The sequence below is a fragment of the Lithobates pipiens genome, unplaced genomic scaffold, assembly GCF_037356315.1.
Source record: "Lithobates pipiens isolate NorthernLeopardFrog02 unplaced genomic scaffold, aLitPip1_a1.2 Scaffold_19, whole genome shotgun sequence".
Lineage (NCBI taxonomy): Eukaryota > Metazoa > Chordata > Amphibia > Anura > Ranidae > Lithobates > Lithobates pipiens.
Window position 1 is genome coordinate 67497796 of NW_027507764.1, and position 991823 is coordinate 68489618.

The following is a 991823-nucleotide window of genomic DNA, read 5'->3' on the forward strand; positions in this document are numbered from 1 at the left end:
TTTGCAAGGTAAATATAAATGATTGCTTATAAATAATTGTAATTTTAATATTTTTATGCTAATTGGTTTTGACATTTTTAGAGTTTTACCATACCTGTTGTTGTAAAAAAAAAAGTTGTCTACAGAGCTTAATAGCTGAACCTGTAATTTACACACACAATGGAGTCAGAGTTGGGGCTCCTCCCTGTCCCTCAATACAAAGAAAGTATGGCTTAAAGGAGATGACAACTACGATGCTTTTTAACAGCTCTAACTGTAAAGAAGCCTTTCAAGGTTAGCATTTTTTACCTCCAAGCGCAAGGCGTGTCCCATTGTAATTTTCAATGACCATTAAGGGACAACAACTTTGCACAAACTATATGGACCATTTATATATTTAATCATAGTAATCCATATCCTTCATTTAAATACATCTCTTCAAGGGATAATTAATTAAAGAAAACATAATCAAAGCAGAATTTAAAAAAAAAAGGTTAAGAAAACCTCCTCACCCCCTTCTTCCACTTTGGAACATCTTTTTCTTTTTTGGGGAGCAAATACATTGCCTTCACAGGTACCCACTCCCACTTCCACTTCCAGAAGTTCTCCCCCTGTCTTCAACCTCCTGGGATATGTCCCAGGAGCAGTGTCGGCCCGGCCCATCCATAGCACCCCCCCCCCCCCCGGAAGTAAAAAAAATCCATTTAAAACGGCCCCTTTAATAAAAAAAAGTCCTTTAACTAAGTGCACTGTGTCCGGGCGTCAGACACAGTGCACTATGGGAAGCACCACGTCACTGCAATCACGAGATTGCAGATGTGGTGCTTGATTTCCGGGCTTTTAACCCGCCTTGCGGTGCAATACAAAGCACCTTCCGCCTATACAATCGCTGTGATTCTATGGGCGGGAGCATTGTTGTTCAAATCTAGAGCGGTCACTTCCGGGTTTCATGAAGCAGATGAAAGCCGGAAGTGATGTCAGCAGCTCCGTTCTTTGGCCCGAGTGGAGCTGCAGGAAGACAGAGAAGGTAAGAGAGCGTGCCAGGCAGCATCATGTCATGCTGAAGGCTCACAGTCACTACAATCCTCCCTTTGTTGTATAGAACCGAAGCAAGATAATCTGATACTAAAATTTATAATAGAATGTGTATTAAATATGGCTTCCTCCACCGAGCACCCATTCATATAGAGCAGATTCAGCAGAGCACTCAAAGAGCATCCATGACGCCATTGGCTTTCACTGCCCTAATTTATTTCTGAACAGTTGCTGGAGATAGATATCATTATAGTACTACATTTATTATATCTCTATATATATTTATATGCTATAATATAATATGCCTAGCTAAACTGCATTCTCACACTTGCCAGTAGTGACAGCGACACCTGTGCCCAAGCAGAATGCAGTACAATCCAGCTAGACTGGTACTGAAACCATAATTTGGTATAATTGACCCTAAAACCCAACTGTGGCTTTAGGAATTTTAAATAGAAAAAAAACACATAGCGCGTGCTCTTCAGGAGACATATAGATATAGATATGCCAATGCTCGTGCTTGGTGGCCGTGGTGTCCTCCGAGCACCCGCAATCACTCCTGACAGAAACAGAATGGAGATCTGTCAATGTAAACAGACAGATCTCGGTTCTGTCCGGAGTGAGGAGACAGATCTGCTGTTCATACTGATTATAAACAGCGATTGGTCTCCTCCTCGAGGCAGTCCCATCCCCCCACCATTATAATACACTTTTAAACCCGTTGATCGCCCCTAGTGTTAACCCCTTCCCTGCCAGTTCGATATATACCGTAATCGGTGCCTATTTTTAGCTCTGATCGCTGTAATAATGTCAATGGTCCCAAAAAAGTGTCAAAAGGGTCCGATCTGTCTGTCCCAATGTCGTAGTCCCGCTAAAAATCGCTGATCACCGCCATTACTAGTAAAAAAAAATGTATAATAAAAATCCCATAAATCTATCCCTATTTTGTAGAGGCTATAACTTTTGTGCAAACCAATCAATATACACTTATTGCAATCTTTTTTTTTAACAAAAATATGTAAAAGAATATATAAGGGCCTAAACTGAGGACGACTTTTTTTGGATATTTATTATAGCAAAAAGTAAAAAATATTATTATTATTTTTTTCAAAATTGTCTGTCTTTTTTTGTTTATAGCGCATAAAATAAAAACTGCAGAGGTGATCAAATACCACCAAAAGCTCTATTTGTGGGAAAAAAGCACATACATTTTGTTTGGGTATAGCGTAGCATGACCGTGCAATCGCCAGTTAAAGTGACGCAGTGTCGTATCGCAGAAAATGGCCCGTCATTAAGGGGCAAATCCTTCAGGTCCTTAAGTGGTTAAAGGAGACTTATACAAAAGCAATGATTAATTAAACCCACAAGTGCTTTTTACCACTACAATTCCTTTATATTTGCTTTTGAAATTTAAAATGCAGCAACTTAGAAGTTGAATAAAAGGTTTTGAGGTATTTTGAGAGGTATCTTGATATAGAGCAGTCTTACCCCAAAGGGTTTCTGGGAAACATTTTTTGAAAGATAAAAAGTGTATTTAATGTACAACTATAGAGATCAGACCAAAATATCAGGGACACTCCCTCAAAATAAGGGACAGTTGGGAGCTATTCCCAAGTTGTTGCTTTGTGTGACACAAAAGTTTGAAGACAGTGCAGTATACCCACTTCCCGACCAGCGCACGACGATGTACGTCGACAGAATGGCACGGGAAATGGCACGGGCAGGCATATTGGCATACATGTACATCCAATCTTCAATGTCGCCCTGTCATCGCGCTGGTCGGGACCCCCGTGAGTCCGGTCGCGGGACCCGCGGACTCGATCGCTGCGGGCATACCCGCGATCGTCTCACGGGACGGCTGAATGGAGGAAATGCCGTGTAAACAGCATTTCTCCATTCTGCCTAGCAACTAGTGACGCTGATCTCTGCTCCATGTGATTGGAGCAGAGATCAGTGTTCACTAAATGAAAGCCCAACCCCCCCACAGTTAGTAACACACCCCTAGGAACACTTAACCCCTACACTGCCACCCACTGGTTAACCCTTTCACTGCCAGTGTCATTTACACAGGAATCACTGCATTTATATAGCAGTGATTACTGTATAAAAGACTATGGTCCCAAAAATGTGTCAAAAATGTCCGATGGGTCCCCCACAATGTCGCAGTCACAATAAAAATCGCTGATCGCCGCCATTACTAGTAAAACAAAACAAAAAAATTATTAATAAAAATGCTATAAAACTATCCCTATTTTGTAAACGCTATAACTTTTGCGCAAACCAATCAATAATCGCTTATTGCGATTTTTTTTACCAAAAATATGTAGAAGAATACGTATCGGCCTAAACTGAGGGAAAAAATGTTTTTTTATATATTTTTGGGGGATATTTATTATTAAAAAGTAAAAAATAATGCGTTTTTTTCAAAATTGTCGCTCTATTTTTGTTTATAGCGCAAAAAATAAAAACCGCAGGGGTGATCAAATACCACCAAAAGAAAGCTCTATTTGTGGGAAAAAAAGGACGTCAATTTTGTTTGGGAGCCACGTTGCAGGACCGCGCAATTGTCAGTTAAAGCGACGCAGTGCCGAATAGCAAAAAGTGGTCTGGTCTTTGACCAGCAAAATGGTCCGGTCTGAAAGTGGATATACAAGGACCACAACTGGTATGGATGCTGAATTCAGCAACTTGGTACAGAGAAAATACAGAAAACTTTTTTGTATGGAAACTACTACCAATATGCTGTGCGTCACATCAGCATTGTATGCCTAAGCACCTACATAGGGACCAACAGCTAGAAACCTACAGCTACCTTTTTTATCTGCAATAAAGTCTTGAAAGACATCCATGGACTAGACCGTCTTTTTTTAAGGACATGTGTAAGTGAATCTACCAGGGGGTAACGTGTTCTCATTTGGGGGTCCAACTTGCTACCACAAGGCCCATCTGAGCGGGTACACTGTCAAAGACTTGTACAGTAAATTTCAAATCACCAACATAAGAGGTGACTTAATGTCCAGTAACCTTACAGGTGTATAATAATAAATACATTAACCACTTGCAGACCGGACCATTTTGCTGGTCAAAGACCAGACCACTTTTTGCGATTCGGCACTGCGTCGCTTTAACTGACAGTTGCGCGGTCGTGTGACGTGGCTCCCAAACAAAATTGATGTCCTTTTTTTCCCACAAATAGAGCTTTCTTTTGGTGGTATTTGATCACCCCTGCGGTTTTTATTTTTTGCGCTATAAACAAAAATAGAGCGACAATTTTGAAAAAAAACGCATTATTTTTTACTTTTTGTTATAATAAATATCCCCCAAAAATATATAAAAAAACATTTTTTTCCCTCAGTTTAGGCCGATAAGTATTCTTCTACATATTTTTGGTAAAAAAAAACGCAATAAGCGATTATTGATTGGTTTGCGAAAAAGTTATAGCGTTTACAAAATAGGGATAGTTTTATAGCATTTTTATTAATAATTTTTTATTATTTTTTTTTACTAGTAATGGCGGCGATCAGCGATTTTTATTGTGACTGCGACATTGTGGGGGACCCATCGGACATTTTTGACACATTTTTGGGACCATTGTCATTTATACAGTAATCCCTGCTATATAAATGCAGTGATTCCTGTGTAAATGACACTGGCAGTGAAAGGGTTAACCAGTGGGTGGCAGTGTAGGGGTTAAGTGTTCCTAGGGGTGTGTTACTAACTGTGAGGGGGGTTGGGCTTTCATTTAGTTAACACTGATCTCTGCTCCAATCACATGGAGCAGAGATCAGCGTCACTAGTTGCTAGGCAGAATGGAGAAATGTTGTTTACACAGCATTTCCTCCATTCGGCCGCTCCGTGAGACGATCGCGGGAATGCCCGCGGCGATCGAGTCCGCGGGTCCCGCGACCGGACTCACGGGGGTCCCGACCAGCGCGGGAGCGCGCCGCCGGCGGCGCGCTCCCGATGGCAGGGCGGCATTGAATATTGGACGTACCTGTACGCCAATATGCCTGCCCGTGCCATTCTGTCGACGTACATCATCGTGCGCTGGTCGGAAAGTGGTTAAGAGAAGTAATATATCTATTTAGCCAGCAGGGTAGTGAAGTATATAGGTGAGTGGAAGTGGTTCTCCAGGGCTCTTTTGCATGGGATGTAGTCAGAAGGCCATATATGCAACAATGTAAGTTATCTTCAGAGCAGAAAGTGTAACTTGATTCGTGGGACCTGAGCATGTGAAAGGAGGTGGAGAAGGAGAGTCTTATAGCCATTCTTTTGGAAATGAATAAGCTACAGGTATGCACACCTCTGCCACAGCCAAAGCCACAGTATATGTATATGTCTCTACTAACTTTGCACATCTAGACTTTGTAATAATTGCCCACTCTTCTTTGCAGAACTGCTCAAGTTAAATTTGATGGTGACTATTTGTGGACTGCAGTCTTCAAGTCATTCCACAGATTTGCAATGGGGTTTAAGTCTGGGCTTTGACTAGACCATGCAAGGGCATTCCCTATGTCAAAATACAGAAAAAGACCTACACCAGGAGGGTGTTTAGCTCACAATGCTACACTCTCCCTGAATTGACCATAACAAACCAAAAAGCTACACTATGCATGACATAAATATAACCTTGAATTATGAATATAAATATAAGTAATGTAAACTGTGAACTACTGAGCAGGTAGCCCAACACCTAGACACACACCTACTACACACTAGGGAGAGGGAACTCCACCTGTAAAGACAAAAGCAAGGGAAGGGAGAAAACAGCACAGACCTCAGTCACAAGGAAAGGATTGACGAGCAGCCACAGTTCACTATGATCACTATGATCACTATGACCAGATCACTATGTGGCCATCTGACAGGTGAAGAGCTGGGCTGGATGCCAGAAGTCTCTGCTGCTCCTGCTTGGCTTTCTTAATCCCAAGGACAAGTCTCAGTAGATGACGGTCTCCTGTAAAGGTGGGGTCGCAGGATGCATTCTCTTCTTCAGCTAAAAAGCAAAGCTCCAAAGCATGTTGAGGGGCGACCATGCATTGACATTCACCTTTTTCTCCTTCAACCACTGTGTGGTCATTTTTCCTGTGTGCTTTTGGTTACTGTCATGTTGTAAGGTAAACCTTCTTCCCATAAAAAATGGAAAAGGCCCCCCAGGGGGGTTTTAGGCAGCTAACTATAGATAATGAGAGAATAAGCATTGGATAAAGCATTGAAATTCTTATTGAAAAATAAAATGGATTATTAATAAGCCATTTTATTTTTCAATAAGAATTTCAATGCTTTATCCAATGCTTATTCTCTCATTATCTATAATTAGCTGCCTAAAATCCCCCCGGGGGACCTTTTCCATTTTTTATGCCCATATTGGGGTAAGCAGTACTTGTATCTCTCCTTAGTGCGTCTTCCCTTCGCTAATCTTCTTCCCATTGACAATTTTCTGGGAGGCCAGCAGATTTTCCTCAAGAATTTGATGGTATTTTGCCCCATCCATTTTGTATTCTATCCTGCAAGTGCTCCAGTCCCTGCTTCAGCGAACCCTCCATAACAGGATATTACCACCTCCATGCTTTACTGTAGAAATGGTGTTATTTGGATGGCAAACTGTATTGGATTTCTGCCAGACATATTGTTTGGTGTTGAGGCCAAATCATTCAATTTTAGTTTCATCTGACCATAACGCCTTTTTCCATGAGTCCTCAGAATCTTCAACATGCATTTTGGCAAAGCTCAGTGGTGACTGTATGTGGCCTTTCTTGAGGAATAGATTTTTTCTTGCAACCCTCCCATACAAGCCACACTTGTAGAGAATTTGTGATATTGTCGTCATATGCACACAATGACCACTCTTTGTCATAAATTCCTGCAACTGCTTCAGAGTTGCTGTAAGCCTCTTGGTAGCCTCTGATCAGTTTCCTCCTGGCTCTTTCATCCAGTTTGGCGCAAGGTCCTGAACCAGGGAGGGTCTGTGTTGTACCAAAATCCCTTCCACTTCTTAATAATAGACTTCACTGTGCTTCTAGGCATTGATAAAGACTCTGACATTCTTTTGTATCCATCTCCTGACTTGTGCCTGTCCACAACTTTATCCAGATCCCAGTACCTTGCCCCCCATAGTTAATTGTTTTCTTCAGTTGCACTACCAGGCACTGAAATGCTCCATGAGAGCTCTTTTCATGCTGTGCTATTCAAAATGACTACAGCTGATTACAGTTGAATGTCGATTGGCTTTGTGTGCCATTGAGAAGGCAATTAGCTACACCTGATTGAGTTTATGGGGGGGATCCTTTTTTCCAACGCAGTAATTCTGTTTTTGATCTTTCTTTATGACATACTGGTCTTATACCTCGCAGTTGGATTTTATAAGTTGCACTGAATAAATACAGCTGGATAAAACAAAAACTATATCTGTCTTCATTTCAGGCTGCAAAGCAACAAAATGTGATTATTTTAAAGGGAGTGATTCTTTTCTATGCCCATTGTACTGTAGCTAGATTCAGTCAGTTCTGCATAATCAGCATAAGCTAGGGCCAGGTAAGGCATCTGACAGCCACTTGGTAGCTAGAGGTCTGTTTGTATGGCACTCTGGTCTAAGACACACCAAAGATAAGATGACTCTGAGGTCCGGTGCTACACCATGGTTCCTGCTGGTGAGAAGCTGTGTTCCAGGCTGGATGGACGTCTTGAGGTTTTCCCCATAATTGCTGATCTTGTCTGCAGGTTTAGCAAGATGGACATCGGAATAAAGGTGTAAATGGACATCGCATTGTGATCATCCTCAAGATGTCCTGCAAATTAAGTTGACTTCAACATCTGGAAGGATCCATATAAATAAGTATATATAAAGAAAGATACTCTTCTATTCTGAGTTTCATATACCAGGGCAAGAACAAAATGATTTTTGACATTTGGTTGTGATGATAAAAATCCACCTTTTGGCAGCTCTTCCCTGCTTTAGATCAGGAGACAAAATAGCTAATAGTTATATTTAGAGATCTAAGAGGGTCTGCCATTAGAGACTTTATAAAAAGTTCGGTTTTTACCAGAGTTTTCTTTTTTTCTGTAAAGGATAACTTGAGCCTGATCAAAAGAGGAAAGGTAGTTAAAGATGAGATCAGCTGAAATCACCAGGTGTAAGACATTTTTTTAAAGGTAATTATTTTTGCATTTCTATCAGTATTACAAATTTACAACCGCTCATCTGCTTCTTAGTTCCTGAAAAACTTACATTGCTGTGAGTACCAATATGAGCCATGCATTATGGTGGCTGTTAATTAGGGATGAGCCAAACACCCTCCCCGGGTTCGGTTCGCACCAGAACTTTCAAATTTGTGCGAACTTTAGAGCCCCATTGAAGTCTATGGGACTTGAACGTTTGAAATAAAAAGTGCTAATTTTAATGGCTAATATGCAAGATATTGTCCTAAAAAGGGTTTGGGGAGCTGGCTCCTGCCCCAGGGGACATGGATCAATGCCTAAAATGTTTTTAAAAACTGCAGTTTTTTCGGGAGCACTGATTTTAATGACGATTAAAGTGAAAAAAAAGTTAAATATTCCTTTAAATATCATGTCTGGGGGGTTTCTATAGTATGCTTTTGAAGTGGCACATGTTTCCCGTGTTTAGAACAGTCCCTGCACAAAATGACATTTAACAGAAAAAAAGTAATTTAAAACTGCTTGCGGTTTTAATGTAATATCTGGTTCCAGCAATATGGATGAAAATCATTGAGAAAAATGTCATAGGTAGCCCCCCCTGCCCATTACCAGCCCCTTTGGGTCTTTTACGGATATTAAGGGGAACTCCGTACCCAGATTTAAAAAAAAGGAAAGGCGTGGGGCCCCCAGGCCCTATATATTCAGAACAGCAGTATACAGGCGGTGCAAACAAGACAGGGACTGTGTAGGTTTGTTGTGTTAAGTAGAATCTGTTTGTAATTTTGAACTGGTACATTTTTAAAGTGTAGCTCCAGTCAAAAAATCAATTTTTAAGCTTTTTGGAAAACCTAGGGAAGGGTTATCACCCCTGTATAATTTTTCATCTCACTTCCTGTTGTCTCCTTCCGTTTGCAAGTAGGAGATGTTTGTAAGTTGGATGTTTGAAAGTAGGGGCCTGCCCTATATGCTCTGCAGAAATGGGTGCCTAAGGTGTTGATGTTGCCACAACACTGTAAGCCCTCAAAGTGACTATTGGTAGGCGCTGGAGAGCCCTGCTGTGAATGATTATATCAAGAATTGTAATTACATGCCATTGTTGAACAGTGGTAGAAAAATTGGGCCTTTGGTGGTGGTGGTGTGGTGCTGGTGCACAAAACTATAAGTCCTCACAGTTACTCTCGGTGGGCGCAGGAACGGACCCTGCTGTGGAATATTAAATCAGCATAGGCAGTCTTGAAGGGATGTGACATTTAAAAAAAAGTTATTCGGTTATATCAGCTTCAGGTGATTGGTAGCTGTGGGTGATCCAAGACTGATTCATCTTTATGAAGGTCAGTCGATCAACTGAGTCGGTGGACAGGCACACCCTGTGATCAGTTACAGAGCCTCCAGCAGCACTGAAGGTGCGTTCCAAAAGAACGCTGGATGCAGGACAGGCTAGTAGCTCAATTGCATACTGTGCAAGCTCTGGCCAGTGATCCATCCTCAAGACCCAGTAAGCCAGAGGATTTTCTGTGGTATTCCTGCACCATGTAAATCAGACACTGGTGATGGTTGCTGGAACCGATCATACCTTGGGGCTGCGGACTAAAAAATTGTCTGAACGCATCGGTCAGACGGCCACCTTCTCCACCGCTCCTTCTGTGACTGACCGAAGCCTCAGCAACACATTGTCCAGGACCAGGAGTTTTTTACCTCCCAGTCTCTGGGAACGCGTTGCACAGACCTTTCTGCAAGGCCTCCCGGAGATGTCTCATCCTCTTCTCCTTCTGCAACGGCAGGATAAGGTCTGCAACCTTACCCTTCTACCATGGATCAAGGAGAGTGGCCAGCCAGTAATGGTTCCTCTCCTTGATCCGAAGAATACGAGGATCCTTCCGCAGGCTTTGCAGGATCAGGGAGGCTATGCAGCGTAGGTTAGCTGAGGCATTCGGTCCGGAGTCCTCTGGGTCACTAAGGACAACAAGATCCGCAGCCACCTCCTCCCAGCCACGTACAAGTCCACGTGTTTCTTGGGACTGTAAATCATCCCTAAAAGACTGCTGCTGCTGATGCTCAGTGCCAGGCTCCATCTCCATGCTGACACAAGCCTCCTCCTCCTCCTCCTCTTCCTGTGTGATGGGTGGGACAGCAGGAAAACTGTCTGGATAAAGGGGGCCTTGAGAGGCAAGGAATTCCTCCTCTTCCTGCCTCTGTTCTGCCTCAAGTGCCCTGTCCATTATTCCACGCAGCGTATGCTCCAACAGGTGGACAAGAGGTACAGTGTCACTGATGCATGCACTGTCACTGCTCACCATTCTCGTGGCCTCCTCAAATGGTGACAGGACAGTGCATGCATCCCTGATCATGCCCCACTGGCGTGGTGAGAAAACAATGAGCTTCCCTGACCCTGTCCTGGTGCTGTAGTCACACAGGTACTCATTGATGGACCTCTGCTGCCTGTGCAGCCGCTGCAGCATGGCCAACGTTGAGTTCCACCTGGTGGGCATGTCACATATAAGGCGGTTCTTAGGCAGGTTCAACTCCTTTTGGATCTCAGCCAGCCGAGCACTGGCATTAAATGATCGGCATAAATGCACACAGACTTTCCTGGCCTGCCTCAGGACATCCTGTAAGCCCAGAAACCTGCCCAGGAACCGCTGCACCACCAGGTTAAGGACGTTAGCCACACAGGGCACATTGGTCAGTTGTCCCTGTCGGAGGGCGGAGATGAGGTTGGTGCCATTGTCGCAAACCACCATTCCTAGCTTAAGCTAGTGTGGTGTCAACTACCTGTCGGCCTGCCCCTGCAGAGCTGGCAAAATATCTGCCCCAGTGTGGCTCCTGTCCCCCAAACAAAGCAGTGCAAGCACGGCATGGCATCTTTTTGCCTGCGTACTTGCGTAGCCCCTTGAATGCCTACGGAGCATCGCTGGTTCCGAGGACAGAGCACTGGAAGAGGCCATGGAGGAAGAAGAAGAGGAGGGGGTGGAGGAGAGAGGTGTGTCACAACCAGTAGTAGCATTTTGGAGGCGTGGTGGCAGAACAACCTCCAACACTACCGCACCTTGTACTGCATCCTCCCCAGCTGCCAGAAGAGTGACCCAATCGGCCGTGAAAGATAGGTAACGTCCCTGTCCGTGCCTGCTGGACCAAGAGTCAGCGGTAATATGCACCTTACCACTGACAGCGCTGTCCAGCGAGGCAAGGACATTGCCTTCAACATGCCGGTAGAGAGCCGGAAACGCCTTCCATGAGAAAAAGTGGCATTTGGGGACAGTTGAAGTGCTAGCAATTTAGCCAAACTAGCATTCAACTGCTGGGCATGTGGATGGCTGGGAGTGAACTTCTTTCGACGGTCCAGCAGCTGGGGCAGGGAAATTTGCCTGCTACAATCGGACGTGGGTGTACTGCTAGCAGAGTGCTCGCAAGTACTTGGCTGTGACACACCTAATTCTACAACTTCATTCCTCTCAGTGCAGGTTTCAGAGAGGACTGAAGGTCTAGTGGGGTTGGAGATCCTAGCTGATGAGGAGCAAGGAGAGGTCCGCTTTGTTCTTTGGTGTGGGACTTTAAGGTACGCTTGCCAGCGAGCTGCATGGCAGGTCAACATATGTCTGGTCAAGCATGTGGTGCCCAAGCGGCTGATATTTTCGCCACGCGAGCTACGCTTGAGACATATGTTGCAAATAGCAGTGGTGCAATCTGATGCACTCGTCTCAAAAAAGGCCCCCACCAAAGAACTTTTGGAATAATGCACAGAGGCAGCGCCCTGCACAGGCGGAGCTCTGCAGTGTGATTTAGTCGGTGTGCTGCTCCCAAGCTGGCCCCCGGAGGGCATCCTGCCTCGTGCCTCCTCCTCTCTCCTATCAGGCACCCACGTGGAGTAAGTGACCTCATCATCCCCTCCCTCTTCATCACTGGAGAAAACCTGGCAGTATGCTGCAGCTGGTGGAATATGACTGCCAGATTGCTGTCCTTCTTGAGCATCCCCTCTCTCTGCACTCACGCTACTGCCTTCCTCTAGCTGGGTATCATCATCAGAGCCTTCAAAAAGCTGGGCATCCTCCTGGATTATGTACCCAACACTGTGCTCAAACAGTTCGGGGGACTCCTCAGGAGAACATGGTGGGTCTAGGGAAGGAGTGACTGATGATGACATTGAGATGAGGGAAGAGGATGAGTTGGCAGCTGCTTTGCTAGTACCCTGAGCCTGGGTGAGAGAGGATGAGGTGGATGAAGAGGGCTTGGTCATCCACTCTACCAAGTCTTCGGCATGATGCGGCTCAACACGTCCAACTGCCGAAAATAAGGACAAGCGTGTCTCATGGCCACGTACTGATGACGATGCACTGCATCCATGACCAGCACTGTTGTCTCTAGATACAGAGCCTGCTTGCCCTCTTTTATTGGCATGAAATTGAGCGCTTATTCTATTGAATAATATTAAATAAATATACATATACCTAATGAATCAAAAATAAATGACAAAATAATCCAAGTGCAAAAAACAAAAAAAAACAAGTGAAAGCAATAAATATAAATGGATAAGTATAAGTAGTCCAGGTGCAAAATACATATAGAAATTACTGCTTAGTCTAAACTTAAATATCACATGGTCCTAAGTATTCAGACCCTTTGCTGTGACACTCTATATATATATATATATATATATATATATATATATATATACATATATATATTTTTTTTTATAACAGAAAAGTTTTATTGGACAATTCAGCATTACAGTACAGAGTGATATAGATCCTTCAGTGGTAAACAGATATAAGCAAGGATAACCACCTTCATCCGGCAGTCACATTTTAGCTAAGTTCTCAACAAGCATCAGGCACATACATTCAATGGTACATGTCAGCAGTAGTCTCCTACAGGTTATAGATATCCAACATTCCTGCGGGTGGGGGGGATGGGAAAAGGATAGGAAGAGGGGACAAAAAAGGGGGGGGGGGCAGGCACGACAGGTTGAAGGAAGGGAGGTAGAATCTTCTGGTGGGATGGGGCTGGTGTGACAGCTAGGGGATGGGTGGGCCAAGGCCATCAGGAGCATTCGTCCAAGAGTACCAAATTTTATCATACTTCTGCTTTCGTAGGTCAGCTTATAGAGGGGGAGCACCAGACACTCATATATTTAACTCAGGTGATTTCTTCTGATCATTCTTAAGATGGTTCTACACCTTCATTTCAGTCCAGCTGTGTTTGATTATACTGATTGGACTTGATTAGGAAAGCCACACACCTGTCTATATAAAACCTTACAGCTCACAGTGCATGTCAGAGCAAATGTGAATCATGAGGTCAAAGGAACTGCCTGAAGAGCTTAGAGACAGAATCGCGGCAAGGCACAGATCTAGCCAAGGTTACAAAAAAATTCTGCTGCACTTATGGTTCCTAAGAGCACAGTGGCCTCCATAATCCTTAAATGGAAGATGTTTGGGATGACCAGAACTCTTCCTAGAGCTAGCCGTCCGGCCAAACTGAGCTGTCAGGAGAGAATATCCTTGGTGAGATAGGTAAAGAAGAACCCAAAGATCACTGTGGCTGAGCTCCAGAGATGCAGTCGGGAGATGGGAGAAATTTGTAGAAAGTCAACCACCAATGCAGCCCTCCACCAGTCGGGCTTTATGGCTGAGTGGCCCGTCAGAAGCCTCTCCTCAGTGAAAGACACATGAAGGCCCGCATGGAGTTTGCTAAAAAACACCTGAAGGACTCCAAGATGGTGAGAAATAAGATTCTCTGGTCTGATGAGACCAAGATAGAACTTTTTGGCCTTAATTCTAAGCGGTATGTGTGTAGAAAACCAGGCACTGCTCATCGCCTGTCCAATATAGTCCCTACAGTGAAGCATGTTGGTTGCAGCATCATGCTGTGGGGATGTTTTTCAGCTGCAGGGACAGGATGACTGGTTGCAATCAAGGGAAAGATGAATGCGGCCAAGTACAAGGATATCCTGGGCAAAACCTTCTCCAGAGTGCTCAGGACCTCAAACTAGGCCAAAGGTTTACCTTCCAACAAGACAATGACCCTAAGCGCACAGCTAAAATAACGAAGGAGTGCCTTCACAACAACTCTGTGACTGTCTTGAATGGCCCAGCCAGAGCCCTGACTTAAACCCAATTGAGCATCTCTGGAGAGACCTAAAAATGGCTGTCCACCACCGTTTACCATCCGATCTGACAGAACTGGAGAGGATCTGCAAGGAGGAATGGCAGAGGATCCTCAAATCCAGGTGTGAAAACCTTATTGCATCTTTCCCAAAAAGATTAATGGCTGTATTAGATGAAAAGGGTGCTTCTACTAAATACTGAGCAAAGGGTCTGAATACTTAGGACCATGTGATATATCAGTTTTTCTTTTTTAATAAATCTGCAAAAATGTCAACAATTCTGTGTTTTTCTGTCAATATGGGGTGCTGTGTGTACATTAATGAGGAAAAAAAATGAACTTAAATGATTTTAGCAAATAGCTGCAATAAAACAAAGAGTGAAACATTTAAGGGGGTCTGAATACATTCCGCCCCACTATATATATATATATCTCCAGTGAAGCAAAGGATCAGACAGCAACCATCGCCATCAATTAATAAATTGGCCAGAAAGGGCTATGGCTAAGGCTCACACAGAAATGCACCAGTGTTTGCTTTTTAATGCTCATATGTAGCCAATACATTTTTGTAACAAGAACTTTAGAGTTGCCAGCTCTTCGCTCTTATATATTGTATTTAGTGTGAGAAGACACACTGAGCCTTGGCGCGTGTGCTGCAGACTGCACACTAGGATTGGATTGCTTCTGAGAGTGCTGCATCTTCCTTCTTACCTAATAAAGTGGGCGACATTTCTTGTTGATCTCACAGCTTTTTCTGCATCTTCAACACAATGTGAACAGTGACGTTTGTTCAAAGGACACCATATTGGAGTGTTTATGCGGCCGTATTGGAGCCTATGTAGCAGAGATCTAACCAGCGGTCCATTGAGATCCAAAGCTTTGTTTGACCTTATCGTCATTCCTGGAAGTGAGTGGACAATTTATTAATTGGTGGCAATGGTTGCTGTCTGATCCTTGGCTTCACTGGAGATTAAGGGTGAGCTGAACACCCCCCTGTTCGGTTCGCATCAGAACCTGCGAACAGACCTAAACTTCGTGTGAACTTTAGAACCCTATTAAAGTCTATGGGACTCAAACGTTCACAATCTAAAGTGCTAATTTTAAAGGCTAATATGCAAGTTACTGTCCTAAAAAGTGTTTGGGGACCTGGGTCCTGCCCCAGGGGACATGGATCAATGCAAAAAAAAGCTTTAAAAACGGCCATTTTTTCAGGAGCAGTGATTTTAATAATGATTAAAATGAAACAATAAAAGTGTAATATTCCTTTAAATGTCGTACCTGGTGGGTGTCTATAGTATTCCTGTGAAGGGGCGCATGTTTCCCGTGCTTAGAACTGTCCCTGCACAAAGTGTCATTTCTGCAGGAAAAAAAGTCTTTTAAAATCACTTGCTGCTATATTGTCGGCTCCCGTAATACAGAGAACACTCAATGAGTGTTCTCTGTATTAGCGAACAATTCATTCATTCATTGATTAATTAAAAAAAAAAGAGTGGGGGTTCCCCTAAATTCAATTACCAGGCCCTTCAGGTCTGGTATGGATATTAAGGGGAACCCCGTGTCAAAAAAAAAAAAAAATTGACGTGGGGGTCCCCCTAAATATCCATACCAGACCCTTCAGGTCTGGTATGGATATTAAGGGGAACCCCGCATCAAAAAAAAAAAATTGACGTGGGGGTCCCCCTAAAAATCCATACCAGACCCTTTATCCGAGCACGCAACCTGGCAGGCCGCAGGAAAAGAGGGGGGACAAGAGAGCGGCCCCCCTCCTGAACTGTACCAGGCCACATGCCCTCAACATTGGGAGGATGCTTTAGGGGTCTGTGACCCCTCAAAGCACCTTGTCCCCATGTTGATGTGGAGAAGGGCCTCATCGCCACAACCCTGAGCAGTGGTTGTGGCGGTCTGCGGGCGGGGGGCTTATCAGAATCTGGAAGCCCCCTTTAACAAGGGGACCCCCAGATCCTGCTCCCCCTGTACAAAAGTACCCCTACCATTTCACAAAGAAAGTGTAAAAATGGTTACATAAGACAAACACATTTTTGAAAAAAAAAGGTCGGATAAAGGGTCTGGTATGGATATTTAGGGGGACCCCCGCGTCAATTTTTTTTTTTAATTTGACACGGGGTTTCCCTTAATATCCATACCAGACCTGAAGGGCCTGGTAATTGAATTTAGGGGAACCCCACGCTTTTTTTTTTTTAATCAATGAATGAATGAATTTTTGGCTAATACATTCTCTGTATTACGGGAGCCGACAATATAGCCGCAAGTGATTTTAAAAGACTTTTTTCCTGCACAAATGACACTTTGTGCAGAGACAGTTCTAAGCACGGGAAACATGCGCCCCTTCACAGGCATACTATAGACACCCCCCAGGTACGACATTTAAAGGAATATTACACTTTTATTGTTTCACTTTAATCATTATTAAAATCACTGCTCCTGAAAAAAGGCCGTTTTTTTTAAACTTTTTTTTGCATTGATCCATGTCCCCTGGGGCAGGACCCAGGTCCCCAAACACTTTTAGGACAGTAACTTGCATATTAACCTTTAAAATTAGCACTTTATATTTCTTCCATAGACTTGTACAGCCCACATTGTTCACTGTTCATTGAACAGGCGAACAGGCAATGTTCGAGTCGAACATGAGTTCGACTCAAACTCGAAGCTCATCCCTACTGGAGATATATATATATATATATATATATATATATATATATATATATATATATATGTAGCACTGACCCAGAAGGAACTGCTAGTTTTATTGGGCTTACAGTTACCTTCTTGACCTCTTGTGCGTCTAGGGGTTTCTCGAGGTAGATGGCCCAAAGGATTGCAGAAACTGACACTGGATCCTCTTTTTGGGATATTTATTTGAAAAGACAAGTAACACAGCTTCTCAATTGAGGGTAGAGGGTTAGGAAGGAAGTTCAGGTACTTTTGGAACTGCAAAAGATAGGAAGTCTCTCACTATAGAAATCCAGAGAATTACTGTTCACAACTGGATTCTCACAGCTACGGGATAGACCTCCTCTCACTAGGTCTAGCAGCCGATAGAATGTTTAAGTAAAGCAAAGTCTCAGTCACAGAATTGGATGTAGAACACTTGAATAAAGTCTCAGCTACACACTTGGATGTAGAACACTTGAATAAAGTCTCTGCCACAGACTTGGATGTAACTGAGGGACGTAGGTAAATTTAGAGAGCTATCATATGGTACCAGTATCTTGCAGCCGGTCCGGCGATACCGTATGAGTGTAGATCCACTTAGGTTCCTTCAACTGAGCCTCCAGGCTCTTTCCGAGAAGCCAGCCTTATGCATGGCCTTCTCCCAAAGAATCCTTCCCTGGGTGCTTCTCCAGTTGCTGGGCCTCTCCACAGATGAGATGGCACCGGACCACCTTTGAATCCTCCTCTCAGTTACTTTGCTTCGGGCTATCCAGCCCCGAGACTCGGAATTGGATGGATCTGCACCCCAGGCCATGAGGGCCATGGGGGCTGGTCAGGAGGACCAGGACCAAACAGACAGAAAGATCTTCTGGACCGGAACCCAGAAGCACGTGAAGTCAGTACCTTAAATACCCTCTCCCAGAATGCACAGCAGGTTGGCACTCCCACTGAGATGGTTCAGAGAAAGAATGGCACCCAATACGCCTAGCTAAACTGCTTTCTCACACTTGCCAGGGGTGACAGCGACACCTGTGGCCAAGGAGAACCCAGTGCAATCCAGCTACACTGGTACTGAAACCATAATTTGGCATAATTAACCCTAAAACCCAACTGTGGTTTTAGGAACATTAAATTGAAAAAACACATAGCGCATGCTCGTCAGGAGCTGGCGCTACATACTCCCCCCTCCCATTTAGACGATGTCCTCATCGTCTGGAAAAGAAAGGAAAAAAACTTCTAGTCCTAGAAAAATGTAAGTACCTGAACTTTAAGGTTGGAATGGGGAAGGGAAGGGAAAAAACAAAAGAAACATTAAACAATGTAACATATTTAACAGTTGACACAGGCAGGTTACATGTTATACAACCCAATTCCTGGCTATCTATACCATCCACTCTCCGGCAGTTTGATAGACGCTCTTGGTGGCTCCTGAAAAAAAACACACACAAAAAAAAACAGCAAAACACACTGTTCCTAGGTTTTTAGAAGGCAAAGTCTCATTCCTATAGATCAGGGATATGCAATTAGCGGACCTCCAGCTGTTGCAAAACTACAAGTCCCATCATGCCTCTGCCTCTGGGTGTCATGCTTGTGGCTCTCAGAGTCTTGCTATGCCTCATGGGACTTGTAGTTTTGTAACAGCTGGAGGTCCACTAATTGCATATCCCTGCTATAGATAATAAGACTCTCTCTTCTCAACTAAATATTTACAAGCTAGCGAGCACGAAGACTAAACGTTTTGAGCAGACGCACACCACCTAGTGGTGAGAGTCATTAAGTGCAAGTCCTTTCTTTGGAATAAAGGCTGTGGCCCGTGGAAGACCTTGACATGAAGTTTCTGTAGAAACCTAAACTCTAAATAGCTACCCCACAGTCCTTGTATTCAAGAAAAGAAGAAAAATTATTTTGAGAAAAAAACAACAGTTCTAATAGTTATTTTACTAGTAGAACCTTGGATCCAGCAAAGTCAGTTTTTTCCCATGAGCGTCCACTGTAGTTACAAAGTAAACCACATTGTCTCTTCCTGGCCGGCAAATCACAACTTTGTCCGCGTAAATATGTCTCCCAAAACTCCAATGCTGGAGACAGCTGGTGAATCGCTCATACATGTCAGGGGCACACACTTTCTTTCAAAAAGGTTTTGGAACTTTGAGGTAGTCCCTAACATCACTAGCATACCATTCCTCACGGTTTTTCTCAATCACCTCCATAATCTCCTTGGGCACATAAGGAAACTCCAGTCCATACTCTGTTGCCACCCACTTGTTAAGCAGCCGTTGGGACCGTGCGAGCCTATGTAGAGCTCTAGCACTTCCATCCCCGGGAGGCACAAAGGAATTTGGACATTTACGCACCATGGCAAAATACGTTTTCTTTGGCTCGGGTAAATTTACAAGTCTATGGTGGTAGGGGTTTCCGCCCGAGGCGATACACTCCCCAAATTAAGAGCCAGCCAGCCGGAGATACTGCAAGTTGCGGCTACATCATCCGCGTTTGCCCACAACATCTCCTGTGACATGGTCTCAAAAAGATCGTCATCCCCTGCGTCAGAGAGAGAATCTAACTCTGAATCTTCCAACTCCTCTGCTGGTAGAAAATTAGACACAGTCCCGCTCAATACAATTGCCCCAGATTTCTCACCAGCAATGTGGGCCTCGCCACAGATGAGACGGCACTGGACCACTTTTGAATCCTCCTCTGTTACTTTGCCTCAGGCTATCCAGCCCCGAGCCTCGGAATTGGATGGATCCGTACCCCAGGCCATGAGGGCCATGGGGGCTGGTCAGGAGGACCAGGACTAAACAGACAGAAAGATCTTCTGGACCGTAAAAACCCAGAAGCATGTGATGTCAGTACCTTAAATACCTTCTCCCAGAATGCACAGCAGGATGAACCTCCCACTGGGCTGGTTCCGAGAAAGAATGCCACCCAATACGCCTAGCTAAACTGCTTTCTCACACTTGCCAGGGGTTACAGCGACACCTGTGGCCAAGGAGAACCCAGTGCAATCCAGCTAGACTGGTACTGAAACCATAACTTGACAACCCTAAAACCCAACTGCGGTTTTAGGAACATTAAAGCCACACCCTCTGTGTATTATGGATAGATTCATGCATTTTGTGAATCTATCCATGGCTGCTGTAGCTACCCCCATTCAGGTGTCTGGAACCTTTTCGGGCACTGGCTGCCTGAATTACAGAGGCAGGAGGGTGTTTTTGAATCACCTGATTAGAGCCATAGGCTCTAATAGGCGTCAAAAAAAGTGCACTGTGAACGCAAACCATTGCGCTCGCTGTGTACCCAGGTGTGTTAGGAAAGCTGAATATTCACATTGCTAACACAGAACCACCTCTCAGCCAATCAGGAGGCCCAGATGTAATACCGGGCACCTGATTGGCTAAAGGTAGAGGCAATCTCATTGGCCGCCTAGCAAATCAGAAAGAAGACATGCATGGAGGACACATGGAGGACGCACAGAGGATGCACAAAGGATGCACGGAGGACACATGGAGGACACAGAGCAATCGCTGCGCTACCCATCCCACAGCTTGTCCCACTGCCTATGGAGCACAGTTGGCTGCATTTGTGGCACACAGTTGCTACATATGATGGTCACAGTTGGCTAGATATGCTGGGCACAGTTGGGTGATGAGCACAATTGGCTACATATGATGGGCACAGTTGGCTGCATATGATGAGCACATTTGGCTGCATATTATGGGTACAAAAGCTGCAATTGATGGTGCACTGTTGGCTACATTTGCAGGGCACATTGGCTGCATATGATGGGCACAGTTGGCTGCATATGATGGGCACAGTTGGCTGCATATGATGGGCACAGTTAGTGGGATATTATGGGCACAGTTGGCTGCATATGATGGGCACAGGTGGCTGATTTTTCTGGGCACAGAGTCTGCATATGAAGGGCACAGTGGTTGCATATTATGGGCACAGTTGGCTGCATATGATGGGCACAGTGGCTGCATATGATGGGCACAGTGACTGCAATTGATGTTTTGTTTCAGTATTTGTCTGAATTTTTCAGTTCTTTTGCGCCCCCCCCATTTTGAGTAGCAGCCACCACTGTGTACAGCTATTAATAGGATCATGAACAGATGTTTGTCATTTTTGTCTATTGTCTGTTTGTCTTTTATGATTGAATCCATCTCTTTCTCACACCTCAGTGACTGATATTGTCAGTGATAATTTGGAGACAACAGAAATGGTTGCTGGCAGTATTTGAGGATGCAATATGTCAAGGCGCTTATCATCCGCTGTCACTGCCTCAAATCCACGATGAACTATATAGGAAGCGACACCAACCCACCGGCTAAAAGATTTAGGTCAAATTTGAATAACAAATTCCATCCAGTTTGGCAGATCTGAGGTGACAGTATGGTAAAAATGACGTGTGTCACCCAGTCCTGTCTCTGTTCTTTCTTTCAAGTTCTAGCAGCTCTAACGGGGATATTACACCAGCTTGTTTGCTGTATACAGAATATTCTAATCCAGAACATGCTGTGTATTTTTATTTATTATTTTTAAAGTGTAACTGCATTGTAACACATGGGGAGATTTAGTCTAGGTGTGCAGAAAATTTCATATAAATTTAATCTGCTTATTTTTTGTTTTCTCTGATCCCTTCTTCCCCCTGATCAACGTAATAATGACATTTGTAATAAAACCTTTCCATTTTCATGACATACAATTTTTATACCCATTGATGTCATCACTGGGTGTCTGTGCTTCTCTATGCAATGTAGGCAGATTTTATCTAGTAGGTCGGGCCACCATCATAGCTCCCAACTAACCCTAATTTCGAAGAACTGTCCCTGATTTAGAACAAAGTCCCTCTGTCCCTCTTTCCTCCTCATTTGTCCCTCATTTTGGTCTGATCTCTATAATTGTATATAAAATGCACTATTTATCTATCAAAAAATGTTTCCCAGTGCTAAACCTTTCATCAGATTTCTGCATTTGTAAATTCCAAAAGCCAATATAAAGGAATAGTAGTGGTAAAAGGGCACTTGTGGGTTTAACCGTGGGGAAGATTTTTATTGGTTCTTCTGTGGTCTACTACCCCTTTAATGAAACTGTATGCAGTGAGGCTTGATGGCAAATAAACTGACACATAGATTTTAGGTTTATAAACACTTTAAAGTGGCCCCTGAGCTCTGACTCTCAAACTGAAGAGTCAGATTCCGACAAAGTAAGCAGAGCTAAATATTACCTTTCATAACCAGACTGCAAATTAATAATAATACTGTCAGACTAAATATTCAGTTAAGTGCTGGGTATAGTTTTGATCATTTTTGATAGCCTATGCCAGACTATATTACATATTTTAAATTTGCTTTGAAGGGGCAATAAAACAAGCCCTCATCAACCTCTTAAAGCTGAATTTTGTGCAAAGAAAAGATTTACCCTTGACTGGGCTCCCCTCCCCACTGAAAGGGTTAACTGCTTATTTTTAGTGATGGCCGAACGGTTCGCCCGGCGGTCGTTTCGCGGCGAATTTCCGACTTTCGCCGTCCGCGGGTTCGAACGCCTTTTTCCGTCGTTCGCCCCGGCGGACTTACGTGTTTAATGTATACAAGAACTTTAACCTTTCGTGACACGTTTATCATGTGTTACAGGACAACCAATTGAGACATGACAGCTCATGGACACTTGGACATTCCCCCTAACCTATAAATACACCCGATCCGGTGGCCATTTTACATTCTTTCTTCTGTCACTGTAGGGAAAGGATCCTGTGTGGAGTAGGGACAGAGAAAACGCTAGCTATTTGGTACACAAAAGTTCTTTTCAGGACTGGTATAGGTGTTAGGTCAGCAGCCTGAGTTTCTTTTGTCAGTTTAGATAAAGGGACAGAGCGCTGTATGCTGCTATTTTAGGGACAGCTCAGCCAGATTAGTCTTTCTTCATCATCATCATCATCATCATCATTAGCTGTTACTATCAGGTCCACAAAAGAGCTGTTCCAGCTAATCGTTCCAGCCTACTCTTTTTTGCCAATTTGTATAGGGACAGGCAGGAAGCAGTGTGTCAGGCAGTGAGGATAATTTTAAAGACTTGCTGTTACTATTAGTTCCACAAAGGTTCTTTTCAGGACTGGTATCAGTGGTACGGTAATAGGCTTGTACACGTATAATATTCTTTCTTCCAAATATAGAAAGAATATTATACTTGACTGCTGCCCTTCTGCTGCAGTCTGCTAATCATTCACAACTCACTTGTTCCACAAAAGTTCTTATAAGGACTGGTAACTTGGTCTGTCTAGGGTGCTACGGTACATAGGCTTGGGTGCGGTACAGTCTGCTGTTCTGTAAGGACCGCTATCGGTCCACAATAGATAGGGTTGCCGTGCACTACTGCTGACCGCTGCCCTATACTGCAGCAGTCCTTCAGCGGTATAGGGACTGACGCACAGTCTGCTAAACACTAATACACAACCTGCTTGGTCCACAAAAGTTCTTATAAGGACTGGTAACTTGGTATAGGGTGCTACGGTACATAGGCCTGAGTGCGTTACAGTCTGCTGTTCTGTAAGGACCGCTATCGGTCCACAATACATAGGGTTGACGTGCACTACTGCTGACCGCTGCCCTATACTGCAGCAGTCCTTCAGCGGTATAGGGACTGACGCACAGTCTGCTAAACACTAACACACAACCTGCTTGGTCCACAAAAGTTCTTATAAGGACTGGTAACTTGGTATAGGGTGCTACGGTACATAGGCCTGAGTGCAGTACAGTCTGCTGTTCTGTAAGGACTGCTATCGGTCCACAATACATAGGGTTGCCGTGCACTACTGCTGACCGCTGCCCTATACTGCAGCAGTCCTTCAGCGGTATAGGGACTGACGCACAGTCTGCTAAACACTAATACACAACCTGCTTGGTCCACAAAAGTTCTTATAAGGACTGGTAACTTGGTATAGGGTGCTACGGTACATAGGCCTGAGTGCGTTACAGTCTGCTGTTCTGTAAGGACCGCTATCGGTCCACAATACATAGGGTTGCCGTGCACTACTGCTGACCGCTGCCCTATACTGCAGCAGTCCTTCATTGGTATAGGGACTGACGTACAGTCTGCTAATCACTAACACACAACCTGCTTGGTCCACAAAAGTTCTTATAAGGACTGGTAACTTGGTATAGGGTGCTACGGTACATAGGCCTGAGTGCGTTACAGTCTGCTGTTCTGTAAGGACCGCTATCGGTCCACAATACATAGGGTTGCCGTGCACTACTGCTGACCGCTGCCCTATACTGCAGCAGTCCTTCATTGGTATAGGGACTGACGTACAGTCTGCTAATCACTAACACACAACCTGCTTGGTCCACAAAAGTTCTTATAAGGACTGGTAACTTGGTATAGGGTGCTACGGTACATAGGCCTGAGTGCGTTACAGTCTGCTGTTCTGTAAGGACCGCTATCGGTCCACAATACATAGGGTTGCCGTGCACTACTGCTGACCGCTGCCCTATACTGCAGCAGTCCTTCATTGGTATAGGGACTGACGTACAGTCTGCTAATCACTAACACACAACCTGCTTGGTCCACAAAAGTTCTTATAAGGACTGGTAACTTGGTATAGGGTGCTACGGTACATAGGCCTGAGTGCGTTACAGTCTGCTGTTCTGTAAGGACCGCTATCGGTCCACAATACATAGGGTTGCCGTGCACTACTGCTGACCGCTGCCCTATACTGCAGCAGTCCTTCATTGGTATAGGGACTGACGTACAGTCTGCTAATCACTAACACACAACCTGCTTGGTCCACAAAAGTTCTTATAAGGACTGGTAACTTGGTATAGGGTGCTACGGTACATAGGCCTGAGTGCGTTACAGTCTGCTGTTCTGTAAGGACCGCTATCGGTCCACAATACATAGGGTTGCCGTGCACTACTGCTGACCGCTGCCCTATACTGCAGCAGTCCTTCAGCGGTATAGGGACTGACGCACAGTCTGCTAAACACTAACACACAACCTGCTTGGTCCACAAAAGTTCTTATAAGGACTGGTAACTTGGTATAGGGTGCTACGGTACATAGGCCTGAGTGCGTTACAGTCTGCTGTTCTGTAAGGACCGCTATCGGTCCACAATACATAGGGTTGCCGTGCACTACTGCTGACCGCTGCCCTATACTGCAGCAGTCCTTCATTGGTATAGGGACTGACGTACAGTCTGCTAATCACTAACACACAACCTGCTTGGTCCACAAAAGTTCTTATAAGGACTGGTAACTTGGTATAGGGTGCTACGGTACATAGGCCTGAGTGCGTTACAGTCTGCTGTTCTGTAAGGACCGCTATCGGTCCACAATACATAGGGTTGCCGTGCACTACTGCTGACCGCTGCCCTATACTGCAGCAGTCCTTCATTGGTATAGGGACTGACGTACAGTCTGCTAATCACTAACACACAACCTGCTTGGTCCACAAAAGTTCTTATAAGGACTGGTAACTTGGTATAGGGTGCTACGGTACATAGGCCTGAGTGCGTTACAGTCTGCTGTTCTGTAAGGACCGCTATCGGTCCACAATACATAGGGTTGCCGTGCACTACTGCTGACCGCTGCCCTATACTGCAGCAGTCCTTCATTGGTATAGGGACTGACGTACAGTCTGCTAATCACTAACACACAACCTGCTTGGTCCACAAAAGTTCTTATAAGGACTGGTAACTTGGTATAGGGTGCTACGGTACATAGGCCTGAGTGCGTTACAGTCTGCTGTTCTGTAAGGACCGCTATCGGTCCACAATACATAGGGTTGCCGTGCACTACTGCTGACCGCTGCCCTATACTGCAGCAGTCCTTCAGCGGTATAGGGACTGACGCACAGTCTGCTAAACACTAACACACAACCTGCTTGGTCCACAAAAGTTCTTATAAGGACTGGTAACTTGGTATAGGGTGCTACGGTACATAGGCCTGAGTGCGTTACAGTCTGCTGTTCTGTAAGGACCGCTATCGGTCCACAATACATAGGGTTGCCGTGCACTACTGCTGACCGCTGCCCTATACTGCAGCAGTCCTTCATTGGTATAGGGACTGACGTACAGTCTGCTAATCACTAACACACAACCTGCTTGGTCCACAAAAGTTCTTATAAGGACTGGTAACTTGGTATAGGGTGCTACGGTACATAGGCCTGAGTGCGTTACAGTCTGCTGTTCTGTAAGGACCGCTATCGGTCCACAATACATAGGGTTGCCGTGCACTACTGCTGACCGCTGCCCTATACTGCAGCAGTCCTTCAGCGGTATAGGGACTGACGCACAGTCTGCTAAACACTAACACACAACCTGCTTGGTCCACAAAAGTTCTTATAAGGACTGGTAACTTGGTATAGGGTGCTACGGTACATAGGCCTGAGTGCGTTACAGTCTGCTGTTCTGTAAGGACCGCTATCGGTCCACAATACATAGGGTTGCCGTGCACTACTGCTGACCGCTGCCCTATACTGCAGCAGTCCTTCATTGGTATAGGGACTGACGTACAGTCTGCTAATCACTAACACACAACCTGCTTGGTCCACAAAAGTTCTTATAAGGACTGGTAACTTGGTATAGGGTGCTACGGTACATAGGCCTGAGTGCGTTACAGTCTGCTGTTCTGTAAGGACCGCTATCGGTCCACAATACATAGGGTTGCCGTGCACTACTGCTGACCGCTGCCCTATACTGCAGCAGTCCTTCAGCGGTATAGGGACTGACGCACAGTCTGCTAAACACTAACACACAACCTGCTTGGTCCACAAAAGTTCTTATAAGGACTGGTAACTTGGTATAGGGTGCTACGGTACATAGGCCTGAGTGCGTTACAGTCTGCTGTTCTGTAAGGACCGCTATCGGTCCACAATACATAGGGTTGCCGTGCACTACTGCTGACCGCTGCCCTATACTGCAGCAGTCCTTCATTGGTATAGGGACTGACGTACAGTCTGCTAATCACTAACACACAACCTGCTTGGTCCACAAAAGTTTTTATAAGGACTGGTAACTTGGTATAGGGTGCTACGGTACATAGGCCTGAGTGCAGTACAGTCTGCTGTTCTGTAAGGACCGCTATCGGTCCACAATACATAGGGTTGACGTGCACTACTGCTGACCGCTGCCCTATACTGCAGCAGTCCTTCATTGGTATAGGGACTGACGTACAGTCTGCTAATCACTAACACACAACCTGCTTGGTCCACAAAAGTTTTTATAAGGACTGGTAACTTGGTATAGGGTGCTACGGTACATAGGCCTGAGTGCAGTACAGTCTGCTGTTCTGTAAGGACCGCTATCGGTCCACAATACATAGGGTTGACGTGCACTACTGCTGACCGCTGCCCTATACTGCAGCAGTCCTTCATTGGTATAGGGACTGACGTACAGTCTGCTAATCACTAACACACAACCTGCTTGGTCCACAAAAGTTCTTATAAGGACTGGTAACTTGGTATAGGGTGCTACGGTACATAGGCCTGAGTGCAGTACAGTCTGCTGTTCTGTAAGGACCGCTATCGGTCCACAATACATAGGGTTGACGTGCACTACTGCTGACCGCTGCCCTATACTGCAGCAGTCCTTCAGCGGTATAGGGACTAAGAGTTTTGTCACAGGGTGATTTAAAAAATGACAGGCAGAGGAAGAGGCAGGCCCTTCCGCAGGGGTGGTAGGGGTAGGGCAGGAGCAACAGCCTTGAGCCAAAGTGGGAAGTTGCAGAAGGTGCGTTCAATTACTTTAAAGGACGCACCAGACTTGGTTGAGTGGCTCACTCAGCCTTATTCTTCTGCACCCTCCTCATCCTCTCGATCTGCACCCTCTTCTTCACTCTCTGCTATGTGCACCCCCAAAGACACTACCACCAACAACACCACCACCACCACATACCTTCCGCTTGAGTGCAAATGGGGGCCTTCATGCTCCAGTGTTTTAATAGGGACCCCCGTATAAAAAGCATGAGGGTCAAGGACCAGTACTGGGTGGCAACGTACTTAGATCCCCGGTACAAACACAAAATGGCGGAAATGTTACCGCCGTCGCAGAGGGCTGTCAGAATGCAGCACTTCCAGGCCTTGCTTCGAGAAATGCTGCATTCTGCTTTTGCGTGCGCTGGCAGAGGAGCAATTCCCACTCCCAGAGAAGGATTTGCGGGTACCAATCCAACAGCGCCTGCAAGAAGAGGCCGGTTTGAAGATGTGTTGGTGACTTCGGATATGAGGTCATTCTTTCAGCCGACCCATCGACAGGTGTCATCCGGATCCAGCATCAGGGAACGCCTAGACCGTCAGGTGTCCGACTACATTGGGTTAACGGCCGATGTGGACGCTCTGAGGAGTGATGAACCCCTAGACTACTGGGTGGGCAGGCTTGACCTCTGGCCAGAGCTTGCCCAATTTGCAATCGAACTGTTGGCTTGCCCCTCATCCAGTGTCCTGTCCGAAAGGACGTTCAGCGCAGCAGGGGGGATTGTGACCGATAAGCGTACTCGCCTAGCTCACGACAGTGTTAACTACCTCACATTTCTAAAAATGAATGAGGCATGGATCTCGGAGGAATTCAACACATGTGATCAGTAGACCATGTATATGTCTATAAACAATTTTTGGAATCAAGCACACAGACCTTCTTAATTCATTTGGCTCACTTCCCTGACCCAAAAAAGCACACCGTACTATATGCCCCTACCCTCCTCTTTGAAGAGGTTGAGCGGTGTCATATTTCTACTGGGGCTGCTTATTATGAGGGGTTCCCACCATCCCTGTGCTGTGCTGACTTCCTCCTGGGTGTTCTTATTATGAGGGGCTCCCACCATCCCTGTGCTGTGCTGACTTCCTCCTGGGGGTTCTTATTATGAGGGGCTCCCACCATCCCTGTGCTGTGCTGACTTCCTCCTGGGGGTTCTTATTATGAGGGGATCACACCATCCCTGTGCTGTGCTGACTTCCTCCTGGGGCTGCTTACGGTGCTGCTGTCAGCGCTGTATGTCACGGAGCTGCTGTCAGCGCTGTATGTCACGGAGCTGCTGTCAGCGCTGTATGTCACGGAGCTGCTGTCAGCGCTGTATGTCACGGAGCTGCTGTCAGCGCTGTATGTCACGGAGCTGCTGTCAGCGCTGTATGTCACGGAGCTGCTGTCAGCGCTGTATGTCACGGAGCTGCTGTCAGCGCTGTATGTCACGGAGCTGCTGTCAGCGCTGTATGTCACGGTGCTGCTGTCAGCGCTGTATGTCACGGAGCTGCTGTCAGCGCTGTATGTCACGGAGCTGCTGTCAGTGCTGTATGTCACGGAGCTGCTGTCAGCGCTGTATGTCACGGAGCTGCTGTCAGCGCTGTATGTCACGGAGCTGCTGTCAGCGCTGTATGTCACGGTGCTGCTGTCAGCGCTGTATGTCACGGAGCTGCTGTCAGCGCTGTATGTCACGGAGCTGCTGTCAGTGCTGTATGTCACGGAGCTGCTGTCAGCGCTGTATGTCACGGAGCTGCTGTCAGCGCTGTATGTCACGGAGCTGCTGTCAGCGCTGTATGTCACGGTGCTGCTGTCAGCGCTGTATGTCACGGAGCTGCTGTCAGCGCTGTATGTCACGGAGCTGCTGTCAGCGCTGTATGTCACGGAGCTGCTGTCAGCGCTGTATGTCACGGAGCTGCTGTCAGCGCTGTATGTCACGGAGCTGCTGTCAGCGCTGTATGTCACGGTGCTGATGTCAGTGCTCTGTATTACGGTGCTGCTGTCAGTGCTCTGTATCTCCTGCACCCTCTTGTTTGCCTACCCTGGTCCCTGACCTTCCCTCTCCTCCATTGCCTTCATTAGCTCCATAGTCCTGAATTGTCAGAACAATTTCCCAAATAAAAAAAAAATGCTTGTAGTTATCGATCCCAAATTCACCTCATACATGTATTATGCTATTGTCCAGGTGGTGGGACTGCGTGCTACCCCCTAATAATTACCCCGTGGCCGCAAATTCGACCTAAAGGTTTGCGAAATTCGCCTCCCATTGAAGTCAATGGAGCCCGCGGCGAACGGTCGTTTTCGCGAACGTTTGTGCCCGTTCGCGTTTCGCGTTCGCGAAACGTCCCGTCGGAAGTTCGTCCATCACTACTTATTTTGTCCAGGGGATGATAAATAAATTTATGTACATACATTATACCTAGAGTTGGGCGAACGGTTCAAGCTGAGAAAAAGTTTGGCCCGAACATCACCTATTCGCCCGAACTCCCAAATTTGCAGGGTGCTCGGCAGGAACCCACACCCAATTCTTTTTTTAAAATAAGATGGGGTCCCCCTCAAAGTTCATACAAGACCCTTATCCGAGCATGCAGCTTGGCAGGACAGGAAAGGGGGGTGAGCGAGCATCCTCCCTCCTAAATCCTACCAGGCCACATACCTTCAACACGGGGGGTGCTTTGGGGCAGGGGGAGCTATGCCCCGACCCCAAAGCACCTTGTTTGTTTGATGGGGACAAGGGCCTCTTCCTGACAACCCTGGGTGGTAGTTGTGGGGGTTTTCAGACAAGGGGCTTATTGGAATCTTGGCCCCCCACGTGGTCCTACGATGTAAATCCATCATCAATCATGATGCCTGCTACACTGCTGGACCTGAAAAAAACAAAACGATTTGCATGTGTTGCCATGACTATTTGTAGTGACTTGATAGCCATAATATGGAGTTAAATATATTTTTGAGACCATATGTTTTAAAGGAAGCCAGGTTCCCCCGAGATGTAAATAAACTAGTTGGATATGTTTTGGAGCTGAGCAGAGGACAGGAAGTTGGTGTATACAGGAAGTTGGTGGGAGAGGCTTGGGGTCTTTTGAAAGAAGCATGTGGTCAGACAAAGGAGTTGTATTTTGAAGAGAAAGAGCAAGACATGGCTGCCAGAAGCTGGGTATCTTTGGAGACGTTTTGAGTTTGAACTTTGACCAAGGAACCATGAAGGACATTACATCTTGAACCCCACGTTGAGTAACTGTTTAGTTTACTTATTGCATACATTTTGTACATGCTTATTTTGCTAGAAAGGATAATTGTGCATGTTGTAGGCATATTTTGTAAGCTATGAATTGTGTTGTATTGTGTTTCCTACAGTTGTATAGTTGTATGTGCAGTTTTTCTGTTTAGTAAAGCATTGATACACTACAGAAGTCTAAGCCTTCAAACTAAAATAAAACATTGGGGGCTCGTCTAGGATTTGTGCTAAAAAGCTCAACTGAAGCAGACCTGTTTTCCGTGGTGTGTTTTGTAGCTTGTGCTGAAGAAAAATGCTGCGCACACTGTTTAGGAGGAGTAAGCCCTTGTACACATGGTCGGAGATTCTGATGGAATGTTTCCTATCGGACCGTTTTGTCGGATATTCCGACTGTGTGTGGTCTCCATCGGACAAAATATCGGAAATATCGGAATATCCAACGGACCAACTTTTCCAACTTGCTGGTAAAATTTTCAGACAAAATGCTCCGAATGGACATACTCCGATCATGTGTAGCCTACTCTACAAGGTGCCACGCATGCTCACAATCAAATTCGGACACTGAAGCGCTCGCTCAGGTAAAACTACTGCTCGTAATCGATATAGCACATTCGTCACGCTGCAATGTTAAAAATTCTTTCATGAAGTGCATTCTCTTGTTCTTTACAATGCTGCAAGAATGAACTTCTTTTGATGCTCATAGTCACACACACTTCTCCCGAACATATTTACTGAGTCTTTTTAACTCATTTCAACACTACATTTTTTTAAATCGTCACATCTACACAATTTTTTTTTTTTTGGGGGAATTTTGTGGTTGGTTTTTTTCATCAACATCTCCTTTTTGTCAGTTTGCTCACCTTTGCGTTTTTTGGGGTGTGTTTTGTGTGTCAACTTACCACAACACCATTATTATCTTTTTTGTATTTTCTTTTTCTTTTTTTAATCTACAGTAGATTGTTTAGTGTTGGTGCCCCTTGTTATTCATTTCACTTTGTATTTTTGAAATGTACCTGCCTGCTCACAAATAAACTGTCCTTTTTGAAGTAAAACACATAGGCAAGTATTTCTTCAAACAAAAAAAACCTTTATTTAGGTGTCATTAACAAATAAAGAGGGAGGCAGCGCTGTAGAAACTGGGGAGATTAGCGAAGCCTTTGGCCCCCAGGGCACACATCAACTATTTAAACGCAAAAATTGGTGGCCTGAGGAGTACATGTCTGAGGGAGAGAAGTCTGTTCCTGAAGTCCAAGAAACCCGGAACAGCAGCAGATGACATCTATGTTCCCAGGCTGTGGTACTACAAGAGGCTGCATCTTCTGTCAGACCAGACTGAACCCAGGTAATCACACTCTGGTCTTCCTTCCATGCTTCCTTCCAGGCTGTGGCTGTGGTGCTGGAGGTGTGGCAGAAGGAGGAGGAGGAGGGGCATGGGCCAAATCACACAAGTGTGTTGCTTGTGTGATTTGGCCCAACAGACCCTTGTTGAGGGTGCGAAGAATTAGCTCTTCGCACAAGATCTTTTGCCCCTCCTCCATTTGCTCGAGTTTACACGCAGCCAAGGCGGCAAAGGCCTCTTGATAGGTGGGGGTGGCTTGGAGGGCCGCTGAAGCCTCCCCGATCAGCCTCAGAGCCGACTCCTCCACATTCCTCCCCTTTCTGGCCCTTTTGTGTGGAAGGCGGAGGGGAGGGACCGGGCATTTTGTCAGGCTCCTCCTCCCGCCCACCGCCTGGCTGCTGCTTACCCCTGCCTCCTCCCGGCTGCCACTTTCCACAGCCACCTCCTGGCTGCTGCATTCCACACCCTCCTCTTCCTGGCTGAGTTCTTCCTGTGTATGAAAAAGGGACATAGTTTTAGTTTTTGGTTCATCAAACACAACAATTTGCAACAGTCTTGATGTGAAAATTGTAACCAATAGAAAAGACTATCATTCTGAGCCCAGCATTTTTCATTCTTGGCCCAAAGGTTTTGGCCACTACTGTCTATTGATATGTGAAACACTTTCTAAAATCAGCAATTAGTGAGCAAAAATCAAGTTCACATCATTCATTTTTACTCCCAAAATATGTACAACAATACTATACCTGACTCAAGCTGGACTCCTCCAGTTCTTCCTGAGTGGAAGGCCCAGGTTGTGCGTCGGAAGACTCAGCGGGTGTGGAATGTAGCATAGGACGCGTGGAAGGAAGAGTAGAGAGGGATTCTCTGACCTCAGCCTGATCTGACAGAAAATGCATCCTGTCATAATACCACAGCCTGGGGACATAAACTTCATCTGCTGCAGCTCCAGATTGCATGGACTTCAGCACCCTTCTTCCTCTCCTTCAGATATGTACTCCTCAGGCCACCGATTTTCACTTTTAAATAGTTGATGTCTGCCCTGGGGATCACCGGCTTCACAAACTCAACCAGTTTCTCCAGCGCTGCCTGCCTCTTTAGTTTGCTTTTGTATTGAGGGTGCGTTGTCTGCCACAGGCAGGGCAGCTCCCTGTATTGATCGATGAACAGAGGGAGGAAACTGTGATCGTTGAAACCATCCATAATCTCTGCAAGACACAACACAAGGCAAACCCTAATGTCAGGCTAAACTCCACTAATTTAGGCCTCAATCTAGAAGCAGTATAGGCTAGTGATGTACCAAGTTCAAAATTTTACCTTCGTTTGCATGATCGTCGCGTCAGCTTCTCCCTCTGTTCACAGATCGTACATACGACACACGCGTGTTGCGTTTTATATACAGTGCGCATGCGTGAAACTCCGCCCACCCCTGGCGTTCTTTCTAGACTATTCCCCGCCCCTTTGCTTTCGGCACAGTGGGGAGAGCACATGGCGGAGAGAACGCAGGTGCGCAATCAGAGTTCCACTAACGAGGAGGAGGGCGAGGAAAGCCCGGAGACTGAAACGTCCCGATCCTGGAAGAGAAGATTTAAGGCCTCAAATATGTCTTTTGGAGAGATGTTGGAGATGGTGGACATATTGAAGAGGACCAACTATGATGGGAAGTATGGACCTTACCCAAACCCAAATATCAGAAAGGCCAAGATCATGACTAAAGTTGTGAAGAGTCTTCAGAATAATTTTGGGGTACGACGATCCAAGGATCAACTTAGAAAATGCTGGTCAGACCTGAAACTGAGGGAGCACGATCAGTACAGAAGGATCAAGCGTGTTCTTCAAAAAAGTAAGTAGTTGTCGTGTGTTCATATGATTATTCTTGCTTGCATACTGCTCCATGTGCTTTGATTTCATGTTGTGTAGTTTAAAATGACCACTTTCAAGTTCATGGTTTCATTCGTTCGTAAGAAACATCGTTCTGCAGGTAAGTATTCCAGCTTAACAAAGTGTCCCCAATAATGTTCTCACCTTTGAACTCGGCCAAAAAACACAATTGTACCACAGTTCCAAACAATGTTTCATATTCCTATTTCTGCCCTCTGTATGCTAAGTATTCTTTTTTTACATTCACCTAGGGCAGAGAAGACTCTGGAAGTCTGAGGACACCAGGGACCCCACACCTCCCAAAGAAGGCGCAATTCCAACACCAGAAGCAGAGGAGCAGAAGGAGGAGGAAGGAGAGATCGTTGAAGTTGGACAAATTGTCACCACAACAGGTGAGTGTCGGAGACCACAGCTTCCAGTAAGCTAATCAATGTATGTCGGCATATTTATAATACATGGTGGGTTTTTTTTTTGCTTTGTTTTGTAGGTGATGTGGAAGAAGAATCACATTTTACCAGTGAAAATGCCCAGATCCTGATTGGGGAGATAATGGGGTGCAATCGGGATTTAGAAAATATACAGAAAAACATCAATGATGTCCAAAATAAAATTAAGAACATCATTGATGTTTTGGGGAGAGTCTGAAACACCCCAAACTAGCTAGGGTTTTATTTTTGTGTTTTTAAAAAAAAACTTTTGTATTTTACAAAAAGCCAATTTTGGAAGATGCACACAGTGTGTCAACATGCCCTATCTCCCATTATGGGGGATCAATGTACGTGTTTTGTGGAAAGTGGCTGAGATGAAGGGGTTGCAGCCCCAAACCATGTACATTGATCCCCCATGATGGGAGATAGCACATGTTGACACACTGTGTGCATCATGTGAATGTGCCTTGATTAAAAAGTTAAATTATCACAAATGTATGGCTTCCTTTTTCAATGCGCAAAAGCAGTATTTGGAGTAAAATTGTTGGTTTCGGTGACAATGGGTGTTATTTACTAAAGGCAACTCCACTTTGCACTCCAAGTGCAGTTTCAGGTGTACTTTTGCAGTGCACTTGTAGTGCATAGTGGATGTGCCTTTAGTAAAGAACACACACAGTGATGTGTTAATTTTCACAATCATGCCATTTTCATGACCCCACATATTTCTGCCATGGTGCTGAAAATGAGCAAGATTTTTGTCAGTAATGCACTACATACATTAGTTAACAAAAACAAGGTGTGTGTGTAGCAGACCCACAACATAATAAGATTATCTGAAGAAGAGACTGTCACCTCATCTCCCTCCGAACTTGGGTTTGCACTGTTGTAGAAAAAGGCACAACAACAAAAATCTACAATTTACCTAGGAGACACCTAAAACCAAGCCAAGCAGTAAATGAAAGCAAAGATTATTGTAGTTTCAAAGAATAATTTATTATAAAAATGCCTCTCAGACATTGTCTGGCATATCAATGGCCCTCCTACCCACAAAGTACTCCATGTATTGGGTTCGGACCTCACGGGCGCTTTGGGGGGGCAAGCCAGGATGAGCAGCTTCAAGGGCCGTGAGGTTCTAATTTTCAAGCAAGTCTACATCTTGGCCAACTGAGACCATATAGTTTGGTGAATGTCTTTTTAAGAAATTGTGCAGAACACAGCAGGCAAGCACTATGTGATTTATTTTATATTCAGCCATGTGGATTGGCGTTATAAAAAGGCGGAACCGGCTGGCCAGTATTCCAAAAGTGTACTCCACCACTCTTCTGGCTCTGGCCATCCGGAAATTAAAGATCCTCTGGTCTGGGGTGAGGGTGCTCATCGGGAAAGGCTGCATCAGATGGTTTGCCAGGGCAAACGCCTCATCCGCGATGAAGACGAACGGGAGTCCTTCCAGATTCTCCTCTGGGGGTGGCAAGCCCAGACTGCCACTCTGGAGCGCCAGTAGAGTTCCGTCCGTGAGAACACTCTACCATCCGACATCCGGCCATTTTGCCCCACGTCCACATACAAGAAGTCATAGGTCGCTGACACCACCGCCAACATCACGATACTATTAAACCCCTTGTAATTATAATAGTACGACCCTGAGTTGGGGGGTGGGACAATGCGGACATGTTTCCCATCAATTGCACCTCCACAATTGGGAAAGTCCCAACGACTGGCAAAGTGGGAGGCCACAGTCTGCCATTCCTGTGGTGTTGAAGGAAACTGTGGAGTGAAACAAGACAAAAAATTTGTAATTTTGCAAATCAACATTGCAAGCAGATTAGACTCAGAAACTCAGAGAACAGTTGTGCAAAGAGAAGGAAGCCTGCATGTAGGTCTAGTTAGGTGCTGCCCCAGTCAGAAGAGATAGAGTTAATTATGTTTCAGTCAGAAGAGATAGAGTTAATTATGTTTCCTGGGTTTTTCTTGGAGGGCTTCTTGGGTCCAACCCACTGGTCATGTGTCATTATAAAAGGGACAAGGGTCCGAATGCTGAGACCGGATTGCCTGCTCTCATCACAATTCACATCTGGCTTCAAGAGCCATCCACTGCACAGGGTGGTTGCTGGGACCTACCAACCACGGCTGCTACCACAGTGGACCAAAAATTGACTCGTTCCTGTGTAGGTATGCTGGGGCAGTCACAAGCCTGAGTTAGGGATTTGTTTATGGAAAGACTTTTGCCTTGTCTAAAGTTACTAAAGGGGTGCAACACAACTAATGGCACACATAGTTTACAGCTTGGGTCAGTTAAACGCCTTGGGATATGAAGACAATGGTTATTACCGAGGGTAACAAAGATTTAACAAGCAGCCTGTGATAAATGTGTGCATGTGGCATGTGGGACAGCCTCTTGCAGGAAGAGTTGTTGTCAGCATATTTTCATTGCTATTTGGAGCGTGGGAGATCACAATTATATACTCTCTCCATGAGCGTTCCATTTCCTATAGCAATGGGAGCAAATCAGCACCCCAGAGTTCCTCAGTCTGTGCACAGGTACTTAAGAGGAAGAGTTAAGTGAGTTAGGTGAGTGCATGCATGGAGTCAAGGTTAGGTGCACAGCAGGACCCCATTTTGTTACTGGGAATGAGGTAGATGAGATTGAGGAGGCACCTGGACAGGTGGAGAGGGCATCAACTCTGCATGTCCCGCCTTAATGCAACAAGTGAAAGTAGTGTTGTATGTTAACATTAGAGCTTTAACAAGAGTTTGGTTTTCTGCTCATGCAAAGGGACTAAATGTGTAAGGCTGTGACCCTGTTCAAGGTGCCTAGCGTAGGCCAGAAGAACCCATCCTGGGGTAAGCCTCCTCTGTGACTCACACTTGGCGCCCAACAAGGAGGGGAACATGGAGGAAGCTTCAATCTCCTACTACCCGCCCCCAACATGTGGGAGCAAGGAGCAAGATAAATTGATTATGCTATGCATCATACACTAAGCAAAATGAGCAGTTAACCCTTGTAATGGGGACTCTCTGCAAGGGTAAAGTTTTCTTTCCCCTGGAGTTAAGCTTTAAGTTGAATACACTGTGAAGTAATTCATCCTCAAAATTTACAACAGGGACTATGAAGCTGATTTCAGTGGGTTTCTAACAGCTTATGATACCTCACTGTGTCAAGCCTATAGCTACAGAGGCAAGTGAGAGTGTGCTTCAAAGCTCTTTACCTACATGTAGGGATGAGCCGAACACCCCCCGGTTCGGTTCGCACCAGAACTTGCGAACGACGCCCGCGTTCGGTACGAACGTTAGAACCCCATTGAAGTCTATGGGACTCGAACGTTCGAATTGGAAAGTGCTAATTTTAACAGCTAATATGCAAGATAGTGTCCTAAAAAGGGTTTGGGGACCTGCCTCCTGCCTCAGGGGACATGGGTCACTGCAAAAAAAAATTTTAAAAACCGCCGTTTTGGCGGGAGCACTGATTTTAATGACGATTAAAGTGAAAAAAAAAAAGTGAAATATTCCTTTAAATATGGTGCCTGGGGGGTGTCTGTAGTATGCCTGTGAAGTGCCACGTGTTTCCCGTGTTTAGAACAGTCCCTGCACAAAATGACATTAAACGGAAATAACACCATTTAAAACTGCTTGCGGTTTTAATGTTATATCTGGTTCCTGCAATATGGTTGAAAATCATTGAGAAAAATGGCATGGGTAGCCCTCCCTGCCCATTACCAGCCTATTTGGGTCTTGTACGCATATTAAGGGGAACCCCGTACCCATATTAAAAAAAGGAAATGCGTGTGGCCCCCAGGCCCTATATACTCAGAACAACAGTATACAGGCGGTGCAAACAAGACAGGGACTGTGTAGGTTTGTTGTGTTAAGTTGAATCTGTTTGTCATTTTCAACCGGTACATTTTTAAAGTGTAGCTCCAGTCAAAAAAACTATCTTTAAGCTTTTTGGAAAACATAGGGAAGGGTTATCACCCCTGTATAATTTGTTTTGTCGTCCATCTTTTTTCATCTCACTTGCTGCTGTCTCCTTGCGTTTGCAAGTAGGAGATGTTTGTAAGTTGGATGTTTGAAAGTAGGGGCCTGCCCTATATTATAGCGGTATGTACTGGGTACAGAGCACGTAGACAGCACGCACTATCTCCTAACACTACTGACTGCAAGCTCTATTATTAACCACTTGTTAGCCCAATGTTTGCATAAAGTGAAAGATGAAGTTATGCTGAGTAAATAGATATCAAACATGTCACTCTTCAAAATTGCACATGCCCGTGGAATGGCGCCAAACGTCGCTACTTAAAAAATCCCCATAGGCGACACTTGAATTTTTTTTTTACTGGTTACATGTTTTGAGTTGCAGAGGAGGTCTAGGACTAGAATTATTGCTCTCGCTCTAACATTCTCGGCGATACCTCACATGTGTGGCACATGCGAGCACATGGGGACATGGGCGCTTTAATTTTTATTTTATTTTTTTATTGTTCATTTTACTTTATTTATTTTAGTTTGACATTTTTTCCCCAAAAATATATATTTGATCACTTTTATTCCTATTACAAGAAATGTAAACATCCCTTGTAATAGGAATATGGGGTGACAGGTCCTCTTTACAGTGAAATCTGGGGGGTCAATATGACCCCACATCTCACCTCTAGGCTGGGAAGCCTGAAATAAAAAATAAAAAAAAGATTCTGGCTTTGATCGTACTGGCGAGTTGGTAGAAGCACCGGAGGGCGGTGAGGGGTGGGGGGCGTCTATGGCTGGGTATTTCAGGGTATCACCGAGTATGGCTGGGTATCTCTGAGTATGGCTGGGTATGGCAATTTATGGCAGGGTATTACAGAGTATTGGCGGGGTATTGGCAGGGTACTACAGAGTAATAGCAGGGTACTGCAGAGTATTGGGGGGTACTACAGAGTAATGGCAGGGTACTGCAGAGTATTGGGGGTACTGCAGAGTAATGGGGGTTACTGCAGAGTAATGGGGGGTACTGCAGAGTAATGGGGGTACTGAAGAGTATTGGGGGGTACTGAAGAGTATTGGGGGGTACTGAAGAGTAATGGGGGTTACTGCAGAGTAATGGGGGGTACTGCAGAGTAATGGCAGGGTACTGCAGAGTATGCACTGGTATTGCAGAGTATTGGCAGGGAATTGAGGGGTTAAATTCGGTGAGCAGCGATGTGGGCACTGCAGATGCAGCCCACATCGCTGCTGACACCGATCTCTTTCCCCTCCGCTGTACCGATCGGTACAGAGAGGGGAGGGAGGAACAGGCGTCATAACATGACGCCGGTTTGTTTCCAAGTGATCACTCCGTCATTTGACGGAGCAATCACGTGGTAAACGGCCGCTATGAGCGGCCGTTTACCGTGATCCGTGATGCGACCCGGCGGTCACGGATGCTCTCGAGTGCGCACACCTCGGGGCACGCGAGAGCAGAATTCTGGGAGGCCGTTAATTAACGGCCTCTCAGAGTTAAACAACCCCCCTGAAGCCGTTAATCGGCAATGGGCAGTTGTTAAGTGGTTAAAGCTAGATCACTAGCTATATAGGTGAGGTGAATATAGTGGTGTATACTGCAGTCAGGGCACAGACAACAACCACTACACAGCAGCAAGATAGGAAATCAGCCAAAAACGATTGGTGTGTACTGTGTTGAAGGTACACAGAACAACCACTGCTTCAGATGCTAAGTAACACACTACACGAGGCCGCCTCAAAGGCGGACTTATATAGTGTGGGGCGTGCACTACACAGCCTGAGCTATGATTGGCCACAGGCAGGATGCCTGTGGCCAATCATGGCTCTCCTCGCTGCCGGCGCTGCGATTGGCCAAGCATGCGGGGTCACAGTGCATGCTTGGCCAATCATCGGGCAGCAATGCACTGCGCCAACGCAGTGCATTATGGTCCCCGCGCGTCACTCGAATTTTGACGCGAACGGCCAAAACGTTCGGAATTCGCCGAACGCACGAACAGCCAATGTTCGAGTCGAACGTACGTTCGACTCGAACACGAAGCTCATCCCTACCTACATGTAAAGAATTTATAAATACTATGTTTGGCCATAGATGCACTTTAAAATTCACACTTCACATAAATCAGTAGGACACATATCAGCATTGACAAATCATATTATTGACCTGGGATAGTCTTTCGGTTCAAGGTTCGATAATTGATACACATCCAAAGCGACCCATTCTTCTTCCTCACTACCACAATCGGGGAGGCATAGGGGCTCCTGGATTTTTTAATGAAATGACCCCTGATTTCTTTAACATTTCCCAAATGTATTCTTAAGTTTATTGTTCAATTCTGAATGGATTTTCCCTTTTAAAATATCTCTGCATGAGGCTGGAGCTGTTTCTGTACAAAGGGAAAGAAAAATGATAATTCTCCTGCCGTAACCTTTGCACAATCCTGGTCAGCTTCGGCTATTGCAATCAGAAAAATATTTCCAATTAGAAAACAAGAGCAAAAGTGATATTTTTTTATTATTAAGCTTTTTTCAGCTATTGAGCTGTTACAGCTTGTGTGTTTCCTTGAACTTTTTTTCTTTTTTTTTATCTCTTTATTAATTTATTGTATTTAATGCTGTTGTTTACTTCATTTTGTGCAGTAATGTCTTCCAGAGACACAGATGTATGTTATGGCCTCACACTGGCTCTTATAAATCCCAGAGTGAAGAAGGGAAGATGGATTGCTGTAATGACCCAAACATATGGCTGGAAGATCACTTTTTGCCGAGCTTATGAGAAATCTTCCAGTTGCAGTCTCCAGGCGAACCGAGGCGTCAGTAAATACAGAGAGAGAGGAAGTAAACTTCATCTAATGTCAGCACTCTTGGCGATTAGAGAATCGCTCTTTGTTTCGCTTAATTTCCTTTGTTTCGTTAATGTTCCTAACATTTGGTAATGATATTTATTTTGTTTTCTGTATTTTTTCTATGTCAGAGGTAAAACGCGGCCTGGCCTGCAATTTGCAAAAAGTTTGCATAGGCTTAGGGGCTTCATTTTTAAGAGTAATGGCAGAAGACCACTTCTTTCACTATCCATAAGAGATGGGGGAGATTTAAAAATGTCCAAACTTTCTTGACCTATAATTTCCCAGCTAAAGACTGGACATTTGATCCCCTAAGACAGTAGCCTCCAAACTGCGGCCCTTTGCTTGCCTTTATCCCACCCTTGAGGCACTATTCCTGCAACTGACACCAACAATGGGGCACCATTATCCCCACTGACACCAACAGTGGGGCACTATTGCTCCCACTGACAGCAACAATGGGGCACTATTCCTTCCACTTACGCCAATAACAGGACACTATTCCTTACGCTGATACCAATAAAGGGGCACTATTCCTCTCACTGAAACCAATGAGGATGCATTGTTTACTCCTAAGGCATTGTCTACTCACATTGGCCACAGTCTGCCCCCCCCCCCCAACCCCCCGCACGCACACACACCTAAAGTCTCAAGCACAGTAACCTGGCCTTTTGTTTGAAAAGTTTGGAGACCCCTGCCCTAAGATACCACTATCAGATATTGCTAAAGATTTAAGGGCATTTGTTTCTCCCATCCAAGTTGATATGAATGTAAAGCAATTGTAAGCTGCTCAGAAGGAAGATAGTAGTACAGTAGTTCAAATGTGAGCTCAATGCACCTGAAAGCATCCGCTTGTCTACACAAGCCCTAATAGAAGTCTCCTAAAGCAGTGTTCATCAACCCTGTCCCCAGGGCCCACTAATAGGCCAGGTTTTATATATTACCTTGGGGAGAGTCAGACTAGAATACTGCAATCACTGAGCAGCAAATGATATCACCTGTGATGTATTTCAGTTATTTTGCAAACCTGGCCTGCTAGTGGGCCCTGAGGACAGGGTTGATGACCACTGTCCTAAAGGACTGAGTGTCCTGGAACATACTCAAGGCTCACTGCTCTGTAGACGGGAAAAACTTGGCAAATTTGCAGTCGATAGACCACCTTAGCTCATCCCTACTTAAGGAGAACTAAACCTTCATCTGCTGGGGGACTTCTTGCCATACTGTGCAAGTATCCCAACATGCATGCACATTATGGCAGAGATACCTCTGTGTTTGTCCTCCTCCAGCTCTACCATGTCAGTGCCAGCCCCCACCATTCTATCACTAACTCACTACCATATTTGCCAATTCTTCCAGCTTCAAGCTTTTTTCGACCCTTGTATGGTTACTGATGAAACTCCTGCATATATTATGTTATTTTTTATAAAACATTATGCATTATCATGATCACTTATGAGGTATTAAAAACATGAAAATAAATAACCCCCCAAAAACAAGTTAAAACATGTAAACAACATGTTCCTTAAAGTTTGTTTCAACTTTTTTTAATGCTTTTCTCTTTTGTTATTTGGATTTTTCTTCTTTTTGTGTATTTTACTATATCATTATAAGAAACATAAAATACAAAAAAAAAGACTGTCTCTTCAAATGTTTCATCCAAGAAATAGGCAAACATTTGAAACTGGCTGTGAGTTTTCCCTGAGTTTGCTAAACAGCAGCAGGAAGGCCTTGGCTTTGAAGGTACATTCAAAATCTAGCAACAGTGGAACAGGCATGAGCTCCTCCCAAGGCTATTCAAATTGTCCTAATAGGGATCAAGTCAAGAAATTCTGTCAGGGGAGAGGAGACAGATCGCGTGTTCCTAGTATATAGGAACACCCGTCGGTCTCCTCCCCCAGGCAGTCCCACCGCCTCTACAGTTAGAACACACTGAGGGAACACATTTAACCCCTTGATTGCCCCCTAGTGTTAACCCCTTCCCTGCCAGTGACATTTACACAGTAATCAGTGGCTCTGATCGCTGTATAAAGTGTCAAAAGTGTCCGATCTGTCCGTTGCAATGTCACAGTCTCAATAAAAATCGCAGATTGACGTCATTACTAGTAAACAATAAATAAATGACGCTATAACTTTTGCGCAAACCAATCAATATACGCTTATTGTGATTTATTTACCAAGAAGAAGAATATATATCAGTCTAAACTGAATAATAAATAAATAAAAGAAAAAAAAAATTGGGATATTTATTAGAGCAAAAAGTAAAAAATATTGTGTTTTTTTCTAAATTTACTCTCTTTTTCTGTTTTTTAGCGCAAAACTAAAAACCACAGAGGTGATCAAACACCACTAAAAGAAAGCTCTATTTGTGGGGGGAAAAGTACGTCAATTTTGACAGCGTCGCATGACCGTGCAATTGTCAGTTAAAGCGACGCAGTTCCTTAACGCAAAAAATGGTCCAGTCATGAAGAGGGTAAATCCTTCTGGGGATAAATTGGTTAAATACCACAAAAAGAAAGCTCTATTTCTGTGAAAAAAAATTATAAAAATGTCATATACGTACAGTGTTGCATGGTCGCACAATTGTCATTCAAATTGCGAAAGCACTGAAAGCTAAAAATTGGCCTGGGCAGGAAGGGAGTGAAAATGCCCATTGTTGAAGTGATTAAAACCGATGGACCTAGATGGTTCTCCACCAGAGAATGTTTGTGAGAGTCAAGCAAATAGACCCCATAAACAAACAGCTATAAAATCCAAATAAAGGGGCATTTAAAGTGACCACATGTTCCTCCATCAGCATTTTTTATCACTGGGATGCTTCAGAGGCTTGGACTTTTGCAGATGTTTGATTGTCTGTGCAATATTCATAGTGTTCATGGTACTTATCATTTTATACTATTCTGACACTTTTAATGAAAGTATATATTTTTAAAAATATGTGCATCAAATTCAGGACTGAAAACTACAGAGTTCTAGTGACCAACCTTTTTTTCCTATAAGTCTGAATATAAAGAGGCCCATAACTACAAACTTCATACTCCATCACATATAACTGTAAGGATTTTTGACTGAGTACACTTCTCAAAGAACAGCAGGAGTAAAAGAAAATATGAAAGGCTATAATTGCAAACTTGTTTGCTTTGCCTGTGCCAAAATTAGTAGTGAATTTGTCCTTATTCACAAAGCCATTTTCCAGTTAATTCATGTAGACAAAATCAAAGCTTTTACGTTTTTTTGTAGTTGTTCTCTAACATTCTAAAGTCTTGAACAATAAATGCCAGCTTTCCTCTGTAGTATACACTAAAGTTTCATGGCTAGCCCCAACGAGTGATCTGAATTACAATGAACTCTCCATTCTCATTCCTTTACTTATTGTGAAAGTCTATAAAGTTTCTCAGGAAGAGAAAGCAGGTATAATTCAAGATAAATTTTAGAAGCTATGACAATAGGATATACAGCGCTGCAGGTTTTTTCACCATTAACATTTTCCTTGTGTCTCTTTATTTATTCAGCATAGGTCTTACATATGATTTACAATGATAGGTAACAGAAATATAACAAGCAATTACGGGCTTCAGCGCTTGTAGAGAACCGCATCAAGCCAAGCAAATTTTAATGACTTGCGACTTTATACATTAAAATTGATGAGCTGAAAATGAAAAGATCCTTACTTTTCTGAGGTATTACCTTTAAATTAGGAAGCAATTTACATGCGTAATCATTATTTAAATTAGCGCTGACTCCATTCTGTAAAACAGATTAATTCTTTTGAATAGGTTGATGTCATCTATTTTTAGGCCTTTGTTAGAGTGGGCTGGACATGGTCTGCTGGGCCAAATGCCCTTCTATTTTTATTAAGTGCTTTCTGCTACTATCAACTGGTAATCTTCAGCTGTTGGAGGACATGAAACATACTAATGGACTGGGATAGCCTATGAAATATTATAGGTTTTGTGGGACCAAATTACCTTTTTTTATGGTCTGCTTTCCATTAATCAGCCTCCTTTTTGAGAAGCTTTACATTGCGGCACTGGTATTGGGTGTCCCCAGGAACTTAGGTGATGATTATCTGGTTATCTGATTAACAGGAGGTAGTTCCTGAACAAGTGGGACCTAGGAACCATTGATCAGTCAAGTTAAGTAGGTAAAGGTTGCTGCTTATGCTGCGTATACACGACCGGACTTTCCGGCAGAAAAGGTCTGGCGGTCTTCCCGATGGACTTTCGGTGGAGCTCTGATGGACTTCCGAATGAACGGACTTGGCCACACACGAACAGACTAAGTCCATTCGAAAGTCCATTCGTTTTGAACGTGATGATGTAAGATGGGACTAAAAAAGGAAGTTCAATAGCCATTAGCCAATTACTTTTCCTTGGCTGCAGGTGTCGCTGTCACCACCGGCAAGTGGTAGAACGCGGTCTAGCTGGCTGTATTGAGTGTCACATTTCTTGGGAACCAGCCCAGTGGGAGTGTTCTCCTGCTGTCCACTCTGGGAGGTGGTATTTAAGGTACTGAGATCATGTGCTTCAGGGTTCCGGTCCAGAAGATATTTTCTGTCTGTTTGGTCCTGGTCCTCCTGACCAGCCTCCATGGCCCTCCTGGCCTGGGGTGCGGATCCATGCAATTCCAAGTCTCGGGGCTGGATAGCCCAAGGGGAAAAAACTGCAGGGACAGGCCTGACTGGATATCGAGGCCTGAGGATTTAAAGGTGGTCCGGTGCCGTCTCATCTAAGGAGAGGCCCAGCAACTGGAGAAGCATCCAGGGGAGGACTTTTGAGGAGGAGGCAATGCACAAGGCTGGTTTCTCCGAAGGAGCCTGGAGGCTCAGTTGAAGGACACTTCATGGACTCACATTCTTATGGTACCGCCGGACCAACTGAGAGATACTGGTACCGTATGATAGTTCTCTAAATTTGTCTATGACCCTCAGTTATGTTCAAGTCTGTGGCAGAGACTTTTCTCAAGTAATTAACATCCAAGTCTGTGGCAGAGACTTTGCTTTACTTAGCACATTACTGGCTGCTAGGCCTAGTGAGAGGAGGTCTTTCTGGAGGTTGTGAGAATCCAGCTGCGAAACGGTTATTCTCTGGATTTCTTCTATAAGAGACTTTCTATTTTTGCAGTCCAAAAGTACCTAAACTTTCTCCTAAACCCTCTACCCTTCATTAAGAGACTGTTTTGCCTTCTAAATAAATAACCCAAAAGAAGATCTAGTGTCAGTTTCTGCATTTCTTTTTGCCATTTACCACGGGAAACCCTAGACGGAGACGAGGTCAAGAAGGTAACGGTAAGCCCAATAAAACCAGCAGCTCCTTCGGAGGTCAGTGCTACATTTGTTTTATCCTGTATGCACAGATCCTTCCCTCCTGCACTGTCTATATGGGGAAAGCCAGCTAACACAGGCAAGGTAGTCAACCTGCACATGCTCAGTTGTGTCTTATGCTGGAGAGAACATTTCAGAGTGAGGTTTGTTTATTCGATCTGGCTGAAAAACTGGAGGAATGGAGAAACACTGATACAGATCATTGTGGCTACTTTGAAGGTGGAGACAAACTCTTCAGGGATACCAAACCCCCAAAAATTCTCCATAACAGCACTAAACTGACCACTATAATGCCAGGTTCTCATTTTTGGCAGTGACCCTTTATAAGTAACTCTTCTGTACTTATATTACTATGTGTAACAAAACCTGGGTAAGTTGGCATTGTATTGTATTGTATTGTATTGTGAGACAAATTAAGAGTACATTTTACTTGTCATGTGGCAGCAGAACTAATTTTTGTTTAAGTTTAGCTGTGAAATAAATGCTGAACTTGGTTGACCTTTCGATGCAGGAAAACAATAATTTTTTTAATAGACACGTTTTGCCTTAATTAGTCATTGTTTTTTACAGACCTTTTTTAAACTTCTGTTGTTTATGGATTACATTTATTGATTTTAATTGTAAAACCAAAAATAATATACTAGTCGGCAAATTTACATTTAATATTACAGGAAAAGAAAAACCTGGAATGGTACATTGTACATTTAAATGGGTACAGCAGTTTACTTGATGAAGGCAGAATAATAGCAAAATGGGTATTATTAGATGAGTCAGCCTATAGAAAAAATAAGAAGTACATACAATTATGCCATAGCAGAGGAAAATGCATGATAGGCAAATGTCTTATCGCATCCTTGAGGATGGGGAACTTTGGGGGTGAAGGAAAAAGAGGAGAAAGAATGAATGGGGAGGGCGGGGGGAACTGATATGACCCTATGCACATCCTGTGAACAATTAGAATGTAGGTTACAGGCCCTGTGTAGTTTAAGGAGAAAAGACTTGATAAAGAAAGAAGAGCTATACAGAGATCGGTCTATACTAGAGTTTTTTTTAACCAGGGTTCCATTAAATCCCAGGGTTTCCCCAGAAGTTGCTAGGGGTTCCTTGAGCAATCAGCATTTTCTGCCTCTCAGATAAGTTCCCACTGACACCATTGACTTTTTTAGCTATAAGCTAAAGGGAGTAATTCTTCCCAACAACAAGTGTAAGCCCTTGTACACACGGTCGGAGAATCAGTTGGAATGTGTCCTATCGGACTGTGTTGTCGGATAATCCGACTGTGTGTGGTATGCATCGTACTGTTTCCGACGGAATATCCGTCGGACCAAATTTTCCAACTTGTTGGAAATATTTTCAGACAAACTGGTCCGATAGGACATATTCCGATCATGTGTAGCCTACTCCGACGGACAAAATGCCACGCATGCTCACATTCAAATTCCGACACGGAAGCGCTCGTTCAGGTAAAACTACTGCTCGTAAGCGATATAGCACATTCGTCACGCTGCAATGTTAAAAATTCTTTCATGAAGTGCATTCTCTTGTTCTTTACAATGCTGCAAGAACAAACTTCTTTTGATGCTCATAGTCACACACGCTTCTCCCGAACGTATTTCATTACTCTTTTTTAACCATTTCAGCAATACAATTTTAGTTTGCGTCACATCTACACAATTTTAGAGTTTGTTTATTCTTTTTTGGATGCTTTTTTATTTTTAAATCCTACAAATCTCCTTTAAAGACAGTTTGCTAATTTCTCCTTTTTTTGGGATGTTTTTTGTGTGTAAACTTACCACAACAGCATTATTTTAATTTTTATCTTTGGTTTTTCTTTTTTAATCTACAGGAGGTTGTTTAGTGTTGGTACCCCTTGCTATTCATTTCACTTTGTATTTTTGCAATGTACCTGCCTGCTCACAAATAAACTGGCCTTTTGGAAGGAAAACACATACACAAGTATTTCATCAAACAAAAAAACCCTTTATTTTGGTCGCTATAAAAAAAAAAGAGGAACGCAGCGCTGGAGAAACTTCTTACTTTGGTGCAGCCTTTGGCCCCCAGGGCAGACATGAACAAATTAGAATATAAAAAATTGGTGGCCTGAGGAGTACATACTGTATCTCAGGGAGAGAAGTCTGGTCCAGAAGTCCTACAGAACAGGAAATTCAGATGCCATTTATGTCCCCAGGATGTGGATCTTCAAGAGGCTGCATCTTCTGGCAGACCAGACTGAACCCAGGCCATCACTCTCTCATCTTCCTTCGGCACTTGCCACCAGGCATCCTTCCAGGCTGTGGCTGGGCTCCTGTAGTTGGGGCAGGAGGAGGAGAAGGGGGGTGTTGTTCGACCTCCTGGCTGCCACTTGCCACAGCCTCCCCCCGACTGAGGTTTTCCTGTGTATAATAAGGGGACATAGTTTTAGTTTTTTGATCATCAATCACACCATTTTGTGCTCCTGGCTTTTGATAATTGAATGTTACCAAATAGAACAGACTATCATTCTGAGCCCAGCATTTTTCTTTCCCGTCCCAATCATTTTTGGTCACTAATGTCTATTGAGATGTAAACCACTTTAAGAAATCACAACTTACTGATCAATAAGAACATCTAGTTAACATCATTATATGTAACACAAGAAATATGTTCAACAATGCAATACCTATCTCAAGCTGGGCCCCACCACACGTTGCTGCCTGGAAGGCCCAGGTTGGACGTTGGAAGCCTCAGCTGGGGATGAAGGATGCCTTGAAGGAAGCCTGGAGAGTGGTGGCCTGGGTACCCCCTGGTCTACCAGAAAATGCAGCCTGTCAAAGTGAACCATCCTGGGGGAATAAACAGCATCTGTATCTCCTGCTCTCAAGGACTCCAGGTGCTTCTTTCTCTCCCTGAGATATGTAATCCTCATGGCCACAATTTTCCTATTCAGATAGGCCATGTCTGCCGTGGTGACCATGATCCGCACCAAAGAAAGCAGTTTCTGCAGCGCTGCGTTCCTCTTTGTTATGTCGGCATAAAACTCATGGTGGAATTGCCACAGGCAGGGTATCTCCTTGTAGATTTCTAGGAATAGCCCCATAAAATTTGGGTTGTGGAATGGATCCATATTATCTGCAAGACACAACACAAGACAAACCCTCAAATACAAATAATGCCATTAAAAACCCTCCTAATCTTGTCCCAACATCGGCCTATATAAAAGCAGTCTAGTCTAGGGAAGCACCAAGTTTAAAATTTTACCTTCATTTGCACATTCGTCACGTCCGCGCCTCACTCTCTTCCCAGATCGTATGGACGATACACGCGTGTTGAGTTTTATATAGAGTGCGCATGCGTGAAACTACGCCCGCCCCTGACGTTCTTTCTAGACTATTCCCCGCCCCTTCGCTTCCGGCGCAGTGGGGAGAGCACATGGCGGAGAGAACGCAGGCGCGCATTAATAATAGTTCCACTAACGAGGAGGAGGGGGGAGGAAAGCCCGGAGTCTGAAACGTCCCGATCCAGGAAGACAAGATTTAAGGCCTCAAATATGTCTTTTGGAGAGATGTTGGAGATGGTCGACATATTGAACGCGACCGACTATGATGGGAAGTATAGACCTTACCCAAACCCAAATATCAGAAAGGCCAAGATCATGACTAAAGTTGTGAAGAGTCTTCATAAGAATTTTGGTGTACGATGATCCAAGGATCAACTGAGAAAAAGCTGGTCAGACCTGAAACTGAGGGAGCACGAGCAGTACCTAAGGATCAAGCGTGTTCTTAAAAAAAGTAAGTAGTTGTCGTGTGTTCATATGATTATTCTTGCTTGCATACTGCTCCATGTGCTTTGATTTCATGTTGTGCATTTTAAAATGGTCACTTTCAAGTTCATGGTTTCATTCGTTCGTAAGAAACATCGTTCTGCGGGGAAGTATTCCAGCTTAACAAAGTGTCCACAATAATGGTCTCACCTTGGAACTCGGCCAAAAAACACAATTGTACAACACTTCCAGGCAATGTTTCAGATTCCTATTTCTGCCCTCTGTGTGCTAATTATTCTTTGTTTACATTCTCATAGGAGAGAGAAGACTCGTCAAGTATGAGGACACCAGGTACCACACCCCTCCCAAAAAAGGCCAACTCTCAAAAGCAGAAACAGAGGAGCAGAAGCAGGAGGAGGAGGAGGAAGGAGAGATCGTGGAGGTTGGGCAAATTGTCACCACAACAGGTGAGTGTTGGAGAACACAGCTTCCGGTAAGCTCATCAATGTATGTCACCATATTTTGATTACATGGTGTGTTTTTTTGCTTTGTTTTGTAGGTGATGTCGAAGAAGGTTCCCGTTTTACCAGTGAAAGTGCCCAGATCCTGATTGGGGAGATAATGGGGTGCAATCGGGATTTGGAAAATACACAGCAAAACATCAATGATGTTAAAAATAAAATGAAGAACATCATTGATGTTTTGGGGAGAGTGTGAAACACAAAAAACTAGATAGGGTTTTATTTTTGATATTTGAAACAAAAAATGTTGTATTTCTCGAAATTCCAAATTTGGAAGATGCACAGAGTGTGTAAACATGCGCTATCTCCCATCATGGGGGATCAATGTACGTGTTTTGTGTAAAGTGTCTGAGATGAAGGGGTTGCAGCCCCAAAGCATGTACATTGATCCTCCATGATGGGAGATAGCACATGTTGACACACTGTGTGCATCTTCCAAATTTGGATTTTTCAGGGGTCACACCCCATGTGATGAAGGCAATATCAGCCCAGTTTGTACATACTCATGTCTGATATTGTCTTCACTTTTCAAAGTTGTGTTCTGTATTTTACGGTTTGATACATGCCTGTTTACACAAAAACAACAAGTAAACAAAATTCTGATTAAACTCTGTTTTTGATACACACAATTTCTTGGTTTGTTGTAAAAACCTTTTTTAAACACACATGTGAATGTGCTTGTATTAAAAAGTTTAATTCTCAACAATGTGTGGCTTCCTTTTTCATTGTGCAAAAAATGTATTATGAGTAACATTTTAGTTTGTGCTGAGAAGAAGTGTGATTTACTAAAGGAAACTCCACTTTGCACTCCAAGTGCAGTTTCAGGTGTACTTTTGCAGTGCACTTGTAGTGCATAGTGGATGTGCCTTTAGTAAAAAGCACCCACAGTGAGGTGTAAATTTTGACAATCATGCCATTTTCCTGCCATGGTGCTGAAAATGAGCACGATTTTGGTCAGTAATGCACTACATACATTAGTTACAAAAACAAGGTGTGTGTGTAGCAGACCCACAACATAATAAGATTATCTGAAGAAGAGACTATCCCCTCATCTCACTCTGAACTTGGGTTTGCACTGTTGGGGAAAAAGGCACAACTTGAAAAAAACTGGCAAAGTGGGAGGCCACAGTCTGCCATTCCTGTGGCGTTGAAGACACCAACATTTTTGGTCAAAATTAGTATAACATTTTGGTAACTGAGTATTTAACCACTTCAGGACCGCCGTATTGCCAATGTACGTCAACACAATGGCACAGGCAGGCACAATCACGTAGATGTACATGCCTGCCTTCCAGCGGGTGGGGGGTCCGATCGGACCCCCTCCCGCTGGTTACGGCGGTCCGGTTCGCTCCAGGAGCGCTCCGTGATGAGGGGATGGCCGTTGGTTTTCGGCCACCCCCTCTGGATCGCTCCTGGCCAATGAGAAGCTTCCTCCCACTGTGTATTGTTTACACAGGAAGGAGGAAGTGATGTCATTCTCCTCGGGGTGGTCTTTTTGACCGGACTACGAGGAGAAGACTAATAGTAAGTGTGCACCAACACTACACTGACATGTAGGTACACACAGGCACACAAACCCCCCCCCCGATCCCCCCCCGATCGCCCCCCGATCCCCCCCCCCCCGCCCCCCCTCCCCCCCCAGTCACAGTGTCACTGATTGCATTGATCATTTCTTTACTGATCAATGCATTCAGTGTCAGTTGTGACAGTAAAAACTGTCAGGACAGTTAGTGTTAGGTCCAGGGTAGCCCCCTATCACCCCCCAATAAAGATTTAACCCCCTGATTGCCCCTAGAGTTAACCCTTTCACCCCCTTTTGCCAGTGTCACTAAGCGATAATTTTTCTGATCGCTGCATGTGTCGCTAGGTAGCTAGTTATTTTTTTAGGTTCACCGCCAGGTTTTTATATCGCTAGGTACCCCGATATACTACCCAATAATGGTTTTAACCCCCTGATTGCCGCTAGTTAACCCTTTCACCCCCTTTTGCCAGTGTCACTAAGCGATCGTTTTTCTGATCGCTGCATTAGTGTCGCTACAGTCGCTAGGTAGCTAGTTATTTTTTTAGGTTCACCGCCAGGTTTTTATAGCGCTAGGTACCCCGATATACTACCCAATAATGGTTTTAACCCCCTGATTGCCGCTAGTTAACCCTTTCACCCCCTTTTGCCAGTGTCACTAAGCGATCATTTTTCTGATTGCTGCATGTGTCGCTAGGTAGCTAGTTATTTTTTTAGGTTCACCGCCAGGTTTTTATATCGCTAGGTACCCCGATATACTACCCAATAATGGTTTTAACCCCCTGATTGCCGCTAGTTAACCCTTTCACCCCCTTTTGCCAGTGTCACTAAGCAATCGTTTTTCTGATCGCTGCATTAGTGTCGCTACAGTCGCTAGGTAGCTAGTTATTTTTTTAGGTTCACCGCCAGGTTTTTATAGCGCTAGGTACCCCGATATACTACCCAATAATGGTTTTAACCCCCTGATTTCCGCTAGTTAACCCTTTCACCCCCTTTTGCCAGTGTCACTAAGCGATCGTTTTTCTGAATGCTGCATCAGTGTCACTAGTGTCGCTAGGTAGCTAGTTATTTTTTTAGGTTCACCGCCAGGTTTTTATAGCGCTAGGTACCCTGATATACTACCCAATAATGGTTTTAACCCCCTGATTGCTGCTAGTTAACCCTTTCACCCCCTTTCACCAGCAATCACAGTATAAGTGTCACCGGTGACGCTGGTTAGCCAGTTAGTTATTTAGGTTCCCCGTCAGGTTTTTATATAGCGCCAGGGACCCCCATATACTACCTAATAAAAATTTGAACCCCCTGATTGCCCCTAGTTAACCCTTTCACCACTGATCACCGTATAAGTGTTACGGGTGACTCTGGTTAGTTTGTTTTTTATAGCATCAGGGCACCCACCATTTATTACCCAATAAAGGTTTAACCCCCTGATCACCCGGCGGGTGATATCAATTAGGTTTTAGGGTCAGGGTCTGCGTCGCCCCAGGCAGCGCTAGGTTAGTGCCAGTACCGCTAACACCCACACGCAAAGCATACACCTCCCGTAGTGGTATAGAATCTGAACAGATCAATATCTGATCTGATCAGATCTATACTAGCGTCCCCAGCAGTTTAGGGTTCCAAAAAAACGCATTGTTAGCGGGATCAGCCCAAATACCTGCTAGCGCCTGCGTTTTGCCCCTCTGCCCAGCCCACCCAAGTGCAGTATCGATCGATCACTGTCACTTACAAAACACTAAACACATAACTGCAGCGATCGCAGAGTCAGGCCTGATCCCTGCCATCGCTAACAGGTTTTTTGGTAGCATTTTATATTCAAATCCGGAAGGCAGTGCTTGGTTTTCGGGGTCCCGTACGTAGCTAGGCTCCCAAAAAGTCCCCCACATGTGGTATCCCCGTACTCGGGAGAAGCAGCAGAATTTATTTTGGGGTGTAATTTGACTTCTGCCCATAGCATGTGTGAGCAATATATCATTTAGTGACAACTTTGTGCAAAAAAAACAAAGTTTGTAATATTCCCGCAACTTTTGGCAAAATATAAAATATTCCATGGACTCAACATGCCTCTCAGTAAATAGCTTGGGGTGTCTACTTTCCAAAATGGGGTCATTTGGGGGGGTTTTGTGCTATTTTGGCATTTTATGGCCTTCGAAACTGTGATAGGTAGTGAGGAGTTAAATCAAAAATTTGCACCCTTAGAAATCCTGAAGGTGGTGATTGGTTTTTTGGGGTGCCGTGCGCGACTAGACTCCCAAAAAGTCCCACACATGTGGTATCCCCATACTCGGGAGAAGTAGCGGAATATATTTTGGGGTGCAATTCCACATATAACCATGGCATGTGTGAGCAATATATCATTTAGTGACAACTTTTTGTAAAAAATTTTTTTTTTTTTTTTTTTGTCATTATTCAATCCCTTAGGACAAAAAAAAAAATATTCAATGGGCTCAACATATCCATCAGCAATTTCCTTGGGGTGTCTACTTTCCAAAATGGGGTCATTTGGGGGGGATTTGTATTGCCCTGCCATTTTAGCACCTCAAGAAATGAGATCGGCAGTCATAAATTAAAAGCTGTGTAAATTCCAGAAAATGTACTCTAGTTTGTAGACGCTATAACTTTTGCGCAAACCAAAAAATATACGCTTATTGACATTTTTTTTACTAAAGACATGTGGCTGAATAAATTTTGCCCTCAATGTATGACTAAAATTTAGTTTATTCGATTTTTCTTATAACAAAAAGAAGAAAATATCTTTTTTTTTCAAAATTTTCGCTCTTTTTCCATTTATATCGCAAAAAAAAAAAAATCGCAGAGGCAATCAAATACCATCAAAAGAAAGCTCTATTTGTGGGAAGAAAAGGACGCAAATTTTGTTTGGGTGCAATATTGCATGACCGCGCAATTACCAGTTAAAGCAGCGCAGTGCGAAATTGCAAAAAGACCTCTGGTCCTTAAGGTGTTTATTGGTCCAGAGCTGAAGTGGTTAAAGCCTAAAGTATAAGGTCCCCTTATGAGAGTCATCACCCCCCATCCCCCCCATCTGATGGGCCCTTGCTAAAAAATGAGGGGGGGATGTTTAGGACAGGTAACCCTATCCACTTGATTGAGAGCTGAATGGCTAAATAATGTGTGCTACTTTGGGAAGCCCCTCCTTAGTTACACTATTGGCAGCCCACTGGACAGGTAAGAAGTGTCATAATACCAAAAAGAAACCAAAATGGAAGCACATTTTGACATTATGCTATTACATATCAAGATAATTAATAGGTTAAAAAAAAAAAGCATTTGAAAGTATTGAGGCAGGCCCTTGCACACATGCTTAGGTGAACTCGTCCATAAATGTGAGCATCAAAAAGGTAAGTATAGTGTGTATTGGGTTTGGTAAAGTCAGCAGATAGAGCTAGCAGTTGGGTGGAGGGGGGTTCTTAATGAGTTTGGCACAACCCCCAAAAAAAAAAATGTCACTCTGCATGAATTGAAGCACACACATCACATTTGTAGACATTTTAGGGGGTATTTACGGGAAAGAAATACTATAGAGCTGACAAAAGACATTGGTAAGTGACTAGACTATAGTTTGATGGGCCAAGAAGAGCATGGTGGGGAAGTTAGTGAGGCAAATATGCCTGAGGACAAAGGGGCAGAGCATATGAATTAGAGCATATTGCAATGATGGTAATTAGGGAATGAGGAAAGAAATGCAAGACATTAGCAAGCATGAAAAACATAGAATGTGATGTTACAGGATAAAACTTAGCTTCATATAGTCCTTCTGCAGGACCTGAATGATGGCAGAACAGGTCTCTGGAATAATGATCCCCACTTGAGGTCCTGAAGGCTTCTCCCTGACGCCAAGTAGCGCAACGTGGCGATGAGCCTCTGCTCCAGAGTGATGGCTTGCCGCATGCAGGTATCCTGCCTGGTGATATAAGGGGTTAGCAAAGCCAGCAGACGGTGAAAAGCAGGGTCCGTCATCCGGAGATAATTCCTGAAATCATCAGGATTATTCTTGCGGATCTCACGGAGCAAAGGCATGTGCGAGAACTGGTGACGCTGGCGCAACCAATTCTTGGTCCACAAACGCCTCCCCTCCCTGTTCATGGACTGGCTTGTGTCAAAGTAAGAACCCCAACAGGAAGCCCCTGCACAGCACAAACTGTACGACGAGTACGTAGACGAAACATGGTTTGAAAACGGTCGGCTGGTCAGAACGGACACCAGAAAGCACCGATAAACAGCAAGGCCTGAAAGAACGAACTGAATAGCAGAAGCAAGCAGACAATAAAAAATGCCTTTCAAAGCGTACTATACCAAGATATAGTCCACAATGAGAAACAAATACTTAACCACTTGACCACTGGGCACTTAAACACCCTTAATAACCAGACCAATTTTCAGCTTTCGGTGCTCTCACATTTTGAATGACAATTACTCAGTCATGCAACACTGGACCTATATGAAATTTTTGTCCTTTTTTTCACACAAATGGAGCTTTCTTTTGGTGGTATTTAATCACCGCTCGTTTTTTTATTTTTTGTGCTATAAAAGAAAAAATACAGCAAATTATGTAAAAAAATGAATTTTTCTTTGTTTCTGTTATAAAATTTAGCAGATTAGTAATTTTTTCTTCATAAATTTTGGCCAAAATTTATACTACTACATATCTTTGGTAAAAATAAGTACAAATTGGTGGATATTATTTGGTCTTTGTGAAAGTTATAGAGTCCACAATCTATGGTGCCAATATCTGAAAATTGATCACACCTGAAGTACTGACGGCCTATTTCAATTCTTGAGACCCTAACATGCCAGAAAAGTACAAATACCCCCCAAATGACCCCTTTTTGGAAAGAAGACATTCCAAGGTATTTAGTAAGAGGCATGATGAGTTTTTTGAAGTTGTCATTTTTTCCCACAATTCTTTGCAAAATCAAGATTTTGTTTACTTTTTTTTTTTTTTCACAAAATTGTCATATTATCAGTTTATTTCTCACACACAGCATATGCATACCACAAATTACACCCCAAAACACATTCTACTATTACTCCCGAGTACGGCGATACCACATGTGTGAGACTTTTACACAGTGTGGCCACATACAGAGGCCTAACATGCAGGGAGCGCCATCAGGCGTTCTGGAGCACCCAGGAAAATTCTGACATTTCTCTCCTACATGTAAAAACCATCATTTATTTGCTAGAAAATTACATAGAATCAAAAAACATTATATATGTTTTTTTAGCAAACACCCTGGAGAATACAATGGTGGTCGTTGCAAAAATTGCTTTTTATCTCGCACGGTATTTGCGCAGCAATTTTTCAAACGCTTTTTTTTGAAAAAAAAAAAACAGTTTTGTGCTTAAAAAAAAAAAACACAGTAAAGTTAGCCCAGTTTTTGCATAATGTGAAAGATGAAGTTACGCCGAGTAAATAGATACCTAACATGTCACTCTTTAAAATTGCACACGCTCATGGAATGGCGTCAAACGTCGCTACTTAAAAATCCCCATAGGCAACGAATTAATTTTTTTTTACTGGTTATATGTTTTGAGTTACAGAGGAGGTCTAGGGCTAGAATTATTGCTCTCGCTCTAACGTTCGCAGCGATACCTCACATGTGTGGTTTGAACACCGTTTTCATATGTGGGCGGGACTTACGTATGCGTTCATTTCTGCATGCGAGCACATGGGGACAGGGGCGCTTTAAAAAAAAAAAAAAAAATTATTGTTCATTTTACTTTATTTATTTTAGTTTGACATTTTTTTCCCCAAAAATAAATTTTTTGGTCACTTTTATTCCTATTACAAGGAATGTAAACATCCCTTGTAATAGGAATATGGCATGACAGGTCCTCTTTACAGTGAGATATGGGGTCAATAAGACCCCACATCTCACCTCTAAGCTGGGAAGCCTGAAAAAAAAAAAAAGAAAAAAAGAAAAGATTCTGGCTTTGATCGTATTGGCGAGTCGGTAGAAGCACCGGAGGGCGGCGGGAGGGGGGATGTCTATGGCTGGGTATTGCAGGGTATCACCGACTATGGCTGGGTATGGCTGGGTATCTCCAAGTATGGCTGGGTATCTCAGAGTATGGCGTTGCAGAGTATTGCAGGATATTGGCGGGTGTTGCAGAGCATTGCAGAGTGTTGCAGGGTATTGGCGGGTGTTGCAGAGCATTGCAAAGTGTTTCAGGGTATTGGTGGGTGTTGCAGAGCATTGCAGAGTGTTGCAGGGTATTGGCGGGTGTTGCAGAGCATTGCAGAGTGTTGCAGGGTATTGGCGGGTGTTGCAGAGTGTTGCAGGGTATTGGCGGGTGTTGCAGAGTGTTGCAGGGTATTGGCAGTTGTTGCAGAGCATTGCAGAGTGTTGCAGGGTATTGGCGGGTGTTGCAGAGCATTGCAGAGTGTTGCAGGGTATTGGCAGGTGTTGAAGAGTGTTGCAGAGTGTTGCAGGGTATTGGCGGGGGTTGCAGAGTGTTGCAGGGTATTGGTGGGTGTTGCAGAGCATTGCAGAGTGTTGCAGGGTAATGGCGGGTGTTGCAGAGCATTGCAGAGTGTTGCAGGGTATTGGCGGGTGTTGCAGAGCATTGCAGAGTGTTACAGGGTATTGGCGGGTGTTGCAGAGTGTTGCAGGGCATTGGCGGGTGTTGCAGAGCATTGCAGAGCGTTTCAGGGTATTGCAGAGTGTTGCAGGGTATTGCAGAGTGTTGCAGGGTATTGCAGGGTATTGCAGAGTAATGCAGAGTAATGCAGAGTATTGCAGAGTAATGCAGAGTAATGCAGAGTAATGCAGGGTATTGCAGAGTAATGCAGGGTATTGCAGAGTATTGCAGAGTATTGAAGAGTAATGCAGGGTATTGCAGAGTAATGCAGAGTATTGCAGAGTAATGCAGGGTATTGCAGAGTATTGCAGAGTATTGCAGAGTAATGCAGGGTATTGCAAAGTAATGCAGAGTATTGCAGAGTAATGGCAGGGAATTGAGGGGTTACATTTTGGTGAGCAGCGATGTGGGGACTGCAGATGCAGCCCACATCGCTGCTGACACTGATCTCTTCCCCCTCCGCTGTACCGATCGGTACAGAGAGGGGGAGGGAGGAACCGGCGTCATAACATGACGGCGGTTTGTTTACAAGTGATCACTCCGTCATTTGACGGAGCGATCACGTGGTAAACGACCGCGATGAGCGGCCGTTTACCGTGATCCGTGATGCGCCGGGTCTTGTGGACCCGGCGGTCATGGATGCTCTCGAGTGCGCGCCCCAGGGGGCGCGCGAGAGTGGAATTCTGGGAGGACGGCCTCCCAGAGTTAAACAACCGCCCTGTAGCCGTCATTCGGCTATGGGCCGGTTGTTAAGTGGTTAATGACTGCTCGCACTGATTATCAGATACGCAAAGACAAGAAGAAACCGAAGAGCAGTAGCGATCAGAATCACTAATGTGAAAAGCGTGAATCGTCTCTCCCCAAACTTCTACTAACACGAGATCAGCAGAAGGAGCCCAAAGGGTGCCGGACATGGTGCTGAATTTCCCTTTTCTAGTCCCGCCGTACACGGCTTACGTCACCGCATTCTTGGCAACCGCAAAATCCGACAACTTGGTCAGACCGTGTGTATGCCACAGTTTCGGACTAAATCCGTAGGACAAAATCCGACGGACAAAATCCAACGGATTTGGTTGGCAGAATGTCCGACCGTGTGTACGAGGGCTAAGAAGCATTCTTCCCACTAATATCACGCTAATGTATTTTGAGTTGTAGATATAGTCATTTTTAGCAGGGGTTTCCTGAGACCGAAAAGTTATTTCAAGGGTTCCTTTGTTGAAAAGTTTGACAAAGGCTGATCTATACCATCAGTCTCTGTATTTCCATCCAGCCTGTTCAGATCTTGTCAATTTTTTGGGGGGTTAGTCCCACCCATACAATTAGGCTTGTAAGCATTATTATTTGCAGTTTGCAGTGCCTCTATGATAAGGGGAGTGCGAAGTAACTATCTGAGAATTATCTTTCGCTTAGCTATTGAAATTGGTGATAGCTAAGAGCATAATTGAAGGGTCTATTCACAATGCAAGGTCTCCCACAATATTAATTCACCTCCAAAGGATCTGCAGTTGAGGACAGGTCCACACTTTGTGCATGAATGAGCTTAATACGGCATTGCCTCTATTACACATTGTCAACGTTTGGCTAGATAGCAGAAAATATAATAAGTCCTGTGTGGGAGGTCAAGTTGTATAAACCTGTTGTTAGTGGATATCATTGATCAGGAATCAGGAATATCCTCCTTCCATTTATGGAAGAGGTGGGTAAGCTTTGAAGTGTACTTACATGATAAGCTCAAGTGGTTTGTTGATCCTTTCTGTGATCAGGAAGTTTTCAATGGAAGCAATGTTTTTGGCAGGGGAAATTTGGCCTGAATTGTATGCCTTAACTGCAAAAACTGAAAGAACAGGCAGTTAGGAAGTTGGAATGTAATTTTGAGCCTACTGACTCCAATAATGTGTCCTGTTGAATTATTGTTTTAGTGCATTTATACCAAATCTGGCTGACACTTGGGGATCTGGAAGGGTTTGGAAAGGAGGGAAGAAGGGGTTGCCCCAAAGGAGGGAGGACGTGGCAAGCGTTAGTGACAGCATACTTTTTCCTCACTTCTTTCCGAACCAGAAAATTGGTAATGTTGAGGATGGATCGTGGACCTCATAAAGGTACACTACTGGGCTCAGAGTCCCAGGATCGCTGCCTCGAGGGTCACCACTGGGTTTTCAGCTGGTTTCGAAAACCACCTGCACACCGTGACCAGAAGCATTTCTGAATAATATTTTTGAAAGTAGGGAAGTTTCCGACACCCTCTAGACCAGTGATTCTCAACCAGGGTTCCTCCAGAGGTTTCTAGGGGTTCCTTCAGCATTGGGCAATTTCTGCCTCTCAAATAAGTTCCCACTGACGCCATTGATATTTTTAGCTATCTGTAAGGAGGTAATTCTTTCCAATGACCACAAGTATAAGGAGGACCATTCTTCCCACTGACCATCACACTTAGCCCTTCTACACACGGTCAGAGATTCCGACAACCAAATAGGTCGGATTTTGTCCGTCGGATTTTGTCCGACGGATCTTGTCCGAAACTGTTGCATACACACGGTCGGACAAAGTTGTCGGAAAATCCAATCGTTCAGAACGTGATGACGTAATTTTGTTACAATGGGACTACGTTCAGGCTAGTAGCCAAAAGCTTTGATGTAGGAATTTGATCTGAGCATGCGTGGCACTTTGTCCAATCGGAATTCTCTACACATGATCGGAGTATGTCCAATCGGAGCATTTTGTCGGAAAATATTTCCGGCAAGTTGGAAAATTTGGTCCAACGGATATTCCGACGGAAACAGTCCGATGCAGACCACACACAGTCGGAATATCCGACAAAACGCTCCGACCGGACACATTCCGTCAGAATCTCCGACCGTGTGTACAAGGGCTAATGTATAATGAGTTGTAGAGTTATAATTTTTAGCAATGGTTCCCCGAAACCGGAGAACTATTTCAAGGGTTCCTCAGTGTTGAAAAGGTTGAGAAAGACTGCTCTAGACAGAGACAGCTGCAGTGTAATTTTAGCAAGCTTAGGGGCCTTACCTGCTCAGATGAATGACAAGACGATAATATCTATGTTATTGAAAAATGCTTTTGCCCCATACACACTATCAGATTTTCTGCTGATTTTTTTCCTTCAGGTTTACCAAAACCATGTAGAAAGGCCTGCCTGATTGCATACAAATTGAAACTCCTAAGGTTTTACCTCATATTATTTGGTTTTGGTAAATCTGAAGGAAAAACTAAGCAGAAAAAAATGATAGTGTGTATGGGGCTTTAGGGTATAGAGACTAGGGTGTACCTGCAAAAAATAAAAAATGTGGGTACAAAGGTCATTTTATTTTTTTTCTTACTAATGAAAACCTAGTTACATTTTATAGAATCGCTATCTCACAAATTTTACAGTTATTTGTAACTCACTTGGTTTTGATGACTGAATTTCATGTCAAGAATCCGAGCAACACTCTTTCCACATTCACCTCTGTGTCTTAGTTACAAATAGCTGAATGAGAGTGATTTGTAGCAGGAAACACCGGCGTATTGATGTAGCAAAAGTTTGACCTGTAGCTCTGAAAAATCACTTCTTAGTGAGAAATTACCAGTGACTATAGCGATCACATCAAAAGCTACCAATTGCTGTTACTTGATGGCATTAGTGATTTGTAGCTCCAATTGACCGCTGCTATAAAATCACCCATCTGCCATGGTTCTAAAGACTGGCAAGTTTTAATATATTACATTTTTGTTGTTGGGTTTAGGTATATTTTTAGTACCCTTCTTTGGGGATCCAAATGCCCCTTTCATTTTTAAATCTGGGCTCAGAATCTTTTGGCAGTATCAAAACCTTACAAGCTCCCCCTCAGCTGCAGTAATATGTTGGTTGGTAGGTAATAGTGGACAGCTTATAAAGTGTAATGTGTTGCGCTGTGGAATAATAAGGTGCTCAATACAAATAGTGCTACTGTACAGTGCAACTCAATATTTAAGGAACTAACTTAACCGCTTACTGTCCAGTGCATGACGATATACATTGGTACAATGGCACGGCTGCGCAAATGGGCATACCTGTACATCCCCTTTAAATCATGGGCTAGTGAGCGCGCGCGCACCGTGTGAGTGTGTCCGGAGGTCCCGCAGACTCAGTGTCTGCCGGTGGCCCGCGATCGTGACACGGAGAGGCAGAACGGGGAATTATAAAAAAAAAAAATCAGTGCTACTACCCATATATCACATAGAAAGCAGAGCTCCCGGGTGCTCGATCCACAGTCGTTGGCTGAGTAGAGAAATGAGGAAAAGATGATTCGCACTCTGGTGATTAAAAAAATTTGCATTTATTAACAAGCCACAGTGACCAAACGCAAATAGGAAAGGTTGACGCGTTTCAGCCTATAAGGCCTTAGTCATAACCATTGGTGGTTATGGCTAAGGCCTTATAGGCTGAAACACATCAACCTTTCATATTTGTGTTTGGTCAAAGTGTCTTGTTAATAAATACAACATTTTGTAAGAGCAATCACCGGAGTGCGAATTTATTAACAAGCCACAGTGACCAAACACAACTATGAAAGGTTGACGCGTTTCAGCTTATAAGGCCTTAGTCATAACCACCAATGGTTATGACTAAGGCCTTATAGGCTGAAATGCGTCAACATTTTGCATTTGCGTTTGGTCACTGTGGCTTGTAAACAAGGCATTTCCCTGTTCTGCCTAGAAGCATGACAGGGATCTACTGCTCCCAGTGATCAGGAGTAGTGATCTCTGTCATGTTCTAGTGAGCCCATCACCCCTACAGTTAGAACATAGTTAACCCCTTGATCGCCTCCTAGTGTTTAACCCCTTCCCTGCCAGTAATCAGTGCATTTTTATAGCACTGGTCGCTGTATAAATGTCACTGATCCCAAAATAGTGTCAAAACTGTTCGATCTGTCCGCCGCAATGTCGCCGTCATGATAAAAATTGCAGATCGCTACCATTACTGATAAAAATAAATGTATTAAACAATGCCATAAATCTATCCCCTATTTTGTAGACGCTATAACTTTTGCGCCAAACAATCATACACGCAATCATACACGCTTATTGTGTTTTTTTTTGTACAGAAAATATGTAGAAGAATACATATTGACCTAAACTGAGGAAGAAATCTGATTTTTTATATATTTTTGGGGGATATTTATTATAGCAAAAAGTTTAAAATATAGCTTTTTTTGTCAAAATTGTCACTCTTTTTTTGTTTATAAAATATAAAAATATAAAATAAAAACCACAGAGGTGATCAAATACCATCAAAAGAAAGATCTATTTGTGTGGAAAAAAAAGGATATCAATTTTGTTTGGGTGTAAAGTCGCACGACCGCGCAATTGTCAGTTAAAGCGACACAGTGCCGTATCACAAAAAATGCTCTGGTCAGGAAGGGGGTAAATCCTTCCCGGGCTGAAGTGGTCAATACCAACATTTATGTGCATACTTCTTTCACCCAAAAAATGAATAAATTAATTAAACAAATAATGCATAAACTGTGTTGTCATATGAACTTAAAAATCTTGAATAATCCTTAAAATAATAATTTTACAATAATAATAATAATAATCTAAATATGTAAAAATCCAATGCCAATAAAGTGCTAATTCTTTTGTGTTCATTCGGTTTCCTCCACCAATCAAGATTAGATAAGTGCAAAGCACTTCTAGTAACACCTCCGTGCTCACAAAACTCTCACTTCCAATTATAGATAATTACGCCTACACACTTTATTAGGTACACCTGTTCAATTGCTTGGTAACACAAATTGCTAATTAGCCAATGACATGGCAACAACTCACTGCATTTAGCCATCTAAACGTGGTGAAGACGACTTGCTGAAGTCCAAACCAAGCATCAGAATAGGGAAGAAAGGGGATTTAAGTGACTTTGAACGTGGCATGGTTGTTGGTGCCAGACGGGCTGGTCTGAGTATTTCAAAAACTGCTGATCTACTGGGATTTTCATCTCTCAGGTTTACAGAGAATGGCCCGTAAAAGATAAAATATCCAGTGAGCGGCAGTTGTGTGGACAAAAATGCCTTGCTGATGTTAGAGGAGAATGGGCAGACTGGTTTGAGATGATAGAAAGGTAACAGTAACTCAAATAACCTCTCGTTACAACCAAGGTATGCAGAATACCATGTCTAAACACACAACACATTGAACCTTGAAGCAGATGGGCTACAGCAGCAGAAGACCACACTGGATGCCACTCCTGTCAACTAAGAACAGAAAACTGAGGCTACAATTCACACAGACTCATCAAAATGAGACAATAAAATATTGGTAAATGTTGCCTGATCTGATAAGTCTAGATTTCAGCTGTGACATTGAGATGGTAGGATCAGAATTTGGTGTACACAACATGAAAGCATGGATCTATCCTGCCTTGTAATAATGGTTCAGGCTGGTGCTGGTGGTGTAATGCTGTGGGGGATATTTTCTTGGCACAGTTTGGGCCCTTTAGTACTAATTGAGCATCGTTTAAAATGCCACGGCCTACCTGAGTATTGCTGCTGACCATGTCCATCCCTTTATGACTACAGTGTCCCCATCTTCTGAAGGCTCCTTCCAGCAGGATAATGCACCATGTCACAAAGCTCAAATCATCTCAAATTGTTTTTTTGAACATGACAATAAGGTCACTGCACTCCAATGGCCTCTCATCCAATAGAGCACCTTTTGGATGTGGGGGAATAGAAGATTTGAATCATGGATATGCAGCCAACAAATTTGCAGTAACTGTGATTATGGTGTACCTAATAAAGTGGCTGGGGAGTGTATATCTCCATCCAACCGGACCTCTTCAATTTTTGGACAATGCCAAGCCTCCTGTCCACTAGGGACCCTCCTGCTATCTACCAGTATGTTTGGGCTATGGTCCCTTTAACCCCTCGCTGACCGGCTCACACCGATATACATCGGCAGAATGGCACGTACAGGCATATTAACATACCTGTACGTTGCCCTTTAAGACGCGGCATTGTGGGCGCGAGCGCCGTGAGTGTGATCACGGGTCCCGCAGACTCGATGTCCCCGGGGATACCCGTGATCGTCTCATGGAAAGAAAGAATGGAGAAATGCTGATATAAACAAGCATCTCCCCATTCATTCTAGTGACAGGACACTGATCACAGCTCCCTGTGATCGGTAACGGTGATCAGTGTCATGTCACACACAGCCCCTCCCCCCCACAGTTAGAACACATCCCTAGGACACACTTAACCCCTACAGTGCCCCCCTAGTGGTTAACTCCTTCACTGCCAGTCACATTTACACAGTAATCAATGCATTTTTAATTGCACTGATTGCTGTATAAATGTGAATGGTCCCAAAATAACGCCAACAGTGCCAGATCTATCCACCATAATTTCGCAGTCATGATAAAATCGCTGATCGTCGCCATTACTAGTAGAGAAAAAAATTATTATTAAAAATGCCATAAAACTATCCCCTATTTTGTAGACGCTATAACTTTTGCGCAAACCAATCAATAAAAGCTTATTGCGATTTTTTTTTTACCAAAAATATGTAGAAGAATACGTATCAGCCTATATAGGATATTTATTATAGCAAAAAGTAAAATATATTGCATTTTTTTCAAAATTATCGCTCTTTTTTTGTTTATAGTGCAAAAAAATAAAACATGCTAAGGTGATCAAATACCACCAAAAGAAAGCTCTATTTGTGGGGAAAAAAATATGTCAATATTGTTTGGGAGCCACGTCGCACAGCCACGCAATTGTCAGTTAAAGCGGCGCAGTGAGGAATCACAAAAAACACTCTGGCCTTTGGCCAGCCAAATGGTCAGGGGCTGAAGTGGTTAAGGACCATCATACTCAAAAAGAAAAGCATATAAAGAGCTCCCATTGTGCAGTATCTTGATAATGCATGAGATTGATAAAACAAAGTACACTTACAAAATAAAAACTTGTTAAAAACTTCAATTTAGGTTTAAATCTCGGGACTCACTCCCTTCTACGTCACTTTCAGCTCATATCTGCTTCTGTGTGCCCTACGCGTTACGTCACAGTCATGTGACTTCATCAGGGAAGCCTTTTAATTATTTAATTGTGATAGCGGATAGCTGCACTTCTCCTCAAGTGTATAAGAGCAAAACAGCGAATTCAATAAAATATAACATTTTTAATTGGTTAAACACCAGAATGAAAACAGTGATCATGCTCTCGTGTTTCAGCCAATCCTGGCATTCATCGCAGCAGCTATGACAAAGGTCAAGATTGGCTGAAACACATGAGCATTTTTTATCATGGTGTTATGGCTTACATATTCTATCCAAGCCTGGCCTCATAGCTGCTATTACTGAGATTTTGACAATAAAGGTTTTGTAAGTGAATGTTCAGGTAAGTCCCAGAAACTTTGCACATTGTCCGCTGGTGTCCGCAAGCATTGTAGGTCTATGCATTTGCCACAGCTCTGCTCACTCAAATCTAAATAGCAAAGATTACAAGCATGAGCAACCTAAACATATTCACAGCTAGCACTGGCTGAAACACATAAGCAATAGGTTATAAACAGTGATTGTGCTGGCACTTTGCAGCCAATCTTGGCTTTATAGCAGCTATGACTAAGGGCAAGGTTGGCTGAAACACATAAACTCAAACACTGTTTTTATCTTGATGTGTTTCCAATAAGGATTGTGTAAGTGAATGTTCCTTTGGGTCTTAGACATGGGCATCTGCAGGTAGGGGCAAGGGGGGGTCAAGTGCCCCACCCCCTGGAATCAGGGATCGGATCTTAAATTAAGCACAGTTTGCCGCTATCAGGGTGCGGGCTAGCCCGCACCGGGTGCCACCCACCAATAGGATGACACCATCAAGGTGCTGTCAAGCCCCCCATCAGTGTAGTGTGACTTCGGCTCTTTTCTGTGTTCAGTCCAGCAGAGAACTTGGCGGAGCTTTGACAAGAGAAAGGCGAGCTGCGGGCTGTTAGAGCTTTCCCCACTCGCCCCCCCCCTTCTCCTTTCAGGGAGAAGAGATGGTGGCGCTCACCAGGTTCCCTGTCCAGCTTCCTGCCCACTCCGTTCCTTCCCTATTTGCCATAACTGAGGGCCAATCAAAGGAGACTAGAAGAGGAGAGCATCATGGGACATGTAGTCCCAAAGATTGGCGGCCCCATTTTCCACAGGAAGGACGCTACAGCTTGATCAAGAAAGAGATTGAGAGACTGCAGCCTGGAAAAAAGCTGAGGGAGAGAGTGCTACAGGACAAAGAATGAGGAGTGTGCTGGGCAGAAGCCAGAGAGAGAGCCACGCTGCCCAGCACCACCAGAGAGAGGCACGCTGCCCAGCACCACCAGAGAGAGCCACGCTACCCAGCACCACCAGAGAGAGCCACGCTGCCCAGCACCACCAGAGAGAGCCACGCTGCCCAGCACCACCAGAGAGAGCTACGCTGCCCAGCACCACCAGAGAGAGAAAGACTGTGCCACTACCAGGTTACAGACATGCTACACTACTGACCAGTTGCCCCCAGGGAACCCAGAGTGATCAATCGTCCAGCCGGAGGGATCACTGCTGTAGTTTCACTGGGTCTGGTAAGAGGACCTGTTGACCATTATCCATTACTTATTCTAGGGACCCCCCCCCCCCCAAAAAAAAAGTTCTGTGGACACCCATGGTCTCAGAGTGTATGTCCAGTGCTTGCTGCAGTCCTGCAAAGCATTATGGGTCTGTGCATTCGGCCACAACTCTCATCACCTATGTGTAAGTATTGGAGGAAGTATCTACAAGCATAAATAGTAAAAATGAGATGCAAAAATTATCTAAAAATATACACAATCAGGACTTGCTGAAAAGTGTAAGTGAAAGATACGGTGAGTCCCAAAATCCTTGTCCAGTTCCAGTTGGTGTGTGAGTGCTGCAGAGCATTATGTATTAGGCCCTGAGACACAGCTCTCCTCACTCATGTGTAAGTATTGGAGGATGTATCTGCAAGCATTGAAAAATAACTTAAAAATATTTATAGCGAGGACTTGCTAAAATGTGCGAAGTAAGATAAAAATATTAATCTAATTTTTTCATTTTAGCCAACCCTGGCCTTAACCGTACCAGGTACAGTATGGTCAATGCCAGGATCAGCTGAAATGTGCAAGCAGAGGGATAAAAACGGTTATTATTTATGTATTTCAGTCAATCCTGTTCTTAGTCTTAGCAGCTATAACTAAGGCCAAGATTGTCTAAAACATGCAAGTCTGATCACTGTTTTCATCCTGCTTGGTGACCAATAAAGATTTTTTAAAAGAATGTTCCCTTGAGTCCCAAAACCTTTGTCCACAATCTACTGGGGTCTGAAAGCTGCAAAGCATTATGAGATAGTCCATTCAGTCACAGCTTTGCTCACTCATATGCAAGTATTGGTGGAAGTCCAGTATAAGCAAGTATACCGTCAGGAAGGCACTAGGCTTCGTAGAACTGAAGCCTCTAGATGTGCACAGGTGTTCAGGCACAGATGTGTCGATGCCCGTCTCCCTGTGAATAACCGTGCGTGAATGTGCGTGCACACACCCGCCGCCAATGCTGGTGCCAATGACACTATTTAAACTGCAGCAGGACTACCAGCCAGTGCTGTCTGATCTGCAGCTATTACCTGTGTTCCTGCATTGGTTCCTGTATTGACTCCTGTTATTGACTTGGTGTCAGGATGCCAGGAAACAAGATAATTCCTCTCGAAGAACTTCTGGGCATAAGCTAAAACATATTCCCCTTCATGCTCATAAGAATTGGGCACTGGCTAGTAGATATGTGCTTGAGTGAACCTCTGACAGACGCTGGTGCCAAACAGACAATTTAAACTTAGGCAGTGCTCAGGATCACTGCTTCTTTCTCTTCAGCCTCCTGTGTATCTGTGATCCTGTGAACCTGTATCCTGCTTTCAATTACCAACCCGGCTTGTCTTGACCATTCTCTTAACTCCACCTGCATTGACCTTGGCTAGTCCCCTAAACATTCTTGTGTCTGCTCCTTTGGCTCCTGTTCCATTGATTGGTTTCCGGACCCTTTTTGTTTCCTGACCACGTTCCTCTCTGTACCCTGTATCCAATCCATCCCATCTGTGTATGACCCAGCCTGCTTGACCTTGCTACCCTGCCTGCTGTCACCAGCACCCGCTACCTGCCTACTTGCTGAAGCCATCTGACGACTTCTCCTGCCCAGCGAGGACACCTGCCCTGCTGCTAGCAAGACTTCTAGGCATTTGTGTGACTCTGTACTCCTGCACCTCCTGCCTACACTATCAGGGGCCCCAAGTCAGAGGTGTAAGAGAGGCTTTCCTCATCATATCAGGCTCTGCTACAAGGTACATGATACTTGACTTATCTTGACCTTGCTTGAACACCTCCTGCCCTGACCTTGGCCTGTCCCTGGATTTGCCCTATCTTCCGTTCATCAGCCTGATTCTACATTCTACAACCTCTGCTTGTATCTTGACCATTCTCTGTCTGCCATCTATGCCTGTATCTTACCATCTGTTGCCGACTTGGCTTGTATGACCCTGCATTCAGTGATTCTCCAGTTCCACCCTGCATGCAACCTAGTCTCCACGAGTACGTCACCTGCTGAGTGTTGCCTATCCTGCCGCACCAGCCATCTGCCACCTGCTGTCTGCTCAGTCTTGAGCCTGCTCTCTCAGCTGCCATTTGTTGCTCCAGTGATCCAACCTGTCTCTGGCAACGCTTCTGTGATCTGCGGCCACATCTGATGGGACTTCTTACAGGCAATCATACCTTGCTGCTCTCTCGTGGCCACTGTGGCAACATCAGTGGTCTCAGAGCCAGGGCTGTACGAGAGATCTTCTTCTACACGTCAGGCTCTGCCACAAGGTACGTGACACATACATAGTTAAAATTACACACAAATAGCCTAAATATATTCACAGCAGGATAAAACCAGCGATCGCACATATACATTTCAACCAATCCTGGCCTTAATAAAAACAGCTATGACTAAGGCCAGGATTGGATGGAATGCTCAGGAAGTGGGAGAAAAAAAATGAACACACTTACACGTTTCAGTCAATCCTGGCCTTAGTCTTATGCCGCGCACACACGACCGGACTTTTTGACAGCAAAGGTCAGACGGAACGAATCCGTCAGACAATTCGATCGTGTGTGGGCTTCACCGGACCTTTACTGTCCAAAAATCTGACGGACTTTAGAAATAGAACATGCTTCAAATTTTTTGGCCAGAACTCCGCCATACACAGTTCCTATCGAGAAATCCGCTTGTCTGTATGCTAGTCCGACGGACAAAATTGACACTAGGACAGCTATTGGCTACTGCCTATAAACTTCCTTTTTCTAGTCCGGTCGTACGTCATCACGGTCGAATCCATCGGACTTTGGTGTGATTGTGTGTGGCCTAGTCCGTTCACTAGTAAAGTCCATCAGAACGCTGCTGAAAGTCCGTTGGGAAGACCGTCGGACCTAGTTTGTCGTAAAGTCCGGTCGTGTGTACGCGGCATTAGCTGTTATGATTAAGGCCATGATCGGCTAAAACACAAAAACTTGGTTGCTATTTCAATGCTGTTGTTTAACCAGTAAAGATATTGTAAGTGAATCTTCTGTTGAGTCCCAAAATGTTTGCTTATTACCCACTAGGGTCTGGATGCTGCAAAAGCATTATGGGTCAGTGCACTCAGCCACAGGTCTCATCACTGATATTTAAGTATAGGAGGAACTATCGGCAAAAAAATAAAAATAAATTGTGAAAATTATATTTATATTATGAAATTGGCATGTATTCCAGCCAATCCTTGCCTTAGTTAAAGCTGTCATGATTAAAGTTATGAATTTCTAAAATTCATACACTTGATTGCTGTTTTTTTTAATGTGTAACCAATAAATATGTAGTACGTTTCATTGAGCCCCAGAATCTTTGACCAGCGCCCACTGAAGTGCTGCAAAACATTATGGGTCAACACATTCAGCATTCCTGTATAAGTGTTGGAGGAAGTATCTGTCAGCATAAATAGTGAAAATTCCATGCACAAATAACCTGAATATATTCACAGCCCCAATCAGCAGACAAAGCTGCCGCCCGAGCACTAGCGAATAAGTATTTTGTGCCGTGATCTGTGCTTGGGAAATGACATAGTCGCTTACATTTGTCTCGTCTAATGTCACTGCATTTAAAATTCATTATGTATGCAAAGCCAGCTGCAGCGGGTACAGAATCCAATCTGTGGCTAGTGTAGCAATGTTCTATTTTTCACTGCTAGCCAGACAATTTAACGTACATTACCGCCATGCCTCCAGCAGGAATTTTATATGATTTTATTTTTTTTTGTGCCTGACTCGCTTGCCCTCTCCCAGCTTTATATGATCCACAGTGGAGCGCAGAAAGTCTTCGCAGAATTTGAAAGTTAAAACTTTTTTCTATTTTTTTTTCTCAGTTCATTTTTTTTTTTAAAAAGAAAAGAAAAAAATGTCTATGTATTGTCAATATAAAGACAGTGTCACCAGGAAGAACAGGTAAAGCTGGCAGTCCAACAAAAGTCTGCACAGCTAAGCTGCAATGCAGACAAATCTGACATTCCATAATGAGCTATGCCCACTGAGTTATTATTGGGTTTGCAAATGATTCAATAAAGATTAGTTTTAAAAAAGAGCTCCAAACCAAACAGATTTTCAGTTTTTGCAGCTACTGACGTCAGCGGTGCATGCGCTCTGAAGGTGTGGCTGATCATGCATTCGCGGGAGTGATGTCATTGCGGCTCGGGCCACTCACAGCGCCGGAGCCAGCGAACCTGGAAGAAACGCAGTTGGAACATGTCAGCTCCTTCAGCAGTGAGCGGGCGTGCTGCGGGGCCTTGTTCTAAGGTAAATATTTCACAATGTGCTAGTATGCATACTAACACATTATGCTGTCTTGCAGTGTTTTTTTCATTTCCTTTTTTTTGGTGGTTTACTACCACTTTAAGTGTAAAGGACAGGGTCCTCAGTACTATTTGGGACCACAGAAGGGAGACCTTTCCCCCCTCCTGCTATGACTGGAACAGGATAAGCCTGGCTTTTCAGACAAGCTGTTGTTGTCACTTTGAAGTACTTTGAAATACAAATTTTTGGTAAAGGGTCACTGGTTGGCACATGATCTGTACATTTCTGGTTCAGTTGGTTTCAGACAAAACCATGGGAATTACTGGCCATAAATTTACCTGCACTGTAAAACCCCAAAGGAGGGATCACAACAACAGATCACAGAGCCAACGTCAGATTTTTTAGCGGATGTTGGCTCTGTGATCCTGTGATCCTTTTTTGGGGTTGCACACACAAAACTGTGTAAAGTTTATAGATTGTTAGTAGTCGTGTATAGGGATTAGGTCATGTACAATATTTGGTAATGTTAGTATATTTTGATGTTTAGATGTCTGTTAATGATGGTCCACATGAAGTGGAATTCCTATGAAACGCATTGAAGATTAAATGCATTGAAGATAAACACACCCCAACCTCAGGAATGGAATAGTCAGTCATAGACAAAATTCACTTTATGTATTAATGTAAGTGTAGTGTCTATGGTTAAAGCGAAGTACCACCCAAAAATTAAACTTATGCTTTTTGGATTCCCCCCCCCCCCTCCAGTGTCACACTTGGCACTTTTCAGGGGGGAGGGGGGAGTATATACCTGTATAATCCAGGTATTTGCTCCCACTTCCAGGCATAGAACGCCGCAGTATCCACGGTGATCTACGCCATGTCCGCCCCCCCCGCTGTCTTCTGGGAGATACACAGGTCCCAGAAGACAGCAGGGACCAGTGAGATTGTGCAGTGTGACTTGCGCAGCAGGGAACCAGGCTGCTTCACTTCCTGATTCCCTTGCTGAAGATGTCGGCACCACCACCCGAGAGCTGAGGGACAGATCGGTGTACTAATCCCTCTCCACTCCATCCAAAACTAAAACAGATGTAGCGCCCTGGGGTTTAGTCAGGGAGCTCCTCAACAAATTTTTTGTCAGGAGTAGCTATGGTAGATACTTGTTAGAGATCCATTGATTTCTCCCTAAGTTTGGCCTTGTTGTACTTTTCTCTTCTGCCACTAGGTGGCCGGGCACTTGGTGGCATTAGATGTGAGAAGGACATTTCAAAGTCTAGTTATGGGTATATGGGATATCTCAGCCAATGGGCAGGGGTTTTCTTGAATCCCTTAGCCTGTTGGGAGAACCTATATATTCGGATGGAATCAGGTGATATATGTTCTGTGCCACCCAGACAGAACATGCGGACAATCAGCTGCAGCACTGATCAGTGCATTCTGATGGCCAGGGAGGCCCCTGGTCAGAATACAATGACATGGCAGGGAGGATTCTTCCATCGACCTCAAATGTATGCATGGTGGAATCGGTCCACTTTTTTGTTCAGCCAACTGAACCACGTATGGCCTTATTTACATGAGATGTTTATATTTAAAAAATCATCAAATACCATAAATATCTTATATAAACAATATAGTGATATATATGAATAAAATTCAATAGCGCAATCTAATATATAATATCCATAAAATATCAATTTCAATAATATATCCATATTATCCCTTTTATTGGAATAAATGTTTTACATATATTATATACTAGAGTGTTATATGGAAGGGGGAGTTTTTTTTTTTACTTTGCAACGCATTGGAGGTATTTGATACTCTTAAAGCGAAATTCCAGCATGTTTTTGTTTTAAAAACACCCCCCAGTGATGGTCACACCTAATGCCATACATAACAGTATGAGTAAGAAATTTAGGTTTTCTAAATCATTTTCTTTTTTAACCACTTCCCGCCCGACTTATAGCCGAATGACGGCCGGGCAGTGGTTCCGTTATCCGACTGGACATCATATGACGTCTTTCAGGATAACAGCCGGCGTGTGCCCGTAGCGAGAGGGGAGTTTGCGCTGATTGATTATCAGCACAGCCTCCCAGCGATTGCCCACACTGGACCACCAGGGATGTCCACAGCGGATGGCCACTAGGTATGCCACCCTGGACCACCAGGGATGATGGTCAGTGCCCAGACAGATGGCAATTAGTGACCAGACAGATGCAAATCAGTGCCTGCCAGTGCCCATCAGTGCCACCTATCAGTGCCCATCGGTGCCGCCTATCAGTGCCACCCATGAGTGCCCATCAGTGCCACCTATGACTGCCCATCAGTGCTGCCTATCAATGCCCATCAGTGCTGCATATCAGTGCTGCCTATCAGTGACACCTCTCAGTGCCCATCAGTGCTGCCTATCAGTGCTCATCATCAGTGCCCATCAGTGCCACCTCATTGGTGCCACATCATCAGTAAATAGAAAAAGTATAGACCGCGCTAGGAGAAACAATGTGAAATTAACAAACTAACAAAATAGGCAGCAGCAATAAATGCGATATAGCACCCAACAGCAACAAAATATATGTAAGGCTGCGCCAATCCCTCTAACATAAGATAAAATACTAAATAAAATTAAATATATAAACAATAATACAATTGAACAATAAGACCTCAAATGCTGTGTAAAGTGACAAAAAGAAAAAGAGTCCAATCTAAGAAAAGTTCATAGGTGAATCCAAATAACGGACGTAGATGTCCTCAGATGACAACACCCCAGTGGTTCAACACTTTCCAAAGCGCGTGAAGTGCCCGTCACCAAATGTTGAATGCGCTTACCAGAAAACATATGAAATGAAGCATACTTCTTCCAGCAATGTCTCCTCTCTACTTCCTTCTGACTCTGCGAGAGGTGAGTCAGAAGGAAGTAGAGAGGAGACATTGCTGGAAGAAGTAGGAGTCCCTCTATTTTCTGTGGGTCTTTGAGTGCCTTATATCGAGACCACTGAACAGATCATTATCCTGAAAGATCGCTAAGGGATGGAGTGCTGACCCAGCTGAGGAAGGCTGACCTGGATGTTGTCCACTGACCATTTATATATGCTTCATTTCATATGTTTTCTGGTAAGCGCATTCAACATTTGGTGACGGGCACTTCACGCGCTTTGGAAAGTGTTGAACCACTGGGGTGTTGTCATCTGAGGACATCTACGTCCGTTATTTGGATTCACCTATGAACTTTTCTTAGATTGGACTCTTTTTCTTTTTGTCACTTTACACAGCATTTGAGGTCTTATTGTTCAATTGTATTATTGTTTATATATTTAATTTTATTTAGTATTTTATCTTATGTTAGAGGGATTGGCGCAGCCTTACATATATTTTGCCACATCATCAGTGCCCATCAGTGCTGCCTTATCAGTGTCCCTCAGTGCCACCTCATCAGCACCCATCAGTGAAGGAAAAAACTTACTTATTTACAACATTTTTATAACAGAAACAAAGAAAATAATTTTCTTTGTTTCTGCCAAGGCAAGGTACACCGGAAGCGGAAGCTTGGGAATAAATAAAAGGTATTTACAATGATAGAAAAAAAAAAGTGCCCAAGTATACATTAGAAAGTGATCCCACATGGGGGAGGGTAGTTTTAAAAAATGCCTGGAACTTTGCTTTAACCAATAAAGATTTCAAAGATCCTAACCCTTCTCTTCAGAGAAGCTTACCCTTCCCACACCTAACAACTGTATTTTCATTTTCTCCATCAGCTCATCCCTCCACAGTTATTACCTTTGGTTTCAACTTGACCCTCCCTTCTAGATTGTAAGCTCTAAAGAGCAGGGCCCTCTGATCCCTTCTGTATTGATTTGTATTGTAAGTGTACTGTCTGCCCTCATATTGTAAAGCGCTGCGCAAACTGTTGGTGCTATATAAATCCTGAATAATAATAATAATAATAAATAATAAAAAGACCTTTGAGTGATATGAACTTTTGTACTGGACTCTCCTCAATACCCAACCCAGGGATTAGAACCTGCCCCAGAAGCATAAACATGATTGAACACAGACGGCGGAGGGATAAAGGTACTCAGGAGCTTCAGGAAGCACAACAGCGGTCCTGTGAGTCTGAATATGTGGACCACAGAAAACCTCAGTTAAGCTAAGCTCATTTAATTTTTGACTACAGCACATCTGCAGGGTTTACTGAATGAATCAGTGGCTCACTGATTGCTTTCACTTAATGCCTCGGAGTGCTTTTTTTGGGGGGATATGCAAACTGAATCACTGTCACTATTGGCAGATAATGGGATTGTATTCTATGGAACAGTAGCCAAAGCAGCCCATTGTACAGGACTCAGGAACCATTAAATCATGTCGTATTTCTTTATTGAGCAATAAGGAAAAACAGCAGTCAGCCTTTTTTTTTTTTTTTGTCACTGCAGTGAATGGTGCTGAGGGCTATATGACAATAATTCTAGATCTTCTTCCTTGATGCCGCTCTGCCCGTACGTCTTTCTGTTTAGTGAGTGTGTTAAGGTTTAACTTTTTGCTTCAGGATGTACGGTTTAACATTTATCTAAATTGAACTGGGCTTACTGTGCTTTGCCGGAGGAAGCCATACAAACGAATTTCTCCTGCTATATACTTTGCAGTCTGTTCTAACCGCTCAATGCAGATTGAATGGTCTAAATGTGTGTTATCTATGCTGTTGCTGGTGAAATTTAGAGGAGAACTACCGTCTATAATCATGGCTCATTTTAGCTAGGTTAATAAGGATTATAGACAAACGCTCTTTTCAATTATTCCATGATAGCTCTTTGTTATGTTCCTTCTGTTCTGCCTGCTTCAGCCTTAAAGCCCAATTCTGAGCTAAATTATCTTTTTATATAAAGTTACCCCCCCTCCAGAGTAATAAAGAGAATGCAACATTTTCTGTAATGCTCACCTTTAATTCAAAGCTGTCCCCCCTTCCCCCCGCAGTACTTCTTTTCTAATTTGACCCTACGCTAAGACCTATATGCTTTTTTGTAACGTCACAGACCCAGTATGGGTCAGTGACGTTACAAGGGGGCAGGGTCTCCGAGTGATGTCACCACATGGCCACGCCCCATAGCTATATAAGAACTGTCAGACACCGGATCTGACAGATGGTGGGAGCCAGCTTCGGAGGACGGGCATTTTTTTTATTTTCAGTGGGGTGGCAGTGGTGGAGGAAGAAGACATCAGTGGAGGAAGCAGAGAAAGAAGACATCTGCGAATGAAGCAGAGAAAGAAGACATCATGATTGATGTTGGAGCTACGACAGGGGACCTTCTTAATTTTTAATAAAGGTCTCTTGTTTTTTGTAACACTAAACTGCAGGATGCAGTGGCCCCCTTTCTTAAAGGGGGCTTCCAGATTCTGATAAGCCCCCTGCCTGCAGACCCCCACAACCACCAGCCAGGGCTGTGGGGAAGAGTCACTTGTCCCCATGACAATATATTCACTCACATGTTAAATAAAAAATGCCAGCAGCAAACTTTCACCAAAAACCAGGCGATGCACTGCGGTTACAGCGGAATTCAAAGTGTGCGCTATAAGCTCTCACCACTTCCCAGCCACTGCTCCTGATGAAACTGAACGGAACACGAGCATTAGCGTCTTTCTGTCCATGGAGAACACTTTTGTCATTCCCACACTTTCGTCATTTACGGCTTCTTTCCAGTCTGAATATTGATATAAGATATTCCAATTGCTGACGACCAATAACTTGGCGGTACTCATTTTGGCTGCTCAACATGAACTGTTTATTTGAACCCAGGCACACAGAGATATTCAAACTTCTCAACAGTAGACAGTCCAATCAGCAAGGAGAGCTGTTGGAGGAATTCCCCCCTCCCTCCTCACAGCAAACACATGTACACATCCCATAATACCCAAGGCAGACAGACACAATAGAAAAAGGGAATACAATCACACCCCAAATAACCCAACAGAGAGCACACCTTAGTATGAGACAATATACAATATATAATGTATATATATATATATATATATATATATATATATATATATATATATATATATATATATATATATATATATATACTCTGTATTTATTGGCGTATAACACTCACTTTTTCACCATGAAAATCGGGTGCAAATAGCACATGCGTGTTATACGCTAATACAAAAATTTAAGTTTTTTCCTGAAACTTCCTCTTAAAATGAATGTGCGTGTTATACATCTGTGCGTGTTATACGCCGATAAATACGGTATATATATATATATATATATATATATATATATATATATATATATATATATATATAATTTATATATACACACAACATTACAGTGTGGTTATACAGCGAGTCCAATTAGTACAGATCCTAACCTCGCCAACAGATTCTGGGTTCTACTTTTGTTAAGAAAAAAAACAATCCCTTTGGGTGGTCAATGTACTGTACATTTCAGGGATTTTAAAAGCTTGTAGCAGATTTTTATGTCTTTCTGCTTTGAAGAAATAGCTGCCTGTGTCACCATATCCTTTGCAGACTGATTCTGAATTGGAGTGTCTAGTTCATTATAATCACCACGTGCATTCTTGGTGCTCAAATTAGAAAAGCTGCAGGGTCTGCATCCCTGTAGAAGTAATTAACCCTTGGGAGTATGTCATCAAAACTGAAAATCCTTTTGCAGGGGGTGTCTAAAATGTGATTTGTATCTTAATGCAGACTTCAAATCAATGACACAAGCAGGAGATTATTCTATACACCAACAGTGTACAGAAGGCCTTCAGGTTGCCAATTTTGCATTGAATTTTACAGAAATGGTCAGAGCAGTGGCAGCCTGTGCATTGTGGGCGCATGGGCACTGCCCCACCCGATACCTCCACCGCCCTCCCTATTTATGTGCCCAGCCCCTTTCAGGACGCTGGACACATGAAATACTATGGTGGGGATAGGCGGAGGTGTGTATTTCGAAGCACATGATTAGAGCCAGAGGCTCTAATAGGCTTCAAAATAGGGTGGGCTTGGGCTGCAGAGCACTGCGTCCTGAGCCCACCCTGTTGTGTCACATAGCGAATGAATTTTCGCTATTTTCACATTAACGTTCCTCCCTGCCAATCAGGAGGCAGGTCAGTGAGACCTGTCTTCCGATTGGCCAAAGCATTAGGCAATCCTATTGGATGCCTAGCACTTTGACGGAAGAGGAGACAGTGGAGGAAGCCTGAGGAGCCAAGCAGACACAGGAGTCGCGGCTTCCTGCCACTGCAGAAGAAGAGGAGGAGAGTCCAGTCACTCCAGGACAGTTGGCACAGTGGCTGCATATGATGGGCACAGTAGCTGCATTTGATGGCAAAGTGGCTGTATTTTATGGGCATACTGGCTGCATATGATGGGCACAGTGGCTGTATATGATGGGCACGGTGACTGAATTTGATGGGCACAGTGACTGCATTTGATGGCACAGTGGCTGTATTTGATGGGCACAGTGGCTGTATATCATGGGCTCAGTGGCTGCATATGATTGGCACAGTGGCTGCATTTGATGGGCACAGTGGCTGTATTTGATGGGCACAGTGGCTGCATATGATGAGCACAGTGGCTGCATTTGATGGCACAGTGGTTTAATTTGCTGGGCACAGTGGCTGCAATTGATGGCACAGTGGCTGCATTTGATGGCACAGTGGTTGCATTTTCTGGGCACAGTGGCTGCATTTGATGGACACAGTGGCTGCATTTGATGGGCACAGTGGCTGCAATTGATGGCACAGTGGTTGCATTTTATGGGCAAAGTGGCTGAATTTTATACGCACAATGAGGATGCAATTGATGTTTTGTTTTTTGTTTTTTCAGAATTTTTCAGTTTGTTTGTGCCCCCCAAAAATTGTGAGCACCAGCCACCACTGTGTCAGAGTCTCCAGATTAAGATGTAATTTTAAACAACATTAAATTCAGAGAAGTAACTATAACTTTCAGAGCCCCGGTGTGAAAACCATCAAAGGCCATCCTGACCTCTGGGGATTCCTTTTGTGTCATTCCCTCCAAGCCCGGGGCCCTTTACTCCTGTCACAGGGGCCCTTTATGAACCTCGGTCCATACTGCTGCAACTTCTTAGGCGACACATTGGGGTTGATTTACTAAAACTCAAGAGTGCAAAGTAAGGTGCAGCTTTGCATAGAAACCAATCAGTTTCCAGGATTTTTTGTCAAAGCTTAATTGAACAAGCTGAAGTTAGAAGCTCATTGGCTTTCAATTGATCTGTACTCACAAATGTCAGTGGATGCCTCCATCCAAAATCAGCCAGACAGACTGGGGCAAAGAGCTGTTAAAGGAAAACCACATGGATGGCCCAGGAGTGATTTCTCTTGTGAACTCTCCATACCAGATCCTCAGTGAAATCACTTAATCAGTTCGAGCAAGGTTCAGCAGAATAGGCCCCCCAGCCCTAATACAGCTGGTACTTTGATGAGCACTATGCAAGCCCCCCAGCTTTAGCAGGAAACACATACACAACATTGGTATAATGTTCAGCGCTAAATCAATAAAATTGAAATGAAAAGGCATGTGTCTGCTTGCTGATACATGAAGGTGCAACCATGTGAATGATGAGTGGACTGAAAGTTCTGGGGGATAAACCCATAAAAACGATTTTTAAAAAAAGTCTCTAAATGAAGGCTGTAAAGGGAGCGAGGCTGCTTCAGGCGCGGGCTGGGGAACCTGATCACTGTGAACAAAAGGAAAGAAAAAGGAGGAGAGAGAAGCACCAGACGATTAGCTTGGCTCTTCTCTTTCCTCCTTTTGCCTCCCAGCTTTAGCATAGCTGGGACTTCGATGAACAGTGTAGCCCTTCAGGCTGGGAACTTCTCCTCCTGGACAAGAACCCTGTTAGTCCAAGCCTCAAGATATGTATGCACTCCCCAGCCACCTAACGGGTACACTCCACCAGGGATTGGCTGTGACCACATAAATATTCAGGCTGCTTATTTGACTGTCCCAGCCCACTACATTCCAGAACCCTTCAGAAGGCAGGGGAAGCAGTCAATTCTGCAACCAGAGAGATACAGAACAGCCCAAAATAATTGCAAAGCTGCTCAACTGCTTACAGGAGAACTGCAGGGACTAAATTTACCTAACCTAACAAGCAGTCTATTGAGGAGGGTGCTATATATATATATATATATACAACATAGATTATTACAAGTAGCAGTTGATGATCATGTGATCCATTTTTTACCACAGTTTAGCCAGCACAGAATACCCGCTGACAGTGTGAGTGTGCATATACAGTCTGACTGAAATAAAATGGCCATACCCAAGTAGATTTTTGAACAAATGTTCAAATATTTGGACAAACATTTGTACATTTAGTACACCGTATTAGCACAGTGTATTAGTACATTCTATGACTTGACGAATGTCGTTCAAAAGTATTTAAAAATGTTGTTTGCTTTTAACATTTGATTTTGGAATGACTATACTTCCCCTAATTTGGTTCATTCAAGAAACATTTTCCATCCTGCTCCTTACAAATTATTTGTCATTGTGGTCAAAAATGAATGTCAATTTGACCTAACAATTCTAAAATGTTTTAAAAATGAAAAATGTCAACCTAAATTCTACCTGTGTATGGCCAACTTTAGTTTTTATTGCATTACACATAAGATTATCAGCAATATACCCAGACCCAGTTTTTATTCCACATTTTAATTTGAAAACGTTCTGATCAATTCTGGAATTATCTTGAGATAAAATGTGGTACATAAAGAGCAGAAGACAAATGGAGGGCATTACCTTGTGCAATGTGAACAAAATGGTTTTAACGGGCTGCTAACTTTTACAGGCGGCATTCAAAGCCTCGACTGTACAAATTATATGCTGCAGGTTTTGCATGATGGACAAATCAACAAATCCATAAGTGCATCAAAGTAAGGGAGCAAAATGAGAGACAATATTTTTAAAGGAGTAGACGGTAATATATATATGGACTCCAGATTATGGTATAAGAGAACATGCTTTAAATTAAGTAATTAACCCATAAATGTAAATACATTTACTTCAAGTCTAGCCTTTCTCTTTATGCTTACATGTCAATTAGATTAGATGGTAACCGGTACTTGTATAAATAAAATTAAAAAATTGCAGCACTCCATCACAGGCTTGAACCCAGCCACCGGTGCCAAATTGAACGGTGTCTACAGCTAATCTTCCTGAAGGAGATCGCGCAGAGAGGCACAAATATATGCTACACACCTTGCATTTTACACTGAGCAATTGGCTACTTTTCAGCTAAAAGCAAAGACACACGTAAATAGCTGAGAATGGTGAGGCATTTATATATAAATCATTTTGTTAGGTTCATTTGGGCATGAAACAGCTTGCATTATATTGTGTTGGCACAGGGGGTATCTGCATAAAGTGCAGAATACAGAAACATTGAAAAGCCTAAAAAATTTAAATTATAGGTAATTAAATAAAATGTTAAGTAGTTTTGAAAATATTTTCTTTGTTTAGATGTTCAGGATTTACATAAACATTTTAGCATTTTCTTTTTAGTAAGGTAAATATGAAATACTACATATTAATATCTGGAAACATTTCATCCAGCCTGCAGGTGGAGCTCTAGTATTCTTTTGTATCACCCTGATGGTTAGGCAGGGTTGCGCTTATATTTATCTGCCAAGTGATAGTTGCCATGGCCAATTGCTAGGAGGTCAATTGATTTCACCTTAATTCTGGAATTGCTGCACTACTCTCTTCTGTCGCTAAGTGGCTGGGTATCTGGTGAAATTAGATAAGACAAGGGTATAGCAAGGACAGATTAGGAATAAATGGGGTGGCTCAGCCAATGGGCAAGGTTTTTCTTGGGTCCCTTGGCCTGCTGGGAGAAACTATTTACTTGGGTTTATTCAGGTGATCGGGGTTCTGGGCCACCTGGACGGCTGGTAAACTATGGTATATATATTGGAATTTTTATTTTTTTAAATTTTATTTTTATACTAGTAATGGCGGCATTCAGCACCTTATAGTGGGACTGCGATAGTATGGTGGACAATCTGACATTAACTGACACCTTTGTCCATAGCCTAGACATAATGGCTAATCTAGACAAAACTAGCTTGAGTGAAAATTATCTTGCTAGTTTTATTTTCAACACGGTAAGAGAATAAAATACCCAACACCCTTTACCTATTCCTAGGCACTCAACTTCCTCCACCCCCTCAGAAATTCAGGTCCTTTTCACTGTTCCCTCATGGTTACTCACCATTGTCAACAATGCCCATACGATTTTTTTCTTCTGTTCTGATTTCTGGGTAAGCTTTAAATCGTTATTTCCTGATTCTTTTTTTTTTTTTTTTTTTTTTTTTTACACAATTCTTCCTTTTTAATTCCTAATGAGTTCAATCCTGATTTATTTACCACTATAAAATATAATTTATTGTATTTTCATCATAAAAGTCCACTTCTCGTTCAGTTTTCTCTCCACAGAGAAAAGGAGAATACTAAATTTGAAACAAGAACATTTCCCAGAAGCCCCTGAGTGTAACTTGGGAATGAGAGATGCTTTTCTCCACCTTACAAATAATTTATATCCAGTCCAGTGGAGGAGAATCAACATTTCCAAAGACTATTGATTCCTTCTGGAAGAAAGACTAGTCACCCGCCTATTCCTGAAGGTGGCCATTCTTTAACCCTTTAGGTGTTGTGGAGCTGCCTGACACTGGCCATATAACGATCCACTGTGGCTTAGGGGAAAGCACTTTCCTAAAGTAAACAACTTAAGAAATAGTTTATGAACAGAAGAATAACTGAGAACACAAATCGCTAATGTACCTGAAGAAAAAAAAAGAAAAAAAAAAATATATATATATATATATATATAAATATATATATATATATATATATATATATATATATATATATATATATATATATACACACATATATATATATATATATATATATATATATATATATATATATATATATATATATATATATATATATATATATATATATATATAACAAAGAAAAAGAAGAGAAATGCGCAATCCCCAATATTTCTATTAGGATTTAAACCAATCTACCTTAAACAGGTGTATCTTGTGATCTATAACTCTAACACACCAAACTTATGACTGAAAAAACCATAAAACATTACTTATAATTATATACAGTGAACATATATGTTCCCTCATAGGCTATGAACCAAAAAGGAAAAAACATGTGCAATTCAAAGAAAAAAAGGCATGTAAAGTGAACTCAAACGGTTCTAAAACTATATGTGATAACATAAAGTCCATAAACAGTCCAACTGGAGAGACACCCTGTGTGGAAGGGATCTATTCAATCGTAAAGCTTTTCAATCAGCGTGAAGAAAAACCAGGTGCACCTCCACCAGACAAGTAATAATAGCCCCTTACCAGATGTCCCAGTAGGGAGCGCTTAATCACAAAATGGGTCTGCAGATGGATCAAACTTGAGCCCTCCAAATGGAACACTACCATAAGGCAGGTTAGGGGATACGCCAGTCATAGACCGTCCAGCATGGGAAGAAGCTGTTTGAAGCGGGACTCAGATGTATGGCATTGTAGAATCAAGGAGGGTTCACCATAGGGAGGAAAAAAAGCGCTCCAAATAGTGTAAAATCATTTATTAAAACGAATATAAAAAACAAGAGATGCACTTACAAACATGAAAGAACATCGGGCATATCATCAAACTGGGCAAGCGTCGGCCGATCGCGAACACCAATCGATATCCCTTCTAGTACCGGTTCACATGAGGCAAGTCAGCGTGTCACGCCACCCAACGCGTTTCGTGAAAAATTCACGTCGTCTGGGGTATGGGTGACACACCATATTGCCTCCATTAAATAGTGAATGTTGGAACAAGCCACCTCCTCCGCTGTCTGAGAGCCTCTTTCACTTCCGGGGTCAAAGGGCCAAGCCTCACTCCCATATCCAATAGAATGCGAGGTCAAAGGGCCAAGACGGCGGAAGTGATGCTCCCATGTCCAATAACATGCAAGATCAGGGGGCCAGGGCGGCGGAAGTGATCCATGCAATCACCCGCCCCTCTCTGTTTACGTCTGAAAAAGGCGCTCCTTACGACGTCGTGACAACACGCCGTACGTAACGAGCGGATGACGTCACGTCGTGGATCACGAGCGGATGGCAACACGACGTGCGTGGCGAGCGGATGGACGGCGCACACCACCCACTACAAGGAAGTGTGTGCGCTCCATCTGATACCATGTCTCGCTTTCAATATAATGGGCGTAACGAGCGGATGACACCGCGCCGTACGTAGCAGGCGGATGAACGGCGCACATCACCCCTTACAGGGAAGTGTGTGCGCTTCATCTGGTGCCACGTCTCACTTTCAATAAAGCGTAGTAATAGCTCCGGACCTCCATAGCGAATAAATCTCCCTACTTATCCCAAAGGAGGAAGATATATATAGGAGGAAGATGTATATACCTCAAATAAAACTAGATTAAGACAGGGGAGGAGGGGACTGGTCCAACCACAAAATTAAAAATTATTACTGACAATTAATACTCGAAATGGATAAAATATATATATACCTCCGAAGGAGCCATTATAATTAAATGGGTTCTTTCTCATGATTAGTGTAAAGGCAGCCAGGCACACAGCAACAGTTCACTCACTCTGGCTTAGTTATTAGTCTAGGGCAGTGATATGCAATTAGCGGACCTCCAGCTGTTGCAGAACTACAAGTCCCATGAGGCATAGCAAGACTGACAGCCACAAGCATGACACTGAGAAGCAGAGGCATGATGGGACATGTAGTTTTGCAACAGCTGGAGGTCCGCTAATTGCATATCCCTGGTCTAAGGGATGTCTTGTTAGAATTTTTATTTCTAAAGAACTTGGATGGGGTTTAGGACAATATGGGTTACTCAAGATTCACTGAATATTTGCAGGACACTCCACTTTGTTAAGCCTCCCTGAACAGTCTCTATGCAGGAACAAGTATAGATGGCAGAACTGAGTCGTTTTTAAAAGCTGTCCCAGTCAGAAATACCACTGGATCTTCCATCCAAAGGAAAAAGAAAACAGTCACTGGGGCCCTGAGCTCAGGTCAGTACTCACAATGTCACGGGAACACTGAATGCCTCCTTCCACCAGACATGTTTCAGTGAGGAAGAGGTTAATGCACACAATACAACAGGACAGTTAGATCCTTTCCAACGTCCAACAGTCACTCTTAAGTGAGCGCTCTAGACCAGATCCTTGGGTGAGATTTCCCTTGATCAGATTCAGAAAAAGTATCTTAAGAATTAGGTCCCCCGACTATGCTGAAGCTGGAACCGCGATGAAGATGCAGAAAACTCCAGCACTCTGCCCACAGGGACAGAGCCCCTTAGACTGGGAACTCCCTAGCTAGGACAAGAACAAAACTGCTCCAGGCCACACAATCAATGTTCAGGTTACTCAGTTGCCTTACCCAACCTCCTATGTTCCAGAAGCCTCCAGAATGCAGGGGAAAGCAATCAAATCTGCAGCCTGTGGAGAAGGGGTGGACAGCGGCGCTTTACCTACCGACGTTATAGTGGTGCCACTTAAAATGCAGCTACAGTCAAAAGCTTTCTATTTTATTTATATTGAATATAGTGGAACAGGGTTAGAGCTTTTGGCAGTTTTATAACGCTTTAAGTGTCACTGTGAAATTTTTCCTTCCTAAAAGACACAATAGCAAGAAGCAGGAAATCTCCCAACAATTAGTAAAAGCCTCACATTTCGACAATTGCCACTAGGACAGGTGTCCCCATTTTCATTTTGCCTTACTTTCTGTTTAACTTTCGACAAGAGTCAACAATGGAATGTGCCCCCATTTTTTTCAATCAACTGGAAAACAGGCAACATTTTGCCAACAGGAATACAAGCAGTAATAGACAGCCAACATAAATGGTAACCTTTCACTGCTTTATCAAAAGATAAAGAAAAACTTTTTGGTTAGACTTAAAGTGTTACTAAACCCACAACAGTAAAATCAGTCTGTATATGCAGTAAGGCATGCTTGTTATAATTCACACTGTGGCGCCCAAGGGTTTAATCCTCTGCATTGTGTAAAAAGGCTGTTTAATCCAGTCTCCTCTGATACTATCCTTCTTCCAGAGTCCCCAGAGTCCTGTACATGCTCAGTTTGGTTTGTATTCCTAGAGAGGTTTTTTCTTTTTCTTGGGAGAGTGCACATGATCAGCACAGGGCCAATCAGTACTGTCCAGACAGAGGGTCAGGAGTCCTGCATCCTCCTAGAACAATCATGGAGAACGAAAACTACTCCTAGAAGCTTTAACCAGACACTGATAGAAGTCACAAGACTGATATATACTGCTGATGAGAAAAGGTATTTAGCAGTTTATATTTAATAAAAAATAATTGCATGTCCATGTTCCATGCCAGTTATCCCTAGTGATTTGATAATTTGCTGTGCCCTCTGCTTCTGCTAACATAGCAGTTAGCATAGTTCCCAGCTATCTCTGTAGACTACAGAACACCCCCCCCCCCCGCCCATGTTATTGGTAATGTAGAGAGAGACATGCTCTGAGGAAGCCTGGGTGACAGGGGGAACTAGTAAGCAACTGAAAAAGCATCATGCTGTATGGAAGATGTACACCGGTATTTTGAAAACCTTTACAGCTCTAAATCTTTTTCCAAAAAATTCCACATAACTGCATTATAGTAATAGTAATAGTAATATAATCATAATCAAGTGACTGCATATGATGAACAATATATAAGCATTGATCAGCGATTTGATCTGATGTGTATGGACCTCTGTTCTGAAACAATACTGAAGACACCACCCACATGAGACTTGGATTTACGAGGTAGTAGAAATAAGTATGAATGAGCAAAAAGGAACATAGTACAACAGGACGTCAAATGGTGAGCTGCATCAAATACTATGTAAATGAAGTGCCTGCTCAAAACTTTAAATATCCCTTTGTTTCCCTGTTAATTTGCTCTGTTGGTTATTTTTGCTGGACAGTGTGGCGTCATTTATGACTTTACTATACACATATCGGAACAGTGATATCCTGCTGCATGGTCACTTGGCATATGAAATGGAAAATTAAAGGAACATCTGATAATGACTTTCCTTTAATATCTGTCCCAGAGGATTAAGCCAAATATATTAACTTTACCTTGGAGGAAATTATTTACAGTATAATTTTTTCTTTGATATATATCTATATATTTTTCATCAAATTTTTATATGGCCAATTTTGGTACCTCTTTTAAAATGTAATTCATTGTGTGGATGGAATTGGTGTGGTGTATGCAGATACATAGATAAGAGACAGCGGTGTCATATTAAGACCTAGTCTTATAATTTTTTAATGGGTTTTGAATAAATTGAGGGATATTTATCAGTAATTTTTGTATATACCTGTGTAAAAAAGCTTTAATAAAATCGTATTATACCCGGGCTGTCCTCGTTGATGAACATCTTTTTTGGATTCTTTCCATAATTTTTTTTGTTTATGCTATGGTATGGTTCAAGAGGACTACAACCCCAGACGGATGTCAATTTGAAAGTAATCAGACTACCCTCTGACTGACGGGATTTACAAATTGCTTTATAGGGTAATAAGGGAGGTGATATACACCCCCGTAACCCTACGCAATCTGTACAAGATATAAAAAGTTACAGTGTGTTTTGCTTCTGTTTTTTTATAATGTAGAGAGGGGGCAGTTTTCTGTATTCCTAAAACACTTTCTGTCCTAGGGTAACAATGTTGTTCCTCCATAGCTAATTGAGTGTTGTCACCATGCACAGGACGTGTGTTACTAGTAAGCTGCAAAAAGCAATAGTCTTTAATATCTTTTTGTTCTTGAGTTTAGATAAGTTGTAATTTAAAACTTTCTACTTGTCCTTCACGAAGGACTAGACTTTAAAGGAATGTCCAGAATTTCAATATTTATACATCGGCGGAGAATGGGCTGTGAAAATCCATATTTTACCTTTATTTATTATTTCACAGGCCTCCTTTTATCTGCAAACACCTACAAGGACAAACGATAATGTATGGTCTATCTCCGAAAGCTTTGGAAGCCTTCAGAGAAAAGTCTTGCTGTGAGAGTGGCTCTCCATCACTCTATCTGTAGAAACCATCACTGATTGCATCAGCAGTAATGATGATCAGAGCCAGTACACAATGAACGCAGATAGCCCACAGCATGGAAACACAGGCTCTCTGCTCATCACTGCTTTGAAAATTAACCAATTTCTCAAGAGAAACGCTATTGTGTTGGAACGGAGTTGTAGAGGGGACCAAAATAACTCTATGCACAATGAAAATCAATTGTGGTTTTATCTGCAGACTGAGACAAAGAATGGGCCGGAAAATTACATACACAACAGTACATGATGCATATCTGATGTTAATAAAATATCAAAGGTGTCTATAGACTTTAGATGACTATGGTCTGATCCTGCCATTATCATCAGAATAGCGGAAGCACTGGGAAGGATGTCAGTGAGGTATCAATGGGGGTGCTTTGTGAATGGCAAAACACAGAGAAGGGGGTGGAGGCACAACTCCAGAGCTGGTGTCCATCATGGACTATCATGGACGCCTGTTCAATGTGCCTGAGAGCAGGAGGTTTAGCTCCTAAGGTCAATGACAATTATTAAAGTAAGAAGACACTTACTGAATAAATGGTTGTTTAAGAACAAATGTGTGTATATATATATATATATATATATATATATATATATATATATATATATATATATATATATATATTTCACTGTATCTTACAAAAGTGAGTACACCCCTCACATTTTTGTAAATATTTTATTAGATCTTTTCATGTGACATCACTGAAGAAATTACACTTTGCTACAATGTAAAGTAGTGTGTTTACAGCTTGTATCACAGTGTAAATTTGCTGTCCCCTTAAAATAACTTAATACACAGCCATTAATGTCAAAAACACTGGCAACAAAAGTGAGTACACCCCTAAGTGAAAATGTCCAAATTGCACCCAAAGTGTCAATGTTTTGTGTGGCTACCATTATTTTCCAGCACTGCCTTAACTCTCTTGGGCATGGAGTTCACCAGAGCTTCACAGGTTGCCACTGGAGTCCTCTTCCCCTCCTCCATGATGACATCACAGAGCTGGTGGATGTTAGAGACCTTGCACTCTTCCACCTTCCATTTGAGGATGCCCCACAGATGCTCAATAGGGTTTAGGTCTGAAGATATGCTTGGCCAGTCCATCACATTTACCCTTAGCATCTTTAGCAAGGCAGTGGTCATCTTGGAAGTGTGTTTGGGGTCATTATCATGTTGGAATACTGCTATATGGCCCAGTCTCCGAAGGGAGGAGATCATGCTCTGCTTCAATATGTCACAGTACTTGTTGGCAATCATGGTTCACTCAATCAACTGTAGCTCCCCAGTGGCGGCAGCACTCATGCAACCCCAGACCATGACACTCACACCACCATGCTTGACTGTAGGCAAGACACACTGGTCTTTGTACTCCTCACTTGGTTACCGCTACACACGCTTGACACCATCTGAACCAAACATGTTTTCTTAGTCTCATCAGACCTCGGGACATGGTTCCAGTAATCCATGTTCTTAGTCTGCTTGTCTTCAGCAAACTGTTTGTGGGCTTTCTTGTGCATCATCTTTAGAAGAGGCTTTCTTCTGGGACGACAGCCATGCAGCCATGCAATTTAATGCAGTGTGCGATGTATGGTCTGAACACTGACAGGCTGACCCCCCCAACCCCTTTACCTCTGTAGCAATGCTGGCAGCACTCAAACGTCTATTTCCCAAAGACAACCACTGGATATGACGCTGAGCACGTGCACTCAACTTCTGTGGTCTACCATGGTGAGGCCTGTTCTAAGTAGAACCTGCCCTGTTAAACTGCTGTATGGTCTTGGCCACCATGCTGCAGCTCAGTTTCTGGATCTTGGCAATCTTCTTATAGGCTATGCCATCTTTATGTAGAGTAACAATTATTTTTTTCAGATCCTCAGAGAGTTCTTTGCCATGAGATGTTGAACTTCCAGTGACCAGTATGAGAGAGTGAGAGTGATAACACCAAATTTAACACATCTGCTCCCCATTCACACCTGAGACCTTTTAACATTAAAGAGTCACATGACACCAGGGAGGAAAAATGGCTAATTGGGCCCAATCTGGACATTTTCACTTAGGGGTGTACTCACTTTTGTTGCCAGCGGTTTACACATTAATGGCTGAGTGTTGAGTTATTTTGAGGGGACAGCAAATTTACATTCTTATACAAGAATGTACTACTACTTTACATTGAAACAAAGTGCAATTTCTTCAATGTTGTCACATGAAAAGATCTAATAAAATATTTACAAAAATGTGAGGGGTGTACTTACTTTTGTGAGATTCTGTGTGCATGTACACACACACACACACACACAAACACACACACACACACACACACACACACACACACACACACACACACACACACACACACACATATATATATATATATATATATACACACACACATATATACATACACACACATAGATATATATATATATATATATATATATATATATATATATATATATATGAACACTTTGGTCAGAGCAATGAAAAATACAATATATTTTATATAGTGCATGAGTCTGAAGGCACAGAGTGCAGGGGTGTGTAATGCAAAGAAAGCAAGGGTCAGGGGGATGTAATGCACAATGTGTTGTAGTCAGCGCCGACTGGGTTTAAGAGTACATAACTCATAAAATGCAAAAATACAATGGCCAGGTGTGTGTAACACACAAAGTGCAAGGATCAGGAATATGCAATTCATAAAATGGAGAGGTCGGGTATACACTATATTACCAAAAGTAATGGGATGCTTTCCTTTATACCCACATGCACTTTAATGGCATCCCCGTTTCCCTGTTATAGTCCGTAGGGTTCAATATATTTGCAGCTATAACTCATGTACTTTGTGTGTTACATAAACTAACTATATTACATAAAAGTATGCCTGCCTTTATACACACATAAGCTTTAATGGCATCCCAGTCTTAGTCTGTAGGGTTCAATATTGAGTTGGCCCACGCTTTGCAGCTATAAAAGCTTCAACTCTTCTGGGAAGGCTGTCCACAAGGTTTAGGAGTGTGTCTATGGGAATGTTTGACCATTCTTCCAGAAGCACATTTGCGAGGTCAGGCACTGATGTTGGAGAGAAGTTCTGGCTCTCAGTCTTCACTCTAATTCATCCCAGAGTCTTAACCTTAACCCGATAGAACACCTTTGGATGAATTAGAGTGCAGACTGTGAGCCAGGGCTTTTCATCCAACATCAGTGCCTGACCTCACAAATGCGCATCTGGAAGAATGCTCAAACATTCCCATAGGCACTCCCAAACCTTGTAGACAGCCTTCCCAGAAGAGTTGAAGCTGTTATAGCTGCAAAGCGTGGGCCAACTCAATATTGAACCCTACAGACTAAAGCCTTGTACACACAATACGATTGTTGGCCAACCGAGCATCTGATTTTTGTCAAAAGGGCGTGTGCCAGGATCTTGTCTTGCATATTAATGGTTCACAAATTCGTCAACCAGCCATGTTGCGTAATCAGAGGAGACAATGTATTATTATTGGGCTAGGAGTTATTGCTTTGACCCAAGTCCAGTCCAGGAACAGGAGGAGGAGGTGTTCTTGGACCAAAAATTGCTTGCTTAATTGTGACCAATTATGTCATATGCCATTGCTGCGGGAGCTCCAGGAGAATAATCTGGATTATTTTCTGAATTATCTCCAGATGATGAACCCCTGCTTTCACCAACTCTTGGCATTGGTGACCCTCCATATTAAGAAGCAGGACACATGTATGAGGCTTTCCATAATTCCAGAGAAAAGGCTCATAGCCACCTTGCGGTACTTGGTAACGGGGAGACGTCTCTGAGATCTCAAGTTTATGACTGGGATCTCCTCACAGGCTCTGGAAAGTCATTATTCCATAGACTTGCTCAGCTATAGGGATGAGCTTCGTGTTCGAGTCGAACGTACGTTCGACTCGAACATTGGCTGTTCGGCCGTTCGGTGAATTCCGAACGTTTGGGCCGTTCGCGTCAAAATTCGAGTGGCGCGCGCGGACCACAATGCACTGCGGTGGCGCAGTGCATTGCTGGCTCATGATTGGCCAAGCATGCACTGTGACCCCGCATGCTTGGCCAATCGTAGCGCCAGCAGCGAGGAGAGCCATGATTGGCCACAGGCATCCTGCCTGTGGCCAATCATAGCTCAGGCTGTGTAGTGCACGACCCACACTATATAAGTGTAGTGTGTTAGCATCTGAAGCAGTGGGTGTTCTGTGTACCTTCAACACAGTACACACCGATCGTTTTTGGCTGATTTCCTATCTTGCTGCTGTGTAGTGGTTGTTGTCTGTGCCCTGACCGCAGTATACACCACTATATTCACCTCACCTATATAGCTAGTGATCTAGCTTTAACCACTTAACAACTGCCCATTGCCAATTAACGGCTTCAGGGCGGTTGTTTAACTCTGAGAGGCCGTTAACCACGTGATCGCTCCGTCAAATGACGGAGTGATCACTTGTAAACAAACCGGCGTCATCTCTGCCATTACTCAATTTTGCAATTTTGAAGAGTGACATGTTTGATATCTATTTACTCAGCATAACTTCATCTTTCACTTTATGCAAACATTGGGCTAACTTTACTGTTTTTTTTGTTTGTTTTTTAAGCACAAAACTGTTTTTGCCCCCAAAAAAACACGTTTGAAAAATTGCTGTGCAAATACCGTGTGAGATAAAAATTTGCAACGACCACCATTGTATTCTCCAGGGTCTTTTGGTATGCATATGCTGTGTGTGTGAAATAACCTGATAATATGACAATTTTGTGGAAAAAAAAAAAAAAAAAAGGAAATAGGCCGTCAGTACTTCAGGTGTGATCAATTTTCAGATATTGGCACCATAGCTTGTGGACTCTATAACTTTCACAAAGACCAAATAATATCCACCAATTTGTACTTATTTTTACCAAAGATATGTAGTAGTATGAATTTTGGCCAAAATTTATGAAGAAAAAATTACTAATCTGCTAAATTTTATAACAGAAACGAAGAAAAATTCATTTTTTCGCAGAATTTTCGGTCTTTTTTCTTTTATAGCACAAAAAATAAAAAACTGAGAGGTGATTAAATACCACCAAAAGAAAGCTCTATTTGTGTGAAAAAAAAAAAAACATTTCCTATAGGTCCAGTGTTGCATGACTGAGTAATTGTCATTCAAAATGTGAGGGCACCGAAAGCTGAAAATTGGTCTGGTTATTAAGGGTGTTTAAGTGCCCAGTGGTCAAGTGGTTAATAATAGAGCTTGCAGTCAGTAGTGTTAGGAGATAGTGCGTGCTGTCTGCATGCTCTGTACCCAGTACATACCGCTATAATATAGGGCAGGCCCCTACTTTCAAACATCCAACTTACAAACATCTCCTACTTGCAAACGCAAGGAGACAGCAGCAAGTGAGATGAAAAAAGATGGACGACAAAACAAATTATACAGGGGTGATAACCCTTCCCTATGTTTTCCAAAAAGCTTAAAAATCGTTTTTTTGACTGGAGCTACACTTTAAAAATGTACCGGTTGAAAATTACAAACAGATTCAACCTAACACAACAAACCTACACAGTCCCTGTCTTGTTTGCACCGCCTGTATACTGCTGTTCTGAGTATATAGGGCCTGGGGGCCACACGCATTTCCTTTTTTTAATATGGGTACGGGGTTCCCCTTAATATGCGTACAAGACCCAAATAGGCTGGTAATGGGCAGGGAGGGCTACCCATGCCATTTTTCTCAATGATTTTCAACCATATTGCAGGAACCAGATATAACATTAAAACCGCAAGCAGTTTTAAATGGTGTTATTTCCGTTTAATGTCATTTTGTGCAGGGACTGTTCTAAACACGGGAAACACGTGGCACTTCACAGGCATACTACAGACACCCCCCAGGCACCATATTTAAAGGAATATTTCACCTTTTTTTTTCACTTTAATCGTCATTAAAATCAGTGCTCCCGCCAAAACGGCAGTTTTTAAAACTTTTTTTTGCAGTGACCCATGTCCCCTGAGGCAGGAGGCAGGTCCCCAAACCCTTTTTAGGACACTATCTTGCATATTAGCCGTTAAAATTAGCACTTTCCATTTCGAACGTTCGAGTCCCATAGACTTCAATGGGGTTCGAACGTTCGTAACGAACGCGGGGGTCGTTCGCAAGTTCTGGTGCGAACCGAACCGGGGGGTGTTCGGCTCATCCCTACTCAGCTATTATTCAAGTCCTGCAGAAGGCCTACATTAAGGCAAGTTTTTACCTTTAATCACATTCTATGTATTTATGTTGGCTAATGTATTATATTAATTTTTTAATTACATAATTATCAATATTGTAATATCCTGTGAATGTCCTCTTTGTCCTCGTGCATGCTTTAAGTTTTTCCTTCTCCTTTTTTGGCCTACATGCATATTTTCCTTCAATAACCTCCCCAGCATGCTATCCTGGGCCCATACACACCTAGCCTAGTAACTTAACAACGTTTTTTGTCAGCTTCATTTTGGGGCTTACCCTAAACAACCCCTAAAATATGTGAAAATGTTATTGTTGTCCTCAAATTCAGGCAGAGTGCAAGAGGCCATTTTTTGGGGCCCAAACCCATTTGGAACCCTCCCCCCAAAAAATGCTAAGTCAACAGATCCAAATACTCTATCTGCTCACTTTGCAAAACCCATACAACCTATCCCTCTTTTATATTGATAGGTTAAATCATAATGTCAAAATGTGCTGCAATTTGGACAGTGTGTATCCAACTTTCAGTGTGTATCCAGCTTTTTCGATTATGACACTTCTTACTTGTCCACTGGGCTGCCAATAGTGTAAGTAAGGAGGGGCTGGGCAAAGTATCATTATTATTATATATTAGTTATTATTATTTATGCAAACAGCTCTCATGGAAGTGGAGAGGGTTACTTGTCTAAAACATCTTTCCCTTACCCCCCCCCCCCCCCGCCTAAAGTTTGTCTATTGGCCACCGGTGGGGGAAAAATCAGATAAGTTGACCTTCCACATTTGTCTTTAAATACGCATTTAAGTGTATCCTTATGTTGGCTAAGCATGTTTGTGTCAAATCTGCTTGCAATGTTATGTGCAGAAGTAGTCATTTTTATTTTAAATTCACAGGTTCCTACCAACCCAGAGCAATGGGCAGGACTGCAGCCCAGTTCCATCGTCAGTGGGATTTTACAAACTGTGGTGGTGCTATTAATGGAAAATATGCCCAGATTGTACCACCACTCAACTCTAGCTCCTATTATTTTAATTATAAGGGCATTTTCAGCATAGTCATGCTAGCTGTAGTGTCTGCCAACTACGTGTTCCTGTATCTGGATGTTGGGAAGAATGGCGGCAACTCTGACAGATGAGTGATTATGAAGACAGTTCTACAAGTGGGTCCAGAATGGCACCTTAAACTTGCCACCTGCTGAGGAGAATGTTGAGGGCCTCAATTTTGTTTTCGTGACAGATGAGGCCTTTGCTCTGGAGGCACATCTGATGAAGCCGTTTCCTATGAGGAACCTCAACCCAGAGCAGAGAATCTTCAATTACAGGCTCTCTCATGCCAGAAGGGTGGTTGAAAATGCCTTTGGCATCCTATAGTGTAGTTTCAGTCTGTTTTTGACTCCAATCAACCTGGCACTCTACAGGATAAACCATGTGGTCCTGTGCTGCTGTATCCTATATATTTTTTTAAGGAGGAATGCAACCAGCTACCTAGCCTCACTGCCAAGTCATGTGAATGAATGAATGAATGAAATACTTATATAGCGCACAATGCGAACTGAATCGCCTCTAGGCGCTGTGGCGAGCTTTGATCATCTGCTAAAAGAGGAAGGTCTTGAGTTTTTTCCTAAAAGCCAGGTGATTTTCTTCCAGGCGGATGTTGATTGGTAGAGCATTCCATAGCCGAGGCCCTTGGACAGCGAATCTCCGATCACCCTTGGATTTATACCGGGCTTTGGGCACGAGGAGGAGGTTTTTGTTGGCTGATCGAAGACTGCGGTTTGGTGTGTAATGATTTATTTTCTCCATTAGGTATTGCGGAGCTTCTCTATGCACGCATTTGTGGGTGAGGCAAAGGGTCTTGAACGTGATCCGATTTTTTACGGTTAGCCAATGTAAGCTCCTCAGTGAAGGAGAAATGGATTCCCAGGGTTTTTTTCCTGTTATCAGCCTTGCCGCCGTGTTTTGGATCAGTTGTAATCGCGCAAGTTGATATTGTGGTAATCCTATGTAAAGCGAGTTTGCGTAGTCCAGTCGTGAATTAATGATTGTTCCAACTACCACTGCTTTGTCATTCTTTGGGATAAAAGGGATGAGTCTGCGAAGCTTTCGCAGCAGATGGTGAGATCGACTGACTACAGATCCTATTTGCGCATCCATTGACATTTGTGCGTCTAAAATAACCCCGAGACTCTTCGCTTTGGTCTTTGGGGAGATAGTCTGCCCAAAGACGGTTGGTGGAGACCAGGAGGTTTTGGTTGCGGGCTTATGATTTGGGTGTAAGATAAGAAGCTCTGTCTTTGATTAGTTCAGCTGGAGGGAGTTGGTGGTCATCCAGTCCTCTATTGATTTGAGGCAGTTTTCAAGTTGTTGTTGGTGATCTTTTTTTCCATTGATCCGGAAATAAAGTTGCGTGTCGTCAGCGTAAGAGTGGAAGCAGAGATCTGAGCATCTGATGATTTGAAGGAGTGGGCGAATGTAAATGTTGAAGAGAACGGGTGACAACGGAGAGCCTTGAGGGACTCCGCAGGTGACTGCCCGAGTTTTGGAGAGGAATTTTCCTAGTTTCACTGTCTGTGACCGATTTCCTAGGAAGGACGCGAACCATTGGAGATCTATGTCTTGGACTCCGGCTACTTCTGTGAGGCGGACGAGTAGAGTATTGTGATCTACTGTATCAAACGCTGCACTCAGGTCTAGCAGTACGAGGAGACACGGCTCTCCGTCATCTGCTGCTTCGAGGGCGTCATGTGGACCCTGCAGCGGGCATGCTGCGGCTGTTGAAAATGCCCATGCTGGATGGCCCTCATAAATTGCCAGAGATTTACAGCAGAAATACCTGTAATATTTTGTGGGTAGAGGAGCAGTGGCTTGGCAGGATATTGTAGTTGATCATTTATAATTTGTTTTGTAGATCATAAACTCCTATTTAGTGATGGCCGAACGGTTCGCCCGGCGGTCGTTTCGCGGCGAATTTCCGACTTTCGCCGTCCGCGGGTTCGAACGCCTTTTTCCGTCGTTCGCCCCGGCGGACTTACGTGTTTAATGTATACAAGAACTTTAACCTTTCGTGACACGTTTATCATGTGTTACAGGACAACCAATTGAGACATGACAGCTCATGGACACTTGGACATTCCCCCTAACCTATAAATACACCCGATCCGGTGGCCATTTTACATTCTTTCTTCTGTCACTGTAGGGAAAGGATCCTGTGTGGAGTAGGGACAGAGAAAACGCTAGCTATTTGGTACACAAAAGTTCTTTTCAGGACTGGTATAGGTGTTAGGTCAGCAGCCTGAGTTTCTTTTGTCAGTTTAGATAAAGGGACAGAGCGCTGTATGCTGCTATTTTAGGGACAGCTCAGCCAGATTAGTCTTTCTTCATCATCATCATCATCATCATCATTAGCTGTTACTATCAGGTCCACAAAAGAGCTGTTCCAGCTAATCGTTCCAGCCTACTCTTTTTTGCCAATTTGTATAGGGACAGGCAGGAAGCAGTGTGTCAGGCAGTGAGGATAATTTTAAAGACTTGCTGTTACTATTAGTTCCACAAAGGTTCTTTTCAGGACTGGTATCAGTGGTACGGTAATAGGCTTGTACACGTATAATATTCTTTCTTCCAAATATAGAAAGAATATTATACTTGACTGCTGCCCTTCTGCTGCAGTCTGCTAATCATTCACAACTCACTTGTTCCACAAAAGTTCTTATAAGGACTGGTAACTTGGTCTGTCTAGGGTGCTACGGTACATAGGCTTGGGTGCGGTACAGTCTGCTGTTCTGTAAGGACCGCTATCGGTCCACAATAGATAGGGTTGCCGTGCACTACTGCTGACCGCTGCCCTATACTGCAGCAGTCCTTCAGCGGTATAGGGACTGACGCACAGTCTGCTAAACACTAATACACAACCTGCTTGGTCCACAAAAGTTCTTATAAGGACTGGTAACTTGGTATAGGGTGCTACGGTACATAGGCCTGAGTGCGTTACAGTCTGCTGTTCTGTAAGGACCGCTATCGGTCCACAATACATAGGGTTGACGTGCACTACTGCTGACCGCTGCCCTATACTGCAGCAGTCCTTCAGCGGTATAGGGACTGACGCACAGTCTGCTAAACACTAACACACAACCTGCTTGGTCCACAAAAGTTCTTATAAGGACTGGTAACTTGGTATAGGGTGCTACGGTACATAGGCCTGAGTGCAGTACAGTCTGCTGTTCTGTAAGGACTGCTATCGGTCCACAATACATAGGGTTGCCGTGCACTACTGCTGACCGCTGCCCTATACTGCAGCAGTCCTTCAGCGGTATAGGGACTGACGCACAGTCTGCTAAACACTAATACACAACCTGCTTGGTCCACAAAAGTTCTTATAAGGACTGGTAACTTGGTATAGGGTGCTACGGTACATAGGCCTGAGTGCGTTACAGTCTGCTGTTCTGTAAGGACCGCTATCGGTCCACAATACATAGGGTTGCCGTGCACTACTGCTGACCGCTGCCCTATACTGCAGCAGTCCTTCATTGGTATAGGGACTGACGTACAGTCTGCTAATCACTAACACACAACCTGCTTGGTCCACAAAAGTTCTTATAAGGACTGGTAACTTGGTATAGGGTGCTACGGTACATAGGCCTGAGTGCGTTACAGTCTGCTGTTCTGTAAGGACCGCTATCGGTCCACAATACATAGGGTTGCCGTGCACTACTGCTGACCGCTGCCCTATACTGCAGCAGTCCTTCATTGGTATAGGGACTGACGTACAGTCTGCTAATCACTAACACACAACCTGCTTGGTCCACAAAAGTTCTTATAAGGACTGGTAACTTGGTATAGGGTGCTACGGTACATAGGCCTGAGTGCGTTACAGTCTGCTGTTCTGTAAGGACCGCTATCGGTCCACAATACATAGGGTTGCCGTGCACTACTGCTGACCGCTGCCCTATACTGCAGCAGTCCTTCATTGGTATAGGGACTGACGTACAGTCTGCTAATCACTAACACACAACCTGCTTGGTCCACAAAAGTTCTTATAAGGACTGGTAACTTGGTATAGGGTGCTACGGTACATAGGCCTGAGTGCGTTACAGTCTGCTGTTCTGTAAGGACCGCTATCGGTCCACAATACATAGGGTTGCCGTGCACTACTGCTGACCGCTGCCCTATACTGCAGCAGTCCTTCATTGGTATAGGGACTGACGTACAGTCTGCTAATCACTAACACACAACCTGCTTGGTCCACAAAAGTTCTTATAAGGACTGGTAACTTGGTATAGGGTGCTACGGTACATAGGCCTGAGTGCGTTACAGTCTGCTGTTCTGTAAGGACCGCTATCGGTCCACAATACATAGGGTTGCCGTGCACTACTGCTGACCGCTGCCCTATACTGCAGCAGTCCTTCAGCGGTATAGGGACTGACGCACAGTCTGCTAAACACTAACACACAACCTGCTTGGTCCACAAAAGTTCTTATAAGGACTGGTAACTTGGTATAGGGTGCTACGGTACATAGGCCTGAGTGCGTTACAGTCTGCTGTTCTGTAAGGACCGCTATCGGTCCACAATACATAGGGTTGCCGTGCACTACTGCTGACCGCTGCCCTATACTGCAGCAGTCCTTCATTGGTATAGGGACTGACGTACAGTCTGCTAATCACTAACACACAACCTGCTTGGTCCACAAAAGTTCTTATAAGGACTGGTAACTTGGTATAGGGTGCTACGGTACATAGGCCTGAGTGCGTTACAGTCTGCTGTTCTGTAAGGACCGCTATCGGTCCACAATACATAGGGTTGCCGTGCACTACTGCTGACCGCTGCCCTATACTGCAGCAGTCCTTCAGCGGTATAGGGACTGACGCACAGTCTGCTAAACACTAACACACAACCTGCTTGGTCCACAAAAGTTCTTATAAGGACTGGTAACTTGGTATAGGGTGCTACGGTACATAGGCCTGAGTGCAGTACAGTCTGCTGTTCTGTAAGGACCGCTATCGGTCCACAATACATAGGGTTGACGTGCACTACTGCTGACCGCTGCCCTATACTGCAGCAGTCCTTCATTGGTATAGGGACTGACGTACAGTCTGCTAATCACTAACACACAACCTGCTTGGTCCACAAAAGTTCTTATAAGGACTGGTAACTTGGTATAGGGTGCTACGGTACATAGGCCTGAGTGCAGTACAGTCTGCTGTTCTGTAAGGACCGCTATCGGTCCACAATACATAGGGTTGCCGTGCACTACTGCTGACCGCTGCCCTATACTGCAGCAGTCCTTCATTGGTATAGGGACTGACGTACAGTCTGCTAATCACTAACACACAACCTGCTTGGTCCACAAAAGTTTTTATAAGGACTGGTAACTTGGTATAGGGTGCTACGGTACATAGGCCTGAGTGCAGTACAGTCTGCTGTTCTGTAAGGACCGCTATCGGTCCACAATACATAGGGTTGCCGTGCACTACTGCTGACCGCTGCCCTATACTGCAGCAGTCCTTCAGCGGTATAGGGACTGACGCACAGTCTGCTAAACACTAACACACAACCTGCTTGGTCCACAAAAGTTCTTATAAGGACTGGTAACTTGGTATAGGGTGCTACGGTACATAGGCCTGAGTGCAGTACAGTCTGCTGTTCTGTAAGGACCGCTATCGGTCCACAATACATAGGGTTGACGTGCACTACTGCTGACCGCTGCCCTATACTGCAGCAGTCCTTCATTGGTATAGGGACTGACGTACAGTCTGCTAATCACTAACACACAACCTGCTTGGTCCACAAAAGTTCTTATAAGGACTGGTAACTTGGTATAGGGTGCTACGGTACATAGGCCTGAGTGCGTTACAGTCTGCTGTTCTGTAAGGACCGCTATCGGTCCACAATACATAGGGTTGCCGTGCACTACTGCTGACCGCTGCCCTATACTGCAGCAGTCCTTCATTGGTATAGGGACTGACGTACAGTCTGCTAATCACTAACACACAACCTGCTTGGTCCACAAAAGTTTTTATAAGGACTGGTAACTTGGTATAGGGTGCTACGGTACATAGGCCTGAGTGCAGTACAGTCTGCTGTTCTGTAAGGACCGCTATCGGTCCACAATACATAGGGTTGCCGTGCACTACTGCTGACCGCTGCCCTATACTGCAGCAGTCCTTCAGCGGTATAGGGACTGACGCACAGTCTGCTAAACACTAACACACAACCTGCTTGGTCCACAAAAGTTCTTATAAGGACTGGTAACTTGGTATAGGGTGCTACGGTACATAGGCCTGAGTGCAGTACAGTCTGCTGTTCTGTAAGGACCGCTATCGGTCCACAATACATAGGGTTGACGTGCACTACTGCTGACCGCTGCCCTATACTGCAGCAGTCCTTCATTGGTATAGGGACTGACGTACAGTCTGCTAATCACTAACACACAACCTGCTTGGTCCACAAAAGTTCTTATAAGGACTGGTAACTTGGTATAGGGTGCTACGGTACATAGGCCTGAGTGCGTTACAGTCTGCTGTTCTGTAAGGACCGCTATCGGTCCACAATACATAGGGTTGCCGTGCACTACTGCTGACCGCTGCCCTATACTGCAGCAGTCCTTCATTGGTATAGGGACTGACGTACAGTCTGCTAATCACTAACACACAACCTGCTTGGTCCACAAAAGTTTTTATAAGGACTGGTAACTTGGTATAGGGTGCTACGGTACATAGGCCTGAGTGCAGTACAGTCTGCTGTTCTGTAAGGACCGCTATCGGTCCACAATACATAGGGTTGACGTGCACTACTGCTGACCGCTGCCCTATACTGCAGCAGTCCTTCATTGGTATAGGGACTGACGTACAGTCTGCTAATCACTAACACACAACCTGCTTGGTCCACAAAAGTTTTTATAAGGACTGGTAACTTGGTATAGGGTGCTACGGTACATAGGCCTGAGTGCAGTACAGTCTGCTGTTCTGTAAGGACCGCTATCGGTCCACAATACATAGGGTTGACGTGCACTACTGCTGACCGCTGCCCTATACTGCAGCAGTCCTTCATTGGTATAGGGACTGACGTACAGTCTGCTAATCACTAACACACAACCTGCTTGGTCCACAAAAGTTCTTATAAGGACTGGTAACTTGGTATAGGGTGCTACGGTACATAGGCCTGAGTGCAGTACAGTCTGCTGTTCTGTAAGGACCGCTATCGGTCCACAATACATAGGGTTGACGTGCACTACTGCTGACCGCTGCCCTATACTGCAGCAGTCCTTCAGCGGTATAGGGACTAAGAGTTTTGTCACAGGGTGATTTAAAAAATGACAGGCAGAGGAAGAGGCAGGCCCTTCCGCAGGGGTGGTAGGGGTAGGGCAGGAGCAACAGCCTTGAGCCAAAGTGGGAAGTTGCAGAAGGTGCGTTCAATTACTTTAAAGGACGCACCAGACTTGGTTGAGTGGCTCACTCAGCCTTATTCTTCTGCACCCTCCTCATCCTCTCGATCTGCACCCTCTTCTTCACTCTCTGCTATGTGCACCCCCAAAGACACTACCACCAACAACACCACCACCACCACATACCTTCCGCTTGAGTGCAAATGGGGGCCTTCATGCTCCAGTGTTTTAATAGGGACCCCCGTATAAAAAGCATGAGGGTCAAGGACCAGTACTGGGTGGCAACGTACTTAGATCCCCGGTACAAACACAAAATGGCGGAAATGTTACCGCCGTCGCAGAGGGCTGTCAGAATGCAGCACTTCCAGGCCTTGCTTCGAGAAATGCTGCATTCTGCTTTTGCGTGCGCTGGCAGAGGAGCAATTCCCACTCCCAGAGAAGGATTTGCGGGTACCAATCCAACAGCGCCTGCAAGAAGAGGCCGGTTTGAAGATGTGTTGGTGACTTCGGATATGAGGTCATTCTTTCAGCCGACCCATCGACAGGTGTCATCCGGATCCAGCATCAGGGAACGCCTAGACCGTCAGGTGTCCGACTACATTGGGTTAACGGCCGATGTGGACGCTCTGAGGAGTGATGAACCCCTAGACTACTGGGTGGGCAGGCTTGACCTCTGGCCAGAGCTTGCCCAATTTGCAATCGAACTGTTGGCTTGCCCCTCATCCAGTGTCCTGTCCGAAAGGACGTTCAGCGCAGCAGGGGGGATTGTGACCGATAAGCGTACTCGCCTAGCTCACGACAGTGTTAACTACCTCACATTTCTAAAAATGAATGAGGCATGGATCTCGGAGGAATTCAACACATGTGATCAGTAGACCATGTATATGTCTATAAACAATTTTTGGAATCAAGCACACAGACCTTCTTAATTCATTTGGCTCACTTCCCTGACCCAAAAAAGCACACCGTACTATATGCCCCTACCCTCCTCTTTGAAGAGGTTGAGCGGTGTCATATTTCTACTGGGGCTGCTTATTATGAGGGGTTCCCACCATCCCTGTGCTGTGCTGACTTCCTCCTGGGTGTTCTTATTATGAGGGGCTCCCACCATCCCTGTGCTGTGCTGACTTCCTCCTGGGGGTTCTTATTATGAGGGGCTCCCACCATCCCTGTGCTGTGCTGACTTCCTCCTGGGGGTTCTTATTATGAGGGGATCACACCATCCCTGTGCTGTGCTGACTTCCTCCTGGGGCTGCTTACGGTGCTGCTGTCAGCGCTGTATGTCACGGAGCTGCTGTCAGCGCTGTATGTCACGGAGCTGCTGTCAGCGCTGTATGTCACGGAGCTGCTGTCAGCGCTGTATGTCACGGAGCTGCTGTCAGCGCTGTATGTCACGGAGCTGCTGTCAGCGCTGTATGTCACGGAGCTGCTGTCAGCGCTGTATGTCACGGAGCTGCTGTCAGCGCTGTATGTCACGGAGCTGCTGTCAGCGCTGTATGTCACGGTGCTGCTGTCAGCGCTGTATGTCACGGAGCTGCTGTCAGCGCTGTATGTCACGGAGCTGCTGTCAGTGCTGTATGTCACGGAGCTGCTGTCAGCGCTGTATGTCACGGAGCTGCTGTCAGCGCTGTATGTCACGGAGCTGCTGTCAGCGCTGTATGTCACGGTGCTGCTGTCAGCGCTGTATGTCACGGAGCTGCTGTCAGCGCTGTATGTCACGGAGCTGCTGTCAGTGCTGTATGTCACGGAGCTGCTGTCAGCGCTGTATGTCACGGAGCTGCTGTCAGCGCTGTATGTCACGGAGCTGCTGTCAGCGCTGTATGTCACGGTGCTGCTGTCAGCGCTGTATGTCACGGAGCTGCTGTCAGCGCTGTATGTCACGGAGCTGCTGTCAGCGCTGTATGTCACGGAGCTGCTGTCAGCGCTGTATGTCACGGAGCTGCTGTCAGCGCTGTATGTCACGGAGCTGCTGTCAGCGCTGTATGTCACGGTGCTGATGTCAGTGCTCTGTATTACGGTGCTGCTGTCAGTGCTCTGTATCTCCTGCACCCTCTTGTTTGCCTACCCTGGTCCCTGACCTTCCCTCTCCTCCATTGCCTTCATTAGCTCCATAGTCCTGAATTGTCAGAACAATTTCCCAAATAAAAAAAAAATGCTTGTAGTTATCGATCCCAAATTCACCTCATACATGTATTATGCTATTGTCCAGGTGGTGGGACTGCGTGCTACCCCCTAATAATTACCCCGTGGCCGCAAATTCGACCTAAAGGTTTGCGAAATTCGCCTCCCATTGAAGTCAATGGAGCCCGCGGCGAACGGTCGTTTTCGCGAACGTTTGTGCCCGTTCGCGTTTCGCGTTCGCGAAACGTCCCGTCGGAAGTTCGTCCATCACTACTCCTATTTCCTTTCAACTACTATTGTCTGTGTTTCTTATATGTCTAATATGTTCTCAAATGGGCTTTATTTTGGCCACTTGCTCCAATAATGCAAATGTACCTTTAATCTACATGAAGTGACAATATCTTCTTCTGCTCACTATTATGGTGTGCTGTGGGCCTGCTACACACACACACAGTGTTTTTGTTTTTAATGGATCTAATGCATCAAGTTCAAAAACATTATGCCTTTCCAACTCCTTGAATTTTTTGAAGGCCTAAAAATTACAGGAGTTGTCCACATTTAAGAGCACATTGTCACTGTAACTACAACTTATGAAATACACTGGTATTCAGCAATGAAATAATAAGCCACACATTGTTTAGTAAAAAACATTTTACTCAAAGCACATTCACATGTGCATTTTAAGGTTTTAAAACAAACCAACATCTTGGTGTATAACATGTATGTATTGCATTCTTTTTCTTTTTTTGTGGCTAAACAGGCATGTTCTAAAACATTAGATACACATCCCAAACTCAGTAAGTTACAAATTTTGAGTTTGGTAAAGTGAAAGCCAAATGAGACATTAGTATCCCAAGACTGTGGATGTTGCCTTCCTCAGATGGGGTCATCTCACCCCTCTAAAAGCCAAAATTTTAAGCCACGTACACGTAGAGGCATAACAATTAAATGTCCCTAATGATTCCATGCCTAAAATATGTGTAGTTACAAAAATCTATTTTTCTAAACCCACAAAACACACAGTGAGTCCAGATGTACTATCTCCCATCATGGGGTATCAATAGACATGTTTCGGGGGTGTAACCCCTTCCTCTGAGCTACTTTAGTTATGAGAAAGGGGTTGCACCCTTAATCATTATGCGCATTATTTATATTATTACATTGAAATACAAAATTAAATCATTCAGCTCACCATAATGCAGAATCAGTGGGAGCCCTGAGCGTGTCACCTGCCATGTCGCATGCTACTAGATGCCATCAGGTGTCCCCTGCAGAGTCCGTCCTTACATCTGGTGCCCCCAGCGGAGTCCGTTCTTACATCAGGTGCCCCCAGTGGAATCCGCTCGGGCACCCCCTATGGACAGGCCGCCACTGACTGTTAATAATTCGCATAGTCGTTTTTAGACTGAGGAAAATCTAGAAAACTAGAAAACAAGATCGGGTGGTGCACCTAGAGCAGTTCTGTCCCTAAACTTTCACATTTAAAAGTCATAAAAACATGGTAATTATTAAAAGGGCAAACAGGAGCCAACAAGTGGAGCAATAAACTTCAGACCAGACAAGAGGAAATTTAAATGTGGCAAGCATGTCCACAAAATCTCTTATTCTTTGCTGTAAAGCAGTGGCACCCTCCTTGATTTGCTCCAGGTCCTTCAAACAATGCAACATATCTGCACTCATTCTGTCAATAATACATTGTGGAAGATCAAGACCTAGTAAGAACAGTAAAAAGTTCTAAGGGAACGATGGTCAAGTGGCTGAGGCCCTACATAGTGAGTTATGATCAATTTACTAGTCAAATTCAGGAAATACTTACCTACCCAGTCTATTGTTGCTTGCAACCTGCTTGCCCTTCAGACACCTACACTACTAGGAATGTACACACTGCAACTACTGTGTAATCTTGGCCCTGGTGCCTGGGTCTCCCAAACTCAGGAACCTAGCAACACTGCCAGCTCCTTCCACCTCTTCCTTCTCCATGCTAATGTTAAGGCACTACATATTTTGGTAATGTGTGGAGTGGCTGTTTGGTTTGAACATCTAAACAGTCGACACAGTATACACATTTGAAGCAAGATTCCAAAAATACTTACTTGCGCAAACAAGAGGCTTCCGAATACTTTCTTCCTCTTCTGGTTCACTTTGGCCCTCACTGTGACTCACTTCAGGGGATTTGACAACCACAATGGCAATGTATGTGCTGGGTCCAGGAGTCAGATCCCATGGCTCCAAAGAAGCATCCTGGGTGAGCTGACCACACTCACTTTCTTCTAAAAAGAAACAATACATCATTCATTAAGCCACCCCGAGTCACATCTGTTTCTAGCATCCATTTTGCTACATTAATTGACCAACCTTGCACTTGGTCTGATGTCAGTGTTTGCTCTTGACTAGTGGGCTCCACCATGCTGCCATCTGAATGTTTTTCTGTGAAAAATGCTTAAAAAAAGGAAGGTGAGGGCATTTTTCAGAGGACAAACACAGTGCCAACATTGAAAAAGTCCTGCAGTTGCCCTCCATCCCTCTTGTCTCCTATGGGATATTGGATATATGATGACCATCCTAACAGGCATGACTCTATGTGACTGGGAGCCCTGGGGCCTCTCCTCTACCCATGTCTACATTGGCAAGGCTGCATTAATGGGCACTGATGAGCCAGGCAGCAACCACAAAGTGTTCTTTACCCCTTAAATTCTGCCCTAAGCCCATGGCCTTTGGCCCACCTAGAAACACCCTGTCAGTGGCTAAATGATTGTGTTTGCAGTTGATACTTACGTTTATGGGGGGAAGATGGCCTTGTTGCCTCCTCTGTTGGGGCCTGAGCGAGGGTAGCCTCCCTTCATCCCTTGTTGTGGCTTGTCTGGAGCCTCCTTTTTTGGTGCCTCTCTGTTGAAAGAAGAAAAAACAATAAGTTCTGAAAAAAAGGAATGTCCAAATACATCACCAAATAAGAATGTTCATATATGCTTTATATTTACCTTCATCTTTGGAATCCCAAGTCATACAAAGATTTTAGAAAAGCTTATATAGAATTCTCTGGAGCAACTTGGAGAAAATACATATACAGACAGCTAATTTACACATATACATATAGTTTATCTCCAAATATTGCTTACTTTTTTTAAGGATCTGATGTATGTACTCCATCTGGTCTTGTTCACTGTGTTTGAGATCAGACCATCGTTTTCGGATTTGGTCCTTTGATCGTTCCACCGAAAATTTGCATTGCAAAACGGCAATGACCTTCTCCAAAATGCTGTCCTTTTGGCTGTTGGGCCTTTCGTAATTGCGCATCTTGCAGGCATAATCATGCTTCTCTAGGATGCGCACCATCTCCACCATCTCCCCCTTGCTCATGGGGGTTGCTTTGTGCCTCGTATAAGCTCCACCACCACATCATGACTCACTGAGAGTGGAGTTTGATGCATCCGCAATGTATATAAAGCCAGAATTCGTGATCAATGGAACAACCATAGGAACGATGTTGGAGTGGAGGATGAATGATTGCCAATGCAAGAGAGGAGGCATAAAACTAAGGTACAATTGGAAATTGGGGCATAGGAGGGTAGTGGCCTATACTGCTTATATTGAGGCATATATTGGGACCAGCTTATGGGTTAAGCCAGACATCATGGTTTGTCTTGTGTTCTGTCTTGCAGGCATCATTTATCATGACAGATACATTTACTTCCCCTGAATTTCTACCCCAATTCATTGACCTGTACTGAGAGCTTCCCTGTCTTTGGAATGTCAAGAGTAGAGACTACTCTAATAAAATCTTGAGGAAGGCAGCTTTGTAGAAAATGGTAGAGTTGGTCAAACCTGTGTACATTGGGGAGTACATTTAGGGAGCTGAACAAGGTCCTGGAATCAGAGAGATCTGGAGCAGCAGCGGGTGACCTGTATGTCCTCAGGCTGTGGTATTACAATAGCCTGCAGTTTTTGACAGACCAGACAGAACCCGGGCCATTGCTGTCTATGCTCCCTTCGACGTCTGCTGGAGCCACAGCTCCTGGGGTCCACACGGGTCCTGATGCACAGGATAAAGATGTGGAGGAGCCCAGCTTGACCCAGGTATAGAATTGTTGAACATATTTGTATCCACAAATACAATGATGATAACTAGACATTATTGGTAAAATATATCTGCCTTAACAAAGTGGTTTCCACATGAATAGACAGTAGTGACCGAAAATTATTTAAACAAGAATGAAAAATGCTTGGGTCAGAATGATAGTCTTTTCTATTTCTCAACATTCAATTTGCAACAGTGAGGAGATCAAAATTGTGTGTGATTGATGACCAAACCCTAAAAAAGATTCTAATTATGTCCCACTTTCATAGTTACATACATACTTACAAAGTCAATTCCAGCCATAAGAACCCAACAAGGCCACTGGACTGGGGATTTTAACCCCTTCACCACTTACTAATTTATATATATATATATATATATATATATATATATATATATATATATATACATACAAAAATATAGAAAATATAACAAATAAAATCATTATTATAAAGAATATATATATATATCCCGCTTCTACTGCTCACTAAAGCTCAAATTGACATGTAGGGGGTCTTCATTTGAGGTGAAAGCCTGGGGAAAATTAGTGGTGCACTACAGATGGTGGTAGTCACTGGATGAAGTGGACACCGATCGAATATATTGCACATGCAATTTCTATTTGTTTGAACTGTTATATAGAGATCTGCTCCCTTCTTATTGGAGTTTGATCGCACTTTCTGGATATTGCACTTTATTATGATACATGCACTTTATGAGGTAATCGAACATTATTAGAGTGTATATGACATCTCTGTTACACTTTATATTGCTATATGCTTTTTTGAAGATTTGTCACATTATAGTTGCCTTAGGGCCGGTTCACACTGCAGGCGAGGCGAGGCGACACCGACTTGCCTCGCCGCGACCTGCCGCGACCTCAGCGGCAACTTGCAGATGACTTCTGTATAGAAGTCAATGCAAGTCGCCCCGAGGTCGCCCAGAAGTAGTACAGGAACAGTAGTACAGGAACCTTTTTTCTGAGTCGGAGCGACTCGAGTCGCTCCTCTCAGAACGGTTCCATTGTACAGAACGGGGGCGACTTGTCACACTGCGGCGAGGCGAGTCGTGTCGCCTCGCATCGCCCGCAGTGTGAACCGGCCCTTACACTTGTCATTGCAGCACATCCCTGTCAGCTGGTGACAGTCAGTGTGCTGTTTATATATTTATTTGTTTTCACTTGATTTTGTTGATTAATTCTAGTTAGTGCCACATACCTTCTTATATATAAAGGCTGTGAATACTTATGTACATGGGATTATTTTTTTATTTTTATTTTTTTATAAATTTGCAAAGATTGCAAACAAATTTATTTCATGTTGTCATTATGTGGTATTGTTTGTAGAATGTTAAGGAAAATAATTAATTTTATTCATTTTGGAATAGGGCTGTAACATAACAAAATGTGGAAAAACTGAAGTGCTGTGAATACTTTCCGGATGCACTGTATATGAAATATATGCTAATCTCTTAAGTAATAGACTGACATAAGTTTTTGGGTGAGTTGGAATCCTTATTTTTTTTTTTTTTTTTTTTTTTGCTATTAGCTTTGAGTAGACTAAATCTGTAATTTACTGAATATACACAGATTTAGGTCAAATGCCAACATGCAGTTCTGATTTTGAAAACTATTCCTGTGAAACATCAACAAAAAGTCATATCAGCTCCCGAAAAAAAACCTGCAAACCTTTTTTTTTTAATTTTCAGAAATCATTTTTTATTTCCTCCAACAATCTTGAATATTTACCAAATCGACAGTATTTTTCCCCATCCTATCTTGGTTTGCGTCTTTGGTTTGGGGTGCAGTATGCTGTGATAGGAACCACCGCTGCGCACAGCCAGACTGTCAAATCCGATTCTGCTATCTTTACAAAAAACATTATACAGTCTCTATATCTCCTGCTGCTACAAATGACAATATTTTAAGATACATTTCATAATATTTCACTTGTGTAGCAGACATGTGAATTAAAGTTAAATGCGCAGATGCTGTTCTTAGTGTCTGCCTTGGAAACTTGCCCGTCCTGCTGATCTACTCAGTAAACCAAGAAAATTAATGAGCTCTCTTAATGAATTTTACATGCGAGTCTATAACTTATTGTTTTGTGACCAGCACGCTTTTGATTTATACAGCAATATCGCTAAAGGCCAAATTCGAACCGCGCTTAAAACTTTTACTTTTATTTTCTGTCTACGAGCTGCGTAATTAGTAGCGGTGCTAGAGTTTTTATCTCATTTGTTACGCACAGTTCGTTGACCGCTGGAGCAGGTTTAGCAGGGACAGAAGATGAATGTGAAATTACGCACACACAAACAGAATGGGAACCCTTGTAACCCAGCCAATCAAATTTTCTCTTGACTTAAAACCTAACTTTTTGCAAGGATAAAAAAAATTGAATTGTGCCCCCTCCCAGCTGATGAAGGATAAAATTCAGGTATATTCTATCGTCCAAAACAGAGTATTACTTATCTTAAGCTGGCCATATAATGTATGAGTTGGCCAAAATTTGCTCAGTGGGTGGCCCTGGCCATGTAATGTATGAATTGGCCAAAATTTGCTCAGTGGGTGACCCTGGCCATGTAATGTATGAATTGGCCAACATTTGCTCAGTGGGTGGCCCTGTTGGCTGCCTCCCTGCAATATCCCTTGATTGAAAAAATCAAAGGAACCAGTTGGAAATTTGTTAGCCAAAACCCATCCAGTCAGATGCAGCCACTGTTTGGGTATTTATGCCCAAAATTTGTCCATCCACACCCTACAAAAAAATGTAAAAATATCACTGTATGGCACATAGTCTTCCTCCCCTCAGTCCTGGTTGCGATGGCCAGTCCCCCCACCAAAGCTGCTCTACTTGCCAATCTCATTCCCGTTCCTCTAGCCAACATCGTGACCTACATAGGCATGTGCATAGGATGTTCCAGGTGTGCCTGAGCACACCATAATCACCCCATGCAGCGCAAATGACCCTAGCTAACCAAGCCCCCCCCCCCACCGCAGCACTGCCAGTTTCCCTCTGTACCTCTATCAGGGGTCTGCTTAGACCTCTGATATTTCACCAAAGCCCCCCAACAGGGCTCTTAAACAATGGTAAAAAAAATAATATTGTAAACAACTTTATTGTAAAGAATAATATCAAAAAATAAAAAAACAACTTAAACCGTCCACTGCTCTACTGACACCGTCTACTGCTCTACTGACACCATCCTCTGCCTTACTGACATGTCCACTGCTCTGCTGACTGACACCATCCTCTGTTCTACTGACACCGTCTACTGCTCTACTGACATCCTCCTCTGCCTTTGAGCTTTGGGGTGCACACCCCAATGCAATAGGCTGCACACACCTATGATCCCCTATGATGTAGAACTGGCAGCCACTGGTCCTTTATTGTATATATTACATATATGTTATAGGAGGGCCCACCCACATTCCCATGCTGGAGAGCACTGTAAAATGCTGCCAGCTGTTGTGAGACCGTGGAGTAGGTTAGTATTAATCTGGCCATACACCAGTAGAATTAAGTTTAAATATTTGAGCTTTTGGAACTTTTGTTTAGTTTTGTAATAGTTAGTGGGTCAAATCGACATTAATTTTCAACCACAGTGACAAAAAAATTGGAAGGATCAGGATGGAAACATTTTTCTCCAATGAACCAAATTCCAACTGTGAATGTGGTAATACATTTGGGATTCCATTCACGTAGCAGGTCTGGACAGAAGAAATTAGTCGATTCAAAGATGATAAGAAAGAATGTTCTGACCAATGATGTTTCTACAAACATTAGAATGAAAATCTAAATGTACAAAGGCTAGCCTTAAGCCAGCCATAGATGGTTTGAATTTTGACCAGTTCAGCAAGGTCCAGCCGAGATTCAATCCATGTATGGGCAGGCTGAATGTATCTAAGCCGATCCATCGATAAACTTGGGTACATCCAGCATGTTGGATTTTTAGTTTGCAATTATTGGCAGTAGCTATAGCCGCTAGCAATAACCACTGTGCTCTCCCAGCAGGGACGACTCCCCATGACTCCCCCCCCCCCCCCGCCAGGAAAACACAATAGTTCCATGGGAGGGATTCACCCATTACCAGTGACTATGTTAATGGGGGAATCAAGCAATTTTTGTTCCCTGCTTTACTCTCTGTTAGATCATTCCCTAGAAAAACAAGCACTATATTCTGTATCAACTGGGATGGAGAATTGTAATCATCTAATCCTTGCTCAGAGTTACACTTTAAAGTGAAAGTCCAGACCCAATTTTTATTTTTATTTTTTTATTTGGATGGAATAGAGAAGAGTAATAAATTCTGCCTGTTTTTTTGTTGGCCGTGCCCTATTTGGGGAGGTTTCCCTTCACTTGTCCTTTCAAACACTAGAAGAATTGGAAATATAAAAATGAGGGAACAACCGACCTCTGACAGTTGTCGCCAGAACAGATGTACCCATCACCTCCCGTTCTGGTTTGGACAATAAAAATTTGTATTTCCCATAATGACAATGGTTATGTGGACAAAAAGTGAGGATAGATTTCCCTAGATCCTTAGATATTTCTTTCTCTTTCGCATGAGGTGGGGGGGGGGGCGGTATCTGGGAGCACCCTCATTGATAAAGGGGGTTTCCAGATTCTGCCTACAGACCCCCACAACCTTGGCCCTGGTCCTCATCCACATGGGTATCCCCCATCACGTGGGCATGTGACCTGGTGTTGTTTAGGGAAGGCCCACGTTTTTTTATTTTTATTTAAGCAGTGGTTGCTTGTGATTGCTTGAAATGGCAGCAAACTACAGTACCTAAAATTGTCCTTAGGCGATGCTTTAATGACCTTTACAGGTTACCAGGTATTGCTCTCACTCTGATGTTGGCAGCGATATCTCATGTGTCGTGAGATCACTGTTTACATATGGATGCGGATCCTACATGCGTGTTTGCTCATGAGCACTGAGGGTCAGGGTACCTGCAACCACTTGTTGTCCAGCAGGTCGGCTTGTTCCCAAAAATCGTCATACTGGTATGTCTGCTCCTTTAAGAGCCATAGCAGGCGTGCACGGTGTCACATGGCAGGAAGCCTGATGCAAGTGGCCAGCAGCCGCGATGTGTGCTGGCCACCTGTGATCGCGGGCACGAGAGCCTGAACGGGTTCTCACAGGGGAGGAGAGACAGATCTGCTGTTCCAAGTAATTAGGAACAACAATCTGTCTCCTCCTCCAGTCAGTCCCATCCCCTCACAGTTAGAAACACTCATGAGGGAACACATTTAACCCCTTGGCCCCCTAGTGTTTACCCCTTCCCTGCCAGTGACATTTATACAGTAATCAGTGCCTTTTTTATAGCCCCGATCACTGTATAAATGTCAATGGTCCCAAAAAAGTATCAAAAGTGGCCAATCTGTCCGCCGCTAAAAATTGCAGATTGCTGCCATTACTAGTAAAAGAAAAAATAATAATAAAAATTATATAAATCTATCCCCTATTTTGTAGACGTTTTGTACTTTAAACGTTTGCACAAACCAATCAATAGACGCTTACTGCAATTTTTTTTTTTACCAAAAATATGTAGAAGAATACATATTGGCCTAAACTGATGAAGAGATGTTTTTATTTTTTATTTATTTTTTTGGATTTATTATAGCAAAAATTAAAAAATATACATTTTTTTTTATAATTGTCTCTATTTTTTTGTATATAGCCCAAAAAGTAAATGCCGCAGAGATGATCAAATACCACCAAAAGAAAGCTCTATTTGTGGGGAAAAAAAGCACAATTTTGTTTGAGTACAGTGTTGCACGACTGCGCAATTGTCAGTTAAAGTGACGCAGTGCCGTATCGAAAAACATGGCCTGGTCATTAAGGGGGAGAATCTTCTGGGGCTAAAGTGATTAAAGTGATTTTTTTTTGATTTTTTCCCCACCATCATTTGTACCGTATCCCCCATGTCCGCCGGTGGGGAAATATGGAGTGAATTCGACTCTTGTTTCATGTAGTGTGTATTTGATTTATTTTTTTTTCTTGGTATTTCTGGATGTAATAAATTTCTCCTACAATCCCTTTATTTTCAAATATAATTGTTTATTTTTCTGTTTTCTTTATATATATTCATATTATGGTATAACTATATGAATTATCAATGGGTATGCACTGTTTAATGTATATTTAATTTTTAGACCTCCTCCAGATGAAGCGGATAATTCCGCGAAACTAGTCGAGGAATCCTCCACTTGCACCCCCAGAATGGAATTCCACCATGAGTAACTGTACATACGAATCTGGGGTGTACTAGCTTTTAATATGACTCCCTTCTTTGTGTAATTTTTTCTATTCTATGTATTAAAATTTATATGAAATCTTACTTTATACTCCATGTTTTCTGATTTTTATGTATGCAAATTCAGTACCGGTATAGTCCAACATTTTTTTGTCATTTTGGTCTGTGATTTGGTATAAGGAGATTAATTTGTACAGCTCCTCCCCCATTTCCAGAATTCCAAAATACCCCTTCCCCTTGAGCTAAAGTGATTAAACAATTTTTTTTCTTTATTTCATTTACATTCTTTTTGTTTTACACTTTTTTTTTCTTTTTTTCATTCAACTTATTTGCTATCACAAGGGATGTACACTACTGACACAAGTGACATCAGTGACAGGTACTCTTTATTGAGAGATCAGGGGTCTCTCCTCTGCCCTCCAAGGCAGATGATCAAACTGAAATTGCTTCTTCCCTTGCCATATCTGCCGGCTAAGTGGCGAAATCCTTGTTGCTTCTGGCTTCATTCATCACAAAGGAGGAATGGATGTTCCCTCTTCTCCTTTGTGCGCACCCAACCTGACCTCCTGGGCTCCCTGGTGGAAAAGTAAGTCCAGAGAGGAGGTGGGCAGTGGCAGAGGGGCCCTTTCCAAACACCGTAAAGATGATCAGGCAACTGTATAGCTACTCTGGATGTGGAGGGAAGCAGTGTGTGGTAGCAGAATCATAGTCAACAAACTGGCTAGCGCTGTCATCCATTGTAATACGGACCTGCTGTGTGAGTATGGAATGGCAACAGTGTCTATGGATGTCCTCGAGGAGCAGAGTAAGCCTCAGGAGGTGTAAAAGGGAGTGTGTACAACGTGTTTCAGGTTTCAGAGGCTCCACCTCCTTTGTCAAGTATGTATTTATATATAACTATGACAGTGCTATAGTAGGTTACATACATAGTACAGATGCAGGGCTGATGTTCAGAATCACAGGGCCCCATTGTCAGGGCTGGCTTAGCCCTTCCTTCTCTGGGATGGCTGCTCAACTGTCGGCTAATTGCCAGATCTCATCTCTCTCCACAGTTACCCATCTGTTCCTAATCCTGCTTGTCTGATCCGCCTACTTAAAGCTGTCCAGCTCACTTCATCTCTGCCTTCGCCTTGGTCACATCACAAGAAACCATCTCCTGCGGTTCTGTTTAAAGACTGGTTTGCTGACATCCCTTCTGGCTCCTTATCCTGCTTGCTGTTGCTCCACTTGGATCCCTGACTTCTGGCCTGATTACCCGATCTGGTTTTTGAACTCTGGACTGGCTGACTACTCGATCTGGTTACTGGACTCTGGCTATGCTTTGGCTACGCTTACTCTATTTACCTTTTTATTTTTACAAGTGTGATTTAATTGTACTTCTGTCTCGGTCTGATTCATGGTTTCTGACACCCATACAGCTTACCTGACAGGTCCCCCTCTCCCAAATTACAAAAATTGCAATTTAAAAAAAAAAAATATATATATTTTTAAGATTATATATATATATATATATATATATATATATATATATATATATATATATATATATATATATAATTTTTTTACAATGCTGTTTAAGGGGGAACTTGAATGAAATATTAGGGGTCTAAACAGATGCCTGACATTTTATCTTTGAGACAGAGAAAAGAATTGAGGGCACAGATTCTTAAATTACTTTCTCTGTAGCCACAACTGCACTGATGATGAATAAATAGGAGACAGAGGCTTCCTGTTCATTCATAAACTGAAGTATAGTAAACACAATTTACTCTGCTCAGTTATCAGAGGACACAGGAGAAATCAATACTGATCACTCACTGTGTCCAATTCAGGAAAGTAAGGGGCTGGTAGATGACATATATACGGTCCCCTTCCCCCACTCTCCATCCACTTGTGTACCCGCAACAGCCGACGGGGGAGGAAAGCCGGCAGTGCTCCAGGGATTGGTGCAGTGGAACAGGCGGACAATTACAGAACAATGCACTTTGTCTCTACCTCCAGCAGCTGAAATCCGGCGGGAGGGACAAGGGGAGAAAATGTCTTCCAGCTGCTGGAGGGAGAGACACAGACACAGTGCATTGCTCTGTAATTGTCCTCTTGTCCTTCTGTAGCGACCCCCCTGCTGTCCCTGTGTGTCTAGGCCCCCTACAGTAGCCCCAATGGTACCCCCTATCAGTGGCCCTGTACAGATGCACCACTTCACAGTCAGGGCGTCCTGCAGACATGTTAGTTTTAGTGTTTCTCTATAACCAATACAAATATGCATGCTTCCATCCAAAAAATGTTTTGTCTTTTGTGTTTTTGTACATATAACCCATAACAGTAAGCCCCCCGTCCCATGCCACTTGCTTGACAATCCTTTGCCTATTAGCCTAAGAAATGGGGAGAACTGTTTTTAACATTAAGCTCCCATTGACTTCAATGGGGTTTGGATTCCATACCTGAACTTTGGTCATGTTTGCCGAATCCCTCTCGACCCAAGCCCGGGTGCCTTCAGCTCATCTCTACAAGGAAACATTATGCAAGCATGTTAAATGCAAATATTTCTTGTTGAGCTTTTTAAAATGTCTTTCATAATTTTACTTTTGGACATAAGATGAACTTCTGTGAAGAGCGAAGCCAAAATTGAGATGAAATTTTAGCCATAAATAAAAATAGGGTTCTTTTTTTTCCCAGGAAAAAAAGTTGAAAATCGAGCTGTAATCTATAATTCAGAGATTTGAAGAACACTGTGAACTAAAAGAGAATGTGAATTTTAAATAAAGCTCCACATTTTGGCTCCTGGGAAATAGGAACCGCAAAAGGCAAAACTTGAAAGGGGTAAGGTGAGATCTATGAGTCCGAGGCTGCTAAGAGTCCAATTATACCAGATAGTAATAAAGTTAAAAGATCACTGAACCTAAAATCCAGCTTACATCATATGAAAGAGCCACTAATAAGATTCACAAATATGTGTGAAAGTTTCAGGAGCTCTTCAGGTGTGAATAAAAGTCAAATAAGTTGTAATGATGGGGGAATTTTTTTAAAGTGTACATGGCAGACTTCATTAAGCATAGAGAGATGTGCCAAGCGGGGCAATCGATAGCAGGCAAACCCAATTTTTACTCTGATTGTAGTTTTATTTTTTGCTTTTATATTGGATTTCTCATTTTTATCAGTGAATTATTTTTGTTTTTACTATAGAGGTTTCTTATTTTCATGTGAATGTTTGCATTAAAGTTTAGCTCCACTCCCAGGGAGATTAGCTGTATAATGAAGGGGTCAGAGGTTTCTGTTTTATTCATAATGGAGTCCGTCATCCACTGAATACAAGATCAGCTGATACTTATGGGACTCAGAGCAAAGGCTCATTGTAGTTTGTTATTTTTAGGCATGAAAAGACATTAAAAAATATTTGACAAAAGCCTAAAAACTGAAACATTCGCACATAAAAACGACATGTATTGGACCTAAAAATGTAAAATGAAAGCAACATTAAGCCCAAAAATAAAAATGTATTATATTGCGGCTTATCAATTCTTAGATGTAGTGGCTGTATTCATTTTATTTTTATTTATTTTTCCTTTAATTTCACCAGCCAGTAGATCTGTAATTTTTCTAATTCTTTTAACAGACCAGGCTGTCCAGCAAAAATGGCAGTTAGAGGATTGAGATAAATCATTTCCCACTGACAGAGTTGCTTACAGTGATCACCTTTTATTAATATATGTCAAACCTTTATCCCAAACGAAAAAAAAAAAGATGCTTTAACTGGTTAAAACGTGTTAGCTAAAGTTTGGCTTTAATTTGTTAGTTGAGTCTTTCTAAATCTGCTAGTAAGTCTTATGCCCTGTACACACAACCGGTTTTCCCGTCGGACTAAACTCTGAAGGTTTTACCAGCGGAGTTCAGACAGAATTCCGCTGAAACTGTCTTGCGTGCACGCGATCACACCAAAGTCTGACCGTCAAGAATGTGGTGACGTACAACACGTACGACAGGACTAGAAAAAGAAGTTCAATAGCCAGCAGCCAATAGCTTCTGTCTCGTACTTGCTTCAGAGCATGCGTTGTTTTTGGTCCGTCGGAACAGCATACAGACGAGCGGTTTTCCTGATAAGAATTGGTTCCGTCAGAAATATTTAGAACATGTTCTATTTCTAGGTCCATCAGAATTTTCAATGTAAAAAGTCCGATGGGGCATACACACGATCGGAATATATGATGAAAAGCTCCCGTCTGACTTTATCTGTCAGACATTCCGCTCGTGTGTATGCCGCATTACACTCACCTACCTTCAGATTGACAATACTGCTGTCCAAAGGTGTCTCCATTGCTCCTCCATCCAGAGCAGGGAACTTCTAAGAAAGGAAGTGTGTTACTCACAGGATCGCCAGATTAAAAAAAAAGGGAAAAAGAGCCTAAAAAGGAAACTACTGCAGTCACCATATATAAGGATTATTTAGCTGCAATATATTCAATTTGTTGTTTTTTGATTTACCACTTTAACTCAGTAGCTTACTATTACCCTGAACCAAATTCCAAACCTTAACTGAATCCCTAAACACAATTGTAATATTAAACATATGTCATATATTGTAATTGACCAGTACTTGGATGTAGCGGCTACAAAGTTGCTTTGTTTCCCATTATTTCACCTGATGATCCCTCCAGTAGCACTCTTCCTATCCTAGAGTGAGAACACTCACACATTGTACTGTGTCTAGGGAGGAGAAACATTGTCACCCTAAAACAGGACGATACAATCCTCCCACCCCCCTCTTCTCTGCTCTATGTGAGGGAGGCGTTTTGTAGTCCACAAGATAGCTATAAATGTATTGGATTTTCGGTATCTAATAATAATAGGTATTTTGTATCATGTATCTAACAGATAATTAGTATACAGTGCCTTGAAAAAGTATTCATACCCCTTGAAATTTTCCACATTTTGTCATGTTACAATCAAAAACGTAAATGTATTTTATTGGGATTTTATGTGATAGACCAACACAAAGTGGCACATAGTTGTGAAGTGGAAGGAAAATGATACATTTTTTTCAATTTCTTTTACCAATAAATAACTGTAAAGCGTGGTGAGCCTCGCTCAATACTTTGTAGAACCACCTTTCACTTCAAAGTCTTTTTGGAGATGTCTCTACCAGCTTTGCCAATCCAGAAAGTGACATTTTTGCCCATTCTTCTTTGCAAAATAGCTCAAGCTCTGTCAGATTGGATGGAGAGAGTCTGTGAACAGCAATTTTCAGGTCTTGTCACAGATTCTCAATTGGATTTAGGTCTGGACTTTGACTGGGCCCTTCTAACACATGAATATGCTTTGATCTAAACCATTCCATTGTAGCTCTGGCTGTATGTTTAGGGTCGTTGTCCTGCTGGAAGGTGAACCTCCACCCCAGTCTCAAGTTTTTTGCAGACTCTAGCGGGTTTTCTTCAAAGATTGCCCTGTATTTAGCTCAATTTATCTTCCCATCAACTCTGACCAGCTTCCCTGTCCTTGCTGGTGTGTTCAGGGTGATGTACAGTGTTGGTTTTCAGCCACACATAGTGCTTTGCTTTTAGTACGAAAAGTTCAATGTTGGTCTCATCTAAACAGAGAACCTTCTTCCACATGTTTGCTGTGTCCCCCCACATGGCATCACGCAAACTGCAAACAAAACACCTTATGACTTTCTTTCAACAATGGCTTTCTTCTTGCCACTCTTCCATAAAGACCAGATTTGTGGAGAGCACGACTAATAGTTGTTCTGTGGACAGATTCCCCCACCCGAGCTGTGCAGCTCCTGCAGAGTTTCCATGGGCCTCTTGTCTGCTTCTCTGATGAATGCTCTCCTTGCCCGGCCTCTCAGTTTAGGTGGACGGCCATCTCTTGGTAGGTTTGCAGTTGTGCCAAACTCTTTCAATGTTTGGTTGATGGATTGAACAGTGCTTTGTGATATGTTCAAAGCTTGGGATATTATTTTATAACCTAACCCTGCTTTAAACTTTTCCACAACTTTATCCATGACCTGTCTGGTGTGTTCCTTGGCCTTCATGACGCTGTTTGTTCACGAAGGTTCTCTAACAAACCTCTAAGGCCGCGTACACACGGGCGGACTGTCCGCCCAACTAGGTTCGTCAAACAGTTTGACAAACAGTCCGTTCAAAATTTGCATGAGCGGACTTGACCACACACGACGAACGAACAGTCCGCTGAAAACTTGCGCGATGACGTGAACGGCACGTACGACGGGACGAGAGATTCGAAGTCCTATACACTGCAATGCAACCTTCGGTGTGTAAATCATTTCTGAGCATGCGCGGAACTTAGTTTGACGAACAAGCCTACACATGAGCGGACTGTCCGCTCAAACCAAGTTTCAGCGGACAGTCTTACTGAAATTCCGAAAAACTTTGTTCGTCAGACTGTCCGATGAAACTGTCCGCTGAAGCCCACACACGAGCGGACTGTCCGCTGAAACACTGTTCAGCGGACAAAGTTGGACGAACAGTCCGCCCGTGTGTACGCGGCCTAAGGGGTTTACAGAACAGCTGTATTTATACTGAGATGAAATTACACACAGGTGGACTCCATTTACTAATTAGGTGACTTCTGAAGGCAATTGGTCCCACTAGATTTCAGTTAATGGTATCAGAGTAAAGGGGGCAGAATACAAATGCACGCCACACTTTTCACATATTTATTTGTAAAAAAAATGTGAAAACCATTTATAATTTTCCTTCCATTTATGTGCCACTTTGTGTTGGTCTATCACATAAAATCCCAATAAAATACATTCACATTTTTGGGTGTAACATAATAATGTGGAAAATGTCAATGGGTATGAATACTTTTTCAGGGTACTTCAAAGGGGAGCTAATAAGACAAGATCATTGTTAGGCTTTATACGAGTATATCACTTAACCTCATCCCTTAAATGAGTCCAGTCATCAAAATTAACTTTTAAAATTTACATCTGAGCAAAACAGTTTTAAAAAGCATGTTCAATCTCTACAAATCATTTATCTAATACATGCACATTTCCAAAGTTTACCCCTTTAAAACACTCTATGTGTCAGCAATGACAGAGGCAAAGAAATGTAAATCAGCACTTTGATCTGTAAGTTTTCAAAGCAGCATGTAGCAACTAACAGAGTTTAAAAGTGTTTTAAAAAAGCAGACCAGTCGGTGGTCAATTGTAGATACATTAGTCAAAAAATACTATAAATACATATATTAAGGTAACAATTTTAAAATTACAGAGTATAACATGGCAATTACAAAAAATAGTACATTTCCTAAATACATGAACAATTCCCCATGTTTTAGCCCTTTAAAAAAGTTGCAAAAAAGTACAGAATATATATATATATATATATATATATATATATATATATATATATATATATTGATCTGTCAGATATCCAGTGAGCCCTGCCCAGGTTTCCCCTGCTTGCCTATGTAGTGGTGTGTTGCCACTAGCTACTAACATCCACCAAATCACCCCACTGCCAGACCTCCATATATCACCTCTGAGACAATGAACAGTTATTTGCTTTGTTTTGTTTTTGTTTATTGGGGGGAAATAACTTGGTTGGGGAAAGGGGTATATGGGATGCCCATAGATCGAATTACTTAGCCATCATATTTATAATTTAGAACGTTGGTTGAACCTGAAGGAATGGTGCACATGTATAACATCTATAGTCTCTTCCCTGCATCACCATGCCGATTATTGCTCCTCCTCAGCTTATATGGGAGGCCTGCCCCTGCCAATTCGAGTTGGGGATTGGTTAGGGCTTCTCACATGAGATTCCTGCCACTCCAGTTCTAGGCCCTGCCCCTCTTCCAGAACATTCTCCCTGGAAGCAGGGGAGGAGTTTCAGAACCAAAGCACAGGTGGTCCCACCCACTGCTACACTAACCACTCCCTGCCCCCAGATCAAAAACAGACAGGCCTAGCTTAAAGCAAATGCCTGCCTAAATTTACCTGTACTGACAGTTTCCCCTGCAGAACATCCTATGCTAGCACCTACCTATGGTAGAGGGTGCTACACCTACAGAACACATCCCTTCCCATCTGATCTCCAAAAGAGTGGAGGAAGTGTTTTGCAGTCCAACAGGGTGAACTCAGGCAGGGCTGATACAACTTGTGGGGATTTCTGTGCAGAAAGGCAACGGTTATCAGTCCAATCAGATATCTTCTTATTCTTGTTGTTATTATTATTATCGGATCTATAACGATTTTACATTAAAACATCTTATCCACCCATAAACAAACATTAAGGCTTAGGCTAGGTTCACATATATGTGGATGCGGGAATGCATGTAAATCACACACATTCCCGAACCCGCAGGGAAAACGTGTTGCTTTTAATAAGACACACAGGGATAACATTAATTCTTAAAGTTGTCCCCATGCATCTGAAAATGCAGAGTGTTAATGAGTGTGGGAAATCACATGGAGCACCATGTGATTCCTATGCAGCTGCAAATTTAAAAATGTGCAGGGACCTTTTTCCTGCATTTCCCGCAGGCACACAGCCCATGCAAGTGAATAGGCTGATGTGGCTGCACAAACACAAACCACAGCAACCACATAAGTGTGAAAGTATCTGAGAAGTGGAGGCAGCCATTACTGCCAACTCCCAAGGCCTGGTTTTCCAATGTTGGAGGAGCAGAGCAGAGAGAAGTGATTGACAGTCACTGCTCTCTGCTCAAAGCAGACCAAGAACTGAACGATTAGCAGTCATTTGATCCCTTTGGGGTTGATTAAGGCCCTTTTCACACTGATATGTTTTTCCTGTGTTTTAACTCTGCAAAAAAAACTCAAGAAAAAATGTTTAAATCATATGGGACTTTTCACACCACTGTGCTGTGGGTGCGGTGTATTTCTAAAAGTTTTCGAAAACCGCACCAAAAACGCAGTTTCCAATTGAAATCAATGGAAATCGTGCCAAAATCGTGGCAAAAACAGACCATAATTTGTGTTTTTAGTGCATTTTTGAGTCACGTGTAAATTTTTCACAGGTACAGGTAACCCAAAGAAAGCACCAAAATTGCAGTAAAAATGCATATACAGTAAGTTTATACTGCGATTTTGCTACAGAGCAGTGTGAAAGGGCCCTAACTAAAGGAGAGTGCAAAATCTTTGACCAAAAAAACTGGAAGCTTATTGGTTTCTATGCAAGGCTGCCCCAGATTTAGTAAATCGACCATTTTGTGTCATTCCTGCCTGCCTCATAGATGGATTGAAGGATGTTCCTCCTAGTACAATGTACTTTCATATATGCAGGGTAAGGACAAGGGGTGGGCAGGAGGAGTAGCTACCCTGGGTGCCAAGGTTTATTGCAGGGATGGGGGTGCACTGACCCTACCCCTAATGGAAGGGGGGTTGGCATCTTTGCCCTGGGCACTTGATGACCTTGTCCCAGCACTGCATACATGTAGATACTCACTTGTGGGTTCTGGGCCACTAGTTTAGAACCTAATCCCCCCATTCTTGACCATCAGGCCAAAAGAGTCTACTGCAGAGAAACAAGTGGCAGAAAGACCATGACCATGGCATGAATGGGACCACTCTCCCCAAGCTACCAACAAACTTGTTACTACAGGTGAGAAGCTCAAAATTGGAAATAAAATTAATATAAAACAAAAAGTCAAAATCCCCCCCCCCCAAAAAAAAGCATTCTCTACTTTCCTTGGCTGAATCTAGCCTATAAAAAACCCACTGTCATTTATTGTCAGCAGAAATATCTCTATTTTCCTTGGGACCACCCCTTTAATAAAAGAAAACAGTTGCACCAAGCACAAAAATGAATTTGAAACGATCTATTCTGAGTTGTTACTGGTAGAATGCCTTTAATGGATATGATGAAATAACATGACAAGCATCCTGGTCCATTCCCGTGGCTTCATATCTGCAAATAAAGAATGTCAGGTTTTAGATGTCAATATCGCAGCGGCAATCACTGGCATGAAGACAAAACGGACAGATTTACTGGGAGCCGCTAACAAATACAATCACCTATAGCCATTGTGGCTGAATGAGCTTCAACAAGTTCATATATCACTCGAACGGCAGCAAAAAGTGCAGGAGATCTATCAAAGTAATACAGCTTGAATAACTGTTTATTGGATTCATCTGGAGGAGCTTGTGGTCCGGCTTTGCCCAGAGAGACATTGACAAATAACTCTCTGGTTTAGCTTTCCTTAATGCTGAATAGATTATAGACAATCATCTCAGTTATAATGATCCAAACAGCCTGTTCATAATCACAGTACATCACTATACCTACCTGGCCTTATACGGCTGATTTACTCTTTTGATTTTTAAAGGATACGTAGTGACAACTGCGTCTAATAGGCTTTCTTATCTCCAGTCCCTAAGAACTCCCCACAACAGGCCATATTTTCAGGATTATCCTTATTTTGTGGAGAAGATGTTCTCTGTATTGACACCATTGGCATTTAAAACAAGATGTCTTGGTGCAGCTTAGGCCGCGTACACACGGGCGGACTGTCTGACGGACTTGGTCCGCTGAAACGTGTTTCAGCGGACAGTCCGCTCGTGTGTGGGCTTCAGCGGACTTTTTCAGCGGACAGTCTGGCGGACTAAGTCTTTCGGAATTTCCGTAATATTGTCTGTCCAACTTTGGTTTCAGCGGACAGTCCGCTCGTGAGTAGGCAAGTTGGACGGACTAAGTATGGTGCATGCTCAGAAAGGATTTACACGGCCGAAGGTTGCATTGCAGTGTATTGGACGTCGTATTTCTAGTCCCGTCGTACGTGCTGTACACGTCATCGCGCAAGCTTTCAGCGGACTGTCTGTTCATCGTGTGTGGTCAAGTCCGTTCATTCAAAAGTAGGACGGACTGTCTGTCGGATTGTCTGACGGACTTAGTTGGCCAGACAGTCCGCCCGTGTGTACGCGGCCTTAGACTTTGGTCCAGGTCCATATTTTGATTGGAGTTTAGTGTGATTACTTAGTCAAGAGTAGCTCACTAGATTCCTATGGACCCAAAAAGGTGACATGATTAAAAAAGCTGTGATGGATAGCTCTTGTCATAAGAATAAATAGATATATCCAGCATGTTTCAGAGCATAGAGGCCTCCCTCATCAGGGTCCGTAGGAGTTGACACTGGGTAGGTAACTGGAGGTAAGAGCAGTAACATGGGGTTTGATTTGTAAACTTGTGGTTATAAGGCTCATTCAGGGCACTAGTCTAGCTGGTAGTCACACATACAGTATATCACTATTTGGGGTCTGTAATGGTAGGGGGCTCTGTAAGTGTTAATTTGTATTCCATTGTGATATTACTTTTCTTATACAGGTTTGAAGTGCATAGTGCTAATTAAGTTATATAGTGCACAATTCATGTAACCTAATAATCCAGTGCCAAAATTAATTAATGACAGTGATCCAAACTATTGCATCAAACACAAAGTCCATAAATCTTTTTTTGGTGCAACTTTAATTCTTAAGACCATCACAAATAGCAAGCTTCATGTAGATCAACTGGTGGATGTGAGTTAATTGCCTACTCACGAGACCACCATGTTCTCTTTAACCACTTGCTTACTGGGCAATTAAACCCCCCTCCTGTCCAGACCAATTTTCAGCTTTCATCGCTGTCGCACTTTGAATGACAATTGCGCGGTCATACGACACTGTACTCAAATGAAATTTTTATCATTTTTTCCCCACAAAAAGCTTTCTTTTGGTGATGTTTGATCACCTTTGCGGTTTTTATTTTTTGTTCGTTTTTTTTTATTTATATATTTATATTTTGCTATAAAATTTTAAAACTTCATTTTTAAATAATTTTTCTCCTTCATTGATGTACACTGATGAGGCGGCACTGATGGGAACCTATAGGTTGCAGTGATGGGCACTGATGGATGGAAGTGATGGGCACTGATGGGTGACAATAATGGGCACTGATTGTTTACACTGATAGGTGGCACTGATTGGCACCACTGGTGGGCATTGATAGATGGCACTTGTTGGCATTGAAAGGTGGCACTCATGGGCATTGATAGGTGGCACTGGTGGTCACTGTGGGCACTGGCAGGTGGCAATGGCAGGTGGCACTGGCAGGGGGTACTGGTGTGCAAAGATGAGGCATAAGTGCCTCTTCCTCTTCGGGACCAATGTGCCTTGCAGATGAGCCGGTGATCAACGATGATCATCGATTACCAAGCTTTGTTTACATCATGTGATCAGCTATCATAGGCTGACAGCTGGTCACATGGTAAGGGGCCTGGACCTCAGCTGATCACAGAAATTCAGGCCTCCCAGAAATTCAGGTCTGCGCTGTGGCCGTCATTCAGCTATAGCGTGAAAAATTGTATACAAACCAGTGGGTGGCTGAAGCCTGCCTTTTTAGTTACATTTACATTTTTTGTAACATGACAAAATGTGGAAAATGTCAAGGGGTATGAATACTTTTTCAAGGCACTGTACAGTATAGTACAAGTCCTAACATGCTTTTACATGTAATGTATTTCACACTGCTTTAACGAGACAGTAACATCTGTGAATAAAGCTCTGTTAGGTCCTAGGCATGATGCAGGCTTTGTGGTTTATCCTATTTATAAAATATTAACATTCAGCAATATCTTGGTCAATGTCTTTACACTTCTGTAAGTCACCTGAGGCAGAGAAACACATATTACTCCATGCTGCTATTTAAACATCTGTACTGCTTGTGGCTAAATTGTAAAACTGGATTATCCTGAGCTGGTCTCCGAGAAGAACCGCTCGTCTATGATTCTTAAAGGGTCACCAACACTTTGCCCTTTTATTGATTGTTATTGGGCAAACTGAATCTGTCCCTAAGTTAAAGGGTACATGGAAGTGCATTGATTGTACTCCTTGTGTAGTCCAGTTGCCAACTTAAAAAAAATTACTGGTAAAAGAACAGAAACGTTTGAAACAGTGGGGAAATACTACATACATAAAGTAACAAAGCTGTCCTGTGCATATAATATGTCTGATAGAATGATGCCTCCCCAGCACTAGGGCCGCTCTCCATCCCAGATATCCCCCCAGCACTGTGACCCCTCTCCATCCCAGATATCCCCCCAGCACTGTGACCCCTCTCCATCCCAGATATCCCCCCAGCACTGTGACCCCTCTCCATCCCAGACATCCCCCCAGAACTCTGACCCCTCTACATCACAGATATCCCCCCCCAGCACTCTGACCCCTCTACATCCCAGACATCCCCCCAGCACGCTGACTCCTCTACACCCCAGATATCCCCCCAGCACTCTGACCCCTCTACATCCTAGATATCCCCCCAGCACTCTGACCCCTCTCCATCCCAGACATCCCCCCAACACTCTGACCCTTCTACATCCCAGACATCCCTCCAGCACTCTGACCCCTCTACACCCCAGATATCCCCCCCAACACTGTGACCCCTCTACACCCCAGATATCCCTCCAGCACTGTGACCCCCCTACACCCCAGATATCCCCCCAGCACTCTGACCCCTCTACACCCCAGAAATCCCTCCAGCACTCTGACCCCTCTACACCTCAAATATCCCCCCAGCATTCTGATCCCTCTACATCCTAGATATCCCCCCAGCACTCTGACCCCTCTCCATCCCAGACACCCCCCCCCAGCACTCTGACCCTTCTACACCCAAGATATCCCCCCAGCACTCTGACCGCTCTACACCCTAGATATGCCCCCAGCACTCTGAACCCTCTGCACCCCTAGATATCCCCCCCAGCACCATTACCATATACCATAAGATACTCCTTGTATTGTTACCCCACTACATCCCTGATACCCCCTACACTGTGGCCTCTCTACATCCCTGATACCTCTAGCACTATTGCCACCAAAGCTACCCCAAGCATTGCTATCCCCTATACACCCCAGTTTCCCCTCAGCATTATTTTCCCCCTTACACCCTTGATATTCCCCAGCACCATTATTCCATCCATGTAGTACCCCCTTTTTCAGTGGAGATACAGAGCATGTAAACTTTTGGCTATGTGCCCACCACCAGCGCTGGAATTGCCTATACCAATCAAGCAGGCAGAAGGAGGGGCGGAGGAGGGAGCATTCCAAGCCCTTCGGTGCAAACAGTGCTGGACAGCTGGGCTCACCATGACACCATCCACAATGCTACTTCCGCAGGTGGGCTATCAGTGCTGCCGACTCAGTAACTCCCACTCCAGCTCCTACCCCACAGCCTTCAAGTACTGAGCAACCTGCATGGGGTTGGGTCGCCCCTCCCTGCTGGCTGTGAAATAATAGGTATCATTCTGCACAGCATGGTGCACCACTGCCAGCCTGCCTCCCGTGTATATCCATCACCCTCTGTGCCATCATGGGGCAGTGTGGGCTCAAGGACTAGCTGCTTTGGGGAAAGTGCAGGAGCCCCCATGCAGCCGGTGATAGATGATTTTTGATACTTATTTTTGCCAATTTTTGGAAAAATTTAAGTAAACAGTGGTCACCAGTTTAGATAGGTGGTACACAATGTGCACCTGCTTTAACTAAGGGGTCAATTCACTAACATTTACCGCATGCAAAAATATAGTCACGTAACTCATTTGCATAAATTATTGTATGCAGTAAATTAAGTCCAAGTCATAAAAAAATAAAAATGACGATTATGTGTTAAACGTGCCAGTAAATATCGTTTAAAAAGCTCTTAAGTCCAATTCACAAATGGACCAGAGAGTAAAAAAATCATGCGATATTTACCACCAGGATTTTGCTGGCAAAATCACATGCGGTATTTGTCAAAAACAGCATGGGGATATGGCAAAACAGCTAAAAATGAATGGAAATAGAAAAAGGCAAACTGGCAATTTGCCTTGATATGCAAAGCATACTTTCACAAGCAGGATAAAAAAAAAAGGTAAAATAAAAAGACTTTAAAAAATGCATTGTACCTGGCCCCTGACGAAGTCTGGTTACAATGGAACTCAGTGGGAGGAGTTGGGTCATGTGACATTGCCAAGCTCAACAGCCAGCTATCACACTGGCTGGAAACATTGTTTGTTTTTATTGGATTGAAATTCACTTTTTATTGCATTGTTTGTGAATATTCTGGTCTTTGTTGTACTCTTAATAAATGTACTTATCAGTAATACTGCACAATGACGTTTTTTATACCTACTTACATGATGTCATGATGTGATGAGAGTCTGCCTATGGAGGATCCTATTGGTGTTCATGCAATTTATCTCCCCATGTATATGGTGAAATTCAAGTGGAGGATTTGCAAGTGTGTTTGACTGCTTTTGATTAGGTAGTCCACTCTTGGGGTAAGAATCAGTATGAACCTTTCCTTCTTGGAGACGGATTCTTCCCAGCACTTTCCTTTCTGTGGACCTACACCTATTGGACTGTTTTTATTTGAGATGTCATATTTTCTCAATATTTGGCCTTTTTATTAATTCTTAGCACTGTACTTTGTAAATTATACTTTCACAAGCAGGATAAAAAAAAAGGTAAAAAAAAGGAACAAAACGTAAAAAATGCATTGTACCTGGCTCTTAAGCCATTTATGTGTTATACAGCTACCAACCCTTTTTCTGTAGTGCAGCATTACATTATGGTACACAGAAAACCGCGCTGGCCCAAAACGCATTAAATCAAAAAAATATAAAGTAAAATAAAAATGAAAATAAAAAGGCTGCAGTAATATGTGATAAACAGAATATTGGATGGTAACAAGAAACACTGCGCCATCAATAAAGAAAAAAATATTATGCAAAAAATATTTTGTACTTGCGTGTATATAAATAGATTTTAAATCTGAATCGATTTGATATTTGTAATGTGTTCATTAAGACGATCTTGTAGGGGGCATTTGGTACGGCCCACATATTGCACGCCACACGGGCACTGCAAAAGGTAGACCACCCCAGTGGTAGCACATGTAATGCAAGGTTTTATGTTAAACACTTTTTGGGTGGCCGTGGACATAACAGAAGTGGTCCTTCTTTGGGAGCTGGAATTAAAATGACATACTCTACACCGTCTGCACTGGTAGTAACCAGTAAGTTGGTCAAAGAATCCTCTACTGGTAGCCGGGGGTTAAAGATGTTAGGGGCCACTCGACCCTGTAAAGAGGAAGCACCTCTAAATATAACTTTTAGCTTGGGGGGGGGGGGGCAAAATATTTCCTAGGACAGTGACGTTGGTAACAATGTGCCAGTGTTTATTTAAAAGTTGCTTAATGCCACTATGCTGCACCGAATATGTAGTAATGAAAGGGACCCCCCAATGGTTGTCTATCCAAACCTTCAGGGGCTCTCTCAATTAGCAAATCATCTCTATTCGTGGCCAACACTGTTTCCAAGGTTTTCCCAAGGGCATCTTTTTGGTACACCTTTTCTAAAAAGCGATTAGTCAAGATATCAGCTTGTGCCAAAAATTCCTGGGTATCAGAACAGTTCCTCCTGAGCATTACATTAGGCTGTCAATAAAATGTATTTCAATCCCTACTTAGGGAAAATATATTGTTCTGTTCTGCCTAAAGGCTAACTCCGCCATGTTATAGTCATTAGGGATGTAACAGGTAACATGGTGCAAATAGGCTTCCCTCCACCTTCAAACCGCATCCAAAATTACAGAGTGCAAGGGTTCTTCTCCCCCGCAGCTGCTGGCACTTTTGAAATTGGCATAGCTGTGAGTTGCAGATGGACTTGTTTCTCAATAAAACATAAAGGGGGTGATCACCGCATATTGATGCTTCCTCCAACTCTCCTACTGAAAGACCATACTTGACTATACGTGGCTATGGGCAGAGAGCTGAAAGAAGGGTCTGCAGGAGCCTGGCATTGCACCTGCTATCCACTGACTGCTTGTGCAATGCTTTGCAGGCTCCAGTGAAAAAAAAAAGAATTACAGTATGTATTGTAATAATATGCTCAAACCATTGTGACTGATATGCTTTGATATGCTCTGCTATTTCAGTATACAAGATAGCTTAAATATGCAACTATAGCAGGCCTCTAATAAAGTCTTAGCCCTTGTACACACGGTCGGACATTCCGACGGAAAATGTCCGATTGGACCATGTTGTCGGATAATCCGACAGTGTGTGGGCTCCATCGGACTGTTTCCGTCAGAATATCCGACGGACAAAGTTTTAGAGCTGGGCTATAAAACTTTCTGACAACATGATCCGATCGGACTTTGTCCAATTGTGTGTAGAGAATTCTGATCGGACAAACTGCCACGCATGCTCACATCAAATTCCTAGACCAAAGCTATTGGCTCCTAACCTGAACGTAGTCCCGTCGTAACGAAATAACGTCATCATGTTACGTACGATCGGATTTTCTGACAACTTTGTCCGACCGTGTGTATGCAACGCAAGTTTCGGACAAAATCCGTCGGAATGTCCGACCGTGTGTACAAGGGCTAAGACTTTTAAATTTAAAGAGAAAAGAAGGATTGACCACGCCTTAATAGACACACTCACAGGAGTGTAACATTGTAGGGTCTTTGGGAGACCCGAGTCTTTATTTAAGACTCAGTTCAGTATCCTTTTGGGAAGGGTATTTAGGTAAATCTTTGCTTCTCTTTCTGTTGCATAGAAGTAATAAGATCACTTGTGTTTGCTGATTGGTAGTGGTAGATTACTTGTTGTAGCAGCTTGGGGTTTCTATAATGTTATTCCCAGGTTGGCTTTAAGCTTTTTGGGAACGCTGTAGAAAAGTGTACACGCCCATTGGAAGCTTGATGCTCGTGGGAATAAAGGTGATCGATTGGGTAGGTAGGAATTTTAGTCAGAAATATGTACTAAGTAAATTAGAAATTTCCCTTGCTTATATCCAAAATATCGTGAGAGTGTTGAGTACCTTTGTATGTATGTTTATATAAAGTTTTCATTAAAGAATGAAATATGTGTATGTCATTACTTAAGGAAATAAAAAGAAATTAAGAAATGTTGTTGCTCTGGTGCATATGGGAAAAAGGGTTTTTTGGCTATGCGATTTAAATTTGAAATGGATATTTATATTTTTGCTGAGTGTCAAAAAATATCTTAAGGGAACAAAATAGACATACAGTGTATAAAGAGAATGACTATTAAACGGCCAGTCAGTACAGTAAAAGTACAATAGTATATGAGGTCTCCCCTTTACTAAAATTTGTTTATAGAATTGTAATTATAAGTGATTAATTTGTTTGCAAGATGTGTAATTGTTTGAAGTTTGAAGTACATGTTTGATGACTTTTTGAAGGTAAAAAGAATAAGAGGTTTGAATTGCGAATTTAGACAAGGACTATTTGAGTGATTTCTCCTATTCAAAGTATTGTTTAGCACAATACACAGAGGTACGTGTCCGCTTGCACTGTGCTGCTTCAAGTAAAAAAAGATCAAACCGCCGACCATTACTTCACCACCGCTTTTGCATTACATATTCAGTGAGTCCGAGAGACTTACTGAGGTGGAGCGTGAATGTTAAAGAAGGATTTGATTCAGGAAAGTTATTTATAAAAGATGTTTATTGTTAAAATGTTGCAACTATTGTCAGTCTATTCATGAAATCTGTTGGGCACATATTAAGCCCATGCCCAATGCATAGATAATTGGGAACATTAAAAGGGGAATGTGAGACGCCACTGATAAATTACATGTATGCGCTGGTACCAAATGTTTTTTTTTTTTTTGAGGAATCTGATCAAATACAAATTTTTAAGAGTAGTATTTCAATTTATGTATAGGGCATTTTGATTGTTTTGGTTAGAGTCTGACTTTAAGGACTGTTTTAGTTGTAATTGCTTATCCTTACATTATTGAAGTTAAAAGGTATTTTTTCAATAACAGCAAATGTGCTATATTTGTGCAAATGGTTTTAATTGTGTTTAAGCTGTATTAACAATGATTGGGGATTTTTAAAATGTTTGATTTTAACCAAATACAAGTTTAAGAATATTATAATTGGAAAGTATATATCTATGCTATGGAAAGAATGAGGACGTTATGTATGTATTCCAGGCACTACGCCAGAGGAATTGTGTTTAGTAAAAAAAAGAGAAGTAACTGTGTTGCGTAATCCTATGCACTAGGGAAAATATATACTTTGGGTCAGATAAGGATTTAAAAATATGGAAAAAGGTGTTCAAAGGTGTTTGAGAGAAAATATGCATCTTGTGTTTTTTTGTTTTGGGAGTAGAGGTTATTAGGCCCATGTTCCTGGTAATATATAATTCCCTAAAAGTTTGGGGTTAAATCCAAATTGATAATGGGATTTTGGTTAAAAAAAGGGTGAAACTTTAAATGTTTAAATAGTTACTAAAATTAAGTAAAAAGGACCAAAATAAATTGCTGCATGTATTGAGTCCATGAGATACTAAAATATTGAGGGGAAAGTTTGAATAATAGTCAGAGTGATTATTCTGGATATGTTTATCTTTTGACTTCCCAGAGTGTAAATCGTGAAGTGTTAATGATGTAATGTTGTTTATCCATAAATGTTTTGTTTGTTGCTGATGATCAGATATATTTGCAAAGTTTAGAGGCTGACTTCTGAGTCAGAATATGTGTTTGGGTAAAATGTTCTGTTCGGAGACCCTCGGGTCCATTTGGGTCCTGGGGATAGAAGGAACTAAAAGGTCTTTAAGTTTTGTTGAAATACTGGATTTGAAGGGGAAAAAAAATATATATATATATATATATATATATATATATATATATATATATATATATATATATATATATATATATATATATTGTAATGGAAATTTGTAGGTTCTGTATATAATTGTATTCTATTTTATATGTATTGCACAATGCCCTCACTGTGCACACGGCACTAATAATGTTTTCAGTACATGTTTTGCATTCTTTCAAGTTCTGATTAGAATAAGCCTGCCTATGTAACGCCCCTTGTTACCATAAATGTACAATTGTAATATTAATGTGATACCTACGTAATCATGTGTATAAAAGCCTTCAAATGCGTCATAATAAAGGAGAACGGTTATTTGGAAAGATGCTGAGCGTATCTTTTGTGTCTGTTCCCTACTGCAGTAGTTATTAATTTGGAACCACTAATCAATATGAGGATAGGAGTTGCCTATCATCAAAATATCCATTTCAGGTGGCGAGCCAGCCAGCAGGGGTTATCAGGTGACCCTGAGTATACGAAACTAGGAGCTTGAGATGATCCGGGAATTTCTGATAATCAGCCGGCTGAGGTAAGCCTTTTGCTTACATTTGAGTTATCAGACTTCCTTGATCGGTAAGGCATTTTCGGGACAAAGGGTACCTATTTTACTCCCCTTAATCGAACTGTATTGATTAGTGGTTATATGTTATGTTGTCACTGTCTACTGTCCACTGTCCGAGTGTTATAAAGGGAAGAATAGTGCTGTTCACAGGTATAATGTAGTACATCTGCTAGATAAAGTAGTCTAGAGGCAAGGGGGTATAGGCACACGTAGAGAAGACTGGCCAGTCATTATGGGCATTAAATTAAGTAAGGGAATGATGGGTAAGAGACCCTCAAAAATGCCCAGCGCAAGAGGAGCGCTATATATGAACCGAAGGTGCGGTTCCGCCTATACTGAGCCCCTAGATTAATGGTTAAAGTGGACAGGGATCCACAATGGGTAACTGGGTTACCAAAGTCCACAGGGACAAAGAATCATGCAGAGTATACAGCTAGAGAAACAGCTATTTATGTGAGCAGGATGGATCAAGAGTGACATTAACACTAGACAGAAAGGGACTTTTTGATGTTAAGTTGTGGGATGAATTTGGGGTCAGGCACTACAACTAGTAAAGTCAAGAAACAGTAATGAGAGTTAAAACAGAATGCTTTATATGTTGTCAGAGAGGGAAGATGGGATGAGCACTATGGCTGCCCGTCTGATCATAGAAGGTACAGTATGTGAAGTATGGAATTACAATACATTGGATGCAATGGATATCAGAACAAAATAAAGAAAGCAGAAGTTTAAGCAAGGAAGTATTAAAAAAGCGTTAAAAGAAAGTGAGAGAATGATATGCATGTGTTGTGTACAAATGGGAATAATGTAAGCAATTTTAGAGATATATTTGAGTATGTTTGTGAATGCTGGAACCTTTAGTTCGCTCGCTTGTGTCATGTACGCAGATGTGACCCCCACCTTTGTGCTCTCCTCAAAGAATGTAGCTGGCATGAGAGATTGGTGATAAGCTGGAGGACACCGTGCCAATTTCAGTTTTTTAGACAAAACATTTATAACAAAATGTGCCGGGTTAACGAATCTAATGATAAACAATGTGATCACAATTATTTTTGAATCTGTTTTCCAAACATGGTAAAATCAAGGTTACATTTAACCATGTCTTACACTAATTGAATATCCTGTGATAGTGGAAACAGTGCATTAAAAAAAAAAAAAAAAGAGAGAGAAATTGAGTAAAATTAAGTAATATGTCCCCCTTTAAGGACATTTATCTGTGCATATATATTAGTGTGTGATATTGAAATTATCATATGAGTATTAATTTCTAATATGAGTTTAACAATTTTATTAATAAATATAGATATATTGAAACTGGTTTAGACAACCTTTGGTTGGAAATGAAATCCAGGTTAATGGGGAAATTGGTAAAAAATGGAATTAGTTTAGATTAAGATAACAATTTTGTAATTTTACATTTATTGAGTGGAGAGAAAAAAAAGATTAAGATGAGGTTGTTAATTTGAATACAGCTGCAATAATGTTTAACAAAGCCAAGATGAATGGGATACATAAGGAAGTTTTTCTACAGAAATTAAATCTTAAAGTCTGATAATAACTTAATGTGCGGTCCATGATGTGAGAGTAATAATAACATGTAAATATAACAGACCCATCACATCAAGTCCACACACTCTGTTAGGATAGATGCTGCCTGCAGCCAGTTGGTTTATAGTTTTTGATGGCCAAGTGCTTTCTGGTCCGTCATACATATGGTTGGTCCTTTTGTTTTTATGTATTTTTATTTTTGAAATCCAAAGCAGAATGTGTGGATTGTGAAATGATGTGCCCCTTTTCCTTGTAAGTGCAGTGGGTATAAGTAGAAGAATATTTTGGATTTATGGACATCTCTGCATGACTGCAGGGTATTCTTATCATTTATTATAATATTGCTAGGAAAAAGTTGTCTTTTTGAAACATGAAACAGGAGTTCTTACACAATAAGCATGATAGGAAAAAGCTATTGTTATATTTATGCAAGCTGGACCCAGTAATCAAGGGTTCACTCCGATGTATCAGAGTTGTAGCTTTATGCAAAGTTGCGATTAGACAAAGTTACAGATATTAGTTTGGTTGAATATTTAATTTTTAATAGTCCGACATTCTGCACAGCAAATATATAGCTAAGTGTTTGTCTAATGAAAGGTTCAAAATATGAATTTGTTTTGTGTGTTTATGTACAAATCTAACAATGAAAAATGTGTACATTTGAATTCAGCCACCTTATTGCCTCTATTGGAGGAGGCTGGAAACAAAGAAAAGCACATGTGTTAAATTGATGACGTGGGAATCAGCTGCCTTGAGCCCAGTGCAGGACACACTCCCTGAAGACCCGTGTATTTACTTTTTTGTAGTGTTATTCCTGGTTTTATACCGAGGATGAAGTTTATCACCCAGAAGGATTCCCTGTATTCAGAGTCATTGGATCCTTTTTCCCCAGCTCAAGAAGCAGAGCTCCATGTTTTAGAAAAGCCTGTGAGTTATAAAAAGAGTATATATTTATATAGATAGTCAAGATATAGAGAGTTTTTGGTTCCATTTGAAGGGCCAGAAGTTTGTTTTTACTTCGGCGGGTAAACCAATCAAGCATGCTAAGTTAATTTGATTGGCTGTTTTCAGCCTTCCAGGTTCTTGCTGAGGTAGCCATACTAACAGTAAAACTCAAATATGGCAGCAGACCAGGCGACTCTAAGGATGCTACATTTACAGCCCCGGACACTTGCTGGGTCTGTGCAACTCACAGATTCCACCCTAGTTCTGGCCCAGTATAGCTGGGATTAATAATTCAACTTTAAGGACCCCAGAACGAGAAGCACAAGTGGTCCACAGAGGGCAACTTCTTACGAAACAGGACTTTGGAAAGGGTGATCATTTATGTCTGCCAGACACTCTTTTCCCTTCAGCTTGACACATGGACCATGTCATCAGTCACAAGTAGTTATGGCTGCCTTAGTAAATGAGCATGGGATAGAGCCAGGGTTCTCCACAGTCGTTTTTATAACATACCACTTCTTGTTTTACCTGTTACCAAAGGTGTTACCAAAAGCTGAACATCCCCTCCAGAGATAGCAAAAAGATATATCCAGATGCCCAAGTCAGGATCTTACGAGTATGTATTTTGTTTGTATGGACATGTTTTCTGGATGTCCAGTGGCAAATGCTACTGCAAAGGCCACAGTAAAAAAGTGTTATCAGAAGTAGTTTGTAAGTACAGAGTGCAGAATCTACAGAGAGTAACAGAGGAAATCATTTTTATAGGAGAGTCCTTACTAGAAGTTTTGAGGTTTTATTTTTACACCCCCTACTGTCTACAATGTAGCGGACAAAGTAGAGTAAGAAACTAGAAAACTTTTGCCTGAATGTTTTATTATATTTTATCAAGCCCGTAGGGGGATGTTGGACTCTCTCCCTATGGGAATTGGTTTGGGAGTGTGTTACTCACTTGCTTATATTTTGTCTCAGCAGCTGAAGTCCTCCATTCGGATCTCACAGAGAATGTTGCTGATTTTTTAAGGTTTTTGACAAACTCATTTATGTGTTTTCTCCCCAATTCCAGATCCTAAAAGTTTGGAAGGATCTAAAACTAAAGCCAGTTGACTTGTGGATTGTTAAGAGACATTTATATATAAGGAAATGTTTGGAGACTCAATACAGCATCTATTTTATGTACAGTTTTGCAAAACTTGAAGGAAAAGTCACCCAAATCCACACCAGACACTGTAATATGACTAAATGAAAGAAATCTCTGTGTTTTATTTGTTTCCCTCTTGCGATAACAGTCTAGGGTATTTTTTTGATTCAATTACTTTAATTGTAAGGGATATAGATATTTGAAAAGTAGTTTAGCCATGTTGAAGTGATATTTGTCTTTTGTACCTTTTCCATTTTATGTAGAATTGTCTGTGTTTACATGTGCTGATAAGTCAGCATACCAGCAATTAAGCTAGAAGGCCATTCTGGCCACAGGAGTGTACAGCCAGTACTCTGTAAATATGTCTTATCAATCATTTGTTTTTCACAGTGAAAAGTCGTTTTGTAATGAAAAAAGCTGCTCAGCTATTATTTTCTCCACAATGGAGTTTTTGCCTCTTTGGCCAGGACTACCTCCACCTAAGCGTGTGGAGGTTCCAGGTTAAAGGTGATAGCAGGTATGGTTAGTGATCAAAATATTGATCAAAAGAGAGGAGACTGTAATGGAAATTTGTAGGTTCTGTATATAATTGTATTCTATTTTATATGTATTGCACAATGCCCTCACTGTGCACACGGCACTAATAATGTTTTCAGTACATGTTTTGCATTCTTTCAAGTTCTGATTAGAATAAGCCTGCCTATGTAACGCCCCTTGTTACCATAAATGTACAATTGTAATATTAATGTGATACCTACGTAATCATGTGTATAAAAGCCTTCAAATGCGTCATAATAAAGGAGAACGGTTATTTGGAAAGATGCTGAGCGTATCTTTTGTGTCTGTTCCCTACTGCAGTAGTTATTAATTTGGAACCACTAATCAATATGAGGATAGGAGTTGCCTATCATCAAAATATCCATTTCAATATATATATTTATTTTATTTTTTTTAAATCAACAGGTTTTATTTTGTTTACAGTGCATACATGCTATAGTGTATATTTTCAGGTATGGTACATATCATACATAACTTCAAATAACAGTAGTGTCCACATCTCAGGTCTTTATCATCACACCATTGCGTATCCATGGAATACATGGAATAAATAAGTACATGGTTTCAGTATTTTGTGACTCGCTCTGTTACCCATGGGCTTGGTTATCCACATACCATCGACCTACCCGTGCGTAGTGCGAGGGTCAAGTTATGAGCAAGTGTCTGACTCCTGCAGCCACCTGTCCCAAATTTTATAGTATTTCTCAGGACATCCTCTATTGGTGTATATACATTTTTTATATGGGAGGGTATTGTTTATTTATGCCTTCCAGTCTGCTAAGTTCGGGGGGCAAGTCCTCATCCATTTCCTAGCTATTACCTTACACGCTATGAATAGCGTCTCATGCAGAAATACCTTTGTGTACCTGTCAGTCGAGTCTGGCATGAGTCCTAGGAGGCACATTTTTGGGTCAAGTGTGGCTGGAGAGCCCATATCGTCATGAAGGAATCTCACTATCTGTGTCCAAAGTCCCTGTATTTTGGAGCATGACCATAAGAGGGGGATGAATGTGCTCGTCTCCCTCCCACACATTTGGCATAGAGTGGACTGAGAGTTTCTGTATCTGGCTACCCTAAGAGGCGTAAGGTATGCCTGATGGATTATATAGGTTTGGGTCAGTCTGTCCGAGAGCTTTGGCGAGACCTCCTTGAAAAGTTCCAAGGCTTCCCCCCATTCCTCGTCCTCTATGGGTCCCACAGCCCTTTCCCAGCGAGGCTTAAGGCCATACGCTAGTTTAGTTGTGACAGGAGTGGAGAGCATGTTATAGAATGCTGATATTAGTTTTTGAGGGTCTGTATTTTTGACTATCACCATGATTACATTTGGAGTGGGCAGAGGAGGGAACGGTAGAAATAGATTTTGGATTGCATGTTTGACTTGTAAGTATCTGTAGAACATGTGGTCAGGAAGATTGTATTCCTCCTCGAGTGTGTGAAAGGTTTTTAGAGTGAAATATAAATATTTAGTTAAATATATTGAATTTATATAATGAAACCTCTTGCTGAGAAACATTTTTATTTCTGCATGCTTTACTTATGTTTGAGTCAATAAGTAATATTATTTTTAATACCTCCAATGGTTAAGGCCTGAATTGATCAGGTAGATTCTGTGATTATTCATGTTTGATGAGGCGTATCCGCCCCAGCCAGCCAGCATTAACCCCTAGTGCCATGAACATGAAGAAATGCCCACCCCATTTATACCTTGTACCCCATTCATACCCTACCCCAGTGATGAAGAACCTTGGCACTCCAGATGTTTTGGAACTACATTTCCCATGATGCTCATGCACTCTGCAGTCTAGTTGAGGATCATGGGAAATGTAGTTCCCAAACATCTGGGGTGCCAAGGTTCGCCATCACTGCCCTACCCTATACCCTATCCGGATGAAGACATGACTACAGCTTTTTACATGTAAATCTTCATTGTTCACCTTTGTTGTTCAGATACATTGTATATTGTTGTTTCTGGGAATGACACCTTGAGGGTTAGCCCAAGGTCTGCGGAATTCCAGTGAGCATCACAAAGGAGAGATCCAGATATGCCAGCCCGAAGACCCAAGTCTAGCTTAATGCAACAGTTCCAGTCTGTCTGTGGATATTGAGTTCTATCCTTACAAGGAGAGGCAGGGTTTTTTGGGTGGAGGATCTCTGTAAAATATGGGTGAGCACAGAATCGAACCAAACGTTTTGGAAAAAGTTTAGAAGAATTGGAATTATAATGTGGACATTTCCTTTTCCTTCCTTTTTATGAATTTAATGGACATTCAGAAGCCATACAAGAGACTTTTTTTTTTGTGCTTTTCTTTGGGACTATTTTTATTTGGCCTAAAGGCTGTCATGCCCCTCCTACTTGCTTTTATGGTAGGTCGTGCCCCTTCCCCCTTTATATTTAATGGACAATTGCTATGCAGCTGAGATTATGTGTTTATTGTTTTCTATTTTTACATGCTTAGTGTGGTGGTAAATTTGTGGGGAAAGTAGTCCAGGTGACCCGATGTCTGCCACCACCCGCGATCGCTCCACAGAAAGGCAGAATGGAGATCTGCCTATGTAAACAAGGCAGAGCCCCGTTCTGACAGGGAAGTACACATAGATCTTCTGTTCCTAGTAATCAGGAACAGTGATCTCTCTGTTCTTCCTGTCAGTCCATCCCCCACACAGTTAGAAAACACTTGCAGGGAACACACTTATCCCTTTGATCGCCCCTGATGTTAACCTCTTCCCTGCTAGTGTAATTTATACAGTGATCAGTGCATTTTTTTAGCCCTTATCGCTGTATTGGTGTCACTGGTCCCCAAAAAGTGTCACTTAGGGTCAGATTTGTCCGCCGCAATGTCGCAGTCTTGCTAAAAATCGCTGATTGACGCTTTTACCAGTAAAAACAATAAAACATTTTAAAAGTCAATAAATCTATCCCATACTTTGTAGACGGCGCTAACCAATCAATATGCGCTTGTTGGGATTTTTTTGTTACCAAAGATATGTGGAAGAATACATATTGGCCTAAATTGATGAAAACAATTATTTTTTTTCCCTTTTTTGTTTATTTGGATATGTATTATAGCAGAAAGTAAAAAGTATATATTTTTTTAAAAATTGATGGCCTTTTTATTGTTTATAAAGCAAAAAATAAAAACCCGCAGAGATGATCAGATACCACTAAAAGAAAGCTCTATTTCTGGGGGAAAAAGGGCATCGATTTTGTTTGGGTACAGAGTTGCACGCCCGCGCAATTGTCAGTTAAAGTAACGCAGTGTATCGCAAAAAATGGTCATTAAGGGGGTAAAACCTTCCAGGGCTGAAGTGGTTAAAGGTAGACCTAGACTTTAAATGTATTTTTTCTGTGTTGTATTGAACTGAATCAAGTTATTATTGTTCTGTAGTATGCTGATATCTAGTGGTGTTTTTTGGCCATTATAGGAGGTTGTTTACCTTTGTAATTGGACAAAGTTAACTAGTCCAACAGTTTATCACACAACAGTCCAAGTGGCAAACTATTTAATAGAATCTCTCTTATTTTGGGAGTTTTAAGGGACCAGTTCGAAAATATAGAATATACATTTATTTTTAAATTTCATTCAGTTTATTTAAAAAAATAATTGTTTAAAAAACATACATGGATCTAGCCTCAACAATGCTATTTTGATGGCATCAAACCAAAGAGACTCTCTGCTCAAAGCAGCTCTGCCCCATCGCCACTCCATCCCTAGGAGGCAGAGACAAGCTGAGCCCTCCACATTCACTGACCTGAAACTGAAAGAAAAGGTGCTGCACTCTGGATATATCCCAAACGTTCTTCTTTATTGTATCCCTCACAGATACCTGTTGAAGTCGGTCTAGGAATTCATAAAGTGCATTGTAATACAGGGTCACGCCATATAACCAGACACTGGTGATGCCAGTGGAAACAAAGTGTCTGGTCTATGAGAAGTATAGATGGTTTAAGGGTGTGGTTTACTAAGGAAGATGTGTTTTTAATAGGTGATGTTATTGTATTTTGCATATGCACTGTATTTATCGGTGTATAACACACGCCGGCATATAACACGCACCCCAAGTTTAGGAGTTTAAAAGAAAAAAACTTTTAGGAGGGAAGTTTAAGGAAAGAAAACTTACATTTAAATGCCCATCAATGCAGCCTTGTCAGTGTCATTTGCAGCCTTGCATTGCAACCTTGTCAGTCATTTGCAGCCTTGCATTGCATTGCAGCCTTCCATTGCAGTCTTGCATTGCAGCCTTGCATTGCAGCCTTGCAGGCTTGTCTCCTTGCCATTTTAAAAATGGTGCCGCCGAGACACAGAGCGGATGTCCTGTGTATCTCGGCGGTACTCGTTTTTGGCCGTTCTCGGCTCTTTTTGACCCTTCTCGCCTATTTTTGGCCGCACTCGGCCATTCTTGTGGCTTATGGCTTTCCGAAAGCCACCGAGAATGGCCGAATGTGGCCAAAAATAGCCGAGAACGGCCGAAAATAGCCGAGAACAGCCGAATATACCTGAGAACGGCCAAAAATACCTGAAAGCCGCCGAGAGCAGCAGAAAAGGTTAGGAAGGGCGGGGGGTGGAGTATAACACACACCCCCGATTTCCCCCTAATTTTAGGGGGGAAAAAGTGCGTGTTATACGCCGATAAATACAGTATGTCAAAAAAAAAGCTTGCAGAGGTTGGCTTGATATATGTATTTTAAAAGAAATCTGAATAGGCTGAGTAAAATTTTAGGAAAAATGTATGTTCTATATTTCTGAACTGGTACCTTAAAAGTCCCAACATCGGATAGTATTTTATGTTGTTTACTTGTTTATATTGTGTATTTTATATTGTTTACTTATGTTAATTAGTATACCCCTCTGTCACACCCTCTTGTTTAGTGTTAGTTAGCTTAGTTACATTGTTACATAGTAGGTGAGTTCGAAAAAAGACACAAGTCCATTAAGTCCAACCTATGTGTGTGATTATATGTCAGTATTACATTGTATATCCCTGTATGTTTTGGTCATTCAGGTGCTTATCTAATAGTTTCTTGAAAATATCAATGCCCTCTGCTGAGACCACCGCCTGTGGAAGGGAATTCCACATCCTTGCCGCTCTTAAAGTAAAGAACCCTCTACGTAGTTTAAAGTTAAACCTCTTTTCTTCTAATTTTAATGAGTGGCCATGAGTCTTGTTATACTCCCTTCTGAAAAAAAGTTTTATTCCTATTGTGGGGTCACCAGTATGGTAACCTTAGTCATATTCAATACATACATATTCAACACTCATAAAAAGCAAATATAAATATACTGTATATACAATTAGATAAAACAATTTCATTATATGAATCTAAATAACGAAATCACCCCCTATGACTACAGTTCTCCACGACTACATATTATTTTCACCTTGGAAAATACAAATAAGCACACTGGACATGTGATAAAATATTAAATAACAAATCCAACAAAACATTCACTATGTGAAGCCATTGATGTGCTGAACCCACCAGCTTCTAGTATCTGTCTGGTGGTAAGATTTCCTGAAGTAACTTGGAATCTCGCCATCTTCCACAAAGGTAAAGTGTAAGTAAACTCTACAATAAACTTCTCTTATCTGGTCCCTGTTGATCTGTCAAATATATCATTGAAAACATTTTGTTATATCCGTCTGATAAGTACAAATAGAAAAACATATTTTGATACTGTCATAAATTCAGTACTGTCCTGTGCCTTGTGCACAACTCCTGTGTTATCTTATGAAATCTGATTGGCGTGCCTAGTTCCTACACTATACTGTCAAATGTATTGGGACACCTACCTTTACACGTACATAATTTTTAGTGGCATCCCAGTCTTAAGCCTAGTACACACGATCCCATTGTTGGCCAACAGAGCGTCAAACTTTTGTCCGAAGGGCGTGTGCCGTGAACTTGTCTTGCATACTAATGGTACACAATTGTCGCCCAACAAACAGGAACGTAGTGACGTACTACGAAGAATTTCAGCTCTTGAGTACCACCCTTTCTGCACCTTCTGCTAATGTCGTGTTTGGTGAGCATTGATTCCAAGCATGCATTTTTTTACTTTGGACTTTTGTGTGAAGGGCTTGTGTACACACGATACGAAAATCTGACCGCTGTCCACCGAAACTTTACTAGCCTGACATCCAACATTTGTTGGCCAAAAGTTGGACAACAATTGTCTGATGGAGCATACTAATGGTCGGATTTTAGGCAAACGGTCTGACATCACACAATTCCCATCTGAAAATCCGATTGTGTGTACGAGGCTCAACATAGACATTAATCATTCTGTAGTTCCAAGATACACTATATTGTCAAAAGTATTGGGACACCTTCCTTTACACACGCATGAACTTTAATGGCATCCCAGTCTTAGTCTGTAGGGTTAAATATTGAGTTGGCCCACCCTTTGCAGTTATAACAGCTTCAATTCTTCTGGGAAGGCTGTCCACAAGGTTTAGGAGTGTGTCTATGGGAATGTTTGACCATTCTTCCAGAAGCGCATTTGTGAGGTCAGGCACTGATATGGATGAGAAGGCCGGGCTCGCAGTCTCCACTCAAATTCATCCCAAATTTGTTCTATCAGCTTGAGGTCAGGACTCTGTGCAGCCAAGTCAAGGTCCTCCACCACAAACTTGCTTATCCATGTCTTTATGGACCTTGCCATAAAGACCCAAAAGCGCAAGGTCTCTAATATCCACCAGCTCTGTGATGTCGTCATGGAGGAGTGGAAGAGAACTCCAGTGGCAACCTGTGAAGCTCTGGTGAACTCCATGCCCAAGAGGGTTAAGGCAGTGCTGGAAAATAATGGTGGCCACACAAAATATTGACATTTTGGGCCCAATTTGGACATTTTCACTTAGGGGTGTACTCACTTTTGTTGCCAGCAGTTTAGACATTAATGGCTGTGTGTTGAGTTATTTTGAGGGGACAGCAAATTTACACTGTTATACAAGCTGTACACTCACTACTTTACATTGTAGCAAAGTGTAATTTCTTCAGTGTAGTCACATAAAAAGATATAATAAAATATTTCCAAAAATGTGAGGGGTGTACTCACTTTTGTGAGACACTGTGTACAGTATCTTACAAAAGTAAATACACCCCTCACATTTTTGTACCAGTCTCAATATTTTTCCTAATTTTTGTTTGTTTCCTCATGTTTCCAATACTTTTTCCCATTTTGTTATGTATGGCGGGAACTCCAGCCCCTCCATTTCCATTAAAATTGTGATATATCATTTTTTTGTGTTTGATGCTACACTCATCCGCTGCAGCGGCTTTAAAACCTCCAATGATTTTATTGGTTGTAACAAAGTGCTTCAGCTGGAGGTACCGCCATTCATTGATCACCATCAAATCTGTCTTGTGTTTTCATTTTTAAAATGTGCATTTTTCCCCTTTTTTATTATATCCTTTAATTGCACATTTTAAATTTTTTATCCGCGCTCCACTTAATTACCCTTTTCCTGGTGTGAAATAATTTGTTTTTTTTTCAGTGATATTAATGGAGAATTATATTTCCAGTTGCCTTGTTTATATATTAGGTCCCGCATTCTAAGTACATTTCGTGTCATTGTATGTGTATTCTCACCCAGTGCCCTATATTGAGGTGGAATCCAAATGATTCTACCCAGCCGTGTATCACTGATTATGGTGTCCTTTTATGAAGCAGTGAAATCTATTCACTGCTTCATTCTCCGGCATTCACATAGGAGATCTTTCTCCTCTGTGTGCCACTATATGAAGCGGAGTAGATCGCTTCACACTTGGAGGTGTGAAGCGATCTACAAACGCTTCTAACACTGGAGAACGGCCCCTAATACTGTAATCTCGTGAGACTTTACGAGATTACAGTACTAGAAATTCACTGATACACAGAGATGTCATTATATTAAGCAGTGATAAATTATCACAGCTCAATACACTGACACGCGGTGTGATTAATGTTAGTGAAATAAAGCGTCCCCCTACATAATATATACATGTATACACACACAGACATTATATATACATGTATATACACACACATTATATATATATACATATACACATTATATGTATATATGTATATATATGTATACACATACATATGACAGGGGGACATGGTTACAGTGTTGGGGGGTCTGAACGAGGCATAAGGAAGTTAATTATCTTCCTCTTTCCTCCTCAGATCCCCCTGATTCCCTCTTCACTACCCCGGTTCTCCACCTCTGAGTTGGTGAATCGGGGCGTGTGAATTCTGACACAGATCACAAGTGAAGCGCTGAGATCACAGCTTCATATAGTGACCGTTACTGTGTCAGTCTATGTGGATTCTCCATGTGCGGAGATAATCGGCGGGAGAACAAGTTCAAACACATCTCCCCCCGATTATCTCTGGTTTATATACTGTTTATGGGCTGTGATCAGCGGCGATCCTCTGGATCTCCACTGATCATTGCTTCATAAACGGACACCTATATTCTCAATTTGTACCCATCTTTTTTCATTTTTCTCCCTTGTCCACTCCATTACTCGTGAGATTAACACAGCATTATAATATTTTTTCAAGTCTGGTACCTTTAGCCCGCCTTAACGTTTTATCTCTCCTTAATACCGAGAATGAAATTCTCGGTTTCCTATTCTGCCAGATGAACTTAGTTAATATGTTTTTTAATGTTTTAAAATATGTCTGAGGAAGAGAAATGGGCAACATTTGAAATGTGTACATAATTTTCGGTACTATTACCAGCTTTATGGTATTTATTTGTCCTTTCCATGAGAGGGACCTTGTTGCTGTTTTTCTTATTTTCATTTAATCGTGGGATATAATTTACCTGGTATATTTAGGTATATATAACTAGGTTTAAAACCACTTTAAACCACTGTAAACTGCTATAGGGCAGACGAGAAGAAGATAAAGGATATGTTGTAATACTGAGCATTTTGTTATTGTCTATGTCCCATGTGCCCAACCTGCAACCTTTTAGCCCTTGTACACATGGTCGGACATTCCGACGGAAAATGTCCGATCGGACCGTGTTGTCGGATAATCCGACCGTGTGTGGGCTCCATCGGACTGTTTCCGTCGGAATATCCGACGACCAAGTTTTAGAGCTGGGCTATAAATTTTTCCGACAACATGATCTGATTGGACTTTTTCAGATCGTTTGTAGAGAATTCCGACGGACAACGTGCCACGCATGCTCAGATCAAATTCCTAGACCAAAGCTATTGGCTACTAGCCTGAACGTAGTCCCGTCCTAAGGAAATAACGTCATCACGTTCTGAACGATCTGATTTTGCGACAACTTTGTCCGACCTTGTGTATGCAACACCAGTTTCTGACAAAATCCGACGGATTTGTTGTCGGAATGTCTGACCGTGTGTACAAGGGCTTAGAACTTATTTTCAGGGCCCCCCGCAGCCATTACGAGGTCTACTTTTAAAGAAAAAGAGAAAAATATGCGGTGAAAATGTCTCTAGCATTCGGTCAGCTGTCACAAATAATCCCGTAATTTGCCTAATATGATTATTTTCTATGATTCTCCGCTTCATCTTGTGTCAATAATTTCCTCAATTGAACTATTTCAGGAAAATACTGCTTTGTGGTCATTGCATGGAGCTGACCATCATGGGAAATAAATGTATTAGGCAAATATAGGATTATTTATGGCAGATAGTTTAATGCTTGAGGCATTCAAAGGGCATTTTTTTCTATAAATAGAACCCTATGTGTTTTCTTTTTATCTATATGCTTAGTGAGGCTACTGAGAAAAAAATATTCTTTAGATTGGGTTCTAGTAGTTTAATAGTTTGGTTTATTTCTTTCATGTTATTTTTTTTCTCTGTTGTCCATCCCTTTACTGTTTTTATGTTTCTTTTTGTCCTCTAAACTTTTATCTTGCTGTGGCACAAATAGTTTCTATTTGGGCTGTAGGGAAGCATGGATTTTCAAGAGTTGTAATAGCAGTGATCTATATATGTCTTATGTAATTTGTATACAGTCAACTATTGTCTTCTGAAGCATCTTCCCAGCTGTGATGAGCTTCGGTGTGTTCAGACTAGGATCCAAACCCAAGGATGTTTGAGTCCACCAGGAAGCTGTGACCCACATGGACCAATCATTTGTGGTCAGGGCTTTCCTCAACTCGCAGCCACACATACCCATCCTTGTATATGTGTGGTGCAGGGGACACCCAGGCACAGATGATTGGTCCATACAGATGAAAGCTTCCGGACAGTCTTGCATGTGTGGGTTTGCATCCTATTCCAAAAAAATTTGAGCTTATCACTAGTTCTCAGTTTCTAACAACTCAATTCCTATAGAATGTACACAGTCTCTGATCGAGCATGTCTGCCATCTTGGACCATCTCTTGAGATCTTAGGTCATCTCTATCACTGAATATCATGTGCTGATCTTTGATGATCGCAGGGGCTGCACTTGGGGCTTCCTATATCAAAACATATGGTCACCACTGGTCTCTGTGCTAGAAGGAGGCACACACAAAGTTCTTTGGTTAAGGGTGGAGTGATGAAATGTAGAGACTGGTTGGTGGTATTTGTTTTTGCTGGTTGTTTGAATAAAAAAAATATCACATGAAGTACTCATCTGTGTTTTTACAATTGTGCTTATAATGACACAACTGTCATCTTCCACAAGGTTTTCCATCTCTCACAAGTTGTCCATGCTTCACAGCGGGACTGACCCATTATTTGTAATTTTAACATTTACTTAGAACCCACAATGGACCATGACTCCATCATGCTATGCAAGGGCCAGGATAGATGGGTGAAGCTGGAAATTCCAACAGAAATTTTTTGCCATTATAGCCCCAGAGATGGAAACAGATTCTGCCTAACTGCATCTGCAATACACTTAAAGTGTTGCTAAACCCAGGACCCTGCATTCACTATATCTGGTCTCCCACAGAACACAGAACATGGAAATGCAAATATTTTTGTAGATATAAACTGCTAAATGCCTTTTCTCATCAGTAGTATATAGCAGTCTTGTCTATCAGTGTCTGGCCAAGCACTGGTTAAAGCTTGTAGGAGGAGTTTTCATTCTATTCTGACTGTCCTATGAGGCTGCAGGACCCCTGACCCTCTGACTGGACAGTGCTGATTGGCCTAGTGCCGATCACATGCACCCTCACAAAAAGAAAATGAGTATGTGCAGAGTGCCGCCAAGTACTATCAGGATCAAGGATTGGGGACAGTAAAAGAAGAGAAGGATCAGAGAAGGCAGGATCAAACAGCCTTTTTACCCAATGTGCAGAACCCCTTAGGTTCCACAGTGAGTATTACAAGCACTCTTTACTGTATATACAGACTGATTTTACTGTTGTGGGTTTAGTAACACTTTAAATATCACACATTTTCTGGGTTGAATTGGCCTTTTTTTTCTAACACATTTACCCAAAGCTATCAAATAAATATGATAAACTTAAAAAGGCCAATTTGCTTTGTACCTACAATGTTTGCTACCAAAGGTTATGCAATTTTGTTTTCTTGATCACCCTCCCTCTCTGTTGGTCATCAGTTTGGGACAACTGGCAGCACAGTAAGTATTATTCCCAGATACCCATTTACAGATCTGATAGGAGTTTTAAATAAATTAGGGCAGGCAACCAGATGTTAATTCTCCTAATTAACTTCATTATCCACTATGCTCCACTAAGCAAAAGATCACACTGACATCTGCAGTTCAGCAGCATCTGGAGAAACACAGGTTGCCGAAACCCCGAACACAACAATAGCTCATTAGAATCACAGGATTCTGTCATCCTGTTACAGCGTCCACGTCAGGTGTCTGCCTCTCCATACTCCGCACGCTATTCTGCTGATTCGCTTATTAGCGATAAGCCAAGCCAGTAACAAAGCAATGAGGCAGGGAAAAAAAGATAATCCAAAGTCATTCATTAACTAAATGAAAAGTGATCCAAAAGTGTGAAGGACATTTCCATTTTCTGTTCACATTTTCCTTCCAGCTCCAGCACTTATAAATGATTCAGTTAGTTAGCAGCTCAGGCTGAGTAATAAAAGACTGTTAATCTTTCTTCTCACAAGTCACAGTGTCCACCGTGAAACGTAGACTATGAAGATGAAGAATCCGATCTGAAATGAAAATAGAAGTAAAGGCAAAGGCAAAACTTTTTTTAATTAATTTTGGATACAGTCAGGGCCACTGATAAGGCAGTACAGCCAGCTTTACTGTACTGGGCCCAGGCCTCATCAGTTTAAAAGGGGGGCCCAGGCACCTGCTGACCAGGAGGGCCACCTGTACTGTGTTATTGCAGACACAGATCCTCTTCTGTCTCCCACTGCAGCGCTGCCAGCTTCTCCTCTACCTCCCTCTGGCTGCACTGCAAGGGGATTGGTTCTGGCACATGCGCCCCTTCCATATACTGTTTGGGCCCACCTGTGTGCCCCTTTCCCCCCGCAGCTCTTCCGGCTTTAATACGCTCCCACTGGCACACAGGGGGTTATCATTTACTGGGCCCACCTGTGTGCCCCTTGCCCCCCGCAGTTCTTCCGGCTTCAATACTCTCCCACTGGCACACAGGGGGGTATCATTTACTGGCCCCATTCCTGTGTTTACTATGCTTCAGTTTGTGAATGAGCAAGAAGCAGGACTGAGCTGTCCTGACAGACCCCATCATTGTTTACGATCCTGAGCCGTTGAGAAGAGCTCCTAATCGTGCAACTGCTGTAATAGCAAATCAAAATGGTAACATGATCGGGAAGCCCACCTCCCGTCTATAAGAGCCCTTTACAGGGTAAGGGTCCTTTCACACGGGGCGGACCAGTGATGATCCGCCCCGCGGATATCCGCTTGCACACGATCTCCGCTGAGCAGGCAGAGGACAGGTCCATTGCTGCACACTGTGCAGGGACGGACCTGTCACAGTGCCACTCTCCCCTATGGGAGATCGGATGACGACGGACCGCAGTGTCCGTCGTCACCCAATCCGATCCGATGACGGATGGAAAAATAGCTTTTTCCTCCGTTACACTTTTTCGGATTGGAGTGGGTCGGATGTCAGCGGACATATCACCGCTGACATCCGACGCTCCATAGAGCTCTTTAGAGCATCCATTCAGGTCCGCCTGAAAAACTGACAGGCGGGCCTGAACAGAACGGTAGTGTGAAAGGGGCCTAAGTGGGAACAAGAGGCTAAAACAAATAGGCTTGAAACAAATATAGAAATGTAGCACCCTCTAGTGTGTGATAGATGTAGGATAGTTTTTTTGTTGTAGTGTAGGTGTGTTAGCATAGGTATATTTTGTTAGCTCAAGGCTAAATAATAAAGTGATATTGCGCTATTCCATATATGTAGATATAAAAATCATACAATACACATGCAAAATTCAGAAAAATCACAAACAACAGTGATAACTGTGATTGTAAATGTGCAAATGAAGCGTTCAAAATAGACTTGAAATGTAAGTGTTCAAATATAATTAATAAATAGTCCTTTGATGTAATAATAATCCCAAAGAGTCTTTCTGCTTCCACCAACACCTCAGTGCTCACTGAACTCTCACCTCATAGGTACATCACATGAGTCTTGGATCAACCTCCAATATGGGTAAGATGGTCCATCCCTCCAGGGACTCTTCCGCTTATCCTCAGATAGAGATCCAGACTCACATATAAAGATGAAGTAGACAAAAGAGCCTCCAATAATGTAGTACCATTAAAAAAGACCATTTATTAAAAACAATAACTGCTTACATCTAAATTGAGCAAGCTGCACTCGAAAGGATAAAAACATCTGCGTTTTCCACCTCTTATGTCACCTCCGGTCCACTGTGTACTCCGGCCACGCCCTACATGTTACGTCATGTGACTTCTTCAGGGGAACTGGATTGGTTGTTCAAACAATCAATTTATATACTGGGGACAGGAAGTGTGCCAAGCACCATTTTGTTTTAGATATAGCTGGAAATAAAATTGCAGCCATTTTCCATGTGTCTAATTCAATGGATATAGACCAGTGATGGTGAACCTTGTCACCCCAGATGTTTTGGAACTACATTTCCCATGATGCTCATATTCACTACAGAGTGCCGGAGCATCATGGGAAATGTAGTTCCAAAACATCTGGGGTGCCGAGGTTCACCATCACTGATATAGACAATAGAGGACCAAATAAACAATTGCAAGGCCATTTCCCTGAGGATCATAGTAGGTCAGACATTTTCCCTAAGACATTACTTGTTTTAGCTCAGGGCTAAGCCTGAGCTGTGAATCCGGGTCAGTGTGCAGTGAGTCAGGGCTGGATAACAGCTCCTTTGGTGCCTCCCCTGGTCTAGAAGGTGGTAGAAACTTCTAGATTTAGTGAGTGGAGGTTAGGAGGAGCTGGTTGGAATATTTATGAGGGTCTCAGCCAATCTCCAGTAAAGAGCTGGCAGGGGGTGACCTTAAGCTGAGGCTCAGGTGCTGAAAGGATCCTGCCATAACAAGGAGGAAGTCCTTCCTGGAAGTACAGGAGCAAGGAGAGAGGACAGCAGGAGCTGGTCAACAATCTTTAGAGATGCGCTATAGAAAGAAGACTCACAAAGGTCCCTGCACAAAGTCTTAAATGCCAAGCACAGTACCCTGTGAGAATGAATAAACCAAAGAGTCTCTTATGCAAATACTGACTTCCTGAAGACCCACTTCCTACTATGCATTATGCTAAATAATTATGATCCTATTAGACCAGTGGTCATCAACCCTGTCCTCAGGGCCCACTAACAGGCCTGGTTTGCGGGATAACTGAAATACATCACAGGTGATATTTTCTGCTTAGTGATTGCAGTATTCTAGTCTGCATCTCACCTAGGTAATACATAAAACCTGGCCTGTTAGTGGGCCCTGAAGACAGGGTTGATGACCACTGTATTAGACCTTTACCGTGATTGGCAGCCTAAATGAGCATTCACAGGAGGAGGTGGGTCAGATCTCATTTTTGGCTACAGAAGAACAATAGCACCAAGATGTAACAAAGAATGACAAAGGGTGCTTTATTAAAATAAAAGGCAATTATTTATGATCCGCAGTGCTTTAATAAACTGAAGGCCATTCGGTTAGGATTTGTACTTTAAATGATAGTTTCTTACAAAGAATTTATAAGCTTGTATTGATCTCTTCCAGTTTGTTGAAAAAAAAAGCTAAAATTCTGTAAAGTAAATCTCTTTTTTTAATTTTTTATTTTTTTATAAAAGAAAAATGGAACTACAAAGTGACCAAAATTAATGAGGCCAAACAATTATTTTGTTGCAGCTGTTACAAGTATGTCCGCTGTTTATTTGGCTTTGATGGCAAGCTATCAATCATGCATGAGACCCGCGGAATGTTCATTGATACGGTGTCAGTCACTGGCTGACCCCGTCCCCGCACCGTGCCACCGGGCGCTGGAAAAATACTCAGCGGGATTGAGTTAATGTAAGCTTTCAATTTCTGCCAAAATCAAGATTTCAGTGAAACCTTTTTTTTTTTTGCAAGCTGCGTTTGCTTTGTAATTTTGTCACTATGAATCTAAGTTTTTCAGGAAAATACAGAAAAAAACTGTATATGGTCTTCTCATGTCCTCATCATCAAAAAATGTGGAAATACAAATATAATGACTGAGTTGGGTTCCTTGCAGCGCTGTGATCCAGGGTTAATTTCCAACTATCTGCATCTGTTCCTTCATTTTCGGCTTACTGGTGGGAAGCAACAAAAAAAGTGTCAGCACACAAATTCTCAGCATGCATAAAGTGGAACTAAACTCTCTCATTCAACATTAACTATTTTTAATTCTTATGCTGCTAGCATTAGTAAATATATAAGAAAGTATATTTTATTTACTTGCAGGGGCCACCCATCCATTAAGGGCGCATGGGCGTCGCCCCCTATCCAGCACCACCACCTCCTATCCATGCATCCTTGCCTTTGCAGGACGCCAGACACATTAATTCCAATGGAGGGGCTGTTTTTCTGAAGCACTGCGCTCTGAGCCCAACCAGGTGTGTTACATAGCGAATGAATATTTGTAACACTGACCCTCCTCCTGGCCAATCAGGAAGCGGTTCTGAGACTCGTCACTCGATTGAATGAGGGTACAGGCCATCCTATTGGACGCTTAGGAGGAGGGGAGGAGAGAGGAGAGTAGATGCAAGGGAAGCCTACAGGGCGTCAGTCTGTCGCCCGGAGGGAAGCTAGGCTGGCCGCTGGGAGGAGGAGGGAGGAGACGCGCCACTGGAGAAGAACCACCAGTCCCCAGTGGGAAGCTAGGCTGGCTGCTGGGAGGAGGAGAGAAGAGACACTGCCGCCCCCCCCCCCCCAAATAAAATACCACCAGCCACCACTGTTTACTTGCTTTAAACTCTTTTTTACATTTCTTCAGCTGCTTCCTGGTTTCTGGCCTAGACCAAAATTATGTCATCCGATCTGATCCACCAGACAGATGGAAAATAGGGTTTCCATCTGTCTGCATTTAGTGGATCGGATGTCAGTGGACATGTCCCTGCTGACATCCGTCGCTCCATAGAGGTGAATGGAGCATCCGGTCAGGTCCACCTCCAAAATTCACAGGTGGACCTGAACGGTCTGTATGTGTGAAAGGGCCTGTATTGTTATTGCCTGCATATTTTCACAAATACCCCCTTGTTGGCTGTATATTTTAATAATTGCCCATTTGTTGCCTGTACATTGTCACAATTGCACATTTGTTGCCTGTACATTGTCACAATTTCCCATTTGTTGCCTGTACATTGTCATAATTGCGCATTTGTTGCCTGTACATTGTCACAGTTGCCCATTTGTTGCCTGTACATTGTCACAATTTCCCATTTGTTGCCTGTACATTGTCACAATTGCCAATTTGTTGCCTGTACATTGTCACAGTTGCCTATTTGTTGCCTGTACATAGTCACAGTTGCCCATTTGTTGCCTGCACATTGTCACAATTACCCAGTTGCCCATGTCTCTCAATGACTGCCCATTTGTTGCTTGTGCATTGTATTTAATGACCATCTATAGGCAATGCATTGTCAGAGTTTAATTTTTTTGGACCATATTACTATGCTGAACTCTGGGGGAATGTCAAAATGCAAAATGCGCAAAGTTGTACGCTTTCCTGACATGCAAAGGAACATGCTGCCCTTTAGCAGATGCACAGCAGTGCCATTAATTGGTAATGGCACCACCCATGCATCTGCTAACGCTTGCATTTTTGAGCACGCTAAACCCCATTGTGCTGCAGCACCATGAGGCTTGGATGTGTCCCATTTTTGGAAAAGAGTCAGGGACTTCTTTTCTGCATTTCTTGTATTGAAATGAATGGGCATCCCTACACACGACATGTGGGAATGTGGGCACAATCAGTCCCAACTGTAGGAGTGAACCAAGCCTTCATGTAGATTGATGACTTTCCAGGTATACAATCAACTCAATTGGTAAGCTGCCAATGAGGTCCTTTAAATCCCTTACTACTTCCCTCTGGAGACATGTGCTCTGCTGGGATTTAGGACAGCCTGAAGAGCAGCTACTAGCGATGATACATAAAAAAAAAAAAATTAGGGGTAAAACAGTTCCTATATACAGTATGCATATCATTAGCTGTTTCAGCGGAATGGTCTTATAATGTGGAATTATTTTTTTTTTCTATTAACAGCAGGAAATTCTCTTAAACTTGATTTGGGGAATTGAATCTAACTGCATAGCCATGCAATTTGCTACTAATCTACTTTAGCCAATATAGTCGTCTCAATTGTTGCTATAAAAAAAAAAGCTACAGAGAGCAGGTACTGTATTTCCTCCACAATGTCCCTGTATTATATAAGTAGTATTCCTTCATTTAAAATTATTATAAGAAGCTTAAAGCCATAGTCCATCTTTTTTTTGCCTTGAATGCAGCAAAGGTTTGCAGAATTATAAAGGACTCTATGGTAGCCTAGTTGCTGGCTGTATTAATAAATGTATTTTTGCATAGAAAAAAAAAACATTAAAATAAAAAACTCCTGTACTTTATTAAATTATCTTTAATCTGTCCGAGACCAGGAGGCACTAAAGCCTAGGTACTCAGAAAAAAGTTAGCTTCAGTATTCATCTGTTAAAAGACAAATTCTAGGCAGATTTAAAGGACACAAAATAATGCAGCTCTGCATTTATCAAAACATAATAAAACATTTTTTTTTTTAAATGCAAGCAGTGCGAGTACCAGCATTTGATCTGTTATCAACCGTTAGCTGTTTCTACAGCAGGGCTGGAGTGTGGAAGAAGGAAGCAGCATAAAGAGCCAATTAGTTCATGTGCTTTCAAGAAGCATGCTGATAGGAGGAGAGAGCAGAGTGACATAGAGATGAGCTTCTTTTTTGACTGCCTAGTCAGGGGCTGGAGATAACATGCTGGTCAGTAATGCTGGACACCAAACTGTCAGAAACCATGAATCAGACCGAGACAGAAGTACAATTAAATCACAATTATTTATTAAATAAAAATAAAAAGATAAATAGAAAAAGCATAGTCAAAGCATAGCCAGAGTCCAGTAACCGGATGGAGTAGTCAGCCAGGCCAGAGTTCAATAACCAGATCGGGTAATAAGCCAGGCCAGAAGTCAGGGATCCAAGTAGAGCAACAGCAAGCAGGATAAGGAGCCAGAAGGGATGTCAGCAAGCCAGTATTTCAATAGAACCGCAGGAGATAGTTTCTTGTGATGTGACCAAGGCGAAGGCAGAGGTGAAGTGAGCTGGACAGCTTTAAGTAGGCAGGTCAGACGAGCATGATCAGGAACAGCTGGTAACTGTGGAGAGAGATGAGAACTGGCAATTAGCCGACAGCTGAGCAGCCAGCCCAGAGAAGGAAGGGCTAAGCCAGCCCTGACACAAACTGAGCACATATATTGGTGCAGAAGTACTTTGGGGAAAGCTTTGGATTGAAGGTAAATGTTACAGCAACAGCAACTTTTTATTTGATCTTTTAACAGGCTACTAATTTTTATGTGAAACCAAAAAATATCTCCACTCTCACCAACAAAAATAAATAATGTAAAAATATGAAAAGTATAGATGTTGCCTCCAATCACTATCATGCATTCCGACACCTCAAATATCACTATATTCCAAAAAGTGCAACGCAACAAAAATGAAGTTTAAAAAAAACAAAGGAGGAAGTGATTGTATTATGTGACGAAATGCATCAGTGCCGGTGCTACGTAACCTCATCATGCCTGGAAGTCCGAGGTTGGCCATTTTAGATGTTATTCTTATTGATGTTTATCCTTAAGGAGGCAATGCTTGGAAAAATTTTAAAAGGGCGATATATCTAGTGCACTGGATTTTTAGTGCACTATATTTGTGAGTGTTTTTTTTATTCTTTTTTTTTTTTTAAATAAATCTGAGAGTGTGTTAATACTATACTATGAAGTGAGTGGATGGTGACCAGGCTTAGACTCTTCTGGTGGATTGCTGCAGTATACTCACCCAGTTTTAGTGGGAATGCACATAGGGAACTTACCTGAGTGTAGGTCATGACCGGAGGTAAGCGGCAGCAGTGGAAGGTGGTGAGAACAGCGGTGGAACATACTCAAATTGCATATTGGGGCACACATTATGGATAGGCACTCATTATACTATATGCACTAGACATGTGCATTCGTTTATGTCCAAATGCATTTTCTTCGGGTATTTTCGTTATCGTTTTAACAAACGATAACGAACGTGCAGAATCCGAAAACCGAAGGATCCGATATAAACAAATGCTTTATTTTCGTTTTCGTTGTGACAACAGTTTGATATAGATAGGAGATTCGACATGACGCTAACAATAGCAATCTGTGTCCATCGAACCTGTGGTCAAATGTGCCTAACCTTAGCTCTATTAGTCCAAGATTATTCTACATAGAGAGAAAAGATTCGACATAGAGAGAAAAGATTCGACATAGAGAGAAAAGATTCAACATTATAGAGACAATAGCAAAAAAGGTTGAATGTGCCTAACCTAACTCTATTAGTCCAAGATTATTCGACATATCGAGAAAAGATTCAACATGACGATTCGACGAAGCAGTCGCTGCGAGTGGACATTTATGGTCAAATGCTCTGCCCATAGGCTATAGAAGAATTCTAATGTCAGTTGACTACTAATAATAATTAATAAATATAATTATTACTAGTGTCATACAACATTAGAATTCTACTATAGCTTGTAAGCGGAACATTTGACCAGAAATGTACGATTGCAGCGTCATACAGTTTAGCTGCTCCGTCGATTCTTCTTTGAACATTCGACAGACACCATGAGCCTTCAATGACAGATTCAACCTTAATTATTTTGGATTTTCAGACAAATGCATTTTTTAACGAAACAAAATAAATAAAAACAAATTTCGGGAGTAACTAAATAAATTCATTTTTTGGATGAAAACGAAATTCCGAAACAAAATATTTCAGTGTCCACATGTCTAATATGCACTGATATTTAAAAGAGAAGCACACATACAAGAACATTGAATTTACCAGGCCCTTATCCGAGCATGCAGCCTGGCAGGTCAGGAAAGGGAGGGGACAAGCAAGCCCCCAAACCATATCAGGCCACATGTTCTTAACATGGGGGGGGTGCTTTTGCCCCCCCCCCAAAGCACCTTGTTCCTATGTTGATGGGGACAAGGGCCTCTTCCTCACACCCCTGGCCGGTGGTTGTGGGGGGTCTGTGGTCAAAGTGCTTATCGGAATCTGGAAGCCCCTTATAACAAGGGGCCCCCAGATCCCGTCCCTCCATGTGAATGAGTATGGGGTACATGGTTCCCGTACTCATTCACCAAAAAAAAGGTTTAGTGTAAATAATGAGAGTAAGCAGTTTATTTAAAAAAAAAATCCCCTGGTATAGATCCATCGTCAATTACAACACTCGCCACCAGCGCCAACCCAAAAAAAAGGAAAAAAAAGAAAGTATGCTTCCACCAAAGGCTCCCGCTGTCTGACAATTCTTAAATAACTAAAGGGCTAGGCCACACAGACACCTGGTGACACTGCCTCTTTGTGACGGCATCGACTCAGCATGCCCTTTGCCGATGATGTCACAAGTAGTCAGGGGTCATCCGGTGATGTCAGTTGGTGGCCCCTTGCTCTTTAGTTATTTAAAAACTGTTTGTGAATTGCCCTTAACAGCTTACCACTTTTTTTGCGATATTTACCACCCACCACATTTTTCATTTTGTATTAAATACCGCAGAATAGTTTTTTGTTTTGTTTTGTTTTTTGTGACTTGCACTTTTTTTTCTGCATGCTATAATTTATGCAAATTAGTCACGTGACTGCGTTATCATTAAAAATCATGTTACTGACCTGTTGCCAATTAACCTAATAAGTCAAAAATGTAGACTCAGTCAGCGCAAAATAATTTTAAGATATGACTAAGCAGCTGAAACACTAAAGGTAGATATAACAAAAACCTCAAACAAACATTAGATACATAACAGTGCAGCGCTAATATAAAACCCTAAAAGTTTCTCAGAGGATAAAATGACTGAGGTAAACGTTTTTAAAGCAATAGTTGATAGTGATGTTTTCCTCTGTGATGAAAAGTTGCATGCAGATATCCTTATGGTGCACACTACATCAGTGTTCCACCACCAGCCAACCAAACTACTCACCTCAAAATACAGACCCCTGAATTAACAGATAGGTCAGATGTGCATTTCACCATTAACCATGGTCACAGATCAAAGACACACTAGACAGATGGATAGATCCACAACTTCTTGTTATTTAGACGCTGCCACCAATAATTGCTCTTGCTCTCCAATCATGATGTCATAGAATGGAAAAGAGATATATAGTGCAGACCGTACATAATAAAAACTCAAATTTATTGTAAACAGACAGGTACTCAAATATAAAGCACTAAGCCTTAGTGCTAGGTTAGAGGCATAAAATGATTCACAAGCGATATGATACCATAAGGTGGTTGCAGTGATATTCCAGGGTCCTTTTCAATCGCATGCGTATTATCCAAAACAGGACTTCCTCAGCGAATACAGAGGCCCTTACATCCATATAATTTATAGCTAACCACCAATTAATTACACCTGCTGCATTGACCTCCATCAGAATTCAGTAGCCAATCACAAAAGATTCGCCCAGTGGTCATGCAGAGTACTTCCTCTCAAGCTCCATGTGTTACTATAGCGACCGTGACATCATCTCCGTCGTGACGCCCGCCCTCCTTATACTTTCCCATAATGGATAATGCCTTTAATAAACATAAAGAACAGAAACCCAAAATGAAAAGAAGAAAAACGTAAAAAAACTTTTCCCCTATGAAGAAGTTAACCCTACTTTCTCCTTATCGTATAACCCGGTCAGCTGACGCGGTCACATGACCGGGCCCTCTGACTGGAATTAGCAGAAGGAAGAGGAGAGGTTGATGATATCCGCCTCCAGCGTCTGCATTGTAAGAGGGCATGATGTGGCGTCACATGATGGAGTGTGGACTCATCACAGCCTCACTATTGTAAATGGACATGTCTTCAATGTGTGACAAGTCACCTGACGTAAAGCAAAACAAAAAGGGAAAGAAAAACAAACTATTAATAACCTCACTACAGCATCAGCATCATGAAAAACACGACGCAACATCATATGGCAAAAATTCATCATTGCCGGGACTAGTAAACAATATACATATGTACCACCAGGGGCGGACTGACCATTGGGCCACTCGGGCACTGCCCGAGGGCCCCATGCCACTAGGGGGCCCCATCAGGGTTGCCAGCCTCGGTAAAACCAAGGACAGTATGTAAAAATTTGTGGGTTTTTTTTTTACATCTGTCTGAAATGTCCCTTACTGACATCCTTTTGGTCTAAAAATCATGAGATTATAGCTGCCCCATCTCTTCAGTACCTTCTCAACCAATAGAAACGTGTCTGTGTATACTGTGTGATTGTATACTGTGTGTGTGTTTGTGTATACTGTGTGGCCCCATAATCTCTGATTGCCTGGGGGCCCCATAATCTCCTATTGCCCGGGGGCCCCATGAGTTAGCAGTCCACCCCTGTGTACCACTCCCCCTTAAAGGACTGCTGCATACTGTCACCACCATAGAGACCGCAGCACGGAAGAGTACATGTGTGTGCCCGGCTGAGGAACAGCCATACAATTAAAATGTACATATATAGATTTTAGTCATTACCGACAACAGTTTATGTCATCCCTGTCATATATTTAAATGAAAAAAATATAAAATATGTTTTGAAACATTTTTCTATATAACATTTTTTATAACAAGGAATTTCTTTTTGAAAATTAATATAAAACTCGATTCATAATAAAACATGGTGTCACTGCAGCCTCCCTTTGCAATATAGGCTCGTATCAATCACAATGTAATAATTAAAAATAATGCAAAAAATAAATAAATAAATAAGAAAGATTAATTAATAAGAAACATAAATAATAAAAACTCAAAAGAGGAAAAAATTAAATTAACGTTCAGAAATAAAACAATTTAAATCAAACTCAACATTGAGCCCCGTGGGTACTCCAACCTGGGTCTCCTAGACCCAGAAGGACTCACGGCAACTCAACTGTTGAATAAAATGACCCCCCCTCCAGTGGCGGATAACCTTCTCAACTCCCCAAAATTTTAGTTTAGCAGGGTTTCTATCGTGAAACAACTTAAAATGCTTGGAGACATTGTGCGTAACTACACCCTTATTTATCTGTACTCCTAGCCTAATGTGAAGTGGTCGTGATGTTCTTCCCACTTATTGTAAGCCACATTCACATTCCATCATGTAAACTACTCCAGACGTGGAGATCTTTAATCTGATAAACTTTTTTTTGTGGCATTTGCCACAAACTCTTTCCTTTTCTTCACATTGTCTCTAGCCTTTTTACATGGCGGACATTGTCCGCAAGCGTGAAACCCGGTCAGAAAATTAAATATCCTATTTTCCGATAAAGTAGGTGGATCAATTACCCCAGGTGCTAATTTATCTCTGAGGGTGGGAGCCTTTTTGTACACAAATTGGGGAAATTCAGAAAGTACCAGTCCTAGCACCCTGTCCTGTTTGAGAATGGGCCAATACTTTCGGACAATCTTTTTAAATTGATTATGTTGTACATTATAATCTAAAACCATTTTAATTTCTCCAGAGGCATTCTGCTTATTCCTGGGACCATCGGACATTAATAGAGTCCTGTCAAGCTTCCGAACAGATTCAATGTCTCTTTCCACATTAGCACTGTCATACCCTTTCTGCACAAAACGGGCCGACAAGACCTGGGACTGGGAAAGATAATCAGTTTCATATGTACAATTACGTCTGATGTGCACAAATTGTCCCCTCGAAATGTTGCACAACCACTGTTTGTGGTGTCAACTCCCGAGGGGAATAAACGCATTACGGTCTGTGGGTTTAAAATGGTTTGTCATTCTAATGTTATGACCTTCTTTATTAATGTCAAGATCTAAAAAGATTATCCAGTTGGAACTAACATTCCAAGACAGAACTATATTTCTACCGTTATTATTCAGTTTCTCCATAAACAATTCAAGATTCGATTTCTCCCCATCCCAAATCATAATAATGTCATCGATATATAGCGTTGGTAACAGATGAGCTCTGGGGGTCTGTCCTTAAAGATGACATCCTCCTCCCAGTGTGCCATAAACAAATTGGCAACACTGGGAGCAAAACGGACCCCCATCGCTACACCTCTCGTTTGAAGATAAAATGGTCTGCCATACCAAAAATAATTTCTTGATAGGCAGAACTCCAAACAATCCAAGATATAATTCTTATGTCTTCTCGACAAATCCGATGATGGTTATTGGTGAAATGAAAATCTGACCTATCTGTTAATTCAGGGGTCTGTATTTTGAGGTGAGCAGTTTGGTTGGCTGGTGGTGGAATCACTGATGTAGTGTGCACCATAAGGATATCTGCATGCAACTTTTCATCACAGAGGAAAACATCACTATCAACTATTGCTTTAAAAACGTTTACCTCAGTCATTTTATCTTCTGGAGACTTTTAGGGTTTTATATTAGCGCTGCACTGTTATGTATCTAATTAACCTAATAAGTTGCAAAAAGTTCTTCTAGCAATTCCTTGTTAGTGCCATTTACTTTGCTACCTTTTTGTTGCCCTGTCCCCACTTTTGAGATGTGTTGCTGCCATCAGTTTTAACCGCTTTAGCCCCGGAAGATTTGGCTGCTGAATGACCAGGCCATTTTTGCGATTTGACTGACAATTGCACGGCCGTGCAGCGCTGTACCCAAACAAAATTTACATCCTTTTTTTTTCCCCACAAATAGAGCTTTCTTTTGTCGGTATTTGATCACCTCTGCGGTTTTTATTTTTTGTGTTATAAACAAAAAAAGCACCAATTTTGAGAAAAAACACAATATTTTGTACTTTTTGCTATAATAAATATCCCCGTTTTTTTTTTTAAAGCAATTTTTTTCCCAGTTTAGGCTGATATGTATTCTTATACATATTTTTGGTAATAAAAAATCACAATAAGCATAACGTATATTTATTAGTTTGTGCATAAGTTATAGCGTCTACAAAATAGGGGATAGATTTATAGTATTTTTATTATTATTATTTTTTTTACTAGCAATAGCAGCAGACTGTGATTTTTATCTGGACTGCGTCATTATGGCAGACACATCAGACACTTTTGACACATTTTTAGGACAATTGACAATTATACAGCGATCAGTGCTATAAAAATGCACTGATAACTGTATAAATGTCACTGGCAGGAAAGGGGTTAACACTAGGGGGTGATCAAAGGGTTAACTGTGTTCCCTGACTGTGTGTTCTAACTGTAGGGAGAGGGGACTGACTAGAGGGGATGACAGATCATGGTTAATAGCTATTAGAAACTCACAATCTGTCACTCCTCACAGAATAGAACAAAGATGCGTGTGTGTTTACACACACATATCCCTGCTCTGCCTCTCGTGCCCGCGATCACTCGTGGCCAGCAGTCATTGCGACCATCGGGCACGAGCATCGGCACCCCCCGCAGTGCAGCAGGCGCATGCGCATGCCTGCTGTCCTGCTTAAAGGAGTCGACGTATACCTACGACAGCTGCGGGATTGTGCCAACCTATCGCAGTATAATGATGGCGGCTGGTTGGCAAGCTGTTAAAAGTACCCTATTTTTTACCCTAAAATGTTATATTGTATATGTTTACTATTTTCTATAGTGAATGAAATATACGTTTATGAGTTTTGAAAATTATTACATTCTGATTTAATGTAGATTTTACAAAGCATCCCAACTTTTTTGGAAAAGATGTAGATGAATGTATGCATATGGAGAGGGGAGTGGATAGGCAGAGTTTTGTAGTCCAGCAGGCAGGGCTGGCGACACTGCTTGGAATTTTGTTGTCAGCCCAAACAGAGAATTACAGTCCGTAAACACGATCTGATAATCGCACAACAGATCGTCCGTTTTTCTTTGCATGCTAGTCGCAAATCTAAATTGAAGAGTTTTTTACTAAAATTAAGTTGTGTTGTAATGTATTGTGTATTGTATTTTCAGATGACAACTGTACTGATTAAACGAAAATCGTATGATCTGGTATCGTACAAGATACATTTTCAAGCTTGTCCAATCAAATAATATCGGATGAACTGTCAAAATCGGCTATAGAAAGCTGTGTAATAACGGTCAGATCATCGTACGATCGCTTTGAAATCTGTATTTTTTTGTACGATTTTCGGATCATGTGTACAGGCCATTAGGAGCTCACTGTAATGCCCTGTACACACGGTCGGACTTTCCAACGGAAAATGTGCAATCGGAATTGTGTTGTCTGAAAATCCGATCGTGTGTGGGCTCCATCTGAATCTGTGTCTGAATTTCCGACACACAAAGTTTGAGAATAGGATCTAAAATTTTCCAACAACAAAATCCGATCGTTTAAATTCCGATCGTGTGTAGACAATTCCGACGGACAAAGCCACGCATGCTCAGAATAAATTACGAGGCGAAAGCTGTTGGCTACTGCCCTCTTTATAGTCCCGTTGTACGTGTTGTACGCCACCTCGTTCTGAACGATCTGATTTTACGGCAACTTTGTGCAACAGTGTGTATGCAAGACAAGTTTGGGCCAAAATCCGTCAGAAAAAATCCAACGGATTTTGTCGTCGGAAAGTCCGACCATGTGTACAGGGCATTATTCTGTATTTAGTAAAAAGAAAAACTGTGCTATTACCTAAACCCACCCAGTAAGCAGCAGCTCAAATCGCTATACAATGACACACAACATCCTATAGCACTTTCCAAAGGGTGTTTGTTTGATTCCACACTGAGTTCCCGCTGATCCCTTTGCATGAATCTATTCGGTTTTTGATGGGATATTATATATGGACTGATAATTTTTTAATGTGCTTATATTAAGTGCTATTATCAAATCAGCAATTTATTTCATTTATATTAATTTATTTAATTCACTGTACTTTTACCAATTCATCAATTTATTATTAATTTTTGAGCACATTTATGAAATTCACCCTATCATGGTATCTAGAATTTTGTTTCTGATTTGGTGTTATCTCATTTCATTTTGGGTGTAGGTGTTTCTTGTTATTTAAGTTTTTTATTCAGAATTGTTTGCATATTTTGATCAGATCACTATTATCCCTTTTGATCACAATCGCACATTTATTTTTAGAGCAGCTCCTTGTATTTGATAATTAATCTGTATTTGTTTGCACTTGAAAAATGTTAGCAGAATAAAACTTGGGGAAATATGCATGCATTAGAGATGTACTAAATATGGTTTTCAGAAAGTGAAAGTGTACCCTCCGGTACTGTGGGACTTTTTAGGCAAACTCAAATGTAAAATGAGTATATTAAAAAAGTTTAAAGTTTATTATTACATGATAAAAAAACATTAGTGCATACATCACCATTACTATACATAAAACAGCAAGTTGTACATAGGCTTATGAAAAGCTGATTGTTGACATGGTTGTCTCATCTCTGTGGTACTGACGCGTTTCGGGAGCAGAGAGTAAATATGGTTTTCAAATTTTGGCCTGACATACACTTTAATTTTTAGGCCATCTCCCTGTTATGTAACTAGGACTTTTTTAACTACAATTTGACCACTGACTTGTGAGACTCTTTGTAACTTTATTAGTTGCCACATGCTGCTTTGAAACCTCACAGATCAAAGTGCTGACTGACATAACTCAGTTATAGCTGACACATTCTGCTTATTGCCAGTCAGTCTAATAAGACTCACCTTTGCAGCTGTGTTTGTAATTGTAATTTAGTTACTTCAAAGTAAAATCCCTTTTCATATGGTGTTTCTGTTATTTTGTCCACCCCCCGTATGTACTAATTTCTGAGATCACATTAACCTATACAGGAATAATTCAGGGGATCAAAATAAATGCATCATTCTCTTTGCATTAATTTAATTTTCTTTATAATAAAGAACCATGGGTGGCAATGTTGCTAGAGGACATGTAACTAGTTTAACAGGGAACATAAAAAATAATCATTTTAATAATGGTTCTAAACCTACGGGGAAGCCTGAGTGAAGTTTTTGTTGTTTTAGAAGTCAGTTACTAACTTTAATTAGCTATACACAACTCAGTATTTCTAATATATGTCAGCCAACCACTATCTTAGGAAAAGCCATGTTGTATTTCTGGTTCCTGTCCATATTATGCTTTAGTATAAGACTGTGGTGAGGATTTGTCCTTTACTGTTTAGGAAAAAAGTGCAGCAGCTAGGCTGAGAGGACCTGCTGTGGCCAGCAAAAAAAACGGGATGGAAGAGCGCAAGGTCTCTAACATCCACCAGCCTTGTGATGTCATCATGGAGGAGGGGAAGAGGACTCCAGTGGCAACCTGTGAAGCTCTGGTGAACTTCATGCCCAAGAGGCTTAAAGTAGTGCTGGGAAATAATGGTAACCACACAACATATTGACACTTTGGGCTCAATTGGACATTTTCACTTAGGGGTGTACTCACTTTTGTTTGTGGCAGTTTAGTCATTAATGGCTGTGTGTTGAGTTATTTTTTAGAGGACAGCCAATATACACTGTTATACAAGCTGTACACTCACTACTTTACACTGTAGCAAAGTGTCATTTCTTCAGTGTTGTCCCATTAAAAGTTTTAATAAAATATTTACAAAAATGTAAGAGGTGTACTCACTTTTGTGAGATACTGTATATGTATGTATATGTAGCGCTGGCATCCTTGCCTACTAAATTATGTTAGCATTTACAATGAAAGTCTATGGACATTTCTATGGCTTAGTGTTTGGCGCCATCTAGCGGCCAAACACCGATAGTGGACTTAAATGATTTTTGCTTTATCAAAGCATTGAACTTGGTACAGGAAGTGACTGTTATTTACACTGGAGAGTTGAGCTTTTTACCCAAGATGCCAGGTGACCTACCCATGAACACCCTCTCTGACAGTGCATGCTGGTTAGGACATAAAAGGAGCCCGAGCGGCCATCTTCGGTCGCTTGGGAATGCATGGTCAATCTGTGAGGACTTGTGAGGAGGCTTCCCGGAGGAAGCGGGCTATTGTCCTTGCGGAGCGCAAATCTGCTCGATTGTATGAGTGGCCTGAATTGCGAGAGACACAGTGATCGGATTGGGAAGATCCAGAGACACTCGTTTGAGCATCAGAAGACCAGGTCCACCTATCGGAACGGAACAGAGTGACGGAGCCGACTGACATAGAAGCAAGCTGCAAACACTGGACCAAAGCTACCATACCGAGCTTCCGATCCAGTTGGTGAGCGGGTTGCGGCCCACAGTTTACTAAACTTTGCACCTAGTCAGACTTATATACAGATCCATAGTCCCACGGAGGAGGAGTATAGCAACTGACACTAGGCAGGCATAAGGCCTACTTACTATCGCATCCCAAGTATTGTATTATAATTACGGAAGCAACATCATCCTTAACTCAACTTTAATTATATTATATAAGTACCCTGTTGTTTGGAGTATTGTTTTCTCCCAGCAGGCGGAGCCAGTGGATCCTGAAGTGCCAATAAAGGTATATTGTGTTATATTATATTGTACTGTATTGTATTGCACCACAGCTGTGTCAAGGGGACTGATTCAAGTTAGTGGGGTTTATTAGCAGAGTGCAGCCCCAAATCAAACCAGCAGCTCCTTCGGGGTTCAGTGCTACATATATGTGGACTCGCCTTTTTCCTGTGGGGACTCCTGCCTACACACACATGAACTTTAATGGCACCCCCGTCTTAGTCTGTGGGTTCAATCTACTGGGAAGGCTGTCCACATGGTTTAGGAGTGTGTGTATGGGAATGTTTGACTATTCTTCCAGAAGCGCATTTGTGAGGTCAGGCACTGATGTGGACGAGAAAGCCTGGCTCCTAATCTCTGCTTTAATTCATTTCAAAGGTGTTCTATTGGATTGAGGTCAGGATTCTGTGCAGGCCAGTCAAGTTCTCCACCCTAAACTCGCTCATCCATGTCTTTATGGACCTTGTTTTGTGCACTAGTCCAAATCATTTGGTGGAAGGGGGATTATGGTGTGGATTTGTTTTTCAGGGGTTGGGCTTGGCCCCTTAGTTCCAGTGAAGGGAACTCTTAAGGCATCAGCATACAAAGACATACAAGACATTTTGGACGATTTCATGCTCCCAACTTTGTGGGAATGGTTTTGAGATGGCCCCCTTCTCGTTCTAACATGGCTGCGTACCAGTGCACAAATCAAAGTCCTGTAGTGAGGTGTCTGTGAAACAAGGTAAAATGACAGGAAAAGTAATTGATGGGATATATGTTCCTCCACGGATTCTTAGATTTACAATCTAAGGTAATACCAGCAAAGACTTCAGCGTAAAGAAGGATTGTTCTTTACCCTGTGTTGTTAAAGTCTGTTGCGGGACTGGTTTTATTGGGAGTCTGATAGAGCTCTGGGTGGGACAGAATGCCAAGTCCATGGACCGCAGTTTTATGTTTTCCTTTCAGGTCTTGATTAAGGCAGCTGGTCCTAGCTCTCAGGAGAGTGTGTGTCTCCATGTGAGGAGGCAACTAGGAACCCGGTTGCTTACTCTCTAACTGTAGATACAGTGTTTGTGTTTGGAAGGACATTTACTATAAAACCAAGGATTGGTCAGACTACGGACACAGTAAGGCTGGGTAGAGTAGAAGTTTATTTTGTTTGATTGATGGGAAGATGCCCTTTTTTTCTTCTGTTTGGAAATATCATGTACATTAAACATGGTGTTTTCCTAAAGAGACTGATCCCCTACAGTCCATATAGACATGGATGAGCGAGTTTGGGATGGAGGAACTGGACTGGCCTGCACAGAGTCCTGACCTCAACCTGATAGAACACCTTTGGGATGAATTAGAGTGGAGACTTCTCATCCATAGCAGTGCCTGACCTCACAAATGTGTTTCTGGAACATAGACACACTCTTAAACCTTGTGGACAGCCTTCCCATAAGAGTTGAAGCTGCTATAGCTGCAAAGGGTGGGCCAACTCAATATTGAACCCAACGGACTAAAACTGGGATGCCAGTAAGTTTCATGTGCGTATAAAAGCAGGTGTACCAACACTTTAGGTAATGTAGTGTATGTGTATCTATCTTTGTGCCGGGGCGTGTCGTGCCTCACCATACTAACAATCGGGTCCCAGGACTCCCAATTCCAGGTCACCTGATCGCTGTGGTAGCCTCTGATTAGTTACCACAGTGATCAGTCACTGTGCCACGCTCTAGAGTCAGGCTCGGCAGCCAGTAGCTATAGCAGTGGAGCAGCACCCACCAAAAAGTGGAACAGGTATACATGCAAGTCACCCTGGCTGATGACAGGGGTTCACCTGAGGTTCGGGTCTAAGTTATTCACCAGAGTTCCTGATTTTGGAGATGGGTTTTGCTGCGTGTTAGTACTAGGTCGTGGTCCTCAAGATTGCCCCACAGGAGGTGAGCAAGCCAGTTTTCAGTAGCAGATATAGCAGGTAGGGATTAGGCAGAAATGTAGTCATTAAACAGGCCAAAGGTCAGTAGCGAATGGTTGCAGGTTGAAATTAAGCAGAAACGTAGTCGTGGAATAAGCGAAAGATCGGTAGCGAAGATAAAAACGGCAGCTGGAAGGAGCACAATAATCTGGCAAACAGGAAGTGCACAGACATGGCTTAAATCAGGAGTACATAGGAGGAGCAAAGAGTTCAAGGTTCAAGATAAACAATTTTCAAGGTGGGAACATTCAATCAATTGTCCAGAGAACTGTCCAGCATGCCAGGTGGTTCAGCAAGAAAAGTAATTGCCAACCACAGTAGACGTGCCAGGTTCAAGTACAGGCCATGGCACCCTGTGAAACCCACCCCTGTGTTCCTCTCTGTGAATGAAGACTTGCAGAGAGAAAAAAAAGTGTGTGCAAAAAAAAAAAAAATAACAATAAAGAAAAAAAATACCAATATCTAAGTTAGTGTTTGGGTCAGTATATTTTGGGCAGGATTTTTTTTATTTTTTATTAATATCAGTGTGAATTGGTGTCCGTGTCAGTGTGTTATAGGTAGAACAAAAAAAAGCAAAATGCACACTGTTGTTTCTGGGCTGTACTACGGGTACATACAAATAACATATAACATATGTGGTATCACTGCAATTTATTTTGGTTTGTTCTTTGGTGGTAGGTTACGGTAGTAACAAATGTAACAAGAAATATACATGTAGTGTCCTGCTCCTAATGAGCAGACGCTATTGTTTTTGGAAATGTAAGTTTGTCTGAAGCTGCAGTTTGTCTCAGACTAATTATGTCAAAGTTCTAGTTTCTGTACCAGTTCAGCTGGGCTGTGCTAGTTTCCACTTGGCTGTGGTTGTCACTGTTACCACCGGTAAGTGTTGGAAATGCAACAGGCTGAGATAGCCCAGTGGGAGTGGATCACCCGCTGTGCATTCTGCACAGGGTACTTAAGGTACAGGTACCACATTTTTGGGGTTCGTTATCCCGACTTCATGGCCCTCCTGGCCTGAGGTGTGTGGGCTGCCTGTTTCTATGTCTCGGGTCGGCTGGCCCGAGGCTTTGCAACTGGAAGGGTGGGCCGTAACGTCTTGGGGCCTATCGATCCAGGGGTGGTCCTGTACTGTCTTGCCTGCGGGGAGAAGCCAAGCGAATGGAGAATCCAGGGGAGGACTTTTTCAGGAGAGGACAGAGCAACAAGGCTGGTATTTCTGGAAGAGCCTGGAGACTCAGTTGGAGGATGCATCCCGGGTCACCTACCACACAGTACCGCCGGACTGGCTGAAAGAAACTGGTACTGTGTGACAGTTCTTTCATTTCTCAACAAGTTGATGGTTGTACCTTCCTGTGGCAGAGGATTACACAATGATTCCATTATACTGACAAGTCTGTGGCAGAGACTTTGTTTGAGCATCTCATCGGCTGCTAGGTCAGTGAGAGAGGCCTATCCGGTGGTTGCTAGATCCAGCCTGCGGAAGCCATTTGTCCTCTGGATCAAGGAAATGCCTCTACCTGCAATTACAAGGTACCTGAACTCCCCTTAACCCTCTATCCCTCTATTGCAAAACTTCATGTTCTTTCAAATAAACCTTTGAAAAAAGGACTGGGTGTCGGAGCTAACATTCTTTAATCCACTTTACAACGGGACCCCTAAGACAGACACAGTGAGCAGGTGAGGCAACGGTAAGCCAAAAACCAGCAGCTCCTTCAGGGGTAAATGCTACATACAATTTTACAAAAATAAATAACAATCATGTTTTGCACAGATCAGCCCCGATCCTCCTCTTCTCAGGTCCACCCCCGGTGATCCAGGCCCCTTCCTCCTGAGCTGCTCTTCATGTCCATTCAGACACTGAGCTGTAGCTTGGCCCTGCAGCTCGGCCCCGCTCCCTCTCTCTCCTCATTAGATCACTGGCCAATGCCTCCCACTGCTTTCTCAGCCAATTAGTAGCAAGAATAGCTGGAGAGCTGAGGCACTAGTGCACATTGCTGGATTGAGAGGAAGCTCAGATAAGTGTTAGGGGGGTCTGCTGCACACAGAAGGTATTTTACCTTCATTCATAGGATGCACAAAGGTAAAAAAAAAAAAACTGCAGCATTTAGAACCACTTTTAGAAAACCTGTAATGAGAGACTTTGGAGGCTGCCATCGTTGAGCTCGCCTAATGAAAATGTATGTTGCCAGCAGTCATGCTAATCCATGGCTTCAATACTTTCTTAGACATGGATACAAGTCAATGTGCTTACGAAGATAACTGACTTCACTGCAGGGGCAAACTGACCATTCGGGCACTCGGGCCCTGCCTGAGGGCCCAATGCCACTAAGGGGCCCCATCAGGGTTGCCAGCCTCAATAAAACAAGGGACAGTATGTAAAAATCAGTGTTTTTTTAAAAATCCCAAGATTATAGCTGCCCCGCCTCTCCAGTACCTTTTCAGTGTGTGTATGTGTATTCTGTTTATATGTTTATATGTATATTGTGTGTGTATATTGTGTGTCTGTGTGTGTATACTGTATGTGTGTGTGTATACTGTGTGGCCCCATAATCTATTGCCTGGGGGCCCCATAATCTCCTATTGTCCAGGGGCCCCATAATCTTCTCCTATTGCCCGAGGGCCCCACGAGGGCCCCACGAGTTGTCAGTCCGCCCCGCTACACTGTGACTTTTTGATCTGAATGCATGTTCTAGGGCAGTCACTCAGAAAACACGGACAGCCAAGTAACTCTAAACATGGTCAGTATTGTCAGCCATAATATCTCTCTCACTCTAGGTTTCCTTTAAGCTGGCCATAAACAACTTGATTTAAAGGAAGTGATACTCTTGGCTGTGAACATTGCTTGAGATTATTGTGATATTTCACCTCTTCTTCAGAGTGATAACAAGCACCTTAGGCAGTAAGAAGCATTCATTATTGCAAACTGGAAAATTTCTCTTCACCATTTCCCAATGCTCCTGCGAGCTTGGCCAGATATTTCCTACCTGTCATTCTTTGTGATATATGTGCCCATCTATGGAGAATTTCGGTGTAGGAGATTGTGCTAACTACAAAGCATTGCTTGTTGATGCATTCATTATGCTGCATTTGAAGGTCTTGATCTTGTTCTTGTATACAGAAAGTTTTATCTCTTATTTATGTATAAAGCTACTCCAAAATCTTGTTCTCAGTTTGAGTTGTAGCTCCTATTTATCTGTTCAGCTATTTGAAGATACCTATCTGCTTCTTTGGTTCCAGTTTATATCTCCCTATTTCTCTCTTTTAGGAGATTGCTGGTGCAACACTTTCATAGGGCATCCGATAAAGTCATCTGAAGCTCTACATAATGAATGCCTCTGTTTGAAGTTTTTGTTTTATATCTACTTTAGTTTATTCCTTTTTTCTTGCATTGTCCAGTCCTGTCCAGAATGTGCCTTGCTGTAATACACCTAGTATTCCTAATACCTTAGCCATATTAGCTTTACCCTGCTCCCAGGTGTGTGCCGTGCGTATCTATCCAATCCATCTAACTACAGTGTATCAGCATGTTGTTGCCTAACCATCAGGGCTCTATTTACCATAATTGTACACCAGTATCTAGGGCTGGGATAGAATGGCAGCACCAAGCCTAGAAGCCCGGCCCCAGCCAAAATGTTTTATTTAGTTTTTTGAATAAAATCCTAACAAACTGTAGCACTCAGTTAGTTTAAAGTAAGCTGCTAGTAAATGTAGCCTAACTCCTCTGCAAACAGTGGAGTGGGGGTTGATTGCTCAGGGCTGCTCAGTTTCTTAGAGACTGCTGCTCTGCTACTTCCCACTGTCTTCTAGAGGCTTCTAGAAGCATAGTGGGAGGGAGAGCAAGATAGGCAGCTTAAATATCCATCCAATCCCAGGGAAGTTGTGCCCAGAAGGCAGAGGGAGAGCCCATAAATAGCCGGAGGCAGAAAAGAACAGTGTTCCTGGGTCCAGTCCTGCAGGAGGGGAACCTTGTGCAGGAGAGCTAGAGAAGCCCGTGTGAAGACATTGAGGTCCCAGATAGGCTTAGCTAGGGAGCCTTTTGAAAGATCCATCGTCTGAGGTTCAAGCTGGGTCAGGAGGAGGCTTACTAGAGAGAGCCAGGAGGAAGTTGGTGGGAAAGAGTCCATCTGTTCCGTGGTGGTAAATCTACATCTCCCTCTCTAGGAAAAGCCTGGGGATATTGAAAGGAGGCAACCGGTAATCCTGTGGCTAAGTGATGTAAACCCTTAATGCTGAGAAGTGACAGTGTGTAGCTTTTAACTCCTTGAGGGAATACAAGTCACCAATAGCATTAGGCATCCTATTGGACATTCAGTGTGCAACCAAAAGTACAGCCAGCAGTGTATGAAGTACAGCCAGAAGTTGAGGAGTTCTCAAGTTGTTCAGTTGCAGTACATCTGGGTATCCTATGCTCACTATCCCTATCCAAGTTTATGGTGCAATAAAAACCCTAAAAGGAACCTTAGACTGTTTTCTGAGCAAGTTAAAGAATAAAGAAAATGATGTGTGCCTGATTGCCTGTGTTCTAAAGGGTAAAAAAAAGGATCAAATTCACCAGTGGCTCCTTAGGATGTGTGCTACAAACCACATACAAAGCCATCCACAATTCCAACCTGAGGTACATCACCAATCTTGTCTCAACAGATCCCACCCACCCAAACTATCCTATCTGCTCCACTTAAGACCTCCTGCTCTCTAGCTCCAATATAATCTCCTCGCACGCTCCCCTCCAGGACTTCTTCAGAGCCTCTTCCGTCTTCTGGAACACCTTACCCCAATCTGTCCAGCTATCTCCTACTTTGTCTTTTCAGAGAAGGCTACACCACCTCGCTCACTGCACATTCTCAGCACAGTAAAATTTCACAGGCAGCTCCCAAAACATACTTGGAATTGGGAGTGTCCAATCATATGACCGCTATCACAGACAATCCCAGCAATCACATGATTCGAATGCCACCTTCGCCTCCCGGCATTTAGAGTTTTTTTTAAAGTGGTTCTTCAGTCACTGGAAAAAAATTAAAACTCAGCAGCTGCAAATACTGTAGCTGCTGACATTTATTAAAAGGACTCTTACCTGTCCAGGGATCCAGGGCTATCCTCGCCTGGACCAGTTCTACTCTGGTCTTCGGGTCCCTGGTACTGGCATGTTTACTGCGGGAAGCACGAGCTGGGATATATGTGTGTGTGTCCTTCGCGCTGCTAGGAGTGATAAATGATGATGTCTTTCTAAAAATATTGTGAAGTGATAAATTCAAATAGTTGCTGCAAAATCTAGAGTGTTCACATTAACACAAAATAAATGATAAAAATAAGTATGAAGTGATTTCGTGCAATGTAAGAAAAATCACTTAAAATGAAAAAGAAAAAAAGAGAAAATTTTCCATGTGACTACATACTAGTGCAATACTATCTAATAGGTAGATAATATAGTACCAAACTAGTTACGTGAATAAATAAAAAAAAGTGTCACACTGCGAATAAATGTCAATAAATAAAGTGACACAGTGCTAATAAATATCAATTCATAAAGTGACAAAAGCAAACAGTGATAAAAAAATATCTAAAATGTGCCAACAAGATGAATCAATAAGCAAGGTGTCTGGAAGTCTATTGTCATAAACAACAACAGATGAAAAATACATGAAAAATAAAAACATAAAAGTCAGGTGTTAAAAAAGTCCAAATATAAAAATATTTATATATTGAAATGTGATTGATTAATAGTCTATGGAAAATAATAGCATCCTTCAAATTACATTAATGTGTTTCAACAATGTTTCAAATATATCACTGAATATTTCTGTTGTGATTCATTTATTCCATATATTTTCTCCTGAATTATGGTCTCTCAGAACTCACCTTATATCTATGTAATGTCTCACATCAACAAATGGTTGGTGTTGTCCCAATGGTTCTATGAGGGGTCCTGTTGGACAGGTATATACTGCAGATAGTGTCCAGGATACCTCTCCCTTTCAAATTCCTTCACATGTGTCCTGGATCGCTCCGGTATTACCACAGCATAAACAGGGGGAAGGAAAAGAGAAAAGAAGCCTCCACTAGTGCAGTATGTTTAAAAAAGCTTGAATACGTTTATTAACCACTTGAGACCTGCGCTATAGCCGAATGACGGCTACAGCGCGGATCTCCTTTTCCCCTTATCACGTGATCAGCTGTCAGCCAATGACAGCTGATCATGTGATATAATGGAGCCGGTAACCGGCTATTATTCCTCCTCGCGCTGACAGCGCGAGGAGAAGAAAAAAAAGCGGATCACCGGCGGCCGTGATCGGGACATCAGTCCCGATCACGGCCAGCCCTGCCAGTGCCCACCTGCCCCCTGCTTTGCCACATTAATAAAAAATGTGTCCCCCCTGTCAGTGCAGAAACTGCATCTATGTGGTGTTCTCAGCGCTCTCTCACATTTCCTCCTGGTATACGTCTGACTCCGGCCACTCCCTACGCGTTACAATACATCACATGTCTTCAACTGGGGAACCAGATTGGTTGTACAGCTCTGGTTTATATATTGTGAGAACTGGAAGTGTCTTCTCAGCCATCTTTGTTGTGGTAATGTATTGTTTACATCACGGCCATTTTATTGATGGTCAATGTAATATATATGGCAGCCATTTTCTTGTGGATAAAATAGGAAATAAATTGCGTCCTACATACGAACGCAGCCATCTTTTTGGTGGAAACTGCTATGTTTACTGTGCATACTTAGTTAATGGTATTAGATACGATAGTTGACAACGGTATATTTGATAATGGTATGGTGTTAAATATGCATAAAGCATAATTCTATAGGTGCGGACAGGTGTTATCCAACTCTATAATGCCGCAACTGATCTATAATATGTAATTAAAAACAGAGATAAAAAAAACGATAAAAATACATGAATCAGTGCCCCCATAGGTCACATAGCAATATTAAGAGATAAAAGAAACCTGAATAAATGGATACTATAATAGGCTAAATCAGTCACACGTAAAGGGTGAATCGAGAGAGTGCCCTAGAGAACTTAACATTGATCACCCCAGCTCCTGAGCCCTGCCAGCTCTTGTTGTTGTTTTTAATCTCTCCAGGATTCAATCCTATACTACAAGGATAGGCAATTAGTGGACCTCCAGCTGTTGCAAAACTACAAGTCCCAGTATTCTTAAAAGAAAAACTTCCCTTTAGGGAAAAGCTGGGGGGGGGGGGGGGTAAAGTAACTGTAGGGTGAAGAGAGTGGAAGAAATTATACCAAAATTATCCCATAAAAAAAGGGGAGGGGCTTGTATAAAAGGGCATCCTCATTCAGGAGTACCTGGGTCAACATAGATGAGCGAGTTTGGGGTGGAGGAACTTGATTGGCCTGACCTCAACCTGATAGAACACCTTTGGGATGAATTAGAGCGGAGACTTCGAGTCAGGCCTTCTCTCCAAAATCAGTGCCTGACCTCACAAATGCGCTTCTGGAAGAATGGTCAAATATTCCCATAGACACTCTCCTAAACCTTGTGGACAGCCTTCCCAGAAGAGTTAAAGCTTTTATAGCTGCAAAGAGTGGGCCAACTCAATATTGAACCCTACGGACTAAGACTGGGATGTCATTAAAGGTCGTGTGTAAAGGTAAGTGTTCCAATACTTTTGACAATATAGTGTATATTGCTACATGCAGAGAAACATAAACTTCCTCCGTTTCATTGTAGCTTCACTCATTTGATAGGTGTGATAGCATGTATTATAATATATATCTACTGTGCCACCAGCAATATGCAATTTATGCACCACAAGAACCCCACATTATTATGTGTTTCTCAGACATATGCATCAGTAAGTTGGGCTGTGACTAATGCCACGTACACACGTATCAGACTATCCGGCGGACTTAGTCTGGCGGACAAACCGCCGGACTGTCCGCTGCACTTTCCGAACGAGCTACCTGCCCACACACGGCACTTTTACGGCGGACTATCCGCCGTACTTTTGAAATGAATGGACTCGCCCCCACACACACGGAGGAAAGTCCATTCATTTTGAGCGTGGTTCCAGGTAGCCGGGACCAGTGAAGGAGGCGTCGCTGGTCCCGTCACCTGGTATGGACTTAAAGGGAAATCCCTACACCGAAAAAACGGCGTGGGGGTTCCCCCCAGAGTCCATATCAGACCCTTATCCGAGCACGCTACCCGGCCGGCCAGGAAGGGGGGTGGGGACGAGCGCGCGCCCCCCCTCCTGAGCCGTACCAGGCCACGTGCCCTCAACATGGGGGGTGCCTTGGGGAAGGGGGGGCGCACAGCCCCCCCACCCCAAAGCACCTTGTCCCCATGTTGATGAGGACAAGGGCCTCTTCCCGACAACCCTGACTGTTGGTTGTCGGGGTCTGCGGGCGGGGGGCTTATCGGAATCCGTGAGCCTCCTTTAATAAGGGGGCCCCCACCCTATGTGAATGAGTATGGGGTACAACCCATTCACCTGTGAAATTTTTTTTTTAAAACACAACACACAAGGGTTAAAATAGTTTATTGCACAGCTCCGGGGGTCTTCTTCCGTCTTCGGGGCTCTTCTTGCCGGATTCCTCCACTATCGTCTGCTCTTTTACTAGCTCTTTTACTAGTGGAGGAGCCCAGATTTCTTCTTCGCCGCGCTCTTCTTCCAACTTTGGGGGTCTTGTCCCCTTCTTCGGAGGTCTTGTCCCCCTCTTCAGTTCTTCTTGCCGGTCCTCCGCGCCTTCTTCTAGCTCTTTTACAAGCGGTGGCCCGGTCTTCTGTCGCCGCTGACTTCTGGCCTTCTGTTCTTCTGTTCTTCTCTTTTCTTCTCTTCTGCTCTTCTTGAGCTGTTGCCTCGTCGCTGTCTCTGGTCACAATGACAGAGACGCGGCGTGCGGCGACTTATATAGGGACATCGCCGGATGATGTCCCCGCCCATTATGATGTCACAGTCCCAGAGGATGCTGGATTGTTTGATCGTGTGTTTGCGGCTTTACTGAACCATAGTTGCCAGTTAAAGTTAGGACTTTTGTGTTGTCTTGATCATCGTGATGAACGTTGGAGTAAATCCAAGGGTAAATCTACATGCCACAAACCAATTGGACAGACTCTGTTTACTTAGCATTTAGTATTACCCTGTCATGAGAATAGCATAGGGGCCCCCGATTGCTTACTTCTCCTGTGGAAATGCTTGTTCCCTGGCTGTCATGTTGAAACTTTGGCTTCAATGTTTCTAAATTTGCAACCTGGAAAAGATAGCATATAAGGAATTCTGACACTTTCCTGATACTTATTTGCAGCATAAAGAATTCTGACACTTACCTAACACAGCATGCTTGCTCTGGATCTTTGGCTTAAAGGCGTTCAAGCAAGACAAAGCCCGGATAATATATTCAAAAAAAAAGGTCAGCCGTGACATCCTTTATACATTTTCTCAAGAGAAAGTAATTTTTAATGGTGCACTATGCATTGGTACAATATGTGTGTTCTTTTAAGCTACACACATTGGGGCTGAGTTACTAAAGGCAAATAGACTGTGCACTTTGCAAAGTACAGTTGCACTCTGCATTAGCAGTTGCTCCAGAGCTTACTAAATGAGCAAGAAGCTCTTCTGACTTCCGTCATGCAATCATGTGCAAGCAAAATTGCATTTTTTTTAATGCAAAGTGAAACTTTATTTACTAAGCTTTGGAGAAACTGCGCTTTGCAAAATGCACGGCCCAGTTGCCTTTAGTAAATCAACCCTATTATCTTCTATTGATGTTGGTTGCACGGTCTAGTTGACCCAGGATGGTCTAAGACAGCCAAAAGTACGCTTTCCCATACAGTTCTCCTGAAGAAATCACAGTTGTGCTCAAAAGGTTGCATACCCTGGAAGAAATCGTGAAATTTTGGTATTAATATTGAAAATATGACTGATCGTGCCAAAAGAACACAATATGTAAAGGGCTACTAAACCCACAGTAGTATATGCAAGAAAACATACTTGGTACACTCACTGTGGAACCTAATGGGTTAACCAGTGGGCTGAACACTGATATAAGTTACAAGACTGCTTTATACTGCTGATGAGAAAAGGTATTAAGCAGTTTGTATTTACTAAAATATTTGAATTTCCATGCTCTGTGTACTGTGGGAGACCAGATATAATGAATGTTGTGGTTTAAGAACACTTTAAGGATAGTGAACATATGAAGCCATTTATTTTCACATAGTTGTTTGGCTCCTTTTTAAATTATAATGATAACAGAAATCACCCAAATGGTCCTGAACAAAAGCTTACATACCCTAGAATGTTTGACCTTGGTACAGACACACAAGGTGACACACACAGGTAAAATAGCATTTAAAGGTTCATTTCCCACATCTGTGGCTTTTCAAATTGAAATTAGTGTCTATGTATAAATAGTCAATGAGTTTGTTAGCTCTCACATGGATGCACTGAGCAGGCTACATTTTGAGCCATGGGGATCATAAAAGAACTGTCAAAAGACCTGCGTAACAAGGTAGTAGAACTTTATAAAGATGAAAAAGGATCTAAAAAAATATCCAAAGCCTTCACTATGCCAGTCAGTACTGGTCAATCACTTATTAAGAAAATTCAGGGATCTCTTGTTATACGAAGCCAGGGTCAGGTAGATAAAGAAAGGATGCAGCCACACCTGCCAGAGGAACTGTTCAGGATACGAAGAAAAATTCAGGTAACAGGTAACCTCAGGAGCAATACAGAATGCTCTGGAAAAAGATGGTGTGGTTGTTTCAAGGAGCACAATACGATACTTGAACAAAAATAAGCTGTATGGTTGTACTGCCAGAAATAAGCCTACACTGTGCCAATGCCACAAAACAGCCCGGTTACAATATGCCCGGCAACACCTTGACAACTTCACAGCTTCTGGCACACTGTAATCTGGAGTGAAAAGACCAAAATAGAGCTTTATGGTCGCAACCATGTTTGGAGAGGGGTCAACAAGGCCTATAGCGATAAAAATACAATCCCCACTGTGAAGCATGGTGGTGGCTCACTGATGTTTTGGGGGGTGGTAAGCTCTAAAGGCACAGGAAATCTTGTGAAAATTTATGGAAAGATGAATGCACCATGTTATCAGAAAATAATAGCAGGCAATCTGAATTCTTCTGCATGAAAGCTGCAAATAGGATGCTCTTGGACTTTCCAGCACAACAATGACATTAAGCACAAGGCCAAGTTGACCCTCCAGTGGCTACAGCAGAAACAGGTGAAGGTTCTGAATTGTCCATCACAGTCCCCTGACCTTAATATCATCGAGCCACTCTGGGGAGATCTCAAACGTGTGGTTCATGCAAGACAACCAAAGACTTTGCATGACCTGGAGGCATTTTGCTGAGACGAATGGGCAGCTATACCACCTGCAAGAATTCGGGGCCTCATAGACAACTACTGCATAAGACTGCGAGCTGTCAAATATGCTAAAGGGGGGCAATACAAAGTATTAAGAACTAAGGGTTTGCAGACTTTTGAACAGGGGTCACTTCATTTGCATACTTGTTGCCATGTTTTGTTTTATGATTGTGCCATTCTGTTATGATATACAGTTACAGAACATGAATCCCATAAGAAATAAAAGAAATCGGTTTTGCCTGCTCACTCATGTTTTCATTAAGTGGTTACCTCCTGCATAATACCGATTCTCCAAAGGGGATGCAAACGTTTTTAGCACAACTGCACATGGCCAGAAAAGGGAACATCCAAAAGGAGAAGTTATCACAATTTAAAAATTGTGAGGCTTGGAGGTGCTTCCTCTAATGCCTCATACACACGGCCGGACTTTTCGACGGACTAGGTCCAACGGTCTTCTGAATGAAGGGACTTGACCACACAGGAATGGACTAAGTCCAATCGAAAGTCTGTTCGTTTTGAGCGTGATGACGTAAGATGGGACTAAACAAGGAAGTTCAATAGCCAGTAGCCAATTGTTGCCCTTGCATCCTATTTGGTCCATCGGACTAGCACACAGACGAACAGTTCTCCCGATTTTTAGTCCATCGAATAGATTTGAAACATGTTCTATTTCTAGGTCCATCTGATTTTTTATTTTTTTTTATAAAAAATGGTCGGACTAGCCCACACATGATCTGATTGTCAAATGGACTGATCCCGTTGGACCTAGTCTGCCGGAAAGTCCGGTCGTGTGTACGCGGCATTAACCTTCTGGCCTAGGTATTGGCCCATGGGTGCCATCTAGTATTTAGTTATATCTAAAAACTTTTAACATACATAATTTGCTATTTTTATTTTTTAATTATTACTATTTTTACATAAAATCAGCCACTGCGAAAATTTAAAAAAAAATTTAAACTTTCTTCACCCCATTGAGTGGCCCAATTTTCCCAAAACACATTTTCCATATTCCAATCTCATCTAAACTTCGGCTTTTGTAGAGCCATCAGCTATACCTCACTACCGGTAATGCGATCTAGACCTAATTACTGTGGAGAGGCAAGGTTCCCACTTTCCCTTCCTTCATCTCTTGCTAGGGCAAGTAATTTAATTTTATCCGTACAGTTACTGCTGTGGAGCACAATTCTACACTGGACTGAAATCTATTTTGCTTCTTCAGCTGACACCAGCAGGATCTCACTTCCAAAGTCCGCATTACAAAAAAAAAAAGGAGAAACATCAATTTGAAATTGATTGCATTGTAGATGAGAAAGTAGCAAATGAATTAATCTAATTTAACCAAATAGTATATAAAGCTTTAATTACTTAAGGGAAAACTGTTTGTCATTGTGAAAGTGGCATGCTAGAGGATCATGTAATGTGCTATATTTATTCCAAAAGCCGTGGGATTGAAGGAGGAGGAGGGAGGGGGGGGCAGCAATCTTTCCACGAATCTCGCGCTGTGAGCGTGTGACATGCAATATGGACATGTCAGCCTCGGTAATTGTAAGTGTAATTAAAGGATGTTCTGTAAATACATTTTTAGCCGCTAATAAATGCAGAAGTTGTCATTTTAACATTTACGGTTTAGTTAGAATAATTTGCCATAACTGGATGTAGCACATCAGTCCTAATTGGGCAGGAGATAACGGCCTGTATCTTAATGTCTTGCTTTAGTTAATTTTCCCTTGAATAAACACCTGAGCCTGAGGTTCATCTTTGCAATGTCATTCATGACAGGTAGCATTTTTTTACATAATAAATCTGGGTTAATCTAGTCTTTAAAGAGACACTGAAGATTAATTACTTTTTTTTTTAAAACATACAGTGCCTTGCAAAAGTATTCACCCCCTCTTGGCATTTTTCCTGTTTTGTTACCTCACAACCTGGAATTAACATGGATTGTTTGAGGATTTGCATCATTTAATTTACAGAATATGCCCACAACTTTTTTTTTTTTTTTTTTTTTTTTATTGTGAAGCAAACAACAAATAGGACAAAATAACAGAAAAAGTCAATGTGCATAACTATTCACCCCCCTAAAGTCAATACTTTGTAGAGCCACCTTTTGCGGCTATCACAGCTCCAGGTCACTTTGGATAAGTCTCTATGAGCTTGCCACATCTTAACACTGGGACTTTTGCCCATTGCTCTTTGAAAAACTGATCCAGCTCCTTCAAGTTGGATGGTTTGAGCTTGTGAACAGCAATCTTAAATCTGACCACATATTTTCTATTGGACTGAGGTCTGGGCTTGGACTAGGCCATTCCAACAAATTTACATGTTTACCCTTAAGCCACTCAAGTGTTGCTTTAGCAGTGTGTTTGGGGTCATTGTCCTGCTGGAAGGGGAACCTCCATACTAGCCTCAAATCACACACAGAGTGGTACAGGTTTTGCTCAAGAATATCCCTGTATTTAGCACCATCCATCTTTCCCTCAACTCCGACTCTTTTCCCAGTCCCGACTGCTAAAAAACATCCCCACAGCATGATGCTGCCACCACCATGTTTCACTATGGTGTTCTTTGGGTGATTTGATGTGGTGTGTTTGGTTTGCGCCAGACATAGCGTTTTCTTTGATGGACAAAAAGTTACATTTTAGTCTCATCAGACCAGAGCACCTTTCTCCATACATTTTGGGAGTCTCCCACATGCCTTTTCACAAACTCAAAACATGCCATTTTGTTTTTTGCTGAAAGTAATGTCTTTCTTCTGGCCACTCTGCCATAAAGCCCAACTCTATGGAGCATATGGTTTATTGTTGTCCTATGTACAGATACTCTAGTCTCTTCTGTGGAACTCTGCAGCACCTCCAGGGTTACCTTAGGTCTCTGTGCTGCCTCTCTGATTAATGCCCTCCTTGCCCGTTCCATGAGTTTTGGTGTGAGGCCATCTCTTGGCAGGTTTGCTGTTGTGCCATGTTCTTTCCATTTGGTTATGATAGATTTGATGGTGCTCCTAGAGATCAGCGTACAGGGTACAGCGTGGCTCCCTCTCTGGTGGTACGGGTACAGCGTGGCTCCCTCTCTGGTGGTGCGGGTACAGCATGGCTCTATCTAGCCTCCCCCAGAACAGTCCTCTTTTTTCTTCTCCTGTAGCACTCTGCTCTTTGCCAAGTTCCAGGTCCCCCTCCCCCCAGAGTGCATGTATGCTGGGGGACTGTAGCCTGCTGTCTGTGGACACACTGGGGCAGCCAATCTTCTGGGACTACGTTTCCCATGATGCCCATCCCCACCGCGTGTTCTGATTGGCTCTCTGCTGTGCCCAATGAGGTGGGAATCAGAGCAGGCAGGAAGCCGAGCGGCTCTTAGGGGAATCCGATTAGAGCCGCTCTCTTCTCCTGTTCAACTTCAGCTGACAGGAGATAAGGGGACGAGCAGGGGAAATACAGACACGTACACGTGTATGCAGCTCTCCTCTCCCTTTCACAGTGACGCTGCCTAGTTGATCGTCCCTTTTTTCCCAGTGGGGGGGGTGACTGCACCCACTACAACTGGTTTTTGGCATCACCTGGGTACAGTCCGCTCCCCCTGTGTACCCACAGAGATGTCATTCAGATGTACTTCCTGGATGGCAGCCCTGCGTGCCTGAGGCAGGTGCAGGTGTATCTTTTCATGCGGGCGGGGGCGTTTTTTTCCTGCCCCCCCCCCCCATCCGCGCAAAGTGCCGCCCTAGGCCTAGGCCTTGTCAGCCTAGGAAAAATACAGCAATGCCCTTAAGTAGTATTAGAAAAACTGTTTAATGAGGAATCATTATATATACTACTGGTTAAATCTGAGCCTCGCCCAGAATGATGGGCTTCACTCAGAATTATCAAGGTTATATTTAATCATGAGATATATGGAATGTATTTGCAAAGAGAATTACCAATTGAATACGTTTCAAATGTAGAGCAATGAGTGCCAACTTTGGTTTGTTAAATTGGTTATTTCCCTGTAAAGAGTTTGGGGTAAATGGAGGTCAAGGCATATTGGGGAAAATATTTGTACTGACTAAATATAAAAACTTTAATAAAGTATTATTTAATTGGAAAAAAATACAAAAAAGGTTGCTTTTCAAAATATGCAATCATTTTGTGGTTGAATAAAAGCTGAATTTTGAATGTAACACTGTAGGTAGACAGTGCATTTTTTTAGAGCAGTCTGTACATCTACTCCTCCAAATGAGGGGAAACTTGAAGCCATGATAGTGATAGAGCTGTGGTCTCCAAACTGTGGCTTGTGGGCCAGATGCAGCCCTTTGCTTGCCTTTATCTGGCCCTTGGAGCACTATTCCTCCCACTGACATAAACAATGAGACACAATTCCTTTTGCTGACCTCACCAGTGGGGCATCATTCCTCCCATTGACACCAACAATGAGGCACTATTCCTCCCACTGATACCAACAATGGAGGACACCACTGATACCAAAAAAGGGGCAATATCCCTTCAAATATTACCAGTGATGGAGCACTATTACTCATCCTACTGACCACAGTTATAGTTACATAGTAACACCATCAAGTTCAACCTACAGTATGTGTGTGATTATACTGTATGTCAGTATTACCTTGTATATCCCTGTATGTTGTGGTCGTTCAGGTGCTTATCTAATAGTTTCTTGAAACTATCAATGCCCCCCGCTGAGACCACTGCCCGTGGAAGGGAATTCCACTTCCTTGCCGCACTTACAGTAAAGAGCTCTCTACGCAGTTTAAGGTTAAACCTCTTTTCTTCTAATTTTAATGAGTGGCCACAAGTCTTGTTAAACTCCCTTCTGCAAAAAGTTGTATCCCTATTGTGGGGTCACCAGTATGGTATATGTATATTGAAATCATATCCCCTCTCAAGCGTCTCTTCTCCAGAGAGAATAAGTTCAGTGCTTGCAACCTTTCCTCATAACTAATATCCTCCAGACCCTTTATCAGCTTTGTTGCCCTTCTTTGTACTCGCTCCATTTCCAGTACATCCTTCCTGAGGACTGGTGCCCAGAACTGGACAGCATACTCCAGGTGCGGCCGAACCAGAGTCTTGTAGAGAGGAAGAATTATTGTTTTATCCCAGGAGTTGATCCCCTTTTTAATGCATGCCAATATTCTGTTTGCTTTGTTAGCAGCAGCTTGGCATTGCATGCCATTGCTGAGCCTATTACCTACTAGGACCCCCAGGTCCTTTTCCATCCTAGATTCCCCAGAGGTTCTCTCCCTAGTGTATAGATTGCATTCCTATTTTTGCCACCCAAATGCATTATTTTACATTTTTCTACATTGAAACTCATTTGCCATGTAGTTGCCCACCCCTTTAATTTGTTCAGATCTTTTTGAAAGGTTTCCACATCCTGCAGAGAAGTTATTGCCCTGCTTAGATTAGTATCGTCCACAAATACAGAGATTGAACTGTTTACCCCCATCCTCCAGGTTGTTTATGAACAAATTAAATAGGATTGGTCCCAGCACAGAACCCTGGGGGACCCCACTACCCACCCCTGACCATTCCGAGTACTCCCCATTTATCACCACCCTCTGAACTCGGCCTTGAGGCCAGTTTTCAGTCCATGTACTCACCTTATGGTCCATGCCAACGGACCTTATTTTGTACAGTAAACGTTTATGGGGAACTGTATCAAATGGCCTGATTTGGTACCCCACTACCAAACTTCTGCCTGTTCCCAACCTCAAACTTGATCCTGATTCTGCACCTGTCTGCCTGACTTTCGCTGAACAAGGCTTGTGACCAGATTCCACACCACCATTGGAAGGACTTCTGTGTCTCCAAGCTACAGCGCACTACCTGACACCTGCACCCTTACACTGCCCTAGCAGCCCGTCTCCACTACCGGGGGTGCTTGGACAGGAATTGTGCAAGAGACCACCCTCATTATCTCGGGCTCCCCAGTCGGCTACGTGACAGATACATTGTACCTATTCCTCCTCACTCAATAAGCCTGTACATTTAAAAAATGTCTGAAGAAAAAAAGAAAATAAAGATTAACTAGTTTAATACTTTATCCAGCTTAGTGAGTGTTCTTTATTTTTCTGTGGTGATCCTGCCAATAACACATTTCCTATCCTAAGATGACAACTCTTAAGCCTCGAACATGATCAGACTTTCCAACAGGAATTGTGTGATGACAGGCTGTTGGCGGTAAATCTGACCGTGTGTATGCTCCATCGGACAATTGTTGTCTTACTTTCCACCGACAAATGTTGGATGGCAGGTTTTAAAATTTTCCGCAGACAAATGTGTGCTGATGGATTTTCAGAGTGTGTGTACACAAGTCCATCGGACAAAAGTCCAAAGTACAAACATGCATGCTCGGAAGCGGTCGGTCTTGTAAACTAGCGTTCGTAATGGAGAATTAACATTTGTGACGTGGCAAATTATGAAATCTCGAAATGCAGTGCACAATTCTCTTCTTTAATGGGATAATATTGAAGTTGCTTTGCTGGTGATACTGATGGAGTTATGGCAAACACATTTTCAAAGGCTTTTTTTTCTATTGATATCAAGAATGATATTATTATGCTTTTTTTTTTTTTTTTTTTTTTTGGGCAAGTTATCACAACACCATTATCCCGTAGTTTTTAAGATCAAATACAACTATGTTGGTGTCCCTTGTCAATTTTACATTGTATCTTTTTAACCAGTTGCCGACCGCCGCACGCCGATGTACGTCGGTACAATGGCACGGGCAGGCATAAGGACATACATGTACGTCCCTTGCCTCCCGCGGGTCGGGGGCCCGATCGGGCCCCCGCCCGGTGCCTGCGGCGGTCGGAATTCGTACGGGAGCGATCCCGGACGAGGGGACGGCCATTCATTCATGGCCACCCCCTCGCGATCGCTCCCGACGAATAGAAATCCCCGGTGACATCACTTCCTCTCCTGTAATGTAAACACAGGAGAGGAAGTGATGTATTCTCTCCTCCGTGTCGGTATTTTCCGTTCCGACACGGAGGAGAGCGGATCAGTAAGTTGCACCAACACTCACACACACAGTAGAACATGCCAGGCACACTCACACCCCCCCTTTACCCCCCGATCACCCCCCCAATTACCCCTGCCCCCCAGTCACAGTGACACCAATGTCATTTTTTTTTTTTTTTTTTTTTTTTTTGCATTGGTGTCATTTGTGACTGTAATAACTGTTAGGGCAGTTAGAGTTAGCCCCCTTTAGTTCTAATGTACCCCCCTAACCCCCCCAATAAAGGTTTAACCCCGTGATCACCCCCCGTCGCCAGTGTCACTAAGGCTGGGTTCACATTGCAGCGGTTTATGAGAACGAATGTGATTCGCACCGCACTGCAGTGCAAATCACATCCGATCTCTGTGCGATTCGAGTTCAGCCATTCGCCGCACCCGCCGCACCCGCCACACCCGCCGCACCCGCCGCAAATTCGCACGGGACCCTTTTTTTGGCCCGCAGCAGAATCGGATCGCATGGGTGTTCACACCATGCGATCCGACTTTGCAGATCGCACTGCGATATGCGAACTGATCTGGGGGTGTCAGTAACATTTCACTGACACTCCCAGCAGTTCGCATAGGGCAGTGTGAACTGCCGCCGGGAGGCATGCGATGCGGGAACCCGCCGCGGATTCGCGGCGTTTCCGCATCGCTCCAGTGTGAACCCAGCCTAATAAGCGATCATTTTTCTGATCGCCGTATTAGTGTCACAGGTGACGCTAGTTAGGCAGGTAGGTATTTAGGTTCGCCGCAGCTTTTTATAGCGCCAGGGACCCCCATATACTACCGCATAAAGCCCCCTGATTGCCCCCTAGTTAACCCTTTCACCAGTGATCACCATATAACTGTTACAGGTGACGCTGGTTGGTTAGTTATTTTTTTATAGTTTCAGGGCACCCGCCATTTATTACCTAATAAAGGTTTAACCCCCTGATCACCCGGCGGGTGTCATTTGTGACTAATAACTGTTAGGGCAGTTAGGGTTAGCCCCCTTTAGTTCTAAGGTACCCCCCTAACCCCCCCAATAAAGGTTTAACCCCGTGATCACCCCCCGTCGCCAGTGTCACTAAGGCTGGGTTCACATTGCAGCGGTTTATGAGAACGGATGTGATTCGCACCGCACTGCAGTGCAAATCACATCCGATCTCTGTGCGATTCGAGTTCAGCCATTCGCCGCACCCGCCGCACCCGCCGCAAATTCGCACGGGACCCTTTTTTTGGCCCGCAGCAGAATCGGATCGCATGGGTGTTCACACCATGCGATCCGAGTTTGCAGATCGCACTGCGATATGCGAACTGATCTGGGGGTGTCAGTAACATTTCACTGACACTCCCAGCAGTTCGCATAGGGCAGTGTGAACTGCCGCCGGGAGGCATGCGATGCGGGAACCCGCCGCGCATTCGTGGCGTTCCCGCATCGCTCCAGTGTGAACCCAGCCTAATAAGCGATCGTTTTTCTGATCGCTGTATTAGTGTCACAGGTGACGCTAGTTAGGCAGGTAGGTATTTAGGTTCGCTGCAGCTTTTTATAGCGCCAGGGACCCCCATATACTACCGCATAAAGCCCCCTGATTGCCCCCTAGTTAACCCTTTCACCAGTGATCACCATATAACTGTTACAGGTGACGCTGGTTGGTTAGTTATTTTTTTATAGTTTCAGGGCACCCGCCATTTATTACCTAGTCTCACTAGTGTACCCCTAAATTTAGGGGTGTCTACTTTCCAAAATGGGGTCATTTGGGGGGGGTTTGTGCCATCTTGGCATTTTATGGCCTTCAAAACTGTAACGCCCTTAGAAAGCCTGAAGGCGGTGCTTGGTTTTCGGGGCCCCGTACGCGGCTAGGCTCCCAAAAAGTCCCACATATGTGGTATCCCCATACTCAGGAGAAGCAGCAGAATTTATTTTGGGGTGTCATTTCACATATGCCCATGGCATGCGTGAGCAATATATCATTTAGTGACAACTTTGTGAAAAAAAAAAAAAAAAAAAAAAAGTTTGTAATTTTCCCGCAACTTGTGGCAAAATATAAAATATTCCATGGACTCAACATGCCTCTCAGCAAATAGCTTGGGGTGTCTACTTTCTAAAATGGGGTCATTTGTGGGGGTTTTGTGCCATCTTGGCATTTTATGGCCTTCAAAACTGTAATAGGTAGTGAGGAGTGAAATCAAAAAATTACGCCCTTAGAAAGCCTGAAGGCGGTGCTTGGTTTTCGGGGCCCCGTACGCGGCTAGGCTCCCAAAAAGTCCCACATATGTGGTATCCCCGTACTCAGGAGAAGCAGCAGAATTTATTTTGGGGTGTCATTTCACATATGCCCATGGCATGCATGAGCAATATATCATTTAGTGACAACTTTGTTAAAAAAAAAAAAAAAAAAAAAAAGTTTGTAATTTTCCCGCAACTTGTGGCAAAATATAAAATATTCCATGAACTCAACATGCCTCTCAGCAAATAGCTTGGGGTGTCTACTTTCTAAAATGGGGTCATTTGTGGGGGTTTTGTGCCATCTTGGCATTTTATGGCCTTCAAAACTGTAATAGGTAGTGAGAAGTGAACTCAAAAATTTACGCCCTTAGAAAGCCTGAAGGCGGTGCTTGGTTTTCGGGGCCCCGTACGCGGCTAGGCTCCCAAAAAGTCCCACATATGTGGTATCCCCATACTCAGGAGAAGCAGCAGAATTTATTTTGGGGTGTCATTTCACATACGCCCATAGCATGTGTGAGCAATATATCATTTAGTGACAACTTTGTGTAAAAAAAAAAAAAAATTTTTTTTTTTGTCATTATTCAATCGCTTGAGGCAAAAAAATAAAATATTCAATGGGCTCAACATGCCTCTTATCAATTTCCTTAGGGGGTCTACTTTCCAAAATGGGGTCATTTGGGGGGGTTTTGTACTGCCCTGCCATTTTAGCACCTCAAGAAATGAGATAGGCAGTCGTAAACTAAAAGCTGCGTAAATTCCAGAAAACGTACCTTAGTTTGTAGATGTGACAACTTTTGCGCAAACCAATAAATATACAATTATTGACTTTTTTTTTACCAAAGACATGTGGCTGAATACATTTTGGCCTAAATGTATGACTAAAATTGAGTTTATTGGATTTTTCTAATAACAAAAAGTAGAAAATATCATTTTTTTTCAAAATTTGCGGTCTTTTTACGTTTATATCGCAAAAAATAAAAATCGCAGAGGCAATCAAATACCATCAAAAGAAAGCTCTATTTGTGGGAAGAAAAGGACGCAAATTTTGTTTGGGTACAACATTGCATGACCGCGCAATTACCAGTTAAAGCAGCGCAGTGCCAAAGTGTAAAAAGACCTCTGGTCATTTACCAGCAAAATGGTCCGGTCTGAAAGTGGTTAAAAAGGAAAACTGCCTACTCCCAAACTGTCATTTGAAGTAAAACACATATCCAAGTATTATTCTACACAATTTTTTTATTGTGCATTAAAAAAAGAAAACAAATAAAATTAGACATGCTATCTGCCAATAGAACTTAAGAAAAAAGTGCATTCTATGCATCCAAAAATATAGAAAATATGCCAAATTAAATCATTATTCAATCAAAAAAATAATGTCAAAGCAATAACTCCAAGGCCAATAATAAATAACACGTTATCTCCTCCGATTCTGCAACATGGCTGGTTGATGAACGGCTGTTCAGAAACAAACTGAAAGGCGCAAAGTGAAAAGTGCGAAATGAAAAGCGTAAATCAACACTCACCAAACTTCTGCTAACATGAAATGAAAGGGTGGCGCTAAAGAGCTGAAAAACAACGTAGTGTGTCACTATGTTCATATTTGTTGGCCAACAATTGTGTGGCTGTGTGTATGCAAGACAAGTTTGGGCCAATACCCCTTGGACAAAAGTCCACGGTTTTGTTGGCCAACAATCCGATCGAGTGTACGAGGCTTTACTCTGTATCTAATTTACCAGTGTTGTCACTCCAGCCCAGGACTACTGTATGTAAGAGAAATGGGCAGGGCTAATAACACTGTTTGGGATTTCAGTGCAGGAGAGATAGAGAACAGGAAGATGTAAGCTCACCAAATCTCTAGCCAGATCAATAGGTATTTTTCTGTACTTGAAGTGTTTTTAAAGAAAGTCCCATAGCTGGCAGCCGCAGGCGGTGGGTGCAGGGACGGCATGACATGTGCTGGACAGCACAGTCGCCATCTTAAGGGATGGAAATGGGGCCGCTTTAAAATGAGGGGTAGGCGGAGCTGGTGGGCGGAGCCACAGTGCAGTCCGTGTTAGCCTAGGGGTATGTAATCAGCCGGAGAGTGGAGGAGGAAGTGATCCCCACCCACCCTCTCTGGGTGTATTGGGGTTTGAGGTCAAGGTGACTAGGGCTAGATTTTAGGCAGTTCTTGGGGTCGTTAGAAGAGGTGAAGTGAGGTACAGGTAGAAAACATGTTGTACCCATCCATGGGATGGGGGTGGTTTGATGGTACTTCCAGGTTACGAGGGGTTAACCTGGAAGGGTTAAAAGGGGTAGGTCACTGCGAGGGTTTGGGTATAGCCTCCGAGACAGGGGATGCCGTCTGGAGGTCAAGAGGTCAAAAGTTGGAAGTCGTTCGCAGTGACCAGTATGTTTGTTATGTTATTTACCCCTGATCCATTACAAAGGCTGGGAATGTTTACAGTTATAAAAGTTATTTATGGAATTTTATAAAAGTATATTTTGTTAATAAATTAAGGCCGGTTGTCCATTTACTCCAAATCTAGTCAAGTCGTTTGTTAATATGGGATGGGTTTGAAGAGGGTGCGTTGATCATGGGGGAAGGTTATACTACACTGGGCCTAAGTCCTACAAATGCCAAGAGGAATGTGCATGTATTGGAGAGATGTACTGAATATGCTGTTTTTTTAACCCTTTAATTCTGGCAATCTGTGCAATCTGTGCAGGCTTGATCAATAGAGCAACTTGGGTAAAACCAGCCTGTCAAGTTTTACCTGCGATTATTGATAGAGGCTGCCAATAATCACTGTCTTCTCCCAGCGATGGACAGTCTCCATCCGACACCATTTTGGCTACAAATTTAAGGTGGTTTTTGGTGGGCTTTGAATTGCTTTTGAGAATTACACAAGTTTCTTTCAATCATTCTGAATCAGTTCAGTTCTTGTTCTAAATAGCCCTTCATTAGCCACAATATTTTATAATTCACTTATTTTTAAGAAAAATAAGACAGTGAAAATAAAGTAAGAAAAAAATACATTCACAGTTCAGAAATACAGCAAAACCTTGGATTGCGAGCATAATTCGTTCCAGAAACATGTTTGTAATCCAAAGCACTTGTATATCAAAGTGAATTTCCCCATGAGAAATAATGGAAACTCAGATGATTAATTCCACAACCATTCATTCATAAATCCTTCAGTTTATAGTCCATATAAAAAGATTATAGCAATGTGATAGATTGTGTAACAATAAAATGTCCATCCACTAATAGAAAGCCTCCACAAGGGGATTAGAAGCAAACTCCATCAGGAACTACAGAGTATAAAAGAGAAAAGAGGCGCCTCTAAGTGTAGCAATGTGGTTACAAATAAATGAAGGTATAACATTTAGCAACTCAAATGGTTGATGAGTAAAAGAGGCACATCTAAGTATGCAGGCATCCGGGGTAAAGCTGTCCACACAGACCATCCCCCACACCACCAACTCTCACCGCTGTCAGTCTGCAATCGTGACCGGGAAGACTACCCTGCAGAAGAGTCCCCGTGGAGCACAGTGTGGAAGGGACAACGTCGATGGCGGTGGGTGGATGGTCTATGTGGACAGCTTTACCCCGGATGCCTGCATACTTAGATGTGCCTGTTTTAATCATCAACCAAGTGAGTTGCTAAATGTTACCAAATTGCTACACTTAGTCCTTGTACACACGGTCTGACATTCCGACGGAAAATGTCCGATCGGACCGTGTTGTCGGATAATCCGACCGCGTGTGGGCTTCATCTGACTTTTTCCATCAGGATGTCCGACCAACAAAGTTTGAGAGCTAGATATAAAAAAATTCCGACAACATGATCTGATTGTAGAGAATTCCGATCGGACAAAGTGGCACGCATGCTCAGATCAAATTCCTAGACCAAAGCTATTAGCTACTAGCCTGAACGTAGTCCCGTCGTAACGAAATAACGTCATCACATTACGAACGATCGGATTTTGCAACAACTTTGTCCGACCGTGTGTATGCAACACCAGTTTCGGATAAAATCCGTCAGATAAAATCCGACGTATTTTGTTGTCGAAATGTCCGACCGTGTGTACAAGGGCTTATAGTTGCCTCTCTTCTCTTTTATACTCAGTTGTGAAATGAAGGTACTTGTATATCAAGACATCGCTTGTATATCAAGTTAAAATTGTATAACAAATTTTGCTTGTCTTGCAAAACACTCTCAAACCAAGTTACACTCAAGCCAAGGTTTTACTGTCAAGCCCCATACACACTGACAACATCAGATTTTAGGCTGATTTTTTTTCTTCAGATTTACCAAAACCATATAATATGAGGTCAAACCTTAGGAGTTTCACTTTGTATGCAATCAGGCAGGCCCTTCACTACATGGTTTTGGTAAATCTGAAGTCAAAAATCAGCAGAAAATATAATAGCGGGGGTTATTTACAAAAGGCAAATCCATTTGCACTTCTAGTGCACTTGGAAATGCAGTCGCTGTAAATCTAAGGGGTAGATGTGAAATGAGGGGAAGCTCTGCTGATTTTATCATCCAATCATGTGCAAACTAAAGTGCATGCGCAGTGCGCTTGTAGTGCAAAGTGGATTTGCCTTTAGTAAATAACCCCCTGTGTTTATGGGGCTTAAAGCGGAGGTCCACCCTAAAATGGACCTTCCGCTCATCGGATTCCTCCCCCCCTCCGGCGCCACGATTGGCACCTTTCAGGGGGGAGGGGGGTGCAGTTACCTGGATAATCCAGGTAACTGCACCCACTTCCGGGCTAGCTCTCTGCGGAAAGGGGCGTACATTACGCCCCTTTCCGCAAGTGCCCGCCCCCTTCCGCAAGTGCCCCGCTGCCTGCTGGGAAACACACAGATCCCAGAGGCAGCGGGGACCGTCCTCATTGCGCAGGGCGGCTCGCGCATGCGCAGTAGGGAACCGGGAAATGAAGCCGAAAGGCTCCATTTCCTGATTCCCATACCCAAGATGGCAGGGGCAGCACTCGAGTGTCGATCTAGAGATCGGCTTAGGGTGCCGACATCGCGGGCGCGCTGGACAGGTAAGTGTCACTATTTTAAAAGTCAGCAGCTGCAGTATTTGTAGCTGCTGACTTTAAAAAAAAAAAAAACGCGGAGTCCCGGCGGACTCCCGCTTTAAGAATCCAATACACAAGTACAAAAAAAAAATACAAATACAAAACAAATACAAAAAAAAAAGCACAAATACAGAGAGCAGTATGCAAAAAATGAAAACTACCCTATATACACCCAAAAAAAAAAAACATCTATAGATTTTTTTTCTCAAGCAAATATAGCCAAATGATCTAAATTTAGTGCTTCTGTTTTGGCAATAGATATTTCACTGAAATCACTCCATTTATCCCTTCTTTGGAGGGTTGATGTGATTTAAATTCAGGAGCCCGCTGACCAGAGTGGTTTATAGTATACCTAGCAATTACAGTTGAGTCAAGCCAGGAAAGGCAACAGTGTGAGTGTTATCCGCAAAAGATTATTAAATAAACCAACTTGTAATTTACCTTTAGTGGACCTTTAACAGTCAAAGTAAACGCTTGCAACATTTACTTGTTAATAAAAAAAAAAAAATGTTCTACAGTGATAAAGAATAAACTTCATTGCATACTCATACATAATGCAGGAGACCCTTATGCTACACTCAAAAGAATGTTCTGAACTGCTGAACAAGGTTGGAAAAGCTACATGCAGTATAGAGACATGTAAACATGGGCTGACACGAGGAAGCCGCCTGCTGCACACATCACCTGTATAAAGGGGAAACAAATGTTTTCTAGGGAGCAGCAGAATATATGGATTTAATTAAGAAATTCGAATTCCCTGCAGCCAAGTCTGAATGAGAGATTTCTGCTATACTGACTTCAGTAATGATGGAAGGGACAGGGGGGCACATTACAATACAACGAATGTTTCTATTGATTTGTGTAATTGCTTTCCTCATTTGGCACAAAGGTGTGCTTGGGCTCATTTAGTGATATAACATGAAGAAGCTACTGTTTATTTTTGAGCTCCATATTTAGTCTCCAACTTCTCTCTCTTCCTTACCCCTCCCCCTCCTCCCCCAGACCGTATACCATAGATTCCCTGTGCAAAATCACGTACAGGTACGTGACTTTGCACCTCTGGTTCTGAGGCACGTACACACCGTGCCGGGGTGATTGGAGACAGCGGGAGTCAATCAGCAGGTCCGGCAGACTCGATGTCCGCCGGGACCCACCGACCGTTCCTGAGAGAGGCAGAACGGCGGTCTGTCTATGTAAACAAGGCAGAGCGCTGTTCTGTTAGTAGGGAAGGTAGAGATCCGGTGTTTCTGCTAAGCAAGAATACGGATCTCTGCCTTCCCACAATTAAAGCACAGCCCCCACACATTTAGTAAGCACTCCCTAGGGACACATTTAACCCTTTGGTCGCCCCTGATATTAGCCCCTTCCCTGACAGTGTCATTAGTACAGTGACAGTGCACTGATCACTGTATTAGTGTCACTGGTCCCCAAAAAGGTGTCAAAAGTGTCAATTAGGGGTTGATTTACTAAAGGTAAATAGTCTGTGCACTGCAAAGGCACCTGCATGTGCAGTTTCTCTAGATCTGAAGGGAACATGCCAGGAAAATAGAAAACTGCATTTTTGCTTGCACGATTGCATGATAGAAATCGGCAGAGCTTCCCCTCAGATCTAGAGCAACTGCACTTCCAAGTGCACTTGTAGTGCACAGTATATTTGCCTTTCATAAAACAACCCAGATTTGTCACAGTCCTGCTATAAGTTGCTGATCTCCGCCATTACTAGTAAAAAATAAATAAATAAAAATTCCATAAACATATCCCATAGTTTGTAGACGCTATAACTTTTGCGCAAACCAATTTATATACGCTTATTGGGATTTTTTTACCAAAAATATGTAGCAGAATATGTATTGGCCTAAATTGATAAAGAAATGAAATCTTTTACATTTTTTATTGAATATGTTTTATAGCAGAAAAAAAAAGATTTTTTATTTTTTAAATTGTTGGTCTTCTTTTGTTTATAGAGCAAAAAATAAAAACCACAGAGATGATCAAATACGACCAAAAGAAAGCTCTATATGTGGAGAAAAATTATATCAATTTTATTGCATGGGCACGCAATTCTCAGTTAAAGTAACGCAGTGCCTTATCGCACAAAATGGGCTGTTCATGAAATTAGTTATAAAAACCTTTTTTCTTGCAGCCTCTTGGTTGGTATGCTGATGTCACAAGACAATTGACATGCTAGTGCCATGCAAGGTAATATGAGCCAAGGTCAATGTAATGGTGTGCACCCAGGAACATGTTTATGAAACCCCAGGCTCACAGGAAGTGGGTTGAATAATATTGGTCATGATTAAACCCGAAAGATTACTGTAGAGGAGCTGCTATGAGGAAGGGGGGCAGCTCTGGACTGAAGGTGAGTATTGTAGCATTTGCAGGGCTGCTTTTTTTGTTTTTACTGTGTTGGGCCTGGAGATAAAAGGTAGATTTAGACTGAATGTAGAGTTATGCCACGTACACACAATCAGAATTTTGGTCTGAAAAAGCTCTGATGGTTTTTCAGACGGAATTCCACTCAAGCTGTCTTGCATATACACGGTCACACAAAAGTTCTCTGAACTTTCAACCGTCAAGAATGCGGTGACATACAACACTACGATGAGCCGAGAAAATGAAGTTCAATGCTTCCGAGCATGCGTCAATTTGTTTTTGTGCATACGTAGGAATTTTGTGCGACGGAATTTGTACAGACGATCGGAATTTCTGATCGGAACTTTTTTCGACCGAAAAATTGAGAACATGCTCTCACTCTTTTGCTGGCCGAAATTCGGCCAGCAAAAGTCTGATGGAGCATACAGACGATCGCATTTTCTGACCAAAAGCTCTCATCTGTCTTTTCCTGGCCGAATTTCCGATCATGTGTACGGGGCATTAGACTCTATTTCCACACTCCTACACTTTTTCATATCACTTCATGGTTTAGCCATTAGCAGGGCTTTTTTTTCAGCGGGAACATGGGGGAATGCAGTCCTGGCACCTCCAGCTACTAAATGTATGTAATGGAAAGGGGTGATGGAAGGTCTATTGATGCTGACTGGTGGGGGATCTATTGTCACTGGAGGGGATCTTTTTTTGCATGGGGGTGATTGTTGCTGGGGGGGGGGGTCTTATGTTGCTGAGAGGTCAATTGTTGCTTGTAGGGATATGCTGTTGAGGGAGTGGTCTTTCAATGCTAGCTGCTGAAGGCTCTATTGATGCTGGCTGCTGGGAGATCTGTTGTTGCTGCAGAGGGTCTACTGTTGCTGAGGTGGTATTTTGTTGAAGGGTGTCCATTGTCATTAGAGGGGTCTATTGTTGTGAGAAGGATCTGTTGGTGGTTGGTCTATTGTTGCTATGGAGGTCTTTTTTTGCTCAGGAAGAACGATTGTTGTTGGCAGGGGACTATTGTTGCTAGGGGATCTATTTTACTGCCTTTCTTGTTAGAATTAACACATACCATAAAGAGACTTATCACCACAAAATGATACTTGGTTCTCCAAAAGGGGCAGTACTGGGAGGTGGGTAGGAGGTGGAACAAAGGGACAGTGCTCTGAGGTGGGTAGGGGGCAGAGACGAGGGGTGACTCAGAAGAGGGGAGTTCCTACACCAGTCCTCTGAGAAAAAAAAGCCCTGGCCATTAGTAAAATGAATTACCTTTGCTTGTGTCACGTGTCAAAGTAGTGGTGGATGTTATTAAGCACTGATACAGTGACTGCATTTGGAACATTACACGATCTGTTGACATCATCACTTTGCGTGCCAGAGGACCTTGTCTCGGAACTGGTAAACAGAGATATAATTAAGTTGAATGCTGGATCTGACTACCTAGGAAAAGTTCCAAACATACTAGGTAGAATACAAATATGTATGTACTCCCATAGGAGCTGCTGGTAATTTGCTCAGGTTCTTCCCCAGTGGATTGCCCTACGGCCAGGCATGTAATCTCTGCTAAAACGTTTCCTCAATGACCAGCCTAGAGGTGTTGTTTTTATTTTTTAAGAACTTGGATAGAGTTGAGGGAATTAAGGTGAATACTCCAAAAACAGAAACTATGTATAGTTTGAGGTTCTGAAAAGCTGAAGCAGAAGTCCTTGCTGTGGACTTGGCTTGTAATAGAAGCAGTTAAAAGCACACTAGCTTCTTTAGAGCCCTAAGAGCAGAGTCCCTTCACAGACAACTCCATAGACGAAGCTCTTCAGAACACCAGCTGATCTTCCCTTTAGACTATCACACAGCTGACTCTTTACCATAGGAAGGGTAACAACAGCCAAAAAGTCTCTAAGATCTCTCACAGCAGTCTGTACTCACTCCAACTTCTGGCTCCATCCAACTTCAGTGATACCAGACTAGATTTCAGCAGACAGACCCTCAGTCAGCTTTCTGTAACTTCAGCATCTGAGCAAGTAGAAATTTATTTATTTCAGTAATTCAATTCAAAAAGTGAAAGTCATATATTTTAAAGATTCATTACACACCATGATATATTTCAAGCATTTCTTTCTTTTAATTTTGATGATTTTGGCTTATAGTTAGTGAAAACCCAAAATTCAGTATCTCGGAAAAGTAGAGTATTACATAAGACCAATAAAAAAAAGGATTTTTAATACGGAAATGTTGGTTTTCTGAAAAGTATACCCATGTACAGTATAGAATGAACTCAATACTTGGTTGGGGCTCCTTTTGCATGAATTACTACATCAAAGCAGCATGGCATGGATGGGATCAGCCTCTGGCACTGCTGAGGTGTTATGGAAGCCCAGGTTGCTTTGATAGAGTCCTTCAACTCATCTGCATTGTTGGGTCTGGTGTCTCTCATCTTCCTCTTGACAATACCCCACAAATTCTCCATGGGGTTTAGGTCAGGCAGTTTGCAGGTCATTTAAGCACAGTGATACCATGATCATTAAACCAGGTCTTGGTACTTTTGACAGTGTGGGCAGGTGCCAAGTCCTGCTGGAAAATATAATCAGCATCTCCCTAAAGCTGGTCAGCAGAGGGAAGCATGCGGGCTGCACTGACTTTGGATAAAACACAGTGGACCAACACCAGCAGATGGCATAGCTCCCCAAATCCTCACTGAGTATGGAAACTTCACACTGGACCTCATGCAACTTATGCCGCGTACACACGAGCGGATTGTATGGCGTACTTAGTCCGTCGAAACACATTTCAGCGGACAATCCGCACGTGTGTGGGCTTCAGCGGACTTTTTCAGCGTGCAGTCCGGAGTACTAAGGCCGCGTACACACGCGGAGACTGTTCGCCCAACTTTGTCCGTCAAACAGTTTCGGCAAACAGTCCGCTCAAAATTAGCATGGACGGACATGGCCACACACGACGAACGAACAGTTTGCTGAAACCGTGCGCGATGACGTGAACGGCACGTACGACGGGACGGAAAATACAACGTCCTATACACTGCATTATAACTTTCGGCGTGTAAATCCTTTCTGAGCATGCGCGGAACTTAGTTTGACGAACAAGCCTACACACGAGGGGACTGTTCGCTAAAACAAAGTTTCAGCGGACAGTTTTACGGAATTTCCGAAAAACCTTGTTCAGCGGACTGTTCGCTGAAACTGTCCGCTGAAAGCCCACACACGAGCGGACTGTCCGCCGAAACACTGTTCAGCGGACAAAGTTGGGCGAACAGTCCCCGCGTGTGTACGCGGCCTAAGAATTTCGGTTTTTTCGAAATTCTGTCCGTCGTACTTTGGTTTCAGCGGACAATACGGTCGTCAGTATGCTAGTTCGACGGACTAAGAATGGCGCATGCCCAGAAAGGATTTACACGGCGGAAGGGTGCTTTGCTGTGTCTTGGACTTCCTATTTCTAGTCCCGTCGTACGTGCTGTACACGTCATCGCGCAAGCTTTCGACGGACTGTTTGTGTATCTGTGTGTGGTCAAGTCCGTTCAGTGGAAAGTACGACGGACTGTCCGTTGGATTGCATGACGGACTAAGTACGCCATACAATCCGCTCGTGTGTACGCGGCATTAGATTCTGTGCCTCTCCACTCTTCCTCCAGACTTTCACCCAAGGACTTTGGATCACTGAGCAACAGTCCAGTCCTTTTTCTCCTTAGCCCAGGTAAGACACTTCTGACATTGTCTCTGGTTTAGGAGTTGCTTGAAGAAAGGAATGCAGCAAATATATGTCCTGGATATGTATGTGTGTGTGGTGGCTTTTGAAGCACTGACACCAGCCGTAGTCCACTCCTCTTGAATCTCTCCCAAATTCTTGAATGGCCTTTGCTTCACAATCTTCTCAAGGCTGCAGTTATCCCTGTTGCTTATGCACCTTTTTCTACCACACTTTTACCTAACTTTACATTAATATGCTTGGATACAGCACTCTGTGAATAGCCAGCTTCTTTAGCAATGACCTTTTGTGACTTACCCACCTTGGGGAGGGTGTAAATGACTGTCTTCTAGACAACTGCCAAGGCAACAGCATTCCCCACGATTGTGTAACCTGCTGAACCAAGCTGAGAGATCATTTAAAGGCTTGAGAAACCTTCACAGGTGTTTTGAGTTAACTAGCTCATTAGAGTGTGACACCATGGGGGTTATTTACTAAAGGCAAATCCAAGTTGCACTTGAAAGTGCACTGACATTGAACTTGGAAGTAAAGTCGCTATAAATCTGAGGGGGACATGCAAGCGAAAATAAAAACAGCATTTTAGCTTGCACATGATTGGATAATAAAATCAGCAGAGCTTCATCTCATTTCATAGCTTCCCCTCAAATCTACAGCGATGTACAGCGACTGCACTTATAAGTGAACTTTCAGTGCACTCATAGTGCAAAGTGGATTTGCCTAGTAAATAACCCCCATGAGTCTACAATATTGAACTTTTTCACAATATAATAATTTTCTGACATACTGAATTTTGGGTATTCACTAGCTGTAAGCCATAATCATCAAAATTAAAAAAAAGAAATGCTTGAAATATATAACTCTGTGTGTAATGAAGCCATGTAATATACGAGTTTCACTTTTTGAATGAAATTACTGCAATAAATTTACTTTTTGATGGTATTCTAATTTTTGAGATGCACCCGTGAATACCATTTTAAATTTGAAAGCAATTTTTTATATAATTTCTTTTTAAAGTTTGATTATTATTTAGAAAACCCCAATTCTTCATTTTTTGATGCTATGTAAAGCTTTGGAACATTTGTTTATCTAATATTGGATCCCATATGATCTCTTTGTTTCTGAGAAGTGCAGTCACATACAATACCGTCCATTGTACTGTGTAAACATGCAGACATATTGCCTTTTTATGCAGTGCAACGCACCTCAACACATAATGTGTGGAAAGGGTACATTGGCAACGATTGCTTTCTATGTATCAATCCGTTGAGTCTATGTTGATCTATGCAGATCAACGCAGCTTAGCAGATATAGTGTATACAAGCCCTCAAAAAAAAAGTCATAATCCAAATATCTTTTAGGCCTCTTACACACTGCAGTTTGAAAAAGCTTAGTGCAGCTTATTTTTTTACCGAGCTAAGATACAGCCCATAAATTATAATGGACCTATGCACACAGGCGCGTAAACAAGCTGTGTGCATAGGCACATTACAATTAACGGCCTGTATTTTAGCTCAGTCAAAACATAAGCTGCAGTGTGCAAGAGGCCTTAAAGTGTTACTAAACCCAGGACCCTGCATTCACTATATCTGGTCTCCCACAGAACACAGAGCATGGAAATGCAATTATTTTAGTAAATATAAACTGCAAAATACCTTTTCTCATCAGCAGTTAGAGCAATCTTGTGACTTTTATCAGTGTCCGGTTAAAGCTTGTGGGAGGAGTCTTCATTCTACTTTGACTGTCCTATGAGGCTGCATTAAGTGGCCTTAGCACTATATAACCATATAGTGTGACCAAACCCCTGTATTTTTTGAATATGTTCAGGTGTTTTTAACTAGCCTGCTGGAAATGTAATTCTTTAATGTATGCACTGTAATATGTTCTGTACTGTTTGTTGGTCTTATAGCAGCACCATCTTGAATTTAAACGCATTTTGGTGTACCCCCCATATATGTTCGATGTATATTGTAATAGACCCTGCCCAGGTTTTTTTGGGATGGAGCACCCACCCCCCTCTTCATTACCTCTTATTTAGTGGCCACCGGTGCATAGGAGGAATCTCTTCAGTTCTCTCGCATAGAGGAGTTTGGCTCCCATGGTTGAGACGCAGGATCTTTCATTCTATTACTAGGGTAGGACCCACTAATTCGGGGTACTTTGATGCAGTAAGTGGGCTTAGCACTATATAACCATATAGTGTGACCAAACCCCCGTTTTTTTTTTATATGTTCAGGTGTTTTTAACTAGCCTGCTGGAAATGTCATTCTTGAATGTGTGTGCTGTAATATGTTCTGTACTATGAGGCTGCAGGACCCCTGACCTTCTGTTTGGACTGTGCTGATTGGCCCTGGGCAGATCACATGCACCCTCCCAAGACAAATAAAAAGAATTATAGCAAAACACACCAAACTGAGCATGTGCAGAGTGACTCCAAAGGCTCTGTCTTATCAGGATATGGATTGGAGATAGTGGACGAAAGAGAGGTTTAGACTAAGACAGGATCAAACAGCTCACCACAGTGAGTATAACAAGCATGCTTTACTGCATATACACACTGGTTTTACTGTTGTGTGTTTAGTAACACTTTAAGTGTGTTTTACAAGTGAAAAAGAATAATAATAATTGGATGATAAAAAAATAAATAAACGATTAAGAATGAATGAAGTAAAATATTTAAATGACTTTAGACTGTAATAAAGAAACTTCTAAAATATAAACTATACAAACAGATTAATTATTATCTATTTAAATTGTAGATACTAATTTATTTTTAAATGTACACATCACATGCTTCCAGTTATGTTTGATCTTTGCTTCAAAAGAATTTCTGATGAAAGATTTTGGGTATTCCGGTTGGAGTTTATGCAGTAAACAGAAATATGTATTGTTTACTTTGGGTTCTTGCTTTTTGGTGAAGACGATTTTTTTTGGTCTTGTCCCCTTTGCCTAAAAGAGAAGTATGGGGTTTTTTTTTTTTGGCTAATCATACTTACCTACAGTCAGGTCCATAAATATTGGGACATCGACACAATTTGAATCTTTTTAGCTCTACACACCACCACAATGGATTGGAAATGAAACAAACAAAATGTGCTTTAACTGCAGACTTTCAGCTTTTAAATTAAGGGTATTTACATTCAAATCAGGTGAACAGTGTAGGAATTACAACAGTTTGTATATGTGCCTTACACTTTTTAAGGGACCAAAAGTAATGGTACAATTGGCTGCTCAGCTGTTCCATGGCCAGGTGTGTGTTATTCCCTCATTATACCATTTACAAGGAGCAGATAAAAGGTCCAGAGTTAATTTCAAGTCTATTTGCATTTGCATTTGGAATCTGTTGCTGTCAACTCTCAATATGATATCCAAAGAGCTGTCACTATCAGTGAAGCAAGCCATCATTAGGCTGAAAAAAAATAAAACAAACCCATCAGAGAGATAGCAAAAACATTAGGTGTGGCCAACTAAATTGTTTGGAACTTCCTTAAAAATAAAGAATGCACTGGTGAGCTCAGCAACACCAAAAGACCCGGAAGACCACAGAAAACAACTGTGGTGGATGACCGAAGAATTCTTTCCCTGGTGAAGAAAACACCCTTCACAACAGTTGGCCAGATCACCAAGAACACTCTCCAGGAGGTAGGTGTATGAGTGTCAAAGTCAATAATCAAGTGAAGACGTCACCAGAATGAATACAGAGGGTTCACCACAAGATGTAAATCATTGGTGAGCCTTAAAAAAAGGAAGGCCAGATTAGAGTTTTCCAAACAACATCTAAAAAGCCTTCACAGTTCTGGAACAACATCCTATGGACAGATGAGACCAAGATCAACTTATACCAGAGTGATGGGAAGAGAAGAGTATGGAGAAGGAAAGGAACTGCTCATGACCCAAAGCATATTACCTCATCAGTGAAGCATGGTGGTGATAGTGTCATGGCGTGGGCATGTATGGCTGCCAATGGAATTGGTTCTCTTGTATTTATTGATGATGTAACTGCTAACAAAAGCAGCAGGATTAGTTCAGAAGTGTTTTGGTCAATATTATCTGCTCATATTCACCAAAATGCTTCAGAACTCATTGGAAGGTGCTTCACAGTGCAGATGGACAATGACCCGAAGCATACTGCGAAAGCAACCAAAGAGTTTTTTAAGGGAAAGAAGTGGAATATTATGCAATGGCCAAGTCAATCGCCTGACCTGAATCCGATTGAGCATGCATTTCATTTGCTGAAGAAAAAACAGAAGGGGAAATGCCCCAAGAACAAGCAGGAACTGAAGACAGTTGCAGTAGAGGCCTGGCAGAGCATCACCAGGGATGAAACCCAGCGTCTGGTGATGTCTATGCGTTCCAGACTTTAGGTTGTAATTGACTGCAAAGGATTTGCAACCAAGTATTAAAAAGTGAAAGTTTGATGATTGTTAATCTGTCCCATTACTTTTGGTCCACATATACAAACTGTTGTAATTCCTACACCGTTCACCTGATTTGGATGCAAATACCCTCAAATTAAAGCTGGAAGTCTTCAGATAAAGCATCTTGTTTGTTTCATTTCAAATCCATTGTGTATAGAGCCAAAAAGATTAGAATTGTGTCGCTGTCCCAATATTTATCGACCTGACTGTAGGTGGATGCAGCATAAACCCAATCCTGCATCTGTCCCCCAGCGCCTCTGCACTGAGAACCGAGCCACCGAACACCGTCGATGGCTAGGTTCTCACTCCTCCTTGAGCAGAGCGATGCTGACTCTCAGTCAGCAGCTCTCCCCTCTGCTCCTCCACACTCATTGGAGCGCTGAGCTGTGGAGGGTCAGCCATCTTTGCGGCTTGCTGAGACTGTTATAAATCAAAGCAGCTGCTGGATCCAGACTTGGGAAGTCGAGATGATGCTGTGCCTGGACTGATGGCAGTGACGTCAGCAGAGAGCGGACTTCAGTCGGGTCTCCGCTGTGACCCAGAGGAGAAGCTCAGCCTAAAAAGCTCAAGTTGAACTCCTCCTTTAATAAAATAGCATTCTTCTTCCTTCACACCTGACTTTTGGCCTGGCCACACATAATGCAATCTAATTGTATAATTTCCCTTAGGTTTACCAACAAGGGTCTTCCACATTACCTTCAAAAGGGGACATACGAGAGTCGCGGGAGGAATCCTCTGCACCAGATCATGTGGCCTGGAGTGTTAAGTGCATGCATGCTAAGTAGGGATGAGCTCGGTGTTCGACTCGAACTTCGGCCATTCATCTGTTCGGTGAATTCAGAACTTTGTGGACCTTTCGCACCAAATTCGAATGGCCCACAATGCACTATGTCATCACAGTGCATTGCTGGCTCATGATTGGCCAAGCATGCACTGTGACACCACATGCTTGGCCAATCACAGTGCCGGCAGTGAGGAGAGACATAATTGGCCACAGGTAGGATGACTGTGGCCAATTATAGCTCAGGGGGTTTAGTACACGCCTCACACTATATAAGGCCGCCAGTGTGGCGGCCTTGTGTAGTGTGTTCCGGCGTGCAGGGAAAGAGAAAGATAGGCAGGGACAGTGTTCTTTTCTCAGGCATCTGCAGGAGTTAGTGGGTGTTGTGTGCCTCCAGCACAGTATATACCTGTATCCACCCTTTATTGCTGGTGTTCTCTAATACAGGCATCTGCAGAGTTAAAGTGGGTGTTGTGTGCCTCCAGCACAGTATACACCTGAAGATACCCCTTATTGCTGGTGTTGTCTGTTGCATATCTTGCATATTAGCCTTTAAAATTAGCACTTTTGATTTTGAACGTTCGAGTCCCATAGAGTTTAATAGGGTTCTAAAGTCCGTACGAATTTTTGGTCCATTCGAAGGTTCTGGTGCAAACCGAACCGGGGGTGTTCAGCTCATTCCTAATGCTAAGCAATGTGTAATGATAATATTTATTACCACTTAAAGAGATCACAGTACTCCCTCTAACAATCCTTTCACCCCCTTTTATCTCCAGAAGGACAGCACCATCTTTGTTCAGACATCATCCAGGGTTTGCATCTACTTCTAGGACTGAGATGACACAAACATCCTTTTGTTCATTCTAGTGTTTACAAATGGCAAAAACATATAAACTGCAGAACGAATAAATTTGTTTTGTTTCAATTCACTTACATAAATTTGTTTAGTTAAATCAGTTTAATTTGTTTTCAGAATTTGTTTCGAAATCAATCTTATTCTGTTCAAAATTTGAATTTTGGAAGATGGTTATATTCTTTCTATCCCATTCCGTTCTATTGTTTTTTTTTCTGTTCTATTCTTTTCTATTATATTGTATTCTTTTCTATTCTATTCAAATTCAAGTTTATTCTATTCGAAATTCTAATTTCAGAAAACAGTTATTTTGTTATATTCTTTCTATTCTATTATTTTCTATTGTTCAATCTATTATTTATTTTTCTATTCTATTCTTTTCTATTCTATTCTAATTTAAATGTATTCTTTTCTAAATTCACATTTTGGAGGAAGGTTATATTCTATTTTATTCTTTATTTTTCTATTCTATTTTTTTATTCTAATCTATTCTTTTTATTATTATTATTCTAATCTATTCTTTTCTATTGTATTCAAATTTATTCTATTTGAAATTTGAATTTCAGAAGATGTTTATATTCTTTCTATTTAATTCTATTCAGTTCTATTTGTCTTATATTCTATTATATTCCTCTATTTTCTATTCTATTTTATTCTGTTCATTTATTTTTTCTTTTCTTTTTTGTTATGTCTTTTATTTTCTATTCTATCCCTTTATTTCATATTATATTGTTTTTTTATATTCTTTTATTTTCTATTATGTTCTGTATTACTCTATTATATTCTATTCTTTTATTTTCTATTCTATTCTTTTTTTATTTTATTCCTTTATTTTCTATTCTATGTCATTCTCTTTCAAAATTTGAATTTGAAAAACTATTCAAAAACTACCTGAATTCAAATTTCATCCAAAATTTTGTTTCATTAATTCGGATTAGTTTAAATGTGCTACTATTGTCATAACGAAAAATGTCTAAAATAAACCCTACTGTAGCCTCCAACCTTATAACTGGCTTCAAAGTTACAATGTTGCATTCTGATTACTGGAGAGATGAGACTGAAGAAATGCTTTCTTCAGCCTGCATGCCAAATGGCATTATTCCATCCTAGACAAAGTCCAATTACTGGACTGTTCCTGGAGTCCAGTATCTAAACCTATGGACTAAAATAATATAGTTTGCACATTGCCAGTTTTTAGAGGTGGAAGCTGCATTTGTTTTTTTTCTCCAGACTTTGTTTTAAACACTAATGGAACCCATATAACAAAATACTTTCAACAATATATTTAACCACTTGCTGACCAGCCACCGTCATTATTATGCAGGTTGGCACAGGTGCACAAATCGCCGTAGGTGTACTCAGCTGCTAGGGCGATAGGGTGCACGTGTGCGCCCGCGGTCTGGCGCTGGGGCCAATGCGCATGACCAGCGGCCGCTATGTCCGCCAGCCACCCGCGATCGATTCTCAGAGAGCCAGAGCAGGGATCTGTTAATGTGAACAGACAGATCCCTATTCTGACAGAGGAGTAGAGAGAAATCTGCTGTTCCTAGTGATTAGGAACAGCAATCGCTCTCCTCCTCTAGTCAGTCCATCCCCCTCACAGTTAGAAACAACTCTCAGGGAGCACTTAACCCTTTGATCGCCCCCCAGTGTTAACACCTTCTCTGCCAGTGGCATTTTTATAGTAATCCCCAAAAAGTGTCAAAAGTGTATGTCGCTGCAATGTCGCAGTCCCGCTAAAAATCGCAGATTGCAGACCATTACTAGTATTAAATAAAGAATAAAAATGCCGTAAATCTTTCCCCTATTTTGTAGATGCAAAAAATAAAAACAGCAGAGGTGATCAAATACCACCAAAAGAAATTTCAATTTGTGGGGAAAAAAGGGCATCAGTTTTGTTTGGGTACAGCATCACACTACCACTCAATTGTCAGTTAAAGCAACGCAGTGCCGTATCGCAAACAATGGCCTGGTCATTAAGAGGGCAAATCCTTCCGGTCCTTAAGTGTTTAATATACAAAAAAGGGGAAATACAAGATTCACTGGAGCAATCCTCTGCTCTAGACCATGTGGCCCACACCACCAAGTGCAAAATAGGCCAGGGCCGAACTAGAATGCTGTGCCTGCACTCCTGCGAGGAATGGCGTGAAGAAAATATTCTGACAGGCAAACCTCTGTGCCACCAGAATGCCTTAACCACACAGATGAGGATGTAGTCAGCAAAGACAGAATGAAATGAGGGGGATAAGAGGCCTACTAATGGAGAACTTGATGGCTCTGCTATTTCTTCAGTCCTTTTTGATAATGTCGTTCAGGCTGAGGCAGAAGTACTACAGGCAGTCAATAAAGGAAATTCCACCTTCACTATGCTTTTAACACAGATACATAGCTTTAAAGAGAACATGGCTCTCTTAAGATATAATGTACAGAAAATAAGGGAACACATGTCTGTTCATGAAGACAGGGTGGAAGATTTAGTGGACAATGCAGTACTCTTAAAACAAAACGTGGACCTGCTAAAGTCTTAGCCCTTGTTTACACGGTCGGACATTCCGACAACAAAATCCATTGGATTTTGTCCGAAACTGGTGTTGCATACACACGGTCGGACAAAGTTGTCGGGAAAATCCGATCATTCGTAACGTGATGACGTTATTTCGTTACGACGGGACTACGTTCAGGCTAGTAGCCAATATCTTTGGTCTAGGAATTTGACCTGAGCATGCGTGTCACTTTGTCCAATCGGAATTCTCTACAAACGATTGGACAAAGTCCGATCGGATAATGTCGTCGGAAATTTTTTATATCCAGCTCTCAAACTTTGTTGGTCGGACATTCCGACGCAAAAAGTCAGATGAAGCCCACACACGGTCGGATTATCCGACAACACGGTCCGATCGGACATTTTCCGTCGGAATGTCCGACCGTGTGTACAAGGGCTAAGACAAATACACATGATATGATAATGAAAGACTTGGAAAATAGACTCAACCTAAATAACCTCAGATTATTGGTATTCTTCAATGTGTGGAATGTACAAACCCCACTGAATTCATCGAGCCTTGGTACACAATTTGTTTGGCAGTGAACATTGCGCAGCGTAGTTTGCCGTGGAGTATGCCTGGTCAGCTGCTTCTGCCGGGTAATCCTCCCAGACCTTGTTGATTTGGCAAAATATCAGCCAGCCATAGCATGCCTGCAGGAAACACATTAACAAAAGATACCACTGATCTCTTTTGCAGATCACAATATAAAATTTCACATAATTTCTGGAATACCTCTAACTCCAGAAGCGTTAATATCTTCATACAAAAGAACACACCAATCACCTGTAGGGCAAGCACACCAAACTAGGCAGTCAGTTATGTCCTGTGGTATAGGAGGCATCTGGAGGATTTTTTTTTAGCCTGAAAAGTACATTGAAAAGGGTATATTTTTTAAAGACAGAGATACTTTATAAGAAAAAGAAATATGAATTTGCTGAACAGAATCTCATCAGTTTTGATGTGGGGTAATTTTGGAGGCAGGGAAGAGCCCAACAATTTTAAGACACAATACAAAGATAGAACAGATTTGATGCACAGAATTACATTTTTTACCAGAAGGCAATTTCAGATACAAGGAGAAGGCATGTTTCAGCCAAGAAAATCCACAAAACTATCCACTCCAAGCAGTTGCTCCCCATTCCAGCGCCATTCGAACCCCAGGTGCAGGAGGCAAGCTGAGGCTTCCACACATATGCGTTTTGCAAAAAGGCACTACAGTCCATTTAACATGATTACTATGTTACACGTTCACATCACATCTATGCGTTTTGTAGCCAGTGCGTTTTCGAAAAGGGTCAAGGAATTTTTCCCCCGCATTTTGCATGTAATAGACTTCAATGCAATCACACCAGAAATGCAAGTGTTGTGTTTGTGATGAGATTTTTGATGTGTTTTTTTACCCTTTAACCACTTAAGCCCCTGACCAATTTGCAGCCAAAGGACCAGGCCCCTTTTTGCGCTTCGACACTGCGTCGTTTTAACTGACCATTGCGCAGTCGTGCGACATGGCTCCAAAACAAAATTGCCGTCCTTTTTTTCCCACAAATAGAGCTTTCTTTTGATGGTATTTGATCACCTCTGTGGTTTTAATTTTTTGCGCTATAAACAAAAATAGAGCGACAATTTTGAAAAAAATTCAATATATTTTACTTTCTAAATATCCCCAAAAAATATATAAAAAAAAAATTTTTTTCCTCAGTTTAGGCCGATACGTATTCTTCTACATATTTTTGGTAAAAAAGATCGCAATTAGCTATTATTGATTGGTTTGCGCAAAAGTTATAGCGTTTACAAAATAGGGGATAGTTTTATAGCAATTTTATTAATATTTTTTTTTTACTAGTAATGGCGGCGACGATCAGCAATTTTTATTGTGACTGCTACATTATGGTGGACACACCGGACATTTTTTACACATTTTTGGGACCACTGTCATTTATACAGCAATCAGTGCTATTTAAATGCACTGATTCCTGTGTAAATGACACTTAACCACTAGGGGGCGGGGAGGGGTTATGTGTGATGTGTGTGTTTTTTTACTGTTGGGGGCGTGGCTTGGCATGTGACGTCACTGATCATCTTTCCCTATAATAGGGAACAGACGATGACAGCCACACTAGGAAGCACGGGGAGAGGCTTGTTTACACTTACCTCTCCTCGTTCTTCAGCTCTGTGACCCAATCGCAGGATACCCCCGGCGATCGGGTCCGCGGGTCCCGCGGCCATGGTCACAGAGCTCAGGACCAGGTCGTAATCGCTGGAAACGCTGGATATCAATATGGCAGCCGTGTAGTGCATCCAGCTCGGGAGCTGAGGGGGCAGAACAAAGGCCACAACAGGGGAACATCGAGAGGATCAGCAATATAAGGATTGGTCTGGATAAGGGTATTTCTCACTGCGGTCTCCACTTAGCCCCTTAAAAACATGTCTGGAAAATGTCTGCAAGGATGCACATATATCAGAGGGCATCATAATTATACAATTAGCTTAATGTATAAGGTTCTAAAATGTTATTTATATATACATAAAGATGTAAATAAATAAATTAAGCTAATTGGAGTATGTTGGTAAGAAGGACTATCTGAAATATGGAATATGGTAAATGCATGAATGCAGACCAACATAGTTATAAAGCTGGTATGGGCAGAGAGACTACGGGGCAATATAGAAATGATATATGTATTACATGTCTATAAAGACAATGTAACAGACCCAATAGGTGTCAAGAAATAAAAAAGTTGTACCTCAATGGAGTGAAAAAATCCAATAGTTGACAGTTTGTTCTTAGAGATGTGACTGCTCTATCCAATCGTCAAGTTGTGAATTAGAATCCCAGCCGTGCAGAACGTCTAGATATACCCACAAAGGCTCGAAGGTTATGCCCCCAGCGTCATGTACGGGCAGTGACGCATGGACGTCCATAAGACGTCCACTATCAAAGGGGGTGCACAGATGCAACAACCACTCGACCATCCACGATCACCCACACATCCCACACCTCAATTAAAGCAGTGAGAAATACCCCTATCCAGACTGTGCTCATCCTCCGGATGTTCCCCTGTTGTGGCCTTTGTTTGTATCTACTTCAGTCTTATTCTGGTGTACCAGCAGCAGATCAGCGGGTGAAAAATATTCTGCTACACTGGAAAAATATTTGCTTATTACTACAGAAGGCAGCAGGCAAGTATGCGCTTTGCTCCAACAAATGAAGACGCCATATACCTCCATATGTGGTGGTGGACAGAGTTTGGCTATCAACCAAATATGTGAGATTGAAACAACCTTCTACCAAATTGGGTCTTCGATTCATCGGTCCTTACAGTTATTGCTCGAGTCGGGCCAGTCTCCTATCTCTGGATACATCCCGTATTCCACGTTTCCCTCCTCAAAAAGGAAATTTTCAATCACTACTCCAGAACACAACAGATACCTCCTTCTGTTCTTGTTGATGGGCAAAATGAGTTTGAAGTCTCCAAGATTCTTGATTCTAGAAGGCAGGTTCATGGCCTATGGTATCTGATTAATTGGAAGGGATATCCCGTCACAGACCATTCCTGAGTCCCAGCCAAAGATTTGCATGCCCCTGCTCTTATTTGAGACTACCATGCCTCCTTCTCTGCTAGGCCCCTGGAGGGGTCCACCGGGGAGGGGGGCCTGTCATGTACCTGGGTGTTTTCAAACTGGGATGTTCCTGATCCCACAGCTGCAGTCGTACCTGCTGTGCCACGGATGAGCTCTGGAGTTATTGCAATGTTCTCCCAGCTTGATGCACTGCCTTGGACTCACTAGCCCCACTTGCTGACAGCTGCGGACAGTGTACAATCAAGCAGCCCATAAATAGCAACACTTTCTGTTACTCAGTGCCTATTTGTTTGGACTAGCTCCCTGGGTGAATTGATAACTCTGTGATTTGGACTACCTTATATCGAACCACTGCCTGAATTGCCACAGAGGAGCTCTGGAATTATTGAAATGTTTTCCCCACTTGATGCACTGCCTTGGACTCTCTAGCCCCACCTGCTGCCAGCTGTGGACAATGTACAATCAAGCAGCCCATAAATAGCAGCACGTCCTGTTACTCAGTGTTGATTTGTTTGGACTAGCTCCCTGGTTGTATTGATAACTCTGTGATTTGGAATACCGTTTATTGAACCACTGCCTGAATTGCCACAGAGGAGCTCTGGAATTATTGCAATGTTCTCCCCACTTGATGCACTGCCTTGGACTCTCTAGCCCCACCTGCTGCCAGCTGTGGACAATGTACAATCAAGCAGCCCATAAATAGCAGCACGTCCTGTTACTCAGTGTTGATTTGTTTGGACTAGCTCCCTGGTTGTATTGATAACTCTGTGATTTGGAATACCGTTTATTGAACCTCTGTCTGAATCCTTGACCATTCTCCAGCTTGCTAATTTGGTACTTCACCGCCAGCCCGTGTATGACCTCCACCTGTGTGACCATTCTTTGGGTTTCTTTTGATTTTGTACTGCTTTTCCCTGATCTGTTGCCGACTTGGCCTGCCTGACTACGTTTTCATCTGAATCCTCAGCATACAAGTTCCACTTTGGACACTACCTACCACAGGTACCTTACAAGATGTGAATGATAGCCAATCAGCTTCTAACTTCAGCTTGTTAAATTGAATACATTTTTAATTAAATAAAAAAAAAATGGAAGCTGATTGGTTTCTATGCAGAGCTGCACCACATTTTGCTATTTTTCAAAACCAGTGAAAATTAAATATATATACCAAAGTGCATACATAAGAAACTTCACAGTAGCACAACTACTACTGAATTTTTCTTATATATGAACTTTGATAGATATATATATATATATATATATATATATACACAGTATGTATGTGTGTGTGTGTGTGTGTGTGTGTGTTTATATATATATATATATATATATATATATATATATATATATATATATATATATATATATATATATATATATATATATATATATACATATATATACATATATATATATACATATACACACACACATATGCATAATCTCATTTATTTTTCACTGGTTTTGATATTTATGTTTAAGTAGCAGCGTTGGTTTTAATTTTTTACTATCATTGTGAGAGCAGGAGATTCCTACTATATACAATGATGCTATTTTTGCAATGCATTGTGGTACACTCCGCTGAGCAATACCTGAGGAGTGTCCCGAAGGTTTGGATTGAATCCAAACATCTGGTGAATTTAGGTCCAAACTTGGAGCTCATCCCCGATTACTGTTGCTATGCATGAGAGGCAGATTATTGAGAACTTGGACCACAGTTCTTTTAATACCATAAATAAAATCTTTAATTGCTTGCCTTTTTTATATTCAGTTGTACCGCTCTTCTGATATAATTACACGGTTATACTGACATGCTGTACTTTATGGTTATGCTGGATGTTGTCACAACCTATGTCTATAATCAGTAGATCAAAGGCCAAATTTCAACTCTTTCAGGTACTACCGTATATACTCGAGTATAAGCCGAGATTTTCAGCCTCTTTTTTGAGGCTGAAAGTGCCCCCCTCGGCTTATACTCGAGTCATCGCCGTCTGCCTGCCCGATCAGCGTGTCGAGCAGACAGACGGCGGACATTCTACTATTCAAAAGCCGCGCCTCCCTGTCTGTGATAGGCGGAACACTCAATGTCCCAGCAGTCAGTGGTCCGCCTATCATGGACATCCGCTCATCCTCATACTACGGACGAGGATGAGAGGATGTCCGTGATAGGCGGAACACAGACTGCTGGGAAATTGAGTGTTCCGCCTATCACAGACGGAGGTGCGGCTTTTGAACAGAGGAATGGCCGCCGAGGCGCCGACGAAGAGCAGCGATCCTGGCATGGCAGAAGGACGGAGGATCGGCACGGGACGGAGGCACGGGACGACGGAGGCACGGGACACAGGTAGGCTGGACACACAAGGCTGCACGGACACACACACAGGGATGGATGGACACACACACAGGGATGGATGGACACACACACAGGGATGGATGGATGGATGGACACACACACAGGGATGGATGGATGGACACACCCACAGGGATGGATGGATGGACACACACACAGGGATGGATGGATGGACACACACACAGGGATGGACGGACACACACACAGGGATGGACGGACACACACACAGGGATGGACGGACACACACACAGGGATGGATGGACACACAGGGATGGACGGACACACAGGGATGGACAGGCATGTCTCACCCTCGGCTTATACACGAGTCAATAAGTTTCCCAGTTTTTTGGGGGTAAATTGGGGGCCTCGGCTTATATTCGGGTCGGCCTATACTCGAGTATATACGGTACATTTGTTGTTTTTTTCAGTTTTTTTAATAACACAACAAAAAATTGAAGAATATTGTTCAGTGAAATATGTGACATTTCAATACAATAAATAATATTGTGAACGTGATTAACTTTACTAATTAACTAATAATGTTTATTTATTATATTTACCTGATAGCTGGAAGCTGGAATTGTGATGGCAGCCTAGGACTTTTTTGGTGGACTTTACAACGTACATTTACATTTATATCCGCTTAATGAATTCTGCTCCACAGTGATGATGACTCCGCATTCTCATCTGCATACACTTGACGTATGTAATACAGTGACTGGTTCTCATTAAATATATAATAACTATATTTAATATCACAATTCTCTTTGGAAATTGCCATACATTGCACTTGAATGATCACCGCGAACTTTTGAAAGAATGTTAAATGAATTTATTTAGGCATTCCCTGGTATGTGGTGAGAGTTGTACTCCTGAAATCTGGCGCAACCCTAGTATATAGTAATTGTGTCAGGTCACCTAGAGCCCAGGTGACAGGTGCACACCGTAGGGTTGGGGATGCACCGCAAGGCTGTGGACCCTACGGCTGACGGGTGCAGACGGGGGACAGATCCCACTGGGGTAAGAGCGTAAGATTCCCCGGGGCGCGGAGTCTAAGAGCCAGCTGGTGTTCACCAGAGCTTCGAGTGGTGAAGATGGTCTTGGCTGCAACTGGCTCCAGGTCGCGACCCCCAGGGTCCCCCAGCTCACACCCACAGTAGGTAACAGGAGGATAGGGATGGTGAGGGACAAAGCCAAGGTCGGGGCCACAAGCAGAACAGAATAGTCGGGTACACGCCAATAGGTCAGGGTCACAGGCAAGCAGGGATGGTCAGAACACGCCAAGGTCGGTAACGGAAATCAGAAGCAGAGCACACGACAGGAAACAGGAAGCTAATACACAAAGGTTGATCAGCAGGATAGGCTAGCAGTGCAAAGGTTAATATAGTGTAGTCTGATAGGGGCTAGGGTGGAGCCATTCCAGAGGAAGGAAATAAAAGCAGTCAGGTGAAGCTCGGCTGGTCTCTAGAAATGAACACATGCAGACAGGTAAGGAGAACAACTCTAATGCATAACCATGACAGTACCCCCCCTCTTACGAGGCCTCCCCCTCCCCCGCCTGGGACCAGGTTTAGAGGGGAACTTCAAATGAAACTTCCTCAACAGACGAGGTGCAAAGACCTCGGAAGCCGAAATCCACGACCTCTCCTCAGGACCAAAACCTTTCCAGTGCACGAGGTACTGGAGAATGCCTCTACAGAGTCGGGAATCCAAAATTTGGCTAACCTCGTACTCCTGATCATCCTCAGAGACCGGTGCTATGGTAGGGGAAGGACGAGAGAACTTATTGAGGACTAACGGCTTTAGAAGGGCAACATGGAAGGAGTTAGAGATTTTGAGGCTGCGGGTTCGGGGTTCCCAAGGAAGCCTGTAGCTGCTCGAAGCGAGAAGCCAGATCCTGGAGGAATCGCATCACCTGAGTCTGATTAGATTCCTGGGTCTCGAGTCTCCGCACTATGCCCTGCAATGGATCGAGTGCAGGGAGCGGCACGTCAGCCGGGTCCATGGCTGATCAAACTGTCAGGTCACCTAGAGCCAAGGTGACAGGTGCACACCGTAGGGTTGGGGATGCACCGCAAGGCTGTGGACCCTACGGCTGACGGCTGCAGACGGGGGACAGATCCCACTGGGGTAAGAGCGTAAGATTCCCCGGGGCGCGGAGTCTAAGAGCCAGCTGGTGTTCACCAGAGCTTCGAGTGGTGAAGATGGTCTTGGCTGCAACTGGCTCCAGGTCGCGACCCCCAGGGTCCCCCAGCTCACACCCACAGTAGGTAACAGGAGGATAGGGATGGTGAGGGACAAAGCCAAGGTCGGGGCCACAAGCAGAACGGAATAGTCGGGTACACGCCAATAGGTCATGGTCACAGGCAAGCAGGGATGGTCAGAACACGCCAAGGTCGGTAACGGAAATCAGAAGCAGAGCACACGACAGGAAACAGGAAGCTAATACACAAAGGTTGATCAGCAGGATAGGCTAGCAGTGCAAAGGTTAATATAGTGTAGTCTGATAGGGGCTAGGGTGGAGCCATTCCAGAGGAAGGAAATAAAAGCAGTCAGGTGAAGCTCGGCTGGTCTCTAGAAATGAACACATGCAGACAGGTAAGGAGAACAACTCTAATGCATAACCATGACAAATTGCCATTTTTAAATTCATAAAATATTTATTTTCCTAATTTTTAAACCATTTTTATATCCCCTCCAGCTTTCAGGCCCTTCCTGTCTACATGCACTCGCTCCACCATTAGCCACGCATCATTGCTTTAGACTGGCTTGCTGATAATAAGAGTAGACCAGTGCCGGGAGAAGGTCATCCAGAAACCAGGGCAAATATGCCAAATTCCCCCCCCCCTTACCTTAAGGTTAGGGTCAGGGCTCCCCAACCCCTGCAAAAAGCATTGCGCCCAGTGCAGCCCCCCTCCTGCCAAACTCTTGTCCTGGCCCTGGAGTAGACCATGTCTGTGCAATGAGTTTTGACCTAACCACTTGTAGTATCTACCAGGAGCCCATGTAACAGAGTGACAACAAGGGACTTATGACTGTGCACAGTAAAAAAAAAAGAATTCAGTAGACACAGGTAGTGGTGCAGTGCACTTAGTGAATAACAATACAGCATAAACCAGTTTCTGGAACTGGAACCATGCAGACAAAATAATGTAAGGATAGGAGCACAGAAGTGTCCGATGTGGTTCTCCAAAGTGCCACCATAGTTAGCATCAGGAACCCTCATAGTGAGAGAAGTAATTGTAGTTTCCTAGTGAGCTGACATAGGTCCCCAGGGTAGTGAGTGGGATGTGACCATAGAGGGTGAGGTAGTGCCAGATCTACTCCTGCAAGTGTGGGATGTCTTGGAAATCCTGGGGAGATAGGTTCCAGTGTAGCCAGTGGGATGTGGCCATAGAGAGTGAGGTAGTGCCAGTCCTGCTCCTGCCAGTGTGGGGTATCTTGGAAAGCCTGAGAAACAAGGCCCTGGTCTCCACCTGTGGCTGGTCATCATGGGGAGCATTGCAAGGACCAGGCCACAACAAAGATGTAATCATTGAGGCTGTAGCTTCTGAGAGCTTCTTCATGGTTGGAGAGAAGGGAGGAAAGGTGCAGGACTGTTGGGACCACTCACATTCCTACTGCATGGGATGCAGGAGTCTGGCAAAACCCCTACTAAGCTATGGACTCAATGATTTAACTCTCCTCTTGTGATTGCTCTTGCTTTATTTGTTTGCCACTCAAGAAATGCGCCGCCACTATTGGGATGACTAAAGCATGTAAATCAACTGGTTCAGTAAACAGTTAAAGCGGGAGTCCACCGGGACTCCGCGTTTTTTTTTTTTTTTTTTTAAAGCCAGCAGCTACAAATACTGCAGCTGCTGACTTTTAAATAGTGACACTTACCTGTCCAGCGCGCCCGCGATGTCGGCACCCGAAGCCGATCGCTCGCTCGGCTGCCGGGTCTCGCCGCCATCTTGGGTATGGGAATCAGGAAATGGAGCCTTTTGGCTTCATTTCCCGGTTCCCTACTGCGCATGCGCGAGCCGCGCGGCGCAATCCGGACGGTCCCCGCTGCCTCTGGGAGCTGTGTGTTTCCCAGCAGGCAGCGGGGCACTTGCTGAAGGGGACGGGCGCTTGCGGAACGGGGGCGTAACCTACGCTCGTTCCGCAGAGAGCTAGCCCGGAAGTGGGTGCAGTTACCTGGATTATCCAGGTAACTGCACCCCCCTCCCCCCTGAAAGGTGCCGATTGTGGCGCCGGAGGGGGGGGGGGATTCCGATGAGCGGAGGTCCATTTTAGGGTGGACCTCCGCTTTAAAAGGCTTTTGTTATTTGGACTCTGCTTCCTTTTAACCTCAACAAGGGGATACCCTCTGTAAAGGAACTTGTGCTGTTATTGGGGTCTATTGAAGTAGGTATGGGACTGTTGGTGCTGGTTAGGCCAGACCAGGCGTTCTCATGTATTGCTCAGTCCCAAGGGTGCCCAGGGGAGTTTCCCATGCTCTTATTCCTTGGTGGGTCTAAGAGTATGAACCTATGTCGTATAGGGAATAGGTGAAAGTAAATGGGTGCTTCTCCAACTTGTAATTGTTCGGTTACATGGTGGACATGCAGCCCAGCACATGGCTAGGCCACTATTCAACAATAACAAACTGAAAACTGGTACCATGCATGTTTATTGCATTTTACACACATGAACATACCAGGACCACCTCGTAGATAAGATTAACCTGGTGCCCATACAGGAAATACAGTGAGCTGGATTTAGTCTCTTGTAAATTTAAGGAATTCATGACTGTACGTCATGCGTGTTGAGAAGGGGTAAGCAATAGGGTGACTACGTGGATTTTAGGTTGAATCAACAAGGCTGTGCTCCGCACAAAGTGTTATCTTACTTTTTAACTTAAAAATGTGAAGTTGTCACAAAGATTTCCATTTCCAACCTACACTGGAGGACCGATGATTCATCCCACCCAGACCTGCCAAAAACTGAAATGTCTGTTTTATATGGAGTAGGCCAATGAAAACGATGTTCCTCAGCCTGTGCAGAAACATATACATTATTTAGAGACAAATTTAGATATAGAAATAGACAAAGCTTCCTGCGTAGGTCTCCTACGGTGTTGTACTGACATATTGTGCTGTCATTTTTAAATGACAGAAATAAACAAAAAGCTTAAAATAAGTTTTGTATGACAAAAAATCTGACATGTCTCAGGACTCACAACAAATATTGCTAATAAACTCAGGCAGTGACAAGCAAGGTAATAAGGATAATAATTAGGGTAGTTGGACTGTCAGGGAGGAAATACACAAGCAATACACAAGCTTGTTCAGCAATTTAATCCAGTGATATGTTTTTAGGATTAAACTATACCTTTTAAATGGTTCACGAAAAATATATCAGCTTTTGGTCAATTCCAGGAGACCTAATGGGCGCACATTTGCTCCACGTCAGTGACTCAAAACCCTCCAGAGCCACCCACTACTTTTAGGTATGGGGTTGCACATGACTTCCATGACTCTTGCTCTGAATTGGTGAGCAATCATTTACAAGGCCAAGCCCTGATATATGCAGGGAGGCAGGATGTTTGCATCCGTGAACAGCCTATTGCAAAACTGAGCACTGTCACATGTTGGGGGGAAGGAACAATAGATTGGTGTACAGTGTACTGTACAGTAAATTACAAGGCTGGCCATTGGCACATACAGGTGAGAGCAGAGGTCTTGGTAAACAACCCAACATATGGTCCGAAATAATTTTGGGAAGGGTGGTGATAAGCACACAGAGTAAATAGGAAGCTTGTAAAGCATAGTCTCCTTGGGGTCTGTGTCAATGGAATCGGGCTTGTGTCAATAGCATCATTTATATACACTTCTGGGGTCATTCAGAATTCATTGACAGGTGCATTTGATCTGCAGTTGATATCTTTTTAACCTGCATTTGATCTTTCAGACATTTATAGGAATTCAAAATCTATTTGATGTGAACAAACGCCCATCAACACAGGTCCTTAACCCCTTCACACCAGTGTAATAATATATGCAGGCTTCACAGCACTGGCCTTTTTTTTAATTTATTTTTTACGTGGGGCCGCAAATATGTGTTTCTCCCCTTGTGCTGGGAGCACGCTGCACAGTGTGCGCTACCAGCACAGAGACTGGGGTCTCATCAATAACCGATGGGCCCCGTAATAATGATCAGGACCCTGATCTCCCTAATCATGGGTCACCTGATCACTGTGGTAGCCTCTGATTGGCTACCACAGTGATCAGTCACTGTGAAGCCCGAAGCCCGCTCATGTGTTTTTTTTTTCTTTCTGTAAATGGAGAAGGACACAATGTATCTTTCCCATTAATTACAGAAAAAAAAGTGTTTGTAAAAAATCATAAAATAAATAAATGATACAAAAAAAAAAAATCTAGATCAAGGTTTAATCTGAGTCAGTGACAGGGTTAATTTTTGAGTCAAGTAAGGGTCAAAGGTCAAGATCAGTGTCATTGGATGGGCTGTTTTTCCCTCCTCTCCAACATGTCACAACATTTTATCACATTTTTGGTGGCCACGCATTATGTTCATTTTCTTCATTGTTCTTCTCCTATTACACTCCCCTCTACCCATATTTAACGTTCCCCATACCTCCCTAGCCACGTAATGTTGGCTTCCCTGCATCGTCTTCCGCTATAAATTTGATAGTGTTATACTCACAACATGTCTGCAGAACCCTATTGAAATCCTTTAATGGACTGTTTTGACAAGTTTCTTTTTCTTGGGAATGTTTATATCTTTATTGTTGTTTTTGTACCTCTTGTACTGAAAACAAAATAAATAAATAAATAAAAATATCAGTATATTTTGGACCCTTTTTTTTTTTTTTAATTAGCATCGGTGTCCGTTTAGTGTAAAAAAAAAAAAAGCAAAATGCCCACCATTATTTCAGGGCTGTACTACGGGTACAAATAACATAAACATATGTGGTATTGTTGCGATCAGGAGCAGGAGAATTTATTAGTTGTTCTTTGGTTATAGGTTATGGTAGTTACAAGAAATATGCAGCTACATTAATTTTTTTTTTTTTTTTACTAGTTGGGGCCAGCTTTCGTTTGACAATAAAAATAAAAAATCAGGACATATCCATAGCTATTTACTACAAAATGAAAACCCAATTTGTCCTGAAAAAAAACAAGGTATAATCCACTTGGATGCACAAAGTAGTTGTGATGATATGTACGGTTTTACTAACACATGTCAAAATTGCAAAATTGAGCTTAGGCATTTTCGATTTGTTTTACCCTTAGATGTAAAGGGGTTACCATGCCCACTTTCCAAGTAAAGGGGTTACCATGCCCACTATCCAAAAAAATCTGTTATTTCATCCTGAATGGGCAAAGAACTGTTTCTCTTTAATGTTGGTTCTAATTGGGCAACCAAAAACTTCTCCATTTTTGTAGAAAAAAGCAGTTTTAAACCCAAAAAACAAAAAATTTAATACATTGCAGCTTACTAATCCTTAAAAGTGGTGGCTACATTAATTTTTTTATTTTTTTTTTGTCTTTTATTCCTTTGTTTTCTCTGGGTGATGTGGCAAGTAAACCATTTCCTGTCTCCACTCTGGATGGATGAGCAGAATTGTCAGTCTGGGGAGAGAATAGTGTTAAATGTAAAAAAACTGATTTAGCTGAACACCAGTTAACACGTTTTCAGCTGTTTTTTAAACAACAAATTTGACCTCATGGAATAAAGTTTTTACATAAATGAATAAAAGCTGACTATTGTAAGCACGTCTGTTGGTGTTAGATGGTTTGTCCCAACCCCCTAACTGCCATTTTTGCTGAACAGCTTGGTCTGTTAAAGGGAGTTGAAAAATAACTGACTTACTGGCCAGATCACCATGGGAAAATAAAGAACCCCCCCCCCCCCCCCCCGCCAACAAAAAAAAATGCCACCACCTCAGCTAAGAAAGGGCAACCTGCAATATAATACATTTTTGTTTTATTTTAATATCACTTGAGGAACTTAAAGTGTATGACACCACGTTTTAAGAAATATTAAAGTATTATAATTGTAAAATAATTGAAATAGCTTTTAATGGTAGAATGTATCAGTGAAATGTAATTATATGAAAGGTTCATATAGCAAATACTTTCCCCTGCTGGGAGGAGGATTTTTTTGCTGTCATTGGATCAATGGATCAACAGCATTAGAAAGCGTACAATAGAAGGTAGTTAATGGATTAAGGTATTTTTTCATTTTTTTTTTTTTTTTTGATTCTTACCTTCTATATTTTTTTTTGCCTACACCAGATAAAAATACTTGCTCCAGCTTCACTGTTCCACAATGAGTGAATGGAGACAAAGCAATGTTGTACATTTTCCAGTTTAACTCGCCTGTCTAGGTCTTCATCAATCACCTGAGCGTAGCAGGTAATCTTTCATGGTGACAAACTAAGTCTCTCAATCCTTGTTGCCATTCGGGGCACAGGACTCTGGTATCATCAACCACTGATTATTTCAAAGTCTCCCCTTTGGCAAAAGGCTTTATTTACTATATCAGTTTCAGATGTGGGAACATAACTTAGCTGGGTAGAGATTTCCAAAATACATTCAACTGAAAAGAAAAATAGGTCCCTTTATCCCGATATTTATATGGATATTTATATGGAAAGTCCCTGCACACATGACATGCAATCACCTTTAAAGGGAAATTACATTATATTATCCATAAGTAAACATTTGAATGGCTACTGTAATGTCTACTTGAAAGTAATTTTATATATATCTATCTAGGATATATAGATAGATATATTAGTAATTTGAAAAGATAAAATCAAAATCCATTGATTCAAATTGGCAAATTTGGGTTCATCTCATTACAGATCCAACCTGCTGAATAATATATCAACTCTACGTCCATCCCCTGCCCAATATGTCAATCAACCTCACTATTTAGCCATGCTGGGGCAATTGCCTAAGCAATAGTTTAATTTTCAAACCCAAGACTCCAGGCTGTGTTAGCCATAGGTGTGCGCAGTCCCCAAACACATATATGTGTGTGTCTACATATATATGACTCTGGCACATTGATTCCCCTGCCGTCACATTGAAGGAAAAGAGCATACACACTTATCTTATGACAGAGCCAAAAAGAGGTAGATATTTTCCATCTACCTGGTGACACACAGAGCCATAATCCTAATGTAAATTGAGGGGGGGGGGGGGTTAGGGTGTGCCCAGGCACAACTGGCACACTCTGTGCGCATGCCTATGGTGTTGGCTCCTGTGCTCATGTATTCCTGTTGCACTGGTTATTGACTTTGACTTGTATTTTGACTACGCTTGTGCACAGCCTGCCCTGACCTTAGGCCTGTCCCTATTTCTGGAATGACCTGTCAACTTTGAACTATGCTCTGGTTCTATCCCTGCCCAGCTACCAACTGCACAGGTGTGCCCAAGGGAAGCAACCTAGTACAGTCCATCACTCCTTGTGGGATGCTTTGATGAAGATCTGATGGCTTGTACTTAGAAATGATACTTTGGCCTTTTTTTGAGCTCACACATTCTCCAAAATGCAGATAGCACACAGGGTCCACTATCCAGTTTGTCTGTGATCGTTTAACACCCAACTACAGGATTTTTTTTTTATATCTATATTTTCTCCCCCACATGCTATAAAAAATAAAAAAGCAGCTCTGGCTGCAATACCCACCATAAATTGGGTTCTCTCCCCAGCAGTACTTTTTTTCCGCCACAAGATATGCTCAGTCTTCATGGGTTAAATGGTGCCAAGCATTACATCACCCCCAAAGACTGAGAATAATACTGTGACTGCTGGATCTCATGAGGTGGTTCATTCACAGTATATTTGATGCAGAGGGCATCACTGACTTTATTGACCTCACATCAATGCCACTCTCCGAATCTGTAGAACTGCCCACTGGGAGAAGACTGAAAAGGAAGAGGATCCTACATGTCACATGAAGACCTTAGGAAAAAGGTAAGCATGCTTTTGTTAAGAAAACAAAAAACAAAGAGAACGTAAAAAAAAAACAAAAAAAAAACTGCATAATATACTACTAGGAGGCCTCCAGATGATGGCACATTGGGAGGGGGGTTGCCCGGTTGGTAGGGCTTTAAGACCAGCTTACTACCTATATGTGTGCATTATAAAAATGTGTTGAGTACACCTGTTGTGCATGTTTTGTTGGTGTGCACAATCAATTTGAAATGGTCCCCCAAATTATGCAGTAAAGAACACCATTCAATGCATCACAACACATATATGTGAAAATGTGTGCTTCTTTACATTGCAATGGTTAAAAAAAAAGAACACATCCAATGACCCATCTAAAAAAATAGGCCCACATGAAAATAAAAATCTGCACATGTGCATATATTTGAACTTTTGCTCCTGCATATAGATTGAAAAAAGAGCATCATTGAAGACTATGGGACAGTGTTCCTTCATTCCCACACATAAGACTTCTAAGCAGGGCTTCTCAACCAGGGTTCCAAGGAACCATAGCATTCCTCTGAGATCTACCTGCACATCACATGCAGGTGACAGATGCAGTAGATTACTTCCTGACATAGCCGACACTCAGTCTTTCTGCTCCTCTCACTGCAGAGCGGTGCAGAGAAGCAAGAGACCTGGTTGTCCTGCGCCAATCATAGTTGCCTCTCCTATCCATCCCAGGGATGTTGTATATGAAATTACATGGGGTGGACAAGAGTGGAGGGTGGGCAGGGATCAGTGTACCAGAAGAAATACCCTGGGGAGCTTTGCATGAGGAAACCTACATACTACAGAAGCGTGTATGCTCACCCTAGACTTGTGATCTTCCCCTTGTACTGTGCTCACCTGATCCATTATTGTGTCCTGCTGCCCCCCTGTATTGTACCCTCCTGACCCCAGACTAGTACCCTGCACCCTCTACTGTGCTCTCCTGACCCCAGTATTGTGTCCTTCTGCTCCCCCCTTGCTATGCCCTCCTGACCCCAATATTGTGCCCTGCTGTCTTTGTACCGTGCCTCCCTGACCCCAGAATTGTGCCTTGTCCCCCTGTATTGTGCTATCCTGACACCAGTACTGTGTCCTGTTACCTGCCTGTACTGTGTCCTCCTAGCCCCCCTTCCTATACTTTTCCCTTCTGACCCCAGTATTGTGTTCTGCTGCCCCTGTACTGTGCCGTCCTGATCCCAGAATGGAGCCCTGACCCCAGTATTGTGTCCTGTTGCCCCCCCCCAGTATTGTGCCCTGTTGCCCCCCAGTATTGTGCCCTGCTAACCCCAGTATTGTGCCCTACCCCCTGTACTGGGTTCGCTTGACCCCAGTATAGTATCTTTCTGCACCCCCCCTTTACTTTACCCTCCTGACCCAATATTGTGCCTTGTCCCTCCCTGTACTGTGATATACTGACCCCAGTATTGTGTCCTGTTGCCCACTTCTACTGTGCTCTCCTAGCCCCTCCCCCATACTTTGCTCTGCCGAGCCTAGTATTGTGCCCTGCTGCCCCTGTACTGTGCCCTCCTGACCACTTGGTGCCTTCCTGTCCCCCTGTGCTCTGTCCTGCTGCTCCCCTGTACATTACTTATCCCAAGTTCAACACAGAATTGAGCGTCTGTGCAGAAAAAGCAAGCACAAGTTTCACTTTAAGGAGGTAGGTTTTAAAATGCATTCAATCATTAAATGTGATTTCAAAACATAATTATTATATTAAAGAGGAAGTAAACCCTGATGAGTTTACTTCCTCTTTCATTCCCTGCAAAGGCAAAGCATAATGGACTACTATGCATCGCATAGTAGTCCATTATGTGTCACTTACCTGACACAGGAGCCATCGAAGTCACCACTGTCCTCTGTAGTCCAGCGCATCCATCTTCTTGGTGGGTCTCGCTGCTCAGCCGCTGTCATTCGGTGAAGCATGCGCATGGGAGCCGCCACGCGCGGCATCTTTGTCGTTGACGGTGCCACGCTCAGTGCGCCTGTGCGCCGCTGTCTAAGGCGCACGCGCTGTAGACAGCGGTGCCTGTCTTTCGGCAAATATCTCCTAAACCGTGTAGGTTTAGGAGATATTTCTTGGACCTACAGGTAAGCCTTAATCTAGGCTTACCTGTAGGTCAAAGTGTGTTGTAAGGGTTTACAACCACTTTAACAGCTCAGTGATCACACCACATGTTCTGTGAGCTGTAGATATAACAATTTCAGGGGTTACCCCCTTTGCCAAGGGTTCCTCCAAGGTGAAAGGTTGAGAAACCCTGCTCTTCAGTTATTTATTGCAGTGCATGTCAGTCCATGAAAGCAACAATCTGATTTGTTGCAATGCACAACACAATTATTTTTTCTCTTAGACACTTCGATAAATGAGTTCCAATGTTTTTATAAGATACCGCAGGCTAAAAACAATTTCCAGTCATGAAAAGTCATAAACAGGACAAGTGTTGATGGTGACGCTTACTAATTATCTGGCAACACGTAGAGAATGGAATTTCTGTCACATCACATTCTCATGAATGGAAGCTGATTCATTCTTCACATCATATTCCTATGAATTAAAAAGGCAAAGTGGAGCTTGTCACAGATCTGGAGGAAATTGATGTACAATCTGTCATTAATTGTTGTGTCAGTCTGTATTCTGTTTATTAGATGTGCAGGACTTGAGCTTGGGAAAATGACAAAATTTGCACGTGGTTAAAACCCAACTGAATTTTCAAATTAAATCAGATAAAAATTCTGGTGCATCAAAACTAAAAGGGTACAGTTTCACAATTATTATTTTTTAGATAGCAGCCGCTGTCTGAGTGGAAAAGCCTGTCCCCGTCAGCATTTTGCAGAGAAGGAACCTTCCTCTATGTGTGGAAGCAGCAGCCTTTCCACAGAGGTCCAACATGTCCATTGCTGGGTCACCCTATATCTCTTCTAACTTGTCAGACAAAATCCTCTCAAGTGCTCAAAATAGCATGACCACTTATGCCACGTACACACGACCGGAATTTCCGATGGAAACAGTCCTATGGGAGCTTTTCATCTGGTTTTCTGACCGTGTGTATGCCGTGTGTATGTCGGTCTTTTTCTGTCTGCATTTCCGATGGTCTTTAGATTGAGAGCCTGTTCCTAATTTTTCAGATGGAAAACCTTTCTATCGGATTTTTCAATAGTGTGTATGCAATTCCGACACTCAAAATTCCAACACATGCTCGGAAGCATTAAACTTGCCTTTTATAATGCCATCGAACATGTTGTATGTCGCGGTGTTATTGACCGTCAATATTTGGTGTGACTGTGTGTAGGCGAGACAGTTTGAGAGAAATTCCGTTGGAATCCCGACGGAAAAACCACCAGAGCTTTTTCCGTCGAGAATTCCGTGTGTGTATGCGGCATTAGTCCATTTACACTTGGTCAGAGTTTCAGCAATCAAAAAAAGCTGGCAAGCTTTTTGTTTGCCGGAACTCTGACCAAGTGGAACTGGACTAAGTGGCCACTGGCCACGCTATTTTGAACATTTGAAAGGATTTGGTCTGACAAGTTGGTTGCTTCTAAGGACTGTTTCTGAGGACTGACCAATTGGATTGTCTTACAACTTTTATTTGGAGCCCAGACGTGGAGGTCCCATATTTTAGTGGTTGCCCCATAAGCATTGTTGACTCAGTGAGCATATGCTCATTTGAGTCCTCACTCTGTTAAGCCTCCTCACCAACCGGTGGTGGTTCTTATGTCTGTGTCTTCACCTCAACCAAGATGTTACGTGGAATCTCATTTCTAGTTACACAATTTGTTTTCAATGTCTACTGAAGGACTGTTATGTTTATTTTAAAAAACCTTTATATGATGGCACATGGACTTTAGTTTGGGGGCGAATTCCACATCTTTTTTCATTATTATTAATATTTCCTGGTGCCTCCATGGCAGCATACTGGTGATAGAGCTCCGCCTCGACTCCTCCTTCAGGACTAGTGAATAGCATAAATTAAAGGCATAGTCCCTCCCCCAACATTCTCCTTTTTCCTCATACCTCTTGTGCTGGTGAAGAGTAGCAGTATGTCCATACCTCTGCCTTTGGCAGCTTCCACCGGGTTTAGCCTTTCCTGTTTGCAGTCCCTGTTCTTGGGCTGCTCACAGAGCTGACAAGACTGGGAACCCCTCTGTGGATCTGTTGGGGGTCTTCTCGCAGAGTTTCCTCACAGGAACGCAGTCTGTCACTATACCCTTTGATGAATGCAGAGGAGTTGCAAAAGGATCAGCTCTCATTTTCCCAGGCTTGTGGTAGCATATGTCATTTTTTTCCTCAGTTTTTTTACCTATCCTCTTTTCTTTCCTTTAAAAAAAAAAAAAGTTTTATTTTTATTTCTGGTCTGCTTGTGCTGGTTGCTGTTTTATCATGTTTTATTTCGCTCCTTCGTCTTTTGATCCTGGTACAGGCTGGGGGGCTGCGGGTGTCTTGTCTTCCCTATTTGGAGAGAGCCCGGCAGGCATCACGGAGCTGTTACGGAGCTTTTCAGTGTCCTCGCTGCTGTACAGCGCATGTGCGAGCGGGGGAGAAGGGGAGGTCCGCCTGTCTATTTTTATGCATTCTGCGTCGTCTCTTCTGTGCATGCATGGGTGCATGCGCGGCCACTCGAAGATGCGGTGGCCATCTTGGTTTCTGGAAAAAGTGGGGGTTCATGGGATCTGCCCTCCCACCTAGAAGGTATTTAAGGTCACCTTCAGTGTTAACTGTCAGCGTCTCCTCATCTGTGCCCTGCTAGGTTTCTCTGACACTGCTCTGTGGTAGGTACCTTTTTTACAAAACTTAAATAAATAAATATATATTGTTCTAAAAAAAAAACTAAAAAAAAAACTCCTTTTTCATTTTCCCTTTCTTGCTATATTTCCACAGCTGATCATTATGCCCAACTCCGCAACGAGCCATTCATCTCGCAACAGATCCTCAGATTTCTAATAGGTGTGAGACCAACTATACGTGAGTAAAAAAAACAAAAAGTGCACTCGCTGGCATAACATGGATCTCTTAAATTGTAGCCCTGTCCACTCCAAAAGGTCCAGAAAATCCTCGAGGCACCACGATGACGACAGCCCAGATCGTAGGTCTTATTCTTCACGCCACCGGTCCCGCTCCTCTGGTCGCAGATCCCATTCTTCACGACATAGATTAAGATCCAGAAGACGAGATCGGTCCCCCTCTCCTAGGACCTATACAAAGAAATGCTGGACCTGTGGGGCTACTCTGTTGCCGAACAAAGTCAGCAGGTTGTGGACTTGTTTAAAAGAACAATGAAGGACTCCTTCTCTGAGCTTGCGGCTTTGGTTCCTGCTCAGCCAGGCCTGCAGATGTCCCAAGTTCAGGATACAGAACCTAATGTTCCTGGTCATTCTGCAGTCAGTACTCCTATGCCTCTGTCAGGCTGACCGGTTAGAGATTCTCCACCTGAGGACTTTTCAGGGGACTCTTCAGAAGAGTCAGCTCCTTCTGGCTTCAGTCATTCCTTGGTGAAACCATTTATCCAGGCAGTCAGATCTGCCTGGGAGGACACAGAAGAACCTCCCCAGGAATCTAAAAGCTACTTCCCGTTCCTCAAAAGGAAGCAGGTTTTCTTCCCGTTGATGGGTGAAATGAATCAAGTCATTCAAAATGAGTGGTCAAAGACTGATAAAAAAACTTTCATTGGGCCATTTCAATAAGTTATATCCCTTACCAGAGTCAGGAACGCAGTCACTAAGCTCCATGCCAGTGGTAGATGCGTCTGTGGTGTGACTCGCAAAAAATAAACCAATGGAGGATTCAGCTTCCTTCAAGGATCCCTTTGACAGATGAATAGACCTGGACCTCAAGAGGAGCTATTTAGCCGCAGGAGCAGCGTGTAAGCCAGCGATCGCCCTCAACTCTGTGTCTAATACCATCAGAGCTTGGACTGATAAGATCGAGACGGCTTTGCGCCAGGATGTTCCCAAGGGGGATATAATTAAAGCCTTGGAAGAAATCAGGTTATCAGCAGACTTCGTTGGGGTAGCAGCCATAGACCCGATTAGGTGCTCAGCAAGGTCCATGCTGCACTCAGTAATGGCTAAGAGGGCTTTGTGGCTGAAACCCTGGACAGCTGACTTCCAAACAAAATTGGTGCAAAAATACCTTTCGATGGTAAGGCATTATTTGGAGACAAGCTGGATAAAGCTATCTCCAGGTTGTCAGGAGGAAAGTCCGGTATGCTTCCCCAGGACAGAAGGATGCTAAGATTTAGAGGGGGCTCTCCTAGATTCCGCCAGTCAAATCCTAAGGATTTTAGACAATCAAGACAACCCAGAGACAACAGAAGACCCTGGAAAGGCACTCAGGAATCCATCTTGAACAGAAAGATGAAGACCCTTCCGGCTCCACAGGAGCAGAAGCAGTCTTTTTGACACCAGGTTGGCCCAGACACTCCTGGTGGGAGCCAGGCTAAAGTTTTTCCACTCTGGGCCAATCATTGCCATGATCCCTGGGTCCTGTCTACAATTCAATGGGGACACCTTTGGAGTTTCTCTCTTCCCCACCGCAGAATTCCATCAAAAGAACGGAGATTCCATCCTCTCCGCTGTTACAGGCTGCTACAGACCTCCACCCTGTTTCTGGTCCCAAAGAGGACAGGTGGGTGGAGGCCTGTAATAGATCTAAAAAGGCTCAACAGGTACATACACCCCAAATATAGAAAAAATATATAAACTGCGCTCAGGAGAGAATTACATGTGAAAAATATAAATTAAATGGGAATAAAGATACAAATAAAATATGAACCTAAACTATAGGCAGCAGCTTTGAGTGGGATACAAGCACTGAAATAAATGGAAAATATGAAAAGCTGCGCCAGTATCGATATATATTAAAACTAACTTTATAAAATAAAAATATATAGAGGGTATATGGCTCTCATACAAGATAAATGCCTAAAGAACAATCACCCATTGTGCATGTAGCAATCACAGAGAAATATTTAAATAGAGAACATGTAGTCCATGTGAAATGTAAAACTGCATTTAAAGTAAAAATAAAAGTAGAAAGATTTTTATAGTCCAATAAGGTGTTCCAATGTAACAGCGATTAACATGTCACCACCGTGAGTCCACACAAAGCTGAAGATCTGTGCCCGTCACCGAATAAGAGATGCGCTTACCAAATATATGGAAAATAACAGCCTTATTGACACTAGTCCGCAGCAGGGTAGTGGAACATCAAATCACAGTTCTTGCATCGAAAATGGCCCTTAACATAGGTATATGGCGTTACCCCAGGATTGCGACGGCGACGTCAGAGATTTCTGGTAAATCCTTCCCTTTGCTTGATGCAAGTTCCCCCTGCCTTATTGCATCTCTTTTTCTTTAATGGCGTTACCGGAGATATATGTGACCATTGACCATTGAAGCTCTAAAGGCTGGGGTATCGCCATATACCTATGTTAAGGGCCATTTTCGATGCAAGAACTGTGATTTGATGTTCCACTACCCTGCTGCGGACTAGTGTCAATAAGGCTGTTATTTTCCATATATTTGGTAAGCGCATCTCTTATCCGGTGACGGGCACAGATCTTCAGCTTTGTGTGGACTCACGGTGGTGACATGTTAATCGCTGTTACATTGGAACACCTTATTGGACTATAAAAATCTTTCTACTTTTATTTTTACTTTAACCACTTCAATACAGGGCACTTAAACACCTTCCTGCCCAGACCAATTTTGAGCTTTCAGCGCTGTCGCACTTTGAATGACAATTGCGCGGTCATGCTACACTGTACCCAAATGAAATTTTTATCATTTTTTTCCCACAAATAGAGCTTTCTTTTGGTGGTATTTGATCACCTCTACGGTTTTTATTTTTTGCGCTACAAATAAAAAAATACCAAAAATTTTGAAAAAAAAATGTTTTTTTTTGTTTCAGTTTCAAAACTTTGTAAATAAGTAAGTTTTCTCCTTCACTGATGGGCACTGATGGGGCTACACTGATGGGCACTGATAAGGTGGCACTGATGGGCACCAATGTGGCACCAATGAAGTGGCACTGATAGGCGGCACTGATGGGCGACACGGATGGGCGACACGGACGGACACTGATAGGTGGCACAAATTGGCACTGATAGCTGGCACAGATGGGCGGCACGGATGGGCGGCACGGATGGGCATGGATAGGCGGCACAGGTGGGCATGGATAGGCGGCACAGGTGGGCATGGATAGGCGGCACAGGTGGGCATAGATAGGCGGCACAGGTGGGCATGGATAGGCGGCACAGATGGGCACTCATAGGCGGCACAGGTGGGCACTCAGGCGGCACAGGTGGGCACTTAGGCGGCACAGGTGGGCACTCATAGGCGGCACAGGTGGGCACTCATAGGCGGCATCGGTGTTATAGTAATGGATGCCAATCAGTGCCAAACAATAATGCATGCCAATCAGTGATGCCCATTGTGGCCACTGATTGGCATCCATTATGGGCACTGATTGGCACCCATTGTGCTGACTGGCACCCTGGTGGTCTAGGGAGGATTATGGATTTTTATTACCTTTTCCCTGGTGGTCTAGTGGTGTCCCTGGTGGTCCAGTGTGGGCATCCTCGGGGGGGCTGTGCTGATAATCGATCAGCACAGACCCCCCCCTGTCAGAGGAGCAGCCGATCGGCTCTCCTCTACTCGCGTCTGACAGACGCGAGTGAGGGAAAGCCGATCACCGGCTCTTCCCATTTACACTGTGATCAGCCGTGATTGGACACGGCTGATCACATGGTAAAGAGTCTCCGTCGGAGACTCTTTACCGAGATCGTAGTTGCCGGGTGTCAGACTGACACCCCGCAACAACGATCGCCGCGATGCGCGCCCCCGGGCCACTGCTAGTAAAAGAGCTGGAAGAAGAAGCGGTGGCCCGGCAAGAAGAACCAAAGAGGGGGACAAGACCCCCGAAGTCAGAAGAAGGGGTGGCAGCGACAGAAGAAGGGCTGCATGCTCGTATAGGGGTCTGATATGGATTTTAGGGGGACCCCCCACGCCATTTTTTTCGGCGTAGGGGATTCCCCTTAGAATCCCTACTGGACCTAAGGGCCTGGTATGCCCCCAAAGGCATGCAGGTTTCATTAGTGAGGCGACATTATCGCCGCTCTCGCTCGCTACTATAGGAAAATGACATTTTCCTATTGCAGCCAGCATGAGAACCAGCGCAATGGATCGTGATGGTTAGAGAAGCCTGTTCGCCGGGAACCAGCGCGACAGGATCGTGCTAGAAATACAATATCGGCGGCACCTACTGTACATCATCTGGGTTTTCTCCAGACAGGACTCGATCTGGGGCCTGGTCTAAGCTCCCTCAAAGTGCAGGTAGCAGCAATCTCTGCCACAACAAATAAAAGATGGGCTGAGGAGGCTTTAGTAATCACTTTCCTCAGGGAGTATTAAAGATTCGTCCACTTGTCTTTTCCTAAATGGGATCTGTCCTTAGTCCTGGAAGTCCTATCCGTCCATCCCTTTGCTCCAGTGGAACAAGTAGCAATATGGAACATGACACTAAAAATGGCTTTTCTGCTAGCCATTACATCTGGCAAAAGGATTTTGGAACTTCACTCTTTAGGGATAGGTGATGACCACATCTCTTTTTTCCCTGATAGTGCGGAGCTTCGCCCCCTTCAGGTGTTCACAACTAAGGTCGCTACTCCAAGCCACCTTTTGGAACCTTGGGCACTACCAGTATTCACTGAAGCTGATTCGGATTCTTGTCACAAGCTGGGCATATCCAGATTGCACAGGGCCTACCTAGAGGCCACCAGACCCTTAAGGAACTCGGAAAGACTTTTCATTGTACCATTCGGTAAATTCAAGGGCAAAGAAGCTTCCATCAGAACTCTGGCATCTTGGGTTGTAAAATTAATCCAGAATGCTTACAGGGTGAATAATATGGAGCCTCCATCCCGAGTGGATGCTCATTCTACAAGGGCAGTCTCAACTTCCTGGGCAGCAAGGGATAATGTTTCATTGTAGATGTTGTGCAGGGCCGCCACCTGGTCTTCTCACAATGCTTTCCTCAGACATTACCATATTGACCCAGGAGGTCTCACGACTGTTGAATTTGGAAGGAGGGCAGTTCAGGCGGCAATGTCCCTTTCTAATTAAACATTTATTGTTAAGCATTATCCCACCAGTCTCAGCTAGTTATTTATCACCAGTATGCTGCCATGGAGGCACCAGGAAAATGGAAAATGTTCTCATACTTACCGTAATTTTCCTTTCCTGGCCTATCCATGGCAGCATATGCTCCCACCCTCGGTATTCTATATTATGGAGAATGTTGGGGGAGGGACTATGGCTTTAATTTATGCTGTTCACTAGTCCTGAGGGAGGAGTTGAGGTGGAGCTCTATCACCAGTATGCTGCCATGGATAGGCACCAGGAAAGGAAAATTACGGTAAGTATGAGACATTTTTCCATTTTGTGGTCATTGCACAGTGCATATTAGTTTGTATAAAACTGCGGCGGCTAGACCGCAAGCGGTTAAAGTGGTATTAAACCCAAAAGCAAACATATATTTTACTGCAGCTTACCAATTGTTAGATGGGATGGCTGCATTACTTTTATTTTCTTTCTTTTATTTTTACCTGGTGATCTGGCCAGTAAGTCTGATTTTTTTTTGTTTTTAAACAAGCTCTCCAGCAGAATGTATCAGTCACAGAAAAAAAAGACAATTATCTAAAGGGTGATTACAAAGATCCACTTTTATTTTCATGTAAAACCTTTATAAAAAAAGGAAGAAAACAGTTTGCTGTAACTGCTTATAAACTACTAGTTGGAGTTTGGCTTCAGTTTGTTAGTGTATTTAAATATGCTAGTGTATTTAACCCTCTCCTCCCCCAGACTGAAAATGCTGCTGTCCAAAGGTGTCTCCTGTGCTCCTTCGCCCAGAGTGGGGGCACTCTAATACATGAGATGAGTTACTGGCCAGATCACCAGGTAAAAACAGAGAAAAGAAGCCTAAAACATGAAAACGAATGCAGCCACCACATCTAATGATCAGTAAGCTGCAATATATAAAGTTTTTGGTTTTGGGTTTAATACCGCTTTAAGCTGCATCACACAAAAGCAAGACTAAAAACCATGTTTTTAGAGTAATTTGGAGACAAGTTCCTTTGTGGAAGGTAGTGCTAATAGGAGAGCTGTTAAATAAAAAAAAAAGAATGTGCTAATTTGTTTCTTCATGCCTACCAGGTCACAGATCTGTTGTCTCATGTTCTAACCACCTGCTGCTAATACATTGTAATAACTGTAAGTTCAGAAGAGTTTAGTCAGCAGACTCAGCATGCGGTCTGTTACAAGCTGCTTGTACCTTATATGTGACTGTATTACAAAAGTGACCTGTGAAGTTAAAAGCAGACACCAGAAGGACCAGCACACACAGGCAAAGATGTTACAGTGCACCCCCCTTCCTCCTTTACCAGTTGAGGCAGATGGGGTGCAGAAATACCAGTCGTTATTCAACAGCCCTAGTCCTTGGATAATCAAATGGAAGGGGGAGGGTGTTACTACATGGTTACATTCGTTTGGTTTGGTCATAATGAAAAAAAGAAAATAAACCATGCACTGGTGCAAATATAACACAAAAAAAACAATAAAATTAAAATGTATAAGCTGCAAACACATAAAAGAAGATATCCCTCTCAATAAACATCAACATACAAGTGTGTTACACTAAATAAATAAACAAGTGACAAAATTGATGGTGCATTTCAAAATTTTTTATATCATCAAAAAGTTAATTTATTTCAGTAATTCAATTCAAAAAGTGAAACATATATAGATTCATTACACATAGAGTGATATATTTCAAACATTTCTTTTTTTTTTTTTTATGTTGATTAGTGATGGGCTTGATGTTCAAGACGAACACCAGCTGTTCGTTTGTTCATAGAAACAACCAACATATGCGGTGCTTGCAGGACGGTTGCCCGCCGCGGAGCCCCCCATAATGCACTGCGAAATCACAGTGCATTGAAGGCTGCTGATTGGCCAAAGCATGCACCTGACCTGTATGCTTTGGCCAATCAGCACGATGTGCTGTGAGAGCCATGATTGGCCAAAGGTACGGTGCCTTTGGCCAATCATGGCTTGGGGGCAAAGTCCATGACCCACACTACATAAGGCTGCTTACACGGCGGCTGTGTATAATGTGAATTAAGAGAGAGATTAGGCAAAGTAGTTAGTTGATTGAGTATTCTGTCAGTGTAGTATATGTAATACAGTGCAGGGGTCCTGTATATAGTGCAGTCAGTGTAGTGCATATAATACGGTGCAGAGTATATAGTGCAGTCAATGTAGTGTATATAATGCAGTGCAGAGTATATAATACACTGTATTGAAGTGGTTAAGGGGAACCCTATGACAGAAATAATAATAATAAAAAAAAATGTCGTGGTGTTCCCCCAAAATCCATACCAGGCCCTTTAGGTCTACTATAGATTTTAAGGGTAACTGCACACCAATTTTTTTTTAAACGTTGTGGGGTCCCCCAAAAATCTATACCAGGCCCTTAGGGTCTGGTATAGATTATAAAGGGAACTCCACGGCAAAATGTTTTTAAAAAATGGGGTGGAGTCCCCCCTAAAATCAATACTAGACCCTTATCCAAGCATGTAGCCTGGCAGGCCAGGAAAGGGGGAGAACAATCAAGCGCCCCCCTCCTGAACCATACCGCGCCACTTGCCCTCAACATGGCTAGGTTGCTTTGGGGTACAATCTGGAAGCTCCCTTTAACGAGGGGGCCCCCCATATGTGAATCGGTAGGGGTTTCATTGTTTCACTTAAAGCATCATTAAACTCAATGCTCCCTTAAAAATGATTGTTTTAAAAACTTTTCTTTTTTTTTTTGCATTGAAACATGTCCCCCCAGGGCAGTAACCCGGTCCCCAAACACTTTTCATGGCAATAACTTGCATATAAGCCTTTAAAATGAGTGACTTTCAATTTTTCATGTTCGCCTCCCATAGACTTTAATAGGGTACGTATGTTCGCTAGATTTTTTTGCCTGTTCTGGTGTCAACCAAACCGGGGGGGGGGGGGTGTTCAGCCCATCCCCAATGTTGATGATTATGGCTTACAGCTAGTGAAAACCCAAAATTCAGTATCCCATAAAGTTAGAATATTGCATAAGGCCAGTACAAAAAAGTACTTTTAATACAGAGATTTTGATTTACTCAAAAGTATGTCCATGTACAGTATAGTATGCACTAAATACTTGATCGGGGCTCCTTTTCCATGAATTACTGCATCAATGTGGCATGGTATGGAGGTGATCAGCCTGTAGCACTGCTGAGGTGTTATGGAGGACCAGGTAGCTTTGATAGTGGCCTTCAGCTCGTCTGCATTGTTGGGTGTGGTGTCTCTCATCTTCCTCTTGACAATACCCCACAGATTCTCTATGGGGTTTAGGTCAGCCAAGTTTGCTCCCTGCAAAGCAGGGACTAAAAACAAACACATTACTTACTTAAAGCACCACATAGTAGACACTTTACACTTGTTAGGCACACAGTTTGATTGCCCCAGATGTTAACCACTTCCCAGCCAGTGTCATTAGTACAGTGGCAGTGTATAATATTAGCACTGATCACTGTATTGATGTCACTGGTGATATCAGGGTCAGTTATTCAGTTCCCACAAAGTTTCAGTTAGTAGCAGATTGCCTGCCGTACTATCACAGACCCCCTATAAGTCGCTGATCACCGCCATTACTAGTATATTAAAGAAAAAATTCCAGTGTATATCCCATAGTTTGAAGATGCTATAACTTTCACACAAACCTATATATATACGCTTATTGGGATATTTTTAACACAAATATGTTGCAGAATACATTTTGGACCAAATTTATGACATTTAAAATTTTTATTGGATATATTTTATAGCAGAAAGTAAAAAATATCGTTTTTTTCACAATTTATGTTTTTTTTTCCGTTCATATAATTAAAAAACAAAACAAAAAAACAGTAGGCATAAAATACTACCAAAATAAAGCTCTATTTAAGAAAAGAAAATTATATAAATTTTGTTTTGAGTAAAGCATAGCATGACCATACAATTGCTAGTTAAAGTAGTGCAGCGCCGAATAACAACGAATGGCCTGGTCATGAAGGGGATAAAGATAAAATCTTTCGGAGATTAAGTGGTTAAAGGGAGGTCGTTAAGGGATGGTAAAAACATAGCTCAGTTGCCTTTTTTTATGCCCCCGTACCCCGCCCAAGTGTAAACTTAGCCTAAGACTTTACACACGTTTTGAAGCACCTGGAACATATTAAACTGAAAGTTTAATTTGGCTTTATTGAATTAGAATATGCTGACGCCATTGAATCAGCAAGGCAACAATTTTCCAAAAGTGGAAAGAAACCTCTTACATTATTATTATTCATGATTTATATAGCGCCAAGATTTTACGCAGTGCTTAACAGTGTAGAGGGGGCACAGCACAATTACAGAAGGGACTGGAGGGCCCTGCTCGTAGAGCTTACATTCTATAGGGAGGGGGTGGTGGTACAAAAGGTAATAGATGCGGGGAATGATTTGATGGGGGGTCGCTCGGGGACAGTTTTTATGGGGGTGTGGGAAAGACTTCCCTGAATAAGTGAGTTTTCAGGGATCTCCTAAAGGTCAACAGGTTAGGATTGGATTGGATATACCGGGGAAGGGAATTCCAGAGGATGTGAGAGGCTCTGGAGAAGTCCATGATCTTTCTTTTAAGTAAAGTGTATGTAAAAAAGCTCTTGCCTTCCTGTTCCTAAAAAGAACACTGATAACAGAATGGATATTCTCCTCCTCAATAACGATATATTGTTGGAAATTAGCAGCAGATTTCAGTTATTCCAAAAGCCGAGCACAGACTGTAGCCGAGTTCCCAGGATACCCCAGTCCTAATTCACATATTTTCTCACTTTGTACTGCTTTGCGGCGAGGGATATACTTATTTAAATAAATTAGGAAGAGAAAGGTTTTTCGTTGTCTTTCAAAGCCATAAAGTTAATGACCCCCATTCACAGAACTGCTCTGCCTAATCGTAAATGGAGGATTTAATATTCCGTGTTATGTATTTGTTGAAGGCACACAGGCCACAAATCACTTATGCCTGCAAACCACAACTGTCCCTCAAGACATGCTTGTATGTAAACAGCCAGATTATATTAGGACATTGGCTTTAACACTAGGGGAACAGACAAGAAAATATTTCAGTGTTTGAGTTTAGCTGTTAAATAAATGTGAGGCTTTCCTGTAAAAAGCTAGGCTAGTTATAGACTATGCACAAATGTGCCTTTTTTGAGGTGGGTGGGGCAGTGGCGATCAGTCAGGAAATTCATTGCAGGTCATTAAATCTCCACCAGACAAACACCTCCTGAGATCAGAGAGAGTAGATGCACTCATGTCTATGTGTAACCTTTCTACATTCTCAGGAAGGGATTGGGTGCAATTGTGTGTAGTCCTCAGGTCATTCCAATGGCCATAGACCTTTGATTCTGATAAAATGTACAAGTATGATCTAACCATCTTCAGTAATACCATCTCACTGTGTGCTCCTCAACACTAACACTCAGCTTGACCATGCATTACCGCTATTCAAGTAAAGGGGTTGGATGCTCATTCATAAACAATAAGGTGGCCATAGACCTTTGAGTCTGATAGAACATACAGGTATGATTTAACCATCTTCAGGACTACCATCTCACTGCAAGCTCATCAACACTAACACTCAGCTTGACCATGCATGCCCACTAATCAAGTACAGGGGTTGGATGTTCATTCATTTAAAGAAAATATGATGGGCCTAGACCTTTGAGTCTAATAGAACATACAGGTATGATCTAACCATCTTCAGGACTACTATCTCATTGCGTGCTCCTCAACATTAACACTCAGCTAGACCTTGCATTCCCACTATTCAAGTAAATGGGTTGGATGGCCATAGACTTTTGGGTTTGATAGAACGTACTGGTATGATGTAGCCATCTTAAGGACTATCATTCCACTGTATGCTCCTCAACACTGACATTAAGCTTGACCATGCATTCCAGATATTCTAGTAAAGGGGTTGGATGTTCATTTATTTAAAGACAATTGGATGGCTATAGACCTTTGAGTTTGATAAAATGTACAGGTATGATCTAACCATCTTCAGGACTACCAACTTATTGCATGCTCTTCAACACTCTGCTTGACTATGTACATTTTTTTTTTAAATGTGTCAAGCTGTAGCACATAGATTTGAACTAGCCACATGGGAATGAATGGGAGTGAAAAGCATTTTTTTCAATTAAATATACAGTAACACAATATCTGAAAAGGAAAAAAAAAACTGTTGCTATCATTGCTTAAAAAGTGTTAGCTAAAGTTAAAGTGGTATTAAAGCTTTGTTTTTAAATAACAAACATGTTACACTTAACTGCACTGTGCAATAGTTTTGCACAGAGCAGCTCCAACTCTCTTCTTTTCGGGTCCCCTGCCGGGCCTCCTGGCCCCTCCCCCTCAAGCAGTGCTTCCAGAGAAAGCCACTTGACCTGGGGGCACCGCTGCATGCTCGCATTCATAAAACACATAGAGACATGGCTCAATCTTGCCCTCCCCCCGGCTCTTTCCTCATTGACTCACTGGCTGTGAGTGACAGAAATGGGAGCCGATGGGCTCCCACTGCTGTCTCAGCCAATTAAAAGTGAGAGTCCTGGGTCAGCCAAGGCTATCACAAACATTGCTGGATCAGAGTGAGCTCAGGTCAGGATTGGGGTGGCTGGAGGGACAGCTGCACACAGGTTTTTTACCTTCATACATAAAATGCATGAAGGTAAAAAACCTTCAGCGTTTAGAACCAATTTAAAGCAGAGCTAAACCTACCAAATGAATTGAGATTGGGCAGATGAATAAAAAGGTCGGCCTCCTTCATTAATAGAGCACTTTTCATTGTTGGAATCTATAGTACAACTTCTGTAAATAGAGGGGGGGGGCATGGAAAGGGCAGGCATAATTGGCGCTCTTGTTGAGTACCTAGAACAGGTCCAGCCAGGGCCAGGACAAGGGGTGGCTGCCTGGGCACTGTGGTATCATGTGAAGTGGGGGGCACCACAAGGAGATGGGGGGAGATTTTTTTTGGAATGGGGCATTGGAGGGGTGGCAGGGGGCAAGTATTGTTCTAGGAATAGAAGTTGGCGGGGTTGCTAAGAGTGGTGATTTAGGGGGATTTGTGTTGGGAAGGGGGATGGGGAGGAAAATTTGTGCTAGAAGGGAGGATTTTCAGGGAACTTATGCTGGGAGGGGGATTTGAAGTGGAGGTGAGAAGATGTGTACTAGGAGGGGAAATTTTAGGGGTAGAGGATTTGTGCTAGAAGGGGTGAATTTTTTTTAAGGGGGGGCATTTGAGCTTAGGGGGATTTAAGGGAGGGGTGGGCAAAGATTCATGCTGAGGGGTATTTCAGCAGGCGGTACGGATTTGTACTGGGAGGAAGAGGAATTTATGCTTAGAAGGTAAGCATGCAGTGCTTAGTGGTTTTGTGGGGGGAGTTTTGCTGACACATAATGCTCATACATCTTGGGGGGGGGGGGGGGGCGCAGTTTGGCATGTTTGCCCTAGACTCTAGATGACCTTGTCCCGGTGTTCTATTAAATCGTGCAAATTGTCGAGTAATGCCTCCAACAACATAACGTCACTCCAGCTGGTATGTTGATCATCTGGCGTGACATCAACACTGCGCATTTGCAGATTGTCAGAAGCATTATCCGGCAATCTGCAAAGCACAGAGGGAGAATCAAATTGACAGATTCTGCCTCACTGTCTGTGTGCATGTGCGAGACTAAAGCCTCATAGGACTTTGTACAAACTTTCCCTTGGATTTTTGTACAAAGGGCGTCGGCCCTGAACTTGTATTGCATACACACAGCAGGACTTTTTCAGACAACTTTCACCAAATCATTTTTTGCTCTTTACTGCCACCTTTGGTCAACTTCTGTATTGTTGTCTGATCTTTTGCATTGGTTCTGAGCATGCCTGTTTGTACTTTGTACAAAAGTCCTATGGTTTTCTGTACACACGATCAGACTTTGCTCCATCTGACTTTTGTTGCCAGAAAGTTTGTCCGTTCGCACAGCCAACAAAGGTCTGATTAAAACCAAAAAAAGTTTCTCCCATGGAGCATACACACGGTCGGATGTTGCTCCAAAATAGCTAATTTGCATGTTTGTTGTCAAAAAGTCTGATCGTGTGCATGGGGCTTTACAGTAAGCGACGTCATAGGCGGAAAATATTGTTGAGCGGATTTGGGTGTGTTGCAGGGCGAATCTTGCAGGGCAGATTTGGGGGCGGATTTTGGTGTGCTGCAGGACGACGTCAAGTCTCATGCACGCGCAGAGACAGTGAGGCAGAATCTGACTATTGGATTCTCCCTCCCTTTGCAAATCGTCGCATAATGCACATTGTTGATGTCTCGCCAGCTGGTCAAAATATCAGCTGGGGTGATGTTACATCCTGCGCAATCACAGATTGTCTGAGGCATTATCCAACGAGATGCACTGATTGACAGAACACTGGCACTGGGTCCAGCAGTTTCTTTTAATACTTGCAGCAGTGGAAGGTTACTGCTGGGGTGGGGTATTGGGAAGGAGTTGTAGAGGATAGAAGATTTCAACAAAGAGGATAGCAACCAGCACAAAGGACACATCTCACTGTATGGGAGCACTGTCCTTTGTGCTAAATAAAAAAAATATATAAACTTGGTCTTTAATGCATATTAACCTTGAAATATCCAAACAATTCATTATTACATCTCATTAAGAGCTTAGATGTATGCAGTAAGGTGTCACAAAATGCACAATACTATTTATACATATGTGTGAAGGGGCCTTTAGTGAATGGAGAACAAGAAATGTGACAATGCGGGGATACGAGTTGCCTCACTCTGCCCAGTGGCACCATTATACAATATATGGGAAGAGGGCACAGCTTCAATAGGAAACATTACATCCTTCATGCTTTCTTTATGAGTGTTTATACAGCAGCTATAGCCCAGGGCTTGCCACCTTTGCTTTGTTCACTTATTTATTTTGCCTTTAAAAAAATAAATAAAATGAAGGGTCTGCCAGTGTGGCGGGTTGTAAAATATTTGCTGATGCTCTCCCATCTAGGAATTTGCTCCGACATGTTCAGCAATATCATTTTCCAGATCCCTCCGGTCTTCCAGAATTACTCAATAACCTTACGGGTCAGGAGGAGCTGCCTTTAAATTCTGTTACTTCTCTGCTTTCCTCGCAGAAATTCAGCTCCAGCATTGGAATTACTGTGACCTCAACCTTCGCGTCCAACTGAATATACTTTCTGACGTTCGGCAAAGTCACAGAAACGAGAAATGCACAGCGCCACAAATCCTCTCACTCTTCCAGCTGCAAAGAGCCTTGAATGCGGTCACTTATGCTGACATGCTGTTAAAAAAAAAAAAAAAAGAAAGAAAAAAAAATGTATTGCCTATTAAATATTTACTGAGCCTCAAATATAAAAAGTAGAGAAATTGGAAAATGTTGGTGGGCTATCCAGCAAAGCCAGTCTATATGGGAATGCTCACCAATTGGCATGAGCAAACTTAAACATTTTAACTTCCCCAAAATGTCTGCAAAATTAAGAGATTTCAGCAGTTTCACAATTTTGCCAAAAAGGGGGAAATTAAAGTTATTATTGGTATTTTATTTAAAGATACAATAAGCTCTAACCCTCCTAGCAATACTTTTTCCCCCATAAAAATGTGCAAACAAATTGCACTTTTTAGCACACATAGGTCTGAAAATTCCTTTAAACCCCAAAACTTGAAAGCAGAGACCCTTTAGAATAAAAAGATGGTAGTTGCAAATATTGCTATTGCATGATAAATGCGCAAATCTTGTTCAAAACAATATTTTCTGTAAAAAGTGCACTAAAGTTAATTAAGTGCACACACATAGTATAATTTGTTTTTATTTAGAAAAATTTAGATGACAAGACTGTATCAGGTAAATAGATACCAAATATGTCAAGCCTTAAAATTTGCATGTGGAATGGTAAAAACGTATGATACTCAAAATTGTCCATAGGAAACCATTTAAAACATTTTACAGTTTTTCAGTTTAGAGTTACCATTAATAGTGGCCCTAAAATGATGGTGGTAGGAGTGTTGGTTCCTTACTTTTTTTTGGTCTATTTTATTCTTTTTTTTTTTTTTTTATTGTGTTTCATTCATTTTGCTGATCCTCCTCCCCTAAGCCATCTTAAGGCCACACACAATACTTAAATAGTAACTCCACATTTGTTAAGAAAAACATTCCCCCTGGGTGATCTACATACACTTTGACAAATGACATTTGTGTTGCAGGAGATGCTAAAAATCTGAAAATCTGACATGTACCTTAGTGCAGACTTCTGGGAAAATCAGTGAGCCAATCACTCAAGCAGGAAATTACATTTTCAGGGGGTGTTCTGTGTACAGAACACCTCCAGGTAACCATATTACAGAAAAATACCATGCTGCAGATTGAAAAGGAAAGGTCACTTTTAATAACATTCAATTACAGCGTTACATTTGAGGAAAGACATTTTTACATTGAATTCCCAGCCCTAGTAAAATAACATTAAAGTGACAGCACACAAATAACTATCAAGTAAACAAAACATGGAAAAAAAATTATATATATATATATATATATATATATATATATATATATACACATACACAGTGCCTTGAAAAAGTACTCATACCCCTTGACATTTTCCACATTTTGTCACATTACAACAAAAAACACAAATGTATTTTATTGGGATTTTATGTGATAGACCAACGCAAAGTGGCAAATAATTGTGAAGTGCAAGGAAAATGATAAATGTGTAGCACTGACCCCCGAAGGAGCTGCTGGTTTGAGTTGGGTCTGCACTCTACCAATAACCCCACTAACTTGACTCAATCCCCTTGGCACAGCTGTGGTGCAATGCAATACAATATAATACAAATGCAAAGTACCTGTATTGTAACCTTAGGATCCACTGGCTCCACCTGGTGGGGGAACACAGTACGCCACAACACTGGATACTTAACCAGAAATATATTTTACTGTAGAATATTCAAAACAGGTGGTTATAGAAATTGTGCTGTCATCCCAACATAGGACGACAGCACAATATATTTCAATAGGAACAATTTAAAACAATATATGTATATATGTATAAATATATATATTTGTATTTATACCTGGGAGCTCCTCAGACTTTAAAAGCTATGAATGAGATCTCACTTAAAGTAATTAGTCTGTGATCTTCTTTCTTCGCTAGCTAAAATAACTCCTTTGTAATTTGTAATCCACAGCTAATGAAAAGTTAGGTTGAGGTGCTCCTCCTGTGGCTCTGATAACTTACAACACTTAAGGTGCCAGAATAGATAGGCCTCAAGCCTGCTCAGTGTCAGTTGCTCTGCTCCTCCTCTGTGGAACTACAAATTCCAGTGAGGCCTGTATGTGAGTCTAACTGTGTGTAAAAGTTAAACGGTGGGCCGTAACCCTCTCACTAACTTGATTGGAGCTCCATGTGGTAACTTGGGTCCCGTGACTGCAGCTTGCTTCTGCGTCAGCTGGGCCAGTCGCTCCCTACCACTCTGCTGGATGTATCCGATCCTCCAATGCTCCGATTAGTGTCGCTGGACCTTCTCAATCTGGTCCCCGTCTCTCTGGCACCATCAGATCACTTCACAAACAAGTGGAGTTGCACTCCACAATGGCGCTGGGCCGCTGTCTCCGGGAGGCCTCCCCACAGATCCGCACAGGCCAGCAATGCGATCCCAAGAGACCTAAAATGGTAGCTCCGGTCCCTTTTATCTCCTACCCAGCATGCACTGCGTTAGAGAGTGCTCATGGGTAGGTCACACAGACTGCTGGGTAACAAGGTCAACCTTCTGAATCCAAACAACAGTTACTTCCTGTATCAGTCTTTTGGGTTGTTCAGAGGTAACAATATACAAGTGTATTACCCGTATTTGGTCACCAGATGGCTCTGGATACAGAACCATAGTAATGTCCATTAACCTTATATTATAGTATGCATAACCACATCAATAGACAAGGATGTCAGCGCTACACATGGTTTTCACAATTTTTTACAAATGAATAGCGGAAAAGTGTGGTGTGCATTTGTATTCAGCCTCCTTGAGTCAATACTTTGTAGAATCACCTTTCACTGCAATTACAGCTAGAGTCCTTTTGGAGATGTCTCTACCAGCTTTGCACATCTAGAGAGTAAAATTTTTGCCCGTTCTTCGTTGCAAAATAGCTGAAGCTCTGTCAGACTGGATAGAGAGTGTCTGTGAACAGCAATTTTAAAGTCTTGCCACAGATTCCCAATTGGTTTTAGATCTGGACTTTGACTAGGCCATTAATATGCTAAACATTGTAGCTCTGGCTGTATGTTTAGGGTCGTTGTCCTGCTGGAAGGTGAACCTTCGCCCCAGTCTCAAGTCTTTTGCAGGGTTTCTTCTAAGATTGCCCTGTGTTTGGCTCCATCCCTTTTCCCATCAACTCTGAACAGTTTCCCTGTCCCTGTTGAAGAAAAACATCCCCACAACATGATGCTGCCACCACCATGTGTCACAGTGGGGATGGTGTGTTCATAGTGATGTGCAGTGTTAGTTTTTCACCACACCTTCCACATGTTTGCTGTATCCCCCCATGACTTCTCACAAACTGTAAATGAGACTTCTTATGGTTTTCTTTCTGCCACTCTTCCATAAAGGGCAGATTTGTGGATTGCTCGACTAATAGTTGTCCTGTGGACAGATTCTTCCACCTGAGCTGTGGATCTCTGCAGCTCCTCCAGAGTTACCCTGGGCTTCTTGGCTGCTTCTCTGATTAATGCTCTCTTTGCCTGGCCTGTCAGTTTAGTTGATCGGTCATGTCTTGGTAGGTTTGCAGTTGGGCCATACTCTTTCCATTTTCGTATGATGGATTGAACAGAGCTCCGTGAGATGTTCAAAGCTTGGGACATTCTTATATAACCTAACCCTGCTTTAAACTTCTCCACAGCTTTATCCCAGACCTGTCTGGTGTGTTCCTTGGCCTTCATGATGCCGTTTATTGACTAAGGTTCTCTAACAAATCTCTGAGGGCTTCACAGAACAGGTGGATTTATACTAAGATTAAATTACACACAAGTGGACTCTATTTACTAATTAGGTGACTTCTAAAGGCAATTGGTTTCACTATATTTTAGTTAGGGGTATCTGAGTAAGGGGGGCTGAATACTAATGCACACCACACTTTTCACATATTTGTTTGTAAAAAAAAAATTTAAAACAATTTATCATTTTCCTTCCACTTCACAATTATGTGCCACTTTGTGTTGGTCTATCACATAAAATGCTAATAAATACATTTACGTTTTTGGTTGTAACATGACAAAATGTGGAAAATTTCAAGGAGTATGAATACTTTTTCAAGGCACTGTATCTCTCTATATAGATCTATACATATATTTGCAATTTTCACCTAAGCAACTCGGTGGGCAAAACTGCAATAAAATCCTAAAATCCTGCAATAAAGTTATGCTAAGGAACTGTTCACTGGGGTTGAGGGTTTTACATATTGTTACTTGCAACACAAAGGTCTTTGATTCAGTTTCAACTAAGGCACTGACAGCATGGAATTTGTATGTTTTTGGCTGCCCTCTTGGCGTTCTGATCTGCTCATAAAAATGAAGGCGTCAGATCTAGGAACTTTACATATAAAGTATATCTAAAGCCAAAACGTTAATGCAATTCCAGGAACCAAATGAAAAATCATCCATGAGCTACTTTCCATTGAACATTGCAAGTGTGCTAAAATCAGAAACTTCAGTCTTCTACCTTAACTGTGACTTCCCTGCTGTCTACTTCAGAAAGACCCCCAGTGACCCTTTGTGGAGCTGCTTCCTGGATTTTGGGTTGTGTAACTCTCTCTTTGCTTCCTTTATCACCAATTAAATTTAAACTTCCTAGGCAGGTGAGACTGACAAACTGGGGTTTAGTGATGGCCGAACGGTTCGCGGCGAATTTCGGTCGTTCGCGGTCCGCTCGTTCGCCCGCCTATTGCCGTCGTTCGCCCCGGCGGACTTACGTGTTTAATGTGTAAAAGAACTTTGACCTATGATGACACATCCATCATGGGGTACAGGACAGCCAATTGAGACATGACAGCACATGGACACTTGGACATTCCCCCTAACCTATAAATACACCCGATCCGGTGGCCATTTTACATTCTTTCTTCTGTCACTATAGGGAAAGGTTGCTGTGTGGAGTAGGGAGAGATAAATCGCTAGCTATTTGGTACACAAAAGTTCTTTTCAGGACTGGTATAGGTGTTAGGTGTATATAGGTTTGCTGTGCTACTGATTCTTGCAGCAGCCTGAGTGTCTTTTGTCAGTTTAGAGAAAGGGACAGGACGGTGTGTGCTACAGGGAGAGTCAGTTTAGTCATCATCATCATCATCATCATTAGCTGTTACTATCAGGTCCACAAAAGAGCTATTCCAGTAACCACTAATCGTTCCAGTCTCCTCTTTTTTGCCACTTTGTATAGGGACAGGAAGGAAGCAGTGTGTCAGGCAGTGAGGGTCAGTTTAAAGACTTGCTGTTACTATTAGTTCCACAAAGGTTCTTTTCAGGACTGGTATCAGTGGTATGGTAATAGGCTTGTACACGTATAATATTCTTTCTTCCAAATATAGAAATAATATTATACTTGACTGCTGCCCTTCTGCTGCAGTCTGCTAATCATTCACAACTCACTTGTTCCACAAAGCTCTTTATCAGGACTGGTAACTTGGTCTGTGTAGGGTGCTACAGTACATAGGGTTGAGTGAGGTACAGTCTGCTGTTCTGTAAGGACCGCTATCGGTCCACAATAGATAGGGTTTAGGTGCACCACTGCTGACCGCTGCCCTATACTGCAGCAGTCCTTCATTGGTATAGGGACTGACGTACAGTCTGCTAATCACTAACACACAACCTGCTTGGTCCACAAAAGTTCTTATAAGGACTGGTAACTTGGTCTAGGGTGCTACAGTACATAGGGTTGAGTGCGGTACAGTCTGCTGTTCTGTAAGGACCGCTATCGGTCCACAATAGATAGGTTTGAGGTGCACCACTGCTGACCGCTGCCCTATACTGCAGCAGTCCTTCATTGGTATAGGGACTGACGTACAGTCTGCTAATCACTAACACACAACCTGCTTGGTCCACAAAAGTTCTTATAAGGACTGGTAACTTGGTCTAGGGTGCTACAGTACATAGGGTTGAGTGAGGTACAGTCTGCTATTCTATAAGGACTGTTATCGGTCCACAATACATAGGGTTGAGGTGCACCACTGCTGACTGCTGCCCTATACTGCAGCAGTCCTTCATTGGTATAGCGACTGACGTACAGTCTGCTAATCACTCACACACAACCTACTTGGTCCACAAAAGTCCTTATAAGGACTGGTAACTTGGTCTAGGGTGCTACAGTACATAGGGTTGAGTGCGGTACAGTCTGCTATTCTATAAGGACTGTTATCGGTCCACAATACATAGGGTTGAGGTGCACCACTGCTGACCGCTGCCCTATACTGCAGCAGTCCTTCAGCGGTATAGGGACTGACGTACAGTCTGCTAATCAGTCACACACAACCTACTTGGTCCACAAAGGTCCTTATAAGGACTGGTAACTTGGTGAAGGGTGCTACAGTACATAGGGTTGAGTGAGGCACAGTCTGCTGTTCTGTAAGGACCGGTATCGGTCCACAATAGATAGGGTTGAGGTGCACCACTGCTGACCGCTGCCCTATACTGCAGCAGTCCTTCATCGGTATAGGGACTAAGAGTTTTGTCACAGGGTCATTTAAAAAATGACAGGCAGAGGAAGAGGCAGGCCCTTCCGCAGGGGTGGTAGGGGTAGGGCAGGAGCAACAGCCTTGAGCCAAAGTGGGAAGTTGCAGAAGGTGCGTTCAATTACTTTAAAGGACGCACCAGACTTGGTTGAGTGGCTCACTCAGCCTTACTCTTCTGCACCCTCCTCATCCTCTCGATCTGCACCCTCTTCTTCACTCTCTGCTATGTGCACCCCCAAAGACACTACCACCAACAACACCACCACCACCACATACCTTCCGCTTGAGTCACAGGAATTATTTTCCGATCCATATCAAGAGGACATTTCTGATGCGCAGCCACTCTTGGTATTGGATCAGGAAGAGGAGGTAGCAACAACCGCTACTCAGCAGTCTGACGACAGTACCCAGATCAGCCCAAGGAGGAGGTTGGTCCCCGGTGTTGCTGCCTACTCCGAGATCTCTACTTATAGCGGTGGGGAAGTTGACGTTGATGATGACGTGTCTAGTGATGTCACGTGGGTGCCCACAAGAGAGGAAGAGGAGGGCAGTTCAGAGGGAGATATGGACCAGCAGATAGGGAGGAGAAGCAGGACTAACTTACATTGCACAGGAGGGACAAAGCAGACTGCAAATGTATCAGGAGCGAGTCATCGACCATGTACGGTCACATCTGCCGCTCCCAGGACACCGGCACATGGCTCCGCAGTGTGGGCTTTTTTTAACGTGTCCGCTGCTGACAATAGCGTTGCCATCTGCAATCTTTGCAGTCAACGCATTAGTCGCGGTAAGCCCAACACTCACCTAGGGACGACCGCCTTAAGAAGGCACATGAGCAGCCATCACTGAGCCGAGTGGGAGCAACGGAACACACAAAGCCACACTGCAGGCTCTCACCGTCCAGCCTCGTCTTCTACTTCTCCTCTCTCCTCACAATTGTCCTCCACTCCACCTTCCATCACGCCAAGCTCACGTTTTTCTGCAAAAAGGCAGGCTTCCGTGGGCCTAATGTTCGAGCGTAAAAAAATGATGACGCCGGATAACCCTCTTGCCCAACGGTTGACGGCTGGCTTGTCAGAACTGATAGCCCGCCAACTACTGCCATATAAACTGGTGGACTCGGAGGCCTTTCGCAAATTTGTGGCCATTGGAACACCACAATGGAAGGTCCCAGGAAGGAAGTATTTCTCAGAGAAGGGCATCCCAGAGCTATATGGCCATGTTCAGCGGCAAGTGAATGTATCTCTGGCACACAGTGTCGGTGCCAAGATACATCTGACCACAGACACGTGGTCTAGCAAACACGGGCAGGGAAGGTATATCACTTTTACTGCCCACTGGGTGAACCTTCTGACGGCCGTCAAGCATGTAACCCGTGGCACCCGTGTAGATTTGGTTTTACCGCCACGGATTGCATGCAGGCCTGACTCTTCTTCTCCTCCTCCTCCTACTCCATCCTCCTCCCTCTCCTCCTCAGCTGGCTCCTCCTTTTCCGCTGCTAGCGTCTCTTCCGCTGCACCGCCCAAGCTCCCCAGAACCTATTCCACATGCCAGGTGAGACGTTGCCATGCCGTGCTGCGTCTGTTGTGCCTGGAAGCCAAGAGCCACACTGGCCCGGCACTCCTTTCAGCTTTGCGTTCACAGGCAGATCAGTGGCTAACACCGCTCAATTTGACAGTTGGTAAAGTGGTGTGTGACAACGGTGCCAATCTGCTTAGCGCATTGACACAGGGCAAAATCACGCACGTGCCATGCATGGCACACGTCTTAAACTTGGTCGTGCAGCGATTCGTTGTCAAATACCCTGGGGTCCAGGACATCTTGCGGCAGGCAAGGAAAATCTCGGCCCATTTCAGAAGATCTTACACGGCCATGGCTCGCCTTGCTGACATTCAGCGGCGACACAATCTGCCGGTCAGACGTCTTATTTGCGATTGCCCGACGCGATGGAACTCAACCTTCTATATGCTTGATAGGCTGCTTCAGCAGAAACGTGCAGTTAACGTCTACCTGTATGAACTCTGCGAAAGAAACGGTTCTGGGGAGCTGGTTTTTTTTTCACCGCGACGCATGCAGACTTCTGCGGCCATTTGAGGAGATCACCAAACTGGTCAGTCGCAGCCATGGCGCCATCAGTGACATGGTACCTTATGCCTTCTTTATGGAGCGTGCATTGCGTCGTGTCATTGATCATGCTGTGGAGGAGCAGGAGCGGGAAGATGAGGAAGTCGCAATGCTGGATGAATTCCCAGGGGGGGCTACTCTATCTGAGACAAGTCAACAACAGGAGTCTGAAGAGGAGTCAGAGGAGGATGGTGCCGGGGTGGATGAGGAGGAGCAAGAAGAGCGTGCTTTAAACCTTTCTGGGATCCCTGTTATGCGTGGATGGGGAGAGGAGAATGAAGAGGACGACATTATCCTGGATGATGAGCAGGAGCCAGGCCACCACACCGCTTCCACTTTAGTGCAAATGGGGGCCTTCATGCTCCAGTGTTTTAATAGGGACCCCCGTATAAAAAGCATAAGGGTTAAGGACCAGTACTGGGTGGCAACGTACTTAGACCCCCGGTACAAACACAAAATGGCGGAAATGTTACCGCCGTCGCAGAGGGCTGTCAGAATGCAGCACTTCCAGGCCTTGCTTCGAGAAATGCTGCATTCTGCTTTTGCGTGCGCTGGCAGAGGAGCAATTCCCACTCCCAGAGAAGGAGTTGCGGGTACCAATCCAACAGCGCCTGCAAGAAGAGGCCGGTTTGAAGATGTGTTGGTGACTTCGGATATGAGGTCATTCTTTCAGCCGACCCATCGACAGGTGTCATCCGGATCCAGCATCAGGGAACGCCTAGACCGTCAGGTGTCCGACTACATTGGGTTAACGGCCGATGTGGAAGCTCTGAGGAGTGATGAACCCCTGGACTACTGGGTGGGCAGGCTTGACCTGCCAGGCTTGGCAGGAAAAAACTCAAGACCTTCCTCTTTTAGCAGATGATCAAAGCTCGCCACAGCGCCTAGAGGCGATTCAGTTCGCATTGTGCGCTATACAAGTATTTCATTCATTCAGAGCTTGCCCAATTTGCAATCGAACTGTTGGCTTGCCCCTCATCCAGTGTCCTGTCCGAAAGGACGTTCAGCGCAGCAGGGGGGATCGTGACCGATAAGCGTACTTGCCTAGCTCACGACAGTGTTAACTACCTCACATTTCTAAAAATGAATGAGGCATGGATCTCGGAGGAATTCAACACATGTGACCAGTAGACCATGTATATATCTATAAACAATTTTTTTAATCAAGCACACAGACCTTCTTTCTTCATTTGGCTCACTTCCTTGTCCCAAAAAAGCACACCGTACTATATGCCCCTACCCTCCTCTTTGAAGAGGTTGAGCGGTGTCATATTTCTACTGGGGCTGCTTATGAGGGGATCACACCATCCCTGTGCTGTGCTGACTTCCTCCTGGGGGTTCTTATTATGAGGGGATCACACCATCCCTGTGCTGTGCTGACTTCCTCCTGGGGGTTCTTATTATGAGGGGATCACACCATCCCTGTGCTGTGCTGATTTTCACCTGGGGGTTCTTATTGTGCGGGGATCACACCATCCCTGTGCTGTGCTGACTTCCTCCTGGGGCTGCTTACGGTGCTGCTGTCAGTGCTGTATATCACGGTGCTGGTGTGAGTGCTTAATGTCACTCTTCTGATGTCAGTGCTGTATGTCACGGTGCTGCTGTCAGTGCTGTATATCACGGTGCTGATGTCAGTGCTGTATGTCACGCTTCTGATGTCAGTGCTCTGTATCACGGTGTTGCTGTCAATGCTGTATGTCACGGTGCTGGTGTTAATGCTTTATGTCACGCTGCTGATGTCAGTGCCCTCTATCACGGTGCTGTTGTCAGATGCCTCTATCACGGTGCATGTGTCATTGCTGTATGTCACGCTGCTGGTGATCATCTCCTGCTCCCTCTTCTCTGCCTACCCTGGTCCCTGACCTTCCCTCTCCTCCATTGCCTTCATGGGCTCCACAGTCCTGAATTGTCAGAACAATTTTCCATATAAAAAAAGAATGCTTGTAGTTATCGATCCCAAATTCACCTCATACATGTGTTATGTAATTGGCCATGTGGTGGGACTACGTTTGCCCAGCTAATAATTATCCTGTGGCTGCAAATTCGACCTAAAGGTTTGAAACGTTCGCCTCCCATTGAAGTCAATGGGGCCCGCCACGAACGTTCGGTCGGCCCCGTTCGCGGTCCGCGTTCGCGAAACGTCCCGTCGGAAGTTCATCCATCGCTACTGGGGTTCTCAAATGGGATGATTACTGACAAAAAAAAGTGTGGTGCACTGATGCATAACAGCAATGCCTGAATGGAAAATTGAAACACCAAGCAAGTAAATTGTGCTCCCTATGTGCATCTCAAATCCTAATTTCCAATTAAAGTGCATTTAAACCCTAGCACAAAAATTTGATTTACAGTAGCTTACTAGTGCCTAGACATGGTGGCTGTATCATTTTTCAGGCTAAGAACATATTCAGCAAGTACAGAAAATGTCAGTTGATCTTGCCAGAAATGCAATGTCCTTGTCAATTCCTGTGAGATTAATTGAAAGCACAAACAATGTTATCTTCTTTCTTTAAAGCGGGAGTTCCGCCGTTTTTTTTTTATTAAAGCCAGCAGCTACAAATACTGCAGCTGCTGCCTTTTAAAATAAGGACACTTACCCGCCCACCCGGGACACTTACCCGATCTCTCGATCGTCTCTCGGGTGCTGCCGCCGTCATCTTAGGTATGGGAATCAGGAAGTGGAGCCTTGCGGCTTCATTTCCCGGTTCCCTACTGCGCATGCGAGAGTCGCGCTGCGCAATAAGGATGGTCCCCGCTGTCTCTGGGATCCGTGTGTTTCCCAGCAGACAGCAGGTGACCTGCGGAAAGGGGTGTAAATATCCGCAGATTCTGCGGATATCTATGCCGGAAGTGGGTGCAGATACCTGTAATGTACAGGTACCTGCACCCCCCTCCCCCCTGAAAGGTGCCAATTGTGGCACCGGAGGGGGGGTTCCAATGAGCGGAAGGTCCACTTTAGGGTGGAGCTCCGCTTTAAACTACTAATCCCCCTGCACCCCATCTAATGGATATAAAGTGAGAAAGATGTGTCTGAATTTGAGCCCAGGTGACAACCATGGCTCTCTCCATAGGTACAGTGAGGTGAGTTGGTGTAGCCATCCAAAGACAGGAAGCATATTATTCATAGGATTTCCAGGTGAAGATTAATGAAAAAATTATAAACCAAATAAATGTTTTTCAGCTACCACATTTAAGCTGAAATATATGATTTGTATATAACATTTGTTTTTGTGTTTACATAAACTTTAAGACTGAGTGTACCTTTAATGAGACCATGTACCAGGGCAGTACCTGCAATAGGTAGTATGCTGTCGGGATGCTTTCCAGAACAAAGGTGCGTGTGCACCAGTATGCAGTCTAGGAACTTTTACCAGTATCCTGCATGGGCACACTTGTTTATACAGAAATGCACATGTCTGCTTATGCAGGTGCACATGTGTGCACATCCAATTTATTTATTTTTTTTATTTATTTTTTAATAAATTTGCCATAGTAACATACAAACCCATTCGATAACAAAATCTTATTACAAAATACAAAGTATCCTATATAGCACACCCGAGGAGAGAGGAAAAGAACAAGACGGGAACCAGCGTCTACTTTCCCTCTCTACCCTTCCTTTTTAAAACCAACGAGAGAGCGGCTTAACGGAGCCTTCGTATTAGCCGCTGATAGTCTTCCCAGGGCGTTATAACCCACCCCGTCTTTGACTGAACGAAAGGAGCGCGAGAAGGAGGGTCATCCCCTCCACCCTCTTTTGACTTCCGGCAATAGGTTTGTTAGCCCAACATACTTCTTAAATTACACCCCTCCCCCCTCCCACTGGCTATCCCTAAATATTTTAATTACACAATATACCACCATGCTTTCCCCTTGACCAAGGCTCCCACATTCTAATAAACTCTTTGAGGTTACATCTCCTTACATAAGCCGCTCTCTCTTTGGGGAGGGTTTCATTCATAACAGCAATCCAATTTTTGACAGTAGGGGCCACCTTCGATTGCCATCTTATTGCTAGGGATGAGCTTTGTGTTCGAGTCGAACGTACGTTCGACTCGAACATTGGCTGTTCGTGCGTTCGGCGAATTCCGAACGTTTTGGCCGTTTGCGTCAAAATTCGAGTGACGCGCGCGCGGACCACAATGCACTGCGTTGGCGCAGTGCATTGCTGCCCGATGATTGGCCAAGCATGCACTGTGACCCCGCATGCTTGGCCAATCGCAGCGCCGGCAGCGAGGAGAGCCATGATTGGCCACAGGCATCCTGCCTGTGGCCAATCATAGCTCAGGCTGTGTAGTGCACGCCCCACACTATATAAGGCCGCCTTTAAGGCGGCCTCCTGTAGTGTGTTACTTTGCATCTGAAGCAGTGGGTGTTCTGTGTACCTTCAACACAGTACACACCAATCGTTTTTGGCTGATTTCCTATCTTGCTGCTGTGTAGTGGTTGTTGTCTGTGCCCTGACTGCAGTATACACCACTATATTCACCTCACCTATATAGCTAGTGATCTAGCTTTAACCACTTAACAACTGCCCATTGCCGATTAAGGGCTTCAGGGCGGTTGTTTAACTCAGAGAGGCCGTTAATTAACGGCCTCCCAGAATTCTGTTCTCGCGTGCCCCGAGGTGTGCGCACTCGAGAGCATCCGTGACCGCCGGGTCCATAGGACCCGGCGCATCACGGTAAACGGCCGCTCATAGCGGCCGTTTACCACATGATTGCTCCGTCAAATGACGGAGTGATCACTTGGAAACAAACCGGCGTCATGTTATGACGCCTGTTCCTCCCTCCCCTTTCTGTACCGATCGGTACAGCGGAGGGGAAAGAGATCGGTGTCAGCAGCGATGTGGGCTGCATCTGCAGTGCCCACATCGCTTCTCACCGAATTTAACCCCTCAATTCCCTGCCAATACTCTTCAATACCAGTGCATACTCTGCAGTACCCTGCCATTACTCTGCAGTACCCCGCCATTACTCTGCAGTACCCCGCCATTACTCTGCAGTGCAGTACCCCGCCATTACTCTGCAGTGCAGTACCCTGCCATTACTCTGCAGTACCCCACCATTACTCTGCAGTACCCCGCCATTACTCTGCAGTGCAGTACCCCGCCATTACTCTGCAGTGCAGTACCCTGCCATTACTCTGCAGTACCCCGCCATTACTCTGCAGTGCAGTACCCCGCCATTACTCTGCAGTGCAGTACCCTGCCATTACTCTGCAGTACCCCGCCATTACTCTGCAGTACCCCCCATTACTCTGCAGTAACCCCCATTACTCTGCAGTATCCCCCAATACTCTGCAGTACCCGCCATTACTCTGCAGTACCCCCAATACTCTGCAGTACCCTGCTATTACTCTGTAGTACCCCGCCAATACTCTGTAATACCCTGCCATAAATTGCCATACCCAGCCATACTCAGAGATACCCAGCCATACTCGGTGATACCCTGAAATACCCAGCCATAGACGCCCCCCACCCCTCACCGCCCTCCGGTGCTTCTACCAACTCGCCAGTACGATCAAAGCCAGAATCTTTTTTTTATTTTTTATTTCAGGCTTCCCAGCCTAGAGGTGAGATGTGGGGTCATATTGACCCCCCAGATTTCACTGTAAAGAGGACCTGTCACCCCATATTCCTATTACAAGGGATGTTTACATTTCTTGTAATAGGAATAAAAGTGATCAAAAATATATTTTTGGGAAAAAAAAAGTCAAACTAAAATAAATAAAGTAAAATGAACATTAAAAAAATAAAATAAAAATTAAAGCGCCCATGTCCCCATGTGCTCGCATGTGCCACACATGTGAGGTATCGCCGAGAATGTTAGAGCGAGAGCAATAATTCTAGTCCTAGACCTCCTCTGCAACTCAAAACATGTAACCAGTAAAAAAATATTTAAAGCGTCGCCTATGGGGATTTTTTAAGTAGCGACGTTTGGCGCCATTCCACGGGCATGTGCAATTTTGAAGAGTGACATGTTTGATATCTATTTACTCAGCATAACTTCATCTTTCACTTTATGCAAACATTGGGCTAACAAGTGGTTAATAATAGAGCTTGCAGTCAGTAGTGTTAGGAGATAGTGCGTGCTGTCTGCGTGCTCTGTACCCAGTACATACCGCTATAATATAGGGCAGGCCCCTACTTTCAAACATCCAACTTACAAACATCTCCTACTTGCAAACGCAAGGAGACAGCAGCAAGTGAGATGAAAAAAGATGGACGACAAAACAAATTATACAGGGGTGATAACCCTTCCCTATGTTTTCCAAAAAGCTTAAAGATAGTTTTTTTGACTGGAGCTACACTTTAAAAATGTACCGCTTGAAAATGACAAACAGATTCAACTTAACACAACAAACCTACACAGTCCCTGTCTTGTTTGCACCGCCTGTATACTGCTGTTCTGAGTATATAGGGCCTGGGGGCCACATGCATTTCCTTTTTTTAATATGGGTACGGGGTTCCCCTTAATATGCGTACAAGACCCAAATAGGCTGGTAATGGGCAGGGAGGGCTACCCATGCCATTTTTCTGAATGATTTTCAACCATATTGCAGGAACCAGATATAACATTAAAACCGCAAGCAGTTTTAAATGGTGTTATTTCCGTTTAATGTCATTTTGTGCAGGGACTGTTCTAAACACGGGAAACACGTGGCACTTCACAGGCATACTACAGACACCCCCCAGGCACCATATTTAAAGGAATATTTCACTTTTTTTTTTCACTTTAATCGTCATTAAAATCAGTGCTCCCGTCAAAACTGTAGTTTTTAAAACTTTTTTTTGCAGTGACCCATGTCCCCTGAGGCAGGAGGCAGGTCGCCAAACCCTTTTTAGGACACTATCTTGCATATTAGCCGTTAAAATTAGCACTTTCCAATTCGAACGTTCGAGTCCCATAGACTTCAATGGGGTTCTAACGTTCGTACCGAACGCGGGGGTCGTTCGCAAGTTCTGGTGCGAACCGAACCGGGGGTGTTCGGCTCATCCCTACTTATTGCTATCAATTTCCTAGCTTGGAATAAACTTCTCCAGATGGCTACCAGTTTTACTCCTATTTTCCCCTAACTCCTGCCTGTATCCCAATAGACAGACTATTGCTTCTTTTTTTAACCTAATATCAAACGTTTCCTGCAGATTGTTAATCACTCCATCCCAATAGCGAAATAGTTTGGGGCATTTCCACGTCATATGTAGTAGGTCCCCCGAACCCCTACATCTCGGGCAGCAGTCATCCTCTCTCTTACCAAACTTAAATAGCCATTTAGGTGTATAATATGCCCTGTTTAGCAGCATTAGCTGTGATATTTTTTTGTGACGGAGCAACGGATACCAAGGAAGATGCCTTCAGTATCCTCCTCCACTGTTCTTGTGTTATTATTCCTATATCGTGTTCCCATTTTAATTTTACTGAATCTAATTTCCCCTCGCCATTAACCTGTTTACTTATTTGTCCATATATTTCTGAAATTAATCCTTTAAGGACACTAGCCCGAGCTATACGTTGCAAAAGAGGGACCCGTGACCACGTCCTTGGAGTGACGAAATGCGTAGAGAGGAACGGCGTGCTGACGTCACTGCATTCTATGCCAGTCCCGGAACTACGGGCGGTAGTCAAGAGCTGGCCGACTCGTTCATTTTATTCGTTGTTTACAGTCGGAACATGTGAGTTCATATGTATTGCTTTTAATATAATAAATTATAAGGGTTTTTTACGCTATGCGAGTATTCCTTTGTCTTTTTAAACGGATTGATCCATTGCGGTTTAAATTTTCTGCACATTGGGAGAGAGAGGTTTCCTGCCTAGAAGGTTCATCCCCATAATATATCCATGCGCTTTTTGGTCCCATTGAACAGGGAGATCTAATGTTCCGGTAAGCGGCCAGAATAGCTATTGGTGGCGGCAAATCCCTTGGTCTTCATAGCACTTTTTCCCATTGGTGTTTGTCTTTACTCTGCACTGGACTTCTTATGAATTTATTTGCACCTGGAATTCTTTGGGACTTTTCTATGGATTTTTATTTATAATAATTTTTTATTATCAATTAATACAGGGGAGCATGAGCACCTGCATGGGCAAGGTGACCGTGTCTCTTTAAGTTGTATATTCATGTTTTATAAAAAGCACAGAAATACAGATATGTAATTTACACGAAGAATCATCAAGTAAACTAGGGATGAAAAAAAAAAAAAATATCAAGGCTACCTTGAAAGCAGAATAAGAAATATGTTCTCAAGTGTATCACTCCAGTGAAATAAACAGCCTTCAAAATGAATGGCATACAAATACTCTGTAATGTATTTGATATTCAAAGCATGGAGGTACATTTAAGGTAAAGCGTAGTCAGGCAGGACCAATCCTTCTATGAACAACACAGGTGGTCTCGTTTCTCCCACCCAATGCTAACCTGAATTTATTTAGAAGGAGGTGCAATCTAAAGAAAAGGTGACGGGATAAGTGCCGTCTTGTAAACATAAAGAGATGGTTCATTTCTAAGTACAAGAAGTGCTGGCTTCTAATTAGCAACATAACTAGCCAGACAAGTTGACAAGTAGACACGGTGGTCTTTTTTTTTCCTTGACAGATAATGACAGATCCATTACCAGGAACACAGCTCTGTAGATGAAGAATGGAGTTTTTCAAAACCAACATATTTTCCCTAACAAAACGGCCAATGTTTCAGGACCATGGAGGGTCCACAGAAATAACCACATTGGTTATTTCTTAATGACTAGCTGGATAAAACCTTTGTCTTAATCTATGGAGATGTGCTGGTAATAGATATTTTTTATTAAGTTTGATTATGTCATCTATCACATCTCTTAAGCACTCTTGTCTATAAGCAAGACCACTAGCCAATATGGTGTGTGAAAAGACCCATAGCAAAGCTATCACAGCGCAATCAAACTTCCAGTTTTCTCACTTTTTGTGGCATGCCATGGAATACTTAGTGGATTTACACTTAGCCCTTGTACACACGGTTGGACATTCCGATGGACAATGTCCGATAGGACCGTGTTGTCAGATAATCCAACCATGTGTGGGCTCCATCGGACTGTTTCCGTCGGAGTATCCAAAAGACCAAGTTTTCCAGCTGGGCTATAAAATTTTCCGACAACATGATCCGATCGGACTTTGTCCAATCATGTGTAGAGCATTCCGATCGGACAAAGTGCCACGCATGCTCAGATCAAATTCCTAGACCAAAGCTATTGGCTACTAGCCTGAACATAGTCCCGTCCTAATGAAATAACGTCATCACGATAAGTACGATCGGATTTTCTGACAACTTTGTCCGATTGTGTGTATGCAACAGTTTCGGACAAAATCCGACGGATCTGGTTGTCGAAATGTCCGACCGTGTGTACAAATGCTAACAGTTCCTTTTTTATTTTTTAGAAAGCAGCAATGGAAAATCCTGTTCTCTGTGAGCATGCAGTAGAGAAGGAACCTTACTTTCTGCATGAAAGCAGTGGTCTCTCTGCAAAGGTCCAGTAAAGATCCTGCTGGTGATATTCTGTTATGGTGAAGAGTGGAATGGTTATGTCCCAGGTTGCTGGGGAAGCTTGATTTGACCTCACCTTAGACCCTTTACACACTATTAGATTTTCTGCAGATTTTTGTCTTCAGATTCACCAAAACCATATAATATGAGGTCAAACCTTAAGTCTCTATTTGTATGCCATCAGACAGGCCCTTGCACTACATGGGTTTTGGTAAATGTGAAGACAAAAATCTGCAGAAAATCTTATGCCCTGTACACATGGTCAGAATTTCCGACGTAAAATGTGCGATCGGATCGTGTTGTCAGAAAATCCAATCGTATGTGGGCTCCAGCATACTTTTTCCGTCTAAATTTTCCGACAACAAAATCGGATTGTTTAAATTCTGATCGCATGTAGACAATTCCAACGGACAAAGTGCCATGCATGCTCCGAATAAATTAAGAAACCACAGCTATTGGCTACTGGCCCATTTATAGTCCTGACGTACATGTTGTATGTCACCTCGATAGGAACGATCGGATTTTCAGACAACTTTGTCCGACCGTGTGTATGCAAGACAAGTTTGGCACAAAATATGTTGGAAAAAATCCGATGGATTTTATTGTCGGAATGTCCGACCGCGTGTACAGGGCATAATAGTGTGTATGGGGTCTCAGTGTGGGTCAATACTTGAGGAAAGCGGTAGCATCAAAAGGTGGTGGTACACAGCGGTGCACATATTTTCATGTTAAAGCATGCATGATACACATAGTATGTGGACACTTTCGTTTGCAGAAAGACAATTGAAATATTAATATCAGGAGTGGAACAATATTTAAAAGGACTTTAGCCCCTGTTCACACCGATGCGATTTGAAATGCGATTGACAGGTCAAATCGCATGTCAAATCGCAGCTTATTGCCAGCAGTGGCACCATCCCAATCGGTGTGGCGCTGCACTGATTTCCAAAAGTAGTTCCTGCACTACTTTTGGTGACTTTGGAGGCGTCTTCAATAGGCATCTACAGTGCCTTGCGAAAGTATTCGGCCCCCTTGAACTTTTCAACCTTTTGCCACATTTCCGGCTTTAAACATAAAGATATAACATTTTTATTTTTTGTGAAGAATCACCAACAAGTGGGACACAATTGTGAAGTGGAACGAAATCTATTGGATTTTTGAAACTTTTTTAACTAATAAAAAAATGAAAAGTGGGGCGTGCAAAATTATTCGGCCCCCTTGCGTTAATACTTTATAGAGCCACCTTTTGCTGCGATTACAGCTGCAAGTCGCTTGGGGTATGTCTATCAGTTTTGCACATCGAGAGACTGAAATTCTTGCCCATTCTTCCTTGCAAAACAGCTCGAGCTCAGTGAGGTTGGATGGAGAGCGTTTGTGAACAGCAGTTTTCAGCTCTTTCCACAGATTCTCGATTGGATTCAGGTCTGGACTTTGACTTGGCCATTCTAACACCTGGATACGTTTATTTGTGAACCATTCCTTTGTAGATTTTGCTGTATGTTTGGGATCATTGTCTTGTTGGAAGATAAATCTTCGTCCCAGTTTCAGGTCTTTTGCAGACTCCAACAGGTTTTCATCCAGAATGGTCCTGTATTTGGCTGAATCCATCTTCCCCTCAATTTTAACCATCTTCCCTGTCCCTGCTGAAGACAAGCAAGCCCAAACCATGATGCTGCCACCACCATGTTTGACAGTGGGGATGGTGTGTTGAGGGTGATGAGCTGTGTTGCTTTTACGCCAAACATATCGTTTTGCATTGTGGGCAAAAAGTTTGATTTTGGTTTCATCTGACCAGAGCACCTTCTTCCACATGTTTGGTGTGTCTCCCAGGTGGCTTGTGGCAAACTTTAGACGAGACTTTTTATGGATATCTTTGAGAAATGGCTTTCTTCTTGTCACTCTTCCATAAAGGCCAGATTTGTGCAGTATACGACTGATTGTTGTCCTATGGACAGACTCTCCCACCTCAGCTGTAGTTCTCTGCAGTTCACCCAGAGTGATCATGGGCCTCTTGGCTGCATCTCTGATCAGTCTTCTCCTTGTCTGAGCTGAAAGTTTAGAGGGACGGCCAGGTCTTGGTAGATTTGCAGTGGTCTGATACTCCTTCCATTTCAAAATGATCACTTGCACAGTGCTCCTTGGGATGTTTAAAGCTTGGGAAATCTTTTTGTATCCAAATCTGGCTTTAAACTTCTCCACAACAGTATTACAGACCTGCCTGGTGTGTTCCTTGGTCTCCATGATGCTCTCTGCGCTTTCAACAGAACCCTGAGACTATCACAGAGCAGGTGCATTTATACAGAGACTTGATTACACACAGGTGGATTCTATTTATCACCATCAGTCATTTAGGACAACATTGGATCATTCAGAGATCCTCGCTGAACTTCTGGAGTGAGTTTGCTGCACTGAAAGTAAAGGGGCCGAATAATTTTGCACGCACCACTTTTCAGTTTTTTATTTGCTAAAAAAGTTTAAATTATCCAATAGATTTCGTTCCACTTCACAATTGTGTCCCACTTGCTGGTGATTTTTCACAAAAAATTAAAATTTTATATCTTCATGTTTGAAGCCTGAAATGTGGCAAAAGGTTGAAAAGTTCAAGGGGGCCGAATACTTTCGCAAGGCACTGTAGATGCCTATTGAAGACACCTCCAAAGTCGCCAAAAGTAGTGCAGGAACTACTTTTGGAAATCAGTGCAGCGCCACACCGATTGGGACGGTGCCACTGCTGGCAATAAGCTGCGATTTGACCTGTTATTTGACCTGTCAATCGCATTTCAAATCGCATCGGTGTGAACAGGGGCTAAAGTCCTTTTAAATATTGTTCCATGAAGGCCAAGGAACACACCAGACAGACCAGGAATACAGTTGTGGAGAAGTTTAAAGGAGGGTTAGGTTATAAAATATCCCAATCTTTGAACATCTCATGGAGCACGGTTCAACCCATCATCTGAAAATGGAAAGAGTATGGCACAACTGCAAACCTACGAAATCACGGCCGTCCTCCTAAACTGACAGGCCGGGCAAGGACAGCATTAATCACTCCAGCAGGACAATGACCCAGAACATACAGCCAGAGCTACATTGGAATGGTTTAGATCAAAGCATATTCATGTGTAGGAATGGTCCATTCAAAGTCCAGACCTAAATCCAATTGAGAATCTGTGGCAAGACTTGAAAATTGCTGTTCACAGACACTCTCCATCCAATCTGACAGAGCTTGAGCTATTTTACAAAGAAGAATGGGCAGAAATTTCCCTCTCTAGATGTGCAAAGCTGGTAGAGACATCCCCAAAAAGACTTGCTGCTGTAATTGCAGAGAAAGGCGGTTCTACAAAGTATTGACTCAGGGGGGCTGAATACAAATGCACGTCACACTTTTCAATATATATTTGTAAAAAAAAAAAAATGAAAACCATTTATCATTTTCCTTCCACTTCCTAATTATGTACCACTTTGTGTTGGTCTATCACATAAAATCCCAATAAAATACATTTACATTTTTGGCTGTAACATGACAAAATGTGGAAAATTTCAAGGGGTGTGAATACTTTTTCAAGGCATTGTATAGATACAGTATCTGCACGTTTATTTTTCTGCACATACATACTTTATTATGTTTTTGTTGCGCAGGACTTTATTGCATTATACAGTGGTGTGAAAAAGTGTTTGCCCCCTTCCTCATTTCCTGTTCCTTTGCATGTTTGTCACACTTAAGTGTTTCGGAACATCAAACCAATTTAAACAATAGTCAAGGACAACACAAGTAAACACAAAATGCAATTTGTAAATTAAGGTGTTTATTATTAAAGGTGAAAAAAAATCCAAACCATCATGGCCCTGTGTGAAAAAGTGATTGCCCCCTAAACCTAATAACTGGTTGGGCCACCCTTAGCAGCAACAACTGCAACCAAGCGTTTGCGATAACGTGCAATGAGGCTTTTACAGCGTCCTGGAGGAATTTTGGCCCACTCATCTTTGCAGAATTGTCCTAATTCAGTTACATTAGAGGGTTTTCGAGCATGAACGGCCTTTTTAAGGTCATACCACAACATCTCAATAGGATTCAGGTCAGGACTTTGGCTAGGCCACTCCAAAGTCTTCATTTTGTTTTTCTTCAGCCATTCGGTGGTGGACTTGCTGGTGTGTTTAGGATCATTGTCCTGCTGCAGAACCCAAGTTCGTTTCAGCTTGAGTACACGAACAGATGGTCGGACATTCTCCTTCAGGATCTCTTGGTAGACAGCAGAATTCATAGTTCCTTTTATCACGGCAAGTCTTCCAGGTCCTGAAGCAGCAAAACAGCCCCAGACCATCACACTACCACCACCATATTTTACTGTTGGTATAATGTTCTTTTTATGAAATGCAGTGTTCCTTCTACGCCAGATATACTTGGACACACACCTTCCAAAGAGTTCCACTTTTGTCTCATCGGTCCACAGAATGTTGTCCCAAAAGTCTTGGGGATCATCAAGATGTGTTGTGGAGAAATTGAGAAGAGCTTTGATGTTCTTTTTGCTCAGCAGTGGTTTTCTCCTTGGAACTCTGCCATGCAGGCCATTTTTGCCCAGTCTTTTCCTGATGGTGGAGGCATGAACGCTGACCTTAACTGAGGCAAGTGAGGCCTGCAGTTCCTTGGACGTTGTTGTGGGGTCTTTTGTGACCTCTTGGATGAGTCGTCGCTGCGCTCTTGGGGTAATTTTGGGCGGCCGGCCACTCCTGGGAAGGTTCACCACTGTTCTATGTCTTCGCCATTTGTGGATAATGGCTCTCACTGTGGTTTGCTGGATTCCCAAAGCTTTGGAAATGGCTTTATAACCCTTTCCAGACTGATAGATCTCAATTACTTTCTTTCTCCATTGTTCCTGAATTTCTTTGGGTCTCGGCATGATGTGTAGCTTTTAAGGATCTTCTGGTGGACCTTACTGTGTCAAGCAGCTCCTATTTAAGTGATGCCTTGATTGTGAACAGGTGTGGCAATAATCAGGCCTGGGTGTGGCTAGAGAAATTGAACTCAGGTGTGGACAACCACAGTTATAGTATGTTTTAACAAGGGGGGCAATCACTTTTTCACACAGGGCCATGATGGTTTGGATTTTTTTTCACCTTTAATAATAAACACTTTCATTTACAAATTGCATTTTGTGTTTACTTGTGTTGTCCTTGACTATTGTTTAAATTGGTTTGATGTTCCGAAACACTTAAGTGTGACAAACATGCAAAGGAACAGGAAATGAGGAAGGGGGCAAACACTTGTTCACACCACTGCAAGTAAAAGACAGACTTTCTACTCAGGCTGCGGCTGCATTCTAAATTTGCATTCAAAATGAACGGTTATGCCCCATACACATGGTTGGAAATTCCAACCGAAAAAGTCAGATCGGATTATGTTTTTGGAAAATCCGATCGTGTGTGGGCTATATCGGACTTTTTCTGTCGGAACTTCCGACGGAAAAAGTTTGAGAGCTGGATCTAAAATTTTGCAACAACAAAATACGATCTGACCTTTTCCGATCGTGTGTAGAGAATTCCAACGTACAAAGTGCCACGCATGCTCAGAAAAAAAAATGGAGACAAAAGCTATTGGCTACTGGCCTCTACATAGTCCTGTCGTACGTGTATAACGTTACCTCGTTCCGAACGATCGGATTTTCCGACAACTTTATCCGACCGTGTGTATGCAAGTTTCTAGGGATGCACCGAATGGGTTTTTTGGTGCCGATACCGAAAATGAAAAATACACTAGGCCGAAAACCGAAACCGATACCAAAACAGCACCGATACCGAAAATGACTGGTTTAAAAAAATATTTTTATACAGGAGGTGGTCAGAGACTGGGGACATGGTACAGGAGGTGGTCAGAGACTGGGGACACGGTACAGGAGGTGGTCAGAGACTGGGGACACGGTACAGGAGGTGGTCAGAGACTGGGGACATGGTACAGGAGATGGTCAGAGACTGGGGACATGGTACAGGAGGTGGTCAGAGACTGGGGACATGGTACAGGAGGTGGTCAGAGACTGGGGACATGGTACAGGAGGTGGTCAGAGACTGCATGCATGGTACAGGAGGTGGTCAGAGACTGGGGACATGGTACAGGAGATGGTCAGAGACTGGGGACATGGTACAGGAGGTGGTCAGAGACTGCATGCATGGTACAGGAGGTGGTCAGAGACTGCATGCATGGTACAGGAGGTGGTCAGAGACTGGGGACACGGTACAGGAGATGGTCAGAGACTGGGGACACGGTACAGGAGATGGTCAGAACTGGGGACATGGTACAGGAGATGGTCAGAGACTGGGGACATGGTACAGGAGATGGTCAGAGACTGGGGACATGGTACAGGAGGTGGTCAGAGACTGGGGACATGGTACAGGAGGTGGTCAGAGACTGGGGACATGGTACAGGAGGTGGTCAGAGACTGCATGCATGGTACAGGAGGTGGTCGGAGACTGGGGACATGGTACAGGAGATGGTCAGAGACTGGGGACATGGTACAGGAGGTGGTCAGAGACTGCATGCATGGTACAGGAGGTGGTCAGAGACTGGGGACACGGTACAGGAGATGGTCAGAGACTGGGGACACGGTACAGGAGATGGTCAGAGACTGGGGACATGGTACAGGAGATGGTCAGAGACTGGGGACATGGTACAGGAGATGGTCAGAGACTGGGGACACGGTACAGGAGTTGGTCAGAGACTGGGGACACGGTACAGGAGATGGTCAGAGACTGGGGACACGGTACAGGAGATGGTCAGAGACTGGGGACACGGTACAGGAGATGGTCAGAGACTGGGGACACGGTACAGGAGATGGTCAGACTGGGGACACGGTACAGGAGATGGTCAGAGACTGGGGACGTGGTACAGAAGATGGTCAGACTGGGGACATGGTACAGGAGATGGTCAGAGACAGAGGACGTGGTACAGGAGGCATCCTCCATTGCAGCCAGTGTGCCCCATTGCAGCCAATTGCAGCCAGTGTGCCCAATTTCAGCCAGTGTGCCCCATTGCAGCCAATTGCAGCTAGTGTGCCCCATTGCAGCCAATTGCAGCTAGTGTGCCCCATTGCAGCCAATTGCAGCCAGTGTGCCCCATTGCAGCCAATTGCAGCTAGTGTGCCCCATTGCAGCCAGTGTGCCCCATTGCAGCCAATGTGCCCCATTGCAGCCAATTGCAGCCAGTGTGCCCCATTGCAGCCAGTGTGCCCTATTGCAGCCAATTGCAGCCAGTGTGCCCCATTGCAGCCAGTGTGCCCCATTGCAGCCAATTGCAGCCAGTGTGCCCCATTGCAGCCAATTGCAGCCAGTGTGCCCCATTGCAGCCAATTGCAGCCAGTGTGTCCCATTGCAGCCTGTGTGCCATTTTGCAGCCAGCCTGTGCACTGTGTGCAGGGAAGAGAGCCGCTTCCGCCGCCTGTTTGATCACAGCGGCGGGAACATCACAGCTTTCATTTCAATAGCTGTGTGTTCCCGGCCGCGCGCCGTCACACGCAGCCCCTCCCCCTTGTCTGGGCACTTTGATAGACAGATCATCCGTCCAATCCTGCGGATGATCTGTCTATCTAAGTGCCCGGACAAGGGGGATGGGCTGCGTGTGACGGCGCGCGGCCGGGAACACACAGCTATTGAAATGAAAGCTGTGATGTTCCCCGCGCTGTGATCAAACAGGCGGCGGAGGTGTCTCTCCTGCGCTATACACCCCCCATGATGGGCGTCACCAGGGGCGGGGGGCGGAGCCCCGTCCCCCACCCAGGCCACGCCCCATTTTCGGCTCCATTATCGGCCGTTTTTCTCTTTCGGCAAATTGCCGAAAAGGGCATTTTCGGCCGATATGTTTCGGCGGCTGAAATTTCGGTGCATCACTACAAGTTTCGGCCAAAATCCGTCAGAAAAAATCAGATGGATTTTGTGGTCGGAATGTCCGACCTTGCTTATGGGGCATAAGACTTTGCATACTCGTACAGATTGTTGCTATGTAGAAAAAAAACTAAAAATAAAAAGGATTTTTTGATTTCACATTGTTCCTGTATATCCTCATTTGTTCCAGTCCCATATGGACAATCACTATTAAGATAAAACGACACCTTCAAATCGTGCATTCTGCCTACGTTAACCCTTTTAAAGAGGCTTTATCATTAAACAGAAGAGGAAGTGCTGCAGATATTAGGTGCCTTCACATGCCTGCAGGAGTTTCCAAAAGCCTCTAGTGATGGTCAAATGCCAAGCTGTTCTGACAGGCAAAATTCCAGGATGAACTTCCTGAGTGTGGCAAACTGTACCCACCTCTGGCCGCTTTTAGCAAATTTCTCTTGGCCAGTAATTAATGAGAATGTGTCGGAGGGGAAGGTAACAGCAAGTTACCACTTAAGCCAGAGGTGTCGGAGCTTTGCCTGCAGTTTATTTCTTCTGTATGTTTTTTTTTTCTCTGATTCCATTTAAGACAAACGCATTACAGATTGGTACACTGGTATTCCATTTCTAATAATAGCCAACACTAGAGATCACAATTGGTTTACTAATCAAAATGTATTTATTTTTAAAACATATGTATTTCACGACTCCATTTCTTCATCATCGCTACTTTGGACAAAATCATCATCAATATTGTCCACCGGGGCGTCTTCGGTTTCAGAATCTTGTTGTGTGTCTTCAGCACCCAGTTCACCAAGTAATTGATCAACGTGCTCCAGGAGTGGCGGGTCATCACACTTCAGCTTCACATACAGCTGTAGAAAAATCATATGGTGAACCGGTTAGTTGGCAGCGCCATGCCGTGATGATAATTTCACAAAGCTCTTAATGGATGAAAAATACACTCAAACTAAAAGCATTCCGAAGACCAGAGAAATGGCACACCACAACTATTTTCTTTAACAGAGGGGGGTGGGCAATGGAGAGGTAAGCAAGAAAATATTTGTTGAGCCATAGTTTACTTCTAAAGGTAAGATGGAAATATCAAGCCAGCTGTGCTAATAGTTTCTGTATACATTTAGAGCAAAATATGGTACTTAGACCAAGTGCATTTCATCGTTAGAGTATCCTTACAAATAGCTATAACTTAAAAAAAAAAGGACATCCTGTCAATCGGCTTTTGGGTATTTGGCTTCTTTTCTCAACAGGAAACATTGCATTTGAAAAAAAAAAAAGTTTTAGTATCATAAACAGCATCATTATATTGTACAGATCTAAAGTGTACCCAGAGCTATTATTGCAGTGAATTTGTCTACTTTAGCTTTTAGGCAACAATCACTGTTAGTTCAAAGTATGAACTATGATGCTTTCAAAGAGAAGAAGAAATAGCAGTCTTCCTACATTCTCAATGCATGTTCCGGAGGGGAACAAACAGAATGTGGTTAGCAAGGAGGGGGAAGGTCTTCAAACGCCAGGATTCTAGCCCAGGACCAGTATGAGAGGTCAGTCATTTTAATGCTATTAAAGGTGCACCTCTATGAAAGCCTTGGAAAGTGTTGGAGAATGAAGAGGTTGACATGGCTAGATACTACCTGACATCAATGTTTAGAAAAATATGCCCACTACTTCTAATATTCTAGAGTAAATGGACAATATAGTAAAGATCACACCAGACAAAAAAAAAGCAGACAACTATGGTTTTGTCTATTTTATGAAATGTGAACCAAACATCCCAGTGGACACAGAATGTTCTGATCTTTTTGATTATGATATACTCATGATCTGAAAGCCCAACTGTAGGATATAAAAAATAGGATCATTAAAGTGTATGTAAAGACCAAACATATTTTTTAGTTTTGGATAAGTACAGAATGGGTAAAAACTCTACAAAGTGTATATTTTGCTGTCTAGGTCACACTAGGGATATTTCCCTGAGGAACACAACAGAAAGTCAGAGGGAAAAAAATGTCCCTTTTTTTTTAGAAAGTTGACACTGGAGCAGCTGTCCGCATTAGAAGATTTACCCACACCTCTTTGTTCTAGTAAGAGCTGTAAAATGTTGAATTTCCCATGACTTTCATTCTTGGTGACATCGGTCACCAGGCCAAGCAGAGAAGGTGAATCACCCCAGTGATGACATACACAGTATTTAAAAAAAAAAAAAAAAAAAAAAAAAATACAGGAGCTCTGACCCTTCCCCACTCTCTCCCATAATATATATATATATATATATATTTTGTAGACATGTCACTGGAGAAGTGGTCGAGGGGGTGTACATCTCACCTAGGTTGCTACACAGTGTGAGATGGTAAGTCCAGGATGGATCAGTTTCTCAGCAGCAATATGCTGCTGAGTTGTTATTTAATCTTGCCGGGCCTGGGTTTATATGGAATGGCAGGTAGGTTTGGTAGAGGGACCTGTCATTCCACACACCCCCCGGTCCAGTTCTGGGTTTTGGATCAGGTGAGCTTTGATCCTAATTAGCCTGGGAAGGTAAAGGCTCTGCGGGGCCTGCAGGTGCTCGCTCTCAGCCTGGGAATGAACAGTCTGTGTGTTGGAGGAAGCTGCGAGCGCAGCCACTGCTGGAGCTAAAACCCACCCTGCGATATCCAGGCGAAAGACGCTGTGTTTATAAGTGTCAGATAGGTGAGAAGAACCTGTTAGTAAGCGCCCAGCCAGGCTAGGTTGTTTTTTTTATTTATTTCTGTTGTACTTAAAAAGCACGGTGTTGCCGTATATTTTTGTTTGTTGGACTGTTTGTACCACGAATAAACGCCAAGGTCTGCTTTATAAATTCCAAGTCTGCTGTGAACTGTGTCCAAACTCACCCTACCCCGGGAAGATCCCCTACAATATATATATATATATATATATATATATATATACACACTTAGCAAAATTATAAACGCAACACTTTTGTGTTTTATCCCTATTTATCATGAGCTGAACTTAAAGATCTACGACTTCTTATATGTACACAAAAGGCCTATAGTGAGCACTTCTCCTTTGCTGAGATAATCCGTCCACCTCACAGGTGTGGCATATCAAGATGCTGATTAGACAGCATGATTACTGCACAGGTGTGCCTTAGGCTGGCCACAATAAACGGCCACTTCCTGGGACACAGGTGGCAGTTTGAGCAGGGGCATCAGTGTAATCCCAGTGTCATCAGTGCAATCAGTTTTAATTATCATGATATAAAATAATGTATATGGGGGCCTTTTGGTGGATGCAATTTTTTTTTTCTGGGGGGGCAGCATTTAATTCTTGGGATCTGAGTGCGTCCCCATTCACCGTTTCAGGTCTGATTTCCGTCCGGATTTTTGGCTGAATTTGGACCTGAAAGGGACCAAAAGACGCACAGGGCTCCTGTGTAAATTGCATTGGAGCTGCTGCGAGGATGTGTGCACCGGCTCCGGTCACAATCTTCTGCTATGCAATTTGGATGCAGGTAAATCCGCATCCAATTCGCAATGGTGTGAACCTAGCCTTAATGAAAAGTACTCCCAAGAGTAACTACAGGGTGGTAAACCCAACATGTTTACAGGTTATCACTAAAGCTATGTATGTTTACAGATGAGAAATTTGCCCATTAGAAAAGCAAAATATTTGAACAAATGATGACTTGATATGAAGTAAAGCTAATAAATCATTCATAAGTAACATACTTGTAGCCATTCATATCTGGGTGGTGCAGGGGATTTAGTTGGTATTATAGCATAGATAAAACCCAATAAAGATCCAAATTTACAATCGAATAGCTGAACGTTAACAATTGCCCACCAATGGAGAAGTTGTCTGTAGATCATATTTATATCTGCCCTGTAAACTTGAATCTTACAGAACACATTTCCAAAATACTAACTCTATGTCAAGTTGAGGATACGGTTTCAGCAGAACTATCACTGTCACTAGGCTTAGATCTTCATATACTGATATACAGATTCCACTGGAGGGGGAAAAAACACAAATTTGCTGCACAATGTCTATATTGCAGAGTTTGGTGGACCCTCCGTGTTACAAGAGGCCACAGCCGACAACAAGCAGGACAGATGGTAAAGCAGTATAAGTCCTCAGACAAATTTTCACAGGAAAACAACAGACAGTAGCAGAGTCAGCAGACTGATGGTCAGGCCAAGAGTTGGAAAAGCAATTTGAGGTTGCAGAGAGCTAGAAGGAGCTTTGGCAGACAAATGGACTGAAGATCTGCATAAGGCAAAACAGAGTACAAATACACGGTGCACAGGGAAGTCAGAAACATAGATAGTCAGACATAAGTCAGAAACAGATAGACCTCTATACAGGGCATGAGAAAACACACACGCCTGTTGAAGAGGCATGGGTTTCATGTTGTAACTACACTTTAAAGGCCAAGTTCACCTTTGTTCACCATTTTTTTTTCTAAATTCCAACTCCCCTATGTACCAATATAACATTAACCACTTACCCACTGGCCACTTAAACCCCCTTCCTAACCAGACCAATTTTCAGCTTTCGGTACTCTCACACTTTGAATGACAATTACTCAGTCATGCAACACTGTACCCATATGAAATGTTTGTCCTTTTTTTCACACAAATAGAGCTTTCTTTTGGTGGTATTTAATCACCGCTAAGTTTTATTTTTTTGTGCTATAAATCAAAAAAGACTGAAAATTCGGTAAAAAATGAATAAATAAATAATTCTTTGCTACTGTTAAAATATATTACAGAGTATTGGCGAGTATTGGCAGAATATTGCACAGTATTACAGAGTATGGCAGAGTACTGGCATAGTATGGGCACTGAGCAGTGCTGTGGGCTGGATCTGTAGTGCCCACAGCGCTGCAAACGATCTCTCCCTCTCTCCTCTCACACTGTACCGATCGGTACAGAGAGGGGAGGGAGGAACCGGCATCATGACATCACGCCGGTTGGCTTACAAGTAAAGCTCTGTCATTTGAAGGAGCGATCATGTGGTAAACGGCCGCTATCAGCGGCCATTTACTGTGATCCGTGATGCGCCGGGTCACGGATGTTCCCAGGGGCAAGCTGGAGCACGAATCTGTGAGAACGTCCACCCAGAATAAGCCGACCACGCTGTAGCAGTCTTTCGGCTATGGCCCAGTCGCCATGTGGTTAATGTACTTCTTCATCAAAAATAAAGCAGATTTCCATTTATGCTACACAGGCTTATCTCACTCTTCACATAGTTGTTTAACCACTTAAACACCAGCCACCGCAGTTGTACTGCGTCAGGTTGGCTCTATAACGCAAATCGCTGTCAATTTACATTACGTCATGCAACAGATATAGCAGGCACCCCTCCACACAAAGGCAGAACGGGGATCTGCCAGTTTAAACAAGGCAGATCCCTGTGCTGACAGGGGAGCTGAGAGTGATCGCCTGTTCCTAGTGATTAGGAACAGCAATCTCTTTCCTCCTCCAGTCAGCCCGACCCCCTTACACTTAGAAACACCTCCCAGGGAACACATTTAACCCTTTGATCACCCCTGGTGTTAACCCCATTCCCTGCCAGTAACATTTATACAGTAATCCATGCATTTTTATAGCACCGATCACTGTATAAATGTCACCGGTCCCAAAAAAGTGTCAAAAGTGTCCGATCTGTCTGCTGCAAAGTCGCAGTCCCGCTAAAAATCTAAAATCTATCCCCTAATTTGTAGACACTATAACTTTTGCGCAAACGTTTTCTTTTTTTTCAAAATTGTCGCTCTTTTTTGTTTATGGCGCAAAATCAAATAGCACCAAAAGAAAGCTCTATTTGTGGGAAAAAAAGAACATTAATTTTGTTTGGGTACAGGGTCGCACAGCCACGCAATTGTCAATTAAAATGAAGCAGTGCCTTATCGCAAAAAAATGGCCTGCTCATTAAGGGGGTGAATCCTACCGGGCCTTAAGTGGTTACAAATTATGCTCCATTACTTCTGCCTTACTTCCTGATTAGACTTTAGGAGATAGACTTTAGGAGTTGACCAGCTGAGGGTAGATGATGCAGGGTGTGTGCTAATGAGATCAGGTGGTCAACTCCTTCCTGTGTCATGACCCAAGTCTAATCAGGAAGTAAGGCAGAAGCAATGGATATGTGTTTTTAAGCCATTGGAAGAGTGAGGTAATCGTGGGTAGAATTAATGGAAAGCTGTTTTATTTTTGAAAAAGAAGTACATTAATGCTATATTGGTACATAGGGGAGCTGGAAAAAAAAAGGTGAACTTAGCCTTTAAAATCATTAATGAGGGCAGATGTACAAAGAAAATACAAGCTATAGTGATAAATATAGACCAGCAGATGGCATAAGTTCAAATCCAAGTGTTGCAGTCATTGATATTTTATATAAATATATAAGACAAGACAGTGTTGCTGGCTGGCACTGATCATTTGGTAAAAACCTGACAGGCTGGTTGTACACAAGATGATCAATTAGATCCTTGTGTACAACTGGCTAGCTGATTCATGGGCCCTGCTGAACCGGCCAAATCTCAATCCATGTATGGCCAGCTTTACAAGATGTAGTAGGCAGAAATCCACTTACTGAGTCCCAGTCAACAGTGAAGAAAAGATAACTGAACAGGCTTTCCCATTTCCCCTCAAAAGAAATTGCCTTTTAAAACTAGCAACAAATCAAAAGGTTTGGGCATCCAATCCAACATTTCAGAAATTTGTCACATACTGTACATGATGGCGCTGGATTCCTGACATACCAACCAGCCACTATTTAGACAACCAGCCCCTATTTAGAGAACAGTGGAATTGTTTCAGAGTGAGCAAATTAAAAAAACAATAGGCGCAACTGTTATGCCGCATACAGACGACTGGACTTTGCTGCAGACTAGTTCCGATGGTCTTCCCGACAGACTTTTCAGCGGAGTTCCGACGGACTTCCAAACGAACGGACTTGGCCACACACGAACGGACTAAGTGATGATGTAAGACGGAACTAAAAAAGGAAGTTCAATAGCCAGTAGCCAATAGCTTCCCTTGTGTCGTATTTGGTCCGTTGGACCAGCATACAGAAGAACGGTTTTCCTGATAGGATTTGAGTCCGTCGGACATATTTGAAACATGTTCTATTTCTAGGTCCGTTCTTAAAACGAATAACGATCGGATTGTCCGACGGACTGATCCCGTCGGATCTAGTCTGCTGGAAAGTCCGATCGTGTGAACACGGCATTACACAACCAAAATTCTCATTCCATCCATTTTTATTAGACCTTTAAGAAAATCCATTTACTCAGTCTTCTTATTATTGGAAGGGGAGGGTTGGTTTCCCTCCCCCCTCCCTTTTTTTGGGGGGGGGGCAGGTTTCTTTGGTTTTATTAAGTTTGGGAAAATTTGAGGCAGGAAGTACAGGGACACATATGGGAAAAGGGTATAACTTGATGGAACAGATACCTAGATATGGAAAAATAGCGTAAGAGGGTCAGGTGACCGTTGGGAAGAGTAAATATGTTCATCAGTTTATATATATGTTTGAGACGATATGTTTTAGATGAATGATATAAGTTTGATTTATCTGAACTGTTGTCATTATCATTTTTTTTCCTTTATATTTGTATATATCTGAAGAAGATGTGCTCTGTGTTTTCTTGTCTTATGGAATAAATAAAAGATTTAAAAAAAAAAAAAAGAAAGAAAGAAGAAAATCCATTTAACCTATATATATTATCAGTACGTTTAAAATCTTTGAATCCAGGAAGTACTGTTTTAAATCTATGGTCCTTTTAAATTAGTTGTGAATGAAATTCTTGTTTTTGCATTTTTTAATCCCTTGTGGCATCTCGCTGCTGTTAATCTCTTGCAGCCACTTACTGTCTACGTGTGCTTTGGTGATGGCTGCATGACATTTGTCAGCACAAATGGGAGACAGAAGCAGAGCATTGTCTTTTATAACAGTAACTGCCTGAACAAAGACCTTCAGGGAAAGATCACCTTTCATCAAAGCGGCAGATATTAAAATACTGAAAATTACTTATTTAATTACATTAACATGGCAAAGCTCACATAAGATTTTAAATTTGCATTACATCTACTTTAAATGCAAACTCTAAGTTTGTGCTGCATTAAACAATAGTTTAATGACTAAACATCCAAATGACCAAAACTAGGGTTCTCCAAACTATGGCCAATGGGCCAAATCCAGTCCTGCTACAAGCTTTTATGCGGGCAACTGTCCATCAAAATACCCTGGGCTGGCTGGCAGTTTATAAACTGGTTTGCATATCGTAATACAGAGACCAGCACACATTCACCGCTATGACCCTTCCCAACCTTTTTCGTGGTAGATTGCTAGGACTAGCATCCTAGCAACCAATACCATGTTGCCCCTCCTCCAGCATTTACAGGAGGACTGAACTTCCTCTGTTTAGACCTGCTCTGTCTCTGGCCTAGTATGGGGCAGACTATGCTTGGCACACATGGATGTAAGGGGGGACTCTGTTGGGCAAACATAGCTGTAAGGGGGGGACTTTGCTGGGCACACATGGATGTAAGGGGGGACTCTGCTGAGCACACATGGATGAAAGGGGGGACTCTGCTGGGCACACATGGATGAAAGGGGGGACTCTGCTGGGCACACATGGATGAAAGGGGGGACTCTGCTGGGCACACATGGATGAAAGGGGGGACTCTGCTGGGCACACATGGATGAAAGGGGGAACTCTGCTGGGCACACATGGATGAAAGGGGGAACTCTGCTGGGCACACATGGATGAAAGGGGGAACTCTGCTGGACACACATGGATGAAAGGGGGGACTCTGCTGGGCACACATGGATGAAAGGGGGGACTCTGCTGGGCACACATGGATGAAAGAGGGGACTCTGCTGGGCACACATGGATGTTAGGGGGGACTCTGCTCGGAAACACATGGATGTAAGGGGGGGACTCTGCTGGGCACACATGGATGTAAGGGGGGGACTATGCTCGGCACACATGGATGTAAGGGGGGACTCTGCTGGGCACAAATGGATGTAAGGGGGGACTCTTCTGGGCACACATGGATGTGATGTAGGACTCTTCTGGACACACATGGATCTAAGGCGGGACTCTTCTGGGCACATAAGGATGTAAGGTGGGACTCTTTTGGGCACACATGGATGTAAGGCAGGACTCTTCTGGGCACATAATAGTGGATTCTAAAAGAGAGGGGGGGATAAAAGAGACAAGTCTCTTTAAAGAACAATGGGATTTTAATTGAGACAAGGTCTATTGATAGGGTAGGCACACAAGACACCAATTTAAAAAAAAAGATATAAATGTATTAATCGTATCAAAAACATATAAAAATACATATTCATAGCGTATTTGATGGACCATGAGACAATACTTGACAATTGTAATCTGATGCGTTGATAAGCCGAACCAACATGTTTCGCATGATTGCTTCGTTAAGGTTTAAAATCCCATTATTCTTTAAAGAGGCTTGTCTCTTTTCTCCCCCCTCACTTTTAGCATTACCAGGGATCTGAGACAGTGTCTATTCTGGAAATGTTCAATCATCAATATTAATAGTGGACTCTGTTGGACACACATGGATGTAAGGTGGGACTCTTCTGGGTACACATGGATGTAGGGCAGGACTCTGTTGCTGCCCCCCCCCCCACCCAAAAAAAAAATCACTCCCACCAAAATGCCCCCACATCCATTATTTAATATCATAATAATTAAAACAAAAATTTAATTTATCAGGAAGTCAGATTTACATGCAACAGAACCATGTCTATATGAAAAATTATATGACATACCATTATTATGTTCAATGGTATGTGAATTAGGGCAGTATATCAACAGGCTCTGGTAGTATAGGGGCAGGCTAGGGTAGTATATGAACAGGCTAGGGTAGTAAATGGGCATGCTAGGGTAGTATATGGACAGGCTAGGGTAGTATATTTACAGACTAAGGCAGTATAGGGGCAGGCTAGGGTAGTATATAGACAGGCTAGAGCAGTATAGGGGCAGGCTGGGGTAGTATATAGAGAGACTGGGGTAGTATATAGACTGGCTAGGGTAGTATACAGAAAGGCTAGGGCAGTATAGGAGTGGGCTAGGGTAGCATAGGGGCACACAGAGCGGCACAGGGGGCAGTTATCATCATGACACCCAAGACTGCTGGAAAAAAAAAATCTTGGTCATCAATTTGCTGGGTAAATAGAAGAGAAGGAGGGGCAGGCATGGTTCAATTTGCTGATCCTCTCAAAGTGCTGCCTGGGTCCAATGGACCCACTGGGACCCATGGTAGGGCTTGCCCTGGATGTAAGAGAGGACTCTGCTCGGCACACATAAATCCAAGGGTGATCGGAGATTCGCTGTCCAAGGGCCTCGGCAATGGAATGCTCTACCAATCAACATCCGCCTGGAAGAAAATCACCTGGCTTTTAGGAAAAAACTCAAGACCTTCCTCTTTTAGCAGACGATCAAAGCTCGCCACAGCGCCTAGAGGCGATTCAGTTCGCATTGTGCGCTATACAAGTATTTCATTCATTCATTCACACATGGATGTAAGGTTGGGGGGACTCTGCTGTACACACACATGTAAGGGGTTCTCTGACAGGTGATCCTGGATGTCTAAAGTTACTTTTATTAAAACATTTTTTTTTTAAGCCATGCAAATATTTGTAAAATATACAATGTGGCCCTCCTACTGAAAGGTTTGGAGACCACTGATTAAATCAAACAATCTTTACATGTATGCCTAGCATTAAACTGAGATCAGCCATGCAAAACTAAAAAACATTAAAGCTCATATTTGGGCACCCCAAATCCCCTGCAGCCAGAAATGGCTTGGGACCTAGATGGCAGATTTGAAAGCTTCTTACCTTTCAAAACAAACAAAAATAACTGCAGACTGAATTAAACAGTGGTTAATACCCCTTTCACACTGACAGCGCCGGCTGTTAGCGCCGTTTTAGCGGTGCTTTTGGCCCACTAGCGGGGGCGGTTTTAACCCCACATAAAGAGTTAAGAACTCCGGTTTTGCAGCGCTTTCAAGGTGCTTTGGAAGCACTGCCCATTCATTGCAATGGACTGGGCGTTTTGGGAGCGCTAAATACAGTGCTCCCAAGCTGCCCCAAAGATGCTGCTTGCAGGTCTTTTGGTAACATCCTGCAAGCACCCCGCAAAGTGACACTGCACTGAATGGGAGGCAGTTTTTAGGCAGAGGCTATTTCCAGCTTTAAAGTGCCTGAAAACCACCCCAGTGTGAAAGGGGCCCAATACTTGCTCAGAGATGAGCTCTAAAAAAAGATGGGTATATAAAGACCATTTTTCTTTCCCCTGCAATTTAGTTCTTTAAGGAGGGAAAAAGAATCAGTGAAAATAAAGTCTTGGTCACGGTTTCATATTCGCTATAAGAACATTCTGGAGCTCAGGAATGAACAAACTGCTACTTGCTGCCAATTAATCCTTCCATCGCCGAGGTCACATTATCTTATTAAGCTGGATGAGTAATGCAACTCCCTGGACGTCTTGTGAAGCGTATTTTAGAGCTGCTTCATGGACTAGTAGCTCATTATTACTTCTTATTTGGCAGAATGGCAACCTCACAGACACACATCAAATTTGGAAAGTCAGCTATTTTTTTTTTTAAACATAGAAATGTCCAAAGTCATATAACTGCTGCCTTGTCAAAGATATAAAAAGTATGGCATAAAAAGAACAAATCTAAGAAAAAAAAAAAAATACACCGTGAACAATAAGAAATTACAGCATTTTAGGTGTGATAAATTTGGGTGACAATGTCTATTATAATTTTTTTCCGTAGAGATATATTCAAGAATTTCCAGTTGGCAAGGACAATTGTAGCCATAAAAGATAATGTACATAATACGAAGCCCTGCACGTGGGAAAGCCAGAGGGGACTATGGCTGGTAGAAATGATTGCATAAAAACCTTTCAAGTCAAAATCTGACAAATATTTTTAAATAATACAAATATATAACTTGTTCAGAAAAGTGTATGCAATTGCCAAAAATAGGTGAGGGAAGAGGCCTTGCTTGAAGCCTCAATGGAAATTGTTCGGACCGTTCCCTGTAAACCCTAGAGATGGTCGTGCGTGAAAATCCCAGTAGATCAGCAGTTTTTGAAATACCCAGACCAGCCTGCATGACACCAACAACAAATATGCCACGCTCAAAGTCACTTAACCACTTCAACCCCGGAGGGATTTACACCCTTAATTACCAAGCCATTTTTTGCGATACGGCAGGTCGCTTTAACTGACAATTGCGTGATCGTGTGACACTACTAAAACAAGATTGATGTCCCTTTTTCCCCACAAATAGAGCTTTTTTTGGTGGTATTTGACCACTTCTGCAGTTTTAATTTTTTTGTGCTATAAACAAAACAAAAAGCGACAATTTTGAAAAAAAACAACAATATTTTTTACTTTCTGCTATAATACATATCCCTCAATAAAAATAAAAACCAAATTTATTTATTAGTTTAGGCCAATATATATTCTGCTACATATTTTTGGTAAAAGAAAACCCCAATAAGCGTGTATTGATTGGTTTGCGCAAAAGTTATAACGTTTACAAAATAGAGGAAAGATTTAGGGAATTATTTTTTTTTATTGTTTTTACTAGTTATGGCGTTGATATGTGATTTTTTTGTGGGACTGCGACATTGTGGCGGACAAATCTGACCCTAAATGACAATCTTGGGTGACCAGAGACAACAATAGAGTGATTAGTGCTATAAAAATGCACTGATCAATGTATAAATGACACTGGCAGGGAAGGGCTTAACACTAGGGGCAATCAAGGAGTTAAGTGTTCCCTAGGGAAGTGTTTCTATGGGGGATGGAATGACTGGGAGACGAGAGAGAGCGCTGTTCCTGATCACTAGGAACAGCTGAACTCTCCTCTGCTGTCAGTACTGGGATCTGCCTTGTTTACACAGGCAGATCCCCATTCTGCCTCTCTTTCCCATGATCGCGAGTGGCTGCCGTACCGGTATGGTAATTCACGCAGCAGAGCCACCTTGCTGTAGTATAACTCTGGCGGCTGGTCGGCAAGTGGTTAAATCCCCTTTCTTCCCCATTCTGGTGCTCAGTTTGAACTTCAGCAAGTCACCTTCACCACGTCTAGATACCTAAATGCACTGAGTTGCTGCCATGTGATTGGCTGATTAGCAATATGTGTTACCAAGCAATTGAACAGGTGTACCTAAAAAAGTGGCAGGTATAGGTGAGCGGTTTCTCCCACCATCCCTTATATATACTGTCATATGTAGGGGTCAAACTTTGCCCCCATTGAAGCCCCCCATTTCTGTATGCATCACTGGTTGTCAAACAAAAAGTAATTGTGTCTGAGTAAGAAAGATGCACTCTCCAAAGTAAATAATTTGAGTTCACAACTTTGTAAAAATACACATGATATCGGAGGGCCAATCATATGGCCTTTTTTCTAATTTAAATATTTTTCTAAAATGAATGGGTTAGACTATGGCCTTAAGAAAGGGAGAATTGTGGTTTTCTTGCATATCTGCCATGTATGGTATGAGGTATCTACCAAAAGTAATGCAAAAGTGGGCATGACCTTCTTTTTTTATAAACCTATATGGGTCGTTCATATGTCACGTGTTGGTAGAGTAACTCTTCTTCTATCAAAGCAAAGAGAATTCGCTGCTAAAGGTGAAATGGATGAGCCTCCTCTTTTTCATTTTTTAATGAAAAAGAAAAAGAGTAATATAGAGAAAGAGTTACTCTACTAACCTGAAATTTGAACAATCTATGTAAGTTAACAAAAAAAATGATGTCCCTTTTTGCATTACTTTCAGTACAGCCTGACATTTTATGTTAATTGTTAACCACTTAAAGAATGGAAGATTTTCCCCCTTAATGACCAGGTCATTTTTTGTTATTTGGCACTGCGTCTTTTTAACTGACAATTGCGCGGCCGTGCAACGTTGTACCCAAACAAAATTGTTGTCCTTTTTTTCCCACAAATCGAACTTTCTTTTGGTGGTATTTGATCACCTCCGTGGTTTTTATTTTTTGCGCTATAAACAAAAAAAAGAACAACAATTTTGAAAAAATAAAACAGCATTTTTTAACTTTTTGCTATAATAAATATCCCAAATTAAAAAAAATAAAATAAAATTCTTCATCAGTTTAGGCCAATATGTATTCTTCTACATACCTTTGGTACAGAAAAAAAAAAAAAAATCGCAAAAAGAGTATATTGATTGGTTTGCACAAAAGCTATCACGTCTACAAGAAAGGGAATAGATTTATGGCATTTTTATTAGATTTTATTTAGTAATAGCGGTGAGCTGCAATTTTTTGCAGGGCTGCGACATTGCGGCGGACAGATCGGACACCTTTGACACTTTTTTGGGACTAGTGACATTTATACAGCGATCAGTGCTATACAAAATGCACTGATTACCATGTAAATGTCCCTGGAAGGGAAGGGGTTAACACTAGGGGGCGATCAAGAGATTAAATGTGTTCACTGGGAGGTGTGTCTAACTGTGGGGGGAGGGGACTGACTGGAGGAGGAGAGAGATCGCTGTTCCCAATCATGTGGATAAATAATAATGATAAAAATGTCAGAATGTTAATCTGTTTACATTGACAGATCCCAGTTCTTGCTCTCTTTCCCGTGATCGCAAGTGGCCGGCGGACATCGCGGGCGCCAGCCACGTGCATCGGTTCCCCCGTTGTGCAGCAGGCAAGCGCGCCTGCTATGGCTTTTGAAGGAGCCGTTGTACAGCTACAGCGATTCAGGTGAAAGAACCGACCTCCCGCAGTGTAATGACGGTGGCTGGTCGGCAAGTGGTTATTGAAACTGGATTTTTCTCCATCAAAACGGAATGATTCATACAAACATTAGCAGCATAGGAAAGCCATAGCGAAGTGTAACTGGAAGAAGGGAATCAGAGGGTTATCTTTGTGTGTGAGTAGAATTGCACCTCTCACCTCTATTTACATGCGAATGTAATATATTCTATGTGAGCTCACATTTATTCACAGGAGGGGACTGCCATTGGAAACTATTATCAGAATATGAATCTGATTCACATGTATAAGGTCAGCAAATTCATCTACTTAGGCTGCTAATTGTTTTCTCAGCTCTTTCACTTCTAAATTTAATATCATATATGAAATAGGAATATTGTACGCTTGTGATTTAATGTCAACGATTACCACTGGCAATCAGAGGTGAAGATGGTATCTTGTTTTCCTGCAGCCTGTCAACCTGTCCAGTTGTTAATGTAGGATTCCATTAACCATGTCATTTGTGGTTGCTGCTGTATCATTTGCTGTTATCACTTTAATTTCTGCATTTGCCAGGAACATAGCACGTTTCTGAGATATGGAATGAAGAATAAAAGAAGTCCTCATTTGTGATTTCTACATTTAGTATCCTTAAATTGTATTTCTATTTTTGCAGCCAAATTGGGATAATACAAACTTTATATTTGTTACGTGTTCTCCCTCATATAGCAGAACTTCAAAAAATATTTAAAGATGAATTGCAGGTATGGATATTGTTACATCCAGCTTGGATGGGGCCAACGACGGTGATGTCACTACGCATGCTGACTCAATCGGACGTTCGGGACACGGTCGATACAAGCCCGTAGGAACGCCATTGGTTGCTTTATCTGTTATCTTTTATATTTAATAAATGCTTGATATGTGGTTTTACACTATGAAAATGTTCTTTTATATTCTACTTTTGAGTGATACCTGGCGGTGCATCCTTTGGTGATTCACGCGGGGGAGGCTTGTGGTCTGGAGGGAGACCTTAAAGGGGTTGTAAACCCTTCTGTTATTTCACCTAAGTGCATTCTATGCATTAAGGTGAAAACATTTCTGGCAGTCACCGGTCCCCCCAGCACTACCAATTTTACTTACCTGAGGCCTGTATCTCGCATGGCGGAGACCCTCTCTCCATGGGGTTCCGGCTCTTGATTGGATAGATTGATAGCAGCGCAGCCATTGGCTCCCGCTGCTGTCAATCAAATCCAATGACGCAGGCGCCGGGGGGCGGAGCGCGAGTCCGTCATTCATGTCTATGGCCACCAAATGCTGGACTCTGGAGCGCGCCCGCAAGGTGATCCTGCAGGAGAACGCTTCTACTAGGGGGTTATCTGATAAGAGAAGGAGCCGCGAGAGCCACCAGGAGACCCCAGAAGTCGAGGATCGGGGCCACTCTGTGCAAAATGTGCTGCACAGTGGAGGTAAGTATGATATGTTTGTTATTTTAAATTAAAAAAAGAAAAACGATCCTTTACAATCACTTTAATCCCCACGGCACTCTATTATCATCTATTTTATAGTGGCCCATTAGTTCTGGGAAGGAGCTGTGTTGCACGTTCTGTCGGGTGCACCATATACCAACAGACAATTACTGTTGATCAGGGACTGCTCACAAAGGTGTTTTCCTATCACAGAGTGTGAAGATACTCGTTTTGTATGTCTTTTCAACTTTTTTTGGATTTACATATGCTATATATTGTATAATTTTTTCAGTTTTGTACACTTATTGAAGTATGTATATTAGTTAATTGTTTACAGCTTCGCTTTTATTTTCACATGTAACTATGCATTTGCAATACCTATGGGATCGCTCTAGAAGCTTGAAATCATTGTAATAGATACCGCTACCCAGTGATCTCTACTTACTACGGGATCCCATGCTGATCAGCTGCCCTGGTGCATTATAAACATACAAGGACCCCTGCTCAGTAGGGATGAGCTCCGGCGTGTTCGCACACTCCACGTGCAGAGCCCACCAGGAAGCCGGCACGGCACTGCGCTAATCACAGGCAGTGAGACATTACCCGATCTCTACAGCCACACATCGGGAAAATGGCTCACTGCTTGTGATTAGCACAGCGCCGTGCCGACTTACTAGCGGGCTCTGTACATGGAGTGTGCAAACACACCCAAGCCCATCCTTAATGCTCAGCATGGGCACCGCTCAGAGATCCCTTTGTATGTTCTCAATAAATGCAAAGCGTTCTCTGATTGGATGAGGTTGAAAGGCGGGGTGGGGAGTTTATGAGCTCCACCTTGTGCAATCAGGGAATGCTTTGCATTCATTGAGAAAATGTGACGCCCGTACCAAGCAGGCGACTTCCTGGGTTTAATAAGGAGCAAGGCAGCTGCTCAGCATGAGACCCAGAATAGGGTTGCCACCTCATCGCTTTAAAACTGAACATATATTAAATACATAGGATCTGAGGCCAATTTAATGCAGATAAGACACCAAATTGAGTTTAATTACCACCTTAATCAGCCACAGAACCTGTGTAATTAATTGGTATTTGGGTTTAAAGGAATGAGGTGGCAACTCTAACCCAGAAGTTAGCAGGGATCACTGGAGTAGCAGTAGTGTTTACTACAGTGATTTCCAGCTTATAGCAGATATGGCATATGCATAGTTACATTAATCCAAGCTGGACCAATGTAAAAATGCAAAAATATCCATACCTGGAATTCATCTTTAAAAATTGCTACTTAACATTTTAGATGCAACCAGCACTAAAAAAAATCCCACTTATTTCTTTAAATTTATAAGGGACTGAAGGCCTGAATGCCTGTCAGCACTGACACCAATGATGGGGCGCTATTCCTTCCACACATCAATAATGGGGCACTATTCCTTCCATTTACATCAATGATGGGGCACTATTCCTTCCACTTACATCAATGATAGTGTGCTATTCCTTCCACTTACATCAATGATGGGGCACTAATTCTCCCCCTCTTCCTTCCAATGGCACCAGTGATGGACCTCTATTTCTATCACTGACAGCAATGATGGGGCATGGAGCGACACCATGGCTAGTGGGCACAACCAGTCTCAGCGGAGAGATTTAAAGTAAAATTCCAGATTTTCACTTAACATAATTTGTTTGTTCCTAGCTGGCCCACATGAACTATTTCCAATACTAAACCATGTAGCTGCTGTGTGTGCTGTAATATAGCTTGGCCCAAATGAAGTAGAATTCCAGGTTTTAATGTCATGAACTGTATGTGCAATACTGTAAATGCACATACAGTTCATCTAAGAAATACACATACAATGCATCTGAAAAGATAAAAGCTGGAGCTCTGTCAGAGTGACCATCGGGATCTTGGTCACCTCCAAGGCTTTTCCTCCCCTGATTGCTTAGTTTGGCCGGGCGGCCACTCTAGAAAATCCTGTAAAGTCTAGAGTCCTGGTGGTTCCAAACATCTTCCATTTACGGATGATGGAGGCCACTGTGCATATTGGGACCTTCAATGCTGCAGAAGCATTTCTATACCCTTCCCCAGATCTGTGCCTCCGTGCAATCCTGTCTTGGAGGTCTACAGACAATTCCTTGGACTTCATGGCTTGGTTTGTGCTCTGACATGCACTGTTAACTGTGGGACCTTATATAGACAGGTTTGTGCCTTTCCAAATCATGTCCAATCAACTGAATTATTACAGGACGACTCCAATCAAGTTGTAGAAACTTCTCTAGGATGATCAGTGGAAACAGGAGGCACCTGAGCTCAATTTTGAGTGTCATATCAAAGGCTGTGAATACTTAATTTTAATACATTTGAAAAGATTTCAAACAATCTTCTTCCACATTGTCATTATGGGGTATTGTTTGTAGAATTTTGAGGAAAATAATGAATTTAATCTATTTTGGAATAAGGCTGTAACATAACAAAATATGTAAAAAGTGATGCGCTGTGAATATTTTCTGGATGCACTGTATAATCTCATGAGAAGATTGCTGTTGAAATGAATAGTCTGGTGACTGGGTCTCTTTAATCGCTCCTCCACCTATCAATCAGCCCATTGTCAAAGAGGTCTGCAGTGAATTGCACTGAAGTGTCAGCTTTTAATTACACATCTTAAGTCATATCTTCAACCATTTATTTGTAATCTGTAATTAAGGTGCATTGTATAGAGACACATTCCCAACATCGCATATGTATAAATAGCCCAGAAACCCTTATCATTTTCCACTGGTCAAATACATCATATCAGACTGTGAAAAGAAAAGAGCTACTTTCCTCCTTTGATACAAAATGGCTGAACAAATCTTCTGCTCTTAATTAACCTAATAAAGATCACCTGGGACTCTTCCGCTGTAACAGAGCTGCTCCAGATAACAGCTATTAAAGGACAAACAATGTTGCATCTTATCTCCATTGCCAGATAAAAGGGTTTATTTTGTTTACACTTTGATTTGCTTATCTTTAGATAATGCCATCATGTCCAGAGAGTAAATATAGTTTGTCATTGATTTTGCCTGGGGCATTTTTATTCAAGTCAATAAGGTTGCAAAGAGCTTAAAATCTGTTAAACACACACCAGGAAACACATATTTATACAAGTCCTGAATTTGTATAAGTAAGTTACTGACAATACAACACACAGCAATACATCCATTTGAACTATAGGGGGTGTTGTTGCATCTGGGTAATGAATGCTAACCCTTAAATGGACCCTGCAGCCAGACCATTCATTTCAATATGTGCATTTAATACACTGAGGTTGAATTACTAAAACTGGAGTGCGAAATCCTGTACAGCTGTGCATAGAAACCAATCAGCTTCTAACTTCAGCTTGTTCAATTAAGCTTTGACAAAAAAATGGAAACTGATTGGTTTCTATGCACAGCTGAACCAGATTTTTTATTTATTTTTTCCTTGTGTAGACGTCCAAAGGCTCCATGATGGCAGCTGGGTGCTGCAATTTTGGTTGTGATGCCAGCAGACCTAGAACTGTCACTCAGTTGACACTCTATGGCAGCCTTTGTCAACACTATTACCCCAGAGGAATACCTGAATTTTAAGGTCTCGGAAACCCCTTCTAAAATGAATTGGGGGCAGTAGAAAGAACACGCTGGTACAATAGTGGTCAGGATCCCCCTGTTACAAAAAGCTAAAAAAAGATATTTGTTGTCATACTGTTGGCTCTGCCAAGTGGTGTTGGACCTGGAAATATCCAGGCATCATCAGATGGGAGGTCAATCAGCTACAGCTCAAGGAACCCCTAGCAACTTCTGGAAGAATCTTAGGATTCCATGCAACTCTGCTTGGGAATGGCTTCTCTATAGTATTCCCCTTTGCTCCTCCCTGAGCAACTACATAAAAGGTTATGTAGGAAGGTGAAAGGAGGGGTGCCGAATCCGCTCTTCCTCGAGTAGGAAAATCTAGCATGTTCAGAGGAACATTGCAAGCAATTAAAAAATAATTTACGGAAAGGAAAACACTGGAAGTAAGGCCGCGTACACATGGGCGGATTGTCTGCCCAACTTAGTCCGCTGAACCGTGTTTCAGCGGACAATCCGCTCGTGTGTGGGCTTCAGCGGACTTTTTCAGCGGACTGTCTGACGAACAAAGTCTTACGGAATTTCCGTAATTTTGTCCGTTCAAACTAGGTTTTGTCCGTCCAAACTTGGTTTCAGCGGACAGTCCGCTCGTGTGTAGGCAAGTTGGACGGACTAAGTATGGCGCATGCTCAGAAAGGATTTACACGACCGAAGGTTGCATTGCAGTGTATTGGATGTCGTTTTTCTAGTCCCTTCGTACGTGCTGTACACGTCATCACGCACGCTTTCAGCGGACTGTTTGCTCATCGTGTGTGGTCAAGTCCGTTCATTCAAATTTTGAACGAACTGTCTGTCGGATTGTCTGACGAACTTAGTTGGGCAGACAATCCGCCCGTGTGTACGCGGCCTAAGCATTTAAAATGTTTGATTTTGCTTTTGCACTTCATTTTTCAAGGTGACGACAAGGCCTCTTTAATCCCTTAACTGATATAACCGAGAGCTATTGGTGACAGCTTGGTCAGTGCACTGGGAATTTGAAATAAGCGTGGAATTAGCACAACCTCAGGCTGCTGTGGACCCATATTCGGCGTATGGACATTAAAGCTTACCTTTCTCGCCACTGCATATCTGCATTACATGATTGGCAACAGGCTAAAGGATCAGTTTACTGTTTATATAATTGTTTTGTACTTTTTATATTGCACATAGAGAATTTTTTTTTTGTCTCAGCAAAAAAGAAAGAGAATTGCTTTATCACTTGGTGTACGAATCCCTAAAGTATACGTAAACTCAATCTCAAAAATTTCACCCTAAACATGTTAATGTCATTTCAAAAGTAATTTTCAATATACAGCTACAGCTTTCATTAAAATAACACCCCACTGGCCTCAAATGAAGGTCCTTCTTCAATCATTCAGTCCCTGTCTTTTAAATGTGCTACTGTGTTGTCACCCTGCTATGAGGGTATGGTCCACTCTTGTTACCATCCGGAATGCTCACCCTAAAGCTGGCCATAGATGGGTAGAATTTTGAACTAATATTCTTAGGAAAATAATGTTCTAATAAAGTTTGTTCATTTTCTAATCATTAGTGCAGTCAAATGGACGTTGGTTTCCTACCACAGTGATGAGAAAATAAAAAGGGTGCAGATGGAAAATTTTGCTTGAATGATCGAATTTCTCACAGGGTATGTGGTTTTTATTTGGTAAAGTCCATTCATTCATAATTAAAAGCATGAAATCTTTCCAACATTTAAATGTTCTGAGAATTTTCATACACATTTTCCAAAGACTTTTTCAAAAAAATTTCATTTGAAATTCTACCCATCTATGTCCAGCTTAAGAAAAGATTACAGGAGATCAGTAGCACTGAGGTGAAACAAAGGATGAAAAAAAAGTGAAAATATATTTTATGTAAAACAAAAAGGCAATTGTTTATGAAACACCCTGTTCAATCAAACAAAATAATATTTAGTTAGGGTTCACATTTAGCACGTCCCTGCAATAAAAGAGTCATTAAAGTGATTGTAAAGATAAAAAAAAAAAAAAAAAATAACAAACATATCATACTTACCTCCACTATGCAGCTCATTTTGCACAGAGTGGTCCCCAACCTTGTTTTCTGGGATCCCCGGAGGTTCTCACAGCTCCTCCCCATAACTGATAACCCCCTCAGAGAAGTGCTTCCCAGAGGGGGTCACCTTTCGGGCGTGCTCCTGAGTCCAGCATTTGGCGTCCATAGAGGACTCGGCCTCGCCCCCAAGCGCTCGCATCATTGGACTTGATTAACAGCAGCAAGAGCCAATGGCTGCGCTGCTATTAATCTATCCAATCATGAGCTGAGAACCCCGAGAATAGGGTAAGCAGATCTTTTTTGTGTCCTTTAAATTTTCCTAAGAATGTTCGTTTACAAATCTATACATCTATGAACTTAAGAAAAGGTTGCAGGAGAGCAGTAACACAGAGGCAAAAGAGGATAAAAGGCAGTTGTTTATGATACACCCTGTTCTATCAAACTAATTAATATTTAGTTAGGGTTCACATTTAGCACTTCCCTGCAATAAAAGAGCCATTATTTCTCCAATTCTCTATTTATGTAAATAAAGTATCCAACAAAGTGATGCAGTACAAAACAGTGACAAGACTAGAATACCATATAGTGAGAAGACATACTGTAAAGAATATTTACATAACGTCCAAAGCGCAAAAGTACAAAATTAATATAAATTATTGGATAAGGACATATGAACTATGAACAGGAAGAGATTTATCCAGTATAAAGACAGAAGTGGTAATCCATTATGCCTTCACTCTACTATACTGCCGGTTATCGGCCACAGTATATGCTCAGTCGGATACCCAATTTTTAGGCAAGAAAAGAGAATCAGAAGAGCACAAAGGGTACAGAAAAAGGCATAGAGAGTGAAAGGGGAAAAAACTATGTTGGGGCACAAGTGTTGAAATGAAGGACAGAAAAAAGTTAATCCCCAGAGCAGGTTTCCAGTAAGGCCTTGCCCTCATGAGAGTAAACAAATATGTTCCAGTAGAACCATGTGTTGGTATATTGTTCCTGATGGTTCTTTGCAGTAAGGTCTAAATCTTCCAGCTGGTTGACTTCCTCTAACTTATTGAGCCACAATGAGATAGAAGAGGGTTTTATTCTTTCCATCACAGGGCGATACAGGTTTTAGCGGTATTAAGTAGACGATGAAGGACTGACTTCTTGCAAGTCCAAACAGGGATAGAAGAGTAATGGGGAAGGAAGAAGGCAGGGTCATCTGGGACCTGAACATCCGTGAATTGATGAATAAGTCTCCTCACCTCTTCCCAATAGTGGTCTACCTTCGGACAGGACCAAAATATGTAAAAAAGTGTCCCCTGCTCCTCTCGGCATCTCCAGCATTGATCTGAGGCTTCAGGGTAGTAACGATGTAACACCAACAGGGTACGGTACCATCAGGTGAGAACTTTGTAGTTAGTCTCCTGTACGCTGGTGCATATGTAGGAGTTCAAAGAAAAATTAATGATGTTCTGGCGTTGGTTGGGCACAAATGTTTTATTAAGATCCAGTTCCCATTTACTTAGGTAAGACAGCGTGAAGTCTTCCGGGGGAGAGATCAGCAGGGAATACATCTTAGAAAGGGTACAGGGAAAAGTGCTGTTGATTTGGGCGGCACAGTGGTATAGTGGGTAGAACTCTCGCCTAGCAGGAAAAAGGGTTGCTGATTTGAATCCCAACAACGACACTACCTCCCTGGAGTTTGCATGTTCTTCCTGTGCCTGCGTGGGTTTCCTCCTGGTACTCCGGTTTCCTTCCACACTCCAAAGACATGCTGGTAGCTTAATTGGCTTCCATCTAAATTGGCCCTAGTATATGAATGTGAGTTAGGGACCTTCTTTTGTAAGATCCTTCAGAGTAGGGACTGATGTGAATGTAAAATGTATATGTAAAGTGCTGCGTAAATTGACGGCGCTATACAAGTACCCTAATAATAATAATAATAATAAAAGAGCCATTATGCTCACAACTCTCCTGTGGCCATGTTCTCATTCCTTCCATTTTAGCGTTGCAATCTCTGCAGTCCTCTTCCGCATAGATTAAACGTTTAGTCTAGAGAAGAGGAGGAGCACTTTAAATTACCTGATCCTTTGCTTCCCCAGCAGATGGTGCTCCCCCACGCTCCACTGGTGAATTGTACCTCAACGTCATTGCTTCCAATGCTATGTATCCTGGTTTGATCTTGATGACATCTTGAACAACTGGAGAATGAGGGAGAAGATGCTGCAGGGACCGGTATAGCAATGTAGAGGAACAGATGATAGGGTAAGCAGATGTTATTTTCTATGTGGTTTATACCTAAACAAGCGATTAACACCTGTAGTGTGGGTGCAGCCATTCCGGAAAATGATAATTTATACGTTTCTTGGAGCTGGGCTTTAAAGTTAGGTGGGCCAAAAATTTCAAGCGAGAAATTACATCGGTTGCCTGAAAACAAAATATTTAAATACTGTATCTGCACTGCAATGACTAGAATATTAAGTATTGGTGGGTTTCAGGGCAGGCACACGATACTTGTCAGGAGAATATGCAAACAAGTGCTCAGCTGACACAGATCAAATCTTTGCTCGCTAAATAATCTTTTGATTTGCATGAAATCAATGGCTTTCTGGAATAACTCATGGTTGCACATGACAACTTTCTTCCCGCAGCCTTTAAACAACCAATATGCTGATAACAGAGCAAAAAGAAAAAATCCTGTAGATAAAAAAATAAATAAAAAATTCTGCATATTTTTTCCTTCATGCATAAATGAACTATTTGTCCACTCGTACAGAAAGATATTTATGTAAAATATTCGAAACAGCTGCATAAACACATCTCTCTTGTAGTATACAATGATTAAAAAAACAGGTTACCAAGGCATTTATCTTGATTAAAAATGAAGTTTATGCACAGTAGCTGGCGCTCGGCTTCAACCAAAATTATCTCCTTTCTGCCATCTGAGTTTTATTTATATTTTCTTCTAACTGTAAAAATTGCTGAAATGAAATTTAACGCCGATGGAAAGTGCTGTTCGCATGATGTTTATTGCTGATCGTTATATAAGAATACAGTAACTTTGCGTGTTTTTTTGCCAATTGGAACTTCAGTGAGAGGGGATTTCATAATGTATTAACTTGCATAAAGTGCAAACCTGTCTAATCCATGTAAATAACACACTCGCTAAGCCTATATACTATCACCTTGCTTGTTTTTTCTAGACAATGTGCAATATTGAGTCTTAAGTCTGAAAACATTGCCTTTGTTACAAAAGCATGTAAAGAAGTAGAGTAGTGATCAAGGGCAAATAGATGTTAAATGGCATAATAATTGTATATGGTCAAAATTTGGTGGCCATCTGACCATCACACCTTCATAAGCTTGTTGGACATTCCATTCCAAAACCATGGACATTAATATGGAGGTGGTTGTAACATACTTTCTATCCCTGGATGGCTATGTCAGTCCTCCTGTGTATCTATGAATGGAGCTGCTCTCCTGATATGGACAACAAACATGTACCGTATTTATCGGCGTATAACACACACTTTTTTCCCCTTAAAAGCAGGGGAAAATTGTGGGTGCGTGTTATAAGCCGATCCCCAGAAATTCTGAGCGGCTTTCAGCCGCCTTCGGCCATTCTCGGCGGCTTTCGGCCGCCTTCGGCCATTCTCGGCGGCTTTCGGCCGCCTTCGGCCATTCTCGCCAGCTTTCGCCGCCTTCGGCTGTTCTCGCCAGCTTTCGGCCGCCTTCGGCTCTTCTCGGCGGCTTCCGGACGCCTTCGGCTGTTCTCCGTGGCCGAGGACTACCGCACGCCGCCGAGATACACATCCAGCTTTGTATCTCAGCGGCGGCATTTAAAAAAAATAAAGAACAAATAGAAAATAAAATAGACAAGACTGCAATGGGGGACAAGACTGCATAAGGCTGCAATGGGGGACAAGACTGCAATGGTGGACAAGGCTGCATAAGGCTGCAATGGTGGACAAGGCTGCAATGGTGGACAAGGCTGCAATGGTGGACAAGGCTGCATAAGGCTGCAATGGTGAACAAGGCTGCAATGGTGGACAAGGCTGCAATGGTGGACAAGGCTGCAATGGTGGACAAGGCTGCAATGGTGGACAAGGCTGCAGATGACACTGATGGGCATATAAATGTAAGGTTTTTTTTTTCCCCTTCCCTCCTAAAAGTTTTTTTCCTTAAAATTCCCTCCTAAACTTGGGGTGCGTGTTATATGCCGGCGCGTGTTGTACGCCGATAAATACGGTACTTATATCTTCATCTATATTACATGATGGACAGGGAAATTGGTCCTTTACAGAAGATAGAAAGAAGGGAAGATATCCTTGGTGCAAGTCATACAAAGTGACAAGGGCACTGCATTTCTGGCACGATCAACGGATATTTCCTATACTTACTGAAAATGTTCTTAGATTGAAAAAAAGAAAACTAAGCAGCCACCTCATCGTAGAACTGTAAGCTGTAATACAGTACATGTTTGTTTCTTGGCTTAGTTATCCTTTAAGGGTAGCATCAAATATCAAATGTGCTTCCCCTAGTAACATCTCGTACATCCCACATCCAGTCTTATTAGAGCTATAGTATTTTATTAAAGAAGATACAAATCCTTACTGGGTGACACTAGGCTTGCTCAAGCACTGTATATCAAAATCAATTGTCATTTTTTTATCTTATGAAAAAAAAATCACATTTAATTGACCCCTAATTCATCTTCTACAGCCATTTGGCTATGTGCGTTCACTCCACCATTGGCTGCATGTCATTACTAGGGGAAGGCTTCCTGGTGGCACATGTGTCTGCACAATGACCCCCCTCCCCCTCCCATCTTTTAAAATAATCACATTTTGTTGCTTTGCAGCCCAAAATTAAGACAGACATGTTATTTGTTGTATTCAGCTGTATTTACAAGTGCAGCTTATAACATCCAAGTAAAAGATAGAGTGTCTTGAAAAAGTATTCACACCCCTTGACATTTTCCAAATTTTGTCATGTTACAATCAAAACCTTAAATGTATTTTATTGGGATGTTATGTGATAGACCAACACAAAGTGGCACATAATTGTGAAGTAGAAGGAAAATGATTAATGGTTTTCAAAAATGTTTACAAATAAATATCTAAAAAGGGTGGCCTGAATTTGTATTCAGCCCCCTTTACTGATACCCAACTAAAATCTAGTAGAGCCAATTGCCTTCTGAAGTCACCTAATTAGTAAATAAAGTCCATCTGTGTGTAATTTAATCTCAGTATAAATAAAGCTGTTCTGTGAAGCCCTCAAAGGTTTGTTAAAGAACCTTAGTGAACAAACAGCATAATGAAGGCTAAGGAACACACAAGACAGGGTTAGGTTAAAAAAAAATATCCCAAGCTTTAAACATCTCACAGAGCTCTGTTCAATCCATCATCTGAAAATAGAAAGAGTATGGCACAACTGCAAACCTATTAAGACATGGCCGTCCACCTAAACTGACAGGCCAGGCAAGGAGAGCATTAATCAGGGAAGCAGCCAAGAGGCCCATGGAAACTCTGGAGGAGCTGCAGAAATCCACAGCCCGGTGGGAGAATCTGTCCACAGGACAACTATTAGTAGTGCAAAGTTGTCGGAAAATCTGATCGTTCTGAACGTGGTGAGATAAAACACGTACAACGGGACTATAAATGGGCCAGTAGCCAATAGCTTTTGTCTCGTAATTTATTCTGAGCATGCGTGGCACTTTGTCCGTCGGAATTTTCTACACGCGATCGGAATTTAAACGATCGGATTTTGTTGTCGGAAAATTTTAGATCCAGCTCTCAAATTTTATGTGTCGGAAATTCAGACGGAAAAAGTCAGATGAAGCCCACACAGGATCGGATTTTCCAACAACACGATCTGATTGCCCATCTTCTGTCGGAAAGTCTGACCGTGTGTACAGGGCATTAGAGTATGCAAAAGACTTGAGACTGGAGTCAAGGTTCCCTTCCAGCAGGACAACGACCCTAAACATACAGGCAGAGCTACAGTGGAATGGTTTAGATCAAAGCATATTCAAGTGTTAGAATGGCCCAGTCAAAGTCCAGACCTAAATCCAATTGAGAATCTGTTGCAAGACTTGAAAATTGCTGTTTACAGACGCTCTTCATCTAATCTGGCAGAGCTAGAGCTAGTTTGCAAAGAAGAATGGGCAAAAATTCCCCTCTCTAGATGTGCAAAGCTGGTAGAGACATCCCCAAAAAGACTTGCAGCGAAAGTTGGTTCTACAAAGTAGGGGGGCTGAATACAAATGCACGCCACACTTTTCACATATTTATTTGTAAAAAAATTGGAAAACCATTTATCATTTTCCTTCCACTTTGTGTTGGTCTATCACATAAAATCCCAATAAAATACATTTACGTTTTTGCTTGTAACACGACAAAAGGTGGAAAATTTAAAGGGGTATGAATACTTTTTTCAAGGCACTGTATAACACCAACATGTTCACAAACGGACACAAACAAATTTAACTGAACTTGAGCAGTTCTGCAAAGAAGAGTGAGCAAACATTGCAAAAGTCTAGATGTGCAGTTAGTAGAGACATATACCAACATACTAAAGGCTGTAATTAAAGCAAAAGGTTGTCCAACAAAATACTGACACAAGTGGGTGATCTTTTCCAACTCAGTGATTTGGTTTTTGATTATTTTTCACATAACATGTTGGTGTTTTAGCTAGTAAATGCAGCTGGATAGAACGAAAACGGTCTGTGTTGATTTCAGTCTGTAAAGCAACAAAATGTGATTTAAAGGGGGGGGGGGGGGGATTCTTTTCTATACCCACAGTATAACTATCACTGGAAGCACATGTAACAGAGTGAAAATGCTGGACAGAAATTGGGAGAGTTCAACAATGGCTGCCTGGAATTTCACAGTAGGATTTCTGATGGTGGAAAGTGGAACAAGCTGGTATAATGTGTTGTAGTCTATTGGAAGCCTGGGTGACTGCACAAAAGCACAATTGCGAGAAAGTGAAAATGCTTTGTCACCCAGGAAGTGCCTGAACTTGGACCTTCCCAGAAGGATCACCAGGTATTATTTTTGTTCCGTTTAACCTTTTTTTTTTTTTTTTTTTTTATTGGAAAATCATCACAAGTTAGGTTTATGCACACAGAAAGAAAAAAATTGTAAGTCTCCTAGAAGCCAGCAGAATTTTTGCAGAAACAAAGCCTGACGCTTGTAAAAGTGTCTAATGCTTTTACAAGCATTTAGGTGCATTTACAGGCATCAAGTGCTTGGATATTAAAGCACTGCAGCTGCTGACTTTTAAAATAGTGACACTTACCTGTCCAGCGCGCCCGCGATGTCGGCACCCGAAGCCGATCTCTAGATCGTCTTGTCAGGTGCTGCCGCCGCCATCTTGGGTATGGGAATCAGGAAATGGAGCCTTTCGGCTTAATTTCCCGGTTCCCTACTGCGCATGCGCGAATCGCGCTGCGCAATAAGGATGGTCCCCGCTGCTTCTGGGATCTGTGTGTTTCCCAGCAGGCAGCGGGGCACTTGCGGAAAGGGGCGGGCACTTGCGGAAAGGGGCGTAATCTACGCCCCTTTCCGCAGAGAGCTATCCCGGAAGTGGGTGCAGAATACCTGTACTGTACAGGTATCTGCACCCCCCTCCCCCCTGAAAGGTGCCAATTGTGGCGCCGGAGAGGGGGAGGGTTCCGATGAGCGGAGGTCCACTTTAGGGTGGACCTCCGCTTTAATTAATTGTATTGACAAGAAAAAATTATTCTGGCCATTGAGATGAATTAATACTCAAGCGCTAAACGCTCCTAGCATTAGCATGCGCTTACAAGGGTTTTTTCTGCCCAAACTTTGCTGTTTCTCAACGCAGTGGCAGTGGATTTTTTATCCTGCCCCTAAAAGCCCCTGCCACTAAACACAGCAAAAAGTCTATATGTGCATGGACTAACATGGAGGGCAGTTTAGAGGCAGGAAAAAAAAAAAACATCAGACACCTCTAGGAGGAGCTGCACAAATGTCCAGTGTGTAGGAGGCCTTATAACAAGGTAAGGCAAAGGACATTATACCCATTAAAAAAAATGACATTGCAGGTTGCGCATAACAGAAGTCTTATCTATGGAGTGCACAAATGCGACAATTATTATCGACACTCAAAAATACAGTTTAGGAGGTTGCAATTGTTTTTCCGGAGATGCCATACAGTCATGAAGTGCATATCACTTCAAAAGAGGTTTTACAATTAGTTCCTGGCAATATGCCAGATGGGTAGTTACCATCAGATGAATTCTACATTAACAAGTTAAAGATTATATGAGATTTTAAGTGTAGACCTATGAATTTCATACTTTTGGTGTTAAGTCATGGCAGTTGTCCTTGTTAAAAGCTATACTGAATTCCGCACCCTCCCAATATGTATACAGCAGATCCAATATCACAAACTTTTAGGTGCAGGAACATTGCAAAGTCAATTGGGCCAGTGCAAAATTCCAATCGGCAAAAGCATTAGGACCACTAAAAGTAATTTCAACAGATGCTGACATTATACACGTTTCCAACATGTAATGGTCAAAATTGATATTCCAGTTTTGTGTGGCTGCTGGCACTCTAAATCAATTGTTGGTTTCCTCTAATTTCTGTGGCATTCCTGTTGTGAGAGAGGACCATTAGGATACTCAGTTTTGCTCAACTGCTGCTGTTATTCCTCATAAAGCATAAAATAATTGGGAAGGCTTTTTGTGAGAAAGCAATGCTTTCATTATGGCCCTACAGGATAGACACAATCTGGAGCTTCAGAGAGATGCAAAGCCAATCAAATCTGGACAAACTGTGCATCTACCATCCATCCGCAAACTTATAAAAACAAAAAAACAAATAAACCCTAAGCTCTTTTCTACTTACCTGAGTTACATGACCCTCCCAGCAATGGAAACCGATGATCCACTGCTGTCTGTTCTTGTTGCCTCCCCTATCTGTGTTATCACCCTGATGCTACTAGAATCTGCAAGCCCCTGTGAGAACCTCACTGATGGGCATCCAATAAGTAATGTATTTATTACAGGTACTATATAGCACCATCAATTTAGCCAGCACTTTACATATATATTGTACATTCAACTCAGTCCATGCCCTTAAGGAGCTTACTGTTCAATACTAGGGCCAATTTAGACATTAGCCAATTACCGATCAACATGTCTTTGGAGTATGGGAGGAAACCCATCCAGGCACAGTGAGACCATGCAAACTCCAGCATGTAGTGCTGTGGTTGCGATTCGAAAAACAACTACCCAAGTGCTGCCAGGCAGAGGTGCTAACCACTTAGCCACTGTGGAAATGTCCATATCTTCAGGCGGTGATGTGGGCACATGAAGGGGGGAAATAGAAGAGTCGGGGCATCAAGCAACTGTGACCTTGGATTTAGGCAAGTAAATAGGGCCATTTAGATTATCTTTTAATTACAGTGACTTGAAAAGGTATTCATACCCCTTGAAATTTTCCACATTTTGTCATGTTGCAATCAAAAAACGTAAATGTATTTTATTGGGATTTTATTAGATAGACCAACACAAAGTGGCACATAACTGGGAAGTGGAAGGAAAATCATAAATGTTTTTCCAAAGTCTCCAAAGCCAGAATCACATGTGGCTGCAATAACAGCTGCAAGTCTTTTTGGGGATGTCTCTACCAGCTTTGCACATCTAGATAATGACATTTTTGCCCATTCTTCTTTGCAAAATATCAAGCTCTGTCAGACTGAGAGCGTCTGTGAACAGCAATTTTCAAGTCTTGCCACAGATTCTCAGTTGGATTTATGTCTGTACTTTGTGTGGGCCATTCTAACACATAAATATGCTTTGATCTAAACCATTCCATTATAGCTCTGGCTGTATGTTTTGGGTCATTGTCCTGCTGGAAGATGAACATCTGTCCTAGTCTCTTTTGCAGACTAACAGGTTTTCTTCCAAGATTGCCCTGTATTTGGATCCATTCATCTTCCCATCAACTCTGACCAGCTTCACTGTCCCTGCTGAAGAAAAGCATCCCACCAAAATTATGCTGCCACCACCATGTTTCACGGTGGGGATGGTGTGTTGAGGGTGATGTGCAGTATTAGTTTTCCTCCACACATAGCATTTTTCTTTTAGGCCAAAAAGTTCAATTTTGGTTTCATCTGACCAGAGCACCTTCTTCCAGATGTTTGCTGTGTCATGGCTTCTCACAAACTGCAAACAGGACTTCTTTCAACAATGGCTTTCTTTTTGGCACTCTTCCATAAAGGTCAGATTTGTGGAGTGCATGACTAATAGTTGCCCTGTGGACAGGTTCTCCCACCTCAGCTGTGGATCTCTGCAGCTCCTCCAGAGTTACCATGGGCCTCTTGGCTGCTTCTCTGAGTAATGCTTCCTTGCCCGGCCTATCAGTTTAGGTGGATGGCCATGTCTTGGTAGGCTTGCAGTTGGGCCATACTGTTTCAGTTTTTGGATGATGGATTGAACAGTACTCTGTGAGATGTTCAAAGCTTGGGATATTTTTTTTATAATCTAATCCTGCTTTAAACTTCTCCACAACTTTATTCCTGACCAGTCTGGTGTGTTCCTTGGCCCTCATGATGCTGCTTGTTCATTAAGGTTCTCTAACAAACCTCTGAGGGCTTCACAGAACAGCTGTATTTATGCTGAGATTAAATTACACACAGGTGGACTCTATTTACAAATTAAGTTCTGAAGGCAATTGGTTCCACTAGATTTTAGTTAGGGGTATCAGAGTAAAGGGGGCCGAATACAAATGAGGGCCATACTTTTCAGATATTTATTTGTAAAAAAAATTGAAAACCATTTAATTGAAACCATTTATTTTCCTTCTACTTCACAATTATGTGAGACTTTGTGTTGGCCTATCACATAAAATCCCAATAAAATACATTTAAGTTTTTGATTGTAATATGAAAAATGTGGAAAATTTCAAGGGGAACAAATACTTTTTCAAGGCACTTTATACTAGGGTACTAGAAGAAGGGTGCTGGGTGTAATGTTTATTGGGACAGGGTTTCTAGTGAATTCAGCTTTAATGCCGCGTACACACGAGCGGACTTTTCAACATCCAAAGTCCGAAGGACCGAGTCCGTCAGACTATCCGATCGTGTGTGGGCTGCAACGGACTTTTGATTCACCAAAGTCTGACGGACTTTAGAATATGGAACATGCTTCAAATTTTTCCGACGGAACTCCGTCGGACCCAGGTCCGATGTAGAAGTCCGCTCGTCTGTATGCTGTTCCGACAGACCTAAAATGACGCATGCTCTGAAGCAAGTACGAGACGGAAGTGCTCGGTCTTGTAAAACTCCAGTTCGTATTGGAAGTAGCATATTCGTCATGCTGCAAATTCTGTGCTCGTTTAAATGTAGCGCATCTTCTTTATAATGCTAGAAGAACGAAGTTGCTTTGCTGCTCATATTCACTCACAGAGTTCTCACAAAACACATTTCTGTCTTATTTCTCCTCATCTGATGAATGATCTTGTTTTTATTTTAAAGCCCCATCTCATTAATATTTTTTTATTTTAATTTTTTTATTTTTTTTGGAGTAATTTTTTTCCTCCATATTTTTTGTAGAATTCTTTACCATTTTTTTCTTGTGATCTCCATATTTAATTATTCTGTCAAGTTAAAAAAAAAAAACAAAAAAAAAAAAGTTGTTAACTTGACAGAATAATTAAATATGGAGATCACAAGAAAAAAAATGGTAAAGAATTCTAAAAAAAAATATGGAGGAAAAAATTACTCCAAAAAAAAAAAAAAAAAAAAAAAAAAATGGTGTTGAGTAATTTTTTTCCTCCATATTTTTGGTAGGATTCTTTGCCATTTTTTTTCTTGTGATCTCCATATTTAATTATTCTGTCAAGTTAACACCAAAAACCTTTTTTTTTTTTTTTGTGTTTTTCATTACCACAATAACCTTTTTATTTTTATTCTGGTGACAAGTTACCACAATAACATTTTTTTTTTTTTGTAACCTCAAGGAGGTTAGTGTCCCTTGTTAATTTCACATTGTCTTTTAGAAATGTATTTGACCAAAAAACACATAGGCAATTATATTTTCAAACAAAAATATCCATTTATTCTGGTTCAACAAACAAAAAAAATGAAGGCAACACTGGAGAAACTTGTGACATTTGTGTAGCCTTTTGGCCCCAGGGCAAACATTAAACTCTGTGGAAAAGAAAATTCAAATATTCCGAAATACAATATGGTCCCAGAATCCCAGACATCAAGAGCAGCATCAGATGGTATATATGTCCCCAGGCTGTGGTACAACAGGCTGCGTCTTTGGTCAGACCAGAGTGAAGCCAGGTCATCACTTTCTTCTCTTCGCTCCACCCTTCACTGCACCCTTCCCTGCAGACTTCCCTGTAGCCTTCCTGGGAGGCTGTGTCTCCGGTGGTGTACTTGTGGCAGGAGGAGGAGGAGGAGGAGGAACAGGAGGAACTTGCTCCACAATATTGCTGGTGGCAGTTAATTCGCCACTCAGCCCCTTCTGTAACGCCAAGAAAATTAGCCTTTCACACTGGAGACGTTGGCCCATCTCTAATTGCTGCAGACGGCTGGCGATGTAGCAGCCATAGGCCTCTTCAGCCTCAGGGGGGCTCTTTAAGACATTAGTAGCCTCTCGAATTAGGCGCAGGGATTCCTCCTGTGATAGTGAAATTTTTTTGCCCCTTTTTGCTGGAAGACGGAGGGGAGGCACCTGTGATGTTGTCAGGCTTCTACTAGGCCCGGCCACCTCCTGGCTGACAGTGGGCACGGCCTCCTCCTGGCTGACAGTGGGCACGGCCTCCTCCTGGCTGACAGTGGGCCCAGCCTCCTCCTGCCTGCCACTTTCCCCACCTTCCTCCTGGCTGAGCTCATCCTGTGTATAAAAAAGGGACATTGTTTTAGTTTTTTGTTCATCAATCATAAACATTTTTCAGCTCCTGACTTCAAAATTCTGTTAATACATATAAAAGAGTATCATTATGACACCACTATTTCTTGTTTCTGCTGGTGACAAACATTTGTGGCCACTACTGTAAATTGATATGTCCAAATTTTTAGTTTTTTTTAACATCAATAATAGCGTTAAAATTCTAACATCTAGTTAACATCATTAATATTATGAATATCACTATTTTTTGTAACAAAATACCTGGCTCCAGCTGGGTGCATCCGCTTCTTCCAGGATGGAAGGCTCCGCTTGCTCATCAGCCTCTGCTGAGGTGGAGGGAATGCTGCAGGGAAGGGTGGAGGGAAGAGTTGAAAGGGACTCCCTGGCTTTACACTGGTCGCCAATAAACCGTAGCTTGTTAAAGTACCACAGCCTGGGTACATACACAGCACCTGGTGCTGCTCCTGATGTTTTGGATTTCTCGATTTTCTTATTCTCCTTTCGGTACATATTTCGCAATAATTGAATTTTCTTTTCCACAAAGTCCACGTCTGCCTCTGGGATCCAAGGCTGCACAAATGTCACAAATTTCTCCAGTGTTGCCCTCCTTACTGGTTTATTATAATAATCTATGTTCTTGGCTTGCCACAGATTTGTCATCTCTTTATATTTGTCTATAAATAGACTTAAAAATTCCGCATCCTTGAATTTCTGATTTATTTTTCTGAAAGACAATACACAAGCCAAAAACAATAATGTTAGCTCAGACTCTCCTAATCTTAGCCCAATATAGACTCCAGGATCTGCCACTTATTTGGGGAAATTGTTTAAACTTACCTTCGTTTTGCTTGCTCCCAACTTCCGTTCCTATTTTCGCAAACGAACATACGACATGTGATTTTTGCCGTTATATACAGTGCGTACGCGTAGAACTACGCCTGCTTTGCCCGCCCCTGACGTTCTTTTAGTCAAGTTCTTGTTTTCCCGCCCTTTCTGCGCACTTAACGTACGTACGACATGTGCATTTTGGCGTTGTATACAGTGCGTACGCGTAGAACTACGCCTGCGTTGCCCGCCCCTGACGTTCTTTTAGTCAAGTTCTTGTTTTCCCGCCCTTTCTGCGCACTTAACGTACGTACGACATGTGCATTTTGGCGTTGTATACAGTGCGTACGCGTAGAACTACGCCTGCGTTGCCCGCCCCTGACGTTCTTTTAGTCAAGTTCTTGTTTTCCCGCCCTTTCTGCGCACTTAACGTACGTACGACATGTGCATTTTGGCATTGTATACAGTGCGTACGCGTAGAACTACGCCTGCGTTGCCCGCCCCTGACGTTCTTTTAGTCAAGTTCTTGTTTTCCCGCCCTTTCTGCGCACTTAACGTACGTACGACATGTGCATTTTGGCGTTGTATACAGTGCGTACGCGTAGAACTACGCCTGCGTTGCCCGCCCCTGACGTTCTTTTAGTCAAGTTCTTGTTTTCCCGCCCTTTCTGCGCACTTAACGTACGTACGACATGTGCATTTTGGCGTAAGATCCAGTGCGTACGCGTAGAACTACGCCTGCTTTGCCCGCCCATGATGTTCTTTTCCAAGAATATTTCCCACCCCCTTTTCTCTACGGTGCGCAGTAGGAGAAACATGGCGGAAACACAACAGGTGCTTGATATTAACGACTCCAGTAGTCACGAATCCCCGGAGCCACAAACGTCCCGATCCGGAAAGAGGAGATTTAAGGCCTCAAATATGGCATTTGAAGAGATGGTGGAGATGGTGGCAATCTTGCGAAGTAAGGATTATGATGGCAAGCATGGACCATACACCCATCCGAACTTGCGCAAGGCCAGAATCATGGCCAAAGTAGTTAAGACCCTGCACAATCGTTTTGGGGTACGACGGTCAAAAGATCAATTGAGGAAACGGTGGTCCGACCTTAAATTGAGGGAGCCGGATCAATACAGAAGGATCAAGAAAGTTCTGAAAAAAAGTAAGTACTTGTCGTGTGTTCCTATTTTATGATTATTGCATACAGATCCATATGCTTTACCTTTGTACAATGTAAAAAATTGCTGCTTTCATGTTGGATACAGTAAAAGAATCGTATCGTTCTTAACAAACCCTCGTAAATTGTTCGTAGCAAACCTCGTTTATGATACAGGGTTTAAACAGCATTTTTTGGCTGTGTAATTTTTAGGACACAAAAAAAGATTAGGACATTGTGGTTTAGATGTGTTTCAAAATACAATGACTAGAAAAGAACATTCAGTGGAATTGAAGGAGAGGACACTTGGCAGCTGGGTAAAAACACATCTGCACTCATGAGCAAAAGTGTGGGACACCAGAGAACATTTATTAGGGTAAACCACACGGGGTTCCCTGGTATACTTTGGGGGGGGTTGGGCATGTGTGAAACTTGGCACAAAAAGCGAATTATTGTAGTTTTTGGCAAAGTCAATTGATTTATCATGTCTTCACATTTTGCATCTCTTCATAAACCGACAATTGTACAACACTTCTAATCAAGGTTTCATCTTCCTAGTTCTGGCCTTAAATATCTGTGTGCTAAAGTATACCTTTTTGTTTGTTAATTTCTCATAGGGGAGAAAAGACTCACAAAGCAGGATCCCAGGGACCGCCACCCTTGCCAGCATGAATGTGAGGTTAGCCCCATCCCCCCCATGGATGTGCATGTGGAGGAAGGAGAGGTGGAGGAAGGAGAGGAGATGGGCACCCCACCAGGTGAGTGTCTGACACCACAGCTTCAGGTAATCGATGTATACCTGCATATTTCAAAACACATGTTTTTACATCTATTTTAGGTGATGTTCTGGTTGTGGAAAGCGACACATTTCCAAGCACCAGTGCCCCCCCCGAGGATGTCGAGGAAGGAGAGGTTGAGGAAGGAGAGGTGGAGGAAGTAGGGGAGATGGGCGCCCCACCAGGTGAGTGTCTGACACCCCAGCTTGTTGAAATCCATGTATGACTGCATAATTTTTGACCCAATTTTTACCATCTATTGTAGGTGATGTTCTGGTTGTGGAAAGGGCCCCATTTTCCAGTGACAGCGCACATAGGCTGATTGGCCAGATAATGGGCTGGAATGGGGAACTAGATGACATGCGAACTAGCCTGGATCTCATGAAGACTCAGATTGACAATATGCAGCTGGAAATGAAGAACATGATCGATATTTTGGGGAGAATATAATCCGTTTCTCCATAATATCGATCATGTTCTTCATTTCCCTTGTTTTAGTTCAAAGATTGTTACTTCCAAAATTTTTAAGATTGTGGCTGATTGTTGTTACATTTTTCATATTTTTTTAAGAAAAAGAAAAAACACACAAAAAAAATTGTTTTTAAAAATTATAAAAAAAAGGAAACTAAAAAATGTTTGGCAAAGAAAGTTAAATTAACCAAAAAAAAATTATATCAATAAATATTCAATGGCACATGTGAATGTGGCCAAATTAAAATTTTGAAGAATCAAGAATGTGTGGCGTATTCTTTCAATGCTCAATACCAGTTTGGGAAAAGTGATTTTGTGTATCCAGTGACAATGGGCCTTATTGAATTAATGAAAATACACTTGGCACTACAAGTGCACTAGGATAACATAGGAGACAGCACAAACCAAAAGCAAGCAAGAAAACACATTTCAGATTTGAGGTTCTTTTATTATTTTACTCTTTTTAAAAATTAAATAATCTGTGGCATTGCAATGGCCCCCCTACCGTTAAAATAAGTGACATATCTTTGCCGAACTTCACGGGCACTTTGGGGGGCCAAGCCAGTACGGCCAGTATCCAGGCCTGTCAGCGATTCCGGACCAAGTCCAGCCTCAGGCATTATTGTCGATAAATAATTTGTGGAGTTTTTATGTAAAAAATTGTGCAAAATGCAGCACGTAAGTACGACATGGTTCAGTTTGTATTCGGCTAGGTTAATAGCAGTCAGAAAAACACGGAACCGGCTGGCCATTATTCCAAACGCATTTTCCACAACTCTTCTCGCTCTGGCCAGCCGGTAGTTGAAAACCCTCCTCTCCGGGGTGAGGGTTCTTTGGGGGAATGGCCTCATGATGTGGTCGTCCAGAGCAAAAGCCTCATCAGCGATGAACACGAAGGGGAGTTCTTCCACATTCTCGGAATCAGGTGGCAATCCCAGTCCACCTGTCTGTATACGGCGGTAGAACTCCGTCTGGGCGAAGACTCCTCCATCCGACATCCGGCCATTCTTCCCCACGTCCACATACAGAAATTCATACTGTGCCGACACCACCGCCATTAACACAATACTGTGAAACCCCTTGTAGTTATAATAGTATGACCCCGAATGGGGTGGTGGCACAATGTGGACGTGCTTCCCATCTATCGCACCACCGCAGTTAGGAAAGTCCCAACGGGTGGCAAAATGGGATGCCACAGTCTGCCATTCCTGTGGCGATGAAGGAAACTGGGGAGGCAAAGCAGAAAAAACAAAAATAAGTACTTTTGCACATTAAACATTGTACATTACAACACAAACTTTCTTTCCCGCTTCTGCCTAGTCACAGGACACCGATCGTCTGCTCCCTGTCATTGGGAGCAGTGATCAGGGTCATGTCACTGCTAGCCCATCCCCCAGACAGTTAATAAACACTCACCCAGAACACACTTTAAACCATTCCTCGGCTCCCTTGTGCTTAATAACACCTTCACTGCATGTGACATTTTTACAGTAATCCATACAATTTTTTACAGCATTGATCACTGTATTAATGACAATGGTCACAAAAATGTATGGAAATTGGCCAATGTGTCCGCCATAATGTGGCAGTCACCAGAAAAATAAAAAATAAAAACGGTTAGCAACGCCATTACTATTTTCAAAAATGGCAAGATTTTACAAATGCCAGCAAAATAGACCATATTTACGAAACGATAGAACTTTTGCACAAAACAATCAATAAACGCTTATTGTGATTCATTTTAACACATTTGTTTACTAAAAGAATACGTATCGGCATCAAATGATGTCCAAAAAAATCATGGTGATATATTTTTGTGCTTATATTTCTTATTAGAGCGAAAAGTGAAAAATAATGCATATTTTGAAAAATGCATTTTGGGTTTGTTGGTGGTTAATCACCAAAAATAAAAAAGCAGAGGTGATCAAAGACAACCAAATACAAAATCTATTTGTGCTAATAAAATGAAGATAATTTACTAGGAGGAGCCATGTTACAAGGACGCACAATTGTCAATTCAAACAACGCACTGCCAAATCACCCAAAAAAGTGATGAAGGTCAGGAAGGGGGGAAAATCATTCCAGGGTTGAAGCGTGTTAAAAATACAATATATAACTCAACATTAATTTAAGGACACACAGACTCGTTGGAATTATATTAAGTGTGGGGGGGATCCAGTTAAAGGACACACAGACCATTTGGGATACTATTAAGGGGGGGGGGGGGATTCAGTTAAGGGGACACAGACCATTTGGAATAATCTTTAAATGTTTTGTTTTAGGATAAAGCAATAGAATGGAGCTGACAAAAGACATTTTAAGTGACTAGACTAGGTGGATATGGGCCTACCATAGCATGTTGGTGAGGTTTAATGAAGGCAAATATGCAGGAAAGACAAAAAAGGAGCATTAAAAGATTGCAGCATGCATGAGGACAAAGGGGACATTCACAGCATATTGCAATCATGGTAATTAGAGATTGAGGAAAGAAATACAAGGCATTAGCAAACATTAAAGACAATAAAATGTGATGTTAAATGATAAATCTTACCTTAATATAGTCCTCCTGCAGGACCTGTATGATGGCAGAACAGGTCTCTGGGATAATGATCCCCAGAGCCTGGGGGGAGATGCCTGTCGAGAACTTGAGGTCCTGAAGGCTTCTCCCTGTCGCCAAGTAGCGCAACGTGGCGACGAGCCTCTGCTCCGGAGTGATGGCTTGCCGCATGCAGGTATCCTGCCTGCTGATATAAGGGGTCAGCAAAGGCAGCAGACGGTGAAAAACGGGGTCCGTCATCCGGAGATAATTCCTGAAATCATCAGGATTATTCTCCTGGATCTCACGAAGCAAAGGCATGTGCGAGAACTGGTCACACTGGAGCAACCAATTCTTCGTCCATGAACTCCTCAACACCCCGTCCACGGACTGTTCTTGGGTTGCAGAATGAACTACAACACCAAGCGCAAGCAAAGCACGAACTCGACGACGAGTACGTACACGCAACATGGCTTCAAAACGGTCGGATTGTCAGAACGAACTTAACAGACGTCACTGAAGAACAGCAAGGCCTGTGAAGAGCGAGCTGAAAGTCAGCGAGCGCAGTTAGATCGCACTGCAAAATACAGAGACGAACTGACTACACGCACTAAAAAACAGATACAAACCTCACAAGCACAAACTGAAAAGCAGTGAAAAACGTTCTGAAAAATACGAGTCTGAAAAACGCGAATCGTCTCTCACCAAACTTCTACTAACACGAGATAAACACGAAATTAGCAGAAGGAGCCCAAAGGGTGGCGCACTTGGTATTGAACTTCCGTTTTATAGTCTCGTCGGACCTGGTGTACGTCACCGCGTACCAGACGGGCGGACTTTAGTGGGATCGTGTGTAGGCAAGTCCGTTTCCACGGAACTCTGTCGGAACTCCGGCGGAAACTCCTTCGGACTTAAGTCCGCTCGTGTGTACGGGGCATTAGAGTGACCTAGTCAGTGCTAAGTTCTAGATGGAATTGACCTTTAAATATATGTTCTCTATTCAAAACACATGTGCCAAGGTACCATTCTGGTGGCTGTATTGGCACTAGCAATCAATATTCTATTCTCAGCTGTAGCAAAGTCTACATCCAGGTCCACGGTTCAATGGAACGGCGAGAATGGCAGTCACATCAGCATATGGGCATTGTTACATCTGTGAGAAGACAGTTACACCGCGGGTAGGATTTTAGCCTAATTTGCAGTCGTGTATGCCGTGCAGGACACCATGCCTAATTATACATGATGGCTTCTTGGAGTATTGAAATGCTTTCATGAAAAATAAGCCTAGATCAATGAGCAGGGATAAAACGCAGTGTCCAATTAAGCATAGCTTGACACGTCCAAATTAGTCAAAAAGAAACGGCGTCTTTTGTATTTTTCCAGCAACGTAGTTAACACTATGGAAAGTTATTCTCTACGATGCGCACGGTGAATGTGAAAACCATTTAAATTAATCCAAACGAAAATTCAAATGCCTTTCATATCACTCCCTTATTAATTTACGCCATGAAGGGGATGAAGAAGTTTGTTGAAACAAATGTTTTTAGAACAGAAATATAGGAGAAGCAGATATACACCCATATGTCTCAGAGAAGAATGAAAAGAAAATGTACAATCCAAAGCCTGCCGCATTTATATTGAGCCACAAGGTACCGTATTTTTCGGACTATAAGGCGCACGTAAAAGCCTAAATTTTCTCCCAAAAACGACCGTGCGCCTTATAGTCCGGTGCGCCTTATATATGACCTGTTGACATCGCTGGAGTTCTTTGTTAACAGTATCTGTCATCTTGACGTAAACCTTCGGACTATAAGGCGCACGTAAAAGCCTAAATTTTCTCCCAAAATCGACCGTGCGCCTTATAGTCCGATGCGCTTTATATATATGGAAATATCCATTTTATCAGCCGGTCGTTGCTAGTGCGCCTTATAATCCGGTGCGCCTTATAGTCCGATGCGCCTTATATATGGAAATATCCATTTTATCAGCCGGTCGTTGCTAGTGCGCCTTATAATCCGGTGCGCCTTATAGTCCGAAAAATACGGTAATATTATGTATTATATAAAGAATACAATTCTGCGCTCAGTGATTAAATGAATATAAATAAATTACCCAACCACTGCACTCATATGTAAGTACACACCATAAAACAGATAAAATAAGAAAAATGTCGCACCGTCATTATTGTGATAATTTATGTGAATAAATATTTATAAACAATGAAAGTCCATTCATGTGATCCTAATTATTGAAGTAAAAAAGAAGATCCAAAACACCAAAAAGTCCTGGTTGTGAAAGAAAAATAGTGATATCCTTCCAAATCAACTGCAGGTGTTAAACCTCGTCTCCCAAAGAGGTAATTAAAGCGGAGTTCCACACAAAAATGGAATTTCCACTTTAAGGGAAGGTGACCCCCTGATGTATCGCTAGAAAATTGCCTGGTCAGTAAGGGTGGGGGGGTAAATCTTCCGGAGGTCAAGTGGTTAAGCTGATCTGATTGTGGATTGAGTGCAACTGGAAGGCAGGTGGGCTAGTGAGTACTAGAAGCAGAGGTACTATGGAAGGTGTAGACTGCATGACTCCCCAGTGGCATAGGAAACAGAGCCCAAGGACAGCAGGACCCAGGTTTAATCCCAGGCATATGACACAGTGCTTATTAACAATACATGACAAATGTAAAGTTCATAATAAAAGTTAATTCATGAAGAAAGGTAGAACCATTCAAGTTGACAACCACAAAGAAGAAAAAACTTCTAATATGCAAAGTCCACCTTAAAAAATTAATGAGGTAATCTTTTTATGGCCAAATGGGAGGAGGATGTCATCTATAAAGAACCCAGGATGGAGCTGGTGTTCTGGAAAAGATATATAGACGACGACATCCTCCTCCTATGGCAGGGAGACTTGGACTCCCTAAGTGATTTTATTGCAGGTCTAAATTCTAATGATAGGGGTATCGCTCTTACTTTTGAGGCTAGTAGTACTGACATACATTTTTTGGACCTTCGAATAAGGATAGTTGATGGCCAAATTATTACATCTACTTTTTTTTTAAAGAGACAGACCGTAATGGCTACATTGACATTAAGAGTTGCCATCACAAGGCCTGGTTAGACACGGTACCCAGGAGTCAATTTCTGCATTTGAGGCGTAACTGCACGAACCTTGAGGATTTCGTGTTGGAGTCTTCGTCCCTCAGAAAGCGATTCCTGGATAAAGGATATGCTGCAGAATACCTAGACACAGCCTTGGATTTTGCAATGGGAAAGAATAGAGATGATCTGTTGGTCACTAAATCTAAAATACTAGATGATTCTTTCAAATTTTCTTTTGTTACGTCATAGTCTAACCAACATTATGACATCAAAAGAATCATACAGAGACATTGGAAGGTGTTGAGAGGGGATAGGCCCCAATTTGCCCGAAAGGCCTCATGTTGTGTACAAAGGGGCTCCCCTATTGGGGTTGCAGATTGCCCCTAATGTGGTTGATCCACCCAAACAGGTATCTTTGTTCCAAAAAATGGGTGTCTTTTTTCCCTTGTAAGAAATGTCCAATTTGTAAGTTGAATTGTAATAAGAAAAGGAAAACAGATTGTTTTCAATTGACGTCTACAAATTAGTCTTTTCCTATAAAACCCTTCATTACGTGCACTACTAAAAATGTGGTATACGCTATCAGGTGCCCTTGTGGATTACAATATATAGGGCACACGATTTGCATGCTGCATGTTAGGCTTAGCAAACATGTAGCAAACATCAGAAAAGGTTTTCCTAAGCATAGGCAGTGAAAATGTAGCGCTAGTGTCACAGAGCCATATGTTAGTATCATATAGTAAAGTGAACCCAAAACAAAAAATACTAAATAGTGACTAAATAAACATAAAAATAAGTCCAAAACAGTGTCCATCAAAATAACAGAAGAATCTGCCACCAGAAACACCCAGCTTCTAGAGGGATGAGCTCAGCAGATGCATAAACTTCTTTACGCTGATAACATCTGTGTGTCGTCAACACCAGATCATATAGGCATATACGGCTATCAGTGATGAGGAGACGATATACTGGATCGTAGATAATCCTCCAGCACTACGGGCCACACAATGATGTCCTCAGGAGGCCTCAGGATGATGGAATCCAAGAAGGGAAGAAGGTACTAGCAGGAAATATGCCACCCAAAGGTGGTTACTGGACACTTGGAGCAGGTGATATGCAAAACAAAAAACACAAGCTCCCAATGGTATAGATTGAAAGGTAAAAATGGCTATGTATTTCCATAAAAACAATCCAAAATTATACAAAAATGGAGTAAAAGTGATCACAAAATTCTTAAAAAGCAATATGGGGAGCGGAGAAACCGTGCCCTACTTCTACCGGGTTATTTGGAATGCAAGTAATCTCCGTCCGTTGGGTTCTTACTTTCCTATAAATACACATGGTCTCGTGTCATAACCACGCCCCTGAAGACGAAACGTTGGGTGACGTCAGTGATGTGTGACGACTGACGCGGGCAGACAGTGAAACGGCGGCCATCTTTATGGTTAGAAGCACTGTATGCTCTGCAATGTTTGCTTATTACTAATCAAATCTGAGCCTATTTTACTTTGCTTTAATAAATATTTGGCATAAAGATGTTTTGCGCAATAAGCATTCTTCCTCTGCCTTTTACATTTGCATGACCATTGAGCTATCGTGTATATAATGGAATATACTTGGTACATTTGGCTCAAGAGGAACAGTTACTATCACCTCTTCAGATATGAGAGATATATTTCCTTGGGATACCCTGTAATGTTGATTGCCTTTTGAACTGGGACTGACTGTCTTCTCCATCTTCCTGAAATATTTAATGTGTATGGCCCATACACTGATGGTAAGGGTCATTGTGTTTGGGTGAAGGTGAAGGGTCTCTTACCTCATTTATTTTTTATGGTGGACTTTGCACATTAGAAGTTTTTTTCTTCTTGGTGGTTGTCATCTTGAATGGTTCTACCTTTCTTCATGAATGAACTTTTATTATGAACTTTACATTTGTCATGTATTGTTAACGAGCGCTACACCTTTCTTTAATAGCTTTTATTGTATCCAACAATTAGTGTTAGCTGCTATTCGTTTGATTGTGATATTTAGCGCAACAAATTCATTATTTTTAATATGACACGTGCAGCAGCATTGTCATCTCATCACAGGAAGCTGCATTTGGTGGACTTCACTAACAGGAACTACATATGAGACTTTACAGGTGAATTTTAGGAAAATTACATACAATTAAAGCCGCAGCACATATAAAAAAAATGTTTTATTTGAGACGATAATTCTACGTTATTTTCACAGAATTTTAGAAGAAGATCCGTGACTGCTGTTTATTTATCTAAGAAGATGACAAGTTTGGTCAGAAACTCTTGTCTCTATTCAGCCCTGTAGGACACCAGATGAAAGTAGTTTAAAAAAGAAACGTTCATTTCAAGTCTACAGTAAGACGATGAAGTGCTCCGTGTAATTCCTGGTGGGAATTGCATGTTAATTCGGCACAGCTGGATTCACACAGATATTTGGCACACATGTTCAGTGATGAAAGACATTACATTAAACAATACCTGCACACGTTTAATCTCTGTGTCTTGGCAGAAGTTTCTGTCTCGGGACAACATCATTTGTAAGACAAAACTGCAAGAATGAACATTGCCTTAAAGAAGTCATCCACTTAAAAATGTTCTTTGCCCCAACCATTCAAAGGATCAGGCAGGCAGCTCCTTGGGTAAAGTGGACCTTACATGAAAATGCAGGTTCTGTGTTTTTGAAGTCCCACCCCCAAATTAAAAAAAAATCCTTTTTATAATCTAACAAATGTAACAAATTAGAAGAAAAAAAGATAAAAATACATTGATACATGGCTTTAGTGATGTCATTGTACCAAATATCCAAAATCCCACGAGAATGTGCTCCAGCACAGCGCATTCTTGCAGGGTTTTGGGTTCTCTGCTCTCCCGAGAGTAGTGACATCAACGACACCTTCAGGAAGCTGCCAGAAGCCAGGGTCCAAGATACAGTGCCTTGAAAAAGTATTAATACCCCCAGAAATTTTCCAAAATTTTTCATGTTACAACCAAAAACACAAATATATTTTATTGGGATTTTATGTTATAGACCAACAAAAAGTGACACATAATTGTGAAGTGGAAGGAAAATGATAAATGGTTTTAAAAATATTTTACAAACATTTATCTGAAAAGTGTGGCATGCATTTGTATTCAACCCCCCCCCCCCCCCCCGAGCCAATACTTTGTAGAACCACCTTTCCCTGCAATTACAGCTGCAAATCTTTTTATCTTTTTGGGAATGCCTTTACCAGCTTTGCACATTTAGAGAGTGACTATTTTGCCCATTCTTCTTTGCAAAATAGCTCAAGCTCTGTCAGATTGGATGGAGAGCATCTGTGAACAGTAATTTTCAAGTCTTGCCACAGATTCTCAATTGGATTAAGCCTGGACTTTGACTTGACCATTCTAACACATAAATATACTTTGATCCAAACCATTCCATATTAGCTCTGGCTGTATGTTTAGGGTTGTTGTGCTGCTGGAAGGTGAACCTCCCCTCGAGTCACCAGTCTTTTGCAGACTCTAACAGGTTTTCTTCTAACATTGCCCTGTGTTTGGCTCCATCCATCTTCCCATCAACTCTGAACAGCTTCCCTGTCCCTGCTGAAGAAAAGCATCACCACAACATGCTGCCACCACCATGTTTCACGGTGGGGGTGGTGTTTTCAGGGTAATGTGCAGTGTTAGTTTTCCACCTCACATAGCGTTTTGCTTTTAAGCCAAAAAGTTCAATTTTGGTCTCATCTGACCAGATCACCTTCTTCCACGTTTGCTGTGTCCCTAACGTGGCTTCTCGCAAACTGCAAACGGGACTTCATATGGCTTTCTTTCAACAATGGCTTGATTTGTGGAGTACATGACTAATAGTTGTCCTGTGGACAGATTCTCCCACCTCAGCTGTGGACCCCTGCAGCTCCTCCAGTTACGATGGGCCTCTTGGTTGCTTCTCTGATTAATGCTCTCCTTGTCCAGCCTGTCAGTTTAGGTGGACAGCCTTGTCTCTGTAAATTTTCAGTTGTGCCATACTCTTTTAATTTTCGGATGATGGACTGAACAGTGCTCGGAGATGTTCAAAGCTTGAGATTTTTTTTAATCCTAACCCTGCTTTTAAACTGCTCCACAGCTTTATCCCTGACCTGTCTGGTGTGTTCCTTTGCCTTCATGATGCTGTTTGTTCACTAAGGTTCTCTAACAAACCTCTGAGGGCTTCACAGAAAAGCTGTATTTATATTGAGAATTATTTACACACAGGTGGACTCTGTTTACTACTTAGGTGACTTCTGAAGGCAATGGGTCGGCAAGATTTTGGTTAGGGGTATCAGAGTAAAGGGACTGAATACAAATGCAAGCCACGCTTTTCAGATATTTATTTGTAAAAAATTTGAAAACTATTTATTTTTTTCCTTACACTTCACAATTATGTGCCACTTTGTGTTGGTCTAGCACATAAAATCCCAATAAAATACATTTACGTTTTTGGTTGTAACATGATAATGTGGAGAATTGCAAGGGGTATGAATAATTTTTCAAGGCATGTAAGTTTATTTTTCCTTGTAATGGTTTAATTTTGTTTTTTTTGGGTGGTGCTAGGTTCCCAGATATGTCAACCTTGCATTTTTAACCACTTAAGGACCAAGTCTCTTTTTGAGATTTGGCATTTACAAGTTAAAAACTTTTTTTTTGCTACAAAATTACTTAGAATCCCCTATATTTTTTCTAATACCCCAGAGAATAAAATGGCGGTCAATGGATCAAAAGTGGAGCTCCCAATACATCTGGTGTAAATGAGCTAGAGTTGCCACCTCATCCCTTTAAACCCAAACACCTTTAAATTACACATATTCTGAGGCTAATTAAATGCAGATAAGGCACCAAGGGAGTGCATGGGGCAGCGTGGCTTAGGGTGATGACAACACAATCGTGCAATGCGTTTCTCAGCGTGCACAATGTGAGTGTAGTGGCAGCCACGCTCCTCTGTCAAGCCTCCTTTGATGCTTGACAAAGGAGCGCGGTTGCCACTACACTCGCAGTGTGCATGCTCAGAAATGCGTTGCACAATTGTGATGCCATTGCCCTGTGCCACCCTGCCCATGCACTCCAACCCTCATTTTGGATGTTTCACCGCTCAGCCATCTTCCATCCACAGCAGTTCCCAGCGAGGACTCCAGGACCTGCAGTGCTGACAGCCAAGGCTTTGACAGCTCACCGCCCCCATCTTCCTGGGATATCAGATGTGCCTGCATATCTCCTACCACATCAGTGACCTACCTACATCCATCTTGCTCCTGGACTGCTCAGCCTGTAGATGTGCTCTTCTTTACCTTCTCCTATGTAAGTTGCTATTGTTTTACTATTAAAGTGTTTTAATATCTACACTCAGAGGTGCCCCTCTCCTTGTTTTTCTCTCAGATTGCTGGAATTTTGGCTTCTGGTCTCCTTTGGTGGCAGCCCTGAATATTTGGAACCACTACCTATTCTATATTATTTCAGACTCATTTGGATTTTTTAGTGTACCCCAGAGGTACTAGTGCATTACGCCTTTTACTTGTCCGTTCCTAGTCAGCAGTACTGCACAAGGTTGCAAGTTGATCTCATCTCACTTCAAGTCTACCAGACAATCTGTATAAATAAAAGCTGTGCTGCAGTCTCTCATTACATAAAATATCCACAATGGACTGGTAAGGTCTAGGCTTTGGGCCAATTGAGTAAGTTCTGAAGCTGCATTTTGTTTTTTTTATCCATGGCAAGAAAGGGGTACTTTTTTTACTTACAGTTTTAATTTGGTTTGGTAATACTGACCTTGGGCTAATAATTTATATGGTCTGTAAATGTTAATGAGTAGTATGAAGGTTATGCCCATCAAAATGGACACAAAACATTAAAACCTGTAGGTGTAAGGATACTGGCCTGCTAGCAGCCAGCACAAGCCAAGCAAACTTCCACAGACTCATGTTTAATTATACACTTTGCAGGAACAGACCCGCACTACTTGTGACCCGCTCTGTGCTAACTTCAAGGAAGGTCAGCTTAATTGAAGTAAACACATTACTTAATGGCTGGCTAGAATGAATGGCTTGCAATCAACCCAAATGCAATTATAATACAGGTTCTATCGTATTAAGATAACGTGTTCGCAGGGGCACAAAATTTATAGCATCATTTCCAGCAGTGGAAACAGATCCATAACATTTCTAGGAATATGCTGAGCACAGCAGGTTTCCATAATCAATAAGCATACTTTAATTTTTTTTGAATGGGGGAGGTAGCACCATAATGCAGTATGCATTAGATGTCATATTAATAGGTTTATAAGAATTGCTGTTGCTGGCATTTGCTAACACTGTTAGCTGTATCTAACCTTATTGTGTAAAAAAAATAAATATATGCTGTATATTCAGGAAGCTGCATACAGATAAAGCAACTTCAGGCAGACAGCTAAACACACATTCAGTATATGCACACTATTCTACCTGCCAAGGAATTTATGACTCTTCTCAGCCAGGTTTCCGATTAAGGTACATCTGACAGCACAGTTGGGTTAAGGGCCTCCCTACAGTTAAGCAATATATATAATGAAGTCTAAGGAGATGGACTGTTGATCCACTGCAGAAGTCTGTTCCCACTGCTGTACTGTTCCACTTCTTGAACTCATCACACTGCTTTTGGAGCCTTCAGGACCTGTAAGAACCTTGGCAACGTTACCAAGCAGCAGTATGGGCAACCAAAAATGGCTCTCCCACTCTGCAGTCGAAAAGAAGGAAGACTCGGAACCTGCTGCATCATGTGTCTGCACATTCATGTATGTATTTAGGGATTTTGGCTTTTAGTTTTTATACAAATATGATTATAGAATTAGCTAAAGGGGAGTGGGAGTGGGTTTGTTTAGCTTCAAGGGATAGTGCACAATGGCTTCTGTAGCCAGGTGCTTGGCTAAGAATGGAGAGTGGCTACACTGGCTACAGCTGCTTTCTGTAGCTGTTGCCCTGTGGTTCTGAACTTGTTAACAGCTATATCAGCAAGAGGAGGGAGCTGCTGAGCAAGAAGAGTTCAATAGACTGAGTCAAGCAACAGTGCACTGTGGGAACTGTAGTCCAGAGGAGAGAGATTCTACTGTAATCAAGAGTTTTTGAACTGCATTTTCCAGAGAGAGATTGCCAGGAGGAGGGGAAAGAGCTGAATTTTCTCAGGCTGTACAAGACACAGCTTACCCCTGCCATGAGGGAGACTGGAGAGTGCACGCCGTTGTCCACTATGTACCATCACTACTGCAAGTTGGCTGCCTTTGCACAACCTAAAGTGTTGAGTTTGGGAGTGACCTGTGTGCAGAGCAGAGAATGAACTTGTAGGGCAGGTGGGTGACACTTCCTCCATACTTTCCATTAACTTGTTGGGCACCAAGTGTGGGTTACATAGGAGGCCTACCCTGGGGTGGGTTCTTCTGGGCTACACCAGGCAATGATCAGGATCACTCATATTAGCACAGGGGACACACCTTTCCCAAAGGCATGCTCACCAATGCACGGGGATCAGGCAATGGCCACGGTCATGTGAAAGTCAAGCATTAAGGTAATCCCTCAACTCAGAGATGAGCCACTTGTGTGTAGTGTAATGTGTGGAGCTCTTCCAAAGATGTCCCCTTGTCCTGCACACTTGAACAGGTGTATGTGCATTAGGAGTGACATGCAGAACCTATGCCCATTCCACTAGTCAGCGCACCTTTGTTACCTCCCTCCCAGTAACAGAATGGGGTTCCACCAGGCACATAGCATGAACTTCATACTTGCTCAACTTAACTCTTGCCTCTCTGTACCTAGTGATCAGGCCACAGATCTCCATAACATCAATCTGCTCCCGGTGACTGAAGGAGACGGAATGCTAGGGAGGGAGCTGTAACACCAGAACCCCTTGCTACTGGAGGACCTGCCACATAACCAGGTACCATGACAATGACTGGTTGAAGTTCTTCTTGCTATCTACTCCCGATAACTTCCTTTTCTCCTTAGTGTTTTAACTTAACCTTTTGTTGTTGTAATGTTGCAAAACCCCTAGTGTGCTATTGTAGACTCAGACCCTTGAAGAAGCACCAGGACCCCACAAGCACCCCTTGAGTAAATTCAGACCAGGCTTTGTGCAGTTAAACAACTTTTAGTAAAGGTTCAGCATGGCATACATAACAAGGCAAAACGTTCTTTCCCTAACTACCTATGCAGGTACGCGGGTCAGCAACTGCTGAAGTTAAAGTCCTTATCGGTGAAGTCCATAACTTGCACGACTAAACTGGAGAAGTCCATGGCTTGAGTGTATTCCGAGAGTCCGATGCTCCAAAGATCCTGTTTCTTGACCGCTATGCCATGCTTGTGCCCCTGGGGCCAAACCTCTCCCTTTTATATCTCACAGGACAGGAAGCCAGACCACAAAAAAAGCCCACAAATGAGAGCTGGGAAGGATGCAAAGCAGTATTAACCCCTTCCCCCCAATCTGGGCAGCCAAACAGGCCTAACTAAATGAACACAGTAGGCAACCTGCCTACATGCTGTGTGACCAGATGGTGAGCTGCAATGCCGCTGGGGCTGGTAAGTTGTGCTGTGGGGATTTACTGTCTGCTGATAGAGAGAAGGCGACTGAACCCTTTAGGAACTCATCATACTGCCATATAGTAGCCTTATTGCTTCCCGCAGGCTTGACTAGGACTATTCTCATGTGCACCAATGGTATAATTGGTCCCCAACGCTAGCCAGCTGAAGACTTAGGACTAAAGATTGCCCCTTTACAGCTGCTACAAATGGCCTCAGCTTCTGGGAAAAATGACTTGGTCTTGAGATGCTTCTCCCTTGCCTCTGACTTACTTTTGTTTGCATTAAAATTGAAGGCAGGAAGAAGTCAGTGTAGACGCTGCTTAATATTATATGCTGCTTTTACCAATATGTCAAGCAACCAAGCAAGCGAACCCTGTTGCGCAAAATACAAGTCAAACAATGAGTTTGCAAATTTTCCATGTTGCTTCATAAAAATCTTAATTTCAATATTGAAATGTATTAACTGCCTCGCAAAGGGCTTTCATTGTTACACTACAGCTAGCTAGTTATGTGCTTTCACGCTGCTGACAAGTCCACCTTAAAGCCCAATTAAAATCTCTTGTTTAACTGGTAAAGCATTTACAGTCATAGCAAAAAAGTCTGTCTGCCGTCATTTGTAGAGAAGGACCCTTGCTCTGTGACTGAAAGCAACGGAATCTCTGACACAACCACTCCGAGTTTCATGCAGAGTGTATAAGTTCTGCTCGGGTGGTAAACTCTAGTTATGATGCATAGGGGGCATGCCATACCACTGCTGAGAGAACACTGCTTGCACACTGGGAGCCAATGTCTTTCTCAGCATCTTGATAAAAGAGAAAGGTGGGTATTTTACCATGTTTTTTCAGTTTAAAATGGAGATTATTCAGTGTTTTAAATGAGAATTTGGGCTTTAAGTAAATTTATCATTACCATAAAAGTACTGAACAGGTATTAGCAAAGACTTTTTAGCACTCCATGTGCCCAAAATTCTGGGATGTCATAACAATCAAGTTGGGACACTTTCTGTTAGTATTGAGACCTGACTCATCATCATCCACATGTACCTACTTGAAAGTAAAGTTGGCCATGCATGATCCAAACTTTATGGTGAGTTAGTCCACAAACTAGTCCACTTAGATGACAGCGGAACTGGCGATAACCAAAATGTAGGTGTACCACCCTGAACTGAAGAAGTGCCAATTTAAATCCACAAAACTTTTTTTGGGTGAAATAAAACAATTCGAAGTTCTCGAATAAAATTAATTAAAAATAGTCAGACCTATCTTCAGACACACGATAAGGGGTGCACCTGCCATTTGGATTATTGATGGATTTTTCTATACCTATCCTAACTCAACTAGAGCTACACCCGCATAAGAGGATTCAGGATTAGGACTCCCGTGGTATTAAGGGTGACCCTTTCAACTCTGTTTGGGAATGGGGGATTCTCCATATGTGCTTACAGAAGGTTGCATTTCCCTAACCAACAGGGTGATGTCATGGTTATGCAGTGATTTTCCTGTGTTTGCTTACCTCCCCTCATGTGTTCAGACTAAGAGGCCAGCCACTTCCACCTGGTGGTTTTTATAACCTCTCCTCTAAGCATGGCTCCACCCCAGGCCCTATTAGGGAACCCTATATTAACCTGTGCACTGCAAGCCATCGGTGCTGATCAACCATTGTGTATTCATTGTGTGTTTGGCTTCCTGGTTCCTGCTTGCCGTGTGCTCTATGTTTGACTCTGTTACCGACCTTGGCGTGTTCTCAACGATTCCTGTCTGCTTGTGACCTTGACCTTTTGCATGTCCCTGACCATCGCTGTCTGCCTGTGACCCTGAACCTTTGGCATGTACTCTGTTATTCCTGTCTGCTAGTTGCCCTGACCTCTACCGTATCCCCTTACTATCCTTGTCGTTCCAGCCTGCTGCTTCCTTCTCCTGTAGTCTACTGTGAGCATGAGCTGTGAGACCCTAGGGGTCGCGACTTGGAGCCAGACTGCAGTGAAGTCCATCCTCACCACTCGAGGCTCTGGCGAACACCCGCTGGCTCTTAGACTCCGTACCCTGGGGAATCTATGCTCCAGCTTCCATTGGGATCTGTGTTAGTGATCCTGTAGACCTGTGTCCTGAATCTCCCTGGGGACAATCCGCAGCAGTCAGTCCTAAGGTCCACTACATAGCGGTGCACTTCCGACTCCTACGGAGTGCATCTGTCACCTGGTCTCAGGTGACCTGACAGGTGACTGCAGCTTCCACAGATGTAAGTATTTTTTTGTATTTACTTGATAAACTTTTTAAGTTAATCACCTTTTTAGAAATACTTACCACACTATAAAGGGTTCTCCGACTTCACTCTCTTCTTTCCTGGTGGACACAACAAGCTGCCCCTTGGGCTGTGAACCAGGCTTTTACAGCAGAACCCCTCGGACTCCCATGGACCACCAATTCCTAAATCACATGGCTCAAATTTTGACTTCCAGCAATTGAGTCATAGGTGGCCCTGAAAAATGTCTGTCAAACAGTGACTGTATGCTAGCAGCACCCATGGCTGTATGAATACAATAGCCATCAGGGGAGATTCCTCCATCTACGCTGTTAAGCATGAATGGAGGAATCTGTTTGATTGTGTACATGCCTAACTGTAGGTTCACTGTCATTGTTATTATTATTACAAGTACTTATATAGCACCATAAATGTATGCAGCACATTACACAGTATAAGTATATATATATATTCTACATTCACATCAGTCCCTGCTCTCAAGGAGCTTGCAATCTAAGGTCCCTAACTCACATCTATTCTGTACTGAACTGTATTGCAATTATATATATGTATAATTAAACTGTTGGTGCTATATAAATCCTGAATATATTAATAATACTAGGGCCAATTTAGACAGGATCCAATTAACCTATCAGCATGTCCCACATGGAATGTGGGAGGAAACCGCAGTATCCGGTGGAAACCCACGCGGGCACAGGCAGAACAAGCAAACTCCAGGCTGTGTTGTGGTTGGAATTCGAACCGGTGGCCCTAGTGCTGATAGACAGAAGTGCTAACCACTTAGCCCCTGTGCTGCCCATACACCATAATGACAATCCAATAAGAATTTGCTGTAGATGGTAGACCAACCTTCAACACTATCAACAACTATCAAAACTGGCATCTTACTGCATACCAGGTGGCTCCAGAAGTAGAAGGGTCATGTAGAGGTATGTGCAGGCATCACTAAATACTTGCATTGTGCCGATCCTGTACTTTCATGGCACTGCTAAGGTTTGCCCTAAGACGTTATTTGACAATGCACAAAATTGACAGAGCTTGTTGTCTTTCAAATTCAACGTACAAAAACATTAAGTCAATAAGCAAGAGTTTGGACAGGACAATATGAAATTCTGACATCCTATCAGGGTACATCTGCTGGTCTGAATCTGTCACGGTGACATTAAATATAAAAATTCCCAGGAGTTTGAATTGTCTGCCTCTTGTATGCTTCATAACCTTAAATATACAAGTGCTCTGAATGGGGACTCTCACGGGAAGGAAATTGATTTTGCATGTATCTCAATATATTTGAATACATTACATAAAAAACATGAAAGAATGCACTGACTTTATTGTAGGTTTGTGACTGCCTTTAAGGGTGCCATCTTTGGCAGGCTAATTACAGAAAAGTGTCAAAGACCAACAATAATCCTGTTCTCCTCCAAGTTTCATTGTAAAAAATACATTAAATGTGACAATGGAAAACACTTTGATTTGAAGAGGCCATTTCCTTGTGACCCTATTAATAAATAAACATTATTTGGAAAAAAAAAAGATCCCATTTCAGTCCAAAATACCTACATACCAATGTTGGCAGTGCCAATCTATAATTGTCAGCATAATATCTATTGTGCATTTATTGTAGGGCTGCCATATAAAAATGCCCCAAGAAAGTATGAAGCAAGTGGACTTTCTTATTACTCTCACCTTAGGAATAAAAATATTGCTAGAAGGGAGTAGGATGCCCGCATCCCTAATGCTCAGAAACACTTAGGACAACACAACTTGATATGGGACTTTAATGGGCATAGACAAAAGTGTATATAAAAAAATGCAAAAAATGTATTGGATACAAATTAAAAATGTACAAGAATTAAAAAGAGTAAATATGTTTCTAACAAGATGATTGTTAGAAAAGCAGAGATAACCGTATACTTCTGTCTACATGTGGAATCAAGGAGACAGAAGTCACCCAACATGTTTCGAAATAAATGGATTTCAACTTTCTTCTTCAGGGGTAGATGGTTAGCATATGTGATTATCCACACAGGCTGAAGACATCAAGCATGGAACCATATCATATAAAATATCATCACAGGGGAAGGAATTTGCAGTTTTGTGCTGCCAGGAATCCACCAAAGGCGGTTGACAGAGCCCCAGCCTCTTTGTCCACTGGGGGACGAGGAACCCTAACAATGCGCCCGGTCTTCAGCAAGGAAAACAGATTTATATTGTATCAGTAGGGGGGACTGACTGAACTGCCCAGATAGCCCAGAGAAAAACCTCAACAAGAGGAGGAGGGAGTTTGCAATAATATGATTTTTATTGCAGCTTACCTGTAAAATCCTTTCTTGGAGTACATCATGGACACAAAGCCTAAGTAATTACTTAATGGGTTATGGGCCACCTTCAGGTGTTGACATTGGTATACCCAATCAAGGAAGTTCACTCCCTATATAACCCCTCCTCCTTCCAGGAGCACACCAGTTTTTTTTGTAGTAAAGCAATATACTTAAACCCCAAAAGAGGGGAGTGGGCGCTGTGTCCCATGATGTACTCCAAGAAAAGGATTTTACAGGTAAGCTGTAATAAAAATCCTATTTTCTTTATCGTACATCATGGGACACAGAGCCTAAGTAATTACTTAATGGTATGTCCCATAACAATGCTACTTGAGGGGAGGGAGAGACAACCCGCAGAGTACCCCCAGACGTGAGGACTTATACTGCTGTCTGCAGCACACTGCGCCCAAAGGTGATATCCTCATACCACCTTACATCCACCTGATAACATTTTTGTGAATGTATGTATTTAGACCAAGTTGCGGCCTTACAGATCTGAGCCATGGAGGCCTGCTGACGCACTGTCCAAGAAGCACTAACCACCCTGGTAGAGTGTGCCCTAACTTGAAAAGGAGGGACTCTTACCCCTTAAATTATAAGTTTGAATTATAACTTGCCGAATCCATTTAGCGATTTCAACGCTGCCTGTCCTTTCTTAGGACCCTCTGGCAGAATAAATAAGACATCAGTCTTAAGAATCTGAGCAGTTGTCTTTAAATAGAATCTCACTGCTCTCACCACATCAAGACAATGTTGTGATTTTTCTTCCTTGGTACATGGTTTTGCAAAAAACAATGGCAGGACAATATCTTGGTTCAGGTGAAAACCTGAAACCACTTTTGGCAAAAAGCCTGGATGAGGGCATAACACCACTCAGTCCTCATGAATAATCAAATATGGCACTTTACAAGAAAGAGCAGCTAATTCCGAAACCCTCCTTGCTGAGGATATAGCAACCAAAAATACCAGCTTCCTTGTCAGAAGGACTAAGGGAATATGCTGTACCAGTTCAAATGGTTGCTTTTGTAACACTGACAAAACTAAGTTCAAGTCCCAACGGCTTAAAGGTTATTTAACTGGCAGATTAATCCACATCACCCCTTGCATAAAACCTCAGACTAAGAATGCGTAGCAAGCAGTCTTTTAAATAAAATCCATAAGGCTGAGACTTGGCCCTTAATAGTACTCAAGGCCAACTTCATCTCTATGCCTAATTGTAGAAAGGCAAGAATTCTGCCTATGATATATCTCTGAGGGTGCCAACCTTTGGATTCACACCAGGAAACAAGGGTTCCATACTTTATAATGTATAGTTCTGGAAGCTGGTTTGCTTGCATTAATCAAAGTAGAGATAACTCACCCGGAAAGCCCACGTTTCTTCAGAATGTGGGTTTCAATAGCAAGGCCATTCAATTTAGCTTTTGTAAAGTTGATTGGAATATTGGCCCTTGTGAGAACAGGTCTGGCCTTAGTGGAAGAACCATGAATCCTCCACTGCCATATTTACAATTTCTGCATACCATGGGCCAATGAAGACTGCCGATAGGCACTGAATATTTCTTCATGCCCAAGTTAGAATATGGTTCACCTCTCTCTGTGCTGAGAGACTCTTGGTACCCCCTTGGTGACTGATATAGGCCACAGCCGTGGCATTGATGGATTGGATCCTGACAGGACAATCCCTTAACCTGGAAGTCCAGTGATCATTTTGTTCCAAGCAGATAGAATACTGTTTTGCAACAGTTGCAAACTGGGTATAGGGCTTAGGGAAGGGCTTAAAATTAAGCCACCATCTTTCCTAACAAGCTCATGCAAAGGCGAATGGAGGGATCTCCTTTTGACCCGACCCTCCACACCAACTCTCTTACGGAGTTGTTTTTTGCCTGGGCAAGAACACCTTTTTATGGGCTGTATCTATGATCAGACCCAAATACTCCAGCATTTTTAGCTGTTTTAAGGGAGACTTCTCTAGGTTGAGAACGCAAACCAGACTTTTCCAGGTAACTGGTTGTAATGTGTACACCTTACTCCAAACACTGATTGGTCTATTAGCAATAGACCTTCTAGGTATGCGAAGACTGTTTATGCCCTGTGCCCTTAACCTGGCTAGAGGTGGGGCTAGCACTTTCGTGAACACTCGGGATGCTGTAGCTGGCCCGAAGGTCAAGGCTATAAACTGAAATGCTGCTATTCTACTTCGAACCGCAGAAACCTTTGGTGAGTGGGAAATATATGGACATGCAGATATGCATCCCTGATGCTAATAGACGCCAGAAGTTTTCCTCCTTGTAGGATAGATACTACTGAACTGATCGACTCCATAGAAAGGAGGGGATCTTCATGAACTGATTTAGATTCTTTTAGATCTAGAATGGATCTCTTGAATTTCTGCGTGGATCTGTACATGTACAGGAAATGCATGAAAAAGGCTGTGAAGGTTTTAAGGAACCTAAGAAGAAACAGCTATCAGCTAACTCTACTAGAGGTAGCTTGAAAGAGGCACGATCCATCTCTGTAAGAGATTTGTACCAGCAATCTCTCAGATTGCGAGGCTGAAAAGGTTCAACTCCAGTTGTCCCCTCTGCAGAGGAGTAATCGGTTTGCCTTTCTTCCTCATTACCTGAGGGTAATCCCTCATCCTCTACCCACTGTTCCCTTGCTAAGGGGTGCCTCGGTGGGGGAGGGTGATCTAACACGCTTCCTATCCTTTTGGATAGCGGATGTGGTTAAAGTCGCTAATTTTCCTTTTAGGCCCCGAAGGGTGGAGGAAAAATGCATTTTCGATCATGTATACAGAGTCTCGGTGGAGGCCGTCGCCACTGCCTAGAGGCAGCTGCCCCTGGCCCAGAGGAAGGAGTGCGTTTAAATAAAAGGTTGTTTATATCTTCTTTTGGGCAAAAGAGTACCTTTCCTGCTAGAAATCATTTGGATGTATTTGACCAAAACCTCCCCAAATAGTCGATCCCCATGAAAAGGGAAATTAGTCAGAAGCTTTTTTGCAAGATGCTTCGGCTGACCAACTTTTTAACCACAGGGTCCTACGCATGTGTTTTAGCACAAGCACAAGGCGGGACACTTGGTGAATAGAGTCTTTCATGGCGTCTATTTGTCTATGGCAAAACATAGCACCTTTGGCTAACTCATGGGCCTGTTGTGCAGGGACATCCCTAAGGGCCTCTTTGAACTGGTCCTTTAGGGACTGACAGATGCCTATTGCAGCAACTGCAGGCTGAGAAACGGCACCTGCCAGGAAAAACAGGATTTTAACAAAAATTCCAACTTATCTGTTGGATCCTTAAGCATTTGTGCATTGTCTACTGGACAAGTTACATTTTTATTGATGCTGCAAATCGCAGCGTCTACTGCTGGTGCTTTCCATTAGGGCTGAAACAACTAATCGATTAATCGACAACTAATCGATTATGAAATTAATCGATTACTATTTTTATAATCAATTAATTTTTTTTTTTTTATAATCGCCAGTAACATAATGGGGTTAAAAACTAAAATGGGCCCTTTATAGTAAAAAAAAGAGCAAATAATTGCTACTGTAGATATTATTTTCACTGTTCTACAGTAAAAAAAAATGAACCCCTTACAGTAGTGATTATCTGCTTTTTTTCTACTATAAAGGGCTAATTTTAGTTTTTTTTAACCCCATTATGTTACTAAACGTCTTAGACCTGGTTTATATCTATGTGTTTATTGGTGCTTTTTGCAGAAATGCACTACAGTTCATTTACATGGTTTTCTATGGGACACGTTCACATCTGAAAGGGTCAGGAACTTTTAACGCAAAATGGTGCTTTATTGGTTCAATATACTTCAATGGAGAAGCTGCAGAAAAGCGTGTAATGCGTTTTTGCAGCAATTTGTGTTTTTTAATCTGCCCAAAAAAATGCAAATTGCAGTAAAATCACGTGCACAAAAATCAAAACGTACAGCAAAAAGCACTGCAGAAACAGATCAAAAGCAAAAACTGCATAGATGTGTACCGAGCCTTATGCTGGCCACACGGATCAATTTTCAGGTGAGAATATTCAGACGAAAAATCTTTGTACATTCGCTGAATGAAAGAATTTTGTTTGGACTTTACCATTTGTACTTTTTGCTTGTTGTCAATAAAATTATTTGAATTTTGTTTGAAATTTTCACTTGTTTTTAACATTCTGTTTTTAAAATGAACGAAAACCACATACATTGTCGGAAAATTCCCTTGACTAAGAAGTTTTCTATTATTTCCAAATTTTCCCGTCATTGTGGTTGAAAATGAATGCCAATTTGACCCACTTTTTTCTTAAAGGTTATTAACCGATTAATCGAAACAATAATCGGCCAACTAATCGATTATGAAAATAATCGTTAGTTGCAGCCCTACTTTTCATCTTTTATGAATTTCTCCTCCATGGGATAAAGAACTGAGAAACTCTTTGGAGGGAGTGATCCCATTCAGCATAAATAAGCTTTTCTAGCTGTCCAGAGCAATGTTGACATTTTTCACATGCATTTTTTTCTCTCTAAAAAATTATATACATTATATATTTTATAAAGGGAAATAAACCGCGCTTAAGTAAAACCATAAAAAAAGGGAAGACATATACAGTAATCTAAAAAGAAGGCCGCAGCAATAAGTGAGATACACACACCCAAAAACAATAAGAAAATTCAAAAAGCTGCGCCAACAGTGAAGATGGTCTATACCTAGCTACCCAAAAAATTAAAAAAAATTTAAAAGTTATAAATGAATATCACATTCACTATACATTAAATGAAAAGAATGGATATCACATTCACTATACATTAAATGAAAAGAATGGATATCACATTCACTATACATTAAATGAAAAGAATGGCAATTAATGTGATTTCCTAATTGGGTGATCACCGATCTGAGTAAGGGGCCGTTCCCGGACCCTTACCATGTGATCAGCTGTCAGTCAATGACAGCTGATCACATGATGTAAACAAAAGCTCGGTAATCTTTTTTTCTTCTCCTCACGCTAACAGCTTGAGGAGAAAAAAAAGAAGATCACTGGCTTATGTTAAAGGGACATTGGACCTGAAGAGGAAACATCACATACATCAATGCTCACTAGTGGTGCCAATCAGTGCCACCTATCATTGTAAGCAATCAGTGCCCATTATTGCCACGCATCAGTGTCTATCACTGCCGTCTCATCAGCGTACATCAATGAAGGAGAAAAATTACCTGTTTGCAAAATTTTATGACAAAATATTTTTTTTTAATTGTATTTTATTTTTAAAAATTCGGTCTTTCAAATATTTTTTTAACAAAAAATAAAAACCGCAGAGGTGATAAAATACCACCAAAAAACAAACAAAAAAACAGTTTTTAACTTGAAAACACCAAATCTCAAAAAGAGGCTTGTCCTTAAGTGGTTAAAAATGCAAGGTTAGCATATCTGGGAACCTAGCACCACTCATTAACCACTTGCGGTCCGCGCTATAGCTGAATGACGGCCACAGCACGGACCTGAATTTCCGGGAGGCCGTCATAAGACGTCCTCCCCTTTGCGCGCTCCCCGCGCGCCCCCTGCATGGTGCGTGCTGTGATCATTGACACTAGTAAGGGGCCAGTCCCGGTCCCTTACCACTTCATCAGCTGTCAGCCAATGACAGCTGATCACGTGTATAAACAAAAGCTCGGTAATCGGCTTTTCTTTCTCTTCACGCTGAGATTGTGAGGAGAAAAAAAGCCAATCACCGGCTTATGCTCAAGGAACATCGGTCCCGAAGAGGAAGGAGGGACATCTGCCTCCTCCTCTGTGCCTCCAAGTGCCACCTGCCAAAAAGCTTTAACACCGATGCACCTCCCGCCCCAGTGTGAAAGGGGCCTAAGAAACACCACTCCAGTGATCTCTACTCACTTTTGGATCTCATACACTGAGCCACTGCCCTGCTGCATTCTGAATACATGAGGTTAGCTGTGTGGCTTGGAAAGCAAAGAATTCTCTGATTAGATGAGGTGTAGAGGTGGGGTGGTGACATCTCGGTCTCCACCCTGTTCAATCGGACAACACGTTGCATTCATTCAGAAAATACAAAGCTTTCACTGAAGCCCCATTCACACCAAGGTGTTTTGTAGCTTGAAGCTCCAAAACACCGGATGAAAAAAATCAATTATTCTCCATGGGTATGGTTCACATGTCGCCTGAAGCCAAACGCCTTAAGCTCCAAAAGATATGGAGCTTTTTTTGTACCTCGAATCGGGTGCATTTTTATTCCCATAGAAATTAAGGTAAACGCGTCTTTCGCGCATTTTTGTGCGTATTTGTCTGTTTTGTCATGCCTTTGTGTGTGATTTTCTGCTCAAGTGAAAATTTTTTAAACATAAAATAGTAATAATATATGAATAAATAAATGTAAAATAAATACACAACTAAAAATCATCATAAATAAATACAATTGATTAATAATGTGTAATAATACATAAATAAATCATAATTAACCCCTAACCTTAAAAAAATATTTAAAAAAATATTAATAATAAAAAATAAGAATAAATACCTCTACACAGTTTAAGGTTAAACCTCTTTTCTTCTAATTTTAGTTAGTGGCCACGTGTCTTATTAAAGTCCCTTCCACAAAAAAAGTTTTGTCCCTATTGTGGGGTCACCAGTACGGTAAATTGAAATCATATCCCCTCTCCAGTATCTCTTCTCTAGAGAGAATAAGTTCAGTGCTCGCAACCTTTCTTCATAACTAATATCCTCCAGACCCTTTATTAGCTTTGTTGCCCTTCTTTGTACTCGCTCCATTTCCAGTACATCCTCCCTGAAGACTGGTGCCCATAACTGGACAGCATACTCCAGGTGATGCCGCACCAGAGTCTTGTAGAGCGGGAGAATTATCACTTTATCCCTGGAGTTGATCCCCTTTTTAATGCATGCCAATATTCTGTTTGCTTTGTTAGTAGCAGCTTAGCATTGCATGCCATTGCTGAGCCTATCATCTACTAGGACCCCCAGGTCCTTTTCCATCCTAGATTCCCCCAGAGGTTCACCCCCTAGTGAGTAAATTGCATTCATATTTATGCCACCCAAATGCATTATTTTACATTTTTCTACAATAACCCTCATTTGCCATGTAAAATAAAGGAAGGTAGCTGTGGTGACAGTGACACCCCTGTTTTTGAATCAGAGGTAAATATTCAGATAATTACCGTATTTATCGGCATATAACACGCACTTTTTCCCCCTATAGCCGAGAACGGCCGAAAATAGGCGAGAACGGCCGATTGCGGCTGAAAATACCCGAAGGCCACCGAGAATGGCCAAGAACTACCGAGCACTGCCGAGATACACAGGACATCCGCTCTGTATCTCGGTGGCGCCATTTTTAAACGGGAATTTACAAAATAGACAAATACTGTTGCGCACAAACCTCGCCAGATGAACCTGATCTTATTTTTAGAAAGCTGCTCACATATAAAAGTGTTCTCAACACTCAAAGTTATATATAGAAGGGGTGTTTTATTTTTAAACGGCAAACACACTACCGAGGCTGCAAATGACTGGCAAGGCTGCAATAGAAGGCTGCAAATGACTGGAAAGGCTGCAAATGACTGGAAAGGCTGCAAATGACTGACAAGGCTGCAATAGAAGGCTGCAAATGACTGACAAGGCTGCAATGGAAGGCTGCAATGCAAGACTGCAAATGACTGACAAGGCTGCATTGATGGGCATTTAAATGTAAGTTTTTTTCCTTTTAAATTCCCTCCTAAACTTGGGGTGCGTATTATACGCCGATAAATACGGTAAATAAATTCATATAATATGTGGACAATCAAATGTGAAATACCCTCAAACAATATTGTGTAAATGAATAAAAATTGAATAAAAATTTATAAAAATGAATGAAAATGAATGAAAATTATATCTTGAGTGATAATAGAAAAATTCAAGTATTAGTCCAAATAATAAAATGAATGTGATGAATTCATGCAATCTTCCATCACCAATAAGTGTTGACCACCATAAATAATGCATGTTACCAGAGGCAAGTATCAACCAGCTTGCAATCAACACCCCGACAGGGTGCCAATGGCAGATCCCGTATTAGAAATTCAAAGGACAGCAGGTCAGGAGCACACACCCCCAATGTTTAACCAAGGAGACTCCCAATCATGAGACAATGGTCACTCAGAAAAAAAGCAAAAGGGACTTCCCATAGTGTAAACCTGGCAAACCATACTCTGGATGTACAATCACGTGGGTGCCCCCAAGACGTGCTCGTCCCAACTTTTCAGCCATCTTCACTCCCAGCTGATCTGTACCCTCCTCATTTAGGTGCAGTCTGTCCCTTCTATAGAACTGGTGGCCGACTGAGATGTCGACCCAGTTCTTCAGGAACCCAAACCGCTCCTTACTACACCAGCTCCTCAGCCACTTATTTCCCTAATCTCTCTCTGCCTTTCTGGTGTGGTTCGAGCTACCGGTAGTATTCCTGAGAATACTTCCTTGGAGGTCCTTTCCTCAATTTAGCTCCTAAGTCCCTAAAATCGTTCTTTAGGAAACTCCATCTACCTCTGTCTTTGTCATTGGTGCCAATGTGCACCATGACAGCCGGGTCTTCCCCAGCCCTTTCCAGTAATCTGTCCACAGGATCTGTGATGTGCCCAACTCGAGCGCCCGGTAGACAGCATACAGTTCAGCGCTTCAGGTATTTGTGACAGATTGCCCTCTCTGTTCTAAGAATTTAGTCCCCTACCACCAGAATCTGTCTATTCTTTCCCTTCCCTCCCACTCTTACTGGAGGAGTTCTTCCCCCAGCAGCTAGGACAGCCCCTCGGCTCTGGTACTGCTGGTCCCTGACTGGTTTGTCTCCACTCGCCTCTGTGGTGGCCCCTGCCGTCACCTGCCGGGTATGTTCCCGGCCCTCTTTTAGTATGGAGGGTCTTCTCAGTGCTGACAGTTGCTTCCCTAGATTCATAACCTGGGCTTCCAGAGAAACAATGTGTTTACATTTTGCACAGCAGTATTCACCCTCAATCAGATGTACACCGAGTTGAATCTCCACACCCGCCGGGCATTGCATCCACTAATTTAATGAGGATTGGGGATTATACCCTGTCCAAATGACCTAACAACTAGCTTCCTGAGACTAAAACTCAGCAAGACAATACATAGGTACTCGCAGGCCACGTGCACTCGCAGCACTCGTGTACTAACTGCCCACGTACACTCACACTACACAAGTACACACAATAGACAAGTAACACACTATACACAGGTACTAACGATCCACATCCACTACTCAGACAACACTTAGGTACTCACAATACACAGGTACTCACAATACTCAGGTACTACCTGACACTAATGCCCTGTACACACGATTGGACATTCCAACAAAAAAATCAGTCGGAAAAATCTTGGCTCAAACTTGTCTTGCATACACACGGTCACACAAAGTTGTCGGAAAATCTGATTGTCAAGAACGAGGTGGCATACAGCACATACGACGGGACTATAAAGAGGAAGTTCAATAGCCAGTAGCCAATAGCTTTCGTCTCATAATTTATTCTGAGCATGCGTGAAACTTTGTGCGTCGGAATTGTCTACACACGATTAGAATTTAAATGATCGGATTTTGTTGTCGGAAAAAATTTATATCCTGATCTCAATCTTTTTGTGTTGGAAATTCCGACCGAAAAAGTCTGACGGAGCCTATACATGGTCAGAACTTCTGACAACACGCTCCAATTGCACATTTCCGTTGGAAAATGTCAGAGCGTGTGTACAGGGCCTAATACTTACTACAGCCCACATGCACTCGCAGCACTCATGTACTTACAATACACAGGTACACACTCACACTACACTATCAATAATACTAATAATAATGTATTTATTTATTTTGTGTTAGGGTAAGGGCGCTTAGTTATTTATTAATTTTTTAAGGGTCAGAGTTTAAGGTTAGGGGTTAATCATTTATTTATTCATTGTCTAGTATTCATTTATTGAATTTATTAATGATTATTTTTATTTTATTTGTTTTACATGTATTTATTCAATTACTATTATTAGTCATAGCATTGGTATTAGTAGCAGTAGCAGTAGTATTAACACCCTAACAAATAAAATAATAATAAATAACCCTAAGCCCATCTAATACTAACTCTAACCTAACCTTAACCCCTTACTGAAACAAAAAAAAGAATAATAAAAATGAAAAATAAATAAAAGCCAATGGAAAAGCTAAAAAAGCTGAAATAACTAGCAACAAATGATGCAACAGATGAGTTTTCTCTATTGGCTAATAAAAAAAATGCCAAAGCTCAAAATCGCACATAAAAATGTGTAAAAAAAAAAACCCCACAAAAAACCTCAAAGATGCTACACTCAGGTGTGAATGCAGCCTGAATGGTGCCAGTGCGGAGGTGGCCAGCCTCTTATGTCCAAAATTCAGCAGGGCAGTCGCTTGGCATGGGACTCAGAAGCAAGTGGAGATCACTGAAGTAGCGGTGTCTAGCACCGAGATTTCCAGCTTCCAAGGGCATCGGCCAAGTATAGTATATGGATTGATGTAACTATGTATAAATATTCATACCTGGAATTGTTCTTTCAATTCTCAGACCAAACAGTTTCTGGCAGAGGGTGCGGACAGGACCACCACGGCCCAAATTTCCTGATGAACTGGCTGAAATTCACTCCATGTATGCCCAGCATAAGACAGGGGAACTTTCATTTTATTACTACTCAACAGAGACGGGAACCAAAAGCAAGAGATCTAAAAGGCCCTTTGATTACAAGTCACATAACGCTGCACTATCACTTCTATACTATTTTCGAGCGGCACCTGCTTTTGTAATAGCTTTTAGACATCTGTATATTGTAGTGCGAGATGTAGTATATTATTGTTTGTGACACACCTCAAATGCCAATTTACTTGTCTGAAGATTACACTCTGGGACCAATAAAACTCAACAAATGCATCAATTGCAGGTGAACAGCGAATCTGCCGCTTCTCTGCTTGTCCTGGAATACGGTGCTTGGAATCAAATTATTGTGTACTTATTCTGATAATGAAACACATTGGCTGCCTTGAATGTAAATGCAGTACATTATACTATAAGAAAAAAAGGGAGAGGTCGGCGAAAGGATAAAATTTTTAGATCTAAAAATTCCCATTTCTGTCCTGCAGCACTGAATGGGTTCGATTATGCTGGAAGGCAATGTGAAAAAATACATTTCAGCGTCCTTACAAATGTAAATGAAAAAAATTTAATAAACTGTACTTTTCTCAATGCGGATACATTTTTTTTTTTTTTTAACACTGCAGAGCTGTCAACACCTTAATATAATTTATGAGAAAACATTTTGCATTTGCTAAAAGGAGTGCTGGTAATTTTTATTTTTTTTTTACTTTAAAAAAAAAAGGCCAAAAAACCCAACTGAACTTATAGTTCATCTAAGCTAAAAACACTCCAGATGCATCAAAACAAAACATATTCAAAGTCTTTGCCCTTGTACACACGGTCGGACGTTCCGACAACAAAATCCGTCGGATTTTGTCCAAAACTGGTGTTGCATACAAACGGTCGGACAAAGTTGTCGGAAAAGCCGATCGTTCATAACGTGATGACGTTATTTAGTTATGATGGGACTACATTCAGGCTAGTAGCCAATAGCTTTGGTCTAGGAATTTGATCTGAGCATGCATGGCACTTTGTCCGAACGGAATTCTCTACAAATGATCAGACAAAGTCCGATCGGATCATGTTGTCGGAAAATTTTTATATCCAGCTCTCAAACTTTGTTGGTCAGACATTCCGACGGAAAAAGTCAGATGAAGCCCACACACGGTCGGATTATCCGACAACACGGTCCAATCGGACATTTTCCGTTGGAATGTCTGACCGTGTGCACAAGGGCTTATAGTCCTTTTTCTTTATAAAGCAGCCACAGCCTTAGTAGAAAAGCCTGTCCTCTGCTAGCATGCTGCAGAGAAGGACCCTTGCTCCCTTTGCAGAAGCAGCAGCCTCTCTAGAGCGGTCTGACTCACCCTTTATTGAGTCAGAGCTAGAGCACTGAAATCAGCAGTGACCATGAGCTTTGCTCACTAGACAACTCTAGCCCTGACTCAGAAAGGGGTGTGCAAGACCTTTGCAGAAGTAACTACTTCCACACAAAGAGCAAGGTCTTTTTCTGCAGCAAGCTGATAGGGGACAGGCTTTTCTGTGGCAGTGGAACAGGTGCATCAGAGCTAATAACTCCTGTGTAATGCCTGGTGAGCCTAAAGAACACAGCACCCAGCCTGGGAAGTCTCTGCAAACCTCCATGTATAATCAGTGCAAAAAAAAAAGTAGAAAGGATGGTGCCATGGAACTCGGATAAAACATAATTTTAATATTGCAGGTGAACAACAATTAAATTAGCCAACGCGTTGCGGCCACCAGGCCTTAATCATGGCTCATGAGCCATGATTAAGGCCCGATGGCCAAAACGCATTGGATTTTTAAAAAGAAGTGAACTAAAAACATTCCAGGAGCATCAACACAAAATGTGTGTAAAGTGTTTTTTGATTCATTTGCTCTACTGCCACAGAAAAAGACTGGTGCCATGGAAGTCAGAAAAAACATTGATTTATTATTGCAGGGGAACAACAGTCTATGCATTAAGATAAAAAAAACCTGTGTGCAGCAGCTCCCCTCAGCCCCCCCCCCCCAATAGTTACCCGAGTCCCATCTCGACCCAGGGATGTTGCACGAGAGCCTTGGCTGTCCTGGACTCTCCCTCCTCATTGGCTGAGACAGCAGCAGGCGCCATTGGCGCCCACAGCTGTCAATCAAAAATAGTGAGCCAATGAGGAAAGAGAGGGGGTGGGGACGAGCCACGGCTCTGTGTCTGAATGGACACACAGAGCAACAGCTCGGCTGCCCCCATTCTGTGGGGGCACTCGGCAGGAGTCCAGCAGGGGACCCGAGAAGAAGAGGATCTGGGCTGATCTGTGCAAAACCACTGCACAGAGCAGGTAAGTATAAAATGTGTGTTATTATTAAACAAAAAACAAATACAAAAAAACAAAACAAATACTTTAATATCACTTTAAACTGAAAGTTTGAATCAGTTTTAATAAAACATTAAATTAGACTGAAAGGGAAACTATTTTTAACTATTTTTTATTTTTCTTTATCCTCTCTTGTTCTTTTCCCTTTTTTTTCTCTAAATTGTATACTCGTTTTCTTTTTTCTTTTCTTAGTGTCTGGTTAGTTGTGCTTTTGGGTAGATTTCTGCCCAAGTGAAGTAATGGTCACCTAAGTATAAATGCTTTCGTTGAATAAGTGGAAAGACATAATTATACTAAGCTACAAAATATTGGAATGGATTGTCTCTCTTAACCACTTCAGCCCCGGACCATTTGGCTGGCCAAAGAACAGATCGTTTTTTGTGATTCGGCACTGTGTCGCTTTAACTGACAGTTGCGCGGTCGCGCGACGTGACTCCCAAACAAAACTGCCATACTTTTTTCCCACAAATAAAGCTTTCTTTTGGTGGTATTTGATCACCTCTGCGGTTTTTATTTTTTGTGCTATAAAGAAAAAAAAAGCGACAATTTTTTCTAGAATAAATATCCCCAAAATATATTTATATATATAAAAAAAAATGTTTTCCCTCAGTTTAGGACGATACATATTCTTCCACATATTTTTGGTTAAAAATTATAGCATCTACAAAATACAGGATAGTTTTATGGCATTTTTATTAATAATTTTTTTTTACTAGTATTGGCGGCGATCTGCGATTTTTAACCAGACTGTGACATTATGGCGGACAGATCGGACACTTTTGGTGCTATTTTGGGACCATTCACATTTATACAGCGATCAGTATGATTAAAAATGCACTGATTACTGTGTAAATATGACTGGCAGTAAAGGGGGTAACCACTAGGGGGCACTGCAGGGAAGTGTGTCCTAGGGAGTGATACTAATTGTGGTGGGGGGATGGGCTACGTGTGACATGACACTGATCACCACTCCCGATCACAGTGTCCTGTCACTAGGAAGAATGAGGAAATGCTTGTTTACATCAGCATTTCCCCGTTCTTCCCCCCCTTGAGATGATCGCAGGTATCCCCACGCCGCGTGCCCACAATGGCATAGATCGTGGGTATCGCTCAATGGCATCAATCGTGGGTATCCCTGCGGACATCGAGTATGCAGGACCTGCGATCACACTCACAGAGCTTGCGGTGGGTGTAGGCCCACAATGCCGCGTCTTAAAGGGCAACGTACAGATACGTTAATATGCCTGTACGTGACCTTCTGCCGACGTATATCAGCGTGAACTGGTCGGCAAGGGGATTTAGGTGATCTAGAGTATGTACTTTTGTATGTAAATTTGCAATTAGCTCAATAAAAATGTATATTTAAACAAAAAAAGAAAAGAAAAAGGGAAATTAGGATAGGGTAGGGAAGGGTTAAAGCCCATTACATTCATTCATTCATAGTGACATTGGTCATCAGACGAATAGATAGAGTAAATCTCAGGGACACATAGAATCTAAAACAAAGGAGCCAAGGAGAAAGGAGGGGCAGGTAAACAACAGGTTCTCCCCTTGTCCATACCTTGTATTCTTTGAATAGAAGGCATTTTGTGAATGGACAAGCAGAAAGGTGGTGGTGGGTGAATGATAGGATCCTTCATGGTATATGAGCCGAAACTCTCAGTCACAACACAAGAAGAACAGCGCTGTGTGTAGAATCCGAGAAAAATTAAACCAAGATGTGTACAGTAGATAGCAGAGATCTGGACACAAGATAATCAACATTATAGATTACATTTATTTACTTGTGGTGTTCCAAGCAATAAAAATGTCTTTGGAATTTTGCTTTAACTTGCACACCTTGCTTAAAGGGCAGAAGAAATTAAATAAAATAATCTATAAGAAAATGCCTAAAATAAATTATGATAATGTGATCTGGGTTCCCTCCAGCAGTTGGTCACACGACCAATGCCAAAGCATTGGCAACATGGTCTCTGAGAAATGGGAAGGATCCTCATAGAGATTTGCTCGCAGATGGCCACCAAACCCCTGTGACGATGATCATTTCACCAGTGACTAGAAGTCTGAATTCTAGCCGTAAAGTAGTAAGCAAGTGTTTCATCAAATTGAAGCAATTTTTCTTAAATTTCAATGTGAAGCGACATTTAAAGGTGTAAGTCCTCTTTGGGGCCCATGGTTTAAGAAAATGTGCTCTCATGTGCCAAACCTTAGAAAATGTTCAATGTTTATTTGAATCTCGGGGGCCATACTTGGAATATATGGATAGTTAGGGACTATGTAGATCAGTAAAATTTGTAGAAATCCCAGGGCTAGCATTTTATTTAAATTAAAATGGCTTAACTCCTTCCAAAGTGGTCTTTAGCGCTTTTGAGGAAATTTCCCCTCCCTTTCTTTCAGGAGCACATATCTTCAACTAAACATTTTTTATCAGTAAAATGGGGAAGGGTTACAACCTCTGTCAGTTTACTTTCACGGTCTGCATTTAAATGTCCCCGTGCAGTTCTAGCTAAGCCTTACAAGGGCTTGCATACTACCAGTGCTACTGCAGAGAGACACAATAAAACAGGTGGTTCATTCTGTGGTGCACAGGGCTAACCATCTCAGTATCTGGGTACCTTCTACCACCGATCATCTCTTTTTGTCTCCATATAGAGATCAGGTCATCGACTCATAATATCTGTAGCAGGAAATGTAACAAGGTGATAATATCACATGATATGCTACCAATGGTGCCTCACTCTAGACCTGAGGATACCAAACTGCAGCCCGAAGGCCAGATATGGCCCTTTGCTAGCCTTTATCTGGCCCTTGTGGTACTATTTCTCCCAATCACATATGGTACTATTCCTCCCACTGATACCAGTAATGAGGCCATATTTCTTCCACTGATACCAAATTACAAATGATGAGATACTATTCCTCCTACTAATACCAATAATGGGGCACTATTTCTTTCACTGATACCAATAATGTGGCACTACCCCTCCTATTGACCACCAACCCTAAGGCTATATGTATTCTCACTGATGCTGAGCCCGGGACATATTCTACCTCTGCTGGTCACAATCCGGCCCTCCTAAAGTCTGAAGGCCAGTAGACTGGCCCTTTGTTTAAAAAGTTTGGAGACCCTGGAGGCTCTAGACCAGGGGTGCCCAACCTTTTGAAGAGCGAGGATCACTTAAGCGACTTAGTAACCAGTCGTGGGCCACAATGAGTAGTTGGCAGTTCTGTGTCCACTCTGCGTATGAAAAGCAGACACAGACACAGCCCACTCTACTCTATGGGCCCTCTCATCTGATCAAATGGAAGAGGACGGAGCCACTTTCCATTTTTTTAGCAGATCGGATTGGAAGGAGGCAGGTGTAAACGGACACAAGTCTGTTTACATCTGCCGCTCCGTAGAGGTGAATGGAGGGTCCGATTGGGTTAGACAGATCTTGTTAAAGGGGCCTAAGGCTACTTTTACACTGATGGTCTGCGGTCTACCCGCACCTGTGGCTTTCCTGCAGGTTAGCTGTACTTTGCCATAGAATTCTATCATATCCTGCGGGCATGATGCACGTTCTGAAAGTGCACCAAACCCACAGGTAAAACCAGAAGTCTATGGCTCAGTGCAGGTAAGCTGCAGGTACAGTGCGCTACACCTGCAGATCAGTTTAAAAGCAGCCCAGAAACTACTGCAGAAGAGCCATGTCCATGTATACACTGTGATTTTAGTAATAAACTTGCTGTCCCAGGCAGAGTGCATTTGGTATCACTCCACCTATGACAGGAGCTGGTGCTATACAGTAAGTATTGGCTTATGCGGCTCTGCTCTGCAGCTGCTTGCTTCCACTACTGCTGGCTTCATTCACAACACTGATGCTCTGGCATGGCGGGTAGACAACCTGCAATCTGAGATTGCCAACCTGCCATCCCAGAGCAGGAGGTCGCGGGCCACATCAGAGGGCTCCACGGGCCACTGGTTGGGCACCCCTGCTCTAGACAAAAGGGTTCTTACCCTAGGGTCCATAGATCCCTAAATGGTCCATGGATATGTTTCAGCGGGTCTGTAAGGGTCGGAAAAAAAAGATTTACATTTATTGAAATAAACTAGATAATGTGCGAGAATAGTAGTAATGTTAGTAGAAAACAGTAGCGGAAGTAGTAGATTTGACAATTAAAATAGTTTTGTTTAATTTGCACAATATTATTGTATTTCATTTTTTGTAATGAGTGTAAGGGAGCTTTTTGTGTTAAGATTCTTTACTTTATTGAAACCTTTTGTATGTGATATATGCATGATCAAATTTCAATAAAATAAAGTACATATATTCATTGCATGCAAAGTTGTGTTTATGTGAATATTTCTGAGGGGGTCCATATCTTTCATCATATTCTTAAAGAGGTTTGTAACTGAAAAATTGTTAAGATCCACTGATCTAGACAATAATTAAATGACTAGTAACAACTGTAAAAAAAAGTTGGGAACAGAAGTCAGTCAGTAGGTACAACATACATAAGGCAGTTTGGTGAGACAGGAATACCAGATGACATTAAGGCAAGAGTAGCAATGAAAATTGTTTAAGTTCAATGATGGAAAAAAAATATTGCTTGATTCCATGGCTATCTTCAGTTTATGTCTATCACTAACCCCTTGAGTCAAAGCTCCGATAAGTTCCAAAGGCCTCAACAAAAAGTGCCAAAGTCAAGCTGGCATGGACAGTGGAAACCTCCTTCTTTGCAAGTTCTTCATCTTACTAGAGCCTTCTTGCAGGGTCAGCTCACATGCATCCGGAATGCGAATTACTCATATATAGTGTTAACGCTTAATTGTTAATGAAAGATAAAGTCAGAGCACTAACTCAGGAGAAGCAATGCTACCAGGCTTGTTTATCTCGCTAGGCAGACCATAAAACCGTGTTACCACATAGTCACCGCCATTAAATTTAAAATCCTGGTACTAAACCTCTTTTATTAGGTTCCCCTCAAGACACATTTATTGTTTTTTTTCCATCGAAAATAAAGATCAGATTATTTCATGCAGACATCTCTGAAATCCCTCACAGCAAACTCATACCAAGATGCCAGCATGGCTCCAATCCACAGGCATGGTACAGAACATAAGGACAGATTAAATTAAAGGAGAACATAAGGCAATGTAAAAACATCAGTTTGGTCTACTTAATTAAACATTTGCAAAAAGTGGTTTTAACTGTAACCGTAAGCCTTCTTTATGTGAAATACCCATCCCTGTCCCAAATAAAAAATGTTAGGGTGACCATATATCTCAGATGATAACTGTGGGTACCCACACATTGCAGGTACAATGGGGAACACATTTTTGCTGCCAACATATCTCGAAGGGAAAAGACAATAATCAATAAAAAAAAGGGGGGGAGAACACTGCGCTATAGTTTGTGAAGAAATGGCCACAACAGCCACAACAGCAGCCAACACCAAAAACAAACAAAGTTCAACAGGTAAAATAATAAAAACGGTGTAGCGCTTCAATAATAATAAATGTGTTAAACATAAATTATAAAGGTAATAATAAAAATCGCAAAGATATAAGTGCTTAGAAATAAAAGTCCAACATTAGGCGCTCATTCCACTATGTTGCTGGCATAGGAGTAACCAAACCGTCACAAGGGAGGAAAATGGTGCACTAGGCGAGATGTATCCATGTGGGTCTACTTGATTGAAAACATCAGAGAAAAGTAGATAAATACTTCTTACCGGAACAGTTGGACCCACACAGTCATATGACGGTTGGATCTAAAGGGCTTGAGGTCACAGTCTGGGACCAAGGAGTATGAGGAGAGAGGTCTGTTGAGCTGATAGAAGAGCTCCAGGCAGTTGAAGGCTCGATGTTGGATCCTTTCAGATGGAACGCAGCCCGTTATACCAATACTCCAACCTCCCCCGGATGGGGAGGGGGGTGTTGTGAAGTATTAAACCAAAAAAATGGAGAAAAAGAAAGAAAGGCTCCACATGGTGCGGGTCAAACGATATAAAAAATATTGGTTTATTGAAGTCAAAAGGTAATTAATGACTTGGTGATCACATAAAAAGCAAAATAAAGTTAAAAGCAATGTGGGGTGCCAACAGCTCGCCCGACGCGTTTCGACATAGGTGTCTTCAACTGGGGCATGAGGGCAGGGGGCATGAGGGCAGACCTCTCTCCTCATACTCCTTGGTCCCAGACTGTGACCTCAAGCCCTTTAGATCCAACCGTCATATGACTGTGTGGGTCCAACTGTTCCGGTAAGAAGTATTTATCTACTTTTCTCTGATGTTTTCAATCAAGTAGACCCACATGGATACATCTCGCCTAGTGCACCATTTTCCTCCCTTGTGACGGTTTGGTTACTCCTATGCCAGCAACATAGTGGAATGAGCGCCTAATGTTGGACTTTTATTTCTAAGCACTTATATCTTTGCGATTTTTATTATTACCTTTATAATTTATGTTTAACACATTTATTATTATTGAAGCGCTACACCGTTTTTATTATTTTAATAATCAATAAAAGACTTTTAAACCCTTCTGACCAATTCTACCCCCTGACAGCAGTTGCCTAGAAGTGCCGTTACTCCCAAAGACATGAGATTGGCATCTGCTTTGGCCAAATGTGGTTGGATCAGGAGACAATCATGAGTACATTTGAATTGAAAGTTATGTTTATTGCAAAGGAGGGTATAAAGAGAATGTACATTGGTTTTGTGTATATTTTCTCTTCGTTATGTTTAGAATATTTCTTTATTTTAATGTAGGTATATATGTAATATTAGATATAAATATTTGCGTTTTTATAGGCAGCCAGCAGGTAGAGTTCTTGATGCTTTTGAATATTTTCCAGGGACTTTTTAGCACCTCTGTTTAAAAAAAAGCCTTCTGATTACCTGCACTTGAAAGTTGAAACTGGCTCTTGTTTTTATCCTGAGAACCAAAAACCCCAATCTGCTGTAATCTTTAAAGGCCAAAACTCTCCTGCACTTTCCTACTGGCCTATTATAATGATGGACTATCTCAGAGGACATTGCAGATAAGGTTATGGGGCAGCCATCAAAGCTACTGAGCTAAATTTGAGGATTAGAACAAGCTCCTGGGCTGCAGAAGACATCACCTAAAGGTAGGTGCCTGCAATGCACTGGTGGAAACTCTCAAGTAATCTTCTGGCCATTCTGGCCACAAACTAGGAAGATTAGACTTCAACTTTCACTTAAATTTCTTGGTTTCAAGCAACCAAATGATAAAAAGTGGTGTAAAAATCAACTAAATGTATTTTCTTTGAGTGGGATTGAGTTGGGTTAAAAATCATTTTTACATTCAGTCTTAATAAACTTGCACACAGTTGTAGTTAAAATAGGATATCAAATCGCTGTGGACCTGACATTAGATATATTTTTTCATGCTGAGCAATATGTAATAATTCCAGGTATTTTTTACCTCTCATGGAGTTCACAGTATTCACATCGAAGCAAGAGGAATGCAAGTCTGATAGAACTATACCTCAACAGAGTTAGGGGGTCTTTAGAATTTAGTATCTCTACCCTGGTGATTTGACAACAAATCATAACTTCACCTATGTAAATTGAAGGATTTGCACCTCTCCTATACTCTGGCACTATTGTTGAGATTTTGAAAAAAGAAAGGTTGTTTGCACAAATTTTCACACCTCCCATCCTGTTTTTGGACACTCAATATCTGTATTGACAAACTGCATGGTGATTGGATTAAGTTGACGAGTTATCCATATGTTCCCGACACCCAATAGAACAGAAAAACATGTTTGGACAAGCAATGAAATGTCTTCAATATTACGGAACACGTCCTGTTAAGTGTCATTAACTACTAGTAGCTATAACATGGCGTAGACACATAAGAACCTTTACAGACACTCTCCTTGATGTCTGATTTTCTATTCAAAAGGATGAAACCATCTCTGTAAGGGCTAGTTTACACTTCCTTCAAAACATGGCTTCGGACACGCTTTGTTAAAGCTCTCTGAATGTCAGTCAAAACTCCTGTCACTAAATAAAATGGTTAGTTTACAGTCCTGATTACACCTGCTTTTGCTTGGTGCTTCGATGAGGCTTCGAGCGAGCTTTGCCATAGACTTCTATGGAGGCTTTGAAACACCACTGAAGCTACATGGGGTATCATTTTTGAAGCAAAGCCAAAGCAAAGCAAAAGCAGGTTTAAACAGGACTGTAAGTTAATCATTTTATTTAGTTACAGGAGCTTTGTCTAGCGTCAGAGAGTTTTACCAAAGCTTGTCCAAAGCCTTGATGACGCAGAAGCAAGTGTAATTGAGCCCTAAAAGTATCATCTTGGATCACTATCTACTGCCTGGACTGGGATGCAAGCTCAGAGATGATGCAATCATGTAATTTCTGGTGCTTGTGCAGTTCTTGGCTGTGTTTACAAATTCCTGACATAGGTTAGCCCCTACTGCACCCCTTACGCTGTGACTAACAATGTGCAGCTTTTTTTGAAAAAATTATCTGAAATTTGGGGAATTTATACCTCTAGTTATAAAAATATCTATTTAAAGTGAATGTAAATGCTAGACTTTTTTTTAAAATAACAAACATGTCATCTTTACCTGCTCTGTGCCAAGTGCCCCCATAGCAAGCCTCTTAATATGGGGGCACTTGTGCATGCTCTCCCGAGTCCTGTTCTGTGTGTCCATTGACACATAGAGTGCAACTCGCCCCTGCTCGCTGACTGTGATTGCCAGCAGCCAATGGCTCCCATTGCTGTGTCTGAGCCAATGAGAAGGGAGAGAGCCTCTGCTCTTTTGCACATCAGTGGATCAAGATCAGGCCCAGGTAAGAATAAGAAGTTTTTTTTTTTACCTTAATGCATAGAACCCCTTTAAGGCTCTAACAGATATACTTTAACCCCTTATGGACCGCCCGCTGTCTTTATATGTCGGTATTTAGAAGAGGGATATCGTTGTTATGGCAGCAGCTAGCTACCATAACCCTGGTATCCTCTTCTGGATGTTTGGGGGTTCTAAGTAATTTTCTAGCAAGAAAAAAAAGTTTTTTAACTTGTAAACAACAAATCTAAGAAAGAGGCTTGACCCTTAAGTGGTTAAGCTGATAATGTTCCTATGTACGTCTTAGAAAAAAACCCAAAAAACTATAGTTTCAGCTTTAGCAGTTTCTCAAAGGTGACCTGAAATCAAATTCTATTTTGGAATTACTGCAACCTTGTCCATCGCTAAAACGCGTTCCAATATATTTCTACCATTTTTTGTGATGAGGTTGTAAGAGGTCACAAGGACATGGTATTATTTCATTCCAAGAACTACAAGGGTTGCAGAGATTGATGGTTCCGTGGCAGAAAGATATTGTTCCTGAAGGTCTTTGGTGAAACTCATCTGTGTGGACATGTTCTTCTTACAACTGTGTGTAAATGTTTTTCATCAAAGTTTACTTTTCACATCTACCTTACCTGTGGCTTAACCTTAACTGACATTGACAGTGCTCTTTCAAGGATATTCTATTTGTAAAAATAAATTCTTGCCGGAGAGGAAACAGCTGTCAGAGCACATCCCTTCTCCGTAATATACTGTAAATATATATATTTTTTTTATTGCATCTTACTTTTTGTATTTGCTAAGGTAACAATATAAGACACAGGTTACAGAATAGATGTACGCGTTCTATGGTATCTGAGCTCATGTTAAGAAGACAGGAGTTGAGTGCAGCTGCCTCATTAATTACACAAACATCTTGGCTCTCTCTATGAACATCAAAGGGTCTCGAAGACTCCCGAGAGCATGGCAAGGATCCTGTTCAAGCCTATCTTGTCACAAGCGGAATTGACAGGAGTTACCCACAATTCTGAGGATGAGATTGTGCAAGATGTCAGGCTCATAATGCACCCAACTATCTCTACTGCTTATCATAATTATTTCTGTATATATAGAAACTATCAAAAGTTGGATTGTGGGAAGGCTGTGTTCATATCATTAGCTGACTTTAACAAGGTTGACTGCAAATGTTGATTTGTGCATGCAAAGAAAACATATTAAGAGATGCTAGAGCTGACAAAAATAGAGTAGATACACGGGGGAAGCACGCTATGCAAAGTGGATAAGCGGGAATTTTTTCATACACCATAAAAAGTACTTTAAAATATAAATGTAAACCTACTTATTCAAATATCATAAGCTTTTACAAAAGGTATTTATAATATTTTTTTGATTTGCAGTTTTCTGTAAAATAATACCTGGCGGGCCCTGCCATGAAGGTTCAAGCACTTCCTTGTAGAACGTGACAACATTCCATTTCTGTCTCTCATGGTCAATCTATCACACAGGTGTAGCGCACCTCACATAGGAGCTGCCAGTGAATTGGGATCTCCCACCCTGCACAACCAGGCACATCACATTTCCACAGGCTCTCAGAGTCAGAAAACATTTCAGTGCTTTTTCTTGTATTTATATTGAGGGGATAAAATGTAGATGGGGAGAAGGGGGGTTATGGGATGCCCACCTGACTTCAGAGAACTCTTCAGGGACAACTCTGCTATATACAGTTTATGTCAGGGGTCTCAAACTGGTGGCACTTGAGCTGTTGCATAACCTGGCTCACCCACCTGGCTGCAGCTGCCCCATTTATAAGCCCACCTGGCTAATTCTCTACAGTCCTCCCAGATTGCACACACACCAACTCACCTAGCTGTCTTCTCCTGGACGTGCTGACTCTCTCCCGCTGGCATCACACCTGCCTTGGGATTGGCTGGGGCCCTCTTCAATACTCCAAGCAGCTCCTCCTAACCTCCCACACATTGTTCTGGAAACTTCTCCAAGGTTCCAGCAAGTAAGGGGAGGTAGCAGAGGTGCTGCTTGATGAGTCATCTAGTCTCCCTGTGTCACTTATCCCTGACCCAGATTCAACACAGTCTGGCTCTCAGCCAGGCTAAATTTACATACATTACAGCTTAAACTACGTACATCTAGAATGCTAAGCTAGAGGGTGCTACACAGGTATCCAATAGACTACAAGAGTTCTACTTTAATATGATGGCTTACCCATTTAGGCTGGGTTCACACTATTGCACTGTTGTTGTGTGCCCATGTCCGGCAGTGTTATTCATACTTAAAGCAGAGTTTCACCCAAAAATGGAACTTCCACTTTAAGGGAAGGTGACCCTCATTTGTCATGTTCTTTTTTTGGGAGGGGGGGTGGGGACACTCTTTTTAGAGGGTCTCAGCTCCCACATCCTCCCGGGGCACCACGGCGCCGGAAGCAAGTTCAGCTCTCCCCCCTCCCTCTCGGCAATCATCTGGGATATGTCACAGGTCATGCGCCAATCGTGCACCTCTGAAGCCACAGCCGGGTGCCCACAGTGACAATGCTGGCGCTGCAGAGAGGAGAGGGAGAGGAGCGGGGCTTCTTTCCCTGCATCGCTGGACCCTGTGACAGGTAAGTGTCTGATTATTAAACATCAGCAGCTGCAGTATTTGTAGCTGCTGACTTTTATTTTTTATTGGAACTCCGCTTTAAAGTGATTGTAAACCCTCACCTTGTAAAACAACTCATTCAGTTTACAATAGAAATGAAAGATAAAGGATTTGTTTATAGATATAAAAAAAAATATATATATTATAAATACCTTTTTTTTTAGTGATCACATTCACTCTGTTCTCAGCTACATAAGAACTGGAGAAGCAGCAGAAGCAGCAGCACACTAATCTTCCCGATGAATGACTGTGCAGTGGGGGTGTGTTAAGACAAGTCTGATCATTGGAGAGAGTACACTGAGTTCCCAGCATAGCTAGAGAACTGACCAGACTATGCTCTCCTGCTTAGTGTAGTCAGTTTTTAAAAGTAAAAAAGCAGGAACACCAGGGATTTCACATAAAGAAAGCAATACAAAAAGAACAGGATACTTTCTCATACAAAAAAAAAAAAGCAGGAACACCAAGGATTTCACATAAATAAAGCAATACAAAAAGAACAGGATACTTTCTCATACAAGTACATAGTACAGTAGGCACATATCGGGGATATGAAGTGTTGGGGTAACAAATGCTTTAATTGCCCGCCAAAGCATCTTCCCAACAAATTTCAAAATGAACTCATCCAAAGGAAGCATGGGGAAACATTTGCTCCAAAAAAAGACAAGCACTCCAGTTCTGTTTATTGCAATTTATCCATCCCAGGAAAGCAGAGTGCATACGTATAAGCCCCCTTTAAGACAATGTCTGGAATAAAAGTAGCTTAGTGTACAAAATACTGTTTTATATAGTTTGGTATCTCCCAAGTCCTGAAATCCATTACTGCCATCCAGTTATAAGCAGGTGTGCTTGCTATTGTTCTCAAGAGCCGAATGCCCATAGGGATATGACCCAGAGCACACACAAGGCAGCTGGAGGAGCAATTACCTGCACTTGAAAAATACCCAGTGACAATGTGCAACAGCCCTGATGACTCTCCGCTAAAGCGCACAGCACAAAACAGCAACACAGCAACATATAAATGATTTTGCACACTTATAGGGTCATAAAAAAAAATGTTATTAAAAAGAGCTATTAATACCATGTGCATATCTCTGTGTACAATCATCTATGATGGCTCAGTAGTTAAAGAAGATATCTGATATTTATGTCACTGCCTAGGCCTTTAGAAGAAGGTTCTTGAGCTTTGATGTATTAAAGCGGGAGTCCACCGGGTCTCCGCGTTTTTTTTTTTTTTTTAAAAGCCAGCAGCTACAAATACTGCAGCTGCTGACTTTTAAATAGTGACACTTACCTGTCCAGCGCGCCCGCGATGTCGGCACCCGAAGCCGATCGCTCGCTCGTGCCGCCGCCATCTTGGGTATGGGAATCAGGAAATGGAGCCTTTCGGCTTCATTTCCCAGTTCCCTACTGCGCATGCGCGAGCCGCGCGGCGCAATCCGGACGGTCCCCGCTGCCTCTGGGAGCTGTGTTTTTCCCAGCAGGCAGCGGGGCACTTGCTGAAGGGGGCGGGCGCTTGCGGAAAGGGGCGGAACATACGCCCCTTTCCGCAGAGAGCTAGCCCGGAAGTGGGTGCAGTTACCTGGATTATCCAGGTAACTGCACCCCCCTCCCCCCTGAAAGGTGCCGATTGTGGCGCCGGAGGGGGGGGGATTCCGATGAGCGGAGGTCCATTTTAGGGTGGACCTCCGCTTTAACACATGCTTTTTATATTGCCTTTAGTCAAAGATCACGATTTTTGAACTGTTTAACCCCTTGTCTATTGGGCATTTTCACCCCCTTCCTGCCCAGGTCAATTTTCAGCTTTCAGCGCTGTCGCACTTTGAATGACAATTGCGCAGTCATGCTACACTGTACCCAAAGGACATTTATATCATTTTTTAGACAGTTCAAGCTTTCTTTCGGTGGTATTTAATGACTTCAGCCCCGGACCATTTGGCTGCCCAAAGACCAGAACACTTTTTTGCGATTCGCACTGCGTCGTTTTAACTGACAATTGCACGGTTGTGCGACGTGGCTCCCAAACAAAATTGATGTCCTTTTTGCCCCCACAAATAGAGCTTTCTTTTGGTGTTATTTGATCACCTCTGCGGTTTTTATTTTTTGCGCTATTAACCAAAAAATTAGCATCAATTTTGAAAAAAAAAAAACTATATTTTTTACTTTTTGCTATAATAAATATCCCCAAAAAATATATTAAAAAAAATTATTTCCCTCAGTTTAGGCCAATACGTGTTCTTCTACATATTTTTAAAAAAATGATTGCTTTTTTTTTTACTAGTAATGGCGGCGATCAGCGATTTTTATCGTGACTGTGACATTATGGCGGACACATTGGACACTATTGAAGCCATTTTGGGACCATTTAAAAAAAAAAAAAAAAAACGTTTTTCTTTGTTTCTGTTATAAAATATTTTGAAATATTTTGAGATTGGAAGCACTGGTGGGCACTGTTGGGGCTGTACTGATAATCAGGACACTGATGATTAGTGCTTTGATTATCAGTGTAGATGTCCCCTGTGCGTATTTGCCGGTTATCAGCTCTCCTCTCCTCACACGCTGTCAGTCATGAGGAGAGGACTGCCAATAACTGGCAAATACCGTTTACGCTGTGATCAGCTGTGACTGGACACAGCTGGTCACATGGTAAAGAGTTGCTGTGATTGGCTCTTTAGATCCCTGCTGATGCACGTCACAATGTGAGCCCACTTTGTAGGCATCTTTCAGCTATAGCGCAGGCGGGAAGAGGTTAAAGCCAAACTTATAATAAAAAAATATATAAAAATGAATAAATGTATTTGCATATTTATGTTAAAAAATATTACAACTAGTATAATATTTCAACTAGAATAAGTACCCGCATTTGAGTTGATTATAGACACTGTTAAAGAATATGTTACCCCAACATTTCATATTCCTGATATGTGCCTGTTGCACAATGTACTTGTGTTAAAACATATCCAGTTCTCTTTGTATTGCTTCCTTTATGTGAAATACCTGGTGATCCTTCCAGTCCCCGCTTTCCCATTTCAAACTTACCACACTAGGCATGAAAGCACATCCCTCCCAGCATGGTCAGTTTTCTGGCTGTTCTAGGAGTGCAGCCTGCTTGTCCTTCAATGATCAGACTTGTGCTGACATTTCAGATCCTCCGAGAGTTCTTCACCATGAGGTGCCACATTGAAGTTCCAGTGACCAGTATGAGAGAGTGAGAGCAATAACACCAAATTTAACACACCTGCTCCCCATTCACACCTGAGACCTTGCAACACTAATGAGTCACATGACACCGGGGGGGGGCTAATTGGGCCCATTTTCACTTAGGGGTGTACTCACTTTTGTTGCCAGCGGTTTACACATTAATGGGTGTGTGTTGAGTTACTCTGAGGGGACAGCAAATTTACACTGTTATACAAGCTGTACACTACTTTACATTGTAGCAAAGTGTCATTTCTTCAGTGTTGTCACATGAAAAGATACAATAAAATATTTACAAAAATGTGAGGGGTGTACTCAATTTTGTGACATACTGTATACACACACAAAGCTCACATATAATTTAACTCATGTACAGCAGACTAAAAGAGGAAGGGGAACTACTAAGGGCCAGATATGCGGCATTAACATGTACTGACAAGGTTTTCCTCAATCCATGCGCACGCGGGGGGGTGGGGGGGGTTTGGTGGGCACAGGTGGCTGCATTTGATGGGCAAGTGGCTGCATTTGATAAGCACAATGGCTGTGTTTGATGGGCACAAGTGGTTGCATTTGATAGGCACAAGTGTATGCATTTGATGGGCACAGGTGGCTGCATTTGATGGGCACAGGTGCCTGCATTTGATGGGCCCAATGGCTGCGTTTGATGCGCACAAGTGGCTGATTTTTATGGGCACAATGGCTGCGTTTGATGGGCACAATGGCTACATTTGATGGGCAAGTGGGTGCATTTGATGGGCACAGGTGGCTGCATTTGATGGGCAAAAGTGTCTGCATTTGATGGGCACAGGTGGCTGCATTTGATGGGCACAGGTGGCTGCATATGATGGGCACAAGTGGTTGCATATGATGGGCGCACGTGGTTGCATTTAATGGGCACAGTGAGGCTGCAATTGATGGGGGGGGGGCAGTATTTTTCAGTTGTTTGCACCCACCAAAATAATTTGAGCACCAGCCGCCACTGGGAGACAATATTAGCCTGTTGCTGCTCTGTTGTTATCCAGTCACAGGCTGGGGGCAGGTTCTGCTAAATAAGCCGCAGTAGAGAAAAATCAGGTCATTAGGCTGGCTCTGCTGTCTTTCGGGGCTGTGCTGTGTGGCAGAGCTGTGTATATTTTAGGACAGGATCAATATATTTTTATATTAATAAAGTATCTGGCAGCTTGCCTGGAGTCAAGCATTAATTTGGCTGTATAGAAAAAAGCAGGAACAGCACAAAAGGCATTTACTTTTTGTAACCCATCCCACTGCAAAGGGTAGGTATGTTGTCGATCACTTTCCTATATACATAGGGTTCGCCCTGGGACTTTGAGTGAGGGGTTAGCCAAAAAACATATCGTGATTGTCATTATGTCTATCAAGTTCAGATATTCACCTTCAAGTCCCTAAATCTTTTCCCTATTTTGTAGATGCTATAACTTTTGCACAAACCAATCAATATATGCTTATTGCGATTTTTTTTTTATACCATAAATATGTAGAAGAATACATATTAGCCTAAACTGATGAATACATTTTTTTTTGTTTTTTATATATTATTTTTATTTTTTGGCTAGGCATTATAGCAGAAAGTAAATATATATATATTTTTTTTTTTTCAAAATTGTCAGTCATTTTTTGTTTAATAGCACAATAAATAAAAACTGCAGAGGTGATCAAATACCACAAAAAGAAAGGTCTATTTGTGGGAAAAAGGACATTCATTTTATTTGGGTACAGCGTCGCATGACTGCACAATTTGTTAAATGGCCTGGTGCAGTATCGCAACAAATGAAGAGTAAATCCTTCCGGCGCTGAAGTGGTTAAACTGATGCCACATTAAACCATGGCATTGTTCAATCAATCTTCGTACCTCAGTGTTGGTGCTGCATTGAATTCAATGACGTATTTCTAAAACCCTGCAGGCAGAGTTTTGGCCCTTTACCAGAGCAGTGATCTGCAGCCTCCTAAGATACTTTTCAGGAAACTGCATTTTTTTATTTTAGCACAAAAATCTGAGGTTGTCTTAAAAGTGGCAGATATGAAAGCCCAGCTTCCGCCCAACACCTTCAATGTATTATAGGCCGGATGGGAGCACTGTTAAACGTCTTTTTTTCCATTTTTTTTTTGCAAAAAATGAAAAACCCAGAGGTGAATACCACCAAAAGAAAGCTCCATTTGTGTGAAAAAAATTTATAAAAATGTAATTTGGGTACAGTGTTGCATGACCATGTAAATTGTCATTCAAAGCATGATAGTGCTGAAACCTAAGAATTGGCCTGGGCAGGAAGGCGGTTAAAGTGCTCGGTATTGAAGTGGTTAACGAGGAACTTTATCCATAAGTTTGAAAACAATTAATGCTCTTTAACTACATGCCGACTGGGCCATAGCCGAAAGACAACTGCAGCGCAGTCAGCTTATATTGCTCCCGCACCCCCTGGGGTGCGCACCCGCGAAACATCCGCATCACGGTAAACGCCAGCTGATAGCGCCCGTTTACCACGGAGCGATCACTTGCAAACAAACCAGCGTCATGTCATGACGCCGGTTCCTCCCTCCCCTCTCTGTACCGATCAGTACAGTGAGAGGGGAGAGGGCAGAGGGGGAGAGATGGCAGCAGTGCTGTGGGCTGGATGTGAAGTGCCCACAGCGCTGCTCGGTGCCAATAGTCTGCAATACTCTGCCCATACTGTGCAATAATCTGCAAATACTCTGCAACACTTTGCAATACTCTGCCAATACTCTGCAACACTGCAATACCCTGCAATAATCTGTCAATACTCTGCAATCAATTTTTAAATGAAACAAAGAATTTTTTAATTTTTTTTTTACCGAATTTCTGTTTTTTTTTTATAATAGCGCAAAAAAAAAAAAAAAACCTAGTGGTGATTAAATACCACGGAAAGAAAGCTCTATTGGTAAGAAAAAAAGGCCAAACATTTCATATGGGTACAGTGTTGCATGACTGAGTAATTGTCATTCAAAGTGTGAGAGCACCGAAAGCTGAAAATTGGTCTGGTTAGGAAGGGTGTTTAAGTGCCCAGTGGGTAAGTGGTTAACTAAAGATCATTCTGTACATTCAACATGAATAATTATGCTGCCCAAATGAGTGTGTCCTGTAAATTGCATTCAGTATTTCTCTTCTTGCTTGAGGCGCTCATTTTGCTGAAGCTCAGAGCAGTCACTTCCTTACTGGAAATTCCCCTCCTCTCCTTGGTCTCAAAAACTATATATGGCACTTTCTACAATTAAAATATGTACATTTTCAGCCTTGAGTGTATGTCTTGGCTCAGTTAGAGAGGAAGGCTGACAGAAGGTTTAAAGCGCTGAATTTCAGTCTGCTAATAATGGAGAAAGGAGAGGATATCAGGGAGATAAGACACCATCCTTGTAAGTTTAACTCTTTTGTGTCTCCCTGGCAGCAGAGTTTGTCCTGTCACCCACCCCCCCCTATTTTCTTCCTCCCTAATCTGTGTTCCCCTTTAGCACAGTCTGTGTCAGTCTGTGTCATTGCTGTTGCTTTATTCCCCCTTCAGCAACAGTACATCTTTGGGCTGTCAGCTGATCTGCCTCTAGTGGCTCTAATTTAGGCACAGTGCCAAGAATAGAGAGCAACTGAGCATGTGCAGAACAGGGTGAGACAGTGTATTACTGAATTTTAAACAGTAGACACTTATTTTTAATGTTTTCCAAAGCTAAACCAGGATCAGCATGAAGTGATCTATCTGGACTTAATGTTCTCACTAAAGTTCCATTTAAATGAAAATCAATACCTGCATTAAACCCTGCAGTCATCAGGCTGGTCCACTAATATCTTTAGTCCTTCCTCTTGTTCCTCAGCAGTGGCAATGGGCAGCCCTTCCTCCTGGACAGTGCGGTGCTTAGTAATGATATAAGAGTGCCAAGCTGCTGATGTGACCCCAGGGGGCATGTCCATGACACCCTGGACTCACAGGAAGTGGGCTGGACGATGCTGGGTGTCATTCAACCCAGAACAGGGCTTGTGCTGGATCAGAGAGCGGTACAAGGGGAGAGCCAGAGCTGCATTTTTTAATTTTACAATGAATTTGGTGCAATTAATAAATTAGGTTTCTGCTATCCAATGATGTATGAAATGAGATGCACACATCCACACAATGTTCTATAGTAAATATTTTTGGAACAGTTAACTTAACTTTGCTTGTATAGCCTGACGATTTAAATATGTTTCCTAGCAATAGAAATCTGAAATACAAAATATGGGCTGACAAAAAAATAAATGTATTTGTCCAGATTTCACAAAATATGACATGAAATATATTTGTCTCATTTACAGGAATTTCTTTGCCAAAAACAGCTACAAATTACATGCTGACTTGTTAGAATTTCTTCTAATGAAAAGGGTAGGAGTATTGAATATCTGTCAGGTGAGGTTTTCTCAAATGTTATCATAGCTTTCACCTCGCTTCTGTAAACCCGACTTAGACTCTTGAATGAGCTCATGGAAGTCTGGGATCAATTTTTATTTTTTTAAATCAGTAAAAAAATGGCAGCTGTGAAGCTTGTTGATTTGTGATTGAGGCTTAAGCCGGCCATGTATGGATCGAAATTCGGCCGGTTCAGCAAGAACTGGCTGAATTTCGATCCATGTATGGGCAGGCTGGTTGTACACAAGTCAATCGATTGACATGTATATAACCAGCCTGTTAGGTTTTTCCTGAACAAATGCCTGTAGCCAGCAGCACTGACCACTGAATTGTGATGGTGGGGAATACAGAATACAATACCACAGCGGAAAAGATTCCTCCATCCACCTCAAATGTACGAGTCAGGGAATTGGCTCATTTTTTTGTTCTTTTTTTTCTCTACTCTTAGGGCACTTACGCACTGGAGCCAGCGGGTGTCGGCGGCAAAGTGCCGCTATTTTTAGCGGCGCTCTACCGTTGTTTTAGCAGCGTTTTTTTTTCGGCTGCTAGTGAGGCGCTTTTAACCACTAGCGGCCGAAAAAAGTTTAAAATTACCACAGCAGTGGTGCTTCGGCTGCACTGCCCATTGATTTCAATGGCAAGGGTGCTTTAGGAGTGGTGTATGAAAATAGTTGTTCAGCAACATCATATGCAGGCATCCCCAAATCATGCTATTTAAGGGTACTTGCACAGGGTACTGATGTTTGAACATCAGTATTCCTGGCCAAAATTTCTTGTATTTATTGTGCGTGTACATGCGTAAAATTCTAGATTCTAGATTACCCCTTTCACACTGAGCCAATTTTCAGGCGTTTTAGCACTATAAATAGCGCCTGAAAACTGCCTCCAATGCCGCCCGAGTGTGAGTGCTTGCACACTGGGGCGGTGCGCTTGCGGGATGTTAAAAAAAAGTCGTGCAAGCAGCATCTTTGGGGCAGTTTAGGAGCGCTCTGCCTTTTAAAATGAATGGGCAGCGCCTGAAAAGGGATTAAAAGCGCCCTGCTAGTGGCCGAAAACTAAAACGAGCGGCGCTTTAGCGCTAACACATGGGTGGCCCCAGTGTGAAAGGGGTCTAAGAATACAAATCAAATGTCTTCAAATTAACATTGCACACCACTACACATGTAAACTACTGACCAGCAACGAAAATTTGCTTTTTTTCTTAAGTGATCTATACACAACACATGCTTACACAACTGTGTGAACAGGCACATTAAAAGCAATGGTCTGCATTTACATCAGTGAAAAAAACCTGTATGCCTAAAAACATTGCATTTTTTTAGGCATCAGTGTCCAAGAATCCTAAAGAATTGCTGTAATTTTTTAGGCTGCTGTTGAAGCTACCTGAAATGACCATTTACCCACAGTGCATTTAATTATTTTTTTCACATTGGTGTATATTCCCCATGGTACTGTACATGCTTCCCATGCCTTTTTTGGCAGTAGCGTGAATATTACAAATTGGCTAGAAATGCACAATAAGCCCTACCATACAATATACAATTATCTTGTGCAATTTTCCAAAACCATATAATATGAGGTCACACCTAAACGCTTTCAATTTGTATGCAATCAGACAGGCCCTTGCACTACATAGTTGAAGGTAAATTTAAAGGAAATTGAACAATAAACTTGTATAATGTACGGCCAGCTAAAGATAAACCCCTCATGGATTTTAATGGGTTTCATCTCTAAGGCCGCGTACACACGGGCGGATTGTCTGCCCAACTTAGTCCGCTGAACCGTGTTTCAGCGGACAATCCGCTCGTGTGTGGGCTTCAGCGGACTTTTTCAGCGGACAGTCTGACGAACTAAGTCTTTCAGAATTTCCGTAATTTTGTCCGTCCAAACTTGGTTTTGTCCTTCCAAACTTAGTTTCAGCGGACAGTCCGCTCGTGTGTAGGCAAGTTGGACGGACTAAGTATGGCGCATGCTCAGAAAGGATTTACACGGCCGAAGGTTGCATTGCAGTGTATTGGACGTCGTTTTTCTAGTCCCGTCGTACGTGCTGTACACGTCATCGCGCAAGCTTTCAGCGGACTGTCTGTTCATCGTGTGTGGTCAAGTCCGTTCATTGAAATGTTGGACGGACTGTCTGTTGGATTGTCTGACGAACTTAGTTGGGCAGACAATCCGCCCGTGTGTACGCGGCCTTACTTTGCATTTGCGAACCTTTGGAGAATCAAACCAGGGCGGATTTGCCCATCACTAGTAGCAGCCATATTGCAGCTAACAAAGGAAAGTTTTACTAAAGTATTATTTTCAACTCCACAATGCAGAAGAACATTTAAATCAGTTGTCACTGAAAGTAATGTGCTTTAATTCGGATCTTCATTGCAGGATCACCAGGCATTCTTTCAGTGATAAATTTACTTAAATTGTTAACGTTTATGAAATTTTAATGAGTGGTTTAAAATCACTTTAAATCTTGGAGCTTAATAAACCAATATTAAGGGCTCCAGTCAAATTTTGGCACACTGGCTATTAACCCGGGAGGGGCTAATTTGTGTAGCCCCTCCCGGGATAAGAGCAATCTAAAAGTTCTTTGTTAAGAACATCATATTTGCATCTGAACTTCATCATATAGGCTAAGTAAATTCACATTTTACTGTACAATCTATCATACTGCTACAATGTATTTCTCGCAATAGTACATCAGCAGGTTTATTAAATAACTCACTATTCTTTGCATAGCAATAATAATAATACTGAACAATATATGTGATTCAAAATTACTGACACCTGCATATGTTGAAAAAAAACAAAAAAAACGCTAAAGCTACTGATTATTTAGTCTACGATAGGTACCAAATTAGGTAAAGACAGACAATAAGGTATCCACCAACAACGTTATGAAAAAGCTGGTGCTAGAAAATATCCCCACGCTATTCCAACACCTTTATTGAAATGTAGCGCCACCCCCGAAGGAGCTGCTGATTTAGTTGGGTCCTATGATGCTGGCCTTGACATTTGAACATAGGGTTGCCACCTCATCCATTTAAACCCAAACAAATATGAATTACACAGGTTTCGAGGCTAATTTAATGCAGATAAGGCACCAAGTGAGTTTAATTACCATCGTAATCAACCACAGAACCTGTGTAATTATTATGTGTTCGGTTTTAAAGGGATGAGGTGGCAACCCAATTTGAACTCCTCGCCCAATCTGACACACCCAGTTAAATGTACAGTTTCTAAACTTTACCATGAGATTGCCCACACAGTCTTTAAGGAGCAGACAACAGACCAATAGTGAAAGTAATTTTCTTATATTAGATTCAAGTGAAAAGGTGAAACCAACACACAAATAAAGAAATCAAGAGATTGGATAAAGCACACTGGGTTAAATCAATAAAATGAAGTAGTGCGAAAATGCATACAGGGTATATGCTTAAAAATATACAAGGTTACTCATATACGTCGATTGATGATGGTTTGGGCCCATACAATTACCAGCCACTGAGGTCAGCTTAAACAGTAACACTGTCACCCAAGATGCTGCGAGGGCAATCAGAAGTGGATACGTCTAAGCCCCCCAGTTATTCTGCCCACTGTTGCACAGGGATGGCTATGCTAGGTCCAAATCTGCCTGTAGGACTTTATCAAGCCAGAATGGCCAAGGATAGATCACATAAGGTGCGATTTAGGCAAATCTATTTGGAGGGCAGTCTCTGAATGGTTTCTTCTGCCGGCTATTGTTGGAGCCCTTTAACAGTGGTGCACTTGTAGTAGTATGTGGAAAATAAAGCCTGTATTCGGTAAAGTCCAACGTGGTGCAGGTGTATTTTGTAATGGTGAATTGAACAGGAATACTACATTTGATAAGAGATCCAATCAATTTAGATGAGTAAGAATAACTTAAGGTGAGGGTCAGATATAGTAGAAATAGGGGGAAAAACACTGCGCTATAGTCAAATATATACAGAAAAACAGCCACAACAGCCGAAACAGCAGCCAACACCAAAAACAAACAAAGTTCAACAAGCAAAAGGTAAAAATAGTGTAGCGCTTCTATGGTGATAAGTGTAATCAATATAAATTAAAAGGATAATCATATAACAGAGATCATATGAATAATATGGATGGGTGAAGAAAAAGTCCAAAAATGGGCACAAGTTTCCACAATGCAGCTGGCACGAGGATGGCCGAACCGCCTCAAAGCAGGAGGGAGATCCCACTAAACGAATGTGTCCATGTGAATCAGCTTGTCTGTAAACATCAAGGAAGGTAGATAAATACTTCTTACCAACTCTGTTGGACTCACACAGTCGTATGACAGTTGAGTCTGAAAGGCTTGAGGTCACAATCTGGGACCAAGGAGTGGATCGGGGGAGGTCCGTCGAACTGGTGAGGAAACTCCAAACGGCTGTATGCCCGATGATGTATTTCACAGATGGAACATCAGGATAGTTTATAATCCAGCTCAGACGCGGCCCATTACACAACGATACTCCAATCTCCCCAAGATGGGGAGGAAGATGTTTGGGGGTTTAGACCAAAAAAAAGAAAGGGGAAAAGAAAAAAGGACTCCACATGGTGTGGGTCAGACGGTATAAAATAGTAATTTATTAAAGTCAAAAAATTATTAATGACTTAGTGATCACAAAAAATGGAATAAAATGAAACTAAAAGCAATGTAGGGTGCCAACAGCTAGCCCGACGCGTTTCGACACATATGTCTTCGACAGGGGCATGTTGAGGGTCAGATATAGGTCTATTGTAAGCTATTAGATTAGAGAAGGAGAGTGAGTGTATGTTAACAGAAGCTGCAGAATCCAGTTCCTATCATAGAGTGTGGACAATGGGTTAACAACCCTCGCAGAAGTTCTGCATCTCAGCCTTAGTTGCTAATGGAGCAAGGACCGCTCCTGGCTCATTGGCTCGAGCTCCTGTGAACAGCACAAGGGATAAAAGAAGCCAATGACCATGAGTGATCCTATTCAGGCTGGAACTGGTAAATATGCAACCATGACTACAACTAAATTCCAGCTGACACAAAGACTACATTCACAACTGAGACCCCAGATGGCTGGATGCACTATCCTCAGAGGTCCACTCTGCACTTTTTCTCATCCTGGCACCAACTGCTCCGAACATTCCCGGGCAGTACACTATGCATCCCTTGTGCTGCTTCCTATTGTTCCGTTGCCTCCTGGGAACTGTGGTCTTTTCAGTATAAAAGTAACACCATCTTCCGCAGAGAAAATGCATCTCCCATCATGCCCTACCCCGCAGCATATTCACTTCTCTCAGCCTGGTGTTGCCCAATGAGGGGGGGGGGGGTGAAAGAGGAGGAGAAGAACCCAGAAAGTTCACAGGCAGGCATGTCTGAACCTGCCAATCTAAGCACTGATAGTCCCAGACAGCTAGGAGGGGGTGAATCCTCCAATACCTGCTATAGAATGTATAACCACAGGCATTTTTTAAGTTTTGAATTGAATGGGTAGGGATTAGACCAACTGTTGGGTTTTTATTGCTGCCGCCTGTTCTGGTGACTAGAAGTAAAAGTGGAAAAAAAAATCCCAATCTTTGAGTTGTCACCAGAACAGGAATAGAGGGGAAATCTACCAATGGGAACACTAGTTCCGGTGACAAGCAGGAATTGCTTCACTTTGGAGGAATTTCCTATCATCCTTCTTTTGTGGCTGTGGGATGGGAAGTGAACAGAAATCAACCCATTGAGAAATATGGCAAAAAAATTATAGGGGTTTTAAACTCTCTTACTCACTCTATTAAAAATGGAGAAAAAAAAAAAAACTTTAGGATTTAGTTCTACTTTAAAGAAGTTGTAAACCCTTACAACCAACTTTAACCTACAGGTAAGCCTAGATTAAGGCTTACCTGTAGGTCCAAAGAATATCTCCTAAACCTACACGGTTTAGGAGATATTTGGCGAAAGACAGGCACCTCTGTCTACGGCACATGCGCCGTAGACAGCGGCGAGCAGGCGCACTGAGCACGCCACGGTCAATGGCGATATGCCACGAGCGGCGGCTCCCGTGCACATGCACGGGAGTGACGTCATCGCGGCTTCGCCGAATGACAGCAGCGGAGCAGTGAGACCCACCGAGAAGATGGATGCGCCAGACTACAGGGGACAGCGGTGACTTCGCTGGCTCCTGTGTCAGGTAAGTGACACATAATGGGCTACTATGCGATGCATAGTAGTCCATTATGCTTTGCCTTTGCAGGGAATGAAAGAGGAAGTAAACTCATCAGGGCTTACTTCCTCTTTAAACATATTTAGTTCAAATACACTATTCTTATTACGGATCTTGTTTTAAAAAAAAAAAGAAGAGAGGGTTGTATGCATCAGCTCTTTAAAGGTCTCTTTCTGTACTATAAAAATGCAGAAACACCTATTAGTCTTAAACAAGGCTGAGAAAAATAACACATTATTTTCATTATTTACGGCAGACTGCTAACATTAACGTATCACTTTGTTAATTAGGTGGTCGCTAATTAAAAGAAATTGCTATCATGCATTACAGGAGGTGGAGATATATATATATATATATATATATATATATATATATATATACACACACACAACAGAGAACTAGACCCTTCTATTCTGCAATGGGGATAGATTTGAATACTAGCTCTACAACACAGGACTTTCAAGCCTTTTGAAGTCTTACCCACAATTTATTGAAACAGCCATTACTTCTCCTCCGTTGGTCTTCACTACTCTGGATATCCATCAAACAGAGTTTAACAAATAGTGATATAGTATTGTCCCATGGTGCCCAACCTGAGACCCCTTTGTCATTTTTGGATGACTCTGAGGGCCCATGCAGACAGTAGTTCTTCTTACCTAGGTGTTTTCTTTGGCCAGCAAATTAAATATTTTCTTTAGAATGGCTTTCAGTAGTTAATTGCCTTGTTTTTGTTGTTTTAATCATTTTTCTTTGAATTTAGCAATGCATTGAAGATTATACACTGCTATGCCTGATACATCTAACTAATTATTATTATTATTTTTATAAAGAATTTATATAGCACCAATACTTTTCGCAGCGCTTTACAATATAAGTGGGGACAATACATTAACACAGTTCAATACAGAAGCAATAGGCGGACCCTGCTCATGGAGCTTACAATCTAAAAAAAGGAGGTGGTACTATCAGAGCTGGGCTCAGCCCTTCCTTCTCTGAGCTGGCCGCTCAGCTGTTGGCTAATTGTCAGCTCCTATCTCTCCACAGTGACTCACCTGTTGATTATATCCTGCTCGTCAGTCCTGCCTACTTAAGCCGTCCAGCCTAGATGATCTCTGCCTTCGCCTTGGTCACATCTCCAGAGACGCTCTCCTGTGTTCCTGTTAAAAATTGCTTGGCTGACATTCCTTCGGACTCCAGATCCTGCTTGCTATTCTACTATGCTCATATGTGGCTCCCTGATGTTTTGGCTTGTCTGACTATCTGTTCCAGTTCCTGAACTCTGGCTATGTTTTGAATACATTTACTTACTTTTTTTTTTATTATTATTAAACAAGTGAGATTTAACTGTACTTTTGTCTCTGTCTGATTCATGGTTTCTGACAAGTACATAAGGTAATAGCTGCAGGGCATGATCTGATGGTGGTGACTTAAAGTGATTGTAAAGTCTCGTTTTTTTTTATAATAGAAATGACAAATATGTCATACTTACCTGCTCTATGCAGTTGGTTTTGCACAGAGCAACCCATATCCTCCTCTTCTTGGGTCCCTCTTTGCTTCTTCTGGCGTGCCCCCACAATAAGCAGCTTGCTATTGTCATGAAAAGGTCCACCCGTTGGTGGCGCTGTTGGTCTCTTGGATTGCAGTACCAGTGTCCACCAGCAGGTGTCTTCTAACACCCAGGGCCTGTAATAAGAGGACCTACCTCCTGGTGGCACTGTTGGATCCTTGGGCTGTAGTACCAGTGCCCACCAGCGGGTGTACTCCGGCAGTGTGGAGCAGACAGCACCTTCTGCGCTCAGCTGTTATGTGAGGGTAATCATTGGTAGTCTTATAAATACCCGGCAAGCCCTCACATGCTTGCCTTGGTATCGCTCTCTCCATGTGCCCTGACCTTGTTGCCTGAACTTGGACCTTGAGCCTGTATTTACCTGACCTGTTCCCTCCTGATCCTGAGCTCAGCCTGGACCTGTCCCTCTTATCTCCTGTTACCTAAGATCCCTGCTCTGCAGCCCATCCATCCGTCCTCTCCCTCTCCCTGGTGTATGACCTCGGCCTGGCTTTTGTTGACGACTCTGGTATTTCCCATTTATTGTATATATTACTTGTTGTTTGTGGTTGGTAGTGCTGTTTTCACTTTCTTGTCATTTATAATAAACACTTTTTTTATTTCACTTACATGCGTTTTGGGTTTCCTCTGTGCAGTCCACACAGTCTGGTCTAATAATTCCGTGATAGCTATGGGGGCACTGCTCCATGTGCCCATTCAGATACAGAGCTGTGGCCCTGGCCCACCCCCTTTCTCTCCAGATTGGCTGACTGACTTTGATTGACAGCAGTGGGAGCCAATGGTGCTGCTACTGTGTCTCAGCCAATCAGGAGGGAGAGGGCCGAGACAGTTGTGGATATCGCTGGACAAGGGCGGACCCCCGGTAAATATTAGGGGGTGCTGGGGCAGCTGCTGCACACAGAAGCCTTTTTATCTTAATGCATAGAATGCATTAAGATAAAAAAATCTTCTGCCTTTACAACCCCTTTAAGTACAATTTTTAGACAGAGGCGTGGTAGGCTTCCCTGATTAAATGAATTTTCAAGAATCAACTAAAGGTGGACAGGATAGGAGCTGACCGGACATACTAGGGTAGGGAGCTCCAGAGGATGGGAGAGGTTCTGGAAAAGTCCTTGAGGCAAGCATTGGAAGAGTTAACAAGGGAGAAAGAGCAAAATGCCTAGGGAGGACCAGAGAGGATGATTTGGTACACTCCATTAATGAAATACTGCAAGATATAGGAAAATTTGACCAATAGCATTAATACTGAGTTCTTGTACCTAACAATGATGCAGTGTGTTTAATAAGGTTTCTCATACATCTTATATTAAATACTTATTACTACAACTTATAGTGTACGATCCTAGATCATAGGCAATATTTCAATGCAGTTTGGTGTAGCATTACAAAAGAACTAAAAAGAAGAGAATATAGGAAAGCAGAAGAACCAGAGGATCTGACTGAAATGGCTCTGGGTCAGCTCAAGAACTGCCCCAGCTCCAACTTCCATCAATCCTCTTAGCTGGATTGTCTTTTAGACTACCTTACTCCGGCTCCCTACTACAGCTCAAACTTTACAAGTAATTCTTCTGCCTTGCACTGTTTGATGCTCTGGGGTGGCGGGTCAAACCGCAATCTACCAGTCACCTGCTCGCGATCTACTGGTAGATCATGATCTACAGGTTACTGACCCCCCGCCATAAACCTTAATTGACCATAAAACTCACAAAAAACCTACTCACACATGTGCTGAAAAAACAAGCATTGTATCACATAATATTCCACTCCAGCACCAGGATTACATCACAAAGCCCAACTGATCCCTCACTATAAAGACTGTTTTGCAATAATTGATGCTTTTTATTTTTTACTTTTTCACAATTCAAACTGTGCACGTGTGGTGTGCTTTGAGAAGCATCATTTATGAATGTTATATAATCCTGACATTTACATAATATTGTCATATCACTATGTGGTTATAAATAAGGTCACTTTACTTTCATAGCGCTACACTATAGTTTAATATTTGCAATTTGTTCACGTTTCTATATCCTTGTGATCGTGTTAGCGGCTTTTTTTTGTTGGTGTTTTTTTGGGGATAGCGCAGTGTTGACTGGTATTGACAGTTTTTGGAATCACTATAAAGGCTTACATGTTTCAGGGGACGTGCCCCCTTCCTCAGTGCCAAATACCACCACCAAATGCAAACCACAGAAGTGGATGGGGGCACGGCGCAACCACTCTGCAAAAGTGTGTTCCAATGTAGCATATCACCTTCAAGCTGCTTGTCTAACAGCTCTGAAAAGTGGTTCACCGCAGATTGCTTTTCAGAGGAGCGACAATGACGGCCATACATATAAATGAGCCCTTACTGTACATAAACTGCCCATCAAAGAGAATAGGTATTTGAGGGTGGGAACAAACCAGTATTGTCGTCTTTAAACTAAAAGGGGTGGAACGTGGTGGATCATGCTGCTCAAGGGAAGCAGCAGTGGCCGGTCTTATTTCCTGGAATCTGCAGCCACTCTGGGATTTTCATGTTGACGATCTAACTGGATTATTAGGCAAGATTGACAAAATGAATCAAAGATTGAGGTCATGAGGGGAATCATTAACACAAAGTAACAGTTAACCACAAATTATCTTTAACTCTTGTACCTTAATGAGCGGACCCTACACAGGCCCAACGGCAGCACAGCATGCTGATTATCTTGTGCGTACAATTTTTGGAGATGGCACCTGGGCCTCGTTGTTAGAAGGTAAGCCCGGAGCCAATTCTAAATAATTCCCTAATTAACTAATTTACTGACGTATCAAACCCTGTGCTTTTCCTCCAAATTCTATTGAGGTAAAGAAAAAGTTAGATGTGAAACAACAGCTTGTGAACCACTCACAAAACATACAATGAGAGGTAGCATGTTGTACATTGCATCAATCCATCTCAGAACAGAAGATGAATGGAAGACATTCACAGATTAGCAATACCAGGCATTGTAAAGCAGCAATCAAATTACCGTAAGCAATCAAACACACAATAAACAGCTAGGAGAGGACCTAAAAGAATGTAAAATGAGATTGATCTGATGTCTGCAGCTGGAGAACACTAAAGGTACCCATAGACAACAGATGATGATTATCACAATGAAGAAATGTAATGATGTTTGTTTGGACAGAGAATGTGGTACACACGATCACAATCATTATTTAACCAATCATTCATCAATATTCTATTATTTCATGTTTATTGTTAACGTTGAACTCCCTGAGTCGGGTGCCGGTCCAGGCATCTGTGTGCATCCCGACCATACAGTCACAATCTATTCCCAGTCTGGACCGGCTCTGTGATGTCAGCCAACAGCAGGCTTAAGCCCGCTGTCAGCTGAAAACGGGTCACAGGAGTGCAGAACGATCTTTGTTCATACTCCTCCTTTAAGTTGATTTCTTCAATATTTTGCTTAAAATGATCCTTAAAAGAATGCTGGAAATCCCAACAACATAGAGACCTGAAGTATAGAGCTGAAGTATGTATTGTATGTCGCCTATATGATGAAGAGTGTGACCTTCTGATATTTATCAGGTCAGATTGTTAATTTGCAGGAAAAGAATCACAGGCCTCATATGTCAAGAAAAAAATTGTATTTTTGGATTTGTCTTGTGGATATGTTACATTTTAGGTAAAAGCTGCAATCGCACATAAAAGGTGGAGACAGCTGGAGTTGTGCTGCTAAATGAATATTTAGTACAAAACCCGACTACGCTCCACAGGATTGTTCAAAAATCAATCCTGAAGCCTCTTATATCTGTGTATTACATATCATAGGGTCGACATACATACTTCAGTTAAAGGTTTCATTGTAAGTGAAGCTATATGGTATTGTAGATATGATAGTTGGTAGGTAGAATGATTGAGGCTACACGTGTACAGATCACACAAGTGAAGTTGTAACATTTGAAAATGTTATATGGATTGGAGAACACAGCAAAGTGTTGACTTTTGGAAAGGCGTACTGCTTCATGCATACGGCTGTGGGACCCGCTACCACAGCATACAGCTGCTTATCGAGATGCATTAGAAGAGGTGGCTGTATGCTGTTTGGCAGGGTCTGTATAAAGCACACTGTTGTGCACTGATGTATGTTTTAACTGCACACTATCTGCGTTCGGAGCATATGTCAGTGCACATGTAGGTACTTTACATAGCCCTTGGCCCGCAAACCACATACAGCTGCCTTTTATAATGCATGTCAATGGGCGCTGTACAAGGTGGCAGCGGCTCATGGGAATGTCATGTATGCAGGCTCGGTGTGCTATATGTTCCCTGTACAGTCACATGTATGAAGCCTAAAGAAAAGGAAAAGGGATTGCACATAACATATGTAGCGGTGATCTACTGAGAACATCAGTATTACATTGTGGAATGTGGGTGGGGCAGTGCCTAAGCTCTGACTTTTAGAAAGTCAGCATTGGCATATGGTGAGCGTGGGATCCCACTGGAGCTGTGGATTGACATTAAAGTTTAAAATAAATATATCATCAGTTATTAGTACTCTTGTCTTGTAGCTCTAAAGTCCTGGGTGTAGGCTTCTCCTGCACCACAATCTGCATGGAGTTATCAATCTCTCCCGATGTTCGTGCAAGTTTCCTCCAAGTGCTTTCACATTCTCCCACAAAACAATGACTAAAATGCTTTACTCCCACTATGGCCCCCGTCATAAATGAGGCTACTTGTGTTTTTTTAGGCATCTTTCTATCTATGCCTACAGAAAGACAGGAGCTGGAGAAAGCCATTGAAGTGTATGCCAAACCTTGCATGTACAATTTAGAAAGGCACAACATGATTCCTAACAAACTAGGATGACTGCACTGAGCCTTTGACTTCTTCTACAAAGCACTTGGAAGGGGCTTATGTTAAATGTCCCTGTGAACTGAGCCTGAGCTTGGAAGCTATTGGTAAATACACTTCTTCAAAGGACTGATGTGAATTCTTCTTTCTAAACTGTAAGGAGCAGTATATATATCATATACAATTCCTACCTTTTTCACAGATTTCTAATTTAGATACAATGGCAAGTACACTATATGGCCAAAAGTTTGACCTTCACCTACAGTATATTAGCCCGTTGCACATCACATTACAAAACCTTGGCTAGTACCATGGAGTTGACCCCACTTGTTAGTTATAAAAGCCTCCACCTTTTTGGAGACACTTTCCACAACAGCGTGTCTGTGGAAATTTGAGTTGAGAGAGTTGAAAACAGCAGTGGTGACATCTTTGGGTCCCTGAAATACATGCATGGTGAGGCAAGAAAATAGGTCTAACTGTGTAATGAATGTCTACATCAAGTTTACTTATAATTATACCCACAAAAATAAAACTGCCAACATGTTCAAGGCTTCCAAGCAGCCCTCATCAGGGTAAGAATAATACATGTAAAACCAAAATTAGGTCTTTGAGGTATGCAGGTATGCCCTTCACTGGAAATAGTTGAGCTCAATAATTAAAAGGGGTGCTCACAATCTTATGGTGTAAACAGATGCAGCTCCCTACCCTAGGCTGGTTAAATTTAGTTTTTGACTCTGCTGTCATCAGATGAGCAGCAATTTATTTTTCAGGTTTAGTCAGGTCTATCCCTAAGACTGGAGGTTGATTGCTTCCGTTTGCCTCTGGAAGAAGCTTCCAGCAATAGAGTAAGACGGTTGGCTGCCAATCCCTGGGAGGTAGGTCCAGAAGGTGGGGCTAGGGGGAAGATAAATGTTTGGGAGGGTCTGTTCAGGGCTCTCTCTCTTGGAGCCTTTTCCCTGGGAATCAGCCTGTGTTACTGAAGATCTGTTGTTGTCAAGTCTCAGCATGTGCTTGGCAGAGGGCCTTGCAGAAACTTAGACTTAAAGAGGTGTTTTTTTACCTTGATCCATCCTATGCATTAAGGTGAAAAAACACCTGGCAGTCACCAGCCCCCCAGCACCCCCCCCCCCCGTTTTACTTACCTGAGCCATGGAATTTCACCCGACGGAGACGCGCTCTTCCTTTGCACAGGGTTATCGGCTCTTAATTGTATAGATTGATAGCAGAGCAGCCATTGGCTCCTGCTGCTGTCAATTGAATCCAATGATATGGGTGCCGGGGGCGGGGCCGAGTACAGCATTCATGTCTATGAACACAAATGCTGGACTCAGGAGCGAGCCCGCAAGGTAACCCCCCAGGAGAGCACTTCTCCTAGGGGGTTATATGATAAGAGGAGGAGCCACGAGAGGCATTGAGGGACATCGGAAGTTGGCATTTGAGGTCACTCTGTGCGAAACAAACTGCACAGTGGAGGTAAGTATGACTTACTATTTGTTATTTAAAAAAAAAACGCAAACCTTTACAATCACTTTAAACTGATGAACTTACACTGGACTCCCGCTGTGAGGCATCGGGTCACCGCTTCACCGTCCCTGGATTTGAAATACCCACAGCTTAATCTCCTAGATGTACCTCTTAGCGTGTACAAATAAGAGGCACTCTAATTGGTCAGCACTGACCAATCAGAGCCCCGCCTAGCCCATTCTGTCAGCGCTGAAGATGAGGCAAGAAAACCGTGGGGATTTCAAAGCCTGGACCGGTAAATTGGCGACCCAATGTCTCACAGCAGGAGATCGCGGGACTCCCAGATAGCGGGACCAGGAGGGATGGGGAGGGGGTCCAGTGTAAGTTCACCTTACATATTTTTGTGTAAAGGGGAATTTACACTTTAAGGAAACCTGCTGAGAGACACTGCCTATGAAAGCTTTCACTAAAGAGTGTCACAGGGAAGCTGGTTGGGAGCTTTCTCTGAACATTGTGAGATCTTGCCTAGAGGAGTGCAGGTGCTTTAAGTGTTAGGCCGCGTACACACGGGCGGACTGTTCGCCCAACCTTGTCCGCTGAACAGTGTTTGGGCGGACAGTCCGCTCGTGTGTGGGCTTTCAGCGGACAGTTGGACGGACAAAGTCTTTCGGAAATTCCGAAAAACTGTCCGCTGAAACTGTGTTTGAGCGAACAGTCCGCCCGTGTGTGGGCTTGTCCGCTGTACTTTCGAAATGAGCGGACTGTTCCCGCTCGGAAAGTCCGCCCATTTCGAGCGCGTGTACAGGTAGGCGGGGCCCGCGAAGGAGACGTCGCGGGCTCCGCCGCCTGGAATGGGCTTAAAGGGGAACCCCAACGCCGAAAAAAATCGGCGTGGGGGTTCCCCCCAAGTCCACACCAGACCCTTGTCCGAGCACGCTACCCGGCCGGCCAGGAAAGGGGGGCGAGCGAGCGCGCCCCCCCTCCCGAGCCGTACCAGGCCGCGTGCCCTCAACATGGGGGGTGCCTTGGGGAAGGGGGGGCCGCGCGGCCCCCCCACCCCAAAGCACCTTGTCCCCATGTTGATGAGGACAAGGGCCTCTTCCCGACAACCCTGGCCGTTGGTTGTCGGGGTCTGCGGGCGGGGGGCTTATCGGAATCCGGGAGCCCCCTTTAAGAAGGGGGCCCCCGGATACCGGCCCCCCACCCTATGTGAATGAGTATGGGGTACAATGTACCCCTACCCATTCACCTGTGAACTAAAGTACAATAAAAAACACAACACAGAGAAAAAATATTTTATTGCACAGCTCCGGGGGTCTTCGGGGGTCTTCTCGCCGGACTCCTCCGCTATGTGTGTGTAGCTCTTTTGCTAGCGGAGGAGTCCGGCTTTCTTCCTCCCCGCCGCCGGCCTCTTCTCCCGACTTCGGGGGTCTTGTCCCCCTCTTCGGTTCTTCTGCCGGGCCACCGCGCCTGGTCCGGTGGCCCGGTCTTCTGTCGCCGTCTTCCGTTCTTCTGTCGCCGCCTTCGGTTCTTCTGCCGGGCCACCGCGCCTTCTTGTAGCTCTTTTACAGGCGGTGGCCCGGTCTTCTGTCGCCGCTGTCGTCGCCGCCGCCGCCTTCCGTTCTTGTTCTTCTTCTTGTTCTTCTTCTTCTTCTCCTGGAGATGTTGACTCGACGATCTCTCCGGCCGGAATGCCAGGGACACGCTCCGCTGCCACTTATATAGTGACAATGGGGCGGTGTCACATGGTATATGTCACATGGGTTGGTCACATGGGTTGATGTCACATGGGGACTATGACATCGTAAGGGGGCGGGGTCACCATGTGACCAACCCATGTGACATATACCATGTGACACCGCCCCATTGTCACTATATAAGTGACCGCACAGCGCGGCTCTGGCATTCCGGCCGGAGAGATCGTCGAGTCAACATCTCCAGGAGAAGAAGAAGAAGAACAAGAAGAAGAACAAGAACGGAAGGCGGCGGCGGCGGCGGCGACGACAGCGGCGACAGAAGACCGGGCCACCGCCTGTAAAAGAGCTACAAGAAGGCGCGGTGGCCCGGCAGAAGAACCGAAGGCGGCGACAGAAGAACGGAAGACGGCGACAGAAGACCGGGCCACCGGACCAGGCGCGGTGGCCCGGCAGAAGAACCGAAGAGGGGGACAAGACCCCCGAAGTCGGGAGAAGAGGCCGGCGGCGGGGAGGAAGAAAGCCGGGCTCCTCCGCTAGTAAAAGAGCTACACACACATAGCGGAGGAGTCCGGCGAGAAGACCCCCGGAGCTGTGCAATAAAATATTTTTTCTCTGTGTTGTGTTTTTTATTGTACTTTAGTTCACAGGTGAATGGGTAGGGGTACATTGTACCCCATACTCATTCACATAGGGTGGGGGGCCGGTATCCGGGGGCCCCCTTCTTAAAGGGGGCTCCCGGATTCCGATAAGCCCCCCGCCCGCAGACCCCGACAACCAACGGCCAGGGTTGTCGGGAAGAGGCCCTTGTCCTCATCAACATGGGGACAAGGTGCTTTGGGGTGGGGGGGGGGCCGCGCGGCCCCCCCTTCCCCAAGGCACCCCCCATGTTGAGGGCACGCGGCCTGGTACGGCTCGGGAGGGGGGGCGCGCTCGCTCGCCCCCCTTTCCTGGCCGGCCGGGTAGCGTGCTCGGACAAGGGTCTGGTGTGGACTTGGGGGGAACCCCCACGCCGATTTTTTTCGGCGTTGGGGTTCCCCTTTAAGCCCATTCCAGGCGGCGGAGTCCGCGACGTCTCCTTCGCGGGCCCCGCCTACCTGTACACGCGCTCGAAATGGGCGGATTTGCCTCCGCCTTACGTGGGCGAGTCCGTTCATTTCAAAAGTTGAGCGAACTGTTTGCCCAACCTTGTTCGTCAAACAGTCCGCTCGTGTGTGGGCAAGTCCGCTCATGCAAATTTTGAGCGGACTGTTTGATGAAACTGTTTGCCGAACAAGGTTGGGCGAACAGTCCGCCCGTGTGTACGCGGCCTTAGATGCCAGAGGTTGTTTCATTGGCTGTGACTTCTCTAACAGAATCTCATATTTTCTGGCTGTCCCCTTTACCTCTACCAAAACTTAAGGCTGCTGTGGAGCAGAATGTGTCTGCCTCTGTTGACTTGTGTGTGTCATCCTTCTACCTGTCTATATTCAAGTATTGCAAAAAATCTTCAAAAGACACCCCTAGACTGAGCCTGAATTTTGTTGGTGTGCTTTGGAGTTGGTATATGGGAACAGGTAAGGGAGACCTGGATTATTAACAGCGGCTCCTCTGGGGTAAGCACTGCATGGTGGTGTTACTATATACAGATATACACACACACATATATATATATATATATATATATATATATATATACACAGTATCTAACAAACGTGAAATGTGAGATACTGTGTATATATATATATATATATATATATATATATATATATATATATATATATATATATATATATATATAGAATGCTTTTATTTGATGCCATACATCTCAGCACATCTCAGCCTTTATACAGCTCACTACTTGTACTGTCATTTATGTAGCTGGTGCTATAGAAAGCTTGTGACTTTACTTCAATAACAATGTGCCCCCCCAGGGAGTTTCTACTCACCCACCTTGCTGTCATAAAAGCATATTGGCACAATCTTCTACATCAATGCATTCATGGCATTAGGCAAGCTCGTCCATAATAAGGAATGGGATTTACAGGTTCTGCGCTCATACAATTTAAATGGTTTGCTGGAATCTCGAGTGTTCATCCTATCTGTATGTTAAGTGAGATACTCAATCCCTCGTAAGATCTGCTCTTGACATCGGTGTACTTGACTGACAACATGAGCCAAGATGAAGAACGCTGCCTTCCAATAGGAAAGGTACAGCTTATTTATAGTCACAAATTAACTGCAAACCATTTATATGTTAATGATCTACCTGCGGGATTCTTAAGCGCTACAGTGTATTTGTGGCTTGTTTGTGTGGGATTCACATAGCATATGTCAGGGACTGGAATCCACCACAGAGAGGGAACAGGAGGAGGGGGAAGATATTGCAGTGGACTGTTCTGTACTACTCGTCTCCCCATTTATGTAAAGAAAGACAAGGAAGGAAGGGAGGTGAGATGAACGCGGTGGCATACCCTGTGCACTCATTTACTGTGAATAATAGTCTAAAGGGCACAGAACAGTGTATGAATAATTACACTTCTAAAAGCTGAACTCCAGGCAGATATAAAACATACAAATTAATGTAGTGCTGTAATTATTAATACGTCATTAAATGTGATATTGAAATAGCAGTGTGAGTGCCTACATTTTACCTGGTATCAGCATCTTGCAGTCACCTGTACAGCACAGCTGGGGTGCGACAGTAAAAAAGCAGCACAGTGTTCATGCAATGTTTATGTGCTGACACGGAGAATGCTGATAGGAGAAGAAAGCAGAGTGACAGAGAGAATAGCTTATCCCTGTGCTGCTGTCAATCAATCTGGAAGACTGAGGACATCTAGTGGCAGAAAAAATCACTGTATAAGACAGCCCTGGATTCAAGGTAAGTAGCACTACAAATAGTGACAAACAATGTAGCGCTATAATGTCAAAAATGTGACAACAAACATCAAAACTGGATATAAGTCACACCTATACCCAATAGTTTAGTAGTGAAATCAAACTTAGAAAGCCAGCACACATATCACATGTTGTGCTGTCTAGTAGAGAAAATATAAGAATGTGCTAAGGTGAACTAACAACATGAACCAAAAAAAGTCCAACTATAACAGAATAATGTGAAGCATGAGTCCAGATATTCCGTTGACATGAACTATATATATAGCCTTCAGTTCACAGCCAGAAATCTTGCAAAAAAAGGTGGATACCCTTACCGGAAATGATGGACACAAACTACTATATAGCAAATGTGTCATGCAGGCTTTTATAAATCACACACGATTCATGTACGTTAGATCATGGATCACCATCGGAGTAGTCGATACCTTCTCCGTTCGCCGGCTTCAGGGTTGGTACACCACAGGTCTCAAGGGGTTCTCCACTGTCTCTCAAAGGTTCCAGGAATATCTGGACTCATGCTTCACATTATTCTGTTATAATTTGACTTTTTTTGGTTCATGTTGTTAGTTCACCTTAGCACATTCTTATATTTTCTCTACTAGACAGCACAACATGTGATATGTGTGCTGGCTTTCCAAGTTTGATTTCACTACTAAACTATTGGGTATAGGTGAGACTTATATCCAGTTTTGATGTTTGTTGTCACATTTTTGACATTATAGCTACATTGCTTGTCACCATTTGTTATTTAGACTTAGTTTGTTTGTATGTTAGCTGCTGTTTTGTGTCACATCACAATTTTTGTCATTTGCATAGGGAGCGCAGTGTTTCCCCCTTTTGTTTTTGCAAGTATCACTACAAAACTACATTTTTCTTTTATCTTAAATAGGCTATGAATCACTTATTTCCAATGTGCTCTGCTTTGGGATATATAGATAGAGGCATAGCTTGAAGCTTGTGGGCCCCAATGCAACAGTTGTCCTGGGGCCCCCCACTACTACCCGCCCCTTCCACTGCATGCCAAGATACTCCAATTATGCCCCAAGATGCTCCAAATGGCTAAAGAGTTATTTCAGAGATTTATGTACATATTGAGAGGGTAATTCAAAATATTTTGTAGAGACCATCCTAGTAATCACATGTCCTTGCCCCCTTTCCCCTATCCTAGTAATGACATGACCTTGTCTCTCCCCCATCCTAGTAATGACATGACCTTGTCTCTCCCCCATCCTAGTAATGACATGACTCCCCCCCACATCCTAGTAATGACATGTCCCCAGCCAATGAGAGCGGAAGGGTGTGGACTGGGGAGAGCGCAAACAACTGGAAGCTGATTACTGGATTATAGAACTTGGACTCCAGCTCTGTGAATTTGTGGAGGAAATCAAATGTAATATGACAACAGGGAGCAGAGCTGTGGGCCCCCTGGAGCTAAGGACGGGGCCACAATTGCGACCCCTGAGACCCCTGATGCTACGCCCATGTAGCTAGATATGAATGAATATGATGAGCTGAATAAAAAAAACTTTTAAGTCGATAGCACGGCAAAAGTAAGGAAAGTGTAGCGTAATAACACTGCATCAGCCTTGAGCCAATTTCAATTTTAATCTCCTAAAAATATATTTTTAGATGTATTTTAGCAGGTATGTAACTGCTTCCTCCTTCATTCTTACTCACTAAAAATGGGCCTGCAGATGGGATGAAACTGCTCTGAAAAGTCACTCCCAGTGCTGTGTATTGGAGCAGGGACTTCAAACCCCAGCCTCTATTTAAGCACTTCTGACAACCATATGCTGTAGGTACCTGGTGTCCAACCTCCAGCCCTTTGGTATTTGAAGTATGGCCCCTGGACCTCAGCAGTCTGTAGTGGGAACATTGATTAGGGTATAAGCATTGACCATTACTTGTCTCATGTAACATGCTCCCAGTTTCATATTGTCTTCTGTAGCACATCCCCAGGCAAAATGTAGCATGTTTACACTCTCTACCCCTAATTTTCTCTAGTAGTCATCAGTTTCTGACTGTCCTCTCAAACATTACATACACTGAATATTATATGCGGCCCTTTGGTGAAGTCAGGGGCCGCATTTGAGGCCCCCTTTAGCTCATAAGTTGACAACTACTGCTGTAAGTGTTGCACTGTAGTTCCACCTTGATGAGCAGCAGCATGCCTATGCACAGTTTAAGTCTAGAAGATTGACAATGCTGCAGTAACTTTTAAAGATTTATTACAGCATTGTCAACCTTACTGTACCATTCTGCCTCTGCCTTGCTTGGCGTTAAGAAGACTCTGTTTAGCCCAACCCTGACCCACTCACCTTCTTCAGGCTCCCCAGCAGCTCCATTCCTCAATTAAAGCTAGAAGTGAAACCCTGTGCAAGCTACGTGTTGGATACTGTTGAAACTTATTTAGGGTTCATGATGTTTTCTCTTTACTTGACAATGCTTGGACCCGATTTCCGGCCACCTAGACCTATGCACTGCATCATGGACGGCGGTCACATGCTCCCTCATACCTGGAAGCAGAGTGTATTTGCCTTGACTGTAATCCATTCCTGATGCTTTTCTAGCCATTTCTCACTGGAGTGGTGATATACCAAATCTGAAGAAGTGGCAGAACAATTATTTTCAAATTTGAGAATTGTGGGATCTCTCACAGCTTGGCCTTCCAAATAACAATTTCCAAGTTGAAGTGAGTTGGATGTAGAACCAATTTTGGTAATTACTTTGATAATTATGCCCCGTACACACGTTCCGATTATCGGACCACAAAAGTCGCTTTCGGACAGATCGTTCGATAATCTGATCGTTAGTACGCAGCTTTCGACAGCCGATCACGACAGTCCGTCCAACCAAATCCGAAGGGACAAACAGGAAAACTTTGGTCGGATGACAGCCCATCGTACGACAATCGTGTAGTCAGTACAGTATGCGTCCGATAAAAGTAGTTCAATAAACACCACGCATAATCACAAACACAAAAATAAACCAGAAGCACACACGGGTCACACGTATTTGACATCATTTAAAATACGTAGCTACGCACAACGGAAGATTTTTCCAGAATCGTACGACAAAAATCTTACACACATTTTGCACTGTTGTATTCGATCTTAGTTGTATGCAACAAAATGTGAACGATCTGTCGTACGATAATCGGAACGTGTGTACGAGGCATTACTCTCAGTTTTCATCATCCTTCCTCATTCATAATTCTCCCTTTGTTCCCCCTTCTTTATCCCTGGTTATATGTTGCCTATTTATGGAATGGAGTTATGTACAACACACCAGATATTTTCAGCAACTCCAAGGTTGATATATGATATATTTTTCCTTATTTTAAGGATCACGTAGATTACTTTAAGTGTTTCCTGATATTTTTTCATCCCATGATCATTTTCTATTGCTAGCCTTTTGGTTTTATGTATCTTTCATTGCGAATACTTTGGAAACATATACTTGAAGACTCCTGGAGAAGTTATTTGGAAATCTTTATAATCGGTTCAACCAACATTGGATTTTTTCTAAAGATGTGTTTTATTTCTTCTAAAGATAGGGACAGTTTACTGTGCTTTAGACTTTAGTGGAGCCAGACTGTGCCCAGTGGGAGTAAACGATGCCCGATCTTTGGTATTGGGGGGAGAACTAGTTGGTGTCAGTGGGAGCATTAGTGCCCCATCTTTGGTATTAGTGGAAGGAATCGTGCCCCATTGTTGGTTTCAGTGGCAGGAATTATGCCTCAAGGGTGGGATAAAGGCAAGCAAATGGCCACATCTGGCCCCAGAGCCGCAGTTATGAGACCACTGTTTTATGCTATAGCAGATCATAAAATATATAGATGATCATATAGCACTATACTACAGCAAGCTGTATCCTTTAGGTGTCCCGATTACCTTTTTTGGGCTCCAGTGTAGCAACACAAGTACCACAAGTACACAAGTACCACCTACTATTACTATAAATTATCATATATCGCTACACTACAGTGAACTGTACCCTTTAAGAGCCCTACTGACTTTCTGGACTCTTGTGTAGCAGCACAAGTGCCACCTATTATTACTATAAAATAACATATACATATATCACTACACTACAGCAAGCTATACCATTATATATCTCCACTGACTTTCTGGGTTCTTGTGTAGCAGCACAAGTCTCACCTACACAGATCCCACCTACTGCATAGTTATATAGTTAATCTGGTGGAAGCTCCCCAATGCTCCTTTGTATTCACAGAGCTGAAGAAGGTATTTCATAAATTTGCCTTTTCTTTGTCCCCAGTCACCCACTCTAGATTATTTTCTGAAGGGCCTACATGCAGAGCATATTACTAATATTAAGCTAATATTATTTATTTATTTGCATTTGTCTTACTATCCTGTGCAATCTGTCATTCATTTTGAATTTTTGCTGCCTTGATTTCCTTTTTACATATTCTGTTATATTCCTTGTAATATTTAAATTATGATAGTGTTCCTTCATTTTATTTTGTTATCATTTATAGCTTTTTTAAATCTTTGGCTGTGAGCCATATATGTTTTATTTTTTGCCTTTTAAACTTGATGCCCATGGGAATAGTGTGTTCCTATACAGTGGATATGAAGAATTCCCATTTCTGTTCTGTGTTCATGGATGCCAATACAGTAGAACCTTGGATTGCAAGTAACATGGTTTATGAGCATTTCGCAATACGAGCTATATATATATATATTTTATTTTAAATCTTCACTCGATTTGCCAACGTTGTCTCACAAGATAAGCAGGATTCAAGCCTCTGGGGTGTGCAGTACCGCATTTGGCCAGAGGATCGGGAGCTCCGGTGACACTGAGAGACCACTCGGAGATGCTTGGAAACACTCCGGCGCCCCCGCACCTCTAAAATGAAATGGATTATCTGAGTTTCCATTATTTCCTATGGGGAAACTCGCTTTGATATACGAGAGCTTTGGATTACAAGCATTCTTCTGGAACAAATTATACTCATAATGCAAGGTATTACTGTATTCCCTCCCAGTCTAAGTCTTAAAGAGCAGCCCTCATCCTTGGAAAATGTGCTCTCTCAAAGTTAAGTGTTATCTTTCAGTACGTGCTCATTGTTTACAGCTAACATTACATAAAATCATGTTATAGTTATTGCTACCTAATGTTCTTTTATATGAACATTAGTAATTGGCTCTGCATTATTTTAGATTACCAGGTCCAGCAGAGCATCATTCCTAGTCAGGGCCTCTATGAATTGTACCATAAAATGGTCTTGTACTGGGTTTATCCATTTTTGCCATTTAACTGTTTATGCAGTGCCATTACTCCAGTCAATTTCCGGGTAGTTAAGATCCCCCATTATTATCACTGTCCCAGTCCTTGCAACCCTTTCTATCTGTTCAAGGAGCTGGGTCTCCACTTCCTCATCAACACCTGGAGGTCTATAACAAACCCCAATTATTATCTCTGTAGTACGCACACCCATATGCAGCTCTACCCAGAATGCTTCAGCCTCATCACACCCTCAATTAAGTTGGTCCTCTTTCACACTCGCTTTGAGATCACTCCCCACAGACACAGCTCCCTCCATGTTGTAAAGTGTCTCTCTGAAAGAGAGCATAGCCAGGAATATTAATAGCCCAGTCATGTGAAGAATGAAGCCAACATTCAGCAATACCATTTACATTATAGTTCTCCTAATGCACCAAAGCCTCCAACTCACATATTTTGCTTGGCAGACTTCTGGCACTGGGGAACAAACACTTTAATACGTTGTTACATTTTGCACACAAATTTTGCATATTTTTTATTTTGGTACAAATAGTACCATTTCCAATTGTTGTTGATTGTTTGTAACATGGGAATCTTCTTATCATCTGCCATAGCTCTCCCCCGATCTATCCCCATTCCAACCACCAATAGGAATTGAGCCCTGTGTGACCTGTCTGCCCCATTATAGTCTAATACGGGGGTAGGGAACCTATGGCTCGCGAGCCAGATGTGGCTCTTATGATGGCTGCATCTGGCTCTCACCTCTCAATCCGCAGATCGCGTGGTGTACCGATCTGTGGATTGAGCCCATAGAAAAGGCCGCAGCTTCGGCCTAGCTCCGGAGCTGCGGCCATCTTGGTAAACCCGGCAGTGGCCTAGGTGAGCGGGGCGCTGACGTCATCATCACCGCCTCAACTGCTCGTGCATCTGCCTGCCTGTGTAGTGGTAAGCAAGCAGACAATCGTAGGGGAGATGTGGATATTACAGTGGGGGAGATGACGTGGATATTACAGTTATATTTGAAATTAGTCGATTAATCGATTAAAAAATTAAATAAAATTAGTTTTAAACATATTGTATGGCTCTCGTGGAATTACATTTTAAAATATGTGGCGTTCATGGCTCTCTCAGCCAAAAAGGTTCCCTACCCCTGGTCTAATAGATCTTCCCCCCTTTCAATCCTAGCTTAAATAATCCTCCAGCCTTCCTATAAACCTCTCCCCCAGCAGAGCGGACCCCCTTTCATTTAGGTGCAAACCATCTTTAGCATATAGGTTGTAACCCAAACCCTTCCCTCTTACATCAGGTCCTTAGCTATGCATTCAGCTCTCTAATCCCCCGTCTTTCCTGTGTTGCGCACGGCATTAGAATGTCATACATCACAAACTTATAGTGAGCTTTACCCTTGATGTGCCCCTATTGACTTTTTTGGGCTCCAATTTAGCAGCAAAATGTCACCTACACAAATGTCACCTTCCATTACTATAAGGGCTAGAAAGAGGGATGGTTTTTGGGACTTTAAATGAAAGGCATGTACTCATGTGCCTCCATCTCTAAATCTGAGAATAAGAAGAGGAGTTTGGCACGTGACACCAAACTTGGTAAAAATTAATTTTGAAATGTTTATTTACATAAACAGATAGCATAGCACATTGCAGTTCATATATGCATGGGTATTAATGATTTTATTTATATATACACCAATGACATATTGACAATTCATCAATGTACATTGATAACAACTTAGATGTAGTAGCCAGTTATGTAAGCCAATTATACTCCATGTGATAGAATCAGTTAAAATTGAAGAAAGTTACATCCAATCCAATAAAGCTTCATGCGTTTTATGGATTCTCTCAGCCACAGATTTGGGCACATTGTACACCACATTGTGGAAATACTCTGATTATTTCTGGAGCTATCAATTTGCATCATCATAGAATACAGATGGAGACCCTCACCCTCCTGGGGAGATATATGTGTGCGCCCGATTATGCCGCGGGTTCCTATCACCACAACTCCCGCGACAGACACTCACAGCAGCCCTCAGTTTGCAATACCTGTTTTGAATCTTAGCTGATATATATGTTGTGCAAGGAAGTAGCGCAAATCCACAAAACGCGTCAAGCTTTATTGGATGCAGCCATGTCCCTACTACATGGTACATTTTCCACTTTGACCATTATGTAATTTTTTACCATTTTAACTGATTCTATCACATGGAGTATAATTGGTTTACATAATTGGCTACTGCATCGAGCTACATTGTTATCTGTGTACATATATGATTTGTCAATATGTCATTGGAGTGTATATAAATAAAATCATTAATAACCATGCATGTATAAACTGCAATGCGATATGTTATCTGTTTATGTAAATAAACATGTCAAAATAAATTTATACCAAATTGGGTGTCACGTGCCTCACCAAAAGTCCCAAACGACTATTCTTATTCTTCCATTACTATAAAATATCATATATTGCTACACTACAGCAAGTTGCACATTATATGCCCCTATTGACTTTCTGGGCTCTTGTGTAGCAACACCAAAGTGTCACCTACACAGCTGCCACCTGCTATTACTATACATATCATATCACTACACTACAGAGAGTTGTACCCTTTAAATGTCCCCACTGACTGTTTGGGCTTCTGTATAGCAGCTCAAATGCCACCTCTAATAGGTTAGCCCCAGTTAGCATTGTGCAGATTGCTCATGCCACAATAAAGCTTTAAACATCAACTGGATAATCACTTTGTCTGACAATAAAAAAGGAAAGAAACCTTGCAAAACAAAACAAAGCTTCAACAGAAAAAAAAACTGATACAAAGCAAACATAATAAAGTATTCTATTTCCAGGCGAGTATGTTTCAACCAAAAGGGAAAGATAAGCAAGATTTTGTCACGCCTGAAAGTAATCCCTTTCTTGTTTGTCGAAAACTATTTCACCAGCTCCCTTTCAAATCTTTTTGATCATAATTAAAAGGAACAAATGCAACTTCACAGCGATGAACAATAAAAACATATTCGCGCATAAATACAAACAAACAAAAATACGTATCTTGCTGCATCTGCTTTTCTTCTTATTCAAAAAAAAAAGAAAAATGAAAGAATGTTTTATACATCCTAGCCTTGGTGCACATTTCTCATTTAAAAAGGTAAGAACTGAAGCTCTTACTTCCAGTGACAGGTGAACCACAGGGGATGGAACAGATCAAGATATGCACAGAGCAGCTGTCTACCTTTTTGGCTTTCCTCAGATACGTCCTGGCAGAGTCCTTGAAAGCTTCTTCCTCTTCGGGCTCCTTGGCTTGCAGATAACAGACCCATCCCAGCAGATACCAAACCTACAAGACAAGGCCGTTCTTCAGGTCACAAAGTGCATAATTACAGGCAAAGAACAGCAAGCCAGACAGGGAGAGAAGATAGGAGACTTAGTTATCAATATTTCTCCTGGATAACCACCAATGGCGATCATCAGTCTGTAAGCAAAATAACAATACAGTTTTCTGTTGATTTGGGTCATTTTGTATTACTGTACTTACCTTCTTCCATAACAATGTATAGTTATACTTCAAAGAGACAGGTTAAAGCTGAACTGAAAAATTCAAAACTACGCTTGCATTGAGGCCACCCCCGTACTACAGGGGTTAAATGGTCATTATACAAACAATGGCAACCACCCCAACCTATACCTAGCCTTTGCAGCAAGGAGCACATGAAAGGAATTTGAACATCAAAAACAAACAAAAATTCCCAGCACACTTACTAGTTAGCCTGCAAGATAACCAAATTGACCCTGAAGGTGTTTAGGCCAACACATTTGCAAACATATGGGTAAGCCTCCGTGTACTGTGGTACTAACTCTATAACATTGAGAGTCTGAAAAGTTGGAGCACATATAGCAATAGATAGATTAGGGGCAGGTTTGCCTGGAGGAAGCCCAGAAAGGGCACAAGGGCCAGGGCTTCCCCACACCTATTCATCAACTGTACAAACAATGGCAACCACCCCAACCTATAAATAGCCTTTGCAGCAAGGAGCACATGGAAGGGCAAATGTTAATTTTCCCTGATGTCATCAGGTGCAGTGCAGGACTAGCAGTCTTGCATTTTCAGTGAGGACTCTGAGGGCCTGCCCACAACCCAGGGAGGAAAGAAAGAACATAACTGCGGGGGGAGCAAGTAAAAACATAAGTAAAACTGATGTTTCTGTTCACCCTAGACCAGGGGTGTCAAACTTAATTTCATTGAGGGCTGCATCAGCATTCTGGGTTTTATCTGTAAAACAGATCAGTATGTCCTGAGCACCCCCCCCCCCCTATACACCAGATGTCAAGAGCCCGCCCACCATCAGAAGTCCAGAGTCCCCACCCACCCTTACAACACAGTGCACCCCCTTTCCTTGTGCTACTGCCGGAAAGAAGCTGGTGGTGCAGCTAGGAAGCAGGAAGTGCAGAGTCTGGAGGGGGCCAGAGGATGGCTGAATGCTGAGACCAGCAGGGACGGAGATGAGGAGGGGCTGCGGCTGTACAGATAGGCACAGGATCTGCAGGAGGAGTTCTGTATTCCTCTCTGCACCAACCGCTGAGATGGGGAAGAGGGGGGAGCAGAGACGAGACTCTCCATAGCGGCATGGAGAAGCACAGGATGTGAAGGAGGAGTTCTGCCCACCTCTCTGCTGTTGACTGCTGAGTGGGGTCAACAACGAGGGGGTCGCTGCAGCCACAGGAGAAGCACGAGGGCCACATGAAATGGCTTGGAGGGCTAGATTTGGCCCCCGGGCCTTGTGTTTGAACCATGTACCCTAGACTAAAACTAGCATTTAACCTTTGCATTGTACTGGGAGTACCACTGCAAGGGTGAATCTAGGTTCACCCCTATGCATGCATGCACAAAACCTATAAGGCAGGTTATTCATTTCAATGGGCTGTCCAACCAACGAGAATTGTCAGGAAAGAAGTCATTGAGCCTTTCTTAAAAATTGTTCTGCATTGAACCGCATGGTTTGTCAATGCGTGCGGGTGCCATTAAGAATAAATGGACCATCTATCTGGTAAACTGATAAACGTTACAGCTGGACAGGAACCAGAATTAGGGCAACCATGAAAATAAGGACGGAGGCAAACAGGACAGGAAAAAACATTTACAAATTTCCTTACCCTCTAAATCAGCCCTAGCATGAAAATGCGCATGGTGATGGAGTGACCTCTTGTAAAATTTGGGATCCTGAGCTTTGAGGTCCGGTGATGTCACTAGAGTCTACAGGAATCAGCCTCAATCTGAGGTGTATGGCTCCACCTAAACTGAGGAACACTCTCTTTATTTTGGGGATTTATGGTGGAATGAGACCTATTGATAAATTTTGGTCAAAGAAGGTTCTGAACTTGCACTGGTTCAGTGGGAGGCTTTTGGGCTTCTTTTGACACAACTCACCATAACCCGTCTAGTGAGTTTTACTTTATGCCTCATGCACAATGGGCATAAAATGCCGCTTTTATGGTTGTTTTTTTTTTGTTTTTTTTCAGCCTCTAAATGTCCCTCTTTGTTCGCCTATGGGGCCATGCACACATAGACATTTACAGGTGAATTAGAAGAAGAGGTTTTTAGAGGCTGAAACAAAAAAAAAAAAAAACTCACGTGAGCGTTCAGGAGAGAAATGCTTGAGCAGGAAAAAAATGTTGGTGGGGCAGGGCTTAAGGTGCCCTAAAGGGGGAGCAAGCACATTTTGTGGCACAAATAACTCTTTGGGTCTTATTCACTTCACAGCAATGTTACACTTGACTAACTGTTCACAGTCTTCCTTTCATGGTGCAGCACTTGTGAGGGGATACCATGGAGCCTGTAGCCCAGCTTTGATATCAGCTCACTCCATGCTACTAGACATGAAGCTTCCTCATGACATACAGCAAGATACATAGGGGCTCCATGGCACGGGTTCAGTCCCAGATACATGGGGGCATCGGCTGTGTTAGCGAGGGAGTTGCATGTCTAGTAGCATGGAGGGAGCTGACATCACCGTTATCCTTGCTATTCACACTGTACATACACTGGTTGGCTGTTTAAGCACCAAACACACGACTGGTTACTCATGGCAATGGCAATGGCAATCTGATCTTACAATTGAGACATTGTTTGCTTGGAGACCTTTAGAAGTACACATCCCCTGATGTAAGCCCTGTTCTTTTTATACACCTGCCTTACATGCACCCCTTTGCAGGAACTTCAGACCAGACATTTAGTAACTTTTACTAAAGATTCTTGCAGGTACAGGGTAAACAGATCACAGTCTTTCACAGTTTATTGCTAAACAGTTCCGATTCATTCTAACTAATTTAGTTAGCCCATGTCATACCTCTAAGCAAGGGAGAGTACTTTTCTAAAGTTCATGTTCTGGTTCCAGTACCCCGACTATGTACCCCAAGAAGGGGACCATGTATTCCTAGAGGAGCTACATCTTGCAGCACAGCTTCCTGTCAGTTACTACGAGGAAGGGGAAGAAGAGCTCTAAGCCCTTGTACACCTGGTCGGACATTCCGATGGACATTGTCCGATAGGACCGTGTTGTCGGATAATCTGACAGTGTGTGGGCTCCATCGGACTGTTTCCGTCGAGGGTATCCGACGGACCAAGTTTTCCAGCTGGGCTATAAAATTTTCCGACAACATGATCCGATCGCACTTTGTCCGATCATGTGTAGAGAATTCCGATCGGACAAAGTGCCACGCATGCTCAGATCAAATTCCTAGACACCCGAGAGTGAGCAGACTTAAACCCTTCCTAACTTGGGCAGCCTATTACACAGAGCTTACCAACACATAAACAATGCAGTGCAACAAGACATAGGGGTTGATTTAATATAGGCAAACAGACGGTGCACCTTTGCAAGTGTAGTTGATCCAGGGCTTGGTAAATGAGGGAGAGCTCTGATGACTTCCATTATTTATTCATTTTTTCCTTGCATGTGATTGGATATTCTTTGTAAAGTGAAGCTACACCTCATTTACTAAGCTCTGGAGCAACTTTACTTGCAGAAGTGTCTCTCTGCCTTTAGTAAATCAACCCCATAATGTGCACCCCAAAAGTAGGCACTGAATGTGCCTAAGTGCTAGGGCGGAGCAACATGCTGATGTCATCGCGTACCTCAGTTCCTTGAAGTACAGGCTGCTTGTGTTTTGCCGACCACCGAGATTGTTTTAGGTGTTTTTATCACTACATTGATGTAATTGCAATCTTATGTTTTCATAAACATACCATAAACGTTTTTACACTATGTGGAGCATCTTTTATATTTCTGGGGATAAAATCCTGGAGATATTATCTGGATCAGTGGTCATCAACCCTGTCCTTGGGACCCACTAACAGGCCAGGTTTTATGTATTACCTTGGGGAGATGCAGACTAGAATACTGCAACCACTGAGCAGCAAATGATATCACCTGTGATGTATTTCAGCTATCTTGCAAACCTGGCCTGTTAGTGGGCCTGGAGGACAGGGTTGATGACCACGGATCTGGATGATCTTCACTTTGGTCTTGAGGGGCCCTATAGGAATGCTACAGAAAGGCCCTGGCTGGGTGTTTAGCTGCAAGGGTTTTTGATGATAGATGGTAACTACATATATTAAAATCCTGGTCACATATGAAGAGACATTTATTTATTTTTCTTCACATTATATTTTTTCACAATATATTATGTTCAATTTTTCCTCACTATGTTGATGTATTCATATTGATTTAACATACAGTGCCTTGCAAACGTATTCAACCCCCTTGGCTATTTACCTATTTTGTTACATTACAGCCTTTAGTTCAATGTTTTTTTTTTTTTTAATCTGAATTATATGTGATGAATCAGAACACAATAGTCTAAGTTGGTGAAGTAAAATTAGAAAAATATATACATAAAACAATTTTTCAGAAATAAAAAAATGATAATTGGCATGTGCGTATGTATTCACCCCCCTTTGTTATGAAGCCCATAAAAAGCTCTGGTGCAACCAATTATCTTCAGAAGTCACATAATTAGTGAAATGATGTCCCCCTGTGTGCAATCTAAGGCCGCGTACACACGGGCGGATTGTATGGCCTACTTAGTCCGTCATACAATCCGACGGACAGTCCGTCCTACTTTCGAATGAACGGACTTGACCACACACGGATGCACAAACAGTCCGTCGAAAGCTTGCGCGATGACGTGTACAGCACGTACAACGGGACTAGAAATAGGAAGACCAATACACAGCAATGCAACCTTCCGCCGTGTAAATCCTTTCTGAGCATGCGCCATTCTTAGTCCGTCGAACTAGCCTACTCACGAGCGGATTGTCCGCTGAAACCAAAGTATGACGGACAGTATTACGGAAATTCCGAAATACTTAGTACGCCAGACTGCACGCTGAAAAAGTCAGCTGAAGCCCACACACGAGCGGACTGTCCGCTGAAATGTGTTTCGGCGGGCTAAGTAGGCCATACAATCTGCCCGTGTGTACGCGGCATAAGTGTCACATGATCTGTCATTACATATACATAATTTTTTTTAAAGGCCCCAGAGGCTGCAAGAGGCACTACTAACCAAAAACTGTAAGGGGCAATGGTGTTGAGAAGTACAAGTCAGGGTTAGGTTATAAAAAAATATCCAAATCGTTGATGATTCCTAGGAGCACCATCAAATCTATCATAACCAAATGGAAAGAACATGGCACAACAGCAGACCTGCCAAGAGACAGCCGCACACCAAAACTCACGGACCGGGCAAGGAGGGCATTAATCAGAGAGGCAGCACAGAGACCTAAGGTAACCCTGGAAGAGCTGCAGAGTTCCACAGCAGAGACTAAAGTATCTGTACATAGGAGGACAATAAGTTGTACATGCCATAGAGTTGGACTTTATGGCAGAGTGGCCAGAAGAAAGCCATGACTTTCAGCAAAAAACAAAATGGCACCTTTTGATTTTGCGAAAAGGCACGTGGGAGACACCCAAAATGTATGGAGGAAGGTGCTCTGGTCTGATGCGACAAAAATTTTACTTTTTGGCCATCAAAGAAAACGCTATGTCTGGCGCAAACCCAACACATCACATCACCCAAAGAACACCATCTCCACAGTGAAACATGGTGGTGGCAGCATCATGCTGTGGGGATGTTTTTCAGCAGTCTGGACTGGGAAACTGGTCAGAATTGAGGGAAAGAGGTGTAGCACCCTCTACCAATAGGTAGGTCCTTTTTTTACTAGGGATTGTCAACACAGGCAAATTTAGGCAGGCTTATGCAGGAAGCTAGGCCTGTCTGTTTTGATCTGGGGGCTGGGTGTGATCAGGTAATAGCAGTGGGTGTGACCACCTGTGCTTTAGCTCTGGGGCACCTTCCCTGCTTCCAGGGATAAGATCCTGGAAGAGGGGATGAGCCTGGAACTAGAATGGCAGGCAGCTCATGTGGGAGCCCTGACCAATCCCCAATTGGTATTGGCAGGCCTCCTATATAAGCTGAGGAGATATGCCACTGGGTGGAGATATCGGCTGAGTGAAGTGAGGAATGGAATGCTAGGCAGCAGCAGGAGGGCACTCCCATCTGGGGGGTGTACCGATTGCATTTGGAGGCCCGGGGAGAGCTGTGAAGGAACTTTGCCTCTCCTCTACATAGTCATTGGCATTGTCTTTATCACCACAGGGTTGGTGGTAAAGAATTCCTGGAGCAGAGGGAACTTTGCTTCTACACGGTCATTAGCAAAGTCTTCATCAGTCACACAGTGAATGATGAGGAGTGCTGGATCAGAGAAGAGACTCTGGGGATCTGTGTCAAATCAATGTGTTCTGAGGGCACAGGATTTGCAAGTTGGGCTGGCTGGGAGCAGTAGTCCACCATCTAAAGACATGCTTTTAAACTATTAGTCCTCCGGGGAGAGGTATTGCAGGCCTCAGGCCTAATAGCAGCGAGCAACTAGAGCCTTACTAGGGGCTTATTCAGAGTGAGTCCTTATTATTTAAGAGAAGATGATGTGGCATGACCCTAACTCAGTAACTACAAAATTGTGCAGGAAGAAACAAGTCTGTGCATGAGGAAACAAGTTTGGGCAGGAGCAGAAAGAGTTCTAGGACCATCATTTTAACAGGGTCAACAGTGATGTCTTCATCTTTCATGGATGGATGGAAAATTCTTAGAAAGAATAGTCTGCAGAAGTTAAGCAGAGGAGGAGCAGCAGTCTGCATGGAAATGCAGGAGGAGATTCATACTCATTATATATGCACATCTAGTCTTATGGCTCTAACTCTGTGCTGAAGCGCTTAAATCTTAAAATATGATGGCAATGATAGATTCTATGGATATCCCATATCCTTATTTCCTATCCAAGTTGTATACCCCAATAAAACAACAAAAACAAAACAAGCAAAATACTGTTCATTGTCTCTGGAAGTGATGTATGAAGTATAGTAGAGGGGTGAATTGGTGGATTTGTTTGTTACTAGCGGCAACTACATCACTACAGATGGATGGTGCTAAATACAGGGATATTCTTGAGCAAAACCTGTACCACTCTGTGTGTGTTTTGAGGCTAGGATGGAGGTTCACCTTCCAGCAGGACAATGACCCCAAACACACTGCTAAAGGAACACTTGAGTGGTTTAAGGGGAAAAATGTAAATGTGTTGAAATGGCCTAGTCAAAGCCCAGAACTCAATCCAATAGAAAATCTGTGGTCAGACTGCTGTTCACAAGCGCAAACCATCCAACTTGAAGGAGATGGAGCAGTTTTGCAAGGAGGAATGGGCAAAAATCCCAGTGGTAAGATGTAGCAAGCTCATAGAGACTTATCCAAAGCGACTTGGAGCTGTGATAGCCGCAAAAGGCGGCTCTACAATGTATTGACTAGGGGGGTGAATAGTTATACACATTACTTTTTCTGTTATTTTGTCCTATTTGTTGTTTGCTTCATAATAATAAAAAAAAAATCTTCAAAATTGAGGGCATGTTCTGTAAATTAAATGATGCAAATCCTCAAACAATCCATGTTAATTCCAGGTTGTGAGGCAACAAAACATGAAAAATGACAAAGGGGGGGGGGGGGGGGGGGTGTGAATACTTTTACAAGGAACTGTATAGAGCAACTCTTTCCGTTTTGATTGTGTTTTGACTGTGCTTATATCTCTCAGCAGAGTTGCAGCTTAGATCTCTTTTTTTTGCATTTCATATTTTGTGATTTGGTTTTATTGGTTATAAGCACAGTTCTTCTCTTTTTAATAGACACGTTTAGCGCTCGAGTGTTCATTCATGTCAATAGCCAGAATAAATTAATATCCTAGAAAATAGAATAAATGAATGAACACCCAAGTACTTGATGCGCCTTAACGCATTTGCAAAATGTGTCTTTAGTCGCATTTTTATAAGTTTGTTTTCTCCTCCCAGGATAAAAGGCCTTCAGAAGGGCTAAGCAAAAGCCCAGTGTGCAGGAGACCTAATCATTAGAAGCCATTGTTTCCATACACTGCACAGATCATGGCCAACAGGAGTTAACAGTTGTATGTATTGTGCAATAATTGGTTATGTAATATTCAGCTGTATCGATGCTATACACCAACAGTTCACAGTGTACAGCTAGCCTGAGGGCATATAGAAATGAACTACCCTAAGAAATAAAGTCTTATTTTATGGATTTGATATCAAATTAAACATGTAATTACCTTCTATTTTAACCCCTTCATGCCGACCATAGACAAATATGTGGCCGCACTGGACTGGGCATTTTTCCATGGGGCCACATATATGCGTATCTCCCTTTGTGCTGGGAACGTGCCGCATGGCGAACTCTAGCATAGAGACTGGGGTCTCACCGAGAGTCTAACGACCGGGACCAGGAACGTACAATTCTGGGTCATATGATCGCTGTGATAGCCTCTGATTGGCTATCACTATGATCAGTCACTGTGAAGCCCACCCCTGTGTTTTCTGTCTCTGTGAATGGACAAGACATATACATTGTATCTTTCTATGTTGGGCAAGTTTTCCTTAGATCAGTGTTTCTCAACTCCAGTACTCAAGGCGCCCCAACAGGTCATGTTTTCAGTATTTCCCTCAGATTTAACGGCTGTGGTAATTACTAAAGCCCCATACACACTATCAGTTTTTCTGCTGATTTTTTCCCTTCAGATTTACCAAAACCATATAATATGAGGTCAAACCTTAGGAGTTTCAATGTGTATGCAATCAGGCAGGCCCTTGCACTACATGGTTTTGGTAAATCTGAAGACAAAAATCAGCAGAAAATCTGATAGTGTGTATGGGGCTTTAGGCTGCGAAACTGACTAAATCACCTGTGCAAAATAATGGACAGCCTGAAAACATGACCGTTGGGGCGCCTTGAGGACTGGAATTGAAAAACACTGCCTTAGATATTTATTATTTATTCATTTATAAAATCAGGAGATGCCCATTACCATGTACCACCAAATGAAAGCCAAATTTGTCCTGAACAAAACATGGTATAATCCACCAGGATGCACAAAGTAGTTGTAATGATATGTACGGTTTTACTAACACAAGTCAAAGTTGCAAAATTGTCCTTAGGCATTAAGATATTTCACCCTTAGGCACAAAAAAGAAAGCTTCACACTGGTTCAGTGGGGGGTTTGTTGGTCCTTCTCCTTGGCCTTCCGCACTATAATCTTTAAGGTTTAAATTTTTTTTTTTTCATTCTGTTCTGTTGGATTCACTAAACATTCTTTATTAGGGGTAGGTGACTGCAACATAAGCAGGTCGTCCATTTTCATGCAAGATCCTCCTTAAAGGAGAAGTCCACCTTAACACTAAAATCTATACATCTACAGACATCTACGCTCTAACATTAACCTATAAAACCCTGTAAAGAAGAAATCATTATATATACCTTTTTTGAAGCCACTCTGGTCTGCTGTGGAGGTGGGTGCAGAGGACACAGCCGACAATGGAAGCCCCATAGTAAGTCTATGGGTGACGTCACTTCCCATTAATTTCGCATCTGTTGTTGGCTGTGTCCTCTGCAGAGCTTCTGCCGCTGGAGACTGAACTGGATCGGGTTCAGAAAAGGTATGTATATTGATTTCTTCTTTATAGGGCTAGATAGGTCAGTGTTAGATCTTGGATGTCTGTAGATGTAGAGATTTTAGTATTAGGCTGGACTTTAAAGATAGACAGTGTTATTTTGTCTTGCTTGCAAAAGATGCTTAAAATAACCCACGGGAGACTTCACAACTTCCAGCCTCAGGTATGAGAGTATTCTGAGATTTTCCTTTAGCTCAGAATCCTCACTGATGTTATCTGACAGTACAGTAGAGATCTCCTCGGGACAACTGAAGAAATCCCATTAGGGAATAAAGTAATGACCATTGGGTTCATATGTACATTGTGAATATGACTGTTAGTGGCTGGTTTTACTGTAATCTCTGCTGCCATTCGGCATTATAAAGAAGATCGGTGATAGACGGGGAACATTCAATGTTTCTGTGACTGTATGGCCTGTAATCTCCCATGTGCTGATCCTGAACGATGCTGGAATAGATTGAAAGCAGGATTGCTATTATGTCTGTGTATCTCTGCTATACACATCTGTGATCTAGTGATTAATATGCTAGCCAGGGCTACAGCAATTTTTTTTTATAGTTTAACTCCTTCGGGTAAAACAAAGCTAAATTCCTAAGCACAATTTTGCAACTTTGACATGTGTTTGTAAAATCGTAAATATCGTCACAACTACTTTGTGCATCCAGGTGGATTATAGCAGTTTTTTTTTCAGGTTAAATTGGGCTTTAATTTGGCGATAATTGATAATGGATATCTCCTGATTTTTTTATTTATTTAAAAGGAAAACTGGCCTAAAATAGAAAAAAAATGTAGTTCTATATTTCTTGCTACTACCATAACCTACCACCAAAGAACAACTCAAATTAAATTCTCCTGCTCTAGACGATTGCAGTGATACTACATGTGTATGTTAGTTGTTGTTTGTAATCGTAGTGCAGCCCAAAAACAATAGTGCACATTTTTTTTATTCTACCTAAAACAGTGTTTTTTTTTTTATTCGTATGAGTGAGTCTGAAAAAATACGGACCCTGACCTTGACCCAAACCCTAACCTTGGCTCTGGCCTAGATTAAACCTTGGCCTAGGTGTTATTTTCTATTTTTTTAAATTGATCGTTAGTATGGGAGCCCTGGGCTCTCCAGGAGACCCCGGTCTCTGTGCTGGGAGCACGCCATGCGGTGCGCTCCCAGCACATAGGGAGATACGCAAATATGCGGCCCCATGGAAAAAAGCCCAGTCCAGTGAGGCTGCATTTTTGTGTTAGGTCGATGTGAAGGGGTTAAAGTAGAAGTAAACCCTGATGGATTTTACTTCCTCTTTTGCTCCCTGCAAAGCCTGAAAATTAAAAGCATAATTTGCTATTATGCATCACATACTAGCCCATTATGTGACAGTTACCTGCAAAACTAATGCATCGTTGTCCCCTGTGCAGGCTGCGTCCATCTTCGCCACTCTTCCTTCCGGGGGCCTCAGACTCAGGTTCTGTGACTGGCCGGAGACCTGTGACGTCACTCCCGTGCATGCGCGGGAGCCGTCAGCAACGGCACACGCTGGGGGAAAAACAGCATGTTTTTTCACAGCACACTACATGTGAAATATCTCCTAGATGGCGCATGTTTAGGAGATATTTCCACTACCTATAAGTAAGCCTTATTCTAGGCTTAACTATAGGTAAAACTCACACAAAAGGGTTTACAACTACTTTAAATAAAGGTTTCTTAACTGTGGTATCCTTAGCTCTTTGGGGCCAAAGACACAACAATGGGGGTATGGGATCACTAAGAATTAAAAGTAATCCCAAATTTTTGTTAGAAAACTGTAGGAAGTGTTAATGGACTATGAAAGTACAGTGATTACCACGCTTGTACACCATTGAGATCCACAAGTCTGTCTGACATGATCGAGTATTGGACATGTAGCTTTCATCCACAGATCATTGTGAACAAATGACGTCGCCATACAGGTCACCCTCCAGTCACGTCAGCGCTGAAAAGTGGCCCAGTGAGGGCTTGTCGTGCCTGCGCTCTGCGGCGGGCCTATCGGAAGGCTGCTGGGTAGAGGGGGAGGAGGAGCAGAAAGCAGAGTAGGCGCGTTGCTGGCAAGATGTCAGCTGGGTGGAGAATGCGAGCAGGCATAGCTGTGTGCTCGTGGACATGGCGCATGCATAGGACACAGAAGGACACACAGGATTCTAACGGACCGGCAGGGAGGAAGGTGCGGACCAACTAATCGATAATGAAAATCGTTGACACCGATTTTCATTATAGCATATCATTGATAATATCGATTCATTGTTTCAGCCCTAGTGAGGGCTTTTATACCATTTAGGATCATTTGTTTAAATACAGAAGGTATAAATGCTATGAAAGGGTGATATGAGTACATACGTAATGCAATATTTCTATGAATTACTTCTTACCGGCTGTACACAGAGAAATGTTTAAGTGGAAAGATAAGAGAAGAACAGATAACATTATAGAAATGTTTTAATATATCAAAATAATCACTTGTATTGTGGGCTGTATTCTTCATGGTGAGAGGCGCGGGGGAGGGGGGGGGGGGGTGAGTGTTAATACATTTCAGAGTGGCGTTTGGGTATAATAATGGTACACTCAATGGCAACCATATGTTTTATGCATCTTTAGCTCTGCCTTGTCCTTTTTTTTAATCTATGAGTAATACCATTGTGGGTATATAATGTTTATTTTGCTTGTTAATTTTGTGCTTACCAAACATGCCAATCACTTAACATAATGTACAGAACACAATACAGAGACCCACAGATGGAACTGAACAATGATGCAATGAATGGAGAACTTTCTGCATACAGTAAATCGTTAGAAATGTGTTATCCAAAAAAGAATTGTGCCCAATTGGAATTGGAATTGGTGAAACGTGTTTTAAATGAAGACGAATGTTTGGAAATGCATCGCTTGCAAGGTAAGACCAGGAGTAAAGTGCTGAAGGGCTACAGTAACAGCAAACGGAAAATAAAAAGACATCGGCTGGTTAGACAGAATGTCTTGAAGCAGAACATTAAACATGAAGACAATTTTAAAGGGGTTCTATTTGGCAAAGAAATAAAAGGCTCATTTGTGTAGAAATTATAATAAATGTTGCTGTCCAGATTCACTCTTGCATTTCGGATCCTAGTCACACTGGATGACTCCCTATCTTAAATCACTAACAGAAAAGGTGACACACTATTGTAGAATTTTTTTAAATCTTTAGTTTATTAGATTGTCGATGATACCACTTCAACCAAGTCTTGGGGATGTCAGAGTGATCCACATCCTGCAATTCCAATCCTACACCATGCTTCACAGTTGGGATTAAGGATAATGTGGGTTGTAAACCCACTTTATCATTTTCTGGAAATCCCCTGTGTTAAATAATGCAATGTCTCCACTGTATATGCTTTATAAAAAAGAATCCCCGGTATACCTTATTTCACAGTGCCGCTCACATGACCACCCATCCTTCCCTCTCCGGTTTTCTGACAGTTACAGCAGGTGGGGCAAAGAATCCACCGCTGATGTAATTTGGAAGGGGGAGAGAGTCGGCCGATCACATGAGCACCAAGCAGTGCTCTGAAAAAATGTATAATTAATACAGGGGCATTTTTTTAAATAAAGCATATACAGTGGAGAAATTGCCTTATTTAACAGAGGGGATTGCTAGAAAATGATAAAGTTATGATAGCAGCAGGAGGGGAGAGGAGGTGCGGGCACTGTCACTAGCTGACAGGCAGAGAGGCAGGGAATGAGGAGGAAGAGGAGGACAGAGAAGGACAGAGCAAGGCTGTGGATGGCAGAGGCTTGTGAACTGAACACCAAACTAATTCATCCATGTCTTTATGATCTTGCTTTGTTTACTGGTGTGCAGTCATGTTGGAGCAGAAATGGGCCATCCCCAAACAGTTCCCACAAAGTTGGGGGCATTAAATTGTCCAAAATGTCTTGGTATGCTGATGCCTTAAAAGCTCCCTTCACTGAAACTAAGGGGCCAAGCCCAACCCCCTGAAAAACAACCCCACACCATAATCCCCCCTCCACCAAATGATTTGGACCAATGCACAAAGCAAGGTCCATAAAGACATGTATGAGTGAGTTTGGGGTGGAGGAACTTGACTGACTTGCACAAAGCTCTGACCTCAACTCGATAGATTACCTTTGGGATGAATTAGAGTGGAGGCCTCCTCGTCCACATCAATGCCTGACCTCACAAATGCACTTCTGGAAGAATGGTCAAACATTCCCATAGACACACTCCTAAACCTTATTGACAGCCTTCCCAGAAGAGTTGAAGGGTGCGCCAACCTGGTCTAGTGACAACTGTCAAAAAAGGAATTTCCTATTTTTTGGGGAGATTTCCACTCCTTTCTTTTCAAGTATCTTGACCAGCAGGAAACGGAAAACCTACCTGATGGGCATATTGACAGCAATAAAATTCTAAGCCTTTGCAAACTATCTAAAGAAACACTTAAGTTTAAGCTAGATTGTCTATCAGAAACATGCTGTATTGTTACTTCCCTAATGAGCAGAGGCTGCAAAAGAAACATTATTTTTTTACAGTAGACTATATGCATTCAACAGTGATGTTCTTTTGCTTCTGCATAGCCTATGTCTGGCACATGTGGGGCTGATAATCAAATCATTATCAAGCTTCCAACATTCACCCTCTCTGCTTATAGTTGTCACACAAAACCCTGAAGAAGTGTTGGGTTTAAATAAGAACTGAGTCGGGTTCTAAATGCTACATACGTAGGTTTCTCACTTTTGGATTCCCAAAAAATGTTGGATTTGTATTTTAACAGTGCTTCCCAGATGATTGATACAGTATGTGGGTGGATTTACTCATTTTGTGGACTAAACTGCATACAGTGTATGTTAAACACGTCCTTGGGTTCTAAACAGGGGCTTTTATTGTGGTGACCACCATGGCTGAACGGTGTTCCTTTATACTGCTGGCACAAAAAAACCTTCTCCGTGAAGAATAATACAGACGCCACAGTGGGTAGAAAGCATTCATGGTAAATAAACATTCAAGCAATGTTCAGAGCTCAATAATACAAGTAAAGCACAATAATATTTCGCACAAAAGTTAATCTACTTGTTATTGTAGTCATTGTGTTACATACCTGTATTACTTCATCGTCTTCTTCCAAAAGACCTTCTAGAATCTCAACGGCAAGCTGAAAAACAAAGTATTAATCATCAATCAATTATTTATACTTGAGAGGAAAATCTATGGTGCATTACGTTATTAAACAAAGGGTTCAAGTTGTGCAATAAAACCTAACAATGATAAGTGACTGGAAGGCGTTAGAGTGTGCTAATGCATTTACAGTTCATGTGCATATGATGCAAAACAAAGTGAAGAATCTTAAAGGGCAATCCAGACATACAGATAAACTTTTAAGATTGGACTTGCCAAGTCCCATGCCCTTACGTTTGCTAAGCCACCCCCCTCTCCCTTGAAATGGAGACTATAACATCGCAAGTCATTCTGCAGTAGCATTACTGCACCCAGCACCTACCTACCTGCAGTTTACACGACTAGTGAACATACTGATAACACACTTTTAGCATTATTTTTCCTCTGAGCTCCACCAATCCCCCGCTCATCAGTTTTCAGAGGCACCAGAGGTTCAATAATTAAGATGCCTTGTAGCAATTTAACATCAAGACTAGTTGGTAAAATAACATTAGCTAGACTGAAAAAAACTATTTTACAGCTTCTAAAGGAATATAGAAAAATAATCCATAAGCAAAGCTCAAAATATAAAGTGTTTGATCGAAGGCGTTCATCCTGTGCCATTTATCGTGTTCCCTACTCTTGTAAGTGTATGTCCCTGAAAGATCTAATAAACGTATCCTTATCCTTGTTTAGGGTTCTTTTCTCTAGAGCTTCTCCCATCCTTTGGAACTCCCTACCCCCAACTGTCAGACTGTCCCCTAATTTATCCATCTTTAGATGATTACTTTAAAAAAGCCTATAGATGACATCACGTGACCAAGAGGTATTTTCTATTCTGTCATGGAACGCCCGTGGTCTTAATTCTTAATTTAAAAGAGCATTATTATTTAAATATTTGAAAAGTTATTTTCCACATATAGTGCTACTTCAAGAAACTCATCTTATGGGGAGCAAGCTTTTGGCCCTTTGAGTTACCATGCTATGTATTCCATGTTTTCTAGAGGGGTTTCCATATTGATTAGCAGATCCTTACCTTGCACTGTGAAAGATGTATTCTCTGACCCCCAGGGTAAATATGTTTTGTTTGTGTTTCTTCTGTGGGGCCATTTCTTAGAAAAAATGTCTTCGTATGGTCCAGCTAAGTTATTGATAAGGGGAGAGTTGCTATAATAATGCTATCCTGGATCCTGCCTTGGATAGACCAACCCCTCCTAAAAATTTCTATGGAGAACTCTCTAACTGGGCCCAGATGGTAGACCTGGTAGAAGCTTGGCGATGGAAAAATCCTTCAACTAGATCATATTCTTGTTTTTCAACTTTGCGTAAGACCACCTCCTGTATAGATTTAGCCTTTGCCAAGAGGGCTATCTGACCATGCCCCACTTATGCTTACACTTCGTTAGCATCACTTTCATGATGCAGCACAGTGGAGATTGCGTACTCACTGGATCTCACAGTCCGATATGGTTAATAAAATTCTGCCCCTTCTAGAAAAGTATTGGGAGTTTAATATAGGGTCGTCCACTTCATCAATATTATGGGATGCCTTTAAGGGCTATACAAGAGTACAATATACATAAAGCAGTTAATAAGGCTCAACGAGTAAAGAATGATGCTTTGAAGCTTATAGTGGATGAAAAAACAGCCCAATATGCTGCTGATCCTTCAGAATTTAATTTTAATGCTTTATCCCATAGCAAACGGGCCTTACATTTGCATATGGCTGAGGCCACAAGGATAGATCTATACAAAAATAAACAAAAATCTTTTGAGCAGGGAGATCGCAATGGTTGCTTTTTGGCCATGATGGCTAAACATGTACAAACTAATATTCCGATTTCGGAAACACACACATCCTCTGGAGATGTGGCCTGTACACAGCCTAAAATTCTGGAGACTTTTCAGCAATTTTATCAGACATTGTATACATCTCATTTGGCTTCTGATTTCCAGCCAACTGAATTGTCAGCTTGGCTGGATTCAGTTGCACTGGCTTGGTTAACAGATAATCAGAGGGAGACGCCTGTACGCCCTATAACTTCGGAGGAGGTCCTTTTGGTCATTGGTTCTTTCCATTAGGGAAGTCGTGGGGCCAGATGGCCTTCCAATTGAATTTGATAGTGCTCATGGAGAGCTCTTAGCTCCTGTATTGCCTTCTCTTTACTCTGACTGTCTGAAGGAGGGAGCTTTATGAGACTCAATGAGTCATGCCCATATAGTTTTAATGCACAAGCACCCAAAATATCCATCCTCCTGTGCTTCATACAGGTTGGTGTTGAATGTATAATAAAAAATTTTGACCAAGCTCATCTCCCGACGATTACAACCTATGATGTCTAATATTGATTCAGATCAAACGGGGTTCATGCCAGGTAGGGCTACTGATGTGAATTTGAGGAGATTATACCAATATTTATGCTTCACATCTTAATATAGGATCTAGGGTCATTGTCTCCCTAGATATTGAGAAGGCTTTTGATATCTTGAAGTGGCCCTTTCTGTGGGAGGTACTCCGTAGAATGGTCTTTCCAGTGGTATTAAAATGGTTGCCGGTCTTGTATATAAATCCCACAGCTGCAGTGAAAATGGGGGGAGGGTTGTCATTTCCTTTTTCATTATTTAGGGGAACTCGGCAGGGCTGCCCTCCTCTCTCCAACCCTTTTTGTTATTGCTATGGAGGCGGTGGCTTTACGCACTTCCCCCAATATTAAGGGATTACGGATTGATTGGTTGGTTGGAGGAGAGGGTAGCTTTGTATGCAGATTACCTTTTTTTATTTTTTAATGATGCTGGACCCTCACTCCAAGGAGCCTTAGGCCGCGTACACACGGGCGGACTGGTCGCCCAACTTTGTCCGCTGAACAGTGTTTCAGCGGACAGTCCGCTCGTGTGTGGGCTTCAGCGGACAGTTTCAGCGGACAGTCTGTCGAACAAAGTTTTTCGGAATTTCCGTAAGACAGTCCGCTGAAACTTGGTTTCAGCGGACAGTCCGCTCGTGTGTAGGCTTGTTCGACAAACTAAGTTTCGCGCATGCTCAGAAAGGATTTACACGGCGAAGGTTGCATTGCAGTGTATTGGACGTCGAATTTCTCGTCCCGTCGTACGTGCCGTTCACGTCATCGCGCACGCTTTCAGCGGACTGTTCGTTCATCGTGTGTGGTCAAGTCCGCTCATGTAAATTTTGAGCGGACTGTTTGTCGGATTGTTTGACAAACTAAGTTGGGCGAACAGTCCGCCCGTGTGTACGCGGCCTTAGAGATATTGTATTCATTCTCAACGGTTACAAGGTTGAAGGTAAATTGTCCCTGTTCCCAATAAATATGGAAGCCCACAGCATGGCTTTAAATTATATTCCATTGCAGTGGGTAGAGAATTTCAAGTATTTAGGAGTTGTAATTTCCTGCCAAGCCTCTGAATTAATTTCCCTGAATGTGACTCTGATTTTAGGAGATATTGGGTCAAAAATGTAAAGGATAGAAGTCTCTACCATTGTCTATATTGGGATGTATTAATCTCTTAAAAATGAAAATTGTACCAAAATGTATGTATTTATTTAGACATTCTCCTCAGTGGCTCCCTGTATCCTTTTTGACAAGATTAAATCAGCTTTTTTCATCTTTTTAAAGGGGATCGAAGAACCCCAGGTACAAATTAACTACCTTGATGCACCCTTTCCGGACTTATATAAATACTTATTAGCCACTCAGCTGGTTACGACCGTATGGTGGCTAAGCCCAGATTTATATAGCTCCTCTACTCGGCTGGAAGCAGCAGTGGTAGGTTCTATAGACGCTCTTAAGGTACTTTTATTTAGGGGCCATAGGGCACCCTACCAGTTGACTGCATTAATGCTTAATACTATTCAAGCTTGGGAGGCTGGTCTTAGATGCGAGTATTATCCAAAGGGTGCAATTTCTCCAAATGCCCCCTCTTTGGTTTAATCCTACTTTCCCTAAAAAAAATTTAAGTACCAGAGCCTATCGCATGGACTAAATATAATATTAAATTACTCTCTCAGTGGTCACTGATCAGAAATTATCTAACTTCTCTACACTTACCTCAAAGTTTAACTTACCTAGTTCTTATCTATTTAGATATTTCCAGCTTCTCCAAATGTTTCATGCACAGTTTCCACAGGACAGTCTAATGATTATACAATCCTCTTTAGAATTGGTATTCAGGGTTGAGTGTCTGGATAAGCCCACCTCAAGACTGTATTCTCATCTTACTTTAATTTCTATTTTGCCACTAGAAGGTCTCAGAGCTAGGTGGGTGCACGATATACCAGATTTGGATATGGAGGACTGGATGGGTGTGTGGGATTTCCCTCTGCGATCTCTGGTATCCTTGGAAGACCGCATGATTCAATTTAAATTGGTACATATAGCATATATTACGCCTTATAGGCTTCAAAAGATAAATCCTGTGTGCTCTTGTAAGTGTTGGCAGTGTGGAGCATCTCAGGGGGATTTCACACATTTTTTCTGTCTATCCAGTCCTGATATTTATACAGCACAGCCATTTTTTTTGCAGGGAAGGAGACCTAATTTTAATCCCCACAGATCCTGTGACTGGGCAGTAAATAAAGAAGCAGCAGACTGATGAGCTCCTCTTTCTGTCACTCTGCTCTCTCCTCCTACCAGATTGTCCCTTTCTAGAACAGATGAGTTCTGCAGTTCAACAAATTGGCTTCTGGTGCTGCTTCTCAATCAGCCTGCAATTTGCACTTTGGGTACTGCAGGAGGCTGATACAGAAGCAAATTCAGGTACTTGCATTGGAAAAAAAAAAAAAAAAGAATAAATCATTAATGAATACAGCGCTTCATGATTTTGCCTTCAGCTTTAAGAATATCAAATACAATATTTTTTTGTCATGATTGAATTACATATTTGTTTTTTGTTTTTTAAGCAAAGAAAATAGTGTTATACACTGAAATGCAAGAAAGCAACTGGAAGTCCGTTGATGTAATTCACTTAAGGCTACGTTCAATTTAGGAAGGAATATATTGGTTATATCACCCACTGTTTTCATAAAATTTTCATAACTAAATCTAGCAGTGCTGCCAAGGGTAGCCACTGCAAAGCCAGACAAGGCATTATCACTCTTCAACCTGCAGGCTATTTATTGCTTAAAGGCAAACTGAAAGGTATTATGCACAATGGGGTGTATTTATTTATTCCTATAGTCATCCTGTGAAATGGCATGCACATTTGTTCTATGCAAATACCGGCATCATCAAATGTTACTGGGATAGTTTCTCTACATCTCTCGCTGAGGATGAGAGAAAACAAATAGTTATATAGTAAAATCATCAGCTTCATCTAGTGGCCGTCATGTGATATTTTCCTGATTCATGAATCAAGAATATCCGACTTGAAGAGAAAATAGCCTAGTAACTTTTGATTTTTTGGTATTCTCATAGAAAGAATGTACATGCAGTTTTGCGGACATATTTCATTTTTTTTTAAATTAAAACACACCCTTTTGTAAAGACATATTTTGTTGAGTGATTATTTTATTATTTGCTTGAAAATAATTTTGCACATTGCTGCTTGATGTTCCATATTTGAATTAATGTATTTCATATCGAGTTGCAAATGCTCCCTCTATGGTCATCTGAATATCTGGATTCTTATGTTCATATGTTGTGACTTAGTTGGCCTTAAAATTAACCTGTGTTGTGCCTATGCTCCGCAACAGCTTATGAAAATAGCAGAGGGCATAATCTGAGTGTAGTAAGTAAAGTACATTTTATACATTTTATAATAAAAACAGCTAATTGCCAACTTACATACAGTACGGTGGCCCAGGCACTCCAGCTGTGGTGAAACTATATGTGTCATGGCACTTGTAGTTTCAAAACAGCTGGAGGGCCAAGGTTGCCTACCCCTATAGCCAGTAAAGGATTGTTTATAATCAAAGTTAGACTTGGATGGTATAAGTCTCAGCACAGCAGTGAGCCAGATTCTGGTTCAGACTAACGTGTTTAGGGCTATCATCTGGGTATACCAATAAGCTTTTTTCCAAAACCAATACTAAAAACCAAAGCTTGGCTTGGTTTTAATACCCTTTATTAAAAAGGTACACAGACTGCCGTTACTGAGCTTCCTTTCTGAATCACTGACACCAAGCATGCAGATTAGGGGTAAGTGCTGACTCCAATGGATCAAGAGGGAGGGGCAGAGCTAAAGCACCCAGCTTGTGATTGACAGCCTCAGCCATGCATGTTTCCCTATGATGTATATATAAAGAATATTACTGCGCTGCTAAAGTGAGAAGTGAGCTGTTAGCACAACAATATGACCAATTGTATATATCTTTATTATTAAAAAATACATAAGCAGAGGTTACAAATATAGGATACCACATGTCGTCCTTGGAAAGCCTTATTACACAAAACTATGTTGCATAAACCCAGATATCATCAACAATTGGTCTTCAACAACTATATGGCCACTAAGCAAAATATAGCGTAGTCATGGAGGACACCGGTCTTTGGTTTTGATTCAATCAAACATATAGTTACAGGCAATGATAAATGAAAAACGAACAGGACTACTAAATAATTCCCAGAATAATTTTTTGAAAATGTAGCAACCCTGGGATATCTGGTGCAGTTCCCAAAGTTTTGATTAGAGGTCGACCGATATATCGGCCGGCCGATATATCGGCCGATATTTGCCGTTTTTTAAATAATCGGCATCGGCCGATTGTGCTGATAAAAAGCCGATTTAGAACTACAGCGGGACTTTGAAATGACTTCTGTATAGAAGTCAGTGTGAGTTGCCTGAGTCGTCATAGCAACACTTTCCTCCTCTCTGGGCAGGCTGCCAAGAAAAGAACTAAATGATACAATGTTTACACTTGAATGAATGAAGTCATCTCAGTGTGTAGAAGTTCTCAGTTTAACCATTTAAAGACTAAATCTTTTCTGACACTTGTTGCTTACAAGTAAAAATCCTGTATTTTCTGCCAGAAAATCACTTAGACCCCCCAAAAATTATATATATTTTTTTAGCAGAGATCCTAGGGAATAAAATAGCGGTTGTTGCAATATTTTATGTCACACGGCATTTGCACAGAGGTCTTTCAAATGCATTTTTTTGGGAAGAAAATACACTATTTAAAAATAAAATAAAAACAGTAAAGTTAGCCCATTTTTTTTTTTTTCGTCCAAAAGTTTTGACTACCTGTTTTTATTTAATACATAGGTTTTTTTTTTTTTTTTTTTTTAAATCTAAATCATACATACAAGTAAACTGATTGGAGGTTTGTTTTGTTTAATAAATGTTTAAATGTAAGAAATTTTCTGTATCACTTATGAAGGCTGCTTTCACACTGGAGCGTTGATGGTAAAACGCAAGTTTTAGCGGCTCTTTACCATCATTTTAGCGGTGCTATTCGGCTGCTAGTGGGGCACATATAACCCAGCTAGCGGCCAAGGAAGAGGTTAAATGCGCCCATGAAGCACTGCTGCCAAATCGCATTGCATGCGCTTCGGCAGTGGTGCCCATTCATATCAATGGGCAGGAGTGGTGGAGGAGCGGTATACACCACTCCAAATGTGCTGCTTGCAGGACTTTTTTTTAAGATCCTGCCAGCGCATCGCCTCAGTGTGAAAGCACTCTGTCTTTCACACAGACTGCAGGGGAGCCATTTTGCAGGCACTTTACAGGCACTATTTTTAGCCCAAAAGCGCCTGAAAAACGCCCCAATGGGAAAGGTGTGTTAGATCAAGGGGGATTAAAAAAAAAATAATAATAAATAAAAAAGGAAAAAAATAAATAAATAAAATAAAAATCGGCCTAACATATCGGCCCAAAAAAAATCGGCATCATATATCGGCTATCGGCCGCCATGATTTCTAACTATCGGCATCGACCAGAGAAAAACCCATATCAGTCGACCTCTAGTTTTGATGTCCTCCATGTGGTCTCCTAAGTGGTTTCCCTCATAACAGATAGATGGTGAGTGTACTCATGCATCTGGAATTTTTCTTCTTTTTCTTTCTTTTCTTTCCTTTCTCTTTGTTTCCTTCCCACTCACCTCCTGCACCTTTCCCTATCCTGGACTACCTCCTTCTTTGATCCCCCTCCTTAATATCTTTTCGACCCTCTAACAAGCTGTCACCCTTCCAATACAAACAGGTTTAATTTAGGCACCTGACTTACTCTTAAATTGGACAACATAATTAAAGCACTTAGAATCTCAAAGTTCCAACAGATTTTTTTTTTTAATATTGTTAAAGATACCAGCCCAGGAGAAAGACATCCTTAATTTTGTTGTTGTGCATCTTGGGAGCCTTCAAGAGCCACTGGACCCATATGATGTACAACAACATCTTGGTGTATGGTCTTTGTCACACTATCTTGAATTTCCTCTACCCTGCTGTTTGTCCATCAAGGTTTTCAACGTGTGTACTTTTCTTGTGCAAAAATTCAATCTAAAAACAATTGTAAATGCAAAAACCACAACCAAGTTAAATTGACCATGCACACTTACAGTATAGGGAGATTTAAATGTATCTAAACCCAAAACCAGAAATGTATAATACTGTAGTGCCTGTATACTTTTTCTATTTTTTTAAGCTTATTTTTACCTGGTGATCCCACAGATAACACACTTGCTGTTCTAAGATGACAACACTAAGATGACAACACCTATTCACTGTACTGTATCTCTGGAAGAACAGTGTTGTCACCCTAGGCCGCTCTCTTAATTTGGACTACAAACACCTCTCCCGATCTTAATTACATAGGGAGGAGGGGTTGTGTTGTTTACAGAAGAGAACTGAGAGCGCTGATAACAATAAAGTAGAACTCTCTAAAGGAGAAATTCTGCTCTATGCCTACATCCCCCCCCCCCCCCCCCCATCTCTTTTGTTTTTGGCACTTTTTATGGGGGGAAGAGTTCTCCCCAACCCCCCGCTGCCTTCTGGGAAATATCACAGGTCCCAGAAACCTGTGGGATCATACAAAATATGCAATGCGGATGTGCAATGAGCAGCCAGCTGTGAAGCCGCAAGGAATCACAGCCGGCTGCCCACAGTAAACATACCAATGTCAGGAACCCTGAAGACCAGCGAAGAAGAAGTTTGGGTGAGCACAGTGCTGGACCCTTGGACAGGTGAGTGTGTTTTTATTAAAAGTGAGCTGCTACCATATTTGTAGCTGCTGACATTTTATTTTTTGAACAGAGGGCGAAGAACCACTTTAAGATTGCAATTGAGTACGCAGGTAGATTTCTATAAAGATCAAAAGGAGCTTTTCTGTACTTATGGAAAATGTTCCTAGCCTTAAAGGCTAAGTACACCTTTTGTGTATACATGGAACAATATAACATTCATGTACTTCTTTTGCAAATATAAAACAGCTTTCCATATATTCTACACACGCTTACCTCACTGGCTTCATGGCTGTTTAAAAACACTTATCCATTACTTCTGCCTTTCTTCCTGGCCAGACTTTAGGTCATGACACAGGAAAGAGTTGACCAGCTGAAGGTAGATGACGCAAGGTGTGTGCTAATGAGATCAGCTGGTGAACTCCTTCCTGTGTCATGACCTATATTCTGTGCCGGAAGTAAGGCAGAAGAAATGGAGCAGTGTTTTTAACCACTTCAATACCGGGCACTTATACACCTTCCTGCCCAGACGAATTTTGAGCTTTCAGCTCTGTCGCATTTTGAATGACAATTGCGTGGTCATGCTACACCGTACCCAAGCTAAATTTTTATCATATTGTTCCCACAAATAGAGCTTTCTTTTGGTGGTATTTGATCACCTCTGGGATTTTTATTTTCTGCTAAACAAATAAAAAAAGGGCGAAATTTTGAAAAAAATTTTTTTTTTGTTTCAGTTACAAAACTTTGTAAATAAGTAAGTTTTCTCCTTCACTGATGGGCACTGACGGGGCCACAGTGACTGGCACTGATAAGGCGGCACTGATGGGCACCAATGAAGTGCCACTGATAGGCGGCACTGAAAGATGGCACTGATATGCGACACAGATAGACACTGATAGGTAGCACAAATAGACACTGATAGGTGGCACGGATTGTCATGGATAGGTGGCACAGATTGGCATGGATGGGTGGCATGGATAGGTGGCACAGATGGGCATGGATGGGCACTGATAGGCGGCATGGATGGGCACTGATAGGCGGCATGGATGGGCACTGATAGGCAGCATAGATGGGCACTGATAGGTACGGATGGGCATTGTAGTGTACAGTATTGTATAGGGATGGATGCCAATCAATGCCAAACAATAATGCATGCCAATCAGTGATGCCCATTGTGGGCACTGATTGGCATCCATTATGGGCATTGATTGGCATCCATTGTGGGCACTGACTGGCATCCCTGGTGGTCTAGGGGGGCATACCTGTTGCTGGGCATCCCTGGTGGCGTCCCTGGTGGTCCAGTGTGGGCATCCTCGGGGGGGGGGGGGGCTGTGCTGATAACCGATCAGCACAGACCCCCCCGTCAGAGGAGCAGCCGATCGGCTCTCCTCTACTCGCGTCTGACAGACGCGAGTGAGGAAAAGCCGATCAGTGGCTCTTCCTATTTACACTGTGATCAGCTGTGATTGGATACGGCTGATCACATGGTAAAGAGTCTCCGTCAGAGACTCTTTACCGAGATCACAGTTGCGGGGTGTCAGACTGACACCCCGCAACAACGATCGCCGCAATGCGCACCCCCGGGGGTGTGCAGCAGCTTAATATCCTGATCACATCATATGATGTCCGGTCAGGATATTAAAACCACTTTGCCACCGTCATTTTGCTATATGGCGGGCGGCAATTGGTTAAACAACCATGAGGACAGTAAGGTAAGCATGTGTCAAATAAATGGAAAGCTGTTTTATTTTTGCAAAAGCAGTACATTAATGCTTTATTGGTACATAGGGGAACTAGAATTTAGAAAAAAAAGTGAACAAAGGTGAACTTAACCTTTAAAAAAGAAAACGAATGCAACTATCACATCTAAGGACAGTTAAGCTGCAATATATTACATTTCTGGTTTTGGGTTTTAATGCAATTTAAAGAGGATGTTCACACGGGCTGTTTATGTTTACTATGGGAAGCCTTCTATGACTGCCGGCATCTTCACAGCTAGCTCCCCACTGCACATGCACAAGCTGCACTGAGCTTTGTAAATGGACGCACAGCCTCCTGGGATCTCTGACGTGTCCCAAGAGGTTGTGGGTGGGGGGAACTTCTGTTGGTAACGCCTACATGCTCTCAGTGTAAGCGGCAGTACGTGCCTGCCAGAAATAGGAACCCCCCCCTTACAAACAACAAAGAAAAGTGCCAAAAGTAAAAAAGAGGATGGGGATCAGTGGAACTTACCTTTTAGAGTGAAGTTCCACTTTAAATGTAAATATTAACTTTTACACTAAAGGTCAAGCTTTCCCCCATTTCTCTCACCTCTGGGCCTCTTTAATGGTCTTTTAATGGAACTGTAGTCTAACCAACAGGTAGATCACGATGCAGGGGAGGGGAAACCCTTATAGAGAGTATAATTTGAAAATTCGAGACTTGGATATAATTTCAGCTGGCTATATTTATAGATCTGCCTATGCCTTTTATGGTAAACTTGTTTGACCTGACGGAGATTGTGACAAGTTCACATACTTGGAAAAAGATTGTCAATTTATAATTGAAATTGGAGTGGCCTTTTAAAGGAAAATTCCAGGTATGGATACTTTTGAGTCGCTGATCCACCTCTTGTCCAATCAGAGAACACTTTGCATTCAATAGAAAATGAAATGAAAAATGAAATCTCACAAAAGTGAGTACACCCCTCACATTTTTGTAAATATTTTATTCTATCTTTTCATGTGATAACACTGAAGAAATTACACTTTGCTACAATGTAAAGTAGTGATTGTCCCATCAAAATAACACACAGCCATTTATGTCTAAATTGCTGGCATCAAAATTAAGTACACCCCTAAGTGAAAATGTCCAAATTGGGCCCAAAGTGTCAATATTTTGTGTGGCCATCATTATTTTCAAGCACTGCCTTAACCCTCTTGGGCATGGAGTTCACCAGAGCTTCACTAGTTGCCACTGGAGTCCTCTTCCACTCCTCCATGACAACATCACGGGGCTGATGGATGTTAGAGACCATGAGCTCCTCCACCTTTGAGGATGCCCCACAGATGCTCAATAGGGTTTAGGTCTGGAGACATGCTTGGCCAGTCCATCACCTTTACCCTCAGCTTATTTAGCAAGGCAGTGATCATCTTGGAGGTGTGTTTGGGGTCATTTTCTCCAGAGCTTCTCCCATCCTTTGGAACTCCCTAATCCAATCTGTCCGACTGTCCCCTAATCTATCCATCTTTAGACGATCTCTGAAAATCCTTCTCTTTAAAGAAGCCTATCCTGCTTCTAACTAATAAACTGTCTTACTTTCTCCATCAGCTCATCCCCCACATCTTTTACCTTTTGTATCAATTGACCCTCCCTCTTAGATTGTAAGCTCTAATGAGCAGGGCCCTCTGATTCCTCTGGTTACCAAAATTAACCAAAATTGTAATTTAACGGTAATGTCTGCCTTCATTTTGTTAAGCCGCGAAAATCGTTGGCGCTATATAAATCCTGTATAATAATAGTAATAATAATTAATGAGAGACATTTTACCTACCAAAGCATTTGTATTTCTGCCCATCCAGTCCTGATATTTATAGAGCACAGCCCTTTTTTCCAGGAAAGGAGACCTCATTTTAATCTCCAACACCCACAGATCCTGCCTCTCTCCTAGCCTGTGACTGGACAGTGAATGAAGAAGCAGCAGACTAATGAGCTCATCTCCCTGTCACTCTGCTCTCTCCTCCTACCAGCATGTCCCTTCCTAGAACAGATGTGTTCTGCAGTTCAACAAGTTGGCTTCTGGTGCTGCTTCTCAATCAGCCTGCAGTTTGCTCTTTGGGGACTGCAGGAGGCTGATACAGAGGCAAATTCAGGTACTTGCATTGGGGGAAAAAAAAGAATAAATCATTAATGAATACAGCACTTCATGATTTTGCCTTCAGCTTTAAGGATGCCAAATACAATATTTTTTGCTATTTTGTCATGATTGAATTGCATATTTATTTATTTATTTAAGCAAAGAAAATCGTGTTATGCACAGAAACACAAAAAAAGCAACTGGAAGTCTGTTGCTGTAATTCACTTAAGGCTACGTTCAATTTAGGAAGGAATATATTGGTTATATCACCCACTGTTTTCATAAAATTTTCATAACTAAATCTAGCAGTGCTGCCAAGGGTAGCCACTGCAAAGCCAAGCAAGGCATTATCACTCTTCAACCTGCAGGCTCTTTATTGCTTAAAAGCAAACTAAAGGGTATTATGCACAATGGGGTGTATTTATTTATTCTGCTAGTCATCCTGTGAAAAGGCATGCACATTTGTTTTTTTCATATAATTGATATTTCAAATTTTCATTTATTAATTTTTTTAACCTTTATGAATTATCGATTTATGTTAGCGATTACCACTTGTCGCTGGGTGATTTGTCATTTGTGATTTAAAGTCACTTTAATTCACAGCGCCACTATTTACTATATTAGTTTACACTGTAAATTCTTATGATTATCTGTCTATTTTAAGTGGCAGCTTCAACAACAATTTCTTGCTCCTGGCGCAGTGGCAGGACCTATAGTGTGGGTGTATACGTAGCTTTTTGACCTTCTGATTTTAGCTTCTGAAAATAGCAGAGGGCGTAATCCGAGTGTAGTATAAAAACAGCTAATTGGCAACTTACATACAGTATAGCCAGGTTTAAAGGCCCGTACACACGGTCAGAAAATCTGAAGATACATTTCGTTCGATGAACGATCTGTCGATTTTCTGATCGTTAGTATGCTGCTTTTGACAGCCAATTAAGAATTTTCAGCAGACAAAAAATGCATGTGCAAGCTTGAAAATTTTTGTCTGATGTGACCACAACATTAGATTTTCTTTTCATTACTTAGGTTTGAAGAGCAAGACTAGGCATGCTCAGAAATGGAAGAACAAATACAAAACAATTCAACACATTACATTTTCTGATGGTGAGTATCCTCTTCATTTTCAATTTTAGCATCAAACAAAAAACTGACGAAAATAATCTGACCGTGTGTACAAGGCTAAAGTGTTCAGGGCTATTATCTGGGTATACCAACAAACCTTTTTTCTTAAACCAAAACTAAAAACCCAAATTTGGCTTGGTTTTAATACCCTTTAATAAAAATATACAGAGGCTGCCATTACTGTGCTATTTCCCTAGCTGCAATGCCGATTCAATGGCTTCAAATACTTTCTCAATCACTGACACCAACCATGCAGATTAGGTGTAAGTGCTGACGCCAAGGGATCAAGAGGGAGGGAGGAGCTAAAGTCGTGCATGTTTCCCTATGAGACCGTGTACAGGGGGGTGCGTCCATTCCCTTCACTTTGCTCTCACTGATCTCTCCTTTCTGAGCTGTGCACTGTGTGACATCAAATCCCCGCCACCTGCCTGCTGCAGCTCAAAAAATATGTGGAAATTATAGACTTTAACTAAACTTTATCTAAACTTTTTTTATGTTACAGCCTTATCCCAAAATGGATTAAATTCATTATTGTACTCAAAATTCTATAAACAATAAATTCACAGCCTTTGCTCAATACGTTGTTGAAGCAACTTTGGCACCAATTACAGCCTCAAGTCTTTTTGAGTATGATGCTACAAGTTTGGCACGCCTATTTATGGGAAGTTTCTCCCATTCTTCTTTGCGGGACCTCTCAAGCGCCATCAGGTTGGACGGGAAACATCGATGCACAGCCATTTTCAGATTTCTCCAGAGATGTTCAATCAGGTTCAAGTCTGGGCTCCCTTCTGGGCCACTCAAGGACATTCACAGAATTGTCCCGTAGCTGCTCCTTTGTTGTCTTGGCTGTGTGCTTAGGGTAATTGTGCTATTGAAAGATGAACCTTCACCCCAGTCTAAGGTCCATAGCGCTCTGGAGCAGGTTTTCATCAAGGATGTCTCTGTACATTGCTGCATTCATGTTTCCCTTGACCCTGATTAGTCTCTCAGGCCCTACTGCTGAAAAACATGCCCACAGCAGGATGCTGCCACCACCATGCTTCACTGTAGGGATGGTATTGGTGATGAGCGGTGCCTGGTTTCCTCCAGACATGACTCTTGCAATTCAGGCAAGAGAGTTCAATCTTGGTTTCATCAGACCAGAGAGTTTTGTTTCTCATGTTCTGAGAGTCCTTTAGGTGTCTTTTGGCAGACTCTAGGTGGATGTCATGTGCCTTTTACTGAGGAGTGGCTTCCGTCTGGCCACTCTACCTTACAGGCCTGATTGGTGGAGTGCTGCAGAGATGGTTGTTCTTTTGGAAAGTTATCCTCTCGCCACAGAGAAACACTGGAGCTCTGTCAGAGTGACCATTGGGTTCTTGGTCACTTCCCTAAGGCCCTTCTCCCCCGTTCGCTTAGTTTGGCTGGGCAGCCCGCTCTAGGAAGAGTCCTGATGGTTCAAAACTTCTTCCATTTACAGATGATGGAGGCCACTGTAATCATTAGGACCTTCAATGCTGCAGAAATGTTTCTGTACCCTTCCCCAGATTTGTGCCTCCATACAATCCTGTCACGGAGGTCTACAGATAATTCCGTTAAAATTCATGGTTTGGTTTATGCTCTGACATGTACTGTTAACTGTGGGACCTTATATAGACAGGTGTGTGCCTTTCCAAATCATGTCCAATCAACTGAATTTACCACAGGTGGACTCCAATCAAGTTGTAAAACCATCTCAAGGATGATCAGTGGAAACAGAATGCACCTGAGCCTGATTTTGAGTGTCATATCAAAGGCTGTGAATACTTATGTACATGTGATTTATTTTTTATTTTTAATAAATTTGAAATTTAAATTTAAATCTTTTACGTTGTCATTATGGGGTATTGTTTGTAGAATTTTGAGGAAAATAATGAATTGAATCCATTTTGGAATAAAGCTGTAACATAACAAAACGTGGAAAAAGTGAAGCGCTGTGAATACTTCCCGGATGCACTGTATGTAAGGGTTTACAACCAATTTAAGGCAGCGCACTGGTGTAAACCGGTCATTATTTCACATGGATTTGGACTAGTTAGCTCCATTGCGGGCTCCAGTTACATAATCTTTCCTTCTTAGAAATAAATACATGACAGAGCCTCTACTCCTACTATGCTAAACAAAAAACAGTTTAGCCTAGAATTAGGCTTTAAACCAGTGCATTCTTCATCCTCTCTAACAATATATCAGTATTCACAGTTGCCCAACGTTTGGCATCTCTACAGAATTTCTCAAATTAATATTCACAAAATTGAAATTACACCGACATTACAACAAAGTCATAGTTGGGAATCTAGCAACGTTATTAAAACTAGCAGCAGGTAAAGAGAAGAGAAGACATGATGAATTCTGTCCATATTCCCGTTTAATACCAATATATAAATTAACAATGACTGTATGCAAACATTAATTGCTTCTTTTGAAGACAATTCCCCGAGACATCATTAATTTATGTGAACTAGGAGCAGCTAATCTTGGCGGTATGAAGCCAGAGTAGACATGAGCTATTAGTGATATGGGTGCTATGCATTTCAAACACAGTTTGTCATTTTGCATTCATATATCTAGCGGGAGTTATTCTTCATATATATGCACGCTAAAGATTGCAGAGCTGTCTATCCTGCTGTTACATATTTATTTTGTTTAAAGTATTTGAAATTAAAGACAGACTTTGAAATCCTGGCTTTTTCTTGCAGTGTTGTGACGAATAACAGGTTGGAGCAGAATTCAGTCCCCCGCCTTTGTGGCTATCTGGTTTCCAGCAAGGTGCTCTACCTCCACGGTAGGGCTTAAAAGAGAAGTATGGGGAAAAAAACACACATCACACACCTAGATGGCTGCAGCATGGATCTAAGCTGCAGTTGTTCCCCGCTGGCTCTAAGCTCGAGAACTGAGTGACCACATGACCGCTGATTGCTCAGTTCTTGGTCTTCATTGAGCAGAGAGCAGGTGATTTTCAGTTACCGACTCTCTGCCTGTCCCTCCAGTGCTCACTGGAGTGCTGGGCTGTGAAGAGGGCGGGAGCAGCTGGCTCAGGCTCTGAGCGGTACACTAACAGGCCGAGCCAGCTTCCGGTCCAGGCATTTGGGGCGGATCCTGACATTATTTTCAGACTCCCAGCAGAGCTTGGACAAGCTCTGTGATGTTTGCAGACAGCAAGTTTTACTCCGCTGTCAGCTGAATCTGAGTCAACTAAGTGCAATCCTGTAATCCATAGGGGAAGTATGGCCAAAAGAGCTTTGGTCTTACTTCTCCATTAACCACTTGGGATCCGCGCTATTGCAAAATGACGGCAATAGCGCGGACCCACATTTTCGGGACTACGTCTATTGACGTAGTCCCGGTTACGAGCGGCCTGCGCGCCCCCTGAGGGGCGCGCGCGGCGCGCTCTGTGATCGGCGAGTCCGTGAGACTCGCCTGATCACCGATCCGTGTAAGGGGTCGATCCCGACCCCTTATCACGTGATCAGCTGTCAGCCAATGACAGCTGATCATGTGATAAAACGGAGCCGGTAATCGGCTAGTATTCCTCCTCGCGCTGACAGCGCGAGGAGAAAAAAAAAAAGCCGATCGCCGGCGGCCGTGTTCGGGACATCAGTCCCGATCACGGCCAGCAATTTAAAAGGACACCTGCCCCCTGCCAGTGCCCACCTGCCACCCGCAGTGCCATCCTGAAATAAAGTAAGTGCCCCCCTGTCAGTGCCACCCAGCAGTGCCCATAGTGCCCACAGTGCCACCCAGCAGTGCCCACAGTGCCACCCAGCAGTGCCCACAGTGCCACCCACAGTGCCACCCAGCAGTGCCACCCACAGTGCCACCCAAAATCTGCCTCAGGTGCTGCACCCCAGTGCCGCCCATCAGTGCCCAGCAGTGCCGCCCATCAGTGCCCAGCAGTGCCGCCCATCAGTGCCCAGCAGTGCCACCTATCAGAGCCACCTATCAGTGCCACCTATCAGTGCCCATCAGTCCCATCTATCTGTGGTACCTATCAGTGCCCATCCGTGCCACCCATCCGTGCCACTTATCCGTGCCACCCATCCGTGCCATCTTATCTGTGCCCATCTTTGCCCATCAGTGCCGCCTCATCTGTGCCCATCGGTGCCGCCTTATCTGTGCCTATTAGTGCCGCCTTAACTATGCCTATCAGTGCCCACCAGTGCAGCCTATCAGTGCCCACCAATGCAGCCCATCAGTGCCCACCAATGCAGCCCATCAGTGCCCACCAATGCAGCCTATCAGTGCCGCCTAATCAGCGCACTTCAATGAAGGAGAAAAATGACCCGTTTGCAAAATTTTATAACAAACTATTAAAACATGATTTTTTTTTTATTTTTTTTTGCATCTTTTTTTGTTTGTTTAGCAAAAAATAAAACTCCGAGCTGTAACTAAATACCACCAAAAGAAAGCTCTATTTGTGGGAAAAAAATGATAAAAAATTCATTTGGGTACAGTGTTGTATGCCCGCGCAATTGTCATTCAAAGTGCATCAGCGCTGAAAGCTGAAAATTGGTCTGGGACTGAGGGGGGTTTAAGTGCCCAGTAAGCAAGTGGTTAAAGCATATTTCCACTTCTGCAGTTCAATTTTAGAAAAACACACTATATGTTTGTTATAGGATTATGACCTGTTATGTTATATGATCCTATTCAAATAGCATTACATAATATATATATATATATATATATATATATATATATATATATATATAAAGGTTTGCAAGGTATATATATATATATATATATATATATATATATATATATATATATATATATATATATATATATATAAGCAAAAATGTTTTTTATGTTATTGTATGATATATTTTTCGATTTAATATTTTTATGTCATTCTTTAAAAAACATGTTTTATGGTATTGCACTAGGTCGTTGCACCTTCATTTTCTTTTTCATTTTCAGTTTGCTATCCCTGCACCTAAGAGGGCAGCAAGCCATCGTGCCTGCATTGGAGATCGCAGTCGTGGAATACTTTTGGGTGGTTCCACTTGGCAGTTCATGGTAAAAGCATACTCCTATTCTGGTCTCTTCAAAGACCACCGAGAAGAGTCCTTTATCATAGGGCGGACTTGGTTTATTTTCTTTTTTCTGCCCTCATTAACATACAGTGCATGAAAGCATCTAAATCATGAACTCTTTGTTAGGACAGTGTTCAAATCTAGTTCTAATGTATAATGTATATCTGTCTGCACAGCACACACAGGGTTAATTTTGGCAAACACAGCTGCCCAGCCCCCCTCGCAAACAAAGAGAACTATGTAGTATTTTTCTGTGCTGAAGGGTGGAGAATAGGGCATCTAAAAAACATAGGTTACTGTATGCCAGGTGAATGGAGACATATAATAGATATAAAGTGGCAATACACTTCAATACTTGGCACGTTCACCCCCTTCCTGCCCAGGCCAATTTTCAGCTTTCAGCTGTTGCATTTTGAATGACAATTGCGTGGTCATGCAACACTGTACCCAAACACATTTCCCTACAGATAGAGCTTTCTTTTGATCACTGTATTTTTATTTGTTGCTAAAGAAATAAAAAAAAAAGACCACAAATGTTGAAAAATATGTTTTTCTTTGTTTCTGTTATAAAATTTTGTAAATAAATACATTTTCTCCTTCACTGATGAGCAGTGATAGGTGGCACTGACAGACACTGATAGGTGGCAATGATATGCAGCACTGATGGGCACTAATAGATAACACTGATAGCCTGCACCGATGGGCACTTATAGGCAGCATTGATAGGCAGCACTGATGGGCATTACTAATGGGCACTGATTGGCATCCCTGGTGGTCTCTAGTGGGCATCCTTGATGGGTCTGCAAAGCTCTTCTCTACTTGCAGGTAGTCAGCAACAATAGAGGAAAGGCTGATAAACGGCACTTTCTGGTGACCAGCTGTGATTGGACACAGCTGATCACATAGTAAAGAAACTATGATGGCGGCATACCTCCCAACTGTCCCTGATTTTAAGTGATTATCCCTGATTTGGAGCAACGTCCCTCTTTCCCCCTCATTTTGGTCAGATCCATATAGTTGTATATAAAATGCACTTTTTATCTTTCCCAGTGCTAAACCTTCCACCCAGTTTCTAAATTGCTGCCTTTGTACATTTTAAAAGCCGGTATAAAGGAATAGTATTGGTAAAAAAAAGTCCCTGTAGATTTAATTAGCTTTTTTTTGGTTTATTCTCCTTTAAGGGGGTGTGCCAGGGGGCGTGTCCTATGTCTACATACGTTTGTTAGTAGGTGTCCCTCATTCCCATCTCAAAATGTTGGGAGGTATGCGGAGGCTCTTTACTATGTGATCCCGATCGACCCGCTGTGCACCCCCGTGGGCACGCTCAAGCGGCTTATCCTGCTGGACATCATATGATACCCAGTCAGGATAACACAACCACCCTGCAGCCGTCATTCTGAATACAGCGGGCGGGAAGTGGTTAAAGTGAAGCTGTCATTGGAGAAGTACAGGGGCCTGGCTGGAGTCATTTTAAAGTATAACTAAAGGTAAAACTTTTTTTTGTTTTGCATAGGGATTAGAACACTTGTCAGTTTTTATTGCTGTCTGTGCCCCCGTTAAGGAAAGTCACCCTCTCTATTTGTCCTGTTTACCATTATCATTGAAAGTGAAGTAAAAGAAAAATTGAGGGAAAATCTTCTAATGGGAACATTAGTTCTGGTGACCTGGGGGTCCCTAAGGGATTCTCCCCAAAAAAAGTAATAGAAGGCAAACTCTATTTTCTTTAACCTCCATTTTCTTTAACCTCCATTCTCTTTAACCTAGTGTTTGTTAATCTGGAGGTGGATGCTGCTTTATATACAGACATTGCAATAAAATGCAAGGTCTACTTCACCTTTTCAATTAAACCAATGCTGTCACCAAAGTGACTTCCCATTTATCCCTATGGATGGGTTATGAGTGATATATATCCACAATTCTGCTGCTCACATGGTCACTATGTCACAATATAAATCCCCCCAAATGAAAGGGCAGACAGAAAACTCAGTTTTGGAATAAAAACTGCTGCGTGTTCACGTGTTTAGAAAACACAAGGATTTTCAGAATGAGATCGGCAATGGCACGTGGTAATTCTTTTTGATTCATTTTAAATACTTGAAAGTTAACACATAAAATGAATATGATTTTTTCATTGGTATAAAATTTTTATTCTACAAATAAACATTTAGTACAGGCTGCACTTGTGTACCTCTGCCTGCAGAATATGTTGGGCTTCCTAATAAGAAAGCCCAGCACTAGCTTTGCAATTGTTGACTTCTACTACAGATAGAATATCTAGACAGGCACTGGGGTTGATTTACTAAAACTGGGGAATGCAAGATCTGGTGCAGCTGTGCATGGTAGCCAATCAGCTTCTAAGCTTGTTCAAATAAAGGAGTTGTAAAGGTAAAAGGTGTTTTATCTTCATGCATATGCATGAAGATAAAAAAAAACCTTCTGTGTGCAGAAGCCTCCCTCAACCCCTCTAATAACAACTGCCTCGGCTGTCCTCATTGGCTGAGACACAGCCATTGGCTCCTGCTGCTGTCAATCAAAGCCAGTTAGCCAATGAGGAAAGAGAGGGGGAGGGGCCAAACCACAGCTCCGTGTCTGAATGGATACACGGAGCTACAGCTCGGCTCTGATGCCCCCATAGAAAGCTGCTTGCTGCGGGGGGGGGGGGGGAACTCAGAGGGAGGGAGGGGCCAGGAGAGCTGAAGAGGGACCAATACACTTAGCTGCATAAGTGAAATAGGATATGCTGCAGAGAGTGAATACATACAAATGTATATGACTTCGCGCATAACCTACATGATCCAATGACCACCAAATAGATTAAATAAATCATTGCAAATAATAATAATAGACTAATAAAGCGCATAAACAATAAAGTGCATTAAAGACAGTGCATATAATGATCCAATACAAAATCCGTTTATATAAAGTGCACTCCTAGTAATGACACTGTGATGCATTCAATATAATCCAGTGATATAGAGTGTTCTTAAAGTGCACTCACTGTGGAAAAGTGCTGCCAATTGTGCAAAATACAAATAAAGTGCAACAAATTGTCCAATAGTCCAAAAGTCTGTGTCCATTCACTCCCAATTCCTGTGATTAAAGTGCTTTGTGAATCCTATAAAGTGCTCTCTTACCTCCGGGGCTTGGGAGAAGCGCTCTTATAGAAATCTTATCCCCACATCCATGATTGTAGGTCAATCAATCAATCCAGCAATACAGGTTAGGAATGGGAAACTAATGGTCACTCAAACTCCATAATCAGTCCTCAGTCCTCAAGTACCTCCAACAGAGCATGTTTTGGGAATTTCTCTTATAAAAAATATAGATAAAATAGCTGTCCAAAATACCAAGCCATTGACTATGATTTAAAGCACATGTGCAAGATGAAGGAAAACCTGCAAACGTGGCCTGTTGGGTGTACTTGAAAACTGAATGTTCACAGTCTCTGAACATCTCCTGTACCATGTCTTTCACCTCTAGCCATCCCCTGTATTATATCCAGAGTCTCTGACCATCTCCTGTATTAAATCTAAAGTCTCTAACCATCTCTTGGTTTATGTCTACAGGCTCTGACCATCTCCTGTATTATGTCCACAGTCTCTGATTATCTCTTGAATCATGTGCATAATCTTTGATTATATCTTGTCTTATATCTTGTTGTATGTCTACTGTCTGACACTGAATATTCACTGAATTTTATGAGCGGCCCTTTGGTGATGTTGAGGGCCGCCCTTGAGGCCCAACATATCTAGAAAGTTAACCACTACTGGATTAGCTCCTCTCTCCTAGAATGATGAGGTTCCAGGGGGCGGGGGGGGGGGCGGGGAAAATAAGAGGGGATGGGTGGATATAGAGAATTAAGGGCTAAGTAAAAGGGTCATGGTCATGCTTAGCCTAATTGTGTTGCGTTTGCGTTTTATATAAATATATGTATGTTTTAGGATTTTTATTCTTAGACTACCGTACATGGAAGAATCTGTTTAGTAGTTTGTCTTAGAAGCAAAAAGCAGGATACTTTGAATGTTTGAGTTGACTTCTTAAACAAACTTGGGAACTTAGATGCCATCGTTGTATGTTGGGCTATTCTATTTTTCTACATTTAATTATGTAAAACTGAAATCAACAATTCGCGTTAATCAATGGTTAACAATATCTTGACCTTTTGACATATATGACCTATGGCATGCATGATACCACAGTTCCATCTGGATGATGAATTGGAGAATTCTCCTCCCACTGAAACACAGTTTTTGTGAAATGGGCCACACCCTTGTGGGGATGGTAAACTTTCCAAATAAAAGGGCAACGGCATAAGCTGACTCTGACAGAAGGAGAGGAGACTTCACCTGAAGATGCTTTCACCTCCTGCAACAGCTTTCAGAGTATGCCTGGGTCCTCCTTGCCTACAGAGAGCGTGAACAGACTGTAACCTGAGTTAAGTAACTTTTCAGGGTATTTCTACTGTTTACAGATGCTAGTTTCTATTTATTTGCTAGGACGTAGGTAGCATTGTGTTTGTTGTATGTATATCCACCAGTCTGTATTGTTTTTCCAATAATTGTATCAGTTTGTATGTACAGCATTTCTGTGTAATAAAAGCACATTAATTCAATGCAGAGGTCTAAGCTTCCTTGCTTTTTTGCAACATGAACTTACTAGACACCAAAGAAAAACACTAACGACCAAGCATGCTTCTATCAATTAGCGGAAATGTTTAATTTATGGGACAACCTAGTCTGCGGTCTACTGTCTCTATTTTTTCCTGGCACACACTAAAGCACATTTGGCCTTTTATGTAACTATTATTACTGGCGGCATGAAAAAATACAGAATCGCCTCTTCTGGCCCCTCCTCTTTCTGCAATGCACTGTTGGTCCTCCAGTGCAATGGGTGGCCTCATTATCCCTAGCATGCCAGAAGTTTGCTCTTGTTGCCAGTTATAGTAGTATCAAGCAAGGACAGGCGTACTTTAAATTCTTTTTAAAAAAGGATTTTGTCCACGGTCAACGATTTCAGCCCAAAGCTTGGTAAATGGAAATGTTAACACAAGGCTGACCACTTTTTACGGGAAATACAACGTTTAAGCTGGTGGAAAAATTACACACTTCGGCAATCAAGCCTGACAGTGGTTCTTAATGCAAATCTTTACCTGCTAATGGACTTCAGAAACCACTTAGCAAACATTAGCCAGTGGCTAAAATACAGCCGAACACACTGCTCCACATGCTTGTTTCTTACCGAAGTATATTAAAGTTCAGAGTTAAGGTTAATTGTGCTGATTTTCCCAAGCTTAACACACCACTGCATTAGGTCTGCTGTACACGAACACTTATATACCTTACAGGTGAATATAAAGCTTGCTTCCGACTAATAGAAACATAAAATAACCGCCAGGCCATTTCATTGTCTGTTAATTTAGGGCAACTGCAAAAAAGTTTTCAAAACCAATGGAATCTGAAAAGATAATTTATAGCAGCCCCCATCAAATCATTCTCTGCAGCTATTACCTTTTGTACCACCACCCCCTCCCTTTATAATGTAAGCTCTATGAGCAGGGCCCTCCTGTACCTTTTGTATTTTACTGTAATTGTGTTGTCTCCCCTATACATTGTAAAGCGCTGCGTAAACTGTTGACTCTATATAAATCGTTAATAATAATAATAATAATAATAATAATAATAATATAGTAAATATTATAATGATCAATGACTATAATTTTTTTTTTTTTTTAAATGTAAGCCTAATTCCAGCCATTTTGTCATTTTGAAAAATTTGGATAAAGTGAAGAAGGGCCAAAATTAATTGTATGTCTTTATTTCTGCCTTTAACCCCACTGGGTATATTCCTCTCTCTTCGTGGGCCTGCAAAACCAGGACAAGAATTGGGGAGCAGTTGTCACCAGGACTTTCCTGCTATTACTTCATGTCCTGACAGGGCCAGATACAGTGAGGGAAAAGAGTATTTGATCCCCTATTGATTTTGTACATTTGCCCACTGACAAAGAAATGATCTCCCAGGCTCTAATTTTAATGGTAGGTTTATTTCAACTGTGACAGACAGAACAACAAATAAATCCAGAAAAACGCATTTCAAAAAAGTTATAAATTGAATTGCATTTTAATGAGTGAAATAAGTATTTTTTTCCCTTCACAAAACATGACTTAGTACCAGGGGCGGGCTGACCATTCGGGCACTCGGGCACTGCCCGAGGGCCCCATGCCACTAAGGGGCCCCATCAGGGTTGCCAGCCTCAATAAAACCAGGGACAGTATGCAAATATCTGTGTTTTTTTTTAAATCCCAAGATTATAGCTGCCCCCCTCTCCAGTACCTTTTCAGTGTGTGTGTGTATTCTGTATGTGTGTGTATTTTGTGTGTGTATATACTGTGTGGTCCCATAATCTATTGCCTGGGGGCCCCATAATCTCCTATTGCCCGGGGGCCCCATAATCTTTTCCTATTGCCCAGAGGCCCCACAATCTCCTATTGCCCGGGGGCCCCATGAGTTGTCAGTCCGCCCCTGCTTGGAACTTGGTGGAAAAACCCTTGCTGGCAATCACAGAGGTCAGACATTTCTTGTAGTTGGCCACCAGGTTTGCAAACATCTTAAGAGAGATTTTGTCCCACTCCTCTTTGCAGATCATCTCCAAGTCATTAAGGTATCGAGGCTGATGCTGGTTAACTCAGCTCTTTCCACGTATTTTCTATGGGATTAAGGTTTGGAGACTGGCTAGGCCACTCCAAGACCATAATGTGCTTCTTTTTGAGCCACTCCTTTGTTGCCTTGGCAGTGTGTTTTGGGTCATTGTCATGCTGGAATACCCATCCACGACCCATTTTCAGTGCCCTGGCTGAGGGAAGAAGGTTTGAAGGTACATAGCCCCATCCTTCGTCCTTTTTGATGCTGAATTTGTCTTGTCGTCTTAGCAGAAAAAACACCCAAAATCATAATGTTTCCACCTCCATGTTTGGTGTTCTTGGGGTCAAAGGCAGCATTCCTCCTCCTCCAAACACAGTGAGTTGCATTGATGCCAAAGAGCTTGAATTTGGTCAAGAGAGTGCTCACAATCTCAGCTTGTTACCTGTGGATGGGTACTCCAGCATGACAATGACCCAAACCATACTGCAAAGACAACAAGGGAGTGGTTCAAAAAGAAGCACATTATGGTCCTGGAGTGGCCTAGCCAGTCTCCAGACCTTAATCCCATTGAAAATATGTGGAGGGAGCTGAAGGTTCGAGTTAACAAATGCCAGCCTCGAAATCTTAATGACTTGGAGAGGATCTGCAAAAAGGAGTGGGACAAAATGCCTCCTGATATGTGTGCAAACCGGGTGGCCAACTACAAGAAACGTCTGACCTCTGTGATTGCCAACAAGGGTTTTGCCAAGTACCAAGTCAAATACTTATTTCACTCATAAAAATGCAAATCAATTTATAACTTTTTTGAAATGCGCTTTTTCTGGATATTTTTTTTGTTATTCTGTCTCTCACTGTTAAAATCTACCATTAAAATTATAGACTGATCATTTCTCATTTCTTTGTCAGTGGGCAAATGTACAAAATCAGCAGAGGATCAAATAGTTTTTACCTTCATCGTACATAAGGGCTGCCTGTATCCCTCCCTATCAGTGGCCCTAGGTAGTACCTAGGTATTAGACTTTTACTTTTTTGGTTTACCTTCTATCTGACATGGTATTAATGCAATTGTCAAATTTCACTAGTCTTTAAAGTAAATCTGAATAAAACAAAAGATGGACCTCAGTTATCTCTTGGTCCATAATCCTGGTCATGTTGTATTTGCAAGAATCACCTTCAATAATGACTTTCAAAGTAATGTTTCCATGTCGCCCCTTGTAAGCACAAGACTTCTAATTTGAAATTATGAGATACTATTTTCCATATCAAGCACCATAGGAGTACAGCCTTTTTCTGGCACACTGAGACATTTAATTTCTAATTAGTTATCCGCAGTGAAGCCTGTAAGATACCTGTGGTTCAGATATTCTCTGGGCAGGTCTCTAAGCTGAGGCTACAACTAAGATCAATTTAAATCAACCATTTCAATATGAAGCTAAAACGTGGCAGCAAACAAAAGAGGACTAAATCTGGTTAATATTGTCTTGTCGTATTCATTATATACAAAGCATTGGTGTTTAATGACTCATTAAGCAAAGACTCAATTTGTTCTAAGCACCGATAAGTGCTTTACGGCTGTCTAAAATAATTAAAATTAAGGCAACTTTCCATCTCTTGGGAAATGTCTCTATTAATCTGAAATGACAGCGGCACACACGAGATTGCCTCTGACTCCCGTCATGGGTTTCTCCTGATAACCAATTGATCATCTGAGAAGATGTATTGATTTTCGAGTAATTGCTAACCTCTGTATCCCAAACCTTCCCGAGAAATGCAGAGGTGATACATCCAAACCCCACAAACGACAGCTTTGGCCAAGCTTGAATTTTTATAACAAGATTGATGGCCTTATTATCCCAGCATCTTATTTGGGGGGGAGATGGGGACACAAACAGATTGAGATATTTAATGATGGGTGAGAAAAAAATAAGAAAGAAAATAAGAAATCATAGTTAATTTCTGCTGGATCAAATAGAAGCCAGCTCTCATTTATTTTACAGAAGTATGGGCTCACAGGCACAAGATTTTTATGCGCCAGCATGTAGGCCAGTTGCCTATTATAAGTAAGTTAGTTATGGCTGCCCTAGCCAGGGGGAAGGGGTTAATGTTTTTACTGCCTCCCCCAGGCTAAGTTCACTGGCTTTTTCAGCACCCGGTCTACCATCCTGTGTAATTATATAAGGAAGAGGGGTCCAGATCCCAGGAGCTGCAGGGTCTCCAGAGAGCCACCAATGAATCTCCAGGAAGGCTTACACCGCCATTACATAGAAGGCCCACTGGGACTTGCGGTCCACTCCAAGGATTACTGACTCGTCAGGACACGATTTTCATGGACTTCTGCTATTCTGGACTTAACATGTGTGGATATTTCCTATGCAAGGACGCTGGGGCAGCCACAGCTAGAGTTATGCTGTGTACACGCGACCGGACTTTTCGGCAGCAAAGGTCCAACGGAACGAATCCGCCGGGCAATTTGATCGTGTGTGGGCTTCATCGGACCTTTGCTGTCTAAAAATCAGAAGGACTTTAGATTTAAAACATGTTTCAAATCTTTCCGATGTACTAGAGTCCGGTCAAAAAATCCGCTCGTCTGTATGCTAGTCCGGCGGATGAAAACCAAAGCTAGGGCAGCTTTTGGCTACTGGCTATGAACTTCCTTATTCTAGTCCAGTCATCACGTTGGAATCCGTCGGATTTTGGTGTGATTGTGTGTGGGAAAGTCCATCGGAACGCCGCTGAAAAGCCAGTCGGGAAGACCGTGGGATCTAGTCTGCTGAAAAGTCTGGTCGTGTGTACACGGCATAAGGATAAAATCTTGTCTGTTAAACTGTTAGCTTTATCATTAAAGTCTTTGAACCATTATGAACCTGGTCTGAAGTTTATTCAAAGGGGTGCACGTTGGGCTTTGAACTGTCTGTCTGCAAACGCACTATGGGGTATGAAGCAACATTGCTGCAAAGGGTTAACTGGGCAAGACAAGGAAGAGGGGGTAGTTGCCATGGGTAACCAAAGGAAGAACATGCTGCAAGCAACCAGTGTTTATGTGTGGTTTCTGGTAACAGTCCATATAACTTAGCAACTGCGAAAGATTACCTTTATGGAGCTCTAAGGCCTATCAGAAAGAACAGGAAGTGAAGGTGTGCCCTAAAATTAACTTTAGTGCATTTTCTACAGAAACTTTGCATTTCCTAGACCCTTGCTGTAATATCGTGTGACATAAAAAATTGGAGCTACCACTATTTTATGCTTTAGGATGGCTGCTTTCATATAATATTCAGGGTTTAAATGTTTAAGCATGTGTGCAAAAAACACACAAACGGCTCAGGCAGCGAAAGGGTTGATGTAACCACAGATGCAGAAAATCTATGTAGCATTCTGTAGTTATAAGCCCTCGCCATAGCATGGACAGGCCGAATAAACGTACACAGTAGGGACTCAAACACCACAAAGAACTTTGGCAATCATAACAGCAATGAATCGCTGACTCCTTGGGAAAAGTGGACATAGGTGTTTTTTTACACCTTCTGCCATAATACAAAAGTTTACCTGTAAAAAGATAAGCTTTGGAGATATTTTGGGGCATGCCAGACTTACTAATACCTAATATTATGTAGCGTTTCTAAAAAGAAAAAAAAAAATTGCAGCCTTTATTTTTTCTGATTTTTAAAGCCAATCCCATCAGACCACTTCCCTTTCTTCTGCAAGAACAATGGGAGCCCCGGTAAACAAACAGTGCTAAATTATTGATGAAGGTATCAAGGCTTACAGTTACACTCTGAACTTGAAGTGATTAGATTTGTCAAGAGAAGGAATTGGCAGACGTATCGGAATGATATTGTTTGTACTCTCAGAAATGTGTTTGGGTAACCATATAAAAACAGATTTTGTTCTTGACAGGCCTGGCTCCTTGCACAAAACCATCACCACATGCTTTTGTATAAGCAGAAGGCCTTTGAATCTGCACCTTTTTTCAAAGGCAAGGATACAAAAATGGACTGTTGCTACCACAGAACTGGCAACTCTGCTCAGCCAGTCTTGGGGTCATCATCAGGGAGATTTTTCCCTTACTTCTATTTCCATGTGAAAGAAAGGAAAAGAAAATGGGAGAAAGGCACAGACAGCAATAGAAATATTTTCAAATGTCCTAACCCCATTCATCCTCTACTTACTCTACAGCAAGCTGCTTGCCCTGGGGGCACCCAAGTATGTATTGGAGGGGGGGGCTGCGGCACTCAGAAGGTTTTTTACCTTTGTACATAGAATGCACAAAGCTACAAAACCTTGTGCCTTTACAACCACTTTAATATTCTGGCTAATAAAATACATTAACGCCAACACGCAAACGTAAATAAACGCGTGTGCGAAATGTGTCTTTTGCTGCATTTTTAGGCAGCTTTTCTCCTGCAAAGAGAAAAGCATTTAGAGGAGCTGAGCTAACGCTCCGTGTGCATGAGGCCTAATAAAGTTTTATATGTGCTTTACTATTGATATACAATTCTTAATCTAAAATAAACATTTAATGCATGACCAAGGATTGCCAGAGCACCATGGGTTACCTTTGAGGCAGCGCAGCAGAATCAAAAAACCTCAAACTGTTGCATCCAAAAAAGTGAAAATTTTGCTTCAGCTATTGAGTTTTGTAATCAACAGAATTTGATAGCATGTCGTAAAGAGGGAGAAGGATGTGAAAGAGATCCTAAAACGTTATCTTATAGATATATAGACGACTGCAAAGTATTACATTTGCTGAAAATTTAAAAAATACTTTTTTTTTGTTTTTTTTAGTCTTGACTATAGTAAAGAAAAATGTATACAAAACCACAGTATGCTTTCTTTAAAGTGGTCCTATGTTAGGCAAAGCACCTTAAAATGCCCAACTTCGGGCAAAATATACTTTCCCCATACCTTCCTCCTGCCCTGCCCCAAAAACCAATCCTCTCAGCTGTTAAATTTTCCTTACCTGGTGAAGTCAGTTATATTCACATGAATTCCCCCATCCAGGTCCCTTGCTGATGTTGTTTCTGTCTGCAGGGGACACTAATCCAGAGCAACATGGTAACCCCCACCACCTGGTCTCCTTCACTACTCTTGGTCCAACATTCATTATTTTCTAGATCTTAACAGGGCCCATCCACTGGCCAAACAACAGAAATTGTTCACTTCACCCAATCAGTGACGTGGATACCTAGAAGAAGCACCCCAGCAGGAAGTAAACACAGAGGAGTAGAACCTGGCATGTGATTTGGGCTTCAAGACTTTTTTTCAACCCAGCAATAAGGAAGAAAGGGTGGGAGGGGGTTTCATTTTATCCTAGAATTGGTATTTATATGTGCCTGTGTAGTACCATGAAAAATCTACCTTTTGTCTTATATTCCTCCTGAAAAATAGTTTTGGACCCACTTCCTGTGCCACATAGCTTTATATACTGGAGAGAAAGCTGTACCTAAGGACTTGCAGTGAAAGGATCTCCCTGCACCTGCTTCATTCATTTTGTTTATCTGTGCTTTCAATATCTCTCCTGATCCTATCCGTCATCAGATCACCAGCCATAAGGGAGCAACTCTGACATGAGGAAGCAAAGCTCTGCTCATCCACCAGGATGACTGCCTTCACACAGGGACGCAGCACAGAAATAGGCTTGGTATGTTCATAATGGGGAAACAATTTTTCTTCAGGAAGCCTCAGGCAAGGTTGGTGACTTTTGTCCTCTGCTTGCCTTTTTTGGGAGAGCTTCCACAGTTCAGCTCCTGGCCAATGGCTATAAGAAGCTTTAACCTGTCTAGTCCTTTGTAGGTCTAACTATCCTAGTAATAGAGTAGATGCCCTGTCCTCTTCAAAATATCTAAAGGCACAATTTTCTAAATGTTGCCCAAAATATAATAAAAACTCATATCGGCAGCTGTACAGAATTCTTGATGCGAAAAAGCCTCCTCCAAAATTCTCTGACATGTGTCACAACAAGCAAATTATCTTGTGGGTGCGTTGGCGAACAAAAATAACCAAATTAAGATGCGCTATAAGAATTGCAAGCTAATGAGTTTAGAGAGGTTAAACGGTTGTATTATGATAAGGCTGTCAAAAAAGCTTCATGTTTAGGTTACAACCTCTCCAGCATCTGTTGAGAGGAACGCAATTAGTTTTAGAAGGTCTAAAGTCAAATACAATGTCTCAGTGCTTCGTTTTTAAAGGAAAGCAAAAAAAAAAAGGTTTTTCTTTTTCACCGGATAATTTAAATGACTGACCATTCAATTTATGGATATCCGCAGCAATAAAATTCAGCCTGAACTTAATAATAGCACATTTTATGTGACACTCATGGCAATTACAATCTATAGTTACTGTAGTCACCCCTTGGTCCATGAAAAGATGACAAAATTAATTATAACTGTTTCCCATTTGTCAGCCTTAACTTGGCAGGCGATGGTGATCTTAGGTAGCCGGAGTAGGACGGGAACATTTACCACATTTAAATCCACTGACACGGAGATAATGAAAAAAAATAAAATAGTTGGCTTTCCTTTATAAATTGAGAGTAGAAATAAAACCCACTGGCTCACTGTAAGCCTTTGTCTATTATTATTATTATTTTTTTAACAGAGGTATAAGCTTTTGCCTAATATGCATTCCATAAAACTTGTGCAGATATTAAAAAGAAAAGAAAAACTCTTACTCTTATATTGGTGGTTAGTTCAAAATTGTTAGGGGCCCTTCATTTTGCCAACCCAGATACATAACATGCAGTATTTTGTGTGTCACGTTGTGTTGCATTAAGCCAGCATGACATTTAGAATAGGACATCAATGCATGGCAATGGAAAAATAAATAAATAAAGATCTGCACTTTTAAAAAAAAAACATACAAGCAAGGGCACCACAGCACATGTGGATTATGTTGCATTGTAGAGCAGGTATGTCAACAATGAATGAAATCGCACTGCACAGAGAGCTGATAGTTACTGTGCACGTTGGTCTGGTTTCTTCAATGTATAGGTGTGAAGCCACCCAGAATGACATCAATGAACAAATATTCTTCTAATTATATAATATATATATATATATATATATATATATATATATACACCGGTATATATATATATATATATACAGTGGTGTGAAAAAGTGTTTGCCCCCTTCCTCATTTCCTGTTCCTTTGCATGTTTGTCACACTTAAGTGTTTCGGAACATCAAACCAATTTAAACAATAGTCAAGGACAACACAAGTAAACACAAAATGCAATTTGTAAATGAAGGTGTTTATTATTAAAGGTGAAAAAAAATCCAAACCATCATGGCCCTGTGTGAAAAAGTGATTGCCCCCTAAACCTAATAACTGGTTGGGCCACCCTTAGCAGCAACAACTGCAACCAAGCGTTTGCGATAACGTGCAATGAGGCTTTTACAGCGTCCTGGAGGAATTTTGGCCCACTCATCTTTGCAGAATTGTCCTAATTCAGTTACATTAGAGGGTTTTCGAGCATGAACGGCCTTTTTAAGGTCATACCACAACATCTCAATAGGATTCAGGTCAGGACTTTGGCTAGGCCACTCCAAAGTCTTCATTTTGTTTTTCTTCAGCCATTCGGTGGTGGACTTGCTGGTGTGTTTAGGATCATTGTCCTGCTGCAGAACCCAAGTTCGTTTCAGCTTGAGTACACGAACAGATGGTCGGACATTCTCCTTCAGGATCTCTTGGTAGACAGCAGAATTCATAGTTCCTTTTATCACGGCAAGTCTTCCAGGTCCTGAAGCAGCAAAACAGCCCCAGACCATCACACTACCACCACCATATTTTACTGTTGGTATAATGTTCTTTTTATGAAATGCAGTGTTCCTTCTACGCCAGATATACTTGGACACACACCTTCCAAAGAGTTCCACTTTTGTCTCATCGGTCCACAGAATGTTGTCCCAAAAGTCTTGGGGATCATCAAGATGTGTTGTGGAGAAATTGAGACGAGCTTTGATGTTCTTTTTGCTCAGCAGTGGTTTTCTCCTTGGAACTCTGCCATGCAGGCCATTTTTGCCCAGTCTTTTCCTGATGGTGGAGGCATGAACGCTGACCTTAACTGAGGCAAGTGAGGCCTGCAGTTCCTTGGACGTTGTTGTGGGGTCTTTTGTGACCTCTTGGATGAGTCGTCGCTGCGCTCTTGGGGTAATTTTGGGTGGCCGGCCACTCCTGGGAAGGTTCACCACTGTTCCATGTCTTCGCCATTTGTGGATAATGGCTCTCACTGTGGTTCGCTGGATTCCCAAAGCTTTGGAAATGGCTTTATAACCCTTTCCAGACTGATAGATCTCAATTACTTTCTTTCTCAATTGTTCCTGAATTTCTTTGGGTCTCGGCATGATGTGTAGCTTTTAAGGATCTTCTGGTGGACCTTACTGTGTCAAGCAGCTCCTATTTAAGTGATGCCTTGATTGTGAACAGGTGTGGCAATAATCAGGCCTGGGTGTGGCTAGAGAAATTGAACTCAGGTGTGGACAACCACAGTTATAGTATGTTTTAACAAGGGGGGCAATCACTTTTTCACACAGGGCCATGATGGTTTGGATTTTTTTTCACCTTTAATAATAAACACCTTCATTTACAAATTGCATTTTGTGTTTACTTGTGTTGTCCTTGACTATTGTTTAAATTGGTTTGATGTTCCGAAACACTTAAGTGTGACAAACATGCAAAGGAACAGGAAATGAGGAAGGGGGCAAACACTTTTTCACACCACTGTATATATATATATATTATATATATATATATATAATGTGTAGCACTAACCCCGAAGGAGCTGCTGGTTATTTTTGGGCTTACTGTTACCTTTCATTCTCCTTGTGACACGCCTAGGGGATGTCCCGTGGTAGATGGCCCAGTAACTTGAGACTGACAATAGATGCAGTTGAATGGATTTTATTTGCAAACGTCAACCATTGAACAGTCTTTTAACTTCGGATGAGATGGTTGGAAAGGAAAGTTCAGGTACTCTCAATGTCAAAGTCTATAAACGTTATGGAACTTGCTTACTTCGACTGCATCCAGAGAATAGCCATTTGCAGGTGGATGAGCACTCAGGTTGGACAGTCCCTTTCTCACAAGGCCTAGCAGCCAACAAGGTGCTTACTCAGGAACAAAGTCTTTATCACCAACATTGCCACAGACACATAGGGAAAACTAAGCGGTAGAACACTTGTAGGATACCTGGATCTTTCAGCCCACTTGGCGATATCCCCAAGACCGATTTCTTGGTAACTTTAGCCCTTCCAGGCTCTTGTTAAGAAAACCAAACTCACGCATGGTGTTCTTCTAAAGAGTCCTCCCCTGGAATGCTCGAAGTACACTGGGACCGGAGACAGCTACCATCCACCTTGGAAACCTTCCTTAGTTCCCTTGCCTTGGGCTAGCCAGCCCCGAGGCATCAAAGTCGGGTGGAACCACACCCCAGGCCATAGCCTTCCCGGGGGCTGGTCAGGAAGACCAGGACCATATACTCAGCACAGCATACTGGACCGGAACCCAGAACCACGTGACATCCGTATCTTAAATACCCTCACCCAGAGGGCACAGTGGGAAGACCACTCCCACTGGTCTGACTATATATATATTGCCACATATTCTCAACTGGATATCAATACTTTTTCAAGGCACTATATATATATATATAATAATAATATAAAGTATTGATATCTAGTTGAGAATCTGTGGCAATACTTGAAAATTGCTGTTCGCAGAGGCTCTCCATCCGATCTGACAGAGCAGAGCTTGAGCTATGTTACAAAGAAAATGGGCAAAAATTTCACTCTAGATGTGCAAAGCTGGTAGATACATCCCCCAAAAAGACTTGCAGCTGTAATTGCAGCAAGAGGTAATTCTACAAAGTATTGACTCTGGGACTGAATACAAATATACACCACACTTTTCACATATTTGTAAAAACAGAAGGGAAATCCAAATCAAATCAGAATTGGATATGATCACCTTTTGCCTTCAAAACAGTATTGATTCCTAAAGATAGACTTGCACACAATTTTTGAAGGAACTCGGCAGGTAAATTTTTCTGGACATCTTGGAGAACTAACCACAGATCATCTGTGGATGTAGGTTGCCTCAAGCCCTTCTGTCTCTTCATGTAATCCCAGGCTCCATGATGTTGAGGGGCTCTGTGGGGCCAAACAATCACTTCCAGGACTTCTTTACACAGAGATAGTTCTTGACATCGGCTGCATGTCTGGGATAGTTGTCCTGATGCACAATAAATTTGGGGCCAATCACACGCCTTCCTGATGGTATGGCATGATTCATAAGTATCTGCCTGTATTTCTCAGCATTGTGGACACCATTGATCCTCACAAAATCTCTAACTCCATTTGCAGAAATGCAGCTCCAAGCTTGTCAAGAACCTCCACCATGCTTCACTGTTCCTTTCAGTAAACAAGCTGCCTCCTGCTACAGCCAAATATTTCAAATTTTGACTCATCAGTCCAGGGCCCATGTTGCCATTTTTCTGCTTATAAAGGGTAAGCTAGAGTTGGGCTTCGATTTGTTAGTCAAGTCCATCTAAAGCTGATGTCCATCTAAGCCCTTGTATACACGGTCGGACATTCTGACAACCAAATCCGTTGGATTTTGTCCAACGGATTTTGTCCAAAACTGTTGCATACACACGGTCGGACAAAGTTGTCGGAAAATCCAATTGTACATAACGTGATGATGCTATTTCGTTACGACGGGACTATGTTCAGGCTAGTAGCCAATAGCTTTGGTCTAGGAATTTGATCTGAGCATGCGTGGCACTTTGTCCGTTGGAGTAGGCTACACATGATCGGAGTATGTCCGATCGGAGCATTTTGTCGGAAAATTTTACGGACAAGTTGGAAAACTTGGTCCGTCGGATACTCCTACGGAAACAGTCCGATGGAGACCACACACAGTCGGATTATCCGACAAAACGCTCCGATAGGACACATTCCGTCTGAATCTCCGACCGTGTGTACAAGGGCTAACACTAATCTCTACCCAAAGTCGCTCTGTTGCTCCTCCATCTAGACTGGAGCCTCCCTAAGACAAGGAGTGTGTTTTTGGCTGAATCACCAGGTGAAATAAATGAATGAAAGCCTAAAACAACAAAAACAAGTGTAATCACCTCATTTAATAATCGGTAAGCTGCAATATATTAAATTATTGTTTTTGGGTTCAATACTGCTTTAAGGTTATTGACATATTCCTTTCCTTCCTAATGATGAGTCTTAAAGCGGAGCTCCACCTTTTTTTTTTTTTTTTTTTTTTAACTCGGCAGCTACAAATACTGCAGCTGCTGACTTTTAAAATAAGGACTCTTACCTATCCAGGGCACCCGCGATGTCAGCACCTGAAGCCGATCTGACCCTCGGCTCTCGGGTGCTGCCGCCATCTTCAGTAAGGGAATCAGGAAGTGAAGCCTTGTGGCTTCACTTCCTGGTTCCCTACTGCGCATGCGTGAGTCGTGCTGTGTGTTCCCACTGGTCCCTGCTGTCTTCTGGGACCTGTGTGTCTCCCAGAAGACAGCGGGGGGGGGGGGGCGGATGGAGAAGGTGCCGAAAGTGGCGTAGATACCCGTAGGTGGCTCGGAAGTGGGAGCAAAATACCTGTATTAGAAAGGTATCTGCTCCCCCCTCTCCCCTGAAAGGTGGCAAATGTGACACCGGGGGGGGGGAAGAATCCGAAAAGCAGAAGTTCCATTCTTGGGTGGAGCGCCGCTTTAAATATAATAATAAAACATGAAAAGAAAAAATAGTTTGTTATTGCAAATGAAATTCTGCGTATTGTGAATGGAGGAGCTTTTTGCAAACCACATTCAGTAATTCCCATGAAATTCACTGAACACGATATAAATGAACAGCATTAGATGACAGTTTCTCAGCGAAACAATGAAGGATGATGCATTGTGTATATAAGAGGAGGGAAGAGAAAACACAACTGTTATCTAATTGCTGGTGTTTTCCTATCATACAGTTGAAAGACCGGATGACTGGGCCGCAGTTAGAGGGGTCGGTGTATGATCAATGACAAGTGTTTGTCTATCCCGGAGATCAAGTGGAGAGATATTCTGTAGTGCAGTCAAGAGAAGATGCTTTTCCTGAATCGGACGAGTGGATGTTACAGTGAGCACGAGGGATTATGAAAAAGAAAAAGAAAACAGGGAAAATATTCTGATAAATAGCACAGACATTGTAGAATACTGGAATTTATAGAAATGATCATTTATACAACCTGGGTTTATTAAATGAAAGTATAAATTCTAAAACTGTCCAATTTGTGTGTGCTAGTGATGGGTGGATAGAAGTGAAAATTGATTCTAACTGATCTACCATAAAGTAATTGTTCCTTCAGAGAAGCGGATCCATGTTTGAAATATACACCATATTACCAAAAGTATGGGGACTCCTGCCTTTACACACACATGAACTTTAATGGCATCCCAGTCTTAGTCCGTAGGGTTCAATATTGAGTTGGCCCACCCTTTGCAGCTATAACAGTTTCAACTCTTCTGGGAAGGCTGTCCACAAGGTTTAGGAGTGTGTCTATGGGAATGTTTGACCATTCTTCCCCAAGTGCAGTTGTGAGGTCAGACACTGATGTTGGACGAGAAAGCCTGGCCCGTAGTCTCCACTCGAATTTAACCCAAAGGTGTTCTATCAGATTTAGGTCAGGACTCTGTGCAGCCCAGTCAATTTGCTCCACCCCAAACTCGCTCATCCACGTCTTTATGGATCTTGTTTTGTGCACTGGTGTGCAGTCATGTTGAAACAGGAAGGGGACATCCCCAAACTGTTCCCACAAAGTTGTCCAAAATGTCTTGTTATGCTGATGCCTTAAGAGTTCCCTTCACTGGAACTAAGGGGCCAAGCCCAACCCCTAAAAAACAACCCCACATCATAATCCCCCCTTCCCCAAATGATGGGGACCAGTGCACAAAGCAAGGTCCATAAAGGCATGGATGAGTGAGTTTAGGGTGGAGGAATTTGACTGGCCTGCACAGTCCTGACCTCAACCAGATAGAACACCTTTGGGATGAATTAGAAAGGAGACTGCAAGCCAGGCCTTCTTGTCCACATCACTGCCTGACCTCACAAATGTGCTTCTGAAAGAATGGCCCAACATTCCCATAGACACACTCCTAAACCTTGTGAACAGCCTTCCCAGAAGAGTTGAAGCTGTTATAGCTGAAAAGGGTGGGACAACTCAATATTGAACCCTACAGACTAAGACTGGGATGCCATTAAAGTTAATCTGTTTGTAAAGGCAAGCGTCCCAATACGTTTGGTAATATAGTGTAGTATGGGTGGACTTTGCTCTGGTCCTAGGCTGCTAGTCACAAAGGGAGTGCACACTAGATCGTTGGACGTGTACAGAGAAGCGCCTGGCACAAAGGTTAATCTAATATAAAGGATGTTGAAACATTTAATGATTAAGAGAATCTGATACAATTAGCATGTTTCAGGGAAAAAAGCCCCCCCCCCCCCCCCTCTTCAAGGCTTGAGCAGTTAATTCTCAGAATGCACTAAGACAGCGGTCCCCAACCTCCCTGGCACCAGGAAGACTGGTGGAAGACTACCCCTCCACAGACCGGGGAAGAGAGAGGTGATGCAGGAGTGCAGCCCAATTGTTATCTGCTGTAGGAGTACAATGCATACCAAAACCAGATGCTTAACCAGACACAGAGCCCAGCATAGCAGGTGAAGGCAACCGGCATCCTCAGGTGCTCTGTGTAAACACACAGTCTTATAGTGTGCAGCAGGGAAAGGCAAAACCAACACATGGGAGTTCCAGAAGTAGGCCTGGCTATGAGTGTCAGGGGACGCCCCCTTTCTCAAGCATACCCAATACCCATACCCAATGAAAATGCTCAGTGTCCTTTACTGACAGAGGGGAAAACATGGCAGAAAAGAAGGTGGAACAGAGGCAGAACTTGCATATCACAAGCTGAAGGAGAAAAGGGTGGAATAGAGCTAGGGGTGGGAAGTGGGGTGTAACCTTGGCACTGAGACCATAAGGTAGAATGACAACTGAAGGCAGGGAAAAGGATGTGCTTTACCAAGCAGGGACCAGAGAGACAGGCATAAGCGAAATTGGGGATATAAGGTGTAGCCCTTATAAAACGGTGGTAACAAACAAAGAGTTCATCAAAGAATATGAAGTTTGAATAAATGAAATCAAGTCCATCAGGGGTATTCTATATACTGAGGAGAGAACTGTCACCAACACCCGAATAAACTGACTCTTATGCCATGTACACACTAGCAGAATGTCCGACAGAAAAAGTCTGACGGGAGCTTTTCATCGTATATTCTGATTGTGTTTATGGCCCATCAGACTTTTTACGTTGAAAATTCTGAGGGACCTAGAAATGGAACATGTTCTAAATATTTCCAACGGAACCAATTCCTATCAGAAAAAACGCTTGTCTGTATGCTGTTCCGACAGACCAAAATCGACGCATGCTCTGAAGCAAGTACGAGACAGAAGCTATTGGCTACTGGCTATTGAACTTCCTTTTTCTAGTCCCGTCGCACGTGTTGCACGTCACCGCGTTCTTGACGGTCGAACTTTGGTGTGATCTTGTGTACGCAAGACAGTTTCAGCGGAACTCCGTCGGAAAAAAAACCTTCAGAGTTTATTCAGATGGGAAAACCGGTCATGTGTACAGGGCATAACCGCCAGTGCATGGGATATACACATTGAACAGATTTAAAGTTGATCAAATCCACGTTTTCTCTTAATCCTCAAAGGATCCACTAAGTGTCTGCAAGAGGTCCTTCTTCCACTGACCCACCAGATGTCAGCAATCACTCCAATCTCTGAAAGACCTTTAGCTACAAAGTATGCTCCAATGGTATAGCACGGCGGCCACATATAAAAGATGGAATGAACACTCATGCGTTTCGTTCACCTTAGATATTGCTTCCCACATGGACATTTAATCATGTAAACAACATATTAAGTTGAACACGTAAAACAGGATTTGATCGGGAAGATTTGTTGGGTAGAAGAAGTTGACTTAAAAGAGTCAATCCTCCTGCTCCTACTAGTATTCAATTTGCCAATAGGGCATCTCCTGCATGGATAGAAGCCTCCCATAGTTTGAGAAAAACAAAATTGTTTGGGAGGGTCAACTACATCTAGGGCCACCTGCAACCTCAATCGAGGAACCCCTCGATAGACAACCCATGGCTGCTCAGGTAAATTGGGTCTCAAAACATGATCAACTCTTAAAACTTTCCAGTATTTCTGCATTATTTTTTTTATATTGTAATGCTGGTTAGAATAGCCCGTAATAAAAGAAAATTTGAAAGAGTTGTCCTCAACTTTCGGTCGGGAAACCAATAGGTCATCTCTATTGCTCATTTGTGCCACAGTATGTGCATCATCAAGTTCTCTTTGACTATAGTCTTTTTCAAGGAATTGTTCTGTGAGAATGGAGGCTTCCCTGAAATTGGCCAATTTCTGCAAACTTTCTCCTGTAGGTATAATGCACTGGAGTCATAGAAGAGCAAGAATGGAAATTATGGTAGCTTAAGGTTGTTGTTGTCTTTTAAGGTATTTGAATGCTCCTGATTGTCTTCTATTGATGTACTGATAGTTTTTGTTAATAATTCAGGTTTTGTAGTCAGAAAAAGTCAGTACACTATAGTTTTTTGTTGTATTTTACTGTTATTTATGTTCATTTGACATTAATATGTTATACATTACATTATAGACATTTGTTAACATGTATTTCTAAAATACACTAAGAGCCCTTTCACACTGATGCAAAGCTGTTTGACCGCACTACGCGTACAGGTTAACTGTTCTTTCCCATAGAGTTCTATTATCCCGTGCAGGTTTGGTGTACTATTAAAAAAAAAAAAGGGGGGGGGGGGGGGGGGAGGGAACACAAAGAAAACGTTCCCACTTAAAACCTTTAAAAAAAAAATACAAAATAAAATGCATAAGACTAGTTTACTTGTAACTAATTGTTAAAATAACTATTTAACCTAATAAATGGCCATTTGATGTTTGCAAACAATTGACAACATGGTGAGTAGCCATCACCATCATTAACAGTGTCCTCTTCTCAGAGTCTAATTAAAAAGCTTTGTTTAAAATACAGCTCATCAATAGAGAAGTCCATTGAAAAAAAAAATCCTTCATGATCAATGAGTTATATTGTACAGGTATTTTCAGTAAGCTATAGAAATCTTCTGGGACCTATGATGTGCCCTAGAAGACTGTAAGAGAAGGAGGGGGGCTAAACCAGGTACCCACCCCCCCAAAAAGTACCAAATGGGGCAGTGAATGTAGGGGGGAGTGAACACACGAAGACTCCCTTTTTGGGTGGAGCTCTGCTTTAAGAGGAATCGTGTGCAATTCTGAAGCCAGTGGCTCACTAAGCATTTAAAAAAGCAGAAAATTGATTTGCTGAATATCTGAGAATCATTAGAACCACATCCCTTGTTTAAACATCGTAAATCAAGAACCAAGGAAATGGCATTTTTGAGGTGCCACAACACAATCAAACAAAAATGTATATATAAAAAAATAACATTTTATTTAAGAGAATTCTTAAAAAAATCAACATATTGATGTCAAAAGAAACCATATAATACATAAATAGATGCAACTGATTGAGTCTCTACATGTTTCGCCATAACAATAGCTTCTTCAGGAGAACTTTTTATCAGGCACTGGTCACTGGCATAAAGATAAATATTTAGCATAAAAATCCAGCAGATATATGGCTCCAAAATCACAGGGATGAACAAAATGAATCATTTGGTGAAATCACAGAGAGAGGTAGTGAGTCGCCCCCTACTGGCTCATCTGTAGATACATCAGGCAGCAGTACATCCTATGCATCCTAATGAAAGGATATCCCAATTGATCTGCTTTTGCCAAAGTAGAGAGGAAAGTCAAACAGGTTTTTAATTGAACTCCAGCAAATCCCAAATAGTCAATGAGGATCTCATGAGAATCGTAACAAACGTTCCTCTCCCTCTTCTAAGCTGGACCATGAGACCATTTAAAAAAAAAGCACCAGCCACACCAATGTTTTTTTTAAATAAAGTATGAACTATAAAGTCTGTGGCATAAACATGCAAACCCTTTTCTTTCTTCTTTTTCAGATCTGCAGAAAATCTGCCCACGATTCAAAAAGCTGTAGTGTGAATGCAGCCTGAGAGTAAATGGTATTTGAATCATTTCATGATGATAATTTTAAACCAATAATTAATGGCTGCTGCTTTTCTAGCCCTGAATTTCAGCAAACACAAAACAGCGCAAAGCACAATGACTGACAATTTGCGGTAATTTAAATAAAACAATCAGATCTCGCTTTATTACAGGCATACTGATTAAAAAAAAAAAAAAAAGAAAGAAAGAAAGAAAAGGGTTTGCATGTTTATGACACAGACTTTATACAATTATTGCACGCCTTATCTCAATGATCATTTTCACATTTTTATTATTTTTGCAACCTACTTAAATGTCAGGCCCAACGTTGTTTATTCTGGATATCAAAGAGCAATGTACAAAATATAGTAACCCGAAGAAAATAGTTAAAAGTGGCATTCCAGTCAAACCCTAACTAAGCCTTATAACCCGTACACACGATCCGAAAATCGGATGAAAAATACCGCTTTCGACACGATCATATGATAATCGGATCATTAGTACAGAGCTTTTGAGAGCTGATCATGACAGCTCATTCGATATTATTCGATCGGACAATCACAAATATTTTCCTCATACGATACCTGACCATACGATTTTTGTTTAGTCAGTACAGTTGTCAACCGAAAATACAATACAAATACAAATACAACACATGACATCACTTGCGATTTTTTTTTCTGTCTTATGGGAATTTTCGTGACTTAGATAACCAAAAAGCTGTTTGATTTGGTCTCTTCTGATCCTCCCCTTCTTCCACTCTCCCCAATCTATCTGCTGATAGTGCAGAGGCTTGGGGGCACTCTGCACATGCTCAGTTTGTTTGTTTTTTGGGAGGGTGTATGTGATTGTCACTGGGCCAATCGGCACTGTCCAGACAGAGGGTCTGGGGTTATGCAGTTTCATACGACAGTCAGAGGAGAATGAAAACTCCTTCTTCAAGCTTTAACCAGTGCTTGGCCAGACACTGATAGAAGACACAAGACTGTTATATATCGCTGATGAGAAAAGGTATTGTTAGAGAGCTTTTTCTTTTTTTTGGGAGGGTGCATGTGATCGGCACTGGGCCAATCAGCATGGGCGTAGAATCAGGGGTCGCAATAGTGACCCCGTCCTTAGCTCCAGGGGGGCCACAGCTCTGCTCCCTGTTGTCATATTTCATTTGATTTCCTCCACAAAATCACAAAGCTGGAGTCCAGCTACAATCTGCCTCGTGTCCCCCAGTGCCCCAGACAAGTTCTATAATCCAGTAATCAGCTTCCAGTTGTTTGCGCTCTCCCCAATCCACACCCTTCCTCTGCTCTCATTAGCTGGGGACATGTCATTACTAGGATAGGGGAGAGACAAGGTCATGTCATTACTAGGATAGGGGAGAGGGGGCAAGGTCATGGATCATCTCTAAAAAATATTTTGAGTTACCCTCTCACTATTATTTCATAAATCTCTGAAATAAATCTTTAGCCACTTGGGGCATCTTGGGGCGTAATTGTAGTATCTTGGTGACTAATTGGAGTAACTTGGCATGCAGTAGAAGAGACGGGTAGTAGTGGAGGGCCCCAGGACAACTTTTGCATTGGGGCCCACAAGCTTCAAGCTACGCCAAAGAAGGGGTTAAAAACGCCAGCTTAGCGCTGCTTTCAAAACACTTTTAAGGCGCATTGAAAGCGTGCCCATTCGTTTCAATGGGAAGGGGTAGTGGAGGAGCGCTGTATACACCGCTCTTGCACCGCCCTAAAGATGCTACTGGCAGGACTTTTTTTCCTGTCCTGCAAGAGCACCACCCCGGTGTGAAAGCACTCAGGCTTTCACACTGGGGCTACAGAAGAGGCAGTTTCCAGGCACTTTACAGGTGCTATTTTTAGACCAAAAAACGCCTGTAAAACGCCTCCAGTGTGAAAGTGGTCTTAATTTTAGATGAGAGTGCATGTTTATATTAGACATTGGTTGGAGGGGGATTTCTTTCCCTTTGGGATTGGATGGCCAGTAGGTTGTCTGACCCATATTGAGCAAATTGGGAAGCAATTGCCTCGTTTCTCGGGGAGGAGGTTACCTGTCCCTCCGTTTCAGCGATACGGTGGCGATGAGGGAATTACATTTATAACATAATAAAGCCACGCAAAATATGTTTTGTTTCTCCTTCCCCTCCTTCTTCGTGATATAAATACCAATTTTTTTTAGCGCTTTTTTTTCAGCAGGAAAACAAGCTACAGGCAGTTAAATGATGATGTGTCGGAAAAATGCACCATCGGCACTATTCTGTTATTAATGTTTAGGTAAATTGAGTGGAGGGTTTTTGAAAGGTTCTTGGAGTTTATTTATCCAGGAAAGCCGTGTCAACTCCCGTGTGACCTCATTAAACCTTCACGTGCAGTTGGGACAAGCGATTGCAGCTACGGTGGAACACAGGGCAGTTATGATGTTATAAAAGGTCGGAGAGCGGTAACCTTAACTTTGTCCCTTTTAGCTTAACCTTTGTTTGCCTGCTCTGTAATCTTTAGCACACAGCAAATAAATCATTATGCGAGGATCTGATAAAACATGACCATCTAATCCCCCTTTATCTTGTGGGAAATAACCTTATGAATAATTAAGTTTCCGAATACAAGCTGTTTACAGAAGAACGGAATATTTATAGGAAATGTAAGCCCTTAAAGGCGATTTCCATAACTTGTCTTAGTTTCTATGCATGCGTGGGCTCCAAAGACAGATTTTGCTTGCAGCATCACCTGCTGGTAAATTCTGGTATTGCAGTCCCATAACCAGCACATGCTAAGAGAGCAATATGTATTGCAGGGATCCGTTTCAGTCCTCTGGCTGGCAAAAATAGGATGACGATTCTGCCACTCTCAGAGGAGGAGGAGGAGGGAGACAGGTAGGATCCATAGAAAATATTAACTTTTTTTAATAATGAAAGTCCTTAGTGTTATAATAATTCTTTACTGTATTGCACAGAATATCACAGTAGTTCTGCCAAAAGCATATTCGACATAACAAAATTTTTTGGAGAGGCTGCCTTCCAGAGAGACGGAGAGGGAGAGATTGATCTTGACCGAATGAAACACATTGGCCGAAAGAGACGTCCTCTGGAGGTTGTAAGAGACACTGATCTGAATAAAGAGATCTCCTGTATTCCTGCCCACATGGCTGTTAGGGAACTTTTATATTATTTTGCATTCTATCCATGCAAATGATCTTTTTTCATTAACCTCTTCTGCCCCGGAAGGTTTATCCCCTTCATGACCAGGCCATTTTTTTTGCAATTCGGCACTGCTTTAATTTAACTGACAATTGCACGGTCGTGCAACGCTGTACTCCCCCCCCCCCCCCCCCCAAAAAAAAATGGATGTCCTCTTTTCCCACAAATAGAGCTTTCTTTTGATGGTATTTGATCACCTCTGCAGTTTTTATTTTTTGTTTTATAAACAAAAAAATGCAGTCAATTTTGAAAAAAATAACAATATTTTTTACTTTATGCTATAAAACATATCCAATAAAAAAATCAAATTTCTTCATCAATTTAGGCCAATATGTATTCTGCTACATATTTTTCGTAAAAAAAATCCCAATAAGCGTATATTGATTGATTTAAGAAAAAGTCATAGCGTCTACAAACTATGGGATAGATTTATGGAATTTTTTATTTTCATTTTTTTTTACTAGTAATGGCGGCGATCAGCGATTTTTAGTGGAACTGCTGCATTGTGGCAGACAAATTTGACACCAAGTGCCACTTTTTGGGGACCAGTGGCACCAATACAGTGATCAGTGCTAAAAAAATGAACTGTCACTGTACTAATGACACTGGCAGGGGAGGAGTTAACATTAGAGGTGAGCAAAGGGTTAAGTGTGCTCCTAGGGAGTGCTTTCTAACAGTGGGGGATGCTTTGTCTGGGAGAAGACAGAGATTTGTGTTCCTGCTTAGCAGAAACACAAGATCTCCATCGTCCCCTCTCACAGAACAGCGATCTGCCTTGTTTACATAGGCAGGCTGCCATTCTGCCTCTGTTGGGAACGATCCCAGGGTGCTAGCGAACATCGGGTTCACCAGACCCGCTGATTGGCTCCCAGTGTGTCCAATCACGCTGGCAGGGCACATACCCGCCCCAGATCCTGAACTAGAAATGACATACAGGTACATGATTTCGTCCAGGAGGGCCGCCCTGCCACAGTATAAATGGGTGAAGCGGTCAGGAAGTGGTTAAAGTAGAACTATAGGCAAAACTTTTTTTTTGGATAGAGTAATGGAGGATCCTAAGCCCTTGTCAGTTCTTTTTTTTTTCATCTGTGTCCCATTACAGATATTTACTTTCACTTCCTGTCCCATAACCAAAACAGGAAGTGAGAGGAGATCTCTGAGAATTAAGAAAATCCCCTAAGGACCCCCAAGTCCCCAGAACTAATGTTCCCATTAGAAGATTTTCTCTCGATTTTTCTTTTACTTCACTTTCAATGATAATGGTAAACAGGACAAATAGATAGGGTGAATCTTTCTAACAGGGGCACAGACAGCAATAACAACTGACAGGGGTTCAAATCCATATTCATGCTATCCAAAACTTAAAAAAAAAAAGTTGCCCTCAGTTGTACTTTAACCCATTCCTATGGCCTAATGACACCAGGGCCGGCCTCTCGTCCCCCTGGCTGGACGCCCTCATGGATTGCGGCGGTCACAGTTGAAATCAATGGATGGCTTTCTTTCAAGCCCTTCATTGTGTACACTTGTGTTGCTAGCTGTGATTGGTCACAATGATCACATGTTACAAACTGGAAAAATCACAGCCCATCTGTGCCATGTGATCAGTTATGGCCAATCAGAGCTAATCACAATCTGAATCAATTTCATTCAGTAAAATGCTTGCATACAGCAATGAAATTCATTACTATAAGCAAACAATGCGTTAAAAAAAAACACACAAAAAAACCCCATCACTGATCACTTCTCCAGAGTAGTACTGTACAATACTACTATGGTAACATTATATTGCTATGGTCAAAGTGTGTTTTAAAAAAAGAAGAAATAATATAACAAAAAAATTAGGATTTATTTATATATATATATATATATATATATATATATATATATATATTTCATACTGTCACCGGTCAGTGTCCATGATCACTGTCAGATGTCACTGTACTGCACTGGTGAGAGTATGTTGAAAAAAATAATAATCATTTCTTAATTTTCCACAAAAAAAAGCAAAAAAATTACAACTACAAAAACTTCACCATGCCTCTTACTAAATACCTTGGACTGTCTGTATTGCAAAAAGGGGTCATTTGGAGGATATCTGTACTGTCCTGGCATTTTTGGGTCTCACAAAATGAGAGGCCCTCAGTACATCAGGGTTGATCAATTTTCAGATAAATATACCATAGTTTGTAGACTCTATAGATTTCACACAGACTAAGTAATATACACTGATTTTGGTTATTTTCACCAAAGAAATATAGCAGAATACATTTTTGGCCTAAATTTATAACATTATTTATTTGCAAAATTGTATAACATACAATATATAAAAACATATAAAACAAAAATTTTTTTTTTTTCATATGTTTTGGTCTTTTTTCATTTAGCAAAAAAAAGAAAAAAAACCAGCGGTGATTAAATACCACCAAAAGAAAGCTCAATTTGTGTTAAAAAAAAAAATGATAAAAAAGTACTTTGAGCAGTGTTACACGATCACGCAATTGTCATTTAAAGTGGTTGTAAACCCTTACAACACACTTTGACCTACAGGTAAGCCTAGATTAAGGCTTACCTGTAGGTCCAAGAAATATCTCCTAAACCTACACGGTTTAGGCGATATTTGCCCGAAGACAGGCAGCGCTGTCTACGGTGCATGCGCCGTAGACAGCGGCGCGCAGGCGCACTGAGCGTGACATCGTCAAGGACGAAGATGCCGCGCGTGTCGGCTCTCGTGCGCATGCGCGGGAGTGACGTCATTGCGGGTTTGCTGAATGACAGCAAACTGACTGTGTCAGGTAAGTGACACATAATGGACTACTATGCGCTGCATAGTAGTCCATTATGCTTTACCTTTGCAGGGAATGAAAGAGGAAGTAAACCCTAGATGTAATTTTGGACATATTAGGAGATGAACCAACTTCCTAGAAAAGATCATTTTGTTTTGAAAAGTTTAATGGAAAAAAGAAGGAATTCCACCAATAAGATGGTACAATCAATATGAACGAGCCAAAGCGAAAACAGACCCAAAGAGAAGACAGATTGTTGTATCGCAATTTAGGAGTTGACATTGCCTTGATGACACTTAACATCTCTCTTTTTCTATGAAGGCAGTACATCTGCTAAAGCAGACTGCGGTTGGTCGTCCCCTGCTGTGACCACATCTTTTCCCTGCATATTCCTGAGACATACGGCTGTCTGTAAAGCATCTGCTATCACTTCCAATAGCCAGTTTTAGAGTTAAGATCATTATGTCAATTGCAAGAGTTGTTGGAAAGACTACCTATTTAGTACCAAAAATCAAGACACAATGAGCGCAAAAAAACAAAACTAAAATAATATTGGCAATGCCAATAACAACTGCCAACACTAGTAATAACCATCAACTTTTTTAACACAAAAAATTAGACTATTCATAATAATACAGGATTAAATAAAGTTATTATTGACAATAAATTATACATCAGCAAGAAAAATATCATTAAGGCAGAATTTACACTATGTGCGGTGACAGACGTTTTACTGCATTGTAAAACATTTGTCACCGCAAAGTTACACAGGAAACTATTGTTTCCTGTGTGTCCCATACACATTGCAATGCAGCCTGCTGTGATAAAATGCAGACACCATATGCAGTAAAGCAAGTTTGTTATACTCACTGTGGAACCTAAGGGGTTAATCCTGTGCATTGTATAAAAAGGCTGTTTAATCCTTCCCTTCTTCCACTGTCCCCAATCCATCGCTGTTTTACTAACCTGTACAGAGCCTTTGGGGCACTGTACAGCATGCCACTGTACAGCACCGCAGCACGTTGCACTGCCGTGCATTGCCATCAATAAAGTGCATGTTTTGTACATTTCAAATAAAATTTGTAAAAATAAAAAATGGGAGCCACTGAATCATGTACCACACTGCCCCCTACAGCCCCAGGGTGGAAAAAATCTCTTTCTCTATATATATATATATATATATATATATATATATTTTTTTTTTTTTTTTTTATAAAATGCCTTTGGAGTAAAAATCCATCTAAAGATAGTTTTCTAATGTAAGATACATTAATGATTTTGTTTATTCAGCATGAAATGGAGCTTAGTTATGTAGCATGAGGCTGTATATCCTGCAAGATTAAATTTTTTTGGTAAACTCATTCAATTAATCCAAGCTCTGCAAGCTGAGATAACATGCACTGCATTGATGCATTCACACAATTTCCCAGTAACCATGAGATAAAACAAAGTTCAGGAATATTCCTTTATCCCATTGTTTTGCAAATCTATGTACACTACAAACTGTATCTGATATCGCTGTTTTACTAACCTGACAGCTTATTATTCTAAATAGGAAACCTTCATTTTGTTTGCAAATATTAAAGATTCTAAACTACCAGCAAGAATGAGTCCTTCCATTTAAAGAGCACCTGTCATTTCAGATCCATCATGGCAGCGCCTGTTAGCGGGCATCCACTCACCACGTCCCTCACCTTGTTGTGTCACTGCCGCATCACCATCCGTCCCATTAAAGTGAATGGGACTGTCGGAGAGTCAACAGCGGGTCAGAGGAAGAGCCGCTGCGGGACAGAGATGACAGCTGCTAAATCAAAGCCTTTTTACTAGTGATTTAAATTATGATTTAAATTGTGATTTAAATCGACTTGATTTAACTCAAATCCATCCTGTGCAGCTGGAAACCAAGAGGCTCTGAAGCAGTACAGCGCTCTGGCAGCTCTCTGTCGCAGTGTGAATAGAGGATATAGACATTTTACAGAAATACTTGAACAAAATAATGGAGTGGGCAAATGAGGTTTAGACCTCTTTCACATTGGGGCGGGTGTGGTGTCTGTGGTAAAACCCCCCTTATTTTTACCGGAGCTTTACCACCAATTTTGCGGCACTATTCAGCCGAAAGCGGGACGCTTTTACCCCCCAGCTAGCGGCCGAGAAAGGGTTAAAACCAACCGCAAAGCGCTGCTGCAGCAGCGATATGCTGCTGGTAAAGCCACGCTGCCCCACTGATTTCAATGGGCAGGAGCGGTGTATAGACCCCTCCTTCACCGCTCCAAAGATGCTGCTAGCAGGACTTTTTTTAATGTCCTGCCAGCGCACCGCTCCAGTTTGAGAGCCCTCGGGGCTTTCACACTGGAGACACAGCAGCGGCTCTTTCAGGGCACTTTGCAGGCGCTATTTTTAGCGCTGTAATGCCTGCAAAGCGCCCCAGTGTGAAAGGGGTCTCAATGTGGAGAAATGTAAAGTAATGCACTTGGAGGCTAAAAACAAATAAAAACTACTCACTAGGTGGAGAACCTCTGGGGGAATCCATGATGGAGAAGGATCTAGGGGTCCTAGTAGAAGACTGAGCATTACCATGCAATATCAAGCTGCAGAATATTAGCATGCATAAAGGGAGTTTACTCCAGAGATAAAACTATAATCCTGACACTCTGAAACTCTGGTTAGGCCACATCTAGAGTATTTTGTCCAGTCCTGGTCACCAATCCTCAAAGGATGTGCTGGAGCTGCAGAGGGTCCAAAGAAGGGCATCAAAATGAATAGAGGATTGGAGGACCTCAATTACGAGGAGCAACTATAAGCACTAAATGTATTCTTGCTGGAGAAGAGACGCCTGAGAGGGGACATGATAGCGATTTAAAAATGGTGATCCCAGGGTAGGAAAAAAAACCTATTCAGTCCAAGGCAGTGTAATGCCACGTACACACGATCGGAATTATGATCAGAAAACGGTCTCATGGTTTTCCCGACGGAATTCCGATGGGATTTCGCTCAAGCTGTCTTGCGTACACACGGTCACACCAAATTCGGATAGTTTAGAATGCGGTGACATACAACACGTATGATGAGACTAGAAAAAGGAAATTCAATAGCAAGTAGCCAATAGCTTCCGTATCATAGTTGAATCTGAGCATGCATGAGTTTTTGCGCGTCGGAATTGCATACACACAGTCGGCATTTCTGATAGAAAGCTACATAGCTGCACAGGGCGATAAGGATGTGGAACTCTCTTCCACAATTGGTGGTGTCAGCAGGGAGTTCTGATATTTTTAAAAGACTCTTGGACATGCATCTTAAAGAACACAGCATACAGGGATATGGGAATTAATTATCAACACTGACACATGTACACCTACATAGGTTGAACTGGATGGACTATTATTTATCTTTATTCAACCTTACCTACAATGTAACTATGTAGAGCCTTAAATTAAAGGTCCACCTTAATAATACAACTACAAAAAATATAAAGGAATGTACTTCTACCTATAAAAAACAAATACTATGAGATTTATTTATTTTTTTCTTTAAAATTATTATGATGAATATTATAAAGATTTACAGGGTTGACCGCACCAACAGGAAAAAGTAGCAGTCCATGAACATAACCATGCGTGTCCCCCAAAGCAACCGAAATACAAGGGAGTTACAGCATCATTTATTGCTCCTATTAAAAAAAAAATGATTCTAAGCATCCCTGCCCTTTTAATCTCTGATCTGTAATATGCAGTTGAACTGGAGAAATGTCTGTGGTCTGATCCTGAGTTCTGATCCTGTTAAATAGCTTAAATATATACAACACATGAGATACTAGAGGGGTGTAACCACATGCTGACCCCTACCTTAACTCTTGCCAACCCCATCAAAATGATTCCTCTCTGGCCAGTTGCCTATTAAAATTATCCCTCTCTGGCCAGTCCCTCATTAAACTAATCCCTCTCTGGCCAGTCCCTCCTCTACTTTGTAGATTACCAAATTCCTACTTGCCTATAGAATACTTTAAGAGCATCGGCATACTGTATAGTGGCAATATGGGACAAACAGACACAGCTGGAGGAGAGCTACAGACTCAATGGCAGGAAAACAAACGCATCATTTTTGGAGCATGGAAAGCACCAGTAGTAAAAAGTAGTAATCTATGGACGTATCCAGGTGTGCCTCCAAAACAAACAAAATATAAAGGGGTTATAGCACAGATGGCATAATTATTGCTCCTACAAAAAAATATTCCAGAGACTTCAACCTTGCATTTCTCCTCCAGTTGTGTCCATCTGCCCATGCTCTTCAAGTATTCTATAAGCAAGTATTTGGCAAATTAGAGTAGGGACTGGCCAGAGAGGGATCATTGTGTGTCAGTTAGCCAGCTTGAACATGTATTGTAATGTGAACCAAGAAGCGCTCATTTTTATGAAAAAGATCGCTAGGAATATGCATAGGTGTATGGTCGCGTGCAAAGGGTCAACTAATGCCGCGTACACACGAGCGGACTTTTCAACATCCAAAGTCCGAAGGACTGAGTCCGTCAGACTATCCGATCGTGTGTGGGCTGCAACGGACTTTTGACTCGCCAAAGTCCGAAGGACTTTAGAATATGGAACATGCTTCAAATTTTTCCGAAGGAACTCCGCCGGACCCGGTCCCCTTCGAAAAATCCGCTCGTGTGTATGCTACTCCGACGGACTAAAACCGACGCTAGGGCAGCTATTGGCTACTGGCTATGAACTTCCTTATTCGAGCCGAGTCGTACGTCATCACGTTCGAATCCGTCGGAGTTTAGTGTGATCGTGTGTGGCCAAGTCCGCTCAGCCGAAAAGTCTGTCAGAACTCCGTCGGAATTCCAGCAGAACTCCAACGGAACTCCTTCGGAAGTCTGTCGGACATAAGTCCTCTCGTGTGTACGGGGCTTTAGAATTAGTTGTATGGAAGCCATTTAGGATCAGAGCACAGACATATCTTCATTACTACTGCATAGTGCAGGCCAATAATTTAAAGAACGGGGAAGCCTGAAGTTGCCAAACTATTTTTAAATAGGGGCAAAAAATTATGTTGTGACCCCAGTTCTGCCATAGTTTCTTATTTTTTTTCCCCAATCTGGAACTGAATGCAGGACCGACTTATCTGTACATATGACAGTGAATGAAAAATGTGCAATTTGGCAAATTCTGCAGCCACACCCGGCTCATAAAATGACTCGCTTATCTCTGGGTAAAACCTGTGTTGGAGAAATAAGCAAACGGATTTTGGAATTCCAAATAGTTTTGCTGCATTCCTAAGAGTAGAGCTCCACTCACTCCCTCCCTTTCCTGTGCTCCATGTTGTGACATGCTCAGGGCATCTTTATCAGTCTAGTTTATTTGACACTGGTAAATATTCTATGGTTATCTGAAGTCACAATCTACTTCTGTTAAAATTATTCTTTTTTTTAAAGAAGAAAAAAAAAACACAATGAGAATTTGCTCCGCTGACCCTGTGTTAAGTGGCTTCTGTAATTACATTTTTATTCTACTCCCGAAGGCTACAGTGACCCTTGCTTTAAATAAAGGTGAGTCAACGCTCACAACAGTGATTTAAGTGATAAAAGTCAAAAGGATGTTCTTTAAATATTGCTCTGCACTAAAGAACAAACTTAAAGAAGCTAAAACATTTGTGTTCATTTTTAATATGTACTTAATTATGTGTGTAAAACACATATATATATATATATATATATATATATATATATTTTATATGTATTATTCAATACAGATTTTACCCGCTGTATACATATATATATATATATCGGATAAAATAGGTATTGAACACGTCATAATTTTTCTAGGTAAATATATTTCTAAGGGTCGGTTCACACTAGGATGACTTGTCAGGCGACTTAGCCGCCTGACAAGTAGCGTCCCGTTCTGTGCAATGCAACCATTCTAATCGGAGTGACACAAGTCGCTCCGACTTAGAAAAAGGTTCCTGTACGACTTTGGAGGCGACTTGCATTGACTTCTATACAGAAGTCGTTTTGCAAGTCGCCGCAGCAGTCGTGTCCAGGTCGCCTGAGGCAGTCGTGCTGTAAGTCGTGCTGCCTCAGTGTGAACCGGACCTAAAGGCGCTATTGACATGAAATTTTCACCACATATTGATAACGACCCATGGAACCCATGCATACAAAGAAACCAAAACAAATAAGTTCAGGAATTAGGTTATATGTAATAAAATGGAATGACATGGGGAAAAAGTATTGAACATGCTAACTAAAATGTATTTAAAAGATGAGTTCTGCGTCCCCCCTCCAACGAAAAATAATTCACAGACTGCAGCTACAAATGCTGACTTTTAATATTAGGACATTTGCCTGTCACTGGATCCTGCAATTTTGGCACCCCCGCCATTCGTGGTAAGGGAAACTGGCAGTGAAGCCTTTCGGCTTCACAGCCGCTTCCCTACTGAGCATGTGTGAATCGCACTGCACTTTCTTACTGGCCCGGTGGTGGAGGAAGGAGGCCGAACTTCTGAGGGATGTTGCCACGGAAAACAGGTATCTTTTCCTCCCTCCCCCCTGAAAGGTGGTAAATGTGGTACCAGGGGGGGGGGGGGGGGGGGCGGCAGATAAGCGGAGCTTCCACTTTTGGGTGAAACTCTGCTTTAATACTTCTTACAAAATCCTTTGTTGGTAACAACAGCTTTAAAATGCCTCCTGTGTGAAAAGTGTATATATATATATATATATATATATATATATATATATATATACATATTACAATGTCTTTGATAGCCTAATTACATACAGTGCTGGACCTTCAGAGCCCGTGCTGTAAATGGCGGCTCCTGTGGGAGTGAAGAAATCACTCCCGGCCACTCATGTAGCTGGAGGCCGTGAATCCAGAAGGAAGACCGGGGGAAGATGGAAGCCCCCTCTCTGGTGACAGCACAGTGCTGGATGGCTTTGTTTTAAGTTAAATATCTCCTAATGTGCTAGTATGCAATGCATACTAGCACATTATAAGATTGCCTTCCAGGAAAAACTATTTTTTTTCCCTCCAACTGTGGTTTACTACTGCTTTAAGTTGAATAAACATTTTTGGGCCTTGTGTCCGACTCTTTATCCTTTGTGGCCCCTTTGATAGCTTCCTAAACTTGGTTTTGGAAGCCCCATGTGCAGGGGCTCATTGCCCAACTTTAAAAAAAAGCTGCCATTACCAACTATATATCATCTGTGGAAGTAAAACCACCCTCCAGTATCTGTTCATCTTGCCCAGCATGACTGCCAGGCACCTAGCATTATCAGAAGGAGAGCTCAGCAGAGGCAAAAGATGATCTTTAAACTGCCGCAGAGCTAAGTCTAACAGCTAACTTGGGAATTTACCAAATGAGCAGCTGTTGAGACATAATCCTAAACCATTCTTCTTTTATAATGGCTCGTTCTACGACACCATTGATATATTCCCCCTTTTGAGTATGAGTATGCTTCACATTCTGCATGGTTATAAGTATTAAATTCTCTCTGTGCAAAATGGGGAGCGTCGTTGCAATGTCTGCTCTCAGCCCGAGGCACAGCGATTGATCACGTATCTCCTTAAAAAAAACAAATAAACTGATTAGCGATATCGCAGTGAGCAGCGACGGCAAAGGAACCATAAAAACCTGCTGCTCCAGTAACATTTTCCTATAAAACAAGATGGAGAGCCCTGACCCTGCAGAGTAAAAAGAACTGACAAAGCACTTTCAGCCTTATCTCCCGTACAGAGGCAGAGCTCGCCAAAGTCACAGTTAATCTGGTACCTCCACTTCAGCGCTTACCGCGGGATCATCAAATCTGTTTCACGCAAAATTATAATAACTTAACCATGTTATTTTCATCTTCCTCCCCGCTGCAGCTATTTGTTATTCCTCTCCATTTCCTCTCCTAAGTATGAAGCAATGCAGTGTAAATAATTGCCAGACATTTTCCCATTATAAGTTGTTCCACTCAGGATGGAAATATTGAACGGGCGGGTTTTTGAGGATCCAGAAATACTGGAAATAACCTCGAGTGCCCCAAAAAAATGTATTTCAGCCAATCGGAGCTGTATTAATAGCGTGCTGCCTCTCTCCGGAAATATCATACTTAGCATAACGTTTCCATTTTTGGATAATGCTTATGTAAGACAAAAAAAAAATATGGAAGTTGCTTTATGTAAAAGATGTATCAGCCTAAAAGGGAACCTGTACTCTGTATTCTGCCATCCATAGCGGAAATAAAAATAAAGTTACCTTGACTGGCTTATATACAGTAGTATCTCCTATTGAACAATGTACTGGCAATTTTTGGGTTAGCCCAGAGGTCAATGAAGTCAAGCATCCAGCAAAGTGAAAGTGAATTAGAAGGTGCACAGAAGGGTAATATCTGGCTAATTATATTAATGGGATTTTACCCTTATACTGTACATATTTGGCCATTTTAATGGCCAAAAAGTTTTTTGTTTTTTTTTTAAAGTGGAAGTAAACCCATCGATTTAAACAGTTTCAAAAAACGACAGGCCGGGAATGCACATTGGCGGTGCTCTCAACCAAACTGTCAAACCACCCAATGGCTGGTATCATAACGGATCACATGTGCAGCACCGTGGCAGCTGAAGATTAAACAGAGGCAAAGATGGCAGCTTCCGTGGATGAAAACGATAGGGGAGTTTACTTCCACTTTAAATAAGTCAGCAGTGCCCATATTTCTATTTTTACTGGTCTGCTTTAAAGTGGTTGTAAACCAGAGCATATCCCTCTTTAGTTTCTACTAGACTCGACCCAAAGCACCTAATGTGATTTCCATCTCCACTCGTTTCCCTCTGCTATCTGACAGTTTATCCCAACACCGGAAAATCCCTGGAAACTGCCTTGTCCCCCTCTCCAGCACACAGCAGGTGATTGAGAACCGCAGCTGTACATTTTCCTCTATGATACTGTGTAGAGGGGGGTGTCAATTCCCTCAAGTGTCAGATGACACTCAGCTCTCCTCTCTATGCTGTGCAGTGTGACATCTGATCCCCGCCCCCTTCCTGCTGGAGTGGTGAAAAAGCCTTTGATCTACTGTATCTCACAAAAATGAGTACACCCCTCATATTTTTGTAAATATTTTATTATATCTTTTCATGTGACAACACTGAAGAAATGACACTTTGCTACAATGTAAAGTAGTGAGTGTACAGCTTGTATAACAGTGTAAATTTGCTGTCCCCTCAAAATAACTCAACACACAGCCATTAATGTCTAAACCGCTGGCAACAAAAGTGAGTACACCCCTAAGGCCGCGTACACACGGGCGGACTGTTCGCCCAACCTTGTCCGCTGAACAGTGTTTGGGCGGACAGTCCGCTCGTGTGTGGGCTTTCAGCGGACAGTTTCAGCGGACAGTTGGACGGACAAAGTCTTTCGGAAATTCCGAAAAACTGTCCGCTGAAACTGTGTTTGAGCGAACAGTCCGCCCGTGTGTGGGCCTGTCCGCTGTACTTTCGAAATGAGCGGACTGTTCCCGCTCGGAAAGTCCGCCCATTTCGAGCGCGTGTACAGGTAGGCGGGGCCCGCGAAGGAGACGTCGCGGGCTCCGCCGCCTGGAATGGGCTTAAAGGGGAACCCCAACGCCGAAAAAAATCGGCGTGGGGGTTCCCCCAAAGTCCACACCAGACCCTTGTCCGAGCACGCTACCCGGCCGGCCAGGAAAGGGGGGCGAGCGAGCGCGCCCCCCCTCCTGAGCCGTACCAGGCCGCGTGCCCTCAACATGGGGGGGTGCCTTGGGGAAGGGGGGGCCGCGCGGCCCCCCCACCCCAAAGCACCTTGTCCCCATGTTGATGAGGACAAGGGCCTCTTCCCGACAACCCTGGCCGTTGGTTGTCGGGGTCTGCGGGCGGGGGGCTTATCGGAATCCGGGAGCCCCCTTTAAGAAGGGGGCCCCCGGATACCGGCCCCCCACCCTATGTGAATGAGTATGGGGTACAATGTACCCCTACCCATTCACCTGTGAAATAAATTACAAAAAAAAAACACAACACAGGGGAAAAAATATTTTATTGCACAGCTCCGGGGGTCTTCCGTCTTCGGGGGTCTTCTCGCCGGACTCCTCCGCTATCTGTGTGTAGCTCTTTTACTAGCGGAGGAGTCCGGCTTTCTTCCTCCCCGCCGCCGGCCTCTTCTCCCGACTTCGGGGGTCTTGTCCCCCTCTTCGGTTCTTCTGCCGGGCCACCGCGCCTTCTTGTAGCTCTTTTGCAGGCGGTGGCCCGGTCTTCTGTCGCCGCTGCCTTCCGTTCTTCTGTCGCCGCCTTCGGTTCTTCTGCCGGGCCACCGCGCCTTCTTGTAGCTCTTTTACAGGCGGTGGCCCGGTCTTCTGTCGCCGCTGTCGCCGCCGACTTCCGTTCGTGTTCTTCTTCTTGTTCTTCTTGTTCTTCTCCAGGAGATGTTGACACGTCGCTCCCTCCGGCCGGAATGCCAGAGCCGCGCTGTGCGGTCACTTATATAGTGACAATGGGGCGGGGTCACATGGTATATGTCACATGGGTTGGTCACATGGGTTGATGTCACATGGGGACTATGACATCGTAAGGGGGCGGGGTCACCATGTGACCAACCCATGTGACATATACCATGTGACCCCGCCCCATTGTCACTATATAAGTGACAGCACAGCGCGGCTCTGGCATTCCGGCCGAAGGGAGCGACGTGTCAACATCTCCTGGAGAAGAACAAGAAGAACAAGAAGAAGAACACGAACGGAAGTCGGCGGCGACAGAAGACCGGGCCACCGCCTGTAAAAGAGCTACAAGAAGGCGCGGTGGCCCGGCAGAAGAACCGAAGGCGGCGACAGAAGAACGGAAGGCAGCGGCGACAGAAGAACGGAAGGCAGCGGCGGCAGAAGAACCGAAGAGGGGGACAAGACCCCCGAAGTCGGGAGAAGAGGCCGGCGGCGGGGAGGAAGAAAGCCGGACTCCTCCGCTAGTAAAAGAGCTACACACAGATAGCGGAGGAGTCCGGCGAGAAGACCCCCGAAGACGGAAGACCCCCGGAGCTGTGCAATAAAATATTTTTTCCCCTGTGTTGTGTTTTTTTTTGTACTTTATTTCACAGGTGAATGGGTAGGGGTACATTGTACCCCATACTCATTCACATAGGGTGGGGGGCCGGTATCCGGGGGCCCCCTTCTTAAAGGGGGCTCCCGGATTCCGATAAGCCCCCCGCCCGCAGACCCCGACAACCAACGGCCAGGGTTGTCGGGAAGAGGCCCTTGTCCTCATCAACATGGGGACAAGGTGCTTTGGGGTGGGGGGGCCGCGCGGCCCCCCCTTCCCCAAGGCACCCCCCCATGTTGAGGGCACGCGGCCTGGTACGGCTCAGGAGGGGGGGCGCGCTCGCTCGCCCCCCTTTCCTGGCCGGCCGGGTAGCGTGCTCGGACAAGGGTCTGGTGTGGACTTTGGGGGAACCCCCACGCCGATTTTTTTCGGCGTTGGGGTTCCCCTTTAAGCCCATTCCAGGCGGCGGAGCCCGCGACGTCTCCTTCGCGGGCCCCGCCTACCTGTACACGCGCTCGAAATGGGCGGATTTGCCTCCTCCTTACGTGGGCGAGTCCGTTCATTTCAAAAGTTGAGCCAACTGTTTGGCAAACAGTTCGCTGAAACAGTCCGCTCGTGTGTGGGCAAGTCCGCTCATGCAAATTTTGAGCGGACTGTTTGCCGAAACTGTTTGCCGAACAAGGTTGGGCGAACAGTCCGCGCGTGTGTACGCGGCCTAAGTGGAAATGTCCAAAGTGGGCCCAATTAGTAATTTTCCCTCCTCTGTGTCATGTGATTCGTTAGTGTTACAAGTTCTCGGGTGTGAATGGCGAGCAGGTGTGGTAAATTTTGATGTTATTGCTCTCACTCCTCTCATACTGGTCACTGGAAGTTCAACATGGCACCACATGGCAAAGAACTCTCTGAGGATCTGAAAAAAAGAATTGTTGCTCTACATAAAGATGGCCTAGACTATAACAAGAGATCACCAAGACCCTGAAACTGAGCTGCAGCATGGTGGCCAAGACCATAACAGGACAGGTTCCACTCAGAACAGGCCTTGCCATGGTTGACCAAAGAAGTTGAGTGCACTTGCTCAGTGTCATATCCAGAGGTTGTCTTTGGGAAATAGGCATATGAGTGCTGTCAGCATTGCTGCAGAGGTTGAAGGGGTAGGGGGGTCAGCCTGTCAGTGCTCAGACCATACGCCGCCTACTGAATCAAATTGGCTGCATGGCTGTCGTCCCAGAAGGAATCCTCTTCTAAAGATGATGCACAAGAAATCCTGCAAACATTTTGCAGAAGACAAGCAGACTAAGGACATGGATTACTGGAACCATGTCCTGTGGTCTGATGAGACCAAGATAAACTTATTTGGTTCAGATGGTGTCAAGCGTGAGTAGTACAAAGATAAGTGTGTCTTGCCTACAGTCAAGCATGGTGGTGGGAGTGTCATGGTCCGGGGCCTGCATGAGTGCTGCCGGCACTGGGGAGCTACAGTTCATTGAGGGAACCATGAATGCCAAAATGTACTGTGACATACTGAAACAGAGCATGATCTCCTCCCTTCGGAGACTGCGCCGCAGGGCAGTATTCCAACATGATAATGACCCCAAACATACCTCCAAGACCACCACTGCCTAGCTAAAGAAGCTGAGGTTAAAGGTGATGGACTGGCCAAGCATGTCTCCAGACCTAAACCCTATTGAGCATCTGTGGGGCATCCTCAAACAGAAGATGGAGGAGGGCAAGGTCTCTAACATCCACCAGCTCTGTGATGCCATCATGGAGGAGTGGAAGAGGACTCCAGTGGCAACCTGTGAAGCTCTGGTGAACTCCATGCAAAAGAGGGTTAAGGCAGTACTGGTAAATAATGGCAGGCACACAAAGTATTGATACTTTGGGCCCAATTTTAACATTTTCACGTAGGGGTGTACTCACTTTTGCTGCCAGTGGTTTAGACATTAATGGCTGTGTGTTGAGTTATTTTGAGGGGACAGCAAATTTACACTGTTATACAAGCTGTACACTCACTACTTTACATTGTAGCAAAGTGTCATTTCTTGAGAGTTGTCACATAAAAAGATAGAATAAAATATTTACAAACATGTGAAGGGTGTACTCACTTTTGTGAGATACCTTATGTGTTTTAGAAGGTTGTAGAGAAGAGAGTGCTACATATAATCAGGTAAAACGTATGTAGGAGGATTTGTTTAATCTCTGTGTATTACCTGAGTCTAGTCACTTCATTGGGTATAAGCAAGGGTTTACAACCACATTAAAGGTATATTCACACCCAGTGCATTGGGCTGTGCTGGACAGCCTTGCCCAATGCATTTTTCTTGAGTTCTATAGGTTCAGTTCACGTGGCTGCGCTGTAAATAAAGTAAGCCTGATGTGTGTGTAGCGGTACCCCCATAGGGGCTGCTGAAAGCTGTGGCCCACCTGTCACCCTGCCCAGCCCGGGCACTTACTTCCCAATTACCTTGGAGACAATGAACAGTCCAGATGTTTGTCACGGGCCGACGAGTATCCAGGAAGTAGATTGATGGTCTGATGTTCTCTCCTCTACTATTACCGCTGATCCAATGATTGCGCTTGCACAAGCACTTTATTTTTGCTTCAGATTTACTTGCTTTTTGTACGTATAAGTTGTAAGGGGGTTTATGGGCTACATTGAAACCTATATACAGTTTTACACTGTGTGGACAATTTGTTTTTTTCACATGATTATACTGGAGCCTTGCACAGTGTGACTAAAGTTTGGTGGAAGTTCTGGTGTAGTGGTGGAGAACTAATTTTGAACAAAGGCGCAATATACCCGTATATGTGGTGAGTGCATTACCAAAGGGGAGATTCCCTCACGTGGTGAAGTGCTTGGTGGATGGTGTTTCGTTTATGATTAATCACAGCACAAGTCACAACTGACCGCCTTTGCATCATTGTTTCATATATGAACTTTATATGGAAGCTTGTCATTTTTAAATATTTCACAAGAGTGCTGCTACAATATTATAAAGGATTCTTTCAGTTTGGAGCATTTTTAGTATTGTTCTATATATTGCTTTGTTCTTTTCGTGGCTGCTTTTTAGAATTTGATTTTACAATTAATGTTGTATTTTTATACATTCATGACATCTTGTACTACATAGAGACCGTAATTGCTCAGATCCAGGGAGCTGAGTGGTGCTTTTCTAGGTGGGCCGTTTTTAAGCATCTTTTTACATTCATTTTAAGTCCAGATATTTGTTTTGTTGTTTTATTGAGGGAATAGAACATGGATGGGTAAGGGAATTTATGGGATACCCAGTGGAATGAACAATTTATTGACTGTACAGCAATCAGTTGGGACGACTATATACATTTTGTTACTCCAGTCTCCTCCAGCAGATCACTTGCTTGCAGACTGCGACTCTCTCTCTCTCTCCCCAGCACATCACTTACTTCTCAGGCACTACTAGCACCTTTAGGCCCAACCCTGACTCAGTCAGGCCTCAGCAACTTTTGTAGGCAGGGACCGCGGGTCATTTTAATGTATCAAGAATTAGATATAGGAAGTCTTTAGTGCTAGCTGTTCTATAGTGGACTACTGCTCCCAGTAACCCCTCTTCAGGCCCTGCCAGCCCTCCTGGCTGCAGCTGCCCTACTTCAATGCCCATGACATTGCATTCCTTACTGGCTCCACACCCAGCTCTGACGGTTTCCTCTCCGGCATGCCTCTCCAGTCCTCCCGACTGCCCATGTCCCTCACCAGCCCTCCTGGCTGCAAAACGGCGGTTCCCTCCTCAAGACTTGCTCGGCAGTACAAGCTCCTGCGGTCCTCTCTGACTCCTCTCTGTGCTTTCTGTTTAGATCCTTAATGCATTCCTGAAGGGATCCATCATGCACTCAAGTCCCAGGCCCAAGGTCACCCCCCCTCCCCCCGATTGGGGAGCTCCCTCAAAGGCTCCAACAGCCTAGTACTCCATCCTCAGTTCTTCCACCCAACTCCTCCTTTAGACGGGCTGACCATAGGTATTTCAAGGAGGCCTGCCCCCGCCAATCCTAGTTGGGTATTGGTCAGAGCTCCCGGAGACAGCCCAGACAGCCCCGCCCCTCTTCCCCTCCTCTTCTTCTAGAATCCTCTAGAAGCAAGAGGGAGGTAACCGTAGAGCGATGCTTTCTGTGAGTCACAGCTGCTACTCTGAGCCACTCCCAGCCCCCACAGATAAAAACAACAGTTTCCAGCTAGGCCTGCCTAAATTTACTTTCACAAAAATCCTAACTCTAGCCCCTACCTAAGTAAAGGATTCTACATGTGTGTAAGATAACAATAGAAGTGAAAATTGGTTCTGATGAGTATACTGTAAGGTCCATGATTAAAATTTAGTGTAGATGGACCTTGTTCTGGTCCTTGGCTGCTACAAAGACACTCGCCAGACAATATATTCATTCTTGAATGTCTACAGGAAGCACCTGGAACAAACGTTAACATGAGAGGGGGAGGGGGCAGATTTTAATCCCAAAACACAATAGTGTGTATACTGTTGTAACCATGAAATGTTAACTTTTATGCCAGGCATTCCTCCACACACATCCAAGAATTTACAGCCTAGAAAAAAGTATGGCATGCAACACGTGTTGTGACGTGGTACATCATATTGTAACATGCTGTAGTTAATAGAGATGAATGAAATATAACTTTATGAAATTCTAATTAAACTGAAAAAAAGAGAAAAGTAAACAATGCGATGAATCATTTATGACGCATTGGCACCGCTCCCTTCACAGCGCGCACCAACGGTCATAATATAACGCAGCTGCTGGTGTGAACGAGCCCAAATGTGAAACTAAATTTAGATATATGATCTGTCTGAATATGTTACTCATGGAAGTTACTTTTATTTTCAATAAAGAATAACTCTGGGCATTTTTATACAATTACGTTTCATAAATACAGCGGGCGAGGTTAAAGTTTTTACTGGGTTTTAATTTTTGTTTGTGACTGCATTAGGGGGATTTTCCCTTACTGCCTGCCCCTGTGAAGCCTGTAAAGGAAATGGGGGTGTTTATGTTACAGGTACAGGAAGGTACAGACAAAAATAAGTGTCTGTAGAGTGGTAGTTCTCAAAGTGAGTTGTGGAAAATAAAAGTTCTGTAGTATTCACTCGGAAACGGAAATAAGAGGAGAGCCCTTATGGTGTAGTAAGTTTACAGTACTATTAGCACTTGTACACATGGTCGGACATTCCGACGGAAAATGTCTGATTGGACCGCGTTGTCAGATAATCCGACTGTGTGTGGGCTCCATTGGACTGTTTCCGTCGGAATATCCGACGGACAAAATTTTAGAGCTGGGCTATAAAACTTTCCGACAACATGATCCGATCGGACTTTGTCCAATTGTGTGTAGAGAATTCCGATTAGACAAAGTGCCACGCATGCTCAGATCAAATTCCTAGACCAAAGCTATTGGCTACTAGCCTGAACGTAGTCCCGTCGTAACGAAATAACGTCATCACGTTACGTACGATCGGATTTTCCGACAACTTTGTCCGACCTTGTGTATGCAACACAAGTTTCGGACAAAATCCGAACGGATTTTGTTGTCGGAATGACCAACCGTGTGTACAAGGTATAAAAGGTGTTCTGAAAATTAAGATAAGTACCAATTCCATTTGATGAGGTTGCAAATACCCAGATGCAGTGGTAAATGCAACTTTCCAAGTACACTTATGGAGTATGTTGTCTCCATGCTGGATGTGAGAGGTCGTACTTGATGCCTCAGAAAATCCAATCCTAGGTCCTTATTGGAGACATCAGGATGGTATGAAGAACTCATTTGTGGTAATGCAACACAGCCTCGCGACGATGATTGCCCAGTAACCAGGAAGCTTTGAACCTCTGTGTAACACTGATGAAGTGGCGTATAATGCATGAAACGTGTCTTCTGGTGTAATAAATAAATGTTTGCTCATTACTTTAGCTACAAAGACTGTGACCCTTGTATGATCACCACCCTAGACAACCACAGGCACCTCTACCATACACGTTTTTTTTTTTACCACTAACAAGATAGGCAAGAATAAATCATTGCCAAAAATTCAAACACTTTTCGCTCTACTGTGAATGCGTTTTTAACAGTGTTGCCTATTGCAGATATTACTCCATATTTCATGCCCTGGCAGGAAGTGAGGGGAAGTACCCCTAACGAGGACATATTTATTAATTATTGGCCTAAATATTTAAGGTGAAGTATTAAGTTCCTCTTTGACTGGTGTGTTTCAATAATTTTGGGGTCCCTTAATGATTTGCATTCTTTACAAGCCTCTATTCCCGGTGTCTATAAGATCCTGCAAAAAGGAATTCAGAGCACCACGGTGATGTCACCCCTTTAGCGCTCATATTATTAGGAATCATATTATTACAAGAACATTTTTCTTCATGGTGTTACAGTTACTACAAGACCAGGCTGCCTTTTATTCTTTGTGTATGGAATTTCATGGCTGGCATCACTACCGGGTAGGGGTTAATATACCCACAGAATAAAGATGGCACCATGGACAAGAAGTACAAATGTAATGAAATATTCAATGAAGGATTTGTGGTGCTCCTGGGTACAGTTCTAGGTTGGTCAATTTATAATTAGTAGAAATTATAAACTTATTTTCAAATTTTATTTGAAGTTCCGCTTTAGGCTGCATTCACACCTGAGCGTATCGATTTACTGGAGTTTTTCAGGCTTTTTAAGCACTTCCTGCTCAAGGATGTCATATGACGTCCTAGACTTTCAGTGGGAATATTTGAATGATGCCTGCAGCTACAGGCATCATTCAGATATCCTTGTTTTTCAGCCGGCGATTCTGTGCTCCGTAAGAATGATCATAGTGACAGTTCCCGCCACTTGATCATTCTTACAGGCGACGGGAGGGGGCATCCCCCCCCCCCCCCGCCGCCATCCGGTGCTTCTCCGGGCTCTCCCATGCCATCGGGGACCTGGTGAAAGAATCGGCCACTGCCGGATGATGAGCATAGAGATTTCTGGTGAACAGATGGTCACCGGTCATCTCTATGACCTTCGGAGGCTCGGGCGTGACGTTATGATGTCATGTCCGGGCCACAGATGTAAACAAAGCCACAATCGCGGCTGGTAAGAATGAGATCGTGGATTTTTTTTCCGATCTCATGCTTTCCAGCCTTGAGGAGAGATGTGGGTTCTTACTGACCCCGCATCTCTCCATGAAGAGGACCTGTCGCAAATGATTCCTATTACATGGGATGTTTACATTCCTTGTAATAGGAATAATAGTGATCAAAAAAAAAAAAAACATAAAAGTAAAAATAAAAAAAATAAAGTAAAATAAAAATAAATAATTTAAAATGCCCCTGTCCCCCGTAGCTCATGCTCAGAAGTGAACAAACACGTTAGTCCCGTCCACATATGTAAACTCCCTTCAAACCACACATGTGAGGTATCGCCGCGTGCATTAGAGCACAAGCAAGATTCTAGCACTAGACCTCTTCTGTAACTCTAAACATGTAACTTGTAAAAAAATGTAAAGCATCGCCTATAGAGATTTTTAAGTACTGAAGTTTAGCGTCATTCCATGAGTGTGTGCAATTTTAAAGCGTGACATGGTGGATATCTATTTACTCGGTGTAGCATCTTTCACATTATATAAAAAAAATTGGGCTACCTTTACTGTTTTGTTATTTTTTAAAATCATGAAACACGTATGAAAAATTGTTGCGCAAATACCGTGTGAGATAAAATGTTGCAATGACCACCATTTGATTCCCTAGGGCAGTGATGGCAAACCTTGGCACCCCAGATGTTTTGGAACTACATTTCCCATGATGCTCTGGCTCTCTGCAGTGTACTGGAGCATCATGGGAAATGTAGTTCCAAAACATCTGGGGTGCCAAGGTTCGCCATCACTGCCCTAGGGTGTCTGCTAAAAAAATAATATAATGTTTGGGGGTTCTGAGTAATTTTCTAGCAAAAAAATTATGATTTTTACATGTAGGAGAGCAGTGACAGAATAGGCCCGGTATTGAAGTGGTTAAGCTTTTTTTGCAGCTTATAAGCTTTAGCTTTAGAAGCTTTTTTTAAAGCGTTTTAGAAGTGTATTACAAGAGTTTTACAGCTTTGAACGTTTTTGTTCAGCCAATAGAAAGCACTAGGGGGAGGAGAGCTGCTATTTGAGCAAAATGCTCGTAAAACATTCAAGTCATGCATTTCTATTAAAGTTTATTGTCGAAAACACATGTAAGCTGCCAAAGAGAAGCTCAAGTACTTTTTTGCGCTTCAGATGATAGAACGCTCAGATGTGAACAGGGGCCATTGAAATGAATAGGATTTGGCTTGTTGAGCGTGTTAGAGCTTCAAGCTTCAACCTGAAAATCGCTCAGCCTAAGGCTCCGTTCATACCTGATTGCGGGTGATATTGCTAGGATTCCGCCAATGATTTCAAATCGCTGCAAAATGCAGGATGCATTTATGGCACCATTACTTTTAATGGCACCCCAATCGCGGTGAGACTTTGCCGTAATTGACTGTGATAAATCGTGCTGCAAGTCGCAATGCGCGGTGCTGTCACCCAAAAGAAGCTTGTGTTCCTTTTTGACAATCGCGGTGCGATTAGGTTGCCATTAAGAAGAAATGGCATTGGAAATGCATCCCACGTTTTGCAGCGATTTTAAATTGCGAGCAGAATTATGGCGATTCCACCCATGATCAGGTGTGAATGGAGTCAAAGGGTTACTAGTTGAGCTTGGTAGAAACCAGTATACAATATATTTAAACAGTGGCGCGCAGTAATTATAAAAAAAAATGTGATAAAATAATAAAAAAAGAAGAGTACATAGTCCTATCTGATCCACAGGAAGGCTTTTCTTTATGCGCTTAAACAAAAGGCTTCCTGTAAAAAACAAAAGGCTTCCTGTGGATCAAATCCATCAGAACTATGGACATTCTTTTCTGAGCTTCTTATATACATTGATCGGAGGATGAGCCTAGTTGGAGGTGGATTAAGAACCATCAGGATTCCACAGAGGAGAACACCATTCCTGGTTAAAGCACCCTGCTTCAGTCATTTTTTCAACTCTCCATCTATTAAATCTTCTGCCCTTGTTGTTTTAGCTTTGAATAGTCAAGCCTTATACAGCCCACTTCCTGTTTCTTGTCTGGTCATTAGCCTAGGCTAATGACATCATGCACAGCCCTCTCTCCCACTCTCGTTAGAGTTTGCCAGGAAGGGAGGGGGGGTGAGTCATAAGAGGGCCAATGAAAGCTTCAGGGCTGCAGAGCTGGAGGTGTGCCTCAGTAAATCCAGGAAATGAACAGACAGCAGCTTCAGCTGCCCACAGTTAAAATGGTTGCAGCCAGACTCAGTGGAGGGAGATTTCTGCAGCATATTTGGCAAGCAGAGAATCACAATATATATAAAAAAATATGCAAAGTGGTTGGGCGGAAGCTTCAGAATGGCAAAGATGTTTTTATTATTGTGTGAGCAGACTGCAGTTCCTCTTTAACAAATTAATCCAAAACACACTTTTTAGTTGTGCACATCTCCAAGGTGGAGTGTCTCTTCAAGTATAATCAAAACAAAGCCAGTTTTCTTTAGTGAGCAGACTGCAGTTCCCCTTTAACCATTTGCCGTCTGCGCTATAGCTGAATGACGGCCACATAGCGGACCTGAATTCCCAGGAGATCATCATATGACGGCCTTCCCTTTGCATGCTACCTGCAGGGCATGCACGGCGCACGCTGTGATCACCGAGTCACTGAGACTCAGGTGATCACAGATCCAAGTAAGGGGCCGGTCCCGGCCCCTTACCACATGATCAGCTGTCAGTCAATGACAACTGATCACATGATGTAAACAAAAGCTTGGTAATCCTTTTTTTTTTCTCCTCACGCTGACAGCGTGAGTAGGAAAAAAAAAAAAGCAGATCACCGGCTTATCTGCAAGGGATATCGGTCCTGAAGAGTAAGAGGCAATTATGCCTCATCTGTGCCCACCAGTGCCACCTATCAATGCCCATGAGTGCCACCTATCAATGCCCATCAGTGGTGCCAATCAGTGCCACCTAGCCATGCTTGCTATCAGTCTAACTGATCAGTGCCCATTATTGCCACTCATCAGTGCCCATAACTGACACCTATCAGTGCCCATCAGTGCCGCCTCATCAGTGTACATCAATGAAGGAGAAAAATTACCTGCAAAATTTTATAACAAAATATATAAAAAGAAATAATAATTAACAAAAAATAAAAAGTGCAAAGGTGATCAAATACAACCAAAAGAAAGCTCTATTTGCAGGAAAAAAACAATAAAAATGTCATTAGGGTACAGTGTAGCAAGACCGCGCAATTGTCATTCAAAGTGCATCAGCGCTGAAAGCTGAAAATTGGCCTGGACAGGAGGGGGTTTAAGTGCAAAGTAAGCAAGTGGTTAAACGGGAAAGCGTATGAGACCTAATTTTTTGTTGGGTTGAAAGATCAGATGAGAGCATCAGAATGAAGGTGGTGGGCATTGCACGGTGGATTGGAAACCGGATTATCAGAACACGTTGAGTGAGACATTTATTCACCACCCATGTACAATAGAAAAATATAGACACATGATTTCGGATGGACAGCATATGAACGTTATTGAAAAAAAATATTTTTTCTTGGTGTTTTATGTATGATAGAACAGTGATATGTATATGTGATAATAAGAGTAAAAACAGACATTTTTTAATGTAACTTTTGGGTATGATATTACATTTAGCATATTATTATGATTGTTTTATCACGGTAATTTTAATTTCATATTTTTTTTTCTTTTTTCTATAATTACTGCACGCCACTATATAACACATTTTATTCTTGATCACATGTGGGAACACAGAGTGTGGGCAGCAGTAATCATATGTCTAACGCAAAGGTTTTTTGGAGTATAGTACTGGTTGCGCTGAGATTTTTTTTGGTTTATTGAGAAACCAGTATATGAAACATCCCCATTGCTCACACACACAGCAAGCCATCATACCCAGTCATGGCTCCCATCTGATCCTAACTGCATATTTCATATCAAGGCCAGAGGTAGCAAATAATACATTCAAGTATGGCTGACAGGTGAACAGATTGAACATTTAAAACAAATAGTCCAATTACTGGAACCCATGTCTCCAATCTTCTCCCCCATCTCTGGGATGCTTTATGGTCCCACTAGGTTAATATACTGCAGGATGTATTAAATAAAAGCATTGCATATAACCCTATGCTTTTGCAATAAATTATTCAGGAACTTGTTGTTACAGAGCTGGGTCCCCCATGTTCCTGATGTCTAATTATCTAATACATAGAAAAACCTCCCGCGAATCAATCTACCGTGTTATCAATTACACGAAGAGCCGTTCCGCTATCGGCGTTTAATTTGTATATTTGCGGGATACAAAGAAAAGTAAATACAATATAAAATGCAACAGTGGGAGGAATAATATTGTTCCTCTCCAAATTAACTGTAAAAATGTCACTCTTTCCAGTGGGGAGCAAGGCAACAGAAACATGGCTAAGGATCGATTGTAAAAGCTTGAGTTGGCTTAAGTATCATTTTTAACTGAGGAGCTCCTCTGGTCATGCCCATTAAAAAAATTTTTTTTTAAATCTTCATGCCACGAATGAGATGCAATCAATGAACTAGTGTAGTCCATGTAATACTTCAACTGTGCCATTACAAAAGTCTATTTGTTACAAAACTTTGTAAATAAGTACGTTTTCTCCTTCACTGATGGTCACGGATGGGGCTGCACTGATGGGCACTGATAAGGCGGCACTGATGGGCACAGATGAGGTGGCACTGATGAGCACTGATGCTGGGCACTAATATGCGGCACAGATGGGCACTGATAGGCAGCACAGATGGGCACTGATAGGCAGCACAGATAGGCACTTATTGGTGGCACGGATGGGCGCTGATAGGTGGCATTGTACATTAATAAATGGTACTGATGGATGCCAATCAGTGCCAAACAATAATGCCTGCCAATCAGTGATGCCCATTGTGGGCACTGATTGGCATCCATTGTAGGCACTGATTGGCATCCCTGGTGGTCTAGGGCGGCATACCTGGTGGTGACTAGTGGCGTCCCTGGTGGTCCAGCACTGATAATCGATCAGCACAGACCCCCCCTTCCCGTCAGAGGATCAGCCTGAGACGCGAGTGAGGAAAAGCCGATCACTGGCTCTTCCTGTTTACACTGTGATCTGCCATGATTGGACATGGATAATCGTGTGGTAAAAAGTCTTTATCAGAGACTCTTCATCTAGATCAGTGTTGCGGGGTGTCAGACTGCTCGCAACAATGATCGCCACGATGCGCGCCCCTGGGGGGAACGTATCGGCTTGATAGCCTGCTGGATGTCATGTGACGTCCGGTCAGGATATTGAAACCACTTTGCAGCCATCATTTTGCTATATGGCGGATGAAATGTGGTTGAAAATAGCTACATGTGCATAAAGTACCCATAAAACAGCATAGGTTATATTTTGAAAAAAGTGTTCTCCAAGGGTCTCCAAACTTTTTACCCCGAGGGCGACATTGTAGATTTTTCAAATATTTGCGGGTGCGAAAAAATTATATATTTATAAATAAATGAATAAAATGTAAATAATCTCATCATAGCTTTGCGCACGTCTGTGTCCCCGTCAGAGCCTTTCCGCATGTCTGTGTTCCCCCATCAGAGTCTCCCCCACATCTGTGTCCCCAATCAGAGTCTCCCCCACATCTCTGTCCCCCATCAGAGTCTCCCCCACATCTGTGTCCCCATCAGAGTCTCCCCCACATCTGTGTCCCCATCAGAGTCTCCCCCACATCTGTGTCCCACATCAGAGTCTCCCCACATCTTCATCCCCATCAGAGCCTTCCCCACATCTGTGTCCCCATCAGAGTCTCCCCCATATCTGCATCCCCATCAGAGTCTCCCCCACATCTGTGTCCCCTATTAGAGTCTCCCCCACATGTGTGTCCCCTATTAGAGTCTCCCCCACATCTGTGTCCCCTATTACAGTCTCTCTCATGTCTGTGTCCCCCATCAGAGTCTCCCCCACATCTGTGTCCCCCATATATCTGTGTCCCCATCAGAGTCTCCTCCTCATCTGTGTCTCCATCAGAGTCTCCCCCACATCTGCATCCCCATAAGAGTCTCCCCCACGTCTGCATCCCCATAAGAGTCTCCCCCACATCTGTGTCTCCCATCAGTCTCTCCCCCACATCTCTGTCCACCAGAGTCTCTCCACGTCAGTGTCCCCCATCAGAGCCTCCCCCAGGTCTGTGTCCTCAGTGTTATAAACATCCAAGTCCAGCACATTGTCATTTACATTTGCATGAATCTGCCTCTTACACTGCTGTCACTGGCTCAGTATAGCTCCTACTCCTTTGCCGACACCACCCCAGCCTAACTCCAGCATGCGCAGCCGGCCCACACATCCGTGCTGCTTGACAGTGGGGCCCCATCTTTTCCCTGCATGTTTGGGAATCCACCCACCGCTTTGCCCTCCTCTTCCTTGGATCCGCTCTGATAGTGATACACACAGATTGCCTAGCCAGCCTTCTGCTCTGTCCCGCTGACAGTAGCCTGCCTAAAGCGCACAAGGGGGGGGGGGGGTGGAAGTAAGCACACCACCAGTTCATGAGCTGCAGGCTGGATAGAACATGCAAGCGGGTCAGATGTGGCCAGGGTTTGGAGACCCCTGATATACAGCCTCTATTCATTAGCTCCCATTTGTCCCTGTCCAGCTATCATATTATTTATGTACATATTTTAATTATCACTTTCTAGGTGCCAAAACTAAATCATCTTTACTCAAACCATGTTGAAGGATCCAATGGGACATATCATGCCGAGGAATCACCACTTGGATATTAGATCACCCATTAACTGATGTGCCCACAAAGGTCATATAATGATGTAGTATGGGGAGGAAACCACTCAAATCCCTTCCTGTGCCTCTAAAGTCTATTATGTGCTGTGAGTAGGTTTGCTTCTTATAGCAAATGCTGTTACATAATACAGAAGTTGACCAAAGGTGGTGATAAAGAGCAGAAAAAACACGTGATTTGGTGAAAGTTGGCTGAAAAAGTCCGACCATGTGTATGCTTAACAAGTTCAGGGCCAACGCCCTTTGTACAAAAGTCCATGGAAATGTTTGTACAACGTCTGATCGTGTGTATGAGGCTTTCGTAGTGATAAACAAGTTGAATATATTATCACGGTTACAATTATGTGCATACTTACAACACTGTTAAACCTTTACTGCAGAGTATCAATACAATAGAAGGGACAACTGTCAATATTTAGCAACTGTAAGTATATAAAAAAAACAGTAATCTATATACCCATAACATAGGCGCATAACATGGGCGCTGAGAGGGAAGAGAGGTGGTTTGTCAACTTCTCATCTCTTTCTGGGCCGTGAACGCTGTTTAAATGTAAACAACAAAAATGGATTACACAGTTATGGTGAACCGAGTTCTGTAGTGTTACAGGTCCTCTGTTGAAGAATACTAGTGTCTTCGGCTGTCAAATGTCAGAGCCCTTTGAAAAGAAGGTAGGGACAATCAAGCATAATTGAGACAGAAATCATCTAGAATAGATTCTAGGATATTCCGTTTGGTAGTAGTTTGTAAGAACAGACTGGCTAAAAATGGCAGCTCCAAACAAGCATCCTCTGACACTAAAAAGGGGAATAGATGTCTGCATGCAGTGTCTGTAATGTATTAAGAAGGATGTTTGGGTTTTCACCCGCTCACCAATCCTCTGTGCGATGGCACAATGGAGATTTCAAATGCTGGTTCAGGCTCCTGGCAATGTTGTAAGGAACTGGATCACCTCCTGTCAGCCGATCAGGGTGGCTGGTAGCTAAACTGGCAAGGTGACTGGACACCTGGATGGGTATTGAGATCCCTGAAGCGGTGTGGGTTGTCACTGCTGGGCTAGGCGGCACTGAGTTGCTGAGCAGGGTCTCTGGGCCAAACGGTGGTGTACCGTGTGGGTGTCACTGTTCCTGGCTCCTTTCTCCTCAGTCTCTTGGCAGAAGTCTTCGGAAAAATATGTCTCTCTCTCTCTCTCTCTAGTAGAGTTCTGCCACACACTCCCTCGTGTCAGCGTGGCTCTCTGTCTCTCTCAGATGGAGTTCAAGCTGTCACACCACCCAAGGGCTTTTGTGGCTTGGTCTCTGTCTCTCCTCAGCCACCTCAGTCTCTCCTGTCCATCTCTGCACTGTCCTGGGCTCCTAGATCTCTCTCTCTCAAATCACCTGAGCCTCCTCAGCACTTCCTGAAACTCCCCTTTTTCCCAGTGTGCTCTGTGTCTCTGAGCTTCTGGAAGGACAAATCAGCATATCCCTATCTCCATCTTGTGGCCAAAAGGAGAAATTGCATTACAACATGCCTGCTACACAGTGTAACCACCTTACTCTTTGCATCGGGTATGACCAATCACATTCAAATTTAATGCTGCTTGCTGTTTGAGATGTTGGCACTGACCCTGAGTAGCAGTTACAATACTTACAACTGTAAGACACTTACTTTTAGGCTTTCAGCTCATTCTTCAATGAGCATACTTTTTCTGAAATTTTAATTGGGCTTTATAGGATAACTATATTTAAAGCTAAGTTAACCTGAATCATTGCTCATCCTCTTCATGTAGTGAATGCCTCACTACAGACCTCAGATCAGCTGGAGAAACAAACCCATTTGCTGTGGTCCACACCAGCCAATGCTACTGTCTTTCACTATGGAATCCAGTGAATATAACAGCAGGCACTTAATAAATGCAACAAGAGAAATGTCCCAAAAGCCACACACCAACATGCCTGACAGTCGCCTTATGCCGCGTACACACGGACGGAATTTCGGCCAGCAAAAGACAGATGAGAGCTTTTTGTCAGAAAATGCGACCGCGTGTAGGCTCCATCGAAATTTTGCTGGCCGAATTTCCACCAGCAAAAGATTGAGAGCAGGTTCTCAAACTTTCCGACGGAAAAGGTATCTATCGGAAATTCCGATCGTGTGTAAGCAATTCCAACACGCAACAACTCACGCATGCTCAGATTCAACTACGAGATGGGAGCTACTGGCTACTCAACTTCCTTTTTCTAGTCCCATAGTATGTGTTGTACATCACAAGCTATATATATATATATATATATATATATATATATATATATATATATATATATATATATATCTTCTCCACAGACTTTATGGACAATCTCTATCAACCTCAACTTTTTTTACAGACGTATTTCCTGATGATACAGCAAATTGTACACAGTTGAGAGAACAATTTTGCTGTACAGAAAAGTTCTAAAGGAGAAATAAAAGTTTAATAAAAAAATAAATAAAAATAGTTATACTGAATTTAACATTATTCCTAAAGATTAGGAACTTTGTCTTAGGAGACATGTTGGCCATAGTATGAGATACTGCAGTTGGATTACTTTAGCGCTCAGTGCTCATGTACGCTGTATGTATTTAGTATGGAGTTGAGGAAGCTCACCTATCAGATGCTCAGGGAAATAGACTGTTCATAATCTCATGCATACTCATGAATGTTTTATACCTAATAGCAACTTTGTGCAGATATGAGAACAAGGTGAATACGCAAAGCCCACAGTTGCAATCGCACATTTAAATGATATGCCAAGTCTGGTAAAGCTTACATCTAATGGGCTGTTGTGTGAAACATACGCAATTAAGCAAACTCATAATTTTCAGTGCACTTTTTAGATATCATTATATATTCTGTGCAATTTTCAAATGATAATTTTCACTTTCTGCGACCTTCTAATTTATCAGCATGTCAGTCAGTGCAACAAACATCAAGCAATTGGTGTGATCGAACCACTGAGCATACTTGCCAAAAGCAGGCAACCATAGGGAGGCCTATTAGGAAACGGCAGTAGTGGTCAGTGTAGGAAGCACTGGGGTCTCAGCTGTGGCCCCTAACATCACCAAGGTTATTTCTTTATTATTTAGCATGTGCACTGCTACAGAAGAATGTCAGAGACTCTGGACATGGTATAGTTGTGGGAGAAGGCTAGACTCATGCTGCAGGAAACATTCCAAGACTCAAAACAGGTATCCAAGAGGAGCTAGGACTTTGATACAGAACATTTACATCAATACTTTGACGTTATATACCATTGTTATGGAAGCAGCTAGCTGCCATAACCCCAGTATTATTTTGTTCTGTGGGCGATTCGGCATTGGTTAAAGTGGTCCCAGAGGCCGATTCGACGCAGGGTCACTTTTAGAGGTGGCGGGAGAGGTGCCACCCCCATCGCCGCTTCCCGGTCATTTCTGAGGTTACCGGAGCCATAACTCCTGGCTCCTATGGCTGATGGCTAGGCAGGAAGTCGAGTGAGGGCAAGATAGCCCTCACTTGGCTCTATGCCCTTGGAGGACTGGAGCACCCTCCAATGTCACTTTGACGGCTTGCCGACCACCGTCAAATGGTGGCAGAATGGCTCCCCTGCACAAACCGCCATAGCTGTACAACGGCCAGCCGGGGTATAGGGGGTGCGCCCGTCCACTGTATCACTGAGGAGCCGATGCGCTTGCCTGGTGGCCGTGATGTTTGTTGGGCACCCACGATCGCTCCTGACAGAGCCAGAATGAGTGACTGACAGTCACCAGCTCTCTGCTCAGGGAGCCCTGAGAACTGAGTGATCAGTGATGTTTGATCGCTCTGTTCTCAGTGTTGGAGCCGGCGGGGGACTGATGCTGCATCCACCTAGGTAAGTATGAGTGACAAAAAAAAAACCCTCCATACTTCTCTTTTAAACAATACAGCAACAATAATTTGAAAAGGAAAATGAGTGCGTTTCCAAACCCAAAACCAAACATTATATAAATTGCAGCTTACTAGTTCTTAGATGTGGTGGAGGAAGTTGTTTTATTTTTCAGGCTTTCACCTGGCGATCCTGCCAGTAACAATTCTCTCTGTGCTCTCTCCCCCCTCATTGGCTCGGACATTACAGTGTGAGCCATTGGTTCCTGCTGCTGCCAATCACAGCCAGTGAGGAGAGAGCAGGGGACGGGGTGAGGACATGCTATATGTGTCTTATGGACAAACTGAGCTGGCTCGGCAGCGAGCATACACCCAAATGCCCCATAACAAGCGGCTTGCATGTTATTTTTTAATAAAACGTTGCCTTTACAATCTTTTTAAGGTAAAAAATACTTATGTAAAAAAAACAATTGCCTGTAGTTATAATTACCTGAGCCCTCATTCCGTCCAGCGATGTGCCCATCATCAGCGGCTCTCTCTCCCCTCACTGCCTGATCTCACAAGCTTTGCTGGGGCAGTGAAAGCCATTGGCTCCAGCTGCTGTCAATCAAAGCCAGTAACGAGGTAGAGGTGGGCACGATCCAGTCCCGTAATCTGTGTCTATAGGAGCAGGCAGTGCAGCTCAGCATCAAGCCTGCACAAGTGCCCCCATAGGAAGCGAATTCCTATGGGGGCACTTGCCAGAATCGCTGGCGTGAAACCTGAGAAAAGGAGGTTCGGGGCCGCTTTGTGCAAATTCCATTTTACAGAGCAGGCATGTATAAACCTGTTTGTTATTTAAAAAAAAAAAACATTTTGCATTTACAATCACTTTAACCTTTTTGGATGAGATATATTATAGATTTAATCGCTGTTCCACGCTTCCCAAGTTTTACCGCTGCAAACTAATTAACTTGCTTTATTTATCCCACATTCTAAGAGTTCTGAGAAAAAAGCATACTTACATCTCCTCTTTTACCTCTTACAAATTATTACATTTCCTGAAAATCTCCTGGTAATGTTTCATTAATATTCACTATTTAATAACAGGTCTGTTTCCCCTTCACATCCTGAACGTGTATTGTCATTTTCTGGGACCCAGTTAAATCAATTAAGTGTCACATTCCACTGCGATTCTCCTGCTGAGCCCTACACACCGTAGGAAATATCCGGGCTAATATGAACTCACGTACCTGTCGCTGTCAACATATTGAGTTCTTCTGGTTTATTCATATTGTTGAAAGTAATTAATTATAACACTTGGAAAAAAAAAAATACACAGATACTTGTCAACACAGGTGATGCATTCTGTAACACTTCATAGAAGGTGATTTTTGTGTAAGCAGAATCCAAGACGTGGTCCAGGAGGAATGGGGTGAAGAGGTGGAGGTGCCACATCGCTGTGCAGTCATGCGAATAAATAATAGAAAGTTTACATAACTCCTGGAAATACACTATATACACCATATTGTCAAAGGTATTGGGACGCCTGCCTTTACACGCACATGAACTTTAATGGAATCCCAGTCTTAGTCCGTAGGGTTCAATATTGAGTTGGCCAACCCTTTGTAGCTATAACAGCTTCAACTCTTCTGGGAAGGCTGTCCACAAGGTTTAGGAGTGTGTCTATGGTAATGTTTGACCATTCTTCCAGAAGCGCATTTGTGAGGTCAGGCACTGATGTTGGATAAGTCCCTGCTCTAATTCATCTCAAAGGTGTTCTATCGGGTTGAGGTCAGGACTCTGCACAGGCCAGTCAAGTTCTTTCTCCACCACCCCAAACTCACCCATCCATGTCTTTATGGACCTTGCTTTGTGCACTGGTGCGCAGTCATGTTGGAATAGGAAGGGGCCATACCCAAACTGTTCCCACAAAGTTGGGAGCATGAAATTGTCCAAAATGTCTTGGTATGATGACGCCTTAAGAGTTCCCTTCACTGGAACTAAGAGGCCAAACCCAACCCCTGAGAAACAACCCCAAACCATAATCCCCCTTCCACCAAATGATTTGGACCAGTGCGCCAAGAAAGGTCCAGAAAGACATGAATGAGCAAGTTTGGGGTGGAGGAACTTGACTGGTCTTCACAGAGTCTTGCACCTCAACCTGATAGAACACCTTTGGGATGAATTAGACAGGAAACTGCAAAGGGTGGGCCGCAAAGGTGCTTCTGGAAGAATGGCCAAACATTCCCATAGACACACCCCTAAACCTTGTGGACAGCCTTCCCAGAAGCTGTTATAGCTGCAAAGGGTGGACCAACTCAACATTACTTTTGGTAATATAATGTATGTGTAAAAATCACAAACTCAAATCTTATTTAAAGTATAACTAAAAGCAATTTTTTTTTGTAAACCTTGTGGACAGCCTTCACAGAAGAGTTAAAGCTGTTATATCTGCAATGGGTGGGCCAAATCACTGAACCCTATGGACTAAAGGCCCCATACACACAATACGAAAATCGGAACTAAAATTTTTGTCTGACGAGCAATCTCCCAATTTTCATATCGTTAGTACGGTGCTTTCAACAGCCGATTCCGATTTTTTGTCCAAAAGCTGGACATGCAGAATATAACATTTTAGGCCTAGGTGAACTCATTGTCTGATTTTCATTCAATTAGTGTGGTTTTCATCCAAAAAAAAATTGTAAGAACAAGACTACACATGCTCAGAAATGAGAGAATACATACAAAACTATTTAATACATGACGTCACTTCTGAAGTTGTATTCCATCGTATGAGAATTTTTGTATGGCGAGTAACCTCTTCACTTTCAACATGAGAATACCATGCAACAAATAACATAGTTAGGTTGAATAAACACACCAGTCCATCCAGTTCAACCTGAGTGAGTGTGGGTGCATGGCTACAATTTCCCTATCCCTGTACATTGTGTCTCATTAAGATGCTCATCTATTATTATTATTACTTAATTAACCACTTGCTTACTGGGCACTTAAACTTCCTCTCCTGTCCAGACCAATTTTTAGCTTTCAGCCCTGATGCAATTTGAATGACAATTGCGCGGTCATACAACACTGTATCCAAATGAAATTTTTTTTATAATTTTTTTCGAAGAAATAGAGCTTTCTTTTGGTGGTATTTGATCACCTCTGCGGCTTTTATTTTTTGTTAAACAAATGTAAAAAGACCGAATTTGACATTTTTAAAAATGTTTTTATATTTTGTTATAAAATTTTGCAAACAAGTTATTTTTCTCCTTCATTGATGTACGCTGATGAGGTGACACTGATAGGTGGCAGTGATGGGCGGCAATGGTCACTGATCGATTACACTGATAGGCAGCATTGCTAGGTGGCACTGATTGGCACCACTGGTGGGATTTGATAGGTGGCACTGGTGGGCACATATTAGGCATAATTGCCTCTTCCTCTTCGGGACCGATGTCTCTTGCAGATAAGCCGGTAATCGGCTTTTTTTTCTCCTCACATTGTTAGCCTGAGGAGAAAAAAAACGATTACCGAGCTTTTGTTTACGTCATGTGATCAGCTGTCATTGGCTGACAGCTGATCACGTGGTAAGGGGCTGGGATCTCTGATCATCTGAGTCTCAATGACTCACTGATCACAGGGCACGTGCAAAGTTCATATGACGGCCTCCCGGAAATTCAGGTCCGTGCTGTGGTGGTCATTCAGCTATAGCGCGGACGGCAGGTACCCATATAGTGCCATTAATTTACGCAGCACTCCACACATACATCGCACACTCACATCGGTCCCTACCCTCAAGGAGCCAACAAACCAAGGTCCCCAACTTACATTCATATATTAGGGCCAATTTATTTTTTATTTTTTTGGACAGAAGCCAATTAGCCTGCCAGCATGTCTTTGGCGTGTGGAAGAAAACAGGGAGAACATGCAAACTCCAGGCAGGTAGTGTCGTGGTTGGGATTCGAACCAGTGACCCTTTTTACTGCTAGGTGAGAGTGCTACCCACTACACCACTGTGCCGCCCACGGTCGTCCGAGAATCTGATTGTGTGTACGAGGGTTAAGACTGGGATGCCATAAATGTTCATGTGCGTGTAAAGGCAGGCATCGCAATACTATCAGTAATATTGTGTACATTTAAAAAATGACCCATATTTTTTTTTATATTGAAATATGCCCACTTAGTCATAGTCACTGCTCATTGCAATCACTTTGAATATTCCCTGATTCCGCTATTGGGAGTTAGTTGCCTCTACATGTTACCTTTTTGACTCGGAGGAAAGGGGGATTTTTACATCTTTAATTGTCACACACCATAAATGTGGCCACATCATTTGTGGGCTAATTATCACAGTTAATCTTTATTTTTATTGAAGTCAGTAAATGGGGTAAAGATTGCTCACGTCGAAAATGTAATGTGTGTATAGAGCTCTCTATAATAGAACGTCCGATGACCTGCCAAGACGCGACTGGATCCGAGCCAAGATTTCATCACTAATGCATGCTATGTAGCGAATAATCTGTCTCCCTCGGCAATGTTTTCCCACTGTTCAATTTAAATTGAGGTTCAAGGTCTTGTGTACTATATTTAAACTCAATATATTTCAGATAGATCCGATGTTTAATTTCGTAATCGCATAATAAGGTGAAGCTAACCTCCTTGTGCAATCCTGGAAGAGAGATCTTAACCGCTTCAATACATGACAGATGACAAACTAATTTTCCTTGGAGAAGCACGGTTTTCAACCACAGGCACCCGGTAGGGGAGAGAACAGGGGGAAGGCAGAAGACATGTTCCAGGTAGAAATTTTGAATCGTCCTGCTTGGCTGGGTGAATGGAAGACGGAAGAGCAGCTACGTATACGTAGCAGAGTTTAGAATATGACTGACACGGTTTGGCTTTTTTTTTTTTTGCGGGTTCAGGTAAAGGGTAACTCCACATTTTTTAATGACAAGTGCTATGTATTTTTTCCCACAAACTGAGCTTTCTTTGGTGGTATTTGATAATCTCTGCGGTTTTTATTTTTTGCACTATAAACAACAAAAAAAGAGTGACAATTTGGAAAAAACAAAACAATATTTTTTACTTTTTGCTGTAATAAATATCCCCAAAAAAATTATAAAAAAACTAGGGCTGTGGAAATTAAAGATTAATTCCTTGATTAATAGATTAATTTTTTTGATCAATCAAAATTCTTTTGATTGGTACTCACCTCTCCGCCGGCTTCCGGGTCTTCAGGGAGTTCCATCGGAGATCTGGTGACGTCACAGACATCGATGTCACCGGACTCCCCCCCCCTTCCCCAAGTGCCTCCATCTGCTAACGAAGGGAAGGGGGGTGAAGTCCGGTGATGCCGAAGTTCGGATTGAACGTAACGCGTATGGGGAGGAGCTACGCATGACGTCACCCGCTGCTGCCCTACGGAACTAACACGATTGTCGGCTTTACATGCTGTGTTTGCACAGGGGTCCATGCCATAAGGTGAGAGTAATTAGTTAGACCGGAGGTGGAGGGATTGTCACGCTACTGTGGGAAAAAAATTACTTATGTCAGTGCTACAGTTTGAATTTAAAACTTATTTGTGTGAACTGTGAAGTTAAGGATTGTGGAAACTAACTAGTGTCGGGTGATTGTATATAGTGTATACCACATTTACCACTGACTAATGCAGAGTTGCAATGCAAGGAGATCAGCTAAAAGTAGTTGGATCTGTATGTGCGTTATAATTAATCAAAATTTGGTCGATTAATCGATTTTAAAAAAATTGATTAATCGAACACGAAAATTTTAATCAGTAACTGCCCTAAAAAAACGAGTTTCTTCCTCAGTTTAGGCCAATATGTATTCTTCTATGTTTTTTAATGACAAGTGCTATATAACTATTTTGATCATTTTTGTACTTTTACTCCAACCTCTAATAGCTTTCCTACTGTTTTAAAAAAAAAAAATTGTCTAGTTTTTGAAATAATAAAAGGCCAGCACATTTCTTTGTTATCCTACGGAGAAAAGTAACAATCATACAGTGAATATTGCAGCTGGATGTTTTTTTTATATCTTGAAGAGTGCAGGGGGGCGTATTAACCACTTAAGGACTGGAAGGATTTACCCCCTTAATGACCAGGGCATTTTTTGCGATACAGGACTGTATCGCTTTAACTGACAATTGTGCGGTCGTGCAAAGCTGTACCCAAACAAAATTGATGTCCTTTTTTTCCTAAAAATAGAGCTTTCTTTTGGTGGTATCTGATCATCTCTGCGGTTTTTATTTGTTGCGCTATAAACAAAAAATGAGCGACAATTTTGAAAAAAAAAAATCTATAATATATATATATATATATATATATATATATATATATATAAATTTCTTCCTCAGTTTAGGCCAAAATGTATTTTATGTATTCTACATATTTTTGGTTAAAAAAAAAAAAATCCCAATAAGTATATATTGATTGGTTTGCGCAAAAGTTATAGTGTCTAGAAAATAGGGGATAGAGTTATGACATTTTTATTATTATTATAATTTTTTTTTTACTAGTAATGGCAGCGATCTGCGATTTTTGGCAGGACTGCGACATTGAGGTGGACAGATCGGACACTATTTTGGGACCAGTGACATTTATACAGTGATCAGTGCTATAAAAATGCACCGATTATGGTATAAACGTCACTGGCAGGGAAGGGGTTAACACCAGGGGCAAACAAAGGGTTACATGTGTTTCCTGGGAGGCGTTTCTAACTGTGGGGGGAGTGGACTGGCTGGAGGAGGAGAGAGATCGCTGTTCCTAATCACTAGGAACAGACGATCACTCACAGCTCCCCTGTCAGAATGGGGATCTGCTGTGTTTACACTGGCAGATCCCCATTCTGCCTCTGTGTGGAGCGATCGCGGTTGTCCGGCGGACATTGTGCCCGACGGCCACATGCACGGGCTCCAGGGCGCGCCTGCTATATCTATTGCCCGAAGCGGCGATTCGTGTAATAGAGACAACCTGTCGCAGTGCAACTGAGGCGGCTCGTATTTAAGTGGTTAAAAAAATTCCAATTTAATCTAACCACTTAATAGAAAACTAAAATATTTCAGTTTTTTGAAGTTTTTAACCACTTGAAGACCAGTTTTTTTTTTTTTTTTGGCACTTTTAGTTTACATGTAACATTTTTTTTTTTGTTTTTTGATAGAAAGTTACTTAGAACCCCCAAACATTATATATTTTTTAAACATTGACTTTAGAGAGTAAATTGGTGGGTTTTGCAATTTTTTGTGGTTAAACTTGTTTGATACCTTTTGGCAGGGCTTTTTTTCTCAGAGAATAGGTGCAGGAACTCTCCCTTTCTGAGCCACCCCTTTTCTCCACCCCTACCCACCTCCAAGCACCGTTCCTTGGTTCCATCCTCTACCCACCTCCCAGTACTGCCCTTTTAGACAATACAGAATTAAGTATCAATTTTAGGGCTGTTACTGATTAAAAATTGTGTGTTCGATTAATCAATTTATTTTTTAATCGATTACTCGACTAATTTCGATTAATTATAACGCACATAAAGATCCAACTACTTTTGCTGATCTCCTTGCATTGCAACTCTGCATTAGTCAGTGGTAAATGTGGTATACACTATATACAATCACCTGACACTAGTTCCACAATCCATGACTTAACTTCACAGTTCACACAAATACGTTTTAAATTCAAACTGTACTACTGACGCAAGTCATTTTTTTTCCCACAGTAGCGTGACAATACCTCCACCTCCGGTCTAACTAATCACTCTCACCTTATGGCATGGACCCTTGTGCAACCAGGTGGTCATCCAAGCGGGTATCAAAAGGGTTAACACGGACCATAAACTTCTCTCACGTCTCCTTAGATCTCACCAAGGACGCCGGGTCATGGGTAGAAATAAAAGATCTAAGTGCTCACTGCTTAAGTATAAGATTTAATTTTTGTGTTCAAACACAAATTACTCACATAAAGATGATAAAAACACAGCATGTAAAGCCAACAATCGTGTTAGTTCCGTAGGGCAGCAGCGGGGGACATCATGCATAGCTCCTCCCCCCCCGTACGCGTTACGTTCAATCAGAACTTCAACGTCACCGGACTCCTCCCCCCTTCCCTTCGTTAGCAGACAGAGGCACTTGGGGAAGGGGGGAGGAGTCCAGTGACATCGATGTCAGTGACGTCACCGGATCTCCGACTGAAGTCCCTGAAGCCGGCGGAGAGGTGAGTATTTTGATCGATCAAACATTTTTTGATCGATCAAAAAAATTAACGATTAATCGAGGAATTAATCTTTAATTTCCACAGCCCTAATCAATTTGTGGTGCTAAGTATTCCATAAGGAATTTGGTAAATATAACAAGAAAAGCAGTAAAATAGAACCTCTGCAGCCAGTAACAATAGAGCCCCCGCCAGCAACAATAGACCACCCCACCACAAAAAATCCCCCCCCAGCAATAGACTCCCAGCAACAACAGTAGATCTCCCCATGGTCAGCATCAATAGATTCTCCAGCAACAATAGACCACTCCCTCAACAGGAGATCTCTCCCAGCAACTGACCCCCCAGCAATATAAGACCCACCCCCAGCAACAGTAGGTCTTCCACCAGCAACAATAGACTTCCTCAGAAACAATAAACCCCCATGCAAAAATAGATCCCTTCCAGCTACAATAGATCCCCTAGCAGTGAGTATCAATAGACCCTGCAGTACACCCCAGCACAATTTGCTGTCAGTGGTGAAGGTGCCGGCACTGCGTTCCCCCTGACAAAAAGCCCTGCCTTTTGGTACTAATTATATACGACTTTTGATTTACAAATAAACATTTATTATATGACAAATCATTCCAAAAATACTGGGGGTTAAACTAAAGGGACATAACAGCAGGAGCACAACTGTGATGGCTCATTGGGTTTTATTTACTAAAGGCAAATAGGCTGGGAATTTTCACTTTGAAAGGAAATGTTTCCTTAGCTCTCCTAATCACCTGCCAAACATTCACAGTAAATATACTGTAAGCGGGCAGAAGGTACAGGCGCAATGTACTTGTATGTGGGGTTCTTCTTTGGGATTTGGGGAGCGTGCATGCTGTGACTGGACACAGCACGAGTTTGGCAGTTGATTTCAACCAATGATTTTCGCTTAAATCAGCTGATTAGCTGTGTCCAATCACACGCACAGTTCTGTGTTTACAAACACATAGAACTGTGTGTGCATAGGAACAGCGATCTGACTGTTTTTTCTCCCTGTAAAGCAGGGAGAAAAAAAAGCCAGATAGTAAAATAAAAGCAGTACATATTACACAATGTTAGACACACAGTTAACCCCTTGATTGCCCCTAGATGTTAACCCCTTCCCAGCCAATGTCATTAGTACACTTTCCGTATACAGTATCATCACGGATCAGTGCATTAGTGTCACTAGCGACATCCGCGCCAGTTAGTGACCCTCCAAAATAGTGTCTGTTAGTGCCAGATTTCCCGCCACCCTATCACAGCCCCACTACAAGTTTCTGATCACCGCCATTACCAGCATAGTGTCTAAAGCTGCGCAAATTAATGTATATACCATAGTTTGTAGATGCTATAAATTTCACACAAACCAATTTATATACACTTATTGTGATTTATTCTCTATCAAAGACATTTAGCAGAATACATTTTGGCTTCTTTATGAAGATTTTTTTTTTTTAAGATATGCTTTATAACAGAAATTTGAAAATATTGGGTATTTCAGTCTTTTTTCATTTATACAGTAAAAAATAAAAAAAATATAATAGTGGTGAACAAATGCCATCAAATGTAAGAAAGCGCTATTTAAAAATTTAATTTGCGTACAATGTTGCATGACCACGCAATTTCCAGTTAAATTAGCGAAGCGCCCAATAGCAAAAAATGCTCTGGTCATGAAAGGGGTCAAATCTTCTGGAGATCAAGTAGTTAATGTAGCAGTAAACTATACAACATTTTTTTTTTTTACATGCCCTCCTGCATGTTTGTGCCATAATGTGCTAGTATGAACCACATACTAGCACATTATGACAGACTTCTCTTTCAAATGGAGCCATCCAGCACTGAGCTGTCGCTGCTCCCAGTACTTCCATTTTTATCCAGTCTTCCTTCCAGGTTTGCCCTCTCCATCTATTTGAACGACTAGACTGCAGTGGAGTCAGTCCTGTGCATGCGCATGGCAGTCACCTTCGCAGCACAGTGCTCTCCGCATTCAGGGAAAACTGTGTGCCCTGAATGCAGTGCATCCTGTGCATGCATCACTGATTTTATTGGCTGGAGCTGATGTGCATACAGTATCTACTAAACAGTGCAAAGTTAGGCCATTTCCAAAGGACTTACAGGTAATACTTACTATCTGCTTACCTATAGGGCAAAGCTAACTTTAGAGTTTACTATAGCTTTAACGAGGGGAAGCACTGCTGACTTCGATCATCCAATTATGTACAAACAAAAATATATGTTTTTCAAATTTTCCTTGCACTTGATTGATTATTATTACAAAGTGATTTTTTTGTTTCACCGCACTCAATAAGCTCTACATTCTGTAATGTAGGTAAAAACTGTATGTTTTTTTTTTTTTTTTGCATATGAAGTCAAACTTCCCTGTGAGTGCACCTCTGCAATCTAAACTGCCTGAATTTCAAACCTGGTATATATATATATATATATATATATATATATATATATATAATTTCCACTTGATTGGGTATTCTTTGCAAGGTGCATTTTTGCCACATTCGCTAAGCCAAGAGACAATTCCCTTGCAAGGTGATCAGCCTATTTGCCTTTTGTAAATCAACTCCATTGAGTTCTGCAAACAGCTGGCTTCTTACAGCAAAAGTGAAAAGGATATAAAGCCAACAATGTGAAATGAGTCTAGTGCTCCACCTGCTGGCTGGATACAGGACTACATAATATAATATACAATACAGTATTTTCAATTTACCTTTTAAGTGTTTGCATGTATTATTCTTTTTTGTCTAATGCAGTGGTCACCAAACTGTAGCCTGAGGGCAGGATGTGGCACTTTGCTTGCTTTTATCTGGCCCTTGGGGCACTAATCCTCCAACTGATACCAGGCGCTATTCCTTCCACTGACACCAACACCGGGGTATAATTGTTGGTATCAGTGACCGGAATTATGCCTGTCGCTTTTTCCCACCAATGACCCCAGCAATGAGGCACTATTCCTTCCAATGACACCAGTGATTGTTTACTCCCATTGACACCATGGCATTTCTATTCTATCCACAGGTTGGCCTCCTCAAAGTCTGAAGGACAGTAAACCGGACCTTTGTTTGGAAAGTTTGGAGACCCCTGGTCTAATATATAGATGTATTTTTTACTGCCAAAATTGTAATGCCGCGTACACACGATCGGAATTTTGGTCGGAAAAAGCTCTGAAGGTTTTTCTGACAGAATTCCTACGGGATTCCGTTCAAGCTGTCTCGCATACACACGGTCACACAAAAGTTCTCTGAACTTTCAACCGCCAAGAACACGGTGACGTACAACACGACGACGAGCCGAGAAAATTAAGTTCAATGCTTTTGAGCATGCATCGAATTGTTTCTGAGCATGCGTAGGAATTTTGCGCATCGGAATTTGTACAGACGATCGGAATTTCGGATCGGAACTTTTTCCGACCTAAAAATTTAGAACCTGCTCTCAATCTTTTGCTGGCCGAAATTCCGCCAGAAAAAGTCAGATGGAGCATACACAGGATCGCATTTTCCGACCAAAAGATCACATCGCACTTTTGCTAGCGGAGTTTCCGATCGTGTGTACGGGGCATTACCCTACACCTGACCTTTTGATCCAGCCGCTATATTATTGCATTTGATATGAATTTAACCAATCGCTTTTGAATATGCATTCATTTTGGTTCATGATACCGGAAGGCGTGGCAGGGGATGTGCCTACATACTACAGTGGTGTGAAAAAGTGTTTGCCCCCTTCCTCATTTCCTGTTCCTTTGCATGTTTGTCACACTTAAGTGTTTCGGAACAACAAACCAATTTAAACAATAGTCAAGGACAACACAAGTAAACACAAAATGCAATTTGTAAATGAAGGTGTTTATTATTAAAGGTGAAAAAAAATCCAAACCATCATGGCCCTGTGTGAAAAAGTGATTGCCCCCTAAACCTAATAACTGGTTGGGCCACCCTTAGCAGCAACAACTGCAACCAAGCGTTTGCGATAACGTGCAATGAGGCTTTTACAGCATCCTGGAGGAATTTTGGCCCACTCATCTTTGCAGAATTGTCCTAATTCAGTTACATTAGAGGGTTTTCGAGCATGAACGGCCTTTTTAAAGTCATACCACAACATCTCAATAGGATTCAGGTCAGGACTTTGGCTAGGCCACTCCAAAGTCTTCATTTTGTTATTCTTCAGCCATTCGGTGGTGGACTTGCTGGTGTGTTTAGGATCATTGTCCTGCTGCAGAACCCAAGTTCGTTTCAGCTTGAGTACACGAACAGATGATCGGACATTCTCCTTTGGGATCTCTTGGTAGACAGCAGAATTCATAGTTCCTTTTATCACGGCAAGTCTTCCAGGTCCTGAAGCAGCAAAACAGCCCCAGACCATCACACTACCACCACCATATTTTACTGTTGGTATAATGTTCTTTTTATGAAATGCAGTGTTCCTTCTACGCCAGATATACTTGGACACACACCTTCCAAAGAGTTCCACTTTTGTCTCATCGGTCCACAGAATGTTGTCCCAAAAGTCTTGGGGATCATCAAGATGTGTTGTGGAGAAATTGAGACGAGCTTTGATGTTCTTTTTGCTCAGCAGTGGTTTTCTCCTTGGAACTCTGCCATGCAGGCCATTTTTGCCCAGTCTTTTCCTGATGGTGGAGGCATGAACGCTGACCTTAACTGAGGCAAGTGAGGCCTGCAGTTCCTTGGACGTTGTTGTGGGGTCTTTTGTGACCTCTTGGATGAGTCGTCGCTGCGCTCTTGGGGTAATTTTGGGCGGCCGGCCACTCCTGGGAAGGTTCACCACTGTTCCATGTCTTCGCCATTTGTGGATAATGGCTCTCACTGTGGTTCGCTGGATTCCCAAAGCTTTGGAAATGGCTTTATAACCCTTTCCAGACTGATAGATCTCAATTACTTTCTTTCTCAATTGTTCCTGAATTTCTTTGGGTCTCGGCATGATGTGTAGCTTTTAAGGATCTTCTGGTGGACCTTACTGTGTCAAGCAGCTCCTATTTAAGTGATGCCTTGATTGTGAACAGGTGTGGCAATAATCAGGCCTGGGTGTGGCTAGAGAAATTGAACTCAGGTGTGGACAACCACAGTTATAGTATGTTTTAACAAGGGGGGCAATCACTTTTTCACACAGGGCCATGATGGTTTGGATTTTTTTTCACCTTTAATAATAAACACCTTCATTTACAAATTGCATTTTGTGTTTACTTGTGTTGTCCTTGACTATTGTTTAAATTGGTTTGATGTTCCGAAACACTTAAGTGTGACAAACATGCAAAGGAACAGGAAATGAGGAAGGGGGCAAACACTTTTTCACACCACTGTATCTGCTAAAAGGTGCCCCCCTCTGTCATCTCTAAAATTTGGAAATAGAGGGATGGGAACCTGGTCCCCAACCAGGTTACCACAAAGGACATGTGGGCAATTTGGACTATCACGGTACAGTAAGACAATAAAATATAAATATGTAGCAGGTATACAATTATGAAAATTATAAAAGCAATTTTATCAATACAGAAATAAATGACAAATAAAAACATGACAATAATTCATATATGTTACCAAAACAGTTAACCCCGGATTGGGGGGAATCACAGTGGGGACAATTCATCACAGAAAACAACTCGACTAGTTTCGCGGGCAATAGCCTTCATCAGGAGAGTGTCTGTGGATTTAACAAATGATCAAGGAACAGTATAAATGCCCTAAGGCATAAACAAAAAAAAGAAAAAAGACATGACATTTGAACTAAGTAATTGGTGCATAATTATAACTATTGTTATAATTATTATATATAATTATAATTATGCACCAATTACTTAGTTCAAATGTCATGTCATATTTATTTTTATTGTTTATGCCTCAGGGCATTTATACTGTTCCTTGATCATTTGTTAATTAATCCACAGATACCTCCCTGATGAAGCGGCTATTGCCCACGAAACTAGTCGAGTTGTTTTCTGTGATGAATTGTCCCACTGTGATTTCCCCCCCAATCCGGGGTTAACTGTTTTGGTGACATATATGAATTATCATGTTTTTATTTGCAATTTATTTCTGTATTAATAAAATTACTTTTCATAATTGTATACCTGCTACATATTTATATTTTATTGTCTTACTGTACCATGATAGTCCAAATTGCCCAAGTGTCCTTTGTGGTAACCTGGTTGGGGACCAGGTTCCCATCCCTCAATTTCAAGATTTCTGTATGATGGTGATACAAGTTTATTTATCTTTATTTATAGTAATCAAATTATAGAGACTACACAAATTCTCTAAAATTTTGGAGGTATTTTTTGTAGGTATGCACAAACACTTCTAGGAACTTACTTTGAATTTTCCATTATCAGTTTATCCATTTTATAGTGATAAAAGCTTTACTTTCATTTCAGACCTCAGAGCTGTAAAGGTAGCAGAGTTCAGGAAGGTGTCAGGAAGCAAGGCAGATTTTCAGACGGCAAGCATTTGCACAGTTTGGATCCTCATTCTGTTTAAGCTAAAAAAAAACTGTCTGTGGGCCATGACGGGAAAAGACTTTGGCATGCCTCACAAAAGAGCTGTGTCTGATGATAGGTACTCTTTATTCTTTCTTTTTATTTTATTTTTATCTTTACAGTACTGCAACTACATGTCAATGTTCAATGCATTCTACAGTAATATTCTAGTGATATTCCTCCCGATCAGAGGCAGGCTCAGTGTATGTCAATATGTAGGGGATCGCTGACACTGAAACAGCGGGAGAAGACATTAAACATAATTAATGATGGTCTGAGAATGCCAGAACAGGAAAATCAGCAGGACCAGCAGTGATGGGGCACTAATTATCTATTTTCAGGGCTTGCATGTCATGAAGCAGGGCTGGCTAAATGCCATGTGTTGCCAGTCATGCTAACATTGTGCAGAAAGGTGAGCGCTGACATCTGCTGTATCTCGCTGACAAAACACCGGAAAAATTGCGCGCCAGCTAAAAAATATTACCAAGTGAGCCCAGATCTCATTTCTAAACTGATTGTTACATGAATGCTAATAGATAATAGGGAGGTGACGCGGCCATGTAAAGAGAATTTGCAGTCAAAGGTTGTCGAATGAATGTCCAAAAACATGATATTAGCGCTCAATAGTCCATTGGGCTGAGTCACCTGGTGGCGTCTAAGATGTCTTGGGGACTCCAGCAGTGAGATCTCACTTTCAGAGTTTCCAGTTCTGTGCCTAACAACCTTGCAGTACACCTATTTAATTGGATACATTCTCTGTATTAAATAACGGAATAAAAAAATGTATCATTTAGGATGTGAAGTCCACATAAAGCCCATAGCATTACGCTATCTGTAAATGAACATTTGCCTGCATGATGCCCCATCATGATGTGTTTCTTAACCGGGGTGCTGAGGCACCATGGGGTGTCGTGTACATGGGACCCAGAATTAGGGGGCTCTTGTGTATAGGGGGACTTTGATGTATGGTGGGGTGGGGGGGCTCTGATGTGAAGGGGTGAGTCGGACATAAGGAACCTCTGACACGATGGTGTGAAGGGAGGACTCTGGCATTATGGGGGACCTCTCATGTGATTGGGGCCTTTGATGTGAAGGGGGACTCTGATGTGACTGGAGAATCTCTAATGTGATGGGGGGACCTCTGATGTCATGGGGAGACTTCGGATGTGAAAATAATGTCATCCCATGCTCAGGTTTCCTATTAAAGTAACGAGTGCCTTCGGGTTTTGCATACTAAAGGGTGCCATGACTGAAAAGAGGTTAAGAAAACATGTGATGCCCCATGCTTTGGGAATATTTGTCTACATTCCCCCATTACAGCTGACTGCCAACACTGTGTAGCACTGAATCCAGCAAATGATCAAGAATTAATTACCATGGATTCTGACCTTTAACCAGTTGGCGACCGCCGCACGCCGATATACATCTGCACAATGGCAGCAGTGGGCAAATGGGCGTACCTGTATGTCCTCTTTAAAAGCTGGGGATAGCAGGCGCACGCACGTGCCTGCTGCATACATTGTGACTGTGCTCGCGGGACCAGCGGCCTCGATGTCTCCCCGCGATCGTGTCATGGAGCCTCAGAATGGGGAAGTGCCTATGTAAACAAGGCACTTCCCCGTTCTGGCTTTTGTCATGACAGAGATCACTGCTCTCTGTCATCGAAAGCAGTGATCGCTGTCATGTGACTAGTAGCCCATCCCTCCCACAGTTAGAATCACTCCCTAGGATACACTTAACCCCTTCATCGCCCCCTAGTAGTTTACCCCTTCACTGCCAGTATCAGTTACACAGTAATGAATGCATTTTTATAGCACTGATCGCCGTATAAATGACAATGGTCCCAAAATAGTGTAAAAAATGTCAGATTTGTCTGCCATAATGTCGCAGTTCTGATAAAAATCGCAGTTCGCCGCCATTGCTAATAAAAAAAATAATAATAAAAATGCCATAAAACTACCCCCAATTTTGTAGACGCTATAACTTTTGCTTAAACCAATCAATATACGCTTATTGTGTTTTTTTACCAAAAATATGTAGAAGAATACATATCGGCCTAAAGTGAGGAAAAAAAATCGTTTTTTTTAATATATTTTTGGGGGATATTTATTATAGCAAAAACTAAAAAAGAATGTGTTTTTTCAAAATTGTTGCTTATTTTTGTTTATAACGCAAAAAATTCAATCAGCAGAAGTGATCAAATACCACCAAAGCTCTATTTGTGGGAAAAAAAAGTATGTCAATTTTGTTTGGGTGCAATGTCGCACGACCGCGCAATTGTCAGTTAAAACAACACAGTGCAGAATCGCAAAAAGTTCTCTGGTCAAGAAGGGGGTAAAATCTTCCGGGGCTGAAGCGGTTAATCACCATATTGGCTATAACATACAGATCATATGCAGGCTGAAAGTGGTTCTAAAAGCTTTTTAACCTTAAGCTTTTTTAATGAATTCTCTGCATTAAGGTACAAAAACCTTCTGTGCCCAAGATCGCCCCCCCCTCCTTAAACTTACCCGTGCCTGACCTGAATCCGCACTGTACATGAGAGCAGTGGCTCCCTTCGCTCTCTCCCATTGACTCCCATTGCTGTCAATCATATTCTATGGAGAGAGAGAGAAGGGGGCAGGGCAAAGCCCTGCTAACGGCAGCGGGACTCCAGAGGAAGACTGCACGGTGTACCTTCCTTTTGCAAGCTGCTTGCTGGTGGAAGAGGGGTACTTGGAAGGCAGAAGGAGCCAGGAGCACCGGGGGGGGGGGGGGTATGGGACCACAGAATAGAAGGGCGGAGCAGATAAGTATAACATGTTTGTTATTTACAAAAAATAAAGGTTTAAAATCACTATAGAGTTCAATCACAAAATAAACTTCTTGTCACTGCAGTCTACAGATGGCATTGTGCCTGTTTAATACTGTAATATTCAATTACAATTACAGTATTCAAAATGTTTAATATACTGTATATACAAATAGCTCAGAGATGTCACTTTTAGAAAATGTTCCTATGGACCTTTTTGTGACAGACTTTACAATAGAGCTGGACGATTAATCATTAAAGAATTGATATTGCGATTCTACCCCCCTCTCGGTCTTAAAAAAGCATTTCTTTGATTCATTGCAGAGAGCTGTCTGCTCAAGCTGACAGCTGTCAAAAAAAAAACCCCAAAGAAAAACAGGTAGCCAAGTTTCCCACAATATCGCTAAAGAGAAACATTGTAAAATATAGTTTGTTTAGATCAGTGGTTCTCAACTCCTGTCCTCAGGACCCACTAACAGGCCAGCTTTGCAAGATAACTGAAATACATGACAGGTGATATCATTTGCTGCTCAGTGATTGCAGTAATCTAGTCTGCATCTCCCCCAAGGTAATACTTACAATCTGGCCTGTTAGTGGGTCCTGAGAACGGGAGTTGAGAACCACTGTTTTAGATCAAAGGGATGAACTTCTGTCTGTAAATTAGCAGAGACCCTACAGAATTAAATGGTGGTTGTTGCAATATTTTATGTCACACTGTATTTGCAAATTTTTTTGTACAATGTGAAAGATGATGTTACGCCGTGAGAATCGTGATCTTTAGTCTAAGCAAAAAAAAAAATTGTGATTCTCATTTTAGTCAGAATCATGCAGCTCTACTTTACAAGTTGACATTAATAATTTCTTGACATGTCACAATATCCAGAAACAGTATAATTTAAAAGGCACTTTTTATCATTAAACATTAAAAGCAGTCCTTGAGCTGCAGCCTGGTGATTTTGTTGCCTGTAGTGAGTATGTTTAGAATGACCTCTCCTGCAATACAAACAGGTAAACAAAAGGGATTCCCAGATCATCAGATTACCCCGATGACGAATCTCCAGCACTTTGTGAAACCTTAGCCGATGCCTCCTGGGATATGTGACAAAGACTTTACAAGTCTACATTAATAATTTCCTGACATGTCACAATATACAGCAACAGTACATATTAAAAAAAATGGCACCTCGTTAAAAGGCAGTCCTTGAGCTCCAGTCTGGTGATTTTGTCTAGGCTAAAATTGAAAATAAGTTGTACCTTTTTATCTGCAGCACTCAATCCTCTACATCAGTTCAAAGTCCAGAATTTAACCAGCTTTTTTTTTAGCTCCAGAGGGCAGGGATCTGATGTCACACACTGCCCAGCACAGTGAAGAGAGCTGAGTGTAATCTGAGACCAGAGTGGAGGAAATGGACAACTCTCTCTACACAGTCTCATAGGGAAACACGACAGCAACAGCTGGAGGGCCGTAGTTTGAGGATTCCTGCTATAGAATGATATGTTTTATTCATTTTTCATATCAGAGCTTTACAAACACTTTAACATAACAAATTAATAGTATACCTATATTAGATTGTAAGCTCTTATGAACAGGGTCCTCTTAAACCTATTGTATTGTATTGCAACTGTATGCTCTCCCTTTATCTCAAAGTGCTACACAAACCGTTGGCGCTATATAAATCCTGTACAATAATAATAATCTAATCTAATTGTACATCCAGTTGAAATAGATATTCTTCAACAACTAAAAACACAAATATTTTTATGTTTACTGACCATAAAATTCTTCTCTTTCTAAATGCAGGAAGGATAATTCAGCAAAATGCATGTTTTATTTTGCCATTCATTTGTTTGAATTGACTTTAGCACTAGATTTATTCTTTTCTCCCAGTGTTAAACACACAGCATTGTAGCCGTTTTCAACCTGCTGACGGCCTTTTCTGATTGTAGTCAATGAAAAGCAAATAAAAAAAATGCAGGCTCTGCACTTAGTGTCCTTTCAATTTTCAATCTTTCTTTTCTAGTTTTGTTCAATGATCAGTGAAAAAGCAACTGGGAAAAAAAGAAGGAATTAAAACTGAATAAAGACTAAGAAAAACGAATCAAAGAATAAAACCATTCAACAAGGCAAACCAATCATAGAAATGCTAGCATTGTCTAACCATGCGTAGAACTACGCTAAAATTGGACAACCCACTCTTCCTTTTAGTTTTATTTAATCCACCACAGCCCGAAACTGGAGAGCGCTCTATATGTTCACTTGGTGTCTTCTTTTCTAAGGTGGAACGCGACTCTTTCAGTCAACATGAACTATTTTTAATTCTTAGCCCTTGTACACACAGTCGGACATTCCGACAACAAAATCAGATCAGATTTTGTCTGACGGATTTTGGTGTTGCATGCACACGGACAAAGTTGTAGGAAAATCCGATCGTTCGGAACGTGATGACGCTATTTCGTTACGACGGGACTACGTTCAGGCTAGTAGCCAATAGCTTTGGTCTAGAAATTTGACCTGAGCATGCGTGGCACTTTGTCCGATCGTAATTCTCTACAAATGATCGGACAAAGTCCGATCGGATCATGTTGTCGGAAAATTTTATAGCCCAACTCTAAAACTTTGTCGGTCGGATATTCCGACGGAAACAGTCCGATGTAGCCCACACATGGTTGAATTATCCGACAACACGGTCCGATCTGACATTTGCCGTCGGAATGTCCGACCGTGTGTACAAGGGCTTATACTGCTAGCCTTAGTAAATAGGTAGGAAGGTACAGCATATTATATTTACTCAATTTACAAAGTGCTTTACATATACACTCACCAGCCACTTTATAAGGTACACCTGTTCAATTGCTTGGTAACACAAATTGCAAATCAGCCAATCACATGGTAGCAACTCAATGCATTTAGGCATCTAGACGTGGTGAGGTCAACTTGCTGAAGTTCAAACCGAGCATCAGAATGGGGAAGAAAGGGGGTTTAGGTGACATTGAACATGGCATGATTGTTGGTGCCAGATGGGCTGGTCTGAGTATTTCAAAAACTGCTGATCTACTGGGATATTCATGCACAACCATCTCTGTGGTTTACAGAGAATGGTCCGAAAAAGAGACAATATCCAGTGAGTGGCAGTTGTGTGGACGAAAATGCCTTGTTGATGTCAGAGGAGAATGGGCAGACTGGTTCAAGATGATCAAAAGAAATGAAAACCGCGCTGAGACCCCCAAAAAAAAGGAAAATTTATTTTCTTACTTTATCAAGCAAGAAGAAAAATGTCAAGCAAGAAAAGAATATTTTTCTCAGATAAATATCCAAGAAATGAATCTTAGAAATAAATACAAATAGTCCAAAAAAATTACAAATGAATGTTTCACAGGATATAAGGTTGCTGCTTCACAGTGGGATACACACACATAAACATAGATAGAAAATAAAAAAAGAGCTGCGCCAAATAATATGAATCAAAAAACCATACAATTATAAAGAAAAGTCCATGGAAACTTTATGTTATCCAAAAAAGGAAGACGATCACACCACAGTGATTCCACACTTCCTTATCACTATAGTGCCCCACCACCGACAAAAAAGTGCGCTTACCAGACGGTAAAAGCACAAGGAGCGTTTAGAGTACCAAGCCACCGACAGCTCCTCGCCTTCACCAGACACTTTATCCTTTATCCCTCAGGAACGAACGATCCATACACTGTAGCCGCACCACATTCTCATAAGTAACCCAGTTTCACGTTCATAATGTAAAAAGAAAAGAAGCCTCCCACAGTGTAAAAAACTTCAATGCTCTTTTAATTAGTAGAAATACACTTACATAAAAACAAACGATTTCCGCATGTAAAAACAAGCCGGCCGGCAAAAAACGAGAGCCCGTCCTCCTCTCGTAAAACGTAACACTATGGGAGGCTTCTTTTTTTTTTCTGGGTCAGGGTTCAGTGACTCCGGGAGGCTGGTATGATTCACAAGCAACATCTGACACCTCCCTCTACTTCTGGAAACTAGCAGAAGATTCCATAAGGATGGGAGTAGAGGGGAGGGGAAGCTGCCTGAAGTATTCAAAAGGGCCCTGACCAATCCCCAACAGATGGGTTGGCAGGTGGCATTCCCACTCAAATACTCAGGGTCAGCCCAGTAGGGGTAGTGGAGTTTGGCTGGAAGATGGAGATGGAGTGTTAGGCTGTCAAAGGCCTTTGAGAGTAACCTCCTAGTCTAGGGGGGTAAACTCAGGCCTGGGCTCAGGTGTGGAAAAGAACCCTCTTCAAGACACAAGGTGGATCCTGACCAGGAGGCAAGGGAGCAAGGAGAGGACAGCAGCAGGACACTGCAGGGAGGAAGACAGACAGGAGGGCTGGTGAGTGTTGCAGTCAGAAGACTGAGAGGCATGCCTGAAGGGACTGGGTGCAAGCAGTCTGGAATTGTGGAATTAAAACTAAATTAAATGTTAGTAGGATTTTTTTTTTAAAAGAGATATACAATTAATTTTCTGCAATATAGGCTTCTTACAGTACCTTGCTCATTACAATCTGCTTTAGACTGAGCTTCAAAGCACCTGTATAAATTAACTCCTATTTGTATGTGTGGGAGTTATGCAATCCCGTGCTGGACAATCAAGACCCTGCACCTGGAGGAAGATGTTGGTGACAGCCAGATGTGGAATCACTGGAGCAGAGGTGAGCATTTGTGGACTTTAGTTCCACCTTAAAACCTCTGCTATTCCATCTCAATTACTTGGGTGGACTTAACACATACAGTGGGGAAAAAAATATTTGATCCCCTTCAGATTTTGTAAGCTTGCCCACTTGCAAAGAAATGAAGGGTCTATAATTTTTATCATAGGTGTATTTTATCATAGGTGTATTTTGATAGAGACAGAATATTAACCAAAAATCCAGAAAAAAAACACATGATACAAATGTTTAAAATTGAGTTGTAGTTCAGTGAGCAATATAAGTATTTGATCCTCAAGCAAAACATGACTTAGTACTTGGTGGAGAAACCCTTGTTGGCAAGAACGGAGATAACACGTTTCTTGTAGTTGGTTACCAGGTTTGCATACAGTACCTGACCGCAAGATTGTGTTTCTGGCGCAATCGTATCGCACTGAAAATCGTCGCTGCGAGGCTGTGCTTCTTGCGCTCATCACCTCCACGAGAAGCAGCGTATCCATAGGAATGTATTGGGGGCGGCGAGCGGGAGGAGCGACAGAGCTCGGCACCGGCTCTCACGACGGGGGTCACGGAGGGTCAATATCGCCGATGCCGAGCCACAGTTGCACACAATCTCGCGGTCAGGTACTGTACATCTCAAGGGGAGTTTGGTCCACTCTTCTTTACAGTTCGTCTCTAAATCTATAAGGTTTCTTGCCAAATTTAATTTTCAACTTCGTCCACAAATTCTCTATAGGATTAAGGTCTGTAGACTGGCTAGGTCACTCCATAACCTTAATGCGCTTCTTCTTGAGTTACTCCTTTGTTGCCTTGGCGGTAATGCTTTGGATCACTGTCATGCTGGAAGACCCATCCACGACCCATCTTCAGTGTTCTCATCCAAGAAGGTTCTCATCCAAGATATTAGAATACATGGACCCATCCATTGGCCTTCTCAATACGGCAAAGTTGGCCTGCACCCCACACCATAATGTTTCAACCTCCGTGCTTTGTTATAGGGATGGTATTCTTAGGGTCATAGTCAGCATTTTTCTTCCTCCAAACATGGCAAGTCAAGTTATTGCCAAAGAGCTCAATTTTGGTCTCATCTGACTGCAGCACTTTCTCCCAATCCTACTCTGAATCATTTAGATGTTCATTGGCTAACTTCAGACAGGCCTGTACATGTGTCTTCTTGAGGAGGGGGACCTTGCGGCCCTGCAGGATTTCAATCCATGGTGGCGTATTGTGTTACTAATTGTTTGTTTGGTGACTGTGGTCCCAACTGCCTTGAGATCATTCACAAGCTCCTCCCATGTAGATCTGGGCTGATCCCTCACTTTTCTCATAATCATCCTTACCCCATGAGGTGAAATCTTGCATGGAGCTCCAGACTGAGGGCAATTGATGGTTATTTAGTATTTCATACATTTGCGAATAATCGCTCCAACGGTTGTCTCCTTCTCACCAAGCTTCTTGCTGATGGTCTTGTAGCTCATTCCAGCCAAGTGCAGGTCTACAGTCTTATCCTCGACGTCCTTTGACAGCTCTTTGGTCTTGCCCATGATGGTGAAGTTTAAATGGAAGAAAGATTCTGTGGACAGGTGTCTTTTATACACATAATGATTTGTTGTTAGGAGCGCCTTCTTAAATTGTCAGAACTGATCTGTGTATCACGTGAGCACATACTGTAGCCAGTCTGTGGGAGCCAGAATTATTGTTCATTGGTAGGGTATCAAATACTTTTTTTACTCACTGAACTGCAACTCAATTTATGTCTCTATCATTTAAAATACACCTATGATAACAATTATAGACCCTTTATTTCTTGAAGAAGAGGAGACCATGGGATAAGTCTGTCCCAAAGCCTTAGAAATTGCTTTGTAACCTTTTCCAGGCTGATGCATGTCAGTTACTTTGTTTCTCATATGTTCTTGAATTTCTTTAGATCGCGGTATGATGTGTTGCTTTTTAAGATCTCTTTCTGAATAATTTAAGTGTGACAGATATGCAAACAAATATGAAAATCAGAAAGGGGGTAAATACTTTTCCACAACACTGTATTTTTTTACCATTCAAACATCTTATCTTCCAGCTTGTTGTATGTGTATGTTAGTCTCAAGCATATTTTAGCTTAACAAGTGCTGGTACTCTTACAACAATTATTCTCTTGAGTGCCATTAAACTGGTTTAAGAAGGCAACAAACACAGGGAAATTGAATACACTTGAAGTGTATGCCTGACACATAACTCTGTGTTACTCCAAAGTTGCCTTGATTCCTGCTGAGCTTTGATGTCCTACCATAATGGACAATCTTGATGCACATTTACTTAGTAGACATTTCTCCAGCATCATATACATGCCAAACCCAAAATTTAGTAGTCCTTAGTTCTCATCTAGAAGGCAGAGAACATGAGCACCACAAGAAACTGTGCAGGCCCATTGACTACAGGACTCCTGGGATCTGTCCAGCTATCACCAAACTTATGGCTGTGCTCTACAAACGTTGTGGAGAGGAAAAGCTATGGAAATGCAGCTTAATGGTGTATAACTGCTCTATTTTACAAACGGTTTAATACCTTTATATACAATGTGTGGTTATCTCCAGGGTTTGCGTTTTTTTCGCTCGTAATGCAAAACATTACAAAACAAGGATCTTTTGGATATGTTACTGCATAAGCTAAAATTGAAAGTAGTGGAGCCGAATTTAATTTATTTCATTTTTTTTTTAATGATAATTCCCTAAGAGAGAAAGGATCAATGAAAAGATGGACATGACACTGATACAAAATCAAGGGAACATGGGTTGATTTACTGAAGGCAAATGCTGTTGTTTTTATATATATATATATATATATATATATATATATATATATATATATATATATATATATATATATATATATATATATTTTTTTTTTTTCCTTGCATGTGATTGGGTGTTCTTTGCAAAGTGAAGCTTTACCTCATTTACTAAGAGTAACTGCAGTAACAGAGCAAAACTACACTTTGCAAAGTGCAAGCTTCTCAAAGATCAAAGATCTGGCGCCAATACAGAAGTGAATGAACCAAAGATACTTTCAAAAATGTTTTGTATTCCTAAACTGCCAATATATATATATGATTTTTTTGTAGATGTATTTAGAGTTGTTATTATTATTATTTAAAGGGGTTGTAAAGGTAAATGTTTTTTCACCTTAATGTATTCTTTGCTATGGTGAAAAAACATCTGACAGTGCTTGCGCCCCCAGCCCCCCCGTTTTACTTACCTGACCCCTCGAAAGTCCCGCGCTCGCCCCCCGACGTCCTTTCCACCGTTCAGCCTGGCCGCTTATTGGCTGGAGTGGATGGATGGAAAGCAGCGCAGCTATTGCCTCGCGCTGCTGTCAATCACATCCACTGACGCGGAGCGCCGTGTGATACAGTGAGCGGCTATATCACTGGAGCGCGCCCGCAGATGCTTCTCACCATGCGAGGAAGCTCGCATTAACGTGAGAAGCACCTGCGGGAGGAAGCCGAGACAGCCGCCGAGGGACCCCAGAAAAGCAGGTTCGGGGCCACTCTGTGCAAAATGAGCTGCACAGTGGAGGTAAGTATAACATGTTTGTTATTTTTATTTTAAATTCACTTTACAATCCCTTTAATTTATGGTGATAATTATGTAATGGAGGTGGTGTTCTTATACCTGAGGCATTATTCTTTGTTTGTCCCCTCTTCTGTTTGAAATCCTTTATAATCCCGTGCCAATTATTGTGGTCACATGACTTGATAAAGCGGCTGCGCATGAAACGCATTGTCATAGCAAATCCCCTGGACACATCAGTGTGTCCCGCCACATCATAGCCTCACCGGCCTCTCTTCTACTCCTACCAGCAATTGCCATGACCCCAGTCTATTGGATGCGAGGAGCTTCCTGCTGCATACTATGCTCAATATTTACCTGGATGACCCACTCTCAGCTGAGAGTGTCTACTGCTGTAAACACACCTTGAGGCGTGACTGTCTTGGATGATCCAAATATCGGGTACTGTACGAAGGTACTGTACACCATCAACGCTGCCATATAGGCCTATGCAAGTGTTACCACCCTGTCATTTAATTGTACAAGGGGCTTATACAATTTTTTTTGCTATTCCTGGACGGTTTATTAATTTTATGACTGTGTGTGTGTGTGTGTGTGTGTGTGTGTGTGTGTGTGTGTGTGTGTGTGTGTGTGTGTGTGTGTGTGTGTGTGTGTGTGTGTGTGTGTGTGTGTGTGTGTGTGTGTGTTTTTAATGTTTTTTTTTTAAGCCCTTTTGGTGTCATTCAATATATTTTGGTCGCAAACATCACATTTCAGTGGACTAATGTAATTTATACAGTGTGGTTCTGCAACAGTGGACATTTCAAGAGCCAGTCCTGGAACTTACTAGTCCTAAGCGCTTGAATTTAGATAATTTTCTGCCTGTGACTTTGCAAAGTGCACAGTCTAATTTGCCTTTAGTAAATCAACCCCACAGTATCATGTAAAAAGTTTGAAAGGCAACTGTACTGTTCATAACAACCATCCAAATATTTCTGACAATTGTTTTATGTGTAATAGATAGTAATAGTTAATAGGTGTTGGTTGCTACAGTTCCTCCTTCAGACACTACAAGGCTACATACACACTTATGAATTTGTAGAAGGCATGTAACCATGTTCAAAGGCATGTGATTTCCCAAGGCATTTGCATTTACTAAGCAATTAAAACCATGCTTGAAATAAGAAAACACAGTTCACAGCATGCAATTAAAATTCCCATAATGCATCTGTCAAACCTATTATGAATGCACTTACGTGTGTTTTTACGCAGAACTATAGGCTATAAAAAAATAATATCATCAATGTTATGCAGCAACACTAGCTAGTGAAGATCATCTTTGTTCAGATGACATTTACTGTAAAGTTAAACAATTTAACTAATAATTCTATTAACCACTTGACCACTGGGCACTTAAACACCCTTAATAACCAGACCAATTTTCAGCTTTCGGTGCTCTCACATTTTGAATGACAATTACTCAGTAATGCAACACTGGACCTATATGAAATTTTTGTGCTTTTTTTCACACAAATGGAGCTTTCTTTTGGTGGTATTTAATAACCGCTGGGTTTTTTATTTTTTGTGCTATAAAAGAAAAAATACAGAAAATTCTATAAAAAAATGAATTTTTCTTTGTTTCTGTTATAAAATTTAGCAGATTAGTAATTTTTTCTTCATAAATTTTGTCCAAAATTTATACTACTACATATCTTTGGTAAAAATAAATACAAATTGGTGGATATTATTTGGTCTTTGTGAAAGTTATAGAGTCCACAAGCAATGGCGCCAATATCTGAAAATTGATCACACCTGAAGTACTGACGGCCTATTTCAATTCTTGAGACCCTAACATGCCAGAAAAGTACAAATACCCCCTAAATGACCCCTTTTTGGAAAGAAGACATTCCAAGGTATTTAGTAAGAGGCATGATGAGTTTTTTGAAGTTGTCATTTTTTCCCACAATTCTTTGCAAAATCAAGATTTTTTTTACTTTTTTTTTTTTTTTCACAAAATTGTCATATTATATTTATTTCTCACACAGCATATGCATACCACAAATTACACCCCAAAACACATTCTGCTATTACTCCCGAGTATGGCGATACCACATGTGTGAGACTTTTACACAGTGTGGCCACATACAGAGGCCCAACATGCAGGGAGCGCCATCAGGCGTTCTGGAGCACCCAGGACAATTCTGACATTTCTCTCCTACATGTAAAAATCATCATTTATTTGCTAGAAAATTACATCGAATCCCAAAACATTATATATGTTTTTTAGAAAACACCCTGGAGAATACAATGGGAATACAATGGTGGTCGTTGCAACTTTTTATCTTGCACGGTATTTGCACAGCAATTTTTCGAATGCTTTTTTTGGAAAAAAAATAGTTTTGTGCTTAAAAAAAAAAAAAACACAGTAAAGTTAGCCCAATTTTTGCATAATGTGAAAGATGAAGTTACACCGAGTAAATTGATACCTAACATGTCACTCTTCAAAATTGCACAAGCTCGTGGAATGGCGCCAAACGTCGCTACTTAAAAATCCCCATAGGCGACGATTAAATTATTTTTTACTGGTTATATGTTTTGAGTTACAGAGGAGGTCTAGGGCTAGAATTATTGCTCTCGCTCTAACATTCGCAGTGATTCCTCACATGTGTGGTTTGAACACCATTTTCATATGTGGGCGGGACTTACGTATGCGTTCGCTTCTGCATGCGAGCACATGGGGACAGGGGCGCTTTAAAAAAAAATAAAAAATTTTATTGTTCATTTTACTTCATTTATTTTAGTTTGATATTTTTTTCCCCAAAAATAATTTTTTTGATCACTTTTATTCCTATTACAAGGAATGTAAACATCCCTTGTAATAGGAATATGGCATGACAGGTCCTCTTTACAGTGAGATATGGGGTCAATAAGACCCCGCATCTCACCTCTAAGCTGGGAAGCCTGAAAAAAAAAAAAAAGATTCTGGATTTGATCGTATTGGCGAGTCGGTAGAAGCATCGGAGGACCGCGGGGGGGGGGGGGGGGGGGGGGTGTCTATGGCTGGGTATTGCAGGGTATCACCGACTATGGCTGGGTATGGCTGGGTATCTCAGAGTATGGCTGGGTATCTCAGAGTATGGCGTTGCAGAGTATTGCGTTGCTGAGCATTGCAGGATATTGGAGGGTGTTGCAGAGCATTGCAGAGTGTTGCACGGTATTGGCGGGTGTTGCAGAGCATTGCAGAGTGTTGCAGAGCATTGCAGAGTGTTGCAGGGTATTGGCGGGTGTTGCAGAGCATTGCAGAGTGTTGCAGGGTATTGGCGGGTGTTGCAGAGCGTTGCAGGGTATTGCAGAGTGTTGCAGGGTATTGCAGAGTAATGCAGGGTATTGCAGAGTAATGCAGGGTATTGCAGGGTATTGCAGAGTAATGCAGAGTATTGCAGAGTAATGCAGAGTAATGCAGAGTAATGCAGTGTAATGCAGAGTAATGCAGAATATTGCAGAGTATTGCAGAGTAATGCAGAGTATTGCAGAGTATTGCAGGGTATTGCAGAGTAATGCAGGGTATTGCAGAGTAATGCAGGGTATTGCAGAGTAATGCAGAGTAATGCAGAGTAATGCAGAGTAATGGCAGGGTATTGCAGAGTATTGGCAGGGAATTGAGGGGTTAATTTTCGGTGAGCAGCGATGTGGGCACTGCAGATGCAGCCCACATCGCTGCTGACACCGATCTCTTCCCCCTCCGCTGTTCCGATTGGTACAGAGAGGGGGAGGGAGGAACCGGCGTCATAACATGACGCCGGTTTGTTTACAAGTGATCACTCCGTCATTTGACGGAGCGATCGCGTGGTAAACGCCCGCTATGAGCGGCCGTTTACCGTGATGCGTCGGGTCCTGTGGACCCGGCGGTCACGGACTCTCTCGAGTGCGCGCCCCAGGGGGCGCGCGAGAGCGGAATTCTGGGAGGACGTCATATGACGGCCTCCCAGAGTTAAGAAACCGCCCTGTAGCCGTCTTTAGGCTATGGGGCGGTTGTTAAGTGGTTCAAGGCAATTTAAAAAAAAAACAGAACTTATACTGTATCTGAGCATCACCAACTATAAATGCTATTTAATTGATTTTTATTATTCAAAGCAAGCTCGCCCATCCATCCATGTCTCCATGTTTTATTGTGTTGTGAAGTCACTAAGAAAAAAAAAACAATAACAAAACCTAGGATTTCTACCTGCAGCCATCTTGAGTAAGGGCAGATGATTCATGTAGCATTTACTTTCTGGAATCAATCTGCCCTTAGCTCAGACACGCAGGAAGGGCATGCTTAGCTGAGAAAGCCCCCCTCACGATGGACAAAAAAAAAATACACATGAAGATCCCCTGGGGTGTATGACATCATTTTGGCCTAGGTCAGAAACGAGGAAGTAACTAAAGAAATGTAAAAAAAAAAAAAAATCAAGTAAATATACCTTCCTATCATCTTACTAATGTGAGCAGCATAAGGATTAAAAACAGCTAATGTTAAGAGAGTTTAGTACTGTTTTAGCTAACTTTAGAGTGGAGAAGGCGCTTCCGCATTCCCCATGAATGCCCCATTGTAACTGTTTGCATCTGCCAAGCTGAAACCACAGCCTGATGTGGTAACGAAATGTAGTCACATAGTCTACTTCAACATCCTCCATCTCTTGGACTAGTGGTCTCCAAACCCTTTGCTTGCCTTTACCTGACCCTTGGGGCACTATTTTGTCCACAGATACCAACAATTGGCCACAATTCCCCCCACTGACACCAATCAAAGTGCACAATTCCCCCCACTGACACCAATGATGGAGCACAATTCCTCCCAATGACACCAATGATGGAGCACAATTGCTCCTATTGATACCAATGTTGGGGCACGATTCCTCCCACTGACACAAATGATGGGGCATTATTTATTCCCACTCATGTCGGGGCATTTTCTACTCCCATTGGCCACAGCCTGCCCCCCCTAAAGTCTGAAGGACACTAAACTGTCCCATTGGTTATAAAGTTTGGAGATCCCTGCTTTAGACCATACCCACCTAATCCCAACCAGCACATGTTTATCCACTCATCATAGGCAGATCCTCTACCTCCCTCACAGTCTATTAATAAAAAAACACAACCAAGTGTCTCTCAGGGACATAAAAATGCCCCAATGAATGGCAATACTGCCATGAAAGCTGGAAGATGTAGTTAGCATAGTAACTTTCAGTTCCTCCGGATAGCACACAAAAACACTAGACAACCCCACCCTCCACACCGCAAGGATTCAGGTGGTGGAAGAGCTGATTACAACTTTAAAAATATATTTTTTATAAGAATTACAAATTCAAAAGATTTGAGTTATCATTAGATATCAGTTTGGATGTCTTTCAACCTCATTTCTAACCTGAACTCCTGGTTTATTGTACTCTAGTGAGCTCCTGGCCAGGGCCCGAGGGCCACTGGAGTATAAAAAAGTGGGAGTTCAGGTTAGAGAGGAGTTTGGAGGACACCCAAGTTCATCTCTTAAGTAGTCTTTAAACTGAACACTGTTGGGTTCCTGTATATTACATATAAAATTAGGGCACAGAGATCTTAGCTGTACTTTAAAGCAGAACTTCAGTTATTTTTTCATCTATTAAATCCTCTGCCCTTGTTGTTTTAACTTTGGATAGTAAAACATTTTTTTTCTGCCAGTAAATACCTTATACAGCCCACTTTCCTGTTTCTTGGCTGGAAAAATGCCTAGGCATTTGACATCACGCACAGCTCTCTCTCTCACTCTCGTGAGAGTTTGCCAGGAAGGGAGGGGGGATAAGTAATAAGAGGGCCAATCAGAGCTGCAGAGCTGGAGGTGTGCCTCTGTATGCCTGTGTAAATCCAGGAAGTGAACAGGCAGCAACTTCAGCTGCCCACAGTTAAAATGGATGCAGCCAATGGCGGAGATTTCTGCAGCATATCTGGCAAGTACAGAATCACAGTATATATAAAATAATATGCAAAGTGATTGGAGGGAAGTTTCAGAATGGCAAAGATGTTTTTATTACAAATTATGTGAGCAGACTGCAATTCCTCTTTAAACTTTCACAATATATTTCCATACAGTTCTACTATAGCCCAAACCTTTATTTTAGTTCTGGACAGGGCTTTTTTTTTTTCTCAGAGAATAGGTACAGGTACTTCCTCCTTCTATATCACCCCATGTCTCCACCCCCTACCCACCTCTGAGCACCGTCCTTTGGTTCCACCCCCTACCCACCTTCCAGTACGACCCCTTTTAGAGGATAAAGACATTTGTATTGAATATGATACTGATAATGAGAAAAGCAATAACATATATCCCCTGCAGCCAACAACAGTAGATCCCCGCCCCCCCCCCCCCCCCCAACATCCAAAATAGACCTGCCCAGCAATAGCAAATGCCCCAAGCAGCAATAGAGGCACCACAAAAAATACCCCCATGCCAGCAACAATAGACCCCCACACGCAACAACAAATCTCCCAGCAGCCAGCAACAATAAACCCCTCCCTCAACAGATTACTCCCAGGAACAATTAACCCCATTTTAGCAACAATGGACCCTCCCCTAGCAGCGATAAACCTCCCAACCCATACTAGACCCCCTACACAACAATAGATCCCCTAGCGACCATAGATCCCCCAGCAGCCAGCATCAATAGACCCTTCAGCACACTCTAGTTCTAGTAACCCTTGCCCTTACATACATTTCATGCTGGAGATGCCGGAACTGCGTTCCCTCAATTCCTGCTGAAAAAAAGCTCTGGTTGTGGATAGCATGGGGAAGGAGTAGAACCTCTGTCAAGTTTTTTTGTTTTTGCTTATCAAGTTATTCATCTTTGTCGACACAGAATATGATGAAAAATCAAAAACTTTACAGCTGCCATTGGAACAAGAGGTAAGTAATTCTTTCAAAAGGGACCCCTGTTCCGATGACAGGGGAATCCTTCTCACTTTGTGGAGATTTTCTTTCACTTCTTGTTGCATTTTTCATACAACAAATTTCAGGAACTCTCCCCAGTGGGATTTGGACAACAGATAAATACATAAACTGACAAGTGTAAAAGCCCTTCCCTACTTTATCCACAACTCAAATAAAAAAGTTTTGGCTATACAAATGGTTCCCCAATCTCGGAGGTAACACAAAATGTCCCAGATATGTCTAAATAAAATGAAATACCTGGACAATGCACCGGAATTTTGTTTTGTGTGATCATACATCATTAAAAAAGCTGGAAGTATTTTTAGAAGTATTGCTATACAGTCAGATGCATCAAAAACAACATTGTGAATTTAAGCGATCAAAAAAATAAATAAAAAATAAAAAAAATCAATCGACACAGCCACAAATAACCATAGGTTGCAGGCTAATCCTAAAATAGTGATCTCACAGCATGTCCCCAGTGGTAAATAATACATATAATAAAGATTACATATGGAAATGCAACAAAAGTTAAATTAAATCATACAATTATAACACATAAATGTAACCTCGATCTAAATATACTAAACATAAAGCATGTATCATGCAATTTACAATGAATCTCACACAAACAAATGAACAAAACAAGTCCAGAAAGTGCAAAAGTCCAAAGTGATCAAATCATAAGCAAAGTGAACCATCCGTGATCTTCACTCCCAGATTCCCACTGCTCATCTCAAAAAGTGACCTCAAAGATCCTAAGTCGTCAAAACAGTGCTTTCCCCAACTGGGGTGTAAATGATGGTCAGATCTTCACTCTTCCTCTTCCATAGACAATCCCCAACTCATGTCACCAGGTATATGTAGCACCCTCTAACATAGGTAGGTGCTAGCATAGGATTTCTTTTGCTAGGGAAACTGTTAGTACAAGTAAATTTAGGCCGGCCTGTGCTTTGAGTTAGGCCTGTTTTGATCTAGGGGCTGGGAGTGGTTAGTGTAACAGTGGGTGTGACCACCTGTGCTTCAGGGCTGGGACGCCTCCACTGCTTCCAGGGAAAATGTTCTGGAAGAGGGGCAGGGCCTAGAACTGAAGTGGCAGGCAGCTCATTCAGAAGAAGATATGACAGGAAATGAATGTGCTACAGTATAATCTTTTGTGCAGGAGTGAAGGATCTCTAAGAACTTCACCCTTACGCGGTCATGGCTGAAGTCCTCATCTTTACACGGTCATTGATGAGGAAGTCCTGGGAGCAATATTCTGCAGGAGTTACGCAGAGGAGGAGCAATAATCTGCATGTTGATGCAGGGAAGAGACTGTAGCTATTATACATGTGCATCATTTCTTCAGGCTCAAACTAAGTTCTAATCTATAAATATGATGGCAAAGTATTTGATCTATGGCCATTCCATATACCACTTTCCCCAACCAAGTTATAACCCCCAATAAAAAAAAAACAAAAAAAAACAAAGTAAATTACTGTTCATGGTCTCTGAGGTAATATATGAAGGTTTGGCAGCGGGGTGATTTGGTGGATGTTTGTTACTAGTGGCAACTACACTGCTACATATAGAAACATGAAACAAAAAGGGAACTGATAGTGCTCACCAATGGATTTACAGAGAAGGGCAACCAAACTGATAAGAGGCATGGAGGAGCTCAGTCACGAGGAAGGATTAGAGGAACTGAATTTATTCTCTCTTGAGAATTAATGGGGGATATGATCAACATGTACAAATACAGGGGTCCATATAGTGAACTCGGAGTTGAGCTATTCACTTTAAGGTCATCAAAGAGGACAAGGGAGCACTCTTTACATCTGGAAGAAAAAGTATTTACTCTCCAAATATGTAAAGGTTTCTTCACAGCAAAAGCTGTAAAAATGTGGAATAGACTTCCTTCAGAGATGGTTCTGGCCATCTCAATAGATTTCTTTAAAAAAGGCCTGGATTCTTTCCTAAATGTACATAATATAACTGGGCACTAACACTTATGAACAAAGTTGATCCAGGGAATATTCAATTGCCTCTGGGGGGATTAGGAAGAAATGTTTCCCCTGCTGGAGCATATTGGTACATGCTTTGCTGTGTTTTTTGGCTTCCTCTGGATCAACTGTGGGTATAGGACTGTATGATTTATTTATTTTTTCCCCCTTTTATTAGTTGAACTAGGTTGACTTGTGTCTTTTTTTTTAGTCAGACTATGTAACTATTCAAAACTATGTAACTATGGATTTAATAAGAATAAATAAATGTACTAGAACTCACAAAAGGAAGAAAAAAATCACAGCTCAAAAATATATGCAGTGCTTTGAAAAAGTATCCATACCCATTGAAATTTTCGACAGTTTGTCATGTTACAACCAAAAAAGTAAATGTATTTTATTGGGATTTTATGTGATAGACCAACACAAAGTGGCACATAATTGTGAATTGGAAGGAAAATGATAAATGGTCTTCAAAATGTTTTACAAATAAATATCTGAAAAATGTGCTGTGTATTTGTCTCTAGAGACAAGACCTTTCACCGCAATGTCTCTAGAGACAGGGTATGTCTCTACCAGCTTTGCACATCTAGAGAGGGACATTTTTGCCCATTCTTCTTTGCAAAATAGCTCAAGCTCTGTCAAATTGGATGGAGAGCATCTGTAAACAGCAATTTTGAAGTCTTGCCACAGATTCTCCATTGGATTTAGGTCTGGACTTTGACTGGGCCATTTTAATACAGGAATATGCTTTGATCTAAACCATTCCATTGTAGCTGTATGTTTAGGGCCATTGTCCTGCTGGAAGGTGAACCTCCAACCCAGTCTCAAGTTTTTTGCAGACTCTAACGGGTTTTCTTCTAAGACTGCCCTGTATTTGGCTCCATCCATCTTCCCATCAACTCTGACCAGCTTCCCTGTCCCTGCTGAAGAAAAGTATCCCCACAACATGATGCTGCCAGCACCATGTTTCATGGTGGGGATGATGTGTTCAGGGTGATGTGCTGTGTTCGTTTTCTGCCACACAATGGTTTGGCTTTGAAGCCAAAAAGTTCAATTTTGGTCTCATCTGACCAGGGCACCTTCTTCCACATGTTTGCTGTGTCCCCCCCCCCCCCCCCCCCACATGGCTTCTCGCAAACTGCAAACAGGACTTCATATGGCTTTCTTTCAATGATTGCTTTCTTCTTGCCACTCTTCCATAAAGGCCAGATTTGTGGAGAGCACGACTAATAGTTGTCCTATGGACAGATTCTCCCACCTGAGCTGTGGATCTCTGCAGCTCCTCCAGAGTTACCATGGGCCTCTTGGCTGCTTCTCTGATTAATGCTCTGCTTGCCCGGCCTGTCAGTTTAGGTGGACAGCCATGTCTTTGTACATTTGCAGTTGTGTTGTGCCATACTCTTCTATTTTTGGATGATAGATTGAACAGTGAGATGTTCAAAGCTTGGGATATTTGTTTATAACCTAACCCTGCTTTAAACTTTTCTACAACTTTATCCCTGACCTGTCTGGTGTGTTCCTTGGCCTTCATGATGCTGTTCGTACACTAAGGACCTTTAGCAAACCTCGGAGGGATTCATAGAACAGCTGCATTTATACTGAGATTAAATTACACACAGGTTGACTCTGAAGGCAGTCGGTGACTTCTGAAGGCAATTGGTTCCACTAGATTCTAGTTAGGGGTATCACAGTAAAAAGGGACCGAGTACAAATGAATGCCACACTTTTCAGATATTTATTTATAAAACAAATTGAAAATCATGTATCATTTTCCTTCCACTTCACAATTATTTGCCACATTGTTTTGGTCTATCAAATAAAATCTCAATAAAATACATGTTTTTGGTTGTATGTAACATGACAAAATGTGGAAAATTTCTTCCTAGGCTGGTCCTTGGCTCTGCTTATTGTGTGAGCCAATCAAACTAGTAGAAAAACTTTTCCTTACTCCATGGTATGCGCATCATCTGAAAAGGTCTGGCGTTTTGTCTTTCCACAATCCGCTCATAGCATCTGCTAGTACACTAGAAATTTGTTTTCATAACATTTCTCGTCAGTGTATGTATTATACATAATTTTTTAGAATAATCAAAATCACGAAAAGAGAATAGCTTGATGCTAAGACAGAATTATGTATAAAAATGTCATTTAATGAGGACATTTTATTTGCAGCATTGTTAGGACGACGCACACACAATTAACAAGGATATTACATTTGGAGCTCAGCTATGGCCTGCAGCTAAAAAGTCCCAAGTGTAACAATTGCTGGACAAGACCGGCATCCCAAATAAGCATAATTTATTTGGCTTACTATTTTCAGAACTATTCCATTAGATACAAACGCAGATGTTGCAATAACGTACATATTGGTGTGTAAAGGCAGATAAAGACAAATAAATGGAGCTCTGTAATCATTAATACATCATTAAATGTATTTTTAACAAGCCATGTAAGTAGCTGAATTTGACCTAGTATTATCTGCTGATGTAGGTAAACAAAGTTACACATTTAAATTTTAACCACCAACTAAAATTCACTGAAAAAAATTACAGTATAGCAACTCCTAAGCGCCACTAATTTTCAAAGGTCTATCTTTCTCCACTATCCTGTTACAGCCGATAAGCTGGGTTTCCAAATAGAACTGGCCAGTCCAATGGGCACCAGTTACACCCATTGCACTCAGCTCTCAGTAACAGACCCATCCAGGCACTCCCCTGACCTTAGTGCTCAGGGGAGTGGCAATTACTCAGCTATACCAGCACAGAACACTGCGGTATGAGAACTAGAAGCAACATTTTCATGGAAATAAGAAGATATTTTTAATGTATGTCCAAGCAAAAAATCTACTACAGTGGCTACAGGACTTTAAAGAGAATAAAAGGGGTGATAATTAATTTATTAGGCTATAAGCAAAACTTCACCACGTGCATCAGTCACCATGTGGATGTAGCACTACCCTCGAAGGGGCCGCTGTTAATGTACCCAGGTTTTTTTCTGTAATCAGTGCATGCAACCAAGCACACAGTGGTATCTCATTCACTCAGGTTCAATAGACATTCCAGGGGTGTCTCCTTGCTAAGTAACAGATAGCTTAGGAGGACAGTGGGGTATGAGATACTCCAAAATGCTTGATGCATAAATTGCAGAGGACTCTTCTCGATCTCTAGGCAGCAGCAATACAGTATCTGCTCCTGGCTGAGGACCAAGGGAATTGCTAGGCAATTTCAGCAGCAATAGGCCGAAATGGTCTAGCTTTTTGCAGCTGACACTGCAAAACAGGGATCTACTCACAGATCCTGGTAATAAGTCTAGAGATATGACCTCTAGCAGTATAGACCAGCTTCTAGTACAAGAAGGGGGCTCCAAAAGCAAGCAGTTTGCAGCCCCCCTTCCCTTGAATGGGGTGTCTACAAAGATTGGGAGGGAAGAGACAGAGGCCGCGGAGAGTTATGGTGTAAAATTTTGACAGGTAATTGGATGAAATATAGGAAGAGAAGGTAAAATGTAAGGATGTATTCAAATCTGAGAGGTTGCTGAGCTCCCTAATGGGGGATCAGGCCACATGTAGTAAAAGCTGGCAGAGAATATGACTGTCTCTGAATGATCCAGACAATCCTAGAACTGAGGTCTCAGGATTCCGGTGTGTTCACAGTAAGAGGTTTATGAGCCTCAAAAGATAGGAAAGTGATGTCAGCAGAGGTGCCTGAATGTGAAAGAGAAGCTGAGACGAGTTCTCTTAGGGTTCCAGTCTATTTAACAGTAACCCAGCCACCATCATGGCACACTTTCCCAGGGATTAGCTAGACCAGTGGTTCTCGAATCCTGTCCTCAGGACCTACAAACAAGCCAGGTTTGCAAGATAATGGAAATATATCAGGTTATATAATTTGCTGCTCAGTGATTGTAGTATTCTAGTCTGCATCTCCCCAAGGTAATACATAAAATCTGGCCTGTTAGTTCTGAGGATAGGAGTTGAGAACCACTCATTCTGCCTCCCTAAACTACAGAAGCTTCTTCTGACAGCAGGGGAAAGCAAGCAAATGCCCAGCCTGAGAAACCCTGAACAGACTACACCAAACAATTACTGTTTCGGTCATTACAGTAGAAGTTCAAACACTAAATTTACAGCCTAACTAGGAGGGTGCTACATGGACTTTTTTTCTTTTAGCATATTAAATGTTTCCTATATTAGAAGCTCAATGACTATTGTTACTCAAAAATTGGAGCTGTTTTTTTATTATTAAAAATAAATAAAAGGAAAAAATATACAAATCCTTTTTTCAGGCAACACAAAAAAAGAAAGAACATATTGGTTTTCTCTGCAGTCCATTTAGGCCTTGAAGTTATTACAAAATAAATGTCCCTTTCCCTATTCAGAAATGTCTTGTTAAGCCTCTGTAAGCAGACACGGATTCAGCAAGTAGCCGACTCTGTTAATTAACACCTTCTTCTCACATAGGGCCGCTGTAGGTGTGTTAGACAATTCGGCGGAGTTATAATGAGCCAGACAGATGTTCCTGCTCTGCTTTGGGGCCTCTTTCATTTTGTAAACTGTTTTAATTTTGTAGCAGCACCCATGCTTATGTAATATAATGATGTCCCCCACTGCTTGAGAGAAGGCCTAATGATTTTCTCCGGAGCTAATGGTGGAGTCAGACGATACTCAGGAAACACTCGGAAAAGCAAAGCACCTTATGCATTGCGGCCAGCCAGGAATAGCGTGTAGAGCTGTTTTATATGTATTTTATATGTATTGTAGCGTTGTGTGGTCAGGATTACTATCTACTTTTTATAGAACAGGAATCTGGTCTCGGCTTTACTGCACTTTGTTGCTGCACTTTTTTTTTATGGATAAGTCTATATTAGAAACCAATACTCGATTGAAGTTTTTAGTGGTAGCAGAAAATTCCAGCATTAAAGTGTTACTAAACCCAGGATCCTGCATTCACTATATCTGGTCTCCCACAGTACAGAACATGAAAATACAATTATTTTAGTAAATATAAACTGCTGAATACCTTTTCTCATCAGCAGTATAATATAGCAGTCTTGTGATTTCTATCAGTTCCTGGTGAAGCTTGTAGGAGGGGTTTTCATCCTGCACTGAGCTGTCCTATGTGGCTGCAGGGCTCCTCACCCTCTTTCTGGACATGTCTGGGATGTGCTTATTGGCCCTGTGTTGATCACATGCACTCTCCTAAGAAATAAAAAAAAACCTCTCTAACAATACACAACAAACTGAGCATGTGCAGCCTGACTCCAACGGCTCTGTCTTATCCAAATATGTTTTGGAGCCAGTGGAGAAAGAGGAGGGTCTGTGCATACAGGATCAAGCAGCCTTTTTACACAATGCAATGTATTAACCCCTAAGATCCCACAGTGACTATAACAAGCATGCTTTACTTCATATACTGACTGACTTTACTATTGTGGGTTTAGTAACACTTCAATGTTTAAGAAAACAAAATCAGAATCTGAAATTTAAGTGGTTGTAAACCATTGAAATGAAAAAAGTATATCCTTTTATAGTGAGTTGCCTCTATTCAAAGCACTAAGTGTCATTTCTCTCAGCTGTCTCCTTCCTTTGCTGTCTGCACAAGTCACTTCCAACACATTATGTTGATACCAGACAATCCCGAGAGACAGCCCCTTACAGCACACATCATGTGATTGACAGCCTCAGCAGTTCATATTTCCCTATGAGTGTGTGTCGAGGGGGTGTGTCCATTCCTTCTACTCAGGTCTCAGATTACACTCTGCTTCTTGCTCTATGCTGTGCAGTGTGCGACATCAAATTCCCACACCCTGCCTTCTAAAAATCAGAAAAGCTGTGTAAAAATCTGAAGATAAATAGGTAGACTTTACAAGGGAGGATTTGTTTATGTCTGTATATTATCTGAGGCTAGTCACTTCAGTGGGTATGACAAATTTTATCCACAGCACTACAATTTATACATAATAAACACAATTCCTATTCAATTATGATAACAACATTTTTAACACTAGAAAGAACATTAAAATTAGAAGAAAAAAGATTTAACCTTAAACTATGTACAAGGTTCTTTACTGTAAGAGTGGCAAGGATGTGGAATTCCCTTCCACAGGCGGTGGTCTCAGCGGGGGGCATCAAAAGTTTCAAGAAACTATTAGGTAAGCACCTGAATGACCACAACATACAGGGATATACAATGTAATACTGACATATAATCACACACATAGGTTGGACTCGATGGACTTGTGTCTTTTTTCAACCTCACCTACTATGTAACATGATCTATCAATTGTGACAATTTCCCAAATAATCTTCCTATAAAGTGCAAAATCACGTCATTAATACAAATTCCTCTTCTACAAAATTGCTAAGTGCATAAAACAGCCAGCAAGTACGCCCGTGCTCTCGGCGCCCCCTTCAGGTGCTCCCACACTCACTGGAGGTTTTTGACTCCTTGCTGAGTCAAAAACAGCTTAGACTGCATCTCTTATGGACTCTTTGTACTCTACATGTTACTCGTTTTTCTCTGATATTCATTTGGTAATTATCACCTCATAAATACTCATGAGGGACACAAGCAGAGAAGAAGCTAATATTGTGCAGCATTTTAATAATAAAAGTGAACATATAAAATCATTGCACTCACACTGAAAACAATGTAAACCAGCTTCAAAAAGACCTTGAAGTGACGTGGCTGACGTGCGTTCTACGCGCTGGAAATGACCGGAAACCCCCGGAAAAAGAAAAAACTTTAGTTGTTATATCTAAGGGTTTACAACCACTTTATAGGATTAGCTCACCTTTATGAACAAAAAATATACCCTATGACTTCCACAAATGAGTCTGCTATTTTTCACAGCTCTGTCCTGTCCTGTTCTCTAGGACAAACCAGCCATTAGTGGTGCAAAAGCAAATGCCGTCCTTTGGAGTCCAACACATATGCAGTGCCACTGTATCTCTTGTCACTAAAGATGATTTGCTGATAACAATAATGGTAGAACATGGCTGCAAAAGGTGCATTATCCACCAGGGGCTCATGTGACAGGGTGACAATGTTGGAGAACTGTGAGGCATACACTATATTACCAAAACTATTGGGGCGCTTGCCTTTACACGCAGATGAATTTTAATGGCATCCCAGTCTTAGTCCGTAGGGTTCAATATTGAGTTGGCCCACCCTTTGCAGCTATAATAGTTTCAACTCTTATGGGAAGGCTGTCCACGATGTTTAGGAGTGTGTCTATGGGAATGTTTGAGCATTTTTCCAGAAGCGCATTTGTGAGGTCAGGTACTGATGTGGGTGAGAAGGCCTGGCTCGCAGTCTCTGCTCTAATTCATCCCAAAGGTGTTCTATCCGGTTGAGGTCAGAACTCTGTGCAGACCAGTCAAGTTCCTTCACCCCAAACTCACTCATCCATGTCTTTATGGAACTTGCTTTGTGCACTGGTCCAAATCATTTGGTGGAGGGGGGGATTATGGTGTGGGGTTGTTTTTCAGGGGATGGGCTTGATCCCTTAGTTCCAGCGAAGGGAACTCTTAAGGCGTCAGCATACCAAATACATGCTAGTAAATTTTTAAAAAATAGCATTTTTGCTTGCACATGATCGAATAATGGAAGTCAGCTGAGCTTTTGCTCATTTACTAAGCTCTGGAGAAACTGCTCTTGCAGTGCAATTGAACTTTGCAAAGTGCACAGTCTATTTGACTTTAGTAAATCAGCCCCCAACAAGACTCTGTCACTCTGCCAATTCATGGCAGAGACAAAGTCTCTTGAAAAGCCATCACCAGCCAACCTATAGTAACCTTTGTTGTGCTCCCCTGCTTCTCTGTCAGAGCTCTGGCAAAATACCCAGAAGTTCTACGCAATGGGAGCATTAGACTTTCTCCCAGGATGCAGTACTAAGGCCATACCAGCCAATCAGTTGGTCCAGACACTATGACATGAGGAGAAAGCCATCAATCCTATGCAAGTTCCTACATCATCAGTCATGGAGCAAATATGAGGACTGGCTCTTGGCCCTGATAGAAGAACAGAGAGGCATGAGTAAGGTTAGTATAAGAGGGTTGGGGGCTGAGCGTTCAAAGACTCTATCACTTAGTCCTAAATGGCCAAAGTGAAAAAAATTCTCTTTAACCACTTGTCGCCCGCCATATAGCAAAATGACAGTGGCAGAGTGTTTTCGATATCCTGACCAGACATCATATGACATTGCCAGGATATCAAGCTGCTGCACACTCATGGTGGTCGTTGTTGCAGTGTGTCAGTCTAACACACCGCAACTCCGATCTAGGTAAAGAGTCTCTGACAAAGACTATTTACCACGTGATCAGCTGTGTCCAATCACAGCTGATCACGATGTAAACAGGAAGAGCCATTGGTCGGCTTTTCCTCACTCGCGTCTGTCAGACATGAGTAGAGGAGAGTCGACTGGCTGCTCTCCTGACGGGGGGGGGGGGGGTCTGTGCCGATTATCAGCGCAGCCCCCCCCTCCCCCAAGGATGCCCAAACTGGACCACCAGGAATGCCACCAGGACCACCAGGGATGTTACCACCAGGTGTGCGATCCTAGACCACCAGGGATGCCAATCAGTGTCCACAATGAACATCCCTGTTTGGCACTGATTGGCATCCATCAGTACCATCTATTAGTGTACATCAGTGCCACTTGTGAGTGCCCATCCATGCCACCTATCAGTGCCCATCTGTGGCACCTATCAGTGCCCAGTGCCACCTATGTATAACCATCAGGGCTGCATATCAGTGCCACCTATCATTGCCCCATCAGTGCCGCATATTAGTGCCCATCATCAATGCCCATCAGTGCAACCTCATTGGTGCCAAATCAAAGTCAAATACCACCAAAAGAAAGCTCTATTTGTGAGAAGAAAATTATAAAAATTTAGTTTGGGTACAGTGTTGTATGACCACGCAATTGTCATTCAAAGTGCAACAGCGCTGAAAGCTGAAAATTGGTCTGGGCAGGAAGGTGTTTAAGTGCCCAGTAATGAAGTGGTCAAGGTAACCAAGAAAGGCATTATAGATAGACCCCAGCTATGCTCTTCTATGTGTTTTAACCCTCTGACTTTCTGCAGTGATTGACTGGTTTACTTTTATGTTTTGATATTGATAGATTGCATCGCTTCTGTCCTGAATGCCATGTATCTACCAGGAAACAAGTTGTGAAAAAGAAACTATTAATCAGCGTTTTCCAGGGGCGATGACTCGCACTCTATTTGTTGGAAAATGTAAGCTTCCTGAATTTATCAGATGCAATTATCTCAAGTTAAGTTTTTAATTTGCCAAATCATTGGGCTTTGGAAATTACCTTAGGAGATAGAGAACGGGAGTAACTACCAGGTTATATGCGAAGATACAGTACTCGCTACTGTCAGTCTTTTTATCTCTGCTCTTCTGTCATTACATGGTAGATTTCGGTGTGTCTTCTCTTCCAGCGACAACTTAAAACAACTCCAAGCAAATGTATAAAAACTCTACATAGTTCCCCTGCTATAATGCTAGAAATTGGTTTTGCAGATTGATGCATTAATTCAGATTTTTATCTCTCTTTTTTTCTTGTTTTTTTTTAAAGCTACATCTAAAGTAATTCTAGACATTGGTCATATAGTGGGGACCCACTCTTCAAAATGGACCTATTCTGTAAAAAGGAAAGAATTCTTATAGAGAATGGACAGAAAGGATAATTGTGCTAGGCTATATTCTAAAAAAAATCTGCCTTTTGCCTTAAAGTGGAAGTAAACTTCCTACGATTCTTTGTACCTATAAGTAAGCCTATAATGAGGCTTACCTATAAATACTGTAAATATCGCCTAAATTTGCGTCGTTTAGATATTTTAGATCCTCTGAAGGAACGGCCACCCATGCCGCTTCTTCAGAGCCCTGTGCCATAACCAGCGGCTCCCGCGAGCATACGAGGAAGTGACATCACGTGGCTCCAGCCAGTCACACGGACCCGGAAGGAATACGGGTGAAGATGAATGCAGTCTCCAGCAGTAACAATGAGGGATTCATTTGCAGGTAGGTTTCACATAATGTGCTAGTATGCGATGATGCAGGTACAGGTCTCCACATTACGCAGAACATGGAAATTCATGTAACCACTTCAATACAGGGCACTTATACACCTTCCTGCCCAGACCAATTTTCAGCTTTCAGTGCTCTCACACTTTGAATGACAATTACGCAGTCATGAGACGATGTATCCAAACAACATTTTTAAAAAAATTTCCCCAAAAATAGAGCTTTCTTTTGGTGGTACCTGATCACCTCTGAGGTTTTTATTTTTTGCGCTACAAATAAAAAAAGAACAAAAAAAGTTTTTCTTTCTTTCTGTTACAAAACTTTGTAGATAATAGGATTTTTATAACAGCTTACCTGTAAAATCCTTTTCTTTTTAAGTACATCACGGGACACAGAGCCATAGTAATTACTATGTGGGTTATAGTCCACCTTCAGGTGCTGGACACTGGCAAACCCTAAACAGGAAGTTGCCTCCCTATATAACCCCTTCCACTACTGGGAGTAACTCAGTTGTGTAGCAAAGCATTACACGTGTATACTAGAAAGAGGGGCGGGACCTCTGTGTCCCGTGATGTACTTCAAAAGAAAAGGATTTTTCAGGTAAGCTGTTATACTAATCCTATTCTCTTTAATTGTACATCACGGGACACAGAGTCATAGTAATTAATATGTGGGATGTCCCAGAGCAATGCCAACTGAGGGGAGGGAGACACAACCAAAGTAGGGCACCATGAGAAGAGAGGATTTATACTGCTGCCTGCAGTACACTGCACCCAAAGGTGACATCCACCAGATTGAATCTTGTAAATGTATGGATTGAAGATCAAGTTGCGGCCTTGAAGAATTGAGCCATGGAGGCTTGGTGACGCACTGCCCATGAAGCACTAAAAGCCTTAGAGGAGTGCATAGAGGACAAGTGTCCTCTAGCTTGGACGTGGCCCTACTGGAACTGGTGGAGTCATCTCTTAAAGGGATTGTAAAGTGATTTTTTTTTTTTTTTAAATAATAAACATGTTATACTTACCTCCACTGTGCAGCTCGTTTTGCACAGAGTGGCCCCGAACCTGCTCTTCTGGGGTCCCTCGGCGGCTGTCTCGGCTTCCTCCCGCAGGTGCTTCTCACGTTCATGCGAGCTCCCTCGCATAATGAGAAGCACCTGCGGGCGCGCTCCCGTGATACAGCCGGTGGCTATAGCCGCTCGCTGTATCACACGGCCCCGCCCCCCAGCGATCCGCGTCAGTGGATGTGATTGACAGCAGCGTGAGCCAATGGCTGCGCTGCTTTCCATCCATCCACTCCAGCCAATCAGCGGCCAGGCTGAACGATGGAAAGGACGGCGTGGGCGAGCGTGGGATTTGAGGGGTCAGGTAAGTAAAATGGGGGGGCTGGGGGCGCCGGCATTGTGAGATGTTTTTTCACCTTAATGCATAGAATGCATTAAGGTGAAAAAACATTTACTTTTACAACCCCTTTAAGCAAAGTTCTCAGACTCTGCAAGTGAGACATGAGAGGTGGTGTTGGACGTGACAGGTATGTTCCAGTTATTCTGTCTTCTTTTTCTTGTTCCCTATACTTTTCCCCACTTTTATCTCTTTTTACCCCAGTCCCCTGACCAATGGTTGCTCATGTGTTTACACATCGGGTAGTAAAGTGTGAGCAGACATGTAAGTCGGACCAGCAGACTGGAGAGTTTGCTACCATGAGACAGCCTGGCTCACCCGGGGGTTGGCATAGCTTTGCCACCACAGAGCAAACACTCTGCCTTAGGGCGGTCCTGGTATGGGTGGTGAGTCGGGGGAGGTAATTTGGAGGCCTATAGTTCCCCCCCCTCCCCTTGCGTCCTGCCAAGAAGAAACCGGCCCTTATTCTTCTTAGCACACCATATCCACTTGTAGTTTGGAAAGTTGACCAGTCCACTTACACATTATAACTCCTCTTAAGGGGACACATAAATATAGAAAACAGGGTGCTCGGAGTTACCCTTACTCCCTGAAAGGGAGGATGCCCTGCCACAGTCCTGTTAAATGATTGCTAAGTCTCTTACTGGATGCTCTCAATTGTACTACCTATTCGAACCATGTTGTTCATGTTTTATGTGTTTTATATTTTGATTTATATGACTCGTGCAACATTTGCTTCTTATGCCAACGGCACTGCTCACTGAGATGTAATGCCTTGTCTCTCACAAAAAAAGATTTTACAAAAAAAAAAAAAAGAATATGTTACTTCTCTTGATAGGGCCCCTCCCCCGTGCTGATACTTACCTGCCTTGTGTTTCCCTGCCACCCCATTCATCTCTGATGGCCCCAATTCCAATCCCTAAGATATATATACGAAGCTTGCATGAAATTGAAAGACCAACAACTACGGAAACAGAAATATGACATTTGGGTGGAGTTGGCCTTTAAAAGCATAGCAAAATATTTCTCATCTGTTTTGTCACTTTGTTATTTGCTGTAAAACAGAAAACAGAAACATTTATGTTGACAGTAAAAATTATACTGTGTTTTACAGACGAGGGAAAAAAAAAAAGCTTCCAGAAAGTTGTGTGGCTTTCAGGCAGAAAAACAAAGGAAAAAAAATGCTGAAAATGAGTGTTCTCCATGAACCCAATATTTTACATTCGTCAAGACGTGACAAAATGCTTTGATTAATGTGAAGCCTTTTCAGTAGCCGGCAACTAAGCCTGCCATTCCGACCACTGAATATACACTCCTACGACAAAATATGATTACAACATGACAGCTATATAACCAACATTAAAGGAGGACTCCAGGAAGACATTAAAGGCACAAAAGAATCCAGATCGCTATTCAATACTACATTATTAAAGGCTAATGTCACCTTATGGGTTACATCCATATTTAGGGTGCAAGGCATTGTTCACATGAGGCGTATTATTGCTTAGTGCCGCACACAGTTGCTCCAAATTTAAAAATTATATCTGTAGCGAGGAAGAAGAACCTACACATAGGAGGTTATTTACTAAAGGCGATTCAGCTTGAAAGTGCACTTGGAAGTAAAGTCGCTGTAGATCCAAGGGGGGCATGCAAGGAAAATGAAAAACAGTATTTTAGCTTGCACATAATTGGATGATAAAATCAGCAGAGCTTCCCCTCATTTCATAGCTTCCCCTCAGAATTAGAGTGACTGCACTTTCAATTGCACTTGCAGTGCAAAGTGGCTTTGCCTTTTGTAAATAACCCCCATAGTCTTAAAAGGGTGGGCAGAGATAACCATAGTGCATGCCTGTGCAGGCAGTCCCATTCACATCAACTGGGTTGCAGTGGCTGCATCCTTACACCCCCCCCCCCCCCATTGTTGGGCAGTTGGGGGGTGGAGTTAGACAACCATAGCGTACGCCTGCGCATGGTCATGTTTACTTATAGATTAATGCACCCCCATGCAGGTGCACACACACTGGCGTTGTTTTAGGCTACTTTCACACTGGAGCGGTGCTTTTTTTAGTGGCACTTTACTGCTGTTATAGTGGCGCTTTGGCGACGATTTTTGGGCAGCAAGGGGTTAAAAATGCCATTGATGCGGCGCTTACTGAATCGCTTTTCAGGCGCTTTGGAAGAGGTGACCATTTCAAAGGGCAGGGGTGGTTTGGGAGCAATATATACCAGAGCTTCCGCACAACCCCAAAGATGCTGCTTGCAGGAATTTTTTTCCCGTCCCACAAGCACATGGGCTCTCACACTGGGGAGGCATGAGAGGTGCTTTTCAGGCGCTTTACACATGCCATTTCTAGTGCGAAAATGCCTGAAAACCCCTCCAGTGTGGAAAATTTACTGTGCACTCTGCAAGTGCAATAGCTCCAGAGCTTAGTAAATGAGCAGAAGCTCTGCTGACTTTATTCATCCAATCATGCGCAAGCAAAAATGCTGCTTTTTTATTTTCCTTGTATGTGAATGGATATTCTTTGCAAAATGAAGCTTTACCTTATTTTCTAAGCTCTGGAGAAACTGCACTTTGAAAAGTGCATACCGTATATACTCGAGTATAAGCCGAGATTTTCAGCCTCTTTTTTGAGGCTGAAAGTGCCCCCCTCGGCTTATACTCGAGTCATCGCCGTCTGACTGCTCGATCAGCGTATCGAGCAGACAGACGGCGGACATACTACAATTCGAAAGCCGCGCCTCCGCCTCCGCCTGTGATAGGCGGAACACTCAATTTCCCAGCAGTCAGTGTTCCGCCTATCACGGACATCCGCTCATCCTCGTACTACGGACGAGGATGAGACGATGTCCGTGATAGGCGGAACACAGGCTGCTGGGAAATTCAGTGTTCCGCCTATCACAGGCGAAGGCGGAGGCACGGCTTTTGAATTTTAGAATGGCCGCCGAGGCGCCGACGAAGAGCGGCGATCCTGGCAAGGCACGGGACGGAGGCAAGGCACGGCACGGGACGGGACGGAGGCAAGGCACGGCACGGGACGGAGGCAAGGAGGCAAGGCACGGCACGGGACGGAGGCAAGGAGGCAAGGCACGGCACGGGACGGAGGCAAGGAGGCAAGGCACGGGACGGAGGCTCGGGACACAGGTAGGCTGGACACACACACACACACACACACACACACACACATGGACACACACACACACAGGGATGGATGGATGGAGACACACACACACAGGGATGGATGGATACACACACACACAGGGATGGATGGATGGAGACACACACACACAGGGATGGATGGATGGAGACACACACACACAGGGATGGATGGATGGATGGAGACACACACACACAGGGATGGATGGATGGATGGAGACACACACACACAGGGATGGATGGATGGATGGACACACACACACACACACAGGGATGGATGGATGGATGGACACACACACACACAGGGATGGATGGATGGATGGACACACACACACACAGGGATGGATGGACGGACACACAGGGATGGACGGACACACAGGGATGGACGGACACACAGGGATGGACGGACACACACACAGGGATGGACAGGCATGTCTCACCCTCGGCTTATACACGAGTCAATAAGTTTGCCAGTTTTTTTGGGGGTAAATTGGGGGCCTCGGCTTATATTCGGGTCGGCCTATACTCGAGTATATACAGTAGTCTATATTCCTTTAGTAAATCAACCCCGCTGTCTACATTTGGGGATGTGCACTCACACCCACACTAGACTTGCCACCTCATCTCTTTAAACTCAAACACATAATAATTACACAGGTTCTCTGGCTATTAAGGTGGTAATTAAATTCACTTGGTGCCTTATCTGCATTAAATCAGCCTCAGAATCTGTGTAATTAATATGTGTTCAAGTTTAACGGGAAGAGGTGGTAACCCTAATGCCGCGTACACATAATCAGACTGTCCGGCAGACTTAGCCCGGCAGACAAACCGCTGGACTTTGAAGCGGAGGTCCAACGGACTTTCCGAACGAGCGGACCTGCCCACACACAACTGGACTATGGCGGGAGTCCGCCGTACTTTTGAAATGAACAGACTTGCTCCTGGAGGAAAGTCCCTTCATTTTGAATGTGGCTCCAGGTAGATGGGACTAGCGCAGGAGGTCAATGTTGCCGCTTTTGGCGGCAAGATTGACACGTCGCTGGCCCGTCACCTGGTATGGACTTAAAGGGGAAGCCCTACGCTGAAAAAACAACGTGGGGGTCCCCCCCAAGGCCCATATAAGACCCTCATCCGAGCACGCAACCCGGCTGGTCAGAAAAGGGGGTGGGGACGAGCGAGCACCCCCCCCCTCCTGAGCCGTACCAGGCGCGTGCCCTCAACATGGGGGGGTGCTTTGGGAAGGGAGGGCCCCCCACCCCAAAGCACCTTGTCCCCATGTTGATGAGGACAAGGGCCTCTTCCCGACAACCCTGGCCGTAGGTTGTCGGGGTCTGCGGGCTTATCGGAATCTGGGAGCCCCCTTTAATAAGGGGGCCCCAGATAACCACCCCCACCCTATGTGAATGAGTATGGGGTACAATGTACCCCTACCCATTCACCTGGTAAAAAAAAATGTAAAAAAAACTTCGTCAGCCACTACTTTATGAGCCACAAATACCAGGAACGCGTGCAATACGAATATCAATTTGACTGGAAAAATGGTCAAACATTCCCATAGACACACTCCTAAACCTTATGAACTGCCTTCCCAGAAGAGTTGAAGCTGTTATAGCTGCAAAGGGTGGGCCAACTCAATATTGAACCCTACGGACTAAGACTGGGATGTCATTAAAGTTCATGTGCGTTTAAAGACAGGTGTCCTAATACTTTTGACAATACTGTTTATGTATGTCAGTTGTGTATTTAGCCTCGGAGTTTACCCTTATAGCACACCCCCTTCAAATGCAGATCAAGTCCATTTCGTATGTATATGTTATTCCAATTTTTTTTTGCTAGACTTGCTGTTTAGTAATGGTCTGCTGCCTAAGCGAATGTAGATTAGGCTGGAGTTAAAACATTGCTGAACAATTTCAATTAAGCGGTATAGATCAGGGCGATGCAGATAGCGGCTAGGTTAGACAGAGGTTGACCCAAGGCAAAACTACTTTAAGAGGAAGGGAAAAAAAAAAAAAAAAAAGGAAAGTTTTGGAAGGGGCAGCCAAACTAATCAATTTTGTCATTTGGGAGCAGGCAGACTCAATCTTTCTGCCCTCAGATTAATGGAGCAGGCCCAAATGTTAAGAAGAGCACTTTAATTCCCTCTGATGTTTTCATTATCAATTCCTCAGTGGCACAAACTCATTTGCAATAATGCATAAGTAATTTGGTAGTCGGAAAGGAAGCTCTGCAGCCTCCAGGTCAGTCGTAACCTGCCAAATTGCTGACACACACAGAAAACGCTGTAACTTTGGATTATGTTAAAGAACCGCCGAGAACTGTCCTGGAGAAAATACGGGGTTAGTCTTGCGAGGATAAAAAGATTTTAAATCTAAAGCTGGCCTTACACCTGGAGTTTTGCTAATTTTGATATAAAATTTGTTATTTTCAGAATGTCTTTTCTATTACTTAAGAGTTAAAGGGGGACGCAAGCAAAACAATCAAAGCACAAAGATGGAAAGTTTTTGTCAAACTGAATGGGAGCGAATACATTTCTAACAGTTACATTCACTCCTGGATGAGAAAACTAGTCTTATGAGCATCATGTGCTTGTCACAACTGATCCAGAAGTAGAATGTTCATTCTATGAAAATTGGGACATTGGTGTGGTACTTGAATGAATGAAATACTTGTATGGCGCACAATGCGAACTGAATCGCTTCTAGGCGCTGTGGCGAGCTTTGATCATCTGCTAAAAGAGGAAGGTCTTGAGTTTTTTCCTAAAAGCCAGGTGATTTTCTTCCAGGCGGATGTTGATTAGTAGAGCATTCCATAGCCGAGGCCCTTGGACAGCGAATTTCCGATCACCCTTGGATTTATACCGGGCTTTGGGCACGAGTAGGAGGTTTTTGTTGGCTGATCGAAGACTGCGGTTTGGTGTGTAATGATTTATTTTCTCCATTAGGTATTGCGGAGCTTCTCTATGCACGCATTTGTGGGTGAGGCACAGGGTCTTGAACGTGATCCGATTTTTTACGGTTAGCCAATGTAAGCTCCTCAGCGAAGGAGAGATGGATTCCTAGGGTATTTTTCCTGTTATCAGCCTTGCCGCCGTGTTTTGGATCAGTTGTAATCGCGCAAGTTGATATTGTGGTAATCCTATGTAAAGCGAGTTTGCGTAGTCCAGTCGTGAATTAATGATTGTTCCAACTACCACTGCTTTGTCATTCTTTGGGATAAAAGGGATGAGTCTGCAAAGCATGCGCAGCAGATGGTGAGATCGACTGACTACAGATCCTATTTGCGCATCCATTGACATTTGTGCGTCTAAAATAACCCAGAGACTCTTCGCTTTGGTCTTTGGGGAGATAGTCTGCCCAAAGACGGTTGGTGGAGACCAGGAGGTTTTGGTTGCGGGCTTATGATTTGGGTGTAAGATAAGAAGCTCTGTCTTTGATTCGTTCAGCTGGAGGGAGTTGGTGGTCATACAGTCCTCTATTGATTTGAGGCAGTTTTCAAGTTGTTGTTGGTGATCTTTTTTTCCATTGATCTGGAAATAAAGTTGCGTGTCGTCAGCGTAAGAGTGGAAGCAGAGATCTGAGCATCTGATGATTTGAAGGAGTGGGCGAATGTAAATGTTGAAGAGAACGGGTGACAACGGAGAGCCTTGAGGGACTCCGCAGGTGACTGCCCGAGTTTCGGAGAGGAATTTTCCTAGTTTCACTGTCTGTGACCGATTTCCTAGGAAGGACGCGAACCATTGGAGATCTATGTCTTGGACTCCGGCTACTTCTGTGAGGCGGACGAGTAGAGTATTGTGATCTACTGTATCAAACGCTGCACTTAGGTCTAGCAGTACGAGGAGACACGGCTCTCCGTCATCTGCTGCTTCGAGGGCGTCATCCCAAATCTTGAGGAGAGCTGTTTCTGTTCCATGACCCGGGTGGAAGCCTGATTGCAGTGGGTCCAGGAGTTTGTGAGTATCCAGGTGAAGTTGTAGCTGATGTACTACAGCTTTCTCCATGATCTTAGAAATGGTGTTGAGGCTTGTAATTGGCCTACGGTTGTTTGGATCCTGAGGGTCCAGGTTTGGTTTCTTGAGTGGAGGTTTGACGATGCCTTGTTTGAGGATGCTGGGAACAATCCCTTCGTGGAATGATCGGTTTATGAGGTGGGTTATGGTTGGAGCCACGATGTCGGAGCATTCTTTCAGTAGTTTTGTGGGGATGATGTCAATAGGTGAGGTACTGTCACGCAGTTTATTAATGATGTTTTTTGCGGTGTCTACGGTAATTGGGGATAGTGAAAATTTTGGCGGTTGCAGTATGTTGGTGCAGACATCCTCTTTATGTATTTGCTGGCTGAGGTTGGATGTTTTCTTCTGACAAATTGTTTCCCTGATGGTTTTGACTTTATCGATGAAAAAATCCGACAGTTTGTCACAGTAATCCTGGGATTCGCTTTCTGGGGGTTCTAGGCACACCGGATTCATTGATTGATTAACCAGTCTAAACAGTTCCCGTGGTTGGTTTGCAGCCGTTGAGATTGTATATGAGAAGTGGTCCTTTTTGGCTTTGAAGATTGCTTTCCGATAATTCTCTATGAGACCTTTGTAAGTAAATAGGTTTTCCTCGGTGGGATTTCTTCTCCATGTTCTTTCCGCTCTTCTGCGTTCTTGCTTTAGTACGGAGAGGGAGCTATTAAACCATCCAGCATTTTTATTCCTGATGAGTGCCCTGCGTTTTGGTGCTACCGAGTCTGCTGATTGCAGTAATGCCTTGTTCAGCGAGTTGAGTGTTTCCTCCATAGAGTGGTTTAAGGTTATTGTAGATATCTTTTTGGACAGAGTGGTTTTGAAGGCTTCGGAGTACAGTTTTTTATGCAATCTGGTCCAGTGCGTTGTTACAGGTTTCCGTTTTGCGTTGGTGATGTTGGTAGCGATTTTGAATTTGATGGCGTGGTGATCCGTCCATGGCAGAGTTATGTTGTCGAGTATGTTGACGTTGATGTTCTGTTTGAAAATGAGGTCCAGGGTGTGTCCTGACCCATGCGTGGGAGTCTTTATCAGTTGCTGTAGACCCAGTTCTTCTAGTTGATTGATGCAGGCAGTCGCGATGGGGTCTTTAGGCTCATTTGCCCAAAGGTTGAAATCTCCGAGTGCCAGGAAATTTTTGAATTTTAGGGTGTGCATTGCAAAGGATTCCGTGAGGGGTGAAAGAAGATTGGACTTTGGTCCCGGTGGTCTGTAGCACAGTAGAATATGAGTGGTGTCATGGGGTGTTGGTTGAAGATGTAGCGTCAGGGTTTCCATAAAAGGCACTGGGTTCTGAGATGATGGTTTAGTGAGATCCAGGTGACCTTTAAAGATCACTGCTAGGCCTCCTCCTTTTTTCCCTATCCGGTGTTCGGTTAGGATCCTGTAGTTTTCCGGCACCAATTCGGTGAGGATGGTGTTGCAGACAGAGGTTAACCAGCTTTCGGTGATGAAGAGGCAGTCTACATTGTTCTCGATGATGAAGTCGTGTACTTCCAGTCTATGTTTGACTGCAGACCTGGCGTTAATCAAGGCGCAATCTAATTGTAGTGGTCGAGTAGATGTCTTCCTGTGGTTGGGAGCTGCTTGTCGTCCGGTTTTTAATAGTTGTTCTCTTTGAAGTATTTTTTGTATGGAAGATGGCAATGTGGTGTTGATGTTCCTTAGTCTGTGCAGAACTTCAGCTGAGTATTTGAAGTAGCACATGGTTTGCGGATGCTGTTGATGGTACTATGGGCCTAAGATGATGATCCTGATCAGGGTATTGATCCTGAGGTGGGGCTAGGTATCAGACTTGCCGCCGTGCTTGAGGCTATTAGCGCGCAAGTTAATCAGGGGATGCCTATATGGATACGGAAGGAGTTGTTGTATTCTGTTGCTGGCTGTTCCAGCTACCTTTACTTAAGGTGAAGGTCTCTGCTCAGAAAAGAAGTCTGGCTGTGATCTGGAATAGTCGTCCTAGGATATCGTAAAAAATGGAAAGGAGGCCGGAGGTAGGGGTATGCTAACCTATGGTTGTTCCTGATTGTTCCAGAGGAAGGCGAAAAACCCCCTGACACTAGCAGCCAAACGCACCAGTGGGGCAAAAATTCCTTCCTGGTCGGATGGAGTCCCTGGAACAATCACTGGGGGGGGGGGGGGGGGGTGGAGGTGCGAGCTTACCTGGTTGTGGTGGTCCCTGTTAAACACTCTGGTTCCGGTGAATCTGGCTTGCTGTCAGCCTGACGTTTCTGGAAAGCTGTCTGGTTGCCCCTTGCAGTGGGATCTTTAAAATGGAGGGGAGGATGGAGGTAGGATAGAGGTTAGAGACTCCTGTCTTAACTCCTGTTTTCAACTCCTGGTTGTTAACTCTCCACTTTAGTTCAAAAAATCCACTTGTGTTCACAAAATCCACATGCAAGACACCATCAGGGAGCAAGCTCCTGGAGGAGTTTGTATAACTACCTTTTATACACCTGTGAACAATTAACCCCTCCCCTAATTTGGCAGGAAGAAAGAGGGAAAAAAAATGCTGTTTAAAAAGTGTCAGAAAAAAGGTCTTTTAAAAACTTCTAGCAAATGTATCAAATAAAGGAGGGGAGAAAATAAAACACCCCCAAAACAACACTTGCAAGCAGAAGCAGTCAAGCAGAAGCAGTCAAAGCACAACTCCTGGTTGTTAACTCTCCACTTTAGTTCAAAAAATCCACTTGTGTTCACAAAATCCACATGCAAGACACCATCAGGGAGCAAGCTTGAATGGAAAGTCATTCAAAATTAGTGGAGTCGATGAGGCATCGTAGTAGACATGGTGTAACTGATCCATATGTATATATTGTATAATTTTTGTTGAATGTTTTTTGTATGCACTAATAAATTGTAAAGCTGCATTTTTCTGGTAAAAATGAGAATCAAATTTTTTTTGCTTAGAATAAAAAAGAAATATGACAATTCTCACAGCATAACATTGTCTTTCAAATTATACAAAAAAATTGGGGCAACTTTACCATTTACTGAACATCTTATATTGCCTTACTTACGTGTGGTCCAGGCCGGCTCTTGGTAAGCTGTTTCACAGTGAGCCCTAGAACAGGTACTCCACTGGGACATGGGGCAGATCAACTGGGAGTAGATCTTCCCCTACAACGGGAACCTGCATCACCACCCACCACCGTACTCCTATATCCTAAGGAGAGAACCATGGGGTACCACTTCCTCTCCCCAGGCATAATGGGAACCTACTGAACATCTTATATTGCCTTACTTACTTGTGGTCCAGGCCGGCCCTTGGGAAGCTCTGTTTCACAGTGAGCCCTAGAACAGGTACTCCACTGGGACATGGGGCAGATCAACTGGGAGTAGATCTTCCCCTACAACGGGAACCTACATCACCACCCACCACCGTACTCATATCTCCTAAGGAAAGAATCCTGGGGAACCACTTCCTCTCCCCATTATAACCCACTACAAGAAGTGACCTAACCCAGCCTGATGCATGATCATCCGCAGTTAACCCTGAAAGTACCAAACATTAACCTGTGCAGTAGATTGATACAGAAATTGCTCCACATGCCTGTCCCAGAGACCAGCTGTGAATAGATCTTCCCATTTCCCTTCTATAGATAGCATCTTCACTAGAATTCTTTTGGAGAATAGAAAACCCACCAGAGGGTAGTGATAGCAACACAGACTCTCTGACTTTAAAGCTGGCCATACATCACTAGATTTTCATTTGAACATTTACAGAAAAATCATTCATCTGCACCCTTTTGGAGAGTGCTAAATCAGGTGCAGCTCTGCATGCACATTTTCACATGCACATTTTCTCCAGTTTTAGTAAATCTCCCCCATTGAGCCAACTAATTTTGTTCAAAAGTCCTTAAAAATTAATCTAGACCTGCTATCTGAATGGAATCCCTGATGTATTAAACAGATTTCAGTACAGCACGTGGGAATTTCCTGAACAAAAAACACATTTATAGTCAGAATTTTATTTGTATGAGTTGGGGTGGTGGTTGAGCTGACTCAACTAACCCTTGGAAAAGGAACATTTAAAAAAGAAACATTTAAAATGGCATTAACTCGACTCGCCATGTTTGGAGGAAGAAAAATTCTGACTATGACCCTAAGAACACCATCCCTACAATCAAGCACGGTAGAAACATTATGCTTTGGGGCTGTTTCTCTGCTAAAGGTTCAGGCTGACTTTGCCGCATTGAGGGGCCAATGGACAGGGCCATGTATTGTAAAATCTTGAATAAGAAAGTGGGAATTTCCTGAACAAAAAACACATTTATAGTCAGAATTTTATTTGCATGAGTTGGGGTGGTGGTTGAGCTGACTCAACTAAACCTTCGAAAAGAAACATTTAAAAAAGAAACATTTAAAATGGCCATCAAAAAACCTATCTTCAGCAACGATATGCAGAAGCCATTGGAGCACATGCATGTAGACAGAAAGCAGCTGAAATAAGCTGGAGGAGATCCACAGCACTGGCTGGGATTGGAATCGGGAAACAGAGTTCTACAAGTGCTAATGGTGTTGCCCCAATGTATGGACAAGAGAAGTATACTATTCACTTCTAGCTGGGGAAAAATAATGCACCGTTCACTTTTTTTTTACACTATCAACATAGTGATACAATGGCTGTACCAAATGTAATGCAAGAGTGGGCATATCTTTTGTTTATTAACTTACATAAGTTGTTCACGTTTCACATGTTGGTACAGTAACTCTTCCTCTATAGTAACTCCTCCTTTTTCATTGCAGGTACTGTAATATAATTGATTCCAAGCAGAAGCAACATGCTGTCATTGAGTTCTTGATGAAGGGTGGGTGCAAGTTGTCCAACATCCACAGAAGACAATGGTGTCATCTCCATAAACATTCTGCAGCCTTCTGTGGATGTTGGAAGGAGGACTGTAGGCTGTCCAACAGTTTCAAGGTATGATCATAAGGCATAAGTGACTCTTTATTCTAGATATTGCAGGTGGTAAGCAGTTGAGGAGCTACATGAGGCCATACACCGCCTGATCTGAACATCGCCAACATTATCTGTGCAAGGATATGCTGCATGTTTTCCAATGTGTTTGTAGGAACATCTCTTGGGGGGGTGGATGATCATTCACTTACTATTTTGAAAATGAGACAAAGCGTACAGCAAGCATGCACCTCGGTGCACCTGTCAGGTGATCTGCACAGACGTTGGCGGCTTCTCCCAGCAGGTTTGCAGATGGGCAGATGTCTGGTTGCCTTTCATTCTCGGTGAGAAAACTGCCCGTCAATGGGCAGCCGGAGAAGTTTCATTAAAAATTTGTGCAGTGCTGGCAGAATTCTATCTTGCCATCTTGACAGGAAGAGAGAACAACAATGCACTATTGAATTCGGAGCTGTCTCAGCATGGCTACTTTTATCTCATCTGCTGCATTACAAATAGCAGAGTTCAAAATCAAATTAACACTTAGCTAATTTATCGCAGAACTACAGGGCACTTGGTGTTTTAAGTGGAGACATCACATTCACCGTTTTTATGCTGAACTAGAACTACTCAGAAAAGAAATATCAATTAGGAAAACTATAGCACTGTGTTGGATGGTTAAAGAAAATCTGTCAGACATATAAAACAACATGAACATCTTTAGTTAAAGGTATCCAAAGGCATCCTGAACTCAGCATTCATGTCTTAAGGTGGCAAATGTTTATTTCGTTTGCCATCTGAGGATCTGGGTTGGAGATTATAAGTACAGGGGAACTTAATGCCAACCAACTTAAATTTGTGCATCAATTAATGGTTGTGAGAATGGCCTTGAGGCCAGTTAATAGACCACCGTGTAAGGTTTCTTCTTAGAAGGAACACATTGTCAATCATTTTAGAAATGCCTGCCCCAGCCATAACACAGGGCACAATGCAGAACACTCTTTGCCCTCCACCAGTTCTATACAGTTTTGCTTTACTCAAAGGTATAATGGGAAGCTACTGAACATCTTATATTGCCTTACTTGTGGTCCAGGCCGACCCTTGGGAAGCTCTGTTTCACAGTGAGCCCTAGAACAGGTACTCCACTGGGACATGGGGCAGATCAACTGGGAGTAGATCTTCCCCTACAATGGGAACCTGCATCACCACCCTCCACCGTACTCCTATCTCCTAAGGAAAGAATCCTGGGGAACCACTTCCTCTCCCCATTATAACCCACTACAAGAAGTGACCTAACCCAGCCTGATGCATGACCATCCACAATTAACCCTGAAAGTACCAAACATTAACCTGTGCAGTAGATTAATACAGAAATTGCTCCACATGCCTGTCCCAGAGACCAGCTGTGAATAGATCTTCCCATTTCCCTTCTATAGATAGCATCTTCACAGAATTCTTTTGGAGAATAGAAAACCCACCAGAGGGTAGTGATAGCAACACAGACTCTCTGACTTTAAAGCTGGCCATACATCACTAGATTTTCATTTGAACGTTTACAGAAAAATCATTCATCTGAACCTTCTGGAGAGTGCTAAATCAGGTGCAGCTCTGCACAGAAACCAATCAGCTTCCAGGTTTTAGTGTCAAAGCTTAACTGAACAAGCTGAAGTTAGAAGCTGATTGGTTATCATGCACATTTTCTCCAGTTTTAGTAAATCTCCCCCATTGAATCAACTAATTTTGTTCAAAAGTCCTTAAAAATTTATCTAGACCTGCTATCTGAATGGAATCCCTGATGTATTAAACAGATTTCAGTACAGCACGTGGGAATTTCCTGAACAAAAAACACATTCATAGTCAGAATTTCATTTGTATGAGTTGGGGTGGTGGTTGAGCTGACTCAACTAACCCTTGGAAAAGAAACATTTAAAAAAGAAACATTTAAAATGGCATTAACTCGACTCGCCATGTTTGGAGGAAGAAAAATTCTGACTATGACCCTAAAAACACCATCCCTACAATCAAGCACAGAGGTGGAAAGATTATACTTTGGGGCTGTTTCTCTGCTAAAGGTTCAGGCCGACTTTGCCGCATTGAGGGGCCAATGGACAGGGCCATGTATTCTAAAATCTTGAATGAGAACCTTCTTCCCTGAGGAAGAACACTAAAATTGGGTCATGCATGGGTCTTCCAGCATGACTATGACCCAAATCATACTGCCAAGGCAGCAAAGGAGTGGCTCAAGAAGAAGCCCATTAAGGTCATGGAGTGGCCTAGCCAGTCCCCAGAGGTTAATCCTATATAAAATTTATGGAGGGAGCTGAAACTTTGGGTTGCCACTCGACAACCAAAAAACCTTAAGGATTTAAATAAGATCTGTAAAGAAGAGTAAACCAAAATCCCTCCTGAGATGTGTGCAAACCTGGTAACCATCTGCAGGGGATCAAATAATTATTTTCCTCACTGTATATTCCAAGGTAAACACAACACTACTTACTTCATGTCATTAAAGACTATAATCCAACCTTGACATACATTCAATAAGTAAAGTTTTGAGCATCCCTGTTCCTTATCTAAGCTAATTGGAAATAAAAATTATACACATTGTATATATAAACTATATGTCTTACAATATTTATGCTGCATGTATCTGAAGTTTAATGCCATCACTACATTGATGACAGCATAGCTAGAAGAAAATACTTTTTCAGACAGTCTCAGACTGTGAAAGGGATTAAGACATGAAATATTTTTGCTGCCAGACTGAAAACAATCCTGCATTCCCGGATTTTCTGATAATACAAGTTGGCTCTGGCCCTCCAGATTGCAATTTGATCTGAGGATAGCCAAAATCTGCAGGTCAACCCTCACTGCCTAATAGATGGAAAAGTGTCAATGTTAAGAACTCATATCATTCAGGCATGTGCAGCTACAATCTATTTGTCGGGAATAGCAGGAGCCCCCACGGGGGTTATTCTCTGCGTTGAGCTATATGTTGCAGAATTAAGATGACTATGCTGAGTATTTGGTGTGACAACCTGCTGTTCTGCCGTAAGCCTAAAATTGAGATTTCTTTGTGTATGTTATTTGTTAAAGGTTAGGGCTTTTGTCCAATTTAAATATTTTCAAAGGAATGGTGACATATTTTGGACATTGTGTGGTTGTGTACTAAAAAGCCATCAAGTGTAAAATTTTGGATGATAATCAAAGAATAATATGTAAAACCATAAAATATGAAAAGAACCATAAAAATAGAACATATAGAGCCATAGGTTATATTGGGACTTTAACGATAGGAGTCTATGTTGTGTTAACATTAAATGCAGAGTGGCAGCCAGTGAGGACTGGCAATAGGATCAAAGTGACAAATGATCTCCTAGTGCAGCTCTTTCATTTACAATTTTTTTCCACTAAGCAGAAAATTACATCATGGTAGCCCCTCCTGCTTAAATGCCTTGCTCCCAAGATGTCCGCTGCTGCCTTCTGACTGTAGGCTTACTGTTGCCAAATGCAGGAGGGTGTACCAATATGGGCGCCGCAGCATTTGGATTAATCTGCTAGCATTGCAAAATCCTTCCTTTCAATTGTTATTCTCTCATCTCATCATTCATTATTATGTCATTGCCAGCAATTACCTGTGTTACATTTAAGTGCTCATTAGTCCCGCCCATAAGGCCACCTATCATTGCCCATAAGTGCCGCCCATCATTGCCACCTATCGGTGCCCATAAGTGCCACCTATCAGTGCCGCTTATCAGTGCCAGCCATAAGTGCCGCCTATCATAGCCCATTAGTCAGTGCCACCTATCAGTGCTGTAGTGCATATCAATGCCCCCTATCAGTTCAGTGCCCATCGGTGCTGCATACTAGTGCTGCCTCATCAGTGCCGCATATAAGTGTCACTGTCACATGACATTAAAAAAAAAGTATCAGTAATCGGTATCGGTGAGTACTTGAAAAAAAGTATTGGTACTTGTACTCGGTCTTAAAAAAGTGGTATTGGTGCAACCCTAGTTGGAACCAGGGAACACACCCGCCTGTATTTTGACACAATCAGATGCAAAGGCTGTTCATAAGATACCAGCAATGGAAGAGATATGGATGGCAGGGCAGTCCGGAGTGCATAGTGAATTCTAGCCTGGAAATAGTAACCAGGTTCACCCAAGTTGGTTTTTAAATGAGACTTTTTATGTTTCCCTGAAGTGTACTTTTAAATATTTTTTAGAATGCAAAATGACAAATAATGGCAACACTATATCACTGCCAACGTAATCCACAGATGCCATCCTGATTAAACACAAACAATGACACAATCCACTGGTTCCCATACTATGTTCAAACCATTTAAACATCATATGCCACAATGAATTATCCCCTACAGACATGTCACTCTGAATTATTGCACAGTGATAATTGGACAGAATGCACATTTAGACGGCTCAGCAAGTCCCATATCTCACCCCTGGAATTAGCATTTAAAAGTCAATCTTTTAAAAACACAATCTTTCTCATTGACTAGACCAAAGTAGGTGCTTGTGTGCTGCAGGGAGCGTCCATACTGTATAGAAAAAAAAATAAAAAGACAGAAGAGGTACAGCAGACAGTTCTCAATATGCTGAAATAATCTGTGTGTGCTACCCTATAAAAAGGAACCTGTCTCCGTGCCAAAAATAAATAAATCAGATAAGATGAATAAAATATGTTTTATACTTTCCTTTCTATTGGCTGTTGTGTTGAAGCTTTGCTATCCATGCACCGCTGCTATCCTACTCTTCCAAGATGTGCCAGATTCTGCATTCCTCAGTGGGCACTGTGGTTCCTCCTGCAAGCCACTGTCACTAATGTGCATGGTAGTAGTGTAGCGGCCAGCAGGAGGAACCAAAGAGCTTGAAGGGGGACATGCTAACCGTTGCAACGGCAAGGGTGGGATGGTAGTGAAGCTTGAAGCTCTTAAAGCAATATTAAACCCCAAAACACAAATGTAATATATTGCAACTTATCAATTCTTAGAGATGGAGATGCGGTGGATGAACACCAGGCAGATATAATAGCACCAATTAAGGTGCATCTCCTTTTTAATTTTTTTTATTTTAGTTATAAGCAGAGTGGGGAAGAGTTCCAACCTATGTATGGTTAAAAGGCTTTTACTACTGATACAGGTTACTGGTTACTGGTTCAACTAGGGGGATTTCTTTCACTTCCTAGCAGCAGTGAAAATTCGGTCACCAGGCCAGGAGGTGGGGGAAAATTATTAGAAAAAAAAATTAACATAAAAATAAATACCAATGAGTGCAGTTTTGTATTTACTAAAAATGTACTTTAAGGCAATTAATAAAAGTGTCTGACGCTCGTCTCTTGAAATGCTTCGTACAGCAGCATTCCTCAGTGGAGATACTAAGATACAGACGCCTTCCTCATCAGCATTGCCAACATCCATCATTTTTACAGACTGGCTTTCTGCTTCAAAATTGTCCATGGACAGGAGCAAGTTCCAGCAAATACTCAATTTGGGCTTTAAATGTACTTCATATGCCCAGATGAATCCTGATCAGGGCTGGCAAGGACGATCCATCATATTTGATGCGGCCAGTAGGGTACCTTTGCTGTTGCACTGCCTGCTCTGAAGCCTGTCCATGACCCACCTCAAACAGGCTGTTCTTGATTCATTTCAAGATGGCCTTAGTAAGTAGTCCATTGCCCATTTTAAGTATCACAGTATAGGGGAAGATTCAAGTTAACCAAATATTTCAAGAAGAGGTAGAATAGGGGGGTTTTCTTCCAAAGCATGGTGACTGACTTTAAAGAGTAGCAGACCCAGGAGTGTCCGTTCGGCCACAGTGGAAGCTAATTCTTCAACTAGGCCCAACAAACATATTATAGTTCCTAAACCATAAAAGTACAGAGCTTAAAGTGGTTGTAAACCCTTACAACACACTTTGACCTACAGGTAAACCTAGATTAAGGCTTACCTGTAGGTCCAAGAAATATATCCTAAACCTATACGGTTTAGGAGATATTTACCGAAAGACAGGCACCGCTGTTTACGACTCATGCGCCGTAGACAGCGGCGCGCAGGCGCACCACGATCGCGGCACCGTCAAAGGTGAATATGCCGCGTGTGGTGGCTCCCGTGCACATGCGCGGGAGTGACGTCATCGCGGCTTCGCTGAATGACAGCGGCGGAGCGGCAAGACCCACCGAGAAGATGGATGCACCGGACTACAGGGGACATCGGTGACTTCGCTGGCTCCTGTGTCAGGTAAGTGACACATAATGGACTACTATGCGATGCATAGTAGTCCATTATGCTTTACCTTTGCAGGGAATCAAAGAGGAAGTAACACCCATCAGGGTTTACTTCCTCTTTAATACATATGATACAAATATTGTGAAATGTAGAAAAAAAGTCAGTGCTTAAAGTATAAATAAGTGATACCATAGTTAGACATGAAATTATATTTGAAGTCCCATGCAAAATAAACAAAAGAAACAATCTCAAGTGACTGGTGATCCTGTTGGCAAAAAGTAAAGGCGTATGCCAGAAGAAACAAACTTCCAAGTTCCAGTGAGTTACCACAATGAAGGCAAGATGGCTCAAAAAATATTTGATGGCTCAACAAGACCTCAGATTCATTCACTGTAGTTGCTTCAAGGCAGTGTAGATTGCAATGTATCGTAACATATATTGGATGACAGTCACCTGTTTATATATATGACATATTTTTCTATGTACATTTTTATGAGGTTTGTATATTGTATAAATAAACAAATTTTTATATTTTAAGATAATTGTAATTTATATTATTCAAAAGATATCTCCCATAGGACTTTGTTGCAGCAATAAAAATCACACAATTTCAAATTAGTATGTAAAAAATAGAAAAACTTTTATTGATGAACAAGTTTAAAAATTTGCTGGTCTAGACCAATCATGTCCTAATCTTGAAACATTCCTACAATGCACATATAATGCAGGAATATATAAAATTATTTAAAAATAATTGCATATCCACCAAGTCAACCCAACGTGTTTCAACGTATACAAAGTCTTCATCAGGAGATAAGAAAGTGGAAGAAAATCCTACATTGTCATTTATATTTGACTTTTGTCTCAGTCCCAACTCTTAAGGGGAAAAAAAACTTTTGATTTGGTAGTATGATATTAGGGTTGTGGCACACAACCAACAGAACACATCACTATTTGTTTTCCATATACTGGACATGGAGGCTCAATGTGCCCATGAACTTTTAGGCATTCAGCATGGTTCTTTCTTTTGTGTTTTATTTTTTTTATATTATAGTTGCTATATACTTTAACACATTATCAAACATGCTGTGGTGTGAGCATGCTCTCCAGGTTCGAGATTAGACATAGGTACTAACAAAAAAAAGTACTTGTTATTTTGTGTAAGTACTTGGAAAGTATATTTTCTGCTGATCTGCTACTATGGTCTTGGCTTGGCCTGTCTTATGCTCATTACCAATGGGCATGGATCCAGATGACTGTTACCAGCTTGTTATTTGCCCCAAACTTGTGCCTGGTTCCTCATCCTCAAGCATTTCTGTCCTGAACCAACCTTGTGGCCAGCATATATTATGGCACGTTGTCTGTTCTGCTGATGTCTATTTATCAGCTCCAGCCTTCATATAGCCAAATTCAAGACTTCTTTGCAAGGATTGCAGGTAATGTTAATGACCATATGAAAACTAGCTTTGAGTTATAGAGCTTTTAAGGACACTGCCACTTACCTTTCTTCTTTTTCAGGGGCATTTCTTGTCTAATGCTATTAAAAGAAAGTCCAGAAAACACAAAACATGAGTTCTTCCTACAGGGGTATTCAGCATTGCTCTTCCATTCAAAAATATGAATAACATTCAGCCTCCAGGCCTTTAGCCTGGTTCCGGTAGGCTTTGACACTGTACCACTCAGTACTTCTTTCAAAAGCTTGAACCATACACTTGGCACCCTCTTGCTGCTCTGGCTCCCATCTCTCTCCTAGGTGAAACCCTCCCGACTCCAGGGCCTCCACTGTCTGCCAGGGTGGAGCCCAAAACCCTAGTCAGGTCTCTCCTAGAAGCCCAGCACACACCTGCCCTGCCCAATTAGTGTGCTGGTGATTCTCAAAACATGGAACTCCTCCCCAAATCTCTACAAAATCTCTGGACTTCAGGTCTCAAACCAAGTTTTACCAATCAATGAGGAAACTGAAAAGTCAGTTACCTCTGAAGTTCCTTGGAGTCCCTCAATCTTCCTGGATGAGAATCCTGGGTCATAACCTCTTTTTAAACTGTGGCAGGACATGGAAATGCCACACCGAACACTGCATAAACTTTTCATCTTGGCAAAGTGCTGTGCAAATTGTTGGCGCTATATAAATTCTATATAATAATAATTTAAATCCCACTAGTGCCACCGATTATCCACAAATTACCCACGGCACAAGAAAAGGAAGTGCACATGTAAATTGGCTGTATTTTGTTATCTCATCTTCTCCTCATTTCAAAACAATCCCTCACATTTTTTAAGGAAACCAGAATTCAACTTTTTAACCCTCTAAACTGGTTTTACTTGTTCTAAACTGTGCTAAGTTGGTATATATTCCAATTTAGAATAATTCAGACATGTCAGCTCCATGAGTTTGAAATCCATCTTGAGGATGCAGAGAATTGTATATAATTCTTGTCACATCCTCTGCCTTGCTAAAATATTTCCAAACATGATGGTTCATATCACAAAACAAATCACATTTTTGTCATTAAAATGAAGATGGCCAGAGGCCAGAGTCTGCGTTTCATGTTGCCGGTGTACCTGGGAATTGTCAATACTAGAGAAGCACAGTGACCCAAATTATAACAGAAGCTGAGAACAGATTACATTCCCTGTCTGCTATTTAATATCTTGTTGTTTTTCCGCCTCACGGTCTCCAACTGGTACAGCATGACCTGCCCCTGTAAGCAGTCAATTTGGGCAAGTCCATATATTCAATGTCCACTTTATTAAATACTAAACACTTGTTTGATAACTCAAATAGCCAAGAAGCGAATCTTGTGACTTCTTCTATTCTACATCAAGCATGCAGACCCAGTCAAGAGTTTCCGCTGTGGTTTGTCCAAAAACTAGGTGAGCAATTTCAACTAAAGCATGACTGTTGCAGGATGTAAAAAAAAAAAAAATCTGTGAATTTCATGAACTTGACAACATTTTTTGTTCTCTCCATAGAAAATGTAGTAAACAACGGTTCTTTGGGCAAAAGCACCTTCTTAACCTTTTTCCATCCACAATTAATTAAACGTTGCTGAGATCGCACAACTTGGCACCAAGATCCCTCATGACATAAGAAATAAAATGCTAAAATATCTGGGGACGGAACTGTGCCTTCCATATTTACGTTTTTTTTTTTTTAAGTCAGCAGCTACAAATACTGCAGCTGCTGACTTTTAAAATAAGACACTTACCTATCCAGGGCACCCGCAATTTCGGCACCCGAAGCCGATCTATCCCTTGGTTGTCGGGTGCTGCCGCCACCATCCTCGGTAAGGGAATCAGGCAGTGAAGTGTTGTGGCTTCCCTTCCTGGTTCCCTACTGCACTATCCCACTGGTCCCTGCTGTTTTCTGGGACCCGTGTGTCTCCTAGAATACAGCGGGGGGGGGGGGGGGAGTGGCGTAGATACCTGTGGGTGGTTCGGGTAGCTATGCCTGGAAGTGGGATCAAAATTCCTGTATTAGACGGGTATCTGCTCCCCCCTGAAAGGTGCCAAATGTGACACCGGAGGGGAGGAGGAACTGGAAAAGCGGATGTTCCATTTTTGGGTGGAACTCTACTTTAAAAAATATTTTTTTTGCATAAAAGGCATTTCCCATTTTCTTTCATGCTGTTTTAGTCAAGGGAGCTCTGTCACCAGATAAATGACCTGTACCTGAGTTCAAAATGCGACCTCCTCAGGTTGCTTGAAACAATAAGGAAAATCCAAGAATGTAATAAATCAATAAAATATAGAAAGATATCAACTGATCCGCCCTGCAAAACCTGACTGAGTAGGAAGGATCCCTGATAAAATGAGACAATTCCACCTCAAACCCTGGGGCTCAAGCTGAGAGGTTTCTTAATTTGCTGTTATGGGCAACTATCCAGTAAGATCAGGGATCCACCAACGTGTGTTGCCTTTCAAATCCACATTTAGCATATTTAAATTCTTCAGCACAGTGCTAAAAATGAAAGTAGTACTAAAGGCTAAGGGGTTGATTTACTATAAGGAAATGCACTGTGCACTTTGCAGTTGCACTCTGCAAGAGCAGTTGCTCCAGAGCTTGTTAAATGAGCAGAAGCTCTGCTGACTTCCATCATCTGATCATGTGCAAGCAAAAATTTCATTTTTTTCCCTTGCATGTGATTTGTTACTCTTTGCAAAGCAAAGCTTTACCTCATTTACTAAGCTCTGGTGCAACTGCCCTTTGCACAGTCTATTTGACCTTAGTAAATCAGCCCCTAAAGGTTTTATACCTGCATTCACAGGATTAAGGTAGAAAATGTCCCAGTACATGCACAACCCCTCCCTGTTCCCAAACACTTACCATCTGTTCACTGTCCCGGCCACCAGGTCCATTGCATCATTCCCCAAACTACTGTAAAGGAGAAGTGAGTGTAGAGTACCACTAGGCTCCTGCAGCTGTATGTCAGAAGCTGGGTAAAGGAAGCAGGGGCGTGGCTTGCTGGGCACTGTGCACTTCATTAAATGCACATGGCCCCAGCTGGAGACACACATGGGTGTCTCCTTTGGAGCTGCCTAGCTAAAGGAGATACCTGCAAACCAGAGAGGACTAGTGTTTCACAGAGACCAGCTGAGAAATCAAAAAAGGAAAAATTTTCAAGGAACCCGACTATGTAAATCTAGTTTACCTGAATTAATTGAAACTAGATTTTATTATCACTTAAATCGGGCCCCTGTAAGCAAACGTTAGGACCAAACACACTGGTAGTTGTAATCTTAAAGTGTTATGCCCCATACACACGGTTAGATTTTCCAATGGAAAATGTTCGATGGGAGCTTTTTGTCAAAAATTCTGACCGTGTACAGGCTCCATCGGACATTTTCCATCAGAATTTCCATCGCACAAAATGTGAGATCTGGTTTTCAAATTTTCCGACAACAAAATCCGTTGTCGGAAATTCCGATCGTATGTACACAATTCTCGATGCACAAAGTTCCACGCACGCTCGGAATCAAGCAGACTGGCTATTGAACTTAAAGCGGAGGTCCACCCTAAAGTGGACCTTCCGCTCATCGGAACCCTCCCCCCCTCCGGTGCCACAATCGGCACCTTTCGGGGGGGAGGGGGGTGCAGTTACCTGGATAATCCAGGTAACTGCACCCACTTCCGGGATAGCTCTCTGCGGAAAGGGGCGTACGCCCCTTTCTGCAAGTGCCCGCCCCTTCCTGCAAGTGCCCCGCTGCCTGCTGGGAAACACACAGATCCCAGAGGCAGCGGGGAGCGTCCTTATTGCACAGCGCGATTCGCGCATGCGCAGTAGGGAACCGGGAAATGAAGCCGAAAGGCTCCATTTCCTGATTCCCATACCCAAGATGGCGGCGGCAGGACCCGACAGGCGACCTAGAGATCGGTTTCGGGTGCCGACATCGCGGGCGCGCTGGACAGGTAAGTGTCACTATTTTAAAAGTCAGCAGATGCAGTATTTGTAGCTGCTGGCTTTTAAAAAAAAAAAAAAATGCGGAGTCCCGGTGGACTCCCGCTTTAATTTTTCTCGGCTCGTCATACATGTTGTACGTCACCACGTTTTTGGCATTCACAATTTCTGACCAACTTTGTGTGACCGTGTGTATGCAGAGAAAAGCTTGAGCCAACATCCGTCGGAAAAAATCCATGGATTTGTTGTCGGAATGTTTGATCAATGTCCGATGGTGTGATCGGGGCATAACGAAACCCACAACAGTAAAATCAGTCTGTATATGCAGTAAAGCATGCTTGTTATACGCACTGTGGAACCTAAGGGGTTAATCCTCTGCATTGTGTAAAAAGGCTGCTTGATCTTGTATGCACAGATCCTCTCCCTCCTGCACTGTGCCCCTGGACACGCCTGGATAAAACAGAGCCTTCGGAGTCAGGCTGCACATTTTCAGTTTGGTGTGTATTGCTAGAGAGGGTGCATGTGATCAGCACAGGGCCAATCGGCACTCTCCAGACATGTCCAAACAGAGGATCAGGAGCCCTGCAGACTCATAGGACAGCTCAGTACAGTATGAAAACCCCTCCTACAAGGTTCACCAGGAACTGATCAAAATCACAAGACTGCTAAATACTGCTGATGACAAAAGGTATTGAGCTGTTCATATTTACTAGAATAATTGCATTTCCATGTTCTGTGTACTGTGGAAGACCGGATATAGTGAATGCAGGATCCTGGGTTTAGTAACACTTTAAAAAATAAACCCTGGCCTCATTTCAGCATGTTGTTGCACAGATAACAGCCAACAATGGGTTGAAGAGGATTGTGTACCTTTCACAAAAGGATATCTATAGGTTTAAATAACAATCCTAACTAACTTCCTTCTCCATGCGAATTATACCCATGTACTTATCTTATATCAGCAAGCGCCCAACACTAGGAGATGTGGCCTATGCTGGGTGGCACTCTGGTCCCCCTCCAAACTTAACGGTAGTGACCATCCATAGCTTTTTAACATTGTCCCTAATCCATATCTCCTAGTAAGCCTTCAGGTCTCAACTCATGGACCTATAATCAAAGGTAAGTACAGGCGGGTATAGTTGAACACGAGGAGGGGAGTGCATTTGGATTACATTATTTAAATGTAATCAGAATACAGAAAAGGGACAATAGAACCCAACAGAAGCCAAAAAAGTTCAAAGTACAAACAGAGATAACAAATACCACCAATTACAACTCCTATCTGCAATCCACTTGGGTTTTATAATGTGCAGCAAAATGCTAATTAAGCCTGGTATTAGTCTTTGCCACTTGAACTTTCAGCCCATGGCATGCTGACAGCCAGCATTGACAGAACGCGTACGCGGCTACCAGAGCACAAAATAAAGGGCAAAGAGAGAAAGGCGAGTCAAAGGAAAACCACATGGGCTGCAATTCGGCCGAACGTGAGGCTGACATAAATGAACTACATTCTTTAATGTAGCGATTTGGATTGAATTCCGAGGTTTAATTACTTTCCAAATAAGGTCACCTCATCGTACTTTACAGTTGAGTTCTCTTTTTCTCTCCACAAAATTGCTTTGGTTTTTACAATGTATTACATGAAAAATTGTTATAGTGAACATTATCGAACACGAGGAGTCGCCATGCCTGGCTTTCATCTGGGTAATCAACTGCTAAGGAAATGTGACTTTGTGTTTAGTGTAATAAAAGGAGCCAGAGGAAAATTAAAGTGATGCGGTTTTAAAAAGGGACGCTTCAGCGTCTGCTGATGGAGACCTATCAACCTTGAAAAACAATTGAGGACGCCTGCCAAGTTTGGGTGGCCAAAACAAAGACCCATAACCCAACAAAGCATTGTTACCAGGGAAAAAATATATATATTTAATTCGTTTTTTGCTTGTTTTCTAGTCAACTGTACTAATGCAGGTAACTGCAAATAACTCAACACACAGCAAATAATGTCTAAACCGCTGGAAACAAAAATGAGTACACCCCTAAGTGAAAATGTCCAAATTGGGCCCAATCAGCAATTTTCCCTCCCTGGTGTCACGTGACTAGTTTGTGTTACAAGGTCTCAGGTGTGAATGGGGAGCAGGTGTGTTAAATTTGGTGTTATTGTTCTGCATAGTTTCATAGTTAGTAAGGTTGAATAAAGACACCAGTCCATCCAGTTCAACCTGAGTGAGTGTCTACAGTTGCCCTTATCCCTGTACATTGCACACTCACATCACACATCCCTACCCTCAAGGAGCCCACAATCCAAGGTCCCCATTCATATACTAGAGCCAACTTTAGACAGAAGCCAATTAACCTACCTGCATGTCTTTGGATTGTGGGAGGAAACCTGAGTACCAGGAGGAAATCCACGCAGGCACAGGGAGAACATGCAAACTCCAGGCAGGTAGTGTCGTGGCTGGGATTTGAACCAGCAACCCTTCTTACTGCTAGGCAAGAGTGCTAACCACTACACCTCTGTGCCGCCCATGTTCTCACTCTCTCATTTTGGTCACTGGAAGTTCAACATGGCACCTCATGGCAAAGAACTCTCTGAGGATCTGAAAAAAAGAATTGTTGCTCTACATAAAGATGGCCTGGCCTTTAAGCAGATTGCCAAGACCCTGAAACTGAGCTGTAGCACGGTGACCAAGACCATACAGTGGTTTAACAGGACAGGTTCCACTCAGAACAGGCCTCGCCATGGTCGACCAAAGAAGCTGAGTGCACATGCTCAGCGTCATATCCAGAGGTTGTCTTTGGGAAATAGACATAGGAGTGCTGCCAGCATTGCTACAGAGGTTGAAGAGGTGGGGGGTCAGCCTGTCAATGCCCAGACCATACACTGCACACTGCATCAAATTGGTCTGCATGGATGTTGTCTCAGAAGGAAAACTCTTCTAAAGATGATGCATAAGAGAGCCAACAAACAGTTTTATGAAGACAAGCAGACTAAGGACATGGATTACTGGAACCATGTCCTGTGGTCTGCTGAGGCCAAGTTAAACTTATTTGGTTCAGATGGTGTCAAGAGTGTGTGACGGCAACCAGGTGAGGCATACAAAGACAAGTATGTCTTACCTAAAGTCAAGCATGGTGGTGGGAGTGTCATGATCTGCAGGAGTGCTGCCAGCACTGGGGAGCTACAATTTATTCAGGGAACCATGAATGCCAACACATACTGTGACATGCTGAAGCAGAGCATGATCCCCTCCCTTGGGAGACTGGGCCGCAGGGCAGTATTCCAACATGATAACGACCCCAAAAACACCTCCAAGATGTCTACTGCCTTGCTAAAGAAGCTGAGGGTAAAGGTGATTGGCTAGCCAAGCATGTCTCCAAAACTAAACCCTATTGAGCATCTGTGGGGCATCCTCAAACAGAAGGTGGAGACAAGCAAGGTCTCTAACATCCACCATGATGTCATCATGGAGGAGTGGAAGAGGACTCCAGTGGCAACCTGTGAAACTCTGGTGAACTCCATGCCCAAGAGGGTTAAAGAGAAAATAAAGCCTCTGGGAAAAAAAATAATAAAAAATACACCCTGCAAAGCAAAGGCATAATGAGCTAGTATGCATAGCATACTAGCTCATTAAGAATAACTTACGTGAGATCGAAGCCCCCGAAGCAAACCTCGTTTGCCTCCTTTGACGCCGTCATCTATCCCGGAATGACTTCCGGGTATCATTATTTTCCAGCACTGCCTTGAAGTGGTTGTAAACCCTTTACAACCACTTCAACCTACAGGTAAGCCTAGATTAAGGCTTACCTGTAGGTGCAAGAAATATCTCCCAAACCTAAAAGGTTTAGGTGATATTTGCAGAAATAGCCACAGTGATGTCTACGGCGCATGCTGGAAAATAATGGTGGCCAAACAAAATTTTGACAGAGTTCTTTGCCATGAAACATGCTGGTAGGTTAATTGGCTTCTGTCCAAATTTGGCCCTAGTATATGAATGGGGACCTTGGATTGTGGGCTCCTTGAGGGTAGGAACTGAGGTGAGTGTGCAATGTGCAGGGATAGGGACAATTGTAGACACTCACTCAGGTTGGACTGGATGGACTGGTGTCTTTATTCAACCTTACTATGTAACTATGAGGTGCCATGTTGAACTTCCAGTATGAGAGAGTGAGAGCAATAACACCAAATTTAACACACCTGCTCCCCATTCACACCTGAGACCTTGTAACACAAACTAGTCACATAACAACAGGGAGGGAAAAGCTGATTGGGCCCAATGTGGACATTTTCACTTTGGGGTGTACTCAGTTTTGTTGCCAGCGGTTTAGACATTAATGTCTGTGTTGAGTTATTTTGAGGGGACATCAAATCCACACTGTTATACAAGCTGTACACTCAATACATTACATTGTAGAAAAGTGTCATTTCTTCAGTGCTGTCACATGAAAATATATAATAAAATACTTACAAAAATGTGAGGGGAGTGCTTACTTTTGTGAGATACTGTATTGTTCGTAATTTTGTATATGTTCGTAATTTCGTGTTCTCGAAACGTTCTTTCAAAGGGGCATTGTATTAGTGAGTGATGTATCTTACTTAATATATTTAGCCAATCAGCTTATCCCTTTTGTGTTCGAGTCACACTGCATTCCTGAATCTTTTTAGATTCAGTTGAGGAGGGTCAGTCAGGTCTCATGACTGAGGGAGTGGACTGGAATAAGTACAGGACTTATTAAAAAAGCAAGCATAGGATTATTATTCTTTATTTGCTACGAAAGTACAAATTAATGAAAAAGCCAACCTCACAAAAGTAACAATTACTAAATTATGAGTAGTGTACGGTATAAACAAAAACGAATATGTAACACAATTACGAATTTTGAATCAAAGAAAATTAGACTAATGGAATTACAAATTTCCTATCAACGAAAGTATATCTGTAATGAAAATACGAACGAGTCTGAAGCGGGACCCTGAAAGAACCTTCTCAAGCTGACTGGAGTTCATCCACGACTTCCGTGGTTTTCCCCCTGTCGGCAAAGGGTAGACACACGCTGGTCCGTTCAGTGTCACCCCGGCGTTGCTCGGGGGCCCAAGTCCTTCTGATCGAGGCCCAGCCCGCGGACAGTGTTAGACCATCCAGCTAACAACATGAAAACTCGCTTTTTCCGAAATTACAAATCGCTACGAATCAACGGAAACGCAAAGAAATGAAACAAACATTTTTTTTTGTTGTGCACATGTCTAATTAGCAGGCTTGCTGTCCATTCAAACAAAAAGGGGAAGCGGTGCATTGGTGCTGCAGGTACATGGATTGCTTTTCAGAAGAGTGGCAATTTAGCCAGTCGAAACTTAGTGTAATTTAGGATAGTTCTGCCAGCAAGATCCTGAAAATAAACATGAGTAAATTATAACATCTGTGTGCAAGAGGCCTAGAATCAAAAAAAAGAAAAGGAAACGAATGCAGCCACCAGACCCAAGCTGTAATATATTACATTTTGTTCTTAGACTTACATACATTTTAAATGATAAAACTAAAAAACAAAAAAAACAAAAAAATCAATAAGAGTGACTCAACACACCTAGTAACCCATTATTAAAAACTGTGCTTCTAAATGACTTTGGATAAGGAGGAGTCTTACAAAAGGCAGACAGCGTGAAATGGCCCAGAAGCCTCGCAGTCTGGGGCCTCCTCGCACTCGGCGTCTCTTGCTGTATGGATTTGCTGCAGCCAGCACGCAGAATTTAATTCCACTTATTACAAAATTGCTAAGGGAATGCAAAATATTGTAAGAAGATTAGTCTTGTCAGACCTTTTAAGAAAGATTATCTCCAAGAGTGAATGTGCAGGTTTGAAGTATATATACATTTTTTTTTTCATCACACCAACAGAAAATTACTTCATGCCCTGAATAAAGTGATAATATTACCAAAGGCGCTGACATTTTTCAATCTTTGGTCTGATTTCTAGCTTAGGATATGTTCCCTGGCCGATCGTAGGCACGCTTTCTGTAGCTCGGTTCTTCCTATATTCCAGCATATTCCTCGCTGCAAAAACCGAGATTAAAATGACTTTTTTTTAATATATATTTGGGAAAAGGACATTTCTCGGTGCTTACCGCTGTACTCACTAGATAAAATCATCACCTTTAACACACAAAGCTGTCTGGCGGAGGATTGTGCAATGTAAAAATGTGTTTATTTTGTATTGTAATCTTCCTTACATGGGTTGATGGCTTTCTTCCACTTACAAATATTGCTCATACCGAATCCCCAGCCTGCTCAGAAAATAGCTGTTAAATGCTGTCTGTTTCCACAACTCCAAACTAATTTAGAGACACATTGTGCAAGCAGAAAACCGAGCAGATATAAAAACATCAATTGTACTTATAATAAGTGTGTATATGTACAGTATATATTCTGGTATATGGCTTTCTGCCTATATATATATATATATATATATATATATATATATATATATATATATATATATATATTGCGACGCCTACCAATACACATACATGAAATTTAATGGCATCCCAGTCTTAGTCCGTAGGGTTCAATATTGATTTGGCCCACCCCTTGCAGCTATACCAGGTTCAACTCTTCTGGGAAGGCTGTCCACAAGGTTTAGGAGTGTGTCTATGGGAATGTTTGACCATTCTTCCAGAAGCGCATTTGTGAGTTCAGGCACTGATGTTGGAAGGAAGGCCAAGCTCGCAGTCTCCGCTCTTATTCATCCTAAATGTGTTCTATCGGGTTGAGGTCAGGACAGTCAGGTTCCTCCACCCCAAACTCGCTCATCCATGTCTTTCTGGACCTTGCTTTGTGCACTGGTGTGCAGTCATGTTGGAATAGGAAGGGGTCATCCCCAAACTGTTCCTGCAAAGTTGGGAACATGAAATTGTCCAAAATGTCTTGGTATGCTGATACCTTAAGAGTTCCCTTCACTGGAACTAAGGGGCCAAGCCAACCCCTGAAAACAGCCCCACACGATAATCCCCCCTCCAACAAATGATTTGGACCAGTGCACAAAGTTTAAAGACATGGATGAGCGAGTTTGGGGTGGAGGAACTTGACTGGCCTGCACAGAGTCCTGACTTCAACCAGATAGCACACCTTTGGGATCAATTACAGAGAAGACTGCGAGTCAGGCCTTCTCATCCAACATTGGTGCCTGACTTCACACACGCTCTTCTGGAAGAATGGTCAAACATTCCCATAGACACACTCCTAAATCTTGTGGACGGCCTTCCCAGAAGAGTTTAAGCTGTTATAGCTGCAATGGCTTGGCCAATTCCATATAAAACCCTACGGACCAAGACTGGGATTTCATTAAATCTCATGTGTGTGTAAAGGCAGACGTCCCAATACTTTTGTTAATATAGTGTATATAGGGGCATAAAGCCATATACCAGAAAGGATGAGTATATTTCTGCCCCAGGTGTCACAGATCTGTCTGCATCCAGGCCAGAGCCACTTGGCTTTTTAGCACGGAACTGCTCCGGTAAGTGGTTAAATGTGTATAGTCACGGCGTCCCCCGGACACAGAAATACGCTCCTTACCTGATGGTGTATGGCCCTCTTTATCCGTGTGCATGAGCCCTTAATGTATGCTCAGAGTGACACTAAACTATTTCCTTATTCTTCAAAAAGAAGCACTACACACAGGATCTGCACTAGACTATTTTGCACCCTAGGCAGAACCAGCTACCTGCACCCCCCCCCCCCCCAATAAATAAAGGCTGCAAATTCAACCTGTGCAGGGATGCTTTCTCGCCTCTTTGCCATGTGGAGACTGATTGGTAGCTGGGAGGAAGTGTTATTGCGCACAGCACGTCTTGGGTAGCACCTTATTGGCTGGCTACCTCTTCTTCACAGATTGGCTGAAGTTTGTAGGAGACAGCTTTGCCTCCAGCTAACATCATCTAATCCTGCAGCAGTATGTGAAACATTGGCGCAGCGTGTAAGCAACAGAGAGGCCATTAGATATTTTTGGCCCCTTACACAGCTTTAGACCTGCCCCCCCCCCCAGGTCTGACCCCCTTACATCATATTTAACCACTTTCATTAGGGTCTCTAAAGTTCCACCCCTTTTATCAGTGTCCCCAGAGTCATCCCCCCTTACATCAGGGCCCCAAGAGCCCCTCTCCTTAAATCAGGGTCTCCAGAGTTTGCTCCTATATCAGAGACCCCACTTTCCTTATGGTCCCCAAAGTCTCCCCTTACTTTAGGGTCCCCATGCCCACTCCTTACACCAGGGTCCCCCAGAGCCCCCCTCCTTAAATAATAGTCTGCAGAGTCCACCCTGCTTAAATCATGGACCCCAGAGTTCCCCCTTGCAATAGAGTCCCCTTTTCATTAGGATCCTCAAAGTCATCCCCCTTACATCAGGGTCCCTAAAGCCACCTTACATCAGGGTCCCTAAAGCCACCTTACATCAAGGTCTCCAAATCCCCCTTACATCATGGTCCCTATGCCCATTCCCTTTCAATAGGTTCCCCAAAGTAAAAAGGAAGAACATAGTTTGGGAAAGAAAGGTTTAAGATAATAGTTAAGGTAGTGGAGCAGTGTTGCGAAGACCCCAGTTTACAGGCTGGGTACTGGGACCAGTTAGATTTGGAGGAAGAACTTCCTCCTTCTCTGAATGCTGGGGCCCGGGGCAGGGGCAAGCACGTTATCGGTTTGCCAGATGGGGTAAGTGGACCGACTGGTGCATGGACACATAGGCTATCATGCAGACTTGTTTAGAAGCAGGGAAAAAAATGCCTGACGCCCCTCGAAGCAGCTGCAAAAACATCCAATGTGCATGAGGGCTACAGAAGCACAATCTCGATCAAGCCTAGTACACATGGGCCGAATGTTGGGCGGCATCAGCCGGTTCAATAGAAACCAGCCAAAATTCAGCTCATGTGGACGGCAGCCTGTCCGACAGAAGACAGATGTTCAGCCGGCTTCTGTCAAAGGGACATGACAAAAAGAGGTCTGCCGATCGGCTCCTAATCAGCGTGGCGAGGGGGGGGGGGGCGTCCCCCTTTCAGAACACAATAGAACAGCAGGGGAGATTGCTTTACTAACATAAGATTTTTAGTACAGCGGCTCCGACCTGAGCTGTCAGTTTTATTTTTTTCATTCAGCCTGCTGGGTTGGATGAAAAAAAAAAAAAAAATAGTAGTGTGTACGAGGCTACTGTATGTAGTACAAAGGCTAGCGTAATTGGATACACATTGATAGATTAGGTAGGTCTTCATGTGATTAGTTCAATGGCATGTAGAAAGGTATCGGTTACCAAGGCCTGTGGCAGACAGTAAGCCATTTACCTCTGCTGAATACTCTAAAATAAACTCTTATTCCTTCTAGAATATGATGTGAGGCGGGAGTACTGTGGTTATATTTGCAAATTCAGAGATTAATTGACTGGATAATTGCTCCAAAAGGAGTTTCCTTCATTAAATTCCCCAAAGACGACAGTTTAATTTTCACAGCAACAATTAGGGATTCTGCAATAGTCAGGAAGACAGACGGTCAGAAGTGAAAGCAGCACTCTCCCCAGGAAGACATTGAAGAGCGAGGAGTGAATGTTTCAATGGAGAGTTTAGAAGCAGCAAAAATAAGAGGATAAAGCGGAGCGCATTTATGGGTAGAGGACAATAGTTTAGACATAGAAGACAGCAGAACAAGACCAAGTGGTCCACCAAGCCTAGCCCCTTTTTTTGTTCCAGTATAGATCAAGGTTTGTCCAGTGTTGCCAACCGTCAGTATTTTTATTGGCAGCCAGTAAAAACAGGCAATTTTCTCCTGCCAGTAAAAGTAAAAGTTTATCAGTAAAAAAAATATGGCTTTGACGCTCGGCTTGGTCCGGAGCCGGCTGAGACCATCCCAGTGCCTTCTATAGTGTGATCGGGCGGCTCTGACAGAGACGGTGCAATGGAGCCAAGAAGAGCGACCAGAGCCTCGTGTACGGGTCTGCGGTATGGGAGCAAGACAGGCTGGGACCGTTAGTACTGTATAGACTGGAGTGGACTGAAGGGAAAATTGGCTTGGAGAGAGACTGTCACTGTGACTCGGGAGGGAACGTGTTGTGTCGGCGAGGTCTCATCATCATCTGTGCTGCTGCACACTGCTGTCAGTGCACTATGAGAGTCAGTTTCATGTGTGTGTGTCGCCCATTCTAATTTCTTGCCTGTCCCTGAGCTACTTACCGTACTTACTATATTGAAAATAAAATAAGAAATATGTTTTTCGCCTTATTATCTACCTTAAATCATATTGCTAACTGCATATTGTATATGTTTGGAGCCTAAATACTCTAATTTGCTCTTAAAAATGTAATTTTGTAACTTTTGGAAATGCGAGTAAAAACATGGCTGTGCCAGTAAATTTTGGGTTTTGTGTCAGTAAATTTCAATCTGGTAGGTTGGCAACACTGGGTTTGTCCCAAGCATGCGGTAAAAACAAAAATGTAATATGTTGAGGGTTAGTAATCCTTAGTTGCTGCATTCCTTTTTTTAATTCCTTTAATTAACCTTTTGTCGCTGGTCGTACACATATATGCAGCCTCTTTGTGGGCGGGCTTTAACGCAGAGAGGCTGTATAAATGCAGCCCTATGGAAACAGCACAGCACAAAACTGTGCTGAGTGCCCGCCCTGCACGCTCCCAACACAGTCACCTGCGGGGACCGGAAATCTGCTGATGCATACATGCGATTCTAATGGGGACCTGGATATAAGGGGAACTCTGGCGGGGACCCTGATATAAAAAAGGAACTCTGGTAGGGACCCTGATATAAGAGGGATTCTAATAGGGACCCTGATGTAAAGGGGACTCTGATGGGGACCCTGGCATAAGAGGGTACTCTGATGGGGACCATGATGTAAGGGGGATTCTCATGTCAGGGATCTCTGCTGGGGATCTTGATGTAAAAGGGATTCTAATGGGAGATCTGAATGTAAGGGATCCTGATGTAGGGGGACTTTGATGGGGACCCTGATGTAGGGGGACTTTGATGGGGACTCTGATGTAGGGGGGAATCTGATGGGACCCGATGTAGGGGGGGCTCTGTTGGGGACCCTGATGTAAGGGGGACTCAGATGGGGACCCTAATATAAGGGGGGCTCTGATGGGGTACCTGATGTAAGAAGGGACTCTGATAGGGACCCTGGCATAATATGGTACTCTGATGGGGACCATGACGTAAAGGGGAACACTCATGTTGTGGGTGTCTCATAATGCCTTGACGTAAAAGGGATTCTAATGAGTGTCCTGATGTAAGACTTTGACGGGGACCCGGATTCAAGGGAAACTGTAATGGGGACCCAGATGTAAGGCAGATCCTGATATAAGGGGGCCTCTGATTCACACACTGATGGGACCCCAGAGGTAAGGGGAACTGATGGGGACCCTGATTTAAAAGGGGACTCCAGTGGGGACCTTGATGTAAGGGGGATTCTAAATGTCAGGGGACTCTCATGGAAACCCTAATGTAAAATGGAATTTAATTGGGACCGGGGGGAACTCTGATGGCTAGCGAATAATTGTAAAATAAAATACAATGTTGCCCTCACACCGAAAAGTTTAGAGACTCCTGCTTTATACCACTCACTGAAACCTATTACATTAAATATGGCCTCTGCATAGACAAAAGACATACAGGAATTAAGAATGTTCAAGAGACATAAATCGAAAATAAATCTTAACACAAAAATAATCTTGCCGCTAGAACACAAGAGCATTGAAGGGGAATGCAAATGTACGATTTCAGCAGGCAGTGAACGGGCGTGATTGACAGCTGAATAAAAAGGTAATCGCTGCAGCCCACAGAGCTGTCATCCCAATATTACCATTCTCTGTAATTAACATGAGACACCGCAAACAACCAGAGCAAAGGCTGTGAACAATCATGTGTTTTGTACAATGAGCTGACACCTCCCGCTGGCGCTCCACTCCAAGCTATATAGGTGATGCATACCGGGCTGTGCCATATGAAAAAAAATGACATTGGCTGCAGAAGATATTCGCCCTCTGCTGTGCTAGGCTGTGTACAAATAAAGTTTTCATGCTTCACATATGGCATTTCATAAGTGAGATGTATCCGAGCATATAAAACAAATGAGTATCAGACATGCAGGTTTTGTGCCGATGTCGGTAAATGTCACTGAACTCTTTATTTGGAAGAGATGACATTTCAGCAGAGAATAAGGGAAACTTTGGGTCTTATGCTGACACTGGGAAGTCTATAGGTTGCTGTATCCAGTGATGAAGAGCTTTGCTTTACAAATGTGTACAATAAAGAAGCAAACCCAACCGCCAAAGTCTTATATAAGCTTTAACATATTAAAGTAATTTCAAAAGAGGATTTCAGTCTTTGTAATTTTTTCAGCTTTCATTAAAATAGTATCTTGTGATCCTGCTATGAAGGGTCTTGTTTGGGCACTTTCTGTGATAGAGTGACAACGGTTTTGTTATTGTAATTATATGTTGTAGCCCTGTCACAAAGCGCCTCTGGTGAAGACTGCAAGCAGCCATGCTAACACACTTCACAGGCATGGTTCACTGAAGTCATTTGTAGGGCTTGTTTTCACGTAAGGCTGGGGGGGGGGGTGCAGTAAAACTCCATACTTTTACTATTTCCCCAGCTGCTACCCCCTTTAGGCGCAGAGGCAGCAGCGCGCGGGGGGGGTGTGGTTTGTTTGGGCAGCTGCGGGGGGGGGGGGGTGTTCACATGCCGCATGTAAGCAGGAGCAGCTATCTGGCTGGCCACTAGATGGCTCTGTTCTTGTTATAGCATGGTAAAGGAGAAAGTCATAAGCAAGTGATAGCCCCCCTGCGATAGCCCCCCTTTTAGAGAAGTGCTTCCTTATACTGGCCATACACTATACGTAGTTAATGGGCACAAAATCAATAATCGTTGAGATGTTTTTGAGCCGAAAAAACAAAGTTTGCTAATTTTCTGACAAATGAACAATAAATTTAAAGGTTAATGTGTTTCCTGTCTGAACTGTCTGCACTAGAAATGTGTAAAAAAAAAAAAAAACGAACAAAAAATGCATTAATTTATGTCCACTGAACGAATTAGCTGTCATTACATGATGGCACCATCATTTGCGCTCACGGCTGAATGTTCGTTTTTCGAAAATGGGTTTGGCCGATTTTTCATATAGTGTATGGCCAGCATTACTGATGTAATGGGTGTAGTCAGTTTCCATATAAAAGCCAGATTGAGAGGAGCCTAGTTGCAGTCAGGATATGGGAGCCAATTACACCACACCTGTGCAGAAGTAGTCTGTACAGCCAGTGCCAGGACAAGGTCATATAGCGCCCAGGGCAAAGATGCCAACTGTGTCCCCCCATCCCTTACTTTAAGGTTAGCAATGATGTTGCTATTAGTGTTCTGTCCACAGGATGTTCATGCTGATTATTTGTACCTGTGTTGTTAAATTTACATGTAAGATGTGTAATTTACATAAGACAATCATATGTGGTGTGCAGATATATGAAAAATAGCCGCGCTTATGGAGGTAAATAAGAACAACAAGAGATGTATATATAAGGAAGGGGATCAGTGCTACTGCACCGGGAGGAGAAGATGCAAACAGGTTGCAGCCGCCCCTAAGTGCAAGGGCTTTTGTTAAAGTCCGTGCCTGAAGGTTGATATAAATATTTGTTGGGGGCTGTTGGCGCTACCTTCAAGGTAGCGCCAACAGCCCCCAACAAATATTTATATGTGGTGTGCAGCCTCCATCTAGCATTCCTTTTTGGTATTACTGCAGTTATTCTGTTTATTTGACTCACTGTATCTGTAGTTAAGGAAGTTGTTAGTATGCAGGGAATTCTGGGTAGAATCTTCACAGAAAGTGAAGCAGCCACCATTCTTTGAGAAGACACGTCTTGCTCAATCTATCGCCATCAACCCTTAGAGAACTTAAAAAGTACATTTTTACTATCACATCTTGTATCTTGTATATCATTGTTTCTGTAATATATGCAAAATTGTACTTATTGAGGTCTATTTCTGTTATTTTGTAGTTTCACCTGGCTTGTTCTAATAAAACTGAGATGAAAGAAATATGGTATCTGAAGTTATTGGGACAATAAGGTTTAGCTAACTGCCCTGGAGATAGAACAGTTAGTACTCCTGTCAGCCTTGTAACAGAAGAGACAGGCACAGGGCACCCCCCCAATCCCTGCAATAAACTATTGCGCCCAGGGCACCTCCCCTCCTGCACACCCCTTGTCCCAGCCCTGAGTACAGCCAAGGCCCTTTGGTTGAGCACTAATGACTCAAAAGGAGTTAAAGCAGGAGGTGAGGAGGCGATGAGATGCCTCCTCCCCATCTGTCAAATGCTCTCTGAAGAGCGATTCCAATGTGGATCGCAAAGCATGTGTGAACGAGCCCTTAGGAAACCAGTCCAGAGTAACAGTGTAGAGCTGATGCTTAAGTGCATGAAGACAGCAAGTGGCTAAAAGAAGCAGGAGGAGATGAGCAATGTTGAGACGCAAAACAGGTTGAACAAAAAGGTAAAAACTGAATTTTAATTTTTTTTTTTTTAAATAGTCTTTGTTTAGATGACATTTACTTTGCTAAAGCACCATATAACATTTAGGGTTCCTATCTACCTAAAAGCCTAAGTTTAAAATAAAATAAAAAAATACTTTGAATGCAATAATTATCCTGTCTCCAGCGCTGTACTCCACAGTATTCTCCACCACTAGATGTCAGTTTTATGACACCCAGCATGTTTCAATTCACTTCCTTTGAGCTCAGAGCAACCTGGACCCATACCTCTGGGGATATGTCCGGTATCCACCCTGGTTTTACAGGAAAGTTCTGTAGAGTGTCAAGCCACATTACATGACGTAGTTCTCTGCATCAGTTAGGACCCGTTTGGTGCTGAAGGAAGAGAACCCATGATGTCATGCCACTTAACCAAAGACTCTCAGAAAAAAAGGTAGGTGTACATATTTTTAAAACCAAAAAGAGTTCAGGATTCTTCAAAGGAGGTGGGGGTGGGGGGGGGGGGAGATAGTTGGTCAAAATGGAGTTGGGCTTTCATTTGCAATTTTAGATTGCTGGTGTTGCTGGAATGTGAAGAACAGTGCCAGGGTTCCTGGGTGACATCACTGACCAGAAATGGTCACTCACCCTTCTGAATCAGGGTGACAGAAGCAGATCAGGACTAGTGGGACCTCCCTCTTTCCTTTTGTGCATAGCACTCAGGAAATGGTCAGGGTCCTGTAGTCCTCAGAACATTGTAACTAATAAGAATGCAACATAGGCAGACAGTACAGGAAGGTACTTTCTGGAAGGATCAACTGTTCTTTTTTCACTTATTGAACAGATATACCAACATGCATTCAATTATATATTTAACAGAGCAAAAAGGAAGTATAATGCCCTACTTGAGTTAGACTGCTAAGCTAAATTTAGTTTTTGGCTTCACTGTAATCAGTGGAGCAGTGATCTGTTGCTTTTGTCTATTCAGAGTTTCCTAGCTAGGTGTTTGATTCCTCCCTCCTGCTTTTGGAAGAAGCTTTCAGATTATAGGGCAGGGAAAGTTAAATAATGAGTATGAATATTTATCATGCTCCAGCCAATCCCTGGAGGGAGGTGTCCAGAAGGTGGATGGGGAGGTGATAAATGTTTGGGAGGCCTTCCTAGAACGTTCTTCCTCTACCGGGAGGGTTCCAGTTCACTTGGGGCTCCTGCCCCATGGAGGCAGCTTTACCGAGTGAGGGCCTGGAAAAGACTGCAAAAGAGGATTTTTGTTACAGTCTAGGACTCAGCAGAAGTTGAGCGGAAGGCTATGAGAAGACTGTTAAAGGATCAGTGCTGGAGGCACTATCTGAAGTCCTGGTCTGGAGGAGGATTTATTATCTCCCTCACTGAGGATCCCCCAGTGAAGGCTGAGTAGTTTATGGCTCCTAGGATACTGAGTAGGACCTGGTTTGGGACTTTCATGTGTTATGGTAGTTATGAAGATTTAGGGTGAAGATTGTCATCCTATTGATTGCTGTCGTTTGGGAGTATCCTGAGACCCAAAACTCCCTCTCCTATTCAAAATATTCAACAATAAATAGTAAAAAGACATTCCCTAGAGTGAGCCTGAATTTTCAGTGTACATGGAACTATGCTTGTGAATAGCAGTCTGTATTGTGGCAGACCTTGGTACATTCTTAGCAGCCTCTCTGGAGGGAATGCGCTAAAGCAGCAAATAAGAGAAGTTCATTGTTAGGGTTTACATACTGTACACTTTAAATTAGGGGTAGGAAACCTTAGAGAAGTGGAGATCTAGCTCAACAACAGGTCAAAGATCACCGACTCAGTGTGGCGTCCTCACAACGATTTAAACTTCTAATTGCAGGACTACCGTGTTGCAAATGCGTGGTGAGAAGGCAACGTACCGCCTCCTCACCAACACACACTCGGATTGCTTTTCAGAGGATTATCATTTGTGGTCATTCACACTTAAAGTTAGCGGGTGGTAAAACAGCAGGATATACATGCATTGCGTGAATATATCTATAGGCGCTGTAGCCACCCCCTATTCAGGTGTCCGGCCCCTTTTCGGACGTTGGCGCCTAAATTACAGCAGTGTGGGGGTGTTTTTGAAGCACCTGATTAGAGCCATAGGCTGATTGACTGAGAGGCGGCTCTGTTTTAGCAAAGCAAATGAATATTTGCTTTGCTAACACAGAACTGCCTCTTGACCAATCAAGAGGCGCGGATGTAATACTGGTTACCTGACTGGCCGAAGGTAAAGGCAATCCCATTGGCCGCCTAGCAGAACAGGAAGAAGACATGCACAGAGGACACAGGAGCCATCGATGCACTACCATCCCACAGCTCGCTGCCTGACCTCGATGGGGTAAGTGCCAGGCAGACAGCAGGCGGCTTTCTATAGCAGCGGTCTCCAAACTTTCTAAACAAGGGGCCAGTTTACTGTCCTTCAGACTTTAGTGGGCTGGACTTTGGCCATTGGGAGTAGAAAAGGTCCTGACATCAATGAGTAAAAAACAATGCCCCATCTTTGGTGTCATTGGGAGGAAATTTGCCCTATCGCTGGGTGTCATTAGGAGGAATTGTGCCCAATCATTGGTGTCACTGGGCCCAATTGTTGGTGTCATTGGGTGGAATTGGGCCTCATTGTTGGTGCCATTGGGAGGAATTGTGATCTTTCAATTATGTCAATGAGGGTTAATTAAGTACCATTGTTGGTGTCAGTGGATAAAATAGAGCCCCAAGGCCCAGAAAAAAGCAAGCAAAGGAACATATCTGCACTCTGGAATGCAGTATGTAGACCACTGTTCTATAGCAATAAATTCACTGAATATAATGTGTGGACCTTCGGTGATGGCAAGAGCCACACTTGAGGCCTCCTATATTGAATAAGTTGACCACCACTGATCTAGCTGTTCTTTAAGTTGACCCTATGGTTTACAGTCTGCCCCCTCTTTTAAAAGGACCTGAAAATGCTAACCAATAAGCTCATTCCTCTCTCTTTGAGCTCAGTGCATCTTCGTATGCAAACATGCATGTACAAGGGGAAGAGGGGGAGCACAATTAAAATAATGTCACAAGAGGCTGTAGACCCACTCAGAAGCATCGTGCAAAGCCTACTGAATCTGACTGGAACAAATCATAAACTCTGACAAACAGCAACACATGTTTTATTTAAACATCAGTATACCTGAATGATAGATTACCCTAACTGGCTGAAGTTTGCCTTTAAAGAGAAAAAGCTACCCCCCCCCCCCCCCCCCCAACACACACACCTTGTGTTTTAAAAAGAATAAAATGCTAAATAGTCCCTAAGCTGACGGTTTAGTCAGATATTCCACTGGCACCCAACTGAACCTGCAAATGTTTCTGTATGTCCTTTAAGTAACTGCAGAATAGAATTAGCATCACAGATGACATTATTGAGTGCAGTTCCATTGTGCACAGAGGAGAGAAACGTTCTCAAACGTGCAATCTTCTAACTAAGACAGAGCCGAGATGTGATTTTAATTATAGGAAATTGTTAAACATTCAGAAATAATTTCCTGATTTACAACTAGGGTCTTGACAGCAATTATAGCGAAAGAATGAGCAAAATGGCTGCAGATTTTGTTGTATAAATCACAGTATCAAACAAGAGGGAAAATATATATATAATTGGTGTGAGTTCTCTACCATTGTTTGGTAAAGAAAACATAAATTGAATCACGCTGTTAAAGAATGGGGATAAGGTTCGAGTTTGCTGCTATGGAGGGTTAGCAGCAAATACTGTGCGTTTATGGTTTGGGGACAAAGCAAATTAATGAGGGAATTCACTAAATATACCCATGATGCACTGCTTGGCCTTTGAACTTAGGTCACCTGGCTTAGAAGGTCCAATATGGTGGCTTTTGGATAAGCCAATCCAGCCATATTGACTATATTGGCTGAAAAAATGATAGGGCGAACTGTTAATAAAGTGCATAGGAAGAGGTTAGTGTAAGGCTTGTAGGTCTGCTAAAGTTGAAGTAAAACCTTCCTAATTGTCTTTTCGGTGGAAGAATTTTGTGTTTCATGGAGGATTTGGAGGGAGGTTTTTTACCTTTTTTTCATCCTTTGTTAAATCTTAATGCTGCTGATGTCCTGTGTCAATTTACAATCATGCACTACAGCGATAACAGGCTGCATGTGTTTTTTTTCACAGGGCATAGTTACCATTTGTTGCTGGCTGTAATTGTTTTTTTTCACAGGCCTTTTTTGTTTAAGTGGACCTTTTATTAAAAGTCCCTTATGTGACAGATGGGCATTCCCATGAGAAAACACTCCCTGCAATTGGCTTGAGTACATTCTCATGGAATTTCAAATGTCATCAAAGCAGGGCCTGAAGTACTGTAAGCATTTTCTTTTTTTAGCCACAGCTTTATTTTTAAAATCACCTTTGCAGGCAGGAGAGCTTTCAATGAAATAGATATTTTCATTGCTAAATACATATAAAATAAATGCATTGATTGTATCAGTAACATCTGTTGTGTGTGTTTGATAGTCCTCTGTGACCCAGGTCTGATTAATTTGAATAAAAGTCAGTTTTTTTATCATGAATCCAACTGCGCTGAAGGTCTTCTCTGACATGATATGCAGCATGGCAGGATAGTACCTCAAGCTCATACTTAGCCACCTCCATACTTCAAGTGGTACATTCCTGGCAATCAGTAGTCCAAGGATATGATTGCAAGTGTTTTTGTTAAAGTCTTGCAAACCTTGCATTTGTATGTATCAGTAATATCAGCTATATTCTCTGTATATAACAGCTCCCCATGAAACCCGGAAGACATGTTTCTTCATGATGCGAGTCTCAGGGCTTTCATTCTACGAGTTTCTCTGTTAATGAAATTTCTCCTTCATGCAGCTGGGTCTGGACCAGTATTTGGCTCTCAGCACTTTCATAGGTCAAGTTTCTGCCCTTTCCTTCTTGTTTCGGGGACCTTCGGCCACTCACTCCTTGATGAAGACCTTGATACAGAGAGTATCCCATGTAGCTCACTCTGTTTATTCCCCTATAACTCTACACAATCTGAATCCGGTTCTCTCTGCATTTTGGAAACTGCCTTTTGACCTCATTAGAGGTGTTCCTCTCTCTACTCCCACCTAAAAGTTAGTGTTCCTTGTAGCCATCATTTCTGCAAGGCAAATGTCTTTGCTGGTGGCCTTATCTTGAAAAAATCATTTCTGGGTTTGAAAAGGAACAAGGTGATATTAGCACTTAGGGCTTCCACTTTGCCTAAGTTTCTGCTGAACTTCTCCTTTTCCTTTTAGGCTTTCCTGTAATTTTTTTTTTTTTCGGAGCGAGTCTTTGTCCAGATAAGATTACATTTTTTATTTTTTTTGCTGCCTTCCTCCTGGCAGTAAAATCCCCCCCACCCATCCATTTGCTGATTTCTGCCCTTCCCCGAGTTGTGGAAGTACAGGCAGTCTACAGATGTAGGTTTCGCCCTGTAGCTATGCCTCCAGTGCCCTGGATTAAAATGAAATAAATAAAAGACAGCTGGCTGCTGAGTGACAGGAAGGAGAAGCTAATGATGGCAAAGCAGAGGAATTGAAGATACTCCTGTTCACTGTTGTGTGCAGCCCAAAATATACAGAAAAAATGAGAGATAGGAAACTGCCACTTCTGGGGCAACCTAGGCAGAAAATGTCCATTAGATCATATAAGTGAGGGGCTGAAGCACAAAGAGTCTAGCCTGGGGCTCAGACCTCAGGACCTGGGACTTGAGGTGGTTATAGCATCGATTTTTGCCTGTGTCTGGAGAAGCACTGTCCAGCCACTGTACACTATGTCCAGTTATTGTCTCTGTTAAGGCTCCTCCTTAACATTGTATAATCTAATATTATGTATTAAGTATAATGCAATATCTCCTAATTTTAAATATGTTGACTGTTTTTATAATACCAGCCTTCATACACCCCCTTATTTACTAATACGTTCTGATGATGTATTGATTTATTACTGGGCCAATGTATATATTTCTCCTCCCAATATTTGGAGATATATATATATATATATATATATATATATAACTGCAGACATTTCCTTAATAAATTAGATTTGAGACCAATAATTTGTCTCCAAGTGTTTGTCTGGGCAGACCCTGGAATAGACAGACAGATGAAATAAGATAACAGACTTAATTTACAGTCTCCCAATATTACATACTAATTTCTATTATCCTCTTTCCCTTATATTTTGGCCTAACAAAGATGCTTGCATACTCTCCAACCACTGGACAATATTTCTGGCTATTGTTTCTCAGAATATACACTCAAATTATTGAAAAATAAAAATTGCCTTGTCCCTTTCTATTTACTTACTATTTAGTTGCTCACGTTCTGTCCTAAGGCTAGGCAATTTCAGGGATTTATGGAATGGGGGGCTGTGGTTTTGTGCACTCCGTTTTTAAATGTTTTACCTATAACTAAAGTACATAAAAGTACTTAAAGGGATTGTAAAGTCAGAAGTTTTTTTTTATCTTAATGCATTCTATGCATTAAGATAAAAAGCCTATGTACAGCAGCCCCCCCTCACCCCCCCCCATTATTTACCTGAGCCCCATCTCTTTCCAGCGATGTCCATAAGTGTCTTGGCTGTCCAGGACTCTCCCTCCTGATTGGCTGAGATACAGCAGCATCGCCTCTGGCTCCCGTTGCTGTCAATCAAAGTTAGTTAGCCAATCAGGAGAGAGTGGGTGCAGGTAGAACCACAGCTGCGTGTCTGAATGGAAACACAGAGCTGCAGCTCAGCTGGGGTACCCCCACAACAAGCACTCAACAGGAGGGAGGGGCCAGGAGCACAGAAGAGGGACCCCAGAAGAGGAGGATCCATGCTGCTCTGTGCAAATTCACTGCAACAGGGCAGGTGTGTATAACAACATGTTTTTATTTTTATATAAAAAAAAACAAGACTTTACAATCACTTTAAGTATATGAAACAAGGCAATGTTACACTATAAAAAAAGGATGCACAACAAACTACACTATTAAACTTTTTTCCCACTGGCCAATGTGTACAAAGTTTAAACTTTCTGATAGCTTTTAGATCTGTCATAGCTGTTATTTCCACCATTCAATTCAGACTTTATACTGCAGGATAGGAAAATGAGCTGTCATTGATGACTTTTTAGTCTAGTATTCTGGCTGTCACTCCGATCCAATGGCTTTCAATACTACTAAGTGAGTCACTAACTGGGAACAGACATGCAGCTTTGGACTTCATTTGATTTCATTTCAATTGTTCGGATTTCATTTCAATAGCTTCAGTATAGGATCAACTGTCCATCCTTAGCAGAATTTCAAAGAGTCACATTAGGATTCAACATACTACTCAAGGTGAGAAAGCCATTGATCAAAATCACGGGTGAATCTAGGCCAGTAGTAGTAGTATTTTCTTTTATGCATACTCGGCTTTGATGTTTTTCCCTTCGTCATTGTAGATAAATTATACAAGATGATAGAACAGAATGCAGCATAATTCAAAATGGCAAAAAAAAGTGTACATCATAATGAAAGCTTAAATCATTGGAAGTTGTGAAGCCAAACATTGATGGAGAGAAGATAACGTGACTCATCGCCATCTGGTCCGTTCTGATTATTGTACAAACTGGAAATCTCCTGGTGGCCGCACCAGAGGGAACATTTACCGGGTGCTGCCATCTACCATTTGCAACAGAGCTTCAGAATAAGCATGATGTATGACTAACCGTGCGTGCCAAATCTGCAAGCCGCTTACTGCTTTTTAGATATGTTTAGGCTGCCAAGCCAACAGAGATGCATCTGTGTAGATTAACATACTTCAGTAAATTAACAAAGGCAAATTTCAAAGCTTAAAACAGGCAGCCAGCATGAAAAAGGGAAAAGTTCTAAATACAGTATAGGACATTGGAGCATGAACCCTGTAATCAATGTACACATGGCTTCTTTAAGACTGAGCAGATGGTTACTCAATTAAAGGCTTAAAAAAAAAAAAAAAAAAGGGTAAAGTTGAGTTATAAAGCCAGAACACTTCACATAAAAACTTCACAGAGAAAATTCATGCAATGCAAGCACATTCAGTAAACAAAATGAATGATTTATAAAATCAATATCATAAACATTTCAAGGGTACAATTGGCCTCTGAAGGCCTGTTCACAAGCGCTTACTGGTGCCCTGTTTAATTCAGGAAGGAGTAGAAGCTTTGCACACAAAACGGAGAAGGAAGTGAGATGCAAGTCTATCGGTGTCATCAGGGCATGGAAAGTATGAATTAACACAGGTATAAGTAAGAACGGAGGAGGAAGGTCACAATAGGTGTAATGATTCAAAGTTTCTGCTGGATCATCAGTATGCCTAAAGGAACCTGCCTATAAGTTTCATATTTCCAGTGAAGTATAGGATGATAAAAAGAATGTTAAAATAGTTTTTTACTGTAAAACCAGTTTTCTCTTAAAATAGATTTGAAATAAAGAAAAGTAAAAATTTGCTATCAAAAGAGTGAAATGAAGAGAAAACCTCACAATGATCTCTCATCCAAAAGCTCTTTCCTGACATATCTAAGGGACATCTGTGTACACCTCGTGTCCGCCCCACTCCACCCCACTCCCTATGACCATTCATCCTTAACATGTTTCACCAAACTGTCTTGACTGCAAGCCAGTTTAGTAAAATCGCATTCTTGTGATCAAAAAAAGTTTGGTAAAATACGCAAAAGGAGGAGCTGTCCCAGGCAGGGACAGGGTATATTCAGATAAACCTTGGATATTTCATTACAGAGCTTTAGGATCAGTGTGTGTGTGTGTGTGTGTGTGTGTGTGTGTGTGTGTCTTTAATCTAATCTCTTGATCGCAAGCAGAGACAGCAACCACACGTCTACAGCATGTTAGAGAGATATAGTTCTGGAGCGGAGCTACATGTTTGTAAAGACTTGCTGTGTTACAGGGACCATTTAATAATGTTGTGCCTACACAGTACCCCAAAAAATTTATCTTTTGTCTGGAATTCCTCTTGAAAAATAGCAGTGTACTTCTTAGTATGCAAGTGTGCCTAGGTGCTTTCATGCCTACACATATCTGCAGTGTGAGATCTAAGACGCTACTGCTCCTGACCTACTTTCACCAGATTTACAGTGAGATTTGGTGATGTCACTACTGTGCTGCTCATTGTTCTACTTGTTGGAAGCTCTAACATGAAGAAACAAAGCCCTGCCTTTACCAAGATGGCCACCTTCATGCAGATATGGTAAATCTGTTACAGGGAAGAATCTGCTGCAGAAAGACCACTAATTACTGGTAACTATTTCTTTGACCTTATCTATATTCCCATTGCACACTTTCCTGTATCACAAGGCTCATCAGTAATGGGTGCTGTACTGAGCGACTACCAGCTGGATACTGGATACGTCATGAGTCAGTGTGCATACTCGCCCCCACATTATGAATCTTTAAATGTAGTCCAATGCTTTTATTGCAAAATGATCGCGCAGGACCACTTTCATCGGGCGTGTCATCACATGCCTGAGGAAGGGGTCCTGACTGGCCCTGAAGCATAGCAGTTGGTTTTTGATGTGATCATTTTGCAATAAAAGCATTGGACTTCATTTAAAGATCCATGGTGCGCTGGTATGTGCATTAGTCCTTCATCCTGTGACTCCTTTTATTATGGGCACAGCTTCCAGAGTTCTGTTTCTCTTTAAAGCCCAACTCCCTTTCAAAAAATAGAAAACTAGTGACCCAGAATAAAATAAAAAAAAGGTCTGGATACAATACTCACCTCTTCTCTGGCACTGCCTATACAGACTCCCCACTCTGTAGCCCATGTCATCTGACCTGGTCTGGGTTTGTGTAATAGTACCGTAGACCCCAGCCTATATTCACTGCCTTCAAAAACAAAATCACGGGTATCACCCAAAACCAAGGAAATTGACCTTCTAATCCAAAGTAGTTCCAGTGTGCTACATAGGGTTACGTACCCAGAAGATCAACATTTGTAGTGGGTGTCGGAAGGTTGACTGTGAATAGGTCTGGTTGGTGGATTTTGTGGTACAACATCTTGATGGTCCAACATTCTTCCCTTTAATGGTTCATGTAGAAATTTGTGATGGGCAAAACTAACAAATACCACGCGTCCTCTTATTTTAAAGTCCAAATCCAACATTGTTGTTTGTTTTAGGATAGAGCAGACTTTCTCAACCTTTTCAAAAAAGAACAACCATTGAAATAACCTTGCTCTCTCAGGGAACTCTTGCTAAAAATACCGTATTTGCCGGCGTATAAGACGACTGGGCGTATAAGACGACCCCCTATTTTTCAAGTGAAAACATTGGTTTTGGGCAATACTCGTGGTATAAGACTACCCCCCTTCTGAGGCAATACCATTTTAAAAAAACATTAGAACGATTAAAAAATACAAAGCAAGAATGCCAACTACTCATCCGCCATCCTGTGATATGTCATAAAGTAAATCAAACAATAATAACACAAACAGAGATCTATTGAATGCCACAACTCTGGAAAGTAGAATTTTTCACTAACCAAACCTATACCACTTTTGGGTTACATTCTATGGGAATTGTCCACCAAAATGCATTTAATAACCCCCCTGTCATATGTCCCAGATTTACCTGTCCCTCTTGGGTGCCTGAGACCTCAAAGGCAAATAGCAGGATGTATAGTAGTAGGAGATCAGTGAATGGATTTACCCAGGGAAGTATGGTGAGCGGTGTATTATTTTAATGAATACAACGCCTGCTTGGATTGGCAGAGGCTGTAGCATCATCAGCCCTTGCCTCTCTCTCTCGCTCTCTCTCTCAAAGCCAATCCGAGCAGGCTACTCTATGTAACCTGCTCGGATTGGCAGTGGTTGTTACTCCAATCCAAGCAGGCTCTGTATTCATTAATGGAATACATCGCTCGCCGGGATTGGCTCAACGACGTATACTGTTTGTTGCTGAAGCCACATACAATATTAGCAGACATTTGGGGGCTGACATCCATCGGGCAGCATTGTATACCTGTATACCCGGCGTATAAGACGACCCCCGATTTTTGGGCATTTTGTTTAAGTGTAAAAGGTAGTCTTATACGCCAGCAAATACAGTACTATATCTAAAACTCATGATACATTAGTATGATGGTCATTGGGAAGAATGCTCCTTATATCTGTAGTTGTTGGAAAGAATTACCCCCTTATAAATAGCTAAATGGATCAATGGTGTTAATGGGAACTTATCTGAGAGCCAGTAATTGGTCATTGCTCAAGGAACCCCTAGAAACCCTTAGAGGAACCCTGATTGAGAACCCCTGGGATAGAGTAAGGAAGGGTAAATGATAAACTTTTTATCAATGTCCATATCTCTGCTCGAGAAGCTTCTTCTCCATAAGTCAGAACAGCAAGTGAGGTAAACATCTATCTTAGACATAAAAGGAAGAGATGGGAAATTCAAAAGAAAACACATGAAGTAACAGAGAAAACATTTCTTGTGGAATGTAGAAAGTTTGCCACATTTCCCAAAGTTCCCATTCTGCCCCCCTAAAGGGAGATTTCCCATCTTCCTGTCCAGTTTACAGGTAACAGAAATATAAGATAAATCTCCTTTATGGGGGCACAAATGAACAATCTGACAGATTCTGACCTTTTCCATTCTATCCAAAACTTAAGAAGTTTTGCCAGGAGTTATATTTTAATTGAAGACAAGGGTAGGTGCAGGAGAGGGCCTATGAGGCTTTGCTATGTAAACTTTCTGGCAGGATCTGCACTGGTTGCCTGGTACTAAACTGTCTTCTACAGGAAGAAAAAAGAAATGCATAAAAGTTATTATATTTTTAATCGCAATCAGTCCAGAAGTGAGGAAGATTGTAGAAATTTTTGATCCACAAACAAATACATTTTGACTGTCATGGAAACAACTTAGTGAGACTCCTGACCTACTTTTTAAAACATAATATGCATAATCCTGAAACAATCAAATCAGAAAGAAAAGGAAAAGTTTTCAAATCATTATGTTTATGAAATAATCTTGTACAGCATTATAACCAAAAAAGAAGCCGGCTTGAGCCTGCAATCTGGAAAGCTAGAAGGTATAGTTAATTGATGTTTTGTTAAAATGGGACAAGCGATTTAGATTATTGGCAGCTACCAAAGGATAACATTTTTATTATCTCATCATGAATGCCAAAGTCTGTTAGGCAAAGATTTACTAACGGTCAACAAAGCACTCTTTTCTTTCTTGCTTGCCAAAAATAAAAAGTTTGAAAAATAATGATATCATTCCAATGTAAACTTTAAAATACTATTACTGAGTAAATAAAATGTTTTACCCATTTATAGAGTGCTAACAAATTTATAGAATTGTTTACAACAATTCTTGGGTTGACAGCTGTTTCATATCAAACAGTACTGACTTAGTGCTTACAATTAGGCAGTTCAAAGACAGAACAAATTTGCACGATTCGACCATCAACACAGGCAGTGCTGACAGGGGAATCCTCCTGCTGAGCAATCGTCTTCTGCCATTGGCTCCTGCTACTGTCAAAGTCAGTATGCCAATAAGGAGAGAGAGAGGAGGCGGGGGCAAGCTGTGGCTCCTTGTCTAAATGGACACACCGAGCAGCGGCTCGGATGCCCCCTTAGCAAGGTGCTTGCTGTGGGGACACACGTCAGGAGGGAGGGGCCAGGGGCACCGGTGTGGGACCCAAGAAGAGGAGGATCTTGGCTGCTCTGTGCAAAACCATTACACAGAGCAGGTAAGTATAACATTTTTGCAAGATTTAAACAAAACAAGACTTGAATATTACTTTAAGTGTGCATTTGATCATCCTTTCACTGGGGGTCATATTATCTGGTAAGGTTGATCTTATCTGTGATGTTTGGGGAAGTGTTTCTTGCCTTTTTTTTGGTTGGTAGAAGAATGATCTGGAGGGTTCCATTACTCTCAGCCCAAGAGCAATATTGCTATATGCACTCTCTTTAATGGACTATTCATACACCTTTTTGGGATTTTTGTGTTTGATTGACTTTTTTTAATATGCTTTTTACATCACTGTTATATTTTTTATTATTGAGTTTATGGCAGATTGATATGCATATTCTCCTTGGTGTTAGCACAAATCTTTTTGATTAATTCTTCATTTTATTTTACAGTGTTTTTCACATATATTTGGTAATTTTATAATTTGTTTTAGGTTGGGTTCACACTAATGCAATGCCAGACATCGCATGTGATTTGTACTGCAGATGACGTTGTCTGTGCAACGCAGATTCAGCTATACAAAGTGTATGACTGAAATCACATTGCATTCACACTAAAATGGTGCGGAACCCCTTTTTTGGTCCGTACTGAAATCGGATCGAATGGGTGTTCATACCCAATGCAATCCGATTCCTGTCCTATTTCACAGTTTGCACTGCCATCTCTGAACCAATTTGGGGGTGCCATTAACTTTACATTGACATCCACAGTGGACGGTGGAGAGCAGTGTGAACTGCCTACGAGTGAGATGTGTTGTGAGAACCCACACAGGAATCACCCTGGTTCCCGCATCGCACATGTGTGAACTGGGACTTAGGGTTAGTATCATAACTCTTGGTGCTAGCTGCTGTGCTATTTTACACTTACCCAGAGTTTCCTTTATATGCATTTATTTGTATAAACTCTTTATAAAACCATTATCCCAAAAGGAAAAAAATACTGTTGCTGTAACTGCATATAAAGTGTGAGCTGGAGTTTAACGTGTTAGTCAAGCTAGTACACGGTGGTGGCTGGTGCTCAATATTGTGGGGGATGGCAAACAAACCTGCACCTCCCCCCGCGAGAGTATAAAAACCTCCCCTATGCGCGGGAGACAGACGGCGGTTATTAGTGGCCTTACTCAAGGAGGCTCCTCACTCCAGCTTGCCGAGGGAAGAGCCAGGGCCAATGCTTCTCCTCCTGGCCGAACAAGGAGTGGGTCCTAAGAATCCCGGACAATCAGGTCTCAGAACCCGCTTTCTGATTAGCTTGGAGGAGAAGCAGGAAGACATTAGTGAATATGAATTCACTAGTGCACTGCGCCCTGAGCCCACCCCTTTTTTAAGCCAATTAGAGCCTCCATCTCGAATCATGTGGTTTAAAAAAAAAACATTGAAATCCATGCACATGGATTAGGGGGGCAGCGTCCCTGCACCTCTAATGGATGGGCTGTCACTGCTAGTACATCTAACACTCCTTTCCCCCCAGATTGCCAATGCTACTGCCCAATGGTGTCTCCGTTGCTCCTCCATCCAGACTAAAACCACCTTAAGACAGGAAGTGTGCTACTTGCTGGATCACCAGGTGAAAATAAAGGAAAAAATGCCTAAAAATAGGATTGATAAGCTGCAATAGGTTACATTTTTGTTTTTGGGTTTAATATCACTTTAAGCTTGGCGATGGCAGACGTTTTGCTCCACCATTCTCATAATTATTGGTTTGGCCCACAAAACAGCAGCTGCGAAGAAAACAATTTAGCTCCAGCAGGTTGAGTATTCCAGCTACTAAACAGTCACAAGTCACTGGCCATCAAGACACAATTTTCTGCCCCATTGTCAAGGCTCGAAGCCGAATCCCAGCTTAACATTTCTGTAATGCATTTTTCTGGAAATTGCATACATTGTAAAATGAGTCAAGCGCTGAGGTGTAAATGCTGAATGATTGCCCTTTACTTGTCCCGCGATACGTCTAAGCGCACATACAAAGACGTTTAGACTGGGCTGCATACAGAGTAACAGATAATTGCGTCAGCCTCGTAAACACAGAGGGACCATCGCTGCAGATCTAATGTCGGAGTAGAGCGGAAAGTCAAATGCATTTGTGTCCCCGGCACAGACTGCTCTGCGGAGAAGGCTCGCATAGAAACAAACAGTATTTCTGCTGTCTGCTACAGTGAACGCAGGCCGGAGGAATATTGAGTGTGGCATGTGTAGGGGGTGCAGAGCTGGAATGAAATACAGATCATTCATTCAACTTCACAGGACATTACAGGAGATGTCAATAAAGACCGCCGAGATTAAATGGCTTTAAGCACATTATAGGAAGCCAGATGTGATTATCAAACCGCAGGAAGAGTATTTCCACAAACTAGAGACTTACTAAATCAAAGAGGGATTTTGGACTGGGCATTCTACAAAATGGTACAATATAACATAAGCGCACAAGCAGTGGATAGTAATATGAACACGTATGCATGTCTACATTTATAGAGGAAGGACGAATGTTATCCAGTACTTAGCCCTGATCCCCAACAAAATAAACCTTATTAAAGGGGTGAAAGTGATACCAAATTATATCTCCATAAATAATCCATACACATCCATTAATAAAAAGCCCTGTAATCTATTTTTCATGAAATTGTTTCTGTGTTATTCTGCCTCCTTGTAATGTCCTCTATGAACTCCCAAATCTGAAATGCACATTAGTTGTAGTCATGACAAATCTCATAGTCCATCTCAGGGGTGAACATGAGAGGATTGCTACATTTCTACATGGGAACATGGAGAACGAACAAAGCTACCCTCTAACAGCATGTCAGATCACAGCACCCCCCCCCCCCCCCCCCCCCAAAAAAAAAGAAAAAAAATGTAGATTGGAAATTGGTAAAAGACTGAGAGCAATAGAAGGGACTTTTTTCAGTTAAGAATACATACTGAAATAGAATCATTTTTTGAGGGGGGAATTCCTCTCCCTTTGTGGAGATCTCCTCTCACTTCCTGTTATGTCCCTGCGACAGGATGTGTAGGGAAATTTCTTCTCTGATTGGAGTTTTTAAATAATATCCTATTTTCTACAGAAATAAACATTTAGGTCTTAAAGAAGAAGTATTATTACAATTTTCTTTTACACTGTTAATCCCTTCCATGGAAAAAATACATGTACCACTTTGTTCAATGTAGCTAGGTGCTTCCTAAATCGAGTTATGAAGTTGGACATGTCCCCTTCTCATGATCTAAATTAAACAAAACCTAGAAAGGAGATGGATCCATTGTAACTGCAGCTTGTCCTGTCCGAGAGCACATTCTCTAGACAAGAGGAATTTTTATCAGCAGTATGTTTCCAGTGACGAAAACCCATGTGAATGTCTGTGAGGTTTCCTCAGAGCTCTACCTGTAAAGCCCATGAGTGTTATCAGCAAGCAAGGTAGTGACCATAGTGTGCTTAGTGGTGTGGCGGGCTTAGCACTGTGCAGCATTATAAGCCTCCTCAGATGACCGTCCAGAGCACTGTGTGCATTAGAGGCCTCCTCATACCACCGTCCATAGCATTATGTAGCATTACAGGCCTCCTCAGACCATCCAGAGCACTGTGCAGCATTACAGGGCTCCTCAGACCACCCAGAGAACTGTGCTATGTATTACAGGCCTCATCAGACACCGCCCAGAGGAATGTGTAGCATTACATGCCTCCTCAGACCATCCAGAGCACTGTGCAGCATTTACAGGTCACCTCAGACCATCGTCCAGAGCACTGTGAATTACACACCTCCTCAAACAACCGCCCAGAGGACTGTGCAGCAACATAGGCCTCCTCAGACCACCCAGAGCACTGTGCTATGCATTACAGGCCTCATCATACATCGTCCAGAGCACTGTGCAGCATTACATGCCTCCTCAGACCATCCAGAGCACTGTGTAGAATTTACAGGTCTCTTCAGACCATCGTCCAGAGCACTGTGAATTACACACCTCCTCAGACAGCCATCCAGAGGACTGTGCACCATTACAGGCATCCTCAGACCACCCAGAACACTGTGCTATGCATTACAGGCCTCATCAGACACCGTCTAGAGCACTCTGAAATACAGGCCTTCTCAGACCACTGTTCAGATTGTGTCGTATGTTCAAACCTTAATACCATAAACATGATATTAGATTTATTTTACTCCAGGAGTATAGGAGTTTGGAAATTCTAGAGAAATGCTTAAATAATGCATTACAATTTAACTAAAGCTCATTCTATTTTTAGTAGTCTAAAATGATTTTAGTCAACTAAAATGTACTGCAGGTTCTAGTCGACCAAATACGACTAAAGCGAAGACAATTCAGATGACTAAAATATGACTAAAACTAAAATGGCATTTTAGTTAAAAGTCTATGACTAAAACTAAATTCGAAACTCGATGCCAAAATGAACACTGCTTGCCACAGCTTGTCTCAGCAAGAAATATCAGTCTATATGAGACAAATTATTACATTTACTTTGTCCCATGAGGGGAAGAACAATGTAAAAAAAAAGGTAATGATAGTAGTTCTTTAAATACTGTACACTTTGAATGTACCAACCCCAGGTTTTGGCTCCCAGTCTCCTGGGCTCTATGTTTGCACTTGTTAGAGCTGGGCTCAGCCCTTACTTCTCTGAGCTGGCCGCTCAGCTGTCGGCAAATTGCCAGGTCCTATCTCTCCACAGTGACCCACCTGTTGATGATACCCTGCTCGTCAGTCCTGCCTACTTATGCCATCCAGCCCACGTGATCTCTGACTTCGCCTTGGTCACATCTCTAGAATCGCTTTCCTGTGTTCCTGTTAACGACTTGCTTGGCTGACATTCCTTCTGGCTCCAGATCCTTCTTGCTTGAGTAAACAGGAGATTCTCTCTGTTTGTAATCTGATGGTGCTTGTCCCCACCCCCCTCCCCGTCCCCTCCGAGGCAGCCAAAATTAAAGTATCAGCATATAACATGCAATTTGCAACCGATTTTCAGGGTGAAAAGGTGCGTGATATATACACCGATAAATATGGTAATTCCAAAAGCTTTCAGTAGGGTTGAGGTCAGGATTCTGTGCAGCCTCCCTTGAGTTCCACTCCACCAGACTCATCATACCATATCTTGAAGGAGCTGGCTTTGCACACAGGGGCAGAAAAAGAAAAGGATCTGCACCAAACTGTTGCCACAAGCATAAAAATGTACAACTGTTTAAAATTTCTTCATATAACTTAGAATTAACAGTACCCTCCACTGGAAGCTTTTAAACGCAATACTTTGGTTGAGAGCCCATATACTTTTTGATATACAGGTAGGTGATGGTTAGGTGTCCACAAATGTCTGGTGATATCAACAGTTTTCCACATTGATTTCCATATGGCTTACTTAGGGAAACAGTTCAAGATAAACATGGCATAGGATCGATAGGGATTAATTTACTAAAACTTAAGAGTGCAAAATCGGGTGCAGCTCTGCGTAGAAACCAATCAGCTTCTACATTTAATTGTCAAAGCTTAGTTGAACAAGCTGAATTTAGAAGCTGATTGGCCGCCATGAACAGCTGCACTAGATTTTGCACTCTCCAGTTTTAGATAATCAACCCCACAGTGTTCAAAGCAGAGATGATGCAAGGTTCACTTGTATCCTTTTGATGTTCTGCTGCAAAAGGAGATCACAGAGAAAGAAGACAGTAAAGAAAAGAGAGGCTGAATTTTGATACGGGGGACTAAGAGCTTTACTTACATCTTGGTACTCTCAAGCCCTCGTCACATTTTATGTTGAGTGCCTTGGGGTTCTTTTTAGGATCCTAGCCCATCACTGGTCTTTTGCTGCCACAAAACAGTTGTCCTTATAGGTTGTCTTTAGGACTCAATTGATATATATGGAGCACGGGCAACATTGTTTACTAAAATCAGCCAATGGTAAGAGTGGGAAAAAAAAAATTAAAAATCCCCTGATGCCACGCCATGTAATAAGAGTATTGTGATTTTCTAAATTATGGCTATTTCTGATATTTCTTCCAGCTTGAAAATGGAACATGCCTGACCTGGCACAAAATACAAATAGGCAGAGGAATATTCACTCACCACAGGCTCATCACATCATGCGACGGGGAGACAATTTCGTGAAATGGATACAATTGCCATCCACTGCAATTTGTTCTATTTCAGCAAACCTGTTATTACTCTTCGAGAGATCCTTCGCTCTCATCTTGACTCAATCAGAAGAATGCGGCTTTATGACAGGTTGTATCTGGAGGAATGGGACTTCAATTTCTTCGTACAGAAACAGTATTTTAATCTTGCAATGGGCAAAGCTGCAATGATGAAATAAGCAGCTCCTAATATCAGGCCTTGTTTTAACTTTTACCACAATGCCGAAAGACACTGGTGACTTTCACAGCCTGAATAAATGTAAAGCTTTCAGGACATGAAATGGTGGCCATTGCTGACCCCCTGTTTATGCTGGTTGCCTGGCTGTCATGCTGACTCTCTTTGTTTTTTAATACTTGGTCCCATGTCTGGAACAGGTTGCATCTAGGAGGAGTTCAGCAGTGGCAGCCTATATGTCTCTTTTGACAGAGGGTCAATATAATACCAAGGCACCTAGGAGGAGTTCAGCAGTGGCAGCCTATATGTCTCTTATGTCCGATATCTAAACAAATAACTAATATGCTATTAACATGAGAACTGCCTTACCTCCCAAAGTTTTTTGCATTTCTGTCCATCCAGTGCCAAGATTTACACAGCTCTGAAAAGCAGGACAGTCTGCCTGGTGACCTAACATTTTATAGGCCACCTCCCTGGCCCCAGTCTGTGAGTGGACAGTGAAGGAATAGACTGAAGGGGTCATCTCTTTGATCTATCAGCATGTTACATATAGTTACATAGTAGGTGAGGTTGAAAGAAGACACAAGGCCATCAAGTCCAACCTATATGTGTGATTATATGTCAGTATTACATTGTATATCACTGGATTTTGTGGTTGTTCAGGTGCTTATCTAATAGTTTTTTTAAACTATCAATGCTCCTTGCAGATACCACCACCTGTGGAAGTGTCAGGAAATGTTCCATCCGCTGATAATATCTGTCTTTTGGCATGCAGTACTGAGGTCCACCAGTAGGTGTCTCCCTGCTGATGTTATGTCATCTTTGAGCTGCAGTACTGACGTCCACCAGCGGATGGATCCTGGCAGTGTGGAGCAGACAGCACCTCCTGCAATCAGGTGTCACTTGAGGCCAATCACAGGCCTATAAATAGCTGACAAGCATTCACATGTTTGCCTTGGTATTGTCCTTGTTCCCTGACCTGCTACTTGTGATCCTGAGCCTGATTCTGAACCTATTCCTGTGCCCTGAACCTGTGACCCGTGTTTCTGATTCTGTTTCCCTGTCCTGGTACCTACCCCATCTGCTGATCTCCCCATGTATGACCTTGGCCTGGCTTGTGTCTCTGATTCTGGACTGCCCTGTGTTTATCTACTGATCCTCTGTGCATGACCTTGGCCTGCCTATCGTTTACGATCCTGGTATTTCCCATTTATTGTACATATTTGTCTGTTATTTGGGGGTTTCTGTTGGTTGATTTATTGCACTGTGTGGTTGTATTTATATTATTCACTTTCCTTAATAAATCATTATATTTCACTTATACACGTTTGGGTTTCCTCTGTTGCAGTCCACACAGTTCTGGTCTTATCTGATACATGACAGGAAGGGAATTCCACATCCATGCCGCTCTGACAGTAAAGAACCCTCTACATAGTTTAAGGTTAAACCTCTTTTCTTCCAATTTTAACGTGTGGGCACACGTCTTGTTAAACATTCTTCCACAAAAAGGTTTTATCCATATTGTGGGTTCACCAGTATGTTATTTGTGAATTGAAATCATATCCCCTTCTCAAGCGTCTCTTCTACAGAGAGAATAAGTTCAGTGCTCACAACCTTTCCTCATAACTAATATCCTCCAGACCCTTTATCAGCTTAGTTGCCATTCTTTGTACTCCCTCCATTTCCTGAACATCCTTCCTGAGGACTGGTGCCCAGAACTGGCAGCATACTCTGACTGGAACAGAGTCTTGTAGAGCAGGAGAATTATCGTTTCATCTCTGGAGTTGATTGCCCCTTTTAATGCATGCCAATATTGTTTGCTTTGTTAGCAGCAGCCTGGCATTTCATGCCATTGATGAGCCTATCATCTACTAGGACCCCCAGGTCATTTTCCATCCTAGATTTCCCCCAGAGGTTCTTCCTCTAGTGAGTAGATTGCATTCATATTTTTGCCACCCAAATGCATTATTTTACATTTTTCTACATTAAACCTCATTTGCCATGTAGTTGCCCACCCCATTAATTTGTTGCAAGGTTTCCACATCCTGCGGAGAAGTTATTGCCCTGCTTAGATTAGCATCGCCCGCAAATATAGAGATTGAACTGTTTACCCCATCCTCCAGGTCATTTATGAATAAATTAAATAGGATTGGTCCCAGCACAGAACCCTGGGGGACTAGTTATAATCCAGCAGCCTGGATTGAGCGTCACAAATCTGATAGGGCGATTGCACTTATCGTTCGGTAGATTAACATTGTTACAACCACCCTGCCCATACATGGATCTAAATTGGGCTGTACCCTGCTGAACTGGCCAAATTTCGATACATGTATGGCCAGCTTTAGTGTCAGAGCTTACACAGGATTAATGAAACCGTCGCTGATCACTCATTCCACAATCTGAGCAGGCTTGAGCAACTCCGATTGCAAACACTTGTTTGTAAGGTGGAACAAAAATCATACATCTGGGGCTTCATAGTCATCCCAGGGTCATGAATAAATGCTATGCTTGGTTGGCCTTTCTAAACCTGAGCCTCTCTAGGAATTCTCCTTTGAGCTTAGAAAACCCCTTGGCATCCTGGAGTTGTAGATCAGAGTAGGAATTTTGGGGCTTCCTCATCAAAGGGGCAGTAAACCCATCAATTTAACGGTTTTGAAAAAAAAAAACACTTACATTCCCGGTATGCTGGGAATGCTAACTGGCGCATTTGATTGTACTTTCAACCAAACTGTCAAACAATCAAATGGCTGGTGCCATAACTGATCAGATTTGCAGCACCATGGTAGTTGCAGATCAAAAAGAGGCTAAGATGGCAACCTCCTTGGCTGAAAAGGATAGGAGAGTTTAGTACCGCTTTAAAACCGATGCTAGCATAAATGGCCACTGCTCTTCAGGTGGCATCCCATTCCATGTGGCATTGTTTGGGCCTCGACATAGAGACGCTTGGATACCAAGCACTGGATCCTGGGAGAACCAGGAGAAGGACACACACATGACATTTCTGAGGGCTCCGACAGATGAAAGGAGTGGCAAGGAAAGAAAAAGCAAAGTATCCATGGGCAGGGAGGTGGGTGGGTGGAGAGAGAGCCTCTCCCTTTGGCCTCTACAAGCAAAGTGATAGATTTATCTTAAACGATCTTTTAAGGAATTTTTAACTCAATTTTTGGCCAGAGGCTGGACAGGCAAGTTAAAAAAACTCAATATTTCGACAGAACGTCCAGACTATCTAATTTTTTTCCCTGACACAATACATAAAAAGTGTTCTCTTTTTTCAGATTACGATCAAGCGAATAAACTGTCATCCTTACAAGCTTAGAATTAATGCTTCATTATTGGAGATGGAGTGATTTTCTGGCACCGTACGGTGGGTGTTTATTACTGGTAAAGCTCCTACAGTTACAAGCCATTTGAACTAGCGGAGGCTTACCTAAGAATGATGAATTGTAGCCGAGCTTCATTGTCCCTGAAACTGAGCCTTTCTAGAAATGCAATTATCTGTCTGAGTGATAATGTTCACATGAAAGTAACAGAAACATGATGGGATAAACCGATGGCGGCGGGGTCATGTCTCCAGCGAGTGTAATGCCCCTATCAAAATGTTATTACAATTATACAGAAAAACTCCTGCTTAAAACATCACCGACCACAGACTGCGCCATCAAATATTTGCTGCAGTGGTGTTTATAATCTTTGCAGTTTTGAGAACCTAATAACTGCGGCCTTTTCCATTTTTACAGAACTACACATGGCATATCAGAGGTAGGCTGATGTAAATAGACACAAGTCCATTTATATACGGACACCTATAGAGCCCATCACAAGTTTGTCACAGTCCACTGTGAAAATGCTGACAAATCTGAATGAGCACAGATGTCACAAAATGTTTGGTTCTGCTCAGATTCAGCAGGGGCTCTGCTCATGGACGCTCTGTGAAAGGATCCTAAGAGTCATCAATACCAACTTATTTTTAAAGATGCATGCCTGTCATGGTTATGCAGTGATCTTCCTGTGTTTGCTTATCTCCCCTCATGTGTTCAGACTAAGAGGCCAGCCACTTCCACCTGGTGGTTTTTATAACCTCTCCTCCACCTCTTTCTCCTCCACCCCAGGCCCTATCAGGGAGCCCTATATTAACCTGTGCACTACAGGCCATCAGTGCTGATCAACCATTGTGTATGAGCTTCCTGTTTCCTGCCGTGTGCTCTTCTACTGTTTTCCGTTACCGACTTTGGCGTGTCTTTGACTATCCCTGTTTGCCTGTGATCCTGACCTTTTGGCGTGTCCCCGACTATTCTTGTCTGCTTGTGGCCCCGACCTTGGCTTTGTCCCTCACCATCCCTATCCTCCTGTTGCCTACTGTGGGTGTGAGCTGGGGGACCCTGGGGGTCGTGACCTGGAGCCAGTTGCAGCCAAGTCCATCCTCACCACTAGATGCGCTGGTGAACACCTGCTGGCTCTTAGACTCTGCGCCCCAGGGAATCTTACGCTCTAACCCCAGTGGGATCTGTCCCCCGTCTGCAGCAGTCAGCCGTAGGGTCCACAACCTTGCGGTGCACTCCTGATCCCTACGGAGTGCATCTGTCACCTCGCCTCTAGGTGACCTGACAATGTCCCAATAGTGCTGCACTACGTAGTAGTCAGTGACCCAAAAGGCATTACCTCTAGTTGGGCAGCATAACCCAAAGGCAACTAGAATTTCTAAAATGATGCTACATTTCACTATAATGTCATATAAGGTTTTACATGGGTAATGTCATCTCCAAAGTCATTTTCAATATTCATTAAACATGCAGCTTTTAATAACTGGTGATCCCACCTTGGGGCCCTTCCTATTGTAGGGTGACAACACCATATCCCTATGACTACGGAAAGTGGAAATATACAGCTGTATTTGAAGTTATCTTATTGCTATTGCTATCCCATTTTCATGTAATTATGGCAATTTGGTTCCTAGGTGGCTTCTAATCCCTAGAGCAGTGGTCTCCAACCTGCGGCCAGGGGGCCATATGCGGCCGTTCACTTACTTTTATCTGGCCCTTGGCACGATTTCATCCACAAATACCAATAATGGGGCATAATTCATCCCACTGGCACCAATGAAGGGGGAACATTTCCTTCCAATGATACCAACAATGGGGCAAAATCTCTCCCACTGAAACCAACAATGGGGCATAATCCCCCCCCCCCCCACTGACACCAATGAAAGGGGAACATTTGATCCCAATGACACCAATGATGGGGCAAAATCTCTCCTATTGACACCAACAATGGGGCATAATTCCCCCCAATGACACCAATAAAGGGGGAACATGTCTTCCCAATGGCACCAACGATTGGGCAAAATCTCTCCCACTGACACCAACAACGGGGTCCTATAACATCAGTGATGGGGCACAATTCCTCCCATTTACACCAATAATGGGGCACAATTACTCTCACTGAAATAAACAATGCAGCATTATTTTTTCTCACTGATGTTGGGACTTTTTATACTCCCACAGTCCGGCCCCCCCTAAATTTTGAAGGACAGTAAACTGGCCCTTCGTTTACAAAGTTTGGAGATCTTTACAATTTTCTTGGCTGGCTGTGTAATATAGCAAAATGTGAATTGAAACATCAAACCAAAGCTAAAAGGTTCAGATATAACTTCAATCCAGTTTCATGAGGGGGGCAATCAAAAGAGAGTTTCCAATGAATTTCAGGGGTCATAAATACCTCCCTTCATCAGGGAATGAGATATAAAACAATGTACATTACAGCATATTACCAAAAGTATTGAGACACCTACCTATACATGCACATGAACTTTAATGGCATCCCAGTCTTAGTTCGTAGGGTTCAATATTGAGTTGGCCCACCCTTTGGGTTGGGTTGAGGTCAGGACTCTGTGCAGGCTAGTCAAGTTTCTCCACCCCAAACTCGCTCTTCCATGTCTTTATGGACCTTGCTTTGTTCATTGGTGTACAGTCATGTTGGAACAGGAAGGGGCCATCCCCAAACTGTTCCCACAAAGTTGGGAGCATGAAATTGCCCAAAATTTCTTTACAGCAACAGTCAGATATGTTACATGTGTGGTGAGACCGCAGTTTACATATGCGTGCACACCCTGGGTGTGCTTTTGTGCTTGTGTGGGGGGCGACAGGGGTCATAACTATTAAAAAAATAAAAATAAATTGAATACATTTTATTATAAATATATGGGTGGGGAGTGCACTATGCTGCCCGATCTGTAAAAGTGACCGGCAGCTATACTTTCAAGCTGGGAGCGGACTGAACAAGCAGAGCACAAATTGATGGCTGCTATAGTACATCCATGAACTAGTTAAAGACAAGTTCACCTTTTTTGCCTATTAGAAATGTTTTATGTTACACCCATATTTAGGGTGTAACATGAAAGATGGTCACATTTCCCCACCCCCCTCCCCCCAATCCCCCACTTGCAAAAAAACTGTATAGTACTTTAGCCCACAGCAGTCTGAATTCAGTGCACAGCCACATCATCCATTCACAAATCAATTAACAGGGATCCATTAAGACTACAAGTCCCATCTTCCACTGCGGCAGAGGCCTTCTAATTCTCAATGGAGAAAAAGTGTGGTGAAGTCACGGCACTTGTAGATTACTTCCCCTAGCCCCATAACAATAGGCCTTTAACCATTTACAGACCCGGGGCTAGGGGAAGAGTCTGAAGTACCCTGTGTACCTGTAATGCACTTATCCTAGTTGAAATGCTCTGCATTCTTCAAAGCAAAACATCAATAAATGCACATTTTTATTTTATTTTATCTATCTGAGAGCATTTATTTATTTTTTCCAATAGGCAGACTATCCTGGAAAGGGTTGCCCTTTGCCTTCAACCTGACATTTTCATATAAAATTCCTTTGTAACAGTTTAGCTTCTGAAGCTGTTTGGAAGTGATCTGTGTGTGTGTGCGTGTAAAAAGATTTTTTTCATTAGCATTCAACAGCAGTTGGGCTTGCTGATAAAAATACCCCGAGCCCCACCAGCATTCCGCAGCCACCGCTGACACCGAGGGCTTTCTCCAGCTGTGAATTGCAATTATAGGATTATTACAAATAGTGTGTACAGGCCTCCTGTTTAGTGGAAGCTATAATTGTATCTCATAATTTACACAACACAAACTGCGTGAAAAAGCCCGTAGGGGAGCGATGAACTATTTTTACGGCACGGGCATGTGTCGCTGCTTGTCGCTGTAATTCACACCAACAAGTATTGTTTTAGGATTGTGTGCTTATTTTGTTAGGATGTTTGTTTTACACTTTTTGTTATTAAGGTAAACTCCAAATCAAACATGAATACTTTTTTTTTTTTTTTTAAACAGACTCATTGGAAGCATACTGCTGAATTGCTGTAATCATTATGGCTGGCGCACCAGTTAAATTCCTGCAGTTACTGTTGTCCCCAATCTTCGACTGGTCCTGATCTGGCAAAAAGGCAAAGCAAGCGAGCCCAGCCTACATGCAACTCCCTTGTTTATTAGGTAGCTCTGCACTGCTTTGGTGACAGTATATTAACAAAAAATGTAATATATTTATATAAATATATATATATATATATATATATATAGATAGATATATAGATAGATAGATAGATAGATAGATAGATAGATAGTCCCAGACCTCCTTCGGTCTAATCAGAACCTCCGAAGCCAGAGATAGCGGACATTCTGTATATGGTGGGTTGTGAGGCATTGTGGGGGCAAAGTAGCCAGAGTAATTGGGCACTAGACACTTCTTGAATGCAAAAGAGATTATATTTCTCTTAACAGAACTTTGGGAGAGAGCGTTAGAGCCAGTAAACCATTAGGTAGTCGCAAGATTATATAGGTTGTGTTCGATTAAGGCTCCGTTCACACAGGGGGCGACGCGAGGCGACACGACTTGCCGTGCCGCGACCTGACAAGTCGCCCCCGTTCTGTACTACGGAACCGTTCTAAGAGGAGCGACTCGAGTCGCTCCGACTTAGAAAAAAGGTTCCTGTACTACTTTTGGGTGACCTCGGGGCGACTTGCATTGACTTCTATACAGAAGTCATTTGCAAGTCGCCGCTGAGGTCGCGGCGAGGCAAGTCGTGTCGCCTCGCATCGCCCCCTGTGTGAACCGAGCCTAATGGTGAAACACCCAATTGGATTGGCACCACATCCCAAAACGATAATATATCAAATGGGAAGGGAAAAGGGATTTTAATGGTGCAAGAGAAGCAAATATTGATGAGAGAGAATTGTAAACAATACGTTAAAAAATTATTTCATTTTAAATAAGTTTAAAGTTAAAAAAGCAAATGTAAACAATAATTGATATTAAAGTAGGGAGAAATTCATATAAGTGGTAGTCATAACAAACAGGTCAAGTTGAAGAAAAAATTGCTTTCAAATTCTAAAATATATAAGGCCATTTATTGTCATTCCCATGAGAATATTTTGAAATTCTTCTTTGCTTTGTATTATCTGTACTTCAATATGTCTACTTTTTATTTCTGGTATCAAATAATTTGTCTTATATTCTGTACATGTAATTTATTTTAACATAAGATAAAAACGTTTGAACGAGAAAATTGCACATTATCCCGACATGTTTCTCTGTAAGCCTCTTCATGGGATGTGCAAAAAAAGACCAAGATTTCAAGAATAACTGTGCAGATATGGAGACAAAAATAATACAAATGAGCATAAATTCATATAATGAGCCAATACAATACATATAACAGATGATCAGAACATGTGTGTGGCATTACAAAAATCCTGCTTACAGACTCCACCCAGGGTAACCACTGTCAAATACCGGGACTAAACAAAATCCCCCAAGGGAGAGATCATAGAGGACACACAAAGGCCAGGCTACACAAATTTGTGGTGTCTGTCGCAGGGTAAGAAAGAATTTTGTAATGCCACACACATGTTCTGATCATCTATTATATGTATTGGTTCATTATAGGAATTTATGCTCATTTGCATTATTTTTGTCTCCATATCTGCACAATTATTCTTGAAATCTTAGTCTTATTTTGCACATGCCCTGAAGAAGCTTACAGCAAAACAACAGGATAATGTGCAATTTTTCTTTAAGTTGACCTGTTTGTTATGACTACCACTTATATGAATTTCTGCATACTTTAACCACTTGAGATCCGCGCTATAGCCAAATGACGGCTACAGCGCGGATCTCCTTTTCCGGGACGAGGTCTATTGACGTCGTCCCATGTACGAGCGGCCTGCATGCCCCCTGAGGGGCGCGCGCGGCGCGCTCTGTGATCGGCGAGTCCATGAGACTCGCCTGATCACCGATCCGTGCAAGGGGTCGATCCTGACCCCTTATCACGTGATCAGCTGTCAGCCAATGACAGCTGATCAGGTGACATAACGGAGCCGGTAATCGGCTAGTATTCCTCCTCGCGCTGACAGCGCGAGGAGAGAAAAAAAAAGCCGATCACCGGCGGCCGTGATCGGGACATCAGTCCCGATCACGGCCAGCAATGCAAGCGCCCACCTGCCCCCTGCCAGTGCCCACCTGCCCCCTGCAGTGCCACCCTAATAAAAAGTAAATGCCCCCCGTCAGTGCCACCCAGCAGTGCCCATAGTGCCACCCAACAGTGCCCACAGTGCCACCCACAGTGCCCACAATCTGCCTCAGAGGTGCTGCACCCCAGTGCCGCCCATCAGTGCCCAGCAGTGCCGCCCATCAGTGCCCAGCAGTGCAGCCCATCAGTGCCCAGCAGTGCCACCTATCAGAGCCACCTATAAGTGCCACCTATCAGTGCCCATCAGTCCCATCTATCAGTGGTACCTATCAGTGCCCATCCGTGCCACCCATCCGTGCCACCCATCCGTGCCATCTTATCTGTGCCCATCTTTGCCCATCAGTGCCGCCTTATCTGTGCCCATCGGTGCCGCCTTATCTGTGCCTATTAGTGCCGCCTTAACTATGCCTATCAGTGCCCACCAGTGCAGCCTATCAGTGCCCACCAATGCAGCCCATCAGTGCCCACCAATGCAGCCTATCAGTGCCGCCTAATCAGCGCACTTCAATGAAGGAGAAAAATGACCCGTTTGCAAAATTTTATAACAAACTATTAAAACATGATTTTATTTTTTTTTTTGCATCTTTTTTTGTTTGTTTAGCAAAAAATAAAACTCCAAGCTGTAACTAAATACCACCAAAAGAAAGCTCTATTTGTGGGAAAAAAAATGATAAAAATTTCATTTGGGTACAGTGTTGTATGCCCGCGCAATTGTCATTCAAAGTGCATCAGCGCTGAAAGCTGAAAATTGGTCTGGGACTGAGGGGGGTTTAAGTGCCCAGTAAGCAAGTGGTTAATATCAATTATAGTTTACATTTGCTTTTTTAACTTTAAACGTATTAAAAATTAAATATTTTTTTTAACATGTTGGTTACAATTCTCTCTCATCAATATTTGTTTCTCTTGCACCGCTAAAATCCCTTTTCCCTTCCCACTTGACATAGTTGCAAGGTTAGTTGGCAGACTCTGAGGCTTCAACAGGAGGACAGCCATGCAGGGAAAAGCACCCAGCAGAACGCCACATATGCACATGTAGAATCGCTGTCTTGAATGGCAACAGTCTTTTAATGCTGCATACTGTAAAGTATTAGCATCAAATGTAGAGCTTAAAGGACACCGCCACTCGATGGTTCTTCTTTTTAAGGGCTTTGTTTGCCCATTTTTATTAAAAGAAAGTCCCACAAACAAAGATAGGTTTCCATCGCAGGGGTTTCAGCATTCCTTTTCATCAATAAAACTCACTCTCACTTGCAGCACTGCTACTCTGGCCTTACACTCCAGGCCCTTGTCTGTCTCCTACAGACTGTTTCACCGACCACCTTGGTGCATACAGCTAGCAGGCTCTTGCTGCACTGGCTCCCCCGTGGAGCCCTCCTGACTCCTGGTACTCAGACTTCCTATCTGCCGGGGTGGAGCCCAGAACCAACGGTCAGGTCACTACTAAAAGCCCACACCTAACCAATCAGTATGCTGGTTGTTCTCAAAATCAGGACCCAGGACTAGGGATTCCATCCCACCGGGATCTCTCAGAAATCCCTGAGCTCCAGGTCCCAAAGTGGACTATAGAAAACACTGAGGAAACTGAAAGGCCAGTTTCCTCTTCATGTTACATGCTACCTGGAACCCCTCAACCTGTCTGGTTGAGAATTCTGGGTCACATCCTCCATCTAGAATCTGGCAGGGCAACGCTCTGCCACAGTACACACGAGCGGAATGTCCAACAGAAAAAGTCAGACAGACTTAGAAATAGAACATGTTCTAAATATTTCCGACTGAACTAATTCCTATCAGTCTGTATGCTTGTCAGAAACCATGAATCAGACCGAGACAGAAGTACAATTAAATCACACTTGTTTATTAATAAAAATAAGAAGGTAAATAGAGTAAGCGTATCCAAAGCATAGCCAGACTCCAGTAACCGGATCGAGTAGTCAGCCAGTCCAAAGATCAATAACCAGATCATGTAATCAACCAGGCCAAAAGTCAGGGATCCAAGTGGAGCAACAGCAATCCAGTCTTTAAACAGACCCACAGGAGATGGTTTCTTGTGATGTGACCAAGGCGAAGGCAGATATGAAGTGAGCTTGACAGCTTTAAGTAGGCAGGTCAGACGAGCTGGATAAGGAACAGCTGGTAACTGTGGAGAGAGATGAGAGCTGGCAATTAGCCGACAGCTGAGCAGCCAGCCCAGAGAAGGAAGGGCTAAGCCAGGCCTGACAATGCTGTTCCAACGGACCAAAAACAACGCATGCTCTGAAGCAAGTACGAGATGGAAGCTATTGGCTACTTGCTATTGAACTTTCTTTTTTCTAGTCCCATCGTACGTGCTGTTACCACACCGCGTTCTTGGCGGTCAGACTTTGGTGTGATCGTGTGTATGCAACACAGCTAGAGTGGAATTCCATTGGAAAAACCTTCAGAGTTTATTCAGACGGGAAAACCGGTTGTATGTACAGGACATAACATTTCCCAACACAAAGTTTAACAGTTCCTTCACTTCTACTACAATCACTTCTTGTAGTTCTTCAGCTCACCGAGCTCCCAGTCTCTCTCACCAGACTAGACGATTCTCTGCCACAGAATCCCTTGAGCTCCTCCAATCTTCACCGTAGTATCTTCCTCAAGCATCACTCCCGCCTCTCTGCTGGGTCCCTAACTTGGCACTCAAGATACTTCTCAAGCTTCATCCCACTGGCCTGCTAGGTCCCTGGCTTGACACACAAGGCTGCTCTGCAAGCGTCACATCCACTGGTTGGGTCCCTGGCTTGATACCAACTGAAGATTCCCGATTCTTCACTGTCCCCGTTTGGTGAGAATACTGCTCCGGTACTTGCTTTAGTTACTCACTGTGGTCCCAGGTAATAAGGTGGTTGGTCCCTTAGTGGCCACAGCTTCCTCTCTACCTCTGACCACGACAGGTTCTCCGGCCGGCAAAACCATCACTTCTGGTTGGACTGCAAGCCGCAATCCCAAACCTGCGCTGCTCTCTTGCTTCTGGATAGGCCCTCAGACAGCCTAGCAGCCAGATGTGCTTGCGATAGGCCCAATCTCCAGCCTAGCAGCCTGGGAAATACAACACACGTCCACCCAGACAGCTGTCCAGGTGGCACAGAACACTGATCACCTGACTCCATCCAAATATATAGGTTTTCTCAGCTGGCCAAGGGATCCAAGAAAATCCCTGCCCATTGGCTGAGATACCCTATACATCCATAATCTGACCTTGCATTGCCCTTGCCTATACAATGCCCCCAGGTAACTGGCCACCTAGTGGCAGAAGAGAAAAGTGCAGTAGTGCCAGACTTGGGAAGAAATCAGATGATCCCTAACAATTAGCCAAGGTAGCTACTCCTGGCAGGAGCAACCCTGTCTATACTCCAGGGTATATAAAACATACATTTTACTTTTTACAAACTCTCACAAGTCAAGTTTCCACTGCCACACTAGTCACAGTGTCCCTGATCACCACTACACAGTCATTTTGTCCCTCATCACCTCCAAACTACTTACATTGTCCCTGATCACCGCCACACCAGTCATACTGTCCCTAATCACCTCCACACCAGTTATATTGACCCTAACCATGGCCACACCAGTCATATTGTCCCTAATCCCCACCACACCAGTTACAGTGTCCCTAATCATCGCCACACCAGTTACACTGTCCCTAATAACCACCATACCAGTCATATTGTACCCAATCACTGACACACCAGTCATACTGTCCCTTATCATCGCCACACCAGTTACAGTATCTACTGTCCTGGTACTCCAGGGCCTCCAAAAATGTTGCACAGAAGGAAGTGATATTTGGGGGGGGGGGGGGGGGGGACAAGAAAAATCTTTAACCTCCCTAGAGATATTTAAAGCTGGTCATGTGCATTTAAACTTGCATAGCATATCATTTATTTTTATATTTTTTTTTTAATCTATGCAGGTAAAGAGAAATGTGACCAGTTTGTGTACATTCAATGGCACTTTCTTTTAGTAAGGTGATAATGCTCAATGACCTGCGTGCAATAGAACACCCACATCAGGACTACAGGCCTATGTGTCAATGCACAGAGTTGCAATGTCCTGTAATCCTGTCCAGTGCACGTCCCTCTTCATGGCCTATAGCAGCTCTGGCAGGAAGCTAACAAGCATCCAACACTCACCAATCAGATGTAAAGCTGGCTTGGAAGCCATCTTGATTGTGATTGGTGATGTAGGATGCCAAGCATGGCTCAAATTTCAACCAATTGCTGCTGAAACAGCTGGAATTCCAGCCAGAGGTGCCAATGTCTGCACCACTAGACACAACAAAAGTCAATTGTCCAATCAACCTTTGCTGAAGGAGTCAGGTGGACAATTGTTGGCCAAACAGCACCTGCATCTAATTGGATGCAAGCACTGTTCTGGTATCCTAACAGCCATGGCCTGCCTGGTGGGTGCCTGCCTGGTAGAAGAGATTTGTCCACCCACACTTTTTAGCACAGAATGAGGGATCTGTTAGGTTAATCTGGTTAAACATGCAGGCTAAACAAAAGAAATCTATGAGTGTCCTGTAGTTACAAAGCAAAGGCTATGGAAAGCCTGCTCCTTCTCCTCCTACAGAGCCTGCTAGTAGGGCTGTGAAATCTTGCTGCCATGGATTATTAAGAACTCAAGGTAAATTTGGAGAATGTTCTGATGTTGGTGCAAATTAATGTTTAAAATTAAAGCTGCTGCCCCTCCTTGTGACCTGTTTGATTGATTTTTGCGCCACCTAAAGAAAAAGGCAAGAGCATATTCCTGTGTCTCAGAAGATAGGGTGCAGGATTGACCTAATACCAATCCAGGGGTATGTAAATGTAGAAAGGTAAAGATTGCCTCTACTCCTGACCAGCCCAGGGGAATAAGCGATAAAGAGTGCCCTCAGCCTGGCCGCTCTTTATTGTTTATTCACCTGGGCTGTCAGGAGTAGCGGCGATCCTTTCCTCCTTACATTTGCTGCTCCTCTCTGCCAATCCCTTCACTGGCTTCTACTAGCACAAGGTATAAAATTTAAAACACCATCCACAACATACAAAGCCATCTACATCACCAACCTCATCTGCAGCTATTGCCCAAAGACATCTTGTTCTCCAGCTCCCATGTCATCTGCTCCCTTGCTCACCTCCAGAACTTTTCCAGAACCTCTCCCATCCTCTGGAATTCCCTACTTCAGTATCTCCAGTCATCTCCTACCTTGTCTGTCTTTAGGCAAAAAAACTCATTTATTCAGGGAAGCCTACCCCACCTCCAGCTAAAAACTGTACTTGAGTCATCTCCATCATATCCCCCCCAGCAATTACCTTCTGTACCACCTCCACCTATCTTTAGATTGTAAGCACCAAAAGCAGGGCCCTCCTATTCCTTCTGTATTGAACTGTATTGGAATTGTACCGTCCCACTTTATAGTGTGAAGCACTGGGAAACTATTGGTGCTATATAAATTCTGTAAAACAATAATAAATGAATCTTAACTGATTAGGATCTTCCCCTGTATTGCATCAAGTCAAGGAGGGTGGTAGTGATGATAAAGGCACCTTTGTAAAAAACAAAACATTGAGAAGTAAAAGGACGTTGTCTTGCTTCTGACTTTGCAAATATCCCCGATGAACCTTCCATCCATTAGAGGTATATCAATGTTCTATCTGAAGTCCATGATGGACACAGTTCTGCTTTATTAATATAGATTAATTTCCCATCCAGACAAGGTTTTCACACCGTGTCACAACAAGCGATGGTAAAGCCAGCTAACCACATAAGAGTTAAGGTCATTATTCAGTGGCAGGTTATAGACACTGTCACCATAATTCAGTAGCCACATATATTTTAAGGAGACATTAGTAGCAAATGCAGTTAAACCATCCATCTGAACACGGATGGAGATTCCATTTACAGGGCTCTATTTATCAGTTTCAAAGCAGAGGACGCTGGGTCAAGCCAAGTCTGTCATCCATTCTTCATGCTCAGAAGAAGATCTTGTTATTGCTCACAAAAGGTGAGCACAGCAAAACACAAGCGCACATCATTAGATGGAAGCAATCTAGCGCAGTCACGGCTCGCTTCACCCCCATGCTGTATCGTTTTAAGGATGGATCGCCACGAAAGCATGTTACATTTAATTACCTGCAAAATGTATTCAAAGTCCCTGAAAACATGGGTCAGAAAGTGTAATACTTTCGGATGTAAAAGTAACAAAGCAAAATTTTATGGAATTGCCTTTAAAGGACTATCCCGCACAAAAATGGTCACCAGCATGTAAATCACCTTCTGTCTGCTTAGATCTAAGATTTACTTACCTGATCCTCCAAGCTTCTAGCCTGTTCCTTGTGGCATCTTTCTCCTCCATGCTCCATTGGTCTGAGGTCCTGACATAATCAAGCCCAATGCAGGGTCCATTGGACGTGATGATGTTGAGGAACAGTCCACCACCCGAGCATGGGGAAGTGCCATTTACTGGGGGAGCAGAGAATCAGGTAAGTGATTTTACTTTCCACTAAACCTAAACAAGCAGTTAACCCCTGCAGTGGGAGTGTAGCCTGACTGCTAGGTGTAATTTTCAGCTTTCCTGGAGTTTGGTTTTAAGGGCTGCATTGGTGAGAATATCCCCACAAAAGTTTAGGCCAAGCGCCTGAACAATTATAAAGCCAAAAGATGGCCTAACACCAAGATTTTGTACTTAAGAACTTGTATAAGAGCAGTGCGTACCACAAGGATTCTAAAAGGATCTGCAAAGCTTTAAGAGTAGATTTAGACAAGCATCTAAATGGCCCTTGCCTCTGAAGACCGATTAGTGTTTGGATCACACTCCAGAGGCTACTGACAGGCAGTGAGGAAGCAATGCAACCCGTTTTAACCTATTTTAACCTAATTTTTGCCAATGATGTGATGCAACATGTATAGGTTGCGGCGCTTCCCCATTGAATTGACAGGAGGTGGGGCGGACTTACTGCTCATATTATCACTGCCAAGATTCTGGTGCAACAGAAACAAATAGGGAAAGAGCTAATATTTCAATGTCTTTTTTGTCAATTGGGGCTTGTTTGAGTGCTCTCACTGCTTGTTCAGAATAAGTAAATACTTTAGTGCAGCTCTCAAAATTTCCACTCACATTTGGCGAGTGGAAATTAGTGGAGGGTGAGCGTTGAGCTGAATCACAGGGGGAGACAGGCACCACCAACACCAGATTACCTCTACAGCTTTTCTTCTCCTGGCCGGGCAGCTGCCACTCTGCATTTATCTGACAGGTGAGCTCTGTTCTTCTCTAGGTCTGTCTATGAGCAAGGCAGTATGCACCAGGATAGTGGGGGAGGTAAAATTCCTCTTCCCCTGAGGAAAATTCTTGCACCATCCCTCCAGAGTCTCTTCCTCTCCCCAATCACCTCCTGTGCTTTATCATCTCTCTCTCTTCTTCCCCACAACTCCGCCTCATCCCCTCCCTCTGCTTGTATTTCCTGCACTGTCGGCCCACGGGCCCAGTGCCCTTGTGGTTCCCTGATTGTGCGCCAGCTGTGTGGCAGCAACCTGTGGAATCGGAGAGCTCTCTCCTCCTCTCTGCCACTCTACTCCTCTGGGTCCCTGATCCATTCCCAGACCAGCCTGGTTTAATTATGTGTCTCCCCAGCAGCAGCAGTGAGAACAGGAAGGGGGGAGAGAGCCAGGGCAAAAAGCTGCCAGTTGGATGTGTAATAACTGGCTGGTCAGGTAGCAAACAGGAATACAGCTAAGCCTGCAGACCGGAATCATCCCTTAAGTGGATGCTTAATTTGTTCAAGTAAAATATCTAACTACTTATATCAGAGCATTTCCTGTTTGCTTCCTTACCAGCCGATATTACACCAGCTACAGTACAGTTTACCAAATAATGTAGCACCCATTCAATCTGGGCTGAGGACTTTTGTGTTCTTCTTTGGACTTTTCTGTTTGGTTGTCTATGAAGCATTCAACAAAATGTATAATTATAAGTATAATTGTTATGGTTGCTATACTGCATATTTTTTGTCATTTACATAAGTGTAATGCTGGTAAATTTTGGGATGTTTCTTTTACAACGTTTGGTATGTTGGTTGGTTTGACTACACTATTCACTTGTTGGCATTCTAATATCTGTGGGTGGCCACAGATTAGTGCGAGAACATGAGATAAGGAACCAGGACACAAGAGAGGGAATCAACAAAGTTGTTGTTAATATTTTTTTTGTAACTTAATTCTGCATAAAACATTTAACAGTGTAATTTTATGAGATAATTTATGAGGGTGTGTTTAGGGGCGGAATTAGGAGCAGGCAGGGTAGGGGTTGGGTGGGGCAACTGGTGGTGAGTAACTCTTAAGGCCTGGTTAGTAGTTCAGGACTTGAAATCTAGAGCCCTGCTTTAGTGTGAATAATCTGGACACAAGCTGGTTTTATGTAACCTTTAGCTTAATCCCAGCCATACACAGTTCGAATTTCGAAATAATTTTCTTTCAAAAATCGTATCTAAGAATTTTCGTATGAATTTCGCACCATTAGTGGGCTGCAGCAACAGCCAATTTTCGTGCGGAAATCAAATTTGTGGAATCAAACATGTTGGAAATTTTTTTAAAAACTAACGATATTCTAATCAATGATGGGAGAATCGTGCCAGAAATATAATAAGAAAAGAAAATTTATGGAGAGAAAAGAAGATTCCCGGTCACAAAAATTCTTTTCTGTAGCAACATGAGGTGAAATTGAAGGCTTGGCTGGCCGAATTTCAAAAACCAATGGTGGCATGATCGGATCACAAAAAAAAGAACTTTCTGATTTTGAAAAGAAAATTCTATCAAAATTCGACCATGTATGGCCTGCATTCGTTTGGGGACATGTACCTGGTCCTGCAGCCTCTGGGCACTTACATCACTAGGCTGCAGCATCGGGCAGACCGAGAGGCTGATGGGTGGGCCCAGCACACCATCAGTAGCTGCCTGCGTGGCAATGCTGGATTCTCTGTGCAGGTAAGTATGTTGTATGTGTTTTGAAGAAAACACAGCAAAACAAGTAAGTAGGGAAAAGAAAAACAAGGGGAAAGCAAAGTGGAAGATAAGGCTTAATGCGAGTCCGGCGGACAGATTGATGTGCAAAACTACAATCTTAGTCCGCTGGACTTTTGGGTAAAAAAAGTCCGCCGGAGCCCACACACGGGCGGATTGTCCGGCAGACTTGAGTCTGCTGGGCTTTTCCACCGGATTGTTTGATCGTGTGTAAGGGGCTTTACTGTAACTATTTTTCTATTTCAATCGTTTTTATGCTTTTTAGAAAACAAGATGAAAAAAACCCCCAAAGAGATCATAAAATGGAGTAGCGAACAATCCTCGTCTGCTCCAAGCATGTAATGGGGAAACATACAAATACAAGGCTAGGTAGAAACTGATGAGGACCACAGCACCTTGATAAGAACTGTTGGGACCTCTAATGTGGGTAAACTGGAGTTTAAGGAAATCATCAACCTTTTATATAATACTACTAGATCGTTCTAGTAATATAAACGCAGGAGGTACACTATCCGGTTAACCCCTCAATTAAGCAGATATACATACAAAAGATCATGGACTTGGGAGCCCAGCATTGCTATGACTTAATCCTGAAGAAATAGTATTAGTGGCAATAATGTCCCTTAATCAAATTGTGCGAAAATTAAGGCACTTGCAACTATCACCATTGTAACAATCCCATATGAGAGATCAAATTTCCCAAAATATGCCCAGAATAGGCTGGGTTAAAAAAAAAAGGGACTACATACACAAGATGCCATGTTTGGCTAAGAAAAGTGAAGGGAAAAGAAAAGAAGGAAATGGGATAGGAAGAAGGAAAGAGGAAAATCCATCCGGGAGCATCCCGCTAGTCCACTTAAGAAATAGCTCTATGCATTAGGGACCTGCAAGTAGGTAAGACCACATTTTATTGAATAGGGATTGTTTGTGGTGTAGAACACTCACAATTTTTTCATTCAACATGATCTACTGTAATCATTTTTAAAAATGTTCCCTCCCTCCTCCTCTTACCTATCCTGCATACCCTGTCTAAAAAGATCTTTTGAAGAGGAGGGAGCGCCGACAACGGAGAGGCAATGGGAGCCTGCGGCTGACATAATGGTTTAAGATATTCACAGTTATTGTCAAGCACTCCCTTATACCAAGCCGCTGGACCATGCGACCGGAAACAGATTTAAAAAAGGTAAGTGCACAGGTATTTTTTTTATATAGGCTATGCAGGATAGGTGGAAGAAGGGGGAGGGAACGTTTTTATAAGTAGGTATTAGTTAGCCTTTACAAACACTTTTAAAGTGTAATTATGGCTTACACCCTTATTAGCTTTAAAACTGTCCACCACCCCCCTCCTAACACGTATGCTTACTAACCTGTGTAAGAAAGATGTATATACTTATTTTGAGGCTGCCCTCATCTGGTATTGTGATCCGCTCCCTTGTGCCAGTCCGTGCTGCTGTAGAGAAGAGGAGGGAGCACAGACAATGGATGGGCCATGAGATATTATGGGTGACATCATCACTCTAGGCTTTACCAGCCATCGTCAGTGCTCCCTCCTCTTCCTTGCAGCTGCCGCTGGCTGACACAGGGGAGATCATGTGAATGGACCAGTGCAACCTGAAATAAGCTAAGTATTTATACATCTTTCTAACACAGGTTAGAAAGCATAGGTGTTAGGAGGGTTAGGCTAGTTAGGGAAGGGGCTGGAATTCCACTTTAAGTGCCACATTAAAGCGTAACTCCAATTTTGTTGAGAAAAAGCATTACCCCCCTTGGTGATCTATGTACATTGCAAGGATTATAACAACCTTTGTTGCAGATTTCAACCTTATTCTGAAGAAATCAATGTGTGTTTGTCTGTGCCTCTGTGTTCCGTGAGTCTAATGGGAGTGAGTTCACAATTATCAGTCAGCTGCGGCAGCTGCAGAGCACTAATGAGGAAAGCTGCTGGGCCTGCATCCCTTTAGACGTGTTCCTTTTGGAAATATCTCACCAAAAATTACATTTTTGTTGCAGGGGATGCCTGAAATCTGACTTGTATCTTAGGCAGACTTCTGTGAAAATTGGTGAGCCAATCACACAAACAGGAAGTTATGTTTCTGGGGAGTGGCCTGTACACATTCTGTGTACAAAACAACTCTATGTAGCCATGTTGCATTGCATTTATAGAAAATGTCACCAGCTCCAGATTGAATAGGAAAGGTAATTTTTAATAACATTCAGTTACAATATGATTTGCATTGCAATTTTACACACTACAGTGGGGCAAAAAAAGTATTTAGTCAGCCACCAATTGTGCAACAGTGTGCGACAACCTTGTGAAGACTTACAGAAAACGTTTGAGCTCTGTCATTGCCAACAAAGGATATGTAACAAAGTATTGAGATGAACTTTTGATATTGACAAAATACTTATTTTCCCCCATAATTTGCAAATAAATTAATTTCAAGAATCAGACAATGTGATTGGATTTGTTTCCACATTTTTTCTCTCATAGTTGAGGTATACCTATGATAACAATTACAGGTCTCGCTCATCTTTTTAAGTGAGAGAACTTGCACAATTGGTGGCTGACTAAATACTTTTTTGCCCCACTCTATATTATTTTTTCTTTATTTGCTATTTTTTCCCCCACGAAAGTGGAGTTACCCTTTAAGTAAAACGTCCTCTGAGCCTATCCACTTAAGGACCGCCTCACGCCGATATATGTCGGCAGAATGGCACGGCTGTGCACAATCACATGATTCTTTAAGTGCCCAGCCGTGGGTCGGGAGCGGGCCGCCGGCAGCACGCTCCCGACCCGGTCCTGTGCTCAGTGACCGTGGCAGTGTGGGAGGAAACCAGATCCGATTGCCGCTGGTGTCCCACGATCGGGTCCCAGAGCTGAAGAACGAGGAGAGGTCTGTGTAAACAAACCTCTCCCCGTGCTTCCTTGTGTGGCTGTCACAGATCGTCTGTTCCCTTTTATAGGGAAGGACGATCAGTGATGTCACATGCCAGGCCACGCCCCCTACGATAAAAATAAAACACATCACGTCATACATAACCCCTACACTGCCCCCTAGTGGTTAACTCCTTCACTGCCACTGTCATTTACACAGGAATCAGTGCATTTAAATAGCACTGATTGTTGTATAAATGACAATGGTCCCAAAAATGTGTCAAAAATGTCCGACGTGTCCAACATAATGTCGCAGTCACAATAAAAATCACTGATCACCGCCATTAAAAGTAAAAAAATATATATTAATAAAAATGCTATAAAACCATCCCCTATTTTGTAAATGCTATAACTTTTGTGAAAACCAATTGATAATCGCTAATTGCGATTTTTTTACCAAAAATATGAAGAAGAATACGTATTGCCTTAACTGAGGAAAAAAATGTTTTTTTATATATTTTTTGGGGATATTTATTATAGCAAAAAGTAAAAAATAATGCATTTTTTTCAAAATTGTCGCTCTATTTTTGTTTATAGCGCAAAAAATAAAAACCGCAGGGGTGATCAAATACCACCAAAAGAAAGCTCTATTTGTGGGAAAAAAAGGACGCCAATTTTGCTTGGGAGCCACATCACACGACCGCACAATTGCCAGTTAAAGCAACACAGTGCCGAATCGCAAAAAGGGGCCTGGTCCTTTGGCTGCAAATTGGTCCGGGGCTTAAGTGGCTATGCTGACATGTATCCTCCTCCAGCCTGGGAAAGAACATTTAAATTAGATGCAGGAGACAGATGAGGTCTATGACTGGATTCACACCTATGCAGTTTTAGTGCTTTTTGCATTTTGCAGATTTGCACTACAGTCCATTTAACATTGTTTCCTATGGAACACTTTATGTAGTGCAAATCTGCAAAATGCAATAAAGCACAAAAAATGTATAGGTGTGAATCAGGCCTATCCCCCGGCTTTCTGCTCCTATCAGCAATTTTAGCTCCTTGTTCGGTTTCTCCGTCTCCCACCCTGAGCTCTGCTGTACAAGGGATTTCAAGTGGCTGACGTCAGGTAAAATTCAAGTGCTTGATTCCTTGCACTAAAAAAATGAATTTACTGCTGAATTAAAAAATACAGAGTTTCATTTGTGATTTGTGTCTTTTATATCTGCCTAGAGTTCAGGTTCAAGATAACATTTTTGTACACGTTTGTGCATAAAATGCCACCAAAACCCCCTAGACACTCATTAAAACACCAAGGTGTGACTGTAACCTTTTTCATTAAAAAAAAGAGCAGCTAAAAGTCTTTCAAAGGTAGCCAGAAATTACATTACAGCCAGAAAAACAACATCACGCAGCAAAATTGCCATCTACCTGCTGCAAATGGATTCCTTTCTAAAGTGCGTTTGGATAGAAGAAGTCTTTCAGGGATAAAGCTGTGAAGCCATTTCAAACTTAATTACACCTTACAGTTTACTCCCCTTTAAATGATTCTTGTAATTAGCAAAGGTCTGGATTAAGCAGATTGCAAATCTTTGTGTTAGCATTCCCTTATGGGTCCAATTTTATTGGGACATAAAGAAAACAGTACAGGTTCCTGACGAAAGTATGCAGCTGCGAAGCTTTGTTATTTTCTCCTTTCCTTGCTCAGTGTTCCTTAAAGCAATCTGGAGAAATTGTACAATTTAGCATTTTTTTAGTTCAGCGTCGTGTTCCAGACTATAGTATATTTTAAAGACAAATTATCTAAAATTTGTTCTAAAGGACTTCCCAGCTTCGGTTGGCTTCACAGCTTTTGGATTGTATATGGCCTTCTGATCCTTCGTTGGGAATGAAATAAATGAAACTGCAAGATATATGAATTTTTTTTTCGTTCTGAAAGACTTATAGGCAGATTTTTCAAATTGCTTGTGTTCCTAAAATGAAACCTGTTATAAGTCTGGGCAATTCAAGCTGAGCACATGATGGAAGAAAAAAAAAAGGAAGCATAAGCGGAGTTTGCATTAAAAGAGGAACTGCAAATTGTCCGTCTCATCTCATGCCCAAGAACGGAACTATGGCATTGTCTCTAGGTGGTATCGCTGCCCTACTATTCTACATAAATTTGATCCTAAGGTGTCGGACATATGCTGGAGTTGCTTGCAGGCCCTGGGCACCATGACACACATTTGGGGTACGTGCTCACATGATACCCCCTTTTAGGATAAGATTCTCCATATCTATTACAAACTTTTAGGGGTCAGCTATCCCAATGGACCCACATAACTGTCCTGTCTATGCTGCCGGGATTCTACAAGTAAATCAAAAAGAGCTTAATTCACCATTTTCTGATGGCTGCCCAATCTGTTATTGCTAGATCTTGGCGCCAACCGGTGGTCCCCTCTCTAGCTCATTGGGCCAGTGGAGTGGACAGGATCTAACATACGGGCAGCACAGTGGTGAAGTGGTTAGCACCTTATCTAGCAGCAAAAAGGGTCACTGGTTCGAATACCGAACATGACACCTGGAGTTTGCATGTTCTCTCTGTGCCTGTATGGGTTTCCTCCAGGTATTCCGGTTTCCTCCTACACTCTAAAGCAGAGGTCTCAAACTGGTGGCCCTCCAGCTGTTAAAAAACTACAAGTCCCATGAGGCATTGCGAGGCTGACAGTTAAGATCAAGACTCCCAAAGGCAATGGCATGATGGGACTTGTAGTTTCGCAACATCTGGAGGGCCACCAGTTTGAGACCCCTGCTCTAAAGACATGCTAGTTAATCAGATCCTGTCTAAATTAGCCATAGTATATGTATGAATGTGTGTTAGGGACCTTAGGTTGTAAGCTCCTTGAGGGTAGGGACTGACGTGAATGTATATGTAAAGCAATACGTAAATTGACGGCGCTATAAAAGTACCTCAAATAAATAAAATAAAATATAGAACTTATGGTAGTGTGGGATGCTGATAAAAGTAAATCCCACACTGTTATGTGGACTGTTATGTTACACTTCCGATTCTCCTGATTTTCATACTTTTGTGTCAGCTACAGCTAATGCTTCTTCCCCGGGGCCCTCTCATAAATAGCTTGATATACCCCCCCCCCCCCCTCACACACACACTCATACTTTCCTTCTCCCCCCCCTCCCCCACTTTTTTTTTTTTGTCTCTTCTTTTTTTTTTTTTTTTTTTTCTACGCCTTTTTTCTCACCTTTATAAGGTTATGGCGATTTTACCTGTAGTGCCACCACATTTTCAGGCCATATATGTTGAGCCTTGGCTTTTTCTTCTTTATACACCTTTGTTTCTAGTGGACTACTTGTTAATTGGTATATCATTAATTTGCTTATTTCTCCATGCTTTAATTACATATATTTTATTTTGATTACATAATACATGTTCTTTTATTGTCATTCCGATCTCAATGTATACTTGTACACTCATATGAAGGATAGGAGCTGCCTCTTTGAGCACAATCTTTGGAAGTTTTGGGATTTTAACCTTGTCCAATATGGGACACTTTATTTAAACTTTATTTTTTTGTTTGTGCATTTGCTGAATTCTTCGTTTAAAATGGACAGCGCTGAATCTTCTCATTGAATCATATGCTTTAGTATGCCCTAGTGAAGAGGCCTAAAACAACTACACAGCAACATTTTTAGACACAGACCCCTTCAATTGGGTAATGGGGCCATACATCACTTTAAAGCAGCAATTGGGAAACTTTGGAGGTAACAGGGGTAGGAACAAGTCATGAAACGGTCATATTTGTTTGTCTATGGTTCTACTGACCATGGAACTCATCTCCTCCATTGTTAAACCCCAACTCTGGAAAAAAACAAAAACAATGTTCCCCACCAATGTTCCCCACCCACTCTTTGCCATTTAGTTTTTTTTTTAGGGAATAATCAGGATGTGAGCAGCTGCTTTGTGCCAAGAAACAAAAAGCAAATAATAGATTTAAGAGACTGTCACAGCTGCTCAGGTACTAGGCTCTGCACAGTCAAGTACCCTCCTAAGAAGAGCACTTCTAGAAAAGACCATAAGAAGAAAGGCAGGGACAGATACATATTGTCAGCTTATGCAGCTTGTTAGAGGTGCTGACCCGCTTCTGAACACTCATTACCGCTGCCTCCCTCTCCAGCTGTAAAGCTTCCAATTTGAAGTGAAGAGCCTAACGCCCGTCACCCATTAGATCAGCTCCGGATTTCTCGAATCCTTCCTGACCGACGCAGATAACTGCGAGCGGGGACGCCGTAACAAAAACCTTCCCGCGGATGGATGCAATCTTTCGCCACACTATTTTTTTTCAGTTCTGCTTATAATTACTTATGCAAACAATTGCTCTGAACTGATAATGGAATTTAGCATTTGGCTAAAGCCCCGGAGAGTAAATGTTTTTTGAAGCTGAGTATTCTGTCACACAATAGACAAGACTGCTTTTTACTTTTCAAGATATTCTAATGAAGTGTTACCACCGGAGGGGGGGAGGGGGGGTGGGTTTGCAAACAGTCGGCAGCTGGTTAAATATCACAATTACAGGTAATTTTGAAATAGTTGCTACATAAAATGACTGTCCATGGAATTTAACTAAGCTGTATTAGTTAAATGGAATCAGCAGCCTCAAGCAGAAAGTGGTTGTAAACCCTCAAGGCCAATAAATCCAGTCACCGCTAGGACACACAGAAAACAATTGTTTTCTAATGGGGTGGGGGATATACTAAAATACGTATAACACGTGCCAGCGTATAACACGCACCCCAAGTTTAGGAGGGAATTTTAAGGAAAAAAAACTTTTAGGAGGGAAGTTTAAGGAAAGAAAACTTACATTTAAATGCCCATCAATGCAGCCTTATCAGTGTCCATCTGAAGCCTTGTCAGTATTATATGCAGCCTGTCCATCATTGCAGCCTTGTCATTGCAGCCTTGTCATTGCAGCCTGTCCATCATTGCAGCCTTGTCAGTAGCATATGCAGCTTTGTCATGCAGCTTGTCCATCATTGCAGCCTGTCTATCATTGCAGCCTTGTCCATCATTGCAGCCTTGTCCATCATTGCAGCCTTGTCCATCATTGCAGCCTTGTCCATCATTGCAGCCTTGTCCATCATTGCAGCCTGTCTATCATTGCAGCCTTGTCCATCATTGCAGCCTTGTCCATCATTGAAGCCTTGTCAGTAGCATATGCAGCTTTGTCATGCAGCTTGTCCATCATTGCAGCCTGTCCATCATTGCAGCCTGTCTATCATTTCAGCCTGTCTATCATTTCAGCCTGTCTATCATTTCAGCCTGTCTATCATTGCAGCATTGTCCATCATTGCAGCATTGTCCATCATTGCAGACTGTCTATCATTGCAGCATGGTCTATCATTGCAGCCGGTCTATCATTGCAGCCTTGTCCATCATTGCAGCCGGTCTATCATTGCAGCCTTGTCCATCATTGCAGCCTGTCTATCATTGCAGCCTTGTTCATCATTGCAGCCCTGTCCATCATTGCAGCCTGTCCATCATTGCAGCATTGTCATGCAGCATTGTCATGCAGCCTTGTCCATCGTTGTCCCCTTGTCTGTGTCACTTTCAGGTTTTATTTTTAAAAATGGCACCGCCGAGATGTCCTCTGTATCTCGGCGGCGCTCGGTAGTTCTCGGCCGCCTTCGGCCATTCTTGTTGGCTTTCGGCCCTCCTCGTCGGCTTTCGGCTGTGTTCGGCCCTTCTCGTCAGCCTTCGGCCACTCTCAGTGGTTTTTGGCTGCCAAGAAGGGCTGAAGGCATGCGAAAGCCGCCGAGAAGGGCCAAAGGCGGCCGAAATCCGCCGAGAAGGGCCTAAGGCGGCCGAAAGCCGCCGAGAATGGCCGAAGGCGGCCGAAAGCCTCCGATAGTTGCAGAGAAGGGCCGAAGGCGGCTGAAAAATAGTGGAGGATCGGCGTATAACACGCACCCACGATTTTAAGGGGATAAAGTGCGTGTTATACGCCGATAAATACGGTATAAACTTCTAGTTGGAAGGTTCCTTTCACAGGTGCTGCTGTGCTAGAAATGGTACAGATCAATTTTAAGCATGTGGCCAGTGAAAGTCCAAAAAAGACGTGCACATAAAAATATAGCAGTTCTCAGCTGATAAGTTCTTTCCCAAGATCCTTTCAAAAGTGCTTCTGTGCTAAAAAAAAACATATGATGCTGTAAACAGGTGCATTACAGGATCCACCCCCCCCCCCCCCCCCCCATGGTTGAACTCTAAAGATCCAATGGACCCCCAAGCAATACTGTGTTGTGGGTCAGGTAGGCTTATTATGGTGATCGGGGTGATGAAAACGCCAACTCCTAGGTGCGATCCTTCCTGGGGTGTTTTCAGGCACAAACATATGGAGAAAGAGCCCACATAGTAAAGTATGTCTTGCTTAATTCATTAAAATCAATCTTTATAAAGTCCCAATCATAAAATCAATCTTTACAAGGTTCCAAGGTGAAGGGCAAATGGATAAACATCAATTACCAGTCCAGTAATCAATAGGTCCTCTCACAACCTAACTGCAATTGAACGGGCATCGGACGCGATGTCACCGCGGTGCCGCAAGCTGCGTTTCTCTCTTCCCGCAGGACGTTATCGAAGATGGCATTCCTTTCCATTAGGGCTGCAACTAACGATTATTTTCTTAACCGATTAATCGGCCGATTATTGTTTTGATTAATCAGATAAAATCATTAAAAAAAAATGTAATGTGTAATTTTTTCGTTTATTTAAAAGTAATAATGAAAAGACTGAGTATTACACTCAAACTGCAGAATGCAAAACCTTTAACATTAACGTTACACAACTTTACAGCAGTACAAATACAACAAACATTCTGCAAAGAGGTGAACTATAACTGTTCAAGAACTATTCCTCATGGGAACACCAGTGATGGGGCACTATTCCTCCCGGGAACACCAATGATGGGGCACTATTCCTTCCCGGGAACACCAATGATAGGGCACTATTCCTCCCGGGAACACCAATGATAGGGCACTATTCCTCCCGGGAACACCAATGATAGGGCACTATTCCTCCCAGGAACACCAGTGATGGGGCACTATTCCTCCCAGGAACACCAGTGATGGGGCACTATTCCTCCCAGGAACACTGATGATGGGGCACTATTCCTCCTAGGAACACCAATGATAGGGCACTATTCCTCCCGGGAACACCAATGATAGGGCACTATTCCTCCCGGGAACACCAGTGATGGGGCACTATTCCTCCCAGGAACACCGATGATGGGGCAGTATTCCTCCCGGGAACACCAATGATAGGGCACTATTCCTCCCAGGAACACCAGTGATGGGGCACTATTCCTCCCAGGAACACTGATGATGGGGCACTATTCCTCCTAGGAACACCAATGATAGGGCACTATTCCTCCTGGGAACACCAATGATAGGGCACTATTCCTCCCGGGAACACCAGTGATGGGGCACTATTCCTCCCAGGAACACCGATGATGGGGCAGTATTCCTCCCGGGAACACCAATGATAGGGCACTATTCCTCCCAGGAATACCAGTGATGGGGCACTATTCCTCCCAGGAACACTGATGATGGGGCACTATTCCTTCCCGGGAACACCAATGATGGGGCACTATTCCTCCCGGGAACACCAATGATGGGGCACTATTCCTCCCGGGAACACCAATTATAGGGCACTATTCCTCCCGGGAACACCAATGATGGGGTACTATTCTTCCCGGGAACACCAATGATGGGGCACTATTCCCCTCCCAGGAACACCAATGGGGCACTATTCCTCCCCCTCCCAGAAACACCAATGGGGCACTACCCCCCCCCTTTCCCCCCAGGAAAACCAATGATGGGGCACTATTCCACCCACCCCCTGGAACACTAATGATGGGGCACCCCCCTCCCCCCCCAGGAATACTTAGGTGTTACTTTGGAGGATCATTCATGGGGCACTTGTCATAAAAAATAATGTACTGTGTACTGAGGTTCAGTTTTTACTGTGTTATTACTAGCCATTAGCTGCTGCCTTTCACAGTGCGCAGCTCGGCTCTCCTAATGGGTGCTTCTCGCCTCTCTGCTCCTTTGAGGCAGCAGCACAGGAGGGCACAGGAGGATGATTTTAACAGACAGACAGAGAGGAAGGTGCGGACCAACTAATCGATAATGAAAATCGTTGACAGCGATTTAGAGCGACTGCAATTCCAAGTGAACTTGCAGTGCAAAGTGGATTTGCCTTTCGTAAATAACCCCCCATAGTGTATATCGGGCTTACGTTTTGACACCTAGAAGCTGATTGGTTACTATGCACTGCTGCACCAGATTCTGTGTGCGCCAGTTTTAGTAAATCCCCCCCTAAGGCCCCATTCACACCTAAGCGTAGCGTTTTCAGACAGAAAGCCGCACAATTTTACCGCAATTTTTGCCACGGTTTGACGTGTTTTGCCGCAATTTTGTACAGGTCAAAAGGTCACCAATGTAAAAAGCAGAAAAACGCTCAAATCAGCCCTAAAAAAAAAAAAGTTCCAGAACTTGTTTGAGCTTCAGGCGTTTTGGAGTGGAGATGTGAACCCCATCTCCATAGAGAATGATTAATTTTTTTCCCTCTCCAGCGTTTTGTAGCTTCAGGCTTCAAGCTACAAAATGCTCAGGTGTGAATGGGGCCTCAGTGTCCTATTCACACTGCATAGCAGCCCATAGCTGTACCACAGTGCTATACAATAAAATTCAGACATTTGCATTTTATCACAGTGCACTGAACAGAGTAGCACTGCTGAAAGAAACAAAGAGAGAGACACCTCTAGGTGTAGGATTAAAAACTATTTCATAGCACATAAGATCGGAAACTCACATGTGTGAAGTATAAAACAGGCATATCAATGAGTAAGGTCCCAAAAAAAAAGGGGGGGGGGGTCATCAGCAGACTGTCAACTCCTTCAGTCCCATTGCTGTGAAGCGCTGTGTTCGTGGCTCGTCACCGCGGAACAGGAAGCAAGCCGTGCAGTGGAGAGGATCAGAGCGAGGCTTGAGGAGCGGATGGTGAGGTGGCGTGGAAGGATGACGTCCCCGGAACTACAGTGCCATGAATGAAATGTCACTTTTGTGCACTTCAAATAAAGTTCAGTGAAAAAAAAAGGGGGGAACTACCCTGTTTCCCCCAAAATAAGACCTAGTATGACTGTCGGTGATGGCTGCAATATAAGCCCTACCCCCCAAATAAGGCCTACCCTGTTTCCCCCAAAAAAAGACCTGCCCTGAAAATAAGACCTACAAGGACTTTAACTAGGGCTTATTTGGGGGGGGGGGGGTAGGGCTTATATTGCAACCATCACCGACAATCACGCTAGGTCTTATTTTTGGGGAAAGAGGGTATGTGATACTCTGCATCTTGCACCACACTGCCCCCTACCACTGGCTCACTGCTTTCTAAATTCACCCATCATAGCCAATAGGATCATACTTCAACTACATACCAAATGCTTGTCACGTGGTTGAGGCATGGTATTTTAATATAAATTGTGATAGTACCATCGGTCCATGAGACCGGAATTGCTGCACAGATCCCTGAAAATTGAATACAAGCAGGTTCCTCTGTGGGACTTTTAAAGGCAGAAATTCCTTGACAAATAAATATAATGAAAATATATTGTTTTATTAGAAAAGTTTAAAAATGAATCAGTGACTTATGGGAAGTCACAATAGGATGCATATATGTATTATACAAAAATACAAAGTACAATATCAAGAAACGTGTATATATATATATATGTATACAGACAACCACTTGAGACCATTCATATATTCTGTATGATAATTGCTTATTATGTTTGTTTTTGCTTTTTATTAATTTACAGACAACCAATGAACCACTAGCCCCTGAAGAAGAGGTTTATTTGCTACAAACGTCAAAACGCGTCGCCCACCTTCTGACCCAGTTCACTACTCGCCAGTCTCAAGTGGTTGCCTGTATACATATATACACGTTTCTTGATATTGTATTTTTGTATAATAGATATGTGCATCCTATTGTGACTTCCCATAAATCACCAATTCATGTGTAAACTTTTCTAATAAAATATCAATATATTTTCATTATATTTATTTGTCAAGGAATTTCTGCCTTTAAAAGTCCCACTGAGGAACCTGCTTGTTTTCATATAGTATTTTAATATAAAATCCCCCTTGATATAGGAAAAATACGTGCATTCAGAAGGTGCCAGTATCACATCTTGAACACCTGCAAACTGCCACTCGGCTGCCTCTGAAAATGCAATCTACCACGGAATGCTTTTCAGAGGGGCAGTACAGCCTGCTGCCAGAATTTCACACGGACAGGTCCTCCTGTCAGATTTTCAGGCGGACCTGAACAGATGCTCCATAGACCTCTATGGATCGTCGGATGTCAGCGGTGATGCGTCCGCTGACATCCGACCCGCTCCGATCCGAAAATGTGTGACGGAGGAAAAAGCTATTTTTCCATCCGTCATCGGATCGGATGACGACGGACACTGCGGTTCGTCGTCACCCAATCTCCCATAGAGGAGAGCGGCGCTGTGTCAGGTCCGTCCCTGCGCAGTGTGCAGAGACAGACCTGTCATCTTCCTGCTCAGCGGAGATCGCTCCGGCGATCCCCGCTGAGCAAGTGGATATCCATGGGGCGGATCATCACTGATCCGCCCCGTGTGAAAGGACCCTAAGAGGGAGGTGTGGAAAGCCTTAGGCCCAATGCACACGATCGCAAAAATTGTACGAAAAATCCTGCGTTCGAAACGATCGTACGATAATCGGATCATTAGTACAGAGCTTTCGAGAGCTGATCAGGACAGTTCATCCAATATTATTCATAGTTCCATAGTTAGTAAGGTTGAATAAAGACACCAGTCCATCCAGTTCAACCTGAGTGTCTACATTTGTCCCTATCCCTGTACATTGCACACTCACATTGGTCCCTACACTCAAGAAGCGTCACAATCCAAGGTCCCCATTCATATACTAGGGCCAATTTTGGACAGAAGCCAATTAACCTACCTGCATGTCTTTGGAGTGTGGGAGGAAACCCACACAGGCACAGGGAGAACATGCAAACTCCACGCAGGTAGTGCCACCCTTTTTACTGCTAGGTGAGAGTGCTACACACTACACCACTGTGCCGCCCATTATTCTATCGGACATGCATGGAAATTTTTTTCATACGATGCCAGACCATACAATTTTCGTTTAATCAGTACAGCTGTCGTTCGAAAATGCAATACAAATGCATTACAACACTTGACATCACTTCCGAATGTTTATTCTGTCGTACGAGAATTTTCGTGACTTTATTAATTCATCAGATCCGACATGAGATTAGCATGCAAAAAAAAAAAAACAGACAATGATTTGTCCGATAATCTCATTGTGTGTACGGTAAAAAAAAAACTCTGATCTGTGCAGCCGAAAGCCTAATACACACTATAGGGCCCCTTTCACACTGGGGCGGTGCGGGCGTTGGCGCCGCTTTACTGTAGTTTTTGCGACAGTATTCGGCCACTAGCAGGCAGTTTTAACCCCTGCTAGCAGACAAAAAAAGGGTTGAAACTGCCCGCAAAGCGGCGCTGCAGCAGTGCTTTGCCGGTAGTATAGCCACGCTGCCCCATTGGTTTCAATGGGTAGGAGCGGTTTATAAGCGATGAATACACCGCTCCTTCACCGCTCCAAAGATGCTGCTAGCAGGACTTTTTTTTTCACCGTCCTGCTAGCGCACCGCTCCAGTGTGAAAGCCCTACGGCTTTCACACTGGAGTGAAAGGGGCCATTTTTTTCAGGCACTATTTTTAGCACTGTAGCACCTGAAAAAGCCCCAGTGTGAAAGGGGCCTAAGTTCTAAGTGAAGAACTCGGGAGGAGCTCACTGTACTAACTATCCAATGTTAGTACAGCAATCTCCCCCACTGAGCTATTGTGTTCTGTACAAAGGGAGGCCAGAACACACTGGTCAGTGCTCCCAGCCATTGGCCGAGATCACTGATTGAAAGCCAATCGGCAGACCTCGTTCGGTCATGCCCCTTCTGACTGAACTGGCTGCCGCACATGGGGGCCTGGTGTTGGCAGGTTTCTATTGAACCGGCTGATACGGCCTAAAATGTGTCCTGCGTGTACGGGGCTTAAGGAGCTGAAGCCAACAGGACACAGAGAATCCACAGAGGTTCTGCACTGTCTGCACGGCAGCTTGGAGACCTTCCTGAAAGCACCAAGACACATTGCATTGCAAGTATACAAATCTAGCTCTGCATTAAAGCATTCCAAGCGCACCCAATGGCGAAACACCAGCGGTCACAATGAGGATAACGGCTCGTTCTAACATACAATTTAAAAAGCGTTTTTTATGTGCTTGGTGTCAGAATCCAATTCAATTAAATAAACTGCAAACTGCAGCTACCAGGCAATCCAAGGGATCAAATAAAAGAAATCCTGCGATTATAGACTCAATTTACGGCTCAGGCAGCGCGCAGCCGGGAGAGTTAAACGTGAGAAGGAGGACGCGGCTTCTGCAGTGCAAAATAAAAACTTGTCCTTAGAACGTCTTCAGAAAATGTTTGGACATTATCCAGGAGCCGAAAACATTTCACAGGACTTTCTATACCAGAGTTTACAGAGCTTGGTCAGAACTTCCATTACAGCAGCCAACATTCTTTAAAATAAGCCGACACAAACTCGGGCAATTCCAGCTCAGCGTACGATGGGAGAAAAGTACACAAAAATGGGGTTACCAAAGTTATATTCCAGGTGCATCAAAACTAAAGTTTTTCAAAGTTATACTGTTTGTTTACTTTAGACCCCTTTCACATGGGCTATCCAATCACGTCCGTCTGTCATTTTTTCAGGCAGGCCTGATCAGACCTCGAGTCTCCTCTATAGAGCGGCGGATGTCAGAGGACCCATGTCCACTGACATCTGCCACTATCCGATCCGATACTGCCCCCGCAAAATCCAGACAGATGATGGTCTTATTTTCTGTCTTGTGGATCAGATAGGATTGGATGAAAACGTATTGGCCAGTGGCGGTGTGTCCATAAGGGCCCCCTCTTGCACCACATGAATCTATCTATGGTCGCCTCTGCCACCCGAATTACAGTGGCGGGGGGGGGGTGGTTTTAAGCACCTGATTAGAGCCATATGCTTTAATAGGTGTCAAAAAAGGTGACCTGCGAGCGCCCAGCATGGCTCAGCTGTGTTAGAAAAGCGAATAAATATTCGGCTTCTAACATTAAACCGCCTCTCCGCCAATCAGGTGCTCAGATCTGTTACTCATCACCTGATTGGCTGAAATAACAAGCACTGTGATTGGACGACTATCAGGAGTCCAATCATAGCAGAGGACGGGAGAAGACATCGAGGAGCTGTCCCACAGAGACAGGGTAAGTGCAGATGGCAGGCGGGGGGCAGCACTGGCAGCATTTGATATAGCACAGTGGAAGCATTTGATGGGGCACAGCGGCAGCATTTAACCCCTTCCCACCGAGCGTACGCAGATGTGCGTACTCGGCTTCCGGGGGGTATACCGGGATGATGCCCGCACCTGCAGGCATCATCCCGGTACCATTTTTTTCAGCAGGCGATTGGCTATCCAGGCATAACAACCGATGCGGCTAAAAGCCGTTTGGCTGTTATGCCGGAGGAGCGGGAGGGGACGTCCCCCCCTCCCACCGCCTCCCGCCGCTGTTACCGGTGCTCCTGCTCGATCGGGAGCACCGATTCAAGTTCTGCTGCCTCCGGGTGCTGGGGGGAACTGGAACGAAGCCGTAATCGGCTTCGTTCCAGTCTCTTCATAGTAAACACGGAAGCGACGTCATGATGTCACTTCCCGTTTACTCGGCTGCCAATGGCGCCAGTTTTAAAAAGATATACGGTATTCAGAATCGCCGTTTTCAGCGATCTGAATACATTGAAGTGTAGAGGAGGGGTGGGAGGTCTTTTAGACCCCCGATCCCTCCATAAAGAGTACCTGTCACCACCTATTACTGTCACAAGGGATGTTTACATTCCTTGTGAGAGCAATAAAAATGATCACTTTTTTTTTTTTTTTAACAATTTAGTCATTTTAAAATAAATAAAATAAATAAAAAAAGAAAAAATTTTTTTTAAAGCGCCCGCCGTCCCCGCGAGTTCGCGAAGCAAAGAAAACGCATACGGAAGTCGCACCTGCGTATGTAAACGGTGTTCAAATCACACATGTGAGGTATCGCCGCGATCGTCAGAGCGAGAGCAATAATTCTAGCACTAATTTAAAGCGTCGCCTATTCAGATTTTTAGGTACCGTATTTTGTCGTCCATACACGAGTGCGCACAATTATAAAGTGTGACATATTTGGTATCTATTTACTCGGCGTAACATTATCTTTCACATTATGCAAAAAAAATGGGCTAATTTTACTGTTTTGTTTTTTTTTAATTCATGAAAGTGTCCTTTTTCACAAAAAGTTGCGTTTAAAACACCGCTGCGCAAATACCGTGTGACATAAAATATTGCAACAATCGCCGTTTTATTCTCTAGAGTCTCTGCTAAAATATATATATATATATAATGTTTGGGGGTTCCAAGTAATTTTCTAACAAAAAATATTGATTTTAACCAAATGCCAAAAATAGGCTTAGTCATGAAAGGGTTATTATGGCACAGTGGGCGCATTTAATATGGCACAGTGGCATCATTTGATATGGCACAGTGTGTGCATTTCATATGGCACCGTGGGTACATTTGATATGGCACAGTGGGTACATTTGATATGGCACAGTGGGTGCATTTGATATGGCACAATGGCATTTGATATGACACAGTGGGAGCATTTGATATGGCACTGTGGCTGGGTTTGAAGGGCACAGTGGCTGCATTTGATGGGCACAGTGGCAGAAATTGATGGTACAGTGGTGGCAATTGATGGGCCCAGTGGCTGCATTTGATGGCACAGTGGCGGCAATTGATCAGAACAGTGGCTGCGTTTGATGGTACATTGGCTGTGTTTGATGGGCACAGTGGCTGCGATTGATTGGTACAGTAAGATTGCAATTGATAGGGTTTTTTTTTCAGAATTTTTCAGTTTGTTTGTGCCCCCCCAAAAATTTTGACCAGCCGCCACTGGAACTTGCGGTCCATTTTCACTCGATTTCCCCATAGAGAAGAGCGGGACTGTGTCCATCTCTTCTCTGCACAGTGAGTGGAGAAGGACCAGTCATCCGCTTGCTCAGCAGGGATCAGCAGAGCGATCCCCGACTGGGCAAGTGGATTCCGCAAAACGGAAACCCCTGTGTGAAACCTTAGCGTCAATTTGAATTTATGTTGCTCTCTGAAGGGCGATGCCTCCTTACCACCTTTTTCAACCCTGTAAATTCCAGACCATCAAGATAAAATCATGTGCATTGCATGCAGCTGCAGGACAGTTCTGGCACAGCCCCCTTCACGTGACTAGGTTGTGTTTGGCGGTGGTACTGCCCGCTGGACGTGAAAAGGGATATAGTTCTTGATGAAGCCGCAAATTGCAGCAATCCCATTCAAGTCTGTGTTCAGTAAATGGGGCGCTGTCAAACAGCAGCTCAGCATAAATAGAAAAGTCTATACAACACATAGATAGCAGAGCCCCGGGTGCCCCATCCACAGTCGCTGGCTGAGTAAAGTAGTGTAGGAAAAATGATCCACACGCAGGTCGTTGCTCTTTGAAAAATCTTTGTTTTTATTGACAAGTCACAGTAAACAAACGCAGATGAAAACAGTTGACGTGTTTCAGCCTATAAGGCCTTAGTCATAACCCAACTCCTCAGACAGCTGTTTTTATAGTGCCCCCTCCACTTCTCCAGCCTTAGAAAGCAGCCACAGCCTGAGTAGAAACGTCTGTCGCCTGCCAGCATGCTTCTGCTTTAGAAAGTAAACCAACTGTAAAACACTGTTTTGATATACTTATAATGTATTTTGCCAATTTAACCCAAAGGTTCAATTGGGCCTGAAATCTTTACTAAAAATAAAAAAAAAATTAACAATGACCATCTTCCATATCCCCCTTCTTTACAGCATAATGTTTTTTCCAATGCTACAGGTACACTATTAGATGATTATGAAGCATTAACATTTTCTTACCCTAATACATTCATTTGGCTCCTGCTGCTGCCAGTCAAAAGTCAGTGAGAAGAGAGCATGGGGTGGGGCCAAGCCTCACTGTTGGTATCTATAGATGCAGGCAGTGGGGCTCAGAAGCGAGACCACATGAATGCCCCCATAGTAAAATGAGGGGCCAGAAGCGTTGGCAGGGGACAAGAGAAAAGGAGGTTCGGGGGACACTCTGTGAAATTCCATTGCACCAAGCAGAGATGGATAAACATGTTTGTTATTTTTTTTTCTTTTGCATTTACAATCACTTTAACCACCTTCAGACCGGACCATTTTGCTGGTCAATGACCAGAGGTCTTTTTACAATTTGGCACTGCGCTGCTTTAACTGGTAATTGCGCGGTCATGCAATGTTATACCCAAACAAAATTTGCGTCCTTTTCTTCCCACAAATAGAGCTTTCTTTTGATGGTATTTGATTGCCTCTGCGATTTTTATTTTTTGCGATATAAACGTAAAAAGACCGCAAATTTTGAAAAAAAATGATATTTTCTACTTTTTGTTATTAGAAAAATCCAATAAACTCAATTTTAGTCATACATTTAGGCCAAAATGTATTCAGCCACATGTCTTTGGTAAAAAAAAAGTCAATAATTGTATATTTATTGGTTTGCGCAAAAGTTGTCACATCTACAAACTAAGGTACGTTTTCTGGAATTTACGCAGCTTTTAGTTTACGACTGCCTATCTCATTTCTTGAGGTGCTAAAATGGCAGGGCAGTACAAAACCCCCCCAAATGACCCCATTTTGGAAAGTAGACACCCTAAGGAAATTGATAAGAGGCATGTTGAGCCCATTGAATATTTTATTTTTTTGCCTCAAGCGATTGAATAATGACAAAAAATAATTTTTTTTATTTTTTTTACACAAAGTTGTCACTAAATGATATATTGCTCACACATGCCATGGGCATATGTGAAATGACACCCCAAAATAAATTCTGCTGCTTCTCCTGAGTACGGGGATACCACATATGTGGGACTTTTTGGGAGCCTAGCCGCGTACGGGGCCCCGAAAACCAAGCACCGCCTTCAGGCTTTCTAAGGGCGTTACAGTTTTGAAGGCCATAAAATGCCAAGATGGCACAAACCCCCCCCCAAATGACCCCATTTTGGAAAGTAGACACCCCTAAATTTAGGGGTACACTAGTGAGACTAGGTAATAAATGGCGGGTGCCCTAAAACTATAAAAAAAATAACTAACCAACCAGCGTCACCTGTAACAGTTATATGGTGATCACTGGTGAAAGGGTTAACTAGGGGGCAATCAGGGGGCTTTATGCGGTAGTATATGGGGGTCCCTGGCGCTATAAAAAGCTGCGGCGAACCTAAATACCTACCTGCCTAACTAGCGTCACCTGTGACACTAATACAGTGATCAGAAAAACGATCGCTTATTAGGCTGGGTTCACACTGGAGCGATGCGGGAACGCCACGAATCCGCGGCGGGTTCCCGCATCACATGCCTCCCGGCGGCAGTTCACACTGCCCTATGCGAACTGCTGGGAGTGTCAGTGAAATGTTAATGACACCCCCAGATCAGTTCGCATATCGCAGTGCGATCTGCAAACTCGGATCGCATGGTGTGAACACCCATGCGATCCGATTCTGCTGCGGACCAAAAAAAGGGTCCCGTGCGAGTTTGCGGCGGGTGCGGCACGAATTCAGCCATACTATCTATATGGCTGAACTTGAATCGCACAGAGATCGGATGTGATTTGCACTGCAGTGTGGTGCGAATCACATCCGTTCTCATAAACCGCTGCAATGTGAACCCAGCCTTAGTGACACTGGCGACGGGGGGTGATCACGGGGTTAAACCTTTATTGGGGGGGTTAGGGGGGTACCTTAGAACTAAAGGGGGCTAACCCTAACTGCCCTAACAGTTATTACAGTCACAAATGACACCCGCCGGGTGATCAGGGGGTTAAACCTTTATTAGGTAATAAATGGCGGGTGCCCTGAAACTATAAAAAAATAACTAACCAACCAGCGTCACCTGTAACAGTTATATGGTGATCACTGGTGAAAGGGTTAACTAGGGGGCAATCAGGGGGCTTTATGCGGTAGTATATGGGGGTCCCTGGCGCTATAAAAAGCTGCGGCGAACCTAAATACCTACCTGCCTAACTAGCGTCACCTGTGACACTAATACAGCGATCAGAAAAACTATCGCTTATTAGGCTGGGTTCACACTGGAGCGATGCGGGAACGCCATGAATCCGCGGCGGGTTCCCGCATCGCATGCCTCCCGGCGGCAGTTCACACTGCCCTATGCGAACTGCTGGGAGTGTCAGTTCGCAGTGCGATCTGCAAACTCGGATCGCATGGTGTGAACACCCATGCGATCCGATTCTGCTGCGGGCCAAAAAAGGGTCCCGTGCGAATTTGCGGCGGGTGCGGCGGGTGCGACACGAATTCAGCCATACTATCTGTATGGCTGAACTCGAATCGCACAGAGATCGGATGTGATTTGCACTGCAGTGCAGTGCGAATCACATTCGTTCTCATAAACCGCTGCAATGTGAACCCAGCCTTAGTGACACTGGCGACGGGGGGTGATCACGGGGTTAAACCTTTATTGGGGGGGTTAGGGGGGCACATTAGAACTAAAGGGGGCTAACCCTAACTGCCCTAACAGTTATTACAGTCACAAATGACACCAATGCAAAAAAAAAAAGCAATTGGTGTCACTGTGACTGGGGGGGCAGGGGTAATTGGGGGGTGATCGGGGGGTAAAGGGGGGGTGTGAGTGTGCCTGGCATGTTCTACTGTATGTGTGGTGTGTTGGTGCAACTCACCGATCCTCTCTCCTCGGTGCCGGAACGAAAAATACCGACACGGAGGAGAGAATACATCACTTCCTCTCCTGTGTTTACATTACAGGAGAGGAAGTGATGTCACGGGACATTTTCATTCGTCGGGAGCGATCGCGAGGGGGTGGCTATGAATGAATGGCCGTCCCCTCGTCCGGGATCGCTCCCGAACGAATACCGACTGCCGCAGGCACCGGGCGGGGGCCCGATCGGGCCCCCGACCGGCGGGCAGGCAAGGACGTACATGTAAGCCCTTATGCCTGCCCGTGCCATTCTGTCGACGTACATCGTCGTGCGGCGGTCGGCAAGTGGTTAAAGCTGTAAAAATAAATCCACACTAATGAAGTGTGTCCCATGTAACCAGGCCGCAGCGTTTTGTACAATCCCGACTTTCACTCACTCACATGAAGTACAGTCAGCCCTGGAAGAGACAGTTCTGTCTACTGTACTCAGATTTCCTGTTGCCCCTCACACTCTAGCTCCTCCATTCAGTAAAAGTTTTGCATTCTTCTGAATGAATGCATGGCATGTTGTGATCGGAGGTAGGAGATTGCGACATTCATCTGACCCTCCTCCAATCACAGAGTGCCTGGCATTCAGTGACAAGAATGCAAGACGTTTCCTGAATGAAGGAGTTGGAATGTGGAGAACCCGCTGTGATCTGAATATTCCAGCCTGGACTGTAACTCTCAGTGTTGAATGTCTTACTTCAGTCTAGACACATGGAACACACTTCATTAGTGTGGATTTGTTTAGCAGTCTGTCAAAAAAAAAAAAATGGTTTATGGTTGGACTTCAGCTTTAAGGAATATGTAAACCCAACATTTCATAGTTCTGATATGTGCCTGCTGTACCATGTACTTCGATGAAAAAAAATCTCCTGTTCTTTTTGTCTTGCTTCCTTTTTGTGACATCCCTGTCAGTCCCTCTGCTTTCCTATTAAAAACTGACCACACTAAGCAGGAGAGCTAGGTCCATAAAAACATGGATAAGCGAGTTTGGGATGGAGGAACTTGAATGGCCTGCACAGAGTGCTGACCTCAACCTGATAAAACACCTTTGGGATGAATTTGAGCAGAGACTGTGAGCCAGGCGTTCACGTCCAACATCAGTACCTGACCTCACAAATGTGCTTCTGGAAGAATGATCAAAAATTACCATAGGCACGCGCCTAAATCTTTTGGGCAGTTTTCCAGAAGAGTTGAAGCTGTTTTAGCTGCAAGGGGTGGGCCAACTCAATATTGAACCCTATGGACTAAGACACCATTAATGTTCATGTGCATGTAAAGGCAGACTCACATTTTTGTAAATTTTTTATTCTATCTTTTCATGTGACAACACTGAAGAAATTACAATTAACTTCAATGTAATGTAGTGAGTGTACAGCTTGTATAACAGTGTAAATTCGCTGTCACCTCAAAATAACTCAACACACAGCCATTAATGTTTAAACCGCTGGCAACAAAAGTGAGTACACCCCTAAGTGAAAATGCCCAAATTGGGACCAATTAGACATTTTCCCTCCCTGGTGTTATGTGACTCGTTAAAGTTACAAGGTCTCAGGTGTGTTAAATTTGGTGTTATCGCTCTCACTCTCTCTCACTGGTCACTGGAAGATCAACATGACACATTATGGCAAAGAACTCTCTGAGGATCTGAAAATAAAAACGATGTTGCTCTACATAAAGATGGCCTAGGCTATCAGAATATTGCCAAGACCCTGAAACTGAGCTGCAGCATGGTGGTCAAGACCATACAGCGGTTTATCAGGACAGGTTCCACTCAGAACAGGCCTCACCATGGTTGACCAAAGAAGTTGAGTGCACATGCTCAGCGTCATATCCAGAGGTTGTCTTTGGGAAATAGATGTATGAGTGCTGCCAGCATTGCTGCAGAGGTTGAATGGGTGGGGGGTCAGCCTGTCAGTGCTCAGACCATACGCCGCACACTGCATCAAATTGGTCTGCATGGCTGTCATCCCAGAAGGAAGCCTCTTCTAAAGATGATGCACAAGAAAGCCCGCAAACAGTTTGCTGAAGACAAGCAGACTAAGGACATGGATTACTGGAACCATGTCCTGTGGTCTGATGAGACCAAGATAAACGTATTTGGTTCAGATGGTGTTAAGTGTGTGTGGTGGCAACCAGGTGAGGAGTACAAAGACAAGTGTGTCTTGCCTACAGTCAAGCATGGTGGTGGGAGTGCCATAGTCTTTGGCTGCATGAGTGCTTCCAGCACTGGGGAGCTACAATTCATTGAGGGAACCATGAATGCCAACATGTACTGTGACATACTGAAGCAGATCATGATCCCCTCCCTTCGGAGACTGAGCTGCAGGGCAGTATTCCAACATGATAACGACCCCAAACACACCTCCAAGGTGACCACTGCCTTGCTAAAGAAGCTGAGAGTAAAGATGATGGACTGGCCAAGCATCTCTCCAGACCTAAACCCTATTGAGCATCTGTGGGGGATCCTTAAACGGAAGGTGGAGGAGTGCAAGGTCTCCAACATCCACCAGATCTGTGATATCATCATGGAGGAGTAGAAGAGGACTCCAGTGGCAACCTGTGAAGCTCTGGTGAACTTCATGCCCAAGAGGGTTAAGGCAGTGCTGGAAAATAATGGTGGCCATACAAAATATTGACAGTTTGGGCCCAATTTGGACATTTTCACTTAGGGGTGTACTCACTTTTGTTGCCAGCGGTTTAGAAATTAATGGCTGTGTGTTGAGTTATTTTGAGGGGACAGCAAATTTACACTGTTATACAAGCTGTACACTCACTACTTTACATTGTAGCAAAGGGTGTGCTCGCTTTTGTGAGATACTGTGTGTATATATATATATACGCTACACACACACACACACACACACACATACACACAAATGTTTTGCCTTTCATATCTATTTTAACCTAAAATTGTGGTTTTAAAAAGTGAGGGTTTACATATATTTTAACATAAACCTAAATGATTTTAAAACTATAGCTGTTTTTTTCCCTACAGTATCACTTCCCTGGTTCTGATAACAGAGAATACCAGCAGAGACCATCTACAGAAACTCCAAGAGACATTGTAATGGTATTATGATCGGAATGCTGTAGGCCAGGCTTTTTCAACCAGGGTGACTTGAGGTTTCTTCAGGGGTGCCTTGGCAAAAGGCCTAAAAATTGCCCAAAAAATGTATACAAGCCAGCAGGAGGATCGGGCCTGCCTTTTAGTTACACAAAGCCACAGATTTTTATTGTGCACCATTACAACCTTCCAGCCACCGGAGTCCTAACAACCAGGGGTGTCATCATTGTTGATAGGAAAGGTGTTGATCGCCTGCACTGCCTCCTTGTTTGACCCTCCCCTGCCCCTCTCCATCAGCACTGGGGTCATATTAGCTGGGTAAGGAAGAGAAACTGAGGGAGAAGAGAAACATTGGAATACTAGTCAGCACTAGTGTGGAAAAGTGTATTTGCTTTGAAAAATCACCTCTAATGTTGGGTGTCCCATGTGTGTTGATGTTGCTGCATTATGTAAAACTGTCAGAATAGTTTGTTACATTATAGAATGGGGTGCCTTGAGACTGACCGCAATTTTAAAGAGGTGCCTTGAGATTGTGCTTAACCAGTTCCCGACCTGCGCACGCCGATGTACGTCGGCAGAATGGGACGGGCAGGCATATTGGAGTACAGGTACGCCCATTTTTAAATGCTGCCCTGCCATCGCGCGCGCGCTGCTAGCGGCGCGCTCATGTGCCGGTCGGAACCCCCGTGAGTCCGGTCGCGGGTCCCGTGGACCCGATCACTGCGGGCATACCCGCAATCGTCTCACGGGGCAGCTGAACGGGGAGATGCCGTTTTAAACAGCATCTCCCCATTCTGCCTAGCAACAAGTGACGCTGATCTCTGCTCCATGTGATTGGAACAGAGATCAGTGTTCACTAACACAAAGCCCAGCCCCCACAGTTAGTAACGCCCCTAGGAACACTTAACCCCTACACTGCCACCCCCTGGTTAACCCCTCCACTGCCAGTGTCATTTACACAGGAATCAAGGCATTTGTATAGCATTGATTGCTGTATAAATGCCAATGGTCCCAAAAATGTGTCAAAAATGTCTGATGTGTCCGCCGCAATGTCGCAGTCACAATAAAAATCGCTGATCGCCGCCATTACTAGTAAAAAAAAAATTATTAATAAAAATGCCATAAAACTATCCCTATTTTGTAAACGCTATAACTTTTGCGCAACCCAATCAATAATCGCTTATTGCGATTTTTTTACCAAAAATATGTAGAAGAATACGTATCGGCCTAAACTGAGGGAAAAAAACGTTTTTTTTATATATTTTTGGGGGATATTTATTATAACAAAAAGTAAAAAATAATGCGTTTTTTTCAAAATTGTCGCTCTATTTTTGTTTATAGCGCAAAAAAAAAAAACGCAGGGGTGATCAAAAAAACACCAAAAGTGAGCTCTATTTGTGGGAAAAAAAAAGGACGTCAATTTTGTTTGGGAGCCACGTCGCATGACCGCGCAATTGTAAGTTAAAGCGACGCAGTGCCGAATCGCAAAAAGTGGTCTGGTCTTAAGCCAGCAAAATGGTCCGGTCTGTAAGTGGTTAAAGTGATTGTAAAGGCTTGATTTTTTTGGTTTTGTTTTTTTAATAACAAACATGTTATACTTACCTCCTCTGTGCAGTTGGTTTTGCACAGAGCAGCCTGGATCCTCCTCTTCTCGGGTCCCTCTTTCTGCTCCTAGTCTCTCCCTCTGGGGGACACCTTTCCCACTGGGGCGTTTTTTAGGCCATTTTGGGCTAAAAATAGCGCCTGTAAAGTGCCTGCAAAACGGCTCCCCTGCAGTCTGTGTGAAAGACAGAGTGCTTTCACACTGAGGCGATGCGCTGGCAGGATGTTAAAAAAAAGTCCTGCAAGCAGCACGTTTGGAGTGGTGTATACCGCTTCTCCACCACTCCTGCCCATTGATATTAATGGGCACCACTGCCGAAGCGCATGCAATGCGATTTGGCAGCGGTGCTTCACTGGCACATTTAACCTCTTCTTCGGCCGCTAGCTGGATTATATGTGCCTCACTAGCAGCCGAATAGCACCGCTAAAATGATGGTAAAGTGCTGCTAAAACTAGCAACATTTTACCATCAACGCCTGCCCGCTCCAGTGTGCAAGCAGCCTATAAAATAAAAACAGGTAGTCAAAACTTTTGGACGAAAAATAAAAAAGGCTAACTTTACTGTTTTTTTTTTTTTTTTCTTTTTTAAATCATTTAGTGTATTTTTCTTTCCCCAAAAAAATTGCATTTGAAAGACCTCTACGCAAATGCCATGTGACATAAAATATTGTCTAGGGAACAACCGCTATTTTATTCCCTAGGATCTCTGCTAAAAAAATATATATAATTTTTTGGGTGTCTGAGTGATTTTCTAGCAGAAAATACAGGACTTTTACTTGTAAGCAACAAGTGTCAGAAAAGATTTAGTCTTTAAATGGTTAAACTGAGAACTCTGCACACAGAGTTGAGTTCATTCATTCAGAAGTGTAAACATTGTATCTTTTTGCTCTTTTCTTGGCAGACTGCCCAGAGAGGAGACAAGTGCTTCTATGAAGACTGGGGCAACTTGCATTGACTTCTATTACAGAAGTCATTTCCAAGTTGCGCTGTAGTTCTAAATCGGCCTTTTTATCAGCACAATCGGCCGATGCCGATTAATTAAAAAACGGCAAATATCGGCCGATATATCGGTCGACCTCTAGTCAGCACTCCTGTTCAGACATGGAGCCCCAACCTGGCCCCACCCCCTCTTTCCCTTGATTGGCTGACTGACTTTGATTGACAGCCAGGGAAGCCAATAGTGCCATTGCTGTGTCTCAGCCAATCAGGAGGTGTGTACTGGATGGCTGAGGGGACATCGCTGGGGAGAGAATGAGCTCAGGTAGGTAATTGGAGGGTGCTAGGGGTGCCTGCTACACACAGAAGGTTTTTTTTTTTTTATCTTAATGCATAGAATGCATTAAAGTAAAAAACCTTCTGCCTTTACAACTCCTTTCATTTCAAAGGATGTCTTGACCGAAATAAGGTTGAGAAACATTGCTGTAGGCATTCTATCCTATCTTCTCCATAGATGTCAGGAAGACCTAAAGATAGTAGAAAGGAAAAAAAATCCAAAGCATTTACCACCCCACTAATCGAAGACATTGAGACTTGAAACATCTCTTGGCTTGCAGAACAGTGCAGGTAGGAGTGTGTAATCACAGCCATCGTCACCACGACCAAAGGCGCTGTTTGTAATTCAGATGCTTAGTTCAAGTCTCGGGACTGTAGAAAAGGGTTGCCTTGATGGGGGAAAAGAAAACAAGTTCCCGCTTTGCTTTTGGGAATGTGCATTTTTTTTTTTCAGCAGCTGGCTCAAAGGAAAACTCTTTAAATATGTCACCGAGGTTGTTTGATCCACTTTACAAAGAAAACAGGATGAAAATCCCCTCTACACAGGGCCCTGGAGACGACTGTCACAAGACTGACTACAAAGCATTTCCAGCCCAGCGCTAAAGACCTTCACCTAAATGCAGCAGGGAAATTCCAGGTTCATTTCAAAGGTATGAGCAATGAACAGAGGCTAACGATCTCAGCACATGAAAAAGGTATTTGTGTAATGTATACAGTATAACAAAACTCAAACAATTCAATAATCTGGCAGGTTAAACTATTCTATAATGGGCTGAGAGTCAAAGTAGTAACAATTACCTTACCCACTATAATTCCTAAACTCAAGGTGTTGTACTATTCAAATCTGACACTGATAAAGTCAGGAGCTACCCAACCACCTGCAGCTTCCTATTGGCCTATCACTATAGCATGCACCTTCCTATTGGCCTGTCGCTACACCATTCAAATCTGAGATGACTTAATAAAGTCAAGAGCAAGCCCATCTCCTGCAGCTTCCTATTGGCCTACCACCATAATATGCACCTTCACATTGGCCTATGACAGTGATGGCGAACCTTGGCACCCCAGATGTTTTGGAACTACATTTTCCATGATGCTCATGCAACCTGCAGTGTAGTGGAGCCTCATGGGAAATGTAGTTCAAAAAAATCTGGGGTGCCAAGGTTCGCCGTCACTGGCCTATGACTACACCATTCAAATCTGACATGACTTAATAAAGGCAATCGCTAGCCCACCTTCAACATGGTTCCTATTGGCCTATCACTATAACATTCATCTTCTCATTGGTCTATTACTATAACATTCAAATCTGACATGACTTGAAAAAAGACAAGAGCTAGCCCACCTCATGTACCTTCCTATTGGCCTATCACTATAACATGCACCTTTCCATTGGCCCATCACCACACCATTCAAATATGACATGACTTGATAAAGTCAAGAGCTAGCCCACCTACTGCACCTTTACATTGGCCCATCACTCCACCATTCAAATCTGATATGACTTGATAAAGTCAAGAGCTAGCCCACCTACTGCACCTTTCCTTTGGCCCATCACTACACCATTCAAATATGACATGACTTGATAAGGGCAAAAAGTAGGCAAGCTCCTGCAGCTTCCTATTGGCCTATCACTATAACATGCACCTTTCTATTGGGCTATCATTACATCATTCAAATCTGATATGACTTGATAAATTCAAGAGCTAGCCAACCTCCTGCACCTTTCTATTGGCTTATCACTAAGACATGCAGCTTCCCATTGGCCTATTACTATTACATTCAGATCTGACTTGACTTGAAAAAAGTAAAGAGCTAGCCCACCTAAGGTACCTTCCTATTGGCCTATCACTATAACATGCACCTTTTCATTGACCCATCACTACACCATTCAACTCTGATATGATTTGATTAAAGTCAAGAGCTAGCCAACCTCCTGCACCTTACTATTGGCCTATTACTAGAACCGAAGAGTGGACAAAAGGCTAACAATCTCAGCACATGAAAAAGTATTTTATGAAATGCATACAGAATAATGAGGCCCAGTATAACATGGATCCTGCAGGTATGGCACATGCCAACTTACATAGGTACAACATTTACTATGGTAACTCTGCAAAATAGTCCATACCTAAACTTCAGCTTTAACAAAGTGTCTAACACTTTCCTACCCTATCCAACACTAGGGAAAAAATGGCTTTACATAATATAAAATGTTTAGCTCTAAGGACAAGGATGCAGATCCAAAACATTTTCAATAAACTTATTATTTTTTTCCAACGATCAGTGCCTCTTTGGGTTTGTGTCAGATACAAAATTAGATTTTCCTAACAGTTGTTACTAAATACTTTCCATTTATAATCCTTTTCCTTGTAGTGTGGGCAGAAGTGGAATGTGCTCCTATAAAGAGTTATTAAACACAATCTGACCAACTGTTAGGAGTCTGACATGCTTGATGTAAGAGACAACCATTCCATGTCTAAAAAGCGGAAACATTTACAATATGCGGCACTGAAACTTGCCTGTTTTAACTATCAGGCGCTACCAATGCTTTTCCCTGCATACTGTCATTAGCTGGACAAGTCTGACAGTAGCCTTGGGTCCTGTGCTGTGTACCGGGAACCAATCAGAGTCATCACCATCAGTACCAATCATGCTGATCATAGTATATTTGGTTTCCTAAGCAAACATTTCCTACTGGTTACAGCTGTATGCCTCTCTTTTCCATCACAGCACTTGCACTGCCAAGTGAGACAATCTAGATTCTATCATAGTCATCAGTTATAAATTAGTTGAAAAAAAAAGTATATATATATATATATATATATATATATATATATATATATATATACATACATACAAACTATATTGTCAAAAGTATTGGGACACTGCCTTTACACACACGGGCCCTATAACATCAGTGATGGGGCACAATTCCTCCCATTTACACCAATAATGGGGCACAATTACCATACTCTCACTGAAATAAACAATGGGGCATTATTTTTTTTTCCCCCACTGATGTCGGGACCTTTTCTACTCCCACAGTCTGGCCCCCCTAAAGTTTGAAGGACAATGAACTGGCCCTTTGTTTAGAAAGTTTGGAGACCCCTGCCCTAGAGGATCGTCACACATTTTCTTGGCTGGTTGTGTAATATAGCAAAATGTGAATTAAATCACTAAACCAATTTTTTTTTACCAAAAATATGTAGAAGAATACGTATCGGCCTAAACTGAGGAAAAAAAAAAAATTATATATTTTTGGGGGATATTTATTATAGCAAAATGTAAAAAATAAGATTTTTTTTTTTTCAAAATAGTCGCTCTTTTTTTGTTTCTAGCGCAAAAAATAAAAACCGCAGGGGTGATCATATACCACCAAAAGAAAGCTCTATTTGTGGGAAAAATAGGACGTCAATTTTGTTTGGGAGCCCTGTCGAACGCCCGCACAATTGTCAATTAAAGCGAAGCAGTGCTGTATCACAAAAAGTGCTCTGGTCAGGAAGGGGGTAAAATCTTCCAGGGCTGAAGTGGTTAAAGGGGTTGTAAAGGTAAACATTTTTTCACCTTAATGCATTCTATGCATTAAGGTGAAAAAACATCTGACAGTTCCGGCCCCCCCAGCCCCCCGTTTTACTTACCTGACCTCTCGAAAAGTCCCGCGCTCGCCTCCGACATCCTCTTTGCCGCTCAGCCTGGCCCATTGATTGGCTGGAGTGGATGGATTGAAAGCAGCGCAGCCATTGGCTCGCGCTGCAGTCAATCACATCCAATGACACGGCGCGCCGGGGGGCGGGGCCCAGTGATACAGTGAATGGCTAGAGCCGCCGGCTCTATCACGGGAGCGCGCCCACAAGTGCTTCTCACCAATGCGAGGGAGCTTGCATGTACGTGAGAAGTACTTGCGGGGAGAGGAAGCCGAGACAGCCGCCGAGGGACCCCAGAAGAGCAGGTTCGGGGCCACTCTGTGCAAAACGAGCTGCACAGTGGAGGTAAGTATAACATGTTTGTTATTTAAAATAAATAATTCCCTTTAAAGTTCATGTGAGTGTAAAGGCAGGCATCCCAATACTTCTTGCAATATAGTGTGTGTGTGTGTATATATATATATATATATATATATATATATATATATATATATACACGAATGCCCATAGCCTGACCCCAGTTCTACATTTAGGGCTTGTTCACCCCAGGTATATTGGGACTGCATTTGCAGCTTTTTCCAGCATAGCCCCAATGCACAGACAAGGCAAACTGCCTTGTTTCTATGGTGTCTGTTCACCCCACAGCATTGATAAGTCTCCCAGCGTGTTTGCGGCCTGCTGGCGTGAATGAGCCCTTAGGTAAATGCTGTAACAATAACTCAAAATATATCCTCACTGTAAACACACAATATCTGCCCTTTAAGCCAGTCAGTTTCCTAATGACAAGCTGCCATCTTGTATCCTGGAGTTGCCTCGTTACAGTATGCCACCATTCACTCCTGGAAGGCAAGCAGACAGTCTGCACCGCTTATCATGTATTCTTCTGCTCCACTGTAATACCCATAGTGCGTTCTGCAATGTTTAACTTTTCTGATGTGCTCTAGTTAACATTCACATCTGCCTTCATACTTCTCGTCTCCGCCGCGTCCCTGTCTGTGTGCTCACGCGGTGCGTTGCGAGCATCTTGCTGGAGTGTGCCAGCGAGTCTAGTGGGATAAGTCGCTCCGGCAGACAATGAAGGAAAAGAAAATTATACAGGGAGTAGCTGCAGCAAATGAGCCAGAAAGAAATCATATCTCGTAATTTTTGAGCTATGTTCTCACCGTCTCCCCAGCTTTTATTTTCCGTCCTCCAGAGGCTCGGAATATTTTTGACTATTACCACTCATGTAGGCAACACAACAAGGTGACAGGTGATTCGGCAGCAGTTTTCCCTCTTGGGAATCTGTTTCTACTGTGCAACAGCTTTACCAATTTGTCAATGACACAAAACACATGGAAAAGCAGATGTCATTGTCTGGACGCCAGCAAATACCCGATTGTGTATTCAAGGTACGTTCTGCGGAATAAAATACAATATTTACTAAGATGGGTAAATTAGAAGCAATGGCTTCATGATGGCACTGAAACAAATTGCTATTCTAAAAACAAACCGGTCCCATGTTCTCTCTCCTCATAAGGGAGGAAAAACACATTGCTGAAGACAAGATCACTGAGATGTCATTTCAAGAGCACCTGTCATGCAGCCATTACATGGGATCTAGTAAATAAGAGCGTGCCAGATCAAAGAGTTTTTGCCAAAACCAATCATATTTTTAATTCCTTTTGATAGAAAAAAAAAGTAGGGCTATTACGGATTAAAATTTTCGTGTCCGATTGTTTTTTTTTTAAAAATCGATTAATCGACTAATTTCGATTAATTATAACGCACATACAGATCCAAATACTTTTAGCTGATCTCCTTGCATTGCAACTCTGCATTAATCAGTGGTAAATGTGGTATACATTATATACAATCACCAGACACTAGTTAGTTTCCACAATCCATGACTTAACTTCACAGTTCACACAAATACGTTTTAAATTCAAACTATAGCACTGATGCAAGTCATTTGTTTTCCACAGTAGCGTGACAATCCCTCCACCTCCGGTCTAACTAATCACTCTCATCTTATGGAATGGACCCCTGTGCAAACAGGAGGTCATGCAAGCGGGTATCAAAAGGGTTAACAAAGACCATAAACTTCTCTCATGTCTCCTTAGATCTCAGCAAGGATGCCAGGTCACCCAGAATGACCTCCAGGATTATCTCAGCAAGGATGCCAGGTTGGGCGGCACAGTAGTGTAGTGGTTAGCACTCTCACCTAGCAGTAAGAAGGATCGCTGGTTCAAATCCCAAACACGACACTACCTGCCTGGAGTTTGCATGTTCTCCCTGTGCCTGCGTGGGTTTCTTCCGGGTACTCTGGTTACCTCCCACACTCCAAAGACATGCAGGTAGGTTAATTGGCTTCTGTCCAAAATTGTCCTAGTATATGAATGGGGACCTTGGATTGTGGGCTCCTTGAGGGTAGGGGCAGATGTGAGTGTGCAATGTACAGGGATAGGGACAATTGTAGACACTCACTCAGGTTGAACTGGATGGACTGGTGTCTTTATTCAACCTTACTAACTATGTAACTATGTCATGGGTAGAAAGAAAACATCTAAGTGCTCACCCCTTAAGTATAAGATTTAATTTTTGTGTTCAAACACAAACTACTCACATAAAGATGATAAAAACACAGCATGTAAAGCTGACAATTGTGTTAGTTCCGTAGGGACGCAGTGGGTGACGTCATGCGTAGTTCCTCCCCCGTAAGCGTTACGTTCAATCAGAACTTCAACGTCACCGGACTCCTCCCCCATTCCATTCGTTAGCAGGCGGAGGCACTTGGGGAAGGGCGGAGGAGTCCGGTGACGTCGATGTCCGTGACGTCACCGGATCTCCGACGGAACTCCCTGAAGACCCAGAAGCCGGGAGAGGTGAGTACCGATTTTGATCGATCAAAAAAATTTATCGATTAATCAAGGAATTCATTTTTCATTTCCACGCCCCTAAAAAAAAGGTCAATATGTTTTGAGCATTTCAAAGGAACCCCCTTTCATTAGGGCTTAGGGACAAGAAGAAAGTTGCTAACGTCCAGACAAGAGTTCTCTGGGGGAAATTTGTGCACAAAACCAAAAATCTATATCTATTCGCTAATTTAGCAGGCTGCCAAGGGAATGCTCTGAGGGCCACATTGATTATTGTCCAGACCTTGGTCCATTCCTAAACCCTGAGAAAAAACGAATTGGTCTTCTGTAGCAAATGAAGCAAAAAATGTAACCGTTTTGATCCGGACAAATCTTTTTTGTTTGCACTCTCTTTATTCCTTTACTAAATTATTACAAGAACCTAGATATGGCGCCTGTATTTTGAGATCAGCCTGGAAAATCATTTTCACAACATCTATCCAACCAGGTTCTTACTATTAATGGGAGATCTAGCATTCCTCATTTCTACTCCTCTACTGAATTTGTGAATGTTATCACTGTTCATGAGGATACAGATATTCATTTGGAAGCTATATATGTTTTTCCTGAAAAGAGCCTAGGGCTTATGTAGGAGGATAAAAATGGGGTCTCCTAAAGGCTTTGCAGAGATACCTAAATTTGTGAGTAAGACACTGTACAGCCTTTTATGCCGTGTACACACGACCGGACTTTCTGGCAAACTAGGTCCGAAGGGTTCAGTCCGTCAGACAATCCGAAAATCCGCCAGACGATGGACTCAAGTCAGACGGACTAAAAATCGGGAAAGTGTGCTAGTCTGATGGACCAAATACAACGCAAGGGCAGCTATTGGCTACTGGCTATTGAACTTCCTTGTTTAGTCCCGTCTTACGTCATCACGTTCAAAACGAACAGACTTTCAAACGGACTTAGTCCGTTTGTGTGTGGCCAAATCCGTTCGTTCAGAAAGTCAGTCGGACCTCCGCCGAAAGTCCGTCGGACCTAGTCTATCGAAAAGTCCGGTCGTGTGTACGCAGCATTAGAGATGCGTTTTTCCTCCACTTACACATCTTACCAGCATCTAACCTCTTTGAGGACAACAAGGTCCCGGACTTCCCTTAGCATACAGGGAAACCAAAGTCTCCTACAGAAAGATCTTCTTGAGAAGCACGTCTTTAGGTTGCACATATCCTTATCAAGCTTAGCAACCTTTTCCGAAGTATGTAGAATATGTCATTTTTGTTCTTCACTCTAAAGCAAAGAGAATCACTTAATTACTACAGTAAAATGAGCTCCCCTACTCTCCTCTCGGGGCTTCTTCTCTCTGCTTTTTCTTTAGAGTAATTCTGAGGCAAATATACATGATCATGAGGGATCTGCTATGTGGGCAAATACATTTATCTATTTAGTCATTAAAAAGGTAACTGTATAGCTCCGCCAATTTACGCAGCTCTTTATGCACATATATTGTATATTCACATCAGTCTCTGCCCTCAAGGAGCATAACTCACATTCATGCATACACATAGTAGGACCAATTTAGACAGAAGCCAATGAACCTACCAGCATGTCTTTGCAGTGTGGGAGGAAACCAGAGGAAACCCACACAGGGAGAACAGGCAAACGCCAGGCAGGTAGTGTCATGGGTTTGAGATTCAAACCGCAGATAAAGAAAATGAAATGGCTGTACACCACAATGGAGCTTGAGCAAATATAGCCCTTTATTCATCACCATGCCAGACAAAAAACAGGAATGTTCCTTTCACATGGGCTGTCCGTCCAGCGGACTCCACTTTGCTCAGTGGGGGATCGATCCCCGCTATGCAGGCGGGTGACAGGTCCGTCTCAGCTCACAGTGCAGAGATGGACCTCTCAGAGCCCAACTCTCCTCTATGGGGAGATCGGATGAAAATGGACTGTCTGTCCGTTTTCATCCCATCCGAATCGCCAGACGGATGGAAAAATAGAGTCACCATCCGTCTGGATTTCAGGGACAGGATTGGATCGGGTCAGATAGCAGCGGGTGTCAGTGGAAATGTCACCGCTGACATCAGCCGCTCCATAAGAGTGAATGGAGTGCCCAATCAGGTTCGCCTGAAAACCTGACAGGCAGACCTGATTGGAGAGCCCATGTGAAAGGGGTCGAACAATGTTGATGCCTTTCACACGGAAAATTTATGTTTGCTCATAACAAAGGAATAGCCCAGGACCCAACTGTCCCCATGGGAAATGCACCTGTAACAAATTAGGTAACAGGCAAAGTATCGCATGACATGTGGACACGGCTATTTCAAATCTGTAATCAATATGTGTGAACATAGCCAAGACGAGAAAAAGAAGAAGACTGAAGAACAGAGGATCAGGAAAAATTTACTAATGAAAATAATATATAAAGAATTAACAGATGCGTGGTGGATATAGATGCACAAAAAAGACTGTTATAACTGTTATAACATATGAGCGGCGTGTGCACCAAATCCATCCCACACAGTCAAACCAATACAAAACAGCAAGATAATTTGTAACAAAATGATTGCTATAGTAAAGAGTGGCTGTGATCCAATTAGATGTAATATGTATCGTGATTAAGTACAGGGAAATAGTCACTGCCTAAAAGAAAAATATATAAGAACAATAAACACATCAATTTAGGACTACAACTTCCCCTGTTCTAATAAATGCCTACTCTCAACACTGTATGGTCATAAACCTCACATAAAAATTGTGTGAAAGGGCCATAATAGAAGGGGAGAAGAAAATAAGGGCACTAAAGAAATAGGACCAACAAGCATTATATTTATATATATATATATATATACACTAGGGGTGCAACGGATCGAAAAACTCACGGATCGGATCATTCCTCGGATCAGAGTCATGGATCGGATCATTTTTCGGATCAGCAAATAATAATTTAATTAGCAAAAACCTGTGAAAATTCCACCACCATATAGTCCCCACTGTAATATCCACAATCTCCCCCACTGTAATATTGGCTGGGCACGGCTGGGCATGGCTGAGTATGGCTGGGTATTGCAGAGTATTGGGGTATTGCAGGGTATTGGGGTTTCGCAGAGTATTGGGTTATTGCAGGGTATTGCAGAGTATTGCTAGACTATTGGGGTATTGCAGGGTATTGCAGAGTATTGCAGGGTATTGGGGTATTGCAGAGTATTGGGGTATTGCAGGGTGTTGGGGTATTGCAGAGTATTGGCAGGGTATTGCTGGGGACTGCAGGGTATGAAGGGATGGCAGCTTCCATCTCAGGATCTCTCCCCTCCACTGTACAGGGTAGTACAGAGAGGGGAGAGAGGAACCGGCGTCATGACATGACGCCAGTTTGTTTGCAAGTGATCGCTCCGTTGGAGCTATCAGTGTAAACAGCCTGGGTGTAGAAATATGGCCGCTGCTTCGGAGCTAGGCCGAAGCCGTGGCCTTTCCTAAGGCAGAGAACGCGGAGCGCTCAGCGGATCGCGGCATGTGCCGATCTGAGCGGGGTGACCCGTTCGGATCACGGATCGGTGACGATCCATTGCATCCCTAATATATACACACATATACATACATACTTATATATATATATATATATACACACCCCGTTTCCCCGAAAATAAGACCTAGTGTGATAGTCGGTGATGGCTGCAATATAAGCACTACCCCCAAATAAGCTCTACCCTGTTTCCCCAAAAATAAGCCCTACCCTGAAATTAAGACCTACAAGGGCTTTAACTAGGGCTTATTTGGGGGGTAGGGCTTATATTGCAGCCATCACCGACAATCACACTAGGTCTTATTTTTGGGGAAACAAGGTATATATATATTAGAATGGACAAATTAGTACGAGGAGGGAGGGAGGTAAATGACAAGATTAATACGGGGTTACCCATATAGTTCGACCCAAAACAACAAAGGACATGGGGTGTAAGGACCAAAAGTTGTATGCTAAACATGCATATAGAGAAGAGGGGAAAGAATGGTCTCTGATTTACTCATAAATGTGAGTTATGTCCCATTCATAATTCATTGAGTTATAAGTGTTTTGAAATCCAGAAGACTTCTCTTTTACAAAGAAGTCGAAATACATCTCCCCCTCTTTTTGGCATACAGACTCTAGAATTTGGATCCCACCGCCAAAATGAAATGGGATTTAAACCAACGTTAATATTCTTTTTGTAAGCTGGTCACATATTCATGAGTGGAGCCAATGATTTTGCGAACTAGATTGATGGTCATGATTGGAGAGATGTTTAGCCATCAGTCATAAAATGTAGTATCCACCAACAAATATCATTTTTAGTACACAAGGCTCTCTTCACTATAGAGATAATAATATTGCATTGCCGGTTTTCCTCTACTATATACATGGACTACTGGAGCTCAGTGGCAGTTACTCATATTTACCAAAATTTAGGGCCTGTCAATTCCTAAACTCTGAAGTTCTTATCTTTGTTCTGGAAGTCCTCATATAACACTGTACACGAAAGGCAGATAAAGGCACAGGCGCCACCTTTCAACTCTTCAAGCATCCAAATCTTCTATCAGACAAGTGTTTATCCATCACCAGAGCCCTCCTTCCTTACACCTAAAGAATTTTAATTTATATTGCAATTAAACATCATTGCACAGTGATATGTGAACTGCAGCAAATCCAGTATAGCAGTTTTGCTCAAGTGTCATTAAACCCAGACTTAAAAATAAACAAAAATAAACTCTCATTACATGCTATGTAACAGAGGGTGCATATTCACAAAGCCACTATGCATTCATTTTGTGTAGTGTGAAATATACCAGGTTGATACTGCATTAAGCTCTCCCTCCCATCTTCTCTGTGTCCCCGTTGCAGGCTGAGATTGTATAGACCAGATGGTGTCCTCTACAGAGTATGCTCCTTTTTCAGTTCCCTTCTTAGCCCTTCATTTCCTCCTTTCAGTCATATACACAGTGGTAAATAACACTCCCTTCCCTCCCTTGCTCCTGCTCCATGTCCTCCTATTGCTAAACACTATGGTGGTGGGATATAGTATGCTGATTGATTACATTCACAAAGAGAAACACAAAACCCTTCATTTTAATATAAGTCGGTATTAAATATATTACATGTAATTGCTAATAAATGTAAAAAAAAGCCTTGGATGCAGATGCCACCTGTACAAAATGAAAGCTAGTGTCAATCATATCTGACTCCGCCTGCACCATATGTTTGCACAAAAACAATCCCCTTTTAAAGTTCGATAAAGATTTTTTTTCATAATACGTTGTTCAATAAAGATTTATAGGGAGCTGTAAAAGAGTTTCGTACCACAAACTGAAATCATTGTATCACAATAGAATGACATTGTGTACAGAATAAGACTGTGTTCCTTCAAAAAAATCTAGTATAGTTAATGTTGACTCCATCTCATATTATTGATGCTATGTAACTACACAATGTTACTGTATACTGCCATAGTAACTGCACAGCGGACCGCTCACCCAGAGCCACTGAGTTTGCAGCTGCAAAGCTCCATAGCCAACGGGAGGCAGAAGCTGGTTACTCTTGTCAGTTGACCAGGTGGGGTGGAGGGGGAGGAGCCGGAGGTCTCCGTCATCTGAGGAGATTCCTTCTTGGGATAGTGATCTGGAGACATGTGGAGGGAGCCGGAGCATACACAAAATATGAAGCACAGAGTCCCAAGCTGAAAGTGAGAGAGCGAGTGCCATAGACCCCAACCCCTAGCAACACTGCTACGGATCCCATCACCCCCCAGACTGCCACTTCCGCCACACAGCACTGGCACTGCTCCCATCCCACCACCAGTGTCACATCAATTCCCCCCCCACACACACACACCCCAACACTGCTACTGATCCCCCCCCCCAGTGTGTGCCACCAATCCCACCCCCCCAGCATCTGCCACTATACCCCCCCCCCAGTGTCTGCCACTGATCCCGCCTAGTGTCTGTCACTGATCCCGCCTAGTGTCTGCCACCGATCCCGCCCAGTGTCTGCCACCGATCCCGCCCAGTGTGTGCCACCGATCCCACCCCCCCAGCATCTGCTACTATAGCCCCCCAGCGTCTACCACTGACCCCCCTAGTATCTGCCACTGATCCCCCCAGTATCTGCCACTGATTCCCCCCCCCCCCAGTGTCTGCCACTGTTTCCCCCTCTAGTGTCTGCCACTGATTCCCCCTCTAGTGTCTGCCACTGACCCCCCCCCCCCCGTGTCTGCTACTGAGCCCCCCTAGTGTCTGCCACTGATCCCATCCCCCCCAGCATCTACCACTGATCCTACCCTAGAGTCTGCCACTGATCCCCAGCATCTGCCACTATACCACCCCGGCATATGCCACTATACCCCCCCAGCATCTACCATTGATCCCCCCTAGTGTCTGCCACTATACCCCCCCAGCATCTGCCACTATACCCCCCCAGCATCTACCACTGATCCCCCTAGTGTGTGCCACTATACCCCCAGCATCTTCCACTATACCCTCCCCCCCAGTATCTACCACTGATCCCCCTAGTGTGTGCCACTGATCCCCCCCCCCCCCCAGAATCTGCCACTATACCCCCCTAGCATCTACCACTGATCCTCCCTCCTAGTGTCTGCCACTGATCCCATCCCCCCCGAATCTGTCTCTAAACCCCCCCTAGCATCTACCACTAACCCCCCCTCCAGCATCTGCCACTGATCCCATCACCCACCCAGCATCTGGACAGATTGATTGGTCTATACACCTCCCCTGCCACTCCTCCTATCCAGCTTCTGTGCTCTCTCCTGCCCCTCTCCCCCCGCAGCATTCAGCATTGCCGGGAGATTTGTCAGGATGGAGAGCAGGGAAAGGGCTGGTATATCTGTAATTTACAGGCCCCTTCCTTCTCTTAATGGACAGATTCAGTGATAGGTACTGATCCGAAACCTAAGGTAGCTACTTTTCTTTTCTCCTGGTGTTGGTACGCAAGTTAAAAGCGGGACACAACAGCAGGGGAAAAGTCTCTTTTCTTTCTTTTTTTCTGACTGATCACTGACTCCATTTATTCGTAACTGAGACATAGTAAACTATAGTTACAATGCTTCAGTTTGTGAAAGAAAGGGAAGACTCTGCAGCTGAGGCTACAGAGATGGAGATTGAGGGCTATGTCCTTATTTTCTCTGTCTCAAAGATGGAACATCAGAGGTCTGTTTAGACCACCGGTGTCTCACCAAAGGCCCCCAAAGGGGCTCCTATATATATATATATATATATATATATATATATATATATATATATATATATATATATATATATATATATATATATATATATATATTTTTTTTTTTTTTTTTTTTTTTTTTATATTGTTAAAAAAAAATGCTAAAAAGTAATAAAAAATAAACAGGACACCAGTGGAGGAATTACCAGGGTTGCACTTGCGACCGCGCCCTGATGCTCAGACATCGGGCTTCGGGGGCAGAGGTCGCAGGCCCGTGAGAAAGGACCCCAGCCGGGGTCAGGAGGGCCCTTCATGGTTTCTTGCACCGTGGCCCTGAAGATTCTGGTTACGCCTCTGGGCACTAACAAGGATCCAAGAAAGTTTAAAAAAAAATGAATATTAATTCAGACTTTCTGATGACACAGTAAACACATTGACTTTGTAATTATAATCAACATCTTAACTACTTTAACCTTTACATTTGTTCTTGAAACACAGAGGGATGTCACAATGTCAGCCCTGATGAAAGACCTGACGGGCCAAGCTGTTCAAACCTCTGAAATTTCAGACAGCTCTGAGTACAAGAACTTTAATAACAGATCCTGACATGGCAGGTTACTAAAAATTGCAAATCTCTTCTCCCCAAAAAAAAATGTAAAATATACAAAAAAATGAAAGCAAACACTTTTCTTTCTTTAGTGGAATTTGTAGCAAAACTCTGCATTGAGCACATATTATAGTTACCATATTTACGCTGAAGCAGAACTTATGCCGCGTACACACAATCAGACTATCCGGCGGACTTAGTCTGGCGGACAAACCGCCGTAAAATCCGCCGGACTGTCCGAACGAACAGACCTGCCCACACACGGGACTTTTCCGGCAGACTAGGTCCAGTTCTGGGCACCAGTCCTGAGGAGGGATGTGCTGTAACCGGAGAGAGTCCAGAGAAGGGCAACAAAGCTATTTAGGGGACTGGGGGGATCTCAGCTATGGGGAAAGACTACAAGCTTTAAACGTATTCTCTCTGGAGAGGAGACGATTGAGAGGGGATATGATATTGATGTACAAATACTGTAATGGTGACCCTGGCATTGGGAACAAACGTTTCAGTGAAAGACACGTGACCATTCAGTAAAATTAGAAGAGAATCGGTTTAACTTTAAACTGCGTAGAGAGTTCTTTACTGTCAGAGCGGTAATGATGTGGAATTCTCTTCCACAAGCAGTGGTATCAGCAGGGAGTATTGATAATTTCAAAAAACTATTATATGGGTACCTTAATGACCACAGAATACAGGGGTATACATTGTACAATTAACATAAAAGCATACACACAGGTTGAACTGGATGGACTTGTGTCTTGTTTCAACCTCACTATGTAAGATATACAGAGGGGGAAATAATTACTTGATCCCCTGCAGATTTTGTAAGTTTGCCCACTTGCAAAGAAATGCAGGGTCTAAAATGTTGATCATAGGTGTATTTTAAATGATAGAGACAGAATATCAACCAAAAATACAGAAAAAAACATGATAAAAATGTTATTTTACTCACTGAACTGCAACTCAATTTATACGTATTTAATCCCCTACTAGCCAACAATAATTCTGGCTCCCAAAGACTGGCTACAGTATTTGCTCATGTGGAGCAAAGATTAGTCCTGTCAATTTAAGAAGGTGCTCCTAACGACAACTTGTTATGTGTATAAAAGACTCCAGTCCACAGAATCTATTTCTTTTATTTAAACCTCGCCATCACTGGCAGGACCAAAAAGCGCTCAAAGGACATCAGGAACAAAATTGTAGACCTGGACAAGGCTGAAATGGGCTACAAGACCATCGGCAAGAAGCTTGATGAGGAGACAACAGTTGGAGCGATTATTTTCAGATGGAAGAAATACAAAAACCATCAATCGCCCTCGGTCTGAAGCTCCATGCAAGGTTTTGCCTCATGGGGTAAGGATGATCATGAGAAAAGTGAGGGATTGGCCCAGAACTACACGGGAGGAGCTTGTGAATGATTGGAGTTGGGACCACAGTGCCCAAACAAATCAAGTTTTTTTTTTTTTTTATCTTTAAAAACCTTCTCTGTGCAGCCCCTCCTCACCGCTAATGCTTTTCTAAGCCCAATTGCTATCCAGCAATATGTACAAGATCCTCGGATCTCCGGGGACTCTCCCTCCTCAGTGGCTGAGACAGCAATCACAGCCAGTTAGCCAATGAGGAGAGATAGGGGACGGGCCAAGACACAGGCTCTGTGTGTGAATAAACAGGCAGGGTAGCGGCTCAGGAGTGAGCCTACTTGGGTGCCCCCAGAGCAAGCTGCTTACTCTGGGGGCACTCAGCGGGAGGGAGCGGCAAGGAGTTTCTGGCAGAGGAACCAGGAAAGGGGGAGGATTGGGGCTGCTCTGTATAAACCTGCTGCACAGAGCAGGTAAGTACAGTTTAACAAGTTTGTTATTTAAAGTGGCAGCTGCCCCCCCCCCCCTTTTCTTACCTGAGCCCAATGTGATCCAGTGATGTGCATGAGCGCAGCGGCTCCAGCTGCTGTCTCTCTCCTGATTGGACAGATTGATAGTAGCAAAAGCCAAATGCCATTGGCTCTTGCTGCAGTCAATCCACTGTAGTGACTCGGGGGCTGGCTGGGCCAAGTTCCATTGTCTGTGTCAATGGATGCAGAAGCGAGACTCGGGAGTGAGCCAGCACAAGTGGCTTTCCGTGGAGAAACCCAAATAAGAGGAGGGGCCTGGAACCCCAGTGGGGGATCCAAAAAGAAGAGGATCAGGGCTACTTTGTGCAAAATGATTGCACAAAGCAGGTAAGTATAGGCATGTTTGTTATTTTTAATACCTTAAAAAAAAAAAACAAAAAAAAAAAAAAAGCCTTTACTATCACATCAATGTCTCCAGGAGTTGAACCATTTAATTTTATCCAATCTGAGGTTACACAAATATAACTACTCAGCAAATGCAAGGAATATTTGCAGCAGAAGGTGGTAGTACCAGGTCAAGTATGTAACTACATTGGCCTGAAAGGAGATATTATAAGCAGTTATAAGTGGGCCTATGTACAGTACTACTTAGCGCCATGGACAGGGAAAGCCTGCAATATACTACTAAGCACCATGGACAGGGGAAGCCTGCAATACACCACTCAGCACCATGGACAGGGAAAGCCTGCAATACACTACTCAGCACCATGGACAGGGAAAACTGAAATACTCTATTGAGCACCATGGACAGCCACAGCTTTCATAATCCACCTTCCAGCATAAAACACAGATACAGCCTTCATTACCCACCATTTAGCACCACGGACAGCTACTGATTCATTCCCCACTATGCAGCACCATAGACAGCAACAGCATTAACAATACACCGTTTAGTTTACGAACGTAGACAAAGATCTTAATTTTATGACATGAGTCACAAAAACAGTGGAGGTTTAAAAAAGGAGGTAATAAAGCTTACCTGTGGGTACTGGAAATATCTCCTAAACCTGCACGGGTTGGGAGATATTTACCATATACGCGCGCGTCAACGTCAGCCTGGCATCGCAACATATTGTAACTACGTCACAGTGAAATGCTTGGTTTTCAGGCCCTTGCCCCCTGCTGACCTGTGCTGTGATTGCAGCAGGTTGCAGCCAGTGATTTTGGCTATATACCTGCTGATCATCTGTGGCTAATTACAGCACAGAGTTCTGTTCTTACACATACACAGAACACCAAATACAGAACAGCAATTTGGTTGTTTCTTCTCCCTGAAATTAACTCTGAGTTAAGGAAGAAAAGACAGCTAGATCCTGTAAGTAAAAACAGAGCACATGTACTTGTTAGGCACACAGTTAGCCCCTCGATTGCCCTTCTGATCGCCCATCATTAGTACAGTATTATCATTAATCACTCTATTAGCGACACTAACGATGTCAGTGTAATGCCCCATACACACGGTTGGAAATTCCGACGGAAAAATTCCGATCAGATTATGTTGTCGGAAAATCCGATCATGTGCGGACTTTTTCTGTCAAAATTTCCGAAGGAAAAAGTTTGAGAGCTGTATTTAAAACATGTTTCCCGATTGTGTGTAGAGAATTTCGACACACAAAGTGCCACGCATGCTCAGAAAAAAATTGGAGGCGAAAGCTATTGGCTACTGGGCACTACGTAGTCCCGTCGTATGTTACGAACGTCACCTCGTTCCGAACAATTTTCCGACAACTTTGTGCGACCGTGTGTATGCAAGACTAGTTTCAGCCAAAATCCGTTGAAAAAATCCAGCGTATTCTGTAGTTGGAATGTCCGACTGTGTGTGGGGCATTAGTGTTCCTCTCAGCCAGTGTCAGTCCGTGCCAGATGGACCACCACACTATCACAGTCACACTAGAAGTTACTGACCATCATTACTAATATAGTGTCTATAGCTGTGTAAATTCCAGTATATATAGCATGCAGATGTTTTCTTTTCAAAAAATTTTATTGGTAACAATCAGATAACAATTACTGATACTTTTAGTTTAGCATAGAAAAAGCACATTGAACAGAGTACATTCAGATGAGATAGGATAACGGTATATTGAGATAGGTGTTACATAGTTTAGGTAGGGTGACACAGTGGTGTAGTGGTTAGCACTCTCGCTTAGCAGTAAAAAGGGCCGCTGGTTTGAATCCCAACCACAACACTACCTGCCTGGAGTTTGCATGTTCTCCTTGTGCCTGCGTGGGTTTCCTCCGGGTACTCCGGTTTCCTCCCAAACTCCAAAGACATGCCGGTAGGTTAATTGGCTTCTGTCCAAAATTGGCCCTAATATGTGAATGGGGACCTTGGATTGTGGGCTCCTAGAGGGTAGGGACCAATGTGAGGGTGCAATGTACAGGGATAGGGACAATTGTAGACAATCACTCAGGTTGAACTGGATGGACTGGTGTCTTTATTCAATCTTGCTAACTAACTAGGTTGGCAAATAGATTTTATACAGTTAGGTTGATAACACAGTTTCATATATGGGTGGGAGCAAAGGCCCATTAACACAAACAAATTTGTTTAAGGTGTTACTTTGTGGGGGGGAGGGGGGGGGGGGGGTCGTAGTAATATGCGTAGATGTTTTAACCTTCACACAAACCAATTAATATACACTTTTTGTATTTATTTATTTTACCAAAGACATGTAGCAGAATACATTTTGGCTTCAATTTATTAAGAAATAATTTTATAACGGAAAGTTGAAAATAGTGGGTCTTCAATTTTTTTTTATTTTTTTTTGGCCTTTGTTTATATAATAAAAAAATAAAAAAGATATAATGAAATATTTACAAAAATGTCAGGTGCTGATTAAATGCCACAAAAATAAAGCTCTATATGTGTGAAAAAAATGATTTACATTACTGAGTAAGAAAGAAATCCTGGATGGCCGCACTCCAACTTGATCCACTTTATCCATGTATACTAAATTCCATAGGCAAAAATGACATACAGCAGGGACAGAAAGCAAGGTTGATGCGTTTATACCCTCATGGCTCCATTTACCAAGCACATATACACACACACACATATATCTATATATATATATATATATATATATATATATATATATATATATATATGCACACAGTATCTCACAAAAGTGAGTACAGATTCCCCCCCCCCCCACATTTTTGTAAATATTTTGTTATATCTTTTCATGTGATAACACTGAAGAAATTACACTTTGCTGCAATGTAAAGTAGTGAGTGTTCAGCTTGTAGATTTGCTGTCCCCTCAAAATAACTCAACAAACAGCCATTAATATCTAAAACCGCTGGCAACAAAACTGAGTACACCCCTAAGTGAAAATGCCCAAATCTGTCCCAATTAGCCATTTTCCCTCTCTGGTGTCATGTGACTCATTAGTGTTACAAGGTCTCAGGTGTGAATGGGGAGCAGGTGTGTTAAATTTGGTGTTATTGCTCTCACGCACTCATACCGGTCACTGGAAGTTCAACATGGCACCTCATGGCAAAGAACTCTCTGATGATCTGAAAAAAAATATTTTTGCTCTACATAAAGATGGCCTAGGCCAGGGGTTTCAAACTTGCGGCCCTCCAGCTGTTGCAAAACTACAACTCCCATGACGCATTGCAAGGCTGACCATTACAAGCATGACTCCCACAGGCAGAGGCATGATGGGACTTGTAGTTTGGCAACAGCTTGAGGGCCACCAGTTTGAGACCCCTTGCCTAGGCTATAAGAACATTGAAAAGACCCTGAAACGGAGTCAACCGCAAGACGGGTTTTCTTGTCCGATATCAGTACCTGACCTCAAAAATGCATTTTTTGTCTGGATGGGCATAGATTTTCACAGACACACTCCAAAATCATGTGAAAAGTCTTTGCAGAATAGTGGAGGTAGTTAAAGTGATTATAAAGGCAGAAGGTCTTTTTTATCGTAATGCATTTTATCCATTAAGATAAAAAACCTTCTGTGTGCACAGCAAGCTGCTTGCTGTGGGGGCACTGGACAAGAGGGTGGGGCCAGGAGCACCGAAGAGGGATCTGAGAATTGGAAAATCCAGGCTGCTCTGTGCAAAACAATTTCACAGAGCAGGCAAGTATAAAATGTTTATTTTTTTTTAAAGAAAAAACAAAACAAAACTTTTGTATCACTTTAAAGCCACAAAACAAGGCCAACTCCATATAAGGGCTGGTTCACACAGGGGGCGATGCGAGGCGACACCGACTTGCCTCGCCGCGACCTCAGCGGCGACTTGCAAATGACTTCTGTATAGAAGTCAATGCAAGTCGCCCTGAGGTCGCCCAAAAGTAGTACAGGAACCTTTTTTCTGAGTCGGAGCGACTCGAGACGCTCCTCTCAGAACGGTTCCATTGTACAGAACGGGGGCGACTTGTCAGGTCGCGGCACAGCAAGTCGTGTCGCCTCGTGTCGCCCCCTGTGTGAACCGGCCCTTACTGCACATAGTTATGGAATGGGATGTCCAACAACCTTATATAGTTGTGATGGTCTGGTGTCCACAAACATTAACTCCTTAAAGTGTATTATTAGGGTCTTGGTGAAACTGGGTTCCATCTCTGTAGAAGACCTCCTTCATAAGTTAGAACCTTGCAGATTGCAGAGTGGTTTGCTGGTTTGGGCAGGGCTTTATTTAATTTAGGAAACTCAGAGTTTATACCAATACATTTGACATTGACTATTCACAGAGGAGGAGTTATATACAAGTAAATCCATAACTGGAAACAAGCATACATAGCCAAAGAAATCGACAGATTCCCTAGTTCTTTCATGTACATGTACTGCAGCCAATGCTAAAGTGTACACTTTAACAATAGAGGACATTTTATGGAGGTAAGATTTTCCGTACCTGTGTTTTTATTCCTTATTCTGTAGTTTACTGTGTCCCTTAAACCTTTAACAACACAAGAACCACTTCCATCCATCTCTGTTTATGACTTAGTTGTAGGCTTTCAATGAGTGACTATTCCGCCGGACTCCCATAAAACGGGAATTAAAAAAAGTGAGCGCCACACTGTGAATCACAGCAAGGAAATGTGATAAGGATCAAGTTCAGTGGAGAGGGGAAAAGGAGAGGAAAATGAATGAGTGATTCTTCCCTGGAGCTCCAGAGCAAGGACTAAATAAATGAAATGATGGCAATGTCTCTTACTGGGGCAAAGGTAGTACCACAATGCTAACCTTTCATCAAGGTCAAAAACTCCTAAAGAGACTCAGTCACAAATGAACTCAAGCAAGAATTGTATTTATCAGTTATATATATATTTTTAAAAAAGCGCATACATACCAATGAAAGATGTACATTTGCATCATTATTTATCCTAATTTAATATAAGGAACACTAGGAGAAAGAGGTGAATATAAACATGGCATTAGTCACTCCAGTATTGAAAATTGCACTGTGGAATGGGATGTGTCTACATTTCCCATACCAGGAAGAATATCGTTTTCAGGCAGAAATCAAGGGACTGCATTTTTAAAAGTGATAGCAAATGTTCTTATAGATTCAGTGCTTATTTTTGATTACTTATATTACATACCCTTTCTTTATTTCAGCACATTTCCCTCTCTTCACATATTTACCTACTGCTGGCTGGGTATGTTTTATATGAAACCTTATCGGTTCATTATAATCAATTTATCAAATCTACAATATATACATTTTTATGTTTATGTTCTCAGATTAACAAGTACATGGTGTCAGGGCTGGGCTCAGCCCTTCCTTCTCTGAGCTGGCCGATCAGCTGTTGGCTAACTGCCAGCTCCTATCTCTCCACAGTTACTCAGCTGTTGATGATATCCTGCTCGTCAGTCCTGCCTACTTAAGCCGTCCAGCCCAGAGAATCTCTGCCTTCGCCTTAGTCAACATCACAGAGACGCTCTCCTACATTCATGTTAAAAGACTTGCATGGCTGACACCCCTTCTGGCTCCAGATCTTGCTTGCTGTTTTATTACGCTTATCTCCGGCTCCCTGACGTTTGGCTATGCTGACTATCCATTTCGGTTCCTAAACTCTGGCTATGTTTTGCCTACGTTTGTTCTATAGCAAGAAAACACACATATATGGAAGTCTGAGAAAGCTGCACACCCCGATGCAAGTAATTGGAATGATTGGAACAAATTCACCACTGGGCTTTTTAGCAGCAATGAGAAACAGATGCAGTGGTAAAAAATGATTTTATTAGCAACCAGGTGATCAAACTTCAAAGGTACAAGAGTTTAAAATATGAGCTCTAGTATACATTTCGACCTTGGGAAATTAGAGTCTTCTTCAGGGGGTTTCTCACATTTCTGTGGGTACATCAGATTTGTCCCCTTGATGTACCCACAGAAATGTGAGAAACTCCCTGAAGAAGACCGTAATTTCCCAAGGTCGAAATGCATTGGGGCATTTCCATACATCAAATGGATATTTAGATCATATATAAAACAATTGTTTTGCATAAAATAATCTCATAATGAATGCTGCTTCCCAAACCCCGTTGTTCGCTTATATGTACACCAGAGCTCATATTTTGAACTCTCGTACCTTTGAAGTTTGATCACCTGGTTGATAATAAAATCATCAATTAATTTTGTCCCATGGGGAATTTGTTCGAATCTTTGCAATGTTTTGACTACGTTTGTTCTATTTACTTTTATTATTAAATAAGTGTTATTTAACTGTACTTCTGTCTCGGTCTGATTCCTGGTTTCTGACACATGGTCGGATTCACATTTTTTGCCTCTGCTTGGTTATCCCTGATCCCCTGTGGGTTGCATGACCCTACCGTCCGCACTGGGGTCCCACAAGACGCACTGTAACAATTTTTTTGTTTTTATATCTGGTCAATCCATCTATGTGAGTTAAAGTTGATGATTTTGTAGTTTATGGTTACTGTTATTGTTCTGCAATATATTGGGATCTGTATACTTGTTATATTTTTCATCCATTCAGGAACATTTTCAGCTTATTATCCCCTGAGGAAGACTGAATGCAAGCGAAACGCATTGGAACATTTTGGTGGCTATGCAACTATCAGACTATATATATGATATCTATACTCCCTTTTAGGAGAATATGAGGCCATATTTAAATACAAAACCAGGAATTTGATTGTATAGACTAGACATATTTTATTCTGTTGTAAAATAAATGTTTTCTATTTTTTTTACAAAAAAATTATTGTTGTTTGAGTCCTATTTGCTGCAACAAAGTCCCATGGGAGATCATGTGGTTTTCAATTAATTAGGGAAGTGCAACTACTAACCCATAATATACAAACCCTTTTGTTCTAGTGGTAGCAAATGTAACCTTTAGGCTGCAGGCTGTATAACATGTTTTACGTTAACAACAGATCAGTTTTTTACTTTTTCCTACCAGCAATATGTGTAATAATGCTCCCTTTGCCTGATGCCCCATGTTGAAGACACATTTTTTCAAAGTCATCCCTTTGACAGCTATCAGACAAAACTGACTGTGGCTGTGAGCTATCAAACCTGGCTGTCAATAACAATTCTCGCACTTGCTAATGATTGGAAACCAACCAGAATGGTTCGCAATCCCATGATCAATAATTCAGCAATTGCATTTGAATCACATGAAAGATGAATGTTTTATTACCGTCTGATACAATTATATATTTTTTTTAAATTATACACACACATACATTTTATATATATATATATATATATATATATATATATATATATATATATATATATATATATATAACACCAAATTGTACACACCTGCTCCCCCATTCACACCTGAGACCTTGTAACACAAATGAGTCACATGACACTGGGAGACAAAATGGCTAATTGGGCCCAATTTGGACATTTTCACTTAGGGGTGTACTCACTTTTGTTGCCAGTGGTTTATACATTAATGGCTGTGTGTTGAGTTCTTTTGAGGGGACAGAAAATTTACTGTCAGGTCACCTGAGACCAGGTGACAGATGCACTCCGTAGGAATCGGAAGTGCACTGCTAAGATAGTGGACCCTAGGACTGACTGCTGCAGATTGTACCCAGGGAGGTTCAGGAAGCAGGTCTACTGGATCATTAACACAGATCCCAGTTGGAGCTAGAGCATAGATTCCCCAGGGCGTGGAGTCTAGGAGCCAGCAGGTGTTCACCAGAGCCTCTAGTGGTGAGGATGGACCGCGCTGCAGTCTGGCTCCAGGCGGCGGCCCCTAGGGTCTCACAGCTCACACTCACAGTAGACTACAGGAGAAGGAAGCAGCAGGCTGGAACAACAAGGATAGTAAAGGGATAAGGCAGAGGTCAGAGCAACTGGCAGACAGAAACAACAGGGTACACGCCAAAGGTTCAGGGTCACGAGCAGACAGGAATAGTCGAGAACACACTAAGGTCGGTAACAGAGACAAACGTAGAGCACGCGGCAAGCCGTAAACAGGAAGCCACACACACAGTCAATACACAATGGTTGATCAGCACTACTGGCCTGCAGTGAAACGGTTAATATAGGGTTCCCTGATAGGGCCTAGGGAGGAGCCATGCTTAGAGGAGAGGTTATAAAAACCATCAGGTGGAAGTGGCTGGCCTCTTAGTCTGAACACATGAGGAGAGGTAAGCAGACAGAGGAAAATTACTGCATAACCATGACATTTACACTGTTATACAAACTGTACACTCACTACTTTACATTGTAGCAAAGTGTCATTTCTTCAGTGATGTCACATGAAAAGATATAATAAAATATTTACAAAAATGTGAGGGGTGCACTCACTGTTGTGAGATACTGTGTATATATATATACACAGTAATATATATATATATATATATAGTATATACACAGTACTGTGCAAAAGTTTAAAAGTTTTAGGCAGGTGTAAAAAATGCTATAAATTAAGAATGTTTTCAGAAATAGAAATAAATGTTTATTTTTGTCAATTGACAAAATGTAAAGTACATTAACAGAACAGAAATCCAAATCAAATCAATATTTGGTGTGACCACCCTTTGTTTTTTTCAGACCAGCATCAATTCTTTTAGATACACACAGTCCTTGTGCACAGTTTTTGAAGTAGCTCGCTGGTAGGTTGTTGCAAACATTTTGGATAACTCACCACAGACCTTCTGTTGGCTGCCTCAAATCCTTCTGTCTCTTCATGTAATCCCAAACAGACTCCATGATGTTGAGATCGGGGCTCTGCGGGGGCCAAACCATCACTTCCAGGGCTCCTTGTTCTTTTGTACACTGAAAGTACTTCTTAATGGCATTGGCTGCATGTTTTGGGTCGTCACAGGCCTCCGTGGTGATATAGCACTGGAGAAGCACAGGAGAACTGGAAATGATGGTTTGGCCCCCGCAGATAAGTTTCTGTTTGTAATTCTCAGCATTGAGGACACCATTGATTCCGATCAAAACTCCGACTCAATTTGCAGAAATGCAGCCCCAATGTCATAAACCAGATGTGACCAGAACTGTGTGACTGCGACAGAGTGAACTACACATAAATAGGTGAAAGTAAGTTTATTAAAGTAAATGCATATAAATGTGAACACACCACCAATACAAACAGAGTGAACATACCAAACAACCAAACAGTAATAATAAACCAGAATATATAGCAAAAGGGAGTACCAGAGTAAACAGAGAACAGGATGGAAGGGATCAGGCTGCAGGGCAAGGATCCAGGGATACAGGAACAGATACAAACAGGTTAAGGATACAGGAATCAGGGTTCAGTATCAGGATAACAGATAAATAGGCTGCAGGTCAGGGCACGAGGACAATATGCGGGCAAGGTGTGTGTGCACTTGCTGGGTATTTATACTCATCTCAATCAGACTCAGGTGATGTCTGATTGCAGGAGATGATGTCGGCCCCACACTGCCAGGAACCACCCACTGGTGGATGTCAGTACTGCAGCCCAAAGATCCCATAATACTATGAACAGGGGAAAGCTCCCCTGGCAGTTCCAAACTACCAGGAGACACCTGCTGGTGGACCACAGTACTGCACGCCAAATATCAGGCAGTGTCAGCAGCGGATGGAACCTTCCCTGACACCAAAACTTGCAAGGAACCTCCGCCATGCTTCTCTTTTGCCTGCAGAAACTCATTATTGTACCACTCTCCAGTCCCTAGCTAACAAACTACCTCCTGCAACAGCCAAATGTTTCAATTTTTTTACTTATCAGTCCAGAGCACCTGCTAACATTTTTCTACACCCCAGTTCCAATGTTTTTGTGCATAGTTGAGTCGTCATATTGCTTTCCACCAGGTCTATTCTGATGGCACTGCCTGGCATCTCCCAGTGTCGAAGGGAAGTAAGCATGATGTGTCTTTCTTCTGCTGTCTGCTGCATCAAGTTTCCTTGGCTGATGATTACGTCCACAGTCCTCAATTTTGCTCAATCAATGGTGACCTCAATGCTGAGAAATACAGGCAGATACTTATCCATCGTGCCGTACAATCAGGGAGGCGTGTGATTGGCCCCAAATTTATTCCACAGCAGGACGACAACCCCAAACATGCAGGAAATGTCATTAAGAACTATCTTCAGTTTAAAGAAGAAAAAGGATTCCTGGAAGTGATGGTTTGGCCCCCACAGAGACTGGATCTCAACATCATGGAGTCTGTTTTGGATTACATAAGGAGACAGAAGGATTTGATGCAGCCTACATCCACAGAAGATCTGTGGTTAGTTCTCCAAGATGTCTGGAACAATCTACCTGCTGAGTCCCTTAAAAAACGGTGTGCAAGTGTACCTAGAAAAATTGTTGCTGGTTTGAAGCCAAAGGGTGGTCAAACCAAATATTAATTTGATTTAGATTTTACATCTGTTAACTCACTTTGCATTTCGTAAAGTGATAAAAATAATCATTTAAAATATATATTTTTGAAAGCATTGTTACTGTACAGCAATTTTTTTTTACATCAGCCTTAAACCTTAGCACAGTACTGCTAGGTATTTGTAGAGCTGACATGACTGATTTTTGATACATTTATATATATCTGTCTATTGCCTTAAAGGCAATTTAAACATTCCTACCTGCGCCATGTTTTTCACCTACATAAGATGTGCATTAATCATTTAGTTTTGTGATATTATTAGTTGTAAAATCTTCACAAAGTAAAATCTTCACATTTGCTCGTTTGTTAGCAGTTTGTGTTTAAACATGAGGCATGCCACATAGCCCTACACAGGTTAATGCATTACCTCTTACCCTTAAAAAAATAAATAAAAAAAAATCTTCTCCCTGCAAGGTAATGTTATAATTTGCTAGTATGCATCACAAACTAGCACATTATGAAAGACCACCCACCTTAGAATGAAGCCCTCCTGCTTTGTGCAGTCACTGATGACAGGGCATCCATCTCCACCCAATCTTTCTTCCTGGGTTTGTTGGACTCTGGCCACTTGAATGGCCAAGCCGCAATGACATCACTCCACCACATGCGGTGGTGACATCACTGGCTGCAGAGACACTGAATATTTCCTATTTAGTATCTATTCCTTGTACCTACAAGTAAGCTTTATTATAATTAAATCTTTCCAGCACGGCCCCTAGCTAAATACCAACCATTCCATTGGTGATGGGCTGCCAGTGCCAGTCGTTGTATTTTTCCGGGAGTTTGAAATCCCTGGCTCTTCTTCCTCTTCCTTCTGTAGGGCTAGCAGCTAGAAGCCCTACAGAAGGAAGGGGGGACAGCAGGGATTTCAAACCCCCACGAATGCTACAATGGCTGAGTGGTCACTAACAGTCCATCACTCATGGAGATAAGCACAGCGGGGATTAGGGGTTTTCATTTTTTCAGAAAAGGTGACCTTACACTTTCACAGCAGAATATTCCTGCCTCCTGATGGAGAAATTAATTTTTCCTCAACCTCTAAAACCTGGTTAATGGGTCATATAAGCAGTCGTCATCAACCCTGTCCTCAGGGCCCACTAACGGGCCAGGTTTTTTGTATTACCTTGAGTAGATGCAGACTAGAATACTGCAATCACTGAGCAGCAAATGATATCACCTGTGATGTATTTCAGTTATCCTGCAAACCTGGCCTGTTAGTGGGCCCTGAGGAAAGGGTTGATGACCACTGATATAAGGGCATATAAGGATGGTTTTACCTTTAGATTACTTCATACTAAAGGAAGGTCATCACAAGCTCACCAACTGGCTAAGGGTGGGGTTGAGTTACTAAAACTGGAGAGTACAAAATCTGGTGCAGCTGTGCATGGTAGCCAATCAGCTTCTACCTTCAGCTTTTTCAATTAAGCTTTGACCAAAACAATATGCAAGATGATTGGTTTCTTTGCAGAGGTGCACCAGATTTTGCACTCTCTGGTTTTAGTAAATCCCCCCGTGTGTGATCTTCCTTAAAGCTACTTACTACTTTTTCCAAGAGTTACAATTGGATAAATGCTACCATCTAGTCCTGTATATAGCACAGCCAAAATTGGAATAAACTAGTCCTGTCCCAGAGCTGCGTAATACTTGCACCTGGTTTGATCATTGTGCCAAGCCGTAAGGGGGACTCCTTGGCGAAAAGGCATCTATAGCTAAGTATTCTTGTTAAATTTTCAAATATTATGACATGTACTGTATTATCTTTATTTTTTAGCTGTCATTTCTTAATTAAATATCATGATAACAGTTTGATTTTACCTACAAGTGTTTGTGTGATCTATCTTAGCGCATCTTGAAAACCTCAAAAACGTAAACTATCATGATAAATGACCATGATAAAACACATCCTTTAGTGAATCAGCTCTAAAGTCTTTGACGGTTGTAGAGCAATTGTTTGAGGAACTATTGGTACAATGGATGATAAGAAATAAGTTGATCCCCGCGCTACAGTGGGTTTTGTGCTTTATATAGACTGCTGCTGATAAAAAGGATGCGTGTTCCTTTAACCACTTGCTGCCTGCCCTATAGAAGATACACGGCGGCATAGTGGTTTCAAAATCCTGACTGGATGTCATATGATGTGATCAGGATTTTGAGCCGCTGCACGCCCCCGGGGGCGCGCATCGCGGCGATCGTTGTTGCGGGGTGTCAGTCTGACACCCTGCAACTACGATCTCAGTAAAGAGTCTTCGACTGAGACTCTTTACCACGTGATCAGCCGTGTCCAATCACGGCTGATCACAGTGTAAATAGGAAAAGCCGGTGAATGGCTTTTCCTCACTCACGTCTGTCAGATGCGAGTAGAGGAGAGCCGATCGGCTACTCCTCTGACAGGGGGGGGTCTGTGCTGATCGATTATCAGCGCAGCCCCCCCCCCCCCCCGTGGATGCCCACACTGGACCACCAGGGATGCCACCAGACCACCTGGGATGCCCAGCACAAGGTAATCCTCCCTAGACCACCAGGGATGCCAGTCAGTGCCCACAATGGATGCCAATCAGTGCCCATAATGGATGCCAATCAGTGCCCACAATGGGCATCTCTAATTGGCATGCATTATTGTTTAGCACTGATTGGAATCCATTAGTACATTATAATGTAATACAATGCCGCCTATCAGTGCCCACCTGTGCCGCCTATCAGTGCCCATCCGTGCCACCTATCAGTGCCCATCCATGCCCATCTGTGCCGTCTATCCATGCCAATCTGTGCCAATTTGTGCCACCTATCAGTGCCCATCCGTGTTGCTCATCAGTGCCACCCATCAGTGTCCATCAATGCCACCTCATCAGTGCCACTACATTGGTGCCACCTCATCAGTGCCCATCAGTGTAGCCCCATCAGTGCCCATCAGTGAAGGAGAAAACTTACTTATTTACAAAGTTTTGAAACTGAAACAAAAAAACATTTTTTTCAAAATTTTCGGTATTTTTTTTATTTGTTTAACAAAAAATAAAAACTGTAGAGGTGATCAAATACCACCAAAAGAAAGCTCTATTTTTGGGAAAAAATGATAAAAATTTCATTTGGGTACAGTGTAGCATGACCGCGCAATTGTCATTCAAAGTGCGACAGCGCTGAAAGCTCAAAATTGGTCTGGGCAGGAAGGTATTTAAGTGCCTGGTATTGAAGTGGTTAAGATGTATAAGTATATATAACCAGAACTGTCTCAACAAATAAATTGTTATATATATGTATACACCTTCATGGATGATTTGACCTGTGTAGAGCACTGTTATAGGTCTATGACGCCAAGTTCTCACACATTTAAAGCTGATTATCTTGTCTATGGAGAAAGTTTATTTCTAGTCCAAGTTGCTAAATCCAGTTGAGCGCTATTTTCACATTCTATCCACGACACATGATGAAGAAAATCTCTTTCATTAACAATTTATAAGCTAGGAATACTAATGCTTAGAAACTGCTGGCTTTAATTCGGTATTCAGGGTCATGATGTGTGCAGCTCTCCCTCGGAGGCTGTAACCTTCCTAAACTTTGGGTTGAGTGTTCATCAGGGACTGTTCATCCTGGACCAGCAGTGGGACATCAGTAGAAGTAATTGGAGAGGAAAACCTTCCCTTCATTAAACAAAAATAGACCAATTCTCTCTTTTTCTAAGCAATAACACATAAGAATTATTGGCTAAAAGAGGATATATATATATATATATATTTTTTTTTAAATAAAAGAGGTTTAATTAAGTAAAAGTGGAGATATGATAATTATGGTGAAAACAGAAGTGTGACATGGAGTCACTTCTCTAAGGATAATCAGAACTCGGCCTACATAATTATTCTTCATAAACAGCAGTCATCAGAAGGAAAATTTAAAATGAGCTTTACCTGAACACAAACAGGCTAACGACATGGGCAAGGCTTCATTAGAGCTAGCCTATCATTTCTGGGCATTAATAAACCCTTTTAGTGAATGTTTTTGCTTTGGATGACAATAATTTGACTGAGAATGAATGGCACATAGCTATATAAATTATAGTAGGGCTTAGAGAAAGGATTTCATCCCATTATTTCCATCAGGATCTGAAAAAACAGTGATTTAAGAATTGTGCGGATAATTGAAATCCAATTTTAGTATAAAGCAGGGGTCCCACCCAGTAAAGAATAACACCTACCCTCTTCTAGCTAATCATCCTATTGGGTTTAAAAAATAATATACTGTAAATACTGCAGCAGTAGATCACTGGACGTCACTCCCCTAGAAATGTGGGAGGGTCATATGGGTAAAAAAGGGCCTAGCAGTTTTTTTTTTTTAGCATTATAAATGGAGGAAGCAAAAAAGGTTTGGAGGGGATGGGGCACCATAAATGTATTTAAAAAAAATGTATGCCAATTCTGGATGTTCTAAAAAAATACGAATTGCATATCTTATTTTCTTATGGGGGGGGGGGGTGTACACAGCAGCATTGGGTCCTGGGAATGAAGCCTTGGTTTGATTACTTACCTAATGAAGGATGTCCCACATCATGCAGGCAGCTGGCTGCTGGAGAAGTCTTCTGTGCTGGGATGCCTGTCCTCTTCCTGTCTCTGACCTTCCGACGCTGTGGGGGTTAATAATTTTTGGTCTTCTGGTAGAACCGCAATGAAGATGGTCTGATGATGACCTGTCCCCTCTTCCTCCTCCTCCAATGAGAACAATGTCATTATTTATACTGGATGTAACATAATGGTGGAGATTCAGATGAATGTCATAATCCTCTTCCCCATTCCGAGGTTCTGTTACATGCACTGTAAGTAATATAAAAACTTTTATCAATGGATGAGAGGGTAAGAGAGGGTCCTTGTTGGACCATCTTCACTGCTGTTCTGCCCAAAGACCTGTAGATAATAACCCCCTGTAGTGTTGGAAGTTCAAAAACAGGAAGAGGACTAGAATCCCTGCACAGAAGATTTCTAAAGGATCCAGCTGACTGCACAACGTGGGGCAACCATTCATTTCATTTCCTTTAGATTTACCTTCAACTACATAGTGCAAGGGCCTGCCTGACTGCATACAAATTGAAAGTGTTTAGGTTTGACCTCATATATGATTTTGGTAAATCTAAAGGTAAATTGTACAAGAAAATGATATATGATGTATGGCCAGCCTTAGCCCCTGTACACACGGTCGGAAATTCCGACGGAAAAGGTCCGATCGGACAATGTTGATAATCCGACCGTATGTGGGCTCCATCTGACTTTTTCCGTCGGAATGTCTGACCAACAAAGTTTGAGAGCTGGATATAAAATTTTCCGACAACATGATCCGATCGGACTCTGTCCGATCGTTTGTAGAGAATTCTGATCTGAAAAAGTGCCACGCATGCTCAGATCAAATTACAAGACCAAAGCTATTGGCTACTAGCCGCAATGTAGTCCCGTCATAATGAACGAACATCATTACGTTCCGAACAATCGGATTTTCTGACAACTTTGTCCGACTGTGTGTATGCAACACCAGTTTCGGAAAAAATCAGATGGATTTTGTTGTCGGAATGTTCGACCGTGTGTACAAGGGCTAAGACTTCATGCACATGGTTGTACAGCATGCAGAGTCTGTGTAATCACTTTCCACAGCACTACCTGCATGGAGTTTGTATGTTCTCCCTGTGCATGTGTGGGTTTCCTCTGGGCACTCCGGTTTCCTCCCACACTCCAAAGACACACTGGTAGGTTATTAACTCCTGTCTATATTGGCCCTCACATGTGTATGTATGAGTGTGAGCTAGAGACCTTAGATTGTAAGCTCCTTGAGGGCAGGGACTAATGTGAATGTACAATATACATGTAAAGCACTGTGTAAATTGTCAGCACTATATAAATACTAATAATACATAAATAAGCTGTGGTTGTACACCGTTATGCACCAGAGGTCACAGAAAGCACCTGCATGAACCTATGCTCTAACACACATTGAGTGCGTTTGGAGCATACATTCACTCTATGCCAGGGGTGTCAAACTGGCAGCCCTCGAGCTGTTGTGGAACTACAAGTACCATCATGCCTCTGCCTGTGGTGTCATGCTTGTAACTGTCAGCCTTGCAATACCTCATGGGACTTGTAATTCCGCAACAGCTGGAGGCCCGCCAGTTTGACACCTGTGTTCTACGCAAACCCTTGGCTCATAACCTAATACAGTTTCTCATTCATTTCAATTCACATTGGGCGAATGTACACAACAGCATCGGGTTACGAGATTACGCAGGTTTTGCAAGCACCTCTGTAAAGCTGTGTGCATGAACCCCATAGATGTAAAAAAATTAATAAAAAAAGTTGTTGCTAACCTTCAACTTTACAGCCAAAACAAAAAATTTAATATATTGCAGCTTACCAAACATTAGATGCTTTCACCTGGTGATCTGCCCAGTAACACACCTCCTATATTAGTGAGCTACAACTCAAGAGGAATGAGCACAGGAGGCACAGTACACAAAAGCATTGACAGTCTGAGGGGTAGGGTAGTGTTAAATGTATTAGCAAATTTAAATATGCTAATAAATTTTAGCCAAACTCCAGCTCACACGTTATAATCGGTTACAGCAAATAGTATTTTCCTTTTGGGATAAAGGTTTTGCATAAATAAACAGAAGATGATAATTTTAAGTAGCCCTACCAAGATAAAGTGGCTTCTTTCTCCCATGTAAACTGATGCATTCTGCTGGAGAGCTTGTGCTTTTGAAAACAACAGATTTACTGGCATATTAAAATAAAAGAAAGAAAGCCTAAAAAAGGAAACGAATACAGCCATCACATGTACGGTATGTGTTGGTAATGCAATAGGATACATTTTTGGGTTTAATACTGCTTTAAATCAAAATTAAGGCTTAGTTAGTTGGTTACCTGTGGTTTTTATCACTTTTGAGAATGAGATTTAACTCAATGATTAAAACTTCAGATGTGGATGTATTGTATTTCGAACACTTGGCAACAAAGGGTTACAGGCTTACAAACAATTACAATTTTTTCACATAGTTGCGCTCTAAGGCGCTGCCTACCAGCTAAGCGCTGAGCTCATGTAGTTAGTAAACATCTGTTACTGGCCAGCCTTCCCCTAATCACCTCTCAGATAGTGAATAAGCACAAATCAATAGTTTTTGGATCAGCCGCCATAGAGCTATTGACTTTTACCTTGAGAGTAACTGAATGTACCACCACGCACTGAAATGAGAGAATGACATTTCATGATATCGTCACAGGAAGGATTTATAGGTGCAGAATACCCCTCCCTGGTGACACAAATCAATAAAAAAATCAATCTCTAGCTTATTTTTCCTCTATAGGTACCATCTGACCTAAAATAGATCTATATTCAAATGTTAAAATGTATCTAAAGACAAAAGTTCCCTAGAGTAGGGAAGGTTTAACAATCCTATCAGGTTCCCAGATAGCAAGGATAACTTGCAACAAATTTGTGGCAGAGTTGAATTGTAAGTCTGTTAACTTGCTGCACATTTTCACTGGCCAGTTGTACACTTGCAGAGCACTTGAAACACAAGTTCCAATTTGTAGCAAGTTTGCATGGCAAGTCTCTAGCAAGAGAAAAGTTGCAGTGGTGAATCTACAGCAAGAGCTCTGCAAGTCTACAGCATGAAAATTCAGCCACAGTGACCCCTGTGGTGGGAGGACTATTGCACAACATAACGCAACCAGAACTTGCAGCAGACTTGCAGAATGTTTGCAAGAAAGTTAAAGGGGAGGTCCGCTCACCGCTGCAAAAATTAAAAGCCAGCAGCTAAACATAATGCAGCTGCTGGCTTTTAATAATAGGACATTTACCTGTCCTGGAGTCCAGTGATGTCGGCATCGCAGCTGATGTTTCTATTAGCTGTCGGGTGCTGCTGCTGCCATTGCTGGTAAGGCAATCCAGCAGTGTAGCCTTAAGCTTCACACCAGGAACCCTACTGCGCATGTGCAAGACTCCGCCCCTCTCTCCTACTGGCCCAGCGGCAGGGGGAGGAGGATGGAGCCAAGCGGTTGTGGTTCCCGGAAGTGGGAACAGGATACCTCTCAAAGACCCCCTTTCACCCCGAAAGGTGCCAATTGTGGCACCGGAGGGGGGGGGGACAAATGAGAGGAAGTTACACTTTTGGGTGGAACTCCGCTGTAATTTGGAGACATGCAATTGCCTGGCAAGTCTACCAATAGCTTAGCAAGTCATTTTCAAACTTGCAGCACACTTGCTTGCTATTTTGGTTGTATTGCTGTCTGTGTCCCCGCTGAAAAGGTTCATTGTCTCTATTTGTCCTGGTGATCATGGTCACTGGGACTGAATGTGATGGGATAGACAAAATTTTGAGTTGTCACCAGAACAGGAATAGAGGGGACATTTTCTGGTCTAAGAATGCATTCACGTGTTCTGGTCTAAGAACGCATGATCAGTCTGAAAGTGCAGCACGTCTTAAGCATGTGCAGTAGGGAGCCAGCTAAAAAACAGTAGGAAATCACAGCTAGCTTTTCACAGCCAAGATGGCAGTGCCAGGGATCCAAAAGCCAGCAAGGAACTTGCCTGAATGAAGATAACACTGGACTCCTAGGCTGGTAAGTGTATGTTTCTTGCAAGTAAGAAGGTACAGTATTCGTTATTTTTCTCAACAATGACCGTAGTTCCTCTTTAACAACTTTTGCAATAATAGTATGGAAGGAAATAGAAGTGATACATTCAGGAGAAAACCGTGTGAATAACATATGTTGCCCCAGTAGGTGCATCCATGAAAATCCACATCAACAATGGCTTTAGATGTTATGGAGTGAAAACCATTTAGAGACAACAGGCATAACACAGGCACAGATTGATATCAATTGACACGGAATAATTTGTTAACCAATCAATACACTGTAATGGCCATGTTTAAGTTGTCCAAGTCTTTTGTATGGGCAGGGAAAATACATTAAAATAAAGATATGGATTTTTTGCTATATAATAAATTCTTTAAAAGGGTACCTGGGAGTAAAAAATTGAAAAAAAAAAAAAATATAACAGAAAGAGGAATAGCATAGCCAGGAAATAGGCTCAGGAAGACATGAGAAAAAAAAGTGCAGGAAAGAGTCAGTCCAATTGAACCCTTGTGATATATTATAATCGGCATATAGGCCAGAGCCAGACGGTGCACCTTCACACCGTGTCCAAACCGGTCATCAACATTTTGCAACATTTTGAGCAGTGGCAGCTGGTGCAGTATAATTTGGGGGGGGGCGGGAGCAAACAAGACACCCCCCCACTTCCCCCGGTTGGTAGTCCCCGCACTTAACCCCATCTTAGTTTGCGGGCAGCTTCACTCCTTCCTGTGTCTCCTCCTCCTCAGCGACTTCACGACGGCTTCCCTCCTCCTTCCCTCTGCAGCCAAAAGGATTTATTTTCTGAGAGCCGATTGAGAAGAATCAGGAAGATGACTGCGCACTCTTTTTTGAAGCCAATTAGAGCCTCAGGCTTTAATCATGTGCTTAAAAAAAAACCCCATTGGAATCCATGCGTCTAGCACCCTGCATGTAGATTAGAGGCCTGGCGCATGGATCAAGGGGGCTGGCGCCCCTGTGCCCCATATGGATGGGCCGCCACCGATTTGGAGGTAGAATGGAGGGAGAGGGAGAGGGGGAAGGGGAGGAGGAGGAGGCGCATGCCCTCAACATGGGGACAAGGTACTTTGGGGTTGGGGGGCCGCAGGGCATCCCCTTCCCCAAACCACTCACCCCCCCATGTTGAGGGCATGCGGCCTGGTACGGTTCAGGGGGGGCACTCGCTTGTCCCCACCCCCTTTCCTGACCGGTCAGACTGCGTGCGCGGATAAGGGTCTGGTATGGATTGTGGTGGGACCCCCACCCCGTTTTTTTGGCGTAGGGGGTTCCCCTTAAAATCCCTACCAGATCTAAGGGCCTGGTGTACAGTACCCTTTAGCCGAGAACCGGTGCTATAAAAATGAAAAAATGAAAATGAAAAAATTTATATATCTAATAATAAATAACTTCTACAATACGAATCGATTCAGATCCAAAACGAATTTCGAAAAATTACGAAAAAAAAATGATAAACTTAACAAATGTATCCACAATGAAACAAAACAAATCCAAGGTTGTGTGTCTTTTCAGGTATAATCAAATCAAAACTAGTTTTCTTTAGTAAGGAAGGGTTATCCATCCTGTCAGTTTTTTTTCTTTATGTTGTCTGTATCCCCACAGAAGAGATTTACCCTCTTAGAAACCACTGTTCTGGGACTGAAAATTAGCTTTGAACAGAACAGCAAAAGAGGGGAAATCTCCCAATGGGCACACATGATGTGATGACATCTGAAAAGGTTTCTCGATTAGATGGCCTTCCAGATCCTCCCATCTTCCACATAAACTGCAGCGTAACAAGTTTAGGTAGCCTCCCAGCACTTATTGGCTACCGCCCTACACTTTTCCCATCTTGTTTGTCAGCTACAAGTTGATGAGTTGGGACATACGTCCCTCCAGCCCCTGAATTGGTCCCTGGTGCAGGAGGTGCCTTTTTTACACATAACGATGTATATACCATATCTAGGGGATCCCTCTACATTATAGAATGTGGAAATCATTGTAGTAGACAATGCTATTTCAGGGATCTCTACTAGTTTCCAGGTCCTGTGCTGAGCGGCTGCCCTGCTGCATTGTAAGCTCAGGGTGTCGGCCATTCAGCACGGGTGCCATTCAGAGAATGATTTGTATTTTATTTCAATGAATACAAAGCATTCAATGATTGGAGGACAGAGTGCGACATCATTGCCCACCGCTCCAATTTAAAAACACTTAGCAGGGCAGCCACTCTGCATGGGATCCAGAGGCTAGTGGTGATCACTGGAGTAGTTGTGTCTACTACAGTGATTTCCAGCTTCTAGGTGAATCCCACAGGTATGGCATATGCACAGTAACATCAGTCCAAGCTGGACCAAATTAACAATGGAAAACATGCCATAACTAAACTTCAGCTTGTGCCTCAGTGCTTGTGATAGCATTTCTAGTTGATGACTTTTGCCCTTTTTAATGGATATTTTACTTTTGCTATGTCCCCAGATTATATAAGCGAGCAGCAGTCTGCCGAGACTCCTTTGGAGTGACTTCTATCTGGTCTCTCCTATTACTGCATGGTATGTCTACTTCTGCACCTTGGGTCCAACTAGGGGAATTCTACAGTCATATTATATCATTTTAAATTATTGGGGCAACCTAGTACAGGTAGGCCTTCTTACCTTAAGGGAAGAGGGATCTGCTAAAGATTTCCTATTAATTACTTATCTATCTGTGGGACAAGAAGTGAAGAAAAATCTCCAATTTGATCTTGGGTTCAAACTATTCCTTACGGTATTTAAAAAAAGTTTAAAGGGGTAGTAAAGTCCGCTTTGTGATTTTTACCTACAGGTAAGCCTATAAGAAGGCTTACCTGTAGGTAAAACAAATATCTCCAGCCGGTGACTTCACCGGCAAATGCACTCTGAAGGTCCAGCATATTATGCCGGACCTTCAGAGCTTTGAGCCGAAGCCAAGTGATCGTGCGTTCATGCGTGGGAGTGAAGTCATTGTGGCTCCGGCCACTCGTGCAACGAACCCGGAAGAAAGACTGGGGGAAGATGGGAGCCCTTTCAGGGGTGATAGCATGCAGGTGGAGGGCTTTGTTCTAAGGAAAGTATTTCATAATGTGCTAGTATGCGAATGCATTAAGTTCATCTCAATCCTCAATGGTGTTGACTACATACAGTCAAAACGGATGGGTCAGGGTAGAGCCCTGCAAGCAAGGTTACATTGTGTAAAACAAATAAAACAACTTATACAACACTGCTAATGTTCTTATATTTCATCATTATTAGACATTTGTAATAGGAAACAAAACCTAATTCAGAATATGAACTGAATCACCATATCTTTCATTAACAATGTTTGCTGAAGAAATAAATTGTTTTACTTTGTTTGGTTCAATATAATCACACAGCCGAGGAACTTGTCCTAACTGTTTAATTCATATTACAGAGTAGAAGCTGTGTATCATTGTGCTCACATAAAAACACGATCCAAAGCATTTTATAAATAAAGTTTTTCTCGCTGTCCGCTGTCTATGGGGAAAATGGGAAAAGAGTTGGGATTTTAAAACAGAGAACATGTCCTACTGCAGCGGGCAAGTGATGGGCAGCCTGAGCTGTCTAATGCAAATACAGAACATAAACTGGAAAGTGTCAGACAAACATAGCAATCCAGGGAGATATCAATTAAAATTACATAACACATTGTGATGACTGATAACAACTTGGGGATAAAAGCAAGGAATGTAGACACAGCAGAAGAGATTCTGATCTACACCAATGGATTTGAAAATGAAGAAAGTTCTTTACAAGCCATTGGATTCTGCCATGGGATGGGGAGCGTGGGCCATTACCTTCTCTTCCTTCACAGGTTCAAATCGAATGACCTAGGACGAGTAGCAATAAGAGGGCAAATTCACAGCAAAATTACCTATATTACTTTTGCTGAAATGTAGTCAAAATTAGCCTCCAAACTTGCATAAAAAAAAAAAACATGTCTTTGTTAAAGTAGACCTTCACCCATGAAAACATCTTTTACTTTCCTTGTTCTTCCCTCCTCCCTTTTACACAAATAGATGCGCTTTCTCCTTTATTAGAAAGACCTACCGCCTTTCTATGCTGCACCTCCTTGCCTAGGCGAGACTTATATTGGACCCCCAGAATTTTCTTCAGTGGCACATGCACACAATGATATTTTATGTGATGAAGGTTTGTACAGAGTCCAATACCAGAAACCAGAACCGTGTGGGAGGCCCTCCACTGTCAGATTTGGTGTGCTTGCAACCAGGCCAGAGTCCAATAGCATACGGTTTCTCCAAAAGACCCATCTACAGCGGGGGACCACCTCTCCTGATTGCTACAGGGCACTCCAGTTCCAGTGGGATGGCCCCCCTTTGTCCTTAGGTCTTAGATCAGTCCAGCTGTTCACCTGTGTGCCCTGGCCTTCACTGACAAGGATTCTGTTTGTGTTCTGTATTCTTTACTGAAGTAGTGGTCAGAAACTATGCTATGTAATCACATTACCCTGAATAAAGCACAGACATTGCTGTGAGAAGTCCATATTTGTGAAGCTTTCATCATCTATTTTGCATTATTCTGCAGTGTATGTATGCTATTGGTCTTCCTGAACCTGTCTGCAATATTGCTTCCAACTTTGCACCCTTTTAGTACACTGCAAGTTACAGTGACTATCTGTGTGATTATTGGAACAATTAACCAATATACTAAAAGACATTGAGCATTGAAGGTAGATAGACAGTTCACCATGTCAGTGACAGCTGCCACTGTATTTCTTTCTAGGTGCACATTGCCCAGCGCACTCAACCTGGAAGACTAAGGACACCTTGTGGCAGAGAAACGGTACCACACAAATAGCCATAGAAAGAAGGCAAGTAGAGCTGATTTTCTAATTTAGATGGTGCTCCATCAGTCGGGGGGGGGGCGTTTGGCAGACCAGACCACAAACCGCCCCCTGTCATTCCAGCCCGCCAGCCTACATTAACCCCCCGTCGCAGCAAATGCAAAACTGTCCAATAATGGCAATATTGGTAAATAAGAGAACCCAGCAGCAGGAACACAGGAATCCCCTGCTCCTAGACTGAGTCGGCAACACATAAGGTGTGTGCAGTGTAAGGCAAGAGGGATCTGCTGGCTGCGGGGGCGGTTCCCCCTGTCTCCTCCTTGTCCCAGCTGTTGCTTCTCCTCCTGGCCAATCGGGCTTCGGACTCCTGGCCAATGGGGACTTTGGACTCCCGGCCAATGGGGACTTTGGACTCCCGGCCAATGGGGACTTTGGACTCCCGGCCAATGGGGACTTTGGACTCCCGGCCAATGGGGACTTTGGACTCCCGGCCAATGGGGACTTCGGACTCCCGGGCCAATGGGGACTTCGGACTCCCGGGCCAATGGGGACTTCGGACTCCCGGCCAATGGGGTCTTCGGACTCCCGGCCAATGGGGTCTTCGGACTCCCGGCCAATGGGGTCTTCGGACTCCCGGCCAATGGGGTCTTCGGACTCCCGGCCAATGGGGTCTTCGGACTCCCGGCCAATGGGGTCTTCGGACTCCCGGCCAATGGGGTCTTCGGACTCCCGGCCAATGGGGTCTTCGGACTCCCGGCCAATGGGGTCTTCGGACTCCCAGCCAATAAGGTCACAATAGGGTGGCCTCAGGGCACAGTGCCCTGTGGGCCGAGCCCATCCTTTTTTGAAGCCAATTAGAGCCTCATGTGCTTTAAAAAAAAAAAAAACATTGAAATCCATGTGCCAAGCATCCTGCATGTATATTAGGGGAGGAGGCATGGATTAGGAGGGCAGCGCCCCTGCACTCCAATGAGCTGCTGTCACTGATTTAGACCCAGACTGGGGCTCATTCTTTCATTTTAAAAATAAGAAGAGACCTTAATTGTTAGCGTTTCCATAAACTTAAACAAAATTAAAAATGTGGTATCAATATACTATACATGTATAAATGGAACTTGTCATGTGCAAACCCTTAATCCATATGCTATGTGTTATCCATATGTCATCTACAAATTCAAATGTGAAAAATACATAACCAAAGAAAAATTCCTGGAAACAATTATGGCTCCCATTTCTCTGCAGTCTGACGTTTGATTATCTGTAGAGCCTCCTGGAAACACTAATCACAGCAGAGCCGGAGACTAAGGCTTATGCTCCTTGTAAAGTAATGAATGGCTATCTCATAATAGGAGCAGCCTGAGGTCCAGCAATCAATATACAGAGGGAGGTACAGGCTCAGAAAGCAACTAGGCTCTTATCAGCTCTAACAGACACAAGTGTACAAAAAAACCTCACTGATATCAAAGTAATAGGTGGTTACCTTGCCATTCTGGCTCGGTGAATGCTGTCCTTCCTCAGTTTAACTACAAAATCAATCTGTTAACAAAACAAGGCTGATAAAGATGTACCCTCCCCTGTATTGCGTACCTCTTCTCCTTAACCTTGTCCTGTTATACCTCATCTACTGGCGCACAACTGTCCAAAAAAAATAATAATAATAATTACTACTCCCTTAAATTATAATAAATAAATAAAACACATAGCATTTAAATAAAAAAATAGGTGTTCATAGCAATAATTTAAGCCTAAGATTAAGGGTATGTTCACAATACAGTTTCAGTGTTTCAGAGGCGTTTTTACACATGCGCTTACATGCGATTTTGATGCGTTTTAAATACATTGCAGTGCATTTTGAAAAATCTTTACTTTCACTATGGTAATGTGCATTTCAGTGTGTTTGCATGCATTCCACTTTAAATCTCCCTTGCCTATGAAGCCCACACTGCATCTGGATTGAACTCCAGAGACTATTAGCAGGCAGTGACCACCTGTTATAATCCCATTTTTGCTGACAAAGGTGCCACAACCGCATGCATTGCACATGGTTGCGGTGCATTTGCGGTGCTTCCCCAAACCATATATTTTTATATTAAAATACTGTACAGCACCCCAACCATGAGCCAAGCATGTTTGGCTCACAATTGCAGGGTGTTCCCATTAACCTCAATAGGCAAGTTTGAAAAGTGAAGCTGCCTGTGATACTCCGAGTGAAAACTGAGTGAAAAGCATCACAGCCACGGCATGTGTACAACCTATCTAGCTGTAAGATTAGAATGTAGATAAGTAAAAGTGGATGGCCTCACACTCAGATAGGACACTCCGAAATCTTTATTCTAGCACATTGAAGGTAAAAAACATCACAGCATCAAAATCATAGAGATAGGTTGACGCGTTGTGCTATCCTGTGTGAAACGCATCAATAGATCTCTGTGGTTTTGGTGCTGTGATGTGCTGTTTTTTTACCTTTGAAGTGCTACAATAAATATTTGGAAGGGTCCTATCTGAGTGTCTGGTAGAGCTGCACAATTAATTGTTAAAATAAATTGTGATCTCGATTCAACCCCCTGACGATCTCTATTGCAGAGTTTGCTGATTCTTTCATATATTTGCTCACTCAGCTGTCAAAATAAAACATCAGGCAGTCTGACAAGTTTTTAACATGAAACATTGTAACTAACTTTTCCTTCTTAGATCAAAGGGATAAAATTTTGTGTGTAAAGAAAAAATCCAGGCAGTCTGCCAAGTTTTTAAACAAGTGTAAATGCATGAAGTTTAACCACTTAGGCTAGGTTCACACCATAGCGATGCGGGAACGCCGCGAATCCGCTGCGTTTTCCCGCATCGCATGCCTCCCGCCGGCAGTTCACACTGCCCTATGCGGACTGCTGGGAGTGTCAATGAAATGTTAATGACACCCCCAGACCAGTCCGCATATCGCAGTGCGATCTGCAAACTCGGACAGGAATCGGATCGCATGGTGTGAACACCCATGCGATCCGATACTGCTGCGGACCAAAAAAAGGGTCCTGTGCGAGTTTGCGGCGGGTGCGATGCGAATTCAGCCATACTATCTGTATGGCTGAACTCGCATCGCACAGACAGATCGGATGTGATTTGCACTGCAGTGCGGTGCGAATCACATGCGGATCTCTCACCCGCAGCGGTGTGAACCCAGCCTTAAAGTCTTTTTCTGACACCTGTTTCTTAAGTTAAAATCAATATTTGTTGCTAGAAAATTACTTGGAAACCCCAAACATTATATATAGTTTAGCAGAGACCCTAGGGAATAAAATGTCAATTGCTGCAATATTTTATGTCACACTGTATTTGCCCAGCAGTCTTTCAAATGCAATTTTTTGGGAAAAAATACACTTCAATGAATAAGAAAAAAACAGTAAAGTTAGCCCATTTTTTTTTTTTGTTTTAATGTGAAAGATGATGTTACGCTGCGAGAATCGTGAGAGAATTGCGATCTATCTTCTAAGCAAAAAAATCGTGATTCTCATTTTAGCCAGAATCGTGCAGCTCTAGTGTCTGCCCATCCACTTTTCCTTATCCAGTTATTTCAGTGAAGAGCTGGGCAAGCACCTTGATTTAAGAACATGAAGAAGGGGTAGTATGTGGACAGACCAGGAGCGGTACTCTATTTAAGATTATAATATAGGTGGGTGGCTGGGGAACACAGAAAGCATGACTCAACCGCTTATTTTTTTTACCACCCCCGGTGTTAAAGATCCCTTAGGGGAAGTTACCTGGAGGTGGCAATGGGGGTTAAAATGCCTGCCTTTAGTCTCCATCGGAAGCCCATGTGCAAGGTTCGCAAAGCAGCAACTCGACTAGGAGCCAGGTAAAGAGCTTGGTCACCCGATTACAGAAAATGCTTGAACAAGTGTCTACATGGCAGGACCACCAGGTATTATTTTAATGAAAACTGCAGATTTAAGAAGATTGAAAATGACTTTGAAAATCACATTAACATGTTAAAGCTTCTATGAGATTATAGTGATTAGGTTCACATCTACTTAAAAAGAAATCTCAGTTATAAACTGCAATTCTCTCTATAGGCTACACTACATAGAAGATTGTAATCTCTTCCTAATGAGAGATTTAACCACTACCAGCAGCAGCTCCATTAGATTAGAACAATACAGCAGATTTTTAGTAGTTAGTAGAGTTATGCTATCAACATTTCTAGCAATTATTTGGTGGGAGTAGCAATACGATTTTCAAAAAAAGAGTGCTACTGACTAATATGGCCTTGGAGGACCGCAGCGACGTCCTGACGTCATGTCAGGTCCAGGCTGGAAGAAAATGTATTTTATTAAGCGAAAGATCAATTTTATTTTTTATCTCTTGTTTTTAAAGGTAAAGAAGAGATTTGTTTTTGTTTTTTGACCCCAAATCTCTCTATAAAGAGATACAAAAAAAAAAGTAATGGACAGTGTAAAAATAAAAAGTAAAATAAATACCGTAATATAAAAAAAAACATGTTATCGCCCCATCTGTCCACGCTCACATACGTTCAAACGCTATTTGAACCACACATGTGAGGCATCGACACAAACGTTAGAGTGAGAGCAACAGTTCTAGGGCTAGACCTCCTCTGTAACGCTAAACATGTAACCTGCAGATTTTTAAAGTACTATAGTTTGTCGCCATTCCACGAGCGTGCGCAATTTTAAAGTGTGACATGTTAGGTATCTATTTACTCGGCGTAACATCATCTTTCACATTATATCAAAACACTGGGGTAACTATTGAGTTTTGTTTATTAGTTAATTAAAGTGTATTTTTTTTTATTGCGTTAGCAAGACCATTGCGCAAATACAGGGTGACATAAAAAATTGCAATGATCGCCAGGGTTTCTGCTAAAAAAAAGTTTAAAGTTTGGGGGTTATAAGTAATTTTCTAACAAAAAATACTGATTTAAACAAGGTCCATTTTAATATATGATTACATTATTTTTCTTAAATGGATGCAATGTCAAAACCTACATCTGCCTTGTTATCAGCCTCTAGAAATCCCCTGAGTAGCAGAGCTCGAGCTGAGAAAGGAAGAAACAGCACTGCAAGCGTGCGGCAGTTCTTATGTTCTAACAAGGAACATGCTGATAGGACAAGAAAGAAGAATGACAGAGAGATGAGCTCATTAGTCTGTTGCTGCTCCTTTAACTGCCCAGTCATAGGCTGGGGAATGGACAGGACCTCTAAGGCTACATCGACATTGGCGATTAAACCCAGTGCCAATTGTAGCGGCAGGAATTTTTGTTTACAGCTGCAGATGAGAGCGGATAGGTGCAGCCATCGACCCTCTAATGAGAAGTCGCCGGGGGCCACAGCTATTCGTGGCTCTCTGTCCAGCCAGCAACTACCAGTGGTGATCGCTGCTGGCTGCACTTTGAGTGTCCGGCTGCAACTGCTGCAGGTAGTCTCTGGCTGTGCGGAGAGCCAATAGCTGTGCCCCCCCCAACGACTTCTCATTAGAGTGACCAGGGCCAATGGCTGCACCTAGTCACACTCATCTGCAGCTGTAAACAAAAGATTCCTGCCACTACAATTCGCATTGGTCTCAATTAGTGGCATGAATGTAGCCTAACAGAGTCGCAGTGACTTTGAAAAGGTTCCTGCACTTTGATGCCACTTTTTGTGTTCCAAAGTCGCACTGGAAATCGTGCAATTTTGGAGTCTCGCTAGTGTGCGTGTGTTTTTTTACTGCGGCAAAGAAAAATCAAGTCCCCTTCTGCTAAATACCGTTATTATGGTATTAATATTGATATATTCAATAATTCATATTGATGAGAAAAGTTCCAAGAAAGTCCGATCAGTTCTTGTGTAAAAATTCAAAAATTGATTTAGTAATAAAATAGTAAAATATTACAAGAACAATATCAAAATGTAGAATGTAAAAATATCAATAATATATTACTGCATATTTTTAAGAGGAAGATTGAATCAGATGTGTGTGTGTGTATGTGTGTGTATGTAGGAGAAGCTGTCCCAGCTTTCTTTAATGCCTACTGGCGTGGGTCTGTCTGCCAGAAAATCTCTCATCTCTCAAATCTCTCTGTTCAACTCCTTTTACTCCTAAATTCAGCCCCCACCTTCTCCTAAAAAAAAGGCTGGTTTCGTCTTATAGTTCAACAGACTTAGTGGCCAATGTTTTCTAACTTCCAGTCTAACACCAGATGTTGAAATAGAACACCATCTCTAGTCACAACATTCCATGGGGATGGAACAATGTGTAAAACCATTTAACGTATACAATATAAGTTTCATTTAACATAAGATTAAATTATATATATATATATATATATATATATATATATATATATATATATATATATAAAATATTCATTAAAAACCTAATGTTCTTATTAATATCCTAATCAAGAAATATTGCAATATAAACAAACATATTCTTAATTAAAACATGGACATTTACATCTTAAGAAATGTGAACCCTTTCATTTAATTTGCCATGGGAGAATGGTAAGAACCCAGCTCAATCTTAATTACTAACACATGTTAGTAATTAAGGGTCTCCATAGAAATATGAAGCTTATAACAATGGGGGTTATTTAGGAAAGGCAAATCCAGTTTGCAATACAACTGCAAACTACAAATGCAAAGTGCACTTGAAATTGCACTGAAAGTGTGATTGGAAGTGCAGTCCTTGTAGATCCGAGGGGAAGCTCTGAAATGAGGGGAAGCTCTGATGATTTTATCATCCAATCATGTTCAATCTAAAATGCTGTTTTTTTATTTTCCTTGCATGTCCCCCTCGGTTCTACAGCGACTGCACTTCCAAGTGCACTTTGCACTTGTAGTGCAAAGTGGATTTGCCTTTCGTAAATAACCCCCAATATGTATACTTTCACAAGTATAATGCCCTGTACACATGGTTGGACATTCCGACAAAATCCGTCGGATTTTTTCCGACGGATTTTGGCACAAACTTGTCTTGCATACACACAGTCGCACAAAGTTGTCGGAAAATCCGATTGTTGAGAATGAGGTGGCGTAAACCACGTACAACGGGACTATAAAGAGGGCAGTAGCCAATAGCTTTCGTCTCGTAATTAATTCTGAGCATACGTGGCACTTTGTCCGTCGGAATTGTCTACACACGATCAGAATTTAAACGATCAGATTTTGTTGTCGGAACATTTTTAGATCCAGCTCCCAAACATTGGGGGTTATTTTTGAAAGGCAAAGCCACTTTGCACTGAAAGCGCAGTTGGAAGTGCAGTCACTCTAAATCTAAGGGGTAGATCTGAAATGAGTGGAAGCTCTGCTGATTTTATCATCCAATCATGTGCAAGCTAACATGCTGTTTTTTATTTTCTTTGCATGTCCCCCTCAGATCTACAGCGACTTCACTTCCAAGTGCACTGAATACACATAAACACACGTGCACTAACATGATGCGTTGCTGTGAGTTGTAATATGCACTGTAATGATTTTTTCTTTTTACTTCAGTAAGCTTTATTTGTAAATTAATCTTCAACAAGTTGTTTTGAGTCTTGCATTTAAGCACCTTGTGGAGTGCTTACATGTGTTGCGCCATGCTGAAAAAAAAATAAGAAATGCGCTATATTTTCAGCACTGGACAGTAGACATCAGCTTATTGCACTGGTGTCAACTTAAAGAGCACACTGGAATATTTGCAAGATGTCTCTATAGGGTAATGCTTTCTGTTATTCCAAAGCAAATATTTTGGCATTGGGTAATGCACATAAAAATTCACAAATCACAAAAGCAATAAGGAACTTAAAGGAGAAGTACAGCCAAAGCTTGTTTTGATGTACTTCTCCTTGTGGGTCACAAAAGTGCAGATTGTTCTGCACTCCTGTGACCCATTTTCGCAGACAGCAGGCTGAATCCCTCTGTCAGCTGACATTACAGAGCTGGCCCAGGCTTGGGAAAGCCCACGCCCATATGGTCGGTATCTACCCACGTGCCTGGACACCCACGTGCCTGGACACCCACGTGCCTGGACCGCCACCTGGCTCAGCCTCTTGCAAACCGCTGAGAGCCTAAACCGGCTTCGCCCACCCCCTCCACAGCCCAGCCATCCAGTGAGCGTGATGGGGGGCAGAGCACAGAGCCTGTGACTGACAGTCACCAGCTCTCTGCTCAGGGAGCTCCGAGAACCCAAGCGATCCGCGGTATTTGATTGCGCATTTCTCAGCATTAGAGCCAGCAGGAGACTGATGCTGCATCCACCTAGGCAAGTATAACTCAAAAATAAAAAAATCCCATACTTCTCTTTTAAAGTACAACTAATGCAAAACTTTATTTTTGGATGGACTGGAGAGGGATTAGGACACCTATTAGGGTTTTTTTTCCTGTCTGTGCCACCATTAGGAAGATTCAGCCTCTCTATTTGTCCTGTTTGCCAGTATCATTGAAAGTCACAGTAAAAGAAAATCCCAAATGTTGGGTAGTCCCCAGAAAATGAATAGAGGAAAAATCTTCCCATGGGGTCCCCAAAGAATTCCCTTCATCTGGAGGTATTTCCTCTCACTTCTTGTTTGGCTATGGGACAGGATATGAAAGGAAATCTCTGCAATGGGACACAGATTCCAAAAAATAAACTGGCAGGGGTTATGACCCTCCTCTATCCAAATAAAACATTTTGCTTATAGTTGTACTTTAACCGATTCCCGACCACCTTACACAGATATACTGCGGCAGAAGGGCACGTACAGGCAGATTAACGTACCTGTACGACTTGCAGATGGGATCCCGCTGAGAGCTCCGTGAGTGTGATCGCGGGTCCCGTGGACTCTATGGGAGGAAGAACAGGGAAATGCTACTGTAAACAAGCATTTCTCCATTCTGCCTAGTGACACTATCACTGATCACAGCTCCCTGTAATCGAGAGCGGTGATCAGTGTCATGTCACACACAGCACCTCCCCCCCCCACAGTTAGAATCACTCCCTAGGACACATTTAACCCCTACAGCAGCACCTAGCGGTTAATCTCTTCACTGCCAGTCAATCAATGCATTTTTAATTGCACTGATCACTGTATAAATGAGAATGGTTCCAAAATCACACCAAAAGTGTCCGATGTGTCCGCCATAATGTCCCAATAAAAATCGCTGATCGCCACCATTACTAGTAAAAAAAATAATAATAATAAAAATGCCATAAACCTATCCCCTATTTTGTAGACGCTATAACTTTTGCGCAAACCATTCAATAAATGCTTATTGGGATTTTTTTTACCAAAAATATATAGACGAATACGTATCGGCCTAAACTGAGGAAAAAAAAATTATATATTTTTGGGGGATATTTATTATAGTAAAAAATAATGTATTCTTTTTAAAATTGTCGCTTTTTTTGTTTATAGCGCACAAAATAAAATCTGCAGGGGTGATCAAATACCCCCCAAAAAAATCACTATTTGTGGGGAAAAAAGGACGTCAATTTTGTTTGGAAGACACGTCACACGACTGCGCAATTGTCAGTTAAAGCGACGCAGTGCCAAATCCCAAAAAACACTCTTATCTTTGGCCAACCAAATGGTCCGGGGCTTAAGTGGTTAAAGTGAGAAATATCTATGAGACATCCGGCTCTAAAGTGAGCTACCTGCAAAAGTAAAATGATTGAGATCCATAAAGACAATATTAATTTTGGTAATATTTTTTACTGAATCTCTCTGAATAAAATGAATTATATGGATTATATATTCCTTCCAGGGTTAATAGTGTCAGAAGTTTTCCACTTTAAAGCAGAAATGGAATATTGCTTCTTCAGCTGTATTTAAAATTCATATTCATACTTTACTAGGTTTCCTGTGTGAAGAATATTAACGTTCTAAGACTCCACCACAGTCTGTACTCACGTAGCATGATTATTACTCTGAAAGAAAATTTCACTATCCATTAGTATTTTCCATAGGCTTTTGGGGGTTGTTTTTGGCCTGGTTTCAACAAAGCCTGCTCCCCGTTAATAAAGCCGAACCTCGTCCTGGTTTGGCGTCAGGGATTTTCAGGGTGGACAGCAGTGAACTTGTGTACTCCGATCTCCTCTAGGCTCAATTAATCTGGGAGCAAAAAGGCTCTGAGCCCTTCTGGGTTCACATCTGTCCAAATACCAGCAGCAAAGGCTGGATCAGTCCCCTTGTGATGGTAATGAAATTAAAGTGTTACTAAACCCACAACAGTAAAATCAGTCTGTATCTGCAGTAAAGCATGCTTGTTATAGTCACCATTGAAGCTAAGGGGTTAATCCTCTGCATTGTGTAAAAGGGCTGTTTGATCCTGTCTCCTCTGATCCAACCCTTCTTCCATTGTCACCAATCCAGCTCCTGATGAGACAGAGCCTTTGGAGACACTTTGCACATGTTCAGTTTGGTGTGTATTGTTAGAGAGTTTTTTTTTTTCCTGTGAGGGTACATGTGATCAGCACAGGGCCAATCAGCACTGTTCAGACAGAGGTTTAGGGGTTCTGTAGCCTCATAGGACAGTCAGATAGAAGGAAAACTCCTCCTACAAGCTTTAACTAAACACTGATAGAAGTCCCATGACTGCTATATACTGCTGATGAGAAAAGATATTTAGCAGGTTTATATTTACTAAAATAGTTGCATTTCCGTGTCCTGTGTAGAGTGGGAGACCAGATATAGTGAATGCAGGGTCCTGGGTAAAGTACTTTATGTTGAAAAAAAAATGTTTGAAAAACATGCCTTTGCAAAACACATATTAAAGCGTCATAAAACCCAGCATATCAAAAACTCTTATTACATGCTATATAACAGAGTGTGCATACTCACAAAGCCACTAAAGCATTTGTTTTCTGTAGAGAGAAATATACCTGGTTGATCTTGCCTTCAGCTGTCTCTTGCATCTTCTATGTGTCCCCACTGAAACTTGAGATTGTGTAGCCCAGATTGTGTCCTCTACTGAGCATACTCATGTTTCAGTTCCCTTCTTAGTCCTTCATTTTCTTTTTTTATTATTTGTTTAGCCCACATGAGTATAGAGTTACGCATGTGGGCACATACCCTCCCCCCTTCCTCCTTTTGCTTAGCACTACAAGGGTGGGATATAGTATGCTGATTGATTACATTTACTAAGAAACTCACAAAAAAGATTTGTTTAATAAAAATTAGCAATCAATATACTAAATGTAAGTGCTAATAACTGTAAAGTAAAAAAAACAGCCTTAGATGCAGATGTTGTCTAAACAAAATGAAAGCTAGTGTCAATGATCGTTGACTCCACCTCCCCCATATGAATGCATTTGATATTTCATAAAGATTTATATGGAGCTATAAAAAATTTTTATTCATAGTAGAATTTGATTTGCTCTTCTGAAACAGTTTTTTGTTTAGTCATGTGACCGGCACAGCACCAATCAGGGCTGTGCAGAAACAGACTCACACTGTAACCGTACATCATAGTAAAGGAAACCCTTCTAAAGGATCTTTCCCTGCGGGTGCCAAAAGACAGGGAGAGATCATGTGATCAGACATCAGAGCTGCAGGAAGAGAAGATACTTGGAGGATAAAAATAAAAAATAAAGTGACATGATATATTTATTTATGCAAATGAGATATGGCAATTAACACTTCCCTGTTCAGTACTCCCAGGCATGCCAGGTATTTAAAAATAATGAGCTGTAAAAAAAAAAAAAAAAAAAATTATATATATATATATATATATATATATATATATATATATATATATATATGAATATTTATTTTATTTTAATGCTGGTTACATTATGCAGTCATTTAACATGAACCATTCCACCTAATGCACCGAAAAGCTGAACATTTTGTCAAAAGTCTGTAGCTTAGCCCTTTGTTCAGTTTCTCTCCACTCTCCCTAGTTAATAATTTATGCATACTGTTGTGCAGAAGAAAAACATTAGTAAACCGAAAAGGAAAGGGTGGTTTTAAAGAAACGCTACGCCTTTCCCTGGGTTTTCACAGGCGAAGTTCAGGAACGTCATTTTTGTACCAAAAATTGCCCACCTCTTTTTGTCTCCTACACAACGGGCAATGAGGTTGTGGGAGGCAGATAGCAGTAAGCATGGATACTACACAGATGCTTGGGAGATTTTTTTTGTCACCTTAATATTCAGATTCCACTACAACCCCCCCCCCCCCCCCCCCAAACTTCCACTTCCACATCCTTCTTTGGGCATGAGATGAGGGGAAAAAGCCTTGTCCCTCAATATTGGGTCAAGGTATCTCACAAGAAAGGGAGGATTTACCAGCATGAACTGAACCTAAAGATTTAAAGATAGCTTTAACATTTGTGCGTGACTTTCCCAAATAAATGTATGCACATGGAAAATTTTATTTTTCACAAAATAACAGACATGGTTTTTATTAGGCCTCCCTAGTACACTGACATGGTTGAGCGCCTGGGAATTTTTGCATTTTTGTTTTAGGCAATGGCCCCTCCAGTTATGCCCCTTCCCTATGGATAATAAACTGATGACAAGCTCACCTATCTGTCTTTCTGGTCCTGAAGTGGTTAAGGCGAGTTCTACCAGGCATGCTGAAGCATGCATCCAGTAATTGGAGAAAAAGCCACACTTTCTTCGTACCTTCCAGTGGAGAACACCTCGTACGACCTACACTGTGCTCACTCAGAAGAGAAGAACGCTGAATGTGAATCTGCCATCTGCAGCACATAACCTTTCTCTGCTGTCACTGTGAGTAGCAGTTGACTAGACTTGAGAAATCTCCAAAAAGACATAATGTACGGCTCAGTATTTTATGGAGAAATGCGAGGCATCTCCTGGGTACAAAATCATATAAAACTGTGAAGTCTGAGCATTATACAGCAACCCAATCAAATATGGAAGACGTGGGAGATGTGGGAGAAACGGAGGGATCAGAGAATTGTGACAGAGGTGCCAAGTTTATTTCAGATAGGACTTGTTATCCTTGTGGCACAATACCGTTCCTTTATATGTTGTAATGAACAACACATAATGGAACAGCACACTATTTGTGTTCTTCATTTATACAATGCCACCAAGCTTTCCTGATAGGCCAATTAGGGGGAAAAAATAAAATTGGGGGGTGGGGGGCTGCCACTATTGATGTGTTATAGGTGTAGAATGTACAGCTGTCATCCCTCAGGGACGAGCTTGGGTGTGTTCAGATCCTAGTCTGAACCCACGTGAGCAATCCAGTAAGTCTGGGTCAAACATCTGCGCCCACAGTACTCAACCCCATCCCCCCACCCCCCGCAGCGGCACCTATACCCAGGGCTCTTTTTCTCAGAAATTAGGTGCAGGTACTCCCCCCTCGTCTCTGAATCCTACCCACCTCTAAGCACCGCCCCTTGATTCCACCCTCTACCCACCTCCCTGTACCTTCCCTTTTACAGAACCAAGTATCATTTTTTGATACTGGGTAATTTGTATGGAAGTTGTTAATTCCAAGAAAAGCAGTACTATAAATCCCCTGCAGCCAGCAACAATAGACCCTCGGTAACAACATACCCCCAACAACAATGGGTCCACCTCAGGGGCAATAGAATGCCCAAACAACAATAGATCCCTCCCTTAACAGTAGATCCCTTCCAGCAACAATTGGCCACTAGCAACAAAATACTTCCGCAGTGACAAGAGATCCACTACAGGAACAACAGAACCCTACCAGCAAAAATAGATTTCCCAGCAGCTAGGAACAATAGATCCCCCCCTTAAAAGTTGATCATGCCCAGCAACAATAGACCCCCTGCAAAAAAAAAAAAACACAGCAACAATATATCCACCCCAGGAACAATAGACCCCCACCAGCAACAATAGATTTTTCAGCAGCAAGGAAACCTCACCATTTCATCTCTTCCGGCAACAATTGGCCCCCCACCAACATAAGGCTTTCCCTTAAAGTGGTTGTATACCCACATTTTTAACTTTTACCTACAGGAAAGCCTATAATAAGGCTTACCTGTAGGTAAAAAAAATATCTCCTAAACCTGTACGGTTTAGGAGATATTCCCCTCGGTATGCGCCGCTGACTGCAGCGGCGAATGCGCACAAGGGGTTTCTCGCCGTCAAAATCCGGCAGCAGCCGAGCGGCCGGACTGAAATCTCCCGCGCGCATGCGCGGGAGTGACGATATCGCGGCTTCGGCCACTCACAGCGCCGGAGCCGCGATACCCGGAAGAAACGCCGAGGGAGCATGTCAGCTCCCTCGGCGTGGATCGGGCCAGATGTCGGGGCCTCGTTCTAAGGTAAGTATTTCATAATGAACTAGTATGCGGTGCATACTAGCTCATTATGCCTTTTGCTTTGCAGGTTTAAAAAAAAAAAAAAATGTGCGGGTTTACTACCGCTTTAACAATAGACCACTTCCTCAACATTAGATACCTCCAGCTATAGACACTATATCCCCATCAACCAGCATCAATAGACCCCCCAGCACCCCGTATTACATACATTTGATACTGGAGATGCCAGAACTATGTTCCCCTGCATTACCGCTGAAAAAAAGGCCCTGCATATACCCATAACTTGTATATCTACTGCTGCAGGGAATGCCCGACTGCATAAGATTGGCCTTGTATTGGTGACCACCTTCTGGTGGGCTCCCTCACATGGAATCCGACTAGGATCTGAACAAGCCCAAGTTCATCACTAATCCTGATCCTAGAGACATTTCCTAATGACCTGGAACAAGTATACAGGAAGAGAGTTAGAATTTTTCAGATGTTACTCACTAAGCAGTGAAGCCAGTATCAGGATGCGTGCCATCTTAGCAGGTTTCCTTTCAAATAAATATGTAAAATTAAGTTCTCCCTGAAAATATTGTAAGATTTCACCTCTCCCCCTGCCCGTCCCACCAGTCTTCACTGTAATGAAAAGAAAGTGCTACCTGAGGAATCTAAAAAACTTGACACTTCTGGGAGTGTCAGTTTGTTGGAGGTTTGATCTACCAGTCCATAGGCCACTACAGAAAGGGATTTTACCTCCTTTGCACCCATTCACCACTCATTTTTTTGCTAAATAAGATTTTAAAACCCCTTGTTTAACTCAAGTAAAGCCAGACAACTAAACAATAATCCCTTGCAGTGGGGCTGTGCCTGCGCTGCAAGGATTAATTGCTGGTTTTGGTCTAATCAAAAAAAAAAAATTACTTATCCAATCTTCAGCTCCTCCCTGCAGCTAGACTGACTGGTACCCACAGCTTCTGCTCCCCCACACTCCAGCGGACTAGGATCCTGATCACATCACAACCAAAGTAGGGTCCATAGCCCTGTGTAAAAAGTGATGATGCCGAGGGACAGTCCATTAACAGAGCATAGGGAAGTGTCATCTGAAAAGTGGAGGATCAGTTAAGTGAAACAGTTTCTCCTCTCCCCTTGTTAAAATGAGCTATTAACCCTTGCATTTGAGGCACAGCCCTACTGCAAAGGATACTTAAAATGTTTAGGGGTTAATGACTCATTTATGTCCAGGGGGCATAGAAAATAAGATCTACATACCAACACCTCCATGCTGTAAGCCTAGTTCCCACAACGTCTTCTCAACGTCATGCTCTGGCGGTTTAAGGTTCTGACATCACCATGACCCAAGGTCAATAACCCTGCATTAGATGAGAGGACGCAGAGGGACAGTCCACTGCTACTGCATGGGGGAGCACCATCTACCAGGGGGAGAAGAGGATCAAGTGCGTTCTTCTCTCCCCTAGTCCAGCTAACCCTTGCAATGCGGGCACAGCCACACTGCAAGGGGGGAATTTCAGATTTCCTTGAGTTGGGATTTAAGTTCCTCCATATGGGTCTCTGTCACTCTTCTTCCAGTAGTAAAGGCCTAGACCAAAGGTCTCCAAACTGTGGCCCTTTACTGGCCTTATCATAAAAGGTAGGACAAAGCACACCAGCTCCTAGTGCAAACCATAATTCAGTAACATAATAACACTAAGCACTCACATGCCAGTGTATGACATGTGAGTGTATAGTGTTATTATGTTACTTTTTATCTGTATTTAATGAACGGTGTTGCACTAGGAGCCGATGTGCTCTGTCTTTCCTTTTAGGTTTTTGCAGTTGTCAGTTTCCTGCTGGTATATGGGCTGCATTGAGTGGTGCGCATCATATTGAGTTAACCCCTTCCTTGGTGGATTTTAGAGACATTTTAGCTCAAAGGATTTACCCATCAGTGGGACAGTTTTTGCGACATTTTTTTTGCTTCTCAAAGATCTCTTGGGCATTAGCGCTAGTATGGAACATTTGTCTTACTTTGTTTGCCTTATGTGGCCTTTGGGGCACTATTCCTCCCACTGATACCAACAATGGGGCACTTTTCATCCCACTGACACCAACGATGGAGCACAATTCCTTCTATTGACACCATCGATAGAGCACTATTCCTTTCACTGACATGTGATGGGGCATCATTTCTTACATTGACACCACTGATGGAGCACTATTCTTTCCACTGACAACAACAAATGGGGAAGTATTCTTTCCACTGGCACCAACAATGGGGCAGTATTTTTTTCACTGATACCAACAATGGGGCAGTATTTTTTCCACTGATACCAACAATGGGGAACTATTTCTTCCACTGATATGAAAAATTTGAACTATTCCTCCCATGCCTTCTGGTAGGCATGGGCCGGAGCACGGGGTCTTCTCCCCTTCTTTTCCTCCCACTTTTCTCTCTCTCTTTTTGTTACATCTTTTATATTTGTCCTCGGTTCTTTTCTTTTTGTCTTTTTTTTTTCTCTTATCAAGGTTCTTAAACTCAGGATGAATGCCTTCGCAGTTGAGGAAGATAAGGCATCCTTCTTCCCTTGGAAGAGGAGATTTGCATTATCGATTATGAAAGGCACACTCTGAAATCAACCGAGTCACTTTTTTATTATTTAGCTAGGGAAACATGCTATAATGTAGAGTCTTTCAATAGGCCATATATAGACTGTAGTTTCTGTAGTATGTTGAAAACACATTATAATCATACAGATATGTATTTTGGATATATGACAAGGAGTGTCTCTATAGATGACACAACTCTTTATAACCTTTGAGTTTGTCAAAACGCCTTTTATTTTTTCTCTGCTTGGTACTTATGAAGTCATTCCTATGCAATGTATATAGCGGAGCATCCACAATGTTTGTACAATTTCTCAGAATTTCTTTAATCTTTGTGAAAATTCCAATAAAAAATCCATTGAAAAAGAACATCCCACTAATACCAAATGATCCTCCCACTAATACTAAAGATATGGCACTATTCCTCCTCCTACCAATCGCTGACAACCAAACTTGAGGCATTGTTTACTTCCACTGACACTTGGAAATTTTCTACTCCTACTGGACACAGTCCAGCCCCTCTCAAAGCCTAAAGGACAGCAATCTGACCCTTTATTGAGAACATTTGGAGATCCCTGATCTAGACTATGCTCGTGCTAACTTGCCCTCTTGTCATGAAGTCATCATGCTACTGCAGCCTTTTGGGGCCTGAGGTAACTTCACCATTGGAAAATCAATAGGAAGTGCCCACGTCACCCAGGTAGCATCATGGGCATTCAAAACTAGGGTGTCATGTGACAACGGACTGAGAAAAGTAAAAGGGGCAAAGGAAATTAGCTTTGGGGAAATGCCTGGAAACCATTTTTTACTAAAACAACTTTAATAAAACAGTCACCAAAAATGTATCTATCATCTAACGTTGACTGATATATTCAGCCATTTTAATTTGTTTATCTTTTACAAGTGGTAATATTATATTCAGTTTGTTTTTTAGACTTTGTAGCTAGTTGTTTTATTTAATTTGTAAGCACCTGAAAAGCTATTGAAATGACCCTTAACAAGATGAGAGTATGATTGCATTTGAAATTACACTTAATGACTGTACACAGTAATTAATCGAAACAGAGGTACCGTCTAAGTGAACTGTAGTCATTTCTCTGTAAAATAGTGTCAGCCTGCGTACATTAAGATAAGCCATCATTTTACCACCGCGTTAAACAGCAGCCCTGCCAGAGCCCGGGATTGGCTCACCGCTGCTGAGCAGACCACAATAAGAGCAAGCCTATTAGATCTGCAAGACCTATGACTGAGGCTATTGACAAAAGCAATGTGTTGCTACAAATCCAATCAATAAATCACTGAAAGGATGATTATTTCTACAAACTGAAGGTGGCTGAGGGTCACTTCTTTCAAGCAGAACAAAACTTGTTAATTTAATCTAACGGTCCTTCCAGTAAACCAAACAAGAATTCAATCAGTGTCTGAAGATGGGGGAGCAGTTCAGAAAATTGAAGGATCACTGTATCAAAGGCAGAAAAAAAAAAGTTATTAAACAGCTTCCTGGCGGTGCAGGAACGTCATGTTGTTTGCGCTCTTAACTCTTAGCAGGATTGAAACTCTTAAAGGAGAATCAGGCCTAAACAAAACTTTTCTCATAGAATTACTGGCGGAATCCCAACAATATAGTCAGCAATTTGTTGCATCTTCTTGTGCCTGGAGGGCTAATAAAATTAAATAAAAATTAGCCAATGTCTTGAAGAAAAAGTCCTACCATTCAAAATTGTCCTTTATTCTGCTGACCAAAAGATAAATTGCACATAGCATTCTGTCCTACTCTGATAGGTGCAGTGGTTCGATAGTTAGTGTGGTCAACAAAGTTGTGCACCCCCTTGACAACGCCACTCTGTAGGAGACAACTAAAGCCTAGTACACACAGGTCGAATGTCGGGCGACATCAGCCAGTTGAATAGAAATCGGTCGATATGTGTCCTGTGTGTATGCCAACTGGGCCGACAGAAGCCAGTAATTTGGCCAGCTTCTGTAGAACGAGTATGCTGGAAAAGCAGCAGCCGATCAGCGCTCTCAGTCACTGACCAGAGTGTTCTGGCGGGGGGGGGGGGGGGCGTCCCTGTCAGAACACAATAGCTTAGCAGGGGAGATTGGTGTACTAACATCCAATATTAGTACAGAAGCTCCGACCTGAGCTGTCAGTAGTACACGTGATAGTGTGCACTAGGCTTTAGTCCTGGCACCAGGAACTTGGTCAAGACAAGTGTATGAACAGGGAGAGGGCATGTAAGTCTGATGACTAGAGAACATAAACCCTTGCTTTGAGTGGTGTACAGCAGGGAATTTCCCTCTACTGGTGATGGTGTCAGCTCACCCAACAGGTGTGCCCAAGATGCATTGTCACTGCTGAGAGGGAGGCATTAACTGAGCTTCCCTGAGGAAGTCACGTGATTGGTGACGATACGCGTCGGAATAGGAGGAATTAGGATACCGGAAGTGACTTCCATACCACGAGCGGAACGCTCGTTCGATTGTTTTTAAAGCTGATTTTATTACCTGTTTTGTGAGTACCTTTTCAATACATTTTTTTAAATAAATTCATATACGTACTTCACTATCGGAACAGACCTCTCTCTTTTCTATGAGATCCTTGTGGATAACATTGAGCATTAAGATCTGTGTGGAAGCTATTTGAGGTACAAAATACCAGCCGTGGGGGCCAGCACTTACCTGCCAGGAATAGGGTTACAACCCCTGGATCTTGCCAGTTGTTTGCTCTGCTGTTTACCTTACAGCAGTAAGGTAAGGGGCCACTCTACCTGGTGTGCCGTGAACACTGGAGATATAAGAGTTAAAGACACGGGTTTTGGCACTTTATTCTGAGAAGCACTGAATAAGCCACTGGTCACTTCATTCATCTAAGCTCACATAAAGACTTTATCATCTTGTTTTCTTTGCTTAAGCATGCACTGTGTGTTGCACGTTTTATTATAAGAAGAGTTTTATGCAACTTTCTTGAGTTTATTATTTTGGAGATATCTACTTGAATATTTAAAGCACATGACACTTTATTATTTGGTTATCTCTGCTGCTATATTTAAACACTGGACACTTTTATCACTTATTTGATTGTTCACGATCGAATCTGTTGGAGGCACTTTATATATTTGAAATATTTTTATATATACATACTGTGTGTAATATATAATTGTTCAGTTTAGGGTGATTTTATTACACCCATCTAATAGGAGGAGACACCATCCCTGGTAGTGTGTTATTCAGCCCTATTGGTAATATATATTTAAGCACAAGGCACTGGATTTTAGTTTAGTATAGTTTAGTTTAATCTTTGCAGGTAGCGCAACACCATTTATTTGATTTTTAAGAATTAACTGAGCTCTAATTGCGCTCCAAAATATGAATATCCACAAATTGGGCTACAAACATGGGAGAAGCTCAGAGACAATTGTGGCAAAGAGGAAGATGTTGTTCTCTAGATCACGTCATACAGAAGGCCTGCAGGCTAAATCTAGTCCTCCAGGCCATTTCATGTGGCCCCCCCCCCCACCTCTCCTGCAGCTGCAGGAACCCCCTCATCTCTGCCCCCACTTTGTCTCAACAGTTTGCAGCAGAGACGATGACAGGACTACTATGCCAGATCCTGCACTTCTCTGTGCAGTTATGGAGAAACTTGTCCCTGGTACAGCAACCAAAAAAGGTGGGGAGTTCCTTTCAACCAAGATAATGCAGAAACCTTAAAGTTTATCTAAATACAATTTCAGTTTTGGATGGAATAGGATCCCTGCTGGGGAGATATACCCTCTCTATTTGGTGACCAATGTCACTGAGACAGATAGTGATAAATGATCAAAAATATGGGCATGATCAATGGTTAATAAAACTAGGTTAAAAGGGGGGGGGGGCATAATGATTCTAGTGACAGGCTGCTTGATATTGATCACTTTTTATTTTGCCCAGAGTACCACCTTAATAAAAGGAACATAAACTGCAATCACACAGAGCAGAGTATTAGTCTGCCATTTGCAACAGATGAAACTCTCATTTATCAAAACATCTTACTACCGAAACAAATGTACTGTATGACAAATCCGCTTCTTAAGATTTTATTAAAGCTGCCCTAATGTCGCTGTTTGCTGCAGATTAGAACAACTTAAAAAAGCAGGACTCAGGCAACCGGTGGGATTACCGTTGGGGGAAAAAAATCACAGTGCTTTAGGCTCTTATCAAATCAATTAATCTTGCAGTTAAGCTGCTGGCTACATTTCAGTGAGATCTCTCCGAGTGACTACAAGTCTTACCAGGGTACTGATGAAATTTCTACCTAATGTCACAGAAATATAGCCCTCGCCACCGTGCGCTCCCCCGAAGGCCAGCAACGGCTCATCTATTCCATGCTCGTTATTAAGGACCTAGAAATGCGTCTTCAGTAATTGGTAATCCTGGCTCTAGCTAAGAGTTAGGAAAATTCACTTTTAGAACATTTTCCTTGACCTGTATTATGTGGGTGTACTTTACTTTCTCACTTCTTTAATGCATATCTCCAGGGAATGCTTCCTTGTAATGGGGTTGCCCCCGGATTGCAAGGGTTAAAGTGTAACTAAAGGCAAAAGTTGTTTAGGTCTGGACAGTGTGGAGAGGGATTAGACACCTGTCAGGTTCTTATTGCTGTCTGTGTTCCCATTAGGGCATTTCACCCTCGCTATTTGTCCTGCTTACCGTTAACATTGAAAGCGAAAGAAAATTCCAAATTTTGGGTTTTCCTCAGAACAGGAAATCTTCCAATGAGGACACTAGTTCTTGTGACAACCAGGGATTCCCTCCCTTTGGGGGGATTTTCTCTCACTTCCTGTTTTGGCTATGGGACAGGAAGTGAAGGTAAATTTTCCTAATGGGACAAAAATGGCAAAAAAAAATAAAAAAAAATAACAGGTGTTAAAACCCTCCCTTACTCTATCCAAAATGAAAAAAAAAAAGTTTTGCCTTTAGTTACACTTTAAAATGCTTGTTTAGGTCCAGGGGATATAAAAAACTTTATCGTAACAGATCCTCTACTCCCCCAGCTATTTGTAAAGGTTGGTAAAACCAAGCGTTTGATATCCAATAAAATGCAGATTGGAAGGTGAATTTAGGTCTGTTTTATTGAAAGTAGCTACAGGTGATCAAGCCATCAAGCCAATGCGTTTTAGGGGAACAGAGATTTCCCCTTCCTCAGGGATGTTGCTGTATGCTAATGGTGAATGGGGAAGAATCCCAAATCTGTCTGTGACACCAAAATCAGAATGGTGAATATCTGCTGTGTATGCAGTGGCAGCATTTGCCTCTACTTTCAATAAAACAATCATAAATTCACCTTCAAATCTGCATTTCATTGGATATCGGGCGCTTCTTTTTACTTACCTTCACAAATACATGTTGAAACAATTTTAAGGCCATACCCAGAAGTTGCAGCCCAAGCCCCCAAAAAGGGCTTACTGCCAACTTTCCTTTAAGTTGGGCAGAAATCATCGGGAAAGAACTCTTCCAACCCGACCCCCCACCAATACCCACCCATAGACCCACAACTGAGTAAGTCCAGTGCGGTCTCCAACCCTAAAGAGACATCTACTCTCCCTGCGCCCAGCTCTTCCTTTACTCCCCTACTGTCTCCCCTGTACTGTCCCTTGGTATTCTCAATGCTGTGGTCTTGATAATGTCAGAAGCCATCTGACTGCCAGAGCATAGAGCAAAATAAGCTGCACGGACCCAGAGAAGTCTAAGGGAGAGGAGGATCAGGTGAGCAAAAGTGCTTTCTGTAGTCTAGATCTAATCAAGCATTTACAGTTACAGTACACTGTGTACAGTAAATATTCTATATTCCTTTTTGATGCCAAATAGTTCAGGCACATCTAAACCCTCCAATGAAAATGGTAATATATTGCAGTATAATAATGCTTAGATGTGATGGTTGCATTCATTTTCAATTTTTTGGACTTATTTTCACCTGGTGACCAAACACACAACACACTTTCATTCTTAGGGTGGTTATGCTCACTCATCCACTGTATTTATGGAGGAATAGCATAGGCATCTTTGGAAAGCAGCATTGTCAGCCTGTGTAGGAGGAGGCAATAGATGCGCTAGTAGATGCAAATGGACTTTTCATAAGTGATCAACAAATTACAGCTAAACTCCAGCTAACATTTGTTAAAGGAGAAGTACAGCCAAAGCTCATTTGGCTGTACTTCTCCTGTTGTTTGAAGGAGTGCAGTTTGTTCTGCACTCCTGTGACCCATTTTCAGCTGACAGGAGGCTGAAGCCCACTGTCAGCTGACATCACAGACTTGGTCTAGGCTCAGGCAAGATCGCTACAATGAAGTTGGGATCCACCCACATGCCTGGACCCGCACCGCTTTTCAAGGAGCCACCAAGAGCCTGAGCTGGCCGCTCCTGCACCCTACACTGCCCAGCACTCCAGTGGGGGGGGGGGGGGGCAGAGTAGACAGCAGTGACTGACAGCCATCGTCTCTCTGCTCAGGGAGCCCTGAGGACCGAACAATCAGTGGTGTTTGATCACTCGATTCTCAGTGTTAGGGGACACATGCAGCACCAGACCCATGCTGCATCCACCTAAGTAAGTACGATTCTGCAAAAAAACAAAAACATACTTCTCTTTTAAACCCTTTATGCCTCTTTATGCCTTTAAGCAACACCCACCTACCGCACATAGGTGTGTCTGGCAGGACAATTAAAATAGTAGCTGGCAGGACTGGCATCTGATTACATGAGGGTGGGTGGGAAGGGGTTAAGCAGCTATAGCAAGTTTTTGTTTTTCCCTAAATGGGAGTTGAAGAAATTTGTAAAATACAAGACTTACTGGCCAGATTGCCAAATGAAAATACAGGAAATAAACTGTCACTCTTTATATGTGTAGCACCCTTTAGGGTGCTACGAGTGCCACAGTAGCTAAAACATAGTCTGACTCAGTGCTAAGTCTGAGTCATAAATCTGTGTCAGGGTTTAAACAGAGTTTAGGGCTGTATGACTCATGCAGGCAGCTCTCTGGTGCCTCCCCCTGGTTCTGGAATGTTGCAGAATGTTCTGGAAGCTGGAGGGCAGAAGTGAGGAAGGTTGTTCTGCATACTCAGTGGAGCTTGACCCATCCCCAGGTGGTGGGCCTGGGAGGGTGGTCAGGCCATTCCTTAAGTATGGATGAGTAATGCTGGCAGGGGAGTCAGGTGGAAGATGGAGTGCTGAGGGGACTGTTGGTTGCCCTTGAGGCAAACCCCCTAGGTCTGCCTTGGGCTGGAGCTCAGGGCTAGCCTGGGAGGATCCTAACAAAGCAATTTGGAGGGAGCTATCCCTCAGAGGCACTGGGAGCAAGGAGGACAGTGTGAGTACGGCAGCACAGTCAGGACATAGCGGGTCTCTCTGGAAGATAGCGTGTGCTTAAATCTTCCCTACCTTGTCCTGTGCGGCCCTTTTCTCCATTTCAGGGACAAATCAGGGACAAATTTTTGCCTGAACTTGACCCTGATACTGAGCGAAAAATGCACAGAACTCCTGTGCAAGCAGGTCTGCAGCCGCCACAGAGACATGTGAACTGGCTCCATAGAGCCGGTCACAATATCCTGTCATTCGAATTGGATGTGGGGAAACCCACATCCAATTTGCACTAGTGTGAACCCAGCCTTAGTCTCTTTTCTATTGTTACACATTCCTCCAGTGTTTTGCTTTACTGCCAGATACTGCTAGCTGTTTGACCTGTGCCTGCTATTGACCATATTCTTGCTTCTTACACACACAGTATATATGTGGACTGGTCCCACCAGTTTCCTAGTGTAGCTACACAGATTGGTCATCTCTGCTGCTGATTCCTGACACACTGAATGAAGCCCAATGATTGCATTTTCTGTCTGAAAAATATTATTATTATTATTGCTTTAGATGGTGTGTCAGGAATTTATTTATGCATACTTTTTTAACTTGCTCACAGGTCCACTTTATGAAGCCCATGGTGGTCGGAAGAGACATCATTAGGTAATTTGTCATAAATAAACACAATGGAGGCACCCATACAGTTTGGACAGTGAGGTTCCCCATCATCCTGACACTGATTTAAGAGCGGTTACAGCACGCCATCTCACATTATTTCATGCGCCTTCTCCAGACGCTGAAATCCTCGCAGGACGTCTGCTGGGAAGCGCTGTGCTATATCAGGAATGAGAATCACCACCTGAACTTCTTCATTCTAAAGTTACAGAAAAGACTCGAGTTGTGTAGAAATGTTTTGCAGCAGATGAACTCGCAGTCTCTGGGGAAGATGATGACTGAATAGGAAATGGGGACAGAAATAGTTCAGGAGTTTCAAAACTACAAACAATGCAATTCATTTTATTTTATTTTGAGCTGGTGGTACAATGATAAAAAAAACTGATTCTTCCATCCACGCTCTACAGCAAAGATGGACAAATCCCCCCGCTGTGCCTATTGTATTTTCAATGTCGGCCTGCATTTAATTTGATGTAGCCACTTTTTGGGCAACAATTTTTTGTTCAGTGCTTTCGATTTACCGCATTGATGGGCAAAAGGCAGGCAACAAGACTACCCACTGAGCAGAATTTAGCTGGTCCCTGAGAAAATTTGTACCTTGTGTGGCCAGCTTTGCTTTATGGCCACTTAACCCTTTTGCTGCCACTGATGTAAGTCATATGTAGGCAACAGCTGGGGCACGGGGGGGTTACACATGTAAATGTGTGGAAATCTGGCAAGCTGATAGTCAGTTGTAAGAGAAAGTGATCGCTTCCACATGCTCACAGTACATTCATTCTCCTACCTCCTTCCCCCCTCTGAATTCATTTGTCCTTTCTAACTTGGACGTTTCAGACAAATCTGCTGCTTAAGGGTTGGTTCACACCAGAAAGTGCTGCGTTCCATGCATGTTTCCTGCAACACGTTCAAAATGCACTGCATTTGTGGTCCTCTGCAAGTGCCGATACATTGTTAATGACACCCCAAATGCAGAGCACTTGCCTGCACCAGACTGCATGGTATTGCAGTACCATGTGCTTTGGTGAGGTGCGTTTTTGAAAAGTAGTGCTTTTTGTGCGATTTGGTGCAATTTCAAATCATGCAATATAGTAGGCTACACTGATAGGTGGCACTCATGGGCACTGATGGACAGCACTGATGAGCAGGCACTGATAGGCACTAAAAAGCAGCACTGACAGGCATCACTGATTGGTGTCACTGATGAGCACTTCTAGGGCTTTACTGTAATCAGGGCACTGATGATCAGTGCCCTAATAACCTGTACTGGTCTCCCCTGTGAGGATCAGCTCTCTTCGCCACACACTCTGTCAGTGTGAGGCAAGGAGAGCCAATAAACGGCAATTCCTTATTTACATGCGACCAGCTGTGATTGGACACAGCCGATCACATGGGTAAAGAGCCACGTCATCAGCTTTTTACCAAGATCAGGATCACGTCGTGTCCTAGGAACAGTTGAAAAGGACGGATCAAATCACTGGCGGAGCTACCGGCAGACTCTGAATTTAAGGGGCACTAAGACTCTAATGTAAGGGGGGCTTCACAGACTCTGATATAAGTGGCACTTAGCAGACTCTGATGTAAGGGGTGCTTAGCAGACATGTAGCCCCCCTGTACACCTGGATAGGAGGGGTGGCTGCATATAGAGGAACTGATCCCTCCATTTTCCTCCTGGAGCTGCTGAATGCCTGCGAGATGGAGAGGAGGAGAAGCAGGCATGAATCCGTCATGCATCCGCCCCTACCACCCCTTCTATTCAGCTTCTTTCTGCTGCCCCTGTGTTCTCTCAAGCCCCCGTGTTCTTTCCTGACCCCTGTGCTTTCTCCCCCCCCCCCGCCCCCATCCCACTCAGGATGGAGAGCACCTGCCCTAAACGTTAGTACCACTCAGTGCATTATTGGCTTCACATAGAGTTTGACAAGCCGCCAACAGTGGAGCTGGACAGCACAGCTGCTCGCATCAAAATGCTGGGATCTCATGGACTCGGGCCAGACGTACGTATGTCCATAAGGCCTTATGTACAGCAATATTGGTCACAAAACTCAGCAGAATCAATCCACCTCCAGACTAGCAGAAAAGACACGATTAGGTGGATTATTTTGTTGAATCATGGAAAGGTTAGATGAAAGAACAACTGTACCTTTGTAGAGTATTTATCTTTAATAAATTCCCCCTATTCCCTTAACCTCCCTAATGGGGCTGATCGTGCCTTCAAGCCGGTATTAGCTGGATAAGACTTCTATGGCTAAAATTATACCACTTGGCATCATGTAAAGCTGGCCATACTCCAGTAGAATTTCTTTAGAAAATGATTGTTTTCTGAATTTTATTTTTATTCTTTTAATGCAGGGCTTCTCAGCCATAGTTCCATGGAACTCTAGGGTTCCTCCAGAGGTTGCTAGGGGGTTTCTTGAGGAACGAGTGATTTCTGACATCATTGATCTTTTTAGCTATCTGTAAAGGGGTAATTCTTCTCAATGACCACAAATGTAAGGATCATTCTTCCCACTGACCATCACACTGATGTATCATGAGTTGTAGATATAGTAATTTTTAGCAGGGGTTCCATGAGACAGGAAAATTATTTCAAGGGTTCCTTTGTGTTGAAAAGGTTGATAAAGGCATTCTAATGGTTAGTGGGGTCACATCTATGTTCATTTTGTACCATACTAATAAGAAAATTCAAGGGAGTAAGATGGAAAAATCCTCTAGAATGAACACAATTCTAACTGTGAATGTGGTTTTCATTTGAGAAAAATAGTACACACTGTAATGAAGACTGGGATTCTATCCAAATGGCAGGGCGGGGCACAACACATAACGTCATGACGCATGCTGGCAGGAGACCTGGCTGTGCACTTTCACTGTTATACTGCTGAATTCATGCATCTTTTAAGTGTCTTTTTACTATATTAAAGAAGTGTTTTTTTTTTCCCTAATACTACACTATGGCATTGCCTTCTTTTCCTTAATCCTCTATGCTGAGTGCATCCTACTTGGAAGTTTGGAGCCTGATTTTGTGGCCAGAGTGTGTGGTGCAGCGGGGCAGCAAGGTGTTACAGGATCTTGAAGTGTGTATATATATATATATATATATATACATACATACACACACACACACACACACACACACACACACATATAAATGATCTAAGTATATGGTACAGAGCCTACTTAACTTTTGGATGAAGTGGTGTGGTAGCACCTTACTCTCTTGTCATATGTGCATCTCACCTGGAAGCTAGTCACTTCTTGGAACTTTCATTTTTTGGACTATCTATGATTTCAATTCACGTTATTATGCATATATATTATAATTATTGGAGATTTACAGAATTGTGGACTTATGTTTACTTATTTATAATGAATTTTACTATATTTATTGTACTATTTTTCTATGAGCTGCACTTTATTAAGTTTGTCTATTGCACTTATTTCTTATTAATTGCCTATTGTGAATTTTAAGTATGTGGATTGTGGATACATTTCTATCACTCTTTAATTTATTTGGGTAAGATATGTACAGATTGATTTTTTAAAAGAGGCACCTATATTTTGGCTTAATTTGTAGAGTGCAAATCTTATCTCGACTGCGATCTAAGCACATCAGTCCTTAATCTGTCTCTGACCACCAGATTTATTTATTTTTTTTCCATTTTATTAATTTAAATAGCAGGTTTGGGTGAAATTTTAAGGGCTTTCAAAGTAAATTAGTGTGATTCAATGATGGCAAGAAAGAATGTCCTGATGAACAATTTTTCAGAATTTCCATACAAACGTTCAAAAGAAAACCTAACCACATGTGGTCAGCTTTAGTATTTGACTCAGTGGGCAGCACTTGAAGTGGAACTTATTAGAGGACAATTGTACAAAAGTAAAACTGTACTCAAGCAAAGAACATTAGTAATATCTACCTTTCCTGCTGCCCAATCCCAGTTGGTGAGTAGAACACATTGGAGAACCAGGCATTGGACTATCCTGGAAGTGTGTATTAGATTCTTAAGTCAAAGCAGCTCTTTAAACACCAGAGGCATGATCAGCAGGACAGGTATACATTCCAAATCTTCTTTTGCAGAGTGATGAGAAGCACAGCAGAGAGTCGATATGAGGCTGCAGACCCTCCAAAAACCAATGCAAAAAATTTCTGAGTCTACCAGTAATTAATTATGTTTTTTACGTGTTGCTCTTAAAAGAAGGGAATTGAAATATATAACAATATAAATAATATATTTTCTTTTCCAAAAGTTTTTATTGAAATTTATACAGAACAAGTTTTCAAGGCAAAATATTGTTCGCTTGAGATCGGCATTTCTGTATACAATATGTCTTAAGGTACTATAAGTGTAAACAGTTAGGTATACTCTAAGAAAGGTGATTGTTGTGTCTCTTATCGCTTTATACTTCAACTTGATGAACTATATAAAGAATCTGTAACATGTAACAAGGAAAATTAACAGACAGAAAACAAGGAAGAAACCTCAAAAAAAGGGGCAGGTTATCTCCGTCTTGGGTCCCTGTCCTTTCTTTTGGCTTCATGAAGCTGAAGAGGAGGGCTCCACACTATGTGACCATGTGGCCTATATATGACAGACCTTCGATGAAACAGACTTGACCAAAGTCCGTTCGTTTTGAACGTGATGACGTATGACGGGACTAGAAAAGGAAGTTCAGTAGCCAATAGCTGCCCTAGCATCATATTTGGTCCGTCGGACCAGCATACAGATGAGCGGTTTTCCCGATAGAAATTGATTCCGTCGGACAGATTTGAAACATGTTCTATTTCTAGATCCGTCTGCATTTTTTAAGAAAAAAGTCAGATGAAGCCCACACACGATCGTAATATCCGACGGAATGATTCCGTCAGACCTTTTCTGACGTAAGGTTAGGTCGTGTGTACGCTGCATCAGACAGATATTTCATCCAGTCATTGCCCACGTGGAAGATACAAAAATCCCTTGTATCGACACGCTTTGGGGAAGGGGACAGGGCGGAACATTTGGCAGGCTATCTGTTGGGAACGATCAGCACACCATTTCCTTATCGGCCAGTTTCTCCCACTCATTCATGCTTTATGTAGAGTGGTGCACTGACACGCCTGGCTATTGTGAGTATCCTGTGTGGGATCTCTTATGCCGCGTACACACGACCGGACTTTTCAACATCAAAGGTCCGACAGAACAATTCCGGCAGACCATTCGATCGTGTGTGGGCTGCAGCGGACTTTTGATTTGCAAAAATCCGACAGACTTTAGAAATGGAACATGTTTCAAATTTTTCCGCCGGAACTCCGCCGGACCCAGTTCCTACCGAGAAATCTGCTCGTGTGTATGCTACCGACACGAGGGCGGCTATTGGCTATGAACTTCCTTATTCTAGTCCGGTATTACGTCATCACGTTCGAATCCGTCCGACTTTGGTGTGATTGTGTGTGGCCAAGTCCGTTCATTCGGAAAGTCCGTCAGAACTCTGCCAGAACTCCGTCAGAACTCCGTTGAAAGTCTGTCGGACCTAGTCCCTTGAAAAAGTCCGGTCGTGTGTACGTGGCATTATTGTGTTTCAATACATTGTTTTAACATACTACACCATGAAGTCCTCCTTTCTCTATTGACATACCGAGGCATAAGTGGGGACCAGTCCAGGATTCCGAATAAACTGCTGAATCTAGAAATGATTCCAATCCGTGTACTGACTAGGCTTAACAGCAAGGTCACACGCGCTAAGGTGAGCGTCCAATACCTAGGGGGAGCACCTGAGTGAGGACACAGCATCTTGCTATTGGATCACCTTCACAGCATTTACCAAATCGCATGGATTTTTTTGGAGCACTTATAGATTGTCATCATTTATGCACAGCACATTGAAGCACTTTCATTTAATTTTATTTTGAGCATTTTGGATCAATTGCTTTCTATGAACCTATGGACTTTTGTGTTTTAAACAGATAAGACATTTATCACGTGAATGCACATTGTCACTTTGCTTTATTCAATCGTAATATTGCATGGTTTATTTATTATAATTTTTACAATTATAATTTCCATGTATTGCACTATTATCACTTTATAGTTATTATTTCATGGCATAATATTTTATTATTTAGGCTCTCACTTCTGATAGCACAGCGTATATATATATATTTCATTTGATTACCTCTGCCTGCTTTATGAGACATGTGTAACGCTTGCAGTTAATTCAAAAGAGAAATAACTGGTTTTATAGTCAGTACTGGTTTTATAGTCAGTGGAGGCTCACAGGACAATATATATTAAATAGAAAAGGAATCCCTGGTCATGGGATGGAGGTCCCTCCAGATATCTATGAGGTCATGGGATATAGTAATATCCGAGCTAATTTGCAACCCTGTTTGGGGATGTGTTTCAGAATTGGTTTGTGTGTAAATAATATATTTTGATAAATGTTTATACCAAAGAGCGCTGTTTGGAAGTATAAAAGAAGAAATAAGTTGTGCATTCTCCACCAGCACTCTGTTTAATAGACTAAATTGAAGCCACGGTACTCTTCGCCACGCTTGCTTAATGAAAATGAAAAACTAGTGTTCGCTCAACCTAAAGGCGCAGTCAATTGTTATATTTTATTAATAGAAACATTTTCTGGGCTGCCTTTTCCTCTGAACAGTATATGCATAATTAATTTACTGCATGCCCGATGCATGAATATTTCACAGGTTTTAGGAATGATTGCAAAATGTTTTTCTTTCCTTTTTTCTCCTTTTAGAAAATGTCTAATATGTAAATGATGAATGGCACACTCTATGGGGTTTTTCCTGATAAAACTGAAGATTTGCAGAACTTCTCGTGGCAGATGGACAGACAGACAAATTACATGAGATAAAAGCTATGTACCTGCACTCCAAAGTTTTGAATTATAAAGAACTTTCTTTGTGTATTCAAAAAATATTTCAGTATGGTGCACTTAATTGAATTTAAAGTGAATCTAAAGACATATTTGTTGTATTAAGGAGGGGCTAGAACATCTGTCATGTCTCTACTGGGGATAGTCACCCTCTCCATTTGTCCTGATGACCATGGCCATCAGGAACGAATTTGAGGGAAAAATAAAAAAATCGAAATTATCGATTAGCTACAGGAAGAGAAGAGAAATCTTCAAATAGTTACCCTTGTTTTTGGTGACAATCACACATGAGCAGAGCAATTTTCGGGCATATTTATTTATTTATTTTGCACACATATATTAGTATTGTACTTAGTTAATTATATATATATATATATATATATATATATATATATATATATATATATATATATATACACATACACACACACAGCATCTCACAAAAGTAAGTACACCCCTCACATTTTTGTAAATATTTTATTCTTTCTTTTCATGTGACAACACTGAAGAAATGACACTTTGCTACAATATAAAGTAGTGAGTGTACAGCTTGTATAACAGTGTAAATCTGCTGTCCCCTCAAAATAACTCAACAAACAGCCATTAATGTCTAAACTGCTGGCACCAAAAGTGAGTACACCCCTAAGTGAAAATGTCCAAACTGGTACCAAAGTGTCAATATTTTGTGTGGCCACCATTATTTTCCAGCACTGCCTTAACCCTGTTATGCCGCGTACACACGGTCGGAGAATCCGTCTTATCGGACCGTGTCGTCAGATAATCCGACTGTGTGTGGTATGCATCGGACTGATTCCGTCCGAATCTCCGTCCGACCCAATTTTCCAACATGTTGGAAATATTTCCCGACCAACTGGGCCGGTCGTAATCTGATCATGTGTAGAGAATTTTGATCGGACCAAGTGCGACGCATGCTCAGATCAAATTCCTACATCAAAGCTATTGGCTACTAGCCTGAATCTAGTCCCATCGTAACGAAATTACGTCATCACGTTCTGAAAGATCGGATTTTTTGAAAACTTAGTCCGACCGTGTGTATGCAACAGTTTCGGACACAATCCGTCAGACTAAATCTGACGGACAAAATCCGACGGATTTGGTTGTGGAAATCTCCGACCGTGTGTACAGGGGCTTAGACATGGAGTTCACCAGAGCTTCACAGGTTGCCACTGTCCTCTTCCACTCCTCCATGACGACATCACAGAGCTGGTGGATGTTAGAGACCTTGCGCTCCTCCACCTTCCATTTGAGGATGTCCCACAGATGCTCAATAGGGTTTAGGTCTGGAGACATGCTTGGTCAGTCCATCACCTTTACCCTCAGCTTCTTTAGCAGGCAGTAGTTATCTTGGAGGTGTGTTTGGGGTCGTTATGTTGGAATGCTACCCTGCGGCCCAGTCTTCGAAGGGAAGGGATCATGCTCTGCATCAGTATGTCACAGTACATGTTGGCATTCATGGTTCCCTCAATGAACTGTAGCTCCCCAGTTTCGGCAGCACTCATGCATGTTGTCCCATGAAAAGATATAATAACATTATTACAAAAATATGAGGGGTGTAGTCACTTTTGTGAGATAATTAAATATATATATATATATATATATAAAATCCTATACACACAATCATATACCAATAGTTGATCCAGAGGAAGGCATAAAACCCCATAAAGGCATGAACCAACTTTCTCAGGCAGGGGAAAAAAATTCCTTCATGATTCCCCGAGAGGCAATCGGCTGTACCATGACCTACAAATGTTAGTATCCAGTTATGTTATGTGTATCTAGGAAAGCATCCAGGTTTTTTTTTTTAAAGCAATTCACTGAGCTGGCCAGAACTAGCTCTTGAGGGAGACTATTCCACATTTTCACAGCTCTTACTGTGAAGAAACCTTTCCGTAATTGAAAATGAAATCCCCTTTCCTCCAGATGTAAAGAATGCCCCCTTGTCCCCTGTAATGACCTTAACGTGAATATCTCAACACCAAGTTCACTATATGGATACCTTCTGTATTTATACACGTGGATCATATCTTCCTTTAATCTCCTCTTTTCAAGAGAGAATAAATTCAGTTCCTCTAATCTCATAGCTGAGCTCCTCCATACCTCGTATCAATTTGGTTGCCCTTCTCTGCACTTTCTCCAGTTTCCTGATATTTTAGAAGCTTATTTCAAGAGCTTCACATGAGTAATCAAGCGTAAAAGGTTTTTGTCTTAGCTAAAGGAATGCATGTGGTGGGGGGGATCAGTATCTACAAACTAAAAAATGTCTAAGAAAAAGTGCATAAAAGCTTGATACACTCTTTTTTGTTTGAAAATAACACCATGTAATGTAAAATTGTTAAAGTGGAGTTCCACCCACATTTTTCACTCCTCACCATGCAGCACTAATGTGCATTCTTAAAATGAATTGGCAGTTTATTTATTTTCTGTTCACTTACCTGATTTAAGCCTAGATCTAATTTAATTTCCTCCTCTAGGGGGTCGCAGCCGCATATACATCATTTCTGGTTTTGCATAGGCTCCTGGGAGATCTTGGTCAGCATGGCATGACGTCTATGGAAATTCTTGTCCAGCTTGGCATGGCTGTGCCATACCATGCTGACCAAATTTACACCACACTGCACATGTGTGAGAACGGCAGGTGTATGCTGGGTAGCCAGCATGCACAGAATCCAGGAAGTAGGACACAATGGCTTCAGATGCCCAAACTGGAGATTGCCACGCTGTGCAGAAACTTCACAAAGTAAGAAAACAAATGCTGCACAGATAGAAAACTGGGCATAGTTTACAGCATACCTTTGTTACATTGCACGAGGCATGAGTTTTCCAAGGGTATTTTTATCTTAAAAGTCATATTTCGGCCAGAGCTCCCCTTTAATAAACTGACAATACAGTATGCATTATTCCTATCTATGCTGCAGGTGGCACTGTGGTATTATAGTGTATAGTTCTTATATTCTATGATATAACAGGATGCATTGTCTATCTATGCTCAACGCACTCGTTTGTGTTCTCTTCCTGTCTGTCTCCATGATGATAAAAGACATGTAATGTATTTCTCCAAGAAAGTAAAGCTAATTGCTGAAACAAGAAGCTTCCAGCCCATAATTATTTAATAACCTGCTAATATTTTTCAGGCGTTCCCATTCAAGCCTACAGAGCCAAATTTCACAATTCTGCCTTAAAGGTATTCGAGCTTTACTGAAAGAATGCAAAAGAGGGCATAACTTTTTTATTAACTTACATAGGTCATCCATATTCCACATGTTGGTAGACTAACTATTTCTCTATAGTGACTCTTCTTTTTTTTTCATTGCATGTAAAGAAAGGATTCCAAGCAGAAGCATCGTGAAGCCTGACAGCTGTACTTCCACCAAGAACCTCTTTCCTGCCGAGTTCAGCAGCCTCAAGGTGATCCTACGGAGGTATATATGGGTTGGGCTATATGGTTGGTAGGTTTATGGCAAGCTTTGATAAACTTAACAAGTGAGTGCATTTTTATTATTTTTTTATTCTTTTTAATAAATCGCTATACCTAGACGGTGGCGCCCTCTTGTGTTTGTTTTATGCTGTCATTAATTTCTTAATGAAGTAGTAGTGAAGGCTGCCTGAAATCCACAAAAAGCTTATGGAGATGATTATGGAGATGACACCATTGACAAGAGCAAGGTTTTGTCATTGGTGGCAACGTTGTCATCTCCATTAAACATTCTGTAGCCTTCTGTAGATGTTGGACAGCCTGCACCCTCATTCGCCAAGAACTCCATGACTGTGAGTTACTATAGAGGATGAGTTACTCTACCAGCATATGACATCTAACCACTTGCTTCCAAAGCCTATTCTGAAACGTCTATCATAAATGAAAAAATCTGCTTTTTTTTGCTCGAAAATTACTTAGAACCCCCAAACATTATATATTTTTATTAAGCAGAGGCCCTAGAGAAAACGGTGGAATTTTTTATGTCACACGGTATTTGCTCAGAGTTTTTTCAAATGTAATTTATTTTTTTAAATACACTTTAGTAAATCTTAATGCACAAAAATGCAGTATAATACTCAATTGCTTGGTAATATCTAAAAAAAATAACGTTACGCGGAGTAAAGACATATCTAACATGTCACGCTTTAAAATTGATTTAAAACTACACATGCTTGTGGAATAGCACCAAACTGCGGTGTCCATGGGCAACCTTTTTATAAGCCTTACCAGTCGTTATACAGGAGGCCCAGTGCTAGAATTATTGCTCTTGCTATATCATTCACAGTGATACCTCAGGTGCGGTGTGCACATCATTTAAATATGCATTCACCTCTCCGGGCGAGCACGGAGGGACAGTGGTGCTTTAACCACTTCAATACTGGGCACTTTTATCCCCTTCCTGCCCAGGACAATTTTCAGCACTGTCACACTTTGAATGACAATTGCACGTCTTGCAACACAGTACCTAGAATATATTTTTGTAATTTTATTCACACAACTAGAGCTTTCTTTTGATGGTATTAAATCACCACTTGTGTTATTTTGCAAATAAATAATTGTGCTTCACAAATTTTGGCCAAAAAGTATTCTGCTACATTTCTTTGGTGAAAATAACCCAAATCAATGTATATTATTTAGTCTGTAGGATGGTTATAGTGTCCACAAACTAGGGTATATATCTGAAAATTGATCAATCTTGATGTACTGATAGCTGATCTCATTTTCTGAGGTACAAAAATGTCAGAACAATACAGATATCCCTCAAATTATCACTTTTTGGAATGTAGACAGTCCAGGCTATTTAGTAAGAGGCATGGCAAATTTTTTGAAGTTGTAATTTTTTTGTCCAAATTTGTGGGAAAATTTGAAAAATGTAAAAAATATGGCATCCACCTGGATCGACAAGAGGCCCGCCCAGGCTTCAATTTACTATAGGCTGGGTGGGAAGTGGTTAAAAAAATGCTTATTTTATTATTTATTTTATTACATTTTTATTTACTATACAGTCTCTTAATTTTTTTAATCAACATTATTGCTATCACTGTCCCTTGTGATAGCATGGGCAGTGACAGATTCTCTTTACAAAGACATCTGGGGTCTATTATGGACTTGGCTTTGTGCACTGGTCCAAATCATTTGGTGGAGGGGGGGTTATGTTGTGGGGTTGTTTTTCAGGGGTTGGGCTTGGCCCCTTAGTTCCAGTGAAGGAAACTCTTAAGGTGTCAGCATACCAAGACATTTTGGACAGTTTCATGTTCCCAACTTTGTGGGGACAGTTTGGGGATGACTTTGCACCAGTGCACAAAGCAAGGTTCATAAAGACATGAATAAGTGAGTTTAGGGTGGAGGAACTTGACCGGCCTGCACAGAGTTCTGACCTGATAGAACACCTTTGGGATGAATTAGAGTGGAGACTACGAGCCAGGCCCTCTCGTCCAACAACAATGCCTGACCTCACAAATGTGCTTCTGAAAGGATTGTCAAACATTCCCATAGACACACTCCTAAACCTTGTGGATAGCCTTCCCAGAACAGTTGGAGCTGTTATAGCTGCAAAGGGTGGGCTAACTCAATATTGAACCCTATGGACTAAGATTGGGATGCCATTAAAGTTCATGTAGGTGTAAAGGCAGGTGTCCTAATACTTTTGATGATTATAGTGTATATACAGTTGTGCTCATAAGTTTACATACCCTGGCAGAATTTATGATTTCTTGGCCATTTTTTAACAGAACCCCTCATTTTCCACTTCTTGATTAGAGTTTGAACACTGCTGATTGGCATTCTCTATTTCTTGGATATCTTTTTATATCCCTTTCCTGTTTTATACAGTTCAACTACTTTTTCCCACAGATCCTTTGACAATTCTTTTGCTTTACCCATGATTCAGAATCCAGAAACATCAGTGCAGCACTGGATGAAAGATGCAAGGGTCTGTAAGGAGTCAAGAAACTCACTGACCTTTTATACACACACACACTAATTACAAGCAAACAGATCACAGGTGAGGATGGTTACCTTTAATAGCCATTCAAACCCCTTTTTGTCAACTTGTGTGCACGTTATGAGGCCAAAATCACCAGGGTATGTAAACTTTTGGGTCATTTGGGTAGTTTCTGTTGCCATTATGATTCAAAAAGACTAAACATAGTTGATTGATAATAAATGGCTTCAGTCAAACGCGAACCATGAGTGAAAGAAATGTTTTTGTGTTATTCATATTCTCTGAAAAATGGGCAGGAAATCATCAATTCTGCCAGGGTATGTAAATTTATGAGCACATCTGTAGATATGGAGGAACTGATCAGCCATGACACTACAAACTGCAGCCACAACATGAGTCCATCATTACAAGGCAAGGCAAACAAATAACAGGGAATATACCGTAACCATACTAATACCTAGATAAATAAACATAAGCATTTAAAGTCTACACTATCTTATACCTTATTTAGTGTCTAATCTTTAGCAAAGTCTTGCAGTCATGCTAGCTTGTGATCAACACATACTTTATGAAAAAATCTATGTGAGGGTTGGCAGATTCCAGCGGCTTTGGTGCAGGTTCTTGTAGAGGAGTGCGTGTCATAGCTATGAGAAACGTCCTTCCAAGACGTTGTCAATCACAACTACAGGGACCTTTCAGGAGGAGAGGTTGGGCCTCACTGTAAGAACATAGTCTGGACATACAACATGTCAGCCTGTAGTTCTCAGGAGCATGCTGCACGGTAAATAACACTGCCTTTGCAAATAAAAAAATAGGCTTGATCTTGGATCTTGTGAGAATGCGCTCCTGCACTGCAAGAAAGCTGCACCAGGCACACAGAACAAAAGATGCACACATGTGCGGCGTCCACTACATTCAGCACAAAGAACATCCTGCGGTGTCCATACATTCAAAGAATGAAAGTGGATGTTGAAACCTCCACCCAGCACATAGAAATAGAGAATCTAAAAAGGGTTGTAGAGGAAAAGAGTCAATAAAACAATTGAGGGGGAATTATTAAAGGCAAATAGACTGTGCACTTTGCAAGTGCAGTTGCACTCGTTTTCCTTAGTAAATGTGGTGAAGCTTCACTTTGTAAAGAATACCCAATCGGGTGCAAGTAAAAAATAAAAATGTTTGCTTGCACATGATTAAATAAAGGAAATCAGCAAAGCTTCACCACAATTAGTCACCTTTCACACTGGGGCGCTTTTTAGTAGTTTTTACGCAAAAAAAATAAAGCACCTGAAAAGTGCCTCTCAAGCCTCCCCAGTGTGAAAGCCCGAGTACTTTCACACTGGGGCGGTGCGCTTGCAAGACAGGAAAAAAAGTCCTGAAAGCAGCAGCTTTGGGGCAGTGCGGGAGCGGTATATACAGTGCTCCTCCACTGCCCCTGCCTATTTAAATGAATGGGCGCCACTTTCAAAGCGCAGTAAAATCGCGTTGAAAGCAGTGCTAAGCGGGTGCTTTTAACCCCTTTTTAACCTCTTCCTGGGGGGTTAAAAGTGCCCCACTAGCTGCGCAAAAGCACCTCTAGAAGGCTTGATTCACACCTATGCATTTTTTGTTCTTTTTGCATTTTGCAGATTTGCACTACAGCCAATTTAACATGGTTTCCTATGGAACACGTTCTGTAGAGAAAATTTGCAAAAAGCACTAAAAATGCATAGGTGTGAATCTACAGCTGTAAAATGTCGCTAAATCTAGTGGCGTTTTACTGCTACTGACCACACAGCCCCAGTGTGAAAGAGGTCTTACTAAGTCCTGGGGAAGCTGAGTGCAACTGCACTTTAGTAAATCAACCCCATAGTATGGATAGTAAGGACACTGGAGGAATTGGGAGAGAGGTCCCAGATAATGTAGTGTGGACAATAAGAAGAGAAGTTCCAGGTGTGGGGCTGATAGAAAATTTTATGTGCATAGAGAATGCAGCACAGTCAGTGTGGGAGGAGCTACAACTGACCAATCTGGAGGCATGGCCAAAAGGTTTACACTTACCAATCCCTCCATCCTACCTATTGTTAAAACCACTGGACACCCACTGCTAGCATTACATTGAAAACCAATGATTTTCCACATCATAGAGACCTGAAAGGACTTGGGGATTGCTATCTGGAAGTTTTTCGGACAGGTTTCCAAGGGGGACCAAAAGGTCCACCAATGTTTCACCATGTTTTAAGTACACAAAAGTACCTGTAGATCTGCCAGAATTCTATTGTTCTCCAATCTCTTACTGCTGGAGCTGACAAAGCAGTGCATCTCCTGAAATTAAATCACCAGCAGTGCTGTCAGCTCTGAATGCATTCTGCTTTCTAGACTACAGAACACCCCCATCTTCATAACATATTGGGGTGAGGAGTTCTGTAGGCCAGGGGGTGCTCTAAGGCAGGGTTGACAACACTGCTTGGGATATCAGTAGAGCAGAGGCAGAGTTGTCAGCTCAAACAGGAAGTTAGCAGCTCACTGGATTTTCTGGCAGATCAACAGGTATTTTTCAGATTTGTTTTTTAGAGGTGACATTTTTTTTTCTTGTTTAGAGATACACTTTAACCACTTAAAGATCAGGCCTTTTCTAGAACCTTTTGTTTAGAAGTTTAGTATTTTTTGCTAGAAAATTACTTAGAACCCCCAAAGCACTATATAATTTATTTCTAGCAGAAACTCCAGAGAATAAAATGGCGACCATTGCAATATTTTATGTCACACAGTATTTGCGCAGAAGTCTTTCAAACGCAATTTTTAGGGAAAAAATACATTTTAATGAATTTTTAATGTGGAAAAAAACACCATAGATAACCAATTTTTCTGTATACTATAAAACAGGGATCTGCAATAAGCGGCCCTCCAGCTGTTGCAAAACTACAAGTCCCATCATGCCTCTGGGTCTCATGCTTGTGGCTGTCAGAGTCTCGCTATGCCTCATGGGATTTGTAGTTCTGCAACAGCTGGAGGTCCACTAATTGCATATCCCTGCTATAAAAGATGCTGTTACGCTGAGTCAATAGATACCTAACATGTCATGCTTTAAAATTGTGCACGCCAGTGGAATGGCGACAAATTAAGGTACCGTATATACTCGAGTATAAGCCGAGATTTTCAGCCTCTTTTTTGAGGCTGAAAGTGCCCCCCTCGGCTTATACTCGAGTCATCGCTGTCTGCCCGCTCGATCAGCGTGTCGAGCAGACAGACAGCGGCCATTCTGATTCAAAAGCCGCGCCTCCGGCTCCCCCTTCGCCTGTGATAGGCGGAACACTGAATTTCCCAGCAGCCTGTGTTCCGCCTATCACGGACTTCGTATCATCCTCGTACTACGGACGAGGATGATACGACGTCTGTGATAGGCGGAACACAGGCTGCTGGGAAATTCAGTGTTCCGCCTATCACAGGCGAAGGCGGCGGCGCAGCTTTTGAATTTTACAATGGCCGCCGACGAACGAAGAGGGCACGGGACGGAGGCAAGGCACAGGACGGCACGGCACGGGACGGGACGGGACGGGACCGGAGGCAAGGCATGGCGGCGAGGCACGGCGGCGAGGCACGGCGGCGAGGCACGGAGGCAAGGAGGCTCGGCACGGGACGGAGGCTCGGGACAAAGGCTCAGGACACAGGTAGGCTGGACACACACACACACACACACACACACACACACACACACACGGATACACACACACACAGGGATGGATGGATGGATGGAGACACACACACACAGGGATGGATGGACGGACACACAGGGATGGACGGACACACAGGGATGGACGGACACACAGGGATGGACGGACACACACACAGGGATGGACAGGCATGTCTTACCCTCGGCTTATACACGAGTCAATAAGTTTGCCAGTTTTTTTGGGGGTAAATTGGGGGCCTCGGCTTATATTCGGGTCGGCCTATACTCGAGTATATACGGTAGTAAAAAATCTCCATAGGTGACACTTAAATTTTTGTTTTGCAGGTTACCTGTTTAGAGTTACAGAGGTCTTGTACTAGAATTATCGCTCTAACATTCATGGCGATGCCTCACATGTATATGCTTGCACGACTTACAAATGTGTTCACTTCTGTGCACAAAAACACGAAGAGATGGAGCGCTTTAAAAAAAAATGCTTATTTATTTTACTTTTTTTTTTTTTTACACTGCCTTTGTATTTTTTTTTCCCTTTTATTCCCATTACAAGGAGCGTAAATATCCTTTGTAATAGAAATAAGGATGACAGGTCCCCTTTATTGAGAGATCTGGGGACAAAAAGAAACCCAAATCTCTCATTTACCTTTAAAAGCAAAAGATTAAAAAAAGTATATATATATATATATATATATATATATATATATATATATATATATATATATATACATACATATACATATATATATATTATTTTTTAACTTTTGCTGTAACAAAAAAAAAAGATTTACTATGGCCTGGGAACTGGAAGTGACCTCATGGTGTTGCCCTAGTCCTTCAAGTGGCATCTTGGCCTCACTCTTCTTCATACCCAGCTCCCGCGATTCACCGATCAGTCAGGTAAGCTCAGGAACAGCTGGGAAGCCCTTCCCACTGCTTCTAAAAGTGACCCCGTGGTGAATCCACCCGCAGGACCACTTTTATCTGAAAGAGAATCGTTTATACAAAAAAAAAAAAATACTAAGGTTATGGCACCTATTTAACGTTAAACAAATGATGTATTTTTACTATAGGTTTTAAAGTTTGGTGTAGTGGATGGTCTCTTTTTATATTAATTTATTAAGAATTTTGGAGTTTTGCATTTGGCTTTTCAAAACATAGAGACTGGATGAAAGGTTTAATGTAGTATTTTGGTAGGTAATAATAATAATAATTTTTATAAAGGTCTACACATTAAACCAAAAAGAGGGACAATTGAAGAGGAAAGAGAGATTTGGCACCCGAAGTGGGAAAGTTGAAAGCCATGTCAATACCAAGACAGAAAACCACAGAATCTACGCACAGCAAGTAAACTACCTTCATTTTTAAGTTGATGAGGACATATTTTTAAAGTTAGAAGACTAATGGACAGTGATTATTGATTGGTTGCTACAAACCTTTAAATTTTGAACTTTGTTATAAAAGAACTCAGAAAACACACAACACGTTGCAGGGTTCGGAGATTGGCACATTTAATACCAGTAAACACAGTCTCTAATTTCACTGAATCATAGACCTCAGTGATGCTCATAAGTCTTGCGGACGGTAAAAGCTCTCAAGGCAGCTTTATAATTGTTGCACTGATGATTCACGGCACATATAAACGGGAAAATAATCATTTTGCTAGCACTTATCGGTTAAGAACGGAGCGTAGAGCTGGTCCTATTTAGAGAGATAAGCTAGTTTGCAGCCGCAATTTGTTGTTTCAGCAGTTTGTTTCACGCACACAAATAGAAGTAGCTGTGCCGTTGTCACACTGTATATCAGCTATGGCACAATACTCTTTGGGAGTAAGAGCTGCCATACAGAGACACAATGCATTCAGGGTCCATGTCTACTAATATAAATAGAACAAGCAATGGGAGTAAGGGCGAGAGGAAACCAAAAGAGAAGAAATAAGGATAGGAGGGAGGAAACAACAAAGAGAAAAGTATGATGGGATTAGAGGGGGAAGAAATTGCCCAAATCTTGTGGCTTTCGCCTCCTTAACATTTTCAATATATGCTCCTTGTTAACAAACCAAGCTACTAAATTGCTGCTATGTAATCTCACTTCTCGACTACGGCAACTCCTCCTTGTTGGCCTACCTGTACAAAGGCTATCCCACCTTCAGTCCAACATGCTCCTGCAAGACTTTTTTACCTTACCAATCGCTCATTGTCCTCCACCCTTCTCTGTCAATCCTTCCACTCACATAACAAATACAATTTAAAACACTAACCCCACCATATATAGCTGCCATCCACAACTCTACCCAGAGCTCACCAACCTCATTTCAAAATATCACCCAAACCATCCTCTTTGCTCCTCCCAAGACATCCTGTTCTCTAGCATCCTCGTCACCTCCTCCGATGCTCACCTCAAGTTCTTCTCCAGTGCCTCTCCCATCCTCTGGAAGTCCCTACCCCAATCTGTCTAACTATCTCCTACTGCGCCCTTAGACAATCCCTGAAGAGAAACCTATTCTGCCTACCTACTGAGCTTTAAGTTTCTCTATAAATTCATCCCCACACAGTTATTCATCATTTGTATCAGATCAGTTTTATATCATTTGCCCATCCCTTTTAGAGTGCAAGCTCTTGCGAGTAAGCCCCCCCAAACCTCTCATATTTAATTTTATTGTAAAAGTATTGTCCCCCTTTATATTCTGAAGTCCCAGACAAACTGTTGGCACTATATAAATCCTGTAGATTAACAACAAAAATAGGGAAGTAGAAAAGGAGAAAACAATAGAAAAGGAAAGGAGAAGTAAAACAAAAATGAAAAATAAAAAGGGAAAGTAAACGAATGAAGGAAGGAAATGGAAGGTAAAGGAGATAAAAGAAAAAAGGACAGATATAGGAAACAAATGAAGGAAAGAAAAGCAAAAGAAAACAAAGGAGAAAGGAAAGGAAAGAGAAAGGAAACAAATGAAGGAAAGGAAAGAGAAAGGAAATGAAGGAGAAAGGAAACAAAGGAAGGGAAAGAGAAAGGAAACAAATGAAGGAAAGGGAAGGGAAAAGAAACAAACGAAGGAATGGAAAGGAAACTAAGAAAGGAAGGAAAGCAAAGGGAAAGGAAACATAGTAAGAAAGGGAAAGGTAAATAAAAAGGAAAGGAAAGGGAAAAGGAAAGGGAAAAGGAAAGGGCAAGGGAAAGGAAATAGGGAAAAAATGGTAGGAGAGAAAAGGGAAAAATGTAAGGGGAAAGAAAAGGGCAAAAGAAAAAGTAGAAAACAGACAAGGAAAGCAAAAGAGTAGTAGAAGGAAAGGGAAAGATCAAGAAAATGAAAACAGTCAGGAATGAAAATATATAGTTAAGGAGAGGATTAGGAAAGAAGCTCAAAATATGGCTTTAAAATGTTTTCCTAACTAGACTTATTTGGTAAGATTATAACTGGTCATTTGTCAAATGAATTAACCAGAGCACTTATTGACATGTAATAGTGTGTTGTCATCATGTGCCTTTTAGTAAAATAGTTAATCTGACCAATCAAAATATTACTTTGTGTTTCTTAAAGGGGACCTACAATATCTGTCAGAACCAAAGCTCCTACATGTGCTGTGGTTGCCATCCCCTGGATTCTGGGAACAGTCCTACATCTAGGACAAGTATATCAGTGTTTTGGATTCTGCAGGGCTGAACTCTGCTTCGGGACTCCCACTAATGGGAGTCAGGTGACAGAAGCCTCCATACAGAAGCCTCAACGCCTGACCGTTTTACCCAGTAGAGACTCCACAATCCTTAAAGTCCAGCTGAACCCTCACTATTTATTACTGTAATGTAGTCAGGCTGCATTTACAGTAACAAATATGGGCACTTTTTCTTTTTCAACTTAAATAGCACAGCAATGGTTAAAAATACCATGAGTTGTAACAGCAGTACAGAGGAGCCTGGCTCTGGGGCACTCTGACATGACCCCATGAAATCTTCTCTATTAACAGCTCAAACACCATAAATAATGTTGATTTTAGCAGTATATTGGTGGTTTTGGCATACCTCTGGAGAGCCACGATGCTGCTGTGTCTGCGAGATGCAGCCTGGCTTCCCTAAATACTGCTAGAACAGTTGTTTTTTTAAAGGAGAAGTATTGGATTGGAAAAACAAACAAATGTACTCATCTGGATGATGTAGCTTTGACCTGATGCTGCAGCTGTCCCCCAAGATTGAGAACTAAAACGACCACATGACGGTTGATCGCTCAGTTCTCGGTCTTCGCTGAGCAGTGAGTGGTGGCTGTCACAGCTCTTTGTATCGGCCCTCCAGCGCTCAGCTGGAAAGAGGACAGGAACGGCTTGCTCAGCACACTGAGAGGTTGAGCCAGCTGCCAGTCAGCCATCTGGGAGGATCCTGTAATTATTGTAAGGATCCCTGCAGAGCTTGGTCTGGCTCTGCGACTTTAGCTGACAGCGGACTTTAGCCTGCTGTCAGCTGAATCTGGGTCACAGAACTAAGTGCACTCCTATGAATCAGAAGAGCAGTATAGCCAAAAATGCTTTTGTCATACATCTCTTTTCACCCTGTGATGCGATCACCTGCTCTTCGCAGCACAGAGACTAATTTTCTTATACAAAATGATGGCGTCTCTGGAAATGGGCTGTATATATTTTCTGCATTTGGATAAGATATGGGAGGGTAAACTTAGTATTTATTTGCAAATCTCTTTAAAATTTTATTTTGTATTTGCATGGGTAGTTAGAGGAATCAGTGACCAGTTTATTGAATATGCCAACTGAAATTTTGTCACATATGTAAGGGCTATTTTTGTCTTCAATCAATTTGTTTCTGTATTAAATTAGTGCGATTAATTAATACTGTGTATAGGTTGTGACAGATGCTAATTACTGCTGTGCACTGCCTGTTTCTGGTCCATAAAATATTTATGTCCCTCAAATCCCTATAGGAAAAAGATGTATGGGATGTTTTGCTGACTAGTATAAAACAGCATGCTTCTCACAGTAACCCTTTTTCAGTTCATCTTAATTTATTAGGCTGAAAGAAAATGTGTGTCTGCACTCATAAAATGAGAATTCTGCAAATAGTCAAACCATAGCAGTACTCTAACCAGAAGTAACACAGTGACCCTCATGATTCATAGGTGGGGCAGTGACCATTTGTTTGTACCATTGGAATATTGGCGAGGGGACACACTGGACACCTTTGCTGCCATGTTGCTATATGCTGGGCATCCAGTGCACCCCTGTGCCTTTAAGGAGAGATGGGCTCCCTCCAAGCTCACTTGCCCTCTGCCTATCCATTTAAAATTTAGATTTAGGACTATAGAAACTACTAGGGTACCTCAACAGGGCTCTGTAGCTTACGTATATATTTGCAAAACTGTGTAAACTAAACCCCTGTTTTATTTTATTTTTATTCACATTTTACACAATACATCAAAGATAAGAAATTGAAAGTGTCAAGTGGTGTCATCATTGGATAACAGGTATAGATTAAGTTGGCCAACATCTAAAAAATAAAGTTGACAAACTTATATAATAAACCATATCTAAATGAATAGTGTTGAACTGATATTAGCAAGAGCATCCCTTTAGGATGAACATACATGTATAAGCCCTTGTACACACAGTCGGAAATTGCGACTGAAAATGTCCGATCAGACCGTGTTGTCAGATAATCCGACTGTGTGTGGGCTCCATCGGACTGTTTCCGTCGGAATATCCGACGGACAAAGTTTTAGAGCTGGGCTATAAAACTTTCCGACAACATGATCCGATCGGACTTTGTCCGATTGTGTGTAGAGAATTCTGATCAGACGAAGTGCCACACATGCTCAGATCAAATTCCTAGACCCAAGCTATTGGCTACTAGCCTGAACGTAGTCCCAATCGTAACGAAATAACGTCATCACGTTATGTACGATCGGATTTTCCGACAACTTTGTCCGACCGTGTGTATGCAACACAAGTTTCGGACAAAATCCCTTGAACAAAATCCGACGGATTTTGTTGTCGGAAGGTCCGACCGTGTGTACAAGGGCTAAAGGGAACTGAGAAGCGTGAATGTTAAGGGTACCTTTAGTTCTTAACATGGGTACGTCAGTAAGAGAGGTAACAAAATTACACACCAAGTAATATTTCACTTAGAAATGTGTAAAATTTAGCCCAGACAAACTTTTAGCCTATGGAGTCATCACAAAGACACATGGATAGTGGGTGCAGAGGGCACTGTAGCTTAAAAGGTGGACACTAGATGGTTACATGACCATCACAGGATGGGAGTAGTTAACACTCCACTAGGGTGAGGGGGTGTGCACTCCTGAGAGGGTATGAAGTCCAAGATTTTGGGTTTGCGCAAAAATTTAAGGTCCGCCTTGGCATACCAGGCAGTGAATTGGAAAGTGGTCATAAGTTGTTGGATTTCAGTTGGTAAGAAATTGTGTTCAATAAACAGTTTCCAGTAAGTAGGTAAAGAAGTGCTTGGTGGGACCGAAATTTTGTAGCATAGTGTCCAGTTTTTCCAGATATAATATAGTGCTTTCAAGTAATTATTTACTGTGGAAAGAGAATGGACTGTGGGGAGATGTCCAGGCCCGAAGTAGAACTCTTCTGGTTGTCAAAAGACAGAAATGGGGTTAGTGCCCTAGGTTTCCCTGTGGCTAGAGAAGTGGAGGCAGTGGACGGTATACAGCTGAACAGGTATATTAGAGAGGCAGCTTTGCCTTGGTGATTCCATAGATATAATGGGAGATTTGATCCCAGAAATTTTGAACTATTGAGCATGTCCAAATGCAGCGGAGTAGAGTCAATCTGCTAGCATCACACCATTGACAGGCAGCTAGCAGAGGATTTGATCGGTCCATTAAACCCCTATTTTTAATGCTTACTGTTAGACAGGATAATTTGTTTGGTTGCAGGCTGGTCGGTAAGTTGAGCTGGGAATTTCTTTGGTTTTGTTTTGCATGCATTGCCTTTCCATGTGCTCCTTGCTACAAAGGCCAGTGTTATAGGTGGGGGCAGCGGCCATTTGTTTGTACTCAGAATAGAGAGACCCCATGCAGTAATCCACTTAAAAGTGGAAGGCAAGTCAAAACCTTAAACTAAACTTAAATCTACTCCCACATCCCATTTGAAGCCTATTCTATCTACCCTGTATACTCACCTATTCTGAAGTCGTTCTGGTCCAGTCTCATGATCTCCCCAGTGCCGGCTTCAGCGTAGAGGAGAGATCAGTGACATTGGCTGAAGAGCCTGTGTGATGATGTCACCCATAAGCTTATTATGGGGCATCCATTGCTGGCTGTCCCTTTTCTACACTGAAGTGCTGGGAACCAATCAGGTGACTGGACCAACTTCAAAAAGGGAATTATGGGCACCTTTCCTTTTACAGGGTAGATAGAATAGTTTTAGAATGGGGTGGGAGTACGTGTAAACTTCACTAGATTTTGACTTTCCTTCTACTGTAACAGAACATTATAATTAAAAATGTCTTTGAATTACATCTCTGTACATTTATACAGTATAATATTATTATTATTTCATATAATAATGAAAAACCTTGTCTGATTTTTACATGTCAAGACTTAACCTAAGGGGGTACAGATTGTTCACCTGGAAACATGAATGTTCTCTGAGCTTGGTGCAAAGAAAACAAAGAACAGAATTTCTTCTTGCACATGATTGGACGATTAAAGGGAGCATATATTTAACTTATCTAAATTGAGTATTCACTTTGCGAAATGAACAGTCTCTGCTTTTGTTAATCAACCACACTGCCTTTTTTTTCCACATGCCTTTATTTATAAGGATTGTGGACATCTATCTGAGCTTGTAAGACATCCCATTCCAAAACCATTACTAGGAGGCTGCCCCACCCCACAGGCCCCAGTCTTTTATTTTAAAGTGTATGTGTGAGAATTTGTTCCCGCTTAGCCAAAAAAAAACCCTAAAGACATCCTATCTACACTATTATTAACCTAAAAAATAATAGAAACAAAAAAATTTAAAGCAGCAATTTACAGTACTAAAGAGACCCTGTCACTAACTTAAACAACTAAAAGTTAAGGTACAACAAAAACAAGTAAACTAAATGATTACAGTTTTTTTGTTTCCATGAATAATTTATTTACTTGCAATGTGCTTTTAAAGCCCCACTCTAGGATCAATGGGGGACTGGTGGTCTCAGAGCACCATCACAGCATTGTATTAGTGGTCCCCTGCACTGAAACCGGTGGCGGTAAAGGACCTGGACGGGGGGGGGCGTAGGTGGGTATTGTTGGCTCCACCAGGTAAGGGGCATAAAGACTGTAACCACTGGTTTGAAGCAGGTGGTAAAAACATAGTTCTATCTTGGAATGGGGACTTTAAAATTTTCTATAGAATTTGACCACCCCAAGAAGAATTAGAAAGGATTGCCGCTCTCTCAATCAGCCTGCATGTCTCCCCCAAAGCCACACCCCCAACGTGTTTCACCCTCCTTACCAGGGCTTAGTCATAAAGCCTAAACCCCAGTGAGCGGGGCGAAATGTTTAAGACTGGCATGGTTTTGGCTGAGGCCACCTTTCCCTCTTGTCTACATGGTTCATTGGGAAAACGGCGATCCTTTCTAATGACATGAATTAGCCTTCTGGAGCGGTACTTGTATATGCTACTTGGATGCGTCGGTAACCTGTCCAGGGTAGCGATCACCCATCGGCTTGATCAATGCCACACTTTTTGATTATCAGGTTGCACCTTAAGAAAGGTTGCCTTTCTAGCACCAGCTTGTCCTTCCATGTCTGCTGGGAATACCGACATCACATCCGAGATGATGTTGCCCAGCAGCAGTCTAGGGGCTTTTGGATATCTACACAAGATAGGCTTTTATGGGTAATTAACATACATAAAGGTTAAATGTAAGGATAAAACCAAAATGCACATGCTTATGAAAAGATTGTTGTTGAAATAAATGGTCTGCTGACAGGGTCCCTTTAAGCAGAGATCAATTTATGAAATTAAAAGGTTTTTAACAGCCAAATATATCCACACAACAGTCTGGATCCTGCCTAGGACATGGTTGCAAATCTAAAAAAAATACCAATCCAGCTGTATGGCTTTGTATAGAACTATGGTGCAAAGAGGCTGATCAAAACTTGTGCTCCTATACTGGGAAATATTTTTGCAAATGAATACTTTCTACTTTAACGTAAAACACTGGATTTTATTTTCTATTTTCCGCTTTCAATGCGATACCACTTACTTTAATTGTAGGTTTTAAAATGTGTATTTTAATTACAGTTTTAATAAAGCGAGTTTTAATTGCGCTGCATTGACAATAATGATAGCGGGGTCTTCACAAGTTTGGATTGGAAAAAACAAGTATCGGTTTAATAGGCCTAGCATTGGAGAGGGAAGATAAGGGATGGAGAGAGGGAGAGAAGATGAGGGACGGAGATAATTAAACAAGCAGAAAAGAGGGAGAAACATGAGTAAGTGGTGATGTCAACAAGAAGGTGCATACCGCATAAACGCAAGACAATTAATCACTTCACACTTCAGCCGAGGTTATTATACACACACACTCGGACAATCAGTGCCAGGATGTATCTGGCAGGCACAGGAATTCAGTTATGTGCTTTTTTCCACTCTGTATATTCTGCACCTGCCAATGGACATCTAAGCAGAATGGGAGTACCAAGCATTAAAGAGAACCTTGTATGACTGGCTAAAGCAGGTACCTGAAAATTCCTTTCTAGGGCTTGTTCACACCATTTGCTTTGCAGGAGCATGCATTTTTCTGCATCTCACAAAAAAGGCACTTCTGTAGACACAAATGGGTGCTATTAACCACTTGCTTACTGGACACTTAAACCCCCCCCCCCCCCCCCCCCCCCCTCCTGCCAAGACCAAATTTTTAGCTTTCAGTGCTGTCACACTATGAATGACAATTGCACGGTCACACTGTACTCAAATTTTTTATCATTTTTTTTAACAAAAATTGAGCTTTCTTTTGGTGGTATTTAATGACCACTTGGGTTTTTATTTTTTTCTAAACAAACAAAAAAAGACAGAATTGAAAAAAAAAAAAGATTCATAGTTGGGTTATAAAATTTTGCAAACAGGTAATTTTTCTCCTTCGTTGATATTCACCGATGAGGCTGCATTGATGGGCACAGATGGGCTTCACTGATAGGCACAGATAAGGTGGCACTGATGGGTGGCACTGGTAGGTGGTATTGAAAGGCAGCACTGGTGATGAGGCACCAATTTGTGACATTTATAGGTGGCACTGTGGGCACGAAGGTGTCCGAAAGCCTCCCAGAGGCTCAAAACGGTGGAGGATCGGCATATAACACGCACCCGCGATTTCCCCCTGATTTTAAGGGGGAAAAAGTGCGTGTTATACCCAGATAAATACGGTATATTTACTGCTATCAATTTACGCAGTGCTTTACATAAATATTGTCCATTCACATCAGTCACTGCCCTCAAGGAGTTTAAAATCTAAGTTCCCTAACTCACATTCATACATACATATACTAGGGATATAATAATCTTAGCCCTTGTACACACGGTCGGAGATTCCGACGGAATGTGTCCTATCGGACCGTTTTGTCGGATATTCCGACTGTGTGTGGTCTCCATCGGACTGTTTCCGTCGGAATATCCGACGGACCAACTTTTCCAACTTGCTGGTAAAATTTTCCAACAAAATGCTCCGATTGGACATACTCCGATCATGTGTAGCCTACTCTGACGGACAAAGTGCCACGCATGCTCAGATCAAATTTCTAGACCAAAGCTATTGGCTACTAGCCTGAATGTAGTCCCGTCATAACGAAATAACGTCATCACGTTATGTACAATCGGATTTTCCGTCAACTTTGTCCGACCGTGTGTATGCAACATCACTTCCGGACCTCTTCCAGAATTAATCCGTCGGAATTACTCAGACGGATTTGGTTGTCGGAATCTCCGACCATGTGTACAAGGGCTAAGTGTAATCTTTAGGCCTACTCATACCACTCAGCGCTATGCTACTAATAAAGTTATATATATCAATGCATAGGTGCATAAAAAGCGGCCACTATAAAAATCACATAAAATTAGGGTGGGTAAAAATCTAAAGATAGTTTTCTTTTAAAGATACCTTAATAATTGTGTTTATTCAGCATAAAAAGGAGTTTAGTTATGTAGCTTGTATATTATCCAATATTTGAATTTTTGGTAAACTCATTCAAATATTCCAAGATCTGCAAGCTGAGATAACATGCACTGCAATGATGCATTCACACAATTTCACAGTAACCATGAGATAAAACAAAGTTCATAAATATTCCTTTATTCCATTGTTTTGTGAATGTATGTACAATACAAACTGTATGATTGAATCGGTTCTGAGATTGTTGTTTTACTAACATGCCAGCTCATTATTCTAAATAGGAAACCTTCATTTTGTTTGCAAATATTAAAGATTCTAAACTACCAACATATATGAGTCCTTCCATTTAAAGAGCACCTGTCATTTCAGATCCATCATGGCAGCGCCTGTTACCCCCTAATCCACTCCCCTGCTGCCTCTACGTCCCTCACCTTGTTGTGTCACTGCTGCATCACCAGCCATCCCATTAAAGTGAATGGGAGTGTCAGCGAGTCAACAGCATTTCAGAGGAGGAGCCACTGCGGGACAGAGATGACAGCTGCTCTTTAAAAATCATGATTTAAATCAAGCCTTTTTATTAGTGATTTAAATAATGATTTAAATCAAATCCACCCTGCATAAAACTTGTAGTAAAGAAACTAGTCTAAGTGCACAAGCTACACACAGAGCGATATATTTCAAGCATTTCTTTCTTTTAAGTTTGATGATTATGGCTAAACAGCTAGTGAAAAAAACTAAATACAGTATCTCAGAAAATTTGAATATTACATAGGACCAATAAAAAGAAAGGATTTTTAATACAGAGGTGTTGGCTTCCTGAAAAGTATGTCCATGTAGAGTATAGTATCTCTCAATACTTGGTTGGGGCTCCTTTTGCATGAATGACTGCATCAAGGAGGCGTGGCATGGAGGCGATCAGCCTGTGGCACTGCTGAGGTGTTATGGAAGTCCAGTTTGCTTTGATCGCAGCCTTCAGCTTGTCTGCATTGTTGGGTCTGGTGTCTCTCATCTTCCTCCTGACAATACCCCACAGATTTTCTATGAGGTTTAGGTCAGGCGGGTTTGCTGGCCAATTAACCTCCCTGGCGGTATGATTATTTCAGATTTTAGGTGCTGAAAGAGGTACCATTATTTTGCATGAAAATTTGGTGTTTTATATTGTAGGCCTGTAATTCTTAGAAATAATCCACTTAAATCTGTCCAAACAAGAGTCTAATAGACATCCCGGGTATGATAAAATTTGAAATACGAAATCATATATTATAATATTATATATAAAATATAATAACTATAAATAATAACAAATAATAATACAATAATAATAAAATTATTCAATAATGTAATCAAATCAAAAACACTCAAATATGCAGAGTTGCAGAATTGTCGCTGTCTTTACTTTTAGTGTTTGATGACGAATTTCGCTACAAATTACTATCGCTCAATTCTGCAAGTGATTCTAATTTATTATTGCTGTTTTCTAGCTGGGCTAAAAGCACTTTTGATGTAAACGGACATTTTTTGGTTGCTATAGACAATCTCCAGTTTCCTGGCATAAAGAACAGTATTTATAATATAAAACTGCATGCAGGGCACTGGACAAACCACTAGGGACAAAGGAGATGTGTAATTATTTGATACAACATAATGTAATCTTACAGATTACAGTACTGTATCTATACTGTGTTTTTTACTTTTAGAATTTGGCGCTGAACTCCGTCCCCGTGCGTCGCAACGCTGGCAGGGAACGGAGCTCGGCACTGTCACAGATCGAGCGAGACACGAGGGCTCGCTGATCACAGCGGGGAGACATCGCTGGATCCAGGGGACAAGGTAAGTAACCCCCTACATAGATCCAGCGATGCGATCCCGAGTCTGGCTCGGGAATACCGCTTATGGTACTGAAATCTCACCCTGAGCCAGACTCAGGAATAACGCCAGGGAGGTTAATCACAGTGATACCATGATCTTTAAACCAGGTATTGGTACTTTTGGCAGTGTGGGAGGTGCCAAGTCCTGCTGGAAAATGAAATCAGCCTCTACATAAAGCTGGTCAGAAGAGAGAAGCATTAAAGCGGAAGTAAACCCATCGATCTAACAGTTTGAAAAAACATGGCATGCCGGAAATGTTAACTGTCACATTGGTTGTGCTCTCAACCAAGCTGTCAAACCATCCAATGGCTGGTATCATAACTGATCACATGTGCAGCTTCATGGCAGTTAAAGATTAAAGGGAGGCCAAGATGACAGCTTCCTTGGCTGAAAACGATAGGAGGGTTTACTTCCACTTTAAAGAGGAAGTAAACCCTGATGGGTTTACTTCCTCTTTTTTTCCCTGCAAAGGTAAAGCATAATGGACTACTATGCATCGCATAGTAGCTCATTATGTGTCACTTACCTGACACAGGAGCCAGCGAAGTCGCCGCTGATCCCTGTAGTCCGCCGCATCCATCTTGCTGGTGGCGTCTCGCAGCTCCGACCAATGACAGCGGCGAAGCCGCGATGACGTCACTCCCGCGCATGCGCACAGGAGTCGCATCTCGCAGCTCCGCCGCTGCCATTCGGCGAAGCCGCGATGACGTCACTACCGCGCATGCGCACGGGAGTCGACAAATTAGGCAAATCCATTCTTGGACTTGCCGCATTTAGTGCGCCTGCGCGCCGCTGTCTACGGCGCATGCGCCGTAGACAGCGGTGCCCATTTTCGGGCAAATATCTCCTAAACCATATAGGTTTAGGAGATATTGCTTGGACCTACAGGTAAGCCTTAATCTAGGCTTACCTGTAGGTCAAAGTGGTTTGAAGGGGTTTACTTCCTCTTTAAGTAGTCTAGAATTTCCTGGTAGGGGGCTGCACTGACTTTGGACTTGATAAAACACAGTGGTCCAACACCAGCAGATGACATGGCTCCCCAAATCATCACCGACTGTGAAAAATACACACTGGACCTCATGCAACTTGGATTCTGTGCCCCTCCACTCTTCCTCCAGACCCTGGGAGCTGGATTTCCAAATTAAATGCAAAATTTCCATTTTTTTTTAAGTTTGATTTGCTTAGATTTAGCCTTCTCTGCTACCCAGTATTTGAACAGTGCTAGGCACGTCCATGTAACATGTGATGGTCCTTAAGCCTAGAAAAAGATCCAATGCCTTCTGTCCAGTCTGCATTATTGGAATGCATACATTACCATCACACAGAAAACTTTTAGAGCAGGAATTAAACAATGGAGGTCACAACTCTCGCTGGCCCTTTAAAGGGTTATGAAGAATGGGATATGGAGTTCCTGATCATGGGACTACTGTTATAGACTTTCATAGTAGTCTTATGAATGGAGTCCATCCAACTGTGTTTTGCCAACGCTTCAGAGTTGTTTTTTTGTTTTTGTTTTTTAATTTATCTTTTTCTTCTTCTATTTTTGGGCTTCCATTGTTGCTTTTTTTTGTTTTTTCTTTTGTTGTTACATCAGTGAACGTCACAATCCATAACAGCTACACAGGTCACAACATTCGCCATAATAGATTCACAAATCCGCAATCTGGCTCTGTGACATGACCTTTTCTCATATTACATGGTGATATGTAAATGCATACACACACTTGACAGCAGCTCTACCATTCCAAAACAGAATGTAAATTTATTTCTGCTTTGATAAACTTTTTGTTTCAATTAAATATTCAAACTAACATGACATCAAAGGTATTAAAGCTCAATTAAAGCCCCACATCATTTTACCCCCCATTATAGCCATGTAAATGTTACAATTTGTGACTGATTTGTGATTGCAAATTATTTTTTTCTCAGTGAAAATGCTGCTTCCTGGCCTCACACTGCAGTGCTCTGTGCTGGCAGAGCTGAGTAACAGCACAATACAACAGTCATACTAAGATGTTTGACTCAATAGGAAAGTGTGTGTGGGGGGGGGGGGGGCTATGAAAATGGAGGTCATTGGAGCAATGCTTATCTGACGGCATATTATTTTTATGTGATTTCTCTTGAGCTTTATCGTTATTCAGTTAAATTTCGATTTCCACTAGTGTGACTTGCCATACGAATTTGGACACACAAAGTCACATGACAAGTCGCAGCCCATTGATTTTGATGGCACCCATTCCAATCTATGCGACTTAAAGTTGCAGCGACGTTGAAATAGTACCTGCACTACTCTGATGTGACTTTTGATGCAACTTTGAGTCAGAGAGTGTAAATTTAGATCAAAGTTACCTTTGGAGTCGCACTAGTGGAAACAAAGCCTTACCCACCAAGAAAGCTAAAGTTGTAGGCTTAGCCACCTCCTGCACCTCAAAATTGTAAAAGGTGAGAGAGAATGATATCGTGTTCAGCTGCAGGCACTATTCCTCACTGATCCTCCAACTCAGGAAGCTGGTTTCAGGTTGTCTTTGGCTGCTTCACAAGTTCTACACACAAGCTCTCAAAAAGGAAGGGAAGCCTCTTACCATGGAAAAGTATAGGTAAGGGAAGGGGTATGAGTAAACTGGAAGAAGGGGGCTTGTACATAGAAGGTGGTACACATTGGTACGATGGAGTTTTAATAATGTGGAATTAATGAGTTTTCATAGTGAACAGCTTCCCTTCCTCTTTGAGAGTGTATTTGGAGATGCTTTCCATTGTGCAGAATATGGTTCTTATCCCCTTAGCGCCAACCGTACGCACATATGCGGCCTTGGCTTTAAGGGGTTATACCAGGGTAATGTATGCTGCTGCATGCATCACCCCGGTGTACTATCACATAATGTCCCCCAACGTATAGTTGTGTACTGCACATGCGCAGTACACAGGACACCCACATTCCAAAAATATCCGAAGATGAACGGCGCCTGCGCCGTGAGTCCAGGTTCTAGCCCCACCATCCAAGTGGACATAGAGTAAGAATAAAAAAAAGAGTCGAGCGCAGCGAGGCCATGCCCGAAGCGTGGCGAGTGAAGCAAGCCTGCGAGGGGCCCTCTAATATGTGCAGCCCTATTTCCACTTGGATGGTGGGGCTTGCACCTCGACTCATGGCGCAGGCGCCGTTCATCTTCGGAGATTTTCAGAATCTCCTTCTGCTCCGCGCTGCGCCTGCGCAGTACGGGGCAGACACTTCTAGATGGCCAGACGCTATATGTCAGAACCCGGGTACCGTTTTTTAGAGCTGGCAGTCGGCTCTTCAGCAATAACAACTGATGCGGCTAAAAGCTGCTCGGCTGCTACCCCAAAGGAGCAAGAGAGGACATCCCCTGCTCCAGCTGCCTTCCCGGGCCTCCTGTCCCACTAGGAGACCCGATGCACGATCCGACACGATCCGGCACTTCCGCCGGCTAGAGACAGACTGAACGAAAACCAGAAACAGCTTCCTTTTAGGCTCCTATGTGTAAGCACAGAAGCAACGTCACAACGTCTCTTCCAGGTTACTCGGCTGCCAATGACAGCGATTTAAAAAAAATGACAGTATTCAGAATCACCATTTTTGGCGATCTGAATACTTTGAAGTAAAAAGAAGGTATTTGCGGTCTTTTAGACCCCCGACCCTCCATAATGAGTACCTGTCACCACCTATTACAGTCACAAGGGATGTTTACATTCCTTGTGACAGCAATAAAAGTTATCAAAATTTTTTATTTATTTTTTAAAGGCAATGTAAAAAAAGAAAAATAAATAAGAATTTTTTTTTTAAAGCGCCCCCATCCCTGCGAACTCACGCAGCAAAGAAAGCGCACACGTAATTCGCACACGCATATGTAAACAGTGTTCAAATTCACGCATGTGAGGTATCGCCACAATTGCCAGAGTGAGAGCAATAATTCTAGCACTGGACCTCCTTTGTAACTCTAACCCAGCTAGAGAGGGACTGAATGAAACCCGGAAACGGCTTCCTTTCAGTCTCCTATGTGTAAACACGAAAGCAACGTCACTTCCGGTTTACTCGGCTGCCAATGGCGGGAGTTAAAATGGAGTTAAAAAAATGATGGTATTCAGAATTGCTGTTTTTGCCGTTCTAAATACTTTGAAGTATAAAGGAGGCATTTGGGGTCTTTTAGACCTCGACCCTCCATAAAGAGTACCTGCCACCTATTACTGTGACAAGGGATGTTTATATTTCTTGTAACAGCAATAAAGTGATCAAACATTTTTTTTTTTTAAAAAGACAATGTAAAAAAATAAAAAGATATAAGATTTTTTTTTTTTTAAAGCGACCCAGTCCCTGCGAACTCGTGCAGCAAAGAAAACGCACACGTAAGCATGCAAGTTGCAGCCGCATATGTAAACGGTGTTCAAATCACACATGTGAGGGATCGTGAGAGTGAGAGCAATAATTCTAGCACTAGCCCTCCTCTGTAACTCTAACCTGTTAACTGTTAATATTGTTTTAAAGCATCGCCTATGGAGATTTTTAGGTACCGTAGTTTGTCACCATTCCATGAGTGTGCGCAATTTCAAGGCATGACATGTTGGGTATTTATTTACTCGGCGTAACATCATCTTTCACATTATATAAAAAATTGGTGTCATTTTTTTCAATTCATGAAAGTGTATTTTTTCTCCAAAAATTGCGTTTGAAAGGCCGCTACGCAAATAGAGTGTGACATAAAATATTGCAACGATCGCCATTTTATTCTCTAGGGTCTCTGCTAAATATATTATATATATATATATATATATATATATATATATATATATATATATATATATATATAATGTTTAGGGGTTATAACCAAGTAATCAACAAATGTCAGAAATAGGCTTAGGCATGGATCGAATTTCAAAAATCTTATCTAATAATTTTCATTCATATTTTGCACCATTAGTGGGCTGCAGCAACAGCCGATTTTCATGCGGGCATTGAACTTGAGTAATTGGACATGTTGGAAATTTTTTGCAAAACAAATGATTTTCTAATCAGTGATGGGAGAATCGTGCAAGAAATGTAGTCGAAAAAGAAATGCACATGTGCAAGAAATAAATATTCCCGGAAAGAAAAGAGGATTCCCAGCCACAAAAATCCTTTCCTGTAGCAACATGAACGTGAAACTGAAGGCTTGGTTGGTCGAATTTCGAAATGAATGGTGGCACCGTCGGATCACAAAACACACAAATTTTCTGATTTTCAAAAGAAAATTCTTTCGAAATTCGACCATATATGGCCAGCCTTAGGCATGAAAGGGTTATACATTGCTTTAATGTCTCTCTAAATAAAACCACCATTCAATGTTTATATTCTTCCTGCATATTAGTGGACAGGTGATTCATTCTAAGAGAGAATCTTCTGCATTCATTGCAATTGATAACCAAGAGAAAGACCTAATTGATTGTCTAAAGCTAAACCATTCCCTGAAGAACAAGTCCTCTTATATCTCTTTAGAACTTCACATGCTTAAGAACTTATATTGTACAAACTAGCACCAAGGCACTTCCGTGTTGGTTAAACTGCATTTCCTCCTTTAGTTACAACCCCACCTTCACATGTTTAAGGCTTCCCATTTCATTCTACACTTTCACAAAGATGTAGGATTTAAATTGTATAATCTTTTATTGTGTAACCACAATTTTTATGATTCTGTGTAGGTTAGGTTAAACAAACAGATTTTATTTAGAATACAAACATGATGATCCTGCCATGGAGGTCCTTGTTAAAGCACTGTTATTGGGTTGACAACTGTCTCCCAAAGCTGTGCTCCTGCATGGCCACCATTTCACATGTGCTCTTGGTAGAGACTACAGGCAGCCTTCATGACACATGATTGTGCAGGCGTGGTCCACCACTCTCACTATTAGGGGGCCAGTCCACAGCAGTGATGAGCATCTGACACGGGAGTGAGTGCATGTAGAGAGTGGTTGAAGGAGGCTAGAGGAGACAAGCAGCACTGAGATGTAACACATGGAAGGACTGCCTTGTATATGGCAATTTTAGTTTTTTAATCTTGTATTTATTATGGGCACTTATACTGCATATTCGCTTTGGTTTTTATTTCGTCCACAGAAATGGAGGGTACAGATTTTTTGGTACCTGTCCTAAAGCCTTTCTCCTCTTCCCATAGGGGGCCGCTCTTCAGGAGTATCCTCAACAAGTACCTAGAGAACCAGCTTTCGCAGATCCATAAGGAGCAAGTCCACCTGGCCTCAACCTCGGTTGACCAGAGTGCCTTGCCCCTGTCAGTAGTTGTGCACCATGAGGGGGTTCAGGGATGCAGGTTCTTCCTCTTCTGAGGCTGATCCTATTCTGCACCCTTGATTTCATGGTACATTTTTTGTTTTTACAGAGACTTGACAAGCAACGCACTGCAGAGCTTCAATTAAAAAAAAAAAAAATTAAAAAAAATGTAAGGAAGAATGAAAAAAAAAGTAAATAAAAAAAAAAGAACTGGCAACTGCTTATGTTACATGGTGCTTTGGCAAACATTTTGCCAGGTTAGGGTTTTCGATCTCCCTTAAGGATCACATCACACTATCAAATAATTTTCCAGAATTTGAAAGCCTTCATTAAACAACAGAAGACCTAGAAGAGCTGCAGAATCGCTCACCATTGTGAAAATAAAAAGGCCAAAAGGTATACAAACCTAAGACTATGAATGATTACCAGGATTTCTGACTAATAGCAGTTCTCCTTTAAGAGATAAATATTAAAAGCCATTAATATACAGGGCAAAGATTTAAAACCCATCTTTCAAGGAGAAAATTCAGATTAAGAATTCATTGGCATTCATAAAGATTAACAGCATTATGCATGAACATTATTCACGACAAGTTCATGAGTTATGGATTAAGGTAGATGATTGCTTGTGTTGACGGAACGTGTAGGACAGCCACTGTGATTCATATTCCCTGAGACAAAGAACTTTTCCTAGATACTTTACTTTTATTATTTCTTAAACAACAGATTTGTTGAAGGATGTCCTTTATCATGTAGAGTTGTCTGTTATTGTTGGCACAAAAAAAATCATATCAGTATTACACAAAGTAAAAAAAAAAAAGAATAAAGTAAAAAACGAGACCACAAAAATATAAATACCAATAATAAAATGTAAAAGGGAAAGGAAATGGAAAGAGAATAGAAAAAAATAAAATAAAGAGACAAATAAAAATAAATTGTCTCCCCACACAGTATATGTAGATTGACCCCAGAGGTCATTGATGCCTAGTTAGAAGGGGAAAAATTTAGCAACGTCACCACGTGATTCATATTTTTTTTTACAAAAATAAAGATAAAAAAATGTATTTTGGTAACTGTATGTGGTTAAAAGTATTCATTATATGTGTTTTTGTTATTTAACATTTATTTATACTTTCACATTTACATGAAGGTCTGGTTGTCCAAAAGTGGCAGTGGTCGCAACAAACCCTGTAAAGATGGTTTAAAATGGTCAACTTTTATTTATATGTTTTAAAACTGTGGCTGTAAATGCTTTTGTTAGCAGTTAAAGGATGTAAAAAAAATAAATAAAAGAAGGTAATAAAATCATTACAGGGGGTCTCAGAAGAACAAAAACTGCTGCTAATGCTAATAACAGACTGTATCATATATCATTTTTTTAATCTTGCCCATCGCTCCACTTTAAAACTATAGAAAACTAAATTGCTATTAAAAGGAAAAAAAGGTTGTTGCAAATTTGGCAAATGTAGAGAAGAATTCTTATTGCCTTCAATAGTTACCGCTCAATTTTTGTTCCATTTTTTCCAGTTTTATTGACTGAGCCCTAATAGAACAAGTATTTTTTTAATAAAAGTACCTCAATTCATTAGATCCTTTAGTACATTATCAGATGGAGGTACTAGCAGCTCATGTTTTCTAAAATTTGCTGCAGGAAGCATCTTAGTACAGCATCTCTCAAACCAGTGGTCTCCAAACTGCGGCCCTTTGCTTGCGTTTATCCGGCCATTGGGGCATTATTCCCCTCACTGTCAGCAATGGTGGAGCATAGATCCTGTCACCAAAATCAACGATAGGACACTATTCCCCCCACTGACACCAATGATGGGTCACTATTCCCGCCACTGACACCAATGTTGGGTCACTATTCCCCCCCCCACTGACACCAATGATGGGTCACTATTCCCCCCCACTGACACCAATGATGGGTCACTATTCCCGCCACTGACACCAATGATGGGTCCTTATTCCCCCCACTGACACCAATGATGGGTCACTATTCCCGACACTGACACCAATGATGGGTCACTATTCCCGCCACTGACACCAATGATGGGTCCTCATTCCCCGCACTGACACCAATGATGGGTCACTATTCCCGCCACTGACACCAATGATGGGTCACTATTCCCCCCCACTGACACCAATGATGGGTCACTATTCCTGCCACTGACACCAATGATGAGTCACTATTCCCCCCCCCCTCCTCGACACCAATGATGGGTCAATATCCCCCCCCCCACTGACACCAATGATGGGACACACAAGTACTGTATAACCAGATATAACAAAGATAAGAGCCAGTCACCTTTAAAACTAAAGAAACAAGATATATCTGTGCCCAGATCCCAATAGCTTGTATATGCATATAATCTACCAGGTGCTCTTGGTATCTGCAGGGAAATATGTTTGGGAGGGACTTCTATTACTCTGCTGATATATGGTCTCTACAGTGTGAGTCTGTGTCTGGCCAGCCTTGATTGGTGCTGTGCTGGTCACATGACTAAAACAAACTGTTTCAAAAGAGCAATTCAAATTAGGCTATAAATATCAAATACATGTTTTACAGCTCCCTATCAATCTTTATTGAACATCAAATGAGTATTTTTGTACATTAATGAGGTGTAGGCAGAGTCAAAGGTGATTGACACTAGCTTTCATTTTGTTCAGATGGCATCTGTACCCAAGGTTCTATTTTTACGTTACAGGTATTAGAAATTACATTTGATATTATTCATACTGACTTATATTAAAACTAACGTTTTTGTACATTTGTAATGTAATTAATCAGAATAGTATATCCTACCCCCATAGTATTTAGCAATAGGAAAAGGAGGATGACGTGGAGGAGAAGGAGGATGTGGAGGAGGCGGAGGAGGATGTGGAGGAGGCGGAGGAGGATGTGGTGGAGGAGGCAGAGGAGGATGTAGTGGAGGAGGTGGAGGAGGATGTAGTGGAGGAGGCGGAGGAGCATGTAGTGGAGGAGGCAGAGGAGGATGTAGTGGCGGAGTAGGATGTGGTGGAGGAGGCAGAGGAGGATGTGGTGGAGGAGGATGTAGTGGAGGAGGCGGAGGAGGATGTAGGGGCAGAGGAGGATGTGGTGGAGGAGGCAGAGGAGGATGTGGTGGAGGAGGATGTGGTGGAAGAGGATTTAGTGGAGGAGGCGGAGGAGTATTTGGTGGAGGAGGATGTAGTGGCAGAGGAGGATGTGGTGGAGGAGGCGGAGGAGGATGTAGTGGAGTAGGATGTGGTGGAGGAGGATGTAGTAGCGGAGGAGGATGTGATGGAGGAGGCGGAGGAGGATGTGATGGAGGAGGCGGAGGAGGATGTAGTGGAGGAGGCGGAGGAGGACGTGGAAGAGGGGAAGGAGGAGGTGGAGGTGGAGGAGGACGTGGAGGAATGTCATTTACCACTGTGTATACACCCACTCAATAGTCCTTTGGGTTGCACAGATAGGAAAAAGGATAAAATGAGGAGCTTATAAAGGAACTGAAACTGAGCATGCTCCATAGAGGACCCCAGCCGGTCTACACAAACTCATCCTTGCAATGGGGACACAGAGATGATGGGAGGGACAGCTGAGGGCAAGATCAACTAGGTATATTTCACTCTACAGAAAACCAAAGCTTTAGTGGCTTTGTGAGTATAAACACTCTGTTATATAGCCTGTAATGAACGTTTTTCATAGTCTGGGTTTAATGACACTTTAAAATGTATCCAAAGCCAAAGCTGGATACAAAAAAAAAGAATGGATAAAACCCTGATCATTTATTTTTGCAGTTTATGTCCAGTTTGAGAAATTTACTAACACTTCCTGTCATGGAGGCACAACAGGAAGTGAGAAAACCCATCACTCTCAGTTGCAGTGATGAACAACCAGGAGAACTCCCCCCAGAGCAGACACAGACAGCTACACCAGGGGATCTAACCCTTCCTCACTTTATCCAAAATGAAAAAAAAATGGTTTTAGACATTCATAATCTATTTCATACTGAATCACTACGTGTAAAAAAAAAAAAAAGTTATATCAAACTTGCACAATAAATACTCAAGCTGCAATGTTTACTGAACAAATTCTTTAAATACATGGGGAATATAAAAGATAAAAAGAAAACTATCCACAGTGTAAATAACACATTAGCATAGCCCAAGCACAGAGTTTCTGCATACGAAGATATAAATAATCCCTATGAAGTGTGTGAAAGATGTGCACTTCTTCAAACAATGAAACTTTCAAGAGGGCAGCACACTTAATATGTAAACTATTTTTCCCCCGACTCAGCAGAGTGAGTGATTTACATGCATTTCACAGTATTCCGCAACATCAGGCAAATTAATCAAAGCCAACGCAGCAATCAATATGCCGTCTTCCATCTAAAGTGGCAATAAAATGTTTTAGTTGAAATTGCCGTATAAATAACTGCTAAGAGAAGTAATATTGACTTGTAAATGGGAAAAACAGATTCTAAGAAAAAAAAAAGTCTAAATAAACTGTTGGAAGGATTGCTGGTTTTGAAGTGAACTCAGGAATAGTGTTTTTTAGAATAAGTGACAGATGTGGTCAAGAGGAAAATTATCACCAGAGCAATATCATTACCGCTACTGAAAGGGCATTCCTACAGAACGTTTAATCAATCTGTGAATACTGTAACTACGAAAAACAAAGTTCACACAACTTAAAGCACACCTTGCATCAGATACATTATGTAACACTAAAGGCATTGTTCACCTTTACCAGAAAAGTGCCTAAGTAGGTAAGGGGCGCCTATAGATAAACTGCAGCTTTGACCAAAGTTGAATAAAAGGCCATTTGCGTACCCCTCCCGAAGCCTATCGAAGCATATGAAAAACACCCAGAGATGGAATCGTCTAATCATGCCTTGTTGCTAGGACGTTACTAAGGGACTCCCAGCTGCTACTGTTCACCTCCACCATCACAGGTGCAAGCTTTTCTCTTCCAACCAAGGGTAGATTTAGACACAAGTCTAAATCTTCCTTACCTCTGAAGCCCAATCTTCACTTTGATTGCAAACCAGAGGCTGCTGGCAGGTGGTGAGGACACCTTCTCAATGACTGTTTAAACCCCATTTTTGCAGACAAACATGCTGCATCTATGTGCACTGCATGCAGCGGTGGGGCTTTTGCAGAGCTTCCCTACTGGAGCATCAATGTATAGAATACCACGGGTTTGCCACCCACCGGTCGCTACAAGTTGGATCAACTTTGCAGAGGGCGCAGCAAAGCATCATGCCCATGGCATATACATATCCCCATCTGCTGACTATTGCAGCTTAAGTGCTTCAGGACCGGCCACCACATAGATACTGTGGCAGGGAGGCCCGACTGCACAAAATCACGTACCTGTATGTGATTATCTGCACAAGGTCTGGGGTGCATGTGCCTCTGGCGAACCGCTTCCACTGTAACTGGACACAGCGGAAGCCAATCAGCGGATCCGGCGGCTGCGATGGCCGCTGGCCACCAGCTATTGCATAGTTGCATAGTTAGTAAGTCCATCCAGTTAAACCTGAATGAGTGTCTACAATTGTCCCTATCCCTGTAAATTGCACACTCACATTGGTCCCTACCCTCAAGGAGCCCACAATCCAAGGTCCCCATTCATATACTAGGGCCAATTTTTGGACAGGAGCCAATTAGCCTACCTGCATGTCTTTGGAGTGTGGGAGGAAACTGGAGTACCCAGAGGAAACCCACGCAGGCACAGAGAGAACATGCAAACTCCAGGCAGGTAGTGTCATGGTTGGGATACGAACCAGCGACCCTTTTTACTGCTAGGCGAGAGTGCTAACCACTACACCACCATGCCGCTATTGTTAAGAGGAAAGGCAGAATAGCAGCCTGCCTATGTAAACAAAACAGACCGCCATTATTTGAGGGAGGCAAATGGAGATCTTGTGTTTTTGCTAAGTAGAAACACGGATGTCCGTTTTCCTCCATTAGCAGAAACACGGATCCAGTCAAAGCACCGCCCCCACACAGTTAGAAAGCATTCCCTAGGAGCACACTTGACCCTTTGATCATCCCTGATCTTAACTTCTTTTCCAGTGTCATTTATACAGTGACATTTGTGCATTTTCTTTTAGCACTTATCACTGCATTGGTGTCACTGGTCCCCGAAAAGTGTCACTTCGTGTCAGATTTGTCCACCGCAATGTCGCAGTCCCCCTAAATATCGCTAATCGCCATTACTTGTAACACCAATTTAAAAAAAAGGGCTATAAAAATATCCCAGTGTTTGTAGACACTTTAACTTTTGCGCAAACCAATCTATATACGCTTAATGGATTTGTTAAACCAAATATATGTAGCAGAACACATTGGTCTAAACTGATGAAGAAATTTGATTATTTTAATTTTCATATTGGATATGTTTTATAGCAGAACTTGAAAATTTTTCAAAATTGTCGCTCTTTTTTGTTTATAGCGCAAAAAATTAAAACCGCAGAGGTGATCAAATACCACCAAAAAAAAGCTCTATTTTTTGGGGAAAAAACTAACATCAATTTTATTTGTGTACAGCGTCGCACTACCGCACAATTGTCAGTTAAAGCAATGCAGTGTATATCGCAAAAAATGGCTAGGTCAGGAAGGGCGTAAAACCTTCTGGGGCTGAAGTCGTTAAGAGGGGGGGAGGTCGTTTGGTAGGTGGCAAAAATGCAGCTCAATTTTTTGTTGCCCGCCAATGGTAAGTCTAAACTAAGCCTAACGCAGCATCTCGAGTTCAGCATTTGAGAGCTCACTCTTGTGATGGTGGAGGTGGACAGTAACAGCTGGGAATGTCTTAGCAATGTCCTGGCAATAAGGCAGGAAGGGATGATGCCCTCTCTGGGAATATTTCAGTCAGACTTCAGGAGATACATAAATGGCCTACACCTATAGCAGGGGCATTATTCAACATTGGTCAAAGCTGCACTGTTTGTTTATACAGTGCTTTGCAGAAGTATTCATGCCTCCCCTCCCCATTTTTTGTGTTTTGTTGCTTCACAACCTGGAATTAACATGGATGGTTTGAGGATTTGCATCATGTAATTTACAGAACATGCCCACAACTTTGAAGATTATTTTTTGTGAATTAAACAACAAACAGGACAAAATAACAGAAAAAGTTAATGCGCACAACTATTCACTGCACCTAAAGTCAATTCTTTGTAGAGCCACCTTTTGCGGCTAGGATTTTTGCCCATTCCTCCTTACAAAACTGTTCCAGCTCCTTCAAGTTGGATGGTTTGCACTTGTGAACAGCAATCTAAGTCTGACCACAGATTTTCTATTGGATTGGGGTCTGGGCTTTGACTAGGCCATTCCAACACATTTACATGTTTCCCCTTAAACCACTGAAGTGTTGCTTTAGCAGTGTGTTTGGGGTCATTGTCCTGCTGGAAGGTGAACCTCCGTCCTAGCCTCAAATCACACACAGAGTGGTACAGGTTTTGCTCAAGAATATCCCTGTATTTTGCTCCCTCAACGCTGATCAGTTTCCCAGTCCCGGCTGCTGAGAAACATCCCCACAGCATGATGCTGCCACCACCATGTTTCACTGTGGGGATGGTGTTCTTTGGGTGATGTGATGTGTTGGGTATGCACCAGACATGGCGTTTTCTTTGATGGACAAAAAGTTAAATTTTAGTCTCATCAGACCACAGCACTTTCCTCCATACATTTGATAGATTTGATGGTGCTCCTAGGGATCATAAAAGATTTGGATATTTTTTTATAACCTATCCCTGACTTGTACTTCTCAACAGCATTGTCCCTTACTTGTTAGGAGAGTTCCTTGGTCTTCATGGCAGTGTTTGGTTAGTGGTGTCTCTTGCTTAGGTGCTGCAGCCTCTGAGGCCTTTCAAAAAGGTGTGTATATGTAATGACAGATCATATGACACTTAGATTGCACACAGGTGGACATCATTTCACTAATTGTGCGACTTCTGAAGGTAATTGGTTACACCAGAGCTTTTTATGGGCTTCATAACAAAGGGGGTGAATACATACACACCTGCCTATTATCAGTTTTTTATTTCTGAAAAATAGTTTGGTCACCATCTACCATGCTCACCTCCAGGACTTCTCCCGAGCCTCTCCCATCCTCTGGAACTCCCTACACCAATCTGTCTGACTATCTCCTACTCCCTTCTCTTCAGAGAAGCCTATTTTGCCGCCAACAACTGTACTTTTATTTTCTCCATCAGCTCATCACCCACAGCTATTTAATTTTTTACTATATCACTTGACCCTCCCTCCAAGATTGTAAGCTCTAACGAGCAGGGTCCTTCTGATTCCTCCTGTATTGAATTGTATTGCATCTGTACTGTCTGCCCTCATGTTGTAAAGCGCTGTGCACACTGTCGGTGCTATATAAATGTTGTATAATAATAATCACTAAGGGCCACTAGCCCAACATACATTAATATAAAAAATGGTTCACAGAGGCTTTTTATTCCACCTGGCGTTTACTCTTTAGAAGATCCTACTAATTAACTAATTAAGCTCTGAATAGATTGAATCAGTTTGTATATTGGATAAACCCGAAAAACAAGGCTCATAATGGTGAGTGGAGTGGTCAGCGACTTCTGTGAGCCAGCAGCCTGAGTGTGAGGTTTTAGATGGGAGGAGTGCCAGCAGCAGAACACTATCGTCTGCATATCTTATTAATAGTGGTCTTGGGGGGAATGTACTCCAGCCCAATACTACCCTAGAGATGACACAGTCAAAACCCTGGCCTGTACCGCAGCCTCCCCCAAACCTCCCCACTGGTCATTGATGTCATCAATTGCATTAAAAGTCAAGGAATCAAGCAGGAAGTAGAGATTTTGATATATATATATATGTGTGTGTGTGTATATTTCACCCAAGAAACCTCTACTTATGTATATTTTCTTCATATGCCCAGTATGAAATGTACTTATAACTATGCATAACAAAACATTGCCTCAAAAGTGGCTGTAAACAGTTACATATACCAAATTGTTATTATTTAAGGTACTTATATAGAGCTGTCAATTTACACAGCGCTTTACATATACATTGTACATTCACATCAGTCCCTAACCCTTAAGGAGCTTTCAATCTAAGGTCCCTAACTCACATTCATATACTAGGGCCAAGGTGATACCCAGAGATTAAACAAATCCTCCTACATAAGTTGTACCTGTTTCTTATCTCTATGTGTTCAAAGTACAGAATCTACAAATTTATTTTGAGCTTCAATACACACTGCACGACTCAGAGAGGAGAGCCATGTGTTACTTGAGTGGTTCAATATTGAGTTGGTCCACCCTTTGCAGCTATAACAGTTTCAACCCTTCTAGGAAGGCTGTCCACAAGGTTTAGGAGTGTGTCTGTGGGAATGTTTGACCATTCTTCCAGAAGAGCATTTGTGAGGTCAGGCTCTGATGTTGGACGTGAAGGCCGGGCTCGCAGTCTCTGCTCTAATTTATCCCAAAGGTGTTCTATTGGGTTAAGGGCCAGACTCGATGCAGGCCAGTCAAGTTCCTCCACCCAAAACTCACTAATCTATCCCTTTATGGACCCTCCTTTGTGCAATGTTAGAACAGGATGGGGCCATCCCCAAACGGTTCCCACAAAGTTGGGAGCATAAAATTGTCCAAAATGTTTTGGTATGATGACACCTTAAGAGCTCCCTTTACTGGAACTAAGGGGCCAACCCCTGAAAAACAACCCCACACCATAATCCCCCCTTCCACCACATGATTTGGACCGGTGCACAAAGCAATGTCCATAAAGATATGGATGAGTAAGTTTGGAGTGGAGGAACTTGACTGGTCTGCACAGAGTCGTGACCCTTTGGAATGAATTAGAGTGGAGATTCAAGCCAGGCCTTTTTTCTATTGAACCCTACGAACTAAGACTGAGATGCCATTAAAGTTTGTGTGTGTGTGTGTGTGTAAAGGCAATACTTTTGACAATATAGTAAATAATTATATATAGTAATACCTTGGATTATGACCATAATTTGTTCCAGAAGAATGCTTGTAATGCAAAGCACTTGTATATCAAAGTGAGTTTCCCCATAATAAATAATGGAAACTCAGATAATCCGTTCCACTGACACTGCTTGTCTACTCAGTACCGCATGTAGCCAGAGGTGCTGGGGCGCCCGGAGACACTCTGAGACCACTCGGAGACACTGGAGAATGGAGTGTTTCCAAGTGTTTCCGAGTGTCTTTGAGCGTCCCCGACATCCCAGCACCTCTGGTCAAAAGCGGTATCGCACATCCCAGAGGCTTGAATCCTTCTGGTCTTGCGAGACAACGCTCGCAAAGCGAGTCAAGATTTTTTTTTTAAAAACAGCTTGCATTGTAAAACGCTCATAAACAGCGTTATTTGCAATCCAAGGTTCCACTGTGTATATATATATATATATATATATATATATATATATATATATATATATAATGTATGATTTTTTTTTTTATGTTAAATACAAACCATGTAAGTATCATCATTTGATTTGGTATCAGCTTCCTGCAATGTCTTATACCACAGAAGTCAAAATAGGAGAGGGAGGGGCAGTACAAGGAGCCAATCAATTGTGCTGCAGTGCTGACCAGGAACATACTGATAGGAGGAGAGAGTGAAGTGACAAAGAGATGACTGTATCAGTCTGCTGCTTCTCCTTCACTGTCCAATCGCAGGCTAGGGTAGGGGCAAGACCTGAAAGTGTTACTGTGTACAGTAGCAGAGAAAAAAAAATACGTTGGACTTATGAACTTATATATTTCTTTTGCACTTAAAGTAGCAATTAAGGCACTTTATTCATATAGTTTTTTTTCATGTATTGTAATTTTGCACATAATATATTGCACACAGAAAGGACAAGCGCAGCTTCTTAGTGATTAAAAAAAAAAAATAGAGGTCTGTGCTGTCTGGATGGACAGAACTACAAATCATTTTGCAATTAGGACTGCTCCCATATATATTATATATATAGGCTTGATTGGAGTTCAACCTTAACATTTACTGGCTCTTTTAATTGGACACAACTTGGAATTCATCAGACAGGATGTGTAGGAAATGTCAAAATAATCTTTTAGGTTGATTAGTAATCACTGATTTGTCAGGACCACTGAGCCTCTACAGGAGACCTGCACAGTAGTCAGTCTCACCCGCAGGTACCTTTTTTTTTTTTTCCCCTATCTATTAAGAAAGGTCGGCTAAATTACAGAGACTACTAATGATATGAACAACTCATTAGTGATAATCTATATTACCTACTGGTTTTGAAACTAAATTAATTATACAAATAAATGAGTAAAACAAAAAAACATCACCCCATCGAGGCCAACACAGCCAACTTATAACAGCACATGCATTGAAAGTTCTACTTATTGAGGACACAATAAACTACATTACAACAAGACCTTGGAGCAAGATATTCCGGAAAAAAACAGACCTCCTTTAACATTAGTTAGCAGTTTCAAAATTAAAAAAATGCTTAAAAAATACATTTTAATTAAAAAAAATTAAATAAATAAACCTATCAAAAACAACGCATTTCTACTTGTATCTTAATATTGTAATCGCAGATACAGAGGCTAGTGGAAGACCATTAATCACAAGATATTAAAGGTGGTAAACCCTAGCTGAACAAAGTCACCATATAAAAAAGTACTGTATATCTAAAGTTCAAACAATTTTTATGGATAGACTATGGAACGAATATAGGCTTTGTCTGTTTTTTTTTTGTTTTTTTTTGTTTAAATGCGTTTCTATTTTGGATAGAGTATGAAATTAATACAACCTTTGTTCTCTTTTTTTTTTCTTTTTTTTTTTAAATGCTTTTCTTTTTTGGATAGAGTATGAAACTAATACAACCTTTGTTCTCTTTTTTTTTTTTATCTGTATCCCACCAGGGAAATATCCCTTCACTTTCCCAGAGACAAAACAGGAAGTACTGTATATTTAAAGTTCAAACTTTTTTTTGGCTAGAGTAGAGAGATTTTTTTTAATTGCTTTCTTTTTTGTATAGAGTAAGGACTGAGTAAAGCCTTGTCTGTTTTTATTTTTTTTTATTTCTGTCTCTATTTGTTGGATAGAGTATGGAATGAATATAACCTTTGTCCATTTTTTATTTTATTTATAAGTACTGTATCCCTCCGGGGAACTTTCACTTTCTCAGAGACGCAACAGGAAATAATTGGAAACCGAAAGACCCCTCTCATATTGTCACTAGAACTGATGTCCCCTTTGAATGATTTCCTCTCACTTCCTGTGTGTGAGAGAACTATAAAATGTTGGATTTCCCTATTTGGCTTTAACCGGCACAAAATTTAACGATAGAAAGAAGCTTTGTGTCTGTGGAATTATGCTGCATTTTTCATTATATCCAGGAAATTAAATATTACAAATAGTACCCAGGCTGAAATCATCCATCTTCAGAGGGACTTACTTTTTAAATCAATTTATTTTGTGAAGCTGGTTATTTCTTTCTTTTTCAATTGTACTTTGTGATCAATTTAACTAATAACCCTTTTTTTGTTTCCCTTAAAATAGCAAGACTATTCAACATAAATATATTTTCCGGGATTTGATAAATACCAAAAAATTATTCTCATTGACTAAAAATAGGACTACTTTTAACAACAAAAAAACACAAAAAAAATTGGCTTTAAAAGTTATTGCACTTTTTAATACAACATTTTTTGCTTTATCTGAGATATATATCTATATATAGATATATTTATATCTATATATAGATATATATTAAGAAGCCGTTTGTTACATTTTTAAAAGCTGCCTTTTACCTGTCCCATTCATGCAAAAAAATAAACTTCAATGGATACAACTTTTACATTTTATAGATACGCCTCTAATGGAGCTAGGTCAGGAATTAAAGTGGTACTTAACTGTATCTGAGCACCACAAACCGAAATTCCTATTTGATTTTTCATTTTCAAAGCATACTCCACCATCCTTCCATCCATGTCTCTATGCTTTATTTTGTTGAGAAATCACTTTTAAACCCCCCCCTAGCATTTCTAGCGGCCACCATCTTGAGTAAGAGCAGATGAATTATGTAGCATTTACATCCTATAATCCATATGCCCTTGGCTCAGGCATGCAGGCAGGAGAGTGTGCTTAGCTGAGAAAGCCCCTCCTTCCCTCCTCTAGATGAAAGCAAAAAATGCCCATGAAAACTCCTGGGATGTAAGACATCATTTTGGCCGAGACCAGAAAGAAGCAAATGAAGAAATGTTTTAATTTTTTTTTTTTTTTTTTACAATTAATAATAATTTACCTTCCTAGCAGCATAAGGATTATAAATAGTTAATCTTGATTGACAGAATTTAGTTTGGCTTTAAGTTAATACAATTCTTAATTTCATAGATACGGCTTAGAACACATATGATGCAGTCCATCACTAGCATTATCACAGCAGTTTTTGTTTTTCCGAGTCCCCACCTTGAAAAAGCCACAGCGATTTGATGGAGGTGGGAGCGAGTACCTGTCAAATCCAGGTACCTGCTCCCCCCTCGCCCCCAAAAAGTGACAAATGTTGCAGTGAAGGGGGGTAATGCAAACACGCAGAACTTCCCCCTTTTTGGTGAAGTTCTGCTTTAAGTGAAATTGGCAGCAGCATTGCCATCCTGTAGACTGATTAGTCTTAGCTCTTGTACACACGGTTGGACATTCCGACAACCAAATCCGTCAGATTTTGTCTGAAACTGGTGTTGCATACACACAGTCGGACAAAGTTGACGGAAAATCCGATCGTTCAGAACGTGATGATGTTATTTCGTTACGACTGGACTACGTTCAGGCTAGTAACCAATAGCTTTGGTCTAGGAATTTGATCTGAGCATGCGTGGCACTTTGTCCGATCGGAATTCTCTACAAACGTTCGGACAAAGTCCGATCGGATCATGTTGTTGGAAAATTTTATAGCCCAGCTCTAAAACTTTGTCGGTCGGATATTCCGACGGAAACAGTCCGATGGAGCCCACACATTATCCGACAACATGGTCCGATCGGACATATTCCGTCAGAATGTCCGACCGTGTGCTTAGATAAACTTGTAGTTTAAAACTGACCTTCAAAAATCAGCAAATAATAAAAAAAAACATAATCTAAAAACTGTTACAACAAGCAGCTTATTAGTTGTTTTGGAAAGAAAGTTTAGATCATATGAATAACAGCTGTCCTTGCATGCACACCCCTAAAAGTATTATATGGTTTGTCACATCCCCTGTAACTGTCACTTCTGCTGGGCAGTTTGGTCTTCATGAAGATGGAGAAAAATATAAAGGCCTTTTAAATAAAATAATGAAAAAATGTACTGTGTGCCAATATTACATGTATTGACATCATACAGTTACCAATATATTAAGTATAGTGGGCCTTTACATTCTATATACACCGTATAGACGCTTCCATGTCATGCGCCCCAGCTGGCCACCACCTGACACTTTTCCTGCTGAGGACAAATGATTCTACAGCTACACAGCACGCTTCCTTACAACTCAGCACGGGGAGGCGAAGATTGTAGAGCTATAACCGCCACACTGGGTAACCCGTGTTCTAAACATGAGCGTGCTGATCGAATCACAGCCAACAGGTGCCAAGACACATCATTACAGAAATCTTCCCTCGAAAACCAACGGGATTCCATCACATGCGGCTTGGGAACAAAAAAGATCGCTGACTGGCTTTTTTTTTTATTATATTACTGTCACCTAATGCTGTGCTTTGCAACTTGTATTATTACTGCTAAAGTTGACAAGGAAACCTATCAACTATTCTAAAGTTAGAAAATGTATTCAAGTTACACCTCATTTGAGTTGCACTGAGGTTTAGTTGCCTTTTTTTAAGGCGAAACTCCTCTGAAAACTACAAAAGAGTAGGGCCTGGAACCTGGGGACACTTGGTCTACTTTCTCTGAGATCAGAGCCATTCGAGGAATAAAGTTAGCACTGGAAATCGAGATTTAACAAGTGGGGCAGGTTGTTGCACAATATGGATGGCGGGATGAGACTAAGAGGCACTGGGTTGTGATTTTAATGCAAACATTTCATGTGTGAAGGACACATTACATAAACATTTAATACAAATGTAGTAAAAGAAGGCTGAGATTTTTAGGTTATGGGTAGACACTGCTGAATTGTGCACAGTGGTCTAATTAAGCCTTTTTCAACCTGGGTGCCATTTGGGTTCTTCAGGGGCGCCTTGGCAAAAATTCCAAAAAATTGTACACATGCCATTGGGTAGATCAAGCCTGCCTTTTGTTACAGAAAGCCACAGATTGTCAGATAGTCAACATTACAACCTTGGGCACTGAGTGGGCCAGCCACCAGCATCCTAACAACCTGGTGCCCTTGGTTGATAACGAGGACATCGAGCACCCGAACACCATCCCTGTCAACACTGGGGCCACATTAGCTGCGTGGAGGAGAGAAAATTGGGCGGAAGAAATGCTGGAATACTAGCCAGTACCAGTGTACAAGTGTATTTGCTTTGTAAGAATAAATTACCTCGAATGTTGGGTGTCCTAATTGGGTAGAGTCTGCACTAACACTAATAAAAATGATTAGTTTAGTTTTTCACATTTTAAAATGGGGTTCCTTGCAGAATATTAAAGAGGACGCAAACACTGATGGGTTTTACTTCCTCTTTTGTTCCCTGCAAAGCAAAAGCATAATGAGCTAATGTGCATCACATACTGGCCCATTATGTGCCACTTACCTGCTAACGAATCCTACAATGTCCCCACTGGTGGCTGTGTCCATCTTCACCCCTGTTCCTTCCAGGGCCATGGACTGCGGCTCTGTGACTGGCCAGAATCGCATGACGTCACTCCCGCACATGTGCGTGGGAGCAGCAAGCGTCGCCTCAAGCGTATAAGGTAAATATCTCCTAACCGTGCAGGTTTAAAAGATATTTCCAGTACTTACAGGTAAGCCTTATTATAGGCTTACCTGTAGGTAAAAGTGGCGTGTAAGGGTTTACAAACATTTTAATGGTTGCTTTGACTGAAAAAGGTTTGATAAATACTGGTCTAATCTATAGCAGCACCCAGACTAGGCCATGCACCCCTTTGAAACTGTAAATTCACCCTTCCAGAAAAAACACCCCCACGCTCCCCCCCCCACCCCCCCATGGTCTTCATTATACTTACCTGAGGGGGTCATGATCTGTTGGGGGTGAAGAGGGGGGGATGAGGGGGTGATTAGCTGATGAGTGGGATTTCAGACTGCTGCACAAGCGGTATGGGCACTGCCCATGCCACCTATGTAGCAGTCTGAGATCCCAGCTCTTCTTCCCCTTCTTTCTTTAGGGCTCCCAGGATGAATCAGAGGGATTCCGATATGTCAAAGCAGTCATGTACCAGTGGCAATCAATCAGAATCTGGGGGGACTGGGGGGAGCAGGGTGGCGAGTAATATTTTCTGAAAAGGTGAGCTAACCCTTTAAATCGGATCTGATATCAAAAAGTGAAGATCTAAAAGATCTTATAGGGAACATCTAGAAATGTTAATTTTTCTTAATCAGAAACCTGAAAGTTGTAGCTTTTGTCTTGACTTTGAGCCTCTTAGCTGTATATCTACAGTGTGAGATCATCTAAGCCACTGGTGCCTCAGACTGCTAGTCTCAGGAGATTTGGAGTAATATTTGGTGATGGCACTACTGTTCTGCTCACTGTTCTCCTTGCTGGAGAGGAATCTGTACCTGAGGATTAGGGTAAGATTTTGGTTAGGTTTGTTTTGCTGGGTGGCATGGATAAAACCTAGAGAATTTTTGTATTTTGTAATTAACCAATCATCCAGTTGTGCACTTTCAACACTTTCAGCTTTTCATGAAGTGAGAAAGCTTGGGCTGATCCCCCTCCATCCACGTTAACCACCTATTTCCGTTGCCATAATCTTCCAGTGCATCGGACGCTAACAGAACTATGGAAGCTGTCACAGGTTCTCATCAAGAGTGCCTGACTATGCCCACCCTTTCCACCCGGCTCCTCCATTCACAGGCCATATTATAGCGTCTATGAATTATAAAGGATCTATGAATGGAGGATGGCCGGATTAAAAGGCTCACCACCTTTCATTTACATATTTTGTTTTCTTCAGTCTGCAGAAGACTGATAGCATCATCTAGGCCTATGAAAAGTGACCGCTTTGAGCACCAGATTGCTCTTTAATCATAAAAGGTACATCTTAAAAAAAAAGAACTGTTGCTACATTTTGTGACATATCAGGAATTTATTCATACAGACTTGCAGGGCTAATGTGTAACCTTTATAAGTTGATGTACAGTATTGAACGGTGCTTTATAAATAAAGGATAATTAAAAAGACCTTTGTACTCTCTATGAGCGTAGCTGGTGATGGTCAATAGTAGACATTTACGTAAAAGGTAGTAAATGCCTTTCTTGCTAGGAATGACACCTTCCCAATTAAATTCTAAGACTTCATCATAAGAGTTGTTAGAGAAACTAGAGAATTAGTTGTCATGATTGACAAGGAAGGAATTATACTTCCCCACTGGGAGGATAAATTAGAAGCTGGCTCACTGTGGTTTTGTTAGGCTTTTCTCTGGATCAACAGTGTTCACATGTACAAGAACAGCTTGAACTTGATGGTTTATTGTCTTTTTTCCAACCTTGTAAAGTAACTTTGTAAACCACAAACTTAGAGTGGAATTTAATTCAAAATTTGAAAAACCGTTGATGGGCTGGGCATTTTTTTTTGACAGAAGTGAACTTATATCAGTCTCTCCTTCCATAAAATGCTTCTCCCTGCCTGTCAGCAGTAATGTACACTGAGCCGTGCATGAGCGGCTCAGGGTTCATTTATGATCCCGCTCTGTGCCGTGATGAAGTAACTCACGTACACATGCACAAGAGTGACATCATTATTGCCCGGCCATTCAAGCAGCAGAGCAGAGCGAACCCAGAAAGAAAGACTGGGCGAAAATGGAAGTGCCCAGGACCAATTGAAGCGCTTCATTTGACCGGTAAGCAGAATTTATTTTTTACTTTCTGCTATAATACGTAAAATGTATTTTATATATATATATATATATATATAGTAACATTGGGGGATGTTTAACTCAGTGGCAGATGCCTTTTCAGTAAGTTCACAGCGAACAGGAACTTTCATTTAAGGGCATGGTAGCCCACTTTTATTAAAAAGGAACAACATAAAGTTCATACATGCACTTGGTTGCCCACACAAAAAAAAAATACATGAAAAATGCCAAGCCACCTGGCTCTCTTCAGCAGCACTGCCACCTAGGCTTTACAATTCAGCCCTCTTGGCCATGTAACAGGGTTCCCGCACAACTACTGTACCTCTTTTCAGCTTCCTTGCTGCTCAGGCCTTCCACTTCAGGCTCTCATTTGTCTCAGATGCGCACAGCTTTAACACACACACAGTGTCTATCTAGTAAGCATCCCCTCACTGCTCTGATCCTCAGACTTGGGTCTCTGGCTTTCTCTAGTGCACACCTGCACTCTCTGGACTCCTGGAGACCTCCTGTCTCTCTGGGTGGAGCCCAGAACCCTAATCCTAACTTTGCTATAAGTCCAGGACCCACCTGCTCAATCAACCAGCCAGACTCCTGGCTGTTCCAAAAACCCAGTCCCAGGATTGGAGATTCCATCCCACCCATAACGCTATGGAATCTTCGGGCTCCAGATCCCCAAGTGGATTCTCAAATAGGCAGGTTGAGGGGCTCCAGGGGTATTTAATGTGGAGGAATCTGTTTTATCGGTTTGGAGGAAACTGATAAAACAGATTCCTCCACATTAAATACCCCTGGAGCCCCTCAACCTGCCTTTTTGAGAACCCTGGGCGACAATTACTAGGACAGGGAACTGTACTGTCACTATATATATATTCATCAGTTTAGGCCAATATGTATTCTGCTATATACATTTGGTAAAAGAAAAAAAAATTGTAATAAATGTATATTGATTGGTTTGCAAAAAGTTATAGCATCTAAAAAATAGGGTAAAGATTTATGGACTTTTTTTTTTAATGTTTTTACTGGTAATGGCGGCGATCTGGGATTTTTAGTGGACTGCGATATTGCAGCGGACAAATCTGACTCCAAGTGACACTTTTTGGGGACCAGTGACATTACAGTTATAAGTGCTAGAAAAAATGTACTGATCAATGTATAAACGAAAACTGGCAGGGAAGGGGTTAACACTAGGGGGGTGACCAAAGGATTAACTGTGTTCCCTGGGTGTGTTGTAACTGTGTGGGGGCTGGGCTCACTGGGACAACACAGAAATCGCTGTTCCTGATCACGAAGAACAGCAGATCTCCATGTTGTCCCCTGTCAGAACGGGGATCCACCTTGTTTACATAGGCAGATCCCCGTTCTGCGCATCTGTGCAGCGATCATGGGTGGTAGTGCGCCCACAGTATCTATTGCATGAAACGACATACAGGTATATAATTTTGCACAATAGAGCCACCCTGCCGGAGTATATGTGCGGTGAGGGGTCTTTAGTTAATGACCATGGTCTGGGCACAGGTGCACATTAGAAGTTCATGCCCTGGACAGCAGGTACCGTGTTTCTATCCTGAGGCATTGACTTTAACCGCTTGCCATCCAGCCGCCGCAGCTGCGGCAACATGGCTCGGCTGGGCGAATCAAAGTCATGTTATGTCACTTTTATACGTGGCCACTAGGGATGCACATGCCCGCTGGTCGCCCCCCAGAGTCAATGTGATTGCCTGGCAGTAAAAAAATATATAATAATAATAATAAAAATGCTATAATTCTATCCCCTATTTTGTAGACGTTATAACTTTTGCACAAACCAATCAATATACGTTTATTGCGATTTTTATTACCAAAAAGATGTAGAAGAATACAAACTGAGAAAAACTGAGAAAAAAAATGTATTTAAAAGTTTTTATTTAAATAACAATGGTATAGCAAAAAGTACCAAATATTGTGTTTTTTTCAAAATTGTTGCTCTTTTTTTGTTTATAGTGCAAAAAAAAAAAAACACAATACAAATACCACCAAAAGAAAGCTCTATTTGTAGGGAAAAAAAAGAACATAAGTTTTGTTTGGGTATAGCGATGCATGACCGCACAATTGTCAGTTAAAGCGACGCAGTGCCAAATCGCAAAAAATGCTCTGGTCATTCAGCAGCCAAATCTTCAAGGGCTGAAGTGGTTAAAGTGGAATTATACAATTTATTTTTTTCCTTTTTAAGGGACCCACGCTATTAAATACCAACTGAAATCCAAATTCAAAGTCTTTGTTGAGGTCTTTGTGGATGAATTACTGCACAGTACCTGCAGCTACAAAGGTTAGCGTGCGCTTATTGTTCAGACTATGTAGAAATTATAATAGCTATATTCTGAGCAAAATTGTAATGTAAGGTGCACTCTACAGGACTATCACCTTGCTTCACTACCAGGCGAGTCCCTGAGCCGGGACAAACTTAAAGCGGAGTGCCACACAAAAATGAAACTTCCACTTTTCTGGAATCCTCCCCCCTCTGGTGTCACATTTGGCACCTTTCAGGGGGGAGGGGGGAGCAGATACCTAATACAGGTATTTTGCTCCCACTTCGGGGCATAAATACCTGCGCCACCCATGGGTATCTATGCTACTTCCTGTCCCCCGTCCCCCTGCTGTCTTCTGGGAGACGCACGGATCCCAGGAGACAGCAGGGACCAGTGGGAACGCGCATCGCGGCTCACGCATGCGCAGTAGGGAACCAAGAAGTGAAGCCACAAGACATTGGGGATGCCCTGGTCAGGTAAATGTCCATATTTTAAAAGTCAGCAGCTGCAGTACTTGTAGCTACTGACTTTAAAAAATAAATAAAAATTGTCTGAACTACGTCCTAACCACAACAGGTGTCAAGTCACACATTTTGCACATCTGATTTTGCAAAGCTTTGCAGACGCAGCATGTGTACACCCCCGGCTGCTGCCTCTCCAGTTAAAGGGAGTAGAGGTCAGGAGAGAGTTGTAAAAGCACGGCTCAATTTGTCAGGGCTGGGCTCAGCCCGTCCTTCTCTGAGCTGGCTGCTCAGCTGTCGGATAATTGTCAGCTCTTATCTCTCCCCAGTTACTCAGCTGTTGATGATCCTGCTCATCAGTCCTGCCTACTTAAGCCGTCCAGTCCAGAGGAGCTCTGCCTTCGCCTTGGTCACATCACAAGAAACTATCTCCTGCGTTCCTGTTTAAAGACTGGCTTTGCTGACATCCCTTCTGGCTCCAGATCCTGCTTGCTGTTCCGCTACATTAATCCCTGACTTCTGGCTTGGCTGACTATCCGTTCCGGTTACTGAACTTTGGCTATGTTTTGATTTCTTTTTACTTTTATTTTTAAACAAGTGTGATTTAACTGTACTTCTGTCTCAGCCTGATTTCATGGTTTCTGACACAACTGCAGGGGTATACTACCCTCCATCCAATAGTGTAAATGAGCACTAAGGCCGCGTACACACGGGCGGATTGTCTGCCCAACTTAGTCCGCTGAAACGTGTTTCAGCGGACAATCCGCTCGTGTGTGGGCTTCAGCAGACTTTTTCAGCGGACAGTCTGACGGACTAAGTCTTTCGGAATTTCCGTAACATTGTCCGTCCAAACTTGGTTTCAGCGGACAGTCCGCTCGTGTGTAGGCAAGTTGGACGGACTAAGTATGGCGCATGCTCAGAAAGGATTTACACGCCGAAGGTTGCATTGCAGTGTATTGGACATCGAATTTCTAGTCCCGTCGTACGTGCCGTACACGTCATCGCGCAAGCTTTCGGCGGACTGTCTGCTCATCGTGTGTGGTCAAGTCCGTTCATTCAAAAGTAGGACGGATTGTCTGTCGGATTGTCTGACGAACTTAGTTGGCCAGACAATCCGCCCGTGTGTACGCGGCCTAAGAGAAATGAGCTGCTGGAGAAGAAAATATAGTGCCTTTTCTCTTGCAGGGAACTTTTTTTTTTAGAGTGCGACAGGGTTCCTTTAAATACCCACCATTCTTATATAGACAATTCAAATCACATAGAAATGGACAATAAAAATGCACTTAATATTTTTTTAAATATTCACATAAGCCTCCAACTGAGCACCACCCTGCTGGGGGCTGTCATTTTTTACAAGATTAATGCTCAAATTAATTACGCAAATGAAGGTCGAATTCTACATTAGTTAATTAAATTGTATATAAATGTAATAGATACACATGTAGCAATTACACCATCATTTTTTTTTTTCACTTTATAACCACTGTCTCCTTTAAGGCACATAACTATGCAGGACGTGATAGCTTTCTCCTTTTGAACTTTAAGACTGAATCCTCAAAGGCTTTTTTTGCCCAGTTTATTAATTCAAACGAAACTAAGCAGACATAACTTTCAAGCAATTAAATAGAAAACTAAAAAAGCTCATCGGCGTATGGCTAATGTGATGGCCGTCCCACAGAAAGGCATAAACACAATTTTTCAGGTTAATTTAAGTGACGACAGTGTGGCAGAACTTGTCCTCGCCAATCGCGGAGCCTGCAAATATTTAAAGCCTAATGAGCCATAAAAATTCTCTGTGCATAATTCTAATACGGGAGCAGCAAAGCATGCAGCTTTAAAAAGGGGAAATGCTGCCTTTCATGGCGTGACTGTGAAATATGGATGGAGATAACTGCCATCTGCGATATATGGTCGCCTTCAAAAAGCAAGAATATGCCATCACTCGAAGCATGCATTCAAGTTAATCCTAAAATTTACACACATTTAATGTAGGAGGCCCTTGACTGATTTAAGGGTACACGTCGTTCAAATTTAAAAATGTTGAGCGGAACCATTTTGTGACCAGAGGTCATTACTATCTAAAATGATCAGGGAGTAGTTTGCATCTATTGATTAACTTGAAAATAACACTATGGGGGTTATTTACGAAAGGAAAATCCACTTTGCACTGCGAATGCACTTGGAAGTGCAGTCGCTCTAAATCTAAGGGGTAGATCAGAAAAGGGGGCACTTATAGAAAGGCTTCTTCACGGTAAGAGCTATGAAAATTTGAAATACGTGTCCACATATAGCGACCTTCTGGTCTGATTTTCATTCTCTACTGGAACATAATCTGGATTTTTCAGCACATGAAAACCCAGGAGTAGGTGGTCTTGGAATCTGGGAGGCCTTTGTTTCTCGCATGGTCCCAGCTCCTTATTTTGCCTACATCTTTTTTATGCAACAAAAGCCATTTCATTGTTCTAGAAAAATTTCTCTTCACGCACTATCCAGTATATTAGCTGTTTGATCAATAATAATATACACCATGCTACACAATGTGGTTGACCCTATGAATCAAACACTAACAGCGCTCTATTATGCAATCTGAATGATTTCTCCAAACATTATCGAAAATCCAAACCGACTGATTCATAGGATCAACCACATTGTGTAGCATTGTCTTTTGATATATAACAGCTGCCAAACACCAAAGAGGAGAGAGTATCTCATAAGATTAAGAGGTCCACCCTAAAGTGGACCTTCCGCTCATCGGAACCCCCCCCCCCCCCTCCGGCGCCACAATTGGCACCTTTCAGGGGGGAGGGGGGTGCAGGTACCTGTACAGTACAGGTATCTGCACCCACTTCCGGGATAGCTCTGTGCGGAAAGGGGCGTAGATCGACGCCCCTTTCCGAAAGCCCCCCCCCCGCTGCCTGCTGGGAAACACACAGATCCCAGAGGCAGCGGGTCCATCCTTATTGCGCAGCGCGACTCGCGCATGCGCAGAAGGGAACCGGGAAATGAAGCCGAAAGGCTCCACTTCCTGATTCCCATACCCAAGATGGCGGCGTCAGCACCCGAGAGACGATCGAGAGATCGGCTTCGGGTGCCGACATCGCGGGCGCGCTGGACAGGTAAGTGTCACTATTTTAAAAGTCAGCAGCTGCAGTATTTGTAGCTGCTGGCTTTTAAAAAAAAAAAAAACGCGGAGTCCCGGCGGACTCCCGCTTTAAGTGACAATAGTTTACTGGTACATAGGAGCGCTGGGTTCAGGTTTTGATTTGATATTTTATATTGTATACATTCCTGAAAATTTGTTGAATAATATACACCAGTCCAAATATAAAATAATTTATGCGGGCAGGGCTTGCCCAAAAAAGGTTGCTCGTTTAATAGCAACCATGGGTAGATGCCCCAGTGGCGCTAAATGCTAATATCTTCCTTTCAGTAGGATGTCTATTGTTGCTTTGTTACCTACTAAGGTGTGGCTTTTGCCACAGCTGATCACAGAGCATGGTAAAGGGCCAATCACATCGACCCTTTACCAGGTGATCAGCTGATTACATGTAAACAGACCTGCCAGTTATCAGCAGTCCTTTCCTCCTATGATATTATCTGTGTGAGGAAAGGAGAGCCGATGTGACATCTCTGCCCGGGGGACGTCTCTGCATTGAACCCACACAGATGTCTGTCAAATCGCCCCCAAAGTTGGACTGAAATGCCGGTTTGAAATCATGCAAGTTCAGCTGAACTCGCACATTTTCAAATTGGCTAAAGGTATCGGTTTCAGTATTGGGGTATTTGCACGAGTACTCGTGCAAATGCTTAGTATCACCACCAATACCAGTACTGGTGAAACGCTAGCATCACCTTATTGCTAATTTCTGAAATCACCTCTTCAGCAGTTAAAAATTCCATATACTACTTGTTAAAGGATGGCAACGCTCTCTCCCTTTCTCTCCAATTTTTCCTGTTGCCACCCTTTCACAAGACATTTTTCATCATTGATATATATTGTTTTGGTTTTTTTTGACCGCCTCTTTTTCTTCCCTTATAATTTACCAAGCTTCTGAAGAAGCGTTCTTTCCCGAAACATGTAAGAAAAAGAGGAAGCACTCACATAGCCACATCCGTAATTGAGAAGGAAACGAAAAAGGGCAAAGGGATAATAACTCGGTATCCCTAAATCGGACTTTAGAGGCATACAAAACAATAGTGAAGTATGAAAAAATAACAATATTTATTGAAAAAATACATATAGCAATGAAGTATTCAAGAATTAAAAATCATATAGGATGATACAAAATATACAATGAGTCCTTGTGCAATGACGCGTTTCACCATTAGGCTTCTTCAGGACGCATTCAAGGTTACAAAGATAGCAAAAGAAAGAACGGATCTCACTGTCTGAAACAAAACATATTTGTTTTAAAATCGCAATACACATATATTGAAAGAGCACTTCTCTTTCCCGAAACATGTAGAGCTATTGTTTTATGTGACAATTTAGTATAGTCATACATGTCCTCTATGACATGTTCTTGATCCATATTGGAGAGGTTCAGTTGTTTGCTGCAATTGGCAGCATTTTAAATGTTTTTTATGTAATATATGTTTAATAAAATGTATTTTATTTTTCTATGATTGGTGCCTGTAAAGTCCATTTTTCATGCTCTTTATTTAACCACTTACAGACCGGACCATTTTGCTGGTCAAAGACCAGACCACTTTTTGCAATTCGGCACTGCGTCGCTTTAACTGACAATTGCGCGGTCGTGCGACGTGACTCCCAAACAAAATTGACGTCCTTTTTTTCCCACAAATACAGCTTTCTTTTGGTGGTATTTGATCAACCCTGCGGTTTTTATTTTTTGCGCTATAAAGAAAAATAGAGCGACAATTTTGAAAAAAACGCATTATTTTTTACTTTTTCTTTTAATAAATATCCCCCAAAAATATATAAAAAAAAACATTTTTTTCCCTCAGTTTAGGCCGATACGTATTCTTCTACATATTTTTGGTAAAAAAAAACGCAATAAGCGATTATTGATTGGTTTGCGCAAAAGTTATAGCGTGGGGGGTTGGGCTTTCATTTAGTGAACACTGATCTCTGCTCCAATCACATGGAGCAGAGATCAGCGTCACTAGTTGCTGGGCAGAATGGAGAAATGGTGTTTACACGGAATTTCCTCCATTCAGCCATCCCGTGAGACGATCGCGGGGATGCCCGTGGCGATCAAATCCGCGGGTCCCGCGACCGGACTCACGGGGGTCCCGAGCAGCGCGGGAGCGTGCCACCGGCGGCGCGCTCCCGATGGCAGGGCGGCATTGAAGATTGGACGTACCTGTATGCCAATATGCCTGCCCGTGCCATTTTGTCAGCGTAAATCGTTGTGCGCTGGTCGGGAACCGGTTAAACCACCCTTTCACAAGGGCTTCTGATTAAGACTATAAGTGGTCATTTTAACACATTTTACACAGGCATTGTACACTGCTGTCACCATCAGAACACCCACCCTAAGGAGGAGCTCCAGTCTCCTCCCAAAAAATTAAAAGTCAGCACCTACAAATAATGTAGATGCTGATTTTTAACCACTTGAGACCCGCGCTATAGCCGAATGACGGCTACAGCGCGGATCTCCTTTTCCGGGACTACGTCTATTGACGTAGTCCCGTGCACGAGCGGCCTGCGCGCTCTGTGATCGGCGAGTCTACGAGACTCGCCTGATCACCGATCCGTGCAAGGGGTCGATCAGCGCGAGGAGAAAAAAAAAAGCTGATCACCGGCGGCCGTGATCGGGACATCAGTCCCGATCACGGCCAGCCCTGCCAGTGCCCACCTGCCCCCTGCCAGTGCCTACCTGCCCCCTCATAACTATTCATAATAAAAAATTTGTGCCCCCGTCAGTGCCATCCAGGAGTGCCCACAGTGCCACCCAGCAGTGCCCACAGTGCCACCCAGCAGTGCCACCCAGCAGTGCCCACAGTGCCACCCAGCAGTGCCCACAATCTGCCTCAACAAAGGTGCTACACCCCAGTGCCACATATCCGTGCCCATCAGTGTCATCTACCAGTGCCCATCAGTGCCCAGCAGTGCCGCCCATCAGTGCCCAGCAGTGCCACCTATCAGAGCCACCTATCAGTGCCCATCAGTCCTATCTATCAGTGGTACCTATCAGTGCCCATCCGTGCCACCCATCTGTGCCACCCATCTGTGCCACCCATCCGTGCCCATCTGTGCCCATCAGTGCCGCCTTATCTGTGCCCATCGGTGCCGCCTTATCTGTGCCTATTAGTGCCGCCTTAACTATGCCTATCAGTGCCCACCAGTGCAGCCTATCAGTGCCCACCAATGCAGCCCATCAGTGCCCACCAGTGCAGCCTATCAGTGCCGCCTCATCAGCGCACTTCAATGAAGGAAAAAAATGACCTGTTTGCAAAATTTTATAACAAACTATTAAACATGATTTTTTTTTTTTGCATCTTTTTTTGTTTGTTTAGCAAAAAATAAAACTCCCAGCTGTAATTAAATACCACCAAAAGAAAGCTCTATTTGTGGGAAAAAAATGATAAAAATTTCATTTGGGTACAGTGTTGTATGCCTGCGCAATTGTCATTCAAAGTGCATCAGCGCTGAAAGCTGAAAATTGGTCTGGGACTGAGGGGGGTTTAAGTGCCCAGTAAGCAAGTGGTTAATATAAGGACCCCCCCCCCCCCAAAAGCCAAATGTGGCAGAGGAGGGGAAGAGGGGATGCTGACCTTTTGGGTGAAGTTCCACTTTACGAAATGCCATGCAGCCATCACTGGAGTGCATGCACATTGGAAGCAAAGAAAAGGCAGAAAATCAGCAGCACTAAAATGCACAAAATGGCAAATATTATTATTACACAGCGCTTTACAATGTAGAGGGGGGACAGCAGGATCACAGTACAGTTCAATACAGAAGGTACAGTAGGGCCCTGCTCGTAGAGCTTACATTCTAAAGGGGGGGGGGGGGGGGTGGTAAAATGGCAAAATGTTAATTATACACAGCCCTTTAGCAAACTAGATATCCTATCAGTTTATTTTTGAAGCCTGTGTGCAATATAATTTTACTTGTGATTTTATTCAGACCCTTTTCTCCAGCATCACCCTCACTGTTCAGCAGAAATAAATGATAAAACACCTCTGGATTTGGGAACTTGTCTAATGCAAGGGTGGTGGAATGACATACTGTAGATATTCTCTGATGAAATCTTCCTTAAAAACAGCCCATATAAATGGGTGATGGAGAGATCATTAACTCCTGAAGGTGGGCAGAAATCAATGAGAGAAAGGTGCATAAATCCCGTTCGGCTCAGGTTAATCTTTGAATAGTGCACATGCATTCATTAAACGCATGCACTAAACCCAATCCCAAACAACAGATCACTAATGCAAATCAACGACATAAAATCGTTTTATTCATCAAACCTCTCCAAGCAAAGCGTAATTGTTCACACCCGCCATACAGAGGTGGTCATACTGTACCGATATTCAGTCCATAGATCTTCAAGAAGGATCCAGTACCCCATGCCAAATTGTGGGTATATAATGATAAAAATATGATAGATATAACTTCTACTCACCTAAAATGACATTTTGCTGATGGGTAGTTTCTAATTGGCTGAATCTCCCTTGGGGACATCCTGGAGGAACTGTTCCACTCATCTTTGCGTTCCGAGGGTCTTCTCCCACCTTTGACTGTTACTAAACTCTTACACTAGGTTCACATCTTTGCATGTCGGGAACACATGCAAAATCAAGCGCTTTCTCGACACACAGAGAAACGTTGCATTGTGGATAGACACCAACTGTTGCATACATTTGAAAGAAATGGGTAAAAGATGGCTTCAGCTCCTGATCTCCACCTTCACGCTTTTTGGGGCTTAAAGGGTTGTAAACCCTCATGTTTTTCCACCCTAACGCATCCTATGTATTAAGGTGAAAAAACATCTGTCAGTGACCCCCCCCTGTTTTACTTACCTGGACCCTCGTACTTGTCCCACTGGGACGCATCTTCTCTCTGCTAGGGGGTTCTCTGCTGTTGATTGGATAGATTTATAGCGGCATAGCCATTGGCTCCCGCTGCTGTCAATCAAATCCAATGACACGGCTGCTGTGGGGTGGGGCCGAGTCCTGCATTCAGCGTCTGTGGACGCCGAATGCTGGACTCGGGAGTACGTCTGCAAGATAACCCCCCCCCCCCCAGGAGAGCGCTTCACCGAGGGGGTTGTCTGATGTGGGGAGGAGCCGAGAGAGCCGCCGAGGGACCCCAGAAGACCAGGATCAGGGCCACTCTGTGCAAAATGAGCTGCACAGTGGAGGTAAGTATGATGTGTTTGTTATTTAAAACAAAAATTACCTTTAGTGTCACTTTAATTGCGGAGGCCCTACGCATCTGTACATGCGCGCAGTTCATTTTTGGAGAAGAGTCAGGGACTTATTTTGCACACTTCTTGCACATAGAGCATCCTATTGAAATAAATAAGTGAATTATGTCAGACAGATCGAACATGCCCAATAGATGGTCCCACATCCCAGGGAGAGATAAGAAAAAAAGAGGTATCACAGGCGTGTATAAGGGGTGTGACAGGTGTGCCTGGGTACACTGTAATCACTGTGTGCAGTGCCGATTAATTCTATTGCTTGGACTTCCCCCCCCCATGTTGCCCCCCCCCCCCACATTGCTTCTTGCTTCCCTCCTCTCCTCTCCCTCTGGTTGCTGCAGGGGATGCTTCAGAATGGAGAATGGGGGAAATGGCTAGGAAATATTGGTACTTTCCTTTTCTAAATGAACATAGCAAACACACTCACTGTGTCCATTCATAACTGAAGCATAGTAAATTGTGTCTACTAGGCTTCAGTTTGTGAATGATCAGGAAGCGGCTCAGCACAGAGCACTTCCTATTCATTCACTGTCCAGAGAATGGCATGTGTGTTTGAGCTTTGGGGTGCACAGTCACACCCAAATGCAGTAGGCTGTGCACACCTATGGGAAGTACACTATGGATGGGACTGTTAAAGGCGCTGTAGGAAACAATCACAAATAAGATACAAAAAAGTTTATTGTACAAATATGTTAAAAACATCAGAAGGGAATTAAAAACAGTATAGGTCCCATATACATAATTATCACATCAAGAGTCATATGAATGTCCATCAATAAAAATCAAACATAGATAATGGAAATTAATCCCAATGCGTTTCAACGTGCGTAGTTTTCTTCAGGGGGTTAATACGATGGGTGAATAATTAAAATGAATAGGCTGCCCTACATGTGACGCGCTAGACCACGTGCATCCAGTGTAACCACCTGCAACCAAGCTTTACAGGGGGGACTCAAATAAACCTAAAGTGATGTGTTATTGCTAGTATATACAGCAGGGATATGCAATTAGCGGACCTTCAGCTGTTGCAGAACTACAAGTCCCCTAAAGGCATAGCAAGACTCTGACAGCCACAAGCATTACACCCAGAGGCAGAGGCATGATGGGACTTGTAGTTTTGCAACACCTGGAGGTCCGCTAATTGCCTATCCCTGATATACAGTATGTCATCTTTATTAGACACATGCAGAATCGATTTGTTATTACTTAAATTCATTTAAATTCATTTAGTTCATTTTCGGAATTCATTCCATTTATTCTGGTTCAAATCGATTCCTTATTTACATAGATTTGTTTAAATGTGTTTAATTCGTTTTGTTTTTTCGAACTCAAGTCAACTGAATTCTGAATATTCAAATCAATTTGAATTCCATTCTAAGTCAAATTTCAGAAGATGATATATTCTATTCTTTTTTTGTTCTATTCTATTTTTTTTCTATTCTTTTTTTGTTTTACTGTATTCTTTTTTATTCTTTCTTTTTTCTATTCTACTCCTTCATTTTTTATTCTATCCCTTTATTTTCTATTCTATTTTTTCATTTTGAATTCTGTTCTGTTTTACTCTATTCTTTTATTTTCTAATCTAGTATATTATTTTCTCTTCTATTCCTTTATTTTTTATTCAATTTTATTCTCCTTTGAAATCTGAACTTGATTCAAAAATTATCCGAATTTCATCTGAAATGTTAGTTTCGTTATTTCGGATTTGTTTAAATTCATTACTATTGAAATTCGGATACATCCGCATTCCCGAATAATGTGTCAGAATTTTGATTCGGAACAAAACGAACCGCACATGTCTATTCTTTATTTTACCCAGAGACCCAAGGTGTGGTAACACTGTTGTGTTGCAATAACGCACCCCAAAGCACCTGAAGGGTGCATGTGCGCTACACCACAATGCATGATGTGTATTGTAATGTGCAGTTATGAAAAAAAAAAAAAAAATATATATATATATATATATATATACATATATACACACAACAGGAGCAATTATTCCTACTTTGGTAATCCATGCAAAAAGAATGGGCTGTAATACCGCCGCACATTACGATGCATTCATTACTGCAGGCCAAGGTGGTGTGAAAAGGCCCTAAAGGATAAGTCATTTCAGTAAAAGGAATATTCAGCAATGCTGTAGAAAATATTTTTCTAGTCTAAGCTTCCATAGAAACAGCAGATGAGCATTTATATCAGAAAAAATGACTGGAAGGAAGAAGAGGAGAGTCTGACAACCCACGTCTCTGCTGTGCGGAGGTGGGCTTCCCCAGAATTCCCCGTATTTACTAATTGCTCATTCCTTTCCAGAGTGTGAGGACTGGAAACATCGAGTAGGGGGAGCTTTCTGTGATTTATATATACTTTGGTAGTTAAAGACATTTGCAGATGCCTTTGTCTGCCATCATAAAGACAAACCTAACTGAGAGGACTAGTAATAAGAAGAAGCTCCGGATGGCTGCACACCTTGTGGACTCTAATGCATCAAGTACAATACATTTGTGCTATACTAGCGCATTATGATTAAAGTGATTGTAAAGTCTTGTTTTAAAAAAAATAAAACAACAAACCAGTTGGTTTTGCACAGAGAATCTCGGATTCTCCTATTCACAGGTCCATCTTTGCTGCTCCTTGCCCCTCCCTCCTATTGAGTGCCCCCACAGTCAGCAGCTCCCTATGGGGGCACTGGAGCTGAGTCACAGCTCCATGTGTCCATTCAGACGCTGAGCCCCGACCCGGTTCCGTCCCCTCTTTCCCCAGATTGGCTGACTGAATTTGACTGACAGCAGCGGGAGCCAATGGCGCAGTTTCTGTGTCTCAGCCAATCAGAAGGAGTGCCCCGGGCGGCTTAGACATTCGTGGACATCACTGGAGTGAGATGGGGCTCGGGTAAGTATTAGGGGGTGCTGGGGAGGCTGTTACACACAGAAGGTTTTTTTTAATGCATAGAATGCATTAAGATAAAAAAACCTTTTAACTTTACAACTCCTTTAGAACTTGTATCTATAGGTAAGCCTAGAATAAGGCTTACCTATAGGTACTGTAAATATCTCCTAAAAGTGTGCTTTTTTGGAGATATTTAACTTGTAGTGTGCTGATGATGTCATCGGCGCATGCGCTGTGAAGAAACGTCCCTCTGTGCCGTTTCTTCCCGGGCGAGTGCCGTGACTGACCGCCCTGGGGCACGCATGCTTGAGAGTGACGTCACATGACTCTGGGCAGTCACAGAGCTGGAGTCTGTGGCCCCAGAAGGGGGGGTGAAGATGGATGTGGCCACCAGCGGGGACAGCGCGGGCCACGTTTGCAGGTAAGTGCCACATAATGGGCTAGTATGAGATGCATGCTGGTCCATTATGCCTTTACTTTGCAGGGCTTGCATGGAACAAACGAGGAAATAAAACCCATCTTGGTTTACTTCCTCTATAAGTGCTAGTATAACGACTCAATAGATTTTCTTCACTCACTGCGATTTTATCTTTTTTGCATTTTACTTGGTGCATTAATCGCTTTGCGGCAGCGATACGCATATGTGGCCTCTCGCGGGTGGGCCTCAACACTGAGAGGCTGCATATATGCGTACCCTAAGCACTCCCGGCACAGTGACCGGTGGCTGAGAGAAAGCTTCCAATCTCTACTTGCGATCAGGAGCTTTCTGATCATGTGTCAGCCAATCATGGCAGTCCCATGATTGGAAACCCCGCCTCCCGGCATCAGAAAACTCTTAAAGGGCCGGGAGGCGCCGGCGTAATGGGTAAAGTCCACAAGGTGTGCAGCCATCTGGAGTGACTTTTTATTTCTAGTGTGCGGCAGGTGAGACCCGGGCTAGCCCCTGTTTGTGGTGGTGGTGAAGCAGTGGATGACATTGGAGGAGTATGAGCATCTAGAATGCTATAAGGTTTGTTATCTGATAGGACCACCGAGGTCCCAAACAGTGTTCTCGGGGAACACCAGATGAAAGGAAAAAGATTTTATTTGTAAATTTGCTTGAATTGTGTAGCTTTTTCAATTAATTATTGTGTGTTAAAAGCCAGCATAGTCTGTAAAGTGTATGTAAACCCCCAACAGTGAACTTCCCTTATTCACTCCCCTTTAGTCTGTGAATTAATTTGAAGAATTTTGTTATATCCGTCTGAGCCATTGGCTCCAGTTGCTGACAAAAACCAATCAGTAGCGCAAGTTCCCAGAGAGGCAAGGCTCTCGTGGACATTGCTGGATCGAGAGAGGGCTCGGGTAAGTATTAGAGGGGTCTGGGGGGAGTTGCTCACGGAAGGTTTTTTTTAGCTTCATGCCTTTACAACCACTTTAAAGGGTAATTCCACTTTTGTGGAAAAAAAACTTAGAAAATGAAAAAAATTATATATTGTAAACATTTGCTACACAAGTCATATTGCAATGTTATTAAACATCTTAATTGTTCATGAAAATGCAATGCACTATGGCAACCTGGAGGTGTTCTATACACTGTTGGTTTACAGAACGCCCCCAGAAAACAAATCTCCTGCTTGTGTAATGCTTTAAATTAAAGAATAAATAATGTGGTGTACCTAGCATATTTGACACCCAGGGCAGATCATTTTGGTACCAAGCCCCTACATTTTTTTTATCCATAATATTCTTGAAATGATTAATAACCACAGAAAGGAAAAAGCTGACTGTAAGCCTAGGTTTTATGATTGGGGGACAGTAAAAATGCACCACTGAGCCACGTTTTAGAGCCCCCCTTAACCTGCAAATAGCAGCGGATGGCATTGTCTAAATGCCTCTATTGCGATACTTTGTTTCGCGGGCCACGGTAAAATTTACCCAATATGTCTCAATCAAAGGACAGCAAGCCCACCAAGCGTGACTCATTTAAGTGAACAAGGAAGCGCTACAAATGCCTGTAACTACGTGTTGGTAAAAATGGTGTTAAAAACAGGAAGTAAAAAGGCGGCACATTAATTGCCTCTGAAATATCATCAGTGGATTTAGATGCATCCTAAATCTAGTGATTTCCTATAACATTAGTGGTCAGTATAGAAATGATCTCTTAGATTGGTTGTTAGTGGAAAGTTGCCCCCCTGCACTGGTGGTCAATGCAGGTGGAAGATCAATCCACCATTGATCTATGTTCAAGAAACCCCAAGCAACTTCAGGTGGAACCCCAGGATAGAATGGAAGCCTGGTAAAGAAAAGTTAGTCTTCATAGTGGACAGCGACATAGATTCACACTACAGCCGTAGTTAAAAAAAAATCTAAAACAGAATCACTGAGTTGGAAAAGGGATCACCCCCTCCTAAAAATGACTTGTAAACTCAATCACTGACTTGTAAACACAAAGCCATTTGACTTTCAACTGTGATCAGCTTTGGTCATTTTGATTAGTTCAGCATGAAAAGAGCTTTCCTGGAGCATTTCAGTGCCTGAAGCAAATAATCAGCTATAGGTGGCAAGGCACTGTCACAGCGATCTCCAGGATAAAAGTGTGGACAGGCACAAGTCAGGAGATGGATACAAAAAGAAAACAATTCAAAGGCTTTATCAATGCCTAGAAGCACAGTGAAGTCTAATATTAAGAAGTGGAAGGAATTTGGTACAACACAGACCCTCCCTGGATCAGGATATCACTCCAAACTGGATGAAAGAGCCAGTAGGAAACTGGTTAGAGAGGCTATCAAGAGGCCAACAGCAACTCTGAATCAGTCGCAGGAATTTATGACAAAAAGTGGTCAATGTGAGCATGTGACAACAATATCACAAATTCTCCACCAATGGGGCTCAACACCAAACCATGTGTCTGGCAGAAATCCAATACAGCTCACCATCCAAATAACACCATTCCTACAGTAAAGCATGGAGGTGGTAATATCCTGTTATGGAGGTGATAATATCCTGTTATGGAGGTGGTAATATCCTGTTATGGAGGTGGTAATATCCTGTTATGGAGGTGATAATATCCTGTTATGGAGGTGGTAATATCCTGTTATGGAGGTGGTAATATCCTGTTATGGGGATGTTTCTCTGCAACAGGGACTGGAGCACTTGTCAGGGTAGAAAGAAAAATGTATAGGACAAAATGCCATCAAATTCTTGAGGAAGATCTGCTGCTCTCTAACAGAAAGTGGTCAATGGGAAGAAGGTTTACCTTCCAACATGAGAATGACCCAAAGCACACAGCAAAAACGATCACACAGTGGTTAAAGGAGAAAAAAGGTGACTGTTCTTGCATTGCCTAGTCATTGCCCAGACTTAAACCACATTGAAAATCTGAGTAGAGTGGGCAAATATTGCAAAGTCTAGATATGCAAAGTTAGTAGAGACAAATCCCAACAGAATAAAGGCTGTAATTAAAGCAAAAGGCAGTTTAACAAAAGACACAAGGGGGTGATCCTTTTTCCAACTCAGTGATTCTGTTTTTGATTTTCTTTTTTTAAGATTTCCCGACATGTTGATGTTATCTTTCACTTGGATGTACAGCTGGATAAAACAAAAACTGTGTGTGTCTTCATTGCAGACTGCAAAGCAACGAAATGTCATTATTTTAAGGGGGGGGGGGTGACTTTTATACCCACTGTGTGTATATATATATATATATTTTTTTTTTTTTTTTTTTTGCGCCTTTACATCACAAAAAAAAAAAGGAATGTAATGTAAAGAATTCTTCAAAAAAAAAATCTAGCATAGAGTATTATACGATATGTTCCTTCCATTTAAGAATCACTTCCTAAATCTCAAAAGCAATAAGAAAAGTCAGAATGCGCTCTTTGTCACTATGACAACTGATATAAAAAAATTGCTTAATTAAACATATAAAAACAGCCACTGACAGAGAACAAAGAACATGCTGAATGCGTAATTGAAGAGTTCGGCACAGATTCAGTTGGAAAAATGCAAAATTATTTAATTAATTATCGATAGACGCTGCCTGAACAATTGGCAAACAATCGGGCGGGGAAGCGGCCAAAAAATGATTTAATGAATTCCTCAATGCAGAGAAACAGACATGGGAGATTAATGGTCGATGGACAAATTACGGCTAAGGACGGATCTGCGGGACGCATGAAGGATAGAGCGCTGATCTCATTTTCCTTTAGGCGAAGTCGGCATGGAGGATTTTGGCAGGAGTGAATAATTCCCTGCGGCAACTGGCACCGAAAAGACAGCTTTACAGCCTGTGGGCCGTGTAACGCACAAACTAACAAAGCAACAGTTGTTTGTTAATGCGGAATGCTCCCCTATGGATGACCGCCGTAGAGGGAATCGATTCAGGCTCAGCTGCTAGACTTTGCTGCTAAACTGCAAAAACTGTATTTACTGTAGGTGGGTTGGTTTATAAACAGTAATGACTGGCACTGAATGCACCGTCTTAAGCCTGGCTCCCAAACATGAGTCCGCCCAACTCTTCCCACGGGAATAAGCCGATCTTAAAAATTAAATGACGAACAGCATATATCAAAAAATGAAACTGGCATTAAACCTTAAACCAAAAAATTATTATGTTGCAGCTTACCAATTCTTAGCCCTTGTACACACGGTCGGAGAATCCGTCGGAATGTGTCCTATCGGACCGTGTTGTCGGATAATCCGACTGTGTGTGGTATGCATCGGACTGATTCCGTCGGAATATCCGTCGGACCCAATTTTCCAACATGTTGGAAATATTTCCCGACCAACTGGTTCGATCGGACATGCTCTGATCATGTGTAGAGAATTTTGATCGGACCAAGTGCCACGCATGCTCAGATCAAATTCCTACATCAAAGCTATTGGCTACTAGCCTGAATGTAGTCCCATTGTAACGAAATTACGTCATCACGTTCTGAAAGATCGGATTTTTCGACAACTTAGTCCGACCGTGTGTATGCAACAGTTTCGGACAGAATCCGACGGACAAAATCCGACAGATTTGGTTGTCGAAATGTCCAACCGTGTGTACAAGGGCTTAGATGTGATGGCTGCATTAGTTTACCCTTTTTTAGACTTTCTTTTTCTCCTTAAGCCCTTGTCACTGGCACCTCCCAGCCCTTTAAGGGGTTTCAGATGCCAGGAGGAGGGACAGGGTTTATGATCCATGTAACCACTGCGATTGGCAGCTTTCTGTTAACTGCCGGTAACTGTGCCAGGAGCGAGCAGGGCAAGTGCTCTCGGCACAGCTGTATTTACATCCTGGTACACAAAACTGCAGCCGCTTGGCATTAAGGCCCACCCACCGAGAGGCTGCATATTCGCGTACTGTCTGCGCAAAGTGGTTGTAAACCTCAGAGATAAAATATGAACAAAGCATTTCCTTCTATAGTGTGTACTTGTCTCAATCCAGAGCACTAAGGGTCATTTCTGTCAGCTGCCTCATTCTTTTGCTATCAGCATGAATCCCTTCTGACAAGTTTTCCTGACACCAAGAGAAGAAAAGGTGATGGGATGGATCTCCAGCACCCAGCCAGTGATTGACAGCCTCAGCTCTGTTCCTGTGTGCTCTACCCTCCAATCAATTCTCAGAGCTCTCCTGACTGAGCTCTGCAGATTGTAGTTTCAGCTCTCCGCCCCCTTTTTTCTGACAGTTCAGACAAGCTGTAAACATTCTGGACTTTGAACAGAAGGCTGCTTATTCCCTGATTTTGGATACAAAGTATTTGTATTTGTATGGACACTTACTACAAAACCAAGGACTGGTCAGACTATGGACACAGTAAGGCTCGGTAGAGCAGAAGTTTATTTTTGTTTGATTGATGGCAAGATGCCCTTTTCTTCTGTTTGGGAATATCCTGTTGATTAAACATGAAGTTTTCCTAAAGAAACTGAGTTTGTTCCTGCATTGAGTCTGATCCCCTACACTGGGTATATGTGAGGGCTTAAAACCCAAAAAATTCACCTAGAAATCCTGCCAGTAAGTCTGCAATTTTTCAACTTTCTTTAACAGACCAAGCTGTCCAGCAAAAGTGTCAGTTGGACAGTGGGACAAACCATTTAGCACTGCCAGGGGTGCTTACAGTGATATTTTTTTATTATTATTATGTAAAACCTTTATCCCAAAAGGAAAAAAAAGATGCTGATATAAAGAGTAGTTGGAGTTCAGATTTTATCCATTATTCAAGTCTGGGCTGTGTCCGCACTGCAAGTATTAATAGCTATTTTTTTTTCTAGGGCAGAGGAGAAACAGTTTTACTTACCTGATCCTCCGCTCACCAGCAGATGGTGCTCCTTCACACTCCAGTGGTGGACTGACCCTCTGGGTCATCACATCCAATACAAACCAAAAGAACAACCTCCTGAACTCAAGAAGACTGCACAGGCAATGTTGAATCACAATCCCTCAGCCACTTCTCTACTGGCAAAGCTTTGCAGCCCCTCAGGGCTAGGGAAGCCCAAAAGTCCCATTGGAAATATAATCACAGACGGCACACCAGCTTTGAGCACTACCTTTGCGATTGTTTTTTACAAATATTTACTCACAAACCGCATAAAATGTTAAGCACATCAGTGTCCACAATTTTCTAAACGACCTGGTCAACTGAGCAAGTCCCAAGAACAAGAAGACCCGTTGTTGGCCAACGTGTTTCGAGGTGAGATCCCCTCTTCTTCAGAGCCTGCATTGGTACTGATGACACCAGGACCCTAAACTGCTGTAGCCTGGGAGAGATGAAGCGGGGGGGGGGGGGGGCGGAGGATCAGGTAAGTAAATCTTCTTTTTATGTTCCCTTAGACTTAGACCAAAACCCTTGCAGTGCAGGCCCAGCCCTACTGCAAGGGTTTATTTTTTAGTTGCCTGGAGTTGGGCTGTAACAGTTACTGTTTCAACTTTGCAGAAGAACTAAAGAAAGAAATGTATGTTTGTATTTGTATCTGGGAGCGCTAGGGATGTGAGCCTGGAGGGCAAGGGGTGGCAGTATGAAAAAATGCCATCAACAAATCTATATAATGTGTTTTTTACATAAATACATTAGCTTAGCTGGGTGTTTTGCTTTATGAACTTGTGCATTATGTTTATAGTCTATGATTTGATGTATGTCATTTTCTATGTTAATCTATCTTACGTATTTTCTTGCATTTATTTGTGCTCATCTCATAAGGACAAAGAAGGCCCAATATGTCTAAACAGATTATCACTAATTAATGTGGTCCCCATGAGTACCCCCTACCAGAGTGACCTTTGTTATAATCCATCCACAAATCTCTCCTAGAATTACTGGTGATCTACATAATTCATTCATTTAAAACAAGATGTTCCTCGAGTTCGTCATCAATAAGGTTAAAGACCCACTCAAGACAACATATAAAATCAATAAATAAAATGCTAATGTTCTCCAGGTACTAAGCTAAAGTACAGTCCCCACAAACTGACTTATCTAAATTATTTTTAACTAAATTTAAAAGCCTTTAGATATGGCATCTCTTAAGGACTGTAGCCTCTGCTCACATGACAGTCAGTGCTGTGCAACCTTCTTAAAGTTTTTCTAAAGGCTAAATGTTTTTTTTGTTTTTTTTTACCTTAATGCAGAGAAAACTTTTAGCTGCAGTTGCCCACTCAGCTCCCCGTAAGTACTTACCTGAGCCTGATCACGTCTCGCCACTGCTTTCTCTCTTCCCCACCTAAATGGACTATGTGAGAGCCATTGCCAATGACAGGGGAGTGGGGGATGGAGCAGGGCCGAGCCGAGCCGCACAATGTGTGTCAATAGATGCACACAGATGAAGTGCGTATGAGTGCCTCCCCTGCAAACCGTTTCCACGTGAACAGAACACCAAGAATTGGAGATTATGGGATATGTTTGTCCTCTCCGAAGAAGGGAAAGCTTTCTTCGGAACATAACTTTTCTTTCAGTTAAACCTTTTTTCTGGCTGCCTTTGTAGCAACGTACCATCTCAAACCTCCCCCCCCCCTCTTTTTTATTTTCCCCTCTATCTCTCTCTTACCTCCCCTTTTTATTCTCTATTTCCTCTCTTTAAAAAAAAAAAAAAAAAGACAAAAAGGGATGGACAGCTCCGTATCTCCCTTTAAAAGGAGTTGTAAAATTAGAAGGTTTTTTTTTATCTTAATGCGAAAATTTTAAATACTAACCACAATATACAAAGCCATTCACAACTCTGCCCCAAGCTACATCACCAACCTCGTCTCCAAATATCACCCAAATCATCCTCTCCATTCTTCTCAAGACCTCCTACTCTCAAGCTCTCTCGTCTCTTCCTCCCATGTTCGTCTCAAGGATTTTATCAGAGCCTCTCCCATCCTCTGGAACTCGCTACCTCAACCTGTCCAGCTATACCCTACTCTGGCTACCTTCAGGCAATCCCTGAAAACTCTTCTCTTCAGGAAAGCCTATCACGGCTTTAACTAATCTTCTACCGCTTCCATCAGCTCATTCCCCACAGCTACAACCTTTTGTAACACCTGCCCCACCCTATTAGATCGTAAGCTCTTCTGAGCAGGGCCCTCTTAATCCTCTTGGATTTTATTGTACTGTAACTGTATTGTCTCCTTTTTATATTATAAAGTGCTGCATAAATCCTGTATAATAATAATTATGTTGCAGGAAAGAAGTTTGCTCTATGGCCAGCTTTAATTTGCCTCAACTTCAATTCTGAGATCAGTTTACCGGTTTTACTTGCTGTTACTTTACACGTCTTTTAGAGCTAAAATCCAGTCTAACAGCTAAATACACAAATAAAAATATAGGATTTGGTTTTCCTCGCAAATAACTATTTTTGACCTTTTATACAGCTGTGCCACAAAGCACAGCCCTGTCTGGCAGACCAGGAGGCAAGAGTTTTCTCTATTGGAAATAAGCCTTGTCCCTCCCAACTGGACAGTGAAAAGAGAAGCAGCACAGTGATTAGATCATCCTTCTATTCTCTCTTCCTATCAGCATATTCCTTGGTAGCACATGAGCACTGTAGTAAAACCGACTGGCTCATTTCAATGCTTCTCCCTCTCCCAGTTGAAACTCTGCAGTATAGGGAATTACAAGATGCTGATACCAAGTGAAGCTCGGGTACTTAAATGGCAGTCATTTAAAAATGCATATATGACTTGTTAATAAATTCATACGAATTAATTTAATATTAATTAAGTTAATTGATTTCTGTCCTTTATATCTGTGCAGATTTGGACTTTAAAGCTTGTTTATTTGCCCATATTTTGAATGCTTTACATGTGAAAAAAAAAGGTCCCAATAAATGATTGACTAAGGAAAAGCATGTATATTTCCAGGCCTGCCAGGGTCATAAATGAATCATCTGAACATAGTAAACCCAAATGGTCCATAAATCACAGCTGATATAAAAATAAAATCAATTAACGTTAGGAAGCAGACTTTTATTTCTGCTAGTTTATAGTCATAAAATATGGCCACTTACCTAATGCGACATAATGCTCCAGTGACAGATCATCTAATTACATCATATTCATCACTTTGTAATCCTCAAGAAAGCCTACATAATTTCAATTGATCTTAGAGGCTCTGGAGTATTCTAAATGACACAATAAAGTAATATGCTGCCAATTTCATTTATTGTTATGAAGTACAGTGTAGGAGCTAAATGAAAAATAGTTCTTACCTATTAATATTGACAGGACAGTAACTTTGACGGGTCACTGTCCAAACCAAACCTTTAAGTGCACTTTTGAACCTCATTGGTTTCTCTAACCTAGCAAAGACATAAAGAAAGTTTACAAAAATAACTATCATTTCATTTTCTTTCTATTATTTTGATATGTGGTATCAAAGACTTTTTGAACCATCTTCCAAAAGCAAGGACGATCCAGGTTCTGTGTATAAGGAGTTATTTTAAAGAGACATGGTTACCCATTAGGGTGGGCAAAGTAACAGGGCCCCTTGATAACCTATACCTAAGTAAGCTATACTAAGCTATCCATTAATATTTTCCACCTCCCCAATCTGTCAAGGCCTTTACATAGTTACTGTATATAGTTACATAGTAGGTGAGGTTGAAAAAAGACACAAGTCCATCAAGTCCAAGCTATATGTGTGATTATATGTCAGTATTACATTTTATATCCCTGTATGTTGCGGTTGTTCAGGGGCTTATCTAATCGTTTTTGAAACTATCAATGCCCCCTGCTGAGACCACTGCCTATGGAAGGGAATTCCACATCCTTGCTGCTCTTACAGTAAAGAACCCTCTACATAATTTAAGATTAAACTATAGCATACTCCCAGTGATATTTTCCCCTTAGCTTCATTCCTTTGGAGCTCTACCCATAAGGATTTGACCTCCTCCCTAGCTCCCTTAGTGATATCATCTCTCACATTCACTTGTACATTATTCTTGATATATAGGCATACCCCTCCCCCCTTTTTACCCTCTCTATCCCTGCGATAAAGGGTATACCCTTGAATGGTTGCCAGCCAATCATGAGAGCTGTTGAACCAGGTCTCTGAAATTCCCTCAAAATCCAAATCCTCCTCGTACAACAGTATCTCTAGTCTTGTCCGCCAGACTCCTGGCATTGGTGAACATGCCACGTAGTTTAGACTTTACTCTGTTACAGTAATGCAACAGGGCATCCAGGTATTGGAGAGCACTTGACCTTCCCCATGTGACATTTTTAAGTGTAAACTATTGCATTTAGGGGAAGGAATTATCTGTACAATATTGGGGGTTTGGTGCTGGCCAGAACTACATTATATTTGTAGGTTCTTATTTCAGATTTTTGCAAAATGAGTGTGGCCAGGCAGCAGGGAAAGCAAATGGAATTCTAGGGTGTATCACTCGGGATCACCAGCAGAAGGAAGGAGGTTGTCAGGAGATTAGCCAGAGGAGAAATTCCCGAAGGCCTGTCGCAATAGCTAATTTCCAAAATGTCTGCCCCGGTTTGCGCAGAAATGAATGCGCACGTATTGGAGAATGGGTGGAGGAGTGTGTGCCAGATTCTGGCACCCACTGGCCTTTAAACGAGTGGCTATGACACACGGACATTGCTGACTGGTCTTCAGCTTCCTGCTACCTTGGTCTGCTTATGGATTACCCTTTACCAGCCCGACTTGCCCTTGGATACCTAGTCTTTCTCCCGGCTCTGACCTCAGCTTGTCCATGGATCTGCTCTCGTTTCCTGTCCTGTGCATGACTCCGGCTTGTCTGACCACATCTCTGATTTTCTGCCTGCTGACCACCGGCCCGCTGACCTTTCCCATGACTAATCTCTGGGGGCAGAGCTAAACATGTTTGGGACGGGGCCTAGCGAGAGCCCAAGTTGAGATTGTCTCCTTCACCATCACACAACCCTGTGGATGTGCGGCACCAAGGATTCTCTCCTTCCTCTCTCTAGTGACTACAGGAGCTGGGATGAGCTCCACTCTATCGCCAGCACTCCCATAGCAGTGGACTCAGAACCTTCCACATTACTCCCCAGAATGTTGAAGCGAGCCTGAGTGGCACACCAATCTACTGTAAAACTTTACTACTATCCCTGTCTTCACCGCCTGTTTTAACTGTCTGCTGTGATCTACCTAGGAGCCTACCTGCTGTACCTGCCTGCAGTACTTAACTGTTGTTCCAGCCTGTGGTACCTACCTGCTGTATCCAGCCTGCTGCACTTACCACTGCAACCTGCTTCCTGCTGTGTGCATTCTGCACCACTGTCAGGTCAGCTCTCCTGGGTCCTACTGCTCTTCTCATCTGGTATTCAGCTAAAGGGAGATATCCACACCTACATCTCTTATCCGTAGCAGAGTTGCTAATCCCTGCTTCATTGGGCTTCGTGTTCCCTGTTTCCACCTTCAGGGACAGCTGCAAGGAGAGCCCTCTCAGCATTTCGACTTAAGGACCAGGTACATGACAGAGGTCCTGGGCCCTCCATATAGATCTTTAGTAATCACCAGCAGGGGAAAGGTGGTCCTGATTCCCCTATATAGATCTTTAGTGATCACTAGAGGCTTCTCCAACAAGACGGAGGAGGTGCTGATTCCTCTATATAGAACTTTAGTTCTCACTAATGAGATCACCAGCAGGAGGAAGGAGGTCCCGATTCCCCTATATAGATCTTTAGTTATCACTAGAGGGATCAACAGCAGGAAGAAGGAGGTCCTGATTCTTCTATACAGAGCTTTAGTTGGATCTCATCTAGAAAACTATGTCCAGTTCTAGAGACCTTGCTTACAAAAGGATATTAAGAAAGGTTGAATCCAGAAATGGCCAACAAAAATGGTGACAGTCCTGAGTGATAAAATACATCATGAAAAAGACTGCAGGAACCTAATATGTATAGTTCGGAGGAAAAAATGGAAAGGGACTGAAACCTTTAAAATACATTAGGGGGTGAATAAGATTCAGGAGGGCAGTATATTCAATATGAAGCTAAGATCAAGAACACAGGGACATGACCTCAAGCTAGCAGGAGAAATGTTCAAAAATAACCTTAAATTATTATTTTACCAAAAGAGTAGTTGTGTTAGAATAAACTTCCAGCAGAGGTACAGAGTCAGTCAACAGTAAGTTAATTGTTAACATGGTTGGGACAAACACACATTAGATCTGCACTCAACAAAAAGGTTGCAAAAAAAAGACTCAGTGGACCACTTGGTCATTTTCTGCCGTAACGCTTTTATGTTTCTTTGACAAATCCAGAAAATAAATTGTAGTTATACATAGAAACTATAAAGGCATCTCATGTTTCAGTTTGTTACCTGTAGAGGTTGCATTAAATAATTTCCACTTAGAAAATCAATGAAACGTGTAATTTGACTATTTTACCAACCATAATAACTATTATTAAGTGTTATAATCATCATGTTTGCTTATAAATCTTGGAGAGCCTCAAATGAACATTTTACTGTTATCTATTAGTATGTAACAATCACACGCACCAAACCTCTTTCCACAATAATTACATTTAGATAAGCTGCGCTAAAAATTGCATAACATAAATAAATACAAAACATAAATAACAAAGGTATAGCGATCCAGTGACGAATTATCAATTAACTGAAAGTGATCCAATAGCTAAATTAAATCAAACAGCGAAAATGGATTATCCAGTAAAGAATCCAGTAAAATAAATGTTCCAGTGAAAAATGATGCTCAGTGATTCTGATGGATCTTCACTAGGGATGAGCTGAACACCCCCCGAACCTTCGAACGGACCAAATATTCATACGAACTTTAGAACCCTAGTAAAGTCTATGGGACTCGAACGTTCGAAATCAAAACTGCAAATTTTAAAGGCTAATATGCAAGATATGCAAAAGACAACACCAGCAATAAGGGGTATCTTCAGGTGTATACTGTGCTGGAGGCACACAACACCCACTTTAACTCCTGCAGGTGCCTGAGAAAAGAACACTGTCCCTGCCTATCTTGCTCTTTCCCTGCACGCCGGAACACACTACACAGGGCCGCCACGCTGGCGGCCTTATATAGTGTGGGGCATGTACTAAACTCCCTGAGCTATAATTGGCCACAGGCATCCTGCCTGTGGCCAATTATGCCTCTCCTTGCTGCCGGCACTGTGATTGGCCAAGTATGCAGGGTCAGAGTGCATGCTTGGCCAATCATGAGCCAGCAATGCACTGCAATGGCATAGTGCATTGTGGGCTGTTTGTGCCACACGAATTTGGTGCGAACGGTCCACAAAATTCTGAATTCCGCGAACAGACGAACGGTCAATGTTCGAGTCGAATATGCATTCGAGTCGAACACCGAGCTCATCCCTAATCTTTACCACCATCCAACACCTTTGAAAAGTCATCTTGTGAATTGGCACCACCAACATTGGCTGAAAAAGGGCTTGCTTACCAGATCAGATAGACCTATCATTACAAAGGGTCAAAGACGCCTTTGGTTCTATACCCAGGCAGGGCCTTTAATTCAGTCAGTCTTCTAAGCAGGGGACATCAATCCTCCTCATACGATGATCATAGAGGTGCCCCAAAATCTTATATTATTGTCAGCTCATTGGCATTCAGCACTTATGAGGGGCAGCTCCCACTCTCCAAGTGTTGCTGTATAGGGCATTATAAAAAGGCAAATATAAAGTTGATTTCTGGTACATATTTTAGATGCATTAAAGCGGTTGTAAGCCCTTATATATACTACTGAAGTGACTAGCCTCATCTGATACAAAGAGATGAAACAAATACTTCTACATAAGTTGTACCTGATTATCTGCAAACTCTCTCTCCTCAACAGATGTTCAAAGCCCAACATGTATACAGCACTTCTGAGCTCTGGAAGGCAGGGGACAAGGATCTGATGTCACACGCTACACAGTATAGAGGAGGGAGCCGAGTGTAATCTGATACCTGAGTGGCGGGAATAGTCACAAGACCCCCTCTATACAATCTCATAGGGAAACGTGCACAGCTGAGGCTGTCAATCACCTGCCTGAGTGGAGGGAATAGTCACACCCCCTCTATACAATCTCATAGGGAAACATGCACAACGGAGGCTGTCAATTGCCTGTTATGAGCTGGAGGAGGCCCTGTACTGGCTCCCAGGATTGGCTGGTGTCAGTATAGACTGTCAGAAGTGATTCATGCAGATAGCAGAGGAATGACAGAACAGGCAAAAATCACAATAGGTGCTTTGGATTGAGGCAAGTACACACTATACAAGGATTTGCTTTGTTCATTTTTAATTTCAGAGGTTTACAGCTACTTTAAGGGATGCATTATTGTTGTAATAATAATTACAGGACTGCATTATTATGTGTGTTTATGGAGTTTAGATTTAAAACTACAAGGAATGATCCAACAGGTGAATAAATGTTGAATAAGCATTGGATCATCCTTGATCTGATCAATCGTTTCTTAATAAATATAGCACTAGATAAACATACTATTTGCCACAGCAATGGACAAGGTGACAATAGACAGAGAAAAGCGCGGGAAAACAAAATTGATTGAGATGACACTTGAGTGGGTGGAATGTGTTGGTATCTCAAACCAACCATCTTATCTGACAAATCTATGGACAAAGCCCTGCCTATAGAATGACACAGCAGTCAAGGAAAGAAAAAAAAAAAAAAGAAAGAAACAGTAGTTCTGGTTAATAGGGAAAAAACCTCCATAGGACCAGAACTACATTCATGCTGTCAGATTTCCTGGACAGATATTGAAGTGTGACAGCTATGAACACAGCTGTCCCCGAAGACGCTAAACGCTTCTAACAGAAATTTTCTCTGCAGGAACTTGATCTAATTATTTCACCGCTTTCCGTAGATGTGTGCCTCATATATTTATCTATGGTTTAATGGTTGCGCTTTCCACTTCTACAGCATCAAAGAGCTGCATGTGTATTGTGGCAGATCTGACAAATGAGACACAACAAACAACAACAAAGAAAACAGGTCTCACATTTAAAAAAAAAAGTACAGGATGAAGAACAATAAAAAAAAACACAAAAATTGCAATTGTAGTATTTTATGGCAACTAAAAGTACTTTACAGACCACAGCAAATGTAAAAACCATTCATTTAGGAACCCACATAGGTCTGACTTGCCATTTTTTTTAATATACCCAATGGTGGAGCCTCATTAAATTAAGTAGGGAGTGAGATCTACAGTGTAGGAGAAGAGCGTGAGAATATCAAAACATTGGGTGATGTACACTAGATACAAAAAAACAAACACTAAGCCCATGGGACTTTCATAAGAAAAAGCAACAAACATAAAAAAAGTTAAAGTTATAAATATAACTGCAATATATTTTCAAAATGCATTCTAAAAAGTACAAAGAGTGTAAAGAAGTATCAAAGTAATTGGAATACTTCTATCATATGTAAAGTTTGTAAAGATATTTGTCATATCAATAATATTAAACTAAATGCAGATGGATTATGTCATGAATATTCTCATTCTCACCACGTTAACTTTATCAGGGAAACATTCATTGGCCAAATAAAAACCGAATTGCAAGGATGGATAGAAGTAAAATCACAGTCGATGGATGTATGAGGGCCACCATCATATGCCTGTCCTGGGAGCCATGGAAAGGGCAGGAAGCTGCACACCAGGGTCAACACAAGGAGCCAACAGAGGGAGTTCACCCTCCAAGATTGCAGATGGCAAAATAAATCGCTCCACCATAGGCTAACCAGAAAATCAGTCCCGCAGCTACAAGCTTCTGCCAGACTGAGAGGACTGAGACTGAGCTCCCATCTATCATCTGCTATCTTGGAGGGCGTCCTACCTCTGTTGGTTCCTTGTGTTGGCCCTGGTGTGCGGCTCCCTGCCCTTTCCAGAGCTCCTGGGACAGACTTATGATGGTGGCTCTCAAGCATCCATCGACAGTGACTTAACTTCTATCCATTCTTACAAGACATTGTCGTGTCTCATTTGTCAGATCTAACTGTGATTTAATTCTGTTCTTGCAATTTGGTTTATATTTGGTCAATTAGTGACCTCCTGATGAAGTGAACTAAGAGTCATGAAACACGTTGAGAGTGATGACATAATCCAGCCACCTGAATTTAGTTTAAAAATGTCGTGCGTTGCTTCGTCATGCGTTTGGGACTCAGTTTGGTAGTTCGCCCCTGACCTTATACCAGTCTAGTATGGAGTCGCTTCTACGTCAGGAGTCGCTGCTTAAACCATTGTCCACGATATACAAGGCTTTGCAGCCCTCGGTTCATAGTGGATTGGAAAAACTTAGGGAATTTTGGGTGGTGGAGCTGCCGGGACTGGATGGAGAGGACTTGGAGGACATATGGGACTCCCCCTTTAGACATTTGATTTCCTCAAGAGATCGGCTAATTCAATTTAAAATACTACATAAATTTTATTACACCCCATGTAGACTTCATAGGATTTACCCTGACTCTTCGTCACAGTGCTGGCGCTGTGGAGCGGATTTGGCGGGGTACATCCATATGATTTGGGCTTGCCCCGTGGTACAACGTTATTGGTCAAGAATACTCTCTTTTATTACTGAGCTGACAACGATCCCTATACCTCAGACGGTGGAGATGTGTCCGCTTGGGTTGGTGGACGCTTTGGTTCCCTCGCGGGCAGTCCGCACATTGCTGGGGCTGCTACTCTTCTATGCGAGGAAACTTGTTGTGCTCCGGTGGAGGGCCCCCTACAGCGACCCTCACCCTGAGTGCATGGAAATCATTAGTTAACCTTGCAGTGCCACTGTACAAAGAAGCATATTTCATCCGGGGATGCCCTCAGAAGTTTCAGAAGGTTTGGAATATCTGGTTGGAGTCTGAGACAACGGTTGGGGAGCGGGACAGCCCTGTTGGGTTATCAACCTAATCTATCCAGTAGACAACTGCTCTGGTAAGCTTTCTCTAGGGTAGCGTTTGAGATGCCTGAATATCTGGTTGACGCCCACTTGTAGACCTCTGTTGGTAGACTGCCTATAGTGCATCACTAAGCTTAATGTTAATTACTGGGAATTACATTACTCCTGTCAATTTTAGCAGCAAGCTATGGGGTTTGGTTGTTGTATGTTCTTTAGGTTAGGCTGATAGTTTTTAGGTGTTCTGCCTTACCTGTTGTGTTGTATTGTTTGAGCCGGGGAATGCCCCAAGGCTATGTTCTGTACTTTTTTCTTTTAAAACAAATAAAAAGAATAAAAAAATAAAAAATAAATGTTGTGCGTTGAAAAAGTATTCATACCCCTTGACATTTTGTCATGTTACAATCAAAAAGGTAAATGTATTTTATTGGGATTGTATGTGATAGACCAACACAAAGTGGCACATAATTGTGAAGTAGAAGGATAATGATTGAGAAGATTAACATCAATTTGTCAAGTTATTTCTGATGCTTCAAACATTAAGACTTGGTTCACACTTATGCGACCCCAAAGTTGTGCGACTTTGCATTGTGTCCTGCTTGCAACTCTCATGATACTTTGATGTTTTGCAACTTTGGCTTTGACCAACCATAACAATACAGAGTGTGATACATATGAACTTAGAAAACTCTGTAAAGTTGTAGCCACAAAAACAAAGAAACAACGTCCTAGCATCTTTTGCAGGGCTGTCTTAATAGCATCACGGGCCCCTTGGCAAAGTAATACTCTGGGGCCCTTACAAACCTCCCCCAATTTATGCACCTACTCTTACGAATGAAAGTATGACTGGTTGATAGAAACAAACATATATTTTTTAGTACTTTCATTAAAATTGATTTTAAACAATAAGAAAACATGCCACAAATGAATGACTAATCAATACAAAGGGCACATTATGGGGTGGAAGCAGAAGGGCACAGTACAGAGGGGGATCAGAAGGGCACAATACTGGGATCAGGAGGGCACAGTACAGGTTCCAGGATGCTGCCCTAAACACGGCCATCCCGGGACAGCTTATTAAAAAGCGTGACTGTCCCGGCAAATCCAGGATGGCTGGCACGTTTTAAGGTTTGCAAGATTATCATGGGGCCCCCATGCACCTGGGGCCCCTGGGCTGTGCCCATGCCTTTAGATGGCCCTGGTCTTTTGTGATTTTAACTTTACCAAAAGCCCAAACGATTGCATCCTGTCATCTGAATGAAACGATTGGATACGAATGAATTTGTTTTTTTTCATTATAATTTATTTCAAATTCATTGAAATTTGGTACTCCTGTGATTCGAATACATCAGAATCTCTGAATAAAGAAAATTGTCAGAATTGTTTTCATTTGTAACAAAACAAATCTCACGTCTCCTGAGTGTAAGAATCTAGCAGTTCATTCAGAAATGTGGTGTAATTCAGCACTTTAAGGCCTCATTCACCCAGGCACTGAGGTCCGTACAACATGAATGAGGCACATGTTTATGTGTTTAGAGTCATATGCAGGCAGCCTATGTTAGTGAATTGGAATGAAGCAGCTGTACGGACCAACTCGCACATCCAAGTTTGAAAGGTACGCAGGGCCAAGTGCACATAAAAAAAAAAAATGCATACCACCATACACAGTAAGATGCCAACCCAGCCTAGGAGTCAGTAGAGTAATCTTAAAGTCAACCTGTGCTTTGATCATGCAAGGCAAAACAGCATTGTAAAATATTTAAATTGAGATGTGCTTTCACAGGGTGACACTGAATACACAAGTTAATAATGTGTCAATGTCCCGATATTGATTTACAGAAGAGAGAAAAACTAACTGGTTGGACTTTTAAAGGCACATAAGAAACAGATCTAAAAATGGTTGAGTTTATTAATCAAATATGTAAAAGAGAACATAATTACATATAACAAATCAATAAAATTAGTATTGACACGCCCTTAACGCACCAATTCTGACACCAGGAAATACAATATCAAATAGTAATAACACAATACAAAACCACATCCATCAAGAAAAAAACAAAATGAGATTTTAGAAGTTCGGTCTCCAGGTAAGGATGTGGGTATTTCGAAAGTATCGGGTCAGCGCGTGAGTCCGGGCGTAGATGAAAACAGTCAGTGGCTCGACATGTTCCGCGTAAAAGTACGCTTCTTTAGGAGCATTTGATTCTGATAAAGTATATATAAAAAACATCACAGTGTGATCACATCACATGTGCTTTATTTTTATGCCTTGGTAATTTATGTGAGGTTTTTTATATATACTTTATCAGAATCAAATTGGGAAACTGGGTTCTTATTTGAAATATACATTAGGACATATTTTCAAATGTATTTGGTATTTTTTTATATATATAATAATTTATGAACAGTTTACAGATAAGACCTCTCTGGAAGGCACTGGTAAGGTAGCCCTCCCAAGAGGCAGCCATGAGACCCTGGCTACGTCACCAGTGCCTTAAATGACCATAAAGTGGGAATGGACCCAACCTAACTAACCACAAAAATTTTAGTTTAGAAAATGACTGTAAGATGATTGACATCAGCACTCAGAACTGCATGCTAATGCGATCTGTAATAAAGGGGAGGCAAGACTTAAACTTCTTACACACAAATACATTGTGTCAAAAGTATTGGGAAGTCCACCGTTACACATTAACTTTAATAGCATCCCAGTCTCAGTTCATAGAGTTCAATATTGAGTTGGTCCACCCCTTGCAGCTATAACAGCTTCAACTCTTCTGGGAAGGCTGTCCACAAGGTTTAGGAGGGTTCCTATGGGAATGCTTTACCATTCTTCCTCAAGAGCATTTGTGAGGTACTGATGTAGGAGATGAAGGCCTGGCTTGCAGTCTCCACTCTAATTCATCCCAAAGGTATTGGGTTGGGGTCACCTTCCTCCACTCGAAACTCGCTCATCCATGTCTTTATGGACCTTGCTTTGTGCATTGGTGCGCAGTCATGTTGGAACATGAAGGGGCCATCCCCAAACTGTTCACACAAAGTTGGGAGCATGAAATTGTCCAAAATGTCTTGGTATGCTGATGCCTTAAGAGTTTGCTTCACTGGAACTAAGGGGCCAAGCCCAACTCCTGAAAAACAACCCCACACCATAACCCCTCCTTCACCAAATGATTTGGACCAGTGCACAAAGCAAGGTCCATAAAGACATGGATGGCCGAGTTTGGGGTGGAGGAACTTGACTGGCCTTTACAGAGTCCTGACCTCAACCCAATAGAACACCTTTGAATTAGAGCGGAGACAGCAAGCCAGGCCTTATCGTCCAACATCAGTGCCTGACCTCACAAATAGGCTTCTGGAAGAATGGTCAAACATTCCCATAGATACCACTAAACCTTGTGGACAGCCTTCCCAGAAGAGTTGAAGCGATTATAGCTGAAAAGGGTGGGCCAACTCAATATTGAACTCTATGGAATAAGACTGGGAAGCCATTAAAGTTCATGTGCATGTAAAGGAAGGTGTCACAATACTTTTGACAATATAGTGTATATCTCTCCACTCCTGGATACTGAATGAAGTGGTGAGAGTGTGAATGAAAACTCCAATCTATCAGAGGTGTTGGAAAACTGGATTAACCTACCAAATATAGTACCATCTTTTCAAATTATTTTGGTATGTGGTTTTTTTATAGACAAGATTTCTCTGAAAGGCACTGGTGACGTAACCCTCCCAGGAGGCAGCCATGAGGCCCTGGATAAATCACCAGTGCCTTCAATGACCATAAGCTGAAAACACACCCAACCTAAGTAACCAAACAAATATTTAACAAGTGGCTGTAAGATGATTGATATCAGCATTCAGAGCTGCATGCTAGTGTGATCTGTAGTAAAAGGGAGGCAAGACTAAAGCCCTCGCACACACGATTGGATTGTTGGCCAACAAAACCATGGAATTTTGTCCGAAGGGCGTTGGCCCAAACTTGTCTTGCACACACATGGCACACAATTGTTGGCCAACAATTACGAACGTAGTGACATACTACATTGTTTTTCAGCTCTTTAGCGCCACCCTTTGGGCTCTTTCTGCTAATTTTGTGTTAGTAGAAGTTTGGCGAGTGTTGATTTGCGCTTTTCAGTTTGTTTCTGAACGGCCGTTCTTCAACCAGCCATGTTGCGGAATCGGAGGAGATAACGTGTTATTTATTATTGGCCTTGGAGTTATTGCTTTGACATTATTTTTTTTGGTTGAATAATAATGATTTGATTTGGTATATTTTCTATATTTTTGGATGCATAGAATGCACTTTTTGGTTACGTTCTATTGGCAGATAGCATGTCTAATTTTATTTGTTTTCTTTTTTTAATGCACAATAAAAAAAAATTGTGTAGAAGAATACTTGGCTATGTGTTTTACTTCAAATGACAGTTTGGGAGTAGGCAGTTATATTTAAAAAGATGTAAAATTGACAAGGGACACCAACATAGTTGTATTTTTGATCTTAAAAACTACGGGATAATGGTGTTGTGGTAATTTGCCCAAATAAAAAAAAAATAAAAAAAACATAATAGTATTATTCTTGATATCACTAGAATAAAAAGGCTATGAAAATTTGTTTGCAATAACTCCATCAGTATCACCAGCAAAGCAGCTTCATTATTACCCCAGTAAAGAAGAAGAGAATTGTGCGCTGCATTTCCAGATTTCATAATTTGCCGCGTCACAAATATTAATTCTCCATCATGAACGCTAGTTTACAAGACCAACCGCTTCTGGCTCATCCTTGCTTCCGAGCATGCGTGTTTGTACTTTGGACTTTTGTCCGCCGGACTTGTGTACACACGATAGGAAAATCCGACAACACACATTTGTCTGCGGATAATTTATAAGCCTGCCATCCAACATTTGTCCACAGAAAATCCGACAACAACTGTCTGATGGAGCGTACAAAACAGTCAGATTTTCCGCCAACAGCCTGTCATCACACAATTCCCATCGGAAAGTCCAATCGTGTGTATGAGGCTTAAGACTTCTTATACACAAATCCACTCATAGTTTATGCTCACCCGTCCACCATGCCTTGGTTTAAAAGCAGATTTTTTTTTTTTTTTTCATTTATGAGAAAAAAAATATAGTAATTTTTTTTTTTTATTCTAATGTCACATGATAGATGAATAGGACAGGTAACAGTGGGGGCTCTGTGCACTTTCGTCACAGCCGTACCTCCTCGGGGACCATGTGACATACAGGAATAATGAACCTCTCGCTGTGCTTAAGAGGCGTTTTCTACCGATTTGACATTTGAACAGCACATAAAAGTTCAGAGTAATTATCAAATATCATCTTCGTACCATACGTAGAAATAAGAAGGGGAACACCCCAGTCTCCATGGATCACAGCAGCAAACGACAGTTAACACCAGTTAACAGTTAATAACAAATGCACACAAATTTTCCTACCTCATACTCTTCGGCTTCTATCAGTAGCTTGGCGGTTGTGATGCGGGATTCATAAAGTGGGAAAACGGCCTGCAGGAGAAAAACATTTTTACTATGATATTGGAATAGTGAAATTCCAATTATGTGTAGTTTTCAGTTACAATATAAATGTTGTTTATTACAGTTTTCATTTTCCTCATTCTTCAGTCTGATAATTTCACCACTTGTTCTCTCCAAAAAAATATTTATATATATATATATATATATATATATATATATATATATATATATATATATATATATATATATATATATATATATATATATATATATATATATAAAATAACAATCATCTTTTCCACATAGGAATTATTTTTCTTTATGTACAAAGAAAAAAAAATCCTATGTGCAAAAGTTTTTTATATATATATATAATGTAAATAAATAAAATGTAAATAAATAAAATGATAAAATGTAAATAATAATGTATATAAAATACTAAACACATGACAATAAACCCACAAATATTATATATTTTCTGAAAGCAGACACCCTGCAGAATAAAAAAAGTGGTAGCTTACATTTTCAGATTTTTCACAATATTTGTGCTTCAGTTTATCAAGTGCAAATTTTCAGTAAAAAATAGACTAAAGTTAATTTTAGGGAACATAAACGCAATGTAGTACCCAATATTATTAAGTGAATTATGAAAGATATGAAAGATGAAGTTGCACAGTAAGCACATGCCAAGCTTTAAAATTATGCCCACCCACAAAAGGACAACAAACTTTGGTATACTAGATTTTCCACAAGTGATGCTTTAAAAGCCCCTGCAGGTCATCACTTTAACCACTTGCCTCCCAAGCCAATTCTGCCACTTTCTTCTACATGTAAAAATAATATTTATTTTTTCTAGAAAATTACTCGGGACCCCCCAAACAGTGTATATATATATATATATATATATATATATATATATATTAGAAGAGACCCTAGGGAATAAAATGGCAGCTGTTGCAACTTTTTATGCAACACGGTATTTGTGCAGCAATTTTTCAAACGCAAATCTTTTTGAAAAAAAAAAACACTTTCATGAACTAAAAAACAAAACAAAATATTAACCCCATTAGATTTTGCATAATGTGAAAGATGATGTTACGTCGAGTAAATAGATACCCAACACGTCATGCTTTAAAATTGTACACACTCTTGTTATGGTGCCGAACTTCAGTACTTAAAGTGGTTGTAAACCCTTTACAACCACTTTAACCTACAGGTAAGCCTAGATTAAGGTGCTGCTTGAAATATCTCCCAGACCTACACGGCCAGCAGGTCCCCCGATAGCCTCCCAGTGACGGTGGTTAATTCCATTAAAAAATTGGGAATCACTGTGACAGGGAATGTTGGAGACTATATAACATTGAACCTCAAACCCATTTTGCAAAAATTCAGACAGAAGTACTCCAGCTGGTGTAAGTTTCCTTTATCTGTTACTGGTAGAGCTAACCTCATCAAAATGGTGTGGGTCCCCCTACTGTCATATATTCTCCATAACGCCCCTGTATGAATCCCTAAATATTGGTTTAAGTGGAGATATAGAGAGTTGATCTGGAAATATGGAGTAGCGTGGGTTAAACTGACCACTTTGCAGTATTCCAAAGATCAGGTGGGGATTGGCGGTTCCTCATTCTCTTACATACTTTCTGGCTGCTTCAACTAGTGGCTGACCACTCCAGGACCTTGTTGATTTGTTCCTTATTGGAGTTCTCTACTATGTCTCAGCTGGAAATGGGCCTGTTAGAAATGCCCTTTACATGTCCCACAATACAGCTTTTATTGAAACTTTGGGTAGAGCTGAGGTGCAGACTGGGAATCACTGGTTTTCTTTGTTTGTACCCCTACATGGCCCAACAGGTTGGTCTTATAAGGAGCTGGTTAAACTTGAAAATTATTCGATCTGGATAGAAGCCAAAGTTAAATATCTATCTCACAAGTTTTTACCGGGCAGAAAGTGAAATCCTTTCACCAACTATGTATAGAGTTGTCTTTATTACGTAAGCGATACTGCATGTACATACAATTGCGTCCTGCTTTCAGAGTGCAGGGCAGGAATTCTACGTTAAAGGCTGAGGACTCAGCGTTTCTTAATGATATTTTCTCCACATCCAATAAGAAGAGATGGAGATTCCCCAAACTAGTGAGATAATGGCAAGATGTTATCAAGTTTATCAATAATATACATCAGGTCCAACTTGACTTAAATCCAGTTACGTGCATTCTGGGTGGTTTGTTAGGTAACTTATATTCCCCATCCACTTACATAGGATGTGTTAGACTGCTTCATTTAGCCAGAAAGCTGATAGCTAGATTCTGGTTATTCACTCAAATGCCCACATGTCGACAATAGATTCAACAGGTAAACAATATCCTTATGTAGCGCTGGCTCCTGACGAGCAGGCGCTATGGTTTTTGAAAAGTTAATTTTTCTGAAGCCACAGTTGGGTTTCAGGACTATTTCTCCAAATTTCTGGTTTCAGTACCAGTCTAGCTGGGTTGCGCTGGGTTCTCCTTGACCACAGGTGTTGCTGTCAATGCTGGCAAGAGAGCAAACTCAGTCTAGCTGGGTGCATTGAATGCCACTATTCTCTCGGAATGCTGTGCATTCTGGGGGGGTGGTATTTAAGGTACCAATGCCACGTTGGCAGAGTTCGTCTTATTTTCTGTCTGTTGGGTTCTGGTGGTCCTCCTGACCCAGTCCCATGGTCCTCCTGGCCTGGGGTGAGGAACCATGCATCCCGAGTCTCAGGGCTGGCTGGCCCGAGGCAACGCAACTGCAAGGACAGGCCCGAGTGAAGTTTCGGGCCCACTGATCCAGGGGCGGTCCAGTGCCTTCTCATCTGAAGGGAGAGGCCCAGCAACTGAAGAACCCCAGGGGATTAGTTGAAGGACGCAGCCTGGATCAACCCTCATACGGTATCGCCGAATCGGCTAAGAGAACCTGGTACCGTATGTTAGCTCTTTAAATTTATCTATGTCCCTCAGTAATGCTCAAGTGTACCTCATAAGTCTGTGGCAGAGACTTTACCAAGCACCCCACTGGCTGCTAGGCCTAGTGAGAGGAGGTCTATCTGGGGGTTGTTAATTCCAGTTGTGAAACGGTTGCTATTCTCTGGATTTTCTCTAAAGACTTCCATCATTTTTGCAATCTAAGTACCTGAACTCACTCCTAACCCTCTACCCTTTATTGAGAGACTCTGTTTCCGTTCTAAATAAATAACCCAAAAGAGGATTCAGTGTCAGTTTCCACATTCTTTGGGCCATCTACCGAGGGAACCCCAAGACGGAGAAGCAAACAAGGAGGTAACGGTAAGCCCAAATAAAACCAGCAGCTCCTTCAGGGGTCAGTGCTATACTAATAAGGAAAAAAAATATGTACCTTCACGGGAATACACCTCATAAATTCCCCAAAAAATTGTCAGGAGTGGCTGAAGACCCCTGGGGTGGCTCCCTCTCAACTCATACTCACAAGACTACTTCAGACTTGAAATACATTTTGGGTGTGGTATTAGTGGGCTGGGATGGAGGGCCAAATGTTTCTCTAAATGGTGTGTGTCAGATAGAAATGGTCAGATTTGGTGCAATGTATACATATGTATAGGCGAGATATGTGCACTGCAAGAGTTTTTGTTTTACAGTCTGTTTGTTTAGTTGTTAATGCTATTTTACCAGAACTGAAGACACCACTGATTGACTGGTGTGGTCTATATGCAAGCCAGTTCATACTTTATGTATTGTAAAACAATTAGATTGTTTACTAACTGCTTATGGAGTCTATACTTGAATGTTTGTACTTTATATTTTCTTGTACAATAAAAAAAAAAAAAAAAAAAAAAAGACTGGGATGCCATTAAAGTTCATGTGCGTGTAAAGGTAGGTGTCTCAATACTTTTGGTAACATAGTGTAGTGTATATGTAAAATGCTCACTCACCAACAGTAAATGGCCTTGCAGACACAATCCAATATGGGATGGATATCATGGACCACATTTGCTCCAATGCTAATCCACTCTCAATATTGCCCAACCCCAAGAATCCAAACAGAGAACAATCCTCACAGCGCAGAAAGTTTTAATTTAAAATGGACAAACTTTAAAAACAAATGTATTGCACTTACATTTTCAGGGTGCCTGAGAGGCACCTCCACAAACCACTACCCAGGCATGAGCCCCTCATAACCACCGAGTGGGTGTGCGCTCCAGATCCCGTATGTGACAAGGGGACAAAGGCATAAATGACGCGCTACTCATTGAGAATGGATTAGCGTTGAAGCAAATGAGGTACAGAGTCCATCATATCCATTCCATATTGGATTGTGTCTGCAGCGTTCGTTAGGTCTTTGGGCCATTTACTGTTGGTCAGTGAGCATTTTACACATATGTGGTGGAAGCATTCTGGTCTGATGCAATAGAAGAAATTACCATTCACTTTACAGCACAGTCTCTTGGCTGTTTTCCTACTTTAATTTATTGACTTTAAGTTTTAGCCCGATTCTGGCTAAAATTATTATTTAAAGGTACTTATATAGCACTGTCAATTTACGCAGCACTTTACATATACATTGTACATTCACATCAGTCCCTACCCTCAAGGAGCTTACAATCTAAGGTCCCTAACTCACATTCACATACTAGGGCCAATTTAGACAGGAGCCAATTAACCTACCAGCATGTCTGTGGAGTGTGGGAGAAAACAGGAGTAACCGGAGGAAACCCACACAGGTACAGGGAGAACATGCAAACTCCATGGTTGGGATTCGAACATGCAAACTCCGTGGTTGGGATTCGAACATGCAAACTCCGTGGTTGGGATTCGAACATGCAAACTCCGTGGTTGGGATTCGAACATGCAAACTCCGTGGTTGGGATTCGAACATGCAAACTCCGTGGTTGGGATTCGAACATGCAAACTCTGTGGTTGGGATTCGAACATGAAAACTCTGTGGTTGGGATTCGAACCAGAGACTCTTTTTACTGCTAGGCAAGAGTGCTACCACTGTGCCAACTTTACTGTTTTTTTATTTTTTTTATTGTATTTTTTCTCCAAAAATTGAGTTTGAAAGACCGCTGCGCAAAAACAGTGTAAGCAACAAGTGTCAGAAAAAGGTTTGGTCTTTAAAGTGGAGTTCCACCCAAAAGTGGAACTTCCACTATTCTGCTTCCTCCCTCCCTTCCCTCCCTCCGGTGCCACATTTGGGTACCTGTGTTTGATGCAGATCTGACAGGTTTGCTGATCTGACAGAACATGCTGCTTTTAAAATTCAACATGAAAATAGTGTCAGAGACTTGTAAATACTGTTTTGCAATATATAAGCCGAGACTGTTAAAAATAAGTCTGAAATGCAAGACTTGGGTGGGTATAAAAAGATGTCTGCTACCACCTTCTGACTGCAGCTTTAGCATGGCTCAGTGGTGTAGCAAGATGCCAGTTGGTCCAGAAATTTGACATACAGTGTCCTGACATAAGCGCGGACACACAGCGCATGTGCAGATGACGCGGCGGGTGGGCATGCGCAGTTTTAAAGCGTGACGTGTTTAGTATCTATTTACTCAGCGTGACATATTTTATATTTTACAAAAGAATTGGGTTATATATTGTGTTTTTTTTGCATTAAAATTTAAAAAACATAAAATAAAATAAAAAATAGCATTTGAAAAACCACTGTGCAAATTCCATGTGACATAAAAAAATGCAAAACACACCAATTTATTCTCTAGGGCCTCTGCTTTAAAAAGAAAAAAAAAGAAAAAAAAAATATATGTAAGAAGGCCAGTATGGTGGCCTGAATTTATGGGAGGAGCCCGGGGGGTATTTAACCAGCCCACTCGCCTGTGGTCTTTGTCGGTTTCCTGTGCGCAATACTACGTCACTAGGCCAACTGCTCGAGTTTCGTTGCCATTCGGATAACTTCTCTCTACTAGAAGTCTCGTGGTTTTCGTTCCCGTTCGTGTTTTGTACAACGTCTCTGGCTCGACTGCCGCAGGTAAGGGTCTCGATTGACCTTCCTTTACTAAAAACATTTCTATTTTTTGAGTATCGTTAAACCCTGAAATCTCGAGTCATTTGTTACGAAACCGTGTTGTTATCACTCAAACGCACCATTTTTCGCAGCGCCCTTCATTTCGCGGGCCTCATTTCAGTAGAAATTGCTTGAACAAAAAACTGCACTATTTTCGTAATTTGTTATGTTGTCTGCCTCATCACCGTGTTCCACAGACAAATCGTTGCCAGTCGCATCACACGGCACAACGATTCGTACCTCTGCCACGGCTGGCTCACGTAGGTCATTTCATCATTTCACTCATTTCTGTCACATACTGCGCCCCGATTCGAATCCAGTCGCATCCGCTAAATGCGCCGATTCGTTCCGATGTGCCCCTAGTTGCTCGGCCTCATTTCGGTACATGCTCCAGAGCCCACTCGTTGCTAATCGATCCGGGTCTCTGTCATGGGAATCATTTCACTGTCACCTATTACGTTCCGAATCGAAACCAGTCGCATTCTCAACGCACAGGTTCGATCGACGTGTCCCAGTTGCGTTGGCCTCATTTCAGTACATGCTCTAGAGCCCGCTCGTTGACGGTCGCAGGCTGCGTCCTCTCCGATTCGCATCTCTATCATGGGAAACATTTCATTGTCACGTAGTGCGTTCAGTTCGAATCCGGTTGCATCCCTGTGCATCGATTCGTCCGGACGGCCCCAGGTAATTTTTCAGCCTCATTTCAGTGCATGCTCCAGAGACCAGTTCGGTTCCAGTCTCAGTTTGCGGCCGGCTGATCCAGGCCTCTGTCATGACAGAAGTTGTTTGTTTCATTTCACTGTCACGCTCCGCGCTCCGGTTCGAATCCAGTCGCACCTACACATGCACCGATTCGTTCGGGTTCGCCCCAGGTTTTTTCCCACATTTCAGTGCATGCTCCAGAGTCCGCTTTGTTGTCAGTCGCACTTGCAACACGACCATTTCGTGCCTCTGTCATGGCAATCATACTTCATTTCACTGTCACTTACAGCGCTCCGACTCGAATCCAGTAGCATCCGTGATGCATCGATTCGGTTCGGCGTGCCCCAGATGGAACGGCCACATTTCACTTTTTCCACAGGTTGCCTCATTGTACGGTCACAATTACAGCACTTATTTGCGCTCCCGCATTGGACACGGGTCATCCCACACTTCATCCTTTACGCAAATGATACGTCGGATTGGGACAGCAGAATACAAAAAAAAAAAAAAATAAATGATGATGAATAAATGGTGGTGATAATGAAAGAAATTATGACGAAAACTGTCTACTCACCGGAGCACCTCGCTCGTATTAGCCAGCCGTTTATGTCACTCTTCAGTTTACTTGTTAGGCTCCTCACCAGTTGTCATCTGTTATTTCTCTCTCCAGGTCAGTCAAGTTCAGTAGGTCCACCCTGCACCAGCTTGGACGTTATCTTCCCAGGTAAAAAAAAAAAAGAGAGGGGGGAAGGCGTGGAAAATGCGACAGCAACCATGCTGGCATACATATATATGTATGTGAAGGCACGTGACAATATATATATATATATATGTATACACGTTCGCTCCTGCCTTGGCACTCAGCAACAGGTGGATTCGCTTGGTAAAATAGAGAAACAGTCTTGACTTATGTCACCCTCTATAGGTTCCGGTCGTCCATCCTTCATCCCCAGAGAGATAGGACATCACTCCTAGGGCACGATTCACCTGGAGCCATGTCCCAAGTCGGCAGCAAAGACCTTACCGCCCCCTTGTCTCCTCGCCCGCCTTCAGTGAGCGACAGCATACAGTCCTTCAGGGGTTGGACTATCCCCAGGCTGACAGCAGAGCTGAGACGCAAGGGCATTCCCTTCCCCGCTACCGCTAGGAAGGCAGAGCTTTTCAGGCTCCTCTCTACCCCGCCAGCTACAGCCGGGCCCAGTACCCCTCCTCAGGCTTCTCTCCAGTCCATCTCAGCGGCTATTTCTCAACTGCACTCAATGGTGTCGTCCTTAACCAACACGGTCACGGACGTCCAGGCCAGAGTGACGCTTCTAGAGGCTCACCCAGCCACAACCACCCCTGTTCCAGTTTCAGTCCCGCCACCACTACCGACAGGTAACGCTGGGACATGTCCTGTTGTCCACCCAGCACATCTGGTGCCGGCCGGCATAAGGAAGGACATCTTGGACGGCAAGGATGTCAACCTTGCCTCCCTGCTTATTTCAGTCCACGACCTTGCAGAAAACAAGGCCTACACATGGGGAGACGTCTCCGTAGTCCTCAAAGCCAAGGATCCCAGGCTGAACCGCAAACTCTCCATCCCAGAGTTTGCCCTAGCCTTTGGGATGCTTAGAGACGTCATTTGTTCAGCATCCCCCGCCAGAAGGGAAGAGCTGGACTTGTACCTCCACACAGTGGTGGACCTAGGTTACAAATACGGAGGCTTCGCCTTTTACGATTACCATCGTTCCTTCTCCGCCAAAGTAGCCGCTAAACTGGCACAGTTCCAATCACCCACGGACTGGAGCCTTATGGACACCGAATTGTTCTGCCGGCATTTTGAAGGCCTTCATTCACATCTGTGTGCCATCTGCCAATCCTCCACCCATACCGCCTCCTGGTGCGCCAACATGACGGTTAGCCGCCCAGTAGAGTTCCCCTCCACCTCCGGTACAGGCCAAGGCTCATCAGGCCCTACACCAAAGACTCAAGTGGACAAGTTTGGACGTTCGGTCCGAACCATGGGGGGTGCGGCCATTTGCAATAATTACAACTATGGCTCATGTAATTTTAGCCAGTGCCGCCTATTGCACATCTGTGTCATATGTCACAGAGCGCACCCCAGGAATCTGTGTGAGGTTAAAGCTCACAAGGGCTCATGACTGAGCCGCATAGACGTCCTATGCTTGGGCTTCTACCTCACCATGCACCCCACTCCTTCACTAGCCACCTTCCTCATCGGTGGCTTCACAACAGGCTTCCATACCGGCCTCATCTCCCTGCCCCACACAACCTACGAGTGCGGAAACCTCCACTCAGCAGCTTCCGATGAGCAGGCCATTGACCAGTTGCTGCAAACCGAGGTGGAACGAGGCTTCGTCATAGGCCCCTTCACACAGCCCCCCTTCAATATGTGGAGAGTTAGCCCTATTGGGCTTGTCAAGGGCGTTTGGTGTACGACCTGTCTGCGCCTCATTCTTCCCACATTCCCAGCCTAAATTCCCTGATTCCTTCAGAAGAATTTTCATTAAAATACGCCTCTGTGGACATGGCGATTCAGGCCATCCTTAAAGTAGGCACAGGTGCGTGGCTGTCCAAAGCCGACATATCCGATGCCTTTAAGCTGTTGCCTATTCACCCATCCCTCTGGTGCTGGCACGGCATTAAATGGAGAGACCAATATTATTTCGCCACTAAATTAACATTTGGCTCCAAAAGCAGCCCCTGGCTGTTCGACACGTTCGACACGTTCGCACAGTCTCTTGCTTGGATCCTTCGTACTCACTTTTGTTGCCAGCGGTTTAGACATTAATGGCTGTGTGTTGAGTTATTTTTTGGGGACAACAAATTTACACTGTTATACAAGCGGTACACTCACTACTTTACATTGTAGCAAAGTGTAATTTCTTCAGTGTTGTTACATGAAAAAGATAAAATATTTACAAAAATGTGAGGGGAGTACTTACATTTACTGTATATAGATAGAGATACTGTATATATGTAATTTTCTAGCAAAAAATACTGATTGTTACAAAAAGTGCCATAAAAAATGGTTTTAAAGAAGGTTAGGTAAAACTGCTGTGATAATGCTAACAACGGCCTGCATCATATTATGTCATCTGTGATTTTAATTCCATATTAGGTATTGAAATTAGTTGTTTTCATCATGTTTCCTATTTGCAAGGACAGCAAGGTGCCTGTGTTTGGAAATCCTTCTTCTACTTCAGAAGCAGGGGTTCTCATATCACCAGATTACTCATAAAAGGGTGGATTGGTTATTACGGCAATGCCTGGATGGAAAAGCCCTGAACAGGCGGGCAGCGCTCTTTGTATGCAGTTCATGGTTTCTTTTCAGTTGCACTGCAGTGTACCTTTGAAACAGAATGCAAAAAAAAGCAATTTCTAAAGCCAGAAATGAAAAGGAAAAGAAGCAGGGAGAAGAATTTAACTCCCATGTGATCTTAAATCTTACACACTGATGAAACTTAAGCAGAGCGAAAAATGAAAGTTTCTGCTGACTGCATTTTTTTTTAATATGCATTTAACATTTAAAGTTTATATTTATCATGCATAATGTTGCACTGCTTACTGGTTTTGTGGAATAAATTAACAATATACAGTATACTGGGCCCATCCGCCTCATTCACATATGAAGAAAGGCTCTCCTATTACAACCATTAAGTTTCTTTCCCTGTTCCTTTACAACCCGCAGTGGAAACCAACACATGGGATTGGCTCTATGCAGCTATCAGTAGTGCCAAGATGTCCAGTGTAAGTTTCAATCAAGAGCTGGAGATTACTCAGTGTTGAAAAAGGATGGCTGGGTATGTACTACCAGAGGGGCTGCCATTAAAGTGACCGTGTTACTTTGCCCTGCATTGGAAAAAAAAAACCAAAGCTTTGGGATTGCTTAACCTTTCCGTTCAAAAGTTTTTATTCGAATTTTCCAAAATTAGAGAGTTAGAGAAAAGAACACATGGATAGCCATATGTAATGGTTATTGCAATATTGAAGACAATGACCAAAGATGAATTCCTCACTATAAGCTATCAGTGGTCTCATTGCAGAAGATATACCAATTACGAAAAAGACTGATAATAACATCCATTTAACCATACATCCAAAAAGAAAAAAAAAAACTGGGAGAGGAGGATAGAAAAATGTCACAGAAGGAGGTCGGAAGAGAAGGGAGAAGGCAGAGAAGCAGAGAGGATGAAGGATAAAAGAGAAGACCTAGGGATCACAGTCATAGTCAGCGGCTGGCAATTACATTTGGGAATGAGATATTGGAGACTCCCTGGAGATTTGGGAGGTGACTTTGGATAGGTTGCCCAGGGTTCCCAAGTTTGCTTGTACAGAGATGGTAAATCATTGATCACACTAGCAACCCATTCATGGACCATAATTCAGGAAACCTTGCATTTCAAACGGCAGATGGAGAAAGAGGATGATTTTCATAATCCTGCAATAGAGATTTTGGCTTCCAAAGGTACAAAGTTACTAAGCGCAACACAGGATGCAATAATCCTGGTGGGGGGGGGGGGTCATTGAGCAGAGCAATATGAACCTGTTGAGCCAGCAGGGCACCTGTCAATTTGTGAAGCATAAAGAAGTCCTTGTTCCAAAAACTGCTAATCCTGGGGCCTTTCCACCAAATGTGGTGCATAGCGCCATGTAGGAAGCATCCCCTGAATCACTCTGCCTATGCCATTGGGTACATTCTAGCCAGGCGAGCAGGGACCAAATACTACCTTGTCAGAACTTTAATACTAGCCTCTATCAGAGAGACATTTATTATCCTCTTGTAGGAAAGCTGGAGTTCGGTATACCAGTCCTCTGGCTCAAGATCACATGCAAGGTCCCTCTCCCAGGCCAGCATGTTGGTGCTCAACCTTTTGAAGAGTGTGGGCCACTTAAGTGATTTGGTAAACAGTTGTGGGACATGATGATGTTTCAGAACTTCAAATGTTTAATTTTAAATAGCATAATGAAGGTTTTTAAACAACAATCAGAATCATAATTTTCCGACGGACAAATCCCTTTTTTTAATGTTTACCCACTGCTTAGAAACACAAATCACATTTTTTTTTTATTAACCAGATCACCATGATACCCACATTCGCTCTCAAGTGTGACAAGCCAGAAAAGCTCTGAACCAGCCTATTAGCGCAATGAACTTATTTACTAAGCAAGGACAGAATGACGCACAATGCTCTCATGTTCCCGGAATGACACCAAGCTCATTACACAACTATGAAAATCCACCTTCAGAACCCCTGTGTGGATGCCACTAGATGTAATCCACTCAGCTAAAGGCTCCTTTCCCCATGTCCGAGTGTGTGGAAAGAAAAAGAAGAGTAGCAAGCCGGCAACAATACCAGCTTGTTTATGACAGCCACCAGGATTATGGAGGACCAGCAATCATTCAGTAGAGTGGTGTGCACCTAAAGGAGGCTAGGTAGGTTGCCATAGGTTTGAGGTCACAGGCCACATCACATGGCTCTGCAATCTAAGCATGCCTGCTTTAAACTCTGATATACTTGTTCTTTAGTTGTACTGCAGTATAAAATAAATGCAGTGCTAATAATGAAAACAAAGTGTAAAGGAGAATATAAAATCAATGCGAATAATCCAATATAGTGATTAGAATGAATAAGGCATATGTGTACAAAAAGTTATATAAAAATAAAAAAAGTCCAAAAAAAGTGTTTGTGCAATCATGAAAATGATAAAATTCAAAATCATAGGTGATCTTATTCCACCACGTGATCCACCACCACAATGGAATGGACTCTTACCAGAATGATAGGACTCTATTACGGAGTCAGAAAAGCCCAATATATAAGGCAGTGACATCCAACCACAGGATCAAGGATATGGCAAATACAATGGCAGTCCCGTGGATGTACAAGGATATATTCTTTTCCCATGATGGATATGCAATAAAATAGAGCATCAACGGGCCTACACCAAGCCTCCAACTATAGTTCTGGAGGACGTTGGAAAACGATCACAGAACTCTCTGACCCCACAGGCCCATTCTGCCTAGACTTCCTGAGAACACTTCAACTAAGCCACTTTCTCAGCACCATTCAACCTCCCGCAGACAGCAGACAGACGCTCACAACCCTGGAGGAACTCTACTACCATGGGAGTCTTACCACACACACTCTCTCACTGACCTACAACCTCTTAAATACACCCCCGGGAATACTCAAATGGGAAAAAGAATTAGATTGCCATTTCAATAACACCAAGAGGCAACACATTCTTAGATTTATGCACAGGTCATCTATTTGCACCAAGATCCAAGAAACGAATTACAAAATCCTCTCAAGATGATACCAGACCCCATCATTACTACATACATTTTTTCCAGCAACATCGGACCTTTGTTGGCGCTGCTGGGCAGACAAGGGGACCTTGTTACATATCTTTTGGTCACGCCCCAAACTAATGCACTTTTGGAGGGTAGTACGTGAGACAATACAACAATTCACTGATTGGACCATTACAGACGACCCAGCATTCTTTTTCTTACATGCATCAAGCAACCCTGACAGAATATATAAGAAATCAGTGATCCGCCACCTACTCGATGCAGCCAAAGCCTGCATACCGCTTCATTGGAAATCTGCCCTCTCTCCAACCATTGACCTATGGCTCCAAAAAGAAGAGGAAATAAGAAAAATGGAGGATCTCATCCTCAGAGCGCAAAATAGGGCAGAAACTTGGCAGCGGAGGATTATGTTTAAATACTCGGCCGAGGGCCCGAAGCTGACACATTAACATATGCGAAACAGCATTCTGCCCCCAAGCTATACAGGCAATGACACAAAGCCTCACAGCTATAATTCAGGCCAGACCTCCCAACACTCCATGATCGTGGGACATACCGTTCCCCACCCCTTCATCTACCCTCATTTTGAATGATCTTCCTCAGGAGTACATGTAAAAAGATATTTTTATCATGGAACCCAATCTCTTGCTGACCTTGGGGTCATCCAAGAGCGACAATGGGCTAGAAAACATCAACTCCTTGTCAGGGGACACCATTACCAACCACACAGGCCCATATTAGTCCATATTCAAAGGAAAAAAAGGAAAGGGTCAACTGTTCCAATCCTAATCAGTCAGTTGCCCTTAAATATCTTCGCATCAGTCCAGGCAATCAATATGATGTACAATGAAACATCCAGCATGTTCATATCATACAGCAAAATGGACAGTTTGCTGTATGATATGGAAACACTGGATATTTCGTTGTTGGATGAAAAAATGTGTGACCCCCCTACTATGGGGGTGGCACTATATGCAATTTTAAATGTTATGTATAATACATTTTGTGATTCTATATAATTATTCATCGTGGTGTAATTTTATATATGCTCTAACAAGTCTATGGCTACAACTTTGTTATTGTTGTGTTGTTGTAATCCTAGCCACACACATTCATCTTACTTTTTCCCCCATTGATCCATTCCAAAATAAAACATAATAAGCAGCCAAAAAGTTCTAGATTTCCTTGCCAGCACAACTCAAGTAGCCGAATAAGGAAAAATTCCATTACAAAGTAAAACAGAAAAGGGCAGCCGAGCATCAGGGTATCATTTGGAAAAAAATACGACTGGAGTCTGTCGCAAAATATTTAAATTGAGAAATAAAAACTTCATCTCCCTACCAGTTCTAGGAAGAACGAATTTGCTCAAAAATGTAATCAAACAGCTAATTCCTTATTCATGACCATCCAGGCACAGCAGTGGTCAGCCTCTCACAGAGATTTACAAGGTGCCAAGAGCAAGACTGGACTGTACACCTGTACTTTCCACCCGCAACTAAACGCCAGAGTCTCATGCACCAACCCAATGTACTAGAATACTTTGGTAGCCCCACAGACCAGCACCAGTACAACGTTTCTGTTTCTGAACCTCTAACCTTGAGTGGCCAGACCAAGGACAGCAAAAACTTCAGCTGAACTTGGAAAGCTTTTATTGTCTGAGTAATTAATTTCTTCAATTCAGCATGCAGTAGCTAGAAAGTTATCTAATTAGTAACGATTTCAATGCATAAAACGACAAAATGTCAAAAGACCCCTTAATCTTTCTCCAACACTGAAATTCCAAAATAAAAAACACACTTGGCATAAAATCCATAACAGAAGCCCACATTAGGCAGCACCAAGAGAGCCTACACACAAGAACGAAACGACCAGACTCCTGCTGCATAACCTAAATCAGAAAACTACTTAACACCAGAAAATAATAACTGGAAATGGAACCTCCTATTGGTAAACAGCTGTCAAAATAAAAGCAGCCCCGAAAATAACAGCCTTGTTAATGAGAACAATCTAAGAACACCGACAACATGCAAAACGCAGACACAATAATGGACTTTTCCAGATGACATCCTTTCCCAGAGCTCCTTACTAGGGACCAGTGGTGTGACATCTGAAAAATTGATTTCTCTGTTAACGAGATTTTTCCAAAATGTTAAAATGTTACTGTTTTTTTGTCTGTGAGGGTTGTTATTTATCCAGGTCATAGGTAGTAGTCACAATCCACTGGACTTGTTCTGTGATTCTCAAGACATTTCACAGCTAATCCTAGCAGCTTTTTCAGTTTTACAAAATGTGTGACTGAGGCCATCTATCTCAAAATGGAACAACCACCCCTATGCAGGGGCCTTTGGCCTGCATATAATGTAATTTTATCTTCCCTATCTAAGCATTTATATCCTCACAGCCATCAACATCTTAATCCTATCACATTCGAAAGGCAGATGTTATTGTCCAAGAACAAGAAGGCAGGTGTAAAAATTGCGAAACCACCCTTTTCTAGGGACATTATCCAATTCTTGGTGTCAAGAAGGCTTTAAAAAGGTTAATCCTTTGACTCGAATGGCTGAAAGATGTTGTAAACCTAGTTGCACCACTTGTACCTACAGGTAAGCCTATAAAAAAGCTTACCTGTAGGTACTGTAAATATCTCCTAAACCTGCACAGTTTAGGAGAAATTTGCGATATACGATTGCGCCAACATCGGCGCATGCACGCTGAAGAAACGGCTCACTCATGCCGTTTCTTCAGCAGCGGTGCCGTGACCATGCACATGCTCGGGAGTGATATCATTGCGGCTCCGGCCAATCACAGCCTGCCTATTCATGTCATGTCACAGCCTGCCTATTCATGTGTCCCAGAATAATTCCAGGAGACATGTCGTGGGTCACAGCGGTGTGCGGGGCCACCGCAACAGCTTTGATCTAAGGTATTTCATAATGAACTAGCATGCGATGCATACTATCTCATTATGCCTTTGTCTTATAGGGTTTACAACCACTTTGTGTCAATTGTTGTCAAAATTCTGGAGATGTTAATTATATGTGAATATGTGAAAGACAGATGGGGACGATCCCACCACCCCTCCTCATAATGGTTGTTTCATTTTGACATAGATGGCCCCTTTCATGCTTCTTGCGAACCATACCACTGCATTAACATTTATGAAACCCTACTAACACCAAGGATGGAATCAGGTAAACAGAATGATTCCTCAACTTTTACACCTTCCATCCTTGTTCTTGGACAACCAATATCTGCCTTGACACATTCCATGGTGATTGGATTAATGTAACATCGTATTAGATATTTTGATTGGATTCATGTGGCTGAGGCACATATGTGAATTTTCCTGAAGATGTGCGCTTGAGGACGGAATGCATGGAAAACGAGGCTTGAGACACTTGATAAAGGAGCTTTCATTGTTCATTTCAGCTGAGACGCACGCCGTGCTTTCTATCTTATATATCGAGTGACAGACCGGCCCCTGCCTCATCCCCCAGCTGTGCTGCTCTCTACTGGACTTTATATGGGCATGCAAGTGATTTTTTAAAAATAAAGACAGTATTACACTATATTGCCTTTCTGTGGCTCTTACTTAGGGGGGGGGGTAATTTCTACAGATTTAAAGATAAGGAGTGCTGGATGTATACTTCAGAGTGTATCATTGCTAATAATTGGAGGAATTACAAAATACCATCTATGATTGAATGAACTTTTGATCGAAAACTGGTACCAGTTTGGAGCCAGATTTCTGGCTTGTAAGATCCCAGTTAACCGAGGAAGGTTCCCATTGATTATAGGCCTAGTGGTCACTTAGCGGCTGGAGATATCTGGTGAGCAGATTTATTTGACACTTTAGGTGAAGCACACACATTTTTGCAAGATTAAAGAACACTGCACTTTAGCAAGGCACGGTGTTGGAGATATCTTACACACAGAAGAATTGATTTTATCCTTTTTTTATTTGTATTTCTGGTGGACTGGTTACATTACATTAATTGTATTGTTACACTTATACACCATTGGGTGTTCTCTTTATACATATAAATATAATAAATATATTATAATATATTTTTATGTGTTTTTGCGCCCAATTTTTTTCCTTTTATGCTTTATTAGTTGTTACAAATTTTTGGTGCAGCATCACAGCATTGTTTGTATTCACATTTTGGCGCTGTTTCTCATTTTATATTTTCACATATATGAATATAAATACCAGGATATTTTTAAGACACTCACTAGAGCTGTAGAAGTGGCTTGGATTAGCTCTGGAACACAGAAAAAGTCTAGCTGAATGTTAGCTACTACTAGCTAAACTCTATTTTTTAAAGGTCAAATGCTGATAAAATAAAAAAATATATAAAATGTATATCAGTTGCCTTGGTGGTATATTCATAAAGAATTAAGTTATTTTGATACAATATATTTGCCGAGCATACATAAAAAATAATAAAAATAATATTAATGAGTGTAATAATTTACTTAAGATGGATTATCTGTGATTGATTTATACATAATACCTAGGGGTTCAAGATTTTACAAACAACTGAAAAGCATTAATAAATTATAATGGAGGAATATGCTTGGTTTTATTTACTTTGTTTTTACTGTATGAAGGCTGGAAGCCCATTTCATGAACAAATGAATCTCTGTAATTTCATTGCAGCTTGTTCTTTCAAAATTTATACCAAAAAGAAAAACATTAATAAATGATGTAAAAATGTTGTGGAATTTAATAAACAGAGTTAAACATGACTGTACAGTAATTTGATTAATGTATACAGGCAGTCCCCGAGTTACATACAGCCAACTTACATCTTACAAATGGAGGGAGACAACAGGAAGTGAGAGGAAATCTACCCCCTAGTAAGGGAAATGCACTCCTGTAAAGACCCATACACACTATCAGATTTTCTGCTGATTTTTTTCCTTCCGATTTACTAAAACCATATAATATGAGGTCAAACCTTTGTTTCAATTTGTATGCAATCAGGTAGGCCCTTGCACTACATGGTTTTGGTAAATCTGAAGGAAAAAATCTGCAGAAAATCTGATAGTGTATATGGGGCTTTAGAGTTATCATGGGAAAAAGGTGTCTCCACTGAAGCTTTATCGCCAAAGCTTGTTTCCACAACAACCCAATATTTTGAAAATCCAACTGTCACAGGAACAGAAAGGCTCGGTTCACACAGGGGCGACTCAGATCCGACTTCAGGTCGCCCCTAGTCCCCTCAGGTCGGACAACATTTAAAAGTCAATGTAAGTGAATGAGAGACGTCTTAATGCACGCTACTGAAGTCGCTCTGACAAAAGAAGTTCCTGTACTACTTCAATCCGACTTGTAGGCGACTTGTACCCATTGATTTCAATGGAGGTCGCCTCCAAGTCGGATCTGTCTATACGGAGGCGACTTTGACAGAATTATTAGCTCTGAAGGGGGAAACAATTTGGCGTGGGTTCCCCCTCCAAGAGCATACCAGGCCCTTAAGTCTGGTATGGATTCCAAGGGGAACCCCCTACGCCGAAAAAACGGTGTGGGGGTCCCCCCAGATCCATACCAGACCCTTATCTGAGCATGCTACCCGGCAGGCCAGGAAATGGGGTGGGGACGGGTGTGCGACCCCCCCCCACCCCAAAGCACCTTGTCCCCATGTTGATGAGGATAAGGGCCTCTTCCCAACAACCCTGGCCGTTGGTTGTCGGGCTCTGCGGGCGGGGGGCTTATCGGAATCCGGGATACCGGCCCCCCACCCTATGTGAATGAGTATGGGGTACAATGTACCCCTACCCATTCACCGGTAAAATAAAGTACAAAAAAAACACAACACACAAGATAAAATAGTTTATTGCACAGCTCCGGGGGTCTTCCGTCTTCGGGGGTCTTCTCGCCGGACTCCTCCGCTATCTTCTTCTAGCTCTTTTGCTAGAGGAGGAGCCCGGCTTTCTTCCTCGCCGCCCTCTTCTTCCGACTTCGGGGGTCTTGTGCCGGGCCACCGCGCCTTCTTATAGCTCTTTTACAGGCGGTGGCCCGGTCTTCTGTCGCCATCGCCGCCGCCTTCCGTTCTTCTTCTTCTTCTTATTCTCCTGGAGATGTTGACTCGACGCTCTCTCCGGCCGCAATGCCAGGGACGCGCTGCGTGGCGACGGTGACGGCAACAGAAGACCGGGCCACCGCCTGTAAAAGAGCTATAAGAAGGCGCGGTGGCCCGGCAGAAGAACCGAAGAGGGGGACAAGTCGGAATAAGAGGGCGGCGGCGAGGAAGAAAGCCGGGCTCCTCCGCTAGCAAAAGAGCTAGAAGAAGATAGCGGAGGAGTCCGGCGAGAAGACCCCCGAAGACGGAAGACCCCCGGAGCTGTGCAATAAACTATTTTATCTTGTGTGTTGTGTTTTTTTTTTGTACTTTATTTTACAGGTGAATGGGTATGGGTACATCGTACCCCATACTCATTCACATAGGGTGGGGGGCCGGTATCCAGGGGGCCCCTTATTAAAGGGGGCTCCCGGATTCCGATAAGCCCCCCGCCCGCAGACCCCAACAACCAACGGCCAGGGTTGTCGGGAAGAGGCCCTTGTCCTCATCAACATGGGCCCCCCTTCCCCCAAGGCACCCCCCATGTTGAGGGAACGTGGCCTGGTACGGCTCAGGAGGGGGGGCGCCCGCTCGTCCCCACCCCATTTCCTGGCCGGCCGGGTAGCGTGCTCGGATAAGGGTCTGGTGTGGATCTGGGGGGACCCCCATGCCGTTTTTTCTGCGTAGGGGGTTCCCCTTAGAATCCATACCAGACCTAAGGGCCTGGTATGCTCTCGGAGGGGGAACCCACGCCAAATTTTTTTCATAAATTTAGCGTGGAGTTCCCCCTTCAGAGCTCATTCTCTGATTGGCCACGGCAAAAGTCGCCTGGCCTGGGGCGACTTGTAAGTCGCCCCAGGTCGTGTCTAAGTCGTGTTCAAGTCGTCTCCAAGTTGCCTCACAAAGTCGTCCTGAAGTCGTGTCGCCCCTGTGTGAACCGAGCCAAAGTGAAGTGAGATCCACTGAATAGGGGCACAGACAGCAAAATAAATGTTACAGGGGTGTTAACCCTTCTGTATACTATCCAATATGTAAAAATATTTTTTTGGCTGAAGTTACACTTAAAAAAATTTACCTGTTCCAACTGCCTGTACACTATAGAAAGTCCGGCCGCTTCTCCTGACTCAATGAGTGGAGTGAGAGCCAATTCACACCAGGAGTGCTTATTGAGTGCAGTGCATTTTCAGCCCATTCGTTTTAAAGTGGTTGTTAAGCCACTTAGTGTTTGTGGTACAATCCCCTCTGTTATAGTAAATGATGTGCCCTAGTGTATGTGTTTTGTAAAAAATACTATGCTATATACCTTATTTTATAGTGCCCGTGGAATGATGGCAAACTACGGTGCTTAACACTCTCCATAGGCGTTGCTTTAAGCATTTTTACAGGTTAACAGTTTAGAGCAGAGATATGCAATTAGCGGACCTCCAGCTGTTGCAAAACTACAAGTCCCATCATGCCTCTGGCTCTGGGTGTCTTGCTTGTGGCTGTCAGAGTCTTGCTATGCTTCATGGGACTTGTAGTTCTGCAACAGCTGGAGGTCCGCTAATTGCATATCCCTGGTTTAGAGATACATAGGAGGTCTGGTCATAGAATTATTGCTCTTGCTTGAACATTTGCAGCGATACCTCACGTTTGGTGCAAGCAACGCCTACATATACATGCGAGGGTGCGTTCATTTGTTTAATTTTTAAATTATTATTATTTATTTTATACAAAACTTTATTTTTTATACTTCTCTTTTGATTAACTTTATTGCTATCACAAGGGATGAACAACAACAGGTCCTCTTTATGGAGAGATCTGGGGTCTATTAGACCCCAGATCTCTCCTCTTGCCTTCAATGCAGCTGATCAAACACAGATCAGTCTGACTGGCTGCTTTCCTACACAAAGAGGTGGAATCAGAAGTCACCACATATTAGTCGCTTCCTGTTTCTGGGGTCAGTGAGAGAGAGGGGGACAACGTCAGCTCCTCTCTATCTGTTCTGTGCAGCCATCGCCACCGGTCGCATCGCTCACAGGCTCGGCAATCAGATGGTAGAGCCCGGGAGAGGCGGCGGTAGGAGGGTGGGACTGCCTTTCACCACCCGCAGAAGTGACCGAGTGGCTATTTAGTCACTTGAATCACTTCTGCTACAATGGGAATCGCCGGCTGAAAAATGCAATACTGGGATGATGCTGCAAGTGCAGGCATCATCCCGGTATAACCACTGCAACCCAAGGACGGTCCATGGACGTCCTACCAACGACAAGTAATTAAACCTAAAGCTTGCCCACATAAAGGATACACAGGTGATCCTTGCATCGGCATGCAGGCAGTCCTGTTCATTTCAATTGGGACCCAGCCGCTGCTCCCATTTGACATCCATGCAGGTGCATGGCCCCGAATTCACACTGCTTCAAGAGCACGCACCCGTATGTCAGATTGGGTGCAGTGGCTTAGTCCGTGCAGCCACTGTGTCCCAATAGACATGAATGGGTTTGCTTGTACACATATGCACAAATCACCTGTGCATCCCTGTGCTGGCAAACGTGGCTCTCACACATGATTAAAGCAGGAAAGTGGAAGTTCTGCTTTTCTACCTCCTTTACCACATTTGGATTTTTTTTTTTTGGGTGGGCGCGAGTACCTGATTTTGACAGGTACCTGCTCCCACTTGGGGACACATCACAGGTCCCAGGAGACTACGGGACCAATCACAGACTGGATTGCGCATGCACAGTGGGCAGACAGCTGTGAAGCAGCAAGGAGTCACGGTCAGCTGCCCACAGTTAAGATGCTGGTGCCCGCACCCGAAGACCAGCAAAGAGCTGGGTTGGTTGAGCACATCACTGGATTCTGGGACAGGTAAGTGTGTGTCTTTTGAAAAACAGTATTTGTAGATGCTGACATTAAAATATTGTTGTGTTCACCGAGTTGCACTGCCCACCGAAAGTGACCGGGGGGGGTAATATTTGCTGGGATGCAGAGCATCACAGATGCCGCATATGTATACCCCCAAACTGCCGGGCTTAGAGCTTGTTAACATGGGTGGGTGCGACAAAAGTAAGCAGATGAGACATGGTTTTACTGCTCAACCACCCACCCAAACAAGGAGATTCAGGCACTCAAGGTTGTACACATGGCAAAATGTAAATGGCATATCACCAAGAATGGGGCCGCAACCACAGACAATGCACAAAGTAGTAGCAGAGTAGGTCTAGATTTTCAGGGTTAAAAGAGGTGGTGAGGAGGCAACATCACCCCCGCCACTGCCTGCCAAACACTAGCAATGATAGCCACACATCTGAATGAGCCCTTTCCATCCCCGTTCCTTTTTCACAGCCTCCCTAGAGCCCTTTAGTTTCATACACCCTACAAAGCCCACCACTCAGCTCCCCTCCCCTACTTCATCCCACCGACATAGATGTCAATCAGTCCTCCTCAGACTGACACCAACAACAACAGTGGCATTTTTTCCTTTCAGTGACATTGTCAACACAGGGACATTTTTTCTGACCAGTGACACCAGACGCAGGGACATTATTTTTCCTTACAGTGACACCACAGACACAGGGATATTTTTGCCATTCAGTTATACTCTTGACGCAGAGTCATTTTTCTTTCCAGTGCAAAAGGAGAAATTCCCTCAAATGGCGGGGCTATGTAGGCACTGATATAAGAATACAAAATGTGGATAATATAAAATGTAGAAATTTTATTAATACACAAGTATAAAAAGACATGAAACATGAACAAAATATATAAATATTAGAGACATGCCATAACAGAATTTAGAATGAGAGTAGGATACGGGCAACTAATGCATTTCGGGATTCCTTCTTCAGAGGTGTCCTGAATTGACAGTATAAACATTATATACTGTCAATTCAGGACACACTGAAGAAGTAATCCTGAAACGCATTAGGTGCCTGTATCCTACACTCATTCTATATTCTGTTACGGCATGTCTGTAATATGTATATATTGTGTTCATGTTTAATATTTATTTTATACTTGTGTATTAATAAAATGTCTACATTTTATTTTATTCACATTTTGTATTCTTATATCAGTGCCTACATAGTCCCACCCTTTGAGGGAATTTCTCCTTTTGCATATTTTTAGGGATGATGGCACTCTATCCATTATAGCCTTATTCCATATTTGTCCTTCCAGTGACTCCTCCAACACAGGGATGTTTTTCTTCCAGTAACTTTCCAATGCAGAAACATATTTTCTTCCAGTGACACAACCAACCATCCCCACTGTTAGCCCCATATTTGTGGTCCAATTTTTAAACTCTTCAGTTCACTGCAGCGTATTATTGGTATTATATCGTATAATAGTACTGCAGCAATTATTGGTATTATTTCAGTGCATGTCACAAACAATAGCTGCATTAAAAAACCTTTTGCCACTGTTAGCCCTGCCCCAGTGGGGTGGGGGGCACAGTGTGCCATCTTTGCCCTGGGCACTGGATGACCTTGCCTGGGCACTGTTGAAAGCCAATGATGTTTACCCTCTAAATTTAACAGGGGGAGGAGGTGTTGCAGTCAGTGGCAGTCTGCTCACTGAATGTGACGCCCAGACTTAGCCAACTGTACACCATACTGAGAACTTACTATACTCCCCATAGGCTACACTCTATGGGCCTTGCACCGACACCGATGTGTACCAGATGTGAAAGGGATCAAGGTGATTTAATTCACATGCTGTGGCGATGCCCCAAACTTCATGTTTATTGGAGGGGGGTGACGGGCACTCTGAGCACGGTGTTTCGGGTGTCCGTCCCCTGGGATCCTCGGTGTTGCATTCTGAACTTGCTGGATGAGTTGGGATGGGAATCGCACACTAGAGAAGCCCTGACCAGGGCACTCTTTATTGCCCGCAAGTTGATAATGCTCCACTGGAAATCGGACTCACCTCCATCGGTCCGGGAGTGGACCGCCACTGTTGGTAATACGCTGAGAATGGAAAAAATTGTCTATCAGCATAGAGGTTGTCCTGATAAGTTTGAAAAACTATGGGGGCCGTGACTGGATAGTCCGGGTCTTGCCCCAGATGATTTAGTTATGGACCGGCTGCTCGGAACGGGGGTGCCCTAGGCGCTGCAATTTCCATTTATTTTTATCTGCATGGCTACGGACCGATGTTTTAATGTATGTACCGATTATTAACATCACTGTGGTATAGATTGGAGGGGGGGAGGGGACTCGTCTGTTCTCATGTACTATGTGTTCTCGGGCTAAGTGTGTATTGTGCTGCATTGTTCTGCACTGACTGTATTTATTTGGACTGTATGTGTATACTATTGAATAAAGTTTTTTTTCTGGATAAAAAAAATAAAAAATTTAGCAGGAAATGCGTTCATTTTTTAAATCTAGGTTGCAAAACTGCTGCTGTAGTTGTTGCAAGACAGGTCCACTTTGAATACTATTTTCTGTATGCCTGCTAATTCTTGCAAGCTAAACTTAAAACAAGAACAAATGCTAGGCAAATAGAGGCATTGCATTGGGGAGCTCAAACCTAAATTGGAAGAAAAGGAAAATTCCGAGAACTGTGCAAGTAAATGAGCGGACAACTTTTTTCATGGGGCACCTGGGAGAAAAACATACGGTGCGAGGTAAACAGCCTATGACTTGCAAATGTTGTATTTAGCGCTGCGTACCCAGCACTGCAGGTCATTAGGAAAAGGAGATCTTGCCGGCAATGTTAGAAAGTTGTAATAGTAACAAAGTCTGAACTGTGCCTGGAGCTGGATATTTAAAGTTGAAAAAAAAGGTACAGAGACTTTCATGTAAATATTTTACTCATGAGCCGCAAAAGGATATCAATCTACTTTGTGTGTATTAAATGAGTTTGTAGACCATAATTACTGTGTAATTTCTTCAGTTCAAATGAGTTTCAGGTGTCAGGAAAATACCCCAGCATTTACTCCCACGCGGATGGCATGGACACCTTGATCCAATCACTATGAAATGGGAAATATCATCCAAGAACAAGATGGGCGGTTCTGGTTACCTAATCCCATCCTTAGTGTCAGGAATGCTTCATCATTTTTAAAGCAGTGGTATGGCTGGTATGGTTGAGCAGAGAGAACTTTGTGGGGTTTTGCCCACAGGACAAATGGTTCACAAGAGGCACAAAAGAAGCCATATATTTCTAAGGCCGCGTACACACGGGCGGATTGTCTGTCCAACTTAGTCCGCTGAACAGTGTTTCAGCGGACAATCCGCTCGTGTGTGGGCTTCAGCGGACTTTTTCAGCGGACAGTCTGACGAACAAAGTCTTACGGAATTTCCGTAAGACAGTCCGTTCAAACTTGGTTTTGTCCGTCCAAACTTGGTTTCAGCGGACAGTCCGCTCGTGTGTAGGCAAGTTGGACGGACTAAGTATGGCACATGCTCAGAAAGGGTTTACACGGCCGAAGGTTGCATTGCAGTGTATAGGACGTCGCTTTTCTAGTCCCGTCGTACGTGCTGTACACGTCATCACGCACGCTTTCAGCGGACTGTCTGCTCATCGTGTGTGGTCAAGTCCGTTCATGCAAATTTTGAACGGACTGTCTGTCGGATTGTCTGCCGAACTTAGTTGGGCAGACAATCCGCCCGTGTGTACGTGGCCTAAGTGTAGCAATAATTGATGAACAGGGGTGGGGCTTTGACATCATCTGTCTCCCACACATAAGGCCATTTAATATCTCTACACCAGCGTTTTGACAATTCACACCTTCAGCCATGAAGGATTAACATTTATGAAACCTTTCTGATATCAAGGATGGGATGATGTAACTAGAACAGGGTGATTTCTAAATTTCCACACTTCCCATCCTATTCCTGGACAATGACATCTCCCTTTCCATTGTTTCAGGAATGGATTAAGGAAGGGGTGTCAATATTGCGGGCCGCATCAAGAGTATTGTTCCCCTCAAAGGGCCGGATGTATCTGGGGTGCAGTACATACAGAGTGTAGGGTGCAGGAGTGTGTTACATACACAGTGCAGAGTTAAGGATTGCGCTATGTACAGAGTTCAGGGGTGCATTACATACTGAGTGCAAGGTTCAGGGGTGCATTACAGAATGCAGGGTTCAGGGGTGCGCTAGGGGCAGAATGTAGATACAGGGGTTTCCTATGCACAGAGTTCAGGGGTGCACTATGTGCATAAGGCAGGGTTTAGGGGTGCGCTACCTACAGAATGCAAGGTTCAGGAGTGTGTTATGTACAGAGCACAGAGTTTAGTGGTGTGCTGTTTACAGAGTGCAGGGTTTAGGGGTGTACTATCCAGAGTGTGCAACCCCACCCTCTCCAAAGCTTCCTCACATCTCTCTCTCCTACCTGGCTAAGCTCTAGTACCTCCCTGTGTAGGCTGCTCTGCCTCTCCTTGCAGGAAATTGCTCTCTTTCTCTCAAATTCTGGGGCTCTGTCCCTGCTGTGCATGCAGAAATCTGTTAGCTCTGGGAGCAGCTGAGAGCAAAGCTCTCTCTTGTAAACACAGAAGGCTTCTGTTTACAATTGACAGCAGAAAGTGAGAGGAGAAAGTGAGAGCTGCCAGTGTATGCAGTGATGGTGCAGGGTGGGTGTGGTTGGAAGGGTAGATGGAGTGATGCAGTGGGCTGTCGTTCCCACCCTCTCTTCCGCACTCTATTCCCTGCGCCAGGATCCAGCATTGTGTTGTGCGTGGGTCAGCACCCTTCATCGGCTGTGCTCCTCTGAATACCCTGCTGGTAGTTCCACCTCTGGCATGGGCTCATGGGGCAGCTACTTTGGGCCCCACAATGACTGGGCCTGGGGCAGCTGCCTCATTTTCCCTGCGTTAAAGAGGCCATGCAATTGGCAATCTCATATAAAAGGTTGGTGTAAGACAACAATATAGAGGTACTCGTACTTGCAATATCATTATGTAGTGGTGTAGTTGCCACTAACAACAAACATCCACCAAATTACCCCGCTGCCAGACTCCAATATATCACTTACAGAGACAATGAAAAGTCATTTGCTGTGTTTTGTTTATTGGGGGGTACAACTTGGTTGGAGAAAGGGGTATATGGGATGCCCATAGAATAGTTCACTTTGACATCATATTTAGAGATGTTATAAATTAGCACATAGTTTGAGCCTGAAGGAATGATGTGCATATATAACAGCTACAGTTTTTCCCTGCATTACCATGCAGACTATAGCTCTTCCTCTGCGTAACTCCTGTAGACTATTGCTTCCAGAATTTCCCCATCAATGACCATGTAAAGACGAGGACATCACCCTTGACCGTGTAAGGGTGATGTTCCCAGAAATCCTCTCCTTCTGCACAAACTTATACTGTAGCATATTCATTTTCCTGTCTTTGGTAAGCAAAAAGAACGCACTCTGAATAGTTTCTCTTGCTGACTCTGGTTGCTCGGTGCTACTAGGCCAGAGGCCTGCAGTACCTCTCCCCGGAGGCCTAGTAGTTTAAGAGCATGTTCTGGACGGTGGACTACTGTTCCCAGCTAGCCCAGCTTGCAAGTCCTGTGCCCTCAGGCCACATTGATTTGACACTATTCCCCACAGTCTCTCCTCTGTTCCAGGACTCTTCATCAATGACCTTGTAATGATGAGGATTTCACTAATGACTGTGTAAAAGTGAAGTTCCCCACAGACTTCCTGGCACATCCAGCCCTCCACTGTGGTACACTCATCTACCTTTTTCTGCCCCAAGTCCTTGATGGAGAGGCCGACAACTCCTCCCAGTGGCCTATTACCTCAGCTTATATAGGAGGCCTGCCCCCTGCCAATACAAGTTGGGGATTGGTCAGGGCTCCCACATGAGCTGCCTGCCACTCCAGTTCTAGGCCCTGCCCTTCTTCCAGAACATTCTCCCTGGAAGCAGGGGAGGCGCCTCAGAACTAGAGCACAGGTGGCCACACCCACTGCTACACTAACCACTCCCTGCCCCAGATCAAAACAGACAGGCCTAGCTTAAAGCAAGGCCTGCCTAAATGTACCTGTTCTGACAGACTCCCTAGTAAAAATCCTATACTAGCACCTACCTATTGGTAGAGGGTGCTACATTTAGTACCCTATTCCCAGTGAGGGGTATATAATAAATGCGTATTTAAACATGCCACATAGGCATAACAGATAACAAAGAAAAAAGAGAGAGAGCATAAAGGTTTACATAGTAATTTTGCATGATGTAAATACCATGATCATATGTGGATAGCTAAAAGGGGTGTTATTAAGGGTGTTGGGTTCTATCATACCAGTTATTCCATTGTTCCCAAAATAATACGACTGTTTGTTGCTTAACCGAGCATGCAAACAGCAATTCGTATGTAGCATGGGTATGAGTAAGTTGGATGATTTCATTGAGAGAAGAAGTTTGGGAATCCCTCCAGTGTCTCACCAAAGATAGGGGAGTTGCCAGTAATAAATTGATAATCGGCCCTCTTATATTAGATGGCACTTTTCCTAAACCCATAAAAAATAATGCTGTCCCTGGGAAGATGGAGATCCATAACCCATAAATCTCACTGATTAGTCTAAATATCGCAATGCATAAGGACGATACTCTTGGACAGGACCATAAGATATGGTAAAGGGTGCCCACAGCTCCGCACTCTCTCCAACAATCAGGTGAAATTTAGACATCCATCGGGGTGTCAAATACTGGCTACCAGGAGTTTTACTGTACATCAGTGGAACGTTCGTTTTCTGACCTTCTTTCTCAGACTTGCATAGAAAAATATGTTGGTTTTAGGAGACATTCTGATTATATGATGCATTCTGTAAGGCTGAGGTCAACAATAGCTGAACCTTTTGACATATATGACCTATGTCATGTATGATACAACTGTGCCATCTAGGAGGTTAGGTTTGGAAAAGTTCACCAATACAATCTACGTTCTGAGAAAGGACACACCCATGTGGGACCGTCTATCCAAATTTTCCATATAAATGATTGGTAGCCTAAATTGACAGTTGTACTCTATAATGACGCAACACCAAGGAAGGTCAGTGCCAGAGGGGGTGTGCGGGAGTGTGCAATGCCGCATTGCTGGCTGTCTCCAGTGATTAAGCACCATCCTCCACTGGCTAGTAGTTTAGAGCCTTCGGTCGCGTTTGCCTACAGAGATAGTAAATCCGCTATAAAGTTAAGTACCGTAACTTTAGGTGTATTACTATTATATACAGATCATAGTTCGCTAGGAAATAGGTAGCATTTTGCTTGTTGTATGTAGATTTGTAGCAGTTTGTGTGTACAGCATTTTTGTTTAGTAAAAGGACATTAATACGCTACAGATGTTTCTAAGCTTCCTTACTTTATTGCAAAGTGACCTTAATAAATGCAAAGTAAAACACCCATTTCTGTTTTGCTGCTGGAAATAAAGTGAAATACCCATCACTTATGAGTACTATGGGTAAGCAAGTGACTCAAAGAGTATATCTTTTTTGAGAAGGGGGAGAGTTAAGTGGCCCATTTATCATCACTGGAAGTAAATAGAAGTGAAGACTGTGAGTGAAGACTGCACAGCAGATGCATTACGAAGACGCAAATGTGAACCTGCACTTAAAAGCATCACTCCACTAAAATGTAATAGTTAGGATTCACAAGAAGTGATGTAATTAAAGTACCCCCAGTATGGTGGTAAGACACTTATGCAGCCCCCCCCCTCCCCCTTTTCTACTTGCAAAACCATTTGCAACTATTTCAGGGCACACCATTAGAGACTGCTGCTGAGGACCAGCGCAAGGCACAAAGCCTTTGTCCCCCCATGTATCCTCTGCGCTTGGTCCTGACATCAAAGGTCACATAAAATGGTGCATTAGAAACATGGTGAAGCTTTTCTGAACAGCTCTTTCTAAAGAATAATTTCACAGCACATATCCACTTAGCACACCTTGTCAATACTGCCAGTGGTTTTATTTTACAGGGTAGTGAAGGGCCCCGGAGCTCCTGATTAGGGACCCAATAACAGATCTCTCCTGCAAACTATGCTCAGTTGGGGGTCTGATCATCTGAGTGACGTGGGCTGTGCCCCCACACATTTTAGTTGTGCCCCCCAAAGTAAGAGTGCAACCACTGATCCACAAGGCACTCTGAAGGGGGGCAATTGATATAAGGGGCACTCTGATGGGGACAGTTGATGAAAGGGGGATTTTGATGAGAACAGTTGATATAAGGGGCACTCTGATGGGGACAGTTGAGGTACGGGGGATTCTGATGGGGACAGTTGAGGTAAGGGGGATTCTGATGGGGACAGTTGAGGTAAAGGGGATTCTGATGGGGACAGTTGAGGTAAAGGGGATTCTGATGGGGACAGTTGAGGTAAAGGGGATTCTGATGGGGACAGTTGAGGTAAGGGGGATTCTGATGGGGACAGTTGAGGTAAAAGGGATTCTGATGGGGACAGTTGAGGTAAGGGGGATTCTGATGGAGACAGTTGAGGTAAGGGGGATTCTGATGGGGACAGTTGAGGTAAGGGGGATTCTGATGGGGACAGTTGAGGTAAGGGGGATTCTGATGGGGACAGTTGAGGTAAGGGGGATTCTGATGGGGACAGTTGAGGTAAGGGGGATTCTGATGGGGACAGTTGAGGTAAGGGGGATTCTGATGGGGACAGTTGAGGTAAGGGGGATTCTGATGGGGGCAATAATTGATGGAAGGGGATACTCTGATGCAGACAGTTGGTGTAAGCAGGACTCTGATGTGCAAACGTAATGCAAGGGGGACTTTGATAGGGGCACTTGATATAAAAAGGCGTGGGTTCTGTTTAATCATTCTAATGATGTGAAAAAGAGGGGAAGGTTTGGGACGTTAAATGAAGCACAGGTCATGGTATAGCCATTTTTTGACACATATATGCGTTTACATGTCTGTTTTATATGCATATTTCTGCAATCATGTATTATTTATTTATAAACTGTATAGGAAGACTCAAATCTAAATCAGCTTTTTTTTAATCATCATGCATAAATTATATCATACTATCTTGTTACCATTTGACTTGTGCATATATATGAATTAATACATGTCTTTAATATTTGATCATTTTGCCAGCCGTTTCACATGTGCCTCATTTAAAGTCCCATTCTGACAGCCTAATACATACGAGCGCTCCCTGTACACTCCTGCACCACCTTTGTACTCCCTTATCAGGCATTATTTCTGGGTTGTGACTCCGGTACAGAAGCACAGAGTGAATAGGGAGTGCTGGTTCCTAATTTCTCTGTCAACCAGTTGACAATATGCCAGTAATAGTCTGTAGTGTTCAATATTGAGTTGGCCCACCCTTTGCAGCTATAACAGCTTCAACTCTTCTGGGAAGGCTGTCCACAAGGTTTAGGAGTATTTCTATGGGAAGACAGAAGCGCATTTGTGAGATCAGGCACTGATGTTGGACGCGAAGGCCTGGCCCGCAGTCTCTGCTCTAATTCATCCCAAAGGTGTTCTATCAGGTTGATGTCAGGACTCTGTGCAGGTCAGTCAAGTTCCTTCACCCCAAACCCACTCATCCATGTCTTTATGAACCTTGCTCTGTGCACTGGTCCAAATCATTTGGTGGAGGGGGGATTATGGTGTGGGGTTGTTTTTCAGGGGCTTGGCTTGACCCCTTAGTTCCAGTGAAGGGAACTCTTAAGGCCTCAGCATACAAAAACATTTTGGACAATTTTATGCTCCCAAATTAGTGAGAACAATTTGGGGATGGCCCCTTCCTGTTCCAACATGACTGTTCACTAGTACACAAAGCAAGGTCCATAAAGACATGGATGAGTGAGTTTGTGGTGAAGGAACTTGACTGTCCTGACCTCAACCCAAAAGAACACCTTTGGGAGGAATTAGAGCAGAGACTGCGAGCCAGGCCTTCTCGTCCACATCAGTGCCTGATCTCACAAATGCGCTTCTGGAAGAATGGTCAAAAAATTCCCACAGACACACTCCTAAACCTTGTGGGCAGCCTTCCCAGAAGAGTTGAAGCTGTTATAGCTGCAAAGGGTGGGCCAACTCAATATTGAACCTTACGGACTAAGATTGGGATGCCCTTAAAAATCATGTGTGTGTAAAGGCAGGCGTCTATATACTTTTGACAATAAAGTGTAGCTGGGGCAGAGTTACGGATGCCTTTGTACGCTGTTAGTATTTTGAATTGAATTTGTTGGGCGAGCAAAAGCCAGTGGAAGGATTGGTAGGGAAGAGTGGCCGGCATTCCTTATAATATAAACCAAAGAAATCATCCAGCAGGGGTGCAGACCTGGGAACTCAGCACAGAGAACCCCCCAATACAGTCCAAGGGAGATATAAGAAATTGTCAAGTAGTTGCATTTTCCAGCACTGACATTTCCCATTAAGATAGACTAGCCCTTTAACAACTAAATTTAAAAAAAAAAAAAATTCTAAAACAAAAGTCTCACTTGACACAAAAAGAATAAAAAAAATAAAAAATTAAAAAGGGAGGAAAGGTGTATTATCAGAATGAAAAGAAATGTATTTATACATTAGCACTTTTCACAAGCTCAGAAAATGACTGTTATTTTTAGATCTATAAAAATCTTTGGCGACTTGGAGGCTCTATCTATAAATTCCATGAGGTGTCAGGGAGATAGTCTAGACAGAATTCAGATGTTTTCTTATCAAATGACTTGCTACAATGTAAAATGCTATTCAGATTCAAATACTCTTTCTTTTCCAGCTACAAGAGTATACAATGGTATTACCGTATAAATTGTCGAAGAATGGGGATTCACTTTAAAAACAAAGCCATAAAACGAAGACGTGTCCACCTACAGTCAGGTCCATAAATATCGGGACATCGACAAAATTCTAATCTTTTTGGCTCTATACACCACCACAATGGATTTGAAATGAAACAAATAAGACGTGCTTTAACTGCAGACTTTCAGCTTTAATTTGAGGGTATTTACATTCAAATCAGGTGAACAGTGTAGGAGTACAACAGTTTGTATATGTCTCTCACACTTTTTAAGAGCCGGTTCACACAGGGGCAACACGACTTCCAACGCGACTTTTGTAGGCAACTTGGACACGACTTGTAAACGCGACTTGGGGTGACTTACAACACGTCTTTAAGTCGCCCCAGCCCAGGCGACTTTGGCCGTGGCCAATCAGATAATGAGCTCTCAAGGGGGAACTCCACGGCAAATAAAAAAAAAAAAAACGGCATGGGTTCCCCCTCCGGGAGCATACCAGGCCCTTAGGTCTGGTATGGATTTTAAGGGGAACCCCCTACGCCAAAAAAACGGCGTGGGGGTCCCCCCCAAGGTCCAAACCAGACCCTTATCCGAGCACTAAGCCTGGCCGGCCAGGAAGGTGGCGGAGACGAGTGAGTGCCCCCCTGGACCGTACCAGGCCGCGTTCCCTCAACATGGGGGGGTTGGTGCTTTGGGGAAGGGGGGAGCCCTGCGGCCCCCCACCCCAAAGCACGTTGTCCCCATGTTGATGAGGACAAGGGCCTCTTCCCGACAAGCCTGTCCGTTGGTTGTCAGAGTCTGGGGTAGGGGGCTTATTAATTTAAAAAGGGGGCACCCAGATCCTGGGCCCCCCACCCTATATGAATGAGTAAGGGGTACTTCGTACCCCTACCCATTCACCTGGGGAAAAAGTGTCAATAAAAAACACAACACAAGTTTTAAAAATAATTTAATAATCGGCTCCGAGGGTCTCCTTCCGACATCGGGGGTATTCTTCTGACTTCTCCGCTCTGTTCAGCCTCTTCTCCCGGGCTCCTCCGCTGTCTTCTTGGAGCTCTTTTACTAGCGGAGGAGCCTGGTCTCCTCCGTCCTCTGTCCTTCTTCCCTCTTCTTTCTTCTTCCGATGTTGACACGGCGCTGTCTTCGCTGTACTGGCTTGTGCGACGTGCGCGGCGACTTATATAGGTATAGGGCATGGTCAACGGGTGATGTCACACGGTGACCGCCCCTTTATAACATCACAGTCCCAGCATGCCCCGGGATGTGCCCAGGAAGGAGGACAGAGGACAGAGGAGACCGGGCTCCTCCACTAGTAAAAGAGCTCCAAGAAGACAGCGGAGGAGCCCGGGAGAAGATGCTGGAGAGCGGGAGAAGAGGCCGGACACCGGGAGAAGAGGCCGAACAGAGTGGAGAAGTCAGAAGAACACCCCCCGACGTCGGAAGAAGACCCCCGGAGCTGATTAATAAATTACTTTTAAAACTTGTGTTGTGTTTTTATTGACACTTTTTCCCCAGGTGAATGGGTAGGGGTAAGAAGTACCCCTTACTCATTCACATAGGGTGGGGGGCCCCCTTATTAAAGGGGGCTCCCGGATTCCGATAAGCTCCCCGCCCGCAGACCCCGACAACCAACGGCCAGGGTTGTCGAGAAAGAGGCCCTTGTCCTCATCCACATGGGGACAAGGTGCTTTGGGGTGGGGGGGCCCTTCCCAAAGCACCAACCCCCCCCCCCATGTTGAGGGCACACAGCCTAGTACGGTCCGGGGGGGAGCTCGCTCGTCCCCACCCCCTTCCTGACCGGCCAGGCTTCGTGCTCGGATAAGGGTCTGGTATGGACCTTGAGGGGGGACCCCCACGCCGTTTTTTTTGGCGTAGGGGGGTTCCCCTTAAAATCCATACCAGACCTAAGGGCCTGGTATGCTCCCGAAGGGGGAACCCACGCCGGATTTTGTTAATAAATTTGGCGTGAAGTTCGCTCTCGAGAGCTGATTATTCTGTGAGAGTCGCCTCAATATAGATGGAGATCCAACTTGGAGACGACTTCCATTGGAATCAATGGGTACCAGTCGCCTAGAAGTCAGATAGAAGTAGTACAGGAACCTTTTCTGAAGTCGGAGCGACTTCAGTAGTGTGCATTAAGATGGCTCTCATTCACTTACATTGATTTTTACATGCAGCACGACTTGAGGCGACCTGAAGTCGGATCCTGAGTTGTCCCTGTGTGAACGGGCTCTAAGGGACCAAAAGTAATGGGACAATTGGCTGCTCAGCTGTTCCATGACCAGGTGTGTGTTATTCCCTCATTATCCCATTTGCAAGCAGCAGATAAAAAGTCCAGAGTTCATTTCAAGTGTGCTATTTGCATTTGGAATCTGTTGCTGTCAACTCTCAATATGAGATTCAAAGAGCTGTCACTATCAGTGAAGCAAGCCATAATTAGGCTGAAAAAACAAAACAAACCCATCAGAGAGATAGCAAAAACATTAGGTGTGGCCAAATCAACAGTTTGGAACATCCTTAAAAAGAAAGAACACAACGGTGAGCTCAGCAACACCAAAAGAACCGGAAGACCACAGAAAACAACTGTGGTGGATGACCGAACAATTCTTTCCCTGGTGAAGAAAACACCCTTCACAACAGTTGGCCAGATTAAGAACATTCTCCAGGAGGTAGGTGTATGTGTGTCAAAGTCAACAATCAAGAGAAGACTTCACCAGAGTGAATACAGAGGGTTCACCACAAGATGTATACCATTAGTGAGCCTCAAAAATAGGAAGGCCAGATTAGAGTTTGCCAAACAACATCTAGAAAAGCCTTCACAGTTCTGGAACAACATCCTATGGACCGATGAGACCAAGATCAACTTATATCAGAGTGATGGGAAGAGAAGAGTATGGAGAAGGAAAAGAAATGCTCATGATCCAAAGCATACCACCTCATCAGTGAAGCATGGTGGTGATAGTGTCATGGCGTGGGCATGTATGGCTGCCAATGGAACTGGTTCTCTTGTATTTATTGATTATGTGACTGACAAAAGCAGCAGGATGAATTCTGAAGTGTTTCGGGCAATATTATCTGCTCATATTCACCAAAATGCTTCAGAACTCATTGGACGGCGTTTCACAGTGCAGATGGACAATGACCCCAAGCATACTGCGAAACCAACCAGAGAGTTTTTTAAGGGAAAGAAGTGGAATATTATGCAATGGCCAAGTCAATCACCTGACCTGAATCCGATTGAGCATGCATTTAATTTGCTGAACAGAAGGGAAAATGCCCCAAGAACAAGCAGGAACTGAAGAGAGTTGCAGTAGAGGCCTGGCAGAGCATCACCATGGATGAAATCCAGTGTCTGGTGATGTCTATGCATTCCAGACTTTAGGCTGTAATTGGCTGCAAAAGATTTGCAACCAAGTATTAAAAAGTGAAAGCTTGATGGATGCTTGTTAATCTGTCCCATAAAAAGTGGGAGGCACATATACAAACTTTTGTAATTCCTACACCTTTCATCTGATTTGGATGTAAATATCCTCAAATTAAAGCTGAAAGTCTGCAGTTTGTTTCTTTTCAAATCCATTGTGGTGGTGTACAGAGCCAAAAAGATTAGAATTGTGTCCATGTCCCAATATTTATGGACCTGACTTTATAACACAGGGCTAACATTAGCAGGACTATGTACTTAATGCCTGGTGACAAAGCTTTTTACTGCAATGCATATCAATGAAAAAATAAATAAAAAATGGTGGTTGCTATTTAACCTCATGCACTTAAAGCCAAATACATTTTCAAATTCTTAAGTGGCGGAGAGTTATAAAGGTTTACTCGCTTTCTGAAACTCGAGAGAACGAAATGCTAAATGTTGGAGGTTCCTGTTTAATTTTAACACTTAATTTTGACCTGTAAGAGGCCGAGAAGAAAATAAAGACCTTAGTTTGATGTGCGCTTTTGAAGTGATCAACTCAAAATTTGAATGGATTTCGGTATGCAAGGTATCATTACGAGAAAAAAAAAGGGTGCGCACTCTAGGTCACAACACTTCTCCAATGACAGAGAAAGAAAACATTTCAAGAGGCAAAGAAACTGGATGAGATGTAGTGGATGTATTTTAACCGCTTGCCGACCGCTGCACACAGATATATACGTCGTCAGAATGGCACAGGCAGGCAAATGGGAGTACCGTACCTGTACGTGCCTTTAAATTTGCCGCCTATCAGGCGCACGCCCGCCGCATGAGCGTGCCCACGGGTCTCGGGAACTCGATGTTCGCCGGCGACCCGTGATTGCGGTGTGGAGAGGTAAAACGGGGAGATGCCTCTGTAAACAAGGCATTTCCCTGTCCTGCCTAGTGACATGACAGGTATCTACTGCTCCCTCTCATCAAGAGCAGCGATCGCTGTCGTGTCAGTGGTAGCCCATCCCCCTTACAATTATAACACCCCCCCAGGACTCACTTAACACCTTAATCGCCCCCTAGTGTTTAACCCCTTCCCTGCCAGTGTCATTTATACAGTAATCAGTGCATTTTTATAGCACTGATCGCTGTATCAATGACAATGATCCAAAAATATAAAAGTGTCTGATGTGTCCGCCATAATGTCGCAGTCATGATAAAATCGCAGACCGCCGCCATTACTAATAAAAAAATGTATAATAAAAATGCCATAAATCTATACGCTATTTTGTAGACGCTATATTTTTTGTGCAAACCAATCAATATAAGCTTATTGCAATTTTTTACCAAAATATGTAGAAGAATACATATCAGCCTAAATTAGTTTTTTTATTATTTTATTATTATATTATTTATTTTTTGGGGATTATTATTATAGCAAAAAGGCAAAAAAAATTGCTTTTTTTTTCAAAATCGTCACTCTTTTTTTTGGTTATAGTGCAAAAAATAAAAACCACAGAGGTGATCAAATACCACCAAAAGAAAGCTCTATGTGTGGGGAAAAAAAAGAACGTCAATTTTGTTTGGGTACAACGTCACACGACTGCAAAATTGTCAGCTAAAGCGATGCAGTGCCGAATTGCAAAAAATGCTCTGGTCAGAAAGGGGGTAAATCTTCCAGGGCTGAAGTGGTTAACAGCTTCCCGACCGCCTAACACCGATATACGTTGGCAGAAGGGCACATACAGACAAAATCACGTACCTGTACGTTGCCCTTTAAGAGGTGGCGCGCTCGCGCACCCGCGGGAAGCTCCGTGAGTCCGGTCGCGGGTCCCGCAGACTCGATCGCCGTGGGGATACCCGTGATCGCCTCACTGAAAGGAAGAACGGGGAGATGCCGATGTAAACAGCATCTCCCCGTTCCGCCTAGCAACAAGTGACACTGATCTCTGCTCCCTGTGATTGGAGCAGAGATCAGTGATCTGTAAAACACAGCCACACCCCTCACAGTTAGCAACACGCCCCTAGGACACACTTAACCCCTACACTGCCACCTAGTGATTAACCCCTTCACTGCCAGTGTCATTTACACAGGAATCAGTGCATTTGTATAGCACTGATTGCTGTATAAATGACAATGGTCCCAAAAATGTGTCAAAAATGTCTGATGTGTCCACCATAATGTTGCAGTCACGATAAAAATCCCTGATCGCCGCCATTTAAAAAATATATATATCTATTAATAAAAATGCCATAAAACTATCCCCTATTTTGTAAACACTATAACTTTTGCGCAAACCTATCAATCTCTTATTGCAATTTTTTTTTTAACAAAAATATGTCGAAGAATACGTATCGGCCTAATCTGAGGAACATTTTTTTTTATATATTTTTGGGGGAAATTTATTATAGCAAAAAGTAAAAAATAATGCTTTTTTTTTTTAAATTGTCGCTCTATTCTTGTTTATAGCGCAAAAAATAAAAATCGCAGGAGTGATCAAATACCACCAAAAGAAACCTCTATTTGTGGGAAAAAAAGGACGTCAATTTTCTTTGGAAGCCACGTCGCACGACCGTGCAGTTGTCAGTTAAAGTGATGCAGTGCCGAATCGCAAAACGTGCTCTGGTCAGGAAGGGGGTCAATTCTTCTGGGGCAGAAGTGGTTAAGACAAAAAAAAAGATGTATCAGTTAATACTAAAGCTCGCCATAGATCTGTACAATTTAGTTTTAAACTTTTTGGAATGTTCATTTAATTTACTAACATTTGTTTTCGACCATAGTGACAGGAAGCAGAATGAAAAATATTCTCGAAAAAATGAAATTATAACTGTAAATGTGTTTTTTATTCCGGAAAAATAATACATATTGCAATGAAACCTGTTTAATACGTCTGGAATCCCAATCACAAGTCAATAATGGACCAAACCAAAATTTGTTAAGTGGGTGGCTCTGTCACCATCCTCCTGTCTGACATCCTTTAGTTGGCGGTTGCATGCAATCAGATGCAGCTGCTGGTGTCGGTTGTCCGAATACAATAGCCACAGCCTAAGATTTGTCGATCCTTGCTACAGGCCAAACTAAAGAATTCTAACAGTGTGTGGCCCGCTTATAGAGGAATTAAAGCCTTTAACCACTTGACCACTGGGCACTTAAACACCCTTAATAACCAGACCAATTTTCAGCTTTCGGTGCTCTCACATTTTGAATGACAATTACTCAGTCATGCAACACTAGACCTATATGAAATTTTTGTCCTTTTTTCACACAAATGGAGATTTCTTTTGGTGGTATTTAATCACCGCTCGTTTTTTTATTTTTTGTGCTATAAAAGAAAAAATACAGAAAATTCTGTAAAAAAATGAATTTTTCTTCGTTTCTGTTATAAAATTTAGCAGATTAGTAATTTTTTCTTCATAAATTTTGGCCAAAATTTATACTACTACATATCTTTGGTAAAAATAAGTACAAATTGGTGGATATTATTTGGTCTTTGTGAAAGTTATAGAGTCCACAAGCTATGGTGCCAATATCTGAAAATTGATCACACCTGAAGTACTGACGGCTTATTTCAATTCTTGAGACCCTAACATGCCAGAAAAGTACAAATACCCCCCAAATGACCCCTTTTTGTGAAGAAGACATTCCAAGGTATTTATTAAGAGGCATGATGAGTTTTTTGAAGTTGTCATTTTTTCCCACAATTCTTTGCAAAATCAAGATTTATTTTACTTTTTTTTTTTTCACAAAATTGTCATATTATCAGTTTATTTCTCACACACAGCATATGCATACCACAAATTACACCCCAAAACACATTCTGCTATTACTCCCGAGTACGGCGATACCACATGTGTGAGACTTTTACACAGTGTGGCCACATACAGAGGCCCAAAATGCAGGGAGCGCCATCAGGTGTTCTGGAGCACCCAGGACAATTCTGACATTTCTCTCCTACATGTAAAAATCATCATTTATTTGCTAGAAAATTACATAGAATCCCAAAACATTATATATGCTTTTTTAGCAAACACCCTAGAGAATACAATGGTGGTCGTTGCTTTTTATCTCGCACAGTATTTGCGCAGCAATTTTTCGAATGCTTTTTTTTGGAAAAAAAAAAAACAGTTTTGTGCTTTAAAAAAAAAAAAACACAGTAAAATTAGCCCAATTTTTGCATAATGTGAAAGATGAAGTTACACCGAGTAAATAGATACCTAACATGTCACTCTTCAAAATTGCACACGCTCGTGGAATGGCGCCAAACGTCGCTACTTTAAAATCCCCATAGGCGACGATTTAAATTTTTTTTAGTGGTTATATGTTTTGAGTTACAGAGGAGGTCTAGGGCTAGAATTATTGCTCTCGCTCTAACGTTCGCAGCGATACCTCACATGTGTGGTTTGAACACCGTTTTCATATGTGGGCGGGACTTAGGTATGCGTTCGCTTCTGCATGCGAGCCCATGGGGACAGGGGCGCTTTTAAAAAAAAAAATTTTTTATTGTTCATTTTACTTTATTTTAGTTTGACATTTTTTTCCCCAAAAATAAGTTTTTTGATCACTTTTATTGCTATTACAAGGAATGTAAACATCCCTTGTAATAGGAATATGGCATGACAGGTCCTCTTTACAGTGAGATATGGGGTCAATAAGACCCTGCATCTCACCTCTAGGCTGGGAAGCCTGAAAAAAAAAAAAGATTCTGGCTTTGATCGTACTGGCGAGTCGGTAGACGCACCGGAGGGCGGCGGGAGGGGGGGGGGATGTCTATGGCTGGGTATTGCAGGGTATCACCGACTATGGCTGGGTATCTCAGAGTATGGCTGGGTATCTCAGAGTATGGCGTTGCAGAGCATTGCAGGGTATTGGCGGGTCTTGCAGAGCATTGCAGAGTGTTGCAGGGTATTGGCGGGTGTTTCAGAGCATTGCAGAGTGTTGCGGGGTATTGGCGGGTGTTGCAGAGCATTGCAGGGTATTGGTGGGTGTTGCAGGGTATTGGCGGGTGTTGCAGGGTATTGCAGAGTGTTGCAGGGTATTGGCGGGTGTTGCAGAGCATTGCAGAGTGTTGCAGGGTATTGGCGGGTGTTGCAGAGCATTGCAGAGTGTTGCAGGGTATTAGCGGGTGTTGCAGAGCATTGCAGAGCGTTGCAGGGTATTGCAGAGTGTTGCAGTATGTAGTAAAATACATATTGGTCTAAAATGAAGAAATTATATTTTTTTCCAATGGATATGTATTACAGCATATAAGTAAAAAAAAAAAATGCACAAAGCAAGGTCCATAAAGACATGGATGAGCCAGTTTGGGGTGGAGGAACTTGATTGATCTGACCTGATAGAACACCTTTGGGACGAATTTGAGCGGAGACTACGAGCCAGGCCTTCTCATCCAACATCAGTGCCTGACCTCACAAATGTGCTTCTGGAAGAATAATCAAACATTCCCATAGACACACTCCTAAACCTTGTGGACGGCCTTCCCAGAAGAGTTGAAGCTGTTATAGCTACAAAGGGTGGGCCAATGCCATTAAAGTTTATGTGCGTGTAAAGGCAGGTGTCCCAATACTTTTGACAATATTGTGTATTTAGTGTTTCAGAGAAAACATCAACTTTTCATCAGCCATTGCTTCACTTTTCCTGGCCTTTTAAACTTTGATTCAGCTGCTGTAAACAAAAGCAGCAGGCCTTTTATTATAAGCAGATGGTTTTTCCAACAAAGTTTAACGTAGAACAAATTGTAAAAAAAAAAAAAAAAAACTTTTAATCATGCTGCTTTGTGTCCTAATGTGCTTTTTTTTTCCGCTGTGCCTACATGGTTAGTAATTCTGCTGAGCCGAGTTCACATCTTCTGATGATCGTGTCGAATGTTCTTCTGTTCAGTGCGCTAGTTACACGTTGCTTCTCACTTTCTGTTGCCGACCTTGTCACCTAGTTTTCTTGATTATTAAATCAGCAACATGTTTGCTTCTGTTATCTTAATGGTGTACACGTATTAACGCTCAGCTGTCTTCATCAGCATTTCCTTGCCAAGAGTCCTTCTCAGATGTTTGGAAACACGCTGGGTGGGAAGTGGAGCTTTGAAATAAGCTGCCACAAGCTAGTCAACCAGGCCGCTCCGCGCAGGGCACCAAGTGCTGATGGTGGCACAAGACCTAACATTGAAGTGGATGTAAACCCAAAATGTTTTATTTTTGTGATGTCATAATGTAGAGTATACAATTTCCTATCATTTGAGCCCAGTCTTTCCACAAAGCATTAATCCAGCTCTAAGCAATCCTCTTTTAGTGTTCAGTGAGATAAATCTTGACAAATAGAGAAAAACTTTGTCCATTCTTCCCCCTTGCTGTGAGTGACAGGTGATTTACATATCTCGTGCACTAGCCTAAGACATGCATTATTTTTTAATTCCCACAACCACTCCTTTCTTCTGCTGCTCTGCAAGGACTAGTTGTCCCACACCTCAGCATGATTGGGCATGCTGAAATCATGTGGGGACTTTTCTGAGTTTTGACTGGATGTTAGTGATCATAGCAGAAGTTCAGTGTAAGAAATACACAGGAGAAAATGCATGTTGATAGGGGGAGTTTGAGGTGGGCGGGGAGTCTACTGACATCACAACTCCACCCACTGAGCCCTGGAAAACAGACCCACCCACAGAATCTGCAGTTTTTCGGGTCCCATAGCAGACAGAGGGGAGACATTTGACAGATAAGTATACATGCAGGAGGCATGTATATCCTTCTAGATAACCAATATTGCAGTAGTTTAGAAAGGATGAGAGTGGATTTACATCCACTTTAAATCCAGCGGAAAACCTAAATCTATAGAACTTTTAGGTCTGCAGGGGTGCCGGTTGCTGAAAGATGGCCACAATTAAATAAGTTCAGGGTCACCAAATCTTAAAGCAATATAAAAGTTTATTTTTAATAAACCCCTTCATGCTGACCGTATATGCAGCTCCACTGGACTGGGCTTTTTTCCATGGGGCCGCATAAATAATAATAATAAAAAAACAAAAAAAAACACCTAGATCAAGTTTTGATTTAGGCCAGTGCCAGGGTTAGTGTTTGGGTCAAGGTCAGGGTCAAAGGTCAGTTTGGGGATGGCCCCTACCTGTTCCAACATGACTGAGCACCAGTGCACAAAGCAAGGTCCATAAACACATGATTGAGCGAGTTTGGGGTGGAGGAACTTGACTGACCTGAAGAGTCCTGACCTCAACCTGATAGAACACCTTTGGAATGAATTAGAGCGGAGACTGTGAGCCAGGCCTTCCCGTCCAACATCAGTGCCTGACCTCACAAATGCACTTCTAGAAGAATGGTCAAACATTCCCATAGACACACTCCTATACCTTGTGGACCAACTCAATACTGAACCCTACGGACTATGACACCATTAAAATTCATGTGTGTGTAAAGGCAGGTGTTCCAATACTTTTGGCAATATAGTGAAGGTGCTTTTGTCCCACTCCATGCACAGCCTGTCTGAAAAAATCTCCGTAGTAGCTGACCTCTCACCGTCCCGCATTAATAGCAGGCAGGCCAATAATTAAAAGTAAGTAAGTGTGCGGCCAGCAGCCACGATGGCTTGTTCCTACACCCCTCATGCGTAGAGCATTTTCTCGGTCGCATTGCTGCTACAGTGGGAGTGCATTGTTTGAGTGAGCCAGAGCGGCCACTGGGGGTGCACTTCTAATATCTGGCCCATCCTACCAAAGGAGTCGGCTACATGTATGGAGGGGGACAGCCGCAACTATATAAATGCGTTATGTAATGTGCTGAGAACGTTGGAATACATGGGGCATTTGGTAATATTTCTGAAAAATGGCCAATAAATGTAAAATAACCCTTTGGAGTGGAACTAAAAGGGGTTGTAAACCCTTGTTTTAAAAAAAAAAAAATATATATCATACTTACCTCCACTGTGCAGTTTGTTTTGCACAGAGTGGCCCCAGTTCTCCTCTCCTGGGGTCCCTCAATGGTGGCTCTTTCCCTCATTGAGTGTCCTCATTGTAGAAGTGCTCTCCTTGGTGGACACCCGTGCGGGCACACTCCCGAGTCCTGCATCTGTGTCCATTCACACAGAATGCAGGACTCAGCCCCACTTGCCAGGGCCATGTCATTGGATTTGATTGACAGCAGTGGGAGCCAATGGCTGCGCTGCTATCAATCTATCCAATCAGGACATGAGAAACCCGCTTGAGTTGGCGTGCTCATTCCCGGCTGGAAAAAGATCGGGGTCAGGTAAGTAAAACAGGGGCTCAGGGGGGCTGCAGAACCACAGAAGGTTTTTTTTACCTTAATGCATAGAATGCATTAAGGTGAAAAACCATCAGGGTTTACAACCTCTTAAACTCTGTCAATCAACATTAACTATTATTAATCCTTATGCTGCTAGCAATAGTAAATAGGTAGAAAGGTATATATTATTATATTTACTTGTTTCAAGTTTTTTTATATCAAAATAATGTTATGCATCCCAGAAGTTTTCATGGGCATTTTTTCTTTCATCTAGGAGGAGGGGCTTTGCCAGCTAATCCCACCTTCCTGCCTGTATGCCTGAGCTAAGGGCAGACAAATTCCAGCAAGTAAATGCTACATGAATCATCAGCCCTTACTCAAGTAGGCCATGGCTAGATATGCTAAGGGGACATTTTTCAAATTGATTTTTCAACAAAACAGGGGACATGGATGGGGGTGTTTGCTTTGAATAACAACAATTAATTAAATAGCGTTTTTGGTTTGTGGTGCTCATATACAGTTAAACAGTAACTCCACTTTTATTAATGTAGAACCCTGTGGTTTAGTCAGGCAGCTCTTTACCACTGTACTTAATTACTAGAGATCCAGTCTCCTTAAAGAGGAGGGCCGGTTAAAAAAAAAAAAAAAAAAAAAGTCAGCAGCTGCAAACACTGCAGTTGCTGACTTAATAAACACACTCACCTGTCCAGGGCGCCCGCGATGTCGGCCGCCCGAGGCCGACCCGTCCCTCGGCTCTCGGGTCCCGGCGCCGCCATTCCCTGTAAGGGAAACAGGCAGTGGAGCCTTATGGCTTCACTGCCCGTTTCCTACTGCGCATGCGCGAGTCCCGCAGCTACTGCGCATGCGCGAGTCCCGCAGCGCTTTCCGAATGGGACGCGCTGTGTTCTGGAACACACAGTTCCCAGAACACAGCGCGACTCATTACCCAGAAGACGCCGCGACGAAGACAGAAGACAGAAGATCTCCGCGGAGGAGGAAGAGGAAGATTAGGATAAAGCGCCTAGCAACAGGCATTTCTGGTAAGTAAAAAAAAAAAATTTTTTTCATTTTTTTTTTTTTAGATTTTTTTCTAATTTTTAAAATGTTTTTGTTTTTCAGGGTGGCCCTCCACTTTAAGTTTGGCCTGGTTGTACTTTCCTCTTCTACCACCAGGTGGCCGGGCACTTTGAGGTATTAGATTGAGTAGGACAACTCAAGGTCAGGTTATGGGTATATGGGATATCTCAGCCAATGGGAAGGAATTTGTTGAATCCCTTGGCCTGCTGGAAAAGCTTATATATTCGGGTGAGGTCAAGTGATCCAGGTTCTTGTGTGCCACCCGGACCGCCGTCTGGGTGGATGTGTGCCGTACGCCCCGGGCTGCTAGATTGTGCCTATCCTGGGGGCATCAGGCTCCCAGGCTGTGTGAGGGCCTATCCAGAAGTAAGAAAGCAGCGCAGGGTTCAGACTGCGGCTTGCAGTCCAACCAAAAGTGACGGTTCTGCCGGCCAGAGAACCTGTCGTGGTTGGAGGTAGAAGGGAAGCTGTCACCACTAAGAGACCAATCGCTTTACCAGGGACCACAGTGAGTAACTGAAACAAGTCCTGGAGCAGTATTCTCACTTTACAGGCACGATGGAGAATCGGGAAACGTCAGGCGGTGATCAAGTCAGGGACCCAAGCAACGGAGGTGACACTTGCAGAGCAGCCTTGTGTGTGTGCCAAGCGTGCCAAGCCGGTCAGCAGGGGTGAAGCTTGAAGGTATCCCAAGTGCCAAGCTAGGGACCCAGCAGGGAAGCGTGGGCGACATTTGAGGGAGATACCACCGCAAAAGCCTTGAGGAGATCACATGATTTAGAGTCAGTGAATCAGAGGGTCCAGTGAGATACCAGGAGCTCAAGGAGCTGAAGAACTACAAGAAGTTGTAGTACATCTGGGAGAACTGTTACTTTGTTTAAGTACTGTTGCAGTAGGAGACAGCAATCCTGCAGGTGCAGAAGTGGCCCCTTGCTGGAGCCTTTACCTGTATGGCTCTTCTCCTATTGAAGTCTCAGAGTCTGCCGTTTGAAATTGTAACTATAAGGGTGCCCTGGACCTAACCATCTTTCCCTTGCAAAATATAAAAAGGACTGTCAAAGAAATAAAACCTCTTTTACATCCAAGAAGTGTCTGGCGCCCAATTACTTTTGCCACCTTTGCATCCACTATGCCTCACAACCCACCATATATTGAAGGATGTCAGCTATCCCTGGCTTGAGGTTCTCATCAGACCAAAAGGAGGCCTGGGATCTTGCGACATTGAGAAAAAAAAATCCCCTCTGGGTGATCCATGTACATTGCAGGGATCTTAGCCAAAACTGTTGCAGATTCCTACCTTTTGTTATTCTGAAGAAAGAGCTGTTTGTCTGTCCATGAATCTGAATGGGAGTGATTCTATAATTATCAATCAGCTGCTGCACCTGCAGGGTTCTAATGAGGAAAGTGGCAGGTTATGCATCCCTCTAGACAGGTTTTCCCTTTGGGAGTATCTCACCAAAAATTGCATTTTTGTTACAGGGGATGCCCCTTTATCTTAAGCTGGCCGCACATTATACAGTTTCCTTTAGATTTACCTTTAACTGCTGTATTTATTGGCGTATAACACGCACTTTTTCCCCCTTAAAATCGGGGGAAAGTCGTGGGTGTGTGTTATACGCCAATCCCCACTGTCTGAGCCGAAAATAGCGAGCGGCGACGAAAAAAAAATAGCCAGACTGGGCGGGACTGCGAGCAGAGCCAAGCACACAATACAGTCAGCTCGGTCTTTTTCGGCATCGGTCGCTTGCTCCAGAAACAGCAGGGAGGCGGGACTGCGAGCGGAGCCAAGCAGTAGGCTCAGTCTTTTTCGTCGGCACTTGCTCGGTCTGTCTCGGCAGCGGGAAATTTAAACCCACGGCTGCAAACAGCGCTAGGCAAGCTGCAAACGGCGCTGGGCAAGCTGCAAATGATGCTGGGCAGGGGAGGACTTAGGGTGGTGGGGGCCGCTGGGCTTTAGTAACTTTCAGGCCCTACCTTCGATACATTATCGGATTTATCAGCGTATAACACGCCCCCGAAGTTTAGGATGAGATTTTAAGGAAAAAAACTTACATTTAAATGCCCATCAATGCACCCTTATCAGTGTCCATCGGCAGCCCTGCCCATCCATCTGCAGCCTTGTTCAGTGTCATTGAAGCCTTGTCAGTGTAGCCTTGTCATTTGCAGCCTTGCCCCAGTGTCATTTGCAGCTTTGTCATTGCAGTCTTGAAGTTTAAAAATGGCGCATCTCGGTGGCTCTCGGGTCCTATCGCACTCCCCAAATGGAGCAGAGAGTATACTCAGCTTGGCTCACGTTCACGCCCAGTCCTTGTGTTATGTCCATCATAGGGCGGGACTGGGCGGGACTGTGAGCACACTCGGCTATGTATCTCGGTGGGGCCCCTTATTTGGTGGGGCCCATGGGCTTGAGCCCAGTCAAGCCCAATGGTAAGTCGTGCCCTGATGCTGGGCAAGCTGCAAATGACACTGATCATTCTGCAATGATGGACAAGGCTGCAGATGGACACTGATAAGGCTGCATTGATGGGCATTTAAATGTAAGTTTTTTTTTCCTTAAACTTCCCTCCTAAAACTTTTTTCCTTAAAATTCCTTCCTAAACTTTGGGTGCGTGTTATTCGCCAATAAATACGCTATGTTGTGCAATGGCCTCCCTGATTGCATACAAGATGAAAGGTTTGACCTCATATTATATAGTTTTGGAAAATCGTAAAGAAAATTGTATAATGTATGGCCAGCCTTAGTGCAGACTTCTGGAAAAATCAGCTAATGAGCTAATCACACAAGCAGGAAATTATATTTTCAGGGGGTGTTCTTTAAACCATCTGTGTACAGAACACCTTTAGGTTGCCATATAGCATTTTATAGAAAATGACAGAGCTGCAGATTAAAAAGGAAATGGAATTTTAATACCAATTTTAATACCATTCAATTACCATATGGCTTGTGTCACAATTGTATTATTATTTTTAATTCACTATATTTTTCCACATGAAAGTATTTAATAACATTAAATTTCAACATGAATTATGTAGAAATTGAACATGTTATATATACACAATATCTCACCAAATTGAGTACACCCCTCACATTTTTGTAAATAGTTTGTTATATCTTTTCATGTGACAACACTGAAGAAAGTACACTTAACTTCAATGTAAAGTAGTGAGTGTGCAGCTTGCATAACAGTGTAAACTTGCTGTCCCCTCAAATAACTTAACACACAGCCATTAATGTCTAAATCGCTGGCAACAAAAGTGAGTACACCCCTAAGTGAAAATGTCCAAATTGGGCCCACAGTGTCAATATTTTGTGTGCTCCCATTATTTTCCAGCACTGCCTTAACAATCTTGGGCATGGAGTTCACCAGAGCTTCACAGATTGCCACTGGAGTCCTCTTCCACCCTTCCATGAGGACATCACGGAGCGGGTGGATGTTAAGGCCCATACACACGACCAGACTTTTTGAAAACAAACATGCAAATTAGCTGTTTTAAGGCAACATCCGACCATGTATACGATCCATCTGACAAACTTCTTCGGTTTTCATCTGACTTTTGTTGGCTCTGCAAACTTTTCGACAACATAAGTCCGATGGAGCAAAGTCCGATCGTGTGTACAGAAACCCATCAGACTTTACAAACACGCATGCTTAGAACCAATGCAAAAAATCAGACAACAATACAGAAGTTGACCAAAGGTGGCGGTAAACAGCAGAAAAAACACGTGATTTGGTGAAAGTTGGCTGAAAAAGTCTGATCGTGTGTATGCTTAACAAGTTCAGGGCCAACGCCCTTTGTACGAATGTCCACGGGAAAGTTTGTATAAAGTCCGATCATGTGTATGAGGCTTTAGAGACCTTGCGTTCCCATACCTTACATTTGAGGATGCCCCACAGATACTCAATAGGGTCTCTTCAGGAGGGACAGGGAAGCTGGTCAGAGTTGATGGGAAGATATATGGAGCCAAATACAAGGTAGTCTTAGAAGAAAACCTGTTAGAGTCTGCAAAAGACTTGAGACTGGGGTGGAGGTTCACCTTCCAGCAGGACAACAATCCTAAACTTACAGCCAGAGCTACAATGGAATAATAGAAAGCATATTCATGTGATAGAATGGCCCAGTGTCAGAGACCATGAATCAGACCAAGACAGAAGTACAATTAAATCACACTTGTTTATTAAATAAAAATAAAAAGGTAAATAGAAAAAGTGTAGTCAAAGCATAAACCGTAAACGGATCGAGTAGTCAGCCAGGCCAGAGTTCAATAAGCAGATCGGGTAATCAGACAGGCCAGAAGTCAGGGATCCAAGTAGAGCAACAGCAGGCAGGATAAGGAGCCAGAAGGGATGTCAGCAAGCCAGTCTTTAAACAGAACCACAGGAGATGGTTTCTTGTGATGTGACCAAGGCGAAGGCAGAGGTGAAGTGAGCTGGAAAGCTTTAAGTAGGCAGGTCAGACGAGCATGATCGGGAACAGCTGATAACTGTGGAGAGAGATGAGAGCTGGCAATTAGCCGACAGCTGATCAGCCAGCAAAGAGAAGGAAGGGCTAAGCCAGCCCTGACAGTACCCCCTCCTCAATGATCCCTCTCCTGTGGAGGGCCACCGGGCTTGAGGGGAAACAGTCTGTGGAACTCGCAGAGGAGGACAGGGGCATGTACGTCCGAGGATGAAATCCAGGAGAGTTCCTCCGGACCGTACCCCTTCCAATACACCAGGTACTGTATGCGCCCATGGAGCCTACGGGAGTTAACAATGTATTGTACCTCATACTCCTCATGGTTCATAAAATGCATGGAGGTAAAAAACCTTCAGCCTTTCACTTTAAGAATCTCTAGCAGTTCTTATAACTACCAAGGGACGAATGAGATTCAACCTTGTGCATGTTTCTGCTAAATCTTGGGAACACCATAAGGAGGATCACCAACTCCCATTATAATAAACCCAAAATCATGGATACATAAAGAGTTATTGTGTCAAGGGGTTCTGCGGGACCATCCTGTAAATCTGAAGCTGACATTAGCATCTAACCTACACCCTACCCCTTTGCAGCTCTAAGCCATCCAAGTTAAAAATGAAGAAGAAAAACACCTATGATCCCTAGTTAGCTGAGCCAGAAATAAAAAATGAGCATTTTTCAGACATTCACAGCAAATCTCTTTTAATGAGACGGCGTAGGTGAGCAGGAGAGGAAGCGCACTTTGCCACGGAGTGCATTTCACAGCTCTGCATCGCTAAACAGGGGCCTGGAACCACAAATCATCGCTGCAGCCATATTGTCATTATAATAAACTAGCGTAATACGACGTGGCAGACAAGTGGCAGTGATTTTCTGCAGCTTTTGCTGATTTGGAGGTCAATCTCAGTGACTTTTTGCATCAGCAGCTTTATAAAGCCTAATGGAAGAGCACTGCTAGAAGCCGGTGAGGGTAATAATAAAGCGATGTCTGGCTTATTTGGGATCATGCAGGTTGACATCGCTGGATGAGAAGCAATTCAATCTTTTCTCGCACCAAGGTGAATGAAGAACGGCAGAGGACTGGTGGCAGGGTCAGGTTTCATTCCATCATCAAAACTGTATTCATTTTAATCTAATTACTCTGTGGTTTTATAGAAAACAAGCAGAAAAGGTTTAAAATACCTCCGAGCGCACACTTCATAATTATTTACTTACGAATAAGTGTATGCAAACTTTAACAATGAACTTCTCTTATTTCATCCCTTTTGGTCTGATGAATATACACATTTTATTATATCTGTTCAAGTGCAAAGTACCTGCTGAGGTTGCCAGAAATTGAGAGCTGTCCTCAGTCCAGTGCACACTTCCTGTGTTATCCCAATGAGTCTTCCCAGGTTTTACTTTGGGACTACAGTTCATCAAGGCCAGCCATACACTGTGCAATTTTTTGGGTTGCAGGAAAGAAATTTGCACAATCCCCCATCAACATAGACAAGTGTTGACAGGGGAATCCCTTCAGCCGAGCTATCGTCTGCTCCCGGTGGGGTGGGGAAGGGGAAGCCATCCTCGCCAAGAGAAGACAGTGATTTTTGCAAGCGGCTATAGCAGCCGCTAGCAATAATCGTAAAAGAATCCATAAGAGATCGCTCAATAAACTTGGTACATTCAGCCTGCCCATTAATGATTTGAATATCGGCAAGTTCCTGCTGAACCAGGCTGATATTCAAACCGTACATGGTCAGCTTAGAGCCCCTGCACACAGGCCAAATGCCGGAAGACATCGGCTGGTTCAATAAAAAACAATATTCGGCCCCTGTGTATGCCAGCCAGTACGACAGAAGCCGGTAGGCTGGCTTCAGCTGGACACGCATGCTGGAAAATCGGTTCCCGATCAGCACTCTCAGCCAATGGCGGAGAGCACTGATCGGAGTGTTCTGGTGGGAGGGGGTGTCCCCCAGTTAGAACACAACAGCTTAGCGGGGGGGAGTTGCTGTACTAAACTGGACCGGAGCCCCAACCGGAGCGGACATTTTTTTTTTCGTTCAACCCAGTATACTCAGTGTGAACCAGGCTTAAGGCTACATTCGCATGGCCAAAAATCATTGGCCAAGGTAGACCACTGGCAAGAATCAGTAGATTTTTTTCCAGCAGTTATGAACCCTGCCTATGCTGCTGCAAAAAAACAAAAAAGGAGCAAGAATGTGTGAGTTTGTGTGAAATACGTGGTAGCAATTGAATAGAATGGTGGGTATTAAAATATTTAATATTCTATAGATACATATTTAAATACGTTAAATTCCATATACATAGAAATGCACACTAATTGGTGATTTCTAAAACAGTGGTAATTGATTATAACATAGTTATAGTAATAGCATGATAAAATTACAGAACCCACCAAAATTCATAGCTGGGTAAATATATATTACAAGGTAACATCTGCATGGCCTAAGGCAGTGGTCATCAACCCTGTCCTCAGGGCCCACTAACAGGCCAGATTTAATGTATTACCTTGGGGAGATGCAGACTAGAATACTGCAATCACTGAGCAGCAAATGATATCACCAGTTATGTATTTCAGTTATCTTGCAAACCTGGCCTGTTAGAGGGCCCTGAGGACAGGGTTGATGACCACTGGCCTAAGGCCTTTCTGATCCCTGTCCCAATAATGTGATGATGTATGTGTATTGGCACAATATTCTATTCAACATGTAGTTGTATGATTCACGGCATCTGGTAGCTTGACGCGTTTCGTGGCTTATATGCCGCTCATCAGGAGCAAGCACGTGATGTATCTGCAAAGGGAAATACGTTGTCTATGTAAATTGGCTTGTATCAATATAGGGGAGGATAAGTTGAGAGCACACTTACAAAATGTCTTACAAGTATATGTGCACTTGATGGCATGATGTCAGGGACTGTGAGCCACCCAAAGACATCAGTGTCAGGAGCTGAGAAGGCATGTTCAGTGGCGGCACCCATCACAGACAGCACCCAGGGCGGATCCGGGCACACAGAGCACCCCTAGTGTGAATGTGAAAAAATATAAATCGATAGGTGGGTCAACCAGGCAAAACCATGTGCATTAGAAAGGGATCAACAGTGAAAACTATACTCGATGGTAGGGATAGTGTGTGCAGAGATAGAGGCTAGTGATATGACTGGACAGGAGGGAAGGTGGATAACCATGGTAAGAGGTTATCACCTGGACACCCGAGGACAGAAGTGGTGTAGTGGTGCGGCACAGTGGTGTAGTGGGTAGCACTCTTACCTGGCAGTAACAAGGGTCACTGGTTCGAATCCCAACCACGACACTACCTGCCTGGAGTTTGCATGTTCTCCCTGTGCCTGCGTGGGTTTCCTCCGGGTACTCCAGTTTCCTCCCACACTCCAAAGACATGCAGGTAGGTTAATTGGCTTCTGTCCAAAATTGGACCTAGTATATGAATGGGGACCTTGGATTGTGGGCTCCTTGAGGGTAGGGACCAATGTGAGTGTGCAATGTACAGGGATAGGGGTAGACACTCACTCAGGTTGAACTGGATAGACTGGTGTCTTTATTCAACCTTACTAACTATGAAACTATGAGTGGGGGAATAGAAGAGCGGGGTGACTTAGGCTCCTTTCACATTGAGGCGCTTCTAAACTGCTAGTAAAACATTTGAGCGCTTTTGAAGAGCTTTTCAGGCGCTTTTGAAGAGCTTGCCATTAATTTCAAGAAAGGGGCATTTTTTCACCGCACAGCCCCAGTGTGAATGCATTCATTGCTTTTAATGGAAATAGGTTTTCGTGAGCTTTTCGGGTGCTTTTTTTAGCGTGAAAGCGCCTGAAAAGAGCCTCAGTGTGAGAGGGGGTCTTATAGATGTTTAAAAAAGATAATATACCTGGTGCTGGAGGGGTAGAGACCATGATCCAAGGTGAGACGTGGGAACCCTGAGTAGCCCGACCCAGCCAGGGCAGCTTCCCATAAATGCGCGCCGCCACAGGGCAGCCACCAACGTCACGCACACGAGCAATGTGGGGGGGGGGGGGGGTGCCAGCACCCGGGCTTAGATTCGCCCGGCAATTGGCACCATCACAGCCTCGCTCAGATGCTTGTGGAGATCGATAATGCCCGCCAGCGAACCAGCGCCACAAGGACTGCGCACGTCTGGCGCTCATGGTGTAATGTTGATGTGCAGTGACTGTGTGTCCACCCCCTGAGCATCATGAGAGGTGGAAGGAGAGGGGGGGGGGCTCCTGCAATGCACATCGCAGCTCCCGGACTAGATGAGATTCGGGCAATGCCACAGGCCATAACACACATCACCAAGTGCATAAATATGACATTATAATATACCCAATAAGTACGGATAAATCGCCAGAATCGGATTGAGGCTGCTGCCTACAACCAGCAGAACCTGTTAGCAACGGCTGTCAGATTTGTACTCTGTATAAATCAATAGCCGGCACCACTGCAAATAGTGCCTCCAACGGACCCAGGACACAGACAGTATGCATCTAGGTTTAGCCTTTCTGCAGACTTCTGGCTGTGTGAGTGTGAGTGCATCCAGAGGAAGAGTTTACCTTTTCGCAGATAAGCGCCTGTGTGAATGTAGCCTTAAAGTAGAACTTTACCCATAAAAAATCATGTTCTTTTGCAAGGGACGTACATTATTAACTATACTAATGTGTGCTGTAAATTGCCTCCAGCACTGTTCCTGTTTCTTGCTGGAGGCTGCCATTTTGCTGAAGCCCAGATCCCTTGAGCAGCAGTAAATCTTTAGGCTGTCAGCAGATCGGCCTCTAGTGGCTGATTTTTGGCACAATGCTAAAATGGAGAGCAACTGAGCATGTGCAGAGCAGGGTTAGACAATGTATTACAGGGGGAAGGAAATACCTAACTCTAAAAGAGTGGAAGTTCAACCCCCCTCCCCCGCCCGCAGTCTTCTGACACATGTCACAGGTCCCAGGAGGTTGTGAGATCATTCACAAAGAGCAGCATGGCTCATGGGTGCGCAGTGGGCAACCAGCTGCCCACAGTTAACATGCTCTCGCCAGGGACTGAAAGCAGTTTTTGTAGCTGATGACTTTCTGAATTCTTGCAGAATGACTGAATTACACGCTTTAATGTTTTACAATGCTATTCCTGTAAAAGGGGCCAGCATGATGTTATCTAAGAGAACCTAATTTTCTGACTAAAATGTCCACTTTAAGCATGGTATACTGTACATCAGGGCTATTGAATAAAAATTCATGGCGGTCTGATCAGTAAAATTTTCCTCTAGCAGAGGTCTGAATCCGCATGTTCGTGTGATGACTCCAATCCTTCATATCACAGCCCCCCCCCCCCCCTTATAACACAATCATGTACCTAAATCAGTGTCGCAGTCCCCCGCTTCACATAACAGTTTCCACCTTCACATCACCCCCCACCTACAACACACCAACCCCTCCCCCCACAGCACTGCCCCCCTTTACATCACCCCTCCATCCCCAGCATTGCCCCATTTACCTCCCTGCTTACCTTGACATAACCCCCCCATAGCACATTAACCCATCCCCTCACTGCAAGCTCCCATTTACGTCACACGCCCCCCCACAGCACATCAACCCCTCCCCCCATGGCACTGCCCCGCTTTACATCACCCCCCATCCACAGCACTGCCCCCTTTACCTCACTGCTTACCTTCATATCACCTCCCCACAGCACATCAACCTCTCCCCCCACTGCACTGCCCCCCTTTACCTCACCGGCCCCCTTCACATCACCCCCTCATAAGCAATCAATGGGTTGAATGATTAAAAACGTTATGTGTGTACCCAGCCTTACTGTAATGGAACCTATTTTTAATGTTCCAAGAATTCCATTCAAATGGCAGGTACGGATGAAATTTTAAAGGCTTTCAAATTAAATTTGTTGATTCAGTGATGGCAATATTGTATGTTCTGAGGAACAATTTCTGTACAAATGTTTGAATAAATTCTGCTTGTCTACCCAAGTTTAGGTGCCGAGTGCATTTCTCACAGATGAGCAGATAAGAAGGTCTAAGGCGCAGTACCATAAAATGTGGGAATCAGTGCAGAGCAAAACATTCTTTGGAGACTAGGTAATGTGGGTATGCAGAAATACCAATGCCAGCTCTTTAGGACAGCGCTTGGCTGTAGATTGGCTGCGGTGCCAATGGAACATGGAAGCCAAAATGGAAGAACAAATTTTGATTACGATACTCTGTGGTTATGCCGATTATGACTAAATGATACTGGTTTAACAAAGGTGCAACACCACCCTCAATGGACCAAAATATGCTAAGTAGAGATGGGCTTGGGCGTGTTTGAAACCCCATGTGCCCAATCCCACCAGGAAGCCGACAATACACACGGCTAATCACAGGCAGTGAGACATTTCCTGGTCTGTGCAGCTGCGAACCAGGAAATGTCTCACTGCCTGTGATTAGCAGTGTGCAGTGTCGGCTTCCTGGCAGGATCGGGCACATGAGGTTTCGAACACGCCCGAGCACATCTCTAAGGGTAACCCTAAGAACAGTGAGGAGCAGCTGTCATTTCTGTATCTTGCACTGGCCAAGGCATTGTACATCTGGGTGTGAAAGAAAAAGTTTGACATTTTCACCTTGGGTGCCAGAGGAGCTTGTCCCACCAATGGTTCAAGTTAGATCATTGTACCTGTGTCCACCAGGTGGTGCCATATGCAGACCACAAATTGTTCTGGCAAAAGAAGATGCCTGCTGTTGGGGTGTGGGTACGGATTTTACTACACAAAGCATTCAGAAACATCAGTGGAATTCAAAATGTTTTTTTTTTTTATTATATGATTGAATACCTTGTGCTAACAGGCAGGTCTACAGACCATAGTAAAAATAGGGAAGTCGAAGAGATTAAATAATAAAAAAACTGAAATGAAAAATCCATGACAATGGTAACATGCTAATACTCCCTTGAAAGCTTTATCGGAAATGACATATTATACAAGAGTCTTGTGTAGGAACGACATCTTCACCTTGATCTGGGGAAATGCAAGATGAATTCCAACACAATGAGACGTACGAGCACTTCAAAGCTTCTTGTAGAGACATTCGGCATTATCTTGAAATATTAATCTGAGCTGTAGAATTTTATTGTAATTGGAGTACACCTTCACCTGTACTTCAAAAATTTCAAACCGGCGTCTTGGAAGCAGAGAGAGAGAGAGGGGGAAATCTACTTATAGCTTCAAGACTCGATGGGAAAACAGTGGAGGAACATTAGCAATTCTACCGTAACAAGGCCGGTGCCACGAAACAACAGCAATTTAGCTGGGTAGTGCGATTCACAGATGAATAATGCAAACGTGCTTTACAAGTATACAGCCCCAGATCAATAATGGAAACCTCAAAGCATTCTGGCGTTTAGTGAATGTGTAAAAATAGAGAGTGTTCAAACATTTACGTCTTTACACGACAAACATAGGAACACGTATGGAAGCAGGGGTTTCAACTAACGATTGTTACTTTACAGGTGGGTTAATGTAATTCAATTAGTCTTATAAAAATAGTTCACAGTTAAATGTAGAAGGAAACTGGAATATGAAACAGAATAAAGCTGACAGTCACCACTTTCAGGAGCCTGCCCCCACTTAATAGTGTCTCCGGATGTGTCCCCAAATGTAGCTCATTTTTTTGATTCCATGGCTGGAGGTCCCTTCCTGTTCCGAAATCGAAGGTTAAAAGCAAACAAAATTTTGAAGTATTTTTGAACGTCCTTTGCCCAGTCATCAAATGTACAAAGAACGTTCAGATAAATATTGCATGAACATTTGTTTGAAAATCCTATAGCCAGTTTAATACACTGAAAATCTCTCCCCCTTCCTTCCTCTCCACTGCTTGATTGGACAGTGCAGCCCAGGACAGCAAAGAAGAAATTAAGCTGATGTGTGACTGGTTGCACAAACTTTGACCCTGACCCATATGACCCAGGGAAGGGGAGAGGCAGCAGACTGAGAGCCCAGGAATGGACTCTACAATGATTAGCAACTTCCCGTTCTGTACTGCCAGTCCCCCTCTGTACTGCCTGTTCCATCAACTGCCCCTTTCTGTGCTGCCAGTCCCAGCATCAACTGTTCCCCTTTGTACTGCCTGTCCCACCAACACCCGCTGCCCCCTCTGTACTGACTGTCCCCATCTGTACTGCCTATCCCACCATCAACTACCCCCTCTGCACTGCCTTATTCCCACCATCAAATGCCTCTCAATGTACTGCCTGTCCCATCTACTGCCTTGTCCCATCTACTGCCCTCTTTGTACTGCCTGTCCCATCAACTGCCCCCTCTGAACTACCTGTCCCCAACATAAACTACCCCCCTCTTTAATGCCTGTTCCCAACACCAACTAGGAGAGACAGTTCATAACATACAACAAGGGGGAAGGAATGTAAATGGCATAAAAAAGAAAATGGAAAGGAACACGCTAAAACTATGAGAAAAACATACAGTAGGCCAAACAATGGACCAAAAACGTAGAAGGAAAAGTCAACTCAGCTGCACAGTGGTTAATGTTGGTCTGGCATGGCACTCGACGTATAGCATAGCTTATTTCCACCTCCTCAAGGTGGGTACATATGACATGGAATATCAATTGTTTTCCACATTTATAGATTTTTTTTTTTTTTTTGCACATTGCAATGAATACTTTATATGTTTTTGTTATATTTAGCATGTATTATTTTTTTGGGTTCTAGAGAACTGATGTTTTTTTGTTGTTTTTTTTTCCTTCAGAATTGACCTTAACTCATCTTAAATACAAGCAGGGTTTCATTTTACTCTCAGTCTGCTCCTGGTCAGATAAGAGCACAAAAAAAAATGCAGGAAAGCAATGAGCTCTGACCTCAGTTATCACAAATGATTCTCTCCATTGCCCCTCCGAGCCCTGTAGAAGTGACCCATCAGCAGCAGAGCACTTTCAGCGACAGCTGAATGCAATCTTTCAGTTACATGTTGCCCGTCTTCATTGTTTGTAAGAAATGGAGTCAGTGAGCAAAAGTCAGGTGGAATTCTACAAGTCTCATCAATACAGTAAATCTAGCCCTTGATAAATCCTTCAGCTCTACACTGACAATATGTGTGAATCCCTCTCCAATCAGCTGAGGATTTCATGAAATCCCACGGTCAATTTGCCTTTTTTTGTGTGTTATTCTAGGGAAGGATAAAAGCCCATTTTGTAAACAGGGGATTTAGCAAAGCACTGCTCTCATACTTTCATAGAAAATCTTTTTTTTTTCCCAGAAAAAGAAAAAAACATTTTAACATTGAGCAGAGCTGAAGTCATATCACTGTAGGTTAGCCCAACCATTCTCAACTGAGGTTCCATAGAATATTGGGTTCCTCCAAAGGCTACTAGGGGTTTTGTTGACCGTGGCTGACTGACCTCCCATTTGGTGGTTTCTTCATAATTTCATGAAAAACACCACTTGGCAAAGCCAGCAGCACGACACCAACAATCTCTTTACCTGTCTCTAAATGTGACATTCGGACCACCACTGTAAGGGCTGCAAGCTTCCTGCTGACCACCAATAAAAAAAAAAAAAAAAATTCCCGTTTGACACAGATCATTTGGTTTTAGTGAGGCTTCTCCGAGACCTGAAAACTATATTTGAGGTTCCTCTTCGGTAAAAGGGTTAAGAAAGGTTGTGCTACACCAGTCTTTCTTAAAGTGGTTGTAAACCCTTACAACCAACTTTGACCTACAGGTAAGCCTAGATTAAGGCTTACCTGTAGGTCCAAGAAATATCTCCTAAACCTATATGGTTTAGGCGATATTTACCCGAAGACAGCCACCGCTGTCTACGGCGCATGCGCCATAGACAGCGGCGTGCAGGTGCACTGGGGCAGGCCGCAGATCAGCTCCCGTGCGCATGCGCGGGAGTGACATCATCGTGGCTCCGGCGAATCACAGCGCCGGAGCCATGAGACCCGGAAGTCGCTCCGGGATCCATGGTAGCGGCGAAGAGTAAGACGGAGGACTGCTTCGTGGGGCTTCGTTCTCAGGTAAGTTATTCATAATGAGCTAGTATGCTATGCATGCTAGCTCATTATGTCTTTGTCTTGCAGGATTTTTTTTTTTTTAAAAGGGTTTACAACCACTTTAACCTTTTAACATGGAAGAACCCTAGAAATAGCTTTTTAGCATGCATAAAAAAAGAGACTTTACTCCAGAGATAAAACTATAATCCTGCCACTTTATAGAACTCTGGTTCAGCCACATCTGGAGTATTCCATCTATATCTATGTACACTATATTTATCAAAAATATTATGACGCCTGCCTTTACACACACAAAAACGTTAATGGCATCCCAGTCTTAGTCTATAGGGTTCAATACGGAGTTGGCCCACCCTTTGCAGATAGACCAGCTTCAACTCTTCTGGGAAGGCCGTCCACAAGGTTTAGGAGTGTGTCTATGGGAATGTTTGACCATTCTTCCAGAAGCACATTTGTAAGGTCAGGCACTAATGGGGGGGGGGAAACACAGGCAGCAATAAAAATCTGACAGGGATTGTAATAGAAAGTATTACAGCCCCTGTCATATTTTTATTTCTGCTTGTGTTTCCTCCTTTTTGTGTGGTGACCAACATTTTTTTTTTTCATAAGGTTTCAACAAGCACCACAGCTCCATAAAAAAAATTAAAAAAAATAATAATAAAAAAAAACAAAAAACAAAAACAAATGATGGTCATCACACAAAAAGAAGGGGGAACCACAAGTAGCAATACAAATCTAACAGGGGCTGTAATACTTTCAGAGTCTATAGATTGGGTGTGTTTACCATTGCACAATTAAGAATAAACGCCAAAAAATATTGCCGTTTTGATATGAATGAAACACATCTGTGTATTTTTGGCTTAGGTGACCTTAGCACAGGAAATCATCGTTCCTATAGTAGAAAGACAAGGGATGTGTAGATCAGCTCTGCTCCAATCTTGGGGTGCTCTGAGCCGTTGAGCGTACCGCTGTATAGGTAGACTTTGATGAATCTGTTGCTATATATACCAAGGTGATGGTGGACGGTATACGGCACTGCTCGACTGAACATGTATTCACATGAACTCACAGCTGAAGGGCTCAGTGTCAATAGAACTTCAGCTTTTGCTTAATTATAGGAACAATTGAAAAGCTGAAATGACGCTGAGCGCTGAAAGCACTTAACAGGAGCAAGTGGGGGAGAGTTCATGCTTTTAAACGCTTGACATGAGTGGACCATTAATACATGTAATTTGAAGCACAATGCGGTAGAAGAAACAGTATTTTCCTGTGCGAATTTTACATTTATATATATTTTTTAATAATATTTTCTGATGAATGCAGAACAATAGAAAGGACATATTCATTAACAGTGTTGGGAACAATTTTTCTTTTTTTTTCTTTTTTTTTGTGGACAGAAAAGGAGATTTAGCCCCTGTTAAAGTGTTCCTAACCCACAACAGTAAAATCAGTCTGTATATACAGAAAATCGTGCTTGTTCTACTCACTGTGGGGTCTAAAGGGTTAATCCTCTGCATTGTGTAAAAAGGCTGTTTGAGCCTGTCTTCTCTGATCCTCCCCTTCTTTTACTGTCCCCAATCCATCTGCTGGTAGGATAGAGGGGGTCACCAAACTTTCTAAATAAAGGGCCAGTTTACTGTCCTTCAGCCTGGGTTCATACTATTGAGAACACAGACATCGCACTCGCATTGTGGTGCCGATCACATGCGATGTCTGTGCAATGTATGGCTGAACTCGCATTGGATTCGCATAGGAAAAGGGGCAAGGTTTTTCTTTTTTGTGTTCACACCCAAGCGATCTGATTCCTGTTCAAATCCACAGTTCGCACTGCGATTTGTGAACTGATCTGGAGGTATCATTAGCATTGTATTGACACCTGCAGCACTTCTCCGAGGTCAGTGTGAACTTCCTGCAGGAGAGATGAGATGTGGGAACATGTGAATTGCCCTTGTTCCTGCATCGCTATAGTGTGACCCCAGGCTCAATCTTTAGGGGGGGCCGGACTCTGGCTAGTGGGAGAAGAAAAAGTCCTGGTGTCAGTTTAAACAATGCACCGTGATTGGTATTAGGGAGAATAATAGTGTCCAATTGTTGGTGTCAAAGGGAGGAATAGTGCCCCACTATTGGTGTCAGTAGGAGAAATAATGCCTCACCATTGGTGTCAGTGGGGGAATAGTGCTCCATCAATGGTGTTAGTGAGAGCAATAGTGCCCCATTGTTGGTGTCAGTGGGAGGAATAGTGCCCCATCATTGCTGTCAGTGGGAGGAATAGTGTCCTATTGTTGGTATCAAAGGGAGAAATAGTGCCGCATTATTGGTATCCATAGGAAGAATAGTGTGCCATAGTTAGGGTCAGTAAGAGGTCTAGTGCCCCATTACTGGTGTCAGTAGGAGAAATAATGCTCCACCATTAGTGTCAGTGGGGGAATAGTGTCCCATCAATGGTGTTAATGAGAGGAATGGCATCCCATTGTTGGTGTCAATGAGAGTAATTGTGTCCCATCATTGGTGTCAGTGGGAGAAATAATGCTCCACCATTGGTGTCAGTGGGGAAATAGTGCTCCATCAATGGTGTGTTAGTGAGAGGAATAGTGTCCCATTGTTGGTGTCAGTGGGAGGAATAGTGCTCTATTGTTGGTATCAAAGGGAGAAATAGTGCCCCATTATTGGTATCAATAGGAAGAATAGTGTGCCATAGTTGGGGTCCGTAAGAGTACTAGTGCCCCATTGTCGGTGTCAGTGGCAGGAACTATGTTCCACTGTTGCTGGCAATGAGGGGAATAATGCCCCAAGGGCTGGATAAAAGCAAGCAAAGGGCCGCAGTTTGGAGACCCCTGGTATAGAGCCTTGGGGGCACTCTGCACATTCTCTGTTTGCTGTATATTGCTAGAGAGTTGTTTTCTTTGGTTCTGTGCTGATCGCATGCACTCTCCTATGAGCACTGTCCAGACAGAGGGTCAGGGGTCCTGCAGCCTCATAGGACAGTTAGACTAGAATGAAAACTCCTCCTACAAGCTTTAACCAGACACTGATGGAAGTCACAAGACTGCTATACAACGCTAATGAGAAAAGGTATTTAGCAGTTTACATTTAGTAAAATAATAGCATTTCCAAGTTCTGTGAACTGTAAGAGAGCAGATATAATGAAAGCAGGGTCCTGAGTTCAATAACACTTGAAGGGAAGAACAGTGATATAAGAAATACCTGGAAGTCTAACACAGATTAGATATCATATGTGTACTTAGCATGGGAAAAAAAAACAAGATCTGATGCCGGATTCACTGAAATAATTGTATGTGGTGGAAGCGGAAATATAGACAGTGACAGATATCTCAGGGGTTCCGCTAGATCTTCACATGTAGCAATTTGCTGCCAGTCTAAGATTGAACAGAACACTGAAAACAATATCAATCTGACCAGCGGACACGGCAGAGCCGACACTGATCACTGACATATTGATCAGCACTCTACATGCCTTAAAACCATTCCAGAAGTAGAATTCTTATTTGAGATGATCTGGGATTTCTTGTTTGCTTTCAGCAGACATTTAATTATTATTATTATACAGGATTTATATAGCGCCGACAGTTTACGCAGCGCTTTACAACATTAATATTATTATTGAAGGACAACTCTGGGAAAAGTGAAAATGTCCTCCAGTAGTGAGGCTGTGCCTGCACTGCGAGGGTTAACTGCTTTAGGGAAGAGGAGAAGCACTTACCTTACCTGATCCTTTGGTCCCCGGCTTTCGGCGCTCCCCCACAATCCAGCAGGAGACTGTTCCTCAGTTTCATCATGTCCATTATGGACTCTACATTGATCTTGATGATGTCAGCACCTTAGACGGCTGCAGCATGGGGAAGAAGACCCTTCAAGGACTGGTCTAGCAGCACAAAGGTACGGAGGATTGGGTAAGTAAATCTTCTTTAACCAGATGCAGACCGCCCCATTTAAAGTGGATGTAAACCCTCACATATATCCAGAGACGTGAACAGCCTCAGAGGTGAAACAAATCTCCCTACATAAGTTTTACTTGTATATCTGCTGTCTTCAGCTTTCTACATTCTTTAGAAGCAGATCGTGTTACACAATGTTCTTCCTGTTTCAGCAGTGGGTGAGGAGTCTGGGCTTACACTGTATGAGAGCTGATTGGAAGAAAGGCACACACCCAACCCCGCTGGGTTTTTTATTTTTGCTAAACAAACAAAAAAAGATCGAAAATTCAAAAAAAAAGTTTTTCTTAGGTTTCTGTTATAAAATTTTATAAACAAGTAATTTTTCTCCTTCAGTGATGTGCGCTCATATGCTGCACAGATTGGCAAACTGATGAGGAGGCACGATATGCAGCATGACAGGCATCACTGATGGGCATGGATAGGCAGCACTGATGAGGAGGCATGGATATACAGCACTGGTGGACACTGTTGGGGCTGGACAAATAATCAGGGCACTTTTTATTGGATATGTTTTATAGCAAAAAGTAGAACATATGCTCTTTTTTTCTAAAATGTGGGTCTTTTTTCATTTATATAATAAAAAAAAAAACAGAGGTGATCAAATCCCACCAAAAGAAAGCTCTATTTGTGTGGAAAATATTATATACATTTAATTTGGGTACAGTGTTGCATGACCACGCAATTACCAGTTAAAGTAGGAAAAAATGCCCTGGTCATAAAGGGGGTAAAACCTTCTGGAGCTTAAAGTGGTTGTTAACCACTTCAATACAGGGCACTTATACACCTTCCTGCCCAGACCAATTTTCAGCGCTGTTGCGCTTTGAATGACAATTGCGCGGTCATGCTACACTGTACATAAACTACATTTTTATCATTTTGTTCCCACAAATAGAGCTTTCATTTTGGTGGCATTAATATGAGGCACTGATAGGTGGCACTGATGTACTGTAATGTATATCACTGATGGATGCCAATCAGTGCCAAACAATGCCTGCCAATCAGTGATGCACATTATGGGCACTGCTTGGCATCCATTGTGGGCACTGATTGCCATCCCTGGTGGTCTAGGGTGGCATACCTGGTGGTCCAGTGTGGGCCGCACTGATAATCCAGCACAGACACAACCCCCCCCCCCCCCCCCGGTCAGAGGAGCAGCCGATCAGCTCTCCTCTGCGCGCTCTTGCAGACGTTTCTTCCAGCTTCAAGTCCATATGGAGGAACAGATCCTAAATATGAAACGCGGTATCAAAGTGGAGTATGCTTTTAACTTCAGGCAATTAATATACAGTGCCTTGCAAAAGTATTCACCCCCCTTTGCATTTTTCGTGTTTTGTTGCTTCACAACCTGGAATTAACATGGATTGTTTGAGGATTTGCATCAGGACAAAATAACAGAAAAATCAATGTGCATAACTATTCACCCCCCCTAAAGTCAATACTTTGTAGAGCTATCTGTTGGTCTATGGGAATATCTGTAGATGCAACAATCTGAAGGTATAAGATGGATAAGCTTACCAAAACAGTTGGACCCGCATGCCATACGACAATGGATCAAAAGAGCTTGTAATCCCAACAGATTGTACTCCAACTTCTGGGAAGAAAGGGTCACGATGTCAAGTCCTCTCAAGAGCATCAGCAGTCCCAAATAGGAATAGGTGAATCGGATGATTACCAGCCAGTAGTTCCCATGTTCAGGGGTGAAGGTACCTCAAGGACCCAATGTATCTCACTGCTTTAGCCTCAGAGGTGCCTCATCAGAGGTACTTTAGAAACACAATGATCACAGTGACAAAAGAGAAAACTATCACTGGAGAAGAACCCTCTCCACTATCACCATTGGTGCTTTTGTCCTATCTGTCTATATACTGTTGGGGCAATCGGCACTCCACACTTTGTTGTACAGTACGTACAACAAAGCCATGCCAGCAAGTGGTAAAATAACTGCAGGATAGGAAGATTAGTGCTGCATGAGGTATAGGGCAGTCCTTCTCAACTATGGTTCTGTGGAACACTAGGGTTCCTCCAGGGGTCGTCAGGGGTTCCTTAACCACTTAAGGACCGCCGTATTGCCATTATACGTCATCGCAATGGCACAGGCAGGCACAAGCACGTAGATGTACGTGCCTGCCTTCCAGCGGGTGGGGGGTCCGATCGGACCCCCTCCCGCTGGATACGGTGGTCCGTTTCCCTCCAGGAGCGATCCGTGATGAGGGGATGGCGGTTTCTGGCCACCCCCTCTCGATCGCTCCTGGCCAATGACGAACTTCCTCCTACTGTGTATTGTTTACACAGGAAGGAGGAAGTGATGTCATTCTCCTCGGGGCGGTCTTTTTGACCGGACTACGAGGAGAAGACTAAAAGTAAGTGCACCAAAACACTACACTGACACATAGGTACACATAGGTACACAAACCCCCCCCCCCCCCCAGTCACAGTGTCACTGATTGCATTGATCATTTCTTTACTGATCAATGCATTCAGTGTCAGTTGTAAAAGTAAAAACTGTCAGGGCAGTTAGTGTTAGGTCCAGGGTAGCCCCCTATCACCCCCCAATAAAGATTTAACCCCCCTGATTGCCCTAGAGTTAACCCTTTCACCCCCTTTTGCCAGTGTCACTAAGCAATAATTTTTCTGATCGCTGCATCAGTGTCGCTAGGTAGCTAGTTATTTTTTTAGGTTCACCGCCAGGTTTTTATATCGCTAGGTACCCCGATATACTACCCAATAATGGTTTTAACATCCAGATTGCCCCTAGTTAACCCTTTCACCCCCTTTTGCCACTGTCACTAAGCGATCATTTTTCTGATCGCTGCATCAGTGTCGCTACTGTCGCTAGGTAGCTAGTTATTTTTTTAGGTTCACCGCCAGGTTTTTATATCGCTAGGTACCCCGATATACTACCCAATAATGGTTTTAACATCCTGATTGCCCCTAGTTAACCCTTTCACCCCCTTTGCCAGTGTCACTAAGTGATCATTTTTCTGATCGCTGCATCAGTGTCGCTACTGTCGCTAGGTACCTAGTTATTTTTTTAGGTTCACCGCCAGGTTTTTATAGCGCTAGGTACCCCGATATACTACCCAATAATGGTTTTAACCCCCTGATTGCCCCTAGTTAACCCTTTCACCAGCGATCACAGTATAAGTGTCACTGGTGACGCTGGTTAGCCAGTTAGTTATTTAGGTTCCCCGTCAGGTTTTTATATAGCGCCAGGGACCCCCATATACTACCTAATAAAAATTTGAACCCCCTGATTGTCCCTAGTTAACCCTTTCACCAGTGATCACCGTATAAGTGTTACGGGTGACTCTGGTTAGTTTGCTTTTTATAGCATCAGGGCACCCACCATTTATTACCCAATAAAGGTTTAACCCCCTGATCACCCGGCGGGTGATATCAATTAGGTTTTAGGGTCAGGGTCTGCGTCGCCCCAGGCAGCGCTAGGTTAGTGCCAGTACCGCTAACACCCACGCGCAAAGCATACACCTCCCGTAGTGGTATAGAATCTGAACAGATCAATATCTGATCTGATCAGATCTATACTAGCGTCCCCAGCAGTTCAGGGTTCCAAAAAAACACATTGTTAGCGGGATCAGCCCAGATACCTGCTAACACCTGCGTTTTGCCCCTCTGCCCAGCCCACCCAAGTGCAGTATCGATCGATCACTGTCACTTACAAAACACTAAACACATAACTGCAGCGATCGCAGAGTCAGGCCTGATCCCTGCGATCGCTAACAGTTTTTTGGTAGCATTTTATATTTAAATCCGGAAGGCAGGGCTTGGTTTTCGGGGGTCCCGTACGTGGCTAGGCTCCCAAAAAGTCCCCCACATGTGGTAAACCCGTACTCGGGAGAAGCAGCAGAATTTATTTTGGGTTGTAATTTGACTTCTGCCCATAGCATGTGTGAGCAATATATCATTTAGTGACAACTTTGTGCAAAAAAAAAAAAGTTTGTAATATTCCCGCAACTTTTGGCAAAATATAAAATATTCCATGGACTCAACATGGCCCTCAGCAAATATCTTGGGGTGTCTACTTTCCAAAATGGGGTCATTTGGGGGGGTTTGGTGCCATCTTGGCATTTTATGGCCTTCAAAACTGTGATAGGTAGTGATAGGTAGTGAGGAGTAAAATAAAAAATGTATGCCCTTAGAAATCCTGAAGGCGGTGCTTAGATTTCGGGGTCCCGTACGCGGCTAGGCTCCCAAAAAGTCCCACACATGTGGTATCCCCGTACTCAGGAGAAGCAGCAGAATGTATTTTGGGGTGTCATTTCACATATGCCCATAGCATGTGTGAGCAATATATCATTTAGTGACAACTTTGTGCAAAAAAAAAAAAGTTTGCAATATTCCCGCAACTTGTGGCAAAATATTAAATATTCCATGGACTCAACATGCCTCTCAGTAAATAGCTTGGGGTGTCTTCTTTCCAAAATGGGGTCATTTTGGGGGGTTTTGTGCTATTTTGGCATTTTATGGCCTTCGAAACTGTGATAGGTAGTGAGGAGTTAAATCAAAAATTTGCACCCTTAGAAATCCTGAAGGTGGTGATTGGTTTTCGGGGTGCCGTGCGCGACTAGACTCCCAAAAAGTCCCACACATGTGGTATCCCCATACTCGGGAGAAGTAGCGGAATATATTTTGGGGTGCAATTACACATATAACCATGGCATGTGTGAGCAATATATCATTTAGTGCCAACTTTTTGTAAAAAATTTTTTTTTTTTTTTTTTTCATTATTCAATCCCTTAGGACAAAAAAAAAAAATATTCAATGGGCTCATCAGCAATTATGGGCGCATGCGCCGTAGACAGCGGTGCCCGTTTTCGGGCAAATATCTCCTAAACTATATAGGTTTAGGAGATATTGCTTGGACCTACAGGTAAGCCTTAATCTAGGCTTACCTGTAGGTCAAAGTGGTTTGTAAGGGTTTACAACCACTTTAAGTGATTTTTTGCAATAAATAAATACATACATACACACACATTTATATATATATATATAACACATTTGCTGATTCCTTTTTGAAGAATTGCTCCGGGAATCTTCTTGGATTCCCTTCTTTTTCTGAATGCTCAGCTAATTCAGAACACATCTCAGACTTCTTATGAAGATCTTTTCTGCGGTGAGGGCCTATGGGTGCGCTTTGAGGAATTACTATTATAATATTTTCCTCTTGGCCCCAATCACTAATTAATAGAGGTGGAGCCATTGGGACATTTTTATCCCTTTCTTCTTTTGAAGGAAGCCATGATGGTCTCTGCCTACCTGAAACTCAGTGAGAAGATATAAGTGAAAAGAAAGCTAGTTAATGAGATTTGGACAGCCCTGGGTCTTCTTGAATACTGGTGCTGAACTGCTTGGGTGGACAATGACCTACAGTAAGTAACCTAGGCTTGTCTAGGTGACTAGTTGGTAATTAGTTCATGTTAATTATATCACTGTCAGCTATTAGTTGCTAGATGTGGATTAGCATAATGTTTATGTTGGCTGTTCCTTAGATGTGCTAATTGCTTAGAATAACGTGTTTAAGCGCTTATTTGATTTTGTGTGGTATAAATTCTGTTGAGTTTACAATAAAGAGAGTTCTAGCTTGCACCTAAGCTAGCGTCGTCTAGTTCTTGGATGCTCAGATATAAAACCTGGTTCCTGACTGGTGGAATCTGTATACTAACAGAAGCACCCCAAGCTAGGTGCTGGTCAGTCCATCACACAAAATATCAGAGGTCCCTGGTCCAGTCAAATGTCCTGCCAGGCAATTTAACAAACACTGGTCTGCTGGTACTGAAAGTGGCCTCCCCAAAAAACTCAATACCTCCCCCAAGCCAAAGAAACAATAAAATACAACAAACTATCAGTGAAAAAACAGCTGCTACTTTTGTGAAACAATATATAAAGTAAATTATACCTAAAAGGTGTGTACTGCAAATCATTTTTAGGAAATAATTTAAGTAGCGCTCAATGAAATTTTCCTAGGAAGAAGTCGTATGACGAAACATGTCGGGTTCATGGCCACACGGACATAGATTCCATTGATATCGGACGTTACTGGTCGGAGTGGTTCGGAAACGGTCGGAGCGTGTGGTCGACTGCTCGGGACTTCTTCACAAACAGTGATCATGGAGTGGGTGAGAGTTGAGGCAAACTTCGGATCCGCCGGGACCGTGGTGCACCACTGCAATTTGTTTGCACACAGTTTGCTGAGAGAGGTTTTATTTGCTGGCACTAAGTTTATAACATATGAGTGGAAACATTGAAGTGGGGTTGTGAAATATTTTAATAAATTAGTTAAATAGTATTACGCTATGTGGAGCACTTTTTTTGTTCACTTTTCACATATGGATATTCCTGGCTGGGAGTAATCGTGTTATTGACCCAGGTGTGGTCTATCTGCTTTTTTGCCTAACACGAGAGTGGGAGGCAACATCAGGCTGGTGAGTGCTTTTTCATTGGGAGAGGAATCACAGACATGTCGGTGTGGTGGAAGATTGAAGGATTGGATGAATATTTATTTCAGATTTTTCCTGCACTTTGTTAATATAGCACGTCATCACTGGGTGTTATATTTATAGTAATAATTTATATATAGATCACATAGTAATTTCATTGAGCGCTACTTAAATTATTTCCTAAATATTATTTGCAGTACACACCTTTTAGGTATAATTTATTTTGTAATTTAACAAACACAAAAGGTTTTGGGGCAGGTGACCAGATTGCATAACCTTAAGGCCAGGTTCACATATGTGCAGCCACGGTTCCCACCATGGGGTCCGGTGTGTCTCTGTGCACCGGTTCAGGTGTGAATCAAGTCCAAATTTTTGCCTGAATTCACACCTGAACTGGACTCAAAGACGCACGGGACCCTTTTGGAATGCAGACCATGGCTCCCCCAGACATGTGTGAACCGGTTCCATTGAGAGCAAGGCGCACTCACATGTCATGACATGTCATGCGAATTGGATGAGGGGAAAGCTGCATCCAGTTTGCACATATATGAACCCGGCCTTAGTCATTTTCAAAATTTTTATGAGAATACTGCCAACTTAACTTTTTTGCGGGGGTATCTTATAAAGGCACTTACACACCCAGCACATTCATCATCCTGCTGTGAACTGCCACTCCAAGTCATGCACCTTGCCCTGTGCTGCCATCTTCTTTTCTTACATCTTCGGGACCAGCTGTCTTTTACTGGTGCTTGTAACTGATACCATGGTGGCACGCCACCATATCTTTCCTCCAGTGTCATGTATGCTTTAGCTTATGCCTCCTCAGATATCTGATGTGGATAGCCCAGGAAGTAGCAGAAGCAAGGTGACCAGAAGACAGAAGGTGGGAACGCTGCACATCGGAGCCCATTCACTATACAGAAAGGTGACTTACATGTCACACACCACCCATGGGGCTTAATTGTAGAGATTATTTTTGGGTCAAAACATGTCAGAGGAGTGTAGTTAGGAGGTACTTAGGCAGAAGCCGTATCTTCCCCTTTCTGTATACTGGAGTGGCTGGGCTCCAGTGTGTGGCGTTTCCACTTTACATCTTCCGATTTGCTTTTGCTAGCTTGGATGAGCCTGCTTTAACGCCGGCACCCATTTTGTGCTTTGCACTGCAGGGGGAGGCTCTGTAGTGCTTTGAGCGGCACTCTAAGTTCTTTGTATTTGGGTCACAAGAGCAAGGCGATGTTATTCTCACCAAGGAGAGAATGGAGACAGGAGGGCGGGTTGGAATGGCTTTCCTATCTTGTGGAGAGGGGAATACAATCAGGTAAAGTTGTTTTTTTTAAATCAAGGTACACTCTAAATGTAATAAGTAATAAATACCTGATCTAGATTTGGCTTCAACTTTGTGCAATCCATTGTACAAGAGCACTAACACTGGGAGAGGGAGCGACGGCACTTGGAGGCCTATTAGGCATCACACATTTAAATTTCATGACATAGACTACGGGGGAGAACAGAAAGGTTAACTCATCATCGTGTTGCTGATCCTTCACTGCCCATTCACCAGTGGGCAGGGTGGTCATGAAACTAGCTGTGCTGTGTGGCAGAGCTATGTAAATCTCAGAACTGGAAGGGCAAAAATAATGCTTTGAGCAGAGAAACATTTTTTATTTTGTACATAATAATAATAATATGTACACCACCCTAATTTTTTATTTTTTTGCTTCTTTAGGATCAGGAAAGATCCTCTCTTCCCACTAGGAAATGAATAAAATAAATTTGATTGCATGGAATAACTATAGCAACATGGACTTCTGTGCCTGTGATGGACATTTCCTAGGCAACTGCAGAACACCACACGTTCACCTTCCCGCGTAGGTACAAGCAACATTTAAAACATTTGCCACCAGACACAAAAGATACTTCAAGAATCCCTAGGACGTGCAGATTAATTGGATAACATGAACACGTGAAAGGCTGAATTGTTTACACCAGTAAATGTATTTTTTGGCTCTAAGCCTATTCACACTTTGAGCAGCTCTTTGCGGAGTGTAAAAAAACAACACTTAAAGCAAATAGCAAGAATGGTGTTGTTTTTTTTACAACAATGCTCTTAAAGCCTAATCCCATGTAAATATAAAAACATTCTTTATTCCGATGTATCCACTAAAGCAGGGGTAGGCAACCTTAGAGAGATGGAGATCTATTTGAACAACACTAACGAAGTCAAAGATCACTGGGCTCAGTGTCCATTTGTTAAGGCCGGTTCACACAAGAAAGGCATGTTTAATGTGCGTTTCCTGCACTGTGCTCGAAATGCACTGCTTTTGTGCTTTACTGTGAGTGATGATGCATTGTTAACCCAAAATGTAGACAGCAAAAGCAATGGACATAAAAAAATGTATTACAAGAGAGTGCAGGGTTTGGGAGTGCAACATGCTCAGAATGCAGGGATCGGGAGCACGTTGCGCTCAGAATGCAGGGATCGAGAGCGCGTTGCGCTCAGAATGCAGGGATCGGGAGAGCATTGCGCTCAGAATGCAGGGATCGGGAGCGCGTTGCGCTCAGAATGCAGGGATCGGGAGAGCGTTGCGCTCAGAATGCAGGGATCGGGAGCGCGTTGCGCTCAGAATGCAGGTATCTGGAGTGTGTTGTGCTCAGAATGCAGGGATCGGGAGAGCATTGCGCTCAGAATGCAGGGATCAGGAGCGCGTTGCGCTCAGAATGCAGGGATCGGGAGCGTGTTGCGCTCAGAATGCAGGGATCTGGAGTGTGTTGTGCTCAGAATGCAGGGATCGGGAGAGCGTTGCGCTCAGAATGCAGGGATCGGGAGCGCGTTGCGCTCAGAATGCAGGGATCTGGAGTGTGTTGTGCTCAGAATGTAGGGATTGGGGGGGGACTGTTGGATTCAATATGAACGCATGTAATATTTCTGGAATCCATACATCAGCTCTTATTCCCAATAATACAGTGTCCTGTAGAACAGGATGCCCTCCCCCGATTGGAATGTAGCCAGTAAAACCTCTATTTTACATGAGACTAGAGGCTCCCATCTATCTAGGAGAGCTACTCTGCATGACAATGCTGACTCCGATCTGTCTATGAGAACCAAAGAAGAACCTAACTGACAGAGATAATGGAGGTGGGGCACCGGAAATTAAACCCCAAGATTTGACCCCAGTCAGATTAATTGCAATTCATGGACAGACACTGCCCCCCAGAGGTCAATTATGGCAAGACGGTCAGAAATAGTATGGCAAGACGCTCAGAAAGTAACCTGGTGGAGGAGACGCCCCAGAGACACTGTGATTCGTCCACAACCAAAGTTGGGCAGGCTATGGGATGAGGTGTTTGTCAAAAGGGAATGTTTAAAACAGAGCTCATTCTTATTCCATCACGAGGACAGCCAGTAGGACGTGCCAAGTATACCCTTGTATTGTGTTCTGATTCTATGCTATGTATTCTTGTCATTTCTAATACCTTATATAAGCTTTCTTATTTTCTTCGGAAATAAATGAGATTTGATTAATCTTAAACCATGTGTTTGGTTTCATAGCTAACTTTGTATTATTGTGATATTAACAGTAGCATGCGCTCAGAGTTTTAATAGACTAACTAATCTATAGGGACTAGACAATTAATACACAGATGATATAATAATAGTAATTAGTATTATATTGCTTTCTTCAAGGACACTCCTATGGGGATGACCCTGCCCATAACAGTTTCCACACCTCCTTTCACATCCCCCCCCCCACACACACACACAATAGTGTCTTCTCCCCCCCCCCCCCTTTCCTCCCATTGCAATGTTCCATAGCATCCTACATGTGCAAACTGGCCATGTGACTTTTCATATTAACAAGCTGGTGATTGGTTGCTTAGGACCTAGCAACCAACCACCTGCGGGTTAACTAGAAATGTTAATTTGGGCAGCTCCTCCCCCACCCTCCGTCCTGGGCTGTACTGCCTCTTGCTCTCCGCTGTTCACTGATTACAGCGGCAGAGGAGGCTAAAGGGGAGGGAGAGAGAAGAACCGAAGGTGCAGCAGTCCAAGCAGGTTTGTCCTGCATTTTTATCCAGCAAGGCAGAAAAACACAGCCTCAGTGCAGAAGGGTTTTGTACAGAATGCCCATAGCATAAAACAAACCAATTTTCTGCTCATCGGAGCCACCAACTAAACTCAGGTCAGTTTCAGACTAACAAAGTGCTCCCTAATGGATTTGCCAAACACAAACAGGAAATACTTGTACCTTTTTAATGATCACTCAGCAATTTCACCCAGCAGCAGATAGAGTGCAAGACAGCCCTGAGCATCAGTCAGATCACATATATAAAGGAGAGAGAGCTCTGAGCATCAGTCAGATCACATATATGAAGGAGAGAGAGACCTGTGACAAAGGAGTGGGGGGGGCATAGCCACCCAGTCCATGTCTATGCCATGTCGTGGCTTTCTATGGTGGGCACCTGCCGAAGAAGAGGAGTCAGGAGCACCGGCGGGGGATCTTAGAAGAGCATGATCGGAACTGCTCTGTGCAAAACTATCACACAGAGCATGTTTGTTATTTTAATGAAAAAAAACCTGAAGGTTTAGGGTCACTTTAGGCTGGGTTCACATTAGTGTAAATTAGATGTGGGTTTCCCCCGCACCTAATTCGCATGACAGGAGATTGTGACAGGCTCTCAGTGGAGCCGGTTCACAAATCTCCGGGGGCGGCGGTGGAGCGAATTGCACAGATGTCCTGTGAGTCTTTGGCTCCGTTTAAGGTCCTAAGTCAGGCAAAAATTCGGGCCAGATTCGTCCTTAAAACAGTGAAGAGGGACGCACCAGACCCCTGCTGCAAGCCGCACCGGTATTAGCCTCAAGGTAGTGTCTAGTCAGAACTTATCAGTTTGTGATCAATGTGCAGATAAGCCAGTTTCTGTTAAAGTTTGTATCTGTTGAAGTTTGCAGAATGCTTGCTGGCGACATGCGGATTACAAGATCCGGCCGTACAGCTAAATACTATTCTGTAAATAATCAATTATCGCTCTTCATATGTATAAACTCTATATGTATATTTTATTTTACCTATCTGAATGCAGCTCCTTGTTTTTAATGGGCCTGTACACATAGGCGCGTACACCTGTGCTGCACGTAGATCAGTAATAAAAAAACAAAAAACAAAACAAAACCAATCCATCAGTTAAAAACAAAAGAAAGAAAAAAACAGAAATCTGCATTGCTGGTTAATATTTTACATGTGTACACTGTTCATTTGAAGGGGTTAGGAGCTATAATTTATTTTACGTGTGTACTCGCCAATAATTAATGCAAGAAGTTCCATACAGTAATACTACATTTTCAAACACCATTACCGTGTGCATGTAACCAAAATCTGGTCAGTATTTTATACGCATATATAAGCAAAACGTGCATATACCACACTCCCTTGATTGAGGGGGGGAAAAAAAAAAGCAAGAAGAATTTTTATGCGCATATACACGTAAAAAAAAGTGAATGTGCTATACAGCCCATCCTTGTGTTTTTATGCCAAGAATATCTGACATTCATACATCAGTTCCGTGTGAAAATTCCCTAATAAACTAAAACAGCTTCTATGTCGCTCTGAATGCCTGAGTGTCTGTTCTCTCTGCTCCTAACAATTTATTGGGAACAACTCATCAGCACTCATTATTGAACTTCAAGGACATATGCTTTCCACTTGATGAACCTATGACATAGCCAGTAGCAACCTGTCCATAGAGGGTGCACAGGCACCACCCCCCCATCCATGCATCTGGCCCCCTAATCTACATATCAGGGAGCTGGGTCCCCATCCCACCCCCTGTTGTGTGACTATAGCGAATAAATTTTCACTATTTTCACACTAAAGTTTTAACCCGCCAATCAGGAGGCAGGTTGTGAGAATGGTTTCCTGATTGGCCTAAGCACCAGGTGATCCTATTGGATGCCTAGAGCTTAGGTGGAAGAGGAACAGTACGCTGTAGGAGATGGAGGAGTGGACACCGGAGCCGCCGCTCCCTGCACCTTCGGGAGAAGGAGGAGATCACAGCTCAGACCTATGGTACGCTGTGAGGAGGAGCGGACACCAGAGACGCCGCCCCCTGCACCTTCAGGAGAAGGAGGAGAGGAGATCACAGCTCTGACCTATGGTACGCTGTGAGAAGGAGCAGACACTGGAGCCTCCGCTCCCCGCGCCTCCGGGAGGAAAAGGAGAGGAGATCACAGCTCAGACCTATGGTACGCTGTGAGAAGGAGCAGACACTGGAGCCTCCGCTCCCCGCGCCTCCGGGAGGAAGAGGAGAGGAGATGACAGCCCAGACCTATGGTACGCTGTGAGGAGGAGCGGACACTGGAGCCACCACTCCCTGCACCTTTGGAAGGAGGAGAGAAGATCACAGCCCAGACATATGGTATGCTGTGAGGAGGAGCGGACACTGGAGTCCCTGCTCCCCGCACCACAGGGAGCAGGAGGAGATCACAGCCACAATCGGGTAAGTGACAGGCTGCTGTCATTGCCATGCCGCCGGCTGCCCTGATGGTGGGGGTGCCCTCCAAATCAAAAAATTTAAAACCCACTAGCTGTCACTGGACATAGCATGAAGACCTGTAGACCTCTAGCATAACCTGTTAGCCACTAATTTATCTAATCACATCAACAGAGCACAACCTATAACCAATCACATTTATTGTACACCTATGCTACCCAGTTCACTGCATACTTGTGAATCCTACCTTTCAGTAAAAATGGTTGAGGCAAAAAAAAATATATTAATTTTATGTGATTAAAAAAAAACAACAACTTTGTTTTGAATGGCAAGGCCCTAGCTTGAGATGAGAAAAAAAAAGACAGACTAATTTATGATGAATAATTCATAGTGCTGGGAATATGGCATGGAACCCTCTCCTGTATCTGACAAGGACCACCCTGCAATATCTTCTGTCTCTAATTCTAGCGATCTCCCCGGAGGAAAAAAAAAACTCCATGCTGCTCTGTCAACAGGATAAAGAAACAGGAAGGAATCTTATCCATTATTTTGTATTTGTCTAAGAAGTGTTTACAGCTTGAGGGAATGGCAATGTGCTCCATCATATGTTACTTTACTTGGCGTCTCCAAGGAGCAAATGGTGGACACCAACAAGGAGGAACAAATTCCTGGATGAGAAAGGACTGTGTGGAGGTGGTTTATTAAATGAGATTGCATTAATGTGCATGAGATCCTGGTCTGTGAATCACATTAAGCCATTTCCCAAATTACTAGAAAAGCTATTCTTTTATTGAACTATGAGAACCTTTTGGTGACAGCTTGCTGGATTGTTGGATAATAATGACAATTCCAAACTATCTTAAAGTGGAGTTACGCCAATTTTTTTGAGACAATTTTTACAAATACTGCAGCTGCTGACTTTTAAAATATGGACACTTACCTATCCGGGGCGCCCGTGATGTCCTCACCCGAAGCCGATCTGTCCCTCGGCTCTTGGGTGCAGGCGCAGCCATCTTTGGTAAGGGAATCAGTAAGTGGAGCCTTATGGCTTTACAGCCTGGTTCCCTACTGCACATGCACGAGTCGTTTTACATGTCCTCACTGGTCCCTGCTGTCTTCTGGGACCTGTCTGTCTCCCAGAAGTCTGCAGGGGGGACCATGGAGGGGTTGGACATGGTGTAGTTTACCGCAGAGCCTGCAGTGATCTATGCCCGGAACTGGGAGCAAATACCTGGATTATACAGGTAACTGTTCCCCCCTGAAAAGTGCCGAATGTGACAGTGGAGGGGGGGGATCCGATCAGCGGAAGCTCTAGTTTTGGGCAGAACTCCGTTTTCACTTCACAAAGGCGGCCAAGATGAAACTTATAGCTGAACTCCAGGAAAAAACACTATAAAGTACCGCATTTATCGGCGTATAACACGCACTTTTTTCCCCTTAAAAGCAGGAGAAAATCGTGGGTGCGTGTTATATGCCGATCCCCAGAAATTCTGAGCCTCTGGGCGGCTTTCGGCCGCCTTCGGCCGTTCTCGGAAGATTTCGGCCGTTCTCGGAAGATTTCGGCCGTTCTCGGAAGAGGCCGAAAGCTGCCCGAGAAGAGCCAAAGGTGGCCGGGGGCCCGCCGAGAACTACCGCACGCCGCCGAGATACACCTCCGGCTCTGTATCTCGGCGGCGGCATTTAAAAAAAATAAAATAGACACGGCTGCAATGGGGGACAAGACTGCATAAGACTACAATGGGGGACAAGACTGCACTGGTGGACAAGGCTGCATAAGGCTTCAATGGTGGACAAGGCTGCATAAGGCTGCAATGGGGGACATGGCTTCAATGGTGGACAAGGCTGCAGATGACACTGATGGGCATATAAATGTAAGTTTTTTTTTCCCTTAAACTTCCCTCCTAAAAGTTTTTTTCCTTAAAATTCCCTCCTAAACTTGGGGTGCGTGTTATACGCCGGCGCGTGTTATACGCCGATAAATACGGTACATATGCAAGCTATACCAAAAGTAATGCAAAAGTGGGCAAAACTGTTTTCACTAGTGATTGTGAACGATCACCTAGTAAAACAATCCATTCAGTTTAAACTATAAAGGAAAGTCAAGAAATTTTTTGTACAGATAAGAAAAAAAAACAAAAAACATAAGGAACCATTTTTTATAGGTGATCACCCCCCCCCCCCTTCTCAGCTGCATCAAAGCTGGGGGAGGAGAAGCAGCAGCACACTGAGCTTCCCATTGAATGACTATGCAGCGGGGGCATGTCAGGGTGTCAGGACAAGTCTGATTATTGGAGGAGAGTATGCAAAGTTTCCAGCATAGCTAGAAAACTGATCAGGATGTGTTGTTCTGCTTAGTGTGGTCAGTTTTTAACAGGAAAGCAAAGGGGACTAGAAGAAACACCTGGGATTTCACATAAAGGAAGCAATGCCGAGAACAGGATACTTTCTCATACAAGTACATGGTACAGCAGGCACATGTCAGGAATATGAAGTTTGGGGTAAGAAACGCTTTAACTTACATAGGTCATTTAAATTTCACATGTCAGTAAAGTAACTCTTACTCTAAAGTAACTTTTTTTTTATTGCAGGTAAAACCATGGATTCCAAGCAGAAGCAATGTGTCCTCGCTGAGTTCTTGATAAAGGAGGGGTGCAGGCTGTCCAACAGCCACAGAAGGCTACTGCATGTTTACGGAGATAACACCATTGACAAGAGCAGTCTTGCCATTGGTGACTTTTGTCAATTGTGTCATCACCGTAAACATTCTGTAGCCTTCAGTGGATGTCAGACAGCCTGCACCCCTTCTTCATCAACAACTCAATGAAGGCACATTGCTTCTGCTTGGAATCCATTATTTACCTGCAATGAAAAAAAGAAAGTTACTATAGAGAAAGACTTGGCCTACCAGTATGTGAAATCTGAACAACCTATATAAAAGTTAATTAAAAAAAAAAGAAATTCTGCCCACTTTTGCATTACTTTCCATACAGCCATCGCACATGTGAATTGTTTTATCAATGCAACGAGTCTTAGGATTTACACAACTATACCACACAAAAAAATAAATCTCTGTACAATTTCCTTTAGGTTTACTAAAACTATGGAATAGGAGGACCCGCCTAGCTATCCATTCACTATGTATCTAATCAGGCAGGCCCTTGCACTACAACAGGTTTGTCCAAGCTGCGGACCGCTTGGGGCCCCAGAGAGTTTAGCATGCAGCCCAGGTCCATCTGGAGAGACACTAGGGATGTTCTGCAAACATAGCAGCTTACATTGACAAGCCAGGCAAATGCATGAGTGGAGGGATGCTGGGGATACCATGCAAACCTAGATAATGGGTGCAGAGGGACAAGAACACAGGGTTCACCTTAAAGACTCATTAATCTGTGAAAAGCAGGAAAAAAACAGGAATCTTCATGTTGGTAGAAACATCTGCCCATTCAGGAAATTGTTTGATTATTTTGGATTGAATACTGATCTCTTCTACGTGCTGTGCATAGAAGTTGTTTTTTTCTTTTTCACAGGGTAGTCTTAATTGTCGATGTGGTTGAGGGGCATACATGAAGATCACTTGTTTTTTTAGCATTGTACAGTCACATCAAAGGTCAATGGATCCTGATGAAGCTATATTTCTGGCGAAACGCATACATCTATGACAACTATGGCTATAAGATGTGAAGCTATAACACCTTCAAGCTGTAAGGTAACGTGTTTTTTTTTTTGAGGAGAAGTTGGCATGAATATATCTTCTTCATCTTTTATGATGCTTTTAACCTCCCTGGCGGTGATCCCGAGTCTGGTTCAGGTAGGGATTTCAGTACCATAAGCGGTAACCCTGAGCCAGACGCGGGATCGCATCACTGGATACAGGGAGGATACAGGGAGAAGTTACTTACCTTGTCCCCTGGATCCTGCGATGTCCTCCCCGCTGTGTGTTTGAGCTGTCCTCTGCTCCATTCACAGTGCCCGAATGCCGCCGAGCTCCGTTCCCTGCGACGTTACGGCGCACGGGAGCGGAGATCGACGCCAAATTCAAAAAAGTAAAAACACACAAAACACACACAGCACTGTAATCTTACAGATTACAGTACTGTATAAAAACATTACACACCCCCTTTGTCCCTAGTGGTTTGTCCAGTACCCTGCATGCACTTTTATACTATAAATACAGTTTTTTCTGCCTGGAATTTGGAGATTGCCCATAGCAACCAAAAACTGTCCCTTTATGTCAAAAGTGATTTTAGACCAACTAGAAAACAGCGATAATAAATTATAATCACTTGCAGAATTGAGCAATAGCGCTTTGTGGGGAAATTCGTCATCAAATACTAAATCTAATGACAGCGACAATTCTGCAAATTTCTGTGTTTTTGGATTTGATTACATTATTGAATAATTTTTATTATTATTTATATTATAAATTTTATCATACCCAGGATGTCTGCTAGACTCTGGTTTGAACAGATTTAAGAGAGTTATTCCTAAGAATTGCAGGCCTACAATATAAAACGCCAAATTTCCATGCAAAATAATTGTACCGCTTTCAGCACCTAAAATCAGAACTAATCATACCGCCAGGGAGGTTAAACTTGTAATAAAGTGTTTTTATTTTTAAATGATTTTTTGGTATTTCCTGGAAGGCGTGTTTAGCCACTTAAGGACCAGGCCTCTTTTTCAGACTCGGTGTTTAAATGTTTAAAACAGTTTTTTTTTGCTAGAAAATTACTTAGAACCCCCAAACATTATATATTGTTTTTTTTCTAACACCCTAGAGAATAAAATGGCAGTCATTGCAATACTTTTTTTCACACCGTATTTGCGCAGCGGTCTTAGGCCGCGTACACACGCGCGGACTGTTCGCCCAACCTTGTCCGCTGAACAGTGTTTGGGCGGACAGTCCGCTCGTGTGTGGGGCTTCAGCGGACAGTTTCAGCGGACAGTTGGCCGAACAAGGTCTTACGGAAATTCCGAAAAACTGTCCGCTGAAACAAGGTTTCAGCGGACTGTTCGCTCGTGTGTAGGCTTGTTCGGCCAACTAAGTCTCGCGCATGCTCAGAAAGGATTTCCACGTCGGAAGGTTGCATTGCAGTGTATAGGACGTCGTATTTTTCGTCCCGTCGTACGTGCCGTTCACGTCATCGCGCACGGTTTCAGCAAACTGTTCGTCCGTCGTGTGTGGCCATGTCCGTCCATGCTAAGTTTGAGCGGACTGTTCGCTCAAACTGTTGGACGGACAAAGTTGGGCCAACAGTCCGCGCGTGTGTACGCGGCCTTACAAGCGCACTTTTTTGGGGAAAAAAAATCACTTTTTAATAAAAAAAATAAGACAGCAGTAAAGTTAGCCTAATTTTTTTTTATATTGTGAAAGATAATGGTATGCCAAGTAAATTGATACCCAACATGTCACACTTCAAAATTGCACCCGCTCATGGAATGGCATCAAATATTTACCCTAAAAAATCTCCATAAGCGACATTTAAAAGATTCGACAGGTTGCATGTTTTGCGTTACAGAGGAGGGCTAGAATAATTGCTTTCGCTCTACTGATCGCGGCGATACCTCACACGTGTGGTTTGACTACTGTTTTCATATGCGGGAGCTACTCACGTATGCGTTCGCTTCTGTGCGCAAGCTCGGGACGGGGTGTTTAAAAAAAAAAATTCGTATTAATTTTACTTGATTTTATTTATTTTTACACTGTTTTAAAAAAAAAAATAGATCACTTTTATTCCTATTACAAGTAATGTAAACATCCCTTGTAATAGAAAAAAGCATGACAGGCCCTCTTAAATATGAGATCTGGGGTCAAAAAGTCCTTAGATCTCATATTTGGACTTAAATGCAATAAAAAAATAAAATAAAAAAAATGTCATTTGAAAAAATGACATTGAAAAATTTTTCCTTTAAGAGGTATGGGCAGAAGTGACGTTTTGACGTCGCTTCCGCCCTCCTATGGGGGGGCCATCTTAGCCTCACTCGTCTCCATACCCAGCATAGGAAATGCCCCAATCGCCTCCGCCGCTACTGACAGCTCCGGTAAGCGGTAGAGGGCGCAGGAGAGCAGCGGGGGGATGACACCTCTCCCGCCGACGATAACGGTGATCTCGCGGCGAACCAGCCACAGGGATCAACATTATCGTACACACGACCGGCGCCTGAAGAGATGGATATCTCGGTTGTGGCAGCAGCTGCTGCCTTTAACGAGATATCCCTCTTCAAAAAATGGACATACATCGTCGTGCGCTGCTCATAAAGTGGTTAGAGTCCCATCATTTATGTCTCTCTCTGCACCTGATGTTCAGGCTGACAGAAGATAGACAGTTGTAAAAATTTCACCTTAAAAAGAGGAGCTCCAAGCTCCTGCAGAAAAAATTTAAAGTCAGCAGCTACAGTATTTGTAGTAGTAGGTCACCTGTCCACTAATCCTGCATCGTCTTTGCCCGAGCCGATTTTTCAATCGGCTATCGGCTGCTCCCGTCTCCATCTCCACAAGGGAAACTGGCAGTGAAGCCTTGCGGCTTCACAGCCGGTTCCCTACTACGCAAAGCAATGCGCTCTCCCATTGGGCCGGCTGCGGGGGAAGGAGGGGGGGCTGAACTCAAAACCAGGTACCCGCTCCACCCCGCCCCCCAAAAAAGGTGGCATATGTGGCAGTGGAGGGGGGAGGAGGCAAACAAGCAGAGCTTCCCTCTTTTGGGTGGAGCTCCGCTTTAAAGACTGAAGTCTGCCATACATAGAGGAAATTTGTTTCCTACAACCATGGGTTGCAGGACACAAATTTGCTCAATTCCCCCATTAACACAGACAGTAGGGGTGGGAGAAGACAGTGATTAATTCTAGCGGCTATAGCAGCAGCTGGCGATAATCGCAGGTAAAAATTGGCATGCTGGTTGTACATTCTGCTTATCCATACACGGTTTGAATGTCGGCTGGTTCAGCAGGAGGTTCAAACCGTGTATGGCCCTCCTTAAACAGACACTTTTGGCCACCATAAGCTGCTTCCATTTAAGACAATAAGCTCCAACTTGTCATTTACTTTGTGTGTTGGAACTTATGTGGGCAATAAAGACTCTACATCTGGTAGAGTTGAAGCCTAAACCTAAAAAAGGCGGAACTTAAGCTTGACTTGAGCAGAAATCAAAAGCATAGGGTGCAGCTTGGTTTTAGGGTACAAGGGCGCTCAACATGAACAGGGTTCACCTAAAGACTAACACGGGGCACTTTTGGCCACCACAAGGTGCCACACTTTTATCGTTCCCTTAGTGCCGGTTCCCACAGGGGCGACTCAGATCCGACTTCAAGTCGCCCCAAGTCACCTCAGGTCGCACAACATGTAGAAATCAATGTAAGTGAATGAGAGCCGTCTTAATGCACACTACTGAAGTCGCTCTGACTTCAGAAAAGGTTCCTGTACTACTTCAATCCGACTTGTAGGCGACCGGTACCCATTGATTTCAATGGAGGTTGCCTCCAAGTCGGATCTCCGTCTATACGGAGGCGACTCTCAGAGAATTATCAGCTCTCAAAAGCTCATTCTCTGATTGGCCATGGCAAGTCGCCTGGCCTGGGGCGACTTAAACTAGTGTTGTAAGTCGCGTCCAAGTCACGTCAAGTCACATCACATCAAGTCACGTCAAGTCACGTCCAAGTTGCCTCCAAAAGTCGTGTTGCCCCTGTGTGAACCGAGCCTTGTCAGGAACTTAAGTAGTTCATATTTTGCTTATTTGAATGGATAAAACATACTTTGGGAAATATTTCCAAAGAGCAAAAGAAAAGAAGTCTTAGGAGAATCGAATTATAATATAAAAACAATAACCGCAGATGAACAAAAAGATCTGACAGCATAAATGAGCACGACAGTGAAGAGGGGAAACACAGGTTCACCAGGTTGGGATGTTATAAATTATCTGATAGGCTGGGACATACAGAAAGCTATTCATCAGCACTTTACGACTAAAGGGTCAATGGCCAACAATAAATCTCAACAGGCGGAAACGGGGTTTCGAAGCAATGCAGGGAAAATTAACCCTGCTAATACAATCGGAGGAAGATATCTGCACTTGAGTGATCGTCCGGATGGAGCAATGGAACATCTAGTGCAAAAGAACAAAAATATGATCAGAAAATAATGTAAAAAGCCTGGGGAGGAAAGAAGACAAAACACATTTGGAGGAAAGTGAAAAACTAGGCTGAAGGAGCGAGCAGGAGAAATGACTGCGTCTTTGCAACACGGAAATCCACTTATTAAGCATAAAGCATCCTAATGAGTGGCTGGAAATAAATGGACTAATGTCATGTATACATGATTTCTAGGGGAGTCAATACCGTCTTTGCTTTCCCCAGTTGAAGAAATAAAAGAACGCCACGAGTGGGAAAAATGCAGCTTGCCTGCCATCTGGTGGTCAAAAGCAGGAATGACGGCAATTTTTTTTTTCTTTATTTTGGATAACCTACGCTAATGGTAAATCATTCAATTCTGCAATGTTTTCTTATAAGCATGGAGAAACAAATAAATCTGCGTGTTCCTCGATGACTTGTAAAGGCAGAACACAAACCGCTATGGACTGACTGCTCAGCTTCAACATTAGATTTAATACGAAAATCATTGCCACTCTGCCAAGGCCTGTGACAAGCTGGTTATTTGTATTGTTTTTTTTTTTTGCTGCTGTAACTGGATTTCAGTGACGTGAATATATTTGGGGTTCCCACGTGCCTCGTGTATCTTGTTCTGAGTTCAGCGTTCTGTAGGAGGATGTCCCCTGACACAGCATTGCAGAAATTATATACAGTAATATACAGTATGCTGAAATGGTATGGTAAAGCTGAAACCCAGGCAACATTTTTATTTTATCAGCATAATGTACTGAACGAGTGGTGCCAATATCACGTCATGTCTTTTCAGATGAATCCATAGTGTTGTGTTAAAAAATGAGCCTACAGATAAATATGTTCTATCAGAACCATCTGTGCAACCCGGTGACTATACAGACATGTACAGGTGATGGGCATGGCAAAGCAGGTCCCGCAACATTGCCCAGTGTACATAGGCTTCCCCTTCGTGCATGATAAAGACATCAGGTAGACGGGAGAGCCTAGAATCTTGTACTAAATTGTACATAATGACTGATAGTAAAGGATGACTGAAAATAGAAAAACTTTGGGCTCGGTGGTCTACACTCACCGACCACTTTATTAGGTATACCTGCCCAATTGCTTGGTAACACAAACTGCCAATCAGCCAATCACATGGCAGCAACTCAATGCATTTAGGCATTTAAACGTGGCGAAGATGACTTGCTGAAGTTCAAACAGAGCATCAGAACTGGGAAGAAAAGGGGTTTTAAATTACTTTGAACATGGTGGCATTGTTGTTGGTGCCAGACGGGCTGGTTTGAGTATTTCAAAAACTGCTGGGATATTCACACACAACCATCTCTCGGGTTTACAGAGAATGATCCAAAAAAAGAGAAAATATCCAGTGAGTGGCAGTTGTGTGGAGGAAAATGCCTTGTTGATTTCAGAGGTCAGAGGAGAATGGACAGACTGGTTGGAGATGATAGAAAGGCAACAGTAACTCAAATATCCAAAGTATGCAGAATATCATCTTTGAACGCACAATACTGTACATCCAACCTTTTTAGAAAATGGGTTACAGCGGCAAAAGACCACACTGGGTGCCACTCCTGTCAGCTAAGAGTAGGAAACACTCTACGATCTGGTGATAAAGTACTACCAGGTGGCCTTGTGGAATCTCGGAAGACACATTACCGATGTATTTGGTAATGTGTAATTGTGTGTTATAAAAGAAGTGTTTATCACTATAAAAAAAAAAAAAATAATTCCACTCACAGGGGTAGCAGGGAAAATGCACTTTCTGGTTCAATCATTTTTATTGCAATTATAGCAGTAAAACATACAATAATGTCATAGGCACCTAGACTGCCCATGTAGGGGCTAGAACTGATGCATAAAAAATAAAATGTACAACATAAAGCCATGAATAAAGACCTGAATGCAACATATGTATTTTGGGGTAAACCCCATAGAGTGTAAAAGTATCCGGGACAAATGTGTAGTAAGTCGGCATTGAAAACGGTCCTGGGCAACCATCGATGGCTAAAGAGGGCCAAGGGCGATGGTAAGAGCGAGAAAGGAGAAAAAAAAACTCCATTAGGGAAAAGTCAAAAAATAGGAAAACAGAGATGGAGAGGAGTGAAGGAGGAGAAGGGGAAGAGGGGACCTGAAATCACCTAGGATACCAGTCAAAGCCGATCAACGCTAGTCTGAGGGACATCAAGATAGGCATAGGTCAACCATTGCTCCCAGACTTTGAGGAACTTGGCATGTGTGTCCTTAAGAATACTAGACATTTGTTCAATGACCAACATGGCTGTCAGGCGATCTTTCACGTCCTGAAAAGGGGCAATGGGCTTCTTCCATGCCAGAGCGATCGTCCTTGCAGCCGCTATAAACAGATAGGTTGCAAATTTTTGCTGAGGCATGAATAAACACGGGATAGGGCAATGCAACAGTGTGAATTTGCACTTTCAAGCTTGTTAAGATCAAGCAGCATGAACACATTCTCCAGGGCCGTAAGCAGGGCTGAGAATCCAATCTTGAAACTGTCTGTTAACCCTCATGCAGGGACTCGAGGGCCGAGCGGAGCTTTTACTTACTGAAAAGCACTCTCAGTGAGAATGCATACTCCTGGGTTCCACTTGCTATAGCAATGCGTTTCGGGGTCATACCCACTTTCTAATGCCTCTGCCCTGCTGCTGGCCAACGAGAGCAAAAGCAAAATTAGGAACATGATAAATGGCAAGCAGCATCCGATTTAGCAGAGCAAAGCAAAACACTGATGCAAAGTGTACTAGCAGAGGAAAGACTGAGGCCGCGTACACACGGGCGGACTGTTCGCCCAACCTTGTCCGCTGAACAGTGTTTGGGCGGACAGTCTGCTCGTGTGTGGGCTTTCAGCGGACAGTTTCAGCGGACAGTTGGACTGACAAAGTCTTTCGGAAATTCCGAAAAACTGTCCGCTGAAACTGTGTTTGAGCGAACAGTCCGCCCGTGTGTGGGCCTGTCCGCTGTACTTTCGAAATGAGCGGACTGTTCCCGCTCGGAAAGTCCGCCCATTTCGAGCGCGTGTACAGGTAGGCGGGGCCCGCGAAGGAGACGTCGCGGGCTCCGCCGCCTGGAATGGGCTTAAAGGGGAACCCCAACGCCGAAAAAAATCGGCGTGGGGGTTCCCCCAAAGTCCACACCAGACCCTTGCCCGAGTACGCTACCCGGCCGGCCAGGAAAGGGGGGCGAGCGAGCGCGCCCCCCCTCCTGAGCTGTACCAGGCCGCGTGCCCTCAACATGGGGGGTGCCTTGGGGAAGGGGGGGCCGCGCGGCCCCCCCACCCCAAAGCACCTTGTCCCCATGTTGATGAGGACAAGGGCCTCTTCCCGACAACCCTGGCCGTTGGTTGTCGGGGTCTGCGGGCGGGGGGCTTATCGGAATCCGGGAGCCCCCTTTAAGAAGGGGGCCCCCGGATACCGGCCCCCCACCCTATGTGAATGAGTATGGGGTACAATGTACCCCTACCCATTCACCTGTGAAATAAAGTACAAAAAAAAACACAACACAGGGAAAAAATATTTTATTGCACAGCTCCGGGGGTCTTCCGTCTTCGGGGGTCTTCTCGCCGGACTCCTCCGCTATCTGTGTGTAGCTCTTTTACTAGCGGAGGAGTCCGGCTTTCTTCCTCCCCGCCGCCGGCCTCTTCTCCCGACTTCGGGGGTCTTGTCCCCCTCTTCGGTTCTTCTGCCGGGCCACCGCGCCTTCTTGTAGCTCTTTTACAGGCGGTGGCCCGGTCTTCTGGTCTCCTGGGGACGCTGCCTTCCGTTCTTCTGTCGCCGCCTTCGGTTCTTCTGCCGGGCCACCGCGCCTTCTTGTAGCTCTTTTACAGGCGGTGGCCCGGTCTTCTGTCGCCGCTGTCGTCGCCGTCGCCGCCGCCTTCCGTTCTTGTTCTTCTTCTTGTTCTTCTTCTTCCCCAGGAGATGTTGACACGTCGCTCTCTCCGGCCGGAATGCCAGAGCCGCGCTGTGCGGTCACTTATATAGTGACAATGGGGCGGTGTCACATGGTATATGTCACATGGGTTGGTCACATGGGTTGATGTCACATGGGGACTATGACATCGTAAGGGGGCGGGGTCACCATGTGACCAACCCATGTGACATATACCATGTGACACCGCCCCATTGTCACTATATAAGTGGCAGCGGAGCGTGTCCCTGGCATTCCGGCCGGAGAGCTCGTCGAGTCAACATCTCCAGGAGAAGAAGAAGAACAACAAGAAGAAGAACAAGAACGGAAGGCGGCGGCGGCGGCGACGACAGCGGCGACAGAAGACCGGGCCACCGCCTGTAAAAGAGCTACAAGAAGGCGCGGTGGCCCGGCAGAAGAACCGAAGAGGGGGACAAGACCCCCGAAGTCGGGAGAAGAGGCCGGCGGCGGGGAGGAAGAAAGCCGGACTCCTCCGCTAGTAAAAGAGCTACACACAGATAGCGGAGGAGTCCGGCGAGAAGACCCCCGAAGACGGAAGACCCCCGGAGCTGTGCAATAAAATATTTTTCCCTGTGTTGTGTTTTTTTTTGTACTTTATTTCACAGGTGAATGGGTAGGGGTACATTGTACCCCATACTCATTCACATAGGGTGGGGGGCCGGTATCCGGGGGCCCCCTTCTTAAAGGGGGCTCCCGGATTCCGATAAGCCCCCCGCCCGCAGACCCCGACAACCAACGGCCAGGGTTGTCGGGAAGAGGCCCTTGTCCTCATCAACATGGGGACAAGGTGCTTTGGGGTGGGGGGGCCGCGCGGCCCCCCCTTCCACAAGGCACCCCCCATGTTGAGGGCACGCGGCCTGGTACGGCTCAGGAGGGGGGGCGCGCTCGCTCGCCCCCCTTTCCTGGCCGGCCGGGTAGCGTGCTCGGGCAAGGGTCTGGTGTGGACTTTGGGGGAACCCCCACGCCGATTTTTTTCGGCGTTGGGGTTCCCCTTTAAGCCCATTCCAGGCGGCGGAGCCCGCGACGTCTCCTTCGCGGGCCCCGCCTACCTGTACACGCGCTCGAAATGGGCGGATTTGCCTCCTCCTTACGTGGGCGAGTCCGTTCATTTCAAAAGTTGAGCGAACTGTTTGCCCAACCTTGTTCGTCAAACAGTCCGCTCGTGTGTGGGCAAGTCCGCTCATGCAAATTTTGAGCGGACTGTTTGCCGAAACTGTTTGACGAACAAGGTTGGGCAAACAGTCCGCGCGTGTGTACGCGGCCTTAGGATGGCCATACATGACACAATTTTCTTGTACAACTTTCCTTTAGATTTAGCAAAACCATATAATATTAGGTCAAACCTAAAACTTTCAATTTGTATGCAATCAGACAGGCCCTTGTACTACATAGTTAAAGGTAAGGTAAATATAAAGGAAATTGCATAAGAAAATTGTATAATATATGACCGGCTTAAATACTCTCCCAGCAACCAGCATCAGGTGTAGACTGATTACTAGAAATTGCTGGGAGACACCTGCTGGTGGACACTGGAACTTCAACTTTCTGCTCTTGGAAGTACAGTGCCACCAGCTTGTGATCCAGCACCTTATCACAGTTGAGAAAATTCCTCGTGTCGATAGAAGTCCTATCAAATGTTCAAGAAAAAAAAGGCAGAGATATTTTATTTTAAAATTATACAATTGCTGTATATTGGGAGTTGTAAAGTTCTTGAAATGTCACTTTGAGGAACACCCAACTGATTTTCTGACTTTAGCATAGTACATATCTGGATAGTATACAAGCCAAATTGAGCCTCCTTTATTATTGTACTGCAGTCAGGCTGCATACACAATCGTGAATACTTTTCTATATTATGTGCTGCAGCAAGAGTTCAATTCCCCTGTGCTGGGTAGCGCATTGGAGAGTCGGACCGCTGCGCTCACACACAATGAGGTGCACCAGGTCTGCAGTGGTCTGAACTCTCCATGCTCACACTCCCCTAACACATGCGCTGATTGGAGCGGCGTGCAGAGGGCGTGTTGTACCACTGGAGACTCCGGCTGATGCGTAGTGTGTGAGAGCAGAGGTCTGACCCTTCAACATGCTGCCAGCACAAGGGGATGTAATCTTTGCTGCAACACATAATATATGAAAAGGCAAACACACAATCATCTTTACTAATGTATATACAACCTGACTGCATTGCAATGAAAATAAAGAAGGATCAATTGGACTCTAAAGGGTAACTCCACCTTCATGGGAAAAATATTGCAAAAAAAAGAAATAAAAATATATATATCTCATATACAATTGTGACACAAGACATATTGTAATAACGCATTATTAAAAATTAAATCTTTTTCAAGCTGTAACTTATTGTAAAATTCAATGCGTGATGGCTACTAGAGGTGTTCTGTACACAGACTGGTTCGGCCCACTAGGGGGTGAGCAACTCGGGGTCCAGCAGCAGATATAGCAGGTAGGCATAGTCTTATGCATAGCCAAGCAGAAGTATAGTCAGTAAGAAGTTAGGGATCACGAAGCATAGTCAGTAACAAGGTAGGGATTAAGCAGAAGTGTAGTCAGTAACAAGCCAAAGGTCGGTAACAAGTGTTTGCAGGTTGGGATTAAGCAGAAGCGTAGTCAAGGAAAAAGCCAGGGTCGGTAACAAGTGGAAGCGAAGATACGGATGGCAGCAGGAGTGACCAGAGCAAGATACTAGCTGAAGAGAGCACAACAATCTGGCAAACAGGAAATGCAGACATGGCTTAAAATAGGGGGTTCAAGGTTCAAAAGAAACAGAATTCAAGGCAAGATCGTTCAAGGAATTGTTTAGGGTGCTATCCCGCATTCCAGGTGGTTCAGCAAGACACAAATTAGAAAAAAGAGGGGTATAGGGTATTAAGCAGTGACCTACCAGTATTTACATACAATTAGAAAATACACCAAACATCATTTAGAAAAAACATATTTTTATTGTAAAAAATTTGTGTAGCATTAAAAACACATGAAGGTTTCAATACAAAAACAAGCTCATCTCATATACAAAAGGTTACTGGTTCAATAACGCGTTTCACAGTTAAATGCCACTTCTTCAGATTATTGTGTTCCCTTGGCAGTTATCCAATTAGGGATCACTTCTTTCTAAAAGATGAAAAAACATATACAACTGAAAAATATATACATATGCAAAGGTATATGACTTAACAACTTTATTTATTCCACCACCTATCCCTTCTGGACACACAGAGAGAAGGAAAAAAAAAAGTCGGGGCTAGGTGGTGGGATGAATTAAGTTGTTAAGTCATATACTTTTGAATATGTATATATTTTTCAGTTGTATATGTTTTTTCATCTTTTAGAAATACGTGATCCCTAATTGGATAACTGTCATAAAAGAACGCGATAATGTGAAGAAGCGGTGTTTAACTGCGAAATGTGTTATTGAGCCAGTACACTTGGCGGTAAGCTTTTATATATGAGGAGTTTGTTTTTGTATTGAAACCATCATTTGTTTTTAAATGCTACACAAATTTTGTACAATAAAAATATATGGCATGTTTTTTCTTTTTTTTTTTAGATGATGTTTGGTGTATTTTTTAAGTATATTTAAATACAGCTAGGACGCCGCTTAAAGCCCTATACCTCTTTTTTCGATTGTGTGCTCTTTTTTTGGGTTGGGGACCTCCTGATATTGACATTCTTTGGACTCCCATTACTCCTTTTGGTAGCCCCCCTATTTATAAGAGAGACGCTTTTCAGCAAAAAAAAAAAACAAAAAAAACAAACACACTACCAGACACAGCAGAGGTCGCAGGTTGAGACCCGGGTCCTGACAAAGCGTTTGGCTTGCGGTTGCAGTGTGCTCAAACTGAACTCAGTGGGCAAGTTTGAAGGGTGGTGCCGCCTGTCAAACTCTGCAGCCAGAGTTAAAAAATGGTTAGCAGCAAAAGGAAAGCATCATGGCCGTGGCATATGTCCAGCTCCATCTGGCTGTAATGTTAGCATTAGGGTGGGTGGCTAGAGGGTTAGCTGCCTCTTTTCAATCACACCCCCCTCCCCACACACACACACACCTGTGTGAATGAGCCTTTATTAAATGATTTTACATATTGTCTAGAGTTGCTCTTTAAAACCTCAGTTTAGCAAAAACCCTTCCTGATATATTCCTGATGGAAGCCTGCTGCCAGGCCCCAGTGATAAATGAGCGGGCAGGAGGCGAGGACAGCAGAATTAAGAGGTTTAAACGCCATCCATAAAGTGTGAAGATGCCGCACATATGTAAATTCCCGCACGCAGGCTGAGTGTCAGAGGAAAGAGAAGATGTAATCCCAACACTTCATCAATCTATAGCTTTGGCCGGAGATAAGACATTCCTGGAGACACTATTTGCATGTCTGATCAATTCCATCAGCTTCAAATATGCAAATGCCTACAGAGGTGTTAGAGTTTAAGTCTGGTAAGACGTGGTCATCTCTGCGCAGCAGATGGTGCTAAATACGAGATGTCATTATGGGTGAGAGCTCACCATAGAGCAACGGAAGGAAACACAGGAAAGTAAACTGCTAATGCTATTCAAGGAATACTTCAAAGTAATTTGGAATGTTCCCTTCAACTTCACCTAAAATGTATCTAAACCCAAAGATTATTATTTTTTCTTTTAGTTTTGGATAAAAACTTTAGAACTTCTGCTGGGTTTTTTTTTCTTTTTGCTATCAGTGTCCAGTCTGGGAGTCATCATCTACTTGTCATGGTGACCCTAGTCAACATGATTGATGCTATTCAAGAAATTCTTCAAATAAGTTGGAATGTCCACCTAAAGTGTATCCAAATTTTATTTATTTTTTGTTAATAATAAAAAGGTCAGAACCTCTGCCAGGGTTTTTTTTTGCAGTCTCCAAAATGGGGAAATTTGTCATCTGGGTTTGCAAGCTGAACGAGGCTTGGTTGGCGTCCAAACAGACCACTCTGGATTCAGATCGAGGCTTGGGTTTATATTTTTGCTATATATGAGGTGATAGCGCAGCACGTCGCCCATGCCCCAAGACAATGCCAGTCTGTGACGAAACGTGTAGGGCGGACGACGTCATCGCATCCCACGAGCCCCAGAAGTGCGGGCGTTTGTTTTTAGGCCGGTGTTCTGGCAGATAGTGTTCTGCCATCATATAGTGTCCGCCCCCTTACTGCACATGCGAAGTACGGGGCAGAAGAAGCTTCGGAAAATCTCAGAAGATGAACGGCGCCTGCGCCGTGAGAGGAGGTGGTAGCCCCACCATCCAAGCGGACAAAGGGTTGGGAGAATTAGAGGGCCCCTTGTGGGCTCGCGTCGCTCGCCACGATTCGGGCTCGGCCTCGCTGCGCTCGACTCTTTTATATTCAGACTCTATGTCACTTGGATGGTGGGGATAGAACCTGGACTCACGGAGCAGGCGCCGTTCATCCTCAGCTATTTTCAGAATCTGTGTGTGCTGTGTACTGCGCATGCACAGTACACAGCGGACACTATCCAATGGGGGACAGTATATGATAGGACACCGGCCGGCAAGGTTTATTACGTGCTTTTAATCTACTACAATGCGAGTGTATTTTCACTATTCTAAAATAAAGTATTGTTGGATTTTATACTATGTGGAGCAATTTTTGTTTTTGAGCCTGGCAACATGGACACTCCATTTGGATGAATTCTTCTATGGCCCATTGAGAGTCCGCAGGAACCCCGTTTAAAGGCCCTAGCAGGGTAAATAGGCCAAAAGTGTTACTGGCCTTTTGTAAAAAAAAGAAAGAGGTCCAGTACTGCTGGTAAGCAGGCATTCATTTCAAGGTGGCGTTGTCTCTAGTGGTCAGCTGCACAGGGGATTATATGTTGACTACGTGCTATTCTGATTGAGATTCATGTGTGGCAAAGTGTCTGTAGGCTCAAGCTTCAATTTTCCTGTATCACTTATTTGGAACTCACTTTCTATGATAGTCTTTTGGGACTATTTATGCAGGTTTATGTTCAAGTTTTTATTTTCTATTTTATAGTATGTCCATTTACTATTGCTAGCGCAACTCTTTCCATAAGAAATTTGTCATCTGTTTGTCCCAGTGACCACTGTCCATGCAATTGACAATAATGAGAAAACCAAACCTTTGAGTTGCCACCAGAGCCGGAATAGAGGGACAATCCTTCAATGGGGATGCTTGTTCTGGTTACAACAGTCGTAGGGCCCATTCATACTATTGTAATGTGAGCGTCACCATGAATATCACCAAAATGCTTGGCAACACACGTTAAATGTGTTGGTTGGATGTGGTGTAATTTAGTCTGAATAGCACCCAATGCGCCATGCTGATGGACACGAAGTTTGGTGCCAGAAATTGTGCATTCACCATTTTTGACAGGGCAAAGCACATTAGTACGTTGCCACACTGTGTGCTGCAACATACACTATATTACAAAAAGTATTGGGACGCCTGCTTTTACACACACATGAAGTTTAATAGCATTCCAGTTTTAGTCCGTAGGGTTCAATATCAAGTTGGCCCACCTTTTTCAGCTATAACAGCTTCTACTCTTCTGGGAAGGCTGTCCACAAGGTTTAGGAGTGTGTCTATGGGAATGTTTGACCATTCTTCTAGAAGCACACTAGTGCCGGACGAGAAGGCCTGGTTCACAGCCTCCGCTCTGATTCCTCCCAAAGGTGTTCTAATCGGGTTGAGGTCAGGACTCTGTGCAGGCCAGTCAAGTTCCCCCACCCCAAATTCGCTCATCCATGTCTTTATGGACCTTGCTTTGTGCACTGGTCCAAATCATTTGGTGGAGGGGGGAATATGGTGTGGGGTTGTTTTTCAGGGGTTGGGCTTGGCCCTTTAGTTCCAGTAAAAGGAACTCTTAAGGCGTCAGCATACCGGGACATTTTGGACAATTTCATGCTACCAACTTTGTGGGAACAGTTTGGGGATAGCCCCTTCCTGTTCTAACATGGCTGTGCAATGTACCCCCAGATTCTGACTGTGCAATGTACCCCTACCCATTCACCTAAAAAAAAAAAAAGTATCAAAAATAAAACACATTACATATGTTTTTAACCACTTGAGACCCGCGCTATAGCCGAATGACGGCTACAGTGCGGATCTCCTTTTCCGGGACTACGTCTATTGACGTAGTCCCGTGCACGAGCGGCCTGCGCGCCCCCTGAGGGGCGTGCGCGGCGCGCTCTGTGATCGGCGAGTCTACGAGACTCGCCTGATCACCGATCCGTGCAAGGGGTCGATCCCGACCCCTTATCACGTGATCAGCTGTCAGCCAATGACAGCTGATCATGTGATATAACGAAGCCGGTAATCGGCTATTATTCCTCCTCGCGCTGACAGCGCGAGGAGAAAAAAAAAAAGCCGATCACCGGCAGCCGTGATCGGGACATCAGTCCCGATCACGGCCAGCCCTGCCAGTGCCCACCTGCCCCCTGCCAGTGCCCACCTGCCCCCTGCTTTGCCTGCCTGAATAAAAAATGTGTCCCCCCTGTCAGTGCCGCCCAGCAGTGCCCATAGTGCCACCCAGCAGTGCCCACAGTGCCACCCAGCAGTGCCCACAGTGCCACCCAGCAGTGCCCACAGTGCCACCCAGCAGTGCCCACAGTCTTCAACAAAGGTGCTGCACCCCAGTGCCACATATCCGTGTCCAGCAGTGCCGCCCATCAGTGCCCATCAGTGCCCAGCAGTGCCGCCCATCAGAGCCACCTATCAGTGCCACCTATCAGTGCCCATCAGTCCCATCTATCAGTGGTACCTATCAGTGCCCCTTAGTGCCACCCATCCGTGCCATCTTATCTGTGCCCGTCTTTGCCCATCAGTGCCGCCTTATCTGTGCCTATTAGTGCCGCCTTAACTATGCCTATCAGTGCCCACCAGTGCAGCCTATCGTGCCCACCAGTGCAGCCTATCAGTGCCCACCAGTGCAGCCTATCAGTGCCGCCTCATCAGCGCACTTCAATGAAGGAGAAAAATGACCTGTTTGCAAAATTTTATAACAAACTATTAAACATGATTTTTTTTTTTTTGCATCTTTTTTTGTTTGTTTAGCAAAAAATAAAACTCCGAGCTGTGATTAAATACCACCAAAAGAAAGCTCTATTTGTGGGAAAAAAATGATAAAAATTTCATTTGGGTACAGTGTTGTATGCCCGCGCAATTGTCATTCAAAGAGCATCAGCGCTGAAAGCTGAAAATTGGTCTGGGACTGAGGGGGGTTTAAGTGCCCAGTAAACAAGTGGTTAAAGTAATTTATTAGGCAGCTCCGGCATCTCTTCCAATCTGTTCTCCCCTCACTGGCTCTTCTGTGTCTTCTTCTGACGTCTTCTGCCTCTGTTGGTTCTTCTCCCCTGTCCGGTTCTTCTCTGCTCTCTCTCCCCTATCTTCTCACTCTTTTGCTGGGTCTTCTCAGCTGTCTTCTCCCGATGTTGACTCGACACTCTCTCCCGCTCTAATGCCGGGTGTGCTGTGTGCCACTACTTATATTGGCATGGGGGGGTCACCAGAGGCATGCCTCTTATGACGTCACCGCCCATCATGTCCCGGGCAGTGATGTCATAAGGGGCGAGGCCTCCTGATGACATCACCCGTGACCCCGCCCCATTCCAATATAAGTAGGGGCATACCTCGCACCCGGCATTAGAGCGGGAGAGAGCGTTGAGTCAACATCGGAAGAAGAACAGAGGCAGAAGACAGAGAAGAGCGAGCAAAAGAGCGAGAAGATATCGGAGAAGACCCGGACAGCGGAGAAGACAGTGGAAAGAGGCAGAAGAACCAGAAAGGGCTAGAAGACATGAGCGGAGAGGAAGCAGAAGAGCCGGAGAGGGAAGAAGAAATCATAAGAGGCGATGGAGCTGCCTTAATAAATTAATTTAAAAGCATGTGTAATGTGTTTTATTTCTGACATTTGTTTTTAGGTGAATGGGTAGGGGTAGGAGTACCCCATAATCATTCACATAGGGTGGGGGGCCAGGATCTGGGGGCCCCCTTGTTAAAGGGGGCTTCCAGATTCCAATAAGTCCCCACCCGCAGACCCCAGCCCTTGTCCTCATCAACATGGGGAAAAGGTGCTTTGGGGCCTCCCCTACCCAGGGGTGGTGATGTCATAAGGGGCGGGTCTCCAGTCAGCCCGCCCCATGCCAATATAAGTAGTGGCACACCGTGCACCCAGCATTAGAGAGAGCTTTGAGTCAACATCGGAAGAAGAACAGAGGCAGAAGACCGGGCAAAAGAGCGAGAAGATATCGGAGAAATCCCAGCAGAAGCAGACGACATCAGCGGAGAAATCGCGGAGAGGGGAGAAAAAGTCGGAAGAGATGTCAGAGTCGCCATAATAAATTACTTTAAAAGCATGTGTAATACGTTTTATTTTTGACACTTTTAATTTTTTTTTTTTTTTTTAGGTGAATGGGTAGGGGTACAATATACCCCATACTCATTCACATAGGGTGGGGGGCCAGAATCTGGGGGCCCCCTTGTTAAAGGGGGCTTCCAGATTCCAATAAGCTCCCCACCTGCAGACCCTGGCAATCAATGGCCAGGGTTGTCGGGAAGAGGCCCTTGTCCTCATCAACATGGGCCCCCCTGCCCAAAGCACCCACCCCCCCATGTTGAGGGCATGAGGCCTGGTGCGGTTCGGGGGGGGCGCTCACTCGTCCCCACTCCCTTTCCCGATTTGCTGGGCTGTGTGCTCAGATAAGGGTCTGGTATGGATTTCGGGGGGGACCCCCATGTGTTTTTTTCAACGTGAGGGTTCCTCTTAAAATCCATACCAGACCGAAGAGCCTGGTATGCTCCCCAAGGGGGAATCCATGCCGTTTTTCATTTTTTAACAGTTTGCGTGGAGTTCCCCCTATAGGTTCATACCAGACACATGCCTGTTATTGTCGGGGATCCCTGTTTGTTGAAGTCAGATGCATGTCGGACTTCAAGTCGCAGGGAAAAGTCGAATCCAAAGTGGTACGACTGTCGTGTCGTACCAGTGTGAACCCGGCCTTTTAGCCGCATCAGTTGTTATCACTAAAGAGCCAGCTGCAGGCATCCCCCCGGTTTAACCTCTTCAAGCCATGAACAGAAATTTGCATACGGTCAGTGTGAAGGGGTTAACATTAGCGGGTTCTTAAGAAGCGGGCCGAGACGCCAGCTGCCACGTCTTTGGTTGACTCAGCAGCTGTCAGCGGGGTTCCCTACTAACAGCTGAATGTAAGAAAAAACATTGCCTGCAATAAAAAAAAATTGTGAAAAAAAAAAAAAAAGAAAAAAAAGAAAACAGCATGGGCCCCCACCCCAATTCACATTGGGCCCTTGTGGGTCTGGTATGGATTTTGACAGGAACCCCCACAGCCAAATGTTTTTATGGCTTGGGGTTCCCCCAAACCACACCCTTATCAAAGAATGCAGCCAATTCACTGCCTAAAACTCGAAAGCCGATTGGTTTCTACACAGAGCAGCACCAGATTTTGCACTCTCCAATTCAATCCACTTTTCAATTAACATGGATGAGACAAACCATTAAATGTTGACAGGGGTGCTTACCACGATCAGCTTTTATTTACTTATGTAAAACCTGTATCCCAAAAGGAAAAAAAAATTTTTTTTGCTTTAACTGCATATAAAGTATTAGTTGATGTTTGGTTTCCATGTGTTAGTGTATTTAAATCTACTAGTACATCTAACACTCCCCTCCCTCCCGACTGACAATGCTGCTGTCCAACGGTGCTCCCTGTGCTCCTTCATACAGAGTGGGGGCACTTTAATAAAGGAGGTGTGTTACTGGTCAGATCATTAGGTGAAAACAGAGGAAGGCTAAAAAAAAAACAAATGCAGCCACCACATCTAATGATTTCATTACATTTTTGTTGTTCAGTTTAAAGTGGTTGTAAACACTTTAGACTAATGCCCCATACACACGAGCGGATTTTCCGTCGGAAAAAACTTGGATGGTTTTTCCGACGGAATTTCGCTCAAGCTTGGCTTGCATACACACGGTCACACAAAAGTTCTCTGAACTTTCAACTGTCAAGAACGCGGTGAACACTACGACGAGCCGACAAAATGAAGTTTAATGCTTCCGAGCATGCATCAAATGGTTTCAGAGTATGCGTAGGAGTTTTGCGCAGTGGAATTTGTACAGACGATCAGAATTTCCAATCGGAACTTTTTCCGACCGAAAAATTGAAAACCTACTCTCAATCTTTTGCTGGCGGGAATTCGGCCAGCAAAGGTCCGATGGAGCATACACACGGTCGCATTTTCCAACCAAAAGCTCTCATCGGTCTTTTGCTGGCCGAAATTCCAATCGTGTGTACAGGGCATTACTTTGATCTAGAATAAGGCTTACCTATAGGTACTGGATATATCTCTTAACCTCTTAAGGACAAGGCCTCTTTTTCGGACTTGGTGTTTCCATGTTTAAAACAGTTTTTTTTGCTAGAAAATTACTTAGAACCCCCAAACATTTTATATTGTTTTTTTTCTAACACCCTAGAGAATAAAATGGCGGTCATTGAAATACTTTTTTTCACACCGTATTTGCGCAGCGGTCTTAGAAGCGCACTTTTTTTGGAAAAAATTCACTTTTTTTAATAAAAAAATAAGACAACAGTAAAATTAGCCCAATTTTTTTATACTGTGAAAGATAATGGTATGCCGAGTAAATTGATATCCAACATGTCACGCTTCAAAATTGCGCCCGCCCGCGTCAAACTTTTAGCCTCAAAAATCTCCATAAGCGACATTTAAAAAATTCTACAGGTTGCATTTTTTGCGTTACAGAGGAGGTCTAGGGCTAGAATTATTGCTCTCGCTCTACCGATCGCGGCGATACCTCACATATGTGGTTTGACCACCGTTTTCATATGCGGGCGCTACTCACATATGCGCTCGCTTCTGTGCGCAAGCTCGTCGTAACGGGGTGTTTTTAAAAAAAAAAAATTTTTTTTCTTATTTATTTTAATTTATTTTATTTATTTTTACACTTTTTAAAAAAAAAAAATAAAATGGATCACTTTTATTCCTATTACAAGGAATGTAAACATCCCTTGTAATAGAAAAAAGCATGACAGGTCCTCTTAAATATGAGATCTGGGGTCAAAAGGTCCTCAGATCTCATATTTGGGCTAAAATGCAAAAAAAAAAAAAAATGAAAAAAAAAAATCTGACATTTAAAAAAAAAATATAGCTTTAAGAGGTATGGGCGGAAGTGACGTTTTGACGTCGCTTCCGCCCTCCTATGGTATAGAGACGAGTGGGGGCCATCTTAGCTTCACTTGTCTCTATGCCCAGCTGACTGAAGGACCCGATCGCCTCCGCCGCTACCGACGGCTCCGGTAAGCGGCGGAAGGTGCGGGAGGGGGGGTGTCACCTCTCCCGCCGCCGATAGCGGTGATCTCGCGGCGAATCCGCCGCGGAGACCACCGTTATCGTACAGCCGACCGCCGCCTGAAGAGATGGATATCTCGGGTTGTGGCAGCAGCTGCTGCCGTTACCGAGATATCCCTCTTCAAAAAATGGACGTACATCGTCGTGTGGCGGTCGGCAAGTGGTTAAACATGCATTGTTTAGGAGATATTTCAACTGTAATGCGCCGATGTGCTGTGAAGAAACGGACCACCGTGCCGTTTCTTCCCCCAGCGTGTGCCTTAAGCCCCATACACACTATCAGATTTTCTGCTGAGTTTTTCCTTCAGAATTACCAAAACCATGTAATATGAGGTCAAACCTTAGGAGTTTCAATTTGTATGCAATCAGGCAGGCCCTTCTACTACATGGTTTCGGTAAATCTGATGACAAAAATCAACAGACAATCTGATAGGGTGTATGGGGCTATAGACTGACGGCTCCAGCACGCATGCGCGGGAGTGGCGTCACGTGGCTCCGGCCAGTCACAGAACCGGAGTCCGCGGCCCCGGGAAGGAAGACGGGCGAAGATGGATACTGCCTGCACATGGGGGACAGCACCGGCTTCGTTTGCAGGTAAGTGTCATATAATGCTTTTAATTTGCAGGCCTTGCGGGGAGCAAGAGAGGAAGTAAAAACCACCGGGGTTTACTTCCTATTTAATACTGCTTTATGTAACAAAAATGAAGGTTATTTTCTTCTTTATACATGGGGATGGGGGAAGAAATTTCTGTAACAGAGAAAAACCAGGTCTCGTGCCCTGCCAGAATAAAGCTTCACTGTGTGCCAGACAGTGTAAATCTCAGGACTGGATGGACACCAATACAAATCCTTTGGCAGGGTAAAAAAAAAGCTCCCATACACATATTTCATCCACGTATTTAGCTTTTTCTTTGGAGCCTTACATCTACCGCTAGAAAACATAAAATGGAATGTTAAACGATGGCGAGGACCTCTGGCCTCGCCAGCACCAGCGATATTTGTCAGCTACTGCCTTTTGTGATCTCGGCAAACAAGAACAAGACGAGATAAACGCGGCTTGTTGGGAGGAAGCGCCAAATAATTATGAGCAAAGAAAAGCTGGCGCACCGCACATCTGACCACAAATCCTCCCGCAGAAGAATAAAAGGATGATAAAAGCGGCAAGAAAGGCAGAGGAATCATTAGCGTCGGGATAGATGTACTGTCAAGCTGAAGACAAAGTCCCTTTGTTCGGCTCAGCGGCCTCCAAAGGGAAAGGAGTGTAGGAGGCCGGAATGCGAGCGCAGATAACCTAGCGACCACAGAAGAGAAATACGCTCCGGCTAATGACCACCGTGTCCTCTTATTAGGCCACGGCTTTACCGGATTCAAGGCTCTCGGCTTCCCCTCGCACTGCCCCTATTTATACGGCCACAATGAAGTCTTTGACACAAGACAGAGGGAGGAGATGAAATGCAAAGACAACGGCGGCACGCAGCGGGCTTTTTTTCATATACTTATATTGTTACATTGTTAGTCTGCTTGAAAAAAAAAAAACACAAGTCCATCTAGTTCAACCAATTAAAGGGAAGAAAAAATATATACATACACACTATATTGTCAAAAGTATTGGGAAGCCTGCCTTTACATGAACTTTAAAGGCGCGGGAGGGGTCCAAACTTGTCTTTACAAGCACTTGACCTTTAATGGCATCCCAGTCTTAGTCTGTAGGGTTCAATATTGAGTTGGCCCCCCCTTTGCAGCTATAACAGCTTCAACTCTTCTGGGAAGGCTGTCCACGAGGTTTAGGTTTGTTTCTACGGGAATGTTGACCATTCTTCCAGAAGCCCATTTGTGAGGTCAGGCACTGATGTTGGACGAGAAGGCCTGGCTCACAGTCTCCACTCTAATTCATCCCAATGGTGTTCTATCGGGTTGAGGACAGGACTCTGTGCAGGCCAGTCAAGTTTCTCCACCTCAAACTCGCTCATTCGTGTCTTTATGGACCTTGGTTTTCAGGGTGTTTTGGGCAGGAAGAATTTTCCTAAAGATGGGCTTTTAGCTTTACAATAATTCCATTAGACTTTTGTGAGAACTCTGTAAATGGCGTAAGAAGATTTATTTTATTTTTATTTTTTTTGGGGTTTGTTTATGGTTTCCTGTCCATTTCAGTTTTAAGGGGTATTAAAACCAAAGTAATTGTATGTATGCCAACTTCATATCTACCTTAAAGTGCAACTAAAGCCAAAACTTAAAACTTTTTTGCCATTTGTGTCCCATTGGGGAAATTTCCTCTACTTCCTGTCCTGTAGCCAAAACAGGAAGAGAGAGGGAACCCCCCCAAAGTGAGGAAATCCTGTATTGGGATGTTATTTTTATCGGATATGGGGATAGAAATGACTTGAATACCACTTTAACCACTTAGCGATCGCCCCATGTACTTTTTCCTGCGGCAGGGCGGCCGCTCTGTGCCAGATAACGTACCTAGTATATAATCTGATACTTCCAGGTCTGGGGGACCGCATGTCACCGACAACCCACTCCTGCTGTGATTGGACACAGCAAGAGCCAATCAGCAGGTTCGGCGGATACAAACAGAATGACAGTCTGCCTGTGTAAACAAGGCAGATTGTCCTTCCTTAAAGCAGGAAAGGCTTTGATCCTGTGTTTCTGCTAAAGCAGGAACACTATCTCCTGCCTTCCCCTAGTCAAAGCACCTCCCCCACAGTTAGTAAGCACAACCTAGGCATACATTTAACCCTTTTATCACCCCTGTTAACCCCTCAGTACAGTGACAGTGCATTTCTTTTAGCACTGATCGCTGGTCACCAAAAAGTGTCAGTGTCAGATTTGTCCTCTGCAATATTGCAGTCTCATTTTAAGTAGCTGATCGCCACCATTACTAATAATAAAAAAAAAAACACACACAATAAAGAAAAAAATTCCCATAGTTTGTAAAGGCTAGAACTTTTGCGCAAACCAGTGATGGCTGGTGCTCAATATTTGGGGGGGGAGCGGCGGCAAACAAAGCTGCCCCCTCATTCACACAACCCCCCCCCCCCCCGTGTGTGCGGAAGCCGGACAGTGGGCCATGCTTGGAGGTCATGCATGCTCCTGGAAGCTGCCCCTGACCACCTCACTCACACTAGAACCCCATACCGCCCCCCCCCCCAGATGGGTCGAACAGGACGGCAGGCATCCATACCGACTGCTGCAGCTTGATGAGGCCTTGCTTCACCTCTCAGCCATACAAGAAGTGGGTCCTGCGACCCTATTGGCCAGGTGTCCTAAGCCTCCATGGCCAATTGGGTCTCAGAACCCACTTCTTGATAAGGGCCCCCGAAGCCCCCCCTTTTTTTAAACCAATTAGATCCTCCAGCTCTAATCGTGTGCTTCAAACCCCACTGAAATCCATGTATCTGGCGCCCTGCATGAAGTTTAGGGGCCGGGCGCATGAGTTAAGGGGGCGGCGCCCCTGATGGAGCGGCCGCCACTGGCGCAAACCAATCAATATACGTATATTGGGATTTTTTTTTACCAAAAATATGTAACAGAATATATATTGGCTTAAATTTATAAAGAAATTCGATTTTTTTTTTTATGTATTTGATATATTTTATAGCAGAAAGAAAAAAAAATATTTTTTTCAAAACTGTCTTTTTTTTTCATAGTGCAAAACAAAAAAAAACAAAAAACACAGAGGTGATTAAATACCATCAAAATAAAGCGTTATTTGTGGGGGGAAAAAGGACATCAATTTTATTTGGGAACAGCGTCACACGCCGCGCAATTGTCAGTTAAGGTAACGCAGTGCTGAGGCGCAAAAAGTGGCCTGGTCATGGGGGGGGGGGGAAATCTTCCAAAACACAAGTGGTTAAGCAGCAGTATGACTTACCAAAGAGGAAAAGATCATTCCACAATCGCAACTTCCTACCGAACATCTGTAGTCGTGAAACTTTCTCTTATACCCCATCCAATGCCATAGCCAGTATTATTTTTATATTTATATACGTCGCCCTGCATTCCGGGTTTATTGCTCCGTTAAAACAACGTCCTGCAGGAAATTGATCACTGACATTTATCAGTAACACAATATTTATGTTACATCTGGATTACACTTTTATTGCAAAGGCTCCGGCTTCATCCAGTCTCCTACTCACATCTTCAGGCGCAGCCTGTGTGCGGCGGACGCCGAGAGCCAATCATAATTCACACAAAGGCCCAGCGTTTGCTGACAACTCATTATTTGTGCAGCAATCATTTCCTGTGGAGATACTTGTTCAATTTGCTGCAACTGCTGTGAATTTCGGTCCACTACACAGACAGGACAAATACTTCAAACACTGCTTACCAAAGGAAATAAATTAACCCTTTGCATCGCAAGGAACACAAATAATACCTTGGATTTTTTTTTTTTTTTTTTTTTTTTTTTTTTAAGTTATGGTCATCATCACAGAACAAAAGTCATTATGGATCTTTGGTTTGTCTCACAGCAAGGAAGGGGAAGAAAAAAAAAAAAGGACAAATCACTGCGGATTTTTACTGCTTCAGTACTGGAATTTGATGGTGAATCAGAGCAATTTAGCAAAAGAACTATAGAAAAAGTGAGATCCCCAAAAGAAAAAATGCTTTCGCTGTTAAACCCTATTCACACAAGTGATTTGAAGCATGTCTTCCAATGAGCTTCAATAATCAACCTCAATATTCCCATTATATCCAATGAGTAACAGGACCTAATAGCATTTTTTACTAGATACAGGCACACCCCGCTTCAAGTACACTCCGCTTATGTACACTCGCAAGTACAGACATCCCCTCGCCGCACAGCCGCAGTATGGCCTGAAAGAGGCGAGGCTGCCGCCTGAAGTTGTCGCCAGTGAAGAGTGCTGATACCCCTACTACATCCCCTGACACCCCCCACTACGGCCCCCCCGACAGCCCCCACTACAGCCCCCCTCTACAACCCACGACACTCCCCTCTACAGCCCCCCGACACTCCCCTCTACAGCCCCCCGACACTCCCCGCTACAGCCCCCCGACACTCCCCTCTACAGCCCCCCGACACTACCCTCTACAGCCCCCCGACACTACCCTTTACAGCCCCCCGACACTACCCTCTACAGCCCCCCGACACTACCCTCTACAGCCCCCCGACACTACCCTCTACAGCCCCCCGACACTACCCTCTACAGCCCCCCGACACACCCCCACTACAGCCCCCCGACACACCCCCACTACAGCCCCCCCGACACACCCCCACTACAGCCCCCCCGACACACCCCCACTACAGCCCCCCCGACACACCCCCACTACAGCCCCCCGACACCCCCACTACAGCCCCCCCCGACACCCCCCCACTACAGCCCCCATGACACCCCCCACGACACCCCCCCACTACAGCCCCAGACTCCCCCCCCCCCCACTACAGCCTCAACAGCCCCTGACACTCCCAAAACAGCCCAACACACTCACTACAGCCTCCAACACCCCCACTACAGCCCCTGTCCACCCTCTACAGCCCCCCGACACATCCACTACAGCCCCTGACCTCCCTCTACAGCCCGACACCCCCACTACGGCCCCACGACACTCCCCCTCTACAGCCCATGACACTCCCCCTCTACGGCCCATGACACTGCCAAAAGAGCCCCTGACCCCCCCTCTACAGACCACAACACCCCCAATACAGCCCCTGACAGCCCCCCCCCCCCCCCACTACGGCCCCTGACCCCACAGAAGTGAAAAAAAAAAAAGGGATTGCTTCATTTGAAGTATTTTCATTTTTCAATTGTGTACTTAAAAGTGGGGTGTGCTTGTATATAGTTGCAAATGTTGATATATACACCAGTCAGCTATAACATTAAGACCACTAGCAGGTAAAGTGAACAGCATTTATTATCTTGTGACAATGGCACCTGAATGTGGGTTTGATACAATAGGCAGCAAGTTAACATGTTGTCTCTGAAGTTGATGTGTTGAAAACAGAAAAAAAAAATGGGCAACCATAAGGATTTGAGCAACTTTGACAAGGGACAAATAGTAATGGCTAGACGATTGGGTCAGAGCAACTCCAAACAGCTCTTGTGGGATGTTCCCGGTCTGCAGTGGTCAGGACCGACCAAAAGTGGTCCAAGGAAGGAAAACTGGAGAACCGGTCTTGGGCAGCCAAGGCTAAATTATGCACATAGGGAGCGAAGGCTGGACTGTGTAGTTTAATCCCTTCAGTTCAAATTGCTGAAAAATGTAATGCTGGTTCTGATAGAAAGGTGCCAGAACACACAGTGCATGGCAGGTTGGTGCGGATGGGGCTGCGTAGCTGCAGACCGGTTGGGGTGCCCATGCCGACTCGTGTCCACAGCCAAAAGTGCTTACAATGGGCACGTGAGCATCAGAACTGGACCACGGAGCAATGGAAGAAGGTGGCCTGGTCTAAAGAAATCAAAAATGGTTTGAGGAAAACAGAGTTTGAGGTGTTGACTTGGCCTCCGAATTCTCCAGATCTCAATTCAATCAAACATCAGTGGGATGTACTGAAAAAACAAGTCCGATCAATGGAGGCCCCACCTCACAATTTGCAAGACTTAAAACTGAAATAAAGGAAATCAGCTTCTCTGTAAAAACTGCAGGTATACCATGAGTCAAGTCCAATGATATGCCTGCCACCTCTTAGCCCTTATACACACGGTCAGATATTCCAATGGACAATGTCCGATAGGACCGTGTTGTCGGATAATCCGACAGTGTGTGGGCTCCATGGGACTGTTTCCATCGGAGTATCCAACGGACAGAGTTTTCCAACTTGTCTATAAAATTTTCTGACAACATGCTCCGATCGGACTTTATCCAATCATGTGTAGAGAATTCCGATCGGACAAAGTGCCACGCATGCTCAGATCAAATTCCTAGACCAAAGCTATTGGCTACTAGCCTGAACGTAGTCCCGTCATAACAAAATAACGTCGTCACGTTAAGTACGATCGTATTTTCTGACAACTTTTTCCGACTGTGTGTATGCAACAGTTTCGGACAAAACCCCGTTGGACAAAATCCGACAGATTTGGTTGTCGAAATGTCCAACCGTGTGTACAAGGGCTTAGACTTACAGTATCTCAATTATTTAAATCTGGCAGGTTTATTGTGTTTCTGAAGATAACTTCCGTGACGCCACACTGCTCCCCGTGGTCTCAGCTCCTTCAAAAGCAGATTCGCTGGAACTGCTATGCCTACCCCTCCTCCCCTTCTGCCCAATCACAGAAGTCTTTGTACTATGAACTCATTCACACTATACAAAGGCTTCTGTGAATGGGCAGCAGAAGGGAGGGGTGGGTATAGCTGCTCTGTGCACTTCTCTCCTCTCACAGTCAGAGTGAATCCTCCGGGAGTGTAATAAACTTGTCACGTATAGGGCAGCACAGTGGTTAAAAGCCTAGAACCTCTGCCTAGCAGCACTAGGTTCATCGGTTCAAATCCCAACTATGGTACTACCTGCCTGAACTCTACTGGTGTTTGCTGTGCTTCCTAATACATTTCTATTATATACAATAAAGTGCTGGCGAACCGTATCAATCAAATGTATATATACCGTATATACTCGAGTATAAGCCGAGATTTTCAGCCTCTTTTTTGAGGCTGAAAGTGCCCCCCTCGGCTTATACTCGAGTCATCGCTGTCTGCCTGCTCGATCAGCGTGTCGAGCAGACAGACAGCGGACATTCTACCATTCAAACGCCGCGCCTCCGCCTTCGCCTGTGATAGGCGGAACACTGAATTTCCCAGCAGCCTGTGTTCCGCCTATCACGGACATCGTCTCATCCTCGTCCGTAGTACGAGGATGAGACGATGTCCGTGATAGGCGGAACACAGGCTGCTGGGAAATTCAGTGTTCCGCCTATCACAGGCGAAGGCGGAGGCGGAGGCGCGGCGTTTGAATGGTAGAATGGCCGCCGAGGCGCCGACGAAGAGCGGCGATCCTGGCAAGGCACGGGACGGAGGCAAGGCAAGGCACGGCACGGGACGGGACGGAGGCAAGGCACGACACGGGACGGAGGCAAGGCACGGCACGGGACAGAGGCAAGGAGGCAAGGCACGGGACGGAGGCAAGGAGGCAAGGCACGGGACACAGGCTCGGGACACAGGTAGGCTGGACACACACACACACACACACACACACACACACAGGGATGGATGGATACACACACACACAGGGATGGATGGATGGATGGATGGAGACACACACACACAGGGATGGATGGATGGAGACACACACACACAGGGATGGATGGATGGATGGAGACACACACACACAGGGATGGATGGATGGACACACACACACACAGGGATGGATGGATGGATGGACACACACACACACAGGGATGGATGGACGGACACACAGGGATGGACGGACACACAGGGATGGACGGACACACACACAGGGATGGACGGACACACAGGGATGGACGGACACACAGGGATGGACGGACACACAGGGATGGACGGACACACAGGGATGGACGGACACACACACAGGGATGGACAGGCATGTCTCACCCTCGGCTTATACACGAGTCAATAAGTTTGCCAGTTTTTTTGGGGGTAAATTGGGGGCCTCGGCTTATATTCGGGTCGGCCTATACTCGAGTATATACGGTAGCAACATGTGCATCAATTCATATAACATACACAAAACTCAGTATATAGAAAAAAGTATATAAAAAAAAACTAACTAAATCCAGTCCATAAATGCAAAGTTAAGTATGGAGCCAGTGAATGTAGTGCATAAAAGCTCATCAAAAATGGTGCATTCACCAATTATCAAAAGTAAAAGTGCTCCGTACTTGTGCAAAAGCACTGCAAGACCAAACATACAGGCTCCCACCAGGGTGCACACTCACTCACAGGTATGTACCCCCCTGGGCTTATGCAGAGGTGGGTCAACAAGGCTTATATGAATGTGTTCACCCCGATGCCATGGGGTTCCTCTCACGTGGTCCAAATCATAGAAGAGAAGCAATCACAAAACATAATACCATTTATTAAAATCAATTTAAAAAACATGCATAATGCCCCTCACATATTGTAGTGTTGTGTCCCGGCAGTAGGAACGATCTGTATGCGCTTCTGTTAATGATCCTTGGCATTTCACTTGACGGAAGTGATGTCCAACGTGACCTGTAAGCCCACCTCTACGCATTTCGTCATCAAGACGTCATCAGGAGGCTACACGTCTTGCAGTGATTTTACACAAGCACGGAGCAATTTTTGTTTTCATGCTTGATGAACTTTTTTTTCACCATTTTTTTATTAACTTTTATGCACTACTTTCACTGGCTACAATGCCTTGCAAAACTATTCACCCTCCCCTTGACATTTTTCCTGTTTTTTTGCCTCACAACCTGGAATTAACATGGATTGTTTGAGGATTTTCATCATTTAATTTACAGAACATGCCCACAACTTTGAAGATTTTTTTTATTTATTGTGAAGCAAACAACAAATAGGACAAAATAACAGAAAAGGTCAATGTGCATAACTATTCACCCCCCTAAAGTCAATACTTTGTAGAGCCACCTTTTGCGGCTATCACAGCTCCAAGACACTTTGGATAAGTCTCTATGAGCTTGCCACATCTTACCAGTGGGATTTTTGCCCATTCCTCTTTGCAAAACTGCTTCAGCTCCTTCAAGTTGGATGGTTTGAGCTTGTGAACAGCAATCTATGTCTGACCACAGATTTTCTATTGGATTGAGGTCTGGGCTTTGACTAGACCATTCCAACACATTTACATGTTTCCCCTTAAACCACTCAAGTGTTGCTTTAGCAGTGTGTTTGGGGTCATTGTCCTGCTGGAAGATGAACCTCCGTCCTAGCCTCAAATCACACATACAGTGGTACAGGTTTTGCTCAAAAATATCCCTGTATTTAGCACCGTCCATCTTTCCCTCAACTCTGACCAGTTTCCCAGTCCCGACTGCTGAAAAACATCCCCATCGCATGACGCTGCCACCACCATGTTTCACTGTTGTTTTTTGGGTGATGTGATGTGTTGGGTTTGCGCCAGACAGCGTTTTCTTTGATGGCCAAAAAGTTCAATTTTAGACTCATCAGACCAGAGCACCTTCCTCCATACATTTTGTTAGTCTCCCACATGCCTTTTTGCAAACTTAAAATGTGCCATTTTGTTTTTTGCTGAAAGTAATGGCTTTCTTCTGGCCACTCTGCCATAAAGCCCAACTCTATGGAGCGTACAGCTTATCGACGTCCTATGTTACAGATACTTCAGTCTCTGCTGTGGAACTCTGCAGCTCCTCCAGGGTTACCTTAGGTCTCTGTGCTGCCTCTCCGATTAATGCCCTCCTTATCCTGTCCATGAGTTTTGGTGTGCGGCTGTTTCTTGGCAGGTTTGCTGTTGTGCCATGTTCTTTCCATTTGGTTATGATAGATTTGATGGTGCTCCTAGGGATCATCAAAGATTTGGATATTTTTTTCCAACCTAACCCTGACTTGTACTTCTCAACAACATTGTCCCTTACTTGTTTGGAGAGTTCCTTGGTCTTCATGGCAGTGTTTGGTTAGTGGTGCCTCTTGCTTAGATGTTGCAGCCTTCGGGCCTTTCAAAAAGGTGTGTATATGTAATGACAGATCATGTGACACTTAGATTGCACACAGGTGGACATCACTTCACTAATTATGTGACTTCTGAAGATAATTGGTTGCACCAGAGCTTTTTATGGACTTCATAACAATCGGGGTGAATACATACGCTCATGCTAATTATCAGTTTTTTTTATTTCTGAAAAATTGTTTTATGTTTATATTTTTCTAATTTTACTTCACCAACTTAGACTATTATGTTCTGATCCATCACATATAATTCAGATTTAAAAAAACATTAAACTAAAGGCTGTAATGTAACAGAATAGGTAAAAAGCCAAGGGGGTGAATACTTTTGCAAGGCACTGTATATACTTCTCTTTGCATTTATGGACTGGATTTAGCTTGTTTTTTTTCTATATACTGATGAGTTTTGCATGTTATATGAATTGATGCACCTGAAATGTATTATAAAGCGAAGCAAACACCAGTAGAGTTTGCCACTAGGGTAGATTTTACCATTAATGCTGCTGCATCCTAGCAGTGGGTAATTATTGTTTTGTTTTTACCATTCACCCACATGCACATTCTGGTCTTTTTATTTAATATTTTTTTTTAATCTTAATTGGTATTTGACTTTTGACATGTTGCGCAAGTGACACCTATAACACAATACCTGCCTGGAGTCTGCATGGGTTTCCTCCCACACTACAATGTGTATGTATGAATGTGAGTTGGAGACCTTAGATTGTAAGCTCCTTGAGAGCAGGGACTGATGTGAATGTACAATATATGTGTAATGTGCAGCATAAATTGACGGCACTTCATAAGTACCCTTAATAAATAAAAAATAAATGAACAGAGAAATAATAGAGATACAGTGCCTTGCAAAGTATTCGGCCCCCTTGAACTTTTCAACCTTTTGCCACATTTCAGGCTTCAAACATAAAGATATAACATTTTTATTTTTTGTGAAGAATCACCAACAAGTGGGACACAATTGTGAAGTGGAACGAAATCTATTGGATTTTTGAAACTTTTTTAACTAATAAAAAATCATTGTCTTGTTGGAAGATAAATCTCCGTCCCAGTTTCAGGTCTTTTGCAGACTCCAACAGGTTTTCATCCAGAATGGTCCTGTATTTGGCTGCATCCATCTTCCCCTCAATTTTAACCATCTTCCCTGTCCCTGCTGAAGAAAAGCAGGCCCAAACCATGATGCTGCCACCACCATGTTTGACAGTGGGGATGGTGTGTTGAGGGTGATGAGCTGTGTTGCTTTTACGCCAAACATATTGTTTTGCATTGTGGGCAAAAAGTTCGATTTTGGTTTCATCTGACCAGAGCACCTTCTTCCACATGTTTGGTGTGTCTCCCAGGTGGCTTGTGGCAAACTTTAGACAAGACTTTTTATGGATATCTTTGAGAAATGGCTTTCTTCTTGCCAATCTTCCATAAAGGCCAGATTTGTGCAGTGTACGACTGATTGTTGTCCTATGGACAGACTCTCCCACCTCAGCTGTAGTTCTCTGCAGTTCATCCAGAGTGATCATGGGCCTCTTGGCTGCATCTCTGATCAGTCTTCTACTTGTCTGAGCTGAAAGTTTAGAGGGACGGCCAGGTCTTGGTAGATTTGCAGTGGTCTGATACTCCATTTCAAAATGATCGTTTGCACAGTGCTCCTTGGGATGTTTAAAGCTTGGGAAATCTTTTTGTATCCAAATCCGGCTTTAAACTTCTCCACAACAGTATTACGGACCTGCCTGGTGTGTTCCTTGGTCTTCATGATGCTCTCTGCGCTTTCAACAGAACCCTGAGACTATCACAGAGCAGGTGCATTTATACAGAGACTTGATTACACACAGGTGGAATTTTATTTATCACCATCAGTCATTTAGGACAACATTGGATCATTCAGAGATCCTCGCTGAACTTCTGGAGTGGGTTTGCTGCACTGAAAGTAAAGGGGCCGAATAATTTTGCACTTACCACTTTTCAGTTTTTTTTATTTGCTAAAAAAGTTTAAAATATCCAATAGGTTTCGTTCCACTTCACAATTGTGTCCCACTTGTTGGTGATTCTTCACAAAAAATTAAAATTTTATATCTTTATGTTTGAAGCCCGAAATGTGGCAAAAGGTTGAAAAGTTCAAGGGGGCCGAATACTTTTGCAAGGCACTGTAAGTCCTGGAGGTGGCATGCACTTTTTGCTGAGTTCCTGAAATTTAGCTTTAAAGGATCTGCTGCTGACAGGTTAATGCCAGAGCGAGCATACCTTCAGAGGTATAGTGGAGTCCATGCCTCGATGGGTTATGCTGGGTGTTCATAATGTTATGGCTGATTGATGAATGTATCCAGAACAAAGATGATCATTTGCTTTTACTATCTGGAGCTATGTAAACCCCATATTTTTAAGATTGTGATTCCTTAGGAATAAAGGGGACGTATTTTTCTATTTCTGGTGTATTTATCTGAATTGCTTGTGCCGATATGCTTGACAACCTCATTGGTTAAATTGGACATGTCTATTTGAAGGTGGTTAAACAAAACAATATAAAATGGTAACCAAAAGATCATCGATCTAGGATATATTCAATGGTTCTCGTTCACACCTGAGCATTGTGTTGCTTGAAGCTTGTCACTCAAAGCTGGAAAAAAGTAAATGGGGCAGAGTGGCCATTTTTGGCCCCTAAACTTTAATGGGAGTGCCTGATAACACACACTTTTAGCACAAATTTCTCCTCTGCCACACTTCCTCATAGTAAATAGCTTTCCATTGGCTTAAACAAAATCACTAATGTGCAAAAAAATACAATACGGCCGGACACAGATATGCGGCCTCTCGGCGCCTGGTGCTTGGCACAGAGGGGCCGCATGTTTGTGTGAATCTTTGCCCAAACAGCTCTGCCAAGAGTGCGTACGATGGACGCTCCTGCGCATCCTAATGCCTGGTACACACAATGATATTATTGGATAAATGATTGTCTTTTTTTTTGCATGCTTAACTCAGATCAAATCTGATGAGTCTGCTAAAGTCACGAAATTTCTCATACAACAGTATAAAAAAATTGGAAATTATGTCATGTGTTGTAATGCATTTGTATTGCATTTTTGAACAACAACAGTACTGATTAAAAGAAAATCAAAGGATCTAGCATCATACGTAAAAAATTTCCGTGCATGTCCGATCAAATAATATCAAATTAACTGTTCTGATCGGCTCTGGAAAGCTCTGTACTAACAATCAGATTATCGTACAATTGCTTTGAAAGCTTAACGCTTATTTTTCATACGATTTTTTGATGGTGTATACAGAAAGCTTTTTGGATCACGTGACTGCTGTGACAGTCAATCACGACGGTCATGTGCTCTTAAGCCCAGCCCCGCCTCCCAGCATCATAAAACTTTAAAGGGCCGGAAGGTGAAAAGGTTATTGTAGAGTCATTTTGTAGCTGTGTCCTGCAGTCATTTATTTTGGCCACTAGAAGCCGCCAGTCTTCAGATTGATCAAATTACACCCAGGGTCATTCAACTCAATTCCAGGCTGTCAAGGACACACCCCAAAGGTAAATTTGTACATTTTGAGAATTCAGCTTGTAAAAGGTGAGCAGTTTGGAGTTGCTCTGGGTGATTAGTGAACACCTTTGAGCGTGAATGGTAAAGAAGCCGCCCATTGATTACATTATAGGATTGGGACTTATTCACTATTATTGGGTATTTCATCACAGTGTTTTGTGTGTTTTTTTCACGTTTGCGTATGTATGAATGTTTGTTGCACGTTTACTGTATACACTGGTAGGTGATGCACTATATATTTTATGGTTATTGTATCATACTGTGATACTGTATTTTGATTTGGTTATTCACTTTTTTTGTTTATATATTGATATCAGTTGAAAATTAATTGTTGATTTATAATAGCATAGCCCTGCACTGGTTTTTGGTTCTTGATCCTTTAACTTATCGCAGATGCTGGTCATCGGTTATTTACGCCCCAAAGGGCAGCATAATCAAACCGGTGGGGCTCAGAGTATTACTGCACTGGAGAGCACTCACACGTGATTATGAAATCGCCATTCAGCACAGCAGTAAGGACCACCCGCCCCAGCTGCCCTGTATAGGCAAAGCACAGGTGTTCTTTAAAGCAAACATTTATGGTCTATTGCGATTCCTTTACCTCTGACATTTCCAGCTGACTTGCCCCGTCCTCCTGTTCTTCCTTCTTCTGCATGCTTGGCAGCCACGATGCCAGGCTTTTCAACAAATATTCTTTACCTTCCTGCAATCAAAGGCAACAATATTAAATGAATGAACTGAGTACTAAAGATATTGGAAAGTCAGTAGACACATACATGTTTTATGAGCAGAAACCATAAGGATGGAATAGCCCTAACCCCAGTGGAGCTATTTCATAAGGTACAGAATACTTTGATCTGAAACTTCTATATTCCTTGCTGATTGAAATCAACAGGGCATAATCCGTGAATTTCAGCAACATGTTAGCCTGAGATATGTGTAAACGTTTTTTGTTAGTCTTGGATAGAGTAGAAAAAGGTCAGAAGTTTTCACAGACCATGTCACTGCTGGGATTCACCCTCTATTATTTGTCTTGGTGACCACAATCTCTGGTACAAAAAGTGACGAGAAATTCAACATTTTGGAATGGTCACAAGAACAGTAGACTATGGGAAATCTTCCAATATGGAAACCTGTTTTGATGACAACTTAGTCTCGCTTTGAGATATCCTCTCACTTGCCGAGTCTCTGGGACATAAAAATTAAGTTCTCCAGATGAGACAAAAAAAATAAAAATAATAATAGGGCCATCATTGGGAGCTATAGAAGTAAGGCCATTACTCAGAGCTATAGAGGTAGGGCCAACACCAGAAGCTATAGAGGTAGGGCCATCACCAGGAGCTATAGAGGTAGGGCCATCACCAGGAGCTATAGAGGTAGGGCCATCACCAGGAGCTATAGAGGTAGGGCCATCACCAGGAGCTATAGAGGTAGGGCCATCACCAGGAGCTATAGAGGTAGGGCCATCACCAGGAGCTATAGAGGTAGGGCCATCACCAGGAGCTATAGAGGTAGGGCCATCACCAGGAGCTATAGAGGTAGGGCCATCACCAAGAGGTATATAGGTAGGGCCATCACCAGGAGCTATAGAGGTAGGGCCATCACCAAGAGCTATAGAGGTAGGACCATCACCAAGAGCTATAGAGGTAGGACCATCACCAAGAGCTATAGAGGTAGGACCATCACCAAGAGCTATAGAGGTAGGGCCATATCTAGGCACTATAGAGATAGGGCCATCCCCCGGAGCTATAGAGGTAGGGCCACCTCTAGGCGCTATAGAGATAGGGGGCCGTCTCCAGGAGCTATAGAGATAGGGCCATTACTAGGAGCTATAAAAGTAGGGCCACCACTAGTCCCTATAGAGCTAGGGCCATCTCTATGAGCTATAGAAATATGACCATATCTAGGAGCTATAGAAGTAGGGCTGTTACTAGGAGCTATATAAGTTATATCAGCAGGGCCATCACAAGGAGGTACAGAGATAGGGCCATTACTAGGAGATATACCAGTACGGCTATCACTAGACGCTATAAAAGTACAGCCGTTACTAGGAGCTATAGACCAAGGTAAGGCCATCACTAGAAGCTGTAGAGTTAAGGCCATAACTAGAAGCTATGGTGGTAGCCTCTACTGCATGGACATGTGCTCACACACATTGATCAGTCATGGTCCACCATTTCCATGACTGTGAAGCTGAAGTTGTAGCTGATGTGGAGCAAGTGCATGTATACAGGATGGGGCTAAATAATAATACCGGAAGAAATCAGCAGCAAAGAAATGCACAAAAAAAAAGTGAAAGCATTTTATGGAAAAAAATGGCAATTGTAAAGGATACACGGAGCTTTAGCAAAACTAAATGTCACCCAGTTAGTGTTTAGGGAGAATTGGATTGGTTGTTATAGGGAATCAAGAGCAGTTCTTTCTTCAGACACTTTCACACAGGAGACTCAGGACAAACATTAAAAGGAAAAGGAGCACTAGAGACCTTAAACAACTTTTTTTATGTCATCAGATTGCATAATGTATGAGAAGATTAATGACATTAGACATTTACACTTGCTAAAACCGCAGTTCTGTGCAATAAACAGGGAATAATAAATAAACCGGTGTCGTAAAGCAGCCTCCGCCTACGAGCGTAAATTCCCTGATATACAATCCTAATAAAACACATATATTTGACTTTCACACACTGTCAGTCTGATAACTGCATCGCTCTGCTCATTTGCCTCTCTCCTTAAGATGAAATGAGACCATTTGCTGATACTTTCCTCTTATGTTCCCCATTAAACAAGCGGCAGCGGGATACAGCGGTTCCACCATGACGGCTCTGATCATCCACCTAAGACCAGTGATGAATCACATACTACGCATTCCTAAATACAAACATTTCTCAGGCACTTGCTGATAACAGTCGCAGCATAAAAAAAGTTTCAAGATCAGCAAAGAGGATTAAAGACTTGTCATCCAACAATCTGAATGTTCAGAGTTCTCCATACTGGGCACACTTGCCCACTTAGATAGGCCAACTCACAAAGGCCTCATTCACGTCAGCCATGGTATGGCAAGATAACCAGGTATTCCGATCAAAGGCGGCCGCTCAGCCCTTATAACTCAAGCAGGCTTAAAGCGAAATTCCAGGGGTATGGTTTGTATTACATAGTTACATTGGCCCATACCTGTGGGAGCCCTGTGGAAGCTGGAAATCACGCTAGTACTCTCTGTTACAACAAAAGAGGCCAAAAGTGCAAAGATGTTGGCAGAACTCAGTCCCAATTATTACCACAAATTAGCAGAGAAAGAATGTGCCCATGGGACTTTTGAAAGTAAAACCAAAAAAGTTAATACTGATTTACATAAAACAGGGGTGCCCAACCTTTTGAAGAGCGAGGGCCACTTAAGCAACTTGGTAACCAGTCGCGGGCGGATGACAGGTCCGTGTACACACTGCATATGCAGAGTGGACACAAACACAGTCCACTCTACTCTATGGGCCCTTAGATTCTATCAGATGGAAGGGGACGGATCCACTTCTGTTTTTTTTTTAGCAGATCGGATCTGAGGTAGGCGGGTGACACAAGTCTGTTTTCATCTGCCACTCCATATAGGTGAATATAGCGTCTGATTGGGTTGGATGAATCGTGTAAAAAGGGGCCTAAAGCAGCTTTTACACTGATGGTTTGTGGTCTACCCACGCCACAGGTGCAGCACATTTCACCTGTGGTTTTCCTGTATGTTATCTCCACTTTGCCATACAATTCTATTATATCCTGCGGGTTTGGTGCACTTTCTGAAAGCGCCCCAACCCGCAGGTAAAACAAGAAGTCTGTGGCTGAGTGCAGGTAACCCGCAGGTGCACCTGCGGATCAGTTTGAAAGCAGCCCAGCAACCATTGCAGAACAGATATGCCCTTACATACACACTTTGATTTTAGTGAGTTCCATTCCGTTATCACCAGCTGCTGCTGTCCCAGGCAGAGCGAATTTGGTATCACTCCACCTATGACATGCGCTATACAGGAAGCTTGGCTTATGTGGCTGTGCTCTGCAGGTGCTTGCTTCCTCTACGGTCTGCTTCATTCACAACACTGATGCTCTGGGATGGCAGGTCGGCAATCTGCAATCTGGGCTTGCCAACCTGCCATCCCAGGGCAAGAGGTCGCGGGCCACATCAGAGAGCTCTGCGGGCCACATGTGGCCCCCGGACATAAAATATACAACTTTTTTTCCTTATAAGGCCTCATGCACACGAGACGCAGTTAAACGCGCGTTCAGATGCAGTTGGACAGTTTTTTCAACTGCACCTGAACTCATTCAATGTTATCCTATGTGTCCATGCACACAGTCTCGTTTTTTTGCGTTTATATGCAGTTGCGTTTAATCACGTTTTTCCAGAAGCAAAAAAATGCGTTCAGAGACAAAAATTTCTGCGTTTCAGACGCAAAACGGGGCTAAACGCGGCTAAACGCGGCTGAACGCGGCAACCGCGTTTAGCCGCGTTTGCGTTTATATGCGTTTTTAAAGGTGACCTTTTTTTTTACATTAAAAATCTCAAAAATGATTGCAAATGATGAAAAACCATTAGAAAAATATTTTAAACAATTGCAATTGCAAGTGGACAATCCACAACTTGTGGCAAGTGACGTGGCAAGTGGACAATCCACAACTTGTGGCAAGTGACATGGCAGGTGGCAAGTGATGTGGCAAGTGGACAATCCACAACTTGTGGCAAGTGACGTGGCAGGTGAAGTGGCAAGTGACGTGGAAAGTGGACAATAGACAACTTGTGGCAGGTGACGTGGCAAGTGACCTGGCAGGTGACGCGGCAAGTGACTTGGCAGGTGACGTGGCAAGTGGAAAATCAACAACTTGTGGCAGGTGACTGGCATGTGACGTGGCAAGTGGACAATCCATAACTTGTGGCAGGTGACGTGGCAAGTGACGTGGCAAGTGGACAATCCACTTGTGGCAGGTGACGTGGCAGGGGACGTGGCAAGGGACGTGGCAAGTGGACGATCCACAACTTGTGGCAGGTGATGTGGCTGGTGACGTGGCAAGTGGACAATCCACATCTTGTGTCAGGTGACGTGGCAGGTGACGTGGAAAGTGGTGTGGCAAGTGGACAATCCACAACTTGTGGCAGGTGATGTGGCTGGTGACGTGGTAAGTGGACAATCCACAACTTGTGGCAGATGGCATGGCAGGTGACGTGGAAAGTGGACAATCCACATCTTGTGGCAAGTGACGTGGCAAGTGGACAATCCACAACTTGTGGCAGGTTATGTGGCAAGTGATGTGGCAGGTGATGTGACAAGTGGACAATCCACATCTTGTGGCAAGTGACGTGGCAGGTGATGTGGCAAGTGGACAATCCACAACTTGTGGCAGGTGACGTGGCAGGTGATGTGGCAAGTGACGTGGCAGCTGACGTGGCAAGTGGACAATCCAAAACTTGTGGCAGGTGACGTGGCAAGTGACGTGGCAGGTGACGTGGCAAGTGATGTGGCAAGTGGACAATCCACAGCTTGTGGCAAGTGACGTGGCAAGTGGACAATCCACAACTTGTGGCAGGTGATGTGGCAGGTGACGTGGCAAGTGAACAATCCACAACTTGTGGCAGGTGACGTGGCAAGTGACGTGACAGGTGAAGTGGCAAGTGACGCGGCAAGTAGACAATCCACAACTTGTGGCAGGTGATGTGGCAAGTGACGTGGCAGGTGATGTGGCAAGTCACGTGGCAAGTGGACAATCCACAACTTGTGGCAGGTGATGTGGCTGGTGACGTGTCAAGTGGACAATCCACAGCTTGTGGCAGGTGGCATGGCAGATGACGTGGAAAGTGGACAATCCACATCTCGTGGCAAGTGACGTGGCAGCTGACGTGGCAAGTGACATGGCAAGTGGACAATCCAAAACTTGTGGCAGGTGACGTGGCAAGTGACGTGGCAGGTGACGTGGCAAGTGACGTGGCAAGTGGACAATCCACAACTTGTGGCAGGTGACGTGGCAGGTGACGTGGCAAGTGAACAATCCACAACTTGTGGCAGGTGATGTGGCAAGTGACGTGGCAGGTGATGTGGCAAGTGACGCGGCAAGTAGACAATCCACAACTTGTGGCAGGTGATGTGGCTGGTGACGTGGCAAGTGGACAATCCACAGCTTGTGGCAGGTGGCATGGCAGATGACGTGGAAAGTGGACAATCCACATCTCGTGGCAGGTGATGTGGCAAGTGACGTGGCAAGTGGACAATCCACAATTTGTGGCAGGTGACGTGGCAGGTGATGTGGCAAGTGGACAATCCCCAACTTGTGGCAAGTGACGTGGCAAGTGGACAATCCACAACTTGTGGCAGGTGCCGTGGCAAGTGACACGGCAAATGCAAGTGTACAACTGCTCTCTATGCTGCTGCTGCTCACTCTGATCAAAATAGCAGAAATAGTTAAAAAAAATGCTTTGAGAGCTTGGGGAGGGTCTACATGATGTTATCTTTATAAACGCGTCTAAACGCAAACGCGTCTAAACGCGTCTAAACGCGTCTAAACGCGACATGCAAACGCGGCAAAACGCGCGTTTCTAAACGCGCGTTTCAGCTTTTTTTTGACAGAGGTTTCATCTGCGTCTCGTGTGCATGAGGCCTTAAAGTTAAAGCCGAGTCGTTGCCGCTCCGCCCCCCAAATTTTAAGTGATCAGCTACACATTGGGGGTTATTTACGAAAGGCAAATCCACTTTGTGTTACAAGTGCACTGCAAGTAAATCTGAGGGGTAGATCTGAAATGAGGGGACATTCTGCTGATTTTATCATCTAATCATATGCAAGCTAAAATGCTGGTTTTTATTTTCCTTGCATGTCCCACTCAGATCTACAGTGACTGCACTTGCAGTGTAAAGTTGAATTGCCCTTAGTAAATAACCCCCATACTGTAGCTGCTGACTTTTAATATTAGGACACATACCTGTCCTGGAATCCAGCGATGTCGGCACCCCAATCGATGTTTCCATCGGCTGTTGGGTGCTGCTGCCGCCATTGCCGGTAAGCGAACCCAGCACTGAAGCCTTGTGGCTTCACAACCTGCTGCACATGCAGGAAGTGCGCTGCGCTTTCTGAATGGTCAGGCAGTGGGGGGGGGTCAAACTTCTGACGGACTCCGTTGCGGCCGCATCTGCTGGAAGTGGGGAAGGGTACCTATCAAAAACAGACACCGAAGAGGGTGAGGAATCAGATAAGCAGAAGTTCCACTTTTGGGTGGAACTCCGCTTTAAAAATGTTTAACTTGTACATGGAAAAAATGTTGTATATTTTATGTCTAGCATATAAAAATTTTTGGCGTAACTTTCAAAGGTCCCATGGACACAGTAGTCTCTGCTACTAAAGTGATTGTGGCTGTTTTCTGGGTCCTGTGCAGAGCAGACGACCCCCTGTGATGACTAGACTTTCGAAAGTCTTTTGAAAGGCACATTTGCCATTCACAGAACACTTTGCATTTTTCCCCCAAAGAATGCAAGATGATTTGTGATTGGATTAAGTGAAGATGTGAGCAGTGACATCATAAGCTCCACCTAGCCCAATCAAACATTTTGCATTCATTGAGAAAAACACGAGGCAGTCTGTAAATAGCGATTGCGCTGAGCAAGCACGCCAGTGTGCTCACTAAGCAGCAGGGGGCCCAGAAGACAGTGAAGATCACTGTAGTAGTGGAGACTACTATAGTGATTTCGATCTTCTATAGGTATCCCACAGGTATGCCATATATATATATATATATATATATATATATATATATATATATATATATATATATATATATTTACATTGGTCCAATATATTTACGCAATAAAATCCATCCTGGAGATCAGCGTTAGAAAAGCCAGGAGTGTCCGCAGATATAAGCATGTATTCATACTTCCAGATACCTGTGGATAGTGACAGATATTCGGTCCTGTATGTAATTTGTCTGAGCCCAGGGTCGAACTTCTGTCCCTTTACTGCAGGTGACCGCTGGATCTGGAGATAGGGTTCATTCTAGCCTGTCATTGACTTGAGCAACCACTGCCGATTGGAATACCTGGCATCCTGGCCACAGGTTTCTACTAGCAGCCCCACAGCTAATTAAGAATGTGTGAATGAAGCCTTATGCCCCTTTCACACCAGCAGACTGATAAGGTCCGCCTGTCCGTTTTTTAGGCGGACCCAATCAGACCACCCTTTGTTCTCTATGGAGTGGCGGATGTTAGCGGACGCTGATACCTGCCAGCATCTGAGCCTGTCCACTAAAAATAGGCAGGTGGGGATCCGTTCCCCATCCATCAGGCAGATCGGATGACAGTCGGATAAAAATGGACAGGCAGTCTATTGGAGTTCGCCCTGTGTGAAAGGGGCCTTAGTTGGAGTCTAGAATGCTAGAATAGGTTAGGTTTTTGTTAGAGAAGGTAAAATGTTTAGACTTCGCTGACAGCCAAGCACACTGCGCAGGGATGGACCTGTCAGAGCGCCGCTCTCCCCTATGGGAGATCGGATGATGACGGACCGCAGAGTCCGTCGTCACCCGATCCGATGACAGACGGAAAAGTAGTTTTTTTTTCTCCATCACACTTTTTCGAATCGGAACGGGTTGGATATCAGCACACATGTCACCGCTGACATCCGATGCTCCATAGAGGTCTATGGAGCATCCGTTTAGGTCCTCCTGAAAAACTGACAGGCGGACCTGAACGGATCGTTTGTCTGAAAGAGGCTTTAACCCCATCCAAGTTCCAATATCCCTAATAAAAACAAGAGCAAAGCTGCAAGGACTGTTTCTTGATTAAAAAGTGCTGTGGAAAGTTCTGTGTACCTAGCTGTGCAAGGTGGGGGATGATCCCTTATTCAGCAGCGGCTCATGGGAGGGTAGCGCTATACTTGTATATAGTTTCTTCACACAGGTTCCTCAAAAAGACAAGAGGTAAGCGTGTGCTTCAGCAGTGGTCAACTAGAGACTGGAACCATAAGCCTAAATATATGTCGCCAGCACACCAAGAATCCTTAAAATAAATTCTAAAACATTTATTTGGTGATAACATCACACTGTAAAGTGCAATATTACAAAGGGCAAGGCGGGACCCCTTCATCATGCATGTGAGGATTACATATATTCTGACAAACAGTCATTGCATATTTAAAAGTATAAAATACCTTGGGAATGTGCAGGTTTACTAAATGTTTTTTTCGCCTTTACATACAAATTTCAGCCGATTTTTCAACACAAAAATATTTGTCAGACAGCGCAGTTAGGCTACGGACCACACTTTGACTATTTGGTCAAGGTTGCACTTCGGCCATCCCTCTGCTCTACTCTTCTATCAGCTAGCTCCCTGTGTACATATTTAAAGTGGAAGGAATGGCTACACAACTATATAACTGATAAATGTTGCTTCCACATTGCTTTAATATTCCCCACAGATATTTTCTACTAAATCGCCTTTGAAATAAAAAATTTTGAGTGTTTTTATGTGGTCAGGTGACCACAAAGCTCCGGCTCTATCCACCATCTTGGACATTGTTGCAGAGAGTGAACTCCCTGCTGGCCAACAACACCTTGGAGATATGGACACTAGCAAGTGGCATTACTGTGCTAAGGGATTCAACAGCGTTGTCGGTCGGCACATGCTCATGAACCCTCTGAAGATTTACAGTCACCTGACGGTGTAGAAAAACTTCAGGAAATTTATTTAGATGGCAATTTAGTAAAAATATCTACAGAGAGTATCAAAGAAATGGGGGCGCAACATTTACCAGGTATGAGAACTTTACTCTCCCTACTCTAACCATGCATCGCTAAGACGATCGGCCTTAACGCCCACATGTCACACATGAGTCAATGGATGGCCAGGGTTTCTGTGCTGAGAGCATGCTCCCAGCATAGCGACCGAGCTGTCATTGACAGCTCCTGGTTTCTAGTAACAATCAGGAGCCACTGACAGCCAGAGTAATCATGGGATAAGGCACTCCCCCCCACCCCAGGCAAAGAGACCCAATTGGATGACAGGGCAGGTCGGGAAGGGGTTACTTTTTTTTTTAAATAAATATATAAATGACTGAGAAAGTGGATATTTTATACCTTTCTGCTTTAATATATACAGCACGCATGCACATTTCCTGCACCTAGGCGTGGGAAATTAAACCTAATGTTTTGTTATCTTGGACTGTGTGTGTATGCTGTGTATATTGTTGCACAAAAGATCCTACCTTAAAGCTCTGTTGACACTTATGCAGGTGGGACGGTTCATGCACATTGTGTTTAGGGCCACTCATTCATTTCATTGGGCTGCCCCTGTGCACGAATTCACCCAAAAGATGTGCAGGAACCTTTTTTTTTCCCCCCCATTTAAAATGAATGGTACAGCCGCGCACCTGCAAAAGTGATGCGCCTTTTTGCGAGTTACAAGATCGCACAAATATGAACCCAGCCCTAGCACTAGTTCACGCTGTTGCGCTGCCTTAGCGTATGCGCATTAACTTGTGTGGCGGTAAGCAACCCATTCATGTGGAAGGGCTGTCTATTGCACACAAAAAGGGTGCATATGCATACTTCCCAACTTTTTGAAATGGGATCGAGGGACACCTACTAGCAAAAGTATGTAGGCATAAGACACACCCCTTGCCACACCCCCTTAACCACTTCCCTCCCATAGGCCATCATATGAAGTCCTGGAATTTGAGTGGGAATATCTGTATGATGACTGCCATCAACCAGATATCATCTTTTTGAGCGACTCTGTGCACCGTATGAACAATCATAGCGATACTTCAGCCGCTTGATCGTTCTTACAGGCGGCGGGAGGGGACGTGGTCGCCCCCCCCCCCCCCCCCACCTCGCTGCCCTCTGATGCTCCCAGCTCGCCCCATGCGATCAGCAAGCCAGAGAGCGAATTGGACAACGCTGGAAGTTGAGCAGAGATTGCACGTGACCAGATGGTCCCCAGTCAGCTCTATGACCCTTGGAGGCCCGGGCGCACATTATAACGTCATGTCCAGGCCGGCGGAAGTAAACAAAGTCAGGGACATGGCTGGAAATGCCAAGAGAGGTTTTTGTTTTTTAATCTCAGCCATTCTAGCTTGAAGGAGAGATTATTTTTTAAAGAGAAAGTGTAAAAATAAAAAAAAACACTAAAATTAAGAATAATAAAAAAAAAAAAAAAAAAAACCCTGTTCCCATGTGCACAGAAGGAAGTAAGTCGCGTCCACATATGTAAACGGCATTCAAATCACACATGTGAGGTATCACTGCGTGCATAAGAGCAATAATTCTAGCCCAGACCTCCTCTGTAACTCTAAACAGGTAACCTATAAAATAAAAAATGAAAGCGTCGCCTATAGAGATTTTTAAGTACCAAAGTTAGGCGCCATTCCACGAGCATGTGCATGATTTTAAAGGGCGACACATTAGGTATCCATTTACTTGGCATAACATCTGTCACAGTATACCAAAAAATTGGGCTAAATTCAATTTTTTCTTTTTTTATTCATTAAACAGTTTCTCTCCCCCCCACCCCCCCCCCAAAAGGCGTTAGAAAAATTGCTGTGCAAATACCGTGTGACATAAAACGTTGCAACAACAACCTAGGGTCGCTGCTAAAAAAAAAAAAAAAAAAAAAAACATGTTTGGGGTTCTGAGTAATTCCCTAGAAAAAAAAAAATTATGATTTTACATGTAAGATAGAAGCGCTAGAATTGGCCCGGATTCAAAGTGGTTAAAGGAGACTTATACCAAAAAAAAAAAAGTATTAGTTAAACACACTAGTGCTTTTTTTTACCGTTTCTATTCTTTATATTGACTGTTGAAATTTAAAAATGCAGCAATTTAGAAACTGGATGAAAAGGTTTAGCGCTTTTCAAAAATAAAAGTGCATTTTATATCCAACGATACATAAATCATACCAAAATAAGGGACAAATGAGGAAAGAAGGACAGAGGGACTGTGCTCCAAATTAGGGACAATGGTGAATGTGTATACATTAGTGCGCTGCAGTGCAAGTGTATGGAAAAAGTGTGTTGGGGTGCTATTCAAAATGAATTGCACTACACAATATCAACGCACAAAATGAACGGAGCAGAAGGGGAGTAAGGCAAAAGGTACAGTTGTGCTCATAAGTTTACATTTATGATTTTATGATTTTAAGAAATTTATGATTTCTTGGCCATTTTTCAGAGAATATGAATGATAACACAAAAACTTTTCTTTCACTCATGGTGTTTGGCTGAAGCCATTTATTACCAATCAACTGTGTTTACTCTTTTAAATCATAATCACAACAGAAACTACCAAAATGACCCTGATCAAAAGTTTACATACCCTGATGATTTTGGCCGGATAACATCCACACAAGTTGACACAAAGGGGTTTGAATGGCTATTAAAAGGTAACCATCCTCATCTGTGATCTGTTTGCTTGTACTTAGAGTGTGTGTGTGTGTGTGTGTGTGTGTGTGTGTGTGTGTAAAAGATCAATGAGTTTCTGGACTCCTGACAGACCCTTGCATCTATTATCCGGTTCTGCACTGACGTTTCTGGATTCTGAGTCATGGGGAAAGCAAAAGAATTGTCAAAGGATTTACTGGAAAAGGTAGTTGAACTGTATAAAAGAGGAAAGGGATATCCAAAGGAATTGAGAATGCCAATCAGCAGTGTTCAAACTCTAATCAAGAAGTGGAAATTGAGGGGTTCAGTTGAAACCAAACCACGGTCAGGTAGACCAACTAAAATTTCAGCCCCAACTGCCTTGAAAACAGTTTTGGATGCAGAGAAAAACCCACAAATAACTTCAGGTGAAATACAGGACTCTCTGAAAACATGCGGTGTGGCTGTTTCAACATACACAATAAGGAGGCATTTGAAGAAAGATGGGCTGCATGGTCGAGTCGCCAGAAGAAAGCAATTACTATGCAAATGCCACAAAGTATCCCGCTTACAATGCGCCAAACAACACAGAGACAAGCCTCAAACCTTCTGGCACAAAGTTATTTAGAGTGATGAGACCAAAATTTATCTTTTTAGCCACAACCATAAACACTACATTTGGAGAGGAGTCAACAAGGCCTATGATGAAAGGTCCACCATTCCTACTGTGAAACACGGAGGTGGATCGCTGATGTTTTTGGGATGTGTGAGCTACAAAGGCACAGAAAATTTGGTCAAAATTGATAGGCAAGATGAATGCAGTATGTTATCAAAAAATACTGGAGGAACATTTGCATTCATCAGCCGGGACGCTGCGCATGGGACGTACTTGGACATTCCAAAACGACAATGATCCAAAACACAAGGTCAAGTCGATCTGTCATTGGCTGCAGCAGAATAAAGTGAAGGTTCTGGAGGGGCCATCTCAGTCTCCTGACCTCAATATCACTGAACCACTCTGGGGAGATCTCAAAATGTGAAGTTCATACAAGACAGCCCAAGAATTTACAGGAACTGGAGGCTTTTTGCCAAGAAGAATGGGCAGCTTTACCATCTGAGAAAAGAGCCTCATCCACAAATACCACAAAAGACTTCAAGCTGTCATTGATGTTAAAGGGGGCAATACACAGTATTAAGAACTGGGGTATGTAAACTTTTGATCAGGGTCATTTGGGGAGTAAACACAGTTGATTGATAATAAATTCTATTCTCTGAATAATGGCCAAGAAATCTAATTCTGCCAGGGTATGTAAACTTATGAGCACAACTGTATGAATGTGTATGTAGAAGGGGGATGGGGGGGGGGGGGGGGGGGGGGGAGTTCCCTTTCAAGAGAACCTGTCACCTTGACCTGAATAAGCATAATGACAGGTTCCCTTTAAACAAGCCCCGGTGTACAAAGAGGCTGCGTGTGCCTTTACAGAACAAAAGAAGAAGGAGTACTGCAGTGGTATTGCATTGTGTTAGTTGATACATGATCTGGCAGTGCTAATAACTATGCACATCATTTCCCCACAATTTACAGGCTGATTCATGGCCACCGAGTAAGTCACTGCATTATAAGAGGCAATTACCAGTCCTTCTCATACAACTCAACTGCAATTTCATTGCATTGCCGCAGCGATTAACAGGCATTAACCATTTCTCTGTAAAACCTCCCAACAGGCAAAACACAGCCAAGGATGAACTACAAGACCCAGCAAGCGCTGTCATTCCCTGCCCAACAATTTACAATCATTTTCAGAGTCATGTTTCTGCTCAGATAAATTCACAAGTTTGATACCATCACACAAGATAGCCTGTAATTAAAGGGGGTCTCCAGGCTGTACTACTGCCATGGCAGCAAAGCCGGCCATAGACTAGTAGCATTTTTGTATGCGTCTGATGCCAGGAATGAATGGAAAGGCACCAACATTCCTAAATTCACAAATGGGACTTTTAACCATATGTGCAATATGGTAACTATTAAAGTGTTTGCCAAGTTTTTTTGTTTTTTTTTTAAACTGCCAGCCGCTCTATTAGAGGCTGACATACAACACTGTATAAATCCTTTCTATAAACGCGCAGGGTAACTGGCTATTTAAAGTCTCCAGGCTGGTCACGTGACTCGCAGCCGCTTTTCAGCTCCGATACACGGCTACTGCAGGAGGGTCCGTGATCTCCCTCTGACATCAGCTGGGGAGAACAGGTGGCCGCTCGGCTCCTCCTGCAGTAGCCGTGTCTTGGAGCTGAAAAGGGACCACGAGTCACGTGACCAGCCTGAAGACCGCTCTAAATAGCCATTTACACTGCTTTTTTTTTAGCAAGCATTTACACAGTGTTGTATCCCAGCCTCTAATAGAGAGGCTGGCAGTGACAATTTTAGGTTTTTCATTTTCAATAATAGCGGCGGGGGGGGGGGCTGGGCGGAGAGCAGACAGAGAGGACGCTGATGGGGAGGAAGGAGGGGGGTGAGGGGGAGAGATCAGAGCAGACAGCGTATGATGGAGTGCCGCACTCTGACCACAGTGATCAGGGCGGAGCAGCCCTGGTTATCGTGGTCAGTTTAGAGAGGGCATAATGAAGTGGCAGAATCAGGGATTTTTTTTTCTTTCTTTCGCAGTTTACAGGGGTGGGGGGGCAGATTACACAGCACAAGCTTTAAAGGACCAGGATCTGTATTTTTTTTCCATCTTGCCACTCTACCCCATAGCCCAGATATATGAGCTCAATGTTGCTGTAGGGCTCTTGGCAGCCTCCCTGATCATTTTTCTTCTCGTCTTTTCATCAATTTTGGATGGACGTCCAGTTTTTGGTATGGCCACGGTTATTCCATATTTTCTCCACTTGATGATGACGACTGTCTTTACTGTGTTCCATGATATATCTAATGACTTGGAAATTCTTTTGTACCCTTCTCCTGACTGATACCTTTTAACAATGAGTTCCCTCTAATTCTTTGGAAGCTCTCTGCAGACCATGGCTTTTGCTGTAGGATGCGACTAAGAAAAAGTCAGGAAAGACCTACTAGAACAGCTGAACTTTATTTGGGGTTAATCAGAGGCACTCTAAATGATGGAAGGTGTGTACTGACTCCTATTTAACATCAGTTGGAACGGGATTGCTTAATTCTTAATTAACACTGCTAAAACCCCAGTTATAAGAGCGTGTGCACACTTATGCAACCACATTATTTTAGTTTTGGTTTTTTATCCCCCCCCCCCCCCCCCCCCCGCTAAAAGATTTCAAGGTGTTTTTCAACTGAGTTGTACAGTTTATAGGTCACATTAAAGGTGGAAAAAGTTATGAAATTATATTTATCTTTGTCTCATTTTTTTACATCACAGAAACCTGCCATTTTAACAGGGGTGTGTAGACTTTTTATATCTACTGCGTATCTGCAGTGTTTACTAATCTTCTCTTCAAAGCACTGAGTCCCGTGGCTTTCTCCTGCTCCATTCTTCTGTTATCAGCCTGATAACTTCTGACAAGTTCTGCGTCAACTGCGATAAAAACAGCCACCGGAAGTTTGTGTTGTGGGAGGTTGCTATAGATTAGCAGAGAGCTAAACTATTCAAAAAACAGCTCAGCAGGTCTCTGCCTATGAGGAGTGGGGGGTATGTGCCTTTCTTCCAATCAGCTGTCTTGGCTGTATGCCAATAATCCACTCAGAGTGGTAACCAGGAAGGGAAAAACTAACACAAAGAGAACTTTCTAAAGGATATATTCAGAAGAATACAGTAGATATACATGTAAAATGTATGTAGGGATATTTGTTTCATCTCTGTGTATCATGTGAGGCTGTTCACTTCACTGGGTATATGTGAGGGTTTACATCCACTTAAATTTTTCCCTGAGAAATGTCGTTTAACAGTTGGGCAAATATCATGCGACATAAAAAAAATTGCAACTATCATCCTCTTATTCTACAGGGCCTTTGCTTTAAGAAAATATTTAATATTCTAGGGGTTTAACCACTTAAGGACCAGCCTCATTTTGAGATTTAGGCGTTTACAACAGATTTTTTATTTATTTTTTGCTAGAAAATTACTTAGAACCCCCAAACATTATATATTTTTTTTTTCTAACACACTAGAGAATAAAATGGCAGTCGTTGCAATACTTTTTTTTACACACCGTATTTGCGCACTTTTTTTTGAAAAAATTCACTTTTTTGAATAAAAAAAAATAAGACAGCAGTAAAATTAGCCCAATTTTTTTTTATATTGTGAAAGATAATGTTACGATTAAACTAATACCCAACCTGTCACGCTTAAAAATTGCGCCCGCTCATGGAATGGCGACAAACGTTTATCCTTAAAAATCTCCATAGGCGACATTTAAAAAATTTGCGTTACAGAGGAGGTCTAGGGCTAGAATTATTGCTCTCACTCTACCGATTGCGGCGATACCACATGTGTGGATTCAATACCGTTTTCATATGTGGGCGCTACTCACGTTTGCGTTCGCTTCTGCGTGCGAGCTCAGCGAGACGGGGCACGTTTAAAAAAAATATTATTTTTATTATTTATTTTACCTTTTATTTTTACACTGTTTAAGAAAAAAAAAAAAATCTTCACTTTTATTCCTATTACAGGGAATGTAAACATCCCTTGTAATAGAAAAAAAACATGGCAGGTCCTCTTAATTATGAGATCTGGGGTCAAAAAGTCCTCAGATCTCATATTTAGACTAAAATGCGTTTTTTTTTAAAAAATGTATCTTTAAGAGCTATGGGCGGAAGTGACGTTTTGATGTCGCTTCCGCCAGCAATTGTATGGAGACGGGGGGGGCCCCCATCTTTCCCTCACTCGTCTCCATGCTGAACAAACAGCAGGACGCGATCGCCTCCGCCGCTGCAGACAGAGAGCACCAGATGACGGCGGGAAGGGGGGGGCCCTCTCCCGCCTCCGTTAAAAGTGATCTTGCGGTGAATCCGCCACAGGGACCACTGTTATCTTGTAGCGGACCGTCCGCTGAAGAAGAGAATACCGGAGTTATGGCAGCTAGCTGCTGCCATAACAACGATATTCCTCTTCAAACAGCCGCCGTAAAACTGCGTTGGGCGGTCTGTAAGTGGTTAAGCAATTTTATTGCCAAAAATGAAGATTTTTACATGTGTGTAAAAAATGGAAAAATTTGCTTTAGAGCCAAACTGCTTAAACAAAAGGTTCAGTTAGCTTTAGATGCTTTATTTGTACTGTTAAAGTACAAATAAAGAATCTGGCATATAGACAGAATAGTTCCATTAAATATGCAACCTATTGGGTCAAGCAAAAAGTCACTTGGTCCTCTCTGCAGCACAATGCAGGATTATGTGAGAGGTTTGCAGTTTATTCCTTCTTGAAATGTTTAAAAGTCCCAGAAGGGAAGACAGCAAGGAGGCTGCTGCTACCTTCATTAACTCGAAAATTCTCTTCTTTGTGCCCCTCTGATAACCATCTTTTTACTGCTACATTGTAGAAAAAATAAAAAAATAAAAAGAAAGTCATGCATTTCTAGATTGCAGTTTTAAAACTTAACTGCAGAAGACACGCTAGAGCAGCAATCCGTCCGTGGACCACCGATGTTCCACAAGAAAATGTTGGTGGTCCCCTGGGGTTCTGCCGCAAATCAGCATTGTGACAGATGTATTCCGCCCAAGTATGTTCCCAATGTTTTTCTCAATGCACGCTGACAGTACTGACTGACTGCATTGGTACTCGATGCCTTCTCTGCACTTCCGGCTCCTGTGAACTCAGAGGGAGGCGCCGGGATTAGTGCAGAGCGCGGGAGATAAAGGAGGAGGGGACCTCCAACGGAAGTGCTGATCAGATTGTGGGAGGGAGCACAAAACTTTAGCACATGGCTGGATAAGGTGAGATCTAATGATGATTCTGTGTAGAAGGGGGAGGGGGGCAGAGAGCAAGAGCATTATGTGTACATGGTGTAGCACTGATCCCTGAAGGAGCGGCTGGTTTTATTGGGCTTACCGTTACCTTGTGCAACTCGTATGCCTCTATGGTTTCTGGGCATCTACCACGGGAAACCCTAGAGACTGACGACTGATCCGCTTAAAGGGATTTTTATTTGCAAAAAATGTAGTTAAACAACAGTCTCTCAGTATAGGATCAGAGGGTTTGGGTGGAAAGTCCAGGTACTCTTATTGTCAAAGTCAGTAATAAAGAACTTTCTTCTCTTATAGTACAGGAACAAGGAAACTTGAAAACTTGTAGAACATTCGTGTGGTACCAGAATCTTGCAGCCGGTCCGGCGATACCCACGAGATTAGATTCGCTTAGGTCCTTCAGTCCTTCCTAGGCTCTTGTTGAGAAGCCAACCCGTATGTGGCCTTCTCCCGAAGATGCCTCCCCTGGATAACTTTGAAGTTGCTGGGCCTATCCACAACTTGAAGCGGCACCGGACCACCCCTGAATCCTTTCTTTAGTTTTCTTGCCTCGGGCTAGCCAGTCCCAAGACAAAGTCAAGTGGATCCATAGGCATCCTGGGGGGCGGTCAGGAGGACCAGGACCATGGAGTCAGAACATACTTCTGGACCAGAACCCCCCCCCAAAACACGTGACGTCCACATCTTAAGTACCCTCTCCCAGAAAGCACAGCAAGAGTGACACTCCCACTGGGCTGGTTCCGAGAGAAAGTAACCTTAAAGCACCCAACTAGACTATGTTTCCATACCTGGCCGAAGTGACAACGCCCCCTGTGGCTAGGCAGAACATCCTGTAGTCTAGTCAGACTGATGCAGAGGTAAAAATTTGGAGTAATTAAACCCAAACCATACTGCAGTTTAGGTGTAACATTACATTTCCAAAACACGTGCTCTTCAGGAGCTGGTGCTACAATGGCATGGAAAATTCATGTTAGCGGTCCACGGAATTCAAACTTGTGAGTTTAGTGGTCCGTGAGGTCCGATGACCACTAATCTAGAGCAACCAGTGCCCCTGTGAATGGCATTGCACAGCTCTGATCACAGGCACAAGGTACAGAGCTAATCACAATGGCTCTGTGCCTTGCAACTGCTTTGAGCCAATCACAGCCATCAGACATGTAAACATTATAGCGTGTGCAAATTTTCAGCTCCACTTTCTCTGTTGTGAATAGTCTGCATATTTCTGAACACAGCAGAAAGGTGGTTTGGCAGGTCAAAAGGTGAAAGTGGGCAGGGTGAGTTCAAGTGCCACAGACCACCAATGATTGTGGAATTTTTTAACCCCTTCCCATCTGCCCACAGTATCACTTTAAACAGTTCTCAACACCCAAGGGCAGGGCAGGACTTAGGGTGGTGGGGGCCCCTGGGCTTGAGTCACTTTCGGGCCCTACCTTCTATACATTACCGTATTTATCAGCGTATAACACGCATCCCAAATTCAGGAGGGAATTTCAAGGAAAAAAATTACATTTAAATGCCCATCAATGCAGCCTTGTCAGTGTCCATCTGCAGACTTGCCCATCCATCTGCTGCCTTATCCAGTGTCATTGCAGCCTTGTCATTGCAGTCTTGAAGTTTAAAAATGGCGCTGCCAAGATACAGAGTCCTGTGTATCTCGGCGGCTCTCGGGTCCTCTCGGCGGCTCTCGGGTCCTCTCGCAGTCCCGAGCGGAGCCGAGAGTAGTCGAGTGTACTCGGTTCGGCTCACAGTCATGCCCAGTCCCTGTGTTTTGACCATCATAGGGCGGGACTGGGCATGACTGTGAGTACACTCGGCTATGTATCTTGGCGGGGCCTGCGGGGCCCCCTATTGGGCGGGGCCCATGGGCTTGAGCCCAGTCAAGCCCAATGGTAAGTCCTGCCCTGCCCAAGGGTGAAGATTAGGAAGAAGTGTCAATCGTGGGACCACTGTTACAGCGGTCACATGATCAGTAGCTGGTCTGGCTACCGAGTTTTAATACAGACGGAGGGATGTGTTTGAAAGCTCAATCTTCGTGCTGGGAGCGAGGGCGCTCTCGGTACATAGACATTAGCCACCCAGTGATGCATATATGTGCCATGTGTGTGTTAAAATTCACACATTTGCTACCACACATATGTATTAGGCAGTCACAAAGGGGTTAAAAGATAAAGAAACAGGGTGGATTTGATATAAATCACTAGTAAAAAGGCTTGATTGAAATCAACTCAATATAAATCTTATTTTTTAAAGAGCAACTGTCATCTGTCCTGCATCGGCTCCTCCTCTGACCCGCTGTTGACTAACCGACTGTTATATTGACTTTAATGGGACGGCTGGTGATGCGGCAGTGACACAACAAGGTGAGGGACGTGGCAGTAGCAGGTGAGTGGATGCCCACTAACAGGCGCTGCCATGATGGATCTGAAATGACAGGTGCTCTTTAAATGTAAGGACTTTTTCTTGCTGGTAGTTTAGAATCTTTAATATTTACAAACAAAATGAAGGTTTCCTATATAGAATCATAAGCTGTCAGGTTAGTAAAACAGCGATCTCAGAACCGATTTAATCATACAGTTTGTAGTGTTCAGAGATTTGCAAAACAATGGGATAAAGGGATTTTCCTGAACTTTGTATTATCTCATTGTTACTGTGAATGCATCAATGCCGTGCATGTTATCTCAGCTTGCAGAGCTTGGATTAATTGAGTTTACCAAAAATGTAAATATTGCAGAATATACAGCCTCATTCTACATAACTAAGCTCCATTGCATGCTGAATAAACTAAATTATTAAAATATCTTAAATAGAAACTATCTTTAGATAGATTTTTTATTTTTTTTTAATCAAAACGCATTTCATTAAAAAAAGTTGATAGAAATCAAAATCAATCAAACCAAATCAATTTAAATAAAAAAAAATAAAAAAATCTGATTTAAAAATTTTTTTTTTTTTTTTAAATCATTGGGGGTTATTTACGGAAGGCAAATCCACTTTGCACTGCACGTGCACTTGGAAGAGCAGCTGCTGTAGATCTGAGAGGGACATGCAAGGGAAATAAAAACAGCATTTTTGCTTGCACATGATTGGATGATAAAATCAGCAGAGCTTCCCCTCAGATCTACAGCGACTGCACTTGTAGTGCAGAGTGGATTTGCCTTTAGTAAATCAACCCCATTGATTTATATCCACCCTGTAAAGAAATAAAGGAAACATGGAAGAAAACCCAAATTGTGGGCCTTGTTTGGGTCAGTTTTTCCTTTATATAGCAAAAAAAAAATTATAATCCAGTGATTTTTAAATGCCACCAAAAGAAAGCTCTACCCGTCTTAAAAAATGGCACAAAGTTAATTTGGGTACAAGTTTGCATGAGTAATTGTCAGCCAAACTAACACAGAAGTGATCATGGCTCAGACAGGCCAAGTGGTCAATGAACAGTCCACCTGCCTGGCTTTATGATTATGTCCTGCCATCATTCACATCCTGTAGCATTTCTCCATCCAGGGAATGTGCTTACTGGCTACCGAACTGCTGACAAAATGAAACCATTATCAGAGGGGTGCACCAAAGCAGATCTTTTGGCCAACAAAGGCGGCAGCGGCACCTTGGGGTACCTGACCTTGTCAAAAGCCACACCCACCCATTTCCCAAGCTTTGAAACAGTTAATGGAGCAGCCAAGCAATCTCTGCGATACCTTATTAGTTATTAGCACTAATAGACTTGTTCCATTAGTCAGGCAAGACGAATACTTTCAGGTGCAGTATTGCATTTTTGATGGCCTACGTAATTGTATTAGTAAAGGAAAACGTTTGAAAAGAACGCTGATAAGAGAAGAGCCGTGAAAACCAACATAGATTACCCGCTGCACACAACAGTTGCCGCACCACACTACAATGACGTACCAGTGCCACCTAGTGGCCAGCAGTGGAACTTCTGAAGGAAAAAGCAGCTGCAAATTACAATTTTTTTTTGGGCCATATTTTATTACAGCATAATAAATATTGTTTGTTTTGCCTTCAGCTGCCCGTAATTCAAATGAAGCAATCTGTATGCAAAAATGAAGCTCTAAAAGTGAAAATAAAACGTGTTATGAAAAGAACATTCTGTTGGATCTGTTTTTTGTTTTGTTTTTTCTAACTGAAACATAAATCACTTTGAGTGGTCAACTTATCGGTGATTCATGGAGGTGCCCAACCGAAATCTCACCATGTGTGCAATCCATCTGAAAAGTCATTGACCTCTACTTAAAAGAGACAACCAGTGAAAAGAACGTGAGCCTTTAAACACTTCAGCCCCAGAAGAATTTACCCCCTTCCTGACCAGGGCACTTTCTGCGATTTGGCACTACGTCCTTTTTTTCCCCACAAATAGAGATTTCTTTTGGTGGTATTTGATCACCTCTGTGGTTTTTTATTTTTTGCGCTATAAACAAAAAAATAGTGACAATTTTGAAAAAAAAATAAAAAACTTTTTTACTTTTTGCTATAATATCCCCAAAAAATATTTAAAAAAAAAAACATTATTTTCCTCAGTTTAGGCCGATATGTATTCTTCTACATATTTTTGTTTAAAAACAAAAAAAATAAAAAATCGCAATAAGCGTTTATTGATTGGTTTGCACAAAAGTTAGTGTCTTCAAAATAGGGGATAGTTTTATGGCATTTTTATTGATAATTTTTTTTTTTTTTTTTTTTACTAGTAATGATGGCGATCAGCGATTTTTATCTTGACTGCGACATTATGGCGGACACATCGGACAATTTTTTTTTTTTAATTGGAAAACCAACTTTATTGAAAAGTATAACCGTGGTACATAAATCTGTGCGTGCCAACATGGCCAGAACAATAGTACATACATACACACATTGTAGCATCAGCGTGATATAAAACAAGAGATCCACCAGGGGTAGGACCAGTACTTAGTACAGAACCGGAGAGAGAAAAAAAAAAAAAAAAAGAAGAAGAAGAGGAGGGGGAGGGGGGGGGGATAAAAATATCAGATACACGTTTCACTATCTGCTAACCATCTACTCCATACCTTCTCATACTTAAAGTGGAAGTAAACTCCCCTATCGTTTTCAGCCAAGGAAGCTGCCATCTTTGCCTCTGTTTAATCTTCAACTGCTATGGTGCTGCACATGTGATTCGTTATGACACCAGCCATTGGATGGTTTGATAGTTTGGCTGAGAGCACAGCCAATGTGCAGTTAGCATTCCCGACATGCCTTTTTTTTTTTTTTACCGTTGAAATCGATGGGTTTACTTCCACTTTAAGCAGACACCCTCTATGTACATAGATCAGCTTCCTGTATGGAAGAGTATCGTTAATCCCTTTTTTCCAACACTGGATTGTAGGGGGCAGGTCCTGCATCCAATTGCGAGCCACTTTTTTTCTCGCCATGAATAACGTCTCATGTAGAAAGGTGCGAAGGGGTTTATCGGCGTCTAAGTCCGGTAGCAGGCACTTCCTCGGGTCTAGAGTGGCAGGGAAACCCATTTGGTCATGCAGGAAACGAACCACCTGTATCCAGTACGCTTGTATAGTTGGGCAGGACCACATGAGGAGATATAAAGAGCCTGGGGTAGATCACATAGTCGGCACCCAGGGTTGTATGAGGGTTTGTAATATGCTATCCTCTGAGGAGTCAGATACGTCCTATGTATAACATACAACTGCGAGAGGCGGTCTGACAGTTTGAGGGAAACTCTTTTCACATCCTCCAAAATTTCATCCCAATCCTTATTTTCAATTGCTCCAACATCCACCTCCCATCTAGTCTTGGCAGTATAGGCGAATGGCGGAGTATAGGGTAGAAATCAGTTTGGCTGGTTCAGTACCTGTGACTGTGTCTACAATAGAGGGGACTGCCAGAGATGGGTTGGAGCCAGTAAACTGTGTTTGTATAGCGTGGCGGAGTTGTAGATTTCTGAAGAGAAGGCAATTGGGAAGGGAAAATTCGTCCTTTAGCGATTGGAACGTTTTAAGTCCCGTAGTGGTCATGATCTGATATATGTATAGGATCCCATGGCGTATCCATACCTCCGGGTCCGGAATAGACAATAGTTTGGGTATGTGTGTGTTGAACCAGAGGGGAGTGTGAGAGTGGACCTGTGGGGTCCCGAGTTTTAGTAATGTCATCTGCCATACCCTACGGTGGTGAGTCAGCATGTCCGCTTTGTGTTGGGAGGGGCGTCTTGTCGATAGGGCTCTAAGGACTGCCTGAAGTGGGGTATGGGCTGGATCACCTGGGCGCCCACAGAGTAGTGCTTGGTATCTTGGTAGCTCGTCTTAATCAAAATGATAGAAGTGGGAGTTGGGAGGAAAGATAATAGTCCTGAAAATCTGGAAGAGCCGCTCCCCCATTGTCACTGGGTTCTTTAGGATTCTTTTTTTTGTGGTATATACAGAGGGGCATGCCACACCAAATAGAGTATCTTTGGGAGAAGTATCATCTTAACTAAACAAATGCGTCCCATTACACCCAGAGGTAATCTGGCACAAGTCTGTGTCTTGATTTTAATTAGTGCATATAGAGGTTCAATGTTCAGGTGCGTATAGTCTGTGAGCGATCTGGTGACTTGTACTCCAAGGTACTTGATCAGGGGGACCCTTGGCAGAGTCAAAGGAGGGGAGGTGGATGGGGGGGAGGGGGGGGAGTGGTCAATCGGAAGGATCTGGGATTTCGACCAGTTGATACTCAGACCCAAATGACTACCGATCCGTTCTATGGAGAGTAGGGCTGCGACAAGAGAGGGACCCGAGTTTGCCAGATATAGGAGCGTGTCATCGGCATACATTCCGATCTTTTCTTCTAGACTCCCTATCTTAAGGCCTCGGATGCTAGTGTCTGCTTGAATCATAATGGTCAATGGCTTCACAGCCAATGCATCCCTCTCTCTAACGGAAATTGGTCGGAAAGCCAGCCATTCAAGAACACCCTGGCCCCTGGGGATTGATATAGGAGCTGACACATTGGACAATTTTGACACATTATTGGGACCATTGGCATTAATACAGTGATCAATGCTAAAAAAATTGCATTGATTACTGTAAAAATGTCACTGGCAGTGAAGGGGTTAACCACTAGGTGGCGCTGTATGGGTTAAGTGTGTCCTAGGGAGTGATTTTAACTTTGGGGGGGGAGGGGCTGTGTGTGACACGTCACTGATCACCGCTCCTGATTACAGGGAGAGCTGATCAGTGACAGTGTCATTAGGCAGAATGGGGAGAAGCTTGTTTACATTAGCATCTCCCCGTTCTTCCTCAACGTGAGACAATCGCGGGTATGCCCGTGGACATCGGGTCCGCGGGACCCACGACCGCGGTCATGGAGATTGAAGGGTAACGTACAGGTACGTTAATCTGCCTGTACGTGCCCTTCTGCTGCAGTATATATGCGTGAGGCGGTCAGGCAGCAGTTAATAAGGTGGCCACACATGCAATCGTTAGCACTTTCAGCTAGCAGCAAAAGGGGTCACTGGTTTGAATCCCGACCATGACACCATCTGCCTGGAGTTTGCATGTTCTCCCTGTGCGGGTTTCCACTGGGTACTCCGGTTTCCTCCCACACTCTAAACACATGCTGGTAAATTAATCGGATCCTGTCTAAATTGGCTCTAGTATGTGTGTTAGGGACCTTAGGTTGTAAGCTCCTTGAGGGCAGGGACTGATGTGAATGCACAATGTATATGTAAATTGACGGCGCTATAAAAGTACCTAAATTAAAGAAAATAAATACTGTATATTGATATGATCGTTCACAGACTCCACTCATATAGTGAGCTTCAGTCAGGTGGATGTTCCATAAGCCTCACACCAGGCGGACTGACGCTCCTTCAGAATCCCCCCTGCTCCTTTCAGTGGGGGTAATTTATAGTGTCCGACTGCTTACTATTCCGTATATTGCACGGAGCTTGTTTGCATTCGGCCATGCCTGTATATGTCTTGCTGAGTTGAGTCTGATGTCCTCCTGGAATACATCATTAATATGCACCTGATGCTTTTGTATATGATGATTACTTATCTCGTGCACCCTTTTCTTCCTACCTGAAGAAGGAATATACAAAACATTTCTGAAACGTGTTGGGTTTTGGGTTGAGCCGGAAACACATTGAAGCCAGTTATGCCCTTACAGGTATACCCCACTTTTAAGTACACAATGGGGTTTATTTACTGAAGCTAGAAAGTGCAAAATCAGGCTCACTTCTGCATAGAAACCAATGAGCTTCCAGGTTTTATTACCAAAGCTTAATTGAACAAGCCGAGTTTAGAAGCTCATTGGTTTCTATGCAGAAGTGAGCCTGATTTTGCACTTTCCAGCTTTAGTAAATAAACCCCATTGTGTACTTAAAAGTGGGGTATGCCTGGACTTCACCTTGGCCAGCTTGGTGCTACAGCCTACCTCATGAATCGGGTGCATGTTTTGTATTTTGTATTTATTTACATCATCCTGCGATGCTTCTATGTATTTTATTGTCCCTCTTTTGGGAATTGTTTTTACTTTATGTCATGGAAAAAAACTTTGTTAAGTTTTTTACCTTTGTAATACTCTTTCACACTCCCCCAACCTGCCTATAAAAGTCCATGCTGGGGCAATTTCCTTTCTACATATAGTGAGTTTATGACTGATTTTGGATTTGACAGGTTGATTGGCATGGGCAGAATTTTTTTTTTATTTGACCATTTCTGTTTGACAACCGATCACAATACAAATCAATTAAATGGAAGCTTCTTAAAGTGGTTGTAAACCCTTACAAACCACTTTGACCTACAGGTAAGCCTAGATTAAAGCTAACCTGTAGGTCCAAGAAATATCTCCAAACCTACACGGTTTAGGAGATATTTACCCGAAGACAGCCATCGCTGTCTACGGCGCATGTGCCGTAGACAGCGGCGCGCAGGCGCACTGGGCAAGCCGCAGATCGCGGCGATATGCCGCGAGTGTCGGCTCCCGTGCGCATGCGCGGGAGTGACGTCATCGCGGCTCCGGCGAATCACAGCGCCGGACCAGCGAGACCCACTAAGAAGATGGATGCTCGGAACTACAGGGGACAGAGGTGACTTCGCTGGCTCCTGTGTCAGGTAAGTGACACATAATGGGCTACTATGCGATGCATAGTACTCCATTATGCTTTACCTTTGCAGGGAATGAAAAGGAAGTAAACTCATCAGGGTTTACTTCCTCTTTAAGCCTCATGCCCTGTACACACGGTCGGACATTCCAGATTTTTTCCGACGGATATTGGGCCAAACTTGTCTTGCATACACACGCACAGAGTTGTCGGAAAATCCGATTGTTCAGAACGAGACGACGTACAACACGTATGACGGGACTACAAAGAGGGCAGTAGCCAATAGCTTTTGTCTCGTAATTTATTCTGAGCATGCGTGGCACTTTGTCCCTCGGAAATGTCTACACACGATCGGAATTTAAAAACGATCGGATTTTGTTGTCGAAAAATTTTTGATCCGGCTCTCAAACTTTGTGTGTCGGAAATTCAGACAGAAAAAGTTAGATGGAGCCCACACACGATCGGACTTTCCGACAACAAGATCCGATCGCACGTTTTCCGTCGGAAAGTTCGAACGTGTGTACAGGGCATCATTTACACGGCTGTAATTCAACATTCACCCAAGTGTGGGCCATGTCTACCTGCACAGACACAGACACTGCTCTCAATTTGACATCCGTACGGGCGCATGGTCCTAAACACACACTGGGGTTAATTTACTAAGGATGGAGAGTGCAAAATCAGACTCCCTTCTAAATAGAAACCAATCAGCTTCTAAGCTCAGCTTGTTCAATTAAGGATTGGCAATAAAACCTGAAAGCTGATTGGTATCTATGCAGAAATTAGTTTGATTTTGCACTCTCCAGCTCTAGTCAATTAACCCCCGTGTCTCTGTTCGGGGCCCTGCACTCGCACCCATTTAGGCCCGCTGCCAGCTGACATCACTCAGCAGGTCCAAGCTTTCGAAAGATCCCAACTTTAACCACTTCAATACCGGGCACTTTCACCCCCTTCCTGTCCAGGCCAATTTTCAGATTTCAGCATTGTCACGCTTTGAAGGACAACTGAGCAATCATGCTCCACTGTACTCATGACATTTTAGCATTTTTTTCTTTTGGTGGTATTTAATTATCAATGGGTTATATTTTTTCGTAAACAAACTAAAAGAGGGCGAAAAAATAAATAAAAAAAGAGAAAAAAAGAAAAAAAAATTATTTGTTTCTGTTACAATGTTGCAAATAAGTAATTTTTCTTCTTCACTGATGGGCACTGACAAGGCTGCACTGGTGGGCACTGACAAGGCTGCACTGGTGGGCACTGACAAGGCTGCATTGATGGGCACTGATGATCAGCACCCTGATTATTAGTGTAAAAGTCCCCTTTAACTGGAAAGCTGGTTATCGGCTTTCCTTTCCTCAGTCACTGACAGCGCCAAGGAAAGGAAAGGAAATGCCGATAACTAGAATTTGTTTACATGTGATCAGATGTGATTGGACACAAGATCACAGGGTAAAGAGCCACGTCATCACTTCTTTACCCTAATCGGTGATGTGGGACACAGATCACCACCAATCGCTGCACTGTGTGCCCCTGGGGACGCACACGTACAATGTGATGCGAATGACACCATATGATGTCCAATCAGAACGATAAAGCCATGACCCGGCTGTCATTTTGCTATAGGCCGAACGGGAAGGTGTTACAGATAGGATCCACCAAGACGCCTGGACCGGCAGATGGCTCAGCCTCTAAGCAGGCTCCTGAGAGCCTGAGCCAGCCACACCCACCCTCTCCATAGCCCAGCGCTCCAGTGAGAGCCGGAGGGGCAGAGCAGAAAGTGGGGACAGAGTAACAGCTCTCTGCTCACTGAAGACCAAGAACTGAGCAGTCAGAGATGTTTGATTGCTCAGTTCTCAGTGTAGAGGTAAGGAACAGATGCAGCATCAGACCTATACTGCATCCACCTAGGTGAATTTTTTATTTTTATTTTTTTAACAGATGTCATTCCAAAAGGAAGAGACCTGATTTTTCAATATGGCAGTTTCATTAATACTTACAGGTCTCCTTCCTCTCCCTCGCCTGTGGCTGGACATTGAAAAGACCGGTGAGCTCATCTCTTCACTGTCACTTTGTTCTCTCCTTCTGTCAGCATGCTCCTGGCACAGCAGCATGACTGGTCTGCTCCTTCTGCTGCTTCTCCCTCAAGTCAAATTCAGGGACTACATTGATCTAAAAGTGCTGAACTGTGTTCCCTGCATGCATCTAAAGGTGACCATAGATATGTAATGATAGAAAAATGTCAGCGTTTGTTTCACAGTGCCAACGTCCTATTGTATGAATATAGAAAAAGGAGATCCCCTTGGGGTTTGGACTTTAACGGCACTCAGATTATAGTGGAAGTAAACCCTCCAATCGTTTTCAGCCAAGAAAGCTGCCATCTTTGCCTCTGTTTACTCTACAACTGTCATGATGCTGCACATGTGATCAGTTTAGACACAAGCCATTGGATGGTTTGACAGTATGGTTGAAAGCACAAACAATCGGAAGGTTACATTTCCGGCACGTGCTGGAAATGAAACTTTTTTATGGATGGGTTTACTTCCCCTTTAATGTAACAATAGGATTTAGTAGAAAAAGCATTCATATATTTTATTAGAAATACATAGATTAAAACATACGTAATGGAGTATACATAACAGCCACTACTGATGGTGCAATAGTTACAAAGAGATTACCCTTCACCCGACGTGTTTCGGAGTCTACTAGAGATACTCCTTCCTCAGGGGTAAATAGGAAATGATAATACTACAAAAAATTCTAATATATATTAAAATTTCTATATATCTAAAATATAGGAGTACTTTTTCTACTAAATCCAATTGTTACATTTATCCGAGTGCTCAACAACTGAAATTACTGAAATCGGCAGCTTTCATTAAAATAGATCCTGGGCATCCAATAATTAAAGATCCTTGTTCTGACACTTCCTGTTAGAGGGTGACTAAACCCCCCTGAGCTATAATTGGTCACAGGCATCCTGGGCTGGGGGGGAATAAAAGTGGCCTCACAGCAAAATCACTTTTATCGGCGGTGGGAGATGTGCGCCCGATCTTGCTCCAGTCGTCTCAGCAGCTTAGCACAGACAATCCGATCCTATCCCTTCGGTAGCATGGAGCCGAGTGAGGGAAATATGGCCCCCACTCGGCTCCATAACATTGGATGACGGAAGCGATGTCAAACGTCACTTCTGCCTAATTTAAAAAGGGTAATTTATTTTATTGAATGTAAGTGTAAATGTGAGATCTGAGGTCTTTTTGACCCCAGATCACACATTAACCGGTTCCCGACCAGCGCACGCCGATGTACGACGACAGAATGGCACGGGCAGGCATATTGGCGTACATGTACGTCCAATCTTCAATGCCGCCCTGCCATCGGGCGGCTAGGCAGAACGGGGAGATGCTGTTTACAACGGCATCTCTCAGTTCAGCCGCCCCGTGAGACGATCGCGGGTATGCCCGCGGCGATCGAGTCCGCGGGTCCCGCGACCGGACTCACGGGGGTCCCGACCCGCGGACTTGGTCGGGACCCGCGGACTTGATCGCCGCGGGCATACCCGCGGTCGTCTCACGGGACGGCTGAATGGAGGAAATGCCGTGTAAACAGTATTTCTCCATTCTGCCTAGCAACTAGTGACGCTGATCTCTGCTCCATGTGATTGGAGCAGAGATCAGTGTTCACTAAATGAAAGCCCAACCCCGCACAGTTAGTAACACACCCCTAGGAACACTTAACCCCTACACTGCCACCCACTGGTTAACCCCTTCACTGCCAGTGTCATTTACACAGGAATCACTGCATTTATATAGCAGTGATTAATGTATAAATGGCAATGGTTCCAAAAATGTGTCAAAAATGTCCGATGGGTCCCCCACAATGTCGCAGTCACAATAAAAATCGCTGATCGCTGCCATTACTAGTAAAAAAATAAATAATAAAAAATTATTAATAAAAATGCTATAAAACTATCCCTATTTTGTAAATGCTATAACTTCTGCGCAAACCAATCAATAATCGCTTATTGCGATTTTTTTACCAAAAATATGTAGAAGAATACGTATCGGCCTAAACTGAGGGAAAAAAATTTTTTTTATATATTTTTGGGGGATATTTATTATAACAAAAAGTAAAAAATAATGCGTTTTCTTCAAAATTGTCGCTCTATTTTTGTTTATAGCGCAAAAAATAAAAACCGCAGGGGTGATCAAATACCACCAAAAGAAAGCTCTATTTGTGGGAAAAAAAAAAGGACGTCAATTTTGTTTGGGAGCCACGTCGCACGACTGCGCAATTGTCAGTTAAAGCGGCGCAGTGCCGAATCGCAAAAAGTGGTCTGGTCTTTGACCAGCAAAATGGTCCGGTCTGTAAGTGGTTAAAGAGGTCCTGTCATGCTATTTTTCTATTACAAGGGATGTTTTTTTTAAAAAGGACAGGGTAAAAATTAAAAAAATGTAAAGTGCCCTGTCCCGCCGAGGTCGCGCTCAGAAGCAAACGCATACGTAAGTCACGCCCGCATATGCAAACAGTGTCCAAACCACACGTGAGGTATTGCCGCGATCGTTAGAGGGAGAGCAATCATTCTAGCAAAAGATCTCCTCTGTAACTCAAAACTGCTAACCCGTAGAAATTTTTAAACGTCTCCTATGGAGATTTTTAAGGGTCAAAGTTTGTCGCCATTCTACAAGCGGGCACAATTTTGAAGCGACACATGTTGGGTATCAATTTACTCAGCGTAACATTATCTTTCACAATATAAAAATTGGGCTAACCTTACTGTTGTCTTATTTTTCGATTAAAAAAAAAAGTGTATTTTTTCCAAAAAAAATTGCACTTGTAAAACCGCTGCACAAATACGGTGTGACAACGTTTTGCAACGACAGCTATTTTATTCTCTAGGATGTCTGAAAAAAAATACATAATGTTTGAGGGTTCCAAGTAATTTTCTAGTAAAAAAAATAAATAAAAAAATTTGAAATTTTTTTAAAAATTGTATTATTGTAAACAAGTTTGAAAAATAGGCCTGGTCCTTAAGTGGTTAATATGTTAAATCTGATGACAATCATATACTTTAATTTCAATTACTAATAGTTGTTTTCTGGATCCCTTTTTATTATTTTCCCCTCTATATAAAACTGTAGTATGCCCGCTCTGAGCTATGACAGGTCCTCACACGGTTTATGAACTGAGGCTTCCAGTGTGGGCCTGATCATATTTAAATAAGACATCTTTCGTCCTCATCCAGGTAATAAAGAGTGGCAAGGAGTTATTGGAAGCAGTTGGCCCCTGTCAATACCAGCAATAGTGATATATGGGCAGCAATTTCCGCCTCTCCTCCTGGTCAGGGGATCGGTAATAATTTCCAGAGTTATTACATGTGCAGTCGCCTGATGAGATATTTATTACCGGCAGGTTGAGTTAAGTAGATGGGCCTTGGCATGGGATCTCGGGGAGATAAATGATAGACGCACTCATAGCGGGGGCATTAATCACACGATATTTACAGTTGTTCTCTAGCTGGAGAGGGCAGCTGTCAATCACCGGGAGGAGGGGGTGCCGCAGCTAGGCTTTCCTTTTACCGCTGAAATTTATGAGCGCGTAGACTTGTATTCCGAGCGGCCGTGTCAATCACTGCCATAACATTTTTCCTGTGCTTACCCAGGTACCAGACAGGGCTATGAATATAAAGAACCCTCGTATGCAAGGTCAAAGACTCCCAAAACTGATATTCTAGTACTCAGCTTCTTCATCTTTTAGGATAAAAATAAAAGCAGCATACATTGCCAACCCTGGATCAGTCATCCTTACTGCCGCATCACCATTGAGAAGGTCGCTGAGCCATGGCGGGCATAGAGGTAGTGACATATCAGGACACGCGATATAAGGACAAGGGGAGTGAATTCCATGTATATGTAATACCAGTGAGATTCCACTCACTATCTCTTTTCTTAAAGCTCAACTCCGAGCCAATATAAAAAGACACATATTAATGCAGATCTGTATTTAGTAACTTATCACTGAATATTTACTGTATAAATACAGTTTAACCGCTTCAGCCCCGGAAGATTTTACCCCCTTCCTGACCAGAGCACTTTTTGCGATTTGGCATTGCGCCGCTTTGACTGACAATTGCGCGGTCGTGTGACGTTGCACCCAAACCAAATTGACGTCCTTTTTTTCCCCGCAAATAGAGCTTTCTTTTGGTGGTATTTGATCACCTCTGCAGTTTTTTTTTTTTGCGCTATAAACAAAAAAAATTGTGACAATTTTGAAAAGAAATGCAATATTTTTTTCATTTTGCTAAAATAAATATCCCCAAAAATAAAAAATAAATTTTTCCTCAGTTTAGGCTGACACGTATTCTACATATAAAAAAAAAAAAGGGGGAAAAAAAAAAAACGCAATAAGCGTATATTGATTGGTTTGCACAAAAGTTACAGTGTCTACAAAATAGGGGATAGATTTATAGTATTTTTTTTTTTTTACTAGTATTGGCGGCGATCCGCGATTTTTAATCGGGACTGTGACATTATGGCGGACACATCTGACACTTTTGACACATTTTTGGGATCGTTGGCATTTATACAGCGATCAGTGCTATAAAAATGCATTGATTACTGTAAAAATGTCACTGGCAAGGAAGGGGTTAACACTAGGGGGCGATCAAGGGGTTAAGTGTGTTCCCTATGTGTGTTCTAACTGAAGAAGGAGGGGACTGTGCAGGGGAGATGACAGATCGCTGTTCATACTCTGTATTAAGGATGAGCTCTGGCGTGTTCGTACACTCCACGTGCAGAGCCCGTCAGAAAGTCAGCGCAGCGCTGCGCTAATCACAGGCAGTGAGACATTTCCCGATATGCGGCTGCTGAGAGCGGGAAATGTCTCACTGCTTGTGATTAGAGCAGCGATGCGCCGACTTCCTGGCGGGCTCTGCACGTGGAGTGTGCGAACACGCCGGAGCTCATCCCTACTCTGTATGAACAGACGATCTGGAAGCTTTATTTCTCTTATATTCACCGACTGACACAGATTCTCTCTTTAGACCATTGGGTTGTTACGCCACCTTCAGGAGAGGACTAGGCATTACATGTTAACATGTGATAATAAAACTAGAACTTTCTAGTTCCGCCCAAGGGGCGGTCCCTTAGGTAACAACCCCTCAGCATGCTACTGCAGCCTCAGTTTTAATTTTGCCTAGTGAAGGACCTAGGAACCCTGACAGGCCCATCGGTCCGTCTTTTTTTTTTTTATGCAGAAGCTTGGCTTTTTGCGCAAGATGATTGATCCTGTGATCTGCTATCAACAGCCGGCTGGGTGACAGGCTGGATACCCTTATCCTTGTAGTCTCCCCAGCCTGGCCATCGAGTGCAGGTCGCAGCTCCGCCCTAGGCCGGCCACGAGGAAACCTTAGCTCCAGAGGTGGTCGGTGAGCTTTTATGCTCCGGGGCACACATATGACCGGGCTACTGATGTCTGCGTCACAGTGTGCTGGGCCAGCAGCCACCCTGTACTGATCAGAGAGTGGGACTGTAATGGAAGGTCTCCCAGCTCTTCAGGACTGGTAAGTACAGCTCTCCCTGCCTCGTGGGACTGAGCAGCTGGGCATTCTGGTTCTGATTGAGTCAGCAGCAATTGCGGGAGCCTGGCAGTGATTGTGACCGCCAGGCACTCGCATCGGCTCCAGGGGGAGAGCAGCGTGCACTCCCCTAGTGGCCACAGGGAGAACAAAGTAACATAACGTTATTTCGCCATTCTGACGCAGTAAAACGGCTGGTCGGCAGGTGTTTAAAGTGGAAGTAAACCTTAGTCCTGTACATGTACCCATCGATAAGCCTATAATAAAGCTTACCTATAGGTACTGTAAAAATCTCCTAAACATACATAATTTAGGAGATATTTACTATATATGCAGCCGATGATGTCATCTGCGCACGAGCTCTGAAGGAACGGCCACCCAGAAGGCTCTCCAACACATGTGCGGGAGTGACGACATTGCGGCTCCGGCCAATCACACAGCCAGTGTCCGTGGACCCTGAAGGAAGACCGGGTGAAGATGGAAGCAGCCTCCAGCAAAGACATCACACTGCTGGAATGCATCGTTTTCAGGCAAGTTTCACATAATGTGCTAGTATGCGAGACAGAGAAAAAAAAAGAAAATCTGTAGGTCGGACTTTGGAAGCAGATTGGAACAACAATATATTATCTTTAAAAAAAAATTGGATTTTATTAACCACTTCAATACAGGGCATTATCACCCCCTTCCAGCCCAGGCCAATTTTCAGCTTTCAGCGCTGTCACACTTTGAATGACAATTGCGCGTTCATGTCAATTGCGATTTGTTATTATTATTATTATTTTTCTTTTTTTTTTCTTTTTTTTTTTTTTTTTTTTTTTACTACTAATGGTGGTGACCTGTAATTTTTATCATGACTGTGACATTGCGGTGGACAGATCGGACACTTTTGACGCTATTTTTGGATCATTCACATTTATAAAGCGATCGGTGCAATAAAAAAAATGCACCGATTACTGTATAAATGTGACTGACTGGGAAGGGGTTAACACTAGGGGGCGCTGCCGGGGTTAAATGTGTGTCCTAGGGAGTGATACTAACTGTGGGGGGAGTGAACTGATGAGGGAAGGAGACCGATCGGTGTTCCTCTGTACAAGGAACATACGATCAGTTCTCCTCTCCCCTGACAGGACGTGGATCTGTGTGTTTACACACACAGATCCACATCCCTGCTCTGTGATAAGCAATCGCGGATGCCCATCGGACATCGCGGCTGCCGGGCACGCGCATCGGGTACCCAGTGATGCGGCGAGCGCACCTGCTCTCTCCACAATGCCGGGAAGCCGAGGACTTTATATGACGCCCACCCGAAGGGAGGAAAGGTTCCTGCCATCGTCATTTTACAATACGGCGGTAAGGAACTGGTTAAACATAGAGACATAAAGAGGAAAAAAAAAACAGTACAGAATTATTAAAAAAAAGGTATCGTCCATTGAGGACCACGCAATGGCCAGAAGAAACGGACGTTACATATACCCAAAGAAAGAAATGATGTTTCCACAGTATGGCATCGGAAACATGTGTGAGCCATTGTGAGTCAACACGTTTCACTGGATCGCTTCCTCAGGACATCCTTTGGGGGGGTATAGAACAGGTCTCACTGATCCAGGAATACGCTACTGTCTACACAGGACTCTCCCTGGATCATAACACCAGAATAACCCAGGGCAGGATTTTAAATATATACCAAACAGGTGGTTCAACCTCTAGGGGAAAAATAAAAGCTTGTATGGTACCCTTCACACCAGACAAAAATATTAACTGTATCACAGTCAGTAGTCACATTCACAATGAATAAGGTGTATGGCCCTTCAGAAACTTGGCAGTTGCATGAAGGCTACATAACAGCTATAAACACATTGGCCCTCTTATGAAAAGTGTTTTACTATTCAAAGTTAAAACAACAAGGGCAGAAGATTTAATAGATGGAATGATGAAAAAAAAAAAAATGACTGAAGTTTCGATTTAAGGGGCTATAGAGGCCTGTGGGTGGGTGTTCCAGCCACAAGTGTGATGGAATCAATCCGTTTTGTGATCTTTGTAAATGATTATTTTTTTTTCAAATTGACACTGTATGTCAAGTCTAGATATTACCAAGACTTTTTATTTTCCATTCAAAAAAACGAAAAAAACGCGTTAAATACACACCAATTGCCACAAGGGGGAGCTCTACTCCCACATATAAGAATCGAAGCAAAAAAAATAAAAAAATGAAGCATCTAAAGCCAGCCGAATGTTAGTAAATTCTTTTAACAAATTTTCTTATGAGCATTTGTATGAAAATACTCAGTACATTCAATAAACTTTAAAAAATACTTCAAAATTTTGTTTGCTTTTAACTTTCGATTTTGAAATGAATGTACATCTCAGAAGGAAAACCACATACACTAACAGAAATCTGTTAGTTTCAGAAAAATTTTCATCCTGCTCCTTGAAATTTTCTTGAAAACCAATGTCGATCTGACCCCACTAACCATTATATCTTTAAACTAATGTTCTTGAAACTGAACAATTCTAATGACATTCTACTGGTGTATGGACAGTTTAAAGTGGTTGTAAACGTAGAAGGTTTTTTTTTATCCTAATGCATTTCATATATTAAAGATAAAAAAAACCTTCTTTGTGCAGCAGCCCCCCTCAGCCCCTCTAATACTTCTCGATCCAGCGATGTTGCATGAAAGACTCGGCTGTCTGGGGTCTCTCTTTCCTCATTGGCTGAGATAGCAGCAGAGCACCATTGGCTTCCGCTGCTGTCAAAGTCAGTGAGCCAATAAGGAGAGAGAAAGGGGGTGTGGCCGAGCCACAACACAGTGACTGAATGGACACAGGGCAGCGGCTCAGCTGCCCCCATAACAAGCTGCTTGCTGTGGGGCCACTCGGCAGGAGGGAGGGGTCAAGAGCGCCAGAGAGGGACCTTAGAAGAGGAGGATCGGGGCTGCCCTGTACAATACGATTACACAGAGAAGGCAAGTGTAACATGTTTGTTATTTTTAAACAAAGAAAACAAGATTTTAGTACCACTTTAAAGTGGAACTGAAGTTCTGCTGTAAGAAACAGCAAGCTTGCAGGCTTTTATGGAAGAAGAGACATGCACTCTTTCTTCTGCTATAAAAAGTATATAAAAAAAAGTATATAAAAGTATAAAAACCTGCCTGCTCGCTGTAAACTGAGCTGTACATGTGCAGCACATGCATATAGTCCTGGGCAGTTTCGGCCCATCCATTAGGAGCGCAGCCACCTCTATCCATGCGTCCGGCCCCCTAATCTACATGCAGGTTGGCAGATGCATGAATTCCAATGGTGGGGGGGGGGGGGGGGGGGGTTTTAAGCAGGTAACATGAGCTCAAATAGGCTTCAAAAAAAGGGTGGGCTTGGGGCGGAGCTCAAAAAAAAGAAAAAACACCTCCAGCCGCCACTGGTGCCAGGACAGTTTTTGAATGCTGGGGCAACTAGCTCTTGGGCATGCACTGGAGACACATCATCCCACACAATGAACAGGCAAGAAGACCTGCACTCAGAAGAAGAGGCCAGCAACAGCGAGGGACCGCTGGCCAGGTAAGCAATCACTAGGGATGAGCTCCGGCGTATTCGCACACTCCAAGTGCAGAGCCTGCCAGGAAGTCAGCGCAATGCTGCACTAATCACAGGCAGTGAGACATTGCCCGATCTCTGCAGCTGTGCATCAGGGGAACGTCTCACTGCCTGTAATTAGGGCAGCTCTGCACCGTCTACCTGGCGGGCTCAGCACGTGGAGTATGTGAACACGCCTGAGCTCATCCTTAGCAATCACCCCTGTAGTTCCATTTTAAGATGCAGCCCAGCATCTTACCCATGTCTGCATTTTTTTTTTAGAAGTACAATTGGAAAAATGAAGGTGTTGCATCAAATATCTACCTGAATATGGTCACACTGGTCCTGATCTGAATGTACGATCTCTTTCATATTTACCAAAGCATTGTAAAAGGAGGTCCAACCTACAGTGGACCTATAACCCCACAGTCTGGCACTTTTACTGTACAATTGTTGGTAGACCTATAGCAGATTGCACAGTAAGGTGCATGGGCAGCATTAGATAGCCTCAAAGTCCTGCTTGTAATTGAATGTTTTTTGCATCAGGCGCACACCAATCACTGTACCCAATAGGGTCTGATTCGAAAGTATAAAATATAATACAAATAAAGATAAAGTACAAACTTTCATGCACTCAGCCCTGTAAGGCACCAGAGGACTTAATCAAGCTGATTACAACAGGGTCCCCTAAGCTGGACAGAAGTATGGTGCTCTAGGCCATTTCATTACATTCATATTGAGATGTCTCTTCCACAAACATCTCTCCTTAGTTATATAAGCTGACTGTACAGCGGCCATTTTCTCTCTCTTTTTTTTTTCCAGCTGCCTGTTAAGCAGTTGGGATGGCAATACCCTTACACCCGTGCAATCGGTAGGTGGAAAACCAAGAGAACTTCACTTACCTGTGGCTGATCCATGCTGAAGAGGTAACTTGCCATCAGCTGCAAGGCTTCGGGGCTGTTTGGACTATATTCCAGAGCCTTTTCAATGGCTGCTTTACATTTATCGCCTGCTCCTTCTTCCATGCTGTCCACAGAGAGAAAAACATGAAAAGATTTAGTTTGTCAGAGAGTTCTACTGAAGGGTCAGTCCTCACCAAACCAGTTCTGATGGACCGAGTTACTTACTGACTCAATATAAGGGACTGCATAAATATACCGATCAGCCATAACCCTAAAACAACCCACCTTATATTGATTAGGTTCCCATTTTGCTGTCAAAACAGCCGTGGCCTGTTGAGGCATGGATGCCCGTAGACCTCTGAAGGTACGATGTGGTATCTGGCACCAGACTGACAGGAGCAGATCCTTTAAGTCCTGTAAGCTGCGAGGTGCAGCCTCAATAGATTGGACTTTTTTTTTCCCAGCACATCCCACATGTGCTACATTGGATAGAGATATTGAGAATTTGGAGGCCAAGTAAATACCACAAACTTGTTGTTGTCGTCATCAAATAATTCTTGAACTATTTTTGTAGTGTAGCAGGGAGCATTATCCTGCTAAAAAAGGCCACTGCCATCAGGAAATACCATTTCCATGAAGGGTGTACATGGTCACCAACAATATTTAGGTAGGCGATACGTGTCAATATCCACATGAATGGCAGGGCCCAAGGTTTCCCAGCAGAACATTGCCCAAGGCATCACACTTACTACGCCAGTTTCCGTTCTACCCATACTGCACCCTGGTGCCATCTCTTCCCCAGGTAAACAACGCATACACACACACACGGTCATCCACACGATGTAAAAGAAAACATGATTCATCAGACCAGGCCACCTTCTTCCATTGCTCTGTGGTCCAGGTCTGATGCTCATGTGTATTGCAAGTGCTATTGGCTGAGGACACAGGTCAGCGTGGGTACCCCGACAGGTCTGTGGTTATGCAGCCACATACACAACAAACTGCGATGCCCATTTTTTTCTGCTTTCAACACATCAACTTCAGGGACAACTTGTTTACTTGCTGCCTAATATATCCTATCAACTTTCAGATGCCAATAAAACTAGATAGTCATTGTTATATACATAAAGATATCAGTGGTCATAAAGTTATGGCCAATCAACATACATATACACACACACACGAAAGCTCCCAACTGCCCCAACTTTTATAACAATCTCTCTCTCCATCTTTCCTTCTCAGTTGTCCCCTCTTTATGGTATGAGGTATAGACCTCTAGAAAAAAAACAAAAAACGTATAATTTAAGGGTAAAAACGAGCTTTGGCTGCATTAATCCAGAGATTTCTTTTGCAGGACTTTATTTCTGCTTCTGGCCAGCCCCTCCTCATGTTCCCCACCATGTGCCCTGGGCTTACCTGTACCTCCTGGGTTCCTGGGACCTCCATGGTGGGTGTTAGGAGAGAGAATGGTGGGAGATCAGTTAATATCCATTCATTGAACTTCCCTGTGAAATATGGACCCAGGAGCGCTCTGATTACTCACTCTGGCCAGGGATAAAGCTGTTCAAGCACAGTTTGTGCTTGAATGGCTTCAGCAAAGGGCAGAGGTAACATTAGGGGTGTAATAGACCTCCAATGACTCCCTTCCCCTCAAGATTGTAATAAAGTTTAACAAAAAGAAAATCACAGTTAAAAATAAAAAAAAATTTAAGAAGTATAAATGAAAAAAAAGTTAAAAGCCAACTGCACCTAAATATGAACACAAATGCATGCATTGAGCATTCCCACGTAAGAAACCAACAAATGTTCCACATATTGGTATTGAGTGCACACCAGAATGAGAGAAATAATTCTAGGATCATCATTTGTATAGCTGTAAAAGCTTTTAAAGTGTTGTCTATGGACATTTTTTTGCGTGTGCAATTTTTAAAGCGTGACACTTTTGCCATTCACTCAAAACAACCGTATCTTTTATATTTTACCACATAATTGGTGGCTATATTGTGTTTTTGTGCATTCAAATTTTTTTAAGCAGTTTGCAATTGACAAACATAATGGCTGCCAATTTGTTAGTAAAATAATACAAATAGTCACATAGGGGGTTTAGTTACTAAAGCTGGAGAATGCAAAATTAGGCTTTCTGTATAGAAACCAACCAGCTCCTAACCTCAGCTTGTTCAATTAAGGTTTGACAACCTGGAAGCCAATTGGTTTCTATGCAGAAGTGAGCCTGATTTTGGACTCTTCAGCTTTAGTAAATAAGCACCATAATAACATATTACAGTCCAGCTAGTAGTATAAGGTTTAGGAACTGTTATGGGGCAAAACTGACTGGCTAGTGGGCCAAACAATGAATGGTTGTTTTAAAACAGCCGGCACTAAACCCCAAAAAAAATAAAAAAAATAAAAAAAACTTGTAATCATTTTTTGGTGAATAAATGTTCAACGGTTCCATTAAAACACAAAAATGTGTACGTTTTAGATGATGACATGGATATTATATTTAATGCTTTGATTTTGACTCATGCTATTTTTAAATTCACTTATTTGAAGAGTAAATATCTATCTATCTATATATATCTATATATATATATATATCTATATCTATATCGATATAGATATATAGAGAGAGGTAGATATATCTATATCTATATATATGGTCTGTCGTGTGAAGTCAATGGTGTTAAAATGTATAGACTAGTGAGAAAATGTGACGACGATTGGGAGGTGATTTGAGAGTAGTTTAGTTAAATATTATTTAGTACAGTATATCTGAAACATTGAACTATTGATTATCAATATTTGAAGTTTGGATAAATAATTCCTAAACATCAAAGAACTAATGGATTTAGATTGATTCATCTATTAGAGGCCTCTGCCCACTTTCCCAAGTGGAATACAGAAGTTTTTCTTTGAAGAATGAAATAAAGGGGAGGTCAGAATCAATCTATTAATGGAAACTTTAATTTCATGCATGTCTAATATGCCAGAAAGCACCCAATCTTGAGATAGTGGCAAAAAAAATATGTTGCCTGTATTTTTTATTTATTTAAATATATACTGTAGATTTGATTAATAGTATGTCATTTTTGTGCAACATAAAATATTGCTTCTACCACCATTTTATTCTATGTGGGCTCCACTTTCAGAAAATATATATTTATTTTTTATATATAATATGTATTTTTTTATTTAACTATAAACTGTAGATTTAATTAATAGTATGTCATTGTTGTGCAACATAAAATATTGATTCTACCATCATTTTATTCTATGTGGGCTCCCCTTTTAGAAAATATATCATGGGGGGGGGGGGGGGGGTTTAAAGTGCTTTTCCATGTACAATGTATTTTGTACATATGCCCAAATTTGGCTTCAGCAGCGAAAGGTGTAAACCCCAAGTCAACTGAAGGACCCGCCAACCAGGAGACTATTTTTCTGATATCATTTCAGGTGGAACCACTGACAAGGTCATGCTTCCCCCTGCCCAAGGTCTGCTTTTGAGTTTCCACCAAGGTCTAATTCAAACGCTGTTGCTTTACCAAAAGTGAGAATTATAAAGAACTTAAAAGGAAAAATCTGTGATTTTCACATCCTACACTTCAGAGGCAAAAAAAAAAAAAGGAAGGAAAATTCACAGACACGCCATTTACCAAAGATCAGTGAGATAGATCTCTGCGATGGAGCAGAACGCTGTGGAGATGTCCTTTGTAGTGACTTCATTCTCCTCCGGCCAGCTCGCGGCCCCCGACTGCAAAGAGGAAGAAAAAGACAAAGTGATTACTTTGCTGAGGAATTAAGACCGTTAGCGAAGCCATTATAAAAAAAAACAATGTGTGATGTCTACAGAAGTTTTTTTCAACTTTACTGAACTTTGCAACATTTTTATCAAGCTGTTTGAGTGCCATGTTATGTTAAATAAATTCTTTATTTAAGGAAGAACTTCACCATCTACCAAAACATTAAGGATACAAGGATCAATTCAATACAAGGATCAAAATTTAGTGGGTTCTTGCTGAACTGGGCAAATTTCCATCCATGTATGGCCGCTGTGGTACAACAGAAGTTGAACTACAGACCAGGGGGAGTTGGGGGGGGGGGGCAACAGGCTGGAGTTCCTAAAAAGATGCAAAAGATACCTATACACATGAGATAACAATCGTCTAATCCAGCCATATCTGTGGAGTACACCTGGTAGGCTTATAGGGGACGAAGAAGGCCATACACTAGTAGATTTTCAAACACATGTTAATGCAAAAATTCCCATGCTCAACGAATGTTGTTCAAAAGTACTTCAATGTTTTTTTAGCTTTTAATTCCCGATTTTGAATTGGACTTTCCTGAGCAAAAACCAAACTCACTGTTAGAAATACATTAAAGAAAATTTTTGCCCTCCTGAACCGTTGAGTTTTCTCATCACTGTGGTCAAAAACAAACATAGATTTGATCCCATTAATGATTAGAAAACCAAACAAGTGTTCTTAAAAGGAAACTTTTTCAAATCAAATTTTACTAGTGTATTAGCCTTCTCCCTGATAAGCCAGCACCCTTGCCCGAGTAACTTGAAGGTAATGAAATTCAACCATCCACGTTTATGGATAGCAAAATTACTGAAAGCGTGACATCATAACTCACCACTTGCGGCTGGTTCTGATAAGCGCTGATCATCATTTCCAATCCTTTATGGAAGTATTGTAAGGCTTCCTCCTTGCAATGAATCTGTCCGAGACACATGTATTTGGAGTGTCCTTTGTCTGGACTGAGCTCGGCGGCTCTCAGAAAGACGTGAACAAGAGTTGAGGAAGCAAAATGAGTTGGTCAGAATACAGTTATATCAAAAATAACCTATTGCTCAAGTCTATTGTAAAACTATCAGTGGCCAGCATTAGTTCATAAAAGAAAAGCAGGTGTTGCTGCAATACTCTTCCTATATCGATTGCTGTACCAAACTCACCAATCTAGTGCTTCCCTTTAAGAAAGTTATGGTCACGTGATGAAACGAGTCAGACAGGGCCCCGCCTTTGCGTACAGCTGGAATACATGTACTGATGCTGATGATTCTCCTTAAGGGGGCAACACATTAAAGGCGCGATTACCCTTTGTGCACTGGATTTAGTGCTCTTCATTTGTAAGTGTTTGGCCGCGTACACACGGGCGGATTGTCTGTCCAACTTAGTCCGCTGAACCGTGTTTCAGCGGACAATCCGCTCGTGTGTGGGCTTCAGCGGACTTTTTCAGCGGACTGTCTGACGAACAAAGTCTTATGGAATTTCCGCAATTCTGTCCATTCAAACTTGGTTTTGTCCGTCCAAACTTGGTTTCAGCGGACAGTCCGCTCGTGTGTAGGCAAGTTGGACGGACTAAGTATGGCGCATGCTCAGAAAGGATTTACACGGCCGAAGGTTGCATTGCAGTGTATTGGACGTCATTTTTCTAGTCCCGTCGTACGTGCTGTACACGTCATCACGCACGCTTTCAGCGGACTGTCTGCTCATCGTGTGTGGTCAAGTCCGTTCATTCAAATTTTGAACGGACTGTCTGTCGGATTGCCTGACGAACTTAGTTGGGCAGACAATCCGCCCGTGTGTACGCGGCCTTTCTTAAGCTATTTTAATAAAAGAGTGATGTTTTTAAGCATACTGCTCTATGAGAGACATTTTGGGTTTTTTGAGGAACTACTGCTAAAGGAGTAGCTGACTGTATACGGATGACATAAGATTGATACATTGGGTGAAAAAAAGGTTATCAAAGTGCTAATAGACCTTACTTTACAATGGGTCAAACTCATAGGTAAGTAGCCCGTTTGGAAGGTGGCAGAGCACTTCCCAGGTGGCGAATATAGTAACATTTGAACAAAATATTACAGCGCAAACATGTAAAAAAGACATATACCTCCTGCAAGTCTTATTTAAAACACCTAGACATTTTCAAAAAACATTATCAAAAAAAATATGGGGATTTGGTCACACCATATTGCTATATGGTGCTTAAGCCCACTAAGAGCGACAAAGTACCCCATGATTAGTGGGTCCTATACTATCCATAGACAGAGATCCTGCTTCTCTGAATCATGGGAGCTATACACTCCTCTATATGGGAGAGCTAGAGGTCTCCACCCATGACACAGGTGGACACCAATGAGAGGCACTGGTGAGGGATTTGGTCAGAATCCATACAATACACAAAGATATTTGGTGCACACCCTAAAAGATTCATTAAAGATGGTGCAGCCATAAGACCATACAACAGAACAAAATCCCCATATTTTTTGATAATGTTTTTTGAAAATATCTAGGTGTGGTGCTGTAATATTTTGTTCTGTTGTATGGTCTTATGGCTGCACCATCTTTAATGCATTTTTTAGGGTGTGCCCCCCAAATATCTTGTTTGTCTATTGTATCGATTCTGACCAAATCCTTTTGGGTGCAGAGCACCCCACTCCCTCACCAGTGCCTCTCATTAGCGTACACCTGTGTCATGGGTGGAGACCTCTAGTTCTCCCATATAGAGGAGTGTATAGCTCCCATGGTTCAGAGAAGCAGAATCTCTCAGTCCATGGATAGTGTGGGACCCACTAATCATGGGGTACTTTGCCGCAGTAAGTGGGCTTAAGCACCGTATAGCAATATGGTGTGACCAAATCCCCTTATTTTTTGATACATTTTTTTGAAAATGTCTAGGTGTTTTAAATAAGCCTTGCAGGAGGTAAAGGTCTTTTTGCATGTGTGCGCTGTAATATTTTGTTCTGTTGTATGGTCTTATGGCTGCACCATCTTTAATGCATTTTTTAGGGTGTGCCCCCCAAATATCTTGTTTGTCTATTGTATCGATTCTGACCAAATCCTTTTGGACACATATGAATTTAGAGGAGAACAACTTTGGTGTAATATAAAAGTTTAAAGGGGTTGTAAAGGTAAATGTTTTTTCACCTTAATGCATTCTATGCATTAAGGTGAAAAAACATCTGACAGTGCCTGTGCCCCCAGCCCCCCCCCCCCCCGTTTTACTTAACTCACCCCTCGAAAGTCCCGCGCTCATCCTCGACTTCCTCTTCACCACTCAGCCTGGCCACTGGCTGCAGTGGATGGATGGAAAGCAGCGCAGCCATTGGCTCGCGCTGCTGTCAATCACATCCACTGACACGGAGCACCGGAGCCGTGTGATACAGCAAGCGGCTATAGCCGCCGGCTGTATCATGGTAGCGCGCCCGCAGATGCTTCTCACCATGCGAGGGAGCTCGCATGAATGTGAGAAGCACCTGCGGGAGGAAGCAGAGACAGCCGCCGAGGGACCCCAGAAGAGCAGGTTCGGGGCCACTCTGTGCAAAACGAGCTGCACAGTGGAGGTAAGTATAACATGTTTGTTATTTAAAAAAAAAAAAATAATTTAACTTTACAATCCCTTTAAAAATATGCTGAAGACACATTTTAGTGATATATGGATACTTATTTATTTTATTTGTGAACAGACTTTTAGAAAATAAGATTTTCTGTGCATGTATGAAAGCAAATGTTAAGATACACACATATACGTTTATTGATTGGTTTGTTGATATAGCAGGTTGAGCTTCACTTATTAAAAACGTATATATATCACTGATCCAATGCTCCTACTCTTCTGGGTTAAATGACCCCCAGCACCATTTAGCACCAGGACATCAAGAGGCCAGACCATACCCTTAACTCACAGGAAAATGGTGCATCACTCTCTGATAAATTAAGGATTTGTCCGATCTGTCCGCTGCAATGTCACAGTACCGCTAAAAATCTCAGATCACCGCCATTACTATTAAAACAATAAAAAAAAAATGGCAGAAATCTTTCCCACAGTTTGTAGACGCAATAACTTTTGCGCAAACCAATCAATAAACGCTTATTGTGATTATTATTTTTTACCAAAAATATGTAGATGAATACATATTGGCCTAAGCTGATGAAGAAATTTGTTTTTTCTTTTTAAAAAAACATTTTTGGGGATATTTATTACAGCAAAAAGTAAAAAATTGTTTATTTTTCAAAATTGTCACTTTTTTTTTTTTTTTTATAGTGCACTATAAACCGAACCGAACTGGGGGGTGTTTGGCTCATCCCTAGTCAGAAGGGCTGACAGAATAATTTGTCACTGCGATTGCATCAAATGAATGGTTTGCGGTCTCCTTGTTGCCAGGTTTAGGTATGTGGTGGTCTGGGGGGTTGATAAATTACTGGGAGGGGCTGGGCATGACCCACTCTTTCCAAAACTGGGACTGGGGGAAACAAAAACAGGAGAAGAAGAAAACTTGGCATATAAGCTATGTTGCAGCTGCAAAAATTGGTAGAACCATCTAGGGTTTAAAGAAAATTCACTTACCAAAAGATTCAAAGATTTAAGTACGCCCCTCTCATAAAGTTGAGAGAGGGTAAGAATAACCGCTTGTTCCCATTGCCGAAAACCCTGGTGGATCAATATCGCAGGGGGCCCTCTATTGCCCCAAATAAGGGTATATATTTAGTTAGGGAGGAAACCGCCAATATCCTTTTAACAGATTCCCACACCTTGTATACAAGTTCCAGGGTGGGCATATTAGAAAAAGGAAGAGCACCCTGATGCCCCCTCCAGGGCTAATAGTGGCTGGCGTCCTTGGAAACCAAAAGAGACTAAGCGAAATGAAGGAGTAGTCAAGGCCTCCGATTCCCACTGAACTAGATGCTTCAATTGAGCAGCAAGAAAATAAATCCTTGGGTTTGGGGCCGCTAACCCCCCAGACTCCTTTGGATATTGTAGGATATCTAGTTTGATACGGGGGATCTTATTTCCCCAAATCAAATTTCGAAATATCCTTTTAATCTTAATAAAGTTCTTCAGAAGGATCCAAACTGGGGAATTATGTAAAAAATATAAAAGCTGCGGCATCCAGACCATCTTAATTAAATTTATGTGGCCCATTACTGAAAGGGGAAGTTGACACCAAATCCTACTTTGAAGTTGAAATTTTGTCAATAATGGAGCAATACTATCAATATTATAGTTATTTATTTTTATACTAGTAATGGCGGTGAGCAGCAACTTATAGCGGGACTGCGATAGTATGGCAGGCAATCTGGCACTTTGTGGGAACCAGTGAGTCAAATACAGTCTTCAGTGCTAAAAATATAAACTGTCACTGTACTAATGACACTGGCTGGGAAGGGGTTAGCATCTAGGCCGATCAAAGAGTTAAAGCGGGAGTCCACCGGGACTCCGCGTTTTTTTTTTTTTTAAAAGCCAGCAGCTACAAATACTGCAGCTGCTGACTTTTAAAATAGTGACACTTACCTGTCCAGCACGCCCGCGATGTCGGCACCCGAAGCCGATCTCTAGGTCGTCTATCGGGTCCTGCCGCCGCCATCTTGGGTATGGGAATCAGGAAATGGAGCCTTTCGGCTTCATTTCCCGGTTCCCTACTGCGCATGCGCGAATCGCGCTGCACAATAAGGACGCTCCCTGCTGCCTCTGGGATCTGTGTTTCCCAGCAGGCAGCGGGGCACTTGCGGGAAGGGGCGGGCACTTGCGGAAAGGGGCGTAAGTTACACCCCTTTCCGCAGAGAGCCATCCCGGAAGTGGGTGCAGTTACCTGGATTATCCAGGTAACTGCACCCCCCTCCCCCCTGAAAGGTGCCGATTGTGGCACCGGAGGGGGGGAGGGTTCCGATGAGCGGAAGGTCCACTTTAGGGTGGACCTCCGCTTTAAATGTGTGCCTAACAGTGCTTGGTGCATTCACTGTGTGACGTTTTTAATAAGGGATGTGCCGGTTTTATTCCCTGCGTTGCAGGGAAACAAAAACCGGCACATCCCCACTGGCAGGAGAGAGCTCTGCATTGTTTACATTCACAGAACTCTGTCCTGTCATCCTTTTCTCCGAACAGCGGGTGCTGGTGGTCAATCATTGGCTGGGACCCGCTGATCAGCTTGTGCTGTGACTAATCACTACATACATGATCCAGAGCAAAAGAGCCACTCTGCCACCATGCTCCTACGTTGGGCAGTCAGCAAACGGTTAAAAGAAAAAGTCCATGGTTGCACCAATGAGAGCAAAGGGCAATTGCTGGAGGGGAAAGTTGATCCAGAGTTTGAAGTTGGCATTTAAAATTCACAGTCCACATCAATCACTAGGCCATCACTAATAAATTAAATAACTGAATGAGTGAACAGTACTTTTTTTTTTGTGTAAAAAAAAAAAAACACATTCCTGGGATCCAAGCCTAAGCAAAGATCCCTGGACTGATCACCATGAGCATCCATAGGACTGCAGTCCAAAATGTAGAAAGGATATCTGTTTGGCTTTGTCGGCATCTCCCAGCTCCATGCAGATGTTCCCCATCATGTCCAGTATCTCCAGGTTGTCCGGCTCTATGTCCAGGGCTCGCTGACAAAACAGCCGGGCCATCTCATAGTTCAAATTGTCCAAATATTCTTCAGTCTTTCAAAATAAAAAAAATAAAAATAAATAAAACATTATTAAAATTCAATTCAAAAATTGTTTTGTAGCATTTAAAGTGATAATCACTCATTTTAAAAGAGAAAACAAGCACACCCTGCTAAGAAAATGCCTAAAGTAGTATTAAACCCTCAGGGTTTTTTTTAGTTTAACACATTGAGCACAATAAAATGAACTGGAAAAATTCATAATTGTAATAATAAACTGTTAAAATTCTTACCCCAACACTTGCCGTTTAAACCATTTAAAGCTGCTGGCTCCTGCTCTCTCATTGCTGCTTCCCTGAACTTCTCATCTTCACAGGAAAAAGTTAACAGTAGACACTGCAGTTTGGAGCCAGTATGTTAGCTTGGAAAAGGAAGAGGGAGGGAGGAGCAGGGGCATGCCTTGCCTTCCTAGGCTAAGGTGGCCCTTCTCCCTCTGGTCGCCAAAGGGGGCACCTTCTCCCTTTGATTGCCAATTATTGAGGGCACTTTTCCCTTTGATTGACAATCTAAGGGGGGCCCTTCTCCTTTTGATCACCAACCTAAACAAAGCTCTACAATTTTCAAGTCTATACATCTTGTCTGGTGATTATTGATAGATTATTGATGACCAATTGCAGGGCAGTTGGTGTTCAATACTGACCTACTTTGGGTGTCAAATACACTTCATTTTGGATTTTTATTTCTTCCTATAATGATAACGCTAATGTACTGTGAGCTACAGTTATAGTTCCCTCACAATTGAAAATGTCTTCACTCGTTTCTCCATGGTACAAAGGTTGGGATAGAATGATGTGAACAAAAGTGATAATGAAAAATATAAATACACCCTTTACATTTTTGTAAATTTCCTGTCCCCTCAAAATATCTCCACACACAGCCATTAATGTCTGAGCCGCTGACAACAAAACTGAGTACACCTCTAAGTGAAAAAGTGTCCAAATTGGGCCCAACTAGCCATTTTCCCTCCCCAGTGTCATGTGACTCAGTGTTACAAGGTCTCAGGTGTGAATGGGGAGCAGGTGTGTTAAATTTGGTGTCATCTCTCTCACACTGGTCACTGGAAGTTCAACATGGCACCTCATGGCAAAAAAACTCTCTGGAGGATCTGAAAAAAATAATTGTTGCTCTACATAAAGATGGCCTAGGCCAATGATGGCGAACCTTGGCACTCCAGATGTTTTGGAACTAAATTTCCCATGATGCTCAGCCACTCTGCAGTGTAGTTGAACATCATGGGAAATGTAGTTCCAAAACATCTGGGGTGCCAAGGTTCGCCATCACTGGCCTAGGCTATAGGAAGATTGCGAAGACCCTGAAAAAGACCATACAGCGCTTTAACAGGACAGGTTCCACTCAGAACAAAGAAGTTCAGTACACGTGCTCAGCATCATATCCAGAGGTTTTCTTTGGAAAATAGACAGACGATTGCTGCCAGCATTGCTGCAGAGGTTGAAGGGGAGGGGGGGGTCAGCCTGTCAGTGCTCAGATCATACTCCGCACACTGCATTAAATTGGTCTGCATGGCTGTCATCCCAGAAGAAAGCCTCTTCTAAAAATGATGCTCAAGAAAGCCCGCAAACAGTTTGCTGAAGACCAGCAGACTGAGGACATGTATTACTGGAACCATGTCCTGTGACAAGATAATCTTATTTGGTTCAGATGTTGTCAAGGGCGTGTGGTGGCAACCAGGTGAGGAGTACAAAGACAAGTGTGTCTTGCCTATAGTCAAGCATGGTGGTGGGAGCAGGGGCGTAACTATAGGGGGTGCAGCAGTCGCGACCGCAACTGGGCCCTGTGCTGCAGGGGGCCCATGCAGCCCCCTCTACATATGCTGATCACCCGTCCAGCACACTGGATGGAGCCCAGGCCAACATGGATGAGTGCGCGGCCTGCAGCTTGGTCATGGTGAGTGAGAGGACCCCATCCCCCCACACACCATTACTTACCCCCCTCCATCTCCCCCTGGGAACAGGGGCCCCTTCTCCCGTGGGGACAGGAACCCCCATCTCCCCTGGGGACAGGGACCCCTTCTCATCTGGGGGCAGTAACTTCATCTGCCCTGGAGAAAAGGACCTCATCTCTTCTGGGGACGGGGACCCCATCCTGCCAATGGGGTACCTAAAAATAAAAAATAAAATAATAAAAAAAAACTACTGATGCCAGTGGTGGAACTACAGGGCTCACAAAGGTCATACCTGTGACCACGCTCTGGAGTTCCACCGCCGGACTCGGACGGAAGGGCCCTGGCTGGGGTTCAGGGGGGCCCTTCATGGTTTCTTGCATCGGGGCCCTGAAGGTTCTAGTTACGCCACTGGGTGGGAGTATCATGGTCTGGGTCTGCATGAGTGCTGCTGATACTGGGGTGCTACAGTTCATTGAGGGAACCATGAATGCCAACATGTACTGTGACATACTGAAGCACAGCATGATCCCCTCCCTTCGAAGACTGGGAAACAGGGCAATATTCCAACCCCAAACACACCTCCAAGATTACCACTGCCTTGCTAAAGAAGCTGAGGGTAAAGTTGATAGACTGACCAAGCATGTCTCCAGACCTAAACCCTATTGAGCATCTGTGGGGCATCCTCAAACGGAAGGTGGAGGAGCACAAGGTCTCCAACATCCACCAGCTCTGTGATGTTGTCATGGAGGAGTGGAAGAGGACTCCAGTGGCAACCTGTGAAGCTCTGGTGAACTCCATGCCCAAGAGGGTTAAGGCAGTGCTGCAAAATAAATGGTGGCCACACAAAATATTGACACTTTGGGCCCAATTTGGACATTTTCACATAGGGTTGTACTCACTTTTGTTGCCAGAGGTTTAGACATTAATGGCTGTGTGTTGAGTTATTTTAAGGGGACAGCAAATTTACACTGTTATACAAGCTGTACACTCACTACTTTACATTGTAGCAAAGGGTCATTTCTTCAGTGTTGTCACATGAAAAGATAGAATAAAATATTTACAAAAATGTGAGGGGTGCATATATCTATCTAGAGTAAGATTTTTTTTTTTTTGGTCAACTTCAACTACTAAGGCTCGGTTCACACAGGGGCAACACGACTTTTGGAGGCAACTTGGACGTGACTTGGACAGACTTGGACACGACTTACAACACTACTTTATGTCGCCCCAGGCCAGGCGACTTGCCATGGCCAATCAGAGAATGAGCTCTCGGGGGGGGAACTCCTTTTGAGAGCTGATAATTCTCTGAGAGTCGCCTCCGTATAGATGAAGATCCGACTTGGAGGCGACCTCCATTGAAATCAATGAGTACCAGTCGCCTACAAGTCAGATTGAAGTAGTACAGGAACCTTTTCTGAAGTCGGAGCGACTTCAGTAGTGTGCATTAAGACAGCTCTCATTCACTTACATTGATTTCTACATGTTGTGCGACCTGAGGTGACTTGGGGCGACTTGAAGTCGGATCTGAGTCGCCCCTGTGTGAACCGACTCTAACACAATTTAGCATGGCCCTATTAAAGTGCATCTAAACCCAAGAACAAGTCATATTGTAAAAAGTAAAATGTTGCAGCTTATCAGTACTTATATGTTCTGGCTGAATTAGAGTACATTTTATTGAAGTACGTAAAAAAAAGTGACTTGGTCAAAAATCCACTGTCCTTTTAAATTCCTGCTCACAGAGCTGAAATATTAAATATTATCAGCATTCTCAGCCATCTTCTCTGAGCTTCAAAAGCAACACCTTTTATGTAATAAAGATGAGCAGAGAAGGGGTTTGTAGTCCAAATTAGGAGCATAGCCTAGGTCAGTGATGGCGAACCTTGGCACCCCAGATGTTTTGGAACTACATTTCCCATGATGCACTGGCACTCTGCAGTGTAGGTGAGCATCATGGGAAATGTAGTTCCAAAACATCTGGGGTGCCAAGGTTCGCCATCACTGGCCTAGGTTGACAACGCTCCTCCATAGATTGGTAATCTGGTATTGCTCAGTGTGCTCTAAAAGGCAGAGAAGGCACTGGCCTATGGGCCCCACGTTATTTAAGGGCCCAGTGACAAGGGATTAAAATAATATTGATTTGACCTTGAAAGAAAATGACAATGAAGCTTTCCTAAATTGTTTACAAAATGAATTAACTCAAAGAAACGCAAACCTTATATTAACCAATTCCCACCCCAGCCAATTCTGACATTTCTCTCCTTCATGTAAAAAAAAAAAAAAACTGTGTTTTATTGCAAGAAAATTACTAAAAGTCCCCAAACAAATTATATACACACACACACACACACAGTGGGGCAAAAAAAAGTATTTAGTCAGCCACCAATTGTGCAAGTTCTCCCACTTAAAAAGATGGGCGAGGCCTGTAATTGTCATAATAGGTATACCTCAACTACGAGGGACAAAATGTGGAAACAAATCCAGACAATCACATTGTATGATTTTTGAAAGAATTTATTTGGAAATTATGGTGGAAAATAAGTATTTGGTCACCTACAAACAAGCAAGATTTCTGGCTCTCACAGACCTGTATCTTCTTCTTTAAGAGGCTCCTCTGTCCTCCTCTCATTACCTGTATTAATGGCACCTGTATGAACTTGTTATCAGTATAAAAGACACCTGTCCACAACCTCAAACAGTCACACTCCAAACTCCACTATGGTGAAGACCAAAGAGCTGTCGAAGGAAACCAGAAACAAAATTGTAGACCTGCACCAGGCTGGGAAGACTGAATCTGCAATAGGCAAGCAGCTTGGTGTGAAGAAATCAATTGTGGGAGCAACAATTAGAATTTGGAAGACATACAAAACCACTGATAATCTCCCTCGATCTGGGGCTCCACGCAAGATCTCACCCCGTGGGGTCAAAATGATCACAAGAACGGTGAGCAAAAATCCCAGAACCACACAGGGGAACCTAGTGAATGACCTGCAGAGAGCTGGGACCAATGTAACAAAGTCTACCATCAGTAACACACTACGCCGCCAGGGACTCAGATCCTGCAGTGCCAGACGTGTCCCCCTGCTTAAGCCAGTACATGTCTGGGACGTCCGAGGTTTGCTAGAGAGCATTTGGATGATCCAGAAGAGGACTGGGAGAAGGTCATATGATCAGATGAAACCAAAGTAGAACTGTTTGGTAGAAACACAACTCATCATGTTTGGAGGAGAGAGAACGCAGAGTTGCAACCAAAGAACACCATACCTACTGTGGAGCATGGGGGTGGCAACATCATACCTTGGGACTGTTTCTCGGCAAAAGGAACAGGACAACTGATCAGTGTACATGAAAGAATGAATGGGGCCATGTATCGTGAGATTTTGAGTGCAAACCTCCTCCCATCAGCAAGGGCTTTGAAGATGAAACGTGGCTGGGTCTTTCAGCATGAAAATGATCCCAAACACACCGCCCAGGCAATGAAGGAGTGGAGTGGCTTCGTAAGAAGCATTTCAAGGTCCTGGAGTGGCCTAGCCAGTCTCCATATCTCAACCCCATAGAAAACCTTTGGAGGGAGTTGAAAGTCTGTGTTGCCCAGCAGCAGCCCCAAAACATCACTGCTCTAACCTATCTTAGCACAAAGCCCTCCGAGTACATGAGTGGTCGGGGGGGGTGCAATGACGTCACTCCCGTGCATGCACACGGGTGCCGCCATTTCAGGCACGGGCTCTGAAGGTCTGGCGATGTAAGCAGGACCATCAGAGCGCATGCGCCAATGATATCGCCGGCTGCATACACTCTGAATATCGCCTAAACAGTGCAAGTTTAGGAGATATCCACAGTACCTACAGGTAAGCCTTGGCTTACCTGTAGGTACAAGTGGTAGTACAAAGATTACTACCACTTTAAAAGCTCCTCTTCTTTCAGCTGTCAGCTTGTAAAAAATGCTGCTGCAACCTACATACATGTAGTGATGTCATCTCCATCTAGTAACCAATGTGCACACTACTTAGCTCAATGCTATCCTACTAGAGGGCACACGAGGAACCTGTGAGGGCCCCCCCCCCCCCCAAGGTTCTGACTGCCTAGGGGCCACCACAGAATTTATTCTGGCACTGACACAGAGGGAGTGTTGTAACCCTAAGGCAGGAAGTAACTGGTAGAGTCACCAGCCAAAAATAAAGGAAAAAAAATTCTGAAATAGGGAAACTTTTGCAGCCATCACATCTAAGGTCTGATAATTATCAATATATTTGTTTTGGGGTTTGAAAAAAAAAAAATACACTAGTTAATTGCTTTATGATTGCATTTCTCACAAATTAGTTGCAATGGAAAAAGAAATATGTGTTGAGTGAAATAATTTTCTTTTTTTTTTTCTAGGCGACTGCCTTCTGTAGACAATCTGGACATCGGAGTCATGCTTGTGCATCAAAACTACATTCAACAGCTAACACTACAGTATATACACAATGACCCTGTATAGTGCCACCTAGTGTTCACACAGTATGTGGAGTACTGTATTTATTTCCATGTCACCTTCTCCAGGAGCTGATGTACTGAATATTTCTGAGCAGTTTTCTTTTTTGCTTTGTTTTGCATCCTGATGTTCATGCGATCTTGTGCTGACAAGCCAGCTACATCATGTCCTAAAGAAATCATAAGAGACAGTTATATGTTAACTAGAAGAAAAACTCTCATTGAAAAGCAGGATGTTATTTAAAAATGAGTTGCTGAAATCGCTAATTTTACAAAGAACCATATTTGCCTTTTACTGGAATTGCAGCTAATTGGGTCAGCAACTATGAAATCAGACCAAGACAGCAGTACAGTTAAATCATACTTGTTTAATAATAAAAGTAAAAAGAACAAACTTAGTCAAAACATAGTCAAAGTTCAGTAACCAGACCGGATAGTAAGCCAAGTCAGAATTCAGGGATCAATGTAGTGGAACAGCAAGCAGGATCTGGAGCCAGAAGGGATGTCAGCAAAGCCCGTTTTTAAATAGGAACGCAGGCGATAGTTTCTTGTGATGTGATCAAGGCGAAGGCAGAGCTCCTCTGGACTGGACGGCTTAAGTAGGCAGGCCTGACAAGCAGGATCATCAACAGCTGGGTAACCATGAATAGAGATAGGAGCTGGCAATTAGTTGACAGCCGAGCGGCCAGCTCAGAGAAGGAAGGGCTGAGCCCAACCCTGACAACTGGCAGGGTTTACATACTTACACATTGGGAGAGATTTACTAAAACCGATGCACCCAGAATCTGGTACAGCTGGGCATGGTAGCCAATCGGCTTCTAACCACTTGCAGACCGGACCATTTTGCTGGTCAAAGACCAGACCACTTTTTGCGATTCTGCACTGCGTCGCTTTAACTGACAATTGCGCGGTCGTGCGACGTGGCTCCCAAACAAAATTGACGTCCTTTTTTTCCCACAAATAGAGCTTTCTTTTGGTGGTATTTGATCACCTCTGCGATTTTTATTTTTTGCGCTATAAACAAAAATAGAGCGACAATTTTGAAAAAAACACATTATTTTTTACTTTTTGTTATAATAAATATCCCCCAAAAATATATAAAAAAACATTTTTTTCCCTCAGTTTAGGCCGATACGTATTCTTCTACATATTTTTGGTAAAAAAATCGCAATAAGCGATTATTGATTGGTTTGCGCAAAAGTTATAGCGTTTACAAAATAGGGATAGTTTTATAGCATTTTTATTAATAATTTTTTATAATTTTTTTTTTTTTACTAGTAATGGCGGCGATCTGCGATTTTTATTGTGACTGCGACATTGTGGGGGACCCATCGGACATTTTTGACACATTTTTGGGACCATTGTCATTTATACAGTAATCACTGCTATATAAATGCAGTGATTCCTGTGTAAATGACACTGGCAGTGAAAGGGTTAACCAGTGGGTGGCAGTGTAGGGGTTAAGTGTTCCTAGGGGTGTGTTACTAACTGTGGGGGGGTTGGGCTTTCATTTAGTGTACACTGATCTCTGCTCCAATCACATGGAGCAGAGATCAGTGTCACTAGTTGCTAGGCAGAATGGAGAAATGTTGTTTATACAGCATTTCCTCCATTCGGCTGCTCCGTGAGACGATCGTGGGGATGCCCGCGGCGATCCAGTCCGCAGATCCCGCGACCGGACTCACGGGGGTCCCGACCAGCGCGGGAGCGCACCGCCGGCGGCGCGCTCCCGATGGCAGGGCGGCATCGAATATTGGACGTACCTGTACGCCAATATGCCTGCCCGTGCCATTCTGTCGACGTACATCGTCGTGCGCTGGTCGGGAAGTGGCTAACTTAGGTTTTATTGTCAAAGCTTAATTGAACAAACTTATGTAGAGCTGCACCAGATTTTGTATCTTCAGTGTTAGTAAATCAATGCCATTATGGCTCCTATGGGTTGAAAATTTTTAATTTAGTATAGCAGTCTACTTTAAATCCATCTCCAGATCCCCATGGCACTATATCATGCAATTTTTGCACACTTACCTTGAAGGGGTTTTCAAGCCGGCCATATAAAGTACATATAAAGGCCATATAGTCCACTTCTGATGGTGGGAGACAGCCTATGCAATACTATATGTGAGTATTAGGGTATTTGGGAGTACAGGGGACCCACAATTCACTGCACTTCCAGTATGTCCTCAGTCTTTTAGATTGAGTGATGCTGGGTGTCATTTGACCTTGAAGACGGAGGACATCTGGTGGCAAAAAAACATTACCACAGGCAGTTATTAATTGCAGTAGCCTGAGCTTTATACTGCATTGGGGACAGCCAGCATTTCCCTTAGGCTGGGTTCACACTGCTGCGGCAGCGAGAACCGAATGTGATTTTCACCGCACTGCAGTGCAAATCACATCTGATCTCTGTGCGATGCGAGTTCAGCCATACAGATAGTATGGCTGAATTCGCATCGCACCCGCCGCAAACTCGCACGGGACCCTTTTTTTGGTCCGCAGCAGAATCGGATCGCATGGGTGTTCACACCATGCGATCTGATTCCTGTCCGAGTTTGCAGATCGCACTGCGATATGCGAACTGATCTGGGGGTGTCATTAAGGTTTCACTGACACTCCCAGCAGTCCGCATAGGGCAGTGTGAACTGCCGGCGGGAGGCATGCGATGCGGGAAAACTCAGCGGATTCGCGGCGTTCCCGCATCGCTCCGGTGTGAACCCAGCCTTAATGTGAAAATATCCACAGCACACTAGCACATTATGACACGCTTATCTCTGGGTGTGCTCTCCTCCAGAGATGTGAGGTCCAAGCAGTTGGCATCCATGTCTTTTTCCTCTTCTTCTGGATCCGCCATCTTCTTGCTTCATCCAATGGACAGGCACTGATGGGGGTTACGTTATCTCGCCACTCAGCTAGATTCCCAGTATATGTGAGATGCCGGGAAAGTACACTGTACTGTACATGCATTGCTTTTTTTTGGTACAGATTAAAAAATTCAAGCAAAAAAAAAAAAGCCTAAATGTTTTTTGCAGAAAATACTTAATTTCCACTTTAACTGCAGAAAAGTCAAGGCACCAAGCTGACTGCGCAGATCCTAGGACTGGATGGATAGTAATATATATTCATTGTAGCAAAGAAAGCCCCCATACACATTTTATTGTTTGCCTAGAGGTCCCCTTTAAAGTACAAAGAGAAATTTACAATAAATATCAACAAGCTCATCTACAGTTGTGTTCATAAGTTTGCATACCCTGGCAGGAATTTATGATTTATTTTTTCAATTTTTAAGAGAATATGAATGATAACACAAAAACTTTCTTTCACTCGTGGTTAGTGTTTGGCTGAAGCCATTTATTATCAATCAACTGTGTTTACTCTTTAAATCATAATTACAACAGAAACTAGCCAACTGACCCTGATCAAGAGTTTACATACCCCAGTTCTTAATACCGTGTATTGCCCCCTTTAACATCAATGACAGCTTGAAGTCTTTTGTGGTATTTGTGGATGAGGCTCTTTATCTTCTCAGATGGTAAAGCTGCCCATTCCTCTCAGCAAAAAGCCTCCAGTTCCTGTAAATTCTTGGGCTGTCTTGCATGAACGGCACGTTTGAGATCTCCCCAGAGTGGTTCAATGATATTGAGGTCAGGAGACTGAGATGGCCTCTCCAGGACCTTCACTTTATTCTGCTGTAGCCAATGACAGGTCAACTTGGCCTTGTGTTTTGGATCATTATCATGTTGGAATGTCCAAGTACGTCCCATGAGCAGCTTCCTGCCCAATGAATGCAAATGTTCCTCCAGTATTTTTTGATAACATACTGCATTCATCTTGCCATCAATTTTGACCAAATTTCCTGTGTCTTTGTAGCTCACACATCCCAAAACATCAGCGATCCACCTCCGTGTTTCACAGTAGGAATGGTGGACATTTCATCATAGGCCTTGTTGACTCCTCTCCAAATGTATTTTTTATGGTTGTGGCCAAAAAGCTACATTTTGGTCTCATCACTCCAAATGACTTTGTGGCAGAAGGTTTGAGGCTTGTGTCTGTGTTGTTTGACGTGTTGTAAGTGGGATACTTTGTGGTATTTGCGTAGTAATGGCTTTCTTCTGGCGACTCGACCATGCAGCCCATCTTTCTTCAAGTGCCTCCTTATTGTGCATCTTGAAACGGCCACACCAAATGTTTTCAGATAGTTCTGTATTTCACCTGAAGTTATTTGTGGGGTTTTCTTTGCATCCCCAACAATTTTCCTGGCAGTTGTGGCTGAAATTTTAATTGGTCTACCCGACCGTGGATTGGTTTCAACAGAACCCCTCAATTTCCACTTCTTGATTAGAGTTTTAACACTGCTGATTGGCATTCTCAATTCCTTGGATATCTTTTTGTATCCTTTTCCTGTTTTATCCTTTCACAATTCTTTTGCTGTCCCCATGACTCAGAATCCATAAATGTCAGTGTAGCACTGGATGCAAGATGCAAGGGTCTGTCAGGAGTCCAGAAACTCATTGACCTTTTATACATACACCTTAATTACAAGCAAACGGATCACAGGTGAGGATGGTTATCTTTAAGGCTGGATTCACACCTATGCATTTTTAGTGCTTTTTGCATTTTGCAGATTTGCACTACAGTCCATTTAACATAGTTTTCTATGGAGCACGTTCTGTAGTGCAAATCTGCAAAATACAAAAAGCACTAAAAATGCATAGCTGTGAATCCAGCCTAATAGCCATTCAAACCCCTTTGTGTCAACTTGTGTGTATGTTATCAGGCCAAAATCATCAGGGTATGTAAACTTTTGATCAGGGTCATTTTGATCGTTTCTGTTGCCATTATGATTTAAAAAGAGTAAACACAGTTGATTGATAATAAATGGCTAGAGCCAAACACAAACCATGAGTGAAAGAAACGTGTTTGTGTTCATTGTCTCTGAAAAATGGCCAAGAAATCATAAATTCTGCCAGGGTATGAAAACCTATGAGCACCGTACATACAACTAACAGGTAAAGGTAATCGTTATTGAGGAGAATTGGAAATAACACACACACACACACACTTGTCAAAAGTATTGGGACACCTGCCTTTACACGCTCATGAACTTTAATGGTATTCCAGTCTTAGTCCGTAGGGTTCAATATTGAGTTGGTCCATCCCTTTGCAGATATAACAGCTTTAACTCTTCTGGGAAGGCTGTCCACAATGTTTAGGAGTGTGTCTATGGGAATGTTTGACCATTCTTCCAGAAGTACATGTGTGAGGTCAGGCACTGATGTGGACGAGAAGGCCTGGCTCACAGTCTCTGCTCTAATTTATCCCAAAGGTGTTCTATGGGCTCTTATAGCTGCAAAGGGTGGGCCAACTCCCAATACTTTTGACAATATAGTGTATATTATATTATCATAATACATGTATAATGATATATAAATATAAAACTGTATAAAACATAAAAATATATTGTAAAATAGTAAAAAATTAGTCAAATATTATTGTTAACAAAACATACATATAGTAAAAAAACGCACAAACTCCTTATACAGGGGAACGAGGGGGCAGATCTCCGAACACCAGGATGGGGGGGGGAGGCCAGATCTCCGAACACCGGGATGGGGGGGGAGGCCAGATCTCCGAACACCGGGACAGGGGGGAGGCCAGATCTCCGAACACCGGGGCAGGGGGGGAGGCCAGATCTCCGAACACCGGGGCAGGGGGGGAGGCCAGATCTCCGAACACCGGGGCAGGGGGGGAGGCCAGATCTCCGAACACCGGGGCAGGGGGGGAGGCCAGATCTCCGAACACCGGGGCAGGGGGGGAGGCCAGATCTCCGAACACCGGGGCAGGGGGGGAGGCCAGATCTCCGAACACCGGGGCAGGGGGGGAGGCCAGATCTCCGAACACCGGGGCAGGGGGGGAGGCCAGATCTCCGAACACCGGGGCAGGGGGGTAGGCCAGATCTCCGAACACCGGGGCAGGGGGGTAGGCCAGATCTCCGAACACCGGGGCAGGGGGGTAGGCCAGATCTCCGAACACCGGGGCAGGGGGGGAGGCCAGATCTCCGAACACCGGGGCAGGGGGGGAAGCCAGATCTCCGAACACCGGGGCAGGGGGGGAAGCCAGATCTCCAAACACCGGGGCAGAGGGGGAAGCCAGATCTCCAAACACCGGGGCAGGGGGGGAAGCCAGATCTCCAAACACCGGGGCAGGGGGGGAAGCCAGATCTCCAAACATCGGGACGGGAGGGGGGCCAGATCTTCGAACACCGGGACGGGAGGGGGGCCAGATCTTCGAACACCGGGACGGGAGGGGGGCCAGATCTTCGAACACCGGGACAGGGGGGAGGCCAGATCTCTCCGAACACCGGGACAGGGGAGGGGCGCCAGATCTCCGAACAACGGGACGGGGGGAGGCCAGATCTCCGAACAACGGGACGGGGGGAGGCCAGATCTCCGAACAACGGGACGGGGGGAGGCCAGATCTCCGAACAACGGGACGGGGGGGTAGGCCAGATCTCCGAACAACGGGACGGGGGGGAGGCCAGATTTCCGAACACCGGGGCAGGGGGGGAAGCCAGATCTCCAAACACCGGGGCAGGGGGGGAAGCCAGATCTCCAAACACCGGGGCAGGGGGGGAAGCCAGATCTCCAAACACCGGGGCAGGGGGGGAAGCCAGATCTCCAAACACCGGGGCAGGGGGGGAAGCCAGATCTCCAAACACCGGGGCAGGGGGGGAAGCCAGATCTCCAAACACCGGGGCAGGGGGGGAAGCCAGATCTCCAAACACCGGGGCAGGGGGGGAAGCCAGATCTCCAAACACCGGGGCAGGGGGGGGGCCAGATCTTCGAACACCGGGACGGGAGGGGGGCCAGATCTTCGAACACCGGGACGGGAGGGGGGCCAGATCTTCGAACACCGGGACGGGAGGGGGGCCAGATCTTCGAACACCGGGACGGGAGGGGGGCCAGATCTTCGAACACCGGGACAGGGGGGAGGCCAGATCTCTCCGAACACCGGGACAGGGGAGGGGCGCCAGATCTCCGAACAACGGGACGGGGGGAGGCCAGATCTCCGAACAACGGGACGGGGGGAGGCCAGATCTCCGAACAACGGGACGGGGGGAGGCCAGATCTCCGAACAACGGGACGGGGGGGTAGGCCAGATCTCCGAACACCGGGGCAGGGGGGGAGGCCAGATTTCCGAACACCGGGGCAGGGGGGGAAGCCAGATCTCCAAACACCGGGGCAGGGGGGGAAGCCAGATCTCCAAACACCGGGGCAGGGGGGGAAGCCAGATCTCCAAACACCGGGGCAGGGGGGGAAGCCAGATCTCCAAACATCGGGACGGGAGGGGGGCCAGATCTTCGAACACCGGGACGGGAGGGGGGCCAGATCTTCGAACACCGGGACGGGAGGGGGGCCAGATCTTCGAACACCGGGACAGGGGGGAGGCCAGATCTCTCCGAACACCGGGACAGGGGGGAGGCCAGATCTCCGAACACCGGGACAGGGGAGAGGCGCCAGATCTCCGAACAACGGGACGGGGGGAGGACAGATCTCCGAACAACGGGACAGGGGGGTCGCCAGATCTCCGAACACCGGGACGGGGGGGGTCGCCAGATCTCCGAACACCGGGACGGGGGGGGTCGCCAGATCTCCGAACACCGGGACGGGGGGGGTCGCCAGATCTCCGAACACCGGGACGGGGGGGGTCGCCAGATCTCCGAACACCGGGACGGGGGGGGTCGCCAGATCTCCGAACACCGGGACGGGGGGGTCGCCAGATCTCCGAACACCGGGACGGGGTGGGGTCGCCAGATCTCCGAACACCAGGAGGGGGGGCAGATCTGGGAACACCAGGACGGGGGGGGCAGATCTGGGAACACCAGGACGGGGGGGGCAGATCTGGGAACACCAGGACTGGGGGGGCAGATCTGGGAACACCAGGACTGGGGGGGCAGATCTGGGAACACCAGGACGGGGGGGGGCAGATCTGGGAACACCAGGACGGGGGGGGCAGATCTGGGAACACCAGGACGGGGGGGGGCAGATCTGGGAACACCAGGACGGGGGGGGGGGGCCGATCTGGGAACACCAGGACGGGGGGGGCCGATCTGGGAACACCAGGACGGGGGGGGCGATCTGGGAACACCAGGACGGGGGGGCCGATCTGGGAACACCAGGACGGGGGGGCAGATCTAGGAACACCAGGACGGGGGGGGCAGATCTAGGAACACCAGGACGGGGGGGCAGATCTAGGAACACCAGGACGGGGGGGCAGATCTAGGAACACCAGGATGGGGGGGGGGGCAGATCTGGGAACATCAGGATGGGGGGCAGACCTTAGTATTCTGCTATGTGGTCAGAACTTACTACACCAGTATGGGATCATATCTCTACATACTGGATGAGATCTCAGTACACCAGCATGTGATCAGATGTTAGTACAGTAGTATGAGATGTGATGGATCTGCTCACCTCCTCTCCTCTGCCTCCTCTTATTGCTCTTCTTGCTTTTATTTTGTCCTCCCATAGCTGACAGCCCCGACCACACTCTGCACTCCTCTCTCTGCACACTCTACAATCTCCACTCCACACTCTCCTCTCCTCACACTCTGCTCTCTGTACACTCAGATCACTTCCTGCAGCACCATGTGCAGAGCGGTGTGCGGATCTCAGCTGGGACGGCGGCCGGCTGAGGACAAACCTCCTCCACATGCGATCCTTCCTGATACACGTCTGATCCGCTTACATTGTATTCTTGGCGAGACCAAATGTATAGAGAGTGTAAAGAAACTTTACTACGGACTGTGATAGAGAGGAGGAGGAAAGTCTGTTCTCCCCGCCTGACAATTATGAAATGGAGCAGAAGAGAATGAATGTTGGGATATGTTTATTTATTGGTCAGCTTACTACACTTCATAGTGCATTATTATTATAATCCATAGAATATTGTTTATCTTATTATTATTATTTGCCATTATTATAATTATCATCATTATTATTATTACTATTATAATAGTATTTATTATTGTTACTACTATTTTTATTTACCTATTATTATCTATACAGTATATTATTAATACTATTATTAATATTTACCATTTATTGTTATAATTATTAAATGTATTGAAATTAATGTTATTTAATATTGTTATTATTTACCTATTATTATTATTATTATTATTATTATCATTATGTTTTCATTATCCATTTATTATTGTTTCTATTATTAATATTATTATTTACTATGTATTATAATTATCTTTAGTATTATTAACCATATATTCTATTTTTATTACTATTATAGTTATTGTAACTATGATTATTTATTATTATTATTAACATATTATTATTATTACTTGCCATGTATTATTATTATTGTTGTTTTATTATTAATATTATCCATATATTATTGTTACTATTATTATTTGCAAGTATAAATAAAATTATTAGCCATGTATTGTTAATACTGTAATAATAATAATAACTAGTAGTAGTAGTAGTATTACTTTTTTGAAATATTATTATTGTTTACTTATTATTATTATTGCTGTCCAAATGCTACTATTATTACTTACCACTCATTATTAACCATGTGTTATTATTATTACTTACAATATATTAGTATTACTATTCTATTTATTATTATTTACTAGTCATTAGTTCATTGTTGATGTACAACATATTGTGACATGACGTGTTTTTGGTTTCTGAGTTCTGTGTAACATCCCATACCGGTCATACTATGTCAAAGTCTTATGTACTTCTTTGCTGCCTTCTTTATGTAGCGCCGGCTCCTGAAGAGCATGCGCTATGTGTTTTTTCTCTATTTAAAGTTTCCTAGAACCGCAGTTTGGTTTTGGGTTTATAATACACCAAATTATGGTTTCAGTACCAGTCTAGCTGGATTGCACTGTGTTCTGCTTGGCCATAGGTGGCGCTGTCATCACTGGCAAGTGTGAGAATGCAGTTGAGCTAGGCGCATTGAGTGGCAATTTTTCTCGGAACCAGCCCAGTGGGAGGGTCATCCTGCTGTACATTCTGGGAGAGGATACTTAAGGTACTGACATCATGTGCTTCTGGGTTCCGGTCCAGAAGATCTTTCTGTATGTTTGGTCCTGGTCCTCCTGACCAGCCCCCATGGCTCTCATGGCCTGGGGTGCGGATCCATCCAATTCTGAGTCTCTGGGCTGGCTAGCCCGAAGCAAAGTAACTGGAGGGAGGATTCGGTGGTGGTCCAGTGCCGTCTCATCTGTGGAGAGGCCCAGCAACTGAAGAAGCAACCAGGGGAGGACTCTTCGGAAGAAGGTCACGCTGAAGGCTGGCTTCTCAGAAAGAGCCTGGAGGCTTAGTTGAAAGACCCCAAGTGAATCTACACTCGTACGGTATCGCCGGACCGGCTGCAAGATACTGGTACCGTATGAGGGCTCTCTAAATTTATCTACTTCCTTCAGTTTACTACAAGTGTTCTACAACAAGTCTGTGGCAGAGACTTTATTCAAACGCTCCATATGCAAGTCTGTGGCAGAGGCTTCGCTTTATCTGAAAACATTGGCTGCTAAGCCTAGTGAGAGGAGGTCTATCCGGTGAGTGGCTGTTTTCTGGATTTCTATAGTGAGAAACTTCCGAATTTGAGTAGTTCCAAGAGTACCTGAACTTTCTACCTAAACCCTCTAGCCCTCATTGAGAGACTGTGTTTTGTCTACTCTTTTTTGCAAATAAAAATCCCAAAAGCGGATCCAGTGTCAGTTCCTACAATTCTTTTGGCCATCTTCCTCAGGAAACCCCTAGACGTACACGGGGTCAAGAAGGTAAAGGTAAGCCCAGAAAATCAGCCGCTCCTTCGGGGGTCAGTGCTACATTTAGTTATAGAATCTATTTTTAAAAAAGTGAAGAATTTCTCTGTTTTAACGAAAATCTGAAGAAAGGGGTTGAGTTAAACAGCACTGTCGCTGACCTCCAATGCATGGGGAGAACGGGTTAAAGTGCCAAAGGATATATATATATATCTATATATATATTGTAGACATGTCACTGGAGAAGTGATCGAGGGGGTGTACATCTCACCTAGGTTGCTACACAGTGTGAGATGGTAAATCCAGGATGGATCAGTTTCTCAGCAGCGATATGCTGCTGAGTTGTTATTTAATTTTGCCGGGCCTGGGTTTATATGGAATGGCAGGTAGGTTTGGTAGAGGGACCTGTCATTCCACACCCCCCGATCCAGTTCTGCGTTTTGGATCAGGTGAGCTTTGATCCTAATTAGCCTGGGAAGGTAAAGGCTCTGCTCGGCCTGCAGGTGATTGCTCTCAGCCAGGGAAACGAACAGTCTGTGTGTTTGAGGAAGCTGCAAGCACAGCCACTGCTGGAGCTAAAATCCACCCTGCGATATCCAGGCGAAAGACGCTGTGTTTGTAAGTGTCAGATAGGTGAGAAGAACCTGTTAGTAAGCGCCCAGCCGGGCTAGGTCTTTTATTTTTGTTGTACTTAGAAAGCACAGTGTTGCTGTATATTTTTGTTTGCTGGACTGTTTGTACCACGAATAAATGCCAAGATCTGCTTTATAAATTCCAAGTCTGCTGTGAACTGTGTCCAAACACACCCTACCCCGGGAAGATCCCTTACAATTGGTGGAGAATGCGGGCAAGTATCTCCTCTTTTAGCCGAGTATAGTCCTTAACCTCTTGCTCACTGAGGTCATAGTAGGCCTTTTGGGGTTCACCTGTTAAATAGGGCGCAATTACCTCTGCCCACTCAGCGGCTGGTAACTTCTCTCGCTCAGCCACGCGCTCAAATACTGTTAATAATTTGTCACAACCAATCCCTCCAGTCAAGGTAGGTGATACTCTATCAGTGTCACAGAAACAGGAGGCTCAGGAATTTTTACAGAAAAACAAAAACAAGTTCTCTGACCTCCCAGGGCGTACACACCTCATCCATCATCACATTGAAACTGAGCCTAGAAGCAGAGTAAACCTTAAGCCCTATAGGATACCGGAGGCACGTAGGGAAGCCGTATCTGCCGAGGTAAAACGTATGCTTGCTCTGGGGGTAATTGAGGTGTCACAGAGTGAATGGTCCAGCCCAATTGTGCTAATCCCAAAGCCCAATGGAACTTGGAGGTTCTGTAACGATTTCAGAAAGTTGAATGAGATCTCCAAGTTCGATGCGTATCCTATGCCCAGGGTAGATGAGTTGATTGAGAAGTTGGGTAACGCCAGGTACATAACCACCCTCGATCTCACAAAGGGCTACTGGCAGATTCCACTTTCTGGTGAGGCTAAAGAGAAAACTGCATTCTCCACCCCTGATGGGCTATTCCAGTATGTAGTGATGCCATTCGGGTTACATGGAGCGCCTGCAACTTTCCAGAGGTTGATGGACTTCATTCTGCGACCACATCGTGATTACTCAGCTGCCTACCTCGATGATGTGGTCATTTTTAGCCCTGATTGGGAAAGTCACCTCTGTAAGGTACAGGCCGTGTTGGATGCCATAAGTGATGCGGGGTTGACCATAAATGCCGAGAAGTGTGCTCTAGCCCTAGAAGAGGCCAAATATCTGGGCTACATTATTGGGAGGGTGTTGATTAAGCCACAGCTAAATAAAATTGAGGCAATACAGAGTTGGCCTAGACCCCTGACAAGGAAACAGGTTAGAGCTTTCCTGGGTATTACGGGGTATTACCGTAGATTTGTGCCGAACTTTGCCTCAGTTGCTGCTCCACTAACTGACTTGACAAAGGGCGGAAAGACAGCAATGGTCACGTGGACCCCAGAGGCCGAGAAGGCTTTCCAAAGCCTTAAGTCTGCCTTGTGCCAACCGCCTGTCTTAGTTACCCCCGATTTCAGGCGAGAATTTCTGGTCCAGACAGATGCCTCTAACACAGGCTTAGGTGCAGTACTCTCACAAGTAGTGAATGGTGAGGAGCATCCAGTGACGTACTTGAGTAGAAAACTAACCCCGGCCGAGAAAAATTATGCCATTGTGGAGCGAGAATGTTTGGCAGTAAAGTGGGCCCTAGAATCTTTAAAATATTACTTGCTAGGCAGGAAATTCAAGTTGGTGACAGACCATGCCCCCCTAACATGGATGAAGTTAAACAAGGAGAGAAATGCAAGAGTGACTAGATGGTTTCTCTCCCTACAAAACTTTAATTTCACTGTGGAACACAGGCCAGGGAAATTACAGGCAAATGCTGACGCATTGTCAAGGGTAAGTTGTCTGTGGGGACAAAAGGCTCAGCCCTCCGGTCTGAAAAAGAGGGGGGGGATATGTAGACATGTCACTGGAGAAGTGATCGAGGGGGTGTACATCTCACCTAGGTTGCTACACAGTGTGAGATGGTAAATTCAGGATGGATCAGTTTCTCAGCAGCGATATGCTGCTGAGTTGTTATTTAATTTTGCCGGGCCTGGGTTTATATGGAATGGCAGGTAGGTTTGGTAGAGGGACCTGTCATTCCACACCCCCCGATCCAGTTCTGGGTTTTGGATCAGGTGAGCTTTGATCCTAATTAGCCTGGGAAGGTAAAGGCTCTGCTCGGCCTGCAGGTGATTGCTCTCAGCCAGGGAAACGAACAGTCTGTGTGTTTGAGGAAGCTGCAAGCACAGACACTGCTGGAGCTAAAATCCACCCTGCGATATCCAGGCGAAAGACGCTGTGTTTGTAAGTGTCAGATAGGTGAGAAGAACCTGTTAGTAAGCGCCCAGCCGGGCTAGGTCTTTTATTTTTGTTGTACTTAGAAAGCACAGTGTTGCTGTATATTTTTGTTTGCTGGACTGTTTGTACCACGAATAAACGCCAAGATCTGCTTTATAAATTCCAAGTCTGCTGTGAACTGTGTCCAAACACACCCTACCCCGGGAAGATCCCTTACAATATCTATATATATATATATATATTTATATATATATATATATATATATATATATATATATATATATATATATATATATATATATATATATATATACACATATATATAGCACTAACCCCCGAAGGAGCTGCTGAATTTTTCTGGGCTTACCGATTACCTCCTCCAGCTCCTACTCCTTGTCCTTGTCTAGGGGTTCCCAGGGTTGATGAACCAGTAACTGTACAGACCAACACTTGAATTCCTTGTTAGAATTTTTATTTTGCATAAAACAGTCGAAAAAACTCAGTCTCTAAGTTGGGAATAGAGGGTATCGGTAAAGTTTAGCTCAGGTGCTCAGAACTGCTGACTTTAATAAAAGTCTCTCTCTCTTTACACAATCCAGGGAATAACCACTCGCAACTGGACTCTTTAACTGTTGGATAAATCCTTAAGGTTGGGTTTAGCAGCCAACAGGTAATTCTAGCTTTTCAAAGTCTCTCACACAGACTTGGTTGGAAACTTAGTTATAACTGGAAGGATAGAAGTAGGAATCTGTTCTTACTGTACTTATCTTTCACTGCAAGAATTGTGGATTCAGTCAATGTCCATGGCAGCTCAGCTTCCAGGCTCTTACTGAGCAGCCAGCCTTGTGCGTGGTTCTCTTACTGAAGAGTCGCGTGTAGAGTTGCTGGGCTTCTACAAACCCGAGACGGCACCGGAACACCTTAGAATTCTCCTTCCAGTTACTGCGCCTCGAAGTAGCCAGTTCTGAGGCGCGGAAACGCATGGATCAGCAACCCAGGCCAGGAGGCACCTGGGGGCTGGTCAGGAGGACCAGGACCACGGAGGCAGCAACAACTTCTGGACCGGAACCCAGAACCACGCAACTTCGGCACCTTAAGTACCCTTTCCTGGATTAGGCAGTGAGACAAACGTGCCCACTGATCGGCTCCGAGATGAAGATTGGTACCCAATGCGTCCAAACAGACTGCGTTCTAAAGCCTCCCACAGGTGTACAACCCCACCTATGACCAGGCAGAACTTCTATACAGCCCAGCCAAACTGATGCCAAAGTACAGTTTAGCACAATTAACCCCAAAACTTACTATAGTTTTGAGCAAAAACAAAATTTAAATACATAGCGCGTACTCGTTAGGAGTACCGGCGCTACATATATATAAGTTATACTTGCTTTCCTTCTCTTCTAGCAGTCTCTGTCAGCTCCTCCCTCCTTCGGGTACCTCGTATAGAAAGCTGGGTGCTAAAAAGACCCCCATGCATGCTCACTCCCATTGGGTCCCAAGCCAGGCTGTGTGCACACAGACACACATAGCGTGCACATATATATGTTTGGTGGTTATAAGTAATTTTCTAGTAAAAAATAAAGATTGCCAGAAAAGGCCTGGTCTTCATGTGGTTCAGACCAGGCTCAAAGCAGTTGAAACAACTTTACTGTAAACTTAGCATAACAGTTGCAACAGGATAAAGTGTCCTTTCCCTAACTACACCTATCTGTGGCTGCCCCAGCATACCTTCACAGGAAGAGACCTTAAAGAGGAGGTACAGCCTCCTTCAGAAAAAAATTAAACTTAGCAGCTACAAATACTGTAGCTGCTGACTTTTAATATTAGGACATTTACCTGTCCTGGGATCCCACGATGTCAGCACCTCGGCCAATTTTTCCATCAGCTCTCAGCAGGGCTGTCTTTAATATTGATTGGATCCCGGGCAAAAAAAATTTTGGGGGCCACCTCCCATGCAATTTCACTCTCCACCTGCTCTGAGACATACAATAAATAGAAGCTGGACTTAAAATCAGTTTACTGTATCAGATCAGGCAGCAATTTTGATTGGTTGCCAGAGGTTACAGCATATCATTACTGCTTACTGACTGGTTGCTAGAAATATACAGCACACATTACGGCTCACTGATTAGTTGCTAGAGGTTACAGCAAATGATTTCTGCTTGTTAATTAGTTGCTAGAGATTACTGTACAGTAATACTGCTCACTGATTGCTAGAGGTTACAGCACATCATCTTCTCACTGCAGGGAAGCATGATATACATATGACTGCCACCTTTATTTAAATATCAATGCAGATGGCCACAGCTCTTTGCTTAGTAATGCCACTGCTATTTACATATGAATGCCAGTTATTTACATGTAAACACAGGGTCTGCAGGTGAGTCATCTGTACACAACAACAGGGCTAAAACTTCAAGGGACAAGGAAATTTAAACTGGGATAGTTGGCAAATATGAGGCAGCTGCTTTGGACCCCACAACAATGACAGGGCCCAGGGCAGCTGCCCCTTTTGCCCTGCCTTAAAGACGGCCCTCGCTCTCAGGTGCTGCCCCAGCCATTGCTCCTAAAGGAAACCGGTAGAGAAGCCTTGCGTCTTCACAGCCGGTTCGCTACTGTGAAAGCGTGCAGGGCTTTCTTAATGGCCCAGTGGTGGGCAAGGGAGGAGGGGGCTGCAGCAAGATCACCCACAAGTGGGAAAAGGTACCTGTCAAAAACAGGTATCTGCCCCCCCCCCCCCCCTGAAAGGTGTCAAATGTGGCAACGGAGGGGGGAGGAGGCAGATAAATGGAGCTTCCACTTTTGAGTGGAACTCGGCTTTAAGGGTAAGATCCATGATTGGAGAGTCCAGAAAGGCAGTGTCCATAATGACAGTATCCCGACATATCAGCACTCCCTGAAGCCAACAACAAGTCCCAGTGACCCTCTTCTTCTTGTCTGTGACTTTTGTGCACCCTGGGGACCTGGACCCCTCTCCCTTTTATATCGCACAGGATGAGAGGTCACACCCCAAATGGCCCACAAATTTTGCCCAGAGAAAGCGGTGAAAACATGAACCCCTTCTCCTGAATTGGGACAGCCTAAACTTACTACTCACAGTAGGCAACCTGTCTGCAGAAGTCATGGAAGGAGGTAAATGTTTGGGGATGTGGGGGGTATGACAGGTATGGGGACATTTCTTACCTTAAATCATATAATGCATTAAAGAGGAACTACAGTCTGCTCGCATAATCTGTAATAAAAACACCTTTGCCATTCTGAAGCTTCCCTCCAACCACTTTGCATATTCATTCACATATACTGTGATTCTGTACTTGCCAAATATGCTGCAGAAATCTCCATTCACTGATTCTGGCTGTAACCATTTTAACTGTGGGCAGCTGAAGCTGCTCCCTGTTCATTCCATGGATACACACCTCCAGCTCTGCAGCCCTGCATCTTTCATTGGCCCTCTTATGACTCATCCCCCCTCCCTTCCTGTCAAACATTAACAAGCGTGAGAGAGAGAGAGCTGTGCATGACGTCATAAGCCTAGGCTATTGACCAGACAAGAAACAGGAAGTGGGCTGTATAAGGTATTTACTGGCAGAAAAAAAATGTTTTACTATCTGAAGGTAAAACAACAAGGGCAGAAAATGTAATAGATGGAAAGATTAAAAAAATTACTGAAGTTCCACTTTAAGGTAAAAAAAAATGTCAGTACCACTTTAACCACTTACGGACCGCCCCACATACATATACCCCGGCAGGGCCGCCCTTAAGCACAAAACCATGTACAGTAAAACCTTGGTTTGAGATTGTTTTGCAGGACGAGCAACATTTTTAAACAAATTTTCACTTGATATACAAGTAACGTCATGTCACAACTAAGTATAAAAAAGAAGAGAGGCACCTCTATGTGTAGCAATATGATTACATTTAGTGAAGGTACAACATTTAGCGGTGTGGAGGATGGTCTTTGTGGACAGCTTTACCCCGGATGCCTGCATACTTAGATGTGCCTCTTTTAATCATCAACCATGTGAGTTTCTAAATGTTGTACCTTCATTAAATGTAACCATATTGCTACACTTAGCCCCCGTACACACGGTTGGAGATTCCGACAACCAAATCCGTCGGAGTTATTGCGACGGATTAATTCCGGAAGATGTCCAGAAGTGATGTTGCATACACACGGTCGGACTCAGTAGTCGGAATTTCCGGTTGCCAAGAACGTGCTGATGTAAGCCGCGTATGGCGGGACTAGAAAAAGGAAGTTCAGCACCACGTCCGGCACCCTTTGGGCTCCTTCTGCTGATCTCGTGTGTATCGCGTGTTAGTAGAAGTTTGGTGAGAGACGATTCGCGCTTTTCAGATTTGTGATTCAGTTCGCTACTGCTGTTCAGTTTCTGCTTGTCTTTGCGTATCTGATAATCGGTGCGTGTAGTCAGTAAGCATTAGTTTCTCATTGTGGACTATATCTTGGTATAGTACGTTTTGATTTGCATTGCTTATTGTCTGCTTGCTTCTGCTATTCAGGTCGTTCTTTCAGGCATTGCTGTTTATCGGTGCTTTCTGGTGTCCGTTCTGACCAGCCGACCGTTTTCATGTTTCGTCTACATACTCGTCATAGAGTTTGTGCTGTGCAGGGGCTTCGTGTTGGGGTTCTTACTTTGACACAAGCCCGGTCCATGAACAGGGAGGGGAGGCGTTTATGGACCAAGAATTGGTTGCGCCAGCGTGACCAGTTCTCGCACATGCCTTTACTCTGTGAGATCCAGGAGAATAATCCTGATGATTTCAGGAATTATCTCTGCATGACGGACCCCGTTTTTCACCGTCTGCTGACTTTGCTGACCCCTTATATCACCAGGCAGGATACCTGCATGCGGCAAGCCATCACTCCGGAGCAGAGGCTCATCGCCACGTTGCGCTACTTGGCGACAGGGAGAAGCCTTCAGGACCTGAAGTTCTCCACAGGCATCTCCCCCCAGGCTCTGGGGATCATTATTCCAGAGACCTGTTCTGCCATCATTCAGCTCCTGCAGAAGGACTATATGAAGGTAAATTTTATCCTTTAACATTCCATTCTATGTATTTAATGATTGTTAATGTCTTGCATTTCTTTCCTCCTTCCCTAATTACCATGATTGCAATATGCTCTAATTCATATACTCTGCCCCTTTGTCCTCAGGCATATTTGCCTCACTAACTTCCCCACCATGCTCTTCTTGGCCCATAAAACTATAGTCTAGTCACTTACCAATGTCTTTTGTCAGCTCCATAGTATTGCTTTCCCCTAAACACCCCCTAAAATGTCTACAAATGTTATGTGTGTGCTTCAATTCATGCAGAGTGACTTTTTTTTTTTTGGGGGTTATGGCAAACTTATTAGGATCCCCTCTCCCCCCAACTGCTAGGTCAGCTGATAGCAATCCTCTATCTGCTGACTTTACCAAACACAATACACACTATACCTACCTTTTGATGGTCACATTTATGGAGGAGTTCACCAAAGCATGTAGTGCAAGGGCCTGCCTCAATACTTTCAAATGCTATAATTTTTTTTCCCCTATTATTATCTTGATATGTAATAGCAGAATGTCAAAATGTGCTTCCATTTTTTAAAATTTTTGGTATTATCATAGTTCTTACCTGTCCGGTGGGCTGCCAATAGTGTAAGTAAGGAGGGGCTTCCCAAAGTAGCACACATTATTTAGGCATTCAGCTCTCAATCAAGTGGAGAGGGTTACCTGTCCAAAACATCCCTCCCTCATTTTTTGCAAGGGCCCATCGGATGGGGGGGATGAGGGGTGGGGGAGGGATGGGGGGGTGATGTCTCTGATAAGGGGACTTTATACTTTAGGCTTTAAATGCTAATTTCCCAAAATGTTATACTGATCTTGGCCAAAAATGTTGGTGTCTAATCTGCTTGCAATGTTGATGTGCAAAATTACAAATTTTTTGTCTTGTTTCACTCCACAGTTTCCTTCAACGCCACAGGAATGGCAGACTGTGGCCTCCCACTTTGCCAGTTATTGGGACTTTCCCAATTGTGGAGGTGCAATTGATGGGAAACACGTCCGCATCGCCCCACCCCCCAACTCAGGGTCGTACTATTATAATTACAAGGGGTTTAATAGTATGGCGGTGGTGTCAGCGACCTATGACTTCTTGTATGTGGACGTAGGGCAAAATGGCCGGATGTCGGATGGTGGAGTGTTCGCACGGACGGAATTCTACTGGTGTCTCCAAAGTGGCAGTCTGGGCTTGCCACCCCCAGAGGAGAATCAGGAAGGACTCCTGTTCGTCTTCGTTGCGGATGAGGCGTTTGCCCTGGCAAACCATCTGATGCGGCCTTTCCCGATGAGGACCCTCACCCCGGACCAGAGGATTTTTAATTTCCGGCTGGCCAGAACCAGAAGAGTGGTGGAGAACACTTTTGGAATACTGGCCAGCCGGTTCCGCCTTTTTTTAATGCCTATCCACATGGCGGAATATAAAATAAATCACATAGTGCTTGCCTGCTGTGTTCTGCACAATTTATTAAAAAGACATTCAGCAAACTATGTGGTCTCAGTTGGCCAAGATGCAGACTTACTTGAAAATGAGAACCTCATGTCCCTTGAAGCTGCTCGTCCTGGCTTGCCCCCACAAAGCGCCCGTGAGGTCCGAACCCAATACATGGAGTACTTTGTGGGTATGGGGAGCCATTGATATGCCAGACAATGTCTGAGAGGCATTTTTTTATAATTTTTTCTTTGAAACTACCATAATCTTTGTTTTCATTTACTGATTGGCTTGGTTTTAGGTGTCTCCTAAGTAAATTTATGATTTTTGTTGTTGTGCCTTTTTCTACAACAGTGCAAACCCAATTTCTGAGCGAGATGAGGGGACAGTCTCTTCTTCAGATAATCTTAGTATGTTGTGGGTCTGCTACACACACACCTTGTTTTTGTTAACTAATGTATGTAGTGCATTACTGACCAAAATCTTGCTAATTTTCAGCACCATGGCAGAAATATGTGGGGTCATGAAAATGGCATGATTGTGAAAATTAACACATCACTGTGGGTGTTATTTACTAAAGGCACATCCACTATGCACTACAAGTGCACTGCAAAAGTGCACCTGAAACTGCACTTGGAGTGCAAAGTGGAGTTGCCTTTAGTAAAGAACACCCATTGTCACCGAAAACAACAATTTTACTCCAAATTCTGCTTTTGCGCAAAAGAATTGAATTGAAAAAGGAAGCCACACATTGTTGATAATTTAACTTTTTAATCAAAGCACATTCACATGTGCATGTAGAAAAGGGTTTTACAACAAACCAACATATTGGGTGTATCAAAAACATTATTTAAGGTCATTTTTGGGTAACTTGGTGTTTTGGTGTAAACAGGCATGTATCAAAGGGTAACATACAGAACACAGGAACTTACGAAGTTCAACTTTGAAAAGTGAAGACAATATCAAACAAGAGTATGTACAAACTGGGCTGATATTGCCTTCATCGGATGGGGTGTCACCCCTGGAAAAGCCAAATTTGGAAGATGCACACAGTGTGTCAACATGTGCTATCTCCCATCATGGGGGATCAATGTAGATGTTTTGGGGCTGCAACCTCTTCAACTCTTTTCACAAAACTCGTACATTGATCCCCCATGATGGGAGATAGCGCATGTTGACACACTCTGTGCATCTTCCAAATTTGGCTTTTTGTAAAATACAAAAGTTGTTGTTTCAAAACAAAAAAAGAAAACCCTAGCTAGTTTGGGGTGTTTCACACTCTCCCCAAAACATCAATGATGTTCTTCATTTTATTTTGAACATCATTGATGTTTTGCTGTATATTTTCTAAATCCCGATTGCACCCCATTATCTCCCCAATCAGGATCTGGGCACTTTCACTGGTAAAATGTGATTCTTCTTCCACATCACCTACAAAAAAAAGCAAAAAAACACACCATGTATTAGAAATATGCCGACATACATTGATGAGCTTACCGAAAGCTGTGGTCTCCGACACTCACCTGTTGTGGTGACAATTTGTCCAACTTTAACAATCTCTCCTTCCTCCTCCTGCTCCTCTGCTTCTGGTGTTGGAATTTCGCCTTCTTTGGGAGGGGTGGGGTCCCTGGTGTCCTCAGACTTCCTGAGTCTTCTCTCCCCTATGAGAATGTAAAAAAGGAATACTTAGCACACACAGGGCAGAAATAGGAATATGAAACATTGCTTGGAAGTGTGGTACAATTGTGTATTTTGGCCGAGTTCCAAGGCGAGAACATTATTGTGGACACTTTGTTAAGCTGGAATACTTACCTGCAGAATGATGTTTCTTACAAACGATTGAACCCATGAACTTGAAAGTGGCAATTTTAAGCTGTACAACATTAAATCAAAGCACATGGAGCAGTATGCAAGCAAGAATAATCATATGAACACACGACAACTACTTACTTTTTTGAAGAACACGCTTGATCCTTCTGTACTGATCGTGCTCCCTCAGTTTCAGGTCTGACCAGCGTTTTCTCAGTTGATCCTTGGATCGTCGTACCCCAAAATTCTTCTGAAGACTCTTCACAACTTTAGTCATGATCTTGGCCTTTCTGATATTTGGGTTTGGGTAAGGTACATACTTCCCATCATAGTCGGACCTCTTCAATATGTCCACCATCTCCAACATCTCTCCAAAAGACATATTTGAGCCCTTAAATCTTCTCTTCCAGGATCGGGACGTTTCAGGCTCCGGGCTTTCCTCGCCCTCCTCCTCCTCCTCCTGGAACTCTGATTGCGCACCTGTGTTCTCTCCGCCATGTGCTCTCCCCACTGTGCTGAAAGCGAAGGGGTGGGGAATAGTCTAGAAAGAACGTCAGGGGCGAGCGGAGTTTCACGCATGCGCACTGTATATAAAATGCAACACACGTGTGTCGTACGTACGATCTGTGAGTAGAGGAAGGCGGAACTGAAACTCTGATCGTTCAAACAAAGGTACAATTTTAACTTGGTACATCACTAGCCTATACTGCTTCTAGATTGAGGCCTATATTGGCACAAGATTATAGAGAGTTTAGCCTGAAATTATTAGGTTTTGTCTTGTGTTGTGTCTTGCAGACAAGATGGATCCCTTCAAGGAACCTCATTTTCTAGAAATGATCATTGACATGCTCAGGGAGCTGCCCTGCCTGTGGCAAATGAAAAACCCCCTTTCTAAGGACCTAAGAAAGAGGAAGGCAGCGCTGGAAAAAGTGCTTGGTTTGGTTAAGATCATGCTCCCCACGGCAGACATGACCTATGTGATGGCCAAAATTGGTGCCCTGAGGTGTACTTATCTCAGGGAGCGCAAGAAGTTCCAGGATTCCCTGAGATCAGGAGATCCAGATGCCATTTATATCCCCAGGATGATGTACTACGAGAGGCTGCATTTTCTGGCAGACCAGGGGGAACCCACGCCACCACTCTCCAGTCTTCCTTCAAGGCTTCCTTCACCCCCAGCTGAGGCTTCCGATGTCCAACCTGGGCCTTCCAGGCAACAACATGTAGAGGGGCCCAGCTTGAGACAGGTATAGTGATGTTAACTAGATGTTATTATTGATTAGTAAGTTTGTGATTTAACAAAGTGGTTTACATCTCAATAGAAAGTAGTGACCAAAAATTATTGGTACAAGAATGAAAAATGCTGGGCTCAGAATGATAGTCTGTTCTATTTGGTAACATTCAATTTGCAACAGTCATGAGCACAAAATGGTGTGATTGATGAGCAAAAAACTAAAAATATGTCACATTTTCATACACAGGAAGACCTCAGCCGGGGGGAGGCTGTGGCAAGTGGCAGCCAGAAGGTCGACCAACGCCCTCCTCCTCCTGCCACAACTACAGGAGCCGAGCCACAGCCTGGAAGGAAGCCTGGGGGGAAGTGCCTAAGGAAGACGAGAGAGTGATGGCCTGGGTTCAGTCTGGTCTGACAGAAGATGCAGCCTCTTGAAGAACCACATCCTGGGGACATAGATGGCATCTGCTTTTCCAGATCTCTAGGACTTCTGGACCAGACTGCTCTCCCTGAGATATGTACTCCTCAGGCCACCAATTTAGCATTTTTTCGAATTAGTTCGTGTCTGCCCTGGGAGCCAAAGGCTTCACCAAATTGACAAGTTTCTCCAGCGCTGCCTCCCACTTTTTAGTTGTTTGACACCTAAATAAAGGTTTTTTTTTGTTTGAAGAAATACTTGCATATGTGTTTTACTTCAAAAAGGACAGTTTATTTGTGAGTAGGCAGGTACATTTAAAAAATACAAAGGGAAATGAATAACAAGGGGCACCAACACTAAACAACCTCCTGTAGATTAAAAAAGAAAAAGAAAATACAAAAAAGGTAATAATGGTGTTGTGGTAAGTTGACACACAAAACACACCCCAAAAGATGCAAAGATGAGCAAACTGTCAAAAAAGGAGAACACAAAATTCCCCAAAAAATAAAAAATAAAAAAAATTAAAATGTGTAGATATGACGATTTAAAATATTGTATTGCTGAAATGAGTAAAAAAGACTGAAGAAATACGTTCGGGAGAAGTGTGTGTGACTATGAGCATCAAAAGAAGTTCATTCTTGCAGCATTGTAAAGAACAAGAGAATGCGCTTCATGAAAGAATTTTTAACATTGCAGCGTGACGAATGTGCTATATCGATTATGAGCAGTAGTTTTACCTGAGCGAGCGCTTCCGTGTCCGATTTTGATTGTGAGCATGCGTGGCACCTTGTCCGTCAGATTAGGCTACACATGATCGGAGTATGTCCGATCGGAGCATTTTGTCAGAAAATTTTACCAGCAAGTTGGAAAACAGTCCGATGGAGACCACACACAGTCGGAATATCCGACGAAACGGTCCGATAGGAAATATTCCGTCGGAATCTCCGACTGTGTGTACAAGGGCTTAGAGGCACCTCTCTTCTCTTTTATACTCTGTAGCTCCTGCTGGATTTTTTTTCTCATCCCCTTGTGGAGGCTTCCATTTGTAGATGGACATTTCATGGTTGCACAACCTGGTTACATTGCTATAATCTTTTTATATGGACTATAAACTGAAGAATTTATGAATAAATGGTTGTGGAATGAATCATTTGAGTTTACATTAATTCTTATGGGGAAATTTGCTTTGATATACAAGTGCTTTGGATTACAAGCATGCTTCTGGAAAAAATTATGCTCGCAATCCAAGGTTTTACTGTACCTGTACATGTTTTTTTTCTAAAGCTCATGTGGCCAATCACAGCTGGAACCAATCAGTGGGTCCGGCGGTCACGATGTCTGTCAGCCATTTAAAATAATTCTGAGGAGAGGCAGAGCGGCGGTCTGCCTATGTAAACAAGGCAGATCGTCATTTTGCCAGAGAGGAAAATTGAGATGTTGTGTTTTTGCTAAGCAGAAACAGAAATCTCTGTTTTTCTTTAGTGAAAGCACACCCCCCCACAGTTAGAAAGCACTCATAGGGAACACGTTTAACCCTTTGATCGCCCCTGATGTTAACCCTTCCCTGCCAGTGTCATTAGTACAGTAACAGCGGTTTTTTGTTGTTATTTTTTTTAGCACCAATCACTGTACTGGTGTCATTGGTCCCAAAAGTGTCAGTTAGGTGTTTGATTTATCCACCGCAATGTCACAGTCCCGCTAAAAATTGCTGATTGCTGCCATTACTACTAAAATAAAATAAAAATCCTTAAAAATATCCCATAGTTTGTAGAGGCTATACCTTTTGGGCAAACCAATCAATATACACTTATTGGGATTTTATTTACCAAAAATATGTAGCAGAATACATATTAGTCTAAATTGATGAAGAAATTACATTTTTTACATTTTTTTTATTGGGAATGTTTTATAACAGAATGTAAAAAATATTGTTGTTTTTTTTTTTCAAAATTGGCAGTCTTTTTTGTGTATAGAGCAAAAAATAAAAACTGCAGAGTTGATCAAATATTACCAAAAGAAAGCTCTATGTAAGCTCTTATTATGGTCACTGGCACCAATGCTGGGGGTTATTATTGTGGTCACTGGGATCACTGCTGGGGGTTATTATTGTGGTCACTAGCACCGTGCTGGGTATGCCTGGGCAGGCCCTAACCACCCCGTGCACAATAGACTTATTGCTCAGTGTGCTGCAGAGACCATTCCTATTGTGCTGCACAACTCGTGGATGCGCAGTAGGGAACCGGGAAGAGAAACTGCAACGCTTCACTTCCTGATTCCCTCACCTGGAATGGCGGCGGCAGCAGCCAAGAGCCGAGCAATCGATCAGCCTCGTCTGCCGACATCGCTGGATCCTGGGACAGGTGAGTGTCCATTTATTAAAAGTCAGCAGCTGCAGTATTTGTAGCTGCTGGATTTTAATATTTTTTTTTACAGTGAAATCCCTCTTTAAGGACCGGAGGGCTTTACTCACTTCCTGAGAAGGCCATTTTTAGCGATACGGCACTACGTCGCTTTAACTGACAATTGCGCGGTCGTGCAACACTGTACCCAAACAAAATTTACATCCTTTTTTTTCCACAAATAGAGCTTTCTTTTGGGGGTATTTGATCATCTCTATGGTTTTTATTTTTTGACCTAATAACAAAATCAGAGCGACAATTTTGAAAAAAAATAATTTTTTTTACTTTCTACTATAATATATATCCCCCAAAAAATGAATTAATTCATCAGTTTAGGCCGAAATATATTCTTCGACATTTTTTTTGGTAAAAAAAAAAATCACAATAAGCATTTATTAATTGGTTTTCTCAAAATGTATATTTTCTACAAACTATGGGATAGATTTAGGGACTTATATACATTTTTTTAATTGTTTTTAATGGTAATGGTGGCGATCAGCGATTTTTAGGGGGACTGCGACATTGCGGCGGACAAACATGACCCCAAATTATTGGTGTCAAGAGTGTGTGGCGGCAACCAGGTAAGAAGTACAAAGACAAGCGTGTCTTGCCTACAGTCAAGCATGGTGGTGGGAGTGTCATGGTCTGGGGCTGCATGAGTGCTGCCGGTGTCTTGTCAAATAATCGTCCTCCATTGGATAGTGTCCGCTGCGTACTGCGCATGCGCAGTACACAGCAACACAGATTCCGAAAATTGCAGAGGATGAACGGCGCCTGCGCCGTGAGTCCAGGTTCTAGCCCCACTATCCAAGTGGACATAGAGTAGGAATAAAAAAGAGAGGCCGAGCGCAGCGAGGCCGAGCCCGAAGCGTGGCGAGCGAAGCTCGCCCGCGAGGGGGCCCTCTAAAATTCACAACCCTATGTCCGCTTGGATGGTGGGGGCTACCACCTGCACTCACGGCGCAGGCGCCGTTCAGCTTCGGAGATTTTCCGAAGGTTCGTCTGCTGTGGACACTATTTGATGGCCGGACACTATACGGCAGAACACCGGCACTGGGGAGCTACAGTTCATTGAGGGGACCATGAATGCCAACATGTACTGTGACATACTGAAGCAGAGCATGATCCCCTCCCTTCGGAGACTGGGCTGCAGGGCAGTATTCCAACATGATAACGACCCCAAACACACCTCCAAGATGACCACTGCCTTGCTAAAGAAGCTGAGGGTAAAGGTGATGGACTGGCCCAAGCATGTCTCCAGACCTAAACCCCATTGAGCATCTGTGGGAAATCCTCAAATAGAAGGTGGAGGAGCACAAGGTCTCTAACATCCACCAGCTCTGTGATGTCATCATGGAGGAATGGAAGAGGACTCCAGTGGCAACCTGTGAAGCTCTGGTGAACTTCATGCCCAAGAGGGTTAAGGCAGTGCTGGAAAATAATGGTGGCCACACAAAACATTGACACTTTGGACCCAATTTGGACATTTTCACTTAGGGGTGTACTCAGTTTTTTTGCCAGTGGTTTAGACATTAATGGCTGTGTGTTGAGTTATTTTGAGGGGGCAGCAAATTTACACTGTTATACAAGCTGTACACTCACTACTTTACATTGTAGACAAGTGTCATTTCTTCAGTGTTGTCACATGAAAAGATATTTACAAAAATGTGAGGGGTGTACTCACTTTTGTGAGATACTGTATGTAGCACTCAGCCTGAGACAGTCAGTACCAGCAATTCTGGAAAGCAGGTGATGGCAGCAGCAGGGCCGGGACAAGGGGTGGGCAGAAGGAATGGCTGCCCTGGGCACTGTGATATCATGTGAGGGGGGGGGGGGGGCACCTTAGGAGATTGGGTGGGAATTTGTGTTGGGAATTGTTCTAGGAAGGCAAAATAGGGGTGTGTGCAAGGTATGGTGATTTGGGGGATTTGTGCTAGGAGGGGGGATTTGCTGAGTTTGTGCTAGAAGAAGTGATATGGTGGTGGGGGGGGGGGGGGGGGTGTTATAGTGCTAGGTGGGGAATTATTTTTTTTTTGGGGGGGGGGGGGGGATTGTGCTAATAGCATCCCTATTAGCACAAATTCCCCACCCTCCATTGGGGAGTATTTATGGTAGGAGGGGAAATCTGGGGGGGGGGGGGGGGGTGCTAGGAGGGGGGATTTGGAGTAGGGGGAGAGGATTTGAGCTAGGAGGGAAACATTTTTGTGGAGAGGATTTTTGCTAAGAGGGGGGATTTGGGGGGGTTGTGCTAGAAGAGGTGATATGATAGAGGGGGAGAAAATTTGTGCTAGGAGTGGATTTTTTTTTGGGGGGGGGGGGGTTGTTCTATTAGAGGTGATTGGAGGTATGTATACTAGGAGGGGAATTTGGGAGGGGGGATTGGGGAGAGAATTTGTGCTAAAAGGGGGATTTGGAGTAGGGGGAGAGGATTTGTGTTAAGAGGGGGAATTTGGGGGGTTTGTGCTAGAAGATGTGATATGGTGGTGGGGAGGGGGGGGAATTAAAAAAAATGTTTTTGGGGGGTGGGGTATTTGTGCTAGTAGGGATGATTGGGGGGGTATTTATGCTAGGAGGGGAGATCTGGGTGGAGGATTTGTGCTGGGAGGGGGATTTTGGCGTTTTTGTGGTGCTAAAAGAGGTGATATGATAGGGGGGGGGGGGGAGAATATTTGTTCTAGGAGTGTATTTTTTGTGGGGGGTTGAGCTAGTAGAGGTGATTGGAGGTATTTATGCTAGGAGGGGAAATTTTATTTTTTTGGGGGGGTGGTTGGGGAGAGGCTTTGTGCTAAGAGGCGGGATTTGGAGGGCTTGTAGGAGAGGTGATATGGTAGATGGGGGAGGAAATTTGTGGTAGGATTTTGCTTGTATGGATGATTGGGGGGGGGGGGGGGGGTTATACTAGGGGGAGGATTTGTGCTTATATGGGGGGGGGGGGGTGCAGTTTGGTATGCTTGCACTCAAACATTGTATCTATGATGGAATATCTATCAGTACACTTTAGAAAAGCACCGGGATTGTGGGCTCCGATGGCAGAAGTGACAATGTCTGCATGGAGTGCGCTCTCTTCTGCTATCACTGCAGATGACATCCATTGTGTGATCTCATCCATTCATATCTAATGAGGGGAGGGGGAGGGGTGTGTACAGGATGTCTGTTCTATGAATGAACATCAATAATCCTCTACAGGAGCGATCAGAGGCGGGAGGACGGGAGCGGAGAGTGTGTATGGAAGACACATCGCCCGATATCCGCCGTGTGAGACGGAAATCCAAATCCACACCGAGAGATACAAAGTATAACCCAGAGCGATACAAAGTATTCCGCGACACTCCATAGAGCTACAATGTATCACACTGACAGCCCGGAGCCCCGCCCCCCGCTCCGAACATACTTCCGCTTCCGGTTCTCTCTCCACCTGAGTCAGTGCAGAGTGTGGGGGGTGAATGATCGTTGGAGCGCGGATCGGGGTATGTGTACTGAGATCGGCCGGAGGAGAGACCTTCCCCCTTCATCTCCGGCTACAGATAGAGATCATCTGTCCTTTATACTGATATATACACCCCCATCCTCTATATACTAATACACCCCTATATATCCTCCATTCCCCATCACACACCCCCCCTCCATCATATAAACATACACACACACACACTCCATTCCCCCACCTCTATATACACATATATACCCTCCATTCCCCCATCCCCTATATATACACATATACTCTCCATCCTATGTATACACACACATTTCCTCTATTCCCCTATATACTCTCCATTCCCCCATACCTTATATACACACATATACCCTCCATTCCCCAATCCTCTATTATACACCATTTATAAAGCGCCAACAGTTTACGCAGCGCTTTACATTGTATAGGGGGGGGGGGGGGGACAACAGAATTACAGAACAATACAGAAGGTCCAGGAGGGCCCTGCTCATAGAGCTTACATTCTAAAGGGAGGGGGTGGTGGTACACAAGGTAATAGCTGCAGAGAATGATTTGATGGGGGGGGGGTGGGATAGACTTCCCTGGGTAATAATAATAATTCCCTGAATAATAATTTTCAGGGATCTTCTAAAGGTGGACAGGGTAGCGGCTGATCGGACATACCGTGGCAGGGAGTTCCAGAGGATGGGAGAGGCTCTGGAGAAGTCCTGAAAGGTGAGCATGGGAGGAGGTAACAAGGGAGCTAGAGAGCAGGAGGTCCTGGGGGGAGCGGAGGGGACGATTTGGCCGATATCTGCAGATGAGGTTGGTGATGTAGATGGGGGCGATGTTGTGGATGGCTTTGTATGTTATGGTTAGCATCTTGAATCTTACACGGTGGGGGAGGGGAAGCCAGTGAAGGGATTGGCAGAGAGGGGCAGCAGTCACGATTTGATTAGTGAGGTGTATTAGTCTAGCAGCAGCATTCATAATAGACTGAAGGGGGGGATAGTCGGCTTAAAGGGGTTGTAAAGATAAAAGTTTTTTCACCTTAATGCATTCTATGCATTAAGGTGAAAAAACATCTGACAGTGCCTGCGCCCCCAGTCCCCCCGCTTTATTTACCTCACCCCTCGAAAAATTCCGCGCTCGCCCCCGCCGTTCTTTCCACCGTTCAGCCTGGCCGCTGATTGGATGGATGGAAAGCAGCGCAGCCATTGGCTCGCGCTGCTGTCAATCACATCCACTGACGCGGAGCGCCGGGGGGCGGGGCCGTGTGATACAGCGAGCGGCTATATCACGGGAGCGCGCCTGCAGGTGCTTCTCACCATGCAAGGGAACGCGCATGAACGTGAGAAGCACCTGCGGGAGGAAGCCGAGACAGCCGCCGAGGGACCCCAGAAGAGCAGGTTCGGGGCCACTCTGTGCAAAACAAGCTGCACAGTGGAGGGAAGTATAACATGTTTGTTATTTAAAAATAAAAATAAAATTCACTTTACAATCCCTTTAAGGGTAGGCCATTAAGGAGAGAGTTGCAGTAGTCAAGGCGGGAAATAATCGAGGAGTGAACGAGTTGCTTTGTGG

General features: G+C 42.9%; 2 protein-coding genes across 2 annotated transcripts in view; one reads left to right on the forward strand and one right to left on the reverse strand.

Moving 5' to 3' along the window:
- Positions 1–275639: 275639 nt before the first annotated feature.
- On the reverse strand, positions 275640–969461 carry LOC143996041 (uncharacterized). Its single transcript, XM_077490846.1, has 11 exons — positions 969277–969461; positions 960866–960975; positions 954281–954427; positions 948624–948773; positions 947642–947739; positions 943989–944112; positions 905181–905282; positions 789113–789181; positions 405960–406013; positions 391016–391120; positions 275640–275858 (listed from the first exon to the last, which is right to left on the reverse strand). The coding sequence occupies exons 1-11, from the start codon at positions 969329–969331 to the stop codon at positions 275685–275687; spliced, it is 1188 nt and encodes a 395-aa protein (XP_077346972.1). The 5' UTR covers positions 969332–969461; the 3' UTR covers positions 275640–275684.
- A 20679-nt stretch (positions 969462–990140) lies between these two features.
- The window catches only part of MINDY3 (MINDY lysine 48 deubiquitinase 3), a 197166-nt gene continuing 195483 nt past the window's right edge, over positions 990141–991823 (forward strand). The window contains exon 1 of the mRNA XM_077490847.1: positions 990141–990276. The gene's annotated coding sequence lies outside the window, so the exon portion shown is untranslated. The remainder of the gene's footprint in view (positions 990277–991823) is intronic.

Coding starts and splice junctions, on each gene's coding strand:
- LOC143996041 (XM_077490846.1), bottom strand. CDS start 969,331: ATGGGAGGACAAAATAAAAGCAAGAAGAGCAATAAGAGGAGGCAGAGG. Junction 948,774..954,280: donor ATGCCGACAAAGCCAAACAG/ATATCCTTTCTA, acceptor ACTCTTGTTCAC/GTCTTTCTGAGAGCCGCCGA. Junction 406,014..789,112: donor TAGAAGCCGAAGAGTATGAG/GTAGGAAAATTT, acceptor TTTGTTTTTCAG/CTTGCCGTTGAGATTCTAGA.